The sequence below is a fragment of the Lycorma delicatula genome, chromosome 5 (assembly GCF_047948215.1).
Source record: "Lycorma delicatula isolate Av1 chromosome 5, ASM4794821v1, whole genome shotgun sequence".
NCBI lineage: Eukaryota > Metazoa > Arthropoda > Insecta > Hemiptera > Fulgoridae > Lycorma > Lycorma delicatula.
Window position 1 is genome coordinate 60,990,153 of NC_134459.1, and position 1,153,433 is coordinate 62,143,585.

Here is a 1,153,433-nt window from a genome sequence, read left to right on the forward strand (position 1 = left end):
AAAGTACGTGTCAAAGAAGATATATTTTTATATAAAAAAAAAGATACCAGACTTTGTAGGCTAAAAAGAGGAAAACAGTGTGACCTAAATAAAAGACAGGCATCCGCCTAAACGCATATAGAGCCTTCGTATTCCTTATTCAACAGTCATCTCTTTTGAAAAGCATTATTCATTCTTACAAGAGAATTTCCTTGCCTGAATATCTTGATTAAAAGAAAAAATATACATATGTATGAAGAATAACTTTGTCTCTCCTGACTAGAATTTATTATTAAAAGAAATAGTGATTGAAAACTTTAATTTAAATAAATAAATATCAATTAATAATATGCTAATTGCTTAACTATTCTTATGTTACTTACATTTAATGTTTATACAAACAACTAAGTTAAATGAGTACTAAAAAACCACGTTTTAGTTTTTAATAACTTTATCTTCTGCATTTTCTCCTACCGAGTTGAGAAGAATGTAAAATACACTATTCATACACAAATGGTATATTAATTTGTTGCTTTGAACTACTTTAATTCCAGTCTTTCTTATTGCTGTGAGATATTTATAGCAGTTTAACTGAAGCTAATCAGAGCTGGTTCCTCTGAAAAAAAAAACAGTCTATTAACGAAAAAAAGGTTACTTTTAGTGCTAAAATATAATATTTTAGTGGCCTCTACATACTGATCGCAACAACACATTTATTTTGTGGAAAAAAAGAAAATATTTACGTTTCATATTCCTTATTAGGCTGTCACCGGAAGTTTATTGTTATTGAGAATAGTTATGTCGTTTATGTCAACAATTGGTTCACCAGTTCTTTATAATCAATTGGTTTTTGGAATTAATATGCATATATTTTATTAAACTTTTAAAATAGAAATACAATCTTGTACAAAAAAAAAAAATTTCACAAAAAGGGAGGAATATATCATTAAAATTTTAAAAATATATTAATTTTGTTTATAATCAGAGCAATTAAGTGGTAAGTAAATAACCGTTTTAGACAAAACTTTTTAAAAATTGCAGAATTTTACTCGTTATGAAGTATTTGATAGAATACTTAATAACTGAGAAAACAATACTAAACAACTCAAAAAAAAAAAACAAAAAAAAACATGTTCTGAGATATGATGCATTAATAAAAAATTTCGTATCTCATAAAGAGAAGGGAAGGATAAAAGTAGTGGTTTTAGAAATAATAAATTCTTTAAAATAAACTTTATTTTGAATTTTAAAACTTATAAATTTTAATGTTGATAATGCGGATGATTTAAAGTATAAAAGATTTATTGAGATATCTTACAGATTCGGTTGAGATCACATTTCATAGAAAAACACATTAATTTTGTTACCCAACATTCAGTATGGTTCGGTATGGCATTCATTTGAAATGCGACATACATCCCACCTGAGGTCGATATCATTTTACACTGTAGCCAGCAAGTCGGCGTTATCTCTGTAGTTGCGGCGTTAATTCGAAGTCTTAACTCGACAAGATCAACAAGCAATGATGGAACATAAACCCGATCTTTAATGAAACCTCGCAACAAAAAATTCCTTTCGGCATCTGGAAGGCGGAGATAGGTTTCACCGGTGCTAAGTAAGGGATAAAAAAGAGATTCCCGTGATAAAGTTAAGAAAACTTCAAATTTACTCAATACGACAATGGTTGCATATGAAAAACGTTTCACATGTTTAGCATACGACAAGCTCCATCTTCTTACGATTCCAGCAACATTTGCTCATCCCTTGCCGTAAGGATTGTCATATCAAAAATTGTTACAGACAAATGTTTTAGGTAATGTTTTAATGTTTACACGACTAAGGACCACTTTAAACCGATTCGATACTGTGCCTATTAAGGGAGGTATGTATTTTTGTCTTCGAAACCCCATTTTTTCCACCACCTGGGCCAATGGTTGGTGATATCAAAAAACTTTTACTTAGATAAGTTTTTGACGCTTATCCAAAGAATAGTAGAAACTAACGAATTCGATAGTTTACTTAATAAGAAAGTTATTGCGATATTTTGTTTTTTTTTCGAAAAAGCTGCTCTATTTCCATCCCCATGGTCCGATTTTTCTCATTAACGAACTCGACCGAGATTTTGGATCATTATATTTTATGTAACAATTTGAAAGTGATTGGCGCAAAATTACGGCAGTTATACTGTTCACAATTAAGTGAATATATATATACGGTGGTTTTGGGTTCTGAGGGATGTAAAACTTAAAGATATGTCGAAATTTTCCGGAAGTCGAATCATAGTACCCATTTCAATAGGTAGCTTTCTTATGAAATCTACCTAAAAGTCTAGCGGGGCTAAATCTTGGGAGCGAGGTGACCATGCACTTGAACTTTCACGACCGATCCACCGACCTGGTAATGGAATATCACGAAAATCTCGTACTTCTAAGCCGTATTGAAATGGTGGCCTGTCTTGCTGATAGTAATGGCGTCCATCTTGGTCATCATCTTCTAATTGAGGAATTATACAATTTTGAAACATGTCCAGATAAACGATACCATTTACGGTTGCCTCCTGGAAGAAGAACGGCCATACAGTCTTTGTTTGCTAAGAGCACAAAAATATTTACTTAGGGCTATCATGAATGTGCTGCAAAGTTTCGTGAGGGTATACTCTATCCCATATTCGGCAGTTATGAGTGTTTACCCTGCCACTGATGTGAAACGTTGACTTATCACTAAAATTTACATCGTCTAAAAATGTATCGTTGTCTGCAATTCTATCAGCAGTAAATTTGATGGTTTTAAATGCAATCGTTTACGTAATACTCACGCAGTCGTTTGTAGAATACCAATCTCACGTGACGCACATCGGGTTGATTTCTTCGGACTACTTGCAAAGCTTACTTCGAGTTGTTCCACAGCAGCATCACGGACGTGTGGACGTCCAGGTGATTTTGTATGTTTAACAGAAAAACCTGTCTCAACATAGGTTTGCTGCTAAGAATAAATTGTACGCCTACTAGGAGAATCCCTAACGTACTTTCTACGAAAATTAATTTGAACTGTAGTTGCCGACTTCAAATCGTAAACCAAAACACAAACAAACGCACACATACATACATACACACACACGAGCGCGCGCACACAGCGAGCATGTTTCACACCAGTAAATGTATTAATTTTTACAAACACTGGTGATAGCGCTGGTGACCAAATTCGATACTAATGAACTAAGTGAAACATAATTTGATGTGTTTTGCTATGAAATAACATCTCAACCGAATCTTAAGTTACCTAATTAAATTTCAATATGTTTTTAAAGTTGTGAATTTCTTTTTGAATCACTCGGGTATATTTATCCCCTAAAATCAAATATACAGATATATACCTATTAAAAAAGACGTTTTGAATTTAAAGAGTGGATTGAGTTGCAGAGAAAAAATGGATTAAATATTTTAAATTCAGTTATAAAATGAACAAAGTATAGTTCTAATTAAGTATTGGTAATTGATTTACTGGCTTTTCCCTACCGCTTTATCTTGCTCTTGATCACCAAACGCATAGACTGATTTTATTTCTAGAAACTGTAATATAAAATTAAAAATATAGTTATAACTAATTACGTTTAGCAACCAATGAATGCGGCTAATCAGAAATTAGTCAAGCTGTTCGACCGCTACCTTCACGTAAATTATCATTTTAAATAAAATCTAGGTTATACACTAAATAATACATAATTCTGGGATAAACTCTTTTTATTAGGAGATCTGGTATAGTTGTATCTTCATTACATTCACTATAATTTTATTAGTCTTGGTTTGTGACGTATCTTACTTCGTAAGGAGTAGAAGGATTTCCCAAATCTAACGAATGATACTTGGACATCACAATCTCAACGAGAAATTCCAGTCTGTAAATGCGGCTCGGACCATATAATTGCGTATTTATGAGAGGTCTTTTTCTCCTGACAATAATGTTTCAGAGTGATGTAAATTTACAGAGCAGAGATATAAACAATTTTAAATAATGATTACACAGAGCCTGAACAATTGTTGCCTTTTTTTTAACTTTAGTTCCATACTTTCCCAACCAAGACATCAAGGAAATAAAAACTAAAATGGATTTATATTGCTAATTTTAATAAAAAAATATTTTGAAGGTAATTTTATATGATAACTCCAATATACAAAATTTGAAAAATAAAGCGTTTTACCGATTTTTTTAATCATCATGAGCTAGCTAAACTATTAAAAAAAATTAAATTCAAAAACAGCTTTAATATAAACAAATGAAACGTTTTGTATGTTAACATACAATGCTTGCTATCATTAGAGCTTAAGTAAAATCACTCGTTCGAATGCACAAAAGCTGTATGCATCATTTTAATTAAACGCTGCTGTATTTTAAGCAGTTTATAATAATTAATTAACTATTAAATTTTGTTAAAAAAATATTTTTGATATTAGTCACAAAATACAAATGTATAAAATAATTCAAAAAACTTAATAAAAAATACAAATAAAAAATTGACAATATTGAACAGTTTTTAAATCCATATCTTTGCTAGTATATAAAATGTTATTAGCACTTCTAGTAATACTAATATTAGCTAAGAAAACAGCTTTTCCCAAGTGAAAATTCTTAATTATTTACGCTCGGTTTTTGTAATTTCTTTGTCCTTTCGAGATCAAGAAAACATTCGGTACCTGCAGGTAAGCTATTTACCTGCATTTATAACGGAGGCCAAATGTACCCTTTGCATATCTCGAAGGAAGCGGATGCAAAGCCAAGACCAAATAATGAGATGCATTTCCTTTGTTTTGGGGAAGACTTGGATTGGAAGCCCTGCCCAGAAACGGTGGACCGCTTAGGTGTCCCGCGCACCGGTGATTAAACAGGGACTCCCTTAGTGTTTCGATCGGACTTCGATGAGGGGACAAGTAAAGACTGTTGTCCCGGTGTGTGATCCCTTTGGGATTCCTCATTTTAGGCGTGGCGTAAAAACCGGAGTCCCGGTGGGGGATCTCTATGAGATCCCCTCATTAGAGGCATGGCGACTAATTAAACACAGAGTCGGGGCTGTCTGGGGGGAACGTCAGTTCTCGACTACGCAGTTTGAGGCAATGGCACCCCCTGGAGCTGTATTTATACTTGGTTTCGGATCCGGCTCCATGGGTTGGGGTAAAAACTTATGAACTCTAAACAAAAAGAAAGAAAACTTCAAAAAAAATCTATTATTTTATGAAACAAATTGAAATATACGAGTATATTAAAAATAAATTTTATCAAGAATTTATAAAACTGGGTAAACGTTACGATTGACTTTACTTTGTAAAAGTAATGAATTAATAAATAAACTCAAAATTACGAAATTAATCATTAAAACAAACAAAAAGTAACAAAAAAGCTGGGAACATTCTTGATATTTAAATAAACCTTAAAATTAAAATTTTTCATACCGACAAATGTGGAAATTATTATTACAGTTATAAAGATACCACAAATGACAAACATCATTATAGTTTGTAAATACGATAAAATGAAAAAGAATAACCTTTAAGGTGGTAATGCAAGGAGTAAAAAGTTAAATTTATTTATAAAACCCTACGTTATTAAATGAGGTGTATTACTCTTAAATTACTGTAAGCTTTTATAATGTACAAACCTAGTTAGCAGGTTTAATTAGAGAAAAATCTATTTTTAAAAGGTTGCCGTCATACGATGTAAACAGAGAAACATTAATATAAATCCTGTTTTAAGGGAGGTATATTTTACGCCTCTCTAAACTTTTAATTATGTTACAAAATTTGTTTCCATTTTTATCACAACTAATTTATTTAAAAAGTAATATTTATAAAATGAGATCGAAATTAAAAAAAAATGTTCTTAACTAAGAAAACGTTTATTACGCTAAGGTATCGAAATTGAAATTTTATGAAAAATGATTCCTATTAAAGCAAATCTACCCTTAAATTTCTAACATTTGAAAATTTCAAATGTATGAGTACATTTTATTTTTCTAAAAATAAACCCATTCAAAGAATGGAAATAGATTTTAAAATTTATTACAGGTTTACAGAATAGTAAGTGTTTAAAGTAGTAACTGTTGTACATTAACCATTGCCATTTTTCTTTACTTTTGTACAAAATGAAAACAGCGTTCAGTGATTTTTTTTTTAGTTGTCAGAAAGTGTGTCAACTACCTAAATTCGTCGAAGATGTTCTGCAAAATACAGTAACGATGCTTTTTTCGCAACAAAGTTGCTTGAAATGAACTAAAAAATCTAATAAAATTCATAACTCTAAATAAATCGAATAAATTCATAAATGCTTAACTAGTGTTAAGCATGAAAAGTTAACACTTATTCATTGAACAACTAACAGCATTGAACGTATATGCGACACTATGTTGAAATGCAGACGAAGTGTTACTGATGTTATGCACACGATATGGATTCAGATTAATCATTATTCTGACTACGAAATCATCTGTAATAAGATTAAATAAATAATAATATCTGTGCATAATGAGAAAACAACTGCTATATCCTTACATAAACAAACGCGATCGGATATTTGCAAAGAACATTTGGACCATTTTGAATACGAAAGTGACGCCTTTTTAGATAATCACCTCTGGCTGCAAAACACGTTCTATTACATGCTAGAAAATAAACGGCAAAATATGAACATCAACAATCGGCCAAGAAAAAAACGTTTAAAAGTTAGCTATAAGTTGAAAGATTGACGTTCGCAGTTTATTTGAACTCCAAAACCCAAGTCGAGAATGGAGCATTATTAGGAAGGAATCCAAAATTAAACAGTGCTTATTATAAGTTGAGATATGAAATTTTAAGAAAAAGGTTGTGGACTAATATCGAAAGGTATTACGTAGTTTCATTACGATTACTCAACCGTTATGTTACTATCCACGCAGATGAATAGCTCTAGAAATTAAGTTGGAAGTATTAGTTTATTCTCAAATATTCCTGGTTTCACTTTATTATTTATTACAATTTATTTGTAATAAAGTACAATTTATTTTGTCCACTCAGAGGCATTAAGAAAACGTTTTTAACGTGTTGATTCACATGATACCAACAATTGAACGATAAAAAATGTGATCGCTACTCAGATAAAAACACTTTTTCTTTGAGAGAATAGAAAATCTATTGGAAGACAGAACAATGTATCGTACAGTAACAATACAATGTTGACAAATTATATTATTCTAAGTACTGTAAGTTTATGTACATATAGTTGACAGCTCCATTGAAAATAATCTTTTACTTTTAAAATCTTACGTAATTTAAAATTATAACAATGAATATTCACAAATTAAAATAAATACTTTAAAATTGTTTAAATTAAAAACAGTAATTCTTTTAATACCAAATTTCATAACAAGAAATATAAGTTACAAGAAATTTGATTACTTAAAACAACAAAGCGTTATTCTTAAATGTTGTAATATGCTAAATTTTGAATAACGATTAATTTTATGCACATATTGCATAAATATGTAAACAAAAGAAATTATACTACATTCGTAATATTTTTAAATAAATGAAATTTTTAATTTTTGTTGCGGGTAACATATAACAATAAAGATGTTTGTACCTTATCTCCGGGAATTAAAAAATAAGGAGAAAAGCGTTATAACCTGTACAAGAATAAGGTAACAGTTATAAGAATAAGAAGTAAAAGCTCTGAATAAGAAAAGAAAGAGACAAGGATAAAGTTTGCCTCTGATTCTTTTCAACTTTTACGTGGAAGAAGAACTATAGAAATTGAAGGAAAAGTCTGAAAGTGGGGAAGTATCCAGTGGGAAAAAATAAAAAAGTTAAGATTCGTTAATGAGACTCTTCTTTTGGTAGAACCAAAGATGAATTAGAAGAAATATTGAATGGCACTGATTTATTCCACGGAAGAAATTAAAAATAAACAAGAATAAATCAAAGATAATGAAATATAAAAAGGAGGAAGATAATGAACTAATTACGGGAATATAATACACCAAAAGAGGGAGAAATTCTATTAATAAGGTAATAAAATTGTAAAGGATAGACGCATTATTGCAGATTTATAATCGGATTGGAAGGAGAAAGAAGAATTTTCATGTAGGAAAGAAATTATTAAAATCCATATATTAGTGGCTACCCTCGGCTTAAGTGTACTTAACGTGTAACTTGAATCCTTCGACGCTTCTGTTTTTGGCTACGGGAGTTATTTGATAAATACTCTTTCTTTTCTTCGGCGGCATTTCAATACGTATTATGGGTACAGAATCAAAAATTTCAATGCAAAATTTAAAAAATTATTAATTTTCTAACGCCCTTTTTTTCAACATAACTATTTTCCAATATTGTTATTTTTTCACTTCTAATTGTTCTATTTTTTGAAAATAATTTTTTAAATAATCATTGATTTTCATATTAATGATTTTATTACTATATTTTTTTTAAATTTAATCGCAAAATTTTAAATTTGTTAAAGGTTATACTGAGCGAGTGAAAAGGGAAATGGGGATAATTTCTTCAAAATGAAATGTAGATAACAAATCTCTTCTTGTTTGGAACTGTTTGCACAATTTCATTACGATCGGAATAAAACTGTAGATCTGTTTGAAAGACAAACGGATATAACATATCTATGTAGAAGAAGATATATATCTAAGAATTGGAAAGAGATTATTGAAAATATTTGTATAGATTGCGTTCTTTGATAGTGTAACATGGATAAAAAAACAGACAGCAAGAAAACGGAGGCCTTTGAAACATGGTGTTATGAAAGAATATAGAAAATTAGGTGGATTAATAAAATTCGAAATGAAGATATCTTAAAAAATTCGGAAAGGGAGAGAAATTTGTAGCGGAATCTTGAAAACAGAAAAATTAATTTGGTCAGAAATATATTAACTCATCCCGGTTCAGTTAATCTGGAGATGGAAAGACGTGTAGGAAAAAAATGTAAAGAAAGACGAATACTGGAATATATGAAACATACTAGAGGATATAGGATGTAGTAATCAAATTGAGGTTAAAAGATTAACACTGAACAGAAAGAAATTGAGATTAGCATCAAACCAGTGAATGACTGATGATTACAAATAGAAAATCCATATCCTTAAATACTCGTACATTGCCTAGAAAAATACTTTTTTTTTGTTTTTTATTGTTTCAATTTGTTGATTGAAATTTTTTTTAATTAACAAATTGAAATAATATAAAACAAAAAAAATCTAAATTATATATGTAATTTTTTTAAAATAAGAATTATATATTTTTCAAACTTTATCACTGAGATTATAACTTACTCAAAGGATTTTTCAGATCAAGTTATCCATTTTATTTTTTTTTTAATTTTAATTTAATTTTAATTTTTAAATTAAAAAAAAAAAATTTAAAATTTAAAATTTTTATTAAAAAAATTTTTTTAATTTTAATTTTTATTTTTTTTAAGTTTTATAATTTAAAATGGATTACGTAAAAATGTATTTAGTTTTTATAAGTTTTTTATGGTTAATTAAACTATTATTACATTTTTACTTTACTATCATCAAATTTCTAGACCTATGCTGGAAGAAGGGTACGGAGTCAACAGTTCCAATGAAAAATTTCCAAAATTATTAATTTTCTAACACCCTTTTTCCCAATATTATTATTTTTCCACTTATTATTGTTGTACTATTAGAAAATCATTTTTCAATAATCACCGATTTCCATAGTAACGATTTTATTTTATTGCTATGTTTTTGTAAACTTACACGGAAGTATGTTAATCAGTCAAAAAATGACGTATTAGCATTTCTCGACGTTTCATAACCCAGGGACTCCAAAAAACAAAAAAAAAGTGTATATAATATTCGTACGTACATACGTACGAGTATATACATGTGTTGGCGTGTTTGAAGCTTAATAATTTTTGACTGGATAAACCGACTTTGATGAAATTTGGCACAGAGACTCGTGTATATGAGACAATTTGTAGGAAAGATAGGGATGGGGTAGATAATTTTTTTGGCGTCAATTTTCTCAAACTTTTTGCAAATATAACGCTATATTAAGCAAATATAACAATATATTAACGCTTAATATAAGCTATATTAAGATAAGCATGTACATGCGTATCTTAACACTTGAAAAATAAGTTGGCCCCCAAATTCTCCCCATTCCTCAAAGTCGAAAAAACTTTTTATTTATAACCATATTTTTAACCGAATTTATTTGTCTTAAGTATTTTAGTAGTGCAAGTGGCAAAAAAAACTTTGTAGGCTATATTATGGAGTGGGGACCAATCAAAGAAAAAAATATCGATTTTTTGAATTTTTAACCTTTTAACTTCCTTGTACGAAGTAAAGGAAGTATTGTGATCGCGAAAAATTTTGGTCTTCAGATTTCATCTCTTTTTTTAAATTTTTTTTTACTTCCTTGTACAAAGTAAAGGAAGTATTATAATCCTGAAACATTTCGGTTTTCATATTTCAACGGAAATATCCGTTTTGACCATCTCTGAATCCATTTTGACTAGTTTCGGCGTGACGTCTGTACGTACGTATGTATGTATTTGCGTATGTATCTCTCGCATAACTCAAAAACGATTAGCCGTAGGATGTTGAAATTTTGGATTTAGCACTGTTGTAACATCTATTTGTGCACCTCTGTTTTTTATTGCAATCGAAATTAAAATTTTAATTAATGAAAGATTTTGATCTTAAAAGGAAGGCACATCGGTTCGAATCAAGACTTCATCTCCTTTTGTTTTTTTTTTTAACTTTTCTCTTTTTTAATTTAAATATATTGATTTAATAATTAATTATTAACCCGTGGTTGTAAATAAAAATTTACAATAAATAATAATTCAATGATAAAAAAAAAATTAGTGAAATAAAATTTTAGGTACTTTTAAAAATGTGTAAATGTAATTTAATGGCATATTACATATGTGTAAATGTAAGACTTGTGAAACAGCTCATTATTTAATATTAATTGAAAATAATTATAATTTAGAATCGTATTATTTTTGGATTTTCTAATTTAATTTCTGTTTAATTTTATCTAAATAAAAGTTAACTACAGACTGACTGAAAAATAGCCTTCACAAGTACAACATATACACTGAGGCATACATGCCCGATCTTTAATAAATTGCAAAAAATTCTTATCTTTTAGTTCATTACTCCTCTGATATTGTCGGACAATATTCTTCCTAAGTCGATCATCATTTCGTTTATTTGTTTTTTGTTGCCAGCCTTTTAATCGCTCTTTGGTTTAATATAATTCTTCTGATCTTAATCTGTGTACACGTTCTATAATTTTCAAATATTCTCTTTCTTTGTATTCATCATCCTCTCTTAATCTTTTTATTCCTTCCTTCCTGATTAACTTTTGTTTTTCCGACACACCAGAAATCTAAAACTTTAGTTAATCAGCAACTCATGAAGATACGAATAATACTAATCTTAATACGAGTAATAAAGAGACTTTTACTCTATCCTAATATTTCATGTATGATTACTGAATTAATAATTGTATAAATATTTTATATTAATACAAACTAATATTTCAGCAATTGTGTAACTGTCTACTTTATTAAAGAATTGGAGGATCGTATCTCACTTTCAAATGAAATAAGTTTAAATGAAGAACAGTAAAAAATGTGTATATGCAATTTAATAGGCGTACAAGGAATTCATGTAGTGTCCACATCAGATTTTTTCATGTATAATTTTTTTTCCATTATTTAAGAATAAATAACCCGATGCCATGAAAGTATAACAACTTTGTTGTCAGCTATCTTCATTAGTTTTCTTTTGTTAAATAAATAAATACATAAGATAATAGCTGACATTCTAAATGTAAGGTAATATAATCTGTTCCTTATATAACCGTCAGCGGGGGGAGGGGATAAATTGAAAACTTTTTAAAAATACAACTAAAGTTGCAAAGCAGTATTATTAGATTTTTAATCGAAGTACTCCCTTTATTTGTTTTTTTTTTATTTTGTACTTTTATTTAGGAAGTGATTTATTACTTAATTAGTTTGTAATTAACAGGATTTGTAATGCAACTACAAATGCATTTAGAAATTGCTATGAACACAGTTCATAACTATTGGTTTTTGTTTATAGTAGTAATATATCAATTGTGAAATGCACTTATTAATCTTCATCAAAGTTCATTGATGTTCATTATGAATACACATTTAAGTTTCTCTTATAATGTTAATTATAATATTATTTCATATCATAACAAATTGTAAATTAATCTTAAACTTTTTTGTAAATTAATTAATTAGTAATTTAAAGAATAATAATTATAATACAGGAAATTCAATTAACTTATGTCATTACAAATTTGTTGTTATTTCTTTATTAAAATCAGATTTAAATTATTATAAAAATAAGGTAAAAGGTCAATAATTACGAAAAAATACTTGAACTCCAAAACCTTCATATTACATATGTCAACCAAACTATCTAACTATCTACTTACAGAGAGAACATAAACAAAGAATCTTGAAGCACTATTCATAAAAATCTTAATATTTTAAACCATTTTTTCCCAGTTATTCTGAGGTTAAGCGAAAGTTATGTGGATGAATATTTACAGCCAGATGACTTTCCTGTAGCGCTAAAACCTTCATAACTAACTAGGATTCGAGCATAGGATTTTTTGCATACAGAGAAGGACTTCTGGGCTTCTACATATATATATATATATATATATATACAAACACCAACTAAAGAAAATTAGACATTTTGAAAATTTTAACTGAGTTTTAAACATTATAAACTTTGTTGCATGGAAAATAAATATCATCCTAGTTTTTTAGATTAATCTTCAATAATTTATAAACGTGTAACTGAAAGTAATGTCGCTCGCATTAAAACACACACACACACACACACACATATATATATATATATATATATATATATATATATATATATATATATATAGAGAGAGAGAGAGAGAGAGAGAGAGAGAGATGGAGAGAGTATCGTTAATTTATAATGAATAAAAAAAGTACAAGATTCAAATGCAAAAAAAAACCACCTATAAATTAAAATATACAGAGTGTTTCTAAAATGGTGGGCTGGCTATACGTTTTCGGATTCTAATTGTAAAACTAAACAAAAAATATCCTTAGGAAAGATGGCAATTTCTCTTTCGTTCTCTCCCTGTCCGCCATTTTGTTATTTTTATATAATAATTTATATTTCAAGTTCGGATAAACGAATCACATTAATATTTAGTAAGCATCTTGGTAATAACGTTTTAAAATTAGCTAAAAATCAGGACTTAAATACCTTTGCAAATTACAAAATGGCAGCCATGTTTATTTTTCGATCCGTTATATCTCCTTAAATATTAATTTTATCAAAATTTACGTTATTTGCTAAAATATTAAGCCTTTTATTTTGAACAAAATTACATTTTATTTTTTTAAATCGGTTAACAAATAGCCGAGTTATGAGAGAAAATTGATGTTGTAATTTTGTGTCAATTATTTGGTCTATTATTGTTAGAAAATTATTACTTAATTTGATACTAATTTACAATACTAGAATTAACAATAAATAAAAACAATCAATATTTCATCGAATTGAACGTAAAGTGGAAAAGATGAAAACGGACACATAAAATGTGTCTGTTTTCAATATAACAAATATATATATATATATATACGGATTTGGAATTTCGTTTTAAAAATAACATAAAATTTCTTTGTGTTCGAAAGTATTTTAGATATCTTGTTTGTTCTAATAAAACAAGAAAAAGTGCAAAACTTACATTCCGATCGCAAACAAACACTGTTCATTGTAGGCATCTGTAACTGTGGTAAGTAGTCGGCCGATCGCTTTTTCCTATAAAATAAGTTTATTTATTTTATTTACAGGGTAATATATAAAAAAAGTTGATTTATCCAGCAAAAATATAATTTTAAATAAAAATGAAAATATAATCAAAAGTTTGAATTCACGATACACATTATTAAAAAAATTATATTACTGATATTTTTTTATATTTTTTTTACAAAAAGAAAGGTGACAGTATTTTAAGATAATGTTTTAATCAGAACGGGAAAATTAATGTTTGGATTAAGTGTGTATGCCAGTTGGTTATAAACTGCATGTTTTACCTCTAGCCCGTTGGAATAGGTTAAAATTCTACTTAAAGAAACAATGTATAATTTGCACCCTAACTGCCCTAAAAAATAATATTTATACATTTTTAGAGAAAATATTACGTCTTCGGATTTTCCTCGGCTATTTTAATATGTTACGTCCCGTTATAACTTGAATCTGCAATTTTCGGTACGTGATGAAAATGTCTTGTTTTGTACGAAAATAATTTTTACTTCATTCAAAAATGTACTCACTTACAAAAAAATAATAAATATCTATTCACTATGTGTTACAGCAATGTATTCCAAACATATGTTTTCTAATTTTCGCGAAACAAAAAAAAAATTTTTTTTAGTACATTTAACAGGACTTGATTATAAAACACAGGGATCATGGATAAAATTTAAATGTGTTATCAGTAAGACTATTGGTTTATTAATTCGAAAACAATGACAAACGTTTTTTTTTTTTGTAAAGGTGGATGGCTAACTAGAAATAAATTCAATTGAAACATGTTGATTTTTTTTTTCAGTAATTAAGAAGATTTAATAGTATTAAAATCGACAGTAATTCTGCTATTTTAAGACTGTAAATTACCATTTACACTTTTAAGTAAATTTATTCATAAAAGCTATTATTGAAATAAAGAAATTCATTTAACAGAAAACGCAAGCTTTTCATTAATTTGCTACAGAACTTGAAGAAAATAATCAAGTTATATAATTCTTGGTAATCACTTAAAATTATAACATACATACATACATACCATGCAGATAGTTCTTACTACATAACATCACGGCACTTGACTTACAACAAAAACAACTAATCCCGAAACCAATTATTTTCAATCGATCAAAAGAAGCAACATAATTAATAAACCTCATAAAAATACACTTACAGACATTCACACACAACACAACAAATATTAGCTATTTAGTATGGATTTTTTTCAACTATTAGATACAAATGATAAGAATAGTACATTAGTTTTTTATCGGTAATTAACAGAAGAGTATTTTCAATTTTATTTTGCAACTGTAGGAAATTTTTTAGCATTGTTTTGATAGTAATTTTTTTTAAAACATGTATTCGTATGAATATCGTTCTCTATATACTCTTGATTTTTTTTTTCTTTTCTGTGGCACTCTGTAATCTATCTGGTAATTAGAATCTAGAAAAAGAAAAGTTAGGCGGCCATTGGAAAACTTAAATTAAAAAATTACACTATATGTACTTTTGCATTAGATCACGTCAGATGATTAACATGCGCTGAAATGAATATCATAATACCTTCTTGAAAGTGTTTTTAACATTAAAAAAACTTTAGACCGAAATCAAAAGTTTAGAAATCATGTAGATATATTAATTTTTCCACATGACAGCTTGTAAGTATCCCAAATTGTAGTTGTATACAGTGTTATACCTTGTTTGTATTGCATGTAAAAAATTTTTCTCTTTTACTACAAAATTTTAAAAGTTTTAGTTACATTTTATTCGTTTTTTTTTTGTCTTCAGTCATTTGACTGGTTTGATGCAGCTCTCCAAGATTCCCTATCTAGTCGTTTCATTTTGGTATACCCCCTACATCCTACATCCCTAACAATTTGTTTTACATATTCCAAACGTGGCCTGCCTACACAATTTTTTCCTACTACCTGTCCTCCCAATACCAAATCGACTATTCCAGGATGCCTTAGTATGTGTCCCATAAGTCTGTCTCTTCTTTTAGCTATATTTTTCCAAATGCTTCTTTCTTCATCTATTTGCCGCAACACCTCTTCATTTGTCACTTTATCCACCCATCTGATTTTTAACATTCTCCTGTAGCACCGCATTTCAAAAGCTTCTAATCTTTTCTTCTCAGATACTTCGATTGTCCAAGTTTCACTTCCATATAAAGCGACACTCCAAACATATACTTTCAAAAATCTTTTCCTGATATTTAAATTAATTTTTGATGTAAACAAATTATATTTCTGACTGAAGGCTCGTTTCGCTTGTGCTATTCGGCATTTTATAGCGCTCCTGCTTCGTCCATCTTTAGTAATTCTACTTCCCAAATAACAAAATTTTTCTACCTCCATAATCTTTTCTTTTCCTATTTTCACATTCAGTAGTCCGTCTTTGTTATTTCTACTACATTTCACTACTTTTGTTTTGTTCTTGTTTATTTTCATGCGAAGGACTGTTCAGTTCTTGCGTAGGACTTCATCTATGCCATTCATTGTTTCTTCTACATCCTTTTTATTCTCGGCTAGAATTACTATATCATCAGCAAATCGTAGCCTCTTTATCTTTTCACCTTGTACTGTTACTCCGAATCTAAATTGTTCTTTAACATCATTAACTGCTAGTTCCATGTAAAGATTAAAAAGCAACGGGGATAGGGAACATCCTTGTCGGACTCCCTTTCTTATTACGGCTTCTTTCTTATGTTCTTCAATTATTATTGTTGCTGTTTGGTTCCTGTACATGTTAGCAATTGTTCTTCTATCTCTGTATTTGAACCCTAATTTTTTTAAAATGCTGAACATTTTATTCCAGTCTACGTTATCGAATGCCTTTTCTAGATCTATAAATGCCAAGTATGTTGGTTTTTTTTCTTTAATCTTCCTTCCACTATTAATCTGAGACCTAAAATTGCTTCCCTTGTCCCTATACTTTTCCTGAAACCAAATTACTCTCCTAACACTTCTTCCACTCTCCTCTCAATTCTTCTGTATAGAATTCTAGTTAAGATTTTTGATGCATGACTAGTTAAACTAATTGTTCTGTATTTTTCACATTTATCTGCCCCTGCTTTCTTTGGTATCATGACTACAACACTTTTTATGAAGTCTGACGGAACTTCCCCTTTTTCATAAATATTACACACCAGTTTGTATAATCTATCAATCGTTTCCGTATTTATTCGTTTAAGTTACTGTATATCCGAGTCGTAGCATCTCGGCTTTTCATCCGGAGGTCCTGGGTTCAGGAATGGTATTTTCACACGCTACTTGTCATTCACCTCATCCTGTGAAGCAATAACTAACGGTGGTCCCATAGATTAAAAAAAAAGTTACTATATCAAGTTAATTAGATACTTATTGGTTTTTTTAAACTTTACGTCGCTTTGTATTATACCGACCAGATACTTTGACGGGAATATCGATATCGATACATATTTTAATAGATGAATTCTTATAATCTCAAGACATTTTGAACACGTCTTGTTCGGAACCGACAATTAACGTGCAAATAAAATCAAATCACATCAATAATTTACAGAAGAAAACAATTGCTTTATGTAGCACATAAATGATATTTATGAAATGATATATCAACATCGGTTAACAAATAGCCGAGTTATGGGAGAAAACTGATGTTGTAATTATGTTTCTGTTTTCATGTACTCCACTTTACATTCAATTTGTTGAAATATTGATTCTTTTTATTTATTGTTAATTTTAGTATTAAATTAGTATCGAATTAAGTAATAATTTTCTCACAATAATAGACCTAATAATTATGATACAGAATTACATCAATTTTTTTCCATAACTTAACTATTTGTTAACCGATTTAAAAAAATAAAATGTCATTTTGTTCAAAATAAAATGCTTAATATCTTAGAAAATAAGATAAATTTTGATAAAAATAATATTTATAGAGATATAACAGATTGAAAAATAAACATGGCTGCCATTTCGTAATTAGCGGAAGTATTTAAGCCTGATTTTTTGCTTAGCGTTTACGTATTATAGATTAAGCAAATTTTTATTGGAATTCTTTAAAACTGTTTAGGTTAAATGAGATAAGAATATATTCGAAACGCACAAATAAGGTATTTTATTCTTTGTAGTTGGAAAACTATAGAAATATGATACATACATACAGCTATAAAAATAAGATGAAATTTGAAACCAGCTTATCTAATCATTTGTATAAGTAACTTATTGCAGAAAAGAGAGCGAGAGGATGAGAGAAAGAGAGAGTATGGTGGAGAGAGAGAGAATAAAAAAAGGCAAAATATACAACCGACAAAGTGAGCACCGATATTGGCGCTACTATGATATTTCCTATCATAGAGTAAGTATAAATATTTTGCACTAGAAAATTTATCACTTGCCTTACTTGCAAAAATAATGGAAGAAAAAGTTTTCCTTAGTAGCTGATATCTCAAAGTACAGTGAACCTATTTCAATACATATCAAGTATTCATACTTAACTAAATTCATTCTTAATGTTAAATCCTCAATAATGAGAAAAACAATTCATTATTTCTCACACTTGATTTGTTTAGCATCTCAAATAATTGCTACACGTCATATGTTATAAAATAACATTCCTGGTTTTAGAGTTGTAAGCGAATATCTTTGAATACAGAATTAGACAACAAACATACCCAAGTTTGGATTTAATTATCTACTAATACGGACGCATAATTTCGTTTTTTTTTTTTTTAATTAAACACGTAGAACATGTACTAACAATAAATTAATTTTTTCCTAAAATTTTCATTTTGAAACATAAACCATTAATATTATTTTTTGTTTTTGCACGAAGAATATATACATAATGAAATTTGTTGGCATATCCTGATAGCTAATAACTGTTAAGTGTTAAAGATAATGTTAAACAATATACTATTACAGCTGGCTATTAAATTAATTAACAATTTATCTGTAAGCGTGCGTTTGCCATTTCATGTATCTGACCTTAAAAGTTAAAAAGGTCAAGTATCTAAAATTCGTAAAAGAGAACAAATGAGAGCTTGACATACCACAACTAACTGCTCAAGTTACACGAGCCATTTTTTTTTTTTTATAGTTCTGAAAGATTTTATAATTTTTTTTATTATTAAAAGTTTGATCCCGGCCAGTTCAGCTTTAACTCTATACAAAATTTAGAAGATTTTTTTAGTTTTTCCTTTATATTCTTACGTCCTAAATTTTACTAAGAATTCTTCTTAGTAAATTAATAAAAATTTACTTTAGCGAGAGTGAGGACGAATTCCCATTTGAAATACGATCAATAAATAAATAAAATAAAGTTACCTTGGTTAAAATTGTATTTTCTTAAATTTTATACAAATATTCGCTGAAATCCACCTCAGTGATGTTTCAAAACATTTTATTGTTGAAGAAGATGTCCTTTTCAAACATTGAAAATATTTTGCAATAACTTTAAAGGATTATTTAAAACAACTAATTTTTTACATAAAAATTAATAAATGTCATGCAGCAAATTCTGTAGACATTAATTAAACCCCACCAAATAAAGCACAACCCAAACAAATAAACGTGAAAAAAATTTTTTTTTTCCAAAAGAAGGGTGTAACCCAAAGAAGATAAAAAAAAAACAAATATTACAATTGTTACTAAGATAATAATTACTTTTATCTTTTCTGCTAAGATCAGTATAGTTTTTGTGTTGAGTACTGCTAACCTTTCTTAGCTTCATTCTTTTATCGCTTGTTGACGCGTTACGGAACCACTCCATGGTTAAAACTAATTGTACTAATAGTTTTGACAGCAGTAGTAGTAGTACAATTAGTTTTGACAATGGATTAGTTCCGAAACGCGTCATCAAGCGATAAAAGGATGAAGCTAAGAAAAAAGTAAGCAGTACTCAACACAGAACAAAAATTACAATATTTAAAATTTTAATTACAATTTTTTTTCTTCATCATTTCGTTAAAAACAAGACACGTATGTAATCCGCACAAACAAGAAAAACGAATTCATTTGATAAACGATCATTGAAATCGGTCGATTTTAACAATGAGATGCGCATTAATATTTATGAAAAAAATAATTTGTAGAATAAACGAAAGAAAAATTGGCATCACTATAAAATCACTACGGTACTAGAGTCGAATCTTGTAGCTGTTTTATTTTACAGGTTATGCGGGTTAGTTTATAAATCAGCTGCTTTATTTTATTCTTGTAATAACTTTTAATAGAAACAAAACTGATGTAAGAGTATAAAATGGCACACCTTCACCAAGGAAAAAATTTATATTTTTTGGTTTATGTCAACCACGCAATTTTTTTATAGATCCGGAATTACCTAATACTAAAAACTGTGAATTTGGAAAATGGAATCCTCAATTTTTCTCAAATCTAAGTGTTCTGACGTACAAATGGCGTTTAGATGTAGAAACTATCTACAAAACAGTAACTCGCATATATAAAATTATATTATATTTATACATAATTCACAGTTTTATATAAATAACTCCAGAATTTCCTTTTTTAAGTATTAAAATAATACTCTGTATATAGAAAAAAGTAAAACATGATGATTTCGGCGAAAAAATGGTGTTTCTAAAATGAAATAAAAAAAGAAAAATAAATAAAGTTATCTATACCACAAAGAACACGAACGGTAGTTGCCAAGAGAAGACAAGAGTGGGACGGGTCTTTGCACTTGCACGAAAGAACCAATATAAAAAGGACCCCCTCTTGAATCCGATATTCCGATATGTATATACTGGCATATGCAATTCTAATACAGGCAAGAAAAGCACTCGGCGCTCACTCAGTCGGTTGTATCTCTTGCCTTTTTTTATTCTCTCTCTCCACCACACTCATCCTTTCTCACTCACTCTCTCATCCTCCCGTTCTCTTTTCTGCAATAAGTTACTTATAAAAATGATTATATAAGCTGGTTTCAAATTTGATGTTACTTTTATAGCTATATGTATGTGTCATTACCATTATTTCGATCTCTATAGATTTCCAAGTACAAAGAATAAAATATCTTATTTTTGCGTTTCAAATATTTATTCTATCTCATTTAACCTAAACAGTTTTAAAGAATTCGAACAAAAATTTGCTTAATCTGTAATACGTAAACGCTAAATAGCCATCTATACAATCATCACAACACCCAAACATGCGATTCTAAAAAAAAAATTAATTTTGAATTCAGATTCTACCTAAACCCAGATGAGCGGAAGAGAAATTTAAGAAATTCAATTTTTGATGGATGAAAATAGATACTGAACTAGCTTCTCTCGGCTTACCTACGGCACGCCCTCCGCAGTTATGCCCTCCGGGCAGGTGGGAGGCGTCTCGGAATGGGATTATTAGATGTCCAAAATTGATTACTTCTTCATTCCAAGAACTAAAATACATTTTATTGGTTCTTACTGCCCAGTGTCGACAATTTGTATCACCGATTTTCGGTTACTGGCCATTTTTCAAGCTACTGCTTCTTCTAGTTAATTTCGGAGATAATAATTAATATTTCTGATTTCATACACTAGTGAAAAAAAGTTTTGTAACCAAAAAATAAAAATATTATTACTTCTTAAAGAAAAATGACATTTAACAATATTAGAATAAGAATTCTCTTAAAATAAAAAAACTACATATAATTTGGTCAGAATTATGTGTGTAATGGGCTCTAAATAGAACCGTAAAAATATATTTAAAATGAATAATAACTCAATATTAAATAATAGTAGAAAACATGAATTTATAAGGTGAATTAAAGCATTAGTATTAATAATAAAAAAAGTGTTAGCACTTGCTTTTTTAAATTAACATGAATATTCGATGAATAATGAACATGAAAATTAAATGAAATCAGAATAGGATGTTGAAGGATGGCTAGAAAAAATAGTTTTCCAGTTGTATCACGGTTAATTTGAGTAATTACTTTTTGGTTTAGTACATAATTTTATAAGTAAAACAATCATAAATAAAAAAATACATTATTAATATATATTTCGCAAATATATCAATTGAAGAAATAAATATATACAAGTATTACAAGTATAAATAATAAGTACAAGTAATAAATATATAATAATATAACAAGTATACACCTGATCACCACGAGACAGGTACTAACGAACAGAAATTTTCCACTAGTGATCGGCGCATTAGATACCTGTTATCTGAGCACATTATTACTTATTGTTGTAGGGAATGACATCACTCGGACTACTGGTGTGTTTTATATGCTAAGCTAAGACACGCGCGCGAACGCGCACAGACAGACACTCATACAAGTACCCTTTAGTAGGATAGGATGACCGACCGATTCATCTTAATCCTTCCACTTTTATAAACAGCTAAAAAATAAAAATCGACTTTTACCTTATTTCAATTATTATTTCGTTGAAAGATTTTTTTTTTATAATGAAAGTAAAATCAGTTAAATTAGTTATAAAGATCTGAATATAATCTTAAAATTTATCTTTTAAATTTATTTAATTTAATCAATTAAATGTAAAAATTTGGAATTATAGTAAAAAATTTCAGAGTTTGACGACAAACAAAAATAAATACATAAAATCGTTCAGTTGTTGATCAGCATATTATATCCCACTCGAACCGACTCCTAGTTCTAGAAAACAAAGAATTTTTAGGTGGTAGGATGAAATCGATATATCTTGAACTTCTGCTAAGAATTTTTGTTTGTTTTTAATGCAACCAATTTACCTGTAAAACGTAATGCGGTGACAATCAACAAGGCACAAGGACAATCTCTCAGACAGGCCGATATCTATATGATAAACTGCTGAACTGCCATGGTAATACCCAGTGGTGGAAAAGATAAAAGGCCAACATTGGGTCACGGAAGTTTTAAAGTCTAATAAATGACGGCTGATCTCAAATAATATTTTTTATTTGAAAAAAAAATTGTTTATTATATCTTAACGTATAAGTCGACTCCAAGTTGAACTTAATTTTGATGTTTAATTTTACATCCGTTATGAATGTTGAATTTAAATATTGCAACGACTGTACTGATATGCATACTTAACGTTTATTTCAGAGCTACGGCTGCAACAGGTTCGACTCACTATTCCAATAAAATTTCATGAATCCAACACCCGATCCCTAAAATTATATACCAACAAAAAAATTGTATAAAATAATTTTATAGAATTTTTCACCTCGACCTGATCTTACCAAAAATCAAGAGTACTTATTGATATCTTTGTTTGCGACCTCGATGTTGAATTAAAAATTGTTATGGGATAGATTTTTTATTTTACGGTCTGTTCAACCTTTAAAATTTTACTTGTTCTGAATTCAAGCCGGCGTGAGCCAGATTGGTTTCTATCTTAATTAATTCTAATTAATACGAAAGGATTTTTAGCAATGGAATAAGTACTTTAAATTTAAACAAATGCTTTAAATTTAGAATTTAATTATGTAGTGTTTCACAGTTAGTAGACTTTTTTATTTTTATTTATTTAATCTTTTAGGTATTGATTTTTTTACTTTATTTAAGCATAGGTTTTTAAGTTACATTCAGTTCCGTAAAATTCCTAACAGGTTATGTTGATTTATTTTAGCCTTTTAGTGATGCATTAAAATTATTCAGAAAGAAGCTTTACTTTCTTTCTTTTGGTAAATTATCTTGTTTATTTTTTTATTCCTTTTTTAGCGTTAGTGATTTCTTTATTGATTTGATTATTATTTCCTTTTATTTTAATTTTATTGGATTTATTTACGGTTTCCTTTTGCATGTTGTTCTGGATTTAGAGTTTATTTTATTATAACTGCTGGTAAACATCTAATTTCATTTATTCTTTATTAGGTTGTACACGTAGAATTTCACAAAGAATTTCTTATGAGATTTTTCTTTTTTAAATTATCTTTATTTATTTTTATATATCTTTTAATGAAATTGATTTTTTGCTACTTTTAGCTGGACCTTTGATTTGTTTTTTATTATTTTTTCTTGTATTTTGGCTGAAAATAATCGATCTCCTTTAGATTTTTCTATTTGATTTTAGTTAAATAGAAATTAAAAATTTATTTTTAAAAAGTTTTTTTTTTTTAAATGAATAGTTTTCAGTGGCATCACAGTTTCAACCCTTAAAAATAATCTACTTTTACAAAATATTTTTAAAAATTATAATAATTAATGACAAGTCTTTTTTCTAAACACAAAACTCTTTTAGTTCGTTTTTTATTATTTTTTCTTGTATTTTGACTGAAAATAATCGATCTCCTTTAGATTTTTCTATTTGATTTTAGTCAAATAGAAATTAAAATTTTTTTTTTTAAATGAATAGTTTTCAGTGGCATCACAGTTTCAACCCTTAAAAATAATCTACTTTTACAAAATATTTTTAAAAATTATAATAATTAACGACAAGTCTTTTGTCTAAACACAAAACTCTTTTAGTTCGTTTTTTAATTTTTTAGTTTTTTTTTGTAAGTGGAAAACTGCAGAAAAAATATATTAAACAACCCGTTTAAAAGTCTTAGAGGGTAATAAAACCCATCCTTAAAGATATGAATCCTAAAAAAGTTATCTAAATTTTGTTTGTTTCAATTTAAAAAGTTTTTATCCTTTTAAAGGCGTTAACGATGTAGAAATACTTTACAACCTTTATCGCAAATGTTAAAATCAAATTTAAAAAATACTTAATATTTAATCTTTTAAAAATATTTAAAATATTAATAATTTTTTTCAAATACGCCAAATTATTTTTATTTGATGTGTTTTAATTACGTTTTATGATAATTTATGACAAACTACCTTAGCACAACACTGAATTTGAGCTAATTTTTTAAAAATTCTCCTCTAATTTAAAAAAGCCAATCTGCTACATTTGTAATAAATTTTATTAAGTAATAAAATATGTAAATAAGAAGGCTGATGCGAACACCGATAAAGTTTAGAAATTAAATTCAAGATATATTACTGATCTGTTAGAAAATAAAAAATAAAAAAAGTGATTTTTAAGATATAACCTATTGTAAGTAGAAAATATTAAAAAACTTATCGAAAATAAATATCGCCAAACATTAAATAACATTACTTGGAAGTTTTAAGGATAATTATCTTTGTTACGACGCTACATATATATTAAGTTTCTTATCGCGTGAATGCAAAATCATGCGTGCAGTGAAAAAGGTTTGTTGTGTCTGCGATAACATATAAAACACCAAAATACATCTTATTGGTACTTCACGTAGACGAGTTAACAGGGGAAAAACCATAAAAATTGTCTTGAATGAAAAAAGCGGAAAATATAATGACATAATTGAGTTATAAACTTATCCAACTTATATGAATATACAAAAATCAAATAATACAGAATAGTCATAACATCCAATAAAATTAAAAAAAAAAAAAATAATAATAATAATAGAACGCAAAACAGCAATTGAAATGACGCTGAAAATATTATTACATGAATTCGTAGAAATATTTCCCTTCTATTATTGCAAAAAAAAAAATTAATGAATGAAATTTTATTCTTCCCTATGAGTAAAATTTGGTTCTTAATAAAACTCTATTAACAACTTTGTCGCGTTTCAATATTTGGGGTAGTTCATATAACATCTTTTTCGAATAAAAATCAAAGGTAAAATAATTTTTCTTAAATATTTATAAAGTTTTTAGTTTTCTTTTTCGTTTAAACTACATTAAAATAATTTTTCCAGCGTTTTTCATATGTTGAGTTATAATTTGACTCATTTTCTTTCGCCTTTCTTTGGTCCAGTCTTTTCCATGACTCTTCATATTTTTTGAAACTCAAAAAATATGTTATATTAGTTAACTGTTTCTAAAATTAGATACACTGTTTCTAAATTAGTTAACTTTTTAAAGAGAGCCCGTTTAAAATATTTTTTTCTGCAGGTTTCCATTAAAAGAGAGAAAAAAAACAAACATTTTTGTGTTCAAACAAAAAACTTGTCTTTAATATTATAATTTTTTTAAATATTTTGTAAAAGTAGATTAATTTTAATAGAATACAAAAAATGGAGAGCATTCTTTATTATTAATGTAAGTATGTTTTATTTTCAAAATTTATTTTCAACTCATAATTTTGACCAAATTCAACGATTCCGTTGAATCATTTTTACTTTAAAGAGAGGACTGCTCTGTAGATACCGTAAAGACAATCTTCCATATAATATCCATAGAAGTTTTTGAACGAAAAAATTTCATAACCACGTAAACATTTTGATTTTTAAAATATATTTTCCGTTTGTAATCAACATTATTCAATAATATTGAATTATTATAGTTTAAATCATATTTCAAGAAAATTAGTTGGATTTAGGTAAAAAAAGAATACATTTCCGTATTCTAAACTAGGTAGTAGTTACATATAAGGTCATTTCTCCGGATTTCTTTATATTTGCTTTTTCTGGTAGTAATAATAATGCTGAAAATTACGTTAGTTCCGACGATGTAAGGTATCGATTGAATGTTTGAGGTCTTACCATCTCGATATGCTATGTTATATTCAGTTCAAAGAAAAAGTAGTCAGGAAGTCATTTCACTCACTCATTTTCCGTACACCTGATACGAAAAAATAATTATCTATTTCTTTAAATAATTAAATATATACTTGACGATGTTTATACAGCTTTCGGTGTGACTTATGTTAGTAAAATATTGTGGAAGAAAAAAACATAACGACCTAAACCCGGCTGCTGGGAAGGGCCCGGGAACGGCATAGCCGGCCCCGGTGTCCCTGGCCTTAGCGGTTAGAGGCAGAGGCAAGATGAAAATAAGGAAAATATCCGGAACCGGTGAGCTGACCTGCCATGCCGGACGTACTGCCGGTAGGCGGGGAGGCACATAGAGTCGCAAGGACATTCCCCTGGGCTCAGTAATACTTGATTGCTGAGCCGGCCCAAGGGAGCAGGAGAAAAAAAGAAGAAAACAGTTATATGTGATGGATTTACAACGTTCACCATGTTTCACGCTTGGCTATGCAGATGATAGAGCCGAGTTGGTAATCAATTTTCTTATCTGTAAAAAATCGTTCAGGCCTTAAAAACTTTCTCGGATCCTGAAACATGATATCGGCTTTTCACTATCCCAAAATGGAAACATGAAACCGTTTTAGAAAAATTGGAATCGGACTTGTTCGGCTCCTTGATCCCTATGAGTAAATAGTATTTTGTAATGCTACTACAAAACGATCCATTTACACTGTTTCATCTACTATGCGAAAATTTTATAGAAAGTCTGCCCTATAATTGTACTAATAATCTTCGGCAATTAGCTGGGTAGATTATACTCCAAAACCTGAGAAAAATGGCCAAATGAATCAGAAAGGTTTTTGCCCAAATTCTTTTTATCATTCTTATGTCGGAAAGAATGAAAATTAATTACATATGAATGTAGTGTAACTTAAAAGTGTCGTTGCATGAATATGAAAATAATTATCGAACCGAAAAATGCTGTAACATGCCATTGCATTAGCATGTAAATAAGATTGAATAGGGTTAAAACAAATATTTACCCAAGGTTGAGGTATAATCTTTTTGCAGGACTCCCCAGGACAAACAGTTTGAGAGATGATAGAGATTTCAGTGGTTACGCGGTGGAATATGCCACCATTGTTGTGGGACTTCGTTGCCAACGATCTGCTTGTCAAGATATATGATATTTCATTCCAAACAACGCGCGCGTGTGTGGCAACACAGAATGTTGCCATTCCAATTTTTCAACACAATAGTTATTATGAAGCAAGTTCTAAAATTTATTTTCAGCTAGTACACGGGGAAAATGTTATCAGTTTACTTTGAGAAAACTATTACGGTACTCTAGACCTTGCAAAAACCTACCGGGATGGTCTAGTGGTGAACTCGTCATCGCAAATCAGCTGATTTCAAATTTGAGAGTTCTGAGGTCCAAATCCCAATCAAGGCAGTTACTTTTAAACGCATTTGAATACTAGATCGTGTATACCGGTGTTCTTTGGTGGTTGGGTTTCAATTAACCACACATCTCAGGAACAGTCAAGCTGAGACTGTACAAGACTACACTTCATTTATATTAATTCGTACATATCATCCTCATTCACCCTCTAAAGCAATATCTTACTGTGATTCCGGAGGCTTGGCGGAAAAAATAGAAGAAGAAACCCTGAGAAAAGACTTTCATGGTATATATATTACCACAGAAAGCACTACAAGAGCTATATATGGCCCTATAGGGACGATAACAGCCTGATGAAATCGAGTGTCTGTTCAGGATGTTAGGCTAACTGGGATCTTTTTTATATGAATAAACGAATTAGCAAGACGTCATGGTCATTTCTGGCTCGTCAAACTTTGTTGATAAATCTTAATTAAGACCGTTGCTTATACATGAGACAGCAGTTTGGTGCAGAAAACTAGGCAAGATTTATAAATGAAAAGTTAACGAGTCTATTAGATCAGTTTGAAAGATTGGACTGTTATTCTTATCTCTGAAGATTTTAAAAGGAACTCTTAAAATGGTATTAAGTTTCACTTTAACTTAACATTTTAACACTTCTAAATTTAGCACTTTAGAATGGCTACTCTTATAATGCTCGAGATTTTTTTTAGAGAGGAACATCTTAAGATAGCCATTTCTCCTTTCAAATAGGGTAAGCAACCCTAAAAAATAAATCGGAAACTCTTTTTCTTCATTAATAGCTGGAAAGTGATGACTAGATTGTTTTTTATTATGCATATTACACATCAGTTAGTTAAAAAAATAGCGAGTTAAAAACTAATCAAATTTTTATGCTTTCTACTGATAAAGTACGTAGTTTCAGAGTAGACTCCATCTTTTATTTTAAAAATTATAAAGGAGATTCGTTGAATTAATTTTTCTTATTGCTAGTTACATCTCTTGGTCTTGGGTGAACAGAAATCCGGATGAATCATGACGATAAAATGCGTCATGTTTCTAAAGAAACCTTCCAAGGATAATAGATTTTTTGATTATTCATTAGTCACAAATAATAACCTTTCTAACCTGTTCGCAATCTACATGATCTTTTATAACATTAAACAGTGCATATTTTTTTTAGATTTAAAACAGACTTTTCTACAATGCTCAAAAAATTCACTTTTTATATACGCGTAGTAATTTTGAGATAAGTCATATAAAGATAAGAAAAAATAAAATCTATAGTAAAATTAAAAGTAATTTTTAACATAATATTCCAAACAGATTACTTACTCTTAAGCATATTTCTCATATTTAAGCTTCAAAATAGCTTACAATAAAATGAAATAATAGTCATCAAGTGAAATAGAAAAATAAATGTCATAAAAATAATTAAACTTTCAAAAAGTATTAAACAGTAAAAAAAGTTTTTTTTAAAAATAATTTAAATTTTTAATATATAAGTCGGTTAAAAATGAAGAGCGTGAAATCGTTGGTTGCTTCAAAATTAGCAGTGACCTTAACATGTTGAAGAATAATTATAAAACTTTATTCTTCTTTTTAGGGTAGTTTTTTGGTGTCGGTTTTACTCATTTTTTTTTAAGTTTATTTTAATTCTTATATTTTAGCTTAATTTTTATTTAAATAATGGATAAACTAAGAAAAACGCATTAAGAATAATTAAAAATCTTTGATAAAAACAAAAAGGATACAAACTTGCATCTAAATTTAAAAAAAAATAAGGAAAGATTGCCAACTAATTTTCTTTGATGCTCGCACGAAAATATTTTGAATACGTACCAAGCTATTTACCATTACGATATAACAATACAATACAAAACAATTATGACAAACAAATGCAAATGTCTTCAAATATTCGTAGTAGCAGTATAATATTTTGTTTAAAAAACTTCTGTTTAAGTTACCGCGTAAAACTTTTTCTGGGACGACCAGAGGAATTTAAAAAAAAAAACGGCAATCACTGAATTAAGTCCATTTGATGAAAATTTAAGGCGTTTAAATAAATAAGAAACTGTTAAAACGTATCGTTTTGCGTAAATGTTAATGATGCATTAAGTAGGACGATGAAGTGCATCGACTTTACACGACGAGAGTCGCTAACAGTTGTAAGAAGCATATTACGCACAAGTGAAAAAAAGTTTTCAACAATCACTTTAAATTGAATACAATTCAAAAATGAACTTATTTTTCAGTCAAATAATTAAATAAAATGATTTTAAAAAAAATTAAATGTACAATTTTTAGAAGATTTTGCTAAGAAAATCTAAAAATAATACGATTCTAAATTATAATTTTAAATATTAAATAATTAGATGTTTCACGAAATCTGATGTAAACATCACACGACTTCCTTGTACGCCTATTAAATTACATATACAGATTATTAAAAGTATATACAATTTTATTTCACTAATAACTATCTGATTTTTTTCTTATTTATTTTTTTTTTTTATTGTTATTATTGAATTATTATTTATTATAAAAGTTTTTTTTACAATCAGAGGTTAATAATTATTAATAAATAAAATACATTTAAATTAAAAAAAAAGTAAAAAAAAAGCAAATGAAGTCACATTTGAACCGATGTGCCTTCCCCTTATAAGATCTAAATATTTCATTAATTAAAATTTTATTTGGCGATAACTCTAGAACCAATGGAAATAAGTACCACTTATGATATAACGTTGATAATCTCTCAACGAGGGCTGATTACTACAGTTAAGAAAAATTCCAAAATCCAATTTTTTTTATTTTAAGCTTTTTTGGACACTTGGTTTAGTCGATTGGAGAAAAAACGGGAGGTGCACAACTAGATGTTTCAAAGTCCTAAATCCAAAACGTCAACATTCTACGGCAAATCGTTTTTGAGTTATGCGAGATACATACGGACGTACGTACGTACATACATACATACATACATATGTACGTACAGACGTCAAAAAGACTAGTCGAAATGGATTCAGGATGGTCAAAAAGGATATTTCTAATAAAATCTGAAAACTGAAATTTTTCGCGATCACAATACTTCCTTTACTTCGTACAAGGAAGTAAAAAATCATCGAATGTAGATTTACGTAAGAAATAACTAAATTATATATTTAAGTAGTATGCGTTTTTAAAGATGCATAAAAAATTATTTTTAAGTCGTTAAATCAATAAGAAAAGTCTCAATAATTAATAATCAATACGCAACTTCCAAAATCTTTGTGATGCAATTTTAGGTATATTTTATAAGAAATCTACCTATTGTAATAGGTACCATGATTCGACTTCCGGTAAATTTCGACGTATCTTCACGTTTCACATCCCCAGACCTCAAAACCACCGTCAACTGAAAAGTTTAAATATATATTTATATACATATATATTTTCCTATTTTGTGGACACGACAACTGCCATAATTTTGCGCCAATCACTTTCAAATTATTTCCTAAAAATAACTCAACCCAAAATCTCGATGGAATTCGTTAACAGCCAAAATCGAACCATGCGGATGGAAATGGGGTGGCTTTAAAAAAAAAAAAAAAAAATATTGCTATAACCTTCTTATTAAGTAAAATATTGAATTCGTTTAAAGTTTTTACTATTTTTTGAATAAGGACCTAAAACTTATCTAAGTTAAGTTTTTGATATCACTAACCACTGGCTTAGTGGGGAAAAGTGGGGTTTCGAAGACAAAAAAATTCATACCTCCCTTAATAGGCACAGTATCGAATCGGTTTAAAGTGGTCGTTCTCCTGTAAACATTACTTAAAACCTTTGTCTGAAACAATTTTTGATATGACCAACCCTTACGGCAAGGGATGACCCAAAATATTGCTAGAATTTTAAGATGAGGCTTGTCGTTTGCTAAACATGTGAAACTTTTTTCACATGCAACCATTGTCGTATTGAGTAAATTTGAAGTTTTCCTTAACTTTAAGGTGGAGATTTTTTTTTATTCCCTACTTAGCACCGATAAAATTTACCTCATTAAATATTTATCTATTTTTGTTCCTTGTGGATAGTTCATATTTCCCTTCTAAAATACATAAATTTTCTTTTTAACACAAATCAAATTTTTCCCTTAAAATTAAAAAAATCATTTTACTACCTACATCCCCTGATATTGATGGGTACTGATTTATCTTGTGAAATCAATTCATCTATTGTTGAATTACTCATAGATTTATATATAGCGTTAAAAATTAAATACAAATTAATAAAGAATGAAAAGTATGCAAGATGACCTTGCATACCGACATGCCGAAAGGGATTATTTTTTTTATTAAATAATACCTTAAATTATATAAATTAAAAGATGAAGAATGCATTTATTTGATAAGTAAATTAATTTTTAATTATTTTTTCCTCTCCAATAATGAAAAAAAATTATTTACTAAATCTTCTTTTATTAACATCCTGCCCATATTTAAAATAAAAATATTTTAGCATTAAAAATTCATTAGATTTTTTACACTAAATTATTTTACTCAAAAATTTGACAAATATACTATGCCGTGTTAGTGTAAAATATTTACGTGCAAAAGAGTAAATGGAAGGAAATATTTTACTTTGTAACTACAATACCGACAACAAAGTTTAAACTTAAAGTAAAATAATTTATAATTCACATGGTGAAAATAACTTGTTTGATACGTTGACGTATTTCTGAAAAGGGAAAAGTAAAAAACAATTTACGGGTATATACAAAAAAAGGGAAGGGAGCTTACAACGTACATTTGTAGGAAGGGGTTCGGTTGGTTTATCAGAACATATTCGGTACGTTGCCTAATCTCATCGTTCCCAAGTGAGCCCTGCGCCAGATAACTAGCTAATAAATGAGGTTACTTGGGAGCTCTTCACATCTGCAACTCGTGTGCGTACTCGTATTTGCTCGTACGCGTTACCACGGGTACGCGCAGCTATACACACCTCTAGTTAAACTCTGTTTTGAACATTGTTAAACACCTCATCCGCTTACGGGATATTAATGTATTTTACCAAAACTAGAAGTTTTAAACAATCTATCACCATTACTTGAAATTTTCTTTTAAAATATTTACTTCGTAAATTTTGTTTAACCAATTCTTAAACCGTGTTTCACATTCAAAACATGTTACTTATCTACGATTTATTACAACAAAATCCCGATTTATCTCGATTAGCTTGGACCATAATTGCTTTCAAGTAAAACTAAAAAAAACTACCATGTTAAAACTCAGTATAGAAATTTAAATTTAAAATACCACATTATAGTTGGTTATAGACTTCAGCACATCTACAAAATAAATAAATAAATAAATTATTCTTATGGAAGGGAAGGGCGATAAAATCGTATTATTTCTAAGGGCGGGCTGAAAAGGGCTTAAAAAATGTAATGTTTTAAAAATTAATTTTTTTTTCAAATTATCGATACATATTCAGTGACGTTCAAAGGACATACACGAAGAGTGTGTTAACATAAGATTTTGATTTGAAAACTACAAAATTATATATATATTTTTTAAATCGGTGTTTTAATTAAACTAGCAAAATAAATGGCTTTGAAAAAATTCGTACAGTTATACCAAAGTTAACAAAAACTTGATAAAAAGTAACAGTTATAATTTGAAATTATTATTCAATGAAAAAATGTGGCATAATTTTTACTTTTTATTTAAATAAAAAATAACATACTAAATGCTTTTTATATTTGAATCTTGAGTGGATTTTAATATTTCCTTTCTTTTTTCCGTTGACTACAACAAATAATAAATTTACATAAATACTCTGTACTACTAAATGATTGTGGCAAACATCTTTATTGTGAAAATCAGAATAACGGGTTCTGTAAGGATATACTTTGCAAATTTCTAGTTAAGATATTAATTTAAAATAATTTAATCGAATAATTATTCTGATTTAATTAACGTAACATAAATCTTTGGACTAAAATTACTTATACCAGGAATTATTTCAAAACAAAAAGTATCAAGCATATGAAGACATCTTCTGTGTTGATGATATTTAACATAATACCAAGTAACTAACATTTAACGCTAACGTTAAATGTTAGTTACTTGGTATTATGTTAAATATCATCAACATAGAAGATGTCTTCATATATATATATATATATATATATATACTTCATAAATAACAAAATTAAAATTTTTAACAAAATAATAAATTTTTGACTGTGATTGATCTTGAAAATAATTAAACTGTTTTTATACATATTTTCATAAATTTTTCTAATAATATTTACTATTACTATTTTTTTTTTTTAATTTTATAACAATTTTTCACGCATAATATGATAAAATCATTTAATCTATATTTGAAATCTATTTTCCCGTTATATTTATTTGACTTCAGACATAATTCATTTTACATAATTTTAATTTTGCGTCTTAGAAAAAAAATATTAAGTCCCACCTATCATCTATCTTGTTTTTCTTTTAATTCTTTTTTTAAAAATGTAATTAATTTATTTGTTGATTTACATTAAATATCCCAGCCTTTAATACTGTAACCTAATTAAAACAATTGAAATAAAATAGAATAGATTGTAATGTAAACATTACGAAAAAAAAATATTTATATGTATTAACATAAGACTTAATTCTCTGTAAAAAAATTTGTACTTATTAGGAGATATGGAGATTTTCATTATAAAAAAATCTAAATTTTCGTAAAAATGCATTTTGACTAATTAATGTAAACTGATGCAGTTTAAAAAAATAAAAATTAATTAATTGTTTCACTGTTGGCCAAAATAGTAATTTTCACTTTGAAACTTTGTAATATACATTTTGACGAAAACGAATTTAAATGTAGAGACCGCGTAATTTTATTTATTTTTTATCGTTATAATGATGCACTAACTGCCATTAAGTTTATCACCTCTAAAATATTATTTTAATAAAAAAGGAAGAAAATAACACTTTTTAATAATTTTGTGATTATTAAAAATGTTTTTAATCGAAAATTATTAAAGCTTATTATTTTTAACCGAATAATTTTGGCAATGTTGTTGAAAAATTTTTGCTTATCTAAATCAGTTAGCAGTTACAAACGAACGCGAAATTAGAAGCTAATTTCGATGTGGAAATATAAAAAATAATTTTTTTGTTATATTAATTTTTTAATGTGATTTTAAATATATTTTAGTATGTTGAATATATATATATAAATTCAGCTTTATTAAGGAAAATAGACTTGAAAATCGAAGAAAGAAATTTAAGCATACCTACAACGACTTTAGTAAAGAATGGAAAAAACCTGAAAAACGTTTATCTTCAAACTTAGTTTATATAAATAATAGAGAACTAAGAAATAAACTAGCTCACTAGCGACAGGTTTAGTGGTTAACTCGTCGCATATCAATTTTTAAGAGCTGATTTTCGAAGATGAAGGTTCCGACGTTCAAATCCTAGTAAAAGTTAGTTGTTTTTACGGATTTGAATACTAAAAAAAGGATATCGGTGTACTTTGGTGGTTGAGGTTCAATTAACTTCGTGTCTCAAGAATGGTCGGCCTAAATCTGTACAAGAATACATCTCATTAAAATGTTATACATATCATCATCTCATATGGGTCGTGAGGGTGTTGCTTATTGTTCACTATTTGAATAGACAGTAATGTAAACATTAGGAAAAAAATATATATATTAACACAAGACTTAATTCTCTGTAAAAAAAAAATTGTAATTATTAGGAGATATGAAGATTTTCATAGTAAAAAAATCTTAATTTCGTCAAAATGCATTTTGACCAATTAATGTGCACTGATACAGTTTAAAAAAATAAAAATTAATTAATTGTTTCACTGTTGGCCAAAATAGTAATTTTCACTTTGAAACTTTGTTACATACATTTTGATGAAAACAAATTTAAATGTAGAGACCGCGTAATTTTATTTATTTTTTATCGTTATAATGATGCACTAACTGCCATTAAGTTTATCACCTCTAAAATATTATTTTAATAAAAAAGGAAAAAATAACACTTTTTAATAGTTTTGTGATTTATTAAAAATGTTTTTAATCGAAAATTATTTATTTAAGCTTATTATTTTTAAACGAATAATTTTTGCATTGTTAAAAAATTTCTGCTTATCTAAATCAGCTAGCAGCTACAAACGATCGCGAAATTAGGTTCTAATTTCGATGTGGAAATAAAAAAAAAATAATAATTTTTTTGTTATATTAATTTTTTAATATGATTTTAAATATATTTTACTATGTGCAATTTCAGCTCTTCCTAAAACACATTATTTTTTAAGATTAATTTGTACAAAATATACTGGAAATATTACAATGTACTTATTTATTAAGATTCTATGTGATTATCTTAACAAGCAAAAGAAAAAAAATAATCTGGCCTTTGAGAATCACGTAAAAATACGGTAAAATTAATAAACAGAGTTTTTAGCTAAATAAAAAAATGTAGGAATTTGTTTTTTAATAAATGGTGATCCAAAAATTTTACAAAATTTGTAGAAATAAAAAATAACACAGAGTGGGTAATAAATTGGGCGATTTTGTAACACCGTTTTAAATTTACAATATTTAAACTGTTTTTATACATATCAAAAATTTTTCTAATAATATTTATTATTATTATTATAATTTTTTTTTAATTTTATGACAATTTTTGCACGCATAATATGATAAAATCATTTAATCTATATTTTAAATCTATTTTCCCGTTATATTTATTTGACTTCAGACATAATTAATTTTATATAATTTTAATTTTGCGTCTTAGAAAAAAATATTAAGTACCCCCTATCATCTACCTTGTTTTTCTTTTAATTCTTTTTTAGGAAAATGTTATTAATTTACTTGTTGATTTACATTAAATATCCCAGCCTTTTATACTGTAACCTAATTAAAACAATTGAAATAAACGTGAGACCAATTTAAATTGCTTCCTGTGAAAATAATAATGTTCATAACACTTTCTAGAGAGACGGTGACACTTGTATGGTTAAATATCATCCGGTTGGCTTGTTGATGTGAAAAAATATATTAACACATTAAAGAAGAAAACTGAAATCTACTTCACTCCACATTTTACAAGGTCATCGTGGTTTGAAATAATAGTAGTTATTCCGGTTTAGCAAATAACTAAACCGGTTTCGAAAAGTAATTAATATCTCTCTCTTACACCTATTGTATGAATATGCATGTATACAGATGGAAATATATTATTTTTTAAGAAATGGATAATTTAATTAGTTATAAATCAATCATTTAAAATTAATAAATACGAAAAAAGAAAAATTTACCCTAGTATTAATAATAGCAAATAATGTGAATACCCTTAAAAATATATAATTTATTTTTGACTGGATTAAATTAAACGTTGCATAAAATATAAATAAATAGAAATAAGAGCCAGAAGAAATAATGTAACAAATTGCTAGATTGTTAGGCGAACCTTTTTCCACTTCTACAAAAACGGAAAGAAAAAAGAAATAGTAAGAAAATGAATTCCTTCAATTTGGAGATGGCAACAAACCCTGTGGGCAACACTCCAACTACTTCACACTTCTCACAGTTATACTTTCACTCATTCAATCAACATTCTCTTTATTCTCTCACGATTCAATCGATAATTATAAGCAATTTTCAATTTTAATTAATTTTATTTCATAATGTATCGGATATAATAGCATCAAATGTATTAATTTATTAATGAAGACATAAGAATATGTATTCATAAATAATTTATATAATAAAATATCTTTAACCGTAACTATTGTCGGCTAACACAAAACAACAGTTCTGCTAATAATAGTTTAGCCAATCCCAAGAATAACAAATTTCTTGAGAGATATTAGGAAAAATGAGGATTGGCTTAGTACGATAATTATCAAAATATGGTGGAAGAGCATGACTTAATGCCACCTAACTATAATACAACATTTCTATTGACTAATAAAGCAAATTTTTATACCTGTACTACAAAGTTAAGTTATTTCTCATTAGAATCAAATATTTTCATCAATTAACTTAATTAATTTCCTTGAAATTCTTTTATGAAAATTATGCTTTCAATATCAGAATGGTATCAAGTTATATGCAATAATGCTACAACTGACCAATATAAAATAATGATGAAACTAGCAATTAAGAATACCTTTGATGCATATCACTACAGGAAACCGAAAAGTAAATGATATTCATTCTTATAAATTTCACCTTCAATCTTGTTTACCATAAGGACTGACTACGTAATAAAACACCATTACTCTCATGAAAAGATATCACTAATTACACTTCTTGTACAACAGATGTTTTAAATGAGTCACAGCCGTCTTAAAAAATAATTATAGGACAGATAGTTTACGTTAATAAAAATAATGTATCACTTTTGTGTAAATCAGTGCATTTTATACAATTTTCTCATATAGTCGGAAAGAGTTTTAGCCTTGAAGACTGCTACTAAGATCCGGCAGTGCAACTTTCACCCTTATTATTTTCTAGACGAGACGCGTAGCTGTCCAGTATTGACACTAAAATATTTATGGGGCTTTCGTATTTATACATGTAAAAATAAATTATAAGAATAAGTCATTAGTGAACGTAATATTTGTTTTAATGAAATCCATACATGTATTTGGTTTGTATCTAAATACCAAATTATATTTGGTATTTCAAAAATACGTCAAACGATGCAGCCGTCTCTTAATCAGACGATTTTTTTACCATTTTCTTGCTTGATATTTATTTTAATAAAAATATTAATAACTTCTCAATCATGGTACTGCTGATATGTTAAATAAATAAATTAACAATTAATATAATCCTTCTCATCAGCATGTTGATATGTTCTTTAGATCTTTCGGCTTACTTGGAAGCCATAATCAGGAGTTAAAATTAATGCATTAAAGTCAAAGTTTAAAGAATCATAGTTAAAATTTAAAAATGATGATGATGGCTTCCAAGAAAGCCAAAAGATTTAGAGAGATATCAACTTGCTGGTAAGGTGGATTATATTAATTGTTAATTTAATTAATAATTTCATTTAATATTTAAAATGAATTTTCAACAACTTTGTTGAAAATATTTTTTTAAATAATGGAGACTCTTCCTCATCATTTCTAACTACTGGTATGTACACAGACATACAAAACTGGCAGCATAATCGTGTCAGCATGTTAGTAGAATGATACTTTTTAAACATTAATAAGTGAAAAACTTGTGATTTTATTTGGTGGAAATTTTTACGTAGTTTATAAAATGGGTTAACGAACAATTAATATTAGACCAGCTCTGAACGTTCTTAAAGTAAAAAAAAAAAATGTTTGACACTGTGTAATAATTATAAAAAAGAAGAATAGAAAGAAAAGGAAAATTTTGTGATATCAGTCTTGGATGAATTAGATTTAAGTAAATTAGGTCTTAGGTGAAATTAGACTTAGATAATATTGCTTTAAACCATACTGATTTATGCATTATTTAAAAAAAAAAAATTAATAACACTGATTATTTGTGTTTTTTTTTCAAATTTAAAGTATTTGAAAAAATTATTTGAGATGGAAATAATTTATGAAATACTTTAAAAATAATATAAATGATTTAATTTTTGATAGATTAAAATAAAACGCACTTGTAAAATTTGCAGTAACTTTTAACTCAATTACAAATCTAGCAGCCCCTCAACAACCATTATACCGTTCAACTGAATAAAACAAGATTAACATAATCAATCTCTTACTACACAAAGTACTAAACAATATATCATGAATGTAGATAAAACGGTTTATTTACATATAAACTACATCTTATCTAGATATAAACTAAATTTATTGCAAAATACCTACTAAAACAGATGTATATGTATTCATTTTTTTAAACAAATGTTTATTTAATGATTTTGGACTAAAACAACGAAAATTATAAAAATCCAGAAGAAATGCTTTTGTTTTTACCGACAGTAAATACTCTATTTTCTGGCCTCTGTTATAAAAAATATACTGCAAAATATTTCCAATAAAAAAGGAGGGTACGTGGGTCTGTTTGTTGGTTGTATGTGCGCACATTTTTATTTTAGCCGCTATTGGCGCAGAGCGGACCAATGGTGGTGCCGGTGCGCGGGGTGGTTGCGCGCATCGCACGAACGATTCATTCGTTCGAACGATTTATACTTCTTGATATGAACGATTTATCTAAACTTAAATTGGTGTTTTGGGAGTAAAAAAGGAAAAATTGGGGTTAAAGCTGTGTTAAAAAATTAAATATTCTGTATTTTGAAGCTTTTCGTTGTAAACGTTTTTGTTGTTGTTAGTACGCTAAATTCATGAACGTTATTTTGTCACATTTGGCAAAAACATTTAATAAAATCATGTGTAATGAAACATAAACCATGTAACATACATTTTAGCGGCGGGCCATAGGCCCGATTTTTTCCTAGTATTAATTGGCAACAATGTACCTTTTTCAAATTACATTTATCTAACATACATATAAAAATAATCATTAATATAAAAGTTAATTCCAGTAAAAAGAAACCTTTTATGAACAGAATATGTATAAATTTCACATAATGTTAATACCTTTTATTAAGAAAGTGATGTAAAAAATGGAAGAGATTTTAGATGACCTTATACCAGAATAAGTTATAAGATTACACATCACAAATTTCGTATATTACATTGAATATCTTAGTTTTAACAAGGCTTCATGTAATGTATGCTCATAATGGATCTGAAAAAAAGAATACAATTCGCATTAAAATACTATAACTAATAAAATAAAAAAAAATATTTACAAACAACTGTATTAATCCAATATTGAACTCTTCTAGTGATGGGTCTGACAAATTTAAATATAGACAGTATTTTTTGAGTTAGTTGCTTCAGGAGGTTCCTGCCCAGATTTATGATCAAAACTTTTATTAAATTTGCTGTTATTTGTATTTATTCTGACAAACTGAGCATGTGCTGCTTGTATAACAAATCGTTTATTAAGAAAACAGAGAACATTAATATAACATTAATTCATTTTCTTTCAAGTAACAATTATTACCATCTCTTGCTAGAATTTTTATACGCTTTTGCGTATAAAACTGCTTAAATACAGAGAGATACTTTTTCTGATAACAATGTTATGTGCAGAATGATTCATTTAACTTTCATATGCTTTATTTTTAAAAACTTCAATATTCTCATGTTTGTATTTACTTTCTGTGCACTTTATTCCTGAAATTTTACTCATAATTAGATTATCTACAAGTTTTGTTTAAACCTTTTATGTCTTTATTACCCACTAACAAAGTTATTTCACTCTAAACCTAAAACAGTTTTTTTTTTACCCAAATCTTTTGTATTTTACCCTAGATTTCTCAGAAAGTACTAGAAATACAGTTATGGGGCGTTTTTCCAATTGTTTAGGTCAGATTTCATATAAAATCACTATATTTATCCCTTAAATTGAGTCCGAGAATTACAGTCTGACTTAATTTTCCCGAAGACGCAGAAATCAGGGCGAAATATTTCGCCAGCCGACACTCGCTAACGAAGCTTTCCCGAACCTATAGTTATATGAAGTTTCTTCTTTATTTTCACCAGTAGAATATATCGGGAAAGTTTGTTATATTCTTCGTGAATCAACCTGTACCTGTAGTGAGCAAACCGACTTATAGAATTGAATATCAGGGGGCTTTGCATGCTGATATACAATAAGATATCAGTTCGTGAAGAAAGGTAATGTACGTCTTCTTATGTTGGAGATTGATACTTCGAGGTCCGATTAAACCAAGTGAACTGTAAAGGCATCTCGGTACTACCCACCATAGCCGTTATGTTGTTGGGATTAATAACATATCCTGGCTTACCGATTCAGACATAAAACGACAGGTACACTCATTACATGAACAAACAAAAGAAGTAGTTGCTTCCTGGGCCTAGACAAAAAAAAAAACTGCAATAGATGTCTTGGAATTTCCAAATATCATACGAATCGATTCGTGAAAAAAGCCAATCACTCTGTTCTATTGTATCTGAAAAAGGAATACTACCATTCATGAAAATGGGTAGTTGTTTTCGAGAAAATTTTTAAGTGTCAGTTTATGACACTTATTTAAGTGCCATTACAGTTATGACATCACAGTTACACGAATTTGCATACTGTTTCTTATCCGGCGACTGTAACTAGGATATCTTTATTAAAGGAGAAAGTATGGTGATCATAACAAAATTGGGGTATCGCTTTTTTGCAAATCTTTAAGTTTTAAGGTCCAAATAAATTTCCTTCCATAAAAAGTTTTTTTTTTAAGATTTTTTTTTGCTAAGCTTTACATAGGAATAATTTTATATTTATTGTTCTGTTCAGATTTAAAAAGTTTTTTCTATATACATCGGGTTTTTCGTTCAAAAAACCTGCATTGCTTCAGGGCTATTTTTTATTTTTTTTGTTTTTGAAACAAAGAATGTAATTATGTTGCTTTTCACGCAAATATTTTTATACATTTTTTTTTTTTGGATAATATACCAATAAAAAAATCATTTTCATAAAAAATAGATGTTTTTCTGTAAAATGAATGCAATTACATAGAGGTCCTTTTTATAAAAGGAAATTTGTTTATTCAATAGCTTTATATATAAAAAAAAAATGTTGGCCCTTCAATTCACTAAATACATTTTTTATGTAATGTATTATAGAATCATTTCGGTTTCATTAAAAAAAATTTCTTCGTTCCACTATATGCGCGTACGTATGCAAGTATGTGTGTCGCACTGCTTTTGGCTTAATATCTCAGGAATGACCGAACCGAGTTTCTTCAAATTTGGCTTAAATATTTCAACATACGGGTCATTTATCATATTAATTCTTTTCAAAATTCGTTAAGAGGGTATGGGGATATGGCAAAAAAAATCAATATCGATTTTCTTCAGAGGCATTTTAGAGAAGAGTTTATTAAAACTTTGCTACCTACAACGCATATATTTGTTTTTTGAAAAACATTTTTCAAAAAATCAATCCCTGCCACATGAAATTGAAATATATATTTTTTTTGTTGTTTTACTCTATTTTCTTCCCTTCGGTTTAAATATTTTCAAAAGCTGTTTGAAAATTTATACTTCTTATGTAGAATTATCAAGGAACGTCTGAAATTTTTAAAAATTATAAAACCCAGACTTAAAATGCAAAAAGTTTTTTGAAAATTTTCTTTTCTATTTAACCTGTATTGAAGATTTAGAGAAAACTCTACTTAAACAAGTCTATTAAACTATACGTGTTTATGAATATTTTTATAAAATATTTTATTAAAATTTATTCCCCAAGTCTAAAAAAAATATATTGTTTTTTGGTTCTACCTCTTTTAATTTTTATTATTAAAATGTTTTTTTTATTTTTTTCTTCATAACTTAAAGGGCTATTAAAATTAAATTAACTTTGACACTTATTATTACATTCCGGACCCAAAATGAAAAGCAATTTATATTTATTAATCTCATAAAAGTTCTACTTTTACGCACGACTAATAACAAAAGTTATCATGACTAAAATAAAATTTTTTCCTGGTGAAAAAACTAAAGATATGCGTAGCTGAAAAATTATGTAATCAGTTGCCAGCTCTTTTTTATTTTGTATTAATTATGAAAAAAAAAAATTGTTTTTTTTGTATATTCTTAAACTAATTTTCAAAGGATTTTTTCAAACAATTTCTGTAGATTGACCACTGTTTTATTTAAGTAATATTCAACACAAAGTCACTAATTCTGCATCATAAATAAAACTCTAACCACTGCAGTATTGCGCTGTTTCACCTATAGAAACAAAAAGGAAAATTGATCGCTAATCATCTGAAAACCAAATAATTGTAATCTTATATTCATACTAATCTTTTTAAATGCTTTTGAAATACGGTAGAAATATACTGAGTTATATGTAAATGTATACATAAATAGATTATAAGATAAAAGTCAGTGTTGATAATTTCTTTTAATAAAATTAATCTTTATTGAAGATAACCTAGTAGATGTAATGAATTAATCGCTTTTTACAGCTTAGAAAAAACTTTTTTCTTGCAAAGAAACAAGAAATTAGTAAGTAAAATAATAGACCGATATAATAATGTACGAAATTAAGATATAAGCACGGTAAAGAGAAGAATGTGCGTACAAGTTTGATTAATTATACGACGACTAAACAACACAGGTAGATGTGAAGAAGTTTAGGCGACTGACGAAGAATAAGGTAAGACTCCGCTCTCATGCATTATTCATATTAAGTCTTTTCCCAAGTATTTCATTAGCCACTTAGTCGAGAAACACCCTTTCTAACCGCACTAGGCGAGCACGAAGCTTTGCGTGCATACCATACTTCCCGATATGCATCGAAACCAACTAAATACAACTACTATTTCCCTTCTCCCATCTTTACACTCCATCCAATCGGACTTCTCTTTTTCATCCCGACACATCTCTCCTACCGTTCTCCATCTGTTACAAACGTCCATTAATTAGACTACAAGAAATTTAACTTTTGTACTTATCAACAACGTTTCTTGTTAATTTCGAACGAGGTACTTTTAAAAAACACGAAGAAAGAAGAAAACCAAAAGTATTAGCAATTAGCGATACCCTACTGACACATACGAATAACGATAGTCACTTGTTTTTATAGCCACTAGCAACTAAATCCACCAACGCTAACGGCAGCATAGAATTTACAACACGATGTGATTGTATTAAACAAACATACCCTATAACAATAAAACAAACGAGTACACGACTTTAGTTATTCATTAGTTCAATAAACCAAGAATGAAATCAAGATTCCGCATATAAGTAAGAATTTCTTTTTAAATATACAAATTCTATGCTACTACAAAATGTATTAATGAAAAACCATTTTAAAATATGAACGTTAATTCTCAAATTAAGTAAAATAATGTTGTAAAATTATAATTTAAAAAAAAATATATATATATATATATATTATATAGTGCTTCAAGAAGAATGTAACAAATTTTCAGGTCATGTTTTACTTCTTTTTTTTAATCTCCAGGACTACCGTTAGCTATTTATAGGATGATATGAATGACAATTTTTGTAGCGTGTGAAAATGCCATGCCTGGCCGGGAACTCGGAAACTCAGGATGAAAGGCCGAGACGCTACCAGTCGCGCTACGGAGGCCGGCAGGACATGTTCTACTGGTGAAAATAAAGAAAAAATTCGTATAAACGTAGGTTCAGAAACACTTCGTAGCGAGTGTCGGCTGGGGAATGATTTCACCCTGATTTCTTTACCTTCAATAAAAATTAAAAAAAAAAAAAAAAAAATAGGTCCTACAACTAACTATAGAACTATATTTAGTTATAATAGTTTTCGAGAGATCTGGGAGAAAAAGCAAAGTATTGGAGTCGAATAACACACAATTTTATATTTATCGAAAAATAACTTTGTTAAATGCGTAACAAACATAAACAAATTTTAAACAAATCTTTAAAAAAATTTGATTCTGAGTGAAATGGTACAAATAAAATTCACAGAAACTAAATACGAACGTAAGAATTCCTTTCAAAGTATTTGAACCTTATTTTGCTGCTAGACCAGTGCGGTAAGAAATTCTTCCAGTACTGATGCCCGGGCTACGTCCAATGAGCTAAATTACGTTTTCTTCTTCCCCGTCAAGATTTTGTTCTTCCCGTTTAACAATATATAAAGAAGACGGTAATTATCAGGTGATGTATAAGCATTGAAGAAAATATTTGGAATATTGCAGCTTGAAATATTCCTATTCCAAGCTGGCATCCTCCTATTCTAGAATCCTCCTATCATAGAATCTTTGATGATATTCTCACTGTTCAGGTCTTGCATTTACATTGCAGAACCCATAAACAACATTGATGACTTCGTATTCTTATTTGGAAACTCTATTAAGCATTGTTATATAAAAAAGAAGAGTTAGTTATTAGAATTTTCAGTGTGAGACAACTAATACAAAACAGCGCCGTTGAAATTCGGTAAGCCTCCAAAAACATTCTTAGTCTGGCAGAGTGCTGCATCCACTACGGCGGAGGGCATTTCCAGCAATTTAATTGTTCGAAAGTTGGTTTTAATGTTTATTTATTTATTTTTTGATTGATGAATTACACAGAAGTACTGAAGCTTGTACGTGGTATATGGAATTTTATAGCGCAAGAAAAAATATCATACCTGACGGGGATTCGTACCCAGGACATCCGGATGAAAGACCGAGACACTACCACTTCGCCATGGAGATGGCATATAACAATTCCTTATAAGTGTTGGTGTTTGTATTTATTACGAGTGTTAGATAGATTTCATAGAAAGCTACCTGTTTCAATGGGTACCAATATTCGACTTCCGGAAAAGTTTGACATATCTTCGCGTTACACATCCCCCAGACCCCAAAACCACCGTCAGTTCAAAAGTTTATTTATATATTTCACTTACTTGTGGACACGATAACTGCCGTAATTTTACGTCAATTATTTTCAAATTGATACATAAAATATAACGACCCAAAATATCACTCGAGTTCGTTAATGGGCACAATTGGACCATAGAGGCGGAAATGGGGGGGTTTTTCGAAAAAACACAATATCGCTAAACTTTTCTTATTAAGTAAAATATCAAATTTTTTTAAAGTTCCTACTATTCTTTCGATAAGGGTCTAAAATTTATATAAGTAAAGTTCTTTGATATCACCGACCATTGGCTCAGGGATGGAAAAAATGGGGTTTCGAAAAAAATGATACCTACCTTAATAGGCGCAGTATCGAATCGGTTTCAAATGGTCGTTAGTCCTCTAAACATTATCTAAAACTTTTGTCCGAAACAACTTTTAATATGACCAACCCTTACGGCAAGGGATGACCAAACTGTTGCTGGAATTGTAAGATGGGGCTTGTCGTATGTTAAACATGTGAAACTTTTTTCACATGCAACCATTGTCGTATTGAGTCAATTTGAAGTTTGTCTTAACTTTAAGGTGGAAATCTTTTTCATCCCCTACTTATCATCGGTGATCTCTACCTCCGCCTTCCGGCGTGTCGAAAGGGATTTTTCTTCTAAAGTATTCTTCAATTCTTTTGTTTTGTAATATTGAAAATTTTGTTTCAATCTTTCATTTCATATTTCATATAAAATCACTGAATTTATTCCTTAATTTTAGTCCTGAGAATTATGATCTGGCTTAACTTTACCGAAGGCAAAGTAATCAGGGCGAAATCTTAGCCAACCAACAATCACTAACCGTTTCCCAACATTAGAACATGTCCTGAAAATTTGTTACATTCTTTATTTATATATATTAAATAACAGTTGAATAATTAAATCCCTCAAGATATAAACAATTAATTCCATAATCTTCAGAAGTTGAACTCTAGATTTATAGCGGGCGGCGTATTGCTGTGCACATAGGATGACGGCTGGCCTAGCGCTCTATTAACTATTCTGAAAATATCTATACTAACTTATACGAAAGGTGGATAAAAAAATAAGTTACACCCTTGCCGTGTTCTTGAACTGAAAGGGATATATTAATGTCTTGTGGTGGCAGCACTGATTGTGTTGTCTTTACGGTCCTCCTGCAGTAATTCTGTACAACATTCAGTACGTGTGTAGTGTCGTTGTCAATGTGGCGTGTCCTCTAGAGGCTTCGTCCAACATGGAAGTGCGTTCAGCAGTCCAATTTTGCAGGAAAAAATGCAATTGTTGTGAAATTTATCGCCAAATTGTTGAGGTATAAGGTGAGAATGCAATGTCACACCCCATGATCACAAAATGGTGCCAAATTTAAAAAATCGGAAGAACAAATGTGAGTTACGAAAAGCGTACTGCGCGTCCTTCAACTGCAAATACGACGGCTATCGCGGAACGCGTGAATGAAATGATCTTGAGTAACCGGTGCATTAAAATTAGAGCGACTGCAAGTGAACTTAACATCAGTTATGGTAATGAGTTTGCGATTATTCACGATCAGCTTGGTTACCATAAGATGTGCGCCACATCTGTTGATCGACCACAAACATCAACGTTTTGCGTCTGCTCTTTCTTTTCTTCAATGTTATTCCAAGACTGGTTCACAGTTTTTGAAACAAATCATCACAGAGGATGAGAGCTGGGTGCTTCATTACACTCCTGAGACTAAACGAGCATCACATGAACGAAGACACAAAAATTCGACGAAGCCAAAAAAAGCGAAAACATCCCTACATGTTCGATATGTTGTACTGACAGTCTTTTTCAATTCTGAGGGATTGTCTACAATCAGTCAATTTATGCCCCGAGGAATAACAATCAATACCGAATCTTACTGAGAGACTTTAAAAAAATTGTGTAAAGCCATTAAAGATCGATGACCCGAAAGAGTGAGCGATGGGGTCGTTTTTATTCACTACAACGCTATTTGTTATTCAGCTCATGAGACAAAGGAGTTACTGCAAAAATTCAAGTGAGAAGTGTAGTATCATCCGTATTACAACCCTGACCTTGCCCCTGCAACTACCACCTTTGGTCCTCTCAAACGAGATCTGGGAGGGGAGTGTTTCGCTAATGATGATGAACTGAAGGAAGCGGTCCTTAAATGGTAGAAGGAAATTGGAAGAAATTTTTATGAGAGTGGAATTGAAAAACGTGTCACAAGGTATGAACAGTGTTTAGAAAAAACTTCGTAATTATGTCGAAAAATAGATAAAAATATGTAATTTTTTGTTCAATAAAAAAAATTGTCTTATAAATATGTGTATGCTTCATAAAGGGTGTGTAACTTATTTTCTGATCGTCCCTCGTACTATTTAAGTATACGGAGCTATATGAGATGTTTTCGTAAAGGAATTACTATCTAACTGTTCCACCCGTCCAATCTATCTAACCCTCTCGCACGATATGTGCATAGCTATACGCCGCCCGCTATACAGAGAATGAATTCATTTGTAATACCTGTAGCCATAATAATACATCACTCAACATAATATAATATTGCCCAATTCGTCACGTACACCAATTTATACTTTCCAAAGTACAGGAATTGAATGCACATTCAACGCAGAGTGAACGTACATGCTGTTCACACACATGCACAAATATGAAAAACTTAAATGATGTTAAATATATACAGTCCGGCAACTATGTGTATCACTTTTTTCCAGCCAGTTTTCTAGCTGCTCCGGGTCTTGGTAGGTGTGTATAAGTAAATGTAATTACCGCTACCGATTTGCCAGACCTGACGTAGTTGCAATATAAGCATCAATGTATTGGTAAATATGTAGTCTGGGACAGACACAGGTCACTTCTGGGGCGTGTGGTTAATTGAAACCCAGCCATCAAAGAACATCGGTATTCACAACATCGGTACCTTTACAAAGACTCGAACCTTAGAACTCTTGACTTCGAAAACCAACTGATTTTGCGATGACGAGTTTAACCACTAGACTAACTCGGCGGGTTATTTTAGATTAATTATGTTACATTAAGGTTATTGATAATAGAAATATAGTAATATTTAAATATTATAAATACAGAAAAATAACAAAAGAAGATTATAATTAACAAAAATTTGTTGCAGTACTTTAAAAATAAATTTAACAACGTCCTATATGTTAATGTTACTTTTTGGATAAAAAATTTTCTCTATACGTTTTTCAAAATATAACTGTAGAAATTATTGTTTTCAAAAGTGCAAGGGAGTAAATTCAATCAATATAAATAAAAATGTAAATGTTCGTTTGTTCAAAATCTTAAATCTCAGAAAGTTCTTCACAGACTGCTTTGAAATTTTGACACAACGTTGCATTCCAATACGCGCGTGTTTTTATATACCTAAAATGTCACATCTGTGACAGGTAAAAACATGCTTTTTTTTAAAACAGCACTATCTGTTAGGCGTAAAAGCAACACACGCTACAATATAATAATATTATAATATAATATATAATATTATATATTATATAATATATAAATATTTTACGATTCCATTTCAATGTTTCTGATATGTGTGTCTGCTATAGACTAAATAACTACTGGATCGATTTACGCGTGGAGAAAAAGGGAAAAATCGGAAAAGGTAAAAAGGAAAGAAGGAGAATATAGGAAAAAAGAAATAAAGGGGAAAACGAGGAAAAGGAAATAGAAAGGGGAAAGGAAAAAAGAAAAGGGAAAAGAGTAAGGGTAAAGGAAAATAAGGGAAAAAGAAATGGGGAAAGAAAAGGAAAAGGAGTAGAAAAGGGGGAAAATGGGGCAAAGGGAATGTGGTAAAAACGAAAATGGGGTAAAGGGAAAGGAGAAAAGGGTAAAGGGAGAAAGACAAAAAGGGAAAAGTTAAATTTTGTGAAGTTCCGTAATGTTTATTTTGTTAATGTTTTATCAAACTTTCAACTGTGTTAATCTAATTTATTTATATATATATATATATATATATATATATATATATATATATACTCAAATCCAGCAATAGCAAAGCACTCATCTCAATGTCCCCCGAGGGGAGAAGATCCCGCCTCGTAACGTGTCAGGTCGCTACACCACCGCCGTTCCTTGTCAGTAATGGCTTTAACGGAGGACAATAGCAAAGCACTCCGGATTTGCTAGTATTATGAATAAGAATAAAAAAAATTATTGTATGTAATACAATATTCGATTATTGTAACTAATATGGTTCGGCCGAGTCCGGAACTTGCCAGTCTATAAATCTTTCCACACGTCTTATCATATGATATTGACCTGATTACATAAAACAAGAAATAAATCTATTTATCTATTTCCCGCCTTACCAATTCTAACTTCCAACCTGAGTGATTCTGTTGCCAGTTCACTTAGGATTCTGTTCTTGACATATCCATGCTTTAGCCAAAAGTTTATTAAACATAGAGGTTTTTACTTTACGTCCAATTAGCATAACACAAACATTGGCCACTACGCTGTAACTTCAAAATATGAAATGGAGCTGAAAATTCGGTTCAAGACAAAAATCACACAATATTTTGTTTATTTTCCTTTAGGAAAATTGTCATTCAAGTGCAATATGCTGTTCCACCGCAGGTACTCATATTTAGCACTATCGGTCTGTTCCAATTACCAAATTTACGGGAGGGAAGAGCTTAAAGTAATATGATATGGTCATTGATGCTAGGATAGATTTATATTCAACCAAAATATCTAATTTGGCATGAAGAAATATCCTATCGTTGGAACAAGTGCATTATTACAATTGAAAGAGAGTAAATTAAGACATAATATGTTAATAGATTATAAAACTAGCAGTGAATAAATTATATAATTCCAGTTTATGTTTGATAATTTATAAAATTCGATAAAGTTAATATACCTGGATATTTTAGCACGTTTACAGTAAAATATAATTGCAAAAAAAAATTAAAAGAAATGGATTTTTTCATTATCATAAATATTTATGTCCGTAGCATAAATTTACTTTTATGCAGCATACATTGTTAAATGTATTTGAAAAGTGTACTCATAGTTGTAAAAGAGTCGTATAGAAATTTATTTCACTTTAGATTCATGTTTTATGGGTTCCAGCTTTAAATAAATAAAATAAATAGAAAACCAGTTTTATAGGAATATACGCTTCCTCAGTTTTGTTGTTGTTAACATATAATACTAACGTAAATAAAGGAATTGCATATCTAAAGTACGTGTACAGGAATGACTTATGTTCAAATATAGCAGATCGGATGGAATACAAGATACATTAATCTTTCATACGTATATATTTTCAACAAAACTGCCACTACACAGATAACATTTGATTTTGTAAACAATCCTAGCAGGATATTTCACTTAAACAATAATTTATTTCTCAGAATATATATTTTTAAATTCATCGTAAAAAATTCGATTCAGTTAAATCATTTTAATGTACGTCTAACTGGGGAATTGTTACATAGCTGCTTCGATTTCTATACAGTATTATTGATATAAATCTAAGCTTATACACCACAAAATGTAAATATCTATACATTATTCAAAATACAATTTCGTGTAACAATAAAAATGTGAATAATGATTTAAAAATTAACAACAAAAACCTAAAAAAATTCCACAAAAGTTTTTCTTCATTAGGATTCAGAAAAGAAAGAGGTTCTTACATTAAAAGCATATAAAAATTTATCGAGATAACTTATAGATTCGGTTGAGATCTCAATTCATAGAAAAACATTCACTTTGGTTCGATATGGATTCCATTTGTAATACGACATATACATCCCACCTGAAGTCAATTTCATTCCAGTCTGTAACCAGCAAGTCGGGCGTTACCTCTGCAGCTGTGACGTTAATTCGAAGTCTTACCTCAACAAAATCAGCAGGAAAAGGCATAAACCCGATCTTTAATGAAACCTCACAACAAAAAATCTAGTGGGGTTAAATCTGGGGGCACGGTGGCCAAGCAGCTGGACCTTCCCGACGAATCCACTGACTTGGAAATCAAGTATCAAGAAAATCTCGAAGTTCTAGACGGTAGTGAGGTGGTGACCTCATTTTTCTGATATTAATGGCGCCCATCTTGATCATCGGCGTCTAACTGAGGAATTAGAAAATTTTGATTAATGTCCAGATAAACGATACCATTTACGGTTGCCTCCTGGAAGAAGAACGGGCCGTACAGTCTTTGTTTGTTTAGGGGCACGATGTTAGAGCTGTCACGAATGTGCTACAAAGTTTCATGAGGGTCTTCGCTACCCCATATTTGGCAGTTATAAGTGTTCACCTTGCTACTGATGTAAAAAGCTGACTCTTCACTATAATGTCTAAAAATGTATAGTTGTCTACAACTCCATCCATCATTTCTACACAAAATTGCAGCCGAACAATTTTATCATCATCTGTAATGTGTTGAAGAAGTGATGAAGGTTAGTTTCTAAGGCTTCAAGTGGAATCGTTTACGTAATACGTGCTAAACAATCGTTTGTGGAATGCCATTCTCACGTGACGCACGTCGAGTTGATTTCTTCGGACTACGTGCAAAGCTTTCTCTGATTTGTTCGATAGCAGCTTCAGGGACGTGTAGGCGTCCTGGTGATTTTGTATATTTATTAGAATAACCTGTCCCTAAGGTTTGGTACCATGACTAAATTGTATACCTTCTAGGAGCCTTCCTACCGTTATCTCTACAAAAATTACGTTGAACTGCAATTGTTAACTGCAAATCGTGAAACCAAAACTCAGCTAGCACGTTCCGCACCACTTAAATCAATTCGTTTTTAACAACACAATGGTGACAGCGCTGGTGGTAATGCTGAACTTTCATTAGGCCAACTTATCAGAAACTAACCAACAATTTGATTATAAGATAGTGTAATTAGCTGATAGCCATGCAGTCTACAGAGGTTGAGATCGAGTAATTCATCCCGTTAAGAGACTGAATATGCAAGAGAAGGGCCAATTTTAATAAATAAATCAAAACAATTTCCGGACAACTTGGGCAGCATTGCATATGAAGGATCGATATTGAAAATCTTATCCGATTGAACAAGATGATGCTAACAGTTGAAAACTGCAAGTTATTGAAGAGCAAAGTCAAGTCGGTCTTCCGTATATATATATAAAGGCTTTATATATATATAAAGCCTTTTTATTTTATTATATTATGAATTTTAAACAAGTTTTAAATCGTTATTTTACCTTCTTCATATCATCCAAATACCTAGACACTTGCGCAGAATGGTGTTTTCAATTCTTAGCAGAGAGGTAATTTATTTCACCTCTGCGTATTGGTCTTCTACTAATAATTTGAAGCTTTATATTTTTTTCTCATTTTATTCTACATAGTAAATTAAAAGGGTGGACTTTTTTAAAATTTTATCATAGAAGTACGGATAATTATTTATCAAAGGGAATTTTTGTTTTGAGTTGGTAGTATAGTGGCATGCCATTTTTAGTTCCTTGTAACATTTAATCAAAACTCAAAAAAATATTTTTTTACAGCTATTATTTTATTCCTTTTATTTTAGTAGTAGATATTATTGTCATTTGTATGAATTTTTATAACATTTAAATGCTTAAAAAATTAGTTATATAACCTTATAATTGTTTTTTATTAGATAAAAAAATAGTCAGCCCTTGAAATGAAATATTACCGTTCAACTTATTTCCGTGATTTTTGTGTGAGAAAGGTTAAATTGAAAGTTCTTCATAAAATTTCGAGAAAATTCAGCAATATGTTAAACAGATTTTCAGAATAATCTTTATTATATAATATCAAATATGGATTGCATCTAGTTGGAAATTAAACTTGTAACAGAATAAATATTATAAACTATTGTTTTATTTCGTTAGCATACATCGGTTTATGTCATACGAAATCAATAAACTATTTTAAAATATAAAATATAACCATTTTTACGTATTTAAATTAATTAACATAAAATTATTGTTTTTGTTTTTTTTTATATAAAAGAAAAAACTGAAAATGGATATGATTTTTTTTTTTAAAGTCGTATTCCAAAAATAAAAATAACACTTTGTTTTCTTTGAACCAATATTAACGGAGAAAGAGTTGCCTTTTACATATTTCACTGACATACTAATATTTACATAAAGTACCGATGAACAACACAAAACCTTTTTAGATATCCAAAAATAAAAGGGTAAATGCCGAAAGGGCATTTATTCAGGTGTCAATATAAAAACCACTTTTTGTTGACACTACCACTATTATTATTTTTCTCATTTTTATATAGCCTACCTTAAAAAAAAAAACCAAATAAAAAGAATCAATAATATTATTAAATTTACTTTGTGCGGTTTTAAATAAATAGTAGGCTTGTGGTATGTATATTTAATTCCTTAAACAAACAATTTTAGGTAAACTAAAATGAGTCACAAGACACACCCAAAATGGAGTAGTTATTCTAAAAAAAATATTTAAAAAATAAGCAACCTTATTCCAGGCTTACTGGAAAGAAAGAGAAGTGAAGTGGATTCCTTTAGAAGAATCTATAATGAAAAGAATCTCTTATTGAAGCAAGGAATAATACATATTAATAATAGTTACGTACTGAACCGGATTTAATACAACAATCGACTTCTAATGTGGTTGAACGGTTTATAATTGTGTTGTGTTGGTATTTTCTCAAATCATATTTCTAGGAAAGGGTTATTCCAATAGAAATCCTGTACTTGTAAACGAAAGGCTTTTTAATTACTTGAAGAGAATAAACGTTTTTTTGATACTATTATTTAAGAGGCATCGTAAAATTTTTGATTAATAATGTGCTGTTCCTATCTGATTAAAATTAACCTCATCTCCAGAGAGATTTTGAGCCGGATGAGCACTCTCTACATATGATAGGCTTTGAGCTTCGTTCTGAATGGGTCTGTTTATTTAATATTACGTTTCCTTTTAGGTTAATGTCTTATCTCACCTTTTCTTATCAAATTCTTCCTTATCCTAGAGCCCTTCCTTTCACGATATCAACATACTGGGCAATGTTATCAACTGACAGGATAACGTAACGGCTCTCTAGCGTAATACATTTTACAAGTGCCATCTTGAAATTCACAAGATAATTTTTAGCATTTAGGACAAAAAGTAACTGTTTCCTCAGCCAGAACGCGATGTTATGAATACTATTATACATTACTATTGTTGGGTCACTGAGAGAACCTGTGATTTAGTTATGGCACAGTTTCTCGCTGTAATTGCTGAGATTAGATTACCGTCATGCGAATAAACAACTATACCGTATTATGTTTACAAATGTATAATTTTTATTATTGTTCACGTACCGAAACTGGTTTTACTTTACAGTGTAGTATAAACAATAATAATCTAACGCTGCTAAATTTACTTTTTTTATTTCCCATGAGTCTGAGGAACCTCATTTACGGGAGGAGTGTCGGACTAGTTAACAGGTTCCACTAGATATTATTAAGAGAGCGTATGTGTGTCTACGCCCTACCGACCAAACCTCATATCTCACCGATCTCTCCTCCAGGAGTCGGGTTCACAATTAAGTACTGCACGTCCTAGGGAGATGCCTTTGGGTTAGAGTCTCCGTGCTTCATCTGCGTTGTCCATCCACGAACGCGCGGACGAACGACGGCTCCGCAGAGAACTGTCTATCACCCTCCGACCCTCCGGCCATTTTCTTCCGTCTCAGTCTGCGGACTTTGTATTGTGGTACTCTCTAGAAGATTCACCTGGAAGCATCCATCAATTACTCTCTTCCCGGACTTTGGTTTGCAGGACCCCTGCCACGAATCTTGCAACTGTTTCAAAGTGGTACTGGCTTTTCAACGTGGTGTCTATTATGTCATTTACCATAATCTGCTCCGTACTGCAATGCAACGGCGACATTCCTCCTCCCATCTCGAGCACTGAAAAATTACATGTTCAGGAGTGTCAAATTCTTGGCAGTATGGGCATAGAGGATCCTACGCTCTTTTTCTCAAATTTTCTTAAATGTTAACTATTTGGTGAAAAAATAACTTTTATGTTAATTGTAAAGGAGCACTTTCAACTAAAATATCTAAATGAATGATGTATGTGTATTTTAGAAGTCCTATATATGTTATTTCAATAAACAAAATATCCCACCACATAATTATTTTATAATGCGAAACGATTCTTTACGCTGTTTTCTCAACTATGTTAATAATTTGTAATTTTTTAATACGAAATCTGATATTAAAGATAATTTTATCATTTTACATTAGTGTGTGTCATTTGATTTTAATATAACGATACAGGATGTGCTTCGCTTATTATATTAGAAGGACGGTGACATGGATGAAATTATAAATGAAAAAATAATCAGACCCTTTCCGGATATAGAACTTGTAACTATCACATCAACTATCACTATAACTCTAAAGTAAAATACGCTAACTACTAAATCAACTGACTGGCCTATGTAAAAAGAGTTGATAACAAAGTTGTAATATTTTCCTGCCATTGGTTATTTAATCTTATATAGTGGAAAAATAATGAAAAAAGTTAATTTTTTTTTTCTTGGTGTGCTGTGAGGTAATTTATGTGATAAATTTTTGTTGAAAAATTATCATTATGCGTTTAAACAAAAGAAAAAAGTTATAAAAATTCAAACAATCGGACAGCGAATCATGACTGAAGTAGATCATGTAATATAAGAACTGTTCATTTAGAAGGTGTTCTAAATAATGTTGAAGAACCCCTGGTGAAAGTACAAGTATGCTGACAACAGCAAAAAATGTGGGATACATGATTGTGTGGCGTGTTTTAAATGGTAATCATCTTTACCCTTATCACTTTCAGCGTGTGTAAGGGCTGACTATAGATGATATTACCCATTCAGACTGGCTTTCTGTAACTGGTATAAAAAAAAGATTATTCGCAATATATATATATATATGCGCGCGCGTGTTCGTGTGTATTTTTTGGTTTCTATTTGGCTTTATAATCAGGAACTGTTAAATTAAATATCATGAAATATAGCGCAGAGTGTTGTATCCATGATAGAATTGATTCTTATTATTTTTTATAAATTTTATTTTTTTTTAACGTAATGAGGTAATGGTACCATACTGCTGTATTTTAAGAGGACTCAAACTTAAAGAAGGCATTTTTAGCTTAAACGTTTGCAAAAATCTGAACGTTTTTATCTTAATAAGTCCATAAAACTTCCATCCTTAAAACTCGATCTTTTTTTCGTTTATAAATTTTCAAATCTATCGAATTAAAATTTAAAAAAATTATATTTCTCTAAATAAATCGTTCCAACCCTAAATTACCTATCATTATTAGACGGTACGGAATCATACAATCTTACTCCATTATTTTGGAGTATTCTATTAAGAATTTTTAGGAAGAATTTTATTATTCCATTAAGCATTTTTATTGCTGTTTAGTAAGATAATAAAAATTTTATTTAACTATTCTTTGAATTTTATTTTTCGAAAAATGGGTAATTTTTTTATTAAGAAATTATGTGTCATTAAAAGGTAATTTTTCAAAACATTAAAAAAAATGTTATCAGAACATTTTTATTAAATTTTATTGTATTTTTTATCAAAAAAATTTAAAATATTTTGTATCATGATTATATAATAAAACTAGCCAAAATGAATTAAAGGATGGTGAAAATGGATATTTCCGTTGAAATCTGAAAACCGAAATTTTTCGCGATCACAATACTTCCTTTACTTCGGACAAGTACAAAAAAAAAACAAAAAAAAAAAAACAACAGAATGATTGCCCGCGTGTGTATTATTTATGTGATGTTCGTTTAAAATTTTGGAACCGCTGACTCGATTTGAATGATTCTTTTTTTTCTCTTTTACTACTAAACTTACTGAGCTTTAAGAAAAACATTTAGCTTTAAATGTAGACAAACAACTCTTTTCTTAGGTGAGCAATAAATGAAGCTGCGCTACGATATGCTAAATTTTAATACTCACTAATTTTATACTGATATTCGTACGGTTTATACTCATAACTAATTTAAACTACGGTTCCTTTTCCCCTCCAAATAATAGAAAACAGCAATAAAATATGTACGAAAAAAATCAAATTTTCGTTAACGAATTTTTTTTCGACCTATTGCACGACGCCGCCAGTAGCACCCAAGCTTTTTCTTTTCCTAATGATGTTTCTTAAATATAAAGAAGGAAATTTGTTTATTTATTTAATATTTTATTAATTCAAAATTCTGTGTTCGTTTCCTTTAAGTGGCTTTATATGTATATTCTGTTTAAAATAGAATAATAATAATAAAGGTTATAAAAATGATTGTAGACTAGATAATGTTTTCAATTACAATTATAATACAGTATAGAGTTATATAATACTATATATTTACAATCTTTTTATAACGAAATATAATTTTTTTTAAATATAAAATTAATTATTTTTTTATTTGTTTTTCCTCTGTTTAAATCAAGTATTCTTCTATTAAACAAGAATTTAATAATTTATTACAACTAAGTAAGAATTTTATATTGTAATAATAGAAAAAAACAATCAACGCTAGAGCAATAAATAAATAAGATTTTATATATATTTTAATAAAATTTGCTTGTAAAATAAATAAAAATAATAAAATAAAATATAAAAATAATATCACAATAAAACCATTAAATATGAAGTATATTTTAATTTACAAACAGTGATTAAAGTCTATTTAATTTTATTTTTTTGTAGCAATGAATATATAAAAAAAAAACCTCAACGTTTACGTGACTACTTTCAACAATTACGCGCTGTAATAGGTAATGGGTAATAAACAGGGACTACGTAATACGGATAAAGATGGAAGACAAAAATAACGCAACTAGCCATCTTAAAAAAAAAAAGAAATAAAAAAAAAATAGCTCGATGCAGTAAGGTATAACTTAGCTTTTCTTAGTATTCTCTGTGAGAACCCACGAAATTAAATTTACAGTCCGCTACTCCTTTAAAAATTTAGCTGTGAAAATCTTACCTTAGCTCAGATTTCTAAATTGGTCTGCAAGCTTAAACCGAAATCGTGTCATAGTTATTTCGTGTATTTTAACGAACTAAGTCAAGTTCAACAAAAAAAAAAAATAAAAATAATAATAATAAAAAACACAAGCGATATAGTTTCCAGGAAAGAAATTTAGAACATACCTCATTATCTCTGTGGTTTTTTAATCACTATAATTAAAGGATAAATATCCGTTCTGTAGATATCAGTAAATTAATAAAAAAAATTATTGTTTCCATTTCATCTATTAAGCCGATCATTTCAATTTGTACACACGAACAGAAAAATTTATTTCAACGAAAATTTCAGAATTACCTTATTTTAACTATATAATTTACACGAATAAAATAAATGTAATTTATATCTGAGTTTTTTAAATGTTAGCGACCGTATTTAAATATTTTATATTTCAGAAAATAGTAATACTATAAAAAAATACAACACCCGTTGAAACATTTTTATAATTTACAAGCTCAGAATTCATCTCAAAAAAAAATTTAAGGAACAAAAATAAAATTTGAACAATCATCCTTGGTAGGTTCCTTTTCATTTGTCATGAGAGGGAGGACAAATTTCATATAAAACCACCAAATTTATCCCTTCAATTACATCCGAAGAATTACTGTCTGGCTTTTTATTTTTTTTATATTTTACTAAAGGCGCAGAAATCAAGGGAAAATCTTTCGCCAGTCGAAACGCACTAACGAAGCCTTTCAAAACCTGTATTTATTCGAATTTTCTTCTTTATTTTTATCATTAGAACATGTCCTGAAAGTTTGTTACATTTCTCATGCGTCATCCTACATTACCTTCTTCTTGGAGAACTTAATGTAATTATTATTCGATTACATTGACTTTTTTCGTTCAATAATTTTTTTTATTTTATAAAGTTTTTTTTCCATAAACGACCAAACTAATAAACCGATTAACAGCATGCGAAGAGAAAGGATATTAAAAGGGTGGGAGCACACTAGCGAAACGAACAATGTTAAAGGAACTTTTCACTACACGTGTAAAATCAAAATGAAATTTCTCTTGAAGAGCAGTATTTATAATAGAACTAAACACACAAAATCGATTTCGTTGTTCGTTGATAATGCGGTTATATTGTAATAATTAACTATTAGTTTAACCACATAAAGACCGAATAAACGCTATTAATGCAATACCAAACTAATGAATAAGTCTTCAAACAAGACCCAAAATCTACTTTACAATAATAAATACATACAGAAAACAGATTAATTTACTACGGAAAGGTGGGATAGAGTGGAACTGAAATACACATACTGTTAAATCAGTATTGCATTAGATTCATTAGTTAAGAAGCTTTTGTAATAGTTACCGTTTTATATACATTAAATATTGCTTGAAGTTTATGATGATAATAATAATAATAGTATAATTTTAAGAAACCCTACGACTCCATTCGCAGGAAATTACTATTTACCCTTGAAGAGTTTAAAATAGACCATCAAAAAGTAAACATAAATGAAACGTTACCAAACACAAAATCAAAAATTAAATTTTTAAAAGAGCTTTCAGAATCATTCGAAATTAAAACTGGAGTCAAGACACGAGATCATGTTTGTGACCTAGAAAAAATTATAAGAGAATGGGAAACAGAAATTAAAAAATTAAATATAAAAACGGTCAGAAACTAAAATTCATAAATAGAAACCTATTAGCCTTCGAATTTGAAATTACAATTTTTTCAAAAGATAGACGAAACGAAACTCAGACTTCAAAAACTAGATGAATGTGCAAGTAAAATTGGTCTACAAATTTCCTATGAAAAATCAGAATAATTTTCCAGTGATAAAGAGGATAAAATTCAAACCGTTAAAATTTTCAAAACAAAAAAATTAAGTACAAAAATTTAAATATCTGAGAGAAATCATTACGCCAAACGTAACTGAATAAAAATGGCGTGAAAATGGTGTGAAAAGCATAGTAAAATAAATGGAAATCCCCTATTATCACACAAACAACATTTAAAATAAGAAAATTCTGTCATTTAACTCAAAATTAAGGTATTAGAAAACAGTGGTATTACCAGAAGCACTATACGGTGCAGAATATTTACAATGATTTTCAAAAGAAGAAATAACCGAAGTAGAGATAACAATTTTAAGAAAAATATACGGAAAAAATATTTCTTTGCCTCAAAAATCTTATATTTACAATCGGTTCCAATTAAAGAACCAAAAGTAAATTGCATTAAAAAAAGGACATACATAAGGGGATTCCCCCGAAAACACACAATAACGCGTACATATATAAATAAACTCCATACGCGTAAACATTCGATATGAACAAACACACTCATATTAATTGGATTCACAAAGATTAACGAGATCACAATAGCCCAGTAAAAAAACAAACCAAAAAAGAATCCACAACATTATTAAACAAAACGCTTTACCAAGGCTTAGTAACACGTTTATCATATATTTGATACCGTAGCAGTAGAAATGTCACTCAGATATCCCAAGTCCATCACGTATTGGTGTTTCAGTCGCCGGACATCTTCACTGTTGCATAGGAAATTAACTGTTAGAAAATTCACATGACTGCCTAATCGCTGTCTGTAACTTAAACCGAACCGTTTGATCTCGTCATGAACAAAAGGCAGTCCAAGACAATCGTGAATTTCCTCATTCCGAACAAACTACAGTGCCTCAGCAATGGATCTCGCCAATCTATTCTAATCTGAACCGTAATTTTGCAAATCGTGCCCCATAGCTATATGCTATATTTCCAAATTCTTTTTAGAATCACCTTATACATCAAAAGCTTATTGTCAATAACAGCCGCGAGCTTTTACCTAACAACCGATAAAGCTTTTTATACTTGTTGTAAATTTGTTCCTTTTCTCTTTTACATTGTATTCTCACGTTAAACAAAGATCAAGGTGTAGCCTAAGATATCGAACGCGATCAGAGTGCAGGATTTTGACCACAACCAGGTGGAGTTCGGGACGTGTACCTATCCTCAATCCAAACGTAATATGAGTTGACTTATTCAGATTTACGGACCAAAATATGAAGATAAAATTACAAACTGAAAAAAATAAAAAAATACAAATTTAAATGAGAATTTAATCTGAAAAAGAAGATGACGATTTTATTGACAAGTATGCAGAATGAAAAACAACAGATTGACGAAACAAATTTATGATTTTTACGAAAACAAAACTACAAAGAATACCACATAGTTTAAAGAAATAGAAAAAAAATTAAAAACATTGAACATCTCTAAAAATTTGATTGAAGACTGAGATGAATTTAGAAAATTGATATAAAAATCTAAGTTTCCAGAGAGAAAAAAGAAAGGTACACACCTAAATAGATGGACGAAAGACAGGAAACAACAACTGAGCGAAAGAATGAAGACCTACTGGGAAAAGAGAAAGAGTTCAAACTATGCAAATGCGATCCTTAGTGGTCAGAACGAAAATAAAAATTACTAAGAATAACTTAAAATTTGTTTTCGGCTGCTAAAAAATTATCCTCATCAGATTTCTGTCAAATTCTAACTGTATTTATTATTAAAAATATCAAATAAAAACGAATAAAACGGAGAAGAGGCAATTTCTAATACACTAATACACTAGAATGATTGATTTTCACAAATTATTGAAACATAAGATGAAATAGTGCCAGTTAGCCAACATGCTCAACTTAACTATTTGAAATAAATATTCAAAAGAAAACAACATCTTAAGAGATAAAAAGTAAATTAAATAAAAAATTGACATATTGGTATAATAAAACGTCATAAAGGCAAACAAAAGAAGGTGAAAAAAGCAATCAAAGTAATTAATAAAATACAAATTGATCAGTTAAAAAAAAATAAGAGTGTGGTAAGGTAAGGGGTAGAAGAAAACTGATAAAATTAGTAAAAAAAAAATAAAAATAAATAAAACAATAAAACATGAAAAAAAGAAACATTTATCAAGATGTGAGAGGTCAAAATAGTGGAATAGAAGAGAATACTGAAATTAACGTGTAAAGTGATAAAATAAAACAAGTCCCTGCGTATTTGATCTGAGCGATTTTTTTTCGTTGAATATAAACAAAATAATAATACTAATAGTAAGTGTAAAATAGAATGATTTTAAAAATAGAGTAATAAAGTTTCTTTATCCAAAAATTGAATAAATTATATGGCATATATAATTATAACGAAACATATACAATACAAGAAATAACAAAATAAAGGAAATTAAAATTTATTGTGTAGTAGTTGAATTTGGAAAAAACTGATTTATTTTAAATATCGGTCTCTAGTGTGCTAATCTTATGCGCAGTTTAATCAACTTATCAATTCCAGGAAGAATATCAAAGTACATATACATATATATATATATATATATATATATATATATATGGGTCATCGAAAAAGATTGCAGCAATAAAAAAAAATCTGATCTCCCTATGTAAATGAGAAAAGGTTTTTTTAGACTGACCGGCCGGTGACCTTAAGCTGATAGGCACAACGCCTCTGTACCACTCTGTCCGTGCGATGGCGACAGTTCAACAGAAAGCACAGTACGTTTTGTGGTTAGCGGGTTAAAAATCGGTTAGAACTGTTCAACATAATTTCCGGCGTGTTTATGGGAATGATCCACCTCATGCAAACAGAATTTGACGGTGGTACGAGCAGTTAAGAAATCTGGCAACGTTGAAGTGAAAAAGTCCCCCGGACGGTCTAAAACGAGTGACAAAACAGTTGAGTGTATACGCCAAAGTTGTTTAAGAAGTCCTAAAAAACCAACTTCTACACGAAGTTTACAGTTACGAATTCCAAAGACAACTATTCAAAATATACCTAGGAGTTCGACGCAGTCTCAATCTAAGATTCCCTAATTGGATTGGTAGAGCCGGTCCTGTGCTTTGGACTCCGAGAATCTCAGATTTGACACACCTAGACTTTTTTTCTAAGGAGATACGTTCAAAAATTGTTTACAATGAAAAAAATGAGGGATGTATAACATTTAGGACAGCGGATTACCGTTGCTATTGCTACAGTTACAGCTCCGATGATCCAGCGGACCTGGACAGAAGTCGATTGAACATAGCTCATATTGAAACATTCGAAGATAAATAAAAACCTTTTTGAGTTGATGAATTTAAACAAAAATAATTACTCGTTTGATTATCTCTAGTAACAGTTTTTAAGAACGATTTTTTTAAATTGCTGCAACATTATTCGATAACCCTACCCAATACATTTCCGGAATGGATCTTTGTGAGCAATATAAGATGGTATTCTATCGTTTGGAGAAGTTGATTACAACCTCTGCTACTCACCGTAGATGATACACCCCATTTACTTCAAGAAGTAGTTAAATTATGTATACAGTAAATTTTACAGTATAAATTTTGTACACTTCTAATACGAGTTTCTAGACGGATCGTCTAATACCTGAAAATCATTAAATTTGAAGCGATTGAAAATCATTGTTTTCATTCCAAGCCATTTACCTCTGGTTATTTCATATTGAAGGACTTGGATCCTGCCCTTTTTTTGATAATAAGAAAGTTACTTTCTTAGCAGATTAACTACATGAAGAAAATGAGGTATTAGTATTTTTATAAATTAGCCAGAATTATCAGCCGTTACCATAAATAACCAGAGTGAAGTTTTCTTTGGTTTAGTTGTAATAGGCGAAAAGAAAGAGAAGCGTTAGATAAATATTTTTTTCGAAAAAGCAGTGAATCGTAAAAAACTTAGGGTTAAAGAAAAAGATATGTTGTATAGTTATATGGGTGAGTGGTCGTATGAGGAAGAAGAGGGAGGGGAAACGGTAGATGGTGTAGCTATTGGGGAGGGGAAACACTGCTGCCGACTCGGCGGCTGGTCGGTTCATGTTTAATAAATTAAGCGCTTGAGACTTGATTCCCGTATCCATTGTTTTACGAGATAATTCTGTCCATTACCTGTTAGATATTTTAAAAAGAAGAATGTATGCGAAAGTTCTCAAAATCTTTTTTTACCACCTTTCACCGCTATTAACACCATTAAATTATAGGCTTATGTAAATTATTATATATGTACTTATATTTATCATTCATTCTTTTGTTTTATTTTTTCTTTCTTTTGTTTTTCCATTATTTTTTTTTTACATTCTCTTCCGTTTCATTTCAACGCAGTTTTCATTATTTAATACAAAAAAAGAACCTCTTCAGCCTTTTGCATCTTTCAACAGATGCCCGAGCTCATTGAAAGTTGTTTTATAGCCCTATGAAGGGTAACGTAAAAGTTTCTCTTATGTTTCGTTTCTACTATCATATAAAGTAATATAAGCTATACTTTTCCATTCGATTCTATCCAGTGAATTCTTCATACTTCTCTATTTTATACGTACACATTTATTAATAGTATTTCAAAAAATATTAACCCTTACAAGAATTAAAAATAAGTAATAGAGATATATATATCATATTAGGTTATATAAATTGTAATTTCTTTCTTTAAAAACATAACGAGTAACGAGTAGGATTTTAAAAATTAAAAAAAAAAATTAGAGTACGATATAGCTAAACTTTCTCGACGACTGAATATAGCTTGAAATTTAACCCTTTCATAATGTATGTTAGAAAGTGTTGAGCAGTAATGCTTTGTAAGCGGCCTGATATATGAGTAAATTACAAGTCGCTTATAGAAGGTAAGATTCTAGAGAACATTCTAAAGAACAATCAACATCCCATGCCAGGCTTAATAAGGGAAAAAGCTAAATGCGGTTTCCTTCAGCAAGACGAATATACTGTTGAACATTACGTCAAACCCACTGAAATGCGTGTAATATTCGGTACTACAACTGAAAGTTCAATCTGTTTTTTACCAAATCGATTTTGAAATTTGTGAGGTGGAGAAAACATCATTACTTTAAAAGTAATAAATTCTAATTGGTGTCTCTTGTAGACCAGGCGCTTTAGTCGCCTGGTCTACAGCCATAAGAAAACTATTTACAAATAGTGTTACAATCAACAAATTGATGTTTTATTGGGTAAATAACGCATTACGTACACCGTTTCAATTCAGTAGTTAAAATTATTTAACGCTTAATACCTGGCATATTTTTTTATTAAAAGAAAAATAATTTTAAACAAAATTCAAGAATGATCTCTTAAACCAATAAAATGTTACAAAAAATGAATATAAATTTAAGAATTAAGATTCTTAATTTTACACAGAGTGTTTTAAAATGCAACCAATTTAAAGAAGAATAATGAACTATAATTAATGCGATTACTTAAAAATATTTCAAATATTTTTGCAAAACAATACTGAGATTAAATTAATTTTTTTTATAACAAGTATTCATCATTTTCATCAAGGCAAGCCTTTACCCTCTTTTTCATATTTCGTGCAACTTTTCGAAGTGTACATCTTCCATTTTCTCGTAATTTTTGAGTTATACTGGCAGTTCTTAAATGTGTGTGGATTATTTTTAAACACCTTTAGATATCCCCAGCGAAAAAGATCTGCAGAAGAAAGATCAGGTAACGCAGCTGGCCATAATCCAGTCGATATTACTTTTTCACCAAAGATATTTCTCAAAACGCCCATTGTTGCTTTAGCTGTGTGACATATAGCCCCATCTAATTGAAACCACGAATCTCTCTCACATAATTCTAAATTTGAAATAAATTGCGTTACAATTTATTGGTACAACTCTGCATTAAGAATGTTTATTCTTCGTCTGTAAATTGCATACAATGCACCAATTTTCTGAGCGTGTAGAGGTAGTGAATGGATGATATGAGGATTCTCGGAGCTTCATTAGCAATCATTCCGACTATTAACGTAATCACTCAAATGAAACCAAGCCTCATCAGTAAAACTAGATTATCCAACGCTTTAATGCTCTCCGAATAACACTGATTAAACCACTGACAGTAGTGGAGTCCTAGCAGCATAATCAACTCAGTGTAATTCATGTGATACATGAATTCAGTTTGGCTTTAAGTTAAATAGCCGAGTAGTTTTAAAGACACTAAACAGAGATATTCCTATTTGTTGAGCAAGTTTTCGTAATGGCCGTAATGACAGATAAGTTTAAAAAGCTGTACCTAACATCTTCAAATGTTTCGTCATTAAGTACTGACTGTTTCCGGCTACGTCTCTGATTGCAAATAGAACCAGTCCCTCTATATTTCTTTATCAAACGATGAACTGAAGATTTCTTTGGTACATTCTTACACGAGAACTGCAATTGAAAAGCTTCTTGGCATGAAACAAAAGATTTAGTAATTTTCGACAATAAAAATCCTTTCTTCCGTGTTTAAAACAATTTCCTCTTAAGCACACATAACTAAAAATAACAAACTGTTCACACATAAAAAAAAAAAAAAAAAAAATAGAAAATTATATCATAAAACAACAAATGGGGTGGACATACATTACAAGCTGATCATAAAACAACAAGCCGGCCTCCGTGGAGCGAGTGGTAGCGTCTCAACCTTTCATACTGAGGTCTCGGGTTCGAGGCTGATCATAAAACAACAGGTAGTGCTGCCAACCTCTTCATCCGAAATTATTGTATTAACTTTTGTAAAAAGTATTATGCTTTTATTTTAAAACAAACACCCAATAGAATCATAAAGCGTAGTAACAACATCTTCCTTGACGATATTTTTTTGTATTGTCTTTATAAAAACTGTTACTGTTAACAAATTTAAAAAAAGGAGATTTTTAATTCAGTGAGTAGTAGTGTTTTAAAGTTTTTTATTCCAGCTTTACTTATTACCCAAATAAACTAATTTCGATAATGTTTTTTTTTTATTTTATAAAACTACTTCCTCTGGGGTCTCTAAGAAACATTATTTTAGATAACAAACGGAAAAACTTTTAAACAAATATTACAGAGTTCGAAAATATATTTTTTGTTTTATCTTCGTAGTTGCTTAGGCTTAGACTATTGTAATGCACTGTCTGATGTCATTCTGAAATTTAATTTATTTTCGCACGAAAACTCCCGACAATTATTTGGAATACTTAGGGTGAAAGATAACTAATATTCCTGCAGTCAAGACAATCTTCTCCGTTCGCGCTAGATAACAGTTTTTTACGTCACTTTTCCCCATTTCTTCTAATGTGTGTTTAGAAACAATGGTTTCGTTACAATGGTATTTTTATGGTTCTACCTATAATATTTTAACTAAAAGTAAAAGTAAAATTGTATAAACTAAAATAATATTTAAAAAATAACAATAAACCTCAAAAAAATATAATATTATACAGTTTTAATATTATTTTTAAAACTTTCAACTTTTTGAATCTAGCTCCAAATTATGGATTAATAGGTTGTTGGTAATATTTTCGAATTTATTTTTAGAATCAAAATTTAATTAATAAAATACTAATTAAAATAATTATTTATTTAATAATAATTTATTATAAATTAATTAGTTAATTATTTATTAACAGTAATTTATTTATATATACATAATAATTTATTTATTAGTATGGTCTTTGAAGTCGATTTCATTTTATTTTTTTGTTTGTTTCATTTCAAAATTTTTATAGAATTATAATGCTTTTTCTCGCTCTTTTTGATAATTAATACTAATAAATTTCCATAAGTCAGACTTCTTTTGGAAAAAAAGCATTCTTTGATATATTTTTTCTTAATCCGATTTTCTCAGAATGATTTTAGAATATCCACCTCGTAAAATTTCATAATTGTAACTTAAACTACTATATTGCATATTTATATATATATATATATATATATATATATGTCGGAGAGGGGAGGAGATTTGTCAGGGATTCAACGTTTTGTGTTTCACTCACTTTTATTATTACAAGTGGAGAATATATAAGACTATAATAAAGCTCAACCAATAAAAATGAGTAGACAACTCGTACAATGAAACAATTACAAATGATAACTATCACCCATCAATAACTCAGCAGTACACGAATCATAATATAAGATTAATTTAATTTAGAACTCAAACAATACTAAAACAACTTGCGATAGACCGAGGCTCAGGGAAATAACGAATTCGCGACCACCAGGACGTCCGTTCGATCTGGGTTCCAAAGCAAGACTACCTTTTCTCAATATTCTCAAATAATATACCTACTGCATATTTCCTTTTCCTTATTAATTTTATGATACCCCTATCGTCCTGGGATCCCGACTACGTTGACAACCATGTGCCTACCTAGGCCTAAGCCTACCGCAATAAAACAATTTAAACCTTATTTTACAAAACATTACAAGTAATAGTACATTTCTTAAAACTACTAAAAATACAGATATTCTAAAGAATATTCTCATCGTTTTGTCGGAAGATACTCCACTGTACTTTATTCTCCGACATATATATATATATATTACATATTACATATATATGAAATAAAAAGACAAATTAAGTTAACATAAAAGGCACACATAATATTTACAACAGCAGAATATTTTAATCTAAATTTAAAATGTTTTTGGATTAAGGAGATCTGAAAAGTTAAAAAAAAAATGAAGGTTAATTTTGTTAGCAATAGTAATACATTTCTAAAGTGATATATTACTGCAATAGACAAAGTAAAAACTCTGACCATCAAAATTCTTATTATAATATATTTTTATTAAATTTCTATTTTTCTAATGTGTACGTTGCAGTTAGTTCAACTAGTGAACAATAAGCAACTCTCCTCATCCAAATGAGATAAGGATGATAGTACGACATCTAAATAAGGAGTAGTCTTGTATAGACTCAGGCCGACCATTCCCGAGAGTGTGATTAATTGAATTCCAATCACCAAAATTTACCGGTATCCAATGTTTAGTATTCAAATCCATGTAAAACAACTTTTATTAGGATTTGAACCTCAGAATCTTTCACTTCGAAAATCAGCTGTTAAACACCTGAATTGCGACGATGAGGTTAACCACTAGACTAGTCCGGTGGGCTTTATTAAATTTACTATCTATGTCTTTTTATGTTAATTTTTGGATTTTTTTCTTTTAGGGGATTACATAGTAGAGGTTAATCACCAGTTGTAATTTCTTCTAGATTGAATGTAGCATACAAATTTTAGTAAAAGAATCAGCAGACATAACTGAGATATCAACCTGAAGCCATCCGGATAACAGGCGGACACTCTGTTACCCTATCACAAAATTGCCCAACAGATAGATATCTTAAAAGGTTACCTTTTTCTATGAATTACCTAGTCAATTTGAATAAACTAAGTAACAATAAATTAGTAAATGATTTCGTTTATATAAAATAATAATTAAAATATAATCTGTTATAAAAAAAAAGAATTGTAGAAGTACCGATTGATATTATCTAAAACAATATTAAATTCTGAATAATATAAACTCATTTATTTATATAATACTAAGTAGTCTGTCATATGTAATTGCTTTATAACGCAGAATGTACCCCTGAAGGCTTTTTAGTTTGACAACAAAAGGGCTTTTAATGAAAATCTTTCCTTTTGTCTGTCCTAAATTACTTTTATTGTTATTGTTATAATAAAGTGGCTTTACTTCTACTGATTTAACAACGCGGGCGCGCGCGCACACACACATTCGTATATACAGAATATATTACAGTATGTAAATATAAATAAATATATATATATATATTATATGTATCAAAGAATATATGTCTATGTACAAGTGTATCACGAAGTTCTTGCAAGACTTTTATTTATAATCTATTCTACTAGTGAAAATAATGGAAAAAGTTTATGTAAACATATATCTAAAATGCTTTGTTTGCGAGTCATGACTAGTGAAAGATTTTGCTCGGATTTCAGCTACCCCGGTGAAACGAGATCGTACTGAAATTTTTAGGATGTTAATTAAGGATCAAAATTAATGATTTCTTACGGTCTTTTACCTGAAAAATCGAGTAAAATATGTCCCACAACAGTATCTGCAGCAGGTTTTGAGAAATTTCTGGTGAAAACCAATAAATTTGGGTAAAAATCCCTTCCTTTTTATTTTTGACGTACAATAACTTTGTTAAATGGGTAACAAACACGTAAAAATTTTGAATGAGACATGTATAGAATTTAATACAGAAAAAAAATTCGTTAAGATATATTGAATACAACGAACAAAAGTTTGAAAAATTCGAATTTTATTAACAGTATACAAGACCAAAGTGCATTTACGTACCAGTTTATAATAAATCTTCAAAAATAAAACCCGGTATTTTCAACAGATTTCTTGACACGGTTCTGTACTGTTTTTGTTACTCTTTTTAGTTCTTCAGAGCTGTTCTTAAATTGCTAAGCCGCATCCATAATCAAAGTACCTCGGAAAGTCGCAACGCCCCGCCCAAACAGCGTCTTATTGGACACATCGTTCGTACGTAACTGGTAAAAATATTAGGTAATGAACCTGTTTCCCGAAGAGTGCGAAAAGTCGCGCTAATTATTTTGGGATCTGGAATCCTGCGAATCGGAAAACGTATTTTATATTTTACTGCAGCAGCTGTATCATCATTATTATTACACACACCCAAAAGTAACACTATATCAGTGTATTCTATTATAAATAAGTATGACATTATTTCATGGCAAACCGACTACGTTCAAACTAAAATTCACAGAAAACTTATTTATTAATTAAATAAAAGCTTATTTATTCAAATCCGTACGTAATAGCAATGTTCTGGTAAAAATTCTTGAAGATAGTCACTCTAAACTAAAAAACCAGTTCGGCTAATAAAATCTGATTTTATTTTGTGTACAGATAATTTTTTTAATCATAACGTCGGAAAAATACTTTTTTCAATCGAAAAAAAAATAATTCAGTATAAAAATTAAATTGCTGATAAATGAAAATCATATATAGTTAAGTTACAACGAGGAAGTATAGTAAATCGATGTAACTGAAAATTTATATCTTCAGCTATTTATGTATTTTAATAATAATTACCGGCAATAATTGTATTCAGACATACAAATCTTGTCAAATACCTTCGGTCTAAGTCCGTAAAATCCTCAACAAATGAGTATTAATTTAAATAAAATATTTCATGCAAGGATTAATAATATTTCTGTTTTTTATATAAATAAATAAATAAAACATTTTTTTTAGACTTTATTGTAGTGTACAAACAATTAGGAATAAGTGGTGAGGTAATTACACTGAATAAAATTTCAGTCAGAAGCAAACCTGGAGAGAAAAAGGTGCAGAAACCTAGGTTTTATAGAATAATGCTAAGAAAAATGTATTAATAATAACAGAAGGAGAGAAAAAATAAGTTTATTATTATTTGCTGATCTACAAGATGTACGCTTACGTGTTTGCGCGCGCGTGTGCGTGCGCGCTCTCACTCACTCACTCTCTCTCTCTCTCTCTTTCACTCTGTCTCTTTTATACAGGTAATATAGAATAATCATAACCTTTGTGTGCATACGTATATATCCGCCAATGCCTGTTAGATAAATCGAATGAGTGAATACGGATGGAAATGCCATGATCATGATGGTTTCCTCTATCATGGAGTGAAATGATACGGTTGATTCAGATCAGTTTTGTTATTATCCAACTTACCGCTTCAGTGAATATAGCAATATGCAGCATTGTTAGTTACGATAACTAAAACATGTGTATATGTATGGATATGCGTTTAAAGCTATGAAAAGCATTACAGAAATATATATATATATATACACACACACACACACACACACACACACACACACACACACACACACACACATACATATATTATAAAACAGAATTAAAGGCTACAACTCGTATCATTTTTTTATTTTATTTACAACGAAATAAACCTGAATTAAAAAATAAACATTTCGATGCAATTCTCTCATATTTGACATCGGTTAAGGCACAAACCAACACGTTAGATACAACAGCTAGTAAAACGGCATTAAAAATGTTACTCGAAAAGTTAAGAGTAAAGACAAACACAAAAATGCATACAAACAAGAATAAGCAAAATAGAAATAGCCAAACAATTTAGATAGCTAGAACTTATTAAATATATTTAGGAATTAATTAAAAAATATGAGCGATATAAGATAGAATCAAGAATAAAGCTTAATATTACAATTAAAAATGCTTATCGTAAAACTAAGAATTGAATATTATAATATAATAATAGAAATAGAGAGTTTATACAGGTGTGTGCTTAAACATGAACACAAATATAAAAACTATATAAAAAAATGAAGGGGAAAAATTAGAAAAATATTAGATCCCATAGAGAAAAGAAACACAATGAAACTTAGAAACAACCATGAAATGCATCAAAATATTGAAATACTAACAGAAAAAATGAAAAAGCGAGTATTAATATTTTTTTGGTCACCTTGTCAGAAAGGGGAAAAACAAGTTAACTAAGAAATCCTTGATTTATTCTATAATAGGAAAACGGACGTAAACTGGAATATTACAGAAAAAGATATCAAAAATATAAACACTTTTAAAACTATAATTATAATGTTAGAAGGTTTCAAAAGACAAGGAAAGAAAATCTGAAAATGAAATATCCAGAAGATAACAGAATATCCTAACACAAAGAACAAACAACATCCAGAAGGAAAGAAGTGGTATTGGGAAGAAAGAAGGTGATTCTTAAGTGAACAGTAAAAATTCGCTCACTAAGAATTTTTAAAATATAAACACTTTTAAAACTATAATTATAATGTTAGAAGGTTTCAAAAGACAAGGAAAGAAAATCTGAAAATGAAATATCCAGAAGATAACAGAATATCCTAACACAAAGAACAAACAACATCCAGAAGGAAAGAAGTGGTATTGGGAAGAAAGAAGGTGATTCTTAAGTGAACAGTAAAAATTCGCTCACTAAGAATTTTTAAATCTTATTTGGAAAACACTGAAAAAAAATCAAGATTTTTACTCTTAAAACTAATTTACATCTGTCGAATTCATTATTTATGTTTAAACTTTAAGAACATCATTAAAGTAATCATTTCATTCTTAATAACTAAAGAAAGGATTGTCGGTAAAAAAATTTCTTATCGGTAAAAAATAATCCTTTCAAAGTTTGTATTATACTTGTAGTTCCCAGAATCTAAACGTATTTAAATCGTAGATACTATATTTTTACAATAGTGTGTGTGTGTGTGTGTGTGTGTGCGCGCGTGCATGTGTTATAGCAACTGTTTCGATTAATATATTAATATCTTTTTAACGATAACATGTAATTATGAAATTTGATATGTATATCAGGGAACTGAGTCTATTAAAAAAAAATAATAATATAGATAACTGATTAGGATTTCGAGAGGTAATGAAAAAAATAATCCGATTTTTTTCCAAAAAACTAGAGATTACTTTTCAATTAAATGGGACTGGAAAATTTTATAAAAATTTTACCCGTCCATAGTTTATTAATCATATCACTAGAAATAAGCCTCTTAACGATAAAAAAATAATTTGTAATAGAACCTGTATCCCTAAAATGCAGAGATATTAATTTTTTTCTAATTTCTGCTTTTTTAACCTATCGACTTGTTTTATTAGTTTTATCTAAACGGGATTTTATCAGAATCGAAACAACTTTCAAACTTTATGATTGGTGTAGAAATAATTTATACCCCATCTTTAAAATAACAGTTGTATAATTTTTTTATAACTTTTGAATGATTACACCAAAGCGAACTTTTTTTTTTAAGCGAACAGTTTTAAGAGTAAATGTAGATGTCAACTCTTACCAAAGAGATAAAGGTTGAATACATATTTTACGATAAGTAATTTTTTTTTCAAATAGCTCTTTCATAAACTTTAATATTATTCTTTATTCTGGTTTATATATTTTCATAACTTATGACATTAATTACTCTTTTAAGAAATCATTATAGAATATTTGTTTTAATTATTTTTCTTTCAAGAAATTAAATAAATAAGTACGAGAAGTTAAATAAATAAGACCCCCATAGCTTCTAAGAATATTCATTTTTATTGATAAGGGAAGGTGAAATTTGCATCTATATGCATATATTAATCAGTTAGGTTCAACATAATCATTGTTGACGAATATATATATATATATATATATGTACGTACATAAAAACATTACAAAATAGAGTAACTAGTAAATAGCAAAATAGTAAGAAGAAAAATAGAGTAAATAAAGTATATCTATATACTACTTTTTAAATCCATTTATAATTATAAATTACATTGGAAATAAAAGATAATTTAAAACAGTGATTAATTACTGAACAATCAATCAAATTTTTTGGATATTCCAGCACGATACTGCCTCTTACAATCTACAATATGGGTCAAAATTTTCTAACTTATAATCTGTAGTTTAATAAAAATAAAAAAATTTTCAAATTTTTAATATAATAAAAATAAATATTAAAAACTTGAATCCACATCATAAGTCGTTGATGACTCTAATTAGTAAGTAGATCAAATGCCATAACTATGGGGTTGGTAAAAAAGTAATTTTGGTTTTCACAGATAAATAGCTTTATGTTTTAGGTAGATTTAATAAGAAAGCTACATATTGTAATGGGTACCATGATTCGACTTCCGAAAACTTTCGACATATCTTCGAGTTTCACATACCCCAGACCCCAACTACAGTCAGCTCAAACGCTTATATATATATATATATATATATATATATATATATATATATATATATATCACTTTCTTGTGAACACGATAACTGCCGTAATTTTGCGCCAATCATTTTCAAATTGTTTCATAAAAATAACTCGACAAAAAATCCCGGTCGAGTTCGTTAACGGCCAAAATCGGACCATGGGGTGGCTTTTTAGAAAAAAACAAAATACCGCTATAACAATCTTATTAAGAAAAAATATCGAATTCTTTTAAGTTCCTACTATTCTTTGGATAAGGGCCTAAAACTAATGTAAGTAAAATTTTTTGATATAACCAACCATTGGCCCAGGGGGTGGAAAAAATGAGTTCGAAGACAAAAAAATCATATCTCCCTTAATAGGCACAGTATCGAATCGGTTTAAAGCGGTCGTTAGTTCTCTAAACATTACCTAAAAGTTTTGTCTGAAACAATTTTTGATATGACCAACCCTTATGGAAAGAGATGACCAAAGATTTGCTGGAATTGTAAGATGGGACTTGTATGATAAACATGTGAAAATGTTTCACATGCAACCATTGTCGTATTGAGTATATTTGAAATTATTTGTAACTTTAAGGTGGACATTTTGTTTCTCCCCTACTTAACACCGGTGAAATCTACCTCCGCCTTCCGGCGCGTCTTAAGGGATTTTTTTTTTTTAAGGACTTCTGTTAATATACTGATTTTTTCTTTTGGCATTTGATAGCTGTCACTTTTAGAATACTTCAGACGCAAGTTGGGAGTAATATAATTTGCACCAGTTAGTTTATTATCAATATTAACATGGAGTGCAAAAACGAATATTTTGAACACATTTTATTTTTTATTTCCTTTACATATTTACATTTTTTTTATTTTAAGGCAAAAAAGCTGCTCAGGCTCACATAGAAATACGTGAAGATTATGGTGTTGATTCCCTAACAGAACGCACATGATAATATTGATTTATAAAGTTTCTGGAAATTTCTCACTCAACGATGATAAACTTTCTTGACGATCTACTTACGTCGATGAAGACCAAATAAAGCCATAATTGAATCAAATCATCATACAACTGTGCGAAAGATTGCAGAGAGGTTAAATGTAGGAGTATCACATACTGCAATTGAAAATCACATCAAATGTTTTGGACTAGTTAAGAATCTCGATATTTGGTTCCGCATGAATTGAAAGAGATTCAATTTATACAACGAATCAACATTTTCGATATGTATCTCAAACGCAATGAAGACATTATTAAGATGAAGATGTTGTTATAGATGTTTAATGAAGATGTCATTATAGACCAGCCATTTTTCACGACTGGTTTATAATAATATCAGTCGAAAAGGATCATCATCTTAGCGTGTTGAACCAGCCCAAGCCACATCAAAAGCTGCAAGAATCGGGAAATCGCAAAGGAATCGTATTCCACCAAGACGATGCAAAGCTTCAAATATCTCTGGTAACTTTTGGAAAATTACTGGAGCTTGGTTGGGAAGTGATATGATGACCTAAAATAACACTCGTTTTTTTCTGATAAAGACCAGAAATCCTATGAGCATAGAATCATACCATTGCAAAAAAGATTCAAAAGGTAATCGGACAAAATGGAAAATATATATTAATTAAAGTTCATTCATTGTATAAAGAAAGAATTGAATTTTATTTCACACTACAAAACCGAAAGAAATACTTTCTTGCCAGCCCTATAAAAAGTTTTAATTTACATTACAAAAATCACCTGAAAATAAAAGATGTTTTCTCCATAACTACAGAGAATTTCTTCATAATAATAATTATTATTATTATTTCTGTCTGAACTTTACCATTCTTTGATTAAATTCACGTTTCTTTGCATAAAATTAAAATGCTGGCTGCTTGTTAACAGACTATCAAAACTTCGGTCAAGAGTTGTATCGTTCTTATATTTATATAATACCCACAATAACATCTCTAAACGCTTTACATTATTTCAGAAAGGACATTTCAGATCTTTTGAAAAAGCCAGTTTCAACAGTTCAGTTTAAAATCTTGTGATCACGCATGAAATGTAAATACGATGAAAGCATTTGACATGATTATGTATAAAGGTTGCATAGATAGCGACAGATTGACAAAGCTAGAAAAAAGAACGAATGATTGATAAAATTATGTGCAACATTCTGATATGTCAATATAAAGGGCAAAACGGATGCTTCTACCTTTAATCACTACTTCGGGAAGAGTTATTTATTTCGTTAAACATCCCTCTAAGGGTAAATTTATTCCCTCTTTGGAATTTACCCAAAGTTTTATGAGGGGGAAGGCTTTGTTTATGAAACAAACCAAGAATTCTTTATCTTATCCGATGGTTGAACGATAAACCCCAACCGTGTGGTAATTAAATGGTTACGAATAAATCATATTTCTTTAGACAACTGAAGGAGAGGTATATTTTTACCTCTGGTAAAACTTTCTCCCACGATGTTTCATATTTAAAAATAGTTAAAGAAATTGATCGGTTCTGATAGTTGCAGAATTTATACGGATTTACCAAAATGAAAATTATATATATTACCGTAAATATGCACGTTGATGATTTCTGTTATATAACGCTTTTAATATTATAAAAAACGAGAGCAAAATGTAAGCTATCAATACATTTAAATTGTGTGTTAGTGTGTGTTCGTAAATGTAAAAGCGTAAACAGATATTGCTCTATGCTTTGTGCGATAACTGAGATGGAATTAATTACATCTTCATATTTCTCTCATCCCTCTTAATCTATCAGTGTTGCTCCTCACACTAATATTCTCTTCTTGTCATCAAACATCTATCTGTAATTCAACCATACTTCTATCTCCCATCTCCCTCTCTTCCACCCCACAAACCCCTCTTACTCGACGTTTCTCACTTTATGCACAACTTTCACCCCTTTAAACGGCTTACTACGTACACAACCGACCCAGTTATAATGTGTTTTCTGATAGGCTGTGATATCGACAAGAAAATGTAGATTTTCAGTATTTTGCTTAAGTTTCTGAATCAGTACATAAAATTGGCTTCTCTTTATTAGTACTTGTAATAATTACATTTTTTAATATCATTAATTAGAAAACTACACGATTTTATAATTAACTTATGTTTAATTACACAAATTTCCTGCTTCGTAATTTTATAAACTTTTATTAAAAATCTCTTCTCATATTATTTTTTTTCCAGTATGCGCTAATTTATAAAACCTCTTGTAAGATCCATAAATGTAAGTAACTAGTTTTTAGGCTTTCAAAATTAGCTTTTTCTTGAGAATTTTACTTTACAAATTAAAGTAATAATTTCCACTTAGGTTGAGTATTATTTATCAAATATATATTAAGTTTTTTTTGTTTTTTTTTTTTTTTTTAAATACTCATTATTCATAATGTCCAACGATATTAGCCTCTTATATGTTGATGTTGTATTATTTATTCTCTGTTCTATAGTGCTAATTTTATATTCATGACTTTATTTTTATTCTTATTGCTAACAAAAACTGACTCTACCGATTAATAGTAAATATTTAATAATTTCTGGATAGATAGAGTAGCAATAGTACTTTCCTTACACGGTCTGTTCCACTGTTACTAATAAAGATGACACATTTTATGCTCCTGAAAATTGATTTCTCTATGCGTAATGTTTTACGTTTAGTCTTGGATTCCCGTGCCTATGAGTAGCAGAACATTTAGCTCAGTAAGGAAATAAAAGGAAAATTAATTCGATATTCATTTTCATTAATAAGCTTGACATAGAATATTTTTTATTCCAGAGAATAATTCCGCCGATACCGGAAGCGATCTGTTTCCAATATCAAGAAGTCTTCATTAATGCTTTGTTCTTATCATCCATTCTACATCCACGATAGCTTCTTATAGTACGTAATTGATAATTGGTGACATAATCCATTAACATTTTTTAATCTGAGTAAAATATAACAGATTTAAAAAAAATAAATTTATGTACTTTTTAGTTATTTGAAAAAGCGGATGCAAATCCTTATAAACAATCGATAAACAGTAAAGTACAAGAAATTTGATTCATACGTGTTTGTGTGTTCAAATGTTCATTAAAAAAAATTTGTAAATAAAATCATTATTTTTAAAAATTACATAATGATATAATTTAGTCCTTAGTATTATGATGGAAAGCAGTGTATATTAATGAAATTGATGTCTGAGGTCGGTTAAGTCACACACCTTCCCACCAATATAAATTAATAACGATTTTAGAATGATGCAGGGGCAAAGCATACAAATTATTTTGTTAATTATAATAATTTGTGACTCTTTTGTCGGGTTATTGGTATATTAATAACTTCAAAAACAGTCCTTTTATCAATAAATAAACGTAAAAGTTTCGCTTTCATAAATTATACGTAACAAAAACCAGCAGGGTAAAAATAGAAAATTATAATAAATACGGCGTGTTATCAATGAAAATCTAATCTAAAACATTTATTGTAACAATTTTTGTTTGTTAGAATCCTATTATTAGCTATCTAATTTAAAGATTATATTTCCAATCCTATTTTATTTTGTTATTACAACAATTCAAGGTTTACTGATGTTTTAATGTTTTGTTGCCTGTTCGCGATTCAACAATGATATTCAGAGAGGAACAAACTAAAAATTTCTTATAAATACAATTTAATTTACTACGCATTTGGCAACGTTGGTAATGCAATTGTATAAATTAAGTTTCCACTTTCCACTTACTAACAATTTAAAAATTTATAAGTTGTTACTAAGTGCCAGCCTCCGTGGCGCGACTGGTAGCGTCTCGGCCTTTCATTCGGAGGTCCCGGGTTCGAATCCCGACCAGGCATGGCATTTTCACGCACGCTACAAATCATTCATCTCATCCTCTGAAGCAATGCCTAACGTGGACCCGGAGATAGACAAAAAAATATATATATAAATTGTTGTACTAAATAATTGTTTTAACTAAAAAAGTTAAAATGACTGATAGAAACTAATATTTAATTAACAAGATAACAATAGAATAGCCCAGTGGTTCCCATAATTTTCTGAGTCGCGGAGACCTTTTTCAATTAAAATTTTTCCATGGCGCCCTACCCTAAGTAAAAGTATGACTACTCGTAAGTAAGAGATAAAAATAAATAAAACTCGTGTATCTTCATTATTTCTTTTACTTTATTAATATTAAATTAATAATTAAAAATACCTTGGTTCAATTAATAATGAAGCTTTTACATTATTTCGCGGCGCTCCTGTGAAGAGGTCGCGGCTGCCCTGGACGCCGCGGCGCACAATTTGGGAATCACCGGAATAGTCTAAAGTTAGTACAATTCACTTTCTGCAATATTATTACTTCTACCTTTTACAATAGAACTACCCTACATTTTACGAATGAGTAGAATACTGTCAATTTCACTAATGTTTACTAATATGTCACCGAACAACTTCCTGCATTCTACCACTACCCACAAAATACTCGACCGTACTCTTCACTCGTTGTTATCACACGCTTACTGATATCGCTTTCACCGTAACCGCGTCGAACTTAGGCTTGCAAAACTACGCACTGCTATCGCTTATTATCACGAAATAAGCGATGCTTATTTCGTGATAATATAGCTTATTCGTGATAATATAGCTCTGCAAAGCTGTGCCAAACACAGCTTTGCAGAACTATACGTACTATTATCGCATGTTATCACGACTGCGCCGAACAGGCCAGGCTTCGCCAAACTACTGACTGTTCGCTGGTCCCTGGCAGTCCCGTATATCCCCTGGCCTGCAGAACCAGTACCCGATTCGTCTTTTTAATTATTGAAGCGTAATAACTTTCATTGTCTGCGTCCTTAAGGTTTTCTATAAATTCTTTTCTCGGTCCGGTAATCCTTCTGGTCAGAACAAGAGGTTTTGGAGGTGAAATTGTCTGTATTACAAAGAACAAGTTGCTAAACGGACCCGTTAATTTAAAAGAAAAAGATCCTTTTAGTTCTTAGGTTCTTTTCATTATTATTTTCTCTTTTTTTTTAATGAAAGAAATCCGTTGCCCTGATCCGTTATAGTTGGTCCTGTTACAGTATAATTAAATCAGCCTCCGCGAAAGTATGACAGCGTCTTCATTGTGTTATATCCGAAGAGTCTTAGAATCTAATACGATCAGACTTGATAGTTTTCATATGGTTTAAAAACTCGTTTTACGTAATTACTCGAAAAATTATTATCGATAGATTGGAGTCAATTTGCTACTACGAAATGTCTTATACTAATTACTAATCAATGTTAGTTTAACGTTTTACGTATTTTAAAGGAGATCTAATGATGTAAAATAGTTTAAGTTGGAAAAACTTACGTTATCTTACAATTAATTATTATGTTTTTTATTTGCACTAAATTCTCATAAAAATGAATTTTCCTTGTAACAACATTTTTTGGAGTACTCTATTCTAATTTCAAATTTACCGGATGAGCAACCTAAAACCGAACTGAAACGGCTCAAACTGCAGTTATTTGAGTGTTACGATTAACGCTGCTTCCTATTAATAACGCCACTGTTGTTTGTGGCTTCGTCTATGGCCGTCAGTTGTAAACTGTTCATTCTTCAGTACAGCACAGTTTCGTTATGGAAGCTTATCCTTTCAAGAAACACAACAAACATTCGCGGAAATATAACCGAATTCCAGTATCCCAGCAAAGTATAGCATATGCAATTTGGTTAAAAAAAAAATGGCGTACAACGGGTTCGGTTTTATAGGTAAAACGAAAAACCTGTTCCGTTATAACTCCAGAGATCATAGCTGATATTCAAAGAAGAATTTCTGCCAGTCTGATAAAATCTATGCGTAAGTTATGACAACACAACGGTTTAAAATGTATATCCTGCCGATTTCAATTTGAAACCGTATCGTGTAATAATTTAAGAGAACAAGGTAACCGAAACGTCTTAATTATTTCGACTGGCTTCTCAAAAACATTGCCGATAGACAGTTAGACCCGATTCTGTATTTTATGCAAACGAAGCACGGTTTCATTTATTTGGGAATGTTAAATCGCACAAAACCAGGTATTATATTACTGAAAATCCTCACCAGATATTCGAGTTTCCACTTCCACGATCAGAAAATAGGTGTATTGGCTGCTGTTTCTGGTAATCGTACGGCGGAGCCAATATTTTTTGACCGGACTGTCAATTGACGTGTACCGAATAATTTTTAAAGTACTGTACCTTCACTTGGCAGATTATGAGTAAAGGTTCTGCTTCTTCCAACACGATGAAGTAACGCGTCATACATCAAACGATTTACTAGTACGCGTTCTTGTGACTTTTACAGAAAAAGGAACTGCCAGCTGAGTGCAGTAGCCTTTGCGTCCCCAGATTTGTATAAATGCGATTTTTTTCTTTCCCCTAAGAAAAAAAAGGATAAAAGAATTCCCTTACTATTGATGAACTGGAAACCAACGTTAACAAGAAATCGACGGCACTGACAATAAGGTTTTGCGTCAAGTGACTCTTAATATGATCACTTGAGAATAAATTTCAATGCTTATTTGGAAAAATAAAATACAATAATTTTAACTATCTATATACCTCAAAGAAAGTTATCAGCACCAACGATATTATACGTGCAATCTTTTAAAAATATTTTTTTTTAGATTGTAATATTAACACTCGTTTTAATAATATTACATTTAAATAATTTTGACAGCAATATTCCAAATTATAAGGAAAAACATTTTTTTTTTGTCTTTTCATTTGACTGGTTTTATGTAGCTCTCCAAGATTCACTATCTAGTGCTAGTCGTTTCATTTCGGTATACCCCTACATCCTACATCCCTAACAATTTGTTTTACATATTCCAAACGTTGCCTGCCTACACAATTTTTTCCTTCTACCTGTCCCTCCAATATAAAAATAAAAAACATAAAAATATATTTAAAAAAAAAATAGATCAGCTACAAAAGACGAAGTTAAAATTTAATAAAAAAAATAATAAATGGATTCAAACCAATTAACTACCTCAGAACTATCTTTACTTTCATCAATACATTCGAAACAATAACTTTCTGTTTACTGCAGTTTTTAAACGAATCACACCAAGCCTTGTAATATACTGTAATTTTCTTATTAATCAGTAATTCAAGAACGACAAAAAAATCTTATAACAGATGACTAAAACAAAAGAATAATTGATTATAAATAATGAATAACCAATAGAAGATGTAAAATTTAGAAGAAAATAATATAAAACCAACTGCGGATAAGTAGAATAATTTACATATACTTTCAGGTGGCATACTATACTAGGTGGTAGGCTATACTTTCAGGAGCATAGCAGTGCATAATGCCGATTGATTTGGTTACCTCAGTCAATGGTTCAACAACAGAACTACAGAACAAATGTTATTATCTTAGTACGTGATAAAATAATTTAGATATTACCAAGAGACAATTTCTAGAAGGATTATGTTTACATTATAAAAAAAAAATATTAAACATCATGTCACTGACTACCGCAACGCGTACACTGGATGGTTTTAAATTACCTTTAAATTTATTCTAATTATTTTTGTCTCTATTTTCATTATTATTTATTATTAAATATATATATATATATATATATATATATATACACACACACATAAGCACGTATTTCATATATACTGTGTATATCTAGTTATCTATTGTCATACATCAAATTTTAACAAAGAGGTTCTAAACAGTACGTGGCAGTCACATTACAACATGACTTAAATTAAACTATCTAAAGAAACAAATATAGGTATAACAGCAATAACAAATATTATTGACAGTGATTTGTAACATAAGATTAATGTAAATCTGACGTTCACCCAAGAGACAAGTTCCGGGGAATAATTTAAATTAGAATATTCAACTTAAATTGACAAGCACGCCGAATATGACATTCGTGTTTGTCATTTGATTAATAAGTTAGGATTAGTTGGCGCTGAGTAGTATTAATTCTGGATAAGGTATATTGATAATAAATATATAAACATTTTTTTGTTTTTGTTTTTTTATTTTTCTATTTTTAACAGGATCAAAACTATTATCGTAAATTTGTAAACCGTAGAAATGTGGTATGTACCTTTTTAAAAGAGGTAGTAAAGTATTCCATGACTATCCCGGCTGCGCTGGTCAAGTCATAAAATGCTTTTTACAGCTTTTACGTAGATTTTATAAAAAATCTTCCGATTAATGGGAACCATGATTCGACTTCCTGAAAATTTCGATATACCTTCGCGTTTCACATCATAAAACATATATATATATATATATATATATATATATATATATATATTTCACTTTCTTGTGGACACGATAACTGCCGTAATTTTGCGTCATCATTTTCAAATTTATACATAAAATATAACGACCCAAAATCTCGGAGAAGTTCGTTAACGGCCAAAATCGGACCGTGGGGATGGAAATGGGGTGCTTTTTCTAAAAAACAAAATACTGCTATAACTTTTTATTAAGTAAAATATCGAATTCGTTTAAAGTTCCTACGATTCTTCGAATAAGGCCCTAAAACATATGTAACTAAAGTTTTTCTATATCACCAACCATTGGCTCAGAGGATGGAAAAAATAGGGTTTTGAAGACAAAAAAAACCATACTTACCTTAATAGGCGCAGTATCGAATCGGTTTTAAAGTGGTCGTTAGTCCTCTAAATATTACCTAAAAGTTTTGTTTGAAACAATTTTTGATATGACCAACTCTTACGGCAAGGGATGACCAAAATATTGCTGGAATTGTAAGATGGGGGGCTTGTCATATGCTAAACATTTGAAACTCTTTTCACGTGCAATCATTGCCGTATTGAGTAAAAAGTTTTTCTTAACTTTAAGGAAATTTTTTTATCCCCTCCTTAGCACGGGTGTAATCATTTTTTTTAAAAAATTATGTTGATTTATTAACAATTATTAACCTCTGTAAAAAAATGTTGACAATAATTATAATTCAATAATAACAATAAAAAATTACATATGAAAAAAAAAATCAGAACTTATTAGTGAAATAAACTGTTATGTAATTTTCATCTAAAAAAAAAAGGAAATGAAGTCGGATTCGAACCGATGTACCTTCCCCTCGTAACAGAAATATTTCATTAATTAAAATTTTATTTGGCTATAACCCTAGAACGAATGAAAATAAGTACCACTTATGATTTATCGTTGAAAAGGTTTCAATGAGGGCTTATTACTGCAGTTAAGAAAAAATCCAAAATCAAAATATTTTAGATTTTGGGCTTTTTTGGACACTTTTGGTCCAGTTGATCGCAATCAAAAGGGGAGGTGCACAAAGATGTTACAAAAGTCCTTAATGCAAAACTTCAACATTCTACGGCTATTTATGAGTTATACGAAATACATACATATACGTACGTACGTCACGCTGAAATAGTCAAAATGGATTCAGAGATGGTCAAATGTAAATTTCAGTTGAAATCTGAAAACCAGAATTTTTCGCAATCACAATACTTCCTTTACTTCGTACATGGATGTAAAAATTGAGATTTATAAATAACAGTTAATTATTTTAATTGGTCCCACATTATTTTTGTCGGTAACTGGTTCTTGGTTATTGAATTTACTGCTCCAACAACTTAATTTCGCAGATCTTCAAGAGTAGCAGACTTAATTGGTAAACTCACCGGGTTGGTCTAGTGGTTAAATCGTCATCGCAAATCAGTTGACTTCGAAGTCGAGAGTTCTAAGGTTCAAATCCTAGCAAGAATTACTTTTTTACGGATTTGAATACTAGATGGTAGATACCAATGTTCTTTGGTGGTTGGGATTCAATTAGCATCTAAGGAATGGTCGACCTGAGGCTGTACAAGACTACACTTCATTTACATTCATACATCATCCTCGTTCATCCTCTGAAGTAATACTTTACGGTAGTTCGGAAGGCTAAACAAAAAAAAGATAATAACCCTGAAATAAAAGGTTACATATATATATATATATATATATATATATATATATATATATATACATTTTTTTTGTTTATATTCAAACGTCGACATATTACAAAACAGAGTTATAAACGAGTGTTCCCGTCTAAGTAATAGAAAATATTATTACATTTGCTATTTAAAAATTAAAGAGATAAAACAATTCATTTAATAGAACGTAATAATATTAAAAATGCCTATCTTATAAAAACAAAATTGATAAAAAAATACGAATAATACATGTGTATAATAAATTATAATATGATAAGTTTAAATTTAATATTATATTGTATTATAATATAATACGAATAGGATAGGGCAGCTTAGACATTAATATCAGTGCATCATTTTATATTTAAATGACGTGATATTTAATAATTAAAGGTCCGAATATACACGAAGTCATGGTTTTAAATGGAATTTTATTCAAAATCAGGTCTATAATAATTAAAAATAAATTACTGTTTTTATTTTTATGTAAAACATCTATTTTTCAAACAGAATGAATTATTCAGTTTTAAGGAGTTGTAAATGGGGTAAAACCCCCCAAATTACAAACTGTTTATTTCATTATATTTTTGGACAATCTAATGTTTTAGGTAGATTTCATAAGAAAGCTACCTATTGTAACTGGTACCAGATTCGACTTTCGGAAAATTTCGGCATGTCTTCGCGTTTCACATCCCCCAGACCCCAAAAGTCTATATATATATATATATTTCACTTTCTTGTGGACACGATAAGTGCCATAATTTTGCGCCAATCATTTTCAAATTGTTTCATAAAAATAACTCGACCAAAAATCCCGATCGAATTCGTTAACGGCCAAAATCGGACCATGGAAAAGGAAATGGGGGTGGCTTTTTAGAAAAAAAACAAACAAAATATCGCTATAACAATCTTATTAAGAAAAAATATCGAATTCGTTTGTTCCTACTATGCTTTGGATAAGGACCTAAAGCTTATATCCAAAATCTCAGTCTAGTTTGTTAACGGTTAAAATCGGACCGTGTGAATGGAAATGGAGGAGCTTCTTCGATAAAAACATAATGTCGCTATAACTTTGTTATTAAGTAAAATATCGAATTCCTCCTAAAAAAAGGGAATCGGTTTTTAAGTTGTCGCCTTGCCTCTAATGAGGGGACCTTGTAGAGATCTCCCCACCGGGTCTCCGGTTTTGACCCACGCCTCAAATGAGGAACCCTAAAAAGATCCCCCACCGGGACAACGGTCTTACTTTACCCCCGTCATCGAAGTTCGATCGGAACACCAAGGGAGTCCCTGTCCAGTCACCGGCAGCGAGACACCTAAGCGGCTCACTCCACGGATAGGGCTGTCCCAACCCAGATCTTTCCCAAAACACAAGAAAAACACCTCATTATTTGGTCTTGGTCCTGCAGCCGCGTCCCCCGAGAATTACAAAGGGTATATTTGGCCTCCGTTGGGCAATCCTTAGGTAGATGCCTCGCAATCCCACAGTTGAAACAATGTCTTCGCTTTTCGGGATCGCCGCAGGACTCATCCCAAGTAGGTAACCTATAAGTAGATTGTTGTAAATAATATAAGTAATAAGTCCTAAAACGGTAAAGATTTGCAAAAAAAACCCGATACCCAATTTTTGACACGTTCATCATACATTCATCATTGCATGATGGAGAGTTACCCTTACCGGCCCTACTCTACAAGCTCCAGACGTACGTTGCACACGTCCTTTGCTGTCTATACCATCATCGAGAAGCTCCGACCCCCCCCCCCCCCAACTCTTGCGTGTGGGTGGACCAAAAACACCCTAGGCATAGAGATTTTTCCCTGGCCCTACACGTCTCCACGCTTCGACCCTAGACTTCCTGAATTCTTTGAAGTTTTCCCCGTCTGTTTTTTTTTTTTATTATAAACAAAACAACCCCAGTACTATATGTGTAAAACCGCATATAATAAATATATATTCACTATAGTATAGCACATTACCGATACATTTAAGACATCTCACTAACATTACATTATTACTACACAAAGTTTACCATACAACAAAGATACAATCATTGCATCAAAGAATATGCAACGATATTTTTTAAACTTTACAATATTTATTTGCTGTTCAATTTAGGTGCTTAGTAAAATTATACAAAAAATACAGTAGGTATGACAGGTCTAAGTTTTGTTCTCTTAGTTTACACATAAAATGAGTTCATATGATTTTGTAACCAAAGGTGTAATATTTCTTCTTTGAGATTTAAAAGTTAATTCACCACTCATACAGCTAAAATTGTTAGGATGAATTACAATACCACGAGATATTTTTCTACAAGTTAATAATAATTATACCAAAAAAATGTATGAAGCGTAAAAACCAACGCGAATCGGTAACAGAAAAAGTAGGCATAAAACTAAATCTAACTCACGATTATATTTGCATAAAGGCAAAAGAAATCGATTTTCTAGTCTGAGTTGTTCTAGAGTAAAAACAGTGACTGAAATGAGTATATCAAATATGATGCCATTAATAACAACAGTTGCCGTATTTATTCGAGAACCCCACGCACTTTTTCTCTTGGAATTGGAGAGAAAAAATAAGGGTGCGGGGCTTACTTGAAACATAGCCTTTAGCCAGGATAATTTATGTAAAGTAAACGTTTTCTTAGAAGTACCTAAATTCAGTCACATAAATATAGTTACATTACGATTTCGTTTATCAATACCGGATGCCGCTTATACAGAATTCATCCTTAATTATTGACAACCTGTTCATATTATCGATAGGAACGAAGTTACGGTATTTTTAAAAAACTGATTCATTCTGTATAAGCTAGATCCGGTTCTAACGACATTACAGTTACAGTATCAATTACTTGTCGTCGTCTTGTCTATTCGCCATATTCATTGTACTCTTTGTAAATATATGGACGGTTATGTGCATTTTATCTGTTTAGTTTATCTTGTAAAGTTTAATACGGTGATTTATTTTAATTACGCCATTAAAATGAGTACAAAAGTACAGCGTCTGCGATCTTTTACAGTAAATGAAAAACTTCGCGTTAAGGAACAGGCTGAAAAAATTGGAAATCAGGCCGCACGAAAGAAAATTTGACGTGGATGAAAGCTGCATTCGAGATTGGCGTAAGAAGAAACAAATTCTGGTGAAATGCACTGGTAATAAAAGTGCTTTTCGTGGCTTAAAACTTAAATATACAGACATAGAAAAAAAATTGTATGAATTTGTTATGGAAAAAAGGAAATGTGGTTATGTTATCACGACAGAAATGTGTCAATCATATGTTCGTGAAATCGTTAAATCATTGAATAAAGTTTATTTTAAAGCAAGCCGTAAATGGATAACACGATTTTTTGCAGGAATGATTTGTCAATAAGACGAAAGACGTTATGCTTTGCATTACTTCTGATGGATAAAAATTACCTCCATACATTGTTTTTAAAAGAAAAACTTTTCCAACCGTACAAGTAAATGGAGTTATTATCAGAGCACATGAATCAGGTTCGATGGACGTAACTTTAATTTTATATTGCATCAGGTGTGTATGGCAATAGCGATCATGAGATTTACTTAATAAAAAAAATACCGTTATGCTAGTAACGGATAGTTATCGGGGGCATACGACTGATAAAGTGAAAGATATTTAAAAAAAAGGGTATGACAGACCATGTAATAATTCCAGGCGGATTGACATCTGTATTGCAACCACTAGATATCTGCATTAAAACCGTACAAATCTGCATTAAAACAACTGTACAGTAAATGGATGGCTGATGAAAATTTCTTTTTCACGCCTACAGGAAGAATCAAACGCCCAGATTTTAACCAGATTTGTGTTTGGATAAAAGATGCCTGCGAAGGTATTTCGACGGAATTAGAAAGGAAAAGTTTTAAAACATGCGGAATATCTAATCGGATATCTAAGCGGTTCACCTTTGGCAGATCGACGTGGAGACTAGCGGTAAATCTTCTACAAATACTGACAGTGACAGTGATAAATTAAAAATTAAATCCCATATTAAAAAGTGTATTTAAATGTTCCTTTGCAACATTATACTTTCTTTTCGTTTTACTAGCCTACTGATTCCGAACTAAACTAGTACTTACGGTAATTAATTATTAATGTAATATTAATATTGTAATTTAAATGAACGATTTAAATGCTTTACTTTTTTGAATATTTTCTTTTTTACGTATTTTTTTATTATTTGTTGCACTTTAAAATACCGGTATATATACTCGATTTTTTTTTTTTAGATTTTCGGTCCGGAAGATCGAGGTTCGGGGCTTATTCGCGGGCGGAGGGTACTCGAATAAACACGGTAATTTAAATGTAATATTGTGGTAGATTTTTTTCCTAGAAGAAATGAATCAAAGTAAACCAACAGTAGTGTCGATGTCACCCTATGATCTAATATACTATATTAATCACGCTGGTCACTACACCAAATTTTTCCATTATGAGTCATTAAGAAATATCTTTAGGCATTCAAATTTTATTAATATTCAATACAAATTTAAATGAATGAATTTTATTCATTAAATACAAATCTTTATAAGTATTTAGTAGTAATAAAGAAAGTTAATCAATTTAACAATATTCATTTTTTATGAGTGACAATTACAAAAAATGAAGCCCTTAGAACAAATTTTGAGGTAATATTTGGATTCAGTTGCAAAAAGTACATAAGAGTAAGTCAAAATTATTTGTGAAACGAAACTCTTGAAGACCACTGTTATTAATATATAATAGACCACTGTTATTATTATGTCCACTACATAATAAATTTATCTGGGGTATTATAATCAGTAAATTTATCAGAGGACGTACAATCAATACTACATGGTAGCATCTTATTTTATTACATAATTTTTCCACGTAAGTGTCTTATCAAAGACAATATCTGAAAACGTTGCAGTAGGGGAGGTTTTTAAATTAAAATTATTATTATTATTATTTGGTGGGATATAGCTATCAAAATATTTACTAGCCCAATTATCTAGCTCAATTTTTATTCCAAAAATAAAAATTTTATTTTTTGCGTTTTCCACTATTTAATAGCAAACAATTTGCCTTTAACCATTCGTTCATTTAAAAAGAGATATTGGTATACGTCAAATTGGTAACATCTGGACCGTTTTTAAAAATATTTTTAGCATGTGACCAACGCTATATTAAGAATGGAAGAGTGACCAACGCTTCTGAGAGAATGGAAGAGGAAAATGGGCGCTTACGAACTGATGGCTAAATGTAGTTTCAACTACATGTAGTTTCAACTAAATGTAGTTTCAAATGTTGTTGTTCGAAAATGATAAGACGACCTTGAATAAAATAAAACAGCCAGTAATTTTATAGCCAAAAATTAAAATGTGAATAAGCTAAATAAAAATACCTATATTGAAGTCTAGACAATTGCTCTTGAAGGTAAATACCGGATGAGAAAAAAGATATTCATTGATAATAATACTTTAAAGCCTTCTTTAAAGTATAATAAATCCTTATTTATTCTTTAGTTACCTCGAGGTGTTACAGGTAATACTTTAGGGATGATAATTTACAATAAATTAAATATGCGTAGAGCAATATTAGTGAACATTTAAGAAAAATTTAAAAAGTAAAACGTAGGAGATAAGAATTAAATTACATAATTTTATAACTAGTCACTACCGTTTTAATACATAGTTAAAAATATAAATACATAGTTAATACATAGTAGTAAAACTTAGATCAACACGGAGCGGATGAAATCTGTAATAAAATCAGTTTTTTTGGGAGCAATTATTATTACGTTTGAAGTTAAAAAAAAATGAAGATTTGACGAGAGAGTTAAATATATTTCTCTCTTGTAAAAAATAAATCTGGTGTACTCAGTTAGAAATAATACGGTAAGAGTACTTATCAGCTAAAATAGTATAATACAGAACAGATGGAAGAAGAGATAAAGCCCGGAGAAGATGGGTGTCAGAAAGGCTGCTTAAGTGGAGAAGAACATTTTTATAAAATCACCTTTAAGTATTCAACTCGAAAATTTTGTAGCAATTTTCTAATAAATGCTGTGTCGCCTGCAATGGACGTTGAACCTACAGCCAGCGTCCCCCACTATCATTCTCTCTTGTTCCATTATAATCCCTCCTCCATTCATTCCATTCCAACTCCCGTTTAATCTGATTTTCTTTACTTATCTGACAACATCATTACGAAAGCACTATTATTTGCATTTTTAAAATTCTTTTTATTTATTTTATGTTAAAAAAGATGAGCAATAAAAGATTTATGAAATATATCCAAGAATCATGTTAATTTAAAAATAAATTAACATAATATTTTGAATTTACAAAATTAATTATATGAAACTAATGTTGAATAATAAACATTCAAATTGTTATACATTTAATATTCAATCAAATAACATTACTAATCTTTAGCATTCATTTTTTTTACTGTACAACTAGGTTTAGCAACTTTGAACGGCGATCTCGGGATCGCCGGATTATTTTATTTGTGATAAAATTTTAGTGAACTTGTTAACTAATACTAATAAATTATTTAATGCCTTGTTTACTGTAACGTACTGCGCCAACATCAGTCTGTTGATGCTCTCTTGATAACAATAGAAACAACATAATTACAAAGTACCTAATAGCAGCTCAAACTTAAATTTTATCCATTTTTAGAAAATGTCAAAATTTGTTTGTTTTATTCGATCGGCACAAACAACAAAAATACACGCGTCTAAAACCTCGTATAACGCCATCTAAAGGAACATACTTAACAAATATGTATTATACATCATACTTGCGCCACTTCTGTCATCCTGAGAACTTTCCGCATGACCCTGGTACAAGTGAAAACATTCAGCAGAGAATAAGAATTTAATACTAATAAATAAGCACTAGTTATACTGTAAAATTAAAAAACCAGTTATCATTTTTTTTAACTTACAAAAGACTGCTTACTTAACTACATAGTTTACTAAACCGGAGGACGATCAAAACCAATAACAACCTGGTAGTTTTTACTGGTTTTGAGAGATACTACGTCAGTGATGTATTAAAATCGTGATATATATGTTAGTGATACATCATGGAAATTAACGTAAACCTCCGTGAAATCAAGACACGCCAATAATTAACTTGACAGGACTCAAGAAAGAAGAGATTTAACAAAAAAAAAATGTTAATACAATAATTCCCCCATAATTTGTAAGAGAAGATGAAAAATAATACCGAGCTGTTTGGATTATGGTACGCCAAAATTGTAAACTACCAGATCGGTAGAGAAATTCGTTTATGGAGTATTAAAAATTTCGAGTGCAATAAAAATGAAAAATTAAATTTTTACTTAATAAATTTATACGTAAAATTAGTTAAATAATAAACAGAAATATTGAATAATTTTGTTTCAATAATCTTAGGTGATGATTAATATTTTATTGAAACACAGTTACTTAGTAGTAATCTTTCTAAAAGGGTAAGCAATAAGCTCGTAATAGGAAAAACTGCTTTGCTTGTCGTTACGTAATTTTAAAATATTTAACTTTAAGTTGAACTGACTGGCGCTATAATCGGTGAATTTTCGTTGCTATGGTAATCATCGGCGTTGTATGTAAGGTGGGATAACAATGCAATCAATCAACACTGTACGATATGAACGTTTCTGCGGTTCTTTATAATTGAAGATGCCCAAATGATTAACGTAATTCACACTTTCTAAATATAAAAAAACCATTTCGTTACGGGTTTAAAATTGCTTGTAAAACGACAAACTAATTCGTCAATTTTATAAAACTCACAATATGAACACACTGGAACGTATAATTTAAAATAAATGTACATAAGAAATAAACTAATGGTACAAAATAACGCGTAAAATTCTAGAAAAAAAAAATCACTCGCTAAAATAATGTTTTTGAGTATGTATATGACTAAGAAAAGGATGGAAATCGTTGAGAAATTGGATATTCTGAGTCAAAAATCTACACATAAAAGTTTCTAGGTCAATGAACTGATAAAAACCAGTCGACTGGACAAAACGATTCTTTTGAAATCTGTGAAAGGCAGGGAAGAAGAATCCGCCAGAGCCAACTAAGCTCTTCACAGTGTTACTACCAAAACGAAATTCTATACTCTATCTTTCCCTCTCTTTCTTGCTCATAGTCTCCCTCCGGGCGGGAAACTAAAACGGGAAACGAAGTCCCAGAATATAATTGAATTATACATCGCTTTGTATATCAATTTATGTGTGCATGTGCGTGATGTTAGTGTGGATACACGTGCGTCTTTGTCACGTGTAAATTGGATCGTTAGTATTTATAATTTCTATGGTCATTGTTTCATATTCCGCTTTTTTTTGGGGGAGGGAGATAAAAAATATACATAACGTAAATATCGTTAGACTTAATACAAAAATAAATTTAAAGCCTTAATTACGTTTACCAAAGATTTAATTACATGAATAATACTACCGTAAAATAATATTTTCACTCTGAACATATGCTCCGCGAAGAATTCATAACTTAACAATCATAAAAAATCTATCTATTCAATAGGAAAGCTACTCTGTACCTTTTCCGCAAAAGAAAATTTCTAGTTCTAACTCAGCGAGTCAATTATTACCAACATCGGTGACTATATCATAATGACTTATCATAATCTAGGTTTAAATCTAAATACTAGTAGCCACTGAAATATAATGCACTCAGGAACGTAATAGAAGAACAAAATGTCTCATAAAGCGACAGGTGCTGTCATTTTGTAGTTTCATTTCCCTACTTCAAACATTCTAAAATTCGTTGATCCAAGCTTATCATTTTCCGGCAGTCTCTATTGTTATGGAGACTGCCGGAAAATGCTTTTCCATCTAGTCTAAAAGAGCGTACAGTGATTTGAATTTTTAAGAAAGGAAAAATGTGAACGCTAGTGACATTCATCGTTGTCTGAAGCCGGTTATGGTGATGAAATGTTTGATCGAAGTACTGCGAACAGCGGACAGTAAAATTTCGCCCGTCAAAAGCTGTAACGTGGATGAACCACACTGGTGGTTCATCCTCAAAATATTTTTAACGGTCTGCGACTGATAGAAAGCACCAAAAAGAGGTGGATATATTTATTCAAAATAACCATCGCAATACACAACAGCGCATCGTCCCCCAGTTAGGCATATTTTCACGTACAATTCTTGCTCCATATTTGGGTTGATCAGGTAATTTCTTGTATTATAAGGTGCCGGTTACATAAATGAATACAAACGTAAACAAAGTTTTACGGTTAGATAGTTTTTTTATTTATTACATATTTTATTTAAGTATTATTTTTTATATATATTATTAAAGATCATACTATAATTTACATTCTACATATTATTTATAATGATTAATTAAATTTAGGTTTTAGATTATTAGCTTTAACTCACCGGGTTGGCCTAGTGGTGAACGCGTCTTCCCAAATCAGCTGATTTGGAAGTCGAGAGTTCCAGCTTTGAAGTTCTAGTAAAGCAGTTATTTTTACACGGAATTGAATACTAGATCGTGGATACCGATCTTCTTTGGTGGTTGGGTTTCAATTAACCACACATCTCAGGAACGGTCGAACTGAGACTGTACAAGACTACACTTTATTTACACTCATACATATCCTTTGAAGTATTATCTGAAGTGTAATTACCGGAAGCTAAGCAGGAAAATGGTTATTAGCTTTAACATATTCCCAAATAATTGGTTTCAAAAGGAATACGAAGCGGCTATGGGTCTTAAACCCTATTTTCACATTAAAGAAGAAATCCACATGATATCTTGATTAAATATACTGTTCGCCAAAAATCAGATGATTTTTAAAAAGGTTTTTATTAATATAATGATAAGTAACAGTACCAATTGAAAAACATGTACATAATTAATTCTTAAATAGTAAGTTCTGTAAAGAAATAAATACTGAACTGAATAGTATATGGAATAAGTAAGTTTTAAATAAAAATACAGTTTTGACTTTGATAAGTGCGTAGCATAAGTAAACTTTAATCGCATTCTTCAATGACGGAATGAGAAAACTGATTCATTGTGGGAGCAATGTGTAGCTGTATATATTTGGTGACTATGGAAAAGTAAATGTAAGTTTTTTGTAGATATTAAAATGAACTTTTATGACATATTTATTTAACTTAATTTCTTTTCATTTTTCAGTTACGAATGACTATACATTATATTTCAGCCATCGGTTGTAACTTTTTTTTTATACAATGTAGGTGTTAGTAACATTATTCGGTACTTGGAATTGAATTTAAATAATTTATAAAAATCTGAACTCAAATCACGCCAAAAACTATAAATTAGTTCTTTTTATTATGAAGAATGCAACATCCAATATCTATCTACTAGCTGTGGTTTTTTTCACATTAAATTTAAAGAAGAATATTAATAATTTTTTTTTTTTTGCTTGATGATATCGCCAAATAAGCTTGAAGCATGTGTGTGGAATATAGAAATGGAATTTCTTTGCGTATAAAAAATGCCATGACCGGGATTCAAACCCGGAACCTCCGGGTGAAAGGCTGAAACGCTACCACTCCACTACGGTGCACAAAATATGGAAAACGTATCACTTGCAAATTTTTTTAGGAAAAAAAATAAGTTAAGAAAAAATTACTGAAAAAACTGAATTTTCAACAAATAAAAAATTTAAATAAATTATCAAATCATTAAGTATATATATATATATATATATATATATATATATATATATATATATATAAGTATGTATATGGTAACGGGCCAGTGTAACGAGTTTCTTCCAATTAAGAAGAAGGAGTGGAAAAAAAGAAAGAATAATCAAGAAGGAACAAAAAGGGATACTTTTCTTAGAAACGGGTCCGTTTACCAATTTTTCATTGTAATACTAACAATGCCATCCAAAAGCTCTTTGTTCGATCAGAAGGATTACCGGAAAAAGAAATTATAGAAAAACGTACGGTCGTGGACAATAAAAATTATTACACCTCAACAATCAAAACTACCAGTCGGTCGGGTACTGGTTCTGCAGGCCTGAAGGTATAAGTACTGCCGCGGACCTGCGGACAGGGTGAGTAATCTTGCGAGGGCTTTTTCGGCGCAATCGTGATAATTGCGATATCAGTTAGCGTATGGTAACAACGAGTGAAGAGTACGTAACGAGTATTCCATTGTGGACAGTGGTTGAATACAAGAAGATGTTCGGTGAGATATTGGTAAATAATAATGAAAGTGACAGTATTCTATTCATTCATAGAATATAATAGGGAGTCCTATTGTAGAGAGTAAAAGCAATAATATATTTGCAGAAAAAGGATTGTAGGAAGTTTATATTTTTCTATTGTTATGTTGTTAATGCAATATTACTTTCAATCAAGTCAGTATAAAGTTTTTAGTAAATTGGACTGTACCTTTGTATTTATAATTTAACTGTCATTAAACAAATCTTGTCCTTTTTTTCTAAATTACTATCTTGTTTATTATATATACATAGTCATTATATTATATATTTTATATATTTTCAGAGTAACAATATGTATTTATATTATTATTTTTTATATTTATACATATATATATATATTTTTTTTTTTTACCGACTTTTCGAAGAAAGGTACGGTATTAATTTTGGTCGCACGGTAGGATTGAGGAGGCGAAATTGGATTTTCTTTATGTTATGAAGTATGAGGAGTACAAAAATACCATTCACTTAAAATGTAATTTCCTTATTTATTATATACACATAAGGTGTGTAAATTTAATCCCACCCCCAGGTAATTTTCTCGTAAACTACGCACAATACAAAAAAATGACCTAAACAAACGTTATTAAAACACCTAATGGTGACCTTAGATTAGACCTTGACTGTTATTTCAAGGTTAACATGATTTTTTTTTCAACTGGAATGGCCTATTTTTGGCCCGATCCCAGCACTGGAAAGAGCGGAAAATTTTACACTGGAATATGTGATAACACATATGAACTTGGAACTTTTTTTAAGGTCATATGGTTAACCATCAGACGTAGCGACACGTTTTTGAAGGTCATATAACGTAATATTCATATTCCAGGCCATTTATCATATATATATATATATATATATATATAAAAGATTTGTGACTAGAAAATCTAAAAAATTATTACATCAATTCCACTGAAATTTAGATATGCTCTATTAGTGTATATGAAGTTGTGCACGTGAAAATTTGGTGAAAATTGGTTAAGACGTTCTTCACTTACGCTCAATTTAAGGTCTACAACAATTTGAAGTTATTTACACTGCATTTTTGAAGTTTTCATATGCGTTTATGCAGGGAGTCACAGCTAGGTAAAACTCGATGCTTTTGTGTAGGATCTACTCGTTATTATTAATTATTTCATCAAATTACGGTTATAATAATTTAATTTTCTTATAAACAGAAAATGTATTTAAATATTAAAATTAAAAAATATATATATATATACTTTAGTTTTCTCGTTTAATTTCTGTTTTGAATATTTCTTGAAATTCTGTAAAAAATATTATTCAAAATAAAATAACGAAAAGTTTGTATTCTTGCGCAAAACTGGGGAAGAATCTTTTTTTTAATTTTAACAAATAAAAATGTAACAAAAATGTTATTTAACTTTACCGATATTTACAGAGACAAAAACTTAATCCCATCACCAACGGTAAATTTGAACTTTATTACTAGTTTTACAACTTTCTTACTTTCTTGTAAAAATATATAAAAACAATAATATTCATAAAAAAGTGTTAAATCAATAAAATGTTTAATAAATTATTCAAAATTCAGTCACATTATATTAAGAGGTATTTATGCTTAATATTATTAAAACGTACATCATTATTAAACGTACAGTATAAAAAAATATAATTTTAAAAATTATTTTTTTGTAAATTAAAATAAAAATCAATCATTATTTATTTAAAAAATTAAAATTATTTCAAACCTGATAAGGCATAATTAAGAAAAAAAGTAGTAGTACTATTTTAAGTCGAAATAACTAAGTTTGAATGATAAATAGTTAAAACAAATTTATAGAATTTCTGTTTAAAAGGTTGTGTTTTATTGACCTTCTGATAAGAATGAAAAATGTTTCCTACCTTTGTAACATCTCATCCACGAAACAATCTCAAATCGATAGGTAACGACGCTAAAAAGTAAACTTTTACGAATAGAAGAGACTTTGAAGAATATTTTTTAATAACTTGTCAATGGTATTATTTTATGTAGCACCTATTAGAGAAATATATATTTTTTTAATAAGCTTAAAATCACGAATGAGTAGAATTTTCCCTAAGTTCAATTCATTTCAAGATATAGAAAGCTTTAGCTTTTCTCATCCCACATTCCAGTTTTTTTTTTTTTTTTTTTTTTTTTTTCAGTTAACAGAATCAATGCCCTTAATATGAAAAGCTACAACAGTATGAATACAAGTAAAGACGTTCCAAGATGAAAAACAGATTCGCATCGTGCAAAAAATAAAGTAGTGATGAAAAATAAAACTATTAACTATTAAACTAGGCAATTATTCCTAAACAAAAATAAATTAAAAACCACCTCAATCCAACCGGACGTCAGCTTTGTTTTCGAACTCAACACAACACATGACATACAACTGCGCTTTTATTATTACTTATTACCATCCATTACTATATTTACGTTTTCAGACTGATTAAAAAGATCTTTCCAGCAATTTATTTAAAATAAAATTAAAAAAATTTATTTTATAGAACCAATATTATTTTTAGTTTTTTTTTAAAAAATGAATTTTTTGTAACTTCCTTTAACATGCTCCAATCATTTCTATTAACGCATTTTAATTTGTAACTTTTTTTTTACCTTATTTATTTAGAATCTTCAATAAAGATTTGTATAATATTTATCGTTATTTCAAATATCTATTATTTTTCTTTATTAATAAGGATTTTAACACTTGGTATTCTTTTTTCTTTCTATATTAACGTAACGCTGCTCTTCTGATCCACCAACATTTGTATATCGCACTTTCTCGTGATTCATCTAGAGAAACAATAGCAATTACTTTTTTTAATAGTATAATAACAAATATCCTTCTCTGATTAAATGGATATATAAAAATGTATTTTTATAAACAGATTTGAATAAAATATTTATTTAAATTCATCTTTACATATTTTAGAACTTTTCAACTATACTTATTACTTCCTTGTACGAAGTAAAGGAATTATTGTAATCGCGAAAAATCTCGGTTTTCAGATTTCAATGGAAATATCCATTTTGACCATCCCTGAATCCATTTTGACTAGTTTCGGGGTGACGTCTGTACGTACGTATGTATCTCGCATAACTCAAAAACGAATAACCGTGGATGTTGAAATTTTGGATTTAGGACTGTTGTAATAAATATTTGTGCATCTCCCCTTTTGATTGCAATCGACTGAACCAAAAGTGTCCAAAACATTCGGATTTTGCGGTTTTTCTTAACTACCATAATAAGCCGTCATTGAGAGCTTTTCAGCGATATGTCATAAGTGGTACTTATTTTCATTGGTTCCAGAGTTATACCCAAATAAAATTGTAATTAATGAAATATTTGGTATAAGGGAAAGGCACATCGGTTCGAATCAAACTTCATCTCCTTTTTTTTAACCTTTTTTTTTTTTTAATTTAAATGTATTGATTTATTAATAATTGTTAACATCTAATTGTAAAATTTTTACAATAAATAATTCAATAAAAACAATTAAAAAAAAAATATATATATATGAAAAAATGCCAGAAGTTATTAATGAAATAAAATTTTGTGTACTTTTCAATTTAAAAAAATGTGTGTATGTAATTTAATAGGCAAACAAGGAAGTCACGTGGTGTCCATATCAGATTTTTTTTACTTTTATGCGAATATGTACAGCTAATTCAATCGTTTCTTATATCCAGCTTTTCACTTCTATAACATGGAAGTCCCATTCCCTCAGTTCTCTTTGATCCATAATTACGAGTACTTACTTTCACATTTCTTCTTTGAGCGTCGTCTACCTCTAGTTCCCGCTGGTTGACAGTTCCACGATACTCTATAGTACCGCAGAACACCTTTTCCTCAGAAAAAAGAGATCTCTTGACAGGATGGAAGCAGTATAGAATTAATAAATAATTTTGCTTCGATTTTCTCAAAATAAGGTTACAACAAATCGCTTTTCTTCTAATATTAAAGAGTGTCCAAAAATAGACTCAAGGTTTTTCAAGGAAACTCTCATTTATCCGTTGAATTGTAGGGTGTATGGAAGTTTCCAATTTGTACTTAAGAGTTCAACCAAATCCCTGAAGAGTAAATTTAGAACTAAATTCCTCCTTTTAAACCTATATAAAAGAAAAAATTGAGAGAAAAAGATATTTTAAGCAAATAAGGCTTAGCACAAAACTTTAAAGGTGTATAACGAAAGTTAATAAAATACTAAAAAAGTATCCATTACCAGTGTATCAAAAAATTTACTAAGGGATCACAATGCATAATGATCACAATGTTTAATTCACTCCATCACTCTACTAGCTGTAATAGTATATAATAATTTACCTATTGGTTAAAAAAAATAACTCTCCTGGATAACTATACTAGTTCCATTCTAGGTAAAGAGACCTCTTTTTCTGAAGAATTATGAGTAGAGATACCACAATGGGGCCTAAAAGCCCTTCTTTCGACAGATTTCTTTGAAATTTTTTGGCAGTACCGTTTCAGTTTTCTCCTCGACTTGAAAATAGATAGTTTAAAATCCAGTTAGTGTCCAGCCAAGCGGATTTATACTAAGGATTTTGGGTGCAGAGTTACTGCATCCTTAGTATTTCTGTGGTTTAGTGGAGACGGCTCTGCATATGAGCATGTCAAGGAAATTTTCCTAACTTTCTATTCAAAAAGTTCAGATTCGATATGATATTCTTATCAAGTAAAGTTCAACCTTCCAATCCAACCTAACTCATTAACCAATTTTATTTTGGTTATAAAACCAAATCCCTTTGTTTCTAAAACCTTTTTTTTTCTACGACAGAGTAGGCATTTCTGGCGTTTTATTCCTCACAACCGCCATATTATTCTTGTCAGTTTTTTTTTTAACCTCTGGAACCACCGAAGTTGCTTATTGCTTCTAAGGATGATATGAATGAGTTGTATTGTATGAAAATGTCATGGCTGACCAGGATTCGAACCCAGGACCTCTGGATGAAAGGCCGAGACGCTACCACTCGCGTCATGGAGGCCGGCGGCTCTTCTCAGTTACCATCGGTAAAATTGTCGGACCAACATATGATCGGCCGTCATTTCGTCCTCGTTGCATAGGACGCACTGTGAAGTCTTTAATGGAACATTTGAACACAACCGAATTATCAGATTTTTAACAATTATGCAAATAATTTTATTGTTCGTATGTTACTTTATTACATAATCAAATGTAACATCAATGTTTATTTACGAGAAGTTTTAATAAATAAATACATATTTTAATATATACTAGAGTTATAAGATTTATGAGAAAACTATTCGCTAAACTTTATTTTATTAATTTATACCTGCGAGAAAGTGGGAAAGAGAAAGAGGGAGAGGAGAGAACATAGTTTTATTAAAGAAGAATGAAAATACCACCGGAGATTTAATTTTAACTCTCCAGAGAAATGCAGAAGATACTTTGAGGAGACTTATTCCGTGACCCAGATTCACAAACTACCTCTAGCTTATATATCTAGTGAGGTCACCCGCAGTACATCGTATTATCTATTAAGAGAAAATTGTATAGTTAACCACAAGCTAGAAACAAAGTGGCCAGCATACCATCATTTCTGTAATGAAGATTAGATAGGAACAGAAAGGTGATGGCTACGGAAAGAAGGGAGGTAAGCCTTACGTAATAACAAACCAACACCAACTCAGCAAAATTCCGATTTAATTAGCATACTAGCAGCATTATCTTCAGGTCATCACGTGAAAACTATATTATATTTTATATATTTAATATTATTATTATTACTCATTGTGAGCTCAAAATTTAATTAAGTTTCCTTTAAAAGCAACATAATTATAACTTTAAGAGATTTTATTATGAAGTAGATATTCCATAACTAATTATTATGAGCAATAATAAAGATCCGTTTATGTATTACTTGTCGGTAATAAAATCCAACAGAACGCGTCGTAACTGCATCCACTGTTGTTTAATCTCGGGAATCTGTAGGGATCTCCTTTATTGAACTTGGCTTCAGCTACTGTCATCTTATCCTTGCTTAACAAGGCTTTAGTTACTATTATAACAATCCTTTTGATTATAATCCCCGATTATTATCAGAGATTTTCCAAACAAATGTTGCAAAATGATCAGGTTATAAAGGTTGCAATTCTACTGTTTTTCCTAGAGACGATTAGGGTAGGGTTAGAGATTTGCTATACAATGGATGTGTCCCTTATCGGGTTTAATACATTTTTGAAAACTCCTACGTACGTGCCATATAAAATAAATAATTTAAACTCAAGTCGGTTAAAATATAAAAAATAAGGCAACTTTTGGTAATAAAAATGCATATTTTTAAAAGTAATAATATATAATCACTAGTGCTTTTGTGTTAAAATTTAAAATCCCCTTAATAATGCTATCCCATTTAAAGTAAAATAATAAAAATTACAAATCATTAGGTTAAACAATGCAACCATCATAAACAAGCAATTTTTTAGTCTTATTGTTTTAAAAAAATAAAAACGCCTGATTATCTCCAAAACCGCTGAAGAATATTTTTTTTTTAAATATAAACGAACCAAATCCTTCAAGACATGACGTTGCTACTCAAAACGTATTAAACTATTCTCGAAATATAAAGTTAATTAGAGGTCAACAAACAATTCATATAAACATAATTTTTTAACCAGAATGGTAATACTTTTGTATTGATGGACCACAAAATTTTGAGAAGTCGTGTAAACCGAAGAAGGAGGTATTCACATTTTACCGATATCAATATTGAACCTTTATAATATAATTTAACCTCTGGGAAATAGTATACATACATAGACAATCTTATGCCTTATATTTTACAAGGCATGCAGTGTAATTTAGAAATGGAAAATGTGCAGATGATAAAGTGCAAGGAGACAAATCTATACTGTTATATAAAGAAGAGGGTTTTTGTTAGTTAGGGATAAACAAAAAAAAACTACTAGATCAATCGCAACCAAATTTTTACCCATGTTTCTTGGCATAACTGAGAAGGTTTTTAAAAATATTTCATCTCAAAAACCCTCGAAAAATGTTTTTTAATAGTAGTGGAAATTTGCCGGTTGAAGCAAAAATTTTAATGAATTCAGTTAATGAACTGTGAACTGAAAGTCCCTATCACTGTGTGAGCTGGGTTTGAATTGAATGATTCGAATCATTCAAATGAATAATATCAAAAAAATAATTAAATTTACGTTAAAAAAAATAAATTTTAAAAAATTTCTGTTTAACAACAATGGGCTTCCCGTGGGGACTGCGTGTGAGGTTAGATCAATAACATCCATCAACTGGTAAGAAACAGGGTGTCCCTGGGGCGCTGTTTTTCAGATGCAATGGGGTGCTCATATAGGATCTCTGGTAACAATCGTCCGATTTTAAAAATTCAAACGGAGTATTTGTTAGTAATTTGGAGGCTAACTTTTGCATGGATCAAGTGCACTCTCGATCTAACAGATCACGGTTATTCGGAAATATATATATATATATATATATATATAATGTTTTTTCTGTTTGTTATTTCATCTCACAGAACCGACCGATTACTTTCAAATTTGCAGGATACATTCGTGTTATCACGGGAAAGGTTTTAAGTCGTCGACCGACAGCCGGTCTCGGTCGACGAGAACGAGTTTTAACGACTTTTAAGTCATTAAAAGTGTTTAAGGTTAAGATTTAAAAAATAATCGTTATTTCTTCAACCCCGCGGAAGGTAAAGTTGTGAATTAAACATATTCACATAAAAAACATAAAACATTCAACATAAAAAATATATTAATCCATTTTACTTCACTATTATACTTCTGAAACCACGGCAAAGAAATAAGTTTTGAATTTTTTGTCGTCAAAGTGTTTACTTTGGTTACCATAGTTACCTTTTTCAGGTTGATTACTATAATTATTATTTATCAATATTATTCTCACAATCATGAGATAACGTATAGTACGGGGGTACAAGGGATGGACCTCTCTGGTTAGATGGGAATGGCCACCGAAGCAAGCTCTGCGAGTGTGGGGAGCGAAGCGAGCTCTGCGGCCAAAGGGTAGGTCCCTTGGCCCCGGGAGCCCCTGAGTTGAACTCACCGGGTTGATCAAGTGGTGAACTCATCATCGAAAACAGGTGATTTCGTCCAGAGTTCTAAGGTTCAAATCCAAGTAACGGCAGTTACTTTTATAAGGAATTGAATACTAGATCGTGAATACCGGTGTTCTTTGGTGGTTGGGTTTCAATTAACCACACATCGCAGGAATGGTCAAACTGAGAATGTACAAGACACTTCATTTACATTCGTTCATATATATCATCCTCAGCTATCATCTGAAGTAATACCTTACGGTGGTTTCGGAGGCTAAACAGAAAAAAAAGAAAGCCCCTAAGTTTGTTCCGGATTCGCCTGGGCTGACCTGAGCTCCGAGATTCTAAGATCTGGCTAGATGGGCCGGCTAGTATTAGAATAGATATATAGTTAGAAAATGTGTGCATACAAAGCGAGTAGATGATAATGACATGATGTATTAAATTTATTGGAAATGAAAGATTACTGCAAATGAATTAAAAAGAACAATAAAAATAGTTAAAGGACAAACGGAAAAGTAAATTAATCTTCCATGGAACTAAAAATTAAATACCGTGCAAAAATCAAATTCAGTTATCGCAGTTTTCAAGATGTTAAACATTAACAATTTAATTTGCTTACATTGTAAATAACTGAAATATACATAACATGATAAAAAATTTATTGAGTTCAGTGAAACATTTTAAACAAGGAAATCCCAACCCAATTCTTAAAGCACGTACTTCGAATAACAAACAAACGTCTAGAAACACAAACATAACAGTATTCTACATGCTAATTGATTGCTAATACGAGTTGTTTTTATAAACAACCGCACATATTCACAATACTATTCGAATACAATTATAAGAAAAATACAACTATAATGCGATAATATTAAATCATAAATAAAATCATTAAATAAATAAATAATCATTAAATTAATCATAGAATACGATCAGTAAAAATCAGTTTACTACAAATAACAATCTTTGTATAAAAATAATAATTAAATTCTTAAAAATTTAAAATAATACTTTTTGGATAAAAATTCTCTCATATAATGATGTGAATGTACTATCAAAAGGGACAAACATATTCCATTTTCGTTAACTATAAAAAAACAATTTTTTTTTCTTATTTCACCTCCGGGACCATCGTTAGGTATTGCTTCAGAGGATAAGATGAATAATTTGTAGCGTGTGTGAAAATGTCACGCCTGACCGGGATTCGAATCCGGGACCTCCGGATGAAAGGCCGAGACGCTACCACTCGGGACACGGAGGCCGGCCCACTAAAAAAATAAATTTAACACGGTAAATCCTCAACGTTCGGAATGTACTGATTCAGAGATTTGCTCTCAAATAATTTTATCTATTATCCAGATAAAAGTGGCCAATTTACTTCGCGCGGCTTTTGTTTTTAATTTTAATTTTCTTCATTGGTGATACTTTCCAAGATTAATTATGAAATCTTATGAGCGCAGGTAATTTTTTTATATAAATTTTGGATGTCGTAGCCTTTTAGTATGGCATCCAAAAGGTGCAGGGTGACCTAACATAAGGTACAAGCACGAGGGAAAACTCCATATTTATTACGGAAAGTGAGAAACAAAGTGGTTTTCTGTTGCCCTCTTTGCCGAGTTGGTAATCCTGTTAGCATATTAGTAAATCACGTCAACCACAATGAAATGGAGCTGATATTCACCCAAACACAACTAATACATTCATTCTGTTCACTCCCAGCAATTACATACATTGTGAACATTATTGCATTTAGAGAAAGTAACTTTGATAAGCGGAATTATTAATTATTCAGGGGCTTTCTATATATCACAGTCATTACAATGGCTGGAACAGATATTGTAAAGACAACTAAATCAACCTTTTTCAGTCAAAACAATGCAGAATTTTCCACATACGAATATTACGGTATGCAATAGCCATATCATAGTATTCGTAACGACTTGCTTACGAACTACTTACGGCTTCGTAACGACTGCTCATCAAATCGTCATTTTGTATAGTCTACGTTAGAAAAATCTAATTGATGCTTTACCAGGAATAACTTACACGTACTAAAATTACGAACACAATAAATAGTAATAATAGAAAAGAAAAAATGATCCTTCGAATAGTTTGTGTACAAACCTTCATGAATTATCAAGTAAAGCTGGTTTTTAAACAAGTTAAACATGCTATAACACCCATTTTTTCAGGTTTACTAAATAAAATTCACACAGTAGAAAAAAACTATTTGGTGTTTAAGAACACAATAATGTTCTATATCTATATCTAACTATCTATAAAGAAAAAGCTAATGAAAAAAATTTTTTTTTTTTTTAAGAAAAAACAGTTTGTAACTAAAACATTTTGAAAAGTATAAAAAAACTTGAAAACTTAGTAAATGTATCAAAATGTTTTAAAGAAAAATTCATTATAATTTCAGTGTTTTACGAAAGCATGATAATGAGATGATGGCTTAGTATTACTTAGCAATTTTGTTGTATACAATATCCCACAAGCGTCATCAATACCATTATTATCCAAATCTCCCCATTCAAAAGATCTTAATCAGTTTATTTAAAATAAGATAAATGTTTCTAATTTATTTTATAGTATTAAATCTATCGATTATTATTTTTAAATACGAAACTACATTTTTCTACAACTTCGTTTAATGTGTATAAATAATATGCTGGAATAATTTCCGTTAATACTTTTTAATTTACACTATTTGTATCTACTAACTCTTACTAATCTATTATAACTATTATCTAATCTCTTTTGTATCTTCTACTACTTATCTTCTAACTTATTTTATACTTTGTATCTTCACTTATTTGTTTCACTATTATTTGATATACTTTTTTTTTAATATTCCAATTTCTCCGTACTGAAAATAATGAATAACAATAATTCAAAATTTACAATAATTATTTTTAACTTGTTTTTCTTTAACTCACAATGTTTTTTTTCATGTTTGTCCTCAAATCTTGTGTCCTTAATTTAACATACTTCGTGACATTGCCGATTGATGAAATTTTGCACAATTACTAAGGTCGGGTGACAATACAATAATCCACCATTAATTTTGCAAACATCCCCCAGTACGGGGATAAATTAAGGGTGCAAGTGTAATAATGTAAATATTTCCTGACATTAACTATTGATGAAATTCTGTAGTTATGTGCAGATGTCCCTAAGGTCGGGTGACTTTACGACATTCCACCTTACCCACCTTACTTAAGGTGCGGGTGAAAAAAATTACAAAATCTGGAAAACGGCTATGCGGGGCTTTTGGGGTCGCAGATGGAAATCCGATAGCCGTTTGACATAAAAAAAATGACAAAAACTTGGTACGCCAGTTTTTGTGGTTTCGAATTTGACAACATATCGTCATCACTCATATATATATATTGTGACAATATGTTGAGAGCCAGCTTCTTAATTAATAATATTTAATTAAATGAAATAAAAACTTCAGTATGCAAAAACTTCACTATTTTATTACTTTTTTGAAATCCAAATTAACCTACTAATTAAACTCGTGCAATGTTGATAAAATTCAGGATAAATCCGGTGGAACAGATTTTTTCGCCAAACAATTTTATAAAAAATCAGAATATATAACACACTTTTTTGAGGGTTACTGGAAAGTATGAAATGTTTAAGGACGGTTTTAGAATGGATGGCATTTACTTTTCTCTTTGTGTATCTAAATGTATGGTTGTGCGCGTGCGTGTTTGTTTGTTTCACTTGTTAATCGAGCACACATACTATGATGTGTGTAATATAATACAAATTTTATTTTAAAAGTGTGCGTGTGGTCCATTCTATCCCATCCCAAATGATGTATATATATATAGAATGAACCACTTGAAAATCGAATGAAATACATCCGTCGAGTAACGGCCATTAAGAACCACGCAAAGACTGTCGTTAGGTTTGTACTGTTAGACCAGTAAATGCATTTAGATGTCATTCTTCTTTAGATAAATATAGCTTTGTTTATATCGGACATGTCATTTTTTTCTTAGAAAATATACACTGCTACAACCATTAGCAGTTTTGACATCAGCATTATTTTTAGGTGGAAAAAATAATTTTAAATCGGCAATTTTTTTTTATAATTCCTATAAATGTATTTATTTTAACATTACAAGAGACCAATAGTAGAAATTTTAATATTGTTTTGTTTTATTTAACTACAAAATTGATTTTAATTTTAATAATTTCTGTTTTAGAAGGTTTATGAGCTGGATACACAAATTTTCTAACTAATCGGCAATTATCTATAAAATATATATATATGTAAACCAAACAAACTTACATGAAACTAAATTTTATCCAACTTAGTAGAACTTCTTTGAAACCTAATTCAATTCTTTTAAAATACTTATTGACGCTTTATTATTATGTATTTATTTATTATTAAAGTTTAATGGAAAAGCTTTTAATAAAAATATTTTTTTTATATTAACTATATTATTTGTAAGGAAAAGTAAAGTTTTGTTACGTACTGACATAACATCCCGCACAAAATCAAAAGAATATGTAAAAAAAAATGTCAATAACGATGGTTTCTGATCTTACATTACATTTACAAACGAACATTTGCTTATTTAACCCCTCCTAAATTGTCACAATTAAAAGTTTTTTCTCTAAGTAATTATATATTTTGGGAAACAAAACCTAACGGTTTTAAACGAGTTACATGTTACTCGCAAAAAATGACAAATCAATTTCCAAAAGCATCCTGTGTCGGGTTTAATAAGGAAAACAAGGGATGAAATGTAGGTCTCATTCAGCTTTGCAAGTGATGTCTTCACCCTATCTGAAGGAACTATTTGTGTAATGAGTATAATTATATTCAGATTAAATAGATCTGATCAGCCTTTGAAAGGTGATATTACAAGAAAATGTTGAAAATTTTGTGGATCGACTAATTGAAGGCCTTAAGACGAAATACAAATGAAAGTCTTGTAAAACGACAAGCTAGGTTGTGGACCATATATCTTGATTTAGTTAATGTGGTAACGATGGAACTTGAAGAAGATAAAAACTGTTGATGAAGACATAGATTGTAATTAGCTAAGAACAGCAAGTAATAAAGAATTGCATCTAACCAGTTAATCGACTGATTGTTCAAAAATAATAATAATAAAGCAGCTGCTGTGATGGGGAATAGGAACGAGCGTAATAACTCGAAACAATTACTGAGTAGTAATTTTGCATTAGATTGAAATGGTAAAATTAATTGCAAAGAATAATTAACTTTTCGACTTCAGTATTTTAATATAATATTATAATAATAATAAATTATAATATTAATATAATAATATTCAATTGCTGAAGCTTTAGACTTCAGTATCAGAATAATACACAAACAATTAATAATAAAATTAAAAATTATACAAGCTGTGTAATCCTTTCTTGGTTCAAAACAATAATAAAAACATTTTAAAAAATGTTTCATAATGTATATTGGGGAAATATAATCAGACGATTATAATTTGACACGACATAAAAATTCACTTTTAAAAACAATATTTTCATAATAAAGTATAAAAAGGCATTTCATGTTAAGTTTATCTGGAAAAGTTATGAGTCAAATGATTACTGTAGTCACATTCATTGAATCTAATATACTATTGAAGATCAATATGTTGCGGTCAACAAAATTCAAATTATAGTTAATCTCGCAAGGGATACCTTCCCTACAGACCGATGGTAAAACTAAAGTAAAATCAGTCGTTTACTGATACATAGGTGATCATAAATTATTTAGCTAATTTTTAGGTGTTAATAAAAAATAAAACGAACCTTTATTACGAGGATCACGGTCATACTCTAAACGAAAACTTCTACACTTAATTCACTTTAAGAGCTATCCTGTCATAAACAAATCGCGAGCGTTATAGTCCACTGAAATTTACGCGTACAAATTACATGTTTTGATATTTTATGTTTGATTTATAATCTAATTTACGTTTGATATTTTCATTAGGCGCCGGCTGAATAGTGTAATCGAATTAATTACCCGGCAGCTATACTTAAAAGTTATAACAATGTTGACAAAAATACGATAAAGTATTATACAGAGCGTTTCATAATGTTCTTCGGAGTTTCGATAATTCATTAACAAAAAACTATTTCACTCATAAGAATAAAACAAGTATTGTACGAAAGAGTACTTCAAATAGTTTTTTCCACATATACTAGACAGTTAGTAAACCGTTTGCTCGCTAGGCGTCGACAGTAGAAAAAATGGCTGCCACAGGAAGCGAGAAGTCGTTTTGTGTGTTAGAATTTCACTTGTCAAAGTAGTAATTTCTGTGCGACGTGCGTTTCGGTTGAAATTTCATAAGGAGCCACCAAGTGACAATTCAATTCGTGCATGGTATAAACAATTCAGTGAAACCGGTTGCTTGTGCAAGCGAAAATCAACCGGTCCTCCATCAACCTCAGAAGTCAATGTCGAACGTGTGCGTGCAAGCTTCATTCGCAGCCCGTCAAAATCGACTGCGGCTGCAGGCAGAGAATTAGGAATTCCGAAAACAAGTGTGGAGAGTTCTCCGTAAACGTTTATTATGCAAACCGTACCATCTTCAATTAATCCAGCGTCTTTCTGATGGAGATAAAACACGTAGGCTCGATTTTTGTTTAGTTACAGGAAAAGATGTTGTTAGATGAAGGTTTTCTAAACAAGATAATTTTCCATATTAGCGGCAAAGTAAACCGTCATAACGTGCGAGTTTGGGGAACTGAAAACCCACACGCTTATGTGGAACACATTCGGGATTCTCCGAAAGTAAAGGTTTTTCGTGCGATCTCTCGTGAGGCAGTGTATGGGCCGTTCTTTTTTTATGGAAACGACAGTAACCGGCATGATATACCTGGATATGTTACAATTACGGCTTATGCCTCAGCTACTCAACGACTTCATTTTCCAGCAAGATGGTTGTCCTGCCCGTTTTCATAACGAGGTTCGACAGTACCACAACACAACATTACCTCGGCGCTGGATAGGACGTGCGTCTGAAGAAGAAGACCGACACATTATGCTGTGGCCACCAAGATCACCCGACCGCACGCCATTTGATTTCTTTCTCTGGAGTTACGTGAAAGATAAAGTGTTTATCCCACCAATGCCGCACGATATCGCTGAGCTACAGGATCGCATATTCAATACAATCAACTCTATCGAAAATGACATGTTAGAACGAGTTTGGCAAGAGCTAGACTTTCGTGTTGATGTGAACCGTGTCACCAGAGGAGCACATATTAAACATTTATAGATTTTAACAAAAACTGTTTGAGTTCCGTCAGAGGATGAATGAGAATGATATGTATGAGTGTAAATGAAGTGTATAGACTTGTACAATTTGTATAGCTTTGTCTCAGTTCGACCATTCCTGAGATGTGTGGTCAATTTGAAACCCAATCACCAAAGAACACCGGTATCCACGATCTAGTATTCAAATTCGTATAAAACTGCCTTAACTAGGAATTGAACGCTGGAATTCTCGACTTCCAAATCAGCTGATTTGGGAAGACGCGTTCACCACTAGACCAACCCGGTACTTTACTACACTAACACGATCGCACAAGCTGTAGTAAAATCTCACTTCTACAAACAACAGCTAGGATAAGTCTTACGTTACCTACGCTGTAAGTAGTTGTTAGCTACGCTGAACACATTCGAACAGTAATAACAGATCCGTTTTCATGAAATCATACTGTTACCAATATATGGATTCATGAAAGCCATATATATATATAAAGTATGGACACTTTTTCTTGCACGGTAGCCATTGCTCAACTGACGATCCCCCCTGTCGTTACATCGCGCCGGCGAGTTCATTCAAGGTCATCAGTAACTCTAGTAACTACACTAATGTTTGAAAAAAATCAACGCGCGCTATATTACTCTGCTCGTTTTTTATTAATCCCTAAACTGCGTAAATAAGTATCTGCATTATCATGCACATACACGTAGTTCAAAATGAAATTAATGAAATAATGTCTCCGTTTCATCTATTAATACGATATTTAATCAGCAAAAAAAAAAAAAAAACACAAAGTTAAATGATATGAAATTATGCAATATTAATAAATGTAACGTAATGTGTATCTGGTTGATAGTAGTAAACTATTGTTTTTATTTTTGTCCTCCTGAAGCCACAGTAATTTATCACAAAAACCTAACCTTTTATACGTGAATATGTAACTAAATAAGTTATATAATAAAAATAAAGAATTTATTACATTTTTGTATTTTCATGCTTACCTGTAATCGATCACGAAAGAAGTGACAGCTACAGATGGATGGATTACGTATACCGAAATAAGTTTGTTATGTTGGACTCATGGGGCCCCTGAAACAGGAACACGAGTACATCAGTCAAAACAAGGAAACAATTTTTTTTCTTAATGCCACGTATATTTTTGCACTCTTTTTTTTAATACAAAATGCAATATATAACCTAAACAAAAACCAAAATTAAATACCAGATTTAAAATGTTAAATATAAATAGTTTTTAACTGAAGGTGGTTACTGCTAGACTAAAACGTTTTTTTATAAAACAAAGACAAAATAATCGACTTAAAAAATTATTTTATAATTTTGACGATGTAATCAATTACGTCGTATTTGTATATTACCGGTATTTATATATACTAAAAAAAATTTAACTTTTCCATCACTGCTAAAGTTGGAGATCACTATTTTTTCTTACAACTTCACTAATTTTCTTTCTTTTAAAAGGAAGAATAATAAAAAAAAACACCCTAAGATTACTTTTTATATAAGTAATATTTTATAAGAATTAGCACACGTTCAATCTTGTACTAGGATATTATTATTATTATTATTTTTATACACAATCCTGTACTAGGTATTAGGTCTGAATAAAGTTATTACCACTCGAATAACAATATTTTTGAATAATGAAAAAGAAAAAAAATTGTTGATAACGCTTCATTAAACAAAAAGAAAAACGATTTTAATATCGCTAAATTGATTAAACAGTAAATGGAAAAACTAACTTTTGGTATGGGGACGATTAAAAGTCTAATAAGGTTTGAAAACAGTTATCAAAAAGAGGAAACATTTTCTAAAATAATTTCAAGTCAATAGTCGAAAATAAGAAAATTAAAAAAAGTATGAGAAGTTTTGAAAAATCTGGAGTACAAGATAAAAGACTGGGTAAAAAAAAAAAACTTTTTTTAAAATCTGCCACATTTTGATAAATTTGTACTGTATTTAAATAAACTTAGAAATTCTTATGTTTGTATTTAGTTTTTGTGGATTTTATTTAGAATTAAATTTTCTATAACTTTTGCTTATACCTTTTATGATTTTATTACCCACTTAACAAAGTTATATAACGCCAAACATAACATAATGTGTTTTTCGACCCCGATATTTTGTCTTTTACCTCAGATTTCTCGAAAACTAATAAAAATAGTTAGTTATGTGATCTATTTTTTCCCCGAATGTAAAACAGGTAAGATTTCATATAACATCACTCATTTTTTATCTAAAACTACTAAAAATACAGATCTGTGACTCACTTTTACTTCCTTCCACGAAGTATTGTGATGCGAAATATTTCAGATTTCAACGGAAATATCTATTTTGATTATCCCTGAACCCCATTTCGACTAGTTTCGGCATGACGTATGTACGTAGTACGTACGTATGTATCTCGTATAACTCAAACACTATTAGCCGTAGTAAATTTAAATTTTGGATTTAAATTGTTGTAACATCTAGTACACCTCCTCTTTTGATTGCAATCGACTGAACCAAAAAAGCCCAAAATCCCAAAACCTTTGAATTTTGGACTTTTTCTTAACTGCAGTAATAAGCCCTCATTGAGAGCTTTTCAACAATATATCATAAGTGGTACTTATTTTCATTGGTACCAGAGTTACAGCCAAATAAAATTTTAATTAATGAAATATTTGGATCTTACAAGGGAAGGAACATCATTTCGAATCAAACTTCATCTCCTTTTTTTATCTTTACTTTTAATTTAAATATATTGATTTATTAGAGGTGAAGTCACGGTGTTCCAGAACGATATGTTGAAATCATTGTGGACATATATCGCGATGCGACCACAAGGGTGAGATGCATGGCAGGATCATCAACGGCTTTTCATATGAACATGGGGTACACCAAGGCAGCGTGCTGAGCCCACTGCTCTTTAACATTGTTATTAATTATCTGACAACGCACATCATGGATGAATTGCTGCTGAGCGTACTTTTTGCTGACGATGTGGGTCTCGCGAGTGAAAGTGTTACGGTGCTGCAGGATGTTTTCAATGGCTGGAAATGTGCACTTGAAAGTCTGAAAATCAGTGAATCCAAAACGGAATATATGTTCTTGCCATTGAGCGATGCACAAGCACCATCGCCTGACGTTATGATCAACGGTCAAGTTATGCCGAAGTGTACAAGTTTTAAGTATCTTGGATCTATATTGAATCAAAGAGGCGGCTGTGAGCAAGATGTGAACCATCGAATCACCGTGGTTGAAGTGGCAGCAGATTTCGGCTGTTCTTTGCGACAAGCGTATGCCTCCAAAACTTAAGGGCCGAATGTATACTACAGTGGTTAGACCCGCACTTACATATGGAGCAAAGTGTTGGACACGATACGAGCAGTTTGATCGAGATCTCACGACCGCAAAGATGAAAATGTGTCGCATGTCTCTTGGTGTGACTAAGTTGGACCGCATCAGAAGCGAACGAATACGAGGCTCCCTTCAAATAAAAGAGTCAGTGGCGGAAAAAATCTCTCGAGAGCGAAACGATTGGTTCGAAAAGATTGATTCTCAGCACCCTTCAAGTGTTACAAAAAAGATAATGGCTCTTGATATCCCGCCAGTCAGGAAACGAGGAAGACCGAAGAACAGTTGGTGTAGGCAGTTGGAAGATCGACGATTGAAACATGGCTTGACCCGGCAAGAGAAAGACGATAGAATGAACTCCAGAATGACACTCCGTTCAAGGAGACCAAACTGAATTAAAATTTTTTACTGTTTTACTGCTTACCCTGGAGACTTTTGTCTCACAACAGGAATTATATATGTAATATTAGTCATTATGTATATTAATAAAGCAAGGAAGAGAGAGATTGATTTATTAATAATTATTAACTCATGATTGTAAAACAAAACTTTTACAATAACTAATAACAACAAAAAAAATATGAAAAAATATCATAAGTCGTTAGTGAAATAACATTTTTTATAATTTTACAAATGTGTATATGTAATAGTAATAGTGTACATGTAATAAATATGATGAAGAATCTGATAATTTAATTTTAATTCAAAATTATAATTTAGAATCGTATTATTTTTGGATTTTCTAGTTTAATTTTATTTAATTATTCTGGAATTTCTGTTTAATTTTAGCTACATTAAAGTTAACTACAGAGCGAATGAAAAATAGATCCTTAGAAAAACACCATATACACTGAGGCATACATGCCCGATCTTTAATAAACTGCAAAAAATTCTTATCTTTTGGTTCATTACTTCTCTGATATTGTCGGACAATATTCCCCTTAAGTCGGAGTTGATCATCGTTTCGTTTATTTATTTTTTGTTGCCAATTATTTAATCGCTCTTTAGTTTGATATAATTCTTCTGATCTTAATTTGTGTACACGTTCTGTAGTTTCAGCTATTGTGTAACTGTCTATTTTACTAAAGAATTGGAGGATCGATCGCACTTTCAAATGAAATAAGTTTAAATGAAGAGTACTAAAAAACGTGTATATGTAATTTAATAGGCGTACAAGGAAGTTACGTGGTGCCCACATCAGATTTTTTTCCAATGTAAAACAGGTAAGATTTCATATAAAACTACTAAATTTACCTTTTAATTCGGATGCCAAGAATTACAGTCTGGCTTAATTTTACCGAAGGCGCAAAAATCAGGGCAAAATCTATCGCCAGTAGACACTCGCTAACGAATTGTTTCCGAATCTACACTTATATGAACTTTGTTCTTTATTTTCACCATTAGAAAATATCCTGAAAGTTTGTTTCATTATTCGTGAATCACCTTAACAAGATAAGTTAAATGTTTAAATAAATCGATTTTATATATATATATATATATATATATATAGGCATCCCCTTCACGGCTTCGCCCACTCTATATGGTTACTTGCGTTTCCTGTCGTGGTCAATTTGTTTTTTATATTATGTTTTTTAGTCAAGAAACTGGATCCAGTCGTGTCGCACATGCAGTAACCATGGCAGTGACTATGATGGTTGAGCCGCCGCGCTGTACATCATTGCACCCTTAAAAAACCGAAAATAGCTTTTAGATATTTATCTGAAGAATATTTGTAAGCCCAAATCAAGTGATATCTCGTTCAGTATAAATGGAAATGGAAAAACTGTTCAATCATTGTTCAAAATATTTTTAACTTTCTTCACCCTTTTCAAGACTAAATCTAGATTTTGTTTTTAGATATTTACATGAAAATTAAACAAACCAAAAAACAAGTTGATTTCTTCACTTGATACCAAGAAATTAAAAAATTAGCCGGGATTTGAAAAAAATTCAAGATCCATTTTAATCATTTAAACTCGGAATTTCAAAAAATCTAGATATTAGTTTTTAGATATTCACATGAAGATTACATACACCAACAATCAAGTTGATATCTTCATTTGTTACCGAGAAATTCAAAAACTTGTAAATTTCATTGTTATTCCGTTTTAAACCTTTAAATTCAGAATTTCAAAAAATCCTTCTTTGTCTGCACTTACACCATAAAAAGAATACAGATTTTCATCAATTTTGTCACTAAATTTTGTGCTTGAGTTGATTATAAATGACACACATGTTATTTTATATATCTAGATAGATAGATAGATATAGAAATAGATAGACATTTAACAAAGTATATTTATTTCATTTTTTTTTAAATATTCTCATTATTTTGTCTATATTAACCATTAAATATGTAAAACTATCAAATTATAGGTATTTTATAAAAGTTAAACTACAGTCCCACAGACCTGAAGGTTCCACAACACTAGGAACATCTTAAGGAACATTATTTTGAAAATTGAAAAGTTTGAAGTGTGATAAAAATCAACAGCGTAAATAAATATAATATATAGTATTATTATTTATACATTATAAATACATATGTTTGTATATATTTCTAAAAGGGCTTAAATTTTTATTAGCAGTCAAAGAACGGCTGTACTACGTCACTAGTGAGTTTTTGCACTTGCTATTTTTATTAATTGAAAATAGCTAGACATGTAGAGGGCTTAACTAGACATGTAGAGGGGACTAGATTCGAAAGTATTGAGTTTTTATTCTCCTCTTACAGCAACTTTTTTTTATAAGAAAGATTCGAATACTGCAATATTTCAATATCAGGGTTCAAAGGAGGCTAGGAGTCTTGAAAGGATAAGTTGCATCCTTTTTAATAGCAGTGAATTTTTTACTTGTTCCACAAAGTATTTTTGAAAAGTATTTTTTTTTTTTCTGAAAAACGCCTCCTGTTATCATCACCCGGGTTAAAAGCGGCTTCTACTCGGATATAAAAGTATTAGCAAACAGGATTAAAACTATGACGAAAACTAAGTTAATAATAGGAATAACAATTAAATAATAAAAGAAACACAACAATTAGAATACATGAAACGTGAATATCAAAATTTTGACGGGTTAAATCTTATTAAGTATATTAATTCTTTTTAGAAGTAATAATACCCGGTCTAGTACGTCCTTGTCATTTCCCAGGATGCACCGTATGTCCCTCGGCAATTTAAATTTGCGGTATAAGACCGCATATCATATGCAGTCCACTAGGATGTGGTGCACAGTCAAGCGGCAGTCGCATCGGACCCATAGTGATGCGCTCTCCGCTGACATCAGGCGTGCATGAGTGCCTCGGTATGTTCTAATAGCAATCGATACAAGACCACTTCCTCTCGGTGAAATTTCCTGCATGAAGAGTCCCTTGGCAACACCGTATCTTTTATGTATCGCAGTTTATTATCCGTGGGAGCAGTCCAGTCATTTTGCCACCTTCTTCGAAGTTTATGTTTAATGGAATTAATGAAATCGGTAGGTGTAACTCGAGTAGATAAAGTCGGTTGGCTATATGCATCTTTAGCAGCAGAATCCGCACGTTCGTTACCTAGGATTCTCACATTGCTTAGGATCCAGTAGAAATTCACCTGTGTATCATGTATTTCGGTGACAGTAGTAATATGTCTGGAATATAAATCTTCTAAAGAAACTTGGAGAGCACTGTATGAATCGCTACAGATAAGGATGAGATGATATTTTGATCTAATGATATTGAAGGCCGCCGGTCTCCGTGGCACGAATAGTAGCGTCTCGGCCTTTCACCCGGAGGTCCTGGGTTCGAATCCCGGTCAGGCATGGCATTTTTCACACACGCTAAAAAACACTCATCTCTGCGGAAAGAATTGCTTGACTGTAGACCCGGAGGTTAAAAAAAAATTATATTCATGGCCATTTCGATAGCATACAGTTCAGCATTGAAGACACCTGTAATAATTACCTGGTAGACCAAACACATAAAGTTCTGACATTTACAAAAAAAGCGCAACCGTGAAAAGTAATGTTGATTTTTTACCCTAGTTGGTCCACAGAAACACATAGAGAAGGTAGTTTTCGTTACTAAAGAACAAAATTAATGAATTTCAAGTTGCCGTTAATGGCATTAAAAATAATTTTTATACTTCATATTTTAAAATTGCCGGATTCAAATTCTAAAAGTTTCTACAACATTACCTAATTATCTGGGACTAGAAACTTAATACACCTGCGAGAGTCGACGATAAAGATTATTCAGGTCGATAATACAATTATATAAAATAATTACCCTTTTTAAAAATACAATGCATGCATTTTAAAATTAAAAAAAAATTTTTTTTCCCCTAAAAATAATGTGTAATATATAGAAAAAATAGTTAAAAAATTAAACATAGGTTTTTAAATTATTTAGAAGTTTTTTTTTATATGGTTGCCTAACGGCTACTTTATGCATTTAGGACCATCTATTTAGGTTCTGAATTATTTTCACTTTGTTTATGCGGTACTTACGTATTAACGCCACCGCAGCTACAGCTTTATTAAAAAACAAAGTAGTCAATCGGATTTCGGTGGAAAATGGGCCGATATAGCGTTTAACATAGATTCAAAACAGTCTCTATTAATTTGAAGAAATGGTTATTTATATTTATTTATTTTATAAATATAATTTAATCAAACTTAACCTACCCTCGCTAACCTTGACTAATTAACAGGAGTTAATTTTGATAATTTAAATAATAAATAATTGCTATAATTATGAATTTATTAAATAAATACTGAAAACATTATGGTGTTAATTAGTCTAGGTTAGCGAGCGAAGCGAGCGTAGGTTAAGTTTGGTTAAATTATATTTATAAAATAAATAAATATAAATAACCATTTATTATAATTAATAAAGAGACTGTTCATTTTCCACCGAAATCAGATTGATTACTTTGTTTTAAATAAAGCTGTAGCTGCGGTGGCGTTAATACTTAAGTACCGTTTATACTATTTAATTATATTACAAAAATATTTTCTAATGTTGAATCATATAAAAAACTATCATTCTCTGCAATATAATTTAAAATATGCAATTTTAATAAATTTGAAAAAATTAAAACAAGAAAAAAAGAGAAAACTAAATTAAATAAACTTAAGATATTTTGAAAAGACAAATAATATAAATTATTTTTATTGTAGTTTTATAACACATTTTCTATGCTTACCATCAAAAATTATTGCATAATCAAAGACTTTTGAGAAAAAAACATTTTTTATTTAAATTAACACTTTATCTTTGATAAATTATTAAAAAATGAAACTTCATCTTACCAGTAAATTAAGTGAGACTCAAGATCTTTCGGTTTATTTCAAAACCATCATTAGGAATTAAAACATTACAATTAAGTTAAAGAATTAAAATAATGTCAAAGGTTAAAATACATATACAATCATGACTGTTTGCATTATAACAGTAGACTCACATTTTTAATAAGCCACAAGCAAAAAATATTTTTTTTAAATGCTTTATATTGATATTTGTTTAACATCATAATAATATTCTTTAGCCTACAATTAATTTTATATTCTAAGTTCAATAAGGCAATATTCGAAAAAACCTGAAAACAATAATTATTACATTATCTTCACAAATAAATAGCCTAATTATGTTCAACAGTATGATATGTCATAAAACAACTATTTTTGTTATTGAAACAAAACACTTCGTGCACTTCAATTTTGTAAATCCTTTACAATTTGGAATGTTAAATTTTGATTTTTTGATGATATGTTTGGGTTAGTATTCATATTTATCCAAACAAACATCAGCTGAAGTATTAGTTGAAGATTTTAATCTTTGCTTTGGCAGTTCTTCTTTGCTGGAACTAGGACGACCTCTAGTTGGTGTTATATTTATACCAATTTTACATAATACTTACGTTATTTCCAAAAAACAAATAATGACAGGGCTTTTTGTTTCCTACTGGTACCTTTATTTTCTAAAACTCACCTGTATAATAACTAAACATTTACAACTGTTATATCAATCATATGATACAACTGAAGGTACCATTGTCTTTATCATCATTACGATTACCTTGTTCTCATTACAATTCTTCCTTACCCAATTAAACTGTCATTAAGTCAACACCACCCATGTGTTTATTATATGTCATATATGATCGATCACATTTAATCAAGGTACCTTTTCATGGGACTTTGTTTTTCTATTATAATGTACAACATCCTACACAGGTTGGGTGCCAACAAATGATGACAACTTTCTTGTCTCTCCAAACTAAACTGGAGACTTCAGTTCCACCAATACTCCTAACAAATTCAACATTAGTTCCCCTTCACTGTTTTTTCAGTTTTTCATCTTAAGGAAGCTTACATTTAGATATCCGGTTATGACGCACCATGCCCAATTACCAAATACCTTTTTTTTAAATAGACCATAAAAGGAATTAATGTGAAATAGTTAAAGTTATTAAAGTTTATGATTTTTATTTTCTGGGATTATTCTTGCCAGTCTCACTACAGCATTGCTAATAGCATCCAATCTGGTTAATCAGCTGTACATCTATCAACATCAGTTTCTTGTCCAGAATAAATTTTGATATTGTAAGTGAAACCAGATGCACTGCTCAGTAAAAATAACTTATACTTATATTTGTAGGCTTATTCAGTAAATATTGTTTTATTTGATGATGTGCTTTAGTGGGGCATATTTGTTCATCAATTGACAAAGATTCTTCTACTGGAACTTAGAAAACCTTTTCAAAAGGTGTTCAAGCACTGGTCTTAACTTAAAATAGATTGTCATGACCAGATTGCCCTTGAGGAACTAATTTATTATTACCATTTACATGAATATAATGCTTACAGTTTCAAATTTATTAACTACCAATTTATAGTTTCAAATTTATTAACTGCCATTGTCTCTTGAATAATGGTATACCAATTAATGGATGCCAGTAGTATCCAACATTTTTAAGGCCAACTTGTATTTATACAAACACCAACATATTTTTTATCTCATTGGGTATAATTTTGACTGATTTTTCAGTGGATTTTTATGTACTGTATAACGGAATATGTTGCAAAATGTGTTCTATACTTTCATTATCAAAAAAAATAACCTAAAAGTTCATAAGGTATATTTAAAGAATTTATTTCCTCAGGTAAATCAGTGTTATACACACTGGTTTGGATAAAAACCAAATCAGTGTCATTAACTTCAAGAAATTTACTTTTCCACAGAAGTGGTTGCTTGGCAGGTTTAATAATTTTAGGTTCATTTGTACAATAACAAGGATCACTAAAATATTCCTGAATTTTCTCCTTTTGTAAAGGTATTTGGCCTAACAAGGCAGAAGATGCACAACTTATCAGTTTACTAATCTGTGATGTTGAAGCAGATGGACGTTCAACATCAGAACATACTTATTCATCAGGGTGAACATCAATTTCATCTACATCTAATTCATTAAATAATATATTTTTATTAAAAGCAGGATCTACCTCATCATCAGTAAATTCGATTTCACTACGAATATCTTCGTAAATATCTTCCACGGTAAATTTTCTTAAACGTCAATTACATACACTTCATCTGATTCAATATTCATTTTTATTTAATAAATTTAAACGCTTAATGTATTGAAAGTAATAAAAAAACTACGATCAAATCAGAAGTTAACAGCGTACATACACTAACACCGTACAACGTACAACACTAATCTGTACACATAACCTCAAACTGCACTCAAAGATGGAAATTATTCAAAAAAAAATCTATTAGCTATTATTACTGTAGATATTTAATGGAAATTTTTTTTTGGAAAAACATTAATATGTAAAGAAGTACTTACATTTATTAGAAGATCAGTACGGACTATTTGTGATGTATAGAAGATAATTTTGAAGGCATAGAATACGAATACTGCTGCTATCTACGGAAAAAAGTTGTACTATATACTGTATAATTTATCCTGAAATGCGTGAAGTAACCGAACGGCTAGATTTATTCTTTATTTTAACGTATACGTGATGTACCGTGTTGTTGCCAAAAGGCTACACCAAGCCATTGTAGGGTTAACATTTCTCATCTTGAAATAATTAAAGTGGTGAAAAATGTATACTTTTTCCATTCAATAACCATATTTACGATTAGTCATTTCCATTAACTACAACAATTAATTTCATAAGTAACATCCCCGCTTATTTTAATCTATAAAGGAGTGATTTCCCCGTTATTATGTTACCATTTCCCCAACTTGGAAAAATGTAATATTTCATTGTTACTAGAAAGAAGAAACAAAAGTTAGGAATAATCTTTTAATTGTTGCTGTACACAATCTCCCTTGGTCTTTCCTACGACTATGACAAATGTAAAACATCTCAGGTAAAGGACGTACTGGGACTCGGAGAAAGAGTCCCAGTAATGTGAAAAAGTGAAGTAATGTTTACTTTTTCAGCCAATCCTACTGTAAACAGTTTTAACTAGTAACATATATCATTCCCTACATTTTGGTGGCCTTAACATGCGATGTGCAACAGTATGTTTTACAAAATAAAACAGACAACGGGAAATTTTACTTTCTATAGTAAGCCTGACAAGGGATACTTATTGATCTGAGAACGATTAACGGCTTTAGGAATAACTTATGTCAGATCGCCTATTTTTTTTTTTTTTTTTTTGTTATGGTACTCGATCAACAGAAAACAGGTTATCTATTTACACCATTATAGAGATTTACGTAGTATTCTATAAGTTAAACGTGATTTTGTAAACATTCAGTAAAGTAATTTTTGGAAAGTCTCCAATACTATTTGAATTTTATCATACGATATAAATCAAATACTTCCGTGTTTTCGTTATTTTTTCGGAAATCTAATTAACTATGAATTTAAATTAAATTGTTATTATGAAATAATAAGTAAAACTAATTTATTAAATTAATTTAAAATCAATTAGTTTTAACAAAAGAGATTCTATTAAACTAAACCAGATTAAATTGCATTTCAATAATTACCAAGTCAAATCAATTAACAACGCTTAAGTTTGAACTACTGGAGTAATAGAGAATCGTTTTAGAAATTTCAAAGAGAATTATCATCAAATAATAAAATACACAAACATGCACATACACCAATACGTGTAAACATGCACGTGTGTTTTATATATATAAAACTTATAAACAATAAAAATTAAAGTTGCAGGTAGAATCAAAAACTGAATTTATATTTTTTAAAGGTGGAAGATAAATTTTAAGAGAATACTTTCTAAAAATATTCATATCTTGGTTAAGCTTAAATTTTCTTAAGTAATGTTTTTTCTGATTCTACACACCCTTCAATAAACACTAAAATAAAAAATAAAAAAATTTTCAAAAATATTTTTTTTGCATTTTAGGTGTTTATTTGAAATGGCTACAATTTTAAAAAATTTTAGCCATTTCTTGATGGCTTTATATATGAAGTAAAACTTTCAAAAACATTTTGAAAAATATTTAAACCGAAGAGAAATAGAGCAAAAGAATAAAAAACATGTATTCCAGCTTATAGAGAGAGGGGGTCATTTTTCTGAAAAAGAATTTTTGGATTATTTATATATGCATCGCAGGTAATAAATTTACTTTAATAAAGTTTTCTCTAAAATGCCTCAGAAGAAAATCGAAATCGGTTTGTTTGCGATATCCTCCTTAATGAATTTTGGAAAAAAAATATGATCAATGTCTAATTTATATAAATATTTGAGCCAAATTTGAAGAAAATCGGTTTGATCAATCCTGAGATACAAGGAAAAAAGCAGTGCGACACATATTCGTTACATACGTACTCACATATATACATGTTTATTATTATTATTTTTTTTTTTGGTCTAGATGAACTAGTTGGATCCTAAAACGTAAAGATTTTCAAAAAACCGATAACCTATTTTTGTCATGATCATCATACTTTCTCTTTAATGTAGTGGTTCTTAGCCTTTTTTGACGGACGACATGCTTCGCTGAACGCCCACGATATCCGACGCATTTAATTCTTTTTAATTAATATAATAATGTTTAGTATCTAAATCTACGTGATACCCAGTTTAAAAAGGCCGATGTTAACATGCAAGCAGTGGAGTCTTTTTATATACAAGCAACCTGTCGAGCGGCGTCAAAGAAAGACATAGGTAAGTGCCTGGAATATCGACCTATCTATACCGGAAGTCCGATTAAAAAATATATATTATTATTTGTTTTTCAGATTAACCGATTCGCAGAAGCGCCATCCCCGCACCTTCCTCTAACATCGAAAGTTTCATATAAAAACTCTTCCTTTAATTAGATTGTGCAGTCAGATCTCTTTACTTGACTGAGTCTTTAAACACCAAAAATACTTTCCTCATACCAACAAAACAGGTGTTAATCGCAAAAAGACAATTTTGTTCCGCAATTCAATTTACTCAAAATCCTCATGTTTTACTTAAAAATCAAGAAACAAATTCCCAAATTTAATAAGTCTCTAATGAAAACATACCCTATTTTTTTCTGCTCTGGTCAGCTTTCGAGAGTAAGGTCAATGCACACACCACAGCTCCATCACAGATTTCTCCACACATCCAATCTTATATTAAGCGAATATGTCAGCTAAACGGAGCTCGATGCAAAAACGCGTATCTTGGCGAAGTAAGCACCTAGGCAGGTCCCTAACCACCCGGGTTGCTATTCTATCAATATATCTACAGTACAACAGCATCAAGCCCTCTCACCATCCTTCGCAGGGCAAAGAATCTATTTTCAATTTCTTCAATAGAATTTTTTTAAATCCTTTTAACAAAAATAATAGGTATTAATCTGATTGATTTTTAAGTAGGTTTGAAAGCAGTTTAAAAAACCCCGACTCACTCTTTAATTATTGATCTTAACTATTAAGGGAAATTGTATGTTTGTAAATAATGAGTACCTCTATTATATTTGTCACTTGTTTCATTTCATTATTATTTTTATTACTAGTGAAGATTGTTTTTAATTTTTTGCACTTAATTTTTAAAGCCTTAAAGATAATTAAAAATTCTGGTAGAGAAGAATATACCGATGTATATGGTTACTGCAACGCAGGACGTTTTTAAAGTAGTTTTACGGTTTTAATATTCGTTTTATACTCCTGAGAGTTCAGACAACGCATTCATTATTTAAAAATAAAAATTTAAAGTCTACTGTTTTGAATTTTTTAAAAGGAAAATTGCCAAATTTTTTTATGTCGAACAATAATAGTAGAAATACTTATACGCCCGCGAAATACTCTCAAGATAATACTCTTAAGATATCTTAATCTGCCCTTGAGTTATAAAACACAAACAGGTACAGACACAACGATATGAGAATATGACATCTGTTCAAATGAAAGTTTTTGTTTACATGCCGTGAATCAGATGGAGGTATTGAGTAACCGCAAAATTCTGCATGTTTATCAAGTATAAGTACCCAAGTGTTCTGTGTTTTGTGTTTTTATACCTTTTAAGATTTTTTTTTAACTTCTGCTCGTCAACTTTCAATAATAATAATAATTTAAGAAAAAAAATTATAAAATTTCTTTACAAACAACATTTAATTAAATTTTCATATTTATAAATTTATTTTCATTCGACTTATTTATCGCCTGGACGCCTACGACAGCTCAACTTCGATGTGTTGAAAAAGAAGAAAATTAAGGATAAGCGCTTTAGTTAACTGGGGGTAAATAGAACGAATGAATAAAATTATAAAAACAATAATGAAACATCACGCTGTTAGCGTTAAAATTTCATTTTGTATTCACTGTACTCCGATGACTCTCATAAAATATCTTCCAATACTCTTTATTAAAAAGCTTGAATTAAATTTATAATTCTATAAAATTTATTTTAATAGGTAACAAATATTTTAAAGAAAACAGTTTTATCAGTTTGAATAATTAAAAAAATAAATAATTATCTATGAATCTATATTTTGAAATTATGGGGATAGATTAATCTTAACGAATGAATATAATTGTTAAAATATGATGTGGCAAGCAACAATAAACTTTTAGAAAAACAATGTATAAAATAGGTTTTTTTTTTACTAAAAGTCTGATGTCTTATTAGAGTGTCATAAGCAGGAAGAAACAGTTGCTTTTTTCTTTAATGGAGACATAAAAAATTACTAAAAATCTATTTTTTTTAAATTAGCATAAAATCCAATACAGACATTTTATTTTGTTCCGATTTAATTTACTTATCATCCTTACGTACTCGTATTATTTTATGTAATTGTTTTTTTATATACTGATATAAATTGATTATATAATTTGTATTTTTTAATTATACATTTTATGATGCTATTCTGATTAATTCGTTTTTGAAATTGATAGAATTACATCACTACCCTGACAATCAATATAACGTACAGTTTATGTAATGATTTCAATAAATAAGTAACATTCATATCGTATAAATATGTTATGATTCATATCATAACCTAATTATACGGATCACGTCAAGAACGGTAGGATTTTACTCCGTGGATAAAAAAAAAGAATTGCTTCAGCATTTGCCTGGAAGAATTAAGTGAAATCCATGAAAAACCTTAATCAGAATGTCATTACCCGTACCATATCGATATCATAAAAAAAAATTACTATTTTTATTTTTCTTGTAGTTTAAATATAAACTATTAAAAAATTCCAGCACGTTACATTTTTAAGTTATTGAATTATTAATTTCCACCCTCTACCAAAATTTATATTTTCACTACGTCGTTTCAAATAACAAAAATCAAAGCATTTTTAATTAAATCATTTTGATAGATAATTAGTTCCATGAAAACGAGATAATTATTAATCCAGTAATGTTGTTACTTTATTAATAATGTACTGCATTGGCAATTCGGTAAACCCATAATTACTTTTTATTGAAAAATTAAGCTCTTAATACAACTTTTGAAAATGTATTTTTTCCCACCATTCTGAAATGGTAATAAAAGGTCAATGATTAAAATCTGTCCTGTCGTTTATTTTATTTTACAACATACACATTATATATGAGGTATTATTATATAAACATTTTACACAAATAATAATTTTATATAAAATTTATATTTTATACTAGCAGACCCGGCAATGCTTCGCTATTGCTACATTTGAGAATATATATAGATTAAATGAACACAATTGAAAGTTTGATAAAACATTAACAAAATGAACATTACGGAACTTCACAAAATGTAACCTTTCCCTTTTTCCCTTTTACCCTTTCTCCTTTTCCCCCTTTACCCATTTCCTTTTTCCCTTTTTCATGTTACAATATTCCCTTTCCCATTCCCCATTTTCCACGTTCCTTTCCCCATTTTCGTTTCCTTTTTTTCTTTCCCCTTTCCATTTCCTTTCCCCTGTTTTCCCTTTTTCTTTTTCCCATTTTCACCTTAATCCCTTTTACCTTTTCCGATTTTTCCCTTTTTCAGTTTATCCCTTTCTCCCTTTTTCCCCCGCGTAAATCGGTCCAGTAGTTTTTTAGTCTATAGCGGAAACACATATAGGAAACATTGAAATGGAATTGTAAAATATTTAGTATAGTGTGTGTTGCTTTTACGTCCAACAGATAGCGCTGTTTAAAAAAAAAAAAACATTTTTTTTTTACCTGTCACAGGTGTGACATCTTAGGTATATAAAAACACGCGCGTATTGGAATGTAACGTTGTGTCAAAATCTGAAAACAGTCGGTGAAGAAGTTTCGGAGATTTAAGTTTTTGAACAAACGAACATTATATTTTTATTTATATAGATAAAATAATAATAAGGAACGTATAAAATATAAATAAAATATTTCTACGAATAAAAAATAGCATAAGCGAATAAAGAAAATAGAATAAATGTTTCGTGTACTAATAACAAACCTTCCAAGTAAATTTTTCAACAAATAGAGAAAACAAACATGTCAATAAAATAAATTTCTAATACCAATGTCGGGTAGGTATAGCTGGTTACGTGAAAAAATCGTATTATTTAGATACAGCTGGTAACGTAACCGATATTGTAACAAATTTAGGTACAAACGTACCTAAACGTAGAAACGATAATAATAATAATAAATAATATTTTTAGAATAGAAAATAAATAAGGTACTGAATCCATAGAAATGAATGATATGATAAAAATAAATTTGTCATTTACGTTTATTTGTTTTTTACGTTTTTTTAACAGCACTATAACTTTGTCAAACGAATTGACAGCCACGTAACTCAGTCTTACCATAAATTGCTAAAACCATTGCAATAAAACTGCGTAACAGCCAACGTACAAAAATCAATTCCTTGCTCACTGGGAAAAATAAAGAGCGCGTGTCTAGGTCTGAATGTGTGTGTGTGTGTGTGTGTGTGTGTGTGTGTAAACCAGAGGAGTGAGTAGAAAGAGACCTAGTAACATATAAATAGAAATACTGCTTGAAAGGAAAACTAATGAAATTGAAACTGAAATCGTAACATACTATTTTACATTATACTGGGTTTCGTCACAAATTTCAAAATTTCTTCATAGTTTCAATTAAGATCTTTTAAGGGTTCATTAAATTTATAACTTCCTATTTATAAATATCTGAATTTTGTTGAAAGTATAAATTAAATATAAGTAAAATGTAACTAGCCATTTAAATAATTTTAAAATTTACAAATTCCAAATAAATTGCGTAAATTTTAGCTTCTCCCACCATCACTGATTAAAATATTAAATATATTTTTCTCATATAAATATTTTTAAAGAAATATATTTTTTTTAAATGTGTACTGATATTAATTATGTTTAGATTATAATCGTAAATCAACCGAATTTAGGATACAAGTTCACCGTATAACGACGACATTCAAGAATAACAAACAATCTATATCAAGATGAGTGAGAGAGGTATTACTGAAGTTGTTTCTCTTCTCTTTTTTTTACTTCCTTGTACGAAGTAAAGGAAGTATTCTGCATCGCTAAAAATCTCGGTTTTCAGATTTCAACGGAAATATCCATTTTGACCATCCCTGAGTCCATTTTGACTAGTTTCGGCGTGATGTCTGTACGTACATATATATCTCGCATAACTCAAAAAGTCGTAGGATGTTAAAATTTTGAATTTAGGACTGTTGTAACTTCTAGTTGTGCACCTCATAATTTGATTGCAATAGACCGGTCCAAAAAGTCCAAAATCCATTTTTTTTTTAATTTTTGATTTTTTCTTAATTGCAGTAATAAGCTCTTATTGAGAGCTTTTCAATGATATATCATAAGTGGTACTTATCTTCATTGGTTCCAGAGTTATAGCCAAATAAAAGTTTAATTAATGAAGTATTTGGATCTTACAAGAGGGTGGCTTATCGGTTCAAATCCGACTTCATCTCTATTTTTTTTTTTTTAATTTAAATATATTGATTAATCATAAATAATTATTAACCGCTGATTGCAAAAAAAAAAAAAATACAATAAATAATAATTCAATAATAATAATAATAATTAAAAAAGTAATAAATATGAAAAAATATCACAAGTTATTAATGAAATAAATTTTTATGTACTTTTCATTTTAAAAATATGGGTATTTGTAATTTAATAGACGTACAAGGAAGTTATATGGTGTCCACATCAGATTTTTACTAAAGCAAGTATACTGTTTAACATCAGCAATTCCCGCCCACCGGGTATCAACTGAACAAAAATGACACCTTTATTCTTAATTACACTTTTTAATGACCATAATTATTCTTATAAAAATCAACTATAATTGTAATTTCTTGTAATCTCAAATGTTTTACATTCATCATAGGCATAAATAGACTAGAAAAATAAATTTATATAATTATGTAATACATAATTATACAATACATAATTATGTAATACATAATTATTTTTTGTTTTACATTAACGTTTGTTAATGTAAAACTATTTTACATTAAAATAAAAACTTATTTTAAATTGATTTTAATTTAAATTACATTAAATAGATTAGTTTTACATAATACATTTTTTAACTTATATTAGATCTAAAAATTAAAGTTTTATATTTAATAAGATAGAATATTAAAGGGAGAAATAATTATATTTAAATAAATAAATTACTATATATAATATACTTATTTTTTTCTTTTTTGTAATATAATAATTAATCATTTCAATGATATAATATAAATACTTTATTATATCAAAAAATGTTTTGTTAAAAAATCAGATTCAAAAATGAAATTTTCAAAAAATTGCAAAAATTAAATAAATAAAACCAGGTACCTAAAAAAAGTTATAAAAAAATAAAAAAAGGGAGGAAAAACAACGGATTTTCATACTGAATCAGGATGCATGATTAAAGGATTACTTTGATGAAGTAAATTAAGTGAAAACTCACTCGTGCTAAAATTGTAAAATCCAGAATTAAACTGAACTAAAGAAATCAAAATTGTTTAAGAATCAATTAATCAATTGTTTAAGAAAACAATTTAGTCGTCTGTTTATGAGTATGTTTGTTTGACATGGGTAATATAAAAAAATATTGAACGGTATAAAGAATTACTTCAGAGTTTTATAGTTTACTCCTTCCTGAGTATCACTGTCTGCACAGTAATTACGAACCGTACGAACTCTCACCTCTTCTATATTGGTTAACATTGTTCATTGATTTCCAAAGGAATTGTTACTAGTATCTGTTTTAAAGATTGTTCGATTTATACTTTCCCTGTTATGTATTTCCATGTTATGCATGTAAATATATAATCTTCGAGATTCATTATTGATTTAGCTAATTTCCCAAAATCATTTAAAATGTTTAATAATTTTCCTCTTATTAAGAAAATATAGATTTTGTAAGTTTTTCTTATAGAGATAATAAACTTTAAGAAACTACATAATTCAGTTTTCATTTCGCAAATACTACTAAGTTCTTCAGAAATTAACTAAGTCCTGTCCTGCTATTAGTACGGATAGGTGTGTGTTAATGTGTGCTTGCGTATGCACTCGCAAGCGCAAACGCAATATAGAACGCGGTATGTTAGTTTTAGAGAGTAAGTAAGAATGCTAAAAAGAGTCCCTGATGAGAAGGAGAAAGAAATTGGGGAAGAGTTTTTTGCACGTTACATATTTTAAGAAAATTAATATTATTTCCTTTTTTTTTTCCAGTTGTATCCATAAATGAAAATTAAACTGAAATATGTTTGAAGATTTGTAATCATTCTTGTACTGTCTCAATACATGTGCTCCAGTTAATATAAGATACTCCGTCGTTTAGTCGTGTAAAATCTGCAATTTTTACGTTCTTCTGCATCGAACTCGTGTTCAGATCAATTTTTCATTCGGGAGAACAATACAAATTAAACACGGATATGTGCAGTTACAGTTTTGCGACTCATAAAATGAACAAGTAAATAAGACAATAAATTTGTAAAATTTAATCCCCAATTCCTAGAAAGCAATTTCCATATTCTCTCAAGTTCCAAGAATATTCCCGTTACTCTCAAAAGTACATAAAAATTAAACTGTAACTCGCAAATAAGAAAGGCGCCTATCAAAAAGTACTAAATTTACAGAAATACATCGTTTCATATATTAAACTGAAATCTTACAATATATATGTATAGTGTAGAAGTACATATAAGTATATAGTTGTACAAATATATACATATACAGACACTAAATCATAAATGGAATTCGATTGTAGGCTAAGTACGGGCGCATAAATAATTTTCTTATCGGATGTCATAACGGAGATGATAATCGCTTTATTGTCTTTGATAAAAAATTATTGTGTTCTGAAAGTTTATCAGTATTTGCGACTGATAAAATATAAGGATTTGTGGTTGAATACGATATAGTGTTAACAGCGTCCATGGACAGTAAATATTTTCATCGGTCCGAATTCCACCATTAATTTTTCCTACTCTATAATAATCTACAAATATAAAACTCTAAAGAGTTTCCTGCCTGTAATTTTAAACTCGGGAATCATTGAACGAATTCTATTATGCTTTTCATTATTCTCAACAAAGATTTAGACGGTTAACATTTTAACCGTTTTTCGAACAGGGGCCTTCATTAAGTGATTACCCAAAGCAGAAAACTTATTTATAAATAATAATATAATCTGTTAATAATATCAGCAATTTTGTTTTAATAAATATTGTTTATTACGTTCCTATTATACTATGCCCTAGATTATTCCGTATTTGAGGTGATAATTGTATTAAAAATTAATAACTAATATAATATAAGTTGTAAATGTGGTTGACTACTTTGTAACTTAATATGTTTAATTTAAAAAAAAAAAACTGTATGACTTATGTTTTACGTATAGCGTAATAGTAGTGTAATCTATCTTTTTTCTGTTTAGCCTCCGGAACTACTAAAAGATATTACTTCAGAAGATGAATGAGGATGATATGTATGAATGTAAATGAAGTGTAGTCTTGTACAGTCCCAGGTCGACCATTCATGTATGGTAATAAAAATCCAGCCACCAAAGAACACCGGTAACCACGATCTAGTATTCAAATCCGTATAAAAGTAAACTGCCTTTACTAGAATTTGAACCTTAGAACTCTCGACTTCGAAATCAGCTGATTTCCGTTGACGAGTTCACCGCTAGACCAACCGGTGGGTTAGTGTAATCTATCTGCTGCTTTTTTGTTTCTGTCTGCAATTCCCTTTCCAAGTGCTTTTTCTCTGAAATTATTTCATCATATTTTATTACAATTTAGTTATAATAGAATGTACTACATATTTTGCGAGCTTAAATACACAGTTCATTTATAACCGAGCGTAATGTTTGTTTACATTAGTTCCAAAAATAAAGTATAATGGTTCACTTTTGAAATATCAAAGATTAGGGGCTTTATCCCTAACAACTTTGATATTGCCTTTGGATTTTGCACACATCATTTTTGAGTAGTTGACACTAAATAAAATTATCAATTTGAATGCGGTCTAAATCACCTAATAAAATCGAAGCTTGTGTATGGTAATATGAAGATGAAAATTTTGTGGCGTATGTAATTTGTTATGTCTGACCGAGATCCGAACCCGGGGAACTCCGAGATAAAACGAGATGTTACCACTCCGCCACGGAGATTAGTAAGCAATTTGTCCTAATCATTTATTTATTTATGTTTGAATGATGTATTTTTGTTTTGTTTCGGCTACTTTCATTAACTCCAGTAGCTAAGATAGAATGGAGCTGTCAATGTTAGAGAGTCGAGTCGATTTTTCATTAATTTTTTTAGTTTAGATTATACATTATATTGCATTGTACTGTAATACAAAAAATATGTAATGTTGTATGACATTAGTTTTAGTGATAAGAAATTTCACTTCACTATTATTATCAGTTTACTTCGAAAATATTTGCTGAATTTCGTTTTTGCATAACAAACTAAAAGTATACTTCACCAGATTTATTTAATGTTAAACAACATTTTGGTAAAGAGGCGTCGATTTTACTTGCTTTCGTTCCCAGTTACAACTGTATAATGAAGGAATGATGTTTTTGTATACACATAACCCGGAAAAAACTAAGTGTGCTGCAGATATCATGATTAAATTTTTGTTCTGATGTTTAAATAACGGAAGCAACAACTATTTCTTGTGAGAATTACTCGTGTCTTTTGTGTGTATTTCACTCTCGAGCGTAAAATAGTGGATGGGAGTGTAAGAGATTATGTTAAATTTTGGGCTAATAGCTAACACGCCTACATAACCACACTATTTTACTAAGCTTCAAAATTTCAAGCAAGAGCAACGTAGGATGGTTGTTAGCAGCTGGCTATAGCGTCGTTGTTAAAGCCCTGTATTAGCTGAATAGAGGACAAGACAACAAACACTATATAACCTTTATCTTATCCAGAAACACCAGCAGGGATTATTTCAGGTCTGTTGTATTCGCCAAGGCCACCCCTGCCTTAAGGCAAGTACAGTATCGAACATCCCTTTGCCTAACATGGCAACAACAGACAACCGACTACTAACGTAAAACTATAACACTAATGATGTAGTTATTCACACAAACACACACGCTAATAGCAAATTAAAATTCTTTCTAGAACAGATGATTAACACAAAGTGTAATAAAAATAATTAACTTCTAAAAATAATTATTAACCGAAGTAATTTGGTCTTGTTACCCGAAATAAAAAAAATTCTTGCGCAGTTCTGAGCAAAAAGACCGACTTTTCTTAATTTTATTTTGGTTTCTTTTGCCCCGCTCAAGCACATTCCCAGTCATCATGACTCTCAAAGTAGGTAATGCCATCTGAATACGCTGAACAATATTGCTAACAATAGATATCCAGATAAAAAATGTCAACTTACAGCATCATAACGAACCGCGCTTCTAACTTGCCCCGCTCAAATTTTTTCGACCTTAAATTGAGTGTAACTCAAGAACGATTCAACCAATCTTCATCAAATTATCACATGTATATCTACGGATGAAATACATTTACAGATTAATATTTAGTACACATACACAAATCAAAATCTAGTAGTTTTGTAGGTTTTTGAGCTGCAGAATTTTATATATATATATATAAAAAGACAGTTTTTTTTTACTCTGTGTGTGTATGAAACGTCCCTTGTTCGTTCCCTTTTCTAGTTTAGTCGGTGGAAGAAATATGAAAGTGGTTTAGTTGTTTTTTCAGTAGTGATCAGAAGATGGCAGAAAGCAAGGGCTCGCTCTTTGATTGCCAAATCTGTCCAAAAACACGCTGAAAGGGCGGAAAGAAGGTAATTAGTAAAAACTAGTTACGTATTTGTTTCTGTGTACATAGAAATTTAAATTAAGCACCATGGAACTAAAGTGTTTTTAAGCAGACATTTTATTAAGTTATCTAATAATATAAAAAATATTATCTTTATTGAAATTTTATTATTTATTCGGTTAAACCAAATATGGGTTTTAAGCACAATGCGCTCAAAAACTGTGTACCATATTGTTGAAGTGTATAATTAGATTATTAACCTGCTTCCAGCTATTCTATTGTTTCATTTTTTAAAGTTCTTTTATTTTACAGAACACTTTAACCATGGCCTTGAAAAGGACCAGAAAAAAATTTCTGGAGCAGTCCCCTTCTAATTTTTGTTACGAGCCGCCACTGGTACTTATATCAATTTAAAAAACGATGGCTCTGATTCTGATTTCCTAATATTAATCTGTTTTTTATCTTGAGAAATAAATAAAAACTGGATGAAGGGAATTTAATGAAGAATGAATAAAATATAAATGAAATAATTCGGAATGGTTTAGAGTTTTAACCTCGAAAGAAAAACGTTTCACGCATTGGTTTTGGCTATGCTCGCGCAACCAGAGAAATTGAGTATTCATAACATGCACAAAAGCACGCTGTCCAGCAGAAGGTGTGGAGATCGTGCTCCTCACTTACTTATTACTGCTTATTCTTTCCTTGAATACAGATTTGTTACTATTTCGATCATCTTACCACGTGTGAAAGGTAAACCTTCACAAAATTAATCGGCAGTGACCTATTATAATCTTTTATTTAGAATGCAGTTTAGTTTTTTCGTCAGTGCAGCCCTGTACGTATAAATGTGTTTTCGTCGATTAAAAAATGAGTTCCTTGTACGCATATTAAATTACATATTCACTTTTTTTTAAATGAAACGTACATAAAATTTTATTTCATTAATAACTTCTGAAATATAAACATTTTTTTTTTATTGTTATTATTGAATTATTATTTATCGTAAATTTATTTTACAATCGGAGGTTAATGATTATTATTAATTGAATATATTTCAAATAAAAAAAAATTAAAAAAAAGGAGATGAAGTCTGATTTGAACCGATTTGCCTTCCCTTGTAATATCCAACTATTTCATTAACTAAGATTTTATTTATTTATAACTGTGGAACCAATGAAAATAAGTACCACTTATGATATATCGTTGAAAAGCTCTAATGAGGGCTTATTACTGCAGTTAAGAAAAAAAAAATCCAAATTGTTTTGGATTTGGGCTTTTTTGGATACTTTTGGTTGGTTTTGGTCGTTTGCAATCAAAAGGGGAGGTGTACACATAAATGTTACAGCAGTCCTAAATCTATACTTTCAATATCCTATGGCTATCGTTGTTTTGAGTTACGCAAGATACATACGTACGTACGTACAGACATCACGCTGAAACTAGCCAAAATGGATTCAGGGATGTTCAAAATGGATATTTCCGTTGAAATCTGAAAATCCAAATTTTTAGCGATCACAATACTTCCTTTACTTCATACAAGGAAGTAAAAAAGAAATGTTTGATATCTGTCAAGAATGTAAAATATCGACGAAAATTCACAATATCCAATAATATGAATTCAAAATTGATGTCAAAAGAGCTTCAACGATTACTTATATTGTACAATTACTCATAGCTAAAGTACAGTCTGTAATATGAGTAAATAGAATAAAATCACGTGGACGTCCGGGGCAATGTGCATAGAGGAATGTAATCAATATTTTACAGGATGTCACCGAGATTGTTAATTCTTTGTCTCAGAAACCATCGGAACATTGGGAACGATAACTGTAACGGAACAGTCTTTGAATGAACATCGAGATTTTCACATTAGACAAAATAAAATCATACTTGCTGTAACTATCTTTATTATGCTTTTATTGATCAAAGGCATATTTCGCAACTTCCTGTTGATGGTAGAAGTATCAGAATTAGATTAGCAAAACGAACCTGAAAATGTTTACGAAAACCCCAAACCGAATGATATCAAATTACAAGAAATTGATCGTTTTCATAATGATATTAATGAGATTCCATGGCCATGGGCTATTGACGTTATCAACCAATTTATATGCGAAAGACACGTCACGAAGACTTTTTTCCATCATTATTCCCTTACTGCTCAACGGAACTGAATGATAATTTTTCTTCTCCTAATAATGTGAAATTGACAGTTCTAGAATATTCTCAGTTTTTAATGAAAATCAAAGTTAGATGTTTTGCTCAAGATCGAGATTTCGTTTTTTTGCATTAAATACAGTTCAACGACACGATGTTAACAAGCAAGGTTCGATATACGCTAAAAAGTCAGAATTTAAGGTACTGTGCGGAATTTAAAGATTCTATGATAAACAATCCGCAGATACTGAAGGGCTTGTATTATTGGTGCTATAAAGTCCGGGGATCAAATTCTTATTGGTTTCAAAGGAGAGGTGAAAGAGAGAGTGATATGATAAGACTAATGATAAGTCAGCTTGATGATACCGACATCCTCTCAACAGCTTTTATGACACTAAGTACTGCTGATCTGTGGTGGGTTGAATTAGCACGTCGTTTAGGGTGCCGTTTTGAACAAGAGGAATTATTGATTGAATCTCAGATGGCACAACAGAGAAGATACTCATCAATGAAAGTCCATTTGTTGAAGATTTTTACATTCCGAGCTGCTACCTTTATTGAAAAAGTATTATGCAAACAGTATAAAGTAAACCATTGCTGGTTCTATTTAAGTTTCAGCGTGGTTCATGTTATTTACACGTTCTTCTTTGGATATCTGATGCTCCAAACTCTAAAAATTTTGATACTGCTTTTAAGCAATTTCTATGACTTCTATTTGCCATGTTATCAGCCTATTATCTAGCCTCCTCGGGTATTTTTACGCTTGGTATTGCGTTCAAATTTCGCCTTCTTAAAGACTTCTTAAGACTTCGAACGTCTCTCTTGTTTCTTTCTCGGTTCTTCTTTTCGTCTAGCGTCTTCTTTTCCTCTTTCTATTTCCTAATTCCTAACTTGCTGTGTGGTCCAGTTACAATTTTTTTGCCTCTAATACATGAGATAAATTCCACGTACAGAGTCTAATTTTTTTTTTTTAGGGCATAATCTCGTACAATTTATCTAAGCTATGGCTCCTAACAATAGTGAAAGGCAATAGCCTTTCACTGTAATATCCTAGCCCAAGTCTAAAACTAATATTCTTCTTAATATACTAATATACTTCATGGACGCGTGTCGAATATCTTCCTTTACAGAAGGTTATCTTCAAAACCAAAACCCCTTACGCCCACCGGCAATCTTTGTTATTCTTTCTTCTTAGATCCTGGAATTTTCTTTTTTAACCAGGATCTCCTTTAAATAATTACTCAATTTCCTATATGCTACTCTATTTCTACAGATATCATCTAATCTAAATCTAACATCTAACTCATGGAGTTACCGCGTGATGAAAGGAGGACAACCTGTGGGAGTAGGGGGCGCCTGTTCGCGTATCAACGTGGATGTGCATTCTCGGTTGATGCACATTAGACTCCTCTGAATTCCTGCCATCGCTTTCTGACTGACGACCATGCTGCTCGCTTCATGGTGATGAGCATTATCATGGAGGGGGGAGTAAAATGGGGGACGTATGGTCAGCCTGCGATGAGTAGGGTGCGTTTCGCCCGCCTTCAGTAACGGATAGCTGTTTTTCCGTTGATCCCCTTAGGACTTTACCGTTTCGCCGTCTCCTTCTGGCAGTCAATCCTGCAAGTCCTACCGGAGACTGTTATGGCGGGTCTGGGTTCGATCGTTGCCGAGGGGGAGGAGTTTTAGTCGGTGAGAGCCCGACACTATCGTCTGTGCGGGTGGGCGGTGGGTGGTAGTATTTTACCCTCCTCCCACGTAAAAAAAAAGATTTACAAGCACCAATGCCTCACCATGTATTATTTTTATTTATTAACCTTATGCTTTGGAAAACTATTCATCACTATTTCTTGATAGAACGATTTCTTCAAATATCTTGAATAAACTTTTAGAAGTAGGCTCTGATTTGGTAGCGTATTTGGATACTTACTCTGCCACTCCATGAAGTATAACCTGCAATCACTACTTGCTCTCCAAGTTTGTGCAATAGAAGGTTGTATTGGTTAAATTTCTCATCATTTCTTGCAAGAGTGTACATTCAATGTTCTTTATTTTTCTTCAATAAAGTTTATTCTTCTTGTATTGCTTTCGGAAATTTGAAACAGAAAAAAAAATTCATTACCATTCCATTTTAAATAATTCTTTGGTGAGTTGAGTATGTCATTGAAATCGATTTAATAATTTAGAAACAGTAGTGATCATCGATTTCAACATCATTAGATATGATACGGGATGTTGCAGCGGTGGAGCAGTTTGTAATCGATTGTGGGCAGTTTGTAATCGATTGTGGGTACTCTCTATCTTATCATAGAAATTTTCGCTTCAAATAGAAGTTGATTAGAGAGAGTCATAGAAATTAAGTTCATTAGAGGGAGACGACTGGCTGTTGCTGCAGTTATATCTAATGATTTACCAGTTCACATTGTTCTCGATAATCGAGACATCAACATATTTCATGACTGGAAAGAACCCTTACATCATTGAAGATATAAAAGGTAATAATTATATTGAACGATGCAAAGAAATGGCTACAAGTTAAAACGAATTCATTAAATCATCAAATATTAATTTCAAAGAGCAACAAACTGCGCCTTTGTCATTTTGGAAGGCCATTTATCAAATGATGATTGGATAAATAATCATTCAACGAAAAGCAGGAACAAACGTCTCTTTAACGGAATGATTTATCGATAAACTACCACTTCCACTGCAACGCTGCTCTTCTGATGGCTCCTACTGGAGTTGGAGCTAGTAACATAAATGCATAAATACTTCAATCAGCTCTTAGAATATCTGCTTCAAGAAATGTTTTAGCACAACTCAGAGGAGAAGCGAAAATTAGTTTTAAAGACGATCTTAAATACGTAAATTTTTGTTATTATAGATGAAGCAAGTATTCTTGGATTGAATTTATTCTTTAAATTAGATCAGAATCTGACATGCCAAACCCTACAATCTGCAAATTTTGGAGGACTTTGTGTATATTTAGTAGGTGGTTAGTCACAACTTCCTCCAGTGTGTATAACATTAGGAAGTTACATAACATTGGGGAAAATGGTAATACTACCTAGGCAAATAGATTATATGCGTAGTTCAAAAACGTATTTTTTCTAACATAAATTATGAGACAAATGGGTGATGAGCAACGTGCTTTCAGAGAAACTTAACAGAATTTCAAATGGACATTGATTTTCAATTATTATCTTCTCGGTTTTATGTTAATAATGTCGGAAATAGCTCTTTTAAAGATGAATACCTTTCTGTATTATAGCAAAAAATGTTGATACTGATAGATTGAAAAACAAAAAGCTAGAAGGTCATAAGTAACATATTACCTTAATTAAAGCTTCTACTGAAAGATTTTTTACTGAATTATTTTTATGTAAAGATCCAAGAATACTTTTACTAAGGAATCTTCAGGTAGAAAAAAGTATTGCCAATGATTCAGTATGAACAGTTAAAGATAATAATATATGATTCTTCAGTTGACTATGAAGTTTACATGAAAATACGCTACTGTGCACATTCATGCGCTTTGTAAAATATACTGGGCAAACACTCTACGCCGATTCACTCCCCAACTTCCAATTCTTCATTTAAAAGGCAAGGCATTTTCATGTACACGAAAACAGTTCCCTACCGTGTTTGGATATGTGAAATAAAATTTTATGTACTTTTTAAAGTGTGTGTATATGTAATTTAATAGGCATACAAGGAAGTCATGTGGTGCCCACATCAGATTTTTTCAAATTCGTTTTTTTTTCGACAGTAAAAACTGTCTCCAGCGAATCTTAACATATTTTTTATCTCTGTTATTCCACTCAAAAATATTTTTTCGTTTAACTTTGTTGAATTATATGTGTGTGTGTGTGTGTGTGTGTGTGTGTGTGTGTGTGTGTTTACGTGTTCGCGTGTATCCATATAAAACAAAGGTTACAAACTATAAACTTGTCTTGTACCTTTCCTCGTATTCCGGCAGCCTTTTCTCATAAAATACGTAACTTTTGAGGAGTTGAATAAAAAGGTTTTCGTTCTCTATCTGTAAATATTATTTTTCTTAAATTCTTAAAACAATATTACATTTTAAAAGAATTATCATTGTTTTTTATGATTTACCAATTAAATGTACTCAGCTTTGATTTTCTTTAACGTGCTTTTTTTAATCTGATGATTAAAGATTCTTCGCATATTCCTATGCTTCATCTTAACAGAACTTTCCTTTCTTTTTCCTGTTCAGCCTCCGGTAACTACCGTTGAGAAAATACTTCAGAGGATGAATGAGGATGATATGTATGAGTGTAAATGAAGAATAGTCTTGTACATTCTCAGTTCGACCATTCTTGAGATGTGTGGTTAATTGAAACCCAACCACCAAAGAACACCGGTATCCACGATCTAGTATTCAAATCCGTGTAAAAATAACTGGCTTTACTAGGATTTGAAAACTGGAACTCTCAACTTCCAAATCAGCTGATTAATCTTAATCAGAACTTATCTTCATTTAACGTATCTTTTACTACTCGTTATATTATTCTTTCAAAAATTATTGTAGTGAGTCATTTGGAAGCATAACATGCTAAATTTATACTGCGGTGATAATAAGGTACAGTTTTTTTTGTACAGTAAAAGTAATTTCTTTTAAGAAAATCAAAGTGTATTTCCCCAGTCTCATAAATTTTGCCTGCTGATGTGTAAATAGCCTATTCAGTCTCTTCAAGACAACACAGTAATCCAATAATATATAATCTGATTACCACGTCTTCTTAATACTTTCAAATCTATCCAATTCAAATTGTAGTATAAAGTCTACTTTAAAATATCATAATGGTTTTTCCTCTTAGCATTTAATCTATTAAAATGAATCTGAAAACTTTTATATTTCAGGATTATTATTTATTTTTCCGTACATGTTATTAAAATTCCGAGGGTGGTTTTACTTAAACATTGTCGGATTCACTATACTCCTTCCAAATCAGCAATCTATTGATAGATTTTAATTAAGGACGCATTCCTGACCGTTAGGTAACTAGATGTTATTGACATATCTACTACACGTTCTATCAAGCCTGCAAAAGATGTTGAGAGCTTTTACCAAATGAATCAGTGACTTAATTTTCTAGTTAACCAATACATAATAATATTAATAATACAATATTATTTATAATATAATGTAATAAAACCTTTCATCAGATTCCATCAAATGTTTTTCTTTCATTTACTGTATAGAATAAAAGATACTTCAAAAGAACATTACTTCACATTTTAACTTTTTTAATTCGGTGCCAAATTAGAAAATAAACAATTAACAACATAAATAGTTTACAATAAACAAGTTTTGCGCTAATTTCCAAAAATTTTTTATTTTAATAATTAGAAAATTATCATTTGTGACAATTTTATTTTTTAAGTTAATTTTTTTTTTAACTTTTGTTATAATTTAAAATAAAATAAACATAAAATATCCTGCCCATAAGAAAAGATGTAAAAAAAGTATTGAATATAAACTAAGGCCGTCTGAAATGCAGGAATATGTAACATTTAATATAGGTAGAATGAAAAAACATCAGATTAATTTGATACACGATCATTTGTCAAATGAAATTGTCAAAAAAATTCTCATCGCCCCAGTTTATTTTATAAAATTAGATATTAAATTTTTTTTTTTACATAAATTAAATAACATATTCGTTCATAAAAAAATATTTTAATGATCGATTTACTATTTTCTTCATTTTTGTATTTTAATGAAACATTCTGCAGTTCTACATATTTTTCGTAATGTTATATGTAATAGCGAATATTGTTATAGTGGATAGATGCATTAAACGAGTCTGGTATTACGTGAGAGAAAATTGAATCTGATATTAAAGGCTGAAGTTTATCCCCTGTTAAGGTTAGAGAATCGAACGAGAAAGAGTGGTATCTCTTGCATAAAATATTAGTAATTGTTAATTAACTGGAATGAAATTTTTATCAAAAAGTTTTAAACCAATTCTACTACTGAGAACGGTGTAAGTAAATAATTGAAATTTATAATGACGCGTTTATTCGATTTTATCTTTTATTGGATAATCGCTTGAAGTAGAGTTGTTTTCTTTTTTATAATACTTAGATAATATATAAATTTAATAAAAGAGTAAATCGCTAATAAATTGGATTTAAGGGAGTCTATTTTCACATCTAATTTATTTTAAATTATTTCTTATTTTATTATCTAGAGACAAGGGAATATTTCATGCGAGTTAGTCACCTTTGGGGGTTACCTTACCTTAAAAGACAGAGAGAGATACGACAAAAGTTAGAAGACCGGGGAGAGAGAGAGAGAGAGAGAGAGAACGTGGAACAATTTAAATAATGCAGTGCAGCAGTACCTCCAGTGTAGGTACGGTACGGTACCTTAAGTTAATGATGGTGGGGGCACAAATCAAGCCCCAGGAGAAGCATCCTGCTTCACCGACCTTCAAACTAACGCTTCTAATGGCCCCTTTAATTTATAGGCCATCCCAAACCCCCCTTCTCTTCGCAACCGTTTCCTCCCCACGACCCTAACACATACATATCCTCCGATAAACCCTAATGGCATATTGCGGAATATTCCTAGCGTTGAACATTATCAGCGCGAGGCCAAATTTCCACTCTCGTTATGGGACCAATAACGTCCCCACCAATAACTTAGCACCACTTCCCGGCTCAACTTTGAATTATGTAATCGATATATACCACATAAAAAAAATATATATGTAGATATATTGAAATAGCTGCATTCATAAATCACTCTAAATCGCACAAAATTTCAATGGACGAGAATAACAGCGACTATTCGATTATCATATTCGTACATTATAAGAACCATATTTACAATTATATACAAAGAATTCACAAAACAATATTGATGTTTTATTTATTTTATTAACGAAATACGCATACCTACTAGCATAATTTTCAAAATAAATAGATACATTTCTTTAACTAAGTTCGAATTTAAAATTTACAACATTTTATTCTTGGGATTAAAACTGCGCGTACATAGCATATTATTTCATCAACAATAGTCAACTGTTTGTAGTAGACATGTAATCATATTATAGGTAGATGCTGTACAATTCAACATGGTCACTTATAGGCCTAAAAAAAAAATAATCCCGCCATCTGTACTATGTTTGAGTTGTATTTTAGTTTTTATTGACGAAAAAATTCTGATGCTAACGATATATTTATTGAAATTTATGCACCAGATTTTATGAAAGAAATAAACGCAGATAATAGTGCCGTTTGTTTTGGAAGAAATTAATCAATTTTTAAGATGAAGACCGCAGCAGTCACACTACAACAATAACAAATGATCTCATTTTTATTTTTTTAAATATATAAATGAGAAAAATTCTTAAAAACTGTCACTTCAAAGTTTCAGAGATATCTGTTCCAAACTTTGAAATGTTACGGTTACTAATTAAAAATATTTTTATTAAATTATGCTAAATAGGAGACCGAAATGCTAATCAGTATATACAAATAGAAACGTTTAGTTTCAGCTAAATACTTTTTTAACGTTACTAAAATCAATAAAAAGTTATGAATAGAATAAATAATGAAGTTAAAATATGTGGCTGTTGCTAAATTGTAACAGTCTGTATTTCATGTTTGTAAAGTTCATATAATTGATGGATGAATCCGTTATTTGATGAAAATCCATCATAACAAAAATAAAATAAACAAAATATCAGTGACGGCTCGCGTATAGGGATTGTGGAACTGCAGCATTCCCTATTTCCACTTGATATTATCGATAACATTTAATATAACGAGTCCTTTTTTCAATTCTTTCTTTATACTTATAGAATGTATAATCCTTAAGCTTAATGTCAGTAGCCATCTCCCAGTTTATGAAAAAGATACAAAAATCTTTGTATGGAACTGTACGCTTCACAGTTCCAGCGGCGTGGTGTTTGGCTGTTGTGCGCATGCGCGCATTGGAAGCTGCACGCGAGGCTGCAAGGAAGAGAGAGCGCTGTCGCTCCCAGTGCCGACCCTGGCGTGCTGGTGGAAGGTAGTTTTTTCTTTACTACGCATGTGTATGGGAACGTTCCCTGTTCATTTCCATTTATAGTTTAGTCAATGGAAGAAATATGAAGTGGTTTAGTTGTTTTTTCAGTAGTGATCAGAAGATGGCGGAAAGCAAGGGCTGCTTGATTGCCAAATCTGTCCAAAAACACGGTGGAAGGGCGAAAGAGAGGTAATTAGTAAAAATTTATTATCTATTTGTTTCTGTGTACATAGAAATTTAAATTAAGCACCATTGGACTATAGCGTTTTTAAGCAGACATTTTATTAAGTTATTATCTAATAAAAGATAAATATTAATATTCTGGATATTCTGTATTCTAGAATACAAAATACAGATTATGAACGTTCAGAATATCTATTCAGAATATGTATTATGTTCGTAACATCTGAGGAAGATACTGTGTACCAAACAGCTATCATGTCTTTTAACTAAATAATGTGAAAATCAAATAACATATTTTTTATTTTATTTTTATCACTAACTTAATGAACTTTGTAAAAGAAGTACAAGTCCATGAATGATTAAATAAACATATGTTCAACCTCACATATAATGTTAACATTTTAAGAATAGTAGTAATTTTACTGGAAAAAACTCTTTCACATCCATTATCATTTTTAATTAAATTATTAATAATGGCATATACCACACAGGTTTGTAAATGATGAGTTGAAAAATAGCATCAATGGATGCATGGTTTTATTGTAGAATTAATTTAACAAAAAAAAGAAGATAAACCAAAGAAACAGTATGAAAAACTGGTGATGCCAATAATAGCTAATTATTTTCAAAAAAAAAAGTACATTAACTAAATTTTGATTTTATTAAACAAAATAATGTTCTGTATCATCTTTAGCTTTGTTTTCATTTCAAGTGAATATTTTCCTTGAATTAATTCATCATGAAAAAACCCTTTAAATCTATTTGTTAATTACTAAACCCAAATTAAATTTATTTAAAAAAAAAAAAAATTTTATGTAATAAAATCAAAGTATTTTAAAAGTTGACTAAATAAATTTTGGTAATGATGTTCATATGAGGTATTTATTTTCTTTCAATGAGGATTTGACTGAACACTTTAAAAATTTTAGTTGGATAGTCTAGGATGGGTGACTATGGGCATTCGTAGATACAGGTGTTAAACAGAATGTGGAAAATTCAGTCAGAAAATGAGAATTATTGATGTTATATCATGAACATTAAGTGAGGAACTGTGTGGCTGATACTTTTCATCATCACTAGGTGAAGGATTTGCAGAGAAGATTGAGTTTAAATACACCTCAGGGGAACACTAATGATTACAAATAATATTTTTAATAGTAAAACATTAAAAAATAGGTGAGATTTTATAAATAAAGTGTTAAAGCAGAGGGTAAGTATATGAACTAATGTTTGTTGTGATCTATGGTTAGGTGGAGTGTCAAATCAGAACCAATCAGGGCCAATGGACATAATTGTAATTGTTGGGATGTAGTGGTTTGGCTTAAAACTGCAAGGGTAAAATTTATTTCTTGGCATATTGCTACTAGTGCTAGATATAGTGGGGTGGTTGGGATATCCCAAAGAAGCATAACTCATTTATAGGGTATATTATGCTCTCTATGGAGCTTATCTTACCATTTAGATAATAAATATATACAAATATGAAACATATTTCAGATGAGGAAGCCTAAGCCTATTTTTAGATCATTCTTTAATATTGATAGAAAAAAATTTGTGGCTGCAATTATTTGAACTTTTCAATACAAAATCATTAAACAAGCTTCCATCCCCAGTAAAGATACTCCTAACTCTGTTGGAATAATAATGAGATGAATGTTCTAATCCTGGAAGAAAAAGTTACAGTACTTTTTTGGATGGTTTTTTGTCTTCTTCATAATGTTAGTGAATTCACACATTCCTTTCTCACACCATCCACTCCTTTCTCATCAATTTTCTATGAGTTCTGGCTAAATGCTCACTGGATCAGAACTAAGATATATAGAACTTCTTAATACACCCTTAGTACAAAAATACTCTTAGTATTTTTGTTCTTTGGGGGGGGGGGGGACAGTTCTTTCCATAATCATTACCAGCAAGTTTCCTATCCAATAGCTGAACACAATCCTAATTATGTAGAGCTGAGGTAAATATTACTAAACGTCAGGTCTGCTAATTTTTCCAAATGTAACGTATAAGAAGGGAATCTTTTTATCAGTCCCAAAATAAATTTGAAGAATTCTGATGTCTTTGCCTCTTTATTTAGGTAATACATAAAAAAATTTAAATAAAAGATTGTTAGCAGAATGAGCAGGAAAAGGATCCAATAGACTTTCAGAGTCAATCTTATATGAAGTCTCTTAGCCACTGTTTCTACTGAGTCTATGATTATTGAAATGTTAAACATTATACTGCATATAAAATTAAAGTTGTAAAATTAATATTATTGAGGAAGTAAAATATCTCATTACACTTATACATTATACAAAAGAAATATGATCAAACTTACCAAATTATTGCAGGATGAATATAATATTGCCTCATATCCTTCTGCATACACTAAAATTCCTTATAAAAACACACATTGGTTTTTACTATGCAGTCTCCCTGCCAATAGATGTCCTAGTTGTACCTGAAACATTTATGGCAGCTTGAGTTTAGTTGGGTACTTATATGTTGAAATCTGAAGTTTGTTACTGGAAATATTGTATTTTCTCCCCCACCCTCTGAAAAATAACCTGTATAATTAACACTAATGAATTATGTTCATGGTTTGAAGAATGAAACAATATACTTTATTTTTCATTAAAATTAATAATGCTTTAATGTGTTCAGTTGATAAGTGTCCTATCTATCATAACTGATCACATCTTTCTTTAAATGTTTATGTTATGCAGCATTCCATAAAAATGATAAACTCAGAATTAGCAATATTGTAGTTCAATATTTTATAAATAAGAGACATTCTACATCCACTTAAAATTTTTTTATTTTCAGGTGAATCCTGTAGCTTTTTTTTTTGCTTCAGTGACTATTAATGAAGTGTATAAAAATGCATACCAACAAAATAATGAACTGGGTGTTCATTAACTATTAGCGATAGATACAGATTAAAGTACTGCCTGCTTTTTTATGTAAAATCCCAACAGATCATATAGGGCATACTTGTTAAGTTTAAATACTATCAGTTTTTAGTTATGTTTCTCAGTGCCACTTGTTTTAAAAGTAAATAACACAATTCATATCTTGGGAAACCTAGGATGGTTGCTCATATACACAGTTGCTCATATATTAACATTTTACAAGTAAGAAATGTACCTATTTACAGACCCCAAACAGACAAAACTGCAAATTTTCATATGACTCACTCACATTCAGAGAAAGAAGTAGACACAATGTAATCAAAATTTTGATTCTATGACGTTGTATCTTGCAGTTCCATAAAAAATTGAAATCACAGCAAAATTCCTAGTTATAATACGAATATAATAATAATAAATTTTCTCTTATTTATAAACAATCTTCATACTTTGTTATCATGAGATATTAAAACAGTCATGGTTTATCAATTTTGTCACAACCAAATTTAAGATGACTATTCTTAAGAAGTGCCAATTAGATTCCAATGATTAGTACACCGTAACATAGGGATTAAAATAAATTATAAAGAAATGAAATGGAAAGGAAATATGACCCTAAGATTTCCACCCTGCAGTAACAAGCAATAGAAAGCTCAAGGAAGGAACATGGCTAACTGTTGTAAAATTCAGTCAGATACCTCTGCATGCTATTGTATTGGGATGGCAAAGGTGTTTCTCAGAAACACCTAATCTCTTTTAATACTCTCTGGTAACTGGAGAAAAAGTTATAATTGTAATTATTAATATGATTACTCCAAGAATTGTTTCCTTGTAATCTGCTGCTGCCATCATTCATGACCCTGATCCAACATCAGAGACATTAATCTGTATGAAATGCAGTATCCTAGAGAGACCTGTATGAGAACAGAATTAAGCAAAATGGGGAAGGCCTGAAGCTTGAAATGAACTTTATAAACTTTACTTTACTGAAATCATTTTGAAAATCCTCAAACATCTACTATAAATCCTCTCCAAGTTGATTAAGCTATTATCTTTTGTAAATATCAATTCCATTTTCCTAATGTATCCCAGTCAACCTTTTAAGCCATTTAACCAGGTGGGCTGTACAAGAACTCTATTACCTGTCTGGAATTCATCCTTAATAACTGGCTATTGGCTGTATTGGACAGACTTAGACTTCTTACTTCTCTGAACTTCAATTTTTACTACTTTGAGGTACATTAATAGAAATGTATAAAATGGCATTTTGTCATTTTTTGACTGCATAGATTAGTCAATGCTAATTAAAAATTTTAGAAAAATATAATTATAATTTATGGTTTTTTTCTTTCTCACTCATTTCTAATTTATCCTACTTTGAACATCTAAATTTTTAGATAGTATTCAGATTTTACTGTAGTACTGGTCAAGACAGTAAACTACCCCAGTCAAATACAATCTAAATTATATGTTGATCATCCCTTTTCCATATCTACCTGTCTTATCCCACATTCCTTTGATAGGTACCACTCCAAGCTTACTATTGGCCAACAAGGCATTCATTTCCTTAGTGAGACACAGTGGGTTAACAACTCTGCCTGTAGCACTGTTCAGAGATTATGTTTCTGATTTGACCACAGTCTAACCAGTAGCCGACACCTTAACAATCCTCTCAAAATCTAACTACACAACAAGAGCTCTATAATGACTTTTAATTAGTAACAATTAAGAAATGCCCTGATGACTGTTATATTTTGTAATAAAAAGCAATACCAAAGAATGTAAATCAATTTTATGATTAAAATTCATACCTTTTTTCCATTTTTATTGAAAATCCAACTACCAAAATTATTTAATATTGAAAATTTAAATTTATAAAATATTTTACAATTTTCAATGTAAGAAATGTTTTTCACGATGATGCACAAGTTAAAATAGGGATTCCATTAAAAGCTTACAATTTCTATATAACTCCTACAGTGTTATACGTTGAGCAAAAGAGAACATTATACCAGATGTAAGGCAATATTAAATGTAACATGGGATATATTCTGCGACATTAAAGGATAGTAGATATTGAAAAGGATGTAGTAAAAGCTACAGGATGGTTAAAGAGAGGAGTAAAATATAGGGGAAGGAGAGGTAATATATTATTATAACCGATCTCTCTATGGGGCATACACACTATTAAACTATAAGTTTTGTTCAGAACAGCATATTGACTTCGTCTTGCTTGTTTGCTTCCTTCTTTTCATATACATGAATGAATTTTTTTCATTATTCTTAAACTATCATTTAGAAATATGCTACTGTACTCATATTACTATCCCTTGAATCTATTCATATATTTTATCAAACTTAAATGTTTAAACTATAAAATGATATAAAAAGATTTATTACAAAAATTTTTCTAATAATACATAAATTGTTTTTACATAATACTGCATTTTTTTTTGCTACAAAACATTTAACTGATTTAATGCACTTTTCTATCTCTTTAACACCACACCAACTTCAACATGTCCTACATCCTCAATCATTTCTTTTAATACATTAAATTTTTGTGATTTCTGTAAAGAATTTTAACATCATAAACAATCCTTAAATTCTTAATAAATGACTGAATAACCTTTTTTTACATTTGTTAAAATTAATAAAAATTAACCCTCAGTTTTATAGCATTTCAAAGTTGCAGTATAAAAAAAGATCTCCATTATAAAATTCTTTACATGTGGATGTGTGTTGATGTCTATTCTTCCTTTATATCTCAGGAATGCTTTAACCTACAATTATTATAATATATAGTATATATTATATATATTATAATTATTATATATATATATATATATATATAATTAAGTATATATATATATATATATATATAGTATAATTAAGTATATTATTATATATTATAATATAATATATATTATAATATATTATTATAATATAATATTATATTATAATATAATATATTATAATATTTAGGCTTGCATTGATAATATTAAATTTTTAATAAACTTGGATGAAAGGTAAGGGCATATTGACAAACCATTCACAGAAAATTCTCCTTCATGAAAACTTTTCTTATATATGTTTTAGTTTTTAAAGAGATTAATGTCATTGAAATTAATACTATAGGAAAACTCTTTTAAAATTTTGCAAAAAGCTTCCCCAAGTTTCAACATTTTTTAATATGTAAATCCTTTGAAAAGAAGAACTCTTAAGAGACAACTTGATACAGATTAATGGTGTTTGGAAACATTAATTTCCATTTTTTTTCTTAAATTTCAAAAACTTAAAGGATTTTTTTTCTTTTAATATTAATACACTTATAAATATTTTTGATAATTTAAAATATTTTCTTAATGTTTTGGAGAAACTTTTTTTTTTAAATTACTATTATCAGGATGGGAATAACTTACAAACCAATTAAATTTGTAGGATAAAATTATTTTTTAATTTAACCTTGCAGAAGGGATTAAATATTAAGCTCAATGCAAATGCTAAGAAAATTTAGTAATATCATTGCCAGCACCTCCTTTTTTTATTTTCAGTGGTTCTAAATCAGTACTTATGGTCTAAAGAAATAACAACCATGCTAAAAACCTGCATCATTTGCAGAAAAGTATTGCTAAAGAAAGGAAATATAACTTAAATAAAGGATCTCAGAATAAAAAATGACAATAATTAAAAATTAAAGACATTCTTCTGAACAACTAGGAATAGAACATTTTTGCCTATTGGAGTTTTCATATAAAATTTACTATAAGGCTTGAAAATAACTTCTTTACAATATTCAGTAATTTTCATTACACTACCTTATAACATGCAATAAGACCAATTGAAGTTTTATATTAGTCTCATTCAGATTTAGCCTGAATCACATATATGCCAATGCTATTAATTAAATCTCAACAACCAAATTACACCTATAACATAGGCATTTAGATCATTGATAATAAAAATACTTTTTTTTAAGAATTAAGTCTTCAGGATCTAGAAACATCATGGAACAGCTATTGTCCTAATTCTTTTTCTTTAATATTAATAAGAAAATATAATTAATTCCTATATAATTGTATTTAGGTAATAATTAATTTTGTAGTGTACAAAAAGAGAAGCTACATCTGACACCTGTAGAATCTAACAATAAAAATCTTATTTTGATAGGCAGACACATTTTTATTCTTGAGATTCATTTATGACTAACATTGGATCAGTTACTCATATATTTCTTTATATTAAAAGTAATATGCTTTCGATTTGATATCAGTTTAAAAAAATTATGTCAATAAAAAAAAATTGTAATAAAAAATGCAGCTTGTCCTCTTTTCATTAGATAAATCTGCATTTTTTAGGTGGTTGAAGACATTTACTTCAATATATCATTCAATGAATTTTATTGTATAGGAATGTTTACTGTAAGTTGTACTTACAGCTACAAAAAATCAAAATGTCTGTTTACACAGACTGAGATGTTTGATTATGGTACCCAGTATAAGTCAAAATAATGTCTTTGTTTGATCAATTAAATTTTCTATCTCCTCTCCAATAACATCTTGCATTTGTATGTTGTTGGTGTAGATTATAAACATAAAGCATATGCTTATTTAAAAGTAAAATTACATATTCCCCACAGGAGCTCTTAACTTCTGAGAGTGTGGGGAATAGTGGTTCAGGGAATTCAATTTGGTCGCACTCTTCATTTATATGCAGGTTGCAGCCAATCATATGCATACACATATACAAACCATGTACTGTAACACTTTCTTTAAAAATGATCTTATCTAATTAATTAAATAAATTTGAATAATATGCAAAATCAGCAAGATACAAAATTAATTTCAGTTTTACACTTAATTATTTCAACTATGTTCCATATTCTTGTCAGTTAAGCCTTTTTAAAAATATATTAAGTAATCTTCGATACTTTTGATATAATTATAAAAAAGAATCCTATTTTAATAAATTTTATGAAGACTGTGTAAGGTTTTGTATTCAGTTAGTTGGTTACAAAGAATAAGCTGATAAAAATTAACACATTAAATGCTGGCTTGATAACTAGCATTGAGAATCAATCTCAATGACTGATGTTTTATTGATTTTTTTATCATTTATGAAACGATTCAAGAAAATTATGAAAAAACATAATAGAGTCAAAGTGAGAGTTTCCTTTTTTATAATGACATCTGCGTGATAATTAATCAGTATGTTAAAGGGATAACTATAAACATATTGTAAACTATATAACTAACTAAACAATACTTACATACTACAAAAAAACAGATCCAACACCATGCACAAACATTGCAAAATACACTCAACTTCAATAGCATTGGAAAGTTTATGTTATATGTACATTTTTGTTATTAGGGTTCAATTTATAGCACTGTCCCATTACTGGTTGCATTAATTCTTAACAAGAATTATACCTAAAAAGTTATATGAAATTGAATTGATGCAAATTGTCTTTCTGATTATGAATACAAGATTTTCAGTCTTGGATAAAGTTTTTACAGACAACTACTATGGATACAAATCAAAATGTCCGTGTAAATCCACAGGTTGAGGCACCCTACAAATCACATAAATACCAACAACAAAGAAACTTAAACAGGTTTCTAAAAGTATGAATGGGTATGAGTGGCAGCTACTCAAAACCTCCAGGCTGTTCATACATCTGTATTGAAAGGACTTGAGGATAGAAAGGGATAGATAGTGTGAAATGACAATCTACCTATAAATAGATCATAAAAGAAGACTAACGCCAAATGAGTACTTCAAGTCACCCTGAACATAGAGGCTGCTCATCTTATCTATAATTTCCTTGGGCATCAGGGCATTTTAACCAGTAAGGGGTAACATGTTAATGGTAAAAAAATCAGGCACAAACAATATTAGAAATGTTGTAAGAGATGTTTTTCCAGATTCTAAAGAAGCATCAATGAACAAGATCAACTTATTTTTATGGAAAACACTGCTTAATTTTAGAATTACATGACATATAGAAGTAAGTATTCAATTGAACTACAAACTATTCAGCCAGGCTCTTCAGTGAAGGAATTATGTTTCCAACACCACACAGTCAAATTCTAATGCTAAAGCACTTTTTTAACAATAACACTATTATATGTACTAAAGCTTGAGGTTGATGCCAGCAGTTTGCAGTATACAGTGCTACCTTAGTTAGATGAGGTCCACCTGGTCTAATCCAAACCCAGTATTGATAACATATGATGTGTTCTTTTAATAAGAACAGCATTCTGGGAGCTTATAAGTTGAATGCATACTTTTAACTTATCTGTTTCATTTACCTTCAGTATTTTATGGAGCACCAACTCAAGAAAAGAAATAATATAATGCAAAATAAATTATATGGTGTTTTACAAGCTCAGTATAAGTTTTGATTAGTTGCTATTCCAATTACAGTTGCGAACAAATTAATCTAAAGAAAGGAAATTTTTGTTTTATTGTAGGGAATTTTCATTCTGTGGAAGACTGGTTGCTGTTTGGTGTTTCAGGTTATGTTGTTAGTTCATATACAAAAAAGAATTAGTGGTTTTTGTGCCTTTATAATTCATTGTTAATTAGTTTTTTATGACCTTGTGAGTTTCTGTTATAAGTTTGTTATTCGTTTCTAGTAAATGCAGTGGATATATTCCCATGAAAGTGGTTAAAAATTGTTGCTCAGTCCCAACACACACGAATGATTCAAAGATAGATTGCCAGTGAGTATAGTATGGGGTTAGGTACTATAAATGAAATTATGAAAAGTTTTAAGGAAACAGGTTCCATCTATCCACAGAGAAAAGGAAAATATGGATGGGAAAAGAAAACCACGTCTACACAGGATCGATTACTAATAAGAAAAAACAAAATTAATTCATGATTGTCAGCTGTTGACCTTAATTGGGAATTGAGAACCAGTGGAACTAATGTTTCTGATATGACAGTTCATAGAAGATTGTTGGCAGTGGGAAGGATTGCTCGGAAACCTAAAAAGAAGCAGTTACTAACACTGGTTTTGAAGACAAAAAGACTTCAATGGGCAAAAGAACATAAAGAATGGACTATTGAGATGTGGAAAAAGTTATTTTTTCAGATGAGATTCATTTCTTTATCCAAGGGGAGAGGTGAGTAGGCTACATTTGTAAGTCAGCGGATGAGAAGACTACTTTACCAGCACACCTGCAACAAACTCCCAGCCAAAAAGATATTTTGGGAATATTTTACTTATGAAGAGCCAGGAGCCCTTCATAACTGTAGGTGGGATGATGAAATCAGACCAATACATTAACATATGCCAAAGAAAAATAGTCCCACTTATGCAGAGGAACCCCGTTCTTTTTCCTGTTTAGCCTCCAATAACTACCGTTTAGATAACTCTTCAGAGGATGAATGAGGATGATATGTAATGAGTGTAAATAAAGTGTAGTCTTGAACATTATCAGTTCGACCATTCCTGAGATGTATGGTTAATTGAAACCCAACCACCAAAGAACACCGGTATCCACGATCTAGTATTCAAATCCGTGTAAAAATAACTGGCTTTACTAGGACTTGAACGCTGGAACTCTCGGCTTCCAAATCAGTTGATTTGGGAAGACGCGTTCACCACTAGACCAACCCGGTGGGTTATGCAGAGGAACCCTGAACTCATTTTCCAATAGGACCTTGCACAATGTCACATGTCAAAGAAAGCAAAAGACTTCTTCAAAAATCAAAAAATTTGAATGCTCTTGTGGCTAGGGAACTCCGATGACCTAAATTCCATTGAAAATTGATGGGCCATATTAAAAGAAAGACAAAGACAAAAAAGAAATGAATTGTTACACAAAAATCAACCTTATTAGTTTGTGATACTGGTTAAGTCATGTTAGGTACAGGTGAAATTAAGTCAGTGATACAGGAACAACCATTGTTCTACCTTAGTGGAATCAATGCCAAAGAGGATTAATGAGATAATAAAAAATAATAGAGGACAAATAAACTATTAAATTTGGGTAAGTTTAACTATTAAACATTTTTTCTTTTAAAAATAAAATTTTCTGTTAAAAATACTAAGTTCAGATTAATTTGTTCACCAATGTAAATATTCAGATTCTGTGCTGTTGGGATCTTGATTAAAATTCTAGTTTATAAATATATTCAATAGGATTTTTTTTCTTTTTTTTATCCCCGCCTCCAGAGCAAGATCAGCCACTAAACAAAAACTCGGCTCCAAGGGGTGCCATAGCCTCTAATTACATCGTCGGGAACCAAGTTCCCGCCAGATAGCCCGGCCTCCGTCTTTTAGGCACCATGCTTTTAATGAGGGGACCCCAAAGATTCCCCCACCGAGACTCGGTCTTTATGCCTTGCCTCTAATGGGGAACCCCTGAAAGGATTTTCCACTGGGACCAGGTCTTAATTTTCCCCCAACGGTACTGCAAGGCAGTCTCCACCCGATTATCGTAAGCGGTACACTTAGGCTTCACACCTCCTCCAGGATGGGGCTGTCCCTCAAAGATACCATGATGTTCCTACGACGAAGCAGTTCCAGATGTTGATGGAGCCATCTTACATCCCGAACCCCCCGGCGCATAACCATGTGACTTGCAGGAGAAGAACGTAGGGTCTTGCTGGCAGTCCTTGCGAAAATGGCTAGCCTTACCACATTTAAGACAGTGGCCGCTTCTGTCTACGCCAGAACAGAAATCTGCCCTGTGGCCTGGATTCCAACATCTGAAGTAAAGGTCGTCGGATGTATGCCGCACAACTCGACAGTCCACCAACCCAATTCGAACACATCAGACAGTAGTTTGTCCGCCAGGACTAGTGGCACTGCCAGTGTAACCACCTGAGTGGAGCCGTAAGCCGATTGACAGGACAAGGTCGCATTGACAGGACATCAGTAGTAACCGACTCACCTATCGTCTTGCGAAGCTCCCGAAGAAACTTGTGCTGTGAGGTGAGGGAATCCACGTCCTTAACCAGGACATGAGCTCTTCTCCCGCCCCTACCAGCCAGTGCCGTAGCAGCACCCTCCACCTTTTCATCAATATCCTTGCTGAGTTGGTCCGCCTCGCCACTGTCCGCCCGAATCCGTAGATGGAGGTCCTATCCTAGCCCTGCCGGACGGAGAGGACTACGGTTTCCCGTGGAGAAAATGCCCCTTTCACCGAGCGGAAAAATCTATAAAGATCCGTCCCTCCGCCTTGACCACAACTGTAATAATCGGCGGATCCGCGAGTCGCTTCTTACCTGCCAGCATTGATGATGGTGATGGCCATGTCAGATGAACGAGAAGGCGTTTCCCCATCCTTCTCCCTGCGTATTCCACGGACTGCCGTAAGACTTGTCCGATCCGCTCTTGTGGATCACAAAAGCACACCGCTGATTTTTTCATTCTCTAACACCCGTGAGATGGACCTGCAAATAGCAGAGGTCACCACACGATTCCCCGTTGCAGAATTGATGACCAGAGCGTAATCGGTCCGCCCAAGTGCGACCTCATAGCTGCTATCCTCTTTGGAGAGATCCCGAGTAATCGACTGCAAAAGGAGGACCTGGCCAGGCTTCAATCTACCAGCAGTGGCCAAGACCCCATTCCACGGAGCTTTCCGAAACACTGTCATGCTGAAATGATCAATTCCAACCGTCATGTCAACATGACGGTTGGCTTCGTCCTTCACACTTGGCCGAACATGTTGTCGCTCCTGAACTCCCTCTTCTAGCCGCCCTAAAACTTCTTCAAAAGACTCCAACATACTAACACTGCCGTCCATGTCTCCGGAACACTCCTCAATCTCGATCTTAGTTGTCGAGTGTTGTCGTAGCAACACATTCAGCTCCTTCACACTACGAATAAGAAGCCTTATATTGTGGGCAAAACACTTTGTTTTCATAACAGCCGACTCTGCACTTACCACACGCCGTTGTCCTGCAGATCCTTCTTCCCCATACAGGTAACGTCCATCGACGACTCGTATCTCTCCAAGTCAGAGGCCTCCAACCGGGAATATAGGGAACTCCAACCGGCCCAAGACTTCTTCTCCTCAGAGGCCGGAGGAGAACCACGTAGTCGACTCTTCCTTCCATGCTTAATTGATCCCTGTCCATCATCCTGGTCGTCACCCGACCATCCCCAGCGGACAAACCAAACGAGCCTACAACCCTCTTCTGGCGTCGAACGGAAGCCTCTCCAGTCTTCTTCGACTTACTTCTTGAAAGCAAGCGATCGGCACGCCGAATCAGATCGTAACCAGATCTTCAATAGTCTCACCATCACTGCTGTCAGACAGAACTTCCTGCACACGTGACCTTCCCCGCCTGCAGGAACTCTGACCCGTAACAGAAGAAAATCCCACCTCATCGTTCGGGACGTCGTCCCCAAGTCCACCTGGATCTGCCATATCAGTTATAATTATAATCCAAATATATATCAAGAAATAAATACATGTTATAAAAAAATAATTTCAGCAAAATTATTCTTATAAAATTCGACTTAATGGACAATATAAGCCGAAGGTAAACGGAGATCCATCCACCTTTGATAGGATTAGAATGTTAAATGTGTACTAAGGTCGCTGGAGTACAATTTATAGGAGCACTAAGTGTTTTAAATATGAGTATGACTTGCATCTAACATATATACATATTATCAACTCATTGAATGATTTATTACGGTTAACCAATATTAAGATCAATTTCCATCTGATATATGAATAAAAGGTACCTGTACCTATAAACATTTTTACTCTGTTGTGCAAACAGTAGTTAAGAGAATAATAAAATTATTCCTAATAACTATTATTATTATAATTATAATAATATATTATAATTATTAAATTATTATTATAACTATTAATCAAATCGGCCTTTGCAAGAATAATTTTATATTGAGAATTTCCTAAAATTAAAAGAAAAAAAGGTAAATCGAAAGATGTGAATATAAAAAAATTAAAAGAAATAAAAAACAGAAATATTAGTTTTAAATTTCTTTTATTTGTTTTTATTTATTTATATTTTTTTTCAATACTCCTTCCTCATTATCACAGTCACTTTGAATGAGAAAAATACAACAGACACATCGATCCGCCCTTTCATTGGGAGCCCTCTAATGTGTGTACACTCCATAAGTGTGGATACAACAACTAATCAGTAATAATAATAATAATAATAATAGTAATAATAATAAAATAAAATAAAATTCATATTACAAAATATACATTAAATATTACAATATATATATATGTATTATACATTTATATGTATTATTGAATCCAATTAAATGGCCAAAGTAGTTTTATAATTCATAAAATATAAACAACTAATTATTATTATTAATATTATTATAATTATATAATACTTCAATAATAATAATAATATAAATATATAATATTAATACAATACATAATATTCATAATTAATTAAAAGTAATAAATATGATCCCAATAACTAAAAATAGAGAAAATTGAAATAAAAAAAATGATTAATTAATAACTCCCATACATTCATTCAAATAACAAACAATACAATTAGCTATTATAAAAGTAATGAAAGAAATGCAGAAATTCGACCTTATTTATTAATGTGTTGAGAAGAGATTTAAATATTACTAAAACATGTAATATAATACTATATCTTTAGATAAAATTCTAATACTTTCAGTTATGTTGCAAATAAGTTCATTTATTTATGATATAACAATAACAAAATGATGAAAGGTAAATGGCAATAATAGTTTTTTATCTAGATGAAAAAAATGTTAAATACAAAACTGATAACAGTCATTTTGGAATCCTGTGCCATGTTTTCTCTATTTTTATTTATAGTGTGAGGACTAATATTTTCAGACATCACTGTTAAAAAAAATATATTTTGATCTAGTACTACCAATAGATACATTAGATAATACTTTGTTACAACATTTAAAAATGGAAATAAAAATCAGCAGGTCTGATTGAGGACAAAAAATTAACCTGAGTATTTTGATCACATTAAGGTTGATACACAATATTTAGTTTATTCTGATGCTGAATATTCCATATGCTACAATACCAATACACAGCTGATGACTTTGAGGGTGAAAATTAATAGACTAGTTTCTAATGCCCATTGTTAATCTGACATATATTTTTCTACAGATTATTTATTTATCCACAAGTTGATGTCCAGTTAGTTACTTTTTTAACGATAAGTTTTTGTCATGTAAATAATGCTAAACCAAAGCGAGATTCAAACCAGAACCTTTTGGATGAAAGTCAGTGATGCAGCTACTCTAGCATGGAAGAAATTGATGGTTATTTTGTAATGATTTTTCTTCATGAAGAAACAAAAAAAGAGAAAAAGAATACAAAGCAATGTTGGAACAATAAAAATAAGTAAAGGAGAATTTTTAATACATAAAGGACAAAATAACCTTGAATTATAATTTTAAAATTAAAGTGTTTTGGATGTGTCATATTAAATATTGGTGGACATTTTTATATAAATCAATTAATCACAATAATTCTCATTATTTATAATAATTATAGGAACAAACTAAAAACTATAGACAATAGTAGAAACATGATAACAAAACTGATGCTGCATATACATAGTCAGGTATGTTCAAGATGAACTGGTTGAGCAGTACATTAAAATATTTTCTCTTTTATTAATTTGTTTTGCCTTGCCTAAACATTGAACAGTCACTGACAATACATAAGTGTAGCATAAAAACTTTCTTATTTAAACTTACTTGTGAACTTTGTTTTAGTCTGGATGATCCAAGGTATACATGTACGAATCAGCTTTAATTTAGCGATAAATATCATTAATAAAAATCTACATATCACAAAACATCCTCGCAGTAAAATGTATACTAGCAGACAAGAATTTCTTCAGCTTCTCTACTTAAAACTAAGGAAAAAGTAGCAAAATGGTTCATACTCATTACTAATATTCAGATAATAGAATCCACCAGAAAATAACATCACAAGAAAAATTACACAGCATGCTATATCATTTATAAGATTTTAAACAAATTTTTTCTATTCAGAGACCCTCGATTGGGAGGGGTAACTCAGTGAAATTAACTAGTTTTTAATGTAACTTTTTAATTTCTTTATGTTTTATTATTGATAATGCGGTGACAATTTTATCAATTATTATTACCCACCAATATTTCTGTATTTCTTGTGATAACATCGATAAAATCTTTCCCCCTGTTTCCTCATTAGACAGTGTAACTGATTACCTAAAACCACCATCATTACCTTACCTAGAATATGATCTACACTATTAGGTAGAAATAATTAATATATAGTTAAGACATTTTGGATGTTTTCATATTTTAATATTTGAAGACATGAGTATTGTAGTACTCTTAAATTATTGTAAACAACAAAAATTGGATTTGCTTGGATTAATAAAAAAAGTATTGGTTCAATATCTATGAAAGTAATTATTTGCTTAGGACAGACTATATCTAATAACCAATAAAATACAAAATAGAACTGCGATTATTGGTGTGCGTCAAAACATTATTAAGCATACTTATAGTTTTCAGTAAAAATTAATAGTGAAAATCATTTTCAGTTATTTGACTGTTCAACTGATCAGTTACGATTGAGAATAATTAATAGAATAATTATTTATTCTACAATAAAAATATTAGTTGATGTAAAATTTTTTTAAAGATGAAGGAATATTTTTTTATGAAAATAACTTTTTAATTCTGTACCTGTAATTATATATATATATATATATATATATATATATATATATATATATATGTCTAGAAGAGAACTTTTTTTAAATTTCATATAATTAAAATATATGTTTTTTAAACATAGTTCAAAAATGTTTTTTTTTACATCTGTCAACAGTTATAAAAAAAGTTCACTTTGTTTCACTTATTATGATTTTTTTTTATAACTGATGATACATGCTTCAAATGTATTTATTTTTAACTATATATTTTTTTAAAGTTCAATTTAAAAATAAAAATATCTAATTGAAATTCAGCTGTATATGTCATAAAAGGATGTTTAGTAAATCAATATTATTTGGCAGAATAAATTTTATTGGGCCTGAAATAATATATATATAATAATCATTCAACAGAGACAATACAAGTTATTTATCAATCAATTTGTTGAATAGTAAACTAAAATACAACAAAAATGTTTAAATAATTAACATGCTTGTTATCATTTGTAAAAAAAAAAATTAGCTATGAGGAAGTCTGCAGAATACATTAATAAAAACAAGAAAATTATTTATAAATTTTTATTTATTTGTTTATGGCTTTTAATGGCCAGAAGACCTTAAAAGGGTCTTACAATTTTTGACAAAAACCTGGAATTTTGCTTTATTCAAACCTACAACTTTTCATTTAACAATCAACAACTCTATATACTAAATTTTAAACTATTAATATTGTCAGAATTATCAGTAAAATAATTTGAGTGATATTAAATCAATTTAGTGATATACAATGATAAATAGTGTATTAATCTTGATTACATTTAGATAAAAAAAAACACAAAAACAATTAGAATTATCTCCTCTCAACGCTTAATAAATAAGTATAGGAATTGTATTTTAATCACATATTTTAAAACATCTTAACATTATGTATCAAATCAAATTTTAAACTGCATTGAAAAAAAATTATATGGTGATTTTAAATGCGTATTTATTTTTATAATGTGAAAACAATTCATAAAAATAAATAAGTAAAATTTTTTCACTGGAAACTCGCAATATATAAAGAAACTATACACAGTAGGGAAAATACTAAGTGCAGATTAATTCTTACAAATTGCACAAAATAAATCAATATAAATAACAATGGTAAACAATTATATAAATATATTTATATACAATAATAATAATAATAATAATAATATAAAAACTAATTGCACAATATTAATTTAAAAAAAAAAAATGCTAACTAAAATTATTTATTCAATTTTTATTTTTAATAAATATTTTCATTATATTTATTCCATAAATTAGTAGTTCCAGAGTTAAAATTACATGTAAAACATACAATGATGTTAAAAACGTTTGGTATTATTTTCTTTAAATTTTTTTTATTATTATTGTTTATTTTTTAATTTGTTAATGTAACGATTATATCTCCACAGTAATTTTTTAAAAATACAAGAATGACACACAGCTCAACTTTTACAAAAAAAAATTATATATATAAAAATAAATGAAATTGTAAGAATGAATAAACAACAATTTAATGATGAAGGTTTAATAAAAGAGCTGTTGATGAATGAAACAAAAGACAAAAAAGAAGGAGGATTAAATGAATTCATGATTAAAAAAAAAAAATCAGCATTAAATATTGTGTAAACAATAGCAAAAACATAATTAAAAACGAATAAACTGAGTTTTAAAAGCAAGAACCACCATTATATATCACTTGTAATGAACTTAAAAAAAAATCATGTGTTATTTCAGTAACTGATTAGTTAATGACTGTGGTTAACAACTACGGTTGTTTTATGATGGTAAAAAAAGGTTTAAATTTAAGTAAATTTATGGTTACTTTTAAGTAAACCTACTTGTTAATGATACTGGTATATTTTGATAGTTAATAGCATTAAATTAAAAGTACTCCCTAAGGAATGATCAACTTGAGTCTAGCGACAGATCAACTACCAGACTGTATCTGGAAATTGGGCATACATTCAGTTGTCAGAGATTTTAATTTAAACTTAACTGCAGAAGCATAACATGATTAAAAATACAACAATGAGGACATTTTTTTACTTAAGATTATTTTAATTGTAACTTGAAAACATTATATTTAAAAATTATTCATTAAAGTAAACATTCCAAATACTGTATCTAATATCAAGTTTAAAAAAACCTGATTATTTAACAGCTGTATGAAATTTTAAAATTCTATACTGTGAAAGATCTTGTTTGACTTGTGCATTCTGAAAGTGTCCAGATATATTGTGTAGCTTTATTAAATAAGGACATTTAAATTTAATACAACACCTGCATCATTTGTTTGTATAACATGTGTTATACTTAACATTAACATGTGTGTATAGCTTATTACATCTCTGGATTACCAGGCCAGCAAGTGTTGTTAATTAGAACCAATATTTTGACCAGGAAACAGATAAGTTGTTTAAACAATTAAAATATGAAGGGTTCAGCCCAGCTTTTAATTACCAACCTTCTGCATAAGGAGACAAGCTTCAAACCTTTTCATTACATCAACATGGTCAACGAAAATTGAGTCCCATCATCCCATCATGCATTGACAAGATCCAAATAAAAAAAATAGGTTAGTATTATAATATGCTTAACTAAGCAGTTTTTCAGCAAAATTAAGTAATTTTACTATAATTTTAAAATAGATAAAAAATAAAATTAAAAAAAAAATCATATCATGAAATTATTCATTTCTAAAAAGTTTTTAAATGTTTATTCAAAGAACGCAAATTTTGTGATGTAAATGCAAACTTGCTGATCTCCGTGCCGGAGTTTTAGCATCTTGGCCTTTCATCTGGAGTTCCTGGGTTTAAATCTCGGTCAGGCATGAAATTTTTCATATGCTACAAATTTCTATTTCATATTCCCATCTATAAGCTTCTTTATAGGCCTCTACGGTCAATTAATTGATCAGTCAAAAAAAGAAAAATTGAAAAACTTAATAATATCTACATGACCACCTTGGTGACTCAAGCAGTACAGTACTACTACTTTGACATTTCTAGGTTCAGTACAAATTCATAATGTGTAAATAGTTAATATTCAAGTTTTTAATGAATGAAGAATTTAAGGATTGATTTGTTACTCAATCCTTACATTCCAAACTCATAGAAGTCACTAATGGACCTCAGAAATCGCAATTTAAAAAAAAATTATTTACTTTTTAAAGAAATTTTTTTTATTGTTTAAAAGAGAGAAATTGGTAAAAAAGTAATAAAATTTAATATTTTCAAATTAATTAATGACTACTGAATCTTTTGATGTTGTGTACACCTCATACACAAAATGAATAAATATTTTGCAAATAATGTTAAATTAATAGATAAAAACTGTATAAGCTATGTGTCAATAAGCATAATGATACGTTTTCAATTACACTCCAGATCAAAAAAATATTTATACTCGAGCATGGTATAAAAAAAAAAAATTATTATAAAATGATCAAATAAACAAGAAATTATACAAATAATGTAATTAAGTATAAGTAAATATACATCTACTGACAGGTATTTAATTAACAAAAAGGAATAAATTTTGTAGAAAACATATCATAACTTTAATCCCAATAAAATGTTAATAAAGTGACTAAATTTATTAAAACAATAGTTATGAAAATTTTAATGACAGACAGAACAAAAATCATTAATTCTGACTCAATTTAAACTAAATTTAATAATAAAAATTGTTACATAAAATCTAGCCACCAGTTTTCTAACTATGATAAGAAAACTGTGCTTCCTCATGAAAGGACAAGACTGTGGTTATGCCAAGGTAACATTTGTTTATCATAATTTGTCATCACATAAGTACTCATTTTCCATGTACAATAACTTCTGAAACAGCATACCTCACATTTTTAATATACAGATGACTTGAACCTACTTTTAACCACAGCTGGCAAATTGACTATGTTTTCAGGAGTTATTGTACTCAGATCATCTATGCACCTAACTGTTACTACAATATTCTGATTAAGTTGTAGGGAATTAATGTTAGATTTTATAACTAAAAGAAAAAAGTAATAAATGATGAGGTGTTCATAATTATTAAAAGAAAATTTACATTAATGATGGATAATGCAATATATACGACTGTTGTATTATTGAATATTATTTGAACAAACAAAATAAATTCTGGGACCAATAGTTTTAAGGCCAATATTTGAACTACTCTACTGCTTGATATGGGTGGTAATGAAAATTTATGTCAAGAAATGTCTATAGATGTATAATTACTTTTTCTATATAATGTGTCTTTTAAAAAATAAGATTCTAAGTTAAAAAGTACATTTACTAATAATGAAGCAATTTACACATCACAGTGTAAGTAGGAAAATGAGGCAATGCAAATAATAGTACAGCATCAAGGTGTAACCAATGAAACAAATAATCTAACATATAAAATGGAAACTTAAGAGAATAAGTAAAAAAATTCTTATTAAGGATTTAGTATATACAACAATATTAGTAAATAAAAAATAAATAACTTTTATAAGTTATTAAAAGGTAGTTTAATTTGGGCTAAAGAAATTTCTGTAATAGATTAAAAAGAAAGATAATAAAACTATATCCTACTAGAAAATGATAATTTTACTAAAACAATTGCCGTAGAATATAAAAGAATGTAAATCAAAACTATAATATAAAAGTTTCCGCAGTTCAGTGAAGCTGAACAATATTGAATGCACTTTAACTACCAGCTATATACATTTAATAGCGGCTGATAAATACTAACAGTTAAAAATGACGTTTAATAAAATGGATTCTCCACATGAATAAAGTAAGATGACACTTTTGTAACGTTTTTTTGAATAGGTCTACGCTGAGAATGCCTACAATTAAAAATAATAGGGATTTCTTGGATATAACTGATCTGAAAAAAGGTAAGATATGTTGTCAAACTTCAACAGAACTTTTGTCATGTTAAGAGACAGCATACTAAAAATAAAAAAGTAAAAAAAAAAATAAAAGAAATAGGTTAATGAATATAGAATAATATTTATTTATTAAAGTGAAATATAATTTTATTCAGGCATTTTAATAAGAAATATGATTAAATGAAGTGAAAAATGAAACAAATTTTATACCCTTGCCTTGCTAAGAATTAAACACAAGATCACCTGATTAAAAAATTAGCATATTGAATTTTATAAGACTAACTGGTTAGCTTTAGAGAATTTTTTTTAATCTGCAGAATGCTCATTTTTCTACTTTGACTGCAATGAAATTTTTCAGTGTATTTTTACATTTATTTTTAAATATAATTCATGTACTGGTAAAAAAATCAACACATGATAATACTAATAATAATGAATAAACAATAATATAGAAATAACAGAGAAAAAAAAACAGTAAATGTGCACCACACATAGGAGGAATACATAATGTAATATTAAAGGCAGAAAAAATTATTATTTAGCAGGCATATATACTCTGTAGATAATAATACATATTATCATATATGTGTGGTGAATAGTTTTCAGTAACAGAAACAGAGGTTGTGGGAGCAATACATAATTAATTATTAACAAAATAATGTCATTATTATTAATAATTATTATATATTTATATACAGATTACATCGATCGATTTGGGCATCGCTTTGGTAGTTTAAAGGTATTTATCTATGTATTTATTAATAATAGTGCCTGCATGCGGGCGGAAGGTTCTGGAAGGCAACATTCGCACGCAATTATCGTTTTATTACATACATTTATGTTATATATTAATGTTACCGACAAAGTCAAAAACAGTCATCTTAAGATCACTGAATCAATCTGTATGCGTTGTTAAGTAAATTTAATAGTGCTTATTCATATCACTGCTAGATTTCAGATAATGCACATAACTGTTATAGTTCAAGCAAAAATGGTTTTGAAAAAACCACCTAGCTTCTGCTAAACGATGATAAGTGAGGTCTAATCTATACTATTGCTCACTACCACACCAAAGCAATTGAAATCCAAGTAGAATTCAGTCCAACAAGTGATAGTTTCACCATAGGAACTGAGAGTATAGTGAAAATTATTTTTTTCAATAACTCCAACCAGTATATTTTGTATATTAGGTCCTTTATATAAATTACAGTCATTCAAAAACTGCAAGCGGTAGTGTAATGTAGTAAACTAATGAAACATTATGTTACGAGTTATCATACACTACTTTTGATTAAATGCAGAAAATAAAAACTAATAAATAGTATAAACTGAATACAATGAACTTTTTTTTAAACATTGTCTCTTTTTGTTATATTGAATATCTGAGCCACAACCAAAATGTTGTACGTAACCTGACATGAGATATTTGTCACTCCTAGAAATAGCACATATACTCTAAGGAATATAACAATCATCCGATGATAGGATTACTAAAAAAAAGTAAGTAATTTCTCATTCCTTTTATTCATTGAGTGAATATACTGTTGCAAATCGGCATAAATGAAATGTAGGTGATATTTAACATATTACAAATTCATTCTATTCATCATTTGGTGTCATAGTATAATCATTATTATTTTCTGAAAAAGCAATTGAAATTAATGCCATTGGTATCTAGGATAATTTACAAGTAGTCATGTGAAATTTCTAAAGATTAACAGAAATTTAAAAGTTAATTCATTTATGGGTGATACATTCAATTTAATTATTAAAAAAACACATTTAATAATTTAGTAATATCAATAATTTAGTAGTACACATTTATTATTATTTCTTCAAAAATGTTTGATTGCTGTACATTGTGTACCTTAGATTGTTAATATAAGGTAAAAATAAATAAATTGTAAGTCTTACTTACATCCATGATAAATTTAAATTCTATTTAAATATTTTAATCAACGAGATAAAAAATTTAAATAGTATGGTATGTTAATTTCATTTACTGGATTATTTTAACTTTTACTGATCCTGGATCCTTAGAATTTGGTTTCTTGGATTTCAACTGTATAATTTTTCACTCTATTTTAAAATAAGTTGGAAAGTATACATATTTTTTTATTTTAAAACAATATATATTTAAAATACTGTAAAAAAAATCTATACATAATAATAATAATAATTATAAAGATGGTGTAATTTAAGATACAGTATCCAATTCCTGGATCAGCACACTAGAATTAACCTTACTAAGATATTAGGCATATCACAATTTATTTAAAAACCAGTTTGGTCTTCCAAAAAGTATGGGAAAGGAAGCCAAGCAAAGTCCAAAGTGCATTATTAGTCTTGTGTAACAGCATACAGAAAGGAAAGTGAGTATATCTAAAGATGATGGAATTAACAGGCTTTGCCAGTAACATTTAATAAGCACATATGTGTACGTAATAATATATATGCAAAAAATAACACTCATACAAACACGCAGTTATCATACATACACACATACACCTTACTTTATATATATATATATATATATATATACCAGCGCATCACTACCTAAACAGTAAACAACAGTCTATTTATATTAATTAATAATATATAATATATTTATAATATATAATAATAATGTTAATAATATTTGTCTGATAGAGTAAGGACTCATATGGTGATGAAGGCAAACCTATTTATATATATATATAATTTTTATATAATATTTTATTTTTTAATTATTTATTTATTTTTTAGAAACATTAATTATTGTTATTAATAATTTACACTCAAATAACTCCATTCATGTAATATAATTCAGCCTTCTAATAAATTATACATATATTTATGTATATATTATATAAACAGCTAAAGTTATAACGCCAGTCAAGTTTTTTTCTTGGGTTTTTTTTTTAATTAAGTTATAACGATAGCATATTTTATTTATACTTAATTAATGATAAATAATTAATAAAAACAAGATATATTATTTTATCTTTGAAAAATAATAAATTATTTTAATAACATAATCATTAATTATCCATCAAATAATATTAATTTTCACGTAATATTTTAATATAAAAAATTAACAATTATACTATTTATGTAATAAAATGTGATATTTATTTAAAAGATTAAGTGTCATACAATTTTTTCCCCTTTTTAACATTAAATATAACCTTTTATTTTAACTAAACCTTAATTTCCTAATGTTTTAGAAGTTCAAAAGATGTAAAAAGATTATTAATTTAATATTTTTTGGTTTCACTTATCCAACTACTATCAGCAGCTGCACAGTGTTTAGACAGCATTAAAAAGATGTCTTCAGGCAATCTTTATAAGAAAATAACCAATTCTTTACCTCATAACAGAATTAACAATACAGCACAGTACAGAATTAACAATAAATATGTAGATTAAATTATGAATATTAAGATTATATTAAAGTAAATATTAAGGAAAATTGCAGGAAAACCTTGATTAGAGCAGTATTATAAAATTCAACATTAATAAATAAAAAAGGGAAGTTGCTAACATAATTTAAAGTAATGATAATATTAACATTAATAATAACAATATTTCTGGTAATAGGTAATCTTTTATTTTAATTTTAAATATATCAGAATTTAATTTTTAAAATAATCAGATCTTTTGGACTGATAGATATTTTTTTTAAATGGCAACAAAAGTGCAATTAATTACTTTTTCATAGAACCAGGAATTATAAAAAATAATGTGATAGGAATTTTACCATACTTTAACATTTATAAAACAGCTGGATTACATAGCAAAAAACTACAATTTATGATCCAAATATATTAATTTTACTCGTACAGTAAAAGTTGCAAAAAAGACTGTTCAGTTCTCTTTTTCCCTATGCTATATATGTATATATATATATATTTATTCAAATCAGGCAAACAATGCATAAGCCATCATAAATTCCTCATGTTACTTTGCATCTTGCCTCAGCTGTTGGGACATGAAGGTTAAATAAAGGGTTCATACCAACAGAATTTTATATATATATATCCAAATCTGTTCACGGAGTGAGAGTCCTACAAGAAGATCTAAAGACAGACGGAAAGAGTAGATTTGCTAAAAAATGGGAAATAAAATTGAGTTCTTTATAAATCTGATCTGTACCTTGAAACGTTTAGCTAAAGGGAGTTATAATTAAGAGCTAGATATAAAATGATGAGCTACTTAAAAAATTAAAGAGTAACTGAATTTGTCAACATGTGCTATAATAATTTCATCAATTAAACAAAAAAGGATCCTGCTACAAGGAGACTTAAAGCAAATTATTCTATATTAAGGAATATAAATCATAAATAAATATGAACTGGTGGTTGTTCCAAGAAGTATTTTTAATTTTATCATATCAATCTAAATTTTGTATGCTTCTAGTTACGAAATTAATCAGCTTATGAAATAAGCCGAATGTTTTGTATGACACTAATTTTCAATTAAATACCTAAAATTATATTAATATTCATATGAAAATATTATATATTTTATAAATAATAATTATTATTATTACTGGAATAAAAAACATCTATTTTTACAAGAGATATTATAGCAATTATTTGTATAGTATTTTTACCCTAACCATATTTAATTATTTTACGATTAAATAAAAATAATATTTAAATAAGTAACACAATGTACATGATTATGCAATACCAGATTAAAGTGCAACTGTTTTTCACAAAAAAATGAAACAATATGAAAAAAACAAAACAGATTTATGTAGATAGAAATAATTATCCACTGATATTTTCAGTCATTCAATTTTTTACTTTTAAATAATATAATTATTTTTTTTTACAATCAAAATTAAAATAAAAAAAAAAATATATATATATAAAGTTAAAATATTAAGATTAATAAATTCAGATCATTCCATTAACAAAATTTTAATAATTTTCTTAACTTTTCAAGTTATAAAAAATTGTATGGAATCCAGTCAATCATTTTATTTATAACCGTGAATAATTATTAAAATTTAAAAAAAACTCATAACTAAATTTCAGTCCTTTGAAATAATATATATTATTTGAAAGTATGACCTTAAACAAGTAACTATGACAACATGAAATTACAAATAGTGGAGGGGGGAGGGGCAAAATCAGTTACATAAGTCAATGTAAGATTTTCTTCACCTCTTTCTATAATATATCATGTTGCATATTTACTAATCTAAAATCATGTTTTTAAAGATACATTACTGTACCAATTTAAAAGAGATTTACACATCCTAAAAGAAATTAAAATTTCTAATTTTAATTCCTACAAATCACTCACCACTAACCTCTTCAATTTATCATCATTTTGTTAATGGGAAACTTATTGGTTTTTCACAACAATCATCATTTTGAATTATTATATGAAAAATTGATTTACAATAGATTTTTTTAACATTCAAATTAAACTCATACCATATTATTCTGAAATACATTGTGAAGACAAATTATTTATTTATTACTAATAGGTTCGTTATTCTTAGATATATGGTATGTATGTAGCAGAAGCAGTATTTTCTGTACATTTATCACTGGCATTCACATATTTTTTTCTAATTTTACATCGATAAATATCATATTTAACCCACACAAATACTAATTTAAAAAAAAAAAAACATGTATGGAGGGAAAATTGAAGGATCTGAACATATTTTATTAAATTTTTGTAGCAAAAGGAAATGAAATAATATTTTTTATTAAAAAACAATAAAGTTAAAAAAAAAAAAACAAATTTGATTTCAAACAGTCTTTTAAATGAATGATATTAACAAAAAGGTTTGAGTGATAATACGATCAACAGTTGAATGATCTCTGATATGTTATCTTATGGGAAGAAGCGTATACTGGAGATCGACTGAGTTAATTATCACCCATCTATTTTTCACAAATTTTATTAAAAATTATAATTATTTTAGAAATTCATTAAAATAATATTAATATTCTTGTTTGTTTATAATAACAACAATATAATAATAGTAGTAGTAATAATAAATAATAATAATTAGTTAATTAATTATTATCAAAAAAAAAGGAGCCAAGGGAGGTAGAGAGGGGTTCAGGAACTATTATTATATGTAATATGACTGTTGACTATAGCGACAAGTCGCTCTCCCTAACCTCCCACAGCTGACGACTACCAGCACACATAATATTATGCACAAACAAAAAAAAAAACCATTTATTTATAAATTTTAAAACGAACTAATATTTTCAACTCTCTCGTATACCCGCAATAATAATTATAATAATAATAATCATATGTATAATATAATAATTATAAGTGTCTTGTATTCTATGTACAATATATTATAATTATTTACTCGTTTTGTTTTCCTTTAATAATTAATATTTATAAATATAATGGAATAGTAGAAGCGGTACAACATAAGCAACTAACGGGACCTTTGGCAGATAGGTGAGATGCACTAGACCTGGAACAATCGAAGCATATTATCGTTGTTCCAGAGTACACGCGAGTTGTCCTGATTCCATTGTTGACATGCTTTACAGCAAGCCGGTGGCCAAGGTGCAGTACCGGGAGTAGATACCCGTGATCTTTTCGCGGCACGAGCCCAGGGAACACCGGCTACCGCAGCCGCAGCAGCAGCAGCGTTAGCGGCTTGACGCCGATGTATACTGCTAGACGTAGCCGCATGTTCTGGTCCCGGTTCGACGGCCCTACCGCGATGTCTTCCGCCACCGCTTGCGACGGCAGGGGCGGTAACACCAGGCCATGGCTGTTGTACAGCCGCTCTTTGTTGCGGTTGTAGGAATCCTTGAGGGTGGCACGCTTTACAGGATGCGGCCACTGCTGCTACTCCAACAGCGGGTTGACACAGCCTTGTACTCTCTTTATTTGATCCTATTATACCTACGCCTTGTACGCCGACACCCGATACCGTTCCGACGGTTCCGGTTCCACTTGTACTTGTACCCGACGTAGATGCGGTTGCTGTATTGTTATTTACTTCTCCGGCACATGTCGCTGCCAGTAATTCTGTAACAGATAAACACAAAAAATACAATATTAGTAAAAATCTACAATTAAATGCCTTATCAAAGGGATTAATTAATTAAAAATGCAAACATAGCACTTTCGAGGAAATTTGGTACTACAACAAAGAGAATGCATTCTGAATAAAACGGTTGTACTTATAATTGGATCTAAAAATATCATTTTAGCTATCACTTAATACTCTCGGTAACAAATAGAAACCTCGATGTATTAACCTCAAGTGAGATTTAGTCGAATGGACTATACTTCAAATATTCCTACACGCCACACGTTCCGGAGCTGGCGATGTATACAGATGCCTGTACTGATTTGTAATGTCTGTAGGCTACACTTTTAATACGGTATATTACGATTATTTAAGTGACAGCCGGATGCAGAAAGAATTTTCCCACTGCACAGATACAATCTTAATTTTTTTCAAAACAATATTAAAAATATTTTATTTAATCTTGTTACAATATCGATTATATTCCTATATGTATTTTAACTTGGAATAAGAAATGGTTTATGAAAAATCGATAAGAGTCTAGCAAGAAATCGAACTATCCTAAACAGGGCTTTAACATTTGTTTCTACGGTGTAGAAGGGGACTAGTGACCATCTGAATATTCAGTCTCGCACATACTCATCAGTTTGCAGTTCGTTAAAGATTCGTCATTATTGTGTCGACAATTGCTGTGATGATAAAGGGCGATATCTTATTTATCTCATAAGAACAAGAAAATCGTATCCGAGAATAGACTAAGATTTTCTCCAAAGTAATAATATAATATGTTTAAAAAAAATAATTAACTAAAATGACTTATCTTTAGAAGAATAAAAAAAAATTAACTATTGAGATATAATAATAAATAACTCATAGTACGCATACCTATTTTTTTTTCTTTACAGTTGCAACATAAATAATTATTTAGTATTAAATTATTAATTAAAAAAGCCCTTTATTAACGCTCCTGCAAAATACTTACTTAAGAATTATCTTTAAAAGAAAACCATTAGATAAAAGTAAATTCTTAATTTGTTAAGGTTATTACATTACCACTTAAAGCGACTTTATATTTAATAATACATTATTAAAAATACATTCCAAAACTTAAGAAAAAGAAAAACAGCAACATCATGAGAACATTTATTGCATATAACATATATGTACGAGTGTAACAAATTTACTGGATTGGTGTCTGGAAACTGTACTTACTATAGGAGTGGTAGTCTATTCTCTTCTGTACTAGGGTCTGTGGGGAGATTTAGGCCAAGCTATAATTTAGACAGCTAAATGGGCTGACGTCATCAACAAACTGTAACCTTCTCTTCTAAAGGTGGTTTAGTCATTTCCCCTCCACCATCACTCCTATTCTTATACGTATTTTTCCATGTTCGCTTTCTTTTTTTCATTTTATTTTCTTTATTTTTTTTACTATTGTTTGATCAATATATTTGACAGAATTATAATATTTCTACAATATTATTAAATAAAGTAATTTATAACTTTTTTGTGTTCTTAAAATTTTTTATGAATTATTATCAATATTTTTCCTTGAGAAGATCAAAGGAGTTAATTGAATCTTGCTTTGATTGGTTTTATGTTTAAAAATGATTTTTTTTTTGGAGAATAAGACTTTTAGAAACAAAGAGAAAAAAAAATAACAGGAGGCACGGAAACCCACACGGAAAACACGTTCATTATACTAAATCAAGTCGTTCGGTAGAACAGTTATTAACCTCAGAGAATATTTCCACACCGAAAGACTTATTTACTCTGACCAACTCGCAAATCGACATTTCAACATTTTTTAAATTGTTTAAAATATTTATAATAATTTTTATGAAATAAAGCTAAATATCATCCCAGAAATAGATGTTCTTAATGAATATAGACTTTTTTTCGATAAATATGTGATAATCTTCGTAATTTCACGTTTTTTAATTTGAAAATGTGAAATTTTTATTCTTCTAACCCTGATTTTTTCTCCTAATCCGTTTACGAATCGCGCCGCTATATAGCAGTACTTGACAGTACTAGGTAGCGTACAAAAACTTGATAATGCACACTTGAAATAATACAATTTAAAAGAAAATATACTACAGCTTGCATTAATAGTAAAATATTCTTATGTAAATGAAAGCATTTTTATAAGTCCCATCACTTCGTTAAAAAATAAATAAAATTATTAGTTTACAAGAGATTATACTAATTTTATTAAAAAAGGAATAAATAAAACAGAAATAAATTGGTAAACTTTTTATTCTACAATTAGAACTATTTGGTGGTGCTGGGGTAGTGATATTTCGAAAAATTGTATTTATGGTCCGATTTAGCTCATATTCAGAATATATATAAGTTACGAGAACGAAATATTTTTACAAAAATGGACCCGCTAGGTGACGCTGGGGTCGTGAATTTCGAAACATTGTACATATAATGAATATATATATATATATATATATATATATATCTATACAAACATATATATTATTTATTCATTGCTTTATATTTATTTAGAATTAATATTCAACTTTTTTACCGTTTTGAAGTCTGTATTTTTTGATAATTTTGTATTACAATTAAAACATTTTTTTTTTAATAATGCTGAACCGTTTTCACATTATTATTACAACTGCTGAAATCAATGAAAATAAAAATTCAAATACTAATAGATGACTAGATACCGACAGGAAAAACTGACTGATATGAACTAGATCAGAATTAATTTCATTTTTACTGCAGTGAAAAAAAAATTATTTTCATTCATGAAAATCGAGTGCTTTATTTGATGAGAATTTTAAAGTTGTTTTTTATATAAAAATAAGAAGAATCTTATTAATAGATGACTAGCTACTGACTAGACTTGACATATCGTCTAAAATTTCACAGAGTTTAACTAATGATCAGAAAACAAAAAACAGATGATATCAAACCTCCCAAAACAATAAAATTATTAAGGTTACGGCGAGAATTTGCCATCAATTGAAAACATCGAAAATCAAAATTCAACAATTTATTTATTTATAGTTCTTCAGAAAGACATTGTCCGAGTCAACAAAAGTACAGATATGTATGAAAGGCTAGATAATAATTGTATATTTTTCCTACTTCATTTTCTCAAACACAAAAATATACACCGTTAAACATTTTCTTCCTGTTCTACTAATACTGCAACTAAATGATAGAACCTTTTTAATATAAAACAAACACGAAATCATCGAGACATAATTGGAGATAAACAATTTTTTTATATATTTAATAACACAAATCATATAATAAAAAATTCGTTAAATTTTCAGAATATATTGATTGAAAATTCAAAAACTCTTGCCGGTCAGATTTCATACTTTAAACAACTTCATAAATCCTAAAAATTCATGATCCAGAAATGAGTGTTCTACTTCTTGACTTGCATTTGAAAGACGATAATTCACAACGCAAATCATACGAGTGATCATTCTCTTTAATTTAATCAATTTATTAAATTTTATTGTTAATTTCCAAAATAATAAAGAATCCAATTTTTCTAGTTTGTGAAAGTTGGGTGCATGAAAGATTACTTTGATACTAAAACAAGTTTTTATCGCTGGAAGTTTTATATGGCTAAGGATACAGCAGAAACTAACAGCGTATACTGCTAAGAATTACAATCAAAAAAATAATACTTCCTAAATCAACGAGTAAAAAATTATGGATATTTAAATAGAAAAATACTCAAAATAAAATAGGAAAATATCTATTTTTCTTTGTTTTTTTTTTTACCACTTTTTGAAGAAAAGTACGGTATTGTTTTCGGTCGCCCGGTGTAATTGGGGGATGAAATTGAATTTTCTTTACATTTTGAGGTACAAGGATAACGAAAATACCATTCATGTATAAAATTTTGTGTTTCGAAAATCTCCTAGATTTTGTGGATCGAAAAAACTACCAGATCAATTTCATTGAAGTATAGATATGCTGTAGTAGTGTACCTGAAGTTGTGCATATGAGAATTTGATGATATTGGTCGAGTAGTTACGTTCAAATTAAGGTCGACAACAGATAATATAATCTCAAAATTGAGATTATGTTGATTTTGTATTGGTCAATTTTTCATACGCGCTGATGCAGTGAGTTGAAACTTTTTTTAAATTTTTCTATTGTAGTGCTTGCGTGACGTGTAACTATTTTTTATGCATCAAAGGTTCTTTTTTTGTAAAATTTTAAAGTAGGATGAGTTGATACTTTTTCAAAAGGAAACAAAATAAAATAACAAAAAGTCAGTTTTCTTGCGCAAAACTGCGAAAGAATTTTTTAATTAAAAGGATAAAAAAATTAACCAAAATAATTCTTCGATAAGGATGACTAATTATATAAATTATTCAGTGTAAAGAGAAATTTATATATAAATCTTTATTTCAATACATATTGAGAAGATTTAATTTTTTTGGGTGTAAATTATTGCTAATAATGAATGTTACGATAATTCCTTACATCCAGTTAAAAAATCTGTGAAAAATCACGCTACTTGAAATCAATCGCATCCGACATCCATATCCAAAATCGAATAACATATTAAGTGATCTTTCGATTATTTTCCTTATTCCTACACATCTGTTCGCGTGAAATATGGAGTAAAGCAGTTCAGTATTTTATTAATGAAACTCGCCTAAACCAAGGTTATGTCAAACGATATTATCTCTTAAAATTTACTTTTAATAAAAACAGTATGATCGTTTTTTAAAACTTTCTATGAATAAATTTTGATATCAGACCGAAATATTCAGACTTTTCACTATTTTAATTTAGGTTTACGGTGGTTCTCTAGACCATGAATTTTCTTATTTCGGTCATTGAAAAGTTACAAAAATACAATGAGTTAAACTGAAAAATATTCAAGTAGAAAATAAATAAATAAATTTAAATTTAACTTGACCTACATTATAATAAAAATAATAATGCATCTATCTAAATTTTCGAAAATGTTAAAAAAACAAGATTAATTTTTACAGATATTTATCTTAAGTCGGTCAATGCCTTACTGGGTAAAATCTACAGAAAATTGTTAGAATAACAATAGATGAAATAAATAGAATATATGAAAAGATAAAGAGAGAAAACAGGAGAACTGTGTCAAGGTCTTTGTTAATCGATAACAGGAGCATCTACCTTCCTACTCTACCGACAAACCCTATTTTCTCTATATTATACACCACCCTACCCCTCCCATCTATTTTCAAACGACGACACCTCAATCCCCTTCACCCTGCAATCCCTTTCCTATCAACAACCCTTCCTCTAAATTGAAAGCGAACTTGAACGCAACATGCAACTCCACCTCCTCAACTTTTACTATCGCTATTATGACTAAATAAAATATCACAAGATGGCATTTAACTCGGAATAAAAACAATAATAAAAATATATATTTAAAAAAAAATAATAAAAATAGCTTTTTTAAATAAATTATCTAATAACCCGTAATTGTTTTTTTCTTGCTATTTATTCAAGTAGAGCTGGAAAAAAAACCTTAAATGGTACATTTAAATTAAAATAACAAGATAAGTGGGATTACGACAAACCTACATTAATCCTTTAATAAAATAAACTAGTTTTTATCATTGAAAAAAAAACGAATTCTACTTAATGCAATCAATTACTTTTAATAACATTTTAATTATTCGAAAAATAAATTCTGTTAAATTAAAAAAAAATAAAAGCAGATTATCATAATAATACTAAAATATTATTATTTTTTATGCACTAAATTATGTTAAATATAAGTTTTCTCTCTCCTTTTTTCCCCGTCCCCCGGAGCCGGATCCGCAACTAAACATAAACTCGGCTCCCGAGGGGTACCATAGCCTCTAACTATCTCGTCGGGAACAAAGTTCCCGCCTGATAGCCGAGACTTGGTCGTTTAGGCGCCATGCCTAAACCTAAATGAGGAGATCCCAAAGAATCCCCCCACCGGTACTCGGTCTTTATGCCGTGCCTCTAATGGGGAATCCCCGAAAGAATCCCCCACCGGGACTAGGTCTTACTTTCCCCCCAACGGTACTGCAAGGGAGTCTTCACCCGATCATCGTAAATATAAGTTGAAAGTATAAATATAAGTTTATAAAAGACACACTGTTTACTTTTTTGTTACGTTTCGACATAATAAACATATCCTCTTCCAAAACCATTTTTTTCCCATTCCACTTAAATAATTATATTCCATTATTAATAATAATAGCAGGAAGTGATTCGGTTCATCGTTTAATGAATTAGTAGCTAATGAATTACTGATATATTTTACCATAAAAACAAATACCCTTCCTCCTACTCCTCCTCCACTTAACATAAAGACAAATTTCACCAATTCGATAAATTTTTACAGGTAAGAAAAGTTTTACCTAAAAAAAAAAAAACATATTAATATAATGTTCGAAACAGAAGAATCTTTGTCAAGGATTTAAAATAGAGAAAGATTGGGAAGGAATTATACCAATATTAAGAGAAAATTAACGTGGATACCTTGTTGAAAAAAATATGGTACGAATTTTGAATTAAATTGAATATAGAGGATGAATTCAGAACAATAAGAAAAAAATGTAATTTTAGGAGAGCACTAAGGTGTCCCGAGAAAAGATGGATGGATTACGTGAGGAATATAGAGAAAAACATAAACTTATCAACTGATAACTGACTAAATTTAACAAGTTATATAAATAAAAATAAATAATTTTTTTTTCAAGGAACACTAACTATCTTTTTAAAAGACAAAAATTAGTTAATTGTAAAATTATTACAGTTCGGCAGCTGGTTTTATCTTCGATTAGGTAAATCATTTCTTAGAATATTTCAGAAACTTAAGTACACATTTATTGAACACAAATTAGTAAGTACATTTGTAATACAGATATGAAAATTCTGTAAAAATACTGTATATTTTTCTTGGGACTTGAACCAGGATTTTTTAATATCAATGAACAATTATAATAAAAAATAATTGACGATAATTCTAATCAATTACTCAACTGATGACTGAATCCCATTTTTCATAAAATAACTTAATAACAAAATTTTATAAAACAAATTTTAAATAAATACTTATTTCTTAAAAAAATACAAAAATTATTATTTGGAAAAATATATACGTTAATAAAATTATATTTATGTTATTTTAAATTACACAGACGTAAAATATCAACACGAAAAAATAATAAAATTATTTAGAAGTAAATGAAACAGAAATATCCATTTAAATATTTAATTTTAACAGAAAGAGAAAATAAACAAATAAATTTTATATAAAATTGGAAAAAACGGTATAATTCAGAAAGAAATCTAGATGTCGCTGACAACAGGGTGGAATATCTCATAATTACAACGTTAGCAAATGTGGTAGCTCTTTGTCTTAAGAGCTTAGTTGACTAAATAAAATAATAAATAAATAAAATTAGCGTCTTAGAGTTTAAAAAGTAAGAACCTAACAATAAACAGACGGGAGTGAAAAACATAAAATTTAAGAAGAATAAATCTACTGGTGTTCAAACAACTAGATAAATGTTACTAAAGAAAAAAATATGTAGAATGAAATTTTCTAATTACGAAACAATAAAAAGAAACTATTTCAGCAGAGAATGTTAGTAAAATTTTAAACAAATGTGCGTTTCACGCAAACTCACATAAGTTAACATATGGCGTTTGGTGTAACATTACAACATGAGTGACATATAATATAAGTAAGTCTAAGTAAATATTAAACAGAAACATAATCTTTCCATTAGCACACATGTATTCTACAGAACGTAAAACACAGTCACACACGCGCACGTATACATACGCACTAATACAGAGAGTAATATAATATACGCTATATATTCACATATTTAAAATCCATAATGCCAGGACGTGACAGACAGCTATTTATTATACGAAAGTTGGCAAACACATTCTCATAACTAAGTACAGAACAACTAACGTTTTACATTGGATAGAAAAAAAAAACATTTGTTTCATACAAACATAAGAAAATAATATTTTTATATAAATAAAGAAATGACAACCTTTATTCTAACGTTATTCTCCATTAAAATAAGATAGAATCGAAGTTTCGATAGGATTAAATTTCGTATTATTAAACCACTAAAAAACTAACTACCCAAATGAACTATTGGTCACCTTCTACGTGGGGGGAAAGGAGAGACATACATTAAACCATTTTTTTACTTCTCTTCCTGTATAAATTTAATAAATATAGCAACATTCTTGGTAGAGCAAAATATAAATCGATTCCTTCGCAAATGTAATCTGTTGGGTGAAACCGGGCCTTCTAATTCCTCCTCATAATATGTACATACAAAAGTGACATTTTTAGCATCAATTGAAATAAAATCATAAGTAATTGAAACTATTATATCGGGGGAATTTTGGGAATAACGATTTTTGGAAACACTCGAAATATTATAAAACATATAATATAATACCTTCCCGTCGCCAAATTAATGTTCGTTCTTGCGCTACATCCCTCTGTCGTAAATATAGAATTATTTTTATTAAAATATGGAATGTTATTAAAGAAAATAATGAATGAAAAGAGCAGTAGTGTGGGGATTAATAAAATAAAAGTATAATTGTCTACAAAAATTCCATTGATTTAAAACACGTGCGTGCGAGCATACATAAATGTATTTAAAGCAAAGAGTCTACTTTAGTCCGGTCCAGCAACAGCTACAGCAAAGCGGTTTTGTTTCACGTTTATCATTATGGAATCTAAACTCAGCTGAATTGTTATGTTATATTCAATGTGACTAGAATCTAGAAGCCTACACTGCGGTAGAGCGAGCCTTGTCAACTGTAATACCCTTCACGGATTGCTGGCCAGAGCAAATTGGATTTAGAATGACGTGTGACCAATATTTTATATATGTGTGTTAGTATATGTATGTGACTGAATCCTACAAACAATTTAGTTCTGTTTTTCTTTCATATTATATTATGAACATACGAATAAAATATTCACTGAATAGAGTTAACGATTATATAAAATAAATATTAAAATGTATTATGTAAGTGAATCCTATGCAAACGACAGATAAATACATCTATCATTCAATAAAAATTCACATATTTATAACAATTTTTTTAAAAATAATTCTGAAAATTTAAAAAAACTTAAGTATTTTTATGAAAATAAAGTTGAAGTTTACCAAATTTAATTTTTATTTATCAATCACAGAAATACTAAGCTTTATAGACAGCATCATATCTAGTACAAATAGACAGATATTTTAATTTCTTTAGAACTTCAATATGATAAACTCTTCTTCATCTATACCCAGATCCATCCATATTCGGATAATCATTTTCATACATTAATAATCAGCTAATATGTAAAGTCAACATAGCTTGCACAGTGAATTGTTTCTAGAAAAATAAAGTTCATTAGTTTGTTGTTTTATACAATCTAACACATTTTTCTTAACGGTTATGACTTAACTGAGACAGTCAGAGGAGTTTCTCTGAGAGTAATAATCTTCACTATGAACTTAAATGAATTAACGTGTCGTTAATAAAGTAGAACATTTACATTTTAGTGAGCTTGGAATACCGATTTACAATATACAGTGTAATGATGAAGGTAAAGCAAAATCACCACTTTCCTAATTAAACTTATTCTTCCTGTTAAGCCTCTGGGAATCAAAGTTAGGTATTACTTCAGAGGATGATATGTTTGAGTGTAAGTAAAGTGTAGTCTTGAACAGTCTCGGGTCGACCATTCTGAAACGTGTAGTTAATTGACATCCAACCAACAAAGAACATCGGTATCCACGATCTAGTATTCAAATCCGTATAAAAGTAACTGCATTTATTAGGATTTGAAGGTTGGAACTCTTGACTTCGAAATCAGCTGATTTGCGAAGACCCGTTCACTACTAGACTAACCCGATGGGTTCCTAATTAAACTTGAACGAAATGCTTATAACATTAGGTATGATTATATACAAATTTCCTAATTGATTTTTAGGTGGTCCGAATTCTTAATTAAGTCGTCTAAATCACAGCCTGAAATTTTTAATACATAGAAAATACGTTTAGAAAGCAGACTAAGACTTATGAAAAATAAAATGAAAGCGGTACGGGAGAGGACCCTCACGAAAAGGTCGGCTATTTGAATTTCTAATAAATTTACTATCGGTTAGCGATAAGAAGAAATGTTGATCATGCCAACAAAATGAAACAGGCTATTTGAGTCATCTTGTTACAATTTGTTCACAGATGAGACAGTTTTACAGAACTTTTAATTAAATTGCAGTTATACAACATACAAATACAATACATTTTTAAATATTAGTAAACAGTATTAGCGTAGTCAGTCGGTTCCTAAATCAGTTATGGAACTAATGAAACCAGTTTTAAAAGATTTTAGGAAAAACAAATTACTTAGAATGTTATCATCATTAAAGGATACATAAAAAAAATCTTTATTTGCCGTTTTCTAAAAAATTGTGATTTTTACTTTCTTGTCCGAAGTAAACGAAGAATTGCGATCGCGAAAAATTTCGATTTTTAGATTTCAATGGAAATATCCATTTTGATCATCCCTGAATCCATTTTGACTAGTTTCGGAGTGATGTCTGTAAGTACGTATACATCTCGCATAATTCAAAAGCGATTAGCCATAGGATGTTAAGATTTTGGATTTAGAACTGTTATAACATCTTGTTGTGCACCTCCCCTTTTGATTGCAATCGACTGGACCAAAAGTGTCCAAAAATCCCAAAATAGAAAAAAAAACTGGATTTTGGACTTTTTCTTAACTGCAGTAATAAGCCCTCATGAGAGCTTCTCAACGATGTATCATAAGTGGTACTTAATTTCATTGGTTCCAGAGTTATAGCCAAACAAAATTTTAATTAATAAAATATTTGGATTTTACAGGGGAAGGCATATCGGTTCGAACCAGACTTCATCTCTTTTTTTTTTAATTTAAATATATTGATTTATTAATATTATTAACCTCTGACTGTAAAAAAAAAAAACTTTTACGATAAATAATAGTTCAATAACAATAGAAGAATTAAAAAAAAAATATTAGAAGTAATTAATGAAATAAAATTTTATATACTTTTCATTTTAAAAATGTGTATATGTAATTTAGTAGGTGTACAAGATAGTGATGTGGACATACATCAGATTTTATTTTGTGTTTAGCTACAGTTTCCTTAGCTACTATTGGTGACATTAAGCTGAAATCTTTTTTACATGTACAAATGAATGTATTGTTTTCACTGTAATAAAATTACTGATATACATAAAAAATAATTTTAAATAATTGGTTAGAAATTTTATAAAAAAATTATTTGGTTCAAAATTAAAAATGTTTCTTGATTCTAGTACAATAAAATAAACCGAGGTAAAAATATTATCGAAATGGAAAAATTATAGTCTAAGAAAATGGTACCTAGAGGTTAATAAAATTTGCATCTTAAAGGCAGGGAAGTCCCTACACGTCGGTATATCCTTTTAACTGCCGTACTTGAATTAAGTCCACTACTGATCGTCACACCAACTCTACTAGAATAACCTCATTTCTAATGCGATTCACGACTTTAAAACGACACACTCTCCTTTGAAAAGCTTCTCTGTAGATTCGATCCTTTGTTTCAGTTTAGATGGTAAAGCTCCACATTATTGAAACGTGTGTGACAATACTCTCTATAAAGGGATCAACCAGAAGAACGTTCGTTTACAAAGATACGTTTACATCTATACAAAAGAGTACAACAGTTAATCGCCACTCTTTTCTCAAGTTTATTTAATATACCACAAAGATTCGATCAACACAGAAGTCAAGATTTATATTGGTAATATAATATCATCTTATTCATCGTGATATTAAACTGTTAAAATTTCCTAAAAATCTTCCTAAAATATTGTTAAATTTCCTCTTAATTAATCTTTCAAGCTTAATAACCAATCAAAAATCAATTTTAATTCTTTTAGAGTAAACTAGACTTTTGTAAAATACTTTTTTCATTTGAATAGGATAAAACTTTGAGTAAAATCTATATACAAAACTGTATTTTATATTCAGGAGCAATTAATTTGCATCAACAGAAATTGTTGTACAGTTCGAAAACCCTATCTTCTTTTAGGACACAATACGATTAAATATAAAAATAACATACGCAAGGTCGGGTACATTTTACTGTATTTAAAAATTAAGGATTCAACAATTATAATACTAACAGACTGCATAACAGTGTGTAACATTATGTTTGAATTAGAATGCGCACTTTTGTAACAAATTTCCGTTACATAGATGGCAATTTCTTATTTCTGTTATTTTACAATAAAAGATTAGTCAATGATGTTTCTCTAACTATTTAGTTTTTATTTAGACGAGGGTGTAGCAATAGCTTTGTTTATTTTATTCAAAAGTGAGGCAGTCTTATAAAGAGTGGTACAATCACTTCTATTACACGTATACGATTACGTTAAGTTTTAATCATTAATATTTTTTATTACATAGATTATTAAAATTATTGTGAATAAATAGAATCTGTATTTATTAAATAAATCTATTTATATGGTATACTGACATGTTTTATTTGTTTGTTTGATGTTTTATATTTTATTGAACTGATTATTGTTAAAAGCTTCACAAAAATGAATGTAATGGAACGGTTAAAAAAAAAAATTGATAATTTCTTCTTAGCAAGAATAATAAATAAAATAATATGTAAATTGAAACGTAGAGTTTCTGGAAATAAATACCAAGTTATAAATAAATAATAATAAAAGTGGAAATTACGGATAATCTTGAAAGATAAGAAGTATAAAAAATGTTGTAGTGGTCTGTTTAAAGAAAATATTACACTAAGTCGTTGATTTATCTAAAAAGATTTAGTTTACCAAACCGCCTGTTCGCTACTAGCCTAATAATTATTGGCTGGTAATCATTAGAAAATCAACAATTTTCAATACATCAGAAAATTGTACATCATATTAATAAGAAGGATTATTGTTTTCTTTAATTCATTTTAAATAGAAAAGAAAAACCACTGTTAATGAATTTTGTAAATAATCGATTTCGAAAAAAAATTTAGATTAAAAATAATTAATATCGTTTAAATTATTGAACTCCCTACTATTTTATAATCACAAAGTATACTAAATAGTTCATACGAGCCAAAATTATATAAATACCGATTAGATTATATCAATACATACGATATGTTATAACATATCGTAGAATAAATGAGTAGATGAGATACCGGTAAATTAATAATCGTAAAAATTAAATATTATTTTTAATTTAAAAGGAAATAATAAAAATAATGTATAAATAAATGTTTAATGTATTTTTATATCATCATAAAGAAAATATATGAAAAATGAATATTGATGTTAAAATAAAATTTTAAATACTGAATGAATTCCAAGTACATACTGAAAAAAGTATAAAATATTTGTTTAATACTTTATACAAACAACTCTCTTTTTCAAAATTTTAAAATTATTTAAAAATACTATAATGGATAATTCTACTTCTCGATAAAAGAATTCAATAACAAAAAAAAAATAAAAAAAAAAAAAATTAAATAAAACAAAACCTAAAAATACGACACAAACAGCAAAATATTTCATTCAAATAACATTGAAATATTTATATTTGTTGTCTCTCTGCAGAACCAACATTTATTTAAATATTTATTTTAAGTTACCAGTAGCCTAAATTAATTCAATTATTTCTATTTAATTAAAATACGAACTTATTTCAGATAAAAAACTTTAACAAATAAAATAAAGTATTTTATTAGTTAAGGTAATTAAATAATGTAACAATTCATAATAAAAAAAAAAAAAAAAAATGAGTGATCTTTGTTATAAATGTTTGGGTTATCACATATTAATGGAAAATTATAAAAAAATACCCTCTTAAAACTTTTTTCTCTAAAAAAATTACAAAAATGAAAATTTATGCTACATATTTATGTCAAAAAAACGTTTTTACTATTATTATTTTCCTACGAATCTTTTTTCAAAGTGTTTCCCTTTCTCCTTTACATAGAGAGAGTGACTCCTCAAAAACCAACATTATATTTAACGAGCGTCATGCACACACACTCCAGATACCCTCCTTAACTTAACGTCTCTAACATTCTAATGGGGCTGTCTGATATCACTGACGTATACGAAGAACAGATTTGACAGGCAACACTTAAAATGCATAAAATATATTCTGAACGCGAGGATGGAAGTGCGAGTGTGTGTGTGTGTGTGTGTGTGTGTGTGTGCGCGCACGCGAGCTGCATAAGAGGGTGAACATGTATACATATAGGGCTATTATCCGTATAAAAAGATAAAACTAATTTTTTTTTTTTTTTTTTTAATGACCGACTGTGGTGTAGTATAAAATCAGAACTGTCAATATGGTTCTCATTTATTCTTTGATCACATTTCAGAAATAATGGCTGTTTTATACACATCAAGAAATAGGATAGGAAATGATGTAATGCTAATTTTGAGAATAGTAAAATTACAATTTCTTTTCAATGCGTAGTTTTTTGTTTCTTACTTTAGCGCTTCAAAACGGGTTTATTTTAATAAAATAATATTCTAAATAATAATTCGTAAGTATTTTTTTCACAAAAAAGAAAATAACAATTGCGATATAATTTAATCTTTCTAACTCTCTTCTTTTTCCTATTTAGCCTCCGGTAACTACCGTTTAGATAATACTTCAGAGGATGAATGAGGATGATATGTATGAGTGTGAATGAAGTGTAGTCTTGTACATTCTCAGTTCGACCATACCTGAGATGTGTGGTTAATTGAAACCCAATCACCAAAGAACACCGGTATCCACGATCTAGCATTCAAGTCCGTGTAAAAATAGCTGGCTTTACTAGGACTCGAACGCTGGAAGTCTCTTATCTTTCTAACTACGCCTAGTTTGCAGAACAACTTATAATAGCATTAATGTTGTACAAAGCTGCTCTTAAACTTCTTCTATTCAAAGAATGTCATTAATCAAAAAAAAATTGAAAAGAATTATCGCCATCTTTATAAATCCAGACACATTGATGAAAAACAACGTATTTCGTATTTTGCTACTACTCGCAGAGGAAAATATAGCAAGGGAAGGAAATATTTTCTTATGACATTAAAAGAGTGAAACAAACAACAAGCAATTATATACATGATCTACTCTCGGCAAAATTCTGGTATATTCGGTAAGGATCGGTAGCAATCCATTCTTCTTTTTACAGCATTTTGTTATGGTCTCTTAATTCAACACAACAATATTCGTTAATTACAAAAGAGTTTTATAAAAATGGAAGTATAATTTTATGGTTGTACAAAGGTTGTTTCGATGCAATTTTAATATAAGACAGTATACTAACAGCTCGTTTTATTAAAAACCTGCGAGTAGAATTTATAAACTACCAGGTGTACGCTGGAAAAAAAAAAACATAATTGATCTAAATTTCTTAAAGAATAATAATAAAAACATGACACAGATATTTTCAAATTATTTAGGAATATCTGTTTCCTTAAAATATAAAACAAATCTGAATTCGACTTGGACATGGGTTTATAAAATATGTAGAAATAATTCATGGTTAGGCGGTCAATTAATAAATAAATAAAAGTGAATTCTGTTACAAAATCATGCAATCTGGTGATATTTTACACCCGTAAACCCCTGGATTTGACACATGTAATTTTTCTTAAGAAAATATTTAAAGCTTTAGACATCAGTAATCAAACCCAAAATATCGTAGAACTAAAATATATCGGAAAGAATTGCTGCAATCTCTGTATACGTTACATTGAGTGATAACAAGAACATAAACATTTTGAGAATAATTAAAGCGTAGTATTCAGAAAGTTATTGTTTTGAGATACAGTAAAATGATACAATAAATATCAGTTGTATGCGAAAATTTAAATTTACTCTGCAATACAACAAAATCTAAACAACGAGAATCCTTTCAAGTCGATGGTCGATACGAAAAATCGATCAGGAAAAAGAAAAAGTTTTATTAAAATATAAAAAAAAAAAAGACAGAATTTACGTACATATTTACGTATATCATATGCATAACAAGAAGAAAGAAAGGATCAGAGATAAGAGAAAAAAATAAGCTAAGCAGAGAAGGAAAGAAAAAAATACGTAAAAAAGATGACAAAGTTTACAAAGAGGTTGGCGCTTCTAATTTGTCACACACAGAAATTGATTCCTTTTGTCCCGAAAAATGAAGGAATCTTCTTCAATTGATGGCTGCTTTTGTGCAATCCCTTTGGAACTGGAACTGTTATTGTGCTTTTTACATTACAAGTCTTTTATAATATAGAATAGTATGGCGGCAAGCGAGCTGTAGCAAGAGAAGAAAAAGAATATGTTGAAAAAGAAGCGCTTTCCCACTGATGTCGCCATTTGCTCGTCCGAGAATCGCGCTTTTACCCCTCTTCCGCCGCTACCACTTCTAGACACTTCTACAACCATAACTGACTGTGAGCATCGTCACATCATCGCATAACTTCACAGTCTTCCATTGTAACATGATGAAGCCCTTTTGCATTTCTCTTTCTGTCGTAAGCAACGTCGCCTCAATTCTCTTCCCATTTCTTTCTCTTTTTTTTCTTTCTTTTCCTATGGGAACAGAGTACAGAGTACAAAAAAAAATTCAACAAAAGACTAGACGAAGCAAGCAAGGCGTATCTAACCATCAAAGATCTTCATTTCTTTCTTGTTTTTAATTATTAATCCGACAGTGTTAATCTCTAGTCATAATAAAACTCTGTTTTTAATTACTGTAATAATAATAGTAATAATACATAAAACCTCTTTTAAACAAATATTATTCATCAGGTTTTCTAGATTATACGGATAAAATTTTTAAAATGCAGATTTTAAAAAAATAGGTGAAAAATATTTTAATTTTTCTTATAACAAATAAAAAAAGATGGAATATTTATTGGTTATGCGAATGGCGTTTCAATAATTGTTTCTTCTTAACAAAAGTAATAAAAGTTTAATTAAAAAAATAATTATTAAATAAGCCAACCAGCAAAAAATAAGGGTGTTATTTATAGATACCCAGAAAAATTGAAATTTAATAATAAAAAACCAAGAAGCAAATAAAAAAAAAAACAAGATAATAATAATTTTTATTATGAAGCGCAAAATTTATAATTAAAATAACATGGTCAGTCATTTGACTGATCATGTTATTTTAAATTTACAGTTCATTATAAAAAAAATGCAATTAAAATATAGTTTAAAATGCAGTTCGTTATTATTTTCTATTCTTTGCTAATACCTTACATTAATTTCTCACATTTTATATTCAATAATATTTATTTTTCAATATAATAAATGTATTTATAATATATTTAAAATTTTTACAACGAAAACTTCTTTTGAATTTTTCAAATTAACCAAGCCCTGATAAATAAATTGAGAAAAACCCAATCTTGTTTATTTTAAAATCAAAAAAAATTATTTAAAAATTAACATTTTAAAATAAAATACTAAAACTAAAATATCATGTAATATGAAAAGAACAAAATTGTTGCTGTAAAACGAAAAAAAAAAACAGAATAGAAAATGTTTTATAAAAGACTGGGATAAGGTAGGGTAGTTGTTTAAGTGGTAACGCTTTAAACTTCTCGTATCAAAGACCAAGTTCAATTTCATTCTTGTTGTATTGTACGTTTTAAAAAAAATTAGATTTATATGTCTGGTATTACTTGTGTTTATTTAGCTTAATACTTTAACGTAAAAACGTTCCCATCATTTTTCCTTTTTAAAATTTGATTCCAGTTGTGCAATTACTGGAAGAAATTTGATAATAATCTCGTTTCTTGATTCTCAATTGTAAGTTACTTATTATTTATTTAATTATTACGACAAACACTAGGATTCGAAACCTGTTAATTTCATTTTTTTTTAATTATTATTAAATATACATTCATTTATACGATTTAATTTTTTTAACTATTTTAATATGTTATTTAAAATATATATATATATATACATATATAATCTGATCAACACTATCTCCACTAACTAATTAACTTATTCCAACTTAATCAATTAAACAATTCAGACGGAATAATTATATTTAAGGCGTAATTAATTAGTTACCTTCAATTTTGAAGGATTAATAATGTCGTAAGAGCAACCCCAATTTTTTTATTTTTCGACAAAACGATGCCATTACTAGGGTTTGATCAGGTCGGGAGTCTCAGTGGTATTGACTAATGACGAAATCGGAAGAAAGAAATTGTAGAGTGTGGATAGCGATCTCTTTTCCTAAATTGGAGGTCGGATCGGAAGGTGTGTAGGGGCCTTAAGGTGACGATATTCTCCGATATATTTTTGAAATACTGTAAATCCTAAATCTGAATTATGGACAGAACCGAATTAATCAGCAAGTTATATCATTAAAAAAGGATTAAAAATATGGTCGATCAAATAATAAAATGTTTAACATATGCCTGTTTACATTGCTTTAATTAATTTATTTCGCCTATAAATTTTCAACAAGTTATTAAAATTTCAAACAATGAAACTGTGAGGTGATTTAATTTTTTTCGTAAAGACAAGTTTTTAGTAATCTGTTTATGCGTAACAATACCCCTTTTATTTTTTATATGTAAATTCATAGACGAATAGACTTGACTACTCGCTTTGAATATAGCTTATCTTATTATTGTGCATAGTAAAATTGTATCTGTGTTGTTTATTGTACAAGTGTGTATTTTCTACAACCCGCATATTTCATATTCTGTATACATCATAGTGTATCAGGGTGCTGCATACATAATTCAATTCCACTTTCCGAAAGGGTTATAAATAAGAGAGTTAGGATTTTAATTTACTTTGTTTACATTTTAAACATTTTTTTTTTGTGAAATTAATGACCCTCTTCCAGTTTAATTTTTTGCTTTCATCCTGTAGCTGATTCTGTTTACTATTTTTCCCATCAAACACACACACACACACACACACACACACACACACACACACACACTTTTTACCCTTTATTTGAATGGTTTCAACGAATAAATAATAAAATATAATACTAAAACTGTTCTCAATTCTAAACACATACATGGAATAAACCCATACAAAAACAGAGATGACTGACTATTTCTCTTCTCTGAAAAAATTCCGGTTGGTGAATCGAAGTAATATTTTATGATCATTTCCTATCCTGTAAACATTATAGGCTACGAGTTTTTCAGTTTATAATTTTAATATGCATATTTAAAAATTATTTTATTATTCATTTTAATTAGTAATTTTTTATTAAAAAAAAATAATGCAGCTAAGTTTGTAAAACATTTGTAAGCATATATAATTGATAACTTTCGTAATTAAAATGTTTATTTATTTATTTTTTTATGAAACAAATTAAATGTTAAAAATCAATACTAATGCTAGTTTTATATATATATCAGAATATTTAATGAGGAAATTGTGGTTTTTGATAATACACTTAGCAATCAATAAATGTAAAATTTCATTAAAACTGAATAAAATATAGCAACAAGATAAGACCGACAAAGTCAGACTAAATTAAACAAAATTTACATAAAAAAGAACTAATTAAATAAAATTAAAAAAAAATCTTATAATAATACTGGTAATAAAATAATACTTTAATCCCCCTATCGCAAGAACCCAAAACACTGTGACACTTCGATAACTGTGCTTCGTCGTTATTGTCTAGCAGATCCAAAGCCAAATGATTTAGAAGTTTGTCGAGTCTCTTTTGTGTTATATTGTTTCTCCTCATCTAATAAAGTAGACGTGTGATATATCGGTGTATCTTTCTCGTTGTTCTTTACAAACCGTATAGAACTAGTAATAATTATTGCCAGAACGACTTTGTTTTAAACCGTTGTAAAATTTTCAGGTTAGTAGTTAAATTCCACGTTCATTCTCCTTCACTGAAAGGGTAAATATATTTTACTCTACGAATACGTAGGGTATACGAGTATATCGAAAGAAGAGGAAAAATACATGTAATAAATAACTAAAAGTACTAATTGCTTCACAAACTATTTCAGTTTTTAAGAAAAACAGAATTAGATATTTTATTTATTGTACGATACAAATTTTTTATTTAACAAAACGGGTTGGGTTATTCTCTCAAAGTAATTTAGTTTTTGAATATAAGGCCATCTAAAGATATTATGATCATGAATAGAAGACTAAATTCGATAAATCGGAAACCCCCAAAACTGGCATAACCGTTATCAAGAATAACAATCACCCCATGTCAAAATTATTTAAGAAAATGGGTAAAATGGTTTCCGGAAGCAATAGTAATCAGTTGATATTCAACTTTTAAAAATGGTACCATTTATTACTCAAATAATATCGTTCTGTTCACCAGATGGAATGGCTGAATAATAAACATCATTACTCTCAGAAAAAGGAATTTTGAATTGTATTTTAGATCTTTTATATACATTAAAGCCAATAGAATGACAGACAGATAATGTAAAACAACAGATTTATTTCCGTCTTTCTATGGGGAAGCAATGTATAACGATTCTACGCAACGGGGAATTTTTTCATGTCAAACGAAAATGAGACTTGATTAGAATGCGTTGCAAAAATTTCTACTAAAACTACCACAATCAACATCTGCTTGATTTATATGAGTTACACGTTTGAAATTTAATGAAAACAAAATGAATGATTTATGTTTAATAATATAAAATGTGCCTTTCAATAACTTATACACATTAGTGGAACTCCTGAAAAGTGAATTCATTTTCGTAAATAAGATATTAAAATTATTGCAGCAATCCCTTAAATGACGTTACATGTACATACTTATTTGAAAAAAAAAGAAAACAAAAATTATTGAATTTGGATGCCATTTTATATAAATAAAAAATCTCATGTGGACACCACATGACTTCTTCTACGCCTATTAAATTACGTATCCACATTTTTTTAAAATGAAAAGTACATACAATTGTATTTCATTAACAACTGCAGATATTATTATTTTTTTATTGTTATTATTGAATTATTATTTACTGTAATTTTTTTTTACAGAGATTAATAATTTATTAATAAATCAATATATTTAAATTACAAAAAAAAGTTTTAAAAAAAATCAGATGCCGTCAGATTCGAACCGATGTGACTTCCCCTTGTAAGATCCAAATACTTCATTAATTAAAATTCTATTTGGCTATAACTCTGGAACCAATGAAAGTAAGTACCACTTATTATATATCGTTAAAACGCTCTCAATGAGGCCTGCAATTAAGAAAAAGTACAAATCCAAATTTTTTGGGTTTCAGGCTTTTTTGGACACTTTTGGTCCAGTTTATTGCAATCAAAAGGGGAAGTGCACAACTAGATGTTACATCAGTCCCAAATCCAAAATTTGAACATCCTACGGTTAATCGTTTTTGAGTTATGTGAGATACATATGTACGTACAGACGTCACGCCGAAACTAGTCAAAATGAATTCAGGGATGGTCAAAATGGATATTTCCATTGAAATCTGAAAACCGAAATTTTTCACGATCACAATACTTCCTTTGCTTCGTACAAGGAAATAAAAAACCAAGAGCGTTTGAAAAATCATGTCTTAAAAAAAAATCATGCTTTTTTTACTATTCTTCTTTCAAAACAAAATGTTTGTTTGGCTTTATTAAAATTTATTTTTTTATAGGTACATTTATACATAGGTAATTTAATAAAGAAAGACAACGCTCTGGTAAAATTTTTCCTATAAAGTTGTTTCTGTTTAACTCATAGCCTTTGACTTCTTAATTATTAACTTATCATTATTAACATGAAAAATATTTTGAATCTATATAACCTATTACAAGAAATTAGTAGAATCAAAATTACATACTAATTTCGTATGCTTAATAAAAACATTCTGAAATATATAACTTAATAATAAATAACATTTTATTTAAATACATGGCAACTGTAAATAAATGTAGCCTACAGGTCTTCACTAAACCCGTACGCAAACGAATTTACATTCATTTGACGACTGCAAGCCCACGTACAGAATTATACGTACAAATGTACGTATACACACCGGGTACGGGTGAGGTCGTTAAGCCTCAGTAATTAATTGTAAACTGGCCTTGAGAGAAAGCGGAATAAACATTCATTTAAAAACGATTAGTCCCGCATGACTGAACAGCCCAGCAACATATATATATATATATATATATAACACAACATAACCTAACAAAATGGGGAAAACTCATTGCCGATCATGTAAATATCTGTCTACTTCAGTTTAATCCCTTATATAAACCGCCATCACTGACAAATGCGTATACTGTATTTATGCCTGCCAACCTAACTGAAAACACATTTAGGTAAAAGGGACTAATACTAAAAATGATATTTTAATATCTCTCTGCAAATATAATAATTATATAAAACCTGCCTTGTAATTAATATATGGTGTTTGCATCGTATATAATTTACAACAGAATTATATAAACCCTAATTAAATGTTCATAAAATATTAAATATGAATCCAAATCACAATTTTCATTTAAGATTTTAATAAAATAAATTTTAAATTTTAAAATACTGATGTTAAATGAAAAATGACACGCACTGATTACGATCAACTAATAATAATAATTGAACCGCACCATTAAGCATAATAGGGATCCTTCAGTAGATATCTCATTCCAAATGTTCAGTGAATTGGTATGAGTTTTTTTTAGAAAACATTGAATTTCGTTTTACTGGTGAACCAATACTCAGCTGGTTTTTTTTTTAATTTCTAGAAAAAAAATATTTCTGTGTAACATACGCGCAGTTTACTTGCAAAATCATTAATAAAATTATTCGATTTTAACGCCTTATTCTCTCATTGGTGAACTGTATCCTTGAGTTCAATGTAAAAGCTTAGCACAATAATATTGAGGCATCACAATATTATAAAATTATCCATTGGTTATAATATTAATAATAAAAGCATGTTAGTCTGTTATCTCGACACCCTTCACTTAATGCGCTGATTTAACAAGATTCTGTCTAATAAAAATTTGACATTTAATCGCAGTAAATTTCATCTATTTATAAGAATTCTTCTCCGTCAGTTTTCCAGGATGTTACATTTGAAAATACTGTAGGAACAAAACTAGCGTAGATACATATTCTGGTCAATTAGTGCAAGACATTTTATCGCTTGTGATAGAATTCTAACATGATTTAGTCGAACCAGCTGTATATAAAGCGTACAATTGTTAAGTAAGTATATGTAATTATTCTAGGTGATCCAACACATTACAAATTTTTATCTTTAGACAATTTCCCGATGTCCTTCCAAACATTTTAACTCACCAAAGTAGAATTTCATTTTGTGGTTGTTATTAAATTTGTGACTATTTGGTAAAATTTCACTTCTTGGAGGAGTACAATGGTCCTTTGTCCTGTTACAAGCAAGTCCTGCAATCTCATATTGCTAATTAAATGACGTAAAATAGCGATGAGACTTCACAAGCAAATGACCATGAAAAAACTTAATTTATTATATCAATAAAGTTGTTATATTGCATTATTAGCCATTACATGGCATACGAAAACGAAATCAAATTAAATGATACAAGCTTGAAGAAGGGGTAGAAATAACGGTAAAATTCTATAAAAAGTTATTACTTAATATTTTAAGGTGTTTATTTATAAGTGCAAGTTGGATATGTTTATTTTTTTTATCTCTGCTGACACCTGCTCGCATCGGAAGACATTTAATATCCTTTCGACCAAAGTAAGAATGGTTTCACTAACCTAAACTTGCGCTGGTACAGTTTGTTTATATCGGTTTCAAGAAAAACTGAAAGGATTATAAGTTGTAATGTACAGCTCTTACTCTGGGTAATATATTTGAAAATTGTAAACGGAATTGGCTCATCTGTCTGTATAACATAATTTTCATAATGTTCTGAATATGATTTTGAGGATCAGTATCTTCTTAATTGAGTCTTCCCTCAACATTTACACCTTTTCTTTATCTTCGATATCTTCTTTTTCTATTTTAGTTAATTGGGAGTAAGTTAAACCCTTTTAAGTCTATGTTGAATATATCAAAATTTGTAAGTTTTGTACGATTTAGTGGAGGAAGGTTGTTAAGTGAATCGATGAGAAGACTGTTTCCTGTTTGAAAGACCAGAAACCAATAGAGAATCAGCAAATTTCTTATGTACAAGAAGATTTTTTATTTACAAATTGTTCCCGGTTTGAAAGGCTAGAAACCGAAAGAAAATTAGTAAACTTTTATCTACAGGAGAAAAGAGAAGGCGTTGTCATTATGTTGTCAAGATAAAGAAAAAGTAAAAGAAATTTATAATAAATGTACATATACACTGATTTATAACAGGTGTAAAAGTGTTAAGTTGTAGTTATTAAATCACTCAATTTCTAAAGCAGTTGGAATATTTTTTTTTAATTCCGAATTTTTACACACACACACACACACCTTTACAAGAAAAAAAAATTATTTTTAATAAGATTAACAAGAGATAAATATTGAAAAACAAGGCAGTCAAAAAAAATTGCTGACAAACATTACTCTCTAATACAGAATAATTAAAGAGTGCAGGTGACAGTATTTGTATTTTGAATAAATTTTGTTTTCAACACACACACACACACACACATAATTATGTAGCCTATGATACTTCCGGTAACGTAAGGTTTCCAACACGGGGTCATAAATCTAAATGGGTTCAGCCTTTGAGCTGCTACAATGGAAAAACCATATATACACCGTAAATACATTACACTCCTTTTTGGTCAATTGTGTAATAAATTATTAGAGTATAAACCACAGTATTTTTTAAAAGTAAATTAAAAATATCTTAGTTTTTCAAAGATCTAAATTTATTGTACTAAAAACAGCGGTTTTTAAATTTTATAAATTCATACGATTTTTTTTGTTAAATTTGTTATTAATAAAAATTGATTTTTTTGGTTTTTCTTAGAGTTTACTAAATTAATTTTCTCAGAATAAAAAATATTCTACACGTTCTGATAATAAGATTTACACATCTATTAGTCATTTAACCAAGTTATTGTACTTCAAACCTAAAAAATATTTTTCGTCACTGAATATTTCTGTTATACATTGAATAACAGGAAAATTACGGGAAATAAAGTTCTGGGACCTGTTTTATTAGATTTTTCAGATCAAAAAACATAAGAAATCATTAATTCTACTCCTTACTCAAATTTCACCGGGGAACCGAAATCCGCGCGAAATTTTTTGCTAGCCAAGCATTTTTGGATGTATGTTTGTGTTAACGTTTTTCTTATCTCAAGCTCTAGAATCAGTTTCCAGATTATTTCCTTTTCCTTTTGAATATCACTTGCATAATATATATATATATATATATATATATAGAGAGAGAGAGAGAGAGAGAGAGTGAGAGAGCCTATGATACTCACAGTAATCTAAAGATTCCATCTAAATCGGTTCAGCCGTTGAGCTGCTACGGTGGAACAAACATTAATACATATACACCCTATACACATTACACTTCTTTTTGGGCAGTCGTATAAGAAAATGAAAAACAACCGTTTATGAAAAAATAAAAATAAAATAGTCTAAAATCAATATCGTGCATATCTAAAATCATAAGGTTACGAATATTCTGCAAAAGAAAAAACGACTTAATAGAAAGAAAAAGAGAGCAGAAAAACAGAAGGAAAGAATATTCTTACATTAGTTGCCGATGATATAATTTTTGAGCAGAAACAGCAATCTGATGAAGGAAATTATTCGGAAGGACGGAAATTAAAGATGAACCGTACTTGTGTAATAGTTGTCATAACATCAACAAAATATACCCTCCTACCATTATTAACGACTAATGTAAGAGGTTTACAAACTCTTACCAAACTTCTGAAATAATAAAAATTCACAAACATGAACAGAATCTAAAATAATGGATTAAAATATTTCTAAAAAGAAAAATGAATATTCAATAACGAACTGATATATCACAGAAAACACAGCAATACGCGTATATTTCAAGGAAAATATCCATACATGTAATCGAGATTATTTTTATTACATTCCATAATTTCTAATTAGCCATTATCTTTATAATCGATAATTTTTTTACCTTGGAATATAATGCTAAACCTATTTAAAAAAAAAAAAAAAAAAAAAAAAAAAAAAAAAAAAAAACAACAGACTTGTTCACTCTTAGGTCTTCATCTCAAATACAAAGAAAACGTTAACTGGATCTAAAGGTCAAAGTATATCAATAACAAGGGCGTTAAAATAGAGTAAAAATTAAAATTTAAGACCTTACACGAGTGGTAAACATAAATTTACATGTAAAAAAAAAACAATAGAAAGTTTACTATTCAATAATGATATTAAAATTAACAACGATCCAGCGATCATCTAAGCGAAAAAAGAGGAGTTGGAAACTCCTAAAATTCTGCAAATTTGGGATAATCAAGCCGAGGGTATGAATCGTGGTTACAATTGTACTTAATGGTCTTCTATTCTTGTATTGATAGAAATTACCAATGGTGATTGTAAAGGGGGAAGGAAAAGATGATAATTAGCATTAATCATAGCTGAATTCTATTTTAAATCTGCGTAGTAATAAAACAGAAAGCAAATTGTAATCGGATTTTGGTTAATTTTTTTTTTTTAATTAAGGTTATTATTAGACTGAATGGAAGAATAATCCAAAAGTGTCAAAGATATTTAATGGAGCTTTATTTAGGAGCAACTGCAATTGTTATTCGTGAAGTGAAAGTGAGTTTACGTGTAACTAAAATAACTAAAATTCACGACCCTAGGATGTGTTATTAATAAGATACCTCTAACAAATCATGATTGGGAAATATATTTAAACAATCAATTTGCATTAGTAAATAAATTATTACGACTGCGCCTCGATTTGTAGACCTTTTATAGGCAAACAAAAACAATAAAGCGATGCATTATACTTCGAACCTGTTAAGATTACTACTTTTATAAATTTAAGCATTCGTTTACTAAACGTCAACCGTAAGAGTTGAAGGTGTCCTTAACTTGAAAATCGCATAACTATACTCAAGAATAATAAGAATTCATAATAACGATAACGTGTTATAGTTATTATGAATGTTAAGGAAAGATATGAGTAAAGTGGTTTCCCATTTGCCTTCTTTATGAAGAGGATTAGTTTGACAAGTTTACCAAATTAAAACTGGTAACTTCATTCAATTAACTACAAGGACTGGCTAATAATGGATATCATCGCTCTCACAGAAATTCAATTTCATTAATACCGATTGTACCTCAATTACTTCAAAAATGTTACTGCCGTAAGTCAAATTGAGTAAAAAAAAAATTAAATTTTTCGTTTTCTGTTGTGAAAAAATAGGAAACTGGTTTAATTAGATAAAAATTTAATCATGTCTTTCATTTAAAAACTACAAGGATATTTCATTTCAAAAGAGAAGAATACATAAAACAGAGATTATTATTTCGTAAAAAACTAACATATCACTAACAATGAGTTGTATTGAAAACAGCAAAAAATGAACATTAAAAAATTTACTAATATAATTTTGAAGTTATTTTAAAAATAAACAAAATGTATCTAACTAAATTTTGATAAATAATAGAAAGAATAAATTTTTCAATATCGGGAAAAACATTATGTATAAAAAAATTATCAGTTTAAAACCTTGCAAACATTAACCTAACTCATTAATGAATAAAAAAAAAAAAAATAAATTAATTAATGACAGCCGACCAAAATACAAATTTTGAAATAAATTATGTTTAAAAAAACCATTAAACAAGTCTATTAAGAGTTATTCATTATTATTATATCCTTTAAAATAGTAAGCTAAAAAAAAAAAAAAATAATGATAAATTACATATTTAAGGTTATAATTATTAAGATAATAATAATATAATATAATATGAACTGTCGACAGTAATAATGATATTTTAATTGAAATTAAAAATGATAATAAACGTTTTGATTACGTTGTAGATTGGAATAGACAGCAATTATTTTGCAATAAACACGTAATTAAAGAGAAAGGAATATTATCGTTTACCGTTGTTCAAACTTAACGATAATAATACGGTATTAATGAAAAATGTATGTTGCAATATAACCAAATACGGGGATGCTTTAGCGATTAGAAAATAAAAAAAATATATTAAAAATATTCTGAACGTATAATCATTGCAGTTAAATTAACATTAATAAAAAGAATAAGAAAAATAAACATAATAAATAAATAAAATATGTTTACGTTGATGAGTGATGAACCAACTAACATTTATGTTAACGTTCCCTTATATAATAGTTCATAACTGATATTTCATAAATATTTCAAATTACTAAATATTTCTCATAAATTACGTTAATTTATACAATTAACATTTCCTACGTCATAATCCAGACAGATTAATAATTCTACGTCAATAAACTATACAATGAAATCATATTTTGCGTTAAAATCATTTATATGTGTTGTAGTTCGATAATGATGTTGTTCAATGATGTAATAACTACAAAACTATATTAACTTCTAATAGCGGGAGTATTTTTAAAGTACTCTTTTTTTACCTATACATTAAATTCAAATTATTTTACTCTATATGATTAAAAGCATATTAAAACATGCTGTAAATAGATGATGACGATGAAAAGTCAAACATATGCAGTTTCTTATAATAAACCTATAATAAAAATAAATAATACAAATGTTACAATTAGAAGCACGAGACCATAACAGAAGAACGACTCAAAATATACATAAAAATAATATTTATTTGAATGCGATATAAAGTTCATGCAACAGAAAAGACTCATGCAAAAAGAAAAAAGCAGGAAGATATACCTTTTAACATCTCATTTGTTTATAAATTAAATTTTTTTTTAATAATAGTGTTAAAAATCGTGCAACGCTTGACAATTTTAATTTGCATATCTATTTATTTAATTTCTAAACAAGAAGTCTCAGAATCTTGTTATTTAGAAATGAATGAACGAAATTAAGAATATACCTAAAGAAAATTCCTTAAAATATCCAAATTTAAATTAAATTTATATTTTAAATATTCATATTTTATATTTTATATTTATTATTTAAATTTATATTTAAATTTCCAAAATATCTTAAGAAGTTATATACAAATATACATTTAGAAATAGGTGAAAAATTCTTTAAAATATGTTCAACAAATGTAGGCCGTTATAGCAGCAAAATATGAACAATAGAAGATCAGAAAAACAAACAATATTTTGAAATGTGGTGTTACAAAATGATTTTGATAATCAGGCCGGTTAAAAAAAATGCAACATAAAATAATTGTAAGGAATAAGTAGAATCTATTTAAAAATTACAAAATTGGTGGTTCATATAATAGTCCCGGGTTAGTCGAATTTGGTTTTAGAAGGAAGTAAAGAAACCCAAGAAAAAAAGGGCAGTAGGAAGTGAAGAAAGTTCTAGTTGGAACAGTAAAACCAGTAAAGAAGGCAAAGGTAAAAAACGGATAATTACATTGAGGTTGGAAAATTGATTAACCGACGGATTCGGGAAAAAATCTTCCATAATTTACCGAAAAAAAAATTTCACAAGGAATAGAGCTTAACTTTTATAAAATAATTTTTTCTTTGAAATTAACACAATATTTAAAAATCAAACCGTTTAAAATGAAAAATAAATATATTTTTACATTTTTTTTGAACAAAATATACGTTCCTTCCGAAATACAGGTAATATTCTGCTTTACAAGTGACAAAATTTTACAAGCAATCTTGCTTTACAAGATTTTTTTATCAAACTTATGTACATATATTACATGCAATCACAGGGACAAAAAGAAAAAAAGGATACATGCTTTTAAGATGTGACGTTACCACAAAATGTAGAAAAGACTGATTAAGCATGAAATGAAAAGGTTTAAAAAGAATTGAAGAAGAGAAAACTTTATAGCAGATCTTACAAAAAAAAAAGCAAGCTGTAGTCCATACTGTAAGCCTATAATTCATATTGTAATTCACTTTAAGGGAATTTAGCAGTAGAAGGAAAAAATGAAAATGAAAACAGCAAAGAAAGACTAACTTTGAAATGTATTCATGAAACATATAATCCAGGATGTAGAATGTAATATGAGATATTTGAGACCAAGATATGGCATTGAGAAATAAATTTATTTTTAAGTAAAATAAGAATTAATAATAAAAAAGTTTCAAAATGATTTGGTAACCAATAAAAATGTTATAAGAATTTGTATAAATTCAATCTTATGCTAGGGTATTCAGTTTTTAAGTACAAAGTAGTTTAATAAAAGTCAATTGACATTATTTTGGATTATTTGAACAAAAGCTTAATTAAATATATATATATTTTTTAATTTACAATCTCTATGATAATACATAGTTTTCAAGATATTTCCATCTCGAAAATTATTAATTTCAAAGATAAATAAAAATAATTAAAAGTCGATAGGTTGAACAAAAATTACAAATTTATAAAAATCTTAACGTTTAGGAGAGAGCAATATATTACTCCCTCATCAAAGGAAGATTTTTTCAAATCCTACTTTTCACTAAAATTTGAAAAATTTAGAGGAAAATAATAAAATAAATTTCTAATAGATAAATAGAAACAATCACGTGAAAATATTCAAGCATAAGGTTGTAATAATTTTTTTTTATAGTTTTGTATGAAATATTATTATTTTTTATTATATTATTTTTTGATAAGTTTAGAGAATAAAGAAATGCTCACGAGTAGAATTTTTGTGAGTCCACCCCTTTCGTAAAATATACCTTTCTTAAAAATTCCTTTTTTTATTTAATCGAAACAAACCCCTTAATGCAAAGCTGCTGTATTATATTTAATGACTATAGATACAATCGTTCCTGAGATATAAACACAAATCAAGTTTTAACACATACAATATTATTTTATTTTTTCGCATACAAATTTTTTAAACTCGATATTACTTTATAATTCAAGGAACCTCACATCGTCAATATGAATATTCGAAAGATAATTGTTATCGGTGGTAAATTATATCTTATATACAAAAACGAAAACAAGCAGACTTTAAAAAACCAGAATATTACAAAACAGGTTAGAAAAAAAGGGTGTGAATTATTATTTCATTTTTATTATTACTTATTTTTTAGAGCGAATGAAGTAAGTTATTTCAAAACAGGCTTTTTGGCTGTTAAAAAATAAAAAGCAGAAGTGTTACGTAGAAGAATACTGCGAAATATGCTTAAACATTTATAAAACTTTTTTTTCCAACAGAATTAAAAACATAAAATATACATTTATAAAGGGTACGAATCGGACAATGGTCAGAGCGCTTTTCAAAATTAATCGAAGCTATTATTAGTGGCGAACACGTCACAACTGGCGGCAGTTGGTACTAAGGAAGTAAAGAATAATGGAAGACCTTATGCATGATTTATGATACACAAGACAACCAAAAGGGAAAGAGCAGGAATTAAAGTGAAAGGCAGGTTAAGAGGAGGTGCGTTAGACGGAGACAGAATATCTAGAAGACGAATGATAGGCGGAGCACCATGTTCTTCACTACGTTCTATGATATCATACACATACAGACAACAGAACAAAACAGAACAACGCTATGATGAATAGCCATCCTTGCTTTTAAAAGCAACCCCCACATACCTTAACGCTAGTCATTTGAGAATCTTTAAATTAAATTACACACATACAGACGCAATCGCGACGAACAATAATAAAACAGCTATTGGTAAAAGTTACGGTGACAATTCATAAAACGTTACGTAAGGCTGCACAAAAGAAATTTTATCTATAATATAAACTGAATTCTGCAAATTGAATTTTTTTTTAATATAAATTGTTTTTCTTCATAATCATTTCACGTTTAATAAAATCTTTTAAATAGTTTAACTTAAAATGTATATAAAGTATAATTTATACATTCGATAGTTGCCATAATTATAATGATTGTAGGTGATTTTTTATGAGAATAAAATCACTCGAGTAAACGGTATAGTCATTTTCAAAAATAATATAAACCCCTCCTTGCCAGACATAAAACGGAAAACTACAAATTAAATTATTACACCTTTTTTTATTCTCTGAGATGAACGTAATGTTCTCAAACATTTAAAGGTCCACAAAATTTACGTAACATTTAAACTCACAAATGACATCATTATTATGTTAACGTCATTACTCTCAGAGAAAGCAACTCTGATTGATTCCTCATGTATCTTAGATTCTTTATATACATCATAATAAAAAATACTTCACTTGAGATGTCCATTTCCCTTTCATGTAATAAATAAGATTTGTTAAAATACCAACAATATGTATAAGTAACTTGTAAATTAAAACAACTGCTTTTGAAATGCTGTTTTCTTATTCTTAATTCAAATTTAATTAATTACGTAAATTTAAATGGTTTTAACGTCCTCCCATAATTTAGTATAGTTTGGTCACTGGGAATTCATTAGAGAATTCTGTTTCAGGAATATTCAATCTGATAACTGACGACAGTATGGTTGAAGTAAATCACGTGTCATTACAAAACTGTAATAAAACAATTAAAAATAAAAGAATTACGCTATAAACATCTTTATTACAAGTAACTACTTTAATTCAAGCAGAAAGAGAAAATTCATTTAGTTTATAGCAATTAGTAACAATTATTATTATTTATTATTACTATTATTATAAAGTAATTCAATTCAATTCAGTTTCTATCAGCGTTATCGATAAAATTTAATGAACGTCCACTGTAATTTTCTTTTAATTAAAGAGCCTGGAGTAGTGCCATTTAGAACATGAACAAAAAGAAAAAGAACACGAAAACAGATAGACACGAAAACACAAAGCATTTAAGATAGAGGGAGAAAGAAAAGAAACTATGAACAACATACTAAGTCACGGTCGCGATAAGTTTCCAGATGTAGTATTATTAGTAGTCATGGCATATTGGAAGTAGTGGTAGGAGAAGTAGAGTAGTATATAACCAACGTACGTCATACTTCTTTAAAATCATGCTAAAGAGAAATGTCACGATTTAAAACTATAGCGGATATCATAGAATAAAATCAATAAACATTCAATAATACGTTGATTTATATTATTTTCTTTTTTTATGCTTAATAAAATTAAATAATTTTCAAATATTAACGAGTCTTGTTTATAAACTAGATGTTATAGATGCCTTAAATAATTGATTTTTAGTAGAGTGTATTAAGAATGGTTTTCATTGACAAAGTATTCTTCAAAATAACCATGAAGTATCAGGGGTGGGATGTCTTAATATTGAGGAATTCCTCAATCATTTCTCATTAAACCGTTTCAATCTTATTTCATTTTTTCTGTTTTTAGAGCCATCAATTAGTTGATTGCTTTGATGATATCCTTCACTCCAATCCTTTCTATTTTGTCCTAATGTTTTTAACCACAACATCTTTATCATAGCTTGCACTATCAATTATCTTTCCTTGCCCTTTGGATTGGGAATTTAACTTCAGATAACAGATTGCAAACAATAAAATGATCATCAGTATGATAATTAACTGTGCATAAGAAGTAATCCGAATAAATACATGATATGCAGCAGTAGTAATTGAAATAGGTTGAGGATTCTGTCCAGGGATACCGGTGATAGTACACCTATAAAATGTTACGAAGTCGATAATATAATTATAAAGGTGAGTATCGGTCGCTTGTAAATAAGCCTACATACCTCTTATGTTTTTGAGAAGCAGAGAAAATAGATGTAGAAAAATAGGTGACACTATATGGATGGATATATGCGGAGAAACTAGGCAAAGAAGGACCTCCTTAAAGTATGTAACGGACCTTTAAATTATTTAATTAAGGTACTAATCGCCGGCTGAAACGACCAGAAAAACGAACTTAAAATTTAGATATTTCACCTAACAAGTAAATGGCAATTGCTTTATTTGAGAGTAAAGGTGTCACTTGTAAAGCAGAATATCACCTGGATTTCGGTGGGAAAATATGCAACGTATATTTGCACCGAAGCAAGAAACAGACATATGGTTAATATAATAGACATATGGTTCAATGAAGCAAGAAACAGAAAACCACTTCACTGTTCACTTTCCTTAATAAGCCTGTTATCGGATACAGTTGTTTTTAAGAATGGCTACTCATTTCTGGAAGTGACACGACTCATTCGCCTACAACAGTTATGAGTACGGCTTTTACACACCTTTATAAACTTACACAGGGTTTATAAACCTTTCAAAACCTACAAGCAACAAATAAAAAATCATCAATCTGTCTTCTAGTTGATGTTATATATGTTTTGGCAAATTTCCACTTGATTCGAACAACTAATACGTGGAACTTCATATTTATTAAATTAATACGGTTTTGCAAACGTCCTTCAGACAACGTTTTCATTTTAGTAGCTTATGAAAAGTCTTTCTTGTGATTGTGATGTTTATCGTGTAAAGTCGAACTTCGAATTTTTGTTAATTTAATAGGATTCCCCCAGTAATATGATGAAGAATAAAAAATAGTATTGAAGCTCTGATTAAAACATTATACCCTAATTTCTTTTCACCCATGTATTTTTATTTCAGTGTGCCTGTACGTGTCCCAAACTAATCCATTTGAAAATCATAATTTGTTATTATTGAACGCGTTTATAATTGTTTAAAACAGGATGTATATGGTACAAGTGTAATAAAGATTCCTTTAGTTAATTTTATAAATTCATCTGCACGATAAGATATAGTTCAAAACTAAAATTTATTTAGGCATCACAGTAATAGCGATATAAACAAATACAATACAAATATTGTATGATATGCATAGAAAGGGAATCATTTTTGTCTATATGAATAGAAAGCAGATGCTGTTTTTGTTATTTATAAAGAACATACATTTGAATATTATTCAACGGATATGGGTGCTGTTAAACTAAATAATGATTGATCAAAATTGAGTTTGGGATGGTGGAAAAAGAAAAGCCTTATGAAAATGGTCGTAGATTCCGACAACGGCATTGATAAATTCACCGGTTCTTCAGATTCTAGGGTTAAGTTACTATGAAAAGACGATGGTATATGAATAAGATGAGGGGCGAAGTAAGGGGGAAGCTTCCAAAGACGTGCTGCGAGGAACAATGGGTGATATTTCAGTTCTTTTGCTCAGCACGAGGTCGCACGCAAAAACCCCAGCTTGCCCGTTCGGCATCTCGCCTGCTGCTGCGCCTGCAAAACATCCCATTACATTCCATTCCAGTTTCATCTATTGCCCACCCTTCGTCTCGCCTTTTGTTACGTCCCTGACCTCATAACGCCTTCCTGCTGGTTTTTTTTCTCTTTTAACCATATAATCGGGAAAGGAGAATACTTCTGACTTTTGCTTAGACTCCCGCAGTCCTGTTAATACACTACACTCTATTTATTATTATTATTCTATTATTACCAAATCTAATAAACTTAACGTGATTTTATAATAGAAAATGGATTGATGATTTTATAATAATAAATAATTTGCAGTAACAAATTTACTTACTTTAAATTTTTACCCGACTTCAGGAAGGAGGTAAAAATGTTATTTATTTCTTTACGTTCCTATAATTCGACACTGAAGAAACTGTTTTTTATAAAAAAAAGGCACAAAATTTGTTTCAATTGTGGTAAGTAATGTATAATGATGTAAGGAAAAAGTAAATGACAGATTGTTTTATAAACAAAACATCGAAATCGTTAGAAATACAGGAAATAAAATGAAAAGCTTAATTTAAAAAAATTAATTCATGAAAAATTTTAATTAATTTTTAATTTTAATTTAATTTACGAAAAAATGAATTAAATGATATAATAGTTTTCTATAATAATACTACACATACCAGCAGCGGAAGTTATAATCTGTTGCCATTGAAACGTAAAGGAATTTACGTACACCTTGAATTTTTTTTAATGATACCAATAACGTTTTGAAAAAAGATATATCAGTTATAAATAACAAAAATATTATTTACTTGTAATTTTGTACAAATGTTTAAATTAATGTCAAAACTATACTGCAAAAAATTTAATAGATTTCAGTTAAAAATCATTCTAAAATTTATGAAATATTTTCACAACGATTTAACACATAGTTTTAATAATGCAGATATCTTTTTTTTAATAAAATTAATTGGAAAGTTCCCATAAGTAAACTTAAATAAATAATAAAGAATATTAACTTAAAAATTAGGATCTATTTAAAGATATTTTAAAACTAAATAGTAAAGTTATGGAAGTTATAGTTAACATTTTAAAAGGAGTTTAATATAAAATTCTAGACTGTTTTATTTTAATTATATATATTATGCAAATACAATTTTAACTTTTTTAATTTTAATATTTAGTTTTTCTATCAAATCACTAGCAAAACTGTACCATACGCTGAATGATATTTTAACTTTCAATAACAGAATAAATCAAAGTACTGTATATGAAATTCGGAATATAAAGTTTCTAGGATTAAATTTTTTCCCATACACTACATGTCAGTTAGAATAAAAAAACGCAAATGGCAAGAAATATTTTATTAATTTAAATCACAAATACTTAAATATTAAAATGGAATAAAAAATATGTGAAAAAATAGCTGTATATAAAACCTAAAAATAAAAAAAATAATGTATAAATAATTAAAAGACCTACCGACTGAAATTATGTATAATATCTTTTTATAAAAGAGTGTACGAAAATAACTACAAAATAGGTCGCACAACTGCTACCACACAATACTCGCAAGTGAAAATGTTCATTACATTTACGATTAAAATGAAACCAAATTAATGCATTAATAATTAATTAATATTAAAAGATCAATGAACTTCACAAAGAGAATATAAGTTCACTAACATTTATATATTATTAAAAATCTATATATAACAAAAATGGAAATTTCCGTCCATAAAATGAATTTTTTTTACAAATTATTTTACAATTTTATAACATACAGAACGAATTTGATTTTTTTAAAGAATAATCTGATAAAATTATTTTTTTGGAAAATATGATTTTGTTAGAATGAATGATTATTATCTAAACAATCAGTCTTTTAGATAGAAGTATATGTCAAACATTCTGTAGAAACATACACGTATATTTTCCAACATACATGTAAGCAAACATATCTGCTATATTTTAGTGAAAGAATAAGGTTCATGGGTCAAAACAGTTTAGATTAGTTTACTTAATTAGTTACATAAGGAAAATTAGAGAGAAAAAAAATTGTATTATATAAATATGTTTTCTTAAAGTAAAAAATGAATTCAAAATCATAATCAGATAGATTCTAAATTAGTCCAACGAATGACAACAGTAAAAAGGAAAAACTCGTAAAAGGGGAAATTGAAATTTATTTTAATTTTGTAGTTACGGTAATTTATTTGTGTTTTAGGAAAGATTAGGAGGTCAAACTTTACTGGGCAATGTGCTGGTTGCACACCACTGGACGGGAAACAAGGGTCCAGCACAGTTCCGGCCGCCTTACTCTTTATCATTACACTAACGATGGACCAGCACTGCAGTCTCCATATCTTAGATATGGATCCTAAGTGGTGTCTAACTTACACCCAAATTGTGGAATAAGGGCTCAAGAAGAAGAAAAAAAGGAAGAATGAGAAAGGAAAACCTAACAAAAGAAGAATGCAGTAAGAGGTAATGAATCTTAACATGAGAATAATTTCTAGACCAATTTCAAGCGACGGGGACTATTCTGTTTATAACCCCTCAGAAAATTAGAACATATTACCCAAGATGTAAACAACAAAATGATATACAAGACGAACCTTGTATTTCATACAGAGTAAAAGAGTTTTCAAAAAAACACGTACAAATAACAACCTTTTCCATTCCGGAATCTGTAGCGTGTATCAGTTAAATTGTAAATCGTTCATCAAGAATAAAAAATAATCATGAATGAATGATTAACCTACACACGAGGACAAAAATATTCCGATATGTTTTACAAAAAAAAGTTGCTGTTTTTATACATCCTCAAATATCAATAAAATGTTTGTCTTTTATGTCTTATTTTGCCACTTTTTTTTCCGAAATTAAGTGAAATTTTCACAGCTGAATATCCTCCTTAGTAAAACCAACCTATAACAGGAAATATTTAGCATGAGAAGAAATACTTTAGTTATTTCCAGGATCAGAATATGGAACATAGCGTATGAAATAGAAAAACGTAACTTTACCAAGCAGATCAGCGGAGATTTAAAATGATTAATTTAAACAAGATTTTATTACTTTTTATAATCATTGAGCTTCATAAACAGACAATAGTATATTAATATAAAGATGATTATTTGTAAAATAAAATAATACATTTTTTCCTTTCAATTTTTTTCTTTATCAAATTTATTAAAAAAAAAAAATTATTAATTTGTTGATTGTTAATTTTATTTTTTGTTAAGAGAAATGTATTTTATTTCTTACGTAAATAATATGGCTGCATATTCTGGTTTTGTGATTGGCTAACATTTTCTGGTTGAGAGCGATGATGACTACCGGTTCCAACCCACGTACCTAAAAAGAAAAAAGAAAATAAAAAAAAACAAAAATAAAAAAAATAATGCCTACAAAAATCAAAATAATTTATCAAAAAAATAAAATAAAATAAATCCTATAAATTACGATAAAACAAAAATTTGAACATAAAAATCTTTGGGCTACGACAATTTTAACCATAACGGCGGCCATTTATCTTTTATCACAGGTAGTTTCAAAAATAGACCTACTGTATATATCCAAGTATTGTGTATATCCAAGTATTGTTATCAAACCGAAAAATAGATCGATTCGAAGTAGGAGCATTTGAAAAGTTGTATTTTATTAGAGTTTCACTGTCAAGCAGTTATTTAAGAAATAAGCTTAGATCATGTTTGGGGGGGGGGATTATCTGTGAAAAACTTTATACGCCCACAATTTTGGTTAAGGTATTCGTAGTCAAGTGTTTTAGTCAAAATCTTTTTTCATTTTCCTTTTAATTAACCGTCACAACCCTACCTTTCCATTTAATACGTTTGAATTTCCCTTTGAATATTAATGGGTGACCATACTTTGTTAACACTCTGTATATACTCAGATGATTTTTCCCCTGATTTCAAAATTTAATGAAAAATGTATAGATCTTTTAAAATGATGTATCCTTTACAAGCAAATTATATACAGATTTCATATATCAATATGTACGTATGCTTTATTTACAAAAAAAAAAAAAAAATTTATTCTGACAGCAAATTATTGTAATACATGATCTCATCTTTTTCCAGTAGATTCATTATACTTTTTTAGAATATAATATTTCAATTAAAAACTACAATTTATATTATATTTTGTGCATGAATGACGTATATAAGTTCTTTATGCATTTGTGAAATGAATATCAAAACAATGGAATGACATTAAGGGTGGGCAAATTGAAATAAACGATAACCAATTATTTTAGTCAACAATAATATCCACTTTCCAATATAATTTATTATCCACGCAACATTATTATTATTGTAATTTAAAAAAAATAAAAATGATAGTAGGTCGACAACTCCAACTCTACACTAATTGATTACTAATTGAAAGAAATAATGAAAAGAAATTACAAACACAACACATACCCACCCACGTATACGAGTACATCCATTTTATTATAATAATAAATTCGTAAAATAAACTAATTAATTATTATAAATTTAAAATGATAAAAAATAATTTAAATTAGTTATTATTTTTAAGTCAAGTGGCTTAAAAAAATTACATTAAGTAATTTTTTGAGTTTCAGTTTTCTTGGCTGACAATTTATTAATTATATTTTGTTTAGCACGTCTTGAGACGGGAAGTGTTAGGTATGGTTTACTAAACAAGATTACATAGCCGTAGTGTTACGTAAGATTGAGGTAAGATCGAACTATTGTTGTGATAATCAAAACAACCGACTTCTGTAGTTGAATATTGATAAGGAGACGAATCTATAGCTAAAGGAGGCTTTCATAAAGTTTCCTGAGAACACGTACCTATTGTAGATAGATTACTTAAACTATTTACATTTTTTTCTCTTTCGACATGTAGATTTTTATCAACGAGTGGTCTGCATTTATTTAGTTTTTTTTTATGTTGTGTGATGGTTGTAAAGTTGGAGTTAACGATAACTATGTAGATTATTATAAGTGGTTTTATCTGTATGGGTAATATTAGGACGGTTATAAGGGATTGTTCTGTCTGATTATGATGCTATGCGTATCAGATTTTGAGCAAATAATTATAATTGTAGTATGAGGATATATCAGTAAACAGGTATGGAGTTTGATGTATTACAAACGTTATTTGGTCATTCCTTTGGATGTAGCTTATAGAGTTAGTACAACGATAAGTTATTTTTTCAAAAAACTTTAATAGAATATAAAAATATTTCAAGAGAAATTAAGTCAGAAAATTAAATTTAGTAGGTTACGCATAGTCCTCCACTGTACAGATAAATAAATGAATAACACAGATAATTGTGCAGAATGTATTACATATGTATAGGTTTTGGCCAACTAACAAAGCAAAAAATTAATTTTTTCCACTTACCATTTTTATCTAGTTACAGTTAATTTAGAATTTTTACAGAATCTTCGCTTCATTAGAAGTATTATTTTTTTTTCTAAATTTTTATGGGCATCGACTGCTAGGGTCATTAGCCCTCGTCACATTCTTTAAAAGAAATTAGTATCACCATCAGGATCGTCATATGTAAGGGTGTAAAGGGCCCTTACATTTTATTTAAAAGCACAACCAACATATAAACATTAAGACACAACAACAAGACAAAACAACACTCGGGGTGTAAAGGGCCCCGATATTAAAATTTGAGATGAGGTTCTCAAAAAGACCATGAAATTAAAAATACTACTTATTAATACCATTTCTTTCTTCTACCTGTCTCGTTTATAGTTTGTTTAAGCACCCTCGGGGCGACAAGAACCGCCGTGAAGCAGTATATTAGTCGCGCCAGGATGCCGTGGCAGTTCCTTATAAACAGGCTACAGGGATCCATTGCGCTTACCCATAGCCTCGCGCCCTCAGTTTACCCTTGAGGGTCCCCCATGCCATCATTGGACACACCCCGACTCACTGCTTTTGAATGCAGACGAGCCAGGATGGCCTAGGCAAGAGAGCTACCTCCCATCACTACACGTGCCACGCTTCGAGACCCATATACATAATGAATTCCAATTAAGAGATTCTTTAACACAGCTTTATTAATTTTTCAACTTTTACAGACTTCTAAGAAGTCTACTGGCGTGTAAAAATGCAGCTACTATCTTTTCTTCATTTCCATTATCCAGATCAGCAGTAATGTCATTTCTTAGACGGAACCTCTTTCTGAGGTCCTCATATATTGTACACTCTTCTACTAGATGCTTAATTGTAAGTGTTTTATTGCAAACACCGCACATTGGTCTCTCTTCGCCGGTTAACAAATATGAATTTGTCAATAGCGTGTGACAGATTCTAAGTCTGGTCACAGCTTCTCGTTCACGACGAGTCAACTTAAAGTCAGTATTACTTTCGGTTGCATGATGGAAGTGGGGGATGAAAATGAATTTACATTTTGAGGTATGAGAAGTACGAAAATATCATTCACTTAAAATCATTCCTTAAGAATATATGTATATATATGTAAAATTTATATATGATTATGTATACAATTTTGCGGCTTAAATATCTCCAAAACTACTGGATCAATTTCATTGAAATTTAGATTGCTGTAGTAGATTATCTGAAATTGTGCATATAAAAATTTGGTAAAGATTGGTTGAGGGATTCTTGTTACGCTTAATTTAAAATTTAAAGAAATTGAGCGGAGTAAGTTAGAAGCGTGGTTCATTATGATGCTACAAGTTGGTACGTTGGATTTTCTTTATTTTCGCGGTATCTATTGTTAGCAGTATTAAACCAAATTAGAAAAATATTAACACCAAATTAAATTAACAAAAATACGGTTTCTTGCGTAGAACTGCGCAATAGTTTTTTGTTTTAATCAAAAACCTAATATAAAATATTAAGACAATAGAGAGGTACGTTTATCATTTCAGTCACTTACAGAAAATAATAATAAAACAGTAACACATGTAGGATGAAAAGTTACCTGCAACTTTATGTTTTTAACCTACTATAGTAAAAATATATATACATATATATATATATATATTTTTTTTTTACAGCAACCCACCAGCAATAAAAATGAGATTATTATTCTAAAATTAATTATGTAATTTGACAATAAATAAAAGTGTTATCAAATTCTTAAATTTTACGACTAAGATATTTTCTTTAAATATCTAAAATAAGTTTTTGAGAAAAACATTACCAGCTTCAAAAAACTTCTCTAAAATGTAAAAATAAGTAAATAAAAAACTTCTATAAGTCTCAATTTTTTGTCACAGCCAACAAAAACAAGCATCAATAATTTGCTAAGTTCTAAGTTCTTTAGAACACGAGAAATTTTAATTGTAATTTAACTTAACAATTAAAGTACTCTATTAACTTTTAACTTCAAAAAATAACTATTTTTAACTATAACTAACTATTTAACTTAACTGATAACTATAACTGATTACAAATCTGATATTCAAAATATTTTTCTTCAAAAAATATTTTGAATATCAGATATGTATAACATAATAGTACAAAAACTAAGTTATCCTTATAAGAAATAATTTTACTAGCTATTTATATTATATAAAACATACACAGAATTGCTTCCAGAACGTCATTAAATTGGGTAGTTGGTACGGATATAACAAACGATTTGTTGCTTGCAGCTGGGTTGTTTTATCATTCTGAGGTTTAATAATAAATTTAATTTTGTAGATTACTACCAGAATGCGAATTGCAAACATACAACAAATAGAAAAGATATTTGAAACGAGACGAAATGCTATAATAAAAAACATCGGGTGACTGTTTGTTGCTACCATTTAGATAGTTATCTAACCGAATTTATATGGTGATATAAAATAAAAAATGAAATTCGGGTTAGATATCTAGCAATCTATCACGAAATTATAGTATGTTAGTCTCTTATTGCTTAAGTAGAAGTAATCATAGAATAATATTGCCTTTTAAATGTACAGGATTAGATCGAATAAATATTATCATGAATTACTGGACAATTACGTCAAAATAATTTCAACAAAGCATGACCGTACTTCGTCAACTACAAACAAATTCCGTTCATGCTTTAGTACGTTCCGCTTATACTGCGTTAGCATTTAGTTGTTAACTAAATATACTTACTAAAAAAAAAATAATAAATATACGACCCCAATATTGTCAATTATATTTCGTATGATTTGATAAAACAATAAAATTATTTATTATTGTTAACTACAATATTATTATTATTATTATTATTATTTATTATTTATTACTTAACTACAATATTATATTTTTGGGAATATTTTCAGCGTCTGCAAAAGTTTTTAGAAAATTATACAACTTTAGAAAATTATTTTTTAGAAAAATTCTATTTCTTAATACCGGTTCGGAAAACTTTTTATAAATGAATTTTAATCAATATTTTTACAACTTTAAAATTTTTTTAATAGTTTGAAGGTTTTATATCATCGACGAAAATTTTTGATATATTGATGGTAATGAATTTTCACTTCAACATTTAATAAAAAAAATTCTATAGAAATATATATAAATGAAAAAGAGAGCGCGCGCTTGTGTATATATACTAATAAACAGGGAGATACATACGGATTCTTCCCAAGAGTACAGAAAGAGGTTTCAGATTATTCAAAAAATACTTTTTTGAATTTATTTATTTATGTATTTTTTTTATTCATTTATGTATTAGTATACATGTTTTTTAAATTTACCATTAAAAGAAACTTCTGTTTTTAATGATTCAAAGGTATAATGTAATCCTCTTACCATCATATAAATAGTAATCTTGCGTAAATATGTAGTCAACGGAAAAAGTGATCAGGAGAAAACTTTAAAATTAATTACTTTGATTTGAATTATCTTTCTATATATTTCTTTTTTTTAATATGGAACCTAAAGAGAAGGGTATTTTTTTAGTGTGGTATGTTTATTTACCAATTTTCATAAAATAAATATCAAATGATTCGTTTTCATCACGTGAATTACACACGGTACATAATCATTTAAAAATAAAATTCTATACGATGCATGCTATTTTCTAAAAGTCTATAAAATATTTTTTTTAAAGCATGATAGATTTTAGCATATAAAAAGAAATTTCATATTAGATATATGTGTATACATTCCGTAAAATTCATAAAAATAGAAAATTACATCACATATTAAAAATAAACAAGAAAAGAAGATTAAAATCAGTTTCAATATCAGTTATAATAAAAATGTAAATCAATATTAAGCGTATTTAAATCGATCGAATCACGTGATTTTTTTAGATCAATTATTCAAAACTTTTAGTTAAAAATATAAACAAATTTATTTCCGCTTTTTTAATTTATTTTACAAATTAAAAATATAATCAGAAATCATATTGATTTTTCTTCCTTTTTTTCATAAGATGCATATGAGAAATAATATTGCTATTTCTATACACACGCGCGCGCATAAGTTAATTTTATAATCACCAATTAAAATTACTTTTGAAAAAGGTTTTTTTTTTAACGAGACCAATCTGACAAGCACTCCAACTAGAACTAAATGCTAATTCATTTGAACAAATGATTATTTTTTTTAACCTCCAGGACTAACGTTAGTTACTGCTTCAGAGGATGAAATGAATGTTTTGTAACGTATGTGAAATGCCATGCCTGACCGGGATTCGAACCCGGGATCTCCGGATAAAAGGCCGAGACGCTACCACTCACACCACGGATGCCGGCTGAACAAACGAATACTTATATTGTTTTAACTAAATATGTCTCATAATATCTACTTCAGAATCGTATCAGTTTTCGTATAATGTTTGTCGGTAAGTCTACTGTCTTTAAGTTGATAATTAGTTGCTTAGATTTAGTTTATTTGTAAAAGGAGTTATCTTTAAATATAGTTCAAAAATGAAAAAAAATTAATTCTAGACATACGTGATTCCTTTAATAAACGAGTAGCCATAATTTAGTAAAAATTGATTTTAATTTATAGTTTTAAGTACAGATTTAAAAAAAAAATGTTTAACGACCTGCCAGTTAATTTTTTCCAAAAATAAAAATGTTAATCTATTCTGTTTTTAATTATATTAGTCAACACGATATTTTTCTATCAATTATGACAATCAGTGCAGGATATTGAATTTTTCTAAAACGAACCAAATAATCTTTGAGTAATAACCATGATAATGATATAATAATAATGATATAGAAAGTAATAACGGATAAGTTATCAGTAATAATGATATGCATACTGTTATTATGACAATTTATAGCTGTCTTACAAATGATGTGACAGGAAAAGGAGCATATGAGGTACGGTGAAGGAATGACACAGTATCAGAGAGAGTAAGAGAGAGCGAGAGAGAAAGAGTAATGTTGGTACGTTACGGGGTAAGGGGAGAGAATTTGTAGGAGGGGAATGGAGAGAATATTTTGGTACAGCAGAAGGAATCCTGGTTGTGCTTGATGTATATAATACCGTGCTATGCAATGACAACCCCCGTTAGTTGACAATCATCAGTGAGAGAGGAGAATTGCCGTGATTAATGTTAGACTCCTATATTGAATGCCATCCGCTTATCTCACAGCCCTCACTGCATTGTGTACACACACACACACACACACACACACACACACACACACACACACGCACACACACACTACTGTACTCTGTTATACACATTATTCGAACTCGCCTCCTCTACCACAATTTCCCCTCTACAATCTCATCCATTCCACTCTCTAACCCTTTATTCTCACACTAAAAACCCATTCATCCATTGTTTTAAGGATTTAACCGAAATTATTTAATTTAGGTAAAAACAACTTTATCCCTACCACTAATATTCATTTCTACTTTATCACACTTGTTCCATGAGATAACTTTTTCCCTTATGTGTAATGTAATTAAATTTTCCTACAATCGTTTCCTAATAAATTATTAACTTCATATAACATATAATTTCAAAATATTTAATATAATATGTTATTGTATACTAATTTTGTATATTTATATAACTACATATAGTACGTCAAGAATAATAAGATGATACTTCTAAGAAAAAAGAAAAAATAATGTTGCATTTCTTAGGAAAGAGCAAGGAAAATTTTGTAAAATTTATTAAAATAAAATAAAAATATATTACTAATGGCCTCTTGCTGCTCCATAGTATTATTACAAAGTAATGTTTTATATTTTAAAAGTCGGCTAAAAACCTAGTGGACCCGTAATTCTCCAGAACTATATTATTAAAAAGTACTGTTATGTAGTATATTTTCAAAAAGTTGATAAAACCCTATTCCATTTACAAATTGTTTCACCCCCGGCTTCGATGTTTTTCTCTTTCCTTTTCTATCACAGGTAAACTTCATGCACAAAACCTATTTCCAGTCAGTCCAGAGATTCTAAAACCTAGTTTAGATCAGCCGGATCAAGCTGATCTTTCTTTTTTTCTCGAAATGGTCCACAGATATGTTATCAAGCATCGATGGACTTTCAAAGTGATCTTCCTGGGAGTAATAAACTCGAAAAATTGCTCAATTAAAGAATAAATGAGGATTTCTCAGAGTAGATTCAAGCTGGGGTCCGATGACGCTTAATGACATATCTGTCATTCCGAGCAAAATAAAAATAAAAATCAGCTCGATCCGTCCAGTAGTATGTCCGGACGAACTGGAAATTGGTTTTCAGCCCAATATTTATAACGTATAAGATTAAAAAAGTTATTCATTAAATTAAAATATTTTAATTAATACTGTGGTAACAGACCATTATCTTTACTACAAATACATACGTATAAAAAGTAAAGAAATTTATAAAACTTATAACCAATGTATATAAATGAATAAAATGATTTTATGGTTAAGATATAAATTAATTGTACAATAATTTATTAAACAATTTGGACTATTTTCTTGTAGAAAATTTTCCGATATTTTCTAAAATACTGATTCAACAAAAATATTCTTAAACGTATAACATATGGAGTTATGAGGTTTAGTTCTAAGATTAACTGTAGAAAAAAAATGTCTGTGTTAGTTCCTATGAAAAAAAAAGACAAAAAGAAACGAATCATAAAGTTACTTAATTTTGTTTTACAAAGAAAACCCTCTAAAGGAGGTTTTATATGGAAAACCCTCTAAAGAAATATAACAATTAGAAAATATAAGTAATTAAGAAATAATATTATTGGAAATTATGAAAGAGGTATAAGGTATAATGAGATTAAGAAATTAGAAAAGAAAAGAATTGTGAAGTACATCAAATCAATAAAATATATAAGACTTCAAAACAAAAAACAAACAAATAAAAAAAAGAAACATCACAACATTCTTTAAATTACCACTTTTTTTTGGCACCACTTTTTTAAGTCGGTGCCAAATAAATAAAAAATAAATTGACAACTTACTAATCTTATTTTAATTATTCGATTAAAAAATTGCTTTTTTTCTAAATTATGTTATGTTTTTTATTATTTCTGTAAAAAAAGAAGAAAAAAACGCTGCCCTTATGAAAAAAATTCAAAATGGACACAAAAGTTGAGAAACCGGCATATTCATAAAAATAAGGAAGAAAACTCTTAAGTTTTCTTTTACTATCGAGTATGAGCCTGAAATTCACGAGTATAATTGAATAAAAATTAACACAACTCGTTGAAAAAAGATATAAATGTAACAAAAAACCGTTAAATTTTTAACTTCTATTAAAATTGATTTTAATTACTTTGTTAATTTCTTAAGGCGTAAAAGAGTAAATAAACGGTTAAAAAATAATAATATTAATAATAATAATAAAAAATCAAGTGAAACAAAAATAAATTACATATAAAATCAAAGTTTAAAAATTAAATCACGTATTTTGATAGAAATTAAACAGGAAATTACGCCGGAAAAAAGGCTAGATTGAATTATTTAAGTATTTAGTGCTTATTTAATGTAGCGTAGTAAAAGATTTCAATTCAACAGAGAGTGTGAAATTGAAAGTAGAGGAGGTAAAGTAAAGAAATTAAAAAGAAAGAAATATTAAAGAAAGCTTGTAATAAAGGGTGGTAGTAGTTGATGAATATGATCATAAATAAAAACAACTTTGTTAAAATTATAAATAATATAAGAGGTAGAAGAAACATTTTAAAACCTACATTTTATTGCTCGAATGTAAATTAAAAAATATATATTTTCATAAATATAAAACATGCAGAACAGAGTCTACATACAAATTACGGTGGTAACAAAAAAAGGGGAGTAGAAGAAAATATTATTCAATTCAATAACATTTAGGGAATAAAGGGGAAAAGAATTGAAAAGGACTCAGGTTAGCTCAGTTGGACACTTTCAAATGACAGATAGATCCCATTTGTTCTGGCAACCCTGGCGGGAAAGCAGGCAGATTGAAGTGGACAACTATGGTCTATACAGAGAAAGATAGATATACAGATAGAAAAAGAGAAAGAAAGAATGATATATATGTGTGTGTCTCTCTCACCCTCAATCTCTCTCTCTGTCTCTGTATGTGTGTGTGTGTTTTACCAATACACTGCGCATATCCTAACAATCCGACCGGATATTGAGGCCAACAATGTCTCTCTCCTCCATCAAATTGTCATTCTTCCAATTGGAAAAAGAATACAACACAAAAGAACCTGACGCGTCTGCTTCAGTCTGATATCATTTTATCCAATGCCAAAAAAAAAATATGATTGAACGAAAAAATAACACACGTAAACAAAAATTCTAATATTATTGGTTTTCTCTTTTACCGTACTTTTTACAATATTGTAAATCAATTAAATTTTTTTTTAACCTCCAGGACCACCGTTGGGTATAACTTCAGAGGATGAGATGAATGATAATTTTTTTTAGCGTGTAAAAATGCCATCCCTGATCGGAATTTATACCAGAAACTCCGGATAAAAGGCCGAGACTTTATCACTCGCACCACAGAGGCCGGAAAATCAATTTAATTTAAAACAATAAAAACTAATGATAATTATTAATTATAGTTAATAGCAACACTTTCTTTCTTTTAAAACACCGTAGTAACTTTACAACTCATGGACATATTTTACAGAAATCCAGTGGGTGCTAAGAAAAAATTTAGGAAAATTATGATGAAAAAAGAATTCATAGTTTGGATAAAAGGATGGTTCGTAAAAACGGGACGATTTAGCATCAAAAGGGGTAAACTCGTTCATACTCGTTTTTTTATTTCGTAGTAAAACGAGTCAAAAAATCACAATTAAAAGAGTACGCTTCAAGGTCTCTTCAGGTGGTAGAATTTTTTAAATAATTGCATTCATAAAATTCAGTGCATAATTTCCTTCATCCTTATCAAAGACACAATAAGAATTAACCAATACTCTGTGTGGTCCACCAAAAAGGGAACAATGAACAATATGAAAGAAAAGAGTGGATAATGATAAAGAAGACGATTTATTAAACATTTTGGACAGCAAAATGAGATAAACAAGCCCATCCAAGAAATACTTTAAGGTACTTTTCTACGAAAAAGGATCCATCCCGCTCATAACCCCTTAGGAGATATTTAGCTTTAGGTATTTTCATCCAGGAAGTATTCAAAGATTTTACAGTGATCAGCTCTAGTATATGTGATTCAAACGTTTTGCTCCACGTAGTAAAAAAATCCTTTCAGTGCACTGGAAGGTGAGGTAGATTTCACTAGTGCTAACTAGGGGATAAAAAAAATTTCCACCTAAAAGTTAAGAAAAACGTCAAATTTACTCAACACGACGATGGTTGCATGTGAAAAAAGTTTCACATGTTTAGCATACGACAAGTCCCATCTTCTTACAATTCCAGCAACATTTCAGTCATCCCTCTCCATAAGGGTTGGTCATATCAAAAATTATTTCACACAAAAGTTTTAGGTATTGTTTAGGGGACTAATGACCGCTTTAAACCTATTCGATACTGTACCTATTAAGGGAGGTATGATTTTTTGTCTTCGAAACCCCATTTTTTCAACTCCCTGGGCCAGTGGTTGGTGATATATAAAAAATTTACTTTATATAACACGTTTTAGGCCCTTATCTAAAGAATAGTAGCAATTTTAAACGAATTGTATATTTTACTAAATAAGAAAGTTATAGCGATATTTTATTTTTTTCGAAAAAGCCCTCCATTTCCACTACTATGGTCCGATTTTGGTCGTTAACGAACTCGACCGAGATTTTGGGACGAGTTATTTTTAATGAACAATTTAAAAGTGACTGGCGCAAAATTACGGTAGTTTTCGTGTCCATATGAAAGTGAAATAAATATACATATGTATATATATATATATATATATATATATATATATATATATATATAAACGTTTGAGCTGACGTGGTTTTGGGGTCTGGGGAATGTGAAACGCGAAAATATGTCGAAATTTTCTGGAAGTCGTTTCATGGTATCAATTACAACAAGTTGCTTCCTTATGAAATCTACATAAAAACATCCGAGGACAGGCGCCAATACCCGTAAAGAGAACTCTCACCAACAATTGAACTGAATGGTATATACAAGACATCAAAATTAGAGAAATCACACCTGAATTGCGAGTGTAGAAATAGCCAAATTGTCAATAAGTCTAGCATGACTCTCTCAGTTGAATAAGCTTGGTATTTCTAGAGAATAAGTGAAATTAATTATTTATTTACATTTAAACATCAATACAATATCAAGTATTACATGTTTTATCTAATCTTACATACGTAAAACATAAAATCAATTACTAATGATTATATCTGAAATTTAATTCCTTAAATATTGCCAAATGTAATTAGCACTTTTATTAAATTACTTATTACAATTCACGATAGTAATTACCCCATTGTAAATGTAAAAAATAAATTTCATTTTTCATTCACAATTTATTAAATGATTTATTTAACAAAATAACAGATTAGAGTAGAAAATCAGTGGGTTTTTTATATTGTATTAATCTGTTAATTTTCTTTCTATCATTTGGTTTCAGTTAATAAAACTGTGTTTCGCATTTGATTGGGGTAAGATTGCATATTACAAATTTATATTTTTCTAAGTAAGGAAACATATCGAAAAACAGTATATTCTTAGAAAATTTAATAAAAAATAAACTTAAAACTTAAAAATTTAATTAATAATTTTTTTTTTTAAATAATTTTTTATTTTTTAATTAATATTAGCAACAGCTTTGTTAACAATTCCTGGCAAATAATCCGAATGTGGCCCGTGATCCAATTTTATTTTTCTCCACCACTTTGAAATCCTGACTTCAAACTTTCACAGAATTAATGATGTATATAGAAATTTGAAGATGTTTGATTCAGTCAAACTTGACTTCTTAATCCCTACGCCATGATACACGAATTATCAACACTTCATGTTATGATCTTCGTGAGAAAAAACACAAGAAAAATAAAACGGTGATTTACGGTACTAAACCAAAATTTTCCCATTTTTGCAATATTGGTATGCTCTACTATAACTGCTGGGAAAATAAAGATAGAAAATAAATCTAAGTAGAAGCATATTCCTGAAGTAAACTTCGACTTCATAAAAAGTATATATATATTATATATTAAAAGAGATAAAATGTAGTCTTAAATTTATTATTATTACCCCTATATTGTATTATTATACTTCTTGATTATTTATGAATAATTAAAAGAATATTATTTATTAATAGAGGTCGGTAGCATGTGGTGTGTGTTGCCTACCGTAACAGTATATGCACTTTGCATTACATATATGCTAAGCTGATAAATTTTGTACTCCTTAGCACTAATAGTAATTAATATTCTATGTAATAATTATAAAACTAGTAATAAAAACCATCACCAATATCTAGACGTCCATTAATTTATGAATGCTGTAAGAGCACTTATAATTTAGGTATTATAATGTAAAATACTGAAATTATGGTAAAAGTAAAATTTCTACGTTTTATTATAGAGGACTTTCATAAAATCCGCAGTCTGGAAACCACAGAATTTCACCATATGGACTGAATGTGTACTGAACATTACCACTGTCAGAGAAAACAACTTAGTTTCGTACCTCTTGTGTCTCAAGTATTTTTTACACATTACAGCTGTAAGAAATGCACAGAGGGAAAGTAAATTATCAAATTATACCTTAAATCAGCGATTCCGAAACTGTGCGCCGCGGCCTCTTCACAGGGGCGCTGCGAAATATTGTAAAAGCTTTATAATTAATTGAACCAAGACAATAATTATTAAGAATAATGAAGATACACGAGTTTTATTTTATTTTATCTCTTACTTACGAATAGTAATACTTTTACTTAGGGTAGGGCGCCATGGAAAAACTTTAATTGAAAAAGGGCGCCGCGATTCGGAAAAGTTTGGGAACTACTGTCTTAAATCATCAAGTACTACTTCTTATGGAAAATAGTGCATTTTATTCAGTTCCTCTACTACATAACGAACTTAGAATAGATATAACATAATTTTTAATGGCCGTTATAAATAATAGAATACCATTATGGACAGATCATATAACCAAAAGTCGATAAATCAATTTTTGGTTATAGATTGGGAAGGTAAAATTTGAGCAAGCATGAAAAAAATTTCAAAATAAAGATTTTCGGAAATTTTTTATGCGTCAAAAGGATTCCAAATGATCATTCAATGAAAAGTTAAAGGATAAGGTCGGAGTTAATAGATTAGTTAATGGCTTTGCTTCTTTTACATAAGTGCGCGCCCGCACACGCATACACATACACACACCGGTGGGCGCGTATAAAAATATAAAAAAATAATACGTACATACTACGTTAAAATAAAAAGAGAAATATAAACAAAAATTCTTTCTTTTATATGCTTTTTAGTAATAATAATGTATAATAGGCACGTACAGTAAAGTTTCCATTAAATTGTGTTATTTACCGATCCATTAAAATAACATTATAACTTCATTAGACTCTGTGTAATATGTATATATATGTTTGTGTGTGTGCGCGCGCGTTCGCTCGCTGCGCGTACATATATACCTTCTCTACCGTCTATTATTATGAAGGAGATGAGAGTTATACTAATATTTACTAAGAATAAGCACATTTTTATTATGCATTATATTTTTAACAATGAAAAATGAATGAGAAAGATTCTGTACATCCTTTTTTTTCCATTACTTATAATTATTAAAGTCTTCATTTTTTAACAAAACTTAGAACTCAACTCTTTTAAATGCTTATAGTTCAGACATCAAATCAAATAATAATTTTGTAAAGAGTTCCGTAAGCCTGTAATTACTTATTATTCTTTACCTGATCATTAACGATTATATTATTCTTTATTTCGTTAGTCGTAAATGATTCATCAAACGAATAACATTTCGTCTCTCGTCTTTATTAGCCTCCTAAAAGTTAACCTAACTAATTTAAATAAAGTATGAAATTTTTACAAATAAAAATTTATCTGCTGCACAGGATCTAAAATATTAAAATAACGTTTTTGAATTTAAATAAAATTACAGTCAAAACCTATAAATATTTTGTACATTTCATTATTTACGCAACCGGCAATTCTGTACGATTCATTAACTAAGCAGTTAAAATGTATGGAAATAATTGCACTCTGACCTCTTTTATTACTGTAAATTATTAAAATTGAAATAATTTTTTTATTAAGAATTTCAACGGTTATAAAATGTAAAAATGAACAAAATATATATATATTTAAATTACATATAATTGCTTGCAGTCCTGTTCTTTTTTATTTTTTTATTATTAATATTAGATTAAATTATAGTATAGCAATTTGTAGAGATAAATAAATGCTATGAAATTCCGTTTTTCACAATTATTTTTTAATTTTTTTTCGTTAGAATGAAAATAATTTATAAATTAGAATTTAAAATTACGATTGAAGTAACTTTTTTCAGTATTCAAGCGAAGGCAATTTAAAGTTTACTTACTCATCCTTAAAAAAAAATTACTGCTGTTGCTTTAAAAAGTTTGTATAACTTAAAAAAAATTCTATCCTACTGAATTTAGCACAATTTTTATTACATAACATGATTTTCGCTACTAGAAATTAAATGTTTTATTTTTTTCGTTTTTAATGAATAAATATAAATCTAGCTATTGTACTGTAAACCGCTCAGGAAGAATCGCTCAAAATTGATTCTTTCAAAAGGATATAGTGTGTGTAAAATATAAGAGGTAAAAGAATCACTCGTTACAAAATTTTTGTCTTAGTACAGTAATGTTCGCTATACAGCCAGCCGTTTCAATGAGAGAATGCTGTATCCTACCTTACTAAAGGGTATTTTTATGTGTGTCTGTCTGCGTATGTGTATGTAACCTCCCCCTTAGCTTAGCACATAAAACACCAGTAGTCCGAGTGATGAGTCATTCCGTTCAAAAATAAGAAATAATTTGCTCAGATAACAGGCACCGGAGTGTACCGATCACTAGCGGAAAATCCCAATTTGTTAGTACGTGTCTAGTGGTGGTCAGGTGTATACTTGTTATATTATTATATATTTATTACTTGTAATTGTTATTATTTATACTTGTAATATATAATTATTATTTCTTTAATCGATATATATGCGAAATATATATTAATAATATATGTTTTTATTTATGTGATTGTTTTTCTTTGTAAAATAATGAACTATAACCAAAAAGTAGGCATTGGAATGTACCGATCACTACCGAAAAATACCGATTCGTAAGTACGTCTCGTGGTGATCAGGTGTATACTTGTTTAATTAATAAAATAATGGGATTTAGTTAATATTTAGGAGTAAAAAAAGGATTTTTTATTTAGCAGGAGAGAGTTATTTGTGCGCAGCCACCCGACGCATCATGTGGTACGCTCTGCACCAATCACGTGGTCCGCTCAGCGCCAATAGCAGCAGCTGAATTGGCAACTAACACAAACTCAAACGAACAAACATAAGAATAAACGAACAAGACGGCGTTCCTAAGGCAACTCCTTGTTATCAATATGGCTAGAGAGTTAAACATAACATTTCTGTTAAAAATGATTAAATTCTTTATCTACTCACTCCTAACGCCTAGTTTAAATATAAAACCATCAAAATATTCAGAAAAATATTCTCTACACACTAATATATATCTTTTCTTAAAATAGTTCTGTAAAATACTTAATATTGTCACAAACATGATGATACGAACGCGTTGAGAGTCCAGGGGCCAGAACCCCCTGGCTAGACGGTCAGGCTCGCTTCGCTCGCCGGACCGGCTGGTAATTATGTATAAACAAATTTAGAAGTTACATTTACATATCGGTTTCTTTAAAGATACCGCAAAAATAAAATGTATATATAAAACAAGTTAATCAGACTAAAATAAAATTTTAGCTTATTAAAGAATTTAATTAATTAATATTAAAAGATAAATATAATTATTATTAATATGGTAATTATTATAAAAATAATTTAAAGATAATGTTAAATATTTTTTTGGTAATAATATATCTTAATTAGATATAAATCAAACATATTTAATTAACTGATCATAATTATCATATAACGAATTACGTTATAGAAAAATATAATTAATTATACTCAGCTTCTTATAAGGTAAAATATATAATGAATAAAAACATTTAACTATATCCTTTAGAATTTAAAAGGACAGCAGAGCATTAACACCAATTACATCATGAATATTTTTAAATTTAATTCTTAAATATATAAATCATCTGATATACCAAGAACCTTGCCCGAGTTTGATAGCTTATGTAATTACTCCTTTTCCATTACTGGATTTTATAGCTTACATCTAGTAACACGCAAGTAAAAATTTATTTCTAATTAACTAATCATGTTAAGCAAGTTAGTGGTGCGTTCAGTTGATTCGTCTGGGTCTCTGTAACTAAAATGCCTGTATCGTTTTTCGGAAACATGTATCAAACGATAATTTCAAATTATGATCGTGAGATGCGGTATAAGATGATTTGAAAATAATAAAAATGAGCAATCGGTTAAACCATTTTGTTCAAGAAAAAGATTTAAATCGTTTGAAACTTACCCCGAGAGTAGCAAATAAAAATACGTAAAATCGGGTTTTTAATGCGTATTTAATATGGCTTTGTAATAATTATTAATGAAAAATACTTGAAAAAAAATTAACGGTACCTTAATAAAAAACAGTATAAACTTTATATGCATAGATAATTAAAAATAAATTTAAAGTGATTCGATTGAAATTCTTCATTGAATATCTTAATTGCCAGCAATAATTTACTACAGTAGCAAGAAGCAGTCATTTAAAAGACTCATTATCTCAGCAAATAGGTTTGCAGAAATTATGTTTCAGCAAACCTACTAAATTAGATCTCCTATTACTGCAGTCCGACAGTTATATGAAAAGCATGCTCGCACAGTCAAGAGAGAACGCATCGATGAACAGACCCAGCCAATGTACCCGAAGAGAAAGAAGAAGAAAAAGACGTCAAAGGAAAGTGGTTCAGCAGATTCCTGATTCCGGTCACGGGAAAGCGGAGATTCTTTTCTAAGTACCATCTAAGGTTTGGATTTCCAACCTTAGTCCTGCAGTTCGCAGATCAAACGTTTCTTTTCAGAACCAACCTATTAAGGTGAATGCTTGCCTGCATCAGTCATCAAGAACGTTCGAATCCGGTGGTAGAAATAATTAAAATTAGTACTGAAAAGAAGTTAGGAAATTTCTTCGTTTGACAAACAAAAGCCAAATTTTTTTAGGAACATATTTTTATTTCACAAAATAATCACCTTGTACGAGTAATTTGATACTCTCAGACCAAATGACTTTCTAGTTGTTTAATGTTCTCAGGATGACGCGATTTTTCCAATTCTGCAAAATAAGCGGCTGTCTCAACTTTGGCCTTATCATTTAAAGTGAAACTTTATCCATCGAGCATTTTTTCCGGTTTAAGAAGAGAAAATAATCGCTTGGACCCGAAATCGGTGAATACGGCGCATGTGGAAGCACTTCGAAGTCTAGGTTATGAAATTCTGCAGCTCGAGACATATCTTTAAGCGCATTATCATGGTAAAAGAGCACTTAGTTTTTCACCAGATGAGGACGGTTTAGCATGAATAGTATCTTTAACTGGCCTAGCAGTGAAGCTTAATACTCCTCAGAGATGATCCTGCATTAAGATACGAGCACCATACTAAAAGATCAAAAATAACTGTAGCTATGACTTTTCCTGGATGTGGAACCGTTTTCCCTGTCTTTGGGGCAGTTTAACCTTCTCCCTTTCACTGTTAGGATTGCTGTTTGGTCTCTGATGGATAAAGCGAATCCATGTTTTACCTGTTGCTATAAAACGTTGAAGAAACTCAGCGGAATCGTGTTTAAATAAGACTAAATAGCCTTGAAAAGTATTCAGTCGAAAGCATTTTTGATCAACTGTTAACTAATGCGGCACCTAACAAGCGGAAAGCTTTTTCATAACCAAAAAAAAGAGTAAAATGTGGACAGTCTATCGAGATGTTTGCTGGTGTACCTTTAATTAATTAATTGAGGCCATTAATCAATACGAAATTGAGGATTTCAGACGTTAAGAGCGTTATGATTACCAACATTTTAATAGTAATTATCTTGAACAGACGCATGATCACGTTTAAATTCAGCAGGCCACATTTTACTGTCGGAAACAAAATGAGAGAATGCTGTAAAATGGTACCTTCCTTTTCCTATTTAGCCTCCGGTAATTACCGGTAGGTATAACTTCAGAGAATGAATGAGGATGATATTTATTTCTGAAATGTGTAGTTAATTGAAACCTAACTACCAAACAGCGCCGGTATCCACGATCTAGTATTCAAATCCGTATAAAAATAACTGCCTTTACTAGGACTTGAATGCTGGAACTCTCGACTTCCAAATCAGCTGATTTGCGGAGACGCATTCACCACTAGTCGAACTATGCATTTTTCACAAACTGTCATTGTTTCTATACTTGAACATCACAAATAAGCAACTAAACGCACGAGTCTAAAATGTCACATCGTGACATTTAAGGATCATATTTGACAAATGTCATAGTCATTTGGTAACACTTGCACAATCTCTGTGTCCGGCCGAGAACGTTCCAATAGACCCAGGTATTAAGTAAATACTAAAGAAATTTTAAAGATATTAATAATTGAAAATACCATACAGTATCTATTATATCCCGTTTCAGTTCTAGAAATTCTGACAACGGAAATCACTGTTTTTGAGATTTTCCCTACCTGCAATATCACAATAAAATTAATTTATTTTCAATTCAACTGTGTTAAAATAATTTCGGTTTTCTCGCAATTGATTTCTTTTTTTTTACCATCTACTTTTGTTTGTTATGAAAAAGCAAGAATTCATGTTTTATGAAACATGAATGGATTTATGAATTTACCTCGTGCATTTATAGTATTCCCTCCATTAAAATACGTTCCCACGTAGCAATCTAATTAAGAATAATCAAACTTCTTCTTACATTAAACAACTTCTACATAGGTATTTAAAAAAAAAGAAAATAACTATGTATTTCACTTCCTGAACTGATTTAGTTACACGGACGAAAAAATAAAGTGGAATATTTAAATTAGGCATTTATAACCAAATAAATCTGGTTAACTTTTATGGAATGATTACGTAATCAAGAAATTAATATTAAAAATTTATGAAGGTTAATTGTATAGTTGTTGTTTTAAAAAAATATCACCAAAACTGATCTACTACCAATTAACAGGTCTTTTTAATGTAAAATATAAAAATACCCAAAAGCTTTAATGAATTTTAACATTTATCTATTTAATGATTAGAGTAACTCACTTTTGATATTAAAATTTAACTGAAAATGTAAGATTAAAAAAGTGAAATTTTATCTTTATTTAGCACAGGTTTCTTTTAAAGGTATGCTTTTCGCATGACATGTTTATATTTTATGTATAACAGAAGAAAATTATCCAATATCTTAAACTGTTCCTGCATATCTACAACACGGCGAAAATAGTCGTACCCATTTCAACTTGCAATACTGATTGATATCTTAATCATAAATAAATTAATCTTGTATACACATATTAAACCGATAGTTTGTGTGTTTGCTTGTTCTTGCATAATGCAGGAACGTTTTTAGACATAGATCGAGACCCTAACACCAGCTTCGGGTTGAAGTTGTCAATTGAAGATATTCATTAAAAAAAATAATAATAATCTTTTTACTTCATTGCTCTATTTCTGTCAGAAGATAACAGAAATAAGTTGTGAAGTTTTCCTTGTCAAAAGTACTCTACCACTGTTACTAGTAATCTGTCTTTTGTAATTTAGTTTCTTTTTCAGGTTTCAATAAAGAATGATTACTTCAATTGATATTTATCAGTATTACTCTTACAACCACGAGGGTATCGAACACTGCGGGGTACCAGAAGGCTCCGCTCCCTGGTTACCTCCATCATAGACGGTAATGGCGAGCGAAGTAAGTCGCAACAGGTTCGGAGGGCCCAGGGGTGGGCCGGAACCAGCCACGAAGGTAAAGATGTTTGCTAAACTCCGTTTGAAATGGGCACATAGAAACGTCCCTAAGGCAGATATGCAGAAAGGTTTTTGAGGACTTCGGTGATATTCGAAAATGCCATTGTCTAAACCTTGTCCCTCGTCCCAAAAACACAAATGTATAACAATATGATAAATGAATTACTGGATTATTCAGTTGGAGTACTACTAATGAGTAAGGATGATTGTATTAAATGGTAGAGAAGTGATTGTAGTGACGTAATCAATATAATAAACGGCACGTGGCTTGACACAGCCCACTAGGGTGCAGTCTTATGTGGCATTCCTTGTCAAACTGTCAAACACAAGATCTTTTAAACTATTTTTAAGAGTGAGGAACTATTTTTTTCTTTTGTGTTACATTATTACATTTAGATAAAGTAAAAATATAAATAATGAGTTTAATTTTGATAAATCCAATCGAGTTTTAGAACTCTGGACCTATTCTATCAATTCTTAGTACTTCATTCGATGTTTTTGAAAAGTTTTAGAAACGCACAAGCTGTAATAAATAATTTTTTCATTGTAGATTTAACAATTCCTCAAATACACAGTAAAATAGGTTGTAACAAATATACATACATTGAATAGTAATTATATCCTATATAATCAAGATTTTCACTTTTCCGGCTATAGCGATATATAGCATCTCTATGTTATAGATAATTATTTCACTTCGAATCCACCTTCAACGGGAAAGTATACAGATTGGTAAAAAACTTGGTAATTTTTTATGTTTTGTGTCATAAGTAAACATTTTTACTTCCTTGTACGAAGTAAAGGAAGTATTGTAATCGCGAAAAATTCGGTTTCCAGATTTCTACGGAAATATTCATTTTGATCATCCCTGAATCCATTTTGACTAGTTTCAACGTGACGTCTGTACGTATGTATGTATCTCGCATAACTCAAAAACGATTACCCGTAGGATGTTGAAATTTTGGATTTAGGACTGTTAGTCCATCTTCTTTTTTGATTGCAATCGACTGAACCAAAAGTGTCAAAAAAGCCCAAAATACAATAAAAATTGAATTTTTAACTTTTTCTTAACTGTAGTAATAAGCCTTCATTAAGAGCTTTTCAATAATATATCATAAGTGGTACTTACGTTCATTGGTTCCAAAGTTACAGCTAAATAAAATTTTAATTAATGAAATATTTGGATCAAGGGGAAAGCACATCGGTTCGAATCAGACTTCATCTGCTTTTTTTTTAACTTTTTTTGTTAATTTAAATATATTGATTTATTAATAATTATTAACCACTGATTGTAAATTTTTTTTACGATAAATAATAATTCAATAATAACAACAGAAAAAAAAAATATGAAAAAATATCAGAAGTTATTAATGAAATAAAATTTAATGTACTTACATTTTTTAAAAACGTGTATATCTAATTTAATAAAGTCAAGGAAGTAAAGGAGTGTTCACATCAGATTTTTTAAAAAGTTTTAACAAAAAAAATATATTTAAATATAATGTAAATAACCTGCGAAAAAAATTATTCCAATGCTCGGAAGTGAAAAAAACAACATATTTTTGTGAGGTGGACGTTTGTACATCTGATAAAAATATATGTAGATGATGGTCTACGCCATCATAACTCTGGCTCCTGTTGACAATTTTCTTTAAACTTAGGTGAAAGGCTGTATAACCTCTTTCTTCCTGAAGATACTCCTTAAGCGGGAAAGAATTGCTAAATTTCTGGTTTAATCGAAATAAAATTAAATATTTTTTAAATTATTTAACATTTTTTAAAAATGTTTTTTAGTGGTACTTTAACAAAAAAATGTAACTTAAAATGATGATTAAAAATGTTGAATATTCTAATCAAGATCACAAATCCACCGATCTCCGTGGCGGAGTGGTAGCGTCTCAGCCTTTCATCTGGAGATCCTGGGTTCCAATCCAAGTCAGGCATTTTTCATACGCTACAAATTTCCATTCTCATAGGGCAAGAAGTCGATGCCCGTCATCTCAAAAAAAAAAAAAACACAACCAAAAATGTTTATTTAATATATCCACCCTTCTTCCCAATTAATGAATTTGTATATTTTTCTCCAGAAAAAATATTAATAGGATTTTTTTTGCATCTATATTTTTTTCATAAATAGACCTTTAACCACTACCCAAACGTTTTTGTCCATCTTACACCAGTGATCTGTGGCAAAAAATAATTCTTTAAAAACAAACTTTTTTTTAATTTAAATTCATCTCGCAAATTATCAATTAATTTAAAATGTAAAAATCGTAATTATTTTTTGTAGCCTCTAGTATTTCTCTAAAAAAAATTTACCAAAATTTTTCCCTCCTTTCTAGAAAATTACAACTTTGGTTATTTAGAATTACTGCTATATCATGGTATTTTTTTGAGAATTAAAACAGATTTTTTTTCAAATTTATTATCACCACTTAGAGATTATATCCTTAAAAATTAATTTAATCCGAATGCTTCCTTTTGAGTATGGAAGTCATCAAATTGAAAAAAAAATGTTGAAAAATGATTTGTATAACTTGACCGACGTGGGCGGGAAATTTTATAATTCATTGCCGGATTTTTGTATATTTTGATTACAAATCGAAAAAAAATACAAAACTCAGCAGCGATAATTTTTTGACCAATAATACTACTCTTCTACTATAATTTTACAAGTTTAAAGAAGCCTTAAAATAACAATTATGATCTGGATCACTAACAGAGTGAAAAATGTTAATGTTAAACAAAAAATAATAAAGAAAAATTATTAATTTTTTTTATCATAATATTATTTATCATATTATTTCCGGTATATACTCAAAAATTGTTTATAATAAAAATGACGTAGCCTGTATGAAAAATACAGTGAATTTTAATCTTAACAACCGGGACATTAACGATACAATAAAAATTTAACACAATATAAATCTAATAACAAGTAAATAAAAATTATAAAAGATGTTATAAGAGAGTGACAATTTATATCTGAGATTATAAAATGTTAGTACAGTAGTTAAAACTAAAGAAATAGCTTCACATTATAGGGTGAAATAAAAAGAAACTAAATGAAAAAAAGAAGATAGAGTGTGTTAAATATAAGACTTGGGACTGAAAAAGAAGGCAGTTTCGATCATTTAATTGATGCTTTTATAGTGCCTCTCCGAAGACTTAACATGGTCGTTGAACTTATCTCTATCCTTTATAAAAGATGATGAAAAACAGAATAAAAATTCAATAGAACGGTTACACTATTAAATAAAATATCACCTCATGCAGGAGCTTTTTTTTATCTTTTCCAAAATAAAATCCAATATTTTTAAATAGACTGTCCCTTTATTTTTCAGATATTTATTGAAAAAAAAAATGGTGCAATAAAAATTGCCTTCTTACAGCAAATAATATATCAAATTATTGAAGAATAAAACACAAAAAACACGTTATATTAAAAAAAGACGTCGAAAAAAAATGAGTGATATTCCATAAAAAGAGAATCTGTAGATACTTTGTCTAATTTTATTAACGAAATATCATCACATGTAAATTCACTTGAAGCAATACAACTTCCTATTAATACCTATGAATATAAATCCATAGTCCAATTTCTAACATCTAGATTGGATTATAACACTTTAAGACTGGAATGAGAAATTGTCAAATCAAAGGTTTCCCACCTTTAAAGACTATAGAATTTCTCAACACGAGACGATAACTTCTCGAAAACATTAACGAAAGTAAAAACAGAAAACGAAACCAAAGGACAGCGTTATAACAATCCAACCAAATCTTTTAACAAACACAACTTAAATTATAACAAACAAAACAAAAGGAATAATGTTAGTTTTTATTAAAAATTTAACTTTAATCAATGTTTGTTCTATAACTCGAATCATTATTTATACCAGTGTAAAGAATTTTTAAATTTGTCCATTGATGATCGTAAAGCCTTTTTGCGAGATATTAATTGTTGTTCTAATTGTCTGCGGAAAGACCATTCCATTAATCAATGGGCAAATTTAAAAATTCTTTACACTGGTAATTCAAAAACAAAAAATTAAAAAATGCAAATATATTAAGAAATTATTCTAACGTCAAAATAATGACGGTTACTTCTAATTGGGGGAAAAAACACGAGAAAAGATTTTTAGATCGATATAACCTAAAAAATACTTATTTGTTTTAAAATTATGTCATCATTACGTGTCTTGGAATAGGTTTACTGACGAGTCATTCAATGTTTTATCCTCTTTTGTATCGGATTTGTTTATTCGGTAATATATGTTTCATAATAATCTGGCACAATACAATGATTAAATATACTTTAAAAATTTCCAAATAAAATTTTCTCGGCATCATATCTAGATTCAATAAGGATATATAACGCATCTTATTAAAAAATTTTCATTTTCATTAATCACAACTACAAATCTAAATATAAATATATATATATATATATTTATCACAATGAAATTTATGACTCAGGTTTTACCGTAAAGCATTTGTACTTAAGATTAAGGAGTTTCTTGTATGCAACCAAGTTAAAAAACACATAGGAGTCTTTGGATAGCGAACAAATAGATCTATTCCAATAAGAAAAGTAGCTTTGATAACACATCCACTGGACTTCGCTAAGGAGGAAGAATATAAACTCTTTTCATTTATTAACGATAGGTAAAAAGACAATCTACCAACGAAAAAAAAATCTGATGTGGACAACACATGACTTCCTTGTACGCCTATTAAATTACATTTATACATTTTTTTTTAAAATGAAAAGTATATAAAATTTTATTTCATAATAACTTCTGATTATTATTAATTTTTTTCCTCTTCTGTTATTATTGGATATTATTCATCGTAAACGTTTTTTTTTTTTTTTACAATGAGAGGTTAATAATTAATTATTAATAAATCAACCAATTTAAATGAAAAAAAAAAAAAAAGTTAAAAAATCCCTTTCGGCAAGTCGGAAGGCGAAGGTAGATTTCACCGGTGCTAAGTAGGTGATAAAAAAGATTTCCACCTTAAAGTTAAGAAAAACTTCAAATTTACTCAATACGACAATGATTGCATGCGAAAAAAATGTTTTTCATGTTTAGCATTCGACATTCCCATCTTCTTACAATTCCAGCAACATTTTGGTCATCCCTTGCCATTAGGATTGGTCATATCAAAAATTATTTCACACAAGGTTTTAGGTAATGTTTAGAGGACTAATGACCGCTTTAAACCTATTCGATACTGTATCTATTAAGGGAGGTATGAATTTTTGTCTTCGAAACCCGATTTTTTCCACCCCCCAATGGGTGGAAAAGCTTTCTTATGAAATCTACCTAAAAAAATGTAGATGAAGTCTGATTCGAAGCGATGTGCCTTTTCCTAAGATCCAAATATTTCATTAATTAATGTTTTATTTCGCTATAACTCTGGAACCAATGAAAATAAGTACCACTTATGATACAATGTTGAAAAGCTCTAATGAAGGTTTTTTACTGCAGTTAAGATAAAGTTCAAAATCCAAATTTTTTTTGAATGTTTTGGTCTTTTTTGGACACTTTTGGTCCAGTCAATTGCAATCAAAAGGGAGGTGAATAACTAAATGTTACAACAGTCCTAAATTACAAAATCTCAACATCCTACGGCTACTCGTTTTTGAGTTTTGCGAGATACATACGTACGTACAGACGTCACACCAAAACTAGTAAAAATGAATTCAGGGACAATATTTTCTTTATTACTTCGTACAAGGAAGTAAAAAATACCAAAATAAAGTTACTCGCAAACAATTTTCAAGCTCCTCTCAAGCAGTAGGAACCGCGTAGGTTATTTTTGGGATGTTGAAATTTCTTAATCCCGGATGAGAGCAACACATTACTGATCAACCTATTTGCATAAACTAGTTGTAATAATATTTTAACGGATACAAATTGAATTTATGCAATGTGATAATGCAACGTAAAAACATACTCATGTTTCATTAAGGAAACACCTTATTAATTCTTAGAATTTTATAAAATGTAGAAGTATATAACTGAACTGTAAATTGTTAAATTAGAAATTTCAACTGAAGGTGATTAATATTTAAAAAGAATTCCTTTTAACCAACCAGTTGTTAATCTTATAACAACTAAGAATTCCTACATAACGGACGTAATTACTTTTACACTACGACGACCGGTTGTTATGATTTTTTAAATTTATTAATCTATTTATGTTAATTTCAATATTTTTAAACTGAAGTAAAAAAAGGTTTTCCTGATGATGGTCGAATGACCAAAAGTACTAAAAAAAAAAACACGGACGAATTGTTGGTAAGATTAAATTTTATCTTAATATTATATGCCATGATTGAAAAATTAAACTTATAACCTCGCGATTACAAAAAAAAATTAATCGATATAGTCAATTCAGTAGAAAAAATTAATTAATAAAAAAGTAGTTTCAGGGGGTCCCAATCCTCTTAAACATATTATTTGAAATGTTTTGTACTATGTTATCATGTAGACGAGTGTACAGGTTTACTCGTATAACAAATAGCTTCAATTTAACCTTCTTCATTTTTTTAATTATGGGTTTATCAAAGACTTAATCGGCGCACCAAATTGATTTCCTTTAATAACAATAGAAAACAATATTTCTAAAACAGCAACTGATAACTTAGTACGTTTATATAGTTTTCATACTTATTAATTTACTGAATGATTTTTAAGATTGTTTTCTTCGTTTATTTATAGTCGCATCAACAATAATAGTCATTAGCGACTTAAATATAACTATATGATCGTAAATAATTAAATAATAAACACGAAAAACAATAAAAGACAAACAAAAAACACAAATTAGAACAAGAATAATAAATGGGTAATAATAAATATTGGAACGTGATTACTAGTCTACTTTCATTCCACACACAGTATTCCGTAATATTATTTGATATAAATATCAAATAATAAACAAAAATTAGGAGAATAATAAATGGAATAAATACTGGAACATCACCACTAATCTGTTTTCATTGCACAGACGGTATTCCGTAATGGATCTCAAGTAAGCAAAACCTCTAAATTAATAAATTCATCCCGCTATAAGATAGAAACCGCAGCAGTCTTTTGATGTATTTCTTCTGGTTGAGTGAACACTTCACATCTAACCTAAGTTTAATTATCGTCGAATAGAGCCGAACATTGGACAATCCATGAGTAAGTGATTTACGGACCATTTTACATTGCACGCCTTACAGTTCTACTGAGGAGAGCCAAGTAGATGGGCGTGGGTTAGTATTGTGTGTCCAATCCTCATCCCGAATTAGGATGACTTGATCTCTTCTGTTGTTTCGGATAAAAGGTTTCTCGAACACGTTCTCCCGGATACCATGTAAGACTGTAGGAGGACTTAGAAGCCAAAACTTATTCCACTAAGTACGTCGTTTGACACGGACTGTCTTCATGAAGTCGATGTCACATGTTAATTCTAATCGGACGCCATTTGTAGCCGTTCTCTTGGCAGCCTGATCAGCCTCGTTCCCGAGGATCCCGCAATGCCCGGGGACCCATACGAATACCACAGTCTTATTTATTCTTGAGAAGGTATATAGATTAGTTGGACGATGGTTTCAGATCGTCTGAAGCTCAAGCTTTCGAGTACACTAAGAAAGTCAGTTATTACGGGGAAGCTATCATCAATACGGGTATCGATAACTCTCAAGGTGGAGTAAAGTACGTAAACCTCGCAAAAAATTAATTTTTAAATTTTCTTAATGTGCATGGCAGAAGAAATGGAGGATTAAATTTAATCAGAATAAATCAAAGCATGTCAAACCATGCGAAACGGTGACTGTCTCGATGTGTACTTGGATGGTGTCTTGATCCCAGAAGCAAGAGTGTGTTGTGCTGTACCTAAGACTTCACCTAGATCGGCGTTTGACCTGGAAGTGTCAGGTGAGGATGAAGAGAAAACAACTAAACGCGAAGTATAGGGAACTTCATTGACTGTTACGGAGAAACTCAGGCCTGACGTTATTCAATAAAGTAGTGATTTACAAGGTTATTCTTTGACCAATCTGGACGTACGGTGTGGAGTTGTGGAGCAAGTAAGAGTAACAATTCACAGAGCTTTCGATGGTTCGTGACGTTGCGCGAGGGCGCAGTTTTAAATGCCAGCGACTTGAAAATCAAGTCAACTACTTTGCTATCAATCTACTCGATAACAGCAGGAAGTCCGAAGGTTGAAACGTCTTCATGTGATCGACTTAGGGACTACTGCATGACAGTTTGATATTTGACAACGCCAGATCTTGTGGTATTGCGTTTTGTTTGTCTTTGTTTTTTATTTTTATTTTTCATTTATTAATGTTTGGTTTTAGTGGACTATGAAGTGTTGGCAAAAATATTTTTTAAGATTTAATATTGGACTTAATGTAATAAGATTACTTATAAATATTATAAATTGCTTATTTTGGGAGTTTCTTAAGAACCCCTTATCATGGCTTCTTGACAAGCAACTTACTTACGGGTCCACTTTGTGAGGCGATTGTAAATATACTGGTTGTTGAACAAAAAAAAAAGAAGAAATTCTTAATATTTTCTATACTATTTATATAATAAATTACATGTTTTCCCCCATGTTTAAAAACTACTTTTATTGCATAACTTGATACGGAACCGTACTACAATACAAATATTTTGAATACCTACTACGCCATTTGATTTTCACGAAAACAACTTATATTCAATAATTTGAATGATTAAATCGAAAAAAGGGTACTTAAAACAATAAATATTCTGTAGAATTTTGAATACATTTTTATTTTTTAAGTATACTTAGTGGTATGAAGGCCTCCAACAGATTGCTTTATCTCACCTCAAAAATTCGGATCCCTACCAGGAATTGAATCCTAGACCTTTTGTTTAGCAGTCAAAAATAATAATATTTTTTGAGCTATCTTGATAATAATTTTGATACCAATAATAAATGTTTAAAGAAACAATTAATTAAACTATATTATTAGTATTTTTTTATTATTATTATTTCCGTGCATTATTCTAAATTTAAAAAAAAAAGAAAAGAAAAACATTCCGGCAACTTCAAATAAAAACAACAAAATTGATTCTCACAATCATCATCGCATATTAGATAGATTGCGTCACGTAATACAATCATCGCCACATCTCTCGTCTATTTTTATTATTATTTTTTTTTTAACAGACTGCCAGTAAATACGACTGCAACTATATACAATGTACGTATGTAACTAACTATCAGTGTGATGTAATTTTTGAGTCGCTCCCATAGCCAAGATATCTATTGTGCGGCCCCATTACAATGGTGTTCTCATTTCAGGCCACTACTCTTGGCTATCAACTCTACTCAATAACAAATAATAGGGGCAGTTATAAAGCAAAACCAATTGTGTAGGCTACTAAAAATCCGTCACTGATTTGGTACGTCTACATTATATATATATATAAAACGAAATATACATTCAAAGAAAATAAAATTTTATTAAAAAAAAATGTTAGTTTTAAAATATTCATACAGTAATGTGATATAAAAATTGTAAAGCCTGTTAATAAAATAGAAAGGTATACCAATTTATTGGGTTTTTGAAGTTTTAGTCTTATCGTATACATTTATATAATTGTAAAATTTAACAATTTTACATGTATGTGTATAATATTTAGAATTTTAGTCTTGTCTTTTTATATCCTAAGAAAAGCTGATTTGGTTAATAATAAAACCGTTGTAAAGATTTATTATTAAAAAAAAATGGACATTTTAACCATGCTGAAAAGTGCATAAAGAGAAATGTGCTATTTTTATTTCAATAGTAGTCCCCTGGAAAAAATTATTTGATAGCAACAAATTCATCGCACAGTGAATGTCTGAATTGCCCAAAATAGGGTATAAAGTCTATTTTGTATTAAAAAAATAAATAAATAAATTTCTATAAAAGGATAAACGAAGTTTTCAATTGATAACTAAATCAATAAATAAAAAAAATAAAATTAAAGGTATAATAAACTTAAAATATTATAATATATAAAAACATATTTCGGAAATTCAGAACAATTATTCTCGTAAAAATGAAAAAAAAAAAAACAGAATTAAGATAAGAAAACAGGTAAATGTAACAATAAAATTTTTGAATTAAAAAACTCAAACTATAATAATGCAATATAATATTGAAAAAAGAGCAAATATTAAAGAAAGAGTTAAATTATATAAAAAGGATCAGAGGATATATACACAATTAATAATTTCATATATAAAGAAAAACTTTATTACAAGGAAGATAAGAAATTTTATGCGTACATTTATTTCAGTAATTCAAGAACATTAATGTTTCCATTTATGATTAAATAAATTAAAAAAAAAGATTATTTACATTTCAATGAATAAAATTATAGCTTACTTTAAAAAGTTTTATGTTTTTGTATTTTTTTTTTTTAATAAATATATTTAAATAAATAATAATACATAAAATATACTACAGATACAACTTATTTGCTTGTAATTGAAGTAATGTGGGTTGTTTCATTAACTACTTTTTCTTTTTTTGTTTAACCTCCGGAACCACCGTAAGGCATTACTTCAGAGGATAAATAAGGATGCTATGTATGAATGTAAATGATGTGTAATCTTGTACCGTCTCAGGTCGACCATTCCTGAAACGTGTGGTTAACTGAAACCCAACCACCAAAGAATACCGGTACCCACGAGCTAGTATTCAAATCAGTATAAATGTATACTACCTTTACACGGACTCGAACCTTAGAACTTTCGAATTTTAAAATATTACTTCAAAAAGAAATTTAGTAAAAAATGAGCCACACAATAAAAAAAAAAACATTAAAAAAATTTCGTTAAAAAAGGTTTTTTTTTTAAATTTAAAATGATCGATATTTATACTTTGATCAGCTTCCCCTCCACCAATATTGCCCCCAAGTATTTTTTTGGATCCACTTGGACTACAACTATCCCTAAAAATACATTAGAAAAAATCGGTTAAAAAATACGAAATAAATAAAAAGGTAGCTCTTTTAGATTTTTTGGGAAAGGGGTAATTTTTTTTAAAGAAACAGTAAGATAAGCATGCACGCAAATCCTGAGCGTAATATAAAGCGAGGTGGTTATATTTACAAAATTTTGAGAAAATTGATCCCAAAAAACTATTCTATCCTTTGGAGATATTTACTCCAAAACTTGAGCAAAACATTACTCCATATACACGAGTCTTCGCATAAAATTCCATCAAAATCGATTTATCTACTTAAAAGCTATTAGGCTTCAAACACGCCAACAATTTTTTGTTTTTTGGATTCCTGGGTGATGAAACGCCGAAAAATGCAAAACACCTATAACCCCCTTTTTTGAGCATACTTTCCTTCTTGCAGCATAGCTCCAGAACTATGACGCCAGCCAGGAAAGTAAAAATAATTACTTAACTCTCCTGATGAAAATAAATCATTACCAAAGTAAATAAAAATATTTATCATAATGTAACTGAAACCCGCTATTTAAACATTTCATTCTTCAACTAATCAGTTTCAAATAACTTTCAAATAATTTTTGATTCTTTTAGCTAAAGAAAATAGCATTTATCTACCGCTATTTTGATTTCTTTATAAAATCCACTTACGCTCTGTATCAGTAGCTTAATGGAGATAAATCATTTTGATACTTAATGAAAATCGGTGCAGTCGTTAAGAATAAAAAAAAATTCAAGTAAAGTTAAGAATCTTTAATGAAATGTTTTGAAATTTTGGCTTCAAAGCTGGCTGCAAGTAATTTATTTAATTCAAAATATTTGTATATACAATAAAAATACCCATTTATATGTGTGTACATATCGATATAAAACTTTGTGAGCGTAGATTTTGTATGAATATTTGTGAGTGCGTGCTTGTATGCGTTATGTACGTACTTTTATTCGTTCAGGTTCTAGAATAAATTTTACGTGCAATATATAAAGCGGACTGAATTTTATTTGCGTGGCACGCCCGCAAGCATGTATTATAGTACTGTACGCGTTGTGCTCTTATGTTCCTGTTCTATCCTATAGCGCATATCCTGGTGAGGTCAATGGTATCATATGCCCGCATTGTTCTAACAGACATTAATGCAAGGTGTATGTATGCATGTAGGTACACGGCTTGTATAGTGAAATACGTGCTATACTGATACACCAACTATTATAAATATGTACATCATTATAGCATATACATATACGAATACGTTTACAGTTCTGTTCAACTCATAACTGTATAAGATCATTTAATAAGAACAGGTGGTTTTTATTCCATACTACATTACATTGAAAATATAACACTTATGCTGACGAAAGAAAACGCTTAAGTTTAAGCAAATATAAATTCGCAAAACTAGTTTTGTAAAAACTTATAGTAGTAAAAGTAAAGCCTGTTTTACTTTGTACTATTAGAAATTGTTTAAACAGTATAAAACACTTTCAAATAAAACAAAAAAGTACTATTTTATTTCAAATGCGATAGATTACCAATTCTATAATTTCTTAAAACAATTCCATAAAATTACTACTTAAAATACCAATTAATAATTTGATAAACTGCATCCTAGCAATTAAAGATACATTAATTGATTAATAATGAATCACTTAATTAATTTTTCCCTTTTTTCACAGTCGAATACATTTCCAGAATATATTTTTAAATATAATTTATGAATTTTGAAGAATTTACTGTATTTTATATACGTATTTTTTCGAGTGTGAGGGTTTTAAATTTGACATTTAGATTTATATAGACTAATTTTTTTATCAATTAGAAAATATGTGTTTATTTAATCATCTATTTAATCAGCATAGTTAGATTTCTATTATCTTTGTTTACGTGTAAATTCTTCTGACAACGCTTTAAATTTAAAAAAAAAGAAAAAAACACCATTGTAAAAGTAAAATTAAAAACCATATTTCAAAAACTTTCAATTAATTGCACATTATTCCATACTACATTACATTGGAAATATAACACTTATGCTGACGAAAGAAAACGCTTAAGTTTAAGCAAATATAAATTCGCAAAACTAGTTTTGTAAAAACTTATAGTAGAAAAAAGTAAAGCCTGTTTTACTTTGTACTATTAGAAATTGTTTAAACAGTATAAAACACTTTCAAATAAAACAAAAAAGTACTATTTTATTTCAAATGCGATAGATTACCAATTCTATAATTTCTTAAAACAATTCCATAAAATTACTACTTAAAATACCAATTAATAATTTGATAAACTGCATCCTAGCAATTAAAGATACATTAATTGATTAATAATGAATCACTTAATTAATTTTTCCTTTTTTTCACAGTCGAATACATTTCCAGAATATATTTTTTAATATAATTTATGAATTTTGAATAATTTACTGTATTTTATATACGTATTTTTTTCGAGTGTGAGGGTTTTAAATTTGACATTTAGATTTATATAGACTAATTTTTTTATCAATTAGAAAATATGTGTTTATTTTATCATCTATTTAATCAGCATAGTTAGATTTCTATTATCTTTGTTTACGTGTAAATTCTTCTGACAACGCTTTAAATTTAAAAAAAAAAGAAAAAAACACCATTGTAAAAGTAAAATTAAAAACCATATTTCAAAAACTTTCAATTAATTGCACATTATTCCGTAACAGAATATTGCTGTAACGTAGTATATTTAATGATTGCCTAGTAATAAAGATTTCAGGGAAGATTTTTAGGCTTAATGTAGCATTCATTAATATGATTATTGCTATATTCATTACTGTCTAAGTGTGTTTTTGATTTACTCTCATACACGCACAAATCTTACACAATTAAATACAAAATTAATTTTTAATTCATATTCTTTGTATATATAATTTTAGTTTTATGAATGACGTTTTCTAATCATTGTTGTAAAACTGTTAATTACTGTAAAAAATAACTTAAAAAGTATATTATATCTGGGGATGAATATATAAATGTCGTAAAATATCATACTTCCATTTTCAGAATAAAGGGTAAAACAACTGCAAAGTAAAATAAAATTTCATACATGATTACTTCAAATTAAAAAAAAAAAAATTATAGAAATTACGGAGATCGTAATTTCTATAAATTTGAAACTGCATTTTTTACATAAAAATAAACTACATGTTTCTTATTGTCTAAATTTATCCTTAATACAGAAATAAGCAGACTTTAATTTTATGTATAATATGAATTTTTTACAAGTTATAAAATTATAACAATTCAGACTGAAGTATTTTATTTCATTAACCAAATTGCATTGGTTTTGCTGCCCATTCATTAACTTAAATAACTTCTATTTCTTTAATACTACTGTAAATTTAGCTAGCTCCGACTCGTGTCGTAACGAGTTGTTTTGTGATATGTCGTGTTTTCTGCAATACTTCCTGACTTAACTTTAAGTTATTTTTTTTTTTAGTTTGGTTTATTTTATTACATTCTTTTGCTTTATTGTCTTTTTTATCTGCTAGTAAAGACGAGTACCATTTCATGAATCTCTTGTACCCTATTTATTATATTAATTAATTATAATAATTTCTATTATTGTTAAAAAAAAATATATATATATATATAAGGTCAGAACGTTCGTTAAATTTATAGTAAAACTATGTTAACCAATTTTTTAAATTTACAAAAATAATTATTAATTTTGGAATTTTAAAACCAAATTTTAATTAAATTAATAAACGTAAATCAAAAAGCAATTTACAACCATGTAGCTGAACTTTTAAGATGTTTGATTAAAGCTTAAAATTAATTTTTCTTTCATTGAATAAAATTGAAAATTATTTTAACCTTATAAACTCTTCATTTAAAGAAAATAATTTAAAAAAAATATCAAACAGATTTATTAATTCGGTAGAAGATTGCAAATATTTGCATAAAATCTGTCCTGGCTTAATATTATAGGAAGATTTAAATAATTCATTTCATAGCAGACCATTAGTATATACGTTATATTTTAACGATAAAAAGGGAGATTTATTTATTTTTGTACACGTCTGAGAAAACACATATACACTCACAGAAGAATAAAAAACAAATAGGCATAATCGAATGTGTTCAATTTAGTTAATATAGGAGGAGACATGTATCTGTAAACGGGATGCGTTTATTATCCATCAAATTTACTGAGAATAAACAGTTCACATAGTAATCGACTAAATGAAGGAGAATTGAATCCACAGTGTATTTGAAAGTGAGTGCGGACAGTGTGTAGAAAATAGAATAACAGTGTTTCTGTGTTATCATCAATAAACAAACATACAAACAACACAAGCAAACACAGCATTACTCCGGTATATCCTTACCAAATAGATAACCGTATCCGGCCCCAGCACTATACACTATTTTCCTGTAGAGGGCTAAACGTGTATACTTCAGCTCTCCCACAAAGCCAAACCAATATAAAGCCTATCCTATTCTATAATATGAGTGTATCCTGTCATCCCACCCTTCCAAAAACTAAAACAGGATGTCCATCCCAAACTCACTCACACAACTTGGCTGACTGACACTCCCCTTTTTAGAATAATGGTTGTTATACCCGACCTAAACTAAAATGACATTTAACTGATATTTCCAACGAGAAAGCTATATTATTAAATCGATACATTTCAGCGGTAACTAGTTTTGTTTGCTTTTTTTTAATTAATAAAAGGTCATTGAACAAATGATAACGATAACCCGTACTTTAATAGCAGATATATCCTCTGATATCTATAATAGAAATATTAAACTTAAAACTGTAACAGAATGTTTACTTAAAAAAATTATAATGTAACTATATAACCTTTAAATTTGAATGGAGAAATAAATGAACAACTCTATAATAGAAAAAAATTAAAAATTACTTTTACCCTTAAACACCTTCCACAGGAATGGAACAGATTCAATTTCAGTTGGATACTTCAACACAATTCCGATGAAAGGTCATATTATTTCTTTAGGAATATTTTTCCAGTTTTCAGGAGCCTCATTAATCTCTAAAAAAAGAACGATTTTTTTTTAACATATATCTGAGCTATCTAAAATACTATTTCGAATTATAGGAACAATTAAGGGGACCATCAAGAAAAAGAAAGAATTTCAACATTTTAAGTTATGAAATGCGATTTTAGCGAAAAATGAAAAGAAATGAAAAAAATAAAATTACGTGACTATAAAATGAAGATATGTTGAAGGTAGTTGTTGGGATCTTCAACGATATTACAAAAAGAAAGAAAAATTTCATGGACTGATCAAATACTGAGAAGGAACTGCTTTTAGAAAAGAATCATAAAAGTAAAAAAAAAGTAAGAAAAAGAAATATTATATTGCCAGATTTGATCAGAGGAGACGGTTATGTCCAACTAAAAAGCGATACACAGGAAAGAGATACATGAATAGCCAGTTGACACTTATCAACTGGAAAACCTATGAACGGTAGCAAATATGCTCAGTACGAAGGAAATACAGGAAATACCTGTAGAAGAGAGAACTGGAATGCTGACTGACAGTTGAGTACTCGGTAGGATATCAACAGTGCCGCCAGCGGAATGATAGTTACTGGGAAAAGTCCTCTGAGAGAGGCAGAAGAGCACAACCAAAGGGTGAAGGAAAGCTCCCTGCTGAGCTGTCGCTGATACACTCTTGCGTGGATCTGCGACAGTGATGTCGCACGGGGACTTTGAATCCCCTAAGTCCGAAGGCAACCACCGGGGCCGTGGTAGTGCTTCAATGCCGGTCTGGCCCCGGTCGGGGGAAGTTGGTGAGGAGGTTTAGGTTTAGTCGGAGGTCGCAAGAAAACATACGCACTTTAGTTAACACCTTGCGGAACCTGTGGCGAGTCCGATACTGTCCCTTATGGAGCATAAGAAACCGGTATTCCCCCTCCTCATAAAAAAAAGCCTATGTATAATTGGACGTGCCACTATTATTAAAGAAAAAAGAAGAAGCAATATCTAAGCTACTCGACATAAAATCTCAGGTCAGTAATGCGATACCACTAAATAAAAATATCATCTCTCGAGAGTTAGGCTGGAATCACGTTGACTTGATGAGGCCTTTTGAGTGATATACATCTCACGATGTGGTATTTCGAGTAAAGAAATCGTCTTTCTTTACCGTCTAACATTTTTTCCTTATTCTTGAGCTCTTGACCTTCATTTTGAATCGTGTACGTACTTGAACGCCCTGTTAGATCAATACTGAAGATTTGAGACCTGTCGCCCAATGTATCTTTGGTATACATTTGGGATAGCCGACGATTCGGCTATCCGATTCGTCGGATAGCCTAGGTAAGCTTTTCCTATGTTTGGTGACTGCAAAAAATCCTTAAGTATAAAATACGTATCAGGAAAAATATTTTACATTTAATCCCTCAAAAAAATAATAAATATCACTACTAAAATCTTTTATTTACAGAAAAATAGTTGTTGAACCCAATTGAACCCAATCTCAACTCGCATAACAAATAAAGTTATTACTTAGCTTTATAGAAAGAAAGAAATTACATAATACTAAGGATTCAAATTAATTATACGAATATCAAGAAAGAAAATAACCTACAGGTACCCGCATTTTTACCAAGTTCATTCATTGCACATCTAGCCAAACGTTATTGTTTTATAATCCAAAGAAATCATGACTCATTAAGAAAAAGTAGAACGTACTGAGTAAAGAACGATATACATACAGAAGATCAGTTGAATGAAATAAAAATCTACTAAATGCTCTAAGACTTCTTCCAACAGCGGATATCTGGGAAATTAAAAAAAAATCTACAAAAGCTTTTCACTGAGAAAATGTTTGAATAGTCTTTGAATAAAATGATTATATCTATTAAATAATGCATGATAAAATTTATTCAAGACAATATGCTACGGTAATAAATCCTTTCAACACAATACGTAACAAAAAAAAAGAAGAATTGCCGATAATTATGAATAAACCATGTAATAATAAGAGTGATGAAGTGAAACATGTTGAAAGATAAGAGAATAATATTCATTTTCAAATAAAAAAAACAAGTACCATCTATTGTTAAAATATATTTATACAAAGGACAAACACAAAAAGAGAGTTATTTTAGGGAACATTTAAATAAGTTAACAGTCTAGTCACAAGCATATTATTATTATTATTATAAAAACCTTTTATGTTTGAGAGTTGGTTGTTAGTTTTTATCTACGAAACTAGCGTTTATAACCGTATAAATAAATATTGTATATGTGTAAGATAGATGTCATGATGCCAGTTGTTAGTTAAGCCACGAACATGAAGGCAACTGATGAATACCCAGGACAAGAGAATACAGACTTGCCTTGCTTAGAAGGACGGGAGAGAGAAAGAGAGAGAATCAGAGAATAAAGAAAGAGTGGGAGAATGCATGTTCATGGTACACACTGTGATCTGCCCCGGCTGATAACAATCATAGGAGTGGGCCAGAATAGCGAAGGCCTTATTGTATGATAATATTGCATGCCACACCATTAAAGTTGTCGTCGACCGCCACCGTGTTGTAACTCAAGCAATTTCTAGTGCAGGAAGAATTGGACAGGAAAAATAGGTGAAAAATTAAAAACAAAGTACTTAGAATAAAAAATAAAAAATAAATTTGCATTTTAGTATTGTTAATTATTTAAAATATCCAACACAAAATTCTAATTATATAATTAAATTCTTTTTCCGAATATTCTTTTTGATTGTTTGAGTTGGCAACTATTAAAATATAAGCCGAAAGACATAAAAACTTACACTCAGAACAGGCATTACATCTCATGATTAGTAAGGTTGTTTGTAAATTAGAACTGATTTTATTCTTTTTTAAATTCTGTTATATTTTTCAGAAACACGAATGCAAGTTGAAATGTAATTTTATTTTTTATACATTTATTTATAATAAAGAATAGTTTACTGGTACTATTTTTTTTTTTTTAAAGGAAGAAATAATTTATTTAAAAAATATAAAATCAAACCACTTTATCAAATGATATAATAGTTTTCGAACAACACAATTTGTTCATCGAACAAAAATACATTATTAATTATTAATCTAATATTAATATTATTCTAATTATTCATTATTAATTATTATATATATTATTAAATGATTTCTCCCATTAATTTATTTAAAAATGAAATTAATGCATTTTCCTTTACAAAACCATGGTCATGACGATTTTTAAATAATAATTTGAATAACCTAAAATTTCTGCATCCTCGTTTAAAGTCTTAAAAAGTATTATTATGATTTTTTTTTGTAATTTTCTTTGTTGTTTTAAATATAATATGTTCGGAAAGTTGCTGTGCATTGGAATTATTGAAGTGTTATGATAAAACTCTCTTAATTATTACTTTGTGTTTTTATTTCATTATTTTATAGAAACGGATATTACAATAACTGAAACAGTGTATAAAAGGTGTTGAAAATGACCTCCTCCAACGTCAATACAACACACGCACGTTTCAAACACTTTAACCAGCTGATGTACTGGAATGTTTTGTATGTATGCCGTTATTGCGGTTTTTAATTCGTCATTTGTGCATGTTCTGTTGCAATACACTACTTGTTTCGCCCCCCCCCCCCATAGAAAGTAATCTGAAAGAGTCAGATCGGGCGATCGTGCAGGCCACTAACACCTCGAAATGATTCGTTTACCAAAGACATCTCGTGAAAAAGTCATTGACCTGTTAGCTGTGTGCGCTGTGGCGCCATATTGTTGGAACCAACAGTGATTAATCTCCACTTTTGTTAACTGACTAATGATGTTAGTTAAAACAAAACAGTAACGATCACTTTTAACTGTATTTTCAAAAAAGATTCGATCTACAATGCGCGTTCTACTCACACCGACCCAGACTCAAATTTTCGCTTCGTGTAAATATTGTTCGTGTAATTCATGGATGTCAGTTGTCGACCAAGGTTGTGTATTTTGTGGATTAATATACCCTCCCGGATGAAAACACGCTCTTCATCTGTAAAAAATGTAATGTCGAGAATACCTGATTTTGGCCAATAAAACGTTTCAAATCGGTGATAATAACTTAGTCTTTTGGCATGATCTGTAGTTTAAGTTCTTGAACATACATACATACATTATTTTGTAGGGAAAAGGTTTCAGTTCTTTTCTTACAGCTTCATGTGCGGTAGCTAGTCCGATATCTTGCCGATGTACTAACTTACTCATTGCTTTTGATGGACTTTCAGCCATAGCATCCGAAATATCAAGACGCTTCTGTTCGTTTAGTTTAGGTTGTCTTCCACCTCGATCAGCGTCTTCAATAGAGCCTGTTGCCCGAAATTTTTAGTTAAGAGTTCGAATTGCATTGCGGCGAGGAACAGGAGTATTTTTAAATTTTTAGAAAACTTGTGCTTTACTAAATCAGTATACTTGTCACCTTCAGGAAAGAGTTGTTAATCGAAAAAACAACTTATTCCTTTACCGAAAGAACCATTACGTTTTTCACAAGTAGTGATCCCGATAAACGAAACAGCATGTTCAATCACAACTCTACAACTTACGTTTTGGTTTATTACTTAGCAACGCCCAACGAACCCATAGAGAAACAAACCTAACGCCGAAAGAACAGAATGCACTACATAATTCTAAACCATACTGCACAGCGACTTTCCGTAAGCATTTTATATACGGTATATACATATACGTGTGTGTGTGTGTGCATGCGTGCGTGCGCGTATTAGTAGATTTCAACCTTTTTATTATAAGTTTTTTAGTTTGTATCTACTATTACGATGTTGCCTAGATCAAGACATATTTCATTGATCATTCTAGGTACATATTTACGTGTACAATTTTTTTTTTTTAATCCAAACAAGATCGCATTAACTCATCCTAAAGTGAATCTATGCAAGTAGCCTAAAATGGTATCTCATTTAAGATTCCTTTTTTTATAATTACTCCACTTGTAACTTTGTAGGGAATCTAATTTTTGCGATTTTTTATAAATATTTTCTATAACAATTTGATGAAACTTATTTTTGTTCATCTTGAAAAGTACGACGGAGAAATATCATCATTTCCTTTGAAGTCGGACGAAATTCTTTCATCTGAGCGAAATAGGCTTAATGACAAGATTTTAATAATATTAGTTAATTATAGTAAACTAAGATCAACAAATCAAGCGTAAATTAAGTTATAATAAATAAGGAAAGAAACGTAAATAATTTTTCGATATACTACCATAAAATGAACTGCTGTGACCATTATTTGCAATATAATCGTGGATTCATGAAGTAAATAGAAAAAAGCATATCTGTTATTTAAAACCTTATCCTACAATCGGTTTACACATTGTAAATGCACATTAACATAAAATATACAATTTAAAAAAATACAAGATGAGAAAATAGTATATATAAAAAAAGATATTTACGAACATTAATTTTAAAATTCGACTTAGGTTATATGATCTGTGACACAGATTTATAGATATGAACGTATACAAAGTTCCTTCTGGCTTTTAGCCCAAATGTACTTTTCTTTTCTTTTTCTGTTTAGTCTCCGGAACCATCGTAAGGTATTACTGAAGAGGATGAATGAGGATATGTATGAATGTAAATGACGTGTAGTCTTGTACAATCTCAGATCGACCATTCATGAGAAGTGTGGTTAATTGAAACCCAAACACTAAAGAACACCGGTACCGAATGAACACACACACACACACACACACACACACACACACACACACACACACACACACACACACACACACACACACAGACAGAGAGAGAGAGAGAGAGAGAGAGAGAGAGAGAGAGAGAGAGAGAGAGAGAGAGAGAGAGAGAGTGAGAGAGAGAGAGATAGAAAGAGAGAGAGAGCATACTAACGCGCACGCGCCCTTGGGTTTATATTAATATAAAGAATACTTAATTTTAAATGTATAATTTTATTTTTTATTCGTACAAAATAATAAAAGTTGTCAAACAAAAAAAATTTAAATATGAGGAAGAAGAATATTTATTACTCGAATAATTTGTTATTTAATACGTAATTATAGAAGAATGTTGATAAACCGAAGATCAATTATCACAACCTTTTGGTAGATCATTACGAAAGAATTATTCAGAAGATAATAATTTATATGTTACTAGTTATATACGAATTATTAGATAATTATTTTTAATGATAATAAAATGATTTTTATTGTATTTATATACAATGATAATTTTATTTATCAAATTTTGTATTACGTCCCATAATCAAGCAAAAAACACAAACACTTCCAATACATTCTAAAAAAGAACTGTTCAAATACCAAATTTTTTTTGGTAGCGAGGGATGCTGAAAATAGCACCGAATTATTTACCTTTACAAAAAAAATTTAATATTTGACATTATCAGAAACGTAATGAATAAACACAACGATAGAGGAATTTAATTTAGTAGTCGATATTTACTTTTTTTTACAATGAACTTAAAACAAACAAAATTAAAAGGTTTTAAAAGAATAACAAAATGAAAGAATAATAAATTAAACAGGACGTTAAATACAATTGAATAAATTAAATAAATAAAAATATTTAAAAAAGATTACAAAAAAATAGAAAATACAACAAAAGACACAAAAACCTTCTAATATATTCTGAAAAAAAAACAGGTTTTTTTCTTCTTTTTTTTGTGGTAGCGAGGGGTGCTGAAAACATCACCGAATTATTTACTCTTCAACAAAAAATATAGAATAATTGAAATGAATAGAAAATATTGAAATGAAATAAATAAGTAAATGGAAAATTAATTGAAATAAACAAATATTTAATAACAGATGATATTTTCTCATCAATTCAAAACTTCTGATACTGCATTTATAAAATTCATTTTACGTATTTTTATACAAATTTTTTTTCAACAAAAAAATAATATTCCTAAATATTGACAAAAAACATTGATAATAAAACTAAAATAAATAAAGACAGAATAGTATTATTTTTATCAATGCAAAAATGAATATTAACAAAATAAAGCAAGCTTCGTGAATTGTGTATAAAAACGTATATTTACTTATATTTTATATAAATATAAAATAATTCTATTATTTTTATATTCTAACTTATATATTTTATAAATATTTACTTAAAAATTAATATATTTTATAATTAAGTATTATGTTAATATTTGAATGTAGTATAAAAATAATTTCATGAAAAATAACACGTGACATAGATGATACCTAGAATATTTTATATATTGCACTATTAATAGTGTCGTGGTGGGGGAATTAGTGTATTATGACAGGACGTTGTAGGTAGGAAGACCTAAAGAAGAAGTGAAGAATGAAAATCAGTCCGCCAACACGGACTGGAATCTGGCCCGACCGAGCTCAGCCGAGGTGCAGCAGTGAATACATCCCGAGGGAAGAAAGTTCCCTTTCACCCCACCAAACATCCATCATCCGTTACTAATATTTACAATTATGTAGCCAGCACAAACTGCTTCCTCCGGAAACAGGAGCACATTGCTTCCTCCAATTCAAATACTAGGGCCCACGAAAGGCGTATTCCTGTTAGGCCGGAAGGCGGTAGCACCGAAAGGACTTCAGAAGATGGACTGCAGTAGAATCAAGTCGGGAGACCGAAGCTCATATGCGCCTAGTCTCTCACGATCAGCCTCGGCCAACAATTTCTCACCGGTCTAAAGGATCGGAACTCAAATAACAATTCCGTCCATAAATAAAACAAAATGATTATAACCGCCACTAAATAAATAAAATAATCCGCCCGATAAATGAAACACACAGCATCAAGGGCTTTTTTTTGTCCAGGTTCTGTGATCAGCAGAGAGATACAAACTCTCCCGCTATCCTTGCGTTCCGTTCCGGTAGCAAGAAGCCAGTCATCGGTCCAGCGCATCAGCTAAGCTATATAAACTTTGACGAGTAATAATAGAATCTTATTACAACCTATCAATTCCATCAAGATAATATAAAAGACGATTTATCCAATATTACGATATAAACTAATTAACAAAATTTCTTTTTTGTTGATGGTAACACCATATAAGTTGGAAGCTTGTGCTTGAAGTATGGAAATGGAATTTTGTGTGTATGAAAAATGCTATATCTGACCTGGATATGAACCCGGAACCTCCGGATGAAAGGCCGAGACGCTACCACCACTCCTTCATGGTGATCGACAATTACTTTATTATATTTTATTACAATTAAACTAAAAATAAATAATAGACGAAGGTAAATATATTTAATTATACGAGTTCATATAATACACTCTCTCCATAATTTAATAATAACAACAACGAACAACGATAATAATTTTAAGTTATTGTTATTAAATTTGTTTACATTATAATGCAAAATAACATATGTCGTTAAATTCTGTTAATCAAGCGATAAAATTATTTATTCATTAAACAATAACAAGAGGTTTAAGTCTAATTACATCTAATAATAACTAATCAATTTTTGTGTAGGGAATGAAAATTATCAACCAAACTTAACCGATATTTAAACCCAAAGCCGTCCAAACATAAGGAAGAGGCTTGTACATTATTAACATATGTGTACGGTGATACATATATAAATATATTTAAAGAAAAACATCAAAAGTAGATTGGAACAAATAAGTATAACTTTTACGTAAAAAAAAAATCTGATGTGGACACCAGTAATTTAAAACTTCCTTTTAAATTACATTTACACATATTTTTTTTAAAAAAAAGTACATAAAATTTTATTTCATTAATAACTTCTGATATTTTTTAATATTTTTTTATTTTTACTGTACTAAAAATTGATTAATTTAAAAATTAAAACATAAAAAAAGGAAATGAAGTAGAATTCGAACCAATGTGCCTCCCCTTCTAAAATCTAAATATTTCATTAATTAGAATTTTACGTGGCTATAACTCTGGAATCAATGAAAATAAGTACTACTTATGATATATCGTTGAAAAGCTCTCAACGAGGGCTTATTACTGCAGTTAAAAAAAGTAAAAAATCCAATATTTTTTTGGATTTTGGGCATTTATGGACACCTTTGGTTCAGTCGATTGCAATCAAAAGGGAAGGTGCTCAACTAGATGTTACAACAGTCCTAAATCCAAAATTTCAACATCCTACGGCTAATCATTTTTGAGTTATGCGAGATACATACGTACAGGCGTCACGCTGAAACTAGTCAAAATGGATATTTCCGTTTAAATCTGAAAACCGACATTTTTCGCTATCACAATACTTCCTTTTACTTCGGACAAGGAAGTAAAAAGGTGCATAATAATAATAATAATAATAATAATAATAATAAAGTGAATTTTCTCTACATTTGTATACGATTTTAGTACAAATTAAATTACAAGACTAAAATAGTTCATGTACCCCAACTGAAATGACAGTAGTTTAATGTACGAGTATTTGAATAAACCAAACAAGGTTAGATGTAGGTTAGAATACGAATTAGATAAATGTATTATATAGTAATTATGAAAAAAAATGTTATAAGTAAGATGAGTACATTAAGGTATAGATTATTGATTAATCTATTAATGGAAAGAAGTATAAAGAATAAGAACATTAAAGGAGACAATAACAATAATAATAATAATAACAACTGGGTACTTACAAAAAAGCAGGCATCTTATTGATGTAAATATCAGCATGAATAAAGGAATACACCAGAAAACCAGTTGATAAAGAAAAATAATAAAAGAAGGTAGAAATTTCATGAATTATAACATTTAACTCACAAATTTTAATGCGAGGATATTTTTAAATTTCCTATACAGAATTTTTTTCAAATTCATAAAACTTTATTTATTTAGATTTTATTCGTTTTGGCCACAAATCATTCATAGGCAAATAAGATATTCATTATGAAGAATGACATGCTGATCATGCCAGGCTTATTACAGAAAGTAAGGAATGAAATGGTTTCTATGATCTTCTTAACTGAAGAGAATTTACGGTAGCATAACAGCATGCAAAATCTATGGGAATGCAGATGAAACTCAACTGAAACAATCATTGATGTTAACCATAAATAGTACCTGTATGGTAAACATAATTATTCCCAAAGAAATAAAATATAACTGGTCTTACACCTCCAATCAGGTGCTTTACATTCTGCATTAGTAGAAAGTATGGGAAAGATTCTAAAACAATAAATTTAATGTACCGTCCCCAATGCTTGTTCTGATAACGGTTTAACCATAAATTGTATCAGCTCAGTAGACATAACATAAGATTAAAAGAGTAAAAATTCTTCAGAATCTCAAAATCAGAATTTATCTCAATCAATCATTATTAGTAATGTAACATACTTGATACATGAGAGAAAGTAAAAGTGACTGGAAATGACGGATATTCGTATAAAATAAAACTACGAGCATCTAACGCAACATGCAATCTATTACCCTCAATAATATTACACATTACATTAAAAAAATAAATAAATTAAAAATATATCAAACAACCAACTCTCATTTTTTTTTCTCACTCTTCACATTCTTTCTCTTCTTTTCCTATGTTTTGTCATTCGTTCAATACGTACAAAAAAAACCAGATATTCACTAAGGCGGTGATTTTTTTCTTGAAAGCAAAGAAAAGCAAAGAAAACGTAAGCAAACCGAGCATAGCATGCAAGAGTGAAGAAAGAGAGAGAGTGAATAGATTTGAAAAGAGGGAGAGGGAAATCATACAGGCGTAATGAATCAAAGCAGATGGCTGATACCGTGCACACATAAATTCCTTCTTTACTTTCCTTGCATCTGTGAATCTGTTCATTTATCATCCACATTGTCTCACGATTATACCAGACACTTGTACAATTAATTAACTTCAATTATTGCTAGGTGTTTCGCTCTTTCTCACTCTCTCTCTTTCTCTATCTCTCCTCAGCTATTTCACTCTGACTCTTTCAGTTTTCATCCCCACTATTAACAAAAACACAACACCATTATTTCCCCCTACCTTATATTTCGTAAGAAAAAATAATTACCCTCAAACTTCATAATCGTGAACAATTTTTACAAATGATTACGTCACGTACAGAAACATAAAATAACTGAACAAAACAGATTTCTTTCAACACACTAAACGAAAAAATATGAAAGCAATTTTCGTTGAAAACTTTTCTTTGTGTTGAAATACGTTTAAATGAAATATTAGAAAAAATACTTTTAAGAGGGAAAATATTGCAATAGCTCTATATAAAAAAAAATTACTAGGAAATACAAGTTAAGAAAAATAATATTAATCTTTTTGAAATATAGTACTTAAAATGCTAAAACATTTAAAATATAATTAATACTCCAGTAACCAGAAAGTAGGGAAAATATATATATATATATATATATTTCGGGTGTCCAAAACCATCCGTCCACCTCTTTTAAAACTACAAATACTGACTCTCTGAGAGAGAGAGAGAGAGAGAGAGAGAGAGTTAGTGACATTTTTGTACAGGATTGAAACAGCACATTACTAATCAAATAATTTTTATTGATTCAGCTTAAATATACGCATAAATTAATCATTTTTGCTACAAAAATTAAGATTTATAAAGGAAAAAATCTGTTTATCCATGGAATTTATATGACTATTGAAGTACATACGAAATAAAATATAAACGCTTTATCTAATTACATTACTAATCTAAAAATTACTTAGAAGAATATCGTAAAAAGATAATTTCGTTTAATATAAAAGTGGAAAGTACTGTGAAAAAGGATTAGCAATAAATAAATCTACGTAAAAAGAAGTAATAAAATATATAAATTCGATTTAATGGAAAACGAAATAAGAAAATATACTATTAACAGATGTATAGATGAATTAATCGTTAAAATTTCTATTAAATTAAAATAAAAAAGGAATAATTTTTTAACAAGATAAAAAACCTGAATAACAATAAATTAAAAGATAAACGAGAAAGAAATAAGACTCCTAATTAACAGAAACGGTCAATTATATAAAAAATAAAATTATCAAATAATAAATGTATATGTTTAAAATAAAATCTGTCACGATAAGAAAGATAAAAACAAAAAAAAGAAGAATTCATTAAATTATGAGGGGCAAAATGAAAGGGTAGTTAATTATATGGGAGTGTGCAAGACGAGTTTTTTTTAAGATTTTTAACAAAAAAAGTTGCATTCAACGAAAAGGAGGGTTAAAAAAAGTTGGTGGTATCTATCTAATCGAAAGTAGACCAGAGCCTTTTCTCTTTTTTATTTCTTCAACACCCTTTCCTTAAATCTCTTTTAAGTTATTTCCTTTTAAATTCGTTTTTTAAAGGAAAATTAAGGTTTCTAAAAAGAAAAATATAATCAATTACGATACGGTTATATATTAATTAAATTTATTGCTGGTATTTCGGTCAAACTACAATAAATAACCATAAACTTGCGTTAATAACAACGTGAATAATTTATTTTCAAATAAATAAAATTTGGAGGAAGTAGTCTGTAGTAAGCCTGCAGGACACGCACAGTGAAAAAAAAAACTTTCGAATTATAGTTACATAATTTTATTTCGCACACGTACCTTAAACCTAAATAAAACATAGAAATTACTTAAAACTGGGTCAGATTTATTAAAATTATTTTCGAAATGTAAAAAATACTTTAAAAATATTTGTTTAATGTTACATATGTAAAGAACAGCAAGATACTATATACAGAAAGTTGTTAAAAGGTGAGGCCAAACTGTAGGAAGTGATTCTACTTAACATGCTGAAGAAAAAAGCCCAGTTAACATAAGTCCGAAAACGCATATTTTTCTGTCTCTCTGCTATTTTGTGTTTTTAAAATTATTTTTCAAGAACGGTTCGAGATAACGCAATACAAATTTATACTTTATTTTAAACAGATATTTTTTAATAGGAAAAAAATAACGATACTCTTCGTTGACAAATTTCAAAATGGCAGTGGTTTCAATTTTTGAATCTTAAATATCGTAGCAATTATAATATTTTCAAATTGTGTTGTATTACAAAAATTATAAGGGATTTTTATGGACAAAATGACACCTTAGTGATAAAAATCCGAAGACAAACAACAGAGTTATTGCAAAAAGTAGACATCAACCTATATGGGGGTCATCTTGTTTTTTTTCTTTTTATTATCGTGACTCACTTGATAACTAAATCAAATTTTCTGATTAAATTTGCTAAAAATTCAACGTTATGGATATTTAATAACAATTATTGTAAGAGAATGTGAAATTTTGTTTGTTTTCTGATGAGAATCACAATAAATATTCAATGTGACCTCTATTCATTCTAACACATCAATCCACACGTTTAGTGTGACGTACATGCTCAAAGATTTCTTGCTGCTCCCTGGTTCTTTTTTATAAAGAGCGGGCAATTCTTTTCTTCAACTTATCAACATAGCCAACTGGTATTAAATAAACAAGAGACTTATATGTTCTCATAGGTAATATTTTAAAGATGGGTTCAGATCTGGGGAGCGTGCAAGCCAACGAATGGGATCGCCCCGACCAATCCACTACTCTTGAAAACGATAAATTTTTCTCCTACGCCAATTGTAAAGCGGGCTGGCGCACCATCAAGCATGAACCTATGTTCATTGTGTTTTGCAAAGAAACAACCCCTAGAAGTTCAGAAAGGTAATTTCTTATGAATTCAAAATACGAGTCACCTGTCAATACTTGTGGCAAAAAGAAAGACCCGATTAGCTAATCCATGTAGATTGCTCCCAAAAATGCATGAAGATCTTCCTCACACCAAACATGTCGGTTGTGGAAGTTGTTTTTATCATCCTTGGTGAAAGACGCTGTATAAAGAATATAAGATATCCACTCCGGGTTATGGGCACACTTGCTAATTAACCACCGACTGAATGCAATCCGATTGGTTGTCATTTGTTAGAAGAGCTTGTACCCATTGCAGATGGGTACAAGTACAATAATTATGGGTGTAAAATATTCCATACTGTATTACAAGTTATGTTTTATTGGATAACAACTCTGCATGATAATTCTAGATCCTGTGCAAACTTGTTCAAAACCCTTTCTTCTACCAGTGGCGTTGAAACTGTTTTAGGTCTTTTATTACCAACTATGACGGCTTTAAAACTCCCAATTTTGCTTAAACGTGCATGAAAACGAGAAAATAATTTTCTATCTGGCTGACGGCGGTTTGGATACTTTTCTTGGTAAAGTCGTTTCGCCACCATCGCATTGCCACTGGCAAGACCGTATATAAAATAATATCAGAGAGTTATTATTTATATAATTTTTATTCATTTTAAATGACAATTAATACGATTAATGACAATTTTCAATAAAAAACAAAGATTTTCAAAATTCAGAGCACAGATATCACAATTCAATTGAAGTAATAGAACACGAAACATAAGTAAAAAAAAACAGCCGGCCTCCGTGGCGCAAGTGGTAGCGTCTCGGTCTTTAATGCGGAGGTCCCGGATTCGAATATCGGTCAGGCATGGCATTTTCACACACGCTACAATTCGTTCATCTCATCCTCTAAAGCAATACCTAACAGTGGTTTCGGAGGTTAAACAAGAAAATAAAAGTAAGACAAACCTGCTATTTCAGTTGCAATTATCAGAGTACTTATTTATAGCCTTTTTTATTAATAAAATTTGTTTGAATATATATTTTACATATTTTTTTTTGTTTTATTTCATTTTAAAAATTTGTTTGAATAACCTATGTATTTGACTTTCACAATTTTTTATTACTGAGAATTGTTTCTAGACTAGCTCTTACAATAATAATTATTATTAAGTAGCCATATTGTTGAATTTTTATCAATTTTAATTAGAAAATTTGACTTAATTATCAAGTGAGTCACGATAATAAAAAAAACAAGATGGCCGTCATATCGGTTAAGGCCTACTTTTTGGAGTAACTCGGTTTTTTTCGTCGGATTTTAACAACTAAGGTATTCTTTTGTTCACAAAAAAATTGTTCATAATTTTTATAATACAACATGATTTTATAAATCTAATAATTCCTAAGATATTTAAGATTGAAAAATTGAAACGACCGCTCTTTTGAAATTGGTCAACGAAGAGTAAGTATCCTTATTTTTTCCCCTATTAAAAAATGTTAGTTTAAAGTAAAGTACAAAATTTTATTGCGTTATCTGAAATCGTTCTCGAAAAATAATTTGTTTCTTAAAAAACACAAAATAGCAGAGAGAAAAATATGCGTTTTCGGACCTATGTTAACTGGGAATTTTTTCGTCGGTATGTTAAGTAGAATCACTTCCTACAGTTTGGCCTCACTTTTAAGGACACCCGGTATAATAAGGTAATTCTCCTCATTACTTATTATTCTACTGAAGAATGAATGTCTCTCTTTAACAACATTTTAAAAGGTCTGTTTAAATCAGTGTTGTACAAAGAAATAATAGTTTGATATTCCTACGAACATAATTTTGAAATGTTGATAAAAATTGATAAAAGTTTTTTAAATTTTTAAATAGAATATTACCAATATTTCATTTTTTTCTTTGGCAATGTGATTAAAATAGTAATGTTTACCATGTTAAAAAGATCCAGAATTAAGAAACCAAAATAAAAACTAAAATAAAAGTTGACCCGATATTAAAAACTAATAATATTATAAAAATGCAAAATTTTACAAGACAAATTAAAACTAAATAAAAAACGTTAATGCGTAAAATAAAAAAGTTCAGGATGATTTACCTGTCATCATTTCATAGTGGTAATCATTTTTTTGCGAACCTTGCGTCGACGACGTCGATGTCGTTGTCATTGTATTTTGTATTTTTTGACGTTTCGCCGCAGCGTATTCTCTCTGGACAGGTTTCGGTAACGTTGCCATCTTCAGATCTTCTAGGAAAAAAATAATGTTAAAAGTAATCATATACTTAAATTATATATCATTAATTGAAAAAAACAATTAAACATCGTAAATAAAATATATTACAAAGTATCATACAGTATCTAGGTATAATACAGAAAAAAATTAATGCAATATCAAATTAGGCCTAACATATTAATCTTCACTGAAAAAGCTAAATAAATCAGCCAATAAGAATAAAATAATAAAGGCTTCTTCAAGATAAAACAATTACTATAACAAATTTTGGTTAGAAAAAGAACTAGTCAATTTTTTTAGATTTTCTCGTCTGATGGTTAAGAAAATATAGCGTACAGAAACTTTTAAACGAATGTTTGCTTCTGGGAATAAGGAAGCTGCAAAAAAATTGTATCAATAAAACATTTGTAATAAGCTGACTAAAGGTTTTTTCATCTGACCCAAATATTTTTACTTTTTTTTCCTAAATTATATATACCACGTATACGCAAAACAATTTTAAACTGTAATATTTTTCTTAAAGTCGACTTTTGGAAAATAATATCTATAAGTCCAAATTTTTAATATTTTTACAGATATTTTAATCTTAACGTCTGGTAATAAGACATTTCATAAAGCAACAAAAATAATCATCCTAAAACGAATTTCAAAAATCTGATTGAATTAAATTTTTATGTCAACCGAAGGCTCCCAAATACTTTTAAATAAAAAATATATAGGAATTGTACATCATTCAGGTTATTATTTTAAATATAAAATTAATTGTTAAGAATATTTTACACAAATTAATTTATATCCTGTACAAGTTAAACTGACCCTATTATACTTCACGTGACCCTATTATATATTAATTTCACGTGAGGTTTATAACAGATATAAAAAATCGTACTATTGGGTTGTTGGTGCTATGTCCTTGAGCTCACAATAAGTGATCAGCGCCAAAAATTCTAATACTATTAAATTATACATATGAACACGATTGTCCTGGGGGTAAAAAGGGCTCGTTCTTTTTCTTGATTTCTGTTTTATTCCATCACGACAATATTAAAGACAATCTTCATGGTCCTATTAATTTACAGTATATAAAAATAACTTTAGTCACAAGTAAACAAATGAATATTAAAAACTCATGTAGACAAAAAAAGAGAGCTAGTCCACTGAACACACAAAGGAGCTCAGTTTACCCGTCTTAAAAAAAAATTATTTTATATAGTTAATTTGTTTTGTCCTTCATTCAGAATTATGTTAAGAAAATAATCTTTATAAAATATATTTTATTAACGGGTTACCATTAAATAAGTTTTAAACGATAGATTTTTTAAACGTTAAGAACGTTTATATAAGAAAATCAGCTCTACTGTAAAATTGAGAAAATCTGGCTACACAACATTTACCCCTGAACATTTCTTATAATAGGTTTATTAACATTATTAATAGAATTAACATAAGACACAACATTAGATTAATTATGCATATGTTGATTGTCTTCATTATTCTTATCGGTGCTGACTGTTTGTAACGGTTGAAAGACGATACATAACGTAGAAAGAATGAAGAAAACGTATGAGGAAGTAGAGGAACGGTTTCATTAACCCAAGCTTACGATGGAACGGTTTCTTTCCTTCAACTCCAGTCGTAAATTAAACTAGTTATATTATCAGCAAAAATGTTTAACCTCATTCTCTTGTCTTAATGCACAAAAATATCTAATTTTAAAGTAATTTATTTAAAATTTTAATTAAATAAATTACATATTCATTATTCAAATCACTTTTTTTTTTACCTGACATCATAGTCCTATGCTGCAAAAAGGAAAGTATGGTAATAAGCCGATTTTAGTGAAATTTGGCACAGAGATTCGGGTGTATGGGAAAATTTGTTGATAAAATTTTGCGGTCAATATCTCCTAGGAGGAAAAATAGTTTTTGGGATCAATTTTCTCAAAATCAAACATAATGTCATAAGCTCAGTAAATGCGTACATGTACTGCGCTTAGCATTTAAAAAAGAACATTACTCCCACATTTCCCCCTTCCCCAAAATCTAAAAAAACATATATTTCTATTAACTGCACATTTTTAACAGAATTTTTTTATGTCTTCCTAAGCCCAAAAGTACAAGTGGCCAAAAAAACAAAAAAATACTTTGGAGACATTATTGAGAGTGGAGAACCGATCAAAATTTTTAAAATATCGTTTTTGATTTTTTTAAACGTTTTCCATTTGTTAACTATATAAGAATAAAAAACCAATGCCAGGAGAGTATAACAATTTTGTTGCTAGCTTTTTTCAAATTGATGTTAATTATTATTTACAAATAGTTTTTTCTTTTCTACTTACAAAATTACAATGCTATTTAAAATTATATTACATTATTTTATTAATTTCATACATGTAAATTTATTTACTTTTACAAACAGGTAAGCTTATTTTTAATTATGAACACACTACAATAATAAATGAACATAATGTCTCAAATAACACAGCTATAAATGATAAAAAATAAGTCAATATTTTCGTAGTGAAAATTATTTTTGCCGAATATTTAAATAGTAATATTATTATATTTATGCATAATAATTTATAGTAATAATAATAATTTAAAAAAAAATTATATAATCAAATTCCTATACGGAATGTTTGGTTATACCCCCGTCCCTCTCAGAAAAAAGGCTAATTTGCCTAATCTTTAGTTTCCAAAAAATATGTAAAAGTCAAATAATTATCGTACTTTGTTAAAAATGCTATGAGAAATTATGAAGGAATAACGGGAGACACTGTCTTATAAAAACCGTGAACAAGAAAATTAGTAAAAACTTTCATGAGAAAAATAAAAATGTTATTAAAATATCAGATAGATTAGCAGAGGGCAATAAACGGAATAAACTGAATACAAAAAAAAAAAAAAAAAATTGGAAGTTCATTATATTATATGTATGTACTTGCTTTTTATTTATGTGAACGTGTATACAGGCGTGTGTCAGAAACAGGGTCCCGCATGTATATTTCATGTACTAACTCAACTTAAATTTACATATTTCATCAGAACCTATCTTCAGCAAACACAAACAGATAGGCGAGCATATATATAGCCTAGTTTTGTAGTTGAATACGTGTACAGTATATAGACGTGTATATACCGTGGCGTGTATTGATTCCAATCCCCGATCTAGAACGTTAGAACTTCCTACCGACAGCATGTTTTATTTATTATATACAGTTAATGGTTGCACATTTCCTCGGGTAATACTGTACCGATTTAACACACAGAATAACTAGTTTACATAATACAAATATAAATACAGTACTGGCAATAATACAACGCACACCGCAGATTTATCGCAATCGTACTTTATGGTATACGTAACATAATAAAATACACACGCAGTAGGCACGCAGCCTGTACGGTTTGTGGTCAAAATAAACAGGCATTAACTTAAGCAAACATTAAAATCGATAATCAACTAGCCATATTAATTACAAGAATAAAAACAAGCACACGGAAAACAAAGTGAAAATATTTAATATAAAAAACATTTTTTTTCATTAGGTGAAAATACTATTGATATGTTGTGATTTTTATACAAAAGATAAAACTACGTCAAAAAAAGAAATTAATAAATACACATTTTTTAGCAGTAACAAAAGAAATATGAGTATATAAAAGAATCTTAAAGGAAACCATTGAAAATAATAAAAATAATTTTTAACATAGAGTCATTCATGGTATAACTAAAAAAAAAAAGAAATTTCAATTATACTGCATTATAAGACAAGAGAGTGATAGCTAAGACATTATAGCTACGACAGTGAGAGAGAGAGAGAAAGAGAGAAAGGGTGAAAAAATTAAATTGGAAATAACTAAAGTAAGATGGACAAAATAATTAACTAAAAAGTGAAAGTATTTTGTTATCTAGGAAATAGAATTACAAAGAATGTACGTAATAAAGAAGTTATTCAAAAGCGAGATAGCACGATTAAGGGGAGGATATATTAAGCATAAAACAATTCTTTATTTATCAAATAGAACTTAAAGAGTTAGAAAGAAATTCATACAAGTTTGAGTACGTGATGAAATAAATTCTTTGTTACAGTGAATCACGAACAGTAAGAAGATAAAAATAATAAATGCTAAAAACATTCATAAATGTTATATTTAAAAATGTAACATTAAAAAAAATTGGCAAGATATTGCATGGGCTACGCCGATCAGTCATGCATTACCAAAATAAGATTTAAGCATAACAATTCCTAAATACCAAATAATCTTTTTTTTTTTATTTTAGGGGGTCCTTATTACGTGGGGAAAATTTGGAAAAATTTATCTACAAAGAAGTTATCCATAAGAAAAAAAACTATTTAAAAGAGAATTGTTTAAAAATATAAAATATAGCAGGATATAACTTTTATGAAAGTAAGGAAAATAATTGCTTTCATTTTGGGTCCGGGTGTAATATCTATCTAATCTTCGTTAATTTTAGAAGAACTTTAAGTGATGAAAAAGACAACAACAGAATTTCTTTAATAATAAAAATTAAAAAAGTTAGAAAAAACAGAATATATATTTTTTAGAGATTGGGGATTAGAGTTTAAGAAAACTTTTTCTAAAAATATTCATATAAGGATTAAGTTTAAATTTACTTAAGTAAAGTTTTTTCTGAATTTAACTTCAATAGAGGCTAAAAAGAAAATTTTCAAAAAAATATTACTTAATTATGGTTCCGGGATCTAAAACTTTTAAAAATGTAAACATTTATTCATAGCTCTATTCATGAAGTATAAACTTAAAAAAAAAAAATTTGAAAAAATCTAAACCGGAGAGAGATAAAAAAAACCATATATTTAATTTTAAGAGGTGGGGGTTGATTTAAATAAAAATTATTTTTGTTTATTATGCTTAACAAATTTGCTTATATAAAATAAAGTCTTCTTTAAAATGCCACTGAATAAAATCGAAATTTATTTTTTCGCGATATCCCCCACCTCCTAAACGAATTTTTATAAAAATTAATATGATCAATGAATGCTTCATAAATAGAAAAATTTGAGCCAAATCTGAAGAAAATCGGTTTAATCAATTTTGAGATATAAGGCCAAAAGTAGTGCGGCACACATTGGTACATATGTACGGTACGTATATATATATATATACATACGTATGTTATTTGCCTAGATTACTAACTAGTTGAACCCTAACACATAAAGATATGCAGAAAACCGGGTACCTCATTTTTGACGATCATTCCCCGTTTAATATAGCAATTCTATCTATAGACACCAGGAAATTAAAACTAAACTGTAGGTAGCTTGTACTAAAAAAAAAACTCAAAAAACAACAGCCACTTTGTACTAGAATGAAATAAAAAATATAACGGAAATCAGAGATTAGAATACATAATTCAAATAAATAATGATAAAGGATGAAGGTGATAAATAGAATTTAAAAAGTGTACGGTGCGTCACGAAAGAAGTAGCTTTTCTTTGAAGAGTTATAAAAAATCTTACCAGCCACTTGGAGATACCGTAATTAAGTTTTATACCATATTAAATCTTGTTCTTTTTTGTGTTATTTTAAGAAAATACAATTTACTTGAAGAAAACTCGTAGAAAGTAACGGAAAATTACATATAAAACCTACCCTACGTTTCACGATTATTTTAATTACAATATTTCGTAATTTCTTTGAGATATTTAAAAAAAATTAATTATCTTTAAGATTAGACCTTCACAGCTGTCGTTTAATTATTTTATTATATGGTTCTGAATATTCAATATTTTCGAATCTTGTCCAATATGGCGGAATATATTTTTTTTAATTGCAATTCGGTTCTCAGTAAAGATAGAAATTTTTCACTAAACACTATAATATATATTAATAGAACGTTTATTAAATTTATATACATAGTTTCATAATTTACATTAAGTACGGCATAGAAAAAAACTTTTGAGAAGGAAAGAAGAATTACTTTTAAAACGGCTGACAATCCGAATTAGATAAAAAAAAATCGTTTTCACGTAAACGTAGAATTTAGTAGGGTACTGAGAAACAACTGCACTTGTAATAACAGATTTACCACTAAGATATGGAGTGAGAAGGTTTTCGATTACGTTCTTCACCGAGCGGAATATACTATGCACATCATCGTCCTAAACAAACTAAAATTAAACTGATAAATTCAGCACATAAGCTGATATTTCCTCTCTTGTTCACATTAAGGGTAACACCATTACTTTTAGAGAACAAAATCTGTCTAAATTCTTTTGTTTTCAAGGTGCTTATCATGCAATACAACATGGCCTAAGAAATACTACAAGTTTATATAACAATAAGCTATCATATATATATATCGTAGGTTGCATTAAATCATAAATTAGTATATATATTTCTGTAGAACACAACACATTCTATTTGTGTCTAATAAAAAAAATACGTAAATTTAAATTTATTTAAGCATTATAAAATAGATTGGAAAGAATATCTTAAAAATATTAAAAATTAATGAACTGACATAAATTTCAATAAATAATAGGAAAAAATTGTAACATTAACATTTTGTTATACCTTTTTATAAACCCAATGTTATTATTATTTTTATTATAATTATTTATTATTACTGCTTCTACTACAAAAAAAATAAACGAGTAATAATTTTACGTTTGAAAAAAAGTGAAATACTAGAACAAGTGTTTAATATTTAAAAGTCGGTAATTTAACAAAGATTAATAATCCGTGACTTATCGTTTATGTTACGACTGACACTCCTTTATACTCTGAAATAGTTATTATGGGTAACGAATAGAATAACAGAGAAAGAAAATAATAATAGTAGCGCAGATTAAGAGGAACACTGTAGTATAAACGACAAAGTGATAAAATTAAAACAAAATGATGCGAGAATTAATGTCAGTCAACTAAAATCCGTAGTTAAAAAAAAAAACAAAAAACTATACACCTCTATTATTAACTGGTTTATCACAGACAGTAGAAATATTTTTAATGGTCTATATATCATTAAACCGTAATAAACATCTCTGTGTAACTTAATCCTCAAATCTAATTTTTAATCGTTAATCCAAAATAATCTAATTTATCAGTTAATCAGTTGTGACATATTAGAATTTTAATTTCAACTATTCAAACTTTCTATTTTTTAAAAATCTAAACAGTTTTTAAATTATTTATCTGTAATACTATAATACAAATTTAAGTTAAATTGAACGTGAATAACAACAAAACACAAGTAATGTAATACAATATCGATGTATTCCTAGGTTAATAGTAATTACTGATTCCTACTTAAAATTTTACACGTGTTGAGTGAGATAATGAAATTAATGGTGAATGATCCAGAGACTTCGTTATATCAGTTAATTATTCCACCAAGTAAACTACTAAGCTACAGATGTAACATAATTTTCCATAAATAGAACATTCTTATAAAAAATCGAAATAAGAATTATAGAAGTTTGAATGATTTCAACGTTAGTAAATCAAAATAGTACTAATAATTATGTTTTGGAATAATAAAAAAAAATATTTATGAAGAAATTAAAGTTTATAAGTAAACGATAATAACAGTATCGTTTTATGGCTGTAGCTAACTATAATCTGATTTAATCTAATCGATTTTGTATCGTCTAATTATTACATAGATTTTAAACCAAATGTTTGAATTCATGGGTATTTCCGTTATACGATACAACATTTTCGTAAAACTATAATTCCTATTACAATATTCACTTGCAGTCAGATGTATTATTTAACGAATTAGTAAGTACTTAAGAGTAATAATAATTACAGTATAAAATGTATTTAGCTTTATTTAGTAAAGGTAAATTTAACTTTAATGATTAAATAGATAAAGAGAAAAAAATAAGTTTCCTTTTAAAAAATTAAAAACTTTAAGAAAAAAAGAACAGGTTCATAATTAAACAATTAATAATAATTATAAAGTGGAAGATCACAAAATTAGCAACAAAATCAATCTGTATTAACATTTCTTATAGCATAAAATTATTTTAACCAGACAAAGTATTTGCACTTATAAAAATGTCTTCACTTGTAATATTTTTTATGAAAAAAGATTTTATTACTTAATCGAACGGTATAAATATACTAATATGATTTAAAAAACCTTCTTTGGAAGTTTTCTTTTTCACCATGACGGACAAAAATTAATAGATCTCACAATCTAGAAAAGCAATTTTTTCTTTAATAAACAGGAAATTTTAAATTTCAGTAAAAAATTGCAAGCATTGAAAATTAAAGGAAATCGAATTTAAAAAAACTTTCACAAAATTGTTTTTCCCATTTTCAAATAGTGTTTTCTTTCCCTAGATTGTGGTGACTAAACCCTTTCTTTTTTATGACTAAACGTGCCAGAAATATATTTCACTGGACGGTCTTTTAGGGATAAAATTGGAAGCAATTTTTCAAACGAAGTATTTTTTTTTGGATTTTTTAATGAGCGTTAACATCCTGTTTATAAAAAGTAAGATACTGACAAATATCAGATAATTTTATTTGCATTATGTGGGCATAATAAATAAAGGAATATAATTAAAGAATTATTGTTTGACGAGTTATGGATGTAATTTATTTAAGTTTCTATCTATATAAATCGTTTAAAAAATTTAATACAAAATAAAGTTAATTTTTAACCAACTTCCATAAAAAAATCAATAAAACAAGTAAAAATGACAAAATAATTAAAATAAATTCTACAATTGACATAACATTATGTTTAATAGAAAAGTGGATTGTAAGAAGATGTTACGTATGATCAGAAAAAATTGTACCATTTTCTGGAACAAAACAATTTCAAATTAAGTCATGGTTAAACGGTAAAAGTTAATGACGCCAAGAAAACTTCGATATTGAACGGATTGTTACTGATTGAAACATGAAAATAATTGAAAATAGCATGTACCTAAAAAGATTAATTCCTAATTTCAAATAATTAGAAAAAAAATGTATATTTTAACACCCTCGTTCCAAGTAATTAAATAAATAAAACATGCCATGAAAATTTTCAGTAGTGGATCTAAAAATAGGTACTTTATGAAATAATCTATTCTTAAAAATTAAGCTTATTTCGTGTCCAAAAAAAGGTTGAAAACCTACTAATAAATATATATCTGCATTCAAAAATTAAAAAAAAAACCATACTTAATAAAAAAAATATATCGGATATGAAATAATGTTTTTTTTTCTTTTTAATACAAAAGGCAGTTATATATTTCAAAGAATCAGCTATTATAAATTTAAAAAAAATTTTTCTTTGATATTTATTTTTTTTATCCTTTATAACATTATTTTTTTATTTTCATTTTCCTAATGTGTACGTTGCAATATGTTCAACTAGGGAACAATAAGCAACCACCCCTCATCAATAAGTAACCACCCCTCATCAGAGATGAGGATGTTTACAGATAAATGAGGTGTAGTCTTTTACAGACTAAAGCCAACCATTCCTGAGACTGTGCTTAATTTAACCCCAACCACCAAAGTACACTGATATCTATTGTCTAGTATTCAAATCCGTATTAAAGCAACTAACTTTTACCAGGACTTGAACCTCAAAAACCTTCGACCTCGAAAATCAGTTGTAAAACAACTGATTTCCGATGACGAGTTAACCATTAGACACTGCCGAGAGGGTTTGTAATATGTAAAATATGAATGTTATAATATGATAATTATAATATGAAAGATAATATGTATTCTTAAACACAGTTCTAAGTTTCGATTTACACATTTTTTTAATATGTACTCCAGGATTTGCGTTCTTTTTTATTTTTATTTTTTAATTTGTTAAAGCGAATACTGTAATAACCTTAAGTTATTAAATCGTTAATTTTTCAACCAGAGAAATTACTACAGTATTAAAACATTAAAAACAGAAAAAAATACATATATATTTATCTATTATAAAAAAAAGGTTTGTTTATATATTAGAAAAAATTTCAAGAACCGCTACACTAATCGCTACCAAACTTTGACAGTAACTTCATTAAGTAATCCGGAGTGTCGTAAACTATATTAAGATGAAAAACTATTTATTAAAACGTGTAAATAATAAATAATCCGTTACGGTGCTGCACTTCTCATTCGAGCCGCTAGGTGGCGAGCCGCTCCCAAGATATATTTCAACAGAGACATTTTCACTGTACTCGTATGGATATACTCGTGTGTGTGTGTGTGTGTGTGTGTGTGTGTGTGTGTGTGTGTATATATATATATATATATAAAGTTTGCCTATTTGTCACGCGAGAACCAACCGACCGTTTGCTTTCAAATTTGCAGGATACAATCGCTTCGAAGTCGAGAGTTCTAAGGTTCAAATCCTAGTAAAGGCATTTACTTTCATACGGATTTGAATACTGTATCATGGATACTAGTGTTCTTTGATGGATGGATTTCAATTAACCACACATCGAAACGGTCGACTTGAGATTATACAAGACTACACCTTACGGTGGTTCCGGAAGCTGAACAGAAAAAGAAAGACTGGATACAGTCGTGTTATCCCAAGGAAGGTTTTAAGCCACAGACCGAGGCTCTAATTTCCTTGAATGTTAAGATATTGAAATATTCATTATTTTTTCACTATCAAGAAGGATGAAATTGTGAATTAAAGATATTCATTGAGGAAAAAGTATTAATCCTTTTACTCATTATTGTATTTCTGCCTCCATGGCAAAAAAATAAGTTATAAATATTTCGTCGTCAAAAGTTATGTACTTTAGTTACGTACCATAATTGATATTAAACTGTCTTTTGTAATTTAGTTTCTTTTTTAGGTTTTTATAAAACCTAGATAGTTTAATTGCGGTTTATCAGTATTATTCTCATAACCACGAGGATAACGAACAGTGCGGGAGATCCAGGGGGCGGAACCCTCTAGATAGATGGGAATGGCGAACGAAGCGAGCTCTGCGGTCCTGGACTAGGTCCCTGAGAAGCCGCTGAGTTGGCTCCGGGGTTCGCCTGAGGCCCAGGTTCTGGCTAGACGGTCCGGCTAGTATATATATAAATATATATTTAAACTAATTAACTTGAAAATTTACCTTTTTTACTTTTAATAATTAATACTTAATATTTTATAAATGTTTAAAAATTACGATTCCAAAAGAATTTTACACCATGTTCTATGAGATTATAAAACATTAAATATAAATAACGTTATCAACTCTACATTTAAAAATAAATAAATAAAAAGTTAAATATAACTTCCATTTAAATTATTTATATTTTTTATCTGTTAAAAGTAAATAAATAATATTTGAAGTTTATTTTAAAATATATTAGAGTTAAATGAAGCAAATGGAATGAAGGAATAAGTATATAAGTACAAAATTAAGGGAATAAAGTGAAATATATTAAGTTTGATGATTGCTTCCACGATTGATAGAGAAAAGAAAAAAGGGGGAAGATAAGAATCTATAGTAAATTAAAGAAGAAGGCAAAAGTAGAACAACTTCTGATAGAAAGTCAAAGACGTGATCAATCTGAAGAACATGATGTACTAACAAAAAAAAAACGATATAAAAAGCAATCAAAGGTTCATTTTTTATTCTTGTAACAACAACTTTGTTTGAGTTTGAAGAAACTTAATAGTAAAATATAAACAATAAAAAATGAATAACACACACACACACACACACACACACACACACACACACACACACACACACACACACACACACACACACACACACACACACACACACACACAAAGATATATGAATTTTACTGAATTTTTTTGTTAGAAAAGTTTATAAAACATATTACTTCTTAAATACAGATTTATACGATCTAGATAAATATTGTAATTAAGCAGAAATGAAAAAGAAAGTGTCACGTTATTTTCGAAAATCAAAAATTCTTGTCGATTTTCGAGTTTTTAAATAAAAGAATTTGATCGTTATCATTTCCAAAGAAATAATAAGGGTGCAATAAATAAAGTTAAAATAAATTAATATTAAGATATACTGGAAACGTTGCATTTCAGTCATGCACCTCTTAAGATAGTAGTAATAAAATTATAACTAAAAATAATAATCAATTACTTTTGATAATTACGCATTTCGAATGCATTTTTAAGTAAAAATATATAAATGAGGTTTTTTTATTAAAAAAAAAGCTAGCAAAGTATTGTACAAATATCCCATCTACGCCGGTCGAGTCATACATCTTCTACATTTTTATTTAATTTTAATAATCCATTAAGTCTCTCTCTTTTGTTCTGTTTAGTCTCCGAAATCACCTTAAGGTATTACTGCAGAGAATGAATGAGTATAATATATGTATGAATGTAAATGAAGTGTAGTCTTGTACAGTCTACAGTCTCAGGACGATCGTTCCTGAGATGTATGGTTAATTGAAACCCAACCACCAAAGAACATCGTTATCCACGAGCTAGTATTCAAATCCGTATAGAAGTGACTGCCTTTACTAGGATTTGAATCTTAGAATTTTCGACTTGGAAATCAGCTGATTTCCAAGTCGTTTAAGTGGTAAAAAGTCATTTAAGTGCTTAAAAGTCATTTAAGTGGTACAACAAAATACAAAAAAAAAAAATATTTTTAATAATAACGATTAAAGATTTAAGAGCTAAAAAACAAAAAAAATATTTTTAGAAAAATTCTATTAAAATTTATTTCCCACTTCTACAAATATTCTTAAGTCCACTGGGCTGGTCTAGTGTTGTTTAATTCATCGTCACAAATCAATTGTTTAACAGTTTATTTTTAAAATCGAAGGTTCTGAAGTTCAAATCCCAGTAAATATTAGTTGCCTTTATACGGATCTGAATATTAGACAGTGGATACCGGTATACTTTGGTAGTTAGGGTTCAATTAACCACACATCTCAGGAACGGTCGGCCTCTCTCTTTTTCTGTTCAGCCTCCGGAACCACCGTAAGGTATTCCTTCAAAGGATGATATGTTTAAACGTAAATTAAGTGTAGTCTTGTACAATCTCAGATCGACCGTTCCTGAGATGTACGGTTAATTGAAATCCAACCACCAAACAACATCGATATCCACGATTTAGTATTAAAATCCGTATAAAAGTGTAAAAGCCTTTACTAGGATTTGAACCTTAGAATTCTCGACTTCGAAATCAGCTGATTTGCGATGATGAATTTAACCACTAGATCAACCTGGTGGGTTAGGAATGGTCGGCTAGAGTCTGTACAAGACTACACCTCATTTATATGTAATATCATTCTTATCTAATTAGGCCAGTCAGGTTGCTTATTGTTTACTACTTGAACAGATTGCAACGTACTAATTAGGAAAAAACTTAAAACAATATTTTCAATTTAAAGCAATTATTATAACAACACAAATTAAAGATGTATTTCTTTAGGTGAAAATATCTCAGAATAATAATTTTGTAATTTAGTCATTACAAAATTTTTTGCAATAAAAAAAATTCAATTTGAAATAATATTAATTTTTTTTTATTTTAATTTTAACTACATTACACATTTGGAATATATAAAAGAATATATAATTATGCCAAATTGATTAATATTTCAAATAAAATGAGATGAACAATTTTAAAATCCTATAAAACTTTAACACTAATGAAAATATCTACGTAAATAAAATAAAAAGTTACATAAAATATAATAGTTGTTGCATGTAAAAAAAAAAAAACTATTTAAAAGTAGTTTCTTTTTAAACGACGACAGTTAGCTGATAAAAATCAACTATTATAGAACAGAGCGAACTGATTATTAACAGAGTTATATTTATTACACCGCAATGAATCAAACAGTATTACTAAACAGCAAATTACAGTTGGTGATGACTGCTTTAATGATCTCAGCAATAATATATATATATATATATAAAGTAAAACATAGTATGTTCGGTTCAATGATTGTGAACTAGTTATAAAGAAAATATTGTAGTTTAATTTCTGTTGTTGAGAGTTGCGATGAGTTAAGATGTACTGAATAGTCTGGCATCAATTTCTACTCAACTCTATTTCTTATTTATTAATATTAGTTTACGTTACGGTTTTCCGTTCTGATAATAATGAACAAGTTATAATTCGAATAAAAGTTGTACTTTCATATCGTATGAAATAATGCAGTGCAGCGAGTTCAACGGACCGTAAAAATAAAAAAGATTATTAGCTAATAACGTCACAGAAAGGAGTACATTTATCATTTGATCTACACTATAATTCATATGCTGTAACGCATGAGGTGCAAGAAGCACCGATTAGAGTTAATTACTCTGAGAGTAATGATGCTCAATATCATCATGGGTACTACGTAGTACCCATGATGAACAGAATTAAAATTGAATACTACATGCCGTATATTTGGCTTATTAAAGAATGTAAAAGAAACAATTCAGTCCTCACTTTCTTTAGTAAACCTTACATAGGATGATGATTATTCTTAAATATAGTTGCTTTTTTTGGAGAGGGGAGTGACTTATGAGTCAAGCTGCCGATATCTTCTATAGTTATGGCAAGTAACATAAATAATAACATAAATAACAACGACACTTAAGTAGAGAGAGTGTCCAAGAATTCTAAAAAAATTTAAAACAAATAAAATTATATATTTATTTACAAAACTTGTTAAAAGGAATACATTTTACTTATAGTTGCACCTAAAATTTTGAGTTAGGATTATAAAGATAAAGATTACTGCTCTATATTTAAAAAAAGAAATGCTTTAACTGTTTTTGTCTTAATTTGAGGAAAATTATCTTCTTGATATAGTTATATAGTAGATGCGAAAAACAAACAGACTGCGAAAAGCTAAAAATTCCATAATACCTCAAAGAAGTAAACATGATTATTTTTAATGAATATATTGAAAGATTTTTGAGATTACACTTCCTCGCAACGGCTTATAAACTCAATTTTGGATAACAATCTTATCTATTTTTAGGCCACTAATGTCAAATTTCCGTTAATTAATCCCAACCGATAAAAAAAAAATACCGGTTGTTAAATAACTATTACACCATTGGATTAGAAATTGATATCTTATTTATAGAAACTATATCTATAGTAATCATATTTTATGATCGATTGAAACATTTAAAAAAAGAAATACTTTGGATATGAGACTATAAAAACTAAGAGCACCATTTGAATGTACGCGCAAGCATGCACACGCATACATACTACCAAAACAAGTCAAATGTTGCAAGCTAGGGATGTAGATTTGTTTCTAACCATGCAGGAGAGCATTTAAAACATGTCATTTCCACAGATGTTGCGTGTGCATCATGTTTTTTGGTATGAATGAACGCGTTGGTCTAAACAAGCAGAGCATAACACGCGTTGGGTGGGGAAGGGAGTAACATTATTATAATGTTATGATGATTGCTATTAAACACTGCTTCGGGGCTGTGTAATAATAATAATGTCAGTCTCATATAAACTAGGTTTTGTGTAGAATGGTGAGCCTATCTGATAAAACGAAAAATTTCCCTTCATCATATATATTTATATATATATATATATATGTATCCTCCGACCACATATTTTTCTCCTATCTCAAAACAGAGCTATCACCTGAATGCGTGTTGTTTAAATATTTCTGTCTGCGAGTAGCACACACGCAGAGCTATATTTATATCCGTAATTACAACATTACAATAATTTGTACATTGCCTCCAAGCATTACATTACATTAGTTACAATGTAATTCTAGGAATTCTGTTTTTAATTTTACAAAGTTTTTTCGTTATTTAAAAAATTATTTAAGCTTTTTTTTATTTAACAATCTAATTGAGCATGAGAACTAAACTAAAAATATCTTTTTTAATTTATATAAAATAATTATCCAAGAGTAATTAAGTTTCACCGCATAAAAAGTGTTTATTTCAAATAACTGCAATTTTAATCACTTATGCAAAATATTTGCGGATTTTATTTTTAACTAAATAACAAAAATCAACAATATAAAAAAATATATGTTGAAAAAGAAAAGTCTTCGTAAAAAATATATAAAGAAATATAATTTTTACCATCAGTCAATAAAAGGCATATGTCCTGGGAAATATATTGATTTTTTAAAAACATTTCTAAGCCTTGAAAAAAAATTAATTATGTATAACCTAAAAAATTATTTTGCATTTTCTTAACAATAATTAAAAAAAAATATATATATATATATATATATAATGCCTCTCTTCCAGATAATCTTGTAAATAATATAACATATGAAATTTGCCAAATTTGACCAGGATTCCAACCCGACTGGATTAGCTGAGATGTAGTGTCTCAGCTGATCTCAGAATAATCCTTTGATAATAGTTGTCAAAAGATTATTCTATTACTGATGATAGAATCAAGAAAGTCAAGTGAAACTAAGTAACCAGACTAAACTTCATAAGATAGTATATAATATTTCCTATTCTCAGGAATATTACATCTACTACCCAGTTCTGTATTTTAAAAAAAAATCTGGTAAGCTATTGATTGATAAACATTTCCAGCATTAGCATTTACTAACTTAAAATTTAACCCAGTAATAAATTTCAAAACTATATATTTGCTAACTCATATATATAAGTTATATATTTATTTACTTATTTACCAATCAAAAAAAAAAAATAATATTTAAGGATGACTTTACGATATTTCCCAGATATTATCTCTCGATTAACCTGTTCAGTTAAAAATATTATAAAATATAAATAAAAACAATTTAAATAACAATATTTTGGTCCGATGAAAAAAAAATTTATGAAATGCTGTAAAGGATTAATTAAACCCGAATAACGCCTCATTAAAGCAGAAATAATTTTAAAATGAGAAAGAATTGAAAGAGCAAGTAGAAAAATTTCGTAGTTCTTTTGTAAGGATCGAAATATATTTCAACCAATTTAGAGACAAAAAAATAGTAAAAAAAAAATAAACAAAACATTCAAATAGTGGAAGAAAAACTAATAAACTTCATGTTTTAAAAAAAAATGTTATTTTTAACAAAATTATATTCATAACTATTTCATTAATATTTCATAAGATATTATTGTAATTTTAAGCTAAAAAAGAATAAAATAGTGAAAAAGTTTTTATAAAATCCAACTTTAACCAGATTTTCAAATTTTTCAAAAATTTATTATAAAAGTTCTCAAGTGGTGGTAATAGAATACTAAATTATTACAACTTTTAAAAAAGTTACATAATCTGAGATATAAAACAAAGTAGACGTTAATGTACTAGTATAACCGACAAAATGAGGTGATTATTTAGACCAACGCACAGCTTTAGTTCTGTTTACGTGTGATAGACAGAAATAGTTTCCCCGACCGTGGCGCGAGTGGTAGCGTCTCGGTCTTTCATTCGGAGGTCCCGGGTTTGAATCCCGGTCAGGCATGGCATTTTCACGCACGCTACAATTCATTCATCTCATCCTCTGAAGCAATACCTAATGCTGAATCCAGGGTTTAAACAAATAAAAAAGAAGAAATAGTTTAATAAAGTATGCAGCAGTCAATTTTTATTTTATATCTTAATTTATTGTGTTTTCCTTACTGTACGTAAACGGTGCATTGTTTACTAAATTATATAATAACTTATCGGTTTATAGAAAGTGCCAGATTTGTTTCCTCTTAGAATAATTATATTCATTAAACAGCCAACTCCTTTGGCAAACAAAATAAAGATGTTCCTTACATAGCTGAATATCATAAAAATTTCAATGGGCATGGTATTCTGAAATGCAATACTGTATTCGATCCAGAAATGAAGGAAACGGGAATTTAGTTCTTTCCACATTTGCTTAATAAGTCTATTACGTTATATTTGATATATTTAGGAAATGGGAATGCAATTTTTGGGAGTGATTTTGTTTCGTGTCAGAATGCCTACAATATTTACGCTTTTACCAGCTAACATACATTAACATTTCTAATGCAAAATAGATTTATCTATTATACTGACCGATTACTTTTTATTTACTTAGATAATTAATAAATTTTATCGTATTATTATTTTAAAATAATAACCTGGCACGTTATATTCTAACGATTTGGTTTTAAAATATTACGGTAATATGTTTACATATTCATTTGTAGTATAATTATAAATATTTCGTTTATAAATAACAGAATAGTACTGAAAGAGATCACTCGTAAAAAAGTTATAGTAACAAAATTATCACAAAAATATATATGAGATTCGTAAAAACTACGTACAGTTCACCAAACCGCTCGCGCCGGTTTGTTAATTTTCTTTGCGTCTCTATGCAAATAGCAGTTCACATGGATATAAAATTTTTTAAATATGAAAGCCGTAGTTTTTCTTTTACTCGAGAACAGCAAAACGTCGATTAATAAAAAGAATTGGAATGTTTTCATTTTTTTCGATAACTTCATCCTATATTTTACATGTTGCAACTTATAATAATCGACAGTAAAAATATTGATGCATAAATCAAGCAAATAAATTCCGAAATTTATACTGGTTGGTTAATAGATAGAAGCACGATCTGAGAGCCTACGTAGGCGAATAAAATATCTAGATCCTATCCTCACCACCCTAGAATACATTAATTATTAGTATACTCTTCGTAAAATACGGCGTTTATCACACTAAGACTTCTAAATTTTCATGAAAAACAGTTGAATTATTCGTTTTCTAAGTTAGGATAAGAATAAATCATCGATAAAAATTTTAATTTTATTCACCATCGTATAAAGCTTCAGTAAAAGATTATACGATTTGTTTGTGCTAAAAGATTGAAATTTTATAAAAACATAAACCTGCTAGTTGAACTGTTGAAAGGTAAGAATTTACGCAAACTGTTTGTTGTATAAATATACAGTGTACCTATAGAAAGATGCCTCATCGTATTTATTTATCTCTCATACTGGGAGCAATCAGTAGCTAGCCGTCTGTATGTCTGTCTCTGTCCGTATTGGCTGCTGTCCAACATAATATTCTCATTCATTGAGCCATATGGCCTTGAGCCCAGCTGATACAGTACCGTGCTCTATGCTCAGATTTCCACTCCCACCTGACTATAAACGCTACCCCTTGCCTATCTCAGTTACAGGACTACATCAATCTTAATCGCTCTTCCCCTCTCGACCATCAACCGTCTTTCCATTCTGTAAGTTCTCTCTTCTACCTAACAACCATCTCTCTCATTTTATCCCAATCTATCCATCAGTTCCCCAAGCCATCTGTTTCAATATAGTATATTTTTATATTATATCCTTCCATGTCAATCACATTAAATACTGTGTGTGTGTGTGTGTGTGTGTGTGTGTGCGCGCGCGCGGGGTTTACTCAAATTATGTGTACAAGTAATGTAATGTAATGTAATGTTTAATGATAATCTAGTTTAAATTTTTCCTTTAATTTTTTGACTGATTTATAAATATACTGATAATAATTTGAAAGTCATTTAATGTTTAGATGAAATACATAATTAATAATCAAAAAATCTATTTAAATGCATTTAAAATATAACTCATTTTAACATAACCTCGCATTTTAAATATAACATCAAAATATAACCGCAAAAAATAAAAGAATATTAAGATACTAGAGTGGTGTATTCTTGATGTTTAGTCTAATTAAATATATATATATATATATGTATATATATATATAAGATTATATAAGATTATACAGGGTCCGAATAGAAATTTTAAATGCGTAAAGATAACGAAATATGTTTTGATTTCAAATGAAAATTAAATTTTTTTTGTGAATGATAGAGAAAATATGAATGTACAGGAATAATAGACGAAAATTATTTACGTTTATATATTATCAAAAGGATCCCTCGGTCAAACATTATAAAAAATATTTTCCAACAAATTCTATTTAAATATTCATTCATGTTGTGTTTTTTTTTTGTGACTGAATTTCGATAAATATATTCTGAATGAGATGACAAAAAAGTTATTTTCATTGGAAAACTCGACATATCGAATTTCAAATAATGTTTCATAATAGCCTGTTTAATATTATTTCCCCCAAATCCATACTGATCGTATAAATCACACAAAAGCGTAAAGGGGAAGAGCTCAAAATAACATTTCAAATCCGATTCCTACAGTAATTCTATTACTGTGTATTGCGTCGGAGTGACGTAGATGTTAATCTTCCCGTGCGGGATCGTTCGAGGCCCGGTCAACAGAGTCTATTTTTTAAAAGCTACTCAATATTACACCTACCTTATTTTATGAGTTCTAATTAAAAAGACATCCTGCTTTAGCTATACGTAAATGTAACAGGGTACAATCAATTTATAAACAACGGACTCAGCTGTCTGTAGATTTCGAAAAATTCTGTATTACATTTGGAGACGAAAAGTCATACAAATCATTCACAGCATATTTATGTAGTATAAGTTTATAGTATAACAGAAGATATGGTATTAAGAAAACAATAATGAAAGGATAAAGCAATATTAAGCTAGAAAAACAAAATATAACTAGCAGAAGAAATGTATTATTTACGGAGAAATTAAAAGAGTTTTCCTTGTAAAGAAGATATAAAAATAATAAAGTCATGATAGCTTTTTTATATAAAAAAAGAAATTTCCTGCCAGCGTGAAAATATATTTGATTAGAAAAAATTCTTAAAACTAAACGCCTGGAGTTTAAAGGGTTTAACAATAACGAAACATTGAAATATTTATGGTAAATTGGATAAGAAAGGATCTGTGCCATAATTTTATAAAAACAAACAAGTACACTGGATGCTAGGTAAAACCGTAAAACATATTTACTACAATTTGATTATTGTACCCGTACCAGGGTCCTTCGATATGGCCTGACACAGAGATTGTACAAGCATGGCCAATTTACTGTGATATTTGTCAAGCATAGCACTTTAGATGGCGAGCTGCGAAGTTTCAGACGTTTGCGTTTTAGATCGAATAAAGCAAATAAATTTTGACATTGCTTAAAAAATGGAAAAATTTGAAGTTTGAGCTCATATAAAGCACTTTCTTTTAAAAGGTTTAACCCAGATAAACATACAAAACGAACTAGATTCCATTTTAAAGCATTCTTTCCCTTCATTTTTGACGTTAAAAATGTGAGCTGCTGAATTTAAATGTGGTCGAACAGTCCTTCAAGATGATAAGTGATCGGGACACTCAAAACCGCTACGACCGACGTAATCGTCACAGACATTCATAATGCAGTATTAAATGATGACCTACAGAAGATTTTCGAGTACGCTGACATCATAAGCATCTTAATAGACTGCGTCCACTATATTTTATACCGTGTTTTGGGTATTAAAAAGCTTTCCGCCCGATGGGTGTCGCGTATATTAACAGCCGACCGAAAATGCATTCAATTGAACACTTCTGGAGACTATTTACTTATTTAAATGCGATTTTGCTAAGTTTCTTAGAATTTTAACACAGTAGATAAATATTCTCCATTACATGCCAAAACCTAAACAGCGGGTGGAAGCAGGTAAATATGATCTAAGGAAAGCAAAAATCTTTTCTTTTGCGGAAAAAATCATGGCTTCAGTTTTTGGGATTTTCTTGGTATGGTGTTCATAGGATGTGGTTGTAGGATCATCACCGGATATTTCACCACTTAGCTACCTTTTTTTTCGCCGGAGGTGGTGTGAAAGTTTCGGTCATTTCACTTCATTAGTGGACCGATTGAAGAATGGTACACAACGTCCACATCTGGCCAAAAACAAAGTGTTCTTTTACTGTGATAATGTGCCTGCACACATATCTCGTGTTGTTACTGGAAAACTCCTTGACATAAACTTGAAATACTTCCACCAACGCAGTATTTGCCGGATTTGGCTGAGAGAAATTACTTCATCTTTCCAAACTTGAAGAAATGGAAGGACGAAAATTCACTTCAAATTATGAAATCAAAGCTGAGACAAATTATTTTTCACAGTGGACAGTAAACATACTAAATACTTGGAAAACCGTTGGTCTAAATGTCTTGTTTTGCAAGATACGTTGAAATATAAATAAAAAAATTATCTGAATAATCCTGTGTTTTCTGTGTTAGGCCAAGAACTATCCGAACGACTCTCTTACGATATCCAAAACATTCAGAGAACATTTTGAAAATTGAAGCGTATAAAGTACGTATAAAAAGTCAAAAAATTTAAACCAAGTTTAGTGGCTACTGATCTAACAGTTCCGTATAACTAATAGGTTAAAAAAAGTTATGTATGCTTCAATAAATACTATTGGAACTCTTAATAACAAGCTAATGACCAAAGCTACTTCAAAATATCTAGGTAGCTAGGTTCTCTGCATGCGGTGGTAGTTGCCGATTATGACGGTTGCCGGACTTCTGCCTCATGTGCCTCGACGATAATTCGGGAAGGGGTCCCGTATACAGTCACGATGATACGTTATATGGTGGGTCCAACATTATGAAGGTGAGAGGAAAATGTTTCAGTCGCTGTGAGCCCGACACTACCGGCTGTGCGGGCAGGTGGAACTTTCACACCACCTCCAACGAAAAAAAGGTAGCTAAGTCGATTGGCTATATATTTCAGCAACCAGCGTTAGTAAATATGGTAATAAAACAGAATGCATATTCTAAAAGTACAGAATTTTAGGAAGTAGTAATTATTTTGAATTATTAAAAGATCAACATAAATAGAAAGGAATACTATGAAAGTACACAAATTACTGGAAAACAAATAGGACTGAAAAAATATATTTCATTAAAAGATGATCCAACAACACCTATGGAGGATATAGTATTACTTTTACACTTAATCATGTTATATCCATATACCATTAATATATACAACAGGATGTATTTAAAACAATTCTTTAATTCAGGATCTTTTCAACAATTGTATACATAAAACATAGTTTTATAAAAACTACAGGTATAAATAAGAAATGTTACACCACATTACATTTACACGTTATAAATTTCCATACGAAATAAATGTTACTATTTCCATAGCCTAAATTAAATATTAATTTATGTACAGCAAGAATATTCTTTCGCTCCTGATTCAATAAATGTTTTTAACAGTAAATGAACTAAAAAAAAAAAATTCAAAAACAGCAAGGTTATAATTATAACCTGACCTTTAAAAAGGACGAGTATGAATTTTTTTTAACTAAAAACAACGTATGCAAAATAATAATTAACTGTGCATAATAATAATTACCCTAATAGAACACACACACACACAAAAATACAAGAGAGCGAGAGAATTTATTTATTTAGTTGTGTAAAATGAATTACGAGGTTAAATATGACAAACATGCACCTGTTAAATATTTATTACACTCTTAATGAAACTTTTAATTTAAAAAAATCCCTTTCGGCACGCCGGAAGGCAGAGGTAGCTTTCACCGGTGCTAACTAGGAAATAAAAAAGGTTTCCAACTTAAAGTTAAGAAAAACTTCAAATTTACTCAATACGACAGTGGTTGCATGTGAAAAAAGTTTCACATGTTTAGGATACAACCTTCATCTTCCTACAATTCCAGCAAAATTTTGATCATCCCTTGCTGTAAGGGTTGGTCATATCAAAAATTGTTTTAGGTAATGTTTAGAGAACTAAAGACCACTTTAAACCGATTCGATACTGTGCCTATTAAGGTAGGTATGGTTTTTTGTCTTCGAAATCTAATTTTTTCCACCCCCTGGGCCAATGGTCAAAAAACTTTACTTAGATAAGTTTTAGGCCCTTATTCAAAGAATAATAGAACCTTAAACGAATTCGATATTTTACTTAATAAGAGAGTTATAGCGATATTTTGTTTTTTTTCGAAAAAGCCCTCCCATTTCCACCCCATGGTCCGATTTTGCCCATTAACCAACTCGATCGAGATTTTGTGTCGTTATATTTTATGTGTCAATTTGAAAGTGATTGGCGCAAAATTACGGCAGTTATCGTGTCCACAAGAAAATTAAATATATATATATATATATATTAATTTTATTAATAACGACCCGTGGGTATTGATATATAATTTTTTTATATAATAGTTTCTATTTACCAACAATCTTTAATAGTATGTTCTAACGCTTTCGGCTTAGTAAACCATCCTCAGAAACATTGATGTGTTATAATAATTTACTCCATATATGATTAATTATACTAACATAAATTTAAAAAAAAAAAACTATAAATATAACAATTGATCGTCAAAAGATAAAATAACGTCAACGTTATCCGTCATGTCAGTATGAAAGTCTCAATTATTATGATGTTATGAACAACTGAGATCTTCATACTGACATGACTGATAACGTTGACATTATTTTACCTTTCGACGATCAATTATTGTATTTATAATTTTTGTTTTTAAAATTCAGGTTAATATAATTAATGATAAATTATTATAATTATAGCACATCAATGTTCCTGAGGATGGATTACTAATCCGAAAGCGCACGAACATATTAAAGATTGTTGGTAAGTGGAAACTAATATATAAATAAATTATATGATATATATATATATATATATATATATATGAATGTATGTATGTGTGTGAGTGAGTGAGTGTGTGTGTGTATTCGAAAGTTTATATATATAAACTTTGGTGGTAAACTGATGGTGGTTTTGGGGTCGGGGGGATATGAAACACGAAGATATTTCGAAATTTTCCGGAAATCGAATCATGGTATCCTTTATAACATGTAGCTTTCTTATGAAATCTATCTAAAAAGAAGAGAAAACTTCAAACAACTTTTTCCAAATAAATTCATTCTTGTTAATGTGTATGTATGTATGCAAATTGTTAATGGCGGCGAAAAGTTTTTATGTGAACACAAAAAAAGTTAAAAATAATAAAAAATTATATTTCGATGTAAAATAAATTATCATAAAAAACACAATAATACAAAATTCATCTTTTTGTACAGTGTAAATAAAATTGTATTAATCTTTATAACCTATGTATCTGCTCATTATTAATTGGTTTAGTTTTCACTATGTTGATAGGTGTTAGTATTAATGTGGTTTTAAATATATTGTGTTATAATTTTTATTTAATTGTGTGTGTTTTATTATAAGGGAGGGTGTTTTTTATTTAAATTCTCTTTCAAAAGTGGACTCCGACTCTCTTTTGATGATAATTTTTCATATGTCATATTTTTACGGAATTTTGAGAAAACTTCATCCACGGTATATATTTAAGTGTTAATAATTCAATTACATATTAAAAGTTGTGTCCTTACTTACAAATATTACTGTGTAGGTAAAAGTAATTTTTAAAAGAGCCGTAATTTAACATTCTTTTCTTAGAATTTTTAACTCGTAGCCACATGAAACATGATTATAAAAGCTACTTTAAGCTAATTTTATATTCAAAAATAATGTCTAAATAAAAATGTAGGATTATGCAGATACAGTAGACTAACGCGGAGTTTAAAATTACCGAGGTAGCCTAAGTAGTTAAAATGGATTTCCTTAATGAAAAGAAAAGCTAGCATAAATAAGAAGAAAATAGAGAAAAGAGGGAAAACGGTAGGGGAGTAGGAGAAGAAGAAAAGAAACCAGGCCGAGGAAAAGAAAATGACATAAGGGAAGGACATAAATCAAGATTAAGCTTGGACCTCCCTCGAACACTACCCCTTATCCTCGTCACGTCATACCCTTCATCCAATAAGCGCCGGCAACGTAAGCGCGTCACTCGTCGACGTCGTTCCTGTTCCCGTTCTCCCCGCACTGTGTGCAGATAGAAGACCCCAATGGCGCTCGGTATGTCATTAGGAATAACGTCACTGGATCTCCATGCTGTAATTACGCCCTGATGCATAGTGAAGGAATCCCAAGCAGGCTTTACATTTAGTTTAACCTAAGCCAACATCCCGAAGGACAAGACTACCATTACTAAACGCACACTCACACGCGCCCACGCTCGTGCGTATATATTCGTAGATGTCAGATGCAGACCGCGAAATTCAACACACAACTATTATTAAAACACAAACTATTCTACATTATTATAGAATCCATTTTACAGTTTATACTGTAATTATTAGTTACACTGATCGGGCCGGAAGGAACTACTCATTCATTTAAAAAAACTATTTTTTTTTTAATTCTCTAAAATCTATATTTCTTCGAGTTTCAAAAAGTTTAAATTCCAATAACGATTTTTATCTTTTATATTAAAATGAGTAATGGAATTCATATATGTGATAAAGAAGTAAATCGGCTTAAATAAAAGTGAAAAATAGTTTTCTTTAATAAACTTTAATTTAAAAACAAATCACCAAGTACGAAAACCTTCTTTTACAGACGCTTTCTTATAAAATTTATTGTTAATTTTATTTAATGAGAACGGGTCCACGCGTCCACCTGAATGGCGTCTACATCGCTCTCATGGTACCTTGGTCTACTGTCGGGTCGTCAAGAGGAAACAGCTTAACATCAAGTATAGGGAAATAAACTGGTTGCAGGGCAGAAACTCACAGTTATCGTTATCTAATAAACTGTTAATCTACAGAGTCATTCTTAAAATTATTTCGAAGAACAGAATCCAGTTCAGGGATGCGCTACTACGAGTAATAACAAAACTGAAATAATTCGAAGATTCCAAAACAAATTGGTAAGAACCATAGCAGAGGCGTCGTGGTTTGTTAGAGTTAAAGAAATTCATGTCTATCTAGCATTTTGTTTAGGAAGAGATCCAGAAATTTAGCTCGCGGAACAAACAGAGGTTAGACATATAAGTAAATTTACTGTATTGTATTTGACAGTAAATCTACGGGACAACAGCGATGACTTCAAACGACTAAAACGCTCCCATATGCTAGACCTGGGAAATGTAACCAGAGGAGTGACAAGAAGAAGTATCCTGGGAGCGGGAACACGGGATGAGTCTGTTACTGTATAGTCACTTTGATAGTCTACAAATTACAGCTACTTCTATTACCGACAAATATTTTTTTAATTTATAGTGTTTTTATATATTGGTATTGATAACATTTTTTTTAATTCTTTTCTGCCTGTGAACGATTTCTAGTGCGATGTTAAGTATAGAACTTTACTTAGACCGCATATACCAATGCTTTTTCTATATATGAGGTGCTGAATCTTTTTATGCTTTAATGATGGGTTTCATGGGGATCACTGTTCACGTGATTATCATTAACCAAATTTAGTTGGGTTTCATGGGGATCACTGTTCACGTGATTATCATTAACCAAATTTAGTTATGGTCCCCTAAGAGGTATCAATTATAAATGCAGACAATAAATATTATTTTAATTTAACCATTTAAAAAAATAATTTATCTAAAAATATGATATTTTTTGAATTAACAATTTTTTATTGTGTTAAAAACAGTAATATTTTAAAGCAGCATTAAGTTACGTTCCAAACATTTTATAAAAAAAATGTATTACAAAAGCGCGTGAAACGAAAGAAGATAAAATCGATTTCGAAACAAAACGTAATATGAAATAACAAAATAATATTACTCCTTTTTTACTTCGTTGTTTGAAATAAAGGAAGTATTGTGATCATGAAAAATTTTGGTTATCAGATTTCAACGGAAATATCCATTTTAAACATCCCTGAATCCATTTTGACTAGTTTCGGCGTGACATCTGTACGTACGTAAGTACTTATGTATCTCGCAAAACTCAAAAACGATTAGCCGTAGAATGTTGAAATTTTGGATTTAGGACTGTTGTAACATCTAGTTGTGGACCTCCTCTTTTGATTGCAATCGACTGGAACAAAAGTGTCCAAAGAAAGCCCAAAATCCAAAACATTTGGATTTTTTACTTTTTCTTAACTGCAGTAATAAGTCCTCATTGAGAGCTTTTCAACGATATAATCATAAGTAGTACTTATTTTCATTGGTTTCAGAGTTATAGCCCAATAAAAGTTTAATTAATGAAATATTTGCATCTTACAAGGGGAAGGCACATAGATTCGATTCAGATCTCGTTTCCTTCTTTTTTTAAATTTAAATATGTTGCTTTGTTAATAATTAATAACCTCTGTAAAAAAAATTTACAATAAATAATAATTCAATAATAACAATAAAAAAAATGAAAAAAATCTGAAGTTAGTGAAATAAGATTTTATGTACTTTTAAAAATTTGTATATGTAACTTAATAGGCGTACAAGGAAGTCATGAGTTCACATCAAATTTTTTGTTTGCAAATGATTACTTCTGTATAAAAATATAATTTACAATGAACTCTATTACTGAGAATTTTTTAATAAGAATAATTTATATTAGGTGCTCATATGTTTAAGTACATATTATTGTTTTCTTTTCTCTAAATGTGACTTAGTTACTTTTCAGTTTATCAATATTGAATAATAATTGAAATTTTTAGATATTTATGACATTCAGGATTTCTCAATATTAAAATTAGACCACTTTGTTTTTTTTTTTACTGGTTTATTAATTTGAATATTCTATATTTTAGAATTTTACTCAACATTATTTTTTTTTGAGACGACGGGCATGGACTGCTTTGATTAATTTTCCCTATGAGAATCGAAATTTGTATCGTATGAAAAATACTATGCCTGACCAGGATTCGAACCCAGGACCTCCGGATGAAAAGCGAGACATTACCACTCTATCACGGAGATCGGAATTATTAATATTACTATTATTTTATTTTAAATATAAGAATTAGATTGAATTTGTTTATTAATCAGTTTTAGGTTAATGATCTCATATTTTTTTTATTTCTGTTTCATGTGAATAATATTGTATGTAACAGTGAATGTATATGTATATTATAATCCTAATTATAATATACTGTTATATTTACTGTTTTATATTTATATATTATATTTACTTTATGCTATATTACTGTTGTGTGCATCTAATAATGAATTAATAAATTTCCAGAATCAAAAAATTCATTATAAGCTTAAAGCCAAATTTAAAAACAAAGACCAAACTTTTTTAATAAAAAACAAAATCAAAGGACAACAAAATTTAAAAAAGAAAGTAAAATAAAACAGTCAAATCATAAAAAAAGGCACATGTTTTGTACAATAAAGACTGATAACTCCCAAAAAAAAAAAAATATTCGATCGATATAGATCCAGTGATGAAGAATGGAAAGTTGAAAAATAAGAGGAGACGTTAAAAACAAACAAAATAAAAAAAAAGAGAAAAAGGTATATCGGGACAGCTGCCACAAATGTTATTAATAAAAATAATAATATGAGTTCTTTACATTAACTGAATTTCTATTCTAATTTTGAATAAATCATTGAACCGTACCTTGTAATAATAGTATATTATCTACTATCAATTAAAAAACTCTTTTTAAAAGCAATCATAGATTCTCAGTTTCCCAATTTGACTCTGTTTTCTTTTCTTTTTCATTTGTTTGTACGTATATATTTTTAGCGTAACCTTTTACTAAATGGACACGATTACAATGAAATGATTCCTTTTGTTTCAATTTGCAGATGAATTTTATCTGGTGCTCCTGCTTCCAGATAACTTAAATGAAAGATTTTTAATCGGATTAGTGACGGATTTATGATTTTTGTTGACATCGTTTTTTAAGGACTATGTATACTCTATTTTTTATTTTCCTAACGAGTACATTGCAATCTGTTAAATTAGTGAATATTAAGCAAACCTCCCTCCCACGGCCCAATGAGATGAAGATGTTATGTGTGACATGTAAATGAGGTGTAGTCTTGTACAGACTCACGCCGATCATTCCTGAGATGAGTGGTTAATTGAACCCCAACCACCAAAGTTCACCGGTATACACTGTCTAGTATTCAAATCGTATAAAAGCAACTAACATCTACTAGGATTTGAATCTCAGGACATTATAATTCGAAAATCAGTTGTTAAACAACTGATTTGCGACGAGTTAACCATTAGTTAGCCAGGTGGTTTATCTACATTTTAAATAATAAAAAAAAAGGTAAAAATAACTTAAGCTTTAGAAATATTTTTAAAACTTAAAAATTTTTATTATTTTATTATTATTATGCTGTAATATTCCGGTTTCTTTTTTGTTAATTTTTTTGTGCGTTTAGAATAACAGAATTCAAATTGATTATAATTTAATTAAATTTTATGATTAAAATGAAGCTAAGCAATGAAATGAATAACAAGAATTCAAGCTTTACTTTAATACAAACTGAAAAATATAACAATGAAATCGGCATTTTCTGCTACTCATTGGCACAAGCGTTGCTTACAAGTAAAATGAAACAACCTCTCACCCCACAAACACACACACATACACACACACACACACACACACACACACACACACACACACACACACACACACACACACACACACACAAATAGAAAACATGATGCAAATAACCACTGACGTCCAAGCAATACCTTCATCTACATCTACCCAGAGTATCATATTACCTCACCGCACAAAACCCTCTTACCTTCAGGTGAATTTAACGTCATAAAACCCAGAACAACTACCCAGACCTCTTTTTTCATTCTCTTCCAACACATTTCTGCGACTACACTAACTATGATTATACTACGACAAAAGCTCAAAAAACTCCATTTCAACCCTTTCCGTATCCCAATTTTCAAAGTAACTAAACATACACCGCACACGGTGGCAACCTGCATTTTAATTTCCGTCAAAATAAAGGATGAAACAAAACGAAAATAAATAAAATTGTGTGCACTCTATTTTAACCTATTTCGTATTAATTTTACAACGATGACTAATTAAAAAGATACCGCAATATAATATCACTAGATTAAAATAAATTTTAGACGTTTCTCGTTCTGTCACCAGATGTTATTTATATAATATATACAGACTAGGAATATAGTAGAACTTATTGCGGACTTCACTTGAATGACTTTTTTAATATGAATTAAAATTTAAAAAAAGTTTTATTTAAAAATTTTTTAATAGAATTCACTGTAAGTTTTTATAAACTTGTACGCGTATACATACACTCGCAATCAATGTGTACAGTTAATAAATATAAATTAGTTACAACATTTAATCTTTTCTTTGATGTCCTCATATCCAGCCATGCCCTTCCTTCAATTCCTTTACGGTTCAACTTTACCCAAAAGCTCCTGGTTTCCCGGAAGCTGCCTGCCGTGTCATCGGAGAGGAACTTCGGCCGATCGCTGCCAGGCATAATTTATGGTTAGAAGTAGGACGCTTTCGAATTTATAACTTTCGTTCTTGATCGATAAATACATACTTTACTAATTCTTTAGCTTCGGTCCATCTTGCGACGATCCAAGAATTTTACGAATTCCCCCACTTGTCCCCGCCGATTATAAGTAAATCGGTTTATATATTCCCTCATACTTCCTTTTTCAAAAACTACCAATGAAAATATTATTATTACTAATTACACAAATTTAATAATATTAAGTGTTAAAGTTATTGATCCCACCAACTGATTTAATTACCCCTTAATTAATAAATAATTATTAAAAAATATATTTATGAGTTTTTAAAAAAATTTAATAATGACGTTTTAACAATACTAGGAATTTTAGACTTCTAGCAGGTGCATTAATTACAAAATGGAATATTACTACTAAAATCCAATACAATAATATCGAAAAATAATAATACGATATTTAATGAAGTTTTTTTTAAAAAAAAAAAACAGAAATCAAACTGATTTAAAAAAAAAAATGAACTAAAATTTATTAATTATCGAAGTTAACACAAGAGAAAGACAGTTATTGACATGTATCCAATTTAATTTTTATACAATCGAACAGACATCGTCATCAATATAAACTGAAAAATTAGAATTAAAAAAAAAATCCAAACAACTTCCATAAATAAAAGAAAAAATGCCAATGATAAATATTTTAATAAATAAATGAACAATACTTATGATACAATGGAAAAATTATTTTGATCTGTGTTTGTTTTTTACTACAAATTACGCAGTATGATTTTGTAGACATGCCAATCGACTGGGTTTGTATATTGTGTTTAGTACTCCAATAGTTACTATTGGAGATATTTATCAGTAAATTAACTGATAAAAAACAGAACTTTACTGATTAACAGTAAAGAAAATATATAGGAATATATTTTTTGTAATAAATCATTAATATCTACCAATGATAAATATTTGAAAATTGAGAAGACTTTTTTGGCTTAAGATTTTTATTATTTTTTTTTTAATTTATTTTTTTAGAGTTATTTACAAGTATTATCGAATTTTGTAAAAGTAAAGTTTTTGATATATTTTTTTACTAGCGATTTTAAAACAAAATTTGGATTATTTCAACGTATTTTACAAAACCATCAGTTAAGTTTTTTAAATAAATATATATTTAAAAATAAAAATATTATAAGCGACCTTACAAGATTAAATTATGTAGTAGTTCACAGAAGAAATAAACTTCAATTAATTTTAAAATATTTAATTCAATTTAAAAAAAAAAACAACTAGAAAAGTTTCGATTTTTTTGTTTTTTTTTTGTTATTGAAATATACAGAATATTAAATCACCTTTAACATAAATTTTAATACGAACAGAAAGATTTTAAAAAATATTTTTTCTTTTTCAAATTATTACCAAATGAAATTTATTTAATAAAAAAAATCTGATGTGGACGCCACATGACCCTTGTACGCCTATTAAATTACATATACACGTTTTTTTTAAATGAAAAGTACATAAAATCTTATTTCATTATTAACTTCTGATATTTTATCATTTTTTTTTTTTTTAATTTTTATTATTGAATTATTATTTATTGTAAAAAAGTCTTTCAATCAGAGGTTAATAATTATTAATAAATCAGTATATTTAAATTTTAAAAAAAAGTTAAAAACAAAGGAGATGAAGTCTGATTCAAAGCCTTCCCCTTGTAAGATCCAAATATTTCATTAATTAAAATTTTATTGGTCTATAACTCTGGGATCACCATATATCCTTGAAAAGCTCTCAATGAGGGCTTATTACTGCATTTAAGGAAAATTCCAAAATCTAATTTTTATGGATTTTGGGCTTTTTTGGACACTTTTAGTCCAATCGATTGCAATCAAAAGGGGAGGTGCACAACTAGGTGTTACAAAATTTCAACATCCTACGGCTGACCGTTTTTGAGTTATGCGTGATACATACGTACATAAAGACGTCACGCCGAAACTATTCAAAATAGATAATTTTGTTGAAATCTGAATACCAAAATTTTTCGCGAACACAATACTTGGTACAAGGAAATAAAAATTACAATTATAAAACCAAATTACAATTATAAAACTCAACAACTATCCCGTGAGTTGGATAGCTAAGCGAAATAGGTTGCTATGGTTTTTTTTTTTTTTTTTTTTTTAAGAATAAATACAAATCTACATAATACACGTATTATAAAAATATAATTATTTTTAAAACCATAGTTTAAAAATAATCATAAAAGTATTTGGCTAGCACGCAGCATTTAATCCTACGCAAATTAATTTTTCTACTGGGAGAAAAAAATACAATACAGATACCCTACGCCTACGATAAATATTGTAACCCATACTGAATATGATTTTCCAAAGTCGACAACAATATGCTTTAGGCTACAGCAATAACAATAATAATAGTAATAATAATAAAAATAAATGAATGCACTAAGAAAGAAAACAATGCGAAGAAATAACAGCATTAAAATGAAGAATGAAACAATAGAATCATTGTGCTGAATAACAATAACAACAATGAGCGTTGTTTCCTCACAAGGAACAACTTTTAAAAGATGTATATCTATATATGTATTAATACTATGTATAATACAACTATAGTATACTATATATATAGGTCTACTCCTTATGCTATTTGGATACGTAAATATTCTGTACAAAATAATTCTACGATGAGGCTATATGAACATACTACTAACTAGTAAATTTTAAATAAAAATAAAAAAGAATAGAAAAGTTAATTTCTTTCGTATATTTAAGCTACCGGTCCTTCAGTCTTTTCCATGCTTCATCACCAGGATAAATTTACTAAAACGTAGCGTATGATCCATTAGCACAAAGACTTAATGAACGAATAAAAAGCATTCAAAATTTTCATAATAAGCGTACAAAAATGAAAAATGGATCGAAGTATAAAATTAATTTTATTAAGGACTGAAATTAGTTTAAATTTAAATTTAAGGAACATTTCTTTTTACTTTAATCAAAACCGTTTAGTTGGATGATTTCAGGAATTTAAATTACAACCAACCGGATTGGTCTAGTGGTGAACGCGTCTTCCCAAATCAGCTGATTCGGAAGCCGAGAGTTCCAACGTTCAAGTCCTAGTAAAGGCAGTTACTTTTATACGGATTTGAATACTAGATCGTGCATACCGGTGTTTCAATTAACCACACATCTCAGGAATGGTTGAACTAAGACTGTACAAGACTACACTTTATTTACAGTCATACATATCAACCTCATTCATCCTTTGAAGTAATACCTGAACGGAAATTCCGGGAGGCTAAACGGGAAATAAAAATAAAAAAATGAATTCAAAATAAGAAATAAAATTAAAATACCATTAGATTTAAAAAAGAATTATACTATTCAGGCGTTGTCTTTGCTAATGAGTTTAAAGCTTAATAAAATTACTCATAATTTCACTCTAAAATCTACGTCATTTTATTGATTTATAACAATCTTCCTAATTTTGCTCACAAATTACTTTTCTATTAACTTAAGCAATATTTTATTCTATTACTAAATTTACTTTTGAAATAATCAAGATAAAATTTAAGCACTCTTTTGAGAGTGATTTTTCTTTTTACAAATTCTATACAGTCTTATAAGCAACTACTTAATTAACTGAAGAAAGGTATTGCAAGGATCAAATACATAGCTGCTACTATGAATTGCTGCCTTTTAAGAAAAGTCTCTAGCTAATTACATCATTCGAACTAATAACGAAGTTTCTGCTTTTCTACATGATAATCGGCAATGCTGCTCAATCACAACAAATGAATGAAGATGTCACTAAGACAACTGAAAATATTTTGAAGTAAAATTTTCGGATTAGGTCATCGAAAAGTTTATATTTTTAAATTAACAAAAAAAATATATTGAAAAACAAAAATTGAACTTGATTCTTTTACCGTTATTAAGAAACAAATTAATGTTTCAAACTTAACGATAAAGACATAATGAAAAAAGTATAAACGCTGTTAGTAATTGTACTTACTCGTTAACGGATCAATATTTTTAAGGTGTGCAGAATTACCATACTGCAGACGAGCAGCGAAAGAATGAGAATTAACAGAATCTGGAAATGTTTAAAATGTGTTTTTTATAGAATTTGTTAGAAATTAGATGAATGGTAATTCTTTTCGTTTGTTTTTCTAATAAATAAGAAAGAAGGTTTGCAAAAAATATTTTAAAACAAAGAACAAGGCAGTTATGGGTAATACATAAGAAGGTTAAAATTATCTAGTACAGAATGAAAAGAAAATTTGAAAAAGGATAAAAAGAAAAAAAATTTATCTAAATTATTTTTAGCAATAAAAATAAATTAATCCATGATAATAATAAAAAAAAAAACAATAAAATCGATTTAAACCATGAAAAAAGATTTAAAAAAAATAACTAACCTCAGTTTTATATAAGTGTAAATATATGATTACGCAAATTATTTCTTTAAAAAAAATATCATAATTATAAAAATAAATAAAAGTTTAATTTTACTTTTGAAGCGATAATAATAGTTACTAAATTTATTACAATAATAATAGCTTGAACTATCACGTTCATAAATCGATAAATAATAAATATTAATTATATAGAAATAACAATAAGAAAATAAAGCATAAAAAAAGAAAAGCAATAAATATATAAATGATAAAAAACTATAAGATAATAAAATTATTAGCAATAAAAATAAATAACAAGAAAATGTGAATAAAATTCAATTTATTAATAAAAATAGTACTGAATGGAAAAAAAAATTAAGATTGTGCCTACGTGAAACAAACACTGTTGTATCGAAAATACATAAATTTAAATAAAAATAACCATAATAATAATAATAATAATAATAATAATAAAAATATTTAGTAAGGTGAAATAAACTGGAACACGTATAAAAAAAAAGGTTATTTTAAAAATAAAGCATCAGAACAAGATTTAAAACAATTAGTTCGTTGTTAAAAACAGAACGTATACTGTGATTATTAAATAGGGTGGTATTAAACATAAAAATAGATGCATCGTTATCAAGTAAAGCCATAACAAAGAAAGCAACGAATAACACAACTAAAAAGGATAAAGCTAAAAGGATAAGATATAAATAAAATAAAAAATACAAAAATAAAAAGAACGATAAAAACAAAACTGTTAAATCGTGTTATAAACGCATAAATATTATGGTCAGCCAATCCTTATCCTTTATGTATACCATGCTATCTACCACTCCAGTTAACATAAAGTTCTTGAAGAGCAGTTTCATGGATCATTGAGGCCAGAAGGAAAAGAGGTTTGACTCTGTACTCGGTTGCACTCGACTGATGCTAACCCAGGGCAAAAAGAAGAAAAAAGGGGAAAAAATTATTAAAAAAAAAAAAAATTCTTTTCCAATTATTTCAAACAAGAACAGCCGAGTGGAAAGGACAAGACCAGACAAAATAAACGACCATTACCTTTATTATTATTTTTTTTTTTTTTTTTTTTTTTACATACAATCACTCCTATTACTTTATTCTCTAAATTTGTTTCCCAACATTTTTACTCTGGCCAAATTAAAAAAATCTTTAAGAATATCACAATAAACAGCTATTTAAAAAGAAAAAGAGACTTAAGGAAAAAATGTGTAATATATCTAAGTTTTATAAAAACTATAAATCAAGGTACTGTTAAAATATGTTAACCCTCTTTTATTTATTTATTTTCTATTTAGCCTTCTGAACCACCATAAGGTGGAATCCTTAATTCACCCATCAGAGGATGAATGAGAATCATATGTATGAATGTAAAATGAAGTGTACAGTCTCAGATCGACAATTCCTGAGATATGTGGTTAATTGAAATCCAATCAACAAAGAACACCGGTATCCACGATCTGTATGTTAACATATTTTTACAGGACTGACCAAAAAGGAGTGTAATGTATTCAGCGTATACGAGGTCTGTAAATAAAGTAATGAAACCGATAGAAAAAAATTTTATTTACAATTAAATTATACATGGACTCTATCACCTTCGAAATAGTTCCCATGGGAAAGCCACGTAACTCTTCAAACGGTTTTCCCACTCTTTGTAGCAGTATTTGAACTCAGAAACCGGAATATCCTTCAGATGGTTGGTTACATATTTTTTAAACAATTTCTACTGTTCCAAAATGGTGTCCTTTGAGGTGTTTTTTAAAGACTGGAACAGGAAAATGTCGCAGGGACTCAAGTCGGGTGAATAAGGTGGTTGAGGAACTACAGGAATGTTTTTCTTTGCCAAAAATTCATTAATTGAGAGTGCAGTGTGACAAGTGCATTGTCATGATGCAGCATCCAGTTGTCTTTGATGGCTGGTCTCACGCGGGCAACTCTTTTCCGCAGTTTTACAAGAATTTCTCGGTAAACATATTGATTTATAGTCTGTCCTGTAGACAAAACCTCCAAAAGTCTCTGATTCGCTCAACATTGTTGCCACTTTTTGACGTTAACGGTCTTTTACAGCGTGGATCGTCCGAAACTGATTACCGGCCATCAGAAAATGCTTTAAACCACCTAACCCGCTCTAAGGCTCGTGACAGAGCGTCATCTCCATACGCCCAATTTTCTTTCAGTAGCCCTTCAATTTTGCAAAGGTTTCAGTAGCATTCTCACCGAGTTTAACACAAGATTTGATTGCACAACGTTGCTCATAAATAGTATCGCTCATTTTTGTAACGCTCAACAAAAACTTGTTTCACGAAAAGTTTGTTTATGTCTCACGTGAAAAAATAGACTAAAAATATTAATACATGATATAAATTAGCAAGCAGTTCATATAACCATGTGTTTACTAGTAACTTTACAGTGTTGCCACTTTGACTACAAAAAAACTAGTCTCATTTCTTTATTTACAGACCTCGTATGAATGTTTGTTCTACTGTAGCACCTCAACGACTGAACTGATATAGTATAGTATGACTCCACGTTGGAATCTTTACGTTACCCAGAGTGTCATAGGCTATATATATATGCAGGTGACTCAAAAGGAAAGGGAAATAATCTGGAACTTGATTCTAGAGCTTGAAATAAGTTAAAAAGTTCATATAAATATGTCTTCAAAAACGCTTTGTTACGGCTAGGGAATTTCGCGCGGGTTTCAGTTCCCCCTGGTGAAATTTCAATATATTTCGGATAAACCTGATGGTTTATTATGTTTTTTGACAAAAAAAAAATCGAATAAAATATAGCCTAGAACTGTATTTCCGATAGTTTTCATGATATCCAACGTAAAACAGAAATACGCGGTGACGAAAAACATTTTTTTTTCGTTTAAAGTACAATAACTTTGTTAAATGACTAATAAATGCGTATATTTTATTATCAAAACGTGTAAAAATTTTATTTTAGGAAAATTGATTTAATAAAGTCTATGAAAATAAAAAAAAAACAAAAAACAATTTTTATTAGTAACAAACTTAGCAAAAACTCTATAAATTAGTAAAAATTAAAAACAGCTGTTTTTAGTACAACAAATTTTGATCTTTGAAAATTTAAAATATCTTTAATTTACTTCTAAAAAATACTCACTGTGGTTTATACTCTAATAATTTATTACACGACTGCCTAAAAAGGAATGTAATGTATTTAGAGCGTACGTATGTATGTTTGTTCCAGCGTGCAGTTTAACGGCTCAACCGATTTAAATGTATGACCAGTGTTGGAATCTTTACGTTACTCGGAGTGTCATAGGCTATATGTTATATATAAATAAAATTTAAAAAAATAAATAAATATATGTATAAATAAATTTAAAAAAATTGAAATAAAAATTATACAGTATACAAATATTATATTCAAAATTGTCATCTGCACACTCGCTCGTTAATTATCCTAAATTCAAGGCAGTGGTTTTTTTGCAGTCGTGTTCTTTAATTTTTAATATTTATCGCTTGTAAACTACATTAATTTTAGAGCTAACTTTAAAAACAGATTAAAGTGACAGTAAAAAATCGAGGTGTTCATAATTTATTAAAAATAATTTTCCTGTTAGTTTTGATTAAACCAACAAGAACTACATAAGTTTATTTTCATTACTAAAATGCATTTTTTTTAAATTAAAGAAAAAGTAGAAGTTTTTATTATATTTTATCTGTATTGGACTTAATTTCCATGTAAAACGCACAAAAAAAAAACAACAAATTACTTACTTCTAAGTAACTATTTTTTCTCAATCCGTACCAAAGTTTACGAAATAGTTGATTACTGTTCGTTATTATACAAAAACCTATTATAAAATCTGATGTGAACACCACATGATTTCCTTGAACGCCTATTAAATTACATATACATATTTTTTGCTCGACTTCATTTAAATTTATTTCATTTGAAAGTGAGATAGATACGTTCCTATAATTCTTTAATATAGTGGATAGTTATTCAATTGCTGAAATATTAGGTTTTATTAACATCAAATATTTATACAATTATTAATTCAACAATCTTACATGAAATATTAGGTTAGAGAACGTGTACACAAATTAAAATCAGAAAAATTATATCAAACCAAAGAGGGATTAAATGACTGGCAACAAAAAACAAATAAACAAAATGATCAACTCCGACTTAGGGAGAATATTGTCCGACAATGTCAGAGATGCAATGAATTAAAAGATAAGAATTTTTTACAATTTATTAAAGATCGGGCATGTATGGCTTAATATATATATATATATATATATGTTCTTGTGAGAGCCTGTTTTTTAGTCACTCTCTAGTCTACTTTAATGTCTATAAAATTCAAGAGAAATTCTAGAATAATTAAATAAAATTAAACTACAAAATCCAAAAATAATATGATTCTAAATTATAATTCTCAATTAATATTAAATAATCAGATGTTTCACCAAATCCATATACACTATGTAATAATGCCTATTAAATTACATATACACATTTTCAAAATTATGTAAAATTTTATTTCACTAATAACGTCTGATTTTATTGTAATTTTTTTCAATGACAGGCTAATAATTATTAATAAATCAACATATTTAAATTAAAAAAAGGTTAAAAAATAAATTAAAAAAGGAAAAAGTTAAAAGTTAAAAAAAAGAGATCAAGTCTGATTCAAACCGATGTGTCTTCCCCTACTAAGATCAAAATATTTCATTAATTAAAATCTCATTTGGCTATAACTCTGGAACCAATGAAAATAAGTACCACTTATGTATATCGTTGAAAAGCTCTCAATGAGGGTTTATTACTACAGTTAAGAAAAAGTCCAAAATCCAAATGTTTTTGGGCTTTTTTGGATACTTTTGGTTCAGTCGATTGCAATCAAAAGGGGAGGTGCACAACTACATGTTACAACAGTCCTAAATGCAACATTTCAACATCCTACGGCTAATCGTTTCTGAGTTATGCAAGCGAGATTCATTCCTACAGACGTCCACCGAAACTAGTCAAAATGGCTTCAAGGATGGTCAAAATGGATATTTCCGTTGAAATCTGAAAACCTAACTTTTCGCTATTGCAATATTTCCATGTACATATTAGTACAAAAACGGAGAACAATTTTTCATTTTATTATTTTTTTTTATTAGGAATAAAAAAATTAAACATTTATTTTATTATTTTTTTATTTCTATTTAGTGTTTTTTTTAAACAAGTAACAGTAAGGTGTTCGTTTTGTGTTTTTGTTTTTAAGTATACTAAATTAACATGGTTTTTATAATACAATTTAAAACAGAACCAGGAAAAAGTTTTCAGAATTTCAATTAAAGCAGTTGAATATAAAAGAGACTTGTTTAACAACATAATTAACGCTGTTATTTTCTTTTATAAAACTATTATTATACCGCCATTTTTCAATTTAAATGAACCGTAAACGTTACTATTATCGTGATATTTTTATTATTTGAAATTAGCTATTGGAAAACCATAAATAATTGCAGAATAATATGTTTCATAATGAAAGGTACAAATATTTTTAATTAAGGAAAAACAACTAAAAAGAATCTTTATTATGTAGAATTAGGAATAAATTTGTTAAAACAATATTTGAATTTATTTTAATTTAAACGACCTTTAGGATAAATTAGAAACTTAACGTATATTACAATAACACATTATTTTTTTAAGTAAACAATTAACACTTAATTTGAAATTAACAATTGCCCTTCATAAAAAGAAAAAAACGAGGACGTACAAAGTAAACAAAAATATTTTCTAAAGTAATAAGCGTAAAAAAATTAATTTAATGACTTATATGCAAATAAACTACTTACAAAGTATTATTAACCACTAAAAATATACATAAATTACAAAAGTACTGTACGCATTACATGTTTTTATTCTTCTCTTTACCATCAAACATTTGACTAGTATTTGATTTAATTCTGTATAATGTCGATTTTGAATTAACAATTTTTTTTAGATTTTATATCCAAAGATTTACATTACGTATATATTTACAATATATATTCCGCGGTTTTGCAATTTTTACGACGCGAAATTACATTAACGAAAATTAAAAAAAACTTAAATTAATTTTATGTAAATAAAAAAAAAATTATAATAAATCACAAGTTAACAAACCACGTCAACTAGGAACCTCACGATGACCTATGTGATGATATGTAGTTAATTACGGTTTTTCTTTTTTTTAATTTACTAAAATAAAAAGAAAGTATATAAAAATGCACGAATCACTTAAAACAGAAAATTTTCTCTGACCGCAACACCTTCTTTCCTTGTAGATGAAACGTACGAATGCACATTAAAAATTTTGCCAGACAATATAAATCGATATTAAATAATTAAAATACATGAAAACTAAGTTTTATCACGTAAAAACATTTCAAAAGAAAATGATAAAAAGTTCAATTAAACTCAGCTTACTTAAAAAAAATGATATAAATCATTTAAGATAAACGTACATTAATTCTAGAACAAAAGATCTAATTTGAGTTGACTCTCATATGAATTTATTAAGCTTGTACTTATTAACATAATTCCGCACGAAAGTCCTATTTTGTCTCTCGGTCACATTTCGATAATAATTATAAATTTTTAGTATTTGTTCATTTAATTTTTTTATATTTTTAGATGAAATATAAAAACTAAAATTAAACTTTTTTATTTAATATCGTATCAACCTTATTGGTCATTAGTGACACCTAGCGGATCACATTATATAATTACTTATAATGCACACTTACATATAATGCTGAAAATTCAATTCTTCAGATAATTAGTTTTCTCACAATTTGTCACATTATTTAAGCACTTTTCTAGATCTTGAGGTATCACGTGTTTCATTTTTTCTTTCTGGTAGTATGGACAGACAGTAATAATATGCTTTACTGATAGATAACCCTGGCAATGTTCCCATAGATTTCGCTCCTTTTCCAATATAAGATTACGTGGCTGAAGCGTGTCCTATTCTCAATCGAGTTATGATGAGTTGTTGTTTCCTGGGAAATGAGTATGCAGGATTTTCTTCAAAAATATTTTTTCGTATTTGATTGAGTTTTTGAGTTTTGAAATGTTGCCATTTTTTATTCCAGATATTGATTACTATCTTTTTGGATAGTTTTAGTGCTTTTTTTAAACGTTGGCAAAATGTTCAACTGCACGGAAGTTCGTGAGATTCAGTAGCTTGTTTAGCCAACTTGTCTGCTTCTTCATTCAGTTTAATGTCTAAGTGGAATGGTATTCAGCTGTGTTTTTTTTGGATTACAGCGTCGTCCGTTAACTTATTTTCTATTGCTGTTATTGCACTATGGGTATCTGTGAAGATTATTACTTTTTTTATATCCGCTCGTCTGTTGAGTCTTTTAAGAAAGTCGATTTTTAAATATTGCAGTTGATCTTTCGCTGATAATATGCTGTCTATTGTTAGACCTAGGATTTTGACTTTATCCGTAACTGTTAGATTCTTAAATTTTACATAAATAAGAAAAACAATTAATTAACAATAAAAAAGACAACTTTTAAAAAATATGATAAAATCGATCCAAAAATATGTACGAAACAGAAGAATAATTAAAAAAACCAAAGTACATAATTTCAGTAATGAGAAATACAAAAATAATTCCCATAAAAAAAATTAAATAATTAAATTAAAAAAAATCAAATTTTAGCGGTTAATTAGGTATGTACAGTACGATAACAATTTAAAATAAACTGCAATTCTTTTTTTCTTGGACACGTTTTTTGAATACGAGGTTTAAAAATGTGCAGAACAACTCTTGGACCTGGACAAGCAAAGGGAGATTAAGTGGAAACCACAACATGGAAGCGCGCAACACAGAGAGAGAGAGTAAAAGAGAAGGAGGAGACGAGTGAGAGAGAATCAAACCAAGCGAAGAATCCTGGAATTCTACCCATGTTGCAAAGGAAGACCGCAGCTTTGCTCTTGGGCTGTCTGGTCCTATGCCAGCAACCAAGCGCATTTAATCTCAACTCGTGATTCAGTTCCACTTTCTCTTAATATTTTTTTTAACTATCTACTCACTCTTTCTTGCTCTCTCTCTCTCTCTCTCTCTCATTTAACGGTTGTATCTCCTTAATAAAATTACGAGAAAAATTTTTGTAAAGGTCAATAAAAATGCTACTAACAACGAAAGATGAGAAGAGAAAAAATTCCACGCTCCATCACATAATAAAAAATAATTAAAATTCCATTTTGACAGATACTTTTAATAACTTTATACGTTACCGAGTGACTTTAATAGAATTTAAGATATGAGCAACTAAATAAATTGTATTATTTAGATAATAAAGGAAGATTCACATCCGCACGCACACATCACAAACATTACACAGAATATTAAAACAAAATATTCATGATTCATGATAAATATATTTATAAAAGAAACAGTTACTTACTACTAATTGCAGACTGCTTGGAAGTATCTGTAAAAAAAAGAAAATTTTAATTTCAACAATACTAAGATATAATGATATAAATATAAAATTCTGAGTAATGTTGATATGATAATATGAAAATATTGATTTATCGATTTATCTATACAACAATCATTCAATATGTTTGTAAGAATGTAATGAAGCGTATGTAGGATAGATTTCTTTTTTCTAGAAGCAATAGAGCAGTAATAAATGTTATACTATTTAGTAATCCAACCGAAAACAATCTAATTATGAGATAGGTGAGGTATCAATAATCTGTTATTTCACTTCATCTATAGTAACATACCAATTTTCTGATCTCAATCATCGGATAATGAAAATACTGGTTATTTGAAAATAAAAGAGTATAATTAAAATAACGTAAATAAAACTTAAAATAATTAAAAATTTGGATTATTAAATAAAAATTTATATATATAAATATATATATATATATATATAATACCTAGAAAACAACTGACTGACTGATTCATCAACGCCTTGCAAAAACTACTGAAGATACTAGTGATTAAAATTTGTATACACGTTCTTATTACGGTGTAAGAGCACACTAAAAAAGGATTTTTTAAAATTCCGAGTTTATAGGGTTAAAATGGATTAACAATGAAATTTACTATTTTTTTTTTTAATTTCCCAGTAACAAACGAGGATATCAACTTGATTTTTGGTGTGTGTAATCTTCAAATAAATATCTACAAACCATCCTCTAGATTTTTTTAAATTCCAAGTTTAAAAGGTTAAAATGAATTCCGATTTTTTTTTTTTGAAACCCGGCTATTTTCTTTAAATTCCTCGGTAACAAATGTAGAGTTATTAACTTGATTTTTGTTGTGTATGATTTTCTTGTAAATATCTAAAACGTATTTCTGGATTTTTCGAAATTTGACCTCGAAAGCGGTGAAGAAATTTTAAAAACTGAAACAGTAATTGCAAATTTTCTCCATATAAGACGAGATTTTAATCAGATTTAGGCTTGCAAATATTATTTAGATAAATATCTATAAACCATTTTTGGGTTTTTTGAATATTAATATTTTATGGGGTAAAGAAACATAAATTATTTTTACCGTTTTTTACTACTGCTACTGATTCAATATTTATGAGATTTGGTAATATTGTGGTGATAATTTATGTTTGTAATTCTGATTATTTATTTCGCGAGCAAAGCTTCTACGGGAAATATAAAAACTAATTAGTGGATCCTGTACTGTTTTTATAAATTGAATATATTTTAATTTTTATTTATCATTATTATTCACATAAGCATGAGTTTAATGAACAGAGTGGGTCCACGGGGCAGAGTCCCGTGGCTAAACGGGATGGCCGAGCGAAATGAGCTCGTCTAAATAACCCCTGACCACGATGGGAAACACAAGTAAGCATATAACGCGGGCGAAGCCGCGACGGGGATTAGTATACATAACAATTTTTTATCTAAAATCTAAATCTAGATGGCAAGTTCGGTTTTTGACAAAATCCATCATCAGATACGGAAAAAGTATATCTAAAAAAAAGTAAATTTAAAAAAAGAAGAAAAATATTGACCAATAAAAAATAGTAAAACTTACAAACCCTATAAAACAGGTATTTTGGAAAGAAATTTCAAAATTAAATCAAAAACATTCTATAGGTTAAGTTGGTTTAGATGACTTTAAGCAAAATTTCCGCTTTCTTATGGGATTAAGAAATTCATATTCCTAAACTTTGCTCAAAATAATAGTTTTTGTACTGTTAATCTTAAGTTCTACTTATTTATTAATTAATATTTCTTCTTATTCTTCATATTTTATAATTTTTTATATATTTATAATATTTTCACAGTCTACTAATTATCATTCTTTAACAATCGAAAGGTTCAGATTCAAGTAAATTTTTAAAATCACTTTAAGCATGATTTTCTTTCCAGTTTATAGAAATATATTTTTTTAAATCAAGAATTACAACAGACTGTTACGGGTAACTTACTATAAGTAGTTATATTTCTTAGATAAAAATAAAATTAAATTAAAAAATATGACCGTGTGAAATGTTGTGTAAAATGTTAACTGAAGTAACAAATTTTTTCATGAAAGTAATTTTTATCTTGATATTTTCTTTCCTGGGTTCATTCCTCTTTTTATGGGATAATACCACACTAACATACTAAGAAAAAACATTCATATCGGTTACCAACCTCTAATTAATTATTCATTGTAAGCCGATGCTTTGTCAAAAGTTTTTTTTTTTTTTTTTTTTTTTTAGAAAAGAGCTGTTATCTAACTGCTTATCTAAAAAGTGAAGAGAAACACCCACCACAGATGACAACTCCCTCTGTAATCTAACCCCTATCTTATTTAGTTATTTCTTTAGAAATGTCAGTCTGTAATCCATACCATATTTCATTACGTTTATTGTCATCGTAATCCGATTAACCAATTGATAATGTATAGTCAATCAGTAACTTCAGAACATCACTAAAATATAAACACAGAAATATACTGGCAAGAACAGCTTCTCATCGTAAGAAACATACTACTGATATAAAGAACAAATTTAGGCCATTGGCCGAATAAGGCTGGATAATTGGTTCTGGTTCTGTAGTATACTTAGACAAGAGCTCAAGCATCAAAGAAAAATAAATACTTAACATCACGTTACTCGTCAATAATTTTTTTTACTTAAACAAAATAGACGAGAATTCAACAATATGTATGTACTGCAAAAAATCTCCTTTCTACTTACAATTAGAATTTTGATTAGTATCATTAATTATGCGATATAATAGCATAAAACCATACAATACAAAAAAGGAGTTTTCTTCTTATAAAAGTGTTTATATATATATATACATACAATAACACTAAAATATAACTTCACTAATTTATAAGTAAAAATTTATTTAAAATATTATAATTTATAAACGCCAATTTTCTGAGCTTCTATAATTTTTTGCTGTCAGAAAATATTAAATAAAATTTGAAACATCAGTTATAATAAGTAAGACAATAAAAATTTTAATTTTTATAAACTCCAAATTTAAAAGGAATCTAAAATTTTTGTCGTTTAATATTATTTCATTAAAATATACCTTAAGTTTATTATTTATTTATTTTTTTTAATCAGATATAGTAAAAGAATTTGTATGTAAACATAACTTAATAAAAAAATTTTATATATACAAATAATCAAAGTAAGTTGTCCACCAGTTGCTTTTTTTTATCTATTTATTTTTTCAATATGGCAGCTACATTTTCTATTATCATTAATAGACATTATAAAAAAACCAGTACAACAGAAGGGCGGTGAAATGTAAAATGGATGAAAAGACTGTCATACAATGAGGATAGCTTACTCGGTACAGTAACGGCCTTGTTTCTACGTGTATGTTGAGTGATGCCAAGCGTTATTAAGACGAGTTTAAGAGAGAGTGTCTAAGAAAGAGAAGATTGTGCGTATAAGAGAGGAGAGAGAGAAAATAACTAAGAAAGAGAATGACAAAGATGAAAATAGAAACGCATGGAATGGAGCTGTGCACCGCGTGCGTATGTGCATAGAGGGAAAGAATCGGGGAATGTAGTGCGTTTACTTTGAACAGTAAAAGGCGGTAATTCTCTAGCAAATATTGAAGCCCCAGATTTTACAAAAGCATTCAATCTTTCAGGGAAATGCAATCTCCTTTTTTGTGTCGCTTGGATACAGTATTTATTCAACGCAACCAGTACAGCCGCCATACGCATTCGTTTGCCTACCACGTCACCAACATTTACGCAAGCAAAACTTACACAAAAATCAAATTTAATTCAACAAAATATTACGTACATAAAATAAAGAAAATTCTATTTTTCTTTTAAATGTAACAAAAGAAACTACTTTAATATCGATACTGATTTTTTGAGTTACTAAGAATACACGATTTTATAATTCCGAAATTCACCCCGGTAAAAATTGTTAATTGAAGTATATGAAAGATATTAATATCATTATTACTAATAGGTTTGAGATTTGAAATAACAATCAGGATTTATTTCACTGTAGTTGAGCAGTACCAAGTGTTTAATTAGATCCACATACTACACGTGGTTGACTGATTGATTAATTGATGTAGTTGCCAAAGGAATTGTTTGCGCACTGCTTCAGAGAAAACTATTACTACTCTGATACCACTTCATTTAGAAAAATTTTATATAATTCTAAATGTGTGTGCATATATATATATATAAATCGTATAATAAATATATATATAAAAAATCTTATTTTAAATATTCTTACTTAAAATTTCCTGTTTTTTTTAAAAATATATTTCTTTTTCAAACAAGATTACGTTCATCTTACATAACCAAAAGTGTTACAAATAGTGAGAAAGGTATGATTTTTTTTTCTTTTTAAGGAAATTTAATTATATTTTAATGATTTTTTCTGTTATTTGTTGAAAATGGGTACATATGAATTCGCCACGCTATTATTTTTAGTTATATAAGACCAACATTAATTTGATGGCTAAAAAAAATTAGTTTTTAATTCTCAATGTACTTATATAGACTCAAATACTCATTTACTTTATTAATACTTCATTTACTTTACAATATACTCAAATTGTATAGATTTTAGGTAGATTTGATAAGAAAGCTACCTACTGTAATGGATACCATGATTCGACTTACGGAAAATTTTAACATATCTTCGCGTTTTACATCCCCCAGACTACAAAACCAGCGTCAGTTCATAAGTTTATATATAGATATATATATTTCACTTTCTTGTGGACACGATAAGTGCCGTAATTTTGCGACAATCACTTTCAAATTGATGTAGAAAATGTAACGACCCAAAATATCGCTTGAGTTCGTTAATGGGAAAAATCGGACCATGAGGGTGAAAATGGAGGGGGAGCTTTTTCGAAAAAAACAAAAAAATATCGCTATAATAACTTTCTTATTAAGTAAAATATCGAATTCGTTTAAAGTTCCTATTATTCTTTGGATAAGGGCCTAAAAGTTATTCAGGTTAAGTTTTATGATATCACCAACCATTAGCTCAGGGGGTGGAAAAAATGGGACTTCGAAGACAAAAAAAAAAATCTTACTTTCCTTAATAGGCATAGAATCGAATCGGTTTAAAGTGGTCGTTAGTCCTGTAAATATTACCTAAAACCTTTGTCTGAAACAATTTTTGATTACGTCAAGGGATGACCAAAGTATTGCTGGAATTGTAAGAAGATGGGGCTTGTCGTATGCTAAACATGAGAAATATTTTTCACATGTAACCATTGTTGTATTGAGTAAATTTGAAGTTTTTCTTAACTTTAAGAAGGAAAAATATTTTTTATCCCCTACTTAGCACCGGTGAAATCTTCCTCCGTCTTTCGGCGTGGCGAAAGGGATTTTTTTATTTTCGACTTTTCATTGTAAATTTAAAACTATATTAGAAGATAATATCGTATTTTTTTTAAACAAAAAACATAGTATTCTATAACATCAAGCTTATAGAATAGAAAATATGTATTTTTTTTACCGAGTTTTCCATATTATTACATATTAATTATCCTAATTATCTATTAAATGATGTAAGTAATTATTTATTACTATATTGTCACCGGGAATGAACTTATACTCAAAATTTCTAGTTGACCGGGTCACGGAAAGTGAAAAATTTATCGTGAGATTTTGACTGAAAGATCATATTAGTTTAAATAAAATTAGTTAAATAAAAGCGTTTAAAATATTTTATAAACATTCTACAAATTATTAAATACTAAGTTGACGATTATCTTGAGCAGTAAAAAACTTTTTAAAAATATTCAGAATTCCTTATTTTTAAGAGTATTTGATTAAAATCCATATTGTTTTAAGGTTACTTTAAGAATTACTGTCAAGGAAAAAAATCAACATTGTGGTAATTACAGCTTTAATGATGATTGTTTTAAGCAAAAAAGATATAAAAATTTGTTTTTTTTTTTGAAAGTAGTACTATTTCAGATTTTAATTTAAATGGAATTTTTTTCGAAAATGTAAAAAATTCGGACTTGTATATTTAATCATTCAAATCTCTTTTTTATTTTTCGGTTTTTTATTTATTTTTTTGTTTAATTTTAACAACTTTTTTATATTTAGTATTTTTAAATCAGGAATATAAAATGTCGAGAAATATAACAATATATATAAAATTACACCATAAAAAAAATGTTTCGATATAAAAAAAAAAAATTGTAAGATATTCAATAACATGTAGCTACTAGTAAGTAAAGAAAATACAATGTGCTGAGCGCATCAGTTTACTTATTCTATAATGGCCGATGTTCTATTTCACCAGTTTCTCTTTTCTACAATACTATATATTACGAAAATTTTATAAAATGCGAAATTAAGCTAATGGAAATAAGTCAACATGAATTTATCATACATCTTACTAAAATATTGTTAAATATATGTATATATTTTTTTCTCAAAAAAAAAATACTTAAACACCAAAACACAATAACAGAAAAACATTCAAAAATAATACCAATAGTAATGGCAGTAGAGTTATTATATATTTTTTGGTTGTTAAAGTGTTTAATTGTTTAAATTTTTACGTTTTTATTTTTTTTTTTGTTATCTGTTTGAAGTCATTATAGAATTGTATGCCGACTGAAGATGCGGGATTCCGGGAAAGTCGGCTATTGCTTCAGTTTTTTGAGGTTTTTGTATTTTTTTTTTTAAATTTTTGAACTTATTTAGCTCAATGGTGAGTATGTTGATGAATTATTTGGATTTTCAAGGAAAATATATATACATATAAAACAATAAAATAATAAAAGCATTTAAAACAAACAAACAATAATATAACTATAAAATAATTATAAATACCCTAATATTTCCTTTGTTTAAAAGTTTCAATACGAAGATCAAATATTCCCGAAAAAAGATTAATATTTTATTGTTTTATAAATTAATTTTTAAAAAATTTTTTTTATTAGTCGCATCAACAATTAAAGTCATTAGTTAGTGACTTATCAGTGTAATGTTACTATAACGGTAGATTAATATTAGACCTTGAAAAAAAATGAAAATAGATACTGTATCATTAATGTTTAATGATTTTTAAATCTAATTAATAAATAAAGCATTTACGGCAATTTTTTTACAAACAGAATTATATGAATTTTTTTTTAGATGTTTCTACGATGTATTTGTAATAGTACACAAAATACTCTGCATTATCTATAAATTATGATCTGATTAATAGCAATAAAATTATCTTTCATAAATTTTACATTTTATTATTATTTTATACCAAAAATTTATACCAAATCTGTAAACGAGTTAAAACTTACTTAAATTACATTAAATCATACATAAAATTTAAACAAACGAAAGAAATAGGTAAATTTCAATTAAATTTATTATTTAACGATTTTTACATAATTCTTGTAGTACCTATTAATAATAAAAAAAATTGTAAAGGTTTTTAATTATAATTACTGTAAATTAATAATCCATTGATTACGGATAAACTAAGTATTACATTTTATTTTATTAATGAATTTAAAAAAATTAATTATTAAAAAAAATCACGGAAAAAACCTCCTTGAAGTTAATCTTCTCAAATTATGTCAACATATTTATTATAAAAAACATGTTTTTTAATCTCAGTATTCCAAATACCACAAAAAACTGTAGCGACACAAATATAAATCATTTTTTTTAACTTTCAGAAAAAAGATAGATACTTGATAAATTAAATTAATAAATATAGTTTGAATATTATTGTTTTTACAGAATTTGAACAAAAGATTGAATTTTCATGAATGCTACATTAAAATTTCATCTGTATGGTAATGAGTGGACATTGAGAAGTTACATATCAGGAAAAAATAAATACTTAAAATTTTTTAAATAAAAGTTAATTTTCCTGTAGACGTTACATCCCTTTCTACAAAAAAAAGTCCATCATTTTAAAAATAAACTGTTAAACACTTTCAGCAATTAAGATGATACAGATTAACAAAACTGTTGTATTTTACGTAAGGGTAAAAAGCTTAACGGAATTTAGATTACGAGAAAAGAAGATTTAAAAATAAAGTGTTTTAATACTTAAATACCAATGGCAGATAAACTAAACATATCTCTTCCCGTAAATAATATTTTCTCGCCTATGTTAATATTGCGAATACGTTAGATAAATCTATCATACCAAACTAAAATTGTGACGAATTAGCATTCAGGCATTAAAAAAGTAATTTCTATTTTTCCCCAGTTTTTTCATTAACTCTTTTATTCTCTTTCTATTTAATTATAGAATGACAAGAAATATTAACATAACACAGTTATGACTAGTGAAATGACAGACACGTTTTGTTACCCGAGAGAGATTTTGTTAGCGTCGAGTCGAAGTGCGGATAGTAATCTGAATACAGAATGGCAGACAAACCTGGCAGGACACAGGAGGACAACGTCGACAGGACATGTTGTGGGTCGTGCCGATAAATATTCATGTCACTCGTACCATGAAGATAGGAGGGACCGGTGCCGACCATGCTGGGGCATGCTGGTCGATTAGTATGTGGTCAAATTAATATCCTACATGGCGTTTTGAATTGCTAACATAACTCACCGATTTTAAATAGTATCTCTTTACATTATTTCATTTTAAATTTTATATTTTCACAAAAGACTCATAATTGTCGGTAATAAAATAGTTAAAAAAGTTAAACAGTTTATATTATATATTTATTAACAGTATACTATACAAAATAGTATAACTGTAAAAAATTCAAGAAAAAAAATCTTAATGAAAGGAAAAATCAAAATTAAATTTTTTAATCTCACTGCCTCGTATAATTTTAAATAAAATAAAACACAAAACCTAGTAAAATTATCTACCGTCTTAGACAAGATTTTTGAACATCTTATAAAAATCTTGATGTAAATCCTTTGAAAAAAATAAATCTTATAAAAGATAATCCTTAAAAATAAATGTTATCTATTTTTTATACCGATTATTTAGATCGACGAATAAGATATTTGAATGCCATCAGATAACATCAAAAGGAATAAATCCTAAAAATAATTAACTGGTTTTCTAAGACCTTATAAAATTCTTTTGTAATGTTAAATCTAAGCTAAAAACATTTAAAAACAAATCAAACGTATTAAAAAAAACAACAAAAAACAGGTATGCCACAAAAAATTGAAAAAATACTGTTTCCATTCTTTTTTAAAAATTTAAAACTTTTTCTAGTGGGTGCGAAACTAAAAACAGATAACTTATTTTTTCATAATTCGGCACAGATTTAAAAAAGTACGATTCAAAAAAAGAATTGAAATAATAATTTTTTTTCTTCTTTCAATAGAAAAAATATAGATTTGAATTTGTTTGTTTAGCAATATTTTATTTAAAATAAGGTAGGTCTTTAAAAAACGCAACGAATGTAAAAATAAAGGGAATAAACACCATCTTAAAAACATTAAAAAAAAAAATTTGAGAAAAATGACAAAAACAAATTATACGAACATGGCTAAAAACTTATAGAATGTTGGAATAAATGTTACTTTTTTACGAATTTTCAAATTAATTTTCTTGATTTTTTTTCAGAACGATATTAAGCTGTATATCATTATTCTATAATAATTTAATAAAAAGCAAAAATTTGAAGAAAAAAAAATTAAAATCGACTGTATATAATGTAATCTTTGGCTTAAAAAAATCTTCTACCATCTGGAAACATACAAGTCTAATAAAAGAATCTTTCTTTTCGTTGAAAATAATCGTTATGTTGAAAATTAATCCATTTGATTAAGAGTAAAGCTGAAATAAATAAAAAAGACTTATAAGGTTCGAGTAGAGATATCTCCTTTTTGTAAAGTTGTATAGAAAAGTACATGTAACCATTTTTCTCCAAAAAGAAAAAAAATGTTTATTAGGTAAACTAAAAAAGACGAAATTACTGGTATGTTAATGTGATAAACGTTAGAGTTGTAAGTAATCTGACATAACAAGAAACAGAAAATACTCTTAAAAATGATAATCTTTTTCAAAAATTACAATCATACTATATCAGGCAGATTAGAAAAGTAAAAGTAACTCTTGTTTTCTTTTTTACTAAGCTTGATGTATATTATTACTCATTCAATCCGAATTATGTTTGCTTTACATTCAGGGACGCTGTCTAATAAATTCCAGTTGGTTCCAGTTAGTATAGATGAACTTGTATACACAAGAAAACACTAGCTTACTTCGGGGTGAAAAAAAAAATCACCTATAAAAACGATGAACGAATAATCAACGAAATCGAATGAAGATAAAGGGAAAATCGCTACATTAAGTGTGCTAGAAGATAATCCCAGTGTCGATAATAAAACTGAAGGGACGTAGTAAACCTTAGACGCATAAGCTTCTATGATTGATTAATCATAAAAAAAATTCTGGAATAGTCCAGTAAATCAGATTTCAAGGAGGGGATTGTTGAATATATTATGTTCTAATAAAAACATGACAGCATACATGGAGTAACTTTTTTTCCACTTTAGCCTCCGGGAATTACCGTTCAGGTATTACTTCAGAGGATAAATGAGGATGATATGTATGATTGTAAATGAAGTATAGTCTTGTACAGTCTCAGTTTGACCATTCGTGAGATGTGCGGTTATTTTAAACCAACTACCAAAGAACACCGGTATCCAGGATTTAGTAATCAAATCCGTATAAAAGTAACTGCCTTTACTAGGACTTGAATGCTGGAACTCTCGACTTCCAAATCATTTGATTTGGGAAGACGCGTTCACCACTAGACCAACACGGTGGGTTATACATGGTGTAACAGGAGAGAGTTACCGGCAAACCATGGTTTTACATTCAACAAGATTTGGATTTAGAAATGGCATCTTCACCATAGTCTGTTTAGTGAACATTCTATCAAACTACTTAATTGGAGTTTTCTTATATTAAAGGAAATTTATATTATACGAGCTATATAACACACACACACACACACATATATATATATATATAGCCAGTCGGGCCAGCGAAGCGAGCCCTTCTTGTCTAGCCTGGACCCCGCTGTGTTCGTTATCCTCATGATTGTGCTAAGAATACTGTTAAATAACAATGAAATTATACAAACTTTACAGATTCCTGAAAAAGAAACTAAATTACAAAGGTAGAATAGTAGTAGTAACTATAGTCAAGTACACAGACTTTTGATAAGGAGAAGTTCACAACTTCATCCCCAAGGAGGTTAGAGCCACGATCTATATCTTAAAGCCTTCCCTGGAATAACACGAATGTATCCTGAAAGTTTGAAAGCAATCGGTCGGTTTGTTCTCGCTTGATGCTGTTGCAAACGGAAAAACAGAACCCGCCAAAAACTTCGTATATTAGGTAATATGTTGTTATATTCGGTGAATTTTTTCTAACTATTATTTTCTTTTATTTTTAATATTTTGTTTTACCTTTAAAAATGTCTCACTATCTGATTTTTGCCGATTTATCAACAATTTAATTCTCTATAATGAAGGATGAAGTAAATATAAATTTTAACTATGAATCTGTATTAAATTTTCAACATGAATAGTATTTATGTATAAGTATTTTGTCAAACTTACAATTATCACAGAGGTCCTCAAATTACCTTAACAAATTTTTTATTTTGTAAAAATGTATTCCCATCAAAAAAAATTATTCGAAATATTTCTTGACGCTTCAGATAAAAAAAAAAAAAAAACAGATTTATTTTTTTGAAGGAGAAAGAAATGCGTAATTACATTCATTTTAAGATAGTTACAGCCGCTCAAGATTTATTTTAGAATTAAAAAAAAGAACGAGAAAAAAAGAAATAGATAAATATTAAAAAAACAAGACCGAAAATAAAATTGCTTTTTTGTTCTGGTTTGGTTCCATCGTGATTTTGTATAACTAGCAGATACCCCATTGGGATTTTGAAAATCGGATAATTGTTTGCAAAGATATTATAAGAGCACCCTATTGCACCTCCCAAATCAGCGTCCCAGGGGATCCCGTTTGTTACCAGTTAATGGTGATGATTGGTCTAGTGGCGCATGAGGTACTCGTATCTCCTCACCACTCTAGCCTTACACGCAGTCCCCACGGAAAGCCTATTATTATTAAACAGAAATTTTTTTAATTTCTTTAATACTATTTTATTTTATTTAACGTAAATTTAATTCTATTATTTTTTAATTTTATTCGTTCGATTGATTTGAATCATTCAATTCAAACCCAACTAACACAGTGACAGAAGCTCATATTTTACAGTTCATTAATTTAATTCATTAAAGTTTATGCTTCAACCGACATATCTCCACTACTACATATACTTTTATAGATAATTGTATTTAATATATATATATACATATTTATACAGCCTATGACACTCCCGGAAGCGTAAGGATTACAAACCGGGTCATTCATCTAAGTCGGTTCAGCCGTTTAGCTGCTGTGGTGGAACAAACACACATACATACACCCTAAAAACATTACACTCCTTTTTGGGCAGTCGTGTAAATTATTACTTTTATTTATTTCATTTTATTAATAAAATAAAGAGATTATTAATTAATATTTGGCAACAAAATTGTGGTGCAGAGCGAACCGATGGTGGTGCGCCGGGCGGCTGCACACGGCTCCCTCCACGACTCTCACCCGCTAGAAGCACTCCGTGATCGATTAATTTACAGATTATTTATTTAATTCAATTTCTAAGTGTTGATTATTTTTGATTATATTTTTATTTTTATTTACTTGTTATTTATTAATTTTATTTATTTAATTTTATTAATAAAAGAAGGAGATTATTAGTAACCAATATTAATCGTTAATATTTAGCAATAAAGAACGTGCTTACATGATTGAAATACTGCTAGTCAAAAAATCATATGACTTATTTTTGCAAATAAGAACAGATAAGAGCAAGAAGAAAACATGTTTACATGATCGAACATACTGTCGGTCAAAAAAATCAAAAGAATTTTTCTTAAATGTTTATAATTAATAAATAATAATTATAAAATAAATTAATAAATTTTACTACTGTAATTCATTCATTCAGTATCGTAGCAGATCTTAAAACACAACTACTTTCGGCACAAATAAATCTATACTGAAAATATTACCGATTATCCATTTAGAATCGTTCATATGATTTTTTGTTTTTGGCCTTTTAGTTACACTTAAACATACAAATATATTTATTTATATAGCCTAACGTAAGGCTATATACACAACCCCTGTAACGTAAGGATTCCAACTCGGGTTATACATCTAAATCGGTTCGGCTGTTGGACTACTACGGTGGAACAAACATACATACACATCCTAAAAACATTACACTCCTTTTTGTGCAGTGGTGTAAAAATATGAAAAGTTAACAATTAAAGAAATAAAATTCTAACTAATTTTTGTACAAAAAAAACCTTTTTAATATAATAAAGAAAAATTATTCCATACTAGGGAATAATTTTTTTTAATTTTCTCAATCAAGAAATGACTAACAAAAATTCCAAGATGTGAAAATGAAATCAATAAAATTTAAAATAGCCTTTCAAACTTATAGTACTTTCTATTAACCTCAATAGAGGATGAGTGTAAAAAAACCGAAGGTTTTTCCTAGTAATAGAACATAAACTAACAAGTAACAAAAAAGCATTAAGTAATCCGACTACATATAATTAGTATAAAATATTTTTATTTTTTTACTGTATCACCTTAATAAAAACTTCAAAATTATAATGTAAAAAGAACTAATTAACGTCAGAGTCAAGAAAGATATTAAAAAAGTCATTAGAGTATTTAATAATAGCTTTACCACATTCAATAGTTAAACCATGAAGTTGCTGTAAAAAAAAGAACTACACGCATACAAACGTACTACAGAACAACCAGTAATTTGCAAAGAAATGACGTTTCAAGATAACTTAGGACACCGCCTACCGTGTAATATTAAATAATACAAAATTATTTTTTTTCTAATTCCGTTTTTTTTTTAAAGAAAAATTCTAATTACAGTAATTATTATTGTTATTACAACAATTATTATTAGACCCCCATTAATTTTTTTGTTTCGAAATAATCAGAAAAATAAAACTAAAATTTTTTAATTAGGTAAAAAATTTAATTCTCTTTGCCGGTAATTTTATTACAAGAAAATTATGCCTCATATAAAATCTTATATGATAAACAAAACTTTGTTAAATCAATGTTTAATAAAAGATAAATTAAAAAAAAATGACTTCGAAAATGCATTTAAAAAAATTATACTATTCAATCCCTCTTTAAATTTCCAGTTGTTGAAGATGGCACAATATTAAACATGGCCTTAACATTTATAACCATTTTTTTTATTATTGATTTCAAAAATGTAATTGAATAGTATTATTTTTTAATGATAAGTGCTTTTTTTAAAACCAGTTTTATATATTTATTTATTTAACTTTTAAGACCGCAAAGAACCACTTTAGTCAGAATAATTCAAGTCTTTTTTGCCTATCTTTTGGCCTTTAAGTTCTTAGCTTTTACTTTCTCCCAATATTTAGTCATTCTTAATGATGTTGCTTTACAATCCTCTTCTGAATAAACCCTTTTTGTATAATTAAAAGTTCTTACTTTAAAGTTGGTATTCGAATCTTTAATAACAGATTTTAATTTTTCGGATTTATTAAGTAAATCTTCGTAAGTCAAATTTAATTCTTGCATGTCTTCTTTAATTTCTTTGATCCATAATGGCGGATTTTTTAAAGACCAAAATCGATCGATAATTCTCTTAGTAATCCTATCCTGCGGTAATCTTAACAAGTGTGCACAGAAAGAAATTCGCTTCTTTTTCATAGTATCAATTAAGGATTCCAAGTTTTCGTACAGAAATTTATTAGGCAATAATCTGTACTGATTTCCGTGTTTATATTTTTTGTTTATGCAGGTTCTAAGAATCCTACGTTCAACTTTAAGCAAAGGTTCAGTCCTATTTTTCTGATTTAATCTAAATAAAGTCTCGCTCGCGTAAATAATTACTGGTTTAACCACAGTTTTGTAATGTCTAATTTTAGTGTTAATCGAGAGCGATTTTTTGATGTAAGTACTTTTGGTTACTTGTAGCACTTTAAATAATTTATATATATTTATTATTTTAAGTTTATAATATTTTTAGTTTTTATTTTTTAGTTCTATTTTATTTAAAATATGAGTGTAGTAAATATAGTAACTGTTATTCAACATGATTTTTTTGCTGTGTGGAATGCTGATTTTTTATAAAATATTTAACTCCACTTTTTAAATTAATTACCTTTAAGTTTCAATGAAAATATTTTCAGTATCAGAAATGCTTTAAAGTTACTTCATACTGGAATATTCCAATTCTAAATAATAACGTCAAACAAATAAAAAAATTACTTTAATTATCTAAAGTTAAAAAAAAATCTTCCACTGATATTTTTTGAAAATAAATTATTTCAGGATTTCCAGAGGAACTTCCTATAGAAAATAAACAAATATCATCAAAACTGATCTCCTGGAACCGAATGTAGTTTAGATGTATATAAAAACAATACTATATATCCATGACTATGTTTAGATTTAGATCTCTTAATGTAGAGATATAAATATCCAGAGAAGGATAAATGTTTTATCGATTCTTTCCCTCAAGTAATTCAGTCGGGGTAATAAACATGAATCACTTTAAATTGTACATATATTCCTCTATTATCTTCTTTTACATCCTTATATGTATACACACACACACACACACACACACACACACACACACACACACACACACACACACACACACACAGACACACACAGACTTGTGAATTTACGCCTAGAAATATGCAGGCAAATTGATTGCATCACAATTAGTCATATCTTTGAATCAAAGTATTTACAAACCAACTTAACACCTAGCGAAGAACGATGTAGTTTAAGTACAACTAAAGAAGATGATTTATAGTTAATAATGAGTCTTCTAAAAAAGTAAATAATTTTTTTACATGAATTAATTAAAGGATGAATTAATTTATTTAATATGAACTACTATAAAAAAGTAAATACGTGGAGAGATGCTCTCGACTAATAATTTTAAAAGAAAACGGTTAAATTTTAATTTCCCTTCCTTCTCCTACAGTGCTTAATTTACATAATACCTTTTGTAAAAACGTTAACTATTATTTTATCGGAAATCAAAGGTATTTTTTTAACGTAAAAACTTTTTTTTTAATAACAGAAGAAGGCATGGCGATTAATTATTTATAATATTAATTTAGAAAAAATGTTCATAAATACAGTACAATTAAGTAAGAAGTTTCTTTTATCTAAATAGGTATTTTTTTTTTTAGTCTGTCATTTGTGATTGCACCTATTGATTGATTATTTTTATGGTATAGAAAAAATAAATGAATACCCAATCTTTTGTTGATGGTAGTAGAATACGTTAACCTCTAGGGTTTCAATTTTTCATTCTATTTGTATATTGTATTTGTAAATGAAGTACTGAAAGAAAAGATTAAAAAAAAAACCATCAACGTTTACAATTGGATATAATTAGCGTTAGGTAATTAGCTTGAGCTTTCATTACATTCAAGCGGTAGTGGTGTTCACGTTCAGCCTTGGTGAGTTTTGTTAACGAAAAGAACAAAGAAAGAAGATTAAAAGTTTAATTAAGCAGGTATTAAAAAAGGGGACTTATTTAGGTATGGAATAGAGAAAATAAACTATTGTGATAAAAAATAAATTAGTGAAAGGAAATTAGGGGCGAATATTCAATCTGAGTTTCGAAAAGGAGAGAGCAGTTTAGTTAATATTGTAATTTAAGATTACTGTAGATTAATTTATCTGTTGTTTTTTTTATTAAATTTAACCTATAACTGCCACTTTGTACATCTGTGCATACACAATATATGTTGTTTTAATGAAAACATTTTGTGAATATATAAGGCACAGTAAACTACTATTCATGAATAGCAAAACAATACTTTTTAATATAAAAAATAAATCGAACTAATGGCGTAACAATTGCTTATAATTAAGAACTGTGTTGTGTGAAGAGGATGAATCCTATGATCCCAAAGAATAGAAAAAAAATTTTGTTGACTGAAACATTTCCATTATAGAGAACTAAATATAAATATTTTCCAAAGATCTTGTTAAGAGCGCAACAACATAAGAAACGATTTCAATATTTCCTAAGATAATTCATGTAGGAAAAATATGTTCGCGCGCTAAACTTTAAATTAAGAAAATGTGTTAAACATAAAAGACTGAATTATGGTTTTTCCCATTTACTTTCTAATTTTTGAATTCCATCAGTTTGTTAACAGGAAAAAAACATACAGCAAATTCTTTTAAAATTTACTTACAATTTTTAAACTATCCATTTGGAACTGTGCTGATGTCAAGATAAAAAAAAAAGTTACTTTTTCGCTAATTTCGTATGTGATTATATACACCGTAGTAATAAAACGTAAATTTTTCAACAGCTTCTCTTTAATTTTCTTGCAGAAAACCTTACATTATACCCATTATCACCACTCAGGAGGAGAATTTTAAAGGGAAAAAATAAAATATATTAATATTTTAACCCAAATTTGTAATTATCGCTAAAATGTTTATCGATATATAAGATAAAATATAACATTTAAAATATAAAAATATATCTACAAAAAGTCGTGTCTAATTACCCTAAATGGAAGAAAACAAATATGTAAAAGTGAATGACTCGTACTTCGATGAGTCAGAGAAACAACTTTTGTATCAGATTGTTCATTCCCCTTTTATGAGAATTCCCGATAAGCCCGTTTAGTTGGCTTCTCCCGAGGGAAATGTTAAGAAGTGAAGTAAAGTTAAAAGGAAGTAAAGGATGTCAAGGGGAAGAAGCGAAAAGAAAAAGAAAAGGGAAATACTAAAGGTAGAGGAAGGCAGCAGCAGGTTAGATGAGTGGGTGGATAGCGAGTAGCGTAGTAGGCTAGATGCCACGTTCGGAATACGGTAAGTGTACTCGTATTGGTAGAATGTCTTGCCAACATTTCGCCTGTAAACTGGTATTTACAAACACCTCGTGAATTTACAACAGCAACTACCGATAAAGCGTGGGAGCAAATATCTGGATTTAAAATAAAATACTTTCTTGTACCTTAATTCAAGTATACTTAATTCAATTACACGATAACGCACAGTTATTATATTACACATTTTTCGTTTATTATTTAAACATATACGAATTTCCTAAGAAACATATAATACCGATAATAAAGAAAATTCTACAAATAAAAAGAAATAATTGAATGCAAGTGTAAAAACCACATTACAGTAAAATTCAATTAATAGGAACTCTGGCTGATCGAATCACGGACTATTTGGAAAAATTATAAAAATAAAATCTAATTTGAGAAACTGAAATAGAAGGGAGTCTTATTTTTACTTCGTAAGTTAATATATATTAAATATACGCAAAGGATTAAAAATAAGTACATCTTTTTCCCCCTACATCCCCGAGCCGGTATCCAATTAAGTAAACTCGGCTCGGGGACGTGTCCTTGCGACTCTAAGAGGGCCTCCCCATTCACAGGTTATCAACCTGAAAAATAAGTATTAATATAAATAACCCATTGTATTATCCGGGCCATCCATCAGGTTATTAATTCTTATACGTTACACTAATGCTTTATCAATTAAGGATTTATCTAACAAGAATATTTCAGTAGGATATTTATACATATTTAAAGATTCCTTTAAGGGAAAAAGTTATTCCTATAAAAAGTCAGAGATTATTGTTATTGAATTTTTATTTTTGTATTTGAAGGGAAAACAATCTGTTGTAGTATACTTGAGCAACGAAAAAACGTGGGTCTTATTTCCATTCTAGGTAAACATAATCCGATTTCCCGAGAAATCGTGAGCGAGATGGGATGTTTCCTGCCTAAAGGGGACCTTTAAGCACCATATTGATAGAATTATTTTGTTACGTGGTCCTCGTCCTTTTCATACTGTTCACCACTGACACTCATTTTTTTATTTGTTTTTCTCCAGAGGTTCTTTGAGGGTTTCGGTTTTGGTTAGATGCCTACTAGAATTATGCTAATGTTATGAGGTCCTGAGTTAATGAGTTCTGGAGATTTAACACTTCGATGTGGGTGGCTCGTTTAATGGAGCTACTCGGGAACTGTGTTTTGATTTGATGGTAATTCAAAAAGCTCAATCTGGGATTGAACGTTTATTGAATAAAGTTGAATTTCTAATATAAAACTTATAATAACCAGATAAGATACTTTGAACACAATTAAAAATATTATTAACAAAGTTTGCTGCAAATTTCAGTAACTTTAATTCTTGTTGTAGATTTTTTTATTTTCTTAACAATAAAATGATTTTCCAGTGAATAAAATATTAAAAAATACGATTTCCGTCAAACACGGATGAAACCCTAGATTACAATTTAAAAATTTAAAGTTCTAATAAATATTCATTATTAAATATTCTTTTTGTATAATCCTTCTGAATTTCATAAATAAATAAATTACAATCAAATAGAAACCGAATAACGATCCAACAATGCTAATTATATAACTATTATCGCTCAAGATACAAAACTCCATTAAACAAAAAAAAATTGCACAATATCGTAAAAAAAACCGTAATTTATTAAAGAGATAAAAGATAACTGGAAATACGCCTCTTTAGTGATACAATCTTTTAATTCATTCGACTGATGTTCAATTAACAGAATAAATACGAGTATGAACATGATTACTTAAGTAATGTCTTCGTTCTCTACTACTGTTCTGGTATAACAAAACAAAAAAACTAAAAAAGAAAAATAGGTAACAGTTTTTCTCTTTTTTCCCCAATTCATTCCCTAGAGGCATGAGAAGTAGAAGTACGGTTGGTTATAGCAGAAAAGGAAAAATCCTTTGTCTCGATTTTGACAAGCGCTGCATCAATTTACGCCAGTATAAACGATGAGAGAAACTTTTCTGCTATAAAATATTCCGTCGTTAACAATCTTTATACATCTATCTATCTGTGGATGAAGCACTCCCCTCCAACTCAATCACTCAATCTGTATAATATATACATATATATATATATATATATATATATGTTATTTCATGCGTTTTCTTCTTTTATATCTTAAACTAATTTTCTTTTATTACATAATTCTAACAATTCGTAAAAATAAATTATATCAAATACATTCATTAATAAATGTGCATTATGAACACATAAAACATTTTATCTACTCATCTTATTTAATCATTTTCAATTACGTTATGTTAAGCAGAAAAAGATAAATGATCATAATTAAACAATAAAAAAATTCTTTTGTAATAAATGAAACATTCATTAATTTTATTATTTTCATAAAGGTTTTGAACGATAAAGGAGAACAATTAATAATTATGATAAGTAAAAATTATATTAGCATATAAATTAAATTCTGTTATATTTTTTATAGTAGGGTACTGATAATTTCAAACATAAATAAAAACCTTTTGAAATTAAAAATAGGTTTATCAATTTTTTTCATTTCAAAATCATGATAAAATAATTCATTATTTTCACATAGATGATTACTTAAAAAATACAATAAATAATACAAATAGAAAACGTATCAAAATCATATCAATCATTTCAAGAACGAAAAACATAAAATATGAATTAAATAAAGAAGACATTGGAAAAAATATTATTAAACAAATTTAGATGAAAATATTAAAAAATTCTTCCAAATATCGGGATAATTTACGTTGTTTATTTATTGTTTTATTTGTAAAAAATAAAATCATAGAGTGTATTGCAGACTCGGTTAACTAACAAATAAGGTAATTATTTTACGTGTTTACGTATAGTAATAAAGTATACATTGGTTCTTGTAGCAAAACAAACGAAAATTTTACGATAAAGAAATTCTATTAGAAAAAATACATTTACCTTTAATACTTTTTTATTAAAAAAAGGAAAATATATATATTTTTCAAATATATATACGAGTATATTACAGTATTACAGGAAAAGTTTGTTTTAATACAAAAACTACGTCTGCTAATAAGATATATATATTTTTATCAGTCAGTTAATATCATTCTCCATTTATACCTTTCTTTGCCCTTCTCTTCTATCGATATTGAATTATCTGAACCCTTCATACCGTATCGTCCACAAACCTTAACATTTAAAAAAAAATGTTATTACAAATTTCTCTATTTTCCAAATGTCTTTATATCTCTTTACTTTGTACTCTGTACATCCGACTTATTTTTAACCATTCTCCAGTACAATAGGTCTGAAAAGTATCCATTTTTTTCTTCTGCCTTTTCCATTGTACGTCACTGCAATTAAGTTATTTTGTATGTATTAAGCTGCTTTGTATTTCACTGCTATTAAGTTAAAAAATATTTTATTTATTTTTTTTTAAATTTCAACATTTAGCAATTCTTTCATTTAAGATAATTTAAACATAAATTTATGAATTATAAAGCAATATCTACAAAAAAATAATATACAGATTATACTACTTGTAAACCAGTGAACCATGGATAAATGGAAAGACAAAAAATAGAAGTAATTTAAATTACTAGGTTACAAAACGATTGTTGAAAATTAAGTGGGTTGAAAAAAATTAAGTTCCAAAAAAAGTTTTAATAACTGAAAAATGCATTTTTTTTGTAGATATTTCGCACAAAACTCAACCATTTTTTTAGTTTAAAGAATTTTATTTATATTCAAATAGCTAACTAAAAAGAATAATCTAAAAAAATCAAACCCCCAAAGCGAAAAAAAGCAGTTTAACATACGGAATAAATCGTACTAAATTTTTCGTTTTCTTGACACCAGAAAAAAAATTATTTAGCTACCAAAATTCAACCTCTGACAATTAAATGTAATCATTCGTAATTTAATTATATTTACTGATTACAAAAATTAGGTACAGTTATTATACAAAATAACCAATAAAAAAAAAGATAACTGAAAAAGTACTAGAAAAAATATAGTTTAAAGTGTATGCAGTTTCAGACGCGTGCGTGCGCGCGCGCACGCACCCACGCACACACACACACACACTTTTACTTATGTATATATCAATAATGAGAGTATTCCGAAATCTCTGATGGCATTTCCTAGAAATTTTTCAAAGAATTCAACTTAGGTTTAAGACAAATCCTAAAAATTCGTTTTAAAAAATATTCAACCTGCAAAAACTAAGTTCTTGTCAAGGTCCAATAAACCCAAACCTTGAAAAATTGGAGGATGCAACGTTTATCGTCTTGGAAGCCATCATAATCACCGAGGATGTCCTAGGAGACTGTCCTTGTAGAAATATATTCTATTATAAATTATTCTTTAGCAAAGTTTAATATGCAAAAACCTTAATTTTTATTTAGAAAATTAATTTATTATCTACTAAAAATCATATTCACAACATGGGAGGTTCTGTGGGGTGAAAACAACTTAAAAGCCTCGACAAGAATCGAATTTATTATATACTGCGATAATAAAATCGCAAATAAATTTACCTCATTGAAACAATGAATAATGTATATTACCTCAGTAGAGGATAGTAAAATTGCCACAACTTCTTTATAATTAAATTTCTATTCCATTATAACAAAATGATTCGAAAGAAGAGTAATAACATAGTAAGAACTAATAATCGGTCAAGAAATAAACAACACTACAGAAACTTATCTATTTTATAACTTTTAAAATTAAATAAACATTACCTTCATTCAAAAACTAAAATGTAACTAAAATTTACTACAAAGTTATATTAAAACGTAAGGAAAACAAAATACTAAAATCAGATATCAGAGAAACGTTGTTAACTAAACTTAAGAACAACAACACAAACGACAACGCAGTAGCTTTAAGCTAAAACAAAACCTTCAGGTACAGAAGACTTGTCACAATAATAACAAGAACAACAATAACAGGAACACGTACAACCAGAGTTGTTTCCTCCTTTCAAAACTTTGTCCGTATGCCAGAATGTAAATGATCTGTCTCAAACGCCCTATAGCCAAAGAAAATAATACACTAACGTTATAAAACAGACGAAACTTCCTTACTCTACGACAATTTAAAATATACAAAATTACTCCTGGGATTACTCATAAATACATAAATTTATAAAATGAACGAGAATAAAGTGAAAACATTAAAGTATTTTAAAAAGTTCACAATCTGCTAACAAAAACATTGTAATAAAAATACTTTGAAAAAAATTAACTCTAAGATAACAACAAAAAGAAAAAACTTGTTAAAATAGATTTAAATAAAATTAGTGGAATTCTGCAAACGAAAAACCTTTTCTTTTGATATCAACGATATAAGATGATTAAGTAAAAAATTTTTTTTTCTATTAACAAATCTATTACTTTTTCTATAAATATGTTAAAAAAGATTTGTCAATGAATTCAGTTGCTTTTAATGTCATCTTCAGTAATCGGTATTCCTATTTTACACTTTGATATCAGTTGAAGTAATTTCTGGCATTTTTATTGAATTGGAAAATATTTTGAATGTAATATGAAAAAAAAAATTAGATTTGATTTGTGTTTGTTCATTTAGTATATTATTGTTGTATATGTTTATTTTATAATGTTCGAATGCGTTATACGTTGTGAATCAATTTTTTGTATAAAATATCAAGGTTGCGTTAAGTGTGAGTAGATTTACACAGTTTACAGCATTCAAGTCCTAGTAAAGTCAGTTATTTTTAAGTGAAAATATTACTTGTACTGCTGAATATTACCTAATTCCCTACCTGATATACCACAGTATATTCGGCTCAATGCCTGCAATCACTAACTATTATAACTAAATAATAATGATCATTTTTATTCGTTTCTTTGCTGTTTTTTGCCGTTTTTGGAACTATAAAATTTACCATCAGATTGAATAAAAGAGAATGCTTCTCAAGGTTTTAATTTTAATTTTTAAATCTTGCCAAAAACATAATGAATAAATTTATTATGAAATAAAAGTAGAAAAGAACTGATTTACGTAGGAACTTTAAAAACGCTTTTAATAAGAAAAAAGATTTAATATAAAAATACATTAGTACTATACATAAAATAAGAATTTTACAACGTAAAAAAACATGTTAATAGTTAAAGTAACTTACAGATAACTTAAAATGTAAAACGTTAAATCGCTTATGATGAAGAAAATGTTATGCAGCAATAAGTTAAATTTAATTTGACATTAAGAAACAACTGTATATATAAAAGCATCCTACTTGCTCAACATTTACTTTATTATGAAATACAGTACAGTTAAAATAGATAAATACTTCACAATTATTTTTTAAACGTGACTCATTATTTAAAATCTGTCAAAATGCATCAAACAAATGTTTTTTAACTTTATAAAATAATCAATTATTAGATTACTTAATCTACATATCTAAATAACAATTAAAATAATAATAATAGTAAAGTAATATTTTTAATGTAACTTGTAGTTAAAAATTAAAAAGAAAAATTAATAGCTTTCAAGAGAAAGTTAAAAGAAATACATAAAATAAATCCATTTGTCAAATCATTATAAAAGAACTGTTATATTTGACAAAGTACCGCAAAACTACGTTTGAGTTAATTAAAACCTAAGGTTAAATTAAAAATCATATTAAAAAATAAGCTATTAAAGACTAGAAAGCCCTACTAAATATATATATATATACAATTACGTCAATACATTTTATTAATAACTCGCCGGGTTAGTCTAGTGGTTAAACTCATCGTAAAATTAGCTAATTTTCGAAGTCGAGAGTTCTATAGTTCGAGTCCTTGTAAAGGCAATTGCTTTTATATAGATTTGAATGATAGACTGTGGATACCGGTGCTTATTATTTGTGGTTGGGTTTCAATTAACCACACATCTCAAGAGTGGTCGACTTATCGACCTAAGTCTGTTCTAGGCTACATGTTTACCGGTACAATTAATTGCATTTACCTACACACATACACCGTAACAGCAATGTAAGTAACATCACCAAACGACTCAGACTAAATATTTTATTACCGTATTCATAAAAATTTAATATATAGCACATAGTATTTTTAAATAAATAATTCAAACTATTACTTAAAAGAATTTCCAGGGGATTAATGTGAATATAAATCGAGACTGGGAAACTGAAATGAATCACAGGATGAAATCGGACTGGTGGAAAAATCTGGAATATATGACGTGATTCGAGCAACATCTATAAGAAAGTTGTCATACTGATATTTTTTTTTTTTTTTTTTTTTTAGCAAAACCTGACAGATAAAGAAACCATAGGAAAATAAATTTTATGTGACGGAAATGGAATGTTATTTATTGATGTATTTGGAATAATAAGAAGATTATTTTTGTAAAATAAAAAAAAAAATGAATGGATAAGAAACTGTTGAGATAAAGGAAATGAGTTAGATCAGAAAAAGATGGCTTGAATACGTGGAAAAAGGATTTTCAAGACTCAGTGGAGAAGAAATTTATGAGAGGAATGCATTGAAAGACTGACATTATTCATTGATTTACCTTAAGATGGAGAAAACGACATTATATCTACCATGAAATATCAGAATATATTTTTTTTAAATGTACAGCTTAATAATGTTTCATTTAAAAAATAACAATTGTTAATATTAGTGTAAAAGAATAAAAAAAGAAGATAATAGGCAAAGCCAATTCCAATATCGAGACTGAGCGTTATTCCTTAGAGATTATAGTAACAGCTTATTTTTTTTAGATTGTTTCAATTCTAGCATGAGTACGGCGTTATTTTTGAGAACAGTAGTCAATTAAGTAAAATAATTTTCAAAAATCAAAAAAAGAACTATGCATGATCAAAGCGAATCTTCAAAGCGTTTCAAGTACTTTAACCACGTAAATCTCTCTCTCTCTCTCTCTCTGTGTGTGTGTGTGTGTGTATGTATGTGCACGCGTGCTCTCATTCTCTCTCTCTCTCTTTTGCATATGTGTACTCGTATGTCTGAGTTTTTTGTTTTTGTGCATACAATTATAGAAAAGCAGATTTACAAAGATGTTTTATTACCACAATTATTACACAAGAAGATAGATAACCTTCTTGCCAAAACGTTCAGCTTGCTCTGTATTTTTATACGGGTATTAAGTATAATTAATTAAATGTTTCTCTAAAATACTCGTAACTTGATTCCAGTTCTTTTAAATGAAAAATAAAAAAAAAAATAATATGCCTGTCTGTCTAACCAATGGCTTTTATTCTATAAAAAAATTCCTGGTATTTTTGAAAAATATAATTTGTAGTCACTTGAATTTGTTCATATAATTTGAAGTTTTAACGTATTAATATTCTTGTTTGTTCTATGTTATCTATGTATTGTTTGCTTTAATTATATTTTAAAAGCCTTGTATTTTTACTCTGGTTTTTTAATGCCTTTAAAATATTTATCTATTATTATTATTTTTATTTTATTATTATAACACTTAAATAATTAAAGCAATTAATTATATTCACCTTTGATGAATAAAATTAAGTTTTTAAGTTTACGGAATAATCCTATAAAGACTATACATTTAAAAAACAGTTTTATCACGTCCGTTTGAATAACAGAAAATAAAGCCTCAAGCTTATTTTATAACGAAGGCTCCTGTAAGTATACTAGTGATTAATAAATAGAAAAATAAAGTTAATGAAATTTTAAAATTATTTTTAAAGTTTATATTTTTCTTTCTAATTAAAAAATAAAAAGAAGTTATCAATAAATGATATTTCACTTGGAATACAAGTAGTAGATAGGGACTAATCTCTTTTAATGATGAGGAAAAGGGAGGTGAATTCTCTTGGAAAGTTTTACCAGAATTGGCACGCTAAAATCCACGGTTACTAATCCAATTTTAACTGAGCTGAGAGTTCAATTAAGAGAACAGAATAAAACAAAAAAGTGTGTGTGCCAGTCTATGAGCCTGTTTTTTTGGTTAAGGAGAAGAAGGGGAGAAGGAGCAAGAGAAAGGTAGTAAACCTTTATACTATTAACCCTTTCACAATCGCTCTCTTTCTCTCTCATATTTCCTCCTCACTCGATCTTTTTGTTTCTGTATCTCTGGAGCTCTATTAAACAATTATAACTTGTCTTAAAGCTTAAATCTAATGGAGTTAAATGGTATATTATTATTATACTTATAAATACGTAATTTGTAGAAAAAGTTAGTTATGTTAAAATTTATACTAGTTACGTAACTTAATTTAATTTTATTTCCTTTACTATTAAATAGAAAATAATTTTTCAAAATTTAATTATAATTGATTCTAAAATTAAAGTCGTAAAATTGTAACAATTATTTTTCTTTGCTTACTATTTAAATATCTTCTTAAATAATAAGGAAAACATAATGTAAGGAGAAGGAGTAAGTAACTACATGCGCAAGCGTTTTACCGAATATCTTTCAGTTACTTGTATCTGATTTGATACTTTTTCGACATAAACTTTTCCATTTGATTGCGCAGTAATGAGAAAAAAGAAGTAAATTTAGTATCCGGATAAAAATAATCTCACTATATTATTTAATTTCATTAACAAAAAAAGAAACCGTTTCATACTGTCATTTAATAGTAGCTTTAGAATTAATAATTAATCAACTACCAATTACCGAACTCGGTCTTCGAAAATTTATATGAAATTTCTCAGTCGTTTATTATCGAAATCTAATTATTTTTAAATATTTTATATTAGATTTAATTTCTCTCATTTTATATCAATGATTGTATAAAATATAGTTGTTCTTCAATATATTTCAGCAATTTAAATCGATATTACTCACGCAGAAAATCTTTTAAATTTTCAAAGATTGTTTCTTATGAAATTGATAATAAAATTTTAGGGAATATATATTATAGAAATAAATATATTTTGGTTAATAAGAAGTTTCCTATCTAAATTTTAAATACCTGTTTTAAATTTTATGAGATTTAATTTTATTATATGAATTTTTATTGGTATAATATATCAGAGTAAAATTCCAATTTTTGTCATGGAGAAACGAATCGGGGTTATTTATGTTTATACTGGGCCATACTGCCTAATGTAAATCTATTTTGCATTTTTAAGATTTTCATTTTCCATTAGTATTTGTATGTTACGCAAACAAATGGACTAATTATCTACATTTATGCATGAAATAAAAAGATAAAGTAATTAAAGTAGATTACTCAGAATGTTAAGAAAATAAAATGTAGATATACGATCTACAGATAAATCAAAAATGCTATGAAATATATATTTTTTTTTTAAAGAAATAAAAAATATATTAGAAAAATTGTTTGAAGGTTGGCGTGGAGTATATTTTGTTATAAAATAATTTAAATATTTTATTTTTATAAATTTTGTTTTTTTATATTATTTTTACCTCATATTTGTTACTTTAAAAAGAAACTACATATTTCTTTTTTTTTTTACATTTGTCATAATGGATGTATATTAAATGTTTTTTGTTTTTGTTTTATAAAATTTTCCATGTAAAAAAAACAACATGTGTAACTGAATAATAATTTTTTTTAATGTTTCACTCGTAAATAAAATGTGTTAAATGGTAACATAATATTTTGCAAGTAGTTATAACAAGATCTCATGTTTTATTGCACGTTTTATAAAACTGCATATTTATATTGTATACAGTAATTTATAACACTTATTTTTCTTAATTACCACAGTTTACAGTATTACCGAATAATTATAAAACGTTCTCATTTGTTATGATAAGCACAATGTAATTCTGAATTTAATTTTTTTTTGTCACTAGGACACAAAATTACAACAATAAAATGTAAATTATAAAGAAGCTATATAAAAAAATTATATACTACAGAAAGCTCGGAATCGCAAATGAATTGTATTATGTTAGAATATTACAAGACTAAAATCATTTAAGATGTGGCTCATTAAAATATATATAGTTTAAATAGTTTAGCATAGCATAGTTTAAACCGACTATTTTTTTGTATATTTATTTTGTAATATCAAAATCAATAATACCCAAATAAAATTTTATTTTTTCTGTAATATAATTTCATTTTATTAACTATGAAAATATTACAAGCCTATGTTTTAAAGCTACATAAAAAACGAAGGTTTTCTGTAGGACGTACACGGGAATCTTAAAAGTAGAAATAAAATTATTTACTATCCAGAAGCAACCCATTGTAAAAAATATACTATAGTCATTATTAAGGCATTTAAAATTTTCCAACAAATTTAAAAGAACAATTATAAAATTTAGAGTTAAAGAAAAAACTATATATACTATTTTATTTTTTATATATTATATTTTTTATATATTATTATTTTTTATATATTTTATTTATTATATTTTTTATATACTGTTTTATTTTTCAAACTCATAATGATGAAAAGAGAAACAAAAGTCGAAATTTGTGAATTGGTCATTAGATCAGTATCGTTATTATTATAACAGATAAGTAATGCAAAACAGGTTTGAAATTCAATAAAATGTTTATTTTACTTTTAACCAATTTTATATCTTAATAACCGGTGTAATAATGATTTGGTAGTTGGTCGTATTAACAGCACTCTTTCAGAAGTATCAAGACAATGAAAAAAAAAAAAATCAACTGGGGAATTTTATTTTAAAGATAAATGTTATTTATTACATAAATGTTACATGTTGGATTTTAGACAAAAAAATGTTAAAACGTTTTAAAAAAATAAACAAAATGTACGTTTTAAACATATTTTTTAAATGCTGTTAGGCTTAATTTTGAATGAAAATCAAAAGTAAATTATTCCACAAGTTTTATTCAAAAACCGATAAAGCTTTCATGAATATTTAGATTTAAATTCCCATTACTGTTTAGCATTCTAAATCTTTAACGAAATACTTCTTTTTATTTCTTTTGTTCTTTTGCTTTGTAATCTTAATTCTATATGTTTTTCTTTTTTTAAAGTTTTTACCTTCTTTTGTTTAAAGTCAAGTCGCTTTCGGGTATCATGAAACTATAATGAGCGTGGACCGGTTAGTTTTGTTATAAAGTCAAGCAGGCAGTCGAGCGGGCGTGCTATGTTAAGTGTTTATGTTGTTTTGCTACGGAGTGCCAAGCCAAGGTATGCCTTGTTCGTGTCAGACCCGGTAGGTGTTGGATATACGTTTTAGAATATAAAGATAATGTTATGTCTATCTACACAACGGGTACACGGGGCAGAGAATATAATGGGTAGCCGAGTAATATTATGTAGTGTTGTTGTTACCGAACCGTACTGGTAGCGTTCGTTGTCAGGGTCTGACTCATGCTATTCGGACTTTGAAGTTAATGGCCCGTTAGGGATAGTGTGATACAAATAGGATATTGTTATAAGCGTTTGCGCGATATGGGTGCCCATTACTCGGTATATAATGTGCCCGCTTTATACCCACTCCCTCCTATCAACCCCTCTACTCGTTTTATAATATAGTTTTGTATGTGTGGATAGGGGCCAAATGATCCCCCCCTCTCTTGCTCATCTATAATGTTTTCTCCTCCCTTTTACACCCCTTCCGCTCTTTTCCTGTCTCATCAATTCGTTCGTTCGAGCCTTACAATGACATGTGTATATATATATATATATATATATATATATATACAATACTATTTCCTCATCGCCTATCACAGTACTTTATTGTATGCAAGAGATACAATCGCTGCCAGGTGTGTTAATTCACCTGCTTCATACATACTAGCTCAAAAATAAATATTCTTTTGCTTGTTTTTTTTTTTAACTCGATTCAAAGCAAGGTTAAACGATGAAAAAAATGTTGTAATATTGTAAGAGTACAATATTACATATGTTTCTTTTTTTAAGACTTAAATCGTACACTTCAATCACAAAAAATAAAGCTTTCAAATATTTCTTATATTTAAAAAAAATACAATCTATTTTTAAAAAACCTATACTTTTTTTACGGATGGGTAACTGTTTTATACGATAGATTATTGTTATATCTCGAACAGAAAACAAAGAATGCAAGATTTACGAGATTAGAAAAGGATTTTCTAATAAAAATATTATTTTTATAGTACCAAAGAAAGAATGAACAGAAAAACGTAATTGTTAACGCATTATAAATTTAACACTGTGTTTCAAAATTATTAACACGAATGTAAAAATAAAACGAAAGGTGATAAAGACCGATTGGTTTTTAAGAAAAATTATGAGAATACGAGAAGGAATATTAGCATTAAATCTATTTTAGAAAGTCGGTTGAAGAAAACATCTAAAAATTATGATGCATAACACTAATAAATTTTTAAATAAACAAAAGAAAAGTAGAATTTTTATGATTTTTTTGGAAATATAAGATTGAAATATAAAGAAAAAGCTACTTAGAAGTTTTATTTCAATCAGATAGGGATGATAAATTGTAGAAGATGAAGAAAGGACAATGACATAATCTATATACTTTACTTTTCAATATTTATATAGAAGATGACATACAAAATTTTAAATAAATTTTGGTAAGGAGTAACGGGAAAAGGGCATAAAATAAATAACTTAAAATTCGTTAATGAGAATGGTATTTTGTTGAAAGTAATGATGAATTAGAAGTAGTCAATGTACAGATTTATTGTTAGAAAAAACTCAATTTTAAAATAAAAAGGGTGAAACAGAGGTAAAGAAATACCATAAAAAGTATAATATTAATACATTTATTTAAAGAAGTAAGACTTTTTGTTAATTATTCCAGAAGTAAAAAGTTAGGTTATTTACACAGTAAAATAACAAAGGATGGATTTGTAAAAAAGTTACGAAAAGACAAAAAAAATTCGAAAAGATTTTATGGAAAAAATAAATTTAATTAATCAAATATAAACTTAACACGAAGAAAGAATTTCTTTAAAATATTTTCATGCAGCATTGCTTCATGATAGCGAAACAGACAATTAAAAAATGAGAAAAACATAGAATAGACAAGTTAAAAACGTATTGTTAGAAAAAGATCTTGAAAATAAAGAGTGTTAATAAAACAGAAAGAGAACAGGGTTTTAAGATCTGGGGAAAAACGTTTGTGCCAGAAAAAAGGAAAAACAAAGCTGTAGGTCCAGACATTAAAGTTAATGGATTTGATTCTACAAGAAAGTGTAGACGGTAAATCTAGCAAAGTAAGACGAAGGTTAAATATTTGAAATAAATAATTGAGAATGTGGATTTTAAAAGGTATAATGAGGTTAATAATAGTTTTGTATAGAGAATAAAAAGGAATGGAGAAATGCAAGTAGTAAAACGATTGACGACAAAAAACAAATACAAACTTTCACAATTAATAAAGAAAACTTATACAAGGGATTGACTTTATTGTAAAATACCAAATTATTAATATTTTTAAAGTTTAAATCGTCTAAGATATAAAACTAAAGTATTTATTTGAATTTTTTATTAATATTAACACATTCCTAAGATATAAGAAGCTAGTTTCAGTGTTATCCACACAGAAAAGGCTAGTAAAAAAATGAAAAAAAATTGATATTTTATGTAATTTTGAATTCCAACGCCCCTCATGATAAAACACCACCCAAATATTCTCCTTCCCTAGAGTCTACCTTTTTTAATGAATTAAAAGGATTAATCTTCTTAATACATAAGTTACCACATCAAATTTCACAATTTTAGATTATAATGTTTTTTGAAATATAAAACTAAACAAGGTACAACAGTTATATAGCCTTGAAAAGACAGTATTTTAATATTATTTTAAATAAAGCAGCCTTAAACATCGATAAAACTGAAGGAGGAAATTTTTTAATAGATAGCAATACTTTTGTTATAAAATATAAAAATAAATTTGTGATAAATGAAATGTAAAAATTACCGTAAAAAAATTCAAAATTCAGGGATTTGAAAAAAAATATATATTTTTTTCCCCTTTTTTTTATAAAATGACTTATGACTTAAAATGGCTTTCAATAGTTCTTTAATTATTTTTTTTTCTGACAACTTCTCGTGGTTATACCTAATACATAACCTTTTATGGTAAGATATGCATAAAAAGGAAAATATAACAAATACATTAGTGTATAATTTACAAGTAATTGTATACAAACAAATAAATATTCAATTACTTTTGGTGTGATGTGACAAAGGTTATCATGCAAATACAACGTATAGCCCAACTTCCAAGGACTAAAGAATGTAGACGTAGTACCTCATGAATGTTTAACTCATTCCATTACCGCGTATCTACAAAACGTCAGTTACAATAAATATATTGTAAACGTGTTAAGCACATTAGTGTCAGTTATAATATAAATGTGACAAAAAATATACATAAATATTTATTTGTATTTAAACTTACTAATCTCTCTCCCTCTCTTTTTCTCTCAATCTATCTCTCTCTTTCTGTGTATGTGTGTACAGAAACTTAATCCCCTCCATTTGCAAAGGTGATGGAATGTTTACGACTTGTATAAAATAAGGTTAAGTTGTTTAAACACAAACCAACAGTTTTAAAATACCAAACTAGAAAGTCAAAACGTAGAAACTTAAAACTAAGCATTTCAAAACTAAAATTTTGTTATTGATTCTTTCCATACCACAACCTACGCATTTTTTTGTACTGCTACTACTACTACTACTACTACTACTACTACTACTACTACTACTACTACTACTACAGCTAAAATTAAAAAGTGTGTTCGTGAATGTAAATATACATACACATATTTTAACGCGAATAAAATTATGTATTTAAAAAACGGTATATATAAAATTATTATTATATATTTTTTAAAAACAAAAAAAAAAAACAGATAAATTCGTAATTTTCTCATATTATGAATAAATAGAAAGTTTTTATTAACTTTGAACTTCCTCACTTTCTTGTTTAATAACTGAAGTTATAAATTAATTTATTAGATTCTCGGATATCCAAAAGACTTATTTTAACGAGAAATATGAGCTGCTTTAAAGTGAGGTAAAAAATTACCGACCCTTTCCATAAATATGATTTATAAACCAAATGCTTTAAAAGCTTCAAACATTATTACTATCAGAGAAAGCAACAGTGATTGAGCCACTTTCATCCCAAAAAGTAACAGTAAAATTTAAAATAAGACACATATAAATATTGTATAATTTTTAGTTTGAAGGATACAAGAGGAAAACAGGTTAAATTCAATTTTAAGGCTATTAGTTTTTGACATCAGTATGTGTTTCATGACAATCTATTTTGTCTGATGGGCAGTCCAAAATAAAAACAAGCTGTGTGCATAGTTATAGGTCTTTTTAATATTATATTATAAGGGAACAATAGAGCATGTCTATCTCTGATTGTGAAGAACAAGAATATCTTCTCATCAATGAATTTTCTGTCAGGTTAGCAATACTGTTATGGCTATAAACTTACCTTTACAAATTTCTATTAATTATTTTATATTTATTATGGCGGTTAGTCCAAATTTTTATAATGTTTTAGGTTTCTTTTTAATTAAAGTGTCATATTTTACAATTTTGTATAGTCAATGATAAATATTGTTTTATTATGATACGTATTTTTAGAATTTTAATTAACTATTTCACATTTTGTATGCCATTTTGCATCTTTATTTTTATTTGTTTTAATTAAACGCTTGTTTATTACGACTGTTTACAATTATTCTGCCTTCCAAGAAAACAGAACAAAAGCAGGCTACGTATGAACACATTCCTAATCCGATATATGCATATTCATACGCTATAATACACTCACATGCTATAAAATTTGCAAAGTAATTACGACTCAAAGAAAAAAATAATTAATGCCATAGCAATGAGTTCACTATTCAGATATTAGTTTTATATTGTAAATTTAAACTCTCTTTGTTGGAAAATTTGTAAAACGTGACACTTCAATTATAGAATTTGTTAATTCTAAAATTCTATTCTATGAATTAAATTAATATTAAAAAAAAATAAAATGAAAAAAGTGAACTCACTAGATCTTTTTAGAACAGTCGTGTGTCCAATACCTGTAACAGTATTACATTTTATTATAGTTTACACATAATTATCTGTAATAAATTATAAAAAAAAAATTCATTGGTGTATTTAATAAAAATATTACAATTATATAAAAATGTATTACTTTACTAAATAATTAATCACAAACATTTTTTAAAGATTTGTAATTTCACAATTGAGGAAATTATATTTTTTAAACTTATTTTGTTATAAAAAAAGGTAATTTTCATATGCAAAAATAAAAAATTAAATTCTATGAAAGAGTTACGTTTATTACAGTTAAGTAATAATAAAATAACTGGTAAAAATTGAAATTAAAAAGTTTAATTTAATGATGACATTTACCACCATAGAAAGTTTAGTTTATCCTACACATTACTGTAAGACAAACACTTGAATACGAGAACCGTTCGAAAACTTTCGGGATGACAAGGAAAACACAAAATTTTTCAGGAATTTTTATTTGTTATTCAAAATTACAACCTTCAACCTTACATTTCCATACATTTAGATCAACAACATTCTAGCATTATAATACCCTCAATATAATGTGATTTTTCCAACTCTGATCATAAGAGGTGGTCTCAGCTTTAACCACATAATTTGAAATAAATCTTTGTTCAACGAGCCATTTCTTTAGTATGGGAAGAGGAAGTAATCGGTGAGAGAAAAATCCGGTAATACGGAGAATTTGGAAGCTCTTTGAAGCATAATTCATGGAAAATAACTATATTTGTTTGTAAAAAAAACTTGAAATAATACTTTATAATAGCTGGAACTTCAACTTAATCCATTTTTCATATCTGTCAAAATTTTTCAGTTTTACTTGATCGCCACGGATAATCAATTAAAATCAGCCATTTGAAACATCAAGGATCATACTTGACAAATATCATAGTAATTTGATGATACTCAGTGCGTCATCTCTAAGCCAAATTGAGAACGACCCTGGTAAATAGAAATTAAAACTGCAGAAAAGGCTAAAGTTCAATGTTGGATGCATCACAAAATACTGGGGATATTATTACTCTCTCAAAACATAAAACGTTTACGATGATAATACAATTTTCAATGGAAAACTAAGGAACTTTAAATTTTCTAATAAATATATAAGCAACAGTACGGAAATTACAAATCTAGATTTCATTTTTTTTTGAAAACTTTAAAATTAAAAGATTAAATAAAAAATACACCTGCAGAAGCTCTCAAAAAAATTAATTTCTGTAGTTACTCTTGATCAAAGAGCGATTAAAAAAACAATTTCAGATGCTTATAGGTAAATTTCATAAAAAAGCTACCTATTGTAATGGGTCCATGATCCGACTTCCGCAAAATTTCGACATATCTTTGCGTTTCACATCCCTCAGACCCCAAAACCACTGTCGGCTCAAAAGTCTGTATATACAGTTTATATATATATATATATTTTTTTTTTTATTTTCACTTTCTTTTAGATACGAAAACTATCGTAATTTTGCGCCTGTCACTTTCAAATTGTTTCTTCAAAATAAATCGTTCCAAAATCTCGGTCAAGTTCCCTTAAGGGCCAAAATCGGACCATGTGAGGTGGAAATGGGGGTGACCTTTTCGAAAAAATAAAATATCGCTATAGCTTTCTTGTTAAGTAAAGTATCGAATTCGTTTAAAGTTTGTTCGTTTGTTTGTTAGTATTAGTCACTAAAATTAAGATGGTATAGTTTACTAATAATACTTTCTAACTTGTACAAATTAAAACAACTGTTACGAGACATTTTTTTTAAAAACTATAGTTTATCAACTCTTGAAACGTAATTGTTTTATCATCGATAAAGCCCAAATTTACGCTGAATTTCTTGAAAATAAACATTACAATCAGTTATTTATGACTTAATTTGACTTGACAAATAAAAATTTATTAAAAGAAGGCACGCAATAGTCCCAAACCGATAGAATTATAGGATAAGTTAAAGCAAAAAAAGCATTAAAATGAGAATGATAGCTTATGTCAACCGACCAGAATTTCAGTTGGCGACTATAATCGTATACCAACTAAGAATAAGAATGTTCAACGCGACTGAAAGATTAAATTCCCAGTTGCGTTAAAAGCCAATACTACTATTTAACATTGATCTAAGACCGTAAGTCTGTCTGACCGTTCTTCAAGATACCAAACTACACATCTGGACGTCTGCCAGATTAAAACCAACCCAGTCACTACGCTTAGTATACAAAGCAGTTACTAGTACTGCAGTTACACAAGACTGAAATTTCAGCCACGCTTGGCTAAACTGCAATGCGGCTCATATACAAAGCCTAGTAATTATTTTTTTATATTTTTTTGGACATGTCAGACGTATAAATTAACAATATAATTAAAAATTATTAAAAAGATATCTGCAAAGATATAGAACGGCTGGTTAATTTTTAAATAAAGAGAATAATGTATCTAGTAAATAATTTAATCATTTAACGAAACACAGAATGTTATTTTAATTTGAAATATTTTAAAGCGAATAAATAAGTATTTGAAAAATAAAAAAAATTGTTTCTAATATCTGGAAATTAGCTTAGAGATCAATTGCAAATGATTATATTGAAATAAAAAAACGTTTGGATTGTATTTCGTGAAAAAATAATAATTAATGGTGAAACGTCATACAAGAATTAAATTAAAATAAATGCGTATTTATCTAACAGAATATACTACTTAAAATAATTTACAAAAGTTTCTGAAAGAAAAAATGTAATTTCCGTCCAACAGTTCATCACATAACGTATAACTACTGTTAACTGAAATAAAATAAGCAATTAAGATAAACTTATATAAAAACAACTTCATCATATTTAGATTTAAAAATGCTTTTAAATATTTAAAAAATTTAGAACAATTTATATGTATTACGATAAATAACTTTTTGCATTTAATAATTAGCAAGAAATATAATTAAAAAGAAACGCATGAAGTAAGTTTTCATGCTCTTTCCTTCATCAGTAAAAATATAATAAACTACATTACAAAAAAAAAAAAAAAAATGCATAAATGAAAAACTAATGGAAAACTTTAGTGTACGTACATAAAAACAAACGATTGTTTAATTAAAAAAAAACAAAAAAAAAACAGTTTTTCATTAACTGTAAAAATGTAAAAAAAAAGAGAAATAATGATAAAAACTGAATAAATAAACTACAAAAAACATAAAATAAAACGAAAAAATATTTTATGTGCAGTCATTAATTTTCTTTCTAAAAAAATGATTTTTTTATTTTACAAAATTTCCGTTTTTAAAATAGTTACAAACATGGTGCTACTGTCTTAGTGACGTAAGAATTAATTTTATTCTTGAAAACCGACTATTATGAACATAACAGTTTAATTTAAAAACTATTATTGATTTGAATTTAAATTAACATCATTTAGAAAATCCCTGAAGATGGAATAACAGCTCCGAAAGTAGTAGGATTTACACTTTTTAAATTGTTGGTATGTGGAAATTTAATTTATACATATTTATGTGTCGAAAAAATTTCTTCATATAGCCGTGAAATCGGAAAGGGCCTTTTTCGTGCAAAAATAAAAATTATTCGTAATATAAGATCGAAGAGAAAAACTGTGTAAAAATATTTTTTTAAATTGAAAAATACTGTATATAACGATAACATAAATAATGTAAATAAACAGCTACCTGTAAAATAATTTTAAAATATTTCTAGTTAGGCATTACCAAGAAGAAATTCCCAAAGGGCGTTACTCTATTCGACATATACATACACACAAAGTGAATATTCTGCACCCCCGACTCACTCATCGGATCGCAACGCCCTTCCACAGTAATCTCATTCCATACAGCCCTCATTTCCGGAGAAGGGAAAAAGAAAGAATACAGTACAAAAAGTAGAGTAAGTGGGAAAGGAAGAGAGAAGTCCAATAACTCCAATATTGCTCTTGACTTGGAGTAAGCCCTAGATTGAAATACCTCTTCTAAAACTTCAATTCTATTAGATTTATTAAACCATTAAACGGGGAAAAAAATTATAAAACATTAATCAATATTTTACTAACACATAAGCGATTGGATATAGAATAAGTTAACCTATAAATCTAAATGCAAATCAATAATTTAAAAATAATTTCATTTTTACAAGAAATCATTTTGGTTAAAATCTAATTTATATCAAATTTAACAAGAATATCCCGCAACATGAAAAACACCATAATTTACACGACTAGGTAAAAAAATTATAACATTTTGAAACCAGTAAAAAATGAAACTGTACATAAGATTATCCATTAATTTCATTTTAAACATTCTGGATTACAAGTAGAAATATTTTCTTTTGAGAAGGAGGGATTTCCAAATAAACTTATTCACGGTATAAATACACAAATGTGCGCCCATTTTAAACAGGAATATCGTATTTTTATGATTAGGAAACCCCCATTTATCTGATAACTACTACATTTCCTGCTTTAGGTTTCTATATATAAAAGTAGATTCTCCGAATAAGTTTATAAAAGAAGTTATCTTCATCAAAGTACACAAAAAACGCAATAACTCAAATAGATCTCATCCATAACACAAGCATAGATAAGGAAAAGGAGCTGATAGTAAGCAAGGGACGATCTACCTACAGAGAAATCACAGAACGAGACTAATATCCCAATTAAAAAATACTTCCAGATAGGGGTATCCATCCATCAGCACAAATCCCACAAGAGATAGGGGTATTTCAACCCTGAACATAAATAGCATATCACTGATCAACAATTAGGTGTAAAAGAGCTTAAAAGTACCGCAGAAAATTGTTTTTCCTGCAGATAGTAAACATTCAACTGAAAAAAAAGCTCAAAATCTTTTTTTGAAATACCCTTATCCATTCCCAGAATTTTGTGACGTTTGTCGGATTAAAATATATAGACTGTACAGCCATAACACACACAGATGGACGCAGGTTTAATTACTAGCAAAAATTGCAAGTTTTTTTTTGTTTAGGTTACAAAGCACTCCAATTAGATTTTAAAATTAACAAGTCCTTGGATTTTACTCTTCCCAGTACTTCGATAATATTATTTTTTATGTCAATTTCTAATCTAATTTCGATAACAGATTAAAAAATTATTTCTTTTTAGTTTTTTCTATTAAACAGTAAAAAGGTTTTTATACAACCTGCACATTCTAAACACTTTCAGGCAATTAATTTTCTATATATAGGTTCCACTCTTAAAGTTAAAGAAAAAACACAAAAATATTAATATTTCTGTTTGATCCATTATCATTTTAACAATTTCATCTAGAAATCTAATTGCAATACATGCTAACTATTGAATAAGTAAAAAGAACTGCTCTAAAATTTTGGTTTTGATCATAAAACAATTGAAAATAACTGACTTTCAAAAAAAAAATACTTTCCGAAAAAATATATAATTCATAAAGAAATATAGAACATTAGAATTAAAAAGTTGAGTCCTCGGTAATTTCTATATGTTAAAATCTAAAATAAGATCATGCTGTTTTCTTTAGCATGTTTTAAATACAAAATAACAACCTCACAGTTCTGAATTTTCGAGAACATGCAATATTAACTCTTAGAGGGTTAAACTGATGGTAATTTTCTTTGAAACTGTAGACAGGCTTTATACATACATTTTACTGTACGAACTATTACGTGCTTTAATAGATAAACATAACATACCTCGCATTAACATATGTTAAACTTTGTAGGCTTCTCATTAAAACCTGTAAAGTGATTGCATAGGCAATTTATTAAAAAGTGATAAACTTCCAACTAGAAATCATTTAAAAGCTATATCTTTTTTGGAAATACTGGAAAAATTGCGTGACTGTCAAATTCATTAAGAAACGAATATTTCTCCGGTAAATGTGAAATTCCTTAAAAAAGAAATGAAATACTCTAAAAACCGAAATAAATATGTAATTAAATATCCATTCTTCCGTGTAAAGACTCTCATCTACTTCCTGTGATTCATCAACGTATTTTCTAAAGATGTAGAACTAGGATGGAATAATAATAGAATGTAAAACAAAAGTATGAGATTTTTAGGGATCTTTTCTTTACATCTATGATAAATAATAAAATAATAAATAAATAATGAAATCGTACAACAGGAATTTTTAATTAAAGTTAAAATATGAGTAATTTTTTTTTTACATAAAAACGATATTTTTTGATAATTACAGTTCATTTAGGCATGATTATTTTTAAAAGAAATTATAATAAACCGTTATTTATTCTCATGTGACTTTTATAGCATGAGTAATATACATTAGCAAATGTGTCACGAGTATAAAATAATAACACTAATGTTTTTCTACCATTTTACCAGTAATATGAAAGAGGTATAAAGCATCTAATGCATCAGTTAAATTATAATAACGCCTATTAAGTATTAGCTTAACAATACTTATTTTTAAAAATTATTTTCAGTTTTTAAAGTTGTTGATCGTTTGTATTAATAGACGTTAGTTTCTTTTTGTTGTTATTTTTTATTATGAACGAATTATTTCAGTTTAAAGGATTATTTAATTATAAAGTCTACTTTCCCCAACATTTCAAATATAATAATCTCGTTTATTCTTATATAACAACAGTTAAATTCTTTGACATACATTTAGAACAATTATTAAACATATTTATTATTTTTATAGGATTATGTTTATAATTTACAACAAATAAAAGATGTATTAATTAAAAGATTATTTTTTAAAAGTGTAAGTATTTATAATAATAAATATATCTGATTAAAAAAAAATGTGTAGGTTAGGGGTTACAAATGTACCGTTTAAAACTTATTTCTTAATTTAATTTATGTAGACATATATATATACATCGTAAAATTATTCTAGATTATCCTCTGTGATGAAAGATTTGTTATTTTCTTTCCCATAAAAAAATGTAGTGCTTGGGTTTGTTTTTTGTTACGCGTATGTGCTCAAATTTTTATTTAACTGTTATAGGCGCAGAGCGGACCAATGGTGGTGTGCCAGGCGGCTGTTCTCAGCGCACGAATGATTCGTTCGTTCGAACGATTTATACTTCCTGTTACAAACGATTTACCTAAAATTATATTTGTGTTTTGTGGATAAAAAATAAAAACATTGGAGCTGTGTTAAAAAATCATAGCTCAAGGAACAGCTAAAATGTTCAGGATTTTGAAGCTTTCTTTGTAAAAGTTTTTATTGTTCTCAGTACGCTAAATTTATGAAAGTTATTTAGTTGCAATTGGCAAAAATATTTAACAAAATCATGTGTAATGAAACATAAACCATGTAACATTCAATATGGCCGCGGCGGGCCATAGGCCTGCCTATTTTCTATAGTAAATTACTAAGGAAAGATAGGTTGGAAAATAGTTTAAAACATCAGAAACGTTTTGAAATCGAACTGAAGAGAATTTTTTTTATATAGAAAATTGTAATTAATTAAGATGTAAAAATTTAAAATAATGTGCTTACATTAATTTCAGGTCCACTGAATTTTAACCAAATATCTGTACTCTGTTATCATAAAAGGAGCTTTAAATAATGATTATTGAAATATTATTTTATAAAAAAAAAAAAATCAGAGTGAAATCTGTCGATTAATGTGTATATTTTTACATAATTTAACATGTAATTTTGTAATGAGTGGAAAATATAAAGCGTGTCTCAGATTAGAACCTAAAAACCTTCGAATTAAAGGCAAAGCCACTACTATTCCACCACGGCATGCTACGGAGTTATTTTACTGGAATTTATAATTAAGTCGTAATTTATTGATAAATAACTAGCCTTTAAAATATTTATTAGAAATAAGTTCTTAATGTACTCCATTTATCTGAATTATAGAATTGATACATTTATTTGCAGAAGGAAAAAACATATGAAAATATTTCTCAGGACCAATTATAATTAATTTCAACTATAACTTTCAAACAGCGTATTGCACATGAATAAATTCATTAAAAAATTAAAACCTTGCCTTAAATATTATATTTAAAACACGTTTCACTTTTTACAAAGTAGTATAATAACCAATGATAAAATAAAAAAATAAAAAAAATAAATAAATAAAAATATATTTAAATCATACTTAAGTTTGTAGTTCATGCTTAACACGGTTAACTTACTCTCCAGGGAATGAAAAACCACGCCCATTCGCGTGCAATAAAGTTATAACAATATCAACACCACCTATCTATAAAACTCATTACAAACATGTTTATATAATATAAATAGCCTGTACACGTCTGTGTGTGTGTGTATATATATATATATATATATATATATATATATATATATATGTATGTGTGTGTGTGTGTATCAACAAATACAGTAATAACATATTACAATTATTGTGGTACTAATATATTTATTACTTTAATATTACTATTTCATTATGTAATTTTCATGTATTTGTAATGGAGTATTGAAATTAAAATAAAAATAAGTAATGACATAATACATAATAATTTACTGCAAATTTAAATTTGCTTTTATATATATATACAGAGAGCGAGAGAGAGAGAGAGAGAGAGAGAGAGAGACACTGAGTGAGAGAGAAAGTGAGAGTAGTCCTCATTTTTCAGCTATCAGTCACTTGACTGGTTGAATGAAATTCTCCATTTCCTATCTTCTGTGTTAATCTTAAAATATTTATTAGTTACATCCTCAATTATTTGCTTCATATATTCTAATCATTGTTTTCCTTTACAACTTCCTTGTAATACAAGGTTAACCAAACCTAAACGCCTGAAGACATGACCCTACAACCTAGTTCTTGACTTCTCATTGATCTCTGATTCTATTTTCTAACGTTCTTCTTGTATCTTCTATAATTTATCTTAAAACATACTTCTAACAATACTTCATTTTTTCAACTGAATTTTATAATTTCCAAGATTTAAAAAAAAAAATTATATTAAAACTATCTTATTTTAATGCATTTTACGTGAGATTAGAGATGTTTAGTGAGATATTTTGCCCGATAGGCATATCTTGTTACACATCTAAGAAGAAAAATAATCCTATCTAACAGATTATACAGGCTTTGAAAGTCCCTAGGACTTAAATGAGCACTTATCGTGAGCCTGATCTACATATTTATAGAATCTAAAAAAAAAACTAATTAAGTACTGGAGAAAAGAAGAAAACACTTTTAAGAGGATTATGTATGTAATAAAAAACCTAGGATTTACCCAACTCTTATAGAAACCGGTTTATTCCCACAGATTTACCATATGTAAAATCATTTCCAACAAATTGCAGAAACATCAAAAGTAAGTCAAGTAGTAAGTCTAGAGATTCATAAATATATAGAACGGTTTCAATCAATGAAGAGCTGTCCAAATCTTCGCATCATTCTTTTGAAAATGGGAAAAAGGATAAAGAAAACGAGTAGATAGTAAGAAAGGAATGATCATCCACCGACGGAACGGAATGCAAGGGTAGAAGGAAATTTATCTACCCCCCTACTAATCGCAGAGCCTGAACAAAAGTCCCTTGCTGCTAGTAATTCTTCTTATCGAACGGGTATTTGTTTATTTGGCGGTTATATATTAGTTTGGTTAATTACGGACGGAATTGGAGATTGCGTTCCAAATCCTATCGAGGTATTGTTAACGAGACACAAAAATATCATACTTAAAATTAACGTATCATTCAACAAACCACCTCAAACAGCTTATACTTTTCAAAGAGTATCGCCAGAATTATATGGCGATGAGAAAATATAAAAAGATAGTCAATTTTATTAAATCGCTTTGATCGTAAACCAACAAAATAGTTATTAGGACTTATCCAAGCAACGAGTTTCAATCCCGGTAAAAAGATTTTTATCTGGGTTGGATGCACCTCATTAATAAAAAATTATATTGAGTTGACTGAAATAAATACACACTTCAATAAAAATGTTTTAAATATGAAAACTAAAGTTTACGCTTTCTAAAGAACACGATCCCTAATTCAGGGAATTCAAGGCATGTGGATCTACCTAATTGAATTGTAAGTCACAAATAATATCATATTTCAAAAACCTGTTTTTTTTCCTTTATAGCGTTCCTACGATTTACAGTCCACTATTATAAATTGCTTCGCAGTTTTAATATATAAATAAATAAATAGCTTTTAAAAATTATTTAATACATTCCTACAACATATTTGACGTAAAACAGATTTTTTATTGGATAAAAGTTATTCTGGGTTCTATTAATCTATTATTGTTATCTTCTTTACTTCATCATCATTTATAAATATTAAAACAAAAATTTATCAGCTATCTTAAAACTTATTTTCATTTTATTTTATTTGTAATCTGTTTTAGTTCTTTTTTATATTCTTAACCATTCAATTTAGTACCATAATAACACTAAGTAAATTAACATTAAATGTAATATTATAATTTATTTATGTATATAGTAAAATGAACTAATCATACGTATTTTGGTAAAGAAATAATTTCATAATTTACTTTAATAAAGATTACCGCATGATAAAACTTTTGCTCTCTTTACAGCGAGGGTGAGAGGGAAAAAATGACCTAATATATGTTATTACCATAAAATATAACTCATAAAATTATTAAAAAGTTAAATTTAATTACTACTGTATTAACTTTTATAATACTTAATTATACCAATAATCTAGACTAGTATAACAAATTTATAAATTTATTAATCCAGTTATTATGAATATGTAGAAGATTAGAATATAAAATATCTATTTTAAAGTAATTATACTATTACACTAACTAGATATTTATTTAAATTAATAGAAACAAGATGTGTTTTGTGTAAAACTTTAAAAAAATACATTTTCATAAATTATTTTTAATATATTAAGTGATTAATTCAAACTGATATAAATATAATTTTAAATAATAATTTTTGTAGCAAATATATAAAATTTAGATCTAATTAATTTAAGAATTAGAATTTTTTACCACAGTTAACAACATCAATTAATTTAATTTCCATAAAATTCTGGGTTTGAATCCTCGAATCCTAGTTTGGTTTGAAAGCTTTTACAAAAGCTTCAAGATAGATCAATCATAGTTAACAGCAACTGTATTGAAGTACGTTTGTAAGAAACATAAACAAACTACGATTGGAAGAATTGGTTTAAAATACAAAAAAATAAAATAAACTATTTTCAATTCATGTAATTATAATATAAAAATACAATTTAAGTAAAGCTAACAGTGCAATTCAATAATTATAATATACTTAATTATTTAACAATAAAAAAAAACCTGTTTATCTAGGTAAAGAAATACATTTATTTCCAGCTTAACATTTCTTACCGATGATTTGCAAGTATAAAACACCTGACATACAAGCAGCAATCGGAATTTAATTTTCCGAGAATAATAATAATGTTCACTATTTATTAAATTGCTGTAATGAACAGAATGAAGAAGCGGCTAAATATCGATTCTATTTTGCTAGGCTTTGGAAGCTGATACGCAACAATATATTCGCGGAGATGAAGATTGCAACAAGAAACTACTTCACACCTTACTTTTTCAAATAAGCGTTGCACAGTGACATTTTTGAAAATGATTTCTGTTACGTGATACGTCGTCCCCAATAGTACATCAATGGATCCAAATATATGTATGATTAAGGAGCAATCAATAAAGAATTTGATACACTTAAATGTACAAAACAATCTAAATGGAAAAAATTAACGACTTATTAAATTTTATTTTCTTATGATGTTCTTTTAAGAGAAATTGCTAGGATAGAAATTCAAATGTTTGACTGTTAAAAAATGTATATAAAGAAAAAATATATAACGCAAAAAGAGAATAAAATATGAGTTAATTATTAACATAAATGAACCGATCAAGAAATGAGTTTTTCCCAATCACTACAGATTTCCATAATTTATTTTCTCCCTAGTAGGGGTCGGTTGGTGTTCATATATAACCAAGGGCATTCATATAAATCTCGGTAAATCCCTCCCACATAAACTCCAGAAAAACTCGAAATAATGTTAATAAAAAGATAAAAAATAAATACTTGGAGCTATGAAGTAATATATATATATATATATATATATATATATATATATATATACATACGGTGGGCTACGAAAAAGTAGCCCAGTCAGAATATGGAATATTGAATAAAACATTAACATCATAAGTTCGCGCACAGGACATTGGCGAGGAAAATTGAAAAAAAAGGAAGGAGACGTAAATGCCTATGTCAGAACTACCCTTCAATGAGTCATGTAATCGTCCCACCCTTCCCTCCCGTTCATGCTCTAACCGTTAGTTGTCTGCTGAGGACTACTTTTGCTTGGATCACCCGTGGTGCTTATATATATATATATATATATATATATATATAAATATACGCAAAACAATCAAAAGCAGTAGCCAATATCAAATTTTTAATTTCTAATTACGAAAAATATTCCCCATTTTGAAGTAGCAATCAAATTATTCTAAGAGATGTGATCCTTTACGCTATGAGTTGGATGAAGTACATGCTTGATTCTTACTGCATTTATCCATCCGTATCTCAAACCTACAATCACTCGTTATCCTATTAAAATACGTTTTTCATATACTTGATTCTTCAAGTGTTCTACTATATTCTTGGTCACCCTTACGATTTCTCCCTAAGCTTTTTCTAAAATACGATTTCTTCCTCCCGCTGATAATACTCTTTTTATCTTTTTCTATCCACTCAGGAAACATCGAATAATTCCTTGTTCTTTAAAATCTTCATGCTATTACAGGATTTAAGGGCTGTATATATCCTTTCCTTTCAATTTTCTTAATATTAATTTTCTCTAGAGGGAACAATCTGGCGGTCAGTTATCCCACTATAATAGGGTCCATGTAACTGGACTAATCTCCTACTCACTCATATAATATTTCAGTGAAACCAATTAAATTTAAACAAATAAGAAAATTGAAAACTACATAAAACACAATATGGTGAATAGATTTAATTGAACTAACAGATTTTTACAAAACTTAATGAAATATGAATAATTAGAGTGGGTTATTTAAACAACGGCTGAGTTTAATTATGAAAATTTGACCGAGTTGCATTCAGTCGAAGCTAAATATGTACGAATTACTAGTATTTCTTCAAGTTTTGTAAAAATCTGATAGATTTTGAAGAACTGTCATTTTGACGATCAAGGTAACCGAAATGACAACTTTTTTCTTTATCGCGATGATTAAAATGATATGCAATTAAAATAAACGTCTCACATAAAATACGTTTTATTGTACACTTACCCACTCAAAATTATGTACATCAACCCATATAATTAACATATTAAGTTGAAACTTAAAAACCCCGTGAGCATAAAATTGCATTAAGAATTTAAGACTTATGGGTTACACACTGACACCTAAGCGGTAATGAACTTCCAATTACATTAGTAATTTAAAAGGTATTTTAAGATTAATAAAACAATATTACATCAAACAGAATATTATAAAAATAATCAGTTCTCTCAGTAGTTAATTTCTGTAGTAAATTATATTATAGCATACCTTACATTCCATAACTATTTGAAACCATTTAATTACTGAAAACTATAAACATTTACTGTAAATACAGTATTTAAAAAAGAGAAATACACTCGTTTCTTTTTAACGAATGAAATGGTAAATTTTCTTCGCTTAAAAATAGTTTTTCTACTCCAAATTGCTTTTTTTATTTTTATAAAAATTTCAAAATTGGAATTTTATAAGATAGCATTTGCTTTGTTTATAATTACGTCATAAATTAATATTACTATTATTTTGAAATTACTATAAACAAAAAGATTTTTAAAAATGAGTATGATTGGTTGAAACAGAATTTTATATAATTCCAATCGATAAAATAAATTATCTGTTTTTATCTAGAACAAGAAGTTGTTTAAAACTAATATAAAAACAAAATAAGATTAAAAAAAGAAAAAATACTCGCACATAAAGTGTATGAAAAAAACACATTGACATTTTTATAAAACGAATTTAATATTTACAAAACTAGATCGTTTAATTAATCGATTTAAAATAAATATTGCAGTCAAACCAGTTATGTTTTAAAAAATAATTCGCTGGATATGTTTTTCTTTTTTGTGAGAGAAAAAATAGATGAATATATAATGGAACAAAAGATGCAGTATTGTTCTAAAAATAAAAAAGCATAAAAAAAAAAATAAGAGGGCAAAAAATGTATACATTTCTTGCTATCTCTTTATATGAAGTATAAACGTTCAACAAATTTTTGAAAAATCTTTAAACCGAAGAAAGATAAAGCAAAAAACAAGAGAAAAAAAATAGTTTTAAGATGTGGGGGGTGGAGTTTTTAAAAAAACATTGTATTATTTTTTATATACATTGCAGGTAACAAATTTGCTTTAATAAAGTTAAAAAAATAAAATTAAAGTTATGTTTAATAAAGTTAATGAATCTGAAGAAAATCGAAATTGGATTTTACGCAATCCCTTAACGAATTTTGAAAAAAATTAATATGACCAATGCCTCATGTATAGAAGTACTTGAGCTAAATTTGAAGTCAATTTGGTCAATCCTAAGATATAAGGCCAAAAGCAATGCGACACACATACGTTACACACGCTCTTAATATAAAGAACTAGATTATAGGGTTCCTTATATATACTAGATTAAAACGGTAAAGTAAGCAGGTTAGGTAATGATTAAATATGGTAAAGTAAAAAAATTAAAATTTTGCTTACAAATTTCACTAAAACTCTTTCCAGCCGTTCTTGCACAAAGCGTGAATAAACAGATTAAATTTTGGTGTAACATACATACTAATTTAATATTTTTTTAAAAATAAGTTACATCATAAAATGATGTGGACTATTATAATAATAATTATAAATACAGTAAAACTATAAATCACAACACTTTCGATTTTTCCTTTGAGTGGTGATGAAATAGGGTATTGTACAAATAATATACTTCTAGATGAACAACGGTTTGAAATTAAAATTTATTTACATAGTTTGATAGCTTTTTATAAATAAATAAATCAAGCTGGAAGCTTAGATTTAATTGATTTTCAACTATGCTATACTATCAGTTTTAAAGGAAGGAAAAATTACATGCATCTTAATTTATTTTAGAAAAAATCACAGATATTAATATTTTGTGTAATTAAAAAAAATGTTTAGCAACATTATCTTAGAACAAAAAAGTGAATTTTGGATTAATAATATGTTATTTAATTCTTAATATTTTTATAGAAGGGGTGAAAATTAAATTCCCACCCTAAAAAGGGATAGAAATTCGAAAAAGTTAAGGATCAATTATTGTAAATTCTTATCTTATGATCTTGGTGTAAGGGATAAATTTACTGTTACTTTATGAAATGTTAATAAAATCACATTACTTCGATCCATCCACATGTATGTTATCTTTGTAAGAATATAAATTATATGATAAGAAACGGATAAATAATAATAATAATAATTATTATTATTATTAATAATAAAGCTGTAACAAAATTATCCATAGCAATAGAGATAGTTAAAATAGGCTCAACAAGAATATTAATACATGTCAAAATCCAAATGAACACACACACACACACAAAATATATGTCTGTATCATAGTAAAATATTATTATTATTAACGATATATTAATATCTATATAAGAGGGGATTGAATTATCAGTAGAAACATAATAACATCGGGTTTTATGTTTTGTAGTACAGTATTACGTAATCTATTCCATTACACCACTACCCCACGACCGACCGACCCCTTGAGTCGTAATGCAACCGTTAAGCTTTTAAAATTAAATGACGGCTATATACTGCAGATATACGTATTAACAGCTACAAAATACCGTAATCAGTCGTTTAATGCTTAAATCATTAAACATTTTTATTTTGTTTAACAATCTTTCCATAACATAAAAAAAATTATAGACACAAATTATTATAAATTTATGCTTTATAAATTTATTTAAAAAAAATGCTTTTAAAGCTTTTGGAGTCTATGCTATTGGAGAATTTTAATTCTTTATCTTACAAGCCTATAGACTGTTAAAAACTTTAATTTTGTCTTAACATATCTCAAAATACTTTCAAATTCTTTCGTAAAATTTTAACGTTTCATATAAAAGTGAAACAGATAGATCAATTATCCCGATTTGTATCATCTGTATTTGTAAGTTTTCTAGCGGTCACTCTTAGTAAACACTTAATTCTTCAACGAGATTAAATAAAAATAACTTTTGTTTTAAACCTTTTATTCAAAAACTATTAAATCTGTATTTAATCCAATCCTATCCTATTTAATTTTTTTTTTTGCGCAGGAACACTTTAGCTCCGATATGCTACGGCAGCTCGGTTTCTTCGCGTCAAAGCGTAATTTTACCAAAGCGTCCAAAGCGCAAGGTGTGTGTACAAGATTGTCATCATATGTTGTCTCAAAAAATAATAAATCCACACAAATTCACAAGCTAAATTTTATGAAACCCCAATATGTAGGAAGGTTAAAACATGACACTGCTTTCTTTCGTTTTGGAGGTTTGATATGAGATTCGCAATGAGGTTTGTTATCATATGTTGTACAATACAACATACAAATCTTCCCCTGTAATGTAGGACATGCTTTCTTGTTTTGTCTGTTTTAGCTCTGTTACAAGTGAACCAGATCAACGACGGCGACCAGGCGGTACTCTCAAACCCTTCCCGGACACTCGTGTGTCTGGATGATTTTAAAATTAAATCTTTCTCAAAAGAAATCTTCTCTTGATCAAATAAAACGATTCAATCAATTCTCCCACCAACACTTGCGAACGCGAAATTTTTTGTTACAAAATTTTAAAACATCCAACCATCCCATTTCCTAATCCAAGAAGAAGACCGCCGGCGGACAGCGAAGATTGTGGAAGAAAAACCTAGCAGCCGCCCGACGGAAGAGAGAAGAGACCTGCCCTTTCCGGGCCACGGGACTATCAAGGTTTACAGTTTGTAAATTATTTACAGCCGGTTTACGGAAAGGCAGCTGCAGAAGAAAAGAAAAAGAAGAATGAAAATCTGCCCGCCAACACGAAGAGAAATCCGGAACGACGGAGTTCAGCAGACGCAGCAGCGAAGACAGCCCGAGTCAAGGAAGACTACAAACTTCAACTTCACCTCACTTATCATCCAACATCCTTTTTACCTAATTCTTACAATTATGGCTCCAGGTAGCACATGCGACTCTCTCCGGAAAGGGAAGCACATTGCTTTCTACATACACTAGGGTCCCCGGAAGGCGTATTCCTGTTAGGCCGAAACGTGCTAGTAACGAAAGGTCTTTAGGGGATGGACTAAAGGGGAATGACGCCGGGTGTACAAATCTCATAAGCGCCTAATCTTCTACGACCAGCCCCAGCCAATTAATTCTTATCGGTTTAAAGGACCGGAACGCAAATACCAACTCCGTCCATAAATAAAACACAAGAATCTATAACCGCCACTAAATAAATAATGATCCAGCCGATAAACGAAAGACACAGCTGCAGAAATTATTTGTCTACTCTGCGGTTGAAATCGATCAATTTGGAAAAAACTAACGCTAAATAAAAAAGATCTAAAAGGACGAAATTTACAACCTCCTGTTTTTTTTTTGTAGAAATTTTGAAAGTGCTATTTTGAAGCGAAAACCTCCCCCCTCAACTTAAATTTTTTTATATTTTTATGTAATTTAATTTTATTACATTAAAATCTATAGAAGTCTTATTTCTATTCTGCCTTGAAATCAATTTATTTTTCCCCGAATACTTCGTTATTTACAATACTAAATTTTAGGGTTACGATTTTCAAATTTTAGCGTTACTATTTAAATATGAATAACCTATAATATTAAAGTAACTAATAACAGGAAAGGAGACCAGACTACTTGTATTGTAATCGAATCATTTGGTAACGAAAATGTTGCAGATTATTATTGTATTTCTTATGGTGCTGGTGAAAATTCATAATTGTTATTGAATTAGTTTTCATTTATTTTGACAAAACTCTGCAGATGTTAAATATACAAACTGGACAACATTTTTTTTCCGTAGGGGAGGAAAAAGCTCAGCCAGCCGCCGCCAGGCTCGCTGTGATGGCACTGCGAGGCTCTCAATTACATTATTAATTGTTTATTATTTTACGGACTGTCGGCTTTCGTGGCACGAGTGCTATCGTCTCGGCCTTTCATCCGGAGGTCTCGGGTTTGAATCCCGGTCAGGCCTGGCATTTTCATACGTTACTTGTTGTCATTCATCTCCTCCACTGAAGCAATACCTAACGGTGGTCCCGAGGGTTAAAAAAAATCTTACGGACTATTTTAAATTTAAAAAATTTCTTTTAATTAAATTAAATTCCCTACCACCAGAAATTTTAAATCATTTGTTAAAATTGGTTTCTAATAATCAAAATTATTCTGGTTTTAAAAACATTTCTACCCAATACTGAATATAATTGTCACGTTGTATAGATAGTAGGGAATAATTAAGGTCAAAAAGGGTGTGGGTTAACTTAATGACTAGTCATTGAGTTTCTATTCAAATCCAATTTACACACACACACACAACACACCGTTGCATACACGGATTATCTATACAGCAGTAAAATTAGACTCCCTTGGATCAACCGAAAGTTTTTATTATTTTTTCATTCAAACATATAAAGCATTTCTTGTAATCGAGAATAAAAGTTTTTAGAATAAATTAAAAAAATTTACGGAATAAGCAGTTATAAAAAAATATTTAAAAATACTTTAAATCTATTTTAACTTAAAAAGAATAAACTTTCGTGTGCTAAACCATTACCATTTAAAACACGTACGCATTACGTAATAGGAAATTTGTTTAATGAATAAACAAACAGCTTTTGTAATGACGAAAATGACAGAAATAGAGAATGAATTTTAAAGAGAGAAAGATAAACGGTCACCTCCACACCCCTTTATACTGTAGTCAATGTGTGGTTAGCACTGTATAGTTAAAAGGATGATAAGTTGTTTAACGTTAATGTGATAGTCGTGGCCTGTTAGTACACATTTAAGTGCTAAAATATTGTCGTATATATAAAGCATCATAGCATTAGATCGTCGATGAGTAGATAAATATAGGAAGTTAGAGCGAGTGTAAAAGGTAGGTAAACAGAAAATACGAACAACTTCATAATACCGAAGTACCGAATCGAATACAACAATCACAATGTAATGTGTTCTACCTCTCAAATTTACGTCCTTCGTCACTAACCTCTACCATTACATTTATAAACTAAATATATAACTACAAAGTTTGTGTAGAATACGCCTAACCAAATGAATATAAAACCATTTTATCATAAAACACACATATATAAATAAATGCAAACACATTGTTAAATAATTTGGTTGTACGAGTCCACACCTTTATTTATTTACCAACAGAAACCATTAAAGAGAAATAAAAGGGGGCGAGGGAGGAAGAGAGGAAGACTAACTTCCTTTAGTTTAAGCTTAGTAAACAGTTTTACTAAGCTGCCGACATTTTATAATTCAATGTACGCCCATGAATACAAACCAATCTAACCATTTAAGTGACTACTAAATTACTGTACCATTATGGAATACTTTAATAGTCAAATACCAAACGTTTTCATAAAGTTATTAATTTCTCAAATAAATAGTTTTTGAAACATTAATATAATATGAAGGTAGCCTAAATAAAAATGAATGACTTTTTTTTACATTTTCATTATACAATATAAAAAATATACAACAACTGATATTTCTTGTACATTTAAATTCAAATTATTTTAAAACCTACTTTAACTAAATTTACAGGATATAAATATCTTAATTCTGAATGAAAAGTTAGCACATTCTCATAATAGTGTGTAACATTTTTCTAAGTGCCCGTAGAGTGCAATGATTTTTTAAAAATATTAATGAATGATAATTAATTAATAAAGCTTTTTTTTTAACAAACGTAAATTTTTATTTTGTAAAAGGGATTCATTCAATAAGTTTTCAATGGAGACCTTTTTATAAATATAAAAAAAATTACAAAGATTCATAGTAGGAAAAAATTTAGCTGAAAAATAAAATAATAGTTTTTTAAATAAAATAACACTACTTTTTTTCTAACGACAAAAAGTGTAATTTAAAAATTTTTAAAGTATAATTTTTTTTTCAAACTAGGTTGTACTTTTGGTGGAATCTATTTTATAAATATTGAAAAGTTATGATAAATTTTAGTAAGAAAAAATTTAACAAAAAAAATGAAATAAAAACAATGAAAAAAAATTATTTTCCTTTGGACACCTTTTTAGAACTGCCAATAATCGTTTTACAAAAGAAATATTTAATTATTTTTATAAAAGGAAAACTGAAATTAATTGGATGAAAGAGGTTAAAATCGATCTAAAAAACCAAAACATATCAGAAAATGAAATATCAGACAGAAAGCTTTATAAAGAAGATTGGATCAATACAGAGTTTTCAAAAAAAGAAAGAAAAAAATTACGGTGCTCAAGAATGGTATAAAGAAAGAAGAGAACAACATGCTCAAAGAATGAAAGAATATTGGGCTAAGAGAAAACTGCAAAGAAGGTGTAGATTGGAACGTGGTGTTTCAAAGGCCAAAATCGAAAAGAAACAAAAAGAAACACAACACTTTTTTAATTTCTAACGACGATAAATATATAAAGGTTTAGAATTTTTACGGTTGCGAAACTTTTTTCTAGTTCTATAAAAAAAAAATTGGTGAAGGGATATTTTACGCCTCATAAAAATTACTTTTGTGATACACAGAAGATACCATAGGATATATATATATAATCAAAACGTTTTAGGTTACCTGATTTGAGGAAAAAAGGCAGTCATAAGATAATAAGAATCACTTGCCAGGATTTAAAAAAAATAAATGAGGAATGAAGTGTTTTCCCGTTGCCTTCTTCACTGAACCAAATATACTGTTGCACATTGACATTCCAATCACCGAAATACAGTTCAGTTCTACAAGTGACACTTTCATTCTTTATAACAGCGAGGTCTAACTATACAATGAAAATCATTACTTTCAGAGAAATCAACCCTGATTAGTACATATATCAAATGCTTTACATATATGTTATAGCCGTAAGAAAGATAGAGATCGATAATATAAAGAACAAATTAATAACAAATTAATTAATAACAATTAATTAATTAACAATTAATTAATTAATAACAAATTAAGAACAAATTAATTTTTTCTTTTTTTGAGAAAAAATGCATAAATATGTAATATTATTAAGTAAGGGAATACTACAGGTGCAATACGTAAACAAATGTTGATTCGAAGGCATTCGCGTCCGTCATTAAAACCTCACAGATTAGTTGCCATTCAAAGTATTAGAAGCAAGATGCATGTACTTAATAACATACATCTGATCGTAATAAGACGTTGAACCATTTCACTAAGTTTTCATGAGTTAAAATTATACAATATTTATTTTACGACTTAAATAAGTAACAATTTAACAGTATACAACAGCAATGGTTACTCGTGATATTTGGATGGATCAGGTAATGCTACTAATATAAATATCAACCAGTTTAAACAGGATTCAAACAAAAAAAAAAAAAAAATTAATAATACTAAGATAATTTTATACTCTCAAATAATATTTTTAAATGTATAACATGTGCATTAAATTATTTTTAAAATTTTTATCATTTAGTACAGTAGCTAGTTATTTACACATTTACATTATCTACCACAAAAATAATCTCAGGAAATAATAAAAGAATTAAGTATAATCTTATATAAGAGTGATAAATGAAAATAAAAACAAAAGATAAAAAAATAATAATAAAAGAAGTTAAAGCAGTAGTAGTAGTAATAATAATAATAATAATATAAATTTATTAAATATAAGAAAAAAGGTAGTAAAAATGTAATAAAACGTTTTTGTACGACGCATATTTTACGATGTTATAACTTTACTAAAGAATTAACATGATAACGAATTAAAATACTAAGACAGTGAAAGCCAATAGAAGGAAGGCATTTTATGAATTCCAATGCTAGGTAAAGAGAACGGAATGAGCAGCAGGGAGGAAAAGGACGTAGAAGATAGAAGAAGCATTTCAAGAATGACAATACTTCTTACCACCAACCTTCCTTCCTTTTTTTTCTTATAATAAAAAAAAAAAAAAAAAAAAAAAAACGTAAAATTCTTCAGTTCACGCAAAATGCTCATCCTTTATTTGAATTAATATCTATAATGTTCTTTTCAACCCTCTTTCTGGTTAATTTATAATATTTTACAACCCCAAAAAATTCTTCATTATAATTAAATCAAGGATATTATTATTATTAATGATACGTCACATTTTCATTTATCAAACAGTATTACTAACACAAAATAAAACCTATACAACCCGATATTCCTGGGTACCAATCTTTCAGCCGGAACAGACTTTTTAATAGAAATTTAAAAAAACGTTTTTAACAGGAAATTGATTAACTCTAGTGAAGGGTCTGATTAATCAACTTTAGTTCACTTAAATACTTCCTGAACGCTACTTAATTCTGAAGTTGAGTTAGGTTTTTCGTTTAGAAACCCTATAAAATTTCTATATTATGTTTAATTATATTTTTAAAAGGATTTTTTTTTTTGTTGTTGCAACATATATTTATATTTATCAACGAAAAATTATTAGTCATTTACGTTTTGCTATCATTTTGTTCTCTTGGTGTATTGAGCGTACGATTGGTGTCCACTACTTGAAAAGGACGATGATTTTTCTACGATTGCAGTTTTCATACAGTGATTCCTCCGTAGGGAAGTCATCTTTTTACATCAATTAAGCATTCCAGTTGGTGTAATCTCGTTTGAAAAAGCTTCATGTAGACCGAATTTAGGATTTCGTTTCGGAGCAGTCTGGCATTGAACAATAAGCCAAGGACAGAAAAATTTCCCAGTAGCTTTTTTGTTATTTTTTTAAAAAATTGTATAAAACTCACTTTAATTTTTATTTCAATGAATTTTTTAAAACATCTACCAAGAGATATTTAAAAGAATATATCTAATTTTATTTAGATATTTAATTTTATTGCTATCCAATCTAATTTTTCTCTAAAATATATTAATCATAATAAACTATTAAGAAATGTTTATAATGAAACAAGTTGAATGAAGCGTTCAGAAAAATGTAAAAAAAATTTTAAACGCTGTTTTGAAAAACAGAAAATGCTGTTTTTTTTGAGAATCTAAAAAAAATTCTACAACGAGAAAATGTCCAGTTAAATTTTTTTTAAAATTAATCAAATTAAAGTTATTATTATAGATTTTAATTTTAGTTGCAATATTTTTTATATATTTTTTATTAAAACGGATCCTTAGTACTAAAACATTGTAAATGTTTCCTTTGCAAAAAGATGTCTGGTAATAAAGATTTACATCCATTTACATTACCTTAATATTTTTTACAACTCTTTCCGTCTTTTAATATTGTTTTTGCACAACTTGAGCAGTTTCAAAAAACTGGAAAAATATTATTATTAAAACCCCTTAAAACTTTTGAATAGAATTATTAGATACACTAAACAGACTAACATCAGTTAATGAAATATCAAATTCTAAAAAAGAATTATTTTTTTATTATCAAAATCAATTTAAAAGAAGATTAAAAAAAGAAAATAAGACATAGATCTATGAGAATCCATTGATATCCAAAGAAACTTCACAACATCTGAAAAATCATTTATTTATTTATTCTTTTTAAATAAATATTTTGAAAAAAAAAAGCTAACAACTAAGTTGTAATACTATCCTGGGATTGCTTATTTATTTTTATATTCCGGAAAAATAATGATCCATGAAAAAGAGTTATTTAAGATTTTTTTTTGGGTAGGGAACAATTTATGGAGAGTATTGTTTTATTGTAAAAATTATCATTACATATAGTATGTTTAAATAAAACAAAAAAATTTAAAAGATTCTAAAAATCTATATCTTTAATTTTTTTCTATTTTCCCATCTCCAAAATCACCTTATACGAATATTTTTTTCTATGTTAACTACGTTAAATAGAAAAAAATAAACAAAACAAAAAAAAAAAAAAAATACAAATATGTACAACCAATAAAAAATTACCAAAGATTTATTTTTTGTAGTTGGAAGTGAACTAAAATGAAATTTTATTGTAATATAATTATTCATTGTTTATTGAAAGTCTGGATAATATTAAAAGTTTAAATAAACCAAAACAAATTTTTTTAATTCAGAAATCGATAGTTTTAAATTTCTTTGGGCTTCCCTACCCCCACATTACCCCGAAAGTATTTTTTCTTTGGGTCACTTGCACTAATACTATGCCTTAGAATACATAAAAAAAAACAAATTAAAAAATATGTAATAAATAAAAAATAGCTTTTTCGATTTTGGGGGAAGGGTAATTTTGTGGTAAAATTAAAAATAAAAGAGATTCAATGTACTGAATTCAATATAAAGTGGGATTATATTTGTAAAATTTTGAGAAAATTGACCCCAAAAATCTCACCTTCTAAAGATATTGACACTAAAATTTAACCAACAAATTGCCCCGTATACAAGAGTAACTGTACAAAATTTCATCAAAGTCATCCAGTCTAAATTTAATAAACTTCAAATACACCAATCCAGTGTGTACGTACGTACAAATATTACCTCCCCTTTTTCTCTTTTTTTGGGGGCCTATGGGTCATGAAACGTGGAGAACATTAAAACTCCATACCCCATTTTTGACTGCTTTACCATACTTTCCTTCTTGCAGCATAGCTGTAGAGCTATGATGCCAAAAAAGTAAAAATGCGCGCATTTTAAGTAATATTAAAATAATCAATCAATTCATGCACTCGTGACTAAAAATTTATGTAAAAATTTAAAAAGATAATTTATATAAATAATAATCAAAAGAATTTCAATTACTTTTTATGATACAATACCTAAATAGACTTATTCTGCACATTGTAATTGTATCTACAAGGTTGAATTAATTACACCTTACTTCTCGTGATGTCATTAACTAGTTCTCTTTACGTTAATCCTGTTCAATTTTACGTAGTATATACTCGTACTACAAGTCGTAATAATGAATTGTTAACTACATATACGTAAAAATATATTTAATAGTCCAAAGCAAAAAATAAAATTTTAGAAATGAATCGTGGATTACTATTCAAAGTAAGGTCATTCTCCAAAGCGAAAAAAAGAGTATAAAATTACAGTATAACTAATATACTCTCTCTATATATGTATATATATATATATATATATATATATATATATATATATATATATATATATATATATATATATATATAGATGGAGAGATACATACACACATACGCGCACGCGCGTGTATAAGATGCTTATTTATATATAAAACATTAAAAATATTAAAATGACTTTAAGAAATACAGCTACGAAGGAGAATATTGTAAAAGATGTCTTCTGCAATACACCAACGTAATACTATACGGTTCTTAAGAGCTTTGAGTTAGTTACCCGGCAACTTTACAAAGTTGTTTCTAGTAATTACAAATGACAAGTTAGTTTTCAACTTTATGAAGCAATTAAATACGAATACAATAGGTGGAGGGTAGAAATAAATTCACTGTAAGTTACGAGCTTGTTAACAAATACATACACACATAAACATATTTTGTTTACTGGATTTGCATAAAATTTATATTAAAACGTAAACTAATTTACAAAAATTTACTAACTACATTCTTAGAATTAAAAACTGAAAATTAAACATATATTTACATAACTGGATTTATCTTCATCGTAAATCAGTTCTCATTTATAATATTTTTATTGCTGTATTGACACTAATAAATATATAAAAATAATACAGGATTCTCTAAATATAATTTAAATAAATAAAGGATTTTACTAAATACATTTTTCACAATTAATTAATAAAAATATCGTTTGAAATATGTTAATATCTAATTCTTTTTAAATTAAATTCAATTAGTTTTTCTATTCAATTCGGTAAGTTAACTATCCAGCTGGAGTCTGGCTAAAAGTTTTATAATTCAATTGGATACACGCCATACAATTCTAAGAATGGGCAAGGATTCTCCTTCGGTGTGCCAGTTCTCGGATAGATTTTTAATATAAAAAATATATATAAAAATAAAAACAATTTTTACGTTGAAAAAAATAACGTATTTTCAAACTCCGTGGTGGTGTGATAACGTCTCATACTTTAATCATTAAAATTCCAGGTTCGAATTCCGAATAGACTAGACATTACTCGTTAATTAAAAAAAACAATTCCTATGCAAAGGCTTTAAAATTAGTGATGGTCTGCTTTCAATATGAGTAAAAATACTCTGATTCTGGGTAAATATAAGCAGGATTGACACTCACCCATCAACAGATCTTAAGACACTTTTGGGTAGATTTGTTTGCGCCGATACGCAGTCCTCCATTGCTACGTCATATTTTTTAAGTATCCACACTTATTATTTTTTCTTAAATCGTACTTCCCCGGGGTTTTCTGCGGATTATAACTACGTGCCGACTATATTTGTGCTACGGTTATGGCGACTAATACACCTTCGTATTTTTATCTTTTGGTAGAATGAAATGCCCATATTATATATATATATATATATATATATATATATATATATATATATATACCCATAGTGTCAAAAGGGTAGCATATACCTATAAAAAAAGACAAATTACCATACTAATTTACACAAAAACAGTTCCCTGGTTTGGTTTGACAGAAGTAGGTATTAATTTTTTTTTTGTCGGCCTCCGTGGCGCAAGTAGTAGTGACTCGTCCTTTCATTCGGAGGTCCGGGATTTGAATGCCGGTCAGCCATGGCATTTTCACACGTTACAAAAATTGTCATCCTTTGAAGAAATACCTAACAGTGATCCCGGAGATTAAAAAAAGTTATTAATATTTTTAGGAATAAGTCAATCTTTTTTAACAAAGGTAAACCTCATAAACGTAAACACAAAAGTTAAAATTTTTTATTTACTAAATATGGGCTATGGACACAAACAATGATCTGACAGTCAATTTTTATACCTATAAAACTCGGTATTTTTTTAAAGGAAGCCTTAAAAATTATATTTAAAATCGATAAAAAAAAATCGATAAAAAAAAGATCGATAAAAAAAAACAAACTTACGCAGAGGTATAATGAAAATTATAAAAAATAATTTTTATATTTCATTGTTATGGAAGAAATGAGTTATTTACACACAACAAAATAACTATTGCTGTTGGAGAGGTATGAAAAGGTTGGGAGAGATTTAAAAAGCGGTAAAATAAAAATTATATATAATTTTTTAAGGTACTGTTACATTTTTTCCACATGTTTGAATTTTATACAGTAAATAAGATAAACGATTTTTTACGTATTATATGATAGTCAAAATCACAGACTGATAAAACAAATTAAAAAAAGAAATGACGCCGTTAAGGATAATAGATGACGGCAATAGATAATCACATTTTCGATTTTATGTGGGCGTTTTAAGATATACTAAAGCCGGCTGATGAAGGTGGTCTCAAGAGAAGTAATCACCGTCGGCTGTTGAAGGGTAGGTAATTATAAAGGAAGTTTAACTAATTATTCAAGCATGAAGGAACGAAAGACGATGACGACGCGGTCAAACCCACTGCCAAGACTCCAGTCGAGTGTAAAGTCGTAGGCTTGTTTTCGCTTCTGCTAACGTCAAGATAAATCGGTCGATTCTCTTTCCTTCATTGTTGGTAGCAAACGAACGCGGAAACTAAACACAAAGGGCTTGATTACTAATTAGACAGGCAATCCAAGCCACCTTTGTTTGAGTCTCACGTCCTCATCCGATCTCCTTCTACCCTTTAAACTAAAACAGTGAAACCATGCAATACAGTGTACATAGTAGTAGTTCAAGCACAAAACAAAAACAGAATTCTTAAAAAAAAAAGTTCTTTTCTTTTATTTTTTGTTATACGAAGTAGCATAAAACAAAACATTACCAGACGAGGGAGAAAGGAGGAAAGAGAGAGAGAGAGAGCAAGAAAGAATAGAAGACGACAAGGGTTTAAGACTTGAAAGGAGTTTTATCCCTCTTGGGTTTTACCAGACATTTCCCCCCGGAAGTCCACTCTACAGAATCTCTAGGGATGAGATAAAAATGGCCTGGAGCAGGTCCCGTCAGCCCTCCATAAATCTCGACAGTTTTCCCATCCCCCTTTCCAACCTTCAACAATGTTTAACCCCACCCCTTTACTTACAAATCTTACCCGTAATTATTACTATCACGGCTGACGGAACAACCATGTTTGTGTAAATGTGTGTGTGTATGTATGTGTGTGTATGTATGTGTGTGTATATATATATATATATATATATATGTGTGTATTAACACGCACACACAAACACAAAAATTTACAGCGGTTCTGAGATTTATCGGACAAAGGTTTAAATTATGCCGAGAGTTACCGAGTTATGGTACTGTGACTTGCATGTCGTCGTTATTGTTGTTGCTGTTGGTCTCCTATTGTTAAGGTATTCACTAGTTAAGGTCAGCCAACATTTATGTGGTCATCCAACAGCCACAATTTCCATTGTTGGTGGGCCACACGCACAGAATAAATCCACACAATACCGTATCTACAACGTAGTTTTAAAATAACAACCATTACACTGTGAGAAAAGAATTCCATGTATACACAAACACACGTGCACACACACACACACACACAAATATATATATATATATATATTTAAACATCAATATAATATTATTAATAAATAAACAATTTTTAAAACTGTATACTATTTTAATGAATACATTCATTAATTATAATCACATGTATAGCATTATTATTTATTTATTTATTTTTAATTACCTTAACGGAAATAAAGTGAGGATGTTAATTACTTTTTAAAAGCTACTCATAAAAAAAATAATTCCACTCAAATCTAATTTCATCGCCCTCTGGCAGTTTAAAATAATAATTTTTGTATGATTTTCTCCAAACATTTATTTATTAAAACTTTCATTTTACAGTGTTAAGATTAATTGTAATTTAATTACCCGAAATAAAACTATTTAGCATACAGATTTCATGTTATATATTATCTTAGATGTATTACCTTCATAAAGAATTGAAAGTGATTTCAAAGCACATTTTGAAAGTGATTTGTTTAGCGCAATATATTTCATTTTATTTCTTAAAAGATAAAATAAAGAAATTAAAATTATTATTGTAGAAAAATAAAATAATAGCTTAGTGAATTGTAATCCAAAGCGTAACTGTTTAGATCTCTTTTATTTTTTCATTTTATTGTTTTACGTTAGGTTTATAAGTTTATTATTATCATTTTAAATTCCGACATTTTAAATTTAAAAAAAAATTATTCAACGTAGTTATTTATCATAAAATACTAACTATAATGTGTTACGATCACTAGAAATATTTTACATTATAGAAAATTTTAAGTAATTTTTACGTTGTCCAATTCTCAATAAAACCAAAAAGAAAAAATTGACTAATCACAAAAAATATAAACGATCGGTTTTTTGTTTTTAAGGAAAAAATATTGCTATTTTTTTTTAAATGGCTAATACAGGAATCCTTTTCTTTAAGAACATGATCACATTGTGCACTTCACAAAAGATTAAATGTTGAAAAAATAAGCACAGAAAAACATAACGAAAAGCTTTACCTACGAACAAAGCCAATAAAATAGGAATCTATAGATTTTAGATAAATATTCTACGCTAAAGGAAAAGATAGAGGAATAAACGTCTTATTTATGAAATGAAACCTTTTCTATTCTTTAATTCATTATTTTATTTCGTATTTTATAAGTCGACTCATGTCGACATAATTGTCGACTATAATTCTCATATACTCCTGAAAAAAACTACATTTTAACATGTTAAAACAATATATATTCTTTTGTTTAGCCACTACTTTATTTATGCCTAAAAAGTTAATTTTCATCCAAATAGATCTAGTCTTCAGTTAGCAGTACATGGTAAAAAAAAAAATATGGCACACACTTGCAATGAAATTACAAAAATAGATATAAGGTTTTCGTAATTATAATGCTCAAAACATTAACTGCACTAATACCGTTTTATCTTAGCCTATTAATTTGAATATAATGCAATTAATTATGTAATTTCTAATTATAAATAATGTTTCCTTACTTATTAATATTTCTTAGGATTTATACAGTTTTAATAATCATAATTATAAAACCTAAAAAAAAATGTATTATTGTTATGTAGTAAGAAATTGATTTATCATATAAACATCCGTTTCTTTTTGTTACCTAGAATATCCTATGATCACTGAGTGTCACCTTACTGAGATATCTAGAAAGATTAAAATTATACCAGAAGATTAAAATGATAACAGATAATGACGATTTTCAAATAAACAAAAGCTAAAGTTGATATAAACAGTAATATTTATACATGTTATATATTTTGAATAAAATAATGTTATAATGCATTTTTTAATTCAGAATATATGTTGAAATATATTTCTCTAAATTTATAAAAGCAGGAAATAAAAACAATGATTTTATAAATAGATAATAATCTTATCTCAAGAACATTTTTTATAAAGCAGTTTTTATAAAACGGTTGATAACTGAAAAACAGTTGAACCAAAAACAAGCACAAATTAGCAAGGATAAATGAAAAAAATATTATTTATTTGGTAGCTAGAAAAGGAACAAACGAATTAAATTAGATCAAAAAATAAATAATAAAAAAATACTTTTCTTTATTTTTTCCTCCGTTTGGAATAATAATTTCAATCATGAAATTAATTTACATAGCCTACCACAAAAGAAAATATTATTTATTTTTGTAATTTCATTATAAATGTAATGAACAGTACTATTTCACCACATACTGCTCACTAAACACTAAGTTTTCGGATTGAAATTAATTTTTCTTTTAAGTTAAGGTGTTGGCCTAAGGTGGGTCGAGTGGTAGCGTCTCGGTCTTTCATCCGGAGATCCCGGGTTCGAATCCCGGTCAGGCATGGCATTTTCATACGCTACAAATCATCATTCATCTCATCATCTAAAACAATACCTAACGGTGGTACCAGAGGTTAAAAAAAAGATAATAGAAAAACAAAAGGAACGAAAGAATATGTATTGCTTTAACAAGTAAAAATGTACTTTTTTTTATAGAAGGATGTTGAGAAATAAGTCGACCAACAAAATACGAAGTGTAAAAAAGAATTAAAAAACAGAAATTGTTCGAACAAAAGAAATAAATAGAAAAACTATTACGAGCTTTTTAATCCGTTTATAAAAACATACAGATTTTGATAACATACTAATTATTAATAGGATGTGGTTTAATGTTAACTTTCTGTTATCAGAAGATTAGAACAGAAGAGAAAGGAATGTAAAACAATAAAAAACTAGCCAAATGACTTTATTTTTAAAATATGAGCATATCTCTCTATCTTAATAATTTCTTTTTTTTGCCTAACCGACTGGCAATAATAATTACTATTTACGAAATAAAGAAATATAATTGTTTTTTCAAGCGAAATTCTAGGTCCAGATTGATTCAAGGATAAGAAGGGAAAGAGTAAGAAAAATAGAAAGAGGGAGAGGAATGTGTATGTGCGAGAGAGAGTTTGATAAAGGGAGAGAATGAATGGGCGTAACTGCCTACGTCATCTAATATATCATCTAAACATCCAGGGTTGCTCTTGTCCTAATGCTACAGCAAGCAATAACGCTTGTATTATACTCTTAGCTTTATAATGTATATATATATATTCTTCAGTACTACCAGCATACTGCATTAGCATAGTTTCCTGCGGTCCAGGCTTGCACTACCTACTTACAAGCTTCACACGCTATATAAACCGACATATCCTTTCTCTCACTTTCCTTTTCCATTTACTTGCTTCTCAGATTCTCTTTACTTAACTGGGTTTTAGTTTTATTTGCTTTCTCTCTCATCCTAGTATCCAACAAACAACCATGGCAGCGGAAATCAATGAAGGAAGGTCGTAGAGTCTTAGTTTTCGGTCGGTCGGTTAGGAGCTTAATTTCTGCTTGGTAACCAGTATAAGATAGAGCTTATGTATGATTTCACAATCTACTTTCCCCCCTACATCTTCAACTACTATGTAATATTTTGAGGTTATAATATTAATAATTCATAATTTCAACAAAGTCATCAATTTTCATTTATTTATACATCACCATCATCATCATCATCATTTTCATCATCATCATCATTATTATTATTATTATTATTATCATCACAATAATTTCAGCCAGTAAATTGAAATTTTGTAGATAAATATTCTAATTGAAAAACTGAAAAGAACAAAATATATACTATGAAATCTTAAAAACCGTTAAATCTTAAAAAGTCAAATTATTTTATAATTAATGCTACTTTTCTGATAATTATTTACAGACTAAATGGCAAATAAATTAAATAAATACTATTATTTTAAAAAACAGTGATTAAATAAATGAATTTATAAATCCTGAAAGAATGGAGCATTAATTTGAATTTAAAAAAAAGAAAACTTTTGAAAACAGTTCCATATATTCTTTTTTTATTTCACTGTGTTTTTATTTTTAACGCATTCTCACCATGTAAATTTAAAGAAATAATTTTTCACTGAAATGAAATAAGAAAAAGAAAAGAAAATCCATCAATACTTTTATTTATAGTGTATATAATATATTCTCTAGACTAATGCTAAAAAAAAAAATTATAGAGATAAAGATGCAGAGTTGTTTTTATTTATATATATTTAAAATCCTCTGAATTCATAAATTTAAAATTCTGGGTAATAAAAAACAATATTTAGTTTATGTGTTTTTACTTCCTTGTACGAAGTAAAGGAAGTATTGTAGTCGTGAAAAATTTCGGTTTTCAGATTTCAACCGAAATATCTATTTTGACCATACCTGAATCAATTTTGACTAGTTTCAGTGTGACGCCTGTACGTACGTATGTATCTCGCATAACTCAAAAACGATTAGCCGTAGGATGTTGAAATTTTGGATTTAGGACTGTTGTAACATTTAGTTGTGCATTCCCTTTTGGTTGCAATCGACTGAACCAAAAGTGTCCAAAAAAGCTCAAAATTCAAAACAACATAGGATTTTGGACTTTTTCTTAACTGCAGTAATAATCCCTCATTGAGAGCTTTTCAACGATATAAGTGGTAATTATTTTCATTGGTTCCAGAGTTATAACCAAATAAATGTTTAATTGATTAAATATTTTGATCTTAGGGGAAGGAACATCGATTCGAATCAGACTTCATCACCTTTTTTTTAATTTAAATACATTTTATTATTTAACCTAAAATAACTTAAAAATTAACTTAAAAAATTTTACGATGAATAATACGCGTACTTCAATAAAAAAAAATTAAAAAAAATATCAGAAGTTTTTAATGAAATAAAATTTTACGTACTTTTCATTTTAAAGAAATGTGTAAATGTAATTTATTTAATAGGCGTAGTCTACAAGAAAGTCATGTGTTGTCCACATCAAATTTTTTAAAATAATTGGTCAGTTTTTTGGCTATATATACGAAGAACACTTAATCCTAAATTCATGAAATTTAATTTCCTAATATTCCTAATTTTGGAATAAAATAACAGTGTGAGCGGATAATAAACAATTGTTCTTAATATTCGAAAGGATGTTAATCTAATGAAAATTTTACGTTTTAATTGTAGATTTTCTAGCTTATCATAAAGGTTTTTGTTCATAATATCATCAGAAATAAACCCACTGAAAATATAAAAAAATAATAACGGATTTCAAAAATTTGATTTTACAAGTTTTATGTAACTTATGATTGTTTCAACCTATCAACTAGAAACTTTTATTTTATTATTTTATTCTAAATTAAGCGTTTACAATGTGAAAAAAGTTTTTCCTTGATAAAAAAATAAATATTTTATCTAATAACTGAAAACTCAATTTATTGTTAAAAAAGCGTAAAAATCTTCTTTTTAAGTATTCTAACATTTAGAATACCTTCAAAAGAGAACTATTTTCTAGCATAGGATTGAAATTTTATAAAGTTTTTTAAGGTTTTACAGGTTAAAAAATCAATGTAGAATGTATATATTAATTTCTCAAACATGGTACCGTTGATATGTTAAATAAATCAATTAACAATTAATATAATCCACCTTACCAGCACGTTGATAGGTTCTCTAGATTTTTCGGCCTGTTGGAAGTCAATATCAGGAGTTAAAATTAAGTCAAAATTTTAAAAATCATAGTTAAAATTTAAAAACAGTCATGACTGTACCGGTGCTACTAGTATACTGAATCCATCTGTATATTCCTTCAGTAAACTAGGAACATATATATTATTGTTTTTCTTTATTTAAGAAAATAGGAAAATGTAAACAGGAAATAATAATAAAATTAACTTACGGGAGTCTTTTCATTTTAGTTCTAGAGGAAATGATAGAAAAATATAGTTGTTTTATATTTTAAATTGGATTATAACTAAGAAAAAAATAATATATTTACATAGATTTTAATCTAGCTTATGATATAAACCTGCCATTTTCATAAAAATCGGTTCGAACGTTCTTCTATAATTCATCAACAAACAGACATAAACAGAGCTGTTAGACTACAGCTATCTTATTATGGATTAGTATAAAAAAAAAACAACAAATATTATGACCAAAGTAAAGCTTCATTTTTGTATAGGACTATAATATATTATAAATTAGTAATTCATTCAACGTGAAAATAAAAAGAGGCGCAGACAGTTTAAACGAAATGATGTAGTTCTCTCAGAAGGATCAAGGAGAGCAAAATGATAATGATGACGAAGATGAAGGAGAGAATAAGGATAAGGAACTACTTTATGGAATAAAATGGATGGTGGACAACGTATAACTAATTATGCGCAGAAGGCTGAACCGGGCCGTATTTAATCTTCTTAGGTCTCCGTAGCGGGACGTGCAAAGTAGACGTGAGCTGGCGTTCCTGTTCGTAGCCGTGACATGCAGTACGTTTTACTTCACTCCGTCATCCTGTCTTGAATTTTTTCTTTCTTTTTCTCATCAATCTCTCTCTCTCTCTCTCTCTCGCTTTCTCTGGCTTTAACTCAACTTCATATCCTTAATTCTCTCCTGCCCGCTTTTTAACTCCTTTATAATCCTTCGTCTACGCACATTAAAATACAGTTTTATCATTCATACGGATACTTTTGATTTCATAAAAACGAGTTTTTGATATATTTTAGTGTTTATTGTTATTATACTATTAAAAAGAGCTTTCATTTTAAATTAAAACTGACAAATAATAATATACTGTACTATAATGTTTTAAAGGTCGGAGGTTCAGATCCTAAAAGCAATTTATTAAATAAACTGCTATATCTTAAAGGTTTCAATATTAATTAAGGTGAAAAAGTGATTAGCAGACAGCCAAATCAAGACGTATGAAGGTTTACTAGTAATAAGAAAATAATTAATAAATCACATGAATTTTTAATCTAATTTTATGGAATTTGAGTGAATAAACTGTATTTTAAAAAAAGGAAATTTTCAGGATGATTTATCAACAAACGTTAAACTGAATATACATTGGATATTAGATGTCAAACTTTATTTTCTATTTTTAGAAAATATGTCTGCATATGTGGAAACTGAATATCAGCAGTATAAGATATTTACAAGAATATTAATAAAAAAAATTTTTTAAAAATTAATTATTTTTCATTTACAAACTAAACAAATTTGATACAGATATATAAATAATTTTCTATATTAACAACTTAAAAATAAAACTTTGGATGAAATGATATATACTTTATTTCCCTCAGCTCTTCTTCTTTAAGAATGAATTAACATTAACTTTAAAACGACTTTAAGCAAACTGAAGGTATGTTATCTAATAGGTTGATATTATGTTCATGAGAAACATAGATAATAAATGTATTAGGAAGGGTAAGGAATTATACATTTATCCGATAAGCATCTAAGCCTCAGGTTGGACCAGTTTTTTTTTTTTTTTTTAATGCAGCTACAAATAAAAAAAGCAGTCAAATTAATAGATCAAATGATCTCTAATAAAGAAACTATATACAAAATGAGATTCTAAACATTCCCATTACCTTAACATGGATATGAAAAACTACAGAACTTTACCGGGAAGAAAACGATAAAAAAGAGGAAAAAAGAGTGGATAATAAAAATGAATGATCAATCCAAAGAGGATTGTAAAACAAGATCAATCAAACACTCAAAAGAATCTTCAAGATACCCTAAAAATGGATATCATTCCAAAACTTCTTGAGAAATCTGGATATCTTTACTTATCCGGTTAAAAAATGCCAGAATATATGCCGCAACCCACCGGGTTGGTCTAGTAGTGAACGCGTCTTCCCAAATCAGCTGATTTGGAAGTCGAGAGTTCCAGCGTTCAAGTCCTAGTAAAGTCAGTTATTTTTACACGGATTTGAATACTAGATCGTGGATATCGGTGTTCTTTGGTGGTTGGGTTTCAATTAATCACACATCTCAGGAACGGTCGAACTGAGAATGTACAAGACTACACTTCATTTACACTCATACTTATCATCCTCATTCATCCTCTGAAGAATTATCTAACCGGTAGTTACCGGAGGCTCAACATGAAAAGAAAGAAGAATATATGCCGCATCAAACTGGTTTATCCTCAAATAACACAAAACCAATTAAAATATGACCAAGTAGTTTTCGTTAAGAAAATCTGTCCCATTCCCACATATGCAAGAATTTAACTAAAATATAAACATTCGGTTAGATTTTCATCGTAAGAGATTATGAAAAAGACGTTCCAATACCAAAAACCTTCGATTTTTTCCCACAGAATTTTCAGAAATTTTTACTCAAAGACAGGAATAACCTAAATTTATGGTATTAACAATTGTCTGCCCCAGTCTTTCTTAGGGTTATACACAACTATCTTTTGGAGAAAGTAAGTTGCTTGAAAAATAAATAAAAGTTACTTTTTCTGTCAGTAATGATATTCTAATCAATCTCTATCGTGAACAAATTGAAGATGTCACTTATAGGGTTGAATATTACTTGCATTTCCAATATCTATCGTATCTCGCATTACTCAAAAACGATTGGCCGTAGCATGTTGAAATTTTGGATTTAGGACTGTTGTAACATCTAGTTGTTCATCTCCTCTTTTGACTGCAATTGACTGAATCAAAATTTTCCAAAAAAAAGCCCAAATGTCCAAAAACATTTGGAATTTGAATTTTCTCTTAACCAAGTAATAAGCTCTCGTCGAGAGCTTTTCAACGATATATCATTAGTGGTACTTATTTTCATTGGTTCAAGAGTTATAGCCAAATAAAATTTTAATTAATGAATTATTTGGATCAGGGGAAGGCACATCGGTTCGAATCAGACTTCATCTCTTTTTTTTTGTTAACTTTTTTTAATTTTACTGTACTAATTTATTAATAATTATTAACCTATGATTGTAAAAAAAATTACGATAAATAATAATTCAATAAAAACCATAAAAAAAATATGAGAAAATAATAGAAGTTATTAGCGAAATAAAATTGTATATACTTTTCATTAAAAAAAAAGAAATGTGTATATGTAATTTAATAAGCGTTCAAGGAAGTCATGTGGTGCCCACATCAGATTTTTAATTCATTAAAGGCTCAAACATTTTTTATAAATAAAAAATCTAATATAAACAGTTTTATACAACTATACATATTAATACGAACATAATAATCGATAATCCTCGAACTACATAAATATTTCATAAACGTTTAATAAATCTGATAAAAATTAGTTAAGTCCGATCATCAGCTGAAAGTTTAGTTTAATTTGTACTCGTACAATACTACTTACTATAACTATTACACAAAGCCTACACAACATTAAAAATATGCTTCCATATTCATAAATAAGATTAAAATCTTATGTTAAAGTGATGATTTCTTTTTTAACTATAAAAAGAAAATTGACAGTTAATGCTTGATTCATTATCAAAACAATTTAAATATTAATATTACTGTATTCATGTAAAAGAACGGATCGTAAAATGGAAAACTACTTTAAATGAATATCGACAAAAGTAATTATTTTAATTTTTTCTCTATTCACGGTGAACATATTAGCATAAAAGTAATACGAAAACATAAATTTATATTTGTGTATGTTTACGGGTATAAATGTATACGCGCACACAAGCGTTATTTGAAAACAAAAAGCGAATAGAAATAAAACACAAAATGAAGACAATTTAAACAGACTATTTTATCGAAGGACTATAAAAGAATCCGAGAAACATTTAAGTTAAACGTAATAGAAAGGTCAATAAAGTCTAAAAAGCGAGTAAAATACAAAGCGTTAACTGTAAAAACAAAGCAAAATTAAAAAAAAGAGAACAGAATATAATAGGGACACTGAGAGTTAAAGAATAAATAAATAAAGGAAAATAAGAATAGGGGATGATAGAGGGATAGTAGAAAGATGTATAGATGTGTGCATGTGTTTGTAGATGAAGAAAACTGCCACTCTAAACGAAGAATCTCATAAAACTTCGTACTTCTTTAGTTATCCCAGAACTACGAAGTAGAAACTATATATATTATAAAGTTTAAACAACTTTAAAGTCATTTAAATTGTTTCCATATTGTCCATCATTATAACTAAGCACGAGAAACTGAACCGAGAGGGGTTATTTAACTAACAAATAACAAAACTACTTAACTACTATTTATTCAGGTTATTTTAACCTAATCCACTACAATATCGTCTTAACGTTTAAAAAAAATAATAAAAATAAGCAATTAATACAACTTAGAAAACTGCTTAATATACTATTTATTTTATAAAAAGAATTCTCTTTTTCAATTAAAAATCAACAAAGTAAAAAAAAAAAAAATTCTAATCTATAAACAGAATATATAACAACAGAATATATAAACAAGAAAAAACAATGAAGAAAAAAATAAATTTTAAATTATGATAATTAAATAAATCTTTAATAAACGTACACAGGAAAAGAAACATTACGTTAGAGATGAAATTACCATATAACTAGTCAGTACTGACAATAATTTTGTATCAATTACGATAAATAAAGAAAATAACAACACTTAGTCATAATAATCATGTCAAATCTTTTTTCAATGAATTAGAATCTTAATAACACGCTTTATAATCATGGTAAATATCAAAGAAGATGGATTTATTTAATCCTTCAATTGTTTTTTTTTTTTGCCTTTATCTAACAACAAATTTCATTTCATTTCAGATATATCTTTTCTTTTGTTAATGAGCCCCTGTTGAACTTTCCTGTTTGGAGCATCTCGGAAATTGCCAAAATTTACGATCTTTGAAAAATTGGAAAATTTTAGGATTTGAACTTATCAACTAGTCAGGTACCATAACAGAATTTCTAAACTGTCTTATTAGTACCAAATTAGGGTTTGATTACATATATTTATTAAAAATTATCTTCTCACATTTTTATTATAATTTTAGTGGTTTGGACTAGCCAAAGAACGTAGTTCACCGTTAAAATTAAAGTCCGCTTTTTTAACTGAATTTTAACCTAATCTAACTTTACAATGGTATGATTTTTAAAAAAAAAAGTGGAATGTTCGTTTTAATAGTTCTGAGTAAAAAAAAAAAAAAAAAAAAAAACAGAAAATATAAAATATAAAATTATTCATTATTATGGTGAGAACGAAGGGTTACTTATTTAAAAAAAAAAATTAAAACAAATCTTAATAACGAAATAAAAGTAAAAATATTGAGAAATTAAATGAGACTAATTTTAAATCCTTAGTAATATTATAAAGCAAATTAAATTCATTACCATAAATTTAACAGTTTTAATAACAAATAATCTAAATTTAGTCATAAATGGAATTTTTTTGCTTATATCAAAATGTTATCAACAATAATTTTAACCATAATAATGCATTACCAACTGGTAATACATTATTATAGCCATCAACGTAATAATAATTTTTTATTATTTTAAGGTTTGATGACTTGGAACAAAACATGTATCGAAGACGTAAGAAACAAAAAAAGAAATTCTGAGAAAAGAGCTTTTGAAAAGGTAATTATTTTGCTACAAGCCAAATGAATCCAAATTAAATTATTGCGAAGGTTTGCTAATTGCTTTATTTTGTATATGTTACCACATGAATCTGAATGGTAAATAGTTTAGAAATGTAGTTATGGGATAACTACAAAGTTATGGGATAAATGTAGTTATGGGATAGAATAGAGAAAATGAATAGAACAAACGAAATGAGAATAAATGAAATATTGAATAGAATAAGTGAGCCAAAGAATTAGATAAATAGAGAAAAATATCTTATTTGGAGCATATCCTAATTAAAAATAAACTTCAACAAAGAATTGTAGAAGGAAAATTGGAAAGAAAGTAAGGTGGAAGCAAGATTGGAATAATTAAAGATCTTAGGAAGGGATGAAGTAAGTTATAAGGAAACGAAGAAAAATGCTCAAGACCGAGAAAAAATGGAGAAACATTCCAGTTGAAACCTTTCGAGACGGATTCACTATTTAACAATGTAGAAAACTAAATAAGTAAAAACATTAAAACCTAACGTTAAAATCTAAATTTTCTTCGGTTTGTCGTTAAAATTATTCATTATGTAGATATATTCAACGGCAGTAATAACCTTTGGTTATTACAAGTCTTTGTCTTTAAACGGGATATTGGCTGAAACCTTTTTATATATTATTTTATATATACAAGTAAATTTAAAAGAAAATTTGTAGGTATGTATGTTGTTATTACAACAAGAAAAAACATTTCTTTAAACGTGCTTCCTTTAAGAGTAATCCTACAGTATTTTTTCAGCTAATTAAAACACAATAAAATGAAATCTTCTAATGTTAAGCATAAAAAATAAGTTAACAAAATGATTTATTTACGTAGATATATATATCCACGGCAGTAACATATATTTTATACATACACATTAAGTTTTTACATAATTCAAAATACTTATATATAAAAAAAATTCTGCCGAAGTTTCAAGCTTTATGTAAATAAATAAAATGTTTGCAAATCAGATGAAACCGTGCAGTACAGTGCTAGCCATTATCCGTTGAGAGGTATTCAAATAAGGTGGATTTTGCGGGTTTGTTCAAACTACCAACTAGAAACATAACAAAAGTAAAGTTTGAGAAGAAAAAGGATGAGGGAAAGTGCACGAGCGAGTTCGAGTGAGCAACGAAATCTAGTATTATCATTATACAAATTTTATTGTCCATTTTAAACGGCATTTATAATAAAATCCTTTCTCGAAAGAATCTGCTTTATTTAACAACGATATAATATATTTATTTAAGATACAAATACAGTTAAGTAAAATTACGAAATATAAGTTAAGTATAGAGTAAAAAAAAAAACGGCCGGTTTATTTCAATTTTTTTTAATATATATGAATACAGAAAAAAACTTAAATTTTTTAAACTGTAAACTTACAAAATCTGTTGGGTGTAATTTTTTTTTTTTTAATTCATCTTACCCAACGGGGGCTGGTCTAGTGGTTGTTAACTCGTCGCAAATCCGTTTTGTAACAACTATTTATCGAAGTCGAAGGTTCTATGGTTGAAATACTAGTAAAGGTTAACTGCTTTTATATGGATTTAAATACTAGATAATGGATACCGGTGGATACTTTGGTGGTTGGGGTTCAATTAATCACAGGTCTCAGGAATAGTCGGCCTGAGTCTGTACAAAACTGCACATCATTTATACATCATAAATACCATCCTCATCTGACTGGGTCGCCGATGAGGGGAGTTATTTATTGTTCACTAGAATAGATTGCAAGGTACACATAGGAAAAAAAATTCATTTTAATCTTACTATCTAGCATCCTAAAAAAATATCCGGATTACAGACTAAATTTTGTAGCTTAGAAGATAATATGAATAGATGATAGTAACGGAAAAAAAGTAGGGAAAGAATACCCCATGTCCTTTAAAAATATTCCATTACGCATCCTGACCTAAATTCAAGATACTTAACAACAAAACACATCAACTCCGCACTATAAATTCTTATTCCTTATTTACGCATTACTCACAAGAGAGCTATCTTAAGTATTACATCATAAACTCTTTATGAAACTATGGAATCTGTAATGTTCTTTATAAATTTACTGAAATATTTTTAATAACATTTATAAGACAAGCACTTATTTATTGATGAAGTGTACCTGAATAACGTTAAAGAATATTTAAACTCAATATTTCTTTTCATTAAATTTCATAAATATAAACAGCTGGTAACGATGTTGCTGAACTATCCCAGCATCTGATTGCAACTTAAAATTTAACTCTTTCCTTAGTGATTAAAAATTTGATAACAATTATTAAATTAATGACGGTACTTATTATTTATATATATATATATATATATATATATAATATAAATAATAAATAATATAAATATATAAATTATATATATATATATATATTATATATATAAATTATATTTTTTTTTTTTTTTACTATTTTATTTACAATAAGTTTCTCAAATAGAAACTATAAGTAAATCGTATAAATCAATAATGACGTGAAAGAGAAGTATCCAGTGATACCACCCTAGGCAATACAATAAAGGTTTGAACAAAGAATAGTACAATTAAAGTACAACGATTAAATATAACTATAAATCAACAAGTAATAAAACAGAGCAAAAAGGATAAATGTTCAACACAACAGTTAAACTGTTAATAAAACCAAAGAAAGTACAATATTCACCGCACAACTATCTCAAGATCCAATATGTGCAATCTTTTCAGTCTCACCTCCAAAAGGTAAGGTTAACAGCCAGAGAGTTTTCATGAGTGTTAAGCTTAAGTATATAATTTGAGCATAACCAGGAATTTTGTTCACGAAAATTTCTCCAACATGTTCCTCAGAACTTTGTTCTGGAACCTTTAGATGATATCGATATTACTACTGCTTGCCGTATCCCAAAATTGTAAATTCTCTTTACTTACCTTTTATAAGTTTACTTTTGATATTTTCTTTATTCTTCCATTCTAGTGTCGGAGTAGAGCAGAGATAAAGTTGCAAATTCGAGAACCACCCGATTCAATTATATTTTAATATTAACTGCACCTCAATACTGTCCCCTTCCGCCAATCTGCTACTGGATTTTAATCAACAACATATCCTGTCCTAGTGAATTTGGGGTGTAACAAACTACAAGTACACTCATTATATGAACAAGGGACGAAACTAACTGGATTCTGGATTAGCTCTCAATCCATAAAACTGCACTAATGTCTGGAGACTTCCACAATATCATAAGAATCAAATCAAAATAAAACTAATTTAAGTATTTGAATTTTAAAAAAAGTTTGCAATTTCTGGTAAACTTATGTGCGGTTATCGTAATATTTAACGGTTTATTATCCTTTTTATCACATTTTAACTTTTTATTTTTTAAATTGAATTTTTCTTCTAATAATGAATCTACATTTATCTCTTCTACTTTTTTCTCTTATATCAAAAGTAAAATAATTAAAAAATTCTAATTTTTTATATCCGGACTATTTGTTATTAAACATTTTTTATAACTTCTTTAATACGTAACTTAAATGAAATGTGTATAGTCTACACCTTATTTTACTTCTTTCTGTAAAGCAGAATTTTAATATAATTCTTAACAATCTTGGTATTTCCTTGTACGAAATAAAGGAAGTATTGTGATCGTGAAAAATTTCGGTTTTCAGATATCAACGGAAATATTCATTTTGACCATCCCTGAATCCATTTTGACTAATTTCGGTGTGACGTCTGTACGTACGTAAGTATGTATGTATCACGTAACTCAAAAACGATTAGCTGTAGGAAGTTGAAATTTTGAATTTAAGACTGCTGTAACATCTAGTTGTGCATCTTCCCTTTTGAATGCAATCTACTGAAACAAAAGTGTTCAAAAAAGCCCAAAATCCCCAAAAAGTATGAATTTTGGAATTTTTCTTAATTGCAGTAATAAGCCCTTATTGAGAGCTTTTCAACGATATATCATAAGTGTTACTTATCTTCATTGGTTCCAGAGTTATAACCAAATAAAATTTTAATTAATGAAATACTTGGATCTCACACGGGGAAGGCACATTGTTTCGAATCAAACTTCATCTCCTTTTTTTTAATTTAAATATATTGATTTATTAATAATTATAAACCTCCGATTGTAAAAAAATATTTTTACGATAAATAATAATTCAATAACAATAAAAAAAATTATGAAAAAAATATCAGAAGTTATAAATGAAATGTAGTTTTAAGTACTTTTCATTAAAAAAAAAAATGTGTATATGAAATTTAATAGGCGTACTAGGAAGTCATGTGGCGTCCACATCAAATTTTTTATATAATTCGATTATTCTATGCAAGAAGAATTATATAAAGAATATTGTAATATTTTTTCCTACTTAACATGAGAATGTTCCCATAATATAATAAACAATAAATTTATACAGTTTGTTAAATAAATTCGAGACATTACAGTTAAGTAAATTAATAAAACATGATTATAAGTAAAATATTATCAGCCAATTATAAGATACAAAATAACATAAGGCAATTAATTAGAAAGCAAAATTTCACATAATTTAAAATACATCAACATAAAATTACGATCGATTTAACCATTATTGCTTTCTCTTTACTTTAATGTTAATAACTATTCATTCAATTTTAATTATATCTTATAACATAACAGTTATAATAATTTAAGTCATAATTACTATTGATTATACCTACATAATTATTATTTACCGTACCCTGTATAAAAAGTATATCATAGTATCATTTAAATATCGTGCTGCCGTTATAAAATTTCATTAAATTAATAAATAAATCAAATTAAGATTTTAATGAAGTTTAAACCATAAATCTTTTTGTAAGTTTAAAAGGTAGTTTTTACTTTCCCGGCTCTTATAAAAATATAATAGAGAGAGAGAGAGAGAGAGAGAGAGAGAGAGAGAGAATATTTTTATTCTAATAATGAACCTTTTTTAGGAGCGATTTATCCGACATACACAGATTTTGTTTGATATCTTGTGTTGGTGGTATAAAATCTATGATATTTTTTGAGAAATATCGGCTGAAGGAATGGGTAGATAGATAAATTGTTGCATATCAAAAAAGGCGGAGATTCATATTAAAGAAAATTTTTTCAGTTATAACTTTACAAACCTTTTAATTTTATCAAATCAACTCCTTTGGTTTTCAGAGTTGAATGCTAGATTTTGGTGGGAAGGAACCTGACTTTTACGTAGGCATTGCCTGCAGTGATAACAACAAGCCTTTGCCAAAATGTTAAATGATATGCTAAAATAAATAATTTGATACAATAATATATTGTTCAAATGACGAGTAAAAAAATTATTAGAGTTCCTAGAGTTAAATTTTATTTAATTTACGTAACTTTTTCATATTTTAACAAATAATTCCAAAAATTTCTTTGTAGTTATTTATATTTTGTTAAGAAAATAAGTAAAATATCATGAGTAATAATAATTTTAAGCTTTATTAATGGGAGGAAAATTAAATTTAACTCTATACAAATGTCAGTTTTAACATAGCCTAAATTGAATGAATCGATACTTAAATATTTAAATTTCTAAATTACTACTGGCTATCAGGCTAATTAAAATACAAATAATGAAAGGAACTAATTGACAATAAAAATAAATAAATAAAAAAAGAACGAACTGAATTCTAAATAAATACATAAAATAATAAATAACAATACGCAGAATCTCACGTGTATTACTTTTTTTATATATCTATATATATTAAATTGATGTTAAAACGAATGCTTGTTCAATGAAAAGAGAGAGAGAGCGAGTGAGAGTGTGTGTGGTGTGTGTGTGTGTGTGTGTGTGAGCGAGCGGTAACAGTCAGGACAGTGGAATTAATGAACTGAATTTTGGGAAATGAATGAAAAGGGATGAGAGTACAGAATTGAAGGAGAAAGAAGGGGGGATAGCCAATTACCGCGGAAATTGTATGAGCATTAGGCAAAAACAGAAACAATATTAAACCAGGGCCGCGGTACAAAGGGCCGAGTAGTAAATCGCAATTAATGCATTCGTATGAAATGGCAATTAGAGGGAGCCCCTCATCCCTCATCCCAACTCTTTTCCGCTATCAACTTCCTCCTCCCACCACGTATTCAATGCTACTTCGTTCTAGCGCTCTCTCACACTTACTATGTTATCTCCTCTCATTCCTCCCACTGAATTTCCATCCCCACCGCCACCTCGCCACCCTTATCAAACGTGTACGACACCCACTCCCCACTCTGCAGAGATTCATATAAATATTCATCGACCTTGGGTGAGTTCTCTTATTCATTTCGATATATTATAATATAGGTTTTCAAAGAACACTTCGACCCTTCTAATGTTCTACTCTTCTATAACATTATATTCTGTTCTACTCAATACAGTTCTATTATACATACATTTCTTTAGAAACTTGTTCTTGCTTCTCGTTCGACAATACCCCTACTGCCACCACTTTATGATCAATTGTTCTCTATAGCTATAATTAATTTAATTTAAAACATAAATATATTCTAATCTAATAAACATAACTAATTTATTTTTCTTTAACAATTAGAAATGAAATTCTTTTACCTATTAACCAAAACTTATATACAATGAAATATCTGACGCTAATTCGGATATTTCTATAAGGTTAAAAAAATAACTAATCCGTTTAAAAGAACAGAACAGGTTATCTGGAATAATGTGCAAAATTTATGATATTTAAGAAGAATCTGCAAATAAAAATAAATAGTTTTAACAGTTAACATAATAAAAAAGCATTAGATAAATATATGAGGATTATCACACTGTATAATATCATAAAAAGACTTTACGACGATTTACAGGCGAGTGGAAAATTTGATAGACGATGAATAAAGTAAAATCAGTTTTTTTCAGAAAGATAATCAATAATAGAAAGTCTAAGAGCAGGCTGATGAATTTATCTTACACAGTAGTCTTAAAAAGAATAGTTACTAACATTGCGTACTTAGAAGGCACATATAACAAAGAATAGCATAAAATGTTTAAAATTCTAAAACATAAATAAAAAGAAACAAAAATAATCTAAAATTTGTACAAGAGTCAAATCGCTGTGATAAGAGTAGATGTAAAAATATAAGCCAGGATATAGAAAATCCCCCTTGCTTTTCAGATTGAAGTTTATATACGAAAAGCGATACAGGAATTCAGAGCAAATTTGAGCTTTAAGTAACAAAGCCGGAGAGAAAATAAAGTTAAGAAATTCTGATGAAATTTTTCTGTTAGTAGAGACTAAAAAAAAAGTAAACAAATACTGTACGTTACGGATTTACTATTACAGGAGAAATTCAGTTTAAAGATAAATAAAAAGTCATGAAAAACAAAAAAAAAAGAATAATAATTTGAAATAAAATATTAAAAAGAAAAACATATAATGGACGTTATAGATATTTTATTAAGTAATAAGTAGGATGGAAAAATCACAAGCAAGGAGAACTATCCTTCAAAAAGTAGTCTACTAATATGAAATGTAAATCTACGAGTTAGAAAGGATTTTTTTTTTAAATAAAAATTTTATTCCGAACTGTACATCGTAATATTTATACAGATCCCATTAAGAATGAGTAGAAATATGCTATTCTACTATGCTCTACTCTAAAATAACGAAATTTTCTTGCAACTGTCTAGATGGATTGATCAAGAGAAATCGTTTTAAAACCTTCATCAGAGCAGGATTAAAACTATAAAATTAATTATATGATAAAAAATAGGTGCGATTAAATTTCATTATTTAAATCAATAATACATGAAATATTGTTAATGTAAATAAATAAAGATAAAAATTACAAAAAAAACTACAAAATAGTTTACAATTTACAAAGCTTTATTGACAACTATTTGATCACATATTTATGTTTACGTTTAACGAGATGAATAAAATTTTAAACGATGGACAAGAAAAAAAGATACACAAAAATAGAAGGTTGTGAAATATGGTATCCTACAAATTTTGCTTCTCTAAATAACCTTTTATAAAACTGCTGCTTGTGTTTTAACAAAACAAAAAAAATATTTAATAGTTTTTAAATAGTTAAAAAAAATAAAGAAATATTTACTTTTATTTCGTATAATAATTGCTTGTAGAACAACATATATATAATTGAACAAATTTTCAAAAAATTAGTGATGTCTACTGTACTAAAGTCTTTTCGGGTTGCCTGGTGTCTCACATCATACAGTCTACAAGTAGCATTACGGTTATTATACTTGACATGAAATTTATAAACATAGTTATAATTCTAATAAGATTTATTTAAGAAACGTAATTAAAAAGTTAATTTCGAGTAAATATTAAACAGTTAAAAAAACTTTCACAATTAAATGCTATTAAAAATTTAATTATTATAACAGCAGGATAGCATTAATAAAAAAATATTATAAAAATAAATAAAAAATAAAAAGATAAAATAGTAAAAGAAAACAGGACCGAATGAATACCTAGTAAGAATTTTAAAAAACTCATTCTAATTTAAGATTTTACAATAACTCGAGGAACGACTCCAACAATCTTTATAAAATTTTCACACGCATAACTTCAGACACTACTGCCGTATATCTAAATTTCAGTGAAATTGATCTAGTAATTAAAAAAATGTTCGAGCCACAAAATTTTATACATAGGTATATTTTATTAATACATATAAAATTGTATATAATAAAACCCTAAAATGCGTTAATGGTAATTTTGGTAATCCACATACCTCAAAATGTAAAGAAATTTCACCCTCCAATCCCATCACGCGACCGAAAGTAATACCGTATTTTTCTTCGAATTTGAGGTTATTTTGTTTGTTCTCAATTATAAATTGAGCGTAACCCAACAATTACTCAACCATTATTCATCAAGTTCTCACATGCACAACTTAACACAACTGGAGCATACCTAATAGTTTTGGAAATTTTAATGCCGCTAAATTTTAAATATCTTCATCTATATGTAACTTTATTTTAATTTAATATTTTCGTATTCATTAAAAAAAACAGTAAAGAAAATTCATCCTCACCCCTCAACGAATTCCACCATGCGACCAAATGTAATACTGTACTTTTTTTCCGAAAACTCAGTAAAAATCCGAGTAGATGAGGAAACACTGGGAAGGAAAGAAAAAGGGGTTGATAAAGAAACAAACCGGTACTTATCGACGTTCATAGTAGGCCACAACGAAAAAATAAATTTTAAATGATAGATATGTTTAATTCTTATCTGGAGGGGGGATATTTCTAAAATACAATCAATATACAAAGAATAGGAAATATATTGTAAAAACGCAAAATACTTATGGTTCAATGTGAAACGAGTTTAATTTATTAAAGGTAAAATAAAAGCTTTAGAAATCAATGGTTGTTTTTTTTTTTAAATACAAATATATATTTTCCTTAATTATCTAACAGCATAAAATAAATTCCATCAATTATTAAAAAAACTGCTTACTTAAACCAAGGAACATTTAAAACCAAAAAACACAGCCAAGAAAAAGAAATACGTTAAACGGACAATTTAATGTACACAAAAGTCAAGTCGAGTCAAAAGTTAAGTCACGGCCAGCTGTTACAACCAGGCTGAAATATAGAATGAAACAAATTATGTTATGCATTTATTGGTCTGACAAGCTCTGCAAAAAGCATTACAAACTTGAACAGAAGGCTGCATGATCTGAATGACGCAAAACTCCCTACTCTCAGAATCATCCAATATATATGTACACACACATATATATGCAAACATACATACATACATACACATATACAAAATAGGGTTGACGGAACGATATTCCCAACCCTACATAGAAACAATTTCCAAGTAAATCCCTTGGCTGAAATTTTAATAACTATGCAATGTAACAAAATCCATTACGTTACACAATTAAAAATGCTTTTATAACAAAAGCAAATTTTATAATGAAAAAAATTTATCATACACCAGAATTTAATAACAATAAAAAAAATTAAAGGATGACGAATTTTAATTACAATTTTAAACCACAGAGCTGAATATGAAAATTTATATTAAATAATACTCGAATTAATTATTAATTAATAAAGTAGATTTTATTTTTACATGGAAATATAAAATGAATTTAATACTATAACGTTGTTTTAGGTTACGTTAGGTATTAAAATCTCATTAAAATTTGAGTAAAAGCTAACTGGATTAAAATTAATTTCATATAATATGTATATGATAAAATATCAGTAAGAAAATATTCTACAATTTTTAGAAAATTATGTAATCAATAATAACATATAGACTGACAAAAACGCGCGCGCGCGAAGAGTAAGAATTAAATAAATACACAATTTAGATTTATTTTCTATTAAAAACAACAGATTATTTAAAAAAGCATACACAAAATTTATATTATTGAAAAAATTAAAAAAATATATTTCCGCAAAAACCCGGAAAAGAGAGTTAAAATCTGTAATAAAACGAAAGAAATATGTGTAATCTTATATAATGCCGAACGTTTGTCTGTTTGTTCTTGCATTACACGAAAACCAAGCGACCGATTGCTGTTAAATTTTCAGGATCAATCGTGTTATCTCAGGGAAGATTTTAAGCCATAGATCAAGGTGGTAGCCACCTTGCAGATGAAGTTGTGAATTAAAGATATTCATTAACGAAAAAAACAATATTTTTTATTCATTATTATATTTCTGTCACCATGGCACCAGAAATAAGTTAAGAATTTTAGCCATCAAAGGTATGTGTTCTTTAGTTACCATAGCTACTGGAATATCGAATGAAAAAAATTGTGTTATGCATTTATTGTTCTGACAAGCTCTGCAAAAAAAAAGTATAAACTTGAAAAGAAACTGCATGATCTGAGTGACGCAAAACTCCGTATTCTTAAAACCATCCAAAAAAAAAACATATATATATATATTCAGATACAAGTAAATGTTGAATAACATATAAGATATCTGAATACTGTTATTCTGTCTTTTGTAATTTAGTTTTTTTTTGGGTCTAGCACTCTGGCTTGACGAGAATGGCGACCGAAGCGGACTCTTCGGCCCTGAGGAGCCCCGGTGTTCGCCTGGGCCGTTCAAGGCTTTGGGGTCCAGGTGCGTCCTTGGCTGGACTAATATTATATATACGAATTACTGAAAATGGTGAAAATAAATAGATTTATAAGAAGAATATCCGTTTAAAAGAATTTTTGATTTTATGATACGCCACATAAACGTCAAGCTTTTGCGTGGGATATAGAGTTTTTCAGCATATGAAAAATGCCACGCCTGAACAGGATTCGAACCCCAGACATCCGGATGAAAGGCCGAGACGCTATCACTCTGCCACGAAGATTGCTTATATGTCATTAATAATTAAATTACTTTCTTCCAGTATATTTGGACAATAGTCTTTATTACGAAAGCTGACAATAACGTCACTGGATTTTCACGTCATTTGCAGAAAGAATAAAATTAAACTTCTTTACTGATAATAATGATAATTCCCAGGAATATTATTGAAAATATTTACACATCTTCAATCCTAGACTTGAAGTATGTTACCAGATTATTATAAAAATACTTTGACTGCTTGAATAAATATTATTTATTTAAAAAAAATGAAATCTATCACACCATTAAGAAAAAAAATTGTAGATTGTTCTTACCACCACGGTATCGTAAATTAAAAAAATTAGAATAAATAAAGATTCATGATGATGTAAAATGTGTTCATTTCAAATGTGTTCAATGTGTTCAATTCATTCAAGGTGTAAAATGTTAGAAAAAATAGATACCAATGGTATTTTTAAAACATGGGGAGGAGTATTAAAATCTCGATCCTTAAAAGAAAAATTTTTTAGGAGGAGCTGAAAGGGTTTTTTTTATTTATATTTTCAATTCTATTTCTAATGTTTTTTAATATGCCACACAAAAAAAAAACTTTAAAAAAATATATAAACCCATAAAAAACAGAAAATTTTCATAAATTTTAACTCTTTGATAATTTAGCACCTCTCAATATTTCCGACAATTAGAAAAATTAACTTTATACAATTTACTAATTCAAAGGTTTTTTACAGATAAACACAAAAATAGATGCAAACTAACTGGAGTGACTGTTAGCGTGTTAGTTTGTTGATCATATAGTCATGGGTTCGATACCCGGTAAAGGCCTGGGATTATTAAGAATCCGGGTTATTAAGAATTATTAGGTATATAGAATACCAACCGATCTACATACATAAGTTCTAATTGATTTAGTAATCATTGATTCTCTAATATTTCCTGAGTAGATTGAAAGTTGAAATTTTGTATAAATATAAAGCCACATGTTTGATTTTTAAGAATAAAGTGATGGTTAAGTAAAAACCCGATTATTATTATGATTAATAATCAATCTTTACGGAATTCATAAAATAATAGATTTCAGTACATATAATGGATAATTTAGATAAGAGTAAATTTTATTATTTTTTTAACCTTAAGCACTTTTTTTTCAAAAGGATATTAATTTATTACTTTAGGATATTAATTAATTTTTTAGTGGTCATGTGTACCCGTACTTCCAGAGGATAACCTAATGTAGGATAGAAAAATAATAATAGATTATATACAGTTAATTGAAAAATTCAAGTTTAACATTTTTTTATACAAAATAAAACGTATTGGAATGTAATAGATAAAAAAAACTTTTACAATTTTTGTTGAATTATAATAACTTTTTTAAATAATTTTTTAATGAAATTAATATTAATCACTGTTAACTGAATGAAAATTTTCTTATGAAAATAAAAAAAGTAAAAAACAATAATAAAAAAGGATAAAAGATAATAGATTTAGATAGAAAAAGTAAATCCCTCAAGGGACGTACAATGGAATATAACTACAAAAAAATAATAAATAAAAATACATTAATACGAGCCAAGTAAAATAATAAATCATTAAAATAGCGCGCATACAACTCAACTCATACTCGTAATTGAAGTGTCAAACTTGAATAAAATATTGCTTTTGGTTATTTTATTTTTAAAAAGATACTCTATATATATATATATATAAATGTTCATCGTCACCTGGTCATCAACATCGTTTTCATTGAAAATGGTGAACAATGGTTCATTGTGAAAGATCTAGGCAACAATCAAATCAGCGGAGAGCAACATAGGGGGTGTACCCTGTAGGCAATCTGGAGGGTCAAAATTACAATCACAGAACGATCGAGTGAGAGAAAGATAGTGGGGAAGAGAGAGAGCGATTGAGAGAGTGATGGAGAGAGAGAGAGAGAGAGAGAGAGAGAGAGAGAAAGTGATTCTATCATCAAATAAAATACACGGGTGGAAGTACAATAATAATAATAACAAGAGAATCAACAATACAATAACAAAGACCATCGTAATTATTTTACAGGTACCATTATATAATTAATATAGCACTCGTATGGAATAGTCTTCGTTCTGAATATTAATTTAATAATAGATGGTTTAATATGGTATGTTATACATCGTTTAGAATACCAAAATATTACATTATGTCACTATGAAAATGTTTTAAAAATAGACTGGCAACACCCTTTGATGAAATTTCCCGTAATTAAATAGAACGTAAAATTTAACCGTTTATTCAGTACTTAAGTTAATTATTATTATAAATTATCTTAAAGATTTTAATGCTTATTAAAAAAAAAAGTTGCTAAATCGAGAGAATAATAATAAAAATCATAAATAAATAATAATCAATCCTTCCTTAATTTTTATATTTTAATAGAACGTTAAATTAGAAACACAATACAAATTACAAACAAATACCTTACTCTTAATTCGGTTTCGATATAAAAATGTTGAACTCACAAAAAAAAAAGAAATGAAAATAAAAATGAAAGATTATTTTATTTTTTCTCGGCTTTTAAAAGGACCGTATACAAACTTTCATTTAACTTTCTTACTTTTCCAAATTTTTTTCATTCCTTCTCAGTGTTTTTGTCCTGTTTTGCTCCTTTATTTTAGGAGGAAATTTTTTCTGTAATCACTGCATGATTTTTATAACTTCTCTAAATTTTTCTTTTTTTATCTTCTGCCGTAATTTTTTTCTTTTAAATCTTTAAGACGTTTCTCCAAATCATTTGAATTTCACTTTTTATTTGCGAAGTGGTCGAATATTTAGTTTGTTAATGTATTATTAATTTATAAAGGTGGCCGTAAAATTGGAGTTTTTTCCTTTTAATAGAAAATTTGACGGTTAGTTAGAATAGTTTTTCATTGGGTTGTATTCTCAAATCTTTTTTCGGTTTAAAATTATTTTTTATTTATAATTTTTTAATACTTTCAGAAGTAAAATTTAATGTTTAAGGTATTTTATCTTCTAAATATTAATATTATTATTCTTTTTTTTTTTCATATATGAGTAGATAACAAATACATCTAGATATTAAATTTAAGGTGCTATACTGGTTATTAGGCAGGAAATCGCAACTACCACTATCTAACCAGCTACTTTTGTATTAAGTGATTCTAAAACCGGTTTGGAATATGAATCCAACTCTGAGCTACGGCGTGTACAAGCAATATAAAAATTATCCAGCGATTCCACAATAAATTTGTGAGATGCGTTACATAGGCGCCATGGTTCGTACGGAACAACAAAATTCATGAGTACTTAGGGTTACCGTACGTTCGAAAGGAAGTCGATCGATTTGCAACTAAGTAAAAAATAAGACTTAATAACCACGGAAACTTTATCTGTTAATCACACAATAGGGAAGGTATAAGGCTGTTAAAACGGGTTCATGTATTGGATCTTGGAACCTAATAGTGATACTCAGGACGAGGTCTCTCTTAAGTTGTACGTCTTCGAAGTGTTTATGACCGTTTATGTTTTTAATGTTATTTGTTTTTATTTTCTATTATTCTTTTTACGTTGTAGTTTTATTTGTAGTACTGGATATTATTATGATTTTTAGTTCATTACTAGCTGGACTTTATCTGTTGACGTATTGTCTAGAATGTAATTAAGTTTTTTCAAAGGAAGTTACTATTTAACTTCATTATTGTTATAAAATTTACTTATGGTTTCAAAAATACGAAATCAATCGTAAATATAATTTGAGATACAGAAAAAATCATCTTACAAAATCTCTATAAATCATCTATGCAGTCTATGGAAATATCTTCATATAAAAATTATTGTGGAAAGAGTTAAAATTTAACATACTAAAAAACTTATTTTTTTAAAAATCTGTTATAAAATAATACAAAATTAACAACATGCATTGGTATTATGTCCTAAGGTAGCATATAACATAATGCAATGTTCTAATCGTAAACCACATTCATGTGGCATCTCATTCAACAGATCCACATTTTAATTCCAGGAAGGATCTTGAGTTTTTTTCATATTTCATTTTCATCATTAAAAAAAATAATTCTTTTATTCGATGTACATCTGTTGAAAATAAACCATGAATTTGATTTTTTTATTAATTACATCTTAATGGATTATTTTGTTTCATTTGCTTCTTTTACATCGGTTACTAAGTAAGTTCAAACTATTTCCATCTTTACAACACATCTTTAATAGAAAAAAATAAAATTTACTGCAAAATTTTACTGTTGCTTTTCTAAAACTAATGATGTGGATTAAATAACCAGTTACTTTGGTGAAGAGATTGAAAAAACCTATGTGAATATAATGTATTTGATATCATATATAATCACTGAATATCATCAACATTTATACAAGTCACGCTATGTCTTTTGCTATGAATTTGAACAGCTATATCATCAATGATAAATTAAGTCTTATGTCATGTCCTCCGCACTTTGTGAATGACACCTACATTAAGTAGTAATTTTATTAAAAAATTTGACCTACAGAGTTATGAAACAGAATGTTATATCATAAGAATAGTATTTATTAAACGTCAAATTCAGAGTAACGGATATTAAGGTAACGAATACAATGCTAACTACATGAACATTTAAAAATATGAATTAATAACAAAAAGAGAAGGAAGGAAGAAGAGACGTAACCTAATCTATAAAAGAAGTACAAGATGAAATTAATACGACGAAATGAAGAAATACTGAAATTAACTAAATAGAATTAACAGATAAATAAAAAGTATGAAAAGATAACAAACAAATTACGTATCGAAAAAGCGATACAAACTAAATTTAGGAAGAAAAAATAGTGAGGGAGCATGAGAGAATGTTAAACTGAGAAGCAAGCGCCTCCTCAGCTTGCTAATGGCAGCCATTACGATTTTCTCTATTGACGAGGCAAAGAAGCGCGGAAGACGCCTTTTTAATGACGCCCAGTAAATGCCGAAAGAATTAGTAGTAATAAATCACTCGTTCAAAAAGAGAGAAAGAGAAAAAAGAGAGAGCGCAAAAATACATCCTTCACGATCTGACTCCCCTCCGGTCAACAGCAGAAGCATCAGCGTTAGTAGCAACAGGCAGAGAAAACTTCGAAGATTGTTAGTTTGCAACATAATTCCACATTTTCTGTGTATGTGTATGTGTGTTTATATATATATATATATATATATATATATATATATAATATAAAACGGAAAGAAGGGCAGGAAATATTTTCGATTAAAATCAAATTCACAGCATTGCAGAATGAACTAAATTTACTTAATTGTATTTAATAGTATTGAATTTTAAAAAATTCCGATTTAAATTTTAAACTGAAAAATACAACATTTTTTGGAACAATAACTTATATAATTAAATAATAGAATTTTTATTACTCTATTAGTAATGAACATTTAAAATTATCTACATTAAGTGCAAAATAATAAAGAGCATAATATTTTTGCTTGACATACTCAAAAATCTGGCAAAGTATTTCGAGATTTTATTGTAATTGTAATAAAAAGACAAAACTATTATAGAAATGTCGAAAATGTAATAATTAAATAATCGAATTAACTGTGTTAGTCTATTATTGTCTATAAGATTAAAACTTAATTAATAAATATAATGAATTTACTCACTGATAATTTCCTAAATGATAATAAGTAATAAAAAAATATATACACAAATAAATAAAAGTAAAGTTGGCAGAATTGATTGACATCTTCTAGCTTTTGAATATATTGAAATTTATCTCTCTTAATGAAAAAATTACATGCTCAAATTAAAAAAACTTGGTAGAGGAGTATTATGAAATTTTTACAAAAATATTTCAATTTCAAAATTGCACTTCTGATAATATGCATTATCAAAAAAAAAATAGTAAAATTCTTACGGTCCAACCTCTTTGATAAATAACATTCATTTTCAATGTTCGTAATATTAACAGATTTAAAATCTCCCTGATACCCACGGAAAATGTGATAGAAGTTTCAACTCTTCCTGAGATAAAGTGCCAAGAGGATCATATACACAAAGATTAATCTTAACAGAATTTTGTAAATGACATTTCGTATTTTTCAACTCAAGAAACCTAAAAAAAAAACCGTTGATAATACAAAGATGAAGAGGGATAATTTCTGACCAATTGTAATATTTTAAAAAAAACTTCGCTAAAAACCTTTTAAAAATGTCTATAAATATATTTTTTTAAATGTAAGATATTTAAAATTAAATGATAACCTAAATATCAGATTGATTAGAGCATCTTTGTTTTTTAGCCGAATTATGATTCGGTAGTAGCTGTTTTTATTAATCACAAATAATATAAGCTACTATTCACATAGTACTGTTAACCTGGCCATTGCAAGTAGATAGGAAACTCTGGATTTTAAAATTAGACATCTATTTAAAAGTTTTAATCACTTTCATTATCACAAAACGTGAACCATATCAAATCTATAAAGGGTAACTAATCATTAAAAAAACCCGTTTGGTTAATTAATATAATTTACAATTTTAATTAAATTATTAAAAAAAAATTCCTGAATTGAGCAATAGTAGTGCGCGCATATATATATATATATATATATATATATATATATATATATATATATATATATGTATATATATATATATATATATATATATATATATATATATGTGTGTGTGTGTGTGTGTGTGTGTGTGTGTGTGTGTGGTGTCGGCGCGTACAGTTACTTCAATGACAATGCGAATAAGTTATTCGTGAAAAGAACCCGTATAATGATTTAGATTCGAACTGAAGAAATACCTTTATGTAATTTCACGTATAAAATTAAAGAAAAAATGGAAAAAGAGAGAGAGAACCAGCACTGTATAGCAAAGAGAGAAATGTTGAACAATAACAAAGGGAATCAAATTCGGCAAAAGAGAATTGAAACAAAGAATTATAATGATTTGTAACGCAGAGAAGGTAATTGATGCTTTCAATTAAAAAGGTGCCCTTCCCTTTTTGACAGACATTTTATTCTCGGAGCCGTAGTTCGATCCATCAACGTAGACGGAGATAGATGGAATAAACGAGAGTAGGAAAAGTTCAAAAACTCCTCTTCTACCTCAATCTAACTACTATTCCTCACCCTTTCCAAAATACACACCCTAACTTCATCCGCGTCACCGTTCTGTGTGCCGAGCTACGCTCAACACAACACGAGCCCTGGCTGATTGGGTCTGACAAACAGCTCCCCCGCACGTTTAAATTCACAGCTCCAACTCCTTCCTAGTCAACTCTCCCCCACCCCCTCAACATTTATATTTCTGTTTCACTCATTTCTCTCTCTTTAAAGCATCGCGCGAATAACTAAGTACTAAATGCAGCCCAAGAGCCTGAACCGTCTTCTTTACATAAATTAACGAAGGCTCATAAGTAAACAATTTTATTCTTCGTCACATTTTAACATAAATTTCAAAAACAAAACGACTTATATAATATTATTATAAATATATCTGTTCAGAAAATCTTATAAATATTTTATTATTACCTTTTTAGTTTACGTAAAGTGTTATTAAAATAATCTAACAGGCTCGTCTTAACACGAAATAAACTTCTGTACCAAAATTTTCACTATTTTTAATGCTCGTTCTATTAAATAGTGCATTTTCTAAATAAGTACAAAAAAAGGTAAATATACATATAATATCTAAAAAAAAGAAATAATTATTTTTTTAAATATGGAAACATACAGTTCTTCAAACTTTATAAACATAATTATCATTAAATATAACATTAACATATAAAAACCGGGATAAACAGCCGAAAGTATTGAATAATTAAAACCCTCAATAGGTTATAAGACAAAAAAAACTAGTAGAAAGAGAGAATATTCTTTGATAAAAAAATCCTTTTGGGTAAGGACTTCCTTAATTATTATGAGAAAATAAGAAGTACATACGAACAAGGAAGAAAACTTAGATGAAAAGCTTTTCAAACCTCACTTTACACGTCAATTTTTACTTAACATAAAGGATTTAGTTGTATCTCAATAAAATAAATAAATCAGGAAAAGAAAGTTGATATCTTTAAAAAGAAATTTTAAACATATACAAAAATGATAATGGCAGTATTGAAATATCAAAAATAGTTAAATGGAAAGATTTATTCTGCTGGAGTCAATACTTTTTAATTTTCTTTCTATGATTATATAAATATGTAAAGATTAATATTAGAATCGATTACGTATTGAACTTGTCACACAAAGTTATCTTTTACGGCAGTGCATATTATAATTTCCTTGAATCAGAAGTATTACTCATCAAAGTTTAGAAACCTCAATTTAAGCGAAGACTGGATCCAGCAATCCATTCCCAGAGTATCCCTTGGGATAGAACCCACTCCAGGGGATTGGTTTCTTGTTACCTACGACGTCCAGGTTACAGTACATTATCCCTTCCACTGTACTAGTAGAAGTGCCAGCACTGCTTCAGATGTTCCAAGTAGAATTACCACTCATCAACGTTTTTACGCTTTATAAACTTCGATGAGTAACATTTATCTTTAATTCAGCTAAAGTAATGTAAAAAGAGTCCATAAATAAAGCTAATTCAAAACTAAAAATTAATTTAATAAATAAAATTACGATAAAAAAATTAATTTACTTAATACTATATTCCAATAATAATTCAGATGTTAAAAAAGAACTCTGAACAACTTTTTGACGTAAAAAGTATGAAAATATTATCCAGCGAAAAAATTGTAGACTAGTATAAAATATACTAAAGTCCTATTAAACTACGAATTTATGTGAATATTTATTAAATTTATATAATAAAAAAATCGTTTACGTTTATATAATATTTTTGTTAATAAAGATTAGGTTTTATCATCTACTACGATAAGATCTCTTATGAGATAGAAAAATCTCTCAAAAGATCATTAAATTATATAAAACATTTAAGTAGAATACGTAAATTTAAATATACGAGTATAACATAAACAGTAGAAAAATCAGACTTGCAAATTTCCTTCTCAAAAAGAGAAATCACGACAAACGTGAAAGATTAAATAGAGAGAGACTAAGTATGGAAATATAAATATCACAACCTCATTTAAATATTTAGGGAAAATAATTAGTAAAAACAGGGTAGACAAAGTAACTTTGAAAATCGGGAGACTTAAATTATATTTCCTAATCGAAGAAATTGACAAAAAAAAAGAATCTTTCTATAAACGAAAAACTGAGGCATTACGATACTGCATTAAGGTCTTATGTGGAATTGAAAAAGAAAATTTTACTGCCCTAGAAAATCCCCTTAAAAATTGAAAGAAAAATTCTTAACATAATTAATGGTCCCAGAAGAACAGAAGAAGGAGACTGACTAAAATAAAAAAAGGAAATTCATAAAACCAAAGATTTCGAAACTGCAAAAAATAAAGAAGAATTATATTCCTAATGAATCCATGATCCAAATGAATCCAAAAAGACTAGAAAATAACAGTATATATATATATATATATATATATATATATATATATATACAGAGTGTCCGGGCTAAATATATCCAAAAATAATGGTGTATACTTAGAAAACCAGTCATCACACCCTCTTAAACATAGGTTCCATCCCAGGAGATATATCCAAGGTTTGTTCTGTATACTCTCAATGTCAGCGGAATACGCATACGTAGACAAACCGGCTAACAATGCAATTGCAATTGTAGTCAGTCAAGATTTGGACCCCACAACAGAAGATTCAGTGTGAGTTGGTTAGGGAAGTTTCAATTTGTTTCGCGTGTTCAACGGCGTGCATCAACTGAATGGAATATCGATCCTCCTACATACAATTCTATTCGTCAACGGGATACGATTTTAAGAGACTGGACGCTTGGTTTTACAAGCAGGAATTCATCCAAAAGTTTTAATTAGTAACGAGACTGTGGATCGTACATGCGATGTATTCACTACCAATCCTGGAAAGTCAATTAGACAGACTTGTTACGAACTTTCTTTTTCCTCTTTAGCCCCCGGTAATTACCATTCAGATAATACTTCAGAGGATGAATGAGAATGATATGTACGAGTGTAAATGAAGTGTAGTCTTGTACAGTCTCAGTTCGACCATTCCTGAGATGTGTGGTCAATTTAAACACCGGTATCCACGATCTAGTATTCAAATCCGTGTAAAAATAACTGAGTTTACCAGGACTTGAAAGCTGGAACTCTCGACTTCCAAATCAGCTTATTTGGGAAGACGCGTTCACCATTAGACCAAACCGGTGGGTTACTAGTTACAAACTACAAATTCCTCGTTCCACTGTTCACGATATTGTTCAAAAGCAGCACTTTTTGCGAGCGTATAAGCTACAACTCCATCACATTAAGCCAAATGATCGCCGCCTACGGCATCAGTTTGCTACAGAGGTATTGAATGCACGTTGTCGAAAACAATTCTAATTATCTTGATACGGTATATAGTGATGAAACAACCTTTCATACGTTAGGGAACGTTAACAAACACAATCATCGAATTTGGGGTGTGAAAATCCCCAAACAGAAATGGAAAATGAAATTGACACTGAAAGTCAATGCCTGGTTAGGACTGCACAAAAATGGCGTCATTGGTTCGTTTATTTTTTCATGGAGCCGACTTTGATAGGATATACGTTACCTCGAGATGCTTCAGAACTTTGATGTTCCACAAATTCCTGCAGACTTCAGGGTTTCCAACAAGATACTGCTCCACCACACTTTCATCAAGATGTTGCCAAATTTTTTAATAACATTTGCCCCGGTTGGATCGGACGAGGAGGTCCAACTGCATGGCCACCTAGATCTCCAGATATCACTCCTACCAAGTTCTCCGTACCAAAGAAAGTTTCAAGATTTGGACGATTTAAAACAGAAAACTGTTGAAACTGTTTGTCTATTAACGCCGCAGATGATTTTAAATACCTAGCAAGAGTTAGATTATGGTCTAGACCTCTGCCGAGCTACAAAAGATGCACATATTGAACAGGACTAAACTATATTAAAACTTAGTAAATTGCTGTATCTATTAAAAAAAAATTATTAAATATATCACCGGTTCTCTTAAATAATCGTCTGGATACCTTTAACCCGGACACTCTGTATATATTTTAAACAGGACATATATATAGCGGATAATAGAGGAACTTCAAAACTTAAGGAAAAATTGGAGAACTGTTTCGATTATGTGAAGTTTAATAAATAATTTATAATAAAAAGGTTCTTGTTTGGTAGGATGAAGGAAGAAAATGAATAGAAGAAGATAAACGAGTGCACCCCGAGAAAATGAAGGAAATACGGAAAAGAAGCAAAACAGAAGTAATACTAGCGTGGACCCTAGTAAGCGGCTTAGAAATAAAAAAAGGCATAAACATTTATTTGCAATGGGTAATGAAATATTATCCAACTACCGTGAGAGAATCATATTATCTCTCACTAATTTTATTAGATTTTCCAAAGATTGCCTGCTGCAGATCGTTCATTACTGCTCTACCTTATTTTCATTTAAACCGACTATATAAATAGACCTGTTTAATTCTAATTACAGATGATTTTCTGCGCTTTAATCTAAGAAGTAGAGATGCATTCACGCTATCTGTATAACATTTATAACGTGTTTTTTTTTTTTTGGTTTTTTTTTTATTTATTTATAAAAAAAATCAAATAAAAGCAAATAAGTCACTATTATTATTAATAATATTTACCATAATAAAACAAACGAGACCTTGCCGTTCAGTTTTAACATCATCATCATCATTACGAATACGAAATAATAAGCAAATAAATCGAACAGAAATCAATTCAATAAAGTAACCAAACATGACATACGTATAACCCTGAATAAATTTTATACGTACAATACAAAACTAATTAAAGCTTACATACTGTATTAGTTATGTTTACTTGCGTGAGAAACCAAATGTATATTTGTAAGGCCATGTAAATAGTATTAAAATTAACCTTAAGCTCAGATACAGTATGGTAAAAAATTCCAAATTAATTTTCATGAACAAAACTTCAGTTATATAAAATCAAATTAAATAATCGTAAAAAAAATGTTAAAATCAAATTATCTGAACAATTTTTGAAATAAAAATATACTATGTATTAAATTTATACTTGCGTGTAATGAAAATACTGTAAAAATCTTTTTTTTATTACAGTAATGGTATAAAATTATTGCTAGAAATGAACAAAATGATACATTTTAATCAAATAAAAAATATCTAGTTAGACACTCGAAGATTGAAACAAAAATTATAGACCTACACGTTTCCTTATTTTAATATACACATCATGTATCAATATAACCATGATTATAACTAGCCTCCTACAGAATAAATAGGAAACGAACAAATTTATATAAAGATCAGAAAAAATAACATAAATACACATATAATCGAGAAAACAAAATAAGTATTACATCATTATTATTATTTAATAAAACTGACTTTGTATGTATTTGTATTGCATTCTAGGAGATATAAACATATCCATTTTGAAGTATCAAACACGCATTGCACTTCGATCATTAGGCTTATTTTTACGTAGAGATCGAACAGAAAATATAATTCCCGTCGCCAGATCAAACCAAAAACCCATTGGTTCTGCAGGACCCCAATATGGATCTAGAAAGAACTACATTCACAGAATCCAAAATGAGGAAGGAGGAATCAAAGATAAAGATAATAAGGATGAATGACAAGAAAGGATTATACGATACGAATGCACTATACGATGACCCGCAGTGTGCGTGAAACGAAAATATGTTTTCAAAATGAGAGTAGCCGAGTTCTTGATCAACAGTTTTTCGATGAACAGCTTAAATATATTTTGGAATAAAAATTTTTTACTTTCCTGGCGTCATCGCTCTACAGCTATGCTGCAAGAAGTCAAATCAGTTAAAAAATGAGGGATGGGTTTTTTGTATTCCTCGACGTTACATGATCCAGGGACCCCCTCAAAAAAAAAGTGGGGGTTAATAATGTTTGTACATGCTTACTTACGTATGAACGTGTATTGGAGTGTTTGAAGCTTAATAACTTTTGATTGGATAAACCGATTTTGATGGAATTTTGTACTATGACTTGTGTATATGGGGCAATTTGTTGGTAAAATATTGGATCAATTTCCTCAAAATGTTACGAACATAACCCCACTTTATATTAATTTCTGTACTAAGATTTCCTATATATGCTTACCTTAACAGTGAAATTTTGCCCCAAAATTCCCTCCCTTCTCCAAAAATCGAAAAAATCTTTGTTTTTATTTATTACATATTTTTTGACCGAATTTTTTTATGCCTTCCTAGGCATAGTTGAAGTGCAAGTGACCTAAATAAATATGCTTTGGTGGAAATATTATGAGTGGGGAGCCGATAAAAAGATCGATTTTTTTAATTTTTTAAAAGTTTTGTCTATTTTCATGTGTCATTATTTTTCCACTATATAATAACCAATTCTAAGAGTATATTATAAGTTTGTTGTCAGCTCTTTTTCCTCGATAAATAAAAGAGTTTTAGGAGAAGAAATACAAGGTTTTTAAAGAAACAACTTCAGTCATCCCTAGATTTGAGTAGCACATGTAAGTATCTGAACTATAAACTTTTCATCCCAAAAGTTAGTTATCTCACACTAAGTATCCAAATTTAAACGTATAGCAATCCAAGATTTTATAAATATGGGAAGATACATAAACTGGTTCATGACATATTAGTAGAAAATCTTAAAGTGGTAACAAATATGTACCTACACAAATAAATTAAGGAAGGAATACATCTGTTAACAGTTTAGTATATCAAGTAAATGAAATAAAACAATAAGAAAAACGGAAGAAGAAAACAGCAAGCGATTAAATGTAAATTAAATGATAAATGTAGTGTTACAGAATAATATTTAAAATAACAGAAGTTAATAGTTCGAAATGAAAAGCGTTAATACGAAATAAACAAATTACAAATTTTTAGTAGAATTTTCTAAAAAAAAGAATGAAATTGATAGGATATACAACATAGCAGCACACAGGGTTAGTTAGTTTAAAATTAAAAGAATGTTTACAGAAGTAAAAATTGAATTAATTGATAGTATAAAGTAAAATGACAACACTTGAAAATTTATTAAATATTAAAAAAACTCACTTTCAAAATACTTTTAATTTTTTTTCAAAAAGGAGGTAATTTTTTTTAACAAAAAGGAGGTAAGTATCTTCTTTATAAACTTCAAAATAATGTAAAGCCAGCCGTGTTAATATTTAATAGTAAATATCTTTTATTATTTAAAAGATCATATATATATATATATATATATATAAGTTACAAACTTAAAAATAGTAAAAGAAAGGATTAGTATTTTAATTATCTTTACTTTTTTTGTGAAACGTTTAAGTGACATTTTGTTTAACTATTACAGCATTAATATTAAAACAAGCAATAACAGGGCTAGATAATAATAAGAAATGAAAATAACTAGAGTGTCACTGACAGATGCATTAAGAAAAAGCGAGGGCTTGCTGAATCAACAAAACCAGTGACGTCAACAGAAAAAAATACCCTCAACATTATCTGTACCCTAACAACAGTCCGTTTTCATTTACGTTAACTGTACAATAACATACATCGACTACAATATAATGTCTCTTACTACTATTAAGTACAGATATTGTTAGATGTTGGCTGTCAGTTTAATGTACTTGTTAGGCGTAAGAGAAGAGGGGGTATTATGCTAGCGAGATTGTTTACAATTTATCAACGGAATATGGGACTAAACAATAACTAAACTTATTTACTGTTTTCCCCTTTTAAAAAATGTAATCATATCTGATTGTTGTATAGGTTATAATTCTGACTAAAGCTTTCAGTAACAGACAGACGTAGTTCAAAAATAGAAAAATTATTTTATAAACTAAGAAAAATGGTAGTACTATAACGTATTTTATACAACGAATAGGGAAAATAAAATCTATAAGTTAAGTAATGAAACTCTATCGCTTTAAGTGCGTCAGAGTAGCGGATTTCCGGTTTTAGTTGAGCAATAAAGGATATTGCATTAAAAATAATGATTTAAAATAAATAAAAAATAATAATTTTTTGAAATAAAATTGCTTTCGGTGTTTTTTTAAATTTTTTTATTTCATGTTATGTTAGTATCATTAATACTGCGGTACTGTCTATTATTCAAATAAATACATTATGCTTTTATACTTGTTTCTTCTTCTTCTTCTTCCTCTTTCTCTTCATCCTCCTCCTCCTCCTGCTCCTCATCCTTTTCACATAGTTAAGTTGTGACTGCATCAATTGCTTAACATTGCTATTTGCCAACTTTGATACTGTTACCCATAATTTGTGTAGTTTTGGAGCCGTGATCACAAGAAAGAAAAGACTCAAATTGATCCAAAACGATTAAAACATCAAAACTGATTTTTTGGACACTAATCCCTTTGCATCATACCAAATCATATTTTGTATTATTGCGAAAAATAAAGTACTATAACGAAACTAGCTCGCACCTGGCGGTGCTCGCATAAATCTGATTTGGGCAACAAACTTGATGTTTTAGGATCACTTGGAAACCAGGTCGCAACTAGCAGTACTTACAGAACTCTAATTTTGGCTGCTTTCTAAATGTCATTCTTCAAGTTACAACACGAAAACTTTGAAAAAGTACTCAAACCCAGTTTTTTGCCTCAAACTTCGGTTTCTGTGAACTGAAAATTAATAGAGTTCTATTCCCAACAGGTTCATATCATCCCACCAATTTTCGTCAAAATCCGTTAATGATGTATTGATGTGCTAATTAGGATCCTTGGCTTCTATATCATCTAATTTCGGGTTCAATTCCAGGCAAATTTCACCTATCATTTCATTCTTCTACGGTAAAATACGACTGTAACCTATCATCAGGTCGTAATATTAAAAAATAAAGTAAAAAATACATTTCATGTTGGGATTACAAACCAAACTACAGCCTTGATACAAACTAAAGTCCTGAGAAGCCGTTAAATCAACTCTTCATTATTGATAATAATTATATATTCAAGATGTTTAAAATATCGTGTGTAATAATGGAAGGATTAACAGATAATATCAATGGAAGGATAAAATAATGTCTTGGTAAGATAAAAAAATAAGTAGCGTGTAATGCAAATGAAAATTAGGAAACATTTAAAAACTGTAGGAGAAAAAATGAAATTCAGACATCGCTACGTGTTCGACACGTTGAAGCAGCACTTTTTGATGATGATAATAACTGAAATAAATTATGCATTAAGACTGTTTCATTTAAATAAAACTATACTGCTTTAAATGCAGGTACTCTTTCACACCCTTTCTTTCACTCATTCTCTCTCTCTCACACACACACGCACACGCACACATATATATGCATGTACGTACGCAAATGCACAAAATTTATTCATAAATATTCTGAATTTTAAAACGATAATAATAATAATTTTTAAAAAATCGTATTTGATATGGTCTAGAATAAAAGTAACGGAAAAAAACACATTTCGTGAATAATTAAGAAGGACCTAACGTAAAATTAAAAACTTATTCAAGCAAACAAACAACCAAACCTAGAAATAATAATAATAATAATAGGATAGCTGATAATTATTTAACCAAAGCAAAAAAATAAAAATCATTATTATACTACTATTAAAATTATATTGATAATTGAACAAATAAAAATCACACAACTGCTGCGGCTAACTGGAACCAATAAGAATCTTCAGAACTATAAATGACATCCATAGCAACATACGTTGTTGCCATGGTGACTGACTATACTCTTATGAAAAAGTTATCAGGGTTACTGCCCATACGATGTCGTATGGGAGTTTATTAAGCTTTTTATTAGACTAGTTTTTTTCTCTATTACTTTTAGTCAGATATGTTTTGATAGATAATATTTTCTTTATAATTAAAAATTTATTGATTTTATATTTCTCTTAAGAAGAATATGTACTATAAGAACACAACTACTTTTTACTGTAGATTTCTTATATAATTTTTATTAAGTTTATGATCTATTAGTAGTTATACTACGTTAATAAATAATTTGTAAACTTATAAAATTAAAATGTTACTTTATAAAAATTTTATAAATCTTTAATTATTTGTCCGAGGAGCGCGGTCTATTACATCTTATTCTATTAGCTGTTAGTACAATTTTAATCTGAAAAATATATAACAAAAAAATTTATATATATTAATAAAAAAAATTATACTAGATGAAGTAGAATGAAAGAAACTTATTAAAGATTTGGGTTAGTTACTTAAGATTTCTCACCACTACCATAACACTTTTACAGTAACACAAACACACACACACACACACACACACACACACACACACACACACACACACACACACACACAAAATCAATAGTAATTCATTCTAATTTAATTAATAGAATCTAATCGAAATAAAAGTATCTGTTACAAAACATTTATTATTAGTAAGAAATACGCTAAATTTGAAGTCAAATTTAAATAAATCTAATCACGACAAAAGAAACAAAAAACAGAATATATCACACACATTCATTCTGTTATCACTCATTTATTGAGTCATATGAGAAACCACAGATTGATTGATGCCTAATTACAGCAACAATTGTTTTATTTTTTAATAATACGTGAATTTTTCAGAGTGTATAAAATACACTTAACCGGAATTCAAACTCAGAACCCGTATATGAAAGTCAAATATGTTACTAATCCATTACTGATCTTAGGTGTGTTATAGATTCTACAAAAATCCCAATCTTTACTTAAAGAAGATTTCACATTAATTAAGCATAGGGATATTAATTTTCCTGGGTTTGATTCTTATTTTGTAGAAACTTATTACTTTTCAGTCCAATACAATATTTTTTTTTACAAAAATCGGACAAACTTGTAGCAATTAACGGAATGACAGGTAATAAATTAATAAAAAATTATACAGAATAGGAAATAAAATTTAGATAAATAACAACAAAAAATATATATAATAAATATTCAACAAATTATTACTTTATTTGGAAAAAAAAATTACAATGTATTCATAAATATAAAAATTAACATTAATTTAATGCAATAATGAAACATACAATCCAATTAGATTGAGTAACATTAAAATAAAATATATATTGAGATATACTGCGTAAAAAGAGGGAAGCACGGAATTGCACTATATGATAAAAATACATTTTCAACAAGTAATAAATTATACTTTTTCATTCAATTAAAAAAAATTGGAAATATAAATTTTGAAATAATGATTGTACAAGTGCATTAAAAAACTGAATAACAAATTTTATTTTTTTAAATCTGCTTCGAAAAATAAAGAACTTTTAATTGAAAAAATGTACAAGCAATTAAAAGCATTAAAAGAGTCATATTGGTTTTAATTCCTTAGTTTTAATTAGTTACATACTAAACAGTTTTTTACGTTTATTTAATTAAAATTTTTATTAATATAATTATACAAAAAAAAAAATTAGTAAGTATTCCAAGTTAGTTAAAAACTATTAATATGTAGTGTTTCCCTTACTAAACTTCTATAACGATGTTAAGTTTACACATAATCATGCGCGTGCGCGCGCACACACACATACACATCATTCTTGATACACTTACACAATAAACATAAAAATTATATAACAGCATAATCGATTACACGGAAGAAAACAAAACTGTATCTAAAGAAACAATTTTACAAACCATTAAATGAAAAAATATTGACTTTTACACTAAATTAAAGGTTGTTGTTACTTTCTAAGATGATTAATCTGGTTTGATTTAAAAAAGTATTAGAAAGAAATTTTCAATGTTTAAAAAAAGATTAAAGTTGAATATTAAGTAGCACTTATGACTATTTGTCAGTAAGAAAAAATAAACATTTCATAAGTTTTGAATATTACGTCAAACATTAAAAAAAATGGACAACGATATTGTTGAATTTTTAATTTACGTAGAACTAAACTCTTTAACTTTCTACCGCTGAAAAGATATAAATTTATAAATGTTTATACTCTTTACGAGATTAACTTTCTTATTAAAATTAAAATAACATTAAAAAAAAGGTATAACGTAAAACATTAAATCAGTAAAAACTTATAAAATTAAGTTTAAATATAATTTAAACTTAAGGCTGTTCTTTGTAAACCCCTTAATTACAAATTAAACAATTTTGAGCTATTTAAAAAAAAATGGTAGAATTTATCGACCATTTCTGCAAAAAAGAAATTTTAAAACTACTGAAGGAAAACTAAATAAAAATTTGGAGAATTATTTTTAAGGGCGAGTGACAGTTACTCTAACTCTGATGAGGAAAAAAATTGTTCTTACTCAGGAAAATTCCTTATTTAGAAAAAAATAGAATTTTCAAAACGACTTAGGTCGAAAAGCTAATTAAATATTAAATTTTTAAGAGTAGAAGTGTATGGAGAAATCTTTTTCAAAGATATTATTCCAGATGATATTTTTTGATACACTAAAAATATGGCCGAACAAGGTTTTTCATAATTGTCAATTCCCTTCAAAATTAAAATTCCTATAATATCATCAGAGCATCTAAACTGATTTAAAGGGAAAACTGGATAGAATCAATCAAATTTTATGATATAGTCAAACCATTTTAAGGTGTAAAATCAAACACATGTTAGTCCAAAATATAAATAGCCTATACAGTATTCTAAGAATGATGTTAAAAAATAATTATTAAAATAAAATAATAAAATTAGAATTTTTTTCAGTTTATTGTAAGTTATAAAAATGTATTAATTTAAATCAAAATAATCAGAAAAACGTAGAAATAAAAAAAGGAGGGGGGATAATATTTGACCGATAACATGTTCCGTTTGTTCTTTTTAACCAATCGGGAAAGAATTATTCTGCAGAATCTAAAAATAGAGTGTATTGTGTATTATTTATTTTATTTTTTAAATACTGTATAAGAATAAATATTGGTACATTCTGCAGAAACTAGATCTGCCTGTTCCGAGGACTCTCGGAAAGGAAATAGAACGCGGCGCTCCTTGTGCGCATCTCTAAAGATCGAATACTTACCACCTGGAAGTCGTAAGCGGGACCCACGTTACTAGAGACCAATTTAGCGAGATGTCCAAGAAGTATAATGGGTACACTCACATCTATACAATGGCTCTGCCACGGTCGATGTGGCTGTTCAGTTATACTCCCTGAAATCGAAATAATATATAAGTTTAGTACCAATTTCTCTGCGTTCCTTTGCGAGACCTTTCCTTTCTTTTTCCTCTTTAGCCTCCGGTAACTACCTTTAGATAATTCTTCAGAGGATGAATGAGGATGATATGTAATGAGTGTAAATGAAGTGTAGTCTTGTACATTCTCAGTTCGACCATTCCTGAGATGTGTGGTTAATTGAAACCCAACCACCAAAGAACACCGGTATCCACGATCTATTATTCAAATCTGTGTAAAAATAACTGGATTTACTAGGATTTGAACGCTGGAACTCTCGGCTTCCAAATCAGTTGATTTGGGAAGACGCGTTCACCACTAGACCAACCCGGTGGGTTCCCTTTGCGAGGCCTACGCAATTTAGAGTTAACTTGAGAGTTTTCGAGACCCGCAATGGCAACAAATTTCCGATTCTATAAGTGTACTTGGGAGCTTGAGCTGCAGACGGACTGAATCCATCGTCCAAATAATTTATGATACCCTCTCATTGGTATGAGTCTCTGGCCATTGCGGCATCCTCGGGAAAAAACGGGCTGATGAGGCTGCCAAGAGAGCGTAATAAATGGCCTCCGAGTATAATTAACATGTGAGAGCGACTTCATGAAAACAGTCCATGTTAAACTTCGTTCTCCGTGTAATAAGTTCTGGCTGCTAAGTCCTCTTACGGCCTTACATAACATCCGGGAGAACGTGTTCCAAAAATCTTTTATCCCAAGCAACACAAAGGACCAAGTCATCCTAACTCGGCTGAGCAATGAACACACTAGGCTTACCCATGTTCATTCATTTGGCTCTCCTTAGCAGAACTGTCAGACGTGCAAGCAATGTAAAATGTTCTGTATACCACTTGCTCGTAGATTAATCAATCTTCGGGAACTGTTCGACCAAAATTAGACCTGAGTTCAGATGTGAAGTCACTACTAAACCGGAAGGAATGCATAAACTGTTGCGGTTTTTCTCTGATAGTGGGATGAAGACGTAATTTAGCGGTTTTGCTTAGTTTGTGTTTATTGTTTCTTGAATTTGGTGTTTATTATATATTATTTACTTACGATAATGTAGTTAAATTTAAGTCGCTAATGATTATAATTGTTGATACGACTATAAATAAAAATATTAAAAAATAATAAAGAAAGACTATTTCAACTTTTACTAAAAAGTAGAAAAATATTTTTAATAGTTTACTGTGCATTTAATACTGTACCATACATAAAAGTATAGAAAGTTTTATTGGGATCAAAGATGCGTTATAATTTCTGTATATATATATATATATATATATATATATATATATATATATATATATATATATGAATAAAAAAATAAATAAATCAAGTTTTAATTTTTATACAATATAAAAGTCAAGTTTTTTCGTTCGTATTTCTCAAAAAGTATCTAATAATACAGTACTAATAATCTATTTTTTCCGGTACGTTATTAGTTACTACACATTTGTTTAACTTCTATCATATCTATTCAGCATACAGTAAAATTACATTTAAACAAAGGTAACTTAATACCCAAACAACTAATAACTTTCATATTATTTTAAACATAAAAAACAGGTAAACAATTTAAAAATAATAATGGAAACTTTCTACGAAAAAATGTTGTTTTTACAATTTTTAAAAAGGAATGAATTCAGCCTAAGTGAATAGAAGTTAATTTAATAACAAATTATTACGACAACAAAATGACAAATTAACACAAACAAAAAAAAATAATTTATATAAAGGAATAAAATTATTTTTACAAAACATAATTACCTTAAGAATAAAAAAGCGATTAAATTTAAAAAAAAAAAAATGTAATAAGAGATAAGAAATATTATATAAGCGTACAAAAATATTTTTTCACAATAATAAAAAAAACTGTACAATTTTCTATTAAAACCGACAACTGCAGTCGTCAACTGAAATTATTAAAATAATCAACCTAAACGTAATTTTACGTAAAATATCCATAAATATGACAAAAAATTATCGTATATTATTTAATTTTTTTTTTAATTTCATTAAATTTAATAGTGACAAATAAGAAAAATAAATAATCTGATAAAATTAATATTAAAATTAAAAGAAAAATTATAAAATAATATTAATGACCAATTTACTTCATTCTCTGAATAAAAAACAAATTTAAAGGCTTAATTATTTTTAAACTAAAAATTTTTATGCGGCTAACTGAATTCTTATAGTATGGCTTTTACAAAATAAAAAAAAAACTATTGGACCTATATTCTAGAAAAAAAGACGTGCAATATAGATAGACATAAAAAATTATTTAATTGAATTTATTTTAATCTTTAATAACTTATTCAATATACCAGGAAATATATTGTTACAGATCTTCGCAATTTTTACTTCACACAAAAAATTTATGAAATTGAAAATTTTTAAATTCCAATTAAAAATTTTGTTTTAAAAATGTTAAGTTTTGTTAACTGAAGTCATACTCTTCAAGTTTATACGGTAATAAAAATACTTGTAATAAATTAACTTACGGTAAAGTAGTTCCCACAATGATGACAATGTAAAAACCACTTACCTGCAACAAAAAAAACAAACAAAAAATCAAGATTAGGATTTTAATTAAAAAAATTATGTACTACACTTATATATAAATATATTTTTTTTAAATGAGGGGATGGGAGAAGGAAACGAATGAATGTATTTCCTTTAAGGAAAGATTCACTATTATAATTTTTTTCATCCCTTATTTTCTTAAATCTTACCATTTTTTTTTTAAATAAAAATATTTATTACATCCCATACCTTTAGAAAATGTTATAAGTTCAGAAGGTGTGTTACATCCCACACCTTTAGTTGTATAATATATACAATTTTTGTCTTCCCAATACGTTTATGAAAGGTAATATTTTTAATTAAATAAAAAACATAAAAATCGTGCGAATAAATACGTAATTAAATTAAACTAAATTGACCCCCGTCAACCCATAACTCCGTTTATAATTCTTGTCACTGGAAAGCTTATCGGCAGAAGAAAATAAAAATAATTCTTGTCGGTGTGTGTGTGTTTGTGTGAGTATCTGTGTCGGGTGTAATATATCTCTAGGGTATTATTAAAGAATAGTGGAAGAATGAAATCAAATGATTTTTGAGGCTGGTATTATCCAGTAATATGGCAAAAACTAAACTAAATTACATTTTAATGCAAAAAAGTGTTAATCGTAAGGTATCCATTGTCACTGGTAGATTTGCGATGCGAATTTGATAGCTAATTAATGAAGCACGTTTTGGATATAAGACGTACAGATGTACAAAAAAGCTTATGAAAAATTATATAGTTGGACAAAGTCGTGTAAAAAGGAAAACAGCGTATCAAAGAGATATTTCTTGTGGATATATAAAAAAAATTAAATTAAGAAATACAAATTGTCAATTAAAATTGATACCCTGAAAAATCAAGCTAAAGATTGCAATCAATAACTGATAATTAGTATTTACATAATATGTTAACTGGTATTGATATCCTCCAGTCCGTTTGAAAGGTTTAAAGATCAGTTGAATACTTTCATAAAAGATACATAATTCTAGGGTTGTATAAAGGTTTTCCTTGATGAATCTTGAGCTTATACTAAGGTACCGCTTTTATTATCCAAAGAAAAAGGAATTTAATATAACACAGATTTGAGCCGGTCAATGCTAATTTGTTGATTATTCATTTCCCATTAACGATAAAATACCTTAACTTTTTAGGAAATTGTGAACCAGGTGTATTCTACTGTATGAAATGAGCCTTAAAGCATTTGAGCGGGTTTGGGGTCTTTTTTTTGTCACGGGCAGTTTTATTTTCTTCAGCCGACAAGTTTTCCTACGACAAGAATTGTAAACGGGATGGATGCACACAAGTTGGACAGACTCTTAAATCCGTTCGGAAAATTGTTTTGCCTAGTTTTATGATCCTCCGTTTCTAGATTGATTCCTTTATTCTCTTATCTTTGAGCACTACTTCAGAGTTCTAATCTGTAAAATTTTAACTAGACGCCTAATGGATGGATCCTCGCTAAAACTATTAGGAGTTACTACCTCCTTGGTTTTTGGTTTGGGGAGCAACTCTGCCGATGAATCTTAACAGACGAATCTGCTCTTTTTGTATCAGTACCTGTAAAAAAAAAAACAATCAACCTAAGGCTGATGTCCACCTAAAATCTTATCCATTCAAGTGCACAGATGTACATAAAATCTGTCGTAATAATGGTAACTGGATCTAAAAATTTTGCTTAGGACTCGGCACATAGCTCAGAAGAATTGTTGAAATCTCTCTAAGAGAAGATACATGGTGGCAATGAATAGACAGAAATATAAGCGTATCGTAAAAAATAAATACATATGTATTTAATTCTTTTAATTATAACTATTGTTTAAGTTTTGCAATTTTTTAAAACAGCAACAAATAATTAAAGAAAAATAAATTAAATAAAAATATATTAAAAGACAGGAACCAAGGAAGTGGCTAAAATATTAATTTTCGTTCAGAAACTATCAAAAGAAAAGAAAAAAATAAATTACATCTAAATAGTTTCTAAAATAACAATAATAGCTTTGTATTTTTTTTCGTAAATTACCAATTGAACAAAAACTAATTTTTATGACTAACATAATAACAGTAACGGAGCCTTACCCAATCCACAAAAGACCTTTTGTAATTTTACTTCCAACCATCACTAGTTTAGTAATGCTATTGTAAGTATGACCTTAAAATAAATTTCATTTTTAAAATCATTAAAATACTTTTGAAAACCATTCTTACTTTTTTTTTTGTTAGAAAAAAAGTATACGTTTAGAGGTCACCAATATTGATTTCATTTTCTTCTCCATGAAAAAAAATTACCAAATTTAATTTCATGACGTATTTGTAAGATAACTCAACAGACAAATAAGATTAAACATAACAGATGAAAAAAGGGTATAAAACGGCAAATAAAAAGCAATAGAGTAAACAATAACAGAACAAAAAAAAAACACACAGTTTAACACAGTTTTATTTTTATTTAATAAAAAATTGGGTCACACAATATGAACAAATTTTAATAAAGACATTGAAAATTAGAAATCTATAATAGGTCAACAACGTTATGCATGTATAAAATATTGTTGAAATTTTATCTCTATTTTACTCGGAATAAATTGTTTATTTCGATAGAATCTTATATAATAACCTTGCTACAAATCAGCTTACTACTTCAACTTTTGTTTGCTTAACGCTTCATTTAAGAACGATTGAATGAGCTTTAAAAAATATCGGTTTTACTTCTTGGTTTTTTTATTCCTTTTAAATCATTGAGCCGATTTCTTATACATTGCATACACCATTTTAGAGAATTATCATCACTCTCCAACGATTTTTACCGATTGTAATTAATTTTTTTTTTCTAATTTGAGCAGTTTTAAGTTTTTTTTAACTAGCATAAGAAAATTTCATGTTTTATTTCTAAAAAAATATGTAATTTTAAACTAAAACTTTTTGATCGTTGATACATAATCAATCGATATTTTAAATCACGCAGTTTAGGGCTGTTAAAACATTTTCTTTAATTTCTTTTAAACAGAATCAACAGACACTTATATTTTACAAGAAATAAAGATCCAGGCTTCACCCAACAAGCATCTCAGCAGCTAACATGGATTTTATACAACCATACGGTTTGATTAATTTTAAAGACATAGTAAGAATCACCCCAATAAAAAAAATAAACAAAAAACAACTCTGCTGGCTACTAATATATTCGAGAATGGCGTCATAGATAAAGTAAGTGGGGCAGTTGACACAATTCCCATGATACCTGTCTAAGAAAGGAAAAGGGTATGCAAATAAAATAGTGTAGGAAGGGGACACTTAACCTATAAAAAGGTCTCTGATAGGGGTAGTTTACTGACTTGCTCAGGACTACGCAGTTATTTAAATTTAAAAAAAAAATAATTAATTTTTTTTTTTAGTACCGGTTTTTGTTTGGCCTTTTTATGAAACAATTAAATAAATAACCTTTTCATTTTCATAATAAAAATAAACATTCTATGTTCTATACTAAAATTAATTAAAAAACATCTTGAAATATAATTAATTATCATGTTACTGTTATTTAATTTCTTTAAATACGTATATATCAGCTTTCTTTGAATCTAGAGCAATGAAGTTATTGAAATTATGTTAAAGATGATTCTTTTTTCTTTAAAGTAAAACTAGTTTAATTAATTTAAGATATATTATAAAGCAGTATTTATCATTAAGAATGAATAAAAGAAAAAAGATTTCATGCTACATTAATGTAAGAAATAATTAAAAACTAACAATAAGGTATTGAAACAAGTCAATAACATCACTGTTACGTCAATAACAATAAATGTTAACGTTTCTTTTATACAGATTGATGAAGTCTCTCCATGCAATCAACGATACAATTTCAATTCAATGCCGTTTCAAAGTAGAATGGTGAAATAAAACAAGTATATAGAATTGTTTGAGTCTATCTTTATTATCTATGTAAGTTGTATAAAGATAAAAAACTTTATATCAGTTCATTTTTTAAACTTTTTTTCAAGTAAGTCATCTTCTGCATTACTTACAAAATTAAAAAAATCATTTACATTTATTTTGTTCCTCTCATTAACATTGATGAATTGATTTTTTTAAAATGAAATATAAATAATAGTTGTTAATATTAATATACATATTTTTATACCTGCTAAGATCGTCATAATATTTGTTTTGAGTACCTTCTTAGCTTCGGCTTAATTAAATCATATGTTGACGCGTTTCGTAAATATTGCATTTTCAAAACTCACTGTACACTCACAGTAAGTACAGCAATTTTGAAATAAAGTGATTTTTGAAGTTTTTAAAAAAGGTAGATAATTGTACTCTACACAATAAATAATAGTTTATTTAAATATTCTCGTAATTTAAATCAAATCTGATGTAAAATATATACCAGATGTTACGCCGACTCTTAATGAATATTTTTTTTTTGGTCTATCAAAAGGCAAAAGAGAAATTCAACGGAAAAAGGTTTTAAAATAAAATGGAAAAAAGTGAATGTCCAAAATGTTAAAACAGAAGAAAGTGGATGGTAAAAGAAAATTAAATAAAATTATTTAGTTAATCTGAAAGATAAAAGATTGTGTAGTAATTTAAACAAATTGGAGAATAAAATAAATGGGCTAGGTATAAAAGAGATAATGAAGATATATCAATTGGTATAATAAAAAAAAGTCGCTTAATATTATTCCAAGAAAAATAAAAAGTATCTTCTGAAATTTCCGTTGTTAAAAAAAAGAAAAAAATCTGCTACGTTAAACGGAAATCCAATGATAGAAATAATATCTTAATTTCATTTTTAAGCTGTGCAAAAAATAAAAACAAAACAATTTTAAACAGATTTGTAATATCATACTAAATAAAATTAAGATCAAAACAACTTCGTTAGATATGAACAATATTGGCTACCATGATACCGAATTATTCAAGTTAGTTATACGTATACATTTAGTTCAATTTATGAACAAAATAATGGTTGATTTTATAGATAGTACGGAACAGATAGTCATAAAGATAGTGGATGGCAATATTCCAGTCCCTCATAATTGACGTAATTGCCTGCGAGAGCTATGAAGGGAAAAAGAGCGAAGAAGAGGGTGAATTAGTGAGAGAGAATAGAGAGAGAAAGTAAATGAGTGAGGGAAAGGTATGGAACCGGTGGCTGGGAAACAACTGGGAGGAGGCGTCCGATATCGACCGTGCAGAAGGCAGGCAGGCAGGCAGAACAAGCCGAGTTGATTCATAGCTGGTTCGCCTAGTGACTCAGGGGGTCCAGGTAACCAGGAGACCGGCTGGCATGGCATATCTCCCGTTGGGAATTAACGATAAAATCTGGAAGAACCAACCGGCCGTATTTTGTGCTCTGACCTTACATCCATCCGCCTGCTTACCTATCAACCCTGAAGCTATTTTCTTCTACCAAAACACGCTATCCCTTGGTCGGTCGACGTGGACCCCTATTATATCGCTAATAACCTATTGTTTGCATGTCAAGAATAAGAGAAAATGACACTAACAATAATAATAGTAATACAATAAAAAAATAAATAAATAAGTGGTTAGTGTAACAACATTAAAATTCAAAAAACCAATCTTTTTTAACAGCTCATTATCTAAAGTAACATTTTTCTTAATTAGACCACACAAAAAAAAGCTAATTAATTTATATTCTCCGTTATAAATCTTTTGAAATCAGATGCTTTCAGTAACAATTATAAATAAGATTGATAAATTTTGAACTCAAAGCTATAACATTATTCAAATTTTGTTATTTGACATGATTTTTAATGGATTAATTTAAAACTCTAGTAACGTTTTAATTTAAAACAAGTAATTGCTTTATTTTATTTTTTTACTAAAAGGTAGCATAATATAACTAACTAAACGTCCATATTCCATATTAATAAAGTGATACTTGCTCATGTAAAAAAAAGAATGATCATTTATTTTGAAAATAAATTCGAAGACAAATTTCTCTTTGTCAAGTTGTCATACTTGCCAGAGGCGGCGCTAGCATCGCCCCTCGATATTTAAAACGTCATTTATTGCTTTAAAAAAGTTCAAATTTTTCTTTAAATAACAAACTTGTTATTTTGAATTAATAATTATTTCTTTTAAATTTTTTTCACTAATATTTTCACTGCACTTCTTTATTGTTTTCACTTTTTTTTTCACTTTTATTAATTACATACAATTAATCTATTGATAATTAATTAGAGGAACTTCGTTTAATGTCCAACAGTTTGAAAAAAAGATTTTTAGTAAAATAAATATTTGCAATAATTTTTTTCATAATGATCTGAGAAGTTATTTTATTATACAATGTAACTTTGCTTAAATCGCTAATCGTTTTGATCATATCGACAAATAAACAAATTAATATGTCATGTGATATCCATTTCAAATATAACAGTTTAACACTGCCTATAAATCATGTCTATAGAAATATAGAATAAATATAGTTCCAAATTAGTTACCATGTAGAAATTCATCAGTTTTATTTGCAGAAACGAGCGAAGGTTTACGTAAACTTGCGCAACTAACAATGATATGTTAATATCATTCTACATAAGAATGTTATGTGAATTTGCGGAGAACTAGAAATTATATAACCATGGAAAACAAGATTTGTGAGGAGGCCATGCAAATGTTATTGACGAAACGGTTTTTTAAACAAATTTATATTTAAAGTTAATTTAAACAATTGTTAACCATGATTATCGTCAGTAAATATAATATAAAAATGACATAATAATATAATATTCTAGTCGTATAAACATTATATACATGGAACTGGTTTCACGTAGAAGAAATCGTTGTAACATTATTAAAAGAAAAAAATCATTAAAATCTATTACATATTTTTAAAAATAATGCTGTAATTTTTTCCCCAAAATATTTTACGTTAAAGATAAGATAATAATTTGCAATAAAAAATCATTTTTATAATTATCAAAATATAGAATAAAATTAAAAACAAAACATATATTATTTATAACCCCAGCACTGTAATGAATGTATAAAGAAAATTCAATTTTGACTCTCAAACCTACATCAAACAAAAGGAAGCTAGTAGTAAAAAAAATACAAAAAAAAATCTTGACATTACGCTATAGATAACCCGTAACTAAATATACAATCTGTTTTAATTCTTTGTTTTTGGACATGTTTTTAGAAAAAATGTTTCCTCAGATAAAAAAAAAAAATAAATAAATAAATAATAAAATAGAGAAAGAGAGAGGAAAACATAGAGTACATCGATCAACTAAATGTAGGTCAACTAAACAGAACAATGAAAAGTGAAACTAAAAAATTGCTAGACATAAACAAAACAGCTAGATAAATTTATAAAACAGAACTGAAATTTCAAGCTTTTATTAATTTTAAAGGTAAGAAGTTTTCACTTTCATAATCTTTTCTTATATAAAAACCCAAAATTTTATTGAAATCAAAAATTGCGATTGACATACGCAATTTATAACTAAAATTAAAATCGAATAAACGATAAATTACAAAAAAAAAAAACTCTCGCAGTAAAAGCGCCAGAAGGGCGGTTTTCCAGTTTTAGATAACCTTGAAAACGTACCCAAAACCCAGCTTTTTGTCTCAACTCCAGTTCCTGAGAACCGATTCGCTTGAAAATAAATAGGGTATATTCCAATAGGTTTACATCATCCCACCAAGTTTTGTCAAAATCGGTTAAGATTTGCATCGGGTAGAGCGGATGAAAAGATCTTATACATGTGTATATAAACAACATGAACGGGCGCAACAGCGATTTCCAAATTCTTTGGAAATCCGCTAAAAAGACATTTACCTAAAGAAAATCTACTTAAAAAAAAAATTTACCTGCTAGTAATTTATTTACTATTATAACTAAAAGGTATCCAAATACCTTTTTATATGTGTATTTTATACTATAACTAAAGGTATTCAGATACCTTTTAGTTATAGTAAATAAATTCCTAACAGGTATAACGATTTTTTTTTGACCAGTCATGTTGAGCTCCCAAACCCGACAAGTAAACCGTACAGTAATAAATTTAAACAACCTAATAAAAATGTACACATCTAAAGTTTATACATCTGATATTAAACATTATATGAATATTAAAAAAATTATCATAGAAAATATATGTTTTAAAATATCAGTGCATTTATTTATTATGAGCATCTATCACAAAAAAAAAAACAGATAAGAAAAACATATCTTTCAATTGCAATGCGTATCTCAATATCTTCAGTTTACAAATTTTAACTCTAGTTCTACAAAGTATAAAAATAAAATGCAAGAAAAATTAAATAATCAAAATAGACAGGCTATATTTTTTATCTAAAAAAAATTTAAAAAACAAGAACAAATCTCTAAATTTTTAGCTTATGTTTATTTCTAATATACGTAAAGAGAAAAGTTTAATTTTAAAGAAAAAATGTCAAAACTGCATCAATTTATATAAATTTTAGAGATAATTTGAACCAGTTAATTATTATATCCTATTCTTTTATTATTGCCCATAGTTTTCAGATTTGTTGGAGAAAGCTAAACAGAAATAGATACTTCCAATAATGAAAATATAATTTTTTTCATTCAAAAGTTGTTATAACATTTCAGGCTTTAGTTTTAACCTTCTAACCTTTTTAGATCGACCATTCCTGAGATTTTTTAATTAAATACTAGGTTATGTGTGAATTAAAAAATTAATTACTACTAAGCTTTTAATATCAACTTGGTTTTTCCATATCTTTAGTAACTACATAAAAATGTAATGAATAAAAACAACTTATTTGATTTTAATTTAAATAACGAATCACAGAAGACATACTTGTTTTATTATTACTAATAGTTATGTAGATGTTCTTTAATATACGTAACAGGAAAATGTACGGCGAATGAAGGAAAGTAGATAAGAAGTTACTGCATTTTGAAAATGGGAACACCGATTTAACAATTGAATTATTATCAGAAAAAATGAAACTATTATGCTCTTTCATGCAGACGATTGACAAACTTCCTAGGACTTTACAGAATACCGCATTTTTACTTGCTTTTTATCGATTTTCTTCTTTACGGCAAATTCCACGTTATTTAACATTTATTTTATTGCATAGTTATCAGTTTACCAAATTGATTTTAGTACAAAACCATAATTATTTCTAAGGCCTGTTTCTTTGACGATATCACTTCCGGCAACTTACACTTTTCAAACACTATTTTATTTTCCGATATTCAAACAAAACTCTTTCTGCCTTTTGCCTACTTCCTCTTTGTCTGATGGAGACGTCATTTTCAAATAATTGTAAAATATCAATTCGAGACACTTTTTTACCGACAGATGACCGTTGCAAATGACATGTAACTAAAATAAAAAAAAAAACAAAAATAATAATTCCTATATAGCAATAAGCAATAATAATAATAATAATCTTTTATTTATTTTCGTTTGTGTGTGCTCATGTCAAGTAGCAACCAAACGAATGTGTTATATGTCAGTGTTATCACATATGTGTGATTCTCGAAAATATAATAAAACTAGATATATAGCAAATTTAGTAGTTAATAAATATAGTTGCTACTGCAATTTTTCCGGGTGATACTAAATTAAGACTAGTTATTAGTATGTAGTTTTAACATATTTTTATTCACCTCATTTTGACCAATTGCTAAAACTACATATAGCAACTGAGAGCAGTTACTAACGTTTTATTTACTTTACTGAACATGTAAAAGACTTCATTAACTAAACTACATCATAATGTTACAATCGGCTTATATTCAATTATAATTATATTATTTGAAATGGGTAGTAGCTTTGTATATAATGTGTGTATATATATATATATATATATATATATATTGAGAGAGAGAGAGAAAGAGAGAGAGAGAGAGAGAGAGAGAGAGAGAGAGAGAGAGAGAGAGAGAGAGAGATATTGTGTGTAATGATTTATCGATAAGCGGTTGTTATAATATCTGCTGGGATGATCACAGATATAAACCACAGTTCATGTTGTGTGTGTGTGTGTTTTCACATGAGCACGCAGACGCGTTTGCGTGAGAGTAGCAAATGAACCAAATGTACGAATGAGCGCATTACGATATACAGTTTAAAGGGTGTGAGGAAGGCGATTTGCCAGATTGTATGTACGTATGTGCTAATAAGTATAGGCCACTATAGCCTGTATATTCTCTTCTATTGCATTGGTATGATCTGTTTTATCTTCTCTATAGCGCATTATGCTAGCCAAACCCAGAATCGTTTTAAACATGCCTGGGTTATATTCATTTTGTCGCCGATTAGACCAAACTAACCGCCCGGTTCGAACTAACCATGACTAACATACACACCCATAATCAAAATCACCCTATTCACATATACGTATATATACTAGATAATAGATTATATAATTATATTCCAATCAATAAACCACGTTCACGGATCACGATAACTGAAAATGAATTACAATTATAATAGTAATAAAATGATTATAATACAGTAGAAACTCAATTAACCAGAATAAAGTTAATCCATGTTTAACGTCGTAGTTATGTTCAGAGGAAAACAATGAAGTTAACCAAAATGTCATTTATCGTAACAGATTTTCCAATCAGAAAATACCTATCTTGTTGGATGAGATTCTATTTTAACTTTGTTAATATTAATATACAAACTGCTTAATATGTAAGATAAAAACAAATAATTAAATTACCTGAGATTCACACTATTTTAAGATTTTTCCTTGTAATAGTTATTACCTATTATCTAATATGGAACCTTCAGTTAAATTCAAAACAAAGTTTCGAAAGAAATTTTTTTCCAATTTTGTTTGCTTTATTTTTGTTACCGTTAAGTTATTTATTAAAATATAACACCAATAAATAAATCACAAAAAATATTACACCAAATTGGGTTAATGAATCCGTCAGAGATAAAAAATAAGTTCTATGGAATTAGTTTATTTTATTTGCTTTTAACGATCAAAACATTAAATTATTGCTAAATGCATCTTTGAAAAATAATAAATCATAAGATTTTCAAAAAAAAGATTGTAACGCGTTCCCCGTTTGAAATAAAAAGAAAACTTTCTAACAAAGCTTTTCAAATATTATTTTGATATTTTGAGAGATTTTTTTTTAAATTTTCGTTTTGTAAAAGGTGTTTTACGTTTAAAAATTCAATCGATCTAAAAAAAACCGGAAATGTTTCGTTTATTATGGATCAAAAATGCAATAAATAAATTGATATGTAAAAAATTATGTAAAAAACACCTAAACATTAAGTAAATTCAATTAAAAAATGTATTATATATTAATATATTGAAAAACACTTAATTGAGACGCTTATAAAAGTTTCTTATTGAAAATATCAGTTATTTAAACTATTTTAATCAGGGGCAATGTGTCAACCACATTTAAGTTTTCTACATCAGACAATGTTTCTTTTGTCCCAAAAGTGGAGAGAAATTAAATCCATATAAGATTATTACGATTTTTTATCATAGAGATATAAGTTTAGTGTTCAGTCCCCATTAAACTGGAATCCAGGATAAACAAGGTTCATATTAAAATAAAATTCCATAAAATAACCTGTAATTCAATAATATTATGTGATCACACACCCCTACAATCATTTCAATCGGATTAAAAAGTGACATATTTTTTATAAATCTTCAATCTATATTTACTTTCTTTATGTCCCGATTCTGGATTAGATTTCTCTTCTCCTTTTACATTTCGAAATAATCCTACCAACCTGTCTACCTTTTATTTCACATCATCTGATAACAAAAAAAAAGTAATAATTTCGGTTGATTTAGTTTTTATATGAATTTTTCATGGCATATTGCAGCGTTAGAATGGAGATAAAAATAATACGTTTACATAAATGCTTTTAAAAAAAATTATTCTAACCGAAATGAAAAGAAGGATATTTATATTAAAAAGGGGGTAAAAGTTCAGGTAAAAACGTTATTATTTTAGAAGTATTTTATATTGCATGAATTATTTAAGTTAGGTTACAAATTTTTAATCATTTTTATGCAAAATTAAAGAAGAGAAAAATTGTTTCATATATAATATACATGCTATATATATTTTACAGATTAAAACGTACGTATAAAAACAGTTAACTGCCTAAATCCTATAAATCTCAAATCTCCCAATAAAATACGGATTTTTTTTTTTAATTTACAATTTTTATTTCTTTATTTTAGAAATTCTTATGGCACTTTTTTACTATTTTTAGTATTTCAAATAAGTTTGATATTAAATTACGGGGAATGCATACGAAAAAATGCAGGAAATAAATATATGCGTTGGAACTTCCAACGAGAATAACAGAAACCAGGTAATGATATAAAAAATTCGTCATAATTTACACACGCGCGCGCGCGAGCGAATATATGTATATATATATATAATTGCTTCAATTACAAAATAATAAATAACAAAATAATGTTATTCTAAACATGAAGAAGAAGAAAGCATTCAGAAAAATCTAGCTAAAAGAAGAGACAGACTTACAAGCTACATCTTACGGCATTCCGGAAGAGTAGCTTTGATATTGGGAGGGACAGATAGATGGGAAAAATTGTGCAGGCAGGTAACGTTTAGAATATAAAAAACAAATCGTCAGGGATGAAGATTGTAGGGGGGTATACCGAACTGAAACGATTAGCACTAGATAGGAAGCTTGTAGAGCTGCATAAAACCAGTCAAATGACTGAAGACAACAATTGAGTAGCTTGCTTGATTTTTCTAAACCAATTGTTTGTTATATTTTGAAACAACCCTGTGGCGAATGCAATTTTTTTTTCAAGTAATATTTTTCAAGTTTTTGCACGAGTTAATTTTTTGTCTGCGTTTGAAGCAAAAAATTGTGTTTCAGAAAAGTCTGAGAGTACAAAATAATAGTATTCAGTTTCTTTGTATATCAATTTTTTTTCGGATCCGCCTTTTGAGGGATACTTTCACATTGTTTTCGAATGTTTGTATTATTCGGCGTTTTTTTGTTTTTTGTTTTTTTTTTTTGTTATACCATTGTGTTTATTTTTTGACAAATTTATTAATACTTTTGCAATAATTTTTTTGGGGGATGTGATATCAGTTATTTTTGTTATATCTTGTTATATGTTATTTCTCTAAGAAAAATATAACGGTATCTTTTGAATTTCTTGACCATCTTCATTTATGAATGCTTAAATCGTCTATCCAATTTATATTCTATTATATTTACATATATAATTTATTAAACAGTTTTTCGTAATAGCATTTTGATACATATCCTAACATTTTTTGTACCTTGACAGCTTGCGCCATCTGACAAAATATAGACGAAAGTACGCCTGCTTGCTGTCGGAGAAGAATAAAAATGATCGATGAGAAAATAGTAATATGTGATTGTAGCTTGCGCAATATGACGACGAAATATAAACGAAACGTACGCTTGCTTGCTGTCGGAGAAAGATAAAAATGACGGTTTCATTTTGCGTGGTTAGAAAAGATTAAAAACATGTGAACGTGCCAGTTAATGATAATGATGAAAATAGCTTTTATATAAAGAAACGTACATAACAATGCGGTATTACCGGTTATCATGATAGTGTATTTATTTTTTTAATGAACGAAAAGTCGCGATTTTTCATAAGAAGTTTTTAACAACTCCAGTAAATACTGCCCGTTTTTTGCTTTCTTGTGTTTGAGTTTTCGGTGGAGATTCACCCCACACCCACACTGGCAGTATTGATAACGAAAAATTAAAAACTATAAATATATTTTACCTATTATAAATTTGATCAGCAGATAAATAAATGATAATAAAAAAAATTGAATATTTTCATTATATTATATTCGACTAAGAAAATAAACTGAGAACGTAATTTTAAAATATAAGCTTGTAGATTACAATCCAGAATAGTAATAAATATAATATTTAACAGACAGGAAAGACGTTAATAAAATGGTAGAATATAGAAACAAAAAAAAAATTCAGGTGTATAAAACCAGAAATTCAAAATTAAAATAATAGGATATGTATAGATATATATAAAACAGACACTACTAATATAATGTAAAATAATAGATAATGCATACATTTAAATACAAAAGGTTCCTTATAAATTATTATATAGAGGTATATTATATTCAAAGTTAAACCTTTATACATTTAAAATGCAGGTGTTCTGCAAGGAAAAGGAGATAGATAGATTCTAGAAGGGATTGAGGAAGGCGAAGTACCCTGGTCACGTCACTTCTTTATTCCATCATAACATACATGTTTGTCGTTTCCAATTTCAATTCATAGTATGCAGGTGCACTGCAGGTAGGCAGATAGGTAAATATGATGATGTTTTATGCATAATCTCTCTCTTTCCCTGTGTGTGGGGAGTACACACACACACACACACACACCTCACACATACATACATACATACACACACACACACATAAAATAAAAATATAAAACACTCAGATATTACTAGACATGTCAAACTGCTATAAAAGTTGGCTAATGTATATATATTTATATATAATAACAGAAACAACCAACGGTAGGGAAGGTGTAATGACAGCTATAAAACTAATAAAATAACAACTAAACATATTACTTCACTAGCTTATTTGCGCGTATAACACACACACACACACAAACGATCTCAGCCAATGAAAATATTAGGTCGTAACTAATATGTGACTCACCACTGGTAGTAATGGTCTGCGGTGAAAACTATAATCATGCTGTATAATTATATGTTTATATAATTATTTCTACGTATCTATCAAAATTGCATGTAAACTATTATTATATATAAAGGTAAAGGTGTTTTATAGATATCAATTATTCATGAAATAAAGCTAGAATCGACATCTGTATATGAAATTAACCAATACATCAATGTTATTCATAGGAGACTTAATTATTAAACATAAAATTTTTAACATTTATTATTATTGGCAATATTTAATGTAAAATATAATAAAAGAGAACAATAAATTTCGTAAATAAAATACAGTAACCATTTTATGTTACTGAAACGCAGACAATTTAATTAATGTATTAAAAAATAAATAAATCACGCTGGAAAAGTAGATTATGTCATAATATTTGAATCTGCCTCTAATTAAAACAAAAAAATTTACCAATAAAATAAAAATATTGACGCTAATATATAGTAAGATTATTTTCAATCATAATAAAATTAATATTAATAATAATATATTTTAATTGGAAATTAGAAGAATTATACAAGGTTTTAAACGAACTTTAGAAGGATATTTTAAAACAGATAAAATATTAAGGAAAATTATAATTTTCGTCCCTTTGTTAAATATTTATAAAAAGATATGAAGTTTAATACAACGCAACCTTTAATCGCCTTATAAAAAAAACACTACAAATCATGAACGTGCAATGAATTTCATGTCAATAACTTTTAATTTAAAGAAAAAATAATTTTAATTAACTGTAAGGAAAGCATTTAAAAAAAAAAGAAATATGAAATAAAGTTATTTAGAGTAACATTACGTAAAACGTTGTTTTATTCCACGAAATATATTATTATTATTTAGGATAGATATTAAATAAATTGAACATAATTATACAGATAAAAAATGAAAACGAGTAATAATTTATTATTTTTAGAAAATACCTAGTCTACTTACCTTCAAACTTGAATATTTATTTATAGCAAAACTAGTTATTATAACTGTGATTTTAAATCAATTGATGTCATTTTTAACTCAAACTTCTTACTACTTACTACATGTGATTTCTAAAAAGACATTACTACTGTAGTTTTAAAGTGAAAGATAATCTATTTTTCAATGATGGTTATAATGATTTTGTGTAGGTTTTAATTTCATATTTAACTTTGGCTAAGCTTGTACTCTACTATTATTTAAATTTTAATTTTAATTTCAATCTGATTTTAAATCTATATTTTTTAAATTATTTTTTTCTTTTACATAAGTTAGTTTTTATTTTAAGTCTAACTTTATCTTAGTAAAATTTAAAAGTTTTATTTTATAACAATATAAGATTTGATTTTATACCGATTATAACTTTAATAGTTTAAATTTATTTGTTCATTTAATGTACAGAAGATTTTGGAAGATCGTCCCAGTTTTGTCTGACCTTGATGTAAGGCCTGTTTCATGTGGCCCTGACATTCTCTGGTAGCAGGAAAGAACTGCAGGTGGGTTCGCTTGACTTAATGATAAGAATTTACGGCTTTCCTCTTGCCAAGCATATGAAAGTATACTTAAAAGGTGTGTATATATATATATACACCTTTTAGTATATATATCATTATCTGTTTTTATTAACAAAGTTTGTTACGATTTTTTGTAGAAAATTTTGTTTTTTTTAGAATACATATATATCTTTTTTAAACTTTCTCGCTTCAGAAGGTGCAGTAAACAAGGACTTTTTTGAGACAATTTTGTTATGCCCTGCTTTCTTTCTTGGCCAAGTGCCCTTACTATCTAGATCTACAGAGGTAAGGGATATCCATAAAGGGGAGGTAGAATAACGTCCAAAATCATCACCCCTACAATTTTACTGAATTTCTTTGTTTTATCAAGGAAAAATAATGATTTAAAAAAACATGCTTCTTAGACAAATAATGTTTTATTCCATCCTGTTATAACCTCTTTCTCTCTTTCTGTCTTCAGTTAACATTGTTCTTTTTTTTGTTCAATAAGAATTATAATTATAATCGGCTCTCCTAGGGAGCCATAAATAAGTCTCCTGACAAAAGCACGTGATAAGGAGATCCTTAAGGAACCCCCAAAATAAGTAATACACAATAAATAGTTGCAAGAAAACTTAAAGTCCAATATGAAAGTCAGTCATAAATCACAAAACATTAATATAGCCCACAAAAAAAACCTTCAATAACAAAAAATAAAAGGAAAAGACAAAATAAGAATAAAAGGAAAGGGTAAAAACAAAGAAATTAAATTGAAATAATATAAACTGTAATAATAAAAAAAAGGTTTTGATTTTTTTTTTTAATTTAAATTTTATTTCCAAAAGTGTTTTCAATGTTATTATAGCGATATGATAAGCTAAATAATTTATCAGTAAAATTACATTAATTTCCATTTCTACCGAATATAAATACTATTTTCCAAAAATAATTATTTTATCCAAAATTTAATAGAGTATTTCCCTTATATATAAGCTACTACCCTTAGGCTCATGATTATAGATTAAACCTTTTCTCATATAAAAAGTCAAATAGAAACCAAAACATGGACATAATATTTTAACTTGATTTTCGAATTTTTTAACAATTAGAACACCAAAAGGTCAATAATAAAACTATCCAAAATGTTTTTTATTTACCTAGTACTAATACTTTTCATATGTATAACATTACAACTTTCAGGAAAATAATAAGTCGTTAAGTAAATATGTATCAAATTACAAGTAGTAATGAACAGTAAAAGAAATTCTACAGTCCTAGAGTATTACGTCATACAAATTGGCACGGTAAGAATTCGTGATACTGCAAACAACAAACAATTTTCTTATTTTTATATATAATCAAACAGAAAATCTTAAATTTTCTAAATAATAATGCAACACTTTTATTGGATGTCTATTTATTGTTTTATACAAATTTATAAATATATATGTGTATAGTAAATTGCAAATGTTAGTATAATATTGATAAAATAGTCAAGGTTAATTATGATATTATTACAATATTTTAAATAAGAGAAAATAAGTCACTTCAACGTTTTGCTAATTTTTTTTTTTTTTTTTTTTACAAATCGACAATTATTTTTTTATTTTAAACAGTTTATTGTAAAAAAAAGAAACAAAAAAAAAACATAAGAAGATAAATAAATTGAATGATAACCTTATATAATAATATAAATTAGATATTTAAAGAAATATATATATTTTTTTAATAATTTTATATAGGATACAAATAATAAAATAAAACTGTGTTCACTGCTTTTTTAAAGTTTTTTTTCTAGTAATGATGAAGTCTCAAAAGTTTTCAACTAATACCAATGAGTATAGAGATAGAAACAAAAAAAGAAAAAAGGATAAAATAATAGGGAAACCATAAAAAGAAAGGAGAAAGAGAAAAACTGCAATCTGCGTCTCTTTTAGTTTTCTAGCGGGGTATGGCACGGGTAGCGGCTACTGGTCGATAATATCCTTTCATACTCAACGTAATGAATTATCACCGTTGAGTTGCAACAATATGGGTTCAATACATAAGTAAGTTTGTGCGTGTGGTATATATCTATATCTATATATATATATATATATATATATATACACACACATACAGAGAGAGAGAGAGAGAGTGGTAGAGAGAGGGGGGAGAGATTAAATTATTGAACAGCATTACTGCCCGTAAAATATTAAATTATTACCAACTGAAATTAATATATGAGTAAATATGGAACAGTAATTAAACTTTAAAATATGATTTAAACAACAATGTTGAATTTTAACTGGTTTTTTTTTCTTTTTTTAATTTTAATCTAATATATTTAATAAAGTCGAATAGCCAACCTTTTTTTAATCCATAACTTTACTAGATTTGGAAACTTTCCAAAAATAAACTAGGGGATTATCGTAACCTCTAATCAAACAACTTTTAAGGAAAATAATAAAAAAATAAATAATAAACTTTTTTTAAATTTAGACAAATCCAGGAAAAAATCGTAAATCTAGAATGGGATAAAAAGAGATATAATTTACACTGTATTCCAGATCTTTTAAAAAACACTAATAATTATAATACTTTATAATTAAAATTGATGAAATAACAATTAAAAAAAAACATACAAAACATTTTTATAATTGTTTCAAATTAAACTGAAACTAAATAATAAATATAGCCAACATAAAGTATTTTTCATGGTGTTTACTACAAGCTTAAAAGGTTATATATTTGTAAAGATCAGACACAATAAATAATATAATTTGTTTGAATTTGAGTAATTACTGATAAATATTAATAAAATATATCATCTTTTATCTTACTTCAATTTACAATAAATCGGCATATAATACGATTACACAATTTCCTCGATAATTTTATGATATTTAAGCGGAAACACTAATTTATAAATAGACTCACGGATTCATTGACCTAAATACTAAATCATTGCCAGAATAAAAGAAGATTATTTTTTTTTCAAATATCTCAGGGAATTAAATAAAAAAAGGGAGTTAAAGATAATATGGTGAAGATAAAAAGCAAAAGATAATATACTAAAAACAGATTAATCAAAATACTAAAACAATAAGTAATAATTTATTTTAACATAATAAGACAGGTAATAAATTTACAGTCTATTAGTAAATTACAAAGAAAGATAAAAATGAATAAAATAAATCACAACAGAATATAATATTAAAAACTTAGAAAGGAAGAGTGATTCATAAAAATAAAAATAATAATAATAATAAGAAGAAGAAATTAAAACCGGTTTTCATGACTCAAGGGTTTCTTCGCTTAATAAAATTCATATACTTAAACCTTTATCAATTGAAATCAAGACGCAAAATATTTTCAGCAACAGTATTATTTTACATAACTAAATTAAAAAAAAAAAAAACCATTAACATATATAAAATATATTCATGAATAAAAGGAATATCTTTTATCTATTATTCTTTTATCTATAATTTTTCCCACTAATTTGGTGGTTGTAATATATATAATGTACGCGTATCTATATTAAAGCATAAACCGGTATCAGCTGTTTTTCCTGAATGTAATGATTTCTATTAAGAAATCAGCTCTTATTTTACACAAACGGAAGTATTTGTATGCAGAGCTTTAAACAATCGTCTACAAACTCATCGATGTGCAACAGCATATTCGATTTATTGGAAAAAAAGCGATGAGAGAGAAGTTTACTTGTGTTCTCTACAAAACAGAAGTGATGCTGAATGTTTTTAATAATAATAATAATATCATTAATTTCGGTTATAATTTGTTTCGTATCAGATTGCTTACAATTTATGTTACCAGATATAAACAGCCGTCATTTAATTTATATTAATGTAATTAAATTTTTATAATAATTTTAAAATTACCCACTTTAGTGTATTTCCTTGGCAGTTATCGTTGTAAGAAAGTCTTTGGGAAGAAGTTTTCTTTTGATGTGTGCGTTTAGAGCACACAAGGTTAACTTGTGGTTCCTTATGTTATATGTTGATGTTCTCTTGAACAACTACAGAGTAACTGTGCGTCATACTCTACTTTATTTTGTACGTTACACAAAATTGCGTCGTAGGTTTAAATTAATACTTAGATTGTAGTTAAGCTTTGGCTGATGATTTGATCGATATGGTAAAACTTTTCAAATTCTTAAAATGAGATAAATTTTTCTCATCGTTTTATTTTAATTTTTTTCCGGAGAGTCCTTTACTTACTCTTATATATCAGCAATTTATTTATTAGATAAATAAATCTTTTTCATCTTTTATTTCGTTACTACTAATATTTTCAAGGGATAGATTTTCATATCTGTTTAACTTTCAATATTTTTCGTGAGAGGGCATCTTTTTACAAGCCCTGGCACGTTCTTTGCAGTATACCGGATGTATTACATTGTATTAATGTATTCGAATATATTTTTTTCATAACTATATCTATATTTAAACACTTTTTTTGAAAACAATATTTTCAAAAAACCTTACAAACCTAATTAAAGGATTTAATTCCTTTACACTAAAACTGTTCTAGTTATACCCGAAAATGAGTTAATGTATGAAAAATAATAAAACCGTACTAAAAAAACATAAGAAGCATCCCTTGACAAGCTTACGAGGAAAGGTGAGGAGTAAAGTGGTTACCCGATGGTACCTTCATTGAGATCAACAAAATACTGTGTTATTTATTAAAATATCAAATCAACCGAAATGCAGATGATATTAAAACATATATGTGATACCTATCATGTTCACAACAGGGAATGAATATATAGTGAGCATCATTACTCACAAAGAAATCAACTATGGAAAATGTATCTGATAGATAAAATCGGGACATTAATTTACCCTTTTCTGTCAAGAAATAATATATAATCGGAGAAGTTCAATATAAAGAGTTTTTAAAAAAGATGGGTTACAAAAAAAAATATGTTAAATCTTACGAAAAATAGAAATATAAGTAGGTTCGTAACAGAATGAAGCTTACGAAGCAAGAATAATAACGCAAACGAAAAGTAATATACATTGTATTATTATTAAATATTAAAAAAATAAAAATAATTAACACAATCTAGAATGGTAAGGAGATCTGCGTAAAACAAATCAAATTATTAATGAAAAAACGTTCATTATTTGAAATAGTTTTTTTTTATAACTAATAATATTAGCTTTTTTTATCAGATAGCTAAATTACAGTGCGGTTAAATTCCATATGTACAACAATATTTTCTTCAGTAAATTTATATTTTTATGACATTTTTTTATTTTTATTTATATCTTATCTGATTTAGTACGTAAAAGCTTATTATACATACTAGTATCTGAATTGAATTCAATTGGTTGTAGGTAGACATAGATTACTGATTAGACGTCAATTACGTTCTTATTGAATTTTAACTTGTGTTGTTGAAAATTACAATGTTAAGGATAGAAAATTATAATGGCTGCATTATTAGCATAACGATGGCTCGTTTAGTCGCATAAATTTATTTAACTGCTGCTAGTCTTTTCTATAGATTGGCTAAGATTGAATAGTTTAAAATGATTGGATAGACTGGAAATAAAACCAATTTACGATAGACTTTAACGGTTAACTTATTGGATGGATGTATTCCTGTTAACAGCGAATTTTATTCTCTGTTTTTTCCATCCATTTCCCCACCTTTTTTTCTATTTTCGATTTGATTCTTCAAATACAAGCCTAATTGAAAAGCTGATCAAATGGAATTACTTAGGGGAAGTAATGTAAAGAGGAAATGAAAGGTCCAAGAGAACTCTTTGATAGACATTATCAACAGATACGAAGAGTAAATACTTAGCTTTAGTAAACAGTTTTAAAAAAAAGAAGAAGAAAAACAACTCTCTACGTACACGTAAAACGTGTACGACTTGTAATTTTGTTTTCTACTAACTTTCAAAGAATATAAACACGTAAATTCTGGTCTTTAAATTTGTTTAATACGATACTAATTTTTAAACTCTTTCACTTATTTTTCAAACGTTATATTAAAACTTAACATTATATTATATATTAACATATATATTAAACATTATATTATATTAAAACTTAAGAATCTCCCAATTAAAATCAAATTCGTAAAAAAACAATGAATTAGGTGATAAAGAATTATTCAAAGTATAATAAAAATTAAATATACATAACCATAAAGGTTTGTAAGCTATGTGATATGATTCATATGTCAACTCACGAAAACCCACAGCTATTTTCAATAATATCAATTATCCAGTTGAAAAGAATGTAAGTGACGTGGTTTCTCATTATATTTTTCACTGAATCAAATTCAGGCGTTGGATATCAGCAGGACAAATCCAATAAAATACAGATGATATTCGGCCCTACGAGCTACTCCTACATCCTATTCTTCACACAGATTTGGCATATTTATCATTACTTTAAAAAATATCAACTTTTGACTGGTGCCTCTTGGAGATTCTTTACAATCATTAAAATCGTAAAAAAAATTGAGAATAATAATAATGTGAACACACAAACACACACAATATAATATATATATATTTAATATATTTTTTATATTATATTTTCTTAAATAAGTCGTTGTCCGGGTGGAAATAATCTTAAAAACATATCATAGAGTTAGTTAACATTATTTTCTACCAAAACTGACTTGAAACTTTATTATTACATTTTTATAAACGTGTCATTATCAAGGTGAAATAGTTTTCAACCTATCACAGAAGTAAAGAGAAAATAGATTTTTTTCAAGTTTTTGAATTTTTTTTTATAGTTATGTTGAATACCTTAATACTAGATTGATTTTATACTAAATTTACAAATTATAATTTTTTTGATCATAATAAATCAATAAAAATATTCTTTATTAAAAAAAAAAACAAAAAAAACGATAAAATTATCTAATTGCATAATATAATTTTAAACATCATTAGCGAATGAATTCAATTTTAAGCTTTTGCAAGTGCCAAAAATGTTCGGTAACATCGGTCCGAAATTTTTTTTCCCGTAACTAATATCTACTTCCATTATAGTACATTAACTAATAATTACCGATCAGTTACACGAATACTTAAAGAAAAAATTATTTATAAAAATGCAAATCAGAAAAATAAAAACAACACTGTTTTAATTTTTTTTACTCACGATAATGGAATCGGTTTTATAATTCCAACAATTCTTTTCAATAGAAGCGATGGTCGTACGTAGAGTTATACATGACTTGGCATGGTTGAATTCGACCTTGCTCAGGCGCTAGGACCACTCTTGCTTCATTCTTATCTCCTTCTAACCCTTCATTCTGTCCTTTTTTTTATTTTTCCCCCTTTCATGCTGTTTTCCGTTGACGGTGCAATTTTAGGCCTTCTTACACCGCCTTCTACGTACCATGACCCTCTCTTCACCATTATTCTTTCGTTTCCTAACCATCATCTTATTTTATCCTCTATCATTATTACAAAGGACTACTTTACCTCCATCTTTATCCACCATCATCTTCTTCTCGCTTTCCACGACTATAATGCATTGAAAAGATCTCGGCTTAGAGTTTCTTCTAAATTACACAGTCGGCTGCCGTATTTCCATACTAGATACCACGTATAAGGCCGGATCGGTTTTTATGTGTGCGTGTAATTGTGTATAGACGCTATAGTTTGCTACAGAAAAGGTTCAGGCAGTCTTACTCTTGCCTGCTCGTTTGCTCGTCGTATCTTTTGAATAGCCCTGGCCTTCGGCAACTTAACTCGTAATGTATACAACAATTTTTCTTTTTTTGTTTCTGTTAGAAAAAAACAACGTTTTTCTTTTCTCATTTTATACTATATAATTAGTTTTAAATTTAAAAATTGTTATTACGTTAAAATACCTCTACTACTTTAATTGCAATAAATAATAAATGCAATTTTTTAAACAACGTTTTAACAAAGCATATTATGTTAAAATTTAAAAAAAAACGACCTTAACTATACTTCCCACCCTAATTAGTAGATTGTTAACAAAGTAAGTTAGCAAAACCTTTGTAATGGCGTGATTATTTACTTCACCTTTATAAATAATATGTAATGTGAAAAAAAATTTTTTCAAAAAAAGATTTTCTTTTGAAATTGTCATGTAGTTTATCAAAATTAATTTATAAGATATAAACAAAGAGTATGATACATTATTCACGAAATATAAAATACTTTTAACGTTTTCAAATCAACAACATTTTTACGGTTAAAGAAACCGTATTTATTTCTTTAATTTTTTTTTAATATTTAACAAATTTTTTTAATATTTACATAAGTTTGAAAAGATGACTTATTTCAAAATATCTTACATCATAAAAATTCGTAAAAAAAAAGATTTGTTTTTTTTTGTCTTCAGTCATTTCACTGATTTGATGCAGCTCTCCAAGATTCCCTATCTAGTGCTAGTCGTTTCATTTCGGTATACCCCCTACATCCTACATCCCTAACAATTTGTTTTACATATTCCAAACGTGGCCTGCCTACACAATTGTTTCCTTCAATCTGTCCTTCCAATATTAAAGCGATTATTCCAGGATGCCTTAATATGTGGCCTATAAGTCGTTTTCTTCTTTTAGCTATATTTTTATTCCAAATGCTTCTTTCTTCATCTATTTGCCGCAACACCTCTTCATTTGTCACTTTATCCACCCATCTGATTTTTAACATTCTCCTATAGCACCACAATTCAAAAGCTTCTAATCGTTTCTTCTCAGATACTCCGATTGTCCAAATTTCACTTCCATATAATGCGACACTCCAAACATATACTTTTAAAAATCTTTTACTTCAAAAAAATATAAATATATATATTCTTAAAAAATATATTTCATAAAAATTCTTGTAAAATTAAAATTCTTAATATACGTATGTACATAAATTCAAATTTTCCTTTTCGCCTTTTCTTTATTTTAGTACCAGTTTCGAATATATTTCTTTAAGGAATTTTTAATGATTCGACTAAAATTTGTTTTAATTACCTATTCATTTTAAATCTTACACTAATTAATATATTAAATAGTTAATAATAAGTATTTGTTAACTTTTATTAATATTTTTAAGAAGACTACAATAAATATAAATATTTTTTACAAATCGATACTATAAGCAGTTTTGTATAATAGTTAAAGTTAAAAAAAATTGGTTTATTTGATAGTAGAGAATCACGAATTTCGTTTTTCTAACGTCTGTTCTTTAATATATTACATAAACATTATTATTGGTGAAATAAAAAGAGAATCGTTGGTATCTGCATCATGAAAATCGTTCCAACCATTTTAGGGTTACAAAACAAATATTCCAATCCAATGAGTCCTCTCTCTTAGTATTTTATTAAAAATTATTATATATTAGTAACAGCAGAAAGCAATAAGATTTTGTTTTTATAAATGATAACATTAAACTAAAATCGAAGACTGAAAAAAAATGTAAGTATTCTATGGTTAGACGCATAGGGTAGTGAATGTCATCACAAACTGCCTGAAAGAAAAGAGGTTCTGCTCGGCGGCCATCTTGAATGTTCAGTAAGCATTTGACAATGTCTGGCTGCCTGGACTGCTTCATAAGTTAAAACACAGCCTTCCACAATCTTTTTAATTAACTAATCTTGCGGAATTACCTCGATGGGCGGTTTTCCCAAGTTAGGTGCAACCAAGATTTACCTGGATTCATTGACATTAGATAGAGGGTTCCTCAGGGCTCTGTTTTGGGACAATCCTGAATTCCATTTTCACTGAGGACCTTTCGGCTCCGACTTATGTAACCGTCGCCTCATTTGTTGATGACGCAGTGATTTTGTCTGTTGATGAAGACCCTCGCCTGGCCTCGGGGAAGCTTCAATTGGCGTTAGACCTGATCGGTAAGTGGCTAGGAAAGTATAGAATAAAAATAAATTACAACAAATCTTTTGCGTTAAGGAAGGATGACTATCCTCCCGCATTCTGACCGAGTAAGGTATGTCGTCCTCCACCTTGATCATCGCTTGACATGGAAAAACTAACTGAAAGAGAAGAGAAAACAGCTAAATATAAGATTTAAGGAGCTTTATTGGTTACTAAGCAAGAATTCACATTTGTCGCTGTCCAACAAACCTTTAATACACAAGGTCATTCTGAAACACATATGTATGGTATACAGCTATGGGGTACAACGAGAAAGAGCAAAATTGATTGAGGTTATACAACGCTTCCAAAATAAGTTGGCAAGAATCATTACAGAGACGCCGGTTTGAATGGAACGAAGAAATTCAAACTACCTGGGATTGCCTTAGTTCGCAAGGAAATCAAGCGATTCGGTTCATATTACAAACAACGGCTATGTAACCATGTGCTATATATATCTAACGCTGAATCTCCTTGACAAAAGTGAAAATGTCAGGCGACTCAAACGCTTCCGAATGCTGGACCTGGGTGAGTCTGAGTGACTTGAGCTGGGACGACATCACTTAAGTGTTGAACATCTTCTATATGCCAGATGAAGGGCCTAAATTCCTTTCATAAGTAAATTATGTTACTGCTTTATTTTTATTTGGCTTTTAGTAATATTTATTTTTTGTTTGGGTTTTACGAATTCTTTAACTTTTTATGATGTAAATCTGTTCAAGTGAAAAAAAAACTGTGCAAGTGCATTTATACAAATGAATTATATGTCTTAAGTATTTATCTTTTATTTATATCATATTGTCTTAAATTTATATCACATTTGAACTTATGTATGTCTTATGTACGTATGTTTTATTGAGGGGATTCATTAGAAACTCCTTATCAAACGCTTATTGTAATTACTATATTTACTTATGGTTCTTTCTTAGAACCGACTGTAAATAAACGAATTGTCATACAAAAAAAGAATACATTTCCCCTTCTTTTAAATGAGACAAGAAGAAAATGCTTCCATAAAAAATTCACGTACTTTTTATTTATTGAATTAAAAATAATGTTAATAGACCCATATTAACACAGTATTTAACTCAGTACATTAATACAGTAGGTTGCTATTTAAACTGCTGGAAGAATAAGAAATAAACAAAAATTTAACTATTGGAATATATACTTTTAATTTCTTTCAATTGTAGAAACAAATATTTAATCCCTACTTTCATTATCATATGTTTTCCCAAAATAAAATAATAAAAAATAATTCTAATTGTTATACGATCAAATTGACTTAATTTATGTTCAATTTAAATATTCGGCATCATCACCAGTAATAAATTAACAAAAGCTTTTTTTTAACATTATTTATCTATATTATTTAATATTTTGAATTCACGGAAGACGGTAATATTTTCAAAAACCATAACTTCAAGAAATTTATTCAGCAGTTGTTGTTTATGGATGAATGGTAGATAGATAGACAAGACAGACAGACCTATTTCACCTTCGAAATGTATACTAATATCAAGTCTTATTTTACAACAAATACAATACGTTGTTTAAACGTTTTAAATGAACAAATAGATTAGATATAGCAATGTTTCTGCTTCATCGAGAAAACACGCAACAAAATATTTCCATGACATGCAATAGCCTATAGAGTACTAATCAAAATGAATCTGTTGTGTGTTAAAATGAATTTTGTTTCTTCTCATAGTTATGTTGTTTATTTTACAATATAAAATTATTATTTACTGAAGATTTCATCCACTGTTCTATTAGTCTATAAAATAATTAGTGTTTATTGATAAACCCCTTTCTTTATTTCGTTCGATCATCCAGGTTAAGAACATACATTCTAGAAAACGTAAATCAGTTATGTAATTTTCCATCCTGTAAATTGAAAAATTTCACATAATTATTGCTACATTTTTCACAAAAAAAAAAAAAAAAACACCTATAAATAAAAAAAAAACAAACTGAATGTTGTTTTACATAGAGTGATTAACAGACAGTTACCGGCGCTTTTGTGAGCTCATTCTACTAACAAAAATAATGAAAAATGTTCATATAAACACCGGTTTGGAAACGCTTCGTTAATTAGTTACGGCTAACAAAAGATTTTGCCTTGATTCCTGTGTAAAGATTGAAATAAAACCATACTGAAATTCTAGGAACCCAAATTAAGAGTTAAACTTGATGGTTTTTTATGAGTTTTAACCTGAAAAAATGAGTAAAACAGGTTCCACAACCATATCATTAGTAGTTTTCAATATTCACCTAAACAGAAAAAAACATTTTCCGTCTAAATACAAGTTTTTTGTTACTTTGTAATACAAAAACTTTGTTAAATGTCTAATAAATGCGTAAAATCTATTGTCGAAATTTTTAGTTTAATTCTGAGAAAATGTATATAAAATAGCCCAATAAAAAACAAATACATTTCAAGAAATTTAATTTTATTATTAACACACACCGTATGAAAACGAAGAAATTACACTTACAAAGGATGTTTGCTTTCCTATAAAGTGCAATGATACAAAATTTAAAAAAATAGTTTTTCGTCGAATACTTTATATTTATCCTGCCTTTTATCCTCTATTAAGGTTGTATTGTCTAACAAGAAGATGGTAACCGACTAACTGGAGCAAACTGGTCTAATCCAAGTACAGATAGAACAATGATAATATAACTGAACTTCAACGTTCAAAGTACGACCTATAACAGTGATATAAAAATCCATGAAAATAGAAAAAAAAGCGGTAAACTGATTTGAATAAAGATCCCTCAGTATTACAACAAAAAAAATTACTTCTTTGATAAAGGTTAATAATCCAAGAAAATTTAATATTTTAAATTTATAAAAAATATTTTACGCAGTAATATTAAAGCAAAATAAATATAGAACAAACATGGTTGAAATGGATCAAAACATGCTTGAAGTAGAAGAAAGATGGATTGAAAGAATGCATTTAAATGCATAATTTGACCTTCCTTCATAATATTAGGTGGTTACGAATTTCATATCCCCTGAAAAATTTAGCGAAATTATTCGTAATCATTTTTCAGTTACTTTTTATGTCACTTTTTTGCAATATTTCTGTTGTTAAGCAGGAGGTATTTTTCGGGGATTTTGCGCTCAGATGTGCTTTCTAACGCAATGTAGTAAAGGGAATTTAGATCACGAATTTCCAGCCTGATCAAGATTTGAACCTGGAAACTTCTGAATGAAAAAACTATACGCAACCACTCTGCCAAGGAAGTCATCTCCTGTATATTTCATACTCTTTCTTAAATATTCTAAATACTCTATTCTTAAATATTCCTTAAAATTTATTCAATTTTTTCTTTTTTAAATTGGACTAACTATTCATAAATTTTAAGGAAAGTACAAACAGAGGTATTTAACTTTCATATCTGATATACATCGTTTACTCTAGCAAGAATCCCCTGACCTTAATTGCTAAATAATGAGATGATTATTCACTATTATTAAAGATAGCAGTATTGTATCCAACCACCCAGCTGTAGGTATAATTGAAGAGTTAATAGTTTAAATACTTCCATACATAACTCATTGTAGAAACAAGGGTTTTCTCTAAGACGCCTGTTCTTGATTGACTCTACCTGGAAGAAATACATCTTATAAACATGTGCTTGAAAATGCAAAATCACATATCAAAAATATGCAGTTTCAATTATGGGTAAAGATGTACCTATCTCCGGAAGTATTACGTGATACGGATGCCCGTATACCACACTCGATTGGATGAGGTTGGTTTCTCGTTTCATAGTCCCTTTGTCTACCTATTTTTCTTAAACTTGATACTTCTGATGATATTCCTTGAGTTTTGGCCGGACGCTTACTGAATCTATGTTAAAGTTGTGAGGGACATTTAAAGAAACTGCTCGCACTCGTGAGTACAGGAGTACAGGTAAGAAAATACAGGAATACTCATTACATGAACTAGGAACCAAGATGCCTACTGCCTTCTAATCAAAAAAGCTACAAAATGTACCAGGAGACATCCGGAATAATCGAATCCGTAAAAAATAATTCCGCATTCAATAATTATTTCTGTTTTTCCTTATTTATTAAGCCGCACCTCAATTTTTTTCAAGCTTCTTCTAATTTCAAACTATCTATACTTAAAAAAAATTGAAATCTATTTACAAGAACTTCTGTTTAATCATAATATATATATATATATATATATAATGATTAAGTATTATAATTTAAACAAAATTATGGACTTGAGGTATGGTTTTTTTATAAGTAATATTTATTTTACTTTAGACAAAGATTAATAAATATGTCATGAATGTCTAAAAAAGACATTTGAAATGAATGACTGTACTTAAGTTAAACCTATATAGTACATGAGATATGAAACGTTCGTTAAATTTAAACTTAGTGTGCCGTTGTTCAGATAACAGTTATGACAGTATACATACTGTATAAATATATATATATATATATATAAGTACAGCTGTTATAAAAATAATGATATACGAAGAATTTATCAATATTTTTTATGATACTATAATTTTTAACTCAAGTATTTTCGCTAAAATTAACGTTCGATGTATACTTTTTTTTAATGAATTTCTGCTAAACAGAAAATTATTTATCCATAATTATTGAATAACACGTGATTAGAACACGTTATCATTTAACAATATTTTTAGCTACATATTCATTTCGTAAATCATTCACCTTTATTTTTATTAACATAACATGAGTGTAACAATGAATTTTGGTATATATCATTTTTTTTATTTTCTTGAATAATTTAATGTTCAAAATATTAAAAAAAGTTTTTTTTTACTACAATATAATTATTCATCGAATTAAGCTAAATATGTATATTTAGTTTAATATATATAAAACAACTGAAAACCGCTAGTTTCATAGTTCAACCACCTTTCTTAAATCTTTATTTAAAAAATACAATACAATATCCAACAAAACACGTTTTATATCTAAATGTTAAAAACTAGAAGAATGTTTTTATTATTATTATTTTTATTTGTAAGAGCAGTTAAGAGAAAGATAAGCACCTTAACGGCTTAAATGGAATAAAAACTACGGTTATTACACTTTAAAAGTATCTCTCAGTTTATTTCAAATATACATTACCCAAGGAATTGTTACTTAAAAATAACACAATGTTATAAAGATAATGTAATATAATTAAAAAAGAAAAGAAAAAAAATTTCTGTATAAATGTTAATTGGCACGCATGCATGAACGTCATGAAGTTAATTATTAATGTTGGCTATTATCGCTAATAATAGTAATTTATTTAACAGGAATTTTAAATTTATAGTAGGCCGTATAATAACGGTTAATATTAACATATTTCGTAATATACTTTAGTTATTTTAATGCTATTATTCATTGTATTATTAGAATTAATTACTTACTTAGCCCTTGTCATTAAAAATAATATTTTAACAGTAACTAAGTGACGGATACAATTTTTCAAAGGGCTTTATATACACCAAGTTTGGTTTTTTTTCCTATAGAAATAATTGTAATAAATAAAGCCATTTTTTTAAAAATATAACAAATCTTTAATATTAAATTTTTATATTTTTAAATTGTGAAAATAAATTACGAGAATTATTTTACAACGAATTCAGTAGAAAAAAAAATTCAATGATGCTTCTAATATTTCCCAAAATTTATACAAAAATTAAAGTTTTAATTAAAATTATAAAATCTCCATACTAAGAATTTAAGATTAAATCTTTCTTATGTGATAGTTTTGAAAATTATCATTATTTTCTTTACAAATTACTCATTTTAATTGGTCGAAAAAGTAAGTAAAAGACCTATAACAAGATGACAAAATATTATTATTATTTTCAAAACCTCTGAAAAATCTAAAAAGTACTGAGTTTTGAAATGCATCTGCCAAACAAAGAAGAAAAAAAAATGTATTTTACTGGATATTTAATTATATATTTGTGAATTATTAAAATCGATAAACTTATATAAAATTTTCATACGTACATACCGTATAAATTAAAAAATAACAAATAAATTTGTTATTGAAGTCGTTTTAAAACTTATTTATTTAAGTATTTCTGTTGTTTTTTTTTAAATCAGCCAAATGTATGTCAATAAAAATAACAATATTTTCCTCTTTATAGTACTTCCTTATTTTTAGGAAACGGAAGTATTTTAATACCGACAAAAACTGAAAATGATTATTTATTTTGAGGTTACACAACCGCTTAAAATAAGTAGTATACCTAATTACAATGTGAAATATTCGTAGTCACCGTTTAAAATCATAATTTTTCCCTTGTGTTTCAGCTGTATCTTTAGCCTTACACAAATAAATGAATATATAGAGAGATCCAAAAAAAATGTACTCACTGTTTGTAATTAAATAATATCTAAACAAAAATACTTATACTCATTTATCAAATGTGAACTGTAGTGTATAGTATTAAATTCGTCGTGGTAGGCGGAGCTGGCAATTTATGCCGTGCGTGTGAGGGTGGTTGGTGGTGGAACGAGCCCGTCATATTAGCCAGTGCAGCAGAAGAGAGTCGAGTAGCAAAAATGGCTGAGGTTCGCTTATCGTTTGTTGAACGCAAGGCTGTACTGAAGTGGTACCGGAAGAACGAGAACATTGACCAGGTACAACGGCAGTGGAAGAGTGAGTTTGGAACAAGGAAAGAACCGACCGACCACGAATAGCTACAAGTCCGGCGTCCAGTGCTGCGGTGTGGCAACATTTCACCCGATCATCCCAAAAATCAGTAAACCAGGGAGCGCGGTGGTGGAAAGTGTACATTCCAAGACTGCTACACGCGATGAATGAGGACGACTCAGATCGAAGGATGGAGTACTGTTAATGGTTTTAGTACGTGGTTGGCGAGGATGAGGAATTTGCAGAGACGTTTGTGTGGACTGACGAGGCGCAATATAAACTTAACGGTACTGTGAACCAACAAAATTGTGTTTACTGGTCTCCTGAAATTCCTCACACTCATGTGGACAGGGCAGTGAAAATACCGGGGGTTGCTGTGTGGTGTGGTCTATGGTTGCTGTGTGGGTGGTTTGATTGGTCCCTTCTTCTTTGAAGGTACCGTAACTGGTGAGCTGTATATGCTTCAGATAAGGATTTTGCCTGCCATCCAAAACCTGTATGGTGATGAACTTTTTACGTGAAACAAGACGAAGCCCCGCCTCACTACCATCGAGATATTGGGTTGTACCTCGATAAAACTACCCGGATGGTGGGTGGGTCGAAGAGGTGCTGTTTAGTATCCACCTCGGTTTCCTGATTTGATACCTCTGGATATATACTTTGATATCTGTGGGGGACCGTCAAGAATGACGTGTATCGAGAAAAACCAGCAACAATCGACGAGCTACGTGAAAAAATCGTAGTCATGTGCTGTCATTACAGCAGATACACTAATAGCCATTTCCCTCTCGCTGTGTCAAATATTGTCACGTAAAGTCAAATTTGTCACGACATATGGACTAACAAACAGTGAGTACATTGTTTTGGACCCCTCTATATTCATACTCACACATATACTGAAATTAGAACTTATAATATGTTTTTATCTCACTTTTTTATAATTAATTTCCTTCCAAGAGGGGATTCACAGTGATCACGGTTTCACCATGTGTCAGCAGTAAAAAATCTTCTTTAAATTACCATGTTAAAGATGAATATTACTATCTCAAAATTAAACATATCTAAGGGTATTTTTAATCATTCTATAACTCTGTTTCTTGCCTGACGAAGTAATGATCACTGTGAAAATGCAGGCCACGAAAAAACAAACAGTAATAATAAGTGATCGAAATATGTATAAACCTTAATTATTAATTGTTAAATTTTTCTTTATATATGTTTTTTATTAAAAAACTTCAAAGTTAAAGATATAATATTTCTAACGATTTATACTATTTAACTTTGAGGTAAATACATATTGTATAATCAAATTTATAGCTGTACAAATCAGAAATTTCCTTGAATAGAATTAAAAAAAGTATTTTTCATAATATTTTGTACCATTCGTTAAATGAATTTGTTAGATGAATTTCTTTTTCCCCAGCTATAACTATTATAGCTATAACTGTTATAGCTATAACTATTATATTTACAGAGAAAAACATTTTACAGTCTAAACAACTGTTAGATAAATTTTTACACTAGAAAATATTAGGAATAATATAAAAGTAGGCTATTTCATTTGCACTTTTTTATTTAATCACCAGATAAAAACAAACTGTCAGTCGATTCAAAGGTAGAGGCCATCCACACCAAATCATACATTGCCGAAAACGAATTAGGTGTCTATATACTTAATAAGGATCAAGTATACGTTTAGCAAAATTTATTATTCCATACCTCAAGTTCCTCTCTAATTATTAAGCATCAATCCAACCAATAATCCTTGAAAGATCGGAATATTTTTACCAAACATGAGAGCAGCATATTTAACGATCAATGAATTTTCATTGACCAGCTTATATATAAATCGTAAAGTCAATTCTCAAGGAAAAATATGACTACCCGTAGAATTGTACATAGAATCGTTTAGTCAGGAACCAACTGTGCTATAGGGACGAGGCTGAAGAGTATATTACCATATTATATATTAACGATAAAAACAGAAATAAAACAAAAACAATTTTTAATTTTTAAAACGTCCAAAGTAAAGAAAGTACAAAAAATTGTGTCACGATTATTAAATTAAAGTTTACATTAGGAAAATCGTACAATGACTCCATTTACAAAAACAACCTAAACTTCAACACGAAATTTGTTACAATGAAATTTCAGAATAAACAGCCTTATTATGAGTAATTGTAAATAAAGCTACGTATAAAATATAACTTGCAATCTACTACTGTTCTAGCAAGAGAGATAAAGAGAGAAACCAGACCAGACCCCAAAATAACGGGGGTTAGTTATACCCGCATTCAGCAGAGGCAGGCAAGCAAGCAGGGCGGCTATTTCCTACAAATTGTCTTCATTAGCGGAGCAAGGCGCACACCACCATTCAGTCATCCATCTTAGCTCGTGATGGATCCCCGCCTGGATTACTGGGCCGTCTCTTCTCACAGCCATTAATTACTCACGCACGGAGCTCATTTCCCTTCCCCCTATCCTCTTAACCACCCGCCTAGAACCAACCGTTCGCTCATCTCATACAGTTCTCTTCCTGTCAAATATTAATACTACGTACCAGTAGTAAGGCATATATCTCATTATAAACATAATTATTCCAAGGATACATCTATTTTTCCGCTAAAATAATAATAATAATAGTAGTAAAACTAATCAAACAAATAAAAAGCCATAATAAAATTTAAAAAGATAAAACCGCAATTATAAATCAAGTTGAAATGTCTTCGAAAGGTTAAAATTACACAAAAATTATAATTATATGTTTTATAACTCGGAAAGATATACTGGTAAAAAAAATAATTTTAATACTCTATTAAATACTGATATTTAAAAAACAATATTCATTTTCTTCAGTTAAAAAATAGTTGATAAGTTAAAATATTGTCGTTGAAGCTTCATTTAATTTAAAGCTCTGCCATGAGCTATTATAATATTCTGTACAAGCAAACAATCAGAATAAATCAAATGTTGAAATTATTATTTTTTATATGATACGAATATATTTAAACAAAATTTTTATTTAAAAAATCTCTTTCGTGATGCTGGAAGTAGATTTCACCGATGCTAAGTAGGGGATAAAAAAGATTTTTACTTTAAAGTTAAGAAAAACTTCAAATTTACTCAATACAACAATGGATGCATGTGGTAAAAGTTTCAGATGCTTAGAACGAGAATTCTTCTTACAATTCCAGCAATATTTTGGTTAATCCCTTGCCTTAAGGGCTGGTCATATCAAAAGTTGTTTCGAACAAAAAGTTTTAGGTAATGCTTAGAGTGGTAACTACCACTTTAAACCGATTCGATACTTGCCTATTAAGGGAGGTATGATTTTTTGTCTTCGAAATCCCATTTTTCACCCCCTGAGCCAATGGTTGGTGATATCAAAAAGCTTTACTTAGAAACGTTTTAGGTTCTTATCCAACGAATTCGATATTTTATTAAATAACAAAGTTATAGCGATATTTTGTTTTTTTTTCAAAAAGTCCCCCATTTCCACCTTCATGGTTCGATTTTGCCCATTAACGAACTCGACCGAGATTTTTGGTCGTTATATTTTTGTATCACTTTGAAAGTGATTGACACAAAATTACGGCAGTTGTGTCTACAGGAAAGTGAAATATATACATATATACAAATGTATACATAAACTTTTGAATTGACAGTGGTTTTGGGATCTGGGGTATGTGAAACGCGAAGATATGTCGAAATTTTCGGGAAGTTGAATCATGGTACCCATTACAATAAGTAGCTTTCTTATGAAATCTACCTAAAAAGAATGATCAGAAAAGCTTGAACAATTTTATTATAATCTTACTAGATTAATGTTATTATGGATAATAATTTCACTGCGTTATACAATAATAATATTGATTTTTTAAACAGAATTATTTCCAAGAAAAAGTTAAATTATAGTTTGGTAAAATAATTTATTAGTTTCAGCCGCTGCAGCTATAATTTTCACTAATTTATTCGAAAAGGAAAAAAAAATTATATACAACCGTTAACATCGTATGAACGGCTTCTTTTTATGTAAATTATTAAAAGTAGCTTGTGTACAACGTTACATATTTATTAAACGTTAACATTATAATACAATAAGTGTATAGAAATATTCTACAACAGTTTTACATAGTTTACCAGGGAAACTTGTAAAGAAAAAAACAGAATTAACTGTTAACATTTAGAAGTTTTTCAACTAAACAAAAGAAAAAAATTATAAATTACAAATACTCTAAAAAAATTAAAATTCTCACCGATAAAAGATGAATATCAAAGAATGAAATTTATAAATATTTTAATTTATTACAGTATTTTTAAAAACTAATATTTATTATTACATCTAATACAATTTAAAATTTTATTTCTCATCATCAGATTAACTCATGGTTATCACAACATTCATTTTATAACCATTTTTATTACTTTACTCTTTTCAAAACTGCTTTTGTTAAAACTACGTGGCCTATATACATTAAGGCAACAACATTTCGAAACCGAACTAACTTAAAATAAAGCTACTCCGTTGATAATAGTAGTTACATTAAATAAAAGAACAAGACGTATAAAAAACCAATAAAACAGTTTTACTGCTTGGAATAGCGCGATAAATAAAATAAATAAACGATATGAATGTCGGATAAAAAAATTTCGTAACAAGAATTTAAAATATTAAATATTATTTAAATAATGGAATTATATGATGAAGGATACGTATTGTATTATTAATAATAAAAATAATAATGACCCTAAAAGGGATATTTCATGACGTATTTAAAAAACATAAAGAAAGAGAGTGAAGGAGACGAGAATAATAGAAAAAGAGCGAAAATCCAGTCACTAAAAACGAAACATTTTTAATTCCTTTAAAAAGAATTCTTAAAAATGTAATCTTAGCAAGTTTTATTATAATAAGCTTATATAAAATATAATATAATCTGAAATAAAAAGTATCCCTGGTATATATTTTATTCATCTAGAGTTGAGAACAGATTAAGATGGTTTCTCATTGGTTAGTACGTACATTAGTATTAATTTTTTTTATTTTATTTTAATTAATCCTACCCTACTAAAGGGCATTTTGTATCTGTGTGTGTGTGTGTGTGTGTGTGTGTGCGCGCGCGCGCGCGCGCGCGCGTCCCCTTTAGCTGAGAATATGCTTACGTGATCGAACATATTGCCCGTTAAAAAATGATATGATTTTTTTCTTATACGTTTATAAACAATAAGTAAGAAGAGGCAACACCAACAAATAAGAGCAAAAAGAAAATAACATGCTTACCTGATTGAACATACTGCCCGTCAAAAAATCATAAAATGTTTTTCTAAAATGTTTATAAACAATAAATAACAACAGTAATAATAATTATCAAATAAATTAATAAATTTTACTACCGTAATTCATTCATTCAATGTCGTAGCAGATCTTAAAACGCAACTATTTTCGACACAAATAAATCGATACTGAAAATATTATCGATTATCCATTTAGAATAGTATGATTTTTTTTTGGCTTTATAGTTAACATACATACAGGAAAAACACGTGAGTCAAATCAAATGGTAAATAATTAAGATCAAAAGTAGAAGAATTGTGCGTTCCGTATAGTCACCTTAGCGATTTATTGATTTTGCAGCCAACTTTTCTTTTGTTATTGTGTCAAGGAAGGTTAGTTTCGTACTACGATAATTTGTTTCGTAAATTGAATATAATATATAAATAAATTTAATTTATATTTAAGCTTCCAGCTCTTGTATTGAGTGAATTTGCATATGGATATTATAGATCTTAATAAAAATGTTGAGAGTGTGCAATCTTTAAAAGATGCCTAAACCGATCTAAACCAAATTTAATTGGGAATATTTGCTGATATTTTTTCGCTTTTCCTTGATCAATTTTTATCATTAAAAAAAAACATTTATGCACAACAGGTAATAACTTTTGGACACCTAATAATCCCATTCCGAGACGCCGCCCGCAAGGGCAATCCGCCCAGAAAGCCTAGCTGCGGAGGCGTACCGTGGGCACGCCCTGCAGCTAGTAATACACTAAATTATTATAGTACATTTAATAATTAAAAAAATGTAGTTTTACATGTTTATTTTATCTTAACTTTTTACATATATACAGAGTGATTCACGAAGAATGGAATAAACTTAAAGAACAAGTTCTACTTGTGAAAATAAAGAAGAAAGTTCATATAAGCATAGATTCGGAAACGCTTCGTTAACTAGTACCGGTTGGCAAAGATTACACCTGATTTAAGCGGCTTTAGTAAAAGTAAGCCTGTGTGTAATTCTTGGGATCTAAATTAAGGGTGAATTTTGTGGTTTTATATGAAATCTGACCTGAAAAATTGAAAAAAAAAAACAGATGGGAGAACAGTATTTTTTTAAAGCTTTTGAGAAATCCGGGTGTAAAAGACAAAAAATTACGGTCAAAAAACATATTTTCTAGCTTCGGTAGACTTTATTCATACCATTGTGCTGAGAATAAAGTTCTCTACAAGTTTTAAAAAACCTTGTAAAGAACACGTAAAACATTTTATCTGTTTATTACCCGTTGAACAAATTTTTTTTATGCCATACATAAAATAATGTACAGAATTTACTTATAAAAATTATTACATAATTTTGGATCATAGAATTGGATAACAGTCGGAATACCATCTGGTACATAACTTGGAGAACAGAAAGGACCATTTTATTGTGATAATTAACTTAAATTCCACACAGATGGTCAAAAAAGCCATTAATGTTTGTGTGGGCAAACGCACACGTAGAACGGAGAAATCAGCATGCAAAATAATTATTCACCTTTAAAAACAACCTTCACAAAGGACTTTCCAAACATGCACTTAAATCAAGTAACCAAACCGATAGAATTTATATATATATGTAGTGTGTAAATACGAAACGTGTCTTGCTGTGTCGACAATGCATACCTTATCTGGGGCAAGTTAAGTTGCACCCTACAAAACTTGTCAGCCTGATACCGTATATACGAGTACTAGCGTAGCTTAGCGTGTTCACTTGTAAGGATTACTTACCGGGTTCGTGCGTTAATATTGTTTTCTTGTGTGTCTGTGTATTGTATTGTGTGGTCGGGAGGCCACAACCGACTAGAAACGAGTATAGTCTAATATATCTCATTTGTCTGCAACGCCAACCCGACTAAGAAACCATACAAGAATCCTCTTCGTTTCACAACTGAACTGAACTAAGTTGATCTGTGCGAAATGTACAACCGACGTTGTATTTCAACAAAAGAAAGGTAGAGTTGAGTATGAGGTAGAAAAGAAGCACTACATGAACACGCTTTGAATTACTCACAGTTATTTCTTTAATACTTGCGTTACAAGTTTGTTGTTTAGTAAGAAAATATACTTATTTAACAGGTAATGACGTAAATGTTTCCTTTAATAACACTATGCATATATATAAATATATATATAGATATACGTATGCAGTTTCTTACGTACAATTTTCACTTTAACTTGGCTATCCGTGACAATTATAAAAGATAGTCGACTTTTAAAGAATTGAGCAGTTTTACAGAGATTTAATGGTAATCTATTTTCTAAATGTTAAAAATTCGTTCTAAATGAGAATCCTAATCTAAAAAATTAGAAAATAAAATTTGTTTACGTAATGAAATTACGTATAGTAAAACGTTATATTTCTTTATTTATATTTTTTCAATGAATACAGAAAATATATTTTGCTAAACCCATATTCATCTGATAGATAAGCATACTATTATTGATTGTACGTATCAATGAATGAATTTACACGTAAATTGACAGATTCTTTATCCTATTATAGAAATTTAGTTATCCTTAGAAATTTACACCGAAAAGTTTTATTAAAATTTAAAAATATGTACATGCAACGAATACTGAATACACCGGCGGTATGAAAGAATTGTAATTCTGAGTTAAAAAGAACACCATTTATAAGTTACAGAAAATATATATTAAATAAAAAAAAGTTGGCAGAATTAAAAAAGAAAAACATACTTTAAATCATTAAAATAATATAAGTGGTCTAAAAACTGTCTGAATAGGATGCAAAAAAAGGAAAGCGTTATGTACAAAATGTGTCAAACGTTGCTGTAGTTGCTTGAAGATGATAATAAAGTACCTCTTCTATATCACAGTTTTTAATTTCCTTTATTCATTGATACAGCTATCTCTCTTACCATGTAATAAATATATAATTATTACTGAATTTATTTATTATTCTGATTTCGATTATTTGTTTACTTATTTATTCTTTTTAATACTTTTATTTATATCGTATCAACAATTAAAGACATCAGCGAATTATCTGTCTAATGTAACTGTACCGCTAATGTGTGTCTTGATCAAACTCAGGCCAACCATTCCTGAGATGTGTTAATTGAAACCCAACCACCAAAGAATACAGTTATCCACGATCTAGTATTCAAACCCGAATAAAATCAACTCAACTACCTATATTTTGTGTGTTTATGTGTGTGTGCTAGCGCGTTCGCATGTGTATGTGTATGTAAATGGATTGACAGGTTGATTTTATGTAATTCACTAGATTTTTATTCTCTGCATACAATTTTTTTAAAGTTCAATCAAATATGCAAAGAAAAGATGTTGGCTGAAAGGATATTATTAAGTTTTTCGCTTAATTCTATGCAATTTAGTGGTGTAATATTTTTTTTCATTAACAAGGGTTGTAAATTAATTATAGTCTACCGCCAATCTTTCAAATTATTATTTCATGTAAATTATGCTAAATGATGAATAGAAAATAGATGAATAAATAAACACTGCAAATATTTGGTTATTTTATTTATTCTTAAGCAATGTGAAATATCAATAAGAAAAACACTAATAGTTTTTATATATATAAATCAAACACAATAAAAAAATACTGGAATAGAAATATTTCATAAATTGAATTACGCAATTTATATATTCAATCTTACAAATCTGTGGTCGAAATTAAAATGATTAATGTAATGTATATTTCATTTTAGAATAGGATTTTTAAAAAAACGCATTTATAATCAAGGTTTTAAATATTTTTTTTTTTTTTTACCGATGTCTACATAAAAAAATGGATGATATCAAATATCTAAAACATAATAAAATAAAAATAATTGAAATTTTTAGAGTTACGTAAAGTTGAATATACGGTACAATAATGTTAAAAATTATGTTGAAAATTACGCTAATAAAATTTGAAAGATAAAGGTTTTAAAATAAATGGAAAAAATAAAGATTGAAAATAAAGAAATTTGATGATAGTATATTTTTTAAACTCACATAGGATTAATTAATTTAATAAAATATTATAAACTATAAAAGGTAAAATCTTCGAAGGGGAAAAAAAGATTAAAATAATAAAGTAAAAATAACCGATGATGTAATAAATAATTTTATATTAAAGAATTATATAAAAATTATTTTTTATTATTTTTTTTATCCAATACCCTTCTAAGTGAGAGTAATATCGAAGTCACACAGAGATTACAGAAAAAAAACTATTGAGAAATGAAACAGAAACGCCGTGGTTGGCGAAAAACATGTTTATCTGGGATTACCAACCGTTCGAGAGGAGATACGGCGATTCCGTACAAGATACAAAATGAGACTGAACAAACATGTGCACTCGCTCGCGGTTAAGCTCTTTTTTTTGTTTAACCTCCGGGACCACCGTTAGATATTACTTAGGATGAGATGAATGATTTGTAGCGTATATGAAAATGCTATGCCGGACCGGGATTCGAACCGGGGACCTCCGGATGAAAGGCCGAGACGCTAACACTCACGCCACACTCCTATTATACAGGAGGTCGGTACACGGTTCCTATTATTCCTGGGTAAAACGAGAACGTTAGGCGCCTAAAGCGACTGCATTTATTAGATCTATAAGTTCTATATGTTAAAAATATTAGATCCCGTATAACACCCATATACCCCACATAATACCCTTTGGTTGTCGTACATCGTCAGAATTCTTCATTTCGTTTCGCCGCTTACTTTTGTACATTCTTTGATTTGTTTCATTGTTTGATTAGTTATTCTTTGTGTGATTGATAAGACTAACTTTTGGTGTTTTGTTTGCTCTTTATGTTCTGAACTTTATCAATGTTCCTTGGACTCATCTTTTTAAATGTACTTATTTATGTTTATTATATATTTAAGTATACTGTATAAGTTATGTATAACATGCGCGCGCGCGTGTGTGTATATATATATCCATATAAGCTGTTTGAGGGATTTTAATAGAAATCCCTCTCTGCAAATTATTTGTTTTTTGTATTCAAATTTACTTATGGTTCTAGTAAATTGGAGCCGACAGTAAATTAAACACCAAGGCAAAAAACAATTCTTTTAATCAATCTAAGATAGAATAGGATTTATTTCTATCAACAGAAGAATTATTAAATTATACCAAAATTAAAAACTTGATTAAGAAATTTATAATATTGATAAATGACATGACTTAAATTAATGACATGAATTAAAATTTAATATTTAATTTTTCTTTTAGATTTTCTAAAAATATAATTTTCAATTCTTAACAGGTCCAAAAATAATTACAGTTTTTTCTATTCAAGAACCTTGTGTTGATTATTTGAATCTTTTCGACTTTACACGATAATAAAAGGATCTTAAAATGATTATACGATATAGAAGGGATAACTACTTGCTAAACCGAAGACATTCTCTAATCAGTATGTAGTTAGTGATTAAACGTTGGTCGTCAGCGTTACTGACAACAACGTCAGCATTACTGTTACGTTGAACGATAACAACAAAACATGTTTAGCTTGAATTGGAGGGGAGTGTAGATCCTTCCATTGCAATAACGTAATGTCGTTACTTAATGTCTAAACGAACGAGGACGCTATATAAATTGCAGGTACACTACAATTAAGTTATGGAAATATCCCTTTTATTTAACGTTGTTCAAGAAGAATAAAGCAGCTATTTGCAGAAGTTGACAATATGATACCCGGAATATTTTAACTTATCATTATATCCACTGGGGGAAAATCTCTTCATTATCTATTTATAATAAATAAAATGAATTATAAGAAATTCAATGTAAAGCTAAAGAAAAAAATATCAAAATGTTTAAATAGCAATTTTCGATTTCATGCTAATTATTTCCACAAAAAAAAAAGATGCCTTTCAATGTCATAGAAATTTGAAATGTAATAAAAACATCACCTTGACCCAAATATGTAAAATAAATCAAGGTTGTATTATTTTAGCAATTATGAATACCATTTAAAAATATATTTTTAATTCTCTATATTAACTAAAAAAAAAGATTAAAAAAAAAAATAAGAGAAAAATGGCTTATAGGATTAATAAAAAATTACAGGAATTTCAAAATAAAAAATTTGTGTTGAGTTTAAAGATTAACGTATACTCTGTTTTTCGTTATTATATACATGAAAATAATTAAACACTTATTTTGGGTATGGTGTTTTTGTTGCAGTTCTCAGTGTTTCTTCAGGACCCCAAAAGACAAAAAAAGAAAGTGGGGAATAATGTTCGTACTACTACGTAAGTGTGTTGGCGTGTTTGAAACTTAAGTTGTGTTTTCACTGGATAAACCGATTTTGATGAAATTTTGTATATGAAGAAATTTATTATTTTTTTCAGGGTCAATTTTCTCAAAATTTTGCAAACATAACCCCGCTTTATATTAAGCTCAGTACATGAGTGGATGCTTATTTTATCATTTTAAAAAAAAATTTCCCCCGAAACTCCTCTTTCCCCAAAAAACGAAAAAAGACTAATTTTTATTTATTGCATATATTTTGCGTTTTTTTTTTACGAATTCCTAGGCATATTCCTAGTAGTCCAAGTGACCCAAAAAAATATATTTTGGGGGCAATATTGGGGGCAATATTTTTTAAGTTTTTTAAAACTTTTTTCTTTATTTTCATGTATTATTATCTTTCCACTATATAAAAATAAATAACCAATGCCAGGAAAATATTAAAACTTTGTTAATTGTGTTTTTTTGTATTTCGTTTTTAATCTTTGAATACAAAATATAATGGATGATTAAATATCCTAAAACGCTAACGTTTTTAAATGTTGTCTTTGCTTCATTCTGTTTTATAACGATTTTATAAAAGGAATTGTTAAAATAAACTTTTTTTTTAAAGTTTAACGAAATAAATTGAATTTAATTAATACTTGTTTTTCGTTCTTTAAAACTTATATTTTTCCCTCTTTTTACCTAATTATTATAAAAAAATTATTAGCTTTGTTTTGTTATTAACAAAATAGATTTAATAGAAAATATTTTTTCTGGCTCAGTAATATAATCTAATTATTCTCAGTTGATTTTCAACGAAGAAGAACTAATGTTTACATTTCCTTTTTATTTCTTTGGCATTTTTTTCTGATATAATATAAATATTTAAGTAAATATATATTAAACTAATACAAAATAAACTAAAGAAAATTAAAATTACAAGACATTTATAAAAATATATATATATTCAGCCTACATGTAAAATTAAAAATCGATTTTTTAATTAATTTCGATACACTGTATAACATATTCAACACAATTACAATACTGAATGTAATTATAATAGATGGCGGCGATGATGATAATAATTATAAACTGTGTGTTGATTAAATAACAATTAAAATTAATTAATAAAGCAATTAATTATTAAGTACGCGTACAGATATAATGGTTAATTAATAACCTAAATAAACCTACGTGAAATTCAAAGAAACATTAAAATACAATGAAATAAAATTAAGAAATATTGTACGCTAGTTTATAAACAAAAGATAATAACAGACAAAAATATTAAGACAAACCCAGGTAATAATTTATTCAACATATTGTATTATTTACTGTACAATGAATTGCTGTTCTTAAAGCATAGATTGTCGACTGTTTTTAACAATAGAAAAAAGTATATATGTGATTTATTCGTAAGGATTGAGTAATAATTGTGTCCGGATGTACTAAATTTCTGCTAAGCTTTCAGTTTTTTAGTTTTTGCTATGATTTATATTTAGAATAGTTTAAAAGAAAATTAATTTAAACAATCTACTTTTATACTAATTATTACGTCTACTTTCTCAGATTTTATAGAAATAAATAACGGGAAACTACTCGTTTTTGCTTTTAATGATAACATGTTCCCTCCCTGGATTTTACCTTTAGTAGAAACAAAAAGATAATATAATCCCCACACCTAAAAATTGAATTCAATACATTTTATTGTTCAAAGTAATTGAAATATTTTTCAACCAACGAACACCTTGTTATTGAATTCAATCGTTTGTGTATGAAAACTTTTCGTCTCAGATTTTTATTTTTATTTCGGATTCGGATTAAGCATCGTTAGAGGATAACAAAAATATGAATGGCTACAATCGGCCGTCGGGTTCACCTCAAATTAAATTTTTGTAATAATTACGCAATAACGGTATAAGCTATCAAACTATTTCAAAAACACTAATCTAAGATATACTATTAAATATTAATTTTGTAAATCAAGTGAAAGACCCAAAAATTGCGGAAAAACAAATAATTTTTAATTGGAAAATAAGCATGCCATAAAACCGAAAAAAGAGGATTAAATAAATTATATTAACCTACGTAGCGTAAGTAGAAGTTAAGAGATAATAACTTTGTTAGAAATGAATCAGTAACTGAGAGAACAGTAATAATAATAAGAATGTTCCTTCCAAAAAGACTTGTTAAACTTTTCATTGATAACTGGTTTATTATTAAATTTAGTATTATTTTTACCTATATCTTTTTTATCTTTATCGTTTATTATTATTATCTTTATACGAATCGTAACAAATCTGAAATAATTTTATAATATTATTAAGTTTAATTTGAGAATAGTTTATAAATGTTTTACCAATTAATTTTTTTGTTTCGTTTTTTTGTTAAAATAACCCAAAATATTTTTATTTTAAAAAAATAATATAATTTTTTAAAATTATTTATTTAATAAAATAAATATAATATATTTTAAAATATATGGTTTTGCCTTTTTTCCTTAACAATGAAAATATTTAAACATAAGTAAAATTAATTACAGTATAATGGAAAATCTTTTTTCTTTATAACATTGAGTAGTTTTAATTTAAATTACGTATAAATGCAGCAGACGTTCATCAAAAACAATGTCAGCATGTTTTTTAATTAAATTACGCAAAAAGGATATAACATTTCAACCGATCTAAACTATATTGTAAATGGGATATTCAGTTTTAATAATTTATGCACGCGTTTGTTATAACTTTGTAACAAACACACCTGTTAAAATTATGAACTGACAATGACAATGACAACCATAAAAACAGCTGGAATAACAATGTTATTATGATTTAATACAATGCTAGAATATATATAAAACATAATACGTGTAGAATATTATTTCTCAGAAAATTTCTGTAGGTGTGTTCTGTTCTGTATGAGTAATTTTTTTTTCATGAGTATGCTTATTTGAAAGAAATAGAAATCGTACTACAAACTGAAGAAAACTTGCATATAAATATCATAAAATAAACAATGTTTTCTGTAAATTAAATTTTTTATAAAAGATTTCGTGTTATTCTAGGATGTTGTTTATAAGCAGTGCCTATACTATTCTTGTTGTAAGCATACATTATTCTAACGAAGTATAAGTTCGTCATTTCATGAGTAATAATAATAATAATAACATCTTTTAAATATTAATTTTTTGCTTTCCTGTCCAAGGTTAGTAATAAAATAATCATTTTATGCTTTTTTGTTTTTTTCTTTTTTTTATACTACAATTTAAGAAAATAATCTCATCTTAAATTTATTTCAGGAACAAAAATGGACATTTAAGTCAAAACTTTCGTTTTTGTTTGCCCAAATTTTTAAAACATGAATCTTTCTATTAAATATTCCATACTAAAAAAAAAGGCGGGCCTGTGGCCCGCCACGAAAATGTTACATGGTTTATGCTTCATTACACATGATTTTGTTAAATATTTTTTCCAAGTAAATAACGTTCACGAATTAAGCGTACTAACAACAATAAAAACGTTTACACGGAAAAGCTTCAAAATCCTGAAGAATTTTGGCTGTTTCTTGAGTTGTGGTTTTTTAACACAACTCTAACCCTAGTGGTTTCCTTTTTTATCCCGAAAACATAAATATAATTTTAGATAAATCGTTCTAACGAATGAATCGTTCGTGCGTTGCGCGCAGCTGCCCAGCGCACCACGTGGTCCGCTCTACGCCAGTAGCAGCTAAAATAAAAATATGAGCACATAAACAAACAAACAAACCCGCGCACTATCCTTTTTTATGGGAAAGAAAGAAGTAGTGATGTTATATATTGTTTCAAATATTAGTTTTTTTATCTCGTAAACTACTTAAATTGAATTTATGAAATCACGAATTTTTTAGGGAAAATAACGAAATTAAAATTAAAAAATAATAAATGGAAAGCCCACCATTATAAATTTCACTTTTCTACCCACAGAAAAGACTTGTACGTCCAGGTACCTTTTTTTTAAACCAATCTACTACAGAAAATGAATAATACAGTAGAATTGCTACTACGGAAATTTGTAAAGGGTGAAATGTAACGTTTTAATTGACGTGGTACCTTCAAAACGAAAGACGAAGATGCTACTAACTCTCCGCTCAGAAGAAGTAAATTCTTCTTCTTAATTAATAAGGTAGAATTAAAACAATTAATTACTTAAAATATCCTTTTTACGTTAGGTACTGTCAGAATCGACAGTAGTTAACATAAAAGTATACGGAAAATATTACTTTTTTTATAAATTTTTGGATGTTTACATTTATATTTTCTAATATCTAACAGAGTATTGGAATTACAAAGTTCATTCTGTCCGTAATTTAAATAAGTTTTATAGATTTAATCAATTAATATTAGACATTTTATTATTTTTCTTTTAATAAAAAAAGCAGCTAAATAAGTAAGAGCAAAGAGTTTCATTTTAACTGTTATAAAATGACCAGATAATTTACGAACGTTTCCAGCTTTATACCTTTTTTTTACATTTCATTTTACATTCAGGCAGTAATCTTTTACATTCCTTTTAGTAAGTGCTTGTTTACTGTTATACAATTATGACCCTGATCGTTTTGTCGTAATTATTATTATTTTATGAGTGTTTTTATTGTTATTGTTGGGATGTTTTTATTTATGTTATTTTTATTTTATGAAAAACCATTGTGAGTGAAAGTTGTCTACACCCTCGTTCACGTAATTCTTTATTTATAAGTTTTTATTTTTTTTATTACTTTAATTTTTCATATTTTTCTACAATAAGATCAGATTAATTCTAATTTAACGTGATAATTATATTCTAATTTTAAACTTTGCTAATAAATGCAGAGTCCAAATGGTTTTTGTCCTGGAAAAAATTCATAAAATCTGTAAAAACGTTTCTTTTACATTTTTATTTTTGTGAAAATTAATGCGGTCAAAAATGAATTATTGTTTATTACTTGTCCATTTTCTTAATAATTCTTTTCAATATTAATTATTACAGGTAGTAACATTTTTAAAAGTGCCTGTCCAAAAAAAGTATTTTAAAAAACTCTTGAGTGTTTTATTTTTGATTAAAAAACAAGTAGAAGGTGATTATTACAACCAAATTTACTAAGAAGGGTTCATGAGTTTGACATTTTACTGATTTAGACTGAGAAAAAAATAAAATTCTACCTCCACTAATTAGTTTGTTTCATTCCAGTTAAATTTTAGAATTTTTGTCCGTTGATATTTAAATTTAAGAAAAAATATCTTTAACTCTTTTAGAAATCTGATAACTAATCTTCTAATAACTAATCTAATCTAATCTTTTTTTTAAATCTAATAACTTTTTTAATTTTATTTATGTATTAAATTGCTCTTATAAGAAAAATAAATTTTTTTAAAGCATAAGAACGTAATATAAACGTGTAGATATAATTTCAAAATATGCTTTTATAATGCAATTTAATTTACGTAAATTCTTAATATAAGTTATATCAGCTGCACAAAAATTCCATGCCATTGTAAGCAGTACCAATAAAAAATTAAAATAATAATTATTGCATAATTGATTTTATCATACAAAGCCAGACCTGCCTAAAAAAAACCAAGTTCTTCGAATTGAAAATTAGATAATAATTCAAAAACTGTTTTATATAATTTTTCATAAATATTATGTAAAATGTTTAACGACGGAACCTTCACATATTTTAGTTATTTTATTTCTTTATGTCAAAATTTTACTGGATTTAAAAGCAGTTAGGATTCGTCAGTTCATATATTCAAACTTAAATGTTAACTGGTTCCGAGATAATGTTATAAAATCAACTCTTATAACCAAAACAAATGTTAATAATTTACCAAGAAAATAAATCTTTGAAAAACCTTATCAGGATATTACAATAAAAAAATTAAACAACAAGTTTATATCAATTAATATAGACGAAAAAATTGGTAACTAATTATGTAATTATATTATTTTTAACCAAATGTCAGATTTAAATTAACTACTGCCTACATATAAGAGTGCTTTATTACCATGAAATATCTGTTAACTAACTAAATTTCTTGCAACACTTAAAATTAAAATAAAGATCAAAGATAATTCATTGAGATAATCTTAAATGTTAATATTAAAATATAGTAATAATAATAATAACAACAATAAAAAAAGATCTTTATAATTTATTATAATATAAAAGTAACTCATAAATAATGGATGAATGGATGGATAAGAGACAGAATGAAGATAGGCAGACATCAAATGATATATATACATATAAAAGAGAAAGAGAGTGTGAGAGAGTTAGAGTTTTAATCATTAAAAATATTACCATTATCAAAGTAAAAAATATAATAAAAATATTTTAAATTTTAAATTACTTTTTATCATTTTAATTGCTAATAACGTTAATTTTTGTGTAAATTATTCTAATAAAGTAAAAAAAAAAAAATAATAATAATAATAATAATTATACTTTGAAAAGAAGATTAAAAAGATTGCTCGTTAACCAAAATTGTTGCAATGAAAATTATACATTAATTATAATGTGTTTAATTGAAACAAACCAATTTTTTTTAAAAATCGTTGAAATTAAAATTTTCTTTAAAAATATTTTATTGAAAATATATAAGCTAAAAATCACAATAAATATTATTATTATATTTAACGTATTAATTTTAAGATAACTAATCAGGTCACGATTACAAAGTTTTTCCAAATTACAACGTAAGAAAACGTTTCCTCATTTTAAATCGTAAAGCCTCTCTATCAAAATTATTTCTTGTTCCCTAGACATTTAACTGGTTTGACATACTTCACTAATTTCTTTCTATTTTGAGTTATAATAGTCGCGCCGATGAATCTTTGACGATCAGTTTGAAACTTAATAATTTGCTTTATAATAACGGTAAATTCGTAGGTAATCTTATTTTTTCCCTCAATTAATTTTCTGTTTCAGAAAAATGAAAGAAAATTTACCCTTTTAGATACGTTTTAGCCTACACAAGCATGAAACGCGAAAAAAATTCATAAATTATTTTTTATTAACTATCTAATAAATAGCTTTTCTCATTTTCCTTCCCGTATTGGAGGTATTTTATCGATCAGTGACTATCCAGTTATTAACCATTTTATAACAAACAGCTATTGGAGTCAAGAATAAATATTTTTAGTATTAAATAAAGGACACGTGTATCTGTTATAAAAATATTTTATATAGCATAAAAAAATATGTTACGAAATATATGTATATATACATATCGTATATATGTATATATATTTCGTGAAAAATTCCAATAGTTATTTATTTATTTATTTGATAAATGATTTGTTGCCCTAAAATCACTTCAACCAATTTTATAAAATATTCCGACCTAGAAATTAAGGTTATGTAGAAATCTGCCTCAAGCTAGAAGGTAAAAGGAATTTAAAAGATTAAAGTATGAAATATAGTATAATAAAGAAGTAGTACAATTTTAAGCATAACTGATTTAACAGTGGTAACCAAAAATAAATTTAAATGTAAATTATTTTTTCTTGAATAATTTTTTTTTTTGTAAGAAAAAGTTGGAAACCATTTTAAAAAGATTATTTTTTAAAATGGTTCACTTTAAAATATATTACACTGAAATAGATAAAATGCATAATATATTTATCATTTATACCAATAGATTGTATAAGATAAAACAAACTTATACGCATATACGCACGTGTATCCGAACTCATAAAATAGATTGCCGTATTTTCCCTCTTTTTTTTTTTATTTGAGAATATGTACGCATCACTGAACACCCTCTTGTGATGAACGTTTGTAAGGGATAGCCGACAACAACGCGGACACTATCGGTGACAATTTTGAAATTATTTTTTCCCCCTAAACCTACCAATTTAATTAATTTTACTAACCAATCCTCCAACCTTAAAATAGTAATTAATAACAAAAAAATATTTTTATTTTCAACATCTATAATGTTGAATTTCTTTCATAATTAATTGTTTGTATTCCAATAATTCAATCAAAGTAATTATCAAACTTTATCACAAAAATTTATTATTTAGAAAAAGAATCATGAATTATAGTAATTTCAACAATTAAATTATAACTACGTGAAAGGAAAACAACAAAACGAAAGCGAATTTGACAGGACGTATTTTGAGGAAGAGAAAGAATTAATAAAAAAAAGATGATGATGATGAAGAAGGATGTAAGGAATATTGTAAAATACAACAAGAGAAAAAAATTCGATAAGATTAATGAAGTACAAAATAAGATCCAGCGGATGTAATGTTACCACTAATACTCGTCTAACAACAGATATGTGTCACTGAGAACGGTCATGATTATCGAAAAAACTAAAAAAAAAAGAAACTATAATCTTATGAAAAAAAGAAAAAAAAGGTAAACAATATTTTACGTAATCATAAAATATATTTAGAAATACACTTACTTTTAAGAAATGATATAAAAAATAAAGTGCTTAAAATAATAATAAAAATAGTGATGGATATTAAAAAAATGAATAGTAAAACACAGGGAGGAATTTTCTTTTGTGCATATTTACATAGTACATCATTTATGATGAAATTATTATTTACATTTTAACACCGTTATGTTATTAAATTAGGAGGTAAAATACATTAAATTTACTCTAGTTTATGACGAAAGGCAATCTTTAATACGTTACAATGTTGTTTATGAGTCGCGCTTTCCGTTCATGCTTATAATAAGATATTTACACTAACTTTGGCGCAAAGAGACCAAAATAAATGAAGACTAAAAAAGGTTTGTATAAAAATCTTAGTAAATATTTACGTGTTCTGTTTTTGTGTGTGCGCGTGTGGGAAAAGAGAGAGAGAGAGAAAGGCTCGAAATTATTTATAAGGTATTAAATCTATAATAAATAAAAATCTATAAGCTATATTTACTGTCATTTATAAATACTATTAAGTAAAAACTTAATAAATTACAACACAAATGACAAATAAATTAAGTAGTAAATAGTTTTCACTGTATAAAAACGTCTACAATTACAAAATATTGTTTTGTATTTCAGAAATTATTAGGAAGCCCGTCTGTACCCATTAGGCGCTTCACCCACTATGCTTATTTTTCAGTCGCCGAATAGAAAACAACGAATAACCAAACCACAAAAAGAATGCAATGATTCCACAAATACTAGAGCATCATCGGCATAGATCTAGCAGGCCTATAGTCTGAAAAGTATAAGTTAGGAAGAAGGGATCAAAAGTAAAAAGAAAAATGAATAATAAACATCGATCTAGTTACGGAAGGAGCTATGGAGGAATTAAAATTCAATTTTGTGTGAGTGCGTGCGCACGCGCGATCGCTTATGTATGTATGTGTTAGCATAAGACAAATGTCCCGATCCAAAGGATACAAGAAATTTTAAGATCTCTAGGCAGTAGTTCCCATTCTTTACCAGGATGGGACCAACCAGGATAGGATTTTACCTTTGAATCCTGCTAAAAAAATTGTAACAAAAATTATTATTCTTCTTCAGAAATTAGAGATCCTTCCAAAATAGACAAGTCACAATAACTAAATTCATGCTTTGCCGATGAGATTTAAGCTTAATAACGTCTTTAAAAAAACGTTATCGTAACATTACTGGACTTTATGACTTTGTGAAGAATGCAAACAATATTCTAAAATTATGCTCTAATTAACTGATCAGCCGAATGGTGTAATAATTATTATGGTAGCATATAGATCATTTAGTCTCAAATTCGATTCCTGATAAGGATCTGACAATTTTCCACCAATCATTTCACTCACCATCCTTGTTAAAATATATTTTCAAGGTCGTAAAATATTTTTAAAAAAATCTTATGTCTTTTTTTCTTCCTTATACGAAGTAAAGGTAGTATTGTGATCGCGAAAAATTTCGGTTTTCAGATTTCAACGGAAATATCCATTTTGATCATCCCTGAATCCATTCTGACTAGTTTTGGCATGACGTCTGTACGTACGTACGTATGTGTCTCGCATAACTCAAAAACGATTAGCCGTAGGATGTTGAAATTTTGGACGTAGGGCTGTTGTAACATCTACTTTTTCAACCCCCCTTTTGATTGCAATCGACTGGGCCAAAAGTGTCAAAAATGACCAAAATTTAAAAAAATTGGATTTTAAACTTTTTCTTAACTGCAGTAGTAATAAGCCCTCATTGAAAAATTTTCAACGATATGAATAATTGGTACTTATTTGCATTGGTTCCAGAGTTATAGCCAAATAAAATTTTAATTAATGAAATGTTGGATCTTACAAGGGAAAGGTACATCGGTTCGAATCCAAATGTATCTCCTTTTTTTAACTTTTTTTTAAATTTAAATTTATTGATTTATTAATAATTATTAATCTCTGATTGTAAAAGAGGTTTTACAGTAAATAATAATTCAATAACAATAAAAAAATATCAGAAGTTATTAATGAAATAAAATAGTATGTGCTTCTCATTTAAAAAAAATGTGTATATGTAATTTAATAGGCGTTCAAGAAAGTCATGTGGTGTCCACATCAGATTTTTCATTATCCTAATCTAATTTGAACGTTTTAAAAACCAACAAATTTTCAAATAAACGGCTATTTTGTAAGTTTTAAGTACATTTTAATAAAAATGGATTTAAAAAACAAAAAAGTTAAAATTGCAATAAAAAATTATCCAAAAACGTCCAGTTTGGACTGGATGAATTGGAAAAAATTGAAGTATTATGTACAAAAATATCAACTTAGTCGATCTTCGTGGTGAGTTGTTAGAGTCTTAGCCATTCATCCGAAGGTCCCCGGGTTCAAATCTCGGTCAGACATGACATTTTTTATAGGCTACAAATTTCCATTTTCGTATTCCCACGTACAAGCTTCTTTATTGTATAACCTTTTGTGGTGAATTGCTTCATTGATAAAAAAATAAAAAATTTGCAATTTTATTAGAAAGTTTCTTTCGTAACAAAAGAATTCTTATTTTGAAGATAATTTTCAGTAATTAAATGAAATTAAATACTTAAAAAAAGATTTGTTTGGAATGGGGAAGGAAGTAAGAACACATCGATTTTATTAATGTTATTAAAAAGGGAATTATTTACCCTTTAACGTTTTTTCCAAAATATCAATTACATCAGACAGATATAAAATACTTGTTCTAAAACAACCGGAAAATAATATATATTTTTATTGCCTCTTATTTCAAAGTACAAAAATTATTATATGTAAGATTCTGAAATTAACTATAGCTACCTTTCAGAAAAAAAAGAAAAAACTATAAAACCACTTAATTAATTTCCATTAACCAGATAAGACATATAATACATTATAAATGGCAGAAAGGCTCCTGGAATAGACGGAATACCTGTAGAATTACTGCGCAGTGCAGGTGAGGAAGCGATTGATAGATTATACAAACTGGTGTGTAATATTTATGAAAAAGGGGTATTTCCGTCAGACTTCAAAAAAAGCGTTATAGTCATGATACCAAAGAAAGCAGGGGCAGATAAATGTGAAGAATACAGAACAATTAGTTTAACTAGTCATGCATCAAAAATCTTAACTAGAATTCTATACAGAAGAATTGAGAGGAGAGTGGAAAAAGTGTTAAGAGAAGACCAATTTGGTTTCAGGAAAAGTATAGGGACAAGAGAAGCAATTTTAGGGCTCAGATTAATAGTAGAAGGAAGATTAAAGAAAAACAAACCAACATATTTGGCGTTTATAGACCTAGAAAAGGCATTCGATAACGTAGACTGGAATAAAATGTTCAGCATTTAAAAAAAATTAGGTTTCAAATACAGAGATAGAAGAACAATTGCTAACATGTACAGGAACCAAACAGCAACAGTAATAATTGAAGAATATAAGAAAGAAGCCGTAATAAGAAAGGGAGTCCGACAAGGATGTTCCCTATCTCCGTTACTTTTTAATCTTTACATGGAACTAGCAGTTAATTAACAACATTTTAGATTCGGAGTAACAGTACAAGGTGAAAAGATAAAGATGCTACGATTTGCTGATGATATAGTAATTCTAGCCGAGAGTAAAAAGGATTTAGAAGAAACAATGAACGGCATAGATGAAGTACTACGCAAGAATTATCGCATGAAAATAAACAAGAACAAAACAAAAGTAATGAAATGTAGTAGAAATAACAAAGATGGACCACTGAATGTGAAAATAGGAGGAGAAAAGATTATGGAGGTAGAATTTTGTTATTTGGGAAGTAGAATTACTAAAGATGGACGAAGCAGGAGCGATATAATATGCCGAATAGCACAAGCGAAACGAGCCTTCAGTAAGAAATATAATTTGTTTACATCAAAAATTAATTTAAATGTCAGGAAAAGATTTTTGAAAGTATATGTTTGGAGTGTCGCTTTATATGGAAGTGAAACTTGGACAATCGGAATATCTGAGAAGAAAAGATTAGAAGCTTTTGAAATGTGGTGCTATAGGAGAATGTTAAAAATCAGATGGGTGGATAAAGTGACAAATGAAGAGGTATTGCGGCAAATAGATGAAGAAAGAAGCATTTGAAAAAATATAGTTAAAAGAAGAGACAGACTTATAGGCCACATACTATCCTGGAATAGTCGCTTTAATATTGGAAGGACAGGTAGAAGGAAAAAATTGTGTAGGCAGGCCACGTTTGGAATATGTAAAACAAATTGTTAGGGATGTAGGATGTAGAGGGTATACTGAAATGAAACGACTAGCACTAGAAAGGGAATGTTGGAGAGCTGCATCAAACCAGTCAAATGACTGAAGACAAAAAAAAAAAAACCAGATAAGATAAAATCAAAGGCAAATATATAGAATTATCAAGTTTGAGATAGTTATGATTTTAATAAGTAATAAGTTAATATTATAAAAAACAAATATTATGATTATTGTTTTTCTATAATGCATTCATATCAGTTGTAATATTTCAGAGTATTATTACAAGTTTAAAAAAAAAGGCGGAACCTTTCTTAAGGAACTCATTACGCAATAACATTTAAAAGTTTATATTCGTGTTTTGTTTATTTATTTATTTATTTTTTTAATTTAATTTACATTGCATAAACGTTTATATTTTATATAACGGATTTCAGTATTGGTATTATTGTGTAGAGTGTAATGGAAAAATACATTTCTTTAAAATTAATTTATTTATTACCTTAAGAACAGTATGTCGTACAATTACCATTAAATCAGACCTTATATCAATAAATTATGCCTAATACATATACATGGAATACTACTATATAATACCATTAAAATATACAATATTTCAAAAACAAGTTTTAATTTTATTTTCATTATTAAAATATGTCAAATAGTCGTATAATAAATAAAAATACAAAGTGCTTATATTATTTTCTTTAAGTGATGTCAAAAATAATACTAGTTTTTATTACTTTTTATTACTAAAAATAAAATCAGTTATTATTATTTGTATTATTAGGTATTTTACAGTTAACCTTTAAAAATAAAATTTGTTTATAAACTAATTTGTTCAAAGTTTATTCTGAGTTTATTTTAATCATGAATTAGAAGCTTTATTTGATGTATTCCGTTGCTTTCCATTCTAAGCTACTTTTTTCTTATTTTAAAATCTCAAAATATTTACTACTTCTTTTGTACTTCTAATCTTTCTAAATTATACTTTTTTAATTCCTTTTTTTTTACTTTTGTGTTATAAAAAGTAAAAAAACTTTTGTGTTAGAAACGCTATAAAAAAACAAGTTTTTTATAGCGTTTCCACTTATTCATCAAACCAGTCAAATGACTGAAGACAAAAAAAAAAATACCACTCATTCGTTAAAAATGAATACCGGAATTAAATTAGTTCTTGCAAATCATGATTTCAAATAAACAATCTACTCAAAATTTTAATTGTAAAGAAGTAAACAAGCAAAAACCATCATTTTAGGGATTTAAATTAAGTCAGTAATTTATCAAATGAAGTAATATTGTAAAAATAAAACTTTTGCTGACCAATCAGGAATTTTATTTTAAACTTAGGAAAAGTTATTTTAAACTTACCAAACAAATTTTAAAATATAACATTTTTAAGATAAATTTTAAATTTAAAATACTTTTTAAAATTTATAATTTAAAATAAGCTTGTTCAAATAACTGAACTGAAATTTATGATCAAAGTTGTAGTGCAATAAATTGTCCGTTACTTTTATTTTAATTTCTTTTGTAAAATGTCATGGCTTTTTTCTACTTTTAATGTTTTTTGTATTTATTTTAAATGTTTGTTGTATAGTTTTTTTTTGTTTTTTTTTTTTTTTTTATAATTTATGTTTAATATTTTAGGTTTTTTTTATTAAAAAAAAAGTATGTCTGACATAATTTTTTTATTTAATAACATTCACAATAAATTATTATTTTTTTAATCTTTAATAATAATTATACGTATATTTTTTTATAAAATAATAAATATATTGTATTTTAAAACAATTTACTCATTAAATACTCAAAAATTATGTCCTTTGATAAGAGAGATATTTTTAACTACTTCTATAAGTCAGAGTATCATCATATGATTAACTTGACACTACTTTAAATACGGTTTCAAAAATAATTATAAAACCTTTTATTATTTTTCGTAAAATAAGAAAAAAGAATCAATATAGGACTAATAATAATTTTCATCTATATTAGTGGAGACGGAGTTAAATTTTAATTACAGCTCTATGAAAATTATGGTAAGTTCAGTAATATTGATGCAAGTGTTTAAAAAATTTATTCAATTTAAGTTTGGAAAATTATACGTGGCAGGCACATTTTACGATTTATGTTATTTCACATTATTATTATTTTACGAGTGAAAAAGTACTTTAAATAATGTTTCAAATATTTTTCTTAAGAAGAGAAAACATAAAATTAAAGTTCGAAGAGAAGAAACGCAAGCGGTAAGTAATCCTACATTTCTCTACTTGTTTTTCAATGGCTAATCCTTACCGTAGTTTCATTTAATGACAAGGGTTATACGAATTCAAGTTCGAGTGGGGAGAAATTTTGAAGAGGCTTTAGAAGCGATTATTATACCGAAGAGAGAAGAAAACGGTATCGTAAAGAGGAAGGAGATTGAAAATAGAAAAGGGAGTAAATGAAGAGCAAAGAACTAAGTTGAAAACAGAAAGAGAAACAAGATAATAAGTGCGCAATCACGGACATCGCGTGATCGTGAGGAAGTAGGAACAAGGCGATTTGGGGGCGGCACGCGTTAGCCATCCGTCCGCTTTCCCTTCTATCTCACAGCCCCGCTGATAACAACCCACACCGACGTTCCGACTCACACCCGACGCCGTCGGCTAGTAAAGGAGCGGTGAGGGAAGAGTTTCCGTTTGAACATTTTAATTTGGAAAGGGTGAGGTCGGGTACAGCGGTAGCCTACTGAAGGGGTTTTTTTTGAAGCAGTAACAGCTGGGTACTCTCTCATATGTATAATTAGAACACTGTTTTAATATCAAACATAAAGCGATTCGGGGCAGCCGCGTCATTGCCGAATGGCAGGCAGGACATGTGCACTCACTCTAGCTAACATACAACAAGAACGTGTTTGTCTGTCCGTCCGTCCATCTGCCAGTATAATATAGGTTCACAACTCTTTTCTGTATCATAAAATTGTTCTCCTTTCCCTCCTATTTTCCCCCATCCTTTTAATTAATTGAGAGCGTGAAATTTTTTCCACCTTTCTTTTAAATTTATACGAATTAAAATAAATGATACATACATAAAAACATACGCAGTTAAACAAATGAGTTTCATCGCGATTGAGCTATATTAATTATGAAATCATCCACGGGAGGAGTAAATTAACTATTTTCATTATTAAAAAGAGGAAGAAGAAAACAATGTACAATCTGATGGTGAGATTCTCTAACCTGAAAGAGGTTTTGGGGGCTTTGCAGTTATTGTATAATATTTTTAAATCTAGAAAATATTTTATCTTTGGAAACCGACATGTACATATTGACACTTATACATAAAATTAAATTGATTAATATTAAATAACTTTGATAAAATTAAATGCTAATTTAAACATTTAATTAGATAAACCTAATTAAAAAAACAAAAGAAAATATTTTCAAATATTGACGATCCTAATTAATCAAAAATATTTATTTTATAAAAAATAAAAAAATATAAAAAAAAATTATATTTGGATTTGTTAGACCTTGGTCCTGCAGTTTTAATTTGCAATATTATGAGCTGTACAAAGCCTATAAAGAATACGGAAATATTATTGGGTCGGTTTTTCCCGAATAAGAAGCAAAAATTATCAACTAACTTTTAGTGCATTACAAAATTAAAAATTTACAAAGCGATTACTATAAGGTCCCTCCATTAGATTCCACTTAAAAAGGTTTAATAACCATTTTCTATAACTGTAACATTATTAATGCAATTATTTGTAACCTTAATTGTCAAATGAAGACAATTTTCTAAGTTAAAATCATTGCTGATTGTCATAAACGCGAAAAAATAAACAAACTGTTTTTTTTTTTTATTAATAACAATAACGTTAAGTGCATATTACAATGCACTTATCACATTATACTTAATTATCATTATTGCGTAATAATGAAAAGTTACTATTAGGTTGTTGTTTTTATTGTAATTATAGATGTAATTAGTTTAATTTTGCAAATCTTGTTAAGGCAGGCAATCTGAAGGTCATCCCCTAATCGTTGCAGAAAAATAAAATGTTTAAAAAAATATATACTAGTATATTTAGATTATTTTGTATCTGTCATCTGTAATTTTAAATTTTTTTGTAATTTTTCTTACCTGTTTATGAGCAAAAAAGAACAGACCATTATTATTATTACTACTAATACTACAACTATTATTAATAGTAGCAGCTAGGTAAAAAATTATATAACAAAAAACTTATGCAAATATCATCATAAATATTCTTTTTTTCCAACAGCTTATTCTAGATCTCAGATAAAAACGGTATATTCCATTATTCTAACCATACATTACAACAACGGAATTAAAAGTAAAAAAGAATTTAATTCTTGCGTATAAATATTCATTTACAATAATTAATGCCAAGTACATTGGTAAATCATAAATTAATACTGCACAGTATTTAAGCATAGTTAGTTAGAGAAGAGTTAAGCTTATTTCTCTAAAAGTACATGTTTATGTTTAAATTAGATACATTCGTTAGCACGATAGGAAATTTAATATAGTATACCGTAAAGTTATACAAACACTTTTCTTATTATTATTATTACTGCCTATTATTTTGCAAGCGACCTACTTAACAACTCGTTGAAACTTGACAGTTTGATGAGCTTAAGGATTATATACACACATAAAAACCTGAACTTGTGTGTACATGTGTGTTAGTGTTCGTGCATGCGAGTTTATTTTTTAATCCTTAGTTAAAAAAATAAATAAAAACAATGCAAGATCTGAAGGATAATATTACTTGTCTAGCTGACAAAGTCAATTCACATACAAACTTATATTACTGTAAATAAATACGTTTAACCATCAATTGTAACAGAAACTTAAACCTTTATTTAAAATATAAATAAATTTATTTGTACTTACATTAAGCAAAAAAAAAAAATAATAAAAAGTAATAATTTTTTTATTGCATTTATTTATAATAAATCAATTTTTCATGAAAAAATGTCGTATGATTCATTTCATTTGCTTTGAAGATGTGTGTATATTTATTTAAATAAAATTAATATTACTTTTATTGTTTGCTAACAATATTTTTAGAAGAGAAATTTTTTCCTACTCAAAAGAAAAATCTGATGTGGACAGCACATGACTTCCTTGTACGTTTATTAAATTACATACAATTTTTTTTAAATGAAAATTACATAAAATTTTATTTCATTAATAACTTCTAATATTTTATCATATATATTTTTTCTTATTGTTATTATTCAATTATTATTTATTGCAAACATTTTTATTTTATAATCGGAGGTTAATAATTATTAATCCACCAATACATTTAAATTAAAAAAAGGAGATGAAGTCGGATTCGAATCGATCTGCCTTCTTATAAGATCCAAATATTTCATTAATAACAATTTTATTTTGCTATAACTCTTGAATCAATGAAAATAATAATCAAACCACTTAATAATCAATATACCATTTGTGATATATTATTGAAAATCTCTTAATGAGAACTTATTACTGCAGTTAAGAAAAAGTCCAAAAATCAGATTTATTTTGGATTTTGGGCTTTTTTGGATACTTTTGTTCCAGTCGATTGCAATCAAAAGGGGAGGGTGCATAATTAGATGTTACAACAGTCCTAAATCCAAAATTTCAACATCCTAGGACTAATCGTTTTTGAATTATACAAGACACATACGTACAGACGTCATGACAAAACTAGTCAAAATGGATTCAGGGATGGTCAAAATGGATATATCCGTTGAAATCTAAAAACCGAACTTTTTTGCGGACACAATATTTCCTTTACTTCGTACAAGGAAGTAAAAAACAAAAAAAAATGTTTTTTTAAACTCATAAAACGAGGGATTAAAAATTCTTGAACAGCGTATTTAAAAATGTATGTTGTATGGTTTTATAACAATTTTATGTATTAAAAGGATATAATTATAATTCATCAAAACTCATAAAAAATCAAAACTATGATTTAAAATCATAAAGCAATAAAATTAAACTTGAAAATCATTTATATAAACTAATTGATGGACAAGAAAATTTATTCCAAGAGGAAGTTTACTTTTAAAATACTTTTTAATAGTATTCTATAATTCTATTAAAAAAATTGTCTTTAGGAAAATAGTAAGAAATTAAAAGTAAAAAAAAGAGAAAAAAAATTCAAAAGTTTAATAAATAATATACCAAACTCATCCTTAAAGTTGCAATGGGTGTATTAAAATTAAGAAAATAAAAATATTAAAATATAACCACCACCATATTAGCATTTCGAGGGAAAAGAATTTCCCTATAAAATAAGGTATTTTTTTTATTTCTTATCTTTTTCTCAATAAAAATGAACTATTCTTTTACTTTTTTAATCAACGTTTAGATATAATTTAGAAGATATTCTGTAATGAAAGATTTAAAAAAAATTAATTTATAACTACGTATAAGATTGAAAAGAGATAAGACTTAAAAATAGTTTACAGAAAAGAAAATTAGATGTGCCTTTGATTTTTAAACCATTTATTTAGTAGATACAAGAAAATTAATAAAAGTAAATATATACAATTTGAAAAATATCAAAATCGTTTTTTGCCATAGAAGTCAACAAATTGCTTACATAAAATCTAATCTCCTAAATTCCTTACTCCTTTTTTGTCCAATTCGAGTATTTTATTTATAAATACAGAAATATTCTCATCGTAACGAGTAAAAAAGTTTTACTATTAATTTATTTATTATTATTTATTTTACATGACTGTTATTACAGGACAAAAACACACTTCCCAAGGAGAGAAATTCTGGCAGAATTCAAAAAAATTACAGACCACGACTGGGTTGGAGAATACCTGCATAAAATTAGTATCTATCCTTTTCCAAATTATGTAAAACCACTATTATTATCTAGAACCACCACATAAGAATTTATACAGAAAATGTGTTTCAATAGTTTTTGAAGTAGGAAGTTTTAAATCTAATGGCATATATCAAATATCTAAACTTAAAAATAAATAAATATATATATATATATATATATATATATATATATATATATATATGTATTTCTTTTGCATTAATTAATTTATTTTAAGTTTCCTTTTATATTAATATTAGAATCCCCGTTGCGACTTCGCTCACATTATACGGTTACTTACGTTCCCTGTTGTGGTCAATAGATGTAGATGTTTAGCCGGTTGGCCGTTTTCCCTTTTAGTCAGGGGGCTCTGATCCTTGGACCCCTCTTTGTTCAACACAGAAAAGAAAACAGAGAAACTTATGCTTGTGAGAATAATAATGATATATAACTATTAAAGCCTGTTCAATTTTAAAAAAATATCAATGTTGTAATTTCTTCATAGCAATAGTTTGGTAAGTACAGATCTCCAAACTTTAAGTGATCTGAAGAATGCGAGTTTCAAAATAGTCGGTCTCCTTCTGAAAAATATTAGTTATAGCTGATTACCACCCTTCCTTCGTACGGGTAAAGATATTTTTTGCCCGGTTCTTAGCGTTGCCCGACAAACACCAGTCGGAAGTGACCGTACTTTGTTTCTTCTTTTGTTTTTTAATCAAGTAACCGGAAGCAGGTACAGTCAGTCGCCTCACACATACAGTAAGTAACAGTGGTAATGGCTGTGTTGGTTGAGCCGCCGCGCCGTACCCGTCCACGAAAAAATCGAAATTTAAAAAAAAAACGAAAATGGTTTTTGGATATTAATGAATATAAATGGTTTTGAAGAGTACTTGCAAGCCCATATGTAGTGAATATCTCGTTTAGTGTAGTAAGAAATGGGGGAAATTTGCAATCATTCGTGAAAAATTTTAAGGTCGAATTTCAAAAAATCTATAAATCTGTATTTAGATCTCCACATAAAGATTGTATACACCAAAAATCAATTTGATAACTAATTTGTTACCGAGAAATTAAAAAAATAACCGGGTTTCAAAATAAAATTAATAAATCCATTTTAAACCTTTGAAACTTGAAATTTAAAAAAATAAAAAACTGTTTTTTTTTTTTGTTATTCACATGTAAATTAAACACACCAAAAATCAAGTTGATATCCTAATTTACTACCGAGAAATTTAAAAAAATAAATTTCATTGTTACTCAATTTTTACCCTTTAATCTCGAAATTGGAAAAATCCTTTCTTAATGTACACTTACACCGCAAGAACATGTAAATAAATTTTCATCAATCTATCTTCAGTAGTTTTTTCTGGACGTTGATCATGACTCGCTCATGACATGTTTTATATATTTACTTTAATATTGTTGACGATCGATTAATAATTGAAATGCGCATTTAGTTTTTGTTAAAAGACTTTTGATTAATTTTTATTGGAAAGCATGTCTATTCAGATTACAATTTAAGGAAATAATAAACACTTTCTTTTTAACAAGATTTTACTTTATCCTTAATAATTGTTCCTTAAAATTTTTAAGGATTACATTTTTAAATTCTTCCTTATAATTTTTTTTTTCAAAGATCTAGAGCAGATAAGTTCACTTTTTTAACAGATTATAATAAACTATATTATTATTCTTTATCCAGCTTCAAGTTCAGGATAATTTAAAATTTATTAATCTATTTTAATGATTATTTATAACTGATTTTTAATGATCAATTTAAAATTATATAAAAATTATTTGAATTAAAACTAATTTTTTTTTTAAAGTAGATATTTTTTGCAGATTAAAAAGGAAACATTTTTTTTCCAAATAATAAATAATATTATTTGAATAAAATGTATTATGTTAAAAGCCTATATTTTACTGTATCTTAAAATATATTTTAAAAACAACTGTAATTCATATTCCAAGCTAACAATTTCAGTCCATTCCCTTAAAGTCTAGTCTCGTACATACTTTGTAGCCTATACATTGTGAATAAAATTGCTTCCTTTTCGATTTACGTCATCATTCAACTTAAATGACCTAACAAGATCCCCTCGTCTATCGTCATCCATCCAATTGTCCGAATACTTAGTTTGAAATTGACCTTTTTATAGCCCAAGTATAAAATGACCTAAACCTTTCTATAAACAAGCTTCAACAAAACTTATAACGTAGATAGATATATTTAAACAGATATAAATATGAAACGTCATATTAAAAATACTACAGCGTAATAGAATATTTAAAATCTATTTTCGGTTTTTTTCTAATTTAAAAACTTAATTTCGTAATCAATACTCTTTTTTTTTTAATTCTAATCTTATTATTTTTTTTTAGAATTTTCGTTATTAATATTCAAAATAGAGTTATTTTATAAAACAGAAGATTGGCACAAAGCAAAAAGGAGTGCAGAATAGTACTCAAAAGCAGTCAAACAACTGATGACTTGGATAAAACATAAAATGGAAGCATATATTTAAAAATAATAATATAAATTTGTTATTTACGCTAAATTTGTTTGGATATCATTTAATAATTTCTTTTGCATTATTTTATTGTTCCTTTTTTTTAGATACGCCACATCACTAATGCTCTTATTAATATCGAACTGTCATCAAACGTTTCGTTTATTTATTTTTTTATATCTAAATTTAAAATGATTAACAATAACCGAAATATAGGTTTTCTTTTGTTCAGAGAAAAGAATTAATATCGTACTACAGAGCCTAATAGAAAAGAAAAAGACAGTTAGGACGTTACCATTCCTGTTTTACAATACTTGGTCGTTTAAAAAGGCTTTAGTCCAATTTAATTTAAATAAGTTAAAAGAAAAACAAATTTTTTAATTCAACATCTTATAAAGATGTCCAAAAATGAGCTGAAATCGTAATTTAAAAAAAAAAATACACATTTTTTATTAGATAATACTTTTGCTTTATTAGAAAGTAGTGACATGGACGTTATGTGCGATACAAAATATCTGACAAATGAGCACCCCGGCCTTGGCTGCACATGTTCACTCTTTTGACAATTTTTTTCAAAATATGTTAACAAAATTGCTGGGAATGTCGGCAATGTTGTGTGGAATTTTTTTTGAGGTCCTCAATTGTTTGTGGTTTATTGATGTACACTTTATCCTTAAGATAACTCCAAAGAATAAAGTTCAACGGTGTCAAGTCACACGATCTTGGCGGCCAATTCACATCACCTCGCTGCCTGATAATACGACCATTAAATTTTTCTTGCAATAACAGCATTGTTTCACTGGCAATGTGACATGCTGCACTCTCTTGTTAAAACTACGTCTTCCACATCCATAAAATCCATTAATTTCAAGTCATAAAAAGTTTGAAGGCATCTTTTTTTTTCTTTCTTTTTTTTTAACCTCCGGGACCAGCGTTAGGTTCTGTTTCAGAGAATGTATGAATGACAAGTAAGGTGTGAAAATGCCATGCCTGACCGGGATTCGAACCAGGGAACTCCGGATGAAAACATCTAACGATACCAAACTCTATTGACGGTAACGGTATGTCCATTTCCATTACCGAAGAAGTAAGGTCCAGTCAATCCCCCAGCCCAAAATTCGCACAAGATCGTGACCCGTCGAGGATGCATAGGATGCTTTTTAATCTTTTTTCGGATTAGTGATCCCCAAATTCAACAATTCTATTTATTGACAAAACTGGTTAAAAGAAAATGTGCCTCATAGTAGAAGATGATTTTTTTTTTTTTAAATCGTTATCAATCCCAATTTGCGAACGTCCGACAACTTATGTTCTTCTGGTTTACTGAGACCATTAACCTGAAATTGGTTTACAAGCGAACAAATGCAAATCTTTCGTCGAAATTCGTTGAGAGAGCTTATGGAAATGCTTAATTGTTGACTGTGATGATGGATTGATGTGAAAGGATTTTCTTCATCACTTTAATTAGAACCGGCTATGATTTCATTCGAACGAGCTGTACAAGGACGGCCACTGCTTTATTTGTTTAAAACTAAACCAGTTGACTCAAATTTATCGATCAAATTTACCATGGTGTTACGAGAAGGTGCATTATGATGACCAAAAAAAGTAAGGCATTTGCGAACATTTCCGTAAAATGTCAACATTTTTTTTAACAGGAATTTTTGAAATTTCTGTGTGTTGTTCAAATGTGTACTTTTCCATAATGTAATATCAATGTTTACTGATAACAGCATATATAAATCTGTATTCTAGTTTTACCGCGAAAAAAATGGCGGCGAAATTAAAATATCAGTTCATTTTGGGACAGTTTATGTACAGCATTTATTTTTTTAATGTCTTGATAAAAAATTTTCTTAAAGTTATCCTCAATTCTTTATTGCAGAAATCTTTTTTTATTACTTTTGGACGATTATAGTTTTACATTTCTCATATGATCTACACCGTGTATTATTATATTTTGAATAAATGATTTATTTTATTTATTTATACAAAGAAAAAAGAATACGAATAGAGATGATTTGAAAAGAAAACTAATAAAAAAATAATTGCAAATGATTATAATGGTACAGGTTATATGAAACAGGATAAGTAGTTCTTTAAAGATTAAAAAATTCGTTCAACATAATTATAGAATATTCGTTTTTCATAAACCAACCCTCTCTTTGTAATAAATCTATTAGATAAATTAAAACACCTCAAAGAGATGAACAGTATATATTTAATGAAATATATCTTGAGTAAAAGAGGAAAACAATTTATACGGAAAAGAATAAGAGTAAAAAAAAAAAAAGATAAAATGACGATGAAGCAGGGAAGCGGGAAATAATCATGTAAAAGGATAAAAGTGAATAAAGTGAAATGAAATTCAAATTACAAGAGACAGTCCATTGAGTACTGAACCTCTCTGTTACAATAGTAATAATGTTAATACATCCTCAATTCTTCTCACCATTTGCATTTTAACACCTCATTCATTTACCAATTTTCTTATAAAAATTTTTTTTATGAATATAAAACTAAATCGTTAAAATTATTAATAATTTTTTTATTAAAAAAGAAAACAATACTAAAGCAAGCTTAAAAAAACAATTAATGTTCAGCTCATGAAATCTTAGTAATTCTTAATTTGGCACCGACAATAAAACATTGAAATAGGAAAATATATAAAATTCATTTTTCTGTTTATTTTTTTTTTATTTATGAGGAAGATTACACAAATAAGACCTTTCACATAAAAGAAAACCGTTTGAAGAAATAAAAAGGCAAGAAATTTGTATCTTTTTCAAAAAGGAATTCAAGGAAATTACATAAAATAAACAACTACCGAACATGAGGTAGTCTTTGTAGTACGAGAATATGTATTATTTTCTCATTTTATTATTTTTTATACTATTCAAAATTTATTAATGTTTTGCATAAAAAGCCACTCATAATTTAGATTTATATGAATTAGAATCACAATGAAGTTAAGCAATATGTAATATAAAGCAACAAATGTATCCTTTTTATATCAAAACAAATAAATATACACATTGAAATGTGTGCATACTGAGAAACGTGTGTTTTTATTAGTCTTTTTTACGTCTCTCTGTATCATATGTGTATGTAGCCTATGTATGATAAATAATTAATTTTGGAAGTCACATTGTAGTATACAGGCAATCATCAAAATAAGCTGTATTTGAAAATCTTTACCTACCGATTGATCTTTTGTCCATGCGTTAGGGGTGATGAGGGAAGCTTAACTCCAGATTTTTAACATCCCCTCCCATAGATTTTTGAAAAACACGAAATACTCAAAAAGTTTTTGAAATGCGTTTTTCTCTGAATCAATGCATTTTAGAGAAATGTTTTTCAAACAAAAAATGTAGAGGACATTCTCCTCTATAATTAATGTCGTTGAAGTTATGCCGTATAATTTGAAATTTAAATACTAGGTGGCGCTGAAGTTGTAAAAAACGTTATAAACGACTAGACCGGTTTCGAACACGTGCCCAATTCACAACATTTTCACACTTTCACAAGCTGCAGCTCCAAAACGGTAGGTCGTATAAGAAAATTGTTTAAATAAAAGTTGTCTGTTTTTTTGAGATAAACAACTTTTCCAAATGCAATACAGACGAAAAACAATTTTTTCCGCTGAAAAAACCGAAAAAACACGTTTTTTACAACTTCAGCGCTACCTAGTATTTCAATTTCAAATTATACGACATAACTTCAAAGACATTAATTGTAGAGGAGAATGTCCTATACATTTTTTGTTTGAAAAACGTTTCTCTCAAATATACATATTCAGAGAAAAACGCATTTCAAAAGCTTTTTGAGTTTTTCAAAAATCTATGGGGGATGTTAAAAATCTGGAGTTAAGCTTCCCTCATCACCCCTAACATATGGAAAAAACATCAATCGGTAGGTAAGGATTTTCAAATAAAAATACAAATTGACTGTACTATTGAAAATAGCTTTTTTTTTTTAATTATTTACTCCAATTTTTTAAAACTATTTAAAAATGTATTTCATACACTATGTGTATCAATTTGATAATAAATTTATTATCCAATCAATCCACACTCCATAGATCACTGGTATACACACACGCGCAAGCGCACGCGCACACTCATATATATATATATATATATATATATATATATATATAGTAAAATAAAATTATAAAAACTAATGTAACATCAACAAAAAAACGAGATAATAGAAATATTTTAATAAAAGATAAAAACAAAACAAATGCTATAAAAAAAAATAAAAATAATAATAATAAAAATAACAATCCATAATGAGTTTTTAATATGTATTTACAATTCAGTACCATTTCGTCGTAGAACGTTACATAACAAACACAACACAAATTAAGTCTTAAGTAAAAGACAGTTTATCAAATATAATTAAGTACAGCCTCGCCTACAATCAATCAATTTCATAAAACTCTTTATACATGGTTTCTACATACATAAATAACTATTCGATTAAATCTACCTATCTGTCATTTTGAACTGACAATAAATACAATATAATTACTTATCCGTAAAGCTATCTACACAATTACTGTATTTTATTTAAATATTTCAAAACGTTAAATATTTATGATGGTTTTAATTATTTTCAGTGAATTAGCTAATAATATAGTAAGTTCCATATATATTATGAGAGCACCCCTACCACCTTGTTTTATTTCTAAAAAAGGGGTAAAGAAGACTTTTTGTAATGGGAGTAAAACCAATACAGCACTATATAACAATAGTTTTAAATTTTCATGCTTATAATTGTTTTACTCCAGTTGTCAAAAGTCATATTCATATATACTTTTTCAAAATGAATATCGGGGTTATAAATTATGTAATTTTTATTAAGTTTTACTTACACTGATAAATTATATAAATGAAAGAGCAACTCAAATAGTTTTCCTTATAAGTGTTCAATACGAGTACCATTCGTAACACGGCACAGATCCAGCCGATTAGAGACTTCATACCATACTTTAATCAGAAAATCTGGCGTAATTGATGCGACAACAGCTTCAATCCTGTGTCTCAAGTCGGGTCGGTAGCTGGTAACGGTGGTACATAAACTTGATTTTTTATAAACCCCCAAAGAAAAAAATTGCACGGGGTCAAATCGGGCGAATATGGAGGCCACGGCAAACAAGCTCTGTCATGTTGTCCCCGGCGACCGATCCAGCGGTCAGGGAGAATTTCATTCAATCGATCACGTATACCGTTATGCCACTGAGGAGACGCACCATCTCGTTGCCAAATAAAATTCTGTGGTTCGTATTGCAGTTGAGGAAAGAGCCATAGTTCACTCCAGACACACTTACTTCCGCGAAAAAGAACGGTCTGTAAACTTCCCGCCGGGATACGGCACAAAAAACATTCAGCTTTGGGAAGTCTCGTTCACACTGCAATATTTCGTGAGGATTTTCTGATCCCCAGATACGCAGGTTTTATCTTTTCCATTAACGTGAAATGTTGATTCGTCACTGAATATGACGCGATAAAGAAATTCTTCATCGTTTTGGTAAAGACAATTTCATTTTGGAAGCTACCATTCAAACCAAAATCTGTAAACTTTAGAGCTTGTAACAGCTGAAAACGATATGAACACAGCTGTAAGCGTTTCCTTGAAACTCTCCACACAAACGTCACTGGAATTCCTAATTCGCGGCTAGCCTTCCTAGATTTCCTAGGACTATGCACAAAAGACTCTCTTACACGTTCAACATTGTCTTCGGACACAATCGGTTGTCTAGTATTCTTTTCTTTACAAATACAGCCAGTGGGTTCAAATCGTTACCACCTACGAATGTTATTTTCATTCGGGGGATTACAACGGAACGCACGCTGAACGGTAATTTGTAAATTGCAAAATACAGAACGCTTTCTGTAGGGGGCGTCATCTTTGCTGCTAGCACTTTCAAGCGGAAGATACAGGAAACAGATGAGTTTGTAAACAGCTAAAACTGTTTGAGTTGCTCTTTCATTTCATGTGTAATATATGTACGTGAAACATGAGAAATATTACAAAGCTTTAAAAACCCCGATATTCATTTTGCAACACATATAACATAAGTGTATAGAAAACATACGATGTTGTTTATACATGAAAAAAAAACCATTTGAATTTTATATAAAATTGTTTAAAAAGCATAGATAATGGAAATCAAAGCAATAATTTAGAAAAAAACCTACATAATTAAAAAAAAAACATTTAGGCATACTGATATGCCTAAATAATTTTTTAGGATTGTGATTACCTCCAAACAAATTTTTTTTTTGTTTTTATTGTTTAACTTATTTCATTGAAAAGCATTTAATTTTTTCCGAGAAAAGAAAGAATAAATCGAATTTAAATTATTTAAAACACTATCCATTTTAAATGTGGACTACACATTATTTCAGTATACATAAATTTCTTTTTGATCCATTACGAATAAAATCTACTTAAAAGAATATAATTTGCATTATACTACCTATGAGTATTCTATTTAACCAAAATATTACATCCAATTCAAGACTAAACGAATTAAAATAAAATCAGGAATTGCAATGTATTTTCTTTTTTTTATGAAAAATTAGATTATATAAAATAAAACGGATGTAATAACACAATGAAATTTACTTTAACAAAGGTAATAATGCACACATATTTTGTTCACAAAAATATATATATATGATAATCATATAACAAAGGCAAAAAAAAAACAAAACAAAAAAACAATGAAAGCATTAACAAAAATAAAGTAAAAAAGAAAGACAATAGTGCCATATACATGTTATAAATTCTAATTAAAGGTATATTAAGGTACATTATGTTGTAGTGAACGTAACATTACGTGATATAAATACAAGCTTATTTTATGAAATTACTAGAAGAGGTTAGAGGGAGAGGAATTTTTAAGTCTATAATATAATTATTTTTAAAAAAAGCGGAAATGGCTAGGTTATATAAAAAAAAAGTTGCATGTTCTTTAGGGTGGCAATTACAAACTCTCTCTCTTCGCTTCTCATTTATCAACCGATCTTTATGTGTATTGCTCACAAACTTATTCGTACATACAGTATTAATCAATCCTTTATACTTTTCTAAAACAAGAAAATTGTATTAGTGAAAAAGAAAGGTTATGAAAGTACAGGAATTATTCCTAAACTAGCAGACCCGGCAATGCTCCGCTAATGGTAGATTTGAGTATATACGAGATATAAATTAAATGAACACAATTGAAAGTTTGATAAAACATTAACAAAATTAACATTACGGAACTTCACACAATTTAACCTTTCCCTTTTACCCTTTTCCCTTTTTCCCATTTCCATTTTTACCACAACTCTCTCTCCCATTTTCCATTTTCCCTTTTTCCTTTTCTTTCTTCTCATTTCTTCTTTCCATTTCCTTTTCCCCGTTTTTTCCTTTTTTATTTTTTCCATGTTCCTCTTATTCTTTTCTACCTTTTTCGATTTGTCTCTTTCTCCCTTTTCTCCACGCGTAAATCGGTCCTGTAATTTTTTAATCTATAGCGAACACACATATCAGAAACATTGAAATGGAATGGTAAAATATTTAGTATAACGTGTCTTGCTATTACGTCCAATATACAGCGCTGTTTTTCAAAAAAAGCATGTTTTTACCTGTCACAGGTATGACATCTTAAGTATATAAATATTACGTATATAACAACACCAGAGTTTTCGAATGCAACGTTGTGTCAAAATTTCAAAGCAATCGGTGAAGAATTTTCGGAGATTTAAGATTTTGAACAAACGAACATTTACATTTTTATTTATATAGATGATAAACAACCATTCGAAAACATCAGTTTTCTAGCTTTACGTATGTGTAAAATTTCCTTATTATTTTGTATGAAAATAGATTTTTAAATACATTTAAATCAATGAAAATATTTATTTATGAATTTATTGTTGATAAATTAGTAGAATAACATCGTTTATATTTTAAACGAAAATTTAATTACCAAGAATGATTAAAATACCTAAAATCATATGCCTTCCACCTATGATTATAATACATAGAAAAAAAAAAACATCATAATTTATATTAAAAAAAGTAATAAATCATTTTTTTTCCATTGGCTATGTATTTTTTTCCTCATAAAATGTATAAGAAAGATGTTTGTTTAAAAGCGTACCCAATAAAATTTATAATAAAAACTATCTAGATATAATTATTATAATTAAAAACAGAGCTTACCTATTTTATGTAACAATTAATCGTTTTTCTTTTTACTATGTCGTTTTTTTTTTAATTTGAATTAATCATTGTTGAATGTTTAAAAATGTTTTATATACAAGGTCAATATTTCGCTTATGCTCATTAAAAAAACTGAAAGAAATTAGCGAAGTGTTTTTTTTTTTTTTTTTTTTTTTTTTTTTAATTAAACGAAGTTATTAATGAATGAATAACTTACGTTACATAAAATAATCTAGATGGTTTTTACTGACAAGTTAAGCAGGAAGAAAATTAATAAGAACTGATATTAAAATTGTATGGTAATTATCATTATTATTATAAGAGAACACCTGATTATTCATCAAAAACTTAACCGAACCTTTGCCGAATACGTTACAATATTTTTTTTCCATTTTTAGAAGCTGATTATAAACAATAAAAATTAATTTTAACGATAATTTTTTTAAAGTAATTTAATTATTATTAGTTATATACACATGCCTATTCGTCTGTGGTAAAAAGAGAAATCCCCAATGTTTTTATAATGTTTTAGAAACCTCACAAAAATTTAAAAAAAATCAATTCGACGCGTATGGTTTCACGATTTTTCTATTATTATTTTTTAGGATAAGTTCCTGTAATTATAATTTTTTTAAGGCTACTTCGGAAGAAATTTTTTAAAAGACTACCTTTTTATTGACATTTTAAAGATTTTTTCATCTTTTATTTTATCGTTATCATTATTCGAATAAATCAAAGTGTTTTTGTACTGTAAGTAAAGAGATTACTTAGAAAATTTACGAATAAAAAAAAACGCATTCCAGCATTTCGGAATTCTTAGCTCAAATTCGACAGTAGTCTTTTTTAAAGTCGTTTCTTTATATTTTTTATATTTAAGAAAATCATTAAGTAAAATACTTTTTAAAAACGCACTAAAAATAACATCATTGAATTCTATAAATATCATCAATTTAGGAAGTCGACGTCAAATTAATGGCTTTTGATTTATTGATTTTTATTTTTATGTATTTGTAAGTTTATATTATTTTATATATTTAGATATTAAAGATAAAATTACACAAATAAAAAAAAACCTTAATCATTTGGGTTTCTTTTAATTATTTTTTCCATTTATTTTTTAAACAGAGCAAAACACTGATAACGGCATAAAAGTAAAATCGTTTGTTTTCGATCTGTCAAAAATTCACTTTCCAGTCTTATAATAGCAAATGAGTGTTGTTATATGCAAAATAATATTTATTTATTAATATGAAATTATTAGAGGTATATATATATATATATATATATATATATATATATAAAGGATTTTAGTATAATTTAATATCTTAATATACGTAAGGGTTTAAATTAGTTTGATACATAGTGGCAAACTACTCACACGTCGTCACCGTGGTCAGAAAAATAAATAAATTAATATAATAAGAAATTATAAAAATAATAATATAATTATAATTATATAAAATTATAATATATTATAATTATATAACAATAAATAAAACATAAAAACTGCATAATATAAATATACCGATCAATGATACATTCATTCTAACAAATTACTACAATATATGCAGCAATACAGTTGTTAACTTACCATTACAATACGACAATAATTTCACAGTGTGGAGTATTATATAGGACTAATTCAAATTTTTATTCAAAACTATCTAATTTGATATAAAAAGAAATTGTAACGGCTTAGGAAGTACGACAGACGGTAAAATATAGATTTATGATCGGCCAAATAATTCCGTTTTCTGCCTAATAACATGACCTATTTACAAAATTAAAAAAAAAAAAGAAAGGCAACAGTCTGCGATGATTTGGATGCATTTCCTGTAATAGTGGCAGATGTTAAAAACCGTCTAACAAACATAGTAAGAAATAAATGGAACGCTGAATGGAGGAGTTTAAATAAATACAAAATTAAACTCAGTAAAAACTTCTCCTTATAAATGGAAAAGCGACTTTAAGTTGACTCGCCGTGAACAAGTAACGGTGACCAGACTTAGAATCGGTCACACGCGATTAACAAATTTATATATGTTAACCGGCGAAGTGAGACCAATGTGCGGTGTTTGTAATAAAACACTGACAAACAAGCATCTAATAGAAGAGTGTACCATATATGAGGACCTCAGAAAGAGGTTCCGTTTTATAAATAATATTAGAGCTGATCTGGATATTGGAAATGAAGAAAATATAGTTGCATTTTTACACGCCAGGTGACTTCTTAAAAGTCTATCAAATGAATGTTTAAAGCTGTGACAAAAGAATCTCTAAGCGATAGTTTTATATATACATATAAGGGAGTCTCGAAGCGTGGCACGTATAGTGACGGGAGGTAGCCCTCTTGTCTAGGCCATTTTGGCTCACCTTCATTCAAGAGCAGTGAGTCGGGGTGTGTCCGATGATGGCATGGGGGACTCTCAAGGGTGGATTGAGGGCGCGAGGCTATGGGTGTACGCCGTGCATGCCTATAGCCTGTTTATAAGAAGGATTCAACTGCCACGGCACCCTGGCGCGACTGATATACTGCTCAACGGCGGTTCTGGTCGCCCCGAGGGTGCTTAAACAAACTATAAATGAGACTCGTAGAAGAAAGAAAGAAAGATATGGTATTGATAAACTGAAATTTTAATTTTATGGTCTTTTGAGAACCTATCTCAAATTTTAATATTGGGGCCCTTTACACCCCATAAGTGTTTGTGATTGTCCTTGTCTTTTATGTCTTAATGTTTATTGTGAAGTTTGTGTTTTTAAATAAAATGTAAGGGCCCTTTACACCCTTACATATGACGATCCAGATGGAGATAATAATTTCTTTTAAAGATTGTGACGAGGGCTAATGACCTTAGCAGTCGATGCCCGTAAAAATTCAGTTAAAAAAAATAAATAACATGGAATAACAAACAAAAAAATAATAAAATTAGCACAAATATAATTCATTACAGTCATAATCATTAAAAAATAAAACATAAATATTTATTAAATAACAATACAAAATATTAAAATATATTATATATACATTAGACCAAATATAACAAAATATTACATATCAGAATAAGGCCACGGGAAATCACTTTAATCCTCACTGTTAGTAACCCTGGCATAAGATAACTTGTTCTGATTATGAACGGCTATGTGAAGTAAATGAGCGAGTGACTCATGTATCAGTTGCTTACAACCGTTGCAATTATGGTTTTTAACACAGGTACATAATAAAGTTAAGCCGACTAAATTGTTAGATTCGCCATTAATAATAACAGTTGCCAATAAAGCTTTTCGTAAGAGAACAGCGAGTACAGACCTATTTTAATTAAATAAGCAATAGCTTTTTTAATTATACAGCCTATGTTTTATTCATTAATATAATAATGTAATTAATGAAGAAAAAATATAATAGAATAAATTTCAAATAAATATTGTATATTACGTTATAATGTTAATTTTTAAGTACGTAATTAGTTAAACGAAAATTACTTCATCAATAAAAAAACATATATTTTAATAGCAAGAATTTTATTCAGAACCTGTATTATTCACATTATGTGATTAAACACACACATTTTAAAGAAAACCATTAATTAATACATTTTTTTATTTCAAATTATATTTATAATCGGTTACATAGGTAGAACAACTATAAGTAAATTTCATCACAATAAGCAAGTATAAAGGAGTTTCCTTGAAACACCTTAATTAAATACATTCTAAAAATAGCAATAGTAAGTCAAAGATAACATATACAATGATATAAAGTCTACTCAACTAGGTACTAGAACCAGAAAATGTTCAGTAATACGAATAGGTCTACAACATAAAAGAAAAAGTTACATAAGAATAAATGACACTAGAGACAAATATAATCATAAACATTATTGTAAATACTTGGATGATGCGCAACATAAGAATAGAAATCCCTTCCTGATAATCATTATCCTGTTAGCCTCTTTAACGTCTAAAATCTTCGCCATTGTCGAAATAGTTAACAGATATATGGTTCTCTTGATTATCAAGTATTACTTTGCACTTGGTTATCATTCGATTGACTTCTTTTCGAACATACGGTAACCGTAAGTATTCATGAATTTCGATGTTAGGAACGAACCATGGCGCCTGCGTATGCAATTCGTAAATTTATTCTAGAAACGTTGATTAGTCTATATGAGGTACTTTTACCCCAAAATTCAATTCCGTACGACCAAATCGGTTTTATCACTATGTACACTATGTATTGATCACTATGTACAACAGTAGGTTCTTAAGTACGGATAATTCCGATTTCCTGCCTATTAACTAGTGTAGCTCCTAAAATTTGATATCACACTGCTTAACTTTTCTTTTAAAAGTCGAATAAAATCAAAAGGTAAAAGAAAAAGTAATATCAGAACAAATGACACCAGAAACATAAACATTAAATACTGAGATGATGCACAACACAAAAATAGAAGCTTCTTCCTGATTATCACGGATGATATAAGACTTTACGAAAATTCCATGTTAGACAACGATGTAGGTGCCATCTAAATGGATTCCTGAGCAGTTACCCCGTTTTATCGAGAATGTCATATGAGTCCACTTCGCTTGATTCATCTGTATTTTACATTCATCTGATTTTTTTAAGTGGAAGAAATGTCCCTTTTTAATGATGAAAGATTACTTAGGTAATTTCTAAATATCTCCTGCTTGAAAGACTTTAGCATCGTTTTGAACCCCCGAACAGCCCTGTTTAAAGACGTCCTACCCTCTGGTCTGCTGTATCACCGTAGCGTTATATTCATTTTATGAAAAAATATTGTTGAGCCACTTTTTATTCATTAAATATCTTATAAACAATAATAAAAGCGTTAAGATTAATTAAAAAAATAAACCGTTTACTTAAAAACTATTTAATTTGACAAATATATGTTGACCACAATGAGTAGAATTTAAACATATAAGCCTGGAATTGGTTTTACATTACAATTTGTGTAAACAAACAATAACATAGTTGAAGATGGTATTAGTAAGGGAATTTTTAGTTTAAATATTTTTATGTAAATAAATAGCTTAAAATTAATGCTAAATTAATTTTTTAGATCCTCGAAAATGCGAATGTAGAATTGTAACAGAACCTATCAGCTGTTTTAATACAAAATTATAAAGCTTAATATCTAATTTATTAGTACTTAGGTTATGGAGGTGGAAAGGAATAGGATTAAGCCCACAACTCTTGCCAGCCTTTCATAAACACACGTGCGCGCAATAAATTAATCTAAATAAACGTACATGGAAAAATAGGCCCTTCGGATGGTTCACATGTTTTTTTAAACCCCTTACAGATAAAAAAAAAACGTACGGTAAAGAACACAGACAAGGGTAAAAATGACCCCAATCAAGTTAAGTTGAGCACAGTAAAACAACTGCGTGTTTTGGATGCCATCAACGATGCAACGAGCGTCGAGACGCTCTCCCTTCAACGACGGAAAATAAAACGAGAAACGAGAAGCAATATAAAGAGTAGGAAGACGTCGTTAAAATGCAAAACAGGCATTGGCTGCCGCTCCACTCGCTCGCTCTTTTTATGTAAGCTCAGTATACTAGTTAAAAAATTTCAAAACCATTCGCAGCGTTTTAATGTTGTATTATTCTAAAAGAACGGAAACAAGGAAGTTTAAAATTTAAATTCTTTCTCCTCACTACCCTGCTTCTCCTTCAACACCTTAATAACAACATAAAATGTTAATATTGCCACTGAATTTTAAAACAGAGCACCATTTCGTAACAATACGAAATTAAATTGTAGACACCGCGGAGATAGAGCAATCACTTTATATTTTTATTTTTGTACTAAATATACAAATACACATACAAGCAAATATATTATTCATAGTCGACTGTTTAAACAAAGAAAGCTAAACACTAAAAACAAATAACGCTAGAGATTTGTTTTATCTGTCAGAGATGTAAAATAGAATCGGCCGAGCAACGGCCAACAAAAGATATATATTTGTATTTCGATGATTGTCAAACGATATCAAATCACACCTTCATGTTTATGTAAGCTATAGTTGGAACATTCTTTTAAAAGGTTAGGAATGTATATAAAAAGCAAAATTAAAAAAAAATTCAGTAATATTTCATATATATATATATATATATATATATATATACATACAAATATGATCATCAAACCTCATGCTTATTTAGCCCTCCTAACGGTACTTAATTCACGATGTCTAGGTAAAATTATTAAGTCCTTATTATAAAGATTGATTTGAGAGGAAAGTGAAATAATTTGGGAACTGGTTATAGAGCTTAAAAGCAGCTGATTTTTAATTATTACAAATTCATAACATTTTTCTGTTAAGTTTTGTTTTTAATAATAAAAGTTGATTTTTTTTTGCCTTTCTTAGATTTTATATTAAATAAGTTTTCTCAGAAATTTATTGTACCTCAAACTTAAAAAAAAAAGTCTTTATCGTCACCGAATTTTTTTTTACGTTGGATATAATGAATATACGGGAGATACAGTTCTGGTATCTATTTTATTCGATATTTCAGGTCAAAAAAATATAAGAAACCATCAAGTTTATCCATTATATAACGCCTTAAAAATTTCAAAACGGTCTCATTTCACCGGTGAAATTTTTCAGTAGCAGTAACTCGATAACAAAACGGTTTTGGACATATGTTTTTATGAACTTTTTTCTTATTTCAAATTCTAGAATTAGTTTACAAATTATTTACCTTTCCTTTAAAATTACACTGTACATCACAGGCTAAAACCAATTCCTTCCACCTCTTTAAAGTATATGTTATCAACTAATGGTAACATTTAAAACACATTAAAACAAATATTTCAGATTAAACATTATAAAATTAAATTACTGATTAAACAAAAAAATCGGATGTATCAGAAAAAAAGGTTGAAAAAAGCTCAAATTTAATAGGTATGAAAGTATCAGTATTTATAAACCTAACGGATAAAAAGGAAACCGTTTAACGATTTCGCTTTTCCTATACTCAAATTTTAGTTAATAATTAAATATTAATGTTTCAAGATAAACTCAGTATATTACAATCCTTAAATGAAGTGAAGACTATATTTCAATATAATCTGAATATATACACGCTTGCACACGCGGTGCGCGCACACACATAAAAATAATTTATAATTAATATTCTATGAACAGTTTTTTTTTTGTACTAGTATCCAACTTGTTACGTCATACGTTAACGTAACAATTAAAAGTAACTGTTAATTAAAAAATGCATAAATAAAATTCAAATAACTGAATTTATTATCAATGAATAATTCATGAAATACGTCGAATAATAACGGCTTTAGTGAAAATTATAAAGAAAATATTGCAATAAAAATATAATGGTTGTAAAACAATGAACATTTCAATGAAATAATAAATAAATATAAACGAGTGTATATGCAGTCACATATTATGTTGACTTCATCTCGATATAATAGAATATAAAAGACCGTGTATGTGCAAGTGAATATGTGTGTGTGTTACACAGAAAAATGTACCACGATATATGTGGTTTCATGGATAAATATGAATATATATTAATATATACGTAATGCATGGTGTGTAGGTAAATTAGATAGCAAGCTTTTCTTATATTAGAATTGTAAGAGAAACTGTGAACACCCAATAGAAAAATGCTAAAAAACACTTAACCATTTTTAAGTCGTTTTGAAAAATTTATTTTCTACAAGATATAATGTTTTATCCTTCTGAAACAGAATGATAATATGTTTAGGTATTATCCTTATTTGTGTATGTTTGCTTTCCTGTGAGGTATGAAAGGTAAGACCAATTTTGGTAAAGTATGAAACAATCGTTTCTTTTCAGTCATATGTCTGATACTGGCTGGAGGTTACTAAGATTTAAAAATGGAGGAAAGCGAACTTAACTTTCTGTAATCGATAAACTAGTTTTTTTTTAAATCATCAAGTGCGATATCAAGCAAATAAATGGTTTTCAAGAAAAAAATATGTATATATATACATAAGTACGAGACTTAATCATAAATTTGTAGGTGGCCTTAAACGACACACAAATTACTCTCGAAAACAACATAATCTCAAGAATAACATCCTTCTATAGTAAGCGTACTAGGGAAGGCTTCCGTTGCTTCTTCACCGAGATAAGCATATGTACAATCCTATCCACAAAATATTGATAATATTGGATATTCTATGATACGCATTCATTCTGATAATCTCAAGAATTAGTTATATAATAAAAATCAATACTTTCAGAGAAAATAACTTTGTTTTAAGCTTTGCTTATATACTATTTATTTTATATGTATATTATCTGTAAGAAATTCTAAGACAAATACTTTATAATGGATGACAGATTAATTAATTTGTTTCTATGAGAAACATGAACCACATATGTTGTGCAGTATCCATTATATATGGAAAATATACACTAAAATGTTAGTCAGTTTTAAGAGAAATTTATTAAATATGTTATTTTATAATCGATTCAACTATTTGTATAACCTGAAAAAAGGCATATGTGTGATTTTTGCATGATAGAAAAATAAAATAAAAAAACTATTAGTTTAGAGTTCCTATTAGTTTACAAAAACAAGTTTTTTAATCGGTTAATAAACATCAAAATAAGGTTCAGTAATAGTAATGGGCTACTAAAGTATCAAACCAAACAATTCTGAGAAAGTCTACTCTTCAAAGTCCAATGTACAGAAATAATAAAGTATTTATAGTCTACAGTGTAGTAAAATCATAATATTATTTTAAGTAAAATTTCAAGAATTTTATTATTTATGAAATAAAATTACGAAGGATAGAAGATAAATAGAAAATATTAAAAGTATTTTAGTAAAAGAAAAGATCTATTTATTACAAAAATGGAAATCTGATAGTACCAAACACAGCAGAATTAAAAAAGTACGAAAAATATCTTTAATAATTTCGTAATAAACAATTTTATCATATCTCTGTACTCCTACCTTTTATACATAAAATTTAAGATTAATATTAAATTAATATAATAATGAAAAGGCCAAACAATCTTAGATTTGATTATTATGCTTACAAACGAGTTGATAATTAAATAATCTTTTATCACAAAAAAGCCCCACTTAAAAACCTACAACAAATTATATTATTTTCAGGTTTTTATTTAAAAAACAAATAAAAAATTAACATATATAAACTATTTACAAGCCTAGATTCAGCGCTGAATTCAATCGAAAAGTCTAAATTTAATAAACTAAATTGTAAAGTGTTTTTATTTTATAGTGTTTTTTGAAACCACTTCTTTATTTTAATTTCAGTTTCATTTTAAACACCGGTAGGCCAACAAAAACACAACGCTCACATAACAAAAGGCATTCATTTGCAAGAACCGCAAAACGCAAAAAAATTGTGACTTATCAAAGTAATAAGAGGAATACAAAAAAAAACTGTAAGTAATATAATGAACGTAAAATTGGCTAACGACATAGAATGTGGATATTAATTTTTACTTTAAAATTTTCCAAATGATTTTCTTGATAATATTTACATTTACTATTACTCTGTTACATTCTGTACTTGAATAATGATATCAATAACATATTAAAAAAAAACCCCTTTCGGCACGCCGGAAGGCCGAGGTAGATTTCACTGTGCTAAGTAGGGGATAAAAAAGATTTCCACCTTCAAGTTAAGAAAAATGTCAAACTTACTTAATACAATGGTTGTGTGTGAAAAAATGTTTAATATGTTTAGCATACGACAAGCCCCACCTTCTTACAATTCCAGCAAAAGTTTGGTCATCCCTTGCCGTAAGAGTTGGTCATATCAAAAATCGTTTCAGATAAATGTTTTAGGTAATATTTAGAAGACTAACGATCACTTTAACCCGATTCGACACTGTGCCTATTAAAGGAGGTATGATTCTTTTTTGTCTGCGAAACTCCTTTTTTTCAACCCCCTGGGCCAACGGTTGGTGATATAAAAAAAATTTACTTAGTTAGGTTTAATAAGGCTAAAAAGAATACTAGGAACTTTAAACGAATACGATATTTTACTTAATAAGAAAGTTATAGCGATATTTTGTTTTTTTTTCCCAAAAAGCCCCCCCCCCCATTACCTCCCATGGACCGATTTTGGCCGTTAACGAACTCGACTGAGATTTTGGTACGAGTCATTTTTAAGGAACAATTTGAAAGTGATTGGCAAAATTATGGCAGTTATCGTGTCCACAAGAAAGTGAAATATATAAACTTTCGAGCTGACGGTGGTTTTTGGTCTGGGGGATGTGAAACGCGAAGATATGTCGAAATTTTCCGGAATTCGAATCATGGTACCCACTACAAATCTATCTAAAAAATCTGAAAATCATTTATACAAGTTATGTTTGTAAAATCTTTTATTAATAATTTCTGGAAGAAACTTACTAAAACAACGGATAATCCCCCGGCACATAAAAAAAAGTAATCATCGAAAATAATAGATATTGTAGGAAATAAGGCCTAGATATACAAAAGAAAAAATTTACGAGTAGATATTTTTGAAGTATATTTTAATTTGAGAGAATATTTCTTTTTTGAATGTTGGTTAATAACTTAAAGAAAATTAACAGAGAAAATGCAATAATTGCGGGTGCGTAAAAATATTCTAAAACAAATTGATTGTCACAACAAAATAAATATAAATTCGATTATTTGATTGGCGGGGGGAGTTTTTGTAGAAAATGAATTGATTGCCCAGAGAATTACGAATTCGTTAACTCGCTTTATTCAAACAAAACCTTCTACTAGTTAATCCTAAAGCATAAAATTATGTAAATTGTATTGAAATAACGATAATATTACAAATATACCAAAAATAACAACAGCCGCTTTTATTTTAGATATCTCTTTGTTAGAAGAAATTAATAATATTTTATAAATATACGAAAATACGAGATATACAAAATATTATACTTCAATAATTGGATAATTTATGAATAAATTATTATTTATGATAACAATTATGTACTTGTTCCAATATTATTTATTTATTCCTAAAATATATTTAATACCATTAAAATGTAATATATAAAGACCAAATAACTTTATGCAGCCGCTAGTAAAATTTAATAATTTTGGAAATTACGTCAAAATTTTATTGAATTGTAGATTAACTTGTGTTTGATATTATAATGCAAAACTTATTAATATGTATATTGAAATTTAAACATATACACACACAAAAACACACAACAAACACATTCGCATACACAAAACTGAAAACAGACAACACATGAATAATGAATGTATGATAAAGTGTTAAATAATTCCTATTTTATCATTTCGCTTGTTTTGTTATAGTCAGTCATTTTATTATACGCTTTACTAACATAATGAATGATTGATGTATATGGGAGCAGGAGAATACATATAAAAAAGAGCTTCATAAAACTTTAAATATTTACGGAATTAATACAATAATTTTAAACCTAAATTTATATACGTTACTAATAATAGTTAAATTACGCAATACAATATTGTTTTTCAACGTTATTTAAGTGAATAACAAATGTTTATAAAAAGATTATTTAAAACCACATAAAAATGGTAAATTTACTATTTTTTTAAAATCTATACACAAATTGAATGTAATATTAAATTTCCAGTTAAAAAAAGACAAAAATTAAAAATAAAAAACTACATAAAAGTCTTCCATTGCAAATTTCATGAAATTATGTTTGATCTTATAAATTTTAACATTTCAAGATAAATTTAACCCAAATTTTTTTTTTTATTATATTTTATCTTAAATATTATACCTAAAACATTGCAGATGATATACGTCTCATATATAACTACTATATAGAAATTTATATAACTTTCAGAAAAAAACAAGGATATCAAGTCAGAATTATCAGCGAAAGTGAGAAATGAACTGGTTTCCCGTTACATATTTCAGTAGTAAAACGAAATAGTAAACCAACCGATATTCATAGCTAAATGTAAGAACCTTATCATATACTCAGAAAAGGATGCTCAACTATATTGAACATCAGTCTCAAAGAAAGTTACATGGATTAATACTACTTGATTAAGATGCGTCATAACGTAAGAAAGATAAAAATACAAACAATGCAAAGCAAAAAATTAATATAATAAATAATAATAAAATCATAAAATATAAACCGTTCGACAAATATAAAAAAAAATCTAACATTAAGAGCGCATTTCAGTTGTTAAGCGACCGTTATCAGTAAATAAATTGAGAAATTAATGCCAATATAAAACAAATTCTAAATAACTAAAATCATTTTTTTAAATATTAACCAGAAAAAAAGATAATAAACAAACAAAAAAAAGAAAAACTGTCATCAGGGTTTATAAAATAAAAAAATTATTACAAATAAAAATAATTGCTTTGATATAGCTTTAAACAATCCAACTCGAAGCGGAAAATTAGCTTTCCAATTTAGACCGTTTTAAGGCAGTCCTACTTGAAATTAAGAAGATTTAGATACCTAAAGCAGACTCGCTTTTCACTCAGACTACCTAAAACAATTTCTGTTCATTTTTTCTAAGATGTATTTATTTTTTTATTTTATATAATACAAGAAGACGTACTCTTAATGCGCTTAGAAATTATTGATAATGCATGTGTTAATAATTATTTTCTTTTCTTGTTAATATAAATATATTTTTTATATTTTTTATATTTTTTAATTTATTTTTATATTTATAGTTTCCTTTTTTCTAATAATGTCTGTTTTTAAAAATTACATATCCGTAAATAAAAGTTCAGTTTTAGGTATGTATTATTCTGAAACTTTTATTAAGGGTTCATATTTACGATTTTATTTCAACATAAATTAATAAAAATACCTTTGCTTTGAGTAATAAAAATAATAAATACATTAAATAAAAACAAAATAAATAAATTACACATAAGGGTAAAAGAAAATATTCCTCAAGAATTAATTATTATTAACGCCAAATATTCATTTTGTTTGATAAATATTTAATCTAAAATAATCAAAAGGCTGCTTCTAATTACAAATTTTAGTTATAATACAATAATTGAGAATATTTTTTTTAGGTTTTTAAAAATTAAAATGGCTAAATTTTACTGGTTATTGAACTTACTGTATATGACAACTTAAGTATTTTCACGTTTTTTACACCCGTTCTTTCTCAATTTATTTTTTAGGGAAAGAGATTAAACAGGAAGAATTATTACGGCTTACTTACTGACGGCAAAAGAAAATGACAGCATGCTGATACGGCCTAGTATATTGACAAGCACAATTAATATAAAAAAAAAATATTTTTTATAAAAATAAATTTTTAATTTGGAGCAAATTTGTGAAGTTTTAAGGATTGGTTCACATATATATATTTTTTCAATACAAGTTAATGACCAAATAGTGTTAATTATTAAAATAAATTCTAGAAATTTATAAAAAAAAAGTAAAACTGTGCACGTAATATCTTTGTTAAAATTTGAATAAAAAATTATGTTCTTCTTTCTTCCCCCTCAAAAAAATAAATAAAATAAAAATTTACATAAATAATATATATATATATATTTATACGAATTTTTAAAAAGAAAGAGATGAAATAAAATTAAAAGTAATAATCGATATGAAAATAATCTTTAAACATATAAATGAAACGATATAAAAAAAAAAATAAGAAATTCGTTCATATTTCAAGCTGAAATGTAAACATATGGAAAATTGACCTAATCGATTATATTTTAACACAATTAGAAACTCGATATTATCGCCCAACAGTTAGTTATTTTTACGACTTTTCTAAGAAAAGTACGATATTAGTTTCGGTCGCATAGTTTGAGTGGGGAGATAAAAATGAATTTTCTTATATTTTGAGGTATCAGTACAAAAATACCATTCACTTAAACCCGAGTTTCCTTATATGTTTATAGGGCTGAGTAAACGTTTGTGGCTCAAAAATCTTCAAAACTATTTCAGCAATTTTATTGAAATTTATATATACTGTAATAGTGTATCTGAAGTTGTGTATGCAAATGTTTGATGAAGATTGGTTGAGTCGTTCTTGAGTTACGCTTAATTTAAGATCGAAAAAATTAAGGACTGTTGGTTGTGTAGTGATCTATCTCTCATATGCGCTTATGCTTGACTCACAGCGGTAAGCAAATCTACACACAAGCTAGATGCTTATGTGTAGAATCTACTGGTTAGTCAAACGTATGTAGTGCGTTGTAATCTGAAAATCATTGCGTTTCCGACTGCGAAATAGTGAAGGCGTCGGAAACAAAAATCGGTCTTTTTAAGCAGAACTGCGCAAAATGTTTTTTGTTCATTGCAAAAAATACAATAAAAACTGGCATGACAACCGTGAAATATAATGATATTACGTAATAATACGTAAAATTTTCGTTTAGTGAAACTAACAATGATTCTTACAGTATTACGCTATTCCAGAATAACGCCCATCTATGACGTAATAAAATGTATATATAAAATGAATAATTCATTTAATTTTTTTTTTAAAGATATTTTCAATTAATTACATAACGATAACTTGGTATCCCAGAACAGAATTAGCTATATAATTAAACTGAATTAACTAAAATGAATTACATAAGAAGCCTACTGGTTTGCATTACCGATTCCCTATTATAATTTAATAATTAAATAAAATAACTGAAAGGAAAGTATTCAACGCAAATAAATTAAACTACACAAAAAATAAATAAAATTTAATTCTGATTTATTACCGTAAACATGGTACAGTAATTGAATATACGAATACTTGCACACAATTTAACGTTAAACCGAGCGAAATAATAAAATAAAAATACATTATAAAATGTAAATTAAATTTATTTATGTCCAGAATCAATTGTTTTATAATTCATAAAAATATACAGAACGCAATTAAAAAACAATTTGAAAAACTTTTGTTTCGCAACTGAACGATTTAATTGTGGTTATGATGGTGCAAAATTTAATTACTCCACCCCTACATATTTTAAATATAAAAATTTTATCATTATGATTCATTCTAACTAAATGTAACGTACCATTTTAGGATTTAATATTATTATTGTATTCAATTCAAAATTTTTTTTTTCTTAAAATTCTTTATTATTGTTTAAAATTAAATTTTAGTATACGGATAATTCCATTAAAAAAAAAAAAAAAAAAACTGAAATTAAAGTAATAAATTTTCATTTTAAAATAATTATATTTTACTGATGATTATATACAGATTTAAATAAATAATTTGCTAATTTTTCCTTTAAATATGTAAAAAATAAATCATTTTAAACTACGAATATAATAAAACAAAATTTAAAAGTTTTATATACATAAAACATGTCGTGACTGATTCATAATCAACGCTCAGCAAAGACTACCGAACATAAATTGATGAAAATTTGTTTTAACGTTCATCTTAAGATGTAAGTGACATTAAGAAAGGATTTTTTAAAGATTAAAACTGATTATTGAATTTTTTTTGAAACCAAACTATTTTTTTAATTTCTCGGTAACAAATGAAGATATCAGTTTGATTTTTGATTTGTGTAATCTTCATGTGAATAATAAAAAACATTATAAAAATAAATTGTAAATAACTTTCATAAAATTATACCTAATCTTGACAGTTTTTTATATTTTTTTTATATCTTGCAAGTTAAATTTTATTATTCTTCTAATAGGTTTTACCAGGATAGAAATGGAGATCTTTATAAAAATGGTGCGTAGTAAAACACACAAAAAAAAACAGTATGTTTTATGTAAATATTATAAGACAGTACACTTCAGCACATAAATAATTTTTGCTAATTTCTATAAAATTTTCATCGTTTAATAAAGCATCTAAAAAATGTCTTCAAATGAAAACTCATAAATAATGTTATAAAAGTAATTTATTATTAATGAAAAGGTTATATTTTAATTTCTGGAAAAATTCCATTAAATTTCATAAAAACGTAAACAAATTCTTTTTAAATCGTCTTAATCTAGAGGTGTATTTTTTATTTATACATAAAAATAATTTATAATAATAATTGAAATAAAAAAAAAACTTAATTCCCATAAAAAGTAAATAAATAAAATTTATATATTGTGTAAAAAAAATGCAAATAAACTACGACATAAATACATATATGATTTTTTTTTAAGTGACAGAAAAAAAATGAAGAAAGTTTGACTTATGGAACTCTGGTATAAAAAAAAGTAAAAAATGTACGAAAAAAGAACTAAACTAAATTCCAGTCAGTTGACCCGAGGCGTAAGGATATAAAGAGTGTCACATTAAATACCAGGACCAAAGTGAGTACGCGAAAGGGATGTGACAGGAATGGGAGGAGATTTATAAAAAAAAAAACAAAAAAAAAAACAAGGTTTGAGGGAGAAGTCGTAGATGAGAGAAAAAGAAGGGGAGAGAGATAGAATACGATCGTGACATTCTGGAAATTGCAACTGTCCTTTACGTTATATCTCTCTCAACATTCTGTCCTACTCTTCCTTGTTTTACTTCTTGGGTGGGAATACTCCATCTTTATTTCCTTAAAACTTCATTTTATTCAGTTTCTTCTCCTAAAAATATTTTTTTCTTAAAAGAAAGACGTTATGCAGCAGTTAGTAAGAATTTATTATTTCCATACAATAAAATATTACTGTAAGATGATAAAGAATGCATACTATAAAAAGAAATACGTGAAGTGAAATTTCTTGGTCCACATACAAGAACAATATCATTTATAACTACTTACTTTAAATATAATATATTTTAAATGTTAAATTTTTACACTACCTATAAACTACCGGTTATAACCATTATTGTCAAGCAGTAGTTAGTACAATCGTTTTTTAATGCTGGATTTTTTAAGCTTGGTTCAAATAAAGCTAAAGTTATAGTCTACATTTTTCCCATTTTTGTTTCTAGATGTTTCCAGTGTAGTTTAATAGCTGGAATTGAATTATCGGAATGGTGTCTTATGAATAGTTGACTATACGTGAACTATTACCGTTGTACGTTAAAAAAATGTAATCCTCTCACGAAGTAAACATTAATTTTGGTGATGTTAAGAAACTGTTTTAAAATTATAATAACTAACCATAACTAACTGAAAAACAATTTTTAAAATTCACTAATCTAATAAAAAAAAAGCAGCAGAAAGAGTGGTTTAGACCGCTGACAATAATGGATACCCAATCTACGAAAAATTTGTCAAGGGATCGGGTTTTACCTACTCAAAATAAAACACCATGACACTGACCACACATCTTGCTTTTATACGCTCAAATACGTACCGTCAAATAGATTTTACTTCAGATATTAGAACTAATTAAATACACAGTTTCGCTTGCATTTTTCAGAACCGTCTAACTTTTAATTATAAACCATTCAGGTTTATAATTAATGGGTATCAACCTCTTAATGGGTATCAACCCATTAAACAATTTCATTCAGAACAGCTCGAAACGAATTTATAAAATTTTTACCGAAAAAAAAGCCAAGACAAAAACTATGAATTTCAGATTTTTTATTTTGAAATTAAAACAGTTATGTATAACTGTTAACAAATATTTTTTTCTGTACATGATATTTCTTTAATAACTCAATTCGAAGATACATCACAAGAAATCGAATAGAATCCCATCAGTATAACATAAAAACAATAGAACTGAGAATAGATTTTGAACTAATGAATACATATTTGTCGTTAAACCAACCATAAATTTGCCAAATAATTGAAAGAAACTTTTAAAATATATAAATGCGAAAAAATAAAATAGTTAAAAAAAAACAAACGAAAATCGTGCAAACGAATCATTTGATTATATAGAACACTAAATTATAAGCCACACCCACAAAATGAAACCAGCGGGAGGTTTCAAATTACAGTCTGTGAAATGAAACAGTAATTTCTAATACGGTATATTTTTTTCGAACTTTAGTTTAAAGTAATAGCATTATAGGAAACAATGAAATTAAAAAAAAGAGAGAACGATAAAGACAGGAAGAAGGGAGAATAAACAGAGATAGAGAACGAAACCCTAACTAATATATTTAAAAGTAATTAGTTTTGAAGACCTTTCTAATCGTATAGTATGGTAATAAATCACGTACAACCCTCCACTACTAAAATTAAAGAAAATATTTTTATTTTTTATTTTTAATTTATATACTTAATTATATTAAACCAAAAACTAGATAGATAGTATTTTTAAACACTAACGAACCGTTACAAAGTTCAATGCATGACATTCATGCAAACATACGCGCACGCGCACGAGCGCGTATATGCATACATACGAAAATGTTTAAAACCTACGACGTCAATAAAAATTAAAAATAATTTATTAAATTCTCAACATTTACTCAAAATATTTCAAATCGGTAATGATTTATAACATATGCGCTATTTTTAATTGAGATAATTAAACAATTAGAAAATTTTGTAGTTTAAATTTTATTATTATGTTTTATTCGAATTTATTGTTATTTTATCCGCTTACACATGAAAAATCAGTTGGAAGTGAAATGAAATTAATGTTTAATGCTAAAAACAGATTTATTTATTCTAAAAAGAAACATACAACAAAATTATTTCAATTTTTAATTAGAATTTTAAAAATATATTCGATTAAAAAATTCCAGATAATTATCCTATTATGCCAGGAAGGAACAATTCCTGTTGTATTTGGTGAAATTGTAAAAAAATTAAACTAATCCTATTGTTTAATAAAGAAATTTTTTTTAAAGCAATGGATTAAAAATATTTTAAGAAAAAATTAGACAAAAAGATTATGATAATCAAATAACAGTGGCAGTTATTAAACAAAGGATACATACACACACACATATATATATATATATATATATATATATATATATATATATATATATATATATATATATATATATATATATATATATATATATATATATTACTGTATCTCATTTAATTCTTTCCTCATAGAAGAAAGGAAAGGGAAGTAAAAATAGAGAACTAAGAGAGAAAAATAAAAAATAAGATTTCATCAAATAAATCAAGTTTGTGTTAACATTTCTAGAGTTAATTGAACGGTGTAAGGTAATTAATTTATAATGTGCATTAACTAAAATCAAAGCTAACTACAATATTAAAGCCAACAATTCTATAATAATTATTATAACAGCAGTTATGAGCTTAATATTGATATAATTAACTGTGACATGTGACACACACACACACACACTCACACACCGCAACTAATCCAATAGGGTTATAGTTAAGGTATGCAAGCATACTAATAACATACTAACCAGCATCCATGCTAAACGTATTAAACATTATAAATTGATTAATTTAATTAATATTGGATGATTCAATAATATACTGGTAGCTGAGAGTATGCATGCGCAAGCGTGCATATATCAAATGTAATACAAAATTAATTAGTAGTAAATATAAATACATTAAAGTATAATATGTAGGAGAATAAATAAATAAGTTACACGTTTTTACCTATTTCTTTTTTATTTTATTTTTTTATAAATCTTTAAACAAATACTTTATAATATGATGTACAATATTTAACTTCAAAAGAAAAATATTAATATAACGCACGATTCAAATAATTTTAGTAACATTTAGCAACTATTTTGAATTTAAAAACAAGATACGGAACAGAAAGAGACACAAAAGCGAATCAAACTAGTCAACAAAAAGGAATTACGCGCGCTCATGACACACACACACACATATATATATATATATATATATATATATTTGTTTATTTACTTATTCAAAATTAAGCCTGACTGAATAATTTCACAAAAGCTTCTCACTACAGAGGGGAAAAAATACAATGTTTTATAACGTAAAGACGACGTTAAGATTTGACAAGGACTTTATTAACTGTTCAAGACAATTAGGACAAAGAGTTAAAATGATGTTTTGCTGGGTGGCTTTGTAAATGAGGGATCGAAGCGGCGGAAGGGAAGAGTACTTGTCTGTACAGTTATTCATTAGAATTGCACTCGACAACAGAATGACTACGTGCATTAATAATTGCAGGCTTGACTATCTTATTACCCATTATGAAAATTATTCCTTTATTACAAATTTACAACGACTTCCTTTCGTTCCCCTTTTCTTATTATTTATCTCGTATCTCATTTTACTTTTCTTTTTATCTTTAATTCTTAAATGCGGTAAAGAAAATTAAATTTTACATTTTATTACACCGTCATTTTCTTTTATTTTATTTTTCCATTTAAAATAAACAACGCATAATATTGAAGTTTATTACTTTACAGAATCGTCTTTGTAGTTTTTTTTAAATACAGTAAAAATAATTTTCTGTATGTTATCAAAAAATATCTTGTTCTGTTATACCCGTATTTGAATTTCATACGAATGAAACAAACAACAGACAATCTTGATAAACTGTTTACACTTTACATTTTACGGATGGAATGAAATTTACTATCGGTTTTTATAAAAATTTCAGGATTAATCAATTTTTATTGATATTTACAATACGTCGAAAGACTATGGTCTTACGCTAAAATATTGACCGCTTTCCTTGACTAACTCGTGAGAGAAATACGAATACTGTTTGTAAGTATTTATTAATAAATGATTCGTTTTACCAAAAATATTAACGAAGAATAAAAGAATTAAATAAAATTATTTTACATACGTAAAAAACATATTTTTGAATTCTTTCTGCATAACTTAACAGTTTTTTTAATAAATTTTTAGATTGAGTAGATCTTTGCTTTAATCAAACTTATAATTTCAAAAAAGTATCACGTGATTACCTCTTTTTTCTTTTTTATTTTTTATTAATATTATTAACATTTTAGTAAAAACTGATAAGAATTTATGTTGATAAATTTTTAAAAAACTTGTATTGAAATATTTTTCAATAAATTTAACATTTTTTCGGTAACTTAGTTACTCGTCTCATATCAACGTACTTAAAGAAATATATCAACATACCTATAGATAGATTAAATAAAGCATATTAATTATTATTAATGCATTATATCATATATTTTTTTTACAATTATAATATTATTAAGCCCATCCGGCTAATGTATGATTAACTCATTGTTGCAAATTAGTTGTTCGACAGCTGATTTTCGAAGTCGAAGGTTCTGAGGTTCGAACCCTAGTAAAAGTTAATTGCTTTTATATGGATCAGAATAGTAGACAATGATACCGGTATATTTTGGTGTTTTCTTTTTACCCTGCCTCCCAGAATCGGACCCGGAATTGAGCACTAACGCTGTTCCGGAGGTGCCTTCGCCTCTAGTCGCCAGATGAGGGAAACGCCAGGCCCGGCTATGCCGTTCCCGACTTCCATAATCCAGCAATCGGGACTCGGTCCTTTGTGCTTCGCCTCTAACAGAGACTCCCCCGAACGGGCGGCCCCGCCGGGACTCACGTCTTTTAGCTCAGGTGCTCGAGAGTCCCCGCACTTCATCGCCGCCGCTCACCCGTGCAAGCATGGGCGAATGGCAGCTCCGTACGGAGGTGTCTCTCACCTCCTCGCTTCCTGATCTTTCATTTGAAGTATTCCCGACACAAGATCCGCCACAGTGTCGAAGTCCACCGGACAGCTTAACATCGTTTCTACGTTCCAAGATGTCCAGTTACGGCACAGCACAGTCGCGGCGTTCCCCATCCCACCGCGGGCAATGGAATATCACGTGCTCCGGCGTGTCTAAGCTTCGGCAGTAGCGGTAGAAGGAGTCTTCAGCTCTTCTACAACCACACAGGTATGAACGAAAGACCCCATGGCCGGTCAGGAGTTGTGTCAACCAGAATCCCAGTTCTCCAGACTCCCTCCCGGCCCACGGCTCAATGTGCGTGTCAAACGATGCATTCACATTCCTTTCGTGGACGCATCCCACCTAACTTGCCAATCCCTTCGGTGGTTGGGGTTAAATTAACCACACTAATCAGATTAGTCGAGTTGAGTCTGTAAAAGACAGTCCCGGGATCTTATTGGGTCCCGGGTTCGAATCCTGATCAGACATGGCATTTTTTTATATTATACAAATTTCCATTTTCACACCCCTATGTACAAGCTTCTTTTGTAAGTTTCTGGGATGAATTATATCATCAGTTAAAAAAATATGAAAAATTATTTTTTCATAAAGACCGTTTTATTGTGTATGTATTTATTTGTATTATTTTTTTTAAGAAACATTTATCTATTTACAAGAAATCTCTATTTTAGTAGAGATTAGTTCAGAAGAAAATTTCCTGCAGGCTTATAAAATAAGCCGGCCTCCGTGGCGCTAGTAGTAGCGTCTAGGCCTTCATCCGGAAATACCGAGTTTGAATCCCGATCAGGCATAGGATTTTTACACGCAAAAAAATGTCATTTCATCTCATCCCTCTAAAGCAATACCTAACGGTATAAAAAAGGTTTATAAAATAAAGGCTATACATTTGATTCCAAATCCGCGAATAATTAATAACTTATCCAGAATGATAAGTCGTTTTCGAAAGTGACTGTCTCATGTCAAATCGCTTACAATCTTATCGTTACGACATTTATCGTATTATGATTTATTAATCATAATAAGGCAGTTTAGCTTCAACAAGGATAAATTTATAATAATATTTATTTTTTGGAAAAACTTATTTTACGAAAATATATTTTCGATCGCATTTTTTTAATAAGAAATCTTTTAATGTTATATTATTTCTCAAGTGTTTTAATGTAGTTTAGTAAACCATTACCTTGAAAGTAAGCGTGTATTAAGAATATATGAATAAATTAACTAATAAAGAAAAATAAAACCATCAATCACTCACAAAAGGAAAATAAAATGAAAAAACAAAAATTACAGAACAGAAAAGATGATTGCCTTCATATTATAATCTTAAGGTCAAATATTCTTATATTATAAATGCGTGTGTTATAAAAAACCTTTCTTATCTACACTTAGCCAAAGTACATATTCACCTTCATAATTCCATTAACTCCCTAACGAAAAGCTGGTTGTGAAATAAGGTAAACCCTACACAAACTTATCAGTATAAATTTTTGTGAGAATTAAACCGTTTTACTAAACCAATAATATATTTTTTATTTTTTTAGTTTTACTTTATCAATCAATATAAAACGATAAAGACTTTTTTAATTGGTATTTAAGATAAATATAATAATTCATAAAACCAACAGAATATATGGGCTACATAAAAATATTTACATTATTACAATTTTATGATCGTCTATCAAAAATTTTGTATTTAAAGAATTTATATACATATTAGAAATCTTATCTAAATGTAATAAATAAAATGTAACCATAGTTAAAAAAGAATAATAACTATAATAATAATAAAAAATATATCAATTTTACACATAATTATACTAGTCTATCAGTCTATAAAGAAAAAAAAAACTTCAAATATTAAACTTATATAAACACTGAAATAAAAATAGACATAATAATTAAATAAGATAAACTTTAGACAATGATAAAAAAAGATAACATTTTACAAAGCAAACAGAAAAAAATTTACGTATTTATTATTAAAACTTTTTTATTAGTAGTTGTCGGAAAATATGAATTTAATTACTATTATTAAAAATATGTATACGCGTAAATTACACAACAAACATTTGAACAATTAACAATTAAATTAATTTACTTTAAAAAATTAATATATAATTAAACAATTACCGAGTAACTATGTACAGACACACACACATACACATACCGCTCAAGCACGTATATTAATAATAAAAAAACTAATAAAATTGCTATAAGTTATCTTTTAGTTAAATCACTATGATTAAAAATAAATAAAGAAAATTAAATAAACCATAAGATAAAACATACAGGTAGTAAACGACGTTAAATGAAAAAAAATTAAATTATCTGTAATCAAAATAAATAACAAAATAAAAGTATTCATCTGCCTTCAAAGTTATATTTTTCGACTTCTGAAAGTTCCTATTTAAAATTGAAAAAAAAAACAAATAACAAAATTCTGGATGTATGCATTTATATACTAAGTATCAGTCACTAACTGTCTTAAATTAAATTGTAAGAATGATTTAATCGAAATTTTTACATTTTAAATGGAAATCCATTAAAAGCTTTTTTATCCCATATAAAAGCTTCAAGCTTCGGTGAATTAATTCATCAAACAAAAAAATACTTATGTGATTGACTGTATAATTATTTTTTTAGGAAAATTTCATAAGAAAGCTACCTATTGTAATGGATACCATGATTCACCTTCCGGAAAATTTCTATGTATCTTTGCCCTTTTACATCCCCCCAAACCCCAAAATCAACGTCAGTTTAAAAGTTTTTATATATATATTTCACTTTTTTGTGGACACGATAACTGCCATAATTTTGCGCCAATCACTTTCGAATTGTTCCTTAAAAATAACTCGTCCCAAAATTTCGGTCGAGTTCGTTAACGGTCAAAATCGGACCGTAGGGGTGGAAATGCGGGGATTTTTCGAAAAAACGAAATATCGCTGTAACTTTCTTATTAAGTAAAATATCGAATTCATTTAAAGTTCCTACTATTGTTTCGATAAGGGCCTTTTTTTCTTTTTCTTTTTCTTGTTTAGCCTCTGGTAACTACCGTTTAGATAATTCTTCAGAGGATGAATGAGGATGATATGTATGAGTGTAAATGAAGTGTAGTCTTGTACATTCTCAGTTCGACCATTCCTGAGATGTGTGGTTAATTGAAACCCAACCACCAAAGAACACCGGTATCCACGATCTAGTATTCAAATCCACGTAAAGATATCTGGCTTTACTAGGACTTGAACGCTGTAACTCTCGACTTCCAAATCAGCTGATTTGGGAAGACGCGTTAACCACTAGACCAACCCGGAGGGTTTCGATAAGGGCCTAAAATTTATGTACGTTATGTTTTTTGATATCACCAACCGTTGGTCCAGGGGATGGAAAAAATGCGGTTTTGAAAACAAAAAAAATCATACCCTCCTTAATAGATAAGTATCGAATCGATTTAAAGTGGTTGTTAGTCCTTTAAACATTACCTAAAACATTTGTTTGAAACAATTTTTGATATGACCAACTCTTACGGCAAGGGAAGACCAAATTATTGCTGGAATTGTAAGATGGGAGTTGTCGTATGCTAAACTTTTTTTCACATGCAACCATTGTCGTATTGAGTAAATTTGAAGTTTTTCTTAACTTTAAAGTGGAAATCTTTTTTATCCCCTACTAAGCACCGGTGAAATCTACCTCCTCCTTCCGGCTTACCGAAAGGGATTTTTTTTTAAACCAGACGAGGAGATGAGTGGTTTTAAATAATTGAGTGGTTTTTTATATTTCGAGGAAGAGGGTTGGTTTTTAAGCTGATAAAAAAATAATGTGTATTGGAAATAATAACATTAAAAGTTTTATACACTTTTCCTATCACTAAAAGTTTGATAAGATTTATCTTTTTAAACTTACACCCAACAAATTCCTGATATTATTATTATTTTCAAAATCTAGTGTTAGTATAGTGCAAAGAACTTTTTGTTTTTATCTGATAGTTATGGAGTCATATCATTTCCAGTGGGGATCCGTTTGAGCAGTTTATATTACAATTGGATACCTCCACACATCACACACATACCAGTAATAAATGAGGTTATTTGTTTAGAATTCTTATACGTTCTACTTCTCAACTGGATTTTTTAATTTTGAAGAAAAACTAATATATATTTAATCAAACAATATATATTTGTCAGCCTCCATGGCGCGAGTAGTAGCGTGTCGGCCTTTCATCGCGGTCAGGCATGGCAGTTTTCATACCCTACAAAATTCCATTTTCATATCCCACGCACAAGCTTCAAGCACATCAACAAAAGAATCATTGATCAATAATTTGCTGATCACATCTGGTTAAAGATGTCCAAATGGATTATACTTTGGATAAGAGTTCGCTATCTGGAGGGTGTTGTTTATCTCGTACTATTCTTCCTTCATAAGTAGATCGTTCTTTATGATTCTTCATACCTTATCTTTATCATTGATAACTTTTTCTTGTACACACTCCCACTATTCATACAAAAAGAATTCTAAATAAAAACTTCATTATCTCTTATAAATTTACGACTTAATTTTGCTCTAAATGAGTTATTATTATAAAAATTAAATAAAACAAAATATTTAGTTTATTAGCTCAGAATCATACAAAAATTTTAAGATATAAAAAATTATTTGTAAAAAAAAAATAAATAAATAAATAATAAAAACGTTGTAACGAAACGTTTCGCTACTAACCCTCAAATTTGAAATATGTTTATTAATTTATTATAACCGTATAAAAAGCAAAAGAGTATAACAATGAAAAAATTGTTAAATAAATTAACAAAAGTAAACGAAGTTCTCGGTATTTAGATTACGAAAAGAATTTACATCAGACAGGCGCCAAGTAGATGATAGATCAGTTGTCTAAATATGGTGACAGATTTAATTCAGTTTCACTTTTCATTTACACTTTTTTTTATAAGAGATAACATTTGCTTAAAGTAATCTAAATATAATTTAATAATAGTTGAGAGCTAATCTAATTTTAGAAGGTATAAATGAAAATTTAATATATTTCAACGTATAATTCATGTAAATAATAAGATTTACTTATTTATTTATGTTACACCATAGTCTGCTCATTTGTTTCGTCAATTACAAAAATTTACATTGGATTACTACAATATAAAATACCATGGATGAAGAGAAATTATGATCCAAATAGTGTAAAGTCTGTCAAAAGATTAATGGAACGTGTTGTAAATAAGTAAGAATAAGAAGGAAACTAGCATAGAAATAATGGTACAGAGGATTGAACCAAATAGGTTACATAGAATTAGATAAGTAAAGCGTTTTAGTAAAAGACAAAACGACTAGAACATATTAAACTGGGAAATAAAGGGAAGAAGACTGACAGGTACACTCAGATAGAGATAGATGATAAATATAATGAAGGAAGATGTGAAAAGAAGTAATGAAATGAAAAAAAAATGTTATAGAAGAACGGTTGAAAGAGAAATGCAACTGATTTAATATACAACCAAAATCCAGTATTTAGAAAATAAATCAATACCAATATTTTAATTTTGCAATTAAAAGATTTAAGTTTTAAAAAAATATATAAATTAATATAAAAATCTAATATGAAGTCAATCACTATTAATTACGGAGTAATATGTATATAATCATCTTACTAATTAACTGATTTCTGTATTTGTAATTACAACATAAATAAGTAATGAAAAATCCTACGAAGTTATATGCATAGAACTTAGAATGAATTCATTATTGTGAAATTAATTCTCAACTTATTCGTTACTATTATCTATTTTATATTTTTTAACAATGACAGACAAATATAACAATTACATTTTATTTGTTTTGTAATATTATAATTAACATTAAGTAAATTTACTTTTACTTTTAAACAACAAAGGGAATAATTTACTATCTAACATTATCTGGCCTTGATCCTATAACAGTTTCTTAGAACAGAAATTTGAGCTGATCAATACAAAATTATTATTCAATATCCTTCTGCTCTTATTTTGGGTAAAGATAAACGCGCCGGGTTGGTCTAGTGGACCCACCGGGTTGGTCTAGTGGTGAACGCGTCTTCCCAAATCAGCTGATTTGGAAGCCAAGAGTTCCAGCGTTCAAGTCCTAGTAAAGCCAGTTATTTTTACATGGATTTGAATGCTAGATCGTGGATACCGGTGTTCTTTGGTGGTTGGGTTTCAATTAACCACACATCTCAGGAATGGTCGAACTGAGAATGTACAAGACTACACTTCATTTACACTCATACATATCATCCTCATTCATCCTCTGAAGAATTATCTAAACGGTAGTTACCGGAGGCTAAACAGGAAAAAGAAAGGGTTGGTCTAGTGATGATCAGCTGATGTAGAAGTCGAGAGTTCTAGCGTTCAAGTTCTAGTAAAGTCAGTTATTTTTACACGGATTTGAACAATAGATCGTAGATACTAATGTTTTTTGGTGATTGGGTTTCAATTTACCACACATCTCAGGAATGGTCGAACCGAGACTGTGCAAGACTACACTTCATCTACACTCATACATATAATCCTCATTCATCCTCTGAAGTATTATCTGAACGGTAATTATCGGAGGTTTAACAGGAAAAAGAAAGAAAAGTAGGGGCGGCTCTGGAACTGTTTAAGAATTCCTATTTATTATTCGATCGTTGTAAAAAAATCGCAAATTGACGGTTAAGATAACTGTCAGAATCGGCCTCAAGATATTTTTTTTATATATACATAATTAAATAACAACATGAATTATATACTATTTTTACTATCATTTTATATATTATTTACTGTTTTATAAAATCTAAGCAACACAATCTATTTATTATTTTATATAAATGTAATTCCCAAAAATAAGCAAATGGAAGAAAAGTAGAGAAGACTAAGTCCGATCAATAATATAAAACAACGTTTATAACTACAGTTTTTGAGAATGGTTATAAGCTAAAAAAAGAGGATAAAACACCAACCAAACTATTCCTTTGTTACAATTTTTATGGCACTGAAACATATAGCGTTCGTGTGATAAATGTCATATGGAACTACCACAAAAATATACGTAGGGAGGAAGTTTGTGGTCGGTGTGATATTTGCGTTCATTGTCCGGAGAATGGGCGTTGAGGGATAGCCCATTAATCCCGTAGAGGCCATCATTCCAAACAACGAAGGACTAAACCTTACAAACACAATATCCTGTACCTATATATATCCTCATATCAATCCACTTTTCCCAAAGGTTTCATCCACAACTGATTTTAAAAATAAGTAAGATCAATAAATTACAAATTTTAAAGATAAATGCAATCTTCGCTACTAAAATCTGACCCTTATTAATAACAATCGCTAATAATTTACCATTAATCTAAAATGACTAAAAAAGTCGAAATTAAAAAAAAAAAGTATTGCCATTTTTACTTTTTTGGTAGTTTTTAAAGTTGTTTATTAAAAACCTTTTATAATTTTTACGTATAACTATATCTTACAAAAAATAGTTCTATAAAAATAAACACAGTCCAATATGACAAATGTCATTCTACGTAAAAGAGATGGAAAAGCGAGAAACCTTTGTATTTATGAAAATAAGAAAATGAATCCAGAGAAATGAAGTAATCGAGACTGAGCTAAGTTTTTCGTAAATAAGAAAATATATAAAATTTTTTTACCCTAAGTTTTCCAGCTAACTTAAAAAAATTTCGTTGTCTGCGACAATGAAATATCACAATAATTTTTTATTAAAAAGGAAGAATCATCGAAATCAATATATTTGATAAAGAGTGAGGGTTAACATAAATAAATAGGGAACATAATGTAGAATGATGAAACAAAATTTTAAGGAAAACTGGACTGCAATAAGCGGATAAAAACATATTTAATCATCTGTACAAGAATCAGGTAGCGTAGATCATAATGATAAAACATGACGAAAGGCCAGGTTTGATTCGGAAAGATGTGAAACAAGGAGCAAACCTGTCGCCATTGATTTTAAACAAATAATAAAGGTAGGAATTGAAGAAAAATTTAAGAAGGGAGAAACTATCCAAAGATGAAAAATTGAAACGCGAGTACTTGTCGATGATATTCTTTCTACAAAAAAAAAAAATTGAATGACATGAGTTTATCGGTGGCAGAGAAGTTCAAATTAAAAATATATAAGAGTAAAGCAAAGAAGGTTAAATGTGAAAGAAAGAAGGATAATTAAATAATAAGATAGATGAGCATAACGTATCAAAATATTCTGAATTTTGCTATGTAAGGAGTAAAATTACAAACGATAGATCAAGTAAAATCAAAAGAAATCGGCTCACGCAAAGACAGCTTTAATGTAGAAAAGAAATATGTCAGAAATTATCTTACATTTAAGGACTATAAAGATTTTGTTTTATATAAGTGGTTTTTTAGAAAAGAAATGTGGAAAACGATAAAAGTAGAAAATAATATAAAAATTTAGCTAAATAGTTGAAGTACGAAATTAAAATGTCCTAAAACGAATAGAAAATGGCAGAATTTGTTAACAGAATAATATTTAAAAAAAACATAGGCTGGTGGTCATGTTTTAGACCTCCAGGTTTCGGTAATTTATCGACAGAGTATAAAAAGTGCAGAAGAAAACAAAGATTGGAATTTACAAAACAAAAAACTCGTCAGCTGAAGACATAGAATACAAAAATTATTTTGAAGGTTAGCATAGAATAGAAACTAAGAGAGAATAACATCTAACCAATCAAATGAAGACCCATAAAAAAAATCAAAAAATGAAAATTGAATTATGAATTATGAACCTCTTTCTCTCCTAAGTCGATATTGTATACGTATATAAGTACAAAAATGAAACGAAAATGATCCGGCAGGATTGTAATTGTTGAATAAAACGGCTATCTACTAATCATAACTACATTCAAAAGCAATAACAGCACTAATAAATTTACAATTATGTATAGAACATTCAATTATTAAGAATAACCATAAAACTTGCGTAATCTGAATTATAATAATAATAATAATTCAAATAAATACAATCATAAAAAAAATGCAGCCGTAGAGTAATACGATTAGATGTGGTATTCGAATAACCTATAATAATAGTTTCTAACCAAGGATTCGCAAAGCGATAAGGAAGTTTTTTTCATAAGGGAGTGCACCGTTGTTTGTAAAATTCAACCAAATAGTCTTAAATAAAGCATTCCTATGATGTTCAGAAAATTTAACGGATAATGACGGATGATTCTAGTAATCATCGATTAAGAACCACCGAATTATTTTTTAACATAAAATATTATTTTTATTTTTTTTTAATTTATAGATAAAATGAGTTTTTTACATGTTGTAAGTTATTCATAATGAAAGTAAAAATTCATTCAACTATATAAGTAACATTTACAGAACATTATTTTAAAACATACTCGTAGAGTATATTTACTTACATGAACACTAAATTATGTACATGAGAAATTACATAGAAAATTATATGTCAAATTAAAATAAGCAATAATATATATATATTAAAAAAATAATAATTATTATATTACGTCATGCTTTTGAAACAAAACTCCGTACCTCAAAAACGGATCGAAATATTCTCATAAAATTATTCATACCTATTTAATGCAAATTTTCAATGGAACAGATAAATCTATAATCTCATATTTATAAAATTTCAAAATAGCTGCGGTCATTCAAATTACTTAACTATTAATATTAACGTATTAACTCTCCACTTAAATTATGATTTGAAAGACAAAATCTGAATAATGTACGTTATTCTGAAAAGGATTACATCTCACATATTTAAATGATATAATAATAACAGAAACATTTAATAATCCAAAAAAGTTATATTTTTTCCTGCCACTATGAAAAATAAAATAATATTTTATAATAAATTAGTTAACAAGCGTATTACAGTTATTAGAACTACCATTTATTTTTGACCTAAATATAAAGATATAATCTAGTAACAAAGAAAGAAGAAATAATTTATCCCTAAATTTTTGGAATTTGTGTCAGAGAAAAAAGTACTAGATTAGGAGAATTATGTCAAATTTTAAAAAAAGTGAACGGACAAATGTATTCAAACTAACGCGAGGATTTTTTAAAAAACATTCATTATTCTTTATTATGACATGTTGAAGGATGCGTTGAAAATCGAACATGCGCCAGTTTGAACAATTGTAACAAGCAAGGCCTTTTGTCAAAACATTCAAATAAAGAAAACTCTTTAAAAGAAAAAAAAAACATTCAAATGTGTGTGTGTATATATATATATATATATATATATATATATATATATACACAAAACTCATTTATTAATTTACCCAATCTGTCATAGGTTATCTAACGGTTTTAACGTGTCTCATATATGGAAGTTCAAGTTGTCGTATTGCTCTCTCTGAGTGTAATTATGCTCATTTTATGACAAATGGTTAACAAATTGAAAATTTTACTTTAAGAGAAGAATACCACCTGAATTTTTCGATGGACTTGGCGTAATGATGTGAAAAAGTAAATGAAAAAGAATAACAGGAAGGCACTATTATAAAAGTATACCGCAAGTTTTAGTTATTCTTAGAAGAGTTAAATCCTCTTTCGGGAGTGACTGGAGTCAGGTTGCCTAAAATTATAATTGTTATGCACTTAACACATAAAAATAAAGTTAAACAACATCAGAATGTCATATTTATTCAGAACGTTGTTATGATACTCAACACACTACGACAAAATTAAATTAACGACTTTAATTAAGTATTTAAGACTCGTCGTCAGTACCCTTGAGTATTTTTATGCAATAAAAAAAAATAATAAATGACAATAATGATAGTAAATCAACAAAATAATAGGTTAATAATGGATTATAGCCTAAGTCATAAAGAATTTCTAATACAGCATTTCTCAACCGAATAAAATTAAAAAATAAATTTTAACTTGTATAGAAATAAATAACCTTCACCTTCAAATATATTGAAGAATATTGGTATTTCTATAATTTAATGTCAAAGTTTTTTTTTTAGTATGACCAATTGATAAAATAAATTTTCGCGATGGCAAAGATATATAAAATATATTGTAATAAAAGTAATATAAAACTAAAATTTTAAAAATATTATACTTACAAAAAAATATTATGAAAATATTTTACTGTATTTTAAGTGGCTCACCTGCAACAAAGAAAGAAAATAAAGAATAATTACTTTAATATTTATTACAGTATTACATTAGTAACATCACAAACGTTCGTGCACACATACTAAAACATAATATGGAAAGAAACAGACAGCCTGAACTTTCAAGTCAGTACGTAACAGTAAGGAACATACACTAAAAAACATATATTATTAGAAAAATGTATAAAAGATAAAAAAGATCACGTGCGTCACAAAAAAAAAACTAGCTTCTGCGCGTGTGTATATATATATAAAAACTTGTCGTGAGTGACTCATAATCAACGCCCAGCAAAAACAACTGAAGATAAATTGATGAAAAATGTGTATATAATCTTCTTACGGGTTAAGTGCACACTAAGAAAGGATTTTTCGAAATTCCGAGTTTAAAGGGATAACATGGAGTAATAATGAAATCTACTACTTTTTTATTTTTTTAATTTCTTGGCAACAAATGAAGATAACAACTTAATTTTAGGTGTGCATAATCATAATGTTAACATCTAGAAACCAATTTCTAAATTTTTTTAATTTCCTAGTTTAAAGAGTTAAATTGGAATTTTTAAACCGCTTATTTATTTCTTGGTAACAAATGAAGATAACAACTTGAGTTTTAGTGTATGTAATCATACGTGAAACAAACAAGTTACTAGATTTTTCAAAATTCGACCTTGAAAGGGGTAATGAAAGGTAAAAAAATTCTGAATAATAGTTGAAAATTTTTCCTATTACCGACCATAATCTTGTTCAGTTCCAGCCAATCGTCTACAAATGGTAATTGCATTGTTACCGAGTATTCAGTAACAGTTCCAGTTCATAATTCAATTACAATAAATATTTAATAATATATAAATAATTCATTTAATATTTCAAGTATATTCAAATATAATAAAGAATTGATAATAGCATCAACTTATGATATTAATTATTTAAGAATCAGCGCCGAACTTCATCTGTTCGTACATCACATTTATAAAAGATTTTTGTGTTTTATAATAATTTCCTCAAAAATTACTATAGATGCAGTTCTGACACTTGTTTCATTCAATCATTCAGAAAAAAAATCAATGAAACCATCAAATTTAAATCTTAATTTAACTTCCAAGAATTTTAATATCGCATCATTCTACAGTTAGAGTAGAAATTCATGAGAAATGTTTACAAATTATAATTCGAAAATTTAACGTTTTTGGACAAATTTTAATATAAATGATTTTCTTAATTTTTTAAGTGTAGAATATATTCTGAAATTCTTTACGATTCTCCATGAATTACCTACATATCATGTACAATTAAACAAGAAAATAATTGTCTTAACGTATATATTAGGTACAGCTTCATTTGAAATGCCTTTAAAATTGAGTGAAGTAAAATAATCTGTTTTAAAATAAACATAATCGACTCCCTAAGTTATTTAAAGCAAAACAGACTTATAATAAATACAGATTATCAAGCGGAATGTTCTCGTAATTTCAAATACCTCAAAAACTGGTCGACTCGTAAGCAAAAGTCCCGGGTTCATAATCCAGTTAGCATAACATTTTATTTTAATATTGATTCCGTTTAATTATATACCTATGGATAAAAGTACACCTAAGAACCCATAAAAAAAATACTATAATAAAAAGAAATTAAGCAAAAAGAACAGAATCGAGGATATCACTAATGTCATGGACCTGACAAAAAGTACACAATTTTATAATGATGATACAATCAATACGTATATAACAAGTAAAATAACAAGGAAAATATGTATATAATGTCTAAGAAAAGGAGGCCTTCTAATATTTCCCTTACAAAACAATTAATAATCAGTAACTGTATAGTCAGCAAACGTACATAAAGAAAAGTGTGGAGTGACAGAGAAAGAATGAGAATGACAGTAATTAAAGCAAATTTAAGGTCCATTTTATGCACGCAATTTTTTCCCCGTGTCTTTAAAAGAAATTCTATCGGATATTTTACAAGAGAATTGGATTGAATTTATTACTTTTATACACAACGTCACGATAAATTATCGTTATACATGAAAGAAACAATTCAGCTCAATGCCCTTATAAAACATTAGATAAAATATTGGACGACAACAGTTAAAAATCATTATCATAAAACAGAGCAAGACAGAATACGTAATATTTGCGTCCGGTTTAACTACTGCAATTTTAATTTTAATTCAATATCATTTTTATATTAGTTATTATGTATGCCTACCTATACATTATATATATATATATATATATATATATATACGAAAAAAATGAGTTGTTTTTGTTACTTATTTTTTTTAGTTCGCAATGTATAATTTGATAAACAGAACGATATTTTTGATATATAAAAAAAACTTTTTTTAAAAATTAACTGATATTCCTTTTTCTGAATTATCTACATCTTTTATTAGTGCACGTTTTAATATACTTCCTACTCATTTTAAGGTAAATTTTATTGTATTTTTATTTTAGAAGGTATAAATGTCCCGCCTTAACCCAATGAAGCCTTCCTTAATTTAAATATTACGCTTATTTTGCACCCACTGGACAGACAATAGATTAGAAAATGATACAGATACAAGCGTGGACGAAAATTTAAATAGGAGTAACAAAGAGAACAAAGTATAAAGATAAAAATTATAATTCATATTCCAACCATCCTACCACTATTAATAAAGTTATGCGATTACATAAATATTTCAATTATCAATTACTGTCGTAAACGATATATACATCATTTAATATTTACAGGATAAATCAATAGTTACTTGAAAGACAATGCAAAACCAGCGTTTTTCATTGGTTTATTTTAATTTCATAAAATATTGATGTTAAACTAGAACTAAACTGGAACGAACAAAACCAAGAATTACAGGGTTTTTAACTGAAATTTTTATGAGAATAAGAGAACGACAAAAATATAAAACAGTTGTACACGTTGTTTTATATATATATATATAAATTTAAAACTACGTTATGCTATTTTGTTACGGCATAAAATTGTGAATAGATTGGTTTAGTATGGTGTGTTGTTAAAAAGTTCGGGAAACGAAATGTATTGAAAAGGCCTTGGGTTTTGGTTATAGGTTTGGCTGGCGTGAAGGTGACACGGGCCAAATGACGTGCATTCGATCCGGCACATAGAACACAGCAACGAAGCAATACCCTCTCGACTCAGTTGTTCTATTCAGCCGTGATATAGTTTATACGTATTCTCTCTATCGTAGTTGAAGCGAATGCATGCTCTACTGGTTATAAGACTCTTGTAACCGAGTCAACTAGTGAACACTGATAGATTACAGCGTTACTCAATTACAACTAGCTAGCTAGCTAGCTAGACAGCTGGTGTAGAATAGGCGAGGTTGAGATAGACGACAAAGGTCCTTGTAGACCTATTATCTTGCTACGTTATGAGACCACGTTCTATAGGAGCGTTATAGCAGGAGCAAGGGACCGCTCCTCCGTTGGCTTTTCTATCGTATACGCGCGCTCTCACAAGTGAGAGAGAAAGAGTGAGCTTAACAAGTATATATATATATAATAAGCATGCTATAATACCTTACTCACGGTTCGGTTAAGACCCTTTTCTGTTGTACACTGTACATATATAAATCGTAAACCTAGTCAGTTTAATTTTAATCACATCCTGCAAGCCGTAACTTATGAAAAAAAAAACCGTAACCAACCAGGGAAGGAAAGACCAGTGGTAGCAGCGGGGTATACGTGAGGGGAGTAGAGAGAGAACTGGTCCCAAGTGATACATCGTAACACTGCGGATCGAATAACGATGAGTTATGCAAAAGAGAAGTCCAGTAATTCCTGTCGCCCCGTACCTCCTGAATAAATCAAGACAATGTCGCACGCAGTATATTTTACCATATATTACTTTATTCCATATGTGTTGCAGTTGGTCTATGTACACCAGTCTACTCTCTTGTGGGGGCACGTATTCTACTACTCACGTCAATGTTTTTTCATATAGCTTATGTGGGAACAGTAGATACTACTTATTATCGAATATTTTTTTTATTTTGAAGTATTATAAACACATAAATTTCTAGCTAAAGTTGGTATTAATTATAAAATTATTAAATTAAATTTAAAAATATTATTTTTTTTAATATAATTGCTTTTTCCATCATCTTTTACTGTCCATACGTATCCTTTTATAAACAAATAATTAAATTTCCTTGGCATTTTTAACAGAAAATTGAAGCCTATGTAAATGTTTTTAACAAACAAAGTATTAAAAAAAAATCAGTTTATGTTATTCAATTAACTAAAAAAAAAAATAATTATTCTATGAATTTACCTCCCGTGGAGACCAGGCTAAACTGTTCATTTGGATACAATAAACCTGTTCGCGAGTGGCTTTAATTTTTAAAGGAAAAGAAACGAATAGGATATACTGTTCTAATTTAGATAAAAATGGTCCAATTTCCCAAGGGATTAGTAGGATAAGCGAGGTGTGTTTTCGTCTCAGTTGCTTATCTGAATTATAGTTGAAAAGTTAATGGTACGAGAACAGTATAAGCTCTTCCAGACAATTCATCTTAAACATGGACAAAACTAATCTCCAGAAAGAGTCTGGCTAAACAGTCTTAAGAAGTGTGTACTTCCTAACAAACACTTCTAGGAATGGTCAACTGATTTTCCTAAGGAAGTCTACGCTTATTTGACGTGGACCCTTCAAAATCTGGAAAACATTTTATTTATAACATTAAAAATTTGAATGAGTCATATAATAATTATTCATCAATACGTGTAGTCCTAACCTGGACATCTAAATACATATTTGTCCCCTGAGACTGTGAATAACCCATTGTTTGGAAGAGGTCTTATAACAATGTTTTGGATAGAATTGTTTGTATTTTTTCCGGTCACTCTGTTGATAGATCGTCCCTTATTCGTTCTGCTTTGATGAGTTCAATATTTTTTTAAAAAAATTACTGACCGTTTCTTTACTTAGGACCAAAAGGTTTTTAAATACAGACGTTGCTACGTTATGAGACCACGTTTTACAGGAGCATTATAGCAGGAGCAGGGACCGCTTCTACGTTAGCTTTTCTATCGTATATGCGCTCTCACAAGAGAAAGAGAAAGATTGAGCTTAACAAGAGATCAAAGATATCTCTGATTCGTCAAATCTTTTGGGTGTGAAAACGTGAAATTATACTAGATTGTTTTCAACCATTATTCTAGAGGTGAAAATAAATTAAATATTTACAAAAAAAAAAGGTCTGTTAATTACCAAACTGTTTTTTCTTCAAACACCTAAAAATATTATTATTAAGGTGTTTTCTCACGTTTTATAATATTTTTTTAACAAAATATCTAAAATCATGATTGAATGTGATTGATTTTTATTTAAAAAAAAGTAGAAAAAGTAATAATAATTTTTAATTTTATTCGAACGGTTTCTGGGTTCATATCTCAGTTAGGTACGCATTTTTCACGTGTTATAATAAATATCTCTTATTACCAACGATATTCGTATTTGGGCTACTGGATATAACTAATTAAATGAATAAATAAATCACTGGAAGAGGGATAAATTTTAAACTCTTCGCAGATTTCAATAAAGTTCAGTAACATCGATTCCAGCTGTATTTGGTAAAAAGAAAATTATTATGAAGTGGAGTTGTTAAGGTAAATACATAATTATCTTTTAAATTAAGTAAATAATAAAAAAACCACAAAAAACCGAATTGAATTTATAAATGGGTTAAATTAATTTAATAATTCATAATGCGTAACTGATGTTAACACACCTTAGCATTAAAAATTTATGCCACGTAAAATTTTTTATACGATTTAATTTTTCTTTATAAATACTTCCTTCCGGGATTTATTATTATTATTATTATTAATATATACAGTACTTTATAAGAGCGTCTTCTATCATTCTGACAGATTCTTTAATGTCCCATGAATGATTGCTTGACACATTGCTGCTTTTAACTTTTAACTTCCTGTAAGTACGTAAGCAAAGAGGGAAGCGTGCTTATGAATATTTCTCGCCCGAAAAGAATTCATCGACCTCGACTCGGTGGGTAGGTTGGGAAATGACGGGTGGATGGATGTGGCTCAACTATTTCCAAATTAATATAAGTACTCTCTGACTGACGGACGTTTTTAGAAAAGGAAAAAAAGTCTATTCAAACATATAACACGGCACGTTTCAGAAATTGAAAATCAACTTTTATATGAATGACAGAGTACACTGTACTTGTATTAACACACATTGATACGAATAAGGGAATCAATATAATATACAGTTTAATAATAGAAAGCGCTCACACATCCTCCTGCATTTATAACATTATAAAGCGCATCAGTTATAATATTGTACGATAAACAACAACACCTGAGTCAATAAAATACTCATTTACCATTTTATAAATATACTCGCGCGCGCGTGTAAAAGTGTGCATAAGGACTCTGTCCATAGACTAGTTAACCTTCACCAGTATAATTATATCTTGCTATAAAAAACCAAGACAGCACTAGAGAGGTGTACTGAACAAAGAGTTATAAAAATCTACAGTCGCTTCCTTACTTCCTTCATAAGCAAAAGATACATTTTTTAAAAATTCTGATATTAGAGTTTTAAAACAAATACATCCATTTAGTTTTTCGAACATGGTACCGTTTGGTATGATAATTATTATATATAATTTTAAAAAACAGCTTACCAAATTCCAGTTTAATTTTCTCGAGAACTTTCGGCTCTTCTGCCACCTTCAAGAGGAATATAATTACGATTAAAATTATTCACAATATTTCTGAAGGTCTTGTTTCCTAAGTAAAAATAAAATAAAAATAAAAACTTAAGCAGAACGGAATTCAGTTATCTCATCGCGTTTAAAATTTCTATTGGTTCTTAAATTTTATTTTTTTACAGGATATTTTTAATTCAGTTATTAACTAAAACTCATAGGGTGCTATTATTCGTAAAAAATAATTTTTTTAGTAAAACAATTATTGATCGGGTGTTTTATTAAAATATTTTTAGAATACGCTTAAGGAACGGTCCAGTTCGTCGCTATAACGGATATCAGGTCTTTTTTTAGTTCATGCTTGTCGTGATATTTTGGTTTGTCCAAAGCTAGAGAATTTATGGAAAAGAATGCCTTTAAATATACCAAACAAATAATCCACTCTATTAGAGAAAATGTTCCAATAATAGGAAAACATAAATATTTGGTGTGATTTTACAGATAAAGTGTTTAAGCAAGATCATAGACTCATAGTTGGACTAATATATAAATTGTACGTCGGTTTATTGGAAAGGTTTTCGGATCTATGATTATTTGGAGTATATATTCAGAAAGTTTTTATTTCCTTCCCCATATTCAAAAAATAAAGATTCATTAATGTTATTAAATAAAGTTCAATCGTTAAACATAATAAATTTAGAAAAACTAAAGACTTCATCAGTAGTACACTGAAAAGGAAACTCAATAACATCTAAAGATAAACTATGATTTAATATGTAAATAATGTTAATATAAGAGTAATTAATAAAAAATTGTTGTTTTAATGTGAAAAATAACGCAGATTGTTACAGCAGTAATGTATTATAAAAAATACATCATAGGTTTCGGAAAAGATTTTAACTAAAAAAGGCAGACCACGTATGTCGCTGATTATTAATACTGATATTTAGAGATTAAAACAAGGCTTCTTATAATTTGTTCGGAGAGAATTAACGAACAAGATCTGAAGATTCCAGCTGCGCGATTTCCACAGGTCTGGTATTTCTCGGTGAACAGTATCTTAAGAGCTTCTTCATAATATTTATTAGGTTATATAGGTTCTGGAACGTATCTGGTGCTGTAATACAACTCCACAGTAATAAAAAAAATCTGTCAGTATCATTTTTATTCTGTTTTGAATCACGTGGTTGTATAAAAAGTTAATCATTTTTAAAAGATTATACAATTTTTTTTTTTTTATTTAAGTAAAATTTATAGCTAACTGAATCTAAAATTACGTTTCAAAAAAGGAATTTCCAAACTTTTATCAAAACTTAATAGATTGGGCCAACATATTTTTATGATAATAAACGAAATTTTTATAGTATGAAGCATTTAATTTTTATTTAAAAAAAATTAAATGTGATTATCTTTATCAAGTTAAATAATAAAAAAAAAAAACACAAGCATGCATGGCTAGATAAATTACAGTACAATGTTTAGCCTCGACTCTTGACTCTAGCTGTCCCTACCCCAAGAAAAAAGTATACATTTATAAAAAAGGTAGGATTTTTTTTTTTTTGGACAGACCCCTTATATTACCAATGGTTTGTTTTTTATATTCAACAAAAAATAATACATTCACATTATAAATAACTGTTATTAAAAATGAAGAGTAAATTTGTTTTTACCAAAAAGTAGGTAAATATTAAAGAGAATAAAATTTACAATTTGGCTTTATAACAAAACAAGTTTAAATTTTAAACAACTTTTTAACCCCAAACTGGGCGAATCGGTTTTTTTTTCAAAAATACAAACTACAGATGTATAATGTTAAAAAGATTTCAAATAATACTAAAAGAAATAAAACTTGAAAAGAAATTCTCACTGTTTTCTAACATAATATTAAATAAAAATTGATTAATCGTAAAAATGCCGGATATTTCAGATATGTTTTTTTATTTACTCAAAAAAATTCGTCCTTCCTCATCCTTTCTATGTATATTTTTTTGTTCCTTTATTTCTATTTGCTTAGAATATAAATATCCGATGTCTAAAAGGAATAAATATAAGTCTCGTTCAAATTTGTACGAACGGAATATACAGCCATGTATGTTTCTTTCACCTTTTTAAATCGAAATCTTACGTTACTTGAATACATAAAAACCTTAGTGTTACCGGTATTTTATTAACGAGACCAATGGACATATTATGTAGTATAGTGTTTAATGCATACGACGTGTTGCATGTACTTATTACAGACCCTACCTCGTAACATATAAAGTACCAATATTTAATTAAATGAAATACAAAAATAAATATGGTATCTGAAATATAGGCACATACAAATAATATTATAAATAGATTTTTTTTCAACTTCCTCTATAATAATAAAAAATAACATTATCTTTAAATGTATTCATTTTAATAAAACAGACAAATCATTCGTAAGTTCATTACAGCCTAATATTATTAACCAACTAATATTTAAAGAAAAGGAGAAATGCAATTATTCAATAAATTAACTATATTTATTCAAAACAACCAGTAATTATACTACTTACAACTACTACTTTTTTTTCTCATAAAATTAAAGCTCAACATCTAAACAAATAAATTTCCAACGGAGTTGTATCTAAACAATTCAAGTCCATATGGAACAAAAAGGTTAATAAGTAATGTTATTCCTTCAAGAATCTTATAGAAATTCTGGAATGGATTCTTAACATGATAATGTAAATTAGTTTTTGTTGCTGCATGTACTCTTGTTTCATTAATTAATTAATAATGTGATTCTCCGTCTGGGTAAAACTGTTCTAATCTCCCGAGGGATTTTAGAGTAATGGATGTCCACTGACTGAATTGGGACTTCAGAACATGAATTGAGTCTTGGGATTTTGTCTATGTGAGAGTGTTTCATAGTGCGATTGTATTACCAAGATTAGATCGCTAACTACTCTTGTCTCTTTATTATTGCTCTTTTCTAAGTTCAGTTCAGCGGGTTTATTTTATTTTTATACTAATTTATTAACAAAAATTCAAAATATATGTAATAAATGATTAAAGCATATTTATTAAATTAATAAATGGTCATCTTTTTTTTATTTATTTTCAGTACCAGTTTTGAACTATTTCTGTAAAAATTTCAATTTTTAAAATCAATTTTAATATTCCTTTTTTTTATTAGAATATTAAAATTGAAATTTTACAGAAATAGTTAAAAATAATACTGAAAATAAATAACTATGTATTTATTAAGTGTTGTTTATTTGATAATTTGTAAAATATATATTTGTACGAGATTATTGCGGACCTCGTTGCATATTTAGGAGAGGAAACAAAAGGCAACCAGGTTGAAGTTACAGACCGGTTAGGACCTATAAAACTGTTCGTGGTGTACTATCCTCCGCGCCACACTGTAACTAACTAGTTGTTCTCCGAATAAATTGCAACACTAGGTTCTCGGTTTATCGCTGGAGGGGACTGGAACGCGAAACACCCGTTGTAGAGTTCGCGGTTCACAACCAACAGAGAGGAAGGAAGTTGAGGAGGTGTGTTCAAAATCTACGCCTGGACGTAGTTTCGGGATTCCAGCCGACGCAATGGCCTACGGACCAACGAAGATGCCGGATTTACTTGACTATTTTACCACTTCGAGTATATTATCTACATATACTCTGATAGAAAACAACTATGATTCGATGTCGGACCACTCACACGTTTTACTTACAGTGAGCACGACGGTGTTGAGGAGAAAAAGGAGGCCTACCCGACATACGAAACGAACAGATTGGGTTTCTTATCAGGACTGGATCAAGGAGATACTGATTGATCTATTTCTGCTCGACACCCCTGATGTCGTTGTCTACGCAACTTACTTTCTAACGTCAGTCATGCAGGAAGGTGCATGGTGATCTACACCTGATGGTGTACGTACATTCGACCAGACACAATACCTAACCGAGAGAATTGAGAAATCTAATTGGCTCAAAACGGCGTCTCAGACGAAAATGGCGGCTATTGTAGAGGCCAGAAGACAGAACACTTCTTAATAGGGCTGCGTGGAAGCTGAAACGGTTGTTGAAGGCTACCAGAGAAAAAACATTCAAGGAATACTTCGGAAATCTTTCTAACATGAATAGAGACGGATGCACCTAGAGATTGAAGGATACGAAGGGGGGTACAACGGTTTACAACTACGCTTCCTCCACTACAGAGACGTACTGGATCATGGGTGTGGACTGACAAAGGGAAAGCCGATCTATTTGCTTCATGCTTATGCGAAACATTCCAACCTCACGAAGAAGAGGGTTCTAATTGACGAGGATATTAAAGACTTCTTAGAGAGCAAAATGCCAGTCAGCTTTCCGATTAGACCGTTCTCAACAAGGGAGTTACTGAAATTAATCAACCGTGAAGGCGAGAAAAGAAAGCCCCGAGTTTTGACTTAATGACGCAAAAAATGCTTGTCTTGCTACCCCTTGAAGGCATCACGCCTTCTTTAACGCTGTTCAGCGACGTCTTACTTTAAAACAAACAAAAAAATTAATATTCAGAAAATATTTGAATTATTCAAATACGACTCCGTTGAAAGTTTTTTGTTTACACATTTAGGTTGAATTTAATGAAAAAAATCAGAATAATTCATATATGAAAGTTGTTAAATATTTTAACAAATTTATTTTGGAGCGCCTTTTTGTTTTTTCAGGTAAGAACAGTCGATAATTATACTAATTACTGGTTGTTTTAAAGAAATATAATTAATGTATTTAATAATTGCATATCTAAATTAAAGTTTTCAATTTTATAATTAATAGCAGATATTAAACACTTTAGTTTTAATATATATTGATTAACTAAATTATGTTTTTTTTTAATTTTTAATTTTTTTGTTGATTTATTTAGTTTTTTCATACTCAATTTCTAACATATGATATACTAATTTCAATAACTGGCATCTGTAACATTATAACATAGCCTATCTTTATAGCCTATTAGTTTATATACATAGACATTAAGAAAGATTACAGATGTATAGTATAGTATAATTGGTGGAATGGGTATTATAAAAAGAAAGGTTTTAAAAAGTGTATGAGTACAAAAAGTAGGTTGTTCTGGCCCTCAGAATAATCTTAGAATAAAGACTAAAAAACAGAAGTATTAGTGATGATATAAAAAAATACATTTGAAATCGTCTTTTAAAACGTTTCAAAAAATCGCATTTACTGACCGCCATTTCGTTCACTTAGAATCGTCGCAAATCCCATTTGATAATTATATACAATGGCACACAAGTAAACATGCGATTTAACTGAAAACTTAACGTAATTAGGTAAAACATATAATCTATCAATATCCGGTAAAATATTTATCCTTTTATTTCCTGTTATTACATTTATTTATTTGTATATAATTATCATATTTGTTTTAATCCTCCAGAACCACCATTAGGTATTACTTCAGAGGATGAGAGGAATGATTTATAGCGCGTAAAAATGCCAATGCTGACTGGGATTCGAACACGGGACATCCGGATGAAAGGCCGAGACGCTTATTATATATGCCGCCACCGAGGCCGGCATACATAATTATCATCTAATCTTTCTTATTAAAACATTATCATAAGTTTTATTTAATTTTTTCACTTTGGATTTCTCTTTAAATAGGCTTAAACAGAACATTTAGTTTTAAAAATGTATCTATTAAGTAATTTTTACTTTTTGTTAAAAAAAATTATATTCATCTGATTATTTATTTAATTTTCATTACAGTATATTTTACTTATAAATATGCATAATATTTATTTTTTTATAAATGGCAGATGTTAATGTGAAGAGTTTTTGGTCCCAGAGGTTATACAAAAAAAAAAGAAAAAGAATTTTTCTCACAGTACTTTAAAAATTACCTTTACATGCTATATAAATATCTGAAAAGATTTTTATTTTTCTAAATAACACAAACACATTAAAATTTTATAAAAATCTTTAAAATCGTTCTTGTAAAATTTAAAATTAGATTATTTATAGAATAATGGTTTTGCCAATCATACACATCTTACAATAATCAATTTTATATTCGGGTTAAAACTATTATTATTTTTCTTCTTTTTTTAATTACTTTTCCTAAAAAAAATTTTAAATATACGAGAATAGATTATCACTTTTTATTCTATACAGCTTATCTTTTCTGAATATCGATTTCTATATTTAACCTAACTGACGCCTGGCGTCAAGAATGGACCACAAAGCAGAATAACCAAATCACATGTATTACTCAAAGGCCGCCGGGTTTTGACTTGTCACGTAAGACATGGTCAACGCTAATCAGAATACGAACTCAGCATGGTAGGTGCGCCTATTTCCTGTATAAATGGGGTAAAACACCGACGCCCCTTTGTGAGTGTGGTGTAAATCAAACTGTAAAACACATCACAGAAGTATGCCCTAGGACAGCTTATGCAGGGAATCCTGAAGATAGGAAATCTGGAGTCGCCATCAGGAAGATGGCGACTCCAGAATCAGTAGCGTATATTAATTTGTTAAATCTTTGTTTGTAATTTTTGACTGTAATTGGTGTTGTGTTTTGGTGCCATTCGCTAAATAAATCGATTTCTATTAATAAATCTAACTTGAACAAATTATAGCTAAATAAATTTGCTCTCAAGAAATTATACTGCTTTCTTAAAACTTTTAAACATATAGTTCATTCCACGTTATCAAATTGTTTTTAACATTTACGAATATCGTGTTATAAACCAATTATCAAAATAAATTTTATTTTTTGTTTAAGTTGCTTTATTATAAAATTAACTAGTGTTCCCGTCGCGGCTTTGTTCGCGAAAATTTAATAGATAAATTGTATAGATTAATTGAATTGAACAACTAATTGACACACCAACACTAAGCTTTATTTGTCGAAGAAAATTTTGAAATTCATACATTGCTTAAATCTGTTGTTTATTCATTATAAATAGATTTGTAATATGAAAAAAATATTAATAAAAAATACATATGATACAATGTCACAAGTTAATACAATTATATCACTGAAAATTATGTCAGAACGTTTTTGTAACAATGTTAGTAGTACTCTCATTCGGTACTAAAAACACTAAACTTGATTGAAAACTTACTCTGAAACAGGCCATACAGAAATGGCAGTGGGAAAAAAACAATCTTCTTTATATTGGTTCCTGCAACTTTCAATGACTGTCCTTGTGATTTATTAATGGTCATTGCAAAGCTGACTTTGATTGGAAACTACATCCTTTTCAATTCAAACGGGTAGTAAGAAACTCTCCTCGGTTTATTCATTTATAACTGTAGCTTCGACTATATTTTTCTGGAGATGTAATCGTATACACTTAAGGACGACAAAGATTTCGCAGCAACATAACAGATATCCAAAGTTTTAGAAGTCTCTATGCCGGAAAGCCATGCGTGGATTACTACTTGAAAGTTTATTTATAGTTAAGTAAATTAAATACAAATCGGCAATGGTAAAACATTTAATAATATTAGAGTAGTTTATTGGTTAAACTATGAAAAAAAACAAACTATCATAACTATTGCTTAATGAATTCATACTTAAAATTTTATATTTTGAAACAAAATTTTAAATAAATAAAAATCTCCCGCTTGACGACTTCTAAGTTTATTTTATCTCGTATTGTTTCGTAATATATATATATATATCAATTTAAAAGAGTAATGGCAGTCATATGCATATACAATACATCATATCATTTTATTCCATGTATTATGCATTGTTTACAACAGAAAGAATAGTAATCAACCATCAGAACCTAAGTGACTTTCTCTAAAGCATACGTTACATATCTGACTAAATAAAAGATTCATAAAATAATAGTTATAATAAATTCAAAAAGTTTAATCCTGTTACATATTTACGAACGTATATACCAACGAACCAAGAAAATCATAACAAAGAATCTTGACGACCCGGCAACCTTTCTATAATAAATAACTTTTTGAAAAAAAAAAACTTCCAACGGAATTTTATTAACTTCTATTTCACTTTTACTAGAAAAAGGATTGGTAATTTTTTTTTATGATAAAGGTTTTTCAACGAAAAATATTCTCCTCTATAAACAGTATCATCGAATAAAAAGTTTCATTTACGTATACATTACGAAAACTGTACGTTTGATACAATAAGATTTACAACAAAAAAATAAATTCTTTTATTTACTTATTTTTTTTCTTACCAAAACAATAAGACTGGTGATAGTAAAATTAATTTATCCATTAAGATACGTAGTTAACTATTATATGTATAACATAAACAAAAACATAATCACTATAAATTAGTTAGACAAGGTCTTTTTTTCATTTCTGACATATATGTGTATATAAAAGAAAAAAAATTGATTCAGGTAGTAAAATAATTGATTCAGGTGCTAGTTAAACAAAAGCGTGATGGTTGAAAAACGACCAAATCTGAAAGGAACGGTAAAAAAGCTGACAATTTGAAAACTAATGTTAATTTTCACGATACATTTATGATTATATTCATTTGTTTTTAAATAAAATAAAAAAAGTAATTATAATGTAAAGTAAATTGTAAACATTCTATATGATTAATTAAAGCAGAAGTAAAATCATCAAAATCTCAAATGTTAGGCTGAAATCAATTTGAAGATATAATAAAATGTACCAAGATATTTGCAGTTATAATTTACTTTTAAAAAATATATATTATAATAATACCTTTTAAAATATTATACAAATTTAAAGACTATATCCACCACGAAAACGCTTAATGTAGAGAAAAATAAGATTATAAAGAAAATCGACAGAAAAAAGTTTGAACAATTTTTGAACGAGCTTTTATTTTTAGGGGTAGAGATATACAAAACTTGTAAACTCATGTAGGTAGAAAATTATTCCAACCGTGAAAAACCTCAGTTAGAATTCAAATTATCTTAGATACGATTAATTTGAACTAATAAGAAGAGAAAGATTAGAGTTGGAATATAATAAACTTTTCCAAATTATTTTTACGGTTGTTAAATTACTTCAAATTATATTTCCGATAACAATCGCTTTTTTTTAATGAAAAATTTTTTATGAGTCCTGCCCCTGTATAATAAATGGTACCATCAACTCGCTCAGTATTCATACATCCTAATCTGACATTTACTTTTTTTTATTTTATTTAATTCAATCAATTTCCGTTAATACATGATTTATCACACCAAATTTTAAGAGTATAATAATTTAACCTTTCCTGAAATATACAGCCAAATATCTGCAACCACATATATACACATATGCATTACATGTTTAAAAATATAATTTCTTAATTTATATTTAAATATTTTTGACTCCAAACGATATAAAACTTTGAAAAATTATAAATATTTAAGAATAAACGATTTTTTAACCGAAAGCAACTTCTTTTAATAATACTTATTGTAACAACTAAGAGATAAAAAATACAAATTATTCAATGAAAAGAACAAGTAATGTTTTAAATTTTCAGATATGTCTTAACCGACTTCATTAATAATATCTAACATAACATGTTCCTTAAATCAGGAGAAAGAATAAAAATAAAACTGGATAATTAGCAAGAATATAATAATTTATCCAACTTGGTAATATAGCATACATATCCCTAAAATTTATATATTCATGTATATATATATATATATATATATATATAACTTGAGTATATATGTATACATACTCATATTTTTTTTTAACGCATAATTTTACAGAAAAGTAATGACTGTCATACGGACACGCTGACAATAAACCTATAATGTGATAAAATGTAGTTGACATCGACGTCACGTAATATTGAAACACGTGCGTTAAAAATCATGATGGACTGGAACAGAACGTGCATATGTGCATGCATGTATAAGCACGCAAGAGAGCGCTCACATACAAAACAAAAAAGAGTGAGTACGCAGAAAAAAAATAGAGGATAGAGCGATCAAAAATGGGAGCGGTAATGATAAGGGAAATCCGCAAAAGCGAGATAGAAAATCAGTTTATCGTATATATAGAAGCAAATATCTGGTAGTTTTTAAGAGAATTTAGTTGAAAAATGAAAGAGGGTAGTAATGAAGTGAAAGAGAGAGTTAGTGAGAGAAGAGAGAACAGTAGAAATCAGACAAAAAGGGGAGGGACTGTTTTCAATAGCGAAAGAGAAAGAATGATGATAGGAGAAAAGCGGGATATAACAATGTATAGGCCATGGGCACGACATTGAGTGGCAATTCCGCCCAGCTGTCTTGCTATTACGTCGTCATCCCTTGTGCAAAAATTACTACTCGGTTCTCTCCCCGAAACTAACTTGTCAAAACATTCTCTCTGGCCACGATTGCTGGCAAGGGATGGTCAATATTATTAGATCCAACGTCCCATTCCCGAAACCGAATACAGCAGCAACACCCTCCCATCCTCTCCCCGTTCCCTCCAGGCATTTTCAACGATATTACGATTTACCCACCCTCTTATACCATGAATGACGCATAAAATAAAGTCTGTTGGTCGATCCAATCTATTTCAGAGTAAAAAAAAAATAATAATAATAAAAAGTAGAAAAAGTCAATTTAGACGATGTTTTCAAAGTAAACATAAATGTTTTCCTCCATATTTGTTTCAATTTACAAAAACATAAATAAATAAAACAATCAACCGGCTATAATTGAAAAAAAAACATCGTTATATGATGTCCTTATGCAATAATATCGGTATATACAAGAGGTATATGTATTCTATAATTGTATCCTTCAGTAAATCATAAACTCCCATATAAAACATAAAATTAATCTTGGAAGTTACTTGTTAATGTAATTGTAGTCCTTTCTTTATTATCAGATAATTTTAGATAATAAAAATGAATACTAAAGATACGATTTCTTATCTGTTTACTTTATTTCGACTTTTCTAATGGAATTTTTTTTAAAAATAAATTATATACTATTAATTTCTACATACAAATAGGATTTTCTCCCTATTAAAGACCAGACGTTCATATTTTAATGAATAACAGTCTTGCGTCTTGATTATTACTATTGTTTATTAACACGGTTACAAAACTTAATAAAACATTTCATAATTACAGTAAAAATAAAATCAAGTCTTACTTTACTCCTATATATTTGTTTTTTAATATATAACTTCATTACATTACTCAAATCTGTCTAGAAAAAAAATAGAAGAAAAACTAAAGATAACTGAACTCTATTAAGCGAATTTTTTTAACACAAAACGATTTTATGCTCATAAAAAACATATTTAAAAAAAACATTTATCAATGAAAAGTCTAGTGACTTTCCTGAACGAACATTCTTTTTTTAATTATTACGGTTCTCTCAATTAATTTAAAATAATTAAAATTTTTAAATAAAAGTTATAAGATTTACATCGCTGACTGTTTTACAACTGATTTGTAATGAAGGAATACCGTTGGCAAAAGCATGATCGGTTACGTAACTTGCTTTTAAAGGTTTCGTAATCTAAAAAGATTTAAAGACAACTGTAAAACGTTCAGCAATAAATTCAAGCGCAGTATAACTTAAACATTAAAAAAAATCTTTCTCTGAGTTGGGAAGGGGAAAGAATCCTTATGGAAGGAAATAGTTTAATAATAATATTCTAATTGTAATTATTAAGGCAGTAATAATTTTATATAAGAGAGGGTCGATGTTAGATATTAATGAAAATTTTGTAATAATAATTTACCACACCGGTAAAAGATTATTACAAATAAACAAAAAATAACCTTCGGCAGTATTGACCGAAAGCATACTCACAGTTGCTGAAATTAAGCGTGTTTTATTGTAAAATTTTATACAAATATATACAATTAACTATATTATCGTTATATAATAATATTAATATGTTCGTTAATTAATATTTCCATGTTGAAACAATAACAAAAGATATAACACTAAAACTAATTTGTAACAAAATTATAAATTATTTTAAAGAGAAATTCAACAGTACAACCGAACAAAGGAATATTGTAAATAAATTAGAAGAACAAATAAGTTTTTTCTGTTTACTTTTTTCTTTTTTTTTAGTTTCGCTGTCAGTCGGCTTATGTTATTTTACGGAATGATATTTCATTTTTGTTTTGGGTTGTTGACAAAATTACAGGAAACCGGACTCCACCGCCTTATCGTTATTTATTCAAGTGGGTAGAAAAAGATAGGGAGAGACAGTGACGAGAAAAATAAGGGAAGGGGGAAGGGAAACTATAGCGAACAAACGAACGAAAGAGAAGGACAAGAAGAATGAGCGAGAGAGAAACCTTTGTTGAAAAGAATCACCGGCCGTGCTGCAATGTCAGAAAAGACAGGCTACCATACCATGCCAAGAGGACATATGGCGGGCAGGCAATCCTTTTAGACATGCGCAACCACCCGGCTGCCAGAACAACTATTCCTTCTTCATGTCCTGTTTGATCCTGCTATTTAGATCCCCTCTTCTTAAACATTCATATTTCTTTATTATTGGATAGTTTTAGATAATAAAAATAATAAAGATACAAAATCTTTATATCCGTTTACTTTATTAATGGAAATAATCTCCTAAAAAAAAAAAAAAAAATGTACTATTATTTTATACATATGAAAAGGATTTTTCTAACTTTTAACGACCAGATGCCTAGATAAATATCTTAATAAAGAACATTCCTGCGTCTACATTATTACCATTATTTATTATCATTGTTCCAAAAACCATAACACTATCAAATTAATAACCACATACAAAACTTTAACCAGATATAATAAAAAAAAGTAAACTTGATTCATGAAATAAAGCAGATTCAAAAAAATAAAACTTGATTCGGATAAAGCAGTAATCTACTATATATTATGCTTAAAAAGATTTTTTTAATATTAAAATATTATTATGGAACTCTTTCACAAAAAAAAAATCAAATTATGTTAGAAAACTTATATGTTAATAATCAGGGTATGGAATAATACTGAAATAACCTGAAAAAGTAATTCTCTAAAACAAAACAAAAAAATCAGCAGTTTTGGTTTATCTGACTTCATTCGGATACTCTTTGAAAAGTTTTTTTTAAGTGAATATATCACATATTTACTCTTACATATAACTACTACTCTTACATATTACTCGTGTACATTAGAATAGATATTTAGACGAATGATTTATTTTGCGTTCATTTTTATTTATTTATTTTTTTACTTTCCCGTCTAGATAGCGCTATAGCTCTAGAAGGGAAAGCAATGTATCGGCTATATGCGGTTTCCACCGGATTTTGACGTTTTGACACCTAAAGAAACCCAAAAAACCGGATGGAATTTTTCCGGATGTTAATGTTTGTATGTACGTGAGCGTGTTCGGTGTTGGCCCCTAAATCACCTTATATCTATTGAAGCTTATTTAGTTTCAGAACTACTGGACCGATTTTGACCAAATTTGATCAGATTACTTATATATATATGGATCACTGAAGCCATTAAATTTTCAACTTAAAAGGTTAAGGGGGTAAGGCTGTAGAGCAAGGTCATCCTCAATATTTTGAGATTTCGCCTAATTAAGGTCATATTTTCTTAGGCACATTTGTTAACAATTAAGAAATAATAATATTTGAAAACACAATTTTGCAAAATCGCACCCGACCCCAAAAAAAAATGCTATTGTAATCGTCTGTTATGCTGTGACGCCACAGGTGAGCAGTATAATTAAATAAATGGATAATATTTTAAATGCAAAAAAATTAACTTAGTCTGGACGTCTTGGGCTCGATCGCCTAGTTGACTCGGTATCTGGTGCGTTAAGTCTCGCGGCTACACCAGTTTGCCGACCGTACAAGCGAAATTTGTTGTATGTAAGTTGTGAAATTACATTAATTTAGTTAGTGCCGACCGACGCCGCCATTACCGTAACACCCGCGCGAATTAAATAGAGTATGTGTGCGCGCTTTAGTTAGGATGATTGAATTAAATAACGAAAAAATATTATATTACAAAAATATAATAGCAGCGTGACGGGAAGTCGTACAACTGTGTCGTCAGCTTTTTTTTATGAATTATTATGCACTGAGTTGATATTAAATATTTCCAACAAATATTTCTAGCAGCTGAAGCACTTTAAATGAACTACTTATGCTGAAGTAGAAAAAAATAACTTTGTACGTCCTTAATAAAAATTTAATACAATCAATAAAGAAATTAAAACTTATTTTAAAACTTCATAATGTATCATAAAATTAAGAAAATGTAAAGAGTATACATTTATTGACACAAAATATTAAATTTTGACACTAAAATTATACAAGAGAAAAAAAATGTTTCTTGTAAGAATACAGTACGAAATAAACTTTTCGAATATAAATAATTAATATAACAAGTACAGACTACTTCTTGGAAGTTGTCTCTAAAGGATATAGAAAGTCCTTAGGTAGTAAATTTTGTTGATCAGAGAAAAGTTTGAAAGGAAAAATATTGTGGAAGAAGAAGGATCAGGGGAAATAAAAAAGATAGAAGAAAATAAGGGTCCCACATCCAATCAAGTTTGGCAATATAAGGGCTATTCTGTTCCATTCTACTATTAAAGTAGAGTATTAAAGATAATAATAAAAACTCCGTTACATGTGTAAGTTACGACTTTCATTGTTATTTGATAGTTACAGCAATATTGTAATGGTTAAATTAGATAAAAAATAATATTAAAATATTTGAAAAATAATAAAATGATAAATTATGGATAAATAATTCAAATAATAATAATATTATTATCAACGTATACAACCAAAAATTTCTTTACTGATTTTTATTAATTATTATATTTTAATTAAAGCATTCTTGCGGTCATCCGTTAACTGTTTGATCATTAAGGTATTAAATCTGATACGGATTTACAAAATCTTATTTTATTTAACTTACGAGGGATCTAGAATTATCTTTCGTAAAATCACTAGTATAAATTTGTAAATTATTTATTTTTAAAGGTAAAAATAATACTCAAATAAACCACTTAAAAATAAATTTATAACAATTATTTTATTGTACAAGAATAAGTAGCAGATCCATTAAAGTAAATACAAATTCGTAAAAATAAATATTTGTGTATAAAAAACGTATTTCTTCCAAATAAAATAAAAACTAAAATTGGAATATTAAAAAACAAATAAAAGATCTTCCAATTTTATTTAAAACTTTCCCTTAAAATTTACCGAGAAAAATTCTAAAAAAACATAATTTTATGTTTATATTATTTACTATCGACCCTCTTATCATTTCTATACTTGACAAATATATAATGAAAACTGAAAACCACCTTTTTTAAGGTCACCTCACCCCATATTCTTGGTCCCAAATGGTTTACATTCTTTAACAACATGAACCATGTTGTCTCTTTTTTTCATTTCTCCCTCTTTCTATTTACTTCTGCCATCGTAATATATTCTATTTTGTGTAGGGTGTATTTCTGACAGCAATTAAAACGATCAGGTTACTACAGTAGCACAACTCTTCATAAATATGCAGATTAATTTCGATTTAATTTCTTAATTTATTAATCCAGGATTTTGTTACCTCATTTTAAAATATTTGCTAAGTTTTACAGTTATAGTACCTTATTTTTACAAATACGTTCTCTTGCTGTCGCACTTCGATTATTATTTTTTTTAATATTATTCTACAATCAAGTTTACTTTTTTTCTATATATCTTAAATTTTATTTTACTATTTAAAAAAGCCTAATTAATTAAAATTTATTCTAAATGTTTTACAGTGAAATAAACACATTTTAAAAGGTCAACGGCCTTAACCGTTTTAATACACCAGTTACAACACGAATAACGAACTTGAATAACGTCCTGCATTATTATTAATTGGAAGAATGATCGTCTATTTAAATAATACGTTTTTGGACATCGTCTAATAGATTAGCATCAAAAAGGGTATTGGAGCGTAAAAGTCTATTGAAATAACTCCCGAGGATAAATCCAAGAAAATTAACAAAAAAAAAAAAGAGCGTGAAACATAAATAAAATGGTTTTTACCTATTTTAGTTTTTTCTGTGATTAGGTGAGAATAATTTGATAGGATTTTTATAGCCATATACAATTTCTTACCCCAACTTACTAGAGGGAATAAAATATAAAAATTTGTAGCAAATGATAAAATCTCATGCGTGACTTGAATAAAGAACACAAAATAATAATAAATCACCCTCAATACCATTAATAGATATACTTTTTCAAAGGGAGGGAATAATTAAATTTTTTTTTTTTTAAATTATTACTGCGTGGAAGTCCGATAAAACAGAATTTTTAATTAAACGACAGGGTTTACTTAAAATATTTTCAGCTAAAAACTGTAATATTTCATCTGTAATTAGTAAATGTGTTGTTGACTTACTAATATTCGACTCTATAGTTATTTTTGTGGTTTTTTCCAAATTAGATAAATATGCAAGGTTTTTAGAAAGTAATAAAAAAAGTATATTATACGTAAACTTTCGTTAAATATATCAAATTTTTTATACTATGTAACTATATACATCAGTTATGTATTTAATTGAAAGTTCGTCCCGTTTGTCCTATGTATAATTTTCTACAATTTATACTTTTACACTCCTGGAGAATCATGTAAATTTTTATAATTGAAAATTTGTGTTTTTTATTTTCCTTAGAACTTTAAACAATCTTTTACGGATTATTTAGTTTTTTGTACTACTTTTTTATCATATATATATATATATTTGTATGCGTGTATGTTTTAAACATATATAATAAACGTCTATTGATTTATATATACGTTAATACACGTTTATTTATTACTTATTTTGTGAATAAACAACTGAATATTAGTGCATTCAAATTTATTTTACGTTCAAATAATATCATTTGTTACATCATTTAATTTTTATTTAATTACCACAACATACTTTACATTATCAATACGAGGTTACAAAAAAATATAATTTATAAAAATATTACTTCTTGGTTAACTGTTAAAACAAAGAACTGAACGCAGTAACACATAGTAATTATGCAAATGGATAATTCAAGCAATGTACAAAATTCTTCAATATATATTTGTATACGTATTGAACTAAATATATATTTGATCATATATATTTGTATATTTATGTAACATGGATTTCAGGAATAACCCACAGTAGGTTACATATTTTCATTAACTTACAGGTAGAATATTATGAAATATAGCAAACATTTTAAACATACATGTTTTTGTCTTCAAATAATATATCATTAATGATATATCAGTATATATACATATGTATTTATGTTCAGAACATCCAAGTCGTGACAACAGACAGAACAGGCTATGAATAACTACGTATATAGTCTACATTCAAGGACAAAACTCGAATTATAAACGCCAATCTTTTTTTTCCGTTTTTGTATTACTGTTTAATTTTAATAGTTACAGAAATAACGCTAAAAGGAAAAGAAATAAGATTATTATTGCAATACTATAATTATCCAAAACATGATTTCAGAAATACTTAAATAAAGTTTTTGTAATAAAACACTTTAGTATGTCATTAACGATCAAATAATTCTAAAAAAAAGTCCAACTTTTTCCTCTAGTGCTAAACTCTTTTTAATTTCTTATTTAACCGTCCATTCTGTGTAATTCTTTGGTTACGTTTTATTACATCTGTTATACCCTTGTTTTTATTTTCAAACTAAATTTATTTCTTATCAATGAATCATATCATTTAGTATTTCTTAGAACAAAATCTTAGCAGCAGTTAAAGGAAAAATAATCTATGCTATTGTTACTCCTCTCTCAAATTTTCCTTTCAAATCTTTTAATGCTTTATCTCAATTTAAAAAGAAACAGGGACCAGAATAAATTCATGTTTCATAACTTTTCGTAGTGGAGTTTGTCTTCTACTAAAATCTCGACAACGTGATATAAATAACCCTTCTTTCTCAGTATTACATACCATATTCCTTAAAATTTTAAACATTTTATTCCACTACCCATTATCGAAAACCTTCTCAAGATTAACAATAATACAGACATCTCGTTAGCCTTTTTTTCTAAAGTAAACTGGAGAATCAAAAGTCTTTGATTTCCTTTTACATGCTCTATCTAACTAAAAAAAGCTTTATCTCATTAAGCTTTCCACCTCAAATATTCATCTATAATTTAAAATAGTTAATGTTTTGAATGTATAAATCATAAAACTTAAGATATGATAAAATTTGATAGTGTTATATTTGGATAGAAATTTTAATTTTATTGAAATCTGAAGACGCTTACACATTAACTAATTAATCATATTTAATATTATTTCATCTAAACATCATAGTAAATCCGAATGATATCATAAACCCTTACTGCCTTATTTGTGCTTATATCATCAGATATCTGTCTGATCTTAGCTTAGAACTTCCACTAAAACCTATAATTAATTGATTTACCTTCCTTCAATTAATTATTTGTAATTTAAAATGGAATGGGACAACGATTACAGAAGCTGTTTAAAGGAAATCAGTTTGTTTATAAAGAATTTTTTTTTTAATTCCAATTATTTATTTCGTTTTTACAAATTAAATGAACAATATTAAATTATAAATATTTTATATAACTCTATAAACAAGGTTATAAAATCAGATAAATAAAAATATTAAACTTGTTCAGAGGTAAAAATACTGTATTATTTTATTGATATAGAATTTATCAAAAACAATAAATTATAGTATATTTTTAAAAAACTAATAGGAAATAAATAAATACTGTTTGTAACAATATCTAACTTTCACTAATCTTAATCTTGTTTACTAAAGCATAGAATACAGTTGGCTACTACAAGAATATACTACTTCCTTAGCGTTAATAAGTCGGAAGAAAAAAGAAACATAGTTACATTGTTCCTCATACTTAAGTTTTAATTAGTGGAGCACTACTTAACGTACGCGTACATTGGCCGTTTACTATGTAACTACATCATAATCTAGCACCGAACATGAAAATCGGTTAACAGAGTTCTCAGTAAACAGAAACGCGGTTAATATAGTTAATATGTAATAAATTTAGTATCTTGAATTAACTAACTTACATTAATTTCGTTATGACTGTTGCGTTCATTACGCTCGCCTGCATAACGATAGATGATTATAAGATAAATATAATACAACAACAAATTTTTTACTAAGCAGACTTTGAATAAAATTACAAGAAAAAGAATAAACGACCATCTTAAAAAAAAAAAACGTTAGCACGCACTGAAACAATTCTCACAGACGATAAAGATTGAAATAAACCAACCAAAGCCGTTGAATTTTAAGGGAATGAGGAGAGAAAAAAAGATGGAAACAGTGAGAAAGAGCGATATAAATGTTAAAACGTTGAGCATATCAAATTACCGATTGATTTTCAGCACCAAATCAGTCGTCTCGTTGTTTTAAAAAAACGTTTTGATAATACTGTTTAATGATTTGGCATCAAGATAAGGATATATATATGTATATAGCCGAAGGAGATCGGTTAAACACTTACAGCCTTAACACGTACAGGTTAAAATAAAACGTTTAATGTAAATAATATACTAAAATAACAAAGATACTGGCACATATAAAAGCCTAAAAAAATAACCATTGAATCGATTGAATGAGAGTAGGCAGTAGGCAGTCAAGTTAATGCAGTAATAGAAAGCACTGATGACTCTCTGAAGAGAGAAAGAAAATCGTAGAAGAAGAGAGATGGAGTTAACAGTGCTGAGCCAGAACAACCAGCCTGTTTCCATTTCAGGTCGATTACCATAATAATAGCGGCCGAGCCAACAGTTCTTCCCTCTTAAAATGGACCAATTTAAACTCGCACGCATTGCTATAGAAACTTAAGCAAATTGCCAATAGAATTGCACTTCCATGTGCGCCACATCCAGGGATTTTCAACTAACTATAACACAAGCGGCTTTGCACATGCACTTAAACGAGTAAAACAAAACACATATTTTTGAACACAATTATAGTAAAAAAAAAAACCCAACACACATAAAATTTATGTGTAAATAATAAAATTAATTTTTTAAGGGAAATAAGAAAAACTAACAAATACAGATTATGAAGTGCTTCAAAATCTAAAATAAATAAAAAATTAAAAAAGCTTATAATAAGAAAAGTTTGTATATCAAAACTATTTTCCTGGGTTTATACTTTTATAGAATTAATACAGATATATACTATAAATATATATAAATAACTACAAATTTTATCATTTGTAATTAAACACGAAAAAAATGAAATTAAAAGGACCTTTTATTTAGTAATCTTTCAAAAAAAAATTCAAGCGATAACGTATACTTTTAATTAATTTTTTTTTTAAATATACCATGAATTGTTTAAAAAAAAATCCTTTTTATATACATCTGTCAATTTTGGTTTTATTCATCCATAACCAAACGATTGTGGACTACATAAGATGTTTTCCTGATAATGATAAAGGAAATGTAATGGTCTAAAATAGTGTTTTTCAGTCAAAGGAAATTTTTTATTTACTGAACTTTTATATAGTTTTATGAGAACATTTAGTTAGATGATTCCATTATCGGAATGTAAGTAAATCTTAAAATAAACTGTGACGTATTAAGATTCTATAAGAGATAAGTAACTTCTCAACTTCTATAAGAGATAAGTAAATAATTCCTAAAAATCAAATTTAGAAAACAGATAAAATTTTATTTTTATATTTTATTTACCAAAATAAGGTTCTGTTAATAAAATGTCAGAGTTTTAATTGAAATTCTTATTGTTTTACAATTTACTAAGTTGATGAAATAACTTTCAATGAAAAAACATCAATATAAATGAAATTAATAACTTTACTATAATAGAAAAGGTATTTTTAAGCATTTCCCTTCTGAAATATTACTTCAAAAAGAAAATTTTTTAATACATTGAAAAATAATTCGGGATAAATCGTTTATGACAACTCAATAACTGGTAAAAAAAAAGAAATGAGTATGATGTGTACGGTACTAAAATGTAATTTTTTGTGTAGAGATATAATGAATCGGCGATTACATAGAATTCTGTTCCAAATACCAAATAATCATTTAAAACTAAAATAGGTAATTCGTTATATAAGTATTCGTTCGTAATGTAGATTCGTTATGTATTCGTCATTTATTTTGTATTAAATAGAAAATACTATTATTTCACAATATTCATATATAAGCGATTAAGGTTGATTTTTCGTAGCAAGCGATATCTTTATGTTGTTTTCAAAGTTTGTTTATAAACTGCTAAAAATGAACTTTCATGATATATTTATGTTTAAAGCCCACCGGGCTGGTCTAGCGGTAAATTCGTAATTCCAATCACGTAAGAGCTGATTTTCGAAGTCGAAGGTTCTCAGGTTCAAATCCTAAGTGAAGTTGGTTGCTTTTATATGGATTTGAATATTATACAGTGGATACCGGTGTACTTTTGTGGTTGGGGTTCAATTAATCATACATCAACGATCAGCCTAAGTCTGTACAGGATTACACTTCATTTACATGCTATACATTTCTTCCTCATCTCATTGGGTCGGATAAAAACAATATATTTTCGTTATATAAAACTAAAACAGACTTTTTATTTCAATTCGTATTCATTTTTCTATAATTTTATGGAAATATGCAAATAATTAACGGTAAAAATAGTTTTAACGAAACTTATAAAAAGAGTAATCTCACTTATGACTTCAGTTTAATTACTTACAAATGGATAGTGAGAAAAATGAGACAATTTTTTTCTTTTTAAACAGCGGAAAGAAATTCCATTCTCCTGTTTCATCCATTCTCATATTTAACGAAACTATTTTTAAAGTAATTAATCGAGAAATATAAAATTATTTTTTTTTTAAATATGAAATACTTTTGTTGTGTAATTTTGACTTTTTACTCATTTCTGGATTAAAAAAAGTAATTACTAATTAAAACTGATACCCTGAGAACACCGAGAAATTTAAATTAAATCCATAAAAGGAAAACATAATTAGTTATACTACGAAATAAAACAATGGTGAGTATATGCAATATATACATTTGAAATAACAGAAAAGGATATTTGCTGAAAAACGCATAAAAAAAAAATTAGAAAGAGAATTCAGTAATATATAAAAGTTTGCACGAAAGGATAAAGGAAACCACAACAAACATTTGTGGTAAAATATAAAGCTACGAAAAAAACTAACCACAATTATTATAATATATATAATATTATAGTATATTTTACTAGTACGATGTAATGTAGTAACGATGGAAATATAAACCACTTATCTATCCGGTAGAATGATTAAAATTACTCTCTCTGTCAAACCCTCTAACAAAGAGCAACATCATTCTCTTCTATCTCTCATACCCTATCTATATATTATCTTAATAAAATTACCTTAATATAAAATAACTACTATTAGTATTAATATTACGTTTATTCTAAAACAATAATTTTGTAATGATAAATTATCAATAAAGGGATTACAAACACGCCAGTAATATTAATAATAATAATTATTATTATTATTATTGGGAAACTGAAGTACAAAACAAGAACAGAACTAGACCAATAACGCGAAATAATCCATTAATACAAATGAATTACTCAATTGTTTCGATATCAAAATTAATTTAAATGTCATAAAATTACATAATTCAATGATTATTATTATTGTGCAATATTTTACGAGGTAATCAATTAATAATAGTAATAATAATATTAATATTATTATTTAAGTATTTTAATTAATAACCTGTTCAGAATACTAATTAATTACAAATATTACTTCGTAGAAATATAATTACAGGTTGTTTCTATGACAGTAAATTAATCTTTTTAAATATTTTATAATTTGTTATTAAAGAGAAAACTCATCAATTAATTATTTACATGACCACTCAATATTGGCGTCATTATAATAACTGATGATGCGGTCAAAATTGCCAAACAAAAATTAATACATTCTTTTCTCTGAATTTTAATACATTTCAATTTCTTTTTGAGCTTTTTAAAATACCGTAATTCTATTTCCAAGTATATATACAATGTTGTTAATATACTTTAATTAATTATTTGTTTTTGTTATTCTTCTATTTGATAGATTCCTAACCCGTTTGATGTTACTATTATAATATGTGGATAAATCCTTTACAATCCCTTATATATTATATCTACTACTCGAAACACTTGTTAGCGAATGTTAAATGTTTATTTACTTCTACACTTTCTGATAAATTACGTGTTTTTTTTTTATTTGAAATAAATAGTGCTGAATTTTTTACTTAAGTTTTTTAAATAATAATTTCTTTAATTCTTCGCCTATCAAAAAAAAAAATTCATTAATTTAAAACTATCATTAATTATAGCAAGATGGATAACAAAAAAAAAAGTGTATATATAAAAAATGAATTAATTGTAATTATTTAACAATATTTGTAATGTGAATTGTGTAACAGAAATATGGATTAATAAGAAGCTGGCTATAATGATGCAAAAAATTATAAAGATTGAGTAAAGCTTAAAATCGAATTCTTCTTTCAAAAGTAAAAGAGAATTTATAATTATAATTATCCTTAATTAACAATAAATCTCTTTTTATTTATTTAACAACAACCTTTCATTATTTATAACTTTCTTATAAAAGGAAAGACAATAAAAAAATAGTATATATCGATTTGGAAATCGATGGTTAAAAGTTGAAAAAGCCCAAACATTTAATGTTGAGATTCTATTGAATTTATTAATAAATCTAAATTAAACAAAATTCAATTGAAAATATTTTCGGGAGGTTCAATAAAATATTTATTACAGATTTAATTTCCTTTGTATCTCTTTGATGAAGGTTGAAAACTTACCCTCAACATGATAGAAATGAACATACCTACAAGTGTTCTTTTTGAAACTTATTTTTTATTATCTAAAAAAGTAATATTTAAGTCAAAATTTTCTAATTATAAAAATAATTATAAATTCAACTTTACCAGTTTAAAATTCCTCTTTTAAATTCCTTTTAAAAGATCGTCTTCTTTTAAATTCATTTAAACAGTAACTTTTTCTATTTAACAGAAATATCTTATTTTTTTGTTATTAAATAATCATACAAAAACAAACACTTTTATTATCTTATTAACGAGAGTTCCTCCTACCATTTAATAACTGTTACCTGGAAGAACTCTGTTAATTTATCTAGTGACAAGCAGTCGTTATTTTTTATGAGTGAACATTCTAATTGGTGTAAATACCAGCTGAACATAAAAAAAATCAACACAAATTTTATATATGCTTTACCAAATCGGCAGAAAAAGTAAAACCACAAATAATACAAAATTTTATTTTTTATTTTTTAAAAACAATTATTTATCAGCAAGGTAATTTATTTAAATAATAATAAAATATTAAACAATATTAAATTACAATAATTATATTCCAGTTATAAAATATATTAGAATTGGATACATTACAACAAAAAAAGCAAATAAAATATAACGACACGCACGAATACGGACTTATACATGCAAAAAAATAATAAATGTAAGCACGTAAAATGTACTGTACAGATAGATAGTTAGATGGATGGAATCGGTTAGGGTGAAAAATGGCGTGATGTTTTCAGCCGTCTCAAATTCAAAATTACTACAGCTGTCAAAGTAAATTTCTCCCCTATCCAATCAGTTTATACGACCTTTTCACCTCCTGGTCAGACATTAATGTAATGAATATATGTAAGAGAAGTACAAATGTATTAAAAAAAATAAAAGGGAGAAGGGAAAAGAGTAATAGAAAGAAAGAGTATCTGTGTGATCAAATGCTAACTTCAAAGCCGTTATACTGCGAGGGCTGTGACTGACTTAATGTTATTTTATCTTCTGATAAAATTATATATGCAACTTTCTTTTATTACGCTGCATTAAATACAATAGTACTATATTATAACTGACATACATATGCATATACAAAGAACAACACATTATAAAATATCATAGTCAGAAATACAAATAAATAAATAATCATAATAAAATATTATGGGACGGCTAAAATATTAACATTTAACAAAATTCTATTAACTAAATATCTACAATATGAAAATAATTTTACTTTCATACTACTGTAAAATAAACATACAGTAATAATAATTTATATTTTAAATTTACCTTTGTTTGTATTAAAACAGGATAAGCTAGACGTAGTAATTTTGAAATATAAACTGATTTAAACGATGTTTTTAAGCGAAATGATACAAAGAACTTTTTTAGTACGACCAAATTGATTTATTACATAAAAGACAATGTTTAACTGTTATTAACAGCACTTTATTTACTAAACGACCACGATATACAGAGTATTCTGACCTCAAAACAAAATTTTTTCTATTAATAAAAATTAATTTATAAAAAAGAACTGATAACTTTGAGAAAATGATTTATTACTAAATTTATAAACTTAAACGTATAAAATAAATAAAATTTACTTCACTCTCTGTAAAAAAGGATGGTGCGAGGGGTTTGTTTGTATGTTTGTTTGACGTATGTGCTCACATTTTTATTTTAGCTGCTATTGGCGCAAAGCAAACGAGTGGTGCGCCGGGGAGCTGCACGCAGCATACGAAGGATTCATTCGTTTGAACGATTTATAGTTCTTTATACGAACGATTTATCTAAAATTATATTTGTGTTTTGGGGATAAAAAGGAAAACACTGGGGTTAGAGCTGTGTTAAAAAATCACAATTCAAGAAACAGCTAATAAAATTAGCTGTTTATTAAGGTAATAAAAAAAAAATGTAATAAGAATAATAAATGTTAAGCTAGTAAAATGTTATATTAAGAAATATAAAAATGTTCAGTATTTTGAAGCTTTTCGTCGTTAGTACGCTAAATTCATGAAGGTTATTTAATTACAGTGTTGGCAAAAACATTTGACTAAATCATTTGTAATGAAGCACAAACCATATAATATTTTAGCAACATTTAAAATTAATGAACAACATAATAGAAACACAAATTAAAATCGGATGTAATATGCATCTTCATATAATGTGATATATTTACAATACCTAAAATGTACCGGGTAGATATTCTTTAAAATGAAAGATTAATGATTGCAGTTATGACTAACAAACCAATTTTAAAAAGATAACCGAAAAAAATTACGACAATTTTCATGAATAACAGAAATTTGATAGTAGCAAGTATAGTTTTAAAAAAGATTGAAATTTATTAAAAGAATGTTAAAAATCCGAATGAGAAGATATTTTAAGACTTACTAGTAAAATAAAAGTACAGGATTAATTACCGCATAGTAGGAAAGAATGACAAAAAAGTTAAAAAATAACTTATTACGAAACAATTAGAGTAACAAAACAGTTAACATATAAATTTGATTCATAAAAAAACATCAAATTTTGGTAACTTTATTAAATTACGTTATTAAATCTATCAAAAGTTTGTCAATTGTTTTTTTGTTTTTAAAATACAAAAGAACAAAACGATTTCATATAGAACAAAATTATATTTCTGAAATTTGTTTAATATGGTATACACCCAATTTCACACATGAAATTCAAACGAGGCTTTTTAACCTTATTCAAAAAAATCTAATAAATTTTTAAATCTTTACAAATCGATAATCAAACTATAGAACTTACATTTATTCATTTAATGTAATCTTTATTAGTTTTTCAATAATAATTTAAAAATATTTCTCATGCAATCATTTTCACATTTATTAATTTTTAAAAATAATTTTTAATAATTATATTGTATTTTATTATTCAGATTACAATATTTTCATTTAAAAAATTAAAAGTGGTCACAAAGCACTATGCATTTAGTGAATTATAACTGCCATAAAACTTTAGGCATGACCCGTAGCTGTTTGCCAGATTCTATTTATATTAGAATAATATTACACTGATTTACAGAGAATTATTATTTGAATGTATAATAACAGTAACATCTGTTAACAATAAAAATATATTGATATTAATGCGTCAATTTTAATTAAGTAGAATCATAACAGCAATATTAAAAATACAGTAATATTCCTTATAAAATATGAGTCACTTAAAGCCTATAAATTACAAAATTTATTTTCTTTTCAGTTTCTTAAATTATTTATTTTTAAATTTATACCAGTTGTTGTCACTTCAAAATCATACATCCAGATTTTTTTTTAATTTATTACATAAGTTAGTGTATCATATTTTAATCTTTCCATGTTTACTTAAAACAAATGATATACTTTGTTTTAATACACCTCACTAAGTTTTAATTTTTTTATAGTCGACCTTATTTACACAAATTCATAAAAAATGTGAAAAACTTTTAGGATATCTTCTATTGGTGAAAAAAACAAAATATATATATATATCATATAAACATAGATTCGGAAACACTTCATTAGCGAGTATCGACTGGCGAAAGATTTACCCCTGATTTCTACGTCTTCAGTAAAATTAGACTGTATTTTTTAAGACCCAATTGAAGGGTAAATTTGTGGATTTAGTTGAAATAAACCTGAAAAATTAAAAAAAAAAAAAAAAATAGTTTCCAGAAGTGTACATTTCGTAGTTTTCAAGAAATCTCGGTTAAAAGGTGAAATGTTGGGTTCGAAAAAACTATTTTATGCTTGGCGTAAAATAAGTTTGTTAAATGTGTAATAAACACGTATAAGTTATATAAAATTTGATTCTTAATAAAATAGCATGAATAAAGCCCACACAAACTAAATACAAACCTAAGAATTTTTAATTTTATTAATGTCAAAACATTAAAATTTAACAGATTTTATCTATGGTCTTAGGATCCCAAGAATTACAATCAGGTTTAATTTTACAGAAGGCGTAAAAATCAGGGCCAAATCTTTTGCCAGCCGAGACTCGCTAACGAAGCGTTTCCGAACATAAGTTTATGTAAACTTTCTTCCTTATTTTCATCAGTATAGCATATCTTGTAGAATCACTCTGTATAATAAAAACTAATCGTTTTTAAATGTTTCTGTAAATTGAAAAGTAGTTTTTAAGAAATTTGTACGAAAATAAAAAATCAGCCACACATTATCTGCTCATCATAGCCATAGACGTGTCCAGGAGTTTTTCGAGTGGGTGCCGAGGCCGCCTGTGACGCCCCCTCAACATAAATTTAGTCTGATGACGCGTCTGTTACCGAAGCAAGCTATCAGATAGATATAAAATAAAATTAAAAATAAATTATTTATCTATAAAAGTATTTAAACTTTTACTAATATAAATTTTTTTAAATATAATATAAAAGCTCGATTGTCGGTGAGAGCCGGTCGGCAAATTTTATGTCAAATATCGTCATTGTTTTAAAATGCGAAGAAAAACTTATTGGAAATAGCTCTCATGACCTGTGATTACTGCATTTTATAGTTTCAGTAAAAATATATCCTACTTCTTTAAATCAATTAAAATATGGTTCAGCTACCTAAACGTTGACAAAAGGTTCCATCTCAAAAGGTTTCACAGCAAAGACCTTACAAATTATTTCCTTTATTATTGTTGAAAATACAATCATGTCCCATTTCCATCACTTTTTCTTTATGTTTTGTCTAAAGAGTAGTAAAGCAATACCCAGTACCAATTTAGGCGCCCCTCTGAGAACGCGTGTGGCGGCACCCATTGTGGACACGCCTATGATCCTAGCGTACTCGAGTAAAAAAAAAAAATTTATGCAAAATAGTCTTTCTATTTGAAACTATTTGTAGATACTAGAAAAAAGGCGGGCACACGACCCGCTGCAATGTTACATGGTTTATGTTTCATAATACATAATATTGTTAAATGCTTTTCTCAAATGTAGCTGAATAATATCGTGAATTTAGCGTACTAACAACAAAGCTTTTACGACGAAAAGCTTCAAAATCCTAAACATTTTAAAGTTTCTTGTGATTTTTTAACACAGCTCTAACCCCAACGTTTTCGTTTTTTATCCCCAAAACACAAATATAATTTTAGATAAATCGTTCGCACGAATGAATAGTTCGAGCGCTGCGCTCAGCTGCCCGGCGCATCACTCGTCCGGTCTGCGCCTATAGCAGCTAAAATACAAATGCGAACACATTATATCACACAAAGAAACCCACGCACCATCGTGGGTTTAATAATTTCAATTATTTATAATATTTAATAATTTCAATTCTTGAAATTATTACGTTAAAAAATATAAATAAAAAAATAATATTAAAAAATAATATTAATAACTTGTATATGTAAAAATTATAGTTCGTACAAATAATAAACGCAAACTTGTTTTGTGTGAATAGATAAAATAAAAAAAGAATAGTATAATTCATAGTTTATGTTAACTAAATATGGGAAAACTAACCTCACTGAAATATTACACGAATTACAATCTGTTTTATTAAAAATAATGTTAAGTGCATACAATTTATACATATATACGTACTAGTTTAATAATAATAATAAAACAAAGGGAATAAGTAAAAAGAATATTAATACTGTACAATATTTAAAGTATGCATTTTAAGCCGTTTATTTTATACTGTAATGACAGTATTCAGTAAAATATACTGTAATCTAATATATTATAATGCAATATGAAATGTCATATTATAATTCCTGTATAAATTAACGATACACCTGTTGCAATTTAAACATTTTCAATGTAAATTTTCACAACATAAAATATTAATATGATCAAATATGAAACAAAGAATTCAAACTGCATGTGAACTGTCTTATATTCTTTGGTAAAAAACACTTCATGCTATGTGCAATTAAATCTTATCAAAGTGTAATCATTATTAAATAAAATACAAAAATAATAAATATTCGAAAATCTAAACTTCCGGTTATGAATAAGATTCGCAAATTGATTACGTGAATTTACATAATAAAAAAAATTGTAAATAAGAGAAAATGTTTATAATTTTCTTTTTATATACAAGAGGTAAAAATTTTACAAATTATGCTAGTAATGTAAAAAATAGACTGGACCTGAGTACTATAAATATGTTGATAACATCTATTTATTTATCAATTATTTGTTAGAAATTGGTCGATAACACTCTATAAGACATCAAAAATAGACGATTAAGGAAAAGAACTATTAAAAGATTTCCCAATATTTTTTTCGTTGTGACCACTTTTTTTTCTTCAGTCATTTGACTGGTTTGATGCAGCTCTCCAAGATTCCCTATCTACTATCAGTCGTTTAACTTCGGTATACCCCCTACATCCTACACCCCTAATAATTTGTTTTACATATTCCAAAAGTTACCTGCCTGCACAATTTTTCCCATCTACCTGACCCACCAATATCAAAGCGAATGCCTTAATATATGGCCTGTAAGTCTGTCTCTTCTTTTAACTATATTTCTCCAAATGCTTCTTTCTTCTGGCCACTTAGGGTCACATTTACATAGTTTGGTCTTCCCTTTTCTTTTGCCAAAAGGTTTTCATTCTTTCGCTAAGTTGTTCCTCCTTCTGTCCATCAATTTCGATGTGTATCATTCTTTTGTCTCTGTAGACTGTCATCAATAAAATTTTTATCAGAGATGTTCATGTATTCACTCTTTTCTATATCTTTAAACATTTTTGGTTTTGTTTTCATAAAAATCTTAATTTGTTTCGTCAGTCTGTTGTTTTCCATTCCTAATCATCTTAAAATTTTAAAAATCTTTTTCGAATTAAATCCTCAAGTTTTTCTGTATCTTTCCAAATTTCTTTTTCCCTTTTCAATTTGAGAATTTCATCTGCGTATTTTGATCCGCATATTTTTCTTAGAAAAATACAATATATTTTCTTAGAACACAGTAATGTTCAAAAAGAGCCAAAAAGTGACGCACTTATGGAAGAATGTTTCCTTCTTTTTTTTTGCTGGTTTAATTGAAAAAAACTCAGGAAAAATGGGTTACAGACAATATTCATTATATTCCAACACATAGATGCCCACACGCAATGCACATAACTGTTTAAAGATGTAACCGTACAGAATTCGAGTCGTTACGTGAAAGATACTCGGAAACATGTGGCTTTCTGTCAGTAGTTGTTATCATCTGTAAAGCAAGATAAGGAAAAACTCGATGACTGGCTTTGTTCTGACAAGGCATGGTTTTACCTTGCTGGATACGTGAATGCACAGTATTCACGCATTTGGTGTACGGAAAATCCACATCGAGTCTCCTCTGCACGGACAGAAAGTGGGTGTTTGGTGTGCAATTTCACGAAGGCGAATCTTCATGACATTCTTTCATGGAACGGTGAACAGTAGGCGCTACATAGAGATGGTACAAAAATTGTAAACACTATACCGGCAGACCGGCTAGAGAACGTGGTTTCAGCAGAAAAATGCTACGGATCATACAGCCAACAATACTATGACTTTCTTGGATCAGTGTTTTCATGGACACGTGATTTCGAAGGTGTTGTGGCCCCCCTCGATCTCCTGATTTATCCTCTTCCTGACTTTTTCTTGTACGGATACCTTAGGGATGCTACTTACAAAATTCATCCTTACACCATTCCCGAATTGCAGAGTGAAAGGTTGAATGATGTCGCTATAATTGCTCAACAAACGTTACAAAATGTATTTAAGAGCATACAACGTCGTATTCATTTATATGAATCGCATAGTGCAGGCCATTTTCAACAACTACTCTAACTTACTCATTTTCTTATAAGGTTGCGTCAGTTTTTGAACACTCTATTGAGTTCATACAACATTAAATTAATCTTCAACTAACGCTTTCAAAATTTTTTTTTTTATTTTGGGTTGATTTTATTAATTTATTATTTTCAAATAATTGCATTATAATTATTATTTGTAAATTTAATTATCTCTATTCCGTACTGTTTTTATTTTTAATTTACTTTAATTTCTATTTTTAATTAAAAAAGTGGAACTAACAAATCGAATGGAGTAGTATATTATCTAACAACTTAAACAATTTTTAATAATAAAGAAGAAAATTGTTAAAGATAGATAATAAATATTTAAATTATAAAAATTAATTTATGTATTCCATTAATTAATGGATAGTAAATAATTTCTACTCCTGAAACATTCATACAATATTACATTTTGCGTACGCATACAAACACACACACACACAAACAACAAATACATTTACCAGCAAATCGGTAATGTGCATGAGAGCTTCATTCTTCATCCAACAAAACCATACTCTCTCATTCAGTCACTCTCTCTCGATCCCTCTCATTCTCTCTCTCTCGCGCAGTACCCCTTTCCTAACAACACACCCACTACTCCCGCAACAAAAACCGAATGATTTATGATCTACCGTATCCATTTATCTGAGTTTTTATTCTCCGTTCGAGTAGTAGCAACTACTAACCGGCGTCACAAAGGTGCACCAAGTTATAACTAACTACATACTACATATACCCCCACCCACTCTTTATCCCTCACACTCTTAATATATATATATATATATATATATATATATATATATATATGTGTTTAGCAATAACGAAAGGATAGGGTATGACTAAACGAAGCTATGTTATTACAAATGTACACCACCACGACGCAATACGCCAGCTTGAAATATAATAATTTACTACAATAATTATTTACTATGGCTCAACAGAATTCAACAATATATCATTTTTGTAAATTATGTTATTTTATGTTTGGTTTTTAAGTTATATTATTACATTACTAACTGAATGTTCTAACATTCCCATTTTGAACATTACTGATCTATTACAAAAAAAAAAGGGAAACGCTTCCCCTAGAACCATTTTTATAATCCTATTATTTATTATTTTTTTTAACATTTTTTTTATTATTAATTTCGTAGGAATTTATTTTAATTATTCTTTCTTGAAATATGTTTTCAACATTTCCATAATAAGTAAATCGCCAATAAAAATTATCCATCAATAAGAGAATAATAATAATTTCACATCATTTCTTTCGAATACTGTTTAAAATATTATTTTATAAAATTTAATTTAAAAAAAAATTGTATCAAAAATGTATTTTAACCATTAAAATAATAACAAAAAAAATCTTCTAGAAATTTTTTTATTGATGAGGCAGTAAAATGTGTATTAAGCAAGTAAAAATCGACAAACTACTTTTTTTCGGGAAGAAAAAAATAAAAAGATTTTTTTTACTTAGTATTTCTGTACATAATATTAAACTTCGTTATGATTGTAAATGTGATTCAAACCAAAATAAACAGAATAATTTGTTTTTCCTGAGAGTAATAATATTATTTATTAAATATCAAGTCTCGGTTCCGAACGGAATTAATGTGTCATTTGTAGAACTGAAATATCACCTGAATTTCAATGGGGCCTGGTACGCCGATTTGGAATTATATATTCAGTTATGTGAAGAAGGAAATAGGAAACACGAAATTTTTCTTACTAATTAAACTTTAATGTAATCGCTTATTAATTTTTTTATTTTGGCTATCATTACTTCAACTTAATAGCGTTTTCATCCTTAATGTTAAAAGCGCCCAATACCAAGGACTTCATCTGGATCGCCAACTGATGTGGAAGAATTATGTCACGGACAAAAGAACACAGTTTAACATTAAGTTCAGGAAAATATACTGGTTGTTAGGCTGAGGGTTGCAACTATCATTATCTAACAAGCAATTACTGTACTTAGAGAAAACGATTTGGACCGACGGAATCCAACTATGGGGCACGACAATTAAGAGTAACATCAAAGTCGTACAGTGTTTACAGAACGAACTGTTGAGAGAAATAACAGAAGCGCCGTGATTGGCGAAAAACACTGAAATATTCAATTATCTGGGACTGCCAACCGTTCGAAAGGAAATACAGCGATTCAGTACAAGATACAAAATGAGATTGAATAAATATGTGAGCTGGCTTACGGTTAACCTCTGAGATGTCAGGTGAAACAGCTACCCTAGGGTAGCATCGTCAAAATTCTTCATTTCGTTTCGCCACTCACTTTTGTTGGTTCTATGATTTCACCGTTTCTTTGTTCGTAGTTATTCTTTGTGTGATTAATAAACTTATTTTCTGGTGTTTTCTTTGATTTTTATTTTCTGAACTTTGCACTCATATTTTTTTTTTGGACGTAATTATTTATACTTAATAAATATTTATATATATTGTATAAGACTGTATAAGTGCATATGCATACCTATGAATACTTATACAGTTTTTTGAGGGATTTGAATAGAAACTCCTCTCTGCACGTCCTTGTATTTAAATTTCAAATTTACTTATGGTTCAGGTAAATTGAAACCGATTGTAAGTTAAACATTGTAGAAAAAAAAACTGCTGTTGAGTTGTAGTTAATAATACATCGTTAACCTAAGGAAAACTGCAATAAAAGGAAACTATCAGTAAACTGTCAGTTCATGAAAATAAACGTAAGTACTTAGTATTACTTTAAACTTCCCCACTAAAACAAGTTTTGCTAGTTATTCTGAAGACTTTTAGATTTGTATAAACTAACTTACATTAATTCATTTTCTACAACAGTTAAAAATATTTAAAACTAAATAAATAAAAAATTTATTCAAAATAATAAGTGATCTCTTTAATGAAGTCTGTTTATAAAAGTAGGATAGTACAGAATTAATTTCACCGACTTAAAAAACCGTAAAAGAAATTTATAATAAAGTTTTACTTTATTGAACCCACAACCTCTCCACATTTACCCAAGCTTTATCATTATAACTATTTACGTTTTATGAGTATGCGTTTTAGTAGTTCAGTATATTTTTTTTTAATAATGTATCAAATATCTTACAATATCATCCTAAAAAAAATATCAGCATTAAAAAATATACGACATATACTCTTCTATATTTAATGGATATTCTGTACTTTATAATGTTATCCATTTAGTGTTTACGATAAATATATTTTGTAACAATCTGGGAGGCGTAGCAGTTATCGCACGAATAATGTTTATAATAGACAGCTGGGTTAAAATTATCGCTCACTACCGCCCTGTGGCTGTAACACCCGCCTTTATATATATAATAACATCTGACCTAAAATTACAAATATAAAATCCATTTTTCTTCATTATAATTTTCACTCATTATAAGAACGCGCGCACATTTAGTCACAAACACAGGAAGAAAGAAAAAAGAGGAGATAAAAAAGAAGGGAAAAGGGTGGAGTAAGGAGAAACAGAGAGGAAATGATTGCAATAAATTCATATCAAGAGAAAGCCACTTAAAAAGTCAAGATGAATTTAGTATCAAATTCTACAAAACTGCTTCCGGACACACAAAATGTGTATATAGAAAATAAAACTCAATAAATAAAAATAAAACTGTGATTTAAAAGTAAAAAAAAAACTAATTATTCTTATGAGACACTGCAGTAGCTCACTTTGTAGACGTAATGAACAATAAGTCTAATTATTATTATCATTACCACAATTATTAAACTGTCAATTTTTTTTTATATCAATGAAACTGTTTATAATTGTTTTAAAGAAAATTATCTAAATAACTTAATTTCGACATGGATAATAAAAATTACTTTTAGTATTTTTATAATTATTATATTCACAAAATTAAAAAAGTCTAATATAACATTTTATAAAGGAAATTACCGATTAAAAGTAAAGGAACTTTATATATATACCTAAACGGGTCTGGAAACGGGATATGAAAAACTCATTTTAAAACCAACGATGGAAAAAAGTAAAACGTAAACTCGTATAACATACTCAGTAGAAATTTTCAATAAGCGATAAAATCATTTTAATCAGAAAATAAGAAAACAGATTAAATCGGGAAACATAAGATTATAATTACAAATACATGTCGAATTTAAATCAATGATTTTTTTCATTAGAAACTCAATTCCTTCTCAACTAAACTCAGTTGTAATTGATTAATTTGAACACTTCATCTTACATAAACGTGATATGAAAAATTCAGCCGTAATAAAATACTATTTAAAAACCTTACATATAAAAATCTTTACAGAAAAAAAAATGATTTTAATTGAAAGTTTGACACGAAATTGATCAAGTTTGAATCCGGGTCAAAGTTGGCATTTACTATACGTTAAAAATAATATACGAGTATATTATATTCCAACAGACAAGAACTTGATGAATTTATAAGGTAAATTAACATCTTAAAAAAAGGCTACCAAAATACTACTGGAAAGAGAAGTAATAGAAAAACCTACTTCGAAATTCATTAATAAAGAAATAAAAATACATAGAACAAGTTTTATATATATATATATATATATATATATATATATATATACACACAAGCATAAGTTTAACAAAAAAAAGAAATTGGTACTTAAGGATTTCTTGTGTCTAGATACAAATTACACAGGAATAAAATTAATAAAACTATCATACGTTTTTGTCTAAGTAATAAAAAGGTTCCGGTAATCCAAATAGCATATGTAATGATACTCAAAATTCTTTTTATTCAATGCATAAATGCTTTTAAAGAAAGCTTAAAGTTATACTTCTTTGCTGTGCTGATCTTCATCGTATCCAGTGATGATGCTATGTTACAGATACGTTGAAAATAACTAATCTTATATAAAAAGACGTTTGTCAGTTTTTTTTATTTGCTCTCGAATCACGCAAGAACCAACCGACCGATTGCTTTCAAATTTGCAAGATACATCGTGTCATCCCAGGAAAGGTTTCAATCCACAGACCTTAGCTCCCTTAGGGTGAAGTTATTAATTTAAAAAATTCATTAAAGAAGGAAAAATATTAGTCATTAAAAACTAATTTTTGTCACCATGGCAACAGAAATAAGTTGTGCAGTTTTCCTTGTCAAAGGTTTTTGTACTTTATTTACCATAGTTATTATTACTCTGTTTTTGTAAATTAGTTTCGGTTTTTAGTTCGTCAATCGTTTGCGGTTGTTGCGATACACTGATTGTTTCGCTGCCCCCCATAAAAAGTAATCTGGGGAAGTCAGATCGAGCGATCGTACAGGCCACAAACACCTCGAAATGATTTCGTTTACCAAAGAGAATTTTTTTTTGTAAAAAATTCATTGATGTTAGATGTGTATGCTGTGGCACCGTCTTGAAGAACCAACTGTGATTGATTTCAATTTATGTTAACTGACTAAAGAAGTTTGTTAAAACAGCAAAATAACGATTACTATTAACTAACTGAATTTTCAAAAAAAAATATTTTACCCGCGTTCTACTCACACCGAGACAGTCTCCAATTTTCACTTAGTGTAATTCATGGGTGTTAGTTGTCGACCACAGCCGTGTATTTTGTAAATTAATATACCCTCCCGTATGAAACCACGCTTCATCTGTAAAAACGTAATGTTGAGGATGGCTTCGAAATTTTGGTCAATTAAACGTTTAAACCATTAGCCATAATAAGTCTTTTAGTGTGATCTGTAGGTTTCAGTTCTTGAACACACATTATTTTGAAACAGTTTCAGTTTTTTTTTTCAGTTTTATGTGTGGTAGCGAGTCCGATATGTTGCTGCTACGCTAACTTACGCGTTAATATTTATGGACTTTCGGTTATAGCATCCGAAATATCAACCAGCTTCTTTTCGTTTACTTTAGGTGGTCTCCCACTTCTATCAGCGTTTTCAAGAGAACCTGTTACCTGAAATTTTTCGATAAGAATTCGAACTTAATTGCGGTGAGGAACAGGAATATTCGAAAAGTTTTCAGAAAACTATCTTCACTAAATCAGTATACTTGTCACCTTCACAAAAAGACAAGTTCAACGAGAAAAATGCGTTCCCATACCGAAAGAACCATTACGTTTCTCGCAACTATTGGTCTCAATAAACGAAACGAAGCACGTTCAATCACAATTTAACAACTGACTCTAGATTTATTACTGAGCAACGCCCAACGATTCCCAGGGAAACCAACATAAGTCCAACAAAGAACAGAATGCACCACATAATTCTACAGAGTACTGCACAGCGAATTTCCGACCATACCGTATAAAGGCTGAATAGTTAAATTGTTATTTATCAGTATTATTTCACAACCATCGAGGGTAACGAACACTAAAGGGGTCATGACTAGACTGTCAGGCGAGCGAAGCGAGCCCCGACCGGCTAGTACTATATAAAAAAAATAAATATTTATTTTATTTTTTAATTTATCATGTTATTTCTATTGAGATAAAAACTAAATAATGCCTTAAATAAAAAATGAATTATTACTTATTATAAATTAAATTAACGTTTCTTCAAATCAAATTATTAACTATTATAAAAATGACATACAAAAGGGAGTTTTATTATCTTAACCAGGAAATAACTGACAACCATTAATATTAAGTTAATATTAAAAAAAATATAATAATAATACATTCAGCTACTTTAATAACTATTTAAATTCCTAAATTTATCAACAAGGAAATAAAAAAAAATAAATAACACGTACGAGTAAATATAAAATCCAATTTACAAAAATAAAAGTTATGTTTCATCTGAGAATATTAATTTAAATGGAAAAAAAGATATTATAATAATCTTTTTTATGTTAAAAAATATTTGTAAGCGTGATAAAATATTAATAACGGAAATTAATCAACGTCTATATTCTGATGATGGTAATGGTAGTGATATTTATGAATCTGTATCCAATTTCAATATTCAGGAAATTACGGCTGAAATAGCATTTCTGTTAGTGACGAAATCAATGATGATGCTAATGGCTCAAATATACTGCATTATAAAATCGTAGAGATGATTGGAAAAGGCAGTAGCAGTAAAAGTCATTCCCCTCTCCGTCCGTCGACCTCCTCTACCACGATTTCTTACCGTAAGTAATATAATCCACATAATTCTCTCTCACTCCACATTATGTTTTAAATATTTCCTTTCTTTATTTCCTTCCTACCTAATTACAAGAAAGATAAATTGATAAATTTAATTAATTAATCAACATCCAAAAATTAAAAATTTATTATACATCTTCGTTTCCTTCAAAATTTAAATTTTTTTCTTCCTTTTTGATTGTTAAATAAGTTTAGCCGATTAAACCTGCCCTACCTAAATCCAAATGACATGAGAGAAGTACATAATAAACATGAAATAGATGTAAGAGCAATTAATTAATTTTACTTTAATTAATTTAAATCAAAAAAGGTCAATAAACTCATTCAAGATTTAAACACATGTCTTTAGCAGTGAGGAAATAAAAATTTTAAACTTTTATTATTAGAAGTATCAAAATATTTTTTTAATCAATAAAAAAAAATTAAACCGGATAGAAATACTGTAGAAAACATTCTTTTTTATTGTCACATAAGGATTTAGCATATATTTTATTCCCTTCAGTCAGGAGAAGGTAGTTGCTGACTAATGGTTATTACTCTGTAGATAATTGAGTTATTATTTCTTTCTTCAACTCATCTATTTAATTCATTCTATGTACTTCACCGTTATTTTTATTATGAGCAAATCTTTTACTATCAATTGTATGTACATATTTAATTATTTGTTCCATGTACTGTATTATAATTTATATCTACACTTTCTGATCTTGCCCTCTACATTTCCTTGTGCATCTAAATTATCCAACCCCATATACCTGAATAGCGTATAATACCTACCTAGTAAGTTTTTCTTCTAGTAAGAATTTATAACAGGCTTCTTTTCTATCCCCTCGATCTGTCATAAAAATACGTTATTCTAATAACGGAATTTTTTCATTGACGATGAACCCAGTTGTCAAAAGATTTTCTGAAACATCAGATTTCAAAAGTCTCTATTTCCTAATACCTATATTTTGCCGCCATAATTCTCTATACTAATATTAAATAAAATTATTTTATAATTATTAAGCCACGAGCTTCCAACGGTTTGTGAGGTTGTGAAACAGTACAGTGTTAAATTCCGACAACATTGAGAAAATCCCGTCAACCACTTAGCGATCAATCAGCTTGATAACAGTGGGAACGTCCTAAGATTGAAAAGTCTCCATGTGCTTGACTAAGGGGCGACTGAATGACATTTTGCGGTTACTATCGTCAAATCTAGTGATGTTATTTTTGTTTACTTCTTTATTTTTGTTTATATTTACAAGTTTTTTTGTTCTTTGTTCAACTAGCTGTAGCTTGATTATTTGTTTTTTCTTTTATTGACAGTTAATTAGTTTATAGGTTTTTATTTTTTAATTGTTGGTTTTTATGAACTATGAAGTGTTGGCAAAAATATTTGTTTTTCACTAATAAATTTTAAGATTATTGCTTACTGATTAACTATTATTATGGATTTACTTATTATGGGAGTTCCTCAAGAACCCCCTATCATATGCTTATCAAATGATTTACTTATGGTTCCGCTTAGAGCCGATTGTAAGTAAATATACTGGTTGTGGAACAAAAAAAAAATTAAACCACGTTTTGATTTTTAGTAAGTTCTAAAGTTGGTCTTCCTTCATTATCCTAACCTCATTTTAATACTTAACATGCATCTTATACCGTTTGTAATTTTATAAAATTATGTTAATATCAGTTCTTATCAGAAACATTATTAGCTTCCTTTTTCGTATTAATTACTTTTGTTACAGCCTAATTTATTTTCAACTATGTTTAATCCCAATCATTGAACCTATCAATTCATATCTCTTTTAAAAGAAAACCATCAGTAATGAATTTTTAACTTATTTCTTTTTTCCTCTTGAATTGTTATTAATCCCTCAAATATATTTTATTGCTTTTACGTATAATATCTTTTTAACTTATTAACGCTTTGTTTTTGAAAATCAGATTTAGCCTATTCGTTTAGGTTTCGACCTATCCACTTTCAAGCTTGCTTCTCTTGCTTTGCTACACTTCAACAAAATTATTATAAAAACTATAAAAAGTTTGTTTCATCATTTTAGACGTGTATTTCTTAAACCTTCAAACTAATTATTTATGTTAACCATGTAAAATTAAATTTAATAAAAACATATAATATTCGAAAACTAAATGACAATCTACTAGTAAAATAACACCCGTTGTTTATTCCAGATTGATGGGCATTAAAATGGATAAAATCAATTACAGAACTATAACTGGATAAATACTAGACAATATTATCTAAAAATAATTACAATAAATAAATATTTTTTAATTATTAATATGTTATTTTTGCTAACACATTTAATTTATACAAAAATTTCATTTTATTTCATATATAAAATAAATATCACAGAATTTAATAAAATATGTTGCTCAAAAATAACCAAAAAAAATTTTTAGCTTAAAAAAATTAAATCAATATATTAATTATTCAGATAAAACTGATAAAATACCTTTTAAATTGTCTTAAAATAATATAATTATTAATATTGTCATAAATACCAGCCTACTAATCCGCATGCATTTATATATATATATGTATACAACGCGCCCGCACACGCGCAATGAAATACATATAAAATGAAGTTTTTAAAAAAAACTGTATTATGAAAATATTTGACGAAGGTGACCTTGGTTTAAAAATGTTTGTCATATTTTATTAGATTTACTAACACAGATGAAAGTAGAATAAAATAAATAAAATAAATAAATTATTAAAACAAAAGAACGATTTCTAACTAATTTTCATGTTAGACAACACTATGAATAACTGAACTATGTACAAGGACTATATTAGGCCTAATTTATGTTCTATAGGTTTTATTCCCATCTCAATAAATTTATTTTCTTTTATAATCTATCCTCCAAAAATAAATTAAATAAATACTGGAATATAAAAAAATATTACCATTCTTTTAATTTACAAATCAATTTTACTATGGTATAGAATTTTTACAAACTAATGTATAGTCCTAGAAAACGGATTAAATTAACCAATTTGTTTCTTTAATCAATATTTCCTAGTCTTTTTTATAGCTATTACGAATTAAAAGAACCTGAGATTAAAAAAAACCCAGTGGTGCTTTCTTTGAGATTAATGATGTTCATTATAGCAAGGCATTACAATGAACAGGGTGAAGATATCGCTTACACTTCATCTATTAATATTCGATAATATATTTCAGCTTAGGAAAAAAAAAAACCAACAGTAAACAATTCAACAACTCTTATTCCTAATGTATTTTATCTTTCTGACGTATAGCTATAAAGAAAAAATAGACGATGAAAGAAAAATATTATAAGGAAAGAAATTCTTAAAAGTATTAATCTGGAAAGTAACGCCATAAAGCGTTATTCTCCAGAGTAATGCCAACAGTTTTTTTTCTTTTTTTTAGTTGGTGGTATTTCATTTATAGTTTCTCATAGTTTTGTTTCTTGTCGTCAAGAGGATTTTAGAAATAAGTGTTAAAGTAAATGTTGAAAACTACAAGTTAATAAAATATGCATTGAAGAATGCATAAGTCAAAAATAAATTTAAGAGAAAAATCTTTAGCAGAAAAATGTTAGAAGGATTATTTAGTGAGCCATATAAGAAGTTCAGATTTAGTTAAATTGGGAACAGAGGGCTAATACTATTATTTTAAACAAAGATTAAAATACTTTCTTTTTTTCGTTATACTGTTTTATTTATAATCAGGTTTCCAAATAACGAAACTATAAATAAATCGAATAAAGTAATAATGACGTGAAAGATATCCAGTGATACCGTTCAAGAAAATACAATAAAAGTCGGAACAAAGAACAATAAAATTAAAAGTAAAACAAACAAAATGAAACTAACAATCCACTCAACGTCCGTAACAAAATACACATAAATCAACAAGTAATGAAACAGAGGAAAAAGGATAAATGGTCAATACAACAGTAAATTGTTAATAAAACAAAGAGAGTAAAATATTTACCGCCCAACAGCCTCAAGTTATGCTTAGTCGCGAATCTGGCTCCAATGGGCGGGGAAATAGACAGAAAAAAAGCCTCAAGATCCAGTGCAACTTTTTCAGTCGTCAAGTCCTTACTGTTTAACCATAAAGGTTAACAGCCAAATGGTTTTCTTGCGTGTTAAGCTTTAGTATATATTCTGAGTTTAACCGGTGAATTTCTTTACTGCGAATAGATGGCATTCAGAGGTAGTCGTGGATATTCTTGTTCTTCGCAAACCATGATGCCTCCGATATGTTCCTTAGCAATTTGTTCTAGAAATTGTGGTTGATGTCGATATTGCTCTTGCTAGCCAAACCCCAAAGTATAAAAATAAAATTAATTCAGGATATAGGAAGTTATCAATATCTAGATTATAATTCTGGCATACAATAGAAATAAATCGAGAATGGCTACGAACCAGTCAAACAACAATCGATTATAAAATAAAATTACAGGGAAAACTCGAGTTTTTGTTTTAGATAGATAAAAATGTAATTAACTAGTTTCAAGAGAAAACGGAGTTTTTTAATGCAAAGTATAAGATACATAAAATAACTTTCTAAGAATTAATTTAGGCTAAATCCTTTCAACCTCTCTGTATGTCTTCAAAAAGAGAGAGAGATATTCGTTATGCAAGAGAGAAAAAGAAAGAGGTTCTTTCACCCTCCTTGTATCTGCACAGCAACCCTACTTTTATATTAATCACGCTGTCAAAAAATTTTCCGCGTTTAATTACGTTAATTAAAAAAAGTAGCCTATGTAAGCTTACACATTTATAAATGCCATTTCTGTAATTTAATAAAATAAAAAAATAAAATGCGCTATACTGTGAAGTAAACAGAACTGATATCATTGTTATTACTGAAATTCTGCTTTAACAAAACGTAAATGTGCATATTAGAAAATATGATATTAGCGGAATTTTCATTACGTGGAATTTTTTTTTTAAATTCCCCCTTTAGTTCCTGTTATCCTATAGAATTTTTAACTGTTGTCGGTTATAATAAGAACCATAAAAAACTCTGGTGTACATGCGCGTGTGCGAGGTTGCATATGTGCTATAAGTGAAAAAGAGGGAAATTATTCACATTTCCACCCACCCAACCTTTCCCATTTAATCCCGCATTATACGAAACGCGCATGTGCTCTATCATTAAGGACGGCCAAGAAAGCTGTAAAACTGCGGGTGTCCTTTGTTAGTTGGCCCTTATCTGGCAACGCTCTCAAAAGCACGGAGAAAAACTTTCATCAATTAATTTCGTCAGTGCTGACAACTCGGTCGGGATATGGGTACTGTACGCGGGCGGGGGTCTAACTGTACACATACACACGCACTAACGATAAAGAACTTTTCGTATTAATTTTCCTGCTTCTCTTCTTCGCTGACTATAATGCGTTTACTTATTTTGGCATCGTTCAAAAAGTATGTTGAAGTAATATTCTGGTGAGGGTAATTTTTTTTATTTCTTTAAGTTAATCCGTAATAAAACTTTAATGAAGATTCCAAAATTATTTTTATATATTTTGGAATAATTTAACTAAGTTTACGGTAACAAAACAAAGTAATTTATTTTTATATTACACATAAACGATTAAAATTTTTATTCTTATAATAAAACTAACTATAACGCTTAATTAAATATTTTAAATACTACATTCCATGCTCAGCTACCGGGTGTTCTTCAGTCAATATTATTTTATATATTAACCGTAAGGGAATTGTATAATAGAATTTTGAATTATATTGTACATCAAAAATTTTACACCTTTTATTTAGTTTAATTCTTAACGCAAAAAAAAAATCTTTTATCACAACCCAACCGTAGCGAGTAGATCGAAAGAAATAATGTTTTCCAAAGATGTTTTATATTAATTATTATATTTTAAGAAGTTATTAAAAGATTCATACACAAATAAATACGCAACGGACAATAAATGTAAATTTTTTTAATTTATTTTTTTTAAACCGAGGATTTAGCTATTACGTAGCCAGATCAAGTTGCATTAAAAAAAAAGCGCATTAAATGCTATTTTATTCAATAAGACCTGAATAGACATAGGAATTATAATCATAACAGTACAATTAATAATTTTTTATTTAACTTCAAAAGAAGGATTCTTTTTTTAAATATAAAAATATAATAATGCATAATCTAATAAAAAAATCGAAAGTAATCAAATATTATAATATGGAAAATTGCTGTAAAAATGTATTTAATCGATTTTTTATTTTTACAAACGTGAGCGAAGATCGACAAAACGTAATTTTTTATAATTTTGTGAGCCTAGAAAGAAATTATGTTACCAGTATAATGCCCAATTCCTACGCTTAAAATTTAACATGAAATACGGAATCAAATAAATTCAACTTAGACGTGTTTTATTATGATTTATCATACATCATAATTTCTTCTTTTTTTTTAAATATAAAAATGTGAAATTAATTTCAAATAATGGCAAACATATTTAAATTTAACGAATTTCAAACATGTATGTAACAACTTGACTTAACGTTACTTTATATATGAATATATTAAAATTACGATAAGAAAAACTAGAAAGTTTTTGTATCTGAGTGATTTGGATATATTGCAAAATTTATTTCTTTACCATAAATCATTAGTTTGTACAATCAATCAATCACTAACTATAAAACTATTCGGTAATCAAAAGTATAATTTTATGGTCAATTATTGAACAAGCAATCATATATAGACAGTCAATAGAAATTTATTTTTAGGCAATAAAGAAATTTCCTTCTATTATTTTTATGGAATAACGGAGTTATATTCAACGGTTACTTTCTAAATTACAAGTTGCAAGAAAAAAGCGTTTAAAAAATTACCTATTTAAAATACGTCTAATAACATATGAAATAATAACTGTTTTTTTTTTTAATAATTAAAAACTGAATTTTAGATAATTTAAGTTAAACCAACCGCTGCCTATTAAAATTTATTGTTGCTTTTTATTTACTATATAGATCACTTCCATAGGTAATAAATAATTGAACAAAGAAACAAAAAACCGTTTCATGCATAAAGTACTAGTATAGTATACGGGAACCATTTTACTGTCGTTCAAAGTGAAATACTTAATAATTACTACAATAAAGAACAATTTATTTGAGTTGATGCAAATATTTGTAATAAATTAATGAAGCGAAAAAATAACAGCTAACAACTGATAATGAGAAAAAAACACCTGCATGTTACATTTTTCACAAAAAAAAAAGAAAGAAACATAAAACTAAAACATCAGCAAGACATTAATTTGAGTGATGTATCTACTTATATACTAACGTAAAATGTACTGTAGCAAAGCACAGCAACGCTATAATTACGTCACGACATAACTTTGACTTTATTTATTAGCATCTACACTACTACTTCTACTACTGCTATTACTGTTACACACGCGCACGCGCGTGAAGCTCTTATGATCATAACACCTACCTACTGAAACTAAACATTATCGACAAACGCTAACTATGAATCTAGATGAAAGTTAACGCAAGAGAATAACAGTTATCAGGTGATTAATGACATATACGCAATTATAAGTTTGTTCTATGACTCACCTGTAACAGAAAAAAAAGAAAAAATCAATCAAAATAACTACAAAAAAAACATTAAATTAAGTTACACAAAGCTAATTGCATAAAAGAAATTTAATGAGAGAAGAAAGACAAAAAGGAGGAGAGAAAGAGAATAAATAAATGACTTAATTTATTTATTAAGTAGACGAATACGATCCATGTAAAAAAAAATTAATAACAATTAAAAGCATATACTAAAGAATTATAATTTTAGTTACAATTTTCCTCTACAGAATTGATACGGAGTATATAATCCATTCCTTCCCACAGAAATGAAGGTACATTAATTTTTTGATTTACACAGTATGTCCCTCTCTTCCTTACGTCTTAAAAATACAGACAGCACAAGTGCTCAGAGTTTGTACTAAAAGGAATTACAATTACTATGTAATGAAAAGATTAGTGTTGTCACCAGCAAGAATAATTTTCACCTAATTTTGGAGAGCGTGGCATACTGATATACGACAATAATTCAGTTCATTGATGAAGATTTCATAATGTGAGTTCACTTTTCTGTTTCTCCAGTAAATCTGAAACGGAATCTTGTTATTTTTTTGAAATAGCTAATATCATTTTCGTGAGCGATTTTTGCGTTCTATCAGATCATCTATAACCATCAAGTTACGCCACCCAAAATAACAATATTATTATTAATTTACTATTCGAATTATTTCTACATAAATAACTTTTAAGGCGTAGTTTTAACGTCTTCGCTTTTCATTTAAAGGTGTTTTGATTTAGTATTCAGGTCAAATTTGACATTTTTTCATACTATTTTAAACTGTTATTCAAATAAAATAGGAAATAGAAATGACTGAAAAATTGTTTACAAAAACCTTTCTTAATCTCTAAAGGTAGATGGGCATTTCGATTGTTAAACAATCTTCATCGGTGTATACTTAGGTAACAGTAGATGTATAAATTTATCAAACGAATAAATGAAGAAATTTTAATTCACAGTCAAACAATATGTAAAAAATTAGTAATTTTAACTAGAACAAAAACTGCGAACAAAAGGTTATCGTATTAGGCAATCCCAATCGAAAACGTAAAGTTATCTTAAAAACATTCAAACTAACATTGCTTAAAATAAACCCAATAATTGTAGTATTATTTTTCTTCTTTTATTAGATGATATACTCGTTTTATAGTTTTTTTATAATTAATTTATATTATTTCTTCATTATTTATATCTTTAATTATTTTTTTTTTATTGCACAGTATTTCGTCAATACATACTGATGATAAATGTTTAACAATCGAAATGATCATTTAGTTTTAGATCTTAAAATTAAGCAAACTTTTTGTGAACAATTCTTGTGTTCCATTTTAATAAAATTGTTATATCCTACAATTTTTATTACAAATGCTTTATAGATTCAAAATTTTGTTTTATCTTCTACATTTCCTTCCGTTATTAAAACTAATAAATCCTCCGATAAGTTTTGGTGTTGAAATTTTCTAATGATCGAAGTATGATTTTCTTTTAAGGTCTAGTTTTGAGCAACCATCTTAGGTAAATAAATAATAATAACTACAATAGTCGAAATTACTACTCTACAATAATATCTGAAGTTGTTAGATTAAATCAAATAATTATGAATAAAAAAATGAGCCACCACCAGAGTTTTAAGCTGAAAAATTGTAGTTTACTAAATACCTTTTTGAATGTGATATTTTATGACAACGTTTTAAATAAATTAAAAAAAAATGGTAAACAAGTTTTACAAATAATATTTTTATTTTTTTTTTAAAACAGTTTTCAGCGACTCAATTCAGATAAATATTATTTTTATATTTAGACATTTAAAAAAGTTTTAAAACTTATTTATTTCAAATTTCATCAACCCACCAAATTTAAAACTTAAAAATATATAATTAAAATTAACGTATATACTTTACTTTATTGGGTACCTAAATATTTTTGATTCCCTGTTAATAAACGGCTAAATTCTATTCAAACCTTTTTTTTTAAATTTCTAAATAAATCTCATGTTTTTTTTGGAATTTTATCTCTGCCATAATGTTGTATTGACTGCCCTTCTTGTGTTTTTTTACAATTCAAGTATGAACTGTTCACAAAAAATCAGGTAAAAAGCGAATAAAAGATAATTTCGTACTAATTTCAAATTTTTTCATGTATATTTATATAAAGAAAACTTTTTAGGTATACTTAGAATTAAGAATCCTTCAAGTACTGAATTAGTACACGTGATTGTTGAATGTGGCTTTGTTAAAATTTACTAAGACGTCACTGCTGTTAACGATAAGTAGTGAAATTAAAGTCACGTTAAAAAAAAGCTCAAAATTAAACTGAAGCTAAATGAAAAAAAAATATTTAGAAAAAACTCAATGACAAATAATGTAATAAAAAAATAATAATTAAAGCAAATATGGCAATAAAAAAAATAATAACGCTTACAATAATAGACTAGTAATAGTGTAATAATGTTCTTTGACGCAAGGTCAAATGTGTTATTAATTTATACATTACATTATTTTAAGCACATATTTTTTACTAACTCATTGGTTATTTTAATGGAATTATCGTTATTACATAACATTTAATTATACGTAAGCGAGAATTGAATTAAAAAGATAAATTTTATTACGCTACTGTTCATACAGTAACCAAATAACAACAAACATTGATCTTTAATTAGAAGATGCTATTTAGATATATATATAGCTTCTCCGTCGTGACTTCGCCTGCGCTATATGGTTACTTGCGTTTCCCGTTGAGGCCAGGGTATGTTTAGCCGGTCAGGTCCCTTCCAGACTAGGCAGGGGGCTCAACCCTGGACTCCCTGTTTTTATGTAATTCATGCTTGTGAGAATAATAATTATAAATAGAAATTAAAACCTGTTCAATTTATAAAAGTTTTCAGTGTATAGTAATTTCTTCAAAGCAACAACTTGGTCAGTACAGATCCGGCTAACTAGGTTTTAGATTTCCCGTCGCGGTTTCGCTCGCGAAATACATAATTAGCCGTTAAAATACAAAGATAATTTGCCGTTACAATGTTACCAAATCTCATAAAGATAAATTCAATAGGAGAATCATGGCAAAAATTTAAAAAACAATTTATGTTTTATTACCCCGAAAAATATATAAATGAAAAAAACTCGAAAATGGTATTCAGAAATTTATCTGAAAAGTACTTGCAAGCCGAAATCTAGTGATACATCGTTCTCCGATTTACTTTAATTTCAAGAAGATAATTAACTGCTGATTACATTAATCGAAAAATCTACTAATCCCAAGCTAGGTAAAAATTTACAGGACAACAATTAGAATTTATTCCTGCTCTCTGGATTATATTTTTCTTCACGAAAAGATCATCCTTTCTAACTTCCACCCTATTTTCCTGATCCCTTAATCCCAATTTTAAATGTTCTGGTTGGAGTTAGGGTTCTATGCAATCCAAAAAAGGACTGTCTGGGTAAATGTATATGGATACATTCAATTAGATAATTCCTTCGCAACACAATTCGTAGGATGAGAAAGGTTTTTCATTAAATAAACGAACATCTTGCATCAAGTAAGTTTTAATTACCGGTGGAAAAGTAATTTGTTGCCAAATATATGTAATTTGATCAAAAAAAAGATCGTTAATCATTAATGTGCTGCTCTCAAAGTGAATAAAATATTCCGATCTTCTGAATAAACTATATGATTTTCCTTTGAATGGAATTATTTGTCTCGGTTCGTGGCACAGTCTGTAATTAGACCGTCCCTATAGTGTTCAGTATAAATTTGTACCTTGATCCACTCCACCAACGGGTCTTTTCTAGATGTCTGTTAAATCCGTTTTAAAGATTTGAATCACTTCATCAATTTTAGTTTAAGGAGCTAGCACTGTACATAGACCCGTTCGGAACTCCGATACTGTTAATTTCCTTTTCAACGCCTGTGCAAAATATCCAACTTAAAGTTTAGGTACTTGTTGGACAAATTTGTGCCTCTTAATGCTTCATAATAGAATACAACATAACTTCGTGGGGAAACTGTCGAGGATATTGAGACCTATAGAGGCACTTTATCCTTGGAATTATCGTGGTAAAAGGGATAGGCATGTACATTGATCCAAGGATTCTTTTTTCCTGACTGGTGGCTCTGTAACTAACAAATTGATTTAAGTACAAGGCAATGCTGTATATCCTTACTCTAGATCACGTCACTATAGCTACATTTTAAAAATACAAATATTTTCCCCAGGGTAATTAGAATGCACCGTCTTGTGAATATAAAATCTAAAAAGATATAAATTTAAAAATAAAAATTCTGGAACAAACAATAAATAATTTTATGATTATATCATTTATAATAACGATATTACGATAAACTACAATAATATTATAATACAAATAAAAAGAAATTAAGTGAAATCTCTTGTAGAAAAGTTATTACCATAAATGTAGCGTGGAATAAGTACTTATAATATTGCTAAATTGTATGAAAACCAAAAGAATGAGAAGGGAGGTGAGATGAAATATACGCCGCGACATGACATCAAATCACGTGATGTAAAAAGAAAGATTACATTTCGATCTCGTCTCTTGAGAAAATAGATAAAAAGAGAAATATAGAAATAAAGAGAGAGACAATTACGAGAGAAAGAGAATGACAAGACGTGATCTACAGTCACGTCTTTGCATGTCGGTCACTGAACCCGATCAAAAAAAAAAAAAAAGTTGTAACATTTACGTTATACACCACCTCCATGTAATCAAGAGATTACTATCAAAAATAAGAAATGCGACACAACCGCTGCAGGCTATCCAGGGCCGCAACTACTACTATACAATTTACTGATTATCATTTTTCATGCCAAAATATTAAACATTTCCGTTTCCGGGAAATACTGATTGCCCTCTGTCATCGTCGACCACAACTACACCAGTAGTAATAACACAATTCCCCAACATCCATATCACCCCAATCCTCGCTTTAGACAAGTACTATATCGTACGTTTACCGCGGATGTTCGAATAGGTTTCCCCTTCGTTTATTTCCTCTCATTTCCTGCTATGAGTATCTAGTTACGTAGTAAACTTCTTTATTTTCCCTCCCAAAATCATCGATCTGTACTATATTGTTCTCTTCTAATAATATTTCTAGCTCCCATTTTGTATTACTATAACGGACCATATTAATTTTCAGTAATAAGAACATTCATATTACGGTTCGTGGTCTTTCTTCCAGTAATTAAAAAAATGTTACCAGTGGTCATCAGAAATATGATTGGTTTGATGTAATTTTCAATTATTGGCTAATTTTTTAACTTTATTTCGTAGATCATAAATATCTTTTGTTACGTATATTATAAATTTTAATATTAGTTTATACTTTCTTGTACGAAATAAAAGAAGTATTGTGATCGCGAAAAATTTCGGTTTTCAGATTTCAACGGAAATATCCATTTTCACCATCCCTGAATCCATTTTGACTAGTTTCGCCGTGACGTCTGTACGTACGTATGTATGTATGTATCTCGCATAAGTCAAAAGACGATTATCCTACGGCTAATCGTTGAAATTTTGGATTTAGGTCTTTTTGTAACATCTAGTCAAATCAATCAAAGCCAAATTAAAAAAACAGAACAATGATCAAAATTTAAAACAAATCTATCCAAAAAGGAACTCAATAAAGAAAATTCCTAGACTTAAATAAAATAACAATTATTAAAAAAAGGTCTTCCTCCCCAAATGACAAGTACCCATAACTTCAATCACACCTCCCCTTTTGATTGCAATCGAATGAACTAAAAAATCCCAAAATCCACTACAGTAATAAGTCCTCATTGAGAGCTGTTCAACGATTTATCATAAGTCGTACTTATTTTCATTGCTTCCAGAGTTATAGCCAAATAAAATTTTAATTTATGAAATATTTGGGGAGGCACATCGGTTCGAATCAGACTTCATCTCCTTTTTTTTTTTAATTTAAATATATTGATTTATTAATAATTATTAACCGCCGATTGTAAAAAAAAGTTCTACGATAAATAATAATTATATAACAGTAAAAAGAAAATATGAAAAATATCAGAAGTTATTAATGAAATAAAATTTTATGTACTTTCAATTTTTAAAAATGTGTATATGTAATTTACTAGGCATACAAGGAAGTTATGTAGTGCCTACATCAGATTTTTTAATATTTTGTAGATCCCACGTATGTTTTTTTACGCATATTATAAATTTCAATATTAGTTTTTCTACAATGATTTTTACTAGTCACGTTTTATATCAATCGATATGTTTGAAGCTATATATAATAATTCATTTCATAATCACAAGAAGTTCCGAGTTGCCTCATTTTATCCTTAAATCTCTTTTGTGTGAATTTATAAAATTTCATCCCATTAATTAAATTTGTCTTTAAAAAAACTGATGAAAAACTGTTTTTTAAAAAATTAACCTATTTTGAACTAATTTTCAGTTTAACACTAAGAAACGTAAAATATTTCTCAAAATATATCCTTTTAATTGCTTAATAACTTACCTTTTCTTATTGTTCTGATCCAATTCAAACTTATTTTTAAGCTATTGGTATATTTTATTAAGAAATGGTTATTTTTAAAAAAAATTAATAAAACTATTAGTAATTGTTTTTAAGAAAATTTGATAGATAAACAAAGCCGTAAAAATCTTTAACAAAAAAAACAAAATTCAGTCGTACATTACAAGTTTTACTAGTAATTACAAGATTTTTATTTCATATTAACAATTTTTGTTCGTAATAGAAGAAATACTCTACAGGATAATTCATCTCTCTTCACAAGTATAAAAAATATTACGGATTTTCTTCTCTCCTTAACTTAGGATATAGTTATGAACACAGATTATTTTATAAACAGATAATTTCATTTTGGGATGATGCGGCCTGCTACAGTAAATTTCCGTGCACTGATCACAAATTTAACATTTTAATATCACTTAAAAATACATTTTTCACTGTCATAATACAAAGAAAATAGTCTGCGATACTGAAAAGATTATATATATTTTTTTTTAATGTAGACAAACATAAATTAATCATATCAAGCAAATGTACAATCAGATTAAATATAAATTACATTAATTAATTTAATATCCTGTTTTTTGTTTTGCAGCTGGATTATTGTATGACCAGCACTTTTAATTAATTTTATATGGATGTTATAATATATATTACTTGTAATTAAATAATGATTAAAATGACTCCGAGTCAAAAAAGATATGAAATCTAATTTTTAAAAGTATAACCATTTGTTAAATTACTGTAAAATAAATAAAATATTAATTAATTTTCTAATCCTTTGTTTCCGTTAATTTTTTTCTGAATACAATTTTCTTGCTGTAATAATGAGTAACTCTTTCTTCCAGTAGCATTTTAATGTCAAATAAGCCCGCTTCTGCTTATATTGTTTATGTAAATGTGTATAATTAATGACATGTTTTTTATTTTTTATTTTTTTACTAGCGGTTCTTTCTAAATTTAAAGGAATCATACGTTATAGAATTGTAGATATAATAAATGTTTTATAACGATTCTATGAAAACATCATCTTTATAATTAAAATTAAATTTTATAATTAATAAAAAAAATTACAAACAGTAATTTTGCAAGTTCTTATTTAATTATTTAAATAAAGAATTAAACATAAAAACTGTAATTTTCAAATAACAGTATTCGACTATTTGTTGTACATTATATTCTACTTCTACTGTTTTAATACTATTTACTTACTCCTCATTATTCCTTCTATTTGATGTCGTTATCGTGAATGTAATTATTTTTAAAAAGGAAACATTTTAATTTAAATGTATAAAAATGCATTTTTATACATTTAATTTTTTAAAGGAATCTATTCATTTATCGTTATTTAGAAATAATTATATACTCGGCTTCATCCGGGTCCTCCAAAAATATGGATATACCTTCGACATATTTACATAAAAATCAATTAGAAAAACCAACGTTTTCGTAAAATAAATTACAATGATTATATATTTGATAATTATGTAATGATAATTTGTGAATAGAAGTAATTATCCTGAAAGAAATTTAAAAGTATTAAATACAATTTTAAAAAATTTGAAGATGTCAATTGTCTATGTTTATTCTATATTGTTCCTGTTTATTAATTGTTCTTTATGATTTTTGTTGTTTTATATAATACTACATGATAGTGTTATTGTAGTCGCTAATGATTATAATTGTTGATGCAACTGTAAATAAAAAAAAACTGAAGATCATTTAATAAATTTATAAAGGCGTAATATGCAGAGAAAAAACTACACTGTATCATTGGAAAAAAGTATGTTAAAAATTGGTACTGATAAAAACGTATAAATTTCTTTAATTTACTGTTTTTACTTATAGATTTCAAACATTCCAGATTCTAGATGAGAGTAAAAATATTTTCACACATTATTGAATGTTAGATGTTTTATTACCCCAAATAATATCAACGATTATATAAATAACTGTTTGAAATAGTACGAAATAGGAGACATTTTAAATGTTATATAATCTTTTGTTCAAATTACCAAAAATATGATTTGTGTTACATTTTTTAAACTAGATCTTATGATACATGAAAAAACTAATTATAACACGGTTAAATTGTTGAATTAGCAGAATTTTGGTAATACTTTATTGATTTAATAAATCAATTTACAGATGTTTTTGTAATTGTTTTCAAATAATACAATTAAGTTTATTCCTGACTAAAAATAATTTTTCAATTTTATCACTGGAGGAGAATTGAAAATTTATTTCTTTGAAAATACGAAGAAAGTTAGAAGTATATTTAAAATAATAGAATACTCATAAAATTTAACCGCGTAAAAAAAGAGTTAATAACTTTTATTGTCGGTTTAAAATGCACTAAAAATTAAATGTAGACGAATAAATAACATTAGTGAACATTTAATTAAATAGTTTTTTGTAATAAATTTTTTTTAAAAGAACAAAAATAGCTAAGATAAAAATAAAAATATATTCTTACTTCATAAATTTTCGAAGTGAAATGTGCAAGATGTTTGCAGTATCACTAAAATAAATTCTCCTATAATTTATCAGAATATTTTAATGATTTTTTTTTAAGAAAAAAAAGTTGGTAACAATTGTTTCTCTTCTTTTTGTATAATATATCTTAATACCGTTGGAAGATAAAGAAATAAAAAATGAAAGAAGTGATGGATAGGAATATGAAGCGGAGTTCAAGGAGAAGGAAAAGAGGGGTAATGGGAGAAGGTAAGCTACATATAAAAAGGAGTAAAGGGAGGGAAGAAAAGGGAAGTTACTTGCGACGGAAAGTGCAGAACGAAGAGAGGTTATAGAAGGCCCACTGTCTCGGCTGTCGTCTGTAAGATTGACGTCCCCTAAAAACTTCTTAAATGTAAATCCCTTTCAGACTACACGCTTTGTGCCAATATCCGCTGCAAGCAGTTTCTTGTTCTTCCGAAGGCAACGCTCTCTTTTTACCCCTCCCTTACATTCTATATATGTATTTCTATCTTTCTCTACTTCTTTTTCAACATTACTATTGCACGTCAAACTGTAGACTATACAAAACAGTAACGTAGAAATTTTCTTAAAATAAAAAATATAAACAACTTTTTTTTCTTTTATTTCGGAGCATTACGTTACAGAACTTATACTATATAAAGTAATGTAGTATGATAAGGAAAAATAAATACATAATCTAAAAGAAGTTAATAAAATAAATCTAGGAAACAAAAGAATTACTTTTTCTTAAAAACCAAACGCTGAAAATTAAAAAAGGAAACATTTAGCTCACATACAATTCATAGAAAAATTAATACAGAAATAAAATAATTTAAAACAGTTTCGGTTCCAATCCTTTCCGCGCAGAACAATTGTGTTTAATTTGACATTTTCCACAACAGAAAGGAATACATTAAATTATTTTACTTTCTGTGTTCTATCTTTCTAATAGAAATGAACACAGAGGTTAGTGTTCAAGGGTTGAATGTTTTTTGGATTAAAGTATATAAAATTATATTCGCTAAGAGAAGATGGTGATGAGGAAAACACTATTTACTTTCCTTAGTAAGCTTGACACGGGATATTAGTTACTTTATCGGGAATAATTAAGCCTGTCTTTAGAGTAACTTTTGACCCTCTTCAGGACGCCTAACAATCGTTTAATTATATTCTTATCATAAATACAAATCTGGTTTATTCGATTTCTTACAATCGTGTAATTTGAGTTTTTATTCATTTTATTTTGTTTTTTCATTAAAAAATTGACAAAAACGCCACAAAACAAATAGCTGGTTGTACCTTTCAGTACACAGGCTACATTGGTTTTTAAATCAACCATCAAAATAATTTTTTAATGCATCCCCTTTAATATAATTATTTACAAAATTATTCTTACTCCTGTAAGAACAGATTTTTTCCAAATACAGATATTCTAATCTTTTGTTTTATGATAAAAATGAATTTTGTAGCGAGTAAAAAAAATAATAAGCCCGACCGTTGGATTCGAATCTAGGACCTTCAGGATTAAATGCAGAGATATTAATATTCTATCTAGGAAAATAAAGAAAAAAGTAAAAAAGATTATGAAACACTATTTAAAAAATTTTGACTTGAGTTCTTACCTGGGTTTCTGAGTAAGCGTGCACGCAAGGTATTTTTGAGACTAATTGAAATGAATGGCAGAATAAGCTACCAAAATAAGTACACAAATCAGAATGTTTCAGAATATTTTCATGATTAAGGCACAGTAATCAAATTATGGATGTGGAGCGACTCGTCGTGCCGTCTTGGGAAACGGCCTTTCCGTCCTCTCATCCTGCCAGTCCAAAGAAAAGTAAAAATTAAATTTTTTTTTTTTTTTTTTGTTTTTCCGTGTGTGTTCTGCTTCTTTTGTTGCAGATACCAACAGCCACCACAAAAACAAATGGTTTCTTCACTGCGGCCGCGCGGTCCCCCCAACCCCTTCTCAGACACACGTGTGTCTGAAGGTTAATAATTACATGGAGTGAATAATTTCTGTTTACTTCTTTTAAGAAAATCGCCGCCCCAAATCGCGATCGCGAATAGGTATCACCATTGTAAGTTCCCTATTTACCTTCCTTTCCTTTCAAGAAAGAAGAAAGAGGGAACGAGCCCAGCAGTCACCTGCCCAGCAGCCACTGACAGCACAGAAGAACGAAGAAACCTGCACTTTCCCCCGTTCAGCCCTTCGGGGCTTCGGGAATTCCAAGGTTAATGGTATGTAACTTCGGTTACTACCAATTCTTGGAAAGTGCAGGCCAAAGAAGAACGAAGAGGTCTTCGGAAGAAGAAGAGGGAGAAGAAGAAGGAAGACCAACCACTCGCCTCAACATCACGGACTGGAGTCCGGAACAGAGCCCAGCAGAGATGCGTCCTGAAGGGCAGCCATACCAGAAGCGGATGAAGAGCTTCTACACAACCTCTCCTTTTTAAAAAAACTTACAGTAAGACAAAATAACCCAGCAATTGCGACTCCTCCGGAAAAGGGGACGCATTGCTCCCTCCTTATAGCTAGTGCCCCGTTGTGGCGTATTCCTGCTAGCCTATTAAGAGTTAGCACCGAAAGGACTTCAGTGGACGGTCTGAAGGGGAATTACGTCGGGAGGACAGGCTTTATAAGCCTAGCCTTCCGCGGTCGGCCCATGAAATGGGTTCGATAACGCTGGTTTAACAACGGATTGGAATGCAATTAAATCCGTCTTAAATTCACTAAAATAATAATAGACAAAACTTGAAAAATTAGATCCGAGATTAAAAATAACCCTTTTAAAAACCAAGCCCGATTAGAATCATCCAGCAGCAAGGGACTCTGTCCAGGTTCTGCGATAAAGTAGGGAGTAATAAACTCCCGCCAACTTTGCATTCCATTCCATTCCTAATCAAATTACTTTCTTTACTTAAATAATTTAATAATAAGTACATCTTATACAGAAAACAGTAATAAACAATTGTTTAAAAAATGATACATGAATATTCAATTTAAAATACAGTAGTTCCTATTGAAAAATAATAATTTAAAGTAAAAGTAATAACAAACATTTTTTTAATGAAAAAAATTTAATGAAGAAACTATACTATATGAGGGCAAGTCGGCGGTGCTCTTTGTTCTTTTAGTAAAAGGAGAGTTCGCGTGCAACGTTGTTCAAAGAAAGAAAGAGACAGAAATTGTGAGTGGGTTGGTAAAAGTAGACAACGATATATCAGGAAATAAAAGAAGAATTTCTGACAATAGAACACACTGCGTGAGGAGGTCAGACAGAAAATGAGAAAAAAATAAAATATATATAAAAAAAATTATAAAAGAAACAGAAATAGAAAAAGTAAGATCGAGAAGGCGAAAAAGGAGAGGGAATACAGTTCCACACACAATAACTGAGATAAAAGACATGAAGACGGATGGATGGACAGTAGGAGTTGTCGAACGAATCGGAACAAAAAAAAAAAAAAATGAGAGAGCGAATGAGTATTTAAGTGAGAGCAAATGATTCGAATTAAATGGGTATGTCCACACGCAAGAGTTAACTTAAAAAAGCTATAAAAAGGAACAACCGGTAAACGAGGAGAGAAATAAAAAATAGAGACAGAGAGAAAATGAACGAAGCGTGTGAGAGACAGAAAGTACAAGAAAAGAGGTAAATAAAATATTAAACAGCCCTTGATTTAAGTTACAATTACCATGTTTATATAAAGAAAAAAAAATACTTAGTTGGAATGAATGACTAATTATAAGGGCAGAAATGCAGACATCAAGTAGCTAGCAAATAACATCGCATGCTTACTGTAACAACCGACATTCAGTGCATTGACCATTAAAAACGTTTACGTTGTTACTAAATTAATAAATACTAACAAATAGATACTTGTAGTATTTACAATAATAAAAATCAATTTTATTAATTATCAGATCCATTATTGATGGATTGTATCTTAACTGCAATCTCATAATACAAACTAATTTATATATCTTCTGTCATCAATTCCACCCAGTGATTTCACTAGAGGGTCAATAACATTATATATTAAACGTTTTAATAAATTTAAAGAAAAAACTAGCAATGGAATGGTTGATTTTTTTTCTGCATTTATATAGAACTTAAAATTTTACTTTTATCAGAATTATAAAAAAATAAAAACATTTTCCTCCTTAGACTTTTCTTATTTCTTAATTTAATCAATGAAATTTATTATTCTATAATTTAATTATCACCTTCAAACCATTAACGGGATCTAATAATTTTCTGTTTAAATCATTTTTCACTGATTTTCTAGACAAGAAATTTACTTTCACAAGAAAAATTTCTTACAATATTAAAAAAAAGTGTTATCGAAATCAGTGTATTTGATTGTAAATAAGGCGTTAATGTAAATAAAACCCGAAGCAGTTCATAATTAACCTATTTCTGAAATCTGAAAAAAAAATTAACCTCATACACTGTTGATAAGAATTGAAAACTTTATTAATGACTTCTAACAATACGATATTAACTTCTTACTAAGTGAAAGTTTACAAAACTTTCCAACCTTTCCAAGAAGTATCTTGCAGTGAAATATCTCGAGGTGTGGATAAACGTTCCAAAGGCAGTAAAGATATTAATCAAAGCCGAGAAAACGGCTGCTGCCTTCGGTCGGATAATGACCATGATTGGGGTCCCCGCTATAGAAAATAACGTATGGAGGACCAATCTAATTTGTCGCGCTGGAAAGGGAAAGAGTCCGTGCATTTCTTAGCCGAGTATTCAGGCCTGTCTCTATTCGGGAACAGGATCGTCTCAGGCGATGTAGCCGGCGTAATAGCCGGACTTGCGCCCCTGGATTTCCTCGTTCGGGTAAAGGGGAGTGGGTAAAACGGATGCGGGGGTATCCGATTGTCTTTAGGTGGCAGGAGAGATGGGATTAATCAACGAAAGACAGATGGACCTCCACAGATAACTGGGCCGAAAACGCGGGAACTAGGATACGAGTTGACCTAGCGTCATAGGAGTTTTTAAGGCATATCTGTGCGCGCGAACGCTAAGACCCACGTGGAATGCGATTATTGCGGGAACAATCGATAATTGAGGAACCGTAGAACAAACGGTGTTCGTATGCGATCGGTTCCTGCAGCATAAGGAAGCATGCAGAAGAAAATTCGGCATGCTTACCTCAGAGAACATCATTAGGACTAGCTACAGATCGAACGATTGTGACACGCGGTGTCCACGATTTTGGTTAAGATCATCCGAACCGAGTTGACGGAAGATGTCAAGGGGTGAATAACCTCCTTGGAGCATGTCCCCGGTACCAAAGTGGAGGTTAAAAAACCGCAGGATCCCGATAAGTTCGAGGCATGGAGCCGGCAATGGTGATGCGGATGGAGACAAAAAATATGGAATGCTGTAATACCTTAAATTGAGCCCGGCATACAATGTTGTAGAGGGGGAGGAAATTTTAGTGAGTAGGCCCGCTAGGGAGAGTCCCACACTACTATGGGGTACGAGACTACATGATGCCTATAAATGATTTCCCCTCCCGCGACGAAAAACTAACACGTATTTTGCAAAGAAAAAATGTAAAAAAATTTATTAAAATCTGTTGTTTTTTTACGATGGTAGCCGATTCAAGAAATTTTAACAGGAATATTATTGATTACTTCATCATCACATGAACACATGAGTAATATTTTCATAATTTTCTTATCTTTACTAGATATATATATGTATGTATATCATCCTCAATATTTTTTTTCAGTCCTGTCTGATTTTTTTTCTTTTTTAAATTTAATATACCCAATTTCTCTAATATACTTTCTACAAAACAAATTTAATCTAAGTTTAAACATTCTAAACCGATAGATTATAATTGTTTTATAATTTTTATAAAAGAAGAGGGTCCTCCTCTCCCCACACACAAAAATACAGAATTTTTTAACTAAGATTTTAGTATTTTAGCAAATGAATCAGAATTTTAAATAAAATCCGGAAAGAGTAATTTATTTATCAGTAGTAATTCTTTATTATGCCCTGTAACAAATTGAAAAGTAAAGTTTACAAAGTTTGTGCATTGATTAACAGTGCCACGGAAACGTTATTTTTGTAAAACTTACTTTGAATTTTTGAACTCGTAGGATATTTAAATATAAATTCGACGAAAAGATTAAAGAACTGCATGCATAAAATTGTCATTAATGGCTTTACAAAAACAATAAAAATTTGCTAATTAATATCTGATATTTCAAACTGAAATTTTCAGATATTACATTCTATTTCAACTTTAGATGATTATTTTGACTTCAAATAATCGACATATTTTCATATCTTGTTTCTTGTATATTACTCTCCGTAAGTTTTATCATACTAAACAGAAAAATATATTGCTTCAAATTATATACGGTGAGTTTAATTCATTTTTAAGTAAATATAAGAATATTAACACAGAAAAACCATTTTAAAATTCTTGAATTTGTGATGTTTTTTTTTTTTTTTTTGTTAAGTATATTCAGTTTCCACTTACGTAACCATTCTATTTCCTGCAATTCATAGTTCTTATCCGCTTATCCCTCCATGAATAAAATGAACGAGTCAGTTCCGGTACCAATATAAAATTAAAAGGTCATAATCAATTCCTCTTTCCTTGTAAATTACAGTTAATTAAAACTATAACAAGAGGAAACGTTCAACGTTCCGGTACTATCTAAATAAATAAACTAGTTAGTTGCACCGTTAATATGTTTTATCTAAATAAGATAATATCGAGTATTAATGTATCCTTTTTAACAATCAATTTTAAAAAATTTGTTAAACATAAATAAAAGTTGTTTAGTAACAAATTTAATAATATATACTTTGTTCTCCACAAAGTACATCAAACCAGATATGAAATATATGTATTATTATTATTATAGAATATTTGTATAAAATCACTTCCATCTATCCAACAGATATAATTTTTCTTTCCAAAAAAGTATTTAAAAATTTCAATCAACCTATATATAAGCATTAATGAATCTAATAATGGAACGCAATAAATCCTAATTACAAAAGAGAAAGAATACTAGGTTGATTGAAACTTTTAAATATTTTTTTGGAAAGAAAAATTATATCTGTTGGATAGATGGAAGTGATTTTATACAGATATTCTGCAACTAGGAAGGGTGTAATAACTTGAGCGTAAGAAGTAGATTTTCCTACTCAATGGAAGTTATATGTATATAATGATCCTTTAATTTCATTGGTATATTAATAAGATTTTCATAAATATATTAATACTTTCACTGAAAGTAACGATGTACATTATAAAGTAATTTCCATTAAAGAAAATAACACACCTTCACACCTGAGTAAATTTGACATGTGATGCTTATAACTTTATAGGATATCAATACCATTTTTAATAGTAACTTTTGTCTTCTTCCAGGAGAATTTGGGATACTACTCCAAAAATTAAATTATAAAAACTTTTAACTTAGTCAAACAGATGGATTTCACGCTATACGCGTTGTATTTTACTCGTTCACAACAAATGAATTTTAATTATACAGAAAGTATCACAAACTTTTATAAGCATAACTTACTTTATAAAGCATCACAAACAATTAACGTAAGATGTGTGAACAAAAAAGAAGGAAATCGCCATTCATATATTAAAAATAGTTCGGCTATAACTAAACTTTTGTTTTAGAAAATATCAGAGTTTTAGCAAATCTTATTTGAAAAACAAACTTAAATGAAATTTATAGTTCGGGGAACCTTCACGATAAAGAAAATGAAACTTACGATAAAACGACATGCAAAAAAAAGAGTTCATACAAAAAAAATTATTTATAACTTTATTAAGATTAACCTTTTTCTTCTTAAAATTTAAAAAAGGAAAAAACATATAACCTGGTAGATAAAAAAAAATTATAAGTTCACAATCTAGTTCTTTTCCATTCTTTACCAGTCACTCAGTCTTCCTGTAATACAAGTACATTAAAACAATAGACTGGAATAGGAATTCTTTCTCTATCTCACATTATATTTATATAGAAACAATACATACGTGTTTTGAAGCAATTACTCTCTGATTAAAGCCGACAAAGACTAAGAAACCGCTATTAATCAGTTTTAACAAAAGAGCCCTCATTTCAAAAGTTTTAATAAAACTTCCATTAAAAGTGGAAATAAAATTAAACGATCGTATATGTAATCTATCTATATATATATATATATATGTGTGTGTGTGTGTGTGTGTGTGTGTATATATAAATATATATGTAGAAAGAATTGAGCTTTATTATTTTCATTTTTTCTAAGTCTACTTACATTTTCTTATTACATCATGTACTTACATATTTCTAAGTATTACGTAACAAGTACACGTATTATTACACATATATTAACTAATTATTTAATTATAAAAAAAAGCCTTGACGGCATTGAACAGAATAAATTATTTATTTCAATTAATACAATATAGAATTACGTTATCAGAATTATTTCTCAATATCAACAGAAAACAAACAAAACATCCATTCAAATAATAGAAAAACAATAGTTTATTTAATATAATGATATATAATATTACACTATATATTTAATTAACAAACAGTAAAAAAAAACCTGTAAAGTAATTGATGAATTTTGCCAGCGTTTGCGTAGTTTATTACAATCCATCTCTATGTGATAAAGTCTAATTTACACTTACGACCTCAGTAATTTTCTTATCTGTTAACTTATCAACAAAAAATTGAAAAAAAATTAATTTATTAAATCAAAAAATTAAGTTGTCAAATTTTGCATAATAAGATGTTAAAAACATCGATTATAAGGATGCTATTTCGGGTTGGAATAAAAAAAAATTACTTCTTGTAAACATTTAAAGGATACCGGGTCACAATCCTAAATTTATATGTTGTTTGGTTTTGTTTTATAGTAATAAAATCAAATAAAATACATTTATTGCAATACTTAAAAACAAACAAAGAAAAAACATTTATTACAACCGTTAAAACCGATTGTCTATTGTAATCGTTTTTTCTCTACAGACCATTATAGATACAATGTGATAGCCTCATTAAGTGGCCTTAAGAAATTTTCCTCTCCACAACCGTTACAGAATAAATAGTAAAATACAATTTATTTACGTACTAAATTTTACATAGGTACTAAAGTAAATTAAATTAATTTTAATGTAAATTTACGTAAAGTTATATAATAAAAATAACTCAGTTAAATGGACCTCCATAAAACTAGTCATTCTTATTATATTATAGTTATTAGAGACCATATTTTTGCAGCCTAAAACCGAACACTGCTTCATAAATAAGTAATGAATCGACGGTCACTAATTGTAAAATTAAATGAAATAAAATACTTTAAATCTATCGATTAACATAAAAGATAAAAAAATATGTCTTTCAATCTTTTATAATTGGGTTTTATATATTTAAGTAGAAAGTAAATTAGAAACAATTTCATTTTTTATAACGTTATGAATTTTATAGCTGTTCAGGTTAGAACAAATGCTTTAAGGTAAACGAACCTCGAGTTACTTCATCGAGAGTTACTTCAAAGGTACTGTAACATAAAAACCTAGAAAATTAGACTATTTGAACGATTATTAAAACACCTTTGAATAAAATCGAAGAACACCCAAAGGAATATGGTAGGTAAAACACAAAACCAAAACTCCATTTTTGAAAATTTTTTATGTACGCTTGTGATGAAAGTTAACTATTTTTACTTTGATAATATATCATTTATAAAAAAAAATTAAATTCAAAGGTTGAAATTATCAAATGTTAGAAAGAAGAATAAAATTTTAAAAAATGTTATAAAAACCTTTCTTTTCTTTTTTCTGTTTAGCCTCCGGAACCACCATAAGGTATTGCTTCAGAAGAAGAATGAGGATGATATGCATGAAAGTTAATGTAGTGTAGTCTTGTACAGTCTCCGGTCGACCATTCCTGAGATATACGGTAACTGAAACTCAACCACCAAACAACAAGTAGGATCCACCAGGCTCGGCTGGTGGATCCTACTCTGAGGGTTTGAGGTGGGCGCATAGTGAAATCCAACCGTCGGACCGAGACGTGAAGGCCCGTTAGAAGAAAAGATACTCCCTGGGCTGTGTAATATTTAACTGCAGGATCTGGCCCGGAGGAGAGGAAGAAAAAACACCAAAGAACATCGGTATCCACGATCTGGTATTCAGATCCATATAAAATTTTCTAGGATTTGAACCTTAGAATTTTAGACTTCGAAATCAGCTGATTTGCGATGATGAATTCACCACTAGACCAACCGAGTGGATTATAAAAGCCTTTCCTGTACAATTGACAATCTAAACATAGCGATTTTACTAAGAGACTGGAATAAGCTACGGCTTGCAACTGATTAAGCGAACATTGAGCTAAATTACATTCCGGTTTCAAAAAGAAATTTAATTATTAAAAATATATCCAAAAATTCCAATTTATAAATGGGAAGTCAAAGATAAGTTAAAATTAACAAGATTGATATTGATATTGAAATTTGTACGAGAATGAACTAAGAAATCAGATGATTTTGAGAATGAATATTGATGACCTCTGAGAAGAGAAGAAGTGGCGAACAAAAGACCATAAAAGAAAAGTAAGCAGACAAATTGAAGTCAAATTTTTCGAAGTAAAACTTAACGTATTTCTTTAATGGATAATCCTAGATATTGTTTTAGAAAAAAATGAATGAAATACTAAAACAGCAAAATTGAATGACGTTTTTAAAACATAATTGAAAACATCAATACATATCTCTATTGTTTGTTCTACTATTGGCTTAACTTTAATGTATGGAAATGCTGTTTACTTTTTAAAATTGTTTTTGCCAATATACTACATTAGTATTATTTTACATAGCTTTATTCTAGTTTAAGTGTTTTTTCGTAAATAACTACAATTTTCTTTAAATAAACTAATTTACTTCTGCAATTTTATTTATTTATTTATTTTTTTTTTACTTTTTCTGTCATCCATTTATTCTCAATTCATCAAATTTGTTATATTGACTTCACTTTGTATTTCTTTCTCCTTTGCTTAAACCAATGTTTTTTTTTCTGGCACTAAACAAAAGATAATCCAAAATTCATATAATATATAACACTTCCTCTATAAATTCTTAATCCTTTATCAGATTTTAAAATGTACAAGTGATTCCGAATTGCACGGGAATCTCTCGGTAGATGATTATAATCATCAAAGTTCATAATATACATAGTCAATAATAACTAATAATGTTAGTTCGTAATATACATATTAAAGTTCATATATACATAGATCAGAAAACGGTTTGTTAGCATGTTTCGGCTAGCGAAACATTTATCCCTACTCCTTCTAACCTATCTTTACTTGAATTTTTTTTCTTATTTTTTGGCTATAGAATCATCTCCCGAGACATTGCTAAGCTATTTGGAATTACTCTGTATAATATATATATATAACAAAATTAATACCACAACAAATTCATTTTTTTATGTTAAATATATATTTTTTAAATTATTAAAGGATTTTTTAATTTGTAACACACTCTTATTTAATTTGTAAACCCTTTTCCTTATAGAAAAACACGTACTGACGCATTGGAAAAAAACAAATAAAATGCAGAATCACTTGACTTTTAATTTTGATGAATGTATTTACTTAGCAATTAAGTGTTATTCCAATCATAATTTTTCCAACAATTTAACAAATAGACTTCTAAGAAACAACTGAAATATAAAATGGATAGAATGGAAATTTTAAAACAAATTAATTCACAGAAATTAAACTGTATAAAATGTATACATCCTATATTTCAAACTTCAATGAATTATTTATTATTATTACTACTATCATTTTCAAGTTAATTACAAAATAATTTATCAATGTTTTAGCATATTTTTAGAGAAGGTTTTTAATAATTAAGAATAAAAGGCCAAGTTGTAAACAATTATTAATTAATCCAGCGGCATTTAGAGTAAAGGGTATCTTCATTAACATATCACATTCATTCATACAACATTTATTTTTTTCTATTATTTTTTTTTTATATCTTCATTTAATTATTACATAATTACAGAAATTACTAAACATTATTATTTTACGATATCACAAACAAAAGATAATATTTTTTTTAATCCAATTTATATAGATAGGTTTTATTTATTTTTCTTTTTTTCTTTACTTCATTATTAACTGAATGATTTAATTTAAGTATCAATAATAATATTTTACGTATTAATTGTAAAGTTAATTAAAATTTATATATATTTATTGTATAATATATAAAAATGATTAAAGCGATTATTCAACTGAAAGTAGCTTTATTGCTTTATAATTATTATATTACATTATTTTCGATTAATAATTTATTAAGCTGAGAATATACTGAATTATTTTAGTCGAACATTAATTGAAATATAACTAAAAATCAATTTATTGATCCGCTATTTTTACACGTACAATCTATTTAATTAATTTTTATAAATGTAATTTAGAGAACAATAAAGATTTATACGAAACCAAAATGTTGAAAATAAAAATAAATAAATAGTTATTTTTAAAAGTGAAAACGAGAAAAAAAGGGATGTCAAAAGTTACATGATAATACAAGTAATGAAAACGTAAGATGAAAAAAAGGTAGGCAACTCCAGTTAAATAGTTTAAAAGAAAGAAAGTACGTAAAGCAATCGCATATTTTACAGAATATTGAAAGAATATACTAGCCTTTATTAGTATTATGCGTAAAAAAAATAAAGGAAGGGTAGGCCCTGGAAAAGATTTTCGTTAATTCTACAGAAAGTAATATTTATAAAATTTATGATAAAAGAAAAGAAGAAGAAGATAAAGAAGAATAGAACGGATAGAAGAAAATGTAATGGATAATATAGCGCGAGGAAAAAGATATAAAGGAAATACTTTAAGAAAAATAATTTAAATTAAAATATTTAAGTTAACAATAAATGTTAATCATAAATGAACAGTTATTTACAACATACTGGATTTTATTTTATTTTTTAATAAAAATTTATTATACGTTTACTACAAAGAAGACATATTTAAAGATATCTTTGTATAATCTGCTTAAGAAGGAAAAAACCGAATACTATATAGCACGCGCTCAACCAAAGCTTAACTAGATGGCAATTTTAAATAACGTCTGTGCTAAGTTAACGAATAAACAACGTCATGAATGCTCGTATATCATGAGTAAATGTATAAATAATGTATTTAGAAAGCTAATGTAAAACACGTGTAGTAGTTATAATGATTGGTGTAAATAAATAAATTCAACGATATATTATTATTATTATTAATATTATAAAGTACACGTATTTTAACAAAAGTTAAAATAAATGTGTTAAAATTTAAAACAAAGATAAATTTTATATCAAAAATATATATATATATATATATATATATATATATATATATATAAATGATTAAACCAATGTAAATGTTTTATATGAATAAAAACATCTCTTTTAAGAATTTTTTAATGTAAAAATTTGAAAAAAGAATTTATAAGAACAATAATCGTAAAAGGTTTCAACTTTTTATAATTTTTTAACAAACCTTTATCAAATTAAACGTAAAATTTATCTAATAATTTTTTTATTCTAATATTGTGTGTTTATAATTTATTAGATAAATTATAATTTCTAATAATAAAAACAACAATATAGCAAAGTAAAAAATGATTCAACTGAAATTTATAATTCTTTAATAAAAAAAAAACCAATAAAAAACAATTACAATGATCCAAAACGATTCAGAATAAATAAAGATATGATTAGTTTACTTCTCAAAAGAAACGTCTGTCCTAACGTGAGTAATGTAAGAATGATCATCAATAAAAAAAACTAGGAAAAAAATTAAACATTTTTTACAAGTAAAAAAAAAAAAAAAATAATAAATAAATGATAAATAAAAAAACCGCTTTTAAATAAGTATATAATACAAAAGTACTATTATTAAACTAAGAGAGCAGGATGAAAAGTAACCACACGCACGCGCGCGCGCACACACACACACACACACACACACACACACACACATCCGGTTATCTTCAGAGTGAAGTAGCACTGCGTAGTAATATTCCACGTAATAATACTCTCTTGCCATAAAAATGCCACGGCGTGTTTTGTTTACTGCACCGATCACCACAAATGGAATCGACTACATATTAATTTCAACGAAAATGAAACCATGTACAGAGATTGTATTTTTAATAATTAAAAAATATTCTTGCTTACGAAATTCATCAATGATTAGAAGTCCTTTACTACGGCGGAAAACAACTGACTGCAGCAGAAACGTTAAATGAATCTCATTGTATTCCACCAGTTTCTTTGACAGATTCAAGTTAATAAAGAAATAAAAAAAAGAAGTAGGATGAGTAAAGTTAAAAAATAATTTAGTTTAGGTAAAAAAAATTGTGAAAGTAGAATTGTATGACGAAAAAGAACCTCTTACATAAATTTTCAAGAAATTGCCAGTAAAAACAATTACAAAACAGCCAGTACAAGATAAATGGTCAATTCAGAATAACAGCCAAAAAACATGATATCATCGTAATATGAAAAATCGTGTTTATAGAATTTTGTAATATAAATAATATACTCGTGTGTGTGTGTGTGTGTATTATATATATATATATATATATATATATATATATATATATATATATATATAAATAAATGAGTATTAAAATATCGTAAACATTATAAACAAGATATTTGCGAGAACAGACGTGCGCGTAATACACAAAACTCAGTTAAATGTATGTCTTACTGAGAGTGTGTGTATATATATATATATATATATTTATAAAATCGGCCATTACAAACATGTCATTTTATATATCCCAAAACTGGGCTGAAAACGTAATTCTAGTCCGTGTGGGCCCTGCTACTGAACGGATCGGGCAGATTTTTTTTATTCTGCTCAAAATGACTCACAGATAACAACTAAATAAAACGTCATCAGATCCCAAATTTGAGTCTACTCTGAGAAACTCTCAAAAATTCCTCATTTATATCTTAATTTAAGAAATATCCAAGGTTATTACTCACAGGAAAATCACTTTTTGAAGATTTTTCAATATTTGATAACTTATCTGCAGGCCATTCCGAGCAGAATAAAAAAAAATCAGCCCATTCCGTCCAGTAGAACGCCCGAAACGGACTGGAAATAAGTTTTGAGCATGCATTTTACCCGTGACAGGAAAGGAATAAAAAACAACGGGCTGGGGGGAGACGTTTTGTAAATGGAATACGTTTTTAGCAGATTTTTTTATGTATAACATTATTGTGTCATAATACTGTGGAGCAGCACGGGTCCACTAGGATTTTAGCCGATTTTTTAAAACATGTAACATTACTTTGTAATAATAATGCTGCGGAGCCACTGGTTATTTTCTTTTATAACAAGACAATTAAACTAAACTGTAAATAATTAACTTGGAGATACACGTAATATAAGTTTATAGTAGTGAAAAAAAATTATAAAAGAAGTTTACTACTAACGAAAAAACAGCGGTTAAAATTGGTATAGAAGAGATGTTAATAGAAATACCTCTGGGTTAAAAAAAAAATTATATATATAATAAAAAGAGTTGAGGAGTGATCGTGAAAGACGTCCCCCTATTATTACGATCGGCCAACTTTTCCACCCACCACTCACTAAACCCCCATCCATCCATAACTTGTGTTCCAAATACTACCTCTCATCTATATTCTACCCTCATTTTCTCTCACTCTCTCTCTCTCCCTCAAACTCTCTCTGTTTCTCAGCCATTCCACAGTTCAGCCACGTCGTCATTACGTAAAAACCTATTAACAAGAGGTTGCATAATATTTCCGGCCAGGCCAAACCTACCCTCCAGTCAAACACAACCACCGCTGTGCTATGTAGAAGCACCCTTTGTACAGCACCGCATGCATCATAGAGAAGGAAGGAAAACGACCAGACACCTCCACTCCCTCCGCACAGTTACTACAACCGTGCGTAATAACTCACTCTTATGTAACCTTTTTAATTAGTTATACGCAGAACGAGTATGTACAGTATACCCAAGAGATATGGCAGCAACATATCTAAATAAATAACATATTAGTAATTGAAATCATCATTATCCTTTGGAAATAATATTAGTAATCGTTTACTCTTTTATGGATTGACTTTTTTTTAATTATTAAATATAGCAGTGATATGTGTATGCTTGCGCGTGCGTGATTGTGTTCCAAATAAGAACCTATCTAGATACTGTAGAAAGGTCAATTTTTAAGCTGGAAAATAAACATGTGTCGTACGTGACGTTTAATAATGGATAATTGGGTTACGAGAGGCGGATCTTACCAGTTATCACAAAGAATGATGGAAACATCCATTATTTTAAACTATTATTTTGAATCAATTATATTGTTAAAAACTCCCAGAAAACTTTGTTCAGCAGGAAAAGATGTTTCATCAAAAGAAAGAGATGCACAAAATTTCACTGCAAAAAGTTGAAAGCGTGTTAAAAAATATATGAAGTTTTTAAATTGGATACAAAATATATGAGATTATAAATGAGATTAGATAGGGTCCTAAAATAAATTAAATAAATGAAAAACGTCGATACAATCCGTATTTTAATTTCAATTGATAAAGTTTATCAAGGTTTTTACAAAATAAAAAAGCATAGAAAACAATATAGTCTGAAAGTTCTTAGTTGATAGTTTATTTACTTTCCTGTAAAATGGGGAAAGAAGTTTAAAAATGTAATAGATTAGTGCATAACAAAGGAGCTCTGAAGAGAAACAATGAAATCCATTAACTGGAAACGAAAGAATAAATATGGGGAAAGAAATAAAATTTTCTTTAGAGCACATTTTGCTTTGTTTAATAAAACGTAGAAAGATAAATTTATTAAATTTTACCACAATAAAGAAAGAAAAAAAAAAGATTTCCAGGAATCCAAGATTAATAATAATGTTTTTTCTTAGCTAAGGGAATTTTAATTGTTGGTTATTATTAATGAACTATGCAATTTTTTTTTTTAATTAAAACGTTTAATTAATGCAAAATTTCGCAAATTTTGAGTTTTACACAATATTTTTGTGAGATTTAAATTAATTTTATTAAATAATAAGATATGGATATTTATTAACGAGGATTCGAATAAGTATAATTAGTTATATTGAGACGCGAAAAAGATTTTGTTGATATGACTTGTGATTAATGATCAGAATAAACAATTTTCAAATTATATAATATCAATATTTATGCGCAAAAATTTCCGAAAAAAAAAAAGAATATTTCCCAGACAGCGTTCACTTCCCGGGTTTTAAGACGTGAAAACTCTCACCCACGGGGTTGGTCTAGTGGTGAACGCGTCTTCCCAAGTCAGCTGATTTGGAAGTCGAGAGTTCCAGCGTTCAAGTCCTAGTAAAAGCAGTTACTTTTATACGGATTTGAATACTAGATCGCGGATACCGGTGTTCTTTGGTGGTTGGGTTTCAATTAAACACACATCTTAGGAATGCTCGAACTGAGACTGTACAGGACTACACTTCATTTACACTCATACATATCATCCTCTGAAGTAATACCTGAATGGTAATTTCCGGAGGTTAAACAAGAAAAAAAAGACGAGAAAACTCTAATTTTAAGTTAATACTTGGGGAATATTAACTCGTATTTTTAATTAAACATCAGAAAAACATTTTCTAATGATTTTCTGAAGCAATAGTTTTTACTTTTTGTTTACTATGTATCTTACTGCTTTGAAAATCGCCGATTTTAAAATGCGGATTAAAATACGAGTATAGCTTGTTTTTCTACGATTACCTGCTTTATATTACGGGAATTGATGGGCAAGTAGCAATAATCGGGGAGGAAAGAAACTGAATCCTTTGTCTCAAAAAAGAGAACATCACAGGATGATAATAGGTACTTAACAACCTCTATAAGTAAAAACGTTCATTCAAAACGATGTTAACAGTTAATTTCAAAAATGAAAAAAAAATGAAACAGATTTTAAAATTATTAAGAAAAAACCGAAAAATAAGATTTATGTAACAAAAAAGATACTTTCTAAAATTATTCCTAACATTTTATTTAGTATTATGAAAAAAAATTATTTCCAGAACTCTTATAACGAGTTAAATAATAATAAACGGTACTAAAGGAAACTTTAAACAGATTTAATAATTCATATATTTTAAATTAAATACCGAAATAAACAGATACATAAATCATGATATTATGAGTAAACGATCGCAGTATTGTTTATATATATATATATTTAATTTAAATTAAATTAATTAATACAACTAAACTTGAATCTTATATAAATGTAATAAAGGAAATGACATTTGCTTCATTTATTGTATTTTTTTTTATGTAATCTACATAAATGCGCAAGGAAAGAGGTAGGAGGGACAAATAGAAAAAGAAAGAGGAAGAATAAAAGGGGAAATGAAGGATTAAATCCTTCAAGGGCGAATGGATTAAATTACTTACGTTATAGGTAATTGAAAAACTAAAAAAAGAGATTTCAGTACTATTATTATTATTTTACTTTTTTTATTAAAAACACTGATAAAGGTAGCTCTACAGTAGAAAAATAGCTTTTTAAACCAAAAAAGGTAAATTCGATTCTAGTTTTTACTAATATTAGATTTTATAACAGTCCAAAACATTCAATCGTAACGGATATTAATATTTGCTACAGTATAAAGAATAAAATTATAGTTGTGGTATGCAGTTAGCAATCAAATTATGTAGATTTACTTGTATTACTTCCTCATTTCTTTTTTTACACAGATAAAATTGATGAAACTTATTTTATAACTTATATTTCTAAAATTTTGAGAAAATTGATTTCAAAGAAACTATCTCTACTCCACTCCCTAGAGATACTGACAACCCCCCCCCCCACCACCTAACTTTTACCAACAAATTGTTTTGATATACACGAGTCTCTGTGCCAAATTTCATCAAAATCGGTAATCTAAAGTTATTAAGTTTCAAACAAGCTAACACACGTACATATACGTACATACGAACATTATCCACCATATTTTTTTAAGGTCCTTGGGGTGATACATCATACAGAAGTAGAAAAGACCCATACCCCATTTTTTGACCTATTGCCAAATTTCCTTCATTAAAGATGAAATTTTAGTGAACTTAAAACTCTGATTTTAGAATAGCTTATAATATTCATCAAATAAATAACGGCTTTTTAAAATATTTAACACCATCCATTTAAAAAATAAAACAAAATTTTGCAAACTTAGACAGGCCCTGACTAATTTTTTTATGGTTTTCCATGCAATGAACTAGACAAAATTTAAATATGATTAATATAAATTTACTTTAAAACACATAATAATAAATACGTAATAAATAAGCATATGGTTTATAAGATTTAATAAAAATTTGTAAATTAATAACAGATTAAGTAACTGATTTATTTATGTAACATTCGAAACATCAAATCATTGGTAATCAGGTGAATTTTGCTCTTTCCAATCCTTCTTAATACAAAAAAATGGATGGTTAATTTCATTAAAAAATTTTTTTTTTAAATGTTATAATATTTTGTAAAAATGAAATGTATAATAAATATTACTTGTTATAATAGTAAAAGGATTATATATAGAGCAAAAGCAAACTCATACGATAAAAAAATTACCAATTGGTAAAAAGACATGGCCAGTTCAATTAACTGGCTAAAATATTTGAATTTGTGAAAATTTAACGAACATTATGGACATAAACAGACAAAAAAAATCTTAATTTGTGTAAACGTGAGATCTAAAATTTCAATTCAAGCGTGACCTAATAGACGAAGGGGAAAAAGGCCAAATTTATAATGAAATGGGCTTCATGATAAACGATCAAGCTACAGTTATACTGAAAATAGATCTATTTTAGATTTAGGGTAAATATAAGAAAGAAACGAATGTCAGGAGTGTATGTCGTGCGTGTTCTCTCACTCACTCTTTCTCTGTGTTACGCGCGCGCACATATGGGTGTGTATGTTTATTTTAGGAGGGATAGAAAACGAATAATGTGTACGGTGACAGAGAAAGAAAGACGGAATACGATGCTGAAGCGTAGAGGATACTCAGCTGGCAGATTACTATGTGCTATTATTGTTATGGCGTTCTGGATGAGAAGTTGAATGGCAGTTATCGCGCGGCAAAGTACCCTTCTCACTACCCTACCCACCGTTTTACCAACAACTTCAGTACAACCCTCATCCTCCTAAAGCACTTATCTACCAGAACAGACAGACGTTCATTCCTTCCACATTTTGCTCATAAAGAAAAGCACTGACGACTGACGAGAGTAACGACTAACGACCGGCTGCAGATCACACTGATCACCACCGATTCATTTTCCTAACACTAAAACGAACACACACAAGACACACACACACACACACACACACACATATATACATACATACACACTCACACACACAAATTCAGTACATAAAATTATCGTTAAAAACATACAACTGTTAAAAATAATGAACGCATAAACTTCCATAAGATAACTTCGATGTGAACTCAACAACTATCCTTTATGAGCTACGAACATTTAAACTTAAACGAACAGTAAAATTAAAGAACATTTTAGCCAATACGATTGAAGTTATAGGAATTTTTTTTCAAAATGATGTTATTTATTATTAAATCTTTACGTTTTTAAATAAAACTAAAACAGGAAATTAAGCAATTATTTTTTTCATTTGGTTATTTTACTTTGTTTCGCAATATACATTAATATTACATTTCATATTAACTTCGAAAATGATACATAACATATTCAGGAATAATTTTATATTATTAATCCTAACGAATCCGTTAGGAACTTTCAATATTTTAAACTGTTTGAACTGGTTGTACAGACCAGGGAACTTCATTACAACAAGCTATTTGTAAACATCCTTCAAAGCCCTACAACGTATACGATATACGAGGTCTGTAAATAAAGTAATGAGACTGGTTCAGAAACTTTTTATTTACAATCAAATTATACATGCACTCTATCACCTTCGAAATAGTTCCCTTGGGAAACCACGCAATGCTTCATACGGTTTTCCCACTCTTCATAGCAATATTGGAACTCAGAAACCGAAATATCCTTCATATGGTCAGTTACATGTTTTTATGTATTCTACTGTTCTAAAATGGTGGGTGTCCTTTGAGGTATTTTTTTTAAATACGGAACAGGAAAAGGTCGCAGGAACTGAAGTCAGATGAATAAGGTGGTTGAGGAACTACAGAATGTTTTTATTTGCCAAAAACTCATTAATTGAGAGTGCAGTGTGCATTGTCATGATGCAGCAACCAGTTGTCTTTGACGGCTGGTCTCACGCGGGCAACTCTTTTCCGCAGTCTTTCAAGAATTTCTCGATAAACATATTGATCTACAGTTTGTCCTGCACGCAAAAACTCTTTATGGACAATGCCATAACTATCGAAGAAACAAATTAGCATGTTTTAATTTTTGATTTGCACATTTTTGATTTTGTGGGACGTGATGAGTTTGAAGCGTGCCACTCCTTGCTCTGACGTTTTGATTCTGGGTCGTACTCAAATATCCAAGATTCATCACCAGAAATAACATTTTTTAGAAAATCAGGATCAGTTTCAATTCACCCAAGGCACACTTTCACCCTGTTGTTATTCTGTTCAACAGTGAGATTTTTTGGGACCAGTTTTGCACAGACTTTTTTCATGTTCAATTCGTTTATAAAAATTTTATGGACTGTAGTACGGTTCAAATTCAATTGTTCTGCAATCATTCTGACAGTTAATCACCGGTCATACCGTATCAAGTCTCTGATTCGCTCAACATTGTCGTCACTTTTTGACGTTAATGGTCTTCCAGAAGTGGATCGTCCGCAACTGATTCCCGGTCATCAGAAAATGCTTTAAACCACCTGAAACCTTAGGCTTGTGACAGAGAGTCATCTCTACACGCCCTTTTCAATTTTGAAAAAGTTTCAGTAGCATTCTCACAGAATTTAACACAAAATTTGATTGCACAACGTTGTTAATAATTAGAATCACTCATTTTTGTAACGCACAACAAAAACTGGTTTCACGAAAAGTTGTTTACGTCTCATGCGGCAACAATAGACTAAAAATATTAATACCTAATATAAATCAACTGTTCATATAACCATATGTTTACTAGTAAATTTACAGTGTTGCCACTTTGACTGCCACATAAAACTAGTATCATTACTTTATTTACAGACCTCGAATGCACATTTTACAAAATAAATATAAATCAATCTAAGTAAATTTTTCTTTAATACGAACATTATGATATAATCTTTAAAAAAATTTCATCTTTTTCATTTTAAAAATACAATATATATAGATATATATATTGTATTTTTAAAATCTAAACTAAATCTTGAATTTGTTAAAGTTGAAGGAATCTGGTTAGTTAATTTAAATAAACACGATATATTTAGGAATGATTAGTAACTCTTGGTTTTTATGAAAAAGTTCGAAAATATAGATTTAAAAAAACGAAGCTGATTAAAATTTACTCGAAGTAAATATTCGGATCATTAAAGAAGGTAGTGGGAGACCACTTCACTTCCAAATATCCGTAGTAAGTAATCATGGTATCTTTCTACTCTTGGCAATAACTATACCATTTTTTTTTTTTTAATAACATATCTCATTTCAGGTCGCTTGCAAACCTCTTACTTTTTAATACGCCACCCAATGTATAAAACAATATATATATATATTTGTCATATAACTATTTAAAAAATATATATTTTTTATCACAATGGAATAGGAAAGTAACCAAGAAAAATGAAACAAAATATTTTATTGTTAACAATCAAAATTCTTTCCCGTCATTGTATTTTATCGACATTGATATAATTCATAATTTTGTTAAAATTTGCCTATAATGAATCCTATTTATCTATACAATGTTAACGACCAGGAAATATGTCGATAAAATTATATAAGCTAAGGAAATAGAAAGGTCAACCTTCTTAATATAAAAGAAAGTCGAAAGAACAATACAGTAATGAAAAAAGATAACTCCGATTAACAAAAGAATAAATATATATATATATATATATATATATATATATATATATATATATAATTCAAAGATAACAAATAAATAAAAATTATATCAAAAATTCATTATTCTAATTAAAAACAGTGTATCTTAGAAAAAGTAATTTCATTAAAAATTTTTTATTATTTTGAGGGGGAAGCCAAATGTTATTTTCGGTTTGATAAACTTTTCTACCAAGGTAGATTTTGAAATCATATATGTGTTTCTTAAAAAAAAAACATATATGTGAATATATATTACATAAACCTATAATTTAACAAAATAATATATATTTTTCCAAATGAGTGGAGACAATCAGAGTTACTTTATGTTAAAGAAAAACGATATTATTATACACCAATCCTTATTGTGAACAGATTGGATGACAAAAACTTGTAATACTAATTACAAACGACGAAATGAGAGTTTTTTCCTTAATAATTCGTATGAGTCTTGTTATTATCGATGTAAGCTGTTACGTTATCCTTACGGAAAGCTGTTGTTATAACAAAAGTGGCGTTTTTTCCATAACACCACTTTTGTTATGGATGTAGAGTTATCACGTATACATAAATTTTTGCAAATTAATTTCCCACGCAAAAAAAATTAACCATAATTTTCCTTAACGTTTATTTAATTACCAGGTAATTTTGAAGAAGATATGATTTCAAAATAACATTAAAGTTTAAAATTTTACGTTTAACTTTCCCGTTCTGTAAAAGTTAAATTAAATTTTTCTATCTTTTTTTTTTAATTTTAGGGCTTTAAGTGTATGAAAATATATTTTATAAAAAAAGACTTACATTTGTTTCGCTTAGAATAATAGAATACATATTTCAGTTTTGAAAAAAGTTGTAATAAAATTAACTTTTATAATTATTTGCTTATACTTTTGTTATACTGCGTAGCTTCCAGAGTAATTACCCAAAAATTATTGCCTGTTGTTACCCTGAATGGCAAGGGTTGTTAATGAAAAAACAAGTCTATGTGTAAGAACATGATCAATAGCAATATGCATCTTATGTAAGACATATTAAGAATAATTAGGAGTGAAGTAATTTTTCGTTTCCTTCATTTTCAATCGAACAGAAAATTGTACCAAAATGCAGTTAATCTTTCATCCAAAAAATGACATTTTTACTCTATAAACCGTAAAGAATAATTTTATAATAATCATCAATAATGTCAGAAAAAATTAATTTGATTAGACCACTTGTAACTCAAATGTATCTCAGGTATAACGTACGTAAGGTAATAGAGTAAATTATCAGATTTAATATAAGCTTTTTGTCATAATATTATATAAACCAACACTATCTGAATTCAATATTGGAATATACATATGTACAAAGTCCACTTAATTCAAAGATAGCTAAACTAAATTAACAGAAAGATCCAACAGTATGACGTATACAATTCAGTTATTGTTATGTATAAGATATATGTAAATTAGGGTACAACAAAGTTATTTTCTCCTTAATTTCTTTATGAAATATCAAGCGTTCATCCACCGACTTATTTTAACCTCTGGTTACATAATGCGCGCGCACACATACACACTTGTTTGCTCGTTTAACCCGAGATAACACAAACAGATATTAATTAAATAAATTCTAAAATGTATCTTTCAGTGAAATCACACATTTCCATCTACACATACACAAAAGAAATGGAGACCAGGTTGTCGTGGGAGAGAGAGAAACGAATTATTTGAATCGGTTAGTAGAATGGTATATGACTAAGAATACGTTCATTACAATAAAGTAGCCCAGGGACTACGGTTAACTCCCATTTCAAACAGATGTATTCGGTTCATTACGAAAACGGAATGGAGGAAGGTGTATGAAAGGGAAAGCTGGAGAAAGAGAACGAGGGGGAATAGGCTACGGTGCATGTTAAGTCAGATACGATAGAAGAGAGTAGATGTAATGGGGTGAACGGTAGAGAAGAGAATTAGAGTAAAATTGGTAGGAGGGGTAGTGAAGAGGAGATGAACTGATGGCGTTATCACGGATGAGGGTAGTTTGGGAAAGAGAAAGTAGGAACAGAAGAGAGGTTTTCGAAGCGACGGGTGCCAGAGGCTGATAACGCAGCGCACTGTACACCATTTTGCTTTTCCTCTTCAGTTACTCCCCTGTCGCTGGCAAAGCCGGAATTAATCACAAAACCGGAGTAATCTGGCTTCTCCTAGCAACATTTCAAGTCCACATAAAGACTGTCTGTTTACCAGATAAAGTATATTATCAAACTAGTTTAGATGCTAGTCCTGAGCTCTTATTACTTCAAGAACTGTTCGACCTTATCTAGTAAAAGCACTAACTGTTCTACCATATCTTAAATCAGTCATTCTACAAAAGATGCTATAATACAAAAATTAATTATTAGTAACAATAACAAGAAAATTAAAAGGAACCAATAAATACAACATAAGTGCACAATAACAAGGCCACCATAAAGTCTAACAACTATATTTCTGAAATTTCTTCGTCTTTGGATGTAAAAAAAATGCTTTACTAAATTTCGAAGTTTTAAATTCGGTGAAAAATAAATTCGGTTAGTAAATAATTTTTGTTTTTTTAATTTGGTACGGACTTCTACACGTGGAATTTGAAAAATAAATTTGAAAAGAGGTTTTTCTTTCAATTAACACAACCAAATAATAACCTGTATAATTTAATTAAATATGTATGTGTATTACTTACAAAATAATAGCCCAGAATTACATTCTCACCTACCTGTAACAAATAAAATAAGAAAAAATTAAATTTAAAGAATAAAATTTAAAAAAAACTCTTCCTCGGTTCTGCGCAAGAAGACCGACTTTTCGTTTCCGACGCCCTAATTATTTCGAAGTCAGAAACGCACTAATTTTCAGAGTACGCAGCACTATATACGTTCGATTAACGAGTAGACCCTATACACAAGCATCAAGTTTCAACTCACTCAATACTGAGATTCACCGCATAAGCGCAAATGTAAAATATATCACTACATAGTCATCATAATCTCAAACTTTTTTCGACCTTAAATTGAGCGTAACTAAAGAACGACTCAACCAATCTTCATCAAATTTTGAATACACAACTTCAGATATACTATATCATATCTAAATGTCAATGAAATTGATCAAATATTTTTGGAAATTTTTGAGCGACAAAATAAGTATTATATATATATATATATATATATGAGGAAATTACATTTTAAGTGAAAAGTATTTTCGTACTCCTCACACCTCAATACGAAAAGAAAATTCAAATTCTCCCCCTATCACACCGTGCGATCAAAAGTAATACCGTATTTTTCTTCGAAAAGCCGATAAAATAAATATATTGGTAAAGATAAAATTAACAGTTAAAAAAAACAGTAAAGTGGCAGATACTTTATCTTATACCTGAATTATAGAAAATAATTATTTTTAAAAAATTGAAAAAGATTTTCAAACGTTATAGGTTAACATCCATTATCAAGTAATAATTTAAAATAAAATAATTTTAAAAAACATATAAATAAAACATAAGTTATTAAAATATATGTTCTAAGTTATTAAAGTTTACTTTTTTAATAGAAATATGTACAAAATTAAAGATAGCATTACAATAATTATTACTTATGTTAAAAAAAAGCAAAAATAATTTGGTACGGTACATAATGAAAAAGAAACATTTAAAATTTCCAAGAAGCATATAAATTGTTTCAAACTTAAGATGTCATGCTAATGATTTCTTTTTAACTCGAATGTTAGTACAGAGGAAATAACTAAAAAAATTTACGATTTAACCTAAAATCAAATGGGATTAAATCAATTAGCAATTCATCCCATTTGTTTTAATTAATAAAATGATATGTAATGTCAAATAATTTAATGTTTGCGCTTCTCTACAAAAACTTTTAGTACAATTTTAAAAATATTAAGTAAAAAACTTTTAATCATGATTCACTTTCTCCTAACAACGGAAACATATATAATAAAGATAATTATTTAATATTTAAAACAGTTAATATTACAGCTACACATTACGAATTTCCAGCTTTCAAAAATAAAATTTTTGTCACTGACTTCCTCAGAAGCTTATGATAAAAACAAAAGAAATTAATAGCATAAAAATAAAAAATTTAAAAAAAATATAAAAATCTTTTTTCGTTATGTAATTTTTAATTTCATCCCTTATATTCAGTAAAGATTTAAACAATTTATAGAATAACATTAATTTTTTTTTTCGTTTCAATAGTTTAGCTGAAAATGAATCTATACGCCAACACATAATATTACTGAATGAAAAAGAAAAAAACTGAACATATTTAAAACTGATTCTTCACTAAGTGAAAGAAAGCTAATTATATAGCGGTTTATCAATACACTGTTAATCCCATTCTAATTAAAGATAATTCAATTCAACAAGTCGCCAAATTGTGGAAAAGATAAACATTTATTACTCTAAGACTTGAAGCATTCTTTTTGGTATATTTCTCACGTTTCCCAATTCTTTCTTTTCTAAGGATAGATCGTTTATTTCTCACTGTATATCCCTTTTCTTATCTCTGATCCCTCGGTTTTATCTGTGGCTTATTGGCCGGTCACCTACTGATTTGTTGTTCAGCTATGTAACTCAGTGTAAGATTATTCATCGATTTATCCAGAATGTTTAAACGTATCAAGACAGTAAAATACGACCATGTTGGGGATATGGTGGTTATCAGGTAATAACGGGATTTATTTTCTCTCTTATCAAGTAGGCTATAATACACAATCGTTTTGAAAGCACGACAGAAAAAAAATGTTAATAGTAGTCACAATTCTTACCTTACGAAAAAGTTTCTTTGTGCATTTATAAAACCAAAATTAAAAAATTAAATAGAAAATAGAAAAGAAATGATAACTTACCACACAATTTTAAAGATATTCCTCATTTTAATATTTTTTTAAACAAGTGCTTCAATATAATACCGGCAAAATAGGATTAACACGGTCAAAATGTTTATTAAGCAAAAAGTACGTAGAACATTTTTGTTAAAAATAATTTTTTCAGCTTTTATATAATTACTTATTACTTTTTTTTTTGTAATTTTGACTGGAAGTATCATTTAACGAATAACTTAAAGAGTTTTTGTTGAAAAATAATTTGAGCTCATAAATCAAAATTTGATTAAAATACACGAAAATTAATAAAAAAAAAAAATATATAGCTCTATTAAAAACAGTTAGTTACCTGCAGAAATAGAGTGATAAAATACATTAAATTCTGTCAATAAAATCAGGAAACCACACATAGTTACTATTCATCATTTAAATGATTATTTTAAAAATAAATTCAAACAATAGCGGTTTAACACCGATAGACACCAGTACAAAGCAGTGAGGGACATCAAAACAGAATAATATTGGTATACACAATGCATACATTACATTCAACCATTTACATGTAACCTACGACAGTTCGATCAGATAGATTGAATTCCATTCATTTCCATTTTAATTTTATTCAATAAATAAACAAAAAAATGAAAAAAGAAGACAATAAAAGGGTATGTGGAGGGGGAGAAAATTTTAGCAAACGTTCACAAAAACCAGAAAACCTAATTCTATCGGTTAACGAAAACATGATAACAAAAACAATTTTAATTTTAAAATAATATTCCTATAACCTATATAGAAATAATGATTAAAAACGAAAATTATTAACATTTTGCAAATACATTTTAACCATATTTTCAAACAAAGATATTTAATTCATATATGTAACTTAATTTTCATGCAAAACTGTTGTCCCTTCGCAAAAATAAAATTCTTGTATATTTTGTTAGTATTTCACCCAAATATATTAAAATCCATTTAGTAAAAAAGGATTTCTGGAATTTCAGAGGAAAAATTTATTTCATTAATTTTTTTCAGCTGTAAATAAGGTATTCGAAAGATCAGTAAATATATAACTTTAGACCAACAAAATACATTTTCATAACGATTATGCTTAAACTACAGTATAAAAGAAGCACTAACTAAAAAGAATTAACTCATTAGTAAAGGGTTAAAAGGAATTAATTTAGGTACAATCTATCCCTCCCAAGTTCTATTTAGAACAAGGCGATGAGCACTGGAGTTTGCGAGGGGATTTAAGGTATATAATTGTATATGCGTTTAAAATGCTTTTTGTCACTTAATGCTGTTGATTTGCGTTACGAACAATATGATTATATACCTTACTAATCATCACCTTTAATGCCTGATTTCTGCCATTCCATCGACTTTCGATTCTATTTTAAATCTTGTGTAACTATACTGAAAACACTAAACTGTTCGACTTGTACTATTTTAGAAATGTGAGATATAGCAAAGTATTTTTTATATATAAATAAAATAAAATAAAATTCAACCTTACCAACAATTCGTCTGTGTTTTTTTTTTGTTGTGCTTTCGGTAATTCGACCATCATCTGAAAGTTTTCTTTCAATTTAAAGGTATTAAGATTAAAATTAATTAGATTAAAAAAGTTATAAAATATTAAAATTATAAAGTATTCTTTTGTCGTTTCACTATAAGGTATTTTTTAGACGTTAACTACAAAACTCGTAGGTTTTCAATAATTCATTGAATAGCTGCTAAAAAAAAAAATAATTTTTTTTTTAATTTTAAAAATAGAATGGTTGTTAAGTATTTTACGTGCTATTACTGTCCTGTGAGAATGTCGATCGAATGGCAGGAATAATTTTCGATTGGTAATGCACATATAAAATCAAGGTACGACCTATGGAAGTGTAGAATATTTTTTATTCGTTATATAAGTAAAAATATTTTTTTCTTTATCATACTGCCATTATTAAATACAAAAAAAAATTGGCATATAAATCGTAAATCTGTTTTTATCCATCGAAGCTGAATGTACTTTTGATATTAGTCATTTTTCTTTTTCATAGCAGAACTACAGACTTCCAACAGGGTTCAACATTTAGGATAATTAAAAATAAATTATCGTAGAAGATCTTACAACTAATAAAAACCTTTATATAATTTAAATAAGCAAGGAGGTTGAAAATAATATAAGTAAAGATAATATAATATATAATATTATATAAATATAATCTGGTTCAAATTTGCAGTTGATGAAGACTTTTCCCTTTTGAAACGCATAAGAACTATTATCGAAGGTTTTATTTTAACTTTTTAGTTTCGAACAAACTATAGAAATCACTAATGCCCCCGGTCAGATTTTCTAAAAGTGTGTTCGTGGGACGGGACCAACTTTTCTTAACTTTTTAGAGTCTCCAATTCTATAATGTTTATATAAATACATCTGTTTGTATGACGTTTTTTCGTCCGCTCTACCGGATGCAAATCTCAACCGATTTTGACGAAATTTGGTGAGATGGTAAACCTATTGGGAACAAAGCCTTATTAATTTTGAAGCGAATCGATTCACAGAAAGATATTTTTGAATTAAAAGAAACAACGATAAAAAAATTGAGTGTTGTCTACCAATACACACCGATTAGTGCAGGAAAAAATGGATCAAAGAAAACGAAAATGGGTGATCGTGTAAGTCTGGAAATCTTACAAAATTTTATGGAAGTTTTTCGATTGAAGATTTATAGACAATTGGATCCCTTGTTTAGGTTGAATTTACAAATACTTTAATACATTACCGCTAGGATGAATTCTTAGATAGAACCCAATAACAGAATAGTAGAAGTGGAAGTCTCTGCAAACATCTTGAGCCTCTGGCAAAAAATGGAGGTAATATGCGATTATAAGAATTCAAAAAGACTTGTCTTAGCCTCTGTAACCTCAATTCTCTAACTTCCTACCTACTCCAGGTGCCCATTTGAAGCCGAGGAATTCTGTGGAAGATTGAGGATCCAATTCCAACCAGAAACTGAGTAGGTGAGTATACAATATTTGGAGGTAAGTGGAAGTCAACAGGAAACCACCACGGATAATTTTCCCTTCAGATTCAGCATCAGCATCAGCATTACCACTGACAATCCATGGATTTAAGGCGGTTTCGGTCAATAGAGTCACGACGATCAGCAATGATTAGAAAAACTGATAAGAACAGAATAGCGGTCGATGGAAAATATCAAGCAACTGTTGGCATTAAAATAAATGCTTTGAGTCTTTAGGTAATTGATAACGGGCATAATTCTTCTGAAGATCAGGATAAATTTATCCAGGATGTTGAAGCACAACGATTCTATGAAAATATCATACTTAATTTTCAGCGAGTCACTTCCAAAAAAACAAAAAAATAAATAAATAAAAAATTATATATATATTCACTGAAAACAATTTTATATAATTTTCCATTATTATTTTATATTTTTAGTATTATCATATTACTGAATGCTGAACGTAGTATAAAAAAATATAATTAATGTAAAAAATATTTAATAAGAACAAAGAGCTGTGCGCTTTTTACTAATTGTCATAATTTTATCCCGTGGTTATAATTTCAGTCATAATTCACAGTTAATAAATATAAAAGAAGAATAAGGAGTACGAAAAATATGAGAGAGAAAAATAAAAATGATTAAATGAAAGGAAACAAAGAATGTTAACGTAGAAGAATAAAAAAAGAAATCATAAAATATTAAAATTACGAATAAAAAATTACTCCTGCACAAAATTACTCCATACAACATAAAAAAAATTGTAAATAATTTTCTAAAATATTATAAAAAAAATTAGCTAAGTGCTAAAACTTAACATAAAATAAAGAGACTAATAAGAAACTAGATTAAAATTAAAATAGATGAAGGAATAAATAATAGACAAAGATGGAAAATAAAGCAGAAGGAGTAAAAGAGAAGAAACTATGCAGTAACAAGCCTGCCAACCTGTCAATATTTCAATACATTAACTAGTGAAAATTTTATCAGAATGAACGTTTTAGTTAATAGGAACTGCACAGAAGGTTTACGTGTAACTGCTAACAGAAAGCAGGCAATATGGTTCGACTAACATAGAAGCAATACTACTAAAATACATAACAGAGCCCCCCTCATCAATTCACATTTCCATTAAGAGTATAGTACAGTACAGCTTCAAGCAAAATCTTCAGAAAGTTTTGCAAGATATAATAAACTAAATAGTACGTATATATATATAAAACTACATTTACCTTTCCTTCTACAAGTATTATACGTAGCCCATTTATACTAGACTGTATTATAACAACTAAATAAATTTAGTACAACTTTTACGGTTCAACAAAATAAATTTATTTCTTTAAAAAAATTAAATTATTTCTGTTAACTTCTACAAAGATATTTCGTTTTTAAAAGAAAACTATGATGAAAAGTACTAACTGGAAAAACCCACCCAAACAGATAAAAATACTTCTTTTTTTTTAACTGAATTTTTACGGGCATCGACTGCTAAGGTCTTTTACATACTTTAAAAATTACTTTTAAAAAATTATTTTTAAAAATTACTTTTAAAAATACTTTTACATATAAATAACTTATATTTGTTTACTTTTTAACAAATAAAACATTCTATACAGAATGTAGAACGGATATGTGTGTATACATATATATTAATTATGGAAAATATTTCGGTCAATATAATGTAAAATATTATATAAATGTTGACATATCAACATTTCATTCCGCAGATCGAAGGTTTAAATCTCAACAGGCTTAATATTTTTCAAACGTCATAAAAGATCTCCAATCATATTTCTACGCACAAACTTCAAGCTTAAACGATAAGCTTAAAAATAAAACTTAGGTATATAACTATAATATACCAAACCAAACGTTTTTAATAGTATTATTTACCCTACTAAACAGCATTTTATGTGTGCCTGTGTGTGCGTCCCCCGTAACATAGCATCGGAATGTACCGATCACTAGCGGAAAATCCCGATTCGGTAGTACATTTCTCGTGGTGGTCAGATGTATACTTGTTATATTGTTATATATCGATATATATATATATACATATATATATATCGCTATTGCTAAATACGATCAAACCCGTGCGCTAGAGCAGCTGTAAAGTATAAACTTACGAAGACTAAAAAATAGAAAAAAAAAAAATTAAAACATCACTATAAATTAAATGAACTAAAATGTAAAATATAATTTTAGGGCAGTATCTCAAAATGGATTTGATACCAAAGCTTTGATAGTGAAATGTAAGATTATGTGAAAGTTATAGCTCGAATTAAAAAATTTGATGTTTTTGAAAATTTTTTCTTGTGCAAACAATAAAGATGTAATACTTTTCTGGTACTGTTTATTTATTCTTATATAGTAGAAAAATAATGATACGTGAAAAAAGTTATCCAAGATTTCTTTTCGGGGTGGGGGTAATTTACGATGATGTTCTGCTGCAAAATTATCATTATATGTTTAACAAACCAAAAAATTGTTTAAATTAAAAAATCGATATTTTTTTAATTTTTTTCTCTCCCACAACTCCAAAATCACAAAATAATCTATTTTTTATTTTTCACGTTTAGTTAAACGAATGAAACTAAAAAATATCCACTGAAAAATGTACAATAATCTTTTGGAGGTGAGGAATGAATTATCATGAAAATTGTATAGTAGTATTATCATTAAAAGATTAAATAAACCAAAAACATTTTTTACACATTTTTAAAAAATTGATTTTTATAAACTTTGATCAGCTGCCTCACCCACAATATTGCCTCGAAAACAAAATTTACAAAAAATCAAAATCTTTCGATTTTTGGAGTGAAGGACGAATCTCGGAGCAATTTTGCGAATTATTAATATTTACAAACTTTTGAGAAAATGACCCCAAAGAAACTACCAATTCCAACCCCTGGAGATGTTGACCCGCAAAAGTTTACCAACAAATTGACCCATATACATGAGTCTCTGTACAAAAATACATTAAAATTGGTTTATCCAGTCAAAAGTTATTAAGCTTCAAACGTACGTACACATGTACGTACATTACCCACCCCTCATCTTTTATTTGTTTTTTGGGGTCCCTGGATCATCAAACGTCAAGAAATGCAAAAAACCAACATCCCATTTTTTGACTGTCTACCACACTTTCCTTCTTGCAGCATAGCACTAGAGATATGATGATATCAGGAAAGTAAAATTGTTTAAGGCAAATAATATATCTTGACCAAATAAAATTTAAATTATTATTTATTGTAAATAGGAATAAGTACATTTAAAAGATATACATTGTTTTAAATTAATTAATGCGAAATATTTTCAGCTGTTATAGATTTTATAACGAAATTAATATAACCGTACAAGATCATAGTATAATTTAGATAAAAGAAAAATTAATCATTTACAAATACTAAAGCGAATATAAAACATCAGAATTTGATTGCTTTTTTAATCATTTGTAATAGTAATCATCATTATTAGATTTGGACATAGATGTTGGCCAAATCTTGACAGTAGTCAGTCCGATGACCTCATTCCAAACCGATAAGAAGAGGTTCTTGACAGTCGTTCGTTAAAAATAAAAATAGAAAGCCGCTTGCATCATTATACAACTTCATTTCTAACAATTAACTTAACGGATCGGTAAATAGAGCAGTTAACGAAAATCACCCATGCAAAATTCATTAGTTTAGATTAATTTGTGTCTGTTCATCTAATAATCTTAAGAACAATTTTAAGACTGATAATTTTATATTATATCATTAAATTCCCATTTAGTGAATTCATCACTTAAAAAAGTTTAAATGATGTATATATAAAAATATTGTAGAAATTCATCTCTTTTATTATAATTAACCTAGGAGTTTAATTGGAATTTCGGTTTTACAATTGGTAAAAGAATGAATTTAAAATTTTAAATGTGCTGATATTCGGAATCAGAAAAATAAAATTTTGTCAAATAAATAAATAAATCTAAAACTGGAAAAATAATTATAGAATAAGAGAAATGTATTTCATTTTAAAGTTAACTGTTTTCGGTTTTATACTTTTTAAAAGTAAAATTCAATTAATTAAAAAAACTGTAGACAAATTAATCTGAATATAGAAAGCGAAAGGTAGAGTTAGCGGCTGATTATATTACATTACGATAAAAATTCGGAAATTGATTTTTTTTTTTTAATTTACTTATAAAACTGTTTTGTTGTGCCAAAAAAAAAAATAAATAAAAATAAAAAACACAGCTATGAAGCAAATGACAGACACAAGTAATGAAGGATATAGACAATTAAATAAACAAAACAGTGGCTTAATTTCAGTATTAAATTACAAGATTTTTCTTGAAAGAGAACCTAAACTTTTGTTAATTTGCATGAGGATGAATAGCAATTTGATATCGATCAAGTGATCCCATAACCTCAATACACAAAATAATTTTCCAACGACCGTAAAATAAAAAAACGAATTTTATTAATTAATTGTCCTATTATTAAAAATTCTAATTGAAAAATGAAAAACGATCAAAATAAATAGCCTACTGTGCGTGCGTGTACGCTCGCACTCATGATAGTGGTCGTGTTTTACATATAAATAACATGAACACTTGAAATAGTATCGTAGTATCGGTTACTGACCTACTAATCTCGAATGATGAACTTAAGAAAATATTCTCGCAACGTTTCACTACTTAACATCGCAACATTATTTTGTAAAATATCAAAATGAAATATTCTTTATAATTAGTTGATATATCTCTAATTGTAATAGAAAAATTAAATATAATCAACATCCACTTCTATTGTAATAATAAAAAACACAACAATTCGATAATTTTAAACTGCATCACTATATCACGATAATAAATGATGGAATAAGATAGTAAGGCGACGAGAACTAATTATCTAATATCTACTTACTTTTTTCTTTTTTCTGTTTAGCTTCCGGTAATTACCGTTCAGATAATATTTCAGAGGATGAATGAGGATGATATGTATGAGTATAAATGAATTGTAGTCTTGCACAGTCTCAGTTCGACCATTCCTGAGATGTGTGGTTAATTGAAACCCATCCACCAAAGAAAACGGTATTCACGGATATCTACTTACTTAATAAATATCAACTTACTTACTAGATAAGTAAAACTGCACTTTGATGCAAAATTAAACATTCAATTTTTTAAATAATTTACACAGTTTTGTTGCAATATTTTTTAAATGAATGAATGAATTATTTTGTTAAAGGATTTGTACAAAAAGTAAAATTTAGTAAATTTATTTTTAATGGTATAATTTCTTCAATAATAGTAATATACAAGTTAGTGAACTATTTAATAAATTTCATGTACTTCAGTAATTAATAAAGAATGAATTATGCAGAAGAAACAAAAAATTACGACGGATTTAATTTTGTAAAACTAGTTATAAAAGTTAACATACAATGTTTTATAACACTGCAATTATTAAAACAAAAAGAAACTAGAGAAAGAAACAGATGTAAAGGAATAGAAAGAGATAAATAAACATGGAAAAACAGACATGGAAAACCCAAAGAAAACAAGTTATAATTAAATAATCACTTTAACAAACCGCATTAAATTATTTTTAAATTTATAAGTACCTAAATTAAAACTACTTTACATATTTCTTAGGAATTCTTTTTATTTTCATTCAACAACTTGAATAATAATTCTAAAATATTAATAATAATCTATTCTATAAAAGAAAATGTTTTATAATATAACCTAAATCGCGATAACTATCATTATCTTATTGTAAAGTATGAATTACATAATAAGAATAAATAAATGTGAAGGAATACGAGGTAGGCTATGCAAATCGTGACTATGGCTACCACTTCATTATAATTCGCTACTATTATTATTACTATTACTAGAACAGATATGACGAAGTTATTATATAAAATAAATAATTATTATTCTTTAAGTAAATATTCGCAGAACTCACAAACTTAACACGTAAACGATTAAAAATATATTTAATATTATTATCAACGACTAAATTTCTTAAAACAGCCGCACGCACAGCGCGGGGACGAGAGAGAGAGAGTGATAGAGAAATTAATCCTATCCTGCAAATATCGTTCTATAGTAACAAAAAAGGGAACGTTTAGGTTAGAAGAAAAGAATGAATAAAGTAGCAATTTAAATGTGTATTGCTAATATAAAACAAAACATTGTAGTAAATTATAGTCTGTAGTAAACTCTCATTATCCAACAAAACAAATTATCGATACGGTGATTCGGATAAATGGTTCAGTAATAAAATTATTTAAAGCAATTATTTTACTATTTTAACATCATCGTTAAATTTAATTTTTGTAAACTTTTTTATAATTTAATGACTCCTACGTAAGGTTTCATTTATTTGTAGTAGTGTAAAATACGATGAATTTTTTCCACACACTGTACAACTTCTGGAGTGGATAAAAGTTTAATACAATGTGAATATCGGCTTATATGGCTTTTTAGGATTCATTCCATAACATGTTTAATCGGATTTACTCAGAATCGTTGGTTTTTAATGTGCTTCTAACTATCCTACTATCCTAACTAATAGGAAAATATTCAAGATAAAGGTATATCTTAGGTATATCACTTGCCTAATTTTCCGAGGATATTCTTAGAGATGTACGCCCGCCCAGTACCAGGATAAACCTCGAGATACTCTTTGGGTCTCGTCTCATTTTGGTACGATTTTGTGGTAGTTTGGTCATTTGATCTACATTAAGAAAACCGGAACCTCTTTCCGTAATATAGAACTTGGGGGCTACTTTTCACTAGTCCGAAGCCTCTGCTTCCTATTTAATAATTGTATGAAAATAACCTGAAGCTAAGAGTTTATTTTTTTAATATGTTTTTTATCTTAGTTTAAAGAGTAGAATTACTCTAACGGATCACGAAATGATTGTTTCTTAAAATGATATATTTATTATTATTATTTTTTTTTGTTGATAGATCAAATTAACTTTTCATTGCAATCGATTTACTTTTCATTGCCATTTACTTCAATTTTTGACGATCACATTTGGGAGCGAAAATTTCCTTTAACAACTTCTGTGGAATAATGAATTACTTAATTCAGTCGTCCAAACAACCACAACCGAAGTAAGATTTGCGTTCTTCAACGCAAATATCATTTCTTCTTCTTCCGAACACATTAAATTTTATGAAAAATCTGGAATTACTGTTAAACTTAATGACGCTTCGGTTTCATTTAAATTATCCGATATCAAGATTTCAAAGTAAAGTGTTTACTAAAAAAAAAACTTTTCAGAACAATCAAATTTTCGAACGAATTATTTGAATAAATGTAGGTTAATCATTATTATAACAAAATTCTAACGGTCAAAAAATTAACCCTCTTGTACTTACGAATTTTTTAATCTTAAAGTATCCATGATCGCAAAAATGTTAAGGCATGTTTTAAAAGTGATTTTATTATATCTGCTGACCAATCTGATTTAATAACTGCTAAACCATTTAAGATAAATTTATGAAAATTTATAGGATTAATATTGTATTTATGAAATTGTTATTATTAAATTTTGGATTATATGGATGAAGAGGTTGAGAAGTTTGCGGAGAGATATTATCAAGAAAGAAGATTGATTTTAGAAAAATTTTAAACCTGAAAAATTAAGAGAACATTATAAAAATTTATTTTTGTATAAAATAATTAAAAAGAACGTCATATCCAACCAGAAAATGAGCTTTTTATAATATAAATTATCAAAATTTATAGGGAATGAACTCAACGAAACAATTTTAATATGCAAACAAACGATTTTTATAATTAATTAAATTCCAAAGGATAATTTTAAGAAAACTATTTGTGATTGAAAATATTTCTTTAATTAGCGCAAAAATGTATGAAATTAAGGGGGATTGATTTAAGGAAACTTATTAAAATAAGGGATTGATTTTAACTTTAAAACTTATTAATATACATTTTTAATATCCTGTTTCTTACAATTAAAACGGTCGATAAAGTTCAACAATTAACATCATTATTATAAAATAAAACATTTTCTGATCACAATTTTTATTTAAAACAAACGAATAATTCAGTATCATTAAATGAAATAAAATGTATAATTATAGTATAAAACATACGAGCAAAAAATGTTCATCATAAAGTAAATATTTTATCCTGATAAAATATTTACAAAGTGATGCAACAAATATTTAACAATTATTTGAAAACTATTTACAATAAAATTAATAATAATAATAAAAAGTATGAAATTTAAAAGAAACTTTCGCAAAATAAGATTTATCCAGATAATTTTACAGATAGATATTAATAATTACTTTTGAACTAAAATATATACTATTATATAAACATACGGCATATATACAATTAAGATATAATCTATAAATTTATTATAAATTAATGGAATTATAATTTATTAATTTTGTTTACTACGAAAAATTTTATTAATATTAATAAATTATTGCTATAAATTTCATTAAGAGAAATCCTAACATTAATACGTTATTACAATAGTACTAATATTTTAATATCCGATAAAACAGAGAAAGCAAAACCAAATTAATTAATTAACTAAATAATTTCTATTATTATTATTATCGTCATTATTAATATTGTCATTATTATTTATACAAGACATTAATAAATATTGTAATCAGCAGATAAATGAAGGATAATATAAAATAGCTATGTATTATTAAGTGTAGCCGATAATAAATTAATAAATATCTTGTATTGTTTCTTTTTTTTCTAATTTAATTGGTTATAAATACTCAACCACCCGTCTTTCTAATAACCTTTCTTTCCTTTCAATTTATTCTCTTCTAAAATTTCCAATTAACTTAATTACTGAATACAACCATAATCATTAATATTAATAAAATTAATATTAAAATAAAATTTTAATAATATTCAATCATTATAATTAATAATTAAAAAAAAAAAAAAAAAACATAATTAAAAATTATTTTTTTTTATATACGTATTAAATTAAACGAATGAATATGAATATTTAAAACTGAGTTAACCATTAAACGAATTACAACATTTTGACGTAAATTTATTTAGAAGAAGCGCAAACCATGACTGCATAAGAATTTAATATAACTTTCAGAATACCTTAATTATTATAAATGAATATCTGGTAAAACTTCTTGTTCAGAAAGAAATATATAGAATTTATTTATTAATACTAAATTACTATAAAAAATTATTTCACCGTAAAATCACCGATTAATAACGAAAAATTCGACATATATATATATATTTTTTTTAAATTTACTAGCTATGTCTTTATATACTTTCTTCACTATTTAACTCTAAACTCAAGAATACATCAGTATGTATATACGAAAGTATTAATACATACTTTTAAGTTCCGCATTTAAAAAATTTAGTTTTACCGCGTAAAACTCTTGATCTTATTTTGAACATTTTTACAGAAAGTAAAAATGAGAGAAAGTTTGCTAAGCCACAGTCATACCAAGGATAGTAATAACATATATCCCAAAATTATAAACAAAGATTCAGCAAAAAAAAAAAACCGAAAAAGAAGGGAGAAATTAATGTTTTGGGAAGGAAATAGTGGGAAGAGATAAAAAAGTACCCATGGATCGGAAAAACGAAAAGAAAATGCGTAAACGTACAAACAGCGTGATATTAAAATATGGAAACTGCTTGATATTTCAAAACTGAGGTATACTAAGCGGTAGAAACAAGTGCGGATCTACACAGTAACAAAACTACCACTTTCTGGGGTATTTAAATTTTTTCCGTCATGTTAAATCAATCATTTTTTTTTAAGGAAGGTGGACATGTGAAAGATAATTTTAATGTAAAGTTTTTACGAGAAAAACGATGGCAAAAACTGCTTCTTCGTTTTCGAGTTGTAAGCAATAAAATGTTGCAAAAACGGAAAAATCGTGGAAATAATAAAACTAGGTAAATTTCCCGTAATAACTATTTTATTTCGTCAGAGTTACATCCAATAACAAATTTTAAACAGTTATTGTTGGAATTAATAGCTCAAACGCTAATAATAAAGCCATCATAATAATAAATAATAATAATAATACACATTAAGTAATAATTTGCGATACTACTACTACAAATTAAATGGCTAGGTCTACTGATATTATTTACTTTAATTATCAAAATATTTAATTAAAAAATTTATTTAAATTTTTCGGTTCAAAATTACTTAATACATTGAATTTTGAAAGCATATCATTCTACAAGCTGTTCAAAATGCCAGCTTGGCAGTGCGTTAACCTTAAGTAATATCCGTAAAACTTGTTTTATCTTGTTTCGTGATATACGTCCAGATCCGTCAATTAAACGCCTTTTCAAGTCGTCAATGTTTATAGGTTCTGTTTTGCATACTTTATGTTTTAAGTAACTCCAAAGATATAACCTAGCGGAGATAGATCTATAGATCTGGCAGGCCATTCTATGGCTCCTCTACGACCTATCCAATGATCTGGAAAATTTTTATTTAAAATTTACTGTATCCTTAAATAATAATGAAGCGACTCCCCTCTCGCTGAAACCACAAGTTATCTAATTGATGTACGTTTATGGTATATTTGATTGCGTATAACTCGAAAACGAAGGCTTTTTTTCATAAAATGGTACTTTAAAATTATATATTAAATGTCCACCGCCTTATTTTAAAAAAAAGTTTGATTTAACACAGCGGATCGAAAACGGCGGAAAAATTTACAGACCACAAAGTAGTCATTTTGTTCCGCTTTAGTTTCTACATCCTAGTTGCCCTCAATCTTCAAAGATGAAACCGTTTTCATATTTTAAAATCATCCTGTATAGTTTCAAATGTTAGGAGCCCATTTCGCAAGCAATTCCTCGAGAGAACAAGATACCTTTTAATCAGGATAGGAATTGCACCGATGAACAATTCGCGTTGACTAGCACAAATTTATGTGGCAATAAACCCTTTTACTTTGGTTGTAACATAAAAATCTCCTAAATGGATTTATCCTTACTTAAAGTAAAGTTTCCCCAGAATTTTGGCTTGGAGTAATATCCAACTGAACCACAAACCTCTCTGTTAGATCCCCATAAATAGATTAATAATACGTAGTTTAGCTACTAGTTTTTGTTTTATTATTATTTTTATAAAAATATTAATTTTGTTAAAAATAAAAATAACACGTGGAATTCATTTGTAAAAAAAAGCGATCAACTTTTCAAAATAATAAATAAATTGTGTACATCTATATAACATTCATTAATAAAATTCCATTTAATAACTGAAAAATGTTCTTAAAAAGAAAAATGTAACTTTTAAAATACAACTCTTTTCATTTCAAATTTTACGCTGTATGATATAATATGATAAAACTTTAATAACGATTTAAGTTATAGGATAGAACAGGAATAGAAAAGTCTACAACTAAATATAAGAAAGGAAAGAAAAGTAATACAAAAAAATAAATAAATAAAAAAAAGAAAAAGAAAACAAGAACGGGCAAAAAATATAACTAGTCAGAAAAAAGGAAAGAAGCCAAAAGAAAGAAAGAGTAAGATATATATGAAAACGAGGAGGTTAGATACAGAAATGAAATAGTTCGTTTTTAAGTTCCGGTATTCAAGTAGAGAACCGACCAAGAGAGCAAAACTTTGTACGAGATAGAATGAAATAAAATGCATCTGCTACTCAAAACTCAAACTTAGACCAGCTGTTTACTTGCGTCTGTTATATAACGAACATAACATACAAATACGAATAGTATAACTGATCCAAATGAACAGAACTGTTGTATTATGGCATTTCCAGATATTTAATTTTATGTGTGTGTAGCACGATAAAAAATTAAAAGAGAAACGGAAGCGAATTAATTCATTTTTATAAATCAAATATCTTTCAAATAAAAATTACATCTTACCGATTTTTATCATCCCCTTTTTTTAATGTTTATTTTTTTATTTATTAAAATGAACGAAACTAAATAACATCAAAAAATGATTTTACTATTATTTTAGATTTAATTACTATAAGAAAAAACTGACAATAATATTATCTACGTTCCTAGTACTTTTAAAAAGCGAAAAATTTTACGCTTCCCTCAAAGATACAGCTGATATTTATTATTTCCCGCACGATATCATCCATCTTCTTAATTAAAGAAAAAAGAAAAATTTTGCTTAAAATTTCCACAAAATTCAATAGCTATATTTTACTTTAAATTTAGCAAAAAATAAGTCCTACATTGTAAATGATACTTTTAACTGTAATATTACTTTTTTTTAATTTTTGAAAAGTAAACCTCTACAAATGGGATAAAAGTAGGAAATAAAACTCCGTCGATAACGCTTCGTTAACAAAATAATTATAATAAAAGTAAAACGTTTCAAGTTGATAGTTTGAAATTAGAACATTTCTAAAGGTTCTAAAAATGGTTGAAAATTGTCCTGATTTAAAAACAAAGTTTTATTCTGGACTGCGATTCCGACGCCCATATTACTTAGCCTTCAGAAACCCACTGATTTTCAGAATACAATGCACTATATACGTTCGATTAACGAATAAACCTTATACTCAAGCATCAAGTTTCAAATCACTCATTGCATAAACGCGTATGAAAAACACACCCTTACACGATCATCATAACCTCAAATTGAGGTTATGTCAACCTTAAATTGAGCGTAACTCAAGAACGATTGAAACAATCTTCATCAAATTTTCACATGCATAACTTCAGATACATTTCTACAGTATAACCAAATTTCAATGAAATTGATGGAGTAGTTTTGAAGATTTTCGAGCCATAAAATGTTTTGATATGAATGGTATTTTCGTATTTCTCATACTTCAAAACGTAAAGAAAATTCATTTTCACCGCTAATCCCACAATGAGACCGAAAGTAACACCGTATTTTTCTTCGAAAAGTCGGTAAAAAATTTCAAGACAAATAGAACAATAAAAAGTAAAAATAAAGCTTACAGAGTAAAATGAAATGATATACTATTCCCCGAATATTTTGAGGAATGACAGAATGTTCCTGTCATGAAACAACTTATTTATAGAAAAATAATTTTCAAAAACCCAAATCAGTAGGTAGTAAAAATTAATACAATTTTCAGTTTTAAAATATTTATAGTTTTTTTTGGTGTTTTCACAGTTATTTACAAGATCTGGAAGTGATGATCATCAGGTTTGGAATCCTGATAAGATTTAGTATTTTTATAAGCTAAATAAAATGAATTATTTTCATTATCTTATATAACATTAATTGGGAGTCAATCTGTCTTTGTTTAAAAAAATAAACAAACTGTAGATTAATTAGATGATAGAAACACACACACACACACACACACACACACACACACACACACACACACACACACACACACACACACACACACACACACACACACACACACACACACACACACACACACACACACACACACACACACACACACACACACACACACACACACACACACTATGGAAAAATGTCAGAAAAAATATATACATACAAAAGTTAAAAACTGAGATTAGGTTAGTAGTTGCTTCGTAATGCTGCAGAAATTACATATTATTGCAGCGTATATTAAAAAACCGTAATAATATGTAGTAAAACTTTGAGTTGTTGGTTTTAATTAAAGGAACTGCAAAACTTAATGCAATTTCAAGTATGTTAAATAAAAACAAGTTTAACAAAATTAAATAAAATAATTTTATCGTAATAAATATTAAAAAATAAATGATTTAAAGAAAATCGTTACTAATGGGTTAGTGCAACTAAATCGTTTTAAAACGAAACCTAATTTTATATGTAAAAACTTTGCAATACAGAACAAGTTCTTAAAGAATTTATTGATTGGAGAGCAAAGTATGGGAAATAGCCGGATTTCATTAGCAAACAGAATATACTGTATAATAATAAATTATCAAGAAAACAAGAAACAATTTACCGCTTAAAACCACCAACAGTTTAGTTTATACGGGAAGTTGAACTTACAAAACTTCTCATTTATGGAAACTGGTACAATATATATACAAGCTTACAGTATATAGAAGCTATTTATTGATAGGTTTAAGTTCATGGAAAAACTTGTTTACATATTAGTAAAGTAATTCCCACTTGACAAATTAAGTAAAATAAAGTATTTATCAAGTTTATTTCGAAGAACTCATTCTTTAGAACGAGGCAATAATAAAAACAAACCATTATATATTATATATATATATATATACATATAAAGTTAATTTTCGTGAATTGATATAAATATATATTATTTTTCTAAACTCCATCCTTTTGGTAACAATAAAAAATATATAGATATAATAAATAAAATTTAATTATATTTTATATATATAACTATTCGGGAATAATAATAAATATATATATATTTTTTTTCTAATAACAATATATTTTAAGCATAACGGATTTAATTTTTTAGATTAATTAAATGTTTATTTTATAATAAATATCTCTATATAAGGTCCAGATATTATTGATTCTTAATAAATAAAAAAAATAATAATTTTTTTACATCGTGGATACCGGTGTTCTTTTGTGGTTGGGTTTCAATTAACCACACATCTCAGGACTGGTCGAACTGAGATTGTACAAGACTACACTTCACTTACACTCATATCCATCACCTTTATTCATCCTCTGAAGTAATACCTGAACGGTAATTCCCGGAGGCTAAACAGGAAAAAGAAAGAAAAGGTGCGTTGTACAGCTCAAAACCACCGGGCGAATCTGGGAATACCATTTAGTTGTTTATGAGAATAACTAATTATAAAATTAGCCATAATTGGTTTTCTAACGAACGTTATATTACGGTCTTATTTTTGAAACTAATTAAAATATTCGAGGAAAAAATGAAAATGAATCGAGAAGAAAACTTTAGAAAATTAAAACACAACTGTTTTTTGAACTGTAGTACTGAAAAAAATTAAACACAACTAAAATAATAAACATAATAATACAAAAAAAAACTATAACATAAAAACATGGAATTTAAGTTTCATATAACTTTACAAAAAAAAGGGGAAAAAACCTGCAGACAGAACATATAATGGTTTATCTCACATCTCACAAGGGATTTCTGCGCATAAGTTTACAACGGGCAACTGGTTTATATTACAACACTTTTACGGAGCACGTAAACCATACGACCGGCATGAAGAAACAATGTAGTAGAAAAAGACAGAGTACGGGACTGGATGAAAGGGTAAAATAAACAATAAGAAGAGTGGTACTAGATGAATTATACATTTGGGTTGATATTAACAAAACAATTCTTACCGCCGTAGTGTTTTCGTTATACATTATCAACATAATGCAACAAAATGTGACATTAAAAAGAATAAACTAAACGATAATACAATTAATATCAACTATTCCTCAGTGATTGTTTCATTTTGGTGTCGCTATGGTAAGCAAAAATAAGGTAATATATATTGTTAAAAAAAAGAAAAAGCTAATGAGTTATAATTTCATAATGTGGATGAATCTGTAGCGTTTGAAAACTAACCAAGCTTGGATCGGAACTGGAATCCTCCAGAACCTTCCGCTTGAAAGGTAGAAATTCTTCTACCTTCAGTGGATGTCGTTGTACAAACACACACACACACAAATTAACCTCTTATTAAAATTAAAACTATTTTTAGACAAAAAGTTCTGTAGATTTGACATTTACTCGCTGAGAATTTATTTGATTTTTTTTTAATTTAGAGCCCGGCCCTGATCTTCTTAATTTAGTTTTACTTGCCGAACGTTGTAATAATTATTCCTAATTACTAAGTAAAAGCAATATATACATCCTTTATATTTATATTTACAATACTGTTTTATATATACATATTAAAAGAAGTTGTTTTATAATCAAAAAAGGGTTCATTATTTTGTTACTTTTTATGTGTTTTCCAGTTTTTCTTATGGCTACATTTATAGCACATGAAGTACAAGAGGAACTAATCAGAACTGCTTTCTTTGAGAGTAATGATATTCACTATAACGTCAAATCCCAGAACAGATTAAAAGTAATACTGTAGATTTAAATATCACTTGAATTTTATTTGGTTTCATATATTGATCATGATTTCAAAAGTATTAAAATAAAATTTAAGTTACTATAAATTCAAGTGGTTTCTTTTTGAAAATGGTTACTGAATTGTAGTAATATTTTCATAAACTATAATCAATAAATTGATGTTAACACTAAAGAAGAATTGCTAACAGGGTAATAAACAAAGAAGAAAAAAATTATATTAAAACAAAAACACGTTTTTGAATTTCCGGCCTTCGTGGCGCGAGTGGTAGCGTCTCGGCCTTTCATCTGGAGGTCCCGGGTTCGAATCCCAATCAGGCATGGAATTTTCACACACGCTACAAATCGTTCATCTCATCCTCTGAAGCAATACCTAATGGTGGTCCCAGAGGTTAAACAGAAAAATAAAAAAAAAATAAAACGTCTTTAACTTAGCAAAAAAAAAAAAAATTGAGATTTATAAGAAATTGGAATTTGATTTTTAAGAAAATACAAAAAAAAAAAGATTCTGAATAATTTTGCAAAACAGCAGAAAAAGTTGGAGAAGGTTGTTGAGATTCACATACATATAATTAAATCGAATGAAGTAGGAAAACTTTAAAGAAATAATCTATGAAATATTCTTACTCGATGTTAACAAATACATAAATTTATTTAAAGCTATACTAAGAATGTTTATTTCAGCTGGGGTATTTAACAAGAATTATCTGTTTTAATAAAATATGTGCATGTATAAAATAAACTTTATATTTCGTGTTTATTTATTTTACACTTTTAAATAAACAATTTAAATGATAATATATTTCATTATTTATCTAATAATTGTGTATAAAACCGTCGTTTTGTAATACACACATTCTAAGTGAAATAATAAATGCAAGTTAACAAAAACTGCAACTGCATTACTATAAAAAGAAATGTGATATGCGTTAATAATATTAATAATAATAATATAATAAAAAAAGAATAAACCTATTTCATTGAAAATAACTATATTAAATTCGAACAGAATGCGAAGTTTTTTTTTTTTTTAGTAATCTATTTTATTTTTAGTAATCTGTAATAAATTATTCAAATTTATTAGGTAATTCCAACATTATCATTTATCACACGAATATACATAAGTAGAGTATCTTAATTTATCTCACAGATTTAATACAACTGTGATGTTTAGTCCTCCTGTCATAAAAAAATAAATAGTTTTTAAAGAAACAAGAAATTAAATTCATAAATAAAAAAGCTAAGCATTGTACACAGTAAAAGAAATAAATCAATATATTTCGTACAATGAAAGATAAATCACGTAACTTGTGTAAATTCATAAAACATTTGATTTGTGACTTGTTTTACAAATATCAAGAAAAAAATATTTATTTATTCTTAAATTTCTACAATTTCTGAATATATTTGTTTTTTTCTAGAAATCTGAAACTACTGATATATACATGTATCCAAAAGTCAACTTTATTTTATTAGAAATGAATAAATGAATTTACTGTCACAAAGACTTCTTTTTCTTTCTTTCTTACGGGATAAATAAAATAAAAATAGGGTAATTATTAAAACCTACCATTTTTTTTTTTTTTTTAACAAACCGAACCAGATTTAAATAATAGTTATAAAAATTAGCATCATTCTTGACGACATGAACAAAAATATAGAAAAATATTCCAATATGTTTTTCCTTTAAAACAAGACATAGTTTTAAGCAAGGCAAATTTTTGTTTTAGTTTTAAAACAAGACAAATTACTTTAAGCTGTAGCTTTAAAACACATTAAGTAAAAAACTTTTAAAACTTTCTATGGTCAAATAACTAAACTAAATATTTTTTCGGTCAGCTTACACTATCAAAAACAGTAATAAAATAAGTATATAACAAGTAAGCTAAAAGATATTAAACAAGAGATTTATTTAGAATCAATTACGCAGTTTTAATAGCAAAGCTTCAAATTTTTCCTTGTAAAAGATGTAAAATAATTATATCAAACATAATTAAACGTAAATTAATTTTTTTTTGAACTGGGAAAATATAACAATAAATCCGTTGAAACAACAAATGTTTTCTAAACATAGAGAAATTAATAATTCCTTCTTTTTGTGAAAAATTGAATTGAGGTTTTTAATTTTTTTTTTACATAAATTCCTATACATAAAAGATTGAGCAAAAGGAAAATCAAAGGCCACTCCTAAAATCTTCACTACTTAAGTAATACTGAAGTCGGAAATTACATTTGATATTTGTTCTTACAGATCTATCAAGGTGTAGGCTAGTAATTTTAAATTAATGCAATTTGTAATGTAAATTACATCCTACACTTTATTGATATAAAACGATGTAGGTTGTAATTTCAAAATTATAGAACATGGACGGGCAATTGCTTGCCCGTCCACTAAAGATTATTGTCAGCGTTCCCGATGCGTGTACTATCTTGTAAAATTAATCAAACATAATTAATATTTTCAAAATTCTTATCACATTTTTCCTCTTGTCTACATGAATAAAATTGAAATAATCAAAATGTATTAAAATTTACTATAAAATGATAATAATAATAAATTTTCAAGGATTGTACTAAGAGCTATTAAACATACAAATTGAGAGTAAGACGACCGTTTATGTATTACAAACAAGTATGTTCAGCTGTCATGTCACGAAATATTTTCTAAAACCCGACGACGATCTCTCTCTCGCTCTCTGTTTGTATATACACACAAATATACGCAAAATGATTATATTTCTTGAAGAGATACTTATTAAAGGTACTTGGTTCTTTTAGGACACAAGAAGTACTTTACAGTACAGAAGAAATGACAAGATATCCAACGTTACCATGGTAACAAACTTCATCTTTAAGTATAGCTACACTGAATATAAAATATTCTGATTAAAAATTGTAGCCAGAAGGTATATAACAACGGTTTCACCATTTATTTAATACAAGAGGGTTGGTAAACGATAGAGAAAGAAAGAATGAGAGAGAGACAAAAAGTTAGAACAAGAGAGAAATATAAGACAGAAATAAAACATATCAGATTTCAGATGTTATCACTCACTCCCGCATGAGTTGAAGATTCAAGGGGGATGTTGTTCTTGTTGGGTCGAATACGACGACAACGTCGTTAGATGAACACAGACGGAGAGCGGAAAGAAATGAAGAGGAAGAAGAAGAAGAGAGGGATACGGTCCAGCGATCGCAATCGTTTCCACGCAACCAAGCCAACAACCACCAGGTCGCGTCGTGCGTGACGTCATAAATAACATAACGCGATTAATGTTATAAAACATTATCGTTATTGCTTTTGCTTATTTTTATGATTATTTTTCATCCATCATATTATAGCCTATCTTATAGATTAGTATGGCTTTATGACGAGTTGTTATTTCCATTTTATTAATGGCTATATTACAGGGTACGATTTTTGCAATGTAGTAAGAACATAAAGTAAACGTGAATGTATTATGGAATACGAATACATGAATTCATAAGATAATGTGATGTTATAAAGTACGTTAATGCAATCTGCCGCAATGTCTTCAGTTTTTTATTACTTTTTTATTTTTTATAACAAATGTATTAATAGCCAACTGAAAAAAAGGGGTAATGATAGTAACATGGTTTAATTTAAGATTTTTATTTTAAATTAAATTTACTATGCTTCATTTGTTTTTGTTATACCATAACACCTGGTTGTTCTTAACTTCATCAACCATTAATTTTATAAACGAAGTATAATTAAAATACAAAAGTATGCAAATGAAGAAAAGAAATTTGTAATCAACTGTAATTGAATACAAAGTTCTAATAAACTCTACATTATAATTTATCAAACAGTTTTATGCAATCCAAGACCAAATTACAACGAACGAGTAGGGTGTTAAACGAAACGTAATAAAATGGTATCGAGATTAATAAAAAATCATATTATTCTAAATAAAATCTGCCAGTACATAAGTAACAAAAAATCAGGGCACAACATGACTTCCTTGTACGCATATTAAATTACATATAAACATTTTTTAAAAGTACATAAAATTTTATTTCACTAATAACTTCCGTTTTTTTCGTATTTTTTATTAAATGTTATTATTGAATTATAATTATTAATAAATCAATACATTTAAATTAAAGAACAAGGTAAAAAAAAGGAAATAAAGTCGGATTCGAACCGATGTGCCTTCCCCTTGAAAGATCCAAATATTTCATTTATTAAAATTTTATTTAGCTACAACTCTGGAACCAATGAATCGTAAGCACCATTTACGATACATCGTTGAAGCAAGGAGGACTTATTATTGCAGTTAAGAAAACATTCAAAATTCAAAAAAATTGGATTTTGAGCTTTTTGGACAATTTAGGTCAAGTCGACTGTAATCAAAAGGGGAGGTGCACAACTAGATGTTACAACAGTCCTAAATAAAAAATTTCAACATCCTACTTGTAATCGATTTTGAGTTATGCGAGATACATGCATACGTACGTAAGTACATATGTCACGCCGAAACTAGTAAAAATGGATTCAGGAGTGGTCAATATGGATATTTCCGTTGAAATGTGAAAACCAAAATTTTTCGCGATTATAATACTTCCTTTACTTCATACAAGGAAGTAAAAATGGGAATCGTGTATATATATAGAATTATTATTTTGTTTTCACTAAGAAATCACATTTTTTAAATTTCTGTAACCATCTCTCAGTAAATAAAATCTATACCAATATTATACTCATGAGTGTATCACGTAAAACCCATTTGAAAAATAATTATATAGAAAAATGATTACTTCGTTTTTAATTTTAAGTACAAAATAGTTTCTATTATCATTAACAAATATTTTATGCCAATTTGTGTATTTTCTTTGTATATAAAGAAAATACACAACAGTTCATCAACTTGTATTATCTACATTATCATGTATTATTACATTTAAACGCAGTTGTTTTGGTACGCTATTCCGAATTCAAAACATTATGATCTCTGATCTCTGAGATATTCTAAATGACCCGAATCATGAATTTTAAGCGAATAATTTTTACAGAATTTAAAGAAATTTTTTCCAGAATAAAAAAAAAATAAAAATAGATAACAAAAAACTTGTTATTTCTTGGCATTGGTTATTTATGCTTATATAGAGGAAGATAATTGTACATGAAAAACGTTATCTAAGATTTCATTTTTTAGGGTGGGGGGAAAATCTTGTAATGAAGTTTTATTGTAAAATTATGTTTAAATAAACCAAAAAAACTTTTTAACATTTTTTAAAAATCGGTAATTTTTTATTTTTTCTGTTGCCCCTCTCCAAAATCACCTTCTAAGAAAATTCTTTGATTTTTCTACGTTTACTATGTTAAATGGAAGAAACTAAACAAATTTCACTAAACAATGTACAATCAATATAATTTTTTTTTTTGTGATGATGGGTGAATTATGATGAAATTTTATTGTAATATTATTACTAAAAGTTTATTATTTATTTAAATTTTAATAACATAAGAAGATAAAATAAATAAAAATAAAAGTTTTGAAATTTTTTTAAAAATCAACGTTTTTAAAATTTTATCAGCTTCCTCACCCGCAACATTGCCCCCAAAGTATTTTATTTTTATTTTTTTGATCGCTTGCACTATTATTATGACCAGAAAAACAGTAAAAGAAATTGTTAAAAAATATGCAATAAATAAAATCTTTTACCTTTTTCAATTTTTTGGAGAAGGGAGAATTTTGGGGCAAATTAAAAAAAAAAATGGTAAGATAAGCATGCAAGCATATACTGAGATTAATATAAAATAGGGTTATATTTGCAAAATTTTGAAAAAATTAACCCGCACAAACCCTTCCACCTTTTACAAATATTGATTCCAAATATTACCAACAAATTGCCCCATATACACGAGTTTCAATACAATATTTCATCAAATTTTCGGTTTATCCTGTCAAAAATTATTAAGCTTCAAACACACCAATACATGTACATACGCACGAATATTACCCCCACATTTTTTGTTTCTGGGGTTCCTGGGTATGAAACCTCGAAAATTAAGAAAAAGCTATACCCAATTTTTTGACTGATTAACATACTTTCCCTCTGGCAGCATAGTTCTAGAACTATGAGGCCAGAAAAGTTAAGAGATAAAATTGTTGCTCTATTTACATTAAATCCATTTTAAATCTAGAAGGAAGTATAACGAGAAATATTTGAATAAGCTATATTTTATTAAAATATATAAAATAAATAATTGAGGATGTAAGATGCAGAAGGTATGTTGAAGATAAGAGATCAGCAGCTATTTACGTAGAAAAAAAAGAGAAGTACATAAAACCAGTCAAACTACTAAAGAGAAAAAACAGAACTACGTGTTTATATCCAGTTTCAAATAATTAATCTTCTAATAACTTAATTTATGTCTAATAAGAATTACTTTTTAATGTTATACATTGTAAGAAAATATTAATAACTCGATAAAAACTATAAAACATAACATTCAAATCGATCTAAAAAAATTAAATCATTAAATGAACGTTTAAACTTTTTCGTTAGATTGTTTACAATGTTGTTAAATATGTATACAGTAAGAGTAAAGAAAGCAAACCGATTTAGTGTTCAGTATTTAACGTGGGTGTGAACAAAGTAAAAATATCCGACACCTGGCAAGAAATAGAAAACCATGAATCTTCAATGTAACATGTAAAATGTAGTAATAGACTAGCGAAGTAAGAATTACACTTTTTAATGCGTTGTAGTTTTACAATTTATTAACGTACACGCTACCATTATTTCTGTTAGATTGTAACATATATAATATACCCTTCAATTTTGGCACCTGTCAGCACGCACATTTTTATAACGAATTTTAATATGTATAAGAAAAAACCATGTAAAATAGTGAAATAAATTATATGTTACAATGATTAATATACGTAGACGTAATAATAATAAAAACAGTAATAAAGGAACTATAATTATTAATGTAATGACAACAATTAAAACTGACACACAAGAAGAGGAAAGGAAGAGAAAAATGAAAAAAAAAAATTATTTAAATTTTTTTTTTTATATAAAGATATTTTCTTGAATTTATCATGAAAAGGAAACACGTTTTATAATTATATTAATCTACACATTTAAAAACATTGAAATGAAAAAGAAAATGAAAGTAAAATATTTCTCAAAAAACTAAATCGATTTTTTTTTGGGGGGTTTCCCCCCAAAAAGATTATTACGTCAATAAAAGATTATGAAGTCAATAAAAAAGTATGTATATATATTTCAAGAGTATATAAAACATATCACTTTGAACAAATCTCATAAAACCATTTTTTTATGATTTTTTTTTTTTTTTAATACTATAAATATTTACGTAATTATTAATTCATATACATGTAAACTATGAAGACAAATTCAAATGTAAATAATCGCTCCACAACTAATTTCAACTGGGTGTATTAGTTTTACTGATAATATGGTAATTTTCACGAAAATTCCACCAATGAGAAGTTTTCTTAGTTGCTTAAAGATATCTATCAGTGTTTTTGGTTCTAGGATTTCAGAATGAAGATTATCCTCAGATTTAATTTCTAATTTTTATTCGGAGTATAAATTAATTATAAAAAAAAAAAAAATAAATAAATTATCTTTTTTCATGTGTAAGTGTGTGTATATTTATATAAATAGACATGTGTGTGACCTAATATCCAACGAAACAACTGATGTAAAGAATTAAAATTTGATAGGATGACTTTCACTTATGTGGCATTTATGTCATATTTTTTTTTTAAGAAACCTGTCTAAAGGGTTGAGAGAAACACAGAATGAAGAGTTGTTATAGCTCGATTTAAATGTTATATAATTAATTTTTTAAACTCATATAAGACACTGTCATTAAATATTTAGAAAAATCATGAAGGCCGGAGAGATACAGGTGACAAATGTCGTATTTCGATAAAAAATGTTCGAGAAGCAAATGTTTTTTTTCTCTTTCTCTATATTAAATTTTCAATACTAGTAATATTTTTGGATATTTTTTTCAAATAACACTCCCTTCACTCAAAAATGTCAACTATACGAATGTCAACCAATGGCGTCTCGGCCTTTCATCCGAAGATCCCGAATTTGAGTCCCAGTTAGGCAATGGATTTTTCATTCGCTAAAAAATTCCATTTTCTTCTCCCACGCACAATCTTCAAGCTTATGTGACGAAATTAAAAGAAAAGTTAAAAATTTAAGATTCAGAAATTAACCATTTATGCTATTCCCCTCGGTTACTGAAATTATATCAGTACTATATTATCTTAATTTCTTGAATTTTTATATCTGCATCCTGTTGTATCACCCCCTTCAGATATGGTAGATACGATTATGCAAGCAAGCTATGTAAATTTTTGATTGAATGACCACACTTATAAAGTATTAAATACTTATAAAATAGACATTTCATTAGTAAATAACGAACGAGCAACAAACAAACAAGATCTTAAGACTAAAATGATGCAATAGAAACTGAAACTGCTTTAATCTTGACTTGAACCATTATATTATAGTACTTTAAACAAAGTACACAGTACAGTACAACCAGAAGAAGGGATGTATCTGTAAATTATGTATATATATATATATATATATATATATATATATAATAGATATAGCCCTATATAAACACATAACAGATAGACAGTTGGAAGAGGCAATGCTAAAGTTAAGAGACAGAACACACTGAGTAAACTTTGTGTTCAATTAAACTTTCTACGCAAGATGTGATGTCAAATTACTTACTGTACAATATTATACTTATTTAAATTAAATATTATTGAAATAGGGGTAAAAAACAACTTCCTGGTTAGAATAATACGAATACATAAATATCTCCATGTTTCTCTAACCAAATTACAAAAAAAGCTCTGTTTAATTCACCATTTGCGAATTAACAAATTTAATTCAAAATGTTTCTTTAGATGGAACCCTCCATAAAACTCTTGGAAATACAAATTGTTTTTTTTTTAGATTATAAAAATATAATAAAACTAATATTTATAAAACGTTTTTTATCTTTTAATATTACCCGACACCATTAGAAAAATAACGAATAATGAAATCACTGAATTGTTAATATACGACATACTTTTTCACCCATTCTGGTTTTTACATCTGAATTTATCAAATCCCTATTCCTATGAGTTCATCGTTAGATCGAGTAAATTTACTACGCCATGAGAATTATTGAGACCCGTACTGACGACAGCTTTCTGATAACTGATTCTATGAATGTAATTCAGAGCTTGAGCTGCAAACGATCTGATCCCTCATTCAAATAATCTACGACACCCTCTCAAAAGTAAAAAAGACAGTGATATTAGTATGGGACCCGCGCCATTGCGACATCCTTGGAAACGAACAGGCTGATGAGGCTGCAAGGAGAACGGCTACGAATGGCTTCCGATTAGAATTAACATGTGTCAGCGACTTCTTAAAGACAGTCAGTGGTTAAACTACGTACTCAGTGGAATATGTTTTGGCTGCTGAAAAGGCCTTCAAGTTTTGCCATGTAAGGCCGTGGAAGGCCTTACATGGCATCCGGGAGAACGTCCTTAGAAACCTTTTATCCCAAACAATAGAAAAGACCAAGTCATCCTAACTCGACTGAGCATTGGGTATACAAAGCTTACGCCCATCTATATGGATTTCCTGAACAGAACTGTGAGGCGTGCAATGTAAAATGGTCCAAGACCACTTGCACATAGAGTGCCCAATGTTCGGGTCTATTCGATGACGATTAAACCTGGGTTCAGTTGTGAAGGCTTTAGTCAACCAGAAGAAATATATCACAAAGTTGTTGCGATTTCTCTGTATTTGTGGGATGCAAACTTAATTTAGCGGTTTTGCTTACGTGAGATTTCTTACGGAATACTGTATGTGCAGTGAAAATAATCTGTTAGTGATGTTCTAATATTTATTCGTATTACCGATTTGTTATATATGTTCCAGTTTATCTAATGTTTGGTGTTTATTATCTAATTATTTTGTGATCATTTAGTTTTATTTAAATCGCTAATGACTATTATCATTGATGATTAAAAAGACGATTGAATACAAAATATATTTACAAACCAATCAAGTTTGAAAAAAATATAATTAATATGAACAGAGTTAAGTGGATTTACATCGTCATTCGGATTAGAAAAATAAACGATTAAAAATAAGAGAAATAATTTAAAAAAAGAGATAAACTCAAATTCCTTCGGAAAAACATCTTGGTTAAAGTTTAGCCCAGTTATAATAATTGAAAAAAAATCATGAAAAAAATAAAGGAGGAGAGATTACTGAAGGTAAAAGAAAACAAAAAGTTTAGTCATCGTCTTAATTAAAATAACATAAAATGAATAATAGTAAATTGTTAGGCATTATATTTCATTTTTTATTTTTTTAAAGAAACAACAGTAAAAATAGTTTATGAAAAGAAAAAATTAAAGAGTAACTTAAGTAAAATATACTTTCAAATTACTATAAAATAACTGATATTGCAACATGATATTACTTTGCCGTTAATTATGTACGTAGTTATAATTAACATCACGATGAAAAGATAAGAGTAAGGGATCATATTCAAATAATATTTTTCTATAGCAATATTAATTAAGTATAAAATTAAAACTTAAAATAAAAAATTATTTGTATAAATTTACAGATTATTATTATTATAATTATTATCATTATTATTATTTGAAACTTGCAGAATAACTTATCATAACCCGAATCGCACAATCTGAGCTATACACTCTTGTTTAACCTCCGGAACCACCGTTAAGGTTTTGCTTCAGAAGATGAGAAGAATGATTTCTAACGTGTGTGAAAATTGTGAAAATGCCATACCTGCCCGGGATTTGAATCCGGGACCTCCGAATGAAAGGCCGAGACACTACCACTCGCGCCAAGGAGGCTGGCACTCCGAGCTATACCTTAATTTTAAATGTTAATAGAGGAGCAGCCTCTTTTTATATTTGTCAACGTTTTTTGCAGGATACAACTACTAATATGAACTTAAAAAAAATTATATATATATAATAAATTCTCTTAATAATTATTCCCCCAAACGGGGATAGCGATGACAAAAATTTTAAACATTTTTGTTTAAAATGGAACTTTCATAAGACTCTTAAATAATTTTTTTTGAGTTTGAAATAATTCTTCCAGTTATTGATATTAGAAAATAAATAATTAAAAAAAGAAATAGAATAAGTAATCAAATTAATAAAGTATACGAATATACTATATTTTATTATATTTTTCAATAGGTCCTTTATTAAATGAAAATTATTTATGAAAAAAAAAATTTATCGATATAATATATCGATTTATACTGAACAATAGACAACCTATTTGCGATAAAAAAAATTCTTTAAAGGTAAATCCTTTTATCGATCTACTGAATAGAAAATATATAACCGTAGCATACATAGTCTGTGTGGGGATACACTATAAACTGAACGACAGTGTACAATTATTTTCGAAACGAATCGAGCAGGACGAATAGAATGTTTAGGCCATACATCCCCCGCTGTCAATTCTGTCTATGGCTTTATGTCAAAAAAGTACAATACCAAAAAAATTTGAAAAACGAATGATATACTACAAAGGTACTAACTATAGTATAGATATATTTATGAATGTCTGTGTGTGTGTGTGTGTGTGTGTGTGTGGAAATAATACACAGTAAAAGGGAACCCAGGCGTGCAGTGTAGCAAACAGGCAGTCGGTAAAAATCAAGCAAGTAGAATGTGTCACGGCTTACACAGAACAGCTAGCCGGCTATCGCCTCTGGGCATACGTGGAAAAATACTACAATCTCTATTGTCAATTTTCAAGCCGGTAACACAATGGTATTCTGCACCAGAGCTTTCTGCCCCTAAATAATGGAATTAGTGAAATATTAAGCTTTCCTCTGTAAAAATCATTGCAGGAACAGCGGTTGGGGTGTGCAAACGCGGGCTGTTTGTATGAGTATTTCATAAGTAGTACTGAGAAATAATATTTTTCACAGAATAAATAAATGAATGGATGAGAAAAAAAGTATATACTTCGGGACAATAGAAACTGATTTAAAACTCCCACATTTATCATCCGGAATACGTTCTAAATGTTGTAGAATTCTATAAGTACGCATTCCTACCAGTAATACATGTTTCAAATAAGCAAACACATAAATTAATATTTTTACGTAAATACATTAATAAAAATTCTAACTTGGTTCTTTAGATTACAATCAAAAAAATTAAATTAAGAGTAAAAATAAAAAATACAAGAATTTAAGTAAATGTTTAATAATGTAAAATATATATGTTTAAAAGGATTACGTTGCCCAGTTTTTTCTGATGAAAATACAGACCTAGGTTGGGATTTTCTTACAGCCACCGATAACAGACAAGCATCTCTGTAATGTTTTTGTAAACATTACCCCGCATTTTTTTTGTTTTTTAGAGTCCCTGAGTTATGAAACGTCGAGAAATGCAAATAAACCCATACCCCATTTTTTTGACCGATTACTATACTTTTCTTCTTGTCTAATAAATAGTTCTAGAGTTATGATTCCAGGAAGGTAAAAATAATATGCCTCATATATTTACAAAAATGACGCGACATATTTAAAAAAAATTCCATTGTTATGTCAATCCCCTTACTTTGAGAGAAACCACAACATTTTCCCTAGATGGGTAAGATCGTAAAATATAAAGTAATTTTTTTTTATAACAACTGCTTTTAAATCAAAGTACCATAAAAAAAATTAAAAGCCATTCATTCTATAAAATAAAATTATATATATACACACACAAACAAACACGCACGCGCTAGCAGAACTTCTTAATGTAATCTTAACATAAAATACCACATCTGTTTAAAATGACCATACTGTAAAGATTAAATAGTGAATTCCAACTTTCCTATTGTTAGCAGACCTAAATATTTCATTGCATCACATTTAATATTTGTTGTGTAAATGGAATATTAATCTGAAGTATAAATTTTGAGAAAGCATAAAAAAAATAAAAACTGATTGTTGAAAACGTCATATCCCCCTTTATTATTAGCATAAATTAAATATGTTCCATGTAATGTTCACCTGTCTAAAGCAAACACTTTTCATTTGGTCAAGCAGCAGTCAATACAGGCATATATATATCCTACCTGTCTTATATGTGTGTGTGTGTGTGTGTGTTCCTTAGCTTAGCACCGGAATGTATCGATCACTAGCGAAAAATCCCGATTCGTTAGTATCAGTTTCTAGAGATAAATTTCTAATTTAACTTTCGTTATATCAATTTTCATCATTAAAAAAAAATATATTTTACACAAGAGGTAATCAATTTTGGACACCTAATAATCCGATTCCGAGATGCCGTGGTAGCATATATATATATATATATATATATATATAAATGTGTGTTTTGTCTGTTTGTTTGTGTTTGTGTAGACTCACACACACACACACACACACACACACACACACACACACACACACACACACACACACACACACACACACACACACACACACACACACACACACACACACACACAAAAGTATATATTCTCTTTTTTTAACATAAAACAATTTCACACACACACACACATTGATTTGGTAACATACGATTACAGAAAAGGAATTTGTAACATTAGATCCTAGTAAATACTGATAATAAAGGGGACGATTTAATTTTAAAGTACATATATCTATGTGCAACGGAAACTGTGTCGCAAGGAAACGGAAAACTAAAAACATTCTTCTCAAAGATATATTATACTGTTTGAAACTGGATTAATATCCTCGCCACACGTATTCTCCTTCTCTTTTATATTATTTCTGAAACATAAAATACAATTTCTAAAATTTTATTCCCATATAAACATAATACTGCATATGCATATACGAGCACAATATATGACAACTACAAATAAATAAGGTTATTAAATTACAATCAGGATAAATACTTAATGAAAACAATATTAATCGTAAGTACATTTCTCATTTGTAAAGTTTACTAATAAGCGATAGAGATTTTACATTACATGCAAAACAAGTAACACGTTAGAAATCTGAAAAATGTTCTCTTCAGTAAAGATGAAATACATCTTTTCTTAAATGAAAATTATGTAAACAGAAATCACCTATTATATAGATGTATATGCTGTACATAGCATAATTTATATATATATATATATATATATATATATATATATATATATATATATATATAAAATTAGCAATAGAAAAACAGTTACAAATGCAACGGAACAAAAATAGAACTTTAATTTCTGCAAGATTTTTTCCCGGTACTATTTCTTTTTATTATTGTTTTAATGCTGTTATTGTTTGTTGATTACTGTTTAACGTTGTTTTCATTCATTCATCTACCTGCGTTCTAACATGGACGTTTCTGTTATAATCTTTTACTGTTTTTTTTCGTGGGTCTGTTTCAAAAGTGTCCAAAAAACCCCAAAATTCATTTTTTTTGGATTTTGGACTTTTTCTTAACCGCAGTAATAAGCTCTCATTGAGAGATTTTCAACGATATGTCATAGTATAATTAATTAGGGTATGTGCTGCTTGCCACAAAAGTTACTGGCGTGTAACTTTTGTGGAGATTCGCTGGGAACTCCTTCTTATCATGTGATTGCGATTGTGATCAAATTTACTCAAAGTTTATATAAATGTAACCGATTGTAAATGAACACAAACTATACAAAAATAAAAAATAAAAACAAAAAAAACGTAGGTTTACTTTATGACAGTATACTGAATACAAGTGAAAAATTTTAATATTTAAGCTCTAAGAGATCCTTAGATATAAATGATTTATTTCCATTATTTTTAAAGAATCAAGCTAAATTTACAGCAGCTTATGAGAAATGAATTATGTAGCGTGTGAAAAATGAAAGATTAACCTCGATTTGAATTCACGATCTTCCGGATGAAAGACGAGACACTACCATTATAATACACGCGTAAATAAATTATTAAATTCTACTGAATTATTAAATAGTAAAAAATTTACTAAAACTTGTAGCTGTAGACAGTATTCAGAGATGTTTAAAATCAATCAAAATTATGTAACACGTTTAAAATTGTATAAATCAAGCTAACACCTTTAATGAAATACGGAAGTTCCCTTAAAAATAATGGAATCACGTATTGAATAAATAAAGATGACTTTCGTTTGTACGGTAAGTGATGAACAAGATTAAAACTACTAAAACTGAAATAAAATAAAATTAATTGAAATTAAAATAAAATGAAAGGCCGATACGCTACTACGCCGCCACGGAGATCGGTATATTATTTATTAATATTGAAATTATATATATATATATTTTTTTTAATCTATAAAAAGATTAAAAAGTTTTTATCATATCTTAATTATTTACAAAAATATTAAATTATGGAGCGATTAAAATGCAGGAATGCCAGATAATTTACGGTGTGTTGTACAAAACGATACCGTATTCTGTTTGTGATAAATTAAATACATAAAAAGATAAAGAAGAATAGATATTTATTTTTACTCAAGAATACGATTTTGAAATATAAACAATGAAAATATATAATATTATATTTAATGGATAGTAAATAAAGTTTTGGATTGAACTCCATATACTTTCCAAGCTCGCTCCCAAAATGTGGACAAAACAGAGGAAAAAAAAAATTTATACCACTTACTCCCAGTGTATAAACCACCTTTTTATTTACAAGCAGATCCACAGAAAAAAAATTGAGAATCAAATTACGTTTTATGATGAAATAGAAATTTACAATTATTATTTGAATTTATCAGAAAGCTCCTCAGAAAATATACAGCGTATATGACTTTTTTCAAATCTAAACGGGTAATAGTTGTGTTACATATGTTTCGATTTTTACTTCAATTGTGGGCGCATATGTGCAAGTGGTAACCAAAAAGAGTTACTTCCTCTAAGAATTATGATGCTCACTGCCGATTATAATGATGAATAATGTATATTTTTACATCTGAATATTTCCTGAATTTGTCATGATAATATTTACCCGTATATTCTGTTTAGTAAAGATGGGAAACGTTAATTTAATTCTACTTTTCCTTTATTAAGATTGATATAGAATGATTGTTATCTTTATAATATTTAAGCGCCATTTATGGAAGTGATCAGTGTCTCAACTTAAGTTACCTATAATGGTTTGAGTATAATACTTAACTTAAATAGCTATCGCAAACAAAATAGGACTTTATTGTAACAAAATTATACGAGCTATATGCAATTTTTCAATATATGGAAATGAAAAATTAATAAATAAAAAAAAAACTATTTGAAGGGGGAAAAAACAGTTACTAAAGTTCGTGTTTAAAACAATAATATTATAAATTTAAATCATTAAGTAGTATTAAATTAACAAAGAATTTTTTAATAGCAATACATGTTCCACTTAACATTTATAAACATTTATACAAATTGTAGGAATATGTGCAAACAATATGTCATAAAAAACTATTAGTTTTTTTTTTAAATTAAATGAACATTATGTACAATATAGTCATGCATAGAAACAAAATAATTACTGTGAAATTTGAAAAATCCATAGTTGTTACAAAATGAAAAAATAAAAGAAAAGAAACATGTAGATAAGAATATTACGTATTAAAAAAGGTTGTTTAATTTTGCAGTTTTTTTATAATATGAGTTAAAATTGTGATAAGAAAATTAATTTTTTTTTACATAAAAAAAAAAATTTTTATATATCAAATATAAATAAATAATATGCTGTTATCCGTGGCGGAGTAGTCGTGTCTCGGCCTTTCATCCGTGGGTTCGAATTCCGGTCAGGCATGCCATTTTCATCCGCTACAAAATTCTATTTCCATAGATTTCCACGTACATGTTTTAAAAGCTTTTAGGATAAATTAATGAATTCATAGAAAATGTTCTAAAAGAAATAAAATCATTTTTAACTACAAAGAAAAGTAACCAGTTGAGAACTGGTTACTTTCTTTATCGTTTCTTTCTTTATCATTTGATTTTTGAAGTTGTAAAAAAATAAGTTCCAATCAGTTATTTATAAATAAGAATTAAATTCTAACGATTTAAATAGCTTTTTAATTTTGTTTTTTTTTTTAACGTAATTAATGTAAAATATATATATATATATAATTAAGATAATATAATTTTATTTAGATTTAAAATAATGTTGCACCTATAAAGAAAGTAAACGTAAAATATCGTTTGCAAAAAAGCTGTCATATGAGAATAATAAAATAAAGTGAAACGATATTAATTAACGATTACCGAGCATGAACTTAAGGTTTGCTAAAGTGAGTAATGATATCTATGCGCCATTAATAGCTATTGCTTTTGGTTCAAGTTTTCCAACGAATGTTTTATCCCATTTACTAAAATAAAAATATTAAATAAAGGTGTCAATTTTATTAACGAATGAAATAGCGTGTTTTTGTTTTCTATGTAAAAGAAAGATAACAGGAAAACATAAAAATACTATTAAAAACGATATAAAAATTATCAAAAAGTTAATACATGAAAAAAAAGAAATCCCCTTAATAAATTACGAAAGATAATAATTTTGACTGAAAATGTTACATACTATAAAAAGTTTTATATTCAGAGAGATGACCTACTTTAAAAATTCTATTGCAGTACTTCAACTGAAAACTAAAAATTACTACACAAAGAGAACTTGGTAAACAACCATAAAACAAAATTAAATCAAAATAAAGGGTGCTATTTGAATAATTATACATCCAAGACTTTTGTTTTTAATATAATATACGACGTTTACAAATGTTAAAATAACAAAAATTCATAAATGCCAAAGGCAATACAGTTTTATTACGTCGAGTAATACAATAAAACTGCTTTATATTTTCAACAATTTTCACCAATTGAATAAAAAAAAATAATAATCGTATAAGAATTTATGTATGAAATGTAGTCTTTTTTTTATTTAAAAAATATACCGTTTTAAATAAAATTTTCATAATGTTAATATACCTGTATTCTATAGAGGTATAACTAAAACTAAATAAATTAAATATTAATCTTTTTCTTTTTATAAAATTTACAAATATATTTTTTTTACAACACTAAGAAATTCTACTGTTTGAGACAAATAAATACCTTTGAAACTTTTTTATAAAAATAAACTTGTAACAGATGTTTAACAAAGAGTAAATAAAAATAAATAAATGTTGCTTTTAAACCCTCTGAATTCTAAAAAAATTATAGCGCGTGATAAAAAACCGGCTCGAAAATGTTTTCTACTGTTTAAGGAAAATTGTGAAATTGGTGTATCTGTCTCGACTTATTAAGTCAAAGATTTAAGAGATAGGTTATGCCAATGTTTCGCTGACGTTTGTTATCCACGGCACCCTTATTATTCTGCAAATTCTATCGGTTCCCGTATTTCTATCTACACACATACACACTTTTTAATTTTTGTGTAAATTTTAAATGTAAATATTTAATATAAAAAAACGAATAAATAAATATTTCATCGTTATATACAGCCTGTTACTATCGAATTGGATGAAGATCGTAGTAAATAAGGATTTTTATATACAGACTTTTTTTTCTATTTAGCCTCCAGGAATCACCGTCAAGTATTACTTAAGAGAATGAATAAGAATGTTATGTATGAGTGTAAGTGAAGTGTAGTCTTGTACAGTCTCAGGTCGACCGTTCCTGAGATGTGTTGTTAATTGAAACCCAACCACCAAAGAACACTAATATCCATGATCTAGTATTCAAATCCGTATAGAAGTAACTGCCTTTACTAGGATTTGAACGATGGAACTCTCGACTTCGAAATCAGTTGATTTGCGAAGTCGCGTTTATCACTAGACCAACCCGGTGGGTTTATATATGCAAACCTACGAATGTCCTAAAAAATTCGAGACAGCTAGAATGTTTTAATACTATCAAAGTGTACGCTGATTGAATAACTAACCTACACGTATATAATCAGATATTATTGTCTCGACGTATTTTTGGATAAAAGAAGCGTCCGCTCCGTATACGATGTGCAATAGTAAGCAGACAGCATAACGTAGAAACTGCAGTGTCCCAGTGCCCACTACTATAAATTTAAAAATATAATACAGAAAATTTTATTAGAGATTTTTATTATTTCATACAGAAAAGAGGATTTGCAGAAGTATTAATTTATTTATTTATTACTTATGATTATAATTAGAATTTAATAAAAATAAAATTTAAACGAAGTTTTATCAAAAGTCTTTTTTAATTTGCAACAATAATTCCAGACTTACCTTTTGCAAAATCATGTTATCATTTACTATCTGAAGAAGAAATTTTAGCAAAGAATTTCAAGGCGCATGTAATAAATAAATAATTAAAAATAAAATTACAAGAATTCTTAAATTAAATTTTTTGGGGATTTTTTTTATTAAACATTTTCTTAATAAGCAATAAAAAATTAAGAAAAACAAATTAAAATATTTAAAAAAAAGATCCATAAATAAAGGAATGAATGAAGATAAAAATATATTAAAATGTAATAGCAATAAACAGGGAGTAAAATTAGGATTATTAAAGAAATCTTTGTCCATAAAATTAAAAGTTAAAAATAAATCAGAAACATTAAATTAACAGACTAATTGACAGATACGATACTCAGGTAGGTCTGTATGTTAATAGATTTTGATTACCTCATATTATAGTAATACAAAATATTCTTGAGCTCATCCAACATAAAAATACTGTTTTATTATTTCCTAAGGCCTTCATAAAAAAAATCTTAAAAGTATTTTAAAATTTTTAAAACTAGCATTTACCACAGTATTATTTGGTATATAATTAAATGATGTAATTTTTTCTTTATTTTAAAAGGGAGGAAATTATTTTATCCCCGGAGGGATGAAATGTAGTAAAAGAGTAGCGATAGTGATAGGTATAAGGAGAAGAGAGGGTGGTTGAATCCGCCAGTCCAATTAATCTAGTCTACTCCTTCACTCACCGTCGTTTAACTCTACGGTAAGAATTTCCAGCCACTCCATTCTGAGTTACTCTTTAATTTAACAGCTTCTAAAAAAAATCCGTAGACCCGCGCGCTAATGCGGTAGGGCCTCTTCTTCTTTTGCTGGTCTAGCAAATGTAACAGCTGGGGTATATTCATTTCAAAAATGGTAGTCTAGTGGTAGGCGTGTTTTTTTTTTTTGTTTCAGAAATATAATCTTAATGTACGATTAGGTACAGGTTGTCTCGACATCAATGAAAAGCTATCAAAACTAGTAACAACGAAACGCTATATTTTTATATTCTGTCGACCTGATTATATACAATGTTTTTATTAGTATTACAAGAATAAGCGACTAACCTATAATCATCGATAATGCAGACTCAAAAGGAAGAAAAAAAATAATTATAATAAGGAGCAATATAATACATCTGTCATTTATAATCGATTTTTTTTCTAATTTAATCATTCTAAATAAAAGCTTTTATTACAATATTGTAATTAGTTATATCGTTTAATTTATAAAGCAATTAAAAAATATAAACAGTTTTATTTTATTAATACTACATAATCATTACATTCTGTGCAACGTGCAATCGATGTTAACAAAAGTTTAAAGTTTACCGCTTTTCACTGTTCGTTTATTAGTACTTACGTTAATTATTTCAAATAAACCGTGAAGACATACAAGAAGAAGAAAAAAAAACATGAATAAAATGGACGATGAAGTGTGAAGTAATAAAGAGAGGAATATATAAAGGGATGGGTAGGGGAATGAGGTTTATATGGAGCATTAGCAAGCAGGTGTTAAAGAATGAAACGTGTCCCGGTATCGTAGATTTCCATTAAGTCTGACATTCCGAGCGACCAACAAATCCATTGTTCGATTCAACTTCTCATCTGGCATTTCACTTCGCTTGAGAACAATGTAGCGTAAAATAAAACTTAAGGAAAACGTGCTGAGGCCGCCAAACTCTTCTCCACGACAAAGACTATTACTATTTATATATATATATGTATAGAAGAATGCAGCAGCTCTTGCGTTTCAAAACAAAGCGACCGAATAAAACAACTAGGCCTAAACAGGGCCGATCACGGACCGATGGCTTTCTAACTGAATGATAACAATTCTGAAGACAAAAGCACCTGGCGGTTTCAAGAAATTTAAAAATTTAACTTTACAGCTATTCAGCGTAATAAATAACAATAAAACATCCAGCTGAGAAGTATAAATTATTAAAATGTTGTATGTCAAATATTAGACAATGAATATAATTGTAAAAATCTATTTTTTTTTTTAAAGAATTATAATATAATACAATGATAAATACGGAAATAGAAGCGTGGATAAAATTATGAAATGAAAATGTTACTCGAACAGAAATTGTATTGGAAGAGATACAAACTGACTTACTGTATTTTATATAGGTTAAATTAATAGATTAAAGTAAACCCCCACTAAATAAACCCCCACTAACTCTAATCGTTAACTTTCTAATAGGGTTGTATACATACAACGAATCAGTTGGAAACAAAATGTAGGAAAACAAAAGAGAAATTATTAACACAAATAATAAATTAAGAAATCTCGAACTGAAGACTTTACCCTACGAGGAATAGTCGTGGGATCTAGAAGGGCGAAGTAACTGTTTCATTCCTTAATTTTACAGGCAGCAGTACAAAAGAGCTTGACTACACGCAGTTTAAACGACAGTATAATATATAGATTACATAAAATATAGCAATGGTTTTAAAGTTTTTTGTTTTCTTTTATTTATTTTTTTTAATTAAATGAAAATAATAAATTACGTAGAAGAAAAAACAAACATAAGCTGAAGCGTTAACGAAATAAAAATATGAAATTAGACTAAAATTTACAATTTAAATTTTTTTTCACAAAATTATTACCGTACTTCCTACAAAAATAACTCCTAAAATTTCAAAACAATATATGCTATACGACTAAATAGACTACTATATAAATATTAATATAAAAGTAAACTTTCACATCAGCTAACACAACAAACCTTCACGCAATCAAACAATACATACACACTCCCATACATAATTTTTATTTTATTTGGCACCTCAATTAGAAAGAAACATATAGTTGAATATTCTAACTATGCAACCGACCTCATGTTGACATGCAATCCTATTTTTAATTTATTTATTTATTTTTTTTTTAATAGCGTACTACTGAAATGTTTTACGTACGTTAATAAAATTAATTGGATTGATAAACTGCACTATAAAGGTTTATGGTAAACTAACAAATATTGAAGTTAATTTAAATTTAAAAATTTGAATTAAAAATACCGCTTTACATGCTAAATTTCAAAACTTCTCATAATTTAAAAAATTTATTATTAGTGATAAAGTAGCATTATATTAAATGTTACTATCAACGCAGAAGTTATATTCAGTTAACTAAACCAAACGAATCTGGTAACTATAAAAAATAGAACTGGAAAGTAACCTATAACCTAGCGAGTTGCTTTTTATCCTCCAAAATCTGGAAAAAAAATAAAAAAGAGAAATATTGAGTAATTAAGACCCAAGAACAAACACCGACTAGCTTGCTCGGCGACCGCTCAGCGCAGAGAACGTCATCGCCACTATGTTGCGGAGCCCCAAGAGTTTTGATGCAGGGTTCGTGGCGAGGGTTCTTCAGGAGAAGGATCGAGGGACACCGGGATGAGCTGCCATTCGCACATGCTTGCACGAGTGTGCAGTAGCGACAAGGTACGGGGACTCTCCCACCCCCGAGCGAAAAAGACCGAGTCCTGTTGGGAATGCCTCACTCGGGATGTCCTTGTTAGAGGCATTGGCATAAAGACCGAGTCCCGGGTTTCGGAGTGGGGACCCAGGAACGGCATAGACGGGATCCTACTTTGGGGGTTTGTGACGGGCGCAAAGTGAGATCCGACCGGCGGGCGGAGGCGCGGAGGCCCGTTAGAGTAAAGGACAGTTCCCTGAGCTGTGTAATACTTAACTGCAGTATCCAGCCCGAGGAAGAAGGAGAATTAAGAAAAGTAATCATTTTAAATGTTACGATTCTTTTAAGTTACTTGCATTTTTATTGAAATCCGTTACGGTCAAAGGGATACATGATGTAAAACAACACATTAATCAATCCCTTTTTTTAGAAAAATATATAATGCATTTTATTTACCTATGATTTCCACTAAATGGGAAAAAAACAAATTAACTTAGATATAATTAAAACATCTTCCCGTAAGGTTCATAAATTATTTTTATTAATCAAAATTATATGTTTATTTTGATAAACTTTAAATTCTTTGTAATAATTTTATTTGTAGATAACAACCTCAATTGAAATTATAAGCTTCCCAAAATATCGTTACAAAAAAAATTCTAACACTATCCCGTAGTTTTTTGTCAACCAACAGAAAAAAAAGAAACATAATTAAAAATAAAACCATACAAGTTATCTTTGTATCGGAAATTACAGATTGACGTCATCTTCCGCACAATTTGCCTTCCTGTTTTCATAAAACAAACGCATTTCCTACATAACTACTCATAGGACTTTGGAGTAACTTATCGATATTGATCGATGATAAATATTTATCGTTATTCCAAGGATTACACTAGTCTAAACGATTTTTCTTTTTTTTAACCTCTGGGACCACAGTTAAGTATTGCTTCAGAGGATGAGATGAATGATTTGTAGCGTGTATGAAAATGTTATGCCTGACCGGGATTCAAACCCGGGACCTCCGAATGAAAGACTGAGACGCTACCATTCGTGTCAAGGAGGCTGGAAAAAATTTCGAAAACTTATCAATAACGAAAATACATACTATTGTTGATTAAAAATAACTAACGGTAAATATCTCAAATATTAAGTTAGTAAAATTAATAATGACTGAACTAAGCCGATTGAAATCGATAATGTTTATCGAAAATTAAGAAAAAATGCAAAAGTATAATTAATCTTAAAAAAAATAAATAAAAGATAAATAAACATCATAAGTTTCATAAAAAAATGAAATAAAAAAAATCTTTAAGATAGTTTAAAAAAATACACACTGTTTGAAAATCTTCTTCTTTTTTTGTTTAACCTCCGGGTCCACTGTTAGGTATTGCTTCAGAGGATGAGATGAATGATTTGTAGCGTGTATGAAAATGCCATGTCAGTCCGGGATTCGAACTCGGGACCTCCGGATGAAAGGCCGAGACGCTACCACTCGCGCCACGGAGGCCGGCACTGTTATATACGTATAGAAATTAACATACTTTGCTAGAATTTGTATCACTGAATTTTCAATTTTGAAAATAAGCTGTTAAGCAGCTTATCTGAAACCATTAGATCAACCCAATGGAAAACAATAATTTAATTAGTAAAATTATAATTTTTTTGTAGTTTAAAATAATAATTTTATAGAACATTTATATAATTAAGTAATTTTAAAATATGTTATTCTTTTATTTTATAATAAATTGATAATATTGCAGTGATATTAAGTAAAAATAGATAACAAATAATGACCCACCAGGTTGGTCTAGTGGTGAACGCGTCTTCTTTTGGAAGTCGAGAGTTTCAGCGTTCAAGTCCTAGTAAAGCCAGTTATTTTTATACCGATTTGAATACTGGATCGTGGATACTGGTGTTCTTTGGTGGTTGGGTTTCAATTAACCACACATCTCAGAAGTGGTAAACCTGAGATTGTACAAGACACTTCACTTACACTCATACATACCATCCTCTGAAGTATTACCTGACGATGATTCCCGGAGGCAAAACAGGAAAAATACGGATAACATACATTAACAGTAACGCCGTTTAACAATATTATCGTGTTTTTCATTTTAAAATAATATAAATTAAATGAATAAATAAAATATATTGGAAAAAAGACAATAGAAAATAATGAAACGGAGTTAGATTTCACTGCATATGAATTAACAGTAAATATAATACAGTATAATGCATATTCGTATTGTTACAATAATAATAATTATTATTATCGTGAGATAAGTTCTTAAGATAGCTAAATAATATTCGAATAAGCCAGCACAAGGACTTATTCATAATGTATCAACTTGAAATATAACCTAATATGGCCTACATTATAATATACAAGTTATAGACAATAAGTAATACCATTATTTAACATAGTAACGTAACATGTAACAGATAAAAAAACCTAACAATTGATCAAATATTTATTGTAATTATGAAATACCTATAGCTTACATAACCCTGTAGTTAAATAATAATTGAAAATTTAAAATATTTTAATCATTTAAAATGTTATGAACAGTAAAATTAACCACAAAAAAATATTTCTGATTTATATTTTACAATATATAAAGTAGAGTAAAATGTACAAAAACAGAAGCAACAAAAGCATACACAATCTTTTAAAGAATATAATTAATATAAAAAAGTAATAATAATTCATAATTACTCAAAGAATATATATTTTTTCAACCAATACGACTGGATGGGAATCCAGAAAGAAAAATTAATCTCTTATCATTTTTTTTTAAATTAATAAAATCCATCTCAAAAACGTATCGTCTAAAAATGTAATTAAGCAAGTAGTAACATTAAAAAAAAAACTAAGTAAAACCAAAAATGTAGTTGATATTTCTTAAGTTCTTTTCAATCTTTATACAAATAATAAATAATTATTATGAAATATGTAAACCGTACAATTTTTTTTTTATAACAAACATTTTCTAATCCAGAAACTATTGTACAGATATCACAAAGATTACAAAATAATATTATGAAAGTTTTTTTTTTTTAATTTTAATATTTACACCAGTATAATTCCAGTATCAGAAGGAATAGAAAAAAATAATTGGATATTATATTCATGTAAATCTAGACTGTCATTATTTGGACTTATAATAACCAGAACATAAAAATAATATGAACAATATTGTCAGGACATTGCCAGTGTATTCCTTTCACAGTCAGGAAAAGGTTTTTCTAATGTTATCATTATTTTCAGAGAAAGCAACTCTGATAACTACTTATTATACCTTATTTACCAACGCATCAAGACATGAAGAAAAAGGTCATGGATAGAAAGTAAAATAAAATAAATAAAGTATAAAAAAACTACACAAATATAAGTAACTATTATTATATAAATATTATTATTATTTACTTCTACGAAAATATGTGAAAACATGCTAGCGCTCTAATTAATTTAATTTTAAAAAATAAGCATTACATTAAAAAATAATTTATTCATTTAATTCTGGTTTGTAAACGATATCAATAATTTTATAACTGCGATTTTGTATTTACAAAACAACTACGTATGAAAGGAAATTAGCTACTAAAATAATGAATCAACTAGGCGAATGTAATTATAAGGCACAGAAAATAATGAAATTTAATAATTTGCTTTATCACACTGAATTAAAAAAAAAAAATCTGATGTGGGTACCACATAAATTCCTTGTACACCTATTAAATTACATAACAAATTTTTTTTTAAATGAAAAGTACATAAAATTTTATTTCATTAATAACTTCTGATATTTTTTCTTTTTTTTTGTTATTATTGTATTATTATATATCGTAATTTTTTTTTTATAAGAGGTTAATAATTATTAATAAAACAATATAATTAAATTAAAAAAAAAAAAAAAAAAAAAAAATTTAAAAAGAGATCAAGTCTGATTCGAACTGATGTGCCTTCCCCTCGTAAGTACAAATATTTTATTAATTAAAATTTTATTTGGCTATAACTCTGGAACCAATGAAAATAAGTACAACTTATGATATATCGTTGAAAAGCTCTCAATGAGGGCTTATTACTGCAGTTAAGAAAAAGTCCAAAATCCAATTATTTTTTTGGATTTGAACACTTTTGTTTCAGTCGATTGCAATAAAAAGGGAAGGTGCACAACTACATGTTACAACAGTTCTAAATCCAAAATTTCAAGATCCTATGGCTAATAGTTTTTTACTTATGAGAGATAAGTGCATACGTACGTACAGACGTCACACTGAAACTAGTCAAAATTAATTCAGGGATGGTCAAAATGGATATTTCGGTTGAAATCTGAAATTTCCGAAGAAAATATAATACAAAACATTAATGAGAACACATAAGATCATGCATACAATAATCATTATGTATGATAAACCACTGACGAATTATACCACTTTGCAAAAGCAAAGGTCAAAACGAAAAGAATGTTATTTCTCTGAATGTAACAAAAGCATGTTAGTTTTCGTTTATATGTGTTAAGATAAAAAATTTCATTGAGTTTTCTGATAATAAAATAATTTTAAAAAAATAAATAGGAATAAAGTGGTAATTCCGATATTTATTGTGGTGATTAATTCACTACATATATTTAAAATTTCTGCAGGAACATGGATCAAAAACTCTGTATGAAAAATTCCTAGTCTGACCGGGACCTTCCAAATGAATAACTGAAACAAGTTCAACACTCTGCCACACATTAATCGCCGAGAATTAAATCCACTTTATTGTAAGATTATTTAAAATTTAAAGATAACTAGAAAAAAAAATAACACACAGGTGATTTTTCGCCTCTCCGCGAAATTCTTTCTTTCTGATATACATATAGTAGGTCTAAATGTATGAACTAGCAAAACAAAGCAACCAATGCTCCACAAAAGATTTTAAAAGTCCATTCTGCCTAATATCCAGCTAGAGACAGGATATTTCATTGGACCAGCATAAGTGATGTTCAACAATTATTTTTTGCTGACAAATAAATTAAATATAAGCAGTAAAAAATTATATTCTCCAACAAAAATTTAAAAAGCTATCAAAGACTTTTCCCTCTCGTGTGTTAAAATAAGTTGCGTGTGGAAATACGCAACTGAACCATATATAGATTGTGTAACCAGGTCTCTTCACTAGAGGATAAGTGTAATTCGATATAAGTTAAAATTACACAGTTTTAGAATTAACTGATAATAAATTTTTTTTTAAGTCACTAAACTGTGGTTTTTTTTTAAAGTAAATGAAATCATCAAAATTCTTAAAAACTGCTTTATAACTGATAAGAATCTGGAAAATTATTTTTTAATAAATTAGCCCTATTTTCACCATCGGTAGTTAGATTTAAATGAAAAAAGCTTTCTTAGCAGGCTCCTGCGACGACTTGTTTGGTACACTCTAATAAAATAAAATTTTTTAAGGATTTTAAATTCTACAACGTTGAGTAATATTTCATATATATATATATATTTCATATATATATCTCTTATATATATATATATATATATATATATATATATATATATATATATATATATATATATATATATATTTGTATATACACACACACACAAATATGATACTAGTAGAAGAAAGAAATTTTATGTTTATAAGTTGTTTCTATAAAAAAAAAACTCGCATACTGATTAAGATGATTCAAAAGGCTACGATGAATAAAAGTTTTATTTTACTTATAGAAATAACACCACGCGCGTGGATGCGTGTGTATTAAAATTGCTTATTCACACGGGCAAGCTAACCGAGAGAAAGATAAGAATGGGGAGAAAGATAAAAGACGAAACTATATAGACTTGAAGGGTGATTCATACAAATAGTTGAATCATCTATCCAACGAAAAATTATACCACAGAAACGATCATGATGACTGGAAAAGAAGGGGTGAAAAGGGAATAAAAGAGGAGAAAATGGTAGTAACTTCACTTCACTTTCCAACGTTTCCTACTCGTAACCAATAACACACCCATACTCGACAAAATTACTATAGCACTTAACATAATATGAAATGACGTATATGAAATTTTTAGTCAGCTTTTCCGATGACGTTTTAAAATTAAATGGAATATTTTCACAACAAACTCACCTCACCTCATCGTCAGAAACGTAAATTATATCTGACAATCACTGTAATGAATTATACAATTTTAATTTTGCAAAATTTTAATTAAACATTTTTAATTAATATTTTACTTGTCATCATTATACATCTACATACAACCAATTCTACAATAAATTAATAAATCCTGTTAATTTTATTATACGAATTTATTTTAACAGTTAAAATATACGTCAGGTGCAGAGAAAGACACACTCAGACACCAATTTATATAAAAATATAATAATATCTAATTTAATATAAACGTTTGTCACAGGTCTAACAGAAAATAACAGAATTTTTCAGAAATGTTACCATAATAATAATAATAAACAAAATGTTAAACTTCAAATACAAAAAGCAGTTTACACTAGCAGTTTTTAAAAATAACTAATCATTTCAAAATGAATCAAATTAGCTAATATATATATTATTAATAACTTGAAAATGAAAGAAAATGAAGTGAAATAAAGAAAAAAATAGCAAACAATAGCTAAAAAAGTTTAAAAAATTCGAAAAATCTATATTTCTTTATCTTTTCTGTTCCCCCACCCACAAATCTCCTTCTAACAAAACTTTTTGATTTGTCTACGTTTACTATATTAAATAGAATAGACTAAAATAAAAAATCACTGAAAATGTACAACCCATTAAAAAGTTACCTAAGGGTTTTTTTGAGGCTGGGGATAAAATATGATGAAATTTTATTGCAATATTATTATTATTATTAAAAGTTTAAATTAACTAAAAGTTTTAAAAAATTCAAAAAAATCGATATTTTTAAACTTCGGCTCCCCCACATCCAATATTGTCCCAAAAGTTATTTTTTACAGCCACTTGCACTAATTTTATTCTTAGGAAGACATAAATAGAATTCGGTAACAAAAATGTAATAAATAAAAAGTTAGCATATTAATTTTGTGAAGGGAAAAATTTGGGAGCAAATTTTGTTTTAAAATTGCCAAATTTCATAAAAAATCATTTATCCAATCAAAATTTAGAAAGCTTCAAACACGCCAACACACATATATACGTTAGTACATATAATTTATGTACGTACGCAATCATTACCCCTGACTTTTTTCTGGATGTTTTTGAGGTCCCTGGGTCATAACACTTGGAGAAAGCTATGCTGCTAGAAAAGTAACGCAATGAAAATGGAGATTTATAATTTTATAGTTAAAAAATTTTTTACTATTTTAAATCTTCTATCATTTACATGAAAAATAATTTTCAATTTCTGGTCTTTAACGAAACGATAAAATAAGTTTCTTACGGCATGAAAGGAGTTCTTAAGAAAATAAAATAAAACAAGCTTTAATTTTGTGTATAAACAAGATTTATAATCGTAAACAGAAATTATAACAGCTAAAATTAAAGTAACTTCTTTCATTAGAGACATGACTTATAGTCATGTCTCTAGTTTAAACTCGAGAAACTTAAGATATATAAAGATCTCAGTTCAAGTAATATGTCTGACATTAAAAATAAATCCGACAAAGGGAAGGGAATATCATCCGTATTAATCCAATTATTTGGAAATACCTCTTAGGTATGATTTTTAACCGCTGATAAAAATAATAATTTTTTTTTTGCACAGGAATTTTATACCCGACTGTAGCAGAGAAATAAAGTCAGAGGTCTATAAATTAACATTTTTTTTTAAACGACCTTGTCTGAAATAATTATGATAAACTTCAGTATGCTTATTGTTGGCCCATTTAAATACCGTAGTTGAATTGATAACACAAAATTATACGCTACATTACACTAATGGAGGTATGGAATTGCATTAACAGAATATAAATTAGCCTACACTTTTCTTTGTCTGCTTTTAAATTATATGTGTAATGAAATAAATAAGCAATCAGAAACCAAGAAACATATTTTTTAAACACCATATAATAATAATAAATAAATAAATAAATAAATAAAACACTTACTAAATGATTAAAAGCGCTTACATTATTTAAATTACTACCAACCTGAAACAAAAGAAAGAAAACAAACATTGATTAAATGTGTTATTAAAAAAAATATATTCCAAATAATATTTTTTAACTTCATCTCATTATTAGTAATATATTGGGTAACAGTCAACAAAAATACTGATATTTATAAATTGATTCGCAAAGACATTTTCTATTTAGGATTTACTAAAAGTAAAATAAAAGAAAATTTGATAAAGAAATCAGATATAACCCAGAATTATTTGTAAACCCGATACAGAATTAGCAAATAAATTAATTTCGTTTTCAGTAACAAATGATAATATCAAAAAATATACGCAATAATCAGGAATATAACAGTTGGAAAACTTATTTTATCAATACTGAAGCAGATATTTCATTGTTGTAAACGATAGAAGAAGACAATATCTAAATATCTTCTTTGAATTTTTAATTTGTTAAAATCTTTATAGTGAAAATTTTTCCTTCATATCTACAATCTTATCTTTTCCCTTAAAATTTCGATCAGCGGTTAAAATATCGACACAACACAATTTTGCAAACATATTGTTTTGGTTTATGACTTATGTTTCTTGATATAGTTTTTATCTACTTTACTTGAAAAACAATTGTATACTATGACGCGGTGGGCAGTCTGTTTGCTGGATTAAATGTTTCAGAAGTATTTTAATTAAATGTACACTTTTTATTGCAATTGTTTAGAGCAACAGTTATTTGTTCTGTTTTCTACCTTTACTATTTATTATTGTTTAAAAATTACAGTTATAAATAACTGTTTTATAATATTTCGTAAGTACTGTTTATTCGTCAATATTGCTTTTTTTTCCTTAAGAGCCGAAATGGCCATCTAGATGATTCTTACACGATTTTTTTTTAAGCAAAGATTTTTTATAAAATGTTTTCAGAATATAATCATGATAACTAATCTATTTCAATAACCAATTAGCGTAGTTGTTTATTGTATTCTTATTATTTAGTAACATTATTTAAAAAAATTAATGTTTCAAATTTCAAATGCTGCATATTTGTCATATTAATGTTAGATAATTTATTGGTTCAATAAACAGTCTACCCAGCTGAAATCTTAATTCACCATCATCACTGTAAGATTAAAAGAGGTCAGTAATATTCCAAACCGAATCACCTCTATAGAAAAAAATTAATAATGATGAATCGAGTCTTCGTTATGAGTAATCTGTACTTATAAAGCAACTTGTTCTGACACATTCATCATAGCCCAGCAAAAACCACTAAGGCTAAATTGATGAAAATTTGTATACGTGTTCTTAAGGTGTAAATGCATACCTTTTTGAAATTCCGGGTTTAACCGACTAAAATGGAGTAACAATGAAATTTACTTTTCTTTTTTTGTAACAAACGAATATATCATCTTAATTTTTAGTGTATTCAATCTTCATGTGAATATTTTAAAAAAACCTATCTATATTTTTTTTTAAAAGGGATTATATTTTATAAGAATTATATTATATTTTAATTATCTTTTAGAATATTATATTTTATAATCTATCTTCGATCTTAAAAGGGGTGAAAAAAGGTAAAAAACATTCGAACAATGACTAAATTTTTTCCATTTCCGACTATACAAAATAGTGAATATGTAGATATTCACTAGATTTGGGCTTACAAATATTTTTCAGATAAATATCTGAAGACTATTTTCGGTTTTTTTGAATTTCAAGGAGTAAAAAAATATAAATTGTCTTTTAAATTTTTACCGTTTTATACTAACGTTATTGAATCAATCTTTATGAGATTCGGTAACATTGTGATGGTAATTTATGTTTGTAATTCTGATTATCTATTTCGCAAGCGAAACTGCGACGGGAGATCTAAAATCCAATTAGTGGGTCCGGTACTGACTAAACTACTGCTCTGAAAAAATTAGCATACACTGTTTTTATAGACTGAACAGGCTTTAATTTCTATTTATCATTATCAGAAATCAAATTAATGAACAGTGATCTGGTAATAGTTATTTGTTTTAAATTTGAGTCCAACTTCAATAAATAGAAATGAAAAAGTGTAATTTTTAACATTCCATTAAACTTTTAGTTATTTTTAACTGGTTTTATGTTATTATTTTTTAAATTTATGTGATCGGACTCAGATGATGCAGACATAAAGTTTAACTGCTTACTCATGAATATTAAAATTGTTTTAAATGTAGCAAAATTAATATTCAAACCATATTTACCAATTCAACTTGAAATATACAGTCTTTAATAGTTTTTAGTAGCAAATTAATTTTATTTCTGTAAACATTTTCCGGCGATTGAATTGAAATTTTATTTTAAATTACATATTTATAGTTATTTTATAACTATAAATTATATATCTGTAGTTTTCATATTTACTAATATTGTTATATTTTCATAAATGAAAATGTATGTTTCAAAATGAATATCGATCGATCTTTTAACGTTAGAAATATTTATTAAGTTTTACTTATATTGATAAATTTTATGTGAAATGAAAGAACAATTCAAACAGTTTTTCCTATAAGTATTCAATGTGAGCACCAATCGTCACACGGCATATATTCAGCCAATAGGAGAGTTCATCCTATACCTTAATTAGAAGTCTGGAGTGATTGATGCAACCGCTGCTTCAATCCTGTCTCTCAATTCGGGTAGGTCAACTGGTAACGGTGGCATATACACTTTACAAAACCCCCAAAGAAAAAACTGCACGGGGTCAGATCGGGCGAACGTAGAGGCCACGGCAAACAAGCCCTCTCATCCGGTCCCCAGCGACCAATCCAGCGGTCGGGTAGAATTTCATTCAAACGATCACGTACAGCGTTATGCCAGTGAGGAAGCGCACCATCTAGTTGCCAAATAAAGTTGTATGGTTCATATTGCAGTTGAGGAATTAGCTATAGTTTTAACATATCAAGACAGCTCATACCAGACAAACTTGCTTCTGCGAAAAAGAACGGCCAGTAAACTTGCCGTTAGGATACGGCACAAAAAAATATTCAGTTTTGGGTTCTCGTTTACATTGCAATATTTCGCGAGGATTTTCTGATCCCCAGATACGCACGTTATGGGTGTTTACCTTTCCATTAACATGAAATGTTTATTCGTCATTGAATACGATACGAAAGTCTTCATCGTCACAGGGCGCCGTTTCATTTGCGAAGCTAGCACGTAACTCACAATCTGTAGACTTAACAGCTGTAAAAAATATGGATGCAGTTGTAAGCGTTTCCTTAAAACCCTCCACACAGATGTCGTTGGAATTGTTAATTCGCGGCTAGCCTTCCGAACAGACGTCCTAAGACTACGCACAAAAGACTTTTACACGTTCAACATTGTTTTCGGACGCACTCGATCATCCTTTACTCTTCCCTTTACAGCCAGCGTTTTCAAATTGTTTATACTATATACGAATGTTATTGTCACTTGGGGGATCACAACGAAACTTCAAAACGCAAGTTGAACAGTAATTACAGAATCAACTTTATAAACTGCTAACACAGAACGCTTTCTGTTGGGGAGTCGCCATCTTTGCTACTAGCGTTTTCAAGCGGAAGCTACAAGAAACAGTTTATGAACTTCCGTACAGCTAAAACTGCTGAGTTGCTCTTTCATTTCACGTATAATTTAATCAAAATACATAAAACTTGGGAAATATTACATAGCTTTAAAACCCCGATATTCATTTTGAAACACACGGTACAATAAATTATATCATTGAATTTATTTAAATTAGCTTTGTTAGGCAACATATAATTATGGAAAATTATATATAACTTCTACATGATTCACCTTCAAAACAATTGTATCATAAAAATTATAATATTAACATAACTATGTTTTAGAAGATTTTTATCACGTATTTTTTACTTACCTCATTGTACGTCATTTAAATTACATCTGGTAAAATATTCAATCGTATAAAACTTAAAATGGCATTTGTCCTTACGAATGAAAAACTTCAGATTCTTCAGCAAATATAAATTATCACCTTTAATTTTTTTTTATATATTGACTTAATTATATTTTTTAATTAAAAGGGAGATACGAAGGGAGATAGAGCAAAATAACAAAAAAATATTTATTTCAATCTTACGAGGTGTAGACTGATTTTAAATTTTTTTTATTATTTATATATGCATTGTAGTTAACAAATTCTCAAAAATTCCTCTGAAAAAAATTGAAATTGGGTTTTTCTCGGTATCCTCCTCTTAAAGAATTTTGAATATGATCAATGCCCGATATACAGAAATATTTGAACCAAATTTGAAGAAAATCTATTCTATCAATCCTGAGATATCAGACCAAAAGGAATGCGATACTCATACATACATTCATATGCTATTTTGGTCTATATGAACTAGCTGAACCCTAAAAGGTTAAAATTTGCAAAAAAATCTCGATACCCCATTTTTTTTATAACCATTCTTTAATATAGCTATTCTAGCTACATTCACCGGCAAAGTAATATGTAATTACGATTATTCTAACAAATGATAAATTTATAACAATGAAATGAAACGTGAAAAAAAATGTTAAATTCTTACCGGGAATCGAACCTACTAACAACTAATCTGTTTGCAATAATATATGGCTAGAACGATAGTAGAAAAACTCAATTTTCCACCACCATTTAACTTGTTATACTGTTGTAAAGAGAACACCGAAAACTATAAAAATGTTATTTTAAGAAATGTATTATTTAAGTATTGTGGAGGGAAAAATTGTTACCATTTTTTTAAAAGCTTTTCAAATTAACACGGGAAAAATAATTTTAAAATATATCTTAATTAGTTTTATTAAATAATAGAATTTTCTCAAGAGACCATAATAAAAAAATAAACCGTTTGTGAAAAAAGATGAAATAAGTAGATAGATGAAGGAAGAAGTAAAGAGGAAACAAATAAAAAAAAATATAAAAGAAGGTACGTGATTATTCATTATACACGATGTCGAAACGAATTGACCAGAAATTGATTAGCTATCCCGTCGTCTCTTTACTAACAACAAAATATAGAAAATGTTCTTGACCGTCATACAAGTCCAATCTTCACGGATCTCAGTAAAAAAAATTGTTTTCTCATTTAAAAGGTAGGATATAAAAATACCTTTTACAAAATATACCATATTTGTACATTATGTTGTTATACTAAAAATCCATCAAAGTAACATATATACAGCTACACTGTATATAATCAGTATAACATACACAATAACATAATTTTGATAACATAATAGACGACAACATCTTATATAAGAGTCTTTACAATATTACGTACGCTACATGCTTCTAATGGTTAATGTTATTTTATTATTATTATTTTCCGACGTAAATAAAAAAAATTATTGCTCGCTCTCCTGTTGAGAAAAAGATCTGTCCCGATAATAATGTAACAATACCTCGTTATACATTATCTTATTATCGAAAATAAGTATCATTAAAATAATTATTTTTTTTTAAAGAGGTATTTTACTGAAGTACAGTTGAAAAATATTTTTCAATTAGATTTAATCCATGAAAACTGTTTCCGCTAACCTAAACTTCTGGACAATAATTTTTTTTACAAAGTCATAAATCGTTTCTCTAAAAAGGTTTTATCAATTATAGAAAAGAATTGGCATAGCGAAGAAAACTAAGACCACATGATATTTGCGAGTATATCCGATAGCTTTGCGAGTATATCCGAATGGCTAGCTAAATGGAAGATGGAGTTTAATCTGGCTAAGTGTAAACAAGTTACGTTTACGATGAGGAGGGGTGACTTCCCGCGAGTTCAACTTAATACCGTTTTCATCCCCGATGCTAACAGCATGCGATACCTAGGACTGCACCTGGATCGCCAACTGATACGGAGGATTCATGTCAGAGAGAAAAGGATCCCGCAGTTAACATTAAGTTCCGGGAGATTTACTGGTTGTTAGGTAGGTGGTCGCAACTATCATAATCTAACAAGTAATTGCTGTAATCTTAAAGTACCTTCGGAATCCTACTGTGGACACGACAATTGAGAGTAATAAAGATATTGTACAGCGTTTCCAGAACGAACTATTGAGAAATATAACAGAAGCGCCGTAGTTAGCGAAAAACACTGCTAACCATTCGAGAGGAGATACAGCGGTTCGGTACAAGATACAAAACGAGAGTGAACAGACTTGTGAACTGACTTGCGGTTAACCTCCTGGATAATAGCGAGGACGTAAGGCTCCTAAAGCGATTGCATTTATTAGAACTGTAAGTTCTCCGAGATTTGAGGTGAATCATCTACCCTAGGGTCTTGTGAATCGTCAAAATTATTAATTTCGTTTCGCCACTTACTCTTGTTGGTTCTTTGATCTGTTTCACTATTTCGCTCTTTCTACGCTTGATTAGTCATTCTTTGTGTGATTAATAAGAATCATTTTTTTTTTAATGTTATGCTTTTAATGTTCTTACTTTATCAATGTTTCTTGGTCTTATGTTTGTATATTAATGTCTATTTATATTTATATCTATCTTATAACATATGCATATGTATGAGGGATTTCCATAGAATTCCCTCAAAGTACTGCATGTCTTTTTGTTGGTATTCAAATTTACTTAGTTCCGGTAAAGTGGAACCGATTGTAAATTAAAAATTGGGTAAAAAAAACTATAATTATTATAATCACATGCAAATATATAAGATAACAGATCTTTGATGTATTAATTTACCAATAAAGGAATAGAAATTACAGAAAAACATAAGCATTTAATTTTAATGAAAGGACATCAATGAAATTACTTAAAAAAAAGATAAAAGTGTTCCCGAAATCTTTCTTATAAAAAAAATATAGATATTTTTACAGATACTTTTATTTTCAAATGAATAATTAACACATAAAATAATCTGTACATATATCCATTTTTTTCTACTTCTTAAAATGAAATTATTAATTCTAATTCATTCAACCAGATATAATTCTGGAATTATTTCGAGAATACTCTTCAATCTTGAATGACCTTTATACAAAAAAAAACCATCTGCAAAACCCCAGCGTGCACCGAACAAAGAATAAAGGGTATACGAATTATTCTTAACTGTAGGGGTCATAAAAAGGTCTCCATTTTCCCCCTAATAATATAATGCAATTCAACTTAAGTCAGGCTATTTAACAACAAAAAGATGTATACTATTTATTCACCGAAATAAAATGGGCCATGAAAAAAAATAGGAATACTAAGTAGGCTGCTTGTTCACTATACACAAAAAAAAAATATATTTGTATACGCATACAAGTATATATTAAGAGTGGTTCGGCTTTACCCGAGAAGACGTTCAACTTCTAAGATGAGCTTTTCGTAGAATCAATAGATTTGGAAGATCTTTTCGTAATAAAACACGAATTATAAGAACTATAAAATTTTTCCAAATTTACCAAGGATCTAGTGGTTATAGCTAAGGTCTTTTTAATGAAGGAAACGTCTTTGGAGTGTACTAGTATATTTCTTTAGGTTGTTTAAGAAGGTATTGTGATTGTGCTCTTGAGACCTACACAGAACCGTGAATTCTGTGTAGGTCGTTAACTAAGTAACGATTGAGTCTATTTTTATTTATTTTTGTAACACTAACACCGATTTACTATAAAAAGTACTCTATCAGCTGTACAGAAGTTGCAATAACAACTACTCTTAATTATCCTCTTGAAGACGCTAATTAGAAATGTGCAGAACACTATCGCTGACGAAGGATGAGAAAGAAAGAATGGAAAATCGACAAAAAGGGACGATTTTCCCGCATAAAGACCACGAAAGTTTACAAAAAACTCTGTCCAAAGGCGGATTTAAAGTTTCATTTAAGTACTAGTGCTTTCTTGCTCCGTTCAAATTACCCTTTTTGGTAGCATCATATTAGTAATCGATGATTTTTTATCGATCAATTTGAGCAACAACTTTATGCTTTTCAGATGCTAAAGAGTCACCTTAGCCTAAGGCTTCCTTAACAAAAAAAATCCTCATTCACCGTCAATAATGTGTGGTATGTAGAATTACGTAATTCTTCTATCAAATTCTCAATGAAATAATTTGTCGTTTTACCAAAATACGAGTGACAATACAATTTTTATACATTTTGAAAACAGAAGAATAACATTTCTATAAGTAACTACAAATTTTAAATAACCATTAGTATATGAAATTTAATTTAACTCCTAATATTTTAAGCCAACAATGTATGTATGTTACATGACAAATGTAATAAGGATGTAAGTGACGTGTGGGTGATGTAAGTTACTCCAAACTGACGTAGTCATTCCACACTTGATAAGATTCCACAATAGGCTTACTAAGATTATGAAGAGAATAAATGGCTTCCCGTAAGCTAACAATAATAAAATAAACTTCACTTCAAAAATATTTAATTGTACAACAATTAAAATACTTCTAAGCAATGATTAGAGATATAAAAATTTAATTGAAATGATTAAAAAAGTATTCAATGTAATTATTATAATTACTAGTTCATTTTTAGAAACAAGTAATTTTTTTCTAAATCCATTGAATATCATCAACATAAAAAATAGTATTATTATATTTATTTAAAAAATATTAGATTACTTCCAATAACAAAGATGCATTGTACGTACGTACGTATTAAACCCATAGCAGATTAAATTTAATGGAAAAAAATATTTCAAACAGTGATAATGCTGTTGTAAAATTTACAAGTTATTGTAATTGTATGAGATTATCTTGTTACTATAGGGTAAAATAACAATGGATACTACTAAATAATACATGGTATTTACTTTCGCAATATGGAGATAAAAACATACTAACATAAAAATAATTTCATATATGTAAATTGAAAAATTTTCAAGTGGACAATAGTACTAACTAAAGCAGATTTAAAAAAATTATTATTAAGTTAAACAAAACAAAAATCTCTCTGTAATCATTGTAAAATAGTATTTTTCAAATATTTGCATTAAAAAACAAATAAAAATATTATAAAATCCCTTTTTTTAGGTCATTTAATTATTAAATCCATCAAAATTTTAAAATAAGCGGGTTGAATAAGTGATTATCCACCTGTAAAACAGATGTAATCATAGTTCTTACATATTGTTTTAATAGATAGGTTCAATTAATAAAATATATCAGAGTTTTTGAACCTTAAACTACTCAAATTTTAATAATTTTACGCTTCTTTATGATACAATGAAACATATCAAGAGTAAATAAATAAAAAATATAAATATTACAATCAAAAAATAAAATAATATTTTGAAAAAAAAATTATTAAAAATATTTATTTATTACTTTCATAAAAAAATAACAAAATAAATTTTTGCAACATGAAACATTTTCTTTCATATTTTAAGTCATATAAATAAATAAATTATACGTAACCTGAAACAGTAAAGTAAATTTTATACAAAACAGACCTTAAATAACAGTGAGAAAACAAACGACCGAGAGAAAATCAGTCCACAACCAAGTTATGCAAATAAGAAGAATCCGGCTGGAATATTTAGTTGTTAGAAACTCTAACAGAGGACGATTTACAAAACTTAACAGAACAGGGTGCATTATGAACAAACGACGTTTGTACTTTCTCAAAGGAAAGGAAAGCAAAGCGAAGCAAAATCATACAAAGGCGGCTTGTAGGAAAAGTGCCAAAGGGCAGAAAAGCTCAACGTCCGCGTAGAAGGACGGGGTGGGAAAGGAAAAGGAATACGTAGTAGGGTCTTTCTGATGGATTAACTTAACGACAAGGGAGAGCCTAGTCCGCCCAGAGGGTAGACCAGGCCGTCAGGGAGAGAGTGATAGGGGGAGAAAGAGTGTCTGTGAGAGGGCGCGGTAGGCTGGAAATTTTGATTAGATTCCATAATAATAAAGCATCCCATCATCATTTAAACACAATAGCTGTAGACTATATATATATATATATATATATATATATATACACACATATACTATTATTGGCAGTGAAACATCACGCAGCACAAATGAATTGCTAAACATGAGGAAAGGAATGATTAGTATATTGTATTCAATCTAACAAAAGAACAATGCCACTTTCATTGGTGAGTATATATTAGTATTAGACCAAGAAGGTGGTATAAGGTATCAGAAAACGGATCCATCAGGTAACAGTACATGCACCAACAGAGCTAAACATAGACAAAATGTAAGAAAGAGAGTGAGAGAATATAAAAGAGGGTGGAAGAAGAGAAAGGAGGAACGAGAAAATCAGTTAGGTTCAGTGAAATGAAGTCTACTTGTGCATGTTGATTGCGCATTGTCTACAAGGGGACACAATGAGCTATTGTATAATATGAGCGCGCATCCTGCCTGCGTTAAGAACACCTTATTCCCACAGGATTATCGGGTTCCTGGACCCGGTCACACCCGATCTCCACCCCTTTTAGTTATTTCCTGAAACCATCCGAAGTCTGTAAACTCCCATGATAACATACTAAACTGCTAGAACTAATGTTAGATTCAATTCTAACGGAATATATTTAATGGAAATTTGATAAACTTATCGATATCTAAATTAATCGGTAAACATCTAACTAAATTACTTCTATTCAATAAAATTTCGCTAACAAAATTAATATATTAATATGAAGACCCATTTAATAAATTAAATAAAATTTAAGTTTTTTAAATTAAATAATATAATATAAATAATATTTAAATCGTTTGTCATTTTTTTAATACACTTAATAATATTGTAATGACTATGTATGTCTATAAATATACACAGCATATAATGATTAATGGAAAAGAGGTTTGAGCTATTCAATTCTACTATCATTACCAGCTAAAAAAGGAATGAATACATCTAACTGAGGTATATTTGGTCAACATATAAAATAATTCTTTCTTCTCTTGTAAAATCTAAGTTTTAACAAAACAATTCGTAAGTCAGGTAGATTCACAGCGGGGAAGGAATAATAATGTAAAAGAGAATACCGTTGACAGATATTACAAACAATCCTTTTTTTTCTAGTGAATTCACTTGTCCCATTACAACTAAATAAAATACTCAAGAGTGGGTCCGATTGAAGGATTATTATAGTTTATCTAGATAGTTCTACATACAATACAATTACTGGAGAATAATCAAGATTTTTCCTTAAAACGTCAAAGCCTACTCTAGAGTAGCTTTAATATTTAGGGAAAAATCAATTGCTTGCATCATATATTTAAGTTATCCATTTAAAATCAATGTTCAGTATTGCACCTTATTTTTAGTTAAAGATAGATCTCTGGAGATTATGGTCATTCACGGCGTAGAGCCTTGACGGGAATCCTTTTACTGTTATTACTGTTTATTCTTTGTTATTATTGATATCTTTATTGTTTACTTGGAGGGTGCCTTAACTTCAAATATTTTCTAAGAACACGGTATTCATTCTTATTAAGAAAAAAGCTAGCTAGGAGTTAAGTTGGTTATCAGGTAAACCGAAACCTAGTAATTCCTCTTCACCCACCACACACACACACACACACACACACACACATATATATATATATATATAGACTCAAGTCAAAGAAAAAAATTATAAAAAGATTTAAGAAAAACTAGAAATAAACAATGATTATACAAGCAAGATGCATCAAGATTTACCCTTAAAAATTACATACTTATGCCTGCACTAAATTCAAACATTTTATTTACAGGAAAATTTTCCAGGTAGTAGATGGAAAAAATAACATAACTCTAGAAACATGATATTTAACTACGTAAACTATTATGAAAAATAAAGAGGTAAACTAAATTTGAATAAAATTTTATTCCATTTATTTCTTAGAGACTTCAATCAGATTATTGAAGATTTGAATATACAAAAAAAGGCAACATCATAAAAACATGGTAAAAGCATCATAATTGTTGGTTTGCTCTTACACTACCACTGTAAGTAAAACGCAAATAAGTAATCAAGAATTAATTAATAAATTTAAAAGATGCTTTGATCTTGATCTTGCCTTGCGCGATGAATTGACGAGTAAGGTAACAACGCAGAACAGATTGTCTGCCCGCTTCCATCGGTAAGCTCCAAATTAGTCTGCCAGCAACAATAACCTTCTCGTTCCTAGCTTTGAAGCCAGCTAAAGCGAGAAGAACTGATTCAAGATTCGTCTCTCGAGACGATTCAAGAACTGATTCGTTACTCGAGACGTATTGAAACTTGATTGGTAATTAGGAGAACCGGTGTAAGTGAATAGCAGTAAATAATATTGGTGGATTTCACAAGAATAGCCTAAGGACTACTAAAATTACTACTGATGTAGGGTTCGTGAAGTACGGCAATGCAGGAAAGTACTGATGATTGCGGTATTTTAATCAAAAAGAGTACAAACACATCGGTATTTGGAGCAAATCGAGTAGCACATTAGTGTGTATTCATTCTGCCTTAATGTCATTAGAACAGAAAGAAATAGTTTGTATTTTATAAAGATGATTTGAATACCAACATATGTTTTTGTGTTTTTAGTAATATTTATTTTAAAGCCCACATTCAAGGTTACAATAATTTTAACTACTTTTAATTTTTTACGTTTTAAGAATTATTTTTACATCTACACCGATTTCTGATTACAGAAAGTTTGCTTAATACAAATTATACCCATCAACAATCAAATACACACAATTAAAATTCTTCTGTTTTAATGGAAGATATTATTTGAATATAATTTATAAATATAACTGCTTATAAAATAAAACAATGAACGGAATATATTAGATAGATTCAAATAATTCATATCGCGCACAAGGACTTAAGGCTATATGATAAATATATTTTATAATCTCATTGTGTCATTTTCCCATTCAATAATAAATATAATTTGCTATTGTCTTAATAGAAATAGAAAGAGCCAGTAGATAAAGAAGACGAAAAAACAGATATATATATATATACACGAAAGAGAAGGAGAGATCTATTTCAATGAGTAGTTGATTATTTCAAGTATTCTAATTATAAAAAAAAAAAAACACAATAGAAAAACTGCTTCTTTTTGTTATTTAATATACCTGTAATACAAGAAAAGATCAGCAGGGAAGGGATATTAATTAAAAAATATATTCTTCCTCTCTCTAACAAAGAGAAAGTACCCTCATCCGTTTCAAAATAAATGATTTTAAATAATAATAATTTAATGAATAATGAAATTAAGTACAACAGTGGTAAGATTAGTCTGTCAAACTTTTGTTTAATCTTACAATTATTAGTACTATTATTATTATTGTTATATACGAAAAACATAATACAATTAAGAAGATTTCATTTCTTAAAGCTTTTAAGAAATGTATATTAAAAATAAATTAAGATAAAATCTTCAAAATATTACAAAAGATTTTAAAGAATTAGAAACTGACAATGTAAAAACAGTCAGAGGTAAGAATCTTATTTAAGGGTCATTCTTATAATCTTAGTAAAACAAAGAGAAAATCCCTACATAATAGTATTCTGCAGTAGCTTTATAATGCCGGCCTTCATGGCGCGAGCGATAGGGTCTCGGCCTTTCTTCCGGAGGTCCCGGGTTCGAATGCCTGTCAGACATGGCATCTTCACTAGCTACAAAAATTGTCATTCATCTCATTCTCTGAAGAAATATCTAACCGTGGTCCCGGAGGTTAAAAACAAAGTAGCTTTATAATGGTAATAGTTCTTCGCGACGATTGTAATAAGAAAATAATAATAAAGACTTAAAAAAATACTCGAAAGCTTTCGGTTTTTTAATCATCAAGAGATATAATTAATGCACAATGTTTTCGCCGTATCAGAAATGTTATTATTTTATATAACCGGTAACTTTATCTAAAGAACTTAAAATTTAGTTTCATAAGAACAAAAGTTGTAATTTTTCTGCTTATTCTATTACTAATATGTTTTTTATCAAAATGAAAAAAAATAAAAACTCTACAATGATGCATTAAATCAATTATAATTATGAAAAATCCTATCCTGTTCTAATGTATTCCAAAATATCATAGTTGTAGTTAAAAATACAATTTACACTAGTTTGCGTTATTAAACAGAAACATATAGTAACATAAGTAATAAGATAGACTGCAATTAAAAGAAAAAAATAGAATAAATTTAAACAACTCTTTGGAAATTATGGTTAATTGCATCTAACATTCAACAAGATTTCCATTCCGAAAACAATTAATAATTACTAAAACTATTTTTTTAATTTATTTATTTTTTTTATGGAAGTACCAAATGCTTATTTCGCTTACAGTAAAAAAAAATTAAATATAATTTTATGATTTGAAATATTTGTGAAACTTTTTAAAAATGATTAAATTATATTATTTCTACAACCTTTCAAAATAATTTTAAGAAAAACACAGAGGTATAATTTTAAGATATCCAACTCCATCATAATATAGAGCAATCTCATCACCCCTCTCCTTAGCATGATGAAAAAAGAAAATATCTTACACTTAAATACGTAAGCTATGAAACCAAATTGTATGGTTGTCGATAGAACTGTTCCCGAGACAAACACGTATTCAGACAGAATATTATCTATATTTCAGTATTTTTTAAAATCAAAACGAACCTCAAAAGTTAAAAAAGATCAAAATACCAGAGGTCATTTTTTGATAGCAGTCAGCAGAAGACCTTATTTGCCACGACCCTAAGAAATTATAGGTGGCTTACGATAACGTTACGTAGTGCCAGTAAGAAGTCGAGTAAATCAGATTGTATCTAAATGAATACATAATATCTGTGTATGTATATATATATATATATATATATATATATATATATATATATACACTAACAAAGTTTATCTAAAATTTTATTTCTTTATTTAGTTAATATTGTTATTCGTTTAAAATGACACTGCGTAACGTCACTAGTTGACATACAATCAACAAAAAAAAATTTACAATACAATTTGAAATTCACTGGTCTGGTGATTTTTCTTTTTTAAAAGAAAGCAATTGAAAAGAGTAGACATTGTGACCCTTGTTGACTACGCAACTTCCTTCCTGTACATTTGACACTTGATCCTAAAACATGAACTTCACACAACAAAAATAAACAGGCATTGTATGGATGCAGTACTTTTGTATTAGAGTAAAGAGTTTTTATATTTACAACAATGCACATTGTCTGATTATTATAATTATTAATTTAGATTTTATGCATACAACCAACATATTGTTAAGATAGACAAATATAAATGACATTGTAAATGTACTCGACCGAAGGATAATACGTATCTGCCTATAACACAAAATTATTCACTACAGCACAATATTTTTATTTTAATATCTTATTAATACACAATGACTATGAATAAATGCATTTACTGATAATTTATACATCGAATAACAACGAAGTTTAAATCTGACTTGACTTGAAAAGCTACTTACATATCAACAAAATAATAAATTATTATTTCCTGAATGTCAAAAAACGCAACAAAAAACAAGATCGGCATGGGTTATATAGTTTTGTATTGTTTCATTAAATAAAAAGTTAAAAATCGAAAAAAACTGTAAGCAAAAAAATATAAAGCCGGGTAAACCAATAAAGGTACAACAGCGAAAAAAAAGAGAATGCATTGTATGAATGGATAAAAAGTCAAATAACCAGAAAGAAAATTAGTAATTGGTATATGAAATATGATATCTGATAAATAGAATTACATCGATGGAAAGAATAAAAAATTAGAAAGTGCTGAAGAGAGGATGAAGAAAGTAATAAAGAAGAGGTAAAAGATAATGAACGGGTAAATTACAAGTTACAAAAAAAGATTTCAGTGGAAGATTACTGAAGAAACAAAAGGAATGTACAGAAAAAAGAGGCGGGTAACAGACCAATAAAAAAGTAACAAAATTCTAAGAAAAATTTATCAGAAATGAATAATTTTTAAACATTGATATCACAAGAAAGATAAAGAAATATACTCGCAGATAAAAATCTAGTCATTTTATTTTTTCTCGGAAGATAAAGTACATAACATACGAAACGTATTGGTAAAAATATAACTTTCATCCGGATTTTCTATTTTTCTAAATTTGAGATCCTTTGTGTCAAAGACAACAGAAATATTTTTTTTTAAATTGTGCAATATCGACACGTATGTTAGACAGTGACATTTATTTAATACCTCAGGAATCATTATATTTCAAATTACGAAATTTAATGTTAAACCTGCAGCTGTTTTATTTAGAAGAAAAAACCCTCTTGTTTAATCTACTGAAAATAATATATAAGACCACCAAAGAAAAATTAGAATCTCATTAATCTTTGTTCAAATTCTATTGTTTCACTCATTTATTAAAGATATGAAATAGGGGCTAGTTTTGACGATAGTGAGGGAAGTTTCCAGTAGACTTCTCTTTTTAACTCAAATATTTTTATATTTTCTGCAAATAAAGCGTTATGAGATGAAATATATAAGCGTTATGAGTAAATTTAAAAATATTAAAATAGAATAATTTTTTCAAAATGAAAAATAAAGTATCAAACATTTATTTTCACTCTGATCAAATATTTTTTCTTCTTCGTTAAACTCCGTCAATGCCATTTCAGATTTCACTATAGCCGATAAAGAAGAAAAAAAATTTCGGTCGTTAAAATTCTAAGAAAAGCTCAGCATTAAATAAAAAAGAAGTTAATTATCTTAAAAGTAATAGGTTATAAACTATTTTTAAAGGGTCAAAAGCACAGTATAATACGATAAGAATGAAGTATTTACGCGGTGCTTTTGTTATATAAATCACTTATTCTAATTCTTAAAAAAAATATATAAATAACTTAAAACAAATGAAATAAAATAAAATTTATCGTTATTTATGTTCTAATAACAACATTAAAAGAGAGAAAGAATCAACTGATAAAGTTCAACGAGCCGATCGGCTATACTTATTTTAATTACTGTCAGTACGTACTTACGTAAAACGTAGAACATTAATAACATAAATAAACTAAACATATATACGTACATATGGTACAACAGAATGAAAAATAATTCTTAAATTAAATCGATAAGGAAAGGTTTATAAAGATAAATAATAGTATTTTTAACTTAAAATATACAGATATATTTGAGTTAAAAAGAGAAGTCTACTGGAAACTCCCCTCACTATCATCACAACTAGCCCCTCCCACCAACTCCCAACACTCCTCTTCACACTTACTAGTCTGAAGCTACATCATCACACTACCCTGTTCTGAAGTAAACACTCACTTAGATGATTGTAAAAGTAAATATTCAAAATAAACTAATGAAAATCACATTTTTTTGTTTAATTTTTTACCGACGTTTCAAAGAAAAATACTGTATTACTTTTGGTCGCATGGTATAAGTGTAAGGGGAGTGAAAATGAATTTTCTTTACATTTTGAGGTATGAGATTACGAAAATACCATTCACTTAAATTGCAATTTCCTTATATATTTATTTATTTATAAGCTTATGTGTAAAACCTTTTGGCTCTAAAATCTCAAAAAACTACCACATTATTTCATTGAAATTTAGATATTATGAATTTTATACTATATTTTATTATGTATTTAATTGTTGTGAAGTTATGCAAGCGACAAGTTGATGAAAAATGGTTCATTTGTTTTTAAGTTATGCTCAATTTAAGGTCGTAAAATTTGATGCTACAAGTTGGAACGTTGATATTTCTTTATATTAGTATATATTTTTGGCAATATTTTTCGTCATTTTCAGATGGAATACCCTACTTTGAGACTCATAATGACTAAGTATGTGTTTGACTGGGGCAAAAGGAAACAAAATGAAAAAAACGAAAGGTCAGTCATCTTATGTAGAACTGCACAAGTTTTTTTCTTTAAGTCATTACTTGATTAGAACTAATATTTACTTAACTTTTTCAATAAAGTGACAAGAAAAAACCGAAGCAGACTTTATTTTATCTCCCATCAACGCTCTAGGAATAAATCTAAAAAAAATATAAACAAATTAATAATTAAGTATTAATTAAAAAAAAAAAAAAAAAACAAAAGACAACTATACAAAAGTATCATACAAACATAAGTAAATATTTTAATAAAGAGGGGACAAATCATTATTCTAAAATAATTTTAAAAAAACTGATAATTCTTTTTGTTTTTTTTTAAAACTTTGGTAAATTTATAGAATGTTAAAGAAATATTTTTGCGTCGTAAGAGAATGTGAAACAAAGATATTCTAGTTAGAATTACTTAAAAACGGGATTTTTTTTTAACTACTGATCTTGTTTTCTATACCAAATCTAATTATTTTATCAGGATAAAAGCAAAAAGATAACTCATAAACTGATCTCTGATATTACTCGCCAAACAAATCGAAACTATTATTTAAATTGAAAAAGAGTACTTTTCAATTTCTTTCTTTCTTTTAAAAGAAATAGTGAACTGAAATATCAATTTGCGAGTATTGTACTCGTCTAACCAACTACATTAGAAAATAAATAGCGTTCAACTCTGTAATATTTAATGTATCTATTTATGTGTAATTAAAAAAAAAAAACATCATGATAACAAATATGTAATAAAACATATATATTACCAGTAGATTACACAATTTAAATTTATATTATCATAAAAAAAAATTGCTTCGAAGGTGAAAATTTATGCCTAATTTACCTTTTAGGTACTTTATTATAATATACATACAATCATTTTAATGCACATATTTAGTGCTTTTTGCTTGAAATAACACTACACAATTACTTATTAGTAAGGAAAATTTAGTTTTCACATTGAAATAAACGTGACTTTCAACTGTTTACGATTTGTATGTTTCTTTTTGTAAATAATTTGTTAAAATTTCATTTAAAATAGACAAGTATATAACAATCTTTTACAAATATATATCATAGGGAGATTATAACATGGTAGCAATATGTACTGTGACGTGATATTAATACGCATCTGTTATAAATCCAAACGTCATATATCCTGGTATAAAGTTATATACTTAACTGTATCTGTAAGCGAATACAGTATTTTGTTACAACAAATATCTATTCTTTTGTATTTTGTTCAAATACTGTATATAATTAACATTAAACTGTACGTAAATAGTTGACGTTGAAATACATCATGTTTTCTTGAAGAAATAAGAGATATTTTTAATAACTTCCAATAAAATTGTAATGGTTTTTATTATTTTAAATAAAATTATTGGTTAATAAATTGTCTAATTATTTAGGTAGCGGTCTCGGTATTTCATGCAGAGGTTCCGAGTTCGAATCCCAAGATCAGGCACAGTATCTTTTCACACGCTACCAATTTCCCGGGTTAAATACCATAGCTGTTAATGTCAGCTCTTTCATAATATATATATATATATATATATATATATATATATATATATGTTTAAATTTGACAAATAAACAATTCCTAGTCTTTTTTAATATTAATTAACAAGAAGTAGAAAGAGAAAATTAACTATTATATTGGCATCGATTAAACATTTTTATCTTCAATAAAATCCACGCTAAATTCAATCAAAGATAAATCTACAGCACTTTTAAACGAATTCGAAAAATTATACCTGTGTTTGGTTGGTAGCAATTTTTTTTTTTTTTTTTTATGAATTTATTCACCACAAAAGCTCGAAGCTTGTGCGTGGCAATATAAAAATAGAAATTTTTGTACGTATGAAAAATGCCCTGCCTGACCAGAATTCGAACCCTGGACCGGATGAAAGGCCTAGACGCTACCTCTACTCCGTGGAGGGACTAATGGAATTTCTTTTGCAATTTTTGTTAGATGACCACTATTCACTGGAAATTATTTGTAGTCACTAGTTATAGAAATTAATGTTTTATAACAAGTAATAAAAGAATAACGGAGCTTAAGAATTTTTATTCTACACATGTGTTAAAGAAAGAGATCTTTTGTTTGTCTTACGGGTCGTTCAAGTATTATGCAAGCCGTATGTATAAATAACGTAACACTAAGTTCTATTTAGTATTAAGTAAAGCTTAGTTATTAATTCGACTAAGAGAATGGAAATTTTTTCGCTTTGATTACATTTTCAGAGAAGGGTCGTAGGGGTTAGTCAAACGCTTATCGTTCAAATATTACATATTTGAACGATAAGCGTTCTTGTTATATTACTATAACAAGAATGTTATAGTAATATTCTAGGAAATTTGTATAAACGTTCTACGAATAATCTAACAGTTTTAGTGTAGTAGAATAACATTTAAAAGCTCATCCGCTAATTTATCAAATTTAGATTCCATCTACTTTTTTTAATGTTGACTATTACTTCTAAGAAATAATACGTATTATTGTTAAATTTATTCCCCAGAATCTGGTTAAAAAAATGTACTTAAGTAACTGAATTAGTTACTTAATTTAGGTAAACATATAATGAAGTAAATTCTTTGAATATTCTATATCAATAGAACTCTAAATTGGGTAACCCCATTTAATTATTTAGGTAAGTAATAAGTATCTTAGAATCTATAATAAAATTAAAATAAAAAACGAATTTTATTTTAACCAAGCATGAACGTGGGGATGCATATACATATATATACGAATATATAATTTTATTTCCTTTCATTTTTTTGCTTACAGGAGGGAGGGAACAAAAATCACTAAAAAAAAAAATACATACGTAATGCTTGTACAGCCCCTCAGAAGCCCTACCTTCAAAAACAAAACAAAAAAACCATTGCCATGGTGATTATAATCCGCTGTACTGTATCAAGATGGCCGTATTAAGTACTTCTGTATCAGATTTGATGTTTAATATTGTACAATCATATAACAGTTCCTTAGACAGAAAAGTTCTACCAAACTATAAAAACACCGAATAAATAGTATCTTTAAGGAAAAGAGGTGTTTAATAAGAATGGAACGCATTACCCCATAGATCGCAAAACGATATACGAGTATATAATCCCGTCCAATGTATGCCTCTAACCGGTAAGAATCCATCACATCTACAAACCACAGATAGATCGAGTATTTTTTCGAAGATCGAAGTAATTAAATAAATGATCAGTGTTTTCGGTTTCAACAGCTAAAATTGGTCTATTATGATGAAAACAATTGCTTTATTTCTAGACACTAAAACTAATCGAGAATAGTTATAGGTTCCTTTAAGAAAACCCTCGCCCATCAAAAAAACTGTGTGGCATATGTTTGTAGAAAACACAAAGATGTTGGGTCATAGCGAACAAATTTGCACATGAAAACGGGCATCTTTCAATTTAAAATGAAGTAATATCAATCAATCAACCTAATCTCTATAAAATTATAATCTCTATAAATTGATAATCTCTATCAATCTAATCTTTAAAATGTTGTAGATACAAATGTCACGAGTACATATGTTCCAGCTGTAATTTCTAGTATTTCTTCACAAATTTCAAAACCACTTACACATTTTTAAATAGCAATACTCTATTAACAGTTGGTAATATAAAACTAAATGGACATAATTTGTAATATTGCCTGTTAGATCGCATAACAAAACGTAGATGTCCCTACACGAAACAGAACACCTAAAATTACTTAAAAAAGATACTCAAAAGTATAACAAGCAACCCACTCTATGATTACTAAGTCTGGTGAAGAAATGAAATAGTTTCCCATTACGTTTTTTCAACAAGTAGAATATAATATTCCATATCAGCATGTAAACCCCCTCTGAAACGTTAAAAAATATTCAACCCTACACACAATATTTCCACTCTTCATTGTAGGAAGTAAGCTAATAATTAACATCATTAATCCTGAAAAAATGGACTCCTGAATGTATGTTTTATACGTTAAATTCATTAAAGAGACTGGGACAGACAGTGAAATCGATAAATTAATATGTTGCCTCCTTATGAAAATAATTCCTCCTCAAAAGAAAACAAAATACACAATGTACTCAATGCCTTTATTCTATTACGAAAAGTGTAATATAACAATTTTAAAAATAATAGAAATATAACATTTTAAATAATGGAAAATATCGTTAAATAAAGGTTGACATAAAGCTGTTTTACGTTCCTGGTATTGGTTACTTATTATTATATAGTTGAAAAATAAATGAAGAATGTAAAACCAATAAAAAGTTACCTACGATTTATTTCACTGAAGTGGGGGTGAATTATGATGAAATTTTATTGCAATATTATTAATAAAAGTTTAAATAGATTAAAAAAGTTTAAAAATATTTTAAACTTTGATCGGCTTCCTCCCTCTCAATGTTACTCCCAAAGTATTTTTTTTTCTTTTTGGCCGTTTGTACTACTTCTATACTTTGGAAGACATAAAAGAAATCCTGTTTAAAGATGTGCAATAAATAAAAAGTTACCTTTTCTCGAAGTTTGGGGAAGGGGAAAATTTGTAGGGAAAAAAAAGAAAAAAGCCATGTACACATGTACTATATAAATTATAATTCTTCTGTAATACATAAATAAATGCAAGACGATAAAAACAAATTAATAAAACGTCTAATGAATTCTTGCAAAACCATAAGAGACAAGTAGATATAAAAAGTATGAAATCGTTCAAATCATCTAGGGTGGTCTAGACATTCAACAGACTACGTGTAATACCGGTTTTAAACTAAAGAGAAAGAAATAAAAATTAATACTAAACAAAAAAACAAGGAGTAAGAAAGAACAGAAAGGTAAGCTAAGTTAAATAAAGGGTAGGAAAGAAAATTCAAAACCGATAGAAAAGAAAGAGAAGGGCCAAACTAAAAAAAAAATATATGTAGGATATATATAATAAGAAAAGAGAGCGTGGAGAGGAAAAAAATTGTCTAGTCATAGAATGGACAAGCAAAACGAGCGGCTGCTTAAAATAAACAGTATGCAAATGCGGTAAAGAACAGGAAAGATAGAATAGAGCGTAAAGAGCAGCGCATCTATTCTAACCCCCATCCATGTCAACAGCGCCACCGCTAAGAACGAACAGAACAGAACAGCTGCTGTTTGTTATGGTAATGACAATTAACAGATAGAGAGACAAGAGGGTAAAAGGATGAGTAGAGTAGTTAGGTTAGGACAGAGCGAAGCAAAGTAAGGTCGAAGCTAAATTAAAAGGAGAGACGAGCTCCGGTAGAATGTTGAACGCGGAATAGAATAGTAAAGTAAAATCGATGTCCAGGTTCAGCATTAATAAAAAGAAATCTCACTATTAGAATACAAATCCAGTAGTGCATTCATAATCATCTTTCATTCATAACAACTTTATCCGTCTATTCATTTCATTAATTCAAAGATTTAACCTTACTCCCCCACTTCCCAATTTGCATAATATAAATATAAATGTGGAGGTAAATACAAATATAAAAACATAATAAAAATTGCGGAATTAAAAGAATTATGATAAAGGCAATCTTTTAATTAAGCTAATTGTATTATAACAGTATCTTTTCCGATGAGTTTAAAGATTAATAATTCGTTTTATAATGATGGTAAAAAAGAGGGTGTTATCATTTTCAAACTTAAAATTTTGGAATATTTTTAAAAAAGGTCAAGCAAAATATTTTTGTGACTGAACAACGTTCAATGCTAGTAAAACACCAGCATTACATCTTCTTTATTCCCTGAGGGAGTCATTGATGAATAAAGAAGTGACTTATTCAAAGTACGTGTTACAAAACACGGTGTATGTTTCTGAATTGTATAGTCTAAGAAAAGGTGATGACAGTACACATTTTTATGCAGGTTGGTAGAAATTTAATTGACCGGTATAGCTTTATAAACAAAATATAAATTTTATACAGAATATAGAGATCAACAAAATAATAAATGTTAAAATTAAAATAGAAAAAATTATTTTACCTACACATACATTTAACAAGAATCAGCAAAAAAAATCAGAAATATAGAAAATAATGAACACAATTAATCATCAGCAATTTAAAATTTTTAATTAGGTAGGAAGAAAATTCCATTATACAGCAACTGATATTAAAAAAAAGCTTATTCATATCCTACAAAATAAATTGTTCATTTATATTTGGGAAAAAGATTTTTAGATTGTTAAAAACTGCGATATGACTATAAATATTTATTTTCCACACAACCACCATATGCACGTAACATAATTCAAATATTTTTCTAACAATTATTTATTAAATAAATAACCACAAAATTTTAATGTTTGAATACAAACCGTTACGTACGATATAAGTATACATCCAATAAATATAGAATGGAAAATCCCAAAGGAATTTAACAAACAACATTATTACTGTTATTACAGATATAAAACAACATTAATATTGACTAATTAACAATAAATTAATGAAAACGATAATGGATCAATGAATAATGTATGGCATTTTAAACGATAAGTGAAAGTTTTTGTTTTATATTATCAGGAAACATAACGATATCAGGTTCATAATTTAAATTAATTAATTGTACTTTTATTATCTAAATTAAAAAAATAATAATTTTTATTAAAGAGAAGACTAGAATTTAATTATGGTTAAAATAAATTAAGGGTAATTAAAAATTTTGTTGATTTTCATTAAACCGTTTTTAAGTGAGCTTGCGCAAACATATATTACGATAATCCGTTAGCTTTTTTTTTTCATCAATAAATAAAAAATTCTGATAATGTTACAACATTAAAAAATTAATTTCTAGTACTTCAAAAAAAAGTAATTCAATTGCCTATGTCTTGTATCCACAACAATAAGTTAACATACTAATTCAAAGAAGTTCGTCTGAATTTGATTGAGAAATTGTTCTGAGCGAAATAGGTATAAAAAGAAAAAAAAAACTTGAAATTTTTACAGTAAAGTCTTATTTTAAATTATTTAAAATAAATCTTATGTTCTAGATTTTTTAAATTCTGTTTATAAACATATTTATATTTTCCTACAACCAGATAAATATTCCTGGGGACGCCTTCCGGTCATACGGATTCGGATAGTAGAGTGCCTGGGTGATCATGCAGGGGCTGTACATACCATATGGCTTAGATCCGGCCCCTGCATGATAGGAGGGGAGGTTTTTTAGCGGGTGAGAGCCTCGCACTGCCGTCAGTGCGGGCCTGACAGCGGCTGGCAGAGCTTTTTCTTCCCCCTACAGAAAGAAAGAAGAAAAAACACCAGATAAATATTATACACGAAAAAAGAGTAAAAAATTTAAAAAGGAATTAAAAAAATTTTAGTTAATTTTTTTAATAATTTTATTTACTAATATTTTATTTAACTGAATGTTTTAAAAACAAATATCACATCCTATTACACTACTTATATTTCAATTTAATAGTTTATTAATTTTTTAATAGATCAACAACAAATATTCATTTTTTCTCATTGGATCAAACGTTCTTTTTCCTGTTTAGCCTCCGGTAATTACCTTTCAGATAATACTTCAGAGGATGAATGAGGATGATATGTATGAGTGTAAATGAAATGTAGTCTTGTACAGTCTCAGTTCCACCATTCCTGAGATGTGTGGTTAATTGAAACCCAATCACCAAAGAACACCGGTATCCACGATTTAGTATTCAAATCCGTGTAAAAATAACTGACTTTACTAGGACTTGAATTCTGGAACACTCGACTTCCAAATCAGCTGATTTGGGAAGACGCGTTCACCACTGGACTAATCCGGTGGGTTCATTGGATCAAACTGATTATTTAAAAGTTAATATTTATAAATTCTTGTTAAAAATAAACATAAATATTAAATATTGTTAATGCAAAATTCATAATTTTCCATAATATAATGCATGTTTATTCCGCTTCCTTTTTTATTCAGTAAGATGTTATTGTCTTGCGTAAAATATTCAAAAAGTAAAATAGTCCCTCAATCGATTTCCGGGTAAGAACTACTCAAGAGAAGGTCGACAGAAAATATTCTAGAAATAATAACGAAGTATAGAATATTTACAGAAGTGGAGGAATTTAATTGATAAATAAACAAGAATATAAAATTATTGTTTAAATTAATTCGTAATTACAAGAAATAATTAAGTGCCATAGGAAGCAGAGCAACTAGATGTTAGAAACTAATGTAGAACTTAACATACAAGAATTGATCATTTTATTATTTTGCATATACATACGCGTATGTATATATATATATATATATATAATATATATATAATTTAAAGTAAGCACTGTCCAGCAGCTAATCATCGACTTTACGAAAGACAGAAGTATAAAGTAAACGCTAAAAGTAAAGTAAAGTACTTGTATATTTTTCAAATATACAAGTAGTAAGAGAATTTTGAAAATTAGATTGTTTTTCAAGGTTTTTTATGATTTGGATATGGAAGAAGTTGGGATAAGGAAATAGTACAATATTACAATGACAATAAAATCGGTTGATCGTTAATTAAAATTATTAGGATTAATATTTCAGAAGGAAATAAAAAAGATAGATAGTAAAGAAAATAAAATTAGAATATGTAAAACAAAATTAATTGTAGATATGGAATGTTAAAGATTGGAAAAGTGCATCAAAAGACTAATGGTACAAAATAAACCACAATGATTCACTATTTGATATGAAACAATAAAATTTACATATTTTTTAACAGTTAACGATACAGTTGGGTACTACAGTTGACTATAAACGAAAATATATGGCAGTGTGTTACAAGACTTCACAAAAGAAAAACAAACCACTAATTAAATGATTTATTCCGAACATAGTAAATTATGTTATTATTCACTTCTTTATGTTTCAAGAAAGTGAAACAAATACTTCCAGGAAATGCGTCCAGTAATTTTCAAATTAACTTAATATTATGCAAATTCCATACGTTAAAAAGGGCAAATTGTCTGACATATATTTTTTTATATAAAAAAAAACTGAAAAATAACAGATATAGTTGAAGAAACTTTAAAAACAATAAAATAGTATTTTCTTTATAAAAAAAAAAAAACAAAAACAAAAATCGGTCATAGCTTAACGCCTTATTAAGGTATTTTCCTCTACAAAAAAAAAAAAACTTTACGCATGGGCCTGCACACAGCAGCACACACACAGTACACACGTAACAACATAAAGAAATGGAAAAAAAAACCTTGAACAATAATTAATTAATAAAATCTAGTATCTGCAATCATAAAAAAAAAAACAAAAAAGGGTAAGACATCAATTAATCACACTCAATTAATAATGGTTTATAAACTCAATTAATTATAAAGGTACAAAAAGCATGAATAAACAAATACAGCGTAACCTACATTTTTAACAAATTAATTGCGCATAAAGGTAGCAAGTTATAAAAAAAAAACGAAAAAGAAATTAATATATATCCAAGAAAACATAATAAGCTATTTGTTATTTCCTGCGATTTATTTTTAATGAATAAACTAATACAAGCGCATAATTTTTATTATAGTAAGATTGTATGAATCATTGAATTCATATTAGACAAGTAAAACTACTTCCAAATGAATAAAATGGAATTGCAGACAGATAGATAGTCAGATGGACTGAACGGAGACAGGCATATTATTCAGTCTTTTTTATTATTGACCTCGGCAACGAGGACATCGTCAATTGAGGCCGTTTAGTGGTTTAATCGAATTTTTAGTTTTCAATTAAATGACCTATACGGATAAAAGAAAAGGACAGATAATAGTCAGAAACTCCATTTTCCCTTCGCAATAATCATTCATATCCTAAAAATTAACAGGTAATTGCTTTTTTTTAATTTAATAATAACGATGAAAATATTACAATCAATAAAAAGGTCAATTCAAAACTTACTTCAACTGAATTACGATGGAAATATTCTTTTTTCTATTAGCTGGAATTTATTTCAAATTAAGGTAAGTATTTTAAACTTAAAATGTTATAAATACTTAAATGAAATATATACTTAAAAACGAGTAATAAATTAATAATAAATAATTTTGGTTGGAAAGAGCGTTTCGTAGATAATTAGGATCTTTCAACATAAACTTCAAACTCGGTCTAGGAAAACGTAATTGGTCCGTTAAGAAAACGTTGTCTAATATACAATAGATCATAAGTTCGATTTTAAGTACATTTAACATTATTTTAAATTTAAAATTAAATATGGCAAATTTTACATTAACAGTTATTCACAATAGTAAAATATACAACATTTTTTGCCTTACGAAAGAAGAAATCGAAAAAGCGATGCAAAATCAGGCTTGTACTATCACTTTAAATAATGCTTTTCGTTTAATTTTCTTAAAAATCCCATGATAATGAAGGATTTTTTTCTTTAGAAAATAATGCTGCATACCTTATTTATCAAGTAACTTATTAGCGTGCGCGCGCGTAAATCTACATCTTTTTTTTTTATTAATCACATCTCGATTGTTAAAAACAAGAATGTTTTTTTTTTATTTCTTCCATGATTAAATCTGAAGCAGCCTTCAAAAAGAAAAAAAAAATTCTTATATACAACCGTAACACTGAAAACAGATATTATAAATAAAAAATATGAATTTCCCATTAATTTTAAAACAGATTTCAACCTAATTTAACAAAAAAATAAAGGAGGTAAATTAAAATGGTAGTATAGACCTAATTTATTGCACTTCCGCAAAGTTTTTTTTTTCTTTCTTTAGGTAATACTGGAAGAAGTTCGGTATGAAATAAATACCACATTATTACACCAAAAATTAATGAATTAGCTCGGTTGTTTAAAGTCATAATTAAGCGAATTTGGTGTGATGATTTTTGCAATAAAATTTAAGATTTTTTTTTAATGCTTTTATTTATAGTCTCATCAACAATTACAATCGTTAGCGACAAAAATCAAAAATACCAAAATTAAACAATAAAGAATAAACAAATACAAGAAACAACAAACAGAAACTAAATTGCATAAATCAGACAAAAACCACTAAATTGCATTCTTCATTACACTGCAGGAAAGGAACTGCAACAAACGCTTTACACCTTCTTTCCGGTTTAGTAGAGATTTCATATCTGAACCCAGGTCTAAGTTTTGTCGGATGGTTCCAGAGATTGGGCAATCAAAAAGCAGGTGGTGCACGAACCATTTGACTTTGCACGCCTCACAGGTCAGCTGAGGAGAGCCAAATAAATGAGCGTGGGTAAGCCTGGTGTGTCCAATCGTTAGCAGAGTTAAGATGACTTCTGTTGCTTGGGGAAAGAGGTTTCTCGTGCACATTCTTCCGGATGTTATGGGAGGACTCAGCAGCCAGAACTTACTCCATTGAGCTAGCACTTTTACACGGAGAGACCTCATGAAGTCTCTCTTATAAGTCAATTGTACGCGGAGGCTATTTATTGTCGCTCTCTTGGCAGCTTCATCGACCCGCTACAATGGCCAGGGACCCATACCAATACCACAGTCTTATTTATCCTTGAAAGGATATCATGAATAATCTTTTCTTTCTTTTTTCCTGTTTAGCCTCCGGCAACTACCGTTTAGATAATTCTTCAGAGGATGAATGAGGATGATATGTATAAGTGTAAATGAAGTGTAGTCTTGTACATTCTCAGTTCGACCATTCCTGACATGTGTGGTTAATTGAAACCCAACCACCAAAGAACACCGGTATCCACGATCTAGTATTCAAATCCACGTAAAGATATCTGGCTTTACTAGGACTTGAACGCTGTAACTCTCGACTTCCAAATCAGCTGATTTGGGAAGACGCGTTAACCACTAGACCAACCCGGTGGGTTATCATGAATAATCTGGACGATGGATTCAGAACGTTTGCAGCTCAAGCTCCCAAGTACACTCCACTAGTCGGTAATTACTAGGAAGCTGTTGTCCCTAAGGTCTCGATAATTTTCAAGGAGAAGTAAATTGCGTAGGCCTTGCAAAAGAACGCAGGAGAACAGGCACTAAGCTTATATACCTCGATGTCAGGGAGTACAATAGAACAGCCACATCCGTCGGCTGAGACAGACCCGTCTGCATAAATGAGACTGTATCCATTGTTCTTCTTAGCTTAAGATTTTACTTAATCAGAATTTGACAAAAAACTGAATATTTATTCACAAACCTAATAATAATTTTAAAACATACATTGCTGACATTTTGTCTCTCTAAAACGTATTTCCAGAAAACTATATTTAAGTTATTAAGCAAGGACAATATATTATTATTATTACATATTTTATTAGAATATTTCAAAACAGATATGAATTTAAATGAAGTAAATACAAACACACAAAGAGAAAAAAGTATTTTCTAAAAATATATCCATAGAATTTTGTTTCTTTATTTTGATATGAACTATTACTTCTTATAACTTTGGCCACGTAAGTTTGAAACACTCTGTACAAACATAAATTTTAAATGCATATAAAATAAATTGTTAGATAAAATATATTACTGTAATTTATTTGAACATTTTTATTGGCTATACATTATTGTAAATACAAACGACAATTTATTATTACCATTATTTTTTTTTTTATAATATTAATTAAAATTTCAAAATCCTGCTTTGAATTTTAAATATACGTTAGTTGTAATTAATTTTATATTTATATTGAATGCGCAATCGATTTTAAACAAGATTCGAAACAAATTTATTCTATAAGATCGAAATAAATGTATAGGCATACTTAAGAAACTTCGATACATTTTTTTCGTTAATAGGACTGTTACACGCTAGAGAAAGTATACTTTATGACCATTACACGAAAAATATACCCAAACCATTTAACCACAGATTTAATTTACATTAACTAATTACTCTACACCACATTATAAATACATATTTGAATCACAAATCTAAACAATCCCTTAATTAAAAATACAAAAAAAAAATACTGAAGAAATTAATTAACAAATGTTAACGTTGAACAAGAACTGAAATATTACTTTTTAAATTAATTTTATTAATATTTAATTTCATCTACAAATCTGATAAGAGAAAGCATGATGAAAAAAAAGTCGGTATCCGTCGTAAAATATCTGCTAAATAAGTACAGTATTTAGTTCCCTAAAAATAAAAAACATAGTTTAGTAAAAATATGAAAATCACATCACCAAACGGTTTAGTTGCAAAGTAAAAAATTAAAAATCTTACAACGATGTTATTCATTTTCTGGGAATTTATAGAGCTTAAAATTTAACTACGTCACTAAAGATAAAAGTTAGACATACAAAATTTATTTCTATTTTCATTAAGAGATATAAAACACACACACACACACACACACACACACACACACACACACACACACACACACACACACACACACACACACACACACACACAAATGTTATATAATTTGTTAGACAAGTATAAACAGTTATAAAAATTAACACAAATTAAGTCATGTACAAATATACTCTTTCTAAAAACACACATATAGCACATCAAATAAATTATAATTAAGGCAATTTAAACAAAAATTAAATTAGAAATTTATATATATATATATATATATATATATATAAAAATAAGTCACGCTCTACTTTAGTGATAAATAGTGTAAACGATTTCTACCCTCATAGTAATTTAATTAGAAAAACTTAAAACACATTTCAAGTTTATAGGTTAAAACAGTAAAAAGTTAAAATAATTATAAACTTTTCTCGGCTGGTGGCATTATAAGTTAATCACAAAAAAATCTGCTGTATATTTCCAAAATATCTTCAATATACAAAGTCTAAATCATTTTTTTAATTTAATTATTAATTAGTAAATTAATTTTTCTTTTTTAGTTGTTTTAACTAAATTAGAAATACATAAAAAATATTTCAAGTTGAAAGGTTAAAATAATTATAAACTTTTTTCGGCTGGTGGCATTTATAAATTAACAAAAAAAATCTGTGGTATATCTTCAAAAGTATTTTCGAAAAAATCTAAATAGTTTTTTTTTTTGATAAGTTAAAAGATTACACGCGAGAAAAGTTTTGTAAAATTCCATTTCTATTCGAAATAACATCACCCTCTCTAAACACGGTACATTCTTACCAAATTTCCCCCCAAAATTTAATCAATTCAATCCTATAAACAACAAAAATTAGTGTACTAAAAATTTCATGATTTCAGATTAAACAACCAATCTCCGTGGCGGAGTGGTAGCGTCTCGGCCTATCATCCAGGGGTCACGGGTACGAATCTCGGTCAAGCATAGCATTTTCACAAGCTAAAAATTCCATTTCCATATCCCACACACAAGCTTTAAGCTTATGTGGTGATATCATCATTTAAAAACAATTATATGAGATCATACAACTATATTAATACATGATATATGACAAATATTATTAGTAAATTTCTATTCCGGGGATCTCAGATCGATAAATAAAAATTTGTTGGGTTCATTTTGTTTTGTTTGTATATTTAAAGCAATATTTTACTTCTATGTTTTATAATTATTTTATTATTACAGAGGATATATTACACACGTATATCAATGAGTAAAATTTGATGAATAAGCAGGTGAAAATATTACAAACTAAATATTCTAAACTGGTCTCGTATTCAGGAATACGAGACCAAATGTTCTAGATATCAGGATGCTAACTACTAGTCGATAAATGTTAAATACATCAACAATCAACAAGCGAAATAATTCTTAGCAAATTAGTTTAATATAATAAAAAAAAAAATTGTTTAAGATTGAGGGATGAAAGAGTTGGGCTTATGACGTCTACATTGTCTTTTAAAAATAGGAATGACTAATATTATTAAGCTAAAATATTATAAACTCTAAATTAATTTACATAATATTTAGATATAAGTAACTTTAACTGAACCCCTTTTTACGGTTAGTTATGAATCATTTCTGTTATAAATGAGGTACTCTAATCCATTTGACGTTTAGTCTTTCAGCAACAAAAGACCAGAAAATCAATATGTATTTCATTAAATGGATTACATGACAAAAACTTCCTTTGTGCTCGATACCAAAAACCAATTCTTAGCATACATTTCTTCTCTTCTTTAAAGGAAAATATACCAATTTATTAAGATCAACAACAGAAAATAAATTCTAAATCATGTATTTATTTCCTGAACTATGATGTACTATGTAGGCGGAAAGCCCTTTTACCTTCATAAATCCGCTGAAATAGTTAAATTAAACAGGCTTTACTGCTGAAATTCCCACCGCCGATATGTAATTTAGTTAACAGTATATATTATATACGTATTTAATAGACTATCCGTATTTCGGAATGAAAGACGTCACAAGTAACGATATTCCAAAACCGGGCAAACATGTATCTTCGAATAGACTCATCAGCCTTTTGCCGAATCTTTCTAGGACAAATTAGACCTATTTTAATAGAAGGGTTCGTTATTCCTGACCACCAGTTTGTTTCCGGAGTGGGCATTCAAACAATGAACATATTCATAGAATTTTTGATGTCATCAACGGTTGTTTAGAAATGAAAGAATACTACTCGGCGGATTTTTGCAATATGCAACAAGCTTTCGATCAGATATGGTTGTCAGGTCTGCTTTACAAACTTAAAATGAGCCTAACTCAACCATATTATTTGGTATCACGCAACTATGCGTGATACGGATGGACGGTTCTCACGGGTTAAATATGGCTAAGAGTTATCAGGCCTAACCCTTATCACCAATAATAATTTTATCCGCAAATAAAAAAGGTTTTATCTGCGGAACCCCGAAATTGATGTACCGAAGGTTCAGTCTTAGGCCCGGTTTTGTATCCAAACCCTGGTGATCTTTCTAGCATAAAAAATACCACTCTTACGACCTTTTTTGATAACACGACGATTATGACGGTTGATATTAACCCAACAGTAGCGGCGGAGAAACTGCAATTAGAGTTAGACCTTCTCAGTGAATGGCTAGCTAAATGGAATGTACATGTTAATATTGCAAAGTCGAGTTATGTGACGTTTGCGATGAGGAGGAAAGTCTGCCTAAATGAACTTGATACCCCTTATTCGGCCAAGGTACGATACTAGGACATCATTTGGACCGCCTGATATGGAAAAATCATGTGAGAGAAAAGAGAAGGCAATTAAATATCAAGCTTAGGTGGTTAAACTGTTTACTACGAAGAAGGCCCGTGTTGTCGTATAAAGTGACGTTTTTAAAGCCAATATGGGCCTACGGGATATAGAAAGCAAAAACAATATCGACATCATTCAAAAGTTCCAGAACAAAGTGCTGAGAAATATATCGAAAGCGCCAGTTTGCGAAGAATAAGCGAGATCCACTATTATCTAGGGATGCCATCTATTCGTGAAGAAATTCACCGGTTAAGCTCAAAGTACATACTTAAGCTTAACATGCATGAAAACCATCTGGCTGTATACCTACTGGACAACAGTGAAGATGTGAGACGACTGAAAAAGTTGCATGTATTGGAATCTTGAGACTGTTGTCCGATGAATATTGTACTATTTTTGTTTTAACAATTTACTGTTGAGTTAACTATTTATTCTTTTTGCTCTGTTTCATCGCTTGTTAATTTATGTGTCTTTGTTACGGACTTCGTATGGATTGATAGTTATGTTTCATTTTTTGTACTTTTAATTGTATTATGCTTTACGATTTACTTATAGTTTTGTTATCTGGGAAACTTTTTGTAAATAAAACAGCATAACAGAAAAAACTATTATACATATTCTTTTCCTTTTAATTTGATATTTCGAGTTCAATAAGTCGAAGTTCTATTATTTTATACTTGTTGTGTATTTTTTAAGATGTCTTTATTTTATTTTCCTTTTTTTTTATTTTATTCAATGCCGATTTATTTCAAAATACCATATAGATTTATAATAATTTATCATAAATAATTCGTAGTAGCTAATTTTAATTCTATTAATTAAGTATGTTATCTAATAAATTAATATGTTAGATTGTTGGAATTTATTGCACAACAAGAAAAAAAAAAGAAAAAAATCAAATGTATGTCAGAATAAATCAAGTATGTTCTTTATTTTTTTTTTAATAACATGAATTTTTAACCTACATTAATTTTTAAGCATGATATTAATGTTGAATATACATTAAATTTTCCAATGTAACCGATCAACTGAATATTTGGTTTTTTTTCACAATAATAAAATCATGTAATTTTATTTCTACTGATAATTTTTATCACATTTTAAAATAAGTTCTAGGTTTACAAAATCATAAAATTAAACTTAATTGTAATTGTATATTTTATATATATTAAATAAAAATATACAAATAAATAGTTAAAGCCAAGTAACTCGTGAAATTTAGACCAGAAAAAATCTACAAGATTTAAAACAAAAATTAAGAAAAAAGGCACTAATTGTTTTTTGGACTGATAGATACTGTAGATTCAAATTTAAGAAGAACCCTGTGGTGGGAATATAATAATGGATATTTGTAAGGTATAAAAAATGCCATACCTGATGGGGATTCGAACCCAGGACTTCCGAATGGAAAGCTGAAACGCTACCACTCTGCCGCAGAGATCAGCTAAATTATATTTAAATTAAATATTTAAGTGATTGCAAACAACTTTAAAAGATTTTTTCTTTTAAAATCTACGTTAAAATTTAATTTTACGTACACTTTGTTTTTTTTTTTTTACGTACACTATGTTTACAAACCATTATTATGTATACGTCAAGTATGTATGTTGAATAAGATAACGGTAACGACTGTAGGTACGAGTCACATGTCAGGAAAAAAATTAGATTACCATTATTAAGAATAAAAAGCACTCCGTGCAAGTCTTACCCCATCGGAGCTTTACCTCCGGGATCACCGTTAGGTATTTCTTCAGAGGATGAGATAAATGACAATTTTTCTAGGGTGTGAAAATGCCATGCTTGACCGGGATTAGAACCCGGAACTTCTGGATGAAAGGCGAAAACGCTACCTTTCGCGTCACGGAGGCCGGCAATGCCAGCCTTACTAGGAAAAGTGAACTGGTCTAGGCGTTGCCTTCTTTACTCTGCCAAATATACGGTCCAATAACATAATGCAAAGTAATATTCAGCTTTATAAATCATAGATTCGTTGTTTTCATCACAGGGACTGGCTATATAGAGAGCATCACTCTGAAAGAAAGCATTCTGATTGGTGTTTATACTGTCCCACGTGCTTTTTCATAAAAGCGAAAATGATTAGTATTAAAAATTATAGTAACAGATTATGTAAAAGAAATAGAATATAAAAGATTGTGTAATAATCTTTTCTTCAGTGAAACAATCCATTATTTACAAAATTTACATTCAGTTGCGAAAGACCCTAATAATTATGTTTTTGTTTTTTTTAAAATGATTACATAATGTAAATGAAAATATATTCAGTCTAAGACAATTATTTTAAAAGATCGATAAGTTTAATTCGTAAATACCCATACGAAACAAAATGTTGGAAATGATTTCCAAGGATTAAATTATTTAAAAAAGGTAAAAAACTTTTGTGGGAACATTCAAACAAACAGAAATACAGATGTATTGAATTACTGACTTGACTTAATTCAGATTATATGAACCGCAAACATAAAATATATACATACAAAAAAAGAGACGAAAATAATTCTTATTTTAATAAAATGCACTACCAGGATGCGGGTAAAAAAACTTTCCGCAGTAGGATAAAAAGTTAAATATTAAAATAAAACCACAAACAGTTATCCTTATAAATAAAATGATAACTGAATGGAAGTTTGAATTTAAAGCAAATTTTATAGGTTAAATGTGAAATTATATTTTAAAATGTCCCACAAAAAAAAAGAAAAAAATAATTGTAATGATACAATAAAAATATCAAATCCAATTAGTAAACAATACTACAGTAAAAACCGTGACCACTTCCTTCGCCAAATATATATTCCCTTGACCTGCATTTCTGTTAAATACTGAAAAACAAAAAAAATATGCGAAAGGCATACATTTTATAGACATGGCATTTTTCATATGCTACAAAAATCATTTATCATGTAACGGACGGTAAGCCTGTTATTACTATGTAAATAAATAAATATTATAACAGATTTCAGAAGAAGGAAGTTCTAAGTTCGACACCCATAAATGTTTTTTATTTTTTGAATAAGAATTGGTAATAAGTATATATATCTTCCCAATTACTTCAAAGGAAAATTTTTGAAATAAATTTTATGATCTACAAAGCAAATTTTAAGGTATATTTCATTTTTTTTTTCGTCATTACCAGTAACTATATAAATATAATATACATACTCTTTTTTTAACAAAATTATATACTATTTAAAAAAAAAATCATTCTGGTTTTCTGATTATTTTTCCGAAAATCTTCAAAATTAAAGCAAAGAAATACATTTTCTTGCATTCCAAAACTTCCTTAGCTCACTGTTGATAATAATTAACGTAATCTCTCGGAATTTCTATTCTTAATTTAATCATTATAAAAATTTTCTCTCTAATTTTTTTGAGAACCAATATTAAGATGGGACTGCGCTTTTTTTTCTTTTTTTTTATAAGCCAATCGTACTTTAAATAAAACTAAAAAATTAAATAAATACACGATAACACTGACAAGAGCAATTAAAAATAAACTTGATACGACAATTTAATGTTTCTATAATTTTTGACATTCAGATGTTGCCGCCAAATTAAAAAGTTAAATGTTAGTAGTTTTTCTCTTAAATCTGGCAAAAAGCTAATTTTTTTCAACTTTTTGAAAAGTAATGAATACTTTTGTAAAGAATTTTTTGTTAAATGCGTTATTTCTGAACAAAATCTTTATTTTTTACATCTAAGTGAGAATTGACCCATTGACTGCAACATTAAAAGTCATACACATTACCAATGAGCTGGTTTACCTCTTCACTTAATTTTAAAAACACAAATTAACAATATTATATATATATATATATTTTTATAGGAAATCCTTGACTTCATTCTATTCCGTATAATTCAACAGAGTTTTACTTTCCTGGCATGAAAGCTCTATAGTTATACCGCAAGAAGGAAAATATGGTAACCAGTCAAAAAATGAGATATGGGTCTTTTATATTTTCAACTTTTATGACCAGGGATCCCAAAAAACAAAAGTGGTGGGTAATGATCGTACGTATAAAAGTAAGTGTGTTGGCGTATTTGAAACTTAATAACTTCTAACTGAATAAACCGATTTTGATGAATTTTTGTACAAAGACTCGTACATATGGGACAATTTTGGGGCTCAATAGTTCTAGGGGTAGAATAAATAGCTTTTTGGGGTCAATTTTCTCTAAATTTTGCAAACAAAACCCAACTTGCAAGCTCGATACATGCGTGTATTACCTTACAATAGTTTTAAATTACCCCCCAAATTTCTCTTCCAAAAAATCAAGAAAAAGCTATATTTTTATTTATTGCAAATTTTTAAACAAGATTTTTTTATGTATTCGTACGCATGGTAATACTGCAAGTAAGCGCCCTCCCAAGGAAATCCGATCAAAGTATCGATCAAAATATCGATTTTTTAATTTTTAAAAACGTTTTTCAAGTATCATTATTGCTCCAGTAAGTAAGAATGTAAATAAGTAATGTAAGAATGTAAATGCTAGCAAAGAATTATAACTTTTTTGTCAACTTTTTTTATTTCATTTTTTGAAAATCATTCCACAGAATTAAATATAATTATTATTCTAATACAACAAAATAAATTATTTTAAATATGTTTATACTAATAAAAATGAATTCTTTTTGCGATATGATGATTGATTATTGATGGAATAAAAAAATGTTATCTTAAAAAATTACTGGTATTGAAAAATAAAATTTCTATACTAAACAGGTCAACCATTCAATTTATTTTTTTTTAATTTTCTTTTGTACATATATTTTTTATAGTAATTGATAAAAAAATAATTAAAACCTTTCAAACTTAACAGTCCTAACTGAATATTATTTAAATCCTTCCGCGAATATAACGCATAAACTCCAATTGATTTCAAACAGAAGATTATGGAGATCCGAAAGGGATTCCTAATATAAAACGGAACGATAGACAACTGACAAGTGCCTGCCAGTTCGTAGAAACGCGTATTTCCATATATATACTAAGCGGTAAACCCTGATAGCAAAAACGCAATCATAAACATCATATAGATATGTATAATCTGCCCCCGTCACCTGTAGTACCATAACTGGTTTATACAACAACCACCATCTTGGTTTTTTACTTCAAAACGGCCGATTTTTATATTTTCTAAAGATTACATGATTTAAGTAATAATTTAGATCGAGTAGAGGTGAGTAGTATAAAACGCTATCCAAGCAAGGTGATCCAAATAGAAAAATGGATTCGTGCGAATAATATATATTAAATATACATACGTACGCGTGCGCATGTGTGCCATAATCTAATAGTTACAGAGAACTACTGTGAGACAAAAGTCTCTAAAGGAAAAAGCATACATTCAGTGCCAGAGAAACCAGGACAAATAAAGTACGAAGTAATACCTCGTTGCCTTCACAATTCAGAGGGTATGATAATTCATAATTCAACCCTATAACCGATACCTTAACTTTGTACAAAAACAGGATCTGATAGGATCCTAAATTTCCGTAGTCAGAAAAAATTGACCGTGACTAGTATCGGTTATACATCACACACTTTATACTTATCACAACTATTCTTTACACGGATAACGTGTAAAGAATAGTTAGCCACGACTAAATAGAGAGAAGAAACAAATCAGTGAAAACATATTTCTGAAAACAAATTTAAAAAACCCACGAAGCCGTTTTGAAGAAAGTTATCTACTGCAGCGCCCCCTGGTGGCCGATAACCGTAAAACTAATCTAAGAACCTAGTCTGAGATGATACCTTTGTAATGTAAAAAACCGCATCAAAATCGGCCCAGCCGTTTTAGAGAAACATATCTATTGCAGCGTCCCCTGCTGACCTATAAAACATGTCTAAGAACCTGCTCTGAAGTAATACCTATGTAATGCAAAAAACTGCATCGAAATTGGCCCAACAGTTTTTGAGTAAAATTGTAAAACACACACACACACACACACACAAAAAAAACCTCAAACCCTTGGACACATATACCGTCTCCATTCCGTCTGGGTAAAAAAAAAAAAACAAAAAAGGGAATTAAAAAAAATAATAAAGATTTGTCAGTGGCAATTTATTGCAAACTTTAAAAAGCATAAATAATTATAACAGAAATTTTATATAAAGATAAAATTAAAAAAAAAAAAAAGTAAAGTAAAACATGTTTTCAAGACATAATATCAGATATACTGAAGGATATACGGACAAACTAGTAGGAAAAAATGTATATATAAAGACATAATAAAATTAAAATACCTCCTCATATTACTACAAATGTTACTTTTAGTTATTTAATATTCACATCCCGTCATACACTTTCCTTTGAATTACACCGACACTTAAAAAAAAAAATATATATATTTTTTGGGCGTTAATCTTCTGAATTAAATTTCACAATAAGATTATAAAAGGAAAAAGTAAAGGTTACGAGAAATTATAATATTGATTATAGAATCCACCATGGATCAATTTAAACAGATTCAAATGTTGAAATAAAGAAATTTATTGAACATATAAAAAGATATAATGTATAAATTAAATTAGAATTATACATTCTATAAAAAGAAAAAATATATATATATACATTTATATTTTTCATACTTTTGTTACAATAAATAAATCTAATTTAATGAATAATAATCAAGTACTGAATAGATATTAATTTCTGGAAAAAGTAGATATGGACAAATAAATATAGTAATTTAAAATAATTGCAAAGTAATGATATAACAATATGTTTTTTTTTTAAATACATAATTAATTAATTATACAGGAAATTTCTGTGTAATTAAAATGCATTTAAATTATAACGTATAATAAAAAGTAGCAGGAAAATATTCTTCATAATTGTATTGTGTTTTATAGAAATAAATAAAATAAAAGATTAATCAAGAATCATATGAATTCTTTGTTTTAATAAAAATCTATAATTAATTATTTAAAAATATTTCGTTATTTAAAATCAAGGCTCAGTTAATAAAAATGAGAAAAAAGCTATAAACAGGTAAAAATAATGCAATATTTATATTAAATGATAAAAAACATTTAAAGGCAACATAGTAATACATAATTAATATAAACTATTATTAATAGTTTAAACTTTTTATTATTTATTAATAAATAAGTATTAGTTAATATTTTAATAATAGTAAAACTATTATTGATAGTTTAAAAATATTACAACTACGAAGGTTTTCATCAACAGCCAGGATTGCTGTATCATCAGTAAATGAGGCGATGGTTACATGGACCGCAGCCGGAAAGTCCGCAGTGAAAATTAAATACAGGACTGGTCCCATAACAGAGCCAAGGTAAACCCCCGATCTAATATCAAAGAATCCGAACAACTCGTGGTTGCATCCGACCTAGTAAAATCGCCCATCGAAGTAGTTTCTCAAGACTAAATAGAAAGTTTGAGGAAGGTTTGTTTTAGCTTATAGAACAGTCCAGGTAGACCTGCTCAAAGAACCTTATCAAAGACCTGCTCCAAAAAAAGCCGCCGAGTAAAGCTTCTTTTCTTCCAGGCACTTAGTAATGATATTCACAACCTTATACGCCTGTTTAACGGTAGAATGTGCACTTCTGAAATCAAATTGATGATCTGGAATAATATTTTCTCGCTCTAAGGTTGACCAGTCTCCTAAGAACAAGCATTTCAAACTCTCAAACAATTCCAACAGAATCGATAGAAGGTTATCGGTTTGTAAGAAGGCACATCCTGTGCAAGTTTACCTGGTTTCGGAATCATCACAATTTAAGACAACTTCCAGTCCGATGGGAACCACGTCGTCCGAAGGATTCCATTGAAAATGTGTTATATAATTGATTGCCTTAAACGGGAGCATAATCAGCATTTTATGTGTAATCAAGCCAAAGCAAAGCTTGGAGTCTTCTTTCAGCTTTCACTTTGCATGACTACCGGCAGGAACTCAGGTTGCTGAAAATTCCTTGCGGCATTCCACAACGTGTACCCATCTCTATCCAAGTGGGAAAGATTTTCAAGATAGTCTTTAAACGTCCCAATTCTAATGGTCTTCAGCAGTCTTTTTAACCTACATGGAACCCTGTTGTGGGATGTTTTGTCCTCAGGCCTCCTGCAGCAATGCTAACATTTCAAATAACATTACCTACATTTTAAATCCATTAAAATTTTTATGCGAGTTAAACGCCATGTTTACTAAAATCGTTAGGGTTCAATTAATATGAATTTTTTAAGAATGTTTATAGTGTAATCGAGGTTCATATAATCAGCATAATTAATTAAAAATAATAATTCATAATGAACATCAAATCATTCATACAGAAGACAGAAGGGATTAACTACGTAAAGAATAATGTCACCAACCACATTAAGTACCTATGAGAGTTTATAAGTAGAACAGGCAGAAGTAGATAAAGTGCCAATTGAAAATAAAATATTAAAACTGGAGAAACTTAGATTTATCACCAAAGACATCTACAATAAGGAGAATCCCTCCTTATTGTAAGACCAGTAATCTTATATTACATTGAACACATTACACTTGATCTTGAAAAATGTTTCAAGATCAAATGAAGGAAAATTCGTGGTCCAAAAGTAACAGAGGAAGGATGCAGACTGAAATCTAACAAAGAAATCTACCAAAATCGCTGTTTCTACGTTAAGAAAGAGCGAGAAGGTTAAATTTCTTCGGTTATACAATGATCAGGATGAACCCAAACAGATTAAATAAACAAAACTCTTTAACTAATTGCAGATCTGTGAAATTAGATTACTTTAAAACAGATGGAAGAGGACCTCAAAAGGATAGGCTTGAAAGAGAAGAACAATTGCGACAGAGATAACTTACGAATAATCTACAATATAAAAGTTGTTATGGCAGAAAAAATTAGAATCGCATGGAAAAAGGAAAAAGAAGCTAGAAAGAAAATTAAAAAAAATAAAAAGCAATTAAAAAAATTGCTTAAAGCTAGACATGACAGTAAAATATTGAAGAAAAAATAAATACAAATTATTACCGTGAAAAGTTACATTGGTCTGAATATTTAAAAATAATGTCGGAAGATAGAACGCCAAGAAGAATTTTGAAATTTTAATTAAGGAAAGAAAGTTAAAAGGAAGTCCCAGATAATGTTCTTTCTACAGATATAATGATGGGGATGTAGTTAAGCGAAAAAGGTATTTGATGAAAAGCAATGGAATAAGAAGGAAACAAGTTGTAATTCTATACAATATCAGATAATTCAAAAAGTTTAATAAAACGGGGAAAAATACATCACGTATAGAGTAATATACTCATCAGATACTAATTCAAATAAATTTTTAAAAAAATTTATAGATTTTTTTTAATGAAACTTAAAATTCGACACACTCAATACATGGAAAATTTCATTTAAATTTATACACTGTAAGTATTTTTACATATAAATTGTTTAGAAATAAATGAACGTCTTTAAATAAAAGATTATGGAAAGATTTATATTTTTTTTCACGGCATTATATTATGATGTATAGCATAGATAATTAACATTGATAATATACATTATGCCGTGAAAAAAAAGGAAAAAATATTATTGCAGTGGCAGAGTAATAATACAAATGGAACATTTATCTTGGGCTGTAGACATTTATGACAGTTAATTAATCTGACTCAATTAAAAAGAGTCGTATAGGAAGTAGGAACGGTTATGTTCGATTTTCTCCTTGCCTATCTATAATTCAGACGAATAAATTTAACTTAAAACGAAAACTTTCTTGCTTATAATTAAGAACCGGGATTTGACATTATCCTTGTGACCCCGGACCAAAGCCAGACTAATATACTGTTCGGTTAGTTAGAAAAGAATACTTTTATTCAACTCCCTAACCGACGTCTAGTCTGAGTTATCAAAGTACACTAGAGCGGTTGTATTAAACTATAACGACCAGTACTTAAAAACTTTTATGGAACTGCTACACATAAAATAACGTCAGAATATTCTTCGCTAACTTCGTCTTATTCATACCATCAACTCTAAATATATGTATACTCATTTATACTCGAAAAATACGAACACACATACAATTTTATATATATATATATATATATATATAAAAGATTAAAGTACAGATTTATAGCAGTTCCCACAATCAACAACGGTTAAATTTGATGCTTATTTTATTCTTTTGCTCTTAACGCTGATGATTTCTGACTAAAAGAAGAAAACTGCTCCGTCAGTATAACTCTTCAAAAGCCATCTGTTACTAAGTAGTTTGAAACATTCTATTCGAATGTAAAAATTGATGAATCATCTCGACTAACATATTGCATGAAGGCCTATTTAAGTCTAAGATAAATTACATATTGTATTATATTACGGATATTCATCATAGTACATCTTGATAACATTGGCGATGATGCAATATGAAATAAAAATATTATCGATATAATGTAGTTACTGAAAAATATATAGTGGATCTGAAAATATAAGTTAAAACTACCGGAAGGAATATAAAATCAAAGAAAAATTTAATTGTTATATGTAACTTAAACTTTTAAGTTAAATTTCATTTTCCCTGCAATTAATTTTTTGTTAATTTTTCATAAACGTATGCGTTGTAGGTGACCTGATAATCATAAGAAACAACATAAGTATTATCCAAGAATAATAATAATAATAGTTTTCTAAAATTAATATCAGGCTAAGCCAAATATGTGAGAAGTGAAGTGGTTTCCTAATTGCCTTCACTTTTCAAAATATATCATTTCAACTCGACCGAAAAGTACTTAAAATAGAGTTTTACAATTAACATTTTAATTCTGTTCGCTACAATGACCTAATTTATCAAAAATATCACTAATCTCAAAGAAAGTAACTCAAATGTTAAAGGATTGTACCCCAGATGTATTACATTAGTTACATACATAAGAAAAGATATGTCTATTATAGAAAGAAAGAAATAATTAACTGATATATATATATATATATATATATATATATATATATATGAAATATGTAGTATAATGAAATATGTACATATGTATATGAAATATATATATATATATATATATATATATATATATATTATATATATGTAGTCTCAATCCATTAGGGCAGTGGTTCCCAAACTTTTCCGAGACGCGGCGCCCTTTTTCAATTAAAATTTTTCCATGGCGTCCTAAGTAAGAGATAAAAATAAGTAAAACTCTTGTATCTTCATTATTTTTTTACTTTATTAACATTAAATTAGTAATTACAAATGGCTTAGTTCAATTATGAAGCTTTTATAATATTAGGCAGCGCTCCTGTGAAGAGACCGCGGCTCCCAGTTTGAGAATCACTGCATCAGCGGAAATTGCGGTAGTAACTGAGGAAAAATATGGCATTCCCTTGATTTTTCAACTTTTAAGGGTATTGGAGTCTTTGAATAGAAAAGTATTAAAATCACCCACCCGCTGCTGTATATGATTACTTGAGTTTCCCATCGCAGTATATTTTTTATTTTATTTTTTTTTAGTCAAGTAACCTAAAGCATGTGCAGCCATTCGCATCGCACATATAGTAACAGTGACAGTGGCTATGTTGGTTGTGCAGTACACCGTCACACTCCTTAAAAAAAAATCGAAATTCAAAAAACCCGGAAATGGTTTTTTAGATATTTATCTGAAGAGTATTTGCAAACTCAAATCTGCTGAATATCTTGCTTAGTATACTTGGAAATGGAGAAAATTTGCAATCATTTTTCAAAATATTTTTATCTTTCTTCAGCCCTTTCAAAGACGAAATTTAGAAAATGTTGAAATCGATTTTTAGTTATTCACATGCAGATTACATACATACATACACACACACACACCAAAAATCAACATGATATCTTCCGAGAATCCAATGAATAGTAAATTTCATTGTTACTCCATTTAACTCTGGGATTAAAAAACAAAGAAAAACAAATTTTTTAGTGTTCACTTATGAAAAACGTGTATTCAAATTTTTATCAATTTATCTTCAGTAATTTTTGCTGGGCGTTGATTATGAATAACTCACGACATGTTATTTCATATATATATGTAATTCGTGTTTTGGTTCTTTTGTTGTTATTTTATGAATGATTTAAGCTACTACGTAACAAAAAATAAAGAGAATGGCATTTGTAGTATTACAGGAATTGATTACAGTAAATTAAAAAAAATAATAGTATCAAGGTGTGCCAACATTAACAGGTATTTTGCTTTACTTGGATTTTATTTAACTGCGTGTTGTCGTTTTATTATTATTATTATTATTATATTATTATTACTATTATTATAATTATTATTATTGTTTATATATAATAAAACATAAGAAATTTGGAAAAAGATATTTAAAAGCATTTAAACCTTAAAAAGGCTCATATTTTTAAATTATTTTATAATTTTTAACTTATAATTTTTCTTAACAATTGAAATGATTTTTTTTATAGTTATCTCTAATCTGCCTCATAATGTAAAAGCATGATCATAATGGGAATATCTTCAAACTTTATTAAAGGGTTATGAAGGGGATAGATTAATTTTCTTTTCAAAAATCCCAATAAAAATAACTTATTTTTTTTAATATCTATGTAATACGTAACAAAAATAAGGATTGAATCTATGTGTATCTTAAATAAAATGTAATTTTAACTTTTTATTTTTATACTTTATAATTTAATATCTTTGAAATAAAGTTAAATAATATAAGCTGGTTTTTAAATATTCAAATTACACGATGCCAAACTACAAAAGAATGTCTGAAATTTATGATGTAAATAAGCGGCTCCCTAACTATATATTTGTCATGATTAAAATATTTACATTGAAACCAATGTATTTACAACGGTTATTTTCTTTATTATAAGGAGTACATATTAATTGATAGGGATAGTTTAATTTTAATTAATAACTACTTATAAAACCAAAGCATACTAATAAATACTTAGAGAAACCTAAAAAAAAAAAAAAAATAAAAAAATAAAAAAAAAAACTACTTTATTTATCTTTTCTACATAAGACAAACAAACACATTCATGCATTATTAAAGAAATTATATCCAAAGATTTCGTGACAGTCTTAACTGAACTGAAGGTTGGAGATCACGAATAAGACAAGGGGTGATAATGGAAGGGGAAATAGATGTCATTTAAGTCAAATGATTGTAATAAATAGATAATGTATTAATAATAATAATAATAACAGCGTTTCAGTAGACTATGTCCATTACTGTACTGTTATATAATATACTTCCATCATACAATGTCTATATATATATATATATAATATACGTACATAAAGAGAGATAAAGGGGGTGGGAATAGAAGGAAGAAATGTGTGAGTGGGAAAAGAGAAACGGTGGGTGGGGAGACGAGATAGCATTAAGCGTAATACGTTATTATTAATTTAATGACCTTCTAATAATTCATTAAAGGAAGTCATGTAGTCGGTCGGATACAATATAACTGAACAGTACTGCAGCAACAGCAACCTATACTCGCCTCTTGGATAAGAGGCACAGCAGAAACTCGCAGGAACAGAGAACGAGGGGGATGCAGAGACCATCCGTCAACATTAAGTGGGCTGGGCATGATAAACAGTTTCCCTGAGCTCAACAACCATATACCATGCATGCATATACACTGGTTTTGTGTACTCTAAAATAAACACACACACGCGCGCACATATTATATACAACCATTTCTGTTCTAATGTAAGTGGTTTTGGTCACTGGCAACATGATTCATAACGGACGCAGATGTGAAACAAATGTCCACGCCATATTGCCACAGCAACAGAACGCACCATATACTACTACTGAATGTGAGGCAATCCCTCCCCTTACTGTACACCTTCCCTACTAAATGATATAGCTAGGTCACAGTGATATTATACAGGAATACAGTCAAGAGAGGCGTTTACCATAATACATATACACAGAAATTTAACACACACTATAAAACCCAACAGAAGTATACTACCCCTAAATGATACAAATATTTCTCTAGATAATTCTACCATTATTAGAATAGTGTTTATAAGTTAAATATTTATAAAATAAAAGATAATACCAGTGTAAATTAAACACTGATTAAGAATAAGTTATTCTATAAATTAATCTATTTAAAAAAATCATTTATAAAGCAAAATAACCGTAAATTGGACAACCTATCTATTATGGGCGTGGTTAGCCATATAATAATAAAATTGACAAGTAAGAGTTTCTGTTATACTCTATTAGACGATACATTTAATCGAAGTAAAACGTATTTGCCAATAAAATTAATTCATTCATCAAAGTTAGCAAATAATACATATTAACTAACCATAATGACTTCATGTCTGTCTATCATAAAAAAGAGATTTATTCAACTAATGTAAACATTTTTTATGTTTAAGTTATTAAGTTTCAAAAAAACAAAAACAGTTATTTCAACGAAATTCATTCAATTTCAAACTTCGTTAAATTTTAAATGTATTGCTTAATTAGTACTCCAATCTCTAAAACCACATTTCGAATTAAACATCGGTGAATTTATTTAACAACATTTATGATAATTAATTATAACCCACCAGGTTGTTTTAGTGGTGAAATCGCGTCTTCGGAAATCAACTGATTTCGAAGTCGAGAGTTCCAACGTTCAAATCCTAGTAAAGACAGTTACTTTTATAAGGATTTGAATACTAGATCGTAGATACCGGTGTTCTTTGGTGGTTGGGTTTCAATTAACTACACATCTCAGAAATGGTCAATCTGAGGCTATATAAATCTGCACTTCACTTATAAATATCATCCTCTGAAGTAATAGCTGACGGTGATTCCCAGAAGCTAAACAGGAAAAAAATACCCCTCTACCATAAGTAAATAAAGTACTTTTAATCAATAATAAAATGACAAAAAGAACAGCTACTGAACATTACGGAAATTATGTTGCCTGCACATTATTAAAATGATGTAACTGCCTAAACCTAAATTATGACCAAATTCAAATCAATGACAATTAGTTTCTTTAAAATTTCAAAAACCGTTCAAGAATGAAAAGTTAAGTTTTAGATTTTGATTTTTATAAACTATGTTATCAAATACTTCCCCAAAATCGATGAGAACTTAAATTTTTAATAAAAATTTACGATAATTATTCGAAAACAGAATTTGTAGAGAAAATAAATACACAATGAAATAAATTCGTATAGGCGAAATATATTTTTTTTTCAAAAACATAACTTCTAGAAGAAACTTAAACGAAAAAAAAAGTTTTCTACCCGAGTAGTTAGTTTTCTAACTGAAAGAGAATAAACCTTAAAATAATTTCATACGGTAACAACTTATTTATCTAATTAAAAACAAACTGATTTTCTCTACAACATAAAATAACAATAAAAATAAAATATAAAGTTGCTATATTAGCTGTTATTTTGTGTCTTGCGTCATGCAATAGCCTGTATCTTGTATTTTACATATACTTAATATAAATTATAAAAGAAAAGAATCATAAATAAAGAAAAATAACAATAATTATAAGTAAACGTGTATATATATATATATATATATATATATATTATAAAAGTAGCTTTTAAGTGCTGACAATTAGTTTAAATTACTTAAAATAACTACTTACATAAATAGATAATTAAAAATTTATTGCTAATGAATTACCACCAACCTGAAACAAAACAAAAACAAAAATAAGTTAAATAACTGAAATGAACTTAAAAAGAAAAATCATAAAATATTTTTAATTAGTTTATGATACAACGATCAATTTCTTAGGAAAAATTTATAATCACAATTTTATGTATATATATATTTTTTTAATAATTAATCAAAATAAAGAAAGAAAAGAAAAGAAAATTGATGAGATAAACGTGGTATGAAACTACAAAAACAAAATAATAAAACTGATGCCGGAGCGTAACCTCACCGCTCCGTGTTAGAACGTATGTTTATGTGCGGGCGCAAAGTTACAACCACTGGATTAACCATGTAGCATGTAGCATGTAGCACGTTCAATGCACTCACAGTTGGAATGCCTGTGGGCTTCAACGATAATCAACAGTACATATTATAGGTGGTATGCCTGCTTATATACGCTTACGCGATCAAGCGTGTGTGTTTATGTAAAGAGGGGTTGCAGTGTTGGATGTTTATGTAAAGCTAACCATTAGACAAATAAATTTTAAGTAATTTTTTTCCTAGTATAAAAAAATAAACAGAAATATTTTTATTAACGAAATTATAGTAAATAGTAACTGTTCTTTCTCTTTCTCTATCATTCAGAAAAAGCGCGCACGCCGGCACATACATACACACTTTTAATACAGAAAAATATGCTAATCTACTTCTCATGATTCAAAGGGATTAAGATAATTAAAAAATTAATTAATAAATTTGGAATTTAAAAAGAAAGAATAATACTATTACGAAATTTTCAAAATGGGTATACCTGAAGTGTATATTGAAAAAAAACTTAATGATCTACTTAAAGGAAGTAATGTAAGAGCCAACTGTAAAGGATAAAACTAAATATACGGCAAAAATTATGTAAAATAATTTAATTAATTATAAATTTTAATTACAGAAGTAGAAATTTTTGTAGTGCAAATTCAATACAAATTTCTACTAAATTTTTGAATATTAATAAAACAAATAATTCAGAATTAGTTTGTTACAGCTTAAGAGAGTGAGAACCGAAGTAATGTAGTGTACGTTTATAAGTCGTTTTCAACATTACATTTTTACGAAAACATTACACTATTTGTCTAACCATACACAAAAATAGGCTAAGAAATTTGTTTTATGTAATAATTTGGAATACCCATTTTATTACTTTAATCCAATGTTAAATATTTTGTCAATGAATCAATTTAGTTTAATTTTAAAACAGCCTAATCGAAAATATGCATTTAAAAATGTTAGTGAACAAAATAGAAAAGAATACACTTTTTTATAAAAAAATTCTATAATATTACTCACCATCATCGTTAGAGTTTTGAATCACTTTTAAATCAGAATCAAAAGGATGAAGAATTACTTTAGCCAAATAATTAAGAATAGAAAAGCTCTTGTGCAGTTCTGCGTAAGGAAATTTTTCGTTTCCGTCGCCCGCACTATTTCACAAATAGAAACGTACTGATTTTCAGAGTACAACGAACTATATACATTCGATTAACCACACATTAAGCCCTACATAAGCATCAAGTTTTACTCACCACTGTAAGTCACTGCATATGCGCGATGAAAAATACACCTCAACACAGTCAACATAACCTCAAATACTTTTTCGACCTTAAATTGTGAATTGAGTGTAACTTAAGAATAACTCAACTAATCTCCATCAAATTTTTACATGCAAAACTTCAGATATACTACCACAGCATAACTAATTTTCACTGAAATTGATTTCACAGTTTTGGAGATTTTCGAGCCACAAAATTTTATATATATATATATATATATATATATATATATATATTATTATACATAATACATTATGTAAATTATTATTATTATTATACATTTTATTTATATATACATATTTCTTTACATGTAAATATGTAAAGAAACCCCAATTAACGTTAACGGTATTTTCGAACTCCTCATATCTCAAAACGTAAAGAAAATTCATTTTCACCCTCCAATCCCACCATGCGACCGAAAGTAATACCGTACTTTTCTTCGAAAAGTCGGTAAAAATATTTAACGTGTTTTTAATCCTTTATTTTTTAGTAAATTTACTTTTTTAGCCACAATTTATTTTCTTTTAAACTATCTGATGGTTTTAAGGTATAATAAATAATATACCATTCGTACCGAGATGTTTACGAAGGTAAGCAAGCAGTACATCACATCAGTATAGTACAACAGAACATATAACTAATCTGATGTAATCAATTCTCAAAAACCTCAACCGGCATTTTCAAGTTCCCCTTCGCCCTTCTGCCGTACAACTAACATGAAGAAAGAGATAATGCAACAACGCTCACTGACCCTTACTGCTGTGCTAACAAACAACCACCCACAAATCCTTCACTAAAATCCTACTGCTTTTGCTACATTCTCGAGTAAAACGTATAAGCTTTATACTGTTTTTACAAACGCTACAAAAAAATTACTTAATTTAGTTAAAAAAAAACTGTATGGAATTACCAGTTACAAGTAACAGTACAGGGGTTCTTTGAAGAATTTTTAATAGCGTACGAAATGTACCCTCCGTTTTGTGAGAAAGACCAATATAGAAATTTTTTAAAGGATCTCTAAACTCTTTATAGTAATTCTCATACAATATTTTTTTATTAAAATAAGTTAATTTCCTACAAAAAATAAACTGTACTACATTTATATAATAATTTATTATATGATAATAAAAAAAATACAGCATCATTCCACTGATTTTTACCCGTACATCGAAATTCAACTCCGTGAAGAAGTGGTAGTTTGTCTAGATTATCAACCGTAAAGTTTTAGATTCGAATCCTGATTAAGCTTGGATCTAGTCACTAAAAAATTCATTCAATTCAGTCACTTTTCATTCATTATTTCTCGTACAAAATAAAAATGAAGTAGCTTTAATTTTTATTATAAAATATTTTTAAATTAAATTTCCGTTTTGAGTTCCGAATAATGAAAACTTGATACGAAATTAATATCATACCAAATTTTGAATAATTATTTTTCATGCAGATTCCCGTAGTAAAGTTTCAAGATATTAATTTTTTCTTTACTTCCTAAATTTATTGTGCAATTCGTTTCTTTTTTCATATAAATTTACATTTTTAACAAATACAAAATTTGATTCTTTTTTGAAAGAAAATAAATATTATTTTTTGTTGTTTAAAAACTTTTTTTAATCTCAAAGATAAACACTTCACTAATAAAATGCTTTAGATATACCACAAAACAACTGTATTTAATAAATAAGACTTCCTTATATATATAAGTGTTATTTATAAATATATATTTATAACACTTTTTTCTGGTGAATAGGTAAAATCATACTGTATCTATATGTATTATTATGAACCTGTATATGTTAGGTGAACACAAAACATACACACATACGTGCGCACACAATAACACAATATACATTTATAACCAACGAGAAACCTGCCTTTTAAGTGCTTGTTATTACAAGGAAATGAGATGAAAATGCTGTTATTCAAATCATACAATCATATTTCATTGTACTGTATATCTAATGTAATGTATTTCAGTGTTTATGAATCAAATGTAAAATATGATCTTGTATATTGCATATTCTCTTTCACACATAGTAAATTGCATGTCAGTTCAGGTTTACCTAATGTTAAATGATAGCCTACTTCTTTGCGTTGAAATTTGCTACTGGTTTCTTTCACTTCCGTAATCTGTCTATAGTGTAATGTAATATCTTATATTTGGTGGTATTTTGTTAATGTTATTAATTTATTGCAGAACAGAATATCAAACAGTTATACAGTAATGTATTTATTTATTAATGTTTATAATAAATATTGCAACTTTAAATATAAAACATAATCTATTTTAAATAGTTTCGGTTATAAAATAAGAAAGGTAATCGTCAATAACTGTTTATTAAAAGTAAAAAAAATCTTTAACCAGTTCATATTTGTATATTTAAACAATCATTATCAATAGCTATAAAGAGTTTAATAAAATTTCTTTAATTTTTTCAATCTTACTGAACAAACTGTAAAGTTGCTATGACTTAACAATAAAAAAATAAAAATTTTCATTAAATTATTATTAAGGAAGATACATAAACTCTATGAAATTTTTTTATCAAGATATTTTTAGATAAACGTTTATCTTACACTTTTTTATACACAAAAAGTAGAACAGAGCGTAGTAGCCAGTTAAGATGTTGAAGACAGAAGTTAGCTTTGATGAGATGATAATGAGATGACTCAATTTAAAGATTTCAATTTTTATTTAGATTTATTTATTTTTGTCTTTCTATTAATGCTTGTAAATTTTATTTATTTTTTTGCTGCAATGTTTAATTCATAATCGGTTCCATATTACCGTAACCATAAGTAAATTAGAATAAAAAAAATGACATGTAGAAAGGGATTTCCATTGAAATCCTTCAAATAACTGTATATGTATACATATCTTATACAGTATACATAACTTTATAATAGTCATAAATAAGTACATACAAAGGTGAGTCCAAAGAACAATGATCAAGTTTAGAAATAAAAAGCAAAGAAAACGCCACTTAGTTTTGTTGGTTTTTTGAGTTGTTTCACTGTTTCTTTGTTTGATTAGTTATTCTTCGTGTCATTGATAAAACTATTTAAAAATATTGATAATGATTCTTTAATAGTAAAAAAAAAAAGTCATTTATAATTCAATATATATATATATATATATATATATATATATATATTACAGTCGCATCAACAATTATAGTCATTAGCGACTAAAGTACACTGTCATGTAGCATTATATAAAACAACAAAAATAAACAATAAAGAATAAAAATAGACAAGTAACAACAATAAATACAAAATAAAAAACATAAATCACACAAAAATCACTAAATCGTATTCTTCAATACACTGTACGAAAGGAACCGCAACACGTTTTACACCTTCGTTCTGGTTTAATAGAAATTTCATATCCGAACTCAGATCTAACTTTTGTCGGATGGTTCCAAAGATTGGGCAATCAAACAGCAGATGGTGCACGGACCATTTGACCTTGCAAGCCTCACAGATCTTCTGAGGACAGCCAAGTAGATGAGCGTGGGTAAGCCTGGTGTGTCCAATCCTTATCCGAGTTAAGATGACTTGGTCTCTTCTGTTGCTCGGGGAAAGAGATTTCTTGAGCACATTCTCCCGGATGTTTTGTAATACCGTGGGAGGACTCAGCAGCCAGAACCTATTCCATTGAGCCCGTCATTTTACGCGGACTGATCTCATGAAGTCTCTCTCACTATATTTTTACTTTTTATATTTTAAATGATTTTCAAATTTATTTTAATAATTTTTTGTGATGACTATTTTTAAATATTATTTTACAACTGTTCTGGATACCTTCCCGATATTGTAGGATTAATATTCAAAATATAAATATATTATTTTAAAACTAAGTAAGCATTTTTCTTAATTTTTAAAGAAATTTATCAATTTTTTAAGCAATTTATCTAAAATATTAAAAGTTATACAATTTTCATTTTAAATTATTAATATTAATTGATTTATTAAATAAGAAGTAATCTTATTTAGGATGTTATTCACAAACTAATGAGACATAACTTGAAAAAATTACTGACAATTGCTAATAAATGGATAATGTTAATCAGAAAGCGACTAAGCTTGTTTTCATCACATAAATAACACATAATTATAAAATGTTTATTTAAATAAATTTTTACAAAGGACTTAATAATAACTTTTTTTATAAAAAATAAAAATAAATAAATGATAGACAGTTTTTTTTCTACTAACTGATAAACAAATTAAAATTATCTGAAACTCAAGTGGGATGTCAAACATCACTTTATTTTATATCACATTGTCATGCACACCATGAAATTCCAACAAACGCGATGAATAATTACATATCTATTTTATAAAAATCAGAGTAGCCGTTCTGTAATAACAGAGACACAAAACTACAATCCAAAAACATTACTATTTCACAGAGTCTGGTAAAAAAGAGTTACCTACTTTCAAATACCATAAGCACCTTATGACAAGTATAGGATTTAAATAATTTTCTGTATATGTATGTTTTTTAATATTCTTTTATTAAATAAAACTCTCCCTAATCGTTACGTTACTACTAGAAAGGAATTGACATTTGTTGTGAACAAATTGGTACTTAGTGACAGGAAATGTTGGTTGGTAGCCTTGACTCAAATAATATTATCACTGTTGTAATACTTAATGGTAATCAAAATTTATAAGTGTATATTATATATATATATATATATATATAATATAGCTTATAGATATTTCAATGAAATATGTTTTAACCCTTTATATAACTGACAACTGCACTCTATTCACAGGAAGTAGATTGTTATTTAACCTATTAAATTCTTTCTAGTAATCTGCTACTTTAATTTTATTAAATAAAATATATATTATAAAAGCTGATTTATGTAAAGAATATTTATATAGAAATTAAAAAAAAATTATAAGTATAAAAGAAAGGAAATTAATGATTACTGAAAACGAGAATTTTTAGAAATCATCATTTTTCAGCTTCATTTTCATCTTCCTCTTCAGTGATAAAGAGAATCTACTGCTCAAATTGCAAAACCAATTTTAATGAGTGACGTCTGAGGTTTTGTGCGTTCTGTAAGGACGCATAAAACCTCATACGTATTTCTATTATAAGTATATCAAATATACGTACAACATATGTTCATACTTATTTTAAAGGTTTGAATCACTAAAAAATTACAGTTTTACATTTATAAATATAAAACTTTTGTTTATCCCTAGATAAATAATACATTTGAACTAAATACGTGAGTCTAAAAATACGAGAGATTATTACTAATAAAGTTAAGATTATTTCTATAAGTAAAGACCGTTTCGTTATAAAAAAAATTATTCTGAAAACTTTATAAATATTTTTTATTTCTCTTAAACTACATACCTTATACTTCTTCTCTATATAATAGCCACATAAACTAAGGCATTTATCGACGCGATACGCCAGCTTTAACATACCCTCGTCGTATTCATCTGCCGCCAGTCCATTTAGCCTCTGATTAACAGCATTTTTAAGTTCATCGTTACCCGCGAATCGCTTACGACTCAAAAATGCTTTCAATTTCCCAAACAAATGGTAATCAGAAGGAGCTAAGTTCGCAGAGTATGGTGGGTAATCGTAAATTTCCTATCCAAATGTTCTCAGTAAATCATGTGTCTGACCTGCAACATGTGGACATCCATTATTGTGCAGCATGACGACGCCGTCGGTCAGTCGGCCACGTTGCCGATTTTGAATGGCACGCCGTAACTTACGTAGAGTTTTGCTGTAGCCTTCTGCATTTATAATCGTTCCACGTGGCATTAGATCAAACACCAGTATGCCAAACCGATCCCAAAAGGCTGTGGCTTGATCTTTGTCTGTCTGGTTGGTGATTGAGGATGACGCCATTCACTTGTTTGCCGTTTTCTATGTGACGTGTAATACGAAATCCGTGTTTCATCGTCGGTAACGATTAAACTAAGGAACTCATCACCTTTTTCTGTGTTGCGCATCAAAAATTCCAAAGTAGATCCCATTCAGACTTTTCTGTGACATTCTATTAAGAGGTATGGCACCCAACGTGCACAAACCTTTCTGAAGCCTGAATGGTCATGAACAATGAGACCGATAACAGCTCTTGAAACATCAGGAAAAATAAGGGCCAGGTCGAAAATCGTTGAACGACGATCTGTTCTGATTTCATCATCGACGCGTTTCAACTAGTCCTCGGAGATTATCAAGGGCCTCCCCGAACGTCCTTCATCGTGCACATTAATTCTGTTATTTCTAAATATTTCACATTATTTTCTGACATATCTTTAATTCATTACATTATCACCGCACACATCAACCAACTGCTTATGAATTTTAGCCGGCTTAACGTTTTGATGGTTTAAAAACGTATGACCACGTATTTCACAGTCGGCGGCAACATCGATTTTTCTATTAATTTTATAACGAAATTACTCACACGTAATCAAAGATGCTACAACGCGACAACTTACAGACAACAATGCAGTGCGTACATTACTAGCGTGGCCATGAACGACACAGGTTTTCCAACCTTAAGGAGAGAAATTTCCCAGCGGTCTTTACTTTAGAGATATCTCTCGTAAAATCATTTGATAAAAAAAAGAAAAATTATATATAAAAAATACATCTTACTGTTTTCTACGTTCTAGTTAAGTTTCAAATTATTGGAAGGAAACGAACAGTAATTATAAATTAAAAATAACCTGTCTTCCGCCAGTATTCCAATCCTGCAATTTTAACATTTTATAACATCTTTAAGAAATTATATATAAAAAAAAGTCTAAAATATTATTCAGTAAACTGTTTTATATGTCGAAACATTTATGTTTATATAAAAACATAGTTGTACATTATTTTATCAATGTAGCTGAGATGGAAAAAGGAATAATGGGAATAAAGGAATAAAAGGAAAGATGGAAAAAAAATATTACCAAAGAGATAAAACTGTAAAGAAAAATTTTCAATAAAATTATTAGAAATTTCAATCTGAAAAGAGTAAAAAAAAATTCATAATGAAATATAGCTAAAGAAGTTATACATACAAATAAAAAGTTATTGTAATCTACGCTAAATAAAAAAAATTTCTTTACTGAAAGCCGAAATAGTAACAAAAAAAAAGGCTTTACATAGAAATCCACAACAGTCAGAATTTTTCTTTATTACTTGATAAAACTTTTTTATCTGAAGAATACTTAAATAATTTAAAAAAAAATATTAACCCCGTACATTTTCATCAGATTGAAAGACAAGGTTTTTCTTTCATAACAAATATTATAGTGTAAATTATTTAAAGGGATTGTGAACAATTTCTTTTCTAATTTCCCGTTTTCTATTTTGGTAAAAATTAGAGAATTAAAAAAAAGATTATGCAATTATTGCTCTTTTGATATGATTTTATAAAAAAAAGAAAAACTCATAGGTAACTGCGAATAATATAACGGTAACTTAACTGTATTTTTTAACTATATGCACTTGAGTTCAATATGATAAATGTATGTCGTTTCTAATACTAGAGTTTATAAGGTCAGACCTAATCTGATAACCTTAAATCTCAGTCCAAGGTTGGGCTATCACTACAGTTACTGGATAGGTTCATAAACAGACAATCCTGAACTTAAACATACCAAAGACGCTGAAGCCACTTTCTACACCCTCAGTTAATAAAGTAATAATCTAATTATTTAATAAACAGAAGATGGAAGGATGTGATCAACAAAGAGGGTAACAGAATGGATAATTAGAAAAGAACGATCAACCCAAAAAGGAATCTCATCCAGTTTTAAAAAGCTATTTTAAATAGCAAACATCTATTTCGTCTATAAATGTTCAAGTGATCGTGGTAACATCTTATTTAGCCAGACTATAGCAGAATGTTACTGATTAAGGATTTTGTATCGACCAGTAAAATTTTTGCAGTAAAAATTATACTTCTTGCAGATACTAAAGAGTCATTCGAGAACAGGTTCAGATTTCCGTGAGGTAAATATTTTTCCTAACATCAAAATTATATCGTGTATGAAAATATACAATTAAACAAACAAAACAAACAATTAAATAAATAAACAATTAAACAAACAAACTTTCAACCTGATTCTCACTTTACTGTATGTAGCTGACAGAATAAACTTATATTTTTAATTTATTCTAATAAAAAAAATAAAATAAAATTAACATTTAAAATAAATTTAATTAAAAATTTTAATTATTAAATAAGGTTTCGATTTAAATAGTTAAAAAATAAGTTTTAACGATTTTAACATATTCCAAAGCTTAAAATTCTTTTCTAAAAAGAATAAATGTATTATAATTTATAACGACTTAAAGTTCTTACATCTGTATATAAATAGAAATATATATATTATAGGAGAATAATAAGCTGTATTTTAAAAGGTAGGATTTGATATAAATTTATAAAATTCATTTAAATAATATATATTTCACCGAAGCTTGTCATCTATATATAGGAGTGAATGGAGCGACTGACTGGAAATCATAAAATCTTAATCGAAGATTATACGATAGTATCGATTAAAAATACTTCTCTCTCTCTATCTCTCTCTCTCTCTCTCTCTCACGCATACACACAAACACACACTTTCTCTCCAACCTTGTCTCTCTTTATATATGTATATATGCACGTAGGTAGGTAAGATATATATACATATACATACCCAAGAGTAAATTAAATTCCATGCTTAGCAAATTAATTTAACATAACTCATTAGAAATGGTCATTCTAAAACTTTAATAAAAAACAAAATAGGTATAGTCTAATAGTACTAATAATTATGTTCTTGCAATTCTATACGGAAAATAAACCCTACATAACTTTAAGTCACAGACATGTTTATTATTTATAGCTACATTACAAAATACACTTCAGCGATATAAAATTATTCATTTATTTACTGGAAAAAGTCATACAATAATAATAATTATAACAGAATGTTTTATCTATTATTTCTATAAAATAATACTAATAATTTTAGATATAATTACAATAAAATTTATTGAATTTTTCAATGATTATTTACGACTAAAAAATAATTATTCTAACTGGTAATTAAATTCAATAAAAAAGACAACAAAATAACTATCCGATACGTAAGTAGAGTTAGAGAAATCATGATAATAAGTAAAATAAATTATTTCCTTTAACTTTCATTACAAAATTTATTCAACCATATTTAAGATTTGCGTTGTGTATTTTTTTAACTGTAACCTAAAACTAGTTACAAGAAATACTGTATGATATGAACAGATTCGAATAGAAATTTGTTTTAAAATAAAACGATTTTCAAATGACAAATTCAAAATAGGAAACACAAAGGAAGGGAAGATGGGAAATTTACGAACATCAAAAGTTATTTAGAGATTACAAAAATATATTTTTATAATCTCTGTAATATTTTATGGCATACTATTTATAGGAAAATAAAAAAAACAAATAGCAAATATTTGTAATTTAATGTTATAGAACATAAAATTTAAGCAAGTCGATGAAATTCAAAATTAACAGCATTATATATCAAAAAATTCTTGCACAGCTCTGGGCAAGAAGAGCGACTTTTCATTATTTTATTTTGTACAATTATTTTCTATATTTTTTTTGCACAAAAAATATACAAAATATAAATTGCATGAGAAAACTAAAAAAGGTATAATATTTTTATTTAATCTTAAAATATATTTTTTGTTTACTCGTATAAGAAAATTAAATTATTATAAACGTAATGTGATGTAATAATTAAAAATAACGAGTAGACCCTACATTCAAGCATCAAGGGTAAACTCACTCATCATTGTGACTCGCTGCAAAACGCGTATGAATAATACAAAAAAGTCAACGTAACCTCAAATTGAGGTTATCTCAACCTTAAACAGAACGTAACTGAAAAAATGATTCAACCAATCCCCATCAAATTTTTACATGCACAACCTCTGATACACTACTATACTAAATCTAAATTATAATGAAATTGATCCAGTAGTTTTGAAGATTTTCGAGCCACAGATTTTATACATAGGTTTATGTATAAAATTTGTAACAATTTTATAGACCTTTGTATAAAATATTTGTATTAGTATGTAGGAATTTCTATAAAATGTCAATCTCCGTAGCGCGAGTGGTAGCGTCTCGGGCTTTCACCCGGAGGTCCTGGGTTCGAATCCCGGTCAGACGTGATATTTTTCACACACGCTACAAAACACTCACCTCATCCTCTGCGGAAAGAATTGCATGACTGCGGACCCGGAGGTTAAAAAAAAGGCCTTTGTATAAAATTTGTAAATATATATTAAAAAAACTTTTTGGTTGTTTAAGTAGATAATAAACATTTTATTTTAAAATTCGTAATGTTACACAACCATTTAATATTAATAAATTACAAAAAATACAAGCATTAAACATCTCTGCTTTTTTTGTATATTTTGTTATTTATTAATATTACGTGATTGTATAACCTTAAGAATTTTAAAATAAAGTATTTATTTTATATATATATATAGACCCGGCAATGCTTCACTATTGCAAGATTTTAGTATATATATATACTCAAATTAACACAATTAAAAAGATAGATTAAATTAACACAATTGAAAGTTTGATAAAACATTAATAAAATGAACATTACGGAACTTCACAAAATTTAACCTTTCCCTTTTACCCTTTCTCTTCCATTTCTTTTTTAACGTTCTTCCATTTTCATTTTTACTATATTCCCATTTCCTTTCCCCCATTTCTCGCGCCCTTTCTCCTTCCTTCTCTCATTTATCTTTCCCTTATTTCCCTTTCCCGTCCTCTTCCCCTTTCATTATTTTTCTTTTTCCCTTCCCGTTTCCCCTTTTTCGATTTTTCCCTATTTCCCTTTTTCCCCGCGCGTAAATCGGTGCAGTAATTTTTTAGTCTATACACATATATCGGAAACATTGAAATGGAATCGTAAAATATTTAGTGTAGTGTGTGTTGCTTTTACGTTTAACAGATAGCACTGTTTAAAAAAAACACATTTCTACCTGTCACAAATGTGACATCTTAGGTATATAAATAGTAGGTTTATAAAAACACGCGCGTATTCAAATGCAACGTTGTGTCAAAATTTCAAAGCAATCGGTGAAGAACTTTCGGAGATTTAAGGTTTTGAAGAAACGAACATTTACATTTTATATATATATTTTATCGTTTATATATATATAAACGAACATTTACATTTATATATATACAAATAAGGAAATAATATATAAATAAGGAAATTACATTTTAAGTGAATAGTATTTTCGTACATCATATACCTCTCAAAATGTAAAGGAAATTCAATTTCAATCCCCAATCTCATCGTGCGACCGAAAGTAATACCGTGCTTTATATCAAAAAGTCGGTAGAAAAAAACTGAAGAATAAAACGATTTAAGTTGTAATATCATTATGTAGTTTGAAATTGCTTCTCTCTCTAGTGGTATCAAAATTATATTTTTTTGACGTCTAGAAATATGTTTATAATTTTTTTTTTATAAACATATGATGTGCAATGTAAACAATTTTAGCGTAAACTAGTGAAATATGCAATTACATATAACATTTTAATTTTCCTGGTATTATTATGGAGTGATAAAACCTTTATTTCAAACTTACTTAATCTTAGAAAAATCTTCGAAAGACTTTTTTTACTAGCCACATCATATTTTGACTTTAATTATGTGGCTTCTTCAGTGATAAATCAATGGAACATATAAATCTTAATCCTAGTAAACATTTTATAGCAGCCTTGAAGCAGTGGGATCCAATATGGGGTTACAAAGCAGAAAAAGGCCTATCCGGCCTTAGAAAAAAATTCGACAAGTCCGGACTTTTTAGTAAAAAAAAAAGGAAAAAAATCGGGCAAAGAAGAAAATCCAAATAAACCTGTATATTTACCAGGTGTTTATTAACACAAAAATTATTACAAAACTATACGTAAGTAAAATATTGGTTTATTGAGATATGTTGTATAATTATTCGTGAAAACTATTTATTTTTTTAAACGTTGTTTTAAGATTTGTCAAGTTCTATTAGAAATAACAGCATCATATTTTGTGGATCTGTTAATTTCAAAGACATCTTGTACAAGATATAATGCATTCATGGAATACAGTACATAAAATTATTTAATAACTTTTTAAAAATGATACCGCGCGCTTCGAAAAATTATTCTTAAATTTAATTTTCATGCTATAAAAAACTTAATGCAAAAAAAAATTAAAGACCTCTTAATTAGGACCGAAGAAAATCCTTGAAAATGTTAACATTATATAAGATAAGAATTTGTATTGTCCTTAAGAGACTAATCCGCAAAAATAAAGAAGCGATTAATAAATATTTATTAGAAGAACTAGCTTTCATATTACTGTCTCCAGGTTTAGCCAATATCCCGGTCAGGCATGGCATTTTCACATGCTATTGTCCCGGAAGTTAAATAAAAAATTATAAAAAAAGTTTTCTACTTATTTGGTAAGTAGGAAAAAAGTATAGATATACGACAAAAAAGATGTTTTAAATTAATGTAGTATTAGAGAAGCAATGAAAAATATTATTAAACCACACTAATTGATTGATAATTACAGGAAAATTCAGTATTTCACAATTGTTTGAAATATATAATTTTTTTCAGACAATATAAACTACATTAATTGATTAAATATTTTTCATTTTTAAAAAAAAATAATAACCTATTTTTAAATAATTTTAACTTTAATAGTGGCAATTATAAAATAAATATTAATAGAACAGAAAACAGTTTAAATTTTGTTTTTTTTTTCGATGTAAATACGTTATTAAAAAATAAAAACAAAAAAATTACTGATTAAATATTATTATTTAAAAGACAAAAATTTGAACTAGAAAGGAAAAATTGCGTAAAAATAACTGGTTATCAGAAGACTACGTTCATTGAAATGTAGGTGATATTTAGTAATAAAAATGACACTTATCACCAGAATATAATGAATAGGGAAAATAACTCTGATCTAAAATCTAAAATCGAATGAAAGTTAGCAGGAATATACTAATATAGCAAGGAACAGGTAAAAGAACGGAGATGGAAATGGGACAAGGACCCTTCAGGACAAATCATCGTACAATATTATAATGAGCCTCAATCAAAAGATTTATAATTCCAGCAGTTCATTTGGTGTTACACAACATTGTTGAAACAATGCCGAAACCTGGAACAGTTGATTAAAATACAGTCGTAATACAGGTATTTTTTTCCTTTTTATCTTCCGGGAGTCACCGTCAGATATTACTTCAGAGGACGATATGTATGAGTGTAAGTGAAATATAGTCTTGTACAGTTTTGGGTCGACCATTTCTGAGATGTGTGATTAATTGAAACCCAACCACCGAAGTATAAAAGTAACTGCCTTTACTAGAACTTGAACGCTGGAACTCTCGACTTCGAAATCAGCTAATTTGCGAAGACGCACTAGACCAGCTCAGTGGGTAATACATGTATTTAAATTTAATTAGAAATATATATATATATATATATTAAAAACAAAAACCTATGTATCGCTTTATAATAGAATAGCTTCTCAGCACTCAAAGGATGGTTTGTAACATTTTTATTCGCTTATTTTACGGAGAAGGTTATTTTTATTAACAGCACGTGATATCAGAGTTTTTACGACAAAGACAAAACCAATTACAAAAACAATAAAATGTAATACAATTTTTTAAACATTACAGGTAGGGTTTATGATATAAATCACCAACCCACGTCCTGATATATTATACGTTAATATAATATACGGTACAACACGCCTAACGTACCGACTGACTGCTCCGGTAACATTCGTACGAGTTTATGCAATATAAAGTAACGTGGGACTGTTTAATTCGTGTAACCAAATTACAAGCACTTAACGAATGTGTCAGTATACAGACAAACCCTATTAAACTCGTTGTGTTGCTATGGTTACGAATATAGTGACACAACGGGTGGGTTGAATCGGGTCGGGTAGTGGGAGGTCGTTACGAGTAGGCCGGGTGGTTGTGCAGAAGCAGTAAACTTTGCACCGATTTAATCCGGAAGTGGGGTGTAGGGTGCACAGAGCGCGGATGATAAGAACGGTAGAGGGTATGCGAACGGTTAGGTGCGGGGTAAAATGGGAACAACGGAAAAGAACATTTAAGGGGACAAGGAAGAATTACAAACAGTAAGCAGTAGTAATGTGCATGTGAGTACCAGAACGCTTACTAAAACACATATACATAAACAGAATATGCTACAAAACTAAAACAAATTCAAAATTCTAACGCATCTAGAATTGCCTAATAGCAGTACTAAAACATTACTAGCAACAACAGCTATGTTAGCAACTAAGTACGTAACACGTACTCTACTTCACTAATGCAAAACTTAACGTCTAATGCTGAATAATGCTGAACCAGTTAAATTTTGTAACATAAGAAAGTAAAAATAATTCTCACATCAGAACGATTGCATTTACGACAACGAACGTTATATGCCGCCATCTGTTTCAACATGCTTATTTTACAGAGATTATTATCTAGATTGGTTATATCTACACTGAAAACACTGTTAACCTAAACATATAGATCTAAATAAATATAAAAAAATGATCAATAAGAATTTTATAAAGTGCTGATATTTATTAAAAAAAATATTCACCACTGAATTATTTTTATCGTCCCACGTCTGAAGGATTTCTTTAGTAAAAAACAATAATATCTCTCAGTTACGAAATTTATCAAATTTTGTATTTCTAAATAACGGTGATTATTTACCTACCAGAAACTGTTTAAAACAAAATTATAAAATTCTGTATGGTTATCTTAACAACTACGGGGATTGATTGTTTTTTTTTTTTTTATTAATAATTTTCTTTTTTAACTAAAAGAACGGATGGAACGATAATGAAGAGTAATTCACTTAAAACGGGCTGGATTTCATAAAAATTTTACTTGTACTTTTTAGATAATTAAAAAACTTTTCATAAAAGTACAGAACTCCAAAAATTAGTGATTTTTTTAATTTCTTAATTTTTTTTTTCATCTTACTGAAAATCATTTTAACAATTTTTTCTACTAAATAAGATATTAACAGAACGGTATCTGAAGAACTAAATTAAAAAATAAAAGAATAAAAATTATTCTGTTGAAACAATCCAATGTAATTTAATTTATAATATCTTTTATTATGCTTAGAAAACAATACCGTGTAATCTACTTAAAGAAAAAATTTAATTTTTGCGAAGTTTCAACTTTTTACTATTTTATAACTAAATAAACTACAACGTTATTATTTTTCGTTTAGAAAAAAAAAGTAAAAATATTTAACTTTATTGCCGAAGGAGGGATTAAATTTTAATTTCTATGAGAAATACGGGAAAATTCAATAACATCGTTGTTTTAATAACACATTTTTTATGACTGTTTATTCAAATCGAAAATTATTCAATTCCGTTTAAAAATTAAAAAAAAAAAAATACAAGTCATAATTATATTTGTTAATTTTTCGATAGATTACAGTAGACATTCCAAAAGATAACAGGTTGTTTTACTCTGGATCATATTTAATAACTTACGAGTCTCTTAAAAAAATATAAATGCAAAAATTTATAGTATTATAAAAAATATTACAATTTTAGCGTTATAAAAATATAACTTATAATTCTTTTAACAATGGCAAATGGACTAAAATAATAAAACAATATATTTAACGGTATACGTATGAGACTGTAAAAATACTATATTGTAATGCAAAAGGTGATAAAAGAATTATAAAACAAAAAAAACAAAAAGACAAAACAATTTATACGCGCATGTAAGGTTTTGTATTATTATAGTTATAAACAAATCAGGAGATACCGCAAAATATTATTATGTTTTATTTATTATCCCTTTTATCAGGGACGTAAAATTATTAATAATATATTACACAAGAGAATTTGCACTTAAATTTATTTTATTACTCGTAGCAACAAGATTTAGTTCCCGAGTGACACCATTATCAACTTTTGAATAAGGTTAGGATGAAATAATAAAACCATATTCCATCATTTTATTAAAATTATTCAGTAAAAAAAGAGATTCATTAATTAATTTAACATATATATATATATATATATATATATATATATATATATATATATATATATATATACGTACATACACATGTATACATAAATAAGGTATAATAAATAAAATGGTTGTAGACGAACTGAAACAAAATACATGTCATTCAAAATTGGAATATTCATATCACTGTTAATACGAAAAATGATGAAAAAATGGTTTCCCATTGACTCATCACTGATTTTTTTCGTTTGTTATCTCCCCGCCACCTTGAGCCGGATCCACAATTACGCATTAACTCAGCTCCGAGGGATGTCTTTGCCTCAAACTACCTCACGGTAGCGAGGTAGTTTCAAACTACCTGACGGGGAAACCTCAAGGATTCCCCCTCCAGGACTCCGGTCTTGACACCCTGCCTCTAATGGAGAACCACCGGAGGGACCCCCACAGGTACTACAGTCTTGCATTCCCCCCAATGACGTCTGTAAGGGAGTCCCCACCCGATCATTGGTGGTGGAGTCCGGAGCCTCTCACCCCTCTCGGATGAGGCTATCCCTTACAGACACCGCAGCTTTGTTGTGCAAATTCCAGCGGATTCATGACGTGGACGAAGTCGCCTTATATCCACGGCCTCCAGGCGCATGTCCATGCAATTCGCATGTCAGACACAGAGGTTACTGCATATTGTCCTTTCGCAAATGGCCAGGCTCGCCACAAACAAAGCAGTGGCCGATGCGATCTGGTTCAAGACACAATTATCCCTGTGGCTTGGCTTCTAGCACCGAAAACATAAGTCATCAAAGGTCCCCTCGGACAAAAGGGTTGTGCGCCAAGATGGGCGGTACTGCCAAGGTAACCATTTGCGTCGCCCCAAATGCCGGCCGCATGGATAATGTATCTAGTGAGACACCCCTGTATCCTGACGAATTTCTTTTAGGAACTCGTCCTTCGTAGTGAGTACGTCTATGTACTTGACAACAACGTGGACCCTCCGGCCCTCTTCCCGTCAGAGCTGTAGTGGGACTCTCTACCTTTTCGGCGATGACCTTGCTCAGTTGTTCAGCCGCATCACTTGCGGTACTGACCTGCAAATGACCGAGGCCACCATGCAGTCTCCAACTATCGAATCAATCACTAAAGCATTGTCAGTCCGGCCCACATCAATTTTACATCCATTGTCCCCTCCGGATAGATGACGTGCAGTGGACTGCTCTACAAGGATCTGGCCCGCCTCCAATTTTCCCGCTCGTGCCAGGTCCCGAATCCAAGAAGCTTTACGGAACATCGGTGCGTTTTGCGGGTGTTCGACTCCCAACGCCATATCTATAATCCAAGCACCCCAACATCCTCTGGCAACTCAGCGGTGTCCTCCACTAGAGCTGAAGATAGGAAGACCTGATGAGGCCAGCCACTAAGAACTAACCGCTCAATGTCTGCCTCCGCTACTCCGCAATGAATCGCTCGCCGGAGCTCGTCAATCGACGACCAAGTTGCAGCCCGTTATAGAACTCCCATCCATGAGTCGCGACGCCATATCAGTGGCGATAAAATATGTTTGCGTAGCCACATCCCCTCTGCTCCAGCCGAGTAGATAACCTCTCCTGTGTCTCCACAGGTATTTCATCCAAAACATCTTCGAACTCCTCCAACATACTAACATGACATGTCTGTTCATACGCTCGGAGCAAACTTTTATCTCAACTTTAGTGGTCGTATGTAGTCGGACCAGTGAGCTCTACTCCCTAACTTTATGCAACAAAAGAGTCATGTTATGTACAAAACATTTCGTCCGTGATTGAAGGCTCTTTTCCATGCGACCTGTACGCTTCCCTTCTTCTGGCACCTCTTCTCCAATACATGAGATATCCATAAAAGATGCAGACCTCTCTAGATCAGAGACTGTCTCCGGCAAGTATAAGGAACTCCAGGAACTTGGTTTTGAGTTTTCCTTCCCATCACCTGCTGGTGGGGAACCACGAAGCCTTTGCTTCCCCGAAAGTTTCAAAGGACGCTTCTCGCCATCCATGACGTCGTCCGACCGGATCGGAAGAATCGGAAAGTCCTCCTCGACATTCCTGCTCGTCGAAGCAACCAGCACTCTGCTGCCTCCGAGTCATCTTCTTCCTTCGCGCTTCGTCAATAACCGACCCGCGCGCCGAAGTTCTTCCATCACAGCGTCCGCCCAGCTGTCACTGCCACTACTGTCCGATAGGACGTCTTCCACCTGAACCCTAGAAGACTCCGTCCTAGTGGTTCGTCGCCTACCACAGGAGAGAAACCCTTTTCGTCTTTTTTAACCTGCGGTACCACCGTTAGGTATTGCTTCAGAGGATGAGATGAATGACAATTTTTTTAGCGTGTGAAAATACCATGCCTGACCGGGATTCGAACCTGGGACCTCCGGATGAAAGGCCGAGACCCTACCACTCGCCACGGAGGCCTGCAAAATATTATATGGACATGATAATCTTAACTTATTATTAGAAGCTGATATACAAGAAGCCTCATCACCGATTAGATACCAATATCTTAACCTAAAGATAAATAAACCATTGAATACTCAAAACATTTTTTAAATTTTAAACGGAGGTTTGGCTTCTGTTTTGGTAAAAGATTTTTAACTGTTATTAGTTTTATTTATCAACAAACTGAGAATATTCTAACTAATTTAAAGAGGAAAATAAGAATAATTTCCAAGTAATTAAAAATGATTGTTTTTAAATATTATAAAAATTTCAAAAAGAAGATATTGAAAGAACCATTTATATAAAATAAAAATCTGAAACAGACCGGTATTTCAATATTGTTAAATAATCATCAACAAAATAAATCTGCATAAAATAGATTGTATGTAAAAGAAACTGATAAATATATTGTATATATTTATTAACTTCTCGATATCTACTAACATTACTCTTTTACATCCGTAATGCATATTTAATTTTATTTTTTATAAAAGGTGATGATTTTGTTTTTTCTTTTGATTTTGTTTCGATAGATACAAAGTTTTAAACATTTTCTACTTTTTTCATTAAAATTATACATTTAGAAAACATATACATTTATCCGTTATCCATTACAACATTATCCATTTAATATAATTAGGGTTATTCAATTTTGTTAAAAAATACATTATCACAATTTAGAATACTTTTTCCTTTGTTACAAGAAAAATTTAATAGGAAAATAAATGAAAGTAAAATAAAGGTAACAAAATTTTATAGAAAGAACGATAAATATTAAAATCAGTAAATATAACACAAACCAAACTAAAAAAAAATAGAAAAATTACAAAGAGTAAATGTAAGGAAAAATAGAACAAAGAAAGAAAATTTTTAATTCAGAATAAAAAATTCTTCTAATATAAAATTTAATACACATTTATAAGTTAGATATTTAAAAAGATGTTTTATCTATTTAAATTCGGTTTAATGCATGGTCAATATGCGTACAAAAAAGATAAATTATTAAAGTCTCCGATTTGTGACGCTATATAAAAATACCACTGAAAATTAGACCGAATTAATAATATTCGAAATAAACTGCTTTTAAGATAAAATGGTGAGATAAAAAAAGAGACCCATGAAAAAAATATATTAAAAAGTATCATGTTTGTATGTTATATATTAACTTTATTAATTGAAGGGATGAAGAAAGTAAAAACAATAAGGAAAGAGAAACAACGGTTAGAATATATAAAGCAAATAAATAAAAATATAGGAAGGAAAAAATAGGATGACATTAAAAGATTAGCGTACAATAAAAGGAAATGTAAAAAAAAGATCAACTGATACAAAAAAAAATTACATTAAGTGCTAAATGATTTATCGTTTATCAATAACAATGACAATAAATTAAGAAGTTAATTTAATTTATTTTTTCAAATATGAATAAATATACGAAATTTAAACTTTTATATGTATATATATAAATAACTTGTAGACAAAACAGTAGAATATAATATATAACTTTTCTTAAAAATTTTTCATAAAAATAAGAGTAAAAAAGAGACAGAATGATGAAGAGGGGGAGACAAAAAAGACAGTGAAGGGGAAGAGTGAGAGAGGGTCTTTAAACTTGCATGGAATTCAATTAACTGAGTTCAACCAATTAATTTCTTCTTCCCCTTCATCATTTATTCTTCTTCATTTTTTTACATTCCCTTTTTCCTTTTCCTTTCCCCTCAATTCATACTTGTAATGCTGATAAAGACAGCATCTATATCAAGAAAAAATTAATATTTCTCCCTCTCAAGTGTATGTGCGCGCACGCAACGCGAATGTGGATGTTTAAAAAAGAAAGAGAGCTGTCGGTTTATTAAAATTCCCATACAGTTTATTTATTTATTTTTTTATACCACCACTATTGGTCCTAAAATATGAGGGTGTTAGAAATTATTACATTTTTGAATATTTTTCCATACCTGAATTTAAAATTGCAATAGCTAAAATATTTTTTGTTGAATTTCACGGTTTAATTATTATTTTATTAATTTTAAACAATATTACAAAAATTTCTATGCAATTACGATAACTAAGAAAAATCTGATAAAGAAAATGTTACGCTCTTCTGGCATTGGTTATTTATTCTTACATAATGAAAAAACAATTTGCACATGAAAAATTACCTAAGCTTTCTTTTATGGGATTTGTTAATTTACGATGAAGTTTTATTGCAAAATTATTATTACTATTACTATAACTAATGTTACGTTGTAATCTGTTCAACTACTAAACAATAAGCAACCCCCCGTGGTCCCAATTAGAGGAGGATGATATGTATGTATGACACGTAATTAAGGTGTAGTCTAATACAGATCTCGGTCGATAATGATAATATATATTATTGTAAAATGTTTAAACAAACAAAAAAATGGTATTTTTTCTGCTCCCCACCTCAAAATCACCTTTCAAGAAATTTCCCTGACTTTTCTACTTTTACTATGTTAAATGAAAGAAAATAAAAACTTTCAATAAAAAATGTACAACCAATAAAATGTTCACTAAAATTATTTTTTGGGGATGTGGGATGAATTATAATGGTATTTTGTTTTAATATTATTACTAAAAGATTACTATTAATACTATGACAAATTTAAAAAAACTAAGAAAAGTTTTAAAAATTAATATTTTTAAAATTTGACCAGCTCCCCTACCCCGGATATGCTCCAAAGTATATTTTGGTTGCTTGCACCACTACTATGCCTAAGAACACATTTAAAAAAATCGGTTAAAAATATGCAATAAATAAAAAAATAGGTTTTTTCGATTTTTGGGAAGGGAGAATTTTGGGACAAACTTTTACGCATGTAAAAGTGCATATGGACAACCATATGCTTATATGGTCCAAACCATATACATAAGTACTGAGTTTAATTATAAAGTGGGGTTATGTTTGCAAAATTTTGAGAAAATTGACCCGAAAGAAACTATCTACCCCACCCCGTGAAGGTATTAACTCCAAATTTTTACCCAACAAATTGCAATGTATACACGAGTTTCTGCGCCAAATTTCATCAAAATCGATATCCAGTGAAAAGTTACGAAGTTTCAAACACGTCAACGCACGTACGTACGTACGAACATTACCCCTCCTTTTTTGGTTTTTGGAGTCCCTGGGTCATGAAACGTCGTGCAAAAAAAAACATAACCCATTTTTTGACTGAGTATCATAATTTCCTTCTTGAAGCATAGTTCTAGAGCTATGTTGCCAAGAAATTAAATATAAAAAAAATAAAAGTATAAAAAAAGTAAAATATTTTATAAGAATATTTTGAAAAAAAAAGGTTTTGTATTAACTGATGGGTTTTTTTTTGTTTTTTTAATAAAAATTATCAATTATATTATTCTGTTTTATTTTCATGGCATTATGAATCATTGGTTGAACAATTCAACTGTTACAACAAAGTTGTAACAAGTTTGTTATACAGCATAATTATCTAATAATTACATTTCGTAAATGAAAAAAGTTCACTTTTACAAAAAAAAAAAAAAACAATCCAATCAATAATTTAATGGAGGACACAGGATTTTTTTATGGTTTACTACGTAAGAACGATTTAAAAAAAAATCTTAATGGATAAAAATTGTAAAGAATAAATTTATTAGGAAACATTTTTTATCTTTCATCTTTTCAAACATGAGCTACAACTTTTCTTTTAACATAACCAATATTTATTACAGAAAAAAAAAATTGTTAATCGGTTATTTAAATAAATAATAGAAAAGAGAAACATTCAAGTACCATTTATAAGAAAATAACATAAATATCTACAATTAGATACGATTTCAATTTTTTTTTAGTTTATTGGTGAAAAACTTATTTCTATGGAAATATTTAAAATATTTCCATAGAAATAATTGGACTACACAACTACTCAAACCGAAGTTATAAATTTTAATTTTTTTATTTTAATTTTTCCAAAGGGTAGTGTTTTATACATATAAATATACAAACGAAATTTTTTTTCTTCCGTAAAGTTATCAATTTTGTTTGTTTTTTGTACTCTTATTTAAAGTTTCCTTATATAAACTTCCGTAGATTGCATCATATTGCACAATCGACATATGTCTAGTGGTTTTAATTTTTATAAACAGTTTCTAGGCCGTTTCCCTTTGATATTTTATACTTAATAGGATTTCTATGCTCATAAAAAATATTTTGATAGCAAGGATTAAAAATTGTATTAAATAATTTCAATAAATAACTTCAAGGATTATTTTTTTTTATAGACCAAACTATTGGTACAACGACGGTTATGTGTTAACTTAAGATGATCCCACACAGTTAATTCTCGAGATAGAAATTTCAGACATACTGTAATTTTGAAAAATGTAACTTTTAAAGACTAAAAAAATTACACAACTTTCCGTCCTTCGACTTAGAACAAAGAACTTTTACGGAAATCTACAAGCTAAGAAGTTATTTTTCCTTAATATGTTATAGCATAAGCAATAAAAAATTAATAAAATAAAAATAAAACTTAGAAAATTTTTTTTTTAGGAATTTTGACTTGGTTTGCCTTTGTCTACAATACATAATAATGAACTACATAAAACGTGTTCATCTAGTATTAAAAATGTAATTTTTTTCCGTCTAAACTGTACGTTGCAAATCTGTTCAACTAGTAAACAATAAGCAACCTCCTACGGCCCAATGAAATGAGGATAATATGTACATATAGATGAGGTGTAGTCTTGTTCAGACTAAGACCGACCATTCATGAGACGTGTGGGTAATTGTACCCCAACCACTTAAGTACATCGGTATCCACTGTCTAGTATTCAAATCCGTATAAAAGCAACTAACTTTTACTAGAATTTGACCTGAATTTCTAATAAGATTTAGAGTATAATTGGTTAACCAGTGCTACAAACTGAGTAGTTTTAAAAAAAATAATAAATCTCCATTACTTTTTAGCAATTAAGTAATTAAATGTTTATTTTTAATTATAGAAGATATTCTCAATTATTTTACAAGGTCAATAATTAATTACTTAAGATTTTAGTTGAAACCAGCTAAAGAAATTCAATGATGAGAAAAAAGTTAAAAGAATATTACAGGTAAATATTAGAAACAGCAAACGTTTATTATTTATTAAGTTTATTTTTTGATCAATCGATATATTCCCAGGTTTACTACCAAAATTTAGACTAATCATTATTGATAGCTGTTTCAGTATAATTAATACAACCGTTCTAGAATTACCGGAAATAATGTAAACAGCCACTTAAATACATTAAAATTCCCCTTTAGTAATATTTATAATATCAGAATAAAATTCTTAACCGGTGAGAAAATATTTTACGAGGTCATAAATAATTAAATATAAAAATAATATTATAAAATTATAAACAAATCAAATATTTAATTAAAAACTAAAACGATTTATTATTACTTTCCATTAAATTTTACATACAAGCTTATATATTAAACAGAATAATGTGTATGAATAAAGCAAAATTAGAGGGCGAATAAACTGGTATAACAAGTTATATGAGAATTTATTTTTCTTCTAGATCTTACATAAAAAATTACTAATGTATTTAAGTGATATTAAAATATATAAAAAAGTACTTAAAAATTAAAACACGTATAATAAATAATATTTAAAAAAATTTAATGTAAAAAAAGAGTTAATTAACAAAGCCTGATGAAAGGCGTAATGGCCCAAATGTTAGTTGTAAAGATGAAGAAAAAAACAAGAAGTAGCGTACTTCAACAAATCTCAGTATTTTATAACCAACCCCTATTTTAAGTTAGTACATCACCCCTATTTGGTTTAAACGGACACGGTATTTCGATCCACCCCTAAGTATTAAGGGTGGATAGGATGTAGAGAGTTTGAAATAAGGGTAACTGGAAGGGTGAAAAATAGAGAAAGAGCGTGTGAGAAAGAGAGAAAGCGATAGAGAGAATCTGACCGTTCCTCTTGCTCCGAACATACCCCTTTCACAACTACTACATCCCTTTCACTAGCCTAATAAATATCTGAGAATATAATCCTGCTTTAATTTACAAAGGAAACCTTATGTAAGGGTACTATTTTACACATACACATGCATACACTAACTGTAATCCTAACGCAACTTTTGATTTAAAAAACTAATCTACATACAGTTTTCAAAGAATAGATAAGTAATTTAAATAAATATAAATTTTATTGTATACGGCATTTAAAAAGGAATATTATATTCTTCTTAAGGTTATAAAATTTAAAACAGATAAAAATACATTTTTTAATACTCGAAATAGTAATATATATATAGATTTCTAAGTTTACTGGCAAAAAATATTAAAATTAACCTTCGATCTTTATTTTCTATAACAACCGTACAATTATTGTAGAAAGAAAAAATTAATTATTTATTTTTCTTTATATTTAATTAATCATCTACTTTTTTTTTATAATACATTTTTTCTTTTTTGGAAATGTAAACCCAAAGAATGTTTTCTTTGCAATAAAACAAAAAAAAAAAAAAATACCTACATAATCAACTTGTTTAGTCGTAAAATAAAAATATATATATATCCTACAAATGTTTAATATTTCACTTTCCCAGCGAATGTAGCTAGGATAACTACATTAAAGGAGAAAAGTATGGTTTGTGATCATGTAAAAAATGAGCTATTGGGTTTTTGCAAATCTTTACGTTTTAGGGTCCAACCTGTATTTATATGGATACGCATATATATCTCGCACTGCTTTTGGCCTTAAATCTTAGGAATGATCAAACCGATTTGACTCAAATATGTTTAAATATGGCACACTGATTATATTAATTTTTTTTTCAAAATTCATTAAGGAGGAGATATCACGAAAGACCAATTTCGATTTTCTTCAGAGGTATTTTAGAGAAAACGTTATTAAAGCAAATTTGTTATTTACAATGCACATAAATAAATAATCAAAACTTACTTTTTTAAATTTACCGCGACCTCTTAAAATTGGAATATGATTTTTTTTGTTTTTTAAGATTTTTTTGAAAGTTTATACTTAATATAGAAAGCTATCAAGAAATACGTAAAACTTTTTTTTTTAATTATAGAACTCGGAAATACAGATAGTTTTTCTGAAATCATTCTTTTTTTTAATTTAGCCTTTGTTGAAGTGTTAGATTTATACAAAGTTTACTTAAAGAAATTTGTTAAGCTTAAGTAATTTAGTTATTAAAACTAAATATTTATTAATTCGTAATTAAATAAAATAAAAATAATTAATGAAATTAAATATAATATACATAAAAAATATTTAAATAATTTCCAAAAAAATAAAATTCACATTAACTTTCATTGAAATAAGAAACAATTTTTCATTTAAAAATATATTTTTATATTAGAAAGACAATAAAATTACACCGACTGATAATAATAATGATAACAAAATTACTTATAATCAAATTAAAAAAATTTTAGCATCTAAAAATGTTTTTATTATATAATTCTCTTCTTTCATAAATATGTAACTAATTCAAAGCAACAATAATAAATATTATTTGATTTATTATGAATGATCTCTTTTTCTCCGCTGTATTCCGTGATTACAAATTCAGATATAATTAAGGTTGATGTCATAAGTAAAAAGTATAAAGTTCAATTAACTATGTCTAAAAACAAAAATAAAGCGAAAATTACTTTCCGGTAGTGAATCTGATTGAGTTCATAGACCAATTCGGTATTTCCCTAATATATAAAATTTAATTAATTAAAAAAGTATATTGTTTAGAAAAGCCTATGACGTTACAAGAACCTCAACAAAAAAACTGAATTTCTTTTACGGTAAATTTGAACTAACAAATACAAAAGTGTTGAACACTAATGATTTGTTCCTAATCACCTTAGATGTTTTAAGGAACTGTAGACAGGATTAGCATTAATTAACTGCACGTGGCTTAAGACACACCTTGTTCCAGCCAGTACTCCCTCGGGAAAGGGGAGCGCATTACTTCCTCCAAACACTAGGGCCCCCAGAAGATGTATTCCTGATAGGCCAAAAGGCGCCAGCACCAAAAGGACTACAGGAAATGGACTGAAGGGGAATCACGCCGGGAAAAGGAAGCTCATACGCTCCTACAATCAGGTGAATTATTTCTCACTGGTCTAAAAGACCGGATCGAAAATATCAACTCCGCCCATAAATAAAACAGAAAAGTCTATAACCGCCACTAAATAAATAATGACCCGCCCGATAAAGGAAAGACACAGCAGCAAAGAAGATTCGACCAGGTTCTGTGATTAATAGGGAGATAATGAACTCTCCGCTATCCTTACGCTCCGTTCCGTTCTGTTCCAAGATATACCTTGGCGTAATCTTGTTTCCTATCCCCTGTGAATACGTGTACCTTTTCTTATTAGCTACAACATTCCGTTAAATGCAATTTTTTTCCTAAATGTTATATCACGGTTTCGCTTAACAACAAATTAATCTGCACCAAGAATCTGTAAATGTACAGCGTAATGAAAGACTGATTCTGTTAAGGAACTTTTTTGAGAATGTACGATTTCAATCCGATACAAAAAAATTGAGTGGATGATTGTCGGTAAATCCAAATTTTATATTACATAAAACTAAGGAAAATATACTTATAACGCATTACCAGATTTAAGATTCTATAAAATTAATAATTTCTCATCATTATACAAATTATGTATTAATGTAATGTAAATTATATACTTATTTTAATACATAAATTAAAAATGTTCAGCAATTACGGTGCATATATATAAATATAAAATTTTTATTAGAATAATAAAATTTAAAAAAAAATAAAAAAACGAAAGCAAAATGTAATAAAAAATTATTAAAAATAATAATAATAAAATGTAACTAAACGAAATTAAAACAAGAAAATAAATTAATTTATGTTAAAATTTCCCATGAGATACATTATAAATAGAGTAAATAAAATGAAAGACATTGAAAAAATTTAATTTACAACATTTATTTACTGCAATCTTACGAAATTTAAGAATAAAAGTAGTAATAAAATGTTAGTAACCAATTTACCTTTCTCTACACCAAAAAAGAAGATATTCAGTAAATGTAATTCCATTGGAATGAGAAAACCTTTAAAACTTTAAAACCATTTCTACAACACTAAAAACAGAAACGAATGCTGTTGTATGTATCAAACCATACAAACACACACACACACACACACACACACACACACACACACACACACACACACACACACACACACACACACACACACATTACTAGCTTTACGAATTATAAAGCATTTAACGCTTACAACTTTAATTGCTACAGAAAGTTTCTAGTCGCTTCTCTGCGAAGCAGTAGTATTACTACTGCGTGCCTTTAAGCAATTATAAAACATTCATTTTCAGATGGTATAGGGTATGAATGTAGGGTAAGGAAGTCCAGGGTAAGGGTAAAGGAGTGGTATGATGGGAAGAGGTTAAGGGAAAACACTAACGAAACGAGTCGCATTAGTACTTTCATAAAGTGTATTTACATTACGTTTTACAGCTAATAGTGTTTGTATTACGTGTAGTAAACTAACACGCACATTACTTTCCGGTTGAACTCACGTATAGAAACATCTTCAAAACTATGATTAAGTGAATGACGATAAAAACAACAACATTAATGAAAGGTAGTAAGATAAGTTTAAGTACTTACTACACGGTATTGCAAAATCAACACATCAAACGTATAAAAAAAATTAACTAAAATTTAAATGAATATTCTGTATTAATTCTAAAAGTCATGTCGTCTTAATTTTAAACAAAATGTGAGTTTGCTATTTTTTTCCTTTCATTAATAATAATAATACTAGAATTTTAAAATTTTAAATTAACTCAAGGATATTTTACGTTAAAATTCAAACAAAGTACAGAAACTAATAAAGAAATCTTATAATGAAATAAACCTCCAAATGAAGGTTACATTAAAAAAATACGTGAAAATGATTTTACAGATATATATGATATATCTACGACTTGTAACATAAAATAGTTAAAATTTATACAGAAAAAGAGATATAAAGATATTCTTTATTGGCTCACTGATATTTGGTATAGTGGTGTTTTTTTAAATCTACGTGAAAATAATTTTTTTTTTTTAAAAGACATTAAATTCTGTAACTAGGTTAATAAAATAGCGGTAAAATATATCAAAGTAATTTAACAAGGGGAACTTGGTTTAGATCACTGATAAATTTATACTTACGTCATGTACTCTAATCTTCAAAAAGTTAAGATTATTAAAATTCTAAATTGTTTAGTACAGTAAAGAAATTACAATGAGATGAAACATAGTAATTGTTTGTGTAATATATTTACGTTCAGCTAACATAAAAGACATACGTATACTTTTTCGGATGTAACTAGGTTTCTACCGCCTAGATTGATTAGAATGATTACCGCCTAGTTTGCTAGGCGATTACCGGACCAGCTCAGCGTGGAGAAAATCATCGCCACCATGTTGTGGAGCCCCAAGAGTTTTGATACCGCTGCAGGGTTCGTGGCGAGGGTTCTTCAGCAGAAGGATCGGGGGGCTCGGCGATGAGGGATTGCCCTCAGCGGAGCTGCCGCTTGCACGAGTAGGCAGTGGCGATGAGGCACGAGGACTCTCGCACTCCCGTGCGAAAAAGACCGAGTCCCGGCGGGGATGCCCCACTCCGGGTGTCCACGTTAGAGGCATCGGCATAAAGACCGAGTCCCGGAGTGGGGACCCAGGAACGGCATAGCCGGACCTGTTGGATCCTACTCCGGGGGTTTGAGGCGGGCGCAATGTGAAATCCGACCGGCGGGCCGAGACGTGGAGGCCCGTTAGAGTACAGGACACTCCCCTGGGCTGTGTAATACTTAACTGCAAGATCCGGCCGGGAGAAGAAAAATGAAAAAAAAACTAGGTTTCTACCGGTCTCCGTGGCGAGAGTTGTAGCGTGTCGGCCTTTCATCCGGATGTCCCGGGTTCGAATCCCGGTCAGGCATGTAATTTTCACAACGCTACATATCCTCTGAAGCAATACCTAACGGTGGTGCCGGAGATTGAAAAAAATTAGGTTTCTATAAATAAAATATTAAAGTTTGTTTTTTAAACGTTTAATGTCATTTTGTTATTTTTAAAGTTCAATATTTATTTTATTATAATTTTTACGTCAAATATGACTTTTCATAGTCATATATATTTAGTTATTATGGTATCTCTTCCGACTTCTTAATCTTCTAGTACCCACTGTGTTTTTCTATACTTACCGTCTTTTCTTTTTCCTGTTTAGCCTCCGGTAATTACTGTTCAGATAATACTTCAGAGGATGAATGAGGATATGTATGAGTGTAAATGAAGTGTATTAGTCTTGTACAGTCTCAGTTCCACCATTTCTGAGATGAGTGGTTAATTGAAACCCAACCACCAAACAACACCGGTATCCACGATTTAGTATTCAAATCCGTGTAAAAATAACTGACTCTACTAGGACTTGAACTCTGGAACTCTCGACTTCCAAATCAGCTGATTTGGTAAGACGCGTTCACCACTAGACCAACCACCGGGTTGGTCTGGGTTTTGTATATCAAAACCTAGTTACGTCCGAAAATATACTCCTATGTTTTCGAAGTTAGATGAACATAAATGTATTATTACACAAATCAACAATTACAGAAAAACAGTTTTTTTCATCGTTAAAAAAGTAATTCAAACATAACTGATATTTCAACCCAATAATCAGTTTTTTAATATTTTCATTTGGATGTAAATAAGAGGATGTTTAATATGGTAATATAATACAGAGTGTTGTAATCAGCCACCTACACGAAGTAAACCTAAATCATCAAAAAATGGATCAAGTGATATAAATTTGCTTTGAATAGAAATAACTTTATTTTGAAGATTGTTAATTTCATTTCCGAAATGCATGTACCGTAAAGAGGTTAAGAGTAAGATTTAGTTCTTTTGAAGTTAGAGAACCAATGATTCATTAAGAATAATTTGATTTAACATTATGAAGAAATCTAAAATTGAAAATAAAAGTATGTAGAGATGAAAATCTTTCTGTGTAATCGAATGCAACAGTGGATAAAAACGATGCTGAACTAGTTTTGTGTTTTTCTATTAAAATTCAGGATTCTCGTTTTATAGAATGTAAAAATTAATAGAATTTTAAAATGCGATCGGCAAAATGCAATTAAGTATTTATTATCAAATCGACTCTTTAATAATTCTAATGCAATCATGTAATTTTCATTTGTTATTGATAAATTCTTAATAATAGCCAAGGCTTCATTCTTCAAAGAAGAATGTAAATAATTTTTTACACAACAATAAACTAAGAATAATAATTTTACAGAATAATAAACTTTTGAACATTAATTAAATCGTTTCTAGTATGTACCAAATCGTTAAATATTTTGAAATAACGTTGCCAATCTAAAATATTACCTCTAAATAATGGTTTATTAATGGATTTTAATTAAATTTGTTGAATTGTTGTGTTTAAACTAACTTCTTGATAATTGATTTTTGATTATTATTAACCTTTACCAAATGATGCAATTTGCACTCAATATTACCCAAGTCTTCTTCGACTTGTACACGATCTAATAAAAAAAAACATCATCATCGAATTCCATTTCAAGCTCTCATTGTATGACGTCATACATGCCTTGCAAATCAGGATGATTCCTTAATTTAATTTGTAAAGCATGACTATTATCTTTTGAAACATCATATTTGTCAGTTTATGTGCCTATTGTAGTGATAGAGGCTTTAACTGACCTTTTCTGTCTTAGCAATTGCTCTTTATATGTCTCACTACCAAATCTGTTCACTTAGAACTAGTTTCTAATCTGACTTCACAGTCGTTCATCGCAGCCTTCAAAAGATTTATATCATGTAGGAGTATCCCTACTCAAGTCAGTCGTTTTATGGGCTAAATGTCATTAGGTTAATAATATATAAACCTACAAAAATAGAGAAAAAGAAAACAAAAAAAAAACAATATAATGAACTACACCGCTTAAAGTGAAAGCAAGATATCAAACCTAATATTTTCACAAAATAATTTCACTATTACACTACAATCTTAACTTTTATGACAAATTTCCAACACAATCTAACAAAATAACTTTCAATGAATTAAAAATAATAATTTTAATATCACAAATAAATAAAATTCGTGATAAGTTTTTATTTTTCATTCCATTTATGCGCCATAAACCTACAGTTATAGGCGGCTTAAGGTAAGATAAAATTAACTTCTAAAAATTTTACTAAAAATAAAAACAATCATCCAATGCCAGGCTAACAAAAAGAAAATCATGGAATGAGGTTTCGATGTACCTCCTTCATTAATACGAATATACTCCTGACAAGTCAACCTAAATGCATCTAACATAAATTAATAATTTCATTGTGTTCACAGGGTTTGACTGTATAATAAACTTCATTAATTTAAGCGAAAGCAAGTTTGATTAGAGCTTGTTATACGTAATAGGCTTTATATTCATCAAACAGTGAAACAGGTAAATTAAATCAACAACTTAACAATATATTACTTACTGTTGAAAAAATTACTATGATTAAAGTTACTATTGTTTATTAACTTTTCATTAATAATCATAGTAATTAATATTAGTTGATTTAGATATCCTTTTTTAATTTAAATTAGAATTAAACTTTAAATTTATTATCCCAAAGTGTTTAATTGGATTAGATGAGATATTCATTTATTAGTATTTATTTTCTTAATAAAAACAAAAAAAATATTGGCTAATCAATTTTGTACGCAACATTTTTATATTAAATTGGAAAAAAAAATAAATAGCATCCAAGAATAGTAATATTTATTTATATGGTCTAATGAATAAATGTAACATCAGATGAATATCTACTGTCGATACAACTTACAAGACTTCTTTGATTTAAGTAAGAATAAATTTCTAAGTTAACTAGTTCGTTTGATAAAGTAACTGACTGATATAAAAGGTTCGATTCTTAGAATAATTTTGACATTATATACAGCACTCATAACAAATATTATTTTTTCATTGATTTGAAAAAAAAGCTTATTTAGAAGTCATCAATTTAAAATGTATATACGTATGTTAAATGATTAAATTAAGTACGTAAATATAAATTATTATTTTTTAATAAAATAAATATAATAAAGAAACAATACTTAGTGAAATAATTCTTTCAGTAACACTATTGATTTTTAATTACAAATATTAAACAAAAAATTAGAAAATTCTTTTGGCTAAATACGAAGCAGAAGTAAAAATAACATAAATTTACATGTAATAACATTATTTACATGTAAACAAAAATTAAAATTATATTTTTAGCAAAACATAAATGATACACACAAGAAAAAAATCCCTTTCGACACGCCGGAAAGCGGAGGTAGATTCCACCAGTACTAAGTTGGGGACAAAAAAGATTTCCACCTTAAAGTTAAGAAAAACTTAAAATTTACTCAATAGGACAATGGCTGCATGTAAAAAATAGTTTCACAAGTTTAGCATACAAGAAGCCCCATCTTCTTACAATTCCAGCAACATTTTGGACATCCCTTGCCGTAAGGGTTGGTCATATCAAAAATTGTTTCAGATATAGATTTTAGGTAATGTTTAGAAGACTAACGACTACTTTAAATCGATTCTATACTGTGCTTATTAAGGGAGGTATGATTTATTTTGTCTTCGAAACACCACTTTTTCCACCCCCTGGGTCAATGGTTAATATAAAAAAACTTTACCTAGATAAGTTTTAGGCCCTTATCCAAAGAATAATAGGAACTTTAAACTAATTCGATATTTTACTTAATAAGAAAGTTATAGAGATATTTTGTTTTTTAGAAAAAGCTCCCTCATTTTCACCCCCATGGTCCGATTTTGCCCATTAACGTACAAGACCGAGATTTTTGGTCATTATAAGTTATGTATTAATTTGAAAGTGATTGGCGCAAAATTATAGCAGTTATCGTGTCCACAAGAAAGGGAAATATATATATATAAATGTATGTATAAACTTTTGAACTGATGGTGGTTTTGGGGTCTGGGGAATGTAAAATGTGACATATGTCGAAATTTTCCGGAAGTTGAATTATGATACCCATTACAATAGGTAGCTTTCTTATGAAATCTAACTAAAAGCTGGGTCTATGGTCCGCCGCGAAAATTTTACATGGTTGTGCTTCATTTTGTTAAATTTTTTTCCCAACCGTAACTGAATAAAGTTCATGAATTTAGCGTACTAACAAAAAAAAAAGTTTTACAAAGAAAAGCTTCAAAATCGTGAACATTTTTAGCTGTTTCTTAAGTTGTGATTTTTTAACACGAGCTCTAACCCAAATATTTTCCTTTTTTATTCCCAAAACACGAATATAATTTCAAATAAACGTTCGTATAAAGTATAAATCATTCGCACACTGCACAGAGCTGCCCAGCGCACCACATGGTCCGCTCTGCGCCGATAACAGGTAAAATAAAAATGTGAGCACATAAATCAAACATGCAAACTACCGCACCATAATTTTTTATGGGGAAAAATATATATTTCTATACATTTCCCTGCAGACTTGAAGGCCGATAAAGCATTTTTTCACAATAAAAAAGATAACAAATTTTTTTGCTTTGAGATAACTGTCGCAGTAAATTTTATAGGTGTTATCTAAGTAAAAATACACCAGTTAAAGTTGATCGTTTACTATATAGACAGTTCCTGAGGTGAACGTAGTGACTGAGTCACGTAACGGTTAATAGTTACTATAATCGGCTTGGCGTATTGAAATGAAGGTAAATTTGGCTGATTATGGGACCACTTCACTCCTCACTTCCCTACTGAGACTGACATGGGAGGCTTGTTATTCTTGAAAATGGCTGAAAATTTTTAAAGAGCTATTGCAACTAATTTTAGATCTCCAGCAACCATGGCACATACCTTTATCTGTTTATAAACCATTAATAAAAATTATTTTACGCCAAACATAAAATATTGTATTTTTCGATCCCCAATCTTATGTCTTTTCCCCATATTTATCGAGAAATACTAAAAATACAGTTCTGGCACCGATTTTATTTCAATTTTTCAGGACATAAACACCAAATTTATCCATTAATTTGGATCCTAAGGATTACAATCTGGTTTTACTTAAGCGAAGGCCCAAATATCACGGAGAATATTTTGCCAACTGACATTCACTAACGAAGCGTTTCCAAACCTATGCTCATATAAACTTCCCTCTTTATTTTCGCTAGTAGAACATGGTCTGAAAGTTTGTTATATTCATCGTGAATCATTCTGTATGTACTATTAACCTCTCAAATAGTTATACATTAAACAAAAAGAAGGAAAAGAAATACTAAGTTATGAAATGTGTCTTTTAAGAACAATGGGGTGAATAGAATGACAAGATAAGGAATAAAGGATAAAAAGAAAAATAAGAAGTGAACTGTTTTAATTAAAATAAAATTGAAAATAAAAGCGAAATGTTTTAATCATAATACCTATACTGAGGAATAACTTATCTACTAGTAAAAAAAAGGGTAATGAGAACGAAAATGTTTTGCTGACAATCATTACAGCATTACGTAGTTAAAAACAGCAGAAGAACGATATAGAAAAATGTCACTTGTCTTAGAACAGTTATGAAAATAGAAAATATAATTGAGTTACTTTTTCCGAAAGGAAATCATATAACGAAATAAAAGTGATTTCAATAAATCAAGAAATTACTTAATAAAAAAACAAGTCACGGTGAATAAACATGTTCCCGTAGATCACCAAAGTTCAACTATACTAGATGAAATTTCCTGCATGCTGTTTGCAGTGGTATATCTTGTAAAAAATATACTAATTTTAATAATAAATAAAAATAACTAATCATAATTTTCATTAACTAATGTAACTACTAATGTTCATTAAAATAAGATATCTTTTTTTTGAAAACCACAATGAAAAATCATTCTGAAATGAAATTTGCAGTAAAAAAAAAAATATTTGAAACTAAAATTATTTCAAAGTAAATTGACCAGTAGAGATTGATAAATTTATTATTATTAGTACAGCTTAACCATTTTTTTTTCTGTCATTACCACCTTGAATATAATACACATAATATAAACTGAATAACTGATTACCTTACGCGTTTTATAATTTACCACCGAATTATATGCATAAAAACGTTTTAAAATAATACAAATTACTTTATTTTACTTAAATATTACAGATTATAAAAAAACAAGAAAATAAATTAAAAATAAAGATATTAGAGCAATTGAAAATCAAAGACTACGTAAAATTGTATAAATAGAAGAAAATTTAGGCAGCTGAGATCCCGTAGCGTACGGTTGTGTCCCTCTCGCTCCGAGTTATACTGCCGTGTTTGTTGCTTTACTTGTTTTGTTTCGTTGGTGTTTGTTCGTTGTTATTTTAGTTGTGATTCGTTTCGTTTATGTTAGTTTCGTTTTATTTAGTTTAGTTTACGTTTGGGTTAGTTTGCGTTTTTACCTACGGTGGCTACGGGTATTTACCCGTTGCTAAGCGCTTGTATACGATCTTTTTGTTTAGGTGGCAATATTTAGCTTTACACTTTTTCATCTCGTGAGTTTCTTAATTAAGGTGTTTAATTAATTTTCTTTATTAATTATTTATTAGCGGACTTAATATTGTTTGTTGTTTTTAATTTTGCTGCTAAACTATGGCCGACTCCGAGCGGTGCAAAGATGTGTCCCCAACTGAAGAAGGGGTATCGAGGAAATAATAATAGAAGAATTTCGGTGGGTGGACCAAGTACTCAGTAATCGCAAAGGGAAGAGGGCAGAAGAGGTCCTGGTTCGGCGGCAACGGAGAGTGGTAGATCTACCGTTTTTAAGATGCGCTCTTAAAAACAGCAATTGGAATTATTATTTTTAAACGTGGCATATACTATTTCTCAGTTGAAACTTACATTTTAAATGAGGGCAATTAAAACGCATATTTAATCATATCTGGAAGTATTTTTATTAAAATTGCTTTTAAAAAAATTACAATTGTATCTATAGTTACATAACCTCAATAGTGATATCATTTCAATATAACAATACAATAATTAAAACAAAGCTTTCAATTAAAAAAAAATTACATTTACATTAATGTGAAGGATGAATTTGATGTACTTTAACGAGTTAGTTAATATCAAACTAGAATTTACTTAAAAACAGCCGTAAGTCTCCGCGTTCGGTAACATGCAGCCGATTTCTCTTTTTGGTTAGCAACGTTGCTACAGCACTAAATCCACGTTCAGACAAATACGACAGTTTAACAGTTACATAAAATACTGAAGATGACATATGAATAGGTATTAAATATTATACAAATAAAAGCGCCTAGACAGTACTGCTAGTAGAAAAAGGTACAGACAACCCATAAAGTAAACAAAAAGGACGGTGTCCAATACAGTTTTGTCAGTGAGACAAAAGATTTTAGGTTATAAATGTTATCAGAAATCGTTGAACAATCGACCATTATCCAGAGTACAGTTACGGGATAGGTTTTTGTAGCCAAAATTCTTGGTAGCCATTCTTTAATTTTATTTTTATTTCTTCGTTTGTTGTCAGTTCTATAAGTTGTTCTAAGTGATCTTGCTGTGTTGACATTTAAAAAAGGATCCTACACCCAGTCTGGTGTGTCCATATTTTACACGCCCTGGAATCATTCTTTGAAATCACCGTGTAAATTCTCCAAGTTTTAGCAGTAAACAAGTAAGTCGTCGTTGTTGAAGGATAATAATCCAAATTTATTTGTATCAATACGTTGCTTAGATCGGGAGATATGCAGCATTAAAGACAAAAGTGGCCTTTTCTCTTTAAAGTGGAATATTTTGGTTCAGAAAAATCGTAGACACACAAAAAAGAATTTAAAGCTAAAGTCAAGCTTTTAAAAGATTTGAATGCAGTTTACTGAAAAAAATTTGTTTCCCAATGCGTTTGATCAAACAAGAAGAAAAACTTTCAAATTTTTAAAACGTTTCAGTGATTTTTTTTTTAATTTGATGATTTTTTAAATCTGAAGTATACTATCAAAAATACAGTATTCAAGCTTTAATTTTTATTTTATTCGTCTCTCTAAGTCTATTGGTAGTAAAGTTAAAGCAATTTGTTTACAATCATTTTTTATCATGTATAGGTGTTCTTTTAATTTTTTGTAATAGTGTAGTAGATATTTAATTTTAGTATGAAATATCAGGAAAACATCATTTTTGCCTTTTTTTAATCAGCCTCGCCTTCCTCGATCGCTTGAACGCCACCAATTTTCTGTGGGCTTTCTACCGCCCTCCTGAACTCCTCCAGCGCCCACAAAGAGGTGTTATCGCCCGCTTTGAAAACGAATGACCTAAAGTACATGTCCATATTGATTTTGAAGGGAATCGATATGAAATCCGCCGAATAAAACTAATTTAAATTCACCAATAAGGGTAGTTTTATAGATATGTAAAATACTGAAGATGAAATATGAATAGGTATTTATATTATACAAATAAAAGCAATTGGACTGTATTGCTAGTAAAAAAAGGTACTAACAACCCATAGAGTAAACAAAAAGGACAGTGTCCAATACAGTTTTGTCAGCGAGACAAAAGATTTTAGTTTATAAATTATGCAATAGTTTGTTTACAATAACAATCGATGTTTAATCAGTTTTAAACGACAGTTGAGTATGCGGTCCCAAACCAATTTCTAATCGTCAGTATTCTTTAATAAAAAATTTTTACGTAGATAAAAACCATATGTTAACTCTTTATTGATTCTGATCTGTGAATCAATAGAAACATTGGTTATATGAACCCCTACTGTGTTCGGTCTTGTCCTCTGACAATTCTTTAGTAATTGATAAATCTCAGTTTCTAATAAATATACTTCTTAATGACACTGGCACTGAACAATAGTGTGAAGCAGTTGTACGTTAGGTTGGCATTCCTGTTATATAGAAACAAATTCCTTCAAAATCTATATAAAAAAAAAATAGTATTATTTTATAAAAACCTTTTAATAATCCTTTTAAATCAAATTATACAATTTTCCCAGAATTGTGTGTGTGTGTGTGTGTGTGTGTGTGTGTGTGTGTGTGTGTGTGTGTGTGTGTGTGTGTATATATATATATAGATATACATATATATATATATATATATATGAATAGCTTCAAAACAATTCACTTATAGTTAAATATACCGTATAGAATATAAAAATAAAACTCCTCAAAAGAATTCCTTTGAATTATTCATACACGTAGTAATTAAAATAAATAATTCAAAAGAAAATTTTAAAGAGCTTTTGCTGAAATTACTTTAATGAATGAATATAAACTAAAATATTCCTTTATATTATCATAACAATTAGAATAAACTGGCTTTAAAAATCGAATCAGCAGTCAATGGTTCTTGATATATATAAATATGTGTGCGCGCGTACTAAGGATGTCTTAATAAAACTAAGATATATAGATTTTCAAATTTAATTAAAGTTTATAAAAAAAAATTATAAGATTGCTCCCAATTTGTATTTTATTAAATTAAAATAAATCAATTTATTAACCGAGAACATGTAACCAAATATTAACATGATACTCTAGAATTATATAACACAACAAAATATGTGGTATGGGAAACATGGTTAATAAGTAATTTACATGTAATTAAGAACAGGAAAAGTTGACTAATAATATTAATTAATTATTATAAATAATACTTAATTAATATAAGATACGTGAGAATAATTTTTACTGATTATTACTTTATACGATAATATACAGTTTGGATTTCCCTTTCCCTACCATTAACTCTACCTTCTCACTCGCATTATTACATTATGTTTTTAAACAAAGACCGAGCAATATAACATAATTTCAAATTACCAAAATTAGTTAAAACCATGAAAAAGAGAATTTTAAAAAACTTTCCCACACAAATAGTATTAATCAGAATGTAACGAAATCAGTATTTCAGTTTTGATTACTTATATTGATGTAAACATTTAATTCATAAGTCATTTTATACTTCCTATTTCATTATAGCATAAACCTGATTTTAAAGCATTAGGTAGACCATATCATGCACTAAAGATAAACTAACTGAACTTTCTATGACCAAAATACATTTTTTTTAAATGTTTAACCAGGTTAAAAATAAATTTAAACAAGGCTACTTTAACCGCACTCGAGATTGGTACCTAGAGATTATGAGATAATGTTACTAAATTCTCCAGATAATTTTTTAATAAATTAAACCACAATCAAATCACGTATGATAAAGAATACTGGGGACAAATCGATGGGAATATTATTTAAGACCAGGTCTAATTTCATCTGTAACCCCTAAATTTGTTTTAGGTAAATTTCATAAGAAAGCTACTTTTTGTAATGAGTACCATGATTCGACTTCCAGAAAATTTCGACATTTCACGTTTCAGACCCCAAAAATTACAGACCCCAAAATTAACGTCAGTTCAAAAATATATATATATATATATATATATATATATATATATCTTTCTTGTGGACACGATAACGCCGTAATTTTGTGCCAATCACTTTCAAATCGATACATAAAATATAACGACCCAAAATCTCCATGGTTTTTTTTAAAATTATATATTTTTGAACAAAATTTTAAAAATATAATTTTTTTTTTTTAGGTTTGGTCGAGTTAGTTAATGGGAAAAATCGGACCATGGGGTGAAAATGGGGGGCTTTTTCAAAAAACAAGATATCGTTATAACGTTCTTATTAAGTAAAATATCGAATTCGTTTAAAATTCCTACTATTCTTTACATAAGGGCCTAAAACTTATTTAAGTAAAGTTTTTTGATATCACCAACCGTTGGCCCAGGGGTTGGGAAAAATGGGGTTTCCAAGATAAAAAAAAATCATACCTCCCTTAAACGCAACGTATCAAATCAGTTTAAAGTTTTTGTTAATCCTCTAAACGTTACCTAAAACTTTTGTTTGAAACAATTTATGATATGACCAACTCTTACGGCAAGGAATGACCAAAATGTTGTTGTAATTGTAAGAAGATGGGGCTTGTCGAAACATGTGAAACTTTTTTCACATGCACCATTGTCGTATTGTGTAAATTTGAAATTTTTCTTAACTTTAAGGTGGAAATTTTTTTATCTACTACTTAGCACCGGTGAAATCTACCTCCGCCTTCTAGCGTGCTGAAAGGAATTTTTTTTTTACAGTCAGTAGTTTAACCTTAGAATCCATGGAATTATCCAAAGGTATATTTACCTACCCTTACAAAACTGTACTAACACTAAGGATGAATTATTCGCTTTATTCGTTTCAACATCCTTAACAAAGATCCATTCGACGTCTAAAGAAAAGCAACAGAACATAATTTTTTGGAAAAAATATTAGGAATAAGGTAAAAAGGAATAATAGAAAAAAAGGATGAACATCAATTTAAAGGTTTCAAAAATTTAACTAAAGGAAAGTAATGGGTTCGATGGATCATCAAACGGATATTTCGATTAGCAGAAATACTACAAAAGGAAATCCAAAAAAATTACAATCACAAAAAAGTTCTTTAAGCCTCTTCAAAGAAGGTGTATTCATCTAGTCCACAATTCATTTAGATATTAGGATTAAATTTCAGGTTTAAATTAATGAAAATGAAATATGAGTGTCTTTAAAAAAAGGATGAATCGTGTAATTAATCTGGCATGAACTTTCAGCTGGAAGTTTTTAAATACAATGAAAAGATGTATGAAACTTGACTAATAAATGAAAATTAAATTATCCAAGATGACTTACTTCAATTTATAGTCATTGAATAATTATTTATAGAAATAAAGATGTGATGACGTTTAAAGGATTGCTATAAATATTACAATAAATAATATTTACTAGTTAAATAAGAAATGAGATTTAAGAAGGCAAAGGAAATGTAGTTTATCGCATCCTAATCCTTGATGGAAGAAGAGGAAATAAATTTGTACTAATTTTTACTTATTCCAATATTTCTTTTTACTTTTTCTTACTATTGAATGCACTCTTAAGTTTTAATTGTACAAAATTAGTGAACTAAATTAAAAATTACTTTTTTTAGATCTGCCTGTTGATCGAGTACATTTCATAGTTTTAACGTAAATAAAGAATGCTGTTAATTTTTTTAAAATATTTATTAATTTAATTTCTTTCTCAAATAACTAAAAACTTTTATTATAAAAATTTTAAATTCTAGGAATTGTTTTAAGTTAGCTGTAAATTTAATATAGACAAATTTTATAACCATATTAAATTTTCATACATAAATAAAATTCTACTTTTTTAGGTTTTTTTTAATACGAAAAATAAGAAGTTGTTTTACTGGTATAATAAAAATGGTTACGTTTTACAGTTTATTCTATTACACTGTATTTTTATGATTATTTCTAATAATTTTTACTTTATTCTTATTACATACACAAACACATCACCATATAATCAGTATGAGTGTACACACACACGCTCACGCGCGTAAATTTTATTAAATCGAAATTTTAATAAAACAATAAAAAACATACAATAAAAACAATAAAAACAACATGAAACAATAAAAAAGTAACGTGATGTATCAAATTCTTTTTACTAAAAAAATTTTAATTAAACATAGAAAGAAAAAATTTTAATTAAACATAAATCACATTACCGCATTTGAAAATTTAAACAATAATTAGTGTGAGAGTTTTTACACTGGATGTTAAGCTGCCTTTAATATCTCGAACCATTAAAACAAATTTAAATACTGTTATTTATTTTTGTACAGTAACATCCAATGAATTGTAAGAAGTTGTCGTTAATTTAATTCCAACAATCAACGGATAGGAGCATTATAATATTAATAAACCTATAATTTACACTTTGTTTAACCGATTTTTCAATTTTCATTATCGTGTTCGAATTTGTTTTTATAAAATAAAATAATTAATAATATTTATTAATTTGATATCTTTTTACGATTAAAAAAATATACTCAAGACACCACATAATTATAAATTACATAGATCACGTTGAATTACATAATATGATGGGTAATTGTGATAATTCACAGATTACGAAAAAGAATTGCTACAGCATTTGCCTGGAAATATCAATTAAAATTTTTATAAAACATAAATCAGCAGAGAATAACATAAAATAAAAAAAAAAACTGTCGCAGTAAGTGCGTCAGAATTCCGGTTTCAATTAAGAAAGAAAGTATGTTGCACTGGTGTTATGAGTTTCGAAAATAATATTGTTTTCGGTTGGTTTTTTTTTATATTACATGTTACGTTAGTATCATGTGTTCTTTTATAATATACTGCGAGGTACTGAGTATTATACAAATAAATACATTATACTTTTATATTTCTGTATTTTTTTCTTCCTCCTTTTAACATAGCTGTTGAGTTTGACTGAATCAATTGCTTAACAGTACAACTTGCTAACAATTCACATTGATACTGTTACCCACAATATGTGAGCCGTGCTCACGAAAAAAAAAGAAGATTCATATAGACCCAAAACAGACGCATAACGATTAAAACATCAAAATTGATTTTTTGGACACCAACCCCTATCCTTATATCACATTATCATAATCACCCCTACATATCACAGTTTTGATAATTTCAAAACTGGTTTGTACCTGGTAGTACTCGCAAAAAAATTATTTTTAGCTTTCTAACAAACTCTTCAAGTTACAACATGAAAACCTTAAAAAACCTTGAGAAGTACCCAATAACCCAGTTTTTTGCCTCTAACTCCTGCTCCTGTGAACAGATTCGCTTGAAAATCAATAGGGCTCTATTCCCAATAGGTTTAAATCACCCCAACAAGTTTTGTCAAAATCGGTTAAGATTTGCACGAGATAGAGTGGACGAAAAAATCTTATACATATGTACATATGTATAAAACAGTGCAGAATAGTGTTCAGTGGACTCCAAAACGCAAAGAAAAGTTGGTCCCTCCTCACCCGACACAACCTCGGAAAATCTGATCGGGGCAGTAGCGGTTTTCTACAAATTCTTTGAAAGTCTACTAAAAATTAATAAATAAATAATAAGTAGAGATAGTTGTAATTTACATATATATATATATATATATATATATATATATATATATATATATATATATATAGTGTGTGTGTGTGTGTGTGTGTGTGTGTGTGTGTGTGTGTGTGATATAAATAAATTAAGATACAAATAAAGGAGATTCAAGTTCCTTTTTTTAACATGTTGAAAAAAAAGTCATCAATTTAGGTACTTTTTATTTATTGAATGTTGCGTTATTGAACACAACATATAGCCGGAAGGGATCAACAGCAAAAAAGAGTACAGGGGAATTATGAACAGTATCAAGTGGTTCCAATATTGCACAAAGAAAAAGAAAACGAATCGAACAATTGGTCAGAAGAACAGAAAAAATGCCTAATCCCCGAGAGAATGAAGAAGTATTTGGAAGAGAAAAGAAGAGTTTCAAAAATAAATAAACCTATACGTAGCATGGTTTATATCAGGGCGTAAAAAAATTGTTTTTATTAAAAGGAAATCGTTTAATTTAATTTTAAATAAATTTATTGGAAGATCTTTCAAATGATGAGGTATTTTTTTTTTAATGATATAGTAAGGCTTTAATACATTTTAATCGACCTAATATTGTATAATGGAAAAACTTAATTTTATCGTCTGGTTTTGTTTTTTTGTTAAAAATACTATATCTATAAATCATAAAATATTATGTCTAATTTTAGTTAAAACGAGTTTTAAAATTACTCTGAACTAGCCTGAAGATAAATAATGTCATTTAATAGCTTTTATAATAAATTAAAAATTTTGAAACAACCGGGATTTAACTGAATGAATTCAGAAGAAAACCGGAACTACCAATTTTAAAAGATAGAAATCTATTTAACGAAATATTGTATACACAGAATCAACGTTGCAAAAAATTTTACGTTTTCAAAACTTTATACTCGTTAAGTATTTTTACTATTAGTATTGTACTAATTATTATTTTAATAAAGATAATTTTAGTTGATGCAATACTTGACTGGATAATTTAAAAGCTGTACATAAAAAAGACTGTGAGAAAGAATCTATGTATGAACATAAAAAAGTAATCAATATAAATTAATATTGTTGAAGAGTCAATGAAGCAGTAAAAATATCAAATTAAATAAAATAATAAATCCTTATTTAATTTATGTAAATTAAATTTACATAAAAAAAGAGTTGCTATCTCATTCATACAAACACGCACTTAAACACACACACATGTATGCGCGCATGTGTGAGCACTTATATATATATTTAAGTGAATAACTAAATTTGAATATTTATAGCATTAAAAAAAAAAAATTAAAACGATTCGCAATAGTACTAAAATATTAAAAAGACAATGAAAAGAAAACAACCCACCTACTTTATAAATATAAACTTTTTTTCATGTACAGTAAATATAATATTATAATGACCTAGTATTATGCTTAATTATATGACATTTCTAAAAAGGAAATATATAGTTCTCCACAATATAAACACACACATAAAACTTATACAAACATATATATTGTATGTATTATAATAGTTATATACCTCATAGGAATACAATTAACAATACCTATTGAAATAATAGTAACATACAAAAAAAAAAAAAAAAATTGAAAATATTAGGAGGAACTTTTCAGTTAAAAATATATAGTTAATATAGTATCCCTGAATCAAAAAGTTGATAAAGAAACTGAAATTTAATAATAGATAATTTTGATAGAAATAAATGACGAGAAGTTTTTGAGTAAGTTTTAAAGGATGGAACTGTTGAAAAAAGATTTGTAGCAAAATAGAGGAAACTATAAAGAAATCAGATCGAGTCAACAACATAGCCATAAATAAAACGATAATAACATTATAATTAACTGAAACGTGTTTGAATTATTCATTTTTTGATTGAAAATAAGTTTAATTTTCTTCATCAGTTAACCGACATTACAGATTTGATATAATTTTTTTATTATTTTCTATTTTCTGCTAATATTACCAATATTTAATATTATAAATATTAATATCTTTATATTACATTCTATATTCAGTAATCAAGATATAGATGTTTTTTTATCTTTGTCTTTCCCAGAAGTTTTTATAACATTCAAATATTTTTCTTTCTTTTTTCCTATTTAGCCTTCGGTAATTACCGTTATCTTAAACTTATGTTAAAAATTATTGGAGAGGAAGCGTAGGCGAAAGGCGAATTGGAACTCGCAACTTGCTCCGAGAATCGAACCCGCTAGCCGCAAGGTGGCCGGCCCAGCGCTTGATGATAAGAACTTCCCTTCGTTGGGTCGTGGGGTACCGAGGACAGTCAACGCGGAGCCTGAATCTCTCCGTAAAACGTATGCTGTGGCAGCTGGACGTGCTAGTGAGGGCAGTGTGGACAAGCTGGACAGGCTTTCTTCAATATAAATATAGACTTCCTGGTTCAACAGATTGGGAGTCTGATAGCATTGTTCACCCAGGTGCTCTCCAAAATCTGTTGATGTCCAGATTTTTACGAATCGTTGCATGGAACGTTAACGGCCTACTTTCTAGGCGTGAGGAGCTAGTAGTTACTTTTTCCATGCGGAGAGGTGACTGTCCCGGTGTGTACTTCGATGGTGTTTTGATCCCGCAAACGGAGACTGTGCGGTATCTGGGACTTCACCTATTTGACCTGTAAGTGTCACGTGAGGATGAAGAGGAAACAGCTAATCGCAACGTACAGGGAACTTCATTGGCTGCTACCGAGGAACTCAGGCCTCACGTTATCAAACGAGATCTTAATTTACAAGACTATCCTGCGCCCAATCTGGACGTACGGTGTGGTATTGTGGGGAACGACTAGTACTAGTAATGTGGAAATTATACAACGATTTCAGAACAAAGTAGCGAGGGTAATTGCCGAAGCTCCGTGGTTCACGCGGAATGATGAGATTCAGGATTATCTGGAGCTCCCATCGGTTCGTGTGATTGCACGACAGCGCAACGTTAATGATGTAAACCACTTTGCAATTAATCTACTCGATAACAGCAGAGACGTCCGACGGTTGAAATGAACCCATGTACTCGACTTAGAGTCTGCGTAACAGTTTGAAATCTAACATCGTCAAGTTTAGTGGTGTCATATCTAATTTCTTGCTACTTTTCTTTCTTTTTCTTTTTTATTTGTTATTAATGTTTGTTTTTTGGACTATACGGTGCTGAAATTATTTGGTTTGTGATTTATGACTGAGCTTGACATTTCATGTTTGACTTTAAGTATGCTTGCAACTATTTATTGTGTATTATTTAATTTGGGGCTTCCTTAAGGACCTTCTTATCTCGTGCTTTTGTCAGGAAACTTACTTATGGTTCCGCAGGAGAGCCGATTGTAATTATAATTGTTATTGAGCAAAAAAAAAAATGTTACTTTCTATAATTTTAGTCTCTAAATACTTTTCAAAAATATTTCCGTTAGAATTAAATTAAATTAAATATGATAAAGCTTTTTGTTTTAAAAGTCGACAGTACTCAATTAAAAACTCTTTTTAATTTTAACTTCCATCAAATCAATAAATGTGGTCATTTGTCAATAAAATAAAACAAAATTGTATTAAACGAGATTTTTCATTGTTCTTAGTTAATCTTTACATTGCATCTTTTAATGATATCCATCCGAGTCATTTTATGTGTTCGAAATCAAAATCAGACAGAAAGGTATACACAGTTTAACATTTATCCGGATGGTATATTAGGTATTAAAAATGGTCGTAAAAATATTGGGAAAATTTTCCAAAAAACGTTTCTTGAAAATATATAGTTTTCGAATTTTTGCTTATTTCATTACTAACATATAAATTCTGAGAATTACATTAAATCTGTAGAGTAATTTTTTACCAATCAGTTCATATAATATAGTAAACATTTTTTAAGGGAGATGAACTGATAGCTTTGGTTCTCCAATGCTACCTAGGTTATATAGCTACTGAACGGGGCAAACCAGTCTTCATACAGATATCTATCTACACTTATAGTAAATAATATAAAGGCTAACCGAAAATGAAATTAATACAATTACAGAACTCACAACACAGTACTTATTACAGCAATTAATATTTAGCTACCCACGAAATGTTTATCACAAATACACATAATCCATATGACTAATTATGCAGTAGTTTAAATACTAACGAGTAGTAATAATTTTGTCGTATTGCGCGGTACCGCTCGGAGCAATAAATGGATCCTTATACGCATAAACTGCGTTAAAACGTTTTAAATGAAGCATACCTACGTAGTCTATAATTACAGTAAGTATCTATACAATTTCAACATATTATGATTGATATTAATACAAAAATCTATTTTGTATATTTAATAATTGTAAAATAATATTAAATTTAATATTTTTCGTATAACGAAAACTACTTTTAAAGAACTGTATTTTAAATAACACAATTCGTTAAAATATAAATTTTAATTTATAACAAGATTTATGAATTTTTAAAATAGAATTTTAATATATTTCTTTTTATGAGAAATAATATCTTTTCTATTGTAGGACCAGTAAGCAGTTTTCAGTTTAAATCACTTGAAATAATAGAAAAAAATGTTAATAATATTTATCGGAATGATCTCACAATGATGAAATGCGAAGTTATTACTACATTATTGGAAGTACGTTGACATTAACCAAATACATTCGTTCTTCGATTCTGTATTAAAGAAATATTTAAATCATTTGAAACCAGTTCTTTTTTTGGCATGTGAGCGTTATTAGCCTGGGCTTAAAATAAAATAATTAAGCATACGAACGAGAAAATAATTTACGCAAAGAAAAATTAAACGCTCATTGGACATTTGTAATACTAAATACTTACCGTCAGTAGGTACAACCGAATATTAGAATGTAAATATAAAAAATAATTTTCCCAAAAATTACGCGAATGAAGTAAAACAAACAAAACGTTCTCCTGTATTTATAAAATAGTACAGAAAAATCTTTAAATAATATAAACTTACTACACGCAGAGTCTTTTCTTATGATTAACAAAACTTCTAACGCAAGCTTACTAGGAAAAATGAGTTGTAAAGTGTTTATTCGTTGCTTTTTCCACCGAGTTCAATCTATTGTTGCACAACACGCACGACTCATCGAAAAGTACAGGATATTCAGCCTACAACTAATACCTTTACCCTTTAATAACTGTATAATGAACATCATAATTTCTGACTGTTGTCTTTTGTACTATTCTATTTCAGATTTGTTCATCCGTAAAAAATAATGGAACAGTAGTGTAATTGAACAAATTAATGTACTTACTGTTATCAAGTATCTTGTGTATAGTTTTTCAACACGATAAGGGAATTTACAAATAATAATACGGTAGGCTTATACTCAACATAGTTCTTAATTCCTGAAGACACACAGCCTAATCTGCACGTTATCCATCAGGAAAATCCATTTACCCGAAAAGTATACGTTTAAAATATTTAAACTTGGGAAGATATTTTTATAAGTGTCCTTGTTAAAAAACATAAATGGCAGGCATTTTTTTTTAAATAGCTTCTATTATACTTAAGCAATTAAAATTAATCACCTTATATTTCCAAGCAATTAAATAATTGCTTGGAATTACAATAACAACAAAATAATATTATTTAGAAAGGTAAGAATGTAAATAATAATAACATATCCAAAAATAATAAACGTAAAGTAAAATATGTATCAGTTTTAAAAATATCCTAACAGCATTAAAGAATGTAGGTTAAAAATTAAGTAATAATAATCAACATAGTAAATTAACAATTAATATGCACAGAAAACTATTTCAGCTCTATTTAAATTAAAACATCATTAGTATTACTACTATTAGATAAAAAGTAGAACGAAAATTAATTAACTGTTTTTTTTTTTTAATAGTTCTGTCATATTATAAGCACGCGCGGGCGCGCGCGATTGTACATACTTTGTAAGATTATAATTAATTCATAGAGTGGGAAAAGGGAAATAATTATTGTAAGACGTAAAATCTGATATAGTAATATAATACGAATAATGAAGATCAGCGAATTCAAGTATCGTTTATTATAGAACTCGTAATATATTAACATTTATTTATTTATAACTTCTAGGATCACAGATAAGGAAATAATTTGGTAAATACTTCGTCATTACTATTTTCTGAATTTACCTTAAAATTTACACAAACATGTTAGAATATACGATTAATTTATTAATTTAAACCATCACGTATAAAAACAGTTTAAATGGGAATGCAGTCTATTTTTAAAGAAAAACAAATCGAGTTTTATAAAAAGAAAAAATATATATATATATATGTGTATATACTAACCGGTCAGAGCTCGCTTCGCTCGCTCTTCTCGGACTCCCTTTGTATGTTAAACTCATATGTGTGATAATAATAATGATAAATAAAAAATAAAGCCTCTTCAATTTATAAAAATTATTAGTGTATTGTGTATTGTAATTTCTTCAGAGCAAACAGTTTGGTCAGAAAAGGACCCGAAACTTTGAGTGATCTGAAGAATGCAGTTTTCAAAATGGATGGCTTTCATCTTAAAAATAGTAGTTGTAGCTAGTTACCCGCCCTGCATGCGGGTAAAAATGTATTTTGCCCGGTTCTTAGCGTTACCCAATAAACACCACTAGGAAGTGACCGTACTTTGTTTCTCTTTTTTTATTTTATTTTATGGTTTTTAGTAAAGTAACCGGAGGTAAGGATAGTCAGTCCCGTCACACGTACAGTAACAGTGGTCGTGGCTGTGTGAGTTAAGCTGCCAAGCCATCATCATCTCATCCCTTGAAAATTGAAATTAAAAAAATCCGAAAGTGGGTTTTAGATATTTATAATCTAAAATCCGCGAGCCTAGAAGAGTATTTGCGAACCCAAATCTAGTGACTATCTCATTTAGTACAGTCGGAAGTGATAAAATTTGCAATCATTGTTCAAAATTGTTTTACCTTTCTTCACCCCTTTCAAATTCAAATTCACCCCTTCACGCTTTTAGGTTAGCTTTAGGAGCCAGTTAGGAAACTGATCGCTGAACTGTTTCGAGGGTCAGTAGCCTTTTGTGGTACAGACATTAGGTTTTATTCTTTAGGGCGACCGAATGGGGTTGTGGCGTTAGAAATGTCAAGCAAACCAAATCACCCCTTTCAAATTCGAATTTCGAAAAATGTAGAAATTTATAAGTTACATATTATAGTTACATAAATTTATAACTATTTATTATAACTAAATTTATAGTTACATATTCACATGAGGATTACACGTACACCAAATATCAAGTTGATATTTTCATTCGTTGCCGAGAAATTAAGAATAGCCGGGTTTCAAACAAAATTCCAAAACACATTATAACCCTTTTAAGTCGGAATTTCTAAAAACCCTTTCTTAGTGTAAACTTGCATCGTAAGAAGGACGAGTATATAAATTTTGATCAATTGATCTTCAGTAGTTTCTGCCTATTATTGATTATAAATGACTTATATATAAACATGTTATGTATATACAAGTATAAAATTTAGGTGATAAAAAGTGGATTAAAGAAGGGTAACGAGAAAATTAAATATTAAATAGGAGAACATAATTTACCAGAAGTTTCAGAATTCTATTATTCCTGTAATAAAATAGCAAAGAATTGATAAAGTAAGTTTTTGATTTATGAAAAACAAACATTCACGAGCAAATTAAATACGAAACTAACTGCTAAATTAAATACAAAAAAAAAAGTTATAAATAGTAATTGAAATAGATTTGAAAACAAGAAAGCGTTCAATCAAAGACGGTGTACAATGTAGATGATGACTAATTATTTAACAATCGAAATGTGCATTCAGCTCTTAATTAGTTTTATGTTATGTAAATCTTACAACTGTAATTAATAAAACATTTACTTAATTCCTAAAAACAATTTCTTAGATATTGAACAGTATTTTGTTTACTGTTTGGGATTTATCCGAATTAGAAAATGACAATACACTATAATTCATCTTCATGTACTCAGAACGAATAGATTAATTTGTTACATCACAAATGTGCATTATTTACATCAGACTTACTGTTGATTGCAACGGATCTGAAGTACCTGAGATATAAAGGTTACTGTTCAAAGCTGATTTATTTGAAAGTAATGATGTTTAAATATACACCCTATACTTTTATATATACGAATATATCACCTGCATTTCGACGATCCTGGTACATTTATTTACAAAAATATGTTACGTTCAGTGAAGAAAGCCCTTTGGCCTCTTATTTTCTCTACTAAGCCTAGCATGGAGATCTTTATTATTTTGAGAATGGTATACCCGTTTCGGCAATATCTTTTGTCTAATCACGTCACCTACAAACTTATTGGTTCTGAAGCCCAAATTAAATACCTTCTTGTTCAAATTAATGGAACATTTTTTTTTTTTTTAATTACATTTTAATATGCTCAAAACCAGTATTTCATTTAAAAATGTTTTATTTTCTTAAATATAATTTCATAGAAAAGTAAAAGGAATGATTTCTATTAAACTAACAAAAAAAAATTGGTGAATCATCAAAAAGTGTTGAAAGCAAGATATTTCCTGATGTCACAAAAATAACCCATTAAAGAGATATACTTAAAAAATCGAATCAAGCCGATTATGATGTAAAGTTAAATAAAATGTTACGTTTTATCGAAGACAGATTAATCTGTAGATTATACATCTGGATTTCCTTTCGAAAAAATAAAAAAAATTATCATTTCTTTTAACAACCTAAGAAAACCAAAGAATAGAAACAATAGAAAATAAATCCCAAAAATCTTTTACAGTTAAAAAAATGATGAAAATATTAGTAAAATAAGATAATTTATTTAAATAGAGATTAATTATCATTAATTAACAACAGTGATAATAATACAATAATAACAAACATATATATCAATAGATCAATATTGAAGACCAGTATGCCTAACCATCGTCAGTTAATTAGATTGAGTGACTATATAATTAATTGAATGTAAACAAGTCTGGCTGGTCAATGCCATCTTGATACTTACACAGTATCCCTTGCGTAACATCTATCGCTTAATCAGTCATAAAATAACACAGGCGAAAGCAAATACATACCATGCAACCGAATTAACATCGTGTAAGCTATAATCATAAAAATAACATGTTCTAACATTATGTTTTTATTATTATTTGTACGTATGTATTGGCTTTTAGTTTTTACATTGTTATTTTAGAAGTATTATAAAATACAAAAAAAAATATTAAAAAAAGCACAATATATTCATGCAAAATTCTATTTTTTATAAAGAATGTTCTATTTGTAATGCTCTAAATAAAATCTTTTCAACGCAGAAAATCATGACAATCGTAAATAAAACTTTACAACAATGTATTTTACGAAATATTACAAATAACTATTTACCATTTTATACTTAAAATACTTAAAATATAAATAAAGGACTAATAAAAATTTACTGAAATAAATTGGTAAATAAGAATAAGTTATAAAAATCGTTTACTTATTTAAAAAATTTTACTCAAAATCATTTCTTCAGTAGATCTGAGGAAAAGTATACGTAAAAATTTAAGGAAATAAATAAATGAACGAAAAAAGTTAAAAATAATAGCAAACATAGCCTACCGGTTAACTCGTCGTTGCAAATCAATTGTTTAATAGTTGATTTTCGAAGTCGAAGGTTCTGAGGTTAAAGTGGCAATAAAAGTTAGTTGCTTTTATACGGATTTGAATACCAGACAGTGGATACAATGAGGTTATGTTCCAATTAACCATATGTCTCAGGAATGGTCGGCCTGATTCTGTACAAGATTACACCTCATATACACGTCATCTCGTTGGGCCCTGGAGGAGCTGTTTATTGTTCCCCAAATTTATAACTCAAATAATTTAATTAATATATTGAAATAATAATAATTTTGTTATAAGATTTTATTACAATTAAGTTTTTATAATTAATAACTTCTACATCGAAATCAATAATTACTTCATAAATGAGAATATTTTATCATCGCTCGAGTACGCACACACACACAGTGTGTGTGTGTGTGTGTGTGTTTGCTCAGACACACACAGTAATATACATATATATTATATAGCTAATGAGCTACTGTAAATAATTACTGGAATAGATCGTCAAATAGAAACGCTCAGGAATCAGTTATAAAAATAAAATTCAACTGCATTCATCCTCATCTAATAGAAAAGCCAATACTCGTAATTATAATGCATGTCATTAACTTTTGTTGTATTTTAACTACTGTCAATTGCTGTATAAATATTTAACACGGTATTTATTTCAAAGGAATTGTACATAATTTAATCTAAATTGTTCAGATTTAAAATGTTGGTACCAAAAAGAAAAAAGAGTTCCGTTATTTACCACAGGTTATAATAGCAGCAAAATAGTTCATTTTTTATATCTGTGATATAAATGGTAAGCATACCACCTGTCTATATTTTTTTTTTTACGATTTTAACCTAAATGTATAAATAAACGTTCTGATAAACAGATACCTCTGCGAAAGTAGTAAACGTAATCGAAGGAAATAAAACAGTATGCTCGAATATTTTTTCCATAATTTCATTTCAAATATATAATTTAAACTAAAGAATGTTTTGTAACAAATAATTGTTTTTTCATTCTATAATCTATACTCATTCTGTAACAGAAACGTCCGTACGTAATGTAGATTAAAATCAAAATTTTATACAGAGTTTTAAATGATAGAAATCGGACGAACTGTTTTCAATGAGTTTTGAATATTTCGATAAATAAGTTTTTTTTTAATTAAAAATTAATAGATCATATGTTTTGCTTAGAAAGTAATTCAAAAAATATCTCTCAATGCAATTAAAAAAACTTTTGCGATACAAATAAATTTTTTTATTATAACGACACAGCAACTTTACAATCTGTTCAGCAAGATAATTGAACAACAAGTAAATAAGATCTATTTGAACTAACATTAAGTAGTCACAGACCCAGCTGCTGGAGACTTAACGATAACAACCAAACAAAAGAAACAAAATAGAAGAGCAATCCGTACAGCCAGACCATAATTGAAAAGATAAGGCAAACCAAGAAGATTGTTCCTCAGCAATCTTGAAAAATCACTGACCGTGTTTTCCAATAAATTGACCGCCAAATAATGTACCGTCCAAATGATTTTGATACCGTAGGCTGACCAGAGAGATTTCCTGTCGAACGTTTTGCAACTTAAGATCAATGTACATGAGATTGTTGCTTGTTTATCAGGGTATGTTTAGCATTTCTCGCAATGTTTTTATCTGGTAGCGTTCAAGTATATCAGTACTGGAGTTGCACGCTGTATCCCACAATTCAAGCCCGTAAGTCAAAATAGGCTTCAAAACTGATTTACAAATCAATAATTTACTTTCTACTGAAAGCCGAGATCTACGTCTTATCAGCCAGTACATGCTTTTAAACTTGAGATCCAACTGTTTCCGCTTAGATTTGATATGTTTCGTCCAAGTAAGTCGTCGGTCAAGATGAAAACCCAAATATTTACACAGTTCTGAAATCTCGGGATCGGAATAATTAAGCCAGAAACAGGAGAACAGTGTTCCTTACGAGAAATGGAAATGTATTTTTAGTTGATTTATGAGATTCATATCTTGGCCTGAACTCAAACCCTGAACCTTCAAGAATACATCCACTCGAATTTGTTAACAGATTTTTTGTTTTTTTTCTGTAAAATCATAATTAACTTTTTTCTTAAATTCAATTTTCATGAGATTTAACCGCTATAGAACACCAGGGGGAACAGAATTTTTCTAGTTAATATTTTTCGAAACTATTTAATTATTTTTAAACAACTTTTAAAATATAGTATTAATAAAAAAATGGTATATAATATTTTAAATTAAAAATCTTGCGCAATTATGATTTACTTAATTAATTCGAATACTGTGACACTTCCAAACTCTAATATACATAATTTAACTTTTAATGTTTAATAATAATAATAATAACAATAAAAAACATTTCTTTACAAAATTTTAATTATAAAATTATTACAAGTCGTAAATGATAAATAAACAAGGATGTTTGTTTCAACTTCTGTGTGTATTTAAAAATTTAAACTATTCGTAATTAAATGGTTTTAAATAATAATTCTATTACAATGTTAACTGGTTAATTTATTAATTACAAACAATTAAAATTATTAATTAATTAATAATAATAACGCAATTTGTTCTGCATCTCTTCTTACGAAACGACTTGTACAACGTACAGTGCATACAGTCAGAGCCTCGTGATAGATATGTATAACCTACTAAAGACAACAAGGGGCTTTCATTCAGTGCAGTAATCTTATTTAAGGATTAATAGTTATACTGGTTTGTTCCATACACCAGAAAATGTTAACTGTGGATCGAAGATTTTCTTTATGAAAGTTAAAGCCTACTATAAAATAATTCTTTAGTAGCTTTAGTAAAATAAATCTGTTAAAACATTTATTTAATCCGGAAAAGTAAAACAGATGACCAGTTTCGTCGAGTTGCTTTCACCTCCTGAGAAATTACGGACTAGATATATGAGCAATATATCAGTGGAGGTGACCCTGAAAGCCCTTCTTTTAGCGGAATTGATATCTGTTCATTTTGCAAATAATCATCTAGTTCTAGCCATTAATTCCTTGTCTTAGATAAAATTTTTCCGAGATGACGAATCTTGGTAGTTCAGTAATTTTGGAAGGGAATGGAAAGAGTTTCTGCCCTTGGCCGCAACCTGAATTTAAGGTACTTATCGAATAAAGGGCAGAACTTTCTACTCTTTCCTAATATAGATACATAACTGTAAATAACCTAATTTAACGTGGATTTGAACGAGTTCTGTTGGATCAAAAAAGAGCTCTAACATAATTTTATTGGATGAATATTTAGTTATATGTTTTCATATAATTGAGATACTAATAACATTCTTTTCACAAGCAACGGTGTGCAAGACTGTTATGTAATTAAAACCTACCTCATTTATAACAATGAAAATTAATAACATGTTAGCTTAAATTATGATGTAATACCACTTAATGAGGTTCATAATTAAATACACGATTTTCAATTTTGAGAATTAATTTCAATATTAAACGTTTTAAAATCAAAATTATAATGGACATTACAAAATCAAAACCACATCGTGATATTATTTTTGTAACAAATAATAATAATAATAAACATCAAAGTAAAATGAAGTTGTTAAGAGATGAAACCTGTTGTATAGTATTTGTATCGATATTTTACTGAGTTACATTTTATTAATTAATTTACTATATTCTTATTTAATGTACAACTATTTTAATTATTAACAATTAAAATTATTACACTTCAGTTCACAAATTAATTAATTATAATTATAAAACGAATGCCTGAATTAATTTTAATGAAATATAACACTTTTGATTATCTACAGTCGATCTCTATCTCTCTTTAGTCTGTTACTTCTATTACGTACATGATATACATAAATGAGAAGGGTGTGAAAACATTGTTTAATGATAAATTGCTTACATGTACTGTGAACGCGCGTACGGCTATAACTCACTTGTTTCATGGGAGATCCTATTTTTAACTGGTATTTTTATCTTTTTAATTTAATATTTCAACTTTCACTTCGAATTACTTTACATGGGAAAAATTGACATGGTAGTATTTAGCAATTTAACTTTTAAATAACTAATTTAAAAAAAAAATTACTTTTTATATTTCAACTTTTAACATGTAAAAAAAGAAAAAGGATACAGTACGATAAAAATGGATAAATTAAATAATTTATACAACTAAAACCGTTTTAATTCTCTTTAATTGTAATTCTTTAGTTTTCTTTTATACCTTTCTTTCTTTTTCCTGTTTAGCCTCCGGTAATTACCGTTCAAATAATACTTCAGAGGATGAATGAGGATGATATGTCTGTAAATTAAATGTAGTCTTGTATAGTCTCAGTTCGACCATTCCTGAGATGTGTGGTAAACCAGAACCACCAAAGAACACCGGTACCCACGATCTAGTACTCAAATCCGTGTAAAAATAACTACTAGGACTTGAACGTTGGACCTCTCGACTACCAAATCAGCTGATTTGGTAAGACGCGTTCACCACTAGACCAACCCGATGGGTTTATAATTCTTTAGTTTGCCAAACAAAAGAGATTTAATACAGATCGCACACAAACATACCAAAAAATAGTAATCTAAAATATATAATTGAGAGTATTCATAGGTCTACATCTCAACCATCGAAACTTGGAAAGTTTATATAAGAGAGAAAAGAAGACAACTTGAGATAAAGTTCAAGGAAATGTTCTGATTGTCGGGCAGAAGTTCTCAATTATTTTTATCTAATAAGCTGCTGGTACACTCAACAATTCTAAAACCAATTTGGACCTACGGGATCCAACTTTCGGGAAGTGCGAGCAAGTTCAAAGTCGAAATATTACAGCGATTTCAAAATAAAATAGCAAGGTGTGTAACAGAGGCACACTGGTTTGAAAAAAAAACCGTTTAAATATAAGAATATTTAGATTTAAGATAGGTCCGGGAGGAAACGACAACGTTTCAGTTCAAAGTACGAACTGCGACTTAACAAACCGTGAATAATTTAGTCGTGAACCTCCTAGACAATAGGGATGATGTTATAAGATTAAATTGACTACTCGTTCTGAACCTTACTGACTCTAAAACGTTTTAAGTGTAACTTCAGCTGCGAGTTCTCTGCATTATCTTCGATTTTATTTCCAAATTTATTGGATATTATTTTCTTTTTTTTCCTTTACATTGGTTCATAGTTTTTCTTACTATTTATAATTTCTTTTATTTTGCTTACTCTTGTCCAACAGTTAGGTATTAAATGTTGTTCATAATTACTATGTGCTGCTTGCCACGAAAATTATTTGAAATAGTAATGTATAACTTTTGAGGAGTTTCACTGGGAACTCCTTATCGTGTGATCAAATTTACTCAAGGTTAATATAAATGTAACCAATTGCAAATAAATTTTGTAACTATTAAAAAAAAAATATATATATATATATATATAAAGTAACAAAAAAAGAAAGAAATGGCAAAGTTTACTATACGTTTGACCTAAAATCCAAGGTTTTTTCAATTTTAAATTGTATTTTATGTAGCTGTTAACAAAAAATTTATTTAAAGGAAAAATGTATAAAAATGATGTTTTGAGTTTAATTTATACGAACAAATATAATAGAAATAAGTATGTATTTATTGATAAATCGGTTAACAACAATCAAATGTTGCCAGTATTAAAAAACAATACCCATGATCAGCAGATCCTAAACTTGGGAGATGTTAAACCTACAAAATTAAAAACTTGCAACAAATAAAATTTAAAATTACAAAAATTCAATCAATAACATAAAGAAAACTAAAATAAAGCAAAAAAAGAGATAATTACTTTATAATAATGTCCTTGAGAAGAAAAAAGAAAATGCGTGAATAATATATACATATATTAACAATTTATTATACTACATCATCGAGCAGAATAATTACAGTTTATGGTTTTTTGTTGGGTTTTTTATGATTCGTCTATCTTTTCATCAGCGTTTTTTTTTGCAGTACAAATTATTCCATTGGATAATTAAATTATTTAACACATTTTTATTATTTAACTGAAAGAAGAATGACATTTTTCTTTAAAACTACCACAATTTAAAACTGATTGTGAAACTGCGATCTACTTGTTAGCTTTTAAAACTGTATTATATTATGTTCTTTCCTTTATTGAAAAATCCATTCGAATCTTATTTGTTCATATTATCATTAATATTTATTTAATGTTAATTTTCAGTTTAAAAAGTAATCTTAGAAGTATTAAAATATACAGTAAAAAAATTCAGTACGCAAGTTTAGATGACAATTAATGTTAACATTAAAAAACATAACGAAATTTGTTTTTGGAAATCCTACTTTGAAAAAAGTACAAAATTTTAAATTTAAAAACCCCTAGATGTTAAAAAAATAAAATAGAATATTAAAAATAAAAGAGAATAAAATTTAATTTTTTTTAATTTTATGACATTTACGACTCAAAACCTTAGCGTGAACTTGACAAATAATTCTGAGAAAGAACCAAGTCGATACCTGCAGTAGATACCGAGAAAATTGTGAACATATACCGCACAGGTGAAACATGTAACCCACCTTTTTCGCTTTGCTATTGTCGGGGGTTAAAAAAAAATAGAATACAAAAAACCACTTTATATTTGGGTCAAGTCAATTGTAATGAAAAAATAAATAATATAGAATTTAATTAAAATAAGTAATTATTGAACATTTTAAGCCATTATTATTATTATTGTTTTTTTTTTATATACATATATTAAAAATTTATTTAATGAATAAATTAAACTGTTTAAAGTTAACATATAAAAACTAGATTACATTCAACAAATTTTTCTTGTGAAATTTAATTAAAAGTTTTGAATTATGAAGTAATTACTGCTGGAATAATAATTTTTAAAAGTGAAGGATGTATAAATAATTAATTTCCTTGAAATTATATAACTTTGAAGAATGATTAAAAATATTTTTATATTTTTCTGTTTATATATATATATATATATACATAAATGTAGCTTCTACTTTGCAAAGTGTCGTCTATAAAGCGTAATGTTTCTTTACAGAAAAAAATAAATAGATAAAAATACCAGGTATACTAATTTATTGTATTAAAAATCTGTTCCAGTCTTTAATATAGCTTAGACATATTAAGATTAAAGTGAATTGTCCTAAATTTTCTAAGTAAGCTTTGCATGGAATGGTTGTTACTCTTCATATCATGTATATTTTTAGGTGGTCTACAAATACTCGATTATAGAATCATAAATAGTAAATTAATTTACAACTACTTTAGAATGCAAAATTAATTTCCCTATCACAATCATAAAATATGTAAGATAATTATATATATATGAAAAAGGGAGAAAGAGAAAGAGAGAGAGAGAGAGTGCGCGCACGCGCGTGAAGTAAATTAAAAAAAATTAATTATAATCAAAAAATTCTTTATAGCTGTTTTAATAGAATAAAACCGACGTAAAAGTAAAAAAACTATATATACGTATATATAGATTTTTTTCTTTTTAAAGTAGCACGTCTATATTTTTCTTTGTATAAAAGTATATTTATAGACTTTCCGACATGTTGCTAGTTTGAAAGTATGATTAATTAATTAAAATAGTATACTGGAATGTAGCTGGTAACAGTTATCCCAACTATTTTATGCCCTAGGAATTTATATATAATGCAAAGTTAGAGAGGAAGAATATATAACCGTATTATATCTACTCGATGTTCGTCTTTTGTTCACTCAACAACGTTTCATTATAATTTATTTAATATTTTACTACTAAAACTGAAATACTCAAGAACTTAATTACGGTGTGGGCGGGAAGTCCCTTTACGCTACTTACGAAATTATTAGGATAGGTGCAGATTACCTTCTATGGATCTAATACGTCTGTGTGGGTTCTCCCATGTACAAAATACAGTTGTACACGCCTCCATGACCGTTTGCTCAACAGCATATCAGGAGTGATCATATCAAATTCTGACCGAACAGCGTCTTGGAGTTGCTCGTTGTTGACTTATCTGCGTTTTCGGATCTCTTCTTTTACAAAACCCCCGACTGCATTGTCAGGTGTGTGAGGTCAGGGCTTTTTTCTGGCCAAGGCAATGGAGCCGGTAACTCTTCTGATCTACGTCCGATCCAATGATTCGAAAAAAATTTCATTGATACGTTGCGGACGTTCAAGGCAAAATGGGCTGGAGCACTGCCTGGCTAAAACATAATGATGTCAACTACCTTTTTTGCCGTTAATTCTGAAAGCAACTTCTCGTCGATAATTCTCACGTATAACTAACTGTGTTACCTTTTAAGACCAACCGACCAATTATATAAAATAAATGAAAAGTGTCTTTTTTAACCATGTTTAAAAACTTTTAGTTGTGAATAACTTTTAACAGAGTTGCATAAGTATTTAAACTTAAATTACTGCTGGGAGTTTTATCAAATTCTTACACACACACATATATATATATATATATATATATATATATATATATATATATATATATATATATATATATATATATATATATAAAATTTCAGTTACTGATATTAATAAAAAAAACAACTCTAAATTTTTTGAATTTTAGTAAACTTATATTAAAAAAAAAATCTAAAGAAGCAAAGATCTCTGCAAGTACTAAGAAGAGAACATTTATTGCAATTAATTCAAATATATATTTAATATATCTTTTAAATTAATATAACATCTCAGGAATGGTTGGCCTGATTCTGTACAAGACTACACCTCATTTACATGTCAGATATTGACATATCATCCTAATCTCATGTGGCCGGGGGAGGATTGCTTATTGTTCATTAATTGAACAGACTGCATTGCACACTACGAGAAGAAAAAAATTATTATAACGTATAGTTTAAATTAATAAAAAAAGAGTGTACATAACACCACCATATATAAATACATATATATATATATATATATATATATATATATAAAATTTCTGACTTATTCATAACGATATTGTATTAGTAAGCTGTTAATATGAGGAGGGTGGCGAATTGCAGATCTGCATACATATGGAATACTTTTATGTAATATTTTGTTAGAGATATCATCCTCTTTGTCCAATGCAGAAATTTTTTCAGTTAGAACAACATAGCTCTTATAATTATGGATTTTTCATTGTGAATCTTTTTTTAATTTTATACTTTACTAATTACAAACTGATTTTAGGAAATCAGATGCCAATGTACAGACTAATTTTTAAAATACCTAATTTATCATGATAAATTGTTTTATGTATATATTTCCTGGAAAAAGGAGCGTAGAATTAACAAGAAAGTATAATTAAATTGAACAACTGATTACTGCAATAAGGGATAATTAAAAACGTGCTATTGCAGAGAATAAGTTTTTACCTAATTTAATCTTAAATTAAATTATCAAACTTCCGCACATATAAATTTATTTTTTTTAAAAAACTGAAGTCATATCAAACTTGAGTTTTAATAAACGATAATAAAAAAAAATTGACTTAATTCAAATGACTTTTTATTTAATTATATTTATTAATTAATGTAAAGCTATTACGTAAATTACTTGGTGTAGAGATCAATTTAAAAGGTTTAAAATTAGTTAGTTTCGAATTTAATTGCCGATAAGAGTAAAGCAATACTTTTATCGATCATATAAAACAAATATTTATAGTAAATTGAAAACTAAGAGATGCTCTTCACAGTTAAAAACGAATAAATGGAAAAAACTTAAAACAAAATAAAAAATATATAATTTTATTTTATTTTTTTATAAAATCTAGTTTTCTACGATAAAAAAAAATGAAAAAGAAACACTACGAAATAAAGTGGGTTAAAAAGAAAAAAAAGGATAAAAGAAATATATCAGAATTATAGACTAAATCCATGGACCTATCACTTCACTTAGCCGTGATCATTTTACACAATTCTTTACCATACAATCTTCCCCACTCTACGAAATACAATTTCACTTTTTACTCATTTTACACACTCGAAATGATAGAATTTCTTTTTAAATTTATAGCCTACATTAAGCCTTTCATTTTTTTTTTAATAGAGATAAAATAAGTTCATAGAACTACGTTTAAGCTTTCAATTTTTTACCGCTACGTTTTATAAAAAATTACAGTACTCAAAAAAAAATCAGATGTCGATAAAACAGCATAAATATTACTGGAAAGAAAAATTCGTTTTATTATATCTTCTACTTTTTGAAGAACAAAACATACATTATAATTACAAAGGTTTTAATTTTATACGCATAAAATAGAAAAAAGCCGGTAAAAAGCAGACTGCATAATTTGATACTTACAAGTACCATAAAATTACAGAAATTTTTAACGGACATCCTTAAAGAAATCAGAACCTACTTTCATTTGGAGTTTAGTATGTATGTAAAATCAATGATTTAATAAATAATATATTTGAGCCAACAGATTAAAAAAAATATTTATCATATGATATTAGACTCAGTGGTGGATCTTAGCTAAAATTAGTGGAAGTACTGCTCCAGAAACTTTTTTGTGGGTCTTTTTGAAGGCCATGCTTAAAGTTTTCTGCAAAATAAAGGAACCGAAAAAAATTAATTAGATAGAATAGCTGAAAGCAGGATAATAATCTAATTCTACACTTTATCACATTTAAGAATATGGTACACGATTTTTAAGCACAACATACGCGGAGTAAAAAAAACTACTTTCCACCAGAACGCCGGGGGTCGGCACTGCGGGAGCGACAGTGCTCTCTCCCTCGCAGCCTCGCGTGCAGCTTCCTATGTGCGCACGCACACAACAGCCAAACACCACGCCGCTGGAACTGTGAAGCGCATAGTTCCATACACAGATTTTTTATCTTTTTCATAAACTGGGAGATGGCTACGATCATTAAGCTTAAGGATTAAATATTTTACAAGTATAATGAAACAATTAAAGAAAAAAGGACTCATTATATTAAATGTTGTCGATAATTTCAAGTAGAAATACGAGTGCTGCAGTTCCACAGTGTCTATACGCGAGCCGCCACTGATTATAGCCCTGAAACAAATAAGGTGATTTCTTGGACGGAATTTGGGTGAGAAAGAGACCCACTAACAATCTAAATTTCTTTCCAAAAATTTTAAAATACTTAGCATTATTTTTAATGTTAATGGTATTAACAAACACATATAATAAAATAAAAATAATTTAAATAAATGATGAAAAAAAATGGTAGCCAGATACTTAATGGGAATTGGCGTTGAGACTAGCAGTTACTGATATTAGCCTATTGAGCATTACGTCCACTAGTTTTAATATAGTTAACTTCTTTTTTATTCTAAGTACAGCAGATATTACTTATAAATAATACACTTTGATCCGATAAAAAGCTATACATAAATTTAATGCGGTATTTTAATTATATTCTAACATGATTTTAATAATATTGTGTATTGTGTAGTTATGCCAAGGAATTTATATATTCACATACGTTGAATACGTTCTTTTCTTTGAATAGTTGGTATGTTAGTAATACAAAGTAGCAAAGCCTATTGTTAAGTCATAATACCATGACAATGTGACTTCCTACTCACAATCTATCATTCACAATAATAAAAAAAAAAAATAAGATACACAAAAAAATGAACTAACATTGCACAACATTTATTATAGCAAATAATTAATATAATTTCAACAATTCCTTTCTGTTTTGAAATAATCATTTATACAAAAATTTTCAAACCTTAATTAACTGTTTTAAGATATTGAATATAAATCCAATATTTATTTCTTTTTCAAGTTTTTACTCCCAAAATCTTCCTGTTTTACCAAATAACCTAGAGCATTATGTTGTAATATACAACCAATCTTCACAGTTCGTTGCTTAACAAGAATACAATTTGTTCAAAAACTGTAATTCTAATTTTTACATCTACGATACCAGAACACACTTTTCTACATTAACTTTAGTCAATTCACCATTATGTAGTTTGAAATTCCCTCTTCCTAGTCGTACCAAATTTATATTTCTATGAAACATTTTTTTCTTATACAAATATAACGAAAATTTTAAAAAAATTACAGAAAAATGGTGAAAATCTTTTCAACTTTCTGATATTATAATGGCAGAGCTATAACTCGTATCTCAAACACATTATCTGAACCTGAATTGTTAGAAAAAAATTATTTCTCAACAAAAAGATAAAACGTCATCTAGACCAAATAGCTAAAACGGACATTTTTTCCTTTTCTAACGTAACATCTCAGCGTTTATGATTGGGATTTCTTCTTACTGCCGGATAAATATGCAAATATTAGTTAGTGATTATCCAGAATCTAATTCTGGATAAAATTTTTATAACAGAGATTTTTATAGCAGTGGAAGATATGGATTTAAAAAAGAGAAAAGGCTTTGATGTATGTCCAATTAAACCAGAATGATTCTGTGTAGGAAAAATAAGATAAAATAAGAAGAAGAAAAATAAGATAATTTTTAATTAATCTAGATTTATCACATGTTTATTAGCAAAGGAATTATTAAAAAAGATCTAAACGCAATATTGGTTTCAAGTTGTAACTACTTAGGCCAAAAATTGATATTTTAAAATGTTCGAGAAGATTTCTCAAGTTCCAATAGAGAAGTTAGAAATTTAATTTTTGAGGCACCATACAGTCCTAAAGAAGATTTTATGCATTCATGAAACAAACTACGCATTAATTTTTTTTTGTTTTGTTATTTATTTTAGGAATACTGTTCTTTGTTTTAAATTTAGTTTTCGGATTATATAAAGAAAAAAAACCAGCTTTGTGCATAACTGAAGAAAGAAGTGTTAATTCTAAATATATATATAATTACAAAAAATAGTTTCATTAGGGGCCTAATGATGTCTGGATATAGTTAAGATTACGTATAGGAAATTTGAACTGTCCCTTAAAGCTTCCCTTCTTTAAGCCAGTTTACTGTTTTTAACTTACTTTATCAATATTTTGTGATTATAGGGTCTTTTCTTTCTTTCTCCTGTTTAGCCTCCGGTAATTACCGTTCAGATAATACTTCAGAGGATGATATTTATGAATGTAAATGAAGTGAGATCTTGTACAGTCTCAGTTCGATCATTCCTGAGATGTGAGATTAATTGAAACCCAACCAACGAAGAATACCGGTACCCACGATCTAGTATTCAAATCCGTTTAAAAATTACTGACTTTATTAGGACTTGAACGCAGGAACTCTTGACTTCCAAATCAGCTGATTTGGGAAGACGCGTTCACCACTAGACCAACCCGGTGGGTTGTGGTTATAGGATCTAAACGTAAGTATATTCTCCTTCTTTCGCATCCCATTTCTTTAAACCGTTTTAGAAGACTAATAAAACTAAATCCATATCGGTCAAATCAATATTTCATCCGACTCATTTTTGGTTTCTTGGAAACCAAAACTACCACCAAAGAATTTTAACATCTTATTTTTCTTCCTTAAATTGTTATTCTATTTTCACATTTTCTTTTAAATAGGCCTGGATTATATTTTTAATGATATTTCTATTTATAGTCACATCAATAATTAAAAGTCATTAGCGACTTATTAGTGAGATGTAACCGTACCGGTAAATTTCTAGTCTTGAACAAACTCAGGCCGACCAATCCTGAGACGTGTAGTTAATTGAAACCCACCCATTAAACAATACCGATATCTACAATCTAGTATTTAAATCCGAATAAAAGCGACTACCTTTATTAGGATTTGAACCTGAGAACTCTCGACTTCGAAATCAGCTGAGTTACGACGACGAGTTTTACCACTAGACTAACCCGGTAGGTTAGGCCTAAATTATTTAACCTATTAATCTTATTTCAACGTACTTATTTATAATCTTATATGAAATTAGATTCATTCTATATTGGATAAAAACAAATAAATAAACACGTACAAAAAACAGCTAGGAATATATATTTTTTAATTTACTTCCGTTTTGTTTAATATAAAAAAAAGAAAAATATTTCAATAATTTAAGATATTAATATAAAATTAAATATATTTAGGAAAATTTAAACGGTATGCTACTTCTGAATATTATTACAGCTAAAAGTAATATTTTGGAAATAGTAATAATATTAATGAATTAAAACTAGGGAAATGTATATATTTATTATTAATAAAGTATTCGTAATAATAAATATTTTAACTTTTATTTTTGTTTTTAAATTCAGATATTTTTATTTTAATATAATATGCATTAAATAAATAATACAAATCCATTATATCTGAGTATAAAATAGTTATTATTTATTCAAATATATTTTATATCATTTTCAGTAATAATTTGTATAATTCTCAAATTAATTAATGCACTGACCGAATTGAATTTTCATTTCATTTTACAGTATCACTTCAAAAGTAATAAAAAAAATGTATAAAAATTTAACGATAATATATAAAGTACTTAAATACAATAACTGCAATGAATTGCAACATAAAAATTACATTTGCGTGAGTTTTTTTTACATTTTCATACTGAATTAATACTAAAAAAATTTAATAAAAATTATTTAATGTAACGTTAAAAAGTAATGGGCTAAATTTTGCAATAATTAGAAAAATTAATAATATATCACTTTATATTACCGATTAAAAAAAAGGGGGGAATACTTAGAATTGTATGCAGAGAAATCATTAATAATAAAATATCCTGAAGCGTAAATTTTTAGAATATCAAAATGTGGTCAATACGAAAAGTAGAAATATTAAGAATATGCGTTTTTCATATACATCATTTTACAAATTTAGATAAGCCGACCGAAAGGCATAACTTGTAAAAAGAGAAGGTTTTTATAAGTTATTCTATGCGACATAATCAAAACGGCTGTAGACGACCCGACACAAGACCAAATAATTCCCGAAAACAATAAATCGTATTAATCAATGGCAGAATTACTAGAGAAGTAGTTTCTCTTTAAGTTCTTCACTAAGCCGAACAAAGTTCAGTTATACATCACCACATCATACTCACCGAAACGCAGGTGATAATCAGCTCTACAAGAGTTATTATAATTTTATTTCGTTTTATTTTAAACACCATTACTTTCAGAGAAGGCAATTTTCATCTGTCGCAGTCATAGAACGGAAATAGATAATATAAAATAACAAATTTCAATACCCTTTTTATGAGTAAACATATGTTATAAATAAACACTGTTTCATATGTCAGAATAATAAGAAGGATTATGATTAAATCAGATAACAGAGTGCAGGATTTAACAAACTATGTTAAGATAATTTTAATTTAGAGGAGAAAGGAATAATGAGGTGCATTAAACCAATCAAATGATTGAAAGGATAAAAATTAATTGCGTAAAAATTTTTCTCTGAAAAATAAAAATACATCTACGATTTTTATATTAATTACATTTTATGTTCGAATGAAAAAAAGGTGTATGAGATTATTCAAATAAAAGGTACAACAAATTATTACCCGACTTGTATTTAATGCTTATTAATTTTTTTTTTTAATTCAGATAATTTTAAATATTAATTTATCTAATCTATAAAAATATTTATTTTATGCTAAATAATAAAAGATATACACACGACTTATTCAGGTCTAAATTATTAGATATATAATTTTTTAAATTTTCCTTATTTTGATAATAAATAATGTGTGTAGAAAATGATTAATTGAATGAAGGCTGAAGGCGTGTACATGGGAATAGAGATACTTGATTTTTCGGAAAATAAAAAACTAAAGAGTTGAAATAGATGCACAGGACAACCTTCTTAATGTTACCTTCCGCCATGAAATTCCTACAAATTTTAAATATTATATTTTACATTTATATACGACTTAAGCACACATCTCTTTTAAAATTCCAAAATTATTTTTATTAATTTACTTATCTAAAAACGAGAAAGGTATTATTTAATAAAACGGTATAAATTACCTTGTCATCCAAAAATTTATTTGATTAATTATTTAGTTTGTATCTATTCAAATTACTTAAGATATCATTCCATTCCGTTTAAATTACGAACGACATTTGAAAGTACGTTAATGTAAAAATATATTAAGTTTTTTTTTTTTTTTTTTACAAAGCTGTGTAAATAAAATTAATTGACGTGTCACGATTATAAAACTGATAATAAATTATTATAATATATCAATTAATTGAGATAATACATTCAATAAAGTAAATAAATTAATTTTTTTTAGTAAATTAAATTCACTAAAGGCTTATACTTATTTTTAAATGAAATTTATTATTAAAATAAAACTATTCAAAATATCTAAGAGTATAAGAACGTGTCCGTTTTTTTCTAATGTTTTATCATCACTTTACGTAGGAAAATCAGTATTTTTTATAAGTTTTACAAACAATATTTTATTTAATTATTATTTTACGTAATTAAACGAATTTTAGTTAATTAGATCTTTAAACTAAACTAATTACACAACCAGGGATTTATGAAAAAAAAAAATTATTTGTCAAGGACAATAAAAATACATACTAAAACATAATCGCACAGGTATCCATGATCATTAAAACATTAAAATCCGTATAAAAGCGACCACCTTTATTTGAATTTGAACCTGAGAACTCTCGGCTTCAAAATCAGCCGATTTTTGACGACGAGCTTTATCAATAAGCCAACCCGGTGGGTTACAAAACCTTTCAATAAAAAAAAAAATATATATACGTTTATCCCTTAACATTTCAATAAATGAGGGACATATTCGTTTTACATAAATACAAAATAAAAAATTGTTAAACCAATCATAAAAAAAATATAAGAAACGGAACTTTTATTTTACTGTTTACCTAGATTCTCAAGGATTGTATCTTTTCATCATTTTCGTGGTTGTATTATACAGCTTTTTTCCAATAATACCTCTCGTCTATTTTGGAAATCCAGTAACAAACATTCCTTTTTCGCACACAGATTTCATTCCTATTTTTTTGCCTTGATAATTTTGTTAATGGTAAAAATATGGTAATATATATATTTATTATATGGTAATATATATAATTGTTTTCCCATTCAGTAACTCGTTTTTTTATTTCCTAGGAAATGAATTAAGAGAATCTTCGGCTCTGAAATGCGTAGATTCATTCTAACTTGTCAAAGTTTAGAAAACTCAGTTGATGGATGGCGAATGATTATTTGGTACGTATGACATTCTGTCGTAGTATGCTATTTTCTACGTTGTATTATTTGCAATGTGAAATTTAGTATAGACACTCATCGGTAGAATTATTGAGCATCTATGGATTTGAGGATTTACACTTTGACGAGTAATTGACCATTAATAACATAAGTTATTGACGAAAAGAGATTTCCGTTAGCCACTTCACTACAATCTCGACTTTTAACTTTTAAGGATCTGGGAACTAAAAATTACTTTTAGTTTAATCTAGCAAACAAATAGTTTATAGCTACGATGAAAGCAATTTATCTACGAACTGGGAATTTAGAATAAATCTGAACCTACACTGTCGTCATTTAGTACGACACTGCACTACTGTACGTAGCGTTTATATCATTTTCATTGAAATTTATGTTTCTTATAAGTCTTAATGAAAAAAAAGGATGGATTAAAAAAAAATAATTTATTAAACTTAGTTTAATATAATTTATTACTTAAATTACACAGAAAAAAATTCAATTTCAAACTTATATATATATATATTCCAAAATGATATTTCTTGTAACTTTTCTATTAAAAGAATTTTAAGTTTTTATCCAGGTAGCAGCTGCGTATGTCCCAATATTGCATATCCGTAAAAAGTACTTTAAAAAAAAGTTTTCATTCTGCGTAGGAAGGCTTTCAATCAATTTTAGCAAACTTTTAATCGAAAGAGAGTCAACAGTATAGACAACTTTTTTATTATGATTATTATTATTATAACCTCAAAATACTTATGCGCTCGCCCGCGCACATGTTTGTGTGTATGTGTGTGCGCGCGAGCGTGTGTGATAATACTAAACAAAATTAAGCCATGACAAAAAAAAATTTCAGTAGTATTATTAAGTCTATTCCTAAAAGTAATAAGTTTAAATTAAAAAAAGTTCCAGTGTTTTAAAAATATTTTTTTACAAGTTATAAACGTAGTTGATGAAAAACGTTTTACACAAAATATAAGTACAACAAAATTGTTATATTTTCCTGACATTGGCTAATATATTACTTTTTATATAATGGAAAAATTATATATAAAAAAAAGTTTAAAAACTAAAAAAAATCGATACTTTTTTGCTCCCCACCCCTAATATCGCCACCAAAATATTTTTTGGCCACTTATACTAATGCTATGCTTAGAAAGACAAAACAAGGTCGGTTAAAAAATATTTTTTAAATAAAAAAATAGCTTTTCCGATTTTTGGGGAAGGGCAGAATGCCTAGAAAGTAAAAGTAGTAAATAAACTTGCTTAACTATAAACATAAAGTACGGAAGTAAAAATTGGTTTAAAAATTATCGTATGGTATTGAAACAGATAATATTACTAAAAATAGAGAACATAATAAAAATAGAAAGAAGGATTTTGAGAAAAATAGATGAACCAAATAAGACAGAAGAAGGATATAGATTAAAATCAAACATTAAAATACACTTCAAAAATCAAGAAAATTTAGAAACAACCACTACAAAGAGAAAATAAAAGTTTCTTAGGTCACATGATCCGAATGGACCCACAAAGTTTAAACAAATGGTTTTTGTTATAAAAATACGAATTTTGAAGGAAATACGGAAGAAAAGAAGAGATAAATAGAAATGATCCTTAGAAAGCCGATTCTTGAAAACAAATTTGCTTAACGCTAGAAAATTGATGGTATAAAAACCTAGTTTAGATGGGCTAGTAATTAAAACTAAATATAGCTTTTAAACAAATTAAGCAATTCGAGTCCCGAACAAATAAAGAACTGATATCACGTTAACTTTTGGATATTCATACAACGTGACTCAATATCCTGTACAAACAATAAACATATTTTTGTTACGACTGTACAAATAAAGTATATTAATTAAGATAACTACGACAAATTTATCTGTGATAATACAAAATACTGAATCATTGTAAATTTCCTATTCCTATTTCAATAGAGAAAAATTTAGAAAATATAAAACTTCTTTATACACTTAAACCTATTCTTTTATAAATTTATTTTTCTTCTACTTTAACAACACCTTCATGATTTTCCAATCTAGTAGAAAGTCAACAGCGCTAAAGGCAACTAGGCTTTTAGTATTATATACAGCAATGCATCTACCTCCCAGGGATATTTATTACTGACCCAAGTTATTCTACAATATAAAGTATTTCTAACAGTAAATCTATTGAACCCAATCCATTGTGCAAGGTATTTTGCCGGCCCCTTCTTTTATTGATTACTAAACTACAGCCCGCTTCCATACATGTATATATATATATATATATATGTATACTCATACACATACATGCGCGCGCGAGAATGGGGTGAATACGATGAACAATTTTCGAAATTCTAGTGATGCGTACACAATCAGACCTTTACTACCTACTAGAAACCATCCATCAATCATTTACCATGCTCCATACAGAATTTCTACTGAATATATAGCTTTTATCTGCAGTAGTAAGCAAACAACATTTTTTTTATTACGTTGAAAACATACATTTAGTTCTGTAATATAATTTTTAGAATATCTTTACGAATGTCCTACCAATTTTTAAGTATTTAATTAATTTGAGAAAAAGGAAAAATATATAAAATTATCATACATTAAAATTTTTATTTTTTGTTTAGTTATAAACTTTCTAAGACAAATATTAAACATAATTTTTTTTTTAATTAAAAGAAAGACTAATAATAAAGAGAAATAATTTCTCAATATTTTTGGGTGATATGTTTCAAGCAATTTATTACTTATATATTGATATTAAAAATTATAAAGGAGAAATTAATATTATAAAAAGAGAAGATTTAGTTTTTTAATATGACTAAACAGAATTAATAGGTTTTAGATGCAAGATAATTAAAGTCGCTTATTTTAATGATTTATTCTTTGTTTTTAACATACTTTTCCAAAAAAATTACGGTATTACTTTATTTAGGTGGCATGGTGTTAGTGGAGGGGAGGGGTGAAAATGACTTTTCTTTACGTTTTTAATAAAACACCTAATATAATGTATTAGGTTTAGGTATAAAATTTTGTGGCTCGAAAATTTCCAAACGTACTAAATTAATTTCATTGAAATTTAGATGTGTTGTAGAAACGTATCTGAAGTTGTGCATGTGATAATTTGGTTGAATTATTCTTGAGTTACGATGAATTTATGATCGAAAAAAATTTGAGCGGGTTAAGTCAGAACGGAAAGCGGCAAGTTAGAAGCAGGAAAGAAAATTTGAAAATAAAATTGTCGGAAGAAAGCAAAGAACAATAAGCGAAAAGAATGAAGAGGTACTGGGAAAAGAGAAAACAACAAATATAGAAGTGAAGGAGGTAGGTTCATGGTCCTAAAATGGTCAGAATCGAAAAGAAAAAAAATTCGCACATTTTTTTGACACCAGTCCTAATAAATATTAGGGAAAACATATTTTAAAAAGGTTTATATAATTAAATGATTTTCAGAATGTTCCGTTTAAAGGTGCAACACTAAATATATCGTAACAATATCGATTTCAACAATATATATTGTAAAGTTAAATAAGCTAAAGTTAAATATTATAAGTTAAATATTGTTAAAGTTAAAGTTAAATATTGTAAGTTAAATAATTCCCAGCTTAAAAAAAATAAAAATAAATAAATTGGTTACGGATCATAAATTGTATACGATACATTAATAATGCGATCACAAAAAAACAAACACATAAATACACTAAACAGAACCATTTTTGTTTGGATGATGCGTAAACTCCTAGAACTTTAATTATTTCAACACTAAAACTAATTACTCATGGAGCTCTAAAAAAAAATATATATACATTTATTTTATAATATTTTAGCGTTTTATCAATCACGTAACTTCACTAGAGAAAAGATTGATTAATAATAAAAATGTATAACTTTAAAAGAAATACTGTGAATAATTTTATTTAGGTTAATAAAAAATATATACATTCAACCTTTTTATAACTTTAATACCAATTAATTGAATAATATATGGCTAATTTTAAAATAAAAACTGTCCCGACCAATAATTAAACGCTTTTTATCTATTATAACAGTGCTTTTAAAAAACCGTAATTACGATTAAAAAAATGTTATTAATAGATATAAAAATCATATATCTTGTGGAGGTAAGCCCCTAAGTTATCTATAGATAGTTGTTAATAGTACTTGTTTAGCGAGTTTAAAATTTTTTAATCGTAAAAATCATTATTTTTTATGTAATAGTTATTAGTAAAACAAGTTTGTTGGTTTTTTATTGTTATTATTTCCATAATTCAGTCGGTTCATTGCTAAATAATTTTGAACTAAATCAGTTTTTTTCTCATAATTAGCTGATAATTCAAATTAATTTTTTTGACTTTTAGAATACGCGTAATTTTATAAATATTTATTTGTTAGCAACTCGCTGCTACTGTAATTTGCACAATTTTGAATTGAAAACCCCGAATAATTTCCATGCTCGAATAACATGTGCCGTAAGAGTCAACTGTGCGTGCGATTTACTTACGATCTATTTAAATATTAAAGATTTTTTGTCGACTGAAATTTAATTGTCGTACAAAAATGTAATAAAATTTTTCTTTCAATTTTCTAAACTTATTCGGATATTTTTTAGTAATAAATGCATAAATTAATTATTTTTTTAATCTGAACTGAATTATTTTATTATTAAACTTTTGATTTTTACTTAGAATAATAATATAATAAAACGAGTACAATATACTGCGACTTAATTTAAATTTAAGACTTAAATTATGATAAAAAAGAGAACCAAAAAGTTTAATTAAAATCGATTAGGTCGTTCGTGCGTGATAAACATAATTCGACTCAACAAGCATAAAACAAAATTAAGAAAATGGGTTAATTTACTTTAGTTTTCTATGAAACGTTAACAATATAGTATGTTACATAATTATTAAAGACGAGGGGGAAAAAACCATTATATCTGATGGTGGAGTATTATCTAGACCGGAACTGGTTATTAAGGGTCTATAAAAAAATAATAACTTATATTTTTAAAGGTTTCTAATTAGTTTTACACACACACACAGAGAGAGAGAGAGAAAGAGAGAGAGAGAGAGATTGAGCGAGGGTGAGAGAGAGAGTGACAAATAAAAGATTATAAAAAAGGTTTGGCCGCCCATACAAGTGTGAGTGTATGTGTGTTATCTTTTTTACACTTGTAAGCCTAAGATTTAGACGAAACGTCTTTTAAAATTTACCCAATTTCTATCTGCCTTTATTATTTTTTATATATCCATTTATTTGTTGTTTTTTTTTTGCATTTTCGAAGGTAACGTAAAAGAAAAAACTAAAGATAATACTAAAATCGTATATTATGACTCTTCATTTGTATGAGAAATGATATCCAACTAAGAAAATTTAAACTGTAATTATTTAAATATATAATTAATGTTAATTTAAAAAAAATATAATTTATATTTTATTCCATCCATATAGTAAATGATTTATTTAATTAGTTATTAGCCATCAGATACAGTGAAAAATAGTAGCGATCACCAAACCAATATTTCTAAGCAGCGCTTTCGTGAATTTCCTGCATCTTCATCGTTCCGGAGCTTCAAGAAAGCAGTTGTTTAACAAATTATAGTATTTTTTTTTCACCATACATATTTACATTTGGAGTCAACTTTTCAAACAGTTTTATTAAAACCCATCCAACCATGTTTTCAAACAATTTTGGTTCTTTTGGATTTAAAAAAATGGCGTGTATCATTTATAGTTTTATTTTTGTTTTTAATTTTTGTAGATCTACTATTACCTGTAATCGATTTGAATCTTTGATAATTAATACTAAAAGATTTTAATTTCGGTGAGATTAATTTACGAAAATCGATACAGCTGTTTTGATGTTACAAGGAAAAAATTCAATTCAAGAAAGTTACCTTCTTTCTGTAGTTATGAAGGTATAAAATTGTACCTAGTAATAAAAAATATCAGTTTTATATAAACACTTTTTTAAAATAAAAATAAAAATTTAAAAAGTTCAACTCTAAGATTAAATTAAATTACAAAATAAAAAATATATATATATCGTATGAGTATGTAAAATATATAGTATATTATGCACGTGAAAGCGATTACATATAATTTCCGCTATCAATAATTTCCTTTTTTTATTATTATTATTAATGACTTCGGTAAGCGGCAACTAAAATGATTCACAGGAAAAATAACACTGAGTAATATTTAATAATTTACGTCATCTTTCAACTATCTATAACAGGACAGGTTGGTTATATTAACAAGAATTATCTGACATTTCCAGTTGATTTATGGAGAACTGCAGTTTTTTATTATTTAATTGAATCATACTTTAAGTTTACACTTTATAATATTATTATTTTTTAATAACATTGATCTTTAAAAAAAAAATTCAATAATATATAATTATAAATTACGAAAACAATGACTGTGTAATGACATTTAAAAATAACTAAAAGAATTTTATATTAATTTCCGAAAATCGGTACACTTATTAAAATAAAAAATCAATTATTATTAAGCTCATTTAATTGAATAAAATTCTAATAAAAACACTGTTCTATTCAAAAGAAAATGCATTTTTTTTAAAATTATACACATAAAAAATTATATATTTTATATGTGATGTCACATATTTAAAGATAAATGTGACATTTATTAAAATTCAAGTGTGTGTGTGTGTGTATATATATATATATTTATTTTTCCATTTCATAATTTATTTATTTATTTATTTTTTTTATTTATACTTTACAATTAGAATTAATTACCTCAATATTTCATTACATCAACTTTAATTACACTAATTGACATAACTTAAAGCGTATCAATTAAAGTTTTTTTTTTGCAATTAAACAATGTAATGACGAATTTATATTATACGATAATTAACAACTTTTTAACAGTTACAGTTTTAATAGAAGTACGTAGAAAATCCGATACCTTCCAGTGAAAAAAAAAATTTATACCTTCCAGTGAAGCACATAAAAGGTGGTAAAAAATAATTATAAAAATACAAACTGTTCGACTAAATAATCCAATTATAAAAATTTACCTTAAACAATATTTAAAAAGTGGATTTTTTTTATGAACATAGAAAAAGGGAATATTATTTTAATTTAAATAATAACTCTATTTAATATATACTTGAGTACTAGATCGTGGATACCGGTGATCTTTGGTGGTTGAGTTTCAATTAACTACACGTCTCAGGAATGGTCGATCTGAGTTTGTTCAAGAGTACACATTTACCGGTACAACTACATTACACTAATAAGTCTCTTATGACTTTAATTGTTGATGCGACTATAAATAAAAGTATTAAACAATTTTTTTCGTTTAATAATTTAGTTTTCTTTTAAATATTAAGCAATTATGTAGAAAGGATTATTTATTTATTCATTTTTTTTTTTGCTGCAATGCTTTATTTACAATCGGTTCCCATATTACGTCAATTTTAATCACAAATTATATAAAAGTAAACGACATTTGTACATTTAAATTCATATATCTATGAAAAAATGTACTTGAGTACATGATGTATTGTCGGCTACAATTTTAGTTTATATAAATAAATAATATTTTTTAATGAAAAAAAAAACAGAAATAGGGAAACTGTTATCATTTATACCTATCTCGTCAAGTTTTCGGTCTAGGCTGTATATAAAGTAACTTTATACAAGGAATAATGTATTTTTTCTCCTTTATCTGTCAACATTACCATTGTATTCCATTCTTTATATTTTATTTATTCTTTTTATAATATTTCATTTCTTTTTCTTAAAGCTGTTTTCTTATTTTACCATTTTCTACTGCGTCAATTCGTTATTTTATGGTAGTGAAGTATAGTTTTAAACAATTTGTTATGTTACGTGTATAGCCCATATTTCTCCGAGAAAACATTTAAAATAACTTTAATCTTCTCATTAAATTATAGTATTTAAAATCCTGTTATGTTTTTTAGTTTCATATTAGTAGATAAGGGTTAAAATACATTTTTAATAATGTATTATTTCCTGTTTTTATCCGTGATTTTACTGGAATTAATTTTTTATTAAAAAAAATCTATTATATTATAAATTTAAAAAAAGTTAAATTATATCTTAAAATATTAATCTAATAAAATCGATATGTGGATTTGACCTGTCCGGAAATTTACCGCTTTTTTACAATTAAAATAACCTTACACTTTTAACCATATTCACAAACATTTCAATAAATTAACGGTTAAAGCCCATCTATTTATAATACAACTTCAGTAGAAGATTCATAACGATTATTTGTTACTGCCGATCGGCGGAAACACTGCATGTATGTTTTTATTCTAGAAACTGCGTTCTCCTGTACTTTTTTTAACGAATTTACCAATTTCAATGCGAATTTCTCGAAACGATTTATTACTACCTAAAGATAGTACTGAAACATCGGAAACTGTAGTACTACATTTCTCAGCGCTTCCCATGTCGTGTAGTTACGACACCAGCGTTGGTCGTCTCCAACAGGCAATCATCCGCGTATACATCTAAGGTTACGGTCTAGTAATAATAAACAACCGGAAATACGAAAATGAAGATTAAAGAAAAAGTAACTACAACACACATATGGAACTTGGTCCAGCCGTGACCGATGAAAGATGAAAAAGATGGAGTAAGTGAAAATGAATCGACAAAACCTTAATTCATCAAACTCCTTCCTTCTATCACCTTACAATTTTGGCTTATCGTTAGCACATGTCTCCCTCCGGAGAAGGGAGTGCATTGCATTCTCCAATAAGGAGGGTCTCATCAGGCGCATTCCTGCAAGATCGAAAGGCACTAACGTAGACAGGCCTTCAATGGACGGACTGAAAGGGAATCGTGCCAAGAGAAAGACGCAAATACATTACTACTCTCCCAAGGTCAGCCCAAGTAACGATTTCAAATAATCTCTAAGGATTGGAACGCAATCCACAGTTCCGTCTATAAACAAAACCAATATATAACCACATCAAACGTGAAATTACCAACCCGATAATACGAAAAAACACAGCAGCAAAGGACTTGCCCAGATTCTGTGATTGATAGGGGGATAAGTATCCCCCCTTGCTATCCTTGCGTTCCGTACATAAACTAACTCATAAGTATCAACAGTTATAGTTTATAATGCCAATTTACTGGATAAACTAGCATCAGGAACTCAATTGTGTATGTATATATATATATATATTCTTATATAAATTTTACAAGTATTACAACATAATTAATCTGGCCATGAAATTAGTCAATTTAAATATTTCAACAAAATGTTTTTACCCACCGAGTTGGTCTAGTGGTAAACTCGGCGTCGTAAATCAGCTGATTTCGAAGTCGAAGTTCTCAGGTTCAAATCCTAATAAAGGTAATTGCTTTTATTCGGATTTGAATTCTAGATCGTGGATAACGGTATTCTTTGGTGGTTGGGTTTCAATTAACCACGCGTCTCAGGAATGGTCGGCTTGAGTTTGTTCAAGACTACACATTTACCGCTACAGTAATATTAGAAAGGTAAGTCGCTAATGATTTTAATTGTTGATACGACTAGTATTTAAAAAAAATGTTGATTATAATCATTAATTTATTTTAAAGACAGTTACATACGCATTTTTAAGTTCACAAATCATTAAAGTACTATTCACACATTCATAAAATTTTAATTTTAAAACAAAACCGTTATACGATAATTTTTATTAAAAAGTAACAAAAAATTATAAACAAATAACAGCTGAATTAATGTAAATACACCGTATATAATGTTTAAGGCTCTCGATAAGCAAATATTTACCAAAACCGGCGCCAAATGTACGGTATGCTGTATTCACATAAAATAATATGCACTAGAGACACACCGTACATACATACAATATATTCACAATAGCACAATAAATTACAAGCAAGCAGCCTACCGCACCTTGTAGTTATGTCTACAGGAAACTCTAAAATATTTCACCTTTAAAAATGAACATATATATATAAACGTACACTATATTCTATCCATTGTTTTCATTTGAATTGCTATCGTAAAAGGCGTTGGAATTACAAAAAAGAAAAGGAAAAAATACCTTTGTTTATGAGACAATTACCATTGTTTTTCGTTCTATATAGGACAAGAGTGTGGCGTAGTTTCTTTTTTCTTGGTTAGTTAACTTAATTGGTGAATTTACAGTTATTTTTTCTACTTCTCATTAACTATTACTTTATTATTAATTTTACCCCTAATTAGTATGAATATACTGTTTTGTTTTTTTCATAATTTGTTTTTTTTTTATTTATTTGCATCAATGTTTCAAAACTTTCCTGATATTTGAATAAGATTAAAATTTATACCTTTTATTATTATTCTTATGACCTTACTTATTTTTTTGTTTTATTTATTTACATATTTTTCTTGTCAAAATAAAAATTCATATATTTGTAATTATTTGTTAAACTAGCAGTAAGATTACAGCAAACTAAATCCAATGGTATGTTATTCAAGTTGAATAAAACATTTAATAGTATGGGATTATCTCAACAAAAAATTAATTAAGCATCATTTACAAAAACATAATTAAAAAAAACAACTTTTCAATTAATATTTTGTAAAAGTAAGAAGTTAAAAAAAAAGATATTTTTACAAAATTCAATGAAATAATTTGTAATATTAAAAAAAATCACATAAAAAAGATTAATTCTTTTAATAAGTCACTAAAAGGATTATTTCTTCTTGAGTTAATTTCTGAGGTATAAAACGAAAAACAGAAGCCAATATACATCGTAAACAAACTCGCGCTCTAATAAATAACATTTTATAAACGATATTTTTTTTTTAATTTTATCTCAGAGGAACATGAAACCTTAAAAAATACAAAAAAAAATTTAGTTAGATTATTTTTAACTTTATACAATACATTCGTCATGCTAAATATTATTACAGACGGAAAGAAATCTAAAAAAAAAAATGTAATGCTATTATAAAATTTCAATTAAAGTAATTAATTCGTTAAAATACATTGACGAAAACCTAAAGAAAGAAAATTAACTTTAGAATTATTAAAGTAAACGAAATTACAAGTATGTAATTAAATTTAATTAAATAAAGCAGCCAATACAGAATTCACGTTAGCACTATAAATATTAATTTTTAAAGTGTATTCATAATTATAATCTAAAAATTTATTTATACATTTTTACGTATATAAAAAAATTTCCATTAAAAAAAAATTTATTTCTGGTATTTTGTTAAGCTTAAACAAAAACAGTGATAAATATTTTTAACCGTATAACTCAATTTATACCGTATAACTTTGTTTTGGTATCCATTAAAGAGTTACTGACGGATAAATACACGTATTTCTACGATTTTTTTGTTAATTTTATTGGATAAGATAACTTTAGTATTTAGAGAAGCAAATTTCTTACAGATAGTAGCAGTGGAAACATTTAGTAAAGAAAAATTATTTTTTTAATAAAAATAAATTTTTTTTAATGGGATTTTTCATGTATCTTTTTTATTATAAACACCTATCCATATTTTATATAAAGATAAATAAATTGTTAGTAGACTCAACAAGAAATAAAAATCACTTTTAAAAACACCCAAACAAATAAGAATAATGCAATACAATAAATCGGTATTTAATACTTTTTAAATCGTTTCCAAATTAAAGAATTGTTTGTCCTTAAATAGATGGCAACTTCAAAGTGGAATTAAATATTATTTTGTAATGTATAATGTTTTCTTAAATCGATTTTATTTTGATTGAAAAAATGTATAACCACTATTACAGTATCACAGATGGGAGCGTAATTTAACGAACAAAACAATCCGGAACTGTCAACAGTAACAGATGTTTCAAACATAAGCGTCTGCCGCTGAACTACATTTTGCCGTTGCGGGAGCCACTTTTTTTAAGGAAATTAAATGAACGGCAACGAAAAAAAGATTTTTTTTTGCGAATTAAAACATAAACTGTTTATTTAACACAAGAATATGTAAATTTGACTCCCTAGAACAGAATATTTATTTTTTGTGTCAAGTATGGATTGCGCTAAAATTATAGTAGGTTATATTATGCCAGTCAAAATAATTTCATACGTTTATATCCAAAATCTTGTTTTGACATATATACTGCATATTAAATAAAGATTTAATGATCTATCCTAGCGGAAATTATTCTACTTATTAAAAAATCTGAACAAATCATAAATTAAGCATTACTTATTATAAAATAAAAATTCACAATCTATTTTTAATATAAACTGTTTTTAAACAGACAGTTATTCGATGGGTGAAGAGGAAATTTAAAAAATGAAATGATTATATTCACTTTTAATACATAATTCAATGATAATTCAACCTTCACAGTAGAATATAAAATCATTTACGATTTGTTAACTAAAATGTCTGTTAGAATTGAAAACGTGTCAGACGCCATAGATTATTCTACAACCACCGCCACTGTCACGCATATAATAAAAAGTATTCATCCGCTAAAATAAACATTATTATAATTCGGATGGGTGGTCATACGACATAAATTTAACGTCTGAATCGACGAGAAAATGAATAAATAAAAAAAGGCAAAAAAAAAAGAAATACAACATATCGTACAGTCTGCTTCTGGTGATGAGGAAAGAGAAACCCGATAGGAGAGGGGAAAATGGCGTCGAGAAAAGTACACAAACAGTACGACACATTGCTCATTTATTCTTTCTCTCACTGTTCTAATGTATGTTACAAAGTTTTAAATTATTTTTCATGGAACGACACAATCGTATTTCGTCCCATTTACTTGAACTCTAGAGAAAGCTTCGCGTCAAACCGGCAAAGCATATCGTGTTTTTCTAACAACTGAACAAATAAGAAAACGTACAATAATAATAATACTAATATTTTTAAGCCACTGGCAAGTTTTAAAAATTAAAAAAATATAAAAACTAAGGTAGATGTTTAAAAAGGAAATAAAATTACTAAATATTACGTTTTTATACATATATTTTTTTTAAATACAGTTGTTTTTACAAAGAAAACGAAAAATAACCTAAATAAACATTTTCTAAAATAAAGAAGAAAAAACAATGAAATAGATTCAAAATAAGTTTCAATTAAAATATGATCAAAAAACATACATAACAGGAATAACCACTAGTTATTACTTGTCTAAAAATTTAACATCCATCATTTTTATTAACGAATATTTATAACTATTATTCCATTCCAAAAAAAAAGATATATATATATATACTAGTATCCCCGTCGCAGCTTCGCCCGCGCAATGTGATTACTTGTGTTTTCCGTCACGGGATGTTAGTTTTTGCTGGACATCGATGAATCAGTCAAGTCAATTCGGACAAGTTGCTTTATAAGAGCTGAGATATTGTACTGAAATTATGCAATTACTAAGGCGTTACAAAAATTTAAATCATAACGTTTCATAGAAAACAAACTAAAATTTCCACGTGATTGTCCACGTATTACGCAAAAAATTCTTTTTTTACGAAATTCAAAAGGTTAACTTAATCGTACTTAAATTCTCATCATATGAATACAATTATTATATTTATACGGTAACTGGTCTGCCAACTTGAAACAAAATTATACAACTTTGATCCAAAAATAGTAATAATATAATAACGATAGGGAATCTAAATCAGTTAGATTAAAGTACAATTTATAGAAAACATTTTCTTTTACATACTGCTAGATAAGTATTTACAGGGAAAAATATAAAGTTCGGACACATTAAAAAAGACCGGTGTGCTTTGATAAAGTTTTGGAGTAAAGGGACATTATTAGTGGCGTACTATGTTGTACTAATATTTATTGCGCAATTAATTCTTCAAGTCTAGTACACCTCACGTCGTTATAATCTTTTGGCAAAGTATCAAATTAGAAAGGAATACTGGACGTAATTATAATTATCTGAAAGTAATCAATATTTTATTTTGTTTCATTTGCTGTAGGTAGTAACTGGAAATTCCGTTGCTCCCTTTTTGGATTAATTCCTATTCTTCCTGCTTTATTTAATTAATTCTAAGTGTATCCGGTTCGGGATTAATCATTAATCAGTCAACCTGGCTCAATACACGAAGGAAAACCCAAGAAAGAAAAAAAAACTATATGGCCGGTAGATAGACAAGTATGGATTTTGGGGTATTGCTGGAACCGAAGCTATAAAGAGTGTCTTCCACTTCTGTGTTATAATAATAAATATTATTCTGAAATTTTTAACCTAATTAAGTACCAGACCCATTTATTGCGGAATTTTTATGCTATCTAGTCAAAAATAAATGTTACATTAGAAAAAAATAGTTTTAAATTTCAAGTGGAAGAAACCCATCTCTTTCTTTCTGAAACTGTTATTTTGGGTTTGATATGGATTTTTTTTTTGACGGATATCCTCTCCTTCCTTCTTTGGATAAAGCCATTTTGTTCTTGCAATTTTATTTTATTAATAGATTCCAATCTTACGGTAATACGGTCAATTTATATTAAGCAAAAAAATGAAAAATTGTAATTTTTCATTACCGTTTAATGCTTTCTTTTGGAATTTTATAATTTTTCCTTCTTAATGGAACTTCTCATTTAATGTGTGTTCTTACCAGTAATAATTTAACCAAATACTATAAATTATTTAAATTTTAATCCTCTAACATTAAATGAGTAAACCTGATTTTGTTACGCATCACTTTATAGTTATATTAAAAAAAAATAATTTTTATAAAATAAAAAATATAGTAACTATTATAAAAAACTATAAGACAAATGCGTAAGTTAAATATTGCATAAATTTAAATATAATGTTAACATCCAGTTAAATTAATGCGACGTTGAGAATTTTGATCGGACATATAAATATATAATATATGTGAAAATACACTCCAAGAATTATGGATATATCTTATAAATAGCTCGTAACTCATCCTACACCCAATAAAAAATTTAATAAATAAAAATATAATATTTTTTGATAACTGAAAACTACATTAATGACAAAATCTAAAATAAAAATGGATAATGCTGCGCTAAAATAATGAAATATAATTTCCTAAATAAATATTAGCCAATAAATAAATACTTCATACGTATAAATTATAACCGATTACTTGGTTGTAGTGGTTAAATGTTAGTCTTTAAATTAGCTGGTATTCGGTTAAATTCCAGGGAAAGATATGGCATTTTAATGCTATCAGGTCATCCATGTCATATTAATAAAAATTTAATATATAAATAACATAATTATATCGGTCACTTTAGAAATAAAAGGTTTGTGCTATTCATAGATTTTTTTTATACGACTTGTAATACTACACCGCAATTCTCAGCTACGCACATGTAATGGCAGTTGTATTGATTCGGGTAACTTAGATTAGTATTATTTTTTTTCTATTATGTAATTTGTTTCATCAGGTCCAGATCACCAGGTCCAGAATATGTTATTAATTAGAAACGAAAAAACGGTGAGGGGAAAATAAAACTGTTTTCGGCCAGGATTCGAACTACCAACCTTTTGCAATGAGAACGGTAATGATAACCAGCTACGGCACTTCAAACCAAATATTCCACGGATAACGAAAAGGAGTGGTCTAAAATTTACTAAAAATTATTGCGGGGTAAACCACGACAAAAAAAGCCTTAAATTGAAGAAGAGAATTAAAAAAATATAAAATCAATGAATATAAAAAAACGAATTAACCTACATTAATATGTAAAAACACTATACGAAATAAACGTGATGTTCCTATGTAAAAATAAAATCAATAAAGAATAAAAATAAGAACTGTAAAATAATTAACTGTTAAATATTTAAAAGTATCTTAGACAACTATAAAATATTGTACAAAACATTGAAGTTTTGTCTAAAGAGTAGTGTTTATTAAATTACAAGAAAAATTGTTTTTATAAAAAGAAAAAAAAATTAATTCAACTTTCAATAAATTAGTCCGTAGTTCTTTTAAATCGATAGGTGATTTATTAAAATCAGAAACTGAAGCACAATAAAAATTCCTTTATCGCAGTCAAATTATTGTACTCTATATTACAAAAATAGTTTTGTTGTCTATTTTGATGCAAATAAATACTGAGATTTTTTTTTTAGGAATAAATTATTACTAAAAAAAATCATTGTTAGATAAATAAATACAAATACATGAAAATTTAATAATTTTAAATTTATTAAATATCATTTTAAATGAATCAGGTACACCAAATAAATATCTGACAGCACATTTTAAATATTATATTTTTACGGGAAAATACAATGGAATAATAGAGATTCATTAATGATAATACGCTTAGTTGATTAACTAAGTTGGTAACCTTAAGCTTAATTGATTAATTAGTTAGTTCAGATGATTCAAAGCGATATGGTTTGATCTAGTTTCAAACGAAATGAAGTCGATCATTCCCAAAAATGTATTATATAATAAGACGTAAACAAACATTTTGAGTACCGCTAACAGAATTATCATCACTAATGAATACGCCCGTAATTAATCGCATTTACAATAGTACGTATTCCTAAAAACCATATTTAAGCAGTTTATTCAATATTTAAAGTTACAAACTAACCGTGAATAATTTTTTCAAATTCACCGCATTTTTAAATTTATTAGGTTATACTTTTTAACATCCTGTGCGTAATTTTAGTTTTTTTTTGTTGGTTGTTTTCATTTATTATAATAATTTTTAATTAAAAATATAATTTTAAATTAATTAATAATCAAATCAATATACATTCGTATAAAAATACAAAATTCAACATGCTTTTTAAAAAATGCGAAAATCGTTGAGAATTTTTTTTCTAAAATACAATCGGAAATATCAAATTTAGATTTATATTTTAAATTTACTTTAAAAAATTAATAAAATATTATTTTTAAAGAAACAACACTTACATATTGAAATAAAAGTAGGCTTACTTGATTAATAAAAAAAAGTAATTATTTAGAAATACCATTAAAAAAAATGTTAAATTCAGTATATTTATTCTATGCATATCTACAATATTAATTTTAGAACCAGAAAAATTCAGTCAATTCCAGAAAAATAACTATACAGATTTTTCGTCCAAAAAAAAAATACATCAAAAAATTCAGAAAAACTAAACGCGGTTTTTATCATTGTTTAAAAGTGTTGGAGAGATTTAGAAACCAACAAATTTAATTGAAAGACTCAATTTAAGTATGTGAAAATACATAACGGAATGGTATCGTTTAGTTCATATTTTTTTATGACATAATTTACTAAGTTAAGTAGAAAAAACAAACGAAAACTACGATTTTATTATTATTTAAAAAGAATGTTATTAAAAAAGAATTCTAAGTAAAATAATACTACTTGCCAGAAAAAATTATAAAATTTTAGATTAATTCAAATCTTCGAACAAAAACAACTTTGATTTATAAAAAAACTTTTATGTCGATCAGCTTTCATAAATTATCGCGTAAACAATTACATGAATAGTTTCGTACACATTTTATCGTACAAAAAAAAAATCTGTAATTCATTATACAACTTGTTATTTTTTCTTAATTAAATTTTTTTATTAAAAAAAAAAATTTCGTATAATTTTTTTTTTTAATAATAGTAATAATGTAGTTTTATTATTTTTTTAAAATCAACATTTAAGTAAGTTAAAAAAAATTAACGTTGATAAATAATCACGAAGTAATATTAAAAAAAAAGTATTATTAAATTTACGAAAACATAATTAAATCTTGTCCGTAAAAAAAAAAAATGAATATTTAATTTTATAATACTTTATGTAAAAGGTATAAAAAACAAAATTTATTCTTTTTCTAAGATCATTGATATATTTTAAATAACTTTTTGATATTAATTCAAAACATTTTTTCATTAAAAGAATAAATCGAAAACATAAAAATAGGTTTTATTGAACTAAATGTTTTTTTTTTTTTAATTTATCGTGAATTTTTTGTTTTATAAATCAGCACAAACTTTTTGAAAACTACATTTTGTAGTTGTTACGGAAAACTCCTATTAAAAAGATTTCTATATATATATTTTTTTAATTATTTATTTTCTGCAACAAAAGATGTTAAAATCATCAAAAATTTAAAATACCGGTAGTTAAAAAAAAAAAAATCAAAACAAAATGTAGGCAATAAAAATGTTTTAAAAATTAGTCTCAAATGGATTATTGTATAAGTGAGGAGTATTTAACAAGTAACGATTGCTACGGTTAAAAAAAGTAGACCTATTCATTGTAATGTTGTTGTTGTAGTAGTGAACATGAACGAATGCGAATGTGAAATATGGTATTAACAAACCAAGAGAGAGAGAGAGAGAGAGAGATAACAGTACATATATACATAGACTACAGTGAAATGTAAACAGTAAAAAGCTACGGGAACAATAAAAAATACAAACTCAGTCGGGAATACGGCCCATAAATCTCAATTACTAAGCCCTGCTACCGAGTGCTCAGTTTGCATGAAACTAACAATAAATTAAAAAGGAAAACGAGGTAGGATCAGTTTCACAGAACACACAAACAGGTTAAGTTTAATGCTTGTGTTGTGTACGTATACGATACGGTACTGATGCACGTGTGTTTGTGTGAGAGGAAACTGACTGGAGTTTCAGATAAGGTTAGGCGACGCTTGTTTCAGAAGGGTTGGAAGCCAGTCGCTTTCTTACGTCACAAACGACCTGATATAAACATTTTACTGTTATTATTACTATTATTAGCATCCCAGCTGTTCATTTAATTTGACGTCAAAATCAAATAATTTAAATAGATTCGTTGAAGAAAAACAAAAGCTGCTATATGAATTCTTATAATTAACCTAAAACATCGTAACATTCTTAAAAAATATATTTTCATAACAGTGTAATTTATTATTCTTGCAGACTAAAAATGTATAACATTTTATTATTTTCAGTACTTTATTTAATAAATTATATAATTTATAAACACGGAACCACTATACCGCATTATTCTTTGATTTTGTCCTCGTTTTTATCGATATAACATGTTTACCAGTGACACTCAAAGGTTAAATTATAAAAAAACAAAATACCGGATTAATACCAACCACAACTGAAACTTCTTTTTTCTATTAAATGTAACGTTTAATAATTAACTAGTGTAACTTTTAATTTCGGGAACGTTTTTCGAGATAAATCTACATAGAAACAAATTCTATTTGCACATTCTATTATAATTCATTTAAAAAATATTTTTTCATAAATGAACAATACTTTGTACATCGAAATAATCGATATTAAATAAAAATATATACAAAGTTTTTTTAAATTCGTTTTATTTTTTATAAACGATTATATGCATTAAAATAATTTTTGTAAGATCAAAAATATATAAACGTAACATAGCAAGAATAAAAATAATAATTGTTATTAAACAGAAAAAAATTGCTTATGTTATTAAGTTTTTCAATTACCCTATCCCATAACATATAACATGAATAGGCAATACTGTTTTCAAGTAATTTAATTTAAAAAAAATAAAACAACAGGAAGCTTCTAATCATACTAAGTAACTCTCAAGAAATAAATAAAATTGGAATTAACAAAAACAAAAAAAAAGATAAATTCAATAATTCTCTGTAATTACGTAAATTTATAATCTTGTTACTTATTATCGTAATAAAAAAAATATAATCATGAAAACATTTCTTCAAAATAGAACCAAAGTTAATGATTTTAAAAAAAAATGACTAATAAAATATAATAAGAAAAATTTGCAATAATTTATTTTTTTTTAGAACTCAATTAATTTTTAAAATATCATATAAAATAGAAAGCACAACAATAATAACGATATCATGAAATAAACAGAATTAATAGAATATATAATTTAAATTAATAAGATAAAGAAGGCAAACAAATGTTTTATTACCCTTTATTTTTATTTTTTTATAAAAACTATATTAAATCCGGATTTATTTGGAAACAACTAGCATGAACTCCCAGATTAGTTCATCAAATTTTTTTAACAGAAATATTTAAAATCAAACAAAATATTGCGAACAGAAATTATATTTTTCTTAGCATAGTGTGATTCAATTAAAAATACGTTATATTATCGTAGGATAATGTAGTTTCTGCCATTTAATGGTAATGAGGTTATGGCCACTTATTATGGTATTATCTTATGTAATTCTACTTATAAGTGAATGAGTACAATCATTTTAAACAAAATGAAAAAAAAACGAACAATGTTTTATTTTGTACTATTTGTTAAATATAGATTCGTAAAATATACTAAATAATGGAACTAAACAATTTTAAGAGATCACACGGGGTACAAACTAACATACTCTCAAAAAGAAAAATCATAATTGTTTTTCAAAATAGTTAAATTACACAACATAATAAATTTACTTATCTGGTAATTAGTTTCGTAATTAATTACGCTACAAAATAATTCAACGTGTTAAATTTTATTATACATATTTAACCCGTAAATAAAACATTTACGTTAAAATGTACGTAAATTCTATTTCTTTTATTAAAATTAATTGATTTAAATATAAAATGATTATACTTTTATAAATAAGAGATCTAAATAAACAAGATTTAACAGTCCAGTTCATAAAAAGAAAAATTAGTTTTATTAACTTTATACGACTAATAAATAAACAACTTGTCTATTATTATTATTAACATTTTTTAACCGACAAATACGATAAAAGCACCTTTTCTTTAGAAATTAGATGGGCAAAATGTTACAAATATATTTTAAAAAAGAAAAAGTTAACGGTGTTCGATTAAAATATGCAAATTTAATAACATTAAAATCTTATTTCAGCAACGAAACATAAAACCAAAGTTAATTGAAACAAAAGATTTATGTATAATACTATTTATAAATATGTATATGCTAGTTAAATTAGGTTAATAACACGGATAGTTGCGGTTATTACACGATTTAAAATAAAACTAGTATCTTCGTAAAAATAAAAATACATCAAATAATGAGATTTTAATAATCATATTAAAACGGTAATAAATAGTAATTGTTACCTGTAAGATTAGATTTATCATCAGTCAACGGAGTAGCGATACCACTATCTGGCCCGGCCGGGGGCAACCTCGGTTCAGCAGTGGCCAAAGGACTTCTTTCGGTATCCGTCCAATGACCGCTATCGGCACTGGAACATAGTAAAGGCGGATCGCCTCTTTTTGTCGTGGTCGTCCCGGGCCGGGTAGGATCGACATAACGTACGGATTGGTAGGCCGTCGTCGTATTCGTAGTAGTACGCCGAGGTGCAGGTAAATTGTTGATGAAAGGAGATCTTCGTTGGCTTTCCGCTCGCCGGTAATAACAAGGATGAATCATTAATAATGGTTCACTCCTAGTACCGGCAGGAGGTTTCGCCGCATTCGGAAGTTCGTATTCCACACTGCAGTCCACGTGCAAAGGACGACTGTAGTCTTTATGAGGCGGATGCGATGTCCTTGCTGCCGTTTGATCGTGGTAATCCGGATAACATGACGCGGCAGCAGCGGCCGTAGTTGTCATCGCGAATTATAATTATAATAATAAATTATTATAACAACACCACCACACACACACGGCTGACACACCACACGCACACTCACTCACCACAATGTTTACGACTATAACACAACAACATATAAACCATCCGGCAGTCTGGTCTCGACTGAGCGCTCCGCCGGTCCGTTATCCCCACCACGGGCGTACGATTCCCCCACCAAAATACTACCTCCTTTTAAAAACCCTCACCCATCACAACGTCCCGTCTACTGTACACTACATACAGACTGAACACGGCCGTTCGTGAAGGCATAAAGGAAACTAAGCAAATCGATAGACATTTTTCAAGTGTAGAGGCACCGACTCAAGATCTTTTTAAGGGGCCACCTCTCATTATCGCCCTTTTGTTCCTTCGCACTTTTCTTTTCCCTACCCCCCTGTTCCTTAAAAAACCGCTACCCCTTACCATCGCATAAAACGACTCATTTAGAAGACAAAGTGTATTTGTACTTCTATCTCTCATATATTTTTTGTTTTATTTATTTATTTACTTATTTGTAATATAGTATGTACACATTTTATGACTGTTTTATTTTAAAAAGAATTATCAAAATAATTATACTAAACGATGATAGGATTTGTCAGTTTCAGACTTCTTGTTCATTTTTTCGCTTCTTATTAATAAATAAATATAATTTTTTTAATGTGTTTTTCACTATTATTTTACTTATTATAATTTTAAAATTGATATATAAATCCTTTAAACAGAAAACTAATATAATTTTTTTTAAAATAATAACAGTATCTTATTTTAATTACAGTTAGCATATGTTGTTTTTATCTTTTTTTTTTAATTTTCATCTAAATCCATTTATTTATTATTTCAAAATCAGTAATCAGTAAACAAACTCTCATATTGTAATATTACTTACAATTTAATAAAAGGTTTTATCAAATGAATTTTTATAATATAAGACATTTAATAAATTAAAATGTTTTAATTTTTTTAACTTAAAAACCATTTGATCAAAAAAGTCAAATTAACCAAAGAAACGAAAAAATATTACTTATTACCTAATTAGAAATATTTTTTGCCTCTATCAAAACGTGCAAACCAACTTATTTTTACTTCCTTGTACGAAGTATAAGAAGTATTGTGTTCGCAAAAAATCTCGGTTTTCAGATTTCAAAGGAAATATTCATTTTGACCACCCCTGAATCCATTTTGACTATTTCCAGCATAACGTCTGTATATGTACGTACCTCGCATAACTCAAAAACGATTAGGCGTAGGATGTTGAAATTTTGGATTTAGGACTGTTGTAAAATCTAGTTGTGCATATCCCCTACTCTTTTGATTGCAATCGATTGAACGAAAAGTGTCCAAAAAATCCCAAAATCCAAATTATTGGATTTTGGACTTTTTCTTAACTATATTAATAAGCCCTCATTGAGAAATTTTCAACGATATATCATAAGTGGTACTTATTTTCATTGGTTCTAGAGTTACAGACAAATAAAATATTAATTAATGAAATATTTGGATCTTACAAGGGGAAGGCATATCGATTCGAATCAGACTTCATTTCCATTTTTTTAATTTAAATATATTTATTTATTAATAATTATTAACTTCTGATTGTAAATATTTTTTACGATACATAATAATTCAATAAAAAAATATGAAAAATTATCAAAGTTATTAATGAAATAAAATTTTGCGTACTTTTCATTTTAAAAATTGTGTTATGTAATATAATAGCGTAGAGGAAGTCCATATAGTGTCCACAACAATTTTTTTTAAATTATCGTGCCTGATTGAAATAAAAATTTGTTGAAAAATGCTTGACAGATTGAAAACAATTGGTAAAAGCTAGAATTTGACGAAAACGATTTGACGATTATTTATTATGTACCTAATAGTGTATATTTTAAAAATATTTTTTGGGCGTTTTACACGGATATAGATTTGAGATAAGCAGTAAAAAAAAAAAAAAAAAAACACTTTTTTTTTAGTTTTTGAAAGGAAAATTTGAATAATGAAATAAGATTGCAAAGATTAATAAATAAAATTGATCGGGGAGTAAAGTAAGATGACTCGATATTATACATCATTATGAAGCGAGTTGCTGAGTTTCAAATACATTGTAAAGATATGGTACGCCACATACAATATTCATTATGTCATTAATATTTAACTTGGAACATATCCTAGAAGACTTGGTAAAAGCTTTTGTAAAGAACTAGAAGTATTAATCGATCAATAGAGGGTTTTTTTAAAATAATCAAGCGTTATAAATTCCAATTATTCTTGAATTTACTGTGTTTCAAATTTCAGTTTCTAGATGGATGTTCTTCAATTCGAATTTTTTTAATGAAAGAAGTTTAAAACATTCCCTGATAATTTATTATAGAACATCAATCTAAAAGTTTTAATTCTCAAAAATTATTTATAAAAATATTTATGAATTAATTAGCGAAAAAAAAAATTAAATTATACTACCTAGTTGTACCATAAATAAAAGTCCTGTTTAAGTCAATTTTTTATTAAAACTTAAATTGATCTGCATTATTAATTGGTCAAGGTTGGTGTTTTATAATCAAGTAGGACCGGTTAAAATGTCTAATCTAATCGGTAACTTTCAATTAAGTCTAGCCATACTCGTAATGAGTATCACCTTTACTGATTAAGAAAGAAAGCGGTCCGTGAGGATAATATTCACACAAAAACCTTGTGTACTGCCGGTTGTGAAATAAAACCGCTGTACATCAACCTTGGTGATTAAGGGAAGACTGATTTTGTATAAATATATTTCAAATACATTATAAATTACAAAATGAAAAACTTTTTTTTTAAGTATTGTATTCTTAATAATATTACCTACATATTGGACTACGTTTTTTATTGTTTAAGAATTAAAATTTGTATTTAAGTATATATTTCTGTTTTCTGATTTTATTATTTAAGTTCAGTCAATAATTAGAAAGATATGAAGAAGAAAGAATAATCATACAGGTGACTAATAAACAAAATATAGAAAAAAAAAAATCAAAAAAGTTTTTGTCTAGCATCTTTTAAGCTTTTGTGGCAGGTATCTTTACTTTTACCTAAAAATGTTTCAACCACTATCCTGACCACAGTTGGAGTTATCTCGGCAGATAAAAAATTACCAAAATTATTTTAATGTTGCTTGTTAAGTAATATATTTATTCATGAATACGGATAATTCTTAATAATAGCTTTAAATAATCACCCAATCTCACATAACTTGACTCTTACCGAGTGATTAAATCACCTTTTTTCTTCCTTGTACAAAGTAAAGGAAGTATTGTGATCGCGAAATATTTTGGTTTTCAGATTTCAACGGAAACATCCATCCTGAGTCCATTTTGACTAGTTTCGGCGTGACGTACGTACGTATGTACGTATCTCGCATAACTCAAAAACGATTAGGTGTAGGATGTTGGATTTAGGACTGTTGTAACATCTAGTTGTGCACATTCCCTTTTGATTGCAATCGACTGAACCAAAAGTGTCCAAAAAATCCCAAAATGCAAAATAATTTTGATTTTGGTTTTGTTTTTAACTGCAGTAATAAGCCCTCAACAAGAGCTTTTCAACGATATATGGTAAGTGATACTTATATTTATTGGTTCCAGAGTTATAGCCAAATAAAATTTTAATTAATGAAATATTTGGATCTTACAAGGGGAAGGCACATTGGTTCGAACAGACTTCATCTGCTTTTTTTAACTTTTTTTTATAATTTAAATATATCAATAATCATTAACTTATTGTAAAAACAAAATTTACGATTAATAATAAATTAACAATAAAAAAAATATATACATGTGAAAAATATCAGAAGTTATAAATGAAATAAAATTTTATGCATTTTTCATTAAAAAAAAAAGTATATATGTAATTTAACAGGCGTACAACGAAGTTGTATAATGTCCACATCAGATATTTTAGTAGTAGAAAATGAAATTCTTTGGTGGATATCAGGGAAAAAAACGAATACAAATACACGCTCTTAATACTAACAATTAAAAATCTAATGTTAATAATGAAAAATGTCGTACCTGAACATAAATTGTTGAAAAATTCATTTAATTTCTACAGATTTTGAAAAAATGAATCACGAATTAATCATATTACAATTTAATGCAAAAAAAGTTTTACTTAAGCTGTAATACATCATTACGGCACAACGTATTAACGCAATGTCTCGTACCTGTTGAAACAGGTCCGTGAACAGAGCGGACGGAGCGCAAGCGCAGTAGTTAGTAACGCTATCGCCTGCATTACCTCACTCTACCAGTAAAACGATCTGTTTAATACTTCAATCACAAAGAACGAACAGAATATAAAAAATATTCAATATTTAGATTTAGACTATTCCAACTATTTATCTTTTTGAATTTAAACCTGAAATTTAATTTCAAAACAACTTAATAAAAATTTTAATAAAAAATAAAAAATTTGGAAGAGGTTGAAATTTTCAATTAAAACGGTTTATTTTTAATTTTAAAAACAATTTGAGAAGAACTCAAAATTTTGACGGGTAAAATTTTCACTAAGTCCAGAATCCTCAGTCGTGATATACCTGACTGACTCCGTTGTACCAGTTAACCATTTTGAATCCAAACTTTGAACTATTTATAGAAATACTCACGCCAAATTTTTGATGCAGTCGTTCCGTACTAATTGACTCACGTAAACGCGCGTGCTCACACACACACACGAACAAGAAGTATTCACCTCAATTTTTTTTTCATTTCTCGATAAACCCCAAATTCAGAAAACAAAAAAGTGGAAAATTGAATTTTGGCATGATACCGACATTTTCTTCAGTTATATGCTATACTAATAAATGTCGCGAAAGTAAAAAAAAAGTATATATATATATATATATATATATATAGAAAAAAAATATATATATATTTTTTTTTCTTGTTACTACTGTTTCTTTTTCTTTTTTATTTGTTATTAATGTTTATTTTTTGGACTATTTGGTGCAGAAATTAATGGTTTATGATTTATGACTGAGCTTGAAATTTCGTATTTGACTTTAAGTTTGCTTGTAACCATTTATTGTGTATTATTTATTTTGGGGGTTCCTTAAGGACCTTCTTATCACGTGCTTTTGTCAGGAAACTTACTTATGGCTCCGCAGGAAAGCCGATTGTAATTATAATTGTTATTGATAAAATAAAATATATATATATACTTTGTATTGAAATAAAATTTTGTAACATGAAAATACGACGTCTAACCTAGGGATTCAAAACTGGGACCCCGGATGAAAAGCCGAGACGCTACCACTCCGCAACGAATTTAATAATCACACATAATTATGAAACTTAAATTATCCTTGATGAATAACAAATGACAGGAAGAGAATAATAATTATTATAACATGATTAAAGTAATAATTTATGCTTACCACTAATACTTCATTTAGATTTACCTTTAACAAATTAGAAATAAAATTAAAAGAAATTTTTTGATGGAATTAAGATTAAATTAAAAAAGAAAATGAAATAAGTCAAACTGATTTCATTTACCTTTATTTTATTTTTTTAATTACCTTTTATAAAATTTTACTTTTATTTTTATTTAAAATTAAACTTTTACAAGTTTAAAAAAAGAAACTTTCATTTTGATAAATAAGAAAACTTTACAGGGAAACGACAGAACAAGATAAACAAGACTGTCTGGAATATGGGATACATTTTATTTTATTTTTTACTACAAGTCTTTGATTAATTTTCTCGTAATTTCGAAGAAAAATAATTTAATGATCAGAATTGCTATATGTTATTACGGTATAAAAACCGTATACTACATAATGACAATAAAAAAAATTTTTAATATTTTTAAATCGGTCTTCGTGATTCCGTAATTTTTTTGATTTTAACATCTTCCACCTAAGTTATTTGAAAGAAATTTATTACGGGAACACCAGAGAAATTTCATCTACGAAATAAAAAACGATTATCGAAACCGATACGTTTGTTCGTGAGTAAAGCTAAATAATACATGACGTAAGAGAAATTCAAATTGGATTGAAAAAAATCCTTTTTTTAATTCGGTTGTAAAAACACTTTTAAAAAGGTAAAGTGGTTTAATAAAGAACACTTTTCGAAATAATATAAAACGATACTTTTTTAAATTAATATATAAGTAGTTGACGTCAAATTAACATCAACAAACAACTTACTAACCCTTAATTTGGCATCGGTTTTACAAAGTTTAAATTAAAGGAAAAATGAACAAATATAATTTTTCATTTTAAGGTAAGTTTGATTTAATTTTTTAACATTTGTTTTATTATATGTACATTTGTTTAGTTCATTATTATTATATATATATATATATTTTTTTTTTTTATTCTTATGGGAAGGTCTACAAACAAGCCGTTCATATAAAAACAAGACAGGAGTCCGACACTACCGGGTCTCAGATGGGTCGAGTTCCGATGTGTCAACCAAGGCAAGAGAACTGTTTTCTTTAAAATAAAAAAAGGAGTGGAGATAAAAAATGTAAGAAAATGCAGCCGAGTGTGAGATAAGCCTTTTTGAAACTCGGTAAAGCGTATCATTAATAATTTACTTGAAATAACATGCGACAATAGTTTGAATAATAGAATTATACTAGGCTGTACGAGTATATCATTTAGCTATTATCAATCCGATACAAAGCAAGAATGATGACAAAAGAATTTTAAATATCTACAAATATACTACATACAAAATTTAATATTCGTTTAAAGATCCTTCCACTTCATTTACCTGGAAAAAAACATATTACGGGACAACTACACAGATAAAAAGAAACTTAATCGATCTATTTCAATTGTAACTATAGAATATAATAAAAAAAAGTCCCTTTCGGCACGCCGGATGGCGGAGGTAAAATTCACCGGTGCTTAGTAGCGGATAAAAAAGATTTCCACCTTAAAGTTAAGAATAACTTCAAATTTACTCAGTACGACAATGGTTGCAAGTGAAAAAAAGTTTCATATGTTAAGCATACGACAAGCTCATTTTCTTACAATTCCAGCAAACTTTGGTCATTCCTTGCCGTAAGGGCTAGTCATATCAAAAATTGTTTCAGACAAAGGTTTTAGGTAATGTTTAGAGGACTAACGACCACTTTAAACCGATTTGATACTGTGCCTATTAAGGGAAGTATGATGTTTTTTGTTTTCAAACACCATTTTCCACCCCTGGGCCAATGTTGGTGATATAAAAAAACTTTACTGAAATAAGTTTTAGGCCCTTATCTAAAGAATAGTAGGAACTTTTAACAAATTCGATATTTTACTTAATAAGAATACTTATTAAGAATTTGTATTGCAATAAAATTTATAACTACATTGCGGATAATAATGACTTACCCTCGTCTATATATATATATATATATATATATATATACTCAAATCTAGCAATAGCGAAGCACTGCCGTGTCTGCTAGTATATATATATAAATATATATATTTGTGTGTTTGTACATTAGTTTTTGAAGTTGTATTGATTAATATAACTATAAAAAAATTAAAAATGACATTATTCAAGTTTATTCTCAACATAACAATAACTTAGTTTTATTCTCTCACAAATACTCTCATTTTTCATGTATGTTTTCTAAAATGTTTAAATATATATATATATATATATATATATATATATATTAGTATTTCCACTATATTTTAAATGACCATTAATCAATAAAAATCATTATATATATATAAAAATTTCTTATTTTTGTCACAAATTTTTATCTAACAATGATTTTCCTCCACTTTGTAGTAATACAATGTCAACCCATGACATTATGAATAAACATTCATATAAAATTGTTACGTGCATAAAATATAATAAACCCTGAAAACGTTTTCAGGGATCATAAGATACGTTTTCTGACGCAATCCGTCCCTCAAGAGTGATACGTCACAATCCCTCACCCTAAGCTCATCATGCGATTTGTGAATGACCCGAAGGATGAATTACTTCTACACGTCTTGACATTTTCATCATAGAAGGGTCTGACCAACATAGTAGGGAGGATTATATTGCAAATAGTGTACTAGTATATCAATAATAAAGAAAAGAGATAAATGATGAGAAAATATGAACGGACAGCAGCCGACCATCCCGTCCACATCCCCCAGGAAATATGGATTCTTTTGTAACAGCTCTATTGATCAAATGTTTTTCTTAAACAGGCTTAAATAAATGACTCAACTAGAAAGTTCTTCCACTAGAATTGAAAGTTCCATCAGAAAAGAGGTACATAAACTTAGAGGAATAACCTTGGACTTTCTCTGCTGTAATGTGACATTTCAAGGTATTGAACTGAACTAAAAACTGTTTAGTCAGAACTCACTGAAAATAATAGGAAAGGTTAACCTTTAATATCATTGGGTACTTTTTCTTTTTTTTCTGTTTAGCCTCCGGGAATTACCGTTAAGAGGAATTACCGCTACTTCAGAGGATGAATGAGGAAATGTATGAGTAAATGAAATGAAGTGTAGTCTTGTACAGTCTGAGATGTGTGGTTAATTGAAACCCAACCACCAAAGAACACCGGTATCCACGATCTAGTATTAAAATCCGTATAAAGCTAACTGCCTTTACTAGAACTTGAACGTTGGAACTCTCGACTTCCAAATCAGCTGATTTGGGAAAACGTGTTCACCACTAGACCAACCCGGTGGGTTTAATATCCCTGGGTACGGGGAAATATCCAACTGAACTACATATCATTTGACATAACTACCCTGTGAGGAGTAGAAGATAATCCATGACTGAAATATATTCGACTTTTTAAGATAAAATATGTATTTTTTTTCTTTTATTTAAAAACACAGAATATTTTTAAACAAAATAATTAAAATTTCAGTAACAAAACTCATAGAGATTAATAAGATTAATAAATTTTTTTTAAATTTCAATCTAAATTGAAAAAATGCAAATTTTCATATTATCGAAACGATTTCTTCATTATTTACTTTTTCAACATTTATTCTAACAAAAAACTGTAAGTGAAAAAAAAGTGAATAAAAATAAATGAACATAAAAACTGAACAATAAATGAACATAACATTTTCAACTTGAGTATATATATTAGGAGTATATATATTTAAAAAATTATAGTTAATTATAAAAATTGTCTGATGAGGATACATATGTAATATTGCATCAGTCTTCTAATAGCAATCCAAAATAGATTAGTTAAAGTCATTAGAAAAACAGATGAATCCCTACTTCTAAATATAAGTGACTTATTTACAGCTAATTCTCTTTAATCTATGTTGATGCAAAGTTTTACTTTTGAAATCAAATAACGGAACTTAATTTAATAAAAATTAAATTAACAATTTTGTCAAAATTTAATAAATATATTTTTTATAAACGCAGTAGTTATTTTACCCGTGAACAGAATCAAAGATTTTGCCATGGAACAGGAAAGTCTTAGAAAAGAGAAATGTAAAATGAATTACAAAATTTGTTATTGTTAAGATAATAATTAGTATTGTTTTTCTGCTAAGATCACTGCAGTTTATATGTTTAGTTCTGTGTGCCTTTCTTAGTTTCATTCTTTTATCTCTTGTTGACGCGTTTCGGAACCATTCCATTGTTAAAACTTATTTAAATCCTACTAATTTTAAATTTCTGTTAATCTTTATATAGCGTTTAGTCAACGCCCTTCCCTATATTTGACGTCATGCCTTATCTGATCTTCTTGTTTATTAATGTTTATACTTATCTTTTAATTTTATTTATCTATTTCCATTTTTCAATAAATTGAGGTTCTTGAAAAGGACATCCACTTGATTGTTGATCTGTTCATTTATGATCGTTTTATTGTTACGTTTTAATTTAAAGATTTCTAGGTATTTCTAGGTCAAGACATCAAAATAGGGAGGCGCGTTGACTAAACGCTATATAAAGATTAACAGAAATTTAAAATAACAAGTACAAAAGGTTTTGACAATCGAGTCAACAAAAGATAAAAGAATTAAACTAAGAAAGGTAAAAAGATCTAAACGTAGAAATTTGTTCTTAACAAATTTATTAAATGATTTTTACATCATTGTATGTTATTTTGTTTTTAATTTAAAAAATTTAATATTGTTATTAATTTATAATAATTTTTTTTTCTGTAACCAGCATTGTACTTTGGGGTTATTTAAGTACCATTCTATAATAATAATAATATGTTCTAGTAGTTTTTTAAGGGACTTCTCTATTTTCCACTTAATACCTCTCCTAATCAATTTGTAAGAGCTCTGGAAATGAAGTCATTTAATAGAATTTGAAATGGCTAATTAAATGAATAATTGCTACTGATAGCCTTTAAAGGATTTACTTACAATTTTTATTAAAATTAGATCTGGTTAGGAAGGGTGAGAATTATTAATTATTTTACTAAAGTTAAATGTGATTAAAATCCCAACAGAATATATTCTGCAATCTTCTATAAATAGTAAACAGGTTCTGGGCAAAGTCTATTAAGGATGAAATGAATTCATCAATGCCTCCAAATAAAAAAAAAACTATCTTTTATGGAGTGAGCTGGGAGTTAAGTACTGTGGAGCAGAAGTACTCGCACATTAAAATTTTTATACTTTCGCTATTTAGTGTGTTAAATTTAGTTCATCATTTAATTTACAACAGTATATTTGTATTTGTTGAGAAAATATATATAAATAATAAGGATGACCTGAAAAGAAAATCCTTTGCAATATACGACTACGTATTATTAAAAAAAAATTATAACAAAATTACCATTTTTTTTGTATTCTACTTTTTTATTTTAATAATATTACATTACAGATCTTCTCTGAATTAAACAAAAATCCGCTCCACTATAGTATTTTAAAATTAATAAATATCTCTCTAATCTTTTTACACAAATCGATGAATTCTAGTTTAAATAAAATAAAAAAATAATTATTTATTTAATTTATTTGGTTTAAATAATTATTTTTATCTAAATCTCATCTAATCATGTTAAAGTAATTCAAATTTATGTATTCTTTTATTGTAATTTATGTATTCTTTTTATTAATAAAAATATTTTTGTCGGAGTAATGTTCACTGGTTTTGCATAGTATTCAGTAACCCCATCCTGTAAAACTCTGTATGTAGAAAAATTAAAATACAACTAGTAATGTATGTCGTACAGTCTACATCCACGTTACAATTCACGTAGTGAAAAATTCTTGAAGCATAATAATTATTATAACGTAAAACATCATCATCATTATCGGTATCATAATAATAAACATAGCAGGTTATTATTACCAGTTGCTAGTCTAATGGATGTGTGTGTGTGTGTGTGTGTGTGTGTGTGTGTGTGTGTTATATGAGTAACCATATATACGTGTATGATGTTCTTAATTTAAATTAAGTAACGTAAAACCGTCCGTTTGGCATCCGGCATCCGGAGTCCGACGTCCGGCTAGCCTCCTTCTATCTTCCACCTTTACTATTATTAACTTACAGTTAATGTAGTAATTAAACTCTGAAAATGTTAACTAACCTTACTTAATATAACCTAACCTAAAAGGTAATAAACTTTCCAATTACAGTTTAATAAAATTTTCCTGTAACGTTTGCTCTTTCAAAAATATTATTACTGTTTATATATTATTATTTATTGGCAAACCATTAATATTAAGCGTATTGACCGATATTTATTACATAAAGAGGATGTACATACATGTACGTGTTTATATATGTGCAAACTTTATTTAAAAAAAAAATCATATATTACTAAAAATAACAATAGACATCTCAATGAAATGACATATGTTGATTCTTTGGTTATCGAAATTAACATGTATACAATATTTTCGGAATATTGCTGAGGATAAATAGTGGGAGAATAAGGTCTTTTAGATATCGCAATAGAGTTTTAAGAGTAATTCCTGTGACTTATAATTACAATTTATTTATCATTTCTTGTAACTAACTGCTGGATATTTCCATACATGAAAGTTAATTATAATTTTTTCCCCCAAAAATATAACTGTTTTCAATTTTAATATGTGTATCCCTGTTAAGAAGAGTCAGAAGACTCGATTTTATCTATTAAGCATCTCAGGTCCAAGATGGCTATTTTGTATAGTTGGAAAACAGAAAACAAGCCCGAGACAGGTTCAGTTTATAAGAGGACTACATGTAAACACAGTAATTGTATAGGTTAAATCTTCCTTCAGAGACTGAATGAACTATTTGTAATTTGGTAGGCACGCCACTAGTTGGATGATAAGGTGGATTTCCTTAGAGAAATATGAACTTGTTCCTCGATGGTTCTTTAATATTTTTAGGAATAAGAATTTGTTGCAGCCTATATTTCATTCATCAACATAAAAAATTTGATAGTAATGTGGCGATTCTTTATTAGATAAAGGTAACCTGTTTTCTGAGGAATATCCGCTGTAAGGGAGAGACCTTGAAGATATCCTAAGATGGGGTAATTCTTCTCTATTTGATCCTCTGTAGATATTGATTTGCTTGGCATTTCTCCCGCCACTATCCCATTCGGTCGCCCTAAAGCATAAACGGCTACTGAGCCACGAAACAGTTTAGCGACCAGTTTCCTAACTAGCTCCTAGAGCTAACCTAAAAGCGTGAGCGAAATAAATGTGATACCATTCAGCACTCGCTTGCGTAGACCACCCACTTGTCATATATCACTAAAATGGGTAGGCGCGCCCCGTCAACTACTAAAACATATATGACTATCAATAATTAATTTATCTCGTCAAAGACAGCAATTCGCTGCTACGCCTAGGCTGCTGAATCCAGCAAGTACCTGTCCACCATAAAATCGCTTGGAGCCTTAATCTGGCTGATAGCCAGCTATATCTCTCGGTTAGCTTCTTGCAGTAGCGCGGTAGGAGTCAGTTCTCTTAAGTAAACTACTGATGTAGGTTGAAAAAATCAACCCCACACGGGTTGACCCGTGGAACTCCCACACGGTCCGACAATGCGGCTCCCGCCAAATTGACTCGCCGCTTGTGAGTTGTCAATTTTCTCCTTGACCTTTAAGGTTTCAGGGTGGCCTGAGTTCTGCCCCCCCCCCCCCCCCAATAGCTGGGCAGTCGAACATCGTGTGTTCGTTCGGCTGGACCTTCCCGCAGACGCACAGAACATCAGCTGCCAGGTGGAATCGAAACAAATATTGGTTTAAATTTACATGGTTGGAGAGCACTCGGGCTCCCGTTGCCCTTAAAAACGAAGGAGAGGTATACCATCCACCCAGATCTGTATAAATCTATTCAAGGACCTCCTCTGTAGATAGATCGATTTTTTCTTCTCTTTGTCGCTATTCACAACGTTGTCCTTATCCTCAATCGCATTTTCAAAACCAATCTGTTAGTTTTAGCAAGACAAACTAGAGATTCATGATAAGATTGTGGGGGTCTGTTTAAGTATGGGATCCTTGGTATTTATCTAGTTTCTTAAGAGTGGGGTTTTTTACGGATCAACTGGAAATCCTGTTTCCAATTTGATGGCCGTAAGAAAATTCAAACGTAAGCTGAGGTTAACATCGAGTATATCTAGGTATAATAAAACACTCCCAATATAGAATAATATAATAAAAATCCATTCCAAATAAACCATTCTGAGGTAGGTTCATTATAAATCCTGTAGGCATCTAGTCATATTCGCAGAACAACCTAAGGCATAAGATGATAAGTAATAAAAATGAGATTGTCTATTAAGAGAAGAATCGTAAACAAGATTAATAAACCCTTTTAAATGGATCCTTTACAGTGCCTCCAGGTTGTGGATGTCCATTCCGCTCGCTGTTCATCGGGGAATCGAGATATTTTTATTCAAAATGGAATTAGCATCATTCATCAACGATTTAGGAACATTAATTATCATTTCAAATACAGACTACAGCGAACTGCATTTCTTCCAAAAACTAAACAGCGTATTCTTAAAGTGTATGAATGTCGTCCAACATTTTATATTAGATTATGAATAAAGAACCAGCAGTCTCAATAAGAATAAAACTTTATTTTTGATGGTAAAAAAAATAGATCTAGTTCGGCTTGTAGAATTTCCAAATTTTAATGCGACTCAATCACAGAATAAGAAAAGGCTGTAATTTTAAATATAACTAGAGAAGTATACGATACAAAATATAGTATAGAGATTGAACGGTAAAAAATATAATAATAATAAATAAAATTATTATGTTATTGCGTAATAAAATACAAATGGGAAAAGGAAAAGACTGATAGCTATCTGTATGTTATATATTTGTAAATGAACTTGTGAAAAACAGAGATTGCGTGGGTGAAGCAGTAAAGGCGTGAGAATAACACACTTCTGCTCTCCCTTCGCATCAAACCCTCTCCTAAAACACTCTCTCTTTCTATCACTTAGCCTATTCAAGCCCCCTCTTTCTCGTTCCCTCTCTCTTTTTATATAGTGCGTGTACTCGACCGATATCCATGTATGTTTGTTTCGTGATATAGATAATAGCGAGAGGGGGTTGTGTTTATCGTTCGGGCAGTGTCACTTAGTATCGGGTCGGCCGAGCCGGAATGATAGCGTTTTCATGTCCGGCTCTGTTTTCCGGTCCATCTACTTTCAAAGTGATAGAAAAGTCTCAAGCTCATTTATCGGCCAGAACTAAACATGCGTCCGATATCCGCTAGCTATTCTCATTTTAGTTAAGCCTACATAGTATACTAAAACTTGTTAATGCAACAAACCGCAAACAAGATTTAAATTTAATCGTTAAATAACGCAAAATTACCTTTTTAGATTTTATACTAATCTAAATTCTGAAATAATATTTTCGTAGTACACAAAAATCTCATTATACTATTGTTTCTACAAAAAGCATAGAAAATAAACGAACCGTACATATATTCTAATCTCAAGTTATTTAATTTGTGTTCATCTCTGTAATCGGTAAATGAAACTTCCATTAGGATAATGGAATAGTTTGTATCAATAAATCTAAAAATCGACAAACAATGTTGTTTAATTTATACATTTGTATGAAATTTAGATTATTGATCTACTTCTAATGATAAAGGTTACATTTTTTCTTAGCCTTATAACTATATTTATAATCTTGTCAAAAGAAAATAAACTATTCTAAAATCTTTTTTATACCAGTAATTTATATTAAAAATTAGCTTCAAATTTAAGGCACTTGTTTTTAAAGAACAATAAAATTATGATAAAAAACTTCAGTCTACAATATTTTGAGCAATCAAATATAAAAAAAAGATTAACTCGTAAATTTGTAATAAATAAATCTAGTATTGTTATTACTCTCACGCTGAAAAATTAGAAAATGCTATAGAAATTTAATTCGTCAGGTTAACATAGCAGAAAGTGATTTCATATGTATACAACAAAAAAATCCAGTTCAACAAAAAAATCAAACGATTTACTCACAAATCAGAATAAAAGAGGAACAGCCATTCAAAAGCCGGTAATTAAGCAAGAAATAAATTATATGAAAAATAAAAAAGTTGTGGGAATAGATGGCTATAAATAGAATTGATTAAAGTGTTTTAATGAAAATGGATATAAGAAATTGTAAAATGTGACCGATGATAATGTGATATGACTAGAAAAATTTCACAAAATAACCACGATTTTAATCCCCAAAAAAATTGTCAAGAAATCCCACACTTTAACTTCTTATTCAGCAAATATTTTTCTGAAAATAAAAGGCTTAATATTTTAGTAAATAATATAAATTTTGATAAAACTAATATTTATGGAGATATAACAGATTGAAAAATAAACATGGCCGCCAATTTGTAATTTGCAAAGGTATTTAAGTCCTGATTTTTTGCTAATTTTAAAACTTTATTACCAAGACGCTTACCAAATATTAATGTGATTCGTCTATACGAACTTGAGATATAAATTTCTATATGAAAATAACAAAATGGCGGACAGGGGAGAAAGAAGGAGAAATCGCCATTTTTCCTAAGGTTTTTTTTTGTTTTATTTTAGAAGTAGAATCCGAAGAAATATAGCCAGCCCACCATTTTAGAAACACTCTGTATATAGGCATAAAATATGGGTAAAATCTTTTAAAGATTTTAGTACCTTACTGACTTAAAAGAACGTAAAACGGGGAAGAAAATAATTTTTTGACTTTTAACAATATTCTTCCTTTGTTATATTTTCTATAATGGTTAAGAAGAAATATAACAATTTTGGTAAAAGGAAATTTTAATTTTACTCTGTCATTTAATTTAACTACCTTAACTATATTATTTCTGAAGGCTGTTACTACCAGTACACTAAAAAGTCATTGCTATTAAATGTGAAATAACTTCGTGAAAGGTTTAAAACATATAGACTGTATGTAGATTATGTACGAGAGATTTCTTTAAAAATATATGTATACTATTTTACTGATGAGTATACAATTTTATAGTATATACTATTCTTTGAGATGATCGACTGGATAAAAATTTCTTAGCATGGAAACACTTTTCCTCAGTGAAGAATAAAACGATTGAAGAAAATTAAAAATATATTACCGAGCAACTTCATTAGATCATCTCAACAAAGCATTAAACTACTCGAACTATAACAATAGGTTGTTATAATATTACTGTAACACAAAAGAAAAAAAATACATATATTTCAATTTTTAGAGGTGGGGGTTGATTTTTGAAGAAAAAAAAGTTTTTGGATTATTTATTTATGCATTGTAGGTAATAAATTTGCTGTAATAAATCTTTCTCTAAAATACCTCTGAAGAAAGCCGAAATTGGTTTTATCGCGATATTCCCTCACCCCTTAACGAATTAAAAAAAAAAAATAATAATATGATCAATGCGAACAATAAGTCTGCTCATGGAAAAATTGGCCCAAAAATTTAATTATGCATGATACTACACCAGACATTCATTTTCGGACAATTGCGGACGAATTCCACCGATTTGTATGGATAATTTTAGACCCATACTCGAAAATTATGATGATTCACGACTCCATGAAATTGATACGTAAAATATTATAAATATGAGAGCTAAACTTTAAATTTTTGTACAAAATCGGTTTGGACAATCCTGAAATATACGGTCAAAAGCAGTGCGACAAATACATATAGGAACATATAAGTTTTTTGGTCTAAATAAAACGTAAAGATTTGAAAAAAAACGATACCCCATTTTTTATATAATAACCGTACTTTCCCTTTTAATATAGCTATTCCAGCTACATTCGCTGGAAAAAATTCTAAGCGGTGATGTCGGCAAACAAAAAAATATTACCAAATTGCCTTCGTATAGATCATGCAATTTTTCATTTTAAAAATGTTTTAATTTTTTAGAAAAGAAACCTTCTATGGCAATATCAGGGTATATTCAAATTATCAAAGATCATTCATAAAAAATTAATTTATAAATAATTATGAAAAAATTATCAGAAGATCTTTTTTACCTGTACAAAATCAATAAAAATATCAAAATCGCTTCATTTGATGAAAAGTAATATTTTTAAAAACATATAAAATAAAAAAAATTACATATAGGTCGATCTGAGAAATTATTCATTCTTGAAATAAGTTAATGTTTAAAGAAGTAAAAGGCCAGTTAAATAAAAACTTAAATTAATTAATCAATTATTCAAAAAAGGTATTTCACACGCACCTAATTAAAAAAGTGAAATTATCCTCATATTCCAACTTTTAATTTAATTATTATACAAAAAGAAAAAAACCAGGTTTTTAATAATCTTTAACTAATATTAAGTGTTTTTCAACTGATCCCAACAAAACAGAGGATGAGAACAAAAAAATAGGCTACCATAGCTTCTCTTCGTTTTAACTGGAAGGTTCTGTTTTCAAGTTCCGGTTTGATTTCGAATTTTTCATACGATACATAATTAATTTCCTTCATAAAGTTTTGGTGTTTCCCTGTTTTAATTTTTAGAACATTTTTTTTATTTGGTCTTTTTTTAATTGGTCTTTTATTTGGTCTGCTTTTCATTCGGAAGGTTCGACTTCTGAAGTTATATTTGGCGTTTTCATATGTTGCATAATTTCACTTGTATTCCCAAGGGCAATATTTGACCTTATCTAAGAAAAATTATTTAACTAATTAAAAAAATTATCTTTGAAAAGGAAGATAATTTCAGAAGCTTTAAAAAAGTTATACGCGATATATTTCTAAAAAAGAACTACGTTTTTTGAAATAGGACCTATTGCAGAAACTATTATGATCTGCCCTTCTCTCTCTTGCTAGAATAAAATAATTTAAAAAATTTTTGTACTATTTTTTTTTTTCATTTCAACTAAATACTTCATCTAATTCATATCATACTTTCCAAATTCCTCTTTTTTTAATAGGAAATATTAAGTACTATTTTAAAATATCAATCAATATATTAGACTAAGATTAATTAAATTAATTATCTATAATATGTTGTTTTTTGTAAATTGTTATTTATCCTATAAAATTGAGTTCGAAAAGTTTTTTTAATAAAATTTATGTAACAATAAACGCACAAACTGTGCTGTTATATATTATTTATAAATGTCAAAGAAAATGTCAAAGAAGACATTAAACTAAGATTTACAAAGAAAGAGCAAAAGAGAAAAAAACTACGAACTAAAAAATCAGGGATAAAAAAAATATATTAAGTAGACCGGGTTAAGTTGTTATGTTTTTTACATCAACATAGAATAACCGGTGTTTTTGAAATTTCAAGAAAGAAAATACCCGTAACGGAATTTATTCAATTCTTTTGGTAAAAGTTAAAAACAGAAGTCGGGAAAATGGTAGGTAGTGAGTGTAAAGAGAAGCCACTTATATAAGAAGTGGTGGAGGGGAGATGGACAAAGTAAGGGTGTAGTAAAGTAAGCGTTGTGACGTCATTTTGGTTTGAGAACGGAAAATATGCATAAAGTAATAACAAGGTTCTGTACTGAACAATAAGGCCTGGTGAGGATGAGGGCGTCTCTGCATACTAGTGTTAAGCCCTCTTGGTCTCTCTGTTTCTTCTCATCCCTGCCGCCCTCCCGCCCCCTACTAAACAACTTAGTCGTTTTTTTTTTCACTCACCACCCCAGAATCCCCTCCGACTCGTGGCATTGAAGTACAGAAAATATAACAAACGCCTTTACATAATATGATTTTTTTCTCTCAAGGTCATTGGGTCTCTCTTCTTCGTGATATATACAACAGAAACAACAGTTGCGCTTGTTATAAAACGTACCGACCAAAAATATTTCAGAATTAAATTTTTCTTTTATTTTATAACCTTTATTATATACAATGATGAATGCTAAATTCTCCTGAGTACAAAATAAAGTAAATTAATTATTGAGTAACAATAAAGTTACAGAATTTTATTAAAACTTTCATAACTTTTTTCCTTTTTCTTAAATATATCAAAAATATAAAAATGCAAATATCACATTTTATGACCTAACTGTAGTTTTACCCAAGAAAAAGGTAAGTAGTGTAAGATACTACCTTAAGGAAAAATGAAGTGAGATATAATTCTCGAAAACACGTAATCCTTTTCAAGAACAATAAACATTCTATACCAGGCTTACTTTTTTAAAATAAAGAATTAATTAAATTTCCTACCGATCTTCCTGGCGAGTAGTCTTGCCCTTTCATCCGGAGGTCGCGGGTTCAATTCCCGGTCAGGCATGGCATTTTTTTTCATACGATTCAAAATTTCCACTCCATATTGCCTTATATAAGCTTCGAGCTTATATAGTGACTTTATGATCCAAAAAAAAAAATTCTACTTATCCGAATATACTGTTGTGCATTCCACACTCTCCAAAAATTAGATGATATTCAGAACTAGAATTGACATCCTTATTCTGTTTACCACAGTGATTTACGGTATGATGATTATCATTACTCTTACAGAAATTAACTGAACTTGTCAACTTGTACCTCAGGCACTTTACATGCGATACAAATCATGAAAAATTCTCTTACAGGTATTATAAAGTACTAAATCAGGTACTCCTTTATCTTATGAATACTTATATTCATATAATATAATAAGTATTATATTATATAATAAGTACAATGCGTATAAAAGGTTACTTACCGTTATTCGAAAAGCATTTTATTAATTTCAATATGATGAATCACGCAAAAATTATTTTAGTGTCTGATGTTAGTCATGAACTCCTTTATACAATTTGATATATTTACAAAATAAAAATTAAGAATTGTTTCTTAAACCTTCTATTGAAAATAGAAGAGTGGTGTTTCGTTCTTTCAAAACTTATATTTTTTGAAATAATTAAAATTTTGGAAGACTGAAACACTATTAATTACGAAGATTGTATTTGTAAACAGATCCTTTAATTGTTCCCGTGAATAAGATCTGTAGATTAAGATCTTCGGGCTTTGACAGCCAGATGTGCTTTAAATTGAAACTATCCTAGAAAAATTCAGGCATTTTTTTAATATAAAAAAATTATTTCAAGCTATTTGAAACAAATATGTCCAGAAAATCCCTAATTATTAAATAGGTGTCTAGGAAAAAATCAGGAACAACGTTGCTAAACTTTTTCAACAATTTTTTTTCTTCACTACATACTTTTTAATCTCTATTTCATATATTTTGATATCGTTTTAAAATTTTTATGAATATTCTAGAATCAAAAGATACAAAATTATTCTACTACTGCCTACCAGAAAACGCATTAAAATTTCATAATCATCCAACCTCTCATCATCTGTAACTACTGAATGCTGCATAATTTTTAAAGAAGTGAAGCCTCTTGGCAACTCTCTGGAAGTGAAACGAATTTGGGTATAAAATCTTCTTAATAAAAGACATCATTTAATACAAGTAAAAACTATATTTAATTGTTATTGAAATAAACTGGAAAATAAGATCAAGCCCCAAAATCCACTTTACTTAATTTCTTATGATAATCTAGCTACTTCGATTCAAACAATAATTGTAAATCATCACTAAAAATATGTATGAAATAAATAAAAAAACAAAGAAATAATCATTTTTTTTCGATGAGTTGGAGGAACCCCATTTACGGATGGAGTGTTGAGCTCGTTAACAGGTTCTGCAAGATGTTAAGAGTGCGTATGCGTGTCTGCGCCCTCCGACTAAACCTCCTATTTCACCGATCCTCCCCTCCCGGGTTCGCATCGGCAATCAAGTATTACTCAGCCCCGGGAGGTGCCTTCGAGCTCAGGGGATCCAGAGTTCCTGTGCTTCATCGCCGACGCCCATCTACGCAAGTGCGGACCAACGACAACTTCCGCAGGAGGCTGTCCATCACCCCATCGCTCTCCAGTTTTTTTCTTCACCTGTTACACAGGGCTTTGTTTAGGTAATCTATTCTACTAGAAACCCTTACCCCTTTCCACTGCTTCCTTAGCTCGAAGTGTTGCCCTAGCGAATTCCTCAACTGTTCTTCAGTTGTCCTCCGAGTTTAGCATATACACTGTATATCTTATTACATCGTATTATCTTACACCGTATATCAGATCTTCTGGCTCTAGGCCACTGATTCCAGCACGTCCGCGGTGTTAATAATAATATTAACTGAGAAATAAACACTACTAAAAACACTATAAAACAAGTATCTCTAAAGGAATTTTATGGTAAGCATAAAAGTAATAAATGCTTTTTGTTTCAGTTCAATCCCAATAGAAAACAGCGATTTAGTTTAAAATAATCTAAACAGTTTAAATCTCAATTCAGACTAAATACTACGTCTTTTATAGGTTGGGTAAACAAAGTTTATCTCAAGAAATATGAAAACATCATGAACCTTAAACCGATCAAAGATATCCCCACCGAAGAAAATAAATTTTTAAGGGAAGGTATAACAGTTTCTTATATATTGAAAACTTTCATAAAAGAATTTTTTTTTAATTTAAAATTCGAATAGGCTATTTTTACTGAAATTTATGATTATTTAACAATGAGTTTCTGTTTCAATAAAGATATTTCCTAACTATCTAATTCCAGTTTAATATGCATATTTAAAAAAACCTTTTGTAATGAACTGACATTATGACCAGTTTCCAGCGAATACTGGACTGCAGCCGATCTCTCTGGTCTTCTATTGAAAAAGTATATGACGAAGATCTCCTGGGACTTTCTTATCCTGTTCTACTCGTGAAAATAATACAAAAAGTTCATATAAACATATGTTCTATAACACTTCATTTACGAGTTACGCCACACCCAAAATGAATACGATATCAGCGTATTCCTCTGTTGTAAATAAATATGGCATTACTTCAATGGCAAACCGATCACATTCAAACTAAAATTCACAGAAAACCTTCGCACAACTGCGTGAAAGATTTCGTTCGAATCTCAGCTATCCTGGTGAAATGAGGTCGTACTGAAATTTTTAGAATGTTAATTAAAGGACAAAATTAGTGATTTTCTTGTGGGGTTTGACCTGAGAAATCAAATAAAATAGGTCTCAGTACCGTATCTGTAGTAGTTTTTGAAAAATCTGGAGGTGAAAACCAACAAATTAGAGTAAAAAAAACCTGTTTTTATGTTTCAGGTACTATAAGTTAAGTGGGTAAGAAATACATAAAACTTTTAAACAAAACTTGTGAGAATTTAATTCTGAACAAATTGGTGAATGATAACTTTAATTCAACAAAGAAGAGTTAGAAGAATTCAAATTTTGTATAGAAACATTACATTACTACATTTGTCAGAAAAATACTTATTTAATATAAACAGAAACCAAATTCTTTTTGGCAGTGTGAAAAATTTGTAAAAAAATGTTCTATTAAAAATTGCCGTTTAACACGAAAAAAAAACTAGAAATTACACAAAAATTGTAAAATAAAAATAACTTTGATAATAATTTCTTTATTAATGATAGAAATACAATACATTTGAAAAACAACTACTTCAAAATTGGCAATAAAATAACAACAGCTGAACGATGATGCGAGATACTGTACTAGTGTTTAAATCATCCTGTAAGGTACAGTAAGTAAATTGGGGAGTATGAACTGTGCTCTCGTTAGCAAAGGTTTTCTCTAAATTTTAGATTGAACGTGATCGGTTTGCCATTGAAGTAATGCCGTATTTATTTACAACAGACGAATACTCTGATATGGTATTCAATTTGAATCTGTGTACTGGTAATGCAACAGCTACTGCAGTAGAATATGAAACACGTTTTTTTTTTTTTTTATAAAATACGTTCGAATCGCAGGCTATGAGATCCCAAAATAATTAGCATGACTTTTCCCAATCTTCAGGAAACCGTCTTACTACCTAATATTCGTACTAGCTACGAACGATCTATCCAACACGACACTGTGAAAAACTGTTGAAAACTGTTGTTGTTGATGAAATTATTATCGATGTAGTTCAGCGCAGTCCAGGCGTCAGTACACGATCGTTCTAAGCGGACCGGAGTTTTACATTCGATGGTTTGAACGACACTTAAATAAAATAAATTTTATCCTTATCATAAACAGACAGTTCAACATCTACACCCATGATACGGTCCCCTTTGCTTGGAGTTCTGCAACTGGTTGAATACAAATCGACAACTCTACAAGTATATTTTATTTACCGATGAATGAAGTTGTCGAAATGTTGTCAAACATTTCACTCGAGATGTTGTCAAAAACTTACGCTTTGAGCATACATGGGCAGAAGTGCCGTTTCCGCTCACTTAAATCATCATTTTCCTGAGAAATGGGTTGGTTGTGGAGGTCCTCATTCCTAGCCACCAAGATTGCCTTATCTAATATTTTTGCATCTGGGGATGGATGAAAAATATTGTATAAAAACAAAAATATATTCTCGTAAGGAATTAATTTTCCGCATTATGGATGCAGCTGAGCAACATAAGGCAACCCTGAGGAACTATAAAACCCAACAAAAGCAGTACAGAAGTGTGCTAAGAAATTTGCTGAAAATTGTGGGCTCGTTTTTGAACATTTATTATAAACTGGTACGTATCTTTGATGTAGTGTACTGTTTCTAAATAAAATTCGAATTTTTCTTACTTTTCATTCTTTTATTCAACTTATTTTTCGCTAAATTTTTCAGAATTAAACTTCTACATGTTTTATTTATAAATTTATAAATTTTTTATTTATAAATGTGCTCATTACCATTTAACTAAGTTATTTTATGTCAAAAAAAAAAAGAAGGTTTTTCATCCCAATTTATTGGTATTCACCACAGATTTCTCAAAAACTACTACAGACAAGGTTCTGGGACCTATTTTATTCGATTTTTCAGATCAGTAGCAATAATAAATCATAATTCTGCCCTTAATTAACATCCTACAAATTTCAGTGCGCCCTCATTTTACCGGGTGAAGTCAGAGCGAAATCTTTCACTAGCTGTAACTCACAAACGAAGCATTTTAGAAAATATGTGTATATGAATATTTTTCATTATTTTTACTAGTAGAATAGGTTATATGAACATTTTTCATAAAAAATATTTTACGAGTACTATTTTCACGAAGAGAATAGGTTATGAAAGTCCCGAAAGAATTTCGTGATACACTCTGTATATTATGAGCTAAATACTCCTTTATTCTTGTTTCAATTTTTGTAATCTTACCGATCCTAAATTGCATTTGTAGTTTTTTCAAAGCAATTTATAAATTCCTACTCTAATGACAAGTTTAGTTTTCTCTTTTCTATTTCTTAGATAGAGGCCAGTTTTCTAGCTGTAGCTATGGTAATGTTAAAATTGTGTCTTGTGTTCTTTGTGTGTGTAGTTTGTGATCACTTAATACATTTCAAAATACTAACATTAATTAATACAAAATGAAAATAAAATCACGCCCCAAGAATCGTTTACAAAAAAATGTGATTAAAATTCAGCCTAGGCGGCCGTTTCGATTAAAATAAAATTTATCGGAACAGTTTTACGTAAGTTGTAATATTATATATCAACACATCACAGCGAAACAACAGAAGGTTAAGTACATTAACAGGTCCGGGAAACAAAGCGGATGTAGAGCAATTGCAGCACTAATAACTCCATAGCTTGCATTAGCTCACATCTACTAGGAAAACGATCTGTTTGATGTTTGTATACACGCGTACGCGACCAATTTAAGCACATTACAGAATTAACAGCAGCCTCGAATTTTAAAAATACTCGATGTTTAGATTTAGCTGATTTGAACAATTTACTCTTACGACAACCATTTTGTGCGTACTTTTAGCATTTTCCACATTAATTGGGTATTTTACATGAGAACTGTGACTGGAGGATAATTTATTCATTTCGATTTTAAAATCTGTTACATTTATTCCTTCTTATTTAATTATTAAATATGTATTAAGTGTGAATTGAATGTACGTGAGCGTACGCGTGTGTCTAATATATATTATTTGTATGCAGGTGAACCACAAAATTATTTCTAGAGGATTGAGGGCACCGCAACTCTTTAAACGTTTAAAAAACATCGTCACAATTGATAAATGGAAATTTGAAAAGTTAGTGTTAAGTCCAATAATTCATCCTTCAAAATTTGGTGCGCCTTATCTTTTAGTCTGTAGAATAGTATAGAATTCTCGAGTCTAACCTTCAAAATTTTCCTCTTACACTAACAACAGAATTACTTCACAGTACATCTGAAATAAATTGTCACATACAAAACAACTCTTAAAAGAAAAGGAATAATTTAATTGTATCATTACAATCACAAATTTCCGTACATATAATTAATAGCCTAATGTATACTTAGATTGATGTATATTTTTATTTGGAGAAGAGTCTTACTTTTAAAAGTGTTTTACTTTTATTTTGGAGAAGGGTTTTTTCGTGAAAATAAATATCTACGATAAACAGTTATTAAAATAAATTGGAATATTATATTACGTTCAGCGATTTAAATAGAAATCTAAAACTAAATAGCCATTTTAATTTCTAAACCATTATTACCGATAGACACCGAAAAAAGGTGTACGTTTAAAAATAAGTAAAAAAATATAATAAATTATTAAAAGTGTTGAGAGACAAACAAACAGTGTTTAGGAAAATATGACAAATACTGTTTATTCATCAATTAATTTTTATTATTATCTATTTTATTATTATTATATTGTTATTATCTATTTTTCATAGTATTTATTCAGCGCTACTAGCGACAACTGTTTAATAACCGGAATTTTATTTATTAAATATTAAGTAAATTTTTAAAAATAATTTTTGAGCAAAATTTATTTTTTCATTTAATTAATACTTTTTTAGACTAGCTTTTAAACTTTTGTTGTTAATAAGTTTGGATTCTGTAAATATGAACTGAAATCATTTGTATCGTGTTTTTAAAATATTACTTAAAGAGAATGTTAATTTATCTTTAGTCCTTGAGCGATCTAAACTGATCCTGCAGGGTCAATCAATTACACTATTAATTCCGTGTTAAGATCATCAAATAAAATAATTGTAAAGAGGAAGAATCCAGTGTTATGGAGAGGGAAAGAATATAAAAAAGTGAGTGAAAGAGAAAAAGCGACAGAGAAGGGAAGGGTTATATAAAACGTTTTCTTATTCTAAAACGCTCTTATAGCAACAGCAATAACCATAATGAAAAAAGTATTCTTGTTGAAAGACATTTTATTATTACATTATAATAACATTAAAATAGTAGAAATAAATACAAGCTTAATATTTTTATCTTACGTAACCTATATTATATATCGTAGTAAAAACTAATCAAATTCAAAAAGTAGAAAGTTTTTTTTTTTACAGATGAACAAACAAGATACGAAGTAACGCAATATATTTTTATTAGGGGGTTCATTATGAGTTTATGGCATTGAAAATAGGGAATACAGTAAAATCATTCGATATTATATCCAATCGATATGGAAGACACGAAGAGAGAGATAGTGTGCGATGACGAAGAGGTGTGGAGAGAAACGGTCTGGCTGGAAATTCGTATATACCGACATTGTACTTTCTGTGAACGTGTACTGAATGAGTAAAATTATTATGGAACGAATTGGAATTCCAGGAGGCGTTATAAAAGCCCAAAAGAGTGAGATAGTCATGATAGGAGGGGTAGCGGTATCGAATCGGACAATTCCGCAGTGTTTTGTCCTATACTTTAACCGTATTCGACCCTACACTCCGATCGCAATACGGGCACACCCGGACCGAGTTCCAACCATATCCACAGCTCAAACCCAGAAGCATGATGTATCTCTATTACTATTATTATTAATTCTACTGCTTACTGCTTGCCATTGCTCATTTCTGAGTTCAGTTGTTTGAAACATAAGCACGACAATGCGGTCGGTTTATGTTTATACAAAACTAAATAAATACAGAATGGAAATATTTTAAAATAAAATACAATGCACGTTTTAAGAATATAAAGAAGCTAAATACTGTAACGTTTGAATTGATTGTTAAGTAATACGTGCAGTTTTTTTTTAAAGTACTGTTCGTTATTTGTCTGAATAATCATTACGTGAACAGAACTCATACGTTGTAACTAAAGGCTTGAGAGTTTAATCGTATGATTTATAATATTTACATTAACTTAGCTAATAATTTTCATAAATTACGAGTACTGTTGCCAGGAGTATAGCGGTGAAATCACAAACGGTTGATCGTGTGGGCCGTTTTAAATTTAAGTAACATATTTAAAATACGTAAATAAAGCTGGAAACATTGTTGTTATAATTTCCAAGCATTTAATAACAGTAATAATTTCTTCTTTAGTACAAAAAAATATTCACTTAAAATTGCACGAAAAATAATTACCTAAAAACTAATCTTTTTTCATCCTAGAAGAAATATTAAATACATTCAACTGTCGTAAAGAACACTCAAATCTATATCTAGTACTTATAAATTTACTTTAAAAATAAATAAATATACTTAATTATGATGACACTAATGAGCAGAATACCGACATACCTGTACGGATCGGAATAAAGACTGAAAAAAAATAATAAAATAAAGACTAAATAAAAAATTAAAAAATAAAAACCCGGCAAAAAGTTGCATAACTTTTTGGGATGTTAGAATTTCTAATAACATCCGGAAAAAGTTACGCAAATTTACAAGTTTCAAATCAAAAACGAATTTATAGGTAAGACTGAACAAGTGAAGACAATAAATGAAGGTTGCTTAATAAGAAAAGGAAATTTAATTATATACGAAACTGATAAAAAATAAATCACCAATGAGTTGACTTTTTAAAAAATATTTTGATGAATTTTGCTTTCCTTCCATATACAGAATTATTTAGAAGGAAAGGGAAATAATTTAGAAACTCATTCTAGAACAGGCGTGGCCCTGTTCAAGAACAGTTTCTGCCTCAGAGCCGAATTGAAAAGAAAACTTTTTTCACGGGTCAAACGAAATATTAAAATTAAAAAATTTTAAATACAAAAACGATCATTTAAGTTAACAAAATTTTATTATGGAATTTGTTGTACTTTTATTTAAATTCATTAAAGAAAACGTTTGTTCACAAATATAAGTTGAGCTGAAGTGAACTAAATATTTCTTAGCAAGTTTTTTAAATTTTCGTATTTTCCATCATTCAATTCCTTATAAAGAAAGCTAACATTGAAAAATTTGTCAAGGGCCGCATAAATTTATTACGGGGCCGTATGTTGGCCGTGCCTGTTCTAGAGCTTAAAGCAAGGAAAAAATTTCTTACAAACGTATGTCCGAAAACGCTTTGTTATCGAATTACGGCTAACGAAAAATTCGTCCGGATTTTGAGATATTAAAATATGTTTAAAAAATTTCTTATACCCTTTGAATAAAATATTTAGATATGGAACTCATGGTGACCGTATCATTCTCTCTTTCTATCGCCTCTTGAGCAATTGTAACCAGAATTAAATGTCATCAAGTCCCATATCCAGAAATCACTCAATCCGCTCAGATATCAAATAAAAACACGGCCAACATGCAAACACACTAGTAATTGCAACTCCGGTACACCATTACACCGAATACCGATATTTCATGCTGTTTTGCAATTTTGTGAAACCGGTATTTGCTAAGGTAAAATACCCGTATTTTCGGTATTATCTATAAATAATAAATATTTTTTTTATTAAAGGGTGTAATTTAACTTATTGGGCATCTACGGTTATTTTAAATACATTTTTTTTTCATTGATCATTTGCTGCCTCACTTCTCTTCCAATCTTCTCGGCGTAATGTCAAAGTCTAGTACGAAGCGTGTATGAAACGTAACCTCACATTTAATGTTGTCGTAGTGAAATTGTGCGTAGTGTCTTAAATGTTTAAACATTAAGATGTTTTTTAAATTGGTGAGTTCCTTTTTCATAAATAAGTACATATTTTGTATTATACTTTATTGTTTAGAATCTTTATACTTGTAACTTATATGTTTTGACTTTTATTATTCATAATGAATAATAATAACTTCAAAGAACATAAAAAAAATCTGCCGATAATACTTCGGCTTGGGTTTCTTATTTATATGATGAAAATAATATGCTGGAAAGATGCAAAACACGTTGAAGGATTATTAAAGTTTTTGGAGGAAGTACAAACGGACTACATACACATTTAAAAATAGAACATAACATAAATTTATTGATAAGAAAAGAATCCGAGACAAATTCCAATTCACCTAAAAATTATATTACTAAACCAAAGACATCACAATTACAGATTTCGAAATTTTAACAAAAACTGGCCAGACCAGTTCTTACGATTGTTAATTCTTTGGTATGGCCTTTATGTTTCTATTGGTTCTAGAAAAAACCAGTAGAGGAAATAGAAAATTATGATAACATTCATAAAAAATATTAAACGAAAAAATTTTAAAGAATATCCCAAAAGCTCAAAAATATAAACCGGAAGAAAGAAAAAATACAATTTACGAATGCGTTAGAAAATATTAACCAAAAATGTTCAATTAGTTATTTCAGTTATATATTCAACTATATATTAAAAAAAAAATTGTCGTAATAAATTTTAATGTTATTGATCTATTTTTTTTTTTATGTAAAATTACGTGTTTAATTATATTTAAATCTTTTAATTTTAATTTTTGAGGCCAAGTGTTCAACAAAATAAAGCAACAACCAAAATATTTAATATTACTGTATTATCACAATTTCGAAAAATATGTTTTCAACTTTTTGTAAATTTGGAAGCTCGTGCATCAGGAGGCTTTCTTGTGATAAAATATTCACTAAAAATGATTTTAAATAAATTAAGATCGAGTTAAAAAAAATTTCAATTTGTTTTTTTTTAATTTTGAGAAAAGATTTGGGAGCTTTCCATCACGGTATTACGGGATATCAAGCTATTTAAGTAATTATTATTTAGAAAAATATTAAGTAATTAACCACTGCAACCCTTCTGGTGGAACGATAGGGTCGCTCGTCTCAAACGAGAAGTATTGGTGGCTAGACAATCCTTCCAGCGAACTATGAGGATGGGCTCACAGGAGCTCACCTCATAGCTCGACGTAATTTCATGGCGAAAAGGGCGGGGTACAAGGCAACAATCAAAGAGACCAAGAACAAATGCTGGAGAGACCTTTGTGACGTGGTCGACCAAGATCCTTGTAGCAAAGAATTACGGATCGTGACAGGTAAACATGGGAAGGGACCTCCTGTCCTTACAGAACAAGTTATGGAGGCTGTGCGTTAATTATTCCCGAGTGATGACGAACCTCCGAGAGAAGAGATTGTAATTGACACCTCTTCTCTATTCAGCATCATGGAGGAGTTGCTGTTGGCCAGTAAGAAACTGAAACCACGAACGAGCCCTGGACCAGATGGCATTTCCATGGAGGTTGTGCGGATTTTAGTGGAGAAAGCCCCTATTATCCGACTACACCCCGAGGGAATGGAAGGAATTCTGCTTGATTTTACTGCGGAAGCCAGGTCGTCAACTCACCAACAGTTACCGGCCGATTTGCTTGACTAACTCCTTGTGTAAATTACTGGAAAAACTGATTGACTGAAGACTGAAGAATGACATCGACCTTCACGGAGAATTCTCTAAATGTCAATACAGCTTCCGTAAAGGGAAATCAGCCCTCGATAAAGGTTGAAAACACGTTGGTTTCCCAAGAAAAATCGGTGAAACATTTAGGAATCAGGTTAGACCATCAACGTACGTTTGCCGTGCACGTCAAGGAAACAGCGGAGAAAGCAGGAACGAAGGTCAAGGCCCTAAGTAGACTCCTGGGTAATGTGACCGGACCGCGGGCTTTAAAACGGAAAGTTTATAGCCACGTCTTTAACTCAATGTTGCTATTCGGAGTCGCAGTCTGGTCGAAAGCTTTAGGATAGGGGCGGAGTGGAATACTGGAGGGTGTGCAGAGGCAGATCGCTCTACGCGTCATTTCCGCATACTCTTCCGTCTCGACCGAAGCAGCACTTCTCATTGTGGGTATTCCCCTATTTCAGCAGTTAGCCAGAAAGTGAATTGGAATCATCCAGGGTGCTGATAGAAACGAGATTAACAGACGCCTCCTCCGTGAATGGCAAACTCGCTGGGATCAAGCTTCCACTGGCCGATGGACTCACCGGTTGATCCGGCAGATCGAGCCGTCGATCAACCGCAACTTAGGTGAGATATTCCACTGGTTAACCCAAATTCTAACTGGCTACAGCGTGCATGTAAGTATACTTAAATACCACGAGGAGAGCAGATAACCCCCTCTGGGGAGTCGGCCACACCGGAAAACGTCTGTTTGACTGCCGGACATGTGTCACCGATCGCCACGGCTGTGAAATGGTCACTGGGCCCCTTGCAGTCGAAAACATTATCGAACGTATGTTGCCCGGAGTGAAGGAATTTGGGGGAATAACCAGTTTTATCGTACGTATTCTTCAACAGAAAAGTTGAGACGAAGGAATTGCGAGGGATGAGGGACAGCCCCTTGCGGAGCTGCCGTTCGTCGGGGTTTACACTGATGGGTCGTAGTGATAAGGCATTGGGACTCCCTCGTCCCTTCGTGGAGAAGACCGAGACCCGGTGTGGGTCAACATGGAAAAGTCTTGTTCTTCGGCCTCTCAGAGGCCGAAGAACAAGACCGTGTGGAGGCGGAGCTCGCGGGGGGGGGGTCGGCGGCGAAGGTCATCTCTCTGTAGAGCTGTCGTTCGTCTGTGCTTCCGCGGGTGGGTGGCGGTGATGATACTCGGAGACTCCGGATTGCCCCTTGCCTAAAATCACTTCTTGGGGCCGTGTAGTACTTGATTGCGGTTCCGGCCGCACGAGAGGAAGTTGGTGAGGTGGTTAGGTTTTGTCGGTAGAGGGCAAGTATACATACGCACTTTAATAACAACTAGCGGAACTTATTGCGAGTCCGACACTTTGTCCGTAACTTGGATTCCCCCTCATCAGAAAAAAATAAAGTAAAATTGAAATAAAAATAATGAATGTTTAATATTACTCAAAAAATACAATCATAATTCTAAATAAACGAAGTTGTAATTATTTACGAAGGGGTGAAATAAAGACAAATTTTTCAGATTTTATTTACCGATCTATAAATTTTCCCGTTATAACTATAGCTGTTACAGTAGAATATGTTGCCGGATAGTAAAAAATAAAGATTTTTTTAGGATTGTTTTTATAAAACACTTTATAATACTCTTCTTTATTTTTTATCATGCTCTTCTTCTGAACAATTATCTTCTTTTTCTTTTAATTTGTCAGCGACATTATTTTTAGAGCTACAACACTTATTTAACAGATCCCTAACCCTTCATATAAAAAAAAAACAAATAAATAATAATAATTCAATTGATTCCTAAAATAATACACAAATTACTTCTTCAAAATCTATTACTATTGAGCCAAATAGAAAGAATAATGCATCCATGGATAAACTCATTTTGATGCAATAATACTTAAGAGACCTGAAAAATCACCTGTATTAATCACAACCGAAACACTTTAACTAGAAAAACAACAACCAACAGCGAACAACGAACAGCGATCAGTAGCAACAGAAACATTAACAGTAACAATAGTTATAGCCCTATTGATAATTTATTTTTCAGTTCTAAAAATAACTGGATAAGTTAATTATGTCAACTTTCCCTTCATATGTACTTCCACTTACAAATAATAAAGAAAAGAAAATTATACAATAAAACGATTTGGTTCAACAGTAATAACTATAATTAGATCACCATTGAATATATATTAAAATTAGCTCCTCCACCTTAATTGAATATTGTACAACGTAAATCGAAAATAAATTATAAGAGAATGTCAATAATGTACTAACAATAAATTCTCTATTAATAGAAAAATACTGAATATTAACGTAAAGAGAGAATTTATCATCATTTGAAAAAAAAAAAACACTGTTTATTAGATTACATTACATTTAGATTAATTACAAATATACTCTTTACACCAATAATTGACCTTAGTTGATTTAAGGAATATGGTTTTATTAATATATGAATTTGCAAGTAACCATATAGAGCGGCTTCGGTCGCTCTATGTGGTTACTTGCAAATTACTTGCTTTTCCCGTCGTGGACAATTTTTTGTTTTATTTTATTGTTTTTAATTAAGTAATCGGAGGCAAATGTGGCCAGTCGCTTTGCACATACAGTTACAGTGGGAGTGGTTGTGTTGGTTAAATCGCCTCGTACAACGTCGCACCCCTTAAAAAATCGAAATTTAAAAAAAATCCAAAAATGGTTTTTAGATATTTATCTGAAAAGTATTTTCAAGTCCAAATTTACTGAATATCTCATTCAGTATAGTCAGAAATGGGGAATATTTGCAATCATTATTCAACATTTTTTTAACTTTCTACACCCATTCACGAATGAATTTCAGAAAATTTAAAATTGGTTTTTAGATATTCATATGAAGATTATACATACCAAAGATCAAGCTAATATCTACTTTTTTTACTGAGAAATTAAAACTCCTGATTTGGGCACCGCATGACTTCCTTGTGCGGCTTTTAAATTCATATACCCCTTTTTTTTTTAATTAAAAGTACATAAATCTTTATTTCATTAGTAACTTCTGATATTTTTAATTTTTAATTTTTTTTATTTATTGTTATTATTGAATTATTATTTATCGTAATTTTTTTTCAATCAGATTTTAATAAATCAATTTATTTAAATTAAGAAAAAAAAGTTAAAAAAAGGAGATGAAGTCTGATTCAAACCGATGTGCTTTTCCCTTATACGATCCAAATATTTCATTAATTAAAAAAATTTCGTTTGGCTATAACTCTGGAACCAATGAAAATAAGTACCACTTGAGATATATCTTTGTAAAGCTTTCAATGAGGGCTTATTATTGGAGTTAAAAAATGTCCAAATCCAAATTCTTTTAGATTTTGGGTTTTTTTTGGACACTTTTGGTTCAGTCGATTGTAATCAAAAGGGAAGGTGCACAACTAGAAGTTACAACAGTCCTAAATCCAAAATTTCAATATTCTACGGCCAGTCGTTTTGGAGTTATGCGAGATACATACATACGTACAGACTTTATGTCGAAACTAATCAAAATGGATTCAGGGATGGTCAAAACGGATATTTCCGTAGAAATCTGAAACCGAAATTTTTCGTGATCACAATACTTCCTTTACTTTGTACAAGGAAGTAAAAATTAATAGTAAATTTTATTTTTACTCCACTTTAACCCTTAACATTCGAAATTTCAAAAACTCCTTTCTAAATATTTACTTAGTAAGAATAACGAAATTTTACTTAGTAAAAAAATGTATAACGAAACAGAAACAAAAACAGCAACAAAAAAACAATAAAACCAAACATAAACACAAAGAAAGAAAGTCCAAGAGAACATCACACCCCTTCAGCGACTTTTTTTTCGCCTAATATGCAGTAAAACTTTCTACGATTACCCATTCGGTCCGGCTTTTCCAATTACCTCGGAGTTTAAGTGTAGAACCGATATTATCAAGCCGACAAATGGTCACTGTGCGACTTAAGTCATACCTAGCACATTCATATATAACTTGATAAGCATCGTCCAACAATCCGTGTTGCGGACACATACCAGAGTCCGCCAGGCCGAATTTCTATAGTCTGACCCGAAAAGCGCCATGCCCTGAAAGAAATTGCGTAACATACTTGTTCGAGTGTATCCAAAAGGGGTCCCGCAAATCAGCAACATTAGGGAAAAGATAATGCGTAAAACGCCCACACTCTGTCTCATCCCATCTGGCCTCCCAAGAGCGACACTATGCTGTTCTTCTATTTCCTTTATTTTCTACGAAGTCAATTCAACTAATTTTTTAGCAACATAACGCTGTTGTCTCTCAGACGCAATCAAGTCTATCGGTTTCACACCTACGATCACCAAGGTCGCCTTCCGTGAAATTGAACGGTACCACCCGTTACCGTTAGAAATATAAGGCGCTGGACCCGTAACAAAATATCCTGATACCTTTTAAATTTTAGCCTACCCGCCCAAACTGGCACTGCATATAACACAATTGCCTCGCTGACGCCCTTATACTAGATATTCATAATCTTAAAATTAAGACCCCAATCAGGACTGACCACCCGAATTCCGAAGAAGACATTACAGGCCTTCCTCGCGACGTATTGAAGGTGATTCTTAGATTATACTTTCTCACCAAGAAACATCCCGAAGTACTTTTGAACCTGAACATAATATCTAATACGTTGACCTGACATCGATACGCGGACTCGCCGCCTCACAGTAAACGGCTTTTGAGGAATATTATCGTGGTCTCCTCCCGGCTAAACCTCATCTTATGTTGATGACCCCTTAACTCGAGTATCCTTCATGCTTGAGTGGATCGGAATTCAACAGCCCTCCGCGAAACTCCTTCGACCAGGAGGAGCCCATCGTCAGCATAAGCCACGATGCGACACCCGCTGGGAAACCTAAGCCGCAGAAGTGAATAAAACTGCACACCCACAGTAAGGGACAATAAGGGGGTTGTCCTCAGGGGTTGCCCTGAGAACAAACCTTGGACCTTGCCTTCCCCACTTTATTGCTGCCCGCGTGAAGCAGCACATCCTGGTATATGTATACCAAATTTCATTAATATGTTTCGTTCCGTTCTTAATACACACACACACACACACACACACACACACACACACACACACACACACACACACACACACACACACACACACACACACACACACACACACACACACACACACACATACACACACACACACACACACACACACACACACACACACACACACACACACACACATATATATATATATATATATATATATATATATATATATATAAAGAAATGGCAGTGAGGGAGAGAGGGAGTACACTGACCTTAAGTATTTCCACCTAAACTGTTAGTATTATTTCACATAGTATTATTTTACTGATACTTGCGCTTAGCAAGTCAAGCAACGAAATGAAATTCGGAATTGCCTTTGGTAAAATTACGTTTGGCTTGCATACATAGTTTTTGCTTTTTACTCATTTAATATTTTTATTTATTTTTACTTTTTAATTATTAAAACACGAAGCATTACTTTCATTCAATATTTACTTCTTTATAGAAGCCCGCAGCTTTGCACCCGTACTTATAACAATGTAACCTATAAAAAAAATAAGTTTTTTGTATAAAAATAAGAAAGAAAATAAAAGATTAATCGAAATCGGTGCAATAGTATTAGCGAAATAAAGAAAAATCTACACGTTTCACAAATTGATAATTTTTTCCAAAACTGCATAACCTCTTCATTTTTTTGAAAAAGGTAACGGATTATATCGGTATTTTTTAGCCTATTTTTTTTTTTTTTGTAAACAAAAATAATAGTCGATTTCTATAGTAATGAATATTTTATTACTATATTTTTGTTAAACTAATCTCATTTGACGTTGGTTAGAAGCTATATTGAGTTAATGAAAAGATGGATGGGGATAGTTTTTCAAAATGAAATGTAGATAACAATTTTACTTTTTTTTGGAACTGCTAATATGAAAAATTTCATCCCGATCGTGATAAAATTGTAGATCTATATAAAAGACAAACTGACACACAAATATTCTTTATATATATATATATAAAGAAAGAAAGATAGAGAGAGAGAGAGAAGGTAGAAGATTATACAAATTTTCTTACCAATAACAACAGGCCTACAAAAAATTACAGTTACATACTTCATTTTAATTTTTAATGATAAATTAATTTTGTCTATGAAAAAATACCCAGCCTGACCGGGATTCAAACCCGGAAAAAACGAAAAATCTAAATTTCGTTTCATGGCTAGAACTGATAATTTATAAAAATATCAGTTTCATTAATTTACGTATAGGTATATATATATATATATATATATATATATAATATATATATATATATGTATAAAACAGGTGTATATTGAAGCTAAATTTTTATTACTTTATGCCGTCACAGATGAAGAATTAAGTAATGTTAAATTCGTTTTTTTCTTTTAATTTCAACACTTCATAAAATTAATATAATAATTTATTTTTTAATGTTGACTATTGAGAAAACCAGTAACTTGCTGAGAGCAGTAATAAATTTTGATAAAGTTCTAATATTATATAGGTGTCGGGTTTTTTCATAAAAAGAAGCATATGCTGATATACAATCATTCACACTAACCACGTTGTTCTTGGTGGTATATTGAGATGTAACGGGTGTAATTTAAGTTTTTTTTTAGGATTGCTGAAATATCAGTAATATCATGTTTTATGTCTTATTGTTACAGTTGTATGATATTACAACAGCTCCTTTTTTCCTTCTCCTTTTCCTCTATCCTCTTTCTCTCTCTCAGTTCTCTTGTCACGAATTGCACGTTTCAGTTTATTAACTCCAAGACAAGTCTGTACTGGTACACTAGGTAACACTACATGTCAAAACGTCAACGACATTGCTTGGTTTCACATTATAGTCTGTAATATAATAATGACCAACAAAAAAAAAAAAAAAAAATATAAATGACTTTTTGGTTTAAAAAATATTTTATAATGGCACATGATTTTTTTTTCTGTAAAAAAAAGAGAAAGGCGTTTTTATTTGTTTAAAATGATACTTTATTTAGAAGGGCGGAAATAAATAATCATTATGTGTGAAACTAAAAATGCCAGTCTCTTTTTATATTTTCGTAGATAAGGAAAATTACACAAAACATTTAAAATTATTAGTTTTTAAAATTAATTTTAACAGATAAATAATTCATTCTCGGTACACAAAAGTGTAATATATAATTCATATGAGTAATTCCCTGAGCACTATTGCACGGCTAAAAGAATGAATTATTCTAATATTTGTTAGATCAGATCAAAGGAATTAGTGTAAACTTGATAGGAAGAGTTTTACGAAGTATAAATTATAAAAGTAAAAAATTCAAGTATTTAAAATCCATATTAATTAATAATATGTCAGTTATATTATAGAAATACAATAAATAAATAACATAACTACAAATTAATTACAATTCAGAAAGCGTTAATGAACATTTTTTTAAACACATTTATACGTTAACAGATGATACAGAAATTTAAATAATTTAATTTGTATTATTTAAAAAGTCATCGGTTGATTAAAATCGTTTCTGATAAAGAAATCTTTAGTTTAATTTTAAACGAATTAATGGAAATAATGTTTTAATAATAAATTAGTAATTTATTAAAAATACCAAAAGAATCAAATAATAACCTTTTCTTAAGCCGGAATAGAGAAAGATCTAAGAAACCGAGATATTATTACTTAAAAAAAAAAAATTGTAATACATTCCTGGCATTGGATATTTAATAATTTAATTCTTATACAGATGTATCATAAAGTTCTCCCAGGACATTCATAACCTATTTTTCTAGTAAAAATAATGGAAAATTTTCAAATAAACATATTTTCTAAAATGCTTAGTTTGCGAGTTACAGCGAGTAAAAGATTTCGCTCGGATTTCAGCTACCCCGGTGAAATAAGGTCATACTGAAATTTTTAGGGACAGAATTAGTGATTTCTTTCGGCTACTCATCTGAAAAATCGAATAAAATAGGTCCCAGAACCGTATATTCAGTAGTTTTTGAGAAATCTGGGATGAAACGAATAAATTAGGGTAAAAAACCCTGTTTTTTAAGTTTGACTTAAATAACTTTGTTAAATGGGTAAGAAGCATAAAATTTTTAAATAAAACTTGTAGAGGATTTAATTCTGAACAAAATGGTGAGATAAGTTGAATAAAACAAAGAAAAGTTAGAAAAATTCGAACTTCCAAATTTCGAAAACCATATTAGAATTTGGTTACATTAAATAAAGTAATCTTCTGACAAATGTAGTAATGCAATATTTCTATGTAAAATTCTAATTTTTGAAACTTTTCTTTGTGTTATTCACCTTATCTTTCACCATTTTGTTCAGAATTAAATTCTCTACTAGTTTTGTTTTATAGTTTTATGTGTTTAACGAAGGTAATCAACTATAGTATTGAATATTACCTGTAAGTTGGGTTTGTTTAGTATTTGGCTTAGCGAAGAAGGTAGCCGGAAATTATATCATTATCACTTTCCTCATAAGCCTGGCATGGAATGCTTGTTATTATAGATATGATTAATGTTAAATCACCTACAACCATTACTGATGGCATTTATCATATAGTATTAAATACAACAGAAGAATACTGTGAACCGGAGAAACACGTTACTGGGAGCTCAGAGTTCCGCAATCCCCATTCTTCTAATAAGTAATATTATAAGGTAAGTAAACGCATTTTCATTTCCCTGGTCGAAATACGCTCTATCACATGTTTGTCATCACAATAACTGAGAGATTAAATGATTTTTTCCTCTTTTTTCAAATAAATTTTTTTTTAATTTTTTGCATTAGTAAAAGAAAGCATTATAATCAAAATCTAATTTGATGCTTTTTGCATAAAGTAAAACGCTTACATGTTGTGATGAATATGTTGTGAGGGAACTGTTACGTTTACAAGAATATAAAGAAAAAAATTAGTAAGGAGTGGTCATTGGTGAATGCCAGATGTGTCGGTGGACCTTTTATGATTTTTGAATAGACCCTCTTCCCTGGTAATTTGAAAAAAATAAGAAGAGGGTGATGAAGTGGAAGGTTGTATATAAGATGAAAAGAAAACTGATGCCTATTACTTATTTGTGCATCAATTGACAGATGGAGAGAGTGGTTAAATGAGTTATGGCGCCTAAACTCCAAATTGGCAACAGATCTAAAAATAAAAAAAATAATTTCTGCGTCTTTTTTTGTTATTTATTTTCTCGATACTATTTCTTAAAAGCAATGTATTTAAAATGAAATTAGAATAAAGAAATGCGAATTATTAAGTAAAATATTTATACATCAACATAATTTATTGATAATATATCACCACAGATTTAAAAAAAATATTTTTTAAGTGTATATAAAAAATATAATTCTGTAATGTGTTTTTTACGACTGTGCAGTGACGTGACTTGTCACGGTCTAGTACTCATATAGTGAGAATGAGGCAGTACTCATATAGAGAGGGTAAGCCTCACCCTCACTATATGAATGCTAGACCGTACAGAATAATTTTGTATCCTGTACCTGTATCTCAATAATGGCCAATAGAAGATTGTTTGTATCTTTGCTAATAAACTAAGGGTTCATTACGTTTAATATGTCGGTAACATTTTTTTTATGTATATTAAATTTCTGATAAATCATTTTTTACCGAGTTTAATTAAACTGACCCAGAAAAAAAAATAGAAAATCATTAAAAAAAAATAATTTTTTAACATTCCAGGGGTCTTTTTTTACACCAAATTTTGTTTTCAGATTTGTCTGATAGCGTTTATTATAATGATTAAATGAAATATAAAATAAAGATCATTTGGCAAGAAATTATAAGCTTTCTAATCATTCTTAAAAAAAATCATAATAAAATAAATAACTATTTAAATAAATCTTTCTTTGACTGATGAATTAATTCACCATAGTAAGTTACAAAGAAGCTTGTAGATGGGAATATGAAGATGAATATTTTTAGCTGCCGGGATTTGAACCCGGGACCTACGGATAAAAAGCCAATACGCTACCACTCCTATGTAGAGAACGGGATATTAAATTTACAAGAAATAGTTAATTTATATTAAATTACATTAAAATACTAAATAGTTTTTTTATTATTAGTAAATACAGATTGATGGAGACATTTGTAAGTCTGAATGTCACTTAGATTTCAACAGGAATGACATAATAGCCCACCGGGCTATTATGTCATCACAATAATCATAACTCGTCATCACAAATCAGCTGATTTCGAAATCGAGATTTCTAAGGTTCAAATCCTAATAAAAGCAGTTACTTTTATACGGATTTGAATACTAAATCGTGGATACCGGTGTTCTTTGGTGGTTGGGTTCCAATTAACCACACATCTCAGAAATGCTCAATCTGAGAATGTACAAGACCACACTTCATTTACATTCATACATATCATCCTCTGAAGTAATGCTTTACAGTGGTTCCGGAGGCTAAACAGAAACAAAAGAAAAGGAATAACATAATGCACAAAAATATATTTTGTTCAATGACAAATATAACGGAAAACTATTTTTCACCTTATTTTCCCTAAAATAGTTGACATGAATAATGTTTGTTCTTGAGAATGGCTAAAATCTTTTCGATGTTTTTAATAAACTTGTCAAATTACCTACAGCCACTACGATTTCATCATAATGTAACTAATAGCTCGATTCAAAGACTAAGATCTCGATTCAAAGTTTTAATTATCAATACCTATTTACTAACTGATTATTTACGAACTGATTAAAGTAGAATCACTTTCCCTTCTCAAGGTGTTAAGATATATATATATATATATATATATATATCGTATATAAAGATACAGAATACGTCTTCTGTTAAATTAGTTAAGGAATATTTTTAATTAACTCAGAACAGGAAGAAATTTGGTATTACCCGAACGATACATCAGTCAGTAGACATCATGGGCAATTCTGGACAAGAAACAGAATCCCAGAAGAGGGAGTATATAAGATAAGCACTAAAAAATCATTAAAAATCTTTGTCCTCTCCCCTGAATTATGTGGTAAATGAAAAGATCCAACAGAATTACAAAACATTTAACTGGATCCTGACTAACGAATGCAATTTTAAGGTGCGAAGGCCTACAAAACTGGTACATTTGTAAACCCTCGCATATAGATTTATATGTGCTTTTTGTAGGACCTACATTTGTAGATTTTGCGTATTTTCTAGACCTTCGCAGCTTCAAATGGCATTCTTTAGTCAGGACCGCTTAAATGTTTCGTAACTCTGGTTGGATCTTTACATTTGCCACGTAATTCTGGAGACAGACAAAGATTTTCCATGTACTGAACTCTTATTTGGTTGTTATTAAATAACTAAAGAAAGACCATTTTTTTTTTCAGAGGGTCAATGTAAAATCATTAGTACTACTTCTAACTGGGTAAAGTTACCAAGTTATATTTCTGGAATTGTCTGATGGATATCTTACGGCACTCCATCTGGTATGCATTATTTTCATGGTCGCTTAATGTATATAGATTTTTTCCTTCATTATTTTTATTTTTATTTTATTCTTAACCTTTTCCTACTGGTGGTATTATTTATATATTAGTTAATTAACCAAAGATTCCGAGCTATAGATATGATTATGCGAGAATTGACGTGCTTATCGTATTTAAGCGATAAGAATGGAAGGATAGATATAGCACATATATAAATTCACAGCACTGACCAAACATATGTAGGAAATAAAATATATAAATAGAATCCAAAATGGAGAAGAAACTATTATCCAATATTTTGTGTTCTGTGGGTCAAAATTTGTATCAAGAGTAAATAAGGTAATTGGATGGTGAGAAAAAACAAAGGAAGTACAATATATTCATATAAAGTAATACTGTTAAATTGCACAAATATATATATATATATTCTAACAAAGAGAACAGACGCGTGGAGAGAGGGCTACTTGCCTCGTATAGTATGAGAGATTAGAAGAAATGATAAAATGACAAGCTAAACATCAATCTTGTAAACATTTACAGGAGAATAGCTACTACATTAAATTACTGATCCCTAAATACTCTATAAATGAACCGTAAAACAGGTTTACGTATAACTGATGTAATGTACGAGAATTTCCATCCAAAGTAATCGAAACTTTTTGATGGATTTAATTTGGCAGTGAGATAATCATCTGTTTACTCTAAATGTGTAACATTGAACTTAAAATGTGTCATCGGTATAACCCATGACAAGTTACGTTGCTAATACAAAATACAAACTCAAAAACATTTTAAAAATAAAATAGAGTAGAGAGAAGTTAAAAGTCATAATGTTAAAAATCATTGCGTGTTTTCCTATTATTTGTAATATTGTATTTATGTACACAAATATTGCTAAACCAATTTACCGTAATGACATCTGTGAATCATTGAACCTGCTTTCTCATTTATATAGTAAACTATGCATGAGTAACGTCCATACGTATATCTAGGTGATTTATAATAAAATGGTAATAATAATAATAATAATTATAATACTTTCTACAAACCGTACTTATTCATCGTATTTTTATTATTCATCATTTACAATAATCCACCTGATGAAACAGTGGTTTGCATGTTTTGAAATATCTTTTATATTAATCTGAACGGCAGACTGTTACCGATGTTTTAATTTTTACTTGTTTATTATACATACCCCATAAAGAACAGTTCAATGTAACTTTGCATTATTTTCCTTTTGTTATTTATCTATTACAGTTAAATTATTTATTGTATTCTCACTAGTTTAGAGTAAGAGTGTAAAATATAATTTTCTTAGGTATATTACAATAAACCACGGTTTATTAACCGTTTTATCTAACCAGTTTATAAACCGTGATGCCTAAGTTTATTTTTTAAGATCTAAAAGAAAATTGAATCGCTGCAACATATATTTGAGCTGGTCAAAGCTAAATCGTTGGTGAGTAATATTCTGAAAATTAAACCAGGACAGGATCCTGATTTCCCGAAGGTATGGATATTATCCGGAGGAAGGAGGGAGCTTGAAGTTACTCCTTCGGGTGAGGTTGTTAGTTTCGTTTCAACTATTATTTCTCTGCGAATAGATTTCCCGATATTTTCATTTATCCTTGATTTCTTTCTCATTGGATGATGTTCTGTCCATGAATCAATGGAGAGACGTGAGCTCTTTTAGAAATACGATTAACTTGCTATTTACATAATTTGATGGAAGGATAGACGACTGTGTCTATGATCCTATTCCGAGGACTTTTTTTTTCCACTATGTCTTCTAAACAAAGCTCAATTTGAGGCTGACATGGTTTTCAGGTAAGGGAACCCACTTAACCTTCATAACATGTAAATGTACATGCTCTCATTAGAATTAAATCCTGTATTCTCCGCTACCTGCTTCTTTTATTAATTTTCTAGTCGTTATGTTGCTTTACGGATTTTACTCTTTACTCTTAGGTAAAAAAAATCAAGTAACTCTGAATATATTAGAAAAATTCGTCACCAAACAATTTATTTTTTTTTTTTACCAGAAATAAAATTTAAAGAATATTTTATTATATATCAAAAGTTTTTACTCTTTATTTCATAAATGTTTAATGCCTCGTAACAGTTCAAATTTTTTCATACTCCCATGTTGTACTTAGTTTATGATATCCCATGCTTCATAAGGTTTTTAACCAATTTTGAGTCTTATTTGTATTTATTTACAAGGCTCAGATTAATTTATATATTTGTTAATGCGATCTAGTTTTGAATTTTATTTGATGAATGATTAGTTTGTGCCCTTCGGGATTAGAGCAAGGCGGAGGGGTTGCGCTTCCGCGGAACGGTTAGTTACTTGAGAGGGCTACAAATTGAGTAGACAAGCGAAAATATGTTGGAAGAATCCTACAACGAAAGTTAAGTTAAAACACTGTTGGAAATGTCTACCGAGGCATTCGCATCGGTGGCATCCTACGGTGACCAAATTGATGACTGTAATATGTAATCACAGTTAGAGGGTCAATAAAACGACCTCCGGTAAAAACTAATAGGACTAATAAAAGAAGGGGTGCTGGGGCCGACCGGAATCGTGAGAAGGTGGGTGAGTATTGGATGTACGTGAGATGAGGATGTACGAGTATTTATTTACAGATATATTAGAACTAAAATTCTAGAATCGAATGCATTGAAATACAAATTTCCACTGTAACAGTTGTGAAATAATTAAGAGTATAGTAAATACAAATAATTCTCAAATATCAATCAAAAACCTCTTTGTTTAAAACCGGTTTGGAATATATTCTAAAACTGGTTTCCACAAGAATGATTCGGAACTTCGATTTCCGGAATGAACAAACAGAGGGCGTTTTAAATAATTTATCTAAACTGGTTAAACATATTTTTAAAAAAAAAATACGTATTAAAACTAACCTTTTAAAACTCTATTTGTCCAAATCATAATATGTCTTGTAGACAGATAATTGAAAAATTCCGTATATTTATTTTTGCATAGATTGCAATTTTGCGTAGGTCTCTGCTCGCTTTACCAATTAAGTTACCCAACCTGAAATAATAAAAATAAAATCATAAACACACCTACTTGCCTACAACCAGTTGAAATTTACTTTGATACTATGTGAGTGATTGAGAGATAGCAAGGAATTTTAATTACAGCCAGTTGATGCCTACGTAAAGTTTCGTTCTATCAAATAATAAAAATATATGGGTACTCGCTCATTAACACTCTCTCTCTCTCTATCTCAGTTATCTGTTGTAATATATATGGTGTTGCAGACCTTTATGGCAGAAAAATTGCGTCTTTGACTTTCATTCTGAAAGTTCTGCATTTGAATTTGGATGAGGCATTGCTTTTTTACTCGCTAAAAAATTAATTTTTTTTTTATAAAAAAAGATAACTGTAATTCGGCTTTTACGCTCAATTACAAATAGTATACTAGTTTGTTTTACGGAAAGAAATGATATTACAATATATTAAAAATGAAAAAATCTGATCACAATTTAAATATATAAAAATACCTTCCAAATGAAACGGAGAGACAATGAAAATTAACATTTTTTATCGGTTAGATATATTTGGAGGTATCATAAAATTCTAAAGGAACGAATGAATAAATAATCCTGAACAAACCTTTGCTCGTTTGAAAGTGTTTGGATGGATTTAAATGGGACTTATCTTCATTAGGCGAATGAACAAAGATTCGCTTGCAGTATTCTTAACATTGCTAATCAGAAGAAGAACGAATAAATTTTTCACTGGGCGAACGAACTAACGAATAAATGGTCTCATTGATCACTCATAATATCAGAGTAATTTCTGTTAACAAGCAGTAAATTGTACAATTCCCGCTCCTAATAGATATCATAACTGGTATTTTTATCTTTCGTGCCAAAAATATACTTAGAGAATAAAATTATTTTGGTTCTGTTGTCCTACACTAAAAAATTACATTTATTGATATTGAATCATCATTCTTTTCGATTTATTTTTTTCATGGTGACAGACACGGATACTTTCTACAAATTACTTGAACACTCATATTTAATATACGAATATATAAAAAGATCGAACCCCGGCCGAGCACTACAATCACCAAAAAACATCCCTGCACTTCTTTCTTTGCGCTGACTAGCAGACTACATTAATTCAATTCTATAGCAACATCAATAACTCAATTCTTGATCATTTAAGTGTAAATTATATCAACTAAATAAATGCGTTGAAAATACAAATATACAAATAAGTGTGTGTATGTGTTTTTTCCAAATATGGAAGTTATGAGTTTTAAATTTTTACGAAACCCTATAGAATTGATTATTAATTAGGGAATAAAATTAGAAAGTACAGACTAAATATAAAAATGAATTAGAATAATTTATTTAAATTAGTTAGGAAAATGATTTGGTATTAATACTTCAGGAATAAAAAAATATTTTTACTCAATTAAATACTGTATGAAAGCGAAACAAAAAAAAATATATTATTTGATAAAAATGATTATTAAACAAAAATAAAACAAATAAAAGAAGCAATTGTTTTCCCAGTTCTGGTACGCAATTTTATGTTTTAATATGTGTGAGTGTATTTGTAATAAACGTGATATGCTACCACTTTTATAAACATGCAGTATGTATTATTTACCTCTTTTTTTCAGTCCATTACTCGATACGTATATATATATATATATATATATATATATATATATATTTATTATTATTATAACAATAATAGCACCTACAGTACAGAGAACGTACAGCACAACACTTGGGAGTATAAAATTAAATTCTCATCTCACGAGGCTTTAAATAAAAACAAATTCATTTTATATAATGCATATTAAATGATTTTAAATTTATTAATTTCAATATAAATTAAAATTAATTAATAAACATTTATTTATAAAAATAATATGATAATAATAATACCAATAAAAATACAATAAATAACAAAAAAACAAATATTGTTTTATACATTTTTATTCATACATCAATGCATTTATATTTATGTTGTAATTTAAATGATATATTTAGAAAAGAATATATTAAATTTTAAATGAATAAAAATTTTTTTTTTAAGTTTTACAAAAAACAATACTTTACAGAGGATATAAAATAAACATTCAATATTAATTTGTTTCATAAAGGTAGGTTTTTGCTTTAAATGTAATTTTTGATACTCAATTATATACTTTATTTAAAAACGTTTATATATAATAGCGGAATAATACATTTTTATTGCATTTATTTAAAACTACTTTTGTTATTATATTGTAGTCAATATAAAACCATATATTTGGTGAAGAAATATATATTACGCTGTGGTATATAAATGTGTGTGTGTGTATGTGTGTGTGTGAGAGAGAGAGAGAGAGAGAGAAAGAGAGAGAGCGCGCGCGCGTATGTTTTTTCCTGTTTAGCCTCCGGGAATCACCGTCAGGTATTACTTCAGAGGATTAATGAGGATGATATATATGAGTGTAAGTGAAGCGTACTCTTGTACAGTCTCACGTCGACCATTTCTGAGATGTGCGATTAATTTAAAACCCAACGACCAAAGAACACCGGTACACACGATCTAGTATTCAAATTCGTATAAAAGTAACTGCCTTTACTAGAATTTGAACATTGGAATTCTCGACTTCAAAATCAGCTGATTTGCGAAGACGCGTTTACCACTAGACGAACCCGGTGACTGCGCGTATGCTTTAGAAATACGTAACTTAAAAAAAATTATATTTTACATGAAAATATTTATCTTTTAATTAATCGTGTAAGTATTTCCACGTATATTGTAAATAATATAAATATCTGATAGTGAAATCTGTGTAGATGGGCCTGGCATGTTGCTGTACAATGGTATGTTTGTCTAGTGAGGAAGTTAACGAAAAATCATTTCACTCCTCCTTCCTTTTTTTTAGTAAGGCTGGTACGGGTTGCTTGTTATTTGTATAATATCTGTTCGAGTTCTAGGAGTGACTTGTCGTCTCATTAATTTGTTTGTGGTATGAGACAAAAATAAGGCCCACAATTACCACAGAACATAAAAATGATAAGAACATTATTACTATTTTTACACAGTCACAAACACCTAGCCACAAAAAAGGAAAATACAAAATACGATTAGTAGATACGCACAAGTTAAGAAATTGTATTTACGTATATTCTTTTTATTTCAACGGTAATTTTGTACTTCCTACACCCCTGAAGGAGTGTTTTCTTAGATTTTTCACTTATATGGCACCAAAGGTTTATAATTTTTTGCCAAATTGTGTAAAAGATAGTCTAGGTTTAAATTCGTTCAGAATTTCACTTGAACGCTGGCTCATTCAGTATGAAAACGTTGAGTTATATTTTATTCAATTGTGACTAAAGTTGATAAGTTATCCTAGGGAAGCATAAAGCTTATAGCTTTCGTGAATCACCTTTTGTCTTTTAATAACACACTGAGTGATTTTCCCTCCCTTTAATATTTCTATAATCTTTAGTAATTGTTAAATATGTACTCAGCCTAATTTATTTATCTTTAATATTTTTCAATGTTTCAATCATAAATTGATGGTAACTCCTAAAACAGGACTCTTGTCCAGAAGACATACCTAATTTTCCAAACTATTATTAAATCATAAAAATTATTATTTCATCATAAATTATTGCATCACAGTTTTAAATTAGAAAACTAGAGTTACTCTTGTAACCCACCCGGTTGGTCTAGTGGTTAACGCGTCTTCCCAAATCAGCTGATTTGGAAGTCGAGAGTTACAGCGTTCAAGTCCTAGTAAAGCCAGTTATTTTTACACGGATTTGAATACTAGATCGTGGATACCGGTATTCTTTGGTGGTCGGGTTTCAATTAACTACACATCTCAGGAATGGTCGAACTGAGAATGTATAAGACTACACTTCATTTACACTCATACATATCATCCTCTGAAGAATTATCTAAACGGTAGTTACCGGAGGCTAAACAGGAAAAAAAAAGAAAGAGTTACTCTTTGTGAGTCTGTTGTAGGTCAACAGAAGTATTTATATAATTCATAAGCTATGTCTAATTTGTAACATTGTTGTTGTATTTTGTAAATTATATTTTATTGTTTGTCTTAAAAAGTGTATTATTAGTTTAAAAAATAAATTATTATTACTGTGCTACGTCTTTATCGATGAGTATGAAGCTTAACAACTTTCTAAAAAAATACAATTTTTTAACTCCCTTTTTTAATCTAATTTACTCGAATAGACATATAGATCTTTTTAACGGGTTTTTGTCTAAAGTAATTTTTTTCAACTGGCTTATCCACTTTAGATACTTCTGAACCAACGATTTTCATAATAAAATCCACCATTATTTTAAAAACAACTAATTCAATAAAAAATTATTATTATCATAAATAAAAAAACAACTTTCGTTTTGATAAGCTGCAATAGACTTAAGGATTAACTAAGTTAAGTGACTGCGACTTTTGTCGTGAGATTAGATTTCTGTTTTAAACATTACTGTCTGTGTATGGACGCAGGCGCATGTCATGATAGTGCTGCATAACATATTATTTATTAGACTTTACATATATTAATTTTAAATTAATGAATTAATTATGCTATTTTAATTTCAGTGTTTAATAATAAAACATCAGTTTTTCTACTGCTTAATTACGGCTACTTTTGCCCTATTATTTTGTAATAAGAGCAATTTTTTTCTTAGCCAATGAAGTTTAATCACGATGAATATATATCATACTAAAAAAGTATATACAAGTAAATAAAGTACAAATTCCTTACATCAATTTTTTTGTAGTTAATTTATGATACTATGACAGAGACAGGTGAGTCATAGAATTACGGGTTAAAAGTTTAAAATAGGCGTGTAGTTATAAGCATTACGTAATTTGTAGACCTGTTATTACTAATAAAAACAAATACAAGTGATAAAATTAAAAATTGTAAAAAAACCCACGAAGCCGTTTTGAAGAAATATATCTACTGCAGCGCCCCCTGGCCGCTTATAATCGTAAAACTAATCTAAGAACCTGCTCTGAGGTGATACTTATGTAATGCAATGAAGTTGATCGAATAAAAACCGCCTTGGTGCCATACCTTAGTCAGGTGTATTTATTATGTCTATTAACCTTGCTGGTTCATATTTAGTAGTAAATAAAATATATTGTTCAGTCATGTTTAAAGAATATATTTTCATAAGTTATAATGATCATTATATGTTTTACGTTTGAATTTAATTTGTATTACATTGTTGAAGATTGTATGTAATTTACAGCATGTACATGTAAACTGTATGAAGTGTAAATTTGGACTAAACAATATTAGAATTAGATGCATTGTTACATTTTTAATATAAAATATCAACTGTTAACAAGGCCAACTGAATTGTAACAACTTATATACTTTACATGACTAAGAAGAAGGCAGTCAGTTTCCTTATTTATAAAGTAATAGGGAGGGAATGATACATGATCTGAACAGAGGTGATAGTTATGAAATATAAAAAACTGCAACAAAATCGGCCCAGCCGTTTTAGAGAAACACATCTACTGCAGCGTCCCCTGATGGTCTATAACCGTAAAACATGTCTAAGAACCTGCTCTGAAGTGATACCTACGTAACTGAATAAACCTCAAAAAATATTTTTTGAAGAAAATGGCAACAAACTCATACAAAAACTCTTACCCCAAACGCACATACTATCTCCGTTCCGTCGTGGGTAAAATTACACAGTCACTTATTTTAAATAACTCACCGCATTAGTCTAGTGGTGAACTCGTCATCGCAAATTAGCTGGTTTCGAAGATGAGAATTCTAAGGTTCAATTCCTAGTAAAGGCAGTTACTTTTATACGAATTTAATACTAGATCGTGGACGCTGGTGTTCTTTGGTGGGTTGGGGTTCAATTAACCACACATCACAGGATTGGTCGACCTGACACTGTACAAGACCCTTCATTTTCATTCATATGTAACATCCTCTGAAGTAATAATATCTTACGGTGGTTCCGCAGGTTAAACAGAAAAAGAAAGACTTATTTTAAACGGAAAACACATTTCTTGTTTAGAACGGAATGACAAGCATGTCATTTTGTTCAGTAGTACTAAGCCCAGACTGTACTGTTGTGTTATTTCTCCATCTCTGTCTATAGCCAAAGAAACAAACAAACCGCTGCGCTTCCCCACGAATATGAACTTCGCTTTGTCGATTGAAATTATTATTTGTATAGTGTTTCGTGAACACTATTTGTTTTTTTTTATAGTTTATTTTAACATTATTAAATTACGTAAATCTTTATCTATAGATAATAACATTTAATAATTAAAATAATATTAAGTATTGGATTCTATTTGTTTTTATAAATAGTTTTCAAGCGTTTCAATTTTACTTTCGGGTTAAAGATAATAACGTATAAAAGTTTAATTTCTCAAAAAGGATGCAGAAATTTGAAAAAAAAATTGTATCTTATATGTCAGAGCAAATTTTAACATTTGTAAATAATTATATTTGAAAAAAAAAGAAAATTATATTTTTTAGTATAAAACGATATATTACATATAATATTATCTTTATCGACTAATATTTTATAAGAGTTATAATATTATATAGACGTAATGACTCATTTACAAAAAATAAAACTATTCAAAAATTATTATTAAAATCCGTTTAAAATAATTGTCACGTAAGATTTCGCTTATACGTGCATGAACCATTTTGAAGAGTAACTAAGCGCGATTTCAGAACACCCAAACTCCTTTTTCTAAAACCTTTCTTTTTGTTTAAAAAAAATTATAGTGTGACTATAAAAAAAAGGAATCAGTATTCACGAAATCGGGGTTCCGTAGGGTTTAGTCTTGGGCCCAGTTTTCTATTCAATTTTTTTTGTTGATCTTCCTAGTACGGAAAATATCACTCTCGCGTCCTTTGCTGATGACACGGAGATTATGGAGGTTGACGTTAACCAAACAGTAGCGTCGGAGAAACTGCAAACGGATTTATTCCTTCTCAGAAAATGGCTAGTAATGGAAGGTACATATTGCATATTCGAGTCATGTGACGTTTGCGATAAGGAGAGGAGTTTGCCTACGAATCTGCTTGTATGGAGTTCGCATTCCTCATTCGGACAACTACGATACCTAGGACTTCATTTGAACCGCCGTACTGCAAGCAATTTGGTGTACGGCAAGCAATAGCAATATCGACAGCATCCAAACGTTCCGGAACAAAGTGCTGAGGAATATTTCGGTGGCACCGTGGTTTGCGAAGAACCGGAGATCCACGTTTATCTAAGGATGCCATTTATTAGTGAAGAAATCCATCGGCTAAATACAAAATATATAATTAAGCTTAATGCGCATGAAAATCATCTGCCTGTTAACCTTTTGGATAATAATGAAGATATGAGACGACTAAAGAGGCTGCATGTGTTGGATTTAGAGGCTTTTTTGCGTTGACTTTTGTTACTGAAATTTTGCTGATACTATTTATGAATAGTCTTAATTTAGTAATATGAATCTTTTGTTTAGTTTTTATGAATTGTTTAAGTCTCGTGTTTTTGACATTGTTTTTTATATGGCCAGTGTTAATTTGTTATGTGATTTTTTCTCATATATGACTTGTGACAGTTTTTTTACGTTCTGTTTCATTTATTGTTAATTTTTTTGCTCTCAACCATCTAATTTTATTATTCTCAATAACTATGTACTTATTCAATACCGTTAAATTTTTTTTTTTTGTTCTTAACAGTTAATTTTAAAATTTGTTTACTTTGTTACGTTACGCTTAGTTATATTTTTATTCGTGGTAGTTTTTATTGTACTGTACCATATTTTAACCTTTATATTGTCTTGGGAGGTATCACTGGATGCCTCCCTTTCATTTCATTATTACTTTGTACACAAACACACACACACACACACACACACACACACACACACACACACAAAGAGGGGGGTAGAGAGAGAGAGAGAGAGTGAGAGAGAGAGAGAGTGAGATAGAGAGCGATTGAGTGATAATAATAATGTAATTCTGATTTCCGTGTTGGGTGTTAGCGTCTCAACATTTCACCCGGGGATCTCGGTTTCGAATCTCGGTTAGGCATGGCATTTTTCGTACGCTACGAAAAATTAAATTCAATTAGTAAAAAATCCCAAGAGTGATAATCCACACCAAGAATTATAGGAATCTCGTAGGTGTGAAGAGGTTTCCCATTGATCTTCTTCAATCAACCGAATACTATTCTGTATATCGGCGATAAAATCATCCTTCCGAAACTCAAGTAGTATTCAGTTTTGCAATTAAAACTTCACGCGGTTTACCACAGGGACTGACTGTCTCTAAAAGAAAGAAAATTTGAGTAGTGCCGTTTGTATCTTGGTTGCTTGATACGCTTGATAAAATATCAAGAAAAACTAGGACTGACAAATAGTGGTGTAAAAATACAAATTTATATACTATCTTCTATGGGAAACAATACGTCATATTTCTTTATATCATGCCTCTACTCTGGTGGTTAATTTATAATGTATAAAATATATTTATAAATATATCATACTGGTTCAAAAAATTAGCTAAAAATGATAAAATTGGAGGACGAATTACGATGTTTAAAGGAAACTGCAGCTAATACTTATTAAAATAAATATTTGATCATTTATTATGAAACGAAAAGTTAATTATTTATAAAACGATTTATAAGAAATAAAAATAACCCGATATAATGTTATATATACAATTGTTAAAAAAATTGAAAATGCGTGATGTAATATTTTGATTAAAACTTAGCATAAAACAAAATTGACTAGAGAATTGTGATGGATTAATTACAATTAAATAATTGAATGGTTCAAGAAAATTATTGCAACCTCCAAACATTAAATTAGTTTTTATCTTAATACTAAACATAAACATCTCTCTTTTACTTTCCATTCTATTCAGTAATTTTATACGAATTTTTTATCTAATTGTTTACCATGTTTAATTATTATTTAAATAAAATTAAAATTACTTTTTTTAATAATACATTTTAATTCAGCTTGGATATTATCTCGTTTTATTTTATGGGGCAGCATACTGATATCGACTGTTAAACAGTAAATTTTTAAATAGGACCGTTTGGAATTGTTATACCGCTAAACATAACATGTAGGCCCCTACAGTAGACAACATCCTGCTCCGCGGAAGTGTAGTAAACCACACCCGCACGTTATGGTTACATACCGCAATACGTGATATTTGTTTTCTTTTGTTCTTTCTTTATGTATACAGAACTTTTTACATTTATCTTCTTATTACATTGCATTATCATACCTACAAAAGAAAATAAATAAAAAAATTAGCTTATAGATATTTTTTTATGAACATAAATCATCTTGCTTCCTATTTCTATAGTATTACGTAAGAAAAATTCTCTAAGGAATTATTGTTTCAGATTTTATATAATTATTTATAAGTTAGCCGATTTTTTTTTAAATAAATTTTTAAATATGTGTATTGAATTTCTAAGCAAAATAATTCAATCCATTTTTGAGATGTGAATTTAATTAAAAAATAGAGTTACACATAAAAAACGCATTACAATAAAAAGTTCAAAAAATAAAAATATAATAAAACACTACCAAACGCTTATGAAAAATACACCACTACCCAGACAATATTATCTAAAAATTTTTTTCTACCTTAAATTGAGCGTAACTCACGAACGACTCAACTGATCTTCATGAAATTTTCAAATGCACAACTTTCAGATACACTATTTCAGCACATTTAAATTTCAATAAAATAGATCGAGTAGTTTAGGATATTTTCAGGCCACAAAATTTTATTCATAGGCCTATAAATATATAAGGAAACTCCAATTTAAGTTAATGGGATTTTCGTAATCCTCATACCTCAAAACGTAAAGAAATTTCATTTTCACCCTTATGCGACGGAAAGTAATACTTTTCCTCAAAATGTCGGTAAAAAATTACGAAAAAAATAGTCTGATAAAAACTAAGCGTTTCTAGATCCAGAAATATCTTTATAGGAATTATTTTTTTTAAGTAACAAAACCACTTTCAAAGTTTTTAATGTATTTCAGGGATACTTTATTATACATAAATAAATGACTGAATATATTTATTTGTTAAAACGAAAAAAAAAAAGCTGACAACAAAGTTTTTATACTTTGCTGGTCTTAGGTTTTATTAATATGTAGTAGAAAAATAATGATATATGAAAAAAAAAAATCGATATTTTTAAACTTTTATCGCTCCTCATTATCAATATTGTCCTCAAATTATTATTTTTTTCGGCTGTGCTTAGGAAGACAAAAAAAAAATCGTTTAAAAATATAAAAAATAATAAAAAAAAAAGATAGCGATTTTCAATTTTTCCGGAAGGGGAATATTTGGACGCAATATTTTTTTGAATAGTAAGATAAGCATGCTAGCATGTCCTGCACTTAAAAGTGAGATTATGTTTGCAAAATTATGAGTAATTTGGCCTCAAAGAAGCTATCTACTCCAGCCCCTGGAGATACTGACCCCAAATCTTTACCAATTGCCCCATACATATATGAGTCTCTGTGACAAATGTCATCAAAATCAATTAATCCAAAAGTTGTTAAGCTTCAAACGCGCCAATACACGTACGTACGTTCTTAGCTCCCCACCTTTTTGTTTTTATGGGTCCCTGGGTGATGAAATGTCAAAAAATGGAAAAACCCATACCCTATATTTTGACTGATTACCATCATTTCTTTCTTGCAGCACAAACTCTAGAGCTATGATGCCAGGAAGAAAAAGTGAAAAAAAAGATGATTCTTGCATATTCGTCGAGCAATAAATCTTTAAAAAATGTACAACACAAATTTTGACTTTCCAATACGTAGTTTAAAATTTAATTCCTTTATTTACGCATACACATGCACCCGCGAACGCGCATGCGCACACGCACACGCACATACAATCTATATATATAAAAATGAATGTTTGTCTGTCTGTATGTCTCTTATGCCTTCCTAAACCGTTCATCCGATAGCGGTGAAACTTTGGGGAATGGTTGGATACATGCCAGGGAAGGTTTCTGAATTTGTTCTGACCCCCTAGGTGGCGCTGGCGTCGAGATATTTCGAAAAATTGTATTTACGGTCCGATTTGCCTCATATTCAGAATACGTGTTACTTACATGAAAATAATTATCTCTGCAAAAAGTGGACCCGCTAGATGGCGCTGGGGTTGAGATATTTAGAAAAAATATATTTATGAACCTATTTGGTTCATATTCAGTATATGAATATTAGTTACGTGAAAAGAAATATTTTTGGAAAAACTATACATGCTAGGTGGGGCCGGTGTCGAGATATTTATGAAACAAACAAACAAATATACAAACAGACTTTTTTTTATGTGTATATATATATATATATATATATTTATGTATAAAAGGCATGTTCGTATGTGTGTCCACTAAACACCAATTAACTAATGGACCGATTTACTCGCGGGCAAAAGGAGAAAAGGGAAAATGAAAACGGGGAAAATGTGGAAGGAGAAAAGGGTAAAAGGGAAACTGGAAGGGGGGGTGAGGGAGTAGGGATAAGTTGGAAAGGGAAAAGGGGAAAGAAATTTGTGAAGTTCCGTAATGCTCAGTTTTTTCATTTTCTTATCAAATTTTCAATGGTGTTCATTGTTCATTTAAACTCTCTCTCTCTCTCTCTCTCTCTCTATATATATATATATATATATATATATATATATATACTCAAATCTAGCAATAGCGAAGATTGCCGGGTCTGCTAGTAATAATAATAATAATAATGCAAAAGTTTTATCTAATTCACCTTCAGCTAAATTTCTCTATACCTCAGTGTTATTTGAGGTGTTTTTTCACACCTTCTCCTCTCCTACCATAAAATTTCTACGTTGAAATGTCGTGATGTTACCATCCCAATACCTGTTAAAAGGTTTGGACTCGTAAAATTTAGATCATAATTTTTGAGAAGTTTAAAGCTTAAATCATGGAGCTAACTTCTGAATGAAAATTTTATCTTTTATAGTTTTAAATATTTTTAGTTTTTATCACTGCAGAAATAATACTTTTTGAAAATATTGACTATCCCCCCTATATTTCACATTGAAAATTTATTTATTTTGATTAATGTTGGTAAAATGATTTTAAGCCAACTTTGTATTCGAGAAGTTACATACTGGACTGGGTAAACCTATCATGAGGTTTGAGCTCATCATACTAACAATTTTTTTTCTAAATATTAATATTTATTTCTTCATTTAATAATCAATTATTTTTATTATTAATTGTTTTTTCACCCGATTACTTCAAAACTTAATAATTTATGATGGTAATTTAATCCCCTTCTTTTAACTTTATCTTAAGACTTTTAATGAAATTGGAATCATTGCTTGAAATTCATCTCAACTGCATGAATGTCAATGAGTATAGAGAACCGATCTGAAAAAGCCCAACAAAGAGATTTCAAGATCTTTCAGAAATTTTTTAAATATATGTCAACGTTGTCTCCTTGCAATTCTATATATTTATATCAACCAATTCCAACTTTTTAATTCTCTCAATATATGCGAATTATATAATATTGCAAAATAGGCGGTACAACCCATCGCGGGTAGGAATGGAGGGTGTGATGTGACGACAGGGATCGTCACAAGTCGGGTGACTTCCTCTCGGGGGACAGAATGTCTCAGTTTCGACCTCATCATCTGAAATTAATTTTCATCAGATGAACCACTTCATCAGGTTAGGGAAGTAATCGCTGGTAGCCAAATCCGACGAAGTCGATGTATGTGAAAGTACACTGAAGGTTGGTCATGAAATTTTGCAACAAAATCTCTTGTACCTGTGTACAGGGGCATTATCGTATTAAAACGCTCTTCCTTTTTTGCCAGATATGGAAATTTAATTTCAATAGCACTTTTCAATCCGTCCAGTAATGAACTTTTACACTCCCCTGATAATGCTCCTGCCATAATTCAGTTAGTCTATTAGCAACATATCCTCGAGAATCCCAAAAAATCGTAGCCATGAGTTCTCCTGCAGATGAAACCGTTTTCGCTTTCTTTAGCGCATTTTTACCTCCACCCATCCACTCTTTAGACTGCTGATTGGTCTTTGGCGTCTTACCATGTTTCACCATGAGTCCATGTTTCACCTAATGTTATAAAATATTGAGGATACTCTGGTATTCCTTTTAAATAACTCTAAATACCTTTGAGAAATGTATGTGAAAGTACACTGAAGGTTGGTCATGAAATTTTGCAACAAAATCTCTTGTACCTGTGTACAGGGGCATTATCGTATTAAAACGCTCTTCCTTTTTTGCCAGATATGGAAATTCTTTAGCGCATTTTTACCTCCACCCATCCACTCTTTAGACTGCTGATTGGTCTTTGGCGTCTTACCATGTTTCACCATGAGTCCATGTTTCACCTAATGTTATAAAATATTGAGGATACTCTGGTATTCCTTTTAAATAACTCTAAATACCTTTGAGAAATGTATGTGAAAGTACACTGAAGGTTGGTCATGAAATTTTGCAACAAAATCTCTTGTACCTGTGTACAGGGGCATTATCGTATTAAAACGCTCTTCCTTTTTTGCCAGATATGGAAATTTAATTTCAATAGCACTTTTCAATCCGTCCAGTAATGAACTTTTACACTCCCCTGATAATGCTCCTGCCATAATTCAGTTAGTCTATTAGCAACATATCCTCGAGAATCCCAAAAAATCGTAGCAATGAGTTCTCCTGCAGATGAAACCGTTTTCGCTTTCTTTAGCGCATTTTTACCTCCACCCATCCACTCTTTAGACTGCTGATTGGTCTTTGGCGTCTTACCATGTTTCACCATGAGTCCATGTTTCACCTAATGTTATAAAATATTGAGGATACTCTGGTATTCCTTTTAAATAACTCTAAATACCTTTGAGAAATGTTCAGTCGAATGCGTGTTTGGTTGATTGCTAACAAACGTGACAATCACAGAGCGGAAAGCTTTTTCATACCCAAAATGTCGCATAAAATGTAGTGAACGCGTTATATCGACATGTTTGGGATGTCAGCAAGCTCGCATACCTTTAGTTGGCGTTCATGTAACATGGAATTGTGGATTTTTATGATGATTTTGCCGGCCTCGAGTGTTCATTATTTTGAACAGAAATATGACCACGTTTAATTTAGCAGTCCACTAAAATCAAAATCGAAAGGTAAGATTCCTTTAAAGTGGAATCTAAAGCCTTTTTGAGTGTTCAGCGGGGTTAAACCTTTCTAATCAATGTATGTTATAATAGCTAGAACTTCAATTTTATCCATTTTTAAAAAAAAGTTAAAACATGGTTTGATTTACTCATTTTTTTTGTTGTTGTTGCTTCTTTTCTTATCCTCCTGGGCTGGATTCACCACGAAGCAAAGCACAGCGCAGGGGATTGTCCACTATAACGGATCGTTTCAATATCTGCCTGTAACTCCTAGGGCAAGGTATCCAGGCCCGACTATGTCGTTCTTGAACCCCACCCTAGGGGCCGCGTCTCGACGCCAATGCCTCCAATGTGAGTATCTCACAAAGGGAGCCCCTGCCGGGTGTCGGCCTTAACAGTTTTAAGGTGACGGAGTCCTCGTGTCTCATCGTCGTCGCCCATCCCGACAAGCCCGTACGAATGACGACTCCACAGGAGGCTGTCCATCACCCCTCGCTACCTCGTCGTCCCGGCCTTGGTTGTAATATCATTGTTATATATTCTGACATAGCCCTGAATTTTTCGACTCCAGTTAGCATGTTATTCAATTGATTTACTCAGTTACCGCAAAGCAACCAAACGCATGCGTCTGAAACTCATCTAAAGGATCATACTTGGCAAATATCAAAATCATTTGGTCATATTTGCGCCACCTCCATGTCAGGCTGAGAACATTCTTAACGGCACACGACTTAAAGAAAAACGAAATGGTGGATGTGGAACATAGAAGCCCTTTTTTAAAAAACCGAAACGTGCAAAAATTTATTCATAACACATTCGGGTGAGATGTCAAATAGCAACGCCTTGAAAAGACGACTTTATTTATATTTAACTGTTTGTATTTACTATCCATGTAGATTATGTATAGAACATTCAACAAAATCTCTGTACCAATAATATTATATATATTATTATAATATATAATATATTATATTAATATTATTATAATATATTAATAATATATTAATAATAATAAATAAATAATATCTGATGTGAACACCACATGACTTCATGTATGCCTATTAAATTACGTATACACATTTTTTTTTTAAATGAAAAGAACATACAATTTTATTTCATTAATAACTTATGATATTTTTCTATATATTTTTTTTATTGTTATTATTGAATTATTATTTATTGTAATTTTTTTTTACAATCAGAGGTTAATAATTACTAATAAATCAAAGTATTTAAATTTAAAAAAAAATGAGATGAACTTTTATTTGGCTATAACTCTGGAACCAGTGAAAATAAGAACCACTTATGAATATTTCTCAATATAACGCTGAAAAGCTCTCAATGAAGGCTTATTACAGTTAAGAAAAAATCCAAAATTTAATTTTTTTCAAGTGTAGGTTTTTTGGACACTTTTGGTTCAGTCGATTGCAATCAAAAGAAATGGTGCAAAATTAGATGTGACAGTCCTTTGTTAGTCCTACATCCAAAATTTCAACATTCTACGGCTAATCGTTTTTGAGTTATGCGATATATATATGTAAGTTCGTACAGACGTCACGCCGGAACTAGTGAAAATGGATTCAGGGATGGTCAAAATTGATATTTCTGTTGAAATCTGAAAACAGAAATTTTTTGGGATCACAATACTTCCTTTACTTCGAACAAGGAACTAGTAAGGTGAAGTTGTATTAATTAGCCCCATCTTCCCCTAAATAAACGTATAATTTAGGTATTTTTTTATAAACATACATGAAAAAATTGTTTTCAAATTTCAAAACGGTTGCCATATCTGATGTCACAATACTTATACCTTTTTTTTTGGTTAACTAATTTCAAAGCTTTTCATTGAAAAAAAAATGATTGATTTTGAAAAAAATTAATTGTTAAAAAGAATTAAATTCAAAGCTAAAAACCGAAAAATAATTCTTTTCTCAAAAAAATATACAGGAACAAGTTACAAGCTATTTTTAAATTATCCGGCTAATTAAAATTAACCGTTATCCCATTCCTACCGTCAATCGCGTGGTTCTAATATGCTGTTTATCTATGCGACTGTTGAGTTGTGTGTTCGAGTTGTGAGAATGGTTTATAAATGGTTTACAGCTCGATCAAACATGATCAAAGGATTTATGTTCCAAAGTTGCTTTCCATCATCTTTAATTCATACACCCATCAGCGTCATTTTACAAAGTATATTGGTTTACAAGGTAAGTAAATGTTCATTTTGCTTTAAGTTAGTGGATTCTTTTTCCTAATAAATAGAGATTAATAATAGTCATTTTTAGAGAAGTGTGCTTTTAATGAAATGGCGTCTGGTGGGGCTAATAGTTAAAACTTTCTAAGTAGTTACAGTGTAACAATGCACCACACCAAGTTTTCATTATAAGTAAACATTAATTGAACGTAACTTGTTATCTATTCGCACATAAAGCGAGATTAGAGTGACTGAATGCTACCATATACGTATTAGCATTTTAAAAAAATTGAAATTTGAAAAAAGCATGATTATTTTATGACTAGAGATGAGAACATTTAAAAATTGTCAAAAAATGCAGACAAGTCATTTTACAGCCTGAAGATAATCGAAAATAAACCGGAAAATATTTTTTTTAAATATAAATACAACAAATATTTACAGATAAATATTTTTACCCGACTACGCCCATAAGAAGAGTGGTAATGTATTTAATTGTTATATAAGTATGTTTGTTTGTTCCCTTCTGTAGCTTCACTGATCCGACCAATTACAACCAACTTTTGAGTAGTAACAGAACTTTGGAATTAACTAGTCTATCTTAAATTGTCTTACCTAAAAGGAGGGTGCTCTACACTGGGGGACAACATTTTAAAAGATTACATTATTTTCAAGTTTTAATGATGGTATTCCATAAAACGATAAAAAAAAGAGACACTTTTTCCCTCGCGGTTTGCGCCCGCCTGCGTACTGTACCTTGCCGATATGCATTACATTATATTACATTACTGTTAATGATGGAGTATGACAGGTTAGAACCAGTGGGATATATCTCTACCTATTATCATTTTACACAAGTTAGAACCTAGGCGGTATCCTGTCCCTCATCAAATATTGAATTTAATTAAAATAATAATTTTAATGGACCGATACACATTTACGTTACACGTACATACGAGGATATTATTATTCATTAACATTCAAATTTCTATTTAAATAGGACATTTCTAAAAAGAAAAAAATAGACTTATGCGAGTATCGTATCTAGATGATTAGTATGTTGACCGGTAAAGTTTAGAAACAACAAAAAAACGCTAAATAAAATAATTATTAAAAAACAAAAATCCCGACTACTAATTGTACACATTTACCAAGAATAATTAGTAATTAGAATGCCAATAAGAATAACTATAATTACTCTGCGATGTAAAATTTAATATTACTTCTACATCTTTATGTTGTAGTCGGGTACAACATTTAGCATTTAGCATCTCATTTGGGCTGCTTAGCCCAAATGAGATGCTAACATTAATCGCTTCCTTCTGAGAAAATTAACAGGCACTGAATATAATATAAAATGTAGAAGAAATATTAAACTTAACGTCGCAGAATGAATTTGTGAATTGAATTGGGGGACAAAATTTTCGTTGTCGCGATCAACACTTAGTGTATAATATAAGAATAGTATTTCTGGTATTTAAAGATTTAATCAAGTAATGGATCTGAGTGCATAGTCTAATTGAAGTTAAATATGTAAAGAGATTTTGTGTGAAACATTTGGTATTAGAGAGATGCGCGGGTATCGAACTTCCACGAATCGGTTAATTTCATAGTTGAGGGTTTTCAATTATGGTAGGTAGTCGTGGTTGGAACACCTACCATATACGAAGGCTATAGTAAGTTCTGTAAATATACTGATGGAGTAGTCTGACGAAGCATTTGCATCGGGGTTGGCATTCTAATAGAAACCAAACAGATGACGGTAATGTTATGTTATGTTTTGACAAAAACGGTTTAACTAGACGACCTCCGGTAAAGCCCATCAGGGCTAGGAACGGAAAGGGTGTTGTGGGGGACCGGAATCGTCATAAGGCGGGTATTTTCCTTTAGGGATTAGGATGTATCCTGAAAAGACACTTGTACGAAAAGAAAAAAATGCATGCACATTTTATTTTTTACTTAGGCTACATGAAATATAAGATTATTACCTATTCTTTAGTTCTATTACACGATATGTCTTAAAAGCAACGGTCTGGTTTTTTTTTTCAGAACAATTAATAAAACCGGTCACAACTTGTTAAACATTTCATGTAAATAAAGAAGATATATTTCGATAATTTGTAACAAACAAAAATAGTTCGTACGTTTTAACGTACTAACATTTTAACGTATTAACATTAAATATAATAATTTTTAATGTTAAATTTAAAGTTAAATGTTGAAGTTTTGGCTGCATTTTCAATTGAATTTCATCGTTTTGTGTTTCAGAAAATGGTAAGAAGTTATAAGCTGAAGACTAGCAGTGGGTATACACATCCAGATATTCCGAAGCAAGAAGTGAGTCTGAAAAGGGGTGTTCTCCAAGACCCGGCTTGGAGATTATTTAAAAAATGGATTTTAAAAGAATTATGGATTATTTTAAAAATAGGAAACCAAATTTTGAAATAAAAACGGCTTATTCTAAGCCGGACAAATTTTCTCGATGATCAGAAAAAAAAGTTTGCAGGATATATATATAGCTTTCAGCTGAAATATTTTTTTGGACAGATGGATACGAGAAAGATGTCTAAATTCCAATGCCATCTAACTGACATGAAATAGTATTAACAATTGGATGTTGGGAAAATAGGAATTCACTAGTTTTAGCGGTATTGCAACTAGTTTTAGTAAGCAAAATGCCATAGAATTTCTTGGCTCTCCCTCTCAATTTTACGAAAAGTATGTCTTTCAGTGTCATCAAGGTATGGAATGTAGATGAAACTCGTCTATCCACAGTACAGTGTCCTTCTTAAGTTATTGCAATGTTAAAACAGCTTGGATCCATAACTTCAGCTGAACACGGGAATCTGGTTACAGTTTAGAACCAGTATGTAGTCATGTAATAAAGACATATTCACTGAAGAAAATTTTATGCAGTAACAGATAGACCATACAATATATCCGAAAATGTGAAGGTTAATCCCATTAAATTTCTTAAGAGATTTCACTGAAATTCTGAAGGAAAAACAGGATCCTAAGGAAGTCGTTAAGATTGATGAACCAACTTTTTACAAAATTCTAACACCAGGCTGACACAGATGCAGTTAGAAGAATAATAAGTACGCAACACAAGAATCATGAAGATATTCGCCCTTATCCGAAGGCTGAAGAAGTTAAAGGTAAAACTAATCGAAGAAAGGTAGAATTTTGTATTCTTACTAGTACTCCGGTTAAAAAATATATGGGAAGAACAAGCAAAAAAAAAAAAAAAAACAGATTTAAATGAAAATTATTCAACACATATCAGAAGATGAAAAAGTACAAACTCCGGAAGAGAAGTTTCAGGAAAGAAATGTAAGAGTTTGATTCTTTTGATGACGAATATGAAGACTGTTTATGCCTCAAGCGTCTAAAACAGTGAGGAAAATCTGAAGGTGGTGAAGAGTGGATTCAATGTCTCCCCTGCAATCGGTACGTTCATGCGTCTGGTACCAACAAGAATGTGACTTTTATTTTTTTTTAAATTATGTTTCAGATTTTAGCGAAGACTCAGATTACTAATAATTTTTAATTTCAAACACCTATCCCCACTTTTCAACTTTTACATATCTAGTTTTACATTAATTGTATGTATTTAAATAAATCTGATGTGGTTACCACATGACTTCCTTGTACGTCTATTAAATTACATATACACATTTTTTTTATACAATCAGAGGTTAATTATTATCAGTAAATCAATATATTTAAATTTAAAAAAAAAGTCGGATTCGAACCGATGTGCCTTTCCCTTGTAAGATTCAAATATTTCATTAATTAAAATTTTATTTGGCTATAACTCTGGAACCAATGAAAATAAGTACCACTTATAAGTCGTTGAAAAGCTCTCAATGAGAGCTGATTACTGCAATTAAGAAAAAATCCAAAACTTAATTTTTTTTTTAATTTTGGACTTTTTTTTATACTTTTGGTCTAGTCGATTGTAATCAAAAGGAAAGGTGCACAACTAAATGTTGCAAAAATCCTAAATCCAGAATTTCAATATTCTACGGCTAATCGTTTTTGAGTTATGTGAGATACATAAGTACCGACATGCAGACGTCACGCCGAAACTAGCCAAAATGGATTCAGGGATGGTCAAAATGGATATTTCCGTTGAAATCTGTAAAGCGAAAATTTTCGCGATCAAATACTTCATTTACTTCGTACAAGGAAGTAAAAATAGTAAATTAGTCAAAAATTTATTTTAATTAATTTCTTTGAAAAGAAAATTGTTCTTTCAGTTAATTGTTTTTAGTTTTGATGAGATTATTTTTTTTTATTTTTTAGATTTTAGATTAATATACAATAAATATATTTAAAAAAATGAAAACAATGGTTTTCTTTTAAAACGAAATTGCTCTAAAAAGTATAAAATAATTTTTTAATGATTATAAGATAATCAAAATAATTTTCAAATTGTAAAAAGTAAACCATTGTGCACTCATAAAATATTACTGAAGAATTCAAATAGGTGTTCTGAGATACCCATAAAATTTAGAAGTATAAACATAAATTAAAATGATTGGACAAAGTAATATTTTATGAGCGCCAATGGTTTTTTTCAAATGTTGAAAATTATTTTGAATATCTTATAATCACTGAAAAATTATTTTCTACTTTTTAGAGCAATTTCGTTTTAAAAGAAAACCAATGTTTTAAACATTTTTTAAATTTATTTTTTACTTTTTAGTCTCCTGCCCGCACAAATGCCATCAATTCATTACATTGGCTTATAATTTTTTCTCATTCTAACTCTACTTTTCTTTTTTTCTTTTTCCTGTTTAGCCTCCGGGAATTACCGTTCAGGTATTACTTCAGAGGATAAATGAGAATGATATGTATGAGTATAAATGAAGTGTACAATCTCAGTTCAACCATTCCTGAGATATGTGGTTAATTGAAACCCAACCACCAAAGAACACCGGTATCCACGATCTAGTGTTCAAATCCGTATAAAATTAACTGCCTTTACTAGTATTTGAACGCTGGTGCTCTCGACTTCCTAATCAGCTGATTTAGGAAGAGGCGTTCCCCACTAGTCCAACCTGGTGGGTTCTACGTAACTCTACTACGCTGCGTAATTGCACGGTTTTTTTCCAGCAGTAACTTCGTATTGTCAAGTTCTTCAATCCTTAAGCCATCGAGCGAGCGAACCCGACTTACAGCAACATATACGTTTAAAACTATTTTTTTTTGTCAATAATTAGTTCCTTACGGAAAGTACAACTGCTAATGTGCCGGTTTTGCTCAATTTTTTGCATGATTATATAATGGAAATTTTTAGTTATTAACCGACCAGAGCGAGGGACATTATCATTGATGTAAAAAATTCCAGATTGAAAACACTTGAACCAGTTGTCACACTGTTTCATATCTAAAAACATAACTATTTTAGTCGCTTTTTCCTTTTTTTGTAGCAAAGTTTCAAAATTCATCGAATTTTTTCTTTACGAAAAATGATTTTGTTAAAATAACAAAAGACGAGATGACAAGTGACTTTGTTATAGTAACAAAATTCATTTACTTAAGAAAACAGATCGGTTTGCCGTTGTAAGAAAATCTGATAACTTACAATAAAAAATCTCTGTAACAGTAGGTTATAGTAACAAATTCATTTTGTTGTAACAAAATCGTTTCGCTACCACAACAAACTCTTAGTTACCAAAACATATGATTTGTTAACCGTATGAAAACAAAGAAATATGTTTCCATAATATCCGCCATATTGGATTTACAACAATATTAGATATAATTATAGTTAATGTACAAAAAACCGCTTACCAACAACTGAATTCGAATCGTTCAAGCGCTTTCGGAATTAAATTCCATCTTCAGGGACTCTCATACTCGTCCTAGTTGTAATATTAATTAAAACGTTTACATGTAAAATGATAAAAATTCGTGATATTTGCTTAAAACATAACAATTGATCGTCATGTTTTAAAATTATGTCAACGTAAACGTCCTGTTAATTTGGTCTCAATAGTCCGAAAGCGCTTGAACACGTCGAATTCAATTGTTGGTAAATAGTTTTTTATGTAATAACTACAATAATATACTTATACCAACGGGTTATGGTTAATAAAATTATTAAATATGCTATATTATATTGCCATCAGAACCAAAGCTGTGAGCAAAATTTCAGCTTGATTGGGTAACGGGAAATTTCAATTACTAATTTTGACCTTCACCGGATTTCGAACATAAGAAAAAACACATTGAAAAAGCCGTTATAATTAATATTAGACGTTTATTTTAAAAATTAAATAAACCTTTGTTCAAGAAATAACGCAGGTTTACAATTACAATTTGCCTCATGCCCTGAAACAATATGTTCCATTATGGGACACATTATTATAATCATTAGAGTTAAAAAACACATATCTTGTAAAGAATAGATTAAAATTACAAGGTTGTAAAAACATTGTAAATAATAACTCCAAATAAACAGCTAGTTGGGAGTTTTTTAAAATTATAATAGATGAGAAGGAAAAAGATATTTTTAAAAATTTTATTAACTAACCTTCCCCTGTAACAGTATCGGTGAAAATCATTTTTAACTTTTATTACTAAAGAGGGAAAGATTGACTTTAAGCTAATGCTGGGAAAATTCTCTAACACTGGCAGCTTTTTTACATCCTTTTGATTATAAACATTATACATTTAAATAAAATAGTAATAAAAATGAATATTCTATACTGACTAACGATAACACACAAGTGTCAAACAGTAACATTAATTTCTGTTATGATTTTTTAATACAGTAAAAAAAAAAAGTTATAATTAATTTTCAAAATCATCTTGACATGTGCCAAATAGTAACAGTAAATTTAAAGTTACTTAATTCTTTTTATGATAGCTTAAAATTACCTTGAGTTGATTGTTACAATAAGAGTTCCGGTTGCATTTTGCTCAATCACCTTCTCTTCTTTGCTTAGGTATGTTTCCGATATAGTACTGTACATGGGTGCGCGCGTGGATTATATATATATATACATACATGTTCAATACTTCCCCAGCTCTACATCTAATATTAATTAATGTATGGTGTAAAGGTTATAAAGTTGAAAATAAATTTTACTATTAAAATATTTAATCTACGTTGAAGATCATAAAGCTTGAAAAGGTAATGTGCAGATTGTGCGTACATAATCCTCGGGGTCGTTGTATACGTAAGTGTTTGTTGCCGGCGTTTCTACTACGTAGCTACCGCTATGCCTCTTAGCTTTCACGGTTCTATCAGCAACATTCTCCCGGATAAAAGAGAAAAGGATTATTTTACAAAAGGGACTCTAGACTTGCCTACGGCGAGGAAAAGTTGCCAACCGTTCTTACTTTTATCACCTTTTATTTTTAAACTTTCATGAGAAAACAGCATTTCAGCGCGTTTCACCTAGCACCCTGCTGCACCTTTTTCCATCCCCTTCATCGCTACTTTTCATTCGCCAATTCTACTCTCCAACGTCCTTCGCTTTATAACCCTTAAAATCCTCACTCATCCTCTCTATTTTACTCTCTCTTTTTCTCACCCCATTCTTCTTATTCTGCCAGATGCGATTTAACCTCTTATTCTTTTTTTTCTTTTAACAATATACGTGATATCGTAAAAACGTTACAATGTTGTCCGCAATATAACGTTTTTAACTGTACCTTGTTAAATTTTTTTTTCTGTTAGAAGAAGCTTGTAAATTTACAAAGTTTTAAAGTTGTTACATAATTATAATATGTTAAATAAATTATAATAGTTTTCTATCATACAAATTAATTAAAGAAACAATGAAAAAAATTGAAGCTACAGATTGAACTGATTTAAGTCCCACAAATCATATTGTAAGCGATATAAAATAAGTGGTTTGACATCGATATTCGAATCATATTACAATCACGGATTGATTAATTTGCTACAACAGCCTATTACAAAATTTTGTTATACATGATGCATTATTTGATTTCATGGAATTCAAGATTAGCTAAAGGCAGTAACTACACAGCTAAGATAATTTATAAATTATCTAAGTATACTTTAATACCTTACGGCTAAATGTAATTTCAATAAAAATATTGAAATTATATATACGAAAATTAAGAATAGAATCGATTTTTTAAAAAAAAGTTAAAATATTAAATATAAGTAGAATAAATAATTTATCATTTGTTCAAGAATCAGGCAAATTATAAAAAGAGTAAGAAATAAGGAATGACAAGCTGTAATTAATAACAAGACAAAGATATATAGTGTCGACTTAGTTTTTTCTTTTTTTTAATTTGTATTTGGCCAAACCAACAAAGAAAGGAAAAAAAAATGGGTAGCGGAGTAAAAGCCCTGGAATAAAAAATTAAACACGTTAAGGTTTATTGATGTTATTATTAATTTGGGGGAAAATAATAACGTTGAAAAAACATAAAAAATGGCATGGATTCATTTCTGGATAAGAAATTAAATGTTAAATTTAAAAAAGAAAATAATAATAATAGAACAAGTTAATAAAATATAAAAAGAATTCACTGGTTTGATTAAATATGTACGAAAACGTTTAACGCGAAATGATAGTAACCGTTACTTTCCTGTTAAAGAAAGAAAGGGAGAAAAAAATAACTGAATGAAATAAAATGAAGAGAGTGAAGGAAAAGAAAGAGGTAGCCACGTTAATAAGTTGTTCCATATTTTTAATATTGAAAAAAGAATGCAATAAACAATTCGTATTTATAATATACGTATGTAGATTTATAAAAAAAAAAAGATTTATTCTGTTTTCATTTTTTTTGTCTTTGATTAAATTTTTATGAAAAAAATCTTTTACACGTGTACCATTTTATTTTAAACAAATTATTTTAATTTACTGACATATTCAATAATATATGTTTAGTCTTAGTTAGGCTAACACGGCTTTCCGATGAAAGAATATCGGCTATCTTATGAACCGATAAATTTTCAAAATCATTTATTTTCAATTTCGTGTCTGTCGGAACAAACAACAAATTAAGTTATAAATGTGACTGTTTCTAGAATGACTACCAATTAATACAGAAATCCTGGTTATGTTCTTGTCTGCAATTAATTACTCATCTACAGAGTTTTAAAGATTTAATACAACTGACATACAATTAAACAGTTGATAAATTGCAGAATAAATTTTATTTTTTCCAGCTGTTCAACTTATAAATTCAAAGAGAATGAGTGAAATAATTTTTAATTATAAACATCACTAGGTTCCAAGGTTGTCGTAAGTTATTAACATCCAAAACCTTATCCATCGGTCTATTTTTGTTTATCGATCCAAAAACGCCAAATTCACTGTATAAATGAATGACTGGACTAGGCGTGATGTTTGGATATGAATAAACCATACAAAACAGTTTAATACAAAGGGCGTCTGTATACATTAACATATCATACCGTACTCCATTTTCTTTTTCTTTCAGAAGAATGGGTTCTTTGCATGAAAATTTGTATCGTAGTTAAAAAAAAAAAAAAAATGTTAACTGAGTAAATAAAGTTATTTACTCAGTTATATAGAAGTCAGCAAAAGTATTTTTAGTATTAGCAAATTTTTAAACGATTACTTTTTTAGATAAATATTGCATTACCCCAAAATGCATTTATTTATAACAATTATTTTGGCCTTATTTAAATAAAATATATTTTCCAGTAAATACATTGAAAATGAAATGAGTCTGTAAACATAAATATCAGAGAAGGAATTAATGGTTAATTCAGAAGCAACTTTGTAATCTCTCAGTAAGGTTAAATCCTACATTAGTCGTCGTACACCGCAATCGGATTTTAGTTTGTCGTTAGCAGTAAAGTAGTATTAGTATTATTAGCAGTTGTAGTAGTTCAATAGCGTACTACTGCAATCGGTCAGAAGACTTACGCTAGAGTACTGTAGATTGCATTAGAATGTTTACAGCTGGTTATAGCAAGTGAAAAGGGGGTTTTGCTTTGGAATTTCAGTTTAGATTTGTACGAGTACTAGGGTTGCTGTTACCTCCACCCTCAACCATCCTTCGTGATAATATCATGGGTGACTGATTTCGTCTTGATTCTTGACTCTATCCTATGCTACTAGTAAAATAATATACACTGCTCGTTATACACACACAGTTTTTTTCTATCTTTCTACTACTCCTACTTCTACTACAAATACGAAACACACACACACATACACGCACACACACGATCACTATACATCTCTCTGTCACCATTCATGCATATACTTAACATCTCATCTACTACGTTTCTATTACTTCCTAATATTTCTGTAATTTGTTTCTTAAATACAATTTAAAGTTTTCCTTAAAAAGAAAAGTTTATTTTATGGATGAAATTACAGTAAATTATATGTAATAAATTTATTTTTAAAAATATCATCTTTTATAGTTATAAAAGATAATAAATAGAAATATAAAAACAAATTAATAAATTTTACAATAGATATTTGTTTAAAAATAAATAAATAATATTAATTTACTTATTTATATTCGTTCTCGGCTCCTACTGTAAACACCCACCAACCACGCACAACATTTTGTCCGAAATGATGGTTGCAAAGTAACCTGCGAGTCGTACGTGGATTTTAAGGTTTCACGATGATAATGTAATCAATAAATTTATAAATATACATATATTATTAAATCCATACAGAATTGTATTACAAACTATTTTGCTTTGACTACGAACCTATATCCGATGAAATTAGATGATTTAAATAAAACAAAAACTTGTCTACGAGTAATTACCGGTGTTAGAAAATTAATCTGTTATCTACGACTTTGCGCCAGACTTTTTTTCTGTTTAGCCTCCGGGTATCACAGTCAGGTATTACTTCAGAGGGTGATATGTAGGAATGTATATGACGTGTAGTCTTGTAGTCTCAGGTTGACCGTTCCTGAGATGTATAGTTAATTGAAACCCAACCACCAAAGAACACCGGTATCTACGATCTAGTATTCAAATCCGTATAAAAGTAACTGCTGTCTTTACTAGGATTTAACGTTGGAACTCTCGACTTCGAAATCAGCTGATTTGCGAAGACCCGTTCACTAGACCAACCCAGTGGGTCTTTACGTCATACTTATCGGAAGTTGTCGTCCGCATTTTTTTTCACACAGACCATTTTTATTTTTATTATTAATTTTCTGATCAGTTTTCTTTCTTATAACCGTATAAGAGGTAAAGGTTTCATGTACAAAAGAACTAAAGAATGAGTGAATAAAAGAGACTGCATTCATTCACTGTTGTAGAAAAGTCATTTCTATACAAAAATCATTGAAATAGTGTTACAGGCAGAAAATTTGACGTAGCAGAGCCTATATTCATGAGCACCGAAAGAAAGAAAATTAATTTCTCTTAATCAATAAAAAACAGGAAATCATTTCGGCGGAAAAACACGAGATATCCGGAAATAAAATAAAACCTTGAAGCGTATTTATGGAATGTACGTGCATTTGAATAAGCTACTTCTTCAGAAATGTATTAGATGGAAGCAATGAAAATCGCCGATGAATTAAGCATCATTAGATATGAATTTAAAGCTAATCTTAATTCGGTACGCCGATTTATTTTCCGACAAAAAGTATTTCAGTTTGAAGAAGGAAGATAATAATAACTTAGCGGCTATCAAAATCGTACAAAGATAAATTGAAAAAGTTTCAAAGGTACGACAAAAATTTATGAAACGGGAACAATTATTTCCTAGATCAAATTAAGAATGCGGATCGGACACCGGTGATTTTCAAAATGCCATCAACAATATCAACTAAAAGTATAGGTGCAAAGAGTGTTCAGATATAAACTGCCGGTTACGAAAAACAACGTTGCTCATTGATGCTGACAATAATTCTGGACGGGAAAAAATTATCGCTTACGTAATTTTTAAAAGAAAATATTTAACGAAAGGTAAAAATTTCCACCCGATATACGTAAGAAAACAAGAAAAGGGATAAATGAATAGTGAATTAGTAATGCATCAGATTAAATGCGGTCTTGACTGGAAGCATCGATCAAGCGCCTTATTACGAAAACTTGTAATGGATAATTTCAGGGGCCATACGTTAATGATGTAAAGCAAAAACTGATTGTTGGTGAAAAGTGTGATCAGGTTATTAATCCTGGTGGAATGAAACCTATTCTTCAACTTCTACATAGATGTCAGGGTAAACCGACCATTCAAAACCAAATTCGATAAACATTACAAAAGCTGGTTGGCCGAACACGACACATCAAACTACATAGTCGATAAAGTTAAAAAATCGTTTTTGATAGAGATTTGTGCGTGGATTATTGCGCTAGGTCAGAAATACTGGATGATTAAATTAAAAAATCATTTAAGAAATGTTGTATTTCGAACGCTCTCGGTGAGGACGATAAATGATTGAAAATAATTGAAATTCTACGGATAACGGAAAATCAAGCACTCATAACAGTAACTATGGTAAATACCAACCATAGTTTTTATACTTTTAATTAAATATTTATAGTATCAACTGATTTAATTCCATTGCACAGATAACAAATACTGATATTCGTTCAGTGTTGTATGGGGATTTTGTTAGAAAAATGTAAACCATCTGATGTGGACACCACATGAATTCCTTGAACGCTTATTAAATTACAAAAATTTTATTTCTTTAATAACTTTTTATACTTTTTCATGTTTTTTTATTTTTTTATTTGTTATTATTGAATTATTATTTATCGTAATTTTTTTTACAATCAGAGGTTAATAATTATTAATAAATCAATAAATTTAAATTTAAAAAAAAGTTAAAAAAATGGAGATGAAGTCTGATTCGAAGCGATATGCCCTCCCCTTATAAGATGCAAATATTTTATTAACTAAAATTTAATTTGGCTATAACTCTGGAACAAATGAAAATAAGTAACACTTATGGTATGTAGTTGAAAATCTCTCAATGAGGGCTTATTAATGTAGTTAAGAAAAAGTATAAAATCTAATTTTTTTTTTTTTGGGCTTTTTTAGACACTTTTGGTTCAGTCGATTGCAATCAAAAGGGGAGGTGCACAGCTAGAAGTTATAGCAGTCCTAAATCCAAAATTTCAACATCCTATGGCTAATCGCGTTTGAGTTATGCGAGGGAAATACGTACGTACGTACAAACGTCACGCTGAAACTAGTCAAAATGGATTCAGGGATGGTCAAAATGAATATTTTCGTTGAAATCTGAAAACCAAATTTTTTGGCGATAACATTACTTTCTTATTAGCAAACGGTGTATTTCCTTATCAGCAAAGTCCGAATTAGTAAACGGGATATTTGCTAATACAATATAAAATCGCAATGGAATCAAACCAGAACAAAAATTAACTTATATAATCAGACACATCGAGTGACCTGCGCTGCGCCGAGACCAGCTTGAGCCCGTGAGCTCCTCTAAACGGTCTTTGTAGAGGTTGATGACAGTACGATAAGCGGTAATGCTGTCAGCATCGGATTGGGGATGAAGCCCACTAATGTCAAAATTTGATGCTTTAGAGCAAAGAACGGCGTATGCTATCATTAATATTGTACTGGGCTTTGACCGTGCATAGACTACAAGAGACTACCCTAGATAGAGCTGTCGTAGATCTGAGCACTCACATCTTTACCAAGGGCCAGTGCTACGTAGCACTGAGTCGCTTGAGATAATTGGAAAGTTTAGCCGTTAGTTGTTGGATCCCACAAAATTACTGTATGATCCGCACGATAAAAAATTTCTCAAGGAACTCAACCGCTTGAGAAATCTGTAAGTTTAGATTGGTATACGCCAATTAAACAAATAAATTGAAAGGTTTACAGTTTCCTCATTTGGATCAGTACGTTAAACACATTATATTCATAAGTTTTCGGATTGTGAATTTTTCTCGATGATCACAAAAAATTATTAAATAATAAACACAATTAATAAAAAATATAAAACACAACTGTCAAAAGATTTTAAAAAATAAATAAATTGAAGTAAATAATTATAAAAATTAAAAAACACGATTGCCAAAAAACGTTGAAAAATAAATTGAACTAGAAAAAAGAAAACGCGTATGGAAATGAAGGACTAAACGTCGTTATGCAATATTTAATTAAATAAAATAATGGGTGACCTATCAACTTTCAGATAGTTTTAATTCATTTAAATATATTTTTAATGTTGTAGAAATAGCAAGCATTTAAGGATATCTAATGATAAAGTTCTCACCAGGTTTTACATCGATAAGAAAATTTTGTTCAACGAAAATATATAATTGCAGTCGGAGGGCTCTGAATAATAATTGTCCTATATTGAACAGCTTTGAATAATAATTATTCTATATTATTAAAGAACCTCCAATTGCATTAAATATTTTCGTAGTAGCTCAAAGACTGAACGATTTAGATATATGACCCCGCTTTGGAATCCTTACGTTACAGGGTGTCATTGGCCTATATATATATATATATATATATATATATATATATATGTTTAAATAAATTTAAAAAAAAATCTATACTATATATAAAATTGTCACCCGCACGCTCTTTAATTATCTTATATTAGTAATTATTTCATATTAAAGAGCAATGTTTTTTAGGCAGTCGTGCTTTTAATTTTTAAAATTTATCTCTTGTGAACAATAGAAGTTATACAAGTTTTATTATTACGTGATCTTTAAATATTTTCTAGTCGATTGGAGTTAATGTGAATTTGGTAAAAAAAAAAAATCAAATACAAAGTTTTATCTCTTGTAAATAAAAATTATTTGTAATCAGTTCATGTAGTATATATAAATAATAAGAATACATATATTGTACAATTCAGCTAATCAAAATAAATACTAGTATATTCGATTTTTTACTTTTAAAAATCAACCCTCTTGGCTGAAATAATTATTACGTAAGATACCTGAAATCAGAAAATATCATTAGCCCAAAAAATCAACTGATAGAAAAATACTGATATATTACGTAATTTATCACTATATATATATATTTTTGCATTTAAAAGTCCTATAATCTTGAAAAGTAATTGAAAAAATATATTTTTTTAGATCACGATATTTTAAGGAAAAAATTCACTTAGGAAATATAACGGTCAAAAGGATTTAAAAGTAAAATACTCCTCGACCTTTCAGCGTTGTTATTAAGAGTGTTTCAAACTAGGCAAAGAAATAAATGCTACGGTAAATTTAAAATTAAAAATTATAAATTAAAATTAATTAGTATTATTTTACGTTGTAAAATGTTCTATAAATAAGTACAGTATACTTGGTACAGTATATATATATATATATATATATATGGATAAGATGTGTGTGTGTGTGTGTGTGTGTGTGTTTTTGTGTGTGAATTATGATCTAGAAACCTGAAAGAGTGGTGAACAACAACAAGAGCAATCTGTGCCCACGAACTTATCTAATTAAACAAGGATAATAATTCCTTAAACTAGAATACAATGAAGAAAACTCGCCTCAGTCACTAATAACTGTACCACATTATCCTTGTACTGCTAAATGCTATGTGCTTTGTTCAATAAATGCACGGGACAACTATGTATGCACAGTACATAGTTTGAATTTACTTAGTAATTCAATCTTTTATAGTCTGACAAGATTTCCATTTACTATAAATAACAAGAAAACTACAGCAGTCTCTATATATTATACATTCGTAAACTAAGTTTACCATTAATTAGCTGTAACAGTAGAAGTACTGTAATATAAATTTATTAATATAATTCAAAATTCAACCGGTTTATAATTCTTAATTTATATAATTATATAATAAAATAATTACTTACAACTTTTACACAATGTTTCTGCTTATAAATAACCGTTTTTAGCGTGGGAAAATACTGTTGTTTTAAATGTTATCACATAATTAATAATCATATAATCTGTATTCAATGAGATTAAATTATAGGTAAAAAAAAAATATCCCTTTCGGCACGCTGGAAGGCGGAGTTAGATTTCACCGGTGTTAAGTAGGGGATAAAAAAGATTTCCACCTTAAATTTGAGAAAAACTTCAAATTTAGTCAATACAACAATGATTGCATGTGAAAAAAGTTTCACGTTTAACATACCACAAGCCCCATCTTCTTACAATTCCAGCAAAATTTTTGGCATCCCTTGCCGTAACAGGTGGTCATATCAAAAATTGTTACAGACAAACGTTTTAGCTGTTTAGAGGACTAACTACCACTTTAAACCGATTCAATACCGCCTATTAAGAGAAATGATTTTTTTTTTTGTCTTCAAAACCCCATATTTTCCACTCCTTGAGCCAATGGTTGATGATATCAAAAAACTTTACTTAGATAAGTTTTAGGCCCTTATTCAAAGAATAGTAGGAACTTTCAACAAATTCGATATTTTATTTAATAAGAAAGTTAAAGCGATATTTTGTTTTTTTTTTCGAAAAAGCCGTCCTATTTCCACCCCCATGGTCCGATTTTTCCCATTAACGAACTCGACCGAAATTTTGAGTTGCTATATTTTATGTGTCAATTTGAAAATGATTGACCCAAAATTACGGCAGTTATCGTGTCTACAAAAAAGTGAAATATGTTTGTAGATAAATGTAATATATATATATATAAATTTTTGAAATGACGGTGGTTTTGGGGTCTGGGGGATGTGAAACGCAAAGATATGTCGACATTTTCCGGAAGTCGAATCAATGTTCCCAATTACAAAAGGTAGCTTTTCTTATGAAATCTACCTAAAAAAAAAAACAAATCTAGCAACGATATTTACTAAAATTTTTCGATGTATACTGTGCTATTTCTACTATTTCTTGATATTTCCTTCTTTATTAATCGTTAGTAAGTAATAAATACATAAGTAAGTACATAAATTTTTTAATTAGTAAAATGAATTAATATAATAATTTTTTATTTTATCCAAACTTGAATTTTCAAATGTATAAAACATTCGAAAATATTATAAAATAATCTCTCAAGCTGGAGGAACATACGTATACTATGGATACTAGAACTTATTTATAGCCAACATTAAAAACAAAATATACATTTCGTAAAAACGTTTTAAATTTCTAAAAACATTTTTACCAAAAAAAAAACATCAGCAGCGATTATTTTATAAAAAAAGTGTCACCAGCAAAGTGTCAAAAGAACTCGGTTTAAAATTTTATAAGAGTTGGTTTAATCGTTGTTTACGATTCTTTTATTTTAATTTTCATCAAATAAATATTTCGTTAAAATATGCCCTCAGCAAACAACTTGTAGAAGGATGGAACCATTGTTAACTTAACGAAATAAAAAAGGTTCTTAAGAAAGTTGTTCTAAACGGGTTTAGAATTTTAATTTTTTGCACAAATGCATCCTAACCGTGAAAATACAAAAAGAAAGAAGATATATATATATATATATATATATATATATATATATATATATAACTTACCAAGAGCAGAACGAGTTTAATCTCTATTCCCATTACTTTTTATAAAACAATTTTTTTACTAAAATTTATCCAGAGCTATTAAACCCAAAAAATCTATTATTCATTAAAAGTGGACGATACAAACGATTAGTGTAAAATATGACGATGTTAAGATTTCAATCACATAAATTTTTCATATTTCTATATTAGCTCATTCAATCAACTTTTGTTACATAAACCTTTATTGTATATATTAAATAGCGTGAACTTATACCTTTTTCTTTTTCCTGTTTAGCCTCCGGTAACTACCGTTTAGATAATTCTTCAGAGGATGAATGAAGATGATATGTATAAGTGTAAATGAAGTATAGTAGTCAGTCTTGTACATTCTCAGTTCGACCGTTCCTGAGATGTGTGGTTAATTGAAACCCAACCACCAAAGAACACCGGTATCCACGATCTAGTATTCAAATCCGTGTAAAAATATCTAGCTTTACTAGGACTTGAACGCTGTAACTCTCGACTTCCAAATCAGCTGATTTGGGAAGACGCGTTAACCACTAGACCAACCCGGTGGGTTGCGTGAATTTATACCGGGTGGCTGAAAAGTAACTTTCTTTTTCCTCTGTAAAGTTTTTATAACTGAGGTAACTGTATGCGGTTTGTGGCATCTTTCGTGTACCGATAGGTTACTTTAATGAAAATATATTTATTCTTTTGGATATTTTGGCGGCGGAAGGTGGAGGACAACTCAAAAATTTCTAGTTAGATGGTGTTTCTCCACGCTACGCTCGCAACGTGAGAAACTGTACATAACTCTCACGCAAAGTGAGAACTAAGCGTACATAAGCATAAACAAAACTAGAAACCATAAAAAGTAAACAAAGAAGTAAGCAAAAAAGTAAACAAGCAATGAACACTCCTTAGCAACGGAGCGGTGGAACGAAATGATCCTCAAAGATTATAAAATTAATAATAAAACTTATACCAAATGGTAATTAAATTCCAAAAGGCAACCGCATTTATAAAACAGAACGGAACATAACACAAAAATAAATTTTAGGTAGAATACATAAACATACGACTATCTCAAAGAACAGCTCTTGTTTTTTGTATGTGCTCACATTTTTATTTTAGCTGCTACTGGCGCAGACCGGACCGATAGGGGTGAGCCGGGCGGCTGCGCGCAGCGCACAAACGATTCATTCGTTTGAAGGATTTATGCTTCTCAAACGATTCATACATTCGAACCATTTATACTTCTTGATACGAACGATTTATCTAAAATTATATTGTTTGTTTTGGGAATGAAAAAGGAAAATACTGGGATTAGAACTGTGTTAAAAAATCACAAATCAAGAAACAGCTAAAAATGTTTAGGTATTTGAAACTTTTCGTGTTAAAAGTTTTTATTTTAGTTAGTACGCTAAATTAATGAACGTTATGTAGTAAGAATTGGCAAAAACGTTTAATTAAATCATGTGTAATGAAACATAAACAATGTAACATTTTTGCGGTCGGTCGTAGGCCCGCTTTTATCCTAGTAAATTAAAAAAAAAATAGAGTTAAATAAAATATTAGAATAATATATAAAATAAGTTTTACTTATCTTCAGAATAAATACTTTATAAACATAATAAACGAATAATATCTTAAAACTGTAAACCAACAATAACATACTAAATAAAATATTAGTTATTGCATAATTGTAAGGATAATTATTGATAAATATAACAAATTTATCGCGGAATAAGTAACTTTAATACCTTATGTGATAAAATAACTTTACATAAAAAATAGAAATAAACTAACTTTATGTAGTAAAAACGCTTTAACGAAACTTGTAAGATTAAGAATCGATTAAATACAACCGGTCCTAAGTGTTTTTTTTCATTACATACTGAATTGTTTTATGGAGAGCTTAATCATGTTGTACTTGAAGAAATAATTTTTGTTTTAAATCATAAAAAAGTCAAAGGAAAAAGCTGTACTATGTGTGAAGCAAATAGAATCATTAGAAACCACCGCTTCTTTTTTTAATAAAAGTTTACTGTCAGCTCCATTATCATATAATCTAGAATATCTAGTTTTTTGTTTTACTTTTGGTAATCGATCTCTACACTGATTTGATGCTCTTCATTATTTTTTTCTATTCTGCTCTAATCTGTTAGTGCCTTAGATTTTTAAATCTTCCATGATTCAAGTTTTCCATAATAGATTTTACCCTACAATGACTTCGGTTCCGTCTGGTCTTTTCTGTATATTGATTTTGTTCTTTCGTTATAAGTTTTGCTGTTTTTATTATGTTTTGTTCATTTAGTTTTATTTTTAAGCTTATTTTTATTTCTTGTTTTGTATTGTGTTACGGTTGCGTATGAACTCAACTTCTCACCTATCGGGTAGGTAGTTGCGTTTTTAATTTCAGTTCTTTTATATCACTTAATCTTGTTGAAGACTCGACATAGATGTGTTTTGTTTTAAAGAGTTCATTCCAATGGAATATCACATCTGGTATTCGCATCGATAGCATCCTGACTGAGCCAAGAACAAGGCTGAGAGATGCATTTTGCCGGGGTTCTGAAGATGACCTCCGGTAAAGCCCATAACGGCTAGGAACGGAGGGTGTGGCGTGGCGACCGAAACTGCCAGATGAAGGGTGTCTTCCCCTACGGGGTCAGGAAGTCTAATGTAATAAATAACATTTACTTAAAAAAAATAAATAAAAACAAATTCCGACTGGTGCTTTTATATCTGATCCTTTATAATTATAAAAACCGTAAGAAAGATTGGAACTCATTACATGTGATCTGCATTAGGGTAGGACCTGTCACTGCTTCTGCTCTCCACCTTGTTCTATCCTTTGCTAACCTCTTTGTTTCCGTATATTTTCCTTTTTTCATAATTCCACCCATTATTTGAAATCTCTTCCTAAATTAATGTGCCTTTCATTATTAAGTACGAGAGGTTATCTCTAAAGTAATTACCGTTTCATTGTAAAAAAATTTATTCTGAAAACTTTATTTTTTTATTTCTCTTAAATTACATACCTTAAACTACTTCTCAATATAATCGACACATTAATTAAAACATTTATCGTAGCGATACACCAACTTCAATATATCCCCGTCGTATTCTTCTGCCGCCAGTCCACTTAGCCAGCGATTAACAGCATTTTTAAATTCATCGTCATCCGCAAATTGCTTACCGCTCAAAAATTCGTTCAATTTCCCCCAAAAATGGTAATCAGAAGGAGCTAAGTCCCGTTTTGTATATTGGGGGATCGTAAATTTCCCATCCAAATATTCTCAGTAAATTACGTGTCGGACCCGCAACATGTTCACGTACATTATCGTACAGCAGGACGACGCCGTCAGTCAGCCGCCCATTTTGAATGGCACGCCGTAACTTACGTAAAGTTTTGCAGTAGGCTTCTGCATTTATAATCGTTCCACGTGGCATGAAATCTATCAGTAGTATGCAAAACCGATCCCAAAAGACTGTGACCATCAGTTTGTGTCCAAATGGCTGTGCCTTGACTTTTGTCGGTCTGATTTGTGATTGAGGATGACGCCATTCACTTGACTGCTGTTTACTCTCTGACGCGTAGTACTAAATCAATGTTTCATCAGCGGTAACAATCGAATTAAGGAACTCATCACACTTTTCTGTGTTGCGCAACAAAAGTTCCAAAGCAGATCCCATTTGGATTTTTTTGCGACGTTCCGTTAAGACGAGCGGCACCTAACTTGCCCAAACCTTTCTGAAGCTTAAATAGTCATGAAAGATGTGACCGATAACAGCTCTTGAAACATCAGGAAGAAGAAGAGCCAGGTCAGAAATCGTTGCGCGACGATCTTTTCTGATTTCATCATCGACGCGTTTCAACAAGTCCTCGGTGATTATCGAGGGCCTCCCTGTAAGTTCATCATGCACATTAATTCTGTTATGTCTAAACCTTTCACACCATTTTCAGAAGTTTCTTCATTCATTAAATTATCGCCGTACATAGCAACCAAATGCCTATGAATTTCAGCCGGCTTAAAACTTTGATGGTTTAAAAAACAACACGTATTTCGCAGTCGGCAGCAACATCGACTTTCCTGTTCATTTTATAACGTAATAACTCACACGTAATCAAAGATACTACAACGCGATAATTTACAGGCAACAATGCATAGTGTACATTACTAACGTGGGCATGAACGACACAGGTTCACCAACCTTAAGTAGAGAAATTTCTCAGCTCTCTTTACTTTAGAGATATCCCTCGTAAATTTACAAATTGTCTAAATATTGTCTCATTATTTTACAAATTGTCTAAATTTTTGTGAAACTTTCGATTAAATGAATTCATAGTAAACGAATTAGAAAAATAAATGAAAAATAACAAAAAATTACTTATTTGAAATTTCCAATATATTTTTTCTGGTGTAAAACATACTTAGAATAAGGATGGATGGAATATCATAGAATTATGTTTTTATTTAAATTAAAATAAGACTTGTGGCAAGGAGAAGTTCTTTCTGAAAAAGTATTGTTAATATAGCACGTTTAAATTTTTTCTCAATGAAAGTGAAATAAGATGATATGGGGAAGCAAGAAGTCAGATCGCGTATGATATTGAATTTTATACTAGCTATTTATTCGAATACAGCAAAAGTTTAATTTAACTAATTAAATAAGGCTAAGGATTTTTTTTTAAAGGAATTTGTATGCTTAATTATCCAAAATATATTAATACTATCTAACATATATTAAGACTCTGGTTTTAGGACGAATGGCGAAAGGGCAAGAAAGTCGGTACGAATACCGTTTTTAATAAGTCCTAGAGAGAGAGAAAGAGGGTGTGAGAGAGAGAGAGAGTGAGAGAGATAGAGAGAAAGAATACTTTAGAAAAATACGGTAGAATACCGTAATAAATACATACAACTTTTTTAATCTTTCTTAGTACAGGCGGCTACATGATCTGAGGGAGCAGGGGGGATCCTAATCTATTATAAATCTTCGAGTTTTTGCTGATAACAATTGAACATGAGGAAAAAATGTTTTGAAACACACAATTTTTTTCACAATTAATGGAGAAGATTTCACGCTTTTTTAGAAGTTTACATGCCCACACACAAAAAAAAATGCAAAAGAAAAACGGGAGACGATCACTTTTCAAGAGAACTAAAGAATCAATTTCCAAAATTTGATGGAATTAATTTTTTTTTGGGATTCCATTTAAATATTATTTTTCTAAGTATCGTTGACGTATACACCGGTGAACACACGGCATGACGTTCTAAAATATTCATTCAAGTATAACGTAATGAATAAATAAAATGATTTTCCACAGGATTGATTTGAGATGTAGAAATTCGATTACGAAAATCTTGCTTGAAATCTAGAATTAATTTCATGGCGGGAAAAAAGCAGTGATGGTTACAGGTGAAATAATTCAAGTAATAACCGATAATATAGTCTGTTTCTATGAAGACAAAATTTCAGAATAATTCCAAACAATGTTACTCAAGTAGATGAATTGACTGGTTTTCACGTTCTACAGTCTAATAATTCTTTAATAATTAGTGGTATTGTTCTGCCATTTGTGGGTAAATTAGAGTATAATGAAATCAATAAATAGTTATTTTATATATAATACCAATGTATTTTAATAGATGGAAATATGAATTATTCTGAGATACTGAGCTCGGAAATTGCGTGTGATAAGAAAAGGGCGTGGGCACCGTGTTTCCCCACATTACTGTTTCAGTATGAACGACTCGTTCTGCTGTTATGACAGATTCTTAATAAGTAACTTAAAACTGAATAATCTTTAATTTGCTCAGGTGTCCACTAAAAATCAGCTATTTTCCACTTACTAGTGTGAAGATAGTTAATACAAAAATTTATGAAAAACAAATAAGTAAAATGCTTTTCGTTATTAAATGTTAATTAAATATCAGAAGAAGAGTTCAAACAGTCATCCTTTACCCTTATCTATTCTTAGAAGTGTTTAATTATTCAATTACGCATTGTTTCTAATAAAGCTTTGTTTCAATTTTTTTTAAATCAATTGAAATTTCAGTTGACAGTTTGAAACTATTCAAGTCATTTGAATTTGAAAAAATATATCATGTCTTTGATTGTACTTAGAAGAAAAATACGTAAGGTGTCAGATCAAATGAACGCGATAACCATAAAGTTTTACCTTGACGTCCGATTAATTCAAGAAAAGTTAAGATTAAGGTAATCATTAATTTGAATAAAATAGTGATGAAGTTCCCCCATGTTCTTGCCAAATATAGGCACATCAATGTCAACATAAGGTTGTTTAATAGCTTGGAAATAACAGAATTTCGTAATATCTCAAATTATGAATATTTTTTTACATCCGTCGAAAGAATAAGGTCCAAAAAAACCTTTTTTATGACCCTACACAACATGAACTTTAGGTACATTAAATTAAAAATTACAAAAGGGTTTATATTAGACCAATAAATGCATCACAACAGTGTAGCTACGCTATTCGATTTGAAAAAAAGTTTCATAAAACTATATCACTAGGCTCTAGAGGCGAGGATCTATTTTGTCAAAATAAATAATAAATTTCTCACAAAATTCCATTCTATCAAAAATCATCTTCATTAACTGCATAAAGAAACTTTTGTCGATAACACTTAAACTTCAAATCGTTCAGGATCTTTTGTAAAAAGATTCCAACCTAACGGAAACTTTTCTAAAACTTCTCAACAAGTTATTTTCTAAAGGCAAGTAGTTCTAGGTCTACTTGATCATGGAACATCTCTAACGCCTCAATATTTTCAAATTTTAGGCTTAGCTTACGCAAATATTTTCAGTTAGGCAGTGGTAAGGAATTTTGCATGGAATTTCCCATGGATGCCATAAATATATTCTTTTTGTTATCAATTTTGAAGCATAAAGACTTATTCTTGTTTTGTGTACTTAAAATACCATCATCTTAATTCAAATATAAAAATAAACTGGAAAACGATTAATTAATAATTATATCTAGTGATTACTACCAATTACAAAGCCAAGATTTCCCAACTGTTGTAGAGTTTAATTCGGCAAGTAGGGAAAACTAACTTTTAACCCACCGTGTATATTACCTTTATTTTTTTTATAGCTCTAGGTTTCAAAGTTATAATAATGCCCCCAACTCGGGTATCTTTTTACGTTATCCTGGATGTTAAATTAGTTAATATTAAATTAGTTCATGTAATTTTCATATTAATAAACATAATACCTATGTAATAACTTTATTGTTCAGTGCATAATTAATATGTATAAATTCATCTTATGGCTCAGTGGAAGAGAGAGGATCAAATGGATCAAACTTTGCTACCTAAAATAAATTTAATCTAATCTATTCGGCCCGTATAAATTCGTAATTTCATAATAGATTGTGAAATTTAGAATAACTTAAAATTCTATAATTTTGATAATTCACTTTTTTCTTTCAAAGTATAAATAAAAAATAAACTTACTTATTTAATTTGTCACCTTTTTGTTTTAAATTGTTTTAATTAGTGCTGAAATCATTTACTTGTAACAAATTACTTTATTGTTAAGCTAATAAAGAATCATAGACGAAAAAATTATTTTGAAAAAAAAAAAAGATTGTACAGATGAGAAGGAAGTGGATGACGTATTAACAGGGACGTTGAATTTTCATACGGTTAGTCGACAAGGGACGATGTCGGACGGACGGGAACAATGCGGTACCACAGCTACAGCCTAGGTAATTGATCAATGAGTGGCACAAAAAGACCAATTATATGAGGGACCAGGGTACAATCGGGTACAAGAGGGCGTCCCCAGCGGTGTGTCCGGAGTTCCCAATTAACGATTGTATGCTGTGAGGGGCCGCCGTGCCGCGCCGCCTGCAAACGGTCCGGGGGCCCACTGTCTCCCCACTCCTACCGATTATACCGCTCCATTCCTCTCCTATTTCTCTCCTCATTCGTTCAGTTCGGAGTAACAACACATGGCCCGGGCAGTAATATAAATTATCTAATCCTCTGGCCTGCACGTGACGTGATGGTCTTATCTTCAACGCTTAATTAGCTTCGCTGCAATTAAACGGGATAAAGCTATTTTGAAATTCAACGCTGCTCGTTTCATAAATATGGGCATCACTAATTTCAAATTATATCGCATTAAATTTTATCAAATCTCTACATCAAAATTAACTGTTACAAAAATAATACTGCAGTACCACGAAACATTACAGAACTTGCTTAAAATTGAATTTTACTAATCTGTTCTAAAAATACGGGTTAATATAAAAAAAACAACTGTAAAAACAATTTTGAAGGAAATATAAACAGTAAAAATTCGGAACTTTACATTTCACGTTGTTTGAAGTAATAATATAATAATAATAATAATAATAATAATTCATGAAGTATATAGGGATATATCTTAGAACTTTCAAATGAAAATAATATGAGTTATAATATCATAATCATGAATTCCAATCATATATAATTTTAGAAAATCATAAATGTTCCATTTAAAAGTTATAATTTTTTCACTATCTAAAAATGACAAAAAAATAAAAAAATAAAATTTCACCTATAATTACCTGCTAAATATAATTAAATCTATTACAACAGAATGATGCGGGATGAAAGGGAAGTAATTTGGAAAATGATTCTAGAGGTTAAAATAAGAAAATAACTCATAAAAACATATGTCCAAAAACGCTCTGTTATCGAGTTACGACTAACGAAACATTCTGTCCGGATTTCAGTTCGATAAAATAAGGTCATACCAAAATTTTTAAAGCGTTATATTAAACTTGACGATTTCTAATGGTTTTTGACCTGAAAAATCGAATAAAACAAGTCCTAGAACTGCATCTCCGTAGTTTTTATGATATCCAACGTAAAACAGAAGCATTTGTTAACAAAAAAACATGTGTTTTTTTTAGGTTTAAAGTACAATTACTTTGTTAAATTACTAACAAATGCGTAAAGTTTATTATTAAAATTGTAAAGAATTTAATTCTGAGAAAACTGATGCAATAAAATCTGTGAAAATATCAACTTCTATTATTAAAAACAAAACTTAACAGAAAAACATTATGAATTTGTAAAAATTAAAAAACAGCTGTTTTTAGTACAATCAATTTAGACCTTTGTAAAATTATGTTGGCAACATTAACTATGCTTCGAAATTAATTTGAATACTACTAATTCTTGCCATAAAATTGTGGTTAAATGTAAATAAACGTTAGGGGGTTTAGTTGTTTTGAAATAATTTTGGAAGCGTTTAATTATAATCGAGAATGAATTTGTGAAACATTTTTGTGTTGCACTCTAACCTTTTAAATCAGTTCCAATCTAAATCAGTTTCCAAATGTTTTTCCTTTCCTCCTGAACCACTCTTATACCTATAGACAAGAGTATATATGATTAAAAATTGCTTTTTTTTTGTCTTCAGTCATTTGACTGGTTTGATGCAGCTCTCCAAGATTCCCTATCTAGTGCTAATCGTTTCATTTCAAAAATTATCAATTTCAAAAATTCCTACTGAAAATTAAATATTTAAACTTTTTAAGCGGGGAATTTCGGAAAAAATCATCTGTATAGTTTAACATTTTTAAGTAACAAAGGAGTAGATCGAATAGTAGCATATTTCTAATAACTTATGAAGGCGAATAACATTTGTATACAATTATTTTCTTTGCTAACGGTTCTTGAATAGAGGGGTAAAATGTACTTTTAAATGAATACCGAATGTACTTTCCTATACCGTAAGTATAGGAAATGAAAATCACACGACCATTAATGATTTTTACATTCATCCTGATCATATTGTTTAATTTTTAATCGATATTTACCTATTCTTAATCTTCTATTGACATAAAGTCAGTTATTAATATGTTAATTTTAATATTTTTTTTATTATTCTATCACAGTTCCTTTGAAGTTTTTCTTCTAAAAAACAATTTGTTGTTATTTGGATTGCGCCACTTTATGATCACCCGTACGAATACAATGAATAAAATTTTCCATGTGTTAATAATACCTATCTGGTAAGTACTTTAACAATTTAATTGTCACTTAACATCTGTGCACAGAACGATACCTAGAAGCGAATATGAATCATCATTCTTACTATAGTTTGACCACCAAAAATCTTGAAATTCGTTTATTATTTATGGGTGCAAAATCGTAAAAACGTGTTTCAATTAGTTAACTAGAGTGAAAGTAGAATTGTTAAACACGGTGATCTCCTGATACAGGAATAAATATTTAAATGCAATAAGAGGATGATTAAATAAAACATAATGAAAAGTAACCCAAAAGTCATGATTAGTGGTGGAGATTGTAATTTTGTCAAATGTATTTTTATTTTTAATTATAAATTAATATGAGTTAAAAATATGTACGTCTAAAAGTGTTAACATTTCTAAATTACGGCATATCTGTTTTATATATATTTTATCTTCTCTTAAGTATAAATCAATATAAGTCAGATACAGCAGTGTTGTAATCTAAATACTTGGTTCGTGGCATTTGTTTCTTTTAAAATATGCAGATCATCTGATGAATTTTTCCAAAACGTATGTCATAAGAACATATTGAATGAATTTAGGTAAATAAACGGTTCGTAGAATGGCCATGATACATGGATATTGAATTTACTTTATCTATAGCGATTTGATAATAATTTCTACGCAATTCAAAGAGAAACCTACCTGCTAAACTGTTTTTGATAAATAATTTATAAACGGAAAACGTTTAAAAAGCAAATCTATAAGTATTTATTATTTAAGTTTCCTTTTTTTTTACTTGTCTGTTCAGATTCCATCAGTGCGTTACAGACGATTAGTGTACTCCAGACACCCACTCGTCTGTGACATACAATCTGTTATTTCTGAAATGACTCAGCGTAACACAACTGTGAGCTTCTACTGGATCCCCAGCCATATTGGAATTTCAGGTAATGAGCCAGCTGATAGTGGAGCAAAAGAAGTTGTTTCCAGCCTGCTTTCACTAATCGTGTTGTTTCTGATGATTTTGTCTGTTTCTGAAGATGGTGATCCGTGATGAGAGGGAAAGTGTATGGAATGCTACCTAAACAATAAACTTCGTTCTGTTACAAATACTGTATCACCGTGGACCTCTCCATGCAGGAATAGTCGCCGAGAGGATGTTATTATTTGCCATTTGCGCCGGAAGTTTAAAGTAGGGGCAAACTTCCAAAACCTAAGATGAAACAATGGGACGATGTAATCGAATATTTTATGATTTCTTAGGGCCGTCCGTTTATATTCTAATATTTGAGTTTTCCGTAGTATGTTTCAGCTACTTATGTAATGCATGTGGTAATTTTATTGTTTTAATTTAGATTACCGGTGTAATATTTCACTGTGATTTTATTTCGATTCTAGTATAAATCAAAGGCCTCTTTCCATTTATGATGTATTTTTATACTATTGAGTCTCTAGTTTTTAACTTTTAATTGTAACATTTTTTAAAGTTTTTATTTACTAGTAGCAATATCGTGCCCGGATGCTGATGACGATACTTCGTTCTGCATCCAGAAAAAACTCTTTTTTTAATATTATTACTTCTTTGTACGAAGTTAACGAAGTATTGTGATCGCGAAAAATTTCGGTTTTCAGATTTCAACGAAAATATTCATTTTGACCATCCCTGAATCCATTTTGACTAGTTTCGGCGTGACGTTTGTACGTACGTACGTATTTCCCTCGCATACCTCAAACGCGATTAGCCATAGGATGTTGAAATTTTGGATTTAGGACTGTTGTAACATCTAGTTGTGCACATTCACATTTTATTGCTATTGACTAAACCAAAAGTGTCCAAAAAATCCTAAAATGCAAAATAATTTGGACTTTGGACTTTTTTTAACTGCAGTAATAAGCTCCCGTTGAGAGCTTTTGAACGATATTCATAAGTAGTACTTATTTTCATCGGTTCCAAAGTTATATAGCCAAATGAAATTTTAATTAATAAAATATTTGGATCTTATAAGGGAAGGCATCTTAAAAGGAAATGAAGTTTGATTCGAACATCCGTTCGAATCAAACTTCATTTCCTTTTTTAACTGTTTTTTTAATTTAAATATATTGATTTATTAATAATAAAATAATTAATAACAACAATAACAAAAAATGAAAATATATAAGAAATTATTAATAAAATAAAATTTTATGTACTTTTCATTAAAAAAAAGTGTGTACACATAATTTAATAAGCGTACAAGAAAGTCATGTGGTGTTCACATCAGATATTTTTAAAGTAATTTTTCAAATTTTTAATGCCTTTCTCTTAAGAATAATCTTTTTAAAACTTTAGTTCAATAAAACTAATTTTTATATAGAATTTAATGTTAATAATCAAACAATTGTTCAATAATTTGTATTTAAAAGATTTATTTCTATGAGTAATATTATCTACAAGATGTTCGTTCTTCAATTTTGAGTTGATTGTCACTCCAGGAGTGTTTTAAAATACTGCTTATTTCGATTTACATAATTTTTTTTTTTGAAAATTGGTAAGACATCATTTTTTTGCCAAATAATTTTTTCCACCGTGTATTTTATAACGGTAGAAAATATGATTTATAATAATTTAATTCCATTTTTGTTCTTTAAATATAAAGAGCAAATAAATGTGAGAAATTCCGCAACGTAAGTCCAAGAACTCGTCAATCGAAAATAATCACTACTATTATTTACATTCGAATAAAATGTATGGCAGAAGGGATTTAACTAAATAGGGTTCGATTTCAGAAAGAACATGTGTACAAAGGAAGCATTTCAGTTCTTAGTCTAATCTTAGAAGGCAGGTTTAACAAGAATAAAGCCAGAAACTTTCATAACGTTTATAGATCTGATGAAGCCATCTGATAAAATAGAATGATAAAATATTTTAAGAAAAACTGATCTTAAATGCAAGGAAAATACGTTAAAATTAAATGGCTAAGAGCAGAATATAAAACACGATTTACACGTACAACTTAATTTAAAATATTTATAATTTTACTGAAATATAATATTTATCATTTATTTAATTCAATGATTCTAACTAAAGCGCGCACGCATACCTTATTTAATTTGCGCGGGTGTGGCGGTACTACGGTGAGGGTTGCCAATAATTAAGCTAATGTAATTTCACAATTTACATAGAACAAATTTCGCTTGTACGGCCGGAAGAAGTCTTAACGCACTAGATACTGAATAAACCGGGCGATCGGCTTCGAGATCCAGTCAAAGCGAGTAACGTTTTTACACTTTAAGTATTATTTATTCATTTAATTCTACCGCTCACCAGTGACGTCACAACTTAGCAGTCGACTACAGGAGAATTTTTTTGGAGTGAGGGTGCGATTTTACAAAATTTCGTTTGCAAATATTGTTGATTTTAATTGTTATCAAATGTGCTTAAGAAAAATATGAACTTAATTAGGCGAAATCTCCAGATAATGAGGGTCAACTTGCTCTACAGCCCCACCCCCTTGACCTGTTTGAAAATTTAATGACATCAATGTCTTCCATATATAGAAGTAACCTGACCAAGTTTGGTCAAAGTCGGTTCAGTAGTTCTGGAGATATAAGGTGATTTAGAGGCTAACACCGAACTCACACACATACATACGAACATTAACATTCGGAAAATTTCAATCCGATTTTTTGGATTTTTTAGTTGTCAAAACGTCAAGATCCGGTGAAAACCGTACATGTCCAAATTGGACGGATTACAATACTTTCCCATTCAGAGCTATAGCTCTGCTGTAGCGCTATCGAGACGGTAAAGTAAAAGGAAGCTCTGATCATAAAAATAGTGAGAAAAGGATGCACATAGTAGAAGTAATAAAAGGATTGAAATAATTTTGTTAAAATGCTCCAAAATTTAAGAAAATTTGAACTTAAATGTAGGAAAAAATATAATTGTTTATAATATCTAGAAAAATCAAGTAGCTATTTCACGAGTAGATTAGCAAAGAAAAGTGCTGGAAAATTTTGCGAATGAAATAATTATTTAATGAGAAGAAACAAAAATACTATAATACTGTAATAATATTCTCGGAAAACTATTTTTAGAAGAAATCAAAAACAATTAACAAAAAATTCGAAGTGACAATGATTTATTTCCATGACAGAAATTCAGTTTTAAAAATATTTTAGTGTAAAAAACTATAACGAAGGGTGGTGGTATAAAGAAAATTAATGAAGAATAAAATATTAAGATTCGGTGAACATAATACAACCGAAGTTAGAATTAAGAAAATTATAGAATTTGGCTATATAGAGAAATTGGACGAAATAGAGTAGATAAAAATAAAGACGGCACAAGCAAGAAGAACTCTTAAATAGAAGGAAGTGAGCTAGCTTCAAATATAAATCTAAGCGTTAGAAAGTATTTTATTTTTTTTGTTTTTGAGATGACAGACTTCGACTGTCTTGGTTATTTTGTCCCATGAGAATAGAAATTTTAGTATTTATTTGGTATCTATCGCTTTATAATAACGAAATATAATTAGGAAAAGCAGGAAGGAAAAGTATACAGACTTTTGAGTCAGCTTACAATTTTATTTTATTTTTTTAAAATTAGGTTGATTGCTAAAATAAAAATTGAAGATAATAAAAAGAACAAGAGAGAAAAAAGTTCGTGGAAGAATCTTATAAAGAGACGGAAATGAACTAGGTCGGTGAACCATGTAATAATTTATATACAGTCTTAGGTAATCTCATAATAGAAGAATGTGTAAAGGTTAAAAACTTCAGCGGAAGATGCTATTGGAATTTACAAAACAGATAACTAAGGATATAAGATATAGTAACATAACTAAAGATAAAATATTAGCAAACAATAGAAAGGAATAGAGAATAGAATCAAACCAGTCAAATGACTTCTGAATGAAATAAAAACATACATCCTGCTTTGTTTATCGACTTTTGCAACTAATCAAACATGTACTTTTGTCATATTGTTTCGACAAAAATATCAACCAGAAGTACAGCATTATAATTATATACAAAATAATGAAATTCGGATCTTGTTGTCGTCGTAGATCATTAATATTAAGGTAGTTCAAAAAGAGTAATGTTTTTTAAACATACGTTTAGCATCTAAAATATAAAATTAAGAGATTGTTAATACGCAATAAACCACTTAAATTTCTAGATTTAGAAAATAATTCTTTTAAGTGTAATTAAACTCTTCTCAGTCGAAGACCAAAAAAACTTAAAATAGATAATTAAAATAATAAAAAAGAAATTGAACAAAGCGTTAAGCAAAAGCATTTATTATTCCATAAACTAAGATTTCAGTCATTCGTATGTATATATGCGGCAAACATACACTATATAGATCGAGCTCACAAGCGTTAAGACCAACTAACAAAGCGTACACATATATCCCCCGACCGTGCACACAGTGCAGTTAATTGGAGTTAGCAAGAACGTAAATCTCTCTCTCACTCCTTCCCTCTCTCTCTATTTTTGGTTCTCTATGCTACCCTAGTCGCTAATAAATCCCTCAGTCATCACATTTAAGCCTCAACCTACTCAAATGACGGTTTCGTAATCCAAGAATTCTAAACTATTTGCAGAGCTTCACATATCATGCTGCTTCAGCTGCTATTACTGTCCTTACTTGTAAAAGGATCCGCACATTTTAATACACGTCAAGGTAAATTGTATTTATAAATTTAAATATTGTTTTATATAAATATTAAAATATTTCTTTCGATATAAAAAGGTGTATTTAAGAAAATTCCATAATGTCATACAAGTAATATTGTTAAATTGAACATAGTTATTTGTAGTAAATATTAATCTGGTTTATCCCTTAAAAAAATCTAGGAGAACACTTGTTAAAAAGAAATTCAAACACTAGACTTCTAAAAGTCAGTTTTAATTTAATAATTTACATAAAAAGTAAAAAAAAAAAAAAATTCTACTCTTAATTTTTAAGTAGCGCAAACTTCAAAAAGTTGAATTTTAAGAAAATTAAAAAAAAAAATTATATTTAATTTTTCTGGTTCGTACCATGAATTACGTAGTCTATTTCTTTTTAGTTAGCTTATAGAGTTCAAGTAAACAAACTGGACGGACGAGTGTTCAGGCAACCGATTCACAAGCATCTCTTGTAAATCCTGATGCATGTAAAAACTACGCGACGTTAACAACGATAGTAACCTAGCACTATTATATTTTAAATTAATATATATATGTTTTTTAATTTAAATAAATTAAAAAAATTTGAGAGTTTTAAGAGTTGTCAATTATTCACAAGCAGTAAAATGTCTCTAATACTTTAGATTAAATTTCTATGATAATAAACAAATAAATTCAATTCAGTTTTCGTCATCTGATTGCGAGAATTCCGTAGTGCTGTCAGTATTAAGAGATACAACGGAGCCTCAATTGTGTTTTCTATTTTATTATCCAATTCCTAGTAATTTGGTTCAATAGCACCCGTTACATGTTTTACACAATTTTTCCATTCCTGCTGGCTAGTTTTATCGATGGCTTTTAAACGTAAATTTTTAACATCAGATATTTTAAAAACAGTATTTTCTGACGATACGTTAGACTTTTGAATTGTCCCCAAATTAACTCAATTGGGTTGATTATACAATGACAGGGTGGTAATGGAAGCACGTTTTTACCACTGGATGTTGCTAACTCTTCAGTTTTATACTCATTAAAATTACTTTTAATACGCAAAACCCTTTGCAATAATTGGACTAAATTTATTCTCTTCAAAAAACCTTTGGAAGAAATCTTTTTGAATTCTTTTGTTGTGGAAGATAATAACCGAATTATCTTCCAGAGAAGGAAACACATCGCTATACCATTTCTGAAAAAATAAAATTATCTACCGTTTTACGAATCCGGTTTTTATCAAAATCGTCAACGTTTTCTTTAATTGATCGGCGGGGTTTTCTTCTTTTTTAGGAAACCGTAATTCATTATTAGATTCATAATCGTGAATCACATTGTACACTGAAATAACACAACTTCCATTTATGTTAGCAGTTTATTAATGACATCCGAAATAAACGACATTAGATTACGCTGTAATATGCTTTTATAAGCATTTAAAATGATGTATTTTTCCGTACGACTTAAGGGCTTTTTTCGGAGGGGATGTCAGTAATCATGCACAATTATCAGTTGAATCGGTATCAGACAACGTGTCAAAATGATGATATAACTCCAGACGTACAGACACAAATCTAGGAATACACTACACTCATATTCCAGTAAACTTGAAAAAAAAATCATTATATTACCTTTAAATAACATTAGAGTAATAAATAAGTAACAGAAACAGAAAAATTGAAACATGAGAAACAAAGAATGATCATATGAAAAATCAGAGGTTTTAATAACTGAGAAGACATAAAGTTATATAAACGTTTATTGGCCGCATTGTGAATCGCGTTGATGCAAGGAACGTGATTCAGCAGAATCATGACGAACTCACTCACACAAAGGCAACGTTTGTTGATTCTTCACTGTATAAGGTAACTGAATACAGTACAGATAAATTAACTAGATTAGCAAGTTTAAAATTAGAAATTCTGCAAAGGTCCATTTGTGGAATATTTGGTTAAAACGGTTGAAAATGACGCCTTATTCATTACAGTTACTGCAACTTTTAGGTGATTATGATTAAGTCTTTCCAAAAGATTTTACGTTGACATGTAGAAACGTGCTGACGAAGAAGATAAAAAGATTTATTTTCTTTCATGGCATAATTTTTAATGACGACTGAACATTTCACGTTAGTGGAAATATCAATAGACGCAACGTACGAATATGGAAAACAAATCCAGAAAACAACGTATACACGATTCTCCTAAAGTGAACATGTTTTGTGCTATTTCTCACGAAAAGGTGTAGTGACCGCTCTTTTTTCACCTGGAGGAATTTATCTTCGACATGTTCAGTGAATAGCTAGTGCCTTAACTCGAGGAAGACGTTGAGAACTTCATTCCGGTACTAAATGGGGCTCCACCTGGCAAAGAGACATTTCAAAATATTTGGCTTATACATTCCAAAAAGGTTGGATTGGGCGCACAACTAACGATTTAGCCATAATATAATAAATATTATATTACATAATAATTAATAATATAAATTATATTAATATAATAAAATTATATTTTTCCACCCCACAGTGGCACTATGCAAATACATAATATAAATTTATACATATAAAATAATAATAATAATAAATTGAAAACCATCCAGCAGAATAAGTGCGAGAAAAATAACAAAACTCCATAACATAAAATTCTATAAAATCCGTAAAACCACCGCAATAAAATTATAATTAGGCGATTAAGAGCAAAAAAGAACATTAAAAAAAGAATAATAATTTAATTTTTACAAAAGGATGATTTTATATACAGACGGGAATTAAATAGATGAACTGGGATTTTTCGTTTATTTTATTTTGCTCACATTTACATTAAAGCGATGTAGTGTGTTCATGTGTGTGTGTGTGTGTGTGTGTGTATGTGTCTGCAATGCGCTCGTGAGCATGCATATTTTTTTAAGCGCTAATGTGTTATGCAAGTTCGGTCGTTTATTTATATAAAATTTATTTTAGCATTTGTGAGTGACTGAATGAAGTTTCCATTAGACAACACAACCGTCAAATTAAAGCTACATTTGCGTCACAATGATCAAATTATGAACAAGTGGGAAGTGACGTAATTAAATACGATAATAGAATGTGTGTTTCACTGTCATTGAATACTATATTTGTAAATGATACATGTTTTATATTTTGTAACAAAATTATTATAATACTATAAAGAAATGTCTTTATGAATGTACAAATAATAATTTATTTTGGTATGTTAAGAATACTTTTCTTATACTACCGACTTATAATCAGTCACGTCATATTTTTTCTTGTGAGTTTACGGGTTAAAAACTCGTTTCATAATGAAAACATTTAGGGCGGTCCTTTTTATTCCCTAATCATTCTTTCAGTTAACCAACTAAATATCGTTTCATTATACAAATTTATCTTTAAAACATTGAAGAAAAATGATTCTTTTTGATTACATTTATCCTTAGATGAATTTTTGCTCGAAGTAAACATGCAAAAAAAATTTTTTTTTTAAATTCTAGTAACAGCTTCTAATAAAAATAATAAAAACAATACAAAATGGACCCTTGTTTTATGAAAGGATTCTTCTATTATGTATTTCCTACTAATATATAGTTAAAATCACACCTTAATCCTAAACAGGATGTTTTTCAACCAACCAGTTTTCCAGTTATTGGCCGTTTTCCAAGTTAATAAAAGTATCAATTATTAAGACGAGTATGTAATTGTAATCTATAGAAAAAAATCTTTTAATTAACTATCAAATTTATCTTCTGTGGAAAGGAAATTTACTTTAACAATCACGTAATAAAATTGACTATAGTTACTACTGTGGACTTTTAAGGTATGTTTGAAACATAGTGCATCTATAGATTACTTTCTTGATAAGAATTATTGCGCAACGTCCAGACTGGCACGATATCTGTGCTACATAAACATAAGATTTTGTTTGTTCGGGCTATCTCATGAACCAATGAACCAATATGTAAACTTCGTACACTGTTTTAAAAGGTATTTTTTCTTAAATGTCACAGACTGTACGGTAATAAAACTTTTATTCCCTACTAGCAGACCCGGCAATGCTTCACTATTGCTAGTATAAAATTAGCATAAATAAATATATATATATAAATTAAATGAAACAATTGAAAGTTTGATAAAACATTAAAAAACTGAACATTACGGAACTTCACAAAATTTAACCTTTCACTTTATAAAAGTCAGAATGTAAATAAATCCAACTGGCAAAACAACAGCACTACCTATCGGATTTAATTCAAACTACTCTCTAAACACAGTAGTCGGTTCATTATACCCTTAACTTCCTTTCTACTGGTCAGATCAAGGATTTCAATAGCTTAAAACCTTCTCCGGAAAACGTGGACCATTTTACAAAAACCGCACGTAAATCGGTATAGTAGTATTTTAGTCTATATCGGACACACATATAAACATTGCTTTTAATATACATACAAGAAGAAAGTCTATTTGTATATTAGTTTGTTTGTTTTGTAAATTACCGACACCGACGCTACCTATCGGGTATAGTTTTTTGTAAAAATATTTATTTTCACGTAACTAACATATATTCTGAATATGAGCCAAATCGGATCATAAAGACGATTTTTCGAAAAATTTCAACCACAACGCCATCTAGCGGGTCCAAATTCAGTAACCTTGGTGGGCGTGCACACAACTCACCAAAGTTTCATTGCAATCAGATTAATGGTATAGGAACGCTTACGGAACAAACAAACATTCATTTATATATATATATATATATATATATATATATATATATATATATATATATATATAGAGAGAGAGAGAGAGAGTGAGTGAGAGATTAATGGGAGTCCTTCTTTGTCCAACCAATACTATTCAATTTTGAAAATGTGATGGCCTTCACAAATATAATAATATTAATATTTAATAGTTGAAACTTTTAGCATAAAATTAAAGTTTCATGCATGTATTCTCATAAAAAAATATTTTTATGTCTAAAATGATTAAAAAACTACCCAACCATTACCACTAGAATCCCATTTTGTACTACTTCTGCCAATTTTTTTATTTACCTATAACACCAATACCAGTTTTTTACGGGACGTTATAGTCCTCTAGAAACAAATAAGATTGTCTCTGAGTTTCTACGACTAGTGTACCCATCGAACTTTACTTACTACCGTAAAAAAATTCCTCCTTAACAGTCTTCACTTTGTGATGACCGTTGCATTGGAAACTGTTACAACATTGCTAAATTTAGTAAGATCATTATTATTAGCACTGAATTAATCTTCCGTAATCAAAGATGATCGACGATTCCATTTCGGGCTTTATTTTTATTCTTAACTTATTAAATTAATTTCATTGCAGAGATAAATTTTTAAAATCAACACCATAAAGGAGTGAAGTGATATCTACTGTTTACAGAACTATTATTTCATATTATTATATGACTATTGAAAACAGGTTGATTTCCGATTATTCATTACTTTCTTTTAGGTGATTTCATAAGAAAGCTATCTATTGTAATGGGTACCATGATTCGAATTCCGGAAAATTTCAACATATCTTCCCGTTTCACATCCCCCAAACTCCAAAACCACCGTCAGTTCAAAAGTTAATATATACATTTATTTATATATATATATATGTATTTTACTTTCTTATGGACACGAAAACTGCCCTAATTTTTTGCCAAACACTTTCAAATTGATACATAAAATATAAGACCGAAAATCTCGGTCGAGTTCGTTAATGGGCAAAATCGGACCATGTGGGTGGAAATGGGAGGGCTTTTTCGAAAAAACAAAATATCGCTTTAACTTTCTTATTAAGTAAAATATCAAACTCGTTTAAAGTTCCTACTATTCTTTCGTAAGGACCTAAAACTTATTTAGGTAAAGTGTTTTGATATCACCAACCAGTGGCCCAGGGGGCGGAAAAAATAGGGTTTTGAAAACAAACAAAAATCATACCTCCCTTAAACGTTTGTTTGAAACAATTTTTGATATCACCAGCGCTTAGGGCAAGGGAAGAAAAAAAAATATTGCTATAACTTTCTTATTTAGTAAAATATCGAATTCGTTTAAAGTTCCTATTCTTTGGATAAGGGTCAAGGGGTGAAAAAATGGGGTTTCAAAGACAAAAATAATCATAGCTCCCTTAATAGGTACAGAATCGAATCCGTTTAAAGTGGTCGTTAGTCCTATAAATATTACCTAAAAATTTTGACTGAAACGATTATGATATGATCATCCATTATAGCAAAGGATGACCAAAAACTTTGTGGAATTGTAAGAAGATAGGACTCGTGGTATGTAAACAGTGAAACTTCTTTCACATGCAACCATTGTCGCATTGAGTAAATTTGAAGTTTTTCTTAACTTTTAGGTAGAAATCTTTTTTAACCTCTATTTAGCACCGTGAAATCTACCTCCGCCTTCCAGCATGCCGAAAGGGATCTTTTTTCCTTATTTTGTTATGGAATTAGAAATGCAATTTAGCCAATGAAAATTGTAAATTCATTCTAACTGGGATTTGAAGGTAAAATCTTCCAAATAAAGATAGAGGCATTACTACTCTGCCACATAACTATTTATGATTTAATTGAAACTACAGCAATTTTTAATAAATAATAATTCTTAAAAAAGTAGCTAACTATATGTTGGCTAAGCGTTAAAAGCTATCTTTTTAAAAACACCTTATTTACCATGAAAAGAAGTGCGAATCAGATTTAATAAATATTAACAGGAGGAAGATTGAAGCAAACGTTTCAAATCCAAACATAGAAAACATTTTAATCAAAATTCTTATGTAATTCAAAACTTCTCTGAAGAAATCAACAGTCGCCTATTTCCGGTTACGTCAGTTTTGCAAATCATCTGCATAACCTCAAAAGTTTTGGTTATCCGTCGTGTGTTTTCTATAATACAGCCAGTGGAATGAAATTTGAGCAGTCTGATATAATAAAACCAGTACACATATTACTGTAATAAAATATTGGAAGGTATGACACATAATAAATTTAATTAAAAATTTGTAAAATGTTTACCGGAAACAAATGAAAAGGAAAGCCTGTGTTGCTGAACTTTCCTAAAGTAAACTTTTAAATATGTTGTATATTATTTCATGAATCAATTATTTAACTCAGAAAAGAAAGAAAATCAAAATAAAAAAATAAAAAATGAACAAAATGTTCAAAAATAATCTATTTTTTCTTTAGTTATTTTCTTATACTATATTTTTATTAAATGTTTAACAATTTGCACTTTGATGGCAGAAAATATTAATTTATCAATCTTTTTTACATATATTCAATATTTTCGCAGAGAAGTTTGCTTCATAGGAACGATTTTTTTAATTAAAAGCAATTTTTTTTATTGCGCTTTATTTATAATTTGTGTCCTACACACTTTGAAACCGTAACTATATCGATTGACTAATTATAACATGAATGACGATTATCCAATCATACTCATCGTCGAATACAAACATTAACACTGGTCAACATAAAATTTGGAACTGAAAAGGGAGTAGGTATTTTATATGCTGAATCTGAATATGTATACGAAACAACCCATCACGTAATTACGAAACCTAACCCATCACGTTACGTGAGTTACAACCCCTTAAATGTTTTATCATTCCATGTTCACGCATGTTAACTGTTTCATTGTTCCATCATTCCTGGAACAAACAATAAAAAAAAAGATAGTACGTATCTTTTACGTATGTAAAAGTATGTTTGCTTATTCACATCTGATTTATATTGTGATGCATGCTGTAGACCTACATTTGAAACATAACAGTCGAATGATGTCATTTCATGTCAAGCCAGACATGTACAGAAATGTCAGTGAGTCAAGTAATGATTAATTCAACGTGATGAAATTTTCTTCAGTATGAATTCAGCTCTTGGCATGACTTGCTGGGTTCTTTAGTTGTGGTAGTGTATTAATCGTACACATATAAAGATAGTTTCATAAATGATCCCATAAATCTAGTGAAAACATCTTGGGAGCTTTTCATATTATTTTATTGAACATCAAGATTTGTTAAGTTGTGTGTGTCGCACAGTGTTTTATTGCACTCAATGGTGAAAACTTTTATGAAGTATTTAAAATAATTAAGTATTTATAAATTGAAACTGAATTATTTTTATAATCAAGTAAGTATTTCTGTAATATTTCAGTTTACTTTCATTCATTAAAACATTTTGAATTTTACAATAAATAAAAATAGGGCTTGTAAAAATTCTCCAATAATTTTTTGTTATGTTTGCGGAGAATTCACCATTAAAGTCAACGAAAACCAGTATCGAATACGCTGAAAACTGCTTACAAACATTATTTTGATTGTCCCTTACGAAACCAAGATAAATCCTGAGCTCCACATATGGCATACATCAAGTGTTACATTAAACTAACCAATGGTTAAAAGAAAAAAAGAGCATTTGCTTTTTGGCATACCTATGATTTGGCGAGAGAGCTACAAACCATTATGATAACTGCTATTTTTGGTTAACAAATATTACTGGTTTCAATTCAAACTATAAAAGCAGTATTGCATACCCAAATGTTCGTTCAGCTGTGAGACCAGTACTTCATAGTGTTGATTTACCGATTCCGATTGCTCCAACTTCTTGGAAAGAAATTTCTGATTCTCCAAAAGGCTCAACCGATGAATCCTCAACTTTGATAAATATTATTTATTAAATAATAATAATAATAAGCCGTCAGCCCGCACCCGGTGGTGGAGGTCCTCTCCTGAATCCTTTCAGGCAGAAAGGAGCCTCCCTCGCCTGACGAGACCGATCCTTTGACTGAACTTTGTATTCCATTATTGAAGATGTTTCTCAATATTTTAAAGGGTCATAACTAAAAATCTGAGGGTGATGAAGAAAAACTGATTTCATTTTAAGGTTCAGTACAAAAAATACAATTCTAATTCACCTACTTTTATCACAGTTCCAAATTATTATTTATTTTTTTTTGTTGACCTGTATAATATACGTTAGTTTTCAAGAACAAAATACAATGAGAGTATACCAGCACAACGATAGATTACAGAACAAATAAAAATAATAAATAGATTATTAAAATTAAAAAAGTAATAAAAGATTGCAGCAAGAATAACAAATGAGACATTAATTAAGATAAACAATAATAGTAATAAGTGAGATAATAGAATCAAACTTAACCGACATCAAAATGTTGAATAGAACAATGTTAACAAGTATTACCGCTGAACACAATACTCCTCAATGTACATATTCAAGTAGATTAATTTCCAGTGATATTCTCACCTTACTCATCACCACAAAATGAAATATAATCAATTGTAACATAAAAATCTGAGACGATAGATAGAATATAGATATAAAATAAAATATAGAAATATTGTATAACATAGAAATCAAGAATAATTGACATCATATTTGTCATCCCAGTCTATGAATTTAATACCCTGCTTTCATATTGATATATGTATGTGTTGGACCAGGGTGATCCCTGGCCCAACACATGGAGCCTTTTTATTCGTCTGAATCCCACTATTGTCCATCAGATTCGCCGCTAGATAGTACATATGTGAATTTATTCTAGATATATATTTCGTACTTACGCTTAGGGATTCCTACCAACTATATGGAATCCTTAGATAGTCATGGACCTCATTGTTACGAACCACACCGCCTCCGTTATGATCCAAATTACTTTGTTTTAGAATCGTTGGCTAACCTCAATATTGCTATTACAAGTTTTTCCCATTATAGTATATCGTAGTTCCATATCGGTTTCAGGAATACCTTATATAGCAATAATTTATTTGACAAAGATAAATAAGATTTCCTGCCCAGCAGCTAGTACATCTCCATAAAATTAACGTTTAATAGCTTCCTTTTTTCTTTTTTATAATCCCTCCAGGTCGTACGACGAACGATGTGGAATCCTAGGTACTGTATAGTGTTCGTATCAAGGATATAAGTATTATCCAGGTACATTCGTGGGCAATCACGTAATTTGATTTAGCAAGATTAAGTCTTATCTTCCATTTACATAGCCACAATTTGATAAGATCTAATACAGATTCCAGTTTGCAGAATTATGTTTTAAAGTTGTAGAGATAGATTTATTCTATTTCTGTAACTGAAATAATAATAATAATAATTCTACTGTAATTACAACCGTCAATTATGTTAATTGGTTGATATTGAAACTTTTATTATTTAACATTTAAGTGTAAATTATGATTACTTTAAATAAGATTAATTATTTTTACCCACGATGGAACGGAGACAGTATATGCGTTTGGGGTAAGATGTGTATGTGTTTGTGTGTGTGTCTGTTACCATTTTCCTCAAAAACTACTGGACCGATATCGATGCGGTTTTTTGCATTACATAAGTATCATTTCAGAGCAGGTTCATAGACAAGTTTTACGGTTATAGGCCACCAGGGAGCACTGATGTAGATGAACTTCTCTAAACAAGGCTGGGCCAGTTTTGATGCGTTTTTTAAAAATATAACAATCATAAAAATGAACTGTTTATTTTTCATAAAAATCAAAAATCATTTGCTTAAAAACAAATTATCCCAACTTTCTACAGCTGAAATTTAAAATATTTCAAATAATAATATTATTTATATATTAGTAATATGCTTTATTGTTTCTGAATTCAGCGTTGTTATAATTTATTAAAGCTTATTTTATTAAAATAAGGGTTGAGAGATAGAGGCAATGTTAATTTATCATAATTTTTCTCTATTTTAACTGGATTTCTGAGTACATAATAAAATAGAAAGGGAGATATACTCCCTTGATAGCATAAATCACTTACTAATTTGATTATTGAAATTTTTTACTTCCTTATACAAAGCAAAGGAAGTACTGTGCGAAAAATTTTGGTTTTCAGATTTCAACGGAAATATCCATTTTGACCGTCCCTGAATCCATTTTGACTAGTTTTGGCGTGACGTCTGAACGTAGTATCTCTCATAATTAAAAAATGATTAGCCGTAGGATGTTGAAATTTTGGATTTAGCACTGTTGTAACATCTAGTTGTGCATCTTCCCTTTTAATTCCAATCGACTGAATCAAAAGTTAGCAAAAAAGCCCAAAATCCGAAAAAAATAGGATTTTTTACTTTTTCTTAATTGCAGTAATAAGACCTCATTGAGAACTTTTCAACTATATATAATAAATGGTACTTATTTTCATAGGTTCCAGAGTTTAATCGATTGAAATTTTAATTAATGTAATATCTGGATCTTACAAGGGGAAGGCACATCAGTTAGAATCGGACTTCATCTCCTTTTTTTTAAATTTAAATATAATTTATGAATAATTATTAACCTCTGATTGTAAAAAAAAATGTTTACGATAAATAATAATTCAATAATAATAATAATAATAATAAAATATATATTTATTAGAAGTTATTAATGAAATAATATTTTACGTACTTTCTGTTTAAAAAAAAATATTTATATATAATTTAATAGACGTACAAGGACGTCATATGGTTTCCACATCATTTTTTTTTTCAATTAAAATATATCAGTTATATAAACATGAGTAAGTTATTTAAAAAAAAAATAAAAATTTAACTATTTAATGATCCTTTTTCTTTATTTAATTTTTATTAAATATAAATTACTAATTAAAACTACTGTTTTATTTAATTAAAATAGGAAAATTAAAAGCCAAAACTTAAATAATAATTTCAAAGAAAAGTTGTGTTGTTATTGGAATGGAATTCAAGAAATTCACTGTAACGTTCAATAGGACTGTTTAGACGATTAGATGAGTTGGCAGTTTTCGACCAGAATTTTCTTAATTAATTATTCCTAAGGGTCGTGCATAAAACTTCAAAGGAAAAAGAGGTGATGTTGATATAAAACTTAGAAGAAATGATATTCAGGGAGAGGGTGAGAAGGAGCTGGAAAAAACAGAGGTGGAGTAAAAGAGAGTTAAAATATGGGAAGAAGAGATCAATTCTTTATTTTTCAAAGAAACATTCACTTTGAACTCTTACTTTCCTTTTTTTTGTTTAAATGATTAATCCGCATTTCTTTAAGCAAACTTTTTTTTATTTCAATGAAAACACCTTTAATGGTTCATTTAAATTTAAAAATATACAGGGCAAAACATTTTAAATTCACGTCTTCTTAGAAGGAAAATATATTTCCTTCTTTTTTTATTTTGTAATTTATTTTTCTTTTGATTAAAACAAAGTGTTAGGCGTATACTTTTAAAACAAATAAAAGAAAAGACAATATTTCCTTTGAAGAACATTTATATATAACAAATTATATGTAAAAAAAAAAAATAATAAACTAAGAAAAACTCTGGAATTTTTAAAGACTTGTAATTACGCTGAAGTTGAGAAATCTTTAGTAAATATGGTAGATTAATAAAACTGACGGCTATAATTTGAAATAAATTTTAATAGAACAGAGGTTTTTTACAATCCTATATCTGTAAAAGTAATTTACGAGTAATTTCAAAACCCTTGAAACGTTCCATAGCTTATCAAATTAATTTTTATTGTATTTATTCAATTATTTTAGGAGTAATGCATGGAAAAAAAATCGAATTTTGTTTCACAAAAATTGTTTTTAAAACTTTTTTGGGGGTTTGGGCTTTTTTTGATATTTTTGGTCAAATCGATTGCAATCAAAAGGGGAGGTGAACGATTAGATGTAACAAAATCCAAAACTTTTTCTAAATCCAAAATTTCAACATCCTACAGCTAATCGATTTTAAATTATGCGAGATACATACGTACGCACGTACGAGCAGACGTCACGCCAAAACTATTCAAAATGGATTCAGGTGGTCAAAATGGATATTTCCGTTGAAATCTGAAAACCGAAATTTTTCGCGATCACAATACTTCCTTTACTTTGTACAAGCAAGTAAAAATACATAACAGTTCAGTAATGTAACAAGACCTACTCTTCACCTTAAATCTTTATATTTTGTTATCTTTAGTTTACATTTTTATTTAATATTTATATCTTAAAATATAAATAAGAAAGTTTTATATCTTATAGACGAGAAAGTTTCTGAATCTGTCTGTCGTTTTCAACAGCATACCTTTCCAATTTTCACCGACCGACCTTTCAAACCGATACCTTTCAAATTTTCAGGATGTATTCACGTTATTCCAGTGAAGGTTTTAAACAATAAATCAAAGCCCTCCCTCTTCGGGGTTAAGATATTGAAATATTAATTAAAGAAGAAACAAATTAATCCTTCTACTTCATTACATTTTTGTTACCATGGCAACAAAAATATGAAGTAAAATGATTTATTTTTTTTATTATTATTGAATATCTGAAAAATATTTAATATTTTCACAACAATAAGAATAACAAACGCGTCGGGGTAGACAGCTGGACGGTCAGGCGAGTGAAGTGAGCCCTGACCGGATAGTTATATATTAATCACCGATCTCCGTGAGACGAGTGGTAGCGTCTTGGGCTTTCATCCAGTGGCTCTGGGTTTGAATCCTTATAAAATTCCATTTCTATACTCTCACGTACAAGCTTCTTTGTAAGTTTCGTGGTGAATTAATTCATTAAGCAAAAAAAAAGATTTTTTTTAAATTGTTACTTGTACGGAATGTATGAAACATCTGACTTGTAATATAACTGTGTTCCGTTATGATAGTATTAAGGTTAATTTTTAAAATGTTTTGTTGCAATTCCGTGCTGGTTACAGAGAACAAGGTGCGGCAACAATTGTATTATACTTTCGATCTGGATATCACATGAGAAATTCATTTATTAGCTTTAATCCCCGTAGCGAGCGAAACTAGTGGAGGCCTATATAAACTACCATAAGCACTAAATTTCCCCCAAAAAATGTGTAAAGTATACAATGGTAGTTTATGGCGTATAAAAATATGTATTACAATATAATATTAGTAAAACTATATTTTTACATTTTATTGTAACTAATGGATATAAATTGTATATGATAATCACGATGCATAACTTGTTTGCGTCAAAACCATTATCTGCAAGGTCTACGTGGGTTTCGAACACGTAACCAGTATCTGTATATATATTATTAGTTCCCTTTTTCTGTTTTGACAGCAGAAACTTACGTATTCATTAATTGTAACTTCGTAATCAAATAACTGAAATAATAAGTACTTTTATCAGAATGAGTCAAACTCATGATAAATTTAAGTAGGATCACGGTATCATGTTAAAATAATTTGATCAAAACACTCAACTGTATAAACCTTCAATGATTTGCTGGATTTATATTACTTAATCTACGTATTCAAAAAACACTTATTCATATGATGTCTTCCTACCCATTAAAACTCAATATATTACCAATATTCTTAAATACTGAAAAGTTTTTAATAAGATTTTTTATAAAGCTCAATCCTTCGCATAAATTTATATATCTATTAATGAATTTTCATTTAAAATTTTTTTTTCGTTAAGAGCGGGCATCAACAACTATGATCATTAGCTCGGTTGGAAATTGGTTGCATATGAAAAGATGCCATGCCCAATCAGGAATCGAATCCGGGACCTCTGTATGAAATGCCGAGACGCTACCTACTAAGCCAAGTAAGTCGGCATTAAACATTTTTATTTTTCGTATAAATTCAGTTCATTTAAATTAATGTAAGTCGAGAATTTAAAAATGTTATAATAACTGGTATCTCATTACCAACTTTTATATTTCAATGAAGTGTATTCTAAAAAAATTTCAGTTGGTTGACTTATTAAAAGAAAATAATTTTTGAAAAATTTTCAGGGTCTCCGCCTCTGTGTCATGGAATTTATTCCGTAATAGAACTGCAGGATCATTCTGTATAATTTTTTCTGTACCATCCCAGGTCATTCTGTCCAAAATGTCCCAACAGTGATGATAACACGCTGAAAATTAGGTGTAGTAACATTTATGGCATTCCCTTTTCTACTGAAACCTCTACTTTCTTTTAAATTGGTTTGCCTGGACAGTCTTCCAAAATAACGTGAACACAAACTAATGTCAAGAATTGTGTCTACCAATACCTTCATGCGAGTAAGATAGATTTGTTGAAGAACATCGAATATCAGAATAATAAAAATAAATTTATTTTATCAGTTTATAATTCGTATTGAATATGCTCCAAGGATACCTCCTTTGAAATAAGTAGCGGTTCTCTGTTCTATTTACAAGTTTATATAATGATGTCACACGTTCTTCCGAGTCTGTAATCAGAACGAAACGCAAGGATTTCGGGGGATATTTTATCCCCTTATTCACTGCAAAGCCTGGAAAAAGTCCCTTGCTGTTGGGTCTTTCTATTTACCTGGCGGTTATTTTATTTTTTAATGATGATTATATATTTATTTTTATTTTGGTTTTGAGGCGGACAGAGTTTGGAACTGCGTACCGATCCTTTGTCGATTGTTTTTGCGAAAGTATTTTACTCGGGTTATTCCTCACCAGATTAGCAAGATATTTGCGTCATTCTCCCGATGCGATTCTCCTTCTATATGTCTATAATCCTTTTGGCCTAGCAGAAATGCGCCTGATGGGCTCTATTTTTGTGGTGGGTCCAATTCACTTCCTTCGCGGGGAGAGTCTATAACCGTATTCATGCTCTTCCAGAGGGAAACTTTAAGTAAAACGTAATTCGATTTGTTGTAGTTTACCATTATATCCATTCGCTTTAATACAAAATGTGATAGAGAATGAGGTCAAAACTCTTTAGGACTCGAATTTCTTTTAACCATTCTGTTGGGGCTATAACAGTATAGCAAAAGACCATCCTTAATTTACTGAGTAGCCGAATCAATAAAACTGCATCCTTGTATAGCAGTAATGGTGGAGAAATTCTATCCACTCCTACTCAAGGTCCTCTTCGATATTTATTAAATAAATCCTTTTTTTTATAGAGGAAGTTCGTAAGATGTCTCATTGTAATTTATTCCAGAAAATAAAATAGATTCTAAATAAAATAGATTTTTATGAATGAAAATCTTTTTCTATGAAAAAGATTAGAACATTTTTTTGGGTTATCATTTCTTAATACTGCATTATTATATACAATGATATATAGGCTATTGTCGTTCTTAATTCAAGTTCTTTTTAAATTAAAATAAAAGAAATTGGAAACTTTGGGCAAAAAAAAAACAACATATTCCCAAATTTCAAAAAGCCAACTCATAACGGTAGCAATTTCCGTTCATCGTTTCTGTGCATTAATTTGCTAACTTTTTATTTTGTTTAAAAAAAAATACAAAAATTTATCACATTTTTGTTATTTACGAAACAAGCATTTTATTTTGTACCTATCCGTACTTAAGTAATTATAAATGTAAATACAGAGTAAATTAGAAAAAACAAATAACTGGCTTCCAAGATCGACTGTTAAATTTAAAAAATAATATTAAATATAAAAAATAATATTCTATATGATTTCAAATTTTTGGAGTAGGAATCAAATTAATTGTGATTAACCTTTTTTTACCCCCTACACCACTTGACTGGATCTGCAGTCAAGCATGACTCAGTCCAGGGACGTGTCCTTGCGACTATAATGGACCTCCCCGCCTGCCGACAGTAGGTCCGGTATGACAGGTCGGCCCGCCGGTCTGGATCTTCTTATTTAATTAACAGTAATTAACCTGTTGGTAATTGTTTTTAATCAGGTGTTGACTTCTATAAATTGAAATTTATCGAATTATTTTTTGGTTTTTAGGTTGGTTACGTGAGTCTTTTTATGAAAGTTGAAAGACCAGATCCATTGTCTTTTCCAGATCCTTTATATAATTTGTTTAATATTATTTTATAAAAGACGTTCTTTTGGTGATTCGTATTTTATTTTTATCCACAAAACCTAAGTAAAATTTTTTTAAAGAAAACAAATAATTTAAATAAACGATATTATATAGTTCTTTATTTTATTTTCTCGTTATCATTGCTTAACATTGGATTGTTATAACGGAAATTTATGCATTGTCTGATATCATTATATACTACAAAATTTCAGAAATATTATTAAAAAATTCAAAATTATAATATTAAACATATTATAAATAAATACTAATATATTTTTAATAAAATAAATTTAAAAAAAATTATAAATTTATTTTTGAAAAACGGAACAAAATATTTATTTAAAAAAAAAAAAAAATTAATAATGATTTTTTTTTTTAATTTAAAGGATTTTTAGATACAAAATTTAATCTTATTCTAATTAAACACACACACACACATTATTGATGTATTTATTACTTTTAATATATTTCATTTATGATTGCTTCATTATTACTACCTTGGACGTAATTTTGCACGTATTTTAAAAATAAAGGTAAGATAGATGGAAAAATTAAAGGTAAATAAATAAAACAAACCACCAACTGGCCTCCATGTTGAGAAATAACTTTTTCTTATATGTGAATCAATGATTATTAGTCAAATATGAAGAAAACTAGGTTTTACTCTGAATAAGTCATCAGTTAATTAGATATATTATTGGAGGATTACTTGAAAACGCTGAATAAATTATGAGCTCGGAATTACTCCATAGTTTATTATGATATATACTTTTATTTTAAAGAAAAATTTTTATAAAAAATAATGTAATTTTTTTTCATTATTTTGTTGTAAAAAAATAAATGAAAATTAAAAAGTAAATAATATTAAAATAATTATGAATATATGAAAAGATTTATTACTTATACAACTACATAAAAAAAAAAAAAAAACGTGGACGGAAAAGAGGAAAAAATAAAAGGGTTACATGCCAATAAAAAGAGATAAATAGCGTACTAAATAGTAATATATATATATATATATATATATATATAAAACGTTTGCTTGGCCTGGGTCGAATCTTATCTTAATACAATGTCAAATGCAGTTATATCTCTTTTGATTCGCTCTGTAAAGTAACTTGTGAGCTACGTAGTTCAACTTAGGCCGGGGCTGCCAAGGCTATCTAGCCTTATTTCCACCGTATTACATACAATATACAATGACAAAATACAAGTTTCATGGAATGGAGTCCTGCCCTTTAGGAGAAGAGATCTATCTAGTTCTGAATAGTCCTAACAACAATGGATGACGACAACGGCGGATCTTCACTTCAAAAGGGATATTTCCGCCCGCAGAGTCTAGTTTCATCTTTTAGAAAAAAAATATCAATCCATTCGTTATATTTTATCTTTCTTCTTACTTCTTGAAGTCTATAATAATAAAAAATCCTACAATATTACTTTTTATTATTATTATTATTATTATTGTTATATTAAAAAAGTTATAAAATAATATAAGCATTAAAATACATAATTATGGATTCGAATCCCAGTCAGGCATGTTTAGCATTTTTATTACGTTATAACACAATAAAAATTCCATTCGTATTCCCATGTACAAACTTAAAACTTATGTGATGAATTAGTCATATAAATAAAAAAAGAAAAAATACACAAAATTTCATAAATAATGTTCGAAAAGTAAATAAATATGCATCTAGAAAGTGATGGAATGATTTAATTGCCATTTACTTCATCTTTCTCTTTTTAAATATCTGTAAAATAGTTCCTAGTTAATACTAATTTTTTTGTACTCAGACAATCATCTAGATTGTACCATTGTACGAGAATGAAAGAACGATAAAAGGTTGTGATGTATGTTACAATAGAATTACATACTACAATATTAATATTCGATTCTATTATTAACCTAAATGATTCTCTGGACATTCTTTAGGACATATTTCTCACCTGCTATCCGAAGGGAAAAACTCTGTAAACTAACAAAAATTTCCCTAAAAAAGTCATATTTAATATGCATGTATTTTAAGGTGAGGTAGATGGAAAAATTAAAGGTCAATAAATTGACAAACTACACCAATTGGCCTCCAAGTTGAGAAATAACTTTTTCAAATATTTGAATGAATGAACGTTTTCCATCTTTATCTTAGACTATAGTATATATTTTAGATTTTTAGAATATTAATATATTTTATTTTTCCGTGGAATATAGTTGAAATAGCTATGTTAAAGGGGAAAGCATATTTATAAATCATGTCAAATATGGGTATCGGGTTTTTTTACAAATTTTTAGTTTGTAAGATCCAACTAGTTCATCTAGACCAGTGATTCTCAACCTTTTTAGCTCCATGACCCCCAAAAAATTAAAAAAAGTATATAATCCATATATATATGGATTTCGTGATCCCTAACCCCATCCCAATGAAACCTAGTTAAAACTATTTAGCTGCCCTGATAGCGACGGCTATGAATATGCATGTGTGAAATGTACGAACCAGTGGCGGCTCGTAACTAAAATTAGTGAGGGTGCTGCTCCAGAAAATTTTTTTCTGCGCCTTTTCAAGGCCATGGTTAAAGTTTTCTTTAAAATAAAAGATCCGAAAAAATTAATTAAATAGAATAGCTGAAAGCAGAATAATAATCTAATTCTACACTTTATAGGTTCAAGAATATGGTACACGGTTTTTAAGCACAATACACGCAGAATAAAAAAAAATTACCTTCCCGCAGCACGGTCGGCACTGCGGGAGCGACAGTGTTCTCTCTCCCTCGCATGCAGCTTCCTATGAGCGCATACGTACAACAGCCAAGCACCATGCCGCTGGAACTGTGAAGCGCACAGTTCCATGCAAAGATTTTTGTATATTTTTCATAAACTGGGGGAAAGCTACTTACATTATGCTTAAAATATTGTACAAGTATAAAGAAAAAAGGGCTCATATTAAATGTTATCGATAATATAAAGTGAAAATAGGGGATGCTGCAGTTCCACAGTGCCTATACGCGAGACGCCACTAGCTACAAACATGAACAATTTACAGGTTCCAACTTTATGCCTACGAGCTCCTTAATTTGTTCTGCTTGCATAATATTCGCTGAGAGCGTTATGTTCGAACATGCATATGAACATGTCGTGCTCTTAGTATAAAAGAGACATAAGGGATTGAAGAACCGCAGTTTAGTTTCGAATGCGAAGCGTGCGTCTGGTGCCTTTATTTAAGTTTTTAAAAGCGTAGTCTTATTGAAAATAATAATAATATCTGAGGTTTTGGTTTTTTAGTGTATAGTCAAACGGCGTTAATTGTGTTTTTTTTGGAATTAGATTCTTAAGCAAAATGGATAAATTTGTGAAAAAACGAAGTGAGCCTTATACATCCAGTGAATCAGCTGGTAAAAACACTAGATTGTACAATGACAATTATCTAAATTATGGGTTTACCTCATTCCTTATTAGATGGGAAGCCACAATGCGTTGTTTGCTTTTAAAACCTCTCCGATGAAAGCATGAAGCTATCAAAATTAATTCAACACTTGGAAACTAAACATCCGGATCATAAAAGAAAACCCTTGAAATTTTTCGAAAATAATTATATATTTTGAGAAATCAACAAACTTCTATTTGTAAATCAAACCATACCGATAAAAGTACGCTTGAAACACCTTATATCGTAGCATGAAGAGTAACTAAGATGTCCAAACCCCATAAAATCGCAGAAAACTTCATATTGCCTGCTGCAATTGATATCGTCAGTGTTTTAATAGGCGTGGAAGAAGCAAAAAAATCCATTGCTTCCTTCACAGACATGCTCTTGCCAAAAAAATATGCCGGAAAATCTCAAATAAAACTCTTTGTAAAGCTGTAAAAACGGTTAATTATATTAAACCAACCGAATTCTTTATTACATTATACCTTATTCTTTATTAAAGAAAAAATTGTTTGCTAAACTCTGCGATAAAATGAGCGAAAAGAAAAAGATCTCTTCTTGCATTAAGAAGTTTGATATCTGGATTATTCGCCTTATATCGCTTAATATATGTACGCTTTTGGTCTTATATCTCAGGATTAGCAAAACTGATTTTTTCACACTTGAATCAAATTTTTCTATAGAAATTTTAAACCCTCGGTTTAAATTTCTATAGAAATATTTCAGCCAAATTTGAACCGTATATATATACGTAATACTCCTTAAAATATCAAAATATCAAATCCCACCTATTAAAATTGAAATATGTTTTTTATTCTTGTACTGTACCTCGCTTCGGTTTAAGTATTTTTCAGCCGGCCTCCGTGGCACGAGTGGTAGCGTCTGGCCCTTTCATCTGGAGATCCTGGATTCGAATCCCGGTCATGCACATTGTCATCCGTCTCATCCTCTGAAGCATTACCTAATGGTGACCCCGGACCTAAAATGAGAAATTTTATTTTTTCTTATTTTAGCCTTTACTGAAGAGAGTATTAGATTTATAAAAAAAATTACTTAAAATTTGTTAAACTTAACCTATATTGAATATTTTTATAATTGTTTTCCTTAAAATTTGCTTCCTATCGCTATAAAAAACATATTTCTGTTTTTTTCCCTTTTTTTGTTCTAAATTTAATTTTTATTATTAGTAGACGGGTTATTATTGCCAGGCAATATTTTGCCAGTTTTTTAAAAACTGTTTTAGAATGATATGTTAAAAGAAAATAATAGATTAAATATATAGTAATTTTTTTTTTTATACAATTTTATTGGCTTAATAAATCATTATAGACCTTCAAGTTATTTTTCTTTTGATAAGAAAATCTTATACGTACATTAAAATAAACTGTCTGAAACCTCTTTGCAGTCCGTATGGGAGTCCTACTGGATAGATAAGGCTGATTTTTTTTTTATTCTGCTTGTAATGAACAACAGATATGTCATCAAACGTCATCGGAATCCAATCTTGAGACTTTTGTGAGAGATAATCATTTATTCTATAACTGAGAATTTTTCCGATGTTATTACGCATAGGGAAGTCACTTTCAAGGTCGTCAATTTTTGATGACATATCTATAGGGCATTCCGAACAAAATAAAAAAATTCCGAGCTATTCCGAGCTGTCCAGCGGAATATCTGGACGGACTGGGAATAGGTTTTATGCACGTATTTTACCTGTGGAGGAAACGAAACAGAAAAGCAAGAGGGTTGCGGAGTGAGTCGTTAGCCAATTTTTGTTTAATATGTACAACATTACTTTGTAAAAAATAACGCTGTGCAGCCGTACGGGTCCACTAGATTTTTACCCGATTTTTTAAAATATATAACATTACTTTGTAATAATAACGCTGCGGAGCCGCAAAGGGCCACTAGTAATATCTTTTTAGAAATGACTGCACCATTTATTCTGGAAGTGATTTCGTCTCGAGTTACGTTACCTGTTATTGTTAAAGTCTGCTCACATAGAAATGCAAACCTATGTATTGTAAAGCTTTGCCACACTTTTTTTTCGGATTTTCTGCCCGGTCTAGTTTTCTATCTTTCATATTCAACATCTTACTTAGCGCATGCACATAACGCAACTTAGGCTATAGAGTGAACAGTGGATTGTTGAACGTAGCCACAAAAAAATGTTGAAGTTTTGTTTTCAGTTTATACAACATATATATTAGTACAAAAATACATGTTAATTTTTTTACAACAAATATACTTACGATTTGTAAATTAAAATACTTAATTTTTAATATTTTTATTTTATTAATGAATGTATAAAAAAATTTAAAAAAAAAATTAAGATCTTTACTTTTAATAATTTTACTATTCTTTTTATTTTATAAATAAATTAATGTTTGGCTTGAGTAGGTAGCATCTCCTGCGGAGCTCCCGGGATTCGAATCCCAGTCAGGCATAGCATCTTTTCATAGTCTACTAATTTCCACCGGGCTAATGACCGTAGTTGATGACCCGCTCTTATATATATATATATATATATACATATTCAAAATTAACATTAAAATTTATTGATGCTAGATTGATATTTTTATACTACAAGATTATAATATATTACGGATAACAGCATTATAAATCTATCGAATTCATACTAACAAATTAGTTACGGAATAAAAAATTTCTTGGAGTAGATTTTAAAGTTTAAAAATCTTCTAAAGTTAGAAAGTTATGTAATCGTAGTTTTATATGTCTATTAATTAAGAAAAAAAGAGTTATCCTCTATTTTCATTTTGTATTACACCTGGAACTATTGACTTAAAGTCATAACATTATATGGAACATAAAAATCAAAAAAATGATTCGGACCGAACAAGAAATTAAAAAACCTAACTTACAGAAAAAAAAGATGTTTTGAAAATCTCTATAACTAAACTGTTAAACGTCACTGAAACAAAATACAAACGCCTGAAAATTTACGAGGGCAAAGAGGACCGTAGCCGCTTAAATATGTAAACGTTTAGTACAGCATAAAAGCTTCGCTTAGGTTTATATATACGCTTAGGTTTACCGTAGTTATGGCACCAAATATACACACAAGGAATTAAGTAAACATATTAATAAAGTAGACTGAATAATATTAAAGATTTTTAACTAAGAAAAAATTAGTCGTAAGATCTACAAGAAAAAGGGTGGAAAAGTTAAAAAAAAAATTGTTATAAGCTTCTGTTTAAATTATTAATAATTACTTTTTGTTTGGTATAATTTGTTTTTACTTATTAACGTTTTATACAATAAAAGATAGGTAGTTTTGTACTAGTTAGCGACAATTTAAAGTTTAAATATTTATATTCTTCTTTTCATATCGTATAAATATTTAAATCGCTTTAATTTTGTATATATATATTTTTGAATATGAAAGTTTTAAGTTGTGATAGTAATAGAGTATGAAACGGTGCAACAATAGAGTACGGAAGAAGTTTTTGAAGAGGGAATTGGAGGATACAAGAGAGCTGGAAAAGCTGGTAGCGGTAGGGGAAGAGTATAGTAAACGGGGACAGAAGTTGTAGAGTAGAGGATAAATGAGAAATAGGCGACTAGAGGGGTATTGTGAAGTCAGCTTAATCTTCATACAGAGCCTGAGGGAGCGCTTTTACCCACTTATAATCTCCTTCTACATGCACTACAGTTCTACCTCACCCTTCCGTCCACGCTTTACATTTACAACATACTACGGTACTATGCATATATATACACATACGATACCAAAGTTTACATATACTTAAACATTCTCAGATTAAAAGATGGAAACGGAAGGGAAACAGATTCCGAAAAGTAGAAAATAGGATAGAGAGAAAGAGAGAGTAATAGACGAAACAAGTTACGGTATAGTTACACAATTCTTATAAATTATTAATCGGTTAGTCACTGTAAAATGAGTCGTAAAATAAATAACAATAAAACTAGCAGTTTGTTATACAACATAGAAATAAATTTTCATGTCAGATTATTTTTTTTCAACATAAATCAGCTCATTTTTTTCTAATAATTGTTTATAATCGGAATACATATACATACAGAAATTTATTAAGATGTATGTTTAGATTAAATTTTAATTTTTATCCCAGTGATCAAAAGAAAATAATTTTTAATCTTAACACCATTTTTCTATTATTTATTTGAATATATGTACTTTTTATCTTATAAAATTATACGATAAACTGATTTATTTACCCGATAAGAAATATCAGAACACGTAAAAATCTCTTTCTGTATTAAAGTACTTTATAAAAGTCTTAGTATATCGTAAAATAACGTTTATATATATATATACTCGTATGTATATATATTTTGTTATATTATTTGAAAAAAGATTACTTTAAAAAACTTTTAATTAAAAATAAGGAATAACATTAATTTACTTTCTGAATGGAAACTTTTTATATTAAATTTTTGCTTTGTATAATTCCACACAATCTTTCTTAGGATTGCGATTCATGTATATCATATGAAGTAAGTAAAATCAAAAAGTAGGTTCCCAACCACATGCATTGTAACACTGACTGTTATGTTTGTTGTGACGTTTTCTTAATTAAGGAGGAATGAAAACAGTAAGATTATTGTAGAATACAGCAGCAATACGAAAACAATTGTGTGAGTGGAAGCAACTTCTATTAATGAACTAATTGTTTTTAAAAAGTAAGATAATATGTCCTGTGATAAATAAAAGTAGTCCTTCAACTTCAAAATGACAATAAAGGTTTTTTTTCTTTTTTGAGTTTAACCTCCGTGACCACCGTTAGGTATTGCTTCAGAGGATGAGATGAATGATTTGTAGTGTGTGTGAAAATGCCATACCTGACCGGGATTTGAACCCGGGAACTCCGGATGAAAGGGCGAGACGCTACAACTCGCGCCACGGAGGTCGGCAAAATAACGATATTCTGGATTAATGGAAGGTTAAATTTTTATTTACTTCACATCTAAAGATGGAAAGTTAAAATTACTGTGAGCTATTAAGATCAAAATCAAGTCCAAAAAGCATGGTAAATTTTCAAAAAGTGTGATCTTGTTTTAGGATAACGTTCGACTTCATACCGTTAACAAAACAATTCTTTGTTGTAAAGATCTCAGTACTCCTTGATCGTTAATCATATAATCCTAACCTTGGCTCCAAGGGATTATGATCATTTTGGCCCATTAAAAAAAAAGAACTACGAGGAAATAAGTTTTGTTCTGATAAGTGGTCGTAGAAACGATATAAAATTGGTTGCGTACTAAATCGAAAAGTTTTTCTTGGAAGGATTTTAAAAACTTGTTAAAAAATGAATTGAGTGCATAGAAGTAGAACAGGATTATATTGAATAATAAGCATTATCTCGTTTATGCAAGTTCAAAAAGAAAAATTTATTTGTTAAATTTCACTTTTTATTTTAACTTAATCCTTGTAAACTTTTTACCTTAACAGGCAACATTTCTACAACTAAATAAAAATTTTAAAGACGCATTGTTCGATAGTTCAATCACCGGCATAAGAAACCTTCTATAAATTAATTTCCATTTTGTGGTAAATTAATTTTTATTTCATTATCTTGTTATTTTGATCTTGTTTTATGTATTGCATTAAAAAAAAAATTGATTTGTACTCCGAAAAATTTATGATGTGAGAATTACACGATAATTTGAATTGTTTTGATAAAATAATATACAATATTATAGAATTTATGCATACCAGAGTACATATCTGTACCTTAAGTAAATAAATCATGTTCCAACTACATTAATAAAATATTAAACAATAAAGGTAAAGTGGTTAAATTTAATATTTTTTTTTTTTTTGTCTTCAGTCATTTGACTGGTTTGATGCAGCTCTCCAAGATTCCCTATCTAGTGCTAGTCGTTTCATTTCAGTATACCCTCTACATCCTACATCCCTAACAATTTGTTTTACATATTCCAAACGTGGCCTGCCTACACAATTTTTCCCTTCTACCTGTCCTTCCAAAATTAAAGCGACTATTCCAGGATGCCTTAGTATGTGGCCTATAAGTCTGTCTCTTCTTTTAACTATATTTTTCCAAATGCTTCTTTCTTCATCTATTTGCCGCAATACCTCCTCATTTGTCACTTTATCCACCCATCTGATTTTTAACATTCTCCTATAGCACCACATTTCAAAAGCTTCTAACCTTTTCTTCTCAGATACTCCGATTGTCCAAGTTTCACTTCCATATAAAGCGACACTCCAAACATACACTTTCAAAAATCTTTTCCTGACATTTAAATTAATTTTTGATGTAAACAAATTATATTTCTTACTGAAGGCTCGTTTAGCTTGTCCTATTCGGCATTTTATATCGCTCCTGCTTCGTCCATCTTTAGTAATTCTACTTCCCAAATAACAAAATTCTTCTACCTCCATAATCTTTTCTCCTCCTATTTTCACATTCAGTGGTCCATCTTTGTTATTTCTACTACATTTCATTACTTTTGTTTTGTTCTTGTTTATTTTCATGCGATAGTTCTTGCGTAAGACTTCATCTATGCCGTTCATTGTTTCTTCTAAATCCTTTTTATTCTCGGCTAGAATTACTATATCATCAGCAAATCGTAGCATCTTTATCTTTTCACCTTGTACTGTTACTCCGAATCTAAATTGTTCTTTAACATCATTAACTGCTAGTTCCATGTAAAGATTAAAAAGTAACGGAGATAGAGAACATCCTTGTCGGACTCCCTTTCTTATTATGGCTTCTTTCTTATGCTCTTCAATTGCTACTGTTGCTGTTTGGTTCCTGTACATGTTAGCAATTGTTCTTCTATCTCTGTATTTGAACCCTAATTTTTTTAAAATGCTGAACATTTTATTCCAGTCTACGTTATCGAATGCCTTTTCTAGGTCTATAAACGCCAAGTATGTTGGTTTGTTTTTCTTTAATCTTCCTTCTACTATTAATCTGAGGCCTAAAATTGCTTCCCTTGTCCCTATACTTTTCCTGAAACCAAATTGGTCTTCTCCTAACACTTCCTCCACTCTCCTCTCAATTCTTCTGTATAGAATTCTAGTTAAGATTTTTGATGCATGACTAGTTAAACTAATTGTTCTGTATTCTTCACATTTATCTGCCCCTGATTTCTTTGGTATCATTACTATAACACTTTTTTTGAAGTCTGACGGAAATTCCCCTTTTTCATAAATATTACACACCAGTTTGTATAATCTATCAATCGCCTCCTCCCCTGCACTGCGCAGTAATTCTACAGGTATTCCGTCTATTCCAGGAGCCTTTCTGCCATTTAAATCTTTTAATGCTCTCTTAAATTCAGATCTCAGTATTGTTTCTCCCATTTCATCCTCCTCAACTTCCTCTTCTTCCTCTATAAAACCATTTTCTAATTCATTTCCTCCGTATAACTCTTCAATATATTCCACCCATCTATCGACTTTACCTTTCGTATTATATATAGGTGTACCATCTTTGTTTAACACATTATTAGATTTTAATTTATGTACCCCAAAATTTTCCTTAACTTTCCTGTATGCTCCGTCTATTTTACCAATGTTCATTTCTCTTTCCACTTCTGAACACTTTTCTTTAATCCACTCTTCTTTCGCCAGTTTGCACTTCCTGTTTATAGCATTTCTTAATTGCCGATAGTTCCTTTTACTTTCTTCATCACTAGCATTCTTATATTTTCTACGTTCATCCATCAGCTGCAATATATTTAATATTAGTAAAATTAATTAGTAAAATTATTTACTAATATTTAATATTAGTAAAATTAAAATAAAATTAAGATAAAATACATATAAATACAGTACGTTGATAAAATAAAAACGAGTAATAGCTCATATAAACAAGATTTTAAAAGATACAGAAATTAGTAACTTTGTTTGACGTAACTTTAAATTTGACGGAACACTGTTGAATTTTGTATTACGTAAAATTTAAAAAATTCCGATTTAAAGCATTCTTATATTTACAGTTACAAAACGTATTGCCTATTAAAGGAAAAATTCCTTGCGACCAAGGAATCTCATTTCAGAGATGTTTTTTTCTAACAGTGCTGATATTCATATTCAGCCAATCCCTCTAATAAAACGAGGGAAGATATTATTTTTAGAGTTCAATGTCTCCTTAATTTTTTTTAAGCTAATGTGTAAAAGTATGTTTTGAAAATGAAAAAATATTATTGCGCTTAGAAAAAAAGGAAAAGATTAACCATTTCACTCCTTACTGTCTGAAATGGAATATTGTTGCTACTATTGGGAATTCAACGTGACACTTTCGGAACTGACATCTCATGTTTGTCTTCTATTACTGTCATGAGACCTAATATAAATATAATTATTATTAAAATAAATATTTAAATTGTTATTTAGCTATTTAATAAGTTGTTAAATTATTCCTAATATTCAATAGTTCAAAAAAATTCAAATATGCAGGTCGAAACGGTAAAAACTAAATAATAAAACTCCGATTTTTAGTGCTGTTATGGAAGATTTTTCACGAATAAATTATTTAAATTATTGTTTCTAATGTGATATTATTATTATTATTAAGTTATCAAAAGAACGAGTAAAACATTTATCAGATTTAACTCCTTTTGAGATGAACTCCCTCATAATATATTCTCCCACGTTATCCTTTTTACTTTCCTGGCTTCATATTTACAGAGCTATGATGCAAGAAAGCATGGTAATCAGTCAAAAAATGGATATGGGTTCTTTTATTTCTCGACGTTTTCTCATCCACAGACCCCAGAATATCAAAAAATAAAACAAAAAGTGGAGAAGGGTAATGTCCGCCGTACATACCCAACAAAGGTTATAGTATTAATATCTCCAGGGGATGGGGTGATAGTTTTTTGGGATTCATTTTATCAAAATTTTGTAAAAATAACCCCATTTTATATTAAGCTCAGTACATGCGTGCATGCTTATATAACCACTATTAAAAAATCTTCCCCGAAATTCCCCTTCCCAAAAAATCGAAGAAACTAATTTTTTATTTATTGTATATTTTTAACCTAATTTTATTTACGTCTTCCCAGACATAGTAGTGGTCCAAAAACAAAAAATAAAAAAATAATTTGGGGGCAATATTGGTGGTGGAGAAGCCGAGATCAAAGTTTAACTGCAGTAATAAGCCCTCATTGAGAGCCTTTCAACGAAATATCATAAGTGATACTTCTTTTCATTTGTTCCAGAGTTATAGCCAAATAAAAGTTTTATTAATGATCTTGATCTTATAAAGGGAAGGCACATCGGTTCGAATCAGACTTCATCTCCTTTTTTTTAACATTTTTTAAAAAATTTAAATATATTGATTTATTAATAATTATTAACCTCTGATTATAAAAAAAGTTTTATTCAATAATAACAACAAAAAAAAAAAAAGAAGAAAAATATCAGAAGTTATTAATGAAATTAAATTTTATGTACTTTTCATTTAAAAAAAATGTGTATATGTAATTTAATAGGCGTACAAGGAAATCATGTGATGTCTACATCAGATTTTTTCTACAATGTACAACATACAAATTCATGTTTATCATGAAAATTTTATTAGCACGGTATTTTACTGTGCGGTAAAATTTTATTTAGAACGGTATTTTTTGTTGTACAACTTTACCGACCAGGGTGTACAACTTAAGTGACAATCTATATATTTACGTAACAGAAAAAGATCTTCTGTGAAACATTGAAGCACCCGTTAATCTCAAGAGTTAACAAATTTTCTGTGTTTGAAAATATCCTTTTTAGGAGATAGGATTTGAGAATCAAATTAATTTTTATGTACTTGCCTTACATATGGAACGTCATATGGAAAGGTTATTCACCTTTCTGTAAGCGAAATAATCAGTAATGAGTTAGTAAAGGATTATTACTGATCCATATCAGTTTGTACTCCTTTATAATTTCTTCAGGGGAGAGTTAAAAAGTCCCTTCGTAATATTACTCTGACAATAAGGGGAACATATCTACTATTTAAAGGTTTCACTTTGGCCAACCTCTTCAATCACATTTTATTCCTTTAGACCATTCGTTCTCAAAGTGGACGATAATGCCCTCTTGTGGGCGCTGGAATCCTTCAGGGGGGGGGACGGTAAAGGCCCAGAGAAAATTAGGGGCGTTCAGACGGACTAGGAAGGTGATGACTAATTAAAGAAAAAGGCAAGAATTATATTTTCCTGATATAATTCTTTTATAACTATATAAGTAGTTATTTAATTTCAAACTAAAATTAAATAACTACTACACTAGTACAAAAAATTAAAAGGACACCTATATTTTCTGATAAAAAAATTATTATATTCAAACCACTTTGCAACCAAGAGGCTTAGAGAAACGAATAAAAAAATTAAAGTTTGAATACTCTACTTTTTGACAGTATAGTTCAGATTTCAAAAATCATCAAATTAAAAAAAAATCGGTGAGAAGAAAAGTTTTAAAAATTTGAAAGTCTTTCTTCGTGTTTGATCGAGCGCATGGGGAAACGAATTTTTTTCAGTAAACTGCATTAAAATCGTTTAAAAGCATAATAACTTAGCTTTAATTTCTGTTTTTGCATGTCTACGATTTTTCTGAGCCGAAATATTCCACCTTAATAGCTCATCTTCAAAAAAGCAATTGCAATTATTATTTTTAACAGATGGTAAATTTAAAAATTTGGGGGACGCTAGAAAATTTTTGATTCTCATTGTGGACAGTGGGCGAAAAAGTTCGAGAATCAATGTCTTAGAGGTTGTTAATCAAATTAATTTTTTATTTGAACTTATAAAATACTCCGTGAAATTTAGAAGTTGAAGAATTAGTAATGAGTAAGTCAGCGTAAACTTTCTTTTGTATATATACTAGCGTTCCCGGTCGTGGGTTTCACCGCGCTGAATGGTTACTTGCGTTTCCCATCGTTGTCTCTTTTTTATTTTGTTTTAATCAAGTTACCGAAGGCAGGTGGGACAGCAAGTCGCATCGCACATATAGTAACAATTGTGGTGGCTGTGTGTTGGTTGAGCCGCCGCGCCGGGCATCGACACACCCCTTATAAAAATCGAAATTCCAGAAAACCCGAAAATGGTTTTTAGATATTTAGTATTTTAGTATTTTTAGTTTTAGTATTTGCAACCCCGAATTTACTTTAGTCGGAAGAGGGAAAAATTTTCATTGTTCAACATTTTTTTACCTTTCTTTATCCTTTTCAAGGTTGAGTTTTAGAAAATTTTGAAATTGATTCTTAGATATTCACATGAAGACTAAACACACACACACACACACACACACACACACACACACAAAAACACGAAAAATCAAGTTGATATCTTCATTTTTTACAGAGAAAAAAAAAAAATAGTAATTTCATTGTTATTCCATCTTAACCCTTTCCCCGAAATTTTAAAAATTCTATCTTAGGGTGCACTTACACCGTTAGAAAAACATGTATACAAATTTTCATCAATTTATCTTTAGTAGTTTTTGCTGGGCATTGATGAATCAGTCAGTAAGTTCAAGATGCTTTGTAGGTAAAAAAAAAAATATATATATATATATATATATATATAAATGAATAAATGTTATAGTCTACAGTACCGTTGACTTGTACGACATTTTTTTGCTAATAACTTAAAAACTACAGAATAGATTTTAATAAAACTTGTTGTTAGTCATGATGGATTCTCCAGAAATTTTTTTTTTTATATGTGGTCTACAAACGCCTGGGCGTTATCATCGCCCGGTAGCTATTAGTAAAAGGGTAAAATAACCCCGAAATAATAAACTATACAAGGCGCAAACGTAATACCAATCATATAATAGAAATTGATTCTATTTATCAACACATATGATATAAGTTGATAGAAAAAAACCTGTACATAAACATGATATTTCAGATATAATAGGTCCAGTCGTAATATTGAATACATTCTTTGTATATGTTTTAATAATAAAACAATACTAATTAAAACCTTTGAAACAGTGATCTAAATATTTCAACAAAAGATGGTTTTATTAAGACAAAATTTAATAAATAATAAGATACTTATTAAAAATTCTTCCGTTTCCCTAAGGAAAAGTAAATAAAAAAAGAAGGTAAAAGAATGGAACGGGAAAAATATATACATATACTTTTTCATTAAAATCTGAAGGAAGTTTTTCGTTAAATAATGAGTTCTAAACTGAGTAATAGGGAAACGTTTATAAATAATACGACTGTTTTATACATATATAATATCTCTGCACGCGCGTACATGTTTAGCTTATTAAAAAGGAAATGTTAATAAAATTTCTTCGAAACCAATTAAAAATGTAACATGTTTGTTATGTTGTTATAAATTATTTTATTGATAAAATAATATACGTTTGTTTATCAATCTATATCTCATTCGATTTACATATTTTACTGACATTAGTTTTCCCCTAATTAGCGATGCATATACAAGGAAGTAGGTATTAAAATAGATATCTATATATTTCCGTGTCTTATTTTTTCCTCCATCATGATTTATACTTTTTGTTATCTGCTTCTGCTAAATTGAACAACTTCAAACTGTCTTTTTTATTTGTAATAATAATAATAGTATACTTAGCAAAAAAATTTCTAACAGTTAAAGTAATGTTACGATAGTATTATAAAATAAAATGTTTATCAATAAAAACTAACTGCAATAATTGATAATTCTTTAGAAAACTGTGGTATCTGAGGCCGCTTTAGTGAGTTAAAAATTATTGGTAAATTCTTTGTTAAGTGAAATGAAGAATTTATTTTTGTAAAGTGAAAACTTTGGAATTTAGGCTCATCAGAATCTAAATAATTTTTATGTTTTTCATAAAAATGGCTTTGCATTTGCAAAGCTATTGCTTTGCTTTGCTTTTATGATAGTACGGCCTCAGGTTATACATTTTTAAAGCTACCGGATGGAAAAAAGATCGGATAGTGTCCTGAACAATCCTCAGATAGATTTTTAAATAACGCGCCCCATCAAATTATGTAAATAGCAAGAAAACCGTACTAAAAGAGGTCCCCTACAAAGATCCAGTGGATGTCTAGCAGAACCTATAAAAAACAATCGGCGTTGATAAAAATGAATAAAAAGTGGTATGTAGCAATAAACGGGATGACCTACATACTGAGAGGCTGGAAAACTCATGAATTTTCAAAAAGTGCTCCTACACCTTCACAACTACAACTCCACAACTTCACAACTAGAATGCTTCCTACAAGCATTCTTCCTGCCCGTTAATCCTTCAAATGATCAGGATATCTTTAACTAGGATGGTAACAGTATATTACTGATCGAGGATTTTGTGTAGACCAGCTAATACAGAATGTTGCTTTTCAAAAACATATTAAAGAGTCGCCTGAGCCGAAGCTCTGTTTTCTTTGCCCGTACGAAACGAGAATCCTTGCCCGTCTCAAAGATTAAGTGGGATTTAGAAGTATCCGACAGAAATATTCAAACATTAAAAAAAAAGAAGCTACTTTTAATTTGATTAGAATTTTACAAAAATATCAGGCCGGGACCTAAATACGTTAATAGTAATTTTACTGGATGAAAGCATATTCATGTCGTGAAGAAATGGCTGACTTCCGAATCATAATAGTAGCACTTCTACCGTTCATCCGGAAGATTCTGTGTTTGAATCCCAATCATTTTTCATATGCTAAAAATATTATCTATCATAAAGTAATTTTAATATGACTATTGTTAATTTAGAATACAAATAACAAATAAAAATAGATGTATGATGAAAATAAATTATTCATATTTGATACGGACAGTTTAAACGATTTAGAAAAAAATCTACCAACCGGGTTGGTCTAGTGGTGAACTCGTCATCACAAATCAGCTGATTTCGAAGTCGAGAGTTCTAAGGTTCAAATCCTAGTAAACACAATTACTTTTTTACGGATTTGAATACTAGGTCGTGGATACAGGTGTTCTTTTAGGGTTGATTTCAATTAACCATACATCTCAGAAATGTTCGACCTGAGAAAGTGCAAGACTACAATTCATTTAAATTCATACATATTGTCCTCATTCATAATTACGATGTTAAGGTAATATCTTACGGTGGTTACGAAGGCTAAACAGAAAAAGAAAGAAAAATACCAATAAATTTGTTTTTATTATCGATTGACGTTTAAAACATAATATTTTATTTTGGGGTTCTTTCATAAATGATATAAATTTTCAGAGTATAAAATTGGAAATCAAGTCTTTGTTTGACACTAAGAAGAATATATGCCTACGCTAAAATATAATAAATTAAAATTTCTTAAGAGTTTTACAAGTTAGTATTTATAAATAATTGTGTTAAATAATAAATAAAATAAAAGAATATTAAACTTAAAAAAAGAGAATCATTTATTCCAGAATAATAAAAGTAATCAGTTCGACCAGAACACAGAATCAAACGAAACAATAAAAATATTTATTCGTTACATTGTATTATTTATTTTTGTTCAGTAAGAAAGAATTTTATTACGTTTAAATTGCTGTTTTTTTCTTTCTTTTAAAAAAATTAATTTAATAAAGCATCTAAAAGGTCTATCTGTAAAACCCATTTATTAAAAATTAAATTAAAAATATTCCTTTTGCAAATACTACATTATTCCGCTGATTAGATTTTTAAATAATTTTGAATTTCCTGAGTTTCATTTAACTTGTAGTTGTGACGTTTTCTCTCAATTAACGCCTTTAACATTATTATTTTGTTTTCTACTGATTTAATTTATTTACTATAATCTCTACTTAGACACAATACTATTATTTAATAAAATTAAAATTTCTATGTAACAAAAAGAACTAAAACTATTTGTAATTATTATTTATTAATTTCAAATTAGTTTATTAATAAAAAATTGAAATTCATCTCTTAAATATTCTACAGACTAAAATCAATACCTAAAATACGTGAAGCAAAATTGATATATTTTGCATTTCTACAATCAATATTACAATAGGATTTATCAGTTTGGGACGAAACTTTTGCTTCTCATATAAAAAATTTTATTTGTAATGCAATAAATGATAGTCAAAAAGCATGGAAAAATTCACAAGAGGGAGAATAGAGAAAGCAATTAAATATTATTTTTAGGCGGTTGAACTAATTACTAAAAAGGAGATCCGCGTTGTCGTTAAGTAACAGACTGTTGTATAAGGCGTTTTTAAAACCAATTTGGGCCTACGAGATATAACTAACAAGCAACAGCAATACAGACATCATCCAAAGGTTCTAGAACAAAATGCTGAGGAACAAATCGGAGGCGCCATGGTTTGCAGAGAACAAGGAGATTCACGATTACCTAGGGATGTCATCTATTCGTAAAGAAATTCACCGGTTAAGCTCAAAGCATATATTTAAGCTTAATAGATAAAAAAACCATCTTGTTGTTAACCTATTGGATAACAGTGATGATGTGAGTTGACTGAAACGATTTCATGCACTAGATCTTGAGATTTTTGTACGATGAATATTGCACTTTCTTTGTTTAATTAACAATTTAACTGTTGTGTTGACCATTTATCCTTTTTATTCTATTTCATTAGTTGTTGATTTATTTGTACTTTATTAACGGACTTTTTGTGCATTTTTAGTTAAGTTTTATTCGTTTTACTTTTAATTGTATTATTCTTTGTTCAAAATTTGTTGTATTGCCTTGGGAGGTATCACTGAATTCTTCTTTATCATGTCATTATTGCTTTATACGATTTACTTATTATAGTCTCGTTATTTGGGAAACTGACTGTAAATAAATAGGTATAAAATGTGAATAAACATAAACTATTCAAACGAAAAAATTAATTAAATTTTATGTTATGACCAAAAAAAGTTATACATTAGAAGCCTAATGAAGCACATTCACGTATAGGACAACTTAAATTAAGTGCGAATTACGATGTTTTCTTGCTAAGAAATTATCTAATTAATAATTATGAGGAGTATCGTTCAAATTTGATCATTATACGAAAATAGTTTAGTACAAGACTAATTAAAATTAACCTTGCACCAAGTACTTTTTTTTAAATATAAGTTATCAAATATAAAGGATTTTTTTTTAATATAGATAATTTATTTTTTGTTAACTATTCTTAACTAATTTAAATCTTATTATTTTTTTTTGTCAAAACATTTAATCTTTAATTATTATTAAAATTGCAATACATTGCTATAATTTTGTTATGCTCATTTACTAAGGATAGCTTTTTTCAACAATTCTCACTTTTACAAGACTAACCAAAAAGAAGTGTAGTATATTTAGGGTGTATGTATGTTTGTCCCACCGTAGCTGCTCAATTGCTGAACCGATTTAGATGTAAGAATCCGCGTTGGAATTACCGGGAGTGTCATAGGCTATATAAATATGTACATATTAAAGTAAATTTTCAAAAAATTGAAAAAAAAATTATATATATACAAAATTGTCACCCAAACACGCTTTTTAATTATCCTATATTAAAGAGCAATGTTGATGAGCAATGTGTTTTTTTTTTTTGGCAATTGTGTTCTTTAATTTTTAATATTTATCTCTTGTATTGTATCGACTTAAAGGTCTTGATCTATTATTAATAGTTAAATGAATCTTCTTGCTAGGGAAAATGTCTTGTACCTTTTGCTTGTGAAGCTAAAATAACCTATTATATGTTAAATAAAAATTGTAAAATAGATTTAATTTCTTAACTTAAGCGATTTAACAAAAGTGTATTTCTTTAAAAAAATGAATAATGTGTGTATTATTTTGTGATTTATATTTTAACGGTTTTTTTTTGTTTGCAATAAAATAAATAAACATTAAATATGTTATGATATCATGGTTTTCTCCATGGTTTCTCTTGTTCATTCAAAAAATGTAATAATTGTTTAATGTATAGACAATAGGAGAACCACTCTAATAATAGTCTTTATTATTGTCAGGGTGGAATATAGATCTAATTATTGACCTGATGTATCTATACTCTAATTTACAACTATATACTGATCTGAATAAAATATTTATCTATTCTATAAAGCGAAGGTAGAAAGATAATTATTTATTTTTACATTATCAGTCCCAGCGTGTCTCTTGATTGTAACCCATTTAATTAATGTATCTGAAAAACAAGTTTACTGATATTCGATTTAAATTCAGTTCCACGGACAAAAAGAATGAAGTTACCATTTGGGTTGAACGCCATCTTCATTTCAATTTTGAGATGTTGATGTTCGAAATTATATTCCACAATGTGAAAAAAAAACACGGTGTAACATTTCACTTGTCATTTTCCTGAGTAGCAATCTTGGTACTTTTGGGAATAATTGTCTATTTATCGGTTATATATAAGATTTACTGTTAAGTATCCTACATTACTTTCCCGGCAAATGTAGCTAGAACAGCTATATTAAAGGTGAAAAGTATTGTGATCATGTCAAAAATGGGGTATTGGGTTTTTATATAAATCTTTGTTTTAAGGACCAACTAGTCATCTTCAAAAAAAAAAACAAAAACGTATGTATGCATGCATGTGCGTACTGCTTTTGGCCTTATATCTTAGGAGTGAGAAAATAGATTTTTTTCAAATTTGACTCAAATATTTCCATTTACGAAGCACTGATCACATCAATTTTTTTTCTAAATTCGTTAAGAGGGTGAGGGATATTGCGAAAAAAATCTCGATTTTCTTAGTAGAGAAAACTTTATTAAATCGAAGTTTTTATCTAAATGCATATATAATTAATCAAAAAATAATACTTAAAAAAAAAAAAGACTTCACTCCTTTCTTTTTATTTAATTTAAATATTTTGATTTATTAATAATTATTAACCATTGATTGTAAAAAAAAGGTTTCACAATAAATAACAATTCAATAACTATAAAAAAATTTCATAAGTTATTAATGAAAAAAGATTTTATTACTTTACATTTAAAAAAAAAAATGTATGTGTAATTTAATAAGCGTACAAGGAAGTCATGTGGTGTCCACATCCGATTTAAAAAATTTATAGTCCCGGACTTTAAATGCAGAAACGTTTTATGAAGATTTTCTTTTTCAATTTCTGCTTTTATTGAAACTAGATTTAGAGAAAACTTTACTTTAGCAATTTGTTAAGATTCACCTATACATGAATATTTTTAGAAAATTTTTTTTCTTAAAATTTATTTCCTCACCTCTAAAATATATGTATGTATATATATATATATATATATTGGCTGTTATTCTTTTAATTTTTATTTTTAATAGCCGGGAAAGTCATGCAATCTTTGCCTGAAGCTGCACGCGAGGCAGCGAGGGAGAGAGAGCACTGTCGCTCCCGCAGTCCCGAACCTGGTGTGCTGGTGGAAGGTAGTTTTTTTTTACTCCGTGTATGTATGGAACGTTCCTTGTCGTTCCCTTTTCTAGTTTAGTTGGTGGAAGGAATATAAAAGTGGTTTACTTGTTTTTTCATTGCCAAATCTGTCCAAAAACACACTGGAAGGGCGAAAGAAAATGTAATTAGTAAAAACTAATTATGTATTTGTTTCTGTGTACATAGAAATTTAAATTAAGCACCGTTGGGCTATAGTGTTTATAAGGGGAAATTTTACTAAGTTATTGTCTAATAATACTAAGAAATATTATCTGTATTAACATTTTATTATTTATTCGGTTAAATCGAATACAGTTTTTAAGCACAATGTGCTTAAATACCGTATACCACATTCTTGAATATGATAAAGTGTAGAATTAGATTTTTATCCTGCTTCCATCTATTCTATTTGATTTTTTTTATTTTTTGTTCTTTTATTTTACAGAAAAACTTTAACCATGGCCTTGAAAAGGCCCAGAAGAAAACTTTGTGGAGCAGCACTCCCACTAATTTTAGCTACGAGCCGTCAGTGAATAAAATTATATGAATTAAATAAAAAATGAAGGAAAACATTCGGAAGATTTTCAGGAATTGAAATCGGAACCAGTTAATGTAGAAACTCTATATTAACTATACTACTAACGTAATCTACAACAAAATATGGTTGACTGCTCTCAATTTAGTCGTTAATTATAACTACAACCACTAGATCGATGCGGTCTACAATTGTCTTTAAACGCCTGTATTACATACTAATACTGTTATATTATTGACTAACATAATTAAAATGTAACTGAGCTATATATGTGGGCTGACTTAGTTTGGATTTAGTAGTGATGGAATCCTCTGTTTCAACCGTTCAAGGAAGGTTGACGTACATGTTCCTCGATCAAACTGACGACAGGAAATGAAACTAACATTTAGTATTCTCTGATATCCTGTCAGTAATACGAGTCAATGTCCATTTATAATGTTTTTAATTATAGCCTTCTTAATTATTTTACTTGAATATTTAATTTAAAAAGTTTATTTTTCTTTCTGTATTATTAATAAGAAAATAAGTAAATAATTGAAAAGAATAAATATTTTATAGAGGAAATTTATTATTGAAAAAAAAATTGTTGTATACAGGTTAAAAAAAATAAAGAGCAATATGAAAATAAAATAAATAGGCAGATTTCATAAGAAAGCTACTTGTACAGGGTACCGTGATTTGACTTCCGAAGAATTTCAACATGTATTCGCGTTTCAAATCCTCCAGATCCCAAAACCACCGTCAGCTTAAAAGTTTATATATATATATTTCACTTTATTGTGGACACGATAACTGCCGTAATTTTGCGCCAATCACTTTCAAATTGTTCCTTAAAAATATAACTCGTCCCAAAATCTCGGTCGAGTTGATATAACGATCATTGGGGTGGAAATGGAAGAGCTTTTTCGAAAAAAACAACAAAATATCGCTATAACTTTCTTATTAAGTAAAATATTGAATTCGTTTAAAGTTCCTCCTATTCTTTGAAGAAGGGCCTGAAACTTATTTCAATAAAGTTTTTTGATATCACCAACCATTGGCCCAGGGAGTAGAAAAAATGGGGCTTGAAAGACAAAAAAAAATCATACCTTTCTTAATAGGCACAGTATCGAAGTGGTCGTTAGTCTCCTAAACATTACCTAAAACTTTTGTCGTAACAATTTTTGATATGACCAACCCTTACGGCAAGGGACGACCAAAATGTTGCTGGAATTTAAGAAGATGGGGCTTGTCGTATCCTAAGCATGTAAAACTTTTTTCACATGTAACCATTGTCATATTAAGCATGAAATTTTTCTTAACTTAAAGGTGGAAATTTTTTTTATCCCCTACTTTGCACCGGTGAAATCTACTTCCGCCTTCCGGCGTGCCGAAATGGATTTCTTTTTCTTTTAGAAATATTATTTCAATAATCTTTTTATGAGGGCTTCCGTAGAAGGTTTTTGGTAGGAAGTATACGGCTCAACGCTCTTTTTGATACCAACCTCAAAACATCAATTTTTTAGTCTTGGCCATCTGTTTAGATAAAAAAATTTTTTCTTTAAAAATGATAAATTAAAAAAAGGTTTTGTGATGATTTGAAACCTACCTTGGGTAAATTATGGAATCAGGTTTGTACTTTTATGCTGTGTGTGTGTGTGTGTGTGTATGTGCGTGTGCGTGTGCGTGCGTGTGTGCGTGTGTGTGTGTGTGTGTGTGTGAATGTATTTTAAATGTATATTCAACTTACGACCTTGGAAATTTTGATTTTTAATGAATTGTATAAATAATAAAATAATTGATTTAAACTAAAAATGTTGATTTTATTTTTTCCAATAATTATAATTAACATCAAATACATAAGATCGTTGTACATTTTTAAAGAAAACAAAGAAACAAATAACGGTGTCAGTTTGAACAAAAGTTAGGTTCATTTAATCAACTCATGACTTTAAAACTCATTAATGCAGTAAAATATATATTTAAAAATAACTCTTTAATTTAATTTGAATTAAAATTGGTTGACAGATAAATAAATTTATATTATTATGGATAGTAATCTACTAAAAAGCCTGGAGGATAATTCTCGTAGGTTGAATTGTTATGTGTTATTATATGAACCAAGAAAGTAGTGATCTGTAATTACAAAAGTACTGAAATTTTTACGAACAATGACAACTCATTTTAAGTTGTAGTATATTCGAAAAATCAAATGCATGAAAATGTTAAAATTTATACGTTAGACGCCTAAAGCGATTGCATGTATTAGATTAATAAGTTCTTCGAGATTTGAAATGAATAACCTACACGAAATTGTTGTGCATCATTAAAATTCTTCATTTCGTTTCGACAGTTACTTTTGTTGGTTCTTTGATATCCTTCTTTATTTAATTATTCTTTGTGTTATTGATAAGACTACTTTTTGGTGTATTCTTTGCTTTTTATGTTCTGAACTTTATCATAATCCAACAAAATCTTTGTATGCATTTACTTGTGTTTTTTTTTTACATATTTATGTATATTGCACAACAAGATATGTATAAATATGCATATACATATATATTATTTGGAAGCAATAAATTTAATTTATGTACAACAATATAATACAGTTTTGTTTTTTCCTCAGCGTTTAATTTACAATCGGTTCCAATTTATCGGGACCATAAGTAAATTTAAATACAAAAAAATGACATGCAGAGAAGAGTTTCCATTAAAAACCCTTAAAGAACTGTGTACAGAATGTCCCACGAGGAAACCGACATAATTCACAGGTCTATCCTCTCATCAAAATAATGAAAAAATTTCAAATAAACATAGGTCTGGAAAAGCTTTGTTTTCGAGTTACGGCTAGCGAAATATTTCAGCCGGATTTCAGCTCTTCTAATAAAAATAAGCCCTACTATAATTTTTAGGGGCCAAATTAAGGAATAAAGTAGATGGGTTCTTATGTAATTTGAGCCGGGAATAGGATAAAACTGGTCCCAGTACAATTGTTTTTGAGATATCCAACGTACAACATAAAATTCGGTGTCGAAAAATAAATTATTTTTGAGATTTTAAGGAACGTTAAGGGGCTTCCGAATCTCTCCTAAATCTAATGATGATAACGTTTAAGATTCAATGGATCATATTTGGGTTAGTGTGTATCATTTTGATTAATGGTTAGTTTTCTTGGAAGATGAATGAATTAAAAAACGGAGAAATTTAATATTGTAATTTGTTTGCCGGTTGCTTTAATCTTTGCAGAAATAATAAGTACTGTCAAAAATGAATATTTCCAGTTTTTGTCTCTTCTCTGGCCAAAACCTGTGGAGGTCAGAACTTAACGTTTTAATGCGCCCCGATTCCAAAAATATTAAAATCTGTATGGGTGTTTGTACATACATGTGCCTTCATCTCTTTTAATGTATATCCTAACGCCGTGAGATTTGCTTTCTAACCGATTTATTATCAGAACATTCTATTACAGTTTTGAATGAATAAGATAAGGAGCAGGAATACTAAACTTCGAATATTATTTTCAATAACAAAGATATTATCGATGAAGAGACAAATTTCAACCCTTATCTTAAATATGGTACGAACGGGATAAAACGAAAAGAGATTTTATCAGTTTTTATACTGTTTCACTCTATTAAAATAATTTTTTTCATTATATTTTTATGGCTAATTACTAGAGTTAGAAAGTTTTAAAACTTTACTCGGGTCAAGGATGAATAATTTAATAAAATTGTCCTACTGTCATCATTAAAAGTATTTTAACTAGTTATATTTTTACAGATGATAATTACGTACATACAGTAGTACCATTCGTATTAAAATCGTAAAAAAACTCAGTAAAGAATTTATTTCCGGTTTATTAAATCAATTTAGTACACTATATTGATCACTACAATAAAAGATATAATGGTTCCTAATGACCAATCGCAAATTGATCGATTGTGAATCGAAAATTTTCGTTTATTTGATGATTCTCAATCTATGGTATTTATTTTAACATGTTTCAAATTACTTTCAGTAGATGGCATTTAAAATTCGACCCGTGAACTAAGATAATACTTTTCGTATGTTATAATAAAGTTGAGTAAAAAATATACTGTAAGAAATGTAATCTATTTTTTTAAATACATTTTCAATAAAAATAATTTTTTATTAAACCATATATTGAATATCTATAACATACTAGAAAGTATGTTGAATAAGTATTTTTTACAATGTATTAATATACATTAAAATCTAAATACAAAAATTCTGTATAAAATATACAATTAAAATAAGATGAATTTAGTTTTAAATTTTCTTTAACGAATACAAATTATGTACTGATATTATTTTACCGTTTTAATACAGGGGGTTGAGGGCAGTGGCGGCTCGAGTATAGGCATTGTGGAACTGTAGCATTCCCTATTTCCCCTTGATGTTATCAACAACATTTAACATAATGAGTCCTTTTTTCTTTAATTCTTTTTTTTTGTTGTAATGGCATTAAGCTTAAGGATTAAATATCCTTAAGCTTAATGTCATTAGCCATCCTCCAGTTTATGAAAAAGATAAAAAAATCTTTTATAGAATTGTGCTAATCACAGTTCCAGCGGCGTGGTGTTTAGCTGTTGTGCGCATGCGCATATAGGAAGCTGCACGCGAGGCTGCGAAGGAAAGAGAGCACTGTCGCTCCCGCAGTACCGACACTGGCGTGCTGGTGGAAGGTAGTTTTTTTTTTACTCCGCGTATGGAACGATCCTTGTTCGTTCCCTTTCCTAGTTAAGTTGGTGGAAGGAATATGGAAGGGAAGTTACGTTTTTTTCAGTAGTAATCAGAAGATGGCACAAAGCAAGGGCTCTTTGACTGTCAAATCTGTCTAAAAATACGCTGGAAGGGAGAAAGAGAAGGTAATTAGTAAAAACTAATTATGTATTTGTTTCTGTGTAAATAGAAATTTAAATTAAGCACCATTGGAGTATAGTGTTTTTAAGGGGACATCTTATTAAATTATTATCTAATAATGCTAAAAAATGTTATCTGTATTGACATTTTATTATTTTTCCGTTAAACCTAATACAATTTGTAAGCACAATGTGCTTAAATACCGTATACCACATTCGTGAATATGATAAAGTGTAGAATTAGATTGCTTCCAGCTAATTTATTTAATTCGTTTTTATTTGGTACTGTTATTTTACAGAAAAACTTTAACCATGGTTATTTTTCCGTTAAACCTAATACGATTTGTAAGCACAATGTGCTTAAATACCGTATACCTCATTCGTGAATATGATAACGTGTAGAATTAGATTGCTTCCAGCTAATTTATTTAATTCGTTTTTATTTGGTACTTTTATTTTACAGAAAACTTTAACCATGGTCTTGAAAAGACCCATAAGGAAATTTTGTGGAGCAGCACCTCCACTAATTTTAGCTACCAGCCGTCACTGGTTGTGAGTGTTACCGTGCGGCTAGCCTCTCGTTTTTTTTTTTTTTAAGTCATGAAGATGAAACCTAACGGATTTTATACTACAGAGTCTTTCTTCACTATGTCATTTATTTTCTTTTAGCACGTAATATCTTAAAGTTGAGTTAACTGACATATTATGCTCGAAATCTAGGTCATCTGATTTGAAACTATTTAAGGCATCTCGATTCTCGATTAACTTAAAATTTTGAAACGCCTTTTGTAATTAAATAAGCGACTCAGTAGTAGTTCTATTTCGCTCGCGGCTTCAACCAGCTTCTAAAAATCTACAACTACTTGTACATTTACAATAAAGGTTTCATAGAAAAGTTCCACTTTGGTTGTTTTATAATTCGGTCACATCATACCTAGAAACATATTGAGAAGATTTTATTTTAGAATTTTTTGTCTTCATTTCGGGATCACGTATTAATTTAAATTAAGCTAATTTACTACTTGTGCATCATTGATTTATCTAATAACATAGCCAAACCATCCCTATAATGTTAAATTTATCTATGTTTTTGCTAATTACAAAGAACAGCAAAAAGTACCCTGTTTATCAATGATGTACTTGATTATTCAATATTGTAATGTACTGTTACTTCTATATTGATCTGAAAAAAAGTTTGTTACAAAGTTGAATAATAATTAATTAGGGAAAACAATAATATGTGTAGGAAGTATAAAGATTGCATTTTAAATAACATATATATAGGGCAAGTAACAATCACATACTAATACATACAAAACACAACACACACACGCACAAATATATATATGTATATTTATTGTGTATATATATATATATATATATACACACACAAACCTCAAATTGGTTTGTTGGTTTTGAGACATAACCGAAAACCTTAATAAAACAGTACATCATTATATCGACAATCATAATTTACTGGTACAGTGCAATTTACAATCCAATAACTACTATGTAGTTTATGAGAAGATATTTCGTCGAATGGAAACAAAAATATTTGATGTGGACACCACATGACATCCTTGTACGCCTATTAAATTACATATTCACATTTTTTTAAAATGAAAAGTACATAAAATTTTATTTCATTAATAACTTCTGATATTTTTTTTTATTTATTGGTATTATTGAATTATTATTTACCGTAATTTTCTTTTTTACAATCAGGGATTACTAATTAATAATAAATTAATATATTTAAATTAAAAAAAAATTTTTTTTTTAAAAAGGAAATGAAGTTTGATTCGAACCGATGTGTCTTCCCATTGTAAGATCCAAATATTTTATTAATTAAAATTTTATTTGGCTATAACTCTGGAACCATTGAAAATAAATACCATTTATGAGGTATCGCTGAAAAGATCTCTATGAGGGCTTATTACTGCAGTTAATAAAAAGTCCAAAATCCAAATTTGTTTGAATTCTGGGCTTTTTTGGGCACTTTAAGTCCAGTCAATCGCAATCAAAAGGGGAGGTGCACAACTAGATGTTACAACAGTCCTAAATCCAAAATTTTAACATTCTACGACTAATCGGTTTTGAGTTATGCGAGAGATACAACGTAAGTACAGACATCACGACGAAACTAGTCAAAATGGATTCAGAGATGGTCAAAATGGATATTTCCGTTGAAATTTGGAAACCGAAATTTTTCGCGATCACAATACTTCCTTTACTTTGTACAAGGAAGTAAAAATTTCACTACCACTAATGACAATGAAAATATCCAATCCGATGGAAGATGTTCTAGGATAAAATATATTCTGGATGTTTTCCAACAGAAAGTGTTCTAGAACAAAACTAGTCGACATGAAATAAAATGCACGAATGAACTATGACATATTAAAAGGAGTACTGAGCGAATTTTTTCTGGATTTTATTTTTTAGATTCTAGTTAAAAACATTTCTAGATTAACTTTTTTATGTAGAAATGCTCTGTTTTTTTTTTTTTTTTATAAATAATTCACCATATAAGCTGAAATCTTGTGTATGGGAATATGAAATGGAAATTTGGAGCGTATGAAAAATGCGTGACCGGGATTCGACCCCGGAACTTTCGGATGAAAGGGCGAGACGCAACCACTGCGTTACGGAGAATGGAAATTTTCATTTTAGAATCACGTTTTTAATCTTCATCTGCTAAATACATCAAATTTCAGAAAGATAAAAAATTTCCCTCAATTAAGTCTTCTAATATTTTAATAGGTTCCATATCTGATTCGCTCAATCCTTCATTTTGTGGAACGCAGATCCTTCATCAGTCGCAGAGAAAGTCTTGAATCCATTCTTTCTTAGATATTTCTTGGTCGTTTAAGATAGGACAAACAAGCCTCTGTTGACTAAATAACCCACTAACCATTAGTTTATGGATACAATTCTGTTAGCTGGTTCAGTGAAAAGTGCGCAGTTTTTGATCCGATGTAAACTGATCTATTTTTGGCTGAGGTCTGTTTTAATTTTTAAGTTAAAAACTTGCTTAAAATCTTTGTATTGACGGTACCCCTATGATTTTTTAATCATAGAACTTTTGTTTCAAATTCTACTATTCAAAAGAAAAATATTACAAAGTTCTATTATTATTTTTTGAAGAAAGTTCAATTTTGTGATCAGTTTGGCTATATCGTTCAAGAAATAGTTCATGCAAACGGACAAAATTCCTCTAATATTAGTCGATATATTTTCATTTTTTTTTTTCTGCTAATGTATACGTTGCAATCTGTTCAATTAGTGAACCATAAGCAATCCCTCTCCACGGCTTACTGAGATGAGATGATATGGAAATGAGGTGTAGCCTTGTACACACTCTGGCCGACCATTTCTTAAACGTGTGGTTAATTGAACCCCAACCATAAAGTGCACCGTCATTCACTGTCTGATATTCAAATCCGTATAAAAGCAATTAACTTTTATTGGGATTTGAATCTCAAAGCCTTCGCTTCATAAATCAGCTGTTAACGACTGATCTCCGAATTAATATATATTTAAATTTTTTTCTACAAAAGAAAGCTTAGTAAATAAATACGAAAATAAGTGAAGTGGTCGTAAGGTTAAAAAATAAACTAATGTTAACTAGGTTGATTATATTTTAAATTATGTAAATAAAGGGAAAATTTAATAATATCTTCGAAGCTATTTTCTACTAAGACATTGTACACAGCTAATACATAACGGCAATTTTAAGTAAATGGGTTTTAGAAGTTACTCTTTGTAATTACCGCTCGCTTACCTTTGCGGCTATTAAAAACAGCACGTCTAGACCTGTTTCAACGGTTTGAGAAATTGCATAAATTGTTTTTATTTTCTATTAAATAAATTAATAAATAAGTAAATAAATGGTAATTTAATAACTATTTAGACGATTAAGAGAAATAATTTAATGCACAGTGTTCGTTCATCGGGCATACGCACACAAACACATATTTATATAAACGTTGGAAAGTGTAGTCAAGTTAATATCCCCCTCATTTTCTCTTTCTCTCTTAGTATATAGTATGAAATGATTTAATCTTTCGTGACAGCGACTTAATTGATGTATAATGCGCCCTAGTCGCCTTGCTTAAGCTGTTTACCATTTTCCTGGCCGCATTTGTTCGTTATACAGTATTTTACCACCTCCATTATTTAACTGCTATCCTGGATTCGTGCATTTGTACTCATCTAAGCTATTAATCTATATTTATATAATATATACATGTCATCCTTAATTCAAGTTTTATGTTAATTTATTTTGGAAAAAAGTATTATATTTATTTATTTAATCTTTTTAGTATTAGAACGTAATACTCTTTATCAATAATCCATTTTTGATTTCATAAATTAAAATAAATTATTCGATAAATCAGAAGTGCCGATGTTATAACACGGAGGGGTTATTAAATTTAATTTTAAGAAAAATCTTCGTATAAATTTTATTTTATTATTTTATCATTAAAAGCTTTCATTCCTATACAGTTTTTTAATCTTATTAATGAGGTGAATGAAATAATTTTTTAATAAAAAAGACATCATTAATTATGGAAATTAGATGGGCAAATAAAATAAAACTGAATAGGTTTGAAAAAGATTGGTTTTTTAATAGAATAATATGAAGAAACTAAAGAAAAAATGATTAGTCCCTATATTAAAGCAAAAAGTATTAGTCAATTTGATCCAAGGATGAGCGTAGAATAAAAATAGTATAGAATATGGGGTAAAAACCACCGGTATGGTGTAGTAGTGAACGCCTCCTATATAGAGAACGGGATATTGAATTTACAAGAAAATATTAATTTATATTAAATTACATTAAAATAAAAAATAGTTTTGTTATTATTACCAGTAAATACAGATTGATGGAGATATTTGTAAGTCTGAATGTCACTTAGATTTCAACAGGAATGACATAATAGCCCACGTAATGGTCTAATGGTTAACTCGTCTTCCCAAACCAGCTGATTTGGAAGTCGAGAGTTCCAGTGTTCAAGTCCTAGTAAAGGGAGTTACTTTTATTCGAATTAGAGTACTAGATCGTGGATACCGGTGTTCTTTGGTGGTTGGGTTTCAATTAACCACAAGTCTCAGGAATGGTCGACCAGAGACTGTACAAGACTACTGAAGATTTACTAGATTTAGATTTAGATTTATTAGATTTATTTATTGTACTGCTGTACAAGACTACTGAAGTAATACCTGACGGTGATTCTCAGAGGCTAAACAGAAAAAAAAAATATCTGCCAAGATCAAAGGTGCTATTTTATCATGAAAAGTAATATATCTTTTTGTAAATAATCTTATTTAGATTTTGCCTTATTTTTGATTAACTGTATTGTGAACCAACAACAAAAATTGTAAATGTGTTTCTAATGTGCACTGGGAATAAAGATAACATTATTGTTTACTCAGCTGAAAAGACGCGTTGAATGTTTTTACAAAATAAATCAGTACATTTATTTATTAACTGATAGGACATATTCTTTCTTACGGTTGTACCACCTTTGATAAGTTACGATAAGCAATTCTCAGAACTGCTTTTACTGAAAGTAATGTTTTCTATTCTACCTAAGGTGAAATTTCGAGATGCATTTATATCTAGAACTGAATTTTACCTAAATTTCACCGGCTTGGGCATGATAATATATAAAAATACGGTTGGGAAAAAAAAATTTGCTTAACGTATGAATGAAAAACACGTTTTCATTCTTCCACTTCTAACAAAGCCTAACATGGAATGCTTGTAACTATTTAGACCAACTGGCACGCCAATTCAGTTAGATATAGATATAAAAACTACAATGAAAATCTTTATATGCTTAATCTTCATTTTTTTGGTGCTGTTCACTGTAAAGGAAAGGAACTGATCTTTTCCTTATGCTACTTTACCTTAATTGTTACACTAAACACAATTCGTGGCCGAACAGGTTTCTTTTATTATCTGTTTTTTTATATATCAGATGCTGATTTCAATGTATAGGTCTAATCACCAATTCAACTGATATCCACCTAAAAAGTCCCTAATATTAAATAATAATTCATGTTATGAGGTACAATAATAAATTCTGTTTCATACTATGAGAAAATATCTAAGATAAGAAAGATTTGTTGTAAGTTTATTATGTTGCGAGGGTATCTCGTAAGATGTTTAAAAAGAAATAGAGAAAAATGTGTGACGGTCTGTTTGCCAAAACGTATATATAAAAATCAAGGAGAGGAGCAAAGAAAGGTTTATGGTATCCAACGAAACGATCGCTACATTGTAGAGAAGGTCGGTTCAGTTCAGTTCTGTTGGGACATCCGAAGGGGGTGTAGATGTGAGAGAACAGGTCTTCCATTTCCTTCACAACGATAGACTGTCGTTCACGCTAGATGCCTTCCTCTCTATTTCCATTTCATTTCCTTCATTCCATCTGACCCCTGCTGCTCTAACTCTACGTCATTCATTCTTTATCCCTCTACCTTATCTCTCGCTCTCTAGTTCTCTTTTTCTTTCGGTATCTTTCCCCGACAAACTCGACTAATCTTATCCGCGTTTCGATAACTTCAATTCGTTCTTAGTGGCCATCATTCTTGCTTTTCCTGGCAATAAATATTTCACGCATAATCACACACGAGTAAACAACATCGTTCTAATCTATAGTATGTTACATAGCCGAAAGTTCCGCTTAAATGAACCGTATTTAACGAAATGTAATTAATTATTTGAACTCGCTCTGTTAATAATCGAATGAAATTAGATACAGAAAATACTCTTACAATGGTCAAAATCTTCTTTCATAACAAATTATAACAATTATCATTTTATCGCAATCAAAATGATTAATTTTTAATAAGACAGATTAATTTTTTTAGCTCTGTAACTAAATTAATTTTTTTTGCTACATGTTAATTAATAAATAATCTTCGGCAATTTCGACCATCATTATGAATAAATAAATCTTTATGTTTTCAGTAAAACAATATATTAAAAAAATATTAATTTAAGGCCAATTCTTTTTACTTCCTTGTACGAAATAAAGGAAAAGTTGTGATCGCGATAAATTTCGGTTTCCAGATTTCAACGGAAATAAACATTCTGACCATCCCTGAATACATTTTGACTAGTTTCAGCATAACTTCTATACGTTTGTATGTACGTATGTTTATATGTAACTCAAAAACGATTAGCCGTAGGATATTAAAATTTTGGATTTAGTACTTTTGTAACATCTAGTTGTGCACCTCCCCTTTTGATTGCAATCGAATGAATCAAGTGTCTAAAAAGCCCAAAATCCAAAAAAATTTGGATTTCAGACTTTTTATTAATTGAAGTAATAAGCAAGCCCTCACTTAGAGCTTTGCAACATTATATCATAAGTGTTACTTATTTTCATTTGTTCCAGAGTTATAGCCAAGTAGCGTCTATTATATTATATTATAGCCAGGTAGCGTGTCGGCCTTTCATCCGTAGGTCCTGGATTCGAATCCCGGTCAGGCAAGGCATTTTTCATAAGCTATAAAAATTCCATTTCCATATCCCAGGCACAAGCTTCAAGACTATGTAGCGATATCAAGCAAAAAAAATAAAATTAATGAAATATTTGAATCTTAGGTGAAGGCACATCGGTTCGAATCAAATTTCATCTTTTTTTTTTTTTTAAACGTATTGATTTATTAATAATTATTAACCTCTCATTGCAAACAAATTTTTACGATGAATAATAATTCAACAATAACAAAAATATGAAAAAATATCAGAAGTTATTAATGAAATAAAATTTTATGTACTTTTCATTTTAAAATAATGTGTAAATGTAATTTAATAGGCGAACAAGGAAGTTATGTGTTATCTACATCTGATTTTTTTTAAAGGTTTTTGTTATTATTCTCTATTCAATTATTTAGTTTGGTTTTACTTCCTTGTACGAAATAAACGAAGTATTGTGATCGCGAAAAATTTCGTTTTTCAGATTTCAACGGAAATATCCATTATCACCATCCCTGAATCTATTTTGACTAGTTTCGGCGTGACATCTATACTACGTACGTATGTATATCGCATAATTACAAAACGGTTTGTCGTAGGATGTTGTAATTTTGGATTTAGGACTATTGTAACATTTAGTTTTTAGTTTTGTATCTCCCTTTTTGATTGCAATCGACTGAACCAAAGTGTCCAAAAAGCCCAAATCCAAAAATTTGTTTTTTGTACATTTTTTTAACTGCAGTTAAAAAAGCCCTCAGTGAGAGCTTTTCAACGATACTTATTTTCATAAGTAGTGGTACTTATTTTCATTTGTTGCAGAGTTACAGCCAAATGAAATTTTAATTAATGAAATATTTTTATCTTAGAAGGGGAAGTCATATCGGTTCGAGTCTGACTTCATCTCCTTTTCTTTTTTTTTTCTTTTAAAATTTATTTTTGAACTTTTTCTTTTTTAATTTAAATATATTGATTTATTAATAATTATTAACCCTGATTGTAAAAACGTTTTACAACAATTAAAAATTCAATAATAACAATTTAAAAATTAATATTGGCAAAAAACAGAAGTTATTATTGAAATAAAATTTTATGTAATTTTAGAAATGTGCAGATGTAATTTAATAGGCATTATTACATGTGTGTATACGTTACAGATTTGGTGAAACATCTGATTATTTAATATTAATTGAAAATTATAATTTAGAATCGTATTCTTTTTTGGTTTTTCTTTTTTAATTTCTGTTTAATTTTATTTACATTAAAGCTAACTACGGATGATTGAAAAATAAACTCTCACAAGAACAGCATATTCACTTAGGCATACATGCCCGATGTTTAATTAATTGCAAAAAATTATTAATTAATTAATTATTAATCTCTTTTAGCACTCCTCTGATATTGTCGGACAATATTCTCCCTAAGTCGGAGTTGATCTTCATTTTGTTTATTTTTTTTTGTTGCCAATCATTTAATCACTCTTTGGTTTGATATAATTCTTCTGATATTAATTTGTGTACACGTTCTCTAACCTAATATTTCATGTAAGATTGTTGAATTAATAATTGTATAAATATTTGACGTTAATAAAAACTAATATTTCAGCAATTGTGTAACTGTCCACTTTATTAAAGAATTGGAGGAACAAATGAAGTAAGTTTAAATGAAGTGGAGAAAAAAATATGTGTATGTAATTTAATAAGCGTACAAGGAAGTCATGTAGGATCCACATCAGATTTTTTTCTTTTCTATGAATGTAATAACTAAATTATTGTCGGTATGAAAGCAAATGATAAGAAAGTAAAATTAACTCCCAAAAGGGACTGACATTATTCCAGATAGGAAGAAAAGTACTGATCCATACCAGGCTTGCCAAGAAAATGTGAAAAACTGTTTGCATTCTATTCTTCAGTTTTGCACGTAAATGTAGATATCGGGTAAAAAAAAGAAGCAAATGATATTATTTCATCAAATAATACCTTCAATTTGATCCCATCAGGAATTATCTCTATAATGACCACCGCCCCTTAGAAAAAAAAAACTGTATCTCTTGTACCTCAATTGTTTTACATGTGTTACAGTTATAAAAAAAATGAACATACTCCTTTTTGTTGTGATAAAATGTTTATGATTTTATAAATTATTATTGCACGATACTTTTTTTATTTACTCATATATCAATTTCGAAATTTTTTTTTAATTTAAATCTAAAATTTATTAATTCAATGTAACGGGTAAATTTATCCACTCGGATAGAACAATAATAAAATTAATAAAGGTTATTATTTTACTATATGTAGTACGTCTTTAAAGATTAATTTTTAAACTTCACTTTCATAAAAATAATAATATTAATACTAAAATTGAAATTCAGTAACTATAATTGGTATGAAGCATAGATTATGTCTAAAGCAATATTATAAATATACATAAAAATAAAATTGCTTGTTTTATTTTCTAATTGCATATAATTCCAAATTTCAAACTTTTACATTATATTACTACACATGCAAATATTTCTTCTCTGAACTCATAGTGTGTAATTATAAACTATACTTTTTATACTTTTATCGCATACACAAAACTAAATTTCCCTTTTTCACTTTAAATAAAACTAATTTAAAAAAAAAAAATTTTACGAGTTCCATATTATACTGGAATTCCGATCATCCGGACCGATATTAGTAATGCTGAATAATCAAAAATCTGGATTACTGGAAAACTGAAAAGGTTTATGAAACGTACAGAACTTCTTTTTTTTTTGGTTTTCCGTAGGGGGAGGAAAAAGCTCTGCCAGCCGCCGCCAGGCCCTTTCTGACGGCAATACGGGGCCGCTAAAATCCTACCCCTTTAGTCACGCAGGGGCCGGAACCAATCTCTATAGCATGTACTCAGCGCCCGCGTGATCACCCGATTTTAAACCACCCCATGGCGTCCCCTGAGGACGATTGATGCACGGCGACTCCGGGGAGCCAACGCCGCCCACCCTCAGAAGCTGACCCCACGATCATTCGTCTTCACTCCGTGCCTCGGCATTCGTTGATCCATATTCTGTCTAATTCTCTCCTCATGCGTCTTTCCACATACCATGGTGGAAACCACTGTCACTACTTTATTCCACTTGTCCTTGTTGCTAAACATTACTCTTATTATATTGCTCGAGTCCTTAAGTTGCTCAGCCGAGTCCATAATGAGGAAAACTCCTCACAATAATGTATTATTGTTTTGCATAAAATATTTTTCATCCATCCCCATATGAAAAAATTTAAAGGTGTTAGATCAAGCGATATTGGTGACCAGGAATGTTCAACTCAATGACCGATCCATTTCTCAGGGAAATGATGATTTAAATGGCTGGAAACGTACAAGAGAAGTGGGGAGACGCGCCATCGTGCTGGAAGTATACTTTGCGTTTCGGCGCTGGATGAACATCTTCAAGCAGCTGCGGCAATTCTTCTTGAAGAATTGCCGCAGTAATGTGAACGGACCAAACAGCTGATTGTGAAGAAGGACGCACCGTACACTGACGCTAAACCGGTGTTGAAAATTACCTTCCACCGTCTCCTGAGGATTTACTTCTGCACATTTATGCCAATTGCGTAAGTTGTTGACGTCATTTTGAGTTAAATTTGCCTCGTCGGAAAACAAAACATACTTGTAGGTTGTGATTTGTATTCCACCAGTTGCAGAATTCCAAACAAAGCAGACCGTCTCCTGGACAGATGTTACTAGCTGTTTACGATAAGGATAAAACTTTTTTGTTTAAGTGCCCTCCAAACCATCGAATGCGAAATGCCGATCCGCTTAGAAAAACGTCGTTTACTGACGCCTGGATTGCGCTAACTGCATCGATAATAATTTCATCAATAGCAGCGTCATGTTGGACAGATTGTTCATAGCTGGTACCATTACTAATTAGTGAACCTGTTTCCCGAAGATTGCGAAAAGTCACACTAATGGTTTTGGGATCTGGAATCCTGCGATTCGGAAAATATATTTCATATTCTACTGCTGCAAAAATACTTTTTCAAAATATTTGTTAAGATAGTTTTTTTCTTAATAATAATAACATAATATTAATTGTTGAGAGTTTTATAATTGCTTAATGGTTTTGCAAACAATAAATCATAATATTTTACTAATTATTTTTTTTTTATTTTAATAAAAAAAAAATTATTTTACTTTACTGGCTAAGGGATTTAATTAAAAAATTTTCCGCAATGCCGGGAAAGATAAGCAACGTTGTGATTTAACTTTATTTTTATTTCTTTGCTTCAAAGAAACTTAAAGGATTTTATTTTTATTTAAAAAAAAATCACTTCTCTATCGAGGGTATCATTCATTATAGCCGATATTATACGGGTCACAATTAGTTATGTATTAGAATAACGAGTTATTCTATGATATAATAACGTAATTACACACTTTAACGACAATACGAGTATATAACTATAGAGAGACACATCACTGCATTTAATGCAATTGAACACTACGTTACTGCTCACATAATCAGGTTGTGAATGGATTTAGCCCAGTGTTACGACTTTAATGTTAACTGATAGTCTATCGATAGAAGCTATACCTGCAATAGAGCACTGTAAATAGAAAAAGTAAGCTTTACGGTGACGCGATATACCCCGTAACTACATCCACAGTAAATTAATTAATGCATAACATATTACGTTTAGTTCGGTTTGAATCTTATTACTCTACGAACGTCAACGTGTGTTTATAGAATAGGATAGGATATAAGCCTCTGTATGTTTATACGTACATTAATGGTAGCGGCAAAGATTATCAAACACTGAAATCAGTGCAAAGATAATTCGGCAAAGAGAAATGGTTGAACTGAACGGTTCACAGTTAATTACATTTACTAACATACTCTGTTCATAGCATCTTCCCTCTTTCTCTCTCTCATTCTCTCCCTTCCTTTCTTTTATATCATATATATATATATATATATATATATATATTCCTCTCTCAACGGTTTCTATCTTCCCCCTTTTCACTATGTAGTCTACCTTTGCTCTTTGCGCATCATTTCTCTATTTCCTTTTAATATTTAGCGTTGTCATGGTACGGTTAAAATAGATAATTTACTCTGTATTTCGTAATTAGTTACGATTATTATATACACACATTTGAAAGGAAGATAGTTTATTAATTTTCTTCTTTTTTTACTAACAATAAATTAGAATCTTCTTTATTTTAACTTTAAAAATAATAACGTCACTTTAAACCTTAACTTCACTAAATTATTTTATTTTTTAACTAATCTACTGTAATTAATTTCTATTAGTATTACCATTCACGTTATTAATATTTCTTTCCCATAAAAAATCTGATGTGGACACTAAATAATTTCCTTGTACGCCTATAAAATTACGTATACACATCTTTTTTTTTTAAATGAAAAGTACATAATATTTGATTTCAATAATAACTTGTGATATTTTTTTTTATTGAATAATTATTTTTCGTAAACATTTTTTTTTACAATCAGAGGTTTATAATTATTAATAAATCAATATGCTTAGATTTAAAAAAAAGTTAAAAAAAGGAGATGAAGTTTGATTCTATCCAATGTGCCTCCCCCTTGTAAGAATCTAATATTTCATTAATTAAAATTTCGTTTGACAATAACTCTCGAACCAAAGAAAATAAGTACCACTTATACATATAAATACCACTATATATATATATATAGTTGAAAAGCTCTCAATGAGTGCTTAGTGCTTATTACTGCAGTTAACAAAAAAATTTTTTTTTCAATTTTGGGCTTTTTTGGACACTTTTGGTCCAGTCGATTGCAATCAAAAGGGAAGGTGCACAACTAGATGTTACAACAGTCCTAAATCCAAAATTTCAACATCCTTCGGCTAATCGTTTTTGAGTTATGCTAGATACAAACACACATACGTACGTACGTACAAACGTCATGTCGAAACTAGTCAAAATGGATTCAGGGACGATCAAAACAGATATTTCAATTGAAATCTGAAAACCGAAATTTTTTGCGATCGCAATACTTCTATTTCGTACAAGGAAGGAAAAAGGATGGTGCGTGGGATTTTTTTGTTTGATATTTATGCTCACAATTTTTATTTTAGCTGCTACTGACGCAGAGCGGACTACGTGGTGTGCCGGGAAGCTGCGCGCAGCGCAAGAACAATACATTCGTTCGAACGACTTATACTTCTTTATACCAACAAGTTATCTAAAATTATATTTGCGTTTTGGATAAAAAGGAAAACATTGAGGTAAGAGTTGTAATAAAAAATCACAACTCAAGAAACGGGAAGCGAGGGGTGAGGGACAGCTTCGTATGGAGCTGCCGTTCGCCAGTGCTTGCATGGGTTGGCGGTGATGATGAAGTGCGGGGATTTTCGAGTCCCTGAGATAAAGACTGAGTCCCGGCGAGGCCGTCCTTTCGGGGGTGTTCCCGTTAGAGACAAAGCACAAAGGACTGAGTCCCGGTTATTGGGTGATGGTGGCCGGGGGAACGGCGTAGCCGGGCCTGGCGTTTCCCTCTTCTAGCGACTAGAGGCGAAGGCACCTCCCGGAACCGAGTTCATGCTTAATGGGTCTAGTTCCGAGAGGCAGGGGAAATAATAAAAAACTCAAGAAACGGCTAAAAATTTTCAGGATTTTGAAGCTTTCGTTGTAAATAACATTTACAACGAAAGCTTCAAAATCCTTTTTTGTTGTTACGCTAAATTCATGAACGTTATTTAGTTACAATTAGCAAAAACAGTTAACCAAATCATGTGTAATGAAACCTAAACCATGTAACATTTCGCGGCTTTTTCTGGTACTAAAATAATTACTCGTAATTTAGTGAATTTTTAATGTCATACAATTAAACGTCTAAAAAATAAAAACCTATTAAAAACATTTAATTCAATACCGATGAATCAATAAAATACAAAAATAAAAAAAAAATATATATATATAAGCCATATATTATTCCTGGAGCTAGAACAATTTTTCATTACTAATTTACTATCAGCCTGGAAGTGTGTTAGTTTTAGTTTGGTAAATGGTAAAAAGAAATGTTTAATAGGAAACTGCCGATGTGAGTTTGATTTTATTGATAAAAACTTTGATCTAACTAACTCTGTTTAACTAAGCATTTTATTGATTAACTTGTAACTTTGGTGCGATTTTTTATTTATTTATAAGTAACTATAACTGTTTTTACACAAATTATTGATCTACAACTAAAACAAAGAACTGACTGGCAGACATTTTTTTTTGGTTCTCGATGACAGACAGACCTGTAAAATTTAATGTGCTTGCTGGACTTATTTGGAGCAATAATTTTTTTAACAAAAAATTGACTAAAATAATCATTTAAAAAGATCGACAATTATTTTGGTCGGTTCTAGATCACAGGCAGATGTCCTAATCCTGTATAATTTTTGCGATCAGACATTCGTCTGCCGAATGGTTTTTTAGTTCACAATCTTACATCAATAAAAGCAAGCTTACAATAGTATTTTCCTACTGATCTTTTCTGTCTGCCATTTATTAAACTAAAAATGAAAAACACATCCTATCTGACGCAAATTAGTCATGAAAAATGTAGCTTCAGGACTAGACAGTTTAAAATTTAAGTAAACGGTATAAAGAATAATTTTTCCTTATTAGGGATACAAACTTACAAAAGATAATCCAATAAAAATATAATATTGAAATAAAAACAAATATAATTTAATTCTCGTTTGGCCACTGACAAAATAACTTCTAAAAAGGAATAACTTACTAATTTCGGTTATTAGATTAAGGCCAAGTAATGGAAACAATTATAAAATGCATTGTTTCCTATAAAAACGAGAGTACACTAATTTATTGATTTTTAACATCTATCATAGTCTAATTATGACTATGACTCATTAAAAGCACCTGAGGTACAAGTAGCACGCTAGTCACCAGTTGCTTTCTCAACTGAATTTTAAATAGGTGCTGATAAGCAACAATATAGTCGGTTTGGTAAAGGAGGGAACTGGAAACTACTTCATTCATCATCGTCCTTAGATGATTCGTCATCATCGTCCTATTATGGGATGTTTGTTATTCTTAGGAATGATTTTATTATTTTTGTCGGTGACTTAGACTAATGTCAAGTGACGTACAAATATTAATGTTACGGTAGGTAGCATTTATAAAGCGAATCAGCGAAGATGAAGTGTTTTTGCCACGCTCCATGACAGTAGGCTTACTGATTTATCTCTAAAAAGACATTAAACAACAGAATTCTTTTTAATTTAATCTGTAGGTCTAAATAAAATTGATCGTTTTTATAGCGATCAGAATAATTCCTTTCTTTTAAAATAAGTAAAAAAAAAAACTAGTAGATAAGAAAGATCGTAAAATCAAATTAATCATTTTAAGTTTAACACTAGCGGAGAGGTAAAAATTTAAATTTTATACAAACTCCGAGTTGAGGCACAATATTTCCTGTCCCCTAGTGTCAAGATACATCATTTCCAGTTTTTTTAATGAGTCGCAGTTCTAATTACTTGAAAGCAGTCGATAGGTTTTAAGTGTAATAGAATCTCTTTATTACAAATACAATAAAGTCATAAATGAAAAACTTTGTGATATCTCTAATGCCGTTATTTTCACACACAATGGAAATTAAATTTAGAGACACTTGGTTTTCATAGTCAATGAAAAAGCCTTTGAAAGGATTTTTTTTTAACCTCCGGTCCACCAATAGGTATTGCTTCAGAGGATGAAGTGATTGATTTGTAACGTGTGTGAAAATGCCATGCCTGACCGGGATTCGAACCCGGAACCTCCGGATGAAAGGCCGAGATGCTACCACTAACGCCACGGAGACCGGCCCTTTGTAAGGATTATTTATATAAAAGCAAACTAAGGCCAAAAGCATCTAAATAACTGTTAAATATTTTAAACATTTAATAAGAATTCCCCAAAATCTTTATAAAAATACAAAAGAAATAATAAATACCGAAAAAAATTTTTTTTTTAAATATACAAGAACGCAGTAATCACTCCAAGACTGAGAATTTTACAGAATTGTATGTAAGAACTTCGAAAAATAGATAAAATACTGCAACGAATAAAAATTGGTGATTAGTATCTGACTGTATTATTAAAATTACTAATGATTAAGTCATGTTAAAAAATAATAAAAATGTTCAACATTTGGTGTATATAAATTATAACAAGTTAGTGAAAATTCTATTTGAACATTTCGTCAACAAAAACTAAAATATACCTTCACTACGTCATCCGGTAAGGACAGAGATCATCATAAAGAACGCAGCAGTAGATATCCAATATTTGGGCTATGATGTAACATATGCAAAAGAATATATTAATAAAAACTATCTCATAGTTAAGCGATATGTATGTTATTATGGGAAAAATTTTAAAAGGAAACTAAGACAAGATATATGATAATACATGAATATAAAATAGTAAAACTTCTTATATATGGAATACTGGATTTCTAGGAAACAGAATTCAGACGATTAGAAATTAAATTAGCTATTTCTTAGTGCTGTTACTAAGGAAAGAGAGAATATGGTATAAGAATGTATATGCAGACCTTGGGAACAAGACCAATTCTTAAAGGGACAGTCAACTAATAAAGAGAATTGAAGAGAACATTATATCGCATTTCTCCTCCACAGATTCCACATCGAGAAATGGAACATCAATAAATTTGTGTCGTATTCAACTGTATATTCGTATTTATAACTTACTTAACTAAACATAAATATTTTAATGATTATTTTTATTAGTTGCTATATCATACTATTATTTATTTATACTATTATTATTTTTATAGTTGCTATATAATAAATGTAATTAATGTAGAATATAAAATTAAACACATATTTAATTAAAATATTACATCTCTTAATCTAATATTATTAATTTACATTCAACCAACGTTAATTAAGTAATTTTAATCCTGATCGTAAATAAATCTGTTTTATAACGTAAAATATTAAATAATAACTGATGGATTTAAGTATATTTGGATTTAACGTAAAAACAATTTGTTAAGATATTAAAATTCAAACATTTATTTATGTTAACAATATAATCAGCTTTTAATTGTTGTATTAGTCCAAAAGTGAAAGGTACATAATCAAAGGTAATTCAGTTCAGACTATATATATATATATATATATATATATATATATATATATATGAGAGTTCGTCGTATTATATTTATAAGGACTATAATATTATTCAATAGCTTACAAGTGTTACTTGATTTGGAACGGAATAAATTCAGTTATTATTGAATTTGATAAGCTGTCAGTGTGACAATAAACAGTCCGACGTCCTAGAAATATAATCTTCTTTCAGAAAGATTATCCTTGTATTAAAATAGTGAGTTAAAATTTTACGAACATTTCGTCAGTTGATCAACGGAAAAAAATCTGTCGATTCACACAATGATCAGATATTAAGGAAGGGTTTTTATATTAATAAACATAAAATATTTATTTAAAAATTTTCCTTAAAAACCTGTCTAAATAATATTTTTAATTCATAATCATAATAGAGTTAAAAATAGACAAGAATACAGTACGACGCCAAGGCTAATAATTTTACAGAATTGAAAAAATACTACTAGGAATAAAAATCGGTGATTAGCACCTATTATTATTTACTAATGATTAAATCATGTTAAAATAACAGTGAAAATATTCAGTATTTGGTGTATATAAATTATAACAACTTAGTAGAAATTCTATTTGAAAATTTCGTCAACAAAAATTAAAATATTATTATTACTTTAAATTCTTAACAGTTCAATTCAAATTCATAGAGATATTCTGTAATATTAGTTTTACTTTCACATCTAAGTCGGAGGAAAATTGTTATTCAATGAAAAAAAATAACCTCCCGGATTTTTAAATATTTTTCTTCGTTTTGGAGTTTTCTCAATTCAAAAGTTAAAATATTTTGACAAAACATTGTGGATATGTGTGTGAAAATTGACGAATTATACCTGAATCAGAAAACAGATTGAAATTAAAGTAAATACAAACTGAGTACATTAACTTAGAAGGAGTTGTAAGCAAAGATGCTGCTGCCTAGTCCCAACCTTGTTTTATGTTGAAGATCTGATCAAATATGATCCAGAAAAGGATGTAAGGATCAACATAAAAGGAAGGAAAATAAATTGTATAAGGTTCGCAATGACGTGTGTTTTTTTTTGGAGATTCAGGGTTTCATAATTACAGTTGTAGCTGTAGTTAACAAATACGGTAGAAGAGGAGGTTTTTTAGCGGGTGCGAGCCCCGCACTTGCCGTCAGAGCGGACCTGGCGACGACTGGCAGAATCTTTTCCCCTCCCCCAACGGAAAAAAAACCTGTTCTTGAGTAGCTTTTAGTTTCTAGAGAACAATTTTATGGGAAAACGTAATCATTTAAGCAGTTCATCATAGAAACATTATTATTCTCATAGAAAGTAATTATTACTACTGCATACCTCAGGTGCTTTACATGCAACGCAAGGTAAGAAAAACCCAGATGTGCAGTATAAAGTAACAAATTAATGTATTCTTTCTATCGAGAAACAGTGCACTGTACACATTGCCTGTGCTTAGTTCAGGAATCTGCTTCTATACTGATAAAAATACTTTTATCTTGTGAAAGGTTGTAGGCGAGATAATAGGTTACTATCTTGAGGAAATTTCTTAGCTCTACTATGAGTGGGACTGTTTGTCTTGTACTATATTTCCACCATGGAGAAAAATGATCCTTTCTAACCATCCATCCCTATATTCTTATCGTCAACGATTTTCTTTTGTGGCCTTCGGTTCTGTGATTGGAAATCAGGCTAGGATTTCCAATTGAGTTTATCAGCCGATTCATCATTTGAGACCTAATTGATAACAACGTATCTATTTAGATACTCTTGTTTCTCTCGTTTCTTTTACTATAACTGCTTAACAAATTTAATAAAATTTGTTTTAAGCAGCATTTGGAAGGATCGTTATTAATAAATAACGAACCTTCCTTAGATAAAGTTAAGCGAAACTGTAAAAATAAATTTTGAATGAAATATTAAATTACAGAAAACAATTGTATAAGATTTGTATCTAGCTCTCTCTCTCTCTATATATATATATATATAGTATGTAGAGAATTTTGTATGATGTGAGTATGAATACCTATTATCACCTGAGGAAGCTTAGAGAATTCTAAGTGAAACGTAGTGTATTTAATTTATAAGTTTGTATAGTTAATTGATTAACTCAAGAGATTAATAAAGATAATAGTTTTAAGTAAAATATGACTTGTTATTATATATATAAAACTTTATGCTTTTAAAATATATCAATGTCTTTAAAAATTTTTTCATGACTTAAAATTTTATTCAAATCAAGATTAGCTAACGGGACAATTTAACTTAGTACAGTACAATAAATACAATAAACGTTATATAATATATCATTTAGACTCCGTTTAGTTGTGCAATTTATAACAGTAATATTTTATTTTAAACTGAATAGAACTGATTGATTGATAATTGTATAAAGGAGGATTGTCACGTTGTGTCACGGTTGGAAAGCTATGGATTTTGATATTATAACTTATTTTTATTACAAGACAACAGACAATAATGTAGTACCGGTGGTGGTAATAATAATGACGACCACGAAACGCGGTCGGTCCGTCTCGTCTCACAAAACACACAGGCGACGACCATACTAGCACGCCTTTCCGTGTTTAACATTGAAACCGAGTCATGAAAAGACAAGATTAACCGAGAGAAAGTTATAGAACTTAACGACTAAGTAACTAAATTCAAACAAAAAAATATTCTGTTCATTAATTTTTTTTCTTTTCGGTGTGGTGAAATAAGAAAAAAAAATGAAAATTTTAAAATAGTTATTGTCTGTGAAAATATTTCATAATGTGTAAGCATAAACGAAATAATGTAAATCGGTGTCCGTGTAAAAATTTATTTTTTTTTCTTTAATTCACATATGTAACTTCTGAAATGAAGAATATGAAATATTCTTCCTTGAAACTATGAAGAAACTCATTTTAATAAAGATATCATTTATCAGTACTTTTCGTTTTATGCCAACTAATTTTTTTTTTACTTTGTTTTCTGGTCTAAAAATTGTTTTTAACAACATAATTTTTTTTGAGTGATTTTGAGCATAGATTAAGCGAGCATAGATTAAGTTTCGTTAATTTATATTATAAAATATTTTGACAAAAATGCAATAAGCATTATTGCTTATAATTATAGATATAAATTATCATAACATAAATTATGGATATAAATTAACGCTAACCTTGAATAATTAACACAGTAATTTTGACTTGAATGCTTATTGTAAAAAGTTTTTTTTACCTTTTATCTCGCATAAAAAATTATTTTTCAAAATAACAATTATTTTTGAGTTGATTTGGCCAAGAATTTTTGGGTGGCATAAAATGAAAAAGTACTTAAAAAGGTAAAAAAAAAATACAATAAAAAAAGGTAAACATTTTTTTCTCAATTTTTGAAAAAATTAAATTTTTTTTTGTCTTTGAACGACAAGATAGAAAAATTAAATCTTCCAGTAAAACCTACTCAATAATTTTCGATAAATTTTTATAACAATCATGAAAATAAATTACAATTAAAATCTTTTGTTTGTATTTTATTGTAGGTTATGAATTACCGATTCGGATGTGGAAACAATAGAATATTTCGAAAAGTAAATTCTGAAAATAAAGTAATTTATTTTTCTTTACAAAATTTATTATCATATTTTGTTATAATACTTGCAAAAAAGATAATCCGTAAGAAATATGTAACTAAATTATACGCTAATACCATAAAACCATACCCTTGTTTTATAATTGGTTTAATAATATGCATTTTTAATTATTAAATGATAAAATTTCGCACATACGCTTGTTTATAATTTGTGGGTGGATATATGGTTAAGAAATTTTATAGAATGTTAAAAATTAGCAATATCCTATCGAGGCTCGATCCTAGAATCTACCTGAATGACTGATTTTTGTGAAATTTTCCAAGTATGTAGTCAAACTTTGTTAATTTGGGGCTTTTTGGCAACTGAATTTCTTATCGATGTAATGGGTGTACCTTCTTTAGCTTGTTATATCTCTAGATTACCGGTCAGAATATATTATTCCATAATAATATGGAACCTAACAAGAGAGTGGTAGCCCGGTGACATTATCTAGGAATCGAATGGGTTAAACTGTTATCGGCTCAACCAGGGATCGGATTGTCCTATCAATTTGTAACCCGAGAATGAAGCTGTGTCCTATAGGAGATAACTCTACCGCACTCTAATCAATCCTACATTAGTTTACATCTACAATAGTGACTGTCTTTCTTTTTGGAATATTCCATTTCCTTAAGTCAAGTAGGCAGATTAAAGTTAGATCCCTTGAATCAAAACACACACCTGAAATTCATTGCCGTAAGACAGGAATAACAGGAATAGATTTAACATATTGGCATAATCTGCACATCGTTCGCATTGGACATTTTTTAACACATCTATCTGATACAGGCGCAGAAGCAACTACTCCGCTCATAATGGAGGTCAATACAAAAACATAGATAAGTTAGTTTCCTCTGCTGAAAAATTACAAAATTAATGGAAATATTTTGACTTATTTAATATTAATTAATTCGGAATTAAATATTTTTTTCCGAAGTGACAAAAATATAAAGCTGACAAAGACAAAACACCAGCAAAAATTCTAAATATCGTATTTTTCTAAAAATAGATTTTCTGATTACTTTGCATGACCACATTTTAAGAATGTAAAACAGTATTATGTAAACTAAGTAAAGGAAAATAATAAATGGTATGCGTGTAAAAAATACACATAAGAGAAGCTCTTTCCTTAATGACGTAGATTCGTCCTTCAAAACAAAATCTAGTTTATTTACTAGTCTTGTAAATATTCATAAAAAGCGAACTCAACCTAAACGATACAAAATGCTTTCAAAGATGTAATTAGAATTATAAAAATAACTAACTACATTTTTATTTATTCTACTTTTATCATATTTTAAAATCAACAACTTACTGCTTGCGTTAACTGGATGTAAAATGAGTTATAAAACGCTTATCTATTTGGATCACGATGAATTTCACATTTTAAACATATTATTGATCACAATCTATCAAACGTATAGGTTTATTTTACATAATTGTTAATTAGAAATTAAATTACAAAAAATTAACATTTCAATTAAAACTAATAAGATTTAAACAAATAAAAAACCGACTTAGAATACCTTGTATTTTTTTTAAAATAAAGTACAATTTTATATCGTATAGAACAACAGTCAATTTTTTTATTTAACCTTTGAAACTACCTTTTTTTGTTTTTTGAGGTTTGCTTTAGAGGATGAAATGAAATGGACATTTTTTAGCGCATAAAAATGCCATGAATGACCGGGATTCGAACCCGGGACCTCCGGATGAAAGATCGAGACACTACAAGTCGCGCCAAGGAGGCGGGTACTAAAATATACCTAGCAAAAGAAAAAAGAGTTTATTTTGAAGAACAAAAACGGTAAAGATCATATGATTTTTGATAACGGAATTTCTAGCCTAGAATTATTCTGAATAATGATTTGGTCGAAACAAAAAAAAAAAACACTTTAAATTAGATATTTAGATTAAATGGGACAGCAAAACTATTTTGTCAATTTGCTTATTTTTGTATTCTTTCGGATAACACTCCTCTAACACCTATCGACATATATGTATTTATTATTTTCTTTATGTAGTTTAGTATTTTTTTGTTTTAAATACACCTTTATCTAAAGCAATAACTTTTCTACCCATGTTATTTTTTTGCTTTTTTTCTATAGGATCCATTTAAAATCTTTTTATTGTTTTCCTTTTTAAACTGATGAAAAAAACCTTTCTTTACAATAATTAAAATTATTAATAGAAAAATAATTTTTCTATTACCATCTCTTCGGATAGTAGAAAATTTTGGATTTCATTCAATCTTTTCATAATTATTATTATTGTCGTCTTTTCTTTTTTGTTTTTTATGAGATGTTAATAAATTTTCAGATTTTTTTCGTTTTTTTAAATTAATAAAAGACTAGCTTGGAAATGTTTCCCACGTTATACTAAATAATAATATTTTACCTTTTTCAATTATCTTCCTTTTTTTTAAATTTGTATCCACCAATTTATAGTAAGAATTTAAGACGTAAAGCAAACCTTGATTCTACCACTAACCAAAAATATCTAAAAATTTAAAATTAAATAAAAATTAGTATCAAAGTACTATTAATTTTATAGTTATTTCCTTAATTTATCGTTTTTCCTTATTATTATTACATTTTGGGGTTACGAATTTTTTCCAAGAAAATTTTCAAAATAATTAAATTTTATTTTCAGTTTTTAACCATATTTTTCAAGTACCTGAGATCTTGATAATACAAAAACTATTTTAAAAATTGTATGGACATAGACCACGCAATTTAGTTTATCTGTTGGTTTAGCTGATTCAAATCGGTAAAACTAAGTATTCTTTACAGTTTGAAACGAATGGTTTGATTCATATTAAATGAAAATTGTTGGAGCCGACAACAAGTGAAACTTGAAATGTTGTTTCTAATCTTATGGTTAAAATTTGTAATCTTTATATTTAATTTAAAAATGATGAATTTTATTATCTACAGTTTAACCAAGCAACAGTAAAAAGAGCAAATTACCCAATTAAAAAATTAGCGGGTGAAGTTCTTTCCGTAATGAATTAAGGAAGTTAATAATATATTATTTCCTGTTGTAGGGAAATAAATATTCTATATTTTGAATTAATATCCTTCCTGTAAATTTAAATAATATATAATTAGTTAATTGACAGAATAAAATTTTATTAATTAGGTAGATATAAAAAATTATTACGATTTCAACAAGTGTATTTTTGGGAATCATTTTAAATTAAAATGTTCATACGTAAATCTAAAAATACTTTGCTTTCAAGTGACGGCTGACTACAACTTTCTCCTAGAAAGGTAGTAAAATACATCAAAGTTTTTGGGACAAAATTATAAGATAAAATACGAGTAGTTGTTTTTTATTTTATTTGACGTTAAAGTTAAAAAAAACATCTTTCCAGTAAATCTTTATTACTAGCATTTTTAAAAAAAATGTTGTAAGCTCAAAAAATTTGAGTTAAAAAAACAAACGTTTTACGTTTGAGGTAAAATAAATACTGTTAAATAACGAATAAGCAAATAAAACTTTCAGAAAAAATTTGAAGGATATAATTCTCGAAATAAAATGATATAAAGTCATTTGAAAAAAATGCAAATTTGAGACATTCAACCTTTATCTCTTTGAAACAGCACTCAATTCTATGTTTCTAAACCAAACAAAAAAAATTTATATCATTATGACATAACTAAATTAATGTTACGGTAGATTTTTCCTATAGGTACTTTTTTAAAACGATTTCCTCTTTGGTTGAAATAAAGGAATTTATTTCCTTAATAAAGAGAAAAAAGTCTAAAGTATTTTAAGTTATGAAATGCTCTCAATATCAAAACCACTAATTTTACTATACTATTTTTGTACCAAAAATCTTATATTATATTTTACGTTAATTAAATAATCGTAGATAAATCTTTCACTAGTCATAACTAGAAAACAAACAGTTTTCGAACCCATGTTTATACGAACTTTGCTTCAAACCTCTCTCCTTAGAATTTCTCTATGGATATTGAGGGTGATTATAAAAACTTTGCAAATCATTCTGAATGCAGGAAGACTGTGCACTTCATTTTTTTGTCTAAATTATACAAAACAATTTCAATGTAAATTTTATTTTAAATTAGTTTATATTTCAATTATAAAAAAATATTTCAATGCATTTTTTTATATTCATTTTATTTTATTATTTTTAAACTTAAAGTAATATGATCCTGTGACAAATTGTAAAACGGAATATTTGGAAGTGTTTTTTTTTTTAGCTAGTTTTTTTTATTCCGGAGGTATTGACATATGTGCATGTCAATTCAGTTGTTAAATGAACAGTAGTTTGTTAAATGATGTATGTACATCATTTAACAAACTACTGTTTATATTTAAATATTAATCTATAAATAATTTATTACTAACAATTATTTCATTTTGGACAAAAAACTATTGTAATATAGTATATAAAATTCTAGTAAGAAAAAAAGTAAAAAAAAATAGTAAATAAAATTCTTTAAAAAATATAAACAATGAAATCATAAAAACTTTTATTATTGTTTTTTTCCGGACGATGGGAAATTTGATATAATAAAACAATGTAAGAATTTTATTAATTTTTAAAATAAATTACTTTACTTTTACTTCGGATAATATAAGAGTAAAACGTTTTATAGTCCCAAAAGAATAAAATTCAAATATTAAAATTTCCGAAAACAAAGATATAGGTTCAACAAATTTAAATATCTGAGAGAAATCATTATATGCCAAATGTAGATGAAAAAAGTCATCAAAAGCAGAATACAAATATCAAATTCACCTATTATTTCATGAACAATATCTGCAACACAAAATTCCTCTCATATAACTCAAAATTAATTCATTATAAAACGATGGTGTTATCAGAAACACATATGATGTAGATGTTTACAGTACTTTCCAAAACAAGGAATATAAAAAATAGGGAAAAGAATTCTAAGAAAATGTACGGACCAAAATATGAAAATGGAATTTGCAAATTGAAAACTGAAAAAAAAATTTAGAAAGATACGAAAAAAATTGTAGATTTAATCCAAAAAAAAGAAATAAGATTTTACGTAATCAGAATGGCAAAACAATATTTGAATTTTACGAAAGCGGAACCACAAGGGTGTAAAAATATAGAAAAAGATTTAAAAAAATTGAACACCTCAAAGGATTTGATGGTAGTGGTGGTGAATTTAGAAAACTGATACAAAAATTTAAATTTCCAGGGAGAAAATAAAGAAGTACACACCTGAAAAGATGGACAGAAGAGAGGAGACAACCAACTGAGCGAAAAAATGGAAGAATTTTTTGGGAAAAGAAAAATAAATTAAAACTATGTAAACGCGATTCTTAGTAGTCAGAATGGAAAAGAAACTAAAATTTAAAGAATTATTAGTTAATAATGAATTATAGGTTTAATGAATTATTAGTTATGTGTTTTTATGTATTAATAAAACCATAATAATCTTTTTTATAAAATATAAAAAATAATTTATTTATTTTTATAAATAATTTTAATTAATTTACATATTTTTATAAAAATATAAAAAAGGTCTTTTTTATAAAATATATAGAGGCAGACATAAAATTCGTGGGATATCTTAAATATTGATCACATTTTTTCTATACAGATGAAAATCAATTTTATTCAGAGTTTTAAAAATAATTAGCTTAAATTGAATGATTGTAAGCATATTTAATGGTAATTTTTATAATGATAGCTCTATAAGATCTTTTTAACAAATTACTCTAGTTGGTAGATTACCAGATTCTAGTTGGGAGATTAGCCAAACCAATTAATTTTTTTTCTCTAAAACAGATACATGATTACCCTTATTTCGATATTTTTATAACGTAATTAATTTAATGGATATAATAGGTGGTAATTATTTTTAATAAAAAGAGACCGGCACAATCTTTTAAATAGTTAACCTAGTCTTACGATATCTTAAAAAAATCTAATGTGGACACCACATGACTTTATTTACGTCTATTAAATTACATATACACATTTTTTTACAGAGGTTAATAATTATTAATAAATCAATATATTTAAATTAGAAAAAAAAGGAAATGAAGTCGGATTCGAACCAATGTGCCTTCCCCTTGTACGATCCAAATATTTCATTAATTAAAAAGTTATTTGGTTATAACTCTGGAACCAATGAAAATAAGTACCACTTATGATATATCGTTGAAAAGCTCTCAATGAGGAATTATTACTGCAGTTAAGAAAAAGTGAAAAATCCAATTTTTTTTTGGATTTTGGGCTTTTTTGGACACTTTTGGTCTAGTCGATTGTAATCTTGTAATCAAAAGGGGAGGTCCACAACTAGGAGTTAAACAGTCCTAAATCCAAAATTTCAACATTCTAGGGCTACAGACGTCACGCCGAAACTAGTCAAAATGGATATTTCCGTTGAATTCTGAAAACCGAAATTTTTCGCGATCAAATAGTTCCTTTACTTCGTACAAAGAAGTAAAAACTTATGCTTTGAAATGTAGTAAATGATTTCAACGGCTCGTAAATGAGATAACCATATTATTTTTGGTTAATAACTAAGTTTTTCTGCAAATGTATGTTTTACCTTTCCTTACAAGAGTGAGATAATACAAAACAAAATGTTTCATAACATAATGGAAGCCAATTGTAACATTATAATATCTATCCCAATATTTAAATGTTGCGACAAATATAAAACATCCAAACGGCACCTAACAGATTGCTTTCTTTGAGAATAATGATGATCTTTATAATAACGTTGATGAAAAAAGTGGTTATGATTTAAAAAACTGAATATCATCAAATTCGATGGGGTATGATTGTTAATATAAAAAAATATTTTCCACTCAGGAAGACAAGTAAAGGTCTCCATTGAGCAGTGAATAAAATAAATAAAAATGCATGTCTTTAAAAAAATTAATAAAACCACTATTTTCAAGGAACAGAATAAACAACATTTTACCGTATTTGTAAAAAAAAATTTTAAACATTATTTTAAATTTAACAAGTGAAAGATTAAACGTAAAAATAAAAAAAGTAGTTGCATTACATATACAGCGAGAATGTGTTATGATTTTTGTTTTTGTTTTTTAGCCTGATCTATTATTTTATCTTTTAAATTCATAAAGTTTTTTTTTATCGTTTCCAATCTTTTTTTTAATTTTTTTATATTTAATTTTTTTTTTTTACTGTTTTTTATTATTTATTGTTGTATTTTTGAATAAAAAGCTAATGTAGTAAACGGATATTAATCTAAATTTTAAAATAAAGGCTTTCAAGAACCGTTTATAAAAAAGATTTAATTAAAAGTCTGAAGTAGAGGTAAACAACATTTACAAAACACTTCAAGAAAAGTATTTACAAGTTTTTTAAACTTGTTTTAAGAGTTTTATAAGTATTTATTTAGTTATTAATTTATCAATGTCAAATCATTCTTTTATCTGTATTAAGTATTAAATTTTTACCTTTTTTAATTTAGTCATTTCCAGAATCTGCTGATTTTTTTGCGAATTGTTTTTTTTCGTTTCTGACCTTTTTCTATTTTCTATGGTGAGAATAAATCTATTTTATTTTTTCTCTCTATCTACATGTAGCTTATTTAGTAATTGTAAAAAAATGTATATTTATTACTGTAATAATTTCATTTCAAAAAAATAAATAAATCAAAGAACAGGCCTTTTAATGCTTTTACATTTTATTACTAATTCCTTTTAGTAATATTGCCTTTTAGTATTATTTACTCGCTTAATTACGGTCAGACAAATGATCTTGTTCCAGTATCAAACCTACCCAATTTTCAACCATAAAATTGTAGTTAGTTGAAGCCATTCAACAAATCACTATGATAACATGCAAACTCAAATTCAATTAAAATTTACTATACCCGACATTTAAAAGACTTTGAATCTAGGTCATACATAACATATAATTGATTTCATTTTAATTAATCGTTGGTGTTATCTTAATATAACAACAAAACTTAATTAACCAAAACTTTGTAACACATCCAAAAAAATTACAATGAAACTGTTAACCGTACAGTAAGAGTCTTGCACATATCATTTCTTCCGCTCAAAAAACAAAATTTTCTGTAATATAAATAAAACTGTTTTTAACAAAATCATATTGATATCAAAAAAGGTAAGACACTACAATTCTATTATCAAAATCTGTTTATTAATTTAGAATTAAAAAAAAAAAAATGTTAAATATATGTAATAAACAATAGGTATACTTAATAGATAAAAACAATGTTTAAGCGTTCCATATAATAAGCAAAAAATAGAAAAATTTGTTACAAAACTCTTACCAGCCCGATTTCATTTATTAAACAACGAATAATCATAAGTATTGTATTACTTCTGTACGTGTGATATGTATTACATATAAATGAAATCAGGCCGGTAAGAGTTTTGTAACAAATTTTTCCCTTTTTTTCTTTTTATATGGAACGCTTAAACTTGTTTATTACCCATTATTGTATATCTATTATCTATTACAAATACTTAACATGTATTTTTTTTTAAACCAAATTCTAAATTAATAACAGATTTGATAATAGAAATGTAATGTCTTACCTTTTTTCATATCGTTATCATTTTGTTAAAAACAGTTTTATTTATATTACGGAAAATTTTGTTTTTTGAGCGGAAGAAATGATATCTGCGAGACTCTTACCGTACAGTTTACAATTCATTGTAATTTTTATGGATATCACTGTGTTTTGTTAATTATGCTTTTATTATTTTTTTTATGAATTACTAATTGTTATCTTATGGATTTGTTTTTAAAATTGATTGCCTTTCTAGAAGAAACAAATATACATTTTTTTCAATTTCACGGCCAATTATTATTGTTGATAATCATATTCACTTCATACAATATTTTTCCTTTTTTAAAAAAAACTAGTATAATGGCCTTCATGAATCTAAGATCCGTGATGTAATATTGCACTTATTACGAGTACTTTGTAACTATATCCCTCGATTTTTATCGTATCCGTGCACACACTTTTTATATTATTATTAAATGAGTTTTTTTTAATTTCTCCATCAATTAGTTCAAATAGTTCTAACTGTAGAATAAAAATTTTACCAGTCAAATTTATTTCTATTTTGTGTACAAATCTTAGTCGCTACATTTGCAACACTTTCCTACTGTTCGTGTTTTTGTGTTTTATTAGCAGCTATAATAATATCTTGTAAACTAATACTTAAATGTTTTTTTAATGAAGTAATGGGAATTAAAAAAAAATTGTTTCGTCTTCGTATTTTCATTTACATAAGAGCATTTACTATTAAAACAAGCTGTAGTAAATTTTCTTTTTAATTATATTACTTCATGTATATTATCTAGTTTTGTACGCTAACTAGTACTATCAAGTACTGCTACCTAACGGTGCTACCTAACTTATTTTTTGAAAGTATTCTTTATTACGAATCTAGTAGAACTGAAATATAATGTTTTCATGCTTATTTTTTAATTTATTTTCCCCATTTTCATTTCACTTTTAGGTTAGGTCATGTTTAGAACAGTAAACATGGTTTGTTGACTTCGCCGTGCCGTCTAGTTCTGCAAACTCTTATCGGCGAAGCTCTAACGAACTGCTTGATATTTTTCTGTTGTAATTTTCACACAGAGTGAATAATGCTTCGAAAATTATAATTTTAGAATAAAAAAGAGAACAATAAACAATAGTCTACAAAAAAATAATAAACTATAAAAAATAATAAACAGAAAAAAACAATAGCTCAAAATAGATGGAAATAAACTTAAAAGCTAATAATTTAAAGCATCAAAACAGAAGATAAAGCTACCCCTAACATTATCCCAATACGCGCAATATGCGCATTTCGCTTAATAAACAATCATCATCAGAAGTTATTAAGGGTGGCAGTAAAAATTAATATTATTTTTTTTTTGGTCTATCTCTTAGCTATTTACAATCGCTATCTCATAGCGAACCGTAAGTAAATTTGATTAATAATAATCACATAAAGAGAGGTCCCTGATGAAGCCCCTCATTTACGCATACAAATGCTCAATACCACAAGCGTAGAAAAAAACACATATACGGTACAAGTAAAGTTCATACTTAACGTAGCACGACAAGATCACAGATAGAAAAAAAAGTAATAAATTAAGGTTTTTTTAATACTCATAAAACAATAAATACTCATTGTATGCATCAACTGGAATGCAAAAGTTTAACTAACCACATTATTTTTACTACCATCTCCTACCTCTACAAATACTCCATCTACTCATGATGGCGATTTTAGATTTATGGTTTTTATTTTACTTTATTAATACGCGTTTTTTTGTTATTATTACTTTTCCGACATCATAGCTTTAGAACTACGATGCAAGAAGAAAAGTTCAAAACATAAGGTATGGTTTCTTTATACTTTTTCGAAATTTCATGACCCGGGACCCCAAAAAACAAAAGAAGTGGGGGTTTAATATTCGTGCGTACGAATGTACGTTTGTTTACGTGTTTGAAATTTAATAACTTTTGATTGGATAAATTTTGTACAGAAACTTGTATGTATAGGGGAATTTGTTGATAAAATTTTGGGATCAGTATTTCCAAGGGAAGGAGTAAGTAGTTTTTTGAGGTCAATTTTCTCAACATTTTTCAAACATAACCATACTTTATGTTAAGCTCAAAAAATACGTGCATACTATCATTTAAAAAAAAAATTTCTCGTTATTCCCACTGAAATAGAAAAAAGTTATATTTTTAGTTATTGCATATTTTTAACCAAATATTTTTTATGACTTCATAGGCATATTTGTAGTGCAAAAAATACTTTGTACTTTGGGGGGTTCTCATGGGTTAAACGACCACCACTATAAATATCTGTCCATAAATATCTGTACATGTTCGGTTATGAGATAACTAAATAAATATATATATATATATATATATATATATATATTTTTTTTTTTATTTATTATAAGACCCATCAAACTACGCTTGCTTCGCTCGCTAACCTTGACTAGCGAGCAAAGCGAGCGTAGGTTAAGTTTGGTTAGATTAAATTTATGTTTTTAGATTTATTTATTATATAAATTTATATATTTATTTGGTTATCTCACAACCGAACATGGACAGATATTTGTTGGATATTTATAGTGGTGGTCGTACGTCCATGACATAATACTCACAATATTGCCCCAGGGCAATATTGTGGGTGGGGAAGCCGATCAAAGTTTAAAAATGATGATTTTTTAAAACTTTTTTTGGTTTATTTTTATGTATCATTATTTTTTCACTGTATAAGAATAAATAACCAGGAAATATAACATACTATACTAGTATAGTACACTAGTATTCTAATATAATATACTATACTATATAATAAATAAATAAGCCTGGAAAGAATTACAACTTGTTATCAGCTTTTTTTTACATTGCTCAATCGTTTTTATTTATTTTTTAAATATATTTATTTCATGTTTAACGTTTCGTTTAGTGTTTTTAAAATTTTTCTGCTTAACGAACCTGAAAATAATTTACAGTTATTTTTTGTTCCTTCTTCACAATTTAACGTACAAAACTGTAATAGGTGCTTATTTTTAATTTTTACTTATTGGATATTCATTTTGTGTTTCCGTAGTAAATTTCTTCCAGGTCAGACTAATAGAAGATTTTTGGAACGAAAATTGATATTGTAAGGCAGAAAATTTGATGGTTTTTTTTTTAGTTGTTTGTCGTTAACATTATTTGATACCGGACTGCTATATTTAAATGATATAAAGTCTGAAGTCATTCCGATATTAAATAAAATATATTTATAAGAAAGCGTAAGAAGATTAGTTAGAAAACTCTAATTAAAAAGTAATATATATTTCCGGATCTCAGTAGACATAGCTCATTCTTGTAGTAGTTACTCCTTTAATTATTTTTGTAAAGATTTTCGTTACCCGCTACCAAACCTTTCACCTTACTTATTTACAGTTTAAAAAAAAAAATGATAGTGTTCCTTTGTACGCCTTACAATATTAAAAAAGCTATTGCGCAGAACTCCGCAAGAAGACTGATATTTCGTTTCCGACGCCCTCATTATTTCGCACTACATACGTTCAATTAACGAATAGTCCCTACACACAAGCATAAACTCATTCACCACTGTGACTCACTGCATAAGCGCAAAAGAAAAATACACCAATACAAAGTCAACGTAACCATAAATTGAGGTTATTTTGTTTATTGTCGAACTTTAGTGTGACTGAAGAACGACTCAACCAATTTTCATCAAATTCTCAAATAACCAGGAAATGAATAATATACTATACTATATAACAATGTACTATAACTATATAATAAATAAATAAACCAGGAAAGTATTACAACTTTGTTGTCAGCTTTTTTTTGTATTGCTCAATCGTTTTTATTTACTTTTTTTAATATTTTTATTTCATGTGTAACATTTCATGCTCAACTTCGGATATACTACTACAGCATATCTAAATTTCGATGAAATTTATTAAGTAGTTTTGTAGATTTTTGAGCCACAAAATTTTATACATGAATGGTATTTTAGTATTCCTATACCTCAAACGTAAAGATCATTTTCACCCCCCAATCTCATCAAGTGACCGAAAATGATACCTCAAATTAAGGTTATGCTGACTGTTGATAAAATTAAGTGTAACTCAGGAACGACTCAACCAATAATAAAATTTTCACATGCGCAACTTTCGATACACAACTTAACTACAGTATATTTAAATTTTAATAATATTGATAAGTAGTTTGGAAATTTTTGAGCCACAAAAGTTTATCCATAGGCCTATATATAATTGGAATTTACATTTTATGTGGATGATATTTTCATAATCCTACCTAAAAACGTAAAGAAAATTCAATTTCACCCCCCAATCCCACCGGTGCGATCGAAAGTACTGTATTTTTCTTCTAAAAGTCTGTAAAAACTAAATAAACATACTGAAAATAAGAAAACTTTTAATAATACAATAAAATCGATTTCAGAAGTTGTACATACAGCATTACACATACAAAAATCAACGTCTGATCGATAAATTACAAACAAAAGAAAGAAAAATACTCAAAAAGATCTTAAGCCTCATACATGAACATGTAGAAAAGATATCGGATGTAATCAAAAAAAGAAGAATCATCTTCTACGCTAACTTACCTTTACGCTTACTTATATCTTTAAAGATATAAAAATCAATAACAACTGACTCAGAGAAATTTATAGAGATCTGGAAGAACTGAAAATAACGCAAGAAGATATAAAAAAAGCGTTCACCATAGAGAACGGAATTCATAAGCATGACAGATTTCCAGGGAAAACAAAAACAACGGAAGAAGTATACCTAGATAGAGGAAGAGGAAGGAAAAGAAAAACACCGGGAAATAATGAAGAAGATATGAAAAACTGAATTAGTTAAAATAACGTAGTCCAAGGAGGTTATAACTCCCTATCCTGAGGCAGGCATTAGTAGATAAGATCCAGCCGGCTTATAAAAGGACACTCCCCCGGATTGTGTTATGCTTCATTGTGAAATCCGATTCGGGGAAGAGGAAAAAAAGAAAAAAAGAAGAGGTTATAACAAAAAAAATAATTCCTAAAAAAAAAATTCATTGAATTTAAAAAAAAATTCTCTAAATATCGAGTTTTTAAATCCAAACTTTCTTTTTGCTTTTTTATTATTATTATTAGTAGTATAACTACTACATTTATTATTTACAGTTGTTCTTTTTATTAATATATTAAGGTTAATTTTATTTTCAAACATCTTTTTAGTTTTTAAATCGTTAATTAGATTATTTCTATTAACAAAATAGCAACAACAAAAATTTGTATCAGTTAAAAATATAGTAATTAATATTCCAATGAAAATAATAGCAATATTAATTAAGAAAATAACGTGAATATAAATATTAGGTAATTACTCTATTACACTGGTCTTTCTTTTGTATAGACGCAATTACGCTTAAAAAAAAAAAATAATAATAAAAACGAGGAAGAAAAAGAATTGGTCTAAAGGAAATAAATAAATAAGTAGGAAACAGAAATAAGATGTGTTAGCGGATAGTATAATAAATGATAATAGTAATAATAATATGCGGAAAGGAAGCAACAGAAAGGATATAAATAAAAAAGAATATTAGAGAGAAAAAAATAATAATAAAGAAAGAAATAAAGTGAAATAAAATGTTTCTTAATTAGAGGAAATTGTTCTCAATTCAATTCAAATTAAGTTTTCAATAGTCATTTATTGTTTTACAGTTCTTTTTTTTGCGGTATGAAAACCAGTTTTATTATTGTCTACAGAGAAAAAGATAGAGAGAAAGGTTGAATGAATTAGTAAGACTTTTGAACAAATGGAGCCAGAATCAGCTTCATCTCTGACAAATATAATTTTATTTTCCGTCTTTCTCACTCCCACATATACTCTGTGTCTCTAACCATGTCGTTCCCGTTCATATGCAGTTCCCTCAAATTAAATAAATTTTAAATAAAATTTTATAGCGTATATTGTTATATTTAATATATTCATCTATTTTAAATCATCTAATTACGATTTAAAAAATATATTTCAATCGGTTCATGTATTTCGTAAAAAATTATGAAATTTGAAAAACAAATTAATAAGATTTAAAAAATAATAATATCTAATTAATATCACAAATAGACAGTAAAATGTAATAATCAATTCCTTAGCAGTAAAAAGACGTGAAATTACAGATAACAATATCTGTTCATACTAAGTAACATCAAACAGTAAAAGAAATAATAATAATAACAATAATAAAAATGATTTAAAACGTTTTCAAAAATTAATTAATAATTCTTTTAAAATGTTTCTAAAAAATAAATGTTTTGAATTTAATTATAAATTTCATACAGAGGAAAGCGAACATGACATGGCATCTCTATTATGTACTTAAGATATCCGAAATCTTTTAAAGACCTACGTGAAAAAATATTTAAACTAAATACGATAAAAAGCTGTTATTAAAGCAGATAATTATGTAGATTTAGATATTTTTTTGATAATTAACGAAAATAAACAAGTTAAAGACGTTATAAAGATTATTAATAAATTAAGCTAGTAAATTAAGTTCGCATATCAAAATCAAAAAAAAATAATAATAATAAAACTAATTTTCTTTAGTATATTATATAATTACGAAATTCTACTTTATTATTTAATCAACCAATCACAATAGTTATAAAAATTACGGCCTTATAGTTTTGAAATAGATTATTAACTAGCCGGCTTGTCTAACCAGACCTGGATCCTCGGGGCTCAGGTCATCCCAGGCGAATCCCGGAGCCAACTAAGGGGCTACCCCATAGCCGCAGAGCTCGCTTCGCTCGCCATTCCCAATTTACCAGAAGAACCGGCGCCCTGGATATCTGCAGAGCTTTCTTCGGTTACCATTCACATTTAACCAGAGGCAACCCCCTTGGAACCCGAACTGTACGTTATCCTCATGGTTGTGAGAATAATACTGATAAAAACCGATTAAAGTATTCAGGCTTTATAGAAACCCGAAAAAGAAACTAAATTACAAAAGATGAAATATATAGATAAATAATAGTAACTACTGTAACTAAAGTACACACACACGTGCGCGCGCGCACACCCACACCCACACATACACACACACATATGTATATATATATATATATATATATATATATATATATATACACAACACATTTGACGACGAAGAGTTCATAACTTATTTCTTTGCCATGATGGCAAGAATATAATAATGAAGTCAAAGGATTAACCTATTTTTTCCTTAATGAATATTTTTAATTCACAACTTCACCTCTTGAGGCGAAGAAATAATGAATATTTTTAATATCTTAACCTTCAAGGGAGCTAGAGCCTGACTTAAAATCTTCCCTGGAATAACACGAATGTATCTTGAAAATTTTAAAGTATTCGGTCGGTTTTTTCTCGCGTGATGTGAAAACACACTAACAGACAAAGCTTATATATATATTCGAATAACCGTGATCTGTTAGATCGAGAGTGTATCTCATGCATGCAAAAGTTAGCCTTTAACCTACCAACAAATACCCCGTATGAATTTTGAAAATCGGACGATTGTTTGTAGAGATATTATAGAGCATCCCATCGCAGTTCCCAAAACAGCGCCCCCCCGCTTGTTACCGGTTGATGGTGTTGATCGGTGCGTATACCCTAACCTTTCACCTGCCGCCCGTATGAAAAAAAATCAAGAAGTAGATTTCTTGATTTTTGACAAAAATAAGAAAAAAGATGGTAAGAAACAATGCTGAGTAAATTTTTGTGTAACTTGGACTACGGGTGTGCCGGCCTTCGTGGCGGGAGTGGTAACTGTCCCGGGTTCGAATCCCGGTACAGGCATGGCATTTTTACAAGCTACAAAAATTTTCATTCATCTTATCCTCTGAAGCAATATCTAACGGTGGTCCCGGAGATTAAAAAAAAAAAAAACAAAACAAAAAAAACATGGACTACGGGTGTATGTATTGTTTTTGTCATATGTTCTCTAAACAATTCTCTTTAATTTTATATAAATTTATGATTTTTTATTTGATTAAAAAGTAGTCAATATCTTTTTAAAAAAAAACATTTCACCAAATAAAAAGGAAACAAAACATTTAAAAATAAAAAATGAAAATTTATTATTTACATTTTAAAAGTTTTTATCGTATTGATCCCTAAAAGTTGAGAATTAAAAAAAAAAACAAAAAAAAACATGAAAAACCAATTTGATTTGTAGTAATATATTTTCTTGTCTATTTTATACAGAAATGGCCGATAAATTAAAAATTTAACGGTAAATATTACGAGGGAGTAAACTGAAATGTAATGCACAGTCATTCATAATTCTAAAATGAAAAGAAATAGTCAAATAAAACAACTATAGCAAAAAATGAACGTTTTATTTGCTATAAAGAATCACATTTATTTTTCCCCGTAATCAGCATTTGTCCCAACAATGAACCAATTTTCTCATTTCGTTAATGAAGAATGTGGCGGTCTTTCCTTTTAGGAAGAAGTGAAAAATCGCAGCCGCCAAATCCTGTGTATGGAGTGTGTAGAATAGATTCAAATTTCAACTTCACAAGAGGCTCGGCAGTTGTACTTGATGTCTATGGTCACACATTTATCGTATTGCAAAATTATCGGTTCTGTGGATTGTCAAACACGACATCGTCTCCTAAGATGTTATAGCATATTTTTTAGAAGCGTCAGAATGAGTTGTTTCCACCTATTTTTGGTGTTTTTTTTTCAGTCAAAGAAACCTGTTGATCACTGCGATGTTTATCCTCAATATTCGTTTTACCAGTTTTTGATGCACGAAATTTTATTGTCCACCTACTTATACTACTTCGATCGAATAGTTTCATCATCGTAAACGATTTTTAAACGACAATGAATGTAATTAGCTTTCGCTTTTTCAACTGTTAAACATTTTATCACTACATGTTGTTTTAGATGCATTGATGTAGAAAACGTACTCGACTCTATAACAATGGCGACTGACAGAAAAAGAGAGCGTAGATAAACAATTTTGGAATGTTAGTAGTAGAGGAATGAAACTACAAGATGAAAACATCTGTTTCTTTGTGCGACATTTTGTTCTCCCGTTACGTTCCAGTATGTGTGATATTACAAATATGGGATGGTTTTTATTCTTAGAATTGCTATGTCGTTTCCCGGAACGGGTTATAACTCATATCTTGTAGGCTACAATAATTACGGTCACATTTACTAACTTAATTTAAAAAACTTTGCAAATATTTAATAATCAATATACTTCTAAAAAATAACATTTTATAAAATATTTAAGAATAGAGTTTGAGAAATTAATTTTTTGTATTTAATTTTAATCAGTGTTTGAATCTTCATAAAAACATTCAGTTTTTTCCCATTCTGAGTAATTTATTAAACTGAATATGGTTGTCTAAGTGTCATAGCTTTTATGTGTCTAAAGTAATAAAACTTAATTGAGTTAACAAAAATCCATCCATCAAAAGCTGTACCTCATTCTGATCTAACGTGTGTCTTTTAAATAATTAAACTCAAATTTAAATTATTTTTTTTTTAAGTAATTTAAAACACGAGATGTGAGTACAGAAATTATTTTAATTAGAATTTGAATAAATATAAACATATTAATTCTGGTTTATACATTTCTTTTTTGCAAATAAATATAATAAAATATTTTTTATTTAATTACTGCACTACCCGTTCTATACATAGTCTATAAAAGGTAATGGATCAATTAAAATCGAATAATAATAATGTTCATAACTTAGTAATAATAATTATTTTATCTTTTAATTAAAGCTCATTTCTCTTTTACAATTAAAATAAATTTAAAAAAGCGTTATTATTTAGTGAACATGTTTAATTAATTATTATCAATATACCCTATTTACACTAATGATATATCCTGTCACAAAATATTATTTGACAATTTAATAAAATTAATTATAAAAGAAATCTTGTAATTCTCTTTTATTAGTAACATTATGAACGATACTATATTTTTTTTTATACTATATTGATTTATATAATATACTGTATTGATACTATATTGATTTCTTTGGTTGCAGATTCTATGCAAATAAATATATATTTTTCATTCTGGATTTTCATAGAAGTGTTAACGTTCTTTATTTCGTAAAAAATCTTTATTTCGAAATAAAAAAACAATATAAAATAAAAAATAATTTTTCAATTCTTCATTAAATTTCGACTTTATGAAATCGGGGTCAAACTAAAACGAAACTCAACTTCGAAAAACAACTTACTAAGCCATAAATTTAAAATGTTGAAATTTAAAGAAGGGCAAAAAAAATGTATACCGCTGCCATTTTGGGTACAGACATCATACTAACTTTTTATTTATACCACTTTTCTTGTTTTAAAGAAACCTTTTTAATGATTATGACACAAAGGTTGTTACCATTTAAAATATTTGAGTTACAACTCCTGGGACACCCCCCAAGAAGGGGTTGAATTCTATTTCTCATTAAAAAGTAAACTATTTGACCGACACCTTATCCTGAAGGTTACAGTATTCTATCAGAAATGGTTTCAAGTTGAAGGGTTTCTATACTTTTGACTAAGTTTGTACATACCTATTTCTAACTAACCGAAAGTGGAAAAATATGCGTACGGTTAAAAGAATAAACGAGGAAAAGAGATTACTTTAGGCGTGAGGTAAGGTTGAATTAAATTTTGAAAACTTTTAATATTACATAATTAGTCAAAATTTATAAAGTTCAATCGCCACGCAAGGTGGTGATGGAATGCTGGACTAGTAACCAGCTTCTTCCTACCTACAACGTCCTGTCGCGGCGTTTGATTAGAAGCAAGATTTTACACAGGCGCACGTGCACATGTGCTTCTGTTAAAATTTTATGTACGTGTTAAAGATTTATGCTGTCTGTTAAAATTTTATGCTGGTTTTATAAGGGATTTTATGGAATTTTATGCTGCGCGCGCAGCATAAAATTCCATAAAATCCCTTAAAAAACCCCTTCTGAAAAAAAGATAACTGTACGAGCAAATGAGTACTGCATATTTTGAACATGTCTTAATTTTCTACAAACAAAACCGAAAATCGGTTCTCACGTATACACAAGAGAAACAGATAAAATATGAATACACACACACACACACACACACACACACACACACACACACACACACACACACACACACACACACACACACACACACGCACACAATTTTTCATGTTTATTTAAATCTGTCGGAACATTTTCTTTAGTTAAATTTCTTATATCGCTAAATGATTATTTAGCACTACATGTTAAATTCCGGAATAATTTAATACAATGACTTTTATAATAGCTGGCTCGAAGTATCCTGTACAGTTTGGTTGTCTTAAAGCTAGTTTTTATATCGAACCATCTTATTTAAATAGTGTTATTAAAAAGAAGACAAAATTTCATTGCCTAATTAGGCGATCAATCAGAAGAACTCTTGCTTTCCATAATAGCGTGCATAATACACATATACTGCGGTATTGTGTACGTTTTTCCTTGTGTGAAAGTAAATTAATGATATTTTTAATTAAGTAGTTTCTAAAATTCGTATTTATTTTATAAATAAGAAACTGAATTAAACTGGTAATACTGCTAAAATCAGAGATATAAGTAACAGAATATTATTATTTATATTAAGAATATTATTTACGTAGACTTAATTTTTGCATTTATTCGTTTTTTTCTTTATATTTTACGCTTTCGCCGTTATTTCTTTTTCGTCAGAGTTTTTTGTGGAAATTTAGATGAAAAACAAATCCAACAAATTTTTAATTTAGAATATGTTTACCGTTTTAATGATGATATAGAATGATCTACTCTGTTGCTATAAAATCTGTGGCAGATAACAGAACTATTCTATCACAACTTGAATAAATTTCTAAATCTAAATTTGAATAATTTAAATTAAATTTACAATATATATACGAGTGTATATATAAGTGCTCCTAACCATTGGTTTTTCCGAGAGAAAATTAATATATATAGCCTTATTAATGGTATCGGTTGTGGTTGTGATTGTCATCTGCATTTCAGTAGGCTTTTCGTGCTGTTACGTAAAGGCATATTTTGTTCAGAGTAGATGGAAAAACAGGAAACTTCTTGATATTGCAAGTTCCCAAGTAAGCCCAGCTTACTTAAGTAAGTAATTAAATAAGTAAGTAAGGAAGGAATTAAGTAAATAAATAACAGAATACTTATTATTCCTGAGAAGTTAACGCTATTTTGGGAGTGTCTCTCATGATAAGTCACCTATCACCATCTAACCCAAATTAAATTATTTATTTAATTATATTTAAATTATTTACTATTTATTTGTCTATTTATTTTAGAAAAAATGTTTTAAATTTATTGCCTGGGTAATTTTTTGTTTTTAGTAGCCTGTTTTATAATGTTCAAGTATCTTAAATAATATTTAAATTACATCCAATATTTAAATAAACTTTCAAATATACATGTTCATTTGATCAAAAATGGATTCCTTAAAAGAATGCTAAAAATATTTTATTTATTAAAAAAACTGGGGTGAAAACCTATTTCCAGTCTGTCTGGGCGTTCTACTGGACGGATCGGGCTGACTTTTTTTTATTCTGTTCGAAACGATCCACAGATATGTCATCAAGCGATATTGGACTCCAAACTTGAGTCTCCTCCGAGAAATCCTCAAAATAATTCTCATTTATTCCTTAATTGAAGAAATTTCCGAGGTTATTGCTCGTAGGAAAATTATTATGAATGTCCGTCGATATTTAATGACATATCTCGAACAATTTTGAGCAGAATAAAAAAACAAATTCAGCCCGAACTGTCCAGTAGAATGTCTGGACGGATTGCAAATAGGTTTTAAACACGCGTTTTACGTGTGGTAGGAAAGAAAAGAGAAAAACAAGGTGGTTGGGGAGGAAGATGTGTCGTAAATGGAATAGTTTTTAGCAGATTTTTAAAAATATATAACATTATTTGTAATAATAACAATGAGGACAACCAAGTTTACCCTAGTTTACATAAATTTGGGCTAATTAGATTTCCAATTAAGTTCAAATTAATAACTTTCAATAATGTATAGGGAATTGTTTAAATCATTATTAGCCGACTCAGATTTTTAATGTTATTTAAAACTGTAGAACCAGGGTCACGATTATTACGGATAGCTGGAAGGGCTACAGCCGACTGAACAGATCTCGCTTTGACCGCAGAACCGTTAATCGTAGTTTTATTCCAGCGAATCCGGTGACTATACACAAAATATAGAAAAACACTGTTCTAAACTTAAATAGGATATGAACCAGAAAATATCTCTCATGTGTTCAATCGATTTTAAATTATATTTGGTCGAATATACATGCTTATAATTTATTTAGAGGACGAATGAGTTTATTTGAGAATATTATAATTGCAATAAATTAGTTTTAAGCTGGTTAATTGACAATTAAAGATATTTTTGAATGCATTTCTAGAAAAAGAAACCCAGTTTAAAAGTAAATATTATGAAAAAAATTAGAAATATCAGAAAACAGTATGAGGAAAAAACTTTCTGTTGCAAAATTTATTTTTTTTTATGACAAGGTTTATGAGCCACCGATTGTATTATTTTCCTATATTGTCTTAATATTTCTATTGTATTGCAATTTCAACCAATTACCATTTAATGAGCTAGGAAACAAGCAGAATTTTTTATTCTTAAAAACAGTGGAGGCTGGTTTTTGGATGATGTATATAAACAAACTGGTGAGTATATGAAATTATTTATAAGTATTTGGTGAAATTAGAAAATATATTTTTACATAATATAATTTTGTTATTATTTACACTTTTTTTTTGTTTGTTTATTTAACCTCCGTTATCACCGTTAGGTATTGCTTCAGAGGATGAGTTGAATGATTTGTAGCGTGTGTGAAAATTCCATGCCTGACCGGGATTCCAACCCGGAACCCGGAGGTCCCGAGACGCTACCACTCGCTCCACGGAGACTGGTTTATTATTACACACTTGTAAAAATTTTAAATTATTTACTTCTTAAAAATGAGAAAAAATCCAGAAATGTACCAAAATAGGGTTATTCACGGGAACCGGATGTTTTTGAAGTGGGTTGTACTCGGGCGTTCGTGGTGGGAGGGGCACGTGGCTGGTGTCTGACGTTTCCTTTGTTCATAGCATTTACATTTTAGTCGTTGAGATGGAGCCATGGACGCTAGACCAACGCCTGTACGCATATGACAGTTTTGTGCGAAATGACGAATCCGTAACTGCTGTTCAGCGAGATTTCCGCCGTCAGTTTAATATCCATCGTAATGCAAGTGTCCCTTCTCGCAACACAATATCGCGATGGGTAAACAACCTTTGAACAAGTGGTTCAATATTGAAGAAAAAACCACCGGGTCCCCGACGAAATGCTAGCACTCCGGAGAACATCGAACGAGTAAGGGAAGCCATTGACAGAAGCCCACGCCGCTCTATTCAGAGGCATTCAGCAGCGCTTCAAATGAGCACAAGTACGGTAAGACGAATTCTACATATAGACCTGCATTTCCATCCTTACAAGATAGCCGTCGTGCAGCACTTAAACGAGCAAGATTTCACGCAGCGATTACAATTTTGTCGACAAATGCTTACCGTTTTTTAAGAAAATGAAAATTTGTTATTGTTAATGAGTGACGAAGCCCATTTTCATCTGAATGACTTCGTCAACAAACAGAATTGCCGGTATTGGGCAGAAAGAAACCTACATCAGCTTCACGGGACACCACTTCATAGCCCAAAGGTGACGACTGTCTGGTGTGCAATAGGAAAGGTCGATGTTATTGGACCATATTTTTTTGAAGAAAATGACGCTGCCGTAACTGTAACAGCTGATCGTTACATTGCGATGTTGAATACGTTTTTCATCCTTGAGCTACGAAACCGGGGAATCGATTTTCAAAATATGTTATTCCAGCAGGATGGAGCTACAGCGCACACAGCGAGGGCAACGATGGCTGTTCTCCGTAACTTGTTTCCGGGACGGATCGTTTCCAGATTCGGCGACATTCCTTGGCCTCCTCGGTCCCCGGACTTGAGTAAGTTGTACGGCAATAAACCGCGTACATTGGTGGACCTAAAGATCGCAATTCGTCATCACGTCACCCAGATTGATGTAGACATGCTGCAAAGAATTGAGGCTAGTTACCGTGAAATGCTACAACAATGAATTGCCCAAAATGGACATCACTTGCCGGACATAATTTTTCGTTCATGAGTAAGTTTTGATTTAATAAGTGTTTCAGTACCACTAAAACTTTTTTAAAGTAAATATTCAATTTTTTATGATTATTTTAAAAACATCCGGTTCCCGTGAATGACCCTAGGAGATTATTGCGGTCATCTTCTGTCTATCTTACTACATGGTTAGAAGTTTAAAATAAATCCATAATGGTTATAAGATTGAGTCCTTTGAAATCTGTTTGAACTCTATTTTTCAATAAAAATTAACACTGTTCAGTAGGCTGAAAGTAGATTTGATGTTCTTTATTGTAAGGCTAATTTTTTCTAAGGTAATATAATCTAATAAATGCTAACTTCTATAATAGAAGGGTTAAAACAATTAATATTTGGTACCAAACAAAAATTTAATTGCTACGGAATGTAGGAAAATTTATTAAATTACACTGTTTCAGATTTTTTTTCTAAAAAACGTAACAAAAGAATTTAGTTAATTTTGCGTATTTGTAAAATCTTGAGTTTTTATGCTTTCTAAGAGGATGCTACGTGAAAAATTTTTTATCACTATTTGGTGAAGCGAGCGAAGACGTTAAGTAAGTAATTATTTTCTCTACGTCAGAAAATACTATAAAGGAGATATTTTTTTTTTTAGAGGAAAAAGCAAACCACTATTACGTTGATAATAATACTTATCGTTACAACCTTAAATTTCTACTGCTGAATTGATCCACTGTATATAACTCATTATTTCATTACAGAAAGGGATACACTAATTTGTTGGTATATATTTACCCCAGTCCATCTTATGGATGCAATTCATACAAAACATCTGAAGTACACGAAACACAACTCAAAATTGCTTTTTCTGAGAATTAAGAGGTTTACTATGCAACCAGTCCTTGTGGTAATCATAATTAATTGTGGTAATTTCATTTGTATGGCTGAGTATCATCTCCGTTTTTATATGTTTGCCATTCATACCAACTTTGTATTGTTGGCTCAGTGAAGAAGGGAATGGTGGGAAATTACTTCTCTGTTCATTTCCTCTAAAATGCTTGGTATGGTGTACTTGCTACAGTGATATATCAGTTTTAGGAGGGATTTGTGACTCATGTTATGTTACCTGCAACCGGTTACGGTTGTGGCATTTAACATATATACTTGTACATAGCCTTAAATAAATTATTATTTTAATTTAAATACATTAGCAGTCGTATATACGGTTGTATTTCGGTTTACGTTTGCAAGCTGTCTATTACCTTTTGATTTAACATTCTAATGTTATTAATTTATGCACAATAAATTTATCTGTTGTAAAATTATTAAAATATATAAATTACTCTTTCATAAAATATCTGCTTTCAGGTAGAAAGTGATACTTGAATAATGAATGAATCGCTTACTAAAGATATTTCATATTAAAATTTAATATTCTATATTACTTTCAATAGATGTAGAGAAATTTATTCAATTTCATCGAGTTTAATATAGTATTATTAAATAAAAAAATTTATGCAGTCAAAATCGATCCAACGAAAAGAATTTATACTTTGTTTTTAATTCGGCCACAATTAGCCCGCGGGCTTCTCATTCTACTTCGCAGGATGACTTTCAGAGTTATAACAGTGACTAATATTTTATTCTTAGAAAAATACATGAATGAGAAATAAAACATGATCACTGTTAAAAAATGTTGATCTTATGTTTGAATTTTGCATCACATATTAGATAAACATTCTAACATTTTGAATTATTTTTGTATTGCATTATTTATAGTCAGTTTTCTGAACAATGAAACTATAAGTAAATTGTACAGTTTGAAGTAATGTCGTGAAAGGGAGGAATCTAAGACAATATAAAGATTTAAACAAAGTACAATATAATAAATAGTATGACGAATAAAAATATAACTAAGCGTAACAAAGTAGAAACATGCGGAGAGGTGACTGTCCCGATGTGTACTTCGATGGTGTTTTGATTCCGCAAACGACGGAGACTGTACGGTATCTGGAACTTCACCTGGATCGGCATTTGACCTGGAAGGGTCACGTGAGGATGAAGAGGAAACAGCTAAACGCAAGGTACAGGGAACTTCATTGGCTGCTATGGAGGAACTCAGGCCTCACGTTATCCAACAAGATCTTAATTTATAAGGCTATCCTGCGCCCAATCTGGGCGTACGGTGTAGAATTGTGGGGAACGGCTAGTACTAGTAATGTGGAAATTATACAACGATTTCAGAACAAAGTAGCGAGGGTAACTGCCGAAGCTCCGTGGTTCACGCGGAATGATGAGATTCAGGAATATCTGGAGCTCCCATCGGTTCGTGAGATTGCAAAACAGCGCAATGTGAAATACCTGCAGAGGCTAGAGAATCATGTAAACGACTTTGCAATTAATCTACTCGATAACAGCAGAGACGTCCGACAGTTGAAACGAGCCCATGTACTCAACTTAGGGTCTGCGTAACAGTTTGGAATCTAACACCGTCAAGTGGTGTCGTATCTAATTTCTTGTTATTTCTCTTCCTTTTTATTTTTTATTTGTTATTAATGTTTGTTTTGTGGACTATATGGTGCTGAAATTAATGGTTTGTGATTTATGACTGAGCTTGAAATTTCATATTTGACTTTAAGTTTGCTTGCAACTGTTTATTGTGTATTATTTATTTTGGGATTATAATTATAATTGTTATTGAGCAAAAAAAGTACAAACAATCCAAAAATAAATTAAGTACAAAAAAAATGTAAATGGTAACATAACATAGATACTGAGAACAGTAAAATTAAATGATTAACATAACAGAACAACAATTGAGATTAAAAAAGTTATTTAATAAAAGTTTAAAACAAAATTTAATTTATCAAGATGTTTATTTATCAAATTTATTGTTGATAAATTTATCAACTAAATTTAATTTAGTCGATGAAAACTTAGTTCAAAACTGCTAATTTTACCAAATCCAATAGATTACTATTTTGTAGATTATATAGTTAGATTTTAATACAGTTATTAATTTTCTGCAGGATTATCCATCAAAACAGAATTATTCATATAACAGTACGTTTTAAAAATAAAAAAATTTGGATAAATTAAAAAAATGATTGATATTGTACTCGTGTAAGTTTTTACAGATAGGAAATATCGTGATAATTTATATATTATATTTGGGTAAAAGAAACGGGAAAATCTATCATTTAAGTCTATTTTAACTAGTAAATTTATAAGAAGAAATAAGAATTTATCTTTCTTAAAATCTTGAAACATAAAAAGTAATAAATACAAAAGATTCATTAATTAAAAGTTTGAAGGAAAAATAATACATTGATTTTAAATGCGATTTGTGTAAAATTTAACAAAATTTTTCGATAAAGTTGAAAATAACCTCAAACTGTTTCTAATTTTCTTATTTATTTTTATCAAAAGAAAGTAATAATAATAATAATGTTCTTTAATGTTCTGTAAATTTGGTGTTTTTAAATAAAATGTAAGGGCTCTTTACACCCTTATATATGACGATCCTGATGGTGATATAAACCTCTTTTAAAGAATATAACGAGGGCAATGACCTTAGAAGTCGATGCTCCTATAACAAAAAAAAAAAAATAAATAATGATAATAATAATAAACGTCCTTTAACGATTCGTTTAAAGGTATAAAAAGCTTTCATTAACATAATTCAAATTTTTGCTATTGTACTTGAAAGGGGCTATAGTATTTGATTTGAACATATTTTTTTCTTTTTCTGTTTAGCCTCCAGAACCACCGTAAGGTATTAGTTAAGAATGAGTATATGTATGAATGTAAATGAAGTACATAAGTAGTCTTGTACAATCTCAGTTCGACCGTTCCTGAGATGTGTGGTTAATTGAAACCCAACCACCAAAGATACCAGCCTCCGTGGCGCGAGTGCAGCGTATCGTCCTTTCATCCGGAGGTCCCGGGTTCGAATCCCGGTCAGGCATGGCATTTTCACACATGCTACAAATTATTTATCTCATCCTCGGAAGCAATACTTAACGGTGGTCCAGAAGGTTAAAAAAACCACCACCAAAGAACACAGGTGTCCACGATCTAGTATTCAAATCCGTATAAAAGTCCGTTCAAAATCTTTTCTAGGATTTGAACCTTAGAACTCTCGACTTCGAAATCATCTGATATGCGATGACGAGTTAACCACTAGACCACCGCAGTGGGCTGATTTAAACATATTTAAAGCATCTAAAATAACAGTATTATGAGATTTTTCATCAAAAATAAAAAAAATAAAAATATTATGATCAAAACTTATATCTTTATTATAAAATTTTAAAATTATTTCCGTCCTAACTACGTATCTCGTTTGCCTAATGAGCCGAGCTATTGTTATATATGAAGAAAAATCAGGAACCCGAAATAGGCCGATAAAAGCGTCGAATTAGTGAAATTTAGTGATCCAAAAAGTCTTTATACATAACATTCTCAATTAAATATACAAACTTACTACTAAAAATCCTTTGTGCACAACTCCTTGATATAGTAAGAAAAAAAACATCAACAAAGAAAAGAAAGTGGTCATAACTTTTTATTTTTCGAAACATTTTATGTCCAGAGAATAAAATGTTCTCTGGACATTTTATTCTCCAGAGTATAAAATGGAGAATTTTATACTCCATTTTATGGAGTATTTTACATTAACTAATGATAATGTTAAAAAATTTTACTTCTGTTTTTAACAATATCTATCAATTATCGCGGCTCGGAAACTAACTGAATCTTTATTCTTATTATAGGAAATTCGGAACAAATCGTACGCACAATTTTCGTTGTTCAATCTTCATATAATATGCGTAGCAGTTCTGTTTTGATATAAAGTGTTTCTATTGTTATTCTAAATAGCACCAGTCGATCATATATTACCAGTTTGGCAGCGGCGGCGAAACTGCTGCCGCTAAATAGCTTCGACCAGTTATTGGACGGTCACTGCATTTCTCGTCTTTTCAATTCTCCCCCTTTCATATACCTTTTCATGCCAACTAAAAATGAATGTATGAGCGAATCAATGTTATATCCCCCTAGGAGTCTTTTTTTTTTTTTTTTATTATCTCCGTGGTCGATAAATCAAAACCTTTTAAAGAAATATTTTCTTCATGCAAGTTTCATATTTTTATTACATGATAAATTAATTATTAAAAATAGATTATACAAACTTGTGTGTAATATTTATGAAAAAGGGGAATTTCCGTCAGACTTCAAAAACAGTGTTATAGTCATGATACCAAAGAAACCAGGGACAGATAAATGTGAAGAATACAGAACAATTAGTTTAACTAGTCATGCATCAAAAATCTTAAATAGAATTCTATACAGAAGAATTGAGAGGAGAGTGAAAGAAGTGTTAGGAGAAGACCAATTTGGTTTCAGGAAAAGTATAGGGACAAGGGAAGCAATTTTAGGCTTCAGATTAATAGTAGAAGTAAGATTAAAGAAAAACAAACCAACATACTTGGCGTTTATAGACCTAGAAAAGGCATTCGATAACGTATACTGGAATAAAATGTTCAGCATTTAAAAAAATTAGGGTTCAAATTCAGAGATAGAAGAACAATTGCTAACATGTACAGGAACCAAACAGCAACAGTAACAATTGAAGAACATAAGAAAGAAGCCGTAATAAGAAAGGGAGTCCGACAAGGATGTTCCCTATCTCCGTTACTTTTTAATCTTTACATGGAACTAGCAGTTAATGATGTTAAAGAACAATTTAGATTTGGAGTAACAGTACAAGGTGAAAAGATAAAGATGCTACGATTTGCTGATGATATAGTAATTCTAGCCGAGAGTAAAAAGGATTTAGAAGAAACAATGAACGGCATAGATGAAGTCCTACGCAAGAACTATCGCATGAAAATAAACAAGAACAAAACAAAAGTAATGAAATGTAGTAGAAATAACAAAGATGGACCACTGAATGTGAAAATAGGAGGAGAAAAGATTATGGAGGTAGAAGAATTTTGTTATTTGGGAAGTAGAATTACTAAAGATGGACGAAGCAGGAGCGATATAAAATGCCGAATAGCACAAGCGAAACGAGCCTTCAGTAAGAAATATAATTTGTTTACATCAAAAATTAATTTAAATGTCAGGAAAAGATTTTTGAAAGTATATGTTTGGAGTGTCGCTTTATATGGAACTGAAACTTGGACGATCGGAGTATCTGAGAAGAAAAGATTAGAAGCTTTTGAAATGTGGTGCTATAGGAGAATGTTAAAAATCAGATGGGTGGATGAAGTGACAAATGAAGAGGTATTGCGGCAAATAGATGAAGAAAGAAGGATTTGGAAAAATATAGTTAAAAGAAGAGACAGACTTATAGGCCACATACTAAGGCATCCTGGAATAGTCGCTTTAATATTGGAAGGACAGGTAGAAGGAAAAAATTGTGTAGGCAGGCCACGTTTGGAATATGTAAAACAAATTGTTAGGGATGTAGGATGTAGAGGGTATACTGAAATGAAACGACTAGCACTAGATAGGGAATCTTGGAGAGCTGCATCAAACCAGTCAAATGACTGAAGACAAAAAAAAAATGAATTATGTAAGAAGTCCTTTTTTTAAAACAATTGAAAAAACAGCAAAACCTTTTTTTACGGACTTCAAAGAGGGCTTTTAGTAATTAATTTTACTTTGCTTCCATAGATAACATTAGAAGTACTTTCTTTCATAAAAGTAATCCAATTCAAAAATTTTTAGGACTAAAAACTATATTTCAACAGTTGCTAAAGGGAGTGGAAACCTTGTGAATATTGTGAATACAAGACACCGTTTTGTTACGGGGAAGCCGTAAGTGAAATTCTCAATGCGGTTCCTTGGATTCGAATTTCCATGTGGTTCCGAGAATGCGATATTTCTAATCTTTTGGTTTACATTGTTAAATAAGCACAAGTGTTGTTTGGGTTAATTATTTTTAGATAAACTTCTTTTATATTTGTAGAATGCATCAGAATGGTATCTTTTGAAAAATCTTCATAATTAAATTAAATTATTATTATTAAAGTTTAGAAATGTTGAACACGTAGATGAGCACTAATTTTACCTAGTGTCTGAACTAGTGTTGGTTCTGTTAAAGTACAGTTGAAGGGCTAATGCATCATGACAGGACATAATAGCACAATTTAGGTAGCAAGAAGCCAATCGCCAGTTCATTAACCAAATTCCCCTCTTTACGTCAACTGAGCTTTTTAAACTTTGATAAGCAGTTTGTAAGTGTAATAGTACATTACTTTTAATAATGATTTTTTTTTTCTTCTTTCAAACTGATATCAAGTTTTTTTTTAAAAAGTGGATAGCGTCTTTTTTTTTAATTTCTACTAGTTATATTAATTTTAAATGCTTAACTTCATATTTTTCTTTTCGAGATATTCTCTTTGATTATCAGTTTATTTAAATTCCAGCAAAGGTCGTAAAAAATTTTCAATTATTACAAAATTATTAAAAAAATGTTTATCTTAAAAAGTATTAATACTACTTACAAATAATATGTACTTTAAAAAAAGTATGTATACTAGAAAAATAGTTAAAATAATATTGAATAAAAAAAAAAAGATATTTTTTTAAAAATGAAAAAAAAAATCACCTTTATTATCTTGAATTCAAGAATTATCTTGATATTTAAAAACAAAATTGTCAAAATTTCTTATCTGGTTTTTTCTGCCATGAATTTTGAATAAAAACTAAGAGTATGATCGGAAACAAGTACAGAAATTATTAACAATTAATTGCAGAGCGTTCAAAAACGCGGTATATGCAGAGATATTCGGCTTAAAAACAGGTAGGTGTAAAATGAAACTAGATTTTAATCAAGGTAGTAATAATAATTATATCTTGTGCATTTCTGTCGTGCTTAAGTAATGATAAAACAAATAGATAGACTCAAATCATGATAATGAATGTGATCATTACATTTAACTTTGTATGTGACTGAATTATATCATATTGTAAGCATTCTATGAATACATACTGTGAATATATGTATATATATTAATTAATATTCGATAGTTTTTTAAGCATAAATTACTGTCATCATAAGTCTATTCATTTGATTACTCATTTTTTGATCGATAACAATATTTGAACATGTTATTATGTCAGTAGAGTATTAAATACTCATTTTACAAAAATAACGGGATGATTATAGCATTAACGCTTTATCATACTGTTATTCTGTCATTATTATAGGGTATAAAGCAATACAGCATAATATTATAATCTCTTTGTAACATCATTATTATTATTATTATTACAACGACGGGTAATTATTATGTTTAAAGTTCTACAAGTATCTATCTATATATATGGTACTATTTGGTATTTAAATATAATTATATTTTCACAGATTGATCTATCAAACGACTGGTTTCACTAAAGTTCCTCTAAATTCCTCTTGATTAGATTTAAATAACGGTTATCGGTTAAATTCATAGATATTTCCCTTGCAAAAATTTTCCTACAATTAATGAATGAACCCATTAATACTTACGATTTTCAAAATAAAGTTATACCATTGTTTTAATAAATATTTTTGGAGAAATATATATATATATATTACAGATCTTCTTTTGGATAGCTTAGACCTGTTACTTTCTCATCGGTAATTCTAAGTAATCGAAAAGTCACGCAACCCTATATTCACATTTATAAAATAATAATTCCCATATAATTTCTACTGACAGGGAAATATTTTACTTAATTATAAAGTTATTGGTAACAATGATTGAAAACATAATAATTCACGCGCCTGTTAGGAAATCATCGTTACGTGATATGTGTAATAGCTAGCAAAGATGTATTTCACATAACCCCAATGTATCTAAATAGTTTAATTAAAACAACAATCTTACAAAATACATCGTTAAACATCTCATTTTTAAAACGTCAATCAAATCCACCATTTAATATTTATTATCTTGTTTCTAAAGGAGAAGGAAGTATTTCCGATTGTATTTTCACAGGAAGTCCAAGTTTTTGATTAATAATTATTAATCATGATTATTAATAACTACGGGAAGTTTCAAAATTTGTTATACTATCATTTCAAAAACTTATCTTTAAAAAATATCAATTTTTAAAAATATAGATTGTGTATAATGAATAATCATTTATTATATAAATGATTAATTAATTTCTAGATAATATTTTAATTATTTTAAAGCTATTTAAGGTTTATAAGACTTTTCGATCATTTTTAGTTGTGCTAAGAAGAAAGTAATAATGTTTGTCAAAAAACTGTCTCCCAACTCAATTTTTTTTAAGTCTACATTTCAAAAATATGAAAATTTAGGTGAAAAATTCTGTATTTATAAATTTATACATGTATGTTTGTATATGTGAGTGCGCGTGCTCGTATGAATTGGGCTTTATTTAGATTTATATTTATGACGTTTAACCTACAATTATCAAATTTGCAACAGTAGTTTGAGTTTTAGGGGAATTAATTCTATTAAAATCTTGAAAAGAGTTGCTCCAAATCCCGTAAAAATATATTTTTTTAAGAGTAACACTGGACATTAAAACATTTTTTAAAAAGGAACACCATCGCTAAAAATTAGAATTTTAATTTTTTAAAACTTCTGACTGCTCAATCTATTGATTGGAAATTTTATATTTTTTTCTCAAACGAAACGTTATCGGGATGAAAAAAATTAATTTATCCCTTTATCCCTTTATCCCTTTATCCCTTTATCCCTTTATCCCTTTTTTGGAAACTATTACGATTTTTTTTCCTACTTTTCAACTTGAAATTTCAACTTTTCAACAGGCAGTAGTAATGTGAAACAATTTTCAAACCTTAACAGAAAGAATGAGTTTAACAAACATCCTTCCTTAAAAATAGAACTTCTACATGTTTTCCCAACTTTTTATTATAATAATTTAATCTATCAACTTAAAGACTATGAGGTGCTGTCTAGATGAATTTTCACGACAGCATAAAAGTCATGTTGACAATAATTTTTGATTATCACAAGGTATGGTTTATCACAAGTATGTTCCTCAAAAACAAACTGTCAATAAAACTATTTTCTGCTTCAAAACTGTTTCTTCGCCGGCTAAGAAAAATTGTTTGACCTAAGAGACAATAGCTTTGGGAAACTGGCGATTGGAAAATTCATCACGAAAACACTCCAGTCCATAGATAACAACTTATCCAGAGATTTTTTGTAAAACACTGGATCAAACGTCTTTAGCTTTTTAGACATTTTAATCGTCAGATATGGCTCTGTGATTTTTCGTTCTTTTCTAAAAATTTCATTAAAATTCAACTTAATGGAAAGAGATTTAAACACAGAGAAAATATCAGAGGATATAAAATAAGAGAACTTATGGTGCTCACTAAAAAATCATTTTGAAAGATGCTTTCAACAATGGAAAAATCGCTGGTTTTCGCTGGAAAAATTAAATCAGAAGAGGACTACTTAAGAGACAAGTCAGTGAACTAAATAGATAAAGTAGTATTTTTGTTCTTATGAGCCAAGGTCGAATATTTTTTTATCACTCCTCATATTTAATTAAAATGTTTATTACTGCACATTATGTGTAGTTCACGTTTTGTATCGTACATAATGAAATAATATAAATTAAAAATTTTGACCTTATCGGTCGACTCTGAAATGTTTATTTTGATCAGAGCATTTTAGATTTCTTATTAGAACTTTCCAGAAACCATCTCCCTAATTAAATTTTTTATCATTTTTTCTAACACGATTTATTATTTTCTAGAAGAAAAGAACATTCTGTCACACCTATTATAACATACTTAAGTTTCGTTATGTTTAGTGGAAGTTTGCTCTATATTCTTACTTGTTTTAATATGCGTACTTTTATACACAAAATCCTTTAGAATAGGAACTTCATTCTCTAGACCTCGAAGTTAAGGATCCATGAAAAGATGTAGGGAAAAAAGAAAGAAAGAGAAGAAAAATAAAAGCAGGATGACTTTTGAGTCACCGCCCAAGACTAGTAGTGTACGATTATAAGTGTGTGTAATACAGTATGTGGTGTATGTTTAAGAATACCTCTTAGTACTTCTCAAAGACTCTACACTATAGAACATAGGACGACACCACCCCTTACCCCTTTACCACCCAACACCGCACAGTCTGGTTATCTGGGATGAATTACAAAGAGATGTTCATTGTGTCGAGTCAGCGGAAGTGGTGAAACTGGAACAGAATTTCAAAAGCAGGAAGCTAACTGGTGGAGGGTCAAAGCGAACCCAGCAACAAACGTCCTTATCGTCGTTACTTTGTATGTTGCAGCGAGGGTGGAAAAGAGCGAGACGGAGAAAGAGAAAGAAAGATAGAGGGAGTAAGGGGAGGAATGTTGTAGTGAAGTGCTCACCCCAAGTATCTCTCCAAAGAGTTGGTGATAGCAATGTACAAGAGTTCCATCTACTGTGCTACGATTTAATGTTTCTCAGAGATACAGATCCACAAAGATTAAATGTTGTGATTGCAAACTGTTTAAAATAATACGAAATTATTTTTAAATAAGCAAGATTATGCATATTTAAAATTATTATATTATAATTAAATTAAAATTATAATTAAATTATTATAAAAATAAAGGCTCTGTAAGGTTTTAAAATGCTTAAATTTAAAATGAAACGGAAGTGTCACTGTTTCCGTTAAAGTTCTTTAACATTTTAAATACATTTAAGTGATTTAATTGCATCAATTAGCAGAAAAATTTGGTAATATTACAAAAAATGGTTTTACGATGAGTGGAGTAAAACCACTCATAAAATAAAATTTAATGTAATAACCTTTTATTATCTGTAGAATATCCCTTCTTTACTCGTTCTCCCAAATAAAAATGCATTTTTTAAATGTCCCATTCTACTATCTTGTAAGTATGTGGTATTCTCAGAAAAATTATCGAAAATAATGAATGATTTTTATAAGAATTAATACACTTTATGAAATGTAGTAATAAATTATCTATCCTTTACTTTAACGGTTATAATTCCGTTATTTAAACGTAATAAGTAAATTTATTTAGCAGATGAAGTTCAAAATATCATATTATTTATTATTCTATAATATTACCTTTATTTATTTTCCACAAAATAACCATGTTAATTAAACAGATGTAAGCTGATAAAAAAAAATTAAGATCATATATGAATTTGATATAACAGGAAATGTGTATTTTTTTTATTTTTACATATAACTGAATCGCACCTTTAAATTTCACCGCTCTCATATTTTACAAACAAAAAAAAAATTAATATACAAAAAAATCTGCTGTTTTCAAAAAACAAGTTTGATGATCTTAAAATTGAAATAATTAAATTAACAGAAAAGTTTACCTTCCCGTTTTCATTTTCTTTGTAGCATTAATTCAATTAAGTTTTTAATAGTATTTAATTTCTGTATAAAAATCTTCCATCTTACTGAGAAGTGAAGTTATCAGATAATCCACAGTATTCGAATAATTAAAGTCGTAAATACATTTTTAATAGATTAAAATTTTCGTTTTTTACTTCCAAATCAATATTTCAAATTCAACATTTATTTTTCAATTGTCACATATATTTTCCATTAATAATTCTATTTTTAAGAACCTACTTCCAGTTTAAAAAACCTAATTATTACAGATTTTCTTACATGATTCACTAAACACCTCTGAAAATTACATAGCCACTCTAAAACAAAACAAGCCTCTCATGTGATTTCCTTCTACCTTCTTCAATTAATCAAGTTTCTTACCAGTAAACCATGCTCATAAAATCAGTAAAAATGCTTTATAAGTAACATCTTCACTCTGTTCACCATAGAGACTAGTGGTACAGTGAACATCATTACAGTTAGAAAAAACTAATCTAATTTGTACCTGTTGTGTCTCAGATTAATATAATAAGGTGATGACATCGGTAAGGAACCTATTAGATCAAAAATTATATTAGAAAATGAAGCTCTTGAACAAATCAGCTCATTTAAATTCCTAGCTCATGATGGGGACTTTAAAATTAAAAATCATCTCTTTAGGTCGATTTGTCGTATTATTAAGATGAAACCTAAAGAATAAAGCGAGAATTGACATACAGTTAAAATTTATTTGATAATAGTTATGCCAGTATTTTAAAACGGTTGTGAAACCTGGATTTTAAAATTTAAAGATCTGAGATCTGTGCAGAGATGTCTTTTCTGTCTGCTATCCAGTCTAGATAGAATAAAAAAAAAAAAATATTCGAAAAGATTTAAAACTAGTTTCTATTTGTGACAAGATTTTTGGTTACAGAGAGAGATGGTCAGAACATCTGTTAAGAGTGCAGGACGATAGAATAATCGAACAAAATCAAGAGGACATCCGAGGAAACGCTGGAGGGATGGAACAGGACTATGACCTAAACGGGATAGCTAATGATGATGATGATAATGATGTATCTCAGATCCTTTACATTCATCACAAATGTAAGAAAGTATGCGTCAAATAAAATAAAATAACAAATTATAGTTGCCCTTTATGTTTCTAGTGAACAAATGCGTTACACATATTAGTTTAATTAGCAGATAATGTTTACTCAGACTTTAATTATTAAACTTTATTGAACCAGATAAAATTCTTGTGTAGATTGCAGATCAGCATATCAATATTTTATTGGTGTATAAAAATGATAGTAACAAAAGAAAGTAAATTGGGTTAAATTACGGATAAAAAAAGGAAATTAAATGGTAAATCGAATTTATGTATGACCTTAATAACTATAGTTTGAAGCAATCATGTGTTCTTTTATAGATCATTTTATTTTTAATAAAAAATACATAAAACATTTTTCATAATAGTATTACTGATAATGAAAATTGTGCAAAAATAAAAAATACGATATTTTGAACATTAAATATGAATTTACATATATGTAACAATGGAATTTTTAAATAAATAAATGTATATATAAACATTTAATTAAAGAAAGTATATATTGTAGGTTGATGTATAATTTAAGTTGGAAATATGTAATTTATATTTTCTTTTATGAACGTATATTTCCATTCTATTGGAGACTTGAATAAAGAAATACGAAATGATATCAACAAATCATTTTCAGTAGACAATATATTTTAAGGTAAGTTATAAATTTATAAGAGAGCATTGAATAGAATAGAATGTCAAGAAATAAACAATTGTATTGAGAGAAAGTTTTTAATAGAAGTTTTTCAATCAGTTTACAATTCAATCTTTTATCAGAGACACTCTTTAGTGACATCGTTTTTTTTTTGTTTTTCATTATTTTTTCATTTCTGTCTATAAAGTATAAGTCATGGCTTTCTGTTATTTATTATTATTTTTATATTCTTATAAAATACTGCAAGTGATCAAATGCTGATAAATAAAAATGTTTATTAATATTTTATAACGAAATCCACTTTTTTTTTCTCTAATGAACTGGAAAACGTCCTCAGTTAACTGTTAACAAGAAATTTCACTTAAAATCTAAAATTACATGGTAAATTCGACTGTTATTCGACTATTATCAGTAGATACTGTGGGTATAGTATACCATTATTTCTAGACAAAAATACAGTAAAAAAATTAGATAATTAAATTATATAGCAACCATATCCAGCTTTTTATATGAAAATGCATTCAAATAAATTGAACCAGGAAAAGGCGAAAAAGTTAAACAAAAGCTTTTAAAAACGTAAGACTTTTTTACTTTCACCAACATTAAAATTCTATTTTACAACACTAAAATTATAAAAAGAAAAAAAATATATATATATATGTGTGTGTGTGTGTGTGTGTGTGTGTGTGTGTGTGTGTGTGTGTGTGTGTGTGTGTGTGTGTGTGTGTGTGTGTGTATGTTACCGTGAAAGACCGAAATTAGAGTGTCAGCATTCTCCGGTGAATGACGACACGTACCAAATTCATCGGTGAAAGGCCGAAATATTTGCTTATATTATTATACATTCGGACCTTTGCCGGTATATGTTGAAAAACACAGTTAAGTGGGGGTCGAAAAGATAACTAGAAATAAAAAAAAAATCACCCTCTACCAATCTAAGAGGTATATAGATTACGAGAAACCCTCGTAAAAAAAGGACGTTTAAATTTAAGCCAAGCATAACCTACGCTCACTAACCCCGTCTAATTAACGTTAAATATACAAATTATATATGTTATTCTTTAACGCTGGAGGCGATTAATCAAATTCACCGCATTCGGCATGCACTGATGGTGAAAGTTAAATATAAATATTCTTATTAAAAAAATTGAAAAAGGGGAAAGCAGCTGACCGTTTATTTGTATCGTTATCGTTCAACCATACAGTTAACATATATTGTATATCCTGACTGGCTCTGTTAATTTATAAAACGCTGAAAATTTGATAAAATTTTTTATAAAAGCGGAGAATTTGATTAATCGCCTCCAGTGTTAGAGAATAAAATATACAAAGAGTTCAAAAAGTGACGTAACCTTATGGAAGAAGGTTAAACTGCAGCAACCTTCTGTTGCTGCAGTTTAACTGAGGAAAAGTAAGGAAAAATGGGCTACACAATGCAACAGAGAATATTAATTGTCTTCCAGCACATTAGATGTGCCAGTTATGCCCAGACCCAGAATACGTTCACAGAAAATTATGGTGTGGGTGCACCAAATAAGTCTCCATCAAGCGGCTGTACGACAAGTTCCAAGAGATAGGGAATGTGGCAGATGCAGCCAAAAGTGGTCGACCGAAATTGCGAACACCAGAAAAGTTGATCGACGTGCAAACTTCATATTCTGTTATTCCCAAGAAGTCTGTTCGACGTCTATCTACCTACTTTGGTCTCTCCATCGGTAGTGGCCACACGGCATTGCGCAAGTGATTAAAAATGCATCCAAAGAGAATTCGTGTTGTTCATGTGTTGTTACCTGCAGACACTGGAAAACGGGTAGTTTTCTGTCAGTGGTTCATGTCATCTGTAACGCCTGATCCAGAAAGAACTCGATGACTGGTTTTGGTCTGACGAGACATGGTTCCATCTTGATGGATACGTGAATGCACATAATTCACGTATTTGGTGTACGGAATATCCACATCAGTTGCACGGATAAAACGAGGGTGTTTGATGTACAATGTCACGAGACGAATCTTCATGACATTTTTTCATGGCACAGTGAACAGTGAGCGCTACATAATACAGATGGTGCAACAATTTGTAAACATTGTACCTGTAACTAGAGTACACGTAGTATCAGCAGGATATTGCTACGGCTCATATAGCCAACAACATTATGACTTTCTTGGATCGTGTTTTCATAGACAAGTGAGTTCAAGGTTCTGAAGACCCTCTCGGTCTCCAGACTTATTCCCTCCAGACGTTTTATTGTGGGGATACCTTAAGTATGCTGTTTACAAACCTCATCCTCGCATCATTCCCGAATTGCAGAGTGAAATTGAACGATGTATCCCTGCAGTTCCTCATAAACGTTGCAATATATGTTTAACAACATGCAACGTCGAATTCAATTATGTGAATTGTATAATGGAGGCTATTTTTTTAATGACCTCCATAATGGAGGCCATTAAAAAATGTCTGTTAATTAATTAAATTTTTTTAGTTACTCTATATGTGGAATTTCTCTAAATTATGTGTATTAAAATGATGTAAGAAATATCTAAAATTTTATAAACGTATTTGGATTGTAAGTATGACCATTATCTAAAATATGATTAGCAAAATTAGACTTTTCGGGTTTATTTTTATGTATATTTTTCAGTTTTATCTGATAATTTTATGTTTCTTATCTTATTAATTTTATTATTTATTCTATTGTACAATTTATTTATAATATTAATATTATAACCGTTTGTAAGGGCAATATATTTAATTATTTCTATTTCACTGTTTAAAGAAATTTTATATGTTTTAAATAACGTATGGCTCGTACAAAAGTGCATTAAAACAGCCATCTTTTGGAACCATGGATGAAATGAATTATAGTTAATTATTGTATTATTAGAAGAGTTTCTAATTTAAGGTGAATTCTTTTTTCCAAAATAAAATTAATACTAGTTTTGACTACGATGGAAATTCCCGAAGTATCTACTCCAATACCTCAATTCCTTCGAATGCATTACTCCGCTGGTTATTTAATCAATGCCTGCCTCATAAAAATTAGCTACGGAAATTTAAATTAGCCGATATTAATATGCCCAGATTTAACCATTTCACTTATAAATTTTTAATATTTAAAAGTAATTTAATTTCTTTCTTCGCACATTTAATTTAAATGTTAGATTCTTCATAATAAGAGATAGTTCTGGCATGGATATTTTTTGGAATTCAATTTGGGCAATATCGTTGTGAAAAATAGAAGCAGGCTATGCATGAATAAAAAGTAGACTTTTGAATACGGATCGTTTTAATATTTTTAGACATCTCTCTTCAACTATGAAATATACGTTAAAAGGTTTAAATAGTTTTAAGATTCTATCTAAGACTGGTCTTACTGTATACCAATTTTTTATAATATTCCATACCAACGTTTTCATTTATTTCCTTGAAAGTTTCAATTTGCACTGTGTTTAAAAAAAACAATATATCTTTGCAACTATATTTTCAATATCAATAGGAAGGCATTCTACTGTTTGAATGTAATTATTTAAATATGTGCGGCACAATTTACCAATTAATAAATGCCTGAATTTTACTAAAAAATCTGTTGTTACCATAAAATATGTGTTCTAACAGTAATTGCATTTTTGGCGGTTTCAAAGTTGCAATTATTGAACCGTGTTATAATATGTTAATAATAATGATGTTAATTATTATAATGTTGTAATCTATGTAATAATATTGAACCATGTTATTGTTGTTGCCATGATAGAACAATCAGAATACAAAGTAACAAAAAAAAAAAATACCTAACATATCAGTCTTAATTTCAGTAACTGAATTTGGTGCCAACACATTACATACAATTGCTCTACATTATGTACTTGCACAGAAATATTTTTCGTTGAAATATTTTTTGTTAGTTTTAATAAGCAATCGCTGGGACGAAATGAGGGGATATGTTGGATTATATGGTAAGCCCATGTGGCTTCAATTATGTCATTTTTAATTGCTGCTTCATTAAATGTTTTGGTTGAAAAAAATCAGTCAAAGGTTTCCTGGAACAAGCAGCAGTATCCGGCTTTTTATGTTTTGCTGTAAGGAAATGTTGTTGAATATCAGTTCTTCCATCATTTACGATAGAAAATATTTCCACCCATTTATTAAACATCACTTCGCTTTTCGTTTTCTTTATAAATGTAAACTCTTTTTTTCATTCATCATTGTACGAACATTTTCTCATTTTATTCATGACCGCAACTAACACGAAATAAGATAATATTTTTTCAAATATTGGAAATTAATATTTTTTCTAAATACCTACTTTTGATTTTTTACTAAATACTCGAGGCGTGATACACAAAAGAAACAAAAATTTAATCAAACAAAATCAAAACTTTTCAGACAACAAACAACGAAAAAACAAGTATCGAGTATTTACTTTATTGAAACTATATTTTATTTGACAGTGCAGTCTACCGGAAAAAGATATTGTATTTATTTGTTGTAAGTAAAGTGTAAAAGAAATATATATTGTAAACTGCAAATGTATCAGAGACTGGATACCCTTCTAACTTCTGAAATTTATATTAAGCCCAAGTTTCATTATATTTAATACACAGTACAAAAAATAAAATACAGTTTGTATTCGTTTTAAATAATTATACAGTACAACGCCTTAAAATTTAGCGCTGTACTGTAGAATACAGCATTGTGATTCACGAAAAATATAACTAACTTTCATGTACTTCTGATGAAAATAAAGAAGAAAGTTCATATAAACATAGGTTTGGAAATATAGCGAGTGTCGGCTGGCGAAAAATTTAGCCCTGATTTCTGCGCCTTCTGTAAAATTAGGCAAGAATGTAATTCTTGGGACAAAAATTAATGTATTTATTTATATATCTGACTAATATTAATCTGATCTAAAAAACTGAAAAAATAGGTCCCAGAACTGTATTTCCTACATTTTTATATGAAATCTACGGTAAAAGAAAAGAAATTGGGGTCGAAAAACAGTTTGTTAAATGCGAAAAACCTTTTTATATTTGCCGTAAAATAACTTTGTTAAATGGAAATAAACACGTTAAAGTTTAAAAAAAACCCTTGTATAGAACTTAATTCTTTGTAAAATGGTATGAATAAAGTGCACAAAAACTAAATACAAGATTTTAGTTTCACTTAAATTCCGATTGTTTATTTTTCTAGAATATTTAACTGTTTTTTTTTTTTTAATATTGAACCTTCTTTTCGTTTAATGCCTACTTAAAATTTGCCATATTTTGATGAGTTCCCTTTTTAAATAAACTTGGAAATTTTTAAGTTAGTATTCAGTTTCAGTAGACTTTATTCTCAGCCATTTTACTCAGAATAAAATTGTTAATAAGCTTTTTTTAAACCTTTAACATATTTATTACACATTTAACAAAGTTATTTTACGGAAAACATAAAAAAAAATAGTATTTTTTTCGACCCCAATCTTTTGTATTTTGAAAACGACTAAGAATACAGTTCTGGTACTTATTTTTTCAAATTTTCAGGTCAGATTTCTAATAAAACCACTAAATTTACTCCTTAATTTGGGTTTCAAAAATTACAAAATCTGGCTTAATTTTACCTATGGCGCAGAAATACAGGCGAAATTTTCAGCCGAAGAATTTATTTTCAACGAAGATTTCCGAACCTATGTACATATGAAATTATCTTCTTTATTTTCACTACTAGAACATGTCTTTAAAGTTTGTTACATTCTTCGTGAATCATTATGAAATATTAATTATCAGACAAACAATATTCACGAAACACTATAATAAAACATACGTTTTTACTTCCTTTTTCAAAGTAAAGGAAGTATTTTGATCGCGAAAAATTTCGGTACTCAGATTTCAACGGAAATATCCTTTTGGCCATTACTGAAACTTTTTTAACTAGTTTCGGCGTAACGTCTGCACGCATGTACGTATGTATCGCATAACTCAAAAACTAATAGCCGTAGGATGATAAAATTTTGTATTTAGGATTGTTGTAACATCTAGTTGTGCCCTCCCATTTTAATTCCAATCGACTGGACCAAACGTATCCAAAAAAATCCAAAATCCAATGTTTTTGGATTTTGGATTTTTTCTTAACTACAGTAATAAGCCATCTTTGAGAGCTTTTCAACGATATATCATAAGTGGTGCTTATTTTCATTGGTTTCAGAGTTATAGCCAAATAAATGTTTAATTAATGAAGTATTTGGTTCTTAAAAGAGGAAGGCACATCGGTTCGAATCCGATTTCATATTTTTTTAAACTTTTGTTTGTTTAATTAAAATACATTTATTTATTAATAATTATTAACCTCTAATTGTAAAAAAAATTTACAATAATAATAATTCAATAATAACAATAAAATAAAAATGAAAAAAATATCAAAAGTTAACGAAATAAAATTTTATGTGCTTTTCATTTAAAAAAAAAGTATATGTAATTTAATAGGCGTACAAGAAAGTCATGTGGTGTTTACATCATATTTCTAAGAACGATTATAGGACAAAAATAAAAGAAAGAAATTTTACTAACAACTTTTTAGGTAACTTCAATCGAAAGCGTAAATTTACTTAAAACTGTTAAAGTTACTGTACACTGTTCAGATAGCCGACCACGACCTAAAGCATGCTTGTTATATTAATCGTATAAGATAAAAATTTATTTCACGAAAAATAGAGGTAGTATGAACCATAACTAATCAAAAAGTTTTTCCCTCCTATGAAAAAAATTTATGGGAGGGAATAATCATTTAATTATTATGAAAAGAAAACTTTCATAAAGAGTTTTTTTTTATAAATTTAAGCTACTGCTTGATATTAGTATCTTATCGTTATTCATTAATGAAGTTTCTGCATAATTATTAGTAAAGTAAGTTATCCATAAGGAATCAAATAATTCTATATCCTATCAAGTAATAAGGATGCATTAGTATCATTAAAAAAAAAAATTATTGAGAGCAGCTATTTTCAATTTACTGTATTTCCCCAAAAATAACTGAAAGAATTTTTTTTTGCCAATTGAATTAATTCACCGTAGACGATTTGAAGCTTGTACGAGGAAATATGTAAATGGAATTTTGGAGCGTATGAAAATCACATGTCTTACCGGGATTCAAACCTGGGACCCCCGGATAAAAGGCCGAGACTCTGTCACTCCGCCACGGAGATCTACAATAAATAAAAATTTATTCTGCTAAGAAATATTTTACCTATTACTTTAATAGATGTGCTGACAATATTTTGTAAAATGTCAATACCATTTGGGGGTTTTCTACCGGAAAAATATCGCCTTACTGCATTAATGTAATTTGTATTTAATATCCTGTTAGTTTATTTTATTTTCTCGAGGTTGGCTATCTTATTTATTTTTCGCTTGAGCTAAATAAAGTTTTTAAACATTTTTTTAAAATTCGAATCTGTCCTATTTGTGAATTCAAGTAAAGATACAGGTGTTTTAATAATTTTGAATTAAATGCCAGTAATGTCATCGATACTTTATAACGATCATACACTCGTTGAATAACATTTATTTTTGTTTGTAGTATTATTATTGTTAGCAACATTAATGTTGTAAAAGTTGTTTCGAAACCATTTTAGTCATTAGGTAGATTTTTTCTGTTTACATCCGCCAGTATTCGATAGAAATTTTAGGTAAACCAGTTCACATGCAAGCTGCAAATCGGACATATAAATCTAAATATTAGTTAAGTTTACGGAGTAAATACTGCAATCAAAAAATTTCTGTGTTTTTAAGAATTCTGGGTAATATGCAATTTTAGAAAAACCTAAATGTTTATCTTTAAAATTGTCAAATTTGTAGCATACATTAATAATAAATTTTTACATTACTGGATCTTAAGTAAAGTTTTTATACTACAAAAAAAGGTAATAAATAAAAAACAAAATAAAATAATACGTTCTCTCTGTATTTTACTTCATTTACCGGAAAATATATGAAAAAAGTATTTCATAATATTTTCTTATATAACTAATAGATATAATTTATTGCTAAGCGTCTTTATTGTAACAGTTGTAACTTGACGAAAAGAAAGTCACTTCAAAAAAATCCTTAGCCATTTCGAAAATAACAGCTATAAAATGATTTATAGCTGTTTCATTTCCCTCTGAAACTTCATTTCAACGGGAAATGATATGGTTTCCCGTTTTCTTCACTGAGCGGTATGTATGATGCATATCCCCATACTAAGCCGGTTGATAATATTCAGCTTTACATGTAACATTTTTACACCACACGGATTACGTATATAAATAAATCATTACTTTCAGAGGAAGTGGCTTTGATCAGCACTGTTTGTACATCAGAGTCTTTACATTTAATGCAATAATAAGAAAGACATTGTCCACAACAAATCATAAGTGAAATACAACAAATTAATGTATCTCTTTCTTTGAAAGATAATGCATTACACAAAATATATTTTCTTAGAATGGGGAAAATGGCAATAATAGATAATAAACTAAAATATATATAAAAATATTAAAACAGAATAAAAAGGATAAACAAAGGAAATTTTAAATTAGTCCTTAAATGTTAACGATAAAATAAATAATTTAAATAAGAAATGAAAATTTTAGATTTTATAAATGTTGTTTTTTATTTAAAACATCGGTAGACTTACAAAATATTTTAAGGAATATTTTAGCAAGAAATGGAAAGGCGAGAAACCTTATTTTTTATTAAAAAATTACTTTCTACAGTAAAAAAATTTGGTTGTAGATCAACGGCTTCATTTTATAAATATTGGTCGAAGTGTAATATTTCCAAATTAACTATTAAAAAAAAAATTTTGAACTTATTTCTTCACAAAAAGGACCGATTTCGATATTATTATCTTGTAAAGAAATTTCCTCTATTGATTCCATTAAAATATTTTCCCGATGAGTGGAAACCTCGTTTTTTTTTAATTACCTCAACTATAGATACGATTTAAAGATTACAGGTTTTTTTCATTGTCATTATTGCTTTGTAATGGATTGTCATAGTATTATGATATATAATCACATTTTTTCTAGCATTATCTTCGAGCAACAATTCAAGAAAATTAGCTGGAAAATTTGATTACCTAAAAAAATTATATTGGTACTGAACCTTAGCTCACACTCAGCAGTAACCTCTTTACTTAATTTTTGTGAATTCCTTCTTAGCATTATTGACCCTTTACATCGCTGTTGTGAACTGTTATTTTCATTAATCTATGGGACCCTTTTCATGGAATCTTTTTAATAAGGCAACATAATAAAAATTCAAAAGCTTTTACATTCGGATTAGGAGCTTAATTAAAACTCATCTTTAATTTTCAGATTGTTAAGAGTACCGAGTAGAGAAAATATATTGTTATAAGTTAAAAAATTTTACAGACTTTGATTTCTGGACGATTTGAAGATCCTTAACTTTAAAAATCCTGACATCTCGTTTAAAAAAACTATTATATATTTGTACGAGTAAATTGACCCATACATCTAAAGAATAGACGAGCTGAGCTACATTCATGAAATTTAAAGTGATAGGTTGAAGGAAATTGATTCAATTGAAACTTTTGAAAAAATTAAAGAAAACGGCGGTGAGATGTTGATATCTTGAATTTGTGAAATATTTTAGTTGTACGATGAGTTTTTCTCATACAAAATAACAGGGATTACTTTTCATGACAAAAAGTTTTATTTTTTAAAAAGTTTTCTAGTCTTGACGTACCGGTATAAAAAAAAAAAGATTTAACTATTGTCAGTGTGGAAACAGTTTTCAAATCTTATGAAAGAGTTATGGATAAAAATAATTTCCAACTTCAAAAAATAAGAGTTTCTAAAATTTTCTTATTTTTTACAGTTTCAATCTATCGGCTTAAATCTATCTTTTTGTTATCTCTTTTTAGAAACATCCTTTACCAAAGAAGAAAAAGGGAAATTTTTAAACGTTTAATAAATAACATTTCTGATTAAAATAACCCAATATTGTAATGTAATGTATTTCTTAATAATTTCTCTAGCTAAAAAAAATATATATAAAAAAAAATATTAAAAAAATTAAAAAAAAAACAATTACATTTAACAGAAAATAAGTAAGGTTCGACGTGAAAGTAACTGAAATGTGACATTTAAATTCCATGCCACGTAAAGGTTACATTTTTATCTCTATGTAAATGGTGGGAAATCCAACATATTCCATGTTTCTTATTAAAATTTCAAATCAACTATAATATCATTTTTACGTAAAGAATTTAGATAGCTAATAATATCTTTATGTAACACATCCTTAAAATAAATAAAATTTATGCGTAAATTCTATGTAAAATAAAAATACGGACGTATGGAAATTAATAAATACAGGATGGACATCTTAACAATAGATTTGTCAATAGAAGTACGATGTTAACACTTATGGAAAGTACTTTATGAATGTAGAACTGATTGGGGTAACAATTCAATTAGAAATGGGAAAAAGAGGAGGGGAAGCCGGAAGCAATCTCTCCCTTTATATTCTATCTATCTACACTATTCACACCCACTCTAATTTTGTAATAATGAATGAGATCTGAAGTGAGAAGAGTAAGCTATTGAGAGTAGGGAGGAGATATGGATGCATATGGGGTTCTTCGTGTTCGCGAAGCGATGTTGATTTTATAGTTTTAGATTGCAAGATACAACAGCACAGTGTAGGTTTCTTTACCGTAGGCTATTTGGTTGCCCTTCTACCCTAACACAAGGAAGTTTCTCTCACATTACCCCTTTCTCCGATTACAGTAGGTAACCGGTGTTTTACGTATGCTACGATCTATGTTCACATATTGGTATTGACGGGATACATCCGGGTAAATCCGGGTAGGGGTTGCTATTGTTTTCTTTTCTTATTTCTGTTTTTACAGTATTACCCTTTTTACTAGATAACAATTATTCTATCTGCTGTAAAAAAAAAAACAAATAAATAAATAAAAACTAATAATTGGTGTTTTATATTATGCTTCAATAGATTTCTCATCCAAGCTATTTTTTTTTTCACAGAGATAAAAAGTAAAATACTGATCACGTACTGTATTTGTACTTAATTTCTCATTCCAAAAGATCACAATGTTTTTATTACTTTTTTTTTAGCCCTTATTCGGCCAAATTCTAGCAAAAAAAAATCTTATGATTTTTGTTAATATTACAAATAATGTATAATGTATAAAAAATTTTTGAAAGAAAAATATGTTTTCAGCCATTCCGCCACGTATAGAATTAAAGAAACATTCCACTTTTTTTTCTCTTTTTTTTTTACTTACATTAGAGCGCTTTCGGGCATAAGCTCGTCCTCAAATTTATCTTCATTTACATTTACACAACTATTAAACACCTTTATACTTTTGTTACTTTTTATAACTTTGGTTATTGAATAAAAATATATGAAAAAGTAACCAAAGTGTAAAGGTGTTGAATAGTAGTTATATGTGCAAATGTAAATTAAGATAAATCAGAAAACATTACTGAGGATGAGCTTATGCCCGAAAGCGCTCTAATGTAAAGAAATAAAGTAAAAAAAAAAAAAAAAGGGTAAGAATGTTTCTTTAATTCTGTACTTGGCGGATTGGCTGAAAAAAAATATTTTTCAGCCAAAAAATTTTAATTACATATATATATATATATATATATATATATATATATATAATTAAAATTTAACGTACAGAGGAATTATGGGCTACAAAAAGATTAATTTAAATAAATATATATAAATATTAGAATATTTGTTATTGTTGTTATTATTATTTCTATTATTATAATATTTAATAATTATCCTGCATTAAAAGAAGTAAAAAGATACAGGAAAACTTAAAAGAATGAAGCAAGATAAAATAAAAATAAAATATTAAAAATTATTCCATTATTTAGCATACAGTAAAGATTTATAATTTATTTTTTCTACGCTTGTATTATAACGTTTGAATTACGCGGCTGGAATCTGCATCATAATGAGAGTCATAATAAAACAGATTTTCTTTATGATTCAAATGTTTAACCAATCAAAAGCCTAATTTCTTCAACCACTGACAGATCAGAAGTATTGATATTGTTTAATGTATCAGCTGTGTTTTAATTTTGATTTTAATCCAATTTAGTAGTTAACATTCATAGATTGATTTGAAAGAATACTAATAGGTAACTATGTTTCTACATTACACTGTTTATCCTTTTATTAATTATGTCGGATTCTGAAGAAGAAATGCCTTTAACTCCGATCGATGTTAAAGAAAATGTAGAACTTACAACTAATAAACAACTGCCACAAAAATGTATTTTTTGAAAAATTATAAAAGTATTCCGTAAATAATGTATTCTAACATTGATTTAAATCAATAATCTCAATATTTTCTCATCCGTGGAAAAAATACGGTATGAAACTCTCTGTAATGGCCATTAATGAATTCTTGCGAAGTTTACGACTCGAGCCTTGGCGACTGTCGTAACTTCGTATTCGTGCATTAATGGGTATCATTATAGACTCGTTGCACAATTTAATATTTGAAATGTTATCTTTTCACTTATTTTTTGTAATAATTAGAGTTGTAAATCAAGCTTGAAAGCTTCCAAATTCAAATTCTGTTATAAAGATCTGACATTTTCATTACAAATGCACAACCTTTCTTTAAAAACTATTTAAATTTAATATTCCTACTAAAACATCTTACGCTTTATTAAAAATTCTTCTTTTTTTTTTTTTGTCTTCAGTCATTTGACTGGTTTGATGCAGCTCTCCAAGATTCCCTATCTAGTGCTAGTCGTTTCATTTCAGTATACCCTCTACATCCTACATCCCCAACAATTTGTTTTACATACTCCAAACGTGGCCTGCCTACACAATTTTTCCCTTCTACCTGTCCTTCCAATATTAAAGCGACTATTCCAGGATGCCTTAGTATGTGGCCTATAAGTCTGTCTCTTCTTTTAACTATATTCTTCCAAATGCTTCTTTCTTCATCTATTTGCCGCAATACCTCTTCATTTGTCACTTTATCCACCCATCTGATTTTTAACATTCTCCTATAGCACCACATTTCAAAAGCTTCTAATCTTTTCTTCTCAGATACTCCGATTGTCCAAGTTTCACTTCCATATAAAGCGACACTCCAAACATACACTTTCAAAAATCTTTTCCTGAGATTTAAATTAATTTTTGATGTAAACAAATTATATTTCTTACTGAAGGCTCGTTTAGCTTGTGCTATTCGGCATTTTATATCGCTCCTGCTTCGTCCATCTTTAGTAATTTTACTTCCCAAATAACAAAATTCTTCTACCTCCATAATCTTTTCTCCTCCTATTTTCACATTCAGGGGTCCATCTTTGTTATTTCTACTACATTTCATTACTTTTGTTTTGTTCTTGTTTATTTTCATGCGATAGTTCTTGCGTAGGACTTCATCTATGCCATTCATTGTTTCTTCTAAATCCTTTTTACTCTCGGCTAGAATTACTATATCATCAGCAAATCGTAGCATCTTTATCTTCAAAATGATTAAATGATTATCTTCAAAAATTCTTCAAAATGATTAAAAAGTTAAAATTCCTTATTTCCTTATTCATAAACTGTACTGATGAAATCACTTGTAGTATTTCGAAATAAAATGGATAACATTTAATTTACACCAGTAACCTATGTATGTTTTAAAGTTAGGGTTATATGATTCTTTGTATGGTCTATAGTATTAAAAGAGAAGTGTTAGAGAAAACAAAATCTTAAAAATATTTGTCTAGTGTAATGGTGAAGCGATTCATTTGTGGAATCAAAATGCGGAAATTCTTACAGGATCGTCAGAAATTAAATAATAAATATGAAAAAACAATTTTTGAAATACGATATAAAGAAGACTGTTTAAACTACTTATTTATAAATTTCTAGGCATAATCAGTGGCGGCTCGCGTATAGGCACAATGAAACTGCAGCACCCCCTATTTCCACTTGATATTATCGATAACATTTAATATAATGATCCTTTTTTCTTTAATTTTTTTCTTTATACTTGTACAATAAATAATCATTAACCTTAATGTCAGTAGCCATCCCCCATTGTATGAAAAGATACAAAAGTCTTTTATGGAACTGTGAAGCGCTTCACAGTTTTTTTACTCCGCATGTGTATGGAACGTTCCTTGTTCGTTCCCTTTTCTAGTTTAGTCAGTGGAAGGAATATGAAAGTGGTTTAGTTGGTTTTTCAGTAGTGATCAGAAGATGGCGGAAAACAAGGGCTCTTTGATTCCCAAATTTGTTGAAAAACACGCTGGAAGGGCGAATGAGAAGGTAATTAGTAAAAACTAATTATGTATTTTTTTCTGTGTAAATAGAAATTTAAATTAAGCACCGTTGGAGTATAGTGTTTTTAAACGGACATTTTATTAAGTTATTGTCTAATAATACTAAAAGATATTATCTGTGTTGTCATTTTATTATTTTCCAGTTAAACCGAATGTCCCATATTCTTGAACTGATAAAGTGTAGAGTTAGATTATTACCCTGCTTCCAGCTATTCTATTTGATTCATTTTTTCGGTTCTTTTATTTTACAGAAAACTTTAAGCATGGCCTTGAAAAGGCCCAGAAGAAAAATTTGTGGTATAGCACTTCCGCTAATTTTAGCTACGAGCCGCCACTGGGTATAATGATAAAGAATCGAAAAGAAAAGAATTTTAAAAAAGAACACAACATAGAAGGGTTAATAAATACAATGCTAGAATGAATTGTTAATAATTAATGTAAAAAGGAAAGAAAAAAATTAAACTACTTAAAGGAAACAATTTTAGATATAGGATGTAGTAATGTATTAAGTTTAGAAGATTAGAAAAAACAGAAAAAAATTCAGAATTGTATCATACCAGTCAATTGAGTTACAATAAATTAGCCAATATACAAAGTAATATAATATCTCTACCATTTTCAATGATTTTTAAAATTTATTTTAATGAATTTGCTCTTTAAGCTACTATTAGAAAAAAAATGGCTAACCGTGGCTTGGTTCAGTTTTATCCATTTTGGTTTCAATTACTCAGTATGAATAATCTGAATTTGATTTATTCTATACAAAATAAATTTTATTTGAATATTTATAAGAGTTGGTTGTGTATAGAGCCTATACATATACTAAATTTTCGAAACTGATCAGATTTAAATATGGTTACCACCTGTTTTTTGTTTATTCATTTCATCTTGGAATTTCATAAAATTGATGACAAAAAGATTTTTTTAATAACTCCTAAGTAGAATTATTCAAAAATACATATTTTTTGCAAGGAATCTATTTGTACATATCAAACATTTTTACAGTTATACATTAAAAAAAAACTTACTATCTTAAAAAAATTACGAAAAAATTTACTTCCAATATTTGGAGTTTGTAGTCACCAATTCCAGACTAAAAATTCAAAATCATATAATCACTATGTCTAATTAATTTATGAAAATCATGAGATAATCGTAATATAAACATACATAAATATAATTGTTTTTTTAAAATTATATTTTATTAAAAACAAATGCTTTAAATAATTATTAACGTAAATATATTATTTGTAAATAACTATTTCAGATCATTTTTACACGTGTTTATTTAAAAATATATAGTTTTATAAGTAAATTGAAATATTTTTAATTTTCTTCAACAGGCAGAGGAGATGCGCGTGATTTGCACGCCAGAGTTCTTTCGTCGGTAACTGAACCTTTTATGAACGCCAGCTGCCTAAAATACTCAAACACCTGCCCATCATCTGTCTTCTACAACTAGTCTTTACGTGTATACTTAAAACGATTTTTTAAGGAGTAATATAATTTACCTTACTTAACCAGTTTTATAATGATTTTTAGAATTTTTTTTTTTTTTTTTTTTTTAAATATTTGGTTGGAGTACTGAAAAACTTAGGTAAATGTAAGTTTTATACTGTTACATGTTGCAGATTTATATCTATATTATGCCAAAAAAATAAATAAATTATTAGGTCGCTGTTTTTAAATAAAAACTTTCGGCTTCAGGATTCTGTACTTATGACAAAAAAAATTACAAAAATATATTTGATTACATATAAAAAGTTATTTTTTAAAAAAGCTTTTATTTAACTAATATTAATGTTAACTTTAATAAAAAAAGGAAATAAATTAGAAAAACCCTCAAAAAGTAAAAAATAAGAATTAAATTAAATTGAGAATTTTAAACAAAAAAATATAATATATTAACAAATATAAAAATGCACTGAAAAATAAATAATAAATTATATAAATATATAATAAATAACCAATAAATAAAAAATAAATAAATGTAATAATTATTAAATTTTAAAATTTAACGTAATGAAAATATTTAGTTAAATAAAAGAGCGGCGCAGTTTTTATAATTTATTTAAAACAACACAACATTTATTTTTACTACAATTAATCTTCATTTTCATTTTCAATAACGACGCGAGGAGACGGAAAGGTCTGCTGGAACCTCTCCAGTTGAGACTGACTAGCTACAAGTAATAATTTGGGAAAGTGCACCCGCTCGCTTTCTTTGTACGTGTTTTCACATAGTTGAAGTTCATCTTCGAATTCTGCCTGTAATCCTAAGCCAAACTGAACGCACTCTTTCCGTTAAAAGTTTCATTTTAATTAGTTATGAATTTTTATTTAATGAATTCATAATTACGATTACAATTATAATAATGATAATAATTAATAATTTTTCAGATTACCGTCAAAATGTAATAACTTTGTGCAAGATTTCTAAATTTATTTTCTATTTTTAATCTTATTAACCCTTAAAGGTCATCTCGGTGCAAATTTGAACTATCAAAGAATTAAAACTTGAGTTATTTTATTACAGATAAATAAAGTATATACATATACTAAACAACCTCATTAAACAAAGATATATGTTAAATACAGCAAATGTCTATAAATACTTATTCAAAAAGATTGTGTGATAGTTAAAAACTGCACTACGCTTTTATTTAACTAAATATTATCATTACTTTTAATTTTAAAATTTAATAATTATTGCGTTTATTTATTTTTTATTTGTTGGTTATTTATTAGATATTTATATAATTTATTATTTATTTTTCAGTGCATTTTTATATTTGTTAACATATTATATTTTTTTGTTTAAAATTCTCAATTTGATTTAATTCTTATTTTTTACTTTTTAGAGGGTTTTCCTATTTGTTTTTTTCTTTTTTTATTAATGTTAATATTAATATTAGTTAAATAAAAGCTTTTTTAAAAAATAATTTTTTATATGTTATCAAATTTACTTTTGTAATTATTTTTGTTTTTTTATGTATTTTTTTAAAACTAAAAATAAAAGCTTTTAAAAAAGTAAAAATATTTATTTTTACACATCGAAGTTACATACGTGTACCAAATTTCAATCAATTTTATACGATAGTTCATGAGAAATGAAAATTTTCAACTAAATGCATGAATTTAGCGTACAGGTAGCGCGTGTGGGGTGGGGGTGGGTCATACGTGTACCAAATTTCATTGATTTTCATACGATAGATCAAAAGATAATAATAGTTGCAAGATTTGATTATTCCAAAAGCGAGTTAAATAAAAGCTTTTAAAAAAGTGAGACACGATTTATCCAAAAGTCAATTAATTTTTTCTGGTGCTATTTTTCATATAGATTTTTAATTTAAAAAGTTAATTGATCTTTAAAATGACAAAATTACGCTTTAGTATATAATAAACTGTTTATTATTTTTTTAACTAATATACTTCTGTTTAAAATTTGACAATTGTGAAACACATTGAAGCATAAAATTCAAAATTATAACTATTATATAAAAATTTAACAATTAATATATTGTCACAGTTATAAATAAAACAAAAATTAAAGCAAAAGATTTCGTATTTCCTTCTCCTTCATCATCTCAAGGATCAATCAAAATATAATATATACTCCTATTCAGCATTTGTTCTAAAATTGAGTTGCTAAAAAAAAAAAGTTAAGAAAAATTAGATGAAATCTAATTCGAACCGATGTGCGTTCCCCTAAGATCCAAATATTTCATTACTTAAACTTTTTTCTGGTTGTAACTCTGGAACCAACGAAAATAAGTGCCACTTATGATATATCGTTAAAAAGCTCTCAATGAGGGCTAATTACTGCAATTAAGAAAAAGTTCAAAATCCAAATTCTTTTTGGATTTTGCGCTTTTTTGTACACTTTTGGTTCAGTCGACTGCAATCAAAAGGGGAGGTACACAACTAGATATTACAACAGTCCTAAATACAAAATGTCAACATCCTACGGGTAATCATTTTTGAGTTATGCGAGATACGTACGAATATACATACATATATACGTACGTACACATGTCACTCCGAAACTAGTCAGAATGGATTCAGGGTTATTCAAAATGAATATTTCCGTTGAAATCTGGCAACCGAAATTTTTCGCGATCACAATACTTTCTTACAAGGAAGTAAAAATGTGTATATATAATTTAATAGGCGTACAAGGAAGTCATGTGATGTCCACATCAGATTGTTTATATTATTTTAATCTAGCAAATTGCCATTTGGAGATCGTTAAACGTGTTTGTGTTTATTTATTTAATTATTTTGTTTATTTTTTTCGTTTTAACCGGTAACATTTTTTTTTAATACGCTTATTTATAGTCGCATCAACAATTAAAGTCATTAGCGACTTGTCAGTGTTGTTCCCGTAAACGTGGTCTTCATTAAACTCAGGCCGATTACTACTTGTGACGTGTGGTTAATTGAAACCCAACCACCAAAGGACACCAGCATTCACAATCTAATATTCTGATTATATATGAGGATTTGAACCTGAGAACTCTCGACTTCGAAATCAGCTGATTTACGATGACGAGTTTACAACTAGACAACCCGGAGGGTTTTATGTTTGTTTTTTTTTTAATAATTATCTTGTTTTTAATACACTTCGAATAAAGTTTCTCATTTTTATCAGCAATTTTCTATGTAAAATTATATTCAAGTTACATATTTTCCCAATACAGGTTTTGATCATTTTTTTTCTTTCTTTCTTAAAGGAAGGTCTTCAGCTGGTGAAAATGAAAGTTTTTCATATAACTAAAGTGGAATATTTTTTAGGCAAAAAAATCTGTACTGTGTATCAGACAATTGTAATATATTTTTCTCTTTTTCATCATTGCTAATCAAAATTAAAAATATTTTCTCAATAAAATTAAAAAAAAATTAATTAAAAAAATAAATATTCGCCATTCCTGAGAATATGGCTCACGCTCAGTAGCAGACTATTTACAACGTTTCTCTTCATTCCTTTTAATTTACGCATCACAGCTTTAGTAAGGCTCAAGAAGGAAAGTATGATAATAAGTCAAAAAATATGTTTATGACATTTCTCCCTTCTCCCAAATTCTCCCTTCTCCAAAAATAAAAAAAAGCTACCTCATAACCTTTTTATTTATTGCACTGAATAAACTGAATTTTATACGTTTTCCTAAGCGCAGTAATAGTCCAAGTGGCTCCCAAAAAAATACTTTGGGAGCAATACTGAAGGTGGAGGAACCGATCAAAGTTTAAAAATATAGATTTTAAAAATTTTTAAACTTCTTTCATAAATCATTATTTTTCCATTGTATAAGAATAAATAACCAATGCCAGGAAAGTAAAACTATTTTTTCTCACCTTTTTTTTATTTTTAAAAGGTAGATTTCTCACAATTACGAATTTTTGGAACTTTTTTTTATTCTTTTTGCTGCACACTAAACTATATTTCAAATAAATATTCTTAACTTAAAAAAAAATTAATAAAATAAACTTTTAATAAATAATAGTAAAACCAACTCTACAAAAATGAAAACTAATACAAATTCTTTTTTTTAATTTTCAGTATTTTAAAGCAGACACTAATTAAAGGGTTAATAAAGATAGTTGTTTTTAATTTAAATTATACATCGCCGTTTACAAAGAGTCGAAATTTAATGGAAAATTGAAGTATTTTATTTTATTTTTTTTAAGTCTGTTTTATTATTTTTAATTAAATTAATTTATCTTTAAATTTTAATTAAGTGTTACGTGAATTATTTTATTATTTTAAATTCCTAATTTGTTGGTTTTATACATTGAGAATAATAATTAAAAATAGAAAATAGTAAAAAAAACAAAATTTTTTGAAATTATAAATTTTAATATTCTTGACTACAAATTTACTTTTAATAATTGTTCTTTAACCTGTGGTGTTACTTAACATTTCAGGAATACAGTTCAGCGACTTACATTCTTAATTAATGTATGATTTACATCAATAATTACTAATGTGACAAAACATTTATAGAAATAAATACGAAAGTTTAAGTATTAATAAAAAGTAAACAAAAAGTGATTTTTCAGATTATCAGCTATATGAATTAATTAGTTTAGAAGTGTAAAATATATAAAACGTGATTGTTTTTAATCTGGATAGATTAATCAGTTGATATTTACATATTTTTAGCGTGCGCTGATCTAACCGACAAGATGCGGTCGAGTAGCCTTTACTGACCTCTTTGTCGGATCGTTAATTTAAAAAAAATTCTGTATCTTAGTTACACTAATTAAGATAAAAAATTAAGTAAGTTTTTTCACGCGGCTACGTTAGTTAAAAAAAAAGATATGTTATTTCAATTAAAATGGAACGTATTTTTGAAACGTGTTTTCTTTTACTAAAATTACTAAAAAGAAAATAAAGGATAGTGCTATTGCTAAGGAGTTAAAATTATATTTATTTTATTTAAATAATATTTTCTGAAAATTTCATATTCCAAAAAAACATTTTTTTGAAGTCATAATGGAATTTTAGTATACCGTTGAATATAATATAAAACAAATGTGTACATATATCTACATTTGTTTTTCAGTACAGAATTAAAACTTCTTTTTTGTTATACTTTAAAATATAATTTTTTTATGAAAATATTTTTGTGGTCAGGAGAAGACCACAAGTAAGGTGAAATTACATATTCTGTTGTATATCATTTACTTAAAACCAATTAATGTATATTTTTTTCATTTATTATTATTTTACGGTTAATTCTTACATAAGCATTTGCGAGTGCTAGGCAATGAGATATACTGATTGATAAAAAAAAAAACCAAGTTGGAACCAAAAAAAAGTTGGAAAACAAACAAGACTGCTGGTAAATTTGTCGCATACTTTACCGAACGAGCTAACTCGGTGACTTGGATAAAAAGCGTAGCTGATTCAAATATGTATATGTAAAACGACTAAAAATATTACCAAAATGAAAATGGGATTGTTTCTGGTTAGTTTTGCACAACGTATTCTGTACCTTTACCGCATAATTTCCTTTCTGCATGGAAGGGGAAAGAGAAATTCCTGTTACTGTATTGTATAGACCAAGAAGCTGAACCGAAGCCCGGGCAGGGTTTTGGGCGGATACGATTTGGGTTTGAACCTGACCTCAAAGCCATTCGTAGTAGAGAAGTGAAAGGTCCATCTGTTAGATTTACAGCGAGTTCCCTCCCTTCACGGTCCTCATTAAGGCAACACACCCTATCCCTCATTCTCCCACAACATTTCAACTGACAGCAGGGACAACCGCTAGATGTTAAGGGCTAAGACCCGCCCGACTCAAACTCTCCATTATTCCCACTCGTTCCCCAAACACTCCCTTCGTACATCACTTCTCCGTTCCTAATAACATCCGGATAAACAAATTTTAAACTATTCAGCAACTAAAAGCAAATGGACCCTGGTCATATTTCCAGTCGCTTTCTTACAGAACAAAGAACGACGATTTAAAAACTACTGCTGTTATTTAAAAATATCGCTTTATATTTATAAAAAAACATTTCTTTCTTTTCTCATAATATAATATTTCAAAATTTATAAATACATATATGAATGTACACGTAAAAACATCAATCAACTGTATTAATAAATATAATATTGAAAAATGTAACTGATTCAACACGAAGGACAGAATCACTTGAGATAAGTTTCATATAAAAGTGAAATTAGATAATTAGTCTGGATTTGTTTCAATTTGTCCAGGAGAACGTAAAATAAAAAATAAAAAATAAATTAATGAATTTATCACAGTAGTTTGCAATCTAGGCAGTTTAAATTAAAGTACTTGTAGGAATCCTATCATTTTATTTTTATACAAAAGATACCCCAAAAATAAGGAACCGTTTATTAATTAATAAAAATCAAGAAAGAAATTCTGATTTTGATTGTTACATGCTCATACATTTTGTTATATAATCATATCATGTCTTTCCTGATGAGTTTGAAGTTTAATCCCTTTTCATAGAAATGATGAAAATTGTTAATGAAGTTATTTCACCCATAAAAAATTTTTATGTTAACCGTGGAATTTTATTTTTATTACCAAAGCTCGTCTGAAAAACTGAAGAATATCTGAAGAAATGTATCCATTATAGATACTTTTTAATCAAACGCGACTGTACGTCAATTGAAACGTAAAAAATGTTAAAGATAAGTAACTCTTAGATAAGTAATTCTTTTTTATTATACTCATCCAGTTTCATCATTTTTTATTGACGATTTTGCAGCTATTGGTAATTTTTTTAAAGTAATAATCAAATCATTGTAATCAAACTAAAAAAATTATATTAATAATTATCTTTATAAAATATACAAATATAATATAATATTGAGATATAATCCATTAATAAAAACATAAAATAATAATGTATTTACTATAAATACATCTTAAATGAAAAAACTCGCCGAATTAGTCAAATGGTTAAAGTCATCATCGAAACATCAGGTGATTTTTAAAGTCAGGAGTTATAAGATTCGAGTCCTTGTAAAAGCAGTTACTTTTATATGTATTTGAGTACTAGACTATGTTATTGATGTCCTTTGGTGGTTGGGTTTAAATTAACTACACGTCTTAGGAACGATCGACTTGAACCTGTTAAAGATTACATGTTTACCGGTATATTTACACGTACAGCTACGTCAGGCTTGGACAGACCTACGTCCAGCTACGTCAGATCTGCAGCTACGTCAGGCCTCGCAAGTTGGTAACGTTGATTGCAACTTTAATCTATAAATATACATCCAGATCCGTCAGTAACTAGAAACTGGTTGGAGAAAACAAACATTTCAGATAAAAACAAGTTGGTATCCTGTGACAAATTTATTTCTGTTTAAATACATAAACTTACCTCTAAATTTTCTAAAAAAAAGGACTAATACAATCAGGAATATATTTAACATTATTTATAGGGAGAATTTTATTAGTATGCTGAATAAGAAAATGGGTATAGTAATTAAATATAACCACTACTCCGCGGATTTAATATCATATTTAAAAAAACCTTCTTCAACTGCTATAGAAAGGAAAAAGTACTATAATAATAAAGCAATAATACAGAGTTTAAGCAATAATACAGGGTTACAAATGAAATATACACTTCCGATAACTTATCAAAAATCTATTTTTTAAGAGTTGAAATGAATTTTTAAGAGTTGCTACCGGTCAACGGTAGCAACACCATTTGTAATGCGTTGTTTTAAGTCGTCGATATCAACAGGAAGGGGTGGTATAAAAACTTTCTCTTTTACATAACCCCATAAAAAGTACTCCTTGCGACTTGACGCCTTAACACCTTGCGACTTAACGCCTTGCAACTGCAAGGCGTTAAGTTTAGACTACATGGTGGCCAACGGTTGAACACCATACTTTCCTCACTTGCACGGGCAATCCATTCTCTCGGAAGGCGTTCATTCAGATAATTTCTGACCTGTAAGTGCCAGTGAGGCGGAGCTCCATCTTATACAAGAACGAAGTTGTCACTATTTTCCTCGAGTTGAGGAATTAGCCATTTACTTAACATATCCAGATAAATTACTCCGGTTTTCACATCATGAAAAAAGAACGGCCTTTACACCCTTTCACGAGGTACAGCGAAAAACACGATCACTTTAGGGGAATCGCGTATATGTTGTATACTTTTTCTTGGGTTTTCTGCAGCCAATATTCTTACATTATGTCTTTTAACTTTTCCACTAATGTGAAATGTACATTCATCAACCGAAAATTAGGCGATTAAAAAAGCCATCGTCATTTTCAACACGTTCCTGCAACTACACACAAAAATGTTTACGTAAGACTTTATCGTCGACATTTAAACTTTATACTAAATGTCATATAAAGCAACATTTTCAAAGTTTCCGCAGAATTTTCCACACGTCGGTTGGAGAATTTGCAATTCTAAACTTGCTGATCTAGTCGATTCGCCTGGACTATTTTAATACACATCACGAACACGATCAATTTGTTTTCTGAAACGGGTAATCTTCCAGCACATTTATTTTTACACAGACACCCTGTGTTTTGAAACTGTTTATTCCAGTCACAAATTGATTTTCTTGTCGGTGGTGATTTATCATATTTTGTTCTGAAATGTCGCTACACGATAGTAACCGTGTTGGTTTTGGCTAATTCAAGTTCACAAAAAGCTTTCTCTACTGCAGTAGCGGCCATCTTGCCTGACTGGTAAAGTGACACATCAATCTGTGACAATAGCAGCAGAGCAGATACACCGAGATAAACTTTAAAAAATTCCCTATAAAACCATATCATTTACGGTATTCACGTACGCCAGTTTAATTTTTTGTAAGCTATCGAAAGTGTGTAATTAATTTGTAATCGACCTGTATTGAACAAAAATTGTTATAGTAGAATGCTACTAAGGTATTATACCGTTTAATAATGTTCTAACAAGAATTGCATTACTTTGCCAATGTTGGCACAGAATATCTAATTATTTTTATTTACAAATTTAAATTCATCTATGACGTAATAATGTTTTTTCATTGTCATAGAAATTTTCTACTTATTTTTTTAAAAATTACCATGCAAAGTTTTTTTATTTAAAAAATATGCATTCCTGTTACGTAAGGCTTATAACTGGAAATTTAAAAAAAATTTAAATCTCGTTTAAAAAATACTTAAATTAAGGAAAGAAAATAAAATAAATTAGTTATTAAGTAGATAAAAAATATTTTAGAAAATCTTTTTGTATTATTTACACTTGATGTGAATTATTTGCACTTTCATATTAATCATTTCTGATTAAAAATGCAGCAAATGTTATATGATTAAAAGAGGGTTCATTTTCTTTAGTTATATTCAATTCTTTTTGATGAATTTCAGTAATGAAATAAAATTGAATAGGTAAACATAAAATTCACTGGAGAACATAATAAAACTAGCCGTAATTACAAATTTTATACAATCAAAATTAAATGTAGAAAAGAAACTAATTAAAAAGAAAAAAAAGATCGTAATAATTTCTTTATCTGTACAATATTAAAAAAGAAAAAAATTGAAAATTAAAATATATTGACATACGTTTCCATGAGCAATCCAAGCAAGCAAAGAAAAAGCTATAGCGTACAATATAGACCGTAATGCTAACGCTCAAACACTCATCTTCAATGGTCCCCTTGCCTTGTTCAAGTTCTCTTATATGAAGTAGGAAAATACAAAGGTTTTTTTCAAGGAAAACTGACAAAAAATTTATTCTACATATAAAATCTATATTATAATAAATAAAATTATTATTTTTTTTTAAATTAGTTCGGAAAAAACAAAAACGATTGAAATGAACATGTGGAGCATAAAACTGCTACGAAGGCATTTCAAAAATGTCTATTAAGTGCTGTAATTAAGTTTTTGACCTAACATGAGATACAGATCACTCCCAGAAACGGAATAGTATTCTCAAGAATACCAAGCATCCTATATCAGGCTTATTAGAAAACATAAATTTCCCACTGCCTTCTTCATTGAGCCTTATCCTGGAACAAATCATAAAACCAAGCCCATCAAAATATAGGAGTTATTTACCTTCAATCTGTCACCACTAAGATTAGCTATATTTGAATATCATTACTCTCAGAAAAAGTAACTTTGATTAATGTAGCTTTTTCATGTATCACAGTAAGTAGGTTGTGTTATGCGAACAAATAGTTCAGTCTTTTCTGAGGAAATCAATGTATTATGTACGTTATCATGTGTTTCAAAACTACATAAGTTTTATTAAAAATGTGTTTTCGTAAAAATATATATTAAAAATAAACCGTAAATGCCAAAAATGTATTGTTTATTAAAGATAATAAAGAAACGCCTCAAAATCGATGCTGAATAAACGTAGAAGAAAAAATTCTACTCAAATCGAAAATACTTCCATCAGAAATCATAAAACTTCTTGTTCTACTTCAAATTTTTTTTTTCTTTACGGAAAGAGCAGCTTGCAATCAGCTTATTGATAAATATTGTATGCTATTAATAAGTGCTATTTGGAAACTACACATAATTAATAATTATTTAAAATTCTATAAAATTTATGAGGGAGTAAATTAATTAGAAAGTAAATAAAGAATGCTAAGAATTTGGACTGAAAAAAAAAATTATTAAGGTTAACCATTTCCCAGTCTTCACATCCTGACTGGCTATAATTAATATTTTATATTAGAATTTTATATCCTAAGAAAAGACGTGATTTATTGGCAACTACTCAAAATAATTGACACAATTTCACTCGAATGTTGTTTTTTTTATCCATAAATAGTTTTTTCTTCGTGTATGATCTTTATTAAGATACAAACAGAACATTTCATTTAATGCTTTTTATTTTGCCACTTCATTTATTTTTTTCTTTCGTAATTTATGCACTAATTTCCTATATATGAAATTATTATATGTCGGCTGTAGCGCGGGAAGAATTTTTGTAGATTTTTGATAATTTATTTTTATGAAATATATGTAGATATGGAATACTCTAGTTCTCCTTTGATATCATATAAATAGATTGAAATATATTTTGGTGGAGATAAAACCATAATCAATAAATAGAGAAAAATAACGGTTGAGTGAACTGTAAAAAAAAAATATTAAAATAAAAAAATAACAGACGAATATGATATTATATACATACACATTATGTCAAAGAAAAAGCACTCACTGATGTTCTTGTTTTTGTAGAAAAAGACGGCGATAAGGGTGTGTGTAGCGTGACAGAAGAGAGAGAGAGAGAGAGAGAGAGAGAGAGAGAGACAGAGAGAGAGTGTGAGTGATGGTTCTATGTAGCCTACATTATGTAGAATGGTTCAAGTTATAGCAGTTTGGTTTGCTTTATCTGTTTCACAACAGTTGTCAGCTACGGAAAGGAGAGCACTGAGGGTTGTTGGAGGGAGGAGGTTTGTCGGAAAGCAGAAGCAGACAGCTGCATCCATACTATACAATATTATGCTATGCTATGCCATCCATATAGGCTAACACACACACACACACACACACACACACGGTAGCGTTGTATTAATATGGGTTTCTATGTGTATGTTACATGATTGAGAGAGTCTCTTGTTTAGTGCAATCCACTATCATATTGCCAGCAACATTATCTTTCATCGTCACACTGTATTGCCCGCTGACACACACCGGTCTACTATAGCCTAAATGGTGACTCAACGTTCGTCTTTGTGTCTTTACTATCTCATCTTTATGTCTTGTAAAAACCTTTCGGTTGAAAGATTAGAGATAATGCACTCTTTCTTTAGATTTCTAGATTGTACTCGAATATACTCTTCTATGATGTTTACTATGAATGATAATAAACCGTCATTGTATTTAACAACTGTATTCAAATCAAAACGCTCTTGAATATAATCGAACGTAAAAAAATTTGAGAAATTAAAAATAATATTAACGTAAGTAATATAGAAATAATTACTGGCTAAATACTAGTATTTTAATTGTTATTACAAAACTACCGTGTCAGTTACACGATAGTGTACCCCAGTACGCAAGTTCATTATCCAAGCACAAAATAGTGTACCCATTTACAGTATAGTGTATCTGACACGATACACAAGTTACCCTAGGAAATAGCACAGCCATTTTCAAGAATAAGTGTAACATGTCAGTCGCTTAGTAGTGAAAGGAGTAAAGTGATTTCCCATTGCCTTCTATAAACAACCGAATCCTCATGCTAGATTATTGAAAATCCAAGTGGTAATAATAAAATAATAATATTTATTAATTAAATAATTCTGTAATGTTTTATCTATATAAAAACTAAATGAAACGTGCAATTTAATTTAATACATATAATACTACTCAAATTAATTTGTAAATGAACAGAACATCTTTATCTCTTATAATGCAAGATTATCTTATACAGTAAGATAAACTCGTGCATCAAACAGTACTAAAATCTTATTAACAAATAATTTTATTATCAAAAACTTTTTTTCTTTCCTTCAATTTAAACTGCATTTCTAAATTTTAATATGTTTGTAAATTTCGCTTGTGTTTGCAAAACACACCCACACACTTTACCAAGCAAAATTGACAGACTTGTATAAAAAATTTTTTGTTTCATGTAAATAGTTGGTTACCAAAAGAACTGAAATTAAGGTAAATACTAAAAGTGAATATCTTGGCTTTTACAAATTGTAATATTTAAAGAAAAAACTTTATAAATTCGAATTTAAAAGTAATTTTTTGTTTCTAAAGAAACTATTGGCTATTTATAACAAATAACCAATAGTTTCTTTAGAATCAAAAAATTTCTTTTTGCGAATGTTTATATTATATAAATACCTTAAATAACTGAAGGAATATACAATTACGAAAATTATTTTAAAATAAAAAAATATTTTTAATATTATATATAAGAATATTAGCATAGATTATACCTACATAAATAGGTTTATACCTATAGGTGTACACTTATACCTCTAGGTTTATACCTGTATAAATAATACTTTATCTCACCTTTAAATATAGCACCCTGTTAATTTTTTTTATTTTTTATTGTAACGTCATAGCAACTTTACAGTCTGTTTAATAAGAGAATTGAACAATATTGAATTCGGGCTTGAATTCAAGCCCGTTAAGTCCAAATAGGCTTTAAAATGGATTTATAAATTAATAATTTATTTTTTACTGAAAGCCGAGATCTATCTTATTAGCCAGTACATGCTTTTAAACTTGAGGTCCAACCGTATCCGCTTAAATTTGATATGTTTTGCGCAAGTAAGTCGGCGGTCAAGATGAAAACCTAAATATTTACAAGCTTGAGAACCTGGAATTGGAATATTGAAGATAGAAATAGTTGTACAGTGTTCCTTTCGAAGGATGAACGTTACGTGCTTCGACTTTGTTTCGTTTATTTTTATTTTCCAACTTGTAAGCCAGGATTCAAGGAGAGTGATATAATCTTGAATATAATGAGATGCAGTAGTTGGATTTTCGTGGACAGCAAGAACTGCAGTATCGTCAGCAAACGTTTCAACTGTGGTATCTGCCGTAATTGGCAAGTCGGCCGTAAATAGAACATACCAGATTGGTCCGAGAACGCTTCCTTGAGATACCCCTGTTTGTATAAGGAACAAATCTGTTAAAACCTCTTCATGTTTAACTTAAAAATATCTGTATTCTAGGTAAGATTTTAGCACTACATAGAAAGCATGCGGTAAAACCTTTTTCAGTTTATAGAGCAACCTTACATGCCAAACTTTGTAAAAAGCTTGACTGACATCCAGGAAAACCGCGGAATAGTATTTTTCTTATCTAGAGCATGATTTATAACGTTAACAATCCTGTTTGCTTGCTCCACATTTACATGCTGCTCCCTAAACCCAAATTGGTGAATTTGATCGTTCACGAACTGCTTCAGAATTTTTAAAAGGAGTTTTTCTATGAAAAAGGGCTTCATTTCAAAAGGAGTCCTGTTAATGGAACTGATGAAAATGTCTTACAGAGGATGTAGTAATAATGATGCATAATTTGATCACGCAGGTTTTTGTAGTTAAACAAAAAAAGAAACAATTAAAATACAAAATAGTTCCGAATCTAAGCTATACAAACTATGAAATCTAAAAAATCTAAGCTATACAGTCTAAGAAACTATAAAAATAATTCTTCATAAAATAAGAACAAATAAAGAAACTTTCATGGTAAAATAGAACTTTGAATTCATGTATTATATATAAACTAAAAATATAAAAACAAAATACTTTTTCAAGATAATTTAAAAGCAGTATGTAAAAATAATAAAAAGGGAAAAGAATACAGATTGTAGAATAGGGTGTTGAAAAAGAATTAAAAAAATGTATGGGTTGATAATTTTGAAATAAACATGCGGTTAATATGAAATGAAGAACGGAAAAGGTTGCGGTAGAATTTTGTAAAAAAAAAAAGACTGGTGAGCTAATGTATTAAGCCATCTGTGGTTGAAGAAGAAAATGTTGAGAGTAAAAACGGTAAGAGAAAATAAAATTATTCTGTTGTTCTTTAAGAACTGAATCGTAGTCACTATGTAAGATAAAATGAAAAATAATTAAACCCTTTGAAAGACGGATTTTAAAAAAACATTGAAAATCAAGAGATAAGACAGAAGAAACAAAGAAAAAGTACTAAGGATAATTGGTAAAAAAATAAAAATAAATAATAATATAATAAAAAGTATATAAAAAAGGAAGAAGTAAGCCGGCCTCCGTGGCGCGAGTGGTAGCGTCTCGGCCTTTCATCCAGAGATTCGGGTTTGAATCCCGGTCAGGCATGGTATTTTCACAAACGCTACAAATCATTCATCTCATCCTCTGAAGCATTACCTAACGGTGGACCCAGGGGGTTTTAACAACAAAAAAAAAACATAGGTCCAGGTTTTGCGAGAAAAAATTATTGATAAGAGTTTATAGGGAAACACTGTGGATAAAGAAAATAGAATCAAAAAAGAAAGACAAAAATATATAATGAGGAAGTTTGCAGACAAAAACAGTAGAATCAAACATCAGAGAAATGAAAAACAAAAAATGTATGATGACCTTGAACCGAAAATAATTTAAGATACAAGATAATTGTTCCCTTTACAGTTTCGATTAATGTAAAATCAACAAAAATAATTATTTATTTGTTTTCAACTACACAATAAGAATAAAATGTTTATTTAAAATATAATAAAACATTCAGTAACTTCTTAAATATATTTATTTATACAAAGACGTTTTTGTTTAATAAAAACAATTAATTTACTGAAAAAAAAAAAAATTCCATGATTGATGAGATTTAATAATCTTAACCTTAATAATTTAAAATAAAATATTTACTTTAAAAATTAAAATTCTCGAACGTAACATTTATTCTGATAAATCCATTTAATTTTATTATCGCTCAACGGTTGGTAATATGAATTATATATTAAAGTGACCTCAATTTATTGTTTTATTTTGTAATTCTTACTTATTAAGTAATTAATAAACTTCAGTATAGACGAACAAAATCGATGTCGATATATATTAGTTAAATGAAAATTAATCTGTAACAGTAGAGTTAATCGAGTCAACGCGTTTTATTTATTACAATAGATTAATAATTAGGTTAGTTTTATGAAATAAATTAGTTTCCAGATTAATTTTAAATCTACATATCTCACATACAGATTCCTCTTATGATTAAGTAGCATTAATATTTGTATGTAATGCATTTTTTCTTACAGAGGGAGATGATTAATATGTCGCTTTATAAAGTAATTAAGTCCCAGCGTTTTTTTTTATTATAATAACCAGTACAAAACATCTGAAGTATAAATGGAATTTTATCAGAGTTGCTTTCCCATATGTATAATGATGTTTATTGTACACCGATTTATGAAACGAATGAAGGTGCCATTTATAAATCTGAATATCATCTACATTTCGCCGGGTTTAAATTACTGGTATGCATGCAACAGATACAGTGAAGAAGGTAAAACGAAAATCAACTTCATTCCTCAATTTTCTTAATAAGCCTGGCATAGAAAGCTTGTTTACTCGTTAGAGTAGTTAGGTTTTTTGTAATTAAATTTGTGAAAGGTTAACTACGATGTTTTCAATCATGGCACCTGGCATACATAAATTTTGCCTACATTCCCAGAATGGGTCTATCCTTTTCATCGACTTTTCGAAGAAAAGTACGGCATTATTTTCGGTCCTATGGTAAAAGTGGGGGAGGGTGAAAATAATTTTTTTTACGTTTTGATTTAAGAGGAGTTAGAAAATACCATACAGTTAAATTGTGATTTCCTTATATACATATTTATTTATAGGCCTATGTAAAAAACATTGTGATCCGAAAATCTACCAAAACTATTACATCAATTTTACTGAAGTTTAGATATGCTGTAGAAGTGTATCTGAAGTTGTACAAGTAAAATTTTTATGAAGATTGGTTGAGTATTTCTTCAGTTACGCTTAGTTTAAGGTCAATAACAGAGAACATAACCTCAATTTGAGGTATTTTTTCGGTCACATGCTGGGATTGCGGGATGAAAATGAATTTCCTTTACATTTTAAGGTATGAGGATTACGAAATACCATTCACATATCAAATTTTGCGGTTCAAAAATATGAAAAATAACATTCATGTATAAAGTTTTGCGGCTCGAAAATTTCCAAAACTATTAGATCAATTTCATTGAAATTTACATATACTGTAATGGTGTACCTGAAGTTCTGCATGTAAAATTTTATGAAGACTGGTTAAATCTTGAGTTACGCTCAATTTAAGGTCGAAAAACTTTAAGCGGGACAAGTTAGAAGGGTGATTTTCGTTGTGATACTGCAAGTTGGAACGTGGAAACAATTTAAAATAACAAAAAGTCGGCATTCTTGCGTAGAACTGCGCAAAATTTAAAAAAAAAGAATAAACAAGATTATTCTCCTTTCGTAAAAAACTGTATATGAGCAAATTAGTTATCTAGATTTTTGTTTATCAATTCTTGGATCACTTAAACGACCGATCCGGTTTTAATAAAATTATCAAGGTAAATCTTAAAACTCAGTGAGATTTTAGAAGACTTGGAATTCCTTTTGGGACGAATATAATTCTACCTTTAACGTTAATCCAAAGGTTTTTTTGTTTAACCTCCAGGTCCACCATTAGGTATTGCTTCAGAGGATGAGATGAATGATTTATTGCGTGTATGAAAATACCATGCCTGACCGGGATTCGAACCCGGGACCTCCAGATGAAAGGCTAAGATGCTATATTCCAAACGATTAAATACATTATTCCAAACCTATTTAAAAACCGGCCTCCGTGGCGCGAGTAGTAGCGTCTCGGTCTTTCATCCGGAGATCCCGGGTTCGAATCCCGGTCACGCATGGAATTTTCATACACGCTACACATCATTCATCTCATCCTCTGAAGCAATACATAACGGTGGTCCCGGAGGTTAAACATAAAAAAGTACTTAAAAAAATTGTCAAATAATAAAATTAAAAAAAAAATGAAATAACTTCATTACAAAAATATTTTTAATATTTAAAAAACCTTCATTCACCTTTCAGCGTATTTCTTTTATATGGTTATCTCAAAATAAATAATGGAGATAATTCTTTATGAATAACATACGAACAAGTGGTATTATATTGTTCAACTTGTGCTTTAGAAAGTTATGCGTTAAAAAATGCTTAAAATCTAATAAGTCCATATTTCGTAGAAATTTCAATCAAATTTATTAACTATTTTTCAGAACTCTCGCAGACAAGCATCAGTATAAATTTGAATTATGACAGAATTATAGGTATAACCTCATTTTAAAAAAAAAAACAGTCCATTTTTTTTTATAATCTATTGACATTTAAAATTTTCAACTACTTCTATATGATGAAGAGGGTTTATCATCCCCTTAGAAGATTGAATAGTAATAACATTATCTTACAGCTATATTCAAGATTCTATTGAAACAGTTTTTTAAACCTTCCATCAGCACTTCACATCTTTACTGAGCACAGAGTAATTTAAATCACCCTAGGAGGTTTAACTCTAAAAAAAAATACTCTAAAAAAATGTTTCATTTCACTACAATGTAAAGAGACAATATCTTTTTCATTCCTTTCCGATAACCACAAAAATTACTAAACCTTTTTTTTACGAAATTTTAACTGTAGTTTTCTTATGACCTGCACAATTTTTATCACAGTTTAAACCTCACCAAATCTTACTATTATATAAAACAATAAAAAGAACGTGTAAATAAATAATCTAGATCTTTTACTTCGTAAATTAAATACCGTTATCTCTACATGAATAGCTTTGTTTATATCGATTGTCATTATCGATATACATCACCAAATAGTATTTTAATGATTTAGACTTCTTCAAATAGTTATTTGATTTTCTAAATTTAATATTTTCTATGAAAGATAAATTTATGTTACTGTCAAAATATACATAAAAACAAATTAGTGTGATAATACAATTATTAAAAGTAATAACCACTATTTACATATTTAACAAAGTTTAAATGGTTAGGGGAATGTTGGTTTTCGATATAGATATCGACTTCTTCAGAACTTTATTACGTATATTACTAAATCTAATGTCATTATCTAATCTGGTAGATTTTTACATCCTGAATTAAGAAGTTCTATCAGGGTAAGTCATACCCATAATTGGCATAGAATCGATTTTCAATATGGTCGGTAATATATTTTAATTAGCCTATGTCGGCAAGATTACAGACAGGAAGAAGAATTTCTATGGCTACTAGAATTTGTGATCATAGACAATGTGAATATACGCCGGAACGTTTCAGAAACTTCAAGAGCAACGTACACGATCGGCTTCGAATTGAATTCACTTTCGAGAAATATGTTATCAACTTTTTGTTATCACTCTGAAATTTACTATCTGAATTTGAAAGATATTCAAAAAGATAACAAAATTAAAATATGTAACGATTGGAATGCCAAGAATGCCAAAAAGTGGAATAATGAAACTCCTGGACTTTACTGTGCTGGAAGCAAAGTAGATTTTTAATCAAGTCAATATCTTTCTGATTTCATTAAAAATTTGATTGTAGGAGTACATCCTTTACCTAAACATTTTATTTTATCGATAGTTAGGTTTTGAAATGCGATAATTCTGAAAACAACAGCCCACACATAACTACAAAAAAAATATTTCCAATTTTTGAAGTTCTATACGCATATAACGCGGGCGAAGCCGCAACGGAGATCTCTAGTTTGATATACCACGATTAAATTACACTGGAATGTTAGCCTTAGATCTTAAATCTCTCAGGAAATACTGAAAAAAATTCCTAGAAGTTCCATAAATACATATTTCTCATGCATTTATTTTAAGACACAGAATATAAAACTTACCCTTGATAGATTTTTCTATTGGATCAGCCAACTCACAACTGGATGAGATATTAAATTACATTTTCCTTTTCTTAATATAATTAAGTGTAGTTCTCACCTCATTAAACCTTATTAAATTAAATTATACCTATTAAATTTAATTTACCTATTATACCTTATTAAATTTAATTTTTATTAAATTCAAAACCCACCTTAATTTTATCGGGTTTATCTTGCTTTGGAACATTCAAATAAAATTATTTTTTTAATGAGCAATCTAAAAAAAAATTTTTCGATTTTTTTACCAATTGGATATTTGATTGATTTGATGTAATTAATTTCTTTTGCTTATACCGTGTAATCTTTTAATCTCTACATATTTACTACATCTTAATATCCACACGTAAAATATTCCGTATTCTAATCTTTATCTTCCATTACGATTTTAATTTTAGACACTTCTTCATAAGAAAATTAACTAAATTCAAGGCCCATCAACATAATTTATCTCTAAAATATTCCTCACAAAGTTTTCTTTTCTCTTAATCGACTTAAACTTCCAAATATCAAACATTAATTCATCCACCTAATTTTCAACATACTCTTGTAAAATCAAAATTAAAAAGGTTTTATTTTTTATTTCTGGTATTCCTGTTTCCATGTTTTACAACTGAAAATAGCTACACTATGTAAAAATACAGTATTTATCCACGTAATCCTCGCCATCACATAAGACCCGCAGCCTACTTTTAAGATTAATGAGAAAGGAAAAAAAACATTTTCATTAAATACGATACATTCTAGGGTATTTTGTTACAGAATAAAGAACTAATAATAGTGACAATAATATTAACTGTTAACGTACGAGGTGGTGTCGTATCAGAAATGAGGTTTATCACTTTTGTTCTACCAAAGTGTCATCTATTGTCACATCATAATGGGCTTCAACATCTTTCGTTGTACTCTTCCTCTAGCGACAGAGGCGGGTATTATAATAAAATTCATATTTTTTTACCTGTTGCACCCTTTTTTTGTAATCTATCATGGTTATAGTCGAATATAACGCTGACTAGTAAAATAATAATTTTTTGTAAATTAATTTTTGTTTTATTTTTTGTTCGTGAGCTTTTTTCTATTTGTGAATCAACTTTTTTCAAAATGGAAAAGCGATTTATGGAGATGGAAAATATTTTAAGATATTTTGATCTCCAAAAATTTGAAATTTGTGAAGGATCTTTTGTGTAGTAAATGTGAGGAGGATGTAATGTCGAATGAGGATGGATGATGTATTCAATGCTGATGATGATCTTCTGATGAAAAAAAAACACGTTAATTATTCTTAATTATTACAAAAATAAATCAATGATAGTCTTAAGATTGTTTGTTTCCAAAATCCTTAATGTACATTTCAAATATAAAATTTAATGATATATTGCATTTAATCAAATATAATAAATTGTTTATGCTGTAATAATCATTCAATCATTATAATGATTCGAATAAGATCCGCATCCCGAAATTTTAAATAGGAAATCATGAAAAATGCTGCGGGGCTTATGTGAATAATTACGGTATTTTAAAGAACTTCTTTCTAAATCATGTACATCTATATTTGGCTCAGATTTCTTTACTATATAAAATTCTCCTTGCCTGCTACTACAATTGCTGCCTTCTTAGTTTGCCTCCCTGTAGGAAGATAAAGTAAACTATGCATAATTTAACCACTAAATAAAATTCTGTAACTTTGAGTTTCATTTTATTTTATTTTAATATTTAACTCTTCATTACTTTCTAATAGCTTTATTTGTTATTTATTATTAAACTGATTTTTTTTCTTAGTAATAAATCCGAAGTGATCAGTATTTCTTGCGATTAATTTTTTTCCGGAGAAAAATTCAATCTCAGTGCTTCTATTCTCTACTGAAGTTGTATTTTTTTCATCTCCTCCTCTTATCACAGCTACCTATCATTCTTTTACAGATTGTAAATAACTTTTTTATCTACATGTCAATCAGTAAATATTAAGTTTTTTTAAAAATGTGTCATTTTTCAACAATCAAATTTCTGATTCTGTTTTATACATCTGAAGCATTCTTAATTCCGCCTTCAAGAATTAATCACATCCAAAATAATTACGTTTCACCTATACTCTTCTAAAATTGAACTGGTTTTCAAATAATAAAGCAGTGTTTTCAAATTTATCTATTCCTGAATTCTTCAGTAAGGTGACAATCACACTTTAAAAGATAAATATGAGCTCTCTTCCCTGTTATCATTAATTCTATATACTTCGAATATAGAATAAGCTTTTTTAGAAACAGCTTTTTAGTTCTGTTTCTGAAAAATATAATAATTGTGGTGATATATCTTCTAATCTTATTACTTTATTTTATATTTTGCCACAAAAAAATAAACTTTTAGCACAATGAATTTAGAAACCATCAAATTTGAAATATCAGTAGTATTTAAAGAAAAAAAATGTTTGAATTAAAATTATGGTTAATTTGGATTAAAATTTAAAAACAGATATTATTTGGTGGATTTATTAAATTAATAGCACACTCTCATAATCGATTGGGCTGAAACTATACGTGATCGACAGTAAAACATTTGTAACTGTTCAGCATTACAATATATGTAAGAAAATATAATATTAAAATAAAGTATAAACGTATTTAAAAATCCGTATTTTTATATTTAATGTAAAAATAAAATTTGCAAGGTGAACATTTTTTCTTTGATAGAAGTAAAACCGCTCTCTGTTTAAAAAATAACAAATAATTCTTGCGCAAGAAGACAAACTTTCATTTTCCACAATAGTTTTTGTATAATTTTTTCACAAGAAATATATAAAACATAAATTAAATGAGAAACTAAGAGGAGTAATTTTTTATTTTTATTTAACATTAAAATATATTTTCTCTTTATAAGAAAATTAAATTACTATAAACATAATTTGATGAAATTAAAAATAACGAGTAGCCCCTACACACATCAAATTTAAACTCACTCACCACTGTTGCTGGCATAAGCGTATATGAAAAATATACAAACGCAAAATCAACAAAACCTCAAATTGAGGTTATGTTGTCTGATGTCGTCCTTAAATTGAGCGTTAACTCATGAACGACTCAACTAATCAACCAGTGTGAAAATTTTCACATGCGCAACTTCAGATACGCTACTACAGTATATCTAAATGTCAATGAAATTGATCTAATATTTATGGAGATCCTTGAGCCGTAAATTTTATTCACAAGAGCGTAAGTTTAGTACATATACTAAACGGTGGGGGATAGTTTCGTTAGCCCGACCGCCTAGTCGAAACCCTCGGGCCTATCCCAGGGCCGCAGAGTTTGCTTCGCTCACAATTCCCGTCTTTCCAGGGGGCTCCATCCCTGGACCTCCATAATGATCGTTGCCCTCATGGTTGAGAGAATAATATTGATAAATAAAAATTTTAAAAGGTATTCAGGCTTTATAAAACCTGAAAAGGAAACAAGATTACAAAAGACAGAATAATAGTAACTACAGTAACTGAAGAACACACACCTTTGACGACGAAAAATTCATAATTTATTTCTGTTGTCATGGTGACAGAGATATAATAGTAAAGTAAAAGGATTATTCTTTTTTTTCTTTAATGAATATCTTTAATTCTCAACTTTTTCCTCTAGGATTCTACGGCCTCGGTCTATGACTTAAAACCTTCCCTTGGATAACACGAATGTATCATGCAAATTTGAAAGCAATCGGTTGGTTGGTTTTCGCGTGATGCGAGGACAACGAACAGACAAACTTTCGACTTTATGTATAAGGAGATTATGTATATGTATATATATATATATCTATATAAGGAGATTATATTTTAAGTGAATGGTATTTTTGTACTCGTCATACCTTAAAATGTAGAGAAAGTTCAACTTCATCCCCCAATCTCAAAGTGCGACCGAAAGTAATACCGTACTTTTCTTCGAAAAGTCGGTAAAATTTAATTTATTCAAATAAATTTAAAATTAAAATAAATTAAAATCAAGATAATAAATTTACAGCGTTTGCTGAATAAAAAAAAAACAGAATAATTATTCTTATTCATTAATACGTTATAATTACACTATGATTTATATAATAATATATTCATTAATTTCGAATGTTATATATATTTTATAATAATAACAAACTAATAAACATAAATTAATAAACTTATTTAATCGTACGTGCTCTTCATAACTCATAATAACATTTTAACTTTCACAACTTTCAACTTTTTTTTTATTCTTCATAATAGAAAAAATAATTTTAAAACCTTTGTAAATTTTACAGGATGTTCAATTATGAAAACATAATCTGTTTTTTTCCCAATAAAACCTTTCTATTTAATTAACGTAATTTCATATTTTATTTCTTTTATTTACAGGAATAAAAGTATTAAATAATAATAACATCCTAGAAATCTATAATTTTACTTGTCTTAATTATTAATTAACATTAGTCATTCTTTTATGAACAGATTTCAACAAATTTATGCAGTTATAGATTTTTACCATATTTTACTATGTTACTCGCCCGAACCGTTACAGTACAAATGAATTTTTTAATAACATCCGAAAGCAAGACTTTTTGAAAATAATAGTTACAATCTCACAATATTTCAACTTTATTATTGATGGAATCTAAGAAATCTGTAAGAGGTCACAACATTTCTGATACCTTTGTTTTATTACCATTAAAGGTTGAGAATGTTTTCAAAACGAACGGTTCGAATATCACAATAAATAAAATAGAATTTTATTTAATTCTTCTTTTGGAACACAAGGCATTTCAAATAACCTAATTTTTCACATTTTTTAACCACATAGGATAGGGAAGTAAATGGTGGGGATCAGTAGGTACATCTTTAAAATCATGTTGTTTTGTTTACCCACGAATTTAAAGCATTTAAAAAATATAATAATATTTTAATTTTCGTTAATTTAAGAGGAAAGAAATTCCAGAGTGTTTCAGAGTAAAAAAAGATTATACAACAACTACTGGGTCTTGTGCTGGTCTCCAAAAGTAAACAAAAATTCAAAAAGAAAATTTAAATATCGTAGTATTTTAATCTGTGTCATTTTATAGGAGGTTGGCAAGAAAGCCAAGCGAGTCCGGGAAAAAAAGGAATTTCAAATACTAAAACACCAGTCTTTTACTTTTCCTGGAAGTAGAGAATGTTCAAAGTGAACAATCCAAATATTTTTTTCTTTTTTCCCTGTGTTAATCCGCTGAAATTCAGGATGAAAGTCAAGGAAGAAAAATTATGGGGTTTTTTTTATTTAACATTCATATATTCTTACAAACATTTCTTTATACGTAATATTTACATATTCTCTAAATGTATTTTTCAACAAAAAAAAAAAACATATTCTCTAAATATCGCAATATTTCAATTTATCTTAATTTATTGTGAGGGATAAGGAAAGTAAGTGAGTTTGAGAGGCTCAATAACTTTCAGAAACGAAAGGATCACTTTACTTGTCAGGAACGTAGGAATATTGATCCTTCGTTCTTGACAGCCTTAGCCCACGGTCGGTAGCCGTACTCTTTACATCGTTTTTTTTTTCCAATGCTTTTCCTATTTTTATTAAAACGTTTCTTGCAAATGGTTTATTTTTTTAAACGGACTGCGTATTTGTGTATATACTGTATTTCATTACTAAAAATGTAATTAAAAAAGTAAAGAGAAATAAATTTTAGAAAGTTAAACATACTTTAAAAAAATATTGTTTAAATTCTTTATTAAGATCCTTTTGTTAATAAAATTAGTAGTTTTTCTTTTTATTTTTTTAATTTATCATCGAATTCGGATTGCCAAAATTAAATTAAAAAGAAACAGTAACTGAAAAATTATTTTATACAGTTGTATATCTTTAAAATCAATTTTAGTTTTTTAAATATTTTATTCATTTATTATTTGTTTCACTAACTGAATTAATTGTGAATGCATTTATTTTACATATGTATATATTTATACTTATACATTTCTATTTAATTTTATTTAATGTTTTATTTATTTCTTTAAATTTAAACTTTGAAATAATTAACAAATATACTAAAAACCGATCCGATAGGTACATTAAATATACGAGATAATATTCTTTAAGGAATACTGAGAAATTCGAGAAGTGATACTAAGTATTTCTTTACATTTTTTTGAGTTTAATTTTTTTTTCATTACCAATTAAATTTTATATTATTTTTTCCATAAATGTATTCTCTGTTTTGATGATACAATAAAAAATAATTAACCGTTCCGATATATGATAGTATTATACGAACTTAAGTAAATGTCAGTTCTTCTTTCATTATTCCCCTAGGATGATAACTTCTGCAATTTTTTTAACGTAACCGTATCCAATTTCCTCCATTCTCTTTTAACTATTATCGTTTAAAATTATACTTTCGATTCAACTAAGAATAATATTAATCTATAGTTTTAATAATAATGATGCTATGTCATATTCACGATAAGAATCATAATTTTATTATTTTCTAAAATAACTACTACGCATTGAAAGAACGATGATTATAAATAATTATAATGATTGTTCGTAAACGACATCGTACGAGCAAAGTTTTAACGTTCACTTGAATGGTAACAAAAGGAAAAGTTTTAAATGCCTGCCGTTGTCGGCTCAACGTTCTTACGTAACCTGTAGTATAAAACCGAACCGTAATGGGGCGATGGAAATTCTTGTTTGAAACTTTTAAGAAACGGTTCGGTTCGACCTCAACGACAATACACACACATATACAGTTTTCTTTTGTTTCTTTCTATAATACAGTACCAAACCCTTTTCTTTTTACAACTCTATATTGTACTGTTATAGAACTATTGTTACGCTCTTTAATCGATACTTCAATATAAAATTTCATTCTCTATTGTTTTATCTATATATTTATTTGAATAAAAATAATAAAGCATTATTATTATTATTGTTATTAAATTGCTGCTTATAAAGGTAGAATACTTTAGTTATAAAAACGTTCCACTTTGTAACATATTATTTGTCCCCTCTCCTCCTAAACTTAATACTAAATTTCAGCAAACTATTTAATACTTTTTTAATCTTTATTTTATTAAAAAAGATAAAAAATATTTTTCTTTAATTTTATAAAAAAATTAAAAATAAATAAGTAATTAAAAGAAATAAGAAAGCTCCCTAAAATAAAGGAAAGATAAAGATGCATAAAGAAAAAGATGATGTAGGACGTTTATCTATGTTCAATTGAAGTATAGTAAGAACAAAAATTTAACCAAAAGTTTAATTTCAAGGTTCCTTATAAAAAAGGGAGCCTGTCCTGTCAACAATCTATTCAATGATGGTATCTTTTACCTAAAAAGAGAGCATCATTTATCTGATCTGCAAACTATTAATAACATAAAAAACACCACAGAAATAATAAAATACTAATCAATCTTCTAATTATTAGTACTAATTTTGCTGGGAATTAAAAGCTAAATTAAAAAATAAAAAATAAAAGTATATATTCTTGAAGATTTATTGAATAAAAATAAATATATTCATATAAATTAATATGTTTAACCTACACAATAAAGTACAAATATATAAACTTTAATCCAAGGATATATATAATATTAACTTATTTAAGTTTTTATAGCTTCATATTTTTATAATTTTTATATATAATCAGAGCAATAAATACTTCTCATTTTTATTTACTAACTTTAAAATTTATGATGATCTTGGTTTAACCATGGTGTTCCTTGATCCTTCCAACCAAATACAGAGAACAGATCCTTTTATTACCGGAGGATTACTACACCTATCGATTTCTAACTTGAATATTTATTATTTATAATACGCAATCTGCTGGGATGAAGCAGTGTAATATAACGCATTATTCATTACAGTTTTTCTACTACTACCCAGTCTTTCTTGTGGCTGTAATGCATGTAAAACATCTAAGGTTAACAGCAGTGAGAGTTACTTTTCCTGAAGTTAATGATATTCGCTTTATCATTCCACGTGGTAATCAGAATGGAAACCTGAATATCATCTACAATTCGATGAGATTGATTTGATCTGATATGCAACCGTATGACTGGATCGATGAAGGAAGGCAAAGGAAAACCTCTTTTCTCTAGTAAGCCTGGTATGGGATGGTTGTTATTCTTAAAAATAAGTATGTTATTTTTGGAAGTGACTTGTGATTCAAGTCAGGTCGACTTCAACCGTCACTGTTATCACTGTTATGACACTTGACATATAAATATACGTAATTACTTAATAATTGGACGACATGTATTTATTATATCTCCTTCATTAGGATAAGTTTAACAACCGTTTTAAAGTTTTATATCATATGATAATAGATTGTTCCAGGTCTGTATTCTTATTAAAAATCAAAAGTATTATATTATATCCAATATCAATAAACTCAATATCAATATCAATAAAGTTAATATTTTAAATTATTAAACGATTTTTATTATTTGGAAGTCCACTTTGTATACATTTTTATCTACTTTATTTATTTGATTTTATGAATTTTATAAAAGTATAATTTTTTACAGCATTTTCTTACAACATCTAATAATCTTATACCTACATAAATAACTTAAATTCCTACATTTTAGAGAATAATTTCGGAAATATTCTTAATGGGTAAGAAAAAAAAACGGAGGCTGACTTTGTGTTCTACACGGTAGACTAAAAATTTAAAAAATGAATTTAAAATATTTTTAACTCTGATTACTTAATAAAAATAATAAATTTAATACAATTTTTATTTACTTAAAACCTTCAAATTGAAAAAAAATATTTATTTTAATCGTGCGGTTGGATTCGTTTTATGATAGTTTACACATAGGTAAATTTATCGAATAGAATTTTACATAAAATTTTTATAAATATTACAAATATGTCAAATCGGAAAAAAATTTATATATGCGTTTTTAGAAGTAGGCTGTATGCCGTAGAGAAACGAAGCGAAGCCTCCAGTTTGTTGATTTCCTTAGTTTTTTTTTTTTACGTTAGAAAACGTAGATCTGATCGAATGCAAACTCATGCACAGCAAACAACTTTTGATCGAATGTAAATTTGAATGAAAATAAATAAGGGTGGATGCTTTTACCTCTACTTTTTTTTCATAGGCTTATATACAATCAAGCTTTCTTTGAATATAAATAGAGAGCATAAAATCTGTTTTAGAAAAATATTATGATACATCAATCATTTTTTATTTAAAAACAAAATTACTTTGCTTTAAAATAATTAATTTATAGATAATGGAAATTTATTATAAATTGCAGCCGTTATTTGAATAAATCCTAATCCGTCTATTGTTCATCATAACGATAAAGATACTAATTTAGTGTTCTTAATAAAGAAGCTTTTATTTACTTATTACAATTTTATAGTTATAGAATCTGTAAGATTTTAATTATAAAAAAATTCTTGCACAGTTGTGAGCAAGAAGACCGACTTTCCGTTGATTTAATCTGGCTTTAATATTTAACATTTTTATTATTTTTTTTATCGCTTTACTTCAGATAAAGGAACGTCAACATTCCAACTTGTAGCATCATAACGAACCACGCTTTTAACTTGGCCCGCTCAATATTTTTTGAACTTAAATTGAGCGTAAATCAAGAACGATCAACTAAACTTCATCAAATTTTCACATGTACAATTTCAGATACACTACCACAGCTAAATTTTAATGAAATTGATTCACTAGTTTTGAAAGTTTAAGAGCCAAAAGATTTGAGCATCAAATTGAGCATTACTCAAGAACGAATCAATCAATATTCATCAAATTTTCACATTCTTAACCTCAGAAGTAATAATACTACAGCATATTTAAATTTCAATAAAATTGATTTGAGATTAATTTGAAATTTTTAAGCCAGGAAATTTTATACATAGTTGTGAATATATATATATATATATATATATATATATATATATATAGGTGATTCCAAATTGCACAAAAATCTCTCGGGAGATGATTTTATAGCCAAAAATGATTTCCGTTTGCTCTAACAGATCGGCTGCCACATTTTTCCGTGTTTCTCACTGTTGTTGTGTGAGATTTTTGGGGACCATTTTTGCACAAATCTTTGTCATACCAAGATCTTCAGTTATTATTAGACGAACCGTTTCTCAATCGATGTTGAGTTCTTCTGCAATCATTTTCACGGATAATCTTCGATCAGATCGTACGATTTCACGCACCCTGGTCAAATTGACATCTGTCCGTGAGGTTGATGGTCGTCCTCTGCGGTCTTCATCTTCAACATTCGTTCTGCCTTCACTAAAAATTTTATGCCACCGAAAAACTTGAGCTCTTGACATAACCTCCTCTCCAAAAGCCTTCTGAAGCTTACCATAAGTTGTCGACGCGTTTTCACCCGATTTAACGCAAAAAGAAATGGCATACCGTTGCGCAATATTTTGCGGTTTCATTTCTGTGACGAGAGACACAAACACGTGTTCACTTATTACAGCACAACTCACGACAGAGCAGTTGCATCAATGTGCCGCTTGGGCTAGAAGTAGCTTATAGACCAAGGTCAAAGATGGTGTGCCTACGCAAGCTGCATGGTTGCCACATCTTGCAAAGAAAAATCAGTCTCATTACTTTATTGTCGCACCTCGTATGTTTGTATGAATTTTTTTCTTATTTTTCGGAATCACTATGTGTATGTGTGTGTATATATATATATAAGGAAACCCGATTTTAATAAATGGTATTTTCGAATCTCTCATACCACAAAACATAAAAAATTCATTTTCATCCCCCCCCCTCATCATTCGACCGAAAGTAATACCGTACGTTTGTTCGAAAAGTCAGTAAAAAAAAAAGATTGTCATATAAAAATAAAGTTTTTTTTTAATCATTTAAAAAAAAAAATCAGTTAGCAGTAATGAAAATAAAAAACGTGTGTCGGAGTGGTGCAAGTGGTTAGCCCAAGCCTTCCCGTGCCGGAGATTGGTAATTCAAAGCTTGACCGAAGTAATTATAATTTAATTCTATGGATTCTATTGTAAGGTTTTAATTAACAACATACCCTTGCCTTGTGATCCGTGAGGACAAATTATAAATAACTCGTTACACAACCATGGAGTGCTAACTGCCCCAAATTAAGAAAGCTGTTCTATATTGAGGATCCCCGAACACTATACAGGTTTGAATCAGTCAATTAAGGTGAAACTAGGAATGAGTTATATGAAGATATGAATTCATTACGGGTTACGAAATTCAGTTTAAAAGTTAAAAAAAAGAAAGTAAAGCATTCAGCGGTGACCAGAATCAGCTTAATGGGGTATTAAGTATTAAAATTTAGAATATAATTATCCACAAGATGACACATTTTTCAAAAGTAAAACTACAGCAATATTTCATCCAATTAAAGAAGTTATCAAAAGAAGATCAACATAAAAAAGTTATGACAGTTGTTATGCAGAAACTAAAGCAGTTGGTATGATACATGATACATATGATACAAGATAGAAAGTGTTAGAAAGAAGTTCTTTAAAAGACTTTTATGGAGTTAGAAATCTATGACAGCTAGGAGACCAAGCAAATTAGAGAGATGTTTTTGCACTGTTACAGGAGGATTATGTAGGTTCGTAAATTATGAAATAAAGAGATTTAAAGACGAATTGAAAAAGAGGGAAGTTAATGGAAAAAGATTAATGCATTGGTAGGAAATGTAGTAGTAAGCCATCAAGGGCAGAATCTAGTTCTATAAAAAAGAATAGAAGGTAAAACGAATATAGGAAAACAAAAATTGGAGTATATGAAACAGAAAATTGGAAATGTAGGCCGTAAGATGTACGATCTAAAAGAATCGCAGGGATCATTGAAAAGTACATGAAATCAGTTAACAGTGGCGGCTCGCGTATAAGCACTGTGTAACTACAGCACCCCCTATTTCCTTGTACAATATATAATCCTTAAGCTTAATTTCAGTAGCCATCACCCAATTTATTATGAAAAAGATACAAAAATCGTTGTATAGAACTGTGGGTTTCACAGTTCCAGCGGCGTGGTGTTTGGCTGTTGTGCGTATGCGACGCATAGGAAACTGCAGGCGAGGCTGCGAAGGAGAAAGAACACTGTCGCTTCTGCATGGCCGACCCTGGCGTGCTGGTGGAAGGTAGTTTTTTTTTTACGGAACGTTTCTTGTTCGTTCCCTTTTCTAGTTTAGTCGATGGAAGTTGAAAGTGATTTAGTTCGTTTTTCAGTAGTGATCAGAAGATGGCGGAAAGCAAGGGCTCTTTGATTGCCAAATCTGTTCAAAAACACCCTGGAAGAACGAAAGAAAAGATAATTAGTAAAAACTAATTATGTATTCGTTTCTGCGTACACAAAAATTTTAATTAAGCACCACTGGGGTATATTGTTCTTAAGCGGACATTTTATTAAGTTATTTTCTAATAACATTAAATCGAATTTACATTCAATTTGATACCAAGTTAGGAACTTCCTCTTCTGATTTTAGCTAGATAATTTTTTTAATTGACACTAATGTTTTAAAAGCTGTAACTGCGAATAGATATGAAAATTATACCATATTTTGTTACATTAATTTCTGCGTATGGCATACACTGAATATTCTCCGACAAATATCAAATCTCTCTAGAGATAATCGGAACAGCTTGACCTAAACAGCTTGATTTCGGAACAGCAAAAGTTTAAATAAATTTACGAACTGCAATATATACACTTAGGTAATGAGTGTTTAAAAGTCATGCTGTATAATTGTCCGATACTACATTACCGTAAACTATTTCATGTATATTCACTATTTATCTTTACAATAATTCACTATTTATCTTTAAAAATGTCAATAAAAGATAATTTGGTATGATCCCAAAGGTTCTGTAGCCTGGAATCCTCCTATTTGGAAGTCTTAATGAAATTCCCGCTGAACAGATCGTGCGTTTCCGTCACAGTACCCAAAAATAAAACTGGTATCTACGTATTCTTCATTGGAAAATTTATAAGGTATTTTTAGTTAGATATACACGCACTATTCCATTCACTTATTTAATTGTTTATTGCTGTTCAAATGCAGTATAAAAATTTTAATTGTTAGAATCAGCTCTTAGTATACAACTTATGAAATAAATTATTTTAAACAAATTTAGATAATATTAACTTTTAATTAACTGTAAAGATGTCCAATAAACTATTGATTGATATGTTTTATTTGGTTTTTCTTTTTTTTTAAATTTTGATTGTTTATTTTTCTTAAGTATTTAGTTTTTTCTAATTCTGTGAAATTTTGTTTCGTTTAATAATACATAGTTAAAAATCTACCTCATTTTCATTCTTTTTTTTTTTAATAAACTATGTGAATTTAACGTTTTCATTTAGTTTGTTTGAATTTAATTCATCATTTTACACAAAATCAAATTCTCTAGAAGTTTTGTTAAAAACTTTTATGTATTTATTACCCATTTAACAAACTTATTTTACGCCAAATATGAAATAGTATGTTTTTCGACCGCAACCTTTTGCTTTTACCCCACATTTCTCAAAAACTATTAAAAATAAGTTCAAGAACTTCTTTTTTCAATTTTTTAGGCTAGATCTCATATAAAACCACTAAGTTTTTCCCTTAATTTGGGCCTCAAGAATTACAGCTTGGCTTAATTTTGCCGAAAACGCAGAAATCAGGGCTAGCCGATAGTCGCTAATAAAGTTCTAAACAATGTTTATAAGAACTGTCTTCTTTATCTTTAACAGTTAACATGTCCTGAAATTTTTGTTAAATGTTTCGTGATTTATTCTGTGTATAAGATATATATGTATAATATATATATATATATATATATATATATATATATATATATATACACACACACACACACACACGGAATGTTTTAACAAAAATTTCAATATAAAACTCGAGGTCTTTTAAGATGAACATTATTTTCCCCACGTTACATACAACTGCCTGGATTACAAAATATCTTACTAGTAAGAGGTTTTTCACACAAATATAACACTAAAGAGATTTTTTTAGTCGATGATTCGATGGCGTTTAATGTATTACACAGAAAAAAGAAAAAGAATTAGTATATCGGATGTAAAAAAAAACTTGATGTAAAAAGCAGTTTATAAATAACCGGAAATATTTGTAACGACAGGTGTTAAATCAACTTTAACTGCTGTAAAAAGGAGAATAATGAGGTTTCATCTATTTCCTTTTATTTGTTTATTTTTTTCAATAAACTTGCTAGATAAGTGTGATTTACTATAATAAGACAGGTCTTTTTTTTAATTTCAGGTAATATAAACACTTACTTACTTTATACGACCGAACGAATAATAAAAAAAGAGAAAGGAAATCTAAACCTGTTTTAAACGTGTAGATGGATACATTATAAAAACATTTAACATCGTAGATTAACAACGTATAGAAAAATATGTGTGGAGTTAATGCAATTTAAGGTAGAAATATTGAGGTTAATTAATGAATAAACTAATTTTCAGGAAAATTTAAACAACTAAAATATATATATATATATATATTAAAATATAATTTTAGAAGCACAAAAAAATATAACTATATTAAAATAACTAAAATTTCCTTTCTAAAATCAAAAATTAATTTATACTGTGAGTGAACATAATTGTAATTTTTATTAGTGAACACCAGAAAAGAGGATATAAAAGTTTATTTAAATACTACTTTAGAAAAAACTGGATTATTTTCACATCTAAACTATGTAATTTTTAACTTACAAAATTTTCACGAGTTTTAATTAAGTTACTTTTTTCGAGAGAGCCAAGGCATTTTATATAATATGCAGTTAAACTTTTTTCTTTTTTTTTAAAGTATATTAATTTTTTGCTCAACACTATTTACCTCAGGCTTGTTCATTGCCGTTAACGCGTGTAAATCATCAATAATAAAAAGAACCACAGGATTACTTCTTTCTGAAATTAATGATATTATAATTTAAAAAAAAAACATATCAGTTTCCTACGGTCAACACGATCTAAGTGACGGCTTCATTTGATAAGATTATATCTGACCTCTGTGAATTTTTTTGTGAAAGCTATTTTGCCTGCTTGTTTTTTGTCATGGCGGGCTTTAATGAACAACGTGCGGCAGTGATATTTTGCTTTCTGCTCAAGAAAAACGCCGAAGAAACTATTGTGTTGTTGAAAACAGCTTACAACGATACTGCTATACGAAAAACTCAAGTGTACGAATGGTTTTCTCGTTTCAAAAAAAAGGTAAAATGTCAATTAATGACCGACCTCGTTCTGGAAGTCCTTTAACTTACCGAAAAGACGAAAATGTCGAAAACATTCGCACAATTGTGCTTGAAGACTGACGACGTACCATTGAATAAATCGAGAAGTTGTCTGAAGTAACTTGGATTTTGAATCGGTGAATTTTATCGAAAGATTTGAGAATTAGATCGGTCGTTTTCCAAAATTTGTGTGTCGGCTGCTGACTGCTCAGAATAAAGAGGGTCGCTTGGAAGCATGGCGTGCTTTGAAAGAACAGTTACAAGCCGACCCAGATCTCTTATCCAAGATCATTACTGGGAACGAGTCATAATGCTACAGTTACGACCCCGAAACCAAACAACAGTCAAGCCAGTGGAAGACTGCAACGTTGTCTAGTGAAAAAGCGCGTCAATTGAAATAGGTGCATTGGAGATTTGTTCTATCAGGTCATAATGTTAACCAGGGTTTCTATTTTTAGGTTCTGAGAAGATTTCCAACATTTCGTGATAAAATAGACCCAATTTATGGTAGATGGACGAATGGTTTTTCCACCATGACAATACACCTCCTCATATAACTCTCTCAGTGCTCATAGCTCACGCAAACTTGTTATATAAAAACAGCATGACTCCCTTGCCCCACCACCCATGTTCCCCGATTTAGCTCCTTGAGATTTTTTTTGTTTCCGCGAATGAAGAGGGATCTGAAAGGAAAAGTTTTGCTGTCGACGAGTGAAGAAAAACAGGAGAAAGATGAAGTCGGGCATCACAATACCCGAAAACGTATGTAAAACAAGAACCATTTCATTAATTCATTTGGTTTTTGAAGCATAAGGCGCGCAATTCTCTATTTCGACGAATTTAAAAAATGTTTTGAACAATGGAATAAAAGATTGGACAAATGTATTACATAGATGGAGAGTATTTTAAAGGTTATTGAAGTTTTTTTTGTAAAAAAATAAATATATAAATTTAAAAAAATAAAAACAGAATTCCGGTCACTTTTGGATATCCCCTCACAGATATTATGAATCGAAAGGATGTTATAGAATTTATAAATTTACTTTTAGGAAAATGTTTCTAAACAAAAAAATAAACCTCAATTTTTTTTAAAAGAAACCTGGGATATGATCGTTTTGGTTATCTTAGGTATGTGTTTAATAATGATTAGTAGTTCACAAATGTTAATATCGGTTTTAGAAAGAAGTAGTAAATTCCTTATCTACTATTTAAGGATGGCTAATAATAATTGTCGAACCTGTCAATCTAAAAGACATTAATTCAATTTTAAAGTTGAAAGAATTAAACTATGTTTAAAAACATTGTTTTTATAACTTAGCTCCATATTAAGTTTAAATTCAAAAACAGGAGTTAAAAAAGACGTCAACATCACCAACTTCTACCGGAGAATGCTTAAAATATAGTGGTAATAAATATATTTTTTAAATTTAGATAGAAACATTTCAATGGGTTTCATATCTATTAAAACAAAATATTTGCAAAAAAATTAGGTAAACGTTGATAATTTTGAATTGCCACGAACTAGGCCAGAGTAATTGTTATGTACTGAGATACATCCGACGACCACAACTCAAAATTATGTTGTGCTAAAACTTTAATTCTTGAATTAGAAAATACTGAAAAATAATTTTTCGTGCAAATAGAATTATATGCATTTATATTATATTATATTTATATTAATTATATTATACATAATAATTGTACTTTTATAATGAAACCGAAAGTTTGACTGTCTGTCTGTTTGTTATCGCATCACGCGAGAACCAACCAACCGATTCCTTTCAAACTTGCAGGATAAATTCTTGTTATCCTAGGGAGTGTTTTAATCCATATACCAAAACTCTAGCCGCCTTCGGAGTGAAGTTGTCAATTAAATATATTCACGAAGTAGAAAAAAAAATTTAAATTAGACTATTTTTTGTCACCATGGCAACAGAAATAAGTTGTAAAGTTTTCCTCGTCAAAGGTCTGCCTAGTTAACATTGTTAACTACTATTCGTCTTTTGTACTTTCTCTTTCAGGTTTCTATAAAACCTGAATATTTTAATTATTTTTTATCAGTATTATTCTCACAACCACGTGGATAATGAACACTGCAGGGGTCCTGGCTAGGTAGAAATGGTGAGCGAACCGAGCTCTGGGACTCTGGGAAGCCCTTGGGTCGGCTCTGGGGCTCGTCTGCGCCGATTAAGCCACGGCGGTCCACCCTTGGCAAAACAGTATATGTAACCGTTATGTGTGTGTGCGCGCGCAAACATAGCTTAGATTCATCATTAATTTAAATTTATTATACCCACAAGTTTGTCTAAAATCAGTTCCGATATTTTTATATTAGCATAAATCATAGTACAGTAACGAGTTAAACTACTTCAATTTTATATGAAACGTAAAGATGAGGAAAATTAATTACGAGAGATGCAACAATTTACAAAAAAAGTATTATACTCTATAATTTAATGTTTTTTAACTAAAAATAAGATTTATTACATTTTCTTATAAATACTTCTATTCACTAAACAAAGTAAATATAGAATAGTGGTAAGTTTCTTTACACTTAGAAGTATTTTTTTTTTAAGTAAAGAAATTTAATGTCATTAAAAAAAAGAGAAGCTGTATTTTCAGTACAGGAAGTTGTGGCAGCACTTAAATCAAGGATACGAATTATAAAAAGGAGTAAACGTAGGAGGGTGAGTGATAATTGAAGAAAATCTCTAATTTTATCTGCCATTCGCCAAGTTTAAGATCTATAAAATGCGTCGTTTTCCTCCTATCCTTAGAGTTCCTCAAAGTTCTAAAATTAATGGCTGAATATTAAAATCTTTATGGAATTGTACGTAATGTTAGAAGATGTTCATGCTCTATAGAATAAACTTACTTACAAATGGTGGACATATATAGACGTCAACGTACAACAAAGTAAACTTTAAAACAGACAATTTAAACTTTTTTTGAATCAGACGATGTCAGATTTATAGTAGAAAACTTTTTGAAATTTCAGTCTGAATAAAAGAACAGATATAAAAACCATCCGCAACATAGACTACCATTAGCGCAATGAGGGGTAAAGAAAAGAGGCAAAGTTATCCATTGAGAGTACACTACATAAGTGTATAAATGCGGTGAATGTAATTCATATGGTTGTGGCTAAAAGCAATGCCATGTTTCTTCGCAAAGAATAATATACTGAAGTTTCTATTGTAACAGTGGTCGGCATTGGTGATATCTGTTATATTAATGAGATTGGAGAATACTTTCCTTTAAAAATACAAGACTATATATATGGAAGTGTATGTGTTTTGTAAACCGATCGCCCAGCGTTCCAATAGTCATTGTCTGTCCATCTAGAGTCCCTTCCCCACTTATCTATTCCCCTTTTTCATTACTTGTCATAAACACACACGCGCGCGCGCGCGCACCTCTGTAGGAAAAAGTATAAATCATACTGATAACAAAAGAATGTTAAGTTCTTTAAGTCTAATGTAACATCTGCAAATTACCTAGAAACAATCAGTCCGATTGGGAAGAAAAAATACAATGCCATATACTAAAACTAATTTAAATTATCAACATTTTAATTTACCCAGCGTTTACATTAACATGGATAAAAATGTATGAAAGATGTATTATTTCTTTAGAAAAAATTATAATGCTAAGATGAAAATTATAAATATTTTTTCAAAACAAAAAATTGATGCAATATATTATTAGTTGATGCAGTTTTTAGTGTGACTAAATACACACTGACGCATGTAAAAAAACGAATATGAGAGAATCGCTAGTTAAAAATTCCGTTATCTGAGAGTAATAATATTTATTAAACAATAGTTTCTTTGGTGTACCGAGTGGTGTCATCTAAGGGTAAATTTCGGAATTGTTATGCATCGAAGTGTTATATTATTATGCACCGATTCCGCTTACTGAAGAAATCAATGGGAAATCACTACACTCCTCACGATTCCTAATAAGCCTGATTTGAGAACTTGTAATTCTTTGGAATTACAAAGTTATTTTCATGACAACGCTCTGACTGGTCCTTTACTTGAGCTATAGCTATCAGAATGACTGGAATAGAGTAAAATAAAAAAGAAGTATTTACCCATTTATGTTGGGTAAGGGGTAAGTATTTACCCCTTTATTATACATTCTACTAATAGGAAAATTATATTTTGTTTTAAATAACTACTTTTTACGATCATTGTAAATTCTTGATTATAAAATTCAATTCTGGACTAAGAAATATGAGGTGGGTTAAAAATATGAATAAATACGTTAAATTAAATTAATTCATGTACAAAAGAATTAATCGTTTTGGTTAATCCAGAATAAACGAAAATATAGGAAGGATGTATGTACAACAACGTTTTTTTTAATTTTTTTATTCAGACTACAATGAAAAATTTTGAAATATATATACAGTAATATTAAAATGTGTGTCTGTCTGTGTGTGTGTGTGTGTGTGTGTGTGTGTGTGTGTGTGTGTTTGTGTTTGTGTGTGTGTGAGTGTGTGTGTGTGTGTGTGTGTTAGCTCACTAATTAATTTTAGAAACAAAGCGATATATGGATATATATTTAAAGAACAATATAAAACTGTACTTTAATCCATTAAATAATTTCGTATCATATTGTAACAGAGTTTGAACAATGCAACCACCAGAAGTTGCATGAACGTGTATTACAGAAGCGTGTGAGATAAAAAATAATGTAAATTAACGCAAACAACAACTGTACCAAGACAAGTGTAGCCTACATTTTTTCTTTTTTTTTTTTTTTTTTAGTGTGATGATACATTAATTTAATTTATATAAATTTCTCTAGTATATACTTTTTTCTTCATTATAATTAATGAAATAAAAATATTAATTTTGTTACTGCAACCACATTGTTTATCGTTTTATTTAATTTAAATGAATTCTTTTTCTAAACTATTCATTTGTAATATTGTTATAATAAAAATGATATAAAAAAACAGCATTGACATAATGCACTCTACAATACATATATTAATTTTAAAACCCGATGAATAATTATTGTAATCAATTAATAGGTTACTATATATATAGTAAATACATAACTTTGCAGAAGTAAATAGAAATTAATTACGTGATATCGAATAGGCAATTAATTAAACCTACTGCCACACATCTTTTGTAATCACAAACATTTTGACAACAGCAAGCGTTATATTATTGACGTTGTTTATAGATTTAACGGTTTTACTTTCCTGGCTTCATATCTCTAAAGCTATGCTGCAAAAAGGAAAGTATGGTAATCACTAAAAAATGGGGTATGGGTATTTTGCATTTCTCGATGCTTCATGATCCCCAGGGACCCCAAAAAACAAAAAAAAGTGGGTGATAGTGTTTATACGTACATACGTGTTTTGGTATGTTTGAAGCTTAAATAGATTTTGATTTGATAAACCGATTTTAATGAAATTTGGCATAGAGACTCGTATGTAAGAGGCAATTTGCTGGTTAAAGTTTGTGATCAATATCTCCAGATGGATAGTTTCTTTGGATTCATTTTTCAAAATTTTGTAAACATAGCTCCACTTTATATTAAGCTCTTTAAAAAAAAAAAAAAATCCCTCTAAATTTTACCCCTTCCCCAAAAATCGAAACAACTACTATTTAATTATTATTTACAATATTTTTTTGATTTTATAAAATATTGATTTTTTTTTTAATAAACTTCTTTCATGTACTTTTGTTTTTCCAATATATTATATGAATAAATAATGCCAGGAAAGTATAATAACTGTGTTGTCAGCTTTTTTTATTGGTTTTTAAAAAATACAGTAGTTATACCATTAATTTCTGCCCAACTATAATACCATTTTTATTTTAATGTTATAACAAGGATAAATACATATTTAGTTAAGAGATTATCATTGAAGAGTTATTCCATCTCTAAGCATTTTATACCGAATGAGTCTTACTTTGGTATTAACAAAAAAGTAAATTTTGTCTCGTTCAAACACCTGATAATATAAATTTAGTTTTTTAAACCGTTTTGAAAATTTGCTATTTACTTATTTTTATTTTCATGTGGAAGTTTACCTTTTTCAAACATTACAAAATTAATTTTCCATCATAAATAAGAGCGAGGAGATGGTTGTAGCTGTCAGAATGAAGTAATAGTTATTTATTCTATTTAGAAAAACTGAGGTTTTTAAAATCTTAAAAAGCCCTTTGTTATGACTTTTTAATTCTCTTTGTTCATATAATAAGGTGGTGTGATATTATGGGCAGGAAAACAAGGCATAAAGGCAATAAGAGAGCTGATCCAGTTGGGAATAGATTTTCTTTACAGATATTTACTCTATTTGATAGTTAGTTTCAGTTATTAGACAAAACTAAGATCTGTAGATAGTAGAAATGCCTTAAAATTATGATATCACAAAACATTTGAACTTTCTGGACAGTAGTTGTCAATTAAACAAAGATAAAAATTAGTTTTTGGTTGATTCACCATCATCTCACTTGAATACTATTCGGGGACGAGTTTGAATGTATGTCATTTTGTAAGAATGTATATTATTTACCGGGATAGGTAACAAAAGTCAAGTTTAAAAAGTAAAATCAGCTCTGCTGATTTTTGTTACTCACATTTCAGAAAAAAAAGAGCTTATATCTTTAAAATGACAAGTCATATGTAAAGTCCTTACAAATGAAAGAAGTGATTTTTTTCAATACTTTTAAGAAAATCGTTTGTAAATTCTAAAAAAAAAAAATTGTGTAAAGTTTTTTTTTATTTTATACTAAATATAACAACAAAAAAAAGAAAAGAAAAAGTCGTAATAGGATTTTTGTTGTTGGTTTTATAAAAAAAAATTTTTTCCTTTATTTACATTAAATACGAATAGATAAAAAAATTCACCTTTATAAAAATAAATTATTCTCAATAAATGAAAAGATAAGAAACCTACATTTTGATAAAAATGAGGGCAGACATTCAGATGAACGATATAAAGAGACTGTTACCGAGAATGGCCTCTGAAATGCTAAACTATTTTATTATTTTTTAAAATTAATTTTTTTTTAAATATGGCATGAAAAACTTTAAATATCATAATGACGTAAGGATTTGAATAATTGTGCTATAACAATAAATATTACGTCATTATGACTACAACAAAAATTATGTATATTAAAATAAAATTTTGAATTTAAAAATTCTTCTAATAACTTGTATGAAAAAATCTTTCAACGGGACGATCAGATGAAGAAGATTAAAGATGGAATATGCTGAGAAAAAACACACTGATCGATTCTGAATGTCTTCCTCTTTTGAAAACGGTTGATAAAATAAATTTATCAATCGTGTACAGAGTAGTAGACTGTCCTGTAAATAATTTCAAGTTTAAACATGGCCGAAATATATATATATATATATATATAATGTGAGTGTGTGTGTGTATTTTTATATAAACTGAAATAAACTTCAAATAAAGAAAAATATTATACGGACTATATAAATCGAATTTATAAATGAGGAAGGAGAAAGAAAAAAAGAGAAAAATTCTGAAGGAATAGAAAAAGTGAAAAATCATTTTCCTTTTTTTCCTAATGAACCGAATCTTTTGAGATTGAATTGAAAAATTATTTTCAATATATCAAACAGTCAACTGAATGAAATGAATATTTTGAACTGATGCGATTACATATAACGATTGAATCCGTTATTCCGACAGTTGCCGACCAGTATACGAGTAAATTGATTCTGCTCCCATTTTTTTTAGATAGAACAACCAACAACGTTTTCCTACCCTTTAACACCCACCCGCTGTAACTTTATTGATATTTACACAATAATTCAGATTATGAATGCATCTCTCAGTTTTTTCATCCAGGTGTGAGTGTGTGTAATATATGTATTCATTTTTCAAGTTTTATTAAAACGCTGACGTAAAATTTCGTAGACGTTAAAGAAATCGTTAAAAATAGCTTATTACTTTACTTTAAACTCTGGTATAAAGTGAAGCAAGTAGATAGTAGTTTTATTATTATTATTATTATTATTATTATTGTTGTTGTTGTTGTTAATATTATTTAAGGGCCAAGCTTAGAAAATATTCAGTTTTTTTAATAATGAAAATCAGAAATAATAATCATTATGCAAAGTGTTCAAAAAGCCTTTTAAAGCGTTTTAACTTATTAACAATGAGACGAAAAATTATAATTTTAGTAATATTTACTGGCTATAAGCACTACATACTTAGACAGATAACAACTGTGATATCCTTACAAACCGGACGTACTTACTTTTACTTTAAATTTACAATTTTTAACATATGACGATCAATTGTTATGATTCTAACAATTTTATCTTGTGAATTTTGTATATTTTTATATTTTAATTCTAAATTATTATAAGATCAATCCTCCTGAAGATGGCGGAATAGAGGAAAACGTTTGAGGAAATTAACTAATTTAATGGTGGGATGAGTTTAATATTATATTTACAATCATCAATCCCCCTTCACTGGTTTATTCGAAAATTAAACGGAAGGAGAGAGCTAAAGTAATAAATAAAATTTTCTATTTTTGGAGGCTCTTAAGACTACTTCCGAACTAAAAGGAATGTCTTAAGAAATATAATTTCCTTCTTCTGATAACACTATGAGTACGTGAAATAATCGGTAAAGAGATCAATTAGTTAATAGATGAAATCGAGTTATCTATATAGTACAGTAATCTTTATTGTTTATTGATACAGATGAATATATACGCTAACTAAAATCCCTGTAATTATGTTTATTTTAATATAAATTGCCTAGACCGATACAACTAACCGGTTGTAGTGTTGGTACCACTGAATGTTACGCTTTTACAGAGAGAAAAGGCTTAAGGGACTACTGTGAAGGGAGGAGGAATGCAGTTTCAAACATAGTTAAATAAGTTTTACCTCAAGAGGAGAGCCAAATACGATGTAAAGAGAAGTTTCAAACAAGGATTTTGAGTTGGCGTTTCAATTGAACGCATTGAAGTGTTTGAACCTACAGAGAAGAGCTCGAACACTACCAACACGCCTAGTACCCCTTACCGTCCCCCAGTCGGTACGCACTTCATCCATCTACCCCCCTCTACTACTACCCCTCGTGTCTATAGAAGCTGGGAAACTTCAAGATGTGAACTGAATAATGCAAAAGGCTTCCTTCCCTCTCTACACACAAAACATTTCGACCCTTCTTCATTAACTTTGCATGCGTTTTGCATCCAGTCACCTTTTATCTCGGCACAGTTAAAGTTCTAAAGCGACTTGCATATTCTTCTTTTTTTTACTTTACATTTCTTGTTCTTCTTTTGGAATTTTCTGTATTTTGTTGCAGCAGCCCGTTTTCAGAATGCAATCAGTTTTTTAATCGAGGTCACGCTTCCTTCTTGAAGATACCCACATAATGTATACTTACCGCCACAACATTCTATGCAGCTTATCTTATATCTCAGTAAGATCACACCCATCGACTACTATACCGGCTTTATTTCTTCGGGGCTAAATGTGCTAGCTTGTTACTTTTTTTTTATTATTATATAACCTGTAACTAAATTTTATACAAAGATATTCATCGTGATAAAAGACACTTCCATATACCATAACCTTTCGTGTAAAAATAAAAAAGTAATCCATTCAAAAAATGTTTTATCAACTTCCTTTTGCTTTTTAAATAATGAATTCAAAAATGAATAATAATTAACAGCATTAAACCCAGACTATTATAAAAACACGGAGTGAACGTAAAAGTAAAATTTATTTTCATATTTTCTATCTTCAGGCTAATACAATAATAATAATTCTAAGTGGTCAGCAACAGTAAAATCACGCAGATTGCAAAAAGGATATCAGATATTTTTTTAATTTTTAAATGAAAAAACTAGAAATAAATAAGAAAAAATTAAAGAAATATTCAAAATATGTGTAAATATTCAAAACGTGTGTAGATCTGGATAAATCATTTTATAATGTACAATAGAATAAAATTTTCAAAATTTTAAGAGAATTCGAACTTAAATGTAGAAAGATAAATGTTATTTTGTAACCTATACAAGAATGAATAGCAGTTACATGAATAGAAGGTAGTGAAGAAGTGGACAGTTACTTCATTTGAATAGTTATCCAAGGAGAAAAAAATAATGATGTCGATATAATGACGTACTTCTTTTGGCAGAAACCAAGAATAGAATTAGAAGAGATGAATTTATTTTTTTTTAAAAAACAATTTATTCTGAAAATAAACTTGAATAAAATAATGGTAATTAAATTTAATGAAACGTAATAATAAGAAGAAAAATAACATAAAAAGAGAAAAAGGAACGTAGTATAACAGAAGTGATAAATGTACAGGTAGTAACATTACTAAGGAAGGACAATATATTGCAGACAACAAAAACATATTCCTTCAAAGAAAAATTTTCATATTGAAAAGAAATCAAATATATATCTAAAAATAAGAAAGAAATGTTTGGAAATATTTGTTTGGATCGTAAAATTTTACGGTAGTAAAACATCGAAATAGGAAAAGAAAACTAGATGCACTTGAAATGTAATATTGCAGTACAAAAGTAAAAATTTTAGCTGGGTTGATACAACTCAATAAAAGTATCTTAAGATGAATAGAAAAGATAATTTCATTGCGAAACCTTGTAAAGAGACGATTCACTTTGGTGGTATATGTATTAAAACATTCATATTTATTTAATTTTGTGATAAGAGGGACGTATAGACGGTATGGGGAAAGATAAAAATTGAAATAAATTAAACAAGTATTTGAAGATGTAGCCTATAATTAATATGATGAGTTTCAAAGATTAGCTCAGAACAGAAATTAATCAAACCAGTCAACTCCAAAAAAATAATGAAAATAGTAAATTATGTTATTTATACAAGAATTTCTATTAATTTTTTTAATGATTAATTCATCATATAAGCAGGAGGATCGTGAATGGTAATATGAAATGGAAATTTTATAGCGTACGTAAAAATGCCATGCCCGACCCGATTCAAACCTGGAATCTACATATGAAAGACGCTACCACTTCGCTACTGAGATCGGCAATTTCTAAAAAAAATTATTTTTTTTAAATTTAGGCTGTCAAAATTAAATTTCTGTTTAAGGATATAATTTCGATTATTGCCTTGCTTATGTGGTTGTTTTAGTACTTAGGTATTAGCCCGTCGACCAATAAATTGTAAACTTTTGGGTTATTGTTAATATCACCCGATATAACCATTTTTATAACCATTTATATTTATTTATTTTATAAATATAATTTAACCAAACTTAACCTACGCTAGGTTCGCTCGCTAACCTCGACTAATTAACACAGTAATATTTTGAGTATTTAAATAATAGTGTTGTCTTTCATCTGGAGGTCTCGGGTTCGAATTCCGGTCAGGCATGGCATTTTCACACCCGCTATAAGAAATTCATCTCATCGTCTGAAGCAATACCTAACGGTAAACCCGGAGGTTATAAAAAAATATGCAGTAATTATTGCCATTATTTATTATTTAAATAATCAAAACATTACTGTTAATTAGCCGAGGTTAGCGAGCGAAGCGAACCTAAGTTAAGTTTGGTTAATTTAGATCTCTAATTATATTGTATGGATTTGAATACTAGATCGCGGACACCAGTGTTCTTTGGTGGTTGGGTTTCAATTAACCACATGTCTCAGGAATGGTCGAACTGAGACTGTACAAGACTACACTTCATTTACACTCATACATATCATCCTCATTCATCCTCTGAAGTATTATCTGAACGGTAATTACCAGAGGCTAAACAGGAAATAGAAAGATCTCTAATTATAAGCAATAATGCTTATATTTTTAATTTGTAAAATATATTAATGATGGGATCATTATGGTTATGGTCGATAGGCTAATACGTAGTACCGGTTTTTTTTCAATTCTGTTTTCTTCTTATTAAATATATTTACACGCTAAGTAAAAAGTTTTTTTTTTTTTTTCTAGTTTCAATCGCTAAAGAAAACGGGTCCCGAGTTATACTAATATGTTAAGGGAGAAGAGATTAAAATAATATAATATAGATGTGTGTGTGTGTGTGTGTGTGTGAATGTGTGTACGCGGGCGCGCTGTCTGTATTGAATATGTGTAGGTAGACAGCTGATATATTATGAACAACGTTACCACTTGTTAGTTAAATTGGTTGTCTTATACAATAAAGAATAGAAGATTGAATAGACCGCACTGGTTTTTGTTCCAATATAGTTTTACTGTTGTGTAGTATAACCTAACATGTCGCTAGTCTTTCTTTGTAGTAAAAAAAATTTTAATGTTAACTTTGTTTTTTGCAGTTAGACGACCATTCTATTAGTTTAGAAAACTGTTGACAACACCACGTACAAAACAACTACAGCAGTTCGGCAAAGAAATTAAATATTGTCAGCTACATAGTGTACGTGTTCGTAAAACTGTGTGTTTGTATTGCGTTTTTCACTAGATTATGTTTACTTAGTTGTTTAATTACTTTAAAATCCACAAACAGTAAGTTTTTGATTTCAGTACTTATAGTTAAATTCTTTATTAACATTTTGAATTAAAACTTTTTTTAAGTAAATTGTATTATCGAGGCAATGAAAATGATATTTTCCATTCCTTACGATGCGTCACTTTAAAAAAAGAAACAAAAATTACTTTTTATTATTAATATCATTTTATCTTGAACTATTTACTAATTTAATCTTTCTGTTTCCTTACAAGTTATTTATTTTATATACTTCCTGTTACCAGATAAAAATTAACTTTGGATGAGTAATAAAAAAAATTGCTAGCATAAAATAATGAATAAACTTCTGTTTTTTATTCCATTCTTTTTGTTTCTATTTATTTTTTTCCGATTTGACGCAATTGTTTAATTTCTTTCCATTATATGTCAATATCGACTCTACATGCTTGTTCTTTTTCATATGTTCTATTTTTTTCCTTTTGTATTAATAAATTTCACAAATTTGTTTTTGATATTTTGTTTATTTTTTCATTCCTTCATAATTTTATGACCTAAATAATAACAAGATGTTACTCTTTATTATATTCTTTCATTAGATTTGTTTTTACTTTTAAATTAAAGTTTTTCTCCAGCAGATCGTTTCATTAAGTTCTTCCCCATTAATACCTTTCATAACTTTTAAATCATTATGTTTATAAAAAAAAACAAAATTAAAAAATCAACAAATCTTAAAATTTCTATTTTTTGTCCCTGAACTTCTTATTTAGCTTTAATTTTTATTTTAAACTTTTTATTAATCTTTCCCTTTACAATATAAAAAGTAAACTAAACACATCTGATATTTTTCTTCCCTCCTTTCTATATTTCTTCTTGCCTTTCCTCATTTTTTTCTCTTATTATTGATACGTGATTTTTGTATAGATTATAAGTTACTATACTTAATTTTTTTTTTGATCTTAAAGCCTTTTCAAGATTTACAAGTTATTATGCCAAAATACTGATTAAATTTATATAATTCTTTTAAATAGAGAAATTCTTATATTCTTTTAAATAGTATTACTTAATACTATTTATCTATTCACAAAAAGATAACTTTTTAGCATATCTATATAGCTACGAAGCTCTTTATGTAACATTTCTTTTCGCAAAAGGTTATAAGTTAGGTTGGAAATTAATTTAGCAATACTATTAATGTAATACTAAATATTATTTATTACATATATTGTTAATATTATTATTCATTATTGTAATAAAATATATTGTAACAATAAAACTTTAATTGCTACATTTTTATTTATTTTAAAACTACAATAAAAACCATTGAAAACAAGTTAATAATTTCTTTAAAGTATCCTACTAAAAAAAATTACAAACTTACTGGATAATGAAATTTTTAAATAAAATTATTATTTTTAGGTTATACTTTTTAATAACAATATTGTTATATCACGAAGTAATAAGTTATTAAAATCAAAGTAAATGTTTAAATTTTATTGATTTAGTAAATTATAAAGTTTATTCCAAATGATCAAAAACAAAATTTTATCAGATTCTCTAAAGGCATTGATTTATAGTTTCTAAAATACATCATTTCTCTGGTAAAAAGTTAAATGTTATTGAACAGCTTAAATTATATTATGTATTAATATATAAACTAATATTTTTAATTATATAAATACAAATACAAACTAAATAATACCAATGTAAAGTATTGAACTTACGTAGTTTTATAAGAAGTTTGTAAATTATATTTACATTCCACTGAATTAAACTAGGATACAGGTTAACCTATAAAGTCTTGTCAGAACTAAATTCTGTTTTGCTGCCGAAGGTAAACATGATCTTGGCACAGCAATCGAACTGCTTGATTGCGAAGTTATAATCTATGTAACCTAACTTTATATGTAGAAAAAAGGTTGATGTACGATACGGATAAATATTCTAATATAAATTTTGCACCGAATACTAAATTTTAAATTTCTTGTTTTGTGTGTTAAATTCCTTTAAAGTATGAGTTTTATAATTTATTTCATAGAATCGCTTTTTTATTTTTTTTTATACTAATTATCGATTTTTTTTTTAACGAATATGTATCAATTTTTATTGTAACAGATAATAAGACCAACTACTTTCTTGTAGATATCAATCGTACTAACATATTAAGAAATATGCTTACTTATTCTTATTAAGAAATCATAGGAATAATAGTTTTTGGTAGATAGAAAATTCATTTTTCTATCTCTTTGAGTGTCATTGCCTCTTCATCTGAACAACGGTAAACGGTAGTAAAATTAGTAACTACGAAGTGCTAGTAAACTATTTTCAATTTTGTATAAAATTTACCCTAATATTTAACTTATTACAGTTGCATTTAATCTGAAAAACAACCATAGATTGTGAAAAATTAACCGAATTTAATTCAAGAAAATAAAGAGCTTTTTCCAATAACAAATTATTCATAATCGGCGTAAGAGAATATTTAAAACAAATTTAACCAAAAAAGAAATTAGTTTGCTAATTAAAAATAATTTCAGGAAGCATTTTCACTATCTATTTTATATTTATGTTATTTACTTTTTTTTTTTGAAATAAGATAATTACTATTTATAAATAATGATTTAATAATAAAATAAAAAATAACTTTGTTATTAAAAAGAAATGCAATGACTAACAAGGAATTTCGGGTAGATGTTTGAAATGACTCACTGATAGAATTACTATTTAAATAACAACATTTCTAAAATTTATCCTGAAGTTTGAAACAAAATTCGATTTCCAGAGTAACAAACTATCGTGGAAGCATTTCTTAGGATTTCCTTTCATAGAAAATTTTGTTTAAATTTTCAAAATTACCCACTAGGTTTCTGAAAGCTTGTCTATCGAAAATTATTTCATTGGAAATATTTAATCATTTAAAATTTTTCTCAATTTCACTGAACCAGTTTATTTTAGTTTTCCTCTTTTGTTCTTTTAATTTAGTTTCATCCATTCTACATCAGCGATCATATAATTTAAGTCTTATTTTTCTTATTGTATGGACCACTTTCACAAAATTTTGACTAATTTTTTCTGATTTTTCTAAATTTGTAAATATTATCTTCGAGTATGGACCTTAGACTTTACTTAACATTTTTTCAAATCTTTTACTAGAATTTTTCCTGAGAAATACTATAGATCTTCCGCCCTTAATAGTAGTTCTAATAAAGTTATGGTTTTATGGTAGCTCAATTTTGCATTTTTTGATAAGGATTTTTTTTATTGTAAATATTTTGTGCGATAATAAGCCAGTTCCTTTTACCGACTTTTCGAAGAAAAGTAGGGTATTACTTTCGGTCGCATGTTGGAGTGGCGGATGAAAATAAATTTCTTTACGTTTTGAAGTATGAGGAGTAAGAAAATATTACTTACTTAAAATATAGATTCCTACATACATATATGGGGATATTATCGGAATTTCCCCCCAAAGTTTTTTTTAACAGTAATAATATTGTGCAATATCATTTTGCAAAAATACCTGAACTTATTATCGTAAATAATTTGTACATTTAACGTTAATTAGACGAGGGTATCGAGGGAAGCGAGTGTTTATATTTGGCTAGGTAATAATGATATTCGTACGATTCGTCAGTACAAGGAATAAACGTAATCTAATCAAACATAACCTATGCTCCCTTTGCTCGCTTACATCGTCTAATTAACGTTAAATATTCAAATTATAGTTAAGTTTTGATATTACAAAATATTACAAAAATGTATCGTTAAAAGAAATAAAAAGATTTTGGGGGGAGAAATTCCGAAAGAGTACCCACGTATGGCTATGTAGAAAATATTTTGGCTCAAAAATCTCCAAACTACATGATCAAGTACATTGAAATTTAGATATTTTGTAGTAGTGTATCTGGAGTTGGACGTGAAAATTTGATGAAAATTGGTTCAATCGTTCTTGAGTTACGTTAAATTTAAGTTGGAACAAATTTGAGCCGGACAAGTTGAAAGTGTGATTCGTTATCATGCTGCAACTTTGAAAGTTGACATTTCTTTTTAAATGTTTTAATTATTTACCAATAGATAGTAGAACAACTTTCACGTATTAAATTGAAATATTAAAATATACGTTTACAGTTGGTTGTATATACTTACATAAATACTGAAAAATAAATGGATTTGGATTGGTTAACAAATATATTTTTTAAATTATCGGATAAAATAATGGTGATAATTCTCTCGTTTGTGTTTGATCAAAATTGATTGTTGTCTGGATGGTTTTCAGGTTTTTTGTTTGATCAAAGGTAATGTTTTATGAATGTGTATGATATAGTTTAAGCAGCAATCAGGATATCGGTCAAAATTTGTTGTATTCCAATTGATAATTTTTATTCATCTCAAATGACTGGTTAAAAAAAGGATCATGATTGGTTGGAATACACTTTCTAATTATTGGTCAGTTCCTACTACAGTTGTACGTAATTGGTGTGGATTAGTGACTTTTTGATTGGTCAATGGTTTTTGTATTTGTGATTGATTAGGAAAATATGGTACACTGATTACTTCGTTACTGAATTAATCGTAGGGGGAGGTGAAATGTAAGTGTAATCAGCGATATACAAGGACTAATGTGTATTGCCATTGGTTTATTTTTTATCACCTTTGCTTTCGAGATATTAGAGTAGGGGGTTTAAGTCACATTTCAATCCTTTTCGCACGTAAAGTGACTGTTATGGTAAATGATAAAAATATTTTCACCAAATTTCATTATTATTAATAACCAACTAATACCGGTATTATAATCGTTCACTTATTTTTACATTAGCCTCTGCCGTTAAAAATTTCATACAAATATTAACTTTATACGCACCAATTTTTACGATTACTCAAAATCTACCGGTCAGAAAGTAAAATTATATAATATATCTAGAAACGTTATCTGTTTCGAAATTTTAAAAGAATGGGATATTTACTGTGGAATTTCATTAATTTGTAAACACTTTATCCAATTTATTTCACATGATGGCTTTCAGAACTTACCGTCCAATTCGTTATCACCTTTGTTTTGAATATAAAAACGACAACATTTTCAAAGTGATTTGTTGTGTTGTTTTTGATAGAGATATATGAGGTAGAGTTACTGTATTTTTAATGATTTCCATGTTTGTTAAATAATAAAATAATAATATTAGTCCGTATTAAATTATAATAAAAATAAACATTTATATACTTCTCTTTAAGGGCCTACCGAGATCTTGGCTTAATTATTCTGTAGTATGACAAATTATTTCAAGAAAAGTACCACTAAGATTTTTGTGTTGCGTTTAGCCATTAAATTATTCACATTTCTGGTCTAACTGGGATGGAATACAACAGAAATAGAGAAAGAATGTTAGTATTGTAGCGTTATATTCTTGAATTAAAAAAAAAAACAAATTGAAAATGAAAATAAGGAGATTATTAACTTCGATATCCCAGAAATTGTTATTTAACATTATTTCCGTGAAAAAAAAAAACCTTAAATATTTATTTACTATAATTTTATCAATTTACCAACCAAACATATACTATAATTTCATATTAGAGCCTGGAAAAGCCTAAACGTTCTTATATTGATTGACATACAAAAATTTCTAGTCAAATTCATACATTAAAATTTCATATCCTGGGAAAACGTAAGTCCGAAACTTTTTTTTTTAAATATTATAAAACAAGATTTTTTCTAATAAGATAAATCAGTTTCGTTAACATATTTGAATTGTTACTAATCGATCGTCAACTAAAACTATCCTTACAACCTCTATCCTTTTTTATCTTGTTTTAACTGTTTTAGTGATCACTAAAGTCGCGCGGTGTTTGCGGCCTGAATGCGAAATTTCAAAATATTATTTCGACCTCATCATATTCTATATTAAAAACTAAACACTCTATTATATCATTGGGTAAAAACGCAACATTCACTTTTTAGTGACATGACCTCTTGTATCGACCAACTTATATACGTTTTAGGCCCTTATCCGAAGAATAGCAGGAACTTTAAATAAATTCGAAGTTTACTTAACAGGAAAGTTATAGCAATATTTTGTTTTTTTTCGAAAAAGCCCCCCCCATTTCCACTTTCATGATCCAATTTTGCCCGTTAACAAACTCGACCGAGATTTTGGGACGAGTTATTTTTAAGGAATAATTTCAGTCACTGGTGCAAACTTACGGTAGTTATCGTGATTACAAGAAAGTGAAATATATATAAAATTTTGAGCTGACGGTGGTTTTGGGATCTGGGAGATGTGACGTGAAGATATGTCGAAATTTTTCGGAAGTCGAATCATGGTACCCATTACAATAGGTAACTTTCGTACAAAATCTACCTAAAAGATTAAACATGTATTTACTATAATTTTGTCAATTTACCAATCAAAGATACATATTAATTTCTCATTGGCCCCTGAAATATAGTAAACTAATATTCTAATACCAATTAATACACACATTTTTCTAGTCAAATTTATACATTAAAATTTCATATCTTGGGAAAACAAAAGTCTAAAATTATTTTCAAAATATTATAAAGCAAGATTTCTTCAAATTATACATTTTTATCGTTAATATATTTGAATTGTTATCGACCGATCATCAAGTAAACCTATTTATTTCCTTCCTGTTTGTTCTGTTTTATAAACGTACCGAGACTAGTGATCAGTAAGTCGGGGCTATGTGGCCTGAATGCAATATTTTCAGGTACTATTCCACTTATATTTGAATAACATCGTATTTATTTTATATAAGGAAATGAAATAAATCTTCTTTTTTAATTATTTCATTTAATTGCTATTATAATAATTTAATTTTGTTAAACAGAAAATATATTTTAATATTAAAAAAAATAATACCTCTTTTAATTTTCTCATTTTTTGTAAATTTTCAGATTAGAATGTTTGTGATACCTTTTCAAACGAAATAGAATAACGATCTTCTTTCTCAAAACTGCGCAAGAATTTTTTTATATTCTGGCTGTCATTCCTTCTTTTTCAAAAACCTTTTTTGTAATTATTTCATCTAAGCCCCTTTATTTATAGACTAAATCGCTTTATTTTATTCTTTAATATTTTGTTCTTAACCGCAAACATATATGCCTTTTTTTCCACTGTTAGGTATTTCTTCAGAGGATGAGATGGAATGGAAATTTTTACCGTGTGAAAATGCCACGCCTGACCAGGATTTGAACCCGAGACCTCCTGATGAAAGACTGAGACGCTACCACTCGCGCTACGGAAGCCAGCAAACATATGATTTGACTAAAACTTTTTCTTTAGCTCCAATAACTTGTTTATCCACCGGGTTGGCCTAGTGGTAAAACTCGTTGTCGTAAATCAGCTGATTTCAAAGTCGAGAGTTGTAAAGTTCAAATCCTAATAGAAATATTTACTTTTATTCGGATTTGAATACTAAATCGTGAATACCGGTGTACTTTGGTGGGTTTTTATTTTGTTTAACCTTAGGGACCACCGTTACGTATTCGCTTCAGAGGATGAGATGAATAATTGTAGCGTGTGTGAAAATGCCATACCTGACCGGGATTCGAACCCGGGACCACCGGATGAAAGGCCGAGACGCTACCAATCGCGCCACGGAGGCCGATTCTTTGGTAGTTGGGTTTCAATTAACCACACATTTCAGGAATGGTCGACCTGATTCTGTTGAAGACTACACGTCTACACGTTTACGGTACATCCACATAAATTTTGATGAATCGCTAATGACTTTAATTGTGATACGACTATAAATAGAAATACTTAAAAAGAAAGAAATATATATATATATATATATATATATATATAAAAATATATATATATATATATATATATATATATAAAAACAACAAAAAACAGGTTGTTTGAAAGATTCTTTTTGAAACATTTTTTTTGACAACTAGATGGGTATTCTCAAATATTCGTTATTAAATTATTCGGTTAATATTGTAAAATAATTATTAAATCTAATAACGAATACTAATTAGAGATAAAGGGTCAAATACTCCCCTTTGATTTTTAATATACATATATATTACTTAATTTGGTGTGTTTTTTTTTTTAATCTAATATTAGATTAAAAAGTAACTGTTCAGAAAAATTTAAGTAAGATAAAGAAAAAAATACTGTTGTTTTTTCGTTGTGCCGAAAAAGTGTCGTTTGATGTCTGTTGTGAACGCATGACAAATTTTGTTTCGTCATGCCGTCTGTAACAATGTGAATATGCCTTACATTTAAATTTACTTATATTTTTACTTTTCTATAAAACTGAAAAATTTTTTTTTACACAGTTATTGAAAAAACAGAAGCAATTAAAAACATTATTCGCTTTAATAAAGTTACCAACACAGAAAGGATCAATTCATGGCAGATTTTTACAAACACTACTTATTTAGGTTAGTAGAAAGATTATTGTTAAAATAAAATCTAAAATTAAAGTTGGTGAACTTTTCCGGTATTTACATAGAGCATAAAATTTATTCCCTGCAAAACATACGGGCGTATTATACACATTTTGTTTCATTTATCAACCATTCACTTGCTATTATCAGATCAATTTTTATTAAAATCAACACTGTACTGACATGAGTACTATAATCCAATAACTTATTCATAATTAACTATTAATTGATAATTAGACTAACTAATTAACTATTAACTGATAATTAATTATTTAAGGTTCTTAAAACCTTTACAGCCAACGAACAGTTCGTTATTGAATTCAATATATATGTGTGTGAACACTTTTTGATTTTGATGTCGGATTGGATTAACCACTGTTTGAACCACTGTTTTTTTTTTTGTATAAAATTAGGATAATGTTAGGGTTAGCTTTATCTTCTGTTTTTGGTGCTTTCAATTATTAGGTTTTAAGTTTATTTTCATCTATTTTGAACCACTGTTTTTTTTTTTTGTGTAAAATTAGGATAATGTTAGGGGTAGCTTTATCTTCTGTTTTTGGTGCTTTCAATTATTAGGTTTTAAGTTTATTTTCATCTATTTTGAACCACTGTTTTTTTTTTGTATAAAATTAGGATAATGTTAGGGGTAGCTTTATCTTCTGTTTTTGGTGCTTTCAATTATTAGGTTTTAAGTTTATTTTCATCTATTTTGAACCACTGTTTTTTTTTTGTATAAAATTAGGATAATGTTAGGGGTAGCTTTATCTTCTGTTTTTGGTGCTTTCAATTATTAGGTTTTAAGTTTATTTTCATCTATTTTGAACCACTGTTTTTTTTTTGTATAAAATTAGGATAATGTTAGGGGTAGCTTTATCTTCTGTTTTTGGTGCTTTTAAATATTAGGTTTTAAGTTTATTTTCATCTATTTTGAATCACTGTTTTTTTTGTATAGAACTAGGGTAATGTTATGGGTAACATTATCTTCTGTTTTTGGTGCTTTAAATTATTAGTTTTTAAGTTTACTTTCATGTATTTTGAGCTATAATTTTTTTTATTTTAACTTCAGTTAGGGGTAGCTTCGGAGTTAATATTTTGCTTAAGGGAGGAGATCCTTTTTTGGGTGTATTTTGTTTTATCAATTATTTATAAATGTGTTTTCAAGGTCCCCCTTTAATGTTTTTTTTAATAAAAATTTGATTTTTGTTTTAAAATTTGGCTTTAAATTTATAACGCATGTAAATTTTTGTTAGGTTAAATATCCTTAATCGTTAATTTTTATTTTCAGTGTTAAAGTTTTTTAATTTAATTTTTTAATTTAAGTTATATTTTTTAGAACCAAAAAATGTTGTCCCAGCATTTGCGGTTATTCCTCAGGTTAAAGTTAATTTTTTTTAGAATTTAGTATTATTTAGTTTTAATATTTTGTATTTAGGTGAAATTTATATAATAATTTTTTTTTCTATGTAAATTTGAATTTAACCAGGATTAGATACCCTGTTATTCTTAATTAGTAATTTTTTTCTAAGGTAGTATATTTTTTATAATTGAAATTTAATAGGTCTGGCGGTTTTTAAATCTTTTTAGAGGAACCTGTAATTTAAATGATATTCCACGATTTTTTGTACCTTTTTTTTCTTGAATATCTCGTTAGAGGAATATAAAAATACACAAATTGTCATGATAAACTGTACAGTTCATCTAAAAACGACCGTCAAAAATAAAGTTTTGTAATAATCATAACGTAATAACTTTGCAAGCTGTCAAGTTGGTTCAAACGCGCTAATCTAAGGCTTACTAAAACTTCTATAATGTATAAATATCAATTTTGTAAAGCAAGTATAAGATCCTAAAATAGCGGAAAAAATAACTTTTTTAGAAGAAGGTTTTTGTTTGTTCGGGATAAACAAAAAAGGCTTATTCCCTTAATCGCAACCAAATTTTTACCCATGTTTCTGGGCATAACTGAGACGGTTTTTAGATATATTTTATCTGGAGAAATCTCGAAAAAATATATATGTGTAATAATGAAGATTTGTCAGTTGAAGCACAAAATTTAATGAACTGTGAACTGTAAGTCTCTATCACTGTGAGTTGGGTTTGAACTGAATGATTCGAATGAATAATATTACAAAAATAATAAAATTAAATTTATGTTAAATAAAATAATATTAAATAAATTTTAAAAAATTCAGTAATGGGCTTTAAATTCATAATGGGCTTCCCATAGGAACTGCGTGTGAGGCTAAAGTGGTGAGGTATGCGTAGTCGCATACCTCACCACTAAACCACTCAACTCGTAGGAGGCTAAACTAATCACCATCAACTGGTAACAAACGAGGTGTCCCTGGGGTGTTGTTTTGGGAGTAAATAGTGTTTTAAAATCAATTTTCTCAAAATTTTACCAACATAACCCTACTTTATATTAACCTCAGTGCATACATGCATACTTATCATTTTAAAAAAAATTGCCTCAAAATTCACTCTTCCCCAAAAATCAAAAAATCTATCTTTTATTTATTGGAAACTTTTTAACTGAATTTTTTTATGTCTTCCTAGACATAGTAGTAGTGCAAGTGAACCCACCAAACAAAAAAAAAAAAAAAAAAATTTACGGCAATATTGGGAGTGGGGGGACCGATCTAAACTTTAAAATATCCATTTTTAAACTTTTTTTGATATTTTTAAACTTTTTTAACGTTTAGGTAACTTTTGTCAAGTATTATTAATTTTTCACTATATAAAAATAAATAACCATTACCAGAAAAGTATTATAACATTATTGTAATTTTTTTTAATAGAAAGTACTGATTAAAAATGGGTAAGTAATATTAAGCTCAAAAGCCGTTCACAGATATTATTTTATCTATAAACTGTGTGGAATAGTATATATAAAAAAAGAAAATAAACGAAAAAAGGAAGAAATAATAATAAATATTACTGACAAATAAACAGTACTTACGTAAAATTATATAACTAGGAATTTTTAGCCATGTTTCTATAAAGAGTTGTCTTTTAAGGCAATATCAGTAGAATGCGTAAATTTAGTTTAAAGACTTCTAAACCCACTGAAACCTCAATTCAGGTTTTTCATCAACTTTAATACCTCTTATATAGATAAAAGAAGTATATTATATACCTTAGCGTGTTCGTGGCTCGATCAAAATATTGAGAGATTGACAAATGAATTTTTTTTTTCACAACTTTATGGTTTAAAAACATAAGTAATCAAGGCAAATCATTAATAATAATTATAATAACAATGGTATCAAATAATAAAAAAAGTATAGTATCACAACCACAATAATAATCAGAATAATAGTAATAATAAAAACGGACAATAAAAAACGATCTCCTAATAATATTTAGAATAATGACAATAATGGCAACAGTAAAAAATAATAATATTAAATGTCAATAACAAACAATTAATCATAAATGTCAATTACAATAATAAACAGAGATTACATACAAAATAGAATTTAAAGTAATCGTCAGGATTCATTCACAAGTAGAGAAACAATGAAAACCAGAGTTCAGTCCTATTGACAAAAGACATTAGCATGACCTGTAGTCTTAACACTTTTAACCACTAGTCTTGTATTAACAACAATAGTACAGTAAATAAGACAAGTATAAAGTTTTTTCACACAAATACCTTTGCTGTTTACAGATAAAACTACTCTAATCAGTTTATGAATAAAATTTAGTACATTATCTCTTTCATTATTTATATAACTATAATTTTCACTTACTAAAATTCATTAATAGTAACTATTTTCGAGCGCTTTCGAAGATTATTACTTCATCCTCAGGAAAAATGATGTAATATATGTTATAAATATTGACTTCACATATCAGTAATTGTAACAAAAAAAAGTTTGAAATAATTATAACAATTAATCGTCAAAGAGGTAAATAAAGTCAGCGTTATCCGTCATGTCAATAAGGTCACAATTATTATGTTTATTAGTATGAAACAGTTTAACCAATCTAAGAGTCAAATTTGTTTGAATAAGATATCATTTTCAAAATTATTATTATTATTATTTGCTAGTTTTATATTATCTTTTACATAAATTTAATTTTTTATTTTAGTATATCATTTATTTATTAGGTTTTTGTTGTTTCTATTATTTTTATAGCCAAACATTTGATATTATTTAATACATTTTTAAAATTAAAAAAAACAGTATAAAATTAATACTGTTATGTTTTAAATATTTTATAGCTCTATATATTAATGAATTAAACGTTGCCATTTTCTGATTCCAAGGATGAAACGAATCATAATGAATTATGGTGTCCTGTTTAGTAGATTTCCTATATATGTCGATATAGAGTTTATTATTATTGTAATTTTTATATCAAAAACTTTATGCTATTGCTGTTTCCTTGACTTAAGGTGAATTTAATGTCATTATTTAAAAAGTTCATTTCTTCAATTATTTTATCTTCATCTTTTAATTGTTAATCATATATGATTAATATATCATCTAAGTATCTTTTATATACTAAAATTTAGTGTTTATTAAATATACGATGTAGATTATTGTTTTCTAATTTATTCATGAAAATGTTAGCTAAAATAGCTGAAAGTGGTGATTCTACAATGAAACCTCTCTCTTGCTGGTAATACTTGTTATTAAATTCGAAATAATTGTATTTAATACATAATTTTAATAAATTTATTATTTCGTTTATTATGTTATTGTCTACTTTTAACTTAATTAAGGTATTATTAAATTATATTAATTTGTTATTAATATTAGTACACACGTCTTTTATCTCTAATGTTATGAGTTTGATTGTGTTATTTATATTTATATTAATAATTATATCCAACAATTCTTATCCATTTTTTAGATTATATTTATTGTCCATTTTAATGAATTATTTTAATATATTACATACATACGTTTTAATATATACATACAGATTTTCATCAACCTGATATGCCTATGAGACTCTTAATAAATTGTACTAATTCACTTACATACACATTAACAAATTTATATTTAAAACTTTAAAAAATACATTAAAATTGATAATAAATATAGTCTAAAAAATGGATACGATTTGTTGGATATAATAATAACAATTGTGACGTTCTTACTGGCATGACGGATAACGTTGACTTTATTTTACCTCTTTGACGATCAATTTTTATAATTATTTAGAAATTTATTTTATTACAATTATTGATATGTAAAGTAAATATTTATAATATACATTGCATCATTGTACCTGAGGATGGAGTAATAATCTCCGAAAGCGCTCGAAGATAGTTACTATTAATGAACGTTGGTAAGTGGGAATTATAATTATATAAATAATTTATATATCATTACCAACGGTCCATCTTTATCAAAATTAATTATCTCTTTCACTTATAGTCTTACAGTAATTCATCGAACCGTTATCTTATGACGCTACCTTAATCGCGCCGACTTAGTTCACTCTGAAATTCGTTTCTTCACTGACCTCCTCGCAAACTCACATCTCTCAGACTGACATCGCAGACTCTTCTCGCGGAACTGATATTTAACTGGTCTTCTCCGGTGTATTTATACTCCTATCCTCTTTACCTGCCGGACCGGACCCAACTCGAAGCGTGAGAACTATCGACCGAGTCCTTTCGTTCCCATGCGTTCCAAACCTTGGTCCGGTAACTCTTCTCGCGGAACAAACATCCGTTTAGTGTGTCAGTGGGCAATATTACAAAAAACGATTATTAAACGGACCTGTTACCTTTACTAAAAGGGTTTCTTTTAGCCCCTTTCTGGATTGCTCCCATTATTATATTTTCTACCACTTTCTTCTTAATTGGTAGGAATCCGTTACTCAGGTCCGCTATACGGTCTTTTTACAATAGTTTTTTACATACACTTTTTAATATTTGTTATACGCATACTTTTTCCTCAGGGTTTACTGAAGAAAATTATTTAGCAATCGAAATGCCCATCTAGGTTAAGATTTTAAACCAAATTTTTTATGTAAAGTTTTTTAGCATAATTTTTTCGAGGTTAGTTTTTAGCTTAATTTTTGCATAAAAATAATTTTATTTTTAACATTTGTAACATTGTGTTATTCTTAATGGACTGTTTTTTAAAGAGTAGATATTGTAGGGTTTTCTTTAAAATTAAATTAAGTCTTAACGTTTGATAAACAGTAGTGTAAATGTAATATGGAATGGGGCGAAAGTCTTTTTGTTCTTTCTTCTTTTTTTTAGTTAGGTTAGGTCTAAATTCTCGTGTTTTCTACATTTTTATAAGTAGATGAATTTTATGTAAAGGGGAATAAAAAAGAAAAATATAATAAAATTATTTTTTTTTGTGTTCAGTCTGTGAAAATGTACAAGACAAATAAGAAAGGTTTTTATTATATACATATCTAACTGTGTGTGTACGTATGTGTAAACAAACATAATTTAAGTCTATATTTGTCTTTACGTGAACATTAGTGAATGCGCGCGCACTACCTCGCTTAGTTAAAAGGAGGGGAAATACGTTTTCTGGTCCGTTAATTCCTTTATTTGTTCACCTGAGCGCGAGTGTGTTAGCAAAACCACTTGAGGGTGAAAGTTGCTTTCTTTAGTGAACACAAGTGAAGAGCATAAAAGGAGAGAGTGGGTGGTCTATCATCTACTACAAACAGTCGACCGGTCTAAAATATAAACCTGAGTACCTATTCCCCCTTCCCCAATTATATAGCGACCTTCAAACAGTAAGTAAATTAAGTTGCCATCTGAAAGTTATTTTACAGTATACGAAATAGAGTATTAAACTACGTTTTACAAATTAATTGCATTACGGTGTTACATTTATATACTCGTTGAGACAGATTGAATTACCTACAGTTTACTTTAAAGTAATTAATGTTTTCAAAAATCTAATACGAGTATATAAATGTCCTTTACCACAAAGTTTTTTCTTCAAGGGAAAATAATTTAAGAATTGTCACCGAGATACAAAAACTTAATTACAAACAAAATTGAAATAGATGGACAAATAAAACGAATATCAAACCTATGTATGTAAAAATTCAGATTGAATAAATGTTAAATTAGAGAATCGAAAATTTTAATGCCTGGTAATATAAGTAAAATTATATGTTCTTCATTCGGGTAAACACTGAACTTTATCTTCTTTAATTCAAGAATTTTTTTTATTAATTTACGTATGAAAAATCAAAAGTAATTTACCTTTAATGAAAGATTTCCTTAAAATTAATTTTACCAAATTTCAGCTTTCTAACTTTACAGAATACTCAAAGTTCTATCTCTCAAAGTTCTAGTTCTCTTCTCTTCCGGTCTCTTCACAAATTAGAAACCCTATTAAACTCCTTAAGGATGATTCATCAAATACAATTATCTTCTTACTTTCCCATAACTCATTTTTGGGTTAAATTAATAAAATTTTAGGTTTTTTATTATCCAGAAATAGAAGAATTGGTGATGATTAAATTAGACATTTTTTATGTAAATGAAAATTAAAACGATCGCATCGGTGTGTAGACACATGACGGAAGCGAAGCTTCTTGCACAATATTATTTATTTATTAATATTATATTTATTAATGGTATAAAGTTAGTTCATTAATTCAAATCATTAAAGTTTGTGCTTCTACCGGCTAATCTACACTACTACATATGATTGGTCTAGCGCGTGACGCTCTATTTTTCTCAGTTGACTCCCCATCCGAAAGCCTGTGTTAAGAATCTTCGCTTCAAAAACATTTTCAAATAAAAAACTACATCAGGAATAATATTAAAAACTAAATACATGTATATAATACGTCTTAAAAACCAATATCTCTATCGATCATACACATAATCATTCATAATACTTTGAATTCTACTTATTCCCCTAAATGTTCCACACTAAACATTATAACTTAGTAAAATGGGATATGTACTAACCAGTCAGCCTTCGCCCCCTGGAGCTGTAGACAAAGATACAGCTCGAGTTTGGGCTATCGGTCAACAGCTAATCCAGAATCACGCACTTCGGCTGTTTCAGAGGACCGAGATTAGCAGACTTTGACTTTTTAACTTCTGACAATCCAATATCGACAACCAAACTCAGTAATTACAACAACAATAATAATATTAATCTAATAGAATATTTAAAATAATCAATATTTTACTAATTAGGTTTGATGATTACTATTTAAATCTGAACTCAGAGATCTTTTTCTTTTACCATGGTAAACATTAATTTTTGTAATTTTTTGCACAAAAATTCTACTGGGGATAATTTCCAAGCTCTAAGATATAAATCTGCAACTTTCATTGAAATCTGTCAATTAGTTTTTGCGTGATGCGCCCACGGGATGAAGTTAGTTATCATTTTTTATATGTATAAAAAATTACATTAATTACATTATATTATTAAAATTTACATTAATTATATGCAATATGAAAAAATCATATTTTCCCTCAAATCTTGTAAAATTAACATTAGCTAAGCTGAAAAGAATTGTTTTTAGAATTTAAATAATTTAAGCCACCCACATTCTTCATAATTTCTGATTATTTGGAATTTAAAAAGTTTTATTAATACATTCACTAAACGTTTTATTGTATTTTTAAATATCCAGTCCTGGAGATAAACCGATAGAGCTCGTTTTCCAGATCGTCGTAATACGTTGTATGTATTACTTCTCTTTAGACTGAATTTTTTAAATTTTGAATCCAGGCCAAACTTTCTGAATTTTTCATTGTTTAGGAATTCCTTCACTAAAAAAAGCTGACATCAAAGTAGTATTACTTGCTTGGCATTGGTTATTTATTCTGATATGGTGGAAAAATAATGTGATAAATGAAAACATGTACCTAAGATTTGTTTTTTGGGGTGGGAAGAGGGTAATTTATGATGAATTTTTGTTGTAAAATTATCGTTATATGTTTAAATCAAAAAAGTTCAAAAATCTTTTAAAATATTTTTTTTTCTGCTCTCCCACCTCCAAAATCATCTATCTTTAAAGAATTTTTTTTATTTTAATGTTTACTTTGCAAAATGGAAGAAACTAAAAAAAAAATCCATTGAAAAATGTACAACCAATAAAATATTATCTAAGATTTATTTATTGGGTGTGGGAGCGTGAATTATCATGAAATTTTATTCTAATATTACTAAAAATTTAAATAAACCAAAAAGTTTTAAAAAATTCAAAAAATCTATATTTTTAAACTTTGATGATCGGCTTCATCACCAAAATATTGCCCCCAAAGTAATTTTTTTATTTTTTTGGTCACGAATTACTACTATGCCTAGGAAAACATAAAAACATTAGTTTAAAAATATGTAAAAAATTTTTTTTTTCGATGTTTGGGTAAAAGGGAGTTTTTTTTAATGGTACGAAAAGCACGCATCCATGTGCTGAGCTTAATATTAAAAGGGGCTTTTTCGAAAAATTTTGAGAAAACTGACTCGAAAAAACTATCTACCGTACCCCTGACGATATTGGCCTCAAAAGTTTACCAAGAGATTATTCTATATACACGAGTTTGTGTAAACTTTCATCAATATCGGTTTATCTAGTCAAAAATTATTAAGTTTCAAACACGCCAATACACGCATGTACGTTATTGTTTTTTTCGTTTCGGGGAAATTTTTTTTCGTTTTCGTGTTTCTGAGTCGAGAAATGCAAAAAAACCCGTACCTCATTTTTTTGACTGATTACCATCTTCTTACCGCATAATACCCTTCTTACAGCATAACTCTAGAGCTATGACACCAGGAAAATAAAAAGAATAAAAAATTCTGTAAGTTACGTCTACTGTATTTATATGATTTATTACTGGTATCTTGTTTGAGTATACATATCAGAATCGGTTTGTTTAACTTGCAATTATATAATTTTTTATAGTAGCTTCTATAATAAAGGGATTAATTCTACTACAAAAAAAAAAAAGATTTATCTTAACTTATGCAAAGATGTGTTTTAGTTTATAAAAAAAAAAAAATCATTAGAAATAATTATTAAAATGATAATGGTTGTAGATAACCTGATATGAATCATATCATTCCTTAAAGTAATTCTGAAAGGCCATTCTCAAAAAATAATATGTACCCATGTCAGTATTACTACGGAAATTAAAATGAGAAGTAAAATTTTACTGAGCCAAATATGTTGCTGCTTATACAATCATACTAAGTAACCAAAATGCAGGCGATATTCAGTCCTACAAGTCACAATTTCTCTTTACTCACTTCAAGGGCTGACATTATTGTGAACGTAACTATTCTCAAAAAAGCAACTCTACTAATGACTCATGTACTTCAGTTGCTTTACATGCTTTACAACCATAAGAAAAAGTCTGGGATGGGTAGTGAAACACAAAGATAAATTTACCCCTTTCTTTTGCAAGTAATGCATTATACACACGGCTTCAACACAACAAAAAGTTGGCTTTTCGAAATAGTATATATCTACATACATACAAAAACATGTCGTGAGTGATTCATAATCCAACGCCCAACAAAAACCGTTGACGACAAATTGATGAAAATTTGTATAGACGTTCTTCTTACGGTGTAACTGCACACTAAGAAAGGATTAGTTGAAATTCCGAGTGAAGGTAAAAAAATGTCTAACAATGATTGCAAATTTTCCCCGTTTTTGACTACACTAAACGTAATATTCACTCCATTGGGGCTTGCAAATCTCTTTAGATAAATATAAAAGCCATTTCCGGGTTTTTTGAATTATTATTTTAAGGGGTAAAAGAAAATAGACTGTTTTTTTTTTTACATCTGCCGTTTTACGCTACCGCTATTGAATCGATCTTTATAAGATGTGGTAACATTGTGATTGTAATTTATGTTTGTAATTCTGATTATCTATTTCGCAAGCGAAGCAGCAGCGGGAAATTCCAATTAGTGGGCCCTGTAATGACCATCAAATTGCTCTGAAAAAATTACAATATACAATAATAATTTTGATAAATTGAACAGTTTAATTTTTACTTATCATTATTGTTCTCACAAGTATTAGTCTAATGAACACAGATGTATCCAGGGAGCAGAGCTCTGACCGACAAAATATCCCCTGACCGCGACGGGAAACGCAAGTAATTGTATAGTGCGGATGAAATCACGACTGGGATATATATATATATATATATATATATAATTAAATAAAATAAATATTTGAACAATTTTTGATTTCACTATATATTGATTTCCTAAGCGGTAGTCAGTCGATTTTGTTTCTGGTTTGAGATGTATGTTCATTGTATTTAAAGACTAAATTAATGTGTGTTATGTTTAGGTTAGAATACTTATTTTAATTATTTTAGCACTATCTTTACGTTTTTAACAATAACGTGTTATCAAGGTAAAAATATATTCTGTCTTCATTGTTAAGTTATAGAATAATAGAGTCCCTTAAGGTTAATAATAAAAATTTTATAATTTATTGAAATGTTTTGAATAAATTTTTTAAATTATTTTTCTTTAAATAAGCCACTTAAGGGTAGAAATAGTATTTTAGCGTCACCAAATTGTTTGTGTGTAATTAAACTCTCCTTTCGATAACAGAGGTAGTTTTTGTGAATTTTAATTTTTTACTTTTGCAACCTTCAAAGGTTTATTTTTAAACAAGATGTAATCAGGAAAAAAATTTAACCTTTAGAATTAGAGACCTTCTAAATGTACTAGAGAATCTAGAAATGCCTCTAAAGACTAAGATTCGGTGACGGGAAAATCCTGCCTGATATTCACCTTCCCGTGATAGAGGCCAAGGATTGCATATATAACAACTACTAATTTATATAAGTGGCTAAAGATTGAGAGGACCGAATTACCCTCGATATAAGAAGTACCTCCCACTACAAGTGCCAATGGTCTCCTCAAAAAACGGATGAGTGGTGGTGGGTACAAGGCAATTTATTGCCCTGAGGGTAGGAAACTGCCTACAAAAGCGGAGAAACTTCTTCAGGAAATCAACGATATTAAAATACAGATGTCAACGAAAAATCACTAATCCTATAGATAATTCCTTGCATTAGGTTATGGTACTGAATTCTTTGTTAAATGTTCCGAAGTTAAAACAGCTTCTCATTCGATCTCCAGGAGAAGCAACAAGAAGTTAAAGGACCGATAGCGTTTAGGAACTTTGATTGTCAAGACATTGTTACAGGATAGAAAGTTATAGATTAAAGAAGAAAAAGCATTATGCGGAAAATGCATAAAAGAAAAAAACCGGGAAGAACATGTGGTTAGAGAAACTGGAATCTCAAAATTACAAATTACAAGGAGGACGTAGGAGAAGGTTGTAAGAAAAATGGATAGAGATAACGGTGGTGTAAGAGACATACCGACAGGCAGAAGAACAGATAATGTTGATGAGGTGTATAGAGAAGAAGAAAAATGTTGAAATGAACTTTTAAACATTTTTTTTCAGATATTCCAAAATACTACCATTTGAATTATTTTGAACTTGGTTTTACGATGCCTTAAGACAAAGTAAGTTAATAGATTTTGTTTATATTAACTTTACAGCGTTTAAAAAAAATATTATTTCTGTTTTTTGAGTAAAAGAGTAAATAAATAAAATCATAATGTCCAACTTTAGTTTTAGGGGAGGGTTTTAATTTTAAGCTTATAAAAGTAATGGAAACATTTTATACTATGACAGCCTTTTTTTATGTCGAATGGATTTTTATTAATAAAATTCAACAACATCTACATCAATTCCTTTAAAATTATATTCGTTTATTGCTACATATAATGCAGTTTTCACCTATTTTTAATACCAGCAAAAAATTGTAAGGAATTTATTGAAAAAAGTGATTTCTTTAATGTAAAGCGTTTTACACTAGACTTAACAATAAACAAATGAACATTTTATAAAAATTGTATAAATAATTCTTGAAGGAATAACCTTTCCAATTCTATAAAATGAATGTTCCACAGCGTAAAATTTATTTTTATAATCGGTTTTGCTTCGATGTTATTTAACATTTAAAGTAGTATTGGTCGATATTTATCTTGTAAACAGTTATCACGTATTTAATAGTTTTTTAACAATCATTATATATTTTATTTCCTGAAATATTGACAACTAAATTTTTAACATAGAATTACAAAAAAAAAAATATTTAAATTACCGTACAATTGTTATGAGATCTTACCAGTAAATTTAAGCAGGCGTCTTCGTTGAAGATTAAAAACGACCTAATTTTTAAAAGAAATTGCTAGGGTTTTGTAGTAAGAGGATTAACATTAATTAAACAGCCTATGCAACGAGATTGCTGTATATTAGGCTCTTATTTTCTTTTTAATCTTATACTCTCTCTACTTTGTTTAATCTCTTTGTAGACAACAGATCCGCTCGTTATTCATTCATTATATGCAGTTTCAAATAATGAATTATAAAATAAAAAGAGATTAAAAAAATGTTAATCAAAGAAAAAGGAATATTTTATAAAATGTTATCTATTTAAGAATTTACTTAATTTTCCAGTTCAGAATGTATAATAAATCATTATTTTCCTCGGGTTTTCTTTCCCGTTTTTAGTATTATTTTTCTTCTTTACAAAATTTTGTACTTTTACTTTTATTAATCTTTTATCTCAGTGGTCTTCAAACGTTCAACAGTCAAATTTTTTTGCCACTCTTAACCAAATCATCATAAAAATAAGAATAAAAAAAATAATACTGAAAAAATTTTAACTAAATTATAAGTTTAATATTACCTTTTATAGGACTTATTAGTCCTATACACTTCCATACACTTGACACAAAAGATCGAAACTTGGATCTTGGCTCTATTTTGGTAATAGTACGAAAACATTTTTTTGTGTCTTCAGACTAGATCGGTACTTTGTTTTAAAAGTAGTAGGCACGGAGCCATTTCACACAAATACCTGGCGGCGCAGGGAAGAAGGGCATTCATGGCTAGTTCTGATAATATTGAATATTCTGCTTTGATGGCAATACAGAAAAAGTTTAAATTCTTTTTAGAAAAATCCACTTTTTTTAATAAATTCGCATTAAAGTTCTGTAAACTATTCTAGTATGTTTAATGAGAAATGGCTTACTTTTCTAGATAACACTAAACGAATTTTGGATCAGTCGAATCGGCTGACATCTAATTCTGGCACAAAAAAATATTTCGAAATGAGTTTCAAGGCTTACCAAGTGGTAACTTATAATTTGTTTGATTGCATAAAAAATTAGGTCGTTATCTCTTATAGAATCCTCTATACGTGAAAACATCTCATACGAGCTATTTGTTACTTTCCTTAACCATATATTAATTTTTTTTTGTGATGAAGATTTGAATTCTGTATATCTAAGTTAGAAATGAACCATATCTTAAAGCAGTGATCCCGTCAGAAGACAATTCAAAGTACTATCCAGACAAAAAGCTACTCATTCCACTACAGTGCTCGGGTGATTGAAACATTTTACCAAGGTTGGAGCAACACATAAATGAGCACAGATCTAACAAGTCATCCTCAATCATCACCCTCAACATAAAATAAGTAAGAAAAGATTAAGTGATGGGTAAAAAGAAAGTCGATCTATTCACTGAGAAACCGCACCAAGAGGCAAACGACCCTATACAAACGATACCTGAAGTCCCCATCTAAGTGATAAACCCATCTTAAAATTCCACGACAGATAGGAACATTTTTATTCATGATGGAAACGAAAAATTATTGATACAAATTTGAAATCCAAACTTAGACGAACATCAACTTTGAAATATGAACTTAAATACGCCATAAAAATTTTACTTAGCATAGATAAAAAGATATATGATAAAGAGACACTTTTTAAACTCCGTAAACGAGTATCTTCGTTCACTTCCGTAATTTTGCGACCTCAACTTAACGATAAACCAATCTGACAAACAGAGATGGGGTGGCCAACAAATAGTAGGTAGTGGTATGACTTTAAATACAAAAAAATCTGATGTGGACACCACATGACTTCGTTGTACGTCTATTAAATTACGCTTACACATTTTTTAAAAATTAAAAGTACATAAAATTCTATTTCATTATTAACTTCTGATATTTTAATTTTTTTATTGTTATTATTGAATATTATTTATTGTAATGTTTTTTACAATCAGAGGTTAATAATTATTAATAAATCAATATATTTAAACTAAAACAAAAAAAAAGTTTTAAAAAAACTTAAAAAAAGGAGAAACGATTTGGATTTGTGCCTTCCCGTTGTAAGATCCAAATATTTCATTAATTAAAATTTTATTCGGCTATAACTCTAAAACCAATGAAAATAAGTAAATAAGAAAAAAGACCAAAATCCAAATCTATTTGGATTTTGAGCTTTTTCAAACACTTTTGGTTCAGTCGATTACAATCAAAAGTGGAGGTGGACAACTAGATGTTAAAACAGTCCTAAATCCAAAATTTCAACATCCTACGGCTAATCGTTTTTGAGTTATGCGAGATACGTACGTACATACATACATACGTACGTAAGGACGTCACGCCGAAACTAGTCAAAATGCATTTAGGAATAGTCAAAATGGATATTTCCGTTGAACCGAAATTTTTCGCCACCATAATACCTTCTTTACTTCGTACAAGGAAGTAAAAAGAAGGTTATTAAAAAATATTTTATCCCCCTCTATCTTTCTACAAGTATATATATATACTTAGTGATCTGCAATAATGACGATTAATAAGTTTTCTCAATAGAAAAGCCCACGTAGACACAGGAGCCTATTTGTCATAGTTCAACATACACGCTATTCGATACAATAAAAAATTGCAATTTATACATTAACATAATTGGATGAACTGGGAAAGGAGTTTAGTACCAATCAAAATCAAACTGATTATAAAACTAAATTTTCTTTTTTTTTAGCGGAGTGACAACCGGGTAACGCTTTTCGTACGTTTATAAATCCAATATAGACGACGTTTGCTACAATATTCGATGTGATTAAAAAGATTAAATGCATGGAGCGAGCGCGGTATGGTTTGCCGATACAAAATAAATTGTGAAAAGATTGCGGCTTGTTCGGGAGTTTTGATAAATATATATATATATATATATATATACACAGTATATATATTTTTTGGAAGGACGTTTTATTGGGGAGGAGTTTGGCTATAGTATGAGGCAAAAATAACGATCCATTATTACAGAGGCATAGATACTAAACGATCAATCATTATATGACAGTTTTCACCAAGTTAGGGACAATTTATTGATTGCAATCAGAGCGCAGTCTAGTGTGACAAACGACTAACTGTAAGTCAACTTATAATTATAGACATATTTCATAACCCCTTCCTCCATCACCACGTACTTCATCACCGACCCCCTCCACGAATTCTCTTCCGTTACCGTCTAACCCACCGTTTCAAAACTTTCAAAACCCGAATGAATAATTACGACTAAAAAGTATAAGGGTTTTTTGTCTTTTCTGAAATATAATTGCTTTGTAATAATTGCTTCTGTCAAGAAACAGAAGAAATCGTTGGATCGTGAAAAAAGATGTTATTTTTTTTTAAGTCATTAGACAAAATGACTGAAGAATGACTTTGTATAAAACTTTGGCGTTATCGTGATATTATTTAAAAAATAAAAATAATAATAAAATAAAAGGAAAACTTTGTTTCCGACGGAAAGTTTATTATTTTTTTCTGTGTTCTAGTTATTCCAATTACCGCTACGTCTCTGTTTTACGTTGTACTTACAACTTTATCCCTTGTTATTTAATTCTAATTATTAATCTAAGGTCAGGAAGTAATAAAAATGATAATATTAAAAAAGTAATTAAAAAATACTTTACCAAATAATGTTGACTAATTTATAAAAAAACTCAACAAAAAAAATTAAATAATTTTTGTTCGTACTCTAATTTTTATCCTAAAATCTTTAAAACAGCTTAACAATATATTTACGTATTATGCAGAGTAAGCAACATAAAACCGAACCCTTAACGTAACCGCTACAGAATCGGTAGGTTATGTTTGAATGAAATTTTATGAATAATACGGATAAATTAAATAAGAAAAACATAAACGTAATTTAAATGTTGCATTTATTTACCTTATCGTTACAAAATATGTTCAAAACCCTGGGCATAGCCCAGGGTTTGCTCAACTGTTCATATTGAGAGTCGTCTGGCGCAAAATGTTGTTTGTCAATTTCGTTGATTTTTTGTTGAATTTTCACCTTCAGTTCATCAATATTGTGAGGATTAGATGCATAAACTCTCTCCTTTATATAGCCCCAAAGGAAAAAATTGCAAATAACAACTCTGTGGAACGTGGAGGTCACCGTTCTCTGCTGACATCTTACTCATTTCTGAAATCTGCATGAACGCGATTCAGTGAAACGTTTGATGTGTGACACATTGTTCCGTCTTGTTGTAAGAAGCTGCATTCTTTTTCATTATCAATTGCTCATAGAATTCTTCGAAAATGGTATCTTCCGGACTGGCAGTAATTATCTTTTCAATATCGACAATGGCCTGTGGATTCCTAACGGAAGGTTGTCTATTTCGTTTTTCATTTGAAACTGAACCAGTTGAACGCCATTTTTTAAATAAATCGTGTATGCTACTCTTCGCTGGGATACAGGAATTCGGAAAGTTTTCTACTAATACTTGACGTGATACTTCAAACTATCCAGAACGAATATAGGCCTCAACTATAGTTATCCTCTCCTGAATTGAATAAGACATTTTACAGAAACACAACTGCACTCACAATGCTGAACTACAACAAAACCTATACTGCATTGACAAGTAACCACCTGATAAACGGCAGCAACAATCAGTAGTAACATACACATCCATTAGTCGCGTTAGTTGTGCGACTGCTTCATAAATAGTGTTGGGTAGCGGTTTCATTATGAGTTCAGTTTTATGTTTTTCACGTTGTATTATTCTTAATGTCTACGTTGCAATTTGTTTAACAAGTGAACAATAAGCAACGCCTCCCTTGATTCATTGAGATCAGGATGATATGTATTACATGCGAATGAAGTGTGTAATACATGTACGATATGTAAATAAAGAAATATATATTTTTTAAATTAAGTAATGAAACTTCGGATACTACACTTGCCCACCAAATTTATTATTAAATTTCCATTGATAAAACAATTTATCAATTGAAGCAAATTGAATTTGACTAGAAAAATCTTTAATGGTCTTTTAGACATATTTTTACATTCTTTTCATTAGCTCACTTTTGTTCCACGGTTAACGGTTTCCTTCCACGGTTACCAATTGCTGAACTTTATTTAAGGCGCACTTAGGAAGGCGCACTTCCTTATTCAAGGAAGTCGTGTGGTAGCCAAATCATTTTTTTTTTAAAAACATAATTAAAATTTTTTTTTAATATTTGCAATTTTTTACGATTTTGTAAATATTTATGCGCTAATTTACCCCAGTAATTAAAAAATTTAATTTATCAACTTTTTTATGGTTTTCAACATTTCTATTATTAAAAAAAGCAAAATCTGCATAGCCAAAAAACAGTCCTAATCAAACAAAATTATACGTTTTCAATTATTCTTAAATTTTTTACTTATAGAAGTCTATACCAAATTGACAATTACACACGTAAGAATTGGTAACCCTTAATTATCTCCAACTTCAGAATGTCAAAATTAAAAAGAAAAATTGAAAAAATATTACTGTTTAGTTTTTATTTTTGGAACGGGTTTTACAAAATTGATTTATTTGTTTATAAAACTAGCACTGCTGTCGCGGCTTGGCCCGCGTTGTATAGAACTTTAAAAATTGAAAATAATAATAATAATATTTGTGGGATGATTTTCTGAGTTTCGCTATTCGCAGCTATCAGAATAAATTTGATGAATAGCAAATTTTCAGATGTTAAATATGTATACAGTCGTCATTTTCTTTAAACTACTAATTTGTCTTTACGTATATAACGATAATAATATAAATTCCTAAATAATCGTAGACGTAGACAATGATTGATATAGACAATGACATTAAATTTACGAAAAGAAGTTCTAGGTTGCCTATCTCCGTGACGGAGTGGTAGCAACTCGGCCTTTCATCCGAAGGTTCTGGGTTCGAATCCCGGTCAGGTTTGGCACTTTTCATAAACTACAAATTTCCATCGGGCTAACGAATATAGTAGTTGCCCGTAAAACTAAAAAAAAAGTCTAAGTTATTTATTTACACTTTTTTTTTATATAGTAGTGAGATTGGTGAGGTTTGAACTGTAGTAAATATTCCGGGGATCTTAAGCTATAGTAAAAATTTCCTAATGTTTGCTTCAGTATTTTTTTGCAGTTTACGGAAACAAACGAAAAGTACGTTGTCTCTTTGTATAACAGTGAGATTATATTTAAAAAATAATATGTTTTAACATAAATATCTAATTAATTTATTATTTTAAATTAGTATTTCCCATTTTATAAAATGAATTAAAATTTTTAGTTTTTTTTTATTTAAAAAACGAAGATCATTATCAGTAAATTAAAAAAATATATATGCCTCTCCGCAGCTGTTCGAGGAAGATCCATTCAAACAACTTAAAAATATTGAAGTATTCCAGCCATTACAGTTTTTGAAAACGTTCTGTTACCAATGCCTTTTAGAAAACAAATGATTTTAACTTATTCCAGTATTTTTTTCACCCACAACTCCCAACAGTTTTTTCTGACTTCAAAAGAAATCTATTTGCGATTATGATTTGAAAAATAATCTTAACCAGTCATATTGAAAAAAAATATAGACCTCCCAATTTTCTCATTGAAATAACAAGATTTTAATATTATGATATAAAAACCTCTGATTTTCAAAACGTCTTCTGTTATAGGACGTTTAACATGAAAGATTGATAGTTAACAAAATCAGTATTTGTAAAAATCCGTTTATATTTATAAAATCAAATTTTAAAAAATCTGAACAAATATCATTGATGTTGCCTATATTTTTCTTATAATAAAATTCTTTATGTTTTACCGTTCCAAAAACCCTAAAAAACAAACGCCATTACTATCTTTTTGAACAATATTTACAGAAAAATGCTTTATTTTTCCGATTAATCTCTTTTTTTTACATAATAAAAACAATTAATATTGTATTTTTTATCCTATTTTCTACGAAAAACTAAAAATGTTTTTAGGAATAGTATATTTTTTTTAACCTCTGGGACCTCTGGCACCGCAAGGTATTGCTTTAGAGAATGAGATGAATGATTTGTAGCTTGTATGAAACTGCCATGCCTGACCGGCATTCGAACCCAGGACCTCCGGATGAAAGGCCGAGCGCTACCGCTCGCGCCACGGATACCGGCTTTATGAATAGTATTGGTAGTAGAATACCGAACGCCACCCCCGTGTAGCAAGTTGCTGCTACTAATTTAGAAACATTAAAAAAACATTTCGTATAAATATAGAAAAATATCAATGAAAATGTAAAATGGAATATAAAATATTGAAATGAAAAATGATATATGATGCACGATAACAAAATAAATCTGTAATTTATTTTTAAAGGTACGGCCACAAATAAAAAGTAAATAAGATGGCTTTTAAAATAGGGAATAGTGAAAATACTCAAAAGGTAAACTCTGACAAATGGGAAGGCAAGGATATACGTAACAAAGGCTATAATTTATTTGAACGGTTTCCTCACTTGGGAGCGAGAGAAAACCTGGAAAGTCTGAACGTGTGTTAAAGGGGGTATGGTGAAGAGGAGTAGCTGTACGTTGTGAATAAAAAACAAAGAGAGAGCGTGAGTAAGAGAGGGTTGAAGAGAACGTCCTATTCCTAAGTAAACAAGAGTAAAATTATAAATTTCTAACAAATACGTACTTGTTCTTGCCTGAATACATGTTCCTTGAATCTTATTGTTCTTGACAAAACTTCGAGGCAAAATAACAAAAATATTAATATTTTTCTGTTGTAACTTTTTAAAGAAAGTTTTTAACAGATTAGATATAGGAATGTATTTTTATATGATCAGGAAAATTGTAATAAATAAAGAAGGAAACAAAAGCAAGAAATAATCATGAGTAGATAGATTTATCTATCTATTAGCGTATTTTGTAAACCGATTTCATAAAATAGAAAAACGTAATAACTTATTAACATGTCTCTGAAGTTTAGTTATAAAATTCTTAATGAATATAAAGTTAGCATACACATGAAGTTTTAGTTATTTGGTGGATTATTGTGATGGGTTTTTGATCCTAGGCCAACTGGCCTAGGATCAAAAATCGATTAGGTTTCTTCGTTGGTGAATCTGTCTTTGACAAGTTTCAACTGAACGTCCTCTATTTATCTCAATCATGAGCATCTTCCTTCATTCCATATAACATTTTGCCTTTCTGAAATCTGTAAATATCCGAATCCTTGTTCCTCTTTTTTTTCCTTCTACTTTTCAGTTTATGTTCTTTCATTAATGTTATACTGATCAAGATAAATTTTTTCTTTATCAAGTCATTCTCTTCTGCTATTCTTCTCAGTACTTGCTCATTTCTTATTTTATCTATCTATTTCACTTTCTCTCTATTATTTTCTACGTTCTTATTTCAAAATTGTCCAAGAACTTTACTTTTTCTTTCTGACTGTTCCAGGATTTACATCTGAATAATACCACACTCCACATAATTCCTCAATTAAGATCATTCATATAATTAGTACTTTCATCTTTTTAAAAAATTTTGAAAACAGTTTTCGGTAAATTTTAATTTTTTAGTTAACTTGAATTCTGCTTATAACAGTCGATGTACCCTTACAATATCTGGATGTCATTTTAATAATGACACAGATAAATAAAAAGAGGAAAAGTACCTTACATTATTCATAAAAGTTAAAAATTCTACTTCATAAATAACTGGTTAGCGAACAATTATTACTAGTTAGCTCATATCTTGTTTTCCTTGAACCAGATGACGCAAATATTCAGTAGCGTGCGAATTAATCCGAACACAAGAAATTTTTTGTTTATTTTTATGTTATGGTGCACTGCTTCACCACACCCATTCTTTATGTTATTTTTTAATGTGAGATTATTGTTCTTTGGTAATTTAGCAATTTTCATGCTATAAATAGTGCTTTGTGAAAGTATATTTAATTTTTTATTACATAATCATATTTCCATATTTTTTGTTCTGGGTGTCTTGAATAATGGACATAACTCCCGAGTAAACGTTCGAACATTGATTAGCTTTCTGAATCCACCAGTATGATAACGAGAAATATATTCTGAGTGTAGTATTGAACCAGGGACAGTGAATGCTATATTAAAACAATTTAAAGAAATTGGTTCCTTTTCAACTCAAAGGAAGGACAAATGTGGCCGTAAAAGGATAACTACACCAACACAGAATCGGCAATTAGTGAAAGAAAGTAAATTTAATAACACCTTATCTGCTGTGGACTTAAGCCGAGAATTAGCACCCAGTGGAACAAATTTACACGTCAAAGGGGCTAACGGTTAGACTCCGGCTTCTTGCAGCTGGACTGATAAGCTCGTCGGCCAACTAAAATGCAGCTTTTAACATCAGAAGTGTGCGAAAAAGGCTCTTGTGGACCAAAGCACATTAACTGGACCAAAGAATACTGGAAAAATGTTATGTGTTCCGACGAGTCACATTTTTATGTTCAGAGGTAAACGTTTATCGTTAGAAAAGCATCAGATAAAAATACATCACCGGCTCATATCCAACAATCAGTAAAAAATACATCACCAGAAAAAAATGTTTTCATGTTTCACATTTAAAGGAATTTGTTCATTACTTCCAGTAGATGGTATGTTGAAAGGCGATGGATATATCAAGATTGTGAATAAAGGGTTGTGACAAAACTTCAAAACAAATCCCTGTAATGCAACGGAGTATTCCAATAAGATTTGGTGCCGTGCCATATTGCCAAAAAAAAAGAAAATGTTTACAAAGAACGAAACATTAAAGTGCTCCCGTGGCCAGACAACTCCACAGAATTAAACCCAATTGAAAATCTTTGGGTAATAGTCAATAAAAGACTCTCAAAAATGAATTGAAACACACAAAATGACCACATTAAAGCAATAATATTGGTTTGGTTCCATGATAAAGAAATCAAAAAAATGGGTAGTACACTTGATGAATCGATGCCAAATCGTGCACGTGAAGTGATTAGGAATAAAGGAGGACATTTTAATACTAGATATTCAAAAATTGAACAAGTATGATTTTTGCTAAATAAAGTTACTTTTTATTATTCGGATTAATTTGCAAACTACTGTGCACGTACAAATCTGACTAAATAGGTTAATAGATCACCTTAGTAACTGAATAAAAATAAAACTTAAAAGTAGAATAGTACGGTGCTATCAGGTAGATTGTTGATACAATCAATGATGAACATCTATGGGATTATTATACACCCTTTCGTAATTTCTGTACATAACCGACTGAATGGCTTATAATGCGATTTAATTCTGCTGGTGATCGAGGGTTTAATTAAGATACCTTAAACTTCTTCTTCTTTGGCTTTTAATACACCCTGATCTTCTTCTTCTTTGGCTTTTTATATCTGGGAACAAAAATTTATTGTAGAAAATATTTAAGATGCTTAATCCAAAAATCATTGTTAATTAATATACTGCTTCCATTCTCGATAAATTTGAAAGATATCTCGGTATTCCGAGTAATTCTATGCAGTATGCTCGTAAATATTTATTACCTGGATGGGCTTTGAAGCACCTTTTAAGATAGGTTGTTTATCTTATTTCGTGGGTAGATTGTTCCAGCTTATATTAACCGCCTTTTACCTTACTATCCATTGCTATATGTCCTACATATTTACAATATGTCCGATGGTTGCATAAAACGTCAAACTTGAGGGTTGAGGCACTTATTGGGTAAATTCAGATGCTCTAATTTCTTTTAACCTATATGTATGTATAGGCTAGTGTAAAGAGAATGTTTATCAGCTCATTGATCTGATAATCTGACCCGTACCGGATTTAACTTATCCAATTTTTACAAAATTACTTGAAGGGATTACTGTAGTATTGGTTTAATTTTCAGCTGTTTCATCAGAAAATTTTACAGAGATGAATCACTTTTTTTGAAAATCAGCCGGAGTTGATTTACCAAGCTTTTTAAAAAAAGAAAAAACAACTAACTGAAGTCTGTATACAGGAACAAAAATCAGGTAAAAATAATTTAGTTCAAAGAATGAAGCAACATTTTTATTGTATGTGCTCCAATTTTTTTTAGAGGAATATATGTTTTTGGCAAGTAGATGAAATGGTTAAAAAAAGTAGTAAAAAAAAGAAGATTTTCTAATAAAAATTGACTAGAATAAAATCTACAAGACATATGTAGGTAGAAGAATGGAAAACAACAATAGGAAAAAATAATAGACCGAAGAAGAATGAATGTTTGTTAATGACGAGGTATTGAATGGTTTCATTATTTGTTAGATGCGCGCGAATGCGAACGCGAAGTGAGTGCAAGCAGGAGCACGAGCACCATCGTTGTTATTCTTCTTTCTCCTAATTACACACGGCACGTGAGATGAACTGAGACTGATACCGCAACAATAATTTCAATTTGAATGGCGCCCCAGGCCGGGCGCGAACAATGGAACGTGATTACTTCACATCGACATTATACTCCTCCCTCGTCTTTGAATCACCTCCCCCCCCCCAAACATGTCTACAAAACTACTAACAGACATACACCCTTCATTATTCTCTCCCTAAAACATGAACCTACCGACTAAAATTCTTATTTTCTTTCGACGAATACAGGATTGGAAAAGTGTAAAAACCTTTCTCTACTGTACAATTTTCTACATTAAATTATAGACAATAGGTCTTAGGTAATTAGTACAGTAATTCTTTAATCTTTTTAAAACTGTATTTAAAATACAAGTCATTTAATCCTGTTCTTAATAGCGAAGGAAATATACTACCCTCTAGCCTGATAAATTAAAAAAAAAAAATCTTCTCATTTCGATAACGGCATCTAGAGAAGAATAGACTTAAAGCATAGATCAAATTAATATATTGAAATAGTAAAGCAGTTAGAATATCATTTATTTGATACAGAAGGTTTATTCAACTTTTTAAACATTTTCATTTGTATTTCCGATGATATGAAGTATTTATAAGCAAAAAAAATTACACCCAAGTAAAATTCCATAAAATCCAACCTTCTCGGAGATAAAACATCCCATTCTTCTGTCTTTCATTTCTAATCTTCTCATCCAATTTAAAAAAAAAACTTAGCATATCAGTCTTGTTGTTGTACAAATTCCTACACCAAATTTGAACTAATAAAATAAATCCTGCCTCAAGATATACAATAAAGATGTATACACTAGATTATCTTCCGTATTCGATAATTTACTCTGTAGTAATTATAAAATATAGACTAAATTCAAAACTTTTATTCAAAATCATAAGTAAATTTTCTTCGGACATAAGTGAAGGAAATATTTCATATAAACATATATACATATCAACATTCGTAACGCGTACGTGCAATCTTTTCAACTAGTGAAGAATAAGCAACCCCTCTGTCCCAATGAGATGAGGATGATATATACAACATATAAATGAAGTGCAGTCTTGTACAAACTCAGGTCGACCATTCCTAAGATGTATCATTAATTGAACTCCAACCACCAAAGTATACCGGTATCCATTGTCTATTATTCAAATCCTAGTAAAAATAAGTAACTTTTACTAGAATTTGAATCTCATAACTTTCGACTTCGAAAATCAGCTTCAAAAAAAAATTATATATATACACACACACACACACACAGAGCGTTTCATTTTAATTGTCCCAGGCGAGTTTTTCGTAAACTACGCACAATACAAAAAAATGGCCTAAAAAAAATTACTCATATTGGAGTGGGATAACTCGTGATAACATTGTATTTGAACTACTTCAAGGTTAACACCACTTTTCAAATGGAACGGCCTATTTTTGATCTCGCCAATGAAAACGCAAAAAATTTTATATTGGAATATGTGGACACACATATGACCTTGTATCTTTTTTGAAGATCATACGACTCACCATCTGTGATAGAGTTATACGGAGTTAGACGCTTAGTTATAAGTTACACGCTTTTGAAGGTTATACAATATTCCTGGAATATTTATATTCCAGGCCATTTATCTCGCAAACTATGGAAAAGAACATACAATTGACTTTACAGAAGTTATGTGGATAGGAGGGGAATATCCAACGGTAACCTTGAGGTTCACACTTTGGAGGTCATCCCAATGTCATTGAGGTTTTTCAAATGGAATGATCTTTTTCGATAGCACCAGTGGAAAGAGCGAAAAATGTCACGCCGGCATACTTGAATTTAGTCATGACGTTTTATCATTACGTTTCATTTTTTCCAGCTTCTTGAAGTTCATGGTTTCGGAGTTAATCACATACGGTATCCGATTAACACAATTTCCTGAATTTCGAATACAGTACCAGATAGTATTTCCCTTTTCAGAGCTTAGAAACCAGTAAATGTAAATATCTGCGAATAGAATCCAGCATCTGTATAACACGATCTCAAATGGTTAGCCGTATGACCTTCAAAAAATATCAATCCAAGGTCATATGTGTGACCACATATTCCAATTAAAATTTTTCCTCTTTTCATTGGCGAGATCTAAAATACGTCATTCTATTTGAAAAGATTGTGTTAACCTTGAAATAGAATATTTTGCTTAGTTTACGAGAAAAATCGCCTGAGCCGATTAAAATCAAACACCATATTTATATATAATTTAGAAAAAACTTTTATGTTTTAGTTGTTTAAATCCTGTATTCTATATTCTTCGGAAACAAATTATGATATTAAAAAATATATCTTAAATACCAAAAAATAAATTGGTTTCAGAACTTAAACTCCAATAGTTTTTGAGAAAACTTTTTGTAAACTTCCAAATCTTAGGAATTGAAAAACATTGTTTTCGTTCTGCAGGAAATTAATATCATTAAAATGCCAATAAACAAACTGAATAAAGGTTAATAAACTTTGTAGAGAATGGTTTTAAGTATATTGAAATATAAAGCCAAAAGAAAAAAATTAGAGCTTAGCAAAGCAGAAAATGTTATAATTCTAAAGTAAACCAAAAATTAACGTTAAAAAAATTTTAACAATTAATATTTTATCTAAACAGAACGGATAAAATGAATAAATTAACAAATGAACTTCTTTTTGGTAATCGAACTCGAGACAAGATGGATTAAAGTATGCTTTGATTATGTTGAAGTATACATTTTTGAAATGATTGAGATACTCTTTCCTGAACTGTATATCACCAAATTGGTATTATATACTTACAATTTAATGTAAATTCACTGTGCACGTGTGTATATATACACGTAACCACAACATCGATTTTTTTTCTTATCTCGACATCCAAATTCTGTGAGTAGATGTAACTTTAATATTTGTTTGTGCACTGAATTGTGTCTTGTTGTCACCATTACGAAAGATAGAGAGATTGATTCTGAATAACGTGTTCCCTTTTTCAAACACCCATTTCTTCCCTTGCAATCTTTATCCGTCTTTTACGCACGCTCACACACACACGTATACACACTCACACCACCATCATATTCCAACCGACTGGCTAAATCAACACAAACTCAACAACTATCTAAACTCTAACTTGACTTGAATTCTACCATCAACCACTTCATCTTAATTTAAAAAAAGAAGAAATAACACAGTTGTAAAACTATTTTAGTTTTAAATTTAAATTTGCATTAAACTAAGTTGTTTTCAAATCTCAAATTATTTTTCTATTTTTATTTATGTTTTATTGTTTCAATTTAATAACATTTTTTCTGTACTACATAAAATTCTTACTTTTTTCATATATATATTTTTACATATATATTTTTGTTTTGTTATTTTGAAAGAGCAAGAACTAATAGCTGTGGTCATTAGCCCGTTGAAAAATATTATATTCAATTTTAGTTTCAAATTTTTTGAATCGGCAATAAACTAGGAATTAGTAAGTTTTTTTGATACAGATTTGAAAAATACAAACTTATAAAAGATTTAAAAAATTGTTTTCACAAGTATTTAATTATTATTTTTAAGCTTCATACATGTAAATACAAACAGTGCTACAAACTAAATTAAAAAAATATATATATATAATTTTTCTTATCGACTTTTCGAAGAAAAATATATTACTTTTCAGTTGCTCGGTAAAAAATTTGGAGTGAAATAAAATTTTCTTTACGTTTTGAGGTACGAGAATTACAAAAATACCATTCTTGTATAAAACGTTGTGGCTCAAAAAACGCAAAAACAACATTCATATGTAAACTTTTGTGGCACGGAAATCTCCGAAACTATTGGATCAATTTCATTGAAATTTAGTTAAGCTGTCATAGTGTATCTGAAGTGTGTATGTGAAAATTTGATGAAGTTTGGTTGAATCGTTCTTCAGTTACTCTCAATTTAAAGTCAAAAATAGACAATATAACCAGGGAGTCACAGTGGTAAGCGAGTTTAAACTTTATGCTTGTATGCAGGGTTTACTCGTTAATCGAAGGTATGCAGTACGTTGAACTCTGAAAATCAGTAAGTTTCTGAGTGCGAAATAGTGAGGGCATCGGAAACGAAAAGTCGGCCTTCTTGCGCAGACTGCGCAAGAATTTTATTATTTTTATCTACATATATATAAAAAATTATACCAATTCTGTCTGTAACCGTTTTGCGGCGGCAATACTAAACTTTATATGCATTATCCACACCTTCAGGATCATTTTAAAACAAAAATTCTAAAGTGTCAACTAATAAAATGGTTAAAAAAATGCCCCTTTTTTCACCACTTGGCAATATCTATATATATATATATATATATATATATATATATACTGCCAATGTTTGTATATCTCCTATACAAACATATAGGAGATAATTTAGTATATATATATATACACATCTCAGGAATGGTCGAACTGAGACTGTACAAGACTACACTTCATTTATAATCATACATGTCTTCTGACGTATTATCTGAATGGTAATTACCGGAGGCAAACAGGAAAAAGAAAGTGGTCGCATTACCTAACATCTAAAATCCGAACTTTGAAGGTTCAATATTCAGGACTACGAGATTTATGCAAGTAAAAATAAGTTTTAATTAATTTGACTATATTCATGGCTAAAAAAATAGATTAAAATAATCTATGCTTAGAAATTAAATTAAATAATCCGCAAATTATTTGACAACGGACGGCTTTTAGCGAGAGAAGTGTGCAGCGGATGGAGCCGTGTGCAGCCGCCCGACGCAACACCATTGGTTTGCTTGGCGCCAATAGCAGCTAAAATAAAAATATCACCACATACGAGAAACAAACAAACAATCCCACACACCATCATTTTTTTATAGAAAAAGATTATAGTTTAAACATTTAAACATAAAAAAGTAAGAAATTTTATTTTTTATGTCCCTTTTAGAAGGCCACCTACCTAAAGCGTTGTTAGAATTTATCAACTTGGATAAATAAGTAAAATTTGCTTATTAACTTTATTTAAAATTTATTAACTTTTCTGTTAAAATTAAACGAAATTTTTAAATATATATTTAAATAGTATGAAATTTATCAACCAAGTTTCTAACATTTATCTCCGCGATCTTATACAACGCGTTATATTAAACAGATTGTTAAAAATGAAATAAAATGGCCAATCCTGTCAAAACAATTTTCTTTATCAAACGTTTTGGATGCCAGCTTTTCTCATTATAATGAGTTACGAATTAAGTTCTTCTGCTCTTTATTACGGCATAAGTATAATCGTCTTTAAAGTTAAACAGCAAAATATGGAATTGCTTTTGACGCTTTTCTTAGAATGCCAAGAAGAAGTTTAATTGATTATCGTAGCAGCAGAACAGGTGCTAAAAGACGATGTTTAGATCGGAAAACTTCAGAAGAATGGAAGAAGATCGGCTTCGTACATATGCCCGGTGAGAGCGTCAAAAAACAAGTAAAAATCTTTTTAAAGATGCATTTAATTACGATTACAGGTACAACTATAAGGACGACCCGAAAGTAAAATTTGGATTAACGGACAATTATTGTCAAGCTCTTCGATACGCAAGCGAATTTGAAGGAACTTTTTGCAACAAAGAAAAGGTCATTTCACCAACTATTGAGACGTCTCAAAAGGCACTTAAACCACTATTTTACTTTATTTTTATTGTTCGGCGACATTATCCTACATCCACGCGGTAACGACGCCGCGCTTTGTACAAGTCGCTGGTAACATATATTTAAGTCAAAATAATTTTTAATTAATTTCATTATATTCATGGCTAAAAGATAGAATATCGATCAAAAAATCTTACAGAAATTGTGGTTTAAATTTTTTCTTCAGTATATAAATCATTTACACCATGAAAAGACTACTGCCGGACGGTGAAGCCGCCCCAATCGACTTTAACAATAAAAATATAACCCTTTCCCTCCCCGAAGGGTTAGTATTTTTTAAATATCTATAGTTATTTTAAAAATCATTTACGAAGTTGTTTTATTGGGAGATATTTAAAATCGTTTGATAATTTATTCAATACGGAAATAGAAGCCCAATAAAGTCCGCTTTAATTTGCCGAAAATTTAATGCTATTTAACGAAAAATAGTCCTGCCATCTGATTTGTTACATGTGTTTAATTTTTGTTAACGATCAATGAATACATATTAATAAAATCCGCACATAGATACAAAGAAATATATAAAAATTTTAGAATTTTTGAAAATTTATTAGGCTAAATATTGTTCTGTATGAATCATATTTTCCGGCACCAAATAAATGATCTGATAAACTATTTTGTACCCTTTAAACCGATTGTAATTTTTTAGGGTAGTCCTAACATATAATATTGAATACAAAATTATATGTTGGGATTGCGTTTAAAATATCAAACGTACAACGTAAACATAATGAATATCTAAAAATGATAAATAAATTAAGAGATTAATCAAGAGATAACTAAGCGAAAGAACATTCTTTCATTTTCACAAAAGAAGTCAATTTGAATATTCCACAACAATTTATCGTCTAAGAGGAAAAATACTCTCATAAATTTTACACTGTAATAATATAATAATAATTTTATAAAAATTATTACTATCATCTGTAGAAATAACATCCATGCCGTTAAAAAATAGTACATCTGTTTAAAAAAAAAAATATTTCAATAGTTTTAGTAGAATTGTTTTTCCGAAAAGTTTTTTACATTTAAAAAGAATTGCTTTTCATTTAAGAAAATAATGATGCATTGAATAAAACGAAAAAATTAACAAAAATTAACGATTGATTTACTGCATCTTGGATTATTGGTACTTTTAAATTACAAGTTAGAACAGTTCAGTAAGAAATTTCCACACACCACACAATTCTAGGATAGACAATGATGTTTTATTATTAAGTCCGGCTGCCAAAAAAATTTATGAAGCTATTCTTTTTTAGAATTGTTTGTCTATCACTGCAAGTTTTCAAATCTTAAGAAAATTTGTTTCTTTCTCATTCAATCCCATTTTGGGTTCAATTGATGCAGAACAAACCGAGGCTACGTTCACGGTAAAGATGAAGGCTTGTGTATAGAATCTTTTTGGAGTTATTTTTGAAGGTGGAGGCTGCTTATATATCTGTCTAAAGCTCTACTTTCTGTAGAGTAACTGCTAATAAGCCTAATGTCTGAAGTATCTATTGAATAATGACCGGACTTCTATACTCTTATAGTATAAAGTACAAACCAAATATTTTATGTATTTATGTAATAATGTTAGTAAATTATTTATTGTAACTGCAGTACGACGATAAAGAACCTTTAAATCTAATTTTACGTATTGAATGAAAAAATTAATATTAAAGAATCGAATATATCAGTTCTAAGAATCTTTCTATTTTTTCTAATATCTTTATTTTCCCAAAATTATCGCATAATTCGGAATAGTTAAATTTAGTATTCATCTATTAGATTCAAGCCATGAAATGAAGATTAATACTTGCCCATTTTAAACGTTAACGTCCATAACCTTAGCTTAATGGTTAGTAACGAATTTATATAAATCACTTCCGAAAACGACATAGCCTTATTTAAGAATAACATTCATCCTACACCAGGCATTTTAAAAAAGTGGGAACTGAATTGGCTTTCAGTTCTTCTCTTCATCGAGCCAAATATACAGTTATATATCAGTATATCAAATCCACCGAAATGTAAGTTTTATTAAGCCCTAGAAGTGACAACTTATTCATACAGTTCTGGCTTATAGTGAGCATCATTACGATCAGAGAAAAACTCTTATTGGTGTCTTTTGTACTTTACGTGGTTTATATGTTTTATAGTCATAAGAAAAACTGGGAAAAATAATGAAAAATCAACAAATTAATTTAAATATATTCTGTTGTGAAACAGTACATTATACAGGCGATTCACCAATAGAAATAAATTTTCAGTACATTTTCTACTGATGAAAATAGAGAAGAAAATTCATAAAAACAGGTTCGAAAAACCTATGTTAACCTAACCTTCGTTAGCGAGTGTTTCCTGGCAAAGATTTCACCATGATTTCTGCGCTTCTTCGGTAGAATTAAGCCAGACTGTAATGCTTGCAACCCAAATTAAGGGGTAAATTTAGTGGTTTTATATGAAATTTGACCTGAAAAATTGAAAAAAAAATCCCAAAACTGTATTTTTTTTTAATATTTTTTTTTAGTAATCTCGGGTATACGTAAAAATTGGCTCAATAAAAACAGTATTTTATGTTTGAACTAAAATAAATTTGTTAAATAAATAATAAAAACGTAAAAGTTTTAAACAAAAATTTTAGAGAACTTGATTCTAAGTAAACTGATACGAATAAAATTCACAGAAACGTAAGAATTTTTAAGTTTATTAAAAACAAAACATATCGAAATGTGGCAGATTTTACTGGGGTATTAAACGAAAACAAAATTGTTGATAATGCAAAACCAAATAAGTATATTAAAAAAATAAACAATTTTTTTTTTAAATTTCAAACCTATGTTTATATGAACTTTCTTTATTACCAGTACAATATGTCCTGAAAGTTTGTTAAACTCTTTATTTGGAACATTCTATATAATGCATTGATGTAAATTAATTCAATTCCGCAAAGAATCACAAATTTATAGTAAATTTATTGTCATTAAATCGCAAAAGACAGTCACTACAGTCGGCTCATATAATGTATCAGTAAAATATTTCATATTTATTACTTCTCTTTTTTTACTGTATCCGTAAAGTAACATATATACCCCCACAAATATCTAGTTTAAATTGTAAAATAACAGTCATAAATTATATATAATGCTAGTATTGTAATAGCATTTTTTATATGAAAAGTTCTCTTTCAGAATAATACGTTAAAAAACTTTTACTAAAACTGATGTAAAAGTGAGAGTTAAATGTCTTTGAAGAAACCAATATGAGCTTTAAATTTTATTTTTTATAAAGCTATAAAAAATAAAAAAATCTGTGATTTTTTCCAAATAATAAACATCTATTTTTTATTATTCTTAATTTAATGTTTTATTTTCAACAATTTTAGATAAATCAGTGGTAAATGGACTTAAGAAAGTATTTTTACAATTAAGGTAATAAGAAATTATAAGAATAAAAAGTAATAATAAAATATGTAAGGTAGATCGAGAACTATATATAAAAGCAAAGATGATTATATTACGCTGTTCTATTCTATAGATTATATTCGCTGTTTCTAATTCTATCTCAAGGAATAGATATTTATACGATCATTTAGTGCTATTATTGGTTAATCAATGTACCGAAATAGATTTATTTTATGTTCGTGATTTATAAACAATTATATTAAAAAAACTTTTAAAAAAATAATTATTTAAAAAAATGAATGTAAAAGGTTTTTACTTCTGCTGGAACTTTTTCTAAGTTACCAAGCTGGTTTGTTAAACAGTTATTTTTAGGATTAATATTACGTAATAATTCTTTACGTTAGGAAGAATTAAGAAGTCCAACTTTATCCTACTTTAATTGAGCTAATGATCTTGATGTGCTGTTACATCATAAGCAAAAAGAATCATCTAAAAATCTATTTTTTTAACAGTTAGAAAGGGGTATATTTAATATTTTTGCTTTTATCTATTTATCCATCCAACTCTTTCTATATTACATGAATTACCAGAGATAAAAGAGAAACCAATCAGAGTAACGTACTTCAATAAACAATGAAATTCACTACTTAAGGAATTTCAGGATTTGCCATAGTCGTGACAAAAAAAAATCCAACTGACCAAAAAGGCCAGCTTTTCGTTATTTTATTTTGTATATTTTTTTTGCGTAAGAAATATAAAAAAAAAAAATAGATTAAATAGAAAAACTAAAAGAAGCATAACTTTTATTTAATATCAAAATACATTTCTTGTTTATAAGAATATTAAATTATTATAACCGTAAATTAATGAAATAATTAAAAATGAAGAGTAGACCCGACACATCAACTCACTCACCACTGTGACTCACTATAAAAGCGCGTATGTATAATACACCTTTTTTTTCCTGCTTAGCCTCCGGGAATCACCGTCAAGTATAACTTCAGAGGATGATATGTATAAGTGTAAGTGAAGTGTAGTCTTGAACAGTCTCCATTTCTGAGATGTGTGGTTAATTGAAACCCAACCAACAAAGAACACCCACCGGTATCCTCGATATAGTATTCAAATCCGTATAAAAGTCTTTTTAGGCCTTTATTAGGATTTGAATGTTGGAACGCTCAACTTTGAAATCAGCTGATTTGTGAAAACGCGTTTACCACTAGAATAACCCGGTTGGTCATGAAAAATACACTTTTTTTTTATTAACCTTCGGGACTACCGTTAGGAACTGCTTCAGAGGATGAGATGAATGATTGTAGCGTGTGTGAAAATGCCATTCTTGACCGGGATTCGAACCCGGAACCTTCGGATGTAAGGTCGAAACAATACCACTCGCCCCAAGGAGGCCGGCAAAATAGATCTATATAAAGTCAACGTAACCTCAATTTGAGGTTATGTTGTCTGTTATCGACCTTAAATTGAGCGTAACTCAGGAACTATTCAACTAATCTTTATCAAATTTTCACATGCACAACGATATACACGAGTAAAGTCTATCTAAATTTCAATGAAATTGATTTGTTAGTTTTAGAGATTTTCGAGCAACAAAATTTTCAAATATTTTTGGAGCAATTGAGCGTAACTCAAGAACGTCTCAACCAGTATTCATCAACTTCTCACATTCACACCCTCAGATACACTACTATAGATACCTAAATTTCAATGAAATTGATCTACTAGTTTTGGAGATTTTCGAGTCACAAATTTCATACACAGACTTATAATATTTATCTATCTATAAAGGTAAATTTGATTAATCCGGTGATTGTGCTTAATTATCGGTGAATTTGATTAATTGCCTCAAGTGTTGGAGAATAACACATATAATTTGTACATTTTACGTTAATTATTCGAGGTTAGCGAGCAAAGCAAGGGTAGGTTATGTCCAAATATAATCTGCACTAGTTTCGCTCGCTAATTAGCAGTAATATTTTGATTATTTAAATAATAAGTTTAGTAATTACTGCTTACAGTTGAGTTATTTTAATACGTAAAATATATTAATATGGAGAATATATAAAATTACCGATATATTTATTAAATTCTACACTGGAGGCGATTAATCCAATTCACCGGCAATTACGCTTAATTACTGGATTAATCATATTTACCATAACATATATATATATATATATATATATTTAAGGAGATTATATTTTAATTGAATGGTATTTCCGTACTCCTCATACCCAAATACCTGGAGTTTTGAGGTACTGGATAAAAAATAAAATTCAATTTCTTCTCCCAACCCCACCATGCGACCGAATTAATACCGTACCATAAGTCGGTATAAAAATTAGGTTGCACTTCAGAAAAAATTCAAGAATAAAATTTACATCGCTTAAAATTTATTACATTTTTCTTTTAAATTATTTAAATAAAATATCACATCGAAAATAACAATCCAAAATTATCCCAAAACTGCGGTAACTAAAGTTTACTTATTTTTTTTTTAATTTTAAAGGTGTCGTAAAGTCAATTTTTATAACCACATTAATGTGTTATAAATGGCTTCTTTTTTTTGGCTGAAGGAGTTATCTGACCAATACTCTTTATTTCTTCGGTAGATTTAAATAGGTTTGAAGGGTGCGAAAAGTACAAACCTAAAAGTTCCAGTAGAAAATTTCCAAAGTTATTAATTTTCTAGCGTTCTTTTTCCGAAATAATTATTTTCCCAATATTATTATTTTTTCACTTCTAACTGTTCTACTACTGTTAAGTTTTCGAATATCATTTTTTGAATAATCATCGATTTCTATAGTAACGGCTTTATTTTCTTGCTATATTTTTGTAAACTTAATCGGAAAGTTTTAAGTTGGTTAGAGGCTACGCTAAGCGAGGGAAAAAGGGTGGGGGTGGTTTTCCAAAATGAAATGTGTAAATAACAATTTTCCTTGTTTGGAACTGTTGGTGAGCAAAATTTCATCACGATTGGAATAAAAGTGTAAATCTGTATAAAAAACAAACTGGCACAGAATTTCTTATATGTAAAAGAATTAAATATAAAGATTTATATATAGAAATTTATATGTAAAAGATATCATCATTTCATTTATCTGCAACATAAAAAGAATTACATTTTAGAGTATAGATTTTTTTAAAGATTTGTTTTGATGTCCATTTAAAAATTTCGGACAAATCGGCTGATAAGACAATAAAATATATAAACTTCTACCTGGGACACTGTATGTAAACCAGTAAAAGCCTATTCTTATCTTCCAAGAGCGTCGTTTACGGTACCTCCTAGTGCTTTTAAATTTCAGTTCAAAATATAAAATTTAATTGAAAACTTTTTACGGAAAGAAATTCTATAAATAAAATTATTTTCTTTCAATTATTGCTATTAATAATTATTAATAGCAGAACAGATGGTTGCCCAAAATAGGTGACAAGGGGGTTGAAACCACCCCACTTTATATTTTAATAAGCAACAAAGAAATAAAAATTAACGATTTAGGAAAAAACAACCATCCAACATAAATACAATTAAATTCAACAAAAGGAAAACAGAATATATGACCATGAAATTTTATAGTCTATACAAAAACACATATGAACAAGAGCGCGCGCGCGCTGGATTGTATCACAGTACGGTAATAGTATTTTTAACAATGAACATTAATTAGACGGTGATAAAATCCTTTTTCTTAAAGTAGAAGATAATTACTTTCCAATATAATCATAGCTATTCAAAAAAAGTTGTATTGTTAACGTTATTATTGTAGTTGTATTGTTTTTAACCTGTGATGCGATTAGACAATAATTTTTTCTAATACGGCGTCGATGTCGTGGTAGTATTTAATTATTATCACAATAAGATTCTATAGACAATTTATTATTGTTTGTTTGATATAACATGATTCAATAAGTAGTAATCTAAATTACTCGTGAATAAACGTGTTCGAATATGCGTTCTTACGCGAAGCGTAATTCAATCTAGTATATGATAGCAGGTATTAATAAACGGATTTACAAATGTTTAATATGTGTTAATTTTGTGACACATTTTGATTACAAATGGGGTAATCCCATCTGTAATCAATTTCCTGCCAAATTCTATGAAGCATGTCTTGATCTACGGTGAAACTGTTTGTGTTATCCGGTGTTGCAGCTCTTCGACATTACCTGAAAGCAGATGGACAAATACTCTGTATGTCAAATACTCTGTGATCGTGGTAGCCAGGAAATTGTTCCATCACGTCCAATCCAAGTCGGCACATTGCTATTGAGATACGCGACAACTGCACGATGATGATGTGGTGTCGCACCATCATGTTGGAAGATGAATTCTTTGCCCATATCCTGTTGCAATTGTGGCATTAGATAATGTTAAGTAAGTCCAGTTACTGTAACTGGCATATCGCTAGTTACAGTTGACTAGGCAAAAAAGAAAGAACCGTAAATTTTTGTACTGTACAGCTTACAGTACAAAAAAAAATTTACCTGAGACGATTCCCGTGCATGTTCGATTGTGTGACGTGGGTAATACTTACCCACAACATTATGTCGATTCTTTTTACCGTTAGTATGGAAGGTTGCTTCGTCACCGAACATAATTTTAATAGGATAATTATTTTCAGTTTAAATTTTGTTTAACATGTCTACAGATAACTCAGTTCCGTTTTTTGTCACCTACACTGAAAGCTTGTATCGGTTGTAATTTGTAGAATTTAAATGACAGTCGATTACCCAAACCCTCCATACTGTAACCCTAGGAATATTCAATTCTAAGCAGGGTCATCCTGTTGATTTACTTGAAATACTAATGAGTGTCTGCCGTACTTGTTCGATTGCCGCTTCAAAAACTGAAGATCTACTCTGACCTGGCGTCTTATGGAATACACAATTATTTCGATGAAATGATTGTACCGTGCAATAACAGACTTTATTTGAAGTGGTTTCTTGAGATATTTAGTCATTAATTGTCTCCGAAAGGTAGTAGCTGATGTGGATTTACAAAACTATAAACACTGACCACGCTCTGCACCGGTATACGACTCCATGATGACTGGTGGAATTACTTATTTGCGCGTGCCACCTAAAGAGAAAGTCGAGAACTAACGGTGTTAGGCGGGAATGAAACTTGAAGATATACTGTACTCAGTAACGTATTAAACAATTCCGAAGTTATTTACTTTTTTCATTATTCAAGGTTACTTTTATATAACTGATATAGAAATAACTTTTGTAAGAGCCACATAACTTAGATTTTGACTGTGCTGTATAAAAAAATTAAGAAAAAGTTTAATTACACCATAAGAAATATCAATCTTATCTGCATAAAATTTATAAAATACTTCTGGCTTGAAATTTTCAGTTTTCACACTGTTTCACACAATTTCAAATAAACAATATTGCATCGTCGTGACAAAGTTAATAATCAAAAATGTCAATTAATTCAATTGAAATACAATTAATAATGCATTGAATTTATGCATTGCATTACATAATAAACTGCAACAGACTGCAATTGCATTACTTAAACTCTCACTGTAAAATCTCCACAATTGTAATTTTTTGAGACAGTTAAACCCTAAAGTTCATCATAAATGTAATTAAAATTAATTTAGGAGAATTTATTAACCACATATTTTAATAATAAGCACTAATGGTTTCCAAAGACGTTCCACTGAAAATTTACACGTACAAATATACAAAATACCCCTCACATAACCCAACAAATTAGAATATTCTATGGAGGTTATACTAAATAATAAATATTTTATTCAGAATACGTATATAAATTAATGTAATTGTTAGAGTATAAAAAAATTTGAGATAGTTCTATTAATTCGACCCGACGACGCAAGGTGACAAGGCCTTTTAAATCCAGTTTAATGTAATCAGATCTTTTACTGGGTTTGAATTTTGTTTTGACAGCACTTCAGAGCATTGTCTTCAGAGCATTGTTAGTAGTACCTTAAACATGATCGTTTAAGGTGCTACTAACAATTCACCCAATTAATTCGTCATTGTGGTACAGTTTATAACTTTTATGACGTCTATACAATATTTTTAACATCTTATACAATTGGAAATAACTGTTTTTTTTAAATTAATTTTATTCTGATTTCAATTAGAATCGCAAAACAGCTACAATAACAGGTAATTTGTGACAGTCTTAATCACTCATTTAACGAGCAAGTTATTATAAAAATCTGCCTTCTCGAATTTCTTTTATGTAGGATTAATTTTATGTCTAACAGGATTTACTTTTTAAAATTCTTTTAAAAAGTAACCGATCTTTCATACAAAATTGAGAAATATTAAGTTTTATCGTGTCATTATCTAGCATTTCTTTATAATGAGATGGAAAAAAAAACGATTTTTTTTTTACACTTAATAGATTTGGATAGTGAACAATTAAAAGAAGGAGAAAAAAGTGAAGGGCTTCATTAATAAAAAAAGAGTATGGATTGAATTACTCCTTACTTGTTTCCCTTTCCACTGAGAACTCAGAGCTGCATTCTAATGAAGTCAATTAAAAAAATAAAAATGTATCCGGGCTTTACAAGAAGGAATATTAAATGTTATTAGCTAATTCAATGCCTACTCTTTTACAATCTCTTTGATTAATCTGATAAAAAGAAATAAAAGTAAAGGAAGCAGGTTATACTATTTCATTCAAATAATACGAGAGCGTCCCTTCATTCCACAACTCGATGAAAGGTAAATAAGAATATCGATCCAAACAGAAATAATTTGTCTTTAGAATAACAATTCGTTATACAATATTGTGTTTTTCTTTACAATTTTACTTTCCCGTCTATATAGAAGGGAAATTATGGTGATCGGTCAAAATTTGGCAAATCCGGTTTTCACCGAATTGACCATTAAGAACCTCAGAAAACCAAAAAATGGCATGGAAATTTCCGCAACAAAATGTGCGTACGTATGTATGTATGTATGCTGGCGTGTAAATCGCTTTATATCTCCAGAACTACTTGACCGATTTTTATCAAACTTGGCTATAATATTTCTACAGTAGGGGCATTGATACTATAAAATTTTCAATTTAAAAGATTAGGCAGTGGGGAATACAGGAGGGAAAAACGAAATCGTTAACAGATTTTGCATAATTAAGGCTAAATTTTTTTTGTGATAATTTTGTGAATATTAATAAAGTAAAAAACTTTTAAAAAAGATTTTTTGCTGAATTTCACCCCCACCCCTAAACATTATTTTCGGTGTTGGCTTATAAATCACCTTATCAAGAACTTCTCGACCGCTTTTGACCAAACTTGGTCGGATTACTTCTATATGTGGAGCATTGATGCTACTAAAGTTTCAACTCAAAAGGTCAGCGGATGGGAATACTGGAGGGAAAAACGAAATCGTCTTCAGATTTTGTAAAAAGAGGATTTTTGCTAAATTTCACCTCCACCCTAAAAATGGATTTAATTTTGAAACGTTATAGAAGGCAGTAGAGTGGATCTTTTTCGTTGCATTTTTTTCTATTAGCATCCCGTTGGATCCACAAATTTATTCCCCATCAAAGTGAGGTCTTAACCTAGCCACCCTCCCTTACACAACCCACATCCCAGCGCGGCCGGACTTGTGTCGTCTGCTATGTTGTGTCGTCACAGATAAGCGGTAGAATTACATAAATGAATAATATTTAAAGTGTAAAACCTTATTTAAAGTGGCCGCTAGTACCGCCACACCCGCGCGAATGAAATACGGTATACGCACGCGCTTTAGTTAGAATCATTGAATTAAATAAACAAAAAATATTTTATTTAAATAAAATGATAGTTATTTTAAATTGAGTGTTTTTTTTTATTAAAAAAATCCGCGTAACGGGAAAGTCCTACAACTGAGTTGTCAGCATTTTTTAAAATAAATTAACTCTAGAAAATTGTCAAAGTTGTACAATGCAGTTGCCTTTTCGAGCAGAACGTTCACAAATTTAAAACCAACCAGAACTATTTATACTTTAATGATATCACTATACTATCATCACCTGGTCATCATTATGTTGTTGGATTCTAAATAACAGCAAATCCTAATTTGGTGATCCAGAGATTAAACAAAGTCCTATATGTACACTTACTATACATAGCAGACACACCTGGCTTTAGACCTTAATATAATATAGCTGTAGCTTCCTTCAGAGAGTTTCAAATTATAAGAATAAATAATATCTCCTTAAAGATTTTCTGATCAGCTTATTTAAAATTAAAAAATTAGATTATACCATTTATTTCGTATATATATATATATATATTATATATACACACATTTACGCATATGTATATACGTCTATATATATATAAAATTCAGAGTGATTCTGTAGATTACTGTTTATGGGGACGGATGAAATGCAAGGTTTACAAGCAAGTAGACACACGTGAACTGTCCCTCGCATTCTCAATGTTGCTGCCCTCATCAAGGAACGCAAACTTAGTTGGAAGCAGAAAATATAAGGAAACGAGTTGAAAAGTGCATCGATGTCAATGGTGGAATTTTTCAACGTTGTAAATTAATACAGTATAAACCAAAATAGTATTTTTTTTAAAGAAAATTAAAATTATTTTAATTTTTCAAAGGTCCAGATTTATTGTACAAAAAACAACTGTTTTTAATTTGTATAAATTCATAACATTTTTCTGTTAAGATTTCTTTTTAATAATAAAAGTTAATCTTTTTTGTTTTTTATAGATTTTATTACATGAATTTTCTTATAACTAAATTCTCTATAAGATTTAATAAAAACATTTACGCATTTATTAATCATTTAACAAAGTTATTGTATTTAAAATATGAAAATACCTGTTTTTATCACGAATGTTCTACGTTGGATATCATGAAAATTACGGGAGATACAATTCTGGGACCTGTTTTGTTCGATTTTTTGGATCAAAAAGATAAGAAACCATCAAGTTTACCGTTTATATAACGCCTTAAAAATTTCAGTATGATATCAATTTAATGGGGGAACTGAAATCCGGGTGAAATTTTTCGTTAGCCGTAACTCTAAAACAAAGTGTTTTCAGGTATATGTTTATATCATTTTTCCCTTATTTCAAGCTCTAGAATCATTTACCAAATTATTTCCCTTTTATTTTGAATAACTCAGTGTAAATTATAAGTCTTAATAAAAGGTATATTTAAACATTTTTTTGTTATATTATCTAGCATGGATATTGTAAAACACAGTTTTACTCACAGGTTTTTATATTGCATAGTTCGGCTGAATAAAGGGTCGTAAAAATCAATCTGTATGTATATATATATTTACTTATTGATTAGCCTTTAGGTAAACCTCAATTTTTATACATCCTATCAACTTATACTTAAATTGTTTATGATGAAGTATGTTTCAGTTACAGACAACAAAATTCTTTTTATTATTCTTAGTGATATTAGTTTTGTTTATTGTCCTCAAATAATTGTATCACTACCATTTCATAAATTTATTTTTATTCATTAATTTGGATAAGATTTGATCGGTGCTTTTGTATTCAAATGTTTTCTCATCTTCTTTGAACGTTCCCAGCTAAACAGAGGGACAATTTCTTTCGTTATCATTGAAGTAGCACAATGGAGTCAGGAATAGAAATATTCCTGTTATTATACATGTGTAATTATGTACTGATCTGAATAAAGTATTTATCTATTCGTCTTTCTAATATAAAATACAATAATATGATTTTTGTAATCGTCATTTTGCAACCGTCGCATCAGCAGATGTTTTTGAAATGGATCATAATCTTCTCGTTTTTACGGTAGCTGTTTATTATTCCCTTTCCTCGTTAAAGTTCGAATTATGGACAATTTTCAACAAGAAGTAATTTTAGTAAACATCCTTTTTAGTCGGTCTTTAGCGCATAAAAAAGAAAATGGAATGTTACCGTACTATTCGGATAATAATACAGGAGTTATGTCATCATTTTACATTAACGATTATGCAAACTTCAATTACGCTGAACAATTCCTCTCTTTCTAAACGTTTCCCCTTTCCCTATCTAATTGTATTATTCCGAACGCTCTTCCATTCACTAGATCAGTAACTCATTCATCCATTCTCTGTCTTTGTCTTTTTGTTTTAAATCTTACCTTCCTGCGAGTATCAGTTTGTATATAACTGTTTATTATTAAACATACACTGTACCTATTGTATACGAACATAAAACTGAATTCCATCATCATCGCTAACAAATGCATTTGCAATTCAGAATATCATATTAAAGTTTGAACTGTAAATTTATGCTACAATGAATGATACATCATAAATGTTGTATTTCTCTTTCTAATCCAAGTAACTTTGGAATATACTTATATACTTGCACATGCAAGAAAGATAAAAATAATTAAACCTAACATAAATTGTCGTTTTCTCTCTCTTCCCTCATTTATTCTCTGTCGCTCTCTCCCTCCTTTCCTTCAATCTCTTCCTTATAACTGAATAATGGTAATGTAATTCCAAACTCTAGGTTGAAAGCTAGATTCTCGGAATAGTTTCATCTTTATTTCATTACCAACACTTAAGCCTTATAGCTTCTGTGAACATCACATTAAAAAGAAGGAAATGGATATAGTTTACACCAGAAAGAGATAGATATGCTAATCTGCTATTCAACAAAATAAAATCAATCCAGTATTCAAAAGAAAGGATCAAAGGAAACTGTGGAAAAATCTTAATCAGAATTTCATTATAAAGCATACAAAATTAAAATATACATTTTTAATTAAATGCAAAAATTAATAATATGAAATTCTACTGACGCAAATATATTTCAAACTTATATATATATATAATGAATACAATAAAAAATCATTTTTCAGGCCATCTGATGTAAGGGTCTGAAACAGTTTTTGTATAATTTATTTCCCTGGAATTACAATCGTTGAGCCTGGTTTTATGATTAAAATTATCTATATTTAAGAGTTCTATTTTTTTATGTTAAGGCGTTATTTTATCTTTTTGAGCAATTTATTTTTACAGTCGGTCGCCTAAAGAATTGCTACCATAATTAAATTTTTTGGCTGAGTAACGTGTCAGGAGACCATACAAAAGAGCACAACTCAAATACAATATTAATAATATGCATCGCCTCTCATACACATTTTTTGTTGCAGTTCATTTTAACTTATTTCATTTGAAAGTGAGATACAATCCTCTAATTCTTTAATAAAATGGACAGTTACACAATTGCTAAAACTAGAGAACGCATACACAAATTAAGATCAGAAAAATTAGATCAGCGATTAAATGATTGGCAACAAAAAACAATCGAAATGATGATCAACTTCGACTTAGGGAGAATATGGTCCGGCAATATCAGAGGAGTAATGAACTATAAGATAAGAATTTTTTGCAATTTATTAGAAATCGGTCATGTATCCCTCAGTTTATATAATGTTCTTGCGAGGGACTATTTTTCAGTCGCTCTGTAGTTAACGCTAATGTAAATAAAATTAAACAGAAATTGCAGAATAATTAAATAAAATTAAACTAGAAAATCCAAAAATAATACGATTCTAGATTATAATTTTCAATTAATACTAAGTAATCAGATGTTTTACCAAATCTATTACATATACACATATGTAATAATGCCTATTATATTATATATACACATTTTTAAAAGTACATAAAATTTTATTTCACTATAACTTCTGATTTTTTTTTCATATTATTTTTTTACTGTTATTATTAAATTATTAGTTATTATCAATTTTTTTACAATCACGGGTTAATAATTATTAATAAATCAACATGTTAAAATTAAAAAAAAATTTAAAAAATAAATTAAAAAAAAAAGTTTAAAAAAAGGAGATGAAATCTGATTCGTACCGATGTGCTTTTCCTTGTAAGATCCAAATATTTCATTAATTAAAATTTTATTTAGCTATAACTCTGGAATCAATGAAAATAATTACCACTTATTATATATCGTTGAAAATCTCTTAATGAGGGCTTATTACTGCAGTTAAGAAAAAGTCCAATTTTTTTTTTTGATTTTTGGTTTTACTGGACGCTTTTGGTTCAGTTGGTTGCAGCCAAAAGGGGAGGTTCACAACTAGATGTTACAAGTCCTAAATCCAAAATTTCAACATCCTAGGGCTAATCGTTTTTTAGTTATGCAAGATACGTACATATGTACGTACAGACGTCGCGCCAAAACTAGTCAAAATTGATTCAGGGACGGTCAAAATGGATATTTCCGTCGAAATTTGAAAACCGAAATTTTTTGCAATCGCAATACTTCCTTTACTTCGTACAAGGAAGTTAAAAGACACCGAATTCTCAGCAGAGAATCATTAGACCTTCGACTCAGATTAAACCATCAGCATCAACATATGTCGAATTCCAGTATAGATTTCTAAAGGTTAAACTATCTTTGACCAGCAAAGTGCAGTACATGTACCCTCTTCAATCGTCTTACTTCCTCACCGTTGCCTAGTAGATTCAGTGTCAGATAATACACATGCTTGTCCAGCTTTGATATGTAGTCCCTATCGATTCCGCACACCCCACCGTTCCTAGCGAATCATAGAGCTCCTGATACCATCCCGAGCACCATCAATTAATAGTGTTAATTGACAAACAGTTTTTAAGCACACAAAATTTATTAACGACTAAACAATTTATTAAATAACAAAATTGGGGGGCATAAGAAATTTATTAAATTAGTATTAATTAAAAACAAAGTATTTTTGTTTTTATTTTTGTAATCTAATATTTAAAATAAACTGGTTGGAAATCATTTGGATTTGTTGTTTTCTTATTTATTTAATACAGTTAACAATACACACACACATATAAAATATAACAATATATGTAGTTATACAAGGTTTAAATAATTCAGACCTACTGTAATATATTTCTTTATGAAAAAGAAGCTTTAATTAAAACATAGATAACCTCTAATGGAAGGGCCTGAAACAATTTTTGTATAATTTATTTCCATGGAATTGCAATCGTTGTGCCTGATTTTATGATTAAAATTATCTATATTTAAGTGAAAATTGTCTGCATTTTTTACAAATAGTAACATCAACTTAAATATAAGCAGTAATTAATTGTTAAAAATTTACTTTCATTAAAAACTGTGCTCACAATTCCATTTCCTTTGATATAAAGATAATTCGAGTAGCAAATTTCTGTATTAAGAAAATTATATTAATATGGATTTGAGCTTCTGTAATCCATAACTCCTGTATTAACAAATTCGGGTAAAAAATGTTACGTTAGATTTGTAAGAGAACTTCTGTGGATACGTACTTTAATATAATTTTCAGCAGTAAAAACAGGACCGAAGATTAATATATATATTCTCAATACTCAGTGTTCAAATTAAACACGAATCCTAATCTATTCCAATAGATTTAATACGTTTCTATTATTTTATAAACTTGTTATTAAAATTTATTTTATATTCATGAGCTATCTTAGTTTCAAATTTAAATTTAATGAAATTTGACTTATTCATATTTAATTGCAGATTATTAAAAAAAAAGAAAAAAGTATATTATTAGTATATAATAATGAAAATTCAACAATTTATTAAAAACACTAACAGGTACATAATGCAACTCTTTCGCGTAGATCACGAAATATAAAGCTGTATAAGATGAAAATAGTTATGTTATCTATTAAGAATCGTTTAATAAAAAAAGGATATATTTACATCTTTTATTTATATATTTATATGAATCATCACTCACTTAACGAAATTGCCTTCCTAATTTCACTATTCTGCTAATCAGAGCACAAACAAAGACTTTATTAATCAATTGTCTAAAACCCTCGATCCAGTTTACTTGGCCAGACTATGACAGCTGTTTCTTTTGTATTATATCAAAGCTTAAATCCATTTTCTGTCTCACGTCTACATTTAATTCTCTGTTTAATCTAGTTGTACGACAGCTTTTTTGTAGAAAGTTCTATCATTTCTTTGGCCGAAAATTTTGATCGATTCCATGACCTGACATGTCATCCGTCTTCTCTTAGTTATCTTTATTGAAGTATATAGATCTACTATACTTCTATAGATTTGTATCATAATATTCTCTACTACGACTTCCCTACCTTAATTATGTCTAAAGTTACTTATCTGATTATTGCTTCGCACATTCTGTTAAATAAGAGTTATAAATGTTCTACTTTTAAAAACATTTCCTTTTTTTTATCCTCCGGGACCACCGTTAGGTATTGCTTCAGAGAATGAGTTGAATTTCAATTTTAGTAGCGTGTAAAAATGCTACGCCTGACTGGGATTCGAACCTGGGACCTCCGGATGAAAAGCCGAGACGCTACCACGAAGACCGGCTTTTAAAAACACATAAAGCGCATAAACACTGTAATTCATAAAAAAATTCTGAATTATTGAGGTTCCCACAAGCAAATATTTACCTTTTATAGTACTAATTCGCAGTCTAGCAAAAAAATACCCCTAATTTAGCTTCCTCACGTATAACTCAAGTTATTCTTACTTAATCTGTCCCATTTTATTATCAGAAGAAAGACGACTCAAAACCCTACCATCATCGATCTCTACAGCTATATTAAGACATTTCATGAGAGAGAATTTCCCAGGGCTTCATCCTTAATTTTTAAGGCTTTTTCCAAGGCTAAATAAAAAAATCGATACAATTTTTAGATAAAATCTATTTCAGACTTTTGCGAAATTGTTGAAATACCTCTAGTTTTCATCAAATCAGGTCATACATAACTAAACTTCCATTCCTGTGCTAAAAACATTGTGTCAAAAACTTTTTCTAAATATAAGAAGAATGCATGCAGTTTTTACCCCAAATTGAAACTGTTTTTTTTTCAAATGTAAAGTTTAAAATTGAGAAATTATCAAACTGCAAATCCTCATTTGCTGCAATTATGAAAGCCAGTTGTCTGTACAACTGATTATCCTCCAACACTGACTTTAATAATAAAAAAATCCCTTTTGGCACGCCGGAAGGCGGAGGAAGATATCCGGTGCAAAGTAGGGAATAAAAGATATTTTTCCACCTTAAAGTTAAGAAAAAATTCAAACTTACTCAACACGACAATGGTTGTCTGTGAAAAAAGTTTCACATGCTTAGCATCGACAAGCCCCATCTGCTTACAATTCCAGCAATACTTAAGTCATCCCTTACCGTAAGGGTTGGTCATATCAAAAACTGTTTCAAACAAACGTTTTAGGTAATGTTTAGAAGACTAACGACCAATTTAAACCGATTCGATGCTGTGCCTATTAAGGGAGGTATGACATTTCTTGTCTTCAAAACCCCTTTTTTCCACCTCCTGGGCCAATGGTTGGTGATATAAAAAAACTTTACATATATAACTTTTAGAAACTTATCCAAAGAATAGTAGAAACGTTAAACGAATTCGATATTTTACTTAATAGGAAAGTTATAGCGATTTTTTGTTTTTTCGAAAAAGCCCTCCCATTTCCACCCTCATGGCCTTATTTTGACCATTAACAAACTCGACTGAGATTTTGGGTCGTTGTATTTTATGTACCAATTTGAAAGTAATTGGCGGAAAATTACGGCAGTTATCGCGTCTGCAAGAAAGTGAAATATATATGTATATAAACTTTTGAAGTGACGGTGGTTTTGGGGTCTGAGGGATGTGAAACGCGAAGATATGTCAAAATTTTCCGTAAGTCGAATCATGGTTCCCATTAAATAGGTAATGGGAACTTTACCATTTTTTAATGGTAGCTTTCTTATGAAATCTACCTAAAAAATCTGTCACTAAATAAATTATAAAACAAAAATACTATATAATAGTTTTAAAAAAAGGTAAAAAATAACAAAATTCTTCAAATAGATTATATTTTATACTTTCCTAGCCGTTATAATATAGGCTGTATTAGTTGGAAAGAGCTGTTAATCAGGAAATAAATTTTCAACATTTTGCTTTCTCATTACTTTAAAATTATTAAAATCGTGGTTACAAAATGTTTTTTATATAAACAAAAATAATGTGTGTGTGTGCGCGCGCGCGCGCGATATATTTTTACAGAAAATGAATGATTTTAAATCGAGTCAGATAATTTTTATCCTATCAATGTTTTCTAAACTTGTATTTTTAACGAAAAAGCATTTAAAATTGAAAAAAAAAATTAAATAAATAATTTTCTGAAAACAAGCAGTTACTAAATATATAATAAATAATTTAATATTATTAAAACAGTAATAATTAATATTTACAAAAAAGATTTTAAGAACTGCATTTGAGAATATTACATTAAAAGGGCATTATACTTTCCTATACTTTATATTTTAAATGTTATCAAATTTAAATGTGGTTTTTTTTTTAGGTGGGGAATATAAATGTTATATGGGAATGTAAATCCCTACCCCACCGGTTTGGTCTAGTGGTGAACTCGTCATCGTAAATCAGCTGATTTCGAAGACGAGAGTTCAAGGTTCAAATCCTAGTAAAGGTAGAGTTACTTTAATACAGATTTGGATACTAGATCGTGGATACCGGTGTTCTTTGGTGGATTGGGTTTCAATTAACCACACATCTCAGGAACGGTCGACCTTGAGATTGTACATGATTACACTTCATTTACATTCATACATATCATCCTCTGAAGTAATAAATACCTTACGGTGATTCCTGATACTAAACAGGAAAATAAAGTTCTAATATCCCAATTATGACTAGAGTATTGTATATACAGTTCTATCTTTTTTTTAAAATCACTTTCTTTAAATTTGAGTACTTTTAATTTCTACAAATTTATAAAACAGAATTTTTTAATTAAATTATTTCACATTATACTTCTTAAAAAAGAATTATTACAAAAAAATTAATAAAAAAATAGACTTTAATAAAACTCCCTTCAAATATTCGGAGTTGCGTGTAAAAAATTATTGAAATATGTTTTACACTTCTGATTAAAATGTGACAACACTTACTTTCCAGGAAAAGAGTTCTGTTTTAAAAATATACTTTGTATTAAACTTTTATAATAATTTATATGTTAAATAGCTGGTTTTGGATAATAAATTTCTTAATTTATTTTTTAAGTTTTCATTATGATTTTAAATTAATAAAATAGTAGTCATGATTAATGTGAAAAAAAATAGTAATTGTTTAGAGTGATAATAGTCCATACTAGTTATAGTATGGCTTAAACCGATTAACTTTACAAATTAAAGATTATTTTTAATATAAATTTAAAGTACTGTAGCTACACATAGCTTTACCTTTGACATGGAGATTTTAAAATTCAAATAAGAAATAAAAATAGTCTGAAGGTAAACCGTCTAAGGCGAAGAACAACTTTATGAATATAGAAGATTATCAGAATAAAATAAATTAATTACAGAAGGAAGAGATTCATGAAGAAAAAGGAGATGGAAATAAAATTAAAAAAAGTAAGAGATATTATTGTACTGTTGTTCGTAAAACGTAATTTAATAAAACACTCAATTAACGGATTTCTTTACCGAATATCGTTGGATATTCTGTTCTCTCAGTTACTGAAATCTTTAACTAAGAGAGAGTAAATATACACGTACCGTAATATTTTCCATCTTCATTAGTTGCATTAATTTTAAAGTATTTAAACAATGTACTTTAAATACCGTATTTATATCGCTGCTTTTGTTTATTTAAAAAGTATAAGTGCCTTTAAAAAATGTACAAACAACTTATATTAATTACGTTTTAATAATAATACTTAAATCGCGTATTTTTTTAAAAATGAATGCATCATCAGTAAAAAAAAGTATAAGATAATCATATAAAAATAATTGCGTAAATAGAGTAATTGCTGGCACAAACTCTCCCCCATCACTCACTCACTATCACTCTCTCCCTTCCCCCCTCTCTCCCTCCCTTCCCACTCATTCTCTCACTCCCCCTCTCTATGTGTGTGCGCGCGCGCGCGTGTGTGTTTGTGTGTTGTATGTGGGTGGTGGATGTATTAATACCACAACCGTAATGGTTGTAGATGACCTTACATAAGTCCAAATTCACTCCCGAAAATGATATAGCTATTGTTAAGAATAATATGCATCCCATTCTAGGATTACAAAGAACGAAGAAAGAAGAGTGAAGTGGTTTCCCATTGCCTTATTCACAGCCTTAAAAATAATACCTTCATTTGGTTCGCCACAGCGACTGATTGTGTAATAAACATCATTACGCTAAGAGAAAACAGTGGTCTTTTACTCAACGTTAAGAGTTGTAGTTAACTCTAATATAGATAAAATTAAACTAGAAAATCCAAAAATAATACGATTCAAAATTATAATTTTCAATTAATATTAAATAATCAGATTTTTCACCAAATGTATTACATATGCACATATGTAATATGCCTGTTAAGTTACATACACACATTTTTAAAAGTAAATAAAATTTTATTTCACTATTAACTTCTGATTTTTTTAAAAATATTTTTTTTATTATCATTGAATTAATATTTATTATATTTTTTTAACAATCATGGTTAATAATATTATTAAATCAATATATTTAAATTTAAAAAAAGAAAAGTTAAAAAAAATAAAAGGAGATGAAGTCTGATTCGAGCCGATGTGCCTTCGCTTTAAAATCCAAATATTTCATTAATTAAAATTGTTATTTTAATTTCGATAGCAATCAAAAAGGGAGGTGCACAATTAGATGTTACAACAGTGCTAAATCCAAAATTTCAACATCCTACGGTTAATCGTTTTTGAGTAATACGAGATAAATACGCATGTACATACATACATATATTCGTATGTACAGATATCACGCCGAAACAAGTCAAAATGAATTCAACGATGGTCAAAATGTATATTTCCGTTGAAATATGAAAACCGAAATGTTTCGCCATCATAATACTTCCTTTACTTCGTACAAGAAAGTAAAAAAATAAAAAAAGATGGTGGTAAATTTAAAATAAGAGTAGGAAGACACCTAATTTCGGCAAGCATATAAGAAAGGAAATAACCTAAATTCTACGACGATGAAGAAAGAGAGAGAGCGACTCAGGGAAAGAAACGTTTAGACAAAGCGCGTCAAAAATATCAGGAAAAGAAAGTAAATATAGGTAAAGAAGTCAAGCGGGCATGACTGGTATTCATTACTAATACAAAGCGTAAAACCACCAGAACAGTGTAAAGTCCGATTGGCACTTCGACGCCAGCGTGAATCTCAATTTCGTTCAATAGAGACACCAAGCACGCAAAGCTCGCTTGGAAAGTCAACGCCAGCGCTATTTATAATGTAGGGCACTAGAGACGCCACAAGAACGTGAAATTAGTTCAGAAAGTAGGCGTCAAGGACCTCATGAATAGAATGCTGATCTTATAGCATTCGAGAATGCTATCAGCATTTGTGATAGCAGCTGCGAAGTTTTACAAAACGATACTATTCTAACCGGGTTTCAATGTTTCGATTTACAGCAACAAAACCAACATATCTGCCAAACGAATTAAAACAAAAATTTCTATTGCTATTTTTTCATCGCTGTAAGACAGATATATCAAGCCGAAAAACGACAGTAGAACTATCTTTAACCAGGATCAGTACCAAAAGTGATTCAAATACACTCGCAATCAGAACAACGATTACTGTCATGCGTAATAGCGCTCGTCAAGGTCATCAAATTTGATGGTTTATACGGGCTTATGTATATATATATATATATAATATAAAACTAATGAAAAATTTTATAGCAATTTGATTAAATTATCACTAAAAAATAAAAATTCAAAAAATTATAAAATGCTTTTCTTTAAAATATAAATAAATTAAAAACACAAAAGAATTTGTACTAAAAGTAAAACGTAATTGTGTTTTCAAGAAAATTACTTTAAAAAAAATTAATTTCGAGAAAATTGCTTTTAAAAAAATTGGGGTGGGCTCTAATTATAAAATCATTGCTTTTGAGAGCGTGCCCAACGCTTTTCTTTTATTCATGATCAATAGAAAATCTTTTTTACAGTAATTTTCTTGAAAATAAAGTTATTTCTTTACTTTTAAATACGAATTTTTATATTTTGTTTGTTTTTGTTATTTATTTATTTTATTTTTTTTTTTAAGAAAAGCAGAATTTTATTTCCTGTGACATAGCATAGCTACCAATTCCTGACTTGAACTATTTAATCGATAATTACGTTTAAATTTTAATAAAACTACTGGAAGTATTTCCATTTACTTAAAATGGAAATACAATTTTAAATATTAAAATGAAACTTCTAAAGAGAATTGTGTTCTTGCGGAGGAGTTATTTTAAAAACATTTTAATTGTTTAGGACGCATTTTAATAATACGTTTCAACGGCAACAAATTTAAATAAGTTAATATCATAAATAATTATTACTAGGAAAGATCTTTTTAAGATTTTAATAAGGTTTTCCTTCCGGGTAATAATAGGCCGACTCAAACTCCGATTAATTTAGCTTATAAAATATAAAATTTACTTAAAACGTCGACCGGTTGATTAAATTCGAACGAAACAGGAAGGAAGTTAATTTAAAAGAATTTTAAAGATTAATGTTTGCTATCTAGGTCAAAACGACGGACAAGACAAAGTAAAAGAATACTAAAGGATAATATAAGTAGTTTGATGAAGAGGAGAAGAGGCAGGGAAGGCAATGTTTCCCGGGGAAAAACAGAAAGGCGCACCCTTGACACGATGCCATTAGGCCTTTCATAATTGCACGCCCATTCAGCTGTAACGAGCGAGCTGTACCCCCTCCTATCTACACAATTCTCTGTTCGCTTCTAACACAGCGACACCCTCTCATCATCATCATCATCCGTTTCGCCGACACTCGGTTAATTGTACGTTTCATCCCGGCCGGATGGCCGGCTAAAGTTCCATTTTATTCCATTCTACTATAGAACTCTACTCTTGTGTAATAATATGCTGTTATTGAGCTCGATCCATAGAATTCTTCATCGCGCTATGCTGCGTATTGCGGTAACACTACTGTTCGTTTAAAACTACAAAACAAGTACAGCTCATGTTCTAATGAATAGATGGATTTTATTATTTTCGTTACATTTATTGTGTTTTATATTTATTATATCTTAGGTTATTTTTTCAGGCCAAGTGATTTAATATATGATGTCGGTTACATCTTGATAAAATGAACAAGCTTTTTAATAGAAATTCTTAGAACAACATGCGGGTATTATAATTAAATAATATTAAAAACCTAAAAGCACACGTACACCCGCACTCATGAGTAGCACTTATAAAAAATATTTGATAAATAAATAAACGAACACTTAACGATATTATGGAATGTCATTTGTAAGTAGTATTTGGAATAAAAGTATTTGAAATATAAGTAGAATAGACCTGCGCATTAGATTAATTGTATCGTTACTGATGAATTTAAATTTTAATATCCGTTTTAATAACCCACTTCGTAGTAATGTAAAAAAAAGTAATTTTGTTTTATTCTTCAATCAATTTTCTATTAATTTACCGCAGTTTTATTTCAATTGATGACATTTGTATTAAAATATCTTAACAATTAATAAACCACACCACAGACTTAGAAAAACAATGTTTATTTAGGTATTAAAGATAATAAATATATTTTCATTCTTTAAAACTTTTTGAAAACTTTGATTATATTTTTATGTTTTTCTTTTATTACACAATTTTTTAAATCGGTTTAAAAAAAAGATTTTTCAATTAAAAATTGAATAGGCTTATAATAAATATATATCTCTTGTTATTTTATTTTTATTTTTTTGTTTAACCTCCGGGACGACAGTTACGTATTGCTTCAGATGATGAGATGAATTATTTGTAGCGAGCGTGAAAATGCCATACTTGATCGGGATTCGAACCCGAGACCTCCGGATGAAAGGCCGAGACGCTACCACTCGCGCCACGGAGGCCGGCTAATAAACTCTGTTTGTCTGAAGATAAACCCAATTTAAAGAAATATAAATAGTCGAGAAAAAAATTAGAAAAGCAATGTAGTAAAATGAAATAGATTGCTGTCGAATTAAGCCAAGGTATTCTTGTACTATAATGCAAGAATATGGATTAATTCTTATGGAAGTAAAAAGTAGTTTTCCAACTATTTCATGAAAAGTTTTTCTGTTGAAAATACTTTGTATATCAGAATAACATCATGATATATATACATACATGTACCGTGTGATTCACGAAGAATGTAACAAACATTTAGGAATTTGATTTCTACACGTTCGATAAAATTAAGCCGGACTTTGTGTAATTGTTTGGGCCAAATAAAGGGGGTAAATTTACTACTTTTATAAAAAATCTGATCGAAAAATTTGAAAAAATATATTCCAGAAATGTTTTTTTGTAGTTTTCGAGACATCTGGGGTAAAAGACAAAAAATTGGGATCGTAAAACATGCTATTTTATGTTTGGCATAAAATATCTTTGTTATTGGTAAGGTAATGCGTAATGAAACATTATGCTGTTGTAAGGGTCATTCACAGGAACCGGATGTTTTTGAAGTGGGTTGTACTCGAGCGTTCGTGGTGGAAGGCGCACGTGGCTGGTGTCTGACGTTTTCTTTATTCATAGCATTTACATTTTAGTCGTTGAGATGGAGCCGTGGACGCGTGACCAATGCCTGTACGCGTATGATAGTTTTGTGCGAAATGACGAATCCGTAACTGCTGTTCAGCGAGATTTCCGCCGTCAGTTTAATATCCATCGTAATGCAAGTGTCCTTTCTCGTAACACAATATCGCGACGGGTAAACAACCTTCGAACAAGCAGTTCAATATTGAAGAAAAAACCACCGGATCCCCGACGAACTGCTAGCACTCCGGAAAACATCGAACGAGTAAGGGAAGCCATTGTCAGAAGCCCACACCGCTCTATTCAGAGGCATTCAGCAGCGCTTCAAATGAGCACAAGTACGGTAAGACGAATTCTGCATACAGACCTGCATTTCCGTCCTTACAAGATAGCCGTCGTACTTAAACGAACAAGATTACACGCTGCAAGATTCACGCAGCGATTACAATTTTGTCGACAAATGCTTACCGTTTTTGAAGAAAATGAAAATTTGTTATTGTTAATAAGTGACGAAGCCCATTTTCATCTGAATGGCTTCGTCAACAAACAGAATTGCCGGTATTGGGCAGAAAGAAACTCACATCAGCTTCACAAGAGACCACTTCATAGCCCAAAGGTGACTGTCTGGTGTGCAATAGGAAAGGTCGGTGTTATTGGACCATATTTTTTTGAAGAAAATGACGCTGTCGTAATTGTAACAGCTGATCGTTACATTGCGATGTTGAATACGTTTTTCATCCCTGAGTTACGAAACCGGGGAATCGATTTTCAAAATGTGTTATTCCAGCAGGATGGAGCTACAGCGCACACAGCGAGGGCAACGATGGCTGTTAACTTGTTTCCGGGACGGATCGTTTCCAGATTCGGCGACATTCCTTGGCCCCCTCGGTCCCCAGACTTGAGTAGTTGTGATTTTTTTCTGTGGGGGTTTCTGAAATCGCGTGTGTACGGCAATAAACCGCGTACATTGGAGGACCTAAAGATCGCAATTCGTCATCACGTCACCAGATTGATGTAGACATGCTGTAAAGAATTGAGGCCAGTTACCGAGAAAGGCTACAACAATGTATTGCCCAAAATGGACATCACTTACCGGACATAATTTTTCATTCATGAGTAAGTAACAAATGCTTTGATTTAACAAGTGTTTTAGTACCAATAAAACTTTTTTAAAGTAAATATTCAATTTTGTATGATTATTTTAAAAGCATCCGGTTCCCGTGAATAAACCTTTATATCCAATGCCAAATAATGATGGCGGCAAATAGAAGAGAAATATTTTCAAATCGTCAATGAAAACAATACGTTTTTTCGATTAAAAACAAATTGTCTAATGAAGTTAACCGTATAAACCTTTCAATGGGATCATAAGAGTAACTTCCTCTATAAAATGGAAATAGAATAACTGAAAACTTTTCATTTGTTGAAATGAATGGCATGAAAATGTACAAAAAAAACTTTAAACAAAAATAAGTACTGGTTAATTTGGGAAACACTGACTTTTACTAAAGTCGTTTTAAAAAATAATTTTTTGACTACGTTCCAAACTAACGCAAAGTTAAAGCCCATTTAAAATCTAAGAACATACTTTTCTGTTTGTTTTTCCATTGTCTGAGTAATTCTTTTAAGTGATTTTAGATTGTCAGTTTTCAATTATTTTTTTTTTTAAATTACAGCTATTTTAATAAAAAGGTTTGTTTAACAAAAAAACAAAAATTACGCAGTTCTACGCAAGAATTCAGACTTTTCGTTATTTTCTTTTGTATAATATTTTTTATATAATTCTTTTGTGCTACAAATACGTAAAACGTAAATAAATGAGCATACTAAGAAGATTTTTTTTTAATATGGAAATATACTTTCCGTTTATAAGAAAATTAAATTATTATAACTGTAAATTGATGAACATAATTAAAAATAACGAGTAGGCCATACACGAAACCATAAAGTTTAAACTAACTCACCATTGTTACTCGCTGCATATGCTCATATGAAATTACACATACCGTGCAAAGTCCAACGTAACTTCAAATTGAGGTTATGTTGTCTGTTGACCTTAAATTGAACGTAACTGAATAATGACTTAACCAACCGTCATCAAAATTTCAACTGCACAACTTCAGATAAACTACTACAGCATACCTAAATTTCAGTGAAATTGATATACTAGTTTTGGACATTTTCGAGCCACAAATATTATACAAGGCTTTAAAATATATATATATTTATTTAAGTAAATTACATCTCAAATTAATGGTATTTTCGTACTACTTATATCTCAAAACGTAAAGAAAATTCAATTTCACTCCCGAATCTCACCGTGCGACCGAAAGAGTAAAACAAAAAATTAGTATGTTTATTTTGATAAACTGAAAAAGAAAATGTGAGAAGTAATTAATTGAACCCATAATCAAGACAAGGATGAATTGATATTTGGAAAAAAGTACTTAGAAAGTACATATTACATTAACTCTTTTAAAAAAGATCGTATAAGAATTACAGTTGCTGTTCTGAACCGCTGTATTAGAAAAGACCGAATAATCGTTTTCTTACTGTGGTTATGGTACATCGCCCACATTGACACGATATATTTTCAAATTTTTATTTACAAAGATTTACTATACAGGTTAAACAAAAAGTTTTTGTTTTTAATAAAAGGAATACTGAAAGATGTTATTAATTTATTTCTAATTTTGCTTTTATATCTATTTTTAATTTACTCCACTAGTTCAAGAAAGATCCAATCCTTTAAGAGAATTAATTTTTTTTACATATTAACGCGTAGTGTAGGATGCTTAAAGTAGTATCAAGAACGGCCGTAAATGTTATTACTAATTATGGAAAAAATACATAAAAATAATGCTTGTTTCAAGGATGGCCCAACTAATTGAATTAGATTTTTGTTTAAACAACTAATGTTTATAAATGGACCTTCCTAGAACAGAAAATATTTCTTTGTAAATAATGAATTATGCTAATTTTGTTTATCATTAATATTTTATTTAATTTGACAAGTTTTAGATTCATTAGCTTAGTTAAATTAATGTTAGCTGATTTGTTCGATTGTGTTTAATGATGTGTATCCTGTCCAAAAATCACAATTCTTATATTTTTCCACGATGCAAAATCTAAGCATTGTGATTCTAGCACTTCTTACGATAAATGTTTCTTCTACATTTTCTTGAGAAAGGTCACAGTTTTTATCCTGGTACAAACACTTCGGCATTACTGAAAAAGGACAAAGAAGAGTCGAAAAAGTTGAAAATTTTCACATGTAATACTCTTATTCGAGAAAATTGTGAAGTATTGAAATTCAAAGGAAAATTGTGAAAGATTACAAAAAGTTACTGATTACCAGTTTAAAAAATTTGTTGTTAGTGAAGGTAAAACGTTTATGATAGTAAATACTGTACAAAGTGTTCAGTTCAGTGATGAATTTAACAAAATGGCGGCATTTAACAATTTGGAACTTTAATCATGTTATGAATTTAAACTTATAAAACGTAATATTTCAAAATGATCATGCCCACTGTGTCTTGTTACGTGTCTATTTTTGTAAATTAATTAAAAATAAGTTAAATGATTTAATGAACCTTTGCCATTATTTTCTCATTGACAACTGATCATTCTACTACAACTTAGAAAGCAGCGGTCCTCGAATTATTTGAAAACGTTAACAAAGTGATTTTGAAAAAGATTAATTAATTAAATTAAAATTAAATTTACATTAAAAAAAAAGTGATTTTAAACTTTTTTTTTGCATAAATAAAAAAGTTAATTTCACATTGTACTAGTTTGTATTTTTACTTCCTTGTACTTGCAACCGCGAAAAATTTCGGTTTTCAGATTTCAACGGAAATATTCATTTTGACTATTCCTGAATCCATTTTGACTACTTTCCGCGTGACGACTATACGTACCTCTATATCTCGCATAACTCAAAAATGATTAGCCGTAGACTGTTGAAATGTTAGATTTAGGACTGTTGTAACATCTAATTGTGCACCTCCCCTTTTGTACAATCAAAATTGACTGAATCAAAAGTATCCAAAAAAAATCCCAAAATCCAAAAGATTTTGATTTTGGACTTTTTCTTAACTGCAGTAATAATCCCTCATTTAGAGCTTTTCAACAATATATCATAAGTACTTATTTTCATTGGTTCTAGAGTAATAGCCCAATAAAATTTTAATTAATGAAATATTTGAATCTTGTAAGGGCACATCGGTTCGAATCAGACTTAATTTAAATATATTGATTAATTTATATCTTGATAATTTTATATATTGATTATTTATATCTTTTTTAATTTAAATATATTGATCTATTAATAATTATTAAACTCTAATTGTAATGAAATCTTTACAATAAATAATAATTCAATAATAACAAAAAATAAAAATATATATAATTTAATAGGCATACAAGGATAGTCATGTACTGTCACCATCATATTTTTTTTTGCGCAGAAGTTCAGCTTGATTGTTTCAGTAAGGGCCCTACTTCAAATTTTAATCAGCGGTTCCTCTATATTATATCGTTTTCGAGCTTTCTAAGAAAAGGACGGTATTACTTTCGGTCGCACAATGCGATTGGGGGCTCAAAATGATTTTTCTTTACGTTTTGAGAAGTAGTCTGTGTGTGTGTGTGTGTGTGTGTGTGTGTGTGTGTGTGTGTGTGCAGACCTATGTGTATAAATCTCTTTGATTCGAAAACCTCCAAAACTACTTAACTCAATTTCATTGAAATTGAAATATGTTCTAGTAGTATATTTGAAGTTGAGTATGTGAAAATTTGATGAATATTGGTCGAGTCGTTCTTGAGTTACGCTCAATTTTAGGTTAAAATTTTGTTGCTCAAAAATATCCAAAAATACTAGATCAATTTCATTGAAATTTAGATATGCTGTAATACCAAGTTGCAGTTGTGCAAGTGAACATTTTTTGAAGATTAGTTGAGTTGTTCTTGAGTTACACTCAATTTAAGACCGAAAACATTTGAGCGGTCCTAGTTAAAAGCGTGGTTCGTTATGATACTGTAAGTTGGAATGTTGAGGTTTCTTTATCTGCGGTATCTATTGTTAGCAATATAAACGAAATTAAAAAAAAAATATTAAAACCAAATTAAATTAAAGTCGGTCTTCTTGCGCATTTCTGCGCAAGAATTTTTTTAATATTGCTAAAAAAATTTTTTCTACTATCAAAAAATGGGTGTAAACTGAATTATCTATAAAAAAAATTAATAAGTTGAAATTTTTTTGTGGAAGGAAGTGGAACGATCTTCCTTCTGCTGTAGAAAGTAAATTTTTAATTTTGGGCCCCCTTTTTCACATGGCTGCTTCAATTAATTTCTAAATATCTATTAACGATGAATGTATCACAGTCGAAATGACACCTCGTTATTTATTGCAAATCTTTTTCATGTATTATAAAAAGTCTTTGAAACTTCTATTTCGAAAATTTATTTCAATAACAGTTTAGCATAACCTACGTTTTATTTTGTAATCTTCTATTTCTCTACTTGCGCATACTTAACGATCTGATTTAAATACTATCCTTACTAAATATTCATTAATTTTTTTAATTTTTGCTGTAGCTCACTTGGCAAATATTAGTGACGTTAAATACGAAAAAATAAACTTTTATACTAAGAAAAAAAACGAAAATGAATTTGCAAAACCACAAACTTGTAAATCATGTGGTGAAAATTTGTATTAACAGAAATAAAAAAAGATACAGATTATAAATTTACATTTATATACTTTCTTTTAGTAAGTACTTATAGATTAAAATAATATGTTAATTGAAGGTGGACAAATGTTTTGCACTTTTGCCTAGTTAATCGCAATGCAAATATAAATGTATATTGTAATTACCGTAATTTTTCCATAAAGTAATAAAGTACAATACTAGTTACAAAGACAGACGGTTATAAAAAAATCTTTGCTGTGCACTCAAAACAGTTTAAAACTTAAACACTTTAAGAAATTTATAGTAAATATATTCCTTAATATACAGATAATATAGGTTTTACAAACTAACGGTTACTAACGGTAACAAGTAAACATGAGACGCCACCAATCACACCTGAAAACGGCACAACCATTCTCAGGGTATAAGATAATAAATGCTACACGATAAGCTTACTGGGAAATGAAAGGATTGAACTGGTTTCCCATTACCATCTACATTAAGCGAACAATTTACATTGTACCACATCAGCCTGAAAAACAATTTAAACGAAAGTGACTGCCATTTCTATTTATAATATCTTCACATTTTCACTTTCTTCATCCTAACGGCATCTGCATAATGAATAACATTACTTTCAGAGAAAGCTATTCTAATTAGCTCTCATTTCTATTATAAAAGCTTTAATGTTTCAAAATCTTAGAAGTAGAATCTTTAACCTTTAATCTTTAAATCTAGAATAAATAGTGTAAATCAAAAAATTACGTAAACAATGCGTTTTATAAAGCCTACACTGTCTACTCAGTAGACAATAGTTTAAAATAAATCTTTAAATAGATCACACCCATAAATAATAAAATTTTAACTAATCAATAAAAGATATACTGTAATCGATATTTTTACTTATACACTCACTATTATGAAATAAAGCACCTGTTACTATAACATTTGTTACAGAATTACAGTTTTGTTACTCAGGTGCCTTTGAAATAATTACTGTAACCTGATTAATCATTTTGTAACTAACAGGAAAAGAAACAAAATAAGTAACAAATTAAATCTTTGTTTTACATTATTTTATTATATTATGAATTCGTCTAAACAACAAGATAAGCGTCATTTTTAAATGCAAGAAACGGTAAGGAAAAGTGGCTTTTTCGTCCTTTTTCTTGAATTCCTAATTTCCGAGCTCTATTCAATTAAAATTTTGTAAAATGTGTAAACGAAACAGAGGAAAACGTATATAATAAGTACAACCTCAAAAAGTGACTAATATTTATGAATATGTATATAAAATGATCGTTTAACAGAAAACAAATATTTTGGCAATAGAATTCAAATAACGTATTTATTAATTTCAGCTGAAATTTTTAAAGATATTACATTTTTATGCTATTTTGCGTTTTGCGGTAGGGCATTTATCGTTTATATTTGACATTAAACCTCAATAAGTTATATGCCAATCATATTAATTAATGTGACAGACAGCTTTTTCATCAAAAGGATTGAAGCTATTAATCTTCTTTTTTTTAATGGTTAAGGAGTTTTAAAAATATTGATTTTTTTTTTACACGCTGTGATTGGAATTTGAAAATTCTATTCCAACATAGGCTTTAGTATATTGAAGAAGAAAAATGCTATTGAAAATAGAACTATAAATAATATAACTGATTTTTTTAAATATTTATAAATACACAACTTATCTCTAAATATTTTTTTATTATAAGTTTTATTGTTTCAACCAGTATATTTAACTCTTTTTTTAACTAACTGAAGTACTATCAGTTCTTCAAATTTTATCTTCAAGTTGTTGAAATTTATTTTAAAATAAAAACAATTGCGTGCTTAAGACTGTTCGGCCGAAGTGAAAACTTCCATGGCGATCCTAATCGTTTCGAAATAATGTATATATTATATTAATGATCTTATGATATATTAAAGTGATATTATGATGACATTATTTGAACGAATTTATATATATGTTAGGTACGGAGTGAAGAAATTAGCTATTTGGATAATGAAAAGTATGCTTTAAGATATTATATTGTCGCACCCCACATGTATAAGAAATATGAGAAATACATGCATTTACTTACGTACACAATTACTGAACTACTTTTCAATAATATTTTTCAGCATTAGAACGATGATGCACAAACTTAAAAATTGAAATACAGTTATAGTATTCACACGAATAATAAGTTCACCGAACAACAAACACGTTCACCGAACAACAATTATAAACGTATTTACGTGAAACGAAACAAGCAAGCACAGAAGCCACGGACAACTGACGGCTCTTACTCGCTCGGGCAAACTCGGCTCCTCCGAGCATATCCGAATGAGCGTTTCACCGCCTAGCTTGTCAAATCAGACTTACTCATCAGCAAGCACACTGTCTCCCATGTTTGGCCAAACTCGCTCGTCCTAGTTTACACGAACGAACGTTTCACTTTAGTGCTTGACGGATCGGAGTTTTTCAGTGCCCATACATAAGTGTGCTCGCCTAAAGAAGTTTTCACTTCATAAAGTTATAACTAATTTTGTATTATAATAAACCAAAATAAACGATTATAATTTACTAAACAATTTTTTTTTTACTACAAATTATTGAGTGCAAATGCTGCGAAAGTTAAGCAACATTATTTAAAAAATTACAAAAATGTTTTTAAAATTCTAACAAGAAAAATTCTTTAAAATTCTTAGGTGCCTATTTAACAACCAGCCGTTAATAATTAGTAAATATATTAACATAAAATGCATTGTAATACGCGTGTGTGTATATATATATGTATATATATATATATATATATATATATATATATAATATTATATATATACACGTGTAATCCCGTCTAAAATACAATTATGAACACGAGTGGCTTTTTCAAAAAGTCAGAACTTGTTTTTAAGGTAGGAAAATTGGTTGAATTTACGACTTTGACTAAAAATTAAAAAAAAAAAAAAAAAAATAGAAAATTAACCGTTTTTTCGTGACACAACAGATTAATTCCGACTAGAGAGAGCGGCTTACTAAGCATCTAATGTAATTTTTTATTTGATTACCGACCTGTTAAAAAGACTTTCTCACCAATTTATTTAAAAAAGATTTCTTATACACAGAACCAATAATAATAATAATACACATATGTGCTACAAGTGGGTAAATCTACATTTATAAATTAATACATTATATATACCTATGATTATATTATTATACATAGATACAATAAAATATTTATTTATGATAGTATGTAAAGAAATAGTGAGAAACATAATTTTTTTATTCTGTTCTTTTATAGTTTTTCTCCAAGACGTGATTCATGTAGCAAAGCATAAGATAATGTATAATCAAATTGTATATATATATATATATATATATATATATATATATATATATATATATATATATATATATATATAAAATGAATTGAGAGTTATTACATGAACATGTCGGATATTGAATGTACATGACCATGAATTTGCGATAAGGGTTTAGTAGAATTAAAAAAATATATATATTTATATGTACCATACATGTAAGTATGTAAATACTTTGTACAAAAGGAAATATGAAATTGAACAAGAAATCGTGTTCTTCTGTTGCATTATCTAGACTAGACCGGACGATAGACGAGTTGTTTCAGTTTAAAAACTCTTGCGACGACCACCCTACATAATACTATGTTTAAAACGTTTAAGAATGAACATGGAATCGAGTAAAGCTTATTTTAATGGTCACCATTGTCGGGATGATTAACGAAGGAAGATTTAACCGAGAATAATAAGGATAAGGAGAAGGTTGAAGAACTGAGAAAGAAAGATTCAACTATCTTCTTTTATTTTTTCATCTTTCTCTTGTGTTCGGTCGTTCTGAGTCGGGATAGCCTACACAAGGTTGACAACAGGAACGTGACTGCAGTCCCAATGCTTCTCTTATTCTGGGTTACAATTCCAGTGTTTGCTGTAATATAGAATACATATACGGTCTACGTATTCAGGACAACGAACTTGACTATTATAATTCAACTAGTAAAACCTCTCATAATTTTCTATATTATCATTTTCTTGTTTATAGGTAAATCTGCTTATTTAAGGAAATAAGAGAAATATTGTGATCGCTATAAAATAATTACACACTAAATAAGTCAAGAAACGTATTTTGAAAGTATTAGAATACTTAAAAATATTATAAAATTTTTGAGAAAACCCGCCCAAAAAACAACTCGACCAAATATTTTAAGCATCCAAGATTACAAAAGGTTTACTTTAAAATAATTGTGTTTTTTGATTTAGCTATTTCAAATATGTAAGAATAATAATAGATACAATACATGTGTCTGAAGGCATTCTAATATGGTATACAAATATTTTACAGAAAAAAATTTTATAAATGAAAAAAAAATCTCTTATAAATAAAAAAAGTTGCGGACTTCTTTTTAAAAAAAAAGACACAATTCAATAGATATAAAATTTCTTGTTAAAATATTGAAAATTGAGCATCGGTAATAAAACTGTGAACATTATAAAAGGAAGATAATCAAAAGTTAATTTCTACATAGCATTTTCAAATCGTTTGAAATGAAAACTGCAGTGAGATAACGTTCTGGAAAAAATTATTCGAGAATGGAACAGGAAAATCCAAATACTTAAAAATTAAAAATGGTGGAAAAATATACATATTTAATTTTAAAATTAATTTTAATTTTACCATTTCCTGACGATCTGGTAACCTCGGCCACCACCACATTAGAGAGGAGAAAACAAAATTCAAGAATTAAAAAAATGTGCAAAAAAAAAATTGGTCTACAGATTTCATACGAAAAAAGTAAACGGTTTTCCAATAATAAAACTGAAATCTAAACAATGAAAATTTAGAGTAAAAATCCATCAAACAAGATCAAAAATTTAAATATTTAGGTGTAAAAATTAGGGTAATTATTAAACCCCAACTGTTTCAAAAAAAAATAAAAAATAAAATACCAGTTCGCAAAAAAGATAAAAGTTACTTATCATTTTACAAGTAACATTTTCAATAAAAAATCCTTTATGCAAATTACCCGAAGCGTTATTTAGTTTGGAAGATCTACATAATTATTTTGAGAAAATCTAGTAAAGCAAAAACAAAAAAAAAAACAGTTAAAAGTTATAATTTAAAAAAAGTAAAAGTTACATACAGTAGTATATCAGCATGCCAAACCACGGTAATGCACGTGATATTTAGGTTTACAAGCGACACCTCTATTCAGTTAACCACAAGAGAATGGTTGTAGGCCTACAATGAATCGTTTTTTAATCGTAGAAAAAGTAACACTTTTACTATCTCTCACTTATTTCTCTGATGTATCATAACATTAAGGATAGAATCTCTAGCCTTTAAGTCTAGAAAAAATAGTGTAAATGAAAAACATTACATAGTGTAAAAAACAACAAATTGATTCCTTTCTGCGACAATAATGCATTTAAAGATCTTTTACAAAAAAAAAAAAAATTTAAATTAGAAATCCATCCACTCCTCCAAAAAAGAAGTGCGAAGGCATAAAAACCTAATAATACTTCAAATTTTCGTTTATTATGGTTACGAATGGTTCGTAATTTAGAGTATTGAAATAAAATCCATAAATGAAAGAGTATTTTCTTTAGGCTTTCCTTAGTTTACAAAAAATAATTTTTAATTATGAAATGAAACTACGCATTGTTTGACAAAAAAAGTCTGGAGAATAAAATAAGATCTACGTGAATTGATATTTTGTTTCATTTTTTTTACATTATTATTATTCTTATTGCCGCAGGTTCAATTTTTGCGACCTCTTTTTTTTACCATTTATTGATGATATTAAGAGGATTTTAAATTGTTTATTTGAAATTTATGCTAACGATTTAAAAAATACTAATCCAAATGATCCTATTTATTTATCAGAAAAAAAAGGAATAATATTTTACTATAATGGACTAAAGATCACCCCACGTACATAAATATAAAGATGAACTGTGGTGGTTGAGTATTCCAGGAAAACTTATATTTCAATTCCCCTTACTTTATTGAAAATGATGATTGTATACGTGGAGTCAAAGGTGAAGGATCCTGTAGGTTTTTTATTCAGGATTATATTTTTAATAAACATGTTGAAACCATTGTTACTAAAGCCAATCGAAATTTGGGCTTGTCAAGTGGGTTGCGAAAGATTTTAAAAATGTAAAGTTTTTCTCTTTTATATAAATCTTTAGTACGTTATCACCTAAAATATAATACTAGTACATCAATTGGAATATAATTAGAGGTTACACTGAAAAGAATATTGAAGCTGTACAAAACAAAATTTTACGCTGCCTAAAAAATAAATTAAAAAGTTTGTTGTTTTTTTATCTTCAGTCATTTGATTGGTTTGATGCAGATCTCCAAGATTCCCTATCTAGTACCAGTCGTTTCATTTCGGTATATCCCCTACATCCTACCTACCTAACAATTTATTTTACATATTCCAAACGTTGTCTGCCTGCACAATTTTCCCCATCTACCTGTCCCTCCGATATCAAATCGACTATTCCAGAATACCTTAATGTGTGGCCTATAAGTCTGTCTCTTTTTTTAACTATATTTATCTAAATGCTTCTTTCTTCATCAATATGCCAACACTTCTTCATTTATCCACCCATCTGATTTTTAACATTCACCTATAGCACCACATTTCAAAAGTTTCTAATCTTTTCTTCTCAGATACTCCGATTATCCAAGTTTCATTTTCATATAAAGCTATGCTCCAAATATATACGTTCAAAAATGTTTTCCTGACGTTTAAATTAATTTCTGATGTAGGAAAATTATATTTCTTACTGGAAACTCGTTTCGCCTGTGCTATTCGGCATTTTACATTGTTCCTGCTTCGTGCATCTTTAATAATTCTACTAAAAAATCAGCTTTATATAATATTAATGAGATTAACCCTCCGGGTTGGTCTAGTGATGAACTCGTCATCGCAAATCAGATGATTTCGAGGTCGAGAGCTCTAAGGTTCAAATCCTAATAAAGGCAGTTACTTTTGAATTTGAATACTATTTGAATACTACGTGGATACTGATATTCTTTTGGTGGGTGGGTTTCAATTAACCATACATCTCAGGAATGAGACTGTACAAGACTACACTTCATTTACATTCATACACATCATCCTCATCCATTCTCTGAAAAAATACCTTACGGTGGTTTCGGAGGCTACGCAGAAAAATAAAAAAGAAAACAAAAAAATAATATTAATGAGATTAAGTTAATTTTATACATCCCAACAATGGTGTCACAACATACAATGAATGATTTTTAATTCTATCAATATTGCAAAATCTGAACGGTCAAAAACTTCATTTGAGTTTCGAGTTTCAGATTGTCAAAATCACGAAGAGACACGATCTATTTTTTAGAAGAGACTATTTTTTAGGTGCATAAGTGTTACAGTTAAATATCTCATTCATTGACTTTTGTAAATATAACTATAAAAATAGATAATAAATTATAAAAGAGATATTATTATATAAAATAGAAGAGTGATATTATAAAGAGAGCTTTTAATGTTTTGATTAATTGAAGTAAGTTTAAAGTCAATATTCACACAATACGCAATACAGATACATACACAAGTACAAAAGTTACTTTTAAAACTGTTTTTCCTGTTTCTATAGAGTAGTTTTGACTAACATTTCTAGCTGGCTGGCCCTTTTGTCGGCTGAAGATGGTATGAGTACACTATAGGGTGTATGTGGAGGTGAACCATAAAAAATATTATTATTGTTATTATTATTATTATTATTCAATATTATATTATTACGTGTATGAAACTTTTTATTGAGCTTTTAACTCATCTCAAAAGCAATAATACAACTAGTATAGTATTACTAATTTAATTAAATTAGTGTTAAAAATATTATTTAATTAACTATAAATACATTTGTAAATTAATAATTACTCATTAGTAAAATTTGCATTAATTCTCTATCTCCCTTTAATAAATACAATAATGTACCTTCCGGCGCCGCCGGACCTAGCTTTTGAAACTGATGACTATTATCGAGAATAGTTACGCCAGTGAACTATGACTAATGGACAATTTAATTGCATAATAAAGTAACCCGAATAAATTTTATAGCATTCATAATGTTTTATCATTATTGTTATTATTATATTTTCAGGCGCAAAATATATGTAATATTTTATCTTCATTGCGCTATTACTAGTCATAACATTTCATAAAATGAAATTGCTTGAATTTATATTATTTTTTTAAAAAAGGATAAATGTACAAAATGATGCCAACAATTGATGAACTCTAAGAAAATCTTAAAATAATAATGAACAAGATCGGCTCAAATAATGCGCATGTCTGTTAAAATTATCATTTGTAAAAACATATGTGTGAAAAAATGTTAAATAAACTTTTTTTTAATATTCATTTATACTGTATATTATTTAAATCAGCAAGGAATTATAGGTATTCTACTCCGCAAATACCCAAAGAAACTTCCCATCTTTCGTTAGAATGAGTAAAGCGACTTCCACAAGAAAATCTTATCAGAACCTTTTTATAAAGTGAAGTTAAACTTTTTTAAAGTATAGTGAAGTGTTCTGTGAAGTTAATTTTTATTTAAATAAATAAATAGTTGTAGTTCAGGTTAATACTATATTAAATAATATGAAACAACTATAGGAAGATAATAAAAATATACAAAACAGTGTAGAATAATATAATTTTGAAGTCAGTGTTAAAAAATGCTTTGGTTCATATTTAAGTACGTGTTAAATAATTATCTAAATAAATATTTACTTTAAATATGCAAATAATTTACATTTATATAAGTAGTATTACAATTTTTTTTTTTTTTACTTTTCCGTTTAGCGCTATAACTGTAAAAGGGAAAGCTTTGTAATCGGTCTAATCTGGGTATATGCGTTTTTCACAGGATCTTTTTACTTCCTTGTACGAAGTAAAGGAAGTATTGTGATCGCGAAAATTTCAACGGAAGCTTCCATTTTGACCATCCCTGAATCCATTTTGACTAGTTTCGGCGTTACATCTGTACGTATGTAACTCGCATAATTCATAAACCATTAGCCGTAGCATGTTGAAATTTTGAATTTAGGACTGTTGTAACATCTAGTTGTGCACCTCCCCTTTTGATTGCAATCGACTGAACCAAAAGTATTCAAAAAAGCCTAAAATCCAAAAATATTTGGATTTTGGAATTTTTCTTAACTGCAGTAATAAGAGCTCATTGAGAGTTTTCAACGATAACTGGTACTTATTTTCCTTATTCCAGAGTTATAATCAAATAATATTTAAATTAATGAAATTTTTAGATCTTACAAGGGGAAGGTACACCGATTTGAATCAGACTTAATCTCCTCTTCTTTTTAACTCTTTTTTTTTTTTAATTTAAATATATTGATTTATTATTAACTGTTAAACTCTGATTGTAAAAAAAAGTTTTACAATAAATAATAATTCAATAAAAATAAAAAATATGAAAAAATATCATAGGTTATTAATGAAATAAGATTTTATGTACTTTTCATTTTAAGAAATTTGTATATGTAATTTAATAGGCTTACAAGGAAGTCATGTAGTACCCACTTCAGATTTTTTAAAGTAATAGAAACGAAAAAAGAAAATTATATACTTTTATTTAACTTTAAAATCTGTTATCAGCTGATTTTGGAAGTCGAAGGTTCTGAGGTTTAAACCCTAGTAAAAGTTAATTGCTTTTATACGAAATTCAATACTAGACAGTAAATACCAGTGTACTTTAGTGATTGAGGTTCAATTAACCTCACGTCTCAGGAATGGTCGGTCTGAGTCTGCACAAGACTACACCTCATTTACACCTTCATCTTACTGCACCGTGTGCGGGTTGCTTATTGTTCTACTAGTTGAATAGATTGCGAGTTGTGTAATACAAAAATAGTTTTCTTGTTTGTTTTAATTCAAAGTAATAATATTATGCTTTATGTTTTTTCTTCTTTTTTTAACAAAAAGATAGAAAATTCATAAATATAAACACATTTAAATATTAGAATTTTTAATTTACTAAATATTAGTTTTTACATAAAAGAAATATAATATTTCGCACTAAAAAAGATCTGAATCCATTTTTATATCTTAAAAATTCATTTTGCTTATACTCTAAGATCCGTCAGCTGACGAATTGCAACTATATGTTTTTAAGTGAATTAAACGTCATTTGAAAGAAAATTATGTAAAGAATTTTAAAAAAATATTTGCCAGCTCTTAGTCAGCCGCAACCACCAGGTTACTAGGTGTAAACAAGTATGTTATTGTTAATTATTTATCCTCATCGTGTTTTTCAAAAAAAATTGAAGTATTCTTTCTGTTCACGACAATCGCGCTGCGTTATTGTTTACAACATGAAGCAGCGCGCGCATTCCTTCTCTGTCGTTCATACTCACCCAGACTGAAAGTAATTAGTTCAAATAATGGCAACCACTACTTGCGGCCATTTTATTACAGGCAACCATGTGTTATCGTGTACAGAAAAGATTAAACTTCAATTTCTATATATTTTTTTTTAAAAACACAATGAGCGTAAATAATTAACAATAACATACCTGTTTACACCTGGCAACCTGGTGGGTGGTTGCGGCTGACCTAGAGCTGGCAACCATTTTTTTTTTTTACATTCTTTACATTATTTTCTTCCAAATGACGTTTAATTCACAAAAAAAAAAATATAGTTGTAAATCGTTATATCGTTATAGATATATTACAATATATTTATTTAAAGGTAATGAGGCTAATGTTTTCTAGGCAATCCGGCAGTAATGTTTTAAATTATCACTAATCATTCATTTAAATTGACTTTCATTAAAAAAACAAATACCTGCAGAAGTCAGCTGCCAGATCTTGTACTATTATTTAAAGTAATTCCAAGTTTTATTATTATGATTTAGATAGTATTATAAGTAAAATTTCATAATGATGAAAAATTAGGGTTTAAAAAGCTTTATACATAAATATTAGTATAAACAAGATTAATTTGTTGATTTTTTTTAGAATTTATATTTAAAAATATATAAAAAAGTGTTACTTTATACTCAATAAAGACTATTATTGTTGAATGGATAATATTGGGAAATACAATCCACGCGATTAGTAATGAAACATCTACCTGAGGACTATTATTGTTGAATGGATAATATTGGGAAATACAATCCACGCGATTAGTAATGAAACATCTACCTGAGGACTATTATTGTTGAATGGATAATATTGGGAAATACAATCCACGCGATTAGCAATGAAACATCTACCTGAGGACATTTCTTCCATAAATAACCAACACATCCAAGAATAAGGAATTAATATTATGTGACTATATTATGTATTATATTTTTTCTACGACTGTCTTATAACGTTTGAGTTTCGCGGCTGGAACCTGTTTCGTAATGAGTGTCATTATGAAACAGATTTTTATTATGATGCAGATGTTCAACCAATCAAAAACCTACTCTTTTCAACAACTGACCAATCAGAAGCGGATTATTTAATGTATCAACTGTTTTTTTTTTTTTTTTTTTTTTTTTTTTTTTTTTTTTTTTTAATCCGATTTAGTAGTTAGCAAAAGAAATGAATTTGAAAGTATACTAATTGGTAACTAAGTTTCTATATTA

The 1,153,433-nt window shown here is 28.6% G+C and overlaps 1 protein-coding gene and 2 long non-coding RNA genes across 4 annotated transcripts; 1 reads left to right on the plus strand and 2 right to left on the minus strand.

Moving 5' to 3' along the window:
* Nucleotides 1-281: 281 nt before the first annotated feature.
* On the minus strand, nt 282-124,272 carry LOC142324441 (uncharacterized). The gene is made up of 4 exons (XR_012756289.1): nt 124,079-124,272; nt 114,244-114,331; nt 40,271-40,421; nt 282-595 (listed from the first exon to the last, which is right to left on the minus strand). It is a non-coding gene; the product is annotated as an uncharacterized LOC142324441 (long non-coding RNA).
* A 51,093-nt stretch (nt 124,273-175,365) lies between these two features.
* Nucleotides 175,366-810,796, minus strand: corto (centrosomal and chromosomal factor corto). Of its 2 annotated transcripts, XM_075365272.1 has the most exons (6): nt 810,213-810,796; nt 346,509-346,541; nt 311,579-311,605; nt 267,493-267,642; nt 214,630-214,719; nt 175,366-176,152 (listed from the first exon to the last, which is right to left on the minus strand). In XM_075365272.1, the coding sequence occupies exons 1-6, from the start codon at nt 810,709-810,711 to the stop codon at nt 175,581-175,583; spliced, it is 1,371 nt and encodes a 456-aa protein (XP_075221387.1). In that variant the 5' UTR covers nt 810,712-810,796; the 3' UTR covers nt 175,366-175,580. The 2 variants fall into 2 exon arrangements, with proteins under 2 accessions (XP_075221387.1, XP_075221388.1); XM_075365273.1 differs by lacking the exon at nt 346,509-346,541.
* LOC142324442 (uncharacterized) lies at nt 468,068-484,542 on the plus strand. The gene is made up of 3 exons (XR_012756290.1): nt 468,068-468,201; nt 474,038-474,306; nt 484,415-484,542. It is a non-coding gene; the product is annotated as an uncharacterized LOC142324442 (long non-coding RNA).
* Nucleotides 810,797-1,153,433: the final 342,637 nt, after the last annotated feature.

Coding starts and splice junctions, on each gene's coding strand:
- corto (XM_075365272.1), bottom strand. CDS start 810,711: ATGACAACTACGGCCGCTGCTGCCGCGTCATGTTATCCGGATTACCAC. Junction 346,542..810,212: donor TGATAAATCTAATCTTACAG/GTAACAATTACT, acceptor ATACTGTTACAG/GTATTGGACACACGACTGTT. Junction 267,643..311,578: donor CAAGCAGTCTGCAATTAGTA/GTAAGTAACTGT, acceptor TTTTTTTCCTAG/AAGATCTGAAGATGGCAACG.